This window comes from Sorex araneus, chromosome 2 (genome assembly GCF_027595985.1).
Source record: "Sorex araneus isolate mSorAra2 chromosome 2, mSorAra2.pri, whole genome shotgun sequence".
NCBI classification, from domain to species: domain Eukaryota; kingdom Metazoa; phylum Chordata; class Mammalia; order Eulipotyphla; family Soricidae; genus Sorex; species Sorex araneus.
Genome location: NC_073303.1, coordinates 326,860,459 through 327,796,385, shown reverse-complemented (window position 1 = coordinate 327,796,385; position 935,927 = coordinate 326,860,459). Strand labels below are relative to the sequence as shown.

Genomic DNA, 935,927 nt, shown 5'->3' with positions numbered 1-935,927 from the left:
TGTCTCGATTAACCTGCACTGCCCTGAATGAGCCTCGGGACTTGGGCGCCTCCCACGAAGCCCTTCATTCCCGTTGGTCCCCACACAGTTTCCAGACTAGAAAATTTATCTAGACTCCCAGAGACGTGCTAGACTACGCGGGAGCATTGAGGAAGACTTTCTTTTCCCTTTCATACCCACCCCAACATGGGGACCGGAGTTCTCTGATCGATATCCCAGGGCGTTCAGGCACAGTCTCTACTCTACTTCTTCGCGGCTTCTGAAGTCATGCTTTTTGGAAAGCTGATTTTGGTCGTCCTTCAGGGGCAAAATAGCAATAAAAATAAGGAAAGTAGCAGTGTGGAAAGCCATCCTATCAACCAGAAACCATCTCATTCCTGGATGTATCTGTGTGAAAGAGATAGATTTCCAAGTACCTCTTACTTCAGTAACATTTCAAAATTAACTTCCCAAAGTGCACGCTTTATAACCCATTAGGGAAACATCCAGGCTTCCTGAGTGCAGGTGTGGCACTGTTAAGCGTGATGAAGTGTACATGTACAAACTCACTTCTAGCTATGCTCTGCAGGAAAAAGGTGAGAGGAGATTGGCTTTACTAAAAGAAATCAGAAAGTGGCTCCTCACAAGGGCATGCTGGAGACAGCTGGCACCAAAGAACCACTCCCTGTCAACTGTTGCTAAGTAACTTGGAGTACTGTTCTATAGCACCAGTTCCTTGCTTTTTAAGGCAAAGATTGTTCTGAGAGATCCTAACCTATCAGGTCCACTTTGGGAACTCATAGCACTTCTCCTTGCCTTGCCCCACTGCAGTTTATGGCTTACTTTTTTTTCCCCTTTACTTTTCTGACAAGAGGCAAACTCATTTCTTATCCATCTTCTTGAAAGCCAAGAATGCTTGGAATATCAATCACTCTTCAGAGGCAAAGCATTCACAAGGACGTATTTTAATATGCTGATCTAAGTGCTTACTTGATGTACTCTACTTTGACCTGAACTAGGAGAAATCATGAGTCGAGTTGAGGTGTGGCTTGCTCTAGTCCAGTGAATATTGCTTCAATAACTGAAGAAGCACATGACACATATTGGGGTTGTGGGGCTGGGAATGGAGGGGACAGTAGTGATCATTAACTTGGTATGCCACTGATGTGTTGACAGCTAATGCAGACAACTAAACAACATTCATCTCTTTTTTAAGAAAGAAGGGGCTGAAGCATTCAGTGAATGAGAAAGTGTGTAGGAAAGGAGAAAGAGAAAGAATTAAAAGAGAAAATTGGAGAGTACTGGCAGTGAGAGAAATCAATGAATACTGTTTGATCTATTGGACAAGCCAATTCATGCTCTGTGGCTCAAGATTTTGAAGAAAAATGCAAAAGGAAATTGCTGAGACTTAGTGGTAGGTTCATGGAGAAACTAAGCCTTCTGGAAAGGTTTATGGCACTAGCAGATGTGGAGCTGAATCCTGGTTTCAGCCCTTCTATGTGTGGTTCCTGTTTGATTTGCATTGACACCCATTCTTGAGACACATGATAAAGACTTCACTTTTTTATACATGTAAAGGAATGAAGAGGGTGACCTCCTGGGGCTCCAAGAAGGATCAATTATAATAAAGTATGGGCAATACTTGCCATAGCGATCTGCACAGATTAAGCATTCAGCAATGATCACTGTTCTAGACACTTTAAAAGTGAATTCAGAGTCAGAGAGATGCCACAAGGGTTAGGAAATGTGCCTTGCAAACATGATCTTTGGCACCACATAGCCATCTAAGGATCACTCAGTAATAGCTGTTAGGGGGCAGTATGTGAGCAGTATCTGGGGTGGCCATGGTGTCTCCACTCTCTCACACCCTAGCACTGACCTCAGCTTTCCAGCAGAGTATCACCTGGATGGCCTCAGTATCCCTGAGCACTATTAGGTCCCTTTCCAAACTTTTTAAATTAAAAATAAAGAGGTCTTAAAAGTCACTTTTAAGACCTCTTTTCTGAAAGACAGTTTCTCTCAAGTTCATATCATATCTATGTTTTTCCTGAGATGAAAGCTCCACAACCTGGAGTCCATTTTAGCTTTTACTTGGAGATAAAATGTGTAACACAATTTTTAAAAACATGGCTAATTCATTTCTATCTATGATTTTTATACATACACCTCACCCTGTTTCCAAATTCTGTAAGACCAATAACAGAACCACCGTGTGACTTCTCTGGCCAATCTAAACATGCAATGTCCCTCCAGCCCCTCCTCCTAGGGCCTGATTTTATAATCTTTGTCCATCTTTTCTTCCCAGTGGCCTTTGACCTCCTTACCATAAGAATGCAGGGTCCAGCCCAGTGCTCCCAGCAAAATACCTTTTTCAGTTTCTTGAATGGATAATCCTAGATCTAATCTCCCTCTTTTTTGGGGTGTGGTGGTGGGGTGGGGATTCCCATCAGTGCTAAGAGTGGTGGCCTAGGGGCTATTCCTGCCTGGGTGGGATAGTTCAATGTGAAGGCCCAAGGGAGCTACACTGTTCAGAACAGCCACCAAAGTTGCTGCTGTTCCTATTGGACTAAGGCTTCCTGGTAGCACCAGGGATTGGCTAAGGTCCTGTACCAGGTAAGCTCCTCTGACCCTTGAACTATCTTGCAGATCCCCAATTCCTGTATTGCCTGTACTGTATCTGCTCACTCAGATTCATAGACCTTCAGGCAGTTCTGTTTGTTCAGAACCTGGTGTTCCTACTGTTGTGATTCTGTGTTGCCCCTCTGTAGAAAGATAAGATTATATTGTGACTGATGAAGACATTTTAATGATTTACTTTGAAATATTTCAAACTCTGAAAATACAGAGGAAAAGTACAAAGAATTCCTTTGTACAATGGAATTCTGTCCCACCTTCGCTGATTGTTACCGTGTGTGTTTGACAACCACTTCCTAGACAGAAAGATGATCAAGATTCTCTTCTTCACTGATTTGAGTTAATGTAGACATGATGGCTCATCATCACTAACTCCAAACCAAGATCCTTTCCTGCGTAGGCTTAAAACAACCAATACATAGAACCCATTCGACTTGTTCTGGTTTCCCCCACGCCCAAACAGCTTTTTCCTTTGGGTCCAGGAGCCATCCAGAATTATGTATTATATGTATGGACTGGAATGATAGCACCACGGTTAAGGTTTGCCTTGCACTCTGCTGACCCGGGTTCAATTCCTCCATCCCTCTTGGAGAGCCCAGTAAGCTACCAAGAGGATCCTGCCCACACAGCAGAGCCTGGCAAGCTCCCCGTGGCGTATTCGATATGCCAAAAACAACAAGTCTCACAGTGGAGACGTTACTGGTACCCCCTCGAGCAAATCAATGAACAATGGATAACAGTGCCACAGGGCTATGTATCTAGTTTTTATGTTTAGTCCTTAAATGGCTACATTTCTTCCACCTTTCCCTGTCTTTCATGCTCTTGATCACCTTAAAAACCATATGACCATGTCTATTATGTCCATCCCAGGCTATGCATTTTTTTAGATCTTTAAATATTATTTAATTTATTTATTTCTGGATCATGGGGTCCAGCCCAGCCCTTCACATAAGCAATGCAAGTGTCCTTGTGCTGAGCTACATGGCAATATTGTTGCTGCTTTCGGAAACAACATACCTGATAGTACTCAAGCTTATTCCTGACTTTTGTATTCATGGATCATTCATGGCAGGTTCCAGGAACCTTATGGGGTGCTGACAATCAAACCCAGGTCAATCTTATGCAAGACAACTGCCTTACCTGTTGGAGTATCTCTCTTTTCCCCCCCCTTACACCCCCCTGCACGACTTTTAACCTTAAATTCTATATTTTTATTTTTATCTCTGTTGCATTCCCCCTTCCCTGTCTTGTATTTGGTGTTGTTGCTATGGCTGGCAACTGCATGCATACCTGGATATGTTGTTTGTATGTTTTAGTGGGTACTTGTCAGGGCTCACTCAGCAGCTTGCAGTGCCTGTCCACAGGTATGTTGGGGGTAACACTCTTGATGGAAGTGCTCAGGTTATGGTTGGGGTGCTTGCTGGTATTCACTCTGGTGAGCACACGCCAGCTCACTTGGGTGCTTCCTTATTGTGGGGCTCACATACCTTTTTAGTTGCACTGCTTGTCCAAGGTCTTGCTCCTATTTGTAGTACTTACACAAACTTGGTTATGGTGTGGCTGGAAATCACTTTAAGCACTGGGGATCACAGATGGGAAAACTGTCAGGCTCAAACAGCACAGCTCTTAGGATTCTGTTTAGTGTGTATGAGACGCTGGAGACTGGAACTTGTGACCACACTCAGGCATTCTAAGTTCCTGGGCTGCTCCTCGGGAACCACCAAGTTATATAAAAAGAATCTATTTATTTATTGGTAAGGTTGGTTGGGCAACACCCATTGGTGCTCAGGGGTTATTCCTGACTCTGTGCTCAGAAATGATCCTTGATGGTGTTCAGGAGACCATATGTGGTGCTTGAATCAGAACCAAGGTTGGAGTCCTGCAAGGCAAGCACCTTCCCACCCCCTACTAGCTCTGAGGCTGTGCATTCTCGTGAGGACTATCAAAGAAATAATACCGGACTCCAGATTTCTATTTTAGTTCACAGTGCCACTCATCAAACTTAGTACTCACACATGCAAGCAAGCTGCTGAGCTGCATTCCAGCCTTTTCAGAAATGTGGGTGGATGGGGGGAGTAAGAGGGGTGAGAGCACATATTGTGAGTTAAACTATTCCTTCCACCATTGATATCACACTTAATCACCTGGATTTGTGGAAACTGAAAGTTACCATGTTTCATGGTAATGGACAAGTATTTTGTAGAGATATGTGCAGAAGTGACACTTACCTTTTGTTCTTTATTGAATCCTTACACAACTCATCATAGGAAGCAATAATGACCCTCACCTAAGCCCACTATGTGTACCATGGATGCTAAATGTCAGGCTTCTCTTTCCTTCTTGCCTCTTCCATTTATTAATTGAACAACTCCTCCTCTTCCTCCTCTATCCCTCCTTTTCCTCCAACCCTCCTCTTTCCTCTCCTCTACCCCTCTTCTTCCCCATCCTCCCATTCCTTCTCCACTTTCTTCTTTCTTCTTCTTCTTCTTCTTCTTCTTCTTCTTCTTCTTCTTCTTCTTCTTCTTCTTCTTCTTCTTCTTCTTCTTCTTCTTCTTCTTCTTCTTCTTCTTCTTCTTCTTCTTCTTCTTCTTCTTCTTCTTCTTCTTCTCCTCCTCCTCCTCCTCCTCCTCCTCCTTCTCCTCCTCTTCCTCCTTCTCTTTTCCATTCAAATCTTTTCATTCAAAGAAAAGAATTTTTTAGCATTTATTCATGTGATTATGGCTTAGAAATTCCTATTTCAGTCAACCAGTTGTAGTCTGTTACTTTGATTATTTATTTTGATGTTCAAATTACCCACATTTCACCAGAGGAGATATCTTCAAACTGATTCCTGGGTACTTCTGTTATGTCACCAGTTTTCTTTGAATCCCTTCCAAGTTTCTAGTACATTAAGATGTTCAAGACTCATTCTGTACTCTCCTTGCCCCAGCTCTGCAATCAGTCCATTCTCCGAAGAGCCTTATTGGAGGATGGCATTTAGAAATGCAACCAATGCATTCACAAGTTTCCTGATGCTGACATGTGATAATATGTAAGTTCTCTAACTGGATATAAAAAATACAATAATACATTTTGCATTTTCCTTCTCTATGTATCTCTATCCATTTATAAATAAATATCTACTTAAACATACAGAAGTACCGAATGTCTACTAGTTCAGCCCTTTTGGAAAACAGTGTGGATGCTTCTCAAAAAATTAGAAATTGAGCTTCCATTTGATCCAGCAAAGCAATACCACTCCTGGAATATATACCAGAGAGACAAAAAAGTATAGTCTAAATGACATCTGCACTTGTATATTCACTGTTTACAATAGCCAGAATATGGGAAAAAACCCGAAAACAGATGATTGGTTAAAAATACTTTGGTACATCTACACAATGGAATATTATGCAGCTTTTAGAAAAGATGCAGTCACGAAATTTGCATATAAGTGGATCAACATGGAAAGTATCATGTTAAGTGGAATAAGTCAGAAAGAGAGGGACAGACATAGAAAGATTGCACTCATTTGTGGAATATTAAATAACAGAAAGGGAGACTAACACCCAATAATAGTAGAGATAAGCACCAGGAGGATTGCTCCACAGCTTGGAAGCAGGCCTCACATGCTGAGGGAAAAGGCAGTTCAGATACATAAGGGACCGCCAAGTAAAAGGTTCTTGGAAGATCTGCTCGGGATGGGAGATCACTGTCACTGTCATCCCGTTGCTCATCGATTTTTCGAGCGGGCACCAGTAACGTCTTTCATTGAGAGACTTATTGTTACTGTTTTTGGCATATTCAATACGCACGGGTATCTTGCCAGGCTCTGCTGTGTGGGCTCGATACTCTCGGTAGCTTGCCGGGCTCTCGGAGAGGGCGGGATAAGAGATGCATTCTGAAAGTAGACTATAGACCGAACACAATGGCCACTCAGTACCTCTATTGCAAACTACAACACCCAAAATGAGAGAGAGAGAGCAAAAGGGTATGCCCTGCCACAGAAGCAAGACGGGGTGGGGGGATGAAGTGGGGGTGGAGGGAGGCACATTGGGATCATTGGTGGTGGAGAATGGCACTGGTGGTGGGATGGTTACTGAGCATTGTATGACTGAAATGCATGCACAAAAGTTTGTAAGTCAGTAACTGTACCTCACGGTGATTCACTGATAAAAAATTAAAAAACAAACAAAAACATACAGAGGCACCTATCTCCATGTCTACGTGATCTCTGTGTGTCTTTATACTATACTTACACTTATCTTTAGATTATGCATCTTTAAATCTAAATTTTTATGTTTATATATCTATTTTTTATTTATAACTATATTTCTACATTTGCCTCTATTTAATATGTACCAATATATGTACCAATAGGTAGCAATGTACCAATCTATAGTTATAGTTTATAACAATATCTGAATTTTTTTTTGGTGTGTATGTCCAGGATTTGCTAGCAATTAATTCTTAGCCAACAGGGAATGGTTGTTGCATACAAGCAACCAAGGATGATGCTGCTCAGAGCTTTGCCAGGGTAATCTGCATCCCCAAACATGCCATGGGCCTCTAAGACTGCCCCCAGTAGTGCTTGGGGGGATGATGTGGTGCTGGGGGCCAGTTACAAGCTTCGCAATGTGCCCTAATTACTGTACTATCTCCTGGCCCTAGTACCCAAATTTCAAAACTAATATTTCAGGACTTTTCTAGAGTTCCCCTCCTATAACCATGTGTTTTGGACAGGGAGAAATCAGCTCTCATTATCCTCAATATAGGGATTCCTTGCTTTCAGTCATGTTATGTCCCATTCTACTGACCTAACAGCCACTTTTCACCCTTACCCTGGTGGTTGCTTCTTTACTCCTGTAGCCTTCTAGACCCATATCTCAGTCTTTCATGTCCTTGGTGACACCATCTGCTCCTGACCATTGCCCATCAGTAACTCTCTTGGCAGCTGTCTAGTTCAAAACTTTTTTTTTTAATTATACTTTCTCTCTTACTTTCCCTATCTAATCTGTAGTTAATTCTGTTTGTTTAACTTTCTTAAAGGTCCAGAATGTAACCCATTCTCACCACCACCACTCTTACTCTCCTGGATAAGACTGTGTTTGGTAAATATGAAGTAAATTGGGTAATACCTGAAAAAATAGTGTTGCTACATATTAATCAACATTTATTAACTCAAGCGACAAAAAATACATAATGCTAGGCATTAAAATAAAAAGTACTGCAAATATTTCCAGACTTATACTTTAAATTACGTGTGTTGTTAAAAAAATTTTAGGTATTTTCCTCTTGTAAGCAAGATGCCTCTTGGAGAGAAAAAAATACCAGATTTCCTTAAAGGGATTCACAATATTTCAAATTTAGCACCTTCGCTTTTTAAGGAGGCAACTTAGCCCACAAGGAAAATCAATCCCCTTATTGTATTATTAAAGTCCTCTACTGAACTTGTTCTTTATAAACCAAAACTCCTTGAAAAATGTTTCTACAAAATTAAATGGGAACTCAAACATTGGACAAATTTTAAGCATTGATCAGTCATCAATTTTTTAAATCTTCCTTATTCTGTATACCTTAGAGAATTTTGAGTGCATGCATGAGAATGATTCAGATGCAAATTTCACTGAGGCCAGCCTTACAATTATTTAATGACTGTGCTTGGAGACAACACATATGGTATAGTGCTATGCTTAGAATGATAGAAACAGGTACTTTTATTTTCTACCAATGCCCTTGTGTATAAGTAGATTTTCCAACAAAGCTGAGTTGAGTGAAAGATATAAATAATAAAAACCGTAGGCACCCTAACTTTTGAGGACTTTCAGCATGACCTTAATGGAATAATGAAATAGTTGAAAAGAAGATGTTTTTTCCTAAATTTTTTCTCATTAGTTATAGCCACCAAAATGAATTTTGAACTCTGCAGAAATAGTTACATAGTTTATGTATTCAGTGCCTTTTGAGAGAAAGAACTTTTCATTTTTTTTCCTCAAAGGAGCCATCATTGCTAACACAATGGCTGGCAAGCTCATCACTGCATCCTGTGCTTCCCAATGAACTACCTGCAGACTTGCTTTTGCAGCATAAAGCTCTCTGCCCGCTGCTGTTCTTCTGCTCCTGGAAATTTGCAAATGCTAAGAAAGAAGTCAAAGAAAGTTATGATTTCTTGAATCGCCTTCCAAGTTCTCTTCCAATGTTGTTTTCTAATCATCTGTGTGAACTCAGGGTTAACCTCTTTGGATCTCAATCTTCTTCTATAATTGGGAATGGCATGGACTGTCTTGTCTCATGGGTAATATGAAGTAAAAGAATTTTATGAAGGCGTTTTGGAGGAAATAGACAAATGAATGATAATGCTCTTATCACTGCCAGCATCTTCCTCCTCTTCAAGCTACTTTTCTTGAATAAGGGCAAAAGTTCCAATATATTATTATAAAAATATGTAACATTATTATACAAAGTTTATATCTAGCGGTAGATATAACTATACAACTACATATTGTAATATATACATTACATAATGTAATGGTCTTTTATTATGCTTTTTAAATGGTACAATAAACATATTCTAGTATAATGTACTAAAATATACTATTGATCAAAACCTGTACTCTTTGTTTTTGTACAGTCAGATTCTCCTATATTCCTAATCAGTTTCACCCCTAATTAAAACCCTACTCTAATGGTTAAAGCTATTGAATCTTCAGCAATTCTTCTGTGCTCTGATATTATTAAATTTGGCATAGCATGAACTAGTCCTAAGGATTATTTTATTTTTAAAAAGCACCTATGAATTATAATAAAAATATAGCCACATTGCTGAGAGCAGAAAGTTCCAAAGCTTTCCCCTTTGCAGCAAAATATCAAATAACAGTAGTTGATCAATAAACGTTCCATAGAACTGTATCCCATAAAATCATTACAAAGATTCAAAACTTGATTTTCCTTGTTATTTGCTCAATGTGTGCTCACCTATGAAAAGAAACTATTTAGGCTAGTTTATGATGTAGGCAAAATATGTGAACTAAAAAATTCAGCTCAATTAAGTTGAAATTAATTGTCTAAAATTCAATTCTTTGGCAAATTTTATCAAGCGAAAACTTTAAAAATACAATATGAAACTGTGTTTTAAAGTAGCTAGTGGGTGACGGGTGACATCTGTATCACCTTAAATCAATGCTGATGATTAGACTGAATATTAATTTTATTCTTACATTTCTATCTTAAAATGCTCTTTCAATTAACATATATAAAAATTTGGCATTACCAATCTCTGTCAATGGAGCAGATTTCTTTGGAATTGTTAGGAACTAGGTCATAAGTATTTCCCTAATCCAGGACACTGTGAATGACATCTTAGAGGAAAGAATTTGCTCTCAAGAATTACTCCATCATCATCATCATCATCATCATCATCATCATCATTTTTAAAGTAATTTTGGCAGGTTCTCTTCACAGATTATTGATCCAGAAAAGACACACCTCTTTAAAAAATAATATCCGGCATATAAATTCTGTAAGAAATAAGAATATCTCCTTAGGCATTTCAACTTTTCAACACAAGTTGATGTTCAGGTAGCAGAAATTCCTGTGGGATTTTACATCGCTTGGAAATTGATTAAGTTTGATAAAATCTTTCTTGATCTTGCATCTTGCATGTGGCCTTCCCTTCCACCCCATTGTAGCATTTCCATTTAATTCTCCACTGTCCCTCACCGGGGCTATGGTAGCCATTATCCCTCTACCCGACCTCCCTCTGACATATTCTTTTACATGCCAGTCACAAAGTCCTTGGCTTGATATTTTTTAGTGTCTATCCAATCACTTCAGATAAAACCATTTAAACAATGGGCAGAAGTTGATCTGGTGTGCTGCCTTCCTACTTAAGAACTGCCAACTGCCTCCTCTCAAATCACTTGGCCTAAGTGAGTCCCAAGTTTGCAAGAAATGTTTCCTGCCACTAATCCCATGCAGACCCTATTTCACCTGCCCAGTCTCTCTTCCCTCTCCTGTTCATCTCTTTAAGGCCTACTTATTTCTCAGGGTTACAACCTGCAATGCCATTGTGTGTGTGTGTGTGTGTGTGTGTGTGACTGGTTTAGGCTATACTGATCAGTGCTAGAGGGATGGAGTCTACTCCTGGTTTTTGTACCTCTGTGCTTTATCCTGGCTCCAGGAAATGCTGCCAGGAACCATGTATGCTAGGAATCCATCAGGGTCTCAAACTCCTGTATCTTTTGTTCCCTTTTTCTAAAACAGCAACAACAACAACAACAACAAAAACTTGCTTCCCTCTCATTGCATCTTACCATTTAAATTATGTTCCATATCACCTTACAAACTGATAGACTATTGTGCCTCACCCCCTAGCTATCATTCAATGCTGATTGATTGATTGATTGATGTACTTTCCAAGCAAGACTATAAATTTGTTGACTATAGGGTCCAGAGGGTTTTGTTCTCTTTATTTGTAATAGCTGCATCTAGAAAGAAGTTATTCCGACTTGATAATCCAGCTCTGAAGCCAGATTGCCTGGGATGTGTTCTGTCTTATCTAGGGCTAGGGGCCTCATTCTCAGCAAAATGGGGCTTATCACATTGGATTCCTTTCCTAAGGGATTTTTAATCTCTTAAACAAAGACACTCTTAGATTCTTTCTACAGTGGGAAATTTTAAGTTCCACCTAGGAAATTTGCATAAGGATTTAGAAAAATTTCAGACAAATGGTAAACAATGTTAGCAATATTAGTTGTTCTTCTTCTTTTTATTGTTACTATTATTTTCTTTTTTGGTGCTCAGTGGTGCTCAGGAATTACTTCTGGATCTGCACTCAGGGTTCACTCCTTGAAGTGCTCAGGACACCATATGTGGTGCTGAGGATTGAACCACTGGCAGCAACACACAAGACAAGCACCTTAGCCCCCATACTGTCTCTCCGGCTCAATGTTGCTTTATTAGCAGGCAGTCTATTTCTTTCTCTCTCTGTTTTTTTTGGTCTTCTAGGCAGTGTTCAAGGACCCTGGGGACCACGCCCAGTGATATGGCCTAACTATGTGAGCCTGACTGTTCAGCACTGGGGCTTGGTGATGGGATGCTCTCTGGTTTAGCAGTCTGGGCCATCAGGGCTGCAGTCAGGGGAGCAGCGAAGTGAGGCATGTGGTGCAGGGGACAGAACTCAGTGCCTAGTGCATGCAAAGCAGGTCCTCAGCTATCATTCTGCCCCTCAAACGTTTCTTTTTTTAATTGTATACTTATAAAGTTGTACACAATAATTTTTACATTCAATATATTCCAGCACCAATCCCACTGCCATTGCACCTTTTCACCAACATTGTTTCAAATTTTCCCACTACCACCCAAGCCGGCTGCAAAGCAGACGTTAAATAACTTATTTTGTACTGCTTGGTAAGACTAATCCATTAAAAATGATCCCAAACTTTTTTTAGAGGAATATGTGTGTAGATTGTTATATCTCACCCTAGAGCCATTAAACTATTCTATAAGAGATTATTAACATGATGTGTGTAGAGGGGTCTCCAGCATGGCTGCAGCTAGGTTCCGGTGGTCTTCGGCCGCTAGGAGCTCTGCTCAGGGTGGGGAGGAAAGCTGGAGCCCATCCCCTCCGAGGAGCCCCGGGGAAGACAGCCAGGCGGAGAAGTAGGCTAAAGATATCATGCGTCCGCAAAGCGGCCACTCGCTTTTGAGAGCTTGCTTTTAAGTCTCTCTGGATGTTGGCCATTGATGGGATTACACACACCTGGGTTCCTCTGCCGGTACCTTCATGCATAAGGCCTGTCCGAACATGTGTAGTGGCAGAGATGTATTTGTCCCTACAAACATTTCCTTATAGAAAGGATATCATTCATAGAATTTCAGTTTAGATTTCCTCATTTGGGATATTTCTTTCTTCATTTAAATGATGCAAATACATTAGGAGAAAAGGAAGTGCCCTAGCTAACATTAGGACAGTTTTCCCTATGTCAGAGATAATCAGAATCAACGTCAAAGGTGCCAGATCTGCAATAAATTTAACACATACATTGAAACGGATATATTTTGACATTTTATTTGTCTTTCTGTCATAAGATGATAACCATTACAAAATAAAAAATTTGGTCATTCATTTCTTCCAGTATTGTAGAGATGTTATTGATAAAGAACAATGCTAAATTTTAAGGACATAGTTTGATGATTTGATATGTGTATATGTTATAAATATTTACCACAGTAATATTAGTTAACACATCCTTTATCAAACAAAATTATCATTTTATTGTTATTTGGTATCATTAAATCTCTGCTGTCATTGCAACTTTCAACTTTCAAGTACATACTACGATATCCTCAACCATGATCACCTTCTGTACCTTAGGTGCTTAGAACTTTTTCATCTTATAATAGAAAGCCTTTCCCTTTCTTCCACCAACATATCCCCCGTATATTTCTCTTTTATGAGATCAATTTTTTTGTTTCCATATATAAATGGATAAAAGTAGAACTTTCATCATCCCAGTTTCAGAGAAACCCTGAGGAAGAAGTCCAATTGAAATGTTATTCACTATTTAAAAGCAGACTTTGGGTTCTTATTGTTTTGACAAACAGGTGTCATTTTGACAAAGGTAGTTTATTAATAGAGAAATTTACACTTAAGTAAATTAAAAAGAGGCAATATACCTCTTTGTTGTTTGTTTTAGGTCACACCCAGCAGGGCTCAGAGCTTATTTCTGGTTCTGGGCTCAGTCAGCTGTCACTTCTGGTGGGGTTCAGGGACCATATGTGCTACTGAGGATGGAACAGGGGTTGACCCCATGCAACACAAGGCCCTTAACCCCTGAATTCTCTCTGGTCCCAGTATTATCTCATAACTGATTCCTGGTAATCCCATTACCCTTGCTGGTCAAAGACTGTATTTACATTTTGAGGGATCTGATTGAGGATGTGGTGTGAGTACATGCAATGAGAAAATATCACTAGTCACATTCAGTGATGATCAAGGGTTGCTAGTGGCTTTACACTCAGGAACTACTTATAGTGGTTGGGGAGACCATGTGGGATGCTGGGATTTGAACCCAGATCAGCCAAGTGCAAGGTAATTTCCCTACTTGCTCTACTGTCTTTGTAATCCTAATGATTACAAATATTCTTATTTGTATTTAATCAATTTATCACCGTATCACTGTCATCACGTTGCTCATTGATTTGCTCGAATGGGCACCAGTAATGTGTCCATTGTGAGACACTGTTTTTTGCATATCAAATACACCACGGGTAGCTTTCCAGGCTCTGCCTTGTGGGCGGGATACTCTCGGTAGCTTGCCGGGCTCTCTGAGAGGGACGGAGAGTTCAAGCCCAGGTTGGCTGCTTGCAAGGCAAATGCCCTACCCGCTGTGCTATTGCTCCAGTCCATATCAATTTATCAATTACAAATAAATTGTTATTATTAAAAATAAAGAAATAAACAAAAATATTACAGATGAGAATATTTACATTTATAAATGTGTTAATAGGGACTGGAGTGTTACCACAGTGGGTAGGGCGTTTGCCTTGCATGCAGCCGATCTGGGTTCAATTCTTCCATCTCTCTTGGAGAGCCCAGCAAGCTACTGAGAGTATCCCACCCACATGGCAGAGCCTTGCAAGCTACCCGTGGTGTATTTGATATGCCAAACAGTAACAAGTCTCACAATGGAAACATTACTGGTGCCCACTCAAGCAAATCAATGAACAACGGGATGACAGTGCTACAGTGCTATAAATGTGTTAATACATGCCCAGTTAATAGTTGCCTATTTACCAGAAAATGCTGGACTTGTAAGTTGTATGGGTTTTGTTTTGTTTGTTTGTGGCTCTTCCATGATTTCTCATGGAAAAATTTTTTCCAAGTGAAAAAAATAACTGATTCTAGGAAAAAATCACTTTTACCCCCTCAGGATTTTTTTTTTCACATCCACTGCCTAACCAGGTTATTTCAAGTTGTAGGATTTTCTGCTTAGTATGGCTAAACAATGTGTGTGATATTTTTCCTATCTGGTCACTCATATATGAACATTTAGGTTATTTCCATGTATTGACTATCGTGAATAATGTGTCGGTGAATGGGGGAAGGGGATGCTGATTTTACTCCCTGTGAAGTGAATCACTGACTCATTTGACAGTTCCTTTTTCATATTTTTATTTTCCTTTTTTGAGTCTCCTCCCTGTTGTTTTCCACAATGATTAAGTGAATACACATTTCTGCTAACAGTGCACAATATTTCCCCTCCCACCACAGTCTCACCAGTACTAGTTTTTGCTCATCTTTTTGACAGCCATTGTCAAGGGTTGTGGTTTTAATTTTTTTTTTTTTTTGCTTTTTTGGTCACACCCGGCGATGCTCAGGCATCACTCCTGGCTCTGCACTCAGGAATTACCCCTGGCAATGCTCAGGAGATCATATGAGATGCTGGGAATCAAACCCAGGTCGGCCGCATGCAAGGCAAACGCCCTACCCACTGTGCTATTGCTCCAGCCCCAAGGTTGTGGTTTTGAGTTGCGTTCCTTGATCATCAATAATGTTGATCACCTCCTCATGTATAGTTTGCCATTTATATGACTTTCTAGAGAAATTTCTAGTCTATTTTTAAATCAAATTGATTTTCTGCTATTGAATATATGAATACTTTAGACATTAACCTCTTATGAGATATGTTTGCAAATAAGTTTTTAAAAATGAAAAACCCATTTTATGGTGGCTTTTTCATTTATGTTGATTGCGTTCCTTGATGTGCAGGAGCTTTTTGGGGGTGGGACTCCCAAATGCCCAGGACACCTGGGGGCCCTTCCTGGTGACAGTTCAATGTGAGGGCTTGTGGATATGGTTCAACTTGGACCCTGAGCCATAGTCTACACTGCTCAGAGAACCATGTGGTGCTGAGATGAAATTGGGATCAACCTCCTGCAAGACAAGTATCTTACCTTCTGCACTGTCTCTCCAGTTCGGTGTAGGGGCTATTTGAGGTAGGTCTGCTTAATTGATTTTTCTTTTGTCTTTGTTGCCTTTGTTTTGAGAAACATAAAAAAAGTCATTGTCAAGATTAGTGTCACAAAGCATTTTTCTTTTCTTTTGTTCTAGAACTTTTATGGTTTCATGTATATGTTCAAGTATTCAATCCATTTCAAGATAATTTTTGTAACTGATAAATGATAGGGACCCATTTTAATTCTTTTACGTACGGTTACCCCGTTTTTCCAACACTATTTACTGAATATTTATTTATCCATTTATTCCTCCATTAAATATTTTTGTATCCCTTGTAAAATATTAGCTGGCTGTCTATGCATGGGTTTATTTCTGTGTTTTTGATTTATTCTACTGGGGCTGGAGTGATAGCACAGCGGGTAGGGCGCTTGCCTTGCACGCGGCCGACCCAGGTTCGATTCCCAGCATCCCATATGGTCCCCTGAGCACTGCCAGGGGTAATTCCTGAGTTCAGAGCCAGGAGTGATGCCTGTGCATCGCCGGGTGTGACCCAAAAAGCAAAAAAAAAAAAAAAAAAATTATCAGGGGCCGGAGCGATAGCACAGCGGGTAGGGCGTTTGCCTTGCCTTGATTTATTCTACTAGTTCATGTGTCCATTTTCATGACAATACTATATTAATTTGGTTACTATAACTATGCAATAAAGTCTGAAATATGAAAGCCACAATTTCTCACTTTTGTGTATGTAAAAAACAGAAGAATGATCTGGAAAATCTATTATTGAATAAAGAGAGAAAAGAAAGTTATCACAGAACATGTTTTGATTCCTGGTTTTACATAAAAAACAGCCAGCCAACTTTATTTACTTTCTTGTAAAGTTTTTGTTTAAAAAAATGTTTTGTTAAAAATGCCTTAATATTTGTTGCTGTTAAATAAATAGAGAGTGTGTTCTTTTTTTGCCAAGTAATTTTTATTGTTATCGCAATGTGTTTATTAGGTACATTGCCATAGAGAAAAATCAATGAAGGAGTTGCCAGCTTCTTGACTGATGTCAGGCAAAGTTGCCCCAAGTAATATTAGCTTCTTATATGTTTGTTTGGCCTCTCCCTTTCCTATAAATGAATAAATCCATTACACGAATTGAAAGAATAGGGGGAAAAGAAACCCCACTCATTGGTACTCAAGCATTACCTCTTTAAGATTTTTTTGAAAGTCAATGCTTCTTTTGAAAGTCAGTGCGTTTTTATGGTTATTTTTTCAAAATCAGTCCGTCATTTATTACAACATATTTTTCATTTTATGGCTAACAACATTCAAAACACCCATTGTTATCCTTGTACTAATATAGCCTTTTTTTAATGTTGGAACACATTTTATAATGATATGCTCAGATTCATGATTCGGATATATTTTTGTCTTAGAAATGTGTAAAATAAAAATGTTTTAGATGCCATATACCATATCTTAGATCAGTTTGTGGGAGTTGCAAAGGGTGGGGCATGCCCAGTGGTGCTGAGGTCTCACTCCTGCCTCAGTACTCAGGGATCATTCCTGGTGTTGTCAGGTATTGAACAAGGCAAGTAAGTACTCTCTCTTACCCTATGCCTCCAGCCATTACATCATAGACAGATTTTTAAAGAAAAGTCATAGGTGTTTATATATTTATTTTTGGTTTGGGAACCACAACCAGCAGTTCTCAGGGCTTATACATGGCTTTGTCCTCAGAAGTCAATCCTGGGGAGGTAAGGGGGGCATCAGGAAACCACATGGGGTGTCAGAGATCAAACCTGGGTGGGCCACCCTCCTCCACTGTACTATCTCTCTGGCCTCCTAGCTAATTTTTTTTAATCAAAAACATTACAGGGGTGAGAATAGAGTTCCAAGTGCCAGAGCACGCGCTATGCATGGATGAGGGTCCGATTCTACCATTAATCCTCATCGATTACCTCATGCCCCCTCCACATTGCTTGAAATGGCTCTGAAGTTCTCAGAGCACTGCTGACTGGAGCCACACCCACATTTGCACTGAACCATCAGGCCTGCCCTCCTGGCCAAGCATTGTTAAAGATGGTGCCCAGCCCCCATATTTAACTGGGTGCAACCGGGGAGACCTACCTAACAAGTAAAATTAAAAACATTGCACACATGTGTATAATCTTTGCACTGAACATTGAAAAGAATATCCTTCAGTGTGTAGTGTTAACATTTTTTGGATTCTCTCTGTCCTTGCTTTACTGAGTTTAGAAAAGGCTTTTGTACATCAAATTACACCTTAATTCAGGGAATCAAACCCATACCTATTTTGGTTAGAGAATTGGAAGATAATTAATGTCCTGAGTTGTCTGCTAGTTGATCCTTTGCAGACTATATTTAGAAGTGTGAACCATTTTATATCAGAGACTGTTTTATTTGCTGTTTGGTAAGTTCCAAGTTCTTTTTAAATAAGACTGCATATCTTTCCTCAGCATCTCATCCTCTCCAACCCCAGATTCTCACATTATCAGACTGACTATTTTAAATTTCCTACAAGCTTATGCCTTTGTATCTTTATTAAAATTAAAACAAAATCTCATGCATATAGTTAATCCTGTTATTTTCACTTAATAAGCATAGTGCAAAATCTTGCAAGTCAGTTAGTACACTTTTTACTTATTTAAAAAAAAACGTGCCTTGGTTCTTACTCATATTTCTCAAGGGCTCAAGCATTGGGAAACTGAGTGTGCAAATTGCTAACTAGGTATGAGTCCAACCAGATGCACGAATGTTATAATCCAGCGTGGGCACCAAGTGTTACTCTTTCAAAGGCTTTGGTTTTGCAAATACTTTCCCAGTAAGCCAAGGAGAGTCCAGGGTGCAAAAGTCTCTTGATTCTTTTTACAACACCTACGCATAAAATAATTACAATAATCTTGGTGTTCAAAGTACAGATGAATATCCATTTTACTGCCTGAGTGTGGATTCCTGCTTGCTGAGAGAGGCTATTTTAAGTGTAGTTTGGCATGAGGAGCTGCCTAACCCCGGAAAATGGCTTGATTTAGAGAGCTCTGAGCAAGATTGGAGTGGCTTCCATTCACCATGCTTGAACACGTACCTCCCCTTTACTCTTGCACAATACAAAAGTTCCCATTTTAGTAATTTTTATCCCACCTCCCTCTTTTCTTCAATCCTTTTGTTGCTGATGTAAAGATCTGTGGTATCATTTCACTTTGTTGAGGTATATGCCAAGGCATAGTACACCTTGGTTGTGGTACTTGTCATGTGCTCACATATACCTGGCTGAGGGACAGAAAAAATATGCTCTGTTGTGCAGCTGGGGGTTCTGGACAGCAGAGTCACAGAATGCAAGTGTGGTGTCTGTGGGCGGCAGTGGGGATCAAACTCATGGCCTCATGTTTCCAAGATCGGTGCTTTTACCACTGAGCCATACTTAGGCCCAATGTTAACCTCTTCAGACACTTAGTTCAGTAACATTTAGTGTATTATGACTGTTGGAACAAGCACGGCTTGAGATCTTTAACTATAAGTAGCAAGACACACTGAACAGTGTTTCTTTTCTGTGGGTACCTTGTCTCTTCAACAAAGATCAATTAGCCGACATTGATCAGAAATCAGCCAGGCGATTTCTTCACTCCTATTCTCCTGACACAGTTGGAGCCACTGGTGAAGAGGGGAAATGATAGGGATAAAATGAGAAAATAGTCAGGGACATGGCTGCATGGGAAGGGATTATTATGTGGAAAATCACAAGGTGACCTATGTGGTGCCTGATGATCTGGATGACCTCAGTCCTGCTAAATCTGGACACCAGAAGAATATCATCTCAGCATTTTCTCCTCTGTTTTAATGGCCTGCATTCTTGGAACACTAAATAAATGCTCCCCACCCACCTCAAAAGGTATAAAAGGAAAAAGACTTCTGCCCTTTTCTGAACTCTTCTTTAGGAGACACAAGTCCCCCAAGTCCTTTCACTTTCCTTTAATTAATAAGGTCTTTTCTGAATTTGGACAAAACACACAAACAGGTTTTGAATTCACTAAATCTGATTTTACAAGAAGAAGTATTTGACATTATCTCAAAAGACTATTTAGAATAAATTTTAGCTTTTCAGGTGTGACATGGAGATACCATGTTTTATAGAAAGCTTCTCCTGTTAGGTGCCTTGATCAATATCAGAAGATAGCTCTCCCAGAACTTGTATTTTTAACGCAGTTTCTCTCAAGTTCCCAAAGTTCTGAGAGAAAAAGCAGTGGACATTAATGCTGTTTCTTATTTTATCAGATAGTCACAACCTTGGATGGCAACGAAGCCACCAAGCATGTCATTATTGTTTATTATGCAAAGAATAACTAATCAGTCTACTTCCGCAAGATATATGATGTGACAACTCTAAGAATGAACTCAATCACTGGTTCTAGCAGCACCATTCTTGACGAGATTGAGCAGGTGGGCTCTCTGTAGAGGCAGCATTCCTCTGCAGCTAGCATTTGGATGCGAAGAAGAGCCTTGCATACAGGCATAACTGTTTATTTCCTACCTTTTTATATGCTTGTCAAAGAGTTCTGAAAGGCTCTGCAGTTACCGATGTGCCTCAAATTGCTCTCCAGGAGCTCCAGCATGGTCAAATGAACTGGAGGTTGGTCAGGAAACTCAGTGCGTATGGACACAGATTTTCATTCAAATTCCCCATTTAGGTCCACTCTTTTTTTTTTCTTTTTGCTTTTTAGGTCACACCCCAAGATACACAAGGGTTACTCATGGCTCTGCATTCAAGAATTACTCCTGGCGGTGCTCAGGGGACCATATCGGATGCTGGGAATCGAACCTGGGTCGGCTGCATGCAAGGAAAACGCCTTACCCGCTGTGCTATCACTCCAGCCTCAGGTCCACTCACTTTTGATGAGCCATCTTTGAATGGGTTTTCCTTTATTCTGAAGTGGTTTTCAAATCAGCAACGTATCATTGCTCTTTGGTTCCTTCATTTGTAAGAGAATTATATAGATGTGAACTTCAGTCTATTGTCCTGAGGGCACTCTTGGGAATCTTTTTCCTCCTCTGTGCTCATGATGAAGTAAGTGCCTTCTTTCCTCAAGTTTCATGAGAAACTAAATTCAAAAAGACAATAATTTCTTGGAACTCTGTTATCAGACTTTTTTGTTTCTGTTATTTTTAATGTTCTTTTCAAAAGAAATATCTTATTATTTTTGAGTCTCTTGAGCAGTTGTCAGGAGGCTTGAGGGTCCCTTCTGGTAAGTCTAGGACAGTGTAGTTAGTGGTTCTCTGTCAGGGCCTGAAAATGCAATGTTGCTTGACCTGCCGGTGCCAGGACTCCTGAGCCTCACCCAGTCATGAACAGGGGCCATGTAGTGCCAGGGATCAGACAGGTATTACCTGAATACAAAGTAAGTGTCTTAGCCCCTGTATGTTTTTTCTGGCTATATGTTTTTAAAGATAATAAGACACCCCAAAGAACACATGTATTGATGGAATACATCCGTATTTATCACACTTGAGGTAAAAGTGAGACATTTTTTAAATATCAGAATGCCTCTTATCAGATGTCTTATCAGAAAGGTTGTCATTATTACAATGTCATATGGCTTTCAGAGAACTCTATTATATGCTTCTGAAAGAAATAAAGGAATATGGAATACATCTATAGTGTCTTAATTTTGTTGCTTAACTTTGTATCACCCAAAAAAGTTTCCTGGGTACTACTAGGTTCTTAAGACCACATCTGGAGGACTTCTCTCTTAGGAGAAATATTTGTTTCTTTAGACAATATAAAACAATACTATTTCCCAGAATCAAAGGACATATTTTAAGAAAAGATATTTAGTAACTTTCCTTTTGATTTGGAATGTAGGTGGGAAAGGTGCTTGAAAAAGGATTTTTTTTTTACCCTTAGATACTTTTCTCATAGTTAGGTTGTCTATTTTTTCCCACCTCCTACATCTCATAAAGTTAGTCCTCTGTCAAGACTAGAATCTTCAGTTAGAGTTAAAGAACTCTAGGATAGAAATAGAACATTGAAATGCATATAAAAATTAAACTATGTGTTTCTGCCAAAACCTCACGGCCGCTATTGTGGCCACATGACCTCATATCTCTTCATTCCCAGCAATGGAAAACAAATTATCAAATGCTTCCTTTCCAGCAGGTCTGACTTTGGGGGGGGGGACTCCAAACAATAATAGTGAGTTTTTGTTGAAATATTGAATGTAATCAAAGTAAAGAGAAAGTAAAGTGAAATTTACCAGCTACACAGGCAAGGTGGGAGGCTGGGGGGTTGGGGGGTGGGGGGAGGTTTGCTGTGGTTCTTGTGGTGGAATATGTGCACTGGTGAAGGGATGGGTGTTTGAGCATTGTGTAACTGAGACTTGAGCCTGAAAGCTTTGTAACTTTCCACATGGTGATTCAATTAAAAAAAAAATTAAACTACGTGTTTCTGCCACTGCTCAGTCAAGCTAATAGACTTTGTGGACATTTGAACCCTGTGTTAGAAATACAGTAAAAATGAAAACAACAAACTTCTCCTTTGGACACTCACTCTGCAGGTATGGTGGGAGGAGTGTTGATGGCATTTCATGAAAATGCTATCAGGGCTGCTTGCTGCTGGCGATTTCAGGGGAAAGCCACAGGGAACCAGACAGACGAAGCTTAACAGCAGCAATGACAGAGCTCAAAGGAAAAGCGAAAGATATAGGCGACAGAGAGATTGGGCTAGCATTTGTGTGGATAACACGGGCACGACGTACATCTTCATTTATTTACAAAAACCTTATAGTAATTACTAGCCACTCAACAATGCAGGCAAGAAATTTCCCAGTGAATTGGAAATGGTTGAGTTTAAATGTCAGGCTTTTTTTCTTAACCTTTATTTTTGAACTATTAGGATCTGGGCAAGTAACTTAATCCCCTGAGAATACATTTTCTTCTAGGGGGAACCGTATTCTGATGCCTGCTTGGCCTGGTGATTGTGTGGAGGCAAGATAATAGTTTCTTCACTACCTGGAAGCAAACTGAGCAAGGGACAGAAAATAGTGAGAAGGTGGGAAGTCACAGCACGCTAATGGTGACAGCCCCTTCTGTGTACATAGAACAGCCAAAGTGTTAGGCACAGACAACACAGAACTTCCCTGTCACCTTGGGTTCTACATTGGCCTTGATCATAGGAGACTATTCTCACTATTCTTTAGAGGTAATGGAGTCAGGAGTTCAGGCTTCTTAGCATGACATCAAGCTGGATGCTAACCAGGGAAAGGTCAAGAGGTTGGAATCATCTCAAGACCTGTGCTTTGAGGGCCAGGAGAATATCTTCTGGCCAGATTCCACTTTTCAAAATCATATTCAAGATTACAGTATTTCTTGGTAATCTTCTTTCATCAAGAGCTCAATAAAACTTCTGTTGTTGCCACTTAACGTTGACTAGGGCAAAACCCTTAGCATTTCACATTAAGGAGGATAAAAAAAAATAGGTCTTCTTGATGAGTTTTATCTTTCCCACCAGTATTATTGCATGTTGAAGTTAGGGTGTTAATGCCTCAGATGAGTCATTTGTGGCAATGGCTAGACATTTTCTCATTATTTATTAAGGATGGTGTGACTTTTATTCTTACCCATCTTCTCTCCATCTCTTTGAACCTTTTGCAACAATCTAATTTGTCAGCACTGGCAAATTTCACTTATGTGCTACTTTCCCCATCTTCTAGATAATTAACAAAGGTGTAAAACAAGAGGGGGAGAGAGAGGAAAGCAATAGGACTGTTTCATGAGTTTTTAATAACATAAAACTACATTTAAAGATGTGAAAAAGCCCTTCGGAAGACGTTTGTCTGATCTTCCCTTTCAAGGTTACTATTCATTGCAATTAGGAACTGGAGGTTTGTTAGGAAAATAAATGATTTAAAAATATTATATTGTTCATTATTTGTTGATCAAAGTGCTAGGTATCACCTTTCATATTGTTAGGTATTTCACAGAATGCCCTCTGAACCTCAAGTAATCTGGGGACATCTATATGGGGTTCAAAGAGTAGCAGGGAACAGATTACAAATGTTAGTGAGGATGTGGAGAAAAAGAAGCTTTTGTGCTGTTGGGAATGCAAATTTTGCCCAGCTTCTATGAAAAATCATACAGAGGTTCTTAAAGAATTAAAAATAGAACTACCATATGATCCAGCAACCCCGATTTCTGGGTCTATAGCCAAAGCAATTGGAATTAGCACCTCATCAGCATATAGTGGGGCATGCATTTCCATGCTAATTGAAGCATATTCCCAATGACCAAGATATGAAAATAACCTAAGTGTCAATCTTTTCCAATGAATGGAAAAAGAAAACTCTGACATAGAGATATAAAGGAGGATAAGTTAGCCAGGAGAGAGAGAAAACGCTTGCTCTTTATGACAACTTGAGGGCATTATGTTAAACAAAAAAACAAACAAACATAAAAACTGCTTCATAAATGGGAAATATAAAACATGAGCTCAGAGAAACAGATTAGAATGGTGGCTATCAGAGACTGGGGGATGTGGAAAGTAGGGAGATATTTGTGAAAAGATACAACATTTCACTTATGAAATTGACCAATCCTGGGAGTCTATTTGCTACATGTTGGTTATAGCTAATATTACTACATTACATTAGGAGAGAGGATCCTAAGTATTCTCAGCATTAAAAAGAAACATTAATCATGTGACAAGATGAAAGTGTTAGCTAATGCTATGGTGCTGATCATTGTGCAATAATGGAAATTATTTAAGTTGTTATCTGTAAATTATGTTTCAATAAATCTGGGAGAAAGAAAACAAAAACAAAGAGAGTAAGGAAACAAAAAAGGACACACTATCCTCAACTCAACAAGGCTTACTTGTCACTGTCACTGTCATCCCATTGCTTACTGATTTGCTCAAGGGGGCACCAGTAACGTCTCCATCGTGAGACTTGTTGTTATTATTTTTGGCACATCGAATACGCCACAGGTAGCTTGCCAGGCTCTGCCATGAGGGCAGGATACTCTTGGTAGCTTGCTGGGCTCTCTGAGAGGGGCAGAGGAATCAAATCCAGGTTAGCTGTGTGCAAGGTGAATGCCCTACTCACTGCTCTATCGCTCCATCCCAGGCTTACTTGAAGAATAGTTTATTTTCTCTTGGGTTCCAAGTCAGACTATTTTGGAAATCCCCACTTCATGGAACTACTGAACTGAGCATCTTGACTTAAATATTAGAAAATCTTATCATCCTTTTTTAATATATATAATGACTAAAAGCTGTGATCCAATAATAACCAGACAGCCTTTGAGGCTTAACATATCAGACGACTATCATGGATATTCAATTAATAAGAAGTGGGAAAAGCACCTAAATATGCTGAAAACAGGTTTATTGCCTGTTTACTCCCTAAGAATATAAAACATAGGATATAAGAAAATCCCATCAACAGCCAACATCCAAAGAGAGACTTAAAAGCAAGCTCCCAGAATCGATATCTTGTAGCCTACTTCTCCCTCTGGGAGAAACTGGTAAGTTTCTGAGTTTCCTGCCCACATGGGACAGCCTTGCAAGCTTCCCATGGTGTATTTATATGCTAAATCCAGTAACAAGCTGGATTTCAGTCCCCTGACCCTGAAAGAGCCCCCAGTGCTACATCCTTGGGAGGGCGGAGTCGAGATAAACTTCTAAGATCTCAGGGAAAGGACGAAATGAGAGGTTACTGAGCCCACTCGAGAAATCGATGAATAATGGGATTTTGTAATCATGATCATGATAAGAATATAACATAGGGTTCAGGGAGGTAATTCAGAGAACTGGAGCACATGCTTTGCAAGTCAGAGTCCTTACTTTTATGCTCTGCACCACTTCTACCCTGAGCACTGTCAGGAGTGACACCTGAGCATTGACTCAAGAGCTGCTTAAGTATATGCTGGTTTGGCATAATAGGAAGGTGGAGGTGGGAAAGGACATTGCTTCAACCCTTAGTATAATTTTTGGAGACAAAGGGTAAAATATTTTATTTGCTTGCACTAAAATGCCAACTTATCTGTGGATTTTTTTTTGGCTTTTTGGGTCACACCCAGCGATGCTCAGGGGTTACTCCTTGCTCTACACTCAGGAATCACTCCTGGCAGTGCTCAGGGGATCATATGGGATGCCGGGGATGGAAACCAGATCAGCCGCATGCAAGGCAAAAGCCCTACCTGCTGTGTTACTGTTCCAGCCCCCTATTTATGAATATTTTAAATATAAATTTTATTGATTTACATTGGCTTATAGTAGTTTAAAATTTGGGGTATATCACACCTCTGTGTGTGGATAAGGCTCACTGAATGACCAACAGTCTGTCCTGGGCACTGTAAGAGTGAGGGGGCTGGAGAGATCACACAGGATTGAGGCACTTGCCCTGTGTGTGGTCAACCCCACTTTGATCCACATTTGATCCGCAGGAGTAAGCTCCAAGCACTTCTGGGAGTTTTCCAACCTCCCATTACCTGTTCTTACCACCCCCTTCTTTTTTCCTCTAATAATCTTTGTATTTTTCAGAGTCTAAGAGTAAACTTTATTTATTTATCAATTTATTTGCTTTATACCACACAGGTAAAGCCATTTAGTAATTGTGTTCACTTCTTACCATTTCTCTTAGCGTGATCATCTCAAGTTCCACCTTTGTTATCCTAAAAGTCGTCACCGTTTCATCTTTTTTGTTTGTCTGTTTGTTTGGTGGTGGTGGTGGTGGGGTCACACATGGTAATGCTCAGGGCTTACTCCTGGATGCTCTGCACTCAGCGATCACTCACTGTGGAGTATTAGGGGGCTATATGGGGTGCTGAGAATTGAACCTAGGTGGGCAGTGTGCAAGGCAAGTGCCCTACTTGCTATACTATCTCAGCCCCTGAGATGTTTCATCTCTTTAACAGAAAAGTAGTATTCCATCGACTAACTTCTTTATACAATCATCTGTTTACAAACATTTAGGTGGATCCTATGTTTTGACTGTTGTTAATAAAGTTAGTGTAAACATAGAGGTGCAAATATATTTTCAAATGACCGCCTTCATATCTTTAGGATAAATGTCTAGGAATGGTATTGTTGGATCAAGTGGCATTTCCATCTTAATTTAACTTTATTGTTTTATTTTATGTTTGGTTTCTGAGTCATACCTGGTGGTGCTCAGGTATCCTTGCTGGCACTGTGTTCGGGCGTGCTGTCTGCAGTGTTCAGAGACTAGGTGCTGCCTGGGAATCAATGTGGTCTCCTGCATGTGAAGCACGTGCATGGCCTTTTGAGCTATTGTCCCAGCCTTCCATTTTTATTTAATTGATCTACTTATTTTGGGGCTTTGGAGACACTGGGCAGTGTTTCTTGGTCACTTCTGGCAGTGCCCAGGGGTTATACCTGGGTCTCTTGTAAGCAAAACACTCCACAGCCTGGTAAGCAATGCTTCCAGCCCTTCCATGTTTACTTTCTTTTTCATTTTTGGTTTGGGGGCCACGCTCAGTGGTGCTTAAGGCTTACTCTGGCTTTGTGTGCAAGGATCACTCCTGACAGTTCTTGGGACCCAATGTTAATGACATGGATCAGACTTTGGTCAGACATGTGCAAGGCAAGCACCTTACATGCTCCAGCACCTTCTCTTATTTTGTAAGGAGATTCCGCATAGCCTTCCAAATATGTCATGTCAGTTTCTACCCCCACCCCCTGTAGCAGGCTTCTCATTCTTCACATCCCTACCATTACTTGTTTCTTATATTCTTACCTTTCTAAACACTCATTTATTTTTACTTTATTTATACATTATAATTAACAAAGGTGTTCCTAATACAGTTGTTATGTTCCAACACTATTCCAACACCAATCCCCTACCAGTGTGATCTTCCCTACACTACTCTCACTTCCCCAACTACTCCTCAAGACTCTCCCCTCAGCAGGCACAAAATAATTTATTTTCTATTGCTTTCTGGCAGAGTTTCTTGCTCCCATGCCTGGTTGCCTTCACCGGGGCCCCTCGGAGGGTGTGGGTTGAGTTTTCCTCCCAGCCCTGAGCAGAACCCTCACAGCTGAAGACCTCCAGAACCCAGCCAGGGCCATGCCTAAGGCCCTTCTCCACACATTCGGATGAGCCTCACGCATGAAGAAACCGGCAGATGAATCCAGGTGTGTGGGACCTGGGGCTGAGATCTCCAAGCCTGCTTAGATCAGTACTGGGCCTCTTCTGCCCAGATCCCCCACTTTCCAGTAGCTAGGTGGTCACACTCACAAACTGTCCCCTGTGCCAGCCATGTAATCCCATCAACGACCAACATCCAGAGACTGTAAAACAAAGCTCCCAGAAGACATCTTATAGTTTAGTTCTTCCTCTCAAAGAACCTGGCAAGTTACCGAGAATTTCCTGCCTGCGTGGGAGAGCCTGGCAAACACCCCGTGGTGTATTCATATGCCCAAACCAGTAACAATGCTGGGTCTCATTCCCCTGATCCTGAAAGAGCTTCCAGTGTGGCACTGTTGGGAAGGACGAGTGAAGAGAGGCTGCTAAAATCTCAGGGCTAGGATGAATGGAGACGTTACTGAGACCACTCAAGAAAATTGATGATCAATGGAAGATGATGCTGCTGCTGATTGCTTGTTACAAATAAATGGCTAATAGAATTATTAAAAATATACTTCAGGAAAATAAAATTTGTGAAAATTCTTATATGTCACCATGAGGTTGTTAAATCCTTGACTGAGGATTTACTAAGCTGTTAATCACTAACTGAGGCTTCTGTGATACTGCTTTCCCCTTTGAGCTTAGTCGGCTTCCATGTTACTTTCCCATCTAATTTGGTTGCCTCCACTGAGGATGGAGTTTTGTGGACTTTGGGTGTGTTGCCTGGCACCATAGGTGGCTGCACACTCTAGACACTCCAGGATCTGTAGAACTGGGCCAGTGGATGAGTTTCCATGGCCATGAATTGTGGGAGATGGGTATGCCAGATGGGCTTCTTGAAGTACAAGGGGAAGGGGGAAGCTGCTGGACCCCACTCCTAGAAGATCCCAGAGTTCTCAGCCTGAAAACTGGTGCAATTGGAATATCTGTGCTTGGTGTTACTGCAGAGATGGTTGTGCAGCATTGGAGTTGGGCCATCACCATGGTGATAGCCATGGGATGTGGGTGTGGCTGCTGGGGCTTCATCAGGTTGAGGACTTGTTCACCCCCTTCCCAGGAACATCACAGAGTTCTCAGCTGGGAAACTGGTGCACCCAGGAATTTTAGGTCTTGGCTTGCATTTCCTCATAGACTTTGTCATGAATCTGTAAGACTGAGCAGGTGATTAAGGATATATGATGTGACTGGGATGTGAGTGTGGCTTCCAGGACTCCTGGAAGTACTTTTTTCTTGTGCTTTTGATGCAGTTCGTTCTCACAGGTGTCAGGTTAAGATCTCACTGTGATTTTGACTCACATCCCTAAGAGTAAAGCTGAACATCTTCATGCAAAAAAAATTCTATGTTTCTATTTATATTATTTTATAGTGGGCATACCTAGTGATGCTGATTAGACTACACCTAACTACCTATTGGGACCCAATGAGTTGACAGATTGCTCCCATAGAGAGTATGAACAGAAGAGTCATTTTCATTAATGCAGTATGTGCTCGGAAAAGTGGATGCTATAAAGAAAGAATTAAGTTTTTTCTTTGTATTTTGTTTTTTGACCATAGTTCTGTTCCTGCGCTCAGTGGTCATTCCTGGCTGTGCTCAGGGGACCATATGTGGTGTCAGACTTGAACCAGGGTTGTCTACCTACAAGGCAAGTATTATACCACCTGTACTTTCTCTCTGGCCTGAGATTAGATATTTATAAGTTTTTGAAATTTTTGGTGGGAAGTCATGATTAGGAAAAACGCTTGCTCGAATGAGTCTAGCTCTCGGAAGCATGACATCTTAAAACCTAGTTCTCCCTCTCAGTGAACCTTTCAAGTTACCAAGAGTTTCCTGCCTGCATGGGAGAGCCTGGCAAGCTCCCCTTAGCGTATTCATATGCCAAAACCAGTAACAATGGTGGGTCTCATTCCCCTGAGCCTGGAAGAGCCTCCAATGTGGCACCGCTGGGAAGGACGAGTAAAGAGAAGCTTCTAAAATCTCAGGGCTAGGACGAGTGGAGAGTTACTGAGACCTTCGAAAAAATCGATGATTAACAGGATGATTATGGTGATGATGATAGGTGGGAAGTCATGAGTAGGAAAAACACTTGCTGGAATGAGTCTAGGAGTAGGAGGACAGCACTGGAGAGAAATGTTCAATAGAAACAGTGGACAGAAAATGGACGGAGACTGTATTCATGTGGCAAGGGAGCAAAATGAGTCTCCTGAGATTCTGGGTGAGTGGCTAAACATTCCCTCAGGTGCAGTGTCCAAGGAGAACCATCAACTGAGAACTGATACTGAGCAAGTCCAGACTCTAATTCAAGTAGACCCAGTTGTAAATTCAAACTTTCTGTTTATGCTGTGTGACCAGAGGCAAGATCTTTAATCTCTTAAATCTGCTTTCTTCTCTGTAAAATGGGAGTAACAAGAATGCATATCAGTGGATTTTTGTTTTTGGAGGGTGGGGGCGGTGGGGGTCAGGTGAGGACTTGACGAACTTTGCGAAGAAATTCTCCACCTAGTCTGTGCTCCATTAAAAATGTTTCATAAAGTTTACTTTCCATAATAAAATGACTGGGCATCACCAAAATACAAATATTAAACATTAGAGGTTCTTTGAAGGAAAACAATTTTTCTTTTTTTTTTTTCTTAGTTTGCCTTAAAATTTTTTTTTAAATTTATTTATTTTTAATTAGAGAATCACCGTGAGGGTACAGTTACAGATTTATACACTTTTGTGCTTATACTTCCCTCATACAAAGTTTGGGAACCCATCCCTTCACCAGTGCCCATTCTCCACCACCCGTAAACCCAGTGTCCCTCCCACCCTCCCCAATCCCATCTCCCCCCCACCCCACCCTGCCACTGTGGCAAGGCATTCCCTTCTGGGAAAACAATTTTTCTATCAATCCATGTTTGTACAAAAACTATTTGTACTCATTTCACAACCTCAAAAGTAACATTTGTTTTTCACTTATAGTTTCTTGTTTGACAACCCTGCCCACTCCCCTCCCCCAGCCCTCTTCTGCATCGGGTTATCTTTCATGTGATGGCATTCAAATGTATAGTATTCACAGAGCCCAACAGGTTGTTGGGTGTAGAGCAGAGTTTGTGATAAGATCGCCAATGTTGGTCTGAATCACTGTTCTGGAACCACTGCTCTACAACCTAGTTTTACCGCTTGTTGGATGGTGAAAAATGACAGAGTGAAAGCTGCTGAATGAGCAATAACCATAAATTAATTCAAAATCAACATCATCAGGAATTTGAGGTGTATGTGGAGTGCTTCTCTGTGCTGCATTTCTCCTGTGAAAAGGGTTGTGAGTGGAAAGAACTTAAGAGGTCCTGTTCCAGAAGAGAGTTCCAAGGTTCTCTTCTCAGGTGTATATTAAGTTTAGATGCTTGGTACTGTAATTAACACCCTCATCTCACCAACTCAAGGAAAGTTAGGGTGACATGGTGTGGGAAATGGAAAGAGGAGGTGTGTGGCGTTTATTTCTGCAGTTAGCTTTGGTATTGTTTCATGCATGTAAACTTGTAAAAAGAGATAAACATGTCTAAACTTTTTTTTTCCATATTGAAGAAATACCACAAAATTCTTCTTTCCCATCCAAAAGCAATTTTAATTTTTTTTTGTGGTCTCCATGAAATGAATGTCTAGGAGAACCTCACTCATCCTCTTCCTAAATTGAATGTGAGTGACTGGTTCCTTCAGCTGCCTTTAAGTCAAACACTTGAGGCCAAAGTCTACAACATGTTTTGATACAGAAATTTTACGGGCTGGAGCAATAGCACAGCGGTAGGGCATTCGCCTTTCACTCGGCCGACCCGAGTTCGATTCCTCCGCCCCTCTCGGAGAGCCCAGCAAGCTATTGAGAGTATGGAGCCCGCAGGGCAGAGCCTGGCAAGCTACCCGTGCATATTGGAAATGCCAAAAACAGTAACAATAAGTCTCTCAATGAGAGATGTTACTGGTGCCCACTCGAACAAATCGATGAGCAATGGGATGACAGTGCTACAGATAGTTTATTTTCAACCCAAACAACTTTAAAATAAATCATTTTATCATGAGTACCAAGCGACTTTAATGATCTATGCTAGTATCAGTTTTATTGTCTAATATTTTGCCATCTCTTAGCAGTTTCTGGCTTGACTTGAAATGTGATAATATCACATTTTCTATTACTTTTTAGATCATAGTAACAACTTACAGTTTCATGAATTGCCTTGTCATTCAGGATGGGAAGAATATTCCTCAAACATCATCTTTATTCTATGAATCTACAAACTTTTAGTGGCTATAACTTGCCTGTAGGGAAAAATCCAGTCTTACCATTTGGCGATCAAGATGCTTCTCACTTGGGTTCAGTAGTTTCACTACATGTATGCACCTTGGTTCAGGCAAGTGAGGAATCCTAGCCATGGCTGAGTGTTTTCATGTTTTGGTGAAATGTATGCAGTGTTCAGTTGGCAGACTGAAGCGATAGCACAGCGGGTAGGGTGTTTGCCTTGCACATGGCCGACCCAGGTTCGATTCCTTTGTCCCTCTTGGAGAGCCTGGCAAGCTACCTAAAGTATCCTGCCACACAGCAGAGCCTGGCAAGCTACCGGTGGCATATTCGATATGCCCAAAACAGTAACAAGTCCCACAATGGAGACATTACTGGTGCCCCTCGAGAAAATCTATGAAAAATGGGATGACAGTGCTAGGACAGTGCTACGACAGTGCTATACATAGTTAGCTCCAGACCTTGGAAGGCAGTCAGCTGCAGACACAATGCAGTCATTTCTCCCCCAGTCTCATCAAGGTTATGGTATTTGAAAGTATAGCTGATGGGATTTCTTCTTAGCAGTAATATTTCTATATCTTGACACAAAATGTTCTGTCCGTCCTATATCAGGTCTGGAAAGTTGCTACTACTATCAACTGAGTTAGCCTGTGTTGCTGCAAAGAATGAAAATAATTTGTCTTCTCCTGTCTCAGTGTTGATAGTGATATAATTCGTCTCACCAGAATATTAAGAACCAGAATGGACTTTTAGAAGTGAGTCTGTTGATAACTAAGAATTTTTTTTGATCAAGAGAGGGGACAGACAAATTACAAAGAAATATACAATATAAAAATCTGTAGTAATATTTCTGTCTCTTCTGAGAATTTTTATAGTATTTGGTGTTGTTTTTAGTAATTCATAAAAGTGACTACATTTTATTTTCTTTTATTTCACATTTTATTTCTTTACTTATTTTTATGGAATCACCATGAGATAGTTACAAACCTTTCACGTTTGAATTTCAGTCATACAGTGATCAAACACTGATCCCTCAACCAGTGTATATTTTCCACCACCAATGTTCCCAGTATCTGCCCCCATCCCACCCCTCCTCCTGCCTCTATGGCAAACAATTTCCCTCTTACTCTTTCTCTACTTTTGGGCATTATTGTTTGCAATACAGATACTGAGAGACCATCATGTTTGGTCCATTATCTCTTTTCAGCACACATCTCCCCGAGAACAGATGACTGGTTAAAGAAACTTTGGTACATCTACACAATGGAATACTATGCAGCTATTAGAAAAGATGAAGTCATGAAATTTGCTTATAAGTGGATGGTCTTATCACGGATGACCGTGGAGAGTATCACGCTAAGTGAAATGAGTCAGAATGAGAGGGACATACATAGAATGACTGCACTCATTTGTGTAATATAAAATAACACAATATGTATTTTATAACTGTATAAAAATAAAAAGAAAAAGAAAGGGCGCGGGCAAGGCAAAGAGCGCCTCACCGCACCGAGCCAGGCACAGGGCCTAGAGCAGCAGCGCTGTCTCTCCCACCGCCCGAGTTCGGTAGTCTCCGGCAGCTTCCCCACCCTGGGGAGGTTGATGGCGATGATGTGGCAGGCGAAGGAAGGAACGGAGCCAAGATGGTTGGTCTCACCACAGTTTATTCCAAACTTCTTTCTCGATTCTTCTCTGATTCTCCTCCTGCTTCTTTCTCCCCCATCCTACTCCATTCTCTCTCTCTCTGCCTCTCTCCCGGCTCTCAGTCTCTCTCTCGATCTGTGGATCTGGCCCCCAACCCACTCTTACAGCCTAGTTAAATCTCCACAGCATGAGGGGGTTGGGGCATACACATAGGTGTGGTCAGCAATAGCGTAAGGTTCTGTTCCCTCAGGGGATGCTTCTCCTAGGACTTAATTCTCTTTCAGCAGGAGGATCCACCCAAGGGCGGAGTCCCGTGAATGCGTTTCTCTTCTCCTCAGCCAGCAAACATATAAGAATTCATAATATTAATAATTTTGTATGGACACAATAAGAGATGCATTAAAGCTTATAGAATTACTCTCCTGGGGCCATCTCAATCTCAGACTACAGTGCTCAGGCCAGAACAGTCTTTCCTATCCCTAGCAGTCCCAGTCTCATAATTACTATTGGGTCATGACAGCATTTGTCTATGATCAAGCTCTCAACTTATAGTTAAGAATTAGGCACTTTGGCCAGGCCCATCTCGATGTGAGGGTAGCACATAACTCACCGCTTGCCCTGGATCCTTCCCGTCCCACGTCGGGGACCCTACTTTGGGGTGCTAGGAACTGAGGGCAACTGAGGCTTAAGTGGAGAAAGCAGATGCCCGGGAGGGAATAATATTTGAGGCCAATTAAGTCTTAAGTTATAAAAACATAATATTGTCTTCTTGTGTCTATACAAAAAAGACATAGCTTTAAAGTAAATTATTCAAAAGGCATAAAGAGGAGAGAAAGGCAATGTTATAATATTCAGTGTCCTAGGAAGTTCTGACCTTACCAATTAACAGAGTTTGATTAGAGGAAGATCAGATAAACTGGTAGAAGTGGTTACAGATAAACAAAGGAATGGGAGTGACTCAGGAGCACTTTGATGGGTGTGACTGATAAACCTAAGCTCCTTGGGCAAGGGGAGCAAGGACGAACCAAAGTCAGGCCTAACATATTTAGAGCTATATTCCAACAATAACATATTAATAACATAATAACTAACACCCAAAGACAACAGAGAAAGTTTGCTCCATGGTTGGTAGCTTGCCTCATGAACTGGGAGAGAAGGCAGCTGGGATAGGAAAGGGATCACTAAGTCAATGATGGTTGGAGGGATCGTTCGGAAGGTGTCTACACTTTAAATGTATACTGTAGATTAAACTCAGGGCTTTTTACATGCAAAGTATGTGTTCTACCACTGAGCAATATCACCAGCCCAGTACCTGTATTTCACCATCACCCCCATCTCCCGTATCTACATTTTTTAAATGCCTATTATGTTGCAAGACACTAAACCCTCTGCCTCTTAAGAACTCCAAGTTGGTCTCTCATTTTTAAAGAAGGAGAAAACAGAGGGCTAGAAAGAGAAAGAGCACAGGGATTAAGACGCTTGTCTTGCCTGTGCAGCTAACCCTGGTTTGATCCTCATCACTTTATATGGTTCTCCAAGCACCATCAGAAATAGTCCCTGAGCACAGAGTCAGGAGTAACCACTGAGCACCACCAGGTGTAGTCTTAAAACCAAAAAAGAAAATAAAAAGGAAAAAGGATGAGGGAACATATTCAGAAAAGATAAATAATTTACGTGTCGAAGAAGTGACAAAACCATGTTAAAATAGCATGACTATGTAATTCCGAAGATCATAGTCGAGAACAATTGTCTTATTTTTTTGTATATTCCTTATTCTACAGTGAGCTTTTGAAGGCAAATGAAGTGTTATTTATTGTTGTGTCTTTAACATCTGGCACAGAGGCTTTTTCTTTGTTCAGTGAATGAATAGATGAAGGATGAATAAATGAATTAAACATATAAACCCATAAACAGCAGAACAGTCTGACATATTACTTGAAGTGATTAAAAGCCATAGATACCTGAATAGCTTCTCAGTGGTTTGATGTTCTAGAAGATGAATGTAAATCATAAAGAACAAACTAAGTTGGGTTCATTATATTAATTAGATAGTAAGAAAAGTATTTTAGTAAATTAATTAAAGTACTAAAATTTTAGTTGCAGAACACTTACTTGTGTAGAGCATCTAATTCTATATTAAGATCAGAAAGAAGGAATTTTTGATAATCATACAAGTTTCCAAGCAAAACTGGATTGCAGTACTGATTTTCATTTCTTTTTCATCAAAAATTTAAATTAATTTTTAGGTACCCTACTATATATCTGAACAACAAATGAATGGCAAGTTTCAAAATATAAAGTGCTCATCTGTAGGAAGAAACAATATTATGGATTTCATTTGATGCACAATAAAGCTTCATGGAAAAAGTCTCTGGGGGCAAGAGAGAGTAGAGTAGGAGGTATTATGTCTGGCATGCATCCAACCTGTGACCCTATATGGTCCCCTGAGCTTCACTGGAAGTTATCCCTGAATTCAGAGTCAGGAGTCACACTGAGAACTGCTAGGCATGGCCCAAGAATAAAAACAAACAACAATAACAACAAAAGTAGAAGTCTCTGCACTTAACAAATTAAGAGAATAAAATGTTGGGGCTGTAGCGATAGCACAGTGGGTAGGGCGTTTGCCTTGTACGCGGCTGACCCGGGTTCGAATCCCAGAATCCCATATGGTCCCCTAAGCACCACCAGGAGTAAGTCCTGAGTGCAGAGCTAGGAGTAACCCCTGTGCATCATGGGGTGTAACCCAAAAAGCAAAAAAAAAAAAAGAGAGAGAGAATAAAATGTTATACTATAGTGTTATAAACATCTCTTAAATAAATTAAAATCAATAGAATGTGTATGTATAAATGAATCTACAAATAACATATTTTATTATTAGATATATAATTTTATGTAATTACATAATTTTATTTAAAAATGACCTTTATTCCTTACTTTATGAAATTTGTATTAACATCTAGCATCACTTTTCTTTATTATGTTTACAATATCAATCTTCTGATGATGATGCCATTCTAATATGAAAATATTTATTTCACTATTAATTTTGAAAGATAAGTTTGCTATATATATATCATTATGGGTAGAACATTATTTTCACTCAGTACTTCAAAGATAACACTTTTACGACCTCCAGTGTGTCTGATAAGAAGTCACCATCATTCTCACCATTATTATCTCATAATTATTGCTCACTGGCTACTTTCTAAACTTTTTGCTAATTTTTGTACAGCTATAGTTTGACTATGATTTGCTGAGTATAGTTTTTATACTTATTCTCTTTATAGTATGTGGGGATTCTTATATGTCTAATGTCTTTATAAAGTTGGAACATTTTTGCTTATTATATTTTTATTATTTTTTCAATTTTCTTCTCTTTTATCACAGTACCTGTGATAAAAACTCAATATAATCCCATTGATCTCTAGATTCTTTTCCTTTCCATCTTTTCCAGACTGTTTTTCAGAATGAAAGATTCCTTCTAGTTCATCAGAGTTTTCATTTATTGGAGTGGGCACACTTGGCAGTGCTCAGCTGCCGCTCCTGGCTCTGTGCTCATAGTTTCTAGAATCTAGAGATCAAGAATATTTTTAGAAGAACTGAACATAGCAATTTATCTTAATGAGGAATGAGGAATGAGAGTTCTGACAAATATCTTTGTATACATATCTTAATTTTTAAATTACTTTTTGTATTTAAATGAATTTTTATTGGAATCAAATAGTTTGCAATAGTGTATATGTTTATACACCCTAGGGTTCCATCTTATCACCACACCTGGGACCAAAATGTCAATATCCCTCCACCAAAGTCCACTGAATTTTCTCAGTTTCCCCATGTCTTCCTGGGTAACCTCAATTTCGTGGTCAGTCTCAAGGTTTATTTCCATTAAATACTCTCTACTTCCTTGCTTTGGTTCCTTAGATGAATGAGTTAGGTAGAGTACTTGTCTCTCTCCTTCAGACTTACTTATATTAGCAGGACCCCCTTTAGTTCATGCAACTTACAGCATCAGGCAAGATTCCGTATTTTCTTGTAGCTGAGTTGTATTCCATTGTCCTTTACCTGTTTGTGGTCACTAGAGTTGTTACCAGATGCTGCAAAGAGCATTGTAAGAAATATGTGTGTATGTATATTTTTTCATTGATTTTTGGCCAACACTTGGCTGTGCTCAAGGTTTCTCTCAGTTCTGCAGTCAGGAATCATTCCTGGCAGGGGTCAGGGGAACACGTGGGGCGCTGGGTATCAAATCTGGTTGGCCACATGCAAGGCAAGGTCCCTACATGATGTACTGTCTCTCCATCCCTCAAATTAGTTTTGTTGTTGTTGTTGTTGTTATGTGAGTTGCTATCTAGGATTAAAATTGCTGAAATCATATGGTTTATATTTTTTATTTTTGACACATCTCCATACTGTATTCCATAGAAACTGAGCCAGTTTACATTCTCACCAACAGTGAGAGTTCTTTATTCCATATCACTGCCAGCACTTGTTAACTTAAGAATTTTCTGGTATGACACAAGTGGAAAATAAACTTGTAGTTCCCAATGACTGTGCCTCAGAGTAAGCTCATTTTACAGGTTTCATCTCTACTCTGATAGTTTACATCTATTTTGGATGTTTCTGTGTAGAAGAGGAATGACTGGAGTGATCTGCAACATAAAACATCTCTAAAAATCGAATGATCTACTCAGCTTTTTAAGAAGGACTGCACTGCAGCTGTTAGAAGAGATGGAATCATGAAATTCGCATATAAGTGGATAGACATGGAGAGTATCATGCTAAGTGAAATGAGTCAGAAAGAGAGGAACAGACAGAATGACTGCACTCATTTGTGGAATATAAAGTAGCATAATATGAGACTTACACCTAAGGAAGGACACTAGTAGTGATAAAAGCCTGGAGGATCACACCATGGTTTGGAAGCCGGCCCCACATGCTGGGGGAAAAGGCAGCTGGAATGGAGAAGGAACCACTAAGTAAATGATGCATTTAAAAAGAGAGAAGCTTAAGTGTCCTGTAATTTTTATTTCTCCAAATCTGAGCATCTTTCATACCTTTTATACCTTTTATCCACATCTTTAATACCTTTAAGTATTATTTATTGACATAAGAGAAGAAAAATAATTCTTTTTCAAGCAATTTCTTAGAAAACATAATATATTGTGAAAAAATATATCATGGAATCTTTGATGACTGTTTTATAGTATTTCTCTTTAGTTCTGTTCAGAGTATTTGGAAGTTGTTTATAAGGAGATTTTAATAATGTATTGTATGTCCAATCCACAAATAGAAGAAAGAGTTAGAAAATAGATACTTAGGATACAAACTTATTTGGTTGATGTACAGAAAAGCAAAACTCTAAGACTTTTATATTACATCACACCTCAAACTATAATTGTAAGTAAATGATTAGATAGATGAAAAAAATAGAATTCATGCATCATTGCTTATTTTCACCTGTTTTTTGTTCGCATGCTGCATATTTCACCAGCCAGTTAAAGAGGACTGGTTTAGGGGTCAGGATGATAGCACAGAGAGTAGGGAGTTTGCCTACTGGGTTTAATCTGTGAACCGTATAGGTCTTCCAAACCCTGTCAGGAATGATCCCTGAGTACAGATCCAGGAGTACTCCAGAGCACCACTGGTGTGGTTGCCCAATGGCAAAAGATGAAAAACCTAACACACAAAATTAAGAGCGAAAATTTTATGCATAAGGAGTAAAATAAAGTCTTATATTTCCCAAACTGTCTCCATAATTTAATGCCCACTTTAATGTTTCTTAAAAGTATCATTAAATGCAATCTGAAGAGTGGCAGAATCTCTGCCCCCATGCCAGGCTGTTTTCACTGGGGCCCCTCAGAGGGCGTGGGTTGAATTTCCCTCCCTGCCCCAAGCAGAACCCCAGCAGCCAAAAAACCTCCAAAACCCAGCCACAGCCATGCTCAAGGCCACTGGGTTTGATTCCTGGCACCAAATATGGTCCCTTGAGCTCTTCTGGGAGGGATCCCTGGGTGCAGAGTCAGGGTAATAAAAACAAAATAAAATGAAAACAGTAATCAGAGCAAAAAGAATTGGCTCTAGATCACAGAAATACTTATGCCAAGAAATGAGATAGATAAGGGAAGCAAAAAGAGGAGGTCTAGAAGTAGCACTATGAAAAGGTCACAGGCCTTAGACCCCTCTATGACATAAGGACAAAAGAGCAAAGTACCTGTATAAATCCAAACCACTGGCTCCAACACTACCATGAGTATGGGGTCCAAATTACAATTAAACTAAAATATCTAACAGTCAAGAAGTCAGGTAGGATTGTGTGGGTGGAATCAGGGGTCAAAGGTCAAAGGGGTCAAAAGATAGGGACACAGGATGTTGGGACTGGAGGTGAGAACATTGTAAGTCTGAAAACCCAATTGTAAACCACTATGTAAACCATGGCGTCCAAATAAAAGTCTTAAAATTTAAATTTTCTTTTTTTTTTTTCTTTTTGGGTCACACCTGGCGATGCACAGAGGTCACTCCTGGCTCTGCACTCAGGAATTATCCCTGGCGGTGCTCAGGGGACCATATGGGATGCTGGGAATCGAACCCGGGTCGGCCACGTGCAAGGCAAATGCCCTACCCACTGTGCTATCGCTCCAGCCCCTAAAATTTAAATTTTCTAATTAAAATTTTCACTTTTGGGGAGAATTTGTAGTTTGATACAAAAACTGAAGTACTGGTATAGAGAGATTTTCCATTACTCCTTGGCCCCGAACTTATATAGACTCTCCTTCAGGGGGGTGCATTTGCTATGATGGATAAACATGCATTGATAAATCATAATCATCCCAAATCCTTTGCTTACATGCTAGTTCACTCTTTATGCATTTGGGCAAATGTATATTAGCATGTATCCATCATTATGATATCATACGAAGTATTTTCAACTAAAAATTTTCAATGCTTCTTCTATTAATCTCTACCATCACCAACCCTGCCCTGAACCTGACAATCACTGATCTTATAACTGTCTCTGCAGTTTTGCCTTTTCCAGAATGTTCTATAGCCAGAGTCATATAGCATATAATCTTTGGCAGATTGACTTCTTTCATTTAGTAATATGCATTTAAGTTTTCTGCATGTTCCTTCACGTCTGGATTACTCATTCCTCTTTAGTGCAGAACTCATTATCATGATGGACCACAACTCATTTATTCATTCACCTACTGAAGTACATAGGAGCTCTCAAATTTGGGAAATTTTGATTAAAGTAGCCCTAAACATTCATGTACATTCTTTGCATATACATAAGTTTTCAACCCCTTTGAGTATCTAACCAGGAGAGGGCTTGTTAGATCCTATGATGTGAATATGTTTAATTTTAGAACAGGAGATACAGGGCTTGGGGTGCTTGCCTTGCATGTACCTGACCCTGGTTTGGTCCCAGCATCATATAATCCCTGAGCATTGCTTGGTGTGGCATGGAGCCCCCTGAGTTCAGCCAGAGTAACCCTAGTGGTTCCCAGCACCCTGGGGCCCAAGCAGCACTGCCTCCTCTAGTCACCGTGACCCACCAGTCTGGCTGGGTGGGTATAGTAGGGAGTGGCCCGAGGCCTTCTGAGCATCCTTGGGTGTCTACCCTCACGGAAAGACTGTTGTTTTTTTTTGCAAGAAATCAGCGCATTGCCATGCAAAGTTGTAGTCCCATTCTGCATTCTCATTTTGCAATGAGTTTCTGTTGCTCTCTATTGTTGGCAGGACATGGTGTTCTCAGTGTCCTGGACTTTATTCCAATAGGTGCATATTATGAGTCGATTGTTTTAGTTTTTATTTCATGTGTAGAGCATCTTTTATATGCTAATGTGTTGATTGGATATACTCTTTGATTGGATACACTCTTTGATTTTAAAAGTCTACTTAGGTCTTTGTCCTTTCTTAAACGTGGTTGTTTATCTTCTTATTGTTGAATTTGGGGATAAAGGTGTTTTATAAGATTTGTCTTGAAAAAAATTATTTCTCAAAGTTTATGACTTGTTTTTATCATCCCTTACCTTTGCAGTTCAGAAAAGTTTGTAATTTTAATAAAGTACAACTTAATTTCTTTTTTTCTAAGTTTATTTCCAACATATATTTAATTTATTAAAGTAACATGGACTTAAAGGATTGTTAACACATCTGTTTTAGGAGCATAATGTCACCATAGTACACTGCCAAAGGACCAATGTCTCTCCCATTATAAATATGCTGAGCAATTTTTAGTGTGCTCACTGACCGTTTGCATGCTCTGTTAAATTCTTCCCCCTTTACACCCTGTTTTTTTTTATTTGGGGGACACACCTAGCAGTGCTCATCACTTACTCCAGCCTCTGCACTCAGGGGTTACTCCTGGTGGCTCTGAAGAACTAGATAAAGTGTCAGGCATTGGACCCAGGTCGGTCTCTTGCAAGGCAAGTCCCCTGCCTGCTGTACTATGTACTATCTCAGTGACTTTTTTCCCATTTTCTGGTGGGGTTGTTTGTTTCCTTATTATTGAATTTGGTGAGTGCTTTCTATATCTTGTGTATTTGGTCTTTGTAAGATATATGATATGTGAATATTTCTTCCTATTGAATAGAATTTTTTCTGTTTCAGTGATAGTTTCTTTTACAGTACAGCTTTTCAGCTTAATGTTATTTACTGTATACATTGTTTACAACAAGAGACTTTCATTATTTATATATTAGCTTAACATGTTGACCACTGAAGTCAATTTTATGGCATATTTATTTTATTTTTGATTTGTTTTGTGGGCTGCACCTAGGAGTACACAGGGTTTACTCCTGACTCTGTTCTCATGGATCATTTCTAGCAGTGCTAGAAAGGACCATTAGGTGCTAGGGACTGAACCTGGGTCTCTGCATTCATAGCATTTGCTCAGTCCATTGAACCATCTCTCTGCCCTACTCTATCCGAGAGTGCCTGTCTTTAGGTTGCTATTTTGGAGGAGTACACAGCGTGATGCTCTGGGATTGCTTACAGTTCTGTGCACAGGGTGCCCTCCCTCTGTTGCTCAGGGAATCACGGGTGCTGCATTGACCACATGTAAGGCAAGCACTATAACCCTGTACTAGCTTTCCTTCTCTATCTTAGATGAACCTGTTTCCTTCAATGTATTTATGAATTCTGGTCTAACATGTACTCTTTTTTTAATATGTAAGTTTTTAATATATTTTGAATTAACTATTGTACATAGTTTGAAATACTACAGTGATTTACTAATAATTTTTTTAAAAAACAATAAAAAATAGCTTGAAATAGTAACTGCTTTCATATATATGTATATACTTTTTAGCTAATCGGTTTTCTAAGCACAATTTGATAAAGAAGTTTGCCTTCTACCATTTTATACTCTGGCTTCTTTGTTGTAAACTTTTGGGTATATATATATCAGAGTTTAACTATGGGATCTTAATTCTATTTCATTGGTCTGAATGTCTCCTTTTATTTTAATACCACTCTATTTTGGTTAATAGAGCTTTATAATATAATTTAAAGTTATTGCACACAATGACACCCATCAGTCCCAGGATTGCTTTACATATTGGGGTTTCTGTGATTTCCTACAATCTTTAATAAGTGTTTTCAATATCCTTGAAAAATACCACGAATTTTGATAGGGTTACATGAAATCTATAAAAATTAGGATGAAAGGTCATTTTAACAATATTGGTTCTTCTAATGCATAAACATAAAATATTTTTCCAATTTCTTACATCTTCTATATTTTTTCATAGTGACATAGTTATCGGGCTGGAGCGATAGCACAATGGTAGAACGTTGGCCTTGCATGTGGCCCACCCATGTTCGATTCTTCTGCCCCTCTCAGAGAGCTCAGCAAGCTGCTGAGAGTATCGCACCCGCACAGAAGAGCCTGGCAAGCTACCCCTGGCATATTAGATATGCCCAAAACAGTAACAATAAGTCTCACAATGAGAGATGTTACTGGTGCCCGCTCGAACAAATCGATAAGCAACGGGATGACAGTGACAGTGACATAATTATCAATTCCCAGTTACTTGACTTTTTATCATAAAATTGCAGACATGATGATTATTTTTTGTTTCTTTGGGGGACACAGCTGGCTATTCTCAGCGCTTATTCCTGACTGTGCTCAGGGATCCTTCCTGGTGGTGCTCATGGAACTATACATGGTGCTGGGAATTGAAACTGGGTCTGCCACTGGCTTTGCAAGCAGTTATTATTGCTTAAGTTCAGGAATTTGGACTGGAAAACCAATACAAACCTCACCTCTCTGGATTAATGGAGACACAGCGGACTGTGAGGGATTCCTGCTCTGAAGGAGATCTGCAGGGCACTTTCTAATAGGCATTTGTTCTTGCTGCCTGCTGGAAGTCAGATGCAGGGGCCAGAGTCATAGCACAGCGGGGAGGGCGTTGGCCAGGCATGTGGCTGACCCAGGTTTGATTCCCAGCATTCCATAGGGTCCCCGGAGCACCGCCAGGAGTGATTCTTGAATGCAGAGCCAGGAGTCAGCCCTGAGCATCACCGGGTGCAGCCCCAAAACTAAAAGAATAAAAAATAAAGAGATAAAAAAATAGAAGTCAGATGCAGACTGGAAAGTCCTGAGTTTGTTTGCTGGGAGTAAGCAGATGTTTTTTAGTAGCCTATTGCTCAGCCCTTAGCGTGAGAGGGGTGGAACTCACCTTGGGAATTTTCCCTTGGGCCCTTGCTGTTTCCAAGACTGATTTAAAATGTTCTCTGTCCCCACAGGGTTGCAGGAAGTCACGGGTATGATGCCTGCTGTTGTTTTTGACTCACATATTGTACAATCATCTCTTGCCTTCTAGCCCTGTGTTGTAAGATTAGAACTGTAGACCTGCTGGCTAGGTATTTGGCTCACCCTGCACTCTTCTCCAGGGCAAGAGCTGGGTGCCTCCCTGCATTAAAGATCTCTCTGGGTCTGTTGGTCATTGCTCCCACCCACTCCACTTCCATTAGCGAGGCACAGCACTTCCTTGCTCCCCTGAACTGCTCTATCTGCTGCTCCAGCGCGGGTTTCTTTCCTGGCGAGGACTCTCCTGTGTCTCATTCCACAGGGCCTCAGATAGCATTCTGCTTCCAATCCAATTTGGGGAATAGGTTTTTACTCAGACCACAGGAAAACGCTGCACAAATTCTCCCTGTTCAGTCATCTTGGCCTGGCCCTCTCTCTAAACTATCATTTAATGTTTTTCTTTTAAGGATCACATCTCTGGTATTGAATCTAAAATGTGTTTGGCACCCTTAAAATCATCTAAGTTTTCTCTGATGCTATTTTCTAGCAGTTTCATATTGTTGTTATTTACATATAGGTCTGTAATCCATTTTGAGTTGATATTTATGAAAGGTGTAAGGTCAGTGTCTCGATTTAATTTTTCTAAAGTCTGTGAATGTCAAGTTGTTCTAAAACATTTGTTGAAAGGAATGTCATAGCTTGATTGTTCTGCTACTGCTCTTTTGTCAAAGGCTAGTTGAAATAGGAAAAGAGTTGGTATCTCTATTGTATTCATTTATTTTTCCACACCCTAAAGGTACTCAGGAATTACTCCAAGCTCTGGTACTTGGGGGTTGCTCCTGGCAGTGCTGGGGGATCAGTGGGGGTGAACCATGTGGGACTGAGCCTGGGCATCCAGCATACAAAGCATGCACTCAATCCATCGAGCTATTTCTCCAACCAAGGCATCAATATTTTTAACAGATTCCCATGGTACCCAAGAAGTATCTGGAAACCCCAAGGGAAATTCTCATCTTAAGATTCCATAATATCTCACAAATAAGGAAATGATAAAAAGAAAAAAATAAAAAGACTAAAGTCAAATGTGCACTATTTTAGGGACTAAAAGATAAATGCAGCAATATTACAAGCCATATTTGAATTTAAAAATAGTAAATCTGAGTATAAGTTTTGCAGGCTACTCTTGGGTGATCTTTTATTTTGTGTGCTTGTTTTTGGGCCAAACCCAGAAGTGCTCAGGACCTGTGCTCAAGGGTCATTTTTGACAGAACACAGAAATCATATGTGGTCCTGAGGATCAGACACAAGCTAGGTAATAGCTTTACTTCAGTACTATCTCTCTGACCTTTGATGTCATCTTTTAAAGAATGATAAAATATTTGTTAAAATATTCCTCTTTTAATGAATAAAGGACCTGCAAATCTAAAGTTGCATCTCATTTTCTTTCAAACCCAGTAAATAGGAAGCAGATTTCAACCATATAGATAATCGAATATGCATAGAGTTGCCATTATCCCCTTGGGGGCAAATCTAGTTTCTGGTTGAAATCATGTCACCATCATAGCTATTTCTGTTCTGCTTATTGAAAGAATTCTTGCCATGATAGGGGATGCCTAAGTAGACTTCTCAAGAACAGGGACACAATCAGACAAAAGCAGGAGGGGTAGAAAAGGACCTTGTTAAAAACACACAAAAAAATGAAGTACCAAAATAAAATGATTCCACCATTATGTTTCTTTATATTCTGTGTATGATATAAAAGCTTAACCTACTTTTCATATGTCTTTTTCTTCTGGAGTCAACATCTCATTTTCAGTTGAACATTTATAGAATAATACTCTTCTTGTTTTGTGTTTTGAATACAAGAGCAATGATTAGTTAGTGTGCTTAGCAACAGTTCCTTTGTAAGTGCTCTCCTTAGAATGTTGTACCAAGTCATCGGTGCAAATTATCATGGCTGATAAAATTCTTCCCTAAAGATATCAAAGACCAAGAATATCTTTCATATTCAGTTAGAGCTTGAGAAATGGGTGAATTAAATTTTCAGTATAAAGTCACAGAAAAAAATGTATGTATATATATATTTTTTTGCTTTTTGGGGTTACACCCAGCAATGCTCAGGGGTTTCTCCTGGCAGTGTTTGGGGACCATATAGGATGCTGGGAATTGAACCTGGGTAGGCCGCATGCAAGGCAAATGCCCTACCTGCTGTGCTATAACTCCAGCCCAGAAAAAATATTTTAAAGATAATCTTCTTGAAGACTGAAAATGCAGGCAATTCCTAAAAACTTTGTAACAGTGGAATAATACACTCTTAAAGATTTTATAATACAGAAAAACACTATGTTTTTTATCCCAGTCTTCAGCTTCTCTCCAGTATTCTTGTATTTTCCACTGTTCAGTGTCTGGAAAATTTGTTACTAGAATTAGATTGCTTATTTGAGAGATCATATATAGACTTTGTTCAGAAAGTCTCTGCACTCTGGTTTACAGTATTGTTTCTTATAAGGTTTCGTACATAATACCTTACTATCTTTCAGCATCATTTCCTCCTCCTGATTGAATGCTTCTCTCCACCATAGTCCTATCCCCTCCCTGCACAGCATCCTCAAGTTGCATGTTCCCTGCTGAATATTTGTTCTCATGTTCTTTATTTCCACTGTCTTTAGGCATTAGTGATTCCACCATTATGTTTCTTTATATCCAGTGTATGAGAGAGATTATTCTGTGTCGGTCTTTCTCCCTCTGACTCACCTAACTCAGCATAATACTCTCTAGGTCACTCCATATAGCAGCAAATTGCATAACTTTATCTTTTCTTATGACTGAGGAATCTTCCATTGTGTATATGTACCATAGTTTCTTCATCCAGTCAGTCACCTACTCTTGGACACTGGATTGTTTCCAGATTTTGGCTTATATAGATAGTGGTGCAAGGAACATAGGGATGGAAATTTATTTTACCTATTTTATTTTTTAGCTCTTGGGGTATATTCCAAGAAGTGGAATTGCTGGGTTAAAAGGAAGCTCAATTCCTAGATTTTTCTGAAATGTCCATATTGTTTTCCAGAAAGGCTTGATCTGTCCACATTCTCACCAGCAGTGAATGAGTCCCTTGAAACTTTCTATATGCTCATCCAAGCACAATATCAGAGGACTTTAGGTTACACATTCTCAAGAATTTTCCTTTATAATCCTTAGAAGGATAGATATTAGGGTTGAGGGTGTGACAGAGAAACAAGGACCCACATTACATGTGTAAGGTCATAAGTTTCATCCCTGAAATAAAGACAGAAAGAAATAAAGACAGAAATATAGATATAAGTAAGGAAGGATGGAGGAAGAAAGGGAAGAAGGAAAGGAGGAAAAAGCAAGGAACAAAGGAATGAAGGAAGGAAAATAAAAGAAGTGAGGAATACTTCCTGTTGTTCCTATACTGACATGCATTATTTGTTACTAACTATTTAAATTCCATGGCAACAATAATCATATATGGTGGGCCAAATATCTAGATACAGAGAATTTTTTCATTGGACTCAGAACATGATAAAATGTCAAAATTACATGAGAGCAAGAAAAGTCACATCCAATTCTGATCTATATTCCATTGAACTTGATTAATATATACTTACAGTTGAACAATTCATGAATAGCATAAAATTGATAATACTTCCATAAAATTGGTAATACTTCACCAGGCTTTTTTTTTCCAGAATGAAAACTCTTTCTAGGCCAGAGAAAAAACAATGTTAAATTGAAAATGGAATAAAGCAAAATCAGTGTTTAGTGTTGTTGCAACGGCTAGTTAATGTTATTACAAACCAAAGAATCTGAGCCATAACATTTCTTTTTGTATATGTTAACAAGGCAATGTGGTGAGTATCCATAGCTTCAGCTCCACTTGGCAGTGCTTAGTCCACCCAGATCTTGAGCCAATTTTGCTCGAATCAGTCCAAGTCGTCTCTAAGTTACAGAAGACCTAGTAATCAGGGCCTAGAGAATGAAAGTGTTGAGTCTTGATTAGTTCTGGAACAATCAGTCTAAGTGAGGCACGGGTTAATGTGTCAGGAGAACCTGGTGATCACTGTCCAGGCTTTGGAATCAGAATAACAGCCAGGAATTAAGTATAGTTGAGTCCCCATTCCTTGCTGAGTAACCTGAGCAATTTATTTTACCTTCTGAACACTTAAATTATCTATTGATAGTGCAGATAATTATAGCTCCTACATTTTGACCTATTTAGTTATGGCCTACCAATATTTAATGCCCTCATCTATAAAAGTATTTATAAATGGAAGTAAAATCATAAAATACATTCAATTGTGAATTATAAAAATTGCTACCTCAAAAATTTTGTGAGTATTGAATGGGTTAATCTATAGACAATGTGTAAGCTATTCATGGCATATATTGAGTGCAACTTCAGTGATGGCAATTTTAAGAAATTAAATGGTATCAGAGTCAAATAAAATGAAAAAGTATTGAGATATATACACAATTGAATGAAAAAGAATTGAGGTATATTTACAAAATGAACAAGATGTGGCTGTGTGACATCTTATAGCATAGTTCTCCCTCTCAGAGAACCTGGCAAGCTACAGAGAGTTTCCTGCCCGCATGGGAGAGCCTGGCAAACTTCCCGTGGAGTATTCACATGTCAAAACCAGTAACAATGATGGGTCTCATTCTCCTGACCTTGAAAGAGCCTCAAATGAGGCACTTTTGGGAAGGATGAGTAAAGTGAGGCTTCTAAAATCTCAGGGCTAGGACAAATGGAGACGTTACTGAGACCACTGGAGAAAATTGACAATCGATGATGATGATGATGATGATGATGATGATGATGATACAAAATGAAATGCTACAAGAAAAGATGAAATTGTATAATTGGCCATTACATGGACAGAACTAGAGAATATCATGCTGGGTGAAGCCTGACAGTCAGTGGTGAAAACCAGATGGATCATGCTCTATCATTTGTGGGACATGGGACATAAGGAAACATAGTAAGGGGGATAACAAGATCCCAAACCAACAGAACTAAAAACTTATCTACAGAACTGAGCTCATCAAGAGTTGTTTCCAGTGGAAGGGATGGTGTGTGTGTGTGGGGGGGGGTAAGACAACAATGGGGGGAAGCAGATGCTCTGATTGGAGGGCATGGTGTTGAAATGTATGCACAAACCCTACCAAGGACAGTACTGTAAATCATGTGTTTCAAATAAAATCTTTTAAAAAAGAAAAGTAATAATGGAAAATTGTATTAAAAAGAGATCTTCAGACAGTAAACATTCAAAATGGTAATGCTTAGGTGTCTTTTTGTGTTCTGTGCACGTGTGTTTTGGGGATGTGTGTAATGGAAGGAATGAGGGTGTAGGGAGTGAAATGTAAGGAGCCAAAGATCTCCACTTAGAGGGGTTTTGGTGATCACATTCCCTCATACTGGTACTTTCCTAGAGATTTAGTCCTTCCTCATTAATGGTGGGGCACTGTGGGCCACAGTGCTTGCATACTGTATCTTTAAAAAAGTCATAATCCTAAATAATTCTATGGTTACCACGTCCCATTCATTTATCCCCACTCTCTTGTATTTGACACTTCTGTGTCAATGTTCAGTTTGGCTTATCAGTGTTGATGTTTGAACTTTGTGGTCTGAACAGCTCTATCTTCCTTGTGACACAAATTCGTTATCTCCTGATTCCGGCTAAGTAAGCTCTGCTTTCTCCACAATCCTCTGCTTCCATCCCAGAATAGTTTGTAGGCATGATTTCTTGAAATAGTATGATCCTTTCCCTAAGATAAGGTGATGACAGAGGGGTTTTTAGAAATAGTAAAATACATATAATATGAAGTTTACCATAGCAACCATTTTAAGTACGTATTTCAATTATATTAAATATGCCACATTCTTCAAAACACGCTGAATCACTTAAATGATCACTCCCCATTCCTCTGTACTCTTCATCCCCTCTCATCACCGTTCTACCCTTTCCTCTGTGAAATTTCACTGCTGGCAGTCCCCTAATATAATTGAATGGCTTGTTTTACTTACTATAATATCTTCAGGTTTATTCATGTTGTAATGTGTATCAGAATTTCTCTCCTTTTAAAGACTGAATAACAATTATTGTGTGTATTTACAACACTTGTTTACCCATACAATCAGTAGACATTTTTGTCTCTACTTTTTGACTATTGGGCATAATATTGTTATGTAGATGGGTGTGCAAATACCTCTCTTCAAAACCCTGATTTTATTTATTTTGCATTTATGTCCAAAAGTGGGATGCTGGATTTTACAGAAAGTTTATTTATTTATTTATTTATTTATTTTGGAGGGGGGCACACTGGTGGTGCTCAGTGACTACTCCTGGCTCTGTGCTCAGGGCTCACTCCTGGTGGTATTCAGGAGACCAAATGGAGATCAAACCAGGTTTGGTTGCATATAAGAAAACCACCCTACCCATGGTACTATCTCTCCAGCCCCCTTGGAAAGTTTTTTTAAAAAATTCTTTAGAACCTTTAGATTACAGTTAAAACAAGACATTTTCTACAAATATAATATTGCGTTATTTTGTTTCATGTTTCACCTTGTTTTAAATTATTTAACTGAAAATTGCATTTCTACCATTCAGATTTTGACTTGGGTGCCAATACTTGAATTTGACCCTGTTCAATTTTGTGATCATTTATGATAAAAAAAATTTTGGCTTTGAAATCCTAAATATGCTGAAGGAAATATTAAAATGCCGCATCAAGAAGAGAGGAAACACTAGGACATCTGGAAATCATTAGCATCAATCAAGAAATCTTTGCCTTACAAATATGGCTATGAGTACTCCTTGTTAGTTATAAAAACAAGCTATTGGGGAGGAGGAATGAAAGGTAGTTTTGCTGAGTAAAGAGTAATTAGCTTAGACCCTAAGGAGAGCAGATGTTGGCTTTCATTTCTTAAATACCAGACTGAAAATTCTTGCATTATGCTATCAAGTTGTGATATTCCAGGCAAGGTACTACCTACTGTGTTCTTGGGCTTATTCAAATTGGATATTACTCACCTGGGTCTCAGGTAATATTTTCACCAAATGGAAACTCAGAATTTTAGTTGATTCCCATTCTTTATTTAGGCGAACCTGTAGGACCCATTGATTTAACTGTCAAGTAAAAGAAAGAAGTAGAGTCAGAACATCCTAAACAAAAGCAACATTACTTTTTTTAATTAAAAAGTCATAAAATGTCCATCAGGGATAAAGCCATTAACATTTTAAAAATATCATTTTGGAATTTTTATTTATTTATTGAATCACTGAATTACAAAGTTATAAGTATATTTTTAATACCATTTTTTATCCAATCAGAAATTTATCTGAAAATTTGTCACAATGTTGATGCATTTCATATGAAATAGACAGATTGATTTCATCATTATTAGTTCCTTATACCTAACAGGTAATTTTAAGATCATCTCAATTTTGTTAAATCCTTAAACAGTTTATTCCACAGAAAGAGGAAAACAGACAATTAAATGTTAATGAATTTCTGCTGAGAGTTTTTTTTTAAAACTCATTTCTAACTTAAACATTAAACTAAAACCTATAGAATTGAGTTTTCATAAGAGAAAAAAAAGACATACCACGTTCTCTTAAAATCATTTGTAGTACAATGAACCTCCGTCTTAGAGAAGAAAGTCAGTGATTGCACTTTAGTTGCAATGTGGTCTTAGTACTAAGTGTTTCAGTAAATCTTTAATGCCAGAATTTATAACTCAGATGCAGGACATCAAAATTCGGTATGCTCATGCGTGGTCCAATCACCTCTCACTTCTGCAGAAATCATTTACAGGACTTTGACTGGCATCAAGAGGAATTTCATAAAGAAGCTCTTGCCATTTTAATTCCATCATAATCAAACAGAATGTCAAATAGACCAGTATTAAGAATACTGACAAAAAAGGAAAATACACACCCATATATACTGGTTACATTTAGTTAAAATACTGGAAGAAAATTGTTCTTGTTTCTATTTTGTATGATCAGTGTTAGCTCTCATTTAAGTATCAGTACAAGTTCTCATTAAATATCAAATAGGAAACCGTGAATGTATTATTTCCATCTCAAAAGTTGAACATTTAATCCTTAGGTTTATTTTTCATTCTTGCTTACTGTAGGAATTTACATGATATTTTGGTAGTTTCTGGAAGAGTGTTTTATAAGTGCTGAGCAGATGGTAGGGAGAATTTCAGCTGTTGCTTCAGAAACTTTGCTTAACCTCTCCCCGGGTGAGCTTCACAGGTCCACAGGACTTCTAACTTTGCTTGCTCCCTGCCCCAGGTAGGACAAATAGTTGCCTGTGAGCCTGCTTTGTATTTGATGCCTGTCACAAGAAGAATGAAATGGAACAGTGCTTGTTTTCAGGGAGCTTGGGGTGGGCAGATAAACGTGAATTACTCTGGCACTTAAATCACATCTTTTGAGGTTTTGGCGGGGAGGCGGGGGCAGCACACCTGCAGTGCCCAGAGCTTACTCCTGGCTCTGTGCTTAAGGATTACTCTCGGTTGAGCTCAGGGGACAATATGGGATGTCAGGGATCTAACCTGGGTTAGCCTTATGCAAAGCAAGTGCCACAAGAAAGGCAAGCATCCTGCCTGGTGTCCTAAATCACATCGTTCTTATAAGAACGATAGAAGAAAGAGGAAGGGGTGCAGTGGAAGTTAAATGCCAGAGTCTCCAGGGCAACAGAGTAGAGATCAGTTAGGAAGCTCTGATTGGCCAAATGTGCTTCTCTAGGAGTTTGGAAATATATAAATGTATATTGGGTTATTTATAAGTGAAACTACTTCACAAAATTGAATCACTTAAGTGAAGTGTTTGAGAACTGGCCAGAATTCTAAGACAGGACAGTCTTTCCTTGACCTGGTTTGCAGTTTTCTGTCCCACCTGCTTTCAAACAGCCTGAAAAGCATTGCAAGTTCTGTGTAGAGTCTGAAAAATCTGTGGTAGTACAAATTTCTTAACTACTTTCATAGTCTTTAGGTATGTGAATGCTTACCATGTAGTCTCAGTTTAAAATCTAATTCTCATTGGAAAAACACTTAAAATGAGCACCTTAGAATCTTCCAGAAAACAAATTAATTTTGCCTGATGAGCTTTTCATTGTGGTAAAATTATTTAAGATCTATCATTTTAGTCATTTTTAAGTTTAGAATTCAGTACATTCACACTGTCATGCCACCTTTGGTTTCCATGGGGATCCTGCGCTCACTAAGCCTCTCCTCTCTTCCCAGACCCTGGCAATCCTCCCATTCTGCTTTGTCACTGTGTTTACTACTCTAGGCCCATGTAAGCGGAATCAAACAGCAGTCATCCTTCTGTGTCAGGCACAGTTCATTTGGCACAAATTTGTGAACTCGGTCACACATGTAGCATATGCCAGAAACCCATTCCTTTGTCCCATGTGAGGTTATGTCACACATATCCATTCACCACTTGGTAGATCTTGACTTGCTTCTATCCTGGTCTATTGTGAATAATACTACTACTGTGCCTAACACTGTGCATAATTCAATTTTTTTTGTCTTTTCACAGTTTGCCTGAATGATTGGTCACCTATTACATATAGAGGCATTGGTCAGATAGAAATAATTGTGTGGAAGAAGATTGAGGAGACCTAAGCATGCATCACAACCGTATCTTTGTGGGCCATAAGACCCAGCAGTGTTCAGTAGCTAGGGAGCTAATTCTGGTTTTTTGCACAGGGGTTTCTCCCAGTGGTCCTGAGGACCTTATGCAGTGCGAGGGATTGAACTTGAGCCTCCAGCATGCAAAACGTGCTCAATCTATTTATTTACCTTTCCGGCCCTCATCACTGTGTCTTATATTCGATGTGGAACATTGAATGACATGGCAGGTTGCCCCTTAGATATCAATTACGGGGCAGCAGGAGCACATAGCCTCTGGGCTGCGTGGTGAGAAGCAACTGTGAACAATGAGTCCACCCTCTGCAGCCACAGGTGCCCAGATGTGTGCCTAGATGAGAGGGGACCCCTGTGTTTTTAGAAGTGCTCTGGCTATGGGACTTGAAATGTAACCCAGGATCTGTGCCAATGTGTGGCCCCTCTCCTACCCAGGTTCACTGGTGGCTACGTTTGTGGCCTCTGCTCTCTTGGCTGTTAGCTAATTTCCTCCTTCCCAGTGCATCAGGCCCATATGTCGACCTCCTATACTGAACTCTTACGGGCATCCTGGATATCCCGAACTCATTAGGCCAATAGTCTACTAGCCTATTCTAATCAAAATACCTCAAATATCGACAAAATAATGGTGAACACAAAAATCTGGACAACCACAATTTAAAGAACACCCCCCCCCCAGAGGCTCCACACAAGTCACACAGGAGCAGCAAGGAGGAAAATAATATCTTTGAAGGGGGAAGAGGAGACCAGCATCCCTGGCAGTGAGAGGGGGACACTGAGAGTGAACTGGGAGGTTCAATCCCCAGACTACCACAGCATCATAGAGAAACAGCGCAGATCCCCCAAGGAGGAGTGGATGAAGAAAAGAGCCCTGAAGTCTCAATAAGAAATACCCACACGCATAATCTCTCTGAATAAGAATTCAGAGATGAAATGGTTAGGATGTTTAATGAACGAACAAGGAAGTACTTGTTCTGAAGGAAGAAATAGAAGAGAGAGGGCTAATAGATATATACAGAGATTTTCATCCCCCAAATGCTGCATACACATTCTTCTTCAATGCACTTGGAACATTTTCCAAGCTAGACCACATGCTGTGCCACAAAACATATCTCAATAAATTCAAGAAGATAAAAATTTTATCAACTATCTTTTCAGACCACTATGCACTGAAAATAGAAGTTAATCACATACAGAAATGGAGAATCAAATCAAACACCTGGTAATTAAACAGCTTACTGCTAAACAACCAGTGGATTAGGGAGGAAATCAAAGAAGAAATTAAAAGATTCCTGGAAACAAATGAGAATGAGGAAATGAGCTACCAGAAGTTGTAGACAGAGCTAGAGGAGTGTTAAAAAGAAAAGTTTATACCTCCACAAGTGTTTATCAGGAAGGAAGGGCCCACATAAATAACTTGATTTCATAGCTTAAGATCTTAGAAAATGACCAACAAAAGGAGCCCAAACCAGGAAGAAGGAAAGAAATAACAAAACTTAGAACAGAAATCAATGAGCTGGAAACCCAAAAGCAATTCGAAAGATCAATGAAACCAAGAGCTGTTCCTTTGAGAAAATAAACAAGATCAATAAACTACTAGCAAGACTGGAAAACAAAGAGAGAGAGAACCCCAATATATTGAATCAGAAATGAAAAGGGGTACATCACAATAGAAACTACAGAAATTCAAAAGATTATCAGAGATTACTTTGAGAGTCTGTATGCCACAATACAAGAGAACCTAAAGGAAATGGATAAATTCTTGGATTTCTATAACCTCCTAGGGCTGAACCAAGAAGACTTGGAATACCTGAACAGACCTTCAATTTCCAAGGAAATTGAAGCAGTAATCAAAATTCTTCCCCAAAACAAAATTTCAGGTTCAGAGGAATTCATTAGTGAATTCTTCCAAATCTTTTTTAAAAAGACTAATTTATCTTTTTACATACATTTCAAGCTTTTCCAAGAAAGTGAAGAAACAGAAACACTCCCAAATGGTTTCTATGAGGCACATATCCCCCTGATACCAGAAGCAAACAGAAACACCACATAAAAAAAGAAAATTACAGGTCGAAATCAACACAGATGGAAAGATCTTCAACAAAATATTAGCAAATAGAATCCAGTGACTCATCAAAAAAGATCATACACCATGACCAAGTGGCATTCATCCTGGAAATGCAAGTCAATCAACATAATTCATCATATCAATAAAAGAAAATACAAAACCACATGATCATATAAATAGATGCAGAGATAGCTTTTGACAAGATCCAGCACCATTTCATGGAGAAAACTCACAACAAAATGGGAGTTGAAGAAACTCTTCTCAATATAATCAAAGCCATCTACCAGAAGCCCATGGCAAGCATTATTGTCAATGGGTAAAAACTAAAAGCCTTCCCTCTAAGATCAGGAACAAGACAAGGTGGCACATTCTGTCACTTATATTCAATATAGTACAGGAACTACGTGCCATATAGATTTGGGAAGAAAAAGATATTAAGGGTATTCACATCGGAAATGAAGATGTCTAGCTCTCAACTAGTTGTAGATTACATGATACTAAGAGAATTCTAAAGCCTCTACCAAAAAGCTCCTAGAAACAATAGATTTGTATAGTAAAGTGGAAAGTTAAAATCAATGCCCCAAAGTCCACGGCTTTCCTACATGCAAATAACAAAAGAGATGAAAGTGATATTAAAAAAACAAACTCGTTCACAATCCTGCCTCAGAAAATAAAGTATCTTGGAATCAGCTTAACTAAGGAGGTAAAGAAACTGCACAAAGAAAAACTCGAAATCTTTACTTCAAAAAATAAAGGAGGACATAAGGAAATGGAGACACATCTCCTGGTCATGGATTAGGAATTAACATTATCAAAATGGCAATATTCTTCAAAGCATTATACAGATTGAATGTAGTTCTTATAAGGACACCCATTATATTTTTCAAAGAAATTGATCAAACACTCCTGAAATTCAATGGAGCAATAAGTCCCCATGAACAACTAAAACAATCTTTGGGGAAAAAACAGATGGGAGGCATCACCTTTTCCAACTTGAAACTGCAATACAAAGCAGTAATAATTAAAACAGCGTGGTATTGGAATAAAGACAGACTCTCAGAACAATGGAATAGAGTTAAGTATCCTAATACACACTCTCAAGTATATGATCATTTTATCATTGATAAGGGAATAACCAATATGAAGTGGAGCAAGGAGACCTCTAACGCAAGGCACAAAAATCAGATCAAAATGGATTAAAGATCTCAACATATGACCTGAATACATAAGATATATGGAAGAAAATGTAGGCAAACCCTCCAAAATATTGAAGCTAAGGGTATCTTCAAAGATAAAATGCCACTGACCAAGCAAGTGGAAGTGAAGATAAATAAATGGGACTACATTAAACTAAGAAGCTTCTGCACCTCAAAAGAAACAGTGACCAAGTTACAAAGACAGCCTATGGAATGGTGAAGGTTTTGCACCCAATACCTTTTTGATAATGGGTTAATTATCAAAAATACACAAGGCACTGGTAGAGCTTTAGAAGAAAAAATATCCAACCCCATCAAAAAATGAGGAGAAGGAATGAACAGAAATAAACAGAAAAGAAGGAATTTGGATGGCCAAAAGTCACATGAAAAAAATGCTTATCAGTTCATGCCAATTTAATCAGCTTAATCAATGGCTGAATAAACAGCAGTACTCCTACATTAAAAAATGCTCATCATCACTAATCATCAGGGAGATGCAAATCAAAATAACAATGAGATATCATCTCACATCACAGAGACTGGCATACATCCAAAAGAACAAGAACAACCAGTGCCTGCATGGATGTGGGGAGAAAGGGACTCTCGTTCATAACTGGTGAGAATACTGACTGGTCTAGCCTTTTTGGAAAACAATATGGACATTCCTCAAAAAACTAGAAACTGAGCTCCCATTTGACCCAGCAATAACTCCTCTGGGAGTATACCTTGGGACTCCCAAAACAGCTGAAACACCATCTGCACTCTTAGGTTCATTGCAGCACTGTTTGTAATAGCCATAATCTGGAAACAATCTGATTTCCTGAGAACAGATGATGGGATAAAGGAACTATGGCATATCTACACAATAGAATACTATGTAGCTACTAAGAAAAATGAAGTTATGAAATTTGCCTATAAATGAATGGAGAGCATCATGTTGAGTGAAATGAGTCAGAAAGAGGACAGATATAGAACAATTGCATTCATTAATGGTATATAAAAATAGTAGAAGACTAATATCCAAGGTCAGGGAAAACAGTGGTTAGGAGGACTGGTCAACAGTTGGAATCTTCACAATTATGTGTGGGGCAGAGGGTAAGTAAGATAGAGAAGGGATCAGTATGAAAATAATAGCTGGAAATGAACACGCTGGACAAGAACATAGTGTAAATGTAGGTAAAAGGGTATACACATTAACCTTTTTGGTATCTATATTGCAAAACCATCGTTCTTAAAAAGATAAAGAGAGAGAAGGAAGGAAAGAAAGAAAGAAAGAAAGAAAGAAAGAAAGAAAGAAAGAAAGAAAGAAAGAAAGAAAGAAAGAAAGGAAGGAAGGAAGAAAGAAAGAAAGAAGAGAGAAAGAAAGAAAGAATGAATGAAAGAAAAGAAAGAAAAAGAAAGAAAGAAAGAAAGAAAGAAAGAAAGAAAGAAAGAAAGAAAGAAAGAAAGAAAGAAAAGAGAGAGAGAGAAAGAAAGAAAGAAAGAAAGAAAGAAAGAAAGAAAGAAAGAAAGAAAGAAAGAAAGAAAGAAAGAAAGAAAGAAAGAAAGAAAGAAAAGAGAGAGAGAAAGAAAGAAAGAAAGAAAGAAAGAAAGAAAGAAAGAAAGAAAGAAAGAAAGAAAGAAAGAAAGAAAGAAAGAAAGAAAGAAAGAAAGAAAGAAAGAAAGAAAGAAAGAAAGAAAGAAAGAAAGAGAAAGAAAGAAAGAAAGAAGAAAAGTGCCTGGCACAGCGGAAGGCTGGAGGGGTGATCAGCTGGAACCTGGGGACACTGGTGTTGGCAAGTGTACACTGGTGGAGGGATGGGTTTTGGAACACTGTATGACTGAAACCTAATCATGAACAGCTTTGTAAGTGTCTATCTCACAGTGATTCAATAAAATATCTTTAAAAAATAGGTATCAATTACTTTTCTATGAAAAAGAGGGTTGTGCTCCATCTTCCAGGTCTACACATGATCTTAACAGCCACTCATACAGCAGCCTAGAGCTGTAGAAAATTAAGGATTGGATTAACAGGAATGCCTTAGAATTTCCTTTGATAATCAGATAGTCTCAGGTCTTTTAATGACCTCATGCACATGTAAGTTTTCTTTCTTGTATTTTCTCATACTGGCAGAGAAGGGAAAATTAAGGTCAGTAATTTTCCAAAGGAATTTACAATGAAAAAATGGGACACTTTTTCTATGTAGGAACCTATGAAAAGAATGTTAAGTATTCTCCTTAGCTTCCCCTTGTAAAGTGACACATGCTTAAGAGGGTCGGTGTAACAGTAAAGCAATTTTCATTGGAATATAAGTGGAATCCTTTGTCTCTGTCAAATGCAATTTAGAGAAATGGCTGCAAAAAGCTGTTATTTAAACATATTACAGTCCTAACTGTAGACCCAGCTAAAATGTTCATGGCCTAAGAATTGTGTTAAATAATGCCTTAACATTTAAATGATTGTGAGAACTTAAACCTAACCTTTGTGGTGACCCAGAATATTGGATACCCTATGTGTTTTATACGCTGTACATGAAATGAGAGAGATTGCTTTAACTTTCCATTTTCAAGGATGGGTCACTCTAGCAAGACAGAGTCCTGTCAAATGCATTCTCCAAAGAGAAACAGACATTGGATATCTTTCAAGAGATAAAATGTTCCAGTCATTGCATTGAATAATGACACAAAATTTTAAGGAAACCAGAATTATCTGATGTTTATATTAATCTTCACTTTACATAGGCTTATTAGTACTATATAGAGTGACAGACACTTTGAAAAAACTGTTTTGGGTAGCCACATTTGGTGGCGCTCAGGGCTTACTCCTGTCTCTGCACTCAGGTATCACTCCTGGGAGGGCTCTGGGGATCTTATAAAATGCTGGGGATTGAATCCAGGACAGCCAAATGCAAAGCAAAGAGCCCTACCTACTGTACTATTGTTAAACCAGGCCAAGATCTCCCCAGAGGAACCACACGAAGACAAGTTGTGATGCAATAAGCAAAGGGTCTTTATTGACTAGCTCAGCTAGCTCAAGCTAGGGCCCTTGCCCAGCTCACCAACACGGTAGCAGCATTCTTGAAATGAGAGGCCCTGAGTCTCAAAAGCAAGGGGCTTTTATACCATAACACTATATAACAGGGACTTTCCAAGGACTACCCATTTGGCCGAAGTCAGAGGGACTTTCCAAAACTTGTACTTAGCTGATTGATTGTAAGTTGGAGTTACATAAGGGTTGCATAAGTTACATTAGGGTTATATGGGGGAGGGGGGCTTACCTACCTGCATCTGATTGGTACCCCTTAATTGACCTCACCATGCCTATCTCGTTTTGGGGAAATCACAGCTCAGTTCCAGGAATTCTGAAAGTGAAACCTAGGCCTAGCTGCTTCCTTACGGCTCTGCCATGGCTCTGCCTTTGCTTCTCTATCTCTAATATCATTCTGGCTCCTTGGACACTTTTTATAGTATGGATACGGTCCAAATAGTTCCAAGGACACACTTATGCTGAAAGTTTTAATATTTGTACACATTTCAAATTTTAGTGGTTATCCTGTGCTTTTGTTTGCTGAACATGGCAATGATAAATAGTTTTATAAAACAACCTGGTAGATTTTTCCCAGTTTCAAAGCATAACACATCTTATAAGAAGTAAACAGATAATATCTAAAAAAAGACTCTTAACAAACATAAAATTATGACTTATTAATTAAGACACAAAATGTTAGGAAGCCATGACTTATCTGTGAATTTAACTATTAAGGTTATCTTGATCTTAATTAAATTTAAAATTATAATAGGTTGAGATAGGTATGCTCCCAACACTAAAAATATCCAGGGTAAGTGCCATAAAAATCAGGCAGCAGGCTTAGAAGATTTATTTTAAGAGTCTGTTTAATTATTTACTCATTTATTTGTTCCAGAGATGAAGCTCAAGGCTCGTAATGGTAAGTATTTCTTTTAGTTTTTATAGTAATTCACCATAAAATGGAGTTACTGTAATCAGAAGACAGTTTGTTGCAGAAGACAGTTTGTTGTTGCTGTTATATATGTGTGTGTGTATGTATATGTACATATATATGTATAATGTAGTAAAGTAGAAAGAGAATAGAATAATTTTTAAATAGATTCATTAGATTTCAAAGTCTGTGATAAACATGAAACTAATAGCATTTTGCTTTTTTGGGGGGCTAAATTCTGATGGTAGGGATCATTCCTTACTGTACTCAAGAGAACTTATGTGCTGTTGGGGATGGAACCCAGGCCTCCTGCATGCAAAGAATGTTCTTTAGCCTGTTGAATTATCTCTCCTGCTTGACTAATAGCTTTTTAATGAGCAATGGTTTAAAGACTTTTAAAACTACCTGAACAGGTGCCTCAGAAGCAATTTGCTGTTGCAAAAAATAGCTCATAATATTTGACTTCGTCCCTGTACCACCTATCAACATCCCCCTCTATCTATTTACAAGTAAACTCTTAAAAACTTGACCAATCACACCAGCCAGTGCTGGGCTTACAGCCATGGGGCTATCCATTAGTAATAGGCAATGAGCCAGAACTGTACCAGACTGAAAATTGCTTGCGCCAAAAAATACAATTAAACCAAAAAGGGACACATTCAACTGTACAGGGCTGCATTACTGGAAAACTTCAGACTCCTAACCTTGCAGGGAAGGAAGGACCCAGCCCTTCCAAGTGCCAATTTTGTGGATGGTGCAATGCTGATGGAAAGAAGGTCTTGATCTTCAAATGCTTATTGATCAGCTACTTGGAAGAAAATAGCTTCTATTTAATACACAAAAACATTTTGGTTCATTTGTTCCTTCTCATAAGTGAAACAATAGACTGAAGAAGACTGAGCCTGTAATGTATACTTATTTGGCAATAATTCACACCTGACATAGCTAGACCTCGCCCCAACCCCAGCTGACTTCCTACATGAAAATGATATAACAAATGAATAAAGTCATCAGTCTCTTGAGGGTTCTAGAAGGGTCTTATGTCTTCTATTCTGCAAGTCCTCTTTCCTCGGCACTTTGAGTAGAAAATACACCTGGCAGATACAGTTGCCACCATCACTGATTCCCCTTTCACTCTTAGGCCTGCCATTTGGGATATCTGTTCCCCATGTTTCTCCTCCCCATGAGTCCATGAGTCCCTCAGCTACAGCTCTTTCTCTCCACCTTGCTCTTGCCTCAGATTAAATCCTCTCATCAATTCCAAGGCCTTCCTCATCTGTCTCTTTGCCCATATCTTACCCACTAACTATTTCTGTTCTTTTACATTCTATATAGTTAACAAAATCACACCTGTGAATTATACAGCAGGTCATTTAATCTATTATTGATTTATTGTAAACCAGGTCATTAAATTTCCCTTTTCTCTCTCTCTTTCTATCCTCCCTCCCTCCCTCCCTCCCTCCCTCCCTCCCTCCCTTCCTTCCTTCCTTCCTTCCTTCCTTCCTTCCTTCCTTCCTCCCTTCCTTCCTTCCTTCCTTCCTTCCTTCCTTCCTTCCTTCCTTCCTTCCTTCCTTCCTTCCTTCCTTCCTTCCTTCCTTCCTTCCTTCCTTCCTTCCTTCCATACTTTCTTTCTTGCCACACCTGGTGGTACTCCGGGACCGGTCAGGGATCACTCCTGGTAGTGCTCAGAGGATCATATGGGATCCCAGGGATAGAATCCAGGTTGACCTGTGCAAGACAAGTAGTTCCCTACCTGCTGTACTATTTCTCTGGTCCCACATTCACATTCTCTGGTGTGACTGACCATAAAGCCCTTTAAACCATTGCAACATATTTTCTTAAATGTCTTGAGTATTATCCTCCAAGTGCTTCTTTTTCAAGTGCTTTATATTCCAAATATGTCATGTTTTTCATGCACAGACCTCTGTACTCTGATGAACCCCTTCTTTAAACCTGGAATCAACCGTGTAAGTTCTTTGGTTACAATTCTACATTTTGGCTCTGCATCTATCTTAATACTTGGGGATAGTTTAAGAACTTCTTGTTCCACATTATACATCAAAGGACTTCAGAATATTTTGCTATGATCATGAAATGCATCCTTAATATTCTTACATTTTTATCTTTTAGATGTCAGTTGGGCTGGAGTGATAGCACAGTGGGTAGGGCATTTGCCTTGCACATGGCTGACTCGGGTTTGATTCCTCCATCCCTCTCAGAGACCCCGGCAAGCTACAGAGAGTATCTTGCCCACACGGCAGAGTCTGGCAAGCTATCCATGGCATATTAAATATGCCAAAAACAGTGACAACAAGTCTCACAATGGAGATATTACTGGTGCCTTGCTCGAGCAAATCGATGAGCAACAGGATGACAGTGATACAGTGATAGATCTCAGTTGGGCAATATGAAATCCAAGCAGGACATCTTGCATGTCTACTTCATTTTAGTCTGCCTTCTCACTTTTTCTACAAGTCCTTTCTCAAGACACGTCGCTCATGTCCAGAATAAAGTGTGAACATGAATTGGCCACAAATTGTCTTCAGAATGTCTTTACCTTGTAAGCTCCATCAACCCCTTATCCCTGCTGCAGTGTGTATTTCCTCTTACCAGGATGTGCTGAGAGTGGAAATCTATGTTGGAGAAGAGACACCATGTACCTTGTCTAGAAAGTACCCTTAGTTTTTAGACACTGCCAGAGGTAAGAGGAGACCAGCAGAAAGGAAAATCCCTTGAGGAGACAGTGGGAGGATAACTAGGGGCAGGGGTGGTCTAAAACTGAGGGTGAGGGAATTCAGACAGACATTGGTGGCTAGCATTGCTTTCGGGAAGTGTGTAACAAGTCTAAGTACTGATGATGCATGAATTCTCAGTGAACTTCATCTGAGCTGTATACATTTGGGGTAACCCTTTCTATTGACAAGCACTATTTCCTACCTCTGAGTCATATTCATAAATTTTGTCTTAGCGTCATTGTAGCCAGAGCTTCCTTCCTGTAGGTCTGGGCCAGAATGCATTACAATCCTGTGAAATTATAATAACAATAGCAATACTTTAAGTTCCTTTTCTGAAATTTCTACCAATTTCTAAAAAATATAACCTGACTCACTGTCAGCTCTGGGCCATCAATTCTCAGAGGTCAAGAGCAAAATTCAAAGAGATCATTGCAAAGCACACTTGTAGATGCTGTGGCAGAAAGCTCCTCACAGCCTCAGGAACTTTTGCAGGGAACCAAGCCTGATAGTGTTTGTTTTTTTTTTTTCTTTTTGGGTGACACACGGTGATGCACAGGGGTTATTCCTGGATTTGCACTCAGGAATTACTCCTGGAGGTGCTCGGGGGACCATATGGAATGCTGCGAATCAAACCCAGGTCAGCTGCATGCAAGGCAAATGCCCTGCCTGCTGTACTATCACTCCAGCCCCTCTGATAGTGGGTTTTATGTAGCATTTATAATGCTATCCTAACTGCCTCTGCACTGTGACCAGAGCTTTCCAACACAAATAGGGTGATTCAGCTGCTGAGGTTTTTGGGGTGCCCTCTGCCCATAGTCCATGCCACAATGGAGCTGCCCCTGAACAATGTCCTGCCTGCATAGACCACAGGAGGTACAGCCCAGGGGCAAACAGGCAGCTGTTAAACCCAGTCCTGCGGTGGAATCTCCAGCTGCCCCTGACTCTCAGCCCCACCCTGTTAACTTCCAAACCTGGGGGGGGGGGAAATCCCTTTCCAGGGGTCCCCCAGCTGCCTGCCACATGCAGTGCTCACCAGTCCATTGCATCTCAAAAAGATGTTCTGGCTCTCGCCCTCCCACAGAGCCGTGTGTGTGGACTTCACCTTTCGAGTCTGAAGGGGATTCCATGAGTGGGAAGCAGGCGACCCAAACTTAGAACAAGTACATTTCGAAGTCTATATTCCAAAACCCCACTGGGTATGGCCCTGAATGTTGTTTCCAAATGTAATCCTAGAAGATTTTCTAGTTTTTATTATTGATTTATTTAGTTTTATTTATTTTGGACTTTGATCCACACCTGATGTTGCTTGGAGCTTTTTCCTGGTTCCACATTCACTCCTGGAGGGGCTCAGAGCACAATATAGAATGCTGGGAATTGAATCTGGGTCAGCTGTGTGCAAGGCAAGCACCTTACTCACTGTACTATGTTTCTAACACCATAGAGAGGTTTTAAAATGAATTCTTTATTACTTTCTTGGGGATAGTGTCTCCCAAGTGGTGTTCAGAAGGCCCAGAGGTGTGTCCTACTGATTCCTGGCCCAGATGACCAGGTTCTACAGGATGGGGTCCTCCAGTACCACAGCCAAGGAGGAATCATATATGGTGCTGGGGAATGAACCGAGGTTATCCGCATGCAAGGTGAGCACCTTAACCCTTGCAATATATGTCCAGTCAAAAGACAGAGTTGTGTACCTGTTTATAGGTGCAAGCCCTGTGTGTGTCTGTGTATTTATGTGGGTGCACACACAGGGAGGAGGTGTTGGTATATGTGCAGGTGGATATTTTTGTGGAAAAGGCTCATGAGTTCATGGAGCATGTATTCCTGTAGGTTCTTTATATTCACGTACACATGCTTATGTGTAGTCAACATCCTGTCAGAGGGGAAGCAGGAAAGGAGGTAGCAGATGTCACTGCATTCATCAGATCAGTTACACTTAATCACTTCACATATTTCATTAAAAATATAATTTTATCTTATTCAAAGTCTGTGCTATTTAAAGGATGGGGAATGAGATGGAGGAAAAAAATCAAAGAGCTAGAGAGATAGTACAGTGGTTAAGGCCTTGCATGTGTTTGACCCCAGTTCTATCCCTCAGCATCATGTGGTCCCCTGCACACTGCCAGGTGTGACCCTGGAAGATCCTGAGCACTTCAGGGTGTGGCCCTGAAGGCTCTCAAGTGCCTTCAGCGTGGCCAGGGTAATTGCCAGCATGGCAGGGTGAGCAGCACCAGTCTCCCCGCTCTCGCATTGATGTCGTTGGGCCCCACGGGTGACTTTCGTGAAGCGGGGAGGAGAAAGACGGTCACTTTCTCTCCAACCGCCTCTACCACCCGGGACCCAGGGTTACTGGGTTCTTGTCTCGCTCGCGGAAAAGAATTTCAGGAGTAGACAAGCAGTGAAGTAGCAGATTTTATTTAGAAGATCTTAGGGAAGGAGGAAAGGATAAGTGGAAAGGGAAAACCAGTAGGAGTAACGCGCTCAAGAAAGAACGCGGGCTCCTCCAAAGATGGAGAGAGCTCTACACACATCCTAGCACTGGACACGAAAGCATGAAAGTACACATCTCAAGGGGGGAGATGCGGGCGACACATGTGCTCGGCCACATGGCACAAGCAGCACATGGGCTCAGGCAGCATATGCGCGCACTTCCTTTGTTCAAGTTGTCTTTTATAGGGTTTCTTTAACCTGCCCCCACGTGGGGGCTTCTTCCTAGGTAAAAGTTGCTAAGGAGGTTACCAGGGAGGTTAGGAGTGGTGATGACCTTCTTTGGGGAACCCACTGGGGAGGGGTCTATTGTCCTCAGAGTCTGTTGAAGGTCTTATCAGGTCCGTTTTCTGTATCCGCAGGGTGGGTCAGTCTCAGGATTCTCCTCCCCGGAGACTTTGATAATCTAAGTTTCATTGCCAGGGGCCTTTCCCTATCTACCTGCCTACATCATATTCCCCCCTAGAGATTTCACCACCTTGAATCTTTAAGGGAAAATGGCTGAAGGTCCATCTTCTGGAGCTGCTTCGTGCTGACAAAGGGGCGCTGGCCCTGCCTGCACAAGGGGTGAAACCTCATGCTACCTTAGTTTTAGTGGGCCTGCCCCAGGCAATGAACTGGTTGGGATCCTGAAGTTATCTGAAAGAAAAGATCAGATCAATTAGACTGAGGAATGTCACTTTGAAATGATTAGACCTTGGAGTAGAATATTGCCTCTGATCTAGCAAGAGCAGAGTGATCTACAGCTTTGGATAACATTCTGCCTGGGATGGTGAGACAGAAATCAAAGCAGCAGAGACCAACACAACATAATCCTACACCTATTACTATGATCATAAAGATAGAAAATAATAGTTTCTCCAACCATGTCCATCCTCCTCCGAACCATGAAGAGATCCGATCCCAGAAACTTGGAGAAGAGTCCTCAAGAGACTGTACCTGTGTTTTCATGTCATCCAGAAGGTTAGTCACATTTGCAGTATAGTCCGGGATATATACACAACACTCAGTTTTTATGACAGCACAGGTTCCTCCCTGAGCAGCAGTGAGTATATCTAAGGCCATCCGGTTTTGGAGGATCACCCTCCTCATTTGAGACATTTCTGAGTTAATTAAAGAAAGACTAGAATGGGTGTCATTTAATGCCTTTTGCATATACTTTGTCAGGGTTTCTATATGCTGGGCAACATCTTCTATTCCTATTTGTGGGGCAAAGAAAAAACTCAAATGATCATACCAGTGGAAAACTGACCTAGTCCAGCGGTGGAGCATATGTTGGTAGTTAGCCGGTTTGTGTGGATCGAGTGTCTGCACATGTCTGCCCTGCATCCAAGCGAAGCCTAGCGTACATCTGCCACTCCAGCCGGTGGGAAGCCAGGGCCATAAGTTCTGTCCACATAGCCAGTGAGAACCGTTTGGTGCTAGCCATCTAATTCCTGGCCTCTTTGTCCAATCTGTTGCAAACCAATCAGTAGCTTGTAGGATTTGGGTGGCTCGCCAAAATGATGTCGGTGGGCCCCACGGGTGACTTATGTTAAATGGGGAGGAGAAAGACGGTCACTTTCTCCCCAACCGCCTCTACCACCCAGGACCCAGAGTTACTGGGTTCTTGTCTCGCTCTCAGAAAAGAATTTCAGGAGTAGACAAGCAGTGAAGTAAATAGATTTTATTCAGAAGTTTCTGAGGGAGGGAGGAAGGGATAAGTGGGAGAGAGAATAGTAAGAATATTCGCGCTCAAGAGAGACCTCGGGCTTCTCCAAGGGTGGAGAGAGCTCTACACACATCCTAGCACTGGACATGAAAGCATGAAAGTACACATCTCAAGGGGGGAGATGCGGGCGACTCAGGTGCTCGGCCACATGGCACAAGCAGCACATGGGCTCAGGCAGCATATGCGCGCCCTTCCTTTGTTCAAAGTGTCTTTTATAGGGTTTCTTCAACCTGCCCCCACCCACATGGGGTTTCTTTCCAGGTAAAAGTTCATTGCTAAGGTTACCAGGGAGGTTGGGAGTGGTGATGGCCTTCTTTGGGGAACCTCCTGGGGAGGGGTCCATTATCCTCAGGGTCTGCTGATGGTTTCTTCCGGGTCTTTTGTTTTCTTGAATCTGCACATCTTAAGAGTCTCCTTCCCAGAGACTCTGTTAAATCTCAATTTTCATTGCCAAGGGCCTTTTTGCTATCTACCTGCCTACATCAGCATGAACCCCTTGTCAGATGCAGCAGGGGTCCTGCATCTCCTTATCACCAATTGGGGCACATGTAAGAAAGAACAATATGGAAGAGAAAGATGAGGGAAATAGGAGGAAAGAGGAGGTGGTAGAGACAGAAGGAGAACAGGCAGGGAGATCAAGGATGTGCCCACAGCAAAGAAACCACCTGGTGTGGAAAGTTACAGAGAAGGCCTGGGGATGACCTGGGATGCTCTGGGTGATGTAGGCCCTGCTGGATCCTTCCACAAGGAGAGTCACATCAGCATCCTCTCCTCTGTTTTAGTGGCACACTCTTGGGGCATAATAAAGAAATGCTCCCTGCCCCACCTTTGTTAAGTAGGTTTAAAAGGGAAAGGGCTTCAGCCTTTCCTCCAAATCTTGCTTTATGAGGCCCTCCCCTAACCCCGGAGCTTCCCTGCCTTACTCTCCCTTCCTTTCCATTCGCCTAAATAAAGTCATTTACTGAATTCAGCCACTTGCTCTCCTGCCCCTTGCTTTCAATTTGGCTGCTTGAGGACAAGAACCTGAACATCTGTGCCCACCATAACTGAGGGGGAAAAAGCCAAGAAAGAGGAAATCAGTTTTATGGGGAAAGAGGAAAGCAACATTTTCTCTCACTTTCTAGTCTCTATCTAACAAAGTGAGTTTGGTGCAACAAGTAAAATCCATCTGGGTTGCAGAGGGAAGAAGGGTACTCATCCCAGATATCCGGAGCTAGCTCGCTCGCATATGGTCATGGTTCACCACCAAGGCTGCTGCCAGCTACACTGAACTGGGTTCCTCTGGGGACTTAGGCCCTTTCTCAGAGAAGCTTCTGGGCTTTCCCTGAGGACGGTCATAAAGCCCCATCGCAGCCCAGCCAGGTGCCTCTCAACCATGAGGTAAAGGGCTTGAAATGACTCTCACAGAGGAACTGTTAGCATGTCCCATTAGAAAGGAAAAATTGAGGATGGATGTGGGGGTATAGATTTTTGTCACAATTAAATGATATAAAATATAAAGTTTGAGGTTCCACAGGATAAGATTAGGATGAAGAGTGACAGTGATTACTTTTCATGAAATATTATTTGCTTAAGTAAGAGCTTCTTGATCAAAGGGACATAGCGGATTCTCTGCCTTTGAGCTGAGGGGCATTCCTGGAATCATTTCTATTTCAGGAGAGATTTGCATGGCAATGGAGGCCCATCTGAACCAGGAAATTCTCCTTGACTCTGAGAAGAGTGCTTCTGTTCTCACAACCTTGGTAAGGAAATGCCAGGATCCCAAGGTACTGAGGACAGTACCTTGACCTCCTCACCTCGTATCTTGTGTTTTGCAGGGCCCCATTTTCACCGAGACTCAACCAACCAGACAAGCCCTATAAGACCCAGATAGTGAAGATCCAGGCCAGTGAAGATCAGCGTAGATTCTCTAACCAGTCAATGTAATTTGAAGTTTAAGAAAAACTCACTTCTAGTCTTCTAAGAGCAGTGCACATTGATTGTGTTCATCATCTTATAGACTCAGTCACAGTTAAAATAAGTTGAGTTGCTTCTCTCCTAGTTTTCCACCCAAAGCTATACTAGTTCCAAACTTTTCTTCCTTATCCTGCATGCATGCGATGATTAGTTTTTTCTTAAAGGCAGTATGGCATAACTATTAACTAGTTCTGTCTCTCCCTAAATCTGGATCTCAAAATTACCCCAAAGAAGGTATTTCTCACTCTTGTTCTTAATTCTCTTCCAATTCAATGTTAATATCTTGTAAAGGGCATCAAATCCTCATTGCAAAAAGTTTTTTAAAATGTTTTATTGATGGAACTTTGGCTTACCACATTATACAGGGTTCAGGATAGTGAACTGGAAAAATCCTAGTAGAAAATATTACAAAGAACCTTCATTAAAATGTAATAAAAAAGACTCATCAAACTAATTGTTTCACAAATTGCTTTTCTCCCCTGTCTACACAGTCCTTCTCAAAATTACTGAGTTGAAAAAGACACATATTGCACACATATACATCTGTCTATCTATCCCACCTATTTATCATTTATCCATTTATTCAGCTGTCTTTCCTATCCAGTTTGTCTCCCCTACACTATCCCTCCTTCCTCTTTCTATTTCTATTTTTATCTATTTAATATTGGATAGGAACTATATGAGTAACGAAAATAGCAAATCTCTTAAAGAATTCTGGAGCTGACTATAATGTCTTTGTAGCCTGTATATTTTCCTGAGCCTTACCCAAAGACAAAAATAAATTCTATTCAAACTCTGGGGAGCTTCTACATTTATTTATTTTCACCAAAGATTCCTGATTTGCATTTAGTTCTGACATGTCCAAATTTTGTTTTCTTTTGTGTATATCAAAAAATATATCAAACACTGTTGCCATGCCTCTGGCCAGACTCGGCTGTCTTACGACTGAACTCCTCAGATGGCAACCTGCAGGAAATTTCAGATACATAAGTTTTTGGTTTTGTTTGTTGAAAATTCAGGGCCTTCTCAGAACCAGAGTGGACAAACTCCCCCCACCTCCCTGTACTTCCAGAATTCCCAATGACTACATCTTCCACTGCTTCTACGTAATAAGTTCACTGACCAGTTAAAGATTCTGAATTTTTCTGGAACATGTGGCCATATTCAAGGCCCAAACTCTACAATACTAAAAGCTCTTCAGGTTGAATGGAAATGTAATATAGAGGCCAACTAAGCTGTAACATAGAAGCCAAAAAGGTCAACTAACAAAAACATTGACACAGAAGGCTTAACTAGCAACAACGGTTTAGTAAACCCTCAGACAAGGACTTAAAGTCCCCATGGTGAGATACAACAATTTTCATAAATTTTCTTTTTATTTTTAATTGAATTGCTGTGAGATACATAGTTACAAGGTTATTCATTATCAGGTTTCATGCCTGATAACCCATACCTCCACCAGTGTACATTTTCCACCACCAATGTTCTCCATTTCCTTCTTGCCATCTCCCCAGCCCGTTTCTATGGCATGCAGTTTCCTTCTTTCTTTCCCTCTCACTATTTAGGCATTATGGCTTGCAACACTGATAGTGAGAAGTTACCATGTTTGTTCCTTTACCTACTTTCAGCACTCAGTTCTTTTCTAGAATAATCAGCTTTTTGGGAGGGGGAATTGAAAGTCCTTTCTATATATACTAACTTCCTCTCTTCCATCTCTTCCCTCAAATAAAATATTTCCTTCCTGAGCTTTAGTCTATTGATCTATCAAGAGATGACAAAGGAGTTTTGAAATTTCCCACTATTATTGTGTTGCTATCAATTTCTTTCTTCAAGTTTATTATCAGTTGTTTTAAGTATTTCGTTGGTCTCTCATTAAGTGCATATACATTTAGGAGTGTGAGTTCTTCCTGATTGTCATATCCCTGGATATTTAAGAAATGACCTTTATTGTCTCTTACAACCTTCTGCAGTCTGAAATCTATGTGGTCTGATATTAGTACGGCTATCCCAGTTTTTTTGAGAGGATTGTTTGCTTGAAGAGTTGTTTTCCAGCCTTTGACTCTGACTCTGTGTTTGCTCTGAGTGTTCAGAGGTGTTTCTTGAAGACAGCAGAGTGTTGGGTTCACTTTTCTAATCTTTCCTGCCACTCTGTGCCTCTTAATTGGTGCATTTAGCCCATTGACATTGAGAAAGACTGTTGTTATGGGATTATGTCCCATCTTTCTACAGGAGTTTGGTGTATTTGGGTTTGTCTTGTTTTGAAGTAACCCGTTTAGTCCTTCTTGTAACAATGGTTTTTAGTTTATGAATTTCCAGAGTTGTAGTTTTTCTGTGATGTTTGTATTATTCCTTCAGATAGGAACTAGCAGAGTAAAGTACTCTTGGTGAGACATTCATTTCATTAGGTTTTTCCACTCTATCTGCCTACTGTCTTTGGGCCCAAAGAGTTTCATCTTAAGTCTGTTGTGAGTCTTTTTTTTAATTATTTTTTATTAGTGAATCACCGTGAGGTACAATTACAGAATTATAAACTTTTGTGCTTGCATTACAAGTCACACAATGATCGAGTACCCATCCCTCCACCAGTGCCTATTCTCCACCAAAAATGATCCCAGTATCCCTCCCATCATCCCCACCCCATTCCCCCGCACCCCACCTCCATTCTATGGTGGGAATTCCTTTTTTTGTTCTCTATCTCCTTTTGGGTGTTGTGGTTTGCAATAGAGGTATTGAGTGCCCATCATGTTTGGCCTATAGTCTACTTTCAAGTCTGCTGTAAGTCTTAAGGAATTTCCTTTGTAATAATTTCCTTCTTTGATCTTGCTGCTTTCAGTATTCTATCTCTATCTCTGGTTTTCATCATTTTGATAAGGATGTGTCTTGGAGTATTTTTATTTGGATTTATTTTAACTGGTTCCCTTTGGGACTCCTGAATCTGGGTGCATGTAATCTTCAGCTCTGAGATCTTTTCAGCAATGATGTCTTTGACAGTTGCTTCCTCATCAGTGTTTTCTTTCTGCCCCTTGGTACCCCAATGATTCTTATGTTTTCTTCTTAAATTCATCCAGTTGTTCTCTAGTCATATGTTGACTTATTTTGAGAATCTTTTCCATTTTCTGCTGTTGTCTGGAGATTCTCTGGACCTCATCTTGGAGCTCACTGATTCTGTCCTCAGCAGCTGTTACTCTGATGCTGAGGCCTTCCACTGAGTTTTAAATTTCACCTACCATATTTTTCAGATCTGTCATTTCAGTTTGTATTTTTGTTAGTATTTTCCTCATTTATGCCCTCACATCCCTTTCTACTTTATTGGCAGTATGTTTCATTTTTTTCCCTCTTAACTCCTTATGTATCCTTAATAGTTGCAATCTAAATTCCTTGTCAGAGTGTTTATATAGCTCATTATTATGGTTGGGTCATCTGGGCTAGTGTCTTCACTCACTAAGACACTTGGTCTGTTTCTGAGTTGCTTACCTCTGTGACCTTTGCAGTTTGGATTCTTGCGTTTTACATTGTTTTTGTGTTTTGTGGGAAATGTTGATTGGAGTAGGGGCTAATGGAATATTGGCATCATAAGGTTGAGGTTGTCAAACTGCCTCAGTGAGTTCTGAATATGAAGCTAATTTGTGGTTTTAATGGGATATGATGGGAAAGATTAACTGGCAGTTGATAATGCAGCTGCCTCTCAGGAGATCATGTCCCCTGGTCTAATCTGAAATGTCCGAAAATTATACCTTGCAGATTGCATCCTAAATCTGGTGCCTCTGCTGGCTTGTGGCCCATGCTCATGCACCACAAATTTTCTTTCACTGCAGTGTTGTTTGATCATTCCATTAGCCAGTTAGTGGTAACAAGTAATCACTGTCACTGTCACTGTCATCCTGTTGCTCATTAATTTGCTCGAGCAAGCACCAGTAACTTGTCCATTGTGAGATTTGTTGTTACTATTTTGGCATATTGAATATGCCATGTGTAGCTTGCCAGGCTCTGCTGTGGGGGAAAGATACTCTCATTAGCTTGCCAGGCTCTCTGATAGGGGCAGAGGAATCGAACCCGGGTTGGCAGCATGCAAGGCAAATGCTCTACCCACTGTGCTATTGCTCCAGTGCAACAAGTAATATAAAATAAATTATTGTGGACCTGTTATGGGAGCAGCCTTGAAGTATGGTTGGGAAAATGGAAACAATGGTGAAGGAAAGGGGGCAGTGGTGGTAGTATTGGTGTTGGAATAGTGGAAACCTGTAACTAATCATCATGAATAATTTTGTAAATTATAACATTTAAATAAAGTGAGAAAAAGGATATGTCAATAGTGAGATTTTATTTCTGAAACCAATTGTATTTACATATGCAAAACAAAAGCTATTACAAAAATCTTAGGATTGATTTTTCCCATGAAGGACATAAAAAGGCAAGCATTTTAGTTTAATAACAAGTTGTAATGTTTTCCATGATCATATAAACCTGATTTAAAGCATAAAATCTTTTTTCAATAATTATTATAGATTTGGATACCTTTGTCCTAAAGTGTTCATTAAATACTAATATCAAAGTAGATAGCAAAAAATTTAGTGTGACTCATAGGCAGAACTCTAGATTATCAACAATGCTGTAAGGTGGCCAAAAATTTCAGATTGTTTAAGTCCTGGACCAAAACAAATTTGGTAATTCCTGTAACCCATAAATCTCTTCTATAAATACTTTGTGGAAGACCTGGTATATATACACCAGAACTATGTGTTTTTCATGGAAATCAAAGATAAATGATAAGTTAAATAGCTTAACAATAACTTCTGAATGTTTATGCTCCTCTGATGCTGTATAACTCTTCAGAGCATAAGCAACTCATTCTGCTTATTTGGACAATTGTCACAGACCAAAGAGGAAACATTCTCAGAACTTAAAGAGGGGCTTATCTGCATCTAAAGTTTCTAAAATCTCATAGTGGGGCTACCTTTCATTTTCAAAACAGCACACCATTGTGCTGAATTCCCATTTTACTAGTGTCTTTCTAGGATTTTATTTTCTTTATTCTGTTCATTCTACAACACATTTTAACTGTTAGTTAATGCTCATAAGTGGCATTGCTATTATCTCATCTGGGTTGTCCAGCCAATTTTCACTGTCTGAAAACAACTAAGAGGGAAATTTGCATAGCAATAAGGGCATATAGGCAAAAAAGTAATTGCAATTTGTCATCATCACAAATGAATCAGTTATTAGCATGAGATGAGGAAATAGGAATAAATCACCCCTGATACTGCAAGGCAAATAGAGAGCTAAATATGTTAGAAAATCTAGTTATGATTGACATTCTCTTAGCAGTTTTGAATATGGAACATTTCAGAATACGTTTGGGGAAAGATTCCCCAGATATCAACATTTATTTGATAACTTTCTGGAACAAAATTAAATTTGGTGCTAATGCTTTTATTAATAGAGGAAAGATGAACCTGAGCAAACAGTTATCACGGTTCAAAGCACTATTTGATGAAATCCTTCTTGTTAGTCAGCTAGTCAGACATCAGGGATGGAGGGTGCATGGTGGGGTGTCGGGGAGGTCTCTACCACCTCCAACAGCAAGTCTTTGAAGGTTTATTCACAATGATGCATGAATTGGAGCAGAGGTCTAGAAATGTCAAACACTAGATACAGCATCAGTATTTTATGGGGAAGGGTTTTTGAGTGCTTAGACATGAGAATTGGAAGTAGATACACTTGCTCAGGAACATGCATCCCACTAGGAAGAACTGTCACATCATTGTGCTGCTGGAAAGAGAAAAGATGAGAAGACTTTATTTCAGCACCTATTCTCTAACATGCTCTCCCTTTACACCTTTTGCAGTCTCTCTGGAGAATGTTGACTTCTTTTTCCCTTTCCCCCATAAATTCCTCAAGGCTTAGATGGTTATTAACCTTGAGGTAACCTCTAACACAGAACATTGTGTGAAGGAGAAGGATTCCCTTTTATTTTTAAAGTCATATGTGTTCCTGAATACTCGTTAAATGGTCTTTTCTACAAGGATCAACCTCCTGCATAGGTTCTGCATAGTAGTAAAACATTGTTTTGATACTTCCTTGCTACTCAGACAGAGTACATAATCCAGCAACATCAATCTCATCCAGGAGTTCATCAGAGATGTAGAATCTCAGAATCCTTCCCAGATACACATAATCAAAATCTTCATTTCTTTTCTTTTTTTAAATTATTTATTTATTTATTGCTTTTTGGGTCACACCGGCGATGCACAGGGGTTATTCCTGGCTCATGCACTCAGGATTACTCCTGGCGGTGCTCAGGGGACCATATGGGATGCTGGGAATCGAACCCGGGTCAGCCGTGTGCAAGGCAAATGCCCTACCCGCTGTGCTATTGTTCCAGCCCCCAAAATCTTTATTTCCACAAGATTTATGATATATGCATCTCAGAATCTGATAAAATTTGATGTTTTTTTTTTAATTTTAGATTTTGTATATCTCTAGCTTTCTTGGTCACTAAAATGCCATTTCACTTTCCACCTTACATGTTGTTTATAAAATGCTTGTCTTTGGAACTAATAATTACAGGGAAATGCTTATTTATTTCTAATCTTGGAACAAACCTTTTCTGTGTTTTTCCTCGGGTTGACAAATATAATTTTTTCACTATCTACATCTATCTGAACCTTAATTAGTTGTAAAACTATTGGATGCATACTCATAATGTGCCGTGTTGTGGTCAAGATAACACGGTTCAGTGACTAAAGAGTACATTAATGCAAGTCAATAATTACTTTTCTCAGCTACCACCAAATATAAACTAAGTTTTTACTGGGGTGGTGTGGATTTGGGCCATACCTGGCTGTGCTTGGGGCTTATCCCTGGATTTCTGCTCTGAGAAATCCTGCTGCTGCTCTGCTCTGATCAGGGATCAATTCTGGTGCCCAAGGGACCCTAGGGGGTGACAGGAATCAAAGCCCGGGTCACTTATTACCCCCCAAGGTGTATACTTTAAAAACATTCCCCTTTTCCTTCATATCTGTTTTCTTCATATATTTATATTCCTTTCTTCTCTTTGTGTTCCTGGAGTGAGCAGACGCCATTGGGCTACACTAGCACGTGACAGGGACGAATAGAGACATTGCTGGCACCTGCTCGAGCAAATCGATGAGCAACAGGATGACAAGTGATACAAATGATTTCTTTCACCATTTCTCCCACCATTTTTGAAAACCCCATTCAAGATTCAACCTACAACTTCTCCCATATTCTTACATAGTCCATTTCTTCTTGCTTCCTATTCAACCTCCTCTATGTCTTTATCTAGACAAAAATAAAAGCAGTTAACCAAGATAGAATGCTTCTTGAAAGGGGTGGGAAGGGAAAGGAACTAAAATAACAAGGCTTCTTTGAGGGATGCCTGGGAATACCTGTCAGTCATGCAATTCTGCTCACCAAGTCCCTCAATGGCCATGTTTCCCCCCATTGTAGAGATTTGGTATAGACAATTAGAATCATCTGATTTTAGTTACCCTTTTCTCTCTGAGCATACTGTAGCACTGTAGCACAGTTGTCCCATTGTTCATGAATTTGCTGGAGCAGGTACCAGTAATGTCTCCATCGTGAGACTTGTTTTTACTGTTTTTGGCATACCGAATACGCCACGGGTAGCTTGCCAGGCTCTGCTATGTGGGCGAGATACTCTTGATAGCTTGCTGGGCTCTTGGAGAGGGACAAGGAATCAAATCCGGGTCGGCTGCATGCAAGGCAAACACCCTACCCGCTGTGCTATCGCTCCAGTCCTCTGAGCATTCAGACATAAAAAATTGCAAGCCTCTTTGATTTTTAGTGGACACACATGATTTTAATTTTTTCACCGGTAAAATGTGATCCCATGTATGGGTGTCTCCTCAGGACTGAGACATCCATGAGTGAAGATGCCTTCTCAGTTTTATTAGCTGGCTACAGATATAGGATTGTATGTAGCACTCTGCTTTCTTGGGGTCTTAACCAAGGGGTGGGTGGGTAGGGATTAACTTTGGCCTTCAAGAGACATTTGTCAATGTCCGCAGACAGTTCAGGTTGTCCTAACTAAGGGATACTACTGGCATCAAGTGAGTGGAGCCAGAACATCCTGAACATACTGAACATCCTGCCTGCAAGGAAATCCTTTACAACAAAGCCTGATCCAACCCAAAATGTTAATCGTACTGAGTTTGTGAAATCCCACCCTAGGGACTGATGCAGTTGCTGGATAGAAGAAGTCTAGGACACCCCAGTACTAATAGCCAACACCCAATATAAGCAACTGTGAAAGGAGCAAGAAATAAACTCTTTGTGGATGAAGACATGGGGTGAGGTGGAGGTGAGGGCCGTTTGTTTAACTGCAGCCAGCTTTGACTAATACTATGGAGTATTGCTTCAATCTGAATCCCAGCATAATTGTCAGCAATGCAGGCCCTTCTCTGAAAGCTTTATGGGAGGGTACATTTTGTTTAAAGTTTGAAAAAAGCTAGACATTATTATGAAAACTGCATCTTCATGGTCTTGGAAATAGCTCAGGAAAGAATAAATGTGCTTGCTTTGAAATTAAATGACTCCCATCCAACCCTGAACTAAGTACTAGGAGTTAGCCCTGAGCACAAAGCCCGGAACATGCCCTGATCACCAAAGGTGTGGTCCAGAAATAAAAAGAAAAAAAATAATAATATAAAACTTTAAGTTAGAGGCAGTATAAATTCATGAAAGACCTTTACATTTCTATCACTCCATAACAGACCGACTCCACATACGAAAGTAGACACGATTGTTAGGAATCTCTGAGTCAGCACCTCTATCGTTGAAAATATGAGACAAATCTTTCCCAATTACTTGTATGAAGAGGCTTAATTTGGGATTAAGGCTAAGGTATCTCCTCTATTTCATTCTTCTCAAATGAGAGAAGGCCTTTTTCTATGGATTCCGAGTTCATATGTTCAGTTTTGTTTTATATGGAACTTTGACAACTAAAGAACTGTCTTAATATTAGCAAGTTCCCTTACCCTGGAAAATAAAAGCTGAAATATGACTCTATGGATGATTGTGAACCATCAAATTGTCTTTTTCTTATTAGATATGTTGAAGTTGACATCAAGTGGATAAGTGCCTTGACCAAGCAGGGGAACAGTGATATAAGTCCATATCACTCATCAGCCTTTCTTACCTTCTGCCTCTGAGTTGCGTTCAGAAGCCACATTATTGGCATGACTTTTGTGTGCCACCTTTTTCATTTATGAAACATTTTGCTGCTCCACTAGGCAATTAGACCAGGAAGCTCTGCCGTGTCATATTGATCTTTCCTGTTCATATGTATAATTAACTGTTAACATTTCATTATAATCAAGGTTTTCCCGGGTTCCTCATGACCCTTGACTCATGAAGTTCTTAGACCTCTGAATGCTGTGAGTTAATTAATTTTTCTGTCTATGTGCACATATAAAACAAGGAACCTGGAGTTTTAATAGATAAGATGTTTGCTGCTAATATTGTTTTTTATGTTAAGTCAATTTTGAAAGAAACACTAAAAAAGAAGCAACTAAACAAGACAGTTCTTTCTAGTCCCAACAGAGAAGCATAAGACTTGCAAATAAATGAAAAATAAAAATTTATATTTAGCTTTATGTGAATAGAACTTGAGTATCATTCCTATTGAAGAAATCGGTGCGGTTTCTAAAAGAAGAGCAATGTCTGGGTACATTATTATTTAACTGTGCTAATGGAGCGATAGCACAATGGGTAGGGTATTTGCCTTGCACATGGCCGACCCAAGTTTGGTTCCTCTCGGAGAACCCAACAAGCTACGGAGAGTATCTTGGCCGCACCGCAGATCCTGGCAAGCTACCTGTGGCATATTCAGTATGCCAAAAACAGTAACAACAAGCCTCGCAATGGAGTCATTACTGGCATTACTGGTGACCTCTTGAGCAAATGATGAGCAAGGGGATGACAGTGACAGTGAAAGTACTAACAAGCCTTATTTACTCTACCCACCTAAACCAAGTCTTACAGGCAGGTCCTGACAAGCGCAGAGTAGGTGAACGAGAAACTCACTGAGGAGAGAATCCATTGATTGGTTGTTGAAAGAACACTATAGTGTGTTCTCCGAATTCAAAGATGAAACTTATAAAGGAAAAGGAAGAAAGCTTTTTAAGATCTTTCTGTGTACAGTTATAGATGTCCTGCATAACACTTAGGAGACCAAAGGCCTATGACAAAAAAGACATTTTATGAATTATTTTTCAATTCATTATTTTATGAATATTCAATGTTTTATGAATTCAGACACACTACTATTTTTTAAAATTTATTTATTAGTGAGTCACAGTGAGGGTACAGTTACAGATTTATACATTTTTGTGCTCATGTTTCCCTGATACAAAGTTCGAAAACCCATCCCTTCACCAGTGCCCATTCTCCACAACAAATAAACCCAACATCCCTCCCACCCCCCCAATCCCATCTCCACCCCCCCTCCCACCTCACCTCCTCCCCCCGCCACTGTGGCAGGGTATTCCCTTTTGTTCTATCTTTCTAATTAGGTGTTGTGGTTTGCAATAAAGATGTTGAGTGGCCATTGTGTTCAGTATCTAGTCTACATTCAGCACGCTTCACCCTTCCCCCGCGTGGCCTCCAACCACATTTTGCTTGGTGTTCCCTTCACTATCTGAGCTGCCCTTTTCCCAGAATGTGAGGCCAGCTTCCAAGCCATGGAGTCAACCTCCTGGTACTTATTTCTACTATTCTTGGGTGTTAGTCTCCTACTCTGTTATTCTATATTCCACAGATGAGTGCAATCTTTCTATATCTGTGTCTCTCTTTCTGACTCATTTCACTTAGCATGATACTTTCCATGCCGATCCACTTATATGCAAAGTTCATGACCTCATTTTTTCTAACAGCTGCATAGATTCCATTGAATAGATGTACCAAAGTTTCTTCAACCAGTCATCTGTTCTAGGGCACTCGGGTTTTTTCCAGGTTCTGGCTATTGTAAATAATACTGCGATGAACATATGAGTGCAGATGTCATTTCGACTATACTTTTTTGCTTCTCTGGGATATATTCCCAGCAATGGTATTGCTGGGTCAAATGGGAGCTCAATTTCTAATTTTTTGAGGATCGTCCATATTGTATTCCAAAAGGGCTGAACCAGTCGGCATTCCCACCAGCAGTGTAGAAGGGTCCCTTTCTCCCCACTTCCTCTCCAACAGCCGTTGCTTTTGTTCTTTTGGATGTGTGCCAGTCTCTGTGGTGTGAGGTGGTATCTCATGGTTGTTTTGATCTGCATCTCCCTGATGATTAGTGATGTAGAGCACTTTTTCATGTGCCTTTTGGCCATTCGTATTTCTTCCTTGGGAAAGTTTCTGTTCATTTCTTCGCCCCATTTTTTGATGGAGTTGGATGTTTTCTCTTATAGAGTTCAACCAGTGCTTTATATACCATTGATATCAACCCCTTAACTGATGGGTATTGTGTAAATATCCTTTCCCATTCTGTTGATAGTCTTTGTATTCTGGTCACTGTATCTTTTGCGGTGCAGAAGCTTTTTAGTTTAATGTAGTCCCATTTGTTGATCTCTGTTTCCACTTGGTTGGCCAGTTGCGTGTCATCTTTGAAGATACCTTTATCTTCAATATCGTGGAGGGTTTTGCCGACCTTGTCTTCAATGTACCTTATGGTTTGTGGTCTGATGTTAAGGTCTTTAATCCATTTTGATCTGACTTTTGTGCATGGTGTCAGGTCGAGGTCTAAGCCCATTCTTTTGCATATGGTTGTCCAGTTGTGCCAGCACCATTTGTTAAAGAGGCCTTCCTTGCTCCGCTTCACATCTCTTGCTCCCTTATCAAAGATTAGATGATCATACATTTGGGGTTGGACACACTACTATTTTTGATCATTTGATTCCACTGGGTTTTTAAGTGATTGCCTTTTAGGTGGTCTTTCCCCATTTTTATATCCTTGTTGTAAACTAACTTAAATTCAAATTATTCCTCCAGTTGAGTAAACCTTCCAAAGAATGTAGAGACCTATACACTAAAAATTGTAAGATATTACTTAAAGAAATAGGGGGAAAAAAGTACAAACAACTCCACAGAATCCCACATCATGAATTAGAATGATAGATATTATTTAAATAGCTATCTTACTTAAAGCATATAATATAAAAATACCAATTACATTTGTTTTGGACCATACTGAGCTGTTCTCAGGGCTTAGTCAAGGCTTTGAGATCAGGATTAACTCCTGGAGGGCTTGAGGTGGAGGGCTATATGAGGGATCATGAATCCGGATTGAACGTGGTCAGCCATGAGCAAGGTGAATGCTTTACCCACTACACTATCTCTCCAGCTTCCAAGATATCATTGAAGGAAATAGAACTTGCAGTTCTAAAATTGGAATCACAAATACCAGAAATTGTAAAAGAAAATCAGAGAAGAAGGATGGAGGCATCATGGTCACTGGCTTGAAACTTACTATAAATAATATTAAAAATCAAAAGTAATTTAAAAATTGTGATATTATACACAACCAAACACAGCAACCAACGAAAATGAATAGAGAACACAGAAATGAATTCACATGTATGGATTTGTTTGAGCGGGCACCAGTAACGTCTCTCATTGAGAGACTTATTGTTACTGTTTTTGGCATATCCAATATGCACGGGTAGCTTGCCAAGCTCTGCCGTGCGGGCTCCATACTCTCAGTAGGTTGCTGGGCTCTCCGAGAGGGGCGGAGGAATCTAACACGGGTGGCCGCATGAAAGGCGAAAGCCCAACTGCTATGCTATCGCTCCAGCCTGAATTCACATGTATATAGACATTTAATCTACAGTAAAGGGTCCAATGGCCAGAGAAAATCTCTTTGTGTACAAAGGATATCTAGGTTCAATCCTCAGCACTGCTTGATCCCTGGAATATTGCTAGATATACCCCCTTTTAACAGAATAAAATAAAAAGAATTCTAGACCATACAATGAAGAAAGGAAAGCATTACCAAAAAAATCAACAGCCAGATGCATTAAAAAAAGAAATTATATCTTACATAACACTTTATAAAAATTAACTCAAAATAGATTTAAAACTTGGGTATTATATCTAAACCATAAAATATATAGACAAAGCCATTGTGATAATTCTAGAACTTCAGCATCAGAGATTATATTTGGTTACTACTCAATTCCAAGGCAAGAGAAACAAAATAAGAATAAAAAAGGGGCTAATATCAAATTGAATATTTTTATGTAGCAAAGGAAGCTAACACAAATACAAAAGCTAATCTCCTAATTGGGAGAAAATATTAACACATCAGTAAGAACTCATGAAACTTAATTGCAAAAAATATAAGCAATGCAATAAAAATGGAGAAAGACTTTAACAGACAATTCTTCAAAGAACACATATAAATAGCTCACAGAAAATTAAGTAAATGTTAAACATCACTTATTACCAGGAATGTGCAAATCAAAATTAGGATGAACTATCTTCTCACACCCAGTAAGAAAGGTCTATGTCCAAAAGGTTGGAAATAACAAGACTTGGCAAGGATATGGAGAGGAAAGAACTCTAAAATACTAGGAATGTAATTTTATATAACCTCTACAGAGCAGTACAAAAATTCCTTTAAAACACTAAAAAGTGCCCTGAAGATTTAGCACAAGTGGCAACTCTGGATTAACAGAGTTAGTATGAAGCCTCGAGTTCAATCCAAAGATTTGCACCCTTTCACTCTCCACCTGCAGCATCACCTGGCCTTGGATTGGTAGTCACTGAGCATTCTTGGGCCTGTACTATGGGATTTGCTCACCAAACCTCAGGTTCACAAAACCTGGCTAAGCATTGGTGGGAGTGGTTCTGGGTCTCATGCGTTCTGCTGTGTTTGTGCCCTATTAAAAACAAATAAGGCTGGAAAGATAGTAAGGAGTTATAGTCTTTCTTGCATGTGGCTACACTGACTAAATTCCTGTCATTGCATATCGTCTCTGAAGTATTGTCAGGGATTAATTCTGAAAATAGCTGCATAGGCTCTGGGAATTGAAGGGTGTGTCCCAGAAAACAACCCCCAAAAAAGCCACATCCATAAAACCTTACTACAGATGGAAGCTGTATATGATCAAGCACCATTACTCCTGGGCATATATCTTAAGAATATGAAATCATATTCAAAAGGAGATTTGTATCTCTATCTCTATCAGTATTATTCACATTAACCAGATAGTGTAATTGAAATAAATGTTCACCGAGAGATGACTGCTTAAAGAAATCATGGTGGATATATGTACTATGAAATACTACTCTGTCATTAAAATGATAAAAATAATGCCTTTGGAACAAAATAAATAGAACTTGATATGAGAACGATAAATGAAATAACTAAGGAAGAAACAGATCAGTTTGTTTAAAGAAAAAATAAAAGAAGGCAGTTTTTCTCCTGTAATGAAAGGAAACAAATAGGCAGAAACCAACAAAACTAGATTCAATATAAACTATGGAGGTTACTGGAGGGGAAAGGAAGGGGTAGTAGGAGGAATTGATAGTGGTAATTTTGGTATTTTGGATGGCATTAAAACTTTGGTGATGAGTACTGTGCATAGCCTAAGGGTGAAGAAATATTGTAAATAAATGAAAAATCATTAGTAAAAATGTCAATTTCATAAAATATTTCTCCTTTGAATCAAGAAATATACTCATTTAAAAAAGATTTTGAGAATTGCTCCATTGGAGTTGTATGAGAGCAAAAAGGATTTAAGGCAAGTCAGTCTGACATATTCCAGTATACCACTGTTGGTTACTGTGGTCTGTTTTGTTCTGTTTAAGGGCCATACTTGGTAGTACTCAGGGTCTACTCCTTGGGGAACCGCAAGAGGCCAGGATTGAACCCAGGCATCCCATAAACAAAGCAAGTACTGAACATTTAGAGCTCTCTCTAGCCCCAGTCACCCTGGTTTGGATTTAATGATTTGTATGGCTTCTTGAAAGCTGATGAAGTCAAGATGAGATAAAGTATCATATTTGTGTATTTTTGAGTCTTTTTATTTCCTCTGTCCCTCTCAGAGAGCCTAGCAAGCTACCGAGAGTATCCTGCCTGCACAGCTGAGCCTGGCAAGCTATCCATGGTGTACACAATATGCCAAAAACAGTAACAAATGACAGTCCTCATTCCCTTGACCCTGAAAGAACCCTCAAATCGCCATTGGGCTACACCAGGGACAAATGGAGACTTTACTGGCGCCCGCTCAAGCAAATCAATGAGCAACAGGATGACAGTGATACAGTGATACAGTGAATTTATTTTTTATTTTTCAGCAGGAGGGACTCCAAACATTGCTCAAGGGATCCATGAGGACAGCTTCTGGTGATTCTAACCAACATGATTAGAATCATGTTGGTTCATTGGACATTTCAATGTCAGCGTAGGTGATGTGTGCTGTTTGGGCCTAGCCATGCTACAGGACACCAGAGTTACTACACCACTGTTTGGGGGGCCATTAAGTGTCAGAAATCAAACTCTGGAAGTTGAGCATGCAAGACATGACCCTAAAGATTATATTTTGTCGGATGAGGGACATACTCTTTACCATGCTGGTTCTACCAAGACTACACCCAAAGGTGCTCAAGAAGCCATAAGGCAGAGTGAGGATTGAAGCAGGGCCCATCCATGCCAGGCATGCAGTACAGCCAATCATCTATAACCCCAGTGATGGATGTTCAAGTCTTTTTACCTCCACAGAAAATGGCAATGAGGATCACGGGCTTAAGCTTGGGTCAGAACAAAGAACAGCCTCACTCCACTGACAAATCAGTGTGCATTGTGCATTGTAGAGCAGGAAAGGGTTGGTTTGAGGTCCTGGGGAGTGGAGGCTGTGGACTAAAAGGGTCCAGTGGAATGTGATTGAGAAATATTGACACTTTAAGGTGGGAATGATGTAGTAACATTGAATCCCTAAAGCATACAAATCATTCTTTTAAACCAGTGTTTCTCAATGCAAAATAATTTAAAAACCACATTTTGGTGCTTAGCTATGGCTGAGACCATTCAAGTTTTATCCCACACCTCTATGTTCTTTCCTCCAGCCCTTCCAACTCTATTTCACTTCTGGAGTGGCTTCTGTGGAAGTTTCCCTGACCCCATCCACTCCACTTATGCAGCCATTATGGAACCTCTGGCTCCCTGTGGAGACTTCATTCTGGAATGCTGCCTTGGGCATCATCACCACTGATTTTGAATTCTTGATTCGTGACTTAGTGGCCATATGTTTTTGGATGAGCTATTTAACTTTTCTGTGATTTTTTTTGTCATCTGCAGGGTATGGATAATAATAGTCTAGTGGATAATAAAAATCTTCTTTGTAGACTTTTTTGTGTGAATCAAAATAAAGAATCCTGCAAAATGCTTAGCAACAGACCTGGCACATAACACGCATTCTATAGTCATTGTTGGTGGATTTTGCTTAAGATTATTGTAATTATAATAGACATGAGGCCAGTCTGTTCTAGCTTCAAAATACATCTGGAATTCAGCCAGGCTCACCTCTCCTTCAACTGTTTTCCTAGTACAAATCATCAGTATTTCTCTCCAAGACTTCTTCAATAGTCTAAACTGTCTTCTGTTTCCATCTTATCTTTGCTATTTCCCCACAAAGAGCTAAGAGCAATATTTTAAACTTTTTTTAATGAAATGTTATAGCCTCTCATATTTTTTAAAAAATAGAAACAAAAAATCCCAAATAAATAAAACTACCATTTAAACTAGAAGAAAGTCCATGCACTACGTCTGAGATAGCAGCCTTTTTGCTTGGTCTTTGCCCATGCCCTCAACCATGCTCCCCACCGATGCTTCTCTCTGCTTCTCTGTGACTCAACAAAAGTGCAGTGTGTTCCTCCATCCTGAATATTCCTGCTTCTGTGTCTTGACAATTTCTCCTCTCTTGCCTGGAGACCTTCCTACGATTGAGTAACAAGTTTAAGTGCCACCTTTTATACTGGCTGTACTAACCATTTCTGTATAAAACCTCTAATATTGATGTCTTGCTCTACAAAAATGGAAGTTTTATATGATTTAACCTAGCAACAGTCCATATCACCCCTTTATCCTGTTACCTGTTGTCCATACAATCTCATTTAAAAATATTAGTCATTATTTTATTCACAGTTAAAATGTCTGTTGAAAATAGCATAAAAAATTTTGGTGGGGTGGGGCTGCACCCAGATGTGCTCTGGGGCTACTCCTTACTCTGTAATTTGCAGTCATTCCTGGTGGTGTCTGGGATTGAATTTCAGTGAGTACCATGCAAGTGTCTTAGCTTTATTAGTTCCCTTATCCCAAAGAATAACATAAATTTTTTATATTAGGATTTTTGCTTACAGGGGACAGGGCAGTGTGGGATTCATTTCTTAGGCATAGAACCTTGTAGGTCTTCTGTAGGTATTTGCTAGATGCATGAAATGAAAAAATGAAGAAATGAAGAAAACCAGGCTCGGCATGCCATCTTCCAGAAGGTTGAGCTGTTATACCTTCTGCTTTGCTTTGTTAAAGTATTATACATTAATGAATCTATATAAAGAATGAAAACAGATATGTTTTTCTTATAACACTTCATATCAATGAAAGCTACATGGGGATGTGCTTTGTTGAGAAGAAATTCAAAGCTGTGTTTAGACTGAGCAGAAAGGAAACCATGAAGGATTGTCAGTAGGAGCTTTCCAGGGAAACTCATGCACCTTCTCCTTTGGGGGAATTTGATTGTCTGTGGGAAGTTTTGTCAATGCAGGTTACAACTCCCCTCACCCAATTAGAAGTTCATGGTGCTGTACTGATTTTGTGAGGCAGCCATTTCTTGTCACATAAGCATGTCAGCTGTTCCCTGCTACACAGTGAGATCTAAGCAACTTATTTATAACTCTTCCAAGAGAACTTTTTTCACTTGTTGATTTGTCAGCTTACTTGAAGGCTATAATATACTTTAATAAGACTCCAGGTAATTATTTATGATCTTACAAAATTCATTATAAAAATTAGAAATTTCAGACTGGAAAGAGAATACAGCGGGTAAGGCACTTGCTTGTGTATATGACCTATTTGGTTTGATCACTAGCACCCCATGTGGTCCCCTGACCCCCACCAGGAGTGATCTTCTGATCCTTGAAGTCAGAGCCAGAAGTAAGTACTGAGCATTGCTGGGTTTGGCCTTAAAGCAAGAAAAAAAATAGACATTATACACCATCTATTTTATATTATTGAAGTAAATACATCAGCAAGGGTACTAGAGATATTTTAAAAATATTAATAAATTAGCAGTATGGTGCTGCCAACAGGTGAACCTGTACCTGTGGCGTGAGTGCATAAGCAGATTGATGGTGCCTCAGGCTTCCTGTTACCCCCAAATAGCCACTGTGCCTTTGGCCAGACCCCAACAACTCGGGACCAAGTTTATCAAGAAACTAAATGGCCAAAAGTTAGGTATGTGGGAACCACACCCACAAACCACCTCCGGCTCAGCTATACAAGTTCATTTATTGTCCTTATTTCAGAGACACATAGATAAATCTTGAAGAAAAAAAAAAGCCACAGTTAACCTCAGATCCACACATGGCTGAACAGACTAGGGTAAATCAGAGGGGGTGGGTTGGCCTGGTGGCCCACCCAAGCAGAGCCCCCAGTAGACGCTTGCTTCCACAAACCACAATCACTATCATACCCCCAGCCTGACTCCACCGTCTCAGGATGGACTTCACCAAGACATAATCTGCTGAAAATTCTGGTATGTGGGTTTTGTGACAGAAATCTCCAGGCTTTCTCAGAGTTGGGATGGGCTACCTCCCCCACTTCCCAATACAAATGGAAGCACTGGCAGTCACCCCCACGAACCAACTCCAGCGCCACCCTGTAAGCTCTACTATCAGACTTGCTTCAGAGATCCCTAAATAATCTCGAAAGATCAAAAAACACAGTTAAGCTCAGACCCATGTATGGCTGAACAGACTGGAGTAAATTGGGAGGTGGGGGTTGTTTACACACACACACACACACACACACACACACACACACACACACACACCTCTCAGAGATCCTGGCAAACTACTGAGAGTATCCTGCCCACATGGCAGAGCCTGGCAAGCTACCCATGGCGTATTCGATATGCCAAAAACAGTAACGATAAGTCTCATTCCTCTGACCCTAAAAAAGCCTCCTATCATTGGGAAAGACAAGTAAGGAGAGGCTGCTAAAATCTCAGGGCTGGGAGAAATAGAGGCATTACTGGTGCCTGCTTGAGTAAATCGACAAAATGGGATGACAGTGATACAGTGATATATATTAATAGGGCTGGAGCGATAGTACAGCAAATAGGGCGTTTGCCTTGCATGTGGCCGGACCAGGTTCGACTCTTCTGCCCCTCTTGCAGAGCCCGGCAAGTTACCGAGAGTATCTCGCCCGCACAGCAGAGCCTGGCAAGCTACCCATGGCATATTCAATATGCCAAAAACAGTAACAAGAAGTCTCACAATGGAGACGTTACTGGTGCCTGCTCGGGCAAATCGATGAGCAATGGGATGACAGTGATACATTAATAAACTAATTGGTAGAGGGAAGAGCAGACTGGTGGTGGGATTGGTGTCGGAACATTATATGCCTGAAATAACTGTATTATGAAAAATAGGTAAATCATGATGTTATAATATAAAACAATAACCTTTTAAAAGTTGCCATGGTTGCTTAATAGGTTCCAGAAATTACCCTTTGATTTCCTAGAATAAAAGCTTTAAGAAACAGTGGTAGAGGAAATATACTTTCCATGTTACCTATTAGCTAATTGCTATGTTCAATTTACATCAATTATGAAAAAAATATGCAAAGCATAGGATTAGATTTAAACATGTCTCAGTGATTGCATTATGTTCCCAGTGAAGCCAAGAAACTTCCAATGAAACAGACCTGGCCTCTTTCTTTAAGCTACAGGTAGATTCCTTAAGCATTTATTTTCTCCTTAATTCAGAGGGCTATGAAGGATCTCATCAAGAGCACGCTGGAAACACTGTATGCCAGGTGGACTTTGATGCTTTATTTATTTTATTTTTTTGTTTGGTTGTTTTTGCAGAACACCTGGTGGTGCTGAGAGGCAATTTCCAGCTCAGTTCTGGGGAACATCTGGCAGTGCTGAGGTAGTTTCAGGTGATATCAGGGATCTAACCCAGGCCTTCTGCATGCAATGCCTGATCTGAGTCCTTAGCATTATCTCTCTAGTACCATATTTTAAATGAGTTGCTATATCACAACCCTCTGTGTTTCTGTCTGAGTTCACATTCACTGAGAAGATTAAAAATTCTGCATTTCTTCTGCATTTCCTTGTAAGAACAAGTCTCACAATGGAGATGTTACTGGTGCCCACTTGAGCAAAATCAATGAACAATGGGGACAACAGTGCTACAGTGCTACAGGACATTGATAGGATTGAATATTACTGTCCTATTGCTCCAGCCCCTAAAGTTAAAAATGTTATGTGATATTATTTTCAATAGAAACTTCTCAATATAAATATTAAGAAGTAAGATCTTATAAAATCGGGAGGAGCAGATATTCTTAATTCAGTAATTCAAACACTTTTTTCCCTGAGGTAGAAGCAAACTAAGTGAATGATATGCTATTGAAAATAAATAATAACATTTTAGAACACTCAAAATCAATAGACTACCAGCACTGACTCACAATCTTTCCCAAGTCCAGAGGTGTGTGTGTGTGTGTGTGTGTGTGTGTGTGTGTGTGTGTGTGTGTGAAAGACCTTGTATTTGCTAAACTTGAAGCCAGGAGATGCCCCCAGGAACTGATATATATGACTAAAACTAAACTAAAAATAAAACAGGAGTCCGAGAGGGAAGTCACTGGGCCAGAGGACATGCTCGACATTGCTATATGCTCAGGCTTGACTCCAGGCACCACATGGTCACTTGAGCATTTGCAGAAATGAGTCCCAGAGCACTGACATGTTCCCCCAAAAGAAAATAAAATAATGAATTAAACAAGGGAAGCTGTGCTTTCAGAAAGGGCCAATCCTTGCTGACCAGGATTATATCAATCCAGATTAATAAATCAAGTAAATTCAACACTTCTTGAGTGTCTAATATGATGTTTTCAAGTGTGGATTCAACCAACGTTTACAATATTTGGCCCAGTTTCTATTTTGTGTAACCACAGTCTGCAACCACTGTTTTCACTCTTCATGTCAATTTGGTCACACACTCTCACAAGAAATTTTCCATTTCACACAGTGCTCTTTAGAAAACAAGCCCCCGACACCCCCGCCTCCACAATTATAAACATATAAAAATCATCAAATACTTAGAAGTACACAGATTATAAACAAAAATCTTACCAGTAAAGTAAATTTATTATGTTGTTTACATTTTGACGTTTGCTTTTCAGTGTTTTTTTAATGTGATATTATGATTTTCACAGTGTTCTATTTTTTAAAAACTCATGAGTGATGACAGGGTGATTTAGTAGACTATAAGCTGGGGTTCCATCTGACTGATATCAGGAGCAGGTTCAACCTGCAGGTGTCTGCTTTCAGGAACTGATGAAAGTGAGGAGCCATCGGCTGTGTCACTGGGACAGAGCAGGAAAGTGGGAGGTGCTGACCATGTAGTCAGAAGCTCTGTGTAAGATGCCTTCTGACCTTAGGTCACAGAATAATCTACTGCATCATGCTCTGATAATATAGTTTTCCATTTCAAATGTAATCTTCCAATATTCACTTTGCCTGTGGTATCTGACGGAGTCTGCTTTTCATTTCCTCATTTATTGAGCTATCACCAACACTATTCACCAACCAATTCTTCCATTCCTCTCCTCTCCTTTCTGTGAGATCACAATGTCATTCATGAAGATACCGTCAATACATATGAATCTGTCTCCAAACTTCTTTTTTGGCCAATTTGTTTGTTCTTGGACCAGTGTCTCAGTTATTATTTCTATAATATTATAATATATTGAGAAGTTTGCTGGACAAGCTATTATTCTTTACTCTTGAGTTTGAAAATTGTAGATTATTTTGGGGAAAAGTGGCTGATTTGTAATTTTTGTCATCCCACAGATAAGCATGAAATGTTTCTCAATTTAGTTACAAAAATTCCAATGATTTTAATAAAGGTTTAATAATTTTTTACTTTAAGAGTCTTAAGCATTTTTGTTCAATGTGATAATTGTGTATGGTAACTGCGTATGTAAAGATCATAAATGTTGATTCTACTATAAATGTTTTATCTAAGAGGTAATAATCAATGTCATTACAGCAAAATATGTAAGTTTACATATATATACACACACAAATATATATATATATATATATACCTCTCGGAGATCACGGCAAGCTACCGAGAGTATCCCACCCAAATGGGCAGAGCCTGGCAAGCTATTTGATATGCCAAAAACAGTAACAATAGGTCTCATTCCCATGACCTTGAAAGAGCCTCCAATCATTGGGAAAGACGAGTAAGGAGAGGCTGCTAAAATCTCAGGGCTGGGAGGAATAGAGATGTTACTGGTGCCCGCTCAAGTAAATCAATGAACACAGGATGACAGTGACAGTGACATATATAAAAAGTTTAAAATGTATAACAAATACCTGTGTAACTACTATCTAGCTTCTTTAAAGAACAGTTTACATACTATCTTGGGTAACATCTATCTCTATTCCTACCTTGAGTAATTCATTTGAAAGATTGTTTCTGTTTTGTTGCCTGTGCTGTCTGTGCTCAGTTTACTCCTTGGTCTACCCATGGATCCCTCCTGGCTATTCTCAAGGACCTTATGCGGAACTGAACTTTAACTCCTTTAAAGGCAAGCATTTTAACCTCTTTATTATTTCCCTGCCCTCTATTTGGATTTTTTTTTTAGATTCATCCATGTTGTTGCAAATACCGGTAACAAGTAATTATTTTGAGTTACAAAACAGTATCCTATTGTATGAATTTGCCAGCTTGTTTTTTCATTGTCTTGTTAACAGAAACCGGGATGTTTTTCATTTGGGGCTATTGTGAAGAAGGATGCTATGAATGGACAGAGTTGTTCAGGTCTTTTGGTGGGCTTGTTTTTATTGCTGTAAAATAAAATGGTTTGGATAAGGTTGCATTTTTTAAAACAAAAAAAATCTTTACTCAATTTCCCAAAGGGTTTGCATCATTTTACACTGCAACCGAAAACTGAACGTCAACTGTTCTACAAACTCAATACTGTTTTGATGCTAAATATATATCTGTCTATTTATCTATCTACTGTCTAATAATCAACCATTCTGGAAATGTTATCTTATTATGCTTGAGTTTGTATTTTCCTAAATGATAGGAAAATAAAGCACAAAAATAAGCATTCAAGTGATGGAGTGGGATTTTAACTCAGACAGGTCATTTCAATAGTTTATATTCTTCATTGAAATTAGACCTAATTATGTGCTTTGCTGGTTTTTCATCAGAGAGCAGAGAGGGTCATCAAAATCTTAAGAGGTTATCATTGTGTATTCTTTCCTGAACTTTCCTATGAGGAACTGATTCAGTGGGCCCCATGGGTGACTTATGTGAAGAAAGAGGAGAAAGACGGTCACTTTCTCCCGATTGGTCTTTGCCACCCAGGACCCAGGATTACTGGGTTCTTGTCTTGCCTCGCAGAAAGGAATTACAGGAGTAGACTGAGCAGTGAAATTGCACGGCTTTTATTTGGAGGTTTTGAGGGAGAGAAAGTGGGAGAGACACCGGAGAGTAACATGCTCAAGAGAGAACCTGGGCTTCTCCAAGGATGAAGAGAGCCCCCACACATATCCCAGCATTATACATGAAAGCATGAAAGTACACATCTCAAGAGGAGAGATGTGGGTGACACATGTGCTCAGGCACTGCATGTGCTCAGCCACATGGGTGCAAGCAGCGCAAGGGCTCAGGCAGCATATGTGGCTCTTCCTTTGTTCAAGATGGTCTTTATAGGGTTTCTCCAACTGACCCCCTGTGGGCTTCTACCTAAGTCAAAGCCCGTTACTAAAGGGGTTACCAAGGGGGTTGGTAGTGGTGATGGTCATCTTTGAAATTCCTTTCCTGGCCTTTTGTTTCTGTAGGAGCTTCTCTTGGGTCTGTTGCTGTAGATGGATAAGGGTCCTGTCAGTCCTCAGTTCCTGTCTTTTCCCTGTTTTCTTCTGAGGAATTTCTTCTAATTTATTCACCCTTAGAGCAAATCCAGAGCACTCATATTCAATTTCAGAAAAAAATCTGTCACTCATCCTGTAAAAAGTACAAACGCGCACGCGCAAAAAGGGGTGATGTGCAAGTGTTGTTCGCGGGCTCTCAGGGGAGGCGCTCTCTCTCTCTCTCCTCTCTCTCTCTCTCTCTCTCTCCACTAGCATTTGACATTTGGTGCTCTCGAGCCACTGTGTATGGACCAGATTGGGATGGCTCCTCCCTGTGTTCTGCTTCTGTGTGTGTCACTGTGCTCTCTTCTGTCTGTCTCTCTATCTCTGACTCTGTCTCTGTAGTCTCTCCTCTGGTGTCTTCCAATCTCTCTTCTTCCTATCTCTTTCTCTGGAGCCCTTCAGCTTCAGTCTCTAGAGCGCTACTCTCTCTCACTTCTGACTCTGACTCTGATTCTGATTCTCACATGCTTTGTGCTCTTTCTTTCCCCTGCTTCTGGCTCCGATGAATCCCTGATTATCTTTCACTCTGTGCTCTGTTTCTGTGTCTTCTCCCCACTTCTCTTACAGTCTAAGTTTATATAGCAATTCCATAGGGTGGTGACACAAAGGTGGGTTGAACATTAACAAATCAACAAAGAGGGGTAAAACCACTCCTCCAGGAGATTAACAAAATCTCATCTAAGGAGATTACTCCAGTTACTAGGAGATCCACTTAAGGGCAGGATCCCATCCAGGGTGTGTTGCTTTCTTCTTTCCTCAGCTAGTAATCCACTTAATTAGCTGTAGTAAATCTACTTCTAATATTTCTAGCAATGTCATTCTGTATGATCGCAGTAAGAGATGTATCAAAATTAAAGTTTGATTCTTCCTGAGGACATCTCACTATATGTTCTAGACCACAGTCCTCAGGTCAGGTTAGTCTTCCTAACCCCAGCAGGGTCCTAGTCTCGTTGTTACTTTTGGATCATGACAGCATTTGTCTATGACCATGTTCTCAACTTATAGTTGAATATTGTGATGCTTCAGCCTGGCGAATTTCATTGCCAGGTTTGCTCACAACCTGCTCTGGGCCCATTCCGTCCCTCATTGGGACCCTGCTTTTGGGGTACTAGGAACTAAGGGCAACTGAGTAGAGAAAGAAGATGCCCAGGAGTAAATATTATTGGAGTCAATCAACTCCCAAGTTACAAAGCATGATATTAACTGTCTTCCTGTGTCCATACAGAAAGTACATTGCTTTAAGGTAAACTAAGTTCCCTGCAGCAAGGCTGAAAGGACAAACCCAATGTTATCCTACACCATCCTTAATACATTTTGCAGAGGTGTGAGGTTTGGATTAAACCTGAATGTGCTTAGGGAATCATATGTGGTGCCAGAGATTGGGACAGGATCGTCTGGGTACAAAGCAAGCACCTTAACCCTTTTACTATTTTTCCAGCCTAATGCTTCATACTCCTTTTTTTGGAGCAGTTTGAAACTGCTCCAAATTCCAAAATTCTTTGCAGAGATGCTATGTTTTACCAGTGCTTGTAGTCACAGAATTGCAGTTTTGTCACAAAGTTTAAAAAACAATTGATATACAACTGCTGTGAACTTGAGAAATGGAATATCGGCACACACAAAAGAAAACAAGAAACTGAATCTATCTTAAAGATTGGGCAGGACAGAGAGAAAGTACTGGATGTTTGCCTTGCATTTGATCCATAGCATCAACTATGGTCTTCTGGGTACATTCAGGAGTAATCCCCCAACACAGAACCAGGAGTGAGTTCTAAAAACAGCTGGATGTGACCCTAAAAAATAAAACAGCCCAAACCCCCCCCCCCAAATATCTTGGGCAAATTTGGTCCCCAAGATGTGCTAAATAATATGTGCTATTCTATCATATGTTTGTTGATTTATTGTTCCAAAAATTTCGTCCAAAAATTATATGCATGTTCAATATAGAAGTCAAGAAAGAACAGTCTAAATGGTGGTAGAGAGTTCTAGTTACTTCCTCCTGCAGATCAGAGTTTGGAGTGACATACTTCCTCATAGGAAAGTCTAGAAAAGAATATACAATGAGGACCCACAAACAAATCTTGGAACAGAGCAGCTCTCTGCAGAGATGTCTTGGGACACCAATTATTTAAAATTTTACAATTTCAGGAGTACACAGCCACTTTTGCTGCTATGTGACATTGCATGTTAATTTTTTTTGTTTTACTTAAAAAATTTTTTTGGAGGGTCACACCCAGTGATGCTCAGGGGTTACTCCTGATTATGCACTCAGGAATTACTCCTGGAAGTGCTTGGGGGACTGTATGGGATACTGGGGATAGAACCCAGGTTGGCCGAATACAAGGCAAATACTCAATCTGCTGTACTATCGCTCCAGCACCTTTTAAAAAATTTTTTTCTTTTGCTTTTTTGGGATGCACAGGGGTCACTCCTGGCTCATGCACTCAGGAATCACTCCTGCCAGTGCTTAGGGGACCATGTGGGATGCTGGGAATTGAACCTGGGCCGGCTGTGTGCAAGGCAAACACCCTACCTGCTGTACTATCACTCCAACTCCCTTTTTATTTATTTTATTTATTTTTTATTTTATTGAACCACCATGCGGAAAATTACAATGCTTTCAGGTTTAAGTCTCAATTATACAATGCTGAAACAACCATCCCTTCACCAGTGCCCATATTCCACCACCAAAAAAAAAAAACCCACCAAAAACCCAGTATACCTCTCATTCCCCCCCCCCCCGGAACTCATAAATTTCAATTTACTTTCTCTTTACTTTGGTTACATTCAATATTTCAACAAAAACCTCACTATTATTGTTAGGAGTTCCCCACTAGAGTCAGACCTGTGGTGAAGAGATATGAGGTCGCATGGACGCAGTAGCAGCCACGCGGTTTTGGATTTCTGTATTTTAGCAACTAAGTCCAGGGAAATTTCTCTCAGATATTGGATCATTGCAAGCTTGTAACTCTCATCTGTGGTCCTCATAATATGGCGGTTGCCACGCCCTTCACCCCCAGCAAGGAAAAGGCGAGAGAGAGAGAGAGAGAGAGAGAGAGAGAGAGAGAGAGAGAGAGAGAGAGAGAGAGAGAGAGAGAGAGAGAGAGAGAGAGAGAGAGAGATACCTTTCCACTCCTGGGCAGGCATGGGGCCATGACTTAGTTCTCAGTCTGGAGACATTCTGCAAGGAGCTGCCGATACCAAAAGTAGTTTAGCTGGCCCCTGGAGTCATGCTCCTGCAGCTGCGGAGAAGCTGCACACATGCGGCCCGTGGGATCACATCTCAGTGGCCTCCAGCCCCCTTTTTAAAACTTTTTATTGATTCACTGTGAGATAGACCCTTACTGACATTTCAACTATTCATAACAAGCAATACCAAATAATGGTGGTGGGAAGGTGTAATGGTGGTGGGACTGGTGTTGAAATATTGAACACAATCAATTATTTTGAACAACTTCATGAAAATAAAATTAAAACATTAAAAAAATAAGAATACACAATGATAACCTTTGAAGATTAATACCTGTCAGTGATAGTTCTAGGCACCAGCCATTTCTTATAAACAACATATGGAGCAACTAGTAGTATTTGTTTTCTTAGTAATGATGGACCAGATGGGGCAACTATTCTATGTAAGTGTTCTTGCAGCCTTTATCTAAGAGGTAGCCTTCCATTAGTGAGACTGATGGACAGGCTCACAGATGCTCCATACTGTGGCCAGAAGGTCAAAGGCAAAATGCTTTCTTTCTTCAGTCCATTAGTACAGGGCAAGGGTCTCTGTGTTATTGACTTTTGATCTCAGAGGGAGAGATGTTCAGACAAGCTGTTCTCCACCTCATATATCATGTCACTAATAAGCCCTGATGGTGACCAAACACCTGAGACCAGGATTAGGAGGTCATCCCATTGCAAAGGCACACAGAACTTGGTCTCAGGTCAGTGGATACTCGTGAACAGAACTGTGATGGAGACATACAGTTCCCAGTTTTCAAAATTGATTGACATCTGCCCATTCACTCTCCCCTGTTACTTTAAAAGATGTCTCCATGGTTATGAGACAATGGAGGTAAAACACCACAAACTGAAAGATTATGGTGAAAATTTTAACGTACATAGAGGAAGGTGACTTAATTATACTGTGGGTAGCAGATCTTTAGAATTCACTCAATGAAACATTGAAACTTTGCGACACTGTTGCTGAGAAAGCTCTCCTTGTGGGTTCCATCGATTTTTTTTTCTTGAAATAGTTTTCTGAAAGAGAGGCTCATTTCCCATATGAGAAGAGCTTGCAATTAATCCCAGGATTCAAGGCTTTGCTGTCAAGTGACATCTTTTAGCCCAGTTTGCTTCATTTCCTTCTCAAATATCTGGGTTGTTTTTTTATCTGGGCTTCTTTCTGTACCATCTTTCTTTATAAAACCAGCTCAGACCATCTGTTCTGGCCTCTTTCTAATGTTATGGAGTGATAAGCTCGGTGAGGGTGAGGAGTAGAAAGTGAGCAAAGAGAACTCAGGTGCATCCACCTCATATCTTGGGCTCAGTGCAGACCCCAGATGCCATGAATTATCACATGTATCACACAATTAATCACGACTGATAACTGACAGAATAATTATTTTCTCAAGGAAGCTATGGAAAAGAAGTGGAAGCGTGAGAGTGAAGAAGAGGACGAGGACAAGGATGAAGGTGTTTGATGGCATTACGAGCACTTTCTCAAGAGAGTCTGAGCACAAGTGTAGTGCATACCTCCTAGTACTTCCAACTGGATTTTCCCTCAGAATTTTATCCTCTCAGAACTGCTGTGCATGTGGGGCTTTGTCAGGGCAGACTTGATATCACACCTGTAGACCATGTTGATGCTTAAGATGTGAGTCAGACGTTGGAAACAAGAAGACCTGGCTAGCCATACACGTTTTCTAGTAACTTATATTCTATTTGGGGAATAAATTATGCATAATTTTGCATACAATAGTCTCTCTGTGTGTATGTAAGTGTGTGTCTGTCTATTTCTCTCTCAATTTCAGGTTGATATCATCATTAATATTTTCCTTGATTTAGAAAAAACTAGTATTTTGAAATAAATATCTTACTTGAAAATTAGATATAGGGACAAATTTTATTGTTTTATGCCCAAGCACTATCTTACTCTGAGGAAAGAAACCTGCCTTTGGTTTCCAAGTCTTCTATTAGACTGGCCACCATGGAAACAGGATTCTTGCTTCCAAAATTGGGAACAAAAACAGTGGATCCTACCAACTTGTCCCTACCCTATCCCCATGCACAAAATCATATCCACAGTCACTACACCACCACTAATGCAGGTACACACGCATTCACACATACATGCACACATATATGCACACATGTGATTAATGGCCAGATTGAGCTACTTGACCTTTCTCTGCTGCCAGACTCTGTGAGCACTCAGAGAGTCTAAGTGTTCCCTAAGCAAAAATCTAATCCATGCCAAGGGAACAAACCTTTGACACTCTCTCTCCTTTTCTTCTTTTTCTATTGTCCACCTTGTTGCACAGTAGACCCAAAATAAAGGTGGGGGTAATGTGTCCAAACTCAGTGATGACTGAGCTAGATTTGATTTCTAGTCTCTGCAGATCTCTGGCCATGTGACCCTCTGACAAGTTGTGTCAAAAATCCAATGTATCTTCAGTGAGGTGGAAAAATTGTTTCTTCATGAAATTGTTAGGATTCTATACTTTGACCTTCCTATATATTCACTCATAGCCCATAAAGCAGTAAGACCAATTTCACAAAAATGTTAAGTATAGACAAAATGAGGCAGAAAGTCTGAGATCAGAGGACGCACTTCAGGTTGTTAATAATCATTATTCTTCAATAATGGGAGTGGGAAAGACTTGCCCACAAGTTTGTGTTGAATTCATTGATGTGCAATTGTTATCCAAAAAAGTATCTGCTCTTTTAGAGTTTACCCTTGTCCTCAAAGACAGGACTTGCCTTTGCCCAAGATGAGAAATTAGTGAAGTGTTGGGTGAGTCTCACAACTATCACTGTCCTACCTAAAGATAACAAGTCCTTGTTCAGAATAAATATGCTTTGACTTTATAAACACATTATAGTATTGATAAATAAACACCTCACTGTTTTCACTGAGTGCTCATGAAATTACTCACTTAAAGCTACTTTTCGTATTAACAAGAGAGCTTAATAATTTAATAAGTTCCACAGAAGTAAATGATTCATAAACATGGTTTTAAAGTCTTTAAAGGCAGATGAAAGAGTAAAATGGTGTGTAGGAAAAATCTATTCAAGTTATGGTTTGGGCGTGGAGATTCTCATCCCACCAGCGGATTTGGTCTATCATTGTACTGTCTTATAAAACAAGTCTTCCTTAGAAACGTCAGCATCAGCCTTCTCTCCCCTAGTGATTCCAGATGGATTTCTTCTGCTCTTAGGCAAAAAGCCACTTTAACCAAAACGTGCACCTTCAAATGTCTACTTTTGAATCTCCTTCCCAATACTAAGTTAGAAAGTTCCTATACCTGCAGAATAAAGTTAGGAGGAAGAGCTGTTATCATATTCACCCTACACTTCTCTCCTCATGTGGCAGCCATATAATCAATGCCTGCTGAAATTCCATTCATATCTGAGATCAGAGTGCCATGAGCTGCCTAAGCCAGTGGAGAAGGTGGTGGTGCTTGGATTTCTCTGACTCTTGCCAATCACCTGCAAGTTTGCTCAAGATATAAGCGAAGGGATTGTTAATTTTATTGACAAGCTACCAAGAGTCTATTGCCCGCTCAGGGGAGCCTGGCAAGCTCCCTGTGGAGTATTCATATCCCAAATACAGTAACATATATACATACCTCTCAGAGAGTCTGGAAAGCTACCAAGAGTATCCTGCCCGCACGGTAGAGCCTGGCAAGCTACCCGTGGCGTATATGGTATGCCAAAGACAGTAACAATAGGTCTCATTCTCCTGACCCTGAAAGAGCCTCCAATCATTGGGAAAGACAAGTAAGGAGAGACTGCTAAAATCTCAGGGCTGAATGTAATAGAGACGTTACTGGTGCCCGCTTGAGTAAATCGACGAACAACGGAATGACAGTAATTTTTAAGGTCTAATGAGAAACATGCAATATATTAAATGATACAGCTAAAAAGTTCTCTTAGGCTCATTTTCTGTTAATAATAGCTTTCTTCCCATGTAGGAAAAATTACATAGTTTGTCCTCATACCACTGAAGTTTATTTGTTATTTTGTTTTGCTCAGGGGTGTTTGGGGTCACTTCTGGTGCTGATCTGCCTAGTAGTGTAGGAAGATGATTCAGTGATTGAACGAGTCATACAGTTCTGATCAGGTCTAGCAGAGCTGGGGGTCCCTAAGCCCACTATAGCAACATCCACAGTACTGAAAGAGACATGAAGTGCTGGGGATCGAACTTGGGACCTGGTTATGCAAGGCAGGGAACAAACCTTTTGAGCTATTTTCCTATTCCCTCTATCATTAGAGGGTTTTCATTTGCCTTTAGTCACTCAAACTCTATTTTGGACCCTAAATTGCCCCAATTTCTACATGTCACAGGGTCAAAGAACTGCTTTCAGGGCACTCACCATCAGCTCGCTAAAGTTTTTCAGCTTTGAGGTTATAGCCTTTCTTCTCTGTTTCTGACTAATTTTGATTAATATACCATTTATCAGTTTTATTCATATTGTTGCATGTTATCAGTATTCCTGCCTTTTTAATAGTTCCATAAAGTTGCATGGATAAAACACAATTTCCATTTATCAAATCATGAATATTTGGTCTATTTAAAATTTTGATTAAAGTAAATAAAACATAAGTGAACAATTCTTTGATATTTTTGGGGTCATACATACTCATTTCTCATAAGTCCACATTTAGGAGTGGTATTGCTGAATCATATCTATCTATGTATGGAGGGTACACTGTGAATGAAGGTCACTCCCTACAATACTCAGCTGGCTGATACTGGTCATATAGCTCAGTTTTCATGCCTGGTAATGCAGTTCTGCTTGGAACCTAGCATAGCTGGAGAACGCCAGGCTTACTCTGACAGTGATCAGGAGTGACCAGGGCTTCATCTAATCATGCTTAGGGAAGGAGCATTGATTGAGATCAATCCTGGGGCTTCATGCATGTAAGGGATGCTTTCCATATCTTTGAGCTATTTCCTCAGTTCCCCCCAACCCATAGAGAAGTATATGTGTATATTAATTTGTACGATTATCCCATACAAATGTGTCATTAACTTTCCTAGAAAATCCAGAAATTCTTGACAGTTTTAGCTGCTCCACCTCCTAACCTAGTCAAGTTCAGCTTTTCAATTGGTAGTTGGTTTCCGATGTCTTACTCCTTGTGTCCTTAGGGAATACTCACATCTGGTCATGTGTCTCCTGAACATCCACTAGACATTTTTACTTTAACTGGCACAAAAGTCATACAGATTTTTAAAAAATTTTGCATTCATAGAAAATAAGGCTAAGTAATTGTTTATATCCTAAGTGAATAGGGTGCTACATCAGGATTCAGTTTGTGCTTTTAGCTTTGGGGCAAGAGACAGCTGAGGTTACAGGAAACAATGCACCATACCCTATCGGGAACAGCTTTATAAACCACAGAGCTAAAAGAAGAGGAAAAAAGAAGGTGGGAGGAAAACTGGGCACATTGGTGGAGGGAAGTGGGACACTGTATGCCTGAATCACAAATAGCTTTGTAATTCATGATGACTCAGTTAAAAAATTATTTTTATAAAGGAAAAACAGGAGATTCCTGAGGTCCTCTATCTGCCTACAAAACCTTCTCTTCTGGGGTAAGGATGAAACCTGAGGACTGGTGTGAGGGAAAACAGATTCACAGCTAGTTTAGAGAGGAGTTTGCTCGCATTTCTCTCTGCAGTTTGATATTAAATGAACCCAACAATAAGGTTACATGTCTTGAAGACCCCTCATTGGCACTGCTTATTTCTTTTTGTCTTGTGTGCACACAAATTACAGTTTCTAACATCACCATGAAATTGGTTCTGCTACTGTGGGAGATAACTGAAAATAAAAGCAAAAATAAGTAAAGTAACTTTTACTTTAAGAAAAAAAACCTTAAAACTTTCCATTAGACCATAGTGGTTTACTGCATTGTTTAAAGAATCAGAGTGAGGACCTTGAGCAGGTAGGCCAGAGAAGGGACAAATTTTCCTTCCTCTCACCTTTCTTATATTAAGGTGTCAATTAATGGCCACACATGGAAGGGAGAGAAAACTCCTCCCGAGTCTCTCCTTGAGATTTCATCCTCATTCATAAACCCTGGACATATGCATCCAGATATATCTTTTAACCAGATCCCTGAACATCCCTTGGTCCAGTGCATTCAGTATGTAAATTACAAATGGAATGTGCAACAGGAATGTGACCTAAGCAGGCAATGCCAAAATTGCAGAGCAAATAGGAAAATTATTGGATCCATTTTTTTGGTTGGTTTTTGTGTCAAACCTAGCGGTGCTTGAAGCTGGCTCTTGGTTCTGCATTCTTATGGTCCACTGGCAATTCTCAGGGGGATCAGATGGGATGCCAGGGATCAAACCTGGGTTGGCTGCATGCAAGGCAAATGCCCTACCAGCTGCAAAATCACTCTGGCACCCAAATTACTGGATTTTTGGCAAGTATGATTAGATTTATTATAACCACTAGGCACCAGGTTATGACCTGTGATTTATTTTCCATCCTGACCTGTCAAAAAGGACTTTTATTTTCAGTTTGAAGATGAAGAAGTCGAGGCTCAAAGAGGTTAAATAATTTTTAATGGTCACACAGCAGGGACCAAGCTCCAATGTCAATTGATCGGTCTCATTTTGAAGCTAGAGCTGAGTTCTATATACTACACTATGTCTCCAAAGCAGTTTTCGCTACCCACTTAGATAAACTAAGGTTGTTCGCTTTTTAATAAATTATGATCATTTAGATAACCAGAATTTCCCATAATGTAGACTATGAATCAATGCTGTGCAAAAATTACGTTTAATGCACTCTAGGACAATGTTTATAACTTTCTTGAGGTACTCCTATTGACTGAAGAACAAGAGTCTATGAACACAGCAACAAAAAAGCATTATTCATTTAAATAATAAATGGATAAATAAACCAAACAGCTTTTTACTAAAATGCCAAATGAAAAGCAATTTTAGATTCCAATAAGGACCCTCAATTAATTAGATCTCTTTTTGAGTGCATTACAAAAAGTAGAGAGATGTATTTCTAAATTTCAATTCTTAGAGTTCATCCGATTTTCTTACACCAAACACAACTTCTATGCCTTTTAATTCTCTGTGAATAATCTTATTGGCACTCAGAAATGATAGCCCAGAATTAGACTTGGACTTTTTGTCTTCATAGTATGATTCTTCTATGTTTTCTCTTCTGGAATTACAAAAACAGAAAAAATAAACTCATTCATTTTATAACTATTTTAGGGTGTGAGGGAAACTGGGAACATTGATGGTGGGAAATGTACATAGCTGAGGGGACGGTATTGGAACATTGTAGAATGAATTCCAATCATGGACCAATTTGTAACTATGTATCTCATTGGATTCAATTAAAAAATTAAAATTAAAAAGAAAAAAGAGAAATATCTTAGATCACAAGGATTAAAGAGAAAGGCAAGGCCTTTCTAACTTAACTCTCAGTTACCAAGAACATCAAGTTAATCAAAATGCCCCACAATGTTCGACTATTTCTCTTAATCAAGTTCTGCTATGTACTCAGACTTGACTGGTATTTTAGTTTGCTTTTTTTGTTTACTCTGTTTTGTTTTAAAATCAGCTGTATCATTCTTGTGACAGTGACAAAGCCAGAAGGAAAGGCTGAGAAGCAGATTGTTAATTGGGCAGACACAGGCACCGAAACTGATGGCTCTGTGGGAGACAACAGAGAAGTTTGGGAGGAAGTCAAATGTGGCAACAATTAGGCTCCCAGAATGACTTCCTTGTACTAAGTATTTTCAAGCTGGGGAAACAAACATCCTCATGCTTGCTTATGGTAAGCCACCATCATTGCTTGCCTTTGCCACTAAGGAGGAGACAGTGACAATGCATCCTCAGGGGATCCCTGACATTTTGTGCCTGAGAGGTTGGCTTCGTGGTCTTAGCTGCTGCCTTTTTTCTTTTGTAATCTAAAGCTCTAAATTTGTTCATTTCTACTTGTTAAGAAAAGGTGGAGGGTTTTTGCTCGTTTGGTTGGTTGGTTCAAATTCCCCAAGGCAGGAAAGCAAAAAGAAGGAAATGTGAATTAGGTCAATCCACACACTCCAGCAACAAACACTATCTCAAGAATCCCGGCTGGGCCCGGCTGTGTTTCAGAGACCCTGACCAGTCAGTACCCTGGAATAATTAAATGTGTGTGGCTCATTATGTTTCTTGTTGAAGCCACTGCACTTAGAGATTCACCTAGAATTCACCCAGGGATAATTTGCTAAGGTCTTAAGATGGTTAAACTCCTCCACCTCTCATGGCAAATTTAACAGTCATACACATGTCTCAAGTGCTTGCTGGGGAACACCTACAAAGAGTGTTTTATGAGAAGCACTGTCACCATACTTCCCTTGTCAGATTTCTCCCTGTTTGGTCTTTTGAGTTCTCTCTGACATTGAGCAAGTTATTTAGTCTCTTTATGCTTTAGTGATAGAATGAAATTTTATTTCCTATGCCAGGACATTTTTACAAGGATAGATAAGATGTGTTGACCACAGAAAACAATGGATCTGAACCCATAAGTCCTCAGTAAATGTCGTGATATCCTTGTTATTACCTTCAGTCTTCCTCTTATCCATCTTCCTTCAGAGCCAACCTCCATACCAGCCCTGCTAAAATCTTCCTTTAAGTGTGGCTCACCTTACATCACCCATGAAGCTCAAAGAATACTTCTATTTCCTGGGGCTGAAGCAATAGCACAGAGGGTAGGGCATTTGCCTTGCATGCGCCCAACCTGGCTTCGATTCCCAGCATCCCGTATGGTCCCCGAACACTGCCCAGAGTAATTGCTGAGTGCGTGAGCCAGGAATAACCCTTGTGCATTGCTGGGTGTGACCCAGAAAGCAAAAACAAAACAAAACAAAACAAAAACAAAAAAAGCTTCAACTCCCAATTGGTATAGCCATTGCCTAGACTTCTGCCTGGGTGTAGGAGTTTTGGGTGTTTTTGTTTGGGTTGCCACATTCTATTTACAATTTGACCTTGCTCAAAAGTTCATAAATTTGCATCTGAGATCCACCAAAAGTAAGCATCATCTGAACTCCATAACCAAAGCTCCATAACCATAGCTCCTATATACAGGATTATACTATTTTAATCCTCATCAATTCCTTGCAGTTTTCAAAAACTTTCAAGAAGCAGGAATTTTTCTCTGTTCATTCAGTAGTTCACATTAATTTACTTATTCACTAATTTGCTCATTTAATGAGCACTTGCCCTATAGTAGACATTTCTGCAGTTATTTTAAATACAGAAATTAAGAGAAAATGCTTAGTTCTCATGGAACTTCTAGGAAATATGCAAAAAGGCTGTGATATATCCATAAAGAACACTTACTTTCTTTGTAGTTGGGCACGGGTGCCTGAATGAGGTTGTCTCGATTGGTCATGGAATGTTAATAATGACCAAATGAAGAGGCAACAGTCATATAAACATCTGGGAGAAGAATATTCAGAAAGATAATGATAAACTGTTTGTGAAGTGGAAAGGAAAGCTAGGGTGAGTCAAGTTTAATGGATGAAGAGGACGTGATGAGACAAGAAACAGCAGAGGTATTGGAAAGACCTTTAGAAGAATGTAGGGCAATTAGAGTTTACTGTCCTGTGCCCAAATCACCAGATCTCATTCTTCAAAATCCAATCCCAGTACACTTCCCAGATCTTTTTTTTTTTCCCTTATGGATCTTAACAATTTTGTTCTTCTCTTTATTTCTTTTTTTAAATTTTTTATTAGAGAATCATTGTCATGTACAGTTACAAACTTATGAGCATTTGTGTTTGCATTTCACTCATAGTGATCGTTTACCCATCCCTCCACCAGTACCCATTCAATACCTCCACCAATGATCCCAGTATCCCTCTCACCACCACCACCCTACCCCCACCACCCCACCCTGCCCCTGCAACAGGGTATTCCCTTTTGTTCTCTCTCCTTTTGATCCTTCCCAGATCTTTATCTCCCCTCTTCCTCTCCTCATCCCCATTGTTCAATGAGGTTCTTAAAATTTGTTTTTGCCTACCTCTAAAGTTGTAGGGTAATTTACCTAGCCAGCCCAGTCTTTCTCAAACTGGGCAATATTAGTCTGCATTCCCTGCTCTGGGAGTGGAGAGTGAGGAGGGCAGGAGAAGCTCAAGGTGCATTGGAGATCCAGAAAGCACTCTCTGTTTACTGACTTAAACATGGTGGATTTGGGGAGAGTGCTGAGAGATTTTATTTTTCTTCACATTTAAAATTTTAAAAAGTTTTAATTTTATTAAAGCACAGTCATTTACAAAGTTATTTGTAGTTGAGTTTTAGACATACGACTTTTCAGCAGTGATCCCACCACCAGTACCAACTTCCTTCCACCAATGTCCTCAGATTTCCTCCAGTGATCTCCCCCAGACTGCCACTTTGACAAAGCACAATTTTAAGTTTGGTTGTTGACGTTTGCATCTCATGTTTTCAGTGATGTTGACATTGTGGTTGGATATTTAACTATACCAGTCCTCTGGGGCTGGAACGATAGCACAGCGGGTAGGGCGTTTGCCTTGCATGCGGCCGACCCGGGTTCGATTCCCAGCATCCCACATGGTCCCCCGAGCACCACCAGGAGTTATTCCTGAGTGCAGAGCCAGGAGTTAACCCCTGTGCATGGCTGGGTGTGACCCAAAAAGAAAAAAAAACTATACCAGTCCTCTAAGAGGAGTAGCCTTGTAGCACTGTCATCTGTTGGTCATCGATTTGCTGGAGCGGGCATCAGTAATGTCTCCATTGTGAGACTTATTGTTACTGTTTTTGGCATATTGAATACTCCATGGGTAGCTTGTCAGGCTCTGCTGTGCGGGCGATATACTCTCGGTAGCTTGCCGGGCTTTCCAAGAGCGACAGAGCAATTGAACCCAGGTTGGCCACTTGCAAGGCAAACGCCCTACTGGAGCTATTGCTCCAGTCAGAACAAATAAATGTGGAAACTTCCAATTTAGATCAAGGGCTTGCATCCTTTTACCTGAAGAAACATGTCCACAGTGGCTCCCAAAGCTATCAGTTATGGAGGGGGAAAAGTATATTGTTAAAAGATATCTAAGCATTAGTCACTTCCTTAGTAGTAGTAGTAAAAGCAGAGTGATATCAATATATAATTATACCCCAGTTTCATATAGGAGCAATTTCAGAAAATTAGACATAAGAAGTCTTTCTAGGAAATAGAACAAGCTTTTCAATGTCTTTGGTACAAAGGACTGGAACAATAAAATCACTTGGTCTAGAGAATTCCTTTTTTAATGTTTCAGACAGACCCCTTGTCATTTTCTCCACGAGCCTTTATCCTTTTGTATATTTGAGTATTCAGCTAAGTAATAAAGCTTGGCTAAGGAAATAGCAGCTGTGTGTTTTTCAGTTGTTGTTTCTAATAGCTTTCTTTTATGGCTGTCTGAGTTGTGAGTCTTTTCCAAGCACAAAGAAAATAGAACAAAATGAAGAGAACCCAGGAAAATGAAATAATCCTGGGCAGTTTTAGTTCTGAATATAAAATATTGCTTTTTTTTCTTGTGTCTTTCACTAGCTTTCTAATCTTAATTAACGACCATGGAAAGTTCCAGAAGTTGTGGTTTAATTTTTCTAGTCAGAATGTTCCAGAGGCTTGATTCTCTTGCTCAAGCATACAGTTATTATTTATTAATAGTCATTGAACATCAGCATTGCACTTAGGTGCCACTGGGAAGCCAGAATTAGTTATGATCCCTCTGAATGTGACAAGATTCAACCAAATGAGGAGCAAGGCTGAGATCATGACACAGGTCTTTGAAGTCCAGAGTGCCCCCAAATTTCTGTTTTTGGTGAATTCAGATAAGTGTATTTGTTTTGCTTGGTTTCAGAGGAAGGTGGCCTTAATAAGCAGAAGAGATATGGTCATATTCTGTTAGGCTAAAAGAGAAATGTTCTCTAACCTCTCTAGGAAGTAAGTTTTGAGTTTATTAATTTACTTATACTGTATGTTGCTAGTGGGTATTCTCAGAATAAATGAGTGAGAAAAGACAGAGGGAGAAATACTTAATCACTCTTGTTGAGTAAAATTTTTAATTTTGATGAAGTTAAGTTGTTTTCTTTGATGTTTAACATTTTGGCTCTATGTAAGAAGTCTGCTCTCATGAAGGACAATGATTCAGATTATTTTGTATGCTTCTAAAAATGTTGATTTAGTTTTTATGTCTAAGATTCATTGGCAGTATAAAGGTTAAAATTGTGATACAGGGGTTAGATTGGGATTTTTTTTTTACTTCCAATTATTTTGCCAGAGCTTAATAAAAGAGTTTTGTTTCTGTCTTGGATTTCTGTGAAGCCTGGTAAGTCTATTGATGGTCTTAGAGGGGAAAACTGGGGAATCTTGGAGATGTCAAGAAATGGAAAAGAAATGTCATTGACAAAAGAATTTTAAGAGAATAGGAAAAAGACATATTACAAAGTCAAAGTACAGGGTCTAAAAGCAGATACAATAGAGAAAGGTGGGTGTAGATCACATAACTAAGGATTGACTATGAAGAGAAAGGTAGGAAATAGGAAAATAATTTGATGTGCAAATGCAGAGATCAGAAGGATATTTATTACTAGACAATGAACTTGGAAAAAGGGAAGGGTTTTGGCTAGCAAACGACTCAGATGACCTCCTTTTCGTAGAGACTGACACTTGTAGAGAACATTCTCTGGCAGTATAGAGAGCCCAGAGGGACTTACCGGAAAATACTCATTTATTGTACAATAGCTATTCAAAATACAATACTCCCTTGCCAAAAGTACAATATGTGATTGTAAGATGTCAGCAAGACAGGCTGACAGCAGAGCACCTCAGAGTTGTATCTGTTCATTGTGAAGATTCCCTGTGCCCTTCCCTGAGTTAAAGAAAAAAATGGAATGGTTCAGTGCCCTAAAATATTTCACATGCTGAATAGAGAAGTGGAGTTCCTGGAGATACTAGCTGACAGCTATAGCCACTTGCTTTTCTACATAGAAATTTCCTTTAACATTTACACAATGAAGAGGACAATTCATTTTTAAATATTTAACTCTGTACTACAGTATTGAGCTGTCATTCTGATGTTATATGGGTTACTTAAAGAACCTTCAAAAATCTGTTCTCCTAAAGCACCTACTAGCAAGGAGGAAAGGAAAGAATAATACTCACTGCTTGTTAACTGTATGACAGGCATATGTTAATGTAGTTGTAAGGCTGTGTTTTGTGAAACCTCTGTGCAACATCACATTTTTCCTGGCATGAAATGCTGTGTCCTTGGTATCAAGTGTTACTCTGTACTCTTTGCAAAAGCAAGTACACTATGTTTTGCAACAACCATAGTAGCTTGTCATTACTATGTCCAGTCTGTAGATGAGAAACCTAAGGTTCAGGAGACAAAACCACATTTACAAGGTCACCCAACCGGTGAGCAGCAAAGTCATTATTTGTGAGCTATCAATTCTATAAATTAATGGCTCACTGGTCACTTATCTGAAAAGGTTGGAAACTAGAATTGTCTTTAGAAGTTGGGTGAGAAACTGTTTGAAATGGAACCAACAGTCTTCAGAAAAGGTATGAAATAACAAGGGTCACTGGACTAGTTGACAAGGGGCTGGAGGGAAATAGAGAGAAGTTTTAGGTTTTGCGGATGCTAAAAGAGCAAATAGTCCAGCAATTTATGCCCGATGTGTGGGAAATAAAGCCAGAGAGTATAAGGAATAAGGCACTTGCCTTGCATCTGACTGACCCCAGCCTGATCCCCAACACTGACTATGAACTCCCAAATACCTTCAAGAGTGATGCATGAGCACAAAGTCAGGGCTCACCCTGACCACTGTCAGGGGAGGCCCAGAACAAAACAAACAAACAAAAAAGAGCCACCTGGGAGTCAAAAATACCAAAATACCAAAACAGATCCCAAACCCTAGAGAGTTTGAACTACTGCATTCCAACTTAGGGGATCTAAGATAGTAATTATTTGTGATTGTCCCATTGCTCAGAAGTTAGTGTAAAGGCTCTTGGTGTTTGCTGAGAACCCAGCATGCCCTGTAGCAAAGCAACTTAATCCAGTGAAAAAATAAAAGATTTACCTGTAAGAGGCCAAATCCTGAATCTCACATATACTGGGTGCCAATGTTTAGAAAAGTTCTCAAAATTCAGTTCCTGATCTGTAAAACGGGATTGTACTCCTGCTGATTAAGTGAAGTTATGTGACTGACATACATACATAAAAAATGTAGGTTGCTCTTTAATAAATGTAGTTTCCTCTCTGTCCAGCGTGTGAAATATTTCATGAGACAACGTTCGCATGATAATCATGAGACATGGTATAGCTCTGCTGCCTGGAGGGTCCTGGCTCCCAGGTCCATGTCACTCATCAGGAACAGCACTGAGGAAGCATGAACGCGCATGCTCTGCCTGATCCACACCCAGCTTCATACGCTCCATTTGTTCACTTTTCTTTATCAGTTCCCACCCACTTTTCTCAGGATACCATGCCCATGAGAAAGCAGAGCATGTCATTGGACTCCAGGCCTGAGCATCTCCCAGTGTGAGCTCCAGGAAAGGATGATGCAGGAGGAGGCTCCTGTTTGTCTTTTCAGGATTTGAAACAGCGAGAGGCTGCTCCATAAATTTTGACTGGCATGAGTGGCCTGTTAGTGTATCACTTATCTTTCTCTGTAACTTGCATCTGGCATGCGCCTAGGGCTTGAGAGTTTCCAGAGATGTGCATGAGGAGGCAGAGCTGAACATAGTGTTGTGGACTGGGGACTATGGAGTGAGGAGTCTGGATTTCAATCTGTACTTCAGAACCAGACTCTGTTATAAGTTGTCCCTAGGGATGCTTTATGCACACATCAAAACAGGCTGGTGGACTTTTCAGATGGTGAACACCTAGGGCACACATCATGGCACATGGACTATTTCAGTAAAAAGGAACTCTCCTTTAGAAAGGAATACTACTTGACTATCAGAAAAGATGAAACTGGCAATCTTTCCAGTATGTAGATAGGATTAGAGGTATCTTGCAGAGTAAAGTCAGCCAGGAAAGGGACATAGAATGATTGGTCTCATACGTGGTGTATAAAGATGCAGAGAAAGGGAATAACCAAAGGCCAAGAGCTAAAGAATCTGTGAACTGGTCTACAGACCTGAGCTTACCATGGTAGAGAGAGGAAGAAGAGTGTAAGGGATAGAAGGATGTGGGGGAGATACTGAGGCAATGGTAAAGAGAAACAACATAGTGTGCAAAAAAACCCCTGTCATTGACATGATTGTGAATCATGATGACTACAACAAAAATAAAACCAGAAAAACAAAAAGTCAAAAATCTTCCTTTTTTTTCTGTGCAGTAAAGAAAAAGAACTTCCTAAAATGATGGACAGACCCATCAATTGTTAACCTTTTACTAGCAGTTCCTGTTTTGCTGCTGTTAACAACCCTTTTTCTCCTTGTAAATCTAAATGGGACCACTGCCTCTGCGCTTCCATCTGAACTATCACTGGTCAGTAGGAAGGGGAAATAGTTAGACACTTGAGGAAAGGGGACAGATCCATAAGGTTAAGCTGTAAAACATAGGGGATATCTTTTCATCGGAAAAAAGGTAGGAAATATGCTAAATATCATGCTAAAGTATTCAGCCATTTGGATAATGCCATGTTATTAATCCAAGTAACCTTGATTCATACTGTCAACTGCATTCTGTAATGCAGGTATGTTATAAAGCAATAATAAGTAAATCTCCCACTGCTGATTATAATCCTAGACAGCAAAGAAAATATACCTCTTGAATTTCAGGATTTTGAATTCACAAATTCCACTCTGTGTCATGCAGACAGTGATAACCTATGATTTGGTTGTAAACAGCTATGATGTTCATCTTATCAGTGATCTAAATTTATCAAAAGCGTCATTGTGTGGTTTTCTGATTCTGATTAGCAGTGATAATGGGAAATGAGCTTTAATATTCAGTAGTTAAAATGACCCTCTTAGTAATGAAATAAAATTGGCACCCCAAAATGTTTTCTTGAAGAAAGGTTATTTTCTAAATATCGTCCACAAATTTATTATATTTCAACTGCCTTATGAATAGAAAAGCATATTTTTGTAACAACTCTTTTTTTTTTAATTTTTTATTGTGGAAAGTTACAAAGTTACAAAGTTTTCAGGTTTAAATCTCAGTTATACAATGCTCGAATACCCATCCCTTCACCAGTGCTCATATTCCACCACCAAGAATCCCAGTATAGCTCCACCCCGCCCCCTCACACCCCAACCCCCCCACGCCCCTAGCCCCCCCACCCTAAGCCCCCAACAACTCTTTTTTTTAAATTTACATTTTTCTGCCAAACACAGGAAATATGAAGTACAGTTGAGTATTATTAGTCCTACCTTTTCTATATTAGAACATTTCAAGTAATTGGCTTTAATAAATATTTTATCATCTAAACAAAGATATTTGGAGAAGGGAATACTTACAGGGGCCTCTATAGTTTAACGGGGAATAATAAATAACTGTAATCTCCAAAAGCTTGTTTTTCTTAAGGGGAACACAAAGCAAGCATTTCTCAGTCAATGTATCATTGGTTCACTTTGAGTTCTGTTGGAAAACGAAGCAAAGAAAATGGAGAGCGTTTATTTTTAGTTTTTTCAGGGATGAATGACCATAGCCCTGTGGTTTAACGATTATTTGAGTATCCCTTTTGGCAGAAACCTGAAAAATCAATCTATGCTTAACACAGCTTAGTCTGTTCAAAAGCAATCATTTTAACTTATACTTCAAGAGAATAGAGAATATGGAAAGGCACCAGTGGGGAGGAGTCCCCCCCTCCCCCGATATTAAGGTATAAAGTTCTCAGAAATGCTTAAGTGTCTTTTGGCTCTGGGTGAGGGCTCATTCCACTTATCCACTCTCTTTCACTATGTTTCCCTAAAATAAATTACAATGGTACAAATATAAAGGATGGTTCTTCCTGTTCAATCTTTAAAAATAATGGTATATATTTCTTGGGGCTGACATAAGATGTGATTTTTTTCACAAGATAATTGTAATTTTTAAAAATGTATAACAATATACACAAACATACAGAAACACAAGTAGAGATCCATTTTTATTTTATAAAATATAAGATCACCATTATTTTATAATATAGTAGCAATTTTTGTGTAGATATTCAAGTATGCACAAAAACTCAGGGAGGTCTACATAAAATAATAGCTGGTTGTTTGGCAAACATGTGAAACCTGTATATTTGCTTTTATTTCTTATATAATTTTGCTATTTACATTTATACATTCTTGAATTTTTGTAACATACTGTTAATGCAAATATAAATAGCTAAAAGAGATGAAAGAAGAAAGTTCTTATCTTTTAGAAGCCTGTTTCACTCCACCAATCAATGGATACTCTTAACTGCATGTTTTACCATCTCTGCAAAATCTCTGACATAGCTAGGGTGGCAAGACCTTAAATAACCTTTATCCCCAACAATTTGCTTTTGATATCCCCTCTCCTATCCATGGTTTCTCATGCCAACTGGCTCTCAGACACCTGCTGATGTCAGCTCCTGCAAGATGGTGGTATATGACTTGAGTTTGTAATCATTTTATAGCCCACTAAAATTTTCTCTAGCAGCAAAATACTTTTTCACCAGGAATAAGCTAATATTTGGAAAACACATACCTTTGCCTTGAAATGAATAGAGTATGCACTCTATAAAGGTTTATTTTCTATAATTTTAAGAGATATTTATAATACAATTTGACAAAGCTAGTGTTTCTCTAAACAGTAGGTAAGTGCTAGTGTATTTGTTCAATTGCAGCCTCAGGACCAAGGTTCTGAAAGCTGTAGAGGGCTTATTCGACCTGGGTATCTCAGCCTTATGGGTACCTGGGTCTGCTGTGAGCTGGGCTACAATTATGATGAGCAGTTTAAAACCAGCACATCTCTACCATTTACTGCTGATCAAGTGGATTCTGTTGAGTGATAACTAGCTTGTGATTTTTAAAATACTTAGGGGGATGATATTAAAATACACCATGGAGGTGTAAGAAAGAGTAGCAGGAAACACTTTCAAAAATCGATGCTCAGTTAATATATTAAAATATGTAACTCTACTAGACTTCATTCCTTGTATTCAAAATTCTGGCCATTTCTCTTATGCTTCTTTTCTGAGTTTATAAACTCAGAAAGTAATGCTGAATCTTAAAAAAGATTTTTTTACATCCTCTCAGGTCACAAAATATCTGGTGTTAATAGCTGCATGACATTTTAAAAAATTTTTTTGAAATCTGGAGACCTTTTAAAGCACTCAGGTGAGCTGGAGATTTTTCACAAGAGTTTAACTTCACACTGGTTCTACTATGAAACATTTACAGAAGATATTAGTTGAATGAAATATATGGGTGTTCATTGTTGCTGCCTTCTAATCTCTATTTCCAAACAAATAGCACTGTCAGTCTTTAACCTAACACAGAGCCCCCAGTGTAGCTGCTGTCTTTGTCCAAGCTGAGACAATTTCTTGATGAAGAGGCACTTTGCAGCATGTCAGATGGCAATGAAAGAGGTGTCAGTCGATCTGCAAAGAGACTAAGACAAAGAATTGTGGAGAGTCTCACCACATGCCACACAATCTGTATTTAGCAAGCTAAGAATCAAGCCAACCCTTTTTCTTTGAGTCAGTATTCCTCCCATCATGCCCAACTGCTGGCCAGGGGTGCGACTTACCACCTCTCTATGGGAACAGTGGCATTTGAAAAAAACTATACATTACAATTTTATTCATTAGCCCATGTACTTTACATCATGTGTTTATTTCAAAATTTATTAATTAAGGTAATGTGTTTGCAATGGTGTTGATGTTTATGAACTTGATGTTATATCATTTCTACCAACTTCCCCTTTATATGTAGTTCTCAATATATACACCAGAATCCAGAATTTTTTGTTTGTTTGTTTTTTGGTTATTTGAGTCACACCCAGCACTGCTCAGGAATGCACACCCAGGCTCTGCATTCAGGAATCACTCTGGAGGGGTTTGGGTCGCCAAATGGGGTGCTGGGAGTCAAATCCAGGTTGGCAGTATACAAGGCAACTATTCTATCACAGCAGCCCAAGTATCTGGAAATTTTATTGATATTATCTATTCTCTTCCATTAACAAATCCCACAGAGGAGTAGGATTATTCAGTGCTTATCTTTATCCCTGTAATTAATTTTACTCAGCACAATGTCCTCCAATTTCATCCTATTTTCAGCATACTGAATAATTTCATCCTCTTAAAAAATTGTTTCATGGCATTCCATGGCATACACACAGCACAACTTCTTTATCCACTCATCTTTTTTGTTGGATATTTGGGCTGTTACCATATCCTGACTATGTACTAAACACCTCAGCCAAGTCTTTTTGTAATAGTACTTTTGTGTTTGGGGGGACAGAGGCTAAGTGGAATCGCTAAAGGAGCTCTATTCTTAGTTGTTGAAACACTGGCATTTTAAAAGATTTTTTAAATTATTATTTGTAGGGGTAATATTGGTTTAAAAGTATGTAAATGCTTAAATTTTCAGGGAATGATGTTACCTTCCCATATCCACTACCAAGTGCCAGTATTTGTCTAGAACTGCCCATAGAACTTCTTCTCAATCTATGCCCACTTTGAGTCTAAGTGTTCATTTCACTATTTGTTGTCTACAACCTTGCTTTGATTATTTATTTACCACATATAAGTAATATTATCCAATATCTTTCTTTATCCTTCTCATTTGTTTATAGTAGCATGACCATATCTGGTTCCATCTGTTTTGTATTTCCAGGAAAAACCTGGCTATTTTAAATGAACATGGATGGTGTAAATTATTTTTAATGAGGGGTGTGTCTGTGTGTGTGTGTGTGTGTGTGTGTGTATGAGACAGATACCTTGGTGTGGAATTGTTAGAATATAAAAAAATTCTATTATTGACTTTATTTTAGAAATTCCCATACTTTTCCTATGGAGGCTGACCAATTTACATTCCCACTGACACTAAGCAAATGTTCCTTTTTCCTCCACATCTTTGCCAGCACTTTTTATTTCTAGCCTTTTAAAAATATAGGCCACCTCACTGGTGTGAGGTAATATTGCATTGTTGGTTTGATTTACATTTCACTGATAATCACTGAAGCTAAATGTATTTGTGTGTTAGTATTATCTTCTCTAGAGAAGTGTCAGTTCAGTTTTTCTAAGCTGCCAGTGGAGCTGAATCAACTAAAGACACCACTGAACCAATATCATGCACTGTTTTGCCAACATATTCCTCTATGTGTTTTGAACTCAAGTCTACAAGTTTCCATCACCAATAGGTTTTCTTCCTCCAGTTTATGGTCTCGGCTTCTTTGTTGTAACTTACTGTAATTTACTGTAATATGTAGAGGCTTAACACTGACATTTTAACAAGACCTTATGACACACATAGATTTAAGTTAAAGACTAAAGCAAACTGTGGGAATCAGACATTCTGGTGACATTACCACAGGGCAGTTTAAAGCCCACAGAAATTTTGACCCTTTTCCAAAGCTTCGCGAGGAGTTATTCTTACATTGTTATACACTGTTTGTACTGTTTTCCCTTTGGAAATCTTTGCATTTTTTTCAGCTGTTTCACCTGAGTGAAACACCTAGTCAAGCAGCTTCAGAGATCTAGATACATGTTGAGATTTTTCTAATTAATTGATAGGGAGATGCATGATATCAGTACCTTGTGTCAAAAATACATTTTCTATCAGCAAACACATTTTAAAATTTATTTTTATTTTCAAGGAGTTGTTCACAGTAATTGAATTTATTATATATGTGTTGGATTTCAGTTCCTATGAACCTGTCCATTACTAGAAGTCTAATTTGAGTGTGACACCTCACTTTTCAGTTTAATGACTTTATACTGGTGTCACACAATTGTCATGGAGAGAATATTTATGTATTCGCAAAGGCAAAAATTGGGATTCTCTTCTGTCCCCAAAAATTCTGATCAGCAACACAGGATTGGTCCCAAATATACATTTTTCTACCATAATTAACAAGAAGCTAATAATTTAATAAAAACTACTTCTGACTTATATTTGCAACATGGTAAATGCACAAGTACACACCAGATGTTGATAAAGGAACAGACTACTGAATAATTGAGTGTCTTTTGAGCTATGTAATATTCAAACTAGTTTCTAATATTCAAGCTCAGACTTGGCTTTAAAACATGTTAATTTTGTTTTTATTCATTTATATGATTAAGCAACATGACTGCAACAGTGTTAACATTTTGGTTGTGATGTGCAGTTACTGCAACTCACTACCAAAAAAGTACCCAAGAGTCCCCACCAGCATCCTTATGTTACTTCTAGTCCACCTCTTCTTATCCCAATCCTACCCCCACTACATCATAATCTCAGTTTTGTCATCTAAAGCCAAGAATTTGTCATCATTCCATAGTGTTTATTCTTTGTTTTGCTTCTCTGTAGACTAAAGATAAATGAGATTATCCACTATTTGTCCTTGTCCTTCTGGCAAATATGAGATGGATCATGTCATATTTTGCTTAATATGACTTGATCCGGTTCTACCCATGTTGCAGCAAACTGAAAGATTTTAACATTTTATATGATTGCATAGTATTCTATTGTCTATATATATATAGAGAAGTTATATATATACATGTATATATGTATATATACATGTATATATGTATATAACATGTACATTTCATGTACACATGAAAGTTTATATATATATATATATATATAAACTTTCCTACAGGAGCTCATTTGTTACACATCTGTGCTCCTGTGCTCATCATTTCATTTCAGAGATGAAAATATTTATTCAGATACTGCTTCTTTGGACTGGAGCAATAGCACAGCAGGTAGGGCATTTGCCTTGCAGCAGCTGACCCGGGTTTGATTCCTCCCCTTCTTGGAGAGCCTGGAAAGCTAGCCATGGTGTATTTGATATGACAAAAACCGTAACAACAAGTCTCACAATGGAGACATTATACTAACTGCTCGAGCAAATCGATGAACAATGGGACGACAGTGCTATATATATAAAAGTTGTGGCATATGTATACATATGGGGGGGTTGGGCCCCACAAGGCAGTGCTCAGGGCTTACTGCTGGCTCTGCACTTAAGAATCTCTCCTAGCAATACTCAGTGGACCATTTGTGGTGTCAGGGATTGAACCTGAGATATCCTTGTGCAAGGACCCAACAATTTCTTTAACCATTCATCTGTTTTCAGACATTTGTGTTGCTTTCATATCCTATCTATTGAATTAAATGGTGAAATGAACATAGTAATTCATATATATATACATATATATATAGGATGACTATTTTTGTGTTTTGAGATAGATGCCAAGAAGCAGAATCACTGGATAATGTGGAAGCTCAGTTCTAGCCTTACTGAAAAATCTTCCAACTGTTTTCCAGTCATTGAACCAGATGATCCACTCCTACCGGCAATGAATAAAGGCTCCATTTTCACCACATCCCCACTATCACTGGCTGTTTCCAGTCTTTTTTTTATCTATATAGGTTCATTTTTACAGATGTGAGATGATGTCTCATTGTTTTGTTTACATTTCCCAGATTCTAAATGACAAAGCTCTTTTTATATCCCATATTTGTAAAAATATGCTAATTTTGATTCTCCATCTTATTTTAGTTTTAATTCGTATTCATCTTGAATATCAATTGCCAATACAGGTTGTGGGTTCCTTTCTACAGAACTCCTTTTAGTGACTCTTTTCAGACAATATCGAAATCAAAACATTGTCTCGGTTAAAATGAGTTGGTATAAATTGTCATTTTGACTTTGACAGTACAGTATAAATAAAAACTTATAACCTATGTGTTATTTTTTATCTTTAAAAACAGAAGAAAGTCCAAAGTATACAGTTAGACTATTTGCAGTCTCATTAATATTCTGCCTCTCTGATTACTAGCTCCAGAAATTATGAAAAGTTGCTTTTAAAATTGATATTCAAATTCAATATGAGTGTTCCTTGAATCTTGTTCCATTAAAGTCTCTTGGTTTTCTTGTGGGGTGTAAAAAATAGTAGCATTTTTTGCTACATAAGATCCTGTGAATATTTCCACTTTCACTAAGCTGCAAGGATTTAAGAAGCTTAAAAAATTTGCAAAGTTTTTTAAATCAAGGAGCCACAGTAATAACATGAATAGAAATACTTTCATGTCAAACTTAAAATTATTTCAGTGAATACTATAACTCTACTGGGCCCAGATTGACTCAGTCTTTTATTATTTCTGAATCTATTGACAAGGTAGTTTTTAATTATTCAAAAATATTCTGCTTAAAATTATCTACACAGTTGGGCACATCTGTTTAAACTTCATTACTAAATGTTGATGGTTTGATGTTGAGTATTTATAAACAATTTGTCCAAATTAAGGTTAAGATAGCATTTCTTATGTAACTTGACTCCAAAATTCTGTTGTTCTTGGTTGTAAGCTACACAGGAAATAAGCTAGAAACAAAAATTTGGGTACTCTAGCATTTCACTCCCAAACCGGGCAAAGTAATAGAGGAGGCTTCATAGGATCCTAGCAGTGCTCTGCTTCTTTTTCTATGTTTGGTTACACAAGTGTCCTCATTTTGTAAAAGCAGATCAAACTATGCCTATGATTTGGGTGTGTTTCTGTAACCTATTGTTTGAAGTTCAGCTATTGTGTCCAAGACATAGTATCTGGGTTACTGTAGGTGACTTACATGCAGCCAACTACCTTTGTCCCCCAGCAACACATGGTACTCCAAGCATTGCTGAGTGCAGCCTTTGAGGCCCTAACACAACTAGGGTGACCCAGCTAATCCCTAGCAACGCAAGGCCCAAGATAAAACACAACTTCCAAGCCCTCACACTGATTCCATTGATTCGAAGCTGGTCCACTTGACAGGGGTGGGGGTGGGGCAGGGGCAGAAGGGGGTGGGGGCTGGGCATCCTAAGCACTGTTTGGGTTGCTCATCCCACCTTTTGGGAGTTATCTCCTGTCTGTCTTTGAGATGCTTTATTAGATGCCTTATTAAATATAAGTAGGCAAGTGTGAAGTAGGCAAGAGTGAATTCCAAAAGATATTACTTCACTGAGATCAATTACTGCAATGAGAGTGGAATCAACATAGATAAAAATTTTATCTTATCATATGAACTCTATTCTCTGACATTATCAAAGAAAAAGCTTACACTTGATGGGCTTCAGCAATTTTTTTCCCAACGAACTTCTTCATGTCTCTCTATGTCAGTAACTGTGACTAAAAACCAAACATTGTCTTTCGGCTATTTAAAGCATGATTGGAAAATAAGACTTTTAAGGGTCACAGAGCTCTGTAATAGCTTCAGAGAATCCTGTTCTAGTGTCTTTTTATCCCATCCTAAAATGTGCTCGGAAAGGCTGAGCTAATTAGAAGGGGCTGGCTAGCATTTAGTCAATAAATAGCATGGCTCAGCAGACAGTTAATGCAATGCCAGATCAATAGGAACTCTGAAAATGATTTCCTCATTTCCTTCTATGGTAAATCCAAGCCGAGGAAGGGCAGAATGTCAGCCTTCAGTCAAGGAATAGAGAGCTTTTTATCATTCTGACACAGATCTTGAGAAGGAGCAAATGTAAACAGTTTCAAGCCCCTTATTGATAAGAAGTTAGATTTTCATTTTGAAATGGAATAGGTTCTAAGAGAATTTTATAAAAAAAACCAATCTTCTCAATCAAAAGGGGTTTCTATCCCTGGAGAGAATCATTAGAAATGAAAACCACAGGGTCACTTACAACTTGCTGAAGTTGCTGCTTTTAGGAGATAATAGGCAGGGATCTCTCCAAATAAAGGGGAAAAATTAAAGAATATTGAAAGATAGGAGGAAATATTTTAGAGGAAAGATATTAAATTTTTGTGTGATCTTTTAATAATTCATGTAGCATACTATTTGGTTATTTCACATGTAGTTATATTAGAGTTAAAAGAGAAGTTCCATTCATTCCTTTCAATATCCTTCAATAGTGTGTTAATTTTTTCCTTTATTAGAAGATATTCCTATCTATTACTTCCTCAAAGCTGCAGTTTCAGCAAGATGTTCTAATTGACTGCAGTCCCTATTTCTACCGGCTTGCCCTAGGAAGAGAAAGTACATTTTGGTAAAAAGGATTTTAAATCTCCATATTCGTTATGACCTGGGTGGCAGAGATGCAGTACTTGGGGGGAAAATGATGCAGATACCATCTAAGTAATTGCATACTCTGTAGAAGAAATAACCCCTCCATCCACAAAGGAAGCCCAAATGGAAATCTGACGGCCATCTGGATTTTTGAGAAGGGAAACAGGGAGTAAAGTGATAGCATAGCCAAGTTCTTTCGTTTCTGTGATTAAGTTTATACTGCTGGCTAGCATAAGTTCTGGTTCCCACATTGCACTTGGGCACTCCTGTTCTGAATATCAGATGTAAAAAGACATCTATACCTCAGGTGAAGTTCATGCTCTACTTCCTTGGAAGCTCATACCTTCTGGCAGCATGTGACATTTCCCCAGTGGTAAGCTGTCTGGATTAGGGATGGGGGAGATTTTTTTTAAGTGAAATAAAATAGACTACTGAATTCTTCTATATTAGAGATAAAAGTTATGTTGATTTCGGCATCATCAATTCAGAAAAAAGAAATGGACTGCTCTACCACACACACACACACACACACACACACACACACACACACACACACACACATATATATATATATATAATTTCTCTTGCATGCTTGTTCCTCTCCCATCCTTTCCTGCAATCTTCATGGATCAGTAGCTCATAGGAATAGATATCAGCATTTATCCAAATTATTAAAGACAGTGTAATGGGAAAAGTGATTTACACAATTAATTTGGAACAATTGGGGGTTGAGAGGAAGGGGTTTTATGGTCTTTGGGGGAGGGAGATGGGTACTCTGTTGATGGGTATGATACTGGAATTATGTATAGGAGAAACCATTATTAACAGTATTATAAACCAAAGAATTTCAATTGAAATATTTTTTTGGGGAGGGAGCACATCTGATGGAGTTCAGGGTTTTCTCCTGGCTCTGTGCTCAGAGATCACTCCTGGTGGGATTGGAGGACCATATGGGCTGCTGGAGATCCAACCCTGGTTGTCCACGTGCAAGGCAGATGCCCTTCTCTCTGCCCACTCCTAACCCCACAAAATAGCCATTTTTTTTTAAAAAGAGCTTAGTGGTGTACTCCACCGTAAGGAATGCTCTTTTGCTTTGGTGGGTACTAGATATTTGTGGTCCTGTTGATGGCTGACTGCACTTTGTTATCTGAACTGAGGATCTCCAAAAAAGCAAGGTCTCGTGTGAAGGTTAATACTCAAATTAAGGGGTTGGTTTCATCATCTGTGATTTGATGGCTTTTTTTCCTTCAACTCTCACATCACATATATCTCAAAATAGCTGTACCTGTGTTCCAATATACATGCATTTTTCCCTTTTTTTCCTGGCAGGGGGAGGGATGAGCAGACCTACACCTCTGGTGCCCAGCGGTCATTCCTGGCTCTTTGCTAAGGATTAGAAGCAACCACTAGTGGTGGCTGAGGAACTGGAAGTGGTGCCAAGGATTGGAAACAATTAGCAAGGAGAGCCTTTGTATATGCTTAAAAACATGATGTGTGTGTGTGTGTGTGTGTGTGTGTGTGTGTGTGTGTGTAGTTTAGGTAATATCCCTATAATGCCGTCAAAGTTTGTAGTACTGTTGTAGAAAAGTTACTGCACACCACCACAACTAAAGTGTCCGTGACTCTCCACCACTGTTTTATGCCACCCCTGGTCAGATTTTTATTCCCCCCCATCAGTACCTTCACTGCTTGTTCAGTTTTGTAATCTCAGGCCAAGTGTTTGTTCAATAATGTCCAATCCCTTGTTCTGTCTCTATATTCCACAGATGAGTGAAATCATCTGGTATTCTTCTCCCTCTGAATAACGTTTCCCATAACATAAAACCCTCCAGTTTCATTCTCATTTCAGAAACTGTGTGGTCTCATCTTTTCTTAGAGTTGCAAAGTATTCCATTATGCATATACCACTTCTTCACTATCCATTCATCTGTTGCTGAACATTTGGTTGTTTCCATATCCTGTCTGTTGTACTAAGCACTGCGATGAGTATAATCCTTTTCAAATTAATGTCTTGTGTTTGGTGTAGATACCAAGTGTTGTCTCTTGGTCATATGGATGCTCTATTAACTTTTGAAGAACCTCCAAACTGTTTCCCATGGAGTCTAAACAAATTAAATTCCCACCAATAGGGAATAAGGATTCTGTACTCACCAAATCTCTGCCAGCACTGTTTCCAGTCTTTTTGATATATGTCATTGACATTGGTGTGAGATGATCTCTCATTGTTTTGATTGACTTTGATCTCTCGTTGCTTTTTCCTTCATTAAATTTTTTTTTAAAATATATCACTGTGAGATAGATAGACCTGTACAAACTTTTTCATGATTATATTTCAGTCACACAGTGTTCCTACACCCACCCCTCCACCAGAGTATATTTCACAAGACCAGTGCCCACAGTTTCCCTCCCATTACTCCCTCCCACAGCCTCCCTCTGTAGCAAGCACTTTTCTTCCCTCTCTCTTTTTCCTTTTGGGCATTGTGTTTTGCAATACAGATAAGGAAAGGCTATCGTGTATTATACTTTTACCTACTTTTAACACTCAGTTCTTGTCCAGAGTGATCATCTCCAGCTATTATTGTCTGGCAACCTACCTGTGGCATATTCGATACAGTAAACGGTGCCAAAAACAGTAACAAGTCTCACAATGGAGATGTTACTGATGCCCGCTCAAGCAAATCGATGAGCAATGGGATGACAGTGATACAGTGACTGTCATACCAGTCCCTTCTCTATGTTATATACCATCCACCACCCACACCCTTGTGGTAGATTCCAACCATTGACCAGTCCTCCTAGTCCCTGCTTTCTCTGGTCATAAATATTCCTCTTCTACTTTCTCTCTCTTTTTTATATGCCACAAATGAATTTTCATGACTTCATTTTCCCTAACAGCTGCATAGTATTCCATTGTGTACATGTGCCATAGTTTTTTTTATCCATCCATTTGTTCTCGGGCACTCAGGTTGTTTCCAGATTCTGGCTATTGAGGGTAGTGCTGCAATGAACATAGAAGATAGAAGTGCTGATGCTGTTTCTGCTGTGTGTTTGGGGGTCCCTAGGGTATATTCCCAAAAGTGGTATTCCTTGGACAAGTGGGAGCTCAATTTTTAGTTTTCTGAGGAATGTCCATATTGTTTTCCAAAATGGCTGGACCAGACAGCATTCCCAATAACAATGAAGGAGAGTTCCCTTCTCCCCACATCCTCACCAGCAATAGTTGCTCTTGTTCTTTTGCCAAACCTTATTTGACCCCTGGCATCAGGACCCTCACCAGATGTAAGCAAGCATTGCCAGATGTAAGATCATTAAAATAAAATTAGAATATCCATGCCTTCTAAGATTGTTTATAATATGGGAATCAAAGTGACTTAATGGATTACATAGTCTAATAGCATTACTCTCCTGATCAGCATTTTTGCATACTAAGATGATGCTGTCCACTAATATGAGGAGTCCCCTGTGCTCCATCTTCCTCTTCCAGAAGCCTCTGCTCAGCTGAGCAGGGTGTGGATACCTGACTCTAAAGCATTGCACCCTCCCCAATTTTATCTCTGTGTCATGGCTGCAGGGGATGGGGATCCAGTTCACTCTTGCCTCTGAGCTAGTGCAGACATTGGCCTCCCTGTGCCACCTCCTCAGACTTGCGCTGCTGCATCCCACTGGCTTGCTCCTGTGTTTTAACTGCTGGAACACTGTCTCTCTCTCCCCTGGGGCAGTGGGCAGTGTCTGCAGCCCAGCCTTGAACCTGGCACAGGGTAAGGTCAAAATCAATAAAGTAAATGAACTCTAGGGCATTCAGCATTTTCCAGCAGGAAAATGTGTCTGTGCAGTGGCTAAAGGGCTGCTTCCCACAAAGCACTCTCTGCTTTGGGCTTTTACTCCATCCACCTTTCAGGGATGTTCTTCATGGTGTTTGTTGAATGTCACATATGCTTGCAGGGCATCAGATAGAGGTAGCCCATTAGTCTCATAATAACTTTTTATTATTTGCTATCCGAAGTTCCGACCTCCATCAACAACCAAGAATCAGGGACACTGTCTTGTTTGGAAAGGCGCCAAAAATCAGATGGGCCAGACACATAATGCGATTTGGAGACAAACACTGGACTAGAGCTGTTACCGACTGGATTTCACAGGACTTCAGAAGAACGCGTGGCTGACCATCTATGAGATGGTCAGACTTCTTCGTCAAGACCCTGAATGAATGGTTTGAGACTCTCCATATTCCTGGAGCAAGCAGATACCATTGGACTACACTAGCATGTGACACGGATGAATGGAGACATTTCTGGCATCCACTCGAGCAAATCCATGAGCAATGGGATGACAAGTGACAAGTGATACAAGTGATATTTGCCATGAAATCTACTAAATAATGTTCTACACAGTAAGACTAACTACCTCTGTGACTTACCCCTAGTCACTCAAATGATTGTTTTTGTGCACACATCATCTGCTGATCAAACAAGCCCTGTCCAGCGCAGGGTAACTCTTCTCCCTGGTCTGTTTAAAGTATTGAGCAAAGCTGATAATACCAACTTTGAGCTACATTGAGTTTTCTTCCTCTTTTCAGCTGGTGTCCTTCCAAGGCTTTTTTCTTTTGGATTTGAGTGAGTAGGTAGGAAAAACAGAAGGCCAAAAATCGGATGGATATTTGAGGTCTTGTTATTTTCAGCACATCAACAATAAAGTCATCTGAACTGACCAGTGGTGCTACTGATACCCATGATCTTTGGCATCGCAGTTCACATTCCTGCCAGGATAATGGGGTTTGACTAACTCAGAGCTGTAGTAAGTCAGGCAGAAGACAGTGTGGTCCATGAAAATGCATCTGGCTTGTGTTTGGTGTCTATCACTCATTTTCATTTGCTCTAGGAGCCTCTGGGGAGTCAAAAACAATTAAATCCTGGATTGGACCAAAGTTTCCAAGATGCCAGAAAACATTTAGCACTGGACATGCTTATCCTCTCTCAGTTCTTATTATTTTTTTTAATTAGCATCACTTAGGTTATATGATTACAATAGTGTTGAAATTTATGGCATTGATGTACAAAGTTTCCCACCCCCAAACTGTCTGTGACCCTCTACTACTGGTCACTTCTGGTAGGATTCTTACTTTCCACCCCCCTTTTTTATTCCGTACACTGTTTGTTGTTAAGTAAAGTAATACAAGGGCAAGCTCTATCAATTTTACATATTATTTATTTTGTATTTCCATATTCCACAGATGAGTGGTATCATTCAGAGTTTGTTTTTTTTTCCCATTTGACTTGACTTAACATAACTTCCTGTTCTATCAGTGTTATAGAAAATTGAGTGATTTCATCACTCATGTAGTTCTATAATATTCCATTATGTATATGTATCATTGCTTCTTTATCCAGTCATCTGCCATTGGACATTTAGGTTGTTTCCATATCCTGGCTATTGTACTAAGTGTTCCTTAAGTGTATATATACCTTTTCAAATTAATACTTTCGTGTACTGGGGGTCAATGACAAGAAGTGGAATCACCAACGTGATTGGAAGTTTTAATCTTGCTTTGTTGGGAAATCTCCATACTATTTTCCACAGAGTCTAAACCAGAAACACTCCCACCAGAAGTGAGGTAAGTTCCTTTTCCACCACCCACAGTGAATTGTTTGTTTCAATCTTGTTGATATATCCCATTCTCACTGTGAGATAATATCTCATTGTTATTTTTATTTTAATTACCTAGTAGTACTAGTAATAATAACCATTGGCACAAATATTAGTAAAATTTGTATAGAATCATAAAACTCCCTGAATAGCTAAAAAAAACTGAGAAAATGTTTGAGGTATTTTATATCCTGACTTCAAATTATACTACAAGGCTATAGCAATCCAAACTATATTTGTGGAATTAAGATAGACTCATAGACTAATGTAACATAATTTAGAGTCCAGAGATAAACTGTCAGATTTAAGGACAAAAGGACTGCATGCCTGAAGTGGATCAAGGAGAGTCTCCTCCATAAATGATGCTGGGGAAGCTGGTAACAACACATTAAAAATATAAAAGTAAAAGAAACTGTAGCCCAATTTTCCACCATTCACAAAAGTTAATACAAGTGGATTAAAACCTTTTTTTTTTTTTTTTTTTTTTTGGGTAACACGCGACAATGCACAGTGGTTACTCCTGGCTCTGCAATCAAGATCACTCCTGGCTGTGCTCAGGGGACCAGATGGGATGCTGGGAATAGAATCTGGTTTGGCCATGTGCAAGGCAAACGCCCTACCCGCTGTGCTATCACTCCAGCCCCACAAGTGGATTAAAACCTTTTAAATTAAACCAGAATACATAGATACACTGAGAAAAACAGACAGCACTATCCAGGATATGGGATCCAATGATGTCTTTACTAATTTGATTCTATAGGCAAAAATAACAAAAGCAAACGATTAAAAACTTTTATTTTTTAACATGGCAAAAAAAATCTTGAGGTAAAACAAAAAGCCACCTTGTGAATGGAAGAAAACATATCAGATAAAGAGCCAATATAAGCACTCACAAAGCTGGGCACAGAAAAGCCAATAATCCCATCAAAAATGGGGAGAGGAAATGAACAGTAGAGTAAACAAACTACTCTGAGAAGACATACAGATGACCAAAGGCCCATTTTTTCCTTATTTTTCTTTGTTTTTTAAACTGTTATCAATTTAAGCCTTTATTTGCAAAACCTCTCACATCTTAGAGAAATTTATCTCTTAATTGTACCTATCAGCTATGAGTTTTCAGTTGCTAGCAATAGTCTTTAGATTTCATGTGGTAGATTCAGAACTGTGTTTTCCTTGAGAAAATAATGTTGTTGAGTACATTGGAGGTGTAGAGAAATAATACAGGGATTAAGGACCTTGCCTTGCACATTGCTGGCCCAATTTTGATCCTTGGCACAACGGATTGTTCCATGAGCACCCTTGGGAGTGATCCCTGAGACAGGAGTAAGCCCTGAGAATACTTAGATATAGCCCAAACACCCTCCCCCCAAAATAAAAGAATGTTGGTTTTTGTGATGTTATTATTCAACAAAGCTTCATCTGTTGTAAAACATCTTAGGGCTTGGGCATTTATGACACTTTATGAATAATAAGCAATGACTATAACCTTGCCAAAGTAAGCAACTAATGTATCCAGGTTGGACAGAGCTTCAGTGTGTATATTTGTGTGTGTATGTGTGTGTGTGTGCGAGAGATAGAGAGAGAGAGAGAGAGAGAGAGAGAGAGAGAGAGAAAGAGCGAGAGAGAGGAGGGGAGAGAAAGAAAGAGAGAGAGGGATGGGGGAATGAAGCAAGGGAGAGAGGGAGAAAAAGAGAAGTAAGGGAAGAAGGAAGCAAAATCTGACAAGCAGGCATACGTGTGGATATGGCATGTGTGAGTATGTGCAAGCATGTAAGTGAGCATAAATGTGGATGTGTGTGAAGTATTTAACAGCAGTTTGAGAGACAGAGTTACATATTCATACCTGTGAAATTTTCATCTTGTCTTCTCTGGGTTCAACAGGTTCTTGAAATGCGGACCCAGAAGTAACCCAACAGTAGAGCACTTGCCTTGCAAGCAGGAGTGCAGTGAAGTTGTGAATTTGCTCCTGCCACTGTCCCACACACCCAAGTGCGATGCTCTCAACTCTGCTATTTGGGACCCTCAGCACAACAACAATTGCACTGTTTCTGCAGCAAGGCTACTAAGAAATGTGTGATCCCTATAATTCAGTGTGACCCCAGCAAGCACCATGATCAAGTGTGTGCAAAGCCTGGTCATTACAGAAAAAAGTAGCAAAGGGAAGTAAATGAATGGAGACATTTTTAGTGTTAAATTAAAAGTTAGAAACATAAAATGAAATTTAAAGTATATTCTGCCTTAGTGAAATTTTAGTTCCTCCATAAATGTTTTTCTTTCATCCTCTCTATCGAGTGGGTGGCCTTCACACAGATGAAACTCATTTTCACCTCACAAAATTCCTCATCGTAAGACATAACCATTTGCTTAGTCTCTGTGGAAAAGTCTCATCAGCCCTATGTTCCCCACAGCCCTCCTGTACTGTGAAGGAGGTCAGAGAGAGTGTCAGCAAGGTGCTTGTGTAAACTTACTCTATGCTGTGTAACGTAGCCTCCAAGAGTCCTCCACTATGGATTTAATACTCACAGCAGCTCTACATAAATGTGCTTCTGCTTTGCCCCTTTAAAGAGAAGGAGATGAAGGCTCAGAAAGCCAGGGAGCTAGCCTGCGTTAGAGGACCAACTTGTGCTGGACCAGGGTAAGGCCGTGGTGGACCTCCCTGATATTTCTAGTCCTCAAGTAGGTGTTCAGAAGCGAGGAACTTTGTGCATCATGCATCTATACCTATTTAAATAATACATATGTAGACTTGCTCTTTCTCTTATTGCAACTCAAGTGAAATAACAATTTTATTTTTAATAACTTAGCATTTTCTCTATATTGAAATGTGTTAAATTTTATTGTTATATTACTCTATGCATATTAATATATTGAGTTTTAAATTCTGAATAATTTTAAAGAAAATAATTTTAACCTGAGCAAAATAAATGTTTCTAGTAAAATAAATAAGCTATTCTCACAATATTCATATGAACATTATATATAATATATATACATTTATGATCTGAGTCACATAGCATATAATGATTTTACTTTTTTTTTTTCTTTTTTGCTTTTTGCATCACACCCGGTGATACACAGGGGTTACTTCTGGCTCTGCACTGAGGAATTACTCCTGGCAGTCCTCGGGTGACCATATAGGATGCTGGGAATCGAACCCGGGTTGGCCACATGCATCACTATCGCTCCAGCTCCATGATTTTACTTTTCTTATGTTTTTTAAAACCACTTGATTTCATACAATCATGATTTTGTATGTATATTTTACTAAGGACTTTTCACCAATTCAGATCCAACATGATAGTATTATCTTAATACATGATATTAGGCTCTCCATGAGTGCTTTTTATTTAAAATTGAAAACTTTGTAACTTTCCACATGGTGACTCAATAAAAAAAAAAAAAAGAAAGAAAGTATTCCTCAGGAAGCCCAGCATTCTGCTACAATCTGATGTGACTGTCTGTCCCGATGCTAACTCCCACCTTCTCTTACCATCCCTGACCTTTCCTCCTTAATTAGAGCCACTGTGGTGTACCTCTTGAGTTTTCTTTTCTTCCCTTATGCGCTGTCTTTTTTTTTTTTTTTTTTTTTTTTTGCTTTTTGGGTCACACGCAGCGATGCTCAGGGGTTACTCCTGGCTTTGGCTTTGCACTCAGGAATTACTCCTGGCAGTGCTTGGGGGACCATATGGGATGCCGGGGATCGAACCCTGGTTGGCCGCGTGCAAGGCAAACGCCCTACCCGCTGTGCTATCGCTCCGGCCCCCGCGCTGTCTTTTGTTGCTATTGTTGAAAGACATCCAAAGGCTAACTAAGAAAAGGTTCATAGAGGACAAACTTTTGAGACCTTGAAGATCTGGATATATTTTCCTTCCATTTTTGATTGATAGCTTGCTTCTCCCGAACTTTTGGCAGATTATATCTCTGAAAGGTCCTTCCTGAGATGGTGAAGTTCTGCAAGGGGTGTGGTGGTGATTTGGGATTGTGGAAACCAGCAGCTGCGGGGGCTCTGCTTGGGCAGGCACCAGGCTGACCAGCATCTCCCCTCCAGTTTACTCCAGTCTGCTCAGCTTTGCATGGGTCTGAGATTAACTGCGGCTTTTCATCTCTTTCAAGACTTATTTATGGGTCTCTGAAGCAAGTTCGATAAATGAGCTTGTCTAGCTGAACCGAAGGTGGTTTGTGGGCATGGCTCCCATGGATCTAATTTTTGGTCATGTAATTTCTCAGGAAACTTGGTCCTGAGTTGTTGTGGTCTGGCCAGAGGTGCAACGGCAGTTTGGGGTTGTCGGGAAGCCTGAAAGTACCATCAGGCTGCTGATCTGATGCACTAGGCCTGCAGGTATCGGTTGATGTGCTGGCAGCACCACCTCCCCCCTTCTTTTTTTTTCAGAGGTTACAGGTACTGTCAATTTCTGAGCATTTCTGCTAGCTCATCAATTACGTCATTCATTTTTTCATGAAGTTTCCAAATTTCAAAAATAATAACCGCTTTTCTCTGTAGCCAACTTTGTATTATAATTTTATTGCTTCTGCCACTTAAAAAATTATACTGTAATTGTAATAAGCTAAGTGGATCGAATGCATATTTTTATTTGCCATGTTTTAATGGGCTTATTCTCATTTACCTCAAAGAGCTTAAAGTTGCCTGTAAGGCCATATTGTCCAGTAGAAGCCTTGGGAAAGGGAAAGGCAATCAGAAATGAGATTGCGCAGGGTGTCTGGTTAGAGATGACAGATGCTGAGATGGTGAGTTTGTCATAGAAGATGCTGTTAATAAAATATAAAATAGAGGCAAGGGAGCCATGGCATATAGTGCCCTTGAACAATGATTTTACCTTACATCTCCCCTCTTCCTTTCACCCATTTCTAGTTTCACTCTCTTTTCTTTTTCAAGTTGTTCCCTGTATGTGTGAACAAACTACTATGTGTTAAATCCAGTTTAGATTCCAGAAATATAGTGCTTTATAGTAGGAAGTTAAGCTGCCTGCCCATCGGAAGCTCATGATTTAAACATCACTTCCAGTGAGCACTCTCTAGCAGAAGGGCAGGGCTTTGTCATCTGGTTTACGTTTGAATTATAAAGCAGTTGGTTCTTCAGACAACACTAGACTTCCCTAATTTTGACTCTTTTGTCCTTCTTGTCAATTAGCATTTTTTGCCATCACCACCATCCAGCACTAGTGAGGAACATGACAGCACGACAGTGATTTGTAAAAATTCTCCTATTCTTTTCTGGTGTGGTGGTAGACTGTGCATAGAATTCATTTAACCAATTCTCACAATGATCTAGCAAGATAGCTGTTATCAGATTGAGGAAATGGATGCTTCCATGGATTTAGTAACTCAGGCAAAGTCGCTAGTGAGCAAGACTTCCTGACTTGCAATTTGGACTTTTTTAGATGCCCTTTCTCTGGCCTTACAAGCTGGCAACATGTCATTGTCTTTGTGCTTTGTTCTCATAGATTTGTTGGATTCTAAATCCTGGTATAAGATCATAATTTGTAAAATGATTGTTTGTGCCAGGTAGAGTCAGGATATGAACTCAGATTTTCTAATCACAAAATCTTTCCAATTGCCTTTCGAAACTCCTCCAGTCAACGCTTTCTCTCCTTGGTGTTATTCCCTTTCTCCTTTATTAATAAAGATTCACCCTTTGCTCACACTTACTTTCTACCACATAAATATGAGCCTCTGTTATACTTATCATAAATGATGAGTTTGCTTATGATTTTTCTCTTTAGAAAGACTTGGGATTAAAAAGAAAAAAGGAAAGACGGGATTAAACCACAGAAAACTGACATATCTTTAAAAAAACATAAAAACAATAAATGCTGTTCAGAAAAAAATCCCTCATAGCTTTGAAGTATAGACAAAATACAAATGTAAACACAAAGCAAAATTTTGGTTATAAATATTTACTCCATTATGGATAGAGTCTTAGAATTCCATCTGTTCTATGGGACTGTTATTTTCCTAGAATCCTTTATAACCCGATCTGCAAATCATTGTTACTATTGGTCATGTATGGAAATATCTTGCTCAAACAGCATCCTGTATTTAAATGGCATCTGTTGGGAACCTTTCATTTATCTACACAGAGCTGCAGAAGGCAGCAAAGATAAGGTAGGAATAGTAGAATCCCAGCTCATCAACGGGTCAATCAAGAGGTGGCCTTTCCTGAAAAACTCTCTACCTTTTAGAGGAGCCTGAAACCCAGGTAAAGGCAGCAGATGGAACTTTTGTTTATAAAAAGATGCTGCTGCCTCCCTACAATGATTTGCCAAGTTCTTTTTCTTTGCCAGGCTCGTAAATGCTTGCTTCTAGAGGCAGAATAGCAGAGGAGTCTGGGGACACAGAGGGTTGAGTTATATTCTGACTGTGCATTTGGAAACTGCAACCTTGGCAAATCTGAAGCATCATATCCTACATCTCTATTTCCCGATCTGTAAAATAAGACTCACTGTGTTTTTCAGATTAAATGAGAGAACACATATAACCCATTCGCTTCCTTTAGGGAAGATAATGGGTGGGCAGTGATGTTTCATTCCTGTTGAAAGGAGGTTCAGAATCACGTATGGAGGTGCTGGGCATTCTTGATCCCATGTGAGGACCAGGCACCTATATATTTTTAGAGGTCCTGGAGGCATCTAAGTGGAGAGTCTCTTAAGTGGAGCTACCTTTAAGTATAGAACAACTTTTCTTATGTGAGACAAAAGATTTTTATTCCCAGGTCGGGAGAGATAGTACAGGGAGCAAGGAACTTGCTTTATACATAGTTGACCCCAGTTCCATCGCTGGCACCACATATAATCCACAAAGCACTATGAGTAAGTCATGATAATCACCGTGTTTGACTCCCTCTCTCCCCCCAAAAAACAAAACCCTAAAAAGTTTTGGACTACCAATCTGAAATTAAACAGAGTTTCACGTTCAAAATGCAGCAAGCCACAGAATGGTCTATTAGAAACTACTTTGCAATAATTACGTTTATTTTTCCATTGTGAGAAGAAGGGTCTCTTGCCTGCACACCTGGCTGTCTTCCCCGGGGCCCCTCAGAGGGGATGGGCTCCAGCTTCCCTTCCCACCCCGAGCAGAGCTCCCGGCAGCCAAAGACCACCAGAACCTAGCTACAGCCATGCTCGAGGCCCCTCTCCACATGTTTGGACAGGCCTCATGCATGAAGGTATGAGGAACCCAAGTGTGTGTAATCCCATCAACGGCCAACATCCAGTGACTTAAAAGCAAGTTACCAGAAGCGCGAGGCCGCAGATATCTTGTAGCCTGCTTCTCCCTCTGGGAGAAATTGGCAAGCTTCTGAGTTTCCTGCCCACATGGGACAGCCTTGCAAGCTTCCCATGGTGTATTCATATGCTAAATCCAGTAACAAGCTGGATCTCATTCCTCTGACCCTGAAAGAGCCTCCAGTGCGACATCCTTGGGAGGGCCGAGTTGAGTTGAGAGAGACTTCTAAGATCTCAGGGAAAGGACAAATGAGAAGTTACTGAGCCCGCTCAAGAAATCAACAATTAACGGGATTTCGTGATCATGATTTTTGCCTTGTAGGCACATTTGGCTTTATAAACTATACTTTCTCCTCAAAAACACAATGATGAAAAAATGAGCTCAGAATATTATGGCAGTGACAGAACTAGGAGCAAAATATTTGTCATCTGAACTAGCTCTGCTCCTAACTCAACCAAAATGTCTACCAACAATCTGAATAATGGACTCTGTTAAAAACTTGGTCAAATCAGACTCATAAATTATTTTAATAGAATATTATAAGTTGGCCACACATATAGAGCAAATTCAATCTTATAATTTGTATTTAAGAATAAATTGACTTTTGCAATACATGTTTATGGATTTATTTCAAGTTGGGTTCTTTCTAAAATGTTCATCTTCATATAAGGAAACCTCACATTCATACTTGGTTTGCACTTGTTAGGTTATATTACAAAGTAGTTAGAGGTTTTATATACTTTATGTTTTTACTTAATATTAAATATTTACTACTTCGGTGTTGGAAAAAAGGTAGCCAACACAAGTACTCATAAGTACTTGTTGATGTCACACTAAAATATTGAATTTGTAGATGAGGATATAGTCAAGTAGCAGAAAAGGAACCTAACACGTATCAGGTGCTGACCTGGTATATGTACTAGTTGGACCTTTGTATTATCTGACTCTCAGCATTACATGCCCCTATTAGCATTGCAGGAGGACATTCTGGTGGTCCCTGAGCTGCACCTGAGCACCTGTGCCTTCTAACTCCTGCTTAGATGTATGTAGGCCCAATTCCAAAGCAAACAATTTTGTATTTGTAAAAGAATATGTTAAAAACATTCTCCTGGCAAAAAGAGGTACCTGCTATAGAGGCAGGCTGGGTTTGGGGGTGGCTTGAGTGGGTGGGAGGGAAACTGGGGATACTGATGCTGGAAGATTACACTGCTAAAGGGAGGGGTGCTGGAACATTGTATGACTGAAATGCAATTATGAACAATTTTGTAATGCTCTATCTCATGGTGATTCAATAAACAATCTCCCCATTACAGAAATTGTTAACACCGAGTCTTCCAACTTAGATTTTTAGTGGAAATAATGTCAACTTATAAACATGGATAAACATAAAAGAACTGTGTCAAGTATAGGTATAAACAAAACAAACATTAATAAGTGATTATGAGAAAAGCCTGAGAGATGGTGCAGGGATGAAGGCATTTGCCTTGTCTGCTGGCTGACCTGGTTTGATCCCACCACCACATGGTTCTCCAAGCCACGTGTGACCTACAAACACCTGGCCAGATGTGGTCCAGCCTATACAAAAATAAAGGTCATGAGAAATTCAGTTTATATTTAAATGAGAAAGTTCAAATGCACCTTATTAGCTTAACTGGAAACTCTCCAAAGGTACTTATTTTGTATTTTGTACAATAAGAATTTAATATTTCAGATCTTGTTCTCACAACTGTATTATGCAATAAATAAATAAACAATACAAGTTTATTTACAATACAACAACAAGCAACAACAGACCAGTTAACTAGAAATCAGTGTCTATTGGGTAATTGGTTTAAATGTAACTTGCTTCCCATTCTTCCATCAAATAGATGAAAAACATGGAGACAGTGTACAACCTTGCACAAAAGTAATTTATTGAAGGCTGTCAAGAGGCCATAAGAATTAAAACAATAAACTCTCTATAATTCAATTATATTTCACCTTTGCTTTTGAACCATTTTTTATTGTTCTACATACAGGGATAAAAAATGTAATACTCACTTTTGGTGCTTCTGCTTATAATCTCTGCACTGAAATCTCATAAGTTGTGTCATAATATAGAGGCATTTAATCAGTCATTTAATACATTGTACCTCACCAATGAATTTTGCACTGAACATATTTCAAACCGCTGAGCTTTGAAATGTGTGGATGTGTTCACCATTAAATATCCATGACTCTCCACAGCTGTGTAGCCCTTTGTGTAGGGAGATAATGACTCCTCAAAACAAGAAAGATCCAAAGAAACAGCAATGAATAAAAAAACAAAGCTGTGCAGCTTGGATAACTCAGGGTACATTTACTACCTGAGCGAAGAGCCAGAAAAAGAGCTCAGCAAATTGAACATGTGTTTTATATTCAGGAGAACCAGGTTCCATCCCTGACATCACATGGACCCATGAACACTGCCAGAAGCAACTCTTGAACCTCTCCATGCCCCTAAATTAGTAAAAGCAAACAACCAAAGATAACTGAGAAGACTTAACCCATAGATGAGAGTGGAAACCCACAATAAACCCTGGGTAGAGACTCCAGAATAAGCTGAAGGAAAACAGGCAGCAAGTGGAACCCAAAGTGGGCTTTGGCATTGGGTGGATAGAACATATCCTCTTATCTCTTTGATTGGTTGCTGGAGAGGCAGGTTGGAAAAATCAGGGGGCATTTTCTACAGAGTAATCCTCACCAGTCCTGAGCACAGTTATGAACAGCAAAAGAGACTACCGAAAGTTTCAGCTGCCCATTTCCTGCATTGTCACCCCCATAACCCCTCCTCTGAAACAAAATCCCTGGTGCTGAGACCACTTCCATTAGCTCAACTGAACAGGGGTTATTTATGGCCAGAAGAAAATGTTGCACGAGGAACATAGTTTTTAAAAAATAAATATCTATTTTTCTTATCTTCGAAGAAAAACAAGTCTTAGCTACATGCAAAAAAAAAAATGGGCTCAGAGCTCTACCTAATACCATGCACAAAAGTCAGATCAAAATGGATTAAGACTTCAACATCAGACCAGAGTCCATAAGGTTCGTTGAAGAAAAGGTTGGCAAAACCCTCCACGACATTGAAGCTAAAAGTATCTTCAAAGACAAAATACCACTGAGCAAGCAAGTAGAAACAGAGATAAACAAATGGAACTATGTTAAACTAAGAAGCTTCTGCACCTAAAAAAAATAAAGAAAAGAAAAAGACTGACCAGAATACAAAGACAGTCTACAGAATGGGAAAGGATATTCACCCAATACCCATCTAATAAGGGGTTTATATCAAAGATATAAAAGGCACTAGTTGAACTCTACAAGAAGAAAACATCCAATCCCATCAGAAAATGGGGCAATGAAATGAACAGAAACTTTCTCAAAGAAGAAATCCGAATGTCCAAAAGACACATGAAAAATTGCTCCTCATCACTAATCATCAGGGAGATGCAGATCAAAACAACAATGAGATATCATCTCACACCAGAGACTGGCATACATCCAAAAGAACAAAAGCAACCAGTGTTAGCATGGATGTGGGGAGAAGGGGACTCTCCTTCACTGCTGGTGGGAGTGCCAACTGGTTCAGCCTTTTTGGGAAACAATATGGACGTTTCTCAAAAAACTAGAATTTGAGCTCCTATTTGACCCAGCAATACCACTTCTGGGAATATATCTTGGAGATGCAGAAAAGTACAGTAGAAATGACATCTGCACTTGTTTGCTTATTGCAGCACTATTTACAATAGCCAGAATCTGGAAAAAACCTGAGTGCCCGAGAATAGATGACTGGTTAAAGAAACGTTGATACATATACACAATGGAATACTATGCAGCTGTTAGAAAAGATGAAGTCATGAAATTTGCGTATAAGTGGATCAACATGTAGAGTATCATGCTAAGTGAAATGAGTCAGAGAGAGAGGAACAGACAGAATGACTGTACTCATTTGTAGAATATAAAGTAACAGAATGGGAGACTAACACCCAAGGATAATTGAGATAAGGGCCAGGAGGATCGATACATGACTCACATGCGGGGTGGGGGGGTGTTCAGGGAAGGAGCTGGGATCGAGAAGGGACCATTAAGTAAATGATTCTTGGAGGGCTCTCTTGGGATGCAGATGAATGGTGAAAGTATACATGGACCAAATATGATGGCCACTTACTACCTATATTGTAAACCATAACACCCAGAAGGAGAGAGAGCATAAAAGGGAATGCACCTGCCACAGAGGCGGGGGTTGGGGCGTGGGGGTGGGATAGGGTAGGGGTGGCGAAAGGGATACTGGGAATATTGATGGTGGAGAATGGGTACTAGTGGAAGGATGGGTACTCAATCATTGTACGACTGAAATGTAATCACAAAAATTTGTGAGACTGTAAAAAAAATAAAATATAAAAACAACAACAAAAAGAAAAACAAGTCTTTCAACCACTTAGAAATTGGTAAGCCCATATATATTATCACTGTATCACTGTGTCACTGTCATCCTGTTGATCTTCAATTTGATCGAGTGGGTGCCAGTAACATCTCCATTTGTCCTAGCCCAGAGATTTTAGCAGACTCTTCTTAATCATTCTTCCCAGCAGTGCCGCACTGGAGGCTCTTTCAGGGTAAGGGGAATGAGACCCATCATTGTCACTGTATTTGGCATATTGAATACGCCACGGAGAACTTGCCAGGCTCTGCCACGTGGGCAGGATGCTCTGGGTACCTTGCCAGGTTCTTCGAGAGGGAGAATTAGGCTATAAGAGGTCTCGCGGCCATGAGTGTGGCCGTCCTTCTGGAAGCTTGGTTTTATAGTCTCTGGATCTTGGCTGTTGATGGGATTACACGTCAGGGGGGCAGTTTGTGGGTATGGCTGCCTAGCTACTGAAAAATGGGGCATCTGGGAGGAGGCCTAGTTTCGATCTGAGCAGGCTTGGAGATCTCAGCCCCAGGTATATATGTGGATATATATATATAAAATATGATAAATTCCATTAATTCTGCAATTTAGATATAAGCACTATTAGCTCTGTGATGTATATCCTTTCAGCCTTTATTCTTTCTGAGACCATCCTTCTGCTTGTACTTTATGCAAATCTATTATTATTTCTTGAGGATGCAACCCTATAGGGGATTTTCGCTGCCTAGTTTAAATCCTTTTGATAAATATTAAAAAATGTCCTCTAGTAAATAAATTATTTTATATTTGCATCAGAAGAACACAAGAGCGATCATGTTCTAACACAAGTGGTAACAAAGAATATTATATTTAACTTGATAATATGAGAGATGGAAGTTAACTTATAGTTGTTTAAATTCACATTACTTTAACATTTCACTTATATTCATGTCCCCTTTCTGTCTTCTGGGGATTGACCTTTGGGGAGACTCGTAGAGCATCCTCCTTCTCTCAGGAAAAGAATTTCACTGCAGAGTGAACACAAACTAGAGGAAGTAATTATAAAAAATAAAAACAGCATAAAATGCTTCTCTATGTGTGAAGGCTAAGTTGAGAAACATGAATATTTATTATTAGAAAAAAATCTTTCCAAAAACCTGCATCTCATCTTTTCTGGTCCCAGCTCACAGACTTCCCTCTTCCTGCCTATAAAAATAGTCCAGAACCTGGAAAGATAGTATGGTACCTTGCCCTACAAGTAGCCCACCCAAGTTTGATTCCCTGCACCCATATCACCTCAGCATGCTGTATGTCACCTCAGGTCCTGCCAGGAGTAATCTATTAATACAGAGCCAGGAGTGAGCTCTGAGGTGTAGCCACAAGACCAATAATTAAAAAATAGTTCACTTGAAATATGTTTTTCAGGAAAAACTCCAATCGCCCATAGTTAGTATATGTTGCTAGCCAATGTTTCTGTTTTTCATTAATGATGTTACTTAATTTGGGGGGTTAAAATTTTGGATTCTTGCTCTTGACGAAAGAATTTGAAATGTGTTTATAGTTACAAATATTATAAAATGTTTAAGTAACACTTAGTACTGTATTTAACAAATTGCCTCTCTTTGATAATAAGATTACACAAAAACCATAAACATTGCAACAATATTGCAACGATGTTATGTAACCTACAAAAATTTTCAATTAAAAATAAAATTTCCTGTAATTTTGAAGAAATTCCAAACACATATTTTGAGAGAGGTTCAAGAAATTTTACATTTTCTAGGAAAAGTCCGTAAGACAATATGTGAATGTATTTCTGACTGAGAGAGCTGAACTTTAAGGCACAATATCTAGTTTAAGTAAACCACAGATTTTATTTCAGGTTTGGGAAGGACCCAGAGCTGAGTGAACTTTCACATTGGAAACTGGTTAGAGATTGGTTGATCTTTTTTTTTCAGGTTTTAAAAGTACTTATTATTTTGGGGGGGAAGTTAACATGGGAATAGGAAATGGAAAAAAGAACAGTCATACACAATTACACTCAGTTATGTCTGACATGTCCGTCTAGGTCCTATTTACCTACACAACTAAACATCCATTATGTTATTAAGATCATACATTTATGTATCATGTTTCTTGATATACCATGAATATTTATCATTTCAAAGTCCCAAAGCTATAGAGTATTTGGTAAACAAAAATACACAACATTAACTGGAAGGAAAATTTTAATCCAGCTTTTGTTGGCAATGAAACTTTCTTAAAAGACAAAAATGGCAGCAAGGCCTCTAGATAAAGATACTGGCATAGTTACAATTAAAATACTGCACTCCCTGTAATGTTCAAGTGAAAATGAGATAAATCAACCCAGTAACAAAGTATAAACTTCTATGAGAATTATCCACTCATTCAAGTAAAATGTTAGTAAGGAAGCCTAGTGCTAATGAAGTACTGACACTGTGTTCCTGCACGCAGCCAGAGACGCATCAAACCAACCTGCAACCTTCAATGTGACCAGCACAGCCCCTTCCCCTGCAAGTCAATCTCCCCTGTGCTGATTTTAAAGGAGGTCAATGAGCAAAACTCTTTCTCATTGACCTTTAGTTTTGGATTATTTTCAGGGATGGGAATACCTGCCTATCCTCAAGACTCACTCCTAGGTCTGCTCTCAGGAATCACTACTGGTGGGGCCTGGGGGACCATATGGGATGCTAGAGAATGGAACCTGGGTCAGCTGTGTACAAGGCAGATGTCCTGCCTGCTATATTAGCACCAACCTTCAAATTTGGGGGACTCACTAACTGCCTGACTTAGAGTATGACTTAAGGAAGGCTTTGTCAATGATCAAATGTATTTGAGGGAGTATTTGTTCATGCTCTGACTACTGCCAAGAAAATATCAGTTATCCCCTTTCTTTAAGGACAGGGACATTTTGTTCTCACTCAATCATAGCAACACAGGCCATTTTTATTAATAATAAGCACTCAGTGAAAATGGACAGATGAGAACCAGTGGAATGGTTTAGGGCGTACTCCTGACTCTGTGCATAGGATCACTCCTAGAAATGCTTAGGGATCAAAACTGAACTAGCCACATGCAAGGCAAGTACCTTAACCAATGTACTATTTTTCTGGCCTTTGGGGCATTTTGTAATGCCCTTCAGACAAATATGAGAGAGGAATAAAATTAGTTTATTCCTGTAAAAGGCCTGTGGAGTTTTGTTTTTCTATGAAGAAAAAAACTGAAGCCCGCAGAGGTATCATATTCTGTGAAAGTGAATAATTCGGGGCCAGAGTGATATAGTACAGTGGGTAGGTTGTTTGCCTTGCATGCAGTCCACCTGGGTCCGATCTCTGATCTCTGGCACCCCATATGGTCTCCCGAGTACCTCCAGGAGTAGTTCCTAAGTGAAGAGCCAGGAGTAACCCCTGAGCATTGCTGAATGTGACCCAAAAAGTAAAAAAAAAAAAAGTGGATCACCCCTTGAATTCCAGCCCATTTCTTGATACATATAGGCTAAGCACCATCTTTTATTTTTTTTTAATTTTTTATTGAGTCACCATGTGGAAAGTTACAAAGTTTTCAGGTTTAAATCTCAGTTATACAATGCTCGAATACCCATCCCTTCACCAGTAAGCACCATCTTTTATTGTCATCATTTGATGGGAACCTAGTCAGTGTGTATGAAGAAAAGTAATACCAATAATTCATTACTTTCATGGTAGTTACAAATATAATTTACTGAAATAGACTGGAGCCATAGCACTGCGGGTAGGGCGTTTTCTTGCATGCGGCTGACCCGGGTTCAATTTCTTTGTCCCTCTCAGAGAGCCCGGCAAGCTACTGATAGTATCCCACCCACACGGCAGAGTGTGACAAACTCCTCGTGGCATATTTGATATGCCAAAAACAGTAACAAGAAGTCTTACAATGGAGACATTACTGATGCCCGCTCGAGCAAATTGATGAACAATGGGACGACAGTGCTACTGTGCTACAATCTAAGTTATCAGCGGAAAACACACCACTAATATACGTATTCTTCTTCATCTTCCACACGATGATTTTTGTATTGTTATTTTCTTTTCTTTGTTCATTTATTTTGGGGAATCATTCCTAGTGGTTCCCAGGTCTACTCCGGGCAGAATCTTTAGGGACAGCTTGCAACAAGATGCAAGGGGGGGCATGTGGTGCCAGGAATAGATCCCAGGGTTCCTGCATTAAGAATGACATTTTTCTCCCTATTCCTCAAAGCCCAGATTTTTTTTCTTACTGCACACTATTTGTATATTCTATTCTCTGTGCCACATTCTGCTTTCATCTTCTCTTAAGTCAACTTTTACAAACCCCTCCTGTCTCAGCTTTGATTCTCAGACCTCTGTGACAGCCTAGTATAACTCAGGGCCCCTCTTAAAACGTCTTCATTCAGTCCTTTATTTTTCCTTCATAGTAGTTTCACAGTTAGTAATTATCTGTAGTTATTTTATAACAACATTTTTTCCTAGATTGTGTGCTCCTAAGGGTCATTATCATACTTCTGTGTTGAAACTTAAGTGTACAGGGTAGGTACTAGGGAAGAATATAAGTGTACAAAATAATTGTTGGATGGCAAATTAAACAAGTATACGAATAAGTAAAAACATTAGTTATCAAAGTACGATGATGTGTGTATCTCATCAAAGTGTGTAGCACTATAGCACTGTCATCCCGTTGTTCATCGATTTGCTCGAGCAGACACCAGTAACGTCTCCATTGTGAGACTTGTTGTCACTGTTTTTGGCATATAAAATACGCCAAGGGTAGCTTGCCAGGCTCTGCCATGCAGTCCAGATACTCTCGGTAGCTTGCCGGACTCTCTGAGAGGGACAGAGGAATCAAACCCACGTCGGTCGTGTGCAAAGCAAATGCCCTACCCGCTGTGCTATCGCTCCAGTCCTAATCAACATTTATCAAAGTGCGTACAATGAGAAAAGTATTTTAAATTGTACTTTTTCTGGACCTATCAAAAGATTTCAGAATTTCCCAAGTCAGTCAGCTTGGACCTGGTTCTAGTACAGCAGCAAACATTCTCAGGAACTCAACTGCTATCAACAATAAAGGTTTGTTTCTTGCTTACACTACTTGCCCATCCTAAGTCAGAGGCATATTTTTATCAGGGACCAGACCATTGTACAGTCCCAGTTTCCGTTATTGCTTGCCTTTAGGGAGTGAGAAATGAGAACCTGGGAGAGATAAAAGAAGGTCCAGAAAAGCTGTTGCTTAAGGAGCACAAAGCATTCTTGCCTCCATCTCATTGGTCAACAACTAGCAAGATTTCAGTGGGAAAACCTGCTGGTTGAACTCGGGGATTGAGGAAGCAGGGATAAGGCCTAACAGTCAGACCTGGAAGCCGCCAGGGCCACAACCAGCAAAGCTTAGCAAATCATAGAGGGCTGGTGATGAAACCTAGGTGCACACTAACTGCTGTTCTATATCCCAGCCTGAGGTTCGAGATATTTCAATCTTCTCTCAGGAGACATCCCCAGGAAGGGACAAATAGGATGGAAATCAATTCTTTGAAATAAAATATCTGCTACATAATGTCTGCTACAGAGTTCAAAGTGGTTCAGAACAAGTAGCTACCATTTTGAGTAGTTACTCTGAAGAGTTGCTTGCAAATTCAAATAAAGTCTGGCAAATGAAAAGAAAATAAGGTGACTCTCATTTTTCTCTTAGTGAAAAATAAATGTCTGGACCAGCCCACCCAGATGTTGGTCTGTCTCCTGATGCATTATGATATCTTTCTGGTATCAATTTTACTGATGGAAGTTTCTTTTTTAATATATTAATCTAAATTATTTCCATGGGAGAGAAAGCACGCAAGCAGAAAGAAGCCCATCTTTTTATTCTCTAGCACAGAGTCTGTATTTAAAATCTCTACAGATCATTAATATTTTATTTCTTAGGCGGAAATGGAAGTGTTTAACTGGGAGGAACAGTCAGTCGCTCTTCTGCCTCTTGCCTTCATTTGGGTCTGGTGGAACAAACTCTAATAAGAAATTCAAATCAGGTCTCCTGGGTAAACCTCACCTTTTTCTTATTTTAGAGTGAAATGGACAGAAATGATGAAAAATTAAGAAGCAGGGAGAAGCAGCTTGTACAAGAATCCAGTTACTAGTTGCTTTATCTAAAAGGATATCTACATTTTAGATACACTATAAGCTCAATGGAAATGAGATGATTTGGGGGTGAGTATTAAAAGGAAAGTGGCTGAAGCACAGTGTGGGATTTGCTGAGGAGCCTCTTTAAAAATGCTGTGATCAATTTTGTAAATCACAGTGCCTAAAGTAAAAATTTTAAATAAAAAAATTTAAAATGCCTTCAGACAGCCTATAACCTTTGTACATGTTTAATGGTAGTTGACTTCAATTGACTTTGAGTACCTTCAATCCCATTTAAATTACCTCTATTTTTGCCAAAAACATAAAATCAGTGTTTAAACTAGAACATAAGTGATAGCAAAGTAGGTTGAAAAGGCAGGAATTGTGTAATAACAACTCAGCAAGAGTGAAAGTCCGTAGCTAAGAGCACCATGGGAAATCTTGGATCAGTGGAATGCCTATCTATCTTCCGGATATGACTGTTCTATGCCTGTGTACTGCTTATGAAACTTTGAACTATTTCTGAAGCTTTGGGGATTGAGAATGATGGTTAAATTTATCTATATTTTATTAAATTTTCTTTTAACAGTATTATCTCTGTATGACGGTTGCTATCAGACATATGTTGCAGTTTCCAAGGAATGCCCACAGGCAGGTGGTTATTTCTGGCTGAGACCCATAACACCCACCAGTGATCTGTGGTATTAGACATTATAGTATGTCAACATTGTAAGCTACTGGTTATCATTAGCAAGTGGCCTAGGTTATGGTCAAAGCAATTAGTAACCCAATTTTTAGTGTTTTAAATAAGATACTACTTTATCAAATATCTAGCTGGGTATGAATTAACCAAGAGAGAATTGACTAAGGTCAATTTTCTTAGGAATAAGAATGAAAGAATTTACAGAAAGCAGGTCTAGATGGAGGGTGTTATGACTAATATCCTGAATCTAAGGATGAATTCCAGTGTCCGCATAGAGAACTTAGTACTTAGCTGACAGTTTCATGTTTGCAAAGAAACCCAAAGTCTCACACTTCACATAGACTCTCATTGCTGCTAATTTGATTCTTTTGGTACAAATCACTTTACATACAAATGTTAACATTTAGAGGTAAATTGACTTTTTAAAAACTCAAGTGGCTTAGTCAGATTTTACTACTTTATTTCTGTGCATATAGAAACGTTATGGTTGTTTGCAGCAGCTAATGTAGGATATAAATCTCAACTAATTTTTTTCTTTGGGTGTGTATAGGTGGGCTAAACCACACCTGGCAATGTTCAGGGGACCATGAGGGATTATACCCAGTTCTTTGAACTATTTCTTTGACTCTCTTTTCTTCTTTAACTCATTTGTTTCTTTTCTGTGGTCCTAGGGATCAAACCAAAGTCTCATACATGCAAGAATCCTAGAGATCAAGACCAGGGGACTTCAGTCTTTGCCTCTCCTCCAGTTTCCACTTTTAAAAGGCCAGGGTACCTTAAATATCAACATTAATGCCAACGTGAGACATTCGCCACCACCGTGTCTAAGAAAGTCACAGTAACATTATTCAATTTTCTTATTGCTTTGGAGTTAATATATAGCCTTGTATTTTTTCAAATTCTGTATACATGGTATGCCTATCATACCAAAGAGATATGATGTTATAGTGATTTCTAACAACATCTGGTTAATGTTCTCCATAGTGAGCAAGATTAAAAATATTTCAGGCATTACAAGGCAACTTTTCAACTTTTCCACCTTAATATAATAGCAGTCACAGACAATATGTAGCCAGATGAACATATATGTTCTCCCATTAAACTTCATTTATGAAAATGGATAGATAGTTAGCCATATTGGCCGATGGATTCTTGGTTCAGAACAAGGAGCTTGCAGGCACACTTTCTTGGTTATTGTCTACATGTGCTTGGTTGAGTCACTGACCCCTCTGTGCCTTAATTTTCTCATCATCTCTGTAACAATAAAAGCACCTATTGTATAGGGTTACTTTGAATGTTTAATTAGAAGACATGTATAAAGTTATGAGATTTAGGCCTAGTTAAGCAGAAAATCAATATAAATGTTTGATACTATTATAAGAAATCTGAACAAATAAGATTATATATTAGAAATTCCTATAATGTCATATTTCTTTATAATATACAATATTATGATATACAATATTAGACATTCAATAAGATATCACTGTATCACTGTTGTTCAGTTGCTCATCAAGTTGCTCGAGCGGGCACCCGTAACATCTCCATTTGTCCCTGTTGTGCTTAGGATCAGGGGAATGAGGCCCATTATTGTTATGTCTTGGCATATTGAACACATCACGGGTAGCTTGCCAGGCTCTGTAGTGTGAGATTCTGCATTGCTCTCTTCTAGGAGCTTTGTTATAAAACAAGAAAAGGATACATATTGTAATAAATTTCTGTTGATCATAGTCATTACTTATTCTTGAAGAATAAATAATTGTTATTCTTAATTTTTCTACTTGATCAATAGATAATGTATATTTGTAGATTTTTAGTCATGTCACAGAAGTTTAAGTTAGATCACATCAACTGGTATATTTTTAAAAATAATTTAGACCAAAAATTTTAAAGAGAAATTTTCTAAAATTAACACTTATTTTGTTTTTTCTAAAATTTTTAATGATTTTCAGACTCTAGGATAGTTCCCCAATTATCTTTTCTTACTGGTATTCATGCCCATATGAAAATTCTTCTCTAAGTACTGGTGCCACTGTGATTAGATTCTCAAACACAAATTCCTCCAGATGATTGATGATCTGTCACCTCAGTAGTTATGTCACATAAGATGGCAACTTCCCACTTGCTAAGGACTCTCCTCTCTGATTTCTTTCTTGATACTTGGTTCATAAGTTATACACATGCTGAAAATTTCATAGCCAGAGGACTAAGGATAACCTCTGGCCAACAGCCTGGAGTTGGCCTGTAGCCTGATAAGCCACAAGAAGTGAATCCTGCCAGCAATTATACAAGTTTGGAAGAATATTATTCCCTGGTCCAAATGACATTGAGACTGGATCAATAGTTTGGTATTAGGAGAAACCCTGAGAAGATCGTAAAACTGTTCTTATATTCCTGACTCATAGAAATCATGAGGTCATGCCCATATGTTCTTTTTTCTGCAATTTTTATACATTTTATTTTTATAAAGTAGTTCACAATAGTTCATTACAGATAATATTCAAACACCCATCCCACCAGTGAGCATCTTCCCACCACAGTAAGAAGGAAATGTGTGAAGGTTGTTGTATTTCATTCTGGAGCAAATTAAGCCCGTATATAAAAGAAAACAAGCAAGTATGTTAAAACCAAACAAGTGTGTGCTACTTTAGTTACATCAGTGGGCTAGTGTATAAGATGTCACTGTGGCTTGTGCACTCCAGGAAGTACTGCATCACTCTCTTCTGGGAGTTTTATTTTATAGTCTCTGGATCTTGGCCATTGATGAGATTACATGGTGCCTGGGGCAGTTTGTGGTTATGACTGCCAAGCTACTGGAAAACTGGGGAGCTGGGTGGAGGAGGCCCAGTCCCAATCTGAGGAGGCTTGGAGGTCTCAGCCACGGGTCCCGCACACCTGGGTTCCTCTCCTGGTTCCTTCATGCGTGAGGCTCGTCTGAGTGTGTGGAGAGTGGCCTTGAGCAGAGCTGCGGCTGGGTTCTGGAGGTTTTTCTGCTGCAAGGGTTTTGCTTGGGGCAGGGAGGGAAACTCAACCGGCCCCCCCTCTGAGGGGCCCCAGTGAAAACGGACTGGTGCAGGGACAGGAGATTCTGCGTCACTCTCTTCCTGGAGCTTTGTTTTATAGTCTCTGTATCGTGGCCATTGATGAGATTACATGGCACCGGGGGAAGTTTGTGGGTGTGACTGCCAAGCTACTGGAAAACAGCAGGCTTGAAGGTCTCAGTCACATGTCCGGCATACCTGGGTTTCTCTGTTGGTTCCCTCATGCATGAGGCTCGCATGTCCATGTGTTCTTAAGTTGCTAAATTTTACTGCTGGTGTACAGAAATACACAACTAATACAATATTAAACTGTTTAATTATAATATTAAAGTTATTGAGAATAATCATTATGCTTTTTATTGATGACTTGTTTTGTTGATCATTAAAAATAATTTAAAAATTGAATTTCAATGACACTGTATTCACCTACTTAGTTCCTTGCCAACACTATAATAATTAATAACCTATTAAAGCACTTGTATAATCCAGCATTCTTGGAAATCCAGTCCTCATAGGTAGTTCTATTTCTTTAAGATAGTGCCAGAGAATTAACAAATTTAGATTTTGTGAAGTGAAACAAAAAAAGAGTTATAAAATGGGAATTTGTGAAGTGAAACAAAAAAAGAGTTATAAAATGGGAAATTGAACCACTATAACTACTCTGAGACTAAGTGACTTATTCTGTAAGTGAACAAATGTTAGCTGGGTTTGATGACCAATCACATCATTGCACTTATTTTATCTTAAAGTGACTTCAGACATAATTATGATCAGAGTTAGACTTGAATAGGGCACATTTGATATAGAACTAATTTTTAGAACCATTATCTTTGGTTGAACAGCTTTAAAATATAGTCATTTCCTAAGCAGCTAATTTCTTATTGGACAGTGCTTTGGCACTAAGGGAAATAGATCGTAGGCAATAAGTATAATAAATCATTTTTTTCTTCCCTGTAAAAGAGAATGGACATGTGTAACTATGAGTTGAATAGACCAAATATTTTCTTCTATACTGAGGTTGTGCAATGGTGCCTCCTAGTGCAGAAACATCAATGAAAGTCAGATAATCCACACTTCCCATTGGTTTCCAACACTTTCATAAGGAACATATTTATTTAGTTATTTAATTACTATGTCGCTGAATAGAGCACCTTTCAGCTAATTGCTTATTTATTTATTTGAAGGGGATTTGGGTCACATCTGTTTGTTGATAAGCAGATGCTGCTTCTGGCTCTGTACTCAGGAGACCATTTGCAGTGTCGGGCACCAAACTAGGGTTGCCTGCATGTAAGGCAAGTGCCACACCCGTAGTACTATTTCTCGGGGCTTGAAGGCCATGTTTAAATGAAATAAAGTTACAGACATAGGACATGAGGATTTTTTTAAAATAAAGGGTACATTTATGTATATTTGAGGAAAGAAATGCCAGAGTAGCTGGCAGGATAAAATGAAGATAATGGAGCTCCTTGAAAGCCTGAATCCATCACCACCTATCAACAGAGCTTCAAAAGCAGTGCCCATCTCTCAGAAAATTGGGCACTTTGATGATGAAGCCTGGCTCGAAGATGGGGTGATAAAAACCTACTCAATTAGACATTGGCAGTGACAAATGAGATTTTCTTCTCTCCTCCTGCTTTTCTTTCTGGCCAAGATCTCTCTGACTCTGGGGTCCATATGTCAAACTTCCCAACCTCCCCACAAAAAATTAAAAAGCAAGTCTTTAAGCTTTTAGGTAACTATTTCAACTCCTAGACACAACAGAGAAATAGAGAACAACTTGAGACTTGTGAACTGGCCATCACTCTCTTCACTGCCCCCACCGTCCAGCATTGCTTAATCTCTTCTCCATCATTCCCCTGGAAATCTGAGTGAAAGATTTCCACCAATAACTCAATGAGCACGTACAGTCCAAATGAATCCATCTAAGAGAATCTCACACCCCAATTAACAACAGATCAAAAGAAGGATGACAAAGGGTGCTGGCTGTTTAGAGACATGCATACAACACACTGGGCAGCTCAATAACGCTTAGCTCAGTCACACTAGGGAGTCCAAGAAACTCCCAACCTCATGCCATTAAGAGAGGATTGTATTCATGGTTTCAATTGGGACAGTAAAGAAAAGGACTGATATTTTTATTTTATCTCCCTGAAGTGTGGTCAAACTAAACACACTTTTTCTTTTTTATAGAAATATAAGCCCAAGTCATTCTTTAATTCTTTCCTTTCTGCTGAATTCTGAGCAAGGGGGAAAGCATTAAAGGATGTTGCCCTTAACACCAAGTAAAATGTGTTAGGAGGTCATGCGGGGGAAGGGTGACTCTTGCAGAACACAATGGCCACTCAACACCTTTATTGAAAACCACAACACCTAATCAGAGAGAGAGAACAGAAGAGAATACCCTGCCATAGTGGCAGTGTGGGGTGGGGGGAGATGGGACTGGGGAGGGTGGGAGGGATGCTGGGTTTACTGGTGGTGGAGAAAGGGCACTGGTGAAGGGATGGGTTATCGAACTTTGTATGGGGGAAACATGAGCACAAAAATGTATAAATCTGTAACTGTACCCCCACGGTGATTCACTAATAAAATATTTTTTTAAAAAAGGATGTTGCCCTTGATTTCCTCACTTCTGTCAGTATTTAGCAAGTTCCCAAGTGGATAGGATGGGTGTTCAAAGGCTTGAGTTTCAAAAACAGACATTTTAATGAATGATAATTCATACTGTGTTTCACAAAGTACAGACACACCTCAGTGGCACTGCAAACTCAGTTCTACACCACTGTATAAAGGGAATATATAATACCACGTGTTAAACCTACTTTATGTGGGACCAAGGAGATAACACAGGAGTTAGAAGTACATGCAAGCGATCCGTGATACCGAATACCCACCTTCCCGCAAGCATACCTAGGTGTGTTGCTAGAAATCCCAAGGAGTTGTATGGTTCTGGTGATTCTCAGCACTACAGGGTTTAAGAAGCACCAGGTTCTCCGGATCTAGCACTAGACCACGCTGAATTTGTTAGCCTGGTATTTCTGAACTGGCCTCTGGATCCATCAAATTTTATTTTTATAGCTTAGATAATATGGTTACATCAGTGTTAAAATTTATAGTTCTCTTTTGGAGTGGAGGGACACAGCTGGGTGGTGTTCAGGGATTACTCCTGGTTCTGCACTTAGGATTCATTCGTGTAAGACTCAGGGGACCATATGGGGTTCTGGGGATAGAACTCAGGTAAAGTGTGTGCTAGGCAAGCTTCCTACCTTCTCTTATATAACTCTGGCCTCCAAAATTTATACTTTTGGTATAAAAAGTCACTTTACAGCACCATTAAAGTGGCTATGAATCTCCACCATTGTTCTTATGCCACCTTTAGTTGGGCCTTCATTCCTCCCCACCCCTCCCCCGGCAATTTATTAATAAGTATTAAATCTAAGGCCAAGAGATTGTTAAATATTGCCTGACCTCTTGTTTTGTCTTCCTATATTAAACAGTGAATGATATCATCTAGTACTTGATATTTTTCATCTGATTTATTTCACTACTACAATAACATCCAGTTCCATTCATATTGCAGTAAACTAGATAACTTCATTTTCTTTCTTACATATGCATAATATCCCATTGTATCTATGTGCATTCAACTTCTTTATTCATTCATTGTTTCCAAATCCTGGCTATGGTATTAAGCATGTTAATGATTATATGTGACCATATATCTTTTCAAATTAATATGTTTTTGAGCTTTAGGGTAGAAGTCAGGAAATAAATTTGTCAGGTCATATAGATCCTCTATTTTTACATTTTTGATGAATATCCAAACTGTTTCCCACAGTGACTGCATCAGATAACATTCTACCAAAAGTGAATGAGGGCTCCTTTTTCCCTGTATCCTCACCAACACTCACTGTTCTCAGTCTTTTACATAGGCCATTCTCACTGCTACGAGATGAAGCCTCATTTTGATTTGCATTTACCCAATAATAAGTAACAATAAAAACTTTTTCATATGCCTACAGGCTTTCCATATGTCTTCTTCGGAGAATTGTCTGTTCATCTCCTCCTTCCATTTTTAATGGGATTAATATTTTGCTGTTGATAACCATCATCTGAATTGCTAGACAAATGATTCCAATAGATTTGTTCAACAACAGTTTCCCATAAACCTTCAATTTGTGAAAAAGCACAGCATCTGTGCAGTGCAATAAAATGAGGCACAGTAAAATGTGTTGTGCCTGTAATGTGCATTCTACACTCCTTGAATACTACATGAAGGGGAAAATCACTGTTAGTAAAAGATGAAAATATCCTCTCTGGCCTTGATTTCTCCTAGCTGTTTCTCCTGTAAGGAGGATGACTTTGCCTAACCTAGAAGTTGTTGGGGACCTGTTAGTGTTTCCTACCTATGGCACGTGAGATTCAGAAGCCCCTTCCCTCTCCTGTAGAGCACTCTCCAAGTTCTCACCCCCAATCCCAAACCCCGGCCTGCAGGGGACCTTCTCTGACCTCTGCAGGGCGAGATTCACAGGACTCTGCTGTTATTGCACCAACCTCCTTGTGTTCAATTCTCTGCCTCACTGTCAATTATAATTGCCTAAAAAAGAATCATCCATGGTTTCTTCATTTTTTGTGTGTTCTACAGCCCACCACAGCACCTGGTAAATGGTCAACACTGTATCAGAGTAGATAACATATATCTTTGGGTAAACAAATGGTGAAAGTAAAATTCTGCTGAATTTAATGTGACATTAAAAGTACTACTACGACTTTCCCTGAGGAGAAGTCTCCTCTTTTTTACTCTTGATTGCTTGGGAGCAAACCTGGTCAGTCCATATAAACACTGTGGTCCAAGGCACAGGCAGAGATACAGACTATGCTCATTTTGACAGGAAGAAAACACCTCTTCCAGTCCTCTCTAGTAGGTGAGGTTTCTCATTTCTTGTGATTCTCTACCTCAATTTTCCACCAAGTATGTGGAAATAATAATGTTCATATGTCTCTCTCTCTTTCTCTCTCTCTAACCACCAATGAGTTCTAGGGAACAAAATATGTTGCTATAAAAGTTTGAAAGAATTTTTACTTCCTCAAATTCTAGGTAAAGAACAGAAACAGTTAATTCTACTTCTCATTTTACTACGACTCTCTCCCAAAACTCAAGTAGCTAATCTTTTATTTATATAAGCCACCTCTTTAGGCTACAGCACAGCCTTTGAGACTTAGCACTTGAACCAGGCAAATCCTTTAGGCTTAGTTCCAGCAGAAAGCTTTAGGGATTACACATACATAGAAACATTCCCTTGTGTAGAAAGGAGGGTGACCTTCAGCTAAAAACCACCCACCTCCCCAGTCCCAGGGCAGTGAACAAGTTATTTATATGTTATTTATATAAGATCTATATAAACTTGCCTATCCCCCATTTGACAAATAAGTAGGATTGTCCCTTCTCTTCTTTCTTGTATCTCCAATAATTTTCATTTTTGTGGTTTATCTCCTAAAAGGGGAGAATTCCAAATTGCTGGGCTCAGATTTGGTAATGAGTTGAGGGATAATTCTCTTTCTCTCCCACCCAATACCCAGGGTCTAGATATGACATTGACATGGTCTGTGACAGCTGGGATGTATACTCAGTTGCTTGAGAAGATGATTGGAATTCTGAGATGGGGGCAACTTACCGATCATATGTTCTGATTCCTGACCACTAAGTTACACTCCAATTTCCTCCATTTTTGAAGCCTGTTGATCCAGAGCCAATGAGTCTTCTGTATTCTTCCAATAAAGACTTCATTTTATTTGGGTCACCACGTACCACTTTCAGAGTTTAAAATTTGTAAAAGGTTTAATATGGAAAATGCAATAGTTTTGTCTGCCCACTCACATTCACATAGTCATACACAGACACAAGCACACACACACACATGTAGACACACATACAATCCTTTCTTGCCCATCCTCAAAATGTTACTCATTGAATTTTTGTAAAGTTTAGTATTCATGTTACTAGAAAATAAAAACTTAACTTTCCTTATTTGCAGCTGAGATGTAAACTATATTCCATTTATAATTGTTTTCCTTTGCAACACCTCCATCTGGAGTGAATAATTGTCTCATTTATTCATTTGCATAATTATATGTATCACCAAACCTGTCAATAAAACTGTGTATCTCTTCTCAATACATCAAAACACATTCAGAACTTCTATCCACCACTCATCTATTTTTAATGATTTATCCTGTGCACACATTCTTAATCCCTCTGTTCATTTTGTAGTTCCTTGAACTAGGTGCTCTCTAAACCCAGATTTCTCTCTCCCTCTCTCTTTGATTTTAGATAACATGTTTCTTGAATGCCAAATTTCTTTTCAATTATTTCTTGTTTTAATGGAACAAATTCAACATTTTTTGGAGGAAAAATTGAATTTCGCTTATTTTTTTAAAATATATATATTTTTTATTAATGAATCACCATGGAGGTACAGATACAGGTTTTCATATTCTTGTGCTTGTGTTTCAGTCATATACAGTTTGAGTATCTATCCGTCCACCAATGCCTGTCCTCCGCTGATGACCCCATCATCCCTCCCACCCACTCCCACCCCATCCCTCTCCCCACCCGGACTCTTTGGCAGGGCATTCCCCTCTGTTCCCTCTCTCCCTTTGGGCATTGTGGTTAGTAATGGAGGACTTGGGTGGCTTTTAGGGCGGCCTCCAATCGCCCTTAGAGGTGTTACCATGGTTCACACCAAATTTGAACCCTATCAAATATGGTGCAGGAATAATAGGAATTAAGTGTTCTATGGTGGCTCAGAGACCTGGGCCCTACACAAACAGGATGAGAATGATATTAAGGTATCCCAAAGAGGAATCGAAAGAGCTATGCTGGGAATATCATGTCTCACTCAAGTGAGAGAAGGAATCCAGAGTTCTAACCTCCGTCGACGATCAAAAATCAGGGATGCTGGCTCGTTTGCCAAGGCATCAAAAATCAGATAGGCCAGTCATGTAATGCGATTCAGAGACGACCGCTGGACTAGAGTCGTTACCGACTGGATTCCACAGGACATCAAAAGACCTCGTGGCCGCCCACCAACTAGATGGTCAGATTTCTTCGTCAAATCCCTGAATGAATGATTTGAGGCTCTTCCTGTTCCTGGAGCAAGCAGATATCATTGGGCTGCACTAGCACATGACAGGGACAAATGGAGACGTTACTAGCGCCCGCTCGAGCAAATCAAAGATCAACAGGACTACAGGTTATACAAGTGATTGGGGACATATGTGCTTCATAGAAACTGTTTGGGAGAGTTCCTGTTTTTTCAATTTCCTGGAAAAGCTTGAGGAGAACTGGCAATAGGTCTTCTTCAAATGTTTGGAATAATTCGCTGGTGAGGCCATCTGGGCCTGGGCTTATGTTTTGGGGGAGACTTTTGATTACAGTTTCAATTTCCTTGATATTAATGGGTCTGTTCAGGTATTCCAAGTTCTTGGTTCAGTCTTGGGAGATTGTAGGAATCCAGGAATTTATCCATTTCTTCTAGGTTCTCTCGTTTTTTGGCATACAGACTTTCAAAGTAGTCTCTGATGATCTTTAGAATTTCATTAGTTTCTGTTGTGATGTCCCCCTTTTCATTTCTGGTTCAGTTTATTAGGGTTCTCTCTCTGTCTTTCTTTGTGATTCTTGCTAGTGGTTTATCGATCTTATTTCATTTCTTGAAGAACCAGCTCTTTGTTTCATTGATCTTTCGGATTGTTTTTTGGGTTTCCATGTCATTAATTTCTGCTCTAATTTTTATTATTTCTTTCCCTCGCTCCAGTTTGGGTTCCTTCTGTTGGTCCTTTTCTAAGACCTTGAGCTGCGAAGTCAAGCCATCTATGTAGGCCCTTTCTTCCCTCCTGAGAAATGCTTGTAGGGCTATACATTTTCCTCTTAACACAGCTTTAGCTATGTCCCATAGGTTCTGGTAATTTGTGTCTTCATTCTCTTTTGTTTCGAGGTATCTTTTGATTTCTTCCTTGATTTCTTTCTTGACCCACTCATTGTTCAACAATGAGTTGTTTAACTTCCAGGTGTTTGATTTGGTTCTCCATGTCTGTGTGTGATAAACTTCTATCTTCAGCACATCATGGTCTGAAAAGATAGTTGATACAATTTCTATCTTCCCGATTCTATTGAGGTATGATTTGTGACCCAGAGCATGGCATATTTTGGAGAATGTTCCGTGTGCACTGGGAAAAAAAATGCATTCTTTCTTTTTGGGGTATAAAGCCCTGTATAGGTCAATTAGTCCTCTCCCCTCCATTTCTTCCTTCAGAGCCTTTGTTTCCTTGCTGAGTTTTGCTCTTGTTGATCTATCCAGAGGTGATAAGGTAGTGTTGAAGTCTCCAAATACTATCATGGTGCTAGTGATGTCCCCATTAAATTCTGCTAGGAGTTGTCTTAAGTATTTCGCTGGTCGCTCATTAGGTGCATATACATTTAGGAGTGTGATTTCTTCCTGTTGTACATATCCCTTGATGAGCAGAAAATGACCTTCGCTGTCCCTTCTAACCTTTTGCATTCTGAAATCTATATTGTCAGATACTAGTATGGCCACCCCAGCTTTTTAGAGGGAGTTTTTTGCTTGCAGGATTGTTTTCCATCCTTTGACTTTGAGTCTGTGTTTGCTCTGACTATTCAGGTGTGTTTCTTGTAGGCAGAAGAATGTTGGGTTCTGTTTCTGAATCCATTTTGCCACTCTGTGTCTTTTAATTGGTGCATTTAGGCTATTGACATTGAGAGAGATTATTGTCATGGGATTTTGTGTCATCTTTCTGTAGGGTTTGTTGTTCCCGTAGGATTTTTCCTTGTCTTACAGTAGCCCTTTTAGTCCTTCTTTTAAGTTTGGTTTTGAGTCTATGAAGTTCCTGAACTATTGTTTATCCGTGAAGTAATGTATGGTTCCTTCAAGTTTAAGTGAGAGCTTAGCCGGATAAAGTACTCTTGGTGAGGCATTCATTTCATTGAATTTTTTCACTATATCCCACCATTGTCTTTGGGCTTGGAGGATTTCTTCTGATAGGTCTGCTGTAAATCTAAGGGGTGCTCCTTTGTATGTGATTTCCTTCTTTGACCTTGCTGCTTGCAGTATTGTGTCTCTATCCATGGCATCCATCATTGTGACTATGATATGCCTTGGAGATTTTTTACTGGGGTCTCTTCTAGCTGGCACCTTCGGGCTCCTTGGATCTGAATGCCTGCATTCTCTAGCTCTGGGAATTTCTTAGCAATGATGCCTTTGACTGTGGTTTTTTCATTGGGATTAGTTCCCTGTGCTTCTGGTACTCCAATGATTCTTATGTTGTTCCTCTTGAGGTCATCCTCTAGGACTCTGACTTGCCCGAGAGCCATTTTGAGGTCTTTTGCCATTATTTGTTGTTGCCTATATGCTTTCTGTAGCTCATCCCCAAGCTCACTGATTCTGTCTTTGGTTGAAGTCATTCTACTCTTGAGGGCTCCTACTGAGTTTTTTATTTCATCTACCGATTCCTTTAATTGAGTAACTTCTGTTCATAGCTTTGAGATTTCTGCTCTCATTTCTTCCTGTATTATCTTGGTGGTCCGTTCCAATGCTGCATTCATATCCTCCCTGAATTTATTGGATGTCTGTACCATTGTTGCTTTGAGATCGTCAATCATCTTCACTATTTCCTCTCTGAATTCTCTATCTGAGAGGAGGCTGTATTTGTGGGTAGTCTCTGGTGAGGCTTCTGTGAGTTTTTCTTCATTCTCTCCTGGTGGTGGGAATTTTTGCTCTTTCTTCATGTTGTTATAGGCCTTACCCACAGGCGCTCCTCCTGGCTTATGTAGGGCCTCTATTGAAGACTTGAGGCTATAGTCTCTTTATAAAGGTTTTTTGTGCAACTTCTTGTGTTCACTGACAGTTTTTATGAAGTTAGGATGGAATATGGTAGTTGACGATTGGCATAGAGTGATGAGAGCCAGGGTGTTCTTCAAAGGAGTAGGTTATATAGATTGTGAGGTAAGTGAGCAATGCAGTGAGAGGGGAGGAAAAACTGCAGTCGCTGTAGCGCTGTAGCGGCAGCTGCTTCAGAGGGAGGCCACACCACTAAGGACATGCCCCCACAATCTGGGCAGGACGTGTGAATTAGGGCAGTGCTGAAGAAGACTGGCAGCAGGGGCAAGGTGGGGGTAGGGTCTTGAAGAGCCCAAGCTGGCAGGGTGCCGCCTTGGGGTCTGTTGCTCCCAGGGCCATGGGGTGCACGGGGCAAACTTTATTTTTTAGAATCAAACCACTAGGAAAATATATCACAATCTTGAATAGCAAACAGACAGGCTATAATATCAATTAAAACATTGATTTAAAAGATAAGGCCCTTCAACTCAGAGAAGGGATCACTAACTATAATGTAGTCGAAGGCCATGTGGGGGAAGGGAGTTGCGGGCTGAATGAGGGCTAGAGAATGAGCACAGTGGCCACTCAACACCTTTATTGCAAACCACAACAGCTAATTAGAGAGAGAGAACAGAAGGGAATGCCCTGCCACAGTGGCAGGGTGGGGTGGGGGGAAATGGGATTGGGGAGGGTGGGAGGGATGCTGGGTTTACTGGTGGTGGAGAATGGGCACTGGTGAAGGGATGGGTTCCCAAACTTTGTATGAGGGAAGCATGAGCACGAAAGTGTATAAATCTGTAACTGTGCCCTCACGGTGATTCACTAATTAAAAATAAATAAATTAAAAAAAAAAAGATAAGGCCCTTATCAAAATGATACTGGTACTGGGACAATGAAGGATGTAAAGGCCCCAGGCAAAAGTGTGTTCAGTGAATGGCTTGTTTTCCTTTGCTCTAAAGGAGTCACAACTCTTGCCAACCCCTAGCTACTTGTTTTTTTTCTCTGTTGCCAAGGGATTGCTTCCCTAGAGCTCTGTTATTTTAGGGGGCTAGCACACATCACACAATACTGAGTTTAGGCTTTCACTGCATTCTACCTATGAAAGCCTTTTGTTCTAGATCCAGTCAAATTCTTTAAAAAGTCAAGAGTTGCTTTATCACTGTTAATTCCTGTGTAACTGTTATACACCCAACCAAATCTCCTTTCTCTCCCAGGGAGAGTGTCTGCAATACTGTCCTGTCACTCAGTTGCAGAGAGCCTCGGGTAATGGAACAAATTCTTTAGTAGCTTCTTGTGAGAGCACTTGTGAGGTAAAATTTATGAAACATTTTATTTCATGCTTGATTGATAGTTTAATTGGGACTAGAATTCAAGGTTAGGAAATAGCATAAAATTAAAAAGCATAGGTTTCTTACTCTGTAGATTCCAAATTTCTCTTAAGAATTTTAATTATAATATTTTAATACTTTGTATGAAGGCTTTTTAAAAATTCTAGTACCATCTCCCATTCTCACATATAGCACAACTTGAGGACTTCTTTCTGAGAAAAACAGTCTCAGTGATCAGACCTAGGAATGTTTGCTGGGCCCAGAAGTGCTACACCAGTGGTGCTGGATGGAAGTGGGGGGCATGCAGTGCTGGGGACTAAAGTATAGATCGAGGCACGTACCCACCATCTGTTTTGTCTCCTGGCCTATTATAGCACATTTAAAATTATTTATTCCATATTTGTTTTGTTTTCATTATGATACAATTTTATGTTGATCTTTTTTCATCGATCATGCTGGTCAAAGGCTGAGCCCTTTAACTGAGAAACATTACAGTTTCCGTTTTTGAAAAAAAAGTCCTTGAATATTGAATTGATGGTACTATTTTTCCATATATTTTCTGTTCTTTTCCTGGAATACCTATAATTTTTATACAAGCTTTTCTAGAGTTTTTCTCATTTTTCTATGTTTTAAAAGCGATCGTTCTTAAAATCAATCATGATTGAACCATAATTACAGAAGTTAATTTGATATTTTAACTTTAATATTTCAATCAAGCTTTTAGAATATTTACTTTTTGGGGGTTTTTAATTTGTCTCAGTATCAAATTCAAGCAGTGGTCAGGGGACTAATCCCAAGACTCACTCAAAAGTAAGCCTGGTGACCATGTATTTCTAGGCATCCACGTACAAAGCTTGCACTTAGCCTATTTATCTGGCCTTAAATTTTCAGCAGATCAATAGTTTTTGCCATTATTTTTTAGGACGTGCTTTTGGTTATCTCCTTAAAAGAGGTCATATTTTAGGGTCATATTTTGGCTTAAACAGTTTTTAAACAAGTTTTATCTAAGTAAAAAAATACTTAATCTTGGGCATGTCTTGATCTCAGTATTAGATTTTGCAGGCTTCTATTAAAAAAACTCCACATAGTAGATGTTTTAAAGCAAGGGAAATATATTACCTCACAGTTGTGTGGAAAAAAATGTTGATAAAGGTGTTGGCAGATTATATTTCTTCTGAGGACTATGAAAAAGGAATCCATCACAGATCCCTTCATCTGAATTATCAAAGACAATCTTCTTTGATAATTCTACAGTGTCTCCCCTTCCAATGTGTTTCTTTCTCTTCATTGTGCATTTTCATTTGGCACCAATCATTTGATTAGGGATCAATTCCCATATGCTGTGCCATTTACCTGTGTTCTTTCCTGTAGATCTTTACTCAGAGGCAAAGCTAAGCATAACATCCCATCTCCGACTTAGATGATAAAAGCCTGAGTGGCGGTAACATGGGTGCAAATTGGGAAGAGGGAAAAGAATGAATATGTAAATATTATTCATCCCTTGTTTACATTATACATTTCTACCCCTACCTATGTCTGTTGCCCTCCAGTCCAGCAAGTTCTGTCTGCTTTCTCTGAAGAACAAACACCCATACTTCTAACTGTTGACAATTAGGAATAGCTCCAGCCTAGAGCAGAGGAGGGATTTGGAAATCCAGTTGCAGATTTCAACTCCACCATTTTATGCCATTTTATACCATTTGTCAGACTGACTTTGTGTCTATTGTGTTTCCCATTGCCCGATCCCTGTGCCAATCTTCAGGACTCTGCTGCAAGCATGCCTCTGTGCTACCCACCACTTTGTTTGCGAATCTCTCCATACCCAGACAATATTTCATTGAGTTGGTCACCATTTTCCATTAGAAAAATCATCTAGAGACATTTTACTCAGATATTACTTGCTATCTTTAACTTTGAGGTTAGCATTAAAGAAAGAGGAAAGGTATGCCTTACAGATAAATTTTTCACCGCCAGGTTATATCATTCTGACTAGAAAATAATGATAATATGTCCCTTTTTTGATTTCTGCCAGGCCATAAAGCAGTAAGTGGCAGGGCCATCTCATGAAGATACCTCCTGTCTCCAGGGCATTGACATCTCAGATGTGCCAATTTTAGTAATTTACAGAGGTCACTTTGCCTTTACAACTGATCGTTCAGTTAGCTTTCAAAAAGTCAGCTTTATACGGAGTTGTGAAGGATGGTGATGATGGCTTTGCATTTTAGCTTAGAGCAGGTCAAGAATGAGCAATTTAGGGGCTTTGGGATAAATTACATAAAATATATCAGTAATTTTAAAAAGTAGGTTTAGGTTCTATCTTAAAAAATTGTGTAGAAGTACAGTCTCAACTTCTTTTAAAAAGAAAAAACCAGATTTCTGGCAATTTAGGGCACTGGTGATTAAGAAAAATGAAAGAAAGAGAAAAAATATGTGAAATAACTACCTAAGCCACTTTTATCACAGATATTTCTTTCTTTTTTTTTTTTCTTTCTAAATTTTGGGTCACATCCGAGGTAATCAGGGTTTACTCCTAGCTCTGCTTTCAGGGATCATTCCTAACAGTGCTTATGGAACCATTTGGAGTGTTGAGGATTCAAACCCAGGTCAGCAGCCTGAAAGGTAAGCATCTTGCCTGCTGTAACTATCTCTTTTATTGCCCCAACTCTTTCCTTATATAACTACTTCCTTGACCACTTCACAGGACACTTTGTAAAACTACTGATAAAAATGGTATTTTCTATAAACACCTCATGACACTAACATGTTAGGAGCTGTTTAAAATAGCAACGTTTTAATCTTTAAGCTACTCTCATTCTGCTTGGGTACAAAATAGTCTGTTGGAAAACTGTCTTCGTAGGGGCTGGAGACTTTAGAAACATGGTTCAGATGGCACTTGCTTTGCACATAGCCAATCAGGGTTTGGTCCTCAGTACTCCCTTTTCCCCTCTGAGGCCCCAGCAGTGATCCCTGAGTGCAGAGCCAAGAGAAAGTCCTAGGCACGGCCTGGTATAGGTCAAAAACCAAAAAGAAAAGGGGAAAAAATAAAAACTATGTAACTAGAGATTCAGCATTTCAAGACACAATTGCCAATGCAGAAAATAGACTTTCTCACTCTCACACTTAGAAGGAAAATCATAAAGCTAACATCAGGAGTGAAAATTTGCAGTCAAACAGTAGTATTTGAATATGTTTTTATTTAAGAAAAAAATCTGTTGGGGCCAAAGAGATAGTGCAGTGGTTAAAGCAATTGTCTTGCATGTGCCTGATCCAGGTCCTATCTCTGGTATCACATATGTTCCCCCAAACAATGCCAGAAGTTATCCCTGAGCACAGAACCAGAAGTACGCCCAGAGTTTAACTAGGTGTGCCCCAAACAAGAAATAGAGCAAGCAAACAATAGTCTCTTATCTAAAATCTATTTTAATTTTAGCATGAACAGTCTTTTTATGCTTTATACTTTTGAAAGTTTAATCTTTGTGTAAAATGTAACTCAGAGAATTCCAGGTATGACTCTAGCTGCTGAGTCAGGACCAGGCTTTTACTTTCCAACCTTCTTCTGTTGCTATTCCAGTTAGTGGATGCTTTTTTAAATTCCAGGCATTTTGTCTTAGTGATGAACAGCTGGCTGTTGTGTGGTTTTCCACAGCACCACCGCTAACACCCTCCTGGAGCTTTTAAGCTGTGGCAAGTTTAGCCACATAAAGCTTTCTCATCTTAAAAATTTAGTACCTTGCTCTGAGTTTCTCTTTACAGGGTTCCCACTCGGTGTAGCAAATAGCAGCCCCACCTTTCATTGAATTTTCTTCATCTTAACCTATAGACAACTTTGGACGCACCCAGAGAGGTTGAGCTCCTGTTTGGGATTTAAAAGGCAAAGAAAACCAAGGGTTAACCAGAGGGTCAGGGAAGTGCCTGAGCAGCTTCTCATCCACCTGAGATTTCTACAGCAACCTCACAGACAGATCATATTTGTTTGGTTGTTTTGAGCACTCCCAAAGGTGCTCAGGAGGCCTGAGGCCCCACTGGTGATTCTCTTCCAGCCCAACCAGCAGTTCAGCACAAGGGCTTGAGGATGCTGCTCAAAGGCCATGGATGACTCAGGCCACCCCAGCATTATTCGGGGGCCTCCAGGGTTGCACCCAGTAAGGATGCTTGGGAAGTCTTGTGTTGCTGGGGATCAAACCATGATGCTGTCTCCTGGTGCAGACAATATCTTTATCAGATATGGAAACAGATTCAGAGATAGGCTTAGTTATTTTCTTAATCAAGAAATATTAAGTTAAATATTGAATGTGACACAGGTCTGCCACCCACCAAAACAGGGGTCTTAAAGGGCTAGGAAAACAATAAAAGGATTAGCGGCACACAGCTTGCAATCACCTGGTCCCCATTTGATCCTCAGCACCACGTGGTCTACTGAGCATTGCCAGGTGTAGCTCTGAAGACCCCAACAGCATCTCCAGGCTGGTTCTGGTGATTCCTAGCTCTGAAGTGCTTAAGTTACTCCTCATCCTTGATCCCTAGATTTGATTACCAGGCCTGACAGACAGTATCACCAGGAGAGGCATCCAGTCTCCCTGAGCACTTCTTGGGAGTCCTTCTGTCCCCAAATGTGTGTTTTCTACTCCAACCTACATGAAGGGAAACTAAAATGCTTATATAGGTGTATTTCAGGGATAAGTGCAGATATTTCCAGGTATATGGTCTATGAGAGTAAATGGTGGAATAATAATTATCCAGTAGATCTGTTGTCTTGTGCTAGAGCAACTCTCAGACTTCATTTATGTCCAACATCTGTAGAAGTTCAGTGAACATTCAGTAATCAAAGACAGGATGCAAACCGAAGTGAATAGGACACTGGGCATATACTAGCAAGTCTTAGTCTTACTAGGGAGACAGACATGACCCTAATTAAATCTATTCAAATTACAGCAGCATCTTTCAACCTTTGTTTTAGATATTCTGAAGAAAGTACAAAGGGAGGAGGTGGGTGAGTAATGGATAAACGTTGCAACATAATTTCAATGTTCAATCAGTGTTGGTGTGGATGTGAGGGAAAAAGGAATCCTCATACAATGCTGTTAGAAATAGTGACTAGTTTAATCATTTTGGAAAACAATATGGACATTTATTAGAAAACTAAAATTTGAGCTTCTATATGACCCAGCAATTCCGCTTCTTGGCATTTACTGTAAGGACCAAAAAACACTTTACTCAGAGAAAAGCATTTGCATCCTTATATTCATTGTGATTCTATTTAGAGTAGCCAAACTTTGAAATTATATGCTGGAAGCACAACCTCAGATCCCAAGTCAGGTGCGGAACAGCTAGGTAGAAACCTCTGACCCTGGGATGGGGCTGGTAGTAGGAAGGAACAAAATAAACATTCAGATTGACAATGGAATCTGAAATATCAGACCCTACAGACCACTGGAACTGACACCTGGGGAAAAGGACCTTTCTCTATAGAGGTGAGTAAAGCTATGTTCTACCTGAAAGTCTATCATTGTCTCTCTGAAACTTAAGGGCCTCTTCTCTGGAACAAATAGCCATTTGAAAATAGACATTCGAGTAGCCACCAGCGGTCTTTTAAATATGGGAATCAATTGAGAAGTGTAGTAAAATAAAGGGTCCCAGGACCCCTCTGGTTTGCACTTGCTTCACAAATATTTTCACATAGTGTTCAAGGGATATTACATGCATAGCGCTTAGGAATTGTTCCCAGAGGTGCTGCGAAGACCAGTTCAGTACTGGGAGCTGAATCAAGGGCTCTATATGCACAGCATGCATTTCAACCCTTGAGTTATCTTCGTGGCCTCTGTTGTTTGCTTTCTTATTCCAGGGAGCCACCTTAGTTTTGAAGGGAAGTGAAGGAGCACAAAGCTGTGAGAGATGTTGATCATTAGATTACAAAACAGCACAAAGGGCCATGATACCCCATCTCTTTTCTTGATCCGAACCCCATTAATAGATCCATTCCATAAATTGTCAACGAATACACCCATGGTTTCCCATCCTACTGAAAAAAGTTCCTTAATCTATAAATTGGTGCCAGTACAAATTCAGGTTTCCTGTCTTAGTTGGACCATTAATCAAAGATATTCCCCCCCACCCCACTTGTCAACTATTATTTTAATGTTTCCCACTTTCCTCAAGTGCTTTTACTATCCTTTTCCTTTTAACACTCTCTGCCTTAGCACATAGTGTCTCTCTTACTTTAGCAGAATATGAACACAATAAGGGCTGGAGCGATAGTACAGCTATAGCGCAGCGGGTAGGGTGTTTGCCTTGCAAGCAGCCGACCTGGGTTTGATTCCTCCACCCCTCTCATAAATCCCAGCAAGCTACCAAGAGTATCCCACCCCCACAGAAAAACCTGGCAAGCTACCCGTGGCGTATTCGATATGCCAAAAACAGTAACAACAAGTCTCACAATGGAGACGTTACTGGTGCCCGCAAGAGCAAACTGATGAGCAACGGGATGACAGTGATACAGTGACAGTGATACAATGATGAACACAATAAAACGTGAACAATTTCCTTTTTCTAATGAAACCCAAACTTCACTCTTTCATTTCTAGATTAAAAAATGTTTCCTTTATAGTTTTCTTCCCAAACATTGTCCTTTTATGTTCCCCATTGGCACTAAGAAAGTTTAATTCCTGCCTGTGATTTTGATGTTCCTTTATCCTGTTTGCTCTTGCTTCACAAATATTTTCAAGTCTTCTTCTCCCGAGGCTCAAAGCCTCCAGAAATGATCTTGGTTTACTCATCTTGGTAGCTCATCAGTACTGAATATATTTTAGAAAGTATATTTGTTGACTTGAATCCTTTATATTTTTATGTATAGTCTCAATATGCTTGTGATTTAAATCCTAATTAAAAGTTATCTTTGGTTAAGAACCCATTAGCAGGGAAAGGACTTTTTAAAAATTCATTAATTAAGTTCATTCTACTGTCAACTTTATTTTCTTACCTTGGTCTTATACTATCATTACTACATATTAGGGAATAAACTAGAATTTAATGGTATGTGAAAATTGCATTTTAAATAGTTATTGTTACTATTACTATTTGCATGTGTTTTTAATTTCTAGAGTAGACCCGTATGACAAGTGTTTTTATAGTAGCAGTTATTAAAGGTTCTGTGGATAACTCTTTGTAAGAATCACTTTGGGGGCCGGAGCGATAGCACAGTGGGTAGGGCGTTTGCCTTACCCACAAAATGAGGCCGACCCGGGTTCAATCCCCAGGACCCCATAAGGTCCCCCAAGCACCGCCAGGAGTAATTCCTGAGTGCAGAGCCAGGAGTAACCACTAAACACCGCTGGGTGTGACCCAAAAAAGCAAAAAAAAAAAAAAAAAAAAAAAAAGAATCACTTTGCAAATTCAGCTAATGTGCTTTTTGAGTGTGGGAATCCTAAAGGCAGGAGCTTAGAACACAGTTAAGAGTTTAGGGAGAAACTTGGATGAGGCAGAAGTTCATCAGAGAAAAAAAATTAACTTCAAAGAACCAAGTTTTGAATTGCCATTGAAAATGGGGGTGACACTCAGAGACACAAGCTCCACCCCCCAGACCATACCAGGCTAAGAATTTTGAGACCCTCACTAAGATAGTCAGTTCAGACCTGAACACCACATGGTTCTTCAAGTATTATCATGTATTGCATTGGTCTCCACCAACACTGAGAAGTCAGACTATCACTGCACTGCCCAGTCCAGCACTGAAGCATCTGACCTGGTTGATGAGTATCACTGACAGTGGCCCTGAATCCCCAGAGCACTGCTTGGGTCACTCCTCCCCCCAAAATATAGGACAGTGAATATTCTTCCTATGGCTTGCTGCAATATGCTGATGGATGAGGAGCTTCATGTTGCGTATAACCTACTCAGAGCTCTGCTCACCAATAGCCCCAGCAGATTTCTCTTGGCCTCCTTATTTTTTTACACCACCATCCACTTGATGCAGGTGACTGGGATTTTTTTCTTGACTCTTTCACCTTCTGAATAAACTAAACCTTTTCATCAGCCTTTCTGTGGGCTTCTGGACCTACTGGCCCTTCCCTTTGGCTTGGTGAGGCCTCTTGCTTCAGGTCTCCAAAATGGGACCACCAAATAAATGCTGTTAACTCTGCCCACATGCCACCTGGGGTCCCTCATCTTGATCTATTCCTGTTGCCCACCCATGCCCACCTTAACCTCTCTCTTGCTCCTGGTTTTCTCTTCCAGTCCTGCTACACTTCTCTTTGATCAAGACCTTCTGGAACGTCAAAGGTCTAGTTCCACTCCCACTGCGTGGAACAAATGAATGAAAAAGATCACAGAAGAGAATAAGTTGACAGGTTGTAAGAAGGCAAGCTCCTACCCTTGAGCAGTAATTTTCAAATGCCATTCTATGGATCAGGCGTGATAAGGTGAAAATCAATGCTATAGGAAACCATTTTGCTTAGAAAATTACATAAATTAGCTACCATATGAAAAAAAACAGAAAAGAATATTTTCACAAGACCAGGTAGGTACAGGGTGGCCTGATAAAATTTCACTGTGCACAACATCTTATGCTATTTATTTATAACAAGCAATACAAAATAAATTGTCTAGCATTGACTTTTCAGCAGGTTTGAATGGTGGCAGGAAAATTCCAAATAATAATGGTGGGACTGGTGTTCAAATATTGAATGTAATCAAAGTAGACAGTGAGTATTATGGAAATTGTCTGCCACACAGGCGGGTTGGGGAGGGGAGGGAAGCAGATACTGGAGATTTGGGTGGCAGAAAATGTGCGCTGGTGAAGGGATAGGTGTTTGATCACTGTATGAGTGAAACTCAAACATGAAAGTTTTGTAACTGTATCTCCCAGTGATTTAAAAATAAATAAATAAATAAATAAATAAATAAATAAATAAATAAATAAATCACTGTAAATAAATAAATACATTTCACTGTGGCCTGGTCCTTTGACACATGCTCAGTTATATTTATTTTGTAATATAAAGAAGGATTTCTGATAGAAGGTTGCATCTATATGCTCTCTTCCATATGTAGGCTCTCTGGGAAGGACAAGAGAAGGGGATGGAATATGTTCTTTGCAATCTCAACAGCCCATGCCCAGAGGAGATTGCTGGCTTTAATCTTGAGTCCAGCTCTTGACTCCTTTGGGGGCTGGTTTTGCTTCTGTGGGATCCTTTGGTTTCTGCAGCCCCAAGGGTTCTGTTCGAGTTAGTTGGTCTAGTTGGAAAGCTAACCTTTTATGTTATAGTGTGTCTGTAAAGAGAAATGAGTGTTAGCAAGAAATGTTCACTGTGTGCTGCAATTTCACTTTTGGGTTGTTTTTCCTGGCCAGACTCCAGGACAAGATGAGAGCAGATGATGTCATACAGTCGTTCCTCCTCTGCAGCTGTAGTACCTATGATCTTTCAGAAATCTGGAACCTGCTTCCTTGGTACAGAGAATATGCTAGGAACATCTAATAGTGTGGCTTCTGGTTACTTTCACCACCTCACCACATGTTCTTTTTTAGTTTATGAACTCATATGATTTTCCTGTTATGATTCCAGAAGGAAATGCTACTTGTAAACAAGAAATCAGAGTGTTTTTTCCCCTTAATCAGAAGATGTTTTGTCTGGTTGAAAACAGGGAAAGTTTTTGAAATATGCAATGCCATGAGTACCTCATTACACAAATCATGTGTAGAAAGCATACAATGATGGGAAGATGTGCAAACGTTTAGGTGCAAGATAAAAACAGATTATCTTTCATCAGAATTTGAATCAAAGACCCTTTTTGAATAGGAAATAAACAAGTCTCTCTGCTAAAAATGTGGTATTTCAATAACTTTTTTTTAATGGGTTGGGGGAAAATGTCAGGGAAAGGTGATTAGGTCACACTCAGCAGTACCTAGGATTCACTCCTAGCTTTATGCTCAACAATCACTTCTGGATATGTTTAGGGGGTAATATTTGGTGTTGGGGTTTGAGCAAGCCTCAATTGCATGCAAGCAAAGTCTCTTAACCCCTATCTCCTGTTCCAAGAATGTCTCATGTTCCAAGAACTGTTTTTAAAGCAGCCATGATGTCCTCTGTGGGCCATTGTGTAGAATGCAAGTCTCCAGACTTCCCTGGGCAGATTTCTCAGCTCTCTGACTGCAACTTAGAGTCCTTCCATCCCCATCCTAACACAAGTGCAAGGAATAACAGGTCTTGCCACAAATAGGCCTGTTTTGCTTCCTCCAGTTTTCTGATTATACATTTTTATCACACCCTTTAGTCACTGCTTCTACATTCCCTGTCTTGAACAGTTGAAGCCCTGGTTTCTTGATTCTACTTAATCTGTGAGTTCAGATGCAATCTCCAGAGGTTCTTTGCATTGAGGACTCCTGATGTGCTGCTGGAAGGCAGGCATCATTTCCTTACCTTTTAATAAAGTCATCAGCAGAAGCAAACAGATCTCCAGTGAGGACTGGGAAGCATGTGTCCTCAGTGGGACGAAGGTTTTCTTCTTCATAATTGACAGTAAATAAAACTAATGTCTAATTAAGAGGTTGATGTAGCTTAAAATAGCTACATAGCTTGTTTGGGAATCTCATGTTTTAAATTCTAGTTTCACAAGGCTTTAATTGGACACACTTCAGTATCCTTAATCAGACAAGTCAATGGCAGAATGTGATCCTTATGGAAGGCCTGGGACCCCAAACTTCAGAATGAAAGATAAAGGAAATAGACAAGGAAGAATCTTAGCACCTCTGGCAGCAAGCTACAAGCAATAATCTAAGCCCCCAATCCACCCATTGTGGTGGGGGTGCTGGGTGTAGGGACTTCAAGAGGTCAAGTAGGTATAAGACTTACAGGAACAAAAGCTTCCACTATAACAGAGAATGTGATAAAGACCTTTTACAAGATCAGTAAGAACTTGGTGGGGGCAGGGGACTGTGGGCAGGGAAGTCCACTTTTCAGGGAACTATAGAGCAAGGTTGGTGCATAGAGGCAGTAGCGCTCATTGCCCCCACTATTGCTGCCCACCAGGTCAGACACAGTCTGCTCGGTGACCAAGCTGACAAACGTCCCAAACACTCATCTGCCCTTCTCTCTAGCAAGATGGCACAGCCCTGGTTCAGCCACCCCCACTTCTTGCCTGGGTCGAGGAGCAAAAAGTCACTACGGGTCCCCTGTGGCTGTGTCAACCTCTCTCCAGTTGAGTCTCCCTCTCAAGCAGCTGCTCACTGAAGACACAAGTTTTCTCCTCCCGGCTCTGGAACACATGATCCTTCTCTGAGCCACGCGTATTCTGAAGCCTAGCACTTACCACCTTCTGATGAATCTGGGAACATTTGCTCCTGTCTCAGGCCCTTGATGCGCTGCTGACATCATGGACCAGCAGCGCTGACACCATTAGAAACACAGGCTTGGCCTGAGCCATAACAGCGGGAAGGAACTGACCTTGCAGGCAGGTAACTGGGGTAATCCCTGACACCCCATATGGGCCCCCAAGCCCCATCAGCAGTGAGCAGAGCCAGGAGCCAGTCTTGAGTACAACTAGGTGTGGTCCAAAACATGATTATATATAAATGATAGATAGATAGATAGATAGATAGATAGATAGATAGATAGATAGATAGATAGATAGATAGATAGATAGATAGATATGCAGATTTTCAAGGCCACCCACATCTTCTGATTGAGAGTCTGGTTTTTGTCAGCATTGCTTATTTCTTCGTACATGCATAGAAGTCTGAGTAGGTAACTCTTATCCTACGTTCTTCCCAGTCGTGGCTTCACCACATGAAATGTATTTCCAAAGAGATCAGCTCATAGTAAAAGGAAGTTTGAATTTGAAATCACCCTGAGCTTTTAGTCCATCTCCCTGCTCGATGGCTGGGAGCAAGGTAAGGCCCTATTATTACAGTGGGGACTGTAGCACACCTACAGTTTGAACTGATGTGGCTGAAACCTGGCCAGCAGGGGCTACTCCCCACCTACCAGATGGGGACAACATACATCTTTAACTAGTGAGAAAGGGATCTTATGACCCCCTTGTGAGTGAGTAACCCCCTTAGCGTCTTTCTCTGATCCACATTTATTCAATACAAACTAGGCAGATTAAAAACAAGATAAAAGTTGTCTTGCCTTTCTCATTCAACTCTTGAGACAATATTCATGCAGGCACTTTGTAAATAGAAATGAATTATACACAGGAGGTGAGGAATCCCTGTTTTGTCTGCCCTTTGATCTGCTTCAGCCTGCCTCCCTCTGCCCCTGAAACCACCCATTCACCTTTAAAAAATGGCCAGGCTTAGGGTGAGAGGCAGTGACATCAGGAGAGGTAAACCTTTGAGGGTCATTGCCAAAGTGCCCTCAGTGCACTGAGCCAGATGCAGACCCCCCACCTCCACCCTACTCCTCCCCCTGTCCCCTCTCAACACTGAATATGTTCCAACCATTCAATAGGGACAATGAGCAGCAAAAAATCCATCAGTCCCACATCAGCACCGAAATCCTGACCCCATTTAACAAATCTGATGATACTTAGCATATCAGCATGTTTGCTTTCTTCCCAGCAAACAGTCAAACGTGATTAAACTCTCTCCTCATTTCCATATTAATAGCACACCCGGGTGAAGAATTGAGGAATACACATCTCTGGAAATCTCGTCTTCATGTGAAATTTTTGTGCTCATGGCCTTGAAGCAGGGACCTGCCAACTCACAGAGCTGTGCCCTCCCCTTCAGGGAACAGAGAAGAGAGTTCCATGGTTTTCCTTCTGGCAGCTTCTTTCAGTGGCCAGGAACTAGATCCTGGGGTGCTTTCTCCACCTTCCATTTCTTAAGATGCCTTTCTTCCTATTCTTCCTCCTTGGAACTACGGGAGAGGGTCTTGCAGTGATGGGGTGAGTCTTTCTCTAAAGGTGACAATAAGTAGCTCCATCCCCTTCCAGAATCTTACCCTGGAGACCTTCTTCTTTGGGTTGTCTGATGAGTTTCATTTTTTATCTCCTGTACTTCCGATTCAGGGCTGAGACCCATGTGCCAATGAGGAAGAGCCATTTATAACTCAGCCGGGCCCCAGCCCTTTTCTGAAAACATGTTGTTGCTGGCTTATAAAAATCTTACTCTCTTCCTCATCCTCATCTGAGACTGCCAGGAGGTGGGTACAGCTGCGGGCTCTGGAGGCAGATAGGGCTAAGTCTTGGCTTCTTGTGAAAATGCTGGTATTTTTGAACAAGTAGCCTCTGGAACACTGTATCAAAAGAGGAATAATCACATTATTTCATTGATCTACTTAATAAGGTAGTTTTGAGAAATCTAAAATAAATGATGTCTCTAGATCACTTAGCTTGGTGTCTACAATATAGTAAGTGCCCAATAAAATCTGGCTATTGACGTTTTGCTTTTATTATTCTACATAATACACCATTTATTGTCTTTTCAGAACCTTCTCAACCATGGTAAGGAAAGAAATTTCCATCCAAGTACAGCTTTATTTGTCCCTTCCTCAACCAGTTGACAAGAAAGAAGGAAACTCAAATGGAACCGAAGCAGGTTTGTTTTCCCTCCGCTTCCCCTTGTCTAAGGGGATGCATGTTTTCACCCAAACCTTGTCTCTCGCCACTTGGTCAAGTTGTCACCTTTTCAAAATAAATTTTATTGAGATTCTGTGCCTTGTCACGCTATTAGTAAGTTTCACATGCACATAATTGTTATCACCTCAAAGCTCTAAGATTCATGGATTTCTTTGAAGCCGCAAGCTTCCTGTATTCTTGGTTTGGGCAGTGAAAGATAGTTTGCTTGTTTGTAGAAGGTTTAACAGAGCGCTGCGATGCTGGTTTTATAGGGGCGCTCACTGCAATCCAAACTGAAGTAAGGAGACTTTCCTAGGTCCCAAACACTGGTCTACTGGATCAAAATAAATTGTTTTTCTGCATGGCCCCCTGTCTCTTAAAAGATCCAGGAAGTCTGTTGGCTAAGATAAGACAGATTCATGGTTCAGTTCTGCCCAGCAGTAAATTTCTTTCTCCCATGACAATTTTTTTAACAGTCCAAGTTGCAGAGTTTGATTCTATATTACTTTTCTAATGATCCCATTCCCAATTCCCAGTGTTTCTTCGTGAGTTGGGAAACAGCAAACTTTATTCCCTTCCCGTTTGGGAGAGAGTGGGGAGAGGTACTCACTGTTGCTAAGGGTTTATTAGAAGCACTGTGCTCTGGGTTCACTCCTGTACCACCCCTGGCAGGGATCACTGCAGGCAATCCTCAGGAGACACCGTTTTGCTGGTATCAAGTCATAGCCCACTGTTGGCAAAGGAAGTTCCTTACTTGCTGTATTGCCTGGAGGGCCTTGCTTCCCTTCCAGAATCCACCATCTGCGATCTGGCATATTATTCTCCAGAGTATATGATTGTGTCTTTTGCTCTGTGAATCATTTAACAAACCTGGGATTTTTCTTACAAATATAAACAGTAAAAAATGGTCCTTATCATTGCCAAACTGAGCATAAAAGGGAGCAAAGGGAAGACGGAGAAAGGGGATCACTTCTCTTTTCCTTTCTTCTTATTTCCATTTGTTCTGTTCAGTTGGTTTCCAGACCCTTTGCCCAATGCCTGACTCCAGAGCCCTACCTGGGGACGTCCTGTGACCCTCCCTAGACTTAGCAGAGAGCTGCTTTGTATAGCTTCCCGGTTTCTTTCCTGCATCCAAGGAGCTCACAGAGATCTGTGTCTTTTTGAATGTTTGTCTGGGAAACACCATATGTGTGGACTAAGTTTATAAAGCAATATGTTTAAGAATAAATTTCAAGATGCTATTTTTCAGCACCCTATGAATCACTTAAACTCATATTCAAAATAAACTGTTTGCCAGGGGAAATTTATTTTTGATGACCATAGAGAGAATGAAAGTCATAATACATGGGCTTTCCCTGCCTGATCATCATGAGCTATTCTGCCAGGGGGGATAAGAATGGGAAACCATATAACTCATTAAATGCAAACTCCCAAGTAATAAAAATATATATCACCCATAATACAGCAAACTCAGCCTCTAGTTTTCAGAGCTGCCAGGAATTTTTTCAGACAACTAGGACTTTATTTTTGTCTTTCAGCAAAAAGTAGGAAGATGAATATTATAATAAAAAAAGATTTTGTAGAGTTGGCCAGTTCCTTGATTTACCCAAGAACCATTTGTTATACCACCTGGAAATAAAGAACAAGACTGGACCTACTTCCTTGGGATGAATACTCAGTGAGAGACTGGGTCTCTATATGGAAATTAGTGGGTATGTTCTTGATTTGCAGAGAGGATTCAAGAGCCATGGATCTGAGACTTGCCATGTGCCTTGGGGGGAGGGGGCTGATATATTATTTTTATTTTAGCATATTTTGCTTCTTTTACATGCCTCTGTGATTATTGGCTAAATTGTGCCACTTCAGCTCTCCCTGTTCAGTCTGTTTTTTTATATCCATTCCTAGAGAAGGGAAGCTAGGGTCGGCTAATGATGATGAAAGATATGTATAAAAAGCAATCAGCACCGCTTCATCAGGAGCGAAGCCCATATTTAGGTCATTCCAGTGGATCAGAGTCCTTCGCATTGATTTTCTCCCTTCTTGAGGGAGTGTCCCAAGACTCCCTGAGAATTGTCTGATGAAAAGCAGCATGTGACAGAAACGTGAACCCAGATCGCCGACTATCTTCAGATGATTGCAGCAGGGTTTAGAAACTGCCATGATCTCTTGTTTACCTGATGCAATAATTATACAAATCATTCTGGCTTCCCCACTCTGGCACGTTTTCTTTTAGCAATTCCAGATAAGGTTGCATTTCTAAAATCAGTCCTGATTGGGCCACCAGGGATCAAGACTCTCACATTGACTTGACTGAATGATCAATATATAAAGCTTTTGTGAGGTGTGAGCATTGAGAGAGTGTTGTGAAGTGGTATTAATATGCAGGTGCAGAAGGGAAGCGGGATATCGGGTTTTGGCTGAAAAGCAAGTACCTGTCCATATGAGCAGAATTCAGTTGTTTCTGGCATTACTGCTGACCACGGAGTAAGGAACATCTTGCTTGACTCACACTAATCTGGTTCCATTAAACTAGAGACTTGATAGCAATTTGGGTTTGGGCTTTGACTTAAAGCCAACACACATGCCTCGCTGTTGTCTGATGTGTACTAACATTTGTGGGTGTTTTTAAGTGTAAGCATTGAGGCAGTGGCAGCCACATTCTGTTTGGTGTTCAAGAAACAATCATAAATGATTTGCAAATCTTTTGACTTTCTGAGCCTTTAGCCTTTGGCAGGCCGCATGGCAGGTCTGGGCAGAGTGTCCCAGCCAGGAAAGAGGGAAGCAGACACTGAGGTGTTTCCTAGGCTGAGTTCCTGTGTGTTTTCAGTTCAGAAATTAGGAGAGTCCCCAGTGAGCCTCAAAACATTGTTGAGGGCTCTGTCCCTTGTTGGCACAGTGGTGTTGCAGGACACTGGCTCATGCATGTTCATATATGTGCATATGATTTTCATGGGTGTGTATGTATGTATGATAGAGCACTTGACACATATAAAATGTTCCAGTCTGGGAACAATAGCTGCCTTTTTCCATTTTTGAATGTCCCAGTGACCACAACAGCACTTTCCCACAAAGTATCATGAAGATAATATCAGTTTTCTAAAAAGAAAGTCCAAGTTTATGATCATCAATTCACTTTGTGCTAAAATACAGCCCTTAAAAATAAAAATAATCAAACAGCAATTAAAAGGATTCTCTAATAATGCATGTTTTATGGGGTACATGTAAACATGTCCACAAATATCATTTTTGGTTCCTAGTACAATTTAATATGAAGTATGGCACATCTTCTATGAGACACTCTTTGGAATATACTAGAATTTAGGTTAAAACAATCTACTTTTTACTTCATAGCAAATTGATAAAATAGAGGAACAAATTCAGTAGTACCAAAAGGAAACACTACTAGAAATACCAACAGGGAACATTCTAACAACAGTTTCACTCTCTTTTATTTTTAAATCGAATCATCATGAGATACATTTCATGAGAGCTTTCATGATTGAGTTTCAGTTATAAAATGATTGAACACCCATCCCTCCACCAATGTACATTTTCTACCACCTATGTCCCCAGTATCCCTCCCACCACCCCCATCTCACCCCACTTCCTGCCTCTATGGCAGATAATTTCCCTCTTACTCTCTTTCTAACTTTTGTTTATAAGTGGATGGACATGGAGAGTATCATGCTAAGTGAAATGAGTCAGAAAGAGAGGGACAAACATGATTGCACTCATTTATGGAATGTAAAATAACATCATATGAGACTAACATCCAAGGACAGTAGAGATAAGGGCCAGAAAGATTGCTCCACCCTTGAAAGCCTGCCTCATGAGGTGAGGAGAAGGCAGCTGGGAAAGAGAAGAGATCACTAAGTCAATGGTGGTGGAGGGATCCCTAGGGATGGGAGAAGTATGCTGAAAGTAGGTAAAGGACCAAACATGTTTCACCCACTTAAATAAATGGAATGGAATGAAGCATGTGTGAAATATCATTGAGAGTATCATGATACCTCAGTTTAATGAAAACAAAATGATTTCATGTAAAAGTCTTAAATATTATTTCCAAAATCAGAAGATGGAGATTTCAAGATATATTAGAAACACACAACCAAATATAGTCTGTGCTCCTTTGTAAGAGCCTGGTTTAGACAAAAAATAATAATAAATGGGTACTAGAGCTAGCTGGCTACAATGAAACTTGAACCATTCATTAGATTACATTAGGAATTTCCTATGAAGATGCTTTTGTTGAGTCTAGGTTAAACAATATTTCCTTTTTTCATTTGCTTTAATATTTGCTAAAACATTTTTTAAATTTAGGAAGCATGATTCTGTGAATAATTATTTTTAGGCATATAATGTTCTTTTTTTTAAAAAACTTTTTATTAAATCACCATGTGGAAAGTTACAAAGTTCGCAGGTTTATTTGTCAGTTATACAATATTCAAACACCCATCCCTTCACCAGTGCCCATATTCCACCACCAGAAACCCCAATATACCCCCCGCCCCCACCCCCTACCCCCTACTGTATAACTAATGAATTTCACTTCATTTTTTCTTTACCTTGATTACATTCCATAATTCAACACAAAACTCACTATAGTTGTTAGAGTTTCCAAGCAAGAGAGACAGACCTACTACATTTGAAAATTAGTTTTTCATTGCTGGAAATGAAGAGATATGTAGCCCCACTGCTACAAGTACATAGCTCTCTCTCTCTCTCTCTCTCTCTCTCTCTCTCTCTCTCTCTCTCTCTCTCTCTCTCTCTCTCTCTCTTTCCCTTTTTCCTTTTCCTTTTTTTTTTTCCTTTTTCCCCCTCATCCTCCTTCCAGCGCCTCATAGTATGGTGTACGCCACGCCGCGTCGGCCAGCGTGGGGCTTTTGCTTAGTTCACAGTCCAGAGAGCTGGCTGCTACATTAAAAACCTTCAAAATTTCAACAAAAACTTACTGTTATTATTTGGAGTTTCCCCCCCCCCCCCAAGTCAGACCTGTTCAAAAGGAACCATTTCACATTGCTGACAATTATAAATGTTAAGTCATGAGGACGCGGTAGCGTCCGCGCGGTTTTGGATTTCTGTATAAAATCCAGGGAAAATTCTGCCAGATGCTGGAACCCCAATTCCTAAAGCTGTCTCTGGTTCCCGCTCGTTCCACATCCACCGGCTCTGCAGAGACATGGGCACCCGGGCCGAAAACCCGGCCGGCCGGAGCGGAGCCCCGGTCCTGGCGGGGGCTGGCCCTATATCCTGCGGCTGTTTCAAGTTCAAAGCACACATTTTTTTTTTCTCGCGCCAAAAGTTCATACCTTCTCAACGGACCCACAAAATGTCGGACACCACGCCATCTCCCGGAGGGGAGAGAGACCAAGAAGGAAGGTTATTTCCTCCATTAGCCGCCGTGGGGCAAAAGCTTAGTTCACAGTCTCCATACACGGGTGCAAGCATTTGCTGGAACCCCAATTCCTAAAGCTGTCTCTGGATCCCGTTCGTTCCACATCCACCGGCTCTGCAGAGACATGGGCACCCGGGCCGAAAACCCGGCCGGCCGGAGTGGAGCCCCCGGCATATAATGTTCTTACACCACACTTACCACCCCAGGGCCAACATCCCTCGATCACTGTATTTTGGTCCTCTGTAATCCCACCTATCTCTTTCCCACCTGAAGAATCCAGTTCTATAGACCAACTTTCAGGGTCTGTTATCATTGACAACATTTTATTCCCTAACTCTGTTTCTTTATACACCACATATGAAAGAGATCATTAGGTAATTTTCCTTTTCCCTTTGACTCCCTGTGCTCAGTTTCCACCAGCTACACTTGAATTGCAGAATTTAATCTTTTCTTATAGCTTAGAAGTATTCCAACATGTCTATTCAACAGTTTATTTATCCAGTCATTTGTTCTTGGGTACCTAGACTGCTTCCAGACCTTATATATAGTGAACAATGCTGTCATGAACAGTTATCTTTCCAATTTAACATTTGGGGGCCCTTAGGGTAAAGATTTCAAGAAATGGAATTGCTAGCCCATATGAAATATTAATTATTATTAATTATTGACTTTTTGAGATGTCTTTATATTGTTTACCATAGAAACTCAGCCAGACAACATTCTATTATCATTTCACAATAGTAAAAGAGCTGTTCTCCCCACCCACCACATCCGCACTAGCATTGCTTGCTTTCACTCTTTGATATATGCCAATCTCACTATTGAGATGGCATCTTGTTGTTTTGATTTGCATTTCCCTGATGTTAAATTATGACGAGCATTTTTTCACAATTTTTTATTTTATAAGTTAGTTCACAATATTTGATTACATTTAATATTCAAACACCAATCCCACCACCATTACACCTTCCCACCACCAAATTTGGGATGGTTCTATCCCAAGCCCCAATCCCTGTCCCAAAACACAACCAAAATGATATATTTTTGTATTGTCTGTTATGAAAAACTGCTGAACATACTTACAAAAAAGTGTTCATATAGGAAACAGCGTAAAGATTGTTCTATTTTGGCAAGAACCATTAAGACATTCTCTAGGATATCACTAACATTTTTTTAAAGTTTTGGTGATGTGAGCTTTGGTATATATATCTGAAAGTACATATATATATGCACATATATATATGTTTCCCTTTATGATTTGTTGCCTACTATCTGAACCCCATCGAATACGGTGTGGTAATTATGGAGAATGGGTAGGGAGTGTCTTATGAGGTGTCCTGTGGCCGCAGAGTCCGGTTGCATGGCTTTGGGGGCCTCATGTTATGTTCCCTTCTGGAAGAAGTCACAGTGTTATCTGGATGGTGGCTGATGAGCATGTTTTACTATGTGTATTACCCATCAGTATGTCTTTCTTGAAGAAGTATTTGTTAATCTCTTCTCCCCGTTTTTTATGGTTTTTTGTTCTTTGTTAAGGTGTTTGAGTGTTCCATAAGTCTTGAATATTAGTTCCTTGTTCTCTTGAATATTCCTTGAATATTAGTTCCAGGATCTTACCACTCTACAAGGAAGTGATCATTGACGTAAAGAGAGGGGTTCAGCAGGGTGATACCATTTCACTAAAAATTTTCAGTGACACCCTCAAGAACGTCATGCAATGACTAGAATGGGAAAGAATGGGAGTGAAGATAGATGGTTGGCAACTATACTACCTCTGCTTAGCTGATGACGACATCATTCTAATAACACCAAACATTAGCCAAGCAGCACAAATGCTAGCCTACTTCGACTTCAAGTGTGGAAAAGTCAGACTGCAGCTGAATCTCACCAAAACAACATTCATGAAAAACCAACTAGTCCCTAATGTTCCATTTGCTCTCAATGGAACGAACATCTTCAAATGCAGCAGCTATGTGTACCTGGGTCGAGAACTCAACATGAGGAACAACTTGGCACCAGAACTGCGCAGGAGGAAGAGAGCAGCATTGAATGCCTTCAAGAGCATCAAAGAAGTGGGTAAGAGGACAAAGAATCTCCGGCTCTGGGCACAACTTTTTGACTCCACTGTTTTTCCTGCACTAACATATGCCTCAGAGACCTGGGCCCTATGAAAACAGAATGAGAACACCATTCATATTAAAATATCCCAAAGAGGAATCGAAAGAGCTATCCTTGGAATACCATGTTTCACTCAAGTGAGAGAAGTAATCTGGAGTTCCGACCTCCATCAATTATCAAGAATCAGGGATACTGTCTCATTTGCCAAGGCATCAAAAAACAGATGGGCTGGAGATGTAATGCAATTCAAAGATGACCACTGGAATCCAGAGCTGTTACCGACTGGATTCCACAGGATGTCAAAAGACCGCATGGCTGCCCACCTATGAGATGGTCAGACTTCTTCCTGAAAACCCTGAATGAAAGGTTTGAGGTTCTTCCTGTTCCTGGAGTGAGCAGATACCACTGGGCTATACTAGCATGCAGCAGGGACGAGTGGAGACAATACTGGCGCCCACTCTAGCAAATCGAAGATCAACAGGATAACAAGTGACAAATGATTAGTTCCTTGTCAGATGTGTGGTGATCAAATATTTTTTCCTAGTCAGGACGGTACCTATTTATTTAAGTTATCATTTTTTTTCACAGTGCAAAGGCTTACTAATTTGATGTAGTCTCATTTGCTATATATATATATATATTTTTAAATGGGGGCTGGAGCGATAGCACAGCGGGCAGGTTGTTTGCCTTACACGCGGCTGACCCAGGTTCGATTTCCAGCATCCCACATGGTCCTGCGAGCACCACCAGGAGTAATTCCTGAGTATAGAGACAGGAGTTAACCCCTGTGCATCGTCGGGTGTGATGCAAAAAGCAAAAAAAAAAAAAAAAGTTCTGAAGAACATAAAATGCCAATGAACATGAGAGGACATTAACATGGTTCATGGGGCTGGAGCAATAATACAGCAGGTAAGGCAATTGCTTTACACATAGCTGACCAGTGTTTGCTCCCCAGCATCCCATATGATCCCCTTAACAATGCCAAGAGTAATTCCAACTCTCCGTGTGGCTGCAAACCAAATTAAAAGCCAACAAAAATAACATGATTCAGAGCCTGAAGGTGAGAACTAGTATGGGCGTGTTCTGAGATCTACAGGGAGGTCAGCTTTACCGGGCTTTCAGTCTAAGTGGGTCCAGGACCTGGTGTGAACGAGAGAAAATGGGCCGGTCCTCCAGGTGTCTGTTGCAGAGTAGGACTTGACGGTAACTGGAGGCAAGGAAAGCCACTGGGACCAAAATTTGTAAACATGAACTTAATTGAGATGAAATTCATGCATAATAAGGCTCACTCTTTTAAAGTGCATAATACATGTACTCAAGGAGTTGTACCTCCATTGGTATTACCTAGTTCCAGGACATTTTTGTCACTCCCATTTGAAACCCAGAATCCATTGACAGGCCACCCCCTCCCACTCTAGTTCTTAGCCACCACTAAGTTGCTTAGCGTTATAAAGGTACATATCATGAAACTTTGTGTAAATGAAATTATAGAATATGTAGCCTTTTTTGTCCGACTTCTTTCACTTACCATTTTCTTTTTTCCCCCTTTTAAAAAAAATTTTACTTTCATAAAGTTACTCACAATAATGGATTACATTCAATATTTCAACACCAGTCCCACTACCATTACTTTGAATTTTCCCATCATCACTCAAACAGGCAGATGCCAGATAATTTATTTTGTATTCCTTGTTATGAATAGCATAAAATGTCGCGTGGCAGTCCCCAAGAATTCTAAAATTTTTGATAATTAGGGTCTGGAAAAATCACTGCAGCGAGCTACTCAGTTCTGAGATTCTTTTGTGTGCCTCTGGATCATGACCCTTAAGGAGCTCAAATAGCAGCCAGAGGCAGTTCGTGGACATGACATCCAGGATCCCATAGGGGCGCGGAGATGGGAAAAACCAGCTCATCCCCATCCCTTGAGGCCTGGAGTTTGCCATCACTGATCCCACATACCTGGGCTTTTCACTGGGTTTTGGAAGTTGGTAGCTGCTGGAATTCCAGGAAACAGGTGGAGGGACAATGCCTGTTCCTGTCTGAGGTACCCCAGTGAACCTGGCCTGGAACAAGGTCCAGAGGCATCTCTGCAGCCAGCTGCTCAGTTCTGAAATTCTTTTTCTTTTTTTTCTTTTTTTTTTGCCTTTTGGGTCACACCTGGTGATGCACAGGGGTTACTACTGGCTCTGCACTTAGGAATTACTCCTGGCAGTGCTGGGGGACCATCTGGGATGCTGGGAATCAAACCTGGTCAGCCATGTGCAAGGCAAATTCCTTACTCACTGTGCTATTGCTCCACCACCACCACCATGCCCCCCCGCCCGAGATTCTTTCATGTGTCTCACTTACCATTTTCAGTGTTCTTTTATGTTGTGGCATATATCAGAAATTCCTTCTATTTTATGGCCAATTATTTTTGTGTGTGAATATAACACACTTTTTTTTCTTTTTCCTTTTCTTTTTTTTTTTTTATCGATCCACCGGGAGATATAGTTACAAGCTTTCGTGTCTGAGTTACAGTCAAACTATGATCAAACACCATCCCTCCACCAGTGCACATTCCCCACCACCAATATCCCCAGTATATCCCCACCTTTCTTACCCTCCAACTGCCTCCATGGCAGACAATATTCCCCATACTCTCTCTCTACTTTTGGGCATTACGGTTTGCAATGCAGATACTGAGAAGTTATCATATTTGGTCTTTTATCTACTTTCGGCACACAACTCCATCCTGACCGATTCCTCCAACCATCATTTTCTTAGTGATCCTTTCTCTATTCCAGCTGCCTTCTCCCCACCCACTCATGAGGCAGGCTTCCAACTATGGAGCAATCTTCCTGACCCTTATATCTACTGTTCTTGGGTGTCAGTCTTGTGTTATGTTGTTATATACTCCACAAATGAGTGCAGTCCTTCTTTATCTGTCCCTCTCCTTCTGACTTATTTCACTTAGCATGATACTCTCCACGTCCATCCACTTATAAGCAAATTTCATGACTTCATCTTTCCTAACCTCTGGATAGTATTCCATCATGTAGATGTACCAAAGTTTCTTTAACCAGTTGTCTGTTCACGGCCACTCGGGTTGTTTCCAGATTCTGGCTATTGTGAACAGTGCTGCAATGAACATACAGGTGCAGATATCATTTCCATGTGCTTTTTTACACCCTCAGGATATATTCCCTTGGGTAAGTTTTAACAATTTGTGCATTTTTTAGGAAGTCGCCCACCTTATCTAAGGTACCTAATTTATTGGCACACAATTGTTCATATACTTTCTCATAATCTAATAGTAGATGTTCTTTCTTTGTCTTTCATAATTTAACTAAGGATACTTTTTTAAAAAATTATTTATTTTTTAATTAGTGAATCACCATTAGGGTACATTTACAGATTTATACATTTTTGTGCTCATGTTTCCCTCATACAAAGTTCAATAACCCATCCCTTCACCAGTGCCCATTCTCCACCACAAATAAACCCAACATCCCTCCCACCCACCCCCAATCCCATCTCCCCCCACCCTCCCCCCTGTGGCAGGGTATTCCCTTTTGTTCTCTCTCTCTTATTAGGTGTTGTGGTTTGCAATAAAGGTGTTGAGTGGCCATTGTGTTCAGTCTCTAGTCTATATTCAGCATGCATCACCCTTCCCCCGCATGGCCTCCAACCACATTTTACTTGGTGTTCCCTTCTCTATCTGAGTTACCCTCTCCTCAGCATCTGAGGCCAGCTTCCAAGTCATGGAATCAACCTCCTGGTACTTATTTCTACTATTCATGGGTGTCAGTCTCCTACTCTGTTATCCTATATTCCACAGATGAGTGCAATCTTTCTATGTCTGTCTCTCTTTCTGACTCATTTCACTTAGCAAGATACTTTCCGTGCTGATCCACTTATATGCAAAGTTCATGACCTCATTTTTTCTAACAGCTGCATAGTATTCCATTGTATAGATGTACCAAAGTTTCTTCAACCAGTCATCTGTTCTAGGGCACTCGGGTTTTTTCCAGATTCTGGCTATTGTAAATAGTGCTGCGATGAACATATAAGTGCAGATGTCATTTCGACTATACTTTTTTGCTTCTCTGGGATATATTCCCAGAAGTGGTATTGCTGGGTCAAATGGGAGCTCAATTTCTAATTTTTTGAGAAGCGTCCATATTGTTTTCCAAAAGGGCTGAACCAGTCAGCATTCCCACCAGCAGTGTAGAAGCGTCCCTTTCTCCCCACATCCTCTCCAACAGTGGTTGCTTTTGTTTTTTCGGGTGTGTGCCAGTCTCTGTGGTGTGAGGTGGTATCTCATGGTTGTTTTGATTTGCATCTCCCTGATGATTAGTGATGTAGAACAATTTTTCATGTGCCTTTTGGCCATTCGTATTTCTTCCTTGAGAAAGTTTCTGTTCATTTCTTTGCCCCATTTTCTGATGGTGTTGGATGTTTTCTTCTTGTAGAGTTCAACCAGTGCTTTATATGCCCTTGATACCAACCCCTTATCTGATGGGTATTGTGTAAATATCCCTTTCCCATTCTCTAGATTGTCTTTGTATTCTGGTCATGTATCTTTTGCGGTGCAAAAGACTACATTTTAGTTTAATGTAGTCCCATTTGTTTATCACTGTTTCCACTTGGTTGGCCAGTTTCATATCATCTTTGAAGATACCTTTATCTTCAATATCGTGGAGGGTTTTGCCGACCTTGTCTTCAATGTACCTTATGGTTTGTGGTCTGATGTTGAGATCTTTAATCCATTTTGATCTGACTTTTGTGCATGGTGTCAGATCGAGGTCTAAGCCCATTCTTTTGCATATGGTTGTCCAGTTGTGCCAGCACCATTTGTTAAAGAGGCTTTCCTTGCTCCACTTCACATCTCTTGCTCCCTTATCAAAGATTAGATGATCATACATTTGGGGTTGTGTGTAGGGATATTCCACCCTGTTCCATTGGTCTGCGGCTCTGCCTTTGTTCCAGTACCATGCTATTTTAATTGTTACCGCTTTGTAGTAAAGTTTAAGGTTGGGGAGGGTGATGCCTCCCATCATCTTTTCCCCAAGAATTGGTTTATCTATCCGTGGGCATTTGTTGTTCCATATGAATTTTAGGATTGCTTGATCTGTTTCTTTGAAGAATGTCATGGGTATTAACTAAGGATACTTTTTTCTTGTTCTTGTTAGTCCATCTAAATATTTCTCAGTGTTTAGGTTTAGTTTACTCTCCTTTATTTGGAATGGGGGTTTGGGCCACACCAAGTTGAGGTCAGAGAGTACTCATAGCAATACTCAATGGATCCTATGTGATGTCAGGGATTGAACTTAGATCAGATATGTGCAAAGCAAATGTCTTATCCACAATACTATCTCTCTGGATCATTTTCTTGTTTCTTAAAATGGAAAGTTAAGCAATTACTCAGGGTCTATCTTTTTAATGGACTCATTCAAAGTCCAAACTTTAGGTAAATAGGACTGTCCTCTGTCATGTAAGAAGCACACACCTGCACATCCTTTATAGTAGTTATTCAGTGGAATGGATTCCTGATAGAAATTCATGATGACCGGGTTATGCTAGAATGAGCTTCAATGATTGTCTCAGGACTTTATGTTTCACTTTAGAGAAAATTGAACCTCAAACACCTTGTGACCCTCCCCAGAATACACAATTAAGAATAGTACTAGCATTTAGGCACATCAATCTAAGCTTGGCCAACTTTTTAAAAAGGTGAATGATTGGACAATGCCAACTATTCCTTTACAACCAAAATTGTCCCCATATAAAGAAAACTCTTGGTGTAAACAGAAGCAATTTTGATTAAGTATCTTCTGCCAATATTTTAAAGAAGGATCAGCCATATTTTTCCTCCATAAATATTTTCCATCAGAATCCCATAGAATATGGATTGTTGGTCATATAGGTCACCAGATGAATGATTTAAGGTCTATTTAGAAATTAAACTTACATCCCAAACTTTTATATCCTCTGTTAGGTCATAATTAGCTCTAGAGTCTCAAACAGGGCTTCACCTAAAGGTGGGTAATAAGCTGTGCAGTCATTTAGGTTAAGGGCTCTAGAGGTAGGAGTTATGCAGGTCATGTAGTGATGCCCCTGCTTCTCAGATAGTAACTAGACTAGAGAGTTAATAAACTTTCTTTTTACTTCATTTTCTGATAGAATCAATGGAAGTAAACCAGAGAAGCCAAGAGAGTCTATTAGAAGAACTGGCTAGGAAAAGCATTTGAGTAGATGGAATCTAGAGTGGAATGGAATATATAGGGCTTAGGAACCTAAAAAGATAGACGCACTGGCCTACAGAAAGACCTTGCCCTTCAGAAGCCAACAGTACACAAGAAAATTATTTGGCTTTGGTGTTAGAGGAGAGTGTCAGTCAGAAACTGGTTCAAAGTCAGACTAAACAAGAACTGTGAGCATTCTAGCTTGGAGGCTCATGCCTTCCCCTAAATGGTAGCAGGTATTCCTCCTCCATGTGTCCGGCAGGCACCAAGAGTCCAACAGAATCCTGAAAACCCACAATTAAGAGTCCAGGTTTCCTTGGGCCCATTATTGAAAATTAGCAACTTCTTCCCCAACATGTAAATGTATCATCATCATCATCATCATCATCATCATCATCATCATCATCATCATCATCATCATCATCATCATCATCCTGTTGATCATCGAATTTCTCTAGCAGTCTCAGTAACGTCTGTCTCCATTCATCATAGTCCTGAAATTTTAGAAGCCTCTCTTTACTCGTCCTTCCCAACAATGCCACATTGGAGGCTCTTTCAAGATCAGGGGAATGAGGCCTAGCATTGCTACTGGTTTTGGCATATGAATACACCATGGGGAGTTTTCGAGGCTCTCCCATGTGGGCAGGAAACTCTCAGTAGTTTGCCAGGTTCTCGTACAGGGAGAAGTAGGCTATAAGGTGTCCAGGAGTTTGGTTTTATAGTCTCTGGATGTTGGCTGTTGATGGGATTACTTGGCGCAGGGGGGAGTTTTTGGGTGTCACCGCCTAGCTACAGGAAAATGGGAAATCTGGGCAGAAGAGGCCCAGTCCTGATCCAAGCAGGCTTGGAGGTCTCAGCCCCCAGTCCCACACACCTGGGTTCCTCTGCCGGTACCTTCATGCGTGAGGCTCATCCGAACATGTGGAGAGGGGCCTTGAGCATGGTTGTGGCTAGGCTCCAGAGGTCTTCAGCCGCAGGAGCTCTGCTTGGGGCGGGGAGGGGAGTTGGAGCCCACCCCTTTGAGGGACCCCGGGGAAGACAGCCAGGCACACGGGCAAGAGATTCTCTCCCATGTAAATGTATACTTAAAAAAATTAAAGATGGTGCGTGTTTAGAAATAGAGCTTTTGTTCCCTGTTCAACTCTTCCTGGCCAGAGGAAGGGGCTTGAGATTCAAGGAGGAGAAGCGGCAGAATACAAGCCCCTAAAGGATGCTAATGCTAGGGACCTGGGTGGAACTGAATCTCCTAGTGATGCTCTGACTAGAATCGGTCTGAAAAAAATACCGACTTTTCTCCATAGCTTCCTTGGTGATGATTTATCTGTCAATAATCTGGGTCCTGTTCCATGGTGGTGTGGACACAGAAAGGCTCTTCAAGTGAGCACATGGTGAGCTTCTTACTGGAGGTCTGCAGTTCTGGGTCAATAGAAGAGCAGACTTGAAAGTGGAGTCCATCAATTTCTCTTTCATCATAATTATGTTCAGATTCAGTTCCCTTTTCACAGGTTTACTCCCAGGTGACACTGACACAACCCCACTATCTGCTCTGAGATATGGAAACACACATCCTTTCATCCTTTTAACTGAAGCTTGGTTTATTTTCAAAGAAGGATGATTCCTCCAGTAATACCTTGGCCAATGTGTTCAAAAGAGTGCTGATAATAGGATAGATTTTAAAAAAATGTTCCTACTCCAATTTTTATTCTACCAATATTTAAATAGCAATTGAACACATGAATAATTGATGTTAGAAGGAAATAATTTGTCATGTTTTCTGCAAGTATCTGTAATGAGTAGTTATTATAATAGTGAGGATCATTAAAGAAATGGTATTTTCATTTTTTGTTGTTGTTGAAACACCATGAGATGTAGTTAAAAAGCTTTCATGTTTGAATTTCAGTCATAAAATGATCAAACACCCATCCCTCTACCAGTAAACATTTTCCACCACCAATGTCCCCAGTAGCTCTCCCTGCCCCATTCCACCCCTCCCCCTGTCTCTATGGCAGACAATTTCCCTTATTCTTCAGTTTTTACTAAAGCAAGCCTGGGAATGAGGTAGGCTAAAATTAATTGTAGCCTGGGGGGGAAGGTAGGCACCCCTAAGTAAGATTCTGAAAGAGTTGAAAAGAGGTAAAGCAGAAAGAGATGAAAAGTCATTTTATTGTGTCTCTCCCCCCCTCAAGAGAATATTTATATTCGTGATATTTCTACCTCAAGCTGTATTTAATTTCTGGCTAATTGAGTCGGATTACAAATCACACCTGTTTAATGTAAACAGAAACACAGTTAGACTTCAACCTTTCCACCTGAGTCACTTTGTTAATTAAATTCCTGATTTATCAGTCTCTCTCTCTCTCTCTTTCTCTCTCGCTCTCTCCCTTTTCCTCCCAACATCCCCCATCCCCAGTCCCAGTCCCAGACTCAGACTGTCTGTGGTCAATTCACCACTTATTTCTGAGATAAAAAAACATGGAAAGGAGCCTTATGGTTACTTCCAATGACATCAGGCAACCTTAGATGCTCCAGTTCGGGGGATTAGAAACTTTCCAGTCACAATCAGCTCTTCTAAACTGATCTGTATTACAGTCAATAGAGCAACACACGGTGATAAAACCTCTTTTGAGTAATCTTTGGCATGGGAATGAATTTTTGTAATACTCTTTCCAATGTACAGAGTATCTTTGCATGTTATTTCTTATGCCCTTATATTAAAACAACACTGCAATTTACGTAGAATTGGTTATTATCATTACCGAAGTGCAGAGAGTTAAAGGCATCTTTTTAAAATAAGATGATATATAAGTGGAAATGCTACAAAAATAGAAATGATAGTCTTTTCACTAGAGATGCCATTGTTCTGGAGTTTTATTTTTTAAACTACATCATGAGAAAGATCTAATACTGCTGGCACTATCATAAATCTTATGAGAATCTGCTTTGGTAGGTAACAATCTGGATGTAAATAATTGATAAAGAGAGCATCTGACTCGAGTGCTTTCTGCTTTCACTCCAGTATCTCAGGATATACAATATACCTATAAAAACAAAGGTCTCTCTAGAAAGGGGTTGGAGTCCAATTCTTCACCATCAGACCCACAACTCCACGATTACTCATGGTGCTTCTTTTGGTGGTCTGGACAGTGGGGCTGCCCAAGGCCATTTCCTGATATCCCAACCTTGACCTGATAATAGGACAAGAGGCAGAGTAGAGAAGGAAAGGAATCATCAGACTTGTATCTCACCTGCCTGACGGATTGAATTGGCAGTGGTTTTACAGTAGTCTCTAATTTCTTTCTAAGGACAAATGCTCTTCATGTTCATGGAATGAAAGGTCAGGATAAAAGGATTTTTGCTCAACATATATCTTACTTTCCAGCATCTGACATGTCCTCCCTTAACTTTAATTAGAAACCAAACGGAATTGGATTTGGATATACTGTAGTGATTTAAAAGGTTTCAAAACCTTTTAAAAGTGTTCCAAAAACATGAAACAGTAATAATTCAAAAAGCTATTCCCATGTTCCTCTTACCATGTCCTGGACACAAGGAGCAATTAAATTAGCCAAAAATGGTAATTGTGTCACAAATCAATTACTATTTGAGGTTATTCCTACTAAACTACACCATAAAACTTTCATCTTTCCTAAACCACTACCTTTACTGTTGTCTTTTGTAAATATAAATGTATTCACACACACACACACACACACACACACACACACACACACACACACCCCACAGCTCATCATGAGCTATTAGCCAAGAGGAAATCATCACTCTCACTTTCTCAAACAATATATATCATTCACACAGAACCAGAGCATAATTTGAATGAGATAAAATGAGATTTTCCTCAGTTACAATTGAATTTAAAGAGGGAGAAATAGTATTGTTTACCTACCCAACAAGATCTCCTAGGTCAAATCCAAAACTAAAGCAAAAAATATCTCCTGAGAGTTTCAGATTTAATACCATATATATATTTTAATTTCTACATTTTAAACTACTTATGATTCTTTTACCTGGATAGACAAGTTTGCCAAGATTTTCAGATCTCACAATCAAATTGAAATCAGCCCTTTAAGTGTCAGCAAAAGCAGATGTTGCCCTTTCACTAGCATCCGAGTCTTTATTCCTTTATGCTGGAAATGTGTCTTAGTTTCAAACTGAAAAAATTAATAAAACATCAGGACTGGAGAGAAAGTTCACATACAGGATGTCCAAGTTCTATCCTTGGCACTGCATGGTCCCCTGAGCATGTCAGGAGTGACCCCAAGTATAGAGCAAGGAGGAGCCCCTGAATACTACTAGTGTGACCCCATAGAATAAAAATAAAGAACTCTAAATATCAATTAAATAATATTTCTTTAATACTAATATCTCTAGAGAGACAGGAGAGAGAATTCTTGTGTAAAGCTTCCAATGAGCCTTTCTTTACTTCTTTAAACATAGATAGAATTTCACACTGGATTGGAATAGTTTTTTACTTGTTACTATGATCTATTTTTATCAGCACTAAGAAAAATTAAAAGCTTTGGAACAAACAAGAAAATTCTAAATTAAGCTGCACAAATTATTTTCACACTTTTTGACTTGAGAGTCTGTATAAGTATTTCATTGTCTTTCGCATTATCTATAATGGTGCAACCAACTGTTTTGCATTCTGCAACTGTTCCATAACTGTTTAAGATTTCAAATTGCTGTTCCTCTTTGGCAAAAATACTTTTCAATGATTAATATTAATAAATATGAACTCTCTGCTCATAACCTGGCATCCCTTTGGTTTTCTGATTTGTCTCATAACTGAAAGTCACATCACAAATTTGGGGGATTTTTGTTGGGGGTTTTGAGTTTTTGGACATCTCCCAAGTGGCTTCCAGGAGGCCTTGGGTCCCTTCCCACAGTCTCAGCCATTGAGTCCGCAGTACAGAGCAAGGCCCTAGGATGCCTCCACAGTTCAGGGGATCACCAGAACCATCAGGAGCTGCCAGGGCTACTCCCAACAATGCTTAGGAGACCATTTGGTGCCAGGAATGAAATTGGGGTCAGCCACATGCAATGCACATGCCATAAACCCTGTAATATTTTTCTGTGTTCATTCTTCACCACTGATTCTTCTGAAAAGAATGGTAATGAAACCCTTAATATTAAGTATTTCCTGTGAGAACAATGTGCTTAGAATTTTGTTTTGTGATAGGCTTCTAAAAATTTTTGCTTTCAGTATCAAAAATAAAATAGACAGTAGGATTTGGTGCTGAGTAGACCCATAAGAAAAAAAGCATCAATTATCTCCATCTTCTCCTGAATGCTGCTACCAGAGTCCGCTGACCACAATGTTCTGGGCAAAGCAGGTGTTACAGCCAGAGCTGCATCTCTGAGCAGGAGCTTCAAAGGGACAGAGGTATCTTTGAAAGACAACTTGTACAAACCTCAAGAATTCCAGAGCAGAATGTGTCTCTGAGGATTCTGATTGAGTTGTGAAACAGTTTTTAGAACTTTACCTTTACACTTCTGAGTGCCTATGTGTTTTTCCCTTTCTGAGCCTTTCTACCTATTTGTAAAATTCAATGAAGAGTCCTCTTAGCTTTTCAAGAATTAGTGCTACAGAGATACAGATGGTACATAAACGAAATGACTCTGGATTACCTTGAACACGATATTATTATTCATTAACCAAATATTTATTTAGCACATGCTTCACTTCTGTTATTATGCCATGTGCTGGAAATGTAGCTCTGTCTAGAGTCCCCTCTGTTCTCATAGAAACCACATGAAGTATTACCACTGAATTATTATTTAAACCATCATATCTGCTACTCTGCTCCTACCACTGCAACCATAGTATTGGAAGATGTTTCATAGAAATTGCTATTATTTGTCTGTCTACAAGCATTCCTTCTGTTAGGATCATAATTGGGATCACTGTATCACTGTCATCCCGTTGCTCATCTATTTGCTTAAGCGAGTGTCAGTAATGTCTCCATTCGTCCCTGTTGCGTGCTAGTGTAGCCTAATGGTGTCTGCTCACACCAAGAACACAAAGAGCATCACACTGTTGGTTCAGGGTCTTGACGTAAAATTTGGTCCTGAGATTTTAGCAACCTCTCCTTACTCATCCCTCCCAACACTGCCGCATTGGGGGCTCTTTCGGGGTCAAGGGAATGAGGCTCATTATTGTTATTGTTTGGCACATCGAATACACCACGGCTAGCTTGCCAGGCTCTGTCATATAGGCGAGATACCCTCAGTAGCTTGCTGAGATCTCTGTGGGGGACGGAGGCTCATTCCACTACCCAGCCACTGTCACACTCCGGGATGCTTTCCGGACTGCACGGCCGCTTAAGACACTTAATATCCATTTTCCATAATTTTTGCACCATATTTGATGGGCTTCAAATATGGTGTGAACCATGGGAACACTTGTAAGGGTGATTGAAGGCCGCCCTAAAAGCCTCCATCCCTCTCAGAGAGCCCGGCAAGCTACCACGAGTACCCTGCCCGCACAGCAAGCCTGGAAAGCTACCCATGGCGTATTCGATATGCCAAAAACAGTAACAACAATGTGCCTCATTTGCCTGACACCGAAAGAGCTCCCAATACGGCAGCGTTAAGAAGGATGAACAAGGAGAAACTGATGAAATCTCAGGGACAACCTAGACTGCTAAAATGAAGAAAGACTAAAATGACTGTCTGTATTTTCAATGCACGTACCCTGGCATCTGAAGCATCCATCTAGGACCTGATGGTACAAGCGCAGAAGATCAAGTACGATATCATTGGTCTGACCTAAACGATAAGGCATCAGTCACGTCACGCCATTTTCCACACTGGAGAACTGTTCCTCAGAACATGCAACAACAGAGGCATCGGTGGCATCGGCGTCCTTGTCAAAAGGAACATGAGCATTGATTCATTCAAATGCCTAACAACCCGAATAGGACGATTACGCTTGCATAGATGTGGCTCACTGTCAGAAGGTTCTATCTTCGCCATCTACGCACCAACATCTTCCTATAAATGGAGTGAAAATACAACTTAAAATTAAAGTTCAAAGGCCATAGTGGATAAGCTTTTCATTTGAATCCCAGGTTTCCTGTTACTTCTAACCCACAATATTGTGGAGAGTAGGTGCACATTTACAGGAAGTCAACCCTTGGGGCATCTTTAGTATTTTAATGTTTGCACCAGCACATAAATTTAGCCATAAGGAGAATTTCTCCTTGCACCAAAATACTAAAGAATGCTAATGTTTTAATCCACGAAGCTGATTTGGTCAGATCAGATAATAGGGAAATGGAAATTGAGTAAAAATGTGTTTCTGAAGTAAGCTAAGATGGTTGAATTAAAGGCAGAAATCTATTGGACTGAGATTCACAAAGTCCTGAGAATAGAACTCATGAATTAAATAAGGAATCAGTAATAGAGCAAGGATTTTTGAAAATGTTGTCTTTATTTAAAAGTCCACAATCTGTTGACTTTGGTTAGAGGCTATTGTTTTAGAGAAAAGCAGTAAAAGGAATTCTGATATAATTTCAATGTTCATTTGAATTATTCCCAGGCATATGACAACCAATAGTTCACCAACCGGTAGTCAGCTGTGTGACAATTATCCAAACGAACACTTTAACTTGAAAAACCCAAGGGAATGTGATAGTCACAATTGCAGTGAGTTCCCCACCTGCGTTAATCAAACTTCTCTGGGTGTACACATTTTTCAAGCAACTAGAACAGAAGATAATTTACTTGTATTTCAGAAGGCAGTTTGTATCTTTATATATGTTGGCGTTTGTATTAGGAACACCAGTAACTATATGGCAGCAGCTTACAAATATTAGGTACCTTCAAATCAGTCAGAAGTGTGAGCCCCACCCCTAAAGTTTCTGATGGAGCTGGTCTGGATGAATGCCCAAATATTTGCATTTTAATAACTTGTAGGTGATATTAATGTTGATAGTTCCCACACCACACTTTGAGAATCACCAGAAAGAAAAATAAAGGTAGTGAGACAACAGCTAATTAGAGAGAGAGAACAGAAGGGAATGCCCTGCCACAGTGGCAGGGTGGGGTGGGGGAAGATGGGATTGGGGAGGGTGGGAGGGATGCTGGGTTTACTGGTGGTGGAGAATGGGCACTGGTGAAGGGATGCGTTCCCAAACTTTGTATGAGGGAAGCATGAGCACAAAAGTGTATAAATCTGTAACTGTACCCTCACAGTGATTCACTAATTAAAAATAAATAAAAAATAAATAAATAAAAATAAAGGTAGTGAGAGCCTTCCTTGAGTTACCAGGCCTTCAGATGCCTTAAGATTAACAATTAGTGGGACGAAAGTTAAGTTTTGTTTAGCTTTGGTTTGTTTCTGTGTGTGTGTGTGTGTGTGTGTGTGTGTGTGTGTGTGTGTTTGGCTTTACGGCCACACCTGGCAATGCTCAGGGGTTACTTCCAGCTTTGTGCTCAGAAAGCACTCCTGGTAGTGCTCAGGGGACCATATGAAATAATGGGAGTCAAACCCAGATCTGCCACATGCAAGGCAAATGCCCTACGTGCTGTACTATCCTTCCAGCCCAAGCCATTTAATTTTAATGGGGTTGATTTGATTCTCTTATAACTTCAGATTTTAATTGAGTGAAATTACAGGTAAAGAATTATATTGCTCATTAATGGTACTGGATCAGCTTTTCCCAAAAGTATCTCCTACTTGAATTCTCCTCATAGGATGTTTGAAGAAAAAATATGTAGTTAGTGTTAAGATGTAATTTAATTAACAAGAAATTCCACTTCAGAATCAGCAAACTGTCTTGGGAAGCAGTTCTGATTGCCCAAAGATCTCAGGCTCACGAGACTGGCTTCATCATGAAATCTTCCCTGGCCCTTCAGAGATCAACACAGCCTGACCTTTTCCTATGATTCAGTCTGAACTGCTTTGATTCATGACTATGTGATCTATGGATATTTTAATGGTCTAAAAGGGCTCATTGATTCTTTGAGATTATACTATCTACCTTAAGAGTCACTAACCAATAAGTTCTAAGAAACCTCATTTGCCAAAGCCAAGGAAAGCAGCAATATTTGGTCTCAGGTGCAAGCAACAGAAAAGCATCAGGAAATTGGAAGAATCTACAAATCAGTATTTACTGTGCTGCTACAGTAATTCATTAACTCCCTTGGAAAGAGTCAGCTTCTAAAAGATATGTTAAATCCTTTCCCATGTCAAGTTAGGATAGATAGGGGAAGTGCATGTGCCTTAGTTGAGATACTTATGGTCAGCGGATGTTTTTAAAATTATTTTTTCATTATATGTAAACATATATATGGGGGCTGGAGTGATAGCACAGCACGTAGGGCATCTGCCTTGCACGCAGCCAACCTGGATTCGATTCTCAGCATCCCATATGGTCTCCTGAGCACTGCTAGGAGTAATTCCTAATTGCAGAATTAGGAACAACACCTGTGCTTCTCAGGGTGTGACCTAAAAAGCAAAACACAGGGTGTGACCTAAAAAGCAAAAATAAATAAATAAGTAAACATATACATATATTTTTCAAGTTTGTGCCAATATTAAGTTTATTTCAAATTCACATAAATATTTATTTAATAAATATTAAATGTATACATAATTAAATGTATGGTTAAATACATAAATAATATAACATATATATTATGGTCTCATGGCAGAGTCTGACAAGCTACCAGTGGCGTATTTGATATGCCAAAAACAGTAACAACAAGTCTCACAATGGAGATGTTACTGGTGCCCGCTTGAGCAAATCAATGAGCAACAGTGATACAGAGACAGTGATTTTGGTCTGGTAAAATATATGGAACCTATATTTTTTGTCATTTTGAGTATAGAACTCAGTAATGAGAAGTTATCCATCTCCTGAATTTTCATATCTTCCGAAACTAAAACTTTCTATCTACTATTGTTCCTCATTTCCTCCTCCATATAGTACCCAGAAACCACAATTTTTCTTTTGTCTCTAAAAATCTGACTTAAACCTCATATAAATGAAATCAAACAATATTTGTCTTTTTGTGACTGGTTTATTTTATTTAGCATAATGTCTTCAGATTTCATCTACATTGTAACATACATCATAATTATCTTCTCTTTGAGAGCCAAATAGTTTTCCTATATTTGTATGTACTGCACTTTGCTTATTCATGCATCCATTAGAGAATATCTGTGTTGTTTTACCTTTGGGCTATTATGGAGAATTCTGTGAACATGGATGTGCAAATATCTTCTTAAGTCCCTTGACTACAATTTCATTTGTGGACATGAAGCATTGGTTAATGATTTAGGAATGTAAAACAGAATTATTTTGAAGTATTTCTCAGTTTCATAAGGAACTTGCTTCACAAGTAAGCAGCACTTATTAACACATTTAACCAGGACGTGCTATCCTTGCCTCAAACTATAATCCTAAGCTAATGAATGAGGCATATAGACAGAGAGACCTTTGCTCACCCTAGAAGATCAGTTTGGGCTTTATTTCCTCTTTTGCATTTTCAGTCGATCATGGACAGAGAGGAGAATAGTGATCAAATATTCTTTTTGAGCTATGACATTAAAATAATTGAAAATACATTCTTGGCCATTTGTCTTGCTCTTGTTCCATTTTTTAAATCATAGTTTTTAATATCTGCTACAAACCCAAGATATTTTATTTGAAGGTGAAATCCATAGTTTTCCAAGAGATAAAAAAATATGGTTTTTCTAAAATTGTGATTACAACTCTAGTCCTATATAAAATTTTAGTCCTCTATAAAATTTTTCTCTTTTATACAAAATGATTTTATCTCATCTTTGGAAAAGTATCCTCTAGATATTGCACTATACAGTATATTTAGAAAAAGTTGACATAAGCAAAGTATTACAAAGTGGAACACATTTGTGGAAACATTAAGGCTAATATGAAGAATATAGATATTTAATAAAGTAGAATCAATAGCATCTTAAATTTAAATAGCAATTTTATGTAAGATGATGATTGCTTGTGAAAATAATACAGGAAAATTCATTATAATCCAGATGTCTCAACATAATTTTAAATTTCTAGAATTATTTTAGTAATTAAAAAATCAATTCAGAATGCTTATGATGACATTTCATAATTAGCCTTCCAAAAGGCAATCCAGGTAAACAGAAATAATATTCACCATTATTTGAGTGTCTTAGAATTTTGCATTTTTGCAAATAACTTACTGAGATGTAATACTCACAGAGCCTAATAAAAAAAATCTACAATCACTATGTAAATTTATAGACATGTGTAATAATAACTATAATTAGTATTAGAATTTTTTATCACCTTAGAAACAAATCTTGTATCTTTAAGCTATTATTTCTCCATCTTCAGCTGACCCCAACCAGTCACTAATATTTTTTCTGTCCATGGAGACTTCCCTATTTATTTTGAGCAACCCGGCAATGCTCAAGGGTTGCTAGAGGTTCTGTGTTCAGGAATCACTCCTGGAGGTACTCAGGGGACCACATGGGATATCAGGGATCAAATCTGAGTCAGCATCACATAAGACAAATGTTCTACTGTGCTATCTCTCCAGTTCCTGTTCTGAATTTTAATATTAATTAAATTATATAATATAATTATTATAAACTATAAAATAGATAATATGTGATCTTCGGGAGCTGGAATTTTTCAGGTTGTGTGTTCTCAGTAAGTATCTGTATCTTGTACTATGACATTTTTGGCTTCCAAAAGCTAATTTATAAATGTGTCCAAATGAGTGCTGCATTTTCTCATAGAAATACGAGACTGTAGCAGTTAGAAAATAAGTAGTACCATTATATTAAAGAATACTACTGAATGTATCACTGTATCACTGTCATTCCATTGTTCATCGATTTGCGCGAGCGGGCACCAATAACATCTCCATTCGTCCTAGCCCTGAGATTTTAGCAGCCTCTCTTTACTCGTCCTTCCCAACAGTGCCACATTGGAGGCTCTTTCAGAGTCAGGGGAATGAGACCCAACTACTGAATGTAACCATTAAAAACAAGAAAGTTTCTCTAGGAGAATCCCCTGGAAATGAAAGCATTGTGGGTGGTGTTGGAGTTAGACTACTTGGCCTCATTTAGTTTGATACTCATGGTGGCTGGCACATGGTGAATAATAAGGGATTTACTATTCTGCTTAGGGTACGTTGGCAAATGAAGTAATTTGTAAGATAAATTAGTTCCAAACTATTAGGAAACAAGCCAAATTTTCTGTGCAAACAGAACTGATCTAGAGTTGAGAGATGCCTCTTTCCCACTGTCCTGGGAACCCCACAACCAAGGGAAACAGATAAATTTGGAGCTGGCACTGTTCACAAGAGGGCTGAATCCTCACTCTGGCTGTCATGAGCAGGATGGTGTTCTGTAGGCCAGAGAGGGGGAGCAGAAGTGAGTCCCAGTCCTGCCGGGACTCTGCAAATCTGTGGCTTGCCAGATTGAAATAGTCACCACTGATTGTCTTGAGGTCAAAACCAATCATTTGATGGAATTTTTTTTCGATCTGAGTTGAACATTTACTTAAAAGAAAATACTGTTATAAAAAATGACAGTTGGGCCTGAATGATAGTTCAATAGGTAAAGCATTTGACTTGCGCAAAAAAGACCTGGGTTTGATCCCAGACACCCCGTGGTCCCCTAAGCACACCAGGAGTAACTCCTGACTATAGCCAGGTGTTGCCTGCCCACCCCCCCACCAACCCCATCTTCTCACACCCCCATTTTTTAAAAGTGACAGCTAATAATAGCATTTTTATCAGAAATTTAAAAATTAATTAGATAAAGATTATTGACCCTAAAAGAGCTCTCTTTAGATTCATTTTCTGCTTCAGAATTCAACCAAACACCTGTTAAAACACAGAATTAGAATATGCTGGAATGCCCGGGGACCTGTATTTTAAACACTAATCCAAGACATTCCTGCACATATGAAAGTTTAAAAAACACTAAATTTGAGTTGTTCATTTTAAAATTTATCACTTTAACCTAATGAAATATTTCAAGCTTTATATTAGTGTGTAATCACCATATATATGTATATATGCATATATATATTATTTCTCCTCAGTATGTGGTTTGGAGTACAGAGGATTTTAAATTAGCCTCTAGAGGCTCGACAGATACTACAGGGCCTATGCTGCTGGCCTTGCATGCAGCCTACCCCAGTTCAATCCCCAGTGCTGCATATTCCTAAGCTCCATCAGGAGTGATCCCTGGGCACAAAGTCAGGATTAGCTCCTAAGCACTGCCAGGTGTCACCCAAGTACCCTCCCCCAGATGAAAGAAAAGAAAAGAAAAGAAAAGAAAAGAAAAGAAAAGAAAAGAAAAGAAAAGAAAAGAAAAGAAAAGAAAAGAAAAGAAAAGAAAAGAAAAGATATACACTGGTGAAGCAATGGGTACTGGAACATGGTATGATTGAAACCCAATTATGAACAATTTTGTTATTGTGCATAGCATGTTAATTCAAATTTTTTAGAAAATAAAGAAACAAAATTATCATATAGAGCCAAGACATGGTTTGGAATTAGTGCACTTGCCTTGCATGCATAAGGTCCTGGGCTCAATTCCCAGTATTGCAGCAAAAATACATTAAATAAGTCCATATATTATAAAACCATAATTATAAACTATTTTATTTTTGATACACTTCCTGCATTTATATTTATTTAGGAAGTTGTTCTGACATAACTGACTTTTTTTTAATGTCAGATTTCAACCTTAATTCCTGCAAGTAATGTTGCACTTGACACTTCTTTCAAGGGTATGGTGATTGGTGGAAAATCTAATCAAATGGGCAGGCACATTAAATTTCAACAGATCCAGTTCAATATTCTTTAAGGGGAGTTGGCTGGGAGCCTAAAAGAAAATGCTTAGCAATCTCTGAAAGGAAAAAGGTTTGTACTGGAAATGTTGTAATGTCTTATGATTATTCCAGGATGTCTAATTTATTCCTACTCACTCATCTGCCATCGCAGTGGTAATTTTTAAAATAAATTTTGTATTTTAGGTAATGGAAGAGTATAGACATGGCGGGACTTAAATTTCATTTTGTAATTAAATGGAGAAGTTAAGAGTTTAACCCTATGAACCCTATGCCCTGGTTACTAAAATTGGATGGCAGAAGGCCATCCAAATTTATGGAAATGGGTTCCTGATTGACAAGGACATTGGGTTTGACCTGAAAGACTATATGAAAGACATGAGTTCTAGGTGAGGCTGAATAAGAACTGATGGTTAGAATTTACTGGGGAGCTAGCATGCATGTGTTAGTTTACTAGCATGTCCACTGAAGGGTGCCATAAACAAAGTATCTTCAAAGGAATTTATCTCAAATTTATGAACACCTTTAAAACCTAAGATTAAGATGCTGTCAGTTTTTATCGACTCACCATGAGATACACAGAAACAGAGTTGTTCCTGATGGTTTCAATCATATAATATTTCAACGTTCATCCCTTCACTAGTGTATTTTTTCCACCACCAATGTTCCCAGTTTCCCTTCCTCCTCCCGACAGCTTGCCTATATGGCAAGCACATTCTTCTTTTTCTCTTTTGCTCGCTCTTTTTCCTTTTGGGTATTATAGTGTGTGCTACCGGTACTAAATGATTATCATGTACACCCATTTACCTCCTTTCATCACTCAGTTCTCTTCCAGAGTGTTTATATCCAATTATCATTACATAGTAATCCAGGCCTCTTTCCCACCTACTGGTAGTTCCTTTAATTACAGAAGCATAATCTTCCTGTAGCATTCTTCCTTTGTGACTGCTTTATTTTTTACATAAAATTTTCCTTTTTTTTTCTTATTTTTAAAAATTTTTATTAGTGAATCACCATGAGGTACAGTTACAAATTTAGGAACTTTCATGTTTGCATTTGGTTTATATCCCTCCACCAGTGCCCATTCTTCTCCACAAATGTTCCCAGTATCCCTCCCACCACCCCCACCCCAACCCCCACCACCCCACCCTGCCTCTGCAGCAGGGCATTCCCTTTTGTTATCTCTCCTGTTGGATGTTGTAGTTTGCAATAGAGGTACTGAGTGGCCATCATGTTTGGTCTATAGTCTACTTTCGGTATGTAGCTTTCAACCCGAGTGGGTCCTCCCAACATTCTCTACTAGGTGTTCCCTTCTCTATCTCTGCTGCCTTTTCCCCCAGCCTGTGAGGCCAATTTCCAAGCTGTGGGGCAGACCTCCTGGTTCTTATCTCTACTACTCTTGGGTGTTAGTGTCCCATTCTGCTACTTTACACTCCACATATAAGTGCGATCTTTCTATGTCTGTCTCTTTCTTTCTCATTTCACTCAACATGATACTTTCCATGTTTATCCACTTATATGCAAATTTCATGACTTCATCTTTTCTAACAGCTGCATAGTGTTCCATTGTCTAGGTGTACCAAAGTTTCTTTAACCAGTCATCTGTTTTTGGGGACTCGGTTTTTTTCCAGATTTTGGCTATTGTAAACAGTGCTGCAATGAACATACAAATCAGATGTCATTTCTACTATACCTTTTTTGCCTCTCTGGGATATATTCCCAGGAGTGGTATTGTTGGGTCAAATGGGAGCTCAATTTCTAATTTTTTGAGAATCGTCCATATTGTTTTCCAAAAGGGCTGAACCAGGTGGCATTCCCACCAGCAGTGAAGGAGAGTCCCTTTCTCCCCACATCTACACCAACACCGGTTGATTTTGTTCTTTTGGATGTGGGCCAGTTTCTGTGGTATGAAATGATATCTCATTGTTGTTTTAATCTGCATCTCCCTGATGATTAGTGATGTAAAGCATTTTCTCATGTGTCTTTTAGACATTCAGATTTCTTATTTGAGAAAATTTCTGTTCATTTCCACCCCCCATTTTCTGATGGGGTTGGATGTTTTCTTTTATAGGTGGTTCTTTGTATCTGCAGCTTCTGCATCTGTAAATTCAATCAATTGATATTCAGTCAAATAAATTCTGTAGATCATAATCCAAAGGTATAAAAATATCCATGTCTGATGGGATCCACAAATTTTAAAGCTACATTGTCCAAGGTCAACTGTAGTAACAGTCTAACCTGGAATCTGTCTCTTGAATCCCCAGACTCTGTCCCTGAATCCAGCTTACCAAGTGCTGGGATACTATTGAAAGCTTTTGCTTGCAACCTGATATTCATTCTCAGTTGCTAAGTGCTAGGACCACCACTTTCTGGAAGTATAATTGTGACCCCTTTGATTCCCAAAGTGACCCCTTTCCCAGTACCCACTGAATTAACTATATGATTCTCCAAGGGCACCAACAGAAACTTCATGCTGTGGCTTGCATACTGTGTTTTGTGCATTGTATCAATTGCTTCTTCTCTCCTTTCACAAATTGAAAGTCCAATTTTCTTGAAGTCCAGCCCATCTCCAAGACTATTATCAAAAAATACACTAGCCTAATTTGTTTCTTAATAAGTGACAGTAGTAATTTAATGGTAACTAGGCAATCCTTCACTCCCTATACCTTTTCCAGGAGTCATGGGCTTTCTGTGAGACTGACACTGGAAAATAAAATAAAACAGCATTGTTGTGGTTCGGGCTGGAGCGATAGCACAGCAGTAGGGCATTCGCCTTTTACATGGTCGACCCGTGTTCGATTCCTCCACCCCTTTTGGCGAGCCTGGTAAGCTAACAAGAGTATCGCGCCCACACAGCAGAGCCTGGCAAGCTACTCGTGCTGTATTGGATATGCCAAAAACAGTAACAATAAGTCTCACAATGAGAGACGTTACTGGTGCCCGCTTGAACAAATCGATGAGCAACAGGATGACAGTGACAGTGACAGTTGTGGTTCATTCTGGTCAAATCAAAGAACTCAGATTCATCTAGTAAAAGTATGCGATTCTCTCATGGTATTATGGTATTCCAATTAGAAAGAGCTGTCACCTAGTTTTGCCTATTCTTAAATCTTGCATCTTGTGGTCTATTGTGAATTTAACATTGAGGATTCTATTACAATTGGTATGCTATTCAGGTTCAGTGATTGAGATTAACTTTATATCTTATCACAGTGAGGTCTCCCCCCCCATAATTTCATTCATAATTTTAACCTGCTCAAAAAAGGCCTTGAAACATGTGCTTACCCTTTAAACCTACTGTGCATAAGATTTTGAACAGCTAGGTAGTTATCAGGCAGCTACCTGCATTGGTTTAAGAAAATAACCCATTCCCAAAAACAAGGTGTTTTTTATTTTTATTTACTTATTTATTTGCTTTTTTGGTCACACCTGGTGATGCACAGGAGTTACTTCTGGCTCGTGCACTCAGGAATTACTCCTGGCAGTGCTCAGGGGACCTTATGGGATGCTGGGAATCAAACCCTGCTAGGCCACATGCAAGGCAAACGCCCTACCTGCTATGCTATCACTCCAGCACCCCAAAACAAGTTTTTATTTTCCATTGCTTTGGAAGATGCATCAGTTTCACTCTATCAAGTTTATAATTGGAAAATGGTATGAGATTAATTATGCAAATGCTTTTCAATTTCAATGATCAATTAAAAAGCAACTGTATGAAAACTATAATTAATTGCTCTATAAACTTGCACTATAAATATTGGTATGTCTAAATTTTTTTTAAAAATTTGATTCATGTTATATCAAAATGAGTTTTACATTGAAGGGAAGCATGAATTTAAATTTTCTTATATATAGGGTCATCATCACAGAGACATTTTTCTTCATGAATTCCAGCCATGGTTGTCATTAGGTCAAGTATAAGGTATCAGAAGAAGTACCAGTGGGCCCTACTAAAAGTTTCATTCCTTATATCATGGACATTGTGTCTAAAAATTCTCTCCTGTTCCCTTAGTTGAAGAAACAGGTTTTATTTTCTCTGACTGAAAAATAAAAGTAAGGCTCTTGAAGTAGACTCCAGAAGTACTCAATTTAAGGAAAATTTAAGACTTCCTTTGATATTGTCATTTAGTTCTATAAAATATAAAATCTCTTAAGCATACAGTTAAAACAATTGTGACAAATATGTTAATAGCATTCAAACCCAAATGCACATTTCCCTCATCCTTGAGAACTATGTGAAATTTTACAATAACAGTAATAAGAGATCTCTCGGGGAGCTGGGGAGATATTATAGAGGATGAAGGGCTTGCTTTGCATACAATCAACCCTGGCTCACACCCAGCACCACATATGACCAAGAAATAAGAGGACATCCCCCCAGCTCACTGCTGAGGAAAGCCAGGAGTAGAGACAAAAGTAGAGTCAGGAGTAGAGGCCCTGAGCGCTGCAGGGAGAAACTCAGAAGCTGAAAATATTTAAAAAGGCATTTCTGTAGACCCACTTGTTGCCAGATTGCCTGAGAGCAGTAATCTTCACTTTGCTCCTGCTGTCTTTGCCGTTTGGAAGAGGGGGAAAGGCGTAGATAAGTAAAGACAATCGTTATTTTTAAAAAGCTTTTATCTATTGATCTAATCAGTGTGGCCCTACAATCCCTCAGTTTTTCCTGGGCACTGACTTTGAAGTCTGAGAAATCCGTCCTTACCTCTTGACCCTGTCGCCATACAAGGACTGGTTTTGGGTTTTTGCTGTTATTTCTGCTGCTGTAATGCTGGCACTGCAGCTTTTTAATTAAAACACATTCAGCTTTGAGGCACTGGTGGTACACCCGCCGGGGCTGAACATGTTAAAGTTTAAGCTTTATTTATAAAAGATCTTTAAATTTTTTTTTCTTTTTGGGTCACACCCGGTGATGCACAGGGGTTACTCCTGGTTCTACACTCAAGAATTACTCCTGGCGGTGCTCAGGGGACCATATGGGATGCTGGGATTCAAACCTGGGTTGGCCGCGTGCAAGGCAAATACCCTACCCGCTGTGCTATCGCTCCAGTCCCCGAGATTTTTAAATTTTTATCAAAACACCAGGATATACAAAGATGTTTATTATACAGTTGTTCCAAGCAGATAATGTTCCAACAACACAGTATGAGCCTTCCCTCCACCAATATCATCAGTTTCCCTCCCGCTCCCAGCCTGCCCACTTAGGCATATAACAACAAATTTACTTTATTTTGCTTATCCCAACAAAACTTTAAGAACTGACAAATAGAAGGATCAGAAAATAAATCAGTAAGAGCCAATTAGTGATTACTATATGATTTTGACCCATGATAATGCAAGATAATAAATGCGTGTTGTGTTTTATACTTGAATTCCATTATAGTAGTAATCATATCTCACCTGTCATTAATAAAAGTTTTAAAGCAATTATGTTAGCGTATTTTGGAGTTTACATGAAATAGGTAAGGCCTATATAAATGAATTTTCCACTTAAACTTTATATAACATTGTGATTTACAAAGTTGTCATGATGATATGTTACAGGCATTCAATATTCCAACACCAATCCCAACATTAAAGGTTAAACTTAAGTTCTGTGTTTTGTTAGTCAAGATTGGTTGCCTTCTATGTTACATACATTCAATCTGGTGTGCTACTATGATTTATCAATGTTTAGAGTTTGACATGTCGTGCACACTCCAGAAAGTACAGAATATGTAAGAGGGTGGTATAGCTGGAGTTAAAGTTTTAACTGGGTGGTGGTTTTCGGGTATGTGGGTAACTACCAGGGCTCCCAGAAGTACAGGGAGATGGTAGAGTTAACCAACCCCAACTTGTGAAAGCCTGAGATTTAAGATTTCAGAAGAAGTCACAAAACCCACATACCTGAATTTTTCAGCAGATTAATTTCTGGGTGAGTGTAAAAAATTACAAAGGCGGCATGCTTGGGAGGGGGAGACGATATGTGTCGTGTTGTTCTAGTGTCCGCAGGCACTCAGGGCAGCTCTCTCTCGCACACGCCACTCGAATTCGGTGTTCTCTAGCCGCTGTGTATGGACCGGATCGGGACAGCTCCTCCTTGTGCTCTGCTTCTGTGTATGCCACTGTGCTCTCTTCTGTCTGTTTCTCTGTCTCTGTGTCTGTAGTCTCTCCACTGGTCTCTTCCAACCTCTCTGTCTCTGCTTCTGTGTCTTCTGTCTGTGTTGTCTCCTTCACTTCTGTGTCTTCCCGTGTGTCCTCTCCTGCATCTTCTCTGTCTCTTCTGTTTCTTCTTCTGTCTCCCCCGTCTTCCCCCACAGTCTTAGTTTATATAGCAAATTACATAGGGCAGTAACACAAAGGTGGGTTGAACATTAACAAATCAACCAAGAAGGGTAAAACCATTTCTCGAGGAGATTAACAAAATCTCATCTAAGGAGATTACTAGGAGATCCATTCAAGGGTGGGGTCCAAACAAGGGTGTGTCAGGGTGTGTCCCTTTCTTCCTTCCTCAGTTAAATAGTTATAGTAAATTTACTTCAAATATTTCTAGCAGTGTCATTCTGTATGAACAGAGTAAGAGATATATCAGACTTAAAGTTTGGTTCTTCCTGAGAACATTCACTATATATTCCAGACCACAGTTCTCAGGCCAGGTTAGTCTTCCTAACCCCAGCAGGGTCCCAGTCTCGTCATTACTTTTGGATCATGACAGCATTTGTCTATGACCATGCTCTCAACTTATAGTTAAGTATTGTGGCACTTTGGCCTGGCCCATTTCGATGCCAGGGTAGCTCACAGCTTGCCCTGGGTCCATTCCGTCCCTCGTCAGGACACTGCTTTGGGGGGTTCTAGGAACTAAGGGCAACGAAGTGGAGAAAGCAAATGCCCGGGAGTAAATATTATTGGAGTCAATCAGCTCCCAAGTTACAAAGCATATTATTAACTGTCTTCCTGCGTCCATACAGAAAGGACATTGCTTTAAGGTAAACTAAGTTCCCTGTGGCAAGGCTAAAAGGACAAACCCCATGTTATCCTACAGGTGAAGTTTAGTCCCAAGGCAGTGAATCTGGCTGGGTACATGGTGGAGATTTTGGATTATGAGAACAAGCTGCTGATGGGGCTCTGTTTATAAAAGCTTCCCCAGAGCCTTCCCTGCTCCAGAATGCCCCAGATAACTAAGCCATGCAAGGATGTCTGGAAAAGTCTTCTGTCAATTGTTGATATCTTTGAAAATTTACTTATGAGTCTCTGGATCATGGACAGTAGGTGAGCTTACACGAAGTTGGTTCATATTCATAAAGTTTAAGTGGGTAAATTCATCTTCATATAGTTAGGGTACTAAGATCTAACTCATGAGATTGTTATGAAGATTAACTCAAATGTATAAAAGAACCAGACATTCTAAACACACTCAGTTAATCTGTATTCATCCTCTTGCCAAACATTTTGAGTGCTGGACCATTCCTCTCCCTCTCCTCTACTTTAAATAATCAAACAAAAGTGTATTATGTAGTATTTTAGGTCACATAGATTTAAGAAGATTCTTTACTAATTAAAAATGAGAACTAATTCTTGTTATTGAGTATTTTGACCATTTCCTCCCTCAGATAATACATTTGTTTTGTGTGTGTATGAAGCAAGTTACATTTTATCAAATGAAACTTGCTTAGAAAGAATGAGGGGAAAGAAATGCATTTTCAAAAGAGAATATAGGCTTATCCAGAGTGCCAAAAGCAAGCAGAAATACATAGAGTCAAGCAAGCAGATTACTTGTTCAAGGGATAGCAGGGGCTCAAAGAGAAAGCTCATATTTGCATTTAAATTTAAGCATTTAGGAGATGTTCTTTTAGCCTAATTAAGGAAATGGAGTAACGTCATATTTGGGGCCAGAAAGCTATATTTCTCTCTAAATTAAAAAAAAAATCCACTCATGTGCACAGCTACCTCGTTAAAGGTAGATTATTTTTCTGGAGCGATACACAGTGGGTAGAGTGTTTGCCTTGCACACGGCCGACCCTGGTTCTATTCCTCCATCCATCTCGGAGAGTCTGGCAAGCTACCAAGAGTACCCTGCCCGCAGGGCAGGGCCTGGAAAGCTACCTGTGGCGTATTCCATATGTGTGGAGAGCCTCCACAGGACCGTACTTCATAAACAACACCTGCTCCTTGTTAATTGCACCGTGCTTCGAAAACAACTTCTAATAAGGAAATCGGATGTCCTGTCACGCCCACAAGGTGTAACTAGCTATCAGCTACAGACACTTGGGCATAAACAAGCAGCGAGAGGTATATAAGGGGGGGGGGAAGTCACCTAGCTACAGGGTCCTCCTCGATCGACCCTCTCTTCTCCGCTTTGTTCCCCCTCATTCCCGTTTCTTCTCCCTTCAATGGAAAGTCCCTGAATAAATCGTGGCAAGAAGGATCTATAGGCGCGCGACACATATGCAAGACAATTTAAAACTGCTTGAACCAGACTCATTTGGGCATTGAATCAGTGACTGAAATCCAAGCGATATTGCAAGAATAATGCCTTCACCTGGTTGAAGTGATGATGGTAGTTACTTAGCAGATGAGAAGTACAGATTTAAGATCAATACTGGAAGATGTAAGCAGCAAGCAGTGGTTCCTTCCGTTATGCTTCTCTCAGTGAAAATCAACCTATGCTTTCTACCAAAAGCAAATAAAACATAATAGCTAGCTGGAAGTCAATGGATAATCTTTCCACACATTTACAATTTATATTTAAATTCAGGTGTGTGTGGTTAGCAACTGTATATGCCTAAAATATTATTTTTTTGAAAATTGGAGAATAGGTTTATTTACTAAGAATCTATCAGTTTTTATTTTTTAAAGACAGAACAATGGGTATTATAAAATGAAAGGTTTTAACTATTTCTCATTATTGAGAAGTAATTCTGATGAACAACTATGCTTTGAAGCATCATGGTAAGTACTACCTGAATTTTATTTTGTTAAAAAAAATGGACTTTGAAAAGTAGATACATTAGTCAAATCACTGTCATTGTATCATTGTCATCCCATAGTTTATCAATTTACTCGAGGCAGTAAGGTCTCCATTTGTCCCAGCCCTGAGATTTTAGCAGCCTCTCCTTGCTTGTTTTTCCCAACGATTGGAGACTCTTTTGGGGGTCAGGGGAATGAGACCTATTATTGTTACTGTTTTTGGCGTATTGAATATGCCATGGGGAGCTTGCCAGGCTCTGCTGTGTGACATTAGTCAAATAAGATAAAAAATATACACCAGAAGCCAAGAAAAAGATCTCAACTGCTTTGAAGCACAGGTTCTCTTGGCATAGCTCAATGTATGAGCAGAAGAACATATTTGTGTATATGCCTAAAATATTATTGTTAACACTACTGTGTTAAATCATGGTCCCAGTTAAGAAAACGTAAATATATTTAAATAAATACATAAATTCAGGGCTCCTGTAAGTGCTAGCAAGCCGTACCAGATGAGCATTGTGGAAGGCATTTCTTTTGTCTCCCACTTCCCAAATCACGAGGTGATAAGACGTCAATTGTGCATTAGTTGCTTATTCCTGTCCATTTTGAAAGGGGAAATTGTCCCATGCAGTACTTAGATGGCACAGGGACCTGAAGTTCTTAGGGTTCATGTGATGTGCAGATTGAACCAGGGTCTGCCACATGCAAGAGAAGTACCATAACCCCTGTAATAAACCTCTGTTCCTGAATTTTAATGCTCTCAGCTAATTTTATCAAGCCACATTCAGCTATTTGGATTTATAAAGGAACTGTGGAAAAATTATAATTGTACAAATAGTTAAATTGTTCAGCATTGCCAGGCCAGAGGCCCTGTTAATTCACTATCAATAGTACAAAACCGCAACAGGCCCTATTATGAAAGATAAACATGAATTGTTCTCTACCTGCCTGGCCTTGTTTTCCACTGAATGAACATTAAATCAAAAATTTTTGTTTTATGTTACTTGAAAACGTGGTGAAAAGAGCTTTCAGGTGGAAGGACAGCAATGATTACAGTTTATAAACAGTGGAGAACAGATTTGGGGGGGGGTTGTTTGTGTGTTTGTGTGTGTGTGTTTCCCAAATAGTGACAGAAATCTAATTAAAGTTTACATTGACTGGGGTGGGAAAAAACTGTGATATATTCAAGGAAAGAAGAGAGATATACAGAGATAAACAGATATATTGATGAACACAAAATAGTATATCACAATCTTTATAATTCTGTATAATTGAAATCTATAGAGCATTATAAATAATATGTTATGTTATATTAATTATAACTATTATAATTATTGTATTAGTTATAATTATTATATTATTATTTCCATAAGATTTTTGTTTGTTTGTTTGTTTTTTGGGTCACACCCGGCGATGCACAGGGGTTACTCCTGGCTCTTCACTCAGGAATTACCCCTGGAGGTGCTCAGGGGACCATATGGGATGCTGGGATTAGAACCCGGGTCGGCCACGTGCAAGGCAAACGCCCTACCCGCTGTGCTATCGCTCCAGCCCCCATAAGATATTTTTTTTAACCATGAGAATATAGCTAGGGATTTGTCTGCTCCTAGTGACTCTATATTTATCTTTTAGCCTTTAAGTCTTCTCCCTTTAAAAGTTTTCCCCTTGCTCTGGATATCAATACCCCAATCAATGAACATCATAAAGCCTAAGCAAGCCTCATCAAATAGTAACTTTGTGAGTACCAGTTCACCAAACCACTTAAGAGATGTGAGCAAATTGGATAGATGAACCTATCCTAATGTGGTAAAGGGTAGCACTGTAGCATTGTCATCCCATTATTCATCGATTTGCTCGAGCAGGCACCAATAACGTCTCCATTGTGAGACTTGTTACTGTTTTCGGCATATGGAATACACCACAGGTAGCTTTTGAGGGTGCAGGCGAGATACTCTCGGTTGCTTGCCAGGCTCTCTGAGAGGGGCAGAGGAATCAAACCTGGATCGGCTGTGTACAAGGCTAGCACCCTACCCACTGTGCTATCTCTCCAGCCCAGTAAAGCGTAATAGTGCATTATCTATTATACCCCTGGGGCAACATTCTTTTAAGGGGACTTTCAATTCCTCCACCTAATGATTTGCTGATGTATAAGTGTTGAGTTAGCCTGGATGGTATTAGGCAAACCTTGGATCTCTCAGATCATCATAAATCATATCACACATACAGATGCCTTTGCCATCAAGTGAAGTTATAAAAAGTTTATCCCAAGCCAGCAAAAAATGGTTCTGATTTAAAAGAGCTCCAGAGCGCTTACATTCATTAGCATAGTTTTTTGAATCTGCAATAGAATAACTGAAAAGGCCTTTGATGTATCAAATATTAAGTCTTTGATGTATCAACCGCTATATGCCTGGAGGGATTAGTTCAGATTAGAAAATTCTAGTCTCTCGTCGATCTTCCAGCCTTTAAGGTCTTGTGCATATTTTTATTAGGAAGCTAATGGCAACTGGCATCCTTTTGTGAAGGTCCCCCTGCTTGTAGTGGCATTCTGTGTATGACCATGGAAGACAGTTCAGTTCCCATCCTGCTAAGGGGAAAGAGCTTCAGGACATTGGCCATAATACTATCTCTGGGTGTTTCTGTGCATTGTGTAAGGATGAGAACTTGGGCTGGAGAGATGAGACTACAGAGCACATAAGCGAAGCACCATCAGGTGTGGCTTCAACTCCAACCCCCAAAACTGTTTTTTCCTTGGTCTACTAAGAAGAAAGGACAGTTTAGTAGCATCTAGGTGCCTACTGGTTCTTCTTTGGTATATATCTTTCACCAGAGTTATGTTGGCATTAGAGCATCATAAAACTAAAACAGAATTTGGCAAAACAAAATTCTTGGTATAGCATTTATGGAGTGGGTCCCTGACACCTATGTGTTTTATATGAAGGCATCTGAAGAAAAGCAATTGCAGGATGTGATCTGAGGTGGACATCTGATCCTGAGCATCAAGTCTGTCTTTGCCTGAAGCTACTCTGTCTAAATAACTTTTAGACAACACTTTCACTTAATGTCTCTCTGGAGCGAAAAGGAAAAGATGCTTACTAGAGAACAAGAGAAATTATGATTTTCTCCTTTGTTCTGAGATGATGCTGACTATAATTGATATCTCCCCTTTCCTTGTCTTGTGGAAACTCCACTGGGTTCTGTCCCTCACAGCCTGTCTGTTCATGGAAAACACAGAAGCCAAAGGAATTGAGCTCTTGACCACTTACTGTGAGGGCTGTTTTCCACAGACATTAAACAGCTAAGCTGCTGAAGGCCTTTTTGTTCTGTAAGTGCACCGACTCAAATTGGACTCTCCCAGGACTGCCTACTATTTTGAGAGTGAGCAATTAAGCAATACTCAGGTTTATGGATCACCAGATGAATCTGGAATGGTTCATTTGTTCTCCCTACATAGCTGCCTTCCAGAAAGAGGGGAAAGTGATTGTTTCCTTAGAATGAACTTCAGGGAAGGTTTGTGCACCCAGTATCCCAGGAGGCAGCTCTGTTGGGATTAAACTACCCCTCAGAAGTCCATAAACAAAGGAAGTTAGAGTTCTGGGTTATCCCCATACTCTCAGCATTTTGTCAGTAAATATATTACCCAAATCTCTTCATGACTCCAGTTGATGGCTTCCGGGAGATCATAGGCATAGATACTGTTTAGTTTCATTTTTTGTGTTTCTTTCAGCTATCCATTCACACGATATGTGTCTAGAAGACTTACCCCACAAGAGGCAGTGACCCCAAAGTTGATGAGCAGTGAACTTAATGCTTTTGCTATCCTCAGTTTACATGGACCATAATAATTGCAGAGGAAGAACCAGAAGTTCAAAGATGAAGACTCAGGGATATAGAGAAAGAGAAGGTAATCTGGTAACTTGACAAGATTCTTAAGGCTTCTTCTTCTTGCCCTAAGAGCATCAAAGCAAAATTGGTCTGTGGTAAGAAGCAGGCAGAAGCTGAGGAAGAAGGGGCCAAAGGAGTTTATGATTGAGAGAGAAATTGGGGATATTGGTAGCGGAAAATGTGCACTGGTGGAGGGATGGGTGTTGGAACATTGTGTGACTGAGACACAATAATAATAGCTTTGTAACTATGTATATCATGTTGATTCCATTTTTAAAAGGTTTATGGTTCAAGTACACTTTCTACCAGCTTCTTTCTACCCTTTCTACCACACTGACTAGATCTCCAAATTCAAACCTTTGTTTCTGAGGGCTTCTCTCTGCCTCAGTCTCTCTAATATTCCCTCTGGCCTGTGTTCCAGCACTTACACTCAATATTGCTTTCAAAAGAATTAGATTATTTCACTTGAACTTTTTTTCAGCGTCTATCTTTTTAAATTTTAATTTTCATAAAATTATTCACGTTGATTTATTACATTTAATATTCCAACACCAACCCCACCACCATTACACCTTCCCATCACCATTATTTCCTATTTTTCCAACCACCACCCAAGCCTGCACCAAAAGCAGGGCCCTGAATGATTTATTTTGTATTGCTTGTTATGACTAATTTACTAAAAATGATCAAAACAGAATTCCTTTAAAGAAAGTATGAACCCAAAAGGAGAGAGAAAGAAAGTAAAAGGATTATAATGTGCCCAGTACAGAGGCAGGTGGGAGGGGAAGGGGCGTGGGATGGATATTGGGAACATTGGTGGTGGAAAACGTGCACTGGTGGAGGAATGGGTACTAGATCACTTTATGACTGAAATATAAACATGAAAGTTTGTAAGTCTGTAATTGCACATCATGGTGATTCATTAAATTTTTTTTAATTTAAATAAAAAAGAAACTGTGAGGATTGTTGTATCTCAACTTGGAGTCTTAAGCTCTTGTATAACCGATTACTAACATGTTGTTTAGAGGCTAAGCCTTGTGATTGCCTTCTCCTTTATATCCCATCCTGTGTGGTGAGCTACTCCTGGTGTATCAGTGATGTGGAGAGTATGAGATGTCATCCTTTTGTGGCCATGCACTGCAGGAATTCTAAATTTGGAAGGGGTGATACAACTGGGGTTAAATTTTTAACTGGGTGGTGAGTTTGAACTCCAGAAGCACCTCTATAGCTCACTGACTTCTTTCGACATTTAATTATGAGTCTCTGGATCATGGCAGGTTAATGATGCTTATTCAGAGCCTGCCACAGGCAGGCAGTGGGAGTGACTGACTGCCAGGCATCTCTCCTTCCAGGAGAACCAGGGTAATGAGAAATGGTCACCCATTCCAGACTCTGGAGAAGCCTGCAGATTTGGGTCACAAAATCCGCATACTTGAGGTTTTCAACAGATTCATTCGTGGATGAGGCTCCCAGAGCCTGTGGGGTCCAGCTGTGAGCATAGCAGCGATTGGGTCCTGGAGATTTTTGGCTGCCAGGGCTCTGCTGGGCTGAGTGGTAGGGCTCCTCCTCCCCCCCCCACCTTGGGGGTGCCCTGGATTTGAAATTCGGCCTGGAGTGGGGTCTAGAGACATCTCTCTCAGTATTTATCTTTATGTTAACACAAAAGTGGATTAATTCCTGAGCTCAGGGGTTCTTGAATATTATGTGAAGGATTGTCTACAAATATCAGGTGCTTAAATATTTAGAATATATTGAACATCTTAAGCAGAAGGGTCTTGGTCCCTCCCCAGAGTCCAGGCTTCTCTCTTTACATATATACAACAACACTTGTAACTTGACAACAACTGTACTTGTCCCCAGATGGCTGGTATAGATTATGATGTCCTGGTTCTGTCCCTGTGCTGTCTGCATGGTCCCAACCTGTAATGTCCTTGTCTTATTCCTCCCATTCTATTTCAATATATACGTTCCCATTCTGGAATCTGATTCCCAAATGCTGTAACCAGTGTCCACTTGCTGATACTTATTGTTCTGTAATCTGGACTTCTCTAGGGCTGTACCCCAGCAGACTCTATCCTCTTGGCTTTCCTTGATCTCAAAATACAGGTATTTATGCATTGGCGAGAAGCTCTGCTGTACTGCATTCACCTGGGCATTGGTGAGAGAAGAGAGAGTTGCATATGAGGGGGCTTGATTTTTTATCTCCTACTGTCTCCCACTCTCAGTCATCCTATTGCCTATCTTGACTGCATACTTTTTCATGGCTAAATTTAAATGACCAACTAAATTACTAGATTACCTGCCTACCCTCTCTTACACTCCTACCACTTGAAAGTCCTAGTTGCTTATTTTACTAAATATAAATGAAGTTTCTTCTTAGAAAAAAATTGTTTCCTAATTTCTGGCTTTCCAATTCATGAAATAAATTTTTTGCAGGAAGTTATAATAATTTCACTTTTACACACAAGCCCTCAAATTTCCATTTCATGATTGGCCACATAGACCTCTCAAGAGGCCCAGGAGAGTCTGGCTTCTCCTCAGGGTGAACAGACCAACCATTTTGGAACTCTATTCCCAGTGCTTTGTAAGAGTCTATTGAATCCATTTCCCAATCTTTATCACAAAGACTGGGTTCGACTATTTAATTTAATTTATTTATTTATTTTATTGAATCACCATGTGGAAAGTTACAAAGTTCTCAGGCTTATGTCTCAGTTATACAATACTCAAACACCCATCCCTTCACCAGTGCCCATATTCCACCACCAAAGACCCCAGTATACCTCCCAACCCCCGCTTCCCCACGGTCCATCCCCGCCTGCATAATTGATAAATTTCACTTCCTTTTCTTTTCACCTTGATTACATTCCATATTTCAACACAAAACTCACTATTGTTGGATTTTCCCCCCAAGAAAGACAGCCCTACTGCCAAGGAAGCATTTGATAATTAGTTTTCCATTGCTGAGAATGGAGAGATATGAAGTCCTGCTGTTTCAAGTACATAGAATTTTTTTTCCTCCTTCCTGCACCACCAAGTTCATGCCTGCTTAATAAATAGTCCTCATACTATGGCTGACACCATGCCACCTGATGAGAAAATAGGATATTTCCCATCCTCGGCCCGAGTGGGTCTATGGCTTAGTTCACAGTCTAGAGACATGGCTGCAAGCAGTTTCTGGAACCAAAAGTAGTCTAGTTGGCCTCCGGATTCTGGTTGATTAGCAGCAATGCGGCCACACCAAAGTGTGGCCACCCCGGTCGAATCTCGGTGGAGCATGCACTGGTATCGGCCCAAGACTGCCCAAGCGTCCCGCTGTTCCAAGTACATAATTTTTCCCCTCCCATTCCCACGCCTCTAAGTTTGTGCCTGCTTAATAGACCTCAAAATATTGTGGACGCCACACCACGTTTCTCCCTGAAAAGGGAAAAGAACCAAGAAAGGAGGATATTTCCTCTCCTTGGCCGGCATGGGGCTATGGCTTAGTTCACAGTCTAAAGAAATGGCTGCTACTTTGATTACCTTCAATATTTCAACAAAAAAATCAGTATTATTGTTCAGAGTTTCTCCCCAGAGTCAGACCTGCTAAAAAGGAACCGTTTCACATTGCTGACAATTAAGAGATATTAGCTGTCGCGGCTGCGCAGTTTTGGATTTTTGTATGAAGTCCAGGGAAAATTCTGCCAGTAATTGCATCACTGCAAGATTTTACTTCCCTTTTGTGGTGCTTATATGATGGAGAAGCCTGGAGAGAGAAACCCTGCCCCGCTGGTGCCACATGGGGCCGTGGTTCCGATCACAGTCTGGAGGGATTTCTGCGAGCTGCTCATGTCCAAAGTAGTTCAGTTGCCTCCGGGATTGTGTTTGTGCAGCAGCGGAAAAGACCATAACCCGCGTGGTGCTGTGCTTAAATATCGGCAAAGGGCGGGTCAGGCAATCCCGCCCCCTGGAATCTCCCAGGCGTCCCGCTGGTACCTGCAGTCTGTGTTCTAGAAACTGGTAATCGCCACGCTGTGCCCAATAAGGAAGGATGGAGAGAGAAAAACCCTGCCCCTCTAGTGCCGCATGGGGCAGTGGCTCCAATCACAGTCTGGAGGCATTTCTGCGAGCTGCTCGTGTCCAAAGTAGTTCAGTTGCCTCCGGGATCGTGATCGTGCAGCAGCGGAAAAGACCCTCGATTTTTTTTTAATTTGAATTTTCTTGAATTTCTTGTCTTGTACATGATTGAATTTTCTTTAAAAGTTCTTTTGTTGGGGCTGGAGCGATAGCACAGCAGGTAGGGCATTTGCCTTGCATACGGCTGAACCGGTTCAATTCCCAGCATCCCATATGGTCCCCTGGGCACCACCAGAAGTAATTCCTGAGATCAGAGCCAGGAGGAACCCCTGTGCATCACCGCTGGGACCCAAAAAGATAAAAGAACAGAAAAAAGTTATTTTGTTGATATCTCCAATGTGATTTATGAGAAACATCACCACAAAAATCTCAGTTTAAACTTCCTCATTTCATTAAGGAAAACTGCTTTGTTGACAATGAGGACAACTGTGAAAAGAGATGAAATAAAACCCAAGAACCCTGTACCCAGTACCCTTTCCCATGCAGAATGGTATCCATAATCGATGCATCTCTTATTGAATTATTCTTAGAGGACGCACTCCTATATTGCTAGGTGCTTAAAAGCAGCACCAATAGTAGCTATTTCTGTCTTCTCTTTTTTCTCTTCAGTAGGTTCAGGTTGTGGGTGGGATATAGGGAGTGTGTGACTGTGTCCTTGAAATTCTTTCTCATCACTTTTCATACTGTTTCCTGTGAATTTTCATGTGAATATCAGATCTGAATATTTCTAGAGGGCTCATCAGGTCTCTTTTCTATTGGGTGTGTTTCATTAGATAAATGTCCAATGAATATGCTTGATTCTATCTGAGAACTTTTATCATATTAACAGTACATTTTTCCATTGGAGCCAAAAGAGGTCTGAGTGGTTGGAATGTGTCAAAGCAGATAGCTCTATCTTTTCCACTTAGTTCAGAGATACTCCATAATTAGGAGGCCAAGATGCAATTTCCACTATCAAAACGCTTTCCTCAGAGTCATGAAATAATGTCAGAAGCAGTTTTGTTAATGATACTTCAGAGTGAGATAAAGTTTCCTTCTTATAAAACAAATTCTGGTGCAACCAAAGTGTCTTACAATTTAATTGTCTTTTATAATACAAATTGTCCTACAACACACCCCACTCTTACAACCGCCACCACCCATTTGTTGAAGATTCTCAGAAGGTAGTCAAAGTTGCTGGGCTCACACTAAGATTTAGTTCTGTGACTAAATTTTCTCACAGATCAAGAGGACTGAGAGATTGCCTGGAACCTGTGTTCTTATTTTCCTCTTGAAGCTATGGCCATGAGGAAGCTCCAAAGGTATAGCTGCCCTCGGAGTTGATTCTACAGAAGCTCATAAGTGAGGCATAGAGAGTGAAAACTGCCTCTGTTTGTGTCACCTCATGACACATAGAGCTCCAGTGCTGGCAGCATCTGTATGGTCACATCCTACACCAACAGTAACTCAGAGTAGGGAAAGAGAGGAATGATTTCAATTTATTGAGACTCTCTTGTTCCTAGTCAAGTGTTCACCTTGGACACTGAAAGTCAAGTAACCAGGTCCTGTTCAGTCCAACTCTTGGAATGAGTAACTCAGGTAAGCAGGAAAGATTGAGAACCATGAGGTTCATTTTAGTATTAGAAGGTACAAAGTTGCATTTTCAGTGCAAAAACAGCCATTTCTACACCAAAAGAGTGGAGGGATACTCAGCTGATTTTTGCATTGTTGTCTTCTGAAAAACAAGTCAAAGACATCTCCAATAACAAAAAACCCTGAATATCACTTGGTGATGATCCTTTTCTCATAAAAGCAAAGTGAGCAGAATCCTGAATCTTTTACTTGGTAAGACTGGGCAGCAAGCACACTCCTGCCTACGATGTTGTCCTAATCTGAGCTACACCTGGGTGTTAAAACCTTGAAACATTAGGAAAATGTGGCAGAACTGGTTGCATTTAATGGGCCTTTGGCACCGGGAAATCATGGATGAACTTCATCACTTGTCTGCATGAGAAACTGCCAAGTTAAATTTGCTCCTAGAGTTAAACCCACAATATCATTCTTTTTAATCGTTAACATGTCCCTTATGATGATTTGTCTGTGCAGGAGAGATATAGTAGCTCACTAGAAGTTCCCGTTTCTACAGTGACAATTTGCCTAGGTAGCTGGGCATAGCCATCAAAGTCTGCTTTTAATTACCAAATAATTAAGACAGGCAGATATAATAACATAGAAACCACTTTCTTCTGCAAGTGGTTGTGAAGATAAATATTCAAGTTTAGGGGCTATAAACACTTGGTAAAAGTGTAAATGAGATCCCACTCTAGATTTATAGTAAACATTGACCTTTATGACCCATTTTCCATGCAACAGTAAACTCATAAATTTGATCGATTAATTAAAAAGATGGTTATCATTTCTTTAAATCTAAGCATTCACAGTATATGGGCCTTCACATTCATCATTCTGATTTATTGCCTTAATCTTTCCCAGAAGGAAGTGAAAATTCTAAGTTTGTCAGTGATTAAAATGCAAGTGTCTGTGTATGCAAATACGCATCTTATTTTATGACTCCTAATAGAATGATTTTTCCTCTAACAATAGTCTGCTTCCAATCTGATGCCTAAATTTAGTGAAGTGAAATTATTTATAATCCATTGTGAGTAAAGATAGGAAATTCAATGATAACAAAACTCTTCAAATCTCAGTAGCTTATACAACAGTTTAATATAGTTTATCAATCATTTCCCTTATGAGTGTCAGAAAACTCCACTAATTATTAATTAAACTTGGCTGCTAGTGTCGCCACCATTTTGGCATGGAGCATTTGCCATATTACTGGAATTTCATGCCTTTCAGGAGTCAGTCTGAAAGTGACTGATCACTACTACTCTCATTACACTATGTAAAAACTACAGACGGGACCAAATTGTACTGTATTGGAGATCCAGTGTCTTTGGTTCTGAGGAGAACTTCCTATCACTAGAGTCTCGGTGCATCTAAGAAACTCTTCTGTAGCACCTTGAGCATTTCTATGTTTTACCTGGGGAATTTGGGAATAGTTCCACCCTGCACTTCTTCCATTTTTCTGAAAGTGCCCTTGGCACAGAAGAGCAGGGTGGACTATCCCAAAATTCTAATTCCCCAGGTAAAATATTGAGACTCTAGTGATCAAAAGTCATTCTACTAGTGCTACAATGGGTTCAGATGGGTGAACCAGGTATAAGGTAAGAACACAGAAGTGCTATTATACTTGGTTTGTAACGAAGGCTAACAGGGTAAATCCTCAGCTTTCATCCCATAAATTATGGTTACATTAATTATAGGGAATTTATTATTACATTTTATATAGCACCACTTTTATCAAATAGATTTAATATGCTAGTTTTGATTTTAAATGTACAATTACAATAAATAAATAAATAAGTGTACAATTACCAACAACCCCTTCTGATAGTGTTGGCTTTCAAATGCTCAGTCAGTTGCCATAAACTAGTTGGAATAAAGGTGATTAATATAACCCTGCATCCCATCTTGGTCCCGTTGCTCATCAATTTGCTCAAGCAGGCACCAGTAACGTCTCTAATGTGAGACTTGTTACTGTTTTTGGCATATCAAATACACCACTGGTAGCTTGCCAGACTCTGCTTGCCGGGCTCTCCGAGAGGGACGGAGGAATCAAACCCAGGTCGGCTGCGTACAAGGCAAACACCCTAGCTGCTAGGCTATAGCTCCAGCCCATCTTGGTCACTGTTTGCAAATCACTTGTTTACGCAGAGTCAGAACCATGGATAGAGTTTATCCTGACATGAGAATAGATGTCACAGGCAGCAAAGATTTCAAATCCCACCTGACAACCCTCAAGCTTTACAGATCAACTTCATGGAGAAGAAGGATAATTACGTTGATTGAATCCTTATAACTGAGCTCCTTTTCAGCTGCTTTGATTTATTCTTTTGAGTCTAAATGAGTTTTCAATGGGAATTACAAAACGGGCAATGCCACAGGGAAAAAAAAAACCTGCCAGTAGGATCTATGATTTCAGATGCTGTTTCAAAAATCTATTGAGTTCCATGAAATATTAGCTCCTTGATCCAACTGATCCAACTTCTCTAAGCCTGTGCTTCTTGATGGTCGAGATGACGGACAGACTTGGCAGGGGGTGGGGCGGGGCTCACAGTAAAGCTCACTATCTCTTCTGAGAATTGCACCCTAATCTTTGTATCAGGAATAGCAGGCTTCAAGCAGCAGAGCTCTATATCACATTATATCCATGGTGGTTTTTAATATAATTAGGATAACATGAAAACTTTTGAATTATGCCATCGTAGCCTAAAGCCATCTGGAGCCTCCAAAAAGAGGGGTCACCAACTTATCTAGGTTTCATGGGACTTTTCGGGTCTTGATATTTTAAAGTTCAATATCCAGGGCAGCCCTCAATTTCGGCAACTGAGATGGTCCGTCTCCCCACTTAAAAGACACTTAAAATGCAGCTTCCCTAGAATCCAATCTGGTTTGTATTTGTTTTGTAGTCTAGATTTCTTGCCACATCAATATTCTACAGTCAGTTATCTCCATTATCAGAATGGCATCAGGGAGCACATTTAGCTGAGAGGGGTGGGAGTGTCATGGGAGGGTGGAAAAGGGATAAAGAGAGCAGGAAGATTAATGTCATATTGGAGCTGGGCTGCAGGGCTTCTTTTACACTATAAATATTGTATGAAGTGCTGATATAACCTTTACTGCAGCATGACACGGGATTTCGCTGTTTTTATGGTTCATTATTAAAGTAAGAAACAAGCCTCCGATTAGATTATTCTTTTTCTCTCCACAGACATCTGTCCTTCACATTTTCAAGAAGGCTATGTTATGCAATCAACCAAACCCAAATTCATACAGCACAATATGTAGATCATAACTTAACAAATATTTTACATAAAAAACTACTTACCTTCACTCAAAATTGTTTCTAACCTAAAACATTGATTTTGATAAACCCTACAGGGAAAATGAATTGTTGATACTTGCAAATTCTGCCATCTTGTAAAATCTATTATTATCTACATGAGGCAAAATCCCTTGAAGTTCTATTGAGGCTCACGAGAAAATGAATGGGTTTTAAATGACTTTAGTTTGTTACAATTGCAGACAGCTAAATACAGTTGGCTAAAAAGCAAATTGAACTCCAAGGAACAAAATTCAATCTATTGGCTTTATCCTTATGATCTAACCATGTCAGTAATTTAATTATTTGTGAAACATTTAAAATTAGTTGACTCCCATGGAATTTATCCAAGTTGGAGGGTGTTTGTTGTTATACTCATTATATCCTTTGATCTTCATCCAGCAATTAGCAACTTGGCTTTATTCACTCATAAAGAACTAGCTATATTTGAAATGTTCAGTGTTTGATGTCTTCAAATTGTGTCCATTTTTTAATTCAAAGCATTTAGTCAGTTTATTATATGACACCACAGAAAATCTACTAAGTTCTTTTTGATCTTTGACAGTCTTTACATGTATTTGTTGAATAATATTTTAATAGTATTGAATAGTATTTAATAGCATTTTAAAATTGTGATGAGTCCAGCTAAATATGAAAATAATCCAGTATAAACAACATCAGAGGGTGAGCCTTCATAAGGCAGCAAGTCTGATATTTAATATAGCCACAAAATATTGTTCTAACTATTAGATGCCATCTACTGGTTATAATTATCCTTTGATATAACTGGTTGTGGTTTCAAAACTAAGGCAGAAATATCTGGGCATAATTTAAATATATTACATCACATTCATAGTCTAATTTTATACACCTGAATTATTGAATAAGCATGCTGTAGCACTGTAGCACTGTCATAGCACTGTTCTCCCGTTGTTCATCAATTTGCTTGAGCGGGCACCAGTAATTTCTACATTGTGAGACTTGTTGTTACTATTTTTTTTCATATCGAATATGTCACGGGGAGCATGCCAGACTCTGCCGTGCAGGCGGGGTACTCTCGGTAGCTTGTCGGGCTCTCCTAGAGGGACAGAGGAATTGAACCCCAGGTCGACCACGTGCAAGGCAAATGCGCTCCCCTCTGTGCTATCGCTCCAGTAATAAGCATGTTACATTTTGAAATTCAGATTTTCATTTTAAAAAATATGCCACAAACTTAAGAACTTGCTTAGTTTTAGAATTTGCTAATTTTTACTTGCGTCTGTGCATTGTGGTCTCCCAGTAATATTTGTACTGGGAGAAGGTATCATCTGATTGTTGAGTCTATAACCTGACCTCTTTACAGATATATTATCAAATATCTGGATATAGTTATTTTGTCATGACATCTTAATACATTTTTCAAAATCAGTCAGTAGCAACTATTAATCACATCAAATTTGGAAGTGCCAACTAAGATTCCCTCATGCAACTGATTAACAAATATATATATATATGCTGTCTATATTTCTTTTTTAACAGTATTTACTACTGATGTTCATCTTAAGAATATTAAATATGAAGCCAGTTTCATGAACTTCCCACTTGTAACTTCTAGGTTTGAGTAAGGAAAAAATGCCTGTGGAAATGGTAAGAATGACAAGGAACATTAAGGAAAAAAAGGAGTTGCTATTTCCTGTGCATCTTTGATTTGGAAAACAAACTACTTGTGTTCTACCTCAAGTGTTAATAAATTACAGCTTGCAAACTAAATCCAACCCATTTTTGTAACAGTTTTACTTGAACATTGTTGTGCTCATTTTTCACACACTATGCAAAGCTACTTGTGTACTTCAATACTGAACTAAACGAAAATCAGTGAGACAGGCATCTTGAGTACCAAGAATATTTGTTATCTGGACCTTTACAAAAAAGTTTCCCAGTTCTAGTTCTAGAAACTTAGATTCTTTATTACATTGAGACTTCTTTTTAAAATTCCAGGTCAGTGTCTTTGTTTCAACTGGAATAAATTTTACTCACGGCAGAGCCTGGCAAGCTACTCGTGGCATATTCAATATGCCAAAAACAGTAACAACAAGTCTCACAATGGAAATGTTACTGGTGCCCACTCGAGCAAATCGATGAGCAACGGGATGACAGTGACAGTGACAGTGACACCTATTGATTGTTTTCCATGAATGCCAATTCTTCCAAGAGAGCAAGATGACAAAGGCACTTTGAAACAAACCTCTTGGACTTTTGTACTGTCTCCATAGCAGGTTCTTCCAAATTGGATTGTCTTGAGTGCCTCATGGAAGACAATGGTGCCCTCTAGGGCATAGTCCAAGGGGTGCATCTGCACCCGGGTTGAGAAGTGGGGCCCTCTCTCTCCTGCTTTTGTTTCCTGTTGTTGAAAGTGTGTAGAAATATTGACAAAGCTAATCTTTATTTATTTATTTATTTGTTTTATTGAATCACCATGTGGAAAGTTACAAAGTTCTCAGGCTTATGTCTCAGTTATACAATGCTCAAAACACCCGTCCTTTCACCAGTGCCCATATTCCACCACCAAAAAAACCCCAGTATACCTCCCACCCCCCAGCCCCCAACCTCCCAACCCCTGCCTGCATAACTGATAAATTTCACTTCATTTTCTCTTTACCTTGATTATATTCCATATTTCAACACAAAACTCACTATTGTTGTTGGAGTTTCAACACAGAACTCCCTATTCTTGTTGGAGTTTACCCCCAAAAAATACGGCCCTACTGACAAGGAAACATTTGATAATTAGTTTTCCACTGATGAGAATGAAGAGATATGCGCGGTAGCGGCCGCACGGTTTAGGATTTCTGTATTTTAGTAATTAAGTCCAGAGAGATTTATGTTGGAAATTGCATCATTTCCCTTCCTGGGGCAGCATGGAGCAAAGGCTTAGTTCACAGTCTGGAGACATGGCTGCAAGCACTTGCTGGGACCAGAAGTAATGTAGCTGGCTCTGGACCTTGGTCATTCAGCAGCAAAGCTGCTGTGCAAAAGCATGGCCACCCGGGTCAAATCTCAGCAGAGCTCGAGCCGGTATCAGCCCCGGCCCGAGACTGCCAACAAAGCTAATCGTAATGTCTCTTAAGCCAGAGAGATTTTAGCAGCCTTGCTCTCAGGTCTTAATATGGTCCAGAAATAGGAGAAGCCAAAAAGTGAGGGTCAGGGTGGTGGGTGGAGATCTAGTACAGTTGCAGGGCATTTGCCTTGCATGCAGAACCCTACAGAGTCTCCCAAGAACAGCTACGAGTGATTCTTGAGCACAGAGTCAGGAGTAAGGCCGGAGCACAACTGAAAGTGGCCATAAAACCACAACAGCAAAAGGAAGTCAAATATATATGAAAAGCAAAATCCCACTTATCTTAAATATAATAACCATTAGTTAAAAATTTGGATAGGCAATTTATTGTATATCTTATGATATCATATATCCTATAAGGAAAAGAGAGTCAGACAATTCCTAAGGTGATTTTTACAAAGGCCATTTTATTAATAGAGTTAAGCATATACTTAAACCCTTATAGTTAAAACTCTACATTGCTGATAATGGAAAAATCAAATTTATGGAGTTTCTAAATACTTTTGATAGCAAATTATCATCTACACTTGAAAAAACTTTATAATAACTGGAGCTATTATCTCCAATTTCCATTTGGTGGGTTTGTGGAACAGAACTTAACTGAGAACTTGGGGAAAAAGTTAATTATTCCTGAAAACTAAGGTTAAAAATAAGATGTTAGAGTAAGTTATCTCTCAGGATAAAATATCTCTACATTTAAAATTATTTCACCAGGGCTGGAGCGATAGCACAGCAGGTAGGGCATTTGCCTTGCAAGCGGCTGACTCAGGTTCGATTCCCAGCATCCCATATTGTCCTCTGAGCACTGCCAGGGGTAATTCCTGAGTGCAGAGCAAGGAGTAACCCCTGTGCATCGCCGGGTGTGACCCAAAAAGAAAAAAAATCATTTCACCTTGCAGTGAAGACAATAGCTCACTCATGGAGTGGTAATGAGGTTTATGTGACAATATGCATAAAACAGTGCAATGATTGTTCACTCCTACGGTACCAAATATGTTGTGGTAGGCATCTTCCTTGCACTTAGGGGAGACACATCATGCGGTCAGGGAGGGGATTCTCCACAGCCTGATGCTGCTCCAGCTTTGTTATGCTACAATGGGCAGAACAGAGGCTCCTGGAAGATGTCTGTGCCCTAGTTTCTCAGAAGCTGCAAATACATCAGGCTACATGGAAAGAGGAATTAAGGTTGCATACACAACAAGTTATCAATAATACAAACTTAAGAAGTGAGCTAATTCAAAATTATCAGTGTAAACTTAGTGCATTTGTAAGAGAGAGAGACACAGGTGAGCCAACATAAAGGCGATGTGATGATAGAAATTTAGGTTAGATAGATGCTATCTTGCATTTTTGAAGATGGAAGAAGGGATCATTAGGGAGGTATGGTGACTAAAAGTTAGAAAAACAAAGTAACAATTCTTCAGAGCCTCATAAGGGCAAATAGCCCTGTCAGAAACTGGTTTTTAGCTCAATAAGACTTTCAGACTTTGGTCAATAGAATTAATGACAGTAAGAGGCTGGAGCAATAGTACAGTGGATAGGGCATTTGCCTTACACACAGCCAACCCGGGTTCGATTCCCAGTATCCCATATGGTCCTCTGAGCACCGCCAGGGGTGATTCCTGAGTGCAGAACCAGGAGTAACCCCTATGCATTGCCAGCTGTGACCCATGAAGCAAAAAAAAAAAAAGAATTAATGAGAGTAAGTGTGTAATATTCAATGACAGTAACATTGTGGTATTTTATGACTGTGGGACCAGAATAATGGTGCCCCCATTGTATTCAGTGACATCCAAAAGGAAAGAGTAACAGGGGTAACAAGTCTTAATTTATTATTAGGGTAGTGTGTAAAAAATCTCCTGGGAACGGCCAGGGGAGAGGCCCTGTGCCTCTCCCCATCGGTGCCCGGGTTCGGGGTGGTCCTGGGCCACTCGCCCAGCTGGGGCGGCCCAGGCCGTGGGGCAGACCAAAGAGGAAACGAGGGCCAAGCTGGTTGATTGATCAGTTGCCATTTATTCCATTCTCTCCATACACCTGTTACAGTCTCTCTGAGCTCCCCATTCTAGTCTCACACTGCCCCTCATTCCCGTCTCTTCCTGTCTCTCCTGGTCATGTCTCTGCGCTCCATCTCACATTCTGGGCTCACTCTCCCTCTCTCTCTGCCTCTCTCTCTCTCTCTCCCTCTCTCTCTTTTTTCTTTCTTTCTTTCTTTCCTTTCTTTTTCTTTCTTTCTTTCTTTCTTTCTTTCTTTCTTTCTTTCTTTCTTTCTTTCTTTTCTTTCTTTCTTTCTTTCTTTCTCTCTCTCTTTCTTTCTATCTTTCTTTCTTTCTTTCTTTTCTTTCTTTCTTTCTTTCTCTCTTTCTTTCTTTCTCTCTTCTCTCTCTCTTCTCTCTTTCTTCTCTCTCTCTCTCTCTCTTTCTCTCTTTTCTCTTCTCTCTGGATTCTGCCTCTGACTCTTACCTCTGGATTCTGACTGACTGCTCCTCTTCCAAGGACTCCCTGACTCCCCTTCTCTGCCTCTCCCAAAGTCTTCTCTCCATCCCTCAAAATCAACATAAGAAAGCTCTTCCTGACTGCCCATCAGGCTCAGGGGTAGAAACACCACCAGTGGGTATTCCTCTCCTCCTAGCATCTTAATTAACATCTTAATATTCCTTATTTTTGTATGGACACAGTAAGAGATACATTGAGGCTTGTAGGGCAGCTCTCTGGGAACATCTCGTCACAGACTTAAACTACAGAGCTCAAGCCAGATTAATCATTCCTAACCCTAGCAGGGTCCAAATCTAGTTATTACTTTTTGGATCATGACAGCATTTATCCATGACCAAGCTCTTAACTTATAGTTAAGCATTAGGCACTTTGGCCAAGCCCATCTCAATGCCAGGGTAGCACATAGCCCATTGCTTGCCCTCATCCACCCCACCCCTCATCCCTTGTTGGGACCATGTTTTGGAGGGTGCTAGGAAATAAGGGAAACTGAGGCTTAAGTCGAAAGAACAGGTGCCCAGGAGGAAAATATGTAGAGTCAAATGACTCCCGGGTTACAAAAGCTTAGCATTTACTACTGTCTTCCTGTGCCCATACAAAAGGACATGGATCTGAATAAACTATGCAAAGGACTCAAGAAGAAGAGAAAAACAATATTTACAAGTCAACAGAGCACAAAGAAAGAAGTTACAAATAAACACAGAGGAAAGGGAGCACTGTGATGGGAGTAACCCAAATAAAACTAAGTTACCTCTGTCAATGTTATCCTATAGTAGTGGAATTTAAATAAGTTAAAACAATCCATTTGAGAGTATTACAAGTTCATTAAGGGTTGGTTTTATGTCCTGAGTTGACTTGTGTGCACAAAAATTATTATACAAAATCTTAAACTCAAAGTAACCCCAACAAATTACTGTATGTAGAAATATTTCCTTTAAAGTGATAATTAAGATAAAATTATGGTTCAAGGAATGCCCCCCAGTTTCCTTGTGCTTTTAACTCTCTTGGTTTAAAAAAAAAGACTCAAGTATTTTCACTTATTCAATCTGTTTTGGTTGTTGGGATGACTTTCTATGTTGAATGTACAATTCTCTAAGCACTAATGTTTCTGATGTTTATAAAAAGCACAGATAAGCAGCCAGGATGAATGTCCTCTTGGCTAAACCCTCTCCTAGGCTTCAGGTTCTGCTTATTCCAATAAATTAAGCAAACTCTGGAAGAACATCAAGTCACAGCTCCCACTCCTTTCACTTCACCAGAAGTCTTGTGATGAATGGATTGTGGGTCGTTCATGTAGACCCTATTTTAGACCACCAGCAAAGCGAACAAATATGTGGGAGTTCTTTTACAATACTATTTATCCTTCAAAGTCACCAGACTTTTAATAGAATGTTCCATGACACTATAGACCATAATCTTCTGGAAAGATGCTTTGAATCATTAGGACTAGAGAGGATGTCCAGCCTAATCTTAAATCTTCTATGCGAGATTTGATGATGGTAGATTCGAAGCTGATAGATTATCTAGAACTATATGAATTTTTCTTTGGGTAGTAGTTCTTACACTTTTATTTTGTATTACCTTTATAATCATCAGGACATTCAAGGTATTTCTGATACTACCTACTACCTTTTTCATGGTAAAAACCTTTTTTTTTTTTGCTTTTTGGGTCACACCCAGCTATTCACAGGGGTTACTCCTGGCTCTGCACTCAGGAATTACCTCTGGCAGTGCTTGGGGGACCATATGGGATGCTGGGAATCAAACCGGGTTGGCCGCATACAAGGCAAATGCCCTACCTGCTGTGCTATTGCTCCAGGCCCTCATGGTAAAAACCTTTAATTTGACATTTGGACTTGGTATTCACTGCAATAAGATTCTGCTTTTTAGTGGTTACTGAGTGTCTAAATGTTTCTGTAAGATAACCATTTTCAGAAGTCACAAATATTTAATTGGTAAATTATTATAGCTATCCATATATTAGCCTATCTAGAGCTTTCCAAACTAAGTAACCAGGAACTTTGCAAAGATATTAAAGGTACTGGCCTGGAAATTGTTTAAATGTGGAAGCCTTCTATTCATCCAACAGAAACAGTTCTTAAAGACCTACTTTGAGCTTCAAATGGCCTGTGGTTTGTCTCATTTTTAAGGCATTTTCCAAATAGTCACATGCTTAACAAATGAACCCTGAAATCAAGCAAAGGTGTTGTTGACAGTGAACCTTTTTATCCAGGTGTATCACATCTATTTGGCTGTACCAAAGTGATTATCTCCCTGGTGGGACCTCAATATGAAAAATAGTATTATTCTCAGAAGGAGCTTGGCAAGCGGGAATCGGAGCAGTAACGGATCTTAGCAACTCAGGTAAGAATTGAATAGTATCTGTGCAGCTTCTGCTTTCATCCACGGGGGCATGTGAAATGGTCTCACTGTTTGGGGAGGCTCTTTCACCACAAGTCAGTGTTAGAAACAGAAATTTTTGCAGTACAACTTCCTCTTCTGTCCTTGATTTGAATTCTAAGACGACTTTGTGTTCTTGGTATTTTAAGCTAGGCTATAGTGTAGTGTATTGATTCATATTTTAAATCACCTTTTTTTAAACACAAAATTGCAGGGTTTTTATCCCAGTTTGAGTTTTGCATATTCAAAAAAGCATTTAAAAATTCTGAGATTATGGGGCCAGAGAGATATGCTGTCAATCTGGGCTTGATACTGGCATACACATGGATTCCCGTAGCCCATTAGAAATGATCCCTGATGGGGTATGGTGCCACCAGCAAGTCAACCTGTACCTGCGGGGCGAGTGCATCAGCAGCCAAATGATGCCTCCAGGCTTCCTGGTAATCCAAAATTGCTGCTGTGCCTTTGTCCAGACCCAAACAACTTGGAACCAACTTTCCCAAAACAGCCAAAAGTTAGGTATGTAGGAGCCATGCCCACAAATCACCTCCGGTTCAGCTATACAAGCTCACTTGTCAGCCTTATTTCAAAGACCCATAAATAAATTTTGAAAGAAATCAAAAACCATAGTTAATCTTGGACTCATGTATGTGAACAGACTGGGGCAAATCAGAGGAACGACAGGTCTTTCTGGTGCCCCCGGCAGCCACTTGTTCCCACAATCCTAAATGACCACCATATCCCCTGCCTGACTCCTTCGTCTCAGGACAGACCTCACTGTATCACTGTATCACTGTCATCCCGTTGCTCATTGATTTGTTCGAGCGGCCACCAGTAACGACAGACCTCACTGAGATATAATCTGCTGAAAATTCTGCTATGTAGGTTTTGTGACTGAAATCTCCAGGCTTTCTCAGAGTCAGGATGGGCTATCTTCCCCTCACTTCCCTATACTCCTTCAAGCTCTGGCAGTCATCCCCACAAACCAACTCTAGCACCACCATGAAAGTTCTACTACCAGCCTTACTTCAGAGACCCATAAATAAATCTCAAAAGAGAATAAAAGTCACAGTTAATCTCGGGCCCATGCAAGGCTGAACAGACAGGGATAAATCGGAGGTTAGCCTAACGCTTGCGCAAGCAGAGTCTCAAAGCAGCTGCTTGCTTCCACAATCCAAAATCACTGCTATACCCCCAGCTTGACTCCACAATCTCAGGATGTACCTCGCCAAGACAAAATCTGCTGAAAATTCTGGTATGTGGGTTTTGTGACTGATATCTCCAGTCTATCTTGGGGTCAGAATAGACTACCTCCTCCATACCTCCCTTTATTTCTGGAAACCTCAGCAGTCACAATATCCACAACCCAAAGCTGCCACCCAATTAAAAGATACTCCAGTCTTACTGTCCAGATAAAAATACTGAATGCCCTGAACAAATATGATGACCTCTTAGTTTCTGTTTTGCAAACCACAATGCACAAAAGGAAAAGGAGAGAGTAAGAAGGAAAGTGCCTCTCATAGAGGGAGGCTGAGGGTAGGAGGTGGGGTGTGGGGATGGTAGGAGGATAACAGGGGACATTGGTGGTGGGAAATATACATTGGTGGAGGGATGGATGCTGGATCATTATGTGACTGAAACCCAGTTACGAACAGCTTTGTAATGGTCTATTTCATGCATATTCAATTTTTAAAAGTTATTAGAAAAAATAGTAACGTGGAGTTAATGCCCATTTCAGTCAGCTGAATCATAACTGAATAAATAGCAGTACTCCTACCTCAAAAAAATGATCCCTGAGGGGCTGGAGAAATAGCACAGCAGGTAGGGCATTTGCCTTGCACTCAGCCAACCCGGGTTCGATTCCCAGCATCCCATATGATCCCCTGAGTACTGCCAGGAGTGATTCCTGAGTGCAGAGCCAAGAGTAACTCCTGTGCATCGCCAGGTGTAATCCAAAAAGAAAAAAAAAAAAGATCCCTGAGCACATAGCCAGGAGTAAGCCTTGAGAACTGTCTAGTATGGTCCACAAACAATACAATTCTGGGGTTTATCCAGAAAATTCAAGCTTCTCTTCTTATATGTGTGTTCTCCTAATTTTTCTTTGAAGAAAACTATTGAAAAGGCTTATGCAAAAAGCGTATTACACTCACCTAATAGGTACATTAGTATTTATTATATAACTTTATATAACTTATTATATAACTTTATGCTAAAGAACTTCTAGCTAAGAACTCTGGAAAGCTAACTGCATACCAGATACTGAACTATACATTTCATATCTGGTGAATCATTTGCCACCTAAAACAAACCTAGCAAGCACAGAAACTAATATTACTTCTCATTTTATAGTTGTATAAATTAGGGTGAATGAATGTATAAATTAGGCACAGAGAGTCTCTTGCCCATGAGCCTGGCTGTCTTCCCAGGGCCTCCTCAGAGGGGATGGGCTCCAGTTTCCCTCCCCGCCCCGAGCAGAGTTCCTGGTAGCCGAAGACCTCTGGAGCCTAGCCACAACCATGCTCAAGGCCCCTCTTCACATGTTCAGATGAGCCTCACGCATGAAGGAACCGGCAGAGGAACCCAGGTGTGTGGGACCCGGGGCTGAGACCTCCAAGGATGCTCAGATCGGAACTGGGCCTCCTCCACCCAGATTTCTGGCTTCCCAGTAGCTAGGCGGTCACACCCAGGGACTGCCCCCGGTGCCTTGTAATCCTGTCAAGGGCCTGCATCCAGAGACTTAAAAGCAAGCTCCTGAAAGCATGCTGCTGCAAAGCGGCTGCAAGATATCTTATAGCCTACTTCTCTCTCTGGGAGAACCTGGCAAACTACTGGGAGTTTCCTGCCCGCATGGGAGAGCCTCGCAAGGGTATGCCAAAACCAGTAACAATCTGGGTTTCATACCCCTGACCCTGAAAGAGCCTCCAGTATGGCATCGTTGGAAGGACGAGTAGAGAGAGGCTTCTAAAATCTCAGGGCTTGGACGAATGGAGACATTACTGAGACCACTCGAGAAATTTGACAATCAATGCAATGATGATGATGATGGTAAATTAGGGTTTGAAGCTACTATTATATTTTTATGTATAAATTTTCATATCTTAGAATTATTATTAGCTCATGTTCTATCCAACTCTATGAAATAAGGAAACCTGTCTAATGCCATAGTGTCATCATGCATATTAACACACCCATTATAAAAGTTTCCTTAGAATTAAAAAGAATTTATTACAATTTGTGATTAATTTAAAGCAGGGTTAAGACAAAACAACCATAATATTCTATAGTTCACTGTTTTCATGAGCAGAGAATCCTTTCAGGAGTTATCTAATATGCAAGTAAAGATTGATCCTTAATGAGGATCCATTGAGAAGAGGACAATATTCATGAGAACATACCTCATTAGAGACTTCTTTTTCCTACTTATATCACTTGGGATCTAGCTATTAGATCTGTGGTCGTAGAGTATTTATTCATTGTTAGTAATCCATGATGTTTCCTAATTTCCTGGTTTCCTATAAGATAAAAAATATATGCATTAGAACACTCTATTAGAACATCTCACTAAAAAGTCGTGTTTTCAGGCTCCTAATTTTATGTGAGCAAGTTCATGGGCCATGAGAAATATTCTATATCTCCATATCTAGAAGAAATAATTTTATGTTTATGTCCTGACAAGGCTTATGCAAAAAGGGTATTGCACTCACCTAGTATCCATTGTATAATTTTATACAAAAGTTCAATGCTTCTGTGTCATATTGAATTCCTTTGGCATTCCTTTGTAATGAGGTCATTTGCAAAATAGATTTAACCACATCAGCTTTGGATAATGCATTGTCACTGTCACTGTCATCCCATTGCTCATTGATTTGCTCGAGAGGGCACCAGTAACGTGTCCATTATGAGACTTGCTGTTACTGTTTTTGGCATAACAAATATGCCACAGGTAGTTTGCCAGGCTCTGCTGAGCGGGCAGGATACTCTCAGTCGCTTGCCTAGCTGTCTGAGAGGGGTGGAGGAATCGAACCCAGGTCGACCACATGAAAGGCAAACGCCCTACCTCTGTGCTATCACTCCAGCCCCGGATAATACATTATGTTTTAATATTTCATTTTATCAATCATTATAAGTTTGAGACTGTGTATCTCAACATGGGGGATAGTTTTCGCCATAAGGAATATATGACAATCTCTGGATATATTTATACTTCATAAACAGCGGTTAGGGCATTTGTCTTGCACACACCAACCCGGGTTCGATTCCTCTGCCACTCTTGGAGAGCCCGGCATGCTACCGAGAGTATTTCGCCCGCAAGGCAGAGCCTGGCAAGCTACCCATGGCGTATTCAATATGCCAAAAACAGTAACAGCAAGTCTCATAATGGACACGTTACTGGTGCCCACTCGAGCAAATCGATGAGTAACGGGATGACAGTGACAGTGACAGCATAGAGAACAGCAAAGCCACCAACGTTCAAGTATTCTGATAAACATCCCCTTGTGCATAGGAATCCCCAGGAACAAAATTATTAGAATCAAAGTTCAAAATATCAAGTTTAAGAAATCTCGGCATAGGAAAAGCCCTCTGGAAAACATCAACTTGTTTTTACTTATGCTTAAAATTAGACTATCCACCTAGAGATTATCATCATGCTTTAACATTTTATTAATTTAATAGTGCTTTTACACTTCTTCATTATTTTAAATTACATTTCCTGTATTCCCTGCCTCTAGAAAGAATTGTTCAGTTCTATAAAGAGAATATGAAGACAGACCTTTGGGACAGTAATCTTCAGTAAAACTGATCTATGCTTCAGGCACAATAAACAGCAGGAATCTGAGTATTATTGCTCTAAATATTCCAAGTATCTAGCTCATGGAAGCATAAAAAAGATCAAGAATATTAACAATGACAGATTATTTGGAGGCTCTAGTAGCCAAAGTACCTGTCAATCCTGTCCCAGATTTGTCCCAGAAGTCAGAAACATCCATGGGTGCTGCCACTCCATTGCCTATGTAACAGAGGATGATGAAAAGCCAAATGAAAATATTACCACAGTTGAGATTTAAAAGAAGGCAATTAATGAATGATGTGTTAGTTTCAAATGAGATCTTCACATTGATGGAAGACATTGTTCCAAGCCAATATCTGAGCTTCTGCCAGTTCAACCGAATGCAATGAAAGAAGGAGATGAGGGATTAGAGAAAGCAAAGCGGACAGATGGCAATTTGTGAAGAGTTGAATCAACATAAATTATATCTCATCACTGAGCTTAGAAAAGGGAGGATCTGATCCAATGCTCACTCACCACTGAGATAGTGAGCATGCCAGCCTACTGCAGACCGACCACCGGGCAGCTTTCAAAGATGAATACAAGCACAAAGATGGAGAAAGATCCTTTTGTTAGAAAGCTTCATGCATTGCAGCTCATGGGAGGAAATCTATAGTAACAACATGATTAGTAAAATTAACGTGACTTCAGGATGTTAGAACTTATAGATTACAGACTACAGAAAATGAGAAGAAAATGCTGTTAACAAGACATGGCTAATAGATAGACACTAGATATAAGCATCTATATGACTAGACAATTTGAAGAAAGTTCCTAGACTCAAGTTCAAAATCTACTTGTTTAATAGTTTAAAATAGCTATTTTCTTTCTGATACTGTTTAGTGGAAGAATTGGGAGGGAAGAGAGATATTGGCACTGCTTAGGGAGAAGGGTGTTCAAACATACTTCTAGTGCCATTCAGCACTGGGATCTAACCCAGGCCTCACACCAGCAAGGTATATGCTTTTACTACTAAAGTCATGTGTTTGGCCCCTGAAATAACATTATCAAATGTCTAATTTTCTTCATTTGTATCACCTGTTGTCCCATAGCTCATTGATTTGCTTGATCGGGCACCAGTAAGGTCTCCATTCATCCCTGTCGAGTGCTAGTGTAGCCCAATGATGTCTGTTTGTTCCAGGAACACGAAGAGCATCAAACCATTCAGGGTCTTGACAAAGAAGTCAGACCCTCTTGTAGGTGGGTGGCCAGGCGTTATTTTGACATCCCATGGAATCCAGTCAGTAACAGCTCTATTCCAGTGGCAATCTCTAAATCGCATTACGTGTCCTCCCATCTGATTTTTGATTCCTTCATTCTAATTTTCTAATTGGGAAGAATTCATTTAAATCATATACAAAATATTCAAATGCTCTATTTTTATCCTCTTCCACTGAACTTTACTTCTTAGGATAAATGCTAATTTTCAATTTTTTATAGCTATCAAGAAAATTAAAAATCAACCTGTTAGTCGACTAATATGCTATAACATACAATATAAAGTAATCAAGGTATTGTTAGGGGTGGCAGATCTCTGCCCAGGGGAGGCTCGGAGAAACAAAAGAACAAAACCAAGACAACTCTTTCTGCAAACGCACGGGGTTTATTCAAGCCAATATAGCTATATCGGGACCTTCAACTGTGCCTGAAAAGCGGCAAAGCAGAAGGCCCCAAACTCAAAAAGTGAGCTGTTTTTATACCCTTTTGGAGGAAAAAGGAAAATCACACATATCCAGCATCAAAGGGAATCACACCTTATTGGATCTAAGGGAAATCACACCTATAGATCAAAGGGGATCACAGATAGGTCACTTCATTTGCTTATCTCAACATTTGTTGACTGTTAACTGTTTCCCTGCAAATGTTTGCTTACAGTTCCTAGGGCAGTTTGTTGGCCCATTTGGTGACAGTTTCCTGCCCAGCGGAAGGTAGGTCTCGAAAACATCTTTCAAAGCAGCCAAGCATTTACAAAGGCAAATTTAACCCTTAACCTGCCCTCCTCTTCAGTATAGGTTTAGGAATGAAGTCATGGCTACTATAGTTTTGGGGGTTATGTATAAAAAAGAAAAAAAAATGTCACTCATGAGACCCAGCACTGCTAGAAAAGGATATATGAATTCAAATATGAGAAATAGCAGTCACATATTTTTGAAATATTTTGAAACAAAAATCTTTTAACAATATTTCTGAGTAAAGAGCTTTTGTTATTTAAATAGTTTGCTTTACTTAAAAGTTTCCTTAATGAAGTTTTCTTTCGGGTATTGAACCATGCAAACAATCTAGTACAAATTATTAGACCAGCAGATGGCACTAAGAGAAAAACCAACTGTACTTGAGATATTTCAAAGGTTTTATTATAGATTGGGAAAATTCAAAAGTTAAAATATATTTTCGTTACATATAGAAGAGCACAGAAATAGATTTTAAAGAAAACAAACAATATAGGCTTATAATATGGACTACTTTCCCTCCTATTTTGAAGTTTTATTGACTATTATTCAAACATGCTTATAAATCTTGATTATTTTGAACCTCAAAATATATTCTCACCTCCATTAAAACAATGATATAGTAATGAGACCAAAATTTCTCAGATTGGAAAGCAGGTTGGCCGAGCACACCTAGGATGCCAACAGCTTATCAATGGGGCTGCCTTTCGCAAGGGGCAATTTGGTCATTCAGAAAAATTGGGGTTTCTCTCCTGTACAATATCAACATTTGAGGATTTGATACAGGACAAATGATTGCCAAGGAAAAATTGTATTTAATATTTAATGAAGTCATCCTCGACTGGTTACATGGCAGATGTGTTTTACTTAGTAGAACATTGGGAAGAAAATGTACAAGCAAAGATATGGGAAATAATTAGGCATCTTCATGGACACTCCCTTTAGGCATCTCTGAACTATGGTACACAAAGTAGAAATAAAATAGAGGAAGCATTTTTGTTCAAAAGTGCAAGAAATTATTTTACTCTTTTTTAGCTACAAGCATACATTGTTTGTTTAGCTACTTCCAGCTCTCTTTTATCACCTTTTTTCAAGATGAGTTCTATAATACATTCAGGACTTACATAGGAACAGTAAATTCTACATTCATACAGGACTTACACAGGAACAATAATGCATACTTGAGTGGAGTGAAAAGAGAAGAGCAGACCGCCTTGTGAGGACATGGAGTGGGTCACTTATTTTAGTTCCTAGAAAACACTAATAATCATCTTGGTTTTTATTGTAAAGGCACATTCTTTTCTGTTTTGGAAATTTCTGGTACTAAAGGGTAAGATTTTTGCCAAGTACTCTTGAGCTTCTCCAATACTTTGTGCTCTTCAGAGTTTTAACTTAGTAAATAGATAAAATTTTGTCAGGTAACAAGCTGTAAAATCAAGAGAAAGAACATAAATTTGGAGAGTCAAAAAGTCATTTTCCCCCTTATGTTAAATGCATATGCTGATGTGAATTGGCAGAGGAAGGTTGACCTAGGGAGTGGGGAAGTAAATGACACCAGTAAAGCATTATGCAATGACTTTAAAGAGTGCTTCTTTCTGTGCATCAGATTGTATGATTTGAGTCTTATATGCAACTGTGTCAAAACAAATCTGCATAATGTAGAACTAATTCCAAATTTTCTCTATCTATTGAGATATTGTTTATGATTTACAATACTATTAATGATAATTTCATGCACATAACAATTCAACTTTTTTAGGATGCTGATTTTAAAACCTATATACCTCAGCAGAACTCAATTACATTCGTTGTATTCTTCTGTAAACAGTCTATAAATTTTTCAACGTTTCAAGACTAGATCATGTAGTCCCATGGCATAGAAGGCTGTGTGTGTATCTGTGTGTGTGAATTATACTTATTAAATTTCCTTTATCCAACAATGTTAGAGATTGGTTATTAAAGATGCTTAATTGGTTACCTGAGTTGTGCTAGATTTATGATATGGTAAGTACATGAGCTCTTAAGTACATAACAAGTAAGCACTGTGGAGCCAATCACTTTGGAGCTTATACGTTAATAAAGGCAACTTCTCAGCTATCAAAATATGAGAACAAATCAAACCCCAAACAAAAAAAAAATGACATAGGAAACTTAAAATGGACTTGGACATAGCCAGTTCCCAGAAGCTGGGATTTTCCTGGAGATAGATGACTCAGCCAGCAGCAGATTGGCATGTGAGGCTAGGACTCTGACAGAGGAAATGGATAAATTTGGAGAAAGACATGCTTCCTTATAAAAAACTAACCACGCTGAAGGGCTTGTGCACTCTCAGGCTCTCCAGGAGGCTCTGTCTCACCGCCCGTGTTCGGTGCTCTAAAAGTTCTGTGTATGGGCTGGATTGGGACAGCTGTTGGCCAAGGATAGGCGAAGAAAAACCCAGGACCAAGCTGGTTGCTGATCAGTTACCTTTATTCAATCTTCCATCCTTCTCATCTCCCGCACTCCTAGCTCTGTCCTCTCTGGATCTACCACAGCCCCCCTATCTCTCTCCCTCTTTTTCTCTCTTGCCCTTGCCCCTAAACTACACACAGCCAGGTAGCAAAATCAACATAAGAAAGCCTTTCCTGAGGCCCATCAGGTTCAAAGGGAACACAACCTAGAGGCATTCCAAAGCCTTTCCTGACTGCCAGTAGGCAAAATACCTCTTAAAGGGTTTTTCTCCTTTCCTTAATCCAAACACTCATTAACATCTTAATACTAGTTATTTTTTTTAATTTTAAAATTTATTTATTTTTAATTAGAGAATCACCGTGAGGGTACAGTTACAGATTTATACACTTTTGTGCTTATACTTCCCTCCTACAAAGTTTGGGAACCCATCCCTTCACCAGTGCCCATTCTCCACCACCCGTAAACCCAGCGTCCCTCCCACCCTCCCCAATCCCATCTCCCCCCCACCCCACCCTGCCACTATGGCAAGGCATTCCCTTCTGTTCTCTCTCTCTAATTAGCTGTTGTGGTTTGCAATAAAGGTGTTGAGTGGCCACTGTACTCAGTCTCTAGCCCTCATTCAGCCCGCAACTCCCTTCCCCGACATGGCCTTCGACTACAATGTAGTTGGTGATCGCTTCTCTGAGTTGCCCTTTCCCCGGAACGTGAGGCCAGCCTGGAAGCCATGGAGTCAACCTCCTGGTACTTATTTCTACAGTTCTTGGGTGTTAGTCTCCCACTCTGTTATTCTATATACCATAGATGAGTGCAATCTTTCTATGTCTGTCTCTCTCTTTCTGACTCATTTCACTCAGCATGAAACTTTTCATGCCCATCCACTTAACTACAAAATTCTTGACTTCCTTTTTTCTAACAGCTGCATAGTATTCCATTGTATAGATGTAGCAAAGTTTCCTCAACCAGTCATCCGTTCTGGGGCATTCGGGTTTTTTCCAGATTCTGGCTATTGTAAACAGTGCTGCGATGAACATACATGTGCAGATGTTGTTTCGATTGTACTTTTTTGCCTCTCTGGGATATATTCCCAGCAGTGGTATTGCTGGATCAAATGGGAATTCAATATCTAATTTTTTGAGAGTCGTCCAAATTGTTTTCCAGAAGGGCTGAACCAGTGGGCATTCCCACCAGCAGTGAAGAAGGGTCCCTTTCTCCCCACATCCTCTCCAACAGCGGTTGCTTTTGTTCTTTTGGATGTGTGCTAGTCTCTGTGGTGTGAGGTGGTATCTCATGGTTGTTTTGATCTGCATCTCTCTGATGATTAGTGATGCAGAGCACTTTTTCATGTGCCTTTTGGCCATTCGTATTTCTTCCTTGGTAAAGTTTCTGTTCATTTCTTCGCCCCATTTTTTTGATGGGGTTGGATGTTTTCTTCTTGTAGAGTTCAACCAGTGCTTTATATACCATTGATATCAACCCCTTATCTGATGGGTATTGTGTAAATATCCTTTCCCATTCTGTGGATAGTCTTTGGATTCTGGTCACTGTATCTCTTGCGGTGCAGAAGCTTTTTAGTTTAATGTAGTCCCATTTGTTGATCTCTGTTTTTACTAGATTGCTTAGTTCCGTGTCACCTTTGAAGATACCTTTATCTTCAATATCGTGGAGGGTTTCGCCGACCTTGTCTTCAATGTACCTTATGGTTTGTGGTCTAATGTTGAGGTCTACTTTTTGGATCATTCCAGCATTTGTCTGTGACCAAGCTCTTAACTTACAGTTAAGCATTAGGCACTTTGGCCAGGCCCATCTCGATGCCAGGGTAGCACACAACTCACTGCTTGCCCTGGGTCCTTCTCATCCCTAGTCGGGACCCTGCTTTTGGGGGTGCTAGGGAGTAAGGGCAGCTGAGGCTTAGGTCAAGAGAACAGATACCCTGGAGGAAAATATCATGTAAAGTCAAATGACTCCCAGGTTACAAAAGCATAGCATTTGCTAAGTCTTTCTGTGTCCATACAAAAAAGACATTGCTCTGAATAAACTATGCAAAGGACTCAAGGAGAAGAGAAAAACAATATTTACAAGTCCACAGAACACTAAGAAAGAAGCTACAAATAAACACAGAGGAATGGGAGCACTGTGATTGGAGTAACCCAATAAACCTAAACTACCTGAGGCTATGTTATCCTACACTTCCTGGGGAGGAAATCCAAGAACCCAGAACCCTGAGGATTATGTGGACAAAGACAGTCTGACTAAACTGTACTAAATTAGTTTAAAAATGATCATGAACACAAGGTAAAAAATTTCCCACAAATGAAACCCTCTAAAATCTAGGCTCTTCTTTTTCCTGGCAAACACTTCAGATTATCAAGTGCTAAAATCTGGAATGAAAGATATCTCTCTCACTAAAATATAAAATGTTATCACTTCACCTTCCTATATTAATGCTGTTGTGATGACTAGAGGTCACACTCATTTTGTTGTAGTGATCCCACACTTCAGTGGTGGAGCTCAGTGAGGTCCACACATCCGATTGAGGGGCTTGCAGTGGTATTTTCTGCAAGCCACACTCCTTTAGTGGTGGTTCTTGCACATATGCTTGCTGGGAGTCACACCGTGCTCACACATGTGTTCATGTGTCATTGCACAAATGCTCATGGTTATGATGCTGCTGGGGCTTGCTCCCTTTACGTAGGATTCTCACACACATCTGACTGCAGTGTGGCCAGACTGACTTCAGCACTGAGATCACAGATTGCAGAGCTACCAAGCACACGCCACAGAGCTGCTGGGACATGTCGGGACACCCCCAGTGCATGTTGGAGGCACTGGAGATAGAACTTGATGTCTCACACTTTCAAGGCAGTTGCTTTAACCACTGAACCATCTCTCAGCCACCTAGAATCTTTAAAATGCTAGTAGGATCAAGGAGTTATCCAAAATAGGCTGTGGGGGAGAAAGGAAGATAAAATGAAAGGTCTCATATAGTTTAGTCATTGTTTGAGAGTTGATTAAGTAAAGCAGGGGCCAGAGTGATAGTACAGCATATAGGGAACCTGCATTGTACTGACTGATCTGAGTTCAATCTCTGGCACCCCATATGGTTCCCGAAGCCCATCAGGAGTGGTCTCTGAGCACAGAGCCAGGAGTACACCACTGGGTGTGGACCACAAACATTATTTATTTATTTGCTTTTTTTTGCTTTTATTTGCTTTTTTCACACCTGCACAGGGGTTACTCTTGGCTTTTCGCTCAGGAATTACTCCTGGCAGTGACCATATGGGTTGCTGGGAATCAAACCTGGGTCGGCCACATGCAAGGCAAACGCCCTACCCGCTGTGCTAGCACTCCAGCCCCCAAACATTATTTTTTAAAAGAAAGAAGGAAGAAAATTTGGGCTGGGAAATAACTCAGGGGGTTAATGCATATGGTTGATTTCCTGCCCAACACAACTTCCCAAGATTACCAAAAGCAACACCCCAATTAACTAATAATTATTTTATTATTTAAATTTAAAATATTCAAATTAAAAGGATTCTATATGCCTGGGAAAAAAATTAAGTTTCTGTATAGGTGAAAAGAGCAGCAAAAATACTATATAAAACCTATGAAATGCTATGGTATTACAGGAAAAAAAATATTTTTGAAATAAATTTAAAATAAATGACAAAATTTATTCTTCCTCTAATTTAACATTAAAATTATAACTTTAGGGTTAAAGGTTATAATTAAATGCTATCATTTAAGGTTAAGAGGATTGAAATAAAAACACTATCAGCATAAGAAACAAAAATTGAGGGGCTGGAGCAATAGCACAGCAGGTAGGGTATTTGCCTTGCATGTGGCCGACCCAGGTTCCATTCCCAACATCCCATATGGTCCCCTGAGCACCACCAGGAGTAATTCCTGAGTGCAAAGTCAGGAGTAACCCCTGTGCATCACTGGGTGTGACCCAAAAAGCAAAAAAAAAAAAAAATTGAGGCTAGGGAGTTAGTACAACAGGCAGGGCACTTGCTTTGCATGTGGCCTACCTGACCGGTTTTGATCCCCAACGCCACGCATGGTCCTCTGAGCACTCGAGAGTGATCCCTGAGTACAGAGCCAGGAGAAAGCCCTGAAAGTTGTGTGGCCCAAACCCCTCCACTTTCCCCCCCAAAAAAAGAAAAAAGAATTTTAAAAACCTAAAGTCTAAACCTAAAGTCCCAGAGGAAGTTGAATATAGAAAACGATCATAAAGATAAAAGGCACTGTAATGAAATAGAAAAGAATCAAGAAAGAAATAATGATAAGATTAAGCCCTTTGAAAAAGATTAATAAAACAGACAAGCTTCTAAAAAAGTTATTCAGGGACAGAGAGGACAAGAAATATTAGGATGAAAGGAAAAACTTCCAGATTAAGATTTGACAGGTAAGTACACAGACACCTACTTTTAAGTACTTTAATTTGAAATTTTAGGAGGAATGAATTAAGACTATAATATAGCCTATAGCAATGACTAGAAAATATAGAAACTATATATTATTTCTTCCCACATTTTCATTGAGGCACTGTGATTTGCAATGCGGTCACTGATTCAGAGTCTCTTGGTTCCTGCATCACACCCACCAGAGCGTTCTCAACTGCCCTAATAAGACTGAGTCAGTTGATAGAAATCTCACAAGAAACCTTCAGGCCCACACAAACTACTGGAGAATAAAGGTGAGTTTTATCTTAACACCTTGATAGAAATCTCACAAGAAAACTTCAGACCCCACACAAACTACTGGAGAATAAAGTGAATTTTATCTTAACACCAAAACCTAAAGTCAAGAAATAGAAAACACTTTAAAATTTCAAACACTGTCTTAGAAACAGAATCAATCTACACTTTTGAAAAAACATAAACGAAGGATCCTGAGGTGTGGCTCAGTTATAGAGTACATACCTGGCCTGTGTGAGGTCCAGAGTTTGACCCCCAACACTGAAAATTAATTAATAATAGTAGTAATAGAAGTCTGTGCCAGCTTGTCTGTTAAGACATGGGCACCTCCTTGTCTTAAACGTGTTTGCTAATTATTAGTGGATTTTGATTTGTCTTACTGTTTTGGTTGTTAGTGTTTCTTTATATGTGATTTCCGTCAGCACCACAATCAACTATATTCAGAAGTAACTGAATAAAGTATTGATTCAAACAATAATCTAGATCGTCTTCAAAATAATGATGAGCCAGAGAGATAGTACAGTGATTAAGTGCTGGTCTTACATGCAGCAGACTCTGCTAGGACCCCCAGTTTACATATGGCCTCCCAAGCACCACCAGGAGAGCACGGAACCAAGAATAAGCCCTGAGCACTGCCAAATGTAGCCCAAACCCTCTTCCCACTCACCCCTGAAAGAAGAAATAAGTTCAAAAAATAAGACTAAATAGTAAGAATGCCTGACTGCCCACCTACGAGATGGTCAGACTTCTTTATCAAGACCCTGAATGGTTTGAGGCTCTTTGTGTTCCTGGAGTGAGCAGACACCATTGGGCTACACTAGCATGCGACAGGGATGAATGGAGACATTACTGGTGCCCACTCGAGCAAATTGATGAGCAAAGGGATGACAAGTGATACAAGTACATTGAAGAAGCATGCAAGCGTAAGTGCTAAATGGGCAGGGGGCTAGGGAGCCATTAGGCTAGCGGTTTTAAAAAATAGGACCCCCTGGGCTGGAGACCTGCCTGGATGATCCTTGAGCAGAAAGCCAGGAGTAAGCCTTGAGTACACCTACATGGGGCCTCAAAGCAAAACAAACCAACGGGCACTGGTGGTGGTGGAGGGGGACATATGTATGTGTGTGATGTACATATGTGTATATATACACACATATATAGATTCTATTGCATAAATATGTAGATTACATATGTATAATACACACATGTATAATATGCAATCTTTATTCTCAGAGAGGTAGGTTACCAATTCAGGATAGGTTTAGAGTAATGACAAATTTAATTTCTTAATCCCAGCAGTTAACACAGACACCTTGATTCTGTAAACCATACAGTTTTGTTCTCTATGTGCTGTGTGGCATAGCTCACATTACATATTACAAACTGTAATCTGTATAGCTACCGTATAGTAACCAAGTTAAAATCAGAAATCTCTCTGGTTAAAATGAGATTTTAATATTGGAGTTTGTTTTAAATATTGCTATGTGCTATTTATAAGAAGTACTTATAAACCAAAGATAAGTAGTTGAAAATAAAGGAATGAATAAAGATATATTCAGGTAATATTAGCTAGATATTGCTGAATTTCTGTGCTATACCAATCTTGGTAGTAGAAGACATTACATAGTTTATTTCCTTTAGTTTTTAAAACACTAAACATGCTAGTGATTTTCTCACATTTGATGTAGAAGCAAACTAAAATCAGAATAGTTAAATAATGTATACAGTTACCAAACTATACTGATGCCTTTTGATCCACGCATCAATCCAGGGATCCAATATAAGGAGTAAGGAGATAATTTCATTGTAACGTGTGTGTGTGCTTGACATGACAGAACTTATTACCTTCATAGGAAACAACAAAGATAACAGTAAAAACACATTTAGTGTCTTACACCTATACATATAAAAGATTTTTATGTTTAATTTCGAATAAACCACTTAGGTGAATCATCAAACTTCTATAACAGCAATATCCTCAAATATTAGACAGTTTCTAAGTTCTCATTGTTTGTAATAATAACTTCATAATTATATAAATGCTTATGAAGTTCACAATGCCTACTTCACACGACTGTTGAAAATAAAATGATATGGCATGTAATCTCATAATTTTGGTCAGATTGTAAGTGATCAGTAAATACTAGGCAATATATTAGTACTGCATGTGAAATTCCATTCTGTTAAAGAATCAAATATATTTGCATGAATGAAGAATCAAATCTCTTTTCATCGTATTGTAAGTAGATTAACAAGACAGCAAACTCAACCTTGTATTTTTTTTTTAAGAACAAAATTTATTTTAAAACTGTCCTCAGTGTATCTGTTTTGTTCAAAGCCATGATGTGAAACAGAACGTCCTTGTGAACTGTGCTGTGTCCCGGCGGGCAGCAGAGGGCGCGAGAGGACTCTCGTGAGTGCCTCCGGGCGGACCCCACGGTGAGCTGTCCACGACCAGAACGGGTGAGAGACAAACCCCAGGATAGAAACAAACAAGCAAGCAAAAAAGATGTTTTGTCACCAAAAAACATACGTACACCTTGGGAGCCACTGATGTCAGGGCCGTACTGTTTTTGATCAGACTCACTGAGGGCGGATGCGGGCGTTTTTCCAGCTCCCTAAGGAGCCTAATGTGTGGCCAGGGTGGTCATCCCTCACGCATACTCAGAAACTGAACACCGCTGGCCCCAGGTGCCATGCAGGATCGGGAGAAGAAACGCCTGTTGTCTCATTTCCTCAAAAACATGGTCTGTTCCTTGGTGGGATCTCAGGAGCCCTGGACACTGCCTGGGTGAGCCCCTTCCCTCCTGCCCTTAGAATCTTCTCCGGGAAAGACCAGGGTGCAGAGTCTCCTCTTGCATCCCCGAGAGCGCAGGAGGGCTAGGATCCAGGAGTCTGACCCCCGTCAGACCACTCAGACCACAGCCAACCCTCCCCCGAGATGTTCTGCATGATCCCCACTGAGTGCAGATCGCTTATTGCACCTAGACCGAAGCCTGCAAAAAGCTGGTGAGGAAGCTTCTTACCTGCAGACTTCACTGCAGGGAGCTCCCAACCAGCTCTATTGTGTGCACCAGAGAATGGCTCCTGGAGGTTAGGCTGGGGAGAAGGGAGCCTGCCATCTGATTTCTCGAGCTGCACAACTTTGAGGAGGGAGAAAAGATTAAGAACATCAGCTTCCAAGATTGCTGCCTCGGATCTGTGCCCTTCATTCACTGTGGGCCTCATGCCACATTCCTGTTGGTGCTCAACATCTTACTGACCTGAAGTAAGATCAGGATGCAAACATTCTAAGGATGGAACCCCGACCTTCTCCCAGTGCTTGCTGTGGCTAGAGAAGCAATCTCCTCCAAGGATTTCCAGAGGATTGAATGTGGAATGCAAGAAGAATAGGACCGCATAATAGCATAGGCCAGAGTCCCATTTCCATACCATTTTTTTGTTTGTATTTTTGCCACATTTGATGTAGCTCAGGGCTTACTTCTGGCCCTGCACTCAGGGATCACTCCTGACAGACTCAGGAAACCCCATAGGGTGCCAGAAATGGAACCAGGTTAGCAGTGTTCAAGGCAAACACCCTACCCACTGTACTATTGCTCTGACTCCTCTACACTGTTATTTTTTAAATTTTATTGAATCACCATGAGATAGTTACAAGCTTTCATGTTTGGGTTAAAATCACACAATGATAAAACACCCATCCCTCCATCACTGCACATTCCCCACCACCAATATCCCTGGTATATTCCCCTCTCCCACCCTCCCCCTGCCTCCATGGCAGACAATATCCCCATACTCTCTTCCTACTTTTGGGCATTACGGCTTGCAACACAGACACTGAGAGGTCATCCTGTTTGGTCCATTATCCACTTTTGGCACGAATCTCCAATCCCGACTGAGTCCTCCAGCCATCATTTTCTTAGTGATCCATTCTCTATTCCATCTGCCTTCTCTCCTCCGCTCATGAAGCAGGCTTGCAGCTATGGGGCAATCCTTCTGGTCCTTGTTATCTACTGTCCTTGTGTGTCAGCCTCATGTGATGTTATTCTATACTCCACAAATGATATCACTTGTATCACTTGTAGTCTCATTGATCTTTGATTTGCTCGAGCGGGAGCCAGTAACGTATCCATTTGTCCTTATCGTGAGCTAGTGCAGCCCAATGATATCTGCTCGCTCCAGGAACAGGAAGAGCCTCAAATTGTTCATTAAGGGATTTGATGAAGAAATCTGACCATCTAGTTGGTGGATGGCCACAAGGTTTTCTGACGTCCTGTGGAATCCAGTCAGTAACAGCTCTAGTCCAGCGGTCGTCTCTGAATCGCATTACATGACCAGCCCATCTGATTTTCGATGCCTTGGCAAACGAGACAGCATCCCTGATTTTTGACCGTTGACGGAGGTCAGAACTCTGGATTCCTTCTCTCACTTGAGTGAGACATGATATTCCCAGCATAGCTCTTTCAATTCCTCTTTGGGATACCCTAATGGCATTCTCATCCTGTTTGCGTAGGGTCCAGGTCTCTGAGGCATATGTTAGTGCAGGAAGAACAGTGGAATCAAAAAGATGTGCCTGGAGTTGGAGGTTCTTCGTTCTCTTAACCACCTCTTCGACACTCTTGAATGCATTCCATGCTGCTCTCTTCCTCCTGAGCAGTTCTGGCACCAAGTTGTTCCTCATGTTGATTTCTCGACCCAGGTACACATAGCTGCTGCATTTGGAGATGTTTGTTCCATTGAGAGCAAATGGAGCTTCAGGGACGAGTTTGTTTTTCATGAACATCGTCTTGTTGAGATTCAGCTGCAATCCAACCTTTTCACGCTCGTGGTTGAAGTTGGCCAGCATTTGTGCCACTTGGCTAATGTTTGGTGTTATGAGAACGATGTCATCAGTGAAGTGGAGGTGGTGTAATTGCCGACCGTCTATCTTCACTCCCATTCCTTCCCATTCCAGTCATCGCATGATGTTTTCAAGGGCGGCACTGAAGAGTTTCAGTGAAATGGTATCAACTATCCAGCCACCGCCACCTCCAGCTTGCTCTCCGGACACTTGGGCCAAACCTCACGCTCCAGTGATGCCCCGAAAAGCCAGGTAAGCAGAACTTTGCGACCTTAGCTCTAGGTTCAATGAGACCTGGAAACAAGATCCTTTGTCTGCCTCCTCCAATCTCCGGCATCTGAGGGAGGGGTCCAACCCAGACGCCCCACCCTACCCAAGATAAATACTTCACTGGCCAACCCCCACTACATCCACTACCCAGCCACCGCCACCCTCCAGATTGCTCTCCGGACCGCGAGGCCGATTTGCGGCCACACAATACACCATAACACACTTTAATACCTATTATTCCCGCATCATATTTGATAGGGTTCAAATTTGGTGTGAACCATGGTAACACCTCTAAGGGCGATTGGAGGCCGGCCTAAATGCCTTCATCCCTCTCGGAGAGCCCGGCAAGCTACCGAGAGTATTGTGCCCACACGACAGAGCCTAGCAAGCTACCCGTCATGTATTCAATATGCCAACAACAGTAACAACAATTGGCCTCATTCACCTGTCACGGAAAGAGCCCCCAATACGGCAGCATTAAGAAAGATGAGCAGGGGCTGGAGCAATAGCCCATCGGGTAGGGCGTTTGCCTTGCACTCGGCCGACCCAGGTTCAATTCCCAGCATCCCATATGATCCCCCAAGCACCACCAGGGGTAATTCCTGAGTGCATGAGCCAGGAGTAATCCTGTGTATCACTGGGTGTGATGCACAAAGAAAAAAAAATAGATGAGAAAAGAGAGGCTGAAAAAATCTCGGGGACAAACTAGACTGCCAAAATGAAGAAAGACTAAAATGATTGTTTGTACTTTCAACACATGGACAGTGGCATCAGAAGCATCCATCGAGGATCTGATGGTACAAGCACAGAAGATCAAGCACGACATCATTGGACTGATCGAAACAAGGAGACATCAATCATATCATGCCATTTTCAACACTGGAGAAGAATTGTTCCTCGGAACATGTGACAACAGAGGTGTTGGTGGCGTTGGTGTCCTTGTCCATACAAACTTGGCCATGAGCATCGATTCATTCAAATGCCTAACAACCCAAATTGGACGATTACGCTTGAATAGATGTGGCTCACTGCCTGCAGTTTCTATCTTCATCGTCTACGCACCAACTTCCAACTACGATGAAGAAGAAATTGAGAGGTTCTACATGGAACTGGAGAAGATCTATAAAGAAGACCACACCTTCTACAAGATCATTGTTGGTGATTTTAATGCCAAGATAGGTCCGAGAAGGTCACCCGAAGAACTCCACATTGGGACACAGGGCCGAGAATGGAACAACCAGGGTGAGAGACTGTCTGAATTCATCATGTTGACCAAGACCATCCATGGTAACTCACAGTTTCAGAAGGCCGAATCTAAATGCTGGACATAGGAGCCTTCCAGTGGACAGTTCCACAATGAAATTGACCACATCATATTCAATCGAAGGTTTTTTGTTTGTTTGTTTGTTTGTTTGCTTTTTGGGTCACACCTGGCGATGCACAGGGGTTATTCCTGGCTCATGCACTCAGGAATTACCCCTGCCCGTGCTCAGGGGACCATATGGGATGCTGGGATTTGAACCCAGGTCGGCCACGTGCAAGGCAAACGCCCTACCCGATGTGCTATCTCTCCAGCCCCCCCCCCCTTTTTTTTTTTGCAATCGAAGGCTTTGCCTGATATCGCTGTCGTCCCAAAATTCCAAACAGGATCAGACCAACATCTCCTTCGTGCGAAATTCTACTTCACAGAGCGGGGAGAAAAGTCTGCAAAATTTAAGTCTAAGAAGACAACTCCCAGAATGACCACCAACTGGGAGCTCTTTGGCACTATTGCAGCAACGTGGGAAGATGCCGTCCTTGACAATATTGACGACGAGGAATACGATCGACTGGTTCAGCACCTCCATGTCTGTGCGAAGAATGCCGAGAGTGAGAAAGCCACAAATGATATACTGTTTCTTTTTCCTATTATCTTTCCTTAAACATACACAATTGCTACTGAGTTAAAGAATGTCACTGCAGACAAAGCAATTGCTTTCAACGCTGACCGCTGACCTTTCCGAAGATCAAGTGGACCCTAGTTTAGAAAACACAGAGGGAAGGTAAGCTCTCTCCATAGCTTCAATGTCTATTGTTGAAGTATGTGCCAGCCCAAATACTCGTGACTTAAAATAGCCACTCGCTATTTCTCACTCTGCTGAGGAAGGTGCTAATTTTGTGGGTACAGCTAAGATTGCTGGGCCTTCCTGTCTACTTTATATGGCCTCATGGAGTTCGTGATAGACTCAGGGAAGCATCCCAAAGAACCTAGTAAATGGTCCCAGGGAGCACTGGCAGGAGCCAAAACATCTATGAAGACCATCAATCTGGAATATAAACATTTCCTTCATGTATTTAATTACTCAAGGCACCCACAAGGAGAACAGACCAATATATCAATGAAAGAAGAAGCAAATATTTGTGGACCATATTTTTTATATCAAAACATTTCTTATGCTGTACACAAATTGTCTGAGGAGTAAATTAATTATTAGTATAATAATGGGAACGTGGGTTTACCTGTGCTTTAAAGGCTATTTAGCAGCATCCCTGGCCTCCGTCCACTAGATGTCACTAGCTCACACATGCCTGTTGCAAAAGACCTATTCCCAGACACTGCCAATTGTCCCCAACAATGACAACACTACTCTAAAAGAGATGTTGATTTGATTGGGATGAGTTTTCTGGTACTTAGTATAAGCACTTATATGTTTTTCCCACAGCAACTCTAACTTAAAGGTATTTGTATATATTAATACCCCTATTTGTATATATTAATACCCCCATCTGGACTACATTTTTGTTTTATGGGGGCTGAGGGCCACACCTGATAGTGTCCAGGGACTGCTCTGGGATCAAGTTTGTGGGATTGCTCCCAGTGGTGTCTAGGGTACCAGGTCACTGTCACTGTCACTGTCATCCCGTTGCTCATCGATTTGTTCGAGCAGGCACCAGTAACATCTCTCATTGAGAGACTTATTGTTACTGTTTTTGGCATATCCAATACACACGGGTAGCTTGCCAGGCTCTGCCATGCGAGCTCCATACTCTTGGTAGCTTGCCGGGCTCTCTGAGAGGGGCGGAGGAATCGAACATGGGTTGGCCACATGAAAGGCGAAAGCCCAACCAATGTGCTATCACTCCAGCCCTACGGTACCAGGTAGTGCCAAGAAATGAACCCAGGTCTCCTGCATGCAAAGAATGCACTGTGCCCATTGAAATGTCTCTCAGGCCCACAGTCAAAATGAGTTTCTATTCCAATTCATGGATTTACTCTTTTATTAACTTTCTTAATTGAAGTTTCACGAGAGTTCAAGATGCCGCTTTGTCTAACGTTCACGATTTAAAGAAAGCCTTTGATTATATTGAGACTGAAGTGGTCATCTAAGCCCTAGCCAAACAGGGCATTCAAACTCAGTACATCAAGATTCTCTGCGAGCTGTATTATGGATTCACCACCAGGATCTCACCATTCTACAAGGAAGTGATCATTGACATAAAGAGAGGAGTTCAGCAGGGTGATACCATTTCACCAAAACGCTTCAGTGCCACCATCAAGAAAAAGCTTCAGTGCCACCCTCGAGAACGTCATGTGAGGACTGGAATGGGAAGGAATAAGAGTGAAGATAGACAATCAGCAACTACACCACCTAAGCTTCGCTGATGACATCATTCTAATAACACTAAACATTAGCCAACCGGCACAAATGCTGGCCGACTTCGACCGCAAGTGTGGAAAGGTCAGACTGCAGCTGAATCTCACCAAAACAATGTTCATGAAAAATGAACTACTCCCTGACATTCCATTTGCTCTTAATGAAATGAACATCTCAGCAAACAATGCAGCAGGTATGTGTACCTGGGTCGAGAACACAACATGAGGAACAACTTGGCGCCAGAACTGCACAGGAGGAAGAGAGCAGCATGGAACGCCTTTAAGAGCGTTGAAAAAGTGGTTAAGAGGACAAAGAACCTTTGGGTCTGGGCACATCTTTTTGATTCCACCGTTCTTCCTGCACTAACATATGCCTCAGAGATCTGGACCCTAAGCAAATAGGATGAGAATGCTATTCCGGTGTCACAAAGAGGAATCAAAAGAGCTATGGTTGGAGTATCACGTTTCACTCAAGTGAGAGAAGGAATCCAGAGTCCTGACCTCTGTCAAGGATCAAGAATCAGGGATGCTGTCTCGTTTGCCAAGGCGTCAAAAATCAGATGGGCCGGACACATAATGCAGTTCAGAGAAGACCGCTGGACTAGAGCTGTTGCCGACTGGATTCTACCGAATGTAAAAAGACTGAGTGGCTGCCCACCGAAAAGACGGCCAGACTTCTTTGTCAAAACCCTGAACGAACAGCTTGAGGCTCTTCCTGTTTCTGGAATGAGCAGATACGATTGGGCTACACTAGCATGCTACAGGGACAAACGGAGACATAACTGGCACCCGCTCGAGCAAATCAAAGATCAATGGGATGACAAGTGATACAAGTGATAACTTTTTTTGAGAACATTTATCTTTTTGTGTGTCTATAACATAACATTTTTGTGTACAAAATGAAGTATTTGATTGTATGCAAACCCAAGCACTAGGAAGCAACTAGCTTTATTCCTTCTGTTCCCCACAGTATGCACCAACGTATGCAGTGAATGAAACTATAAGGTCATTTAAAAGAAAAGGAAGGGTCTGAGCAATAGTAAAGCAGGTGGGGCACTAGCCTTGCATATGGCTGACCTGGGTTCAATCCACATTTCCCTGTATAGTCCCCCAAGTCTGCCAGGAATGATTTCTGAGCAGAGCCAGGAGTAAACCCTGAGCACCACTGAGCGTGGCCCAAACACACAAGGGAGAGGGGAGGAATACAGCACGTGGATGAAAATTAAAGTAGCATTTTATAAATTGTTGATACTTGACTTGTATCAAATTTTTTCATATATGGAAAAAGAAAATCTATCATTTGCAGTATTTCAAAGTCACAGTGCTTGGGGTAGAATTATTGTAGTATCATATTTAAGTGCTCTTTATTTAAATACTTTTTCCTTAAGCAATTCTTCATTTATAGGGGAAAAATGATTTTTATTTTCTTTGTTCCCATCCCCCAAATACCACAGAGCTGCAGTAACCACATAAAATAGGAGGAAACATTGAAAAAACTTTTCCAGCTTCTTCGATAATACATGGCACCACCTTGTCTTAATTTAAACTTGTTTCATGGTTATTAGTGAATTTTAATCTGTCTTCCTACTGTGGCTGGTTATTAGTGATTGTATTTATGTTACACCTACCTTTCATTAACTTTCTTTGGGGACATTCATATTTTGTGTGTGAGTCTATAACATATGAAGAGATATTGATACTTAGGTATAAATAGAAATAAATATATATAGATATAGAGATGGAATATGTTAAAATATGTGTATATATCACTTATAGAGGAAATATGTACATAGAAATGATATATGTTAACTTTTTGTCATATCTTATGTTGTAAATATATTTCCTAATAAGTTTTATTTTACTTTTGTTTACAACAAGAAGCATTTAGAAATTCACAATTAGAACAACCATTTAAAACGGTTTCTTTGGTATATCTACACAATGGAATTCTATGCAACTGTTAGGAGAGTCAAAGTCATGAAATTTGCTTATAAATGGATAGACATGGAGAGTATCAGGCTAAGTGAAATGAGTCAGAGAGAGAGGGACAGACATAGAAGGACTGCACTCATTTGTGGATTATAGAATAACATCACATGAGGCCGACACCCAAGGACAATAAATACAAGGGCCAAGGGGATTGCCCTATAGCTGGAAGCCTGCTTCATGAGCGGAGGGGAGAAGGCAGATGGAATAGAGAAGGGATCACTTAGAAAATGATGGCTGGAGGAATCAGTCGGGATGGGAGATGCGTGCCAAAAGTAGATAATGGACCAAACATGATGTCCTTTCAGTGTCTGTGTTGCAAGCCATAATGCCCAAAAGTAGGGAGAGAGTATGGGAAATATTGTCTGCCATAGAGGCAGGGGGAGGGTGGGGAAGTGGGGGTATACCCGGAATATTGGTGGTGGGGGATGTGCACTGGTGGAGGGATGGGTGTTTGATCATTGTGTGATTGTAACCCAAACATGAAGGCTTGTAACTATCTTACGGATATACAATAATTTTTTTAAATGTAGTGAACTATTGTGAACAACTTTATAAAAAATAAAATAAAATTTATAGAAAAAATGGTTTCTTCCTTTTTCCTTTCCTACTTAGAGAAATTTACCCCTTTGTGATGAAATAAGTATACTCTGATATCCTCCTCCATCTAGTTTATGACAACCTTGTGTTTAAACCTTTCATTATTCTGAAATAAGTCTTAGTATATGTTATAAAGAAGTGACAAATTTATGTTTTTGCTTACTATCTTTTAGCAATAAATGATCTGGGGGTTGAAAAGTCATACATGCTCATCATCTAACACCTCAGTTTCCCCCCAGTCTATCAGTGCTGTTTGTGATGATGATTACCTTAGCTGAGAGGTGCTTCTGACACCATTGTCTCTTGAAAGACACAGAAAGACCCAGCATCTTTATCTTCAGAAAGCATCCCATTTTGTCATCTCAGTTCTTTGATATTGCTAGGAAATGTTGAACTGTGAAAAACTGAGAAGTCGTCATATTCTTCAGAAAATATATTTCTGCTCAATAAATAAGGACCCTAATATTGGGGTAGAACCTTTCTGTTCAGAAAACTGGACACCTGCTGGGGTCAGCAGTGAAAACCCACCATGAAAACTCTTCCAAGATATTGCATCTGTCCTGTGTCAAGCCCTTTCACTGCTTACCTAATAAATACAGGGCTCCAGATATTTATTTTTCATTGGAAAAGAAATGATTTCTGGACGCTAAAGTCAGGTTGCATGAGTTCTCAGTGACGCTAACATGGTTATAGCACCGCCTTCACAGGTCTGAGAACTGCTGCCAGATTTTAATTGGAACCTACACATGAAAAAGAAGCCTCTTTCCACTGTCTATAAATAATCACAGCACAGCGGAAATGTAGCAGCTATAGAAATAGTTACAGCAAATAAGAACTTCCTTTGGAAAACAGAAAAGTCCTTTTTTCTTTTCTTTTTGTCTTTTTCCTCAAGCCTCACCAACTGTTTCTATTGGTATATATCCCTGCTCCCTTCTAACCAGGATCCTCTTCTAAAGGAAATTTGTATTTCTGTCTGTGCATTATATTCTCACTTCTGATTTTTGTCAGTATTGGACTATGGTCATGTTCACCTCAGTTTTAAATTCCTTAGCTATATTTAATTCTAGATAATCTTTAAACAAACTTTCATTTTTTTGCTGGTGGCAGGATGGTGTTAGGGATATGCCCAGTGGTACTCAGAGGCTAGTCCAAGTTGACCCTTGACAGTACCTGGGTAACAATATGCAGTGCCAGGAGGACAGTCAGGGTCAAAGACATACAGGGTGTGTACCTCATCTCTCCAGACCCCAAATTGGCATTCTTCACCTTCCTAAGGGGAGTTTATTATGCTCATATGTCATTCACCCCAACACAAACTCTTGGGACCAGGCACTACTTTAGGTCTTTTATATATATATAATATACATTGGCAATCTGTATGGAATATAGTGTGTGTGTGTGTGTGTATGTGTGTGTGTGTGTGTGTTAAATGGACTAATGCTGGCTCCTTGAATGGCACATGCTTCCTCTAACACTTGGATAATCAACTGGAGACTTGGTACCAAGGATCTATAATTTAGCATTTCAAGATCTCCAGGCACAGTTGTGGCCCTCATCTTGAAGCACATTGTGGACTTCAGTTTTGAATTTCTTTCTTTTTTTCATGGTTAAGAAGCCAAAACTTTCGCTTGTGAAACCATTTCGCCAGGACCTGCGCATTCAGTCATTCAGAACACCAGGTCCCCTCACCAAGCCAGGAAGGCTCTGAATGCAAAGTCATGATCCCAGCTCTGCTCTCAACTGCCTAGTAAAGCTAGAGAGTCATTCTGCCACCCTAACTCCCATTTCTCAAGCTACTTTCTGTAGCACTGTCGTCCTATTGTTCATCGATTTGCTCAAGCGGGCACCAGTAACATCTCCATTGTGAGACTTGTTGTTACTGTTTTTGGCATATTGAATACGCCACGGGGAGCTTGCCAGGCTCTGGCATGCAGGTGGAATACTCTGGGGAGCTTGCCCGGCTGTCTGAGAGGAACGGAGGAATCAAACCTGGGTCGGCGGCGTGCAAGGCAAACACCCTACCCACTGTGTTATTGCTCCAGTCCCCTCAAGCATAATAACAACAACAACAAAAATTTAGATGTTTACCCACACAGATAGAGGCACCTGCCTGCAAAATAACTGATAGTGGTTCTTTGTGTTCTGTTTGCTGGGAGAAATAGGATCCTGGAAAACCAGTTTTCTAGCCCTAGGGAGGATGAGAGATTTAGATTCTGTCTTCAGAACAATGACACTTGCAGCAGCAAGGCGTTTTGCAATTTTATTTTTTTGGACAAAAAAAAAAGCCCCAAAGAGCAGACAATGAGAAGTAGACATTATACTTGATGATGAAAAAAAAGTCCATAGAAAAAAACAATTTTGCACAGTTTAAAAATTTATCAATTATATTTATTTGATTGTGTTATCTGAGTCTTTATGCCTCTTCTCCATGTGAGCAGGAGTACTACTATGTACTATGAAAGTCTGTTTAATTCTGATTAAATTGGATGAAATTAATCTTCTTTAATTATCTATAGAAAATTGCATGACTTGGCCAAAAATCTTTTTGGTGTTTGCAGTGACAAAGTTAGGAAAATCAGTAACTGAAATTATTCAGTTAGAACTTATTTCTCTCTAAGATTTATGAACTGTGTGGTATTATCCCAAAAACTCATCATCAACTCAGCAGTCCTCATCTCCAGTGCTTTTGAATGTGTCTTCTGAACAGGTGGTTAAGTTCAGACCCAGCCATTTGGGTAGATCCTAATCCCCTCTGACAGAGCAGTGGAGCTGGGAAAGCGTGCGGAAACTCACGGTCACTGCCATCTCCAAGCCAAAGAGAGGAAACCAAGCCTGCTGGCATCATGGCCTTGGACTTCCAGACTCCAGAACCTTTTTTTTTTTTTTACTTTTTTGGGTCACACCTGGCAATGCACAGGAGTTACTCCTGGCTTTGTACTCAGGAATCACTCCTGGTGGTGCTCAGGGGACCATATGGGATGCTGGGAATCGAACCCAGGTAGGCCACGTGCAAGGCAAACACCCTACTTGCTGTACTATTGCTCCAGCACCAGAACCTTGATAAAATGAGCTTGTTGTTTATGCGAGGCAGCCTGTGGGTGTTTTTACAGCAGCCCGAACAAACTCATAACAGGTTATAGTAAACTTCACATGTGCGCAGTCAGGGAGACGGAAGAAAGGCACCTGGAGGAATTGTGATGAAATGATGTTCTTTTTGGTGGGGGTGAAATTTGGTCAAACCTAGCTGTGCTCAGGGCTTACTCCTGGTTCTTCACTCAGAGATCACTCCAGTCAGGAATCAGGGGATCCATATTGTGTGCCTGGGATCAGACTGAATCAACCGTTAAGCAAGGCAAGTGCCCTACTCACTGTACTATCTCTTCAGACCCGAATGAAGGGATCTAGCAAAAGCCCCCTCAACTGATGCCTTAAGTCTCCCTGCCATAGGCCTGTCAGACTGAGACCCTCCATGCTGAAGTAAGCAGATCTGTCCAGAGGGCTCCAGAGACCCCACCATAGCTTCACTCTGAGCTGACCTAGGCACCCCGCCTTAGCAATCTGGTCCACCAACATATACATTCCATGTCTCTGCCTCCTAAATTCTTCTGATTGGCCAGATTTCTCCATTCTTGGAATAGGCTAAAATTATGTTGTCATCTTTATGTGATTGGCTCAAAACATTGTACAGTTGATCTAAATTATCATATGTATTTCTTATTCTTTCTTTTATGGGCTTAGAATATTTTATGAACAATTTATTCTTTCTCCCTCTTCCCAGAACTAATCTATGAAAAGCAGAATTTTTCTATGAAAAACCACCAAAAATTATGTCAAAAAAATATAGCGCCTAAGAATGCCCTAGAGTTGTCTTTCTTTGGAGGCCTCCACTGAGTCACTCAAAACAGTGTACTGTCTCTTTTCCATAAATTTGCTTTCCTCTTGCTTAAACTATCTCACTCTCGGTAACTTCCTTTATCACTTCACTGCTTGGACCAGCACGGTCTGGGTTCAAGAATCTCCTCAAAGCCCTTCACTGAAGTCATGGTCTTAACCTTGGAATAAGATAGCAGATGTGAACTACAAAATCCTAAATGCCTTTGATATTTTGGCCTCGGGTTTCCCTTGAATAATATAGATGCAAATAATGATCCTTAGAATTTAAATGACTTTAATGACAAAAACACTTACCCCATTCACATTCTTTGCTTCCCTTCCAGTTCAGTTCATTGCCCTCTCCCCGAAGGTAAACATACCTTCTTTTATTGCTAATATTGTTGCCCTATTGCTTGAACTATTCCCTCATTTATGTACACTTTCTTCTCTGAGCCACCTTAGAACCAAGGATGACATATTTGAAAGGCTCAAGGCAGTTATTCTCAAACATAAGTAAGAAACAAAATTTCCTGGAAAGATTGTTAAAATTGCTGAAAACAGATTGCTGGTCCCACCTCCGTTGTTTCTGATTCAGTAGTTCTAGAGATCTGAGAACTTGGGGCTTGAGAACTTGCATTTATAAGTTTATGCTTGTGCTGCTGCTCCTGGCACAGACCTGAAAATTCAGATTCATTTATTAGAAAACAAAAAGGAACAAATCTTGATGCCAGGGAGAAAATACAAGGATCAAAGTGCTTGCCATTCACGTAGCTGACCCCTGGTCCTAGTACTGCATAGAGTCCTCCAAATAACTCCAAGAGTGACCAGTGAGCATAGACACTGGGGTGTGTTCTGAAACACCACTGAATGTGGTCCCAGGATACCCCATTCTCCAAGGAAAATCATTGACTCTTATTTGTACCAAGTATAACATCTACCCACTTTGCTCACTACACAGATATGATAGACTTTATATTCCAATGTGATTCTTGCATTTTACATGGGATCTCTGTTGAGATCGATGCTATCTTAGAGAGTATCAGTCAAAAGATTTTCGCTGTGATTATGTTTTCTTTAAATAAAGTTACTGCGCAGGCCTGTGTTACCCAATGTGAAAACATTCTGATATCTCATTTAGTAAGTTTCTCATTGAGGCAAATGAGCAATAGATAAGCTATTTGAATCTTATTTACTTTTCTTTATGAAAGAGCATAAAATATTAAAGGAAAGAAATCATGTATCTACTAGAGTGATCTATAAGCTAATTATTATAATCACATTGGTATACAGTAGCTAGTACTCAATTATAAATACTGAACTTACATTGAACTACACAGTCAATTACATAGTTTAACCACAGCAAAATTGGAGATCTGCTCAATATTTTGTTTTAAAAGTTGTTTGTCTGTTAATAACTGAACATTTGGGGGAAATACTTAATATATTGCTAAGTTAGCAGATTAATAAAAATATTTACTCTAAGAATGAGTGGTATTAATTTGTCAAAAATTATTGTGATGGGAGCTGCATCCACTAACTGCAGCAGTACTGGCCATCCTCACACCGAGATGTGAGGAGCACAGACTGAAGGAAGAGGCTGCTGACCCAGGGGGTCCCAGGGAGGCACCGCCCTATGTTGACGGTCTAATGGTTTTCAGCACAATAGTTAACTGGAGCTAACAAGTAAAAAGAAAGAAAAGGGAGGAAAGGGTGATAGACAGGGGAGGGGGAGGAACTGAAATAATTCTGTTAAATTATCTAAACAAAGAGTTATATACATGTTGCATACATGTATATATGTATACAATATATACGTATATTGTATACACAGATATGTATGTGATATATGTGCAATATATATTGTATACATATATATAAATGTATATATGCGCATATATACATATAAACCCTCCACGGAAGAACCTGGCAAGCTCCCCTTGGTGTATTCAATAACAAGAAGTCTCACAATGGAGATGTTACTGGTGCTTGCTCGAGCAAATCGATAAGCAACAGGATGACAGTGACAGTGACAGAGATACATATATACGTTTAATTTTGACAAAGGGTGAAGAGTACAGCAGCAGGACATTTTCCTTGGCTGCAGATGACCCAGATTTGACTGTTGGCATCTCATTAAGTCCCTCAAGCACCACTGGTAGTGATCCTTGAGCAAAAAGCCAGGAATAAGGGTCTTGATCATCAATGGATGTGGCACCCCCAACATTAAATTGTGGTGAAAGTTATGTATAACTTTTAAAACATTCTACCATTCCTAAGTATACAATTCTATGACATTAAATACATTCATACCAGATGATATCACTTGTTTTAAGAATACAAAAAAAAATAACACCAAGGGAACAGACAACCTCCAGTGGAAACAAATCCTAAGACATTTCCAACAAAACAGTGAATTGAGACTGCACGGGTGGGGGTGAAAATATTTAAGACAGTGGTGTGGGTTATTGAACCGCACTCAGGGAATTGCAAATATCAAACAGTAATATAAAGATACTGTAAAGAATGATGCTTTAATAAAAAGAACTGGAAAAAAATACACTTTTAGGCAGCCGTCACCACCAACCATCTCCAGAACTTTTTTCATTTTTTTTTTGTGTGTGTGTTTGTCACACCCAGCGATGCACAGGGGTTACTCCTGGCTCTGCACTCAGGAATTACTCCTGCCGGTGCTCAGGGGACCATATGGGATGCTGGGACTCGAACCCGGGCCAGACACATGCAAGGCAAATGTCCTATACCCACTGTGCTATTGCTCCAGCCCCTCCAGAATTTTTTCATTATACTCAAGTCCTTTATTGAAATTCTCTTATCCATTACATGATAACTTATTTCCAACACTCCATAGAAATCTATAATCTACTTTCTGTCTGTATAAATTTGATTTATTTAGGTTACTTATATAAGTGGAATCAGAGGTTTTTGTTCTTTTATAGTTGGCTTATACTACTCTTAGCATGCTGTCCTCAAGAGTCATCCATGTTGAGGATAGACCTAAAATTCCTGATATTTGGGCTTTGTTTGTTTGGGTCATAGTCAGTGCTCAGGGCCTACTCCTGGCTCTGTGCTTGAAGTTGCTCTTTTGTAGTGCTCAGGAGATCATATGGCATGAGCGATAAAACCTGGGCCTCTAGTAAGAAATGCTCTCAATGCTCTCAAGCTCCCTAGCCTCAGAACTTCCTTTCCTTCAGAGACTGATAATATTCTAGTGTGTCTATAATCCACAGTTTGCTTATCCACTTATGTGTAGACACTTGAGTTTCTTCCACCTTTTAGAAAAATACTGCTCTGAACATGTGTATATGCTCAACTTATAAGTATTTCATATTATTAAGCCAAAGAAAATAATAGCTACTTGTGATTTTTTCAGTACAAATTCAGGGAATTATAGAATTAAACATGCCTTGCTATCAAATAATATCACGCCCACTCTATCTTATCTCTTTAAATTGGGTAATTCTGCATAGACTCACTTCTATAACTTTGAATGAACAAAATATAACACAACTGCTTTCACTATAGTCTGATGTAAGTTACAATAATCATGATACAAGGAGATAAGACATTTAACAATATCAAGTTCCCTGGAAAGATTTTCATCTAAGAATTTGTACTTTCCTTTGAGAATACATCACAATTTTCTTAATATGTAATTCTAACCTACCCAACTTCTCCTTTATTACATCTTATCTAAATGATTTAAATTTTTTATTTTTTAAGTTTTTATTTGTTTATTTTTAATTTTATTGATCACTGAGATAGTTACAAGCTTTCATGTTTGGGTTACAATCACACAATGATCAAACACCCATCCCTCCACCAGTGCACATCCCCCACCACCAATATCCCCGGTATACCCCCCTTTCCCACCCTCCCACTACCTCCAAGGCTGACTATATTCCCCATACTCTCTCTTTACTTTCGGGCATCATAGCTTGCAACACAGACACCGAGAGGTCATCCTGTTTGGTCAATTATCTACTTTTGGCATGCATCTCCCATCCTGACTGATTCCTCCAGCCATCATTTTCTTAGTGATGTCTTCTCTATTCCATCTGCCTTCTCCCCTCCATTCATGAACCAGTCTTCCAGCTATGGGGCAATCCTCCTGGCCCTTGTATCTACTGTCCTTCGGTGTCAGCCTCATGTGATGTTATTCTATACTCCACAAATTAGTGCAGTCCTTCTATATCTGTCCCTCTCTTTCTGACTCATTTCACTTAGCATGATAGTCTCCATGTCTATACATTTGCTTTAAATTTTTTAAGTAAAAGAATTTTTTAAATTCTTTTATTGATTAACCATGTGGAAAGTTACAAAGCTTTCAGGTTAAAGTCTCAGTCATACAATGCTCAAACACCCATCCCTTCACCAGTGCACATATTCCACCACCAAGAATCACGATATACCTCTCCCCTTCCCCCCACCTCCCCAGCCACCCACCCCGCATGTGTAACTGGTAAATTTCATTTTACTTTCACTTTACTTTGATTACATCCAATATTTAAACAAAAAAAAATTCACTATTATTGATTTGGAGTTTCTCCCCCAGTAAAAGAAATTTTTAAGAGAAATTTCAAACTGTTTATTGTCTCACTTAAAATTATATAATGGAGGAAGGAGAGTTCTTTCCAGTGCCTTCAAAATTGCTCTTAAAGAAGGAAGCTGGGATAGAAAGGGGATCACTAAGTGAATGATGGTTAGAGGGATAGCTCAGGGTGGGAGATGTGTGCTAAAAGTAGTCTAAGGACCAAACATGACGGACTCTCAGTATCTGTACTGCAAACCATAATGCCCAAAGTAGAGACAAAGTAAGAAAAAAGGTGTGTGCCACAGAGGCAGGGGGTGGGATAGAGTGGGGGATACTGGGGACATTGGTGGTGGAAAATGCACGCTGGGTGGAGGGATAGATATTCAATCATTGTATGACTGAAACTCAATCATGAAAGCTTTGTAACTGTATCTCACGGTGATTCTATTAAAAAATTAATTTAAAAAATGCTCTTAAAATTTTGGACTCTTTCTTCTGCTAGAAAAAAAGTTTACCCCAAACTAAGAGGATATTCCCTAACTCATTCTGGTGCTAGTGTTACCCTGAAACTAAAACCAAGACTCTAAAACAATTTTTAAAAGTCAGATCAATATCCCTTAGGAACCTGATACAAAGATCTTGAACAAAATTCTAGCCCTAAATTTAGCAGTATATAATAGGGATTCCTAGACTATGTGGATTTTTCTTAAATGTAAGAATTATCTAATATATGCAAATCAATTTAATAAACCTCATCAATGGAATGAAGAAAAAATCTTGCATGATTATAGTATATGATTATAGCAAATGAGGAAAAGCATTTTAAAAATATCAAAACAATGGAAAAGCAGTAAGGTAATTCCTAAAAATTAATTAATGAACATTGAATGACCAGCACTTATACAAAGTTTTATAAGAAAGATGTGAAATATGCACACAACAAAATGTTGTTCAGCCTTAAGAAGAAAAAAATCTTTTTATAGCCTAGAATATAGTTAATTCTTGAGAACATAAGGCCAAGTTAAACAAGTAAGTACAAGCATAATAAGACAAGGACTGTATGATTGCATTCATGTGAAGTATTTAAAAGTAGTCAAAGTTACACTGATATAAGGAAGAGTTGGTTGATAGAGCTGACAGGAGAGAAAATAGGGACCGTTTCATTATTTAATGGGTGTAGAGTTTCAACTTTACAAGATGAGAGAGTTAAGAATATGGATGGTAACGCTATTTGCAAAACAATGTGAACATATGTAATGCCACTGAACTATATACTTAACATGGTTAAGATAGCAAGTTTTATGTAATGGGTACTATATTACAATAAAAAAAAAACAAATCAATAGGAATAGAAATATAGCCCTTTCACAGTATTCTTAAAAAATACTGCTGAACAAAATCTCTTGTAGGAAGAACTTCAATATTTGGGTCTTCATTTTACTTGGGAGAAGGAATGCCTAATGGTTCAGCTCCTCATTTATTCAGAGTATAACTATTAGTACCTAGAGGGAACACAATTGGAAAATTTCTGACAAGTGGGACTTGGGAAAGTGGTATGTGAATTGGCCTATTTGAATAAGCACAGGGTTTGAAAAAAATTTGTGTCCAATATTAATATTCATCAAAGCAGTCTCAGGAAAGAAGAGTTTTAATCATCAGGTAGAAGAGATGAACCATTTTGTACATTTCAGTCGACTCTTTCCCCCAACGTACCTCTATTGTTGTCCAATGAATTCATGAACAAAATGGCCATGGCAGCAGAGACAATAATGAGCTTCCAAATTGGCAGTCCCCAAATTGGTAGATTACTTCATCATGGGTGAAGCAGCGCTTTATTCTCATCCAACTGATGCTTACCCTGGATATAGATTGGACTCATCGCTGAAAGTGCTTCTGCCAAAACTACCATCTGTGGACTTCACAATGCATTTTTTCACCATCATGGTATTCCAGTCACTTTTGATTTGGACAATATCATTAATTTGATAGCAGCAGAGTGTGCCAGTGGGCTCATGAACACATAAGCCACCAGTTTAAGTGATCTAAAGCTTAGATAATAGACAGCTGGGTGAATAGATCAATGGAATGACTTTTTGAAGGCTAAGTCACAGTACCAGTTGTATAGCAACACTCTGCAGAGCTAGGAAAATATTCCCCAGAATCTTGAATAGTCTCTGGTTCAGTAGCCATTCAATTATTGCTCTTAGCATAGCCATGATTCATGTGCACAAGTAATCAAGGTTGGGAAATGCTATGGTTACTCTTACCGTTGTCTTTAATGACTTACCAGTGATTTTTTTTTGTTCTCAATAATGCAACTTTGGTCTCTAATTGTCTAAGATCTTTTTTCCCCAAGGAAGAATGATTGTACCAAGGAAAATAGTTTTGGTTCCAATAAACTAGAAGTTGATATTTCTATGTGGCCTCATAGGGCTATTTGTGGCAGTGAGTGTATAGATAAAGGGAATTACTGTACTAGATGATGTTACTAATTCTGATTGTCAAGGGAAATTGGTTGGCTACTACAGAAAGAAAGTTAACTAGGATGCAGGATATCCTGATTATTGCTGTTAGAATTACCACAATTTATGATGGGAATTATGATAAACTGACATGAGGAAAATGCTCTGTCACAGACCTTTCAAGAATCAAGAATGGATTTGAGACACTAACAAGAAGGTAAATGCAATCAACTGATGTGACAGGAATATGAAACATGAAAAGTATTTCTTTTTTCCCCACTTCAATTCTTCTTTGGCCAAATGTAAGATTTGTGAATCATCTGGGCTGGAGTACCAGTACAGTGGGTGTATGCAGTTGACCTGGGTTTGATCCCTGGTACCCATATGGTTCCCTGATCCACTTCAGGCATAATCCATGAGTGCAGAACAAGAAGTAAGCCCTGTGCACATTCGGGTGTGCTCCTAAAACAGAAAAAATATTGTGAATCATGCTTAACATTATTATAGCTCTAAATTTCAGCTATGGAATAACAGAGGACTCGATATGACTTAGCTATAGAAGAACGAACTTGGTTCCAAGTAGAACTTGAGTTTACTTTAAATTTTTATTTTCTTTTGCAGTATAGTATAGTAGTAATTTTAACTGTACGAAATAACCAATAGAGAGAAATATGATTTTTTACATGCTTGAAATTAAATGTCTCAAATGTACGGCAAAGATGTTTATATGAATGTCAACTGGTGGGAATCTGTGTGTGAGGGGGAAGGGCTGTGTGGCTGTGTGTGTGTGTGTGACTCTGTGTGTGTGTGTGTGTGTGTGTGTTTGGTTTTTAGTGTGCTGGTTAGACTGGATCTGTTTTTCTTAGTATATACATGCTTCCCTACATGGTTCTAAATTAGAATTGATCAAAGGACCAACTTGCAGAAGGGGGAGGCAAACTCAGTAAAAAAATATCAGAAGACTGGAGGAGTTTATAGCAGAACGGAGGGATCCAGATGGCCTTTGCTCTTCTTCACCACATGTCCAGCTTCTCTTCCTGAATGATCAACATTTGGAATAACAGCAACTGCCAGCTTTCCCCTAGATGTTTGGTAGTAGCCACAGGGCTACAAAGCTCTAGCTTTCTTCCATCTCCCCTGGAGTCTGAAAATTTTGGTTGCATTGCTAGATGTGCTTGGATTCTCTGGTTAGTAATTCCTTCTCTGATACTCCAAATTCCTGCCTAGATCTCATTTTCCTGAGTTTTTCCTATAATTGTGCATCCATACCTCCCTAGACTAAATCTCATTCCCTTGATTCAGTGGTTTTCCTTTTTAATTAAGTCCCAATGATTTAGAATGCTGTTTCAAATCAGAAGAATTTCCAAGTCACAAGTGATTATGGAAGTCTGCATCCTCCAGGAAACCTATATATTGCGGATATTATAGGACTATTATAGAATAATAACATGATAGTTTACATTTATTGGATGCCTGCTATATTCCAGACACAGGGCCTTATATACCTCATATAAATGATTCCATAAAAGACTTCTGTGATACATGCAACTATCCTAATTATAGGTTAAAAACTATTTAAGGTAGTATAAATGACATATGCAGTTGTATGTTCATTGCAACACTATTTACAATAGCCAGAATCTGGAAAAAAAACCCAAGTACCCAAGAACAGATGACTAATGGTTAAAGAAATTTTGGTATATCTACACAATGGAATACTATGCAGCTGTTATAAAAGATGAAATCATGAAATTTGCATATAAGTGAATGGATATGGAGAGTATCATGCTCAGTGAAATGAGTCAGGAAGAGAGGGACAGACATAGAATGACTGCATTCATTAGTGGAATATAAAATAACATAATAGGAGACTAACACATAAGGATAGTAGAGATAAGAGTCAAGAGGATCGTTCCACAGCTTGGAAGCCAGTCTCACATGCTGAAAGAAAGGGCAGCTCGGATAAAGAAGGGATCACTAAGTAAATAAGGGCTCACTCAGGATTAGAGGTGCATGCTGAAAGTAGACTATAGACCAAACATGATGACCTCATAGTACCTGTATTGCAAACCATAACGCCCAAAGGGAGAGAGAGAGTAAGAGGGAATGTACCTGCCACAAAGGCAGGGGGTGGGAAGAGGTTGGGGTGGCAGGAGGGATACTGGGAACATTGTGATGGAGAATAAACACTGGTGGAGGGATGGGTACTCCATCATTATATGACTGAAACATAATCACAAAAGTTTGTAAGTCTGTAACTACATCTCACAGTGATTCATAAAAAAGAAACTTTCTATTAAAAAAACTGCTTAAGGTTAACTAAGAACAGAAAATTCATGTTCTAGGTAAATATATTATATATTTATAAATATACTATACACAGTACATATATATTTATATAAATCTTCCCTATATATCATATATTGAGAATGTTTACATATCAGTGCCTGTCACTGGGACATGCTATTTCAAGGTCAAGAAGTAGAAACTTTTAATATTTTGAGTATTAAATTCAATGACTAAAAGCAATGAGGTTTATGATAAATGTTTGCTAAATAAGCAGATAAATAAAGGAATACAATGAGAGACGTGGTTGTCTTTTTTTTTTTTTTTGGTTTTTTTTTTTTTTGGTTTGGGTCACACCCGGCGATGCACAGGGGTTACTCCTGGCTCATGAACTCAGGAATTACTCCTGGCGGTGCTCGGGGGACCATATGGGATGCTGGGATTCGAACCTGGGTCTGCCGAGTGCAAGGCAAATGCCCTACCCGCTGTGCTATCACTCCAGCCCCCGTGGTTGTCTTTTTGATCAAGGAATAAAGCAAGCCTTAGATGGATATTTTTTCACATTTCTAGAATATGAGCCTAGTTATATACAAGAGTTCAGAAGAAACAAACATAATGACTTTATGACAATGATTAAAATAATGATGAAAGAATGTTCTGTAATCTAGATTGTCTCCCATTTTGATCAAGGAGAAAGGGGCTCTCAGGGAGGTATTCATTGTATAGAAAAACACTCAGAAACCTTGGAAAATAATATTTAATTTTTCTCTAAAGAGCATATGCATCTGCTGTACAGTAGGGGGAGCAAGATGCAGAGAAATCTAAAACTTTAGAATGGAACACTAAATGAAAATATCTGAGTCATCTAGGGATAAAAGCAGAGAGAATGATTTTACACTCAGAAGTTTGAAAATGGGGTGTTAGTGTAATTTAAATACGGACTCTTATTGCGAAGGATTTTGTCACTAGGGCTCCTGCATTCTAGAGCACAGTTCTCAGCAGTGATCAATGTAGCTGGTTAGTAAGGATAAAACAGGACAGTTTGTCACCTAAATGAACTGATTATTTTTTTTCCTCAGTGGCTACACTCCCACTTTGTTTATGCTAATCACACTCAATCTTGAAGCTGTTATTGTGGTCTATAGACAACTAAAATAAAAGCGAGTATTAATGATATTATTTAAATGAATTCCCTGAGGCATGATATATGGTGACTAGATAAATTTTGCAATGTTCTTGCTGTGTTTTGCATGGTTTTTGACCAAGAATTATATTCAGCCTTAAATTTGTGAAGAAATGTACAGTCTAGATTAGACTAGACTGAAATAAAAACCATCACAATCCTCAAAAACTTATTTCTATAACAAATATTTCCTTATGGACATTCCCACTGACATAAAAATAAACTAACTTAAAAAAACAGAATAAACAAAGTCTTTTAAAATTATTTTGAATGCCTCTGACTTTCCTAGTGAGAGACTAGGAAAATATATCTAGTATATTCAAACCAAGCAATTTAGTTGCATAATGAATTATTCCTATTTTAATTTAATTATGCAAATTTAGTTTGAAATCAATTCCAGTGTCTGTAAAATTGACATTTGTTGGTTCACTTCTCTTTCAAGGCTTTTTTTTCTGGTCTCATTAAGCCTTCTTGGCAAAGCCCAGCGTGCAGGTCTTCACTTCTACTCATAATATTGACTGAAATAATCATAATGAGAATAAAAATTATTTTATATGAAAAACAATATAAACACTGACCACGACACTCTTTATTGAGTTGTATGTGTCTGCTTTGCTAGTACAAGTATGAGCAAGTTTGTTCCTACAACTGGAATGATAGAATTTTATGATGTAGAAATTAAGTGTGGAAACTTGGTAGATTTTCTTAAAGTTACAGTCACAGCCTATGAAGCAAGGAGATTCTTACAATGTGATGTTTCCTGACGGTGCTGGTTTTGTTCATGGTTCTCAACATAAATCAGGAAGAAGTAGAGATGCCCTTTCTCTCCCCTTCAGCCATCAGTGCAAAGAAGCACACAAAGTCACATCTCTGAGAGTTCCTTCAGTAGAAAACTTTGCAACTCAAAATCCCACAGATCCTTCCACTGAATACTTCTCCCATCAAGGTCAGAGACACAGCATAGGAGGTAAAGCATTTGCCTAGCACATGGATGACCTGGGTTGGATTCTCGGCACCACATGTAGCACCCTTCTCCCAGTCAATTTCCCCAAAATTGATTCCTGAGCATAGCTAGATGTGGCCTCCAAACCAAAGCAAAATAAAACTTCAACCATTAGTTTTAACTGTTATTTTAACTGCCTGATTCCCAAATCTCTAATTGCTGGCCAAGGTCTAGAAATCAATCTCAGCTACTCATCTCAGTTTTAGGACATTTTGGCAAAAATGTTGAAGACCTTAAGAGACCCTATAGCTATTTCTCTGTCTTTAAGATGGAGGGTTTACTAGTCTATAGGTAAGATACCTGCATTAGTCAAATCTTATAACTCCTTTCTTCCATAAATTAAGCATCTGCTAAACAATATTGGGCAAAAAGGAAAGCATTTCTAGATTTTCAGTGCTGTTAAAGTTGTTCTTCCTAATCTATAGAAATGAAATCAGAGAAGAATGAGACAGCTCTGTGATATTTCTGGGAACTCATCATTTTCAGTGGGCAGAAAAGGCTCTCCATTCAACCATCAGCTCCAGGAGTTCAAGTCCAAAACAGCTTTTTAGAACTGGAACTTACAATTTCCTTCCAAAATACAGTGAAAGCATGGCTAAATAATTATATATTTCAACCATTGTGTAAACCAGTTTAATTAACATTTTTCAGACATGTCACATTTATACAATAGCTAAATAATTTTCTAAAATTATGTTGCATTAGAAATTGCCACACATCAACTTGAATTACTTTCATTTATGGCCCTAATCATGCCGGAAATAAGTTTTTTTTTATTTCCTATCACTATATTTTTCTATTTTACTATAATTTGGTATCTCCAATGATGATGATTCATACTTACAGGCTAGCCAGATGCTCTGTTCAATTTATTTAGAAGTGTTATGTTTAATTGCCATTGATTTAACCGAAGTTGGCGTGTTATTTTTCAAGCTGTTAATAACATTAATAAGTTTCTTTTTCATTCAGTTAATAAGAAAAGAAAATTCAAAAAGCATTTCCCTCTTAGTTCAACTTATCCAGAACAAACTATGAAAATAAAATAAGTCTCTAGTATTCAAATCTCTGGGATTTAAGAAATTAAGTATGGCTCCACCTCCAAGCATCTTGCCTGGGAACTGCCCTCCCCTGCCAATTGCCCCAACCAGCTGATCTAACTTCTCAAACCAGATATGTGGACTCCAACACCACCCTAGGTTCTACCCCTTACGGCATACCTTTAAAATCACTGACCCCAAAACCACGCATACACAAAGAGATTACTTCACCTACACCCAACATTTAAGATATTGGTTAACCCAGGCCTCACATTTCTTTACCTCTCCATAACCCAAAGAAACGCATAAAGACAGCCCCACTGCAGGGGCCAAAACATACAACAACACACAGGAAAAAAACTACAAAATGCAAAAGTCGCAATGGTAAACAACGCAGAAACTCAACAGGCTTAGTGAGTGAAGTTGTTAGCTCAGATGACTCAAACAATAATAATGAACTATATAATCTCTCAGATAAGGAATTTAGAATGGAACTGTAAAGGATGCATAAGGAACTCAAAGAAATAATGAACACACTACTGATAAAATACAAGAGGATATGAGAGCAGAAATGAGGACAATGCAAATGAAAATATAAGCAGAAATGACAGACCTAAAAAATTTGGTAGGTGAAATGAAAAACCATTGGAAGGCCTCAGCAGCAGAGTAACAGCAGCTGAGGACAGAATCAGCAAGTGCCAAGATGTGGTGAAGATTCTCTCCAGACAACAGCAGAAAGTGGAAAAGATTCTCAAAATAAACCAACAGATGTCAAGAGAAAATCAGGATGAAGCCAGGAGGAATAACATAAGAATCATTGGAGTCCCAGAGGGACAGGTAGAAAACCCTGATGAAGAAGCAACTGTCAAAGACATCATTGCTGAGATATTCCCAGAGCTGAAGGGTACATGCACCCAGATTCAGGAGGCCCTAAGGGTACCGACTAAAAGAAATCTAAATAGAAATACTCCAAGACACATCCTAATCAGAAAGATGAAAGCCATAAATAGAGATAAAATTATGAAAGCAGAAAGAGCAAAAAATAAATTGCTTGTAAAGGAGCATCATTAATATTTATAGTAGACTTATCTGATAAAACTCTCTTGGCCCATAGACAGTGGTGAGATATAGTGAAAAAACTCAATGAGATGATGCATCACCAAAAACTTCATAAACTCAAAACCATGGTTACAAGAAAAACTAAATGGACTACTTTAAGACAAGACCAGCCCCTCAAATACACCAAACTTTGACAGAAAGATGGGACAATCCCCATAACAATAATCTCTCTCATCATCAATGCACCAATTAAAAGACACAGAGTGATAGGATGGATCCAAAAACTGAACCCAACATTCTGCCACCTGCAAGAAACACATCTGAACAGTTATAGCAAACACAGACTCAAAGCCAAAGGTTGAAAAAAAAATCCTAGTAGCAAACAGCTCCTTCATAAAACCTGGGGTGGCCATACTAGTATGAGACCACATAGATTTCAGACTGAAGAAGGTTACAAGAGATAGTGAAGGTCATTTCTTAATGATCAAAGGATCTATACATCAGGAAGAATTCACACTCCTAAATGTATATGCACCTAATGAGGAATCAGCAAAATACTTAAAACAACTGCTTATAGACTTGAAGAAAGACATTGATAGAACACAATAATAGTTGGAGGTTTCAATACTACTTTATCACTCTCAACAGATAAACCAGACTCAAGTCCAGCATAAAGAATATACTTTATCTGAGGGAAGAAATGGAAGACAAGGGTTTCATATATATGAAGTGTCATAGATATATGACACTTCGTCCCCAAAACGCTGAATACACATTTTTCTCAAGTGCACATGGGACATTCTCCAAGATAGATTACAAGCTGGGCTGTAAATCATACCTCCATAAAATTTAAGAGAATAGAAATTGTATCAATAATCCTTTCAGACCATGAGTGACTGAAAATAGAAATGAATAACACATAGAAACAGAAACTAAAATCAAACACCTGGAACTTAAACAGCTCACTACTGAACAACCAGTGGCTTATAGAAGAAATCAAAAGATTCCTGGAAACAAATGAGAATGAAGACACGAGTTACCAGAACATATGGGACATGGAAGAAGCAGTGTTAAGAGGAACATTTATAGCTCTACAAGCATTCCACAGGGAGGCAGAGTGAGCCCACATAAGTAACTTAACCTCACAGCTTAAGATCTTGGAGAATGACCAAAAAAATGAGCCCAAACCAGGAAGGGGGGAAAGAAATTAATCACATGGAAACCAAAAAAATAATCCAAAGAATCAATGAAACCAAAAGCTGGTTTTTTTTTTTTGAGAAAGTAAACAAGTTGTATAAACCACTAGTAAGACTCACAAAGAAAGAGACAGACCCTTAATAAAGAGAATCACAAACTAAATGGGGGAATTCACAATAGAAACCACAGAAATTTAAAGAATAATCAGAGATTACTTTGAGGATCTCTATACCACGAAACAAGAAAATCTTGAAAAAATGGATAAATTCCTGGATTTCTATACTCTCCCAAATCTGACCCAAGAAGACTCATAATACCTGAACAGATGTATTACCATCAAGGAAATTTAAGTAGTAATAAAAAGTCTCTCAAAAAACAAAAGCCTTGGCCCAGATGGGTTCACTAATAAATTTTTCCAAACCCTTGAAGAGGACCAACTCCCAATCCTATTCAAGCTTTTCCAAGAAATTAAAGAAACAGAAACACTTGCAGTTTCTATGAGGCAAATATCATCCTCATACCAAAAGCAGAAAGAGACATCACAAAAAAAGAGAAATACAGGCCTATTTCCTTGAGGAACACATACACAGAAATCCTCAACAAAATACTTGCAAAAAGAATCCAAAGACTTATCAAACATATCATGCACCATGACCAAATAAAATTCATCCTGGGGATGCAAGGATGGTTCAGCACTTGCAAATCAAACAACACAATACATCATATCAATAAAAAGAAATATAGTAACCATATGATCATATCACTAGATCAAAGAAGGCATTTGACAAGATCCAGCACCCATTTATGATAAAGACTCACAACAAAATGGGAGTCGAAGGAACTTTTCTCAGTATAGTCTAAGCCATTTACTTCACTTCAAGCCTACAAAAAGCATTATTCTTAATGGGGAAGAACTATAAGCATTTCCTCTAAGATCAGGAATAAGACAAGGTTACCCACTCTTGCTACTTCTATTCCATGTAGTAGTGGAATTACTTGCCATAGCAGTTTGGCAAGGAAAAGATACCAAGAGCATCCAGATAGGAAAGGAAGAAGTCAAGCTATCACTATTTGCAGATAACATGATACTGAATCACTTGTATCACCTGTCATCCCGTTGCTCATCGATTTGCTCAAGCGGGCATTGAAAACATCTCCGTCTGTCCCTGTCGCATGCTAGTGTAGCCCAATGGTGTCTGCTGCATTTGATGCTCTTCATGTTCCAGAAGCGAGCAGACACCAATATGATACTTAGAAAATCCTAAAGACTCTACAGAAAAGCTCCCAGAAATAATTGGTTTGATTAGTAAAGTGGCAGGTTATAAAATTAATACCCCCAAATCCATGGTTTTCCTATAAATAAATAAAGAGAAGAGAGATATTTAAAAGAAAAAATCCCGCTCACAATAGTGCCTCAGAAAAATCAAGTAGCTTAGAATCAGTTTAACTAAAGATAGGAAGGACCTATATGAAGAAAACCACAAAATGCTACTTCAAGAAATAAAAGAGGACACCAGGAAATGGAGACACATCTGCTCATGTATAAGGATTAACATTGTCAAAATGACACTACTCTCCAAAGCATTATACAGATCAATGTGGTCCCTATAAGGATGCCCATGACATTTTTCAGAGAAATAGACAAAACACTTCTGAAATTCATATGGAGAAATAAACCCCCACAAATAGCTAAAATGATCCTTGAGAAGAAGATGGGTAGCATCACCTTACCCACTTCAAACTGTACCACAAAGCAGTAGTAAATAAAACAGCATGGCATTGAAATAGTAGCAGACTCGAAGACAAATGAAATAGAGTTAAATATTCTGACACAGACTCTCAAGTATATGATCACTCAATCTTTGATAAAGGAGCAATAAATGTGAAGTGAAGCAAGGAAAACCTCTTTAACAAGTGGTGCTAAGAAAACTGGACAGCTACATGCTGATAAATGAACACAGACCTCTGTTTAACACCATGCACAACAGTCAGATCAAAGTGGATTAAAGACCTCAGTATTAGACCTGAATCCATAAGGTACATGGAGGAAAATGTAGGCAGAACCCTCCATGCTATTGAAACTAAAGTAATCTTCAAGAATGAAATACCACTGACCAAGCAAGTGGGAAAAAAGATAAACAAATGGGACTAAATTAAACTACAAAGTTCTGCACATCAAAAGAAAGTGACCAAAATACAGAGAGAGCCCAAGGAATAGGAAAAATTGTTTACCCAGTATCTGTCAGGTAGAAGCTTAATATCCTTTTAGAACTTTACAAAAAATAAACCTCCAACCCCCATAACAAATGGGGAGAAGAAATGAACAGAAACTTCCTCCAAAAATAAATACAAATTGCTAAGGACACATGAAAAAAATGCTCTACATCTCTAATCATCAGAGAGATGAAAATCAAAACAAGAAAGATATCATCTTACACCACATAAACTGGCACACATCAACAAGAACAAGAACAACCAGTGTTGGCACGGATGAAGGGATAAAGGGACTCTCATTCATTATTAATGGGAATGCCGACTGGTTCAGCCTTTTAGGAAAACAATATGAGCATTCCTCCAAAAACTAGAAATTGAGCTCCCATATAACCCAGAAATATCACTTCTGGGAATACATGCCTGGGATGCAGAAAAAAAAATGAAATGACATCTGCGCTTCTATGTTTGCTGCAGCATTGTTCACAATAGCTAGAATCTGGAAACAACCTGAGTGCAGTGCCCAGGAACAAATGACTGGTTAAAGAAACTTTGGTATATCTACACAATGGAATACTATGCAGCTGTTATAGAAGATGAAGTCATGAAATTTGCTTATTAATGGATGGACATGGAGAGTATCATTTTAAGTGAAATGAGTCCGAAAGAGAGGGACAGACATAGAATAACTTCACTCATTTGTAGAATATAAAATGACATAATATGAGACTGACACCAAAGGACACTAGATACAAGGGCCAGAAAGATTGCTCCACAGTTGGAAGACTGCCTTATGAGCTGGGGGAGAAGTCAGCTGGGATAGAGAAGGGATCACTAAGTGAATGATGGTTGAAGGGATCGCTCAGGATGGGAGATGTGTGCTGAAAGTAGACTAAGGACCGAACATGATGGCCACTTAGTACCTGTATTGCAAACCATGATGCCCCAAATAGAGACAGAGTAAAAAGGAAGATGCCTGCCACAGAGGCAGAGGGTGGGATGGAGTTATGGTGTTGGGGGGGGGGATACTGGGGACAATAATGGTGGAAATGCACACTGGTAGACGGATGGGTGTTTGGTGATTGTATGACTCAATCATGAAAGTTTTGTAATTGTATCACAGCGATTCAACAAAAAAATTTTAAAAAATAAAAAGGAAATGAAGTGTGGTTGCAAACCTACACTTTAATTGTCCTCTGTCTTTTGGGGCACCACATTTTTTAAGAATATATTATCCAATTTACTTTCTATTTGAGAATATAGAAAAAACTGCGAACAAGTTATTACTAAATTATTAGTTAAGCAGTCAAAATAGTTCGTTTCATTTAGGACTCTTACTATTATAGATGTATTCACCTTTTTCCTAAGTAGTACTCTTAAGCAAGACTAATAATTTAATTCATGTTCATAGACATTTGCTGAAATAAAATTAGGAATACAGGTGAAAGAAACTACACAACCAAATGTGCAAGCACTGAAGTAATGTTTTGCTTCAAACATATTAATATCTGTAGTAGTATTAACCCAAGGATTAGCATTTAGGCAACCAAATTGTCTCTTGATTTTTTTGCTCTTTATCAAGAATGCTAACTGCTCCCTGAAGTGATTCACCATCCTAGAGTATCCATAATATTTTATTTACCAGTATTTCTAAAAATTAAACATCTTACCAATAAATATTTTTAGTGACTCTGACAATAAAATTTCAACTGATAATATCTTTAATGGAAAGCATTGTTGCAAAATTCTATCATGGATTAGCAGCATAAAAATAGGGTTTTTTTTGCCTTGACCAAATTTATGATAAAAAATAGTGAAGCAATCAAAATGTAAGGACTTAAAGCAGAATAATTCTATCTTTAACTTAAATAGAATATTTTTATTCAAGAAGTAATTTTTATTCATTTTCCCTTTTAGTTTAAGCTCTGAATTTAAATAAAGTTTTAGTCTCCATTTATATAATGTCAAACTATTATTCTATCCAAATCTTCTTCCAGTGATGATCTTAAAATCACTATTTAGAAATTTAAAGGCTTAGTAATTTAATACTATTCCACAAAACATATTTATACACGCTTGCACAGAACATTTAGGCCTTAAATAATCTCTCTTTTAGCTATGAACATATCACTGTATCATTGTCATCCCGTTGCTCATTGATTTGTTCAAGCGGGCACCAGTAACGTCTCTCATTGAGAGACTTATTGTTACTGTTTTTGGCATATCTTATTGCTATTTTTCTTTCTGTATATGTTCATTTATTCATTCATTCATTCATCCATATTGGATATTGGATATGGATGAACATATACAGAAAGAAAAATAGCAATAAGATCCTTGTCATCATCAGTGATAAATCTTTTTTTCTCCCATATAAATGATGTTCAAATTGATGTCTTAATCTATGGATATACATTCAGTGATAATGTCTAGTTGCTGTGAAAATGCCCTATGGACAAATAAAATAGCCCCCAGATGTCCCCTGTTTCCTTCCTCAAGTACATGGATGAACTCAAATTTTCCACCATGCTAGTAATACAAACAGCATTGCCAAGTGGCAGATTCCACACCTGGTTTTATTCCTTTGCATCGCATGTAGAGAAATTATTTTGAGAGCCTGAACATTTAAATTTGATAACTAAGGTATCGCATAAGTCAACATAAATGATTTTTGCTCATCAAGATAGCTTGAGGCCAATGAGAATATTTTTAGTTAGTTTCATGTAGTGATGGATTTGGTTAAGAAGGCCCACTAAGAAGTTAGTATTAAATGATAGTATCATTTAAGAGTATTAAATGATAAGAATGATAGAATTTATATCTTTTGAGAATTGTAATGCCCCAAATGCCTTAATCTTAATTCCAAGTAGGTTTCAATTACTTTTAAAAGGAGTTAGTTATCCATCTATAGATAGAGTTTTTTTTGCTTAGTTTTTTTTTTAAGTAAGTAACTCACTCTATCTGCAACTCTAGGGATATTAGGCAAAATATGTTTTCTTACCATTGTTTAGCTTGCTAAATTATTTTCTCTCATTACTATTTGACACACCTCTCCCACCTTTTTACTGTTTGACACACCTCTCCCACCTTTTTGCCCATAATTGATAATTTCCTCATTTCTAAAGTCTTAACTGCAAAATTTTTATCATAAACCTCTCATGAAATTTACAGGTATTAAAATTATTCATCAGACACCTGCATCAATAGCATTACTGAAAGATCCTGTTGTCCACAATTGTACTTTTTTGTATTTCCATTTCTCCTGCCTAGTCTAGTGTCTCCCTGACTCATCACAGGTAGTTAAAAATATACTGAATTGATCTAAAATAAATTAAAAATTTTATAAAAAGTAACCATTTATATTGGAATTGTTTGCTCCCAAAGTGCAATTATTTTCCTTAAAGTTATATCTATGCCAAGTGAAGTAATAAGACTGCATAAAACAAAGTATTGGTCAAAACAGTCCTTTCAGTCTCTTAGTTTCAACTGACCTAATACACATACCATGACTTAATAATCTGTGTGCTTTGCCTTTGAAAGCATACACATAGTTCAAAAATGTTTCTGATCATAACAACCATTCTTTATAAATTCTTTCTTAAGTTTCTTTTTCTGTTTTTAAACAGTTTATGCTATGGATTTGTGTTATTAATATAATGCCATGTTGATTTTTTTCAAATATTGAAAAATATATAAATTAATGTCCAACCAGTCAGCATTTTACTGAATGTTTTCTTTTGGAGTGGGATGATTTAGGCCACCCCTGGTGTCTGGAGCATCCAGGGACTTTTTGCCTGTGTAAGTAGGAGTGAACGCTGATGGTACTCCAGGGACCATCTGCTCTGCTAGGGATCCAGCCAGTCAGGTATACAAGGCAAGTACCTAGCCTTCTCTGGAACCCTGAGTATTTTCTTAGAAATAAAATTCATTGTAATGCTTCTTTGAAAGACACTGTCTATGAAAGAAAGAAAGAAAGAAAGAAAGAAAGAAAGAAAGAAAGAAAGAAAGAAAGAAAGAAAGAAAGAAAGAAAGAAAGAAAGAAAGAAAGAAAGAAAGAAAGAAAGAAAGAAAGAAAGAAAGAAAGAAAGAAAGAAAGAAAGGAAGGAAGAAAAGGAAGGAAGGAAGGAAGGAAGGAAGGAAGGAAGGAAGGAAGGAAGGAAGGAAGGAAGGAAGGAAGGAAGGAAGGAAGGAAGGAAGGAAGGAAGGAAGGAAGGAAGGAAGGAAGGAAGGAAGGAAGGAAGAAGGAAGAAGAGAAAGAAAACCACCTCGAAACAAAAATAACCTTTGTGAAGTAAAAAACTTTTCTGGTGACTCTAACCTAACATTCCTTTTTCCTTTATTTGCTTTTTTCCCCCACAAGAATTCTTTGCCTTCCACCTCTGATGGGTTCCCTAGTGACTTTAACAGGGAACTTTCAGCCCAGTGTGGGGCAGGAGCACAGGCTGTGCCATACAGGGCCTTGAGACAGGACATGACTTCCTCATAGCCTAGGGGGATCTGCATCAATTCTTAGTCTTTTGACATCATGAGCCACAACAAGAAAGTATTATCTGAGTATGAATCTGGCAAATATTCTGCTTACCTACAAGGTCATATTATAGGCTAGAATTACTTATGGGGGAGTCAGGTTAAAATTGGAGAAAATATTCTCAAGCGGCAGAAACCCTAAGAGATGCCTGGCTCCAGGCTTACCTTTCTAGTGGAGCAGGCATTTAGAACTTCTACGGAGTTCAAGTCCAGAAGGATATAATATTAACTCGGGCTTTTCTGATATCACAGAGAAATAACTCGCACACAAAATAAAAGATACATTGGCACTTTGGAGCATTAAGGTAGATCTTTGATTAACTTCACTAATGCAAATGGACTCTCTCATTTACAGTGACTGAATAAGAAAATAACCATAAAATTTTAACACTAATATAAAGAAACTCATTCTGTTTTGAAAAGAAAAAAACTTCAATGATTTCCTTAGGAAGGAAAAAAAATCTTAGAACACTATTCCGAGAATCATTCAAGATATTAGTCTAATTATTCACCTAGTGAGTTTTAGTAAAAAAAAAAAATACAGGGGGGAGGTAAAAATAAATAAATGAATAAATTAAAAAATAGGTTAGTTAAATAGAAAGCAAATTTCACAAATATTAATCTACTTCTATTTGACTCCAAAAGGTATTTTTATACTTTGACAGTTTTTAAGGAAAAAACAATTTCTGATTAAAATACAAATTCTTATACTGAATTTATTTTAATTTTATAAAGTTGGAGTTATTAAGTTACTTAGCTCCCCCCAAAAAACTGTACCTTTAAAAAGAGCCCCAAATAGATCAAGAAAAATGTAATACAGAAAAAACTTTTGTCTAAACAATTGAAATAAATCATTGGCCTTCCACGAATTGCCTTTGCTCACTCTGGAAACTGCAGGACTACCTGGCATTGTTAAAGGAATCGACCTGAGGCAAGGGAACTTCTCATTCTGGTAAACATTGTCACATCAGTCGAGCACTTATTCATTGCTAAATTCATTTATTGTAAGGGAATATTAAGATGATGGGGCTAGGAGGTACAAATTTCCAGCTCCTTTTAGCCCTCTCTTGTATTAGGGGCTATCGTAGGAGCTTAAATTCTCATTTTAAGGGTTTTTTCTTTCTTTCTAGTACACCTCTGTTAAAAAAACTTTTCAGTATGATATATATTTTATGGCAGTCCCTAACAACGGAGTAGTAAATTTAGCCTGTTAGTTATTGTTCTGTATTTTGTACTTTATAATAGAGGTTACCATTTATTGGAGGTTTACTTGAGCTAGGAGTTTTCCAAAGCTCCTTAAGAATATTAGGTCATTTAGTTCTTGTTAGAATAACTAATTCTGTGAGTCTGATGCTATTTATTATCTGCATATAATAGATGTGGGAACCTAGGTACATAATGTTTCTGTAATCCTCCAGTAGTTCTGTACTACTATGCCAAATTGTCTTAACTTTTCAATCTAAAGTTACTGTTAATAAAAGGGATGGCCACATGAAAGTATTCTGCTTAGCAGTTGACTATTCTGCTCTTGGTGATATTCTCCAAGCAGTTCTCAGGGACCCTGTACCCACTACTGCTGCTGTTTCAATCAAGTGGTAGGAAGTTCCATGGTAGGACACAGTACTGTGGTGCCCTTGGTGCCCAGTGGTGCCTCAGGACAGCAGCAGTGCCTTATTTAATTTTTTTGCCAGTAATTCACTTTATTTATTAGTTGGACTACTATTTCTATATTGAAATATTCAGGAAAAGTATTAAATTACATGGAGAAAAATATGTCACATATAAGTTAGATTCCAGGAAAGCTACAGCAACAGTGCCTTAAAGGTGCTCAGGGTCACTCAGTGCTATATCCTTGGTTCCATTTGCTTGCATAGAACTAAAAATATTTTATAGTACTTATTTGGACTAGAGCTATAGCACATCAGGGTAAGGCGTTTGCCTTGCACACAGCTGACCCGGGTTCAATTCCTCTGTTCCTCGGAGAGCCCAGCAAGCTACCGAGAGTATCCTGCCCGCAGGACAGAGCCTGGCAAGCTCCCTGTGGCGTATTCGATATGCCAAAAACAGTAACAAGTCTCACAATGGAGACTTACTGGTGCCCACATGAGCAAATCAATGAACAACGGGACAACAGTGCTACAGTGCAGTACTTAATTTGCCAAATTTGTTGGAAACACTCTATACAGGTATTAATTCATTTAATTCTCACTCCCATCCTTTATTATTCCCATCTTATGGGAAAGGAAATTGAGACAGAAGGAGGCTAAGTAACTTGCCTGTAACCACTCATTGAATTCATGATAGAAGCTCAGGGTCAGGTCAATGAATGTACCAACTATTGCAATTTATTTCAATATTGTAGTCCTGCCACTGCTGTTTAACTTTGAACAAATAAGTCACTATAATTCTCGGAAACCTTTTCTATCAATAAAGAGAGTTGTTGGAGTCCAAGATTCCTTCAAATAGTCCTAGAGATTTGGCACAAGAACCTCTCCAACGTCACAAGAAAAATCTTTTTAATGTCAGTGTAAAGACTGAGATACAAGCTCCAACTTTTCAACTAACCACGCTTTCTAATACTTATCTCTAAGGATGGCTTCTAGAACAAGATCTTAGCAGAAAGTTAAGAAGATGGAAAATATTTTTAGTCTCCAGAAATGGCCATTTCAGCGCAGTATCCGCCAGTGAATCTAGGGAAGATAATCGAGGAAATCTTCCCCGCACCCCGCACTCCAGCCCTCACCTAAAAATTATCTTGGCTCTATCAATGACCAGCTGTGTAGACCTGAGCAAGAGATCCATTGTTCTGATATTAGTGTCTTACTAAAAAGAGAGATAACAATCCTACTCAACAAAGTTGTATGAGAAGTAATTGAGGTGATAAATAAGTGTAAAGTATATAGAACAGAACTTGGCTTACAATAAATAGATAAAATTTTAGCTTATTATTGCAGACTGCCTCTGCAGCTTTAGAGGGAAGATTGTGAATTACTGAAATCATCATTGCAGAGGATTCCAACCATCTGATGGAAGCCCAGCGCTTCCCAAGAGTTGGAAAACAGAACTCTTCTTTATCTTCCAAGGAAGAAAATTCCAGCTAAATTGTGCAATAATTAAGATAAATATGATTTAATATTGAACTAAATTAGTTCACTTAAGTTACTTAACTTTAAAAGACCTGTGTACTTGATCAATATGAACTATAAGTGTTTATTTAATCTAATTACTACAGCTAGGTAATAATTGCTAAATATGGTTCATTGGTTAGACTTCAGACTTTTTTGTTTGTTTTGTTGTTGTTGTTGTTTCCAGACCACACCCACAGGTGCCCAGAAATCATTCCTGGCAGGCCTTGAGAAACCATTTGGGGTATCAGGGATCAAACACTGGGTCCAGTGCTTGTGGGACTATCTCTGAGGCCCTGACTTCAAATTTATCCATCACAAATTTCAAACATTTTGAAATTTGTAATGGATAAATATTATTCTATCCTTTAGTTAAACTGAGAGGTAGATGCTTTATTAGTTTATAAATGTCTTATAGTACATATTTTGAGGAATGGAAATGGCATTTTTAGAGTACTAGAATCTGATTTTCCTTCTAAACAGCACATCAAACTCCAGGACATAAACTATTCAATATAAAATTCATGGAGGAAAAAATAGAGATAAAAATAATTTTGTTGGAAGTATTACAAAACAACTGGGACTGTTGAAATTTAACACCAGCCAGAGGTTACATTTATCACTTCCTAGGAAAACTCAGAAGAGCCAAATAAATTAATCCATAGCTTTAATATGAGTTCCTGGTTTAATGTGGTTCTAATCTGGAAATATTTTAGGTCCTTTAAAAATTGATTACAGAATGTTATACTACATGGTAGCTTATTAAATATATATTCAATTTTCTAAATTGCATACAGTGATGTGATATGATTATATCCAGGAAAAAACAAATACCCTGAATTTAAGTAAAGTTTTCAGAGCTGAAGTCAATCATAGAGATTTTTATCATCCTCCAGAGGCCAAGAGGGATTAACTGATTTGCCAAAAATTGTGCAGATCGTAAATAAATATTCCAGATTTTAGTTCAGGCTTTCTAGATCTCAAAATAGAAAAGGTCCATTCTCTTCTGGCATGCATTTAGACAACTATATTCTAGTGATATAATATTCCCAATAATACTGTCTATTGAGTACATGTTTTGAGCCACTGACTGATCAGCTACGTATCAAAAAATCTCTTACCTACCCCTTTAATAGCTCTGAGATATGTTTAGCTATTTGCATGTTACAGACCAGATGACCAGCCCACAGGCATTTGGCATTTGTCCACATCTTTTCAGGTAGCAAATGCAGAAAGCTGGGGTCCAGTCTCATCCTTGAGACTGCACTTTCCCTGTTTCCCCCTGGGGGACCAATGTGACCACATCTTTCCCAAGATTGCCCTTGAAAGAAGTATTTTCATCTACTGCAACAATATCCTTAGCTGCCTGAGACTACAGGATTCAGAGCAAAATGGCGGTGAGACATACCACCAGGTTCTCAGCGCCCACTCAGAGGAAGAGGCCTCAGAATGGTACATCTGTCTACTGGTATTGACACTTATCTGATTTTCATGTCAGTAATCTACTAAAGTATTAAAACATCACCTTTTACACTAGAGGCCATGATTCAAGATCAGACACTCAAAAGCCAAAGAGTCAAAATGAAGTGAATGAAGAGAAACTTCTTCAGTAAATGAATACTTTGAGGTAACTGGAAGTATTACAGAAACTTTTTTTTAACAGTTTCATTCAAGTTGAAAGGGAAACTCCCAAATGTTCAATTGTATATATGTACTGAAAACAAAATAATATTTACTGGACATTGCTCAAATAGTGATAGCACTGAGCACTTTAGGAGAAGATAACGATAATCATAGTAGAAGTGTCCCAGCAAATATTTTCAATTTACCAGCTGACCTGTTCATGTTTAGAAGCATTAGTTCCAAGGCAAAATGAGGCAATATTATGTTTAACTGGAAACTTGTTTTATTAAAAAATATTTTTAATATTAATGCTATTTCAATACAGGTATGATAGATAATACTCAATAAAGTATCATGTACTGGATATAGTGAATTTTGGAAGTAACAATCTTTCTAGATGCTGGCCCCTCAGGTCTCCATTAGATACCCCAGTAGCAAAGTGTAAACACCCTTTTAAAAAATAAAAGAGGCTTTAGGGCAGGTGGATAAAAGAGTGGGGTGGAGCAAGGAAAGTGCTCTTTCATGACACACTCATGCTTTTGGCTTTGACATCATTTAGTAAAAACAGTTCTGGGAGAACTGAGACAAACCCTTTTATGCTCTGCCAAAGTATAGAAGGGGGAAAAAAAAAAAGCTTGTCACTCAGGAGCAGCTACAGACAAAACCGGCAGAGTTGAGGGAGTTAGGGATGAAAAACAAACAAAAAACAAAGGAGTAAAGTGCACAGTTACTGTAAAAAATATATTATTTTGAGCCTAAGAAAATTAATTATTTTTATCTAACGAACTAGATCGCTGACCCGTTAATACATTTGGTTTTCATGGAACATACAATCACCATCGGACATAAAATACTAGTTTGCTTTAAAAAAAATTGCTTGGAGTTATCTACAGGAGTCTTGAGAAAGCAATTCAAGAATAACATTCTGCAGCTCTTTGGGAATTGGACGCTCTCCTCACCCAAGTTCACCGAGCGGAGAGGGAACAGCTAAGACCGCGGATTCCAAGGGGGCTCCCTCCTGCCCTCGCCTCCTGCCACTGCGCCCTCCCCCGTGCCCCCTCCCCCCGGCCCTATAAGCCGGTGCTTTCCAGTTCCTGGTCTTCCGCCGCGGCGGCCGGAGACCGGGAAATCATCAAGAGTTTCTCTTTGTTTGTAAACTGCTTCTGGGCGCACTGCGGGGACTCGGCCGCGGCCGTGAGGGGCTCGGGCCCCGGCTCCTCCGGCGGGGTCTGCTCGGCGGCCGGGGCGGCGGGGGCTGCGCAGTCTGGGCTTTCCCGGGCGGCCGCCGCCCCCGCCGACTCCAGGGAGGTGCCAGCCTCCCGCAGGGGTGCGTAGCCCTTATTGCTGCTGGGTGGGTCGTCGGACCGCGAGCGGGGCGAGTCACACCTGGCGGGCGGCGAGCGCTCCCGCGGCGAGGCGGGCTCCGGGGAGGCGGCGCCGGCCAGGAGAGCGACGGCCAGGTCCGCGCTGCCCGCGGAGGGCGCGGCGCGGGGGTCCGGGAGGCCGCTGGTGCTGCTGCGCCGCCAGGCCGCGGACCTGCCGGTCCTGGGCAGGCGGCCGCCCTGCCCCCTGGCGGCGCGCGCCGCCGGCTCGCCGGGCTCCCAGCCGGGGAGGTCGGTCAGACTCAGGTCGAGCTTGCCCCGCGGGATCTCCCGCGCGCCGCGCTCCCCCGGGGGCCGCTGCCAGCTGCAACTCGCGCCCTCCGCGTCCCCGGCCCCGTCGCGCTCCCCGTGCAGAGGCAGCAGCGCGAAGGCGCTCAGCGAGGAGCCCACGAGGGAGCTGGCGGTGCTCTGGCGCCCCCAGCTCGCCGCCGGGCTGCAGGGCGCGGGGCTGCTGCTGCTGCTGGCCGCCGCCACGTCGGAGCGCTGGCGGCAGACGCTGTACACGGCCTCCGTCAGGCTCGGCGGCTCCCGCGGGCGGCGCGGGGACGAGGACAGGTCGGGGGGCGACGCGGCGCCCCGGGCTGGCCAGGCGCCCTGGGCCAGCAGCGCCGCCGCCCCGCCGCAGCTCCCAGGCTCCAGGTCCAAGCCCCGCGCCTGCACGTAGCCCAGGAAGCCGTTGAGCGGGGCCCCGGCGGGCGCCGAGGCGGGGGCAGAGGAGGAGGACGCGGCCGCGGCGGCCGCCGCCGCTGCAGCCGCCGCCAGGTCTTTGGCGCGGAGGCTGTGCACGTCGATGACCGTGGAGTAGAGGTCCCGCAGGTTGATGATCTTGGTCTTCTTGTCCCGGTTCTCATGGAGCACCGCGTTGGCGCAGATAAAGAGGAAGATGCCGATGCCCATGATGAGGGGCCCGAAAACCTTGAGCTTGTCCGAGTGCAGGTAACCCGAGAAGACGCGGAAGAAGAAGCCCACCGACGTGGAGGAGGTCGGAGACGGGGCCGAAGACTTCGCGGGGGGCGCGCTTCGGGGAGTGCCCGCCGCAGTGGAGTTGGTGCCGTCTGGGGTCCCCGGGGGGCTCCGGGTTCGGTTCCTGCTGCTGCCGCTGGCCGTGCTCGGGGGCCGGGGGCCGCTGCCCGCGGACGGCAGCTGCTTCCCCGCCTCCCGCTGGGTGGCCCCGTTGGGTTTGGGCCAGTAGCCCACCACCGCCATGGCGATGCCCACCAGCAGCACCAGGATCCCGCAGAGGGCGATGAGCCCGGAGATGGAGCACAGCTTCAGCTTCCCTTTCACCACCACCACGTCGTTCTTGCGCCTCTTCTTGGCCTTCCGCTTGCGCTTGGGGACCTGACTCGGGGGGCGGAGAGGATCCTGCTTCCGGGCGGAAATCCTCAGCAGCCCGCCGGTGGCGATCATGGCGAGCCCGGGCGCGGGGCGAGCCCCTGGGCGCAGGCTCCTGCAGGGGGGCGCCGCCGCCCTCTAGCTACTCCGCCACCTCCTCCGGCTGCAAAGCAGAGCGACACCGTCAGAGGCACTGGCGCGGCTGCAGCAGCTGTCCCGCGCCCAGGTCCCACCGTGTGGGTGGCCTCGGTCCGTCTCGGGGCCTTGCACCCACAAATCCGAGTGCCCTGGCAGGGGTGGGGTCGGGTGGTCCCAGGGGGACTAGTGTATCAGGGGAGGGGGATGTTGTTAGAACCGAGGGGCCCTCCCCCAGCCTCGGACACTCTAGATAATATTCCAGCACTGTCCATGGCAAGCCCTTCTGGCTCACAGCCAAAGGAGTCCTGGCCATTAATACCAATTTTAAAAATTATAATAAATGGTGGGGACTTTAGTAACTAAAGTCTTCCCCCTTTGACCCTCCCTCCGGAATCAGATGAGGGAACAGCCTTTCAACTCCGAGAGGCGTGAAAGTCACTGAAACTGTCCCCTAAAGTTACTATTTTATAAAAGTATGTGGGGTTGCACTTTCCTGAATGAGAAGCAAAAGTCACATGCAGGTGGGAAGACGGTTTATTTACATGAAATTTAATAGAGCATTTGCTGCTGGGAGAACACAGAAAGGGGGCAGGGAGGATTCTTGGGCAATAAATCCCTTCACAAAGTTGTGTCCACCAATTACTGCTCCTACTGCTAAAAGGCAAGCCAATCTCTCTCCCAACCCTTTGCTCCCCTCTTTTCTGCAACATCTGGACAGCTTCTTGGGATGGAATATTTAGTTTGAGGTAACTGGTTATGTAACTGAGCCCTTCCCCTGGCCTCCTCTCTTCCGCAAAGGATCTCCCGGAAAGGTAGCCTGTGCTCCATCTCTCAGGGAATTGTGAGGAGGCTCCTAAAATCTCCCAGAAAAAGATCATCTTCCTCATGTGGGGAAATTACCATCTTAAAACTATTCTGCCATAATAGCTTTCTGACCCCTTATTAATGTGCCAACAGCACTCTTCAGGATCCTGATATTCAAATGAGTAGGCAATTAAGTAGGTGCAGCAGACTACATAATCATAATGGTTTGTAGAATGGCATTTCCCGGAGTGAGAGATGTTTTCATCTTATTCTCATGAGGTCATTTTTTAGGTGAGGAGGGAGGGTGGCAGCTGTCTATGGACTATCCTATAGGAACTTTCCTTGTTTGTAATAAAGCCAGGATAGGTCATTGCGCAGATGAGTATTTGTGGACATCTGCTAGCTTCCAAATTTTTCAATCTTGCTGGATCACCAGAGTAAACCCCTCTCTGCCCACTGGTTGTGTTCCCTCCCCTAATGGAGACAGCCACATTAAGGCCATTATAAGAATTTGAAAGGCTTGGGCATCACTCATAACCACTTGGCATTTTATTCTTTATCAAGTGATGAGATATTTTAGGATAATTATAATAAACTGCCTTTCTAATATGTGGGGTCACTCAGGTAGAATTTGCTTTTAATTGGCCCTGGATAAATAGCTTTGGCTCTGGATTCCTCTAGTATATCAGTCTAGGCAGGATCTGTTCTCCACCAATGAAAAAACAAATGGAAATCAGCTCTTTATAATGTCAGCAATTCAGTGTATCATTGAAACTTAGTTGGTTTTCAATAAGAAGAGACCATCTACAAAAGGTTAAACAGGGCCAGTAAAGAGATTTGTAAACCGTTTAAATTTTGTTTTAAAGGCGCACCTGCAGCACTAAGTAGAGAATCTGTGTGATTTTTTTAAAGGAGTAGCTTACACTTGACCCATTAACACCACTCCCCCTTCAGCCCCAGCACATTTACTGTGTAGTTCTATCATAGAAACTGCTGTTGTAAGTAATCCCCAGACTCCAACATTTTCCCCGCAATAATCTGGAGATCTGTGATATATTTGGGGGGTTTAGGAGCTAGACATTTGAGAAGCAAACCCAGACTCAGCAGAGTAGCTTTCTCTGGGTGCTAATATGATGCACCGGGACACTGAAAAGCTGCACCCGCGGAGGAAGGAAGGGACCCGTGAAGCGAGGCGAGGCAGCTCTGGCCCTGGTTAGAATGCCAAGAAGATCGGGGTGGGAGACCTATAAAATTAGTTCAACAGCTAGTCATCAACTCCCGGGTTCATTACGCCTTCGGCGCTGCTGAAGGCTGAACTCCCGACTGTATCGCCACCGGACCAGAAATCCTGACAAAGGTCCGCGCAGGCGAGCCCCGGCTGGGGGCTGCCCCTCTCCGCCAAGGAAGGGAAACAAACTTAGCGATTGCAGCCAGGCGCGGCCGGGTGCGGGTCTGCCCGCGGCAGAGAATGGAGGATGGGGAAAGGGATGTCTAAAAATACAACTGCTGCCAAGAGAGACATTCAAGTTCTCCGATGGGGATGGAGGAAGCGCTGCTCGGGGGTCTGAGGCTCAGAGCGCCTCCGTCCCCGGCGTCCCCTCTTCCTACCCCGACCCTCCCGCTGGACACCCCGGTGGACAGGGCAGCGAAGCCCCTGGCCCTTCTCTCCCGTCTGCTTCTATCCCGCAGGAGTCACGAGTGCAGCAGCTGGAAAGAGGCGGGCAGGGGCGCAGTGAGGGCAATCCCGAGCTCGCTGTCCTCCCGGGCCGCGTGTCCCCGCGCAGCCCGCCCAGGACTTAAAATTTAAAAAGAAAAAAAAAAAGAAATGATGGAGGGGACTCTGGGTGTGCCCCAGCCCGGGGCCGGGGGCTGGCGGGCGGGCGGGCGGGCGGGCGGGACGGAGAGTCGCTCAAAATGGCAGCAGAGAAGCCGCCGACGTCGCTCACTTACCCGGCGAGGCTGGCGCGGCGGGCGGCCGGCGACCGCGCGCCCGGGCGACACAAAGGCAGCATGGAGAAACTTTTCAGCCCGGGCCGCGGGCGGAGCGCGGGGCGCCGCGGCCCGAGCCATCTCCGCGACTTGCTGGGAAGTGTCAGGTCCGGAGCATCCCGCGCCTCTTTGTGTGGCCGCGCCGGGCGGAGTTGGGGCGGCGGCGGCTCCGGGCCGCCCGACTCGCGCCCGTTGCTAAGAGACCGGAGCCATGACACAGGGAAATCGCTGCAGGATGGCAATCGGTCCCCGTCGGGCTCGGGGGCTCCCCGCGCCCCGCTCGGCCCCGCCCGCCTCCCGGCGCTCGCCCCCTCCCGCTCCCCCTCCCGGCCGCCGTGCGTCCCCTCGAGGAAGCGCAGCGCCCCCCACCTGCACCCGGCCGCGGCCTGGCCCGCGGGGAGCCGCGTCCCTGCGCCTGCAACTACCTGTCTGAGCCGCGGGCCGGGTGCACCCGAGCCGGCTGCCCCCGCGAGCGTCGCCCCACCTGCACCGAGCGCGCGGCGCCCCGCTCCCGCCCGCGCGCCGCCCGCCCTCCCACTTCTCGCTCCTCTTTTGTTGCGGGCACTCGGGGACGCGACGCTGCCTCGGCTGTCCCCCCACCTCCACACACACACATACACACACACACACACACACACACCGGCCCCGCGGCCCCCCTGCAGGGTGGGAGTTGCTGGCGGGGACGCACCGCTCGCACAGTAAGTTGTCCCCTAGCGAACTCGGGCGGCTGCGCGCACGCAGCGCGGGACTGTGGCCCCGCCGCCGGCGGTCCCCAGCGCCGCCGCGCACCCTGGCTAGGCAAAGACCCGCGTCTCCCCCGGACCCCGGCTGCTCGGGGCTCCGCGCAGGTTCCCGCGGGTGTCGGGGCTCATCCTCCGGCCTCCCGCCCGCCCCTGCCCGGGGCCACCGGCAGCCAGCCGGGAGGAGTCGGATTCTCCAGGAATCAGGGTTTAAAATCCAAGGGGGCAGGGGTGCGGCGGGGGCTGGGGGTGGGGTGGAGGATGTCCAAAGTCCCTACGTCATTTAGAAGATCTAGGAGAGCGCCTTTTCCTTTTCTTCGCTCATCCCTGGCCTCTCAACTGCAAAGTAAAAATGTCAGGGAACAGAGAATTTCAAAGTGGAATTTCCCCACGGAGTATTGAGAAAGTAAGAACATTTTTTCAATTATCTATTGAAAGAAGGCGACCGGGGTTCAGAATGAGCGCCACCGAGAGGGAGGGGAAACCGATGCTCTCCGAACTTGGGGTCCAGACAGAAATGGGGGGGCTTGGGTATTTTGAGTTTGCTCATGAAGGACCCACGAGCACCCACACAGGAAGGTTTGACCGCTCCACCCTCCCCCGATTCCTCTTCCAGATCGTTCGTCGCTGTGCACAACACCCACTTCTGTTTAAAGCGAGGTCATCTGCTCTCCCCCAAAGCCATAAAGACCAAAATTACAGGTTTCGAGATATTGGTATGGGGATAGTAGGGAGAGGGTACTGGAAGGGGTGAATTTCCTTGAAACTCAGCATTCGCCTGCTTCGAAAGTGGCCTCGTCACACTTTCCAAGCAAATAATGAATCTGCAATTAGGATGTGCAGCGCTCACCCACCTTCTTCCGCCTGTCTCTCTCCCTTATTCGGATTCAGCACACTAGGAAACAAGGGAAAGTTTTAAATCCTCCAAGGACCCTTTCCTTTTAAAATAATTAATGCAAAGGAGAGATAACTAGGTCTAGTAGGGTCTCCGTGTGTGTGTCTTTGCGGGGGGGCGGTTAAGTTTGTCTTGTTTGGGTTGGAGCGTTGAGATTTTTTGAATCCAGCAGCAATCTGGTATTTTGTACAAAGATTGGGTCTGAGATCCTATTTCATTACACAGCTGGCTGCCAGGGACCATATAAATCAAGTCCCTGTGTGGACTTCCTGTGTGGACGGCTGCTGAGCTGTGTAAATGGGAATAGTGCCACAGAACTTCATTAGGAGTTTGTGTGGATTAAGCTGTTAGTCGTTTCTAATGTCTGCATAAATTATAGCCATCCTTTGCGCATTTAAAAATCACTTGAGGGATCTGGATAAGGAAAAAAACCAAAACACCCTTGCGTGACAAAACAGGCCTTGTAACCTAACTAGCTTTATTTTATGTTGATGACTGCAATACGATCTATGGTTTATTATTCAAAGATTTCTTCCCAAGCTCAGGTCTCTGAAACTTGGGACTGTGCTATTTAACCTCAGTAATTTCTCCTGTTTTCAGCTTAGGGTATCAGAGGAAATCAAAGAGTTCACAACTGTTGCATTGGACTCCTTTATTCCTCCCTTTAAGTAATAGTAACACTGTACATTTCCAAGTTATGTGAGTTATTTTTAAAGGGATATTGATGCTGTCGGCCCTTCTGCACTTATTGTCCTAATCTCACTGTCTGTTTTAGTTTGGATGATTTCTGTGGTTATGGAGTACCCTTTCACCCTGAAGAGGCCTGGGGGCGAAGCGCCACCTAATCATAATAATTCACTGGTGTCTCAGGAACGTGGAGCACAGCATTGGGAACTTGTAAGGATATTAAAGTCTTAATATTGCCTGGGTAGGGGTGGGGCGTGGGGGAGGAGGAGAAGGGTCAGCCTTAGTTTGGTGAGATTAAACTTTCACCTGAAACTTGAACTTCTTCTTTCTTTAAAATAAACTTCATGTGATATATTCAGTAGCACAACTTATTCTCAACCCATTGACTTCCCCTGATCATTTAATCAATAGAACTCGGCTTGGTTTACCAATCAGCCTATGTTCCCAGAACAGGGGCGGAAGTGCAGAAAGAAACAGAGTTTAAGTGGCTTACCCATCTAGACACCTCTTGGTCTTCAGGGGTATGCTGTAGGAAAGGCTTTTATTATGATTATTATTATTCACATATTGCTGAATATAACATGACATTAGTTTTAGGTGCATTGTACAATATTTGTATATAATATTTGTATATAATATGATGTGGTCACCAGGATAAATCAAGTTCATATCCATCATCTCACAGTAAAAATAACTTTTTTCTTGTGATGAAATCTTTGAAGGTCTACCCTGAACCTTAAATATTCATGCAGTATTATTAACTATAGTCTCTGGATTTATTATGTCAATAGCTCAACACTCCAACCTCTGCATAAACCTTGTTCTCATAGATCAAATGCTGGAAAACAGAGGGAATTTAGTAGCATTAGTTCTGGAACTAGCTTGTATCTTCCATTTACTACTTAATTTATTTAAATGACTTAATCTCACCTGCCTCAGTTTCCCCAACTGATATCAACACCTACCTCATATCTACCGTTCATTGATGTACTTCTTAAGAAGTTTATGTAAATTAATGTTTTTCATCAGGTAAGCACTCATGATGGTGATAAGCTCATGATAAGCTCCCGTTCTTGTTAATTCTGACATTTTGACACCTTCCCCTAGCCCCAACTCTGTACCATCACTCTCCCATTCTATTCATGTTTACCAGGGTCTACAGGGGACTGTATCTGCACAACTCTCTAGAATAGAATTACAGGATCAGTAATTGTGACTGAACTACTACCTATTAACTGCCATACGCCCAATGCCATGTAAGAAAGTTTGTTTCCAGGAGAGAGAAAATACATTTTTCTTTTCTACTTTGCTCACTTTGCAGGGCCCTTTTGTGTCAGTGGGTTTACAAAAAGCCCCATTTGAAATTCGTGTCTCTCTACAGACAAATTAACAGTTTACAAAATACAAGCAAGCACAGAATGTTCAGACTGGAAGTTCAAGAGCATCCCTACACCAGAAGCCAAAGTGGAATCTAGGAAGCACTGCATCTTGCTCTTTTTTCCTTGCTCCTTCTTTACCTCTTTATAAACCAGTCATTTAAAGCAGCACAAAAATATGAAAATGTGACAGAGGTAATGATAAATAAAGTGCTAGACTCAGCAAATAAAAATAATTTATGTAACATATACTAAAATGGAATATTTGAAATTCAGATTTAACTAGGCAACTTCTCTTTCATCTGCAATCTCCCAACAACACACCTGATAGTCTCACAAATTTTTTGTGACTCATGTAAAGAATGAAAGAACCCAAGAAAACAAAAGTATGAAAACCCCATTTGATTTCTTTTGGTGTATAGTAAGGGAGAGGGCAAACACTAGAAAGAGAATCTGGATGGAACAACAGAACTTAGAAGCCCAAGAAAAGTTGTCTACAGTTGGGATGCAGTTGGCCTTGGGATTTTCTTACAATGATGAGATTACGTAGTTTGTGCTTCTAGCTCTTCCCCATGGACTCTGCATACCAGAGGGACAGTTCTTGCCTCTTTCTCTGCTCTCCAGAGCCCCACAAATGAGCTTCTGGGAGAGAGAACTCAGCATCACTTTCGAGAACTTACGTTTGCAAACTCACATAAGCTCATTCTAGTATCAAGTTCATGATCAAGACCATTCATGTAAACTCATTCTAGTATCAAGTTCATGATCAAGACCACTTCCCATGTTTTGAAAAGTACTAACGAGTTTAGATTCAAAAGCTTTCATCATAGAGGAAAAGAAATGAAATGTCTGAAGAGGCCCCCTTCTTCAACTGGGGAATAAATGGAATGCACTATTTACTTAGTCAGTACTTCCTATTGTACTTTCCATGAGTGCTTCATACTTTCTGTGTTTTTTAGATACTGAGGATAGAATGGCACACAGTGCAATGAAATCTCTCATGGGAAGAGAGCAAATAAGTTACTAGGTAAGATCATTTTAAAACTTGCTAAGTCTTACAAAGGAATTGAAAGAGAATGCCGTGATTGTTCAGAGGGGCAGCAAACAAGAACAGCTGAGTCTGAGGATTCTGGGAAGGCTCTGAAATGAGTGACGTGTGCACTGAGGAGTGATGTCTGGAAAAAAGCTGTTTGGAAATATTCTTGTGGAAAGGGAAGAATTAAAGGGCCTGGCCTAATTGGTGTATTAGATACATTTACCAAAAGAAGCATTTAGGATCCATGTAAGGAAAGAGGACTTTGAAGAAAGTGATCTCTGAGGAGAAAAGGTTAGTTGTTTCCTCTCTTGACCTGAATAGAGTTGGACTGGTGAATTGAAGGCACAGAACCGGGTATGTGAGAGGTTATATGGATAACTTCTCTGTAGAGTCAGGGGCAGCTGGGAAGATGCTCTGGTCTAGGGAGGAAGGAGTCAAGTCTGTCACTGGCAGAGATGTTAAGACACTTAGAACAAAAAGAGACCTTCAAGTATTCTTGGTTCGCAACATGTGGCCCTGAGATCAGCAGCATCAGGATCATCTAGGATTATTAGAAATGCAGAATGCAAATGTTGAATCAGAAAACACATTTTAAGGAGACTTAATGTGATTTGCGTATATCACTAATCAGTCCATCCAAGCAGTTCATCACTGCTTAGTCCTATGCTCTCATTTTATTGATTGGTTGTTTTTGGTTTGGGGACCACACCCAGGCTTACTCCTGGGTCTGCATTCAGGGATCTCAATCCAGTCAGCCTCATGGATGTTAAGCATCCTACCCACTGTACTATTGCTCCAGGTACTCCAGGGCTCTCAAGGATGATGGGGAAGAATTTACCTTAATTATACTTTGCATGCATGCATGTGTGTGAGAGAATTTCTTTCAAACAGCAAAACTTAAAATGTTTAATATCTGTGACAGTGTTTGTTTCTTTCTCTGTCTCTTCCCCCTTCTCTCTCCTTTTCTCTCCTCTCTCTCTCTCTCTCTCTCTCTCTCTCTCTCTCCTCTCTCAGGTTTTGGGGCCACACCTGGTGTGCTCAGGGATCATCTCTTGGGGTTCTCAGGGACCTTCTGTGGTACTATGTATTGAACTTGGTTTGACTTTGTATAAGGCAAACTCCTTTATTCCTGTACTATTTCTGGCCCAGTGAGTGGTGGGTGTGTGTGTATGTGTGTGTGTGTGTGTGTGTGTGTGTGTGTGTTTCTTGGGTGTGATTTTGATCTTGCAGCTCAAATAGAATAATACTCTTAAAACTTGATCACTGCAGGTTTGTGTATTCATCAAAGAAATGAATTTGGAGGATTTGTGACCTGCATCCAGCTTTCTAAAGCATCCATCATACACTATTCTTGGATTACTCTTTGAACTCTGCTCAGTTACACCTGAGTAATAAATATTGTCAAGTTATAATGAAGAGTCACTTGAGTGTCTGAATATACCTGTGCTGTCAATCAAAGATAATGTGTAACTTCTCTTTTGCCAAACAATCATGAGGAAGAGATGAGAGTTGCAGCATCGTGGTGGAGAATTTGTCCAAAAGAGGCAAAGTGCTCATTCATCATCTTCACTATATGATAAACTGGGAGCTAACACTGAATGGTTTCCAGGAAACTCTTCTCCACCTCACCATCCCTAAGTCTATTCTCTACAGAAATATTGGGGCTGCCACTGTAGGGACTGCATGGAGCCTGGGCATTGTTCAGCAGATGTTAGCAGTTGTGATGATGATGGTGAATGTAGACTGCTTGGTACTCCTCAGGTATTAGTCTTGGTGCGGGAAATATAATGGAAGCAAAAGCTACTGCTACCTCTGAAGTTCTGGTCACAGTCTCAAGATAGAGAAAGTTTCCTCAAATTGCTGTAGAGTTCTGGGTGAGTTCCAAACAGGCAGTAGTGGCTTTCTTGTCTCTGCTCTCTCATCTTCTGGGCTGTAATTGTGACTTCAAGATATTTTAGTCTCACATCATTGGTGTCTCTGATCCATCACATGAGTCCTATAATTTTCCCATTATTTGGGAATTGTGGTGACAGGTCTCTCAAATCCTCACTATGGTTTGAAACCCTTAATTGATGAAACATGTAAGTAAAAAACATTATTGTTTAGAACAATATCATTAGGGGCCATAAGACTATAATAAGGAATTAAATTTCACATCTCAAAACAGTGCAATCCACTTTTATTTTAATTGCACACACCACTCAGATACACCCACAATAGCATCCATAATATATTTATATTGTTTGAAGCTTAGAGTCATAGCAAAGGAGAAAAGTTGCCTCAAATTAATATAATAAGGCATTCTTATATCTAATATATAAATCAATAAATAAGCACAGAGATGAACATTTTATCCATTGAAACTCTTTTGATCTCAGAAACAAAATGTGTGTTAAATGAACAAAATGGACACAAATAATATTTATCTTGATTTTTTATGAAATAAAAAGTGCATACTTTTCACACTAAAATTAGTTTTGAATTTCTATAGAATCACAGTGACTCCAGTCTGTGCTATCATCTTTATACCAAAGAAGATTGAGTTGTCATTATATCAGAAAGTATCACAAATATTTCTTTCCTGTCAAATAAGATACCAACTTCTCCTTGATAGCCTAACTAAAGCTATTACAGATTTTTCCACAGAGGTAAAATGTTGCATATTAGTTTGGAGTATTATGTTAGAAAAAGATATGCAAAATACACAGAGAGAATGTTCAAGATGTTTCCAGTTTTTATATTTTCCAAAGTCACTTCCTCTAGGATCAAGTCCTGGATGCCAGAAGCTCTGAGAATTTACAGTAAATTGTGTCAGAATTTAATATATTCACCTCACCAAGTGAAATCATGCCACAGATTTTCTTCATTTTCTTTCCAATCACCAAATCACTTATGAGTTCTGGGTTTTGATGACATTAATATTGATGAAATGATGGAAAATTATATTTACTGAAAAATTAATATCAACCAATATCATACTTCTAATTTTGCCAAGAAATACCTTTTTTCAAGAGAATTAGTTGCCATTCCCCCAATAAGTACCTCCTTTCCCAAGAATATTAGGTTTTTCTCACTTAACAGTAGAAAATACATTATGATAAAATACACTACGTTAAAAACCCAAGAATTTTCTACCCAAAGAATAAAAATAATAATTTGAATTATTTATAATAATAAAAGGTAAAAATAGATATAAATGGTAATAAAAATAATAATTTCATAATAAAAGATAATAATTTGAAATTAGAATTAGAAAAGATAATAATTAGAGTTAGATAAGATAATTTGAAACAGTCATTTTAAAAGCTTACATTTTGCATATAAAGAAGAGAGAATTTTCATCCTTTTTAAGAAATAAAGAAATTTCTCCAGGAGTTTGGTAAAGCTGTAGATAAATGAAAGGTGATAGGTATAAGATATTGACCTTCTTAACTGGAAGAAGTTATAGGATTTCAGGACTCCAGCTAGATTTTGGTCTCTAGTTGCCATTTTTCTGATTCTCCAGGCCCATCACTAATGGCATACAGAAACAAAATTCCAACAAGTGTTTCTCTTTCAGTGTAAGGTGAATTATCAAGCACAACAAAATGATCGTTTTTGTATCTTTTTCATGGGTGATGATTCACTTCAGGAGGTGCTGTGGAGACTGAAAATGTCCTATTTATTTATAGAAATATATATTTATAGAGAATATAGAAAACCAAACTAGATCATTTGATTCCCTCTTTGCTTTTGCAGCCATAAAAATTGCAAGGGCATATTGCATAACCTCGTGGACACAAAACATATTAATGTACTATTTAAATGATGCATAGAGTAGAATGGTTGGTATTGAATGCTGTGATGGTGAAAGTATAATATGGCTTTTAGAGCTGACTGTCTTTCCTGCCTCATATTCTCACTTACAGCTATGGAAATTATGGAAGGTGATTTATATAATGTTCATTAGGTCGCTTTAGTCTACTTTTGGTTTGTAACATAGGTTTCACCAAACAAAAAAAATGTCCTGAAACAGAGAATCCATTTGGCTTAATATTTTTCTACTGTGTACCTTGTTTTCACCTGGATTAATGATTCTCAAAATTGTTCAAAAATTGGTATGTTCAAAAATAAATCTCAGAGCTTCTTGGAAATTTTGGAGATAGCACACTTAAAATAAATTCATATTATGATTTTGGATTAAATTACAACCCATAGAAGATTGTTACATAGAAATAAAAATAGCATGCATAAATATTTAAGGAATACTTTTTGAGAAAATGTCTTAAAACTATAAACCTGTCTGGTAATATTTTTTTTTCCCTAAAAATTGGCAAAGAACACTGCCCTTTATTTGAGTCATGGAACAACTTGACCTAGTTATGGAATAACACTATTCTTCAAGAACACATGGTATTTTAAAAACATTGTATTAACTATCAGGATGATTAGAAGAATCTCTAGCCCTGGCCATTTTTTAAATTTATTTTTTTATTAGAGAATCACTGTGATGTACAGTTACAAACTTATGAACTTTTGTGTTTGCATTTCACTCATACAGTGATCATTTACCCATCCCTCCACCAGTGCCCATTAGCCTCTACCAATGATCCCAGTATCCCTATCACCACCCCCACCCCATCCCCCACCACCCCACCCTGCCTCTGCGTCAGGGCATTCCCTTTTGTTCTCTCTCCTTTTGGGTGTTTTAGTTTGCAATAGAGGTATTGAGTGGCCTTCATGTTAGGTCTATAGTCTACTTTCAGTTCGCATCTTCCAACCCGAATGGGTCCTCCCAACATCCTCTACTTGGTGTTCCCTTCTCTATCTGAGCTGCCTTTCCCCCAGCATGTGAGGTCTGGCCATTATATTTGATTCTGCCATTTAGCATATTGATCTTCAGGATCTCATAAGAAACCTACCTGCTTTCTTATGCTCAGTCTCTGTTCTGGCCTCTTTCAACAACGCTGCTTTTCAGGTTTCTCTAGCTCATTAACTATCTTGTTTCTCTGGACAATACCCCAGAGGTATTAGTTGGCACTTTTCCCCAGCTGCATCTCTCTCTCTCTTTTTTTCTTTTCCTAGAGCATTTTATTTATTCAAGCAAACCTTTGTTGTACTTTCTCTATCCTGATGGGCTTCTGTGACGCCTTCTTCAATTTGGTCTCAGCATTAGTTAGAGTACTGTTTACTCCCTTCTCTTCATCATTAGTAAACTTACAGAAAGGTTTAGGGTTATCAAGGGAATTTCTCATCTGATTATTTGTGTTCAAAACCTCACTATCCTCAAAGGGACAAGTACCTAGGGGCTGGTATTGTCTTAATACAGAGAAAGGCTTCAATCCACTTTGTATCCATCTTTGAAGAAACATTTTATGAAGTATTTCTCTACATTAATCAGGTGATGAGTTAACATATAATCTAAACACCTCTACTGTATTTCTAGTTTTGCGATTTTATCATAAGTGATCATTCTCCACTTTCCCAGCCCACTATCTCTGCTGGTAATTCCTAACAATAATGGAATAGCTGTCAGCAAAATTCTGTAGAAGATTTTGCACTTGGTTTGTTCTCTGACACCCTACTCTTGGATGATTTTCGGCAGAAGTATGTTTAGTCTCTCTGGACCCCCCAAACTGACCCATCCCCTCAATTTGTGAATGGATAGTCAAAACGTAGACATCTGGGGCTGGAGCGATAGCGCAGTGGGTAGGGTGTTTGACCTGCACGTGGCCAACCCAGGTTCCATTCCCAGCATCCCATATGGTCCCTCCAAGCAGCACCAGGAGTAATTCCTGAGTGCAGAGCCAGGAGTAAGCCCTGTGCATCACCGGGTGTGACCCAAAAAATAAAAAAAAAACAAAACATAAAACGGAGTACAGCTATACAATGAAACAATATGAAGCAATAAAAATGTGGACTGGGAACAATATTAATATCTCTCAACAGTCCTGCTTGGACTCTAGTGATTCTTATGTTAGACCTTAGTTAACTAATCCCTCAAATATAGGGTTTAGATGAAATAACTTCTTCGCTTCCCTGTGGTTTTGGGGTTAGAGATTTTAAAGGTATAGCATGAGAGGTGTATGACAGGGGGACACTGCGGGTCCACACACCTATTTTGAGAAGTTAGATTGGTGGGTTGGGGGTGGCGGCTGGCAGGGGAGGGCAGTTCCCGGGTGAGATGCTGGGAGGCGGAGCTTTCCTTTGGTTGTGGGGGCCGAGGTTCAGGTTGGAGAATGGGATGAATAGTTCTTTTGGTGGGGATGCTCAGAGCAGTGCTCAGACCTTCCTCCTGGCTCTTCACTCAGGGTTCATTCCTGCTGGAATCTGGGGACCATATGGGGTGCTTGGGATCAAACTTTTGTTGGCCTCATGCAAGAAAAGTGCCTAATCACTGCTCTACTGCACTTGCTCCATATCAGTAGTTCGCAAACATGCACAGTCCATATTTTTAAAAATTAATAAACTGGTTTTGTCATGAAAATGAAAAACCTTAGTTCTAAGTTAGACTGTTGATAATAGGATGAAAAGATAAAGTGCAGTCTAAAGAAGTGATAAATTAATAGCAAAAACAAACTAGCTGATGAGAAAACAGATAATAGTTATTCATACATATTTCACCGGGGTGGAACTATAGCAAAGCAGGTAGGGCGTTTGCCTTGCGCACGGCTGACCTGGGTTCAATTCCTTGGTCCCTCTCAGAGAGCCCGGCAAGCTACCGAGACTATCCCCCCCCCACACATGGCAAAGCCTGGCAAGCTACCAGTAGCATATTCGATATGCCAAAAACAGTAACAACAAGTCTCACAATGGAGATGTTACTGGTGCCCGCTTGAGCAAATGGATGAGCAAGAGGATGACAGTGATACAGTGATATATTTCACCATAGATTATGTATGGCTGACAAAAATTGCTATGGAAAGACATTGAAAATACTTTGCTCAACTTCTATGATCTAAATTTTTTAAAATATATTTAAGACCAGGTAAGCTTCTACTAGAAAAATTTTTAAATTCAAATATAAAAAGATAATGGTAATAGCAAATATTCATGATGAGAAGGAAAAACTGGATATCTTGTACAACACTGATGAGAATGTATAATGGTAGCACTGTAGCACTGTCGTCCTGTTGTTCATTGATTTCTCAAGTGGGCACCAGTAACATCTCCATTGTGAGACTTGTTACTGTATAATTACCCAAAATAATTTAGCAACTTAAATATTAGCATACTTTTACCAAATGCCTAGCATTCTAATGTATGGGCATTTATCTTGCACATGGCTCAACTGGGTTCAGTCCTTGGCACCCCATACAGTCCCTTGAGCCCTGTCAGAAGTGATCCCTGAGCACACAGCCAGTAGTAGTCCCTAAGCATGGTAAGCCCTGTTACCCTTCAAACCTATAGGTGTGTGTATATATATATATGCATGTGTATATATATACAGACATATATGACCTCTCAAACCTATTGTATATAGATATCAGTCATGTATGCAACATTTATATGATCTTCATAACAGTTCCACACCAATATGTACATATATATTATTTATGTATATACATACATACATGCATACATAAATATATTCTTCATAGAAGTCCTGAGGTAGGTTTTGCAGATGAAAAAACTGAGGTTCATAATGGTTAAATAATTTAGTCAAAGTCCCATAGCCAGAATTTGAAAATAGAAGTCAAACTTCAGAGAATATGCTATTCCTACTAAACTATATTACCTCTCCTGCTATAAAAAGCATGCACAAAATTCCATGCATGGGTGTTCATCGGTGTTTTCTTAATAATGTTGGAAATGGAAACGGGAACAACTTGAATATTGAAGTGATTACAGGATGTAGGAGTTTCCCTTCCATTATGTTGAAAATCAGCATCCATTAAAGTGAGGTTGTTGAATTAGGAGTGACAAACCTGTCCTCTTGAGGACCACCGAGTAGCACTCAACCAGCCCTATCATCTATGTGAGAATACTCCAGTCTTAGCACTTAGTGTGGCATAAAAGCAGTTATATACCACATGAGAGCTAATACTGAGACCTGATTCAATGGAGTTTGTATCACCAAACATCAGGAATGAATGGCTTTACCCTGCCCATTATGGTTTGCTTAGACTTGCTCTAGAGTAACCGCATGAAACTTTACATAAAATATTCAAGACATAGGACATTTTTTAAAAAGCTAGAATTTTAAACAGAAAGAAAGTAAGTACATGTTAAGTATGTAAAGTTCAAGTATAAATGTGTTTTGGAAATCTATAGAAGCATATGATAGATACTACTGGTTGGCTGCAAAAATGTTTTTTACTAAATTTCCCATTTGCTGTCTTCTTTTTTTTTTTAAATGCCAGACTGAGGATCAAATCTGGGCGTCATGCAGGGACTCAAGGTGATACAGGGATACAGGTACTTCTTCAGGTGTTGCTATTCTAAACAAGTTGTATGTCATACCCAGCTGCAGAGGTATCCTCTTATTAATAACATAAAAAAGAGAAGAAACCATTCTTTGCGGAATTATACATAGACCTCATAAGCCAAATTGTGTCATATAACCATTTCATGCGTCAAAGCAAGACAAGATGAAGAGTCGGTTCCCCAACTTCTGGAAACAAAGAAAGGTCTGGGGATGAGACTCAGCAGCAAAAGAAATGCCTTGCTATGCATTACTGCTCTGACTCCACTTGTAAGGAATTTCCCAACACTATTATATAAATTCCTAACCTATTTACAAATGAGAAGTGGACGTATTTGTAGAAATGAAGAGATTGGGGCTTCTGGGTTGAAAGGGTGGATGGAGAGATATAAAGAATGGCACAAAGCACAGCTACTTACCCTATTAATAGAATTTATATTCCAGAAGTTCTAAATAAAGAATTTTTCTATACAGTGCCTCCATCACGATTTGGAAACAAGTTCAGACAAAAACATCACATTGGCCTTGGTTCAGTCAGCTTGAAGAGATGTGTATCCAGAAGACTGCCAGCGCCATAGGGCACATTAGAGAACTCAGCATCTGAAAGTCACTGGATTATCACCCAGAATAAACCAAGATACAGTTGCTTTTAAAGCTCTTAAGTATAATAATAAGATGGAATATTTTCTTAAAATAGCACTATACAAAAAACTATGGGCTGGAAAGGTACTATAGTGGGTAGGATGCTTGCATTGCATACAGCTGATGCCATGGGCATTAAATATAGTCCCTCAACTCTGCCAGGAGAGATCCCTGAGTGTATAGCCAGAAGTAATCCCTGAACACTTCCAGGTGTGCCCCCTGTTCCACCCCTGCCAAATTTAGTTAGCAAGTAGCACTATAGCACTGTTGTCCCGTTGTTCATAGATTTGCTCGAGTGAGCACCAGTAACGTCTCCATTATGAGACTTATTGTTACTGTTTTTGGCATATCAAATATGCCACAGATAGCTTGCCAGGCTCTGCCATGTGGCCAGGATACTCTATGTAGCTTGCCGGGCTCTCCGAGAGGGACATAGGAATTGAACCCAGGTCAGCTGTATGCAAGGCAAACACCCTACCCGCTGTGTTATTGCTCCAGTCCTGCTATCGCTCCAGCTGTAGTTAGTTAGCAAGTACAGACATTAAATAGGAATTGAATCAGTGGTGTTATCTAATAAGGTAAAAATTTTGATATAGTTATCAATCTATCCCTATTACACTTTACATTTATTTTAAAATATATTTTTTACAAACTTCTTATCAAAGTTTCCTGCCCTCCCCCTCACTTAATTTTGTTCCTTCCTTTGTTTCAGAGCTACATCAAAGGAGTCGTTCTCTCAGACTTTGACACTTTTGTAGTAGTGCAGAGCTGAGTAAATGCCTCAGGATACATTTCCTATTTCCATCATCACCTCTATTTCACTCCATTTCATTCTTCTTTTAATAGTGCCTTCAGTGAGCCCACCAACATTTCATACTAGGGTGTAGGTACCCTATCTTTGCAGCTACTACAGTGGAATTGAAACATAATATGCCTGAGACAAAGATTCTGAGTTCCCTCAGAGAACAAAGATCACTGAGTCCCTTGCTCTGAAAGTTGAAAGAATACCACTATCTTCTTTCACTATCTTCTTTCACTATCTTCTTTCTAGTAGTAGGCTCTATCTGCTCCCATAGGTCTAAAAGAGGAGAATGAAAATCCCACCTTTATAGAGTGAAAAATCCATTAGGATGTGTCATTCATGGCCTTCAAGAGCAGGTAGTTCAGTCAATTACCTAACATTGGTAGAATTGAGGTCAGCTGCTCCCATCATCTTTATCAATACCCTCCTGGAGACCATCTTCCTCTTCCTCCTCCTGATCCAACCTAATCCTCTGGCTAAGTATTTTTCAACCACATGACCTCTTGTGTGTCCTCAGGTACTCCCAGGAAACTTCGGGTGAAACTTGGTAAATGGGGTCCGGTAGCCAGAGCATAAGAGGCCAGCCAGTAGGGGCTGCAGAACAGAAACTAGGTCTGAAGGGGACCATGACTGGAGAAAGATTGAGAATACCTTTAGGAAATCAGCTAATCTGAATTTTGAGTAGTGTGCAGTGATGGGCCTGGTTGGAAGGGACCCTTTGGGAAGTATTTGGCTCCTTGTGGCGCCCTGCCGTGGGTGGGGGGGGCGGTGTGGTGTGGATGGGGCGGGGTTACTCCTGGTAGTCTTCTGGCACCTTGCAGAGCGTACAATTGAACCTGGGTCTCTGGCATGCACAGCTCCGGACTATTGAGTTATCTCCCTGCTCTCTGGTCCTGTGGGTTTTTTTTTTTTCCCTCCATTTGAAAATTTTTAACGAAAATTCAGTCTGTCTAAAAGGTGCCAGATGGGCAACGAATCGGTCCGTTTAGCCACAGGAGAGATACTGCATGAATAATAGGTTCTCTGTGCTCTTTTTGTCAGCGTAAACATCATCTTGTCAGCTTGTTAGGACAATAATATCTAATAATAATCCTCAGCATTTGTCAGCTGCAGAGACCTTCACAAACCTAAGTTTATTTTTAAGACAACCTTGTCAGTGGAGTTTGATTCTTTCCAAGGCACACGTGGAGAAATTGAGGCAGTATTTTTGAGAGAAAACCATGAGTCAGAGTGAGAATTAACCCAGGCAAAAGTCTTTATATTTCTTTACTCCAGGTTTGTGACAAGAAGATCATTTAGAAATTGTGTGAAATGATTATAGCACCGATACCACCAATTCAATCAAGGAACAGTACCGATGTTGCAATTTCATTTATTTCTCACTGGCCAGAGGTAGTTCAGAGGTAGCAATAGAAAAGGTGAAAAGTCACAATTTCCATTAGTGATCTATAGGGTGCCCTCCTGAAGATAGTGTCGTGAGTTTATTTTCCAGGTAGAGTTTGGAAGCTTTCTCTTCATAAATTTCGAACCTCTTCCCAGAGAAATTATTGCTACATTGCTTAGACACCTCGGAGCAGACCTGAGCATGCCTTGTTTCTTAAGTGAGTTGCCTAAGACCCAGAAGCATATTTTAAAATATAAATAATGAGTCAAGAAGATTCCTCAGTGGTGAGAGGCACATGCTTTACCTACATGTTCTAGTTGAATCCCCAGTATTCTTGGTTGCAGCTGTGAAGCTCCCTGAGTACTACCTGGTGTGGGCTTGGTGACTGCACCACATCCCTGGGGCTGAGCTACCTAGAGTTCTTGCCCATAGCTCTGAACTCTGAATGGGCCATCCTGATTGGCTGAATATCATTAGGATAATGCCAGGAATGACTTCTGCATCCCCCGAGCACTGCTTGAGAGCCTACCTCTACATAAATAAAGTAGCAATGTACACCTAAGCTCATTCATATATTAGCAATGGGAGTTCCTGGCAACTTGGAAGGAATGGGAGGGTATTTTTGTGAGCAAAATAAGCCAGAGGCAGATGGATGATCTCAGTCACCTGTACTATATCGAGAAATGAAGGATGTGGATAGTATCAGTTGATGATACATCATTGGACATTGCATTACAAACTTGCTTGACTGGAAGTAACATGGGAATGAGGAGAGAGATCTGCAGCACATGGGTTTTGCATTCCCAAACCCATAACTGTCAATTAACGGATAGCAGGGGGATGAGTGGGGAGGAAGGAAGGTCAGAGCAGAGGTACATAACAACTGGAATGGGATTGCAGAGGGTCACGGGCACCTCATGTTGGGCGGTGCAGTGACTTTTTATATCAATACCAGAAACTTGAACACTTTTGCAACCCTATTACTTAAACGATTAAAAAAACAATAATAATTATATAGAACAAAATAGAACATTGACAAAGGGAATTAGGGCTGGGAGAGATCACTTACCATGGTAATACCTTGGAGAGTAGTGCTAATCCTTGTCCTGTACACACTGTCTTACAGATCATGCAACACTGACTTTAAGAATATAACATTCACGGATGTTAGGTGTGTCAGAATTTCCATGAAGGGCTGTTGGAACACGGGTAACTGCTTCCCTTCTCCTATGCTCTAACACACAGCTCAGATTTTCTAGTTCCATGGATCTGCAGTGGAACCTTATCATTTGCATTTCTCACAAGTTCCCAAGTCTAGACTGAAAGAGTCAAGTCTGAGTTACCATTGGTTTTTGTAAAGCCTGCAAGCAAATGATGGTTCTTACCCTGCAAGCTAATGATGGTTCTTACCCTGCAAACCAATAATGGTTCTTACCGATGAACTTTTGCAAGTTATTTCATGATAGGAAGCACTAGATTTGAAACCCAATCAAGTGAAATATCCTCATATTTCTCATAAGTATTATCTACTTTACACAAATTTAAAGTTCAATACTATAGTTTAAATTTCAGCAGGAAACCTGGATTTTTTTTCCTTCTGTAGTTCTGTAAGTAAACACACAATGCCCTCCGTTTAACCTTGTGGCTCACAAACTTCAAATATTTATTCTGTGGTGCTTATAGATGAAGTTTGCAGATCTACAGGCTAGAGGATGTTGTTGATTTGGGCATGACTTTGAGAACCATGCTCTAAACTGTTTTCATTAAATATTCTTTCACTTACTGATCCTGGCCTGTCACAGAATGTCCAAAGCTATGCTTCTCACTTCAGGCAGGAATGGGTGGAAGTCAATGGAATATTTATTAGCATTTGTTTAGATGAGTTGAGTAAAGGGATTTAGAAAAATATAGTGCTTAGAATAGGTGCAGGAAGGAAACTTCCCCATACTGGGTTCTCAGTCTCATCACATAATTAAATTTACATCAGGCAGATTAGCAGGGAAAAAATAACAAATTTAAATATATATTTACATAAGTAAGTGGGGTCAAAGGAAGGTGTACATATGCTGATCTAAGGACTGAGAAAGAGCCTGGAACTTGACAGGGAGGGGACTCAGATGATGGGGAAACGATAGCACATATATCAAAGATATTATCAAGTGTTTTTGCTTCATTATTGGTGGGTTTCCAAGATAATCTATTTCTGTTAAAAACCTTCAATTCCCATCAGACTAGATACTTATGGAGCAGTAACAATTTCACACGAGCCTACAGGGACTCAGACCAAAGTAACAAATTCTAGACTCTTCAACAGATTCTAGAAACCCATCAGTCCTCAGCAGATTATTTATTATTATTATTTATTATTATTATTATTATTATTATTACTTTACTGTATGACACCCAGTGGTGCTCAGGGCTTATTTCTGGCTCTATATTCAGGGTCACTCTTGGGAGTGCTCAGGAGACCATCCATAGTGCTGGGTCTTTAGTTGAGGACAGTTGCATGCAAGTCAAGTGCCTTAATCCCTGTATGGTTTCTCAAGTCTAACAGAATTTTACTGAGGAGAAATATGTTTAACATTTTCTACTGATTGATATTTCTGTGACTTATAATACTGTTAATGATGGATTTTCATGTACCTTATTTCCAACATCCTGTTTGTTTTGTTTTGTCCTGTTTTTTTTTTTTTTTGCATCCAGTATGTTCTGTGGCAGAAGCTTGGTAGCCTTTTTTTTTCCCCTTTATATATTTAGATCCTAATTTGGAAGCTCCCATGTGTTAGGGAAGTTGAGAGAGGGAGGTATGGTGCAATAACTAAGCATTCTGAACTCCATAGTTCTAAATGTGAACTCATTCAGCTCACATTCAAATGTGAGCACTGCCTTCCCACCCCATCACCTTTCCTGTTAAATAGTGTTATCTTCACTATGCTCATGGATGATTCTAAGTTATTAGGGTGGGAGGGCTTGGGGGGGGTTATTTCTTCATTCTTCTGGATTCTCTAAAGGGCTGAGAGCCCAAAGCTAAGAAATGAGGCAAAGAAGCACAAAGGACAGAGATGGGAGAATTTACATGACAAGTAGAAAGATGGCCCATCACCTCATCTCTGCTCTACTGATGATAGAATCTCAGACATAGAAGATATACTTGTACCTGACAATAGCCCCCAAATGTTCCAAATTCTCTTTCTTCTCTTAGGACATTAGAGAGGGAGCAGTAATTGCTTCTTCAATTTGGGATGTGTAAAGGATTAGGAGGAGACACACGAGTTTCTCTTTAAGATTATCTCACTCATGTTGTAGAATATGGAGAGAGGAAGCAAGAAAATAGAAAGTAATGAGCAATGCCCAAATCTTGGTCTTAGATTACAACATTTACTAACAAGCAGTATTAGGAGATTCACTGTATCACTGTCATCCCGTTGATCATCGATTTGCTTGAGCGGGCACCAGTAATGTCTCCATTAGTCCTAACTCTGAGATTTTAGCAGCCTCTCTTACTCATCCTTCCCAACAGTGTCTCATTGGAGGCTCTTTCAGGGTCAGGGGAATGAGATCCATCATTATTACTGTTTTTGGCATATCGAATACGCCACAGGGAGCTTGCCAGGCTCTGCCATGTATTAGGAAATTATGGAGGAATAAAGATCCCATCAGAGTCACCTACAGACCTTAGTGGAAAGTCATGGGTTGTGGGTAGCAGCAGATTTTACGTAAATACCATAAACTCTAACACTATTATGGCCATATTACCTAAACTATAATAAAACCTTTATATAAATATGTAATAGAAATTAATTTATTTAAAAAATATTTCCTCTTTAGTCTCCAGGATACTGGTTGACTTTAGTTCCACATTCTAAGATTATATCTTGCAGAAGGCCATCTCTTCTTGGGAGCATCCAATCTAACCCTTTTAAGGGGACACTGATCTTTCAAAGAGTTAGACAAGATAACACAGCTAATCCAGGTTCAATCCCCAGCACCCCATATGGTCTCCCTGAGGACTGCCAGGAGTAATTCCTGAGTGCAATTTCAGGAGTTAGCCCTGAGCATCACTGGGTGTGGCCCCCAAACAAAAACAAAGGCCAGAAGGAAAAAAAAAAAAACAAAGGATTATGAAGAATAGGTCTTCTTCTAAAATGTTAAGAAAGCTTTCCCTAAGATATTCAGAATACACTTTCTCAAACCTCAGCATGCATTGCTTTGTTCCGTTTCAACTCCTTTACCAACCTAGAGTAATGAATATTGAGAATTACTCAGTACTCAGATTTTGTAATCAGATATTCCATTAAGTAAATTCCTTTTGTTGTTTTGTCTTGTTTTTGTTTGGAGGCCGCACCCTGTGGTGCTCAGAGTTTACTCCTGGGCTATACGCACTCAGGGATTATTTCTGGCTGAGTGCAGGGAACAATATGGGGTACCGGGGATTGAACCCAGATCAGTTGCCTGAAAGGCAAGCATCTTACCTGCTGTACTAAAACTCCAGTCTCTTAAATTCCTTTCTTTTAAAGAAACTTCTATACAGCAGGACAAACATCTAGTTGCAGAGATGATGTCATCCTCTGAGTCATCCCCCACCTCTGCCTGCCTGTGAGCTTCCCATCCTCTCAGTCACAGGCCAACCATACACCATTTCTTAGCTCAGGATATATACACTCATTTTTGATCCCTTTTACTTCAGAATCCACATCTATGTAGACTCTCCATGCCTGTTAATTACATCTATTTGTTTTTCCTGTGAATCTGTCTGACATTAATGTGATCATCTGACTATCCAAAGAGGAAATTCAGAGAGTTCGGAGGAGGAAATTTTCTCTCTACCCTGACAGAATTTGCAGGACACTATACATGGCTTAGTGTGGGTTTTGCAAGTTGTGGTTTTGGCTTAATTTTATATACAAAGCATGTTATAAGCCGGATCATTAATGGATCTGTACTCCCTAATAAACTCATCTATTTATCAGTTTGTCCATCCTGCCATTAAGTTCATTTGAGAAATATTTTTGAAAATCTATTAAAAGCCAAACACTCTTGGCTTTGGAGGTGTGAGTAAAACAAATGAAACCCCTCTCCTGCAGCTATATTTTAGTTTTCTCTCTTTCTCTTTCTGTGTGTGTGTGTGTGTGTGTGTGTGTGTGTGTGTGTGTGTGTGTGTGCTAGAGAGGAAAGAGAGTGAAAGAGATCTTAATTCTCTATCAAGTGTCTAATGCAGTAGTTAATCAAGAGTAGACGCTTTATGGGTATTTACTAAAGATAAACCAACCAGATAATTGGCACTTATGAAAAGTAAGTTAGTAACTTTACTTTTTCTTTCTTGGGTCATCACTTGAAGCAGCATCTCTCTAGACCATGCTGTTGGATAGAGATCAGAGCTGGTCATTCGCAGAGCCTTGGAACTGCCTTGCTTTGGCTGGCAAGAACGTTTTCCCAGCAGTTAGCATGCAGGGAAGATGATTGCCCTCAGAGAGATGGCAGCCATTCAGACAATGGGCTTCACATTAATTGCAGTATGTAATTTAGTATTAAATTCCAAGTAGCAGCCTCACATTACTGTTTTCCTATATAACTTAATGTTCTTTTCATTGCCATGGTATACTGAACAAATTGTTCAACTGTTAAAAAATTTGGGGAAGGCACACTATTATTCTACCATGCTTACTGAGAGGCAGAGAATGTATCTCAGATTATGGAGCAATTAATTAAAGAACAATCAGGGAACTGTTCCTGATAATTCACATCAAGCAGCTACTCACGGTTACTTTATTATTTCAGATAATATTCACAATTATTGTTTAATTTGTTCTTAATAAGGATTACGGTTTTATGTAATCCTTTAGTAACTGAGAAGCCATTAGAGGTACAGGTGCTCTGAAATACTTCTTTACTCAATTATACACATTTTAAAATGATTCTACTGTAGAATTAACTCAGATTATTCACATAGACTTACACATTTTGTCTTTATTGAATGACACCGTAGCTATAAATTTATATTATTTCAATTTTAAGGTTCCCAACAGAAACCATACTGTCACTTCAGTATGAGTCTAACCAATAATAGTTATGGGTCAATAGTCTGTACTAAGGAATTCCATCAGTAATCAGTTGACAAAAATGTCTCAGAGTTGCTTTGTAATAGTATAAATTTGGAGTTTGGGAGCTAATTATACAAAAATATAAAGTATTTGGATTTTTTTTTATCTCTAAGAACTTTTAGTTTCATTTGTAAAATAAGGAATAAACAAGGTATTGGTAACTAATGCTATGAGGCAATAAGTGCTGAGTCCAGTGATAACAATTTTTATAATTTCTATAGACATCCATAGGATACATAGTCTCCAGGATCGTGCTTGGTAGTGGCCATACTTGAAGTCTCCTACTTAATCTTTTCTCTTTCATGAAAGGTTGCCTGGTCTAAAAGAAAAAGTTGCATTGCAGTATATTCCCTTGCTACTGGAAGTATGATTTGGGAACCAGCATCACCAACCACATATGGGAACTTGTCAGAAAATCAGAATATTAATCTCTGTCCCAGATTGATTAACTTGGAATTTGCCTAGTAGAAAGTCTACAATGATTCATAAAACTTTAAGGCCTAAGAAACACAGTCCTATCTTGCAAACCTCAGATAACCTTTTTTTTTAACCAGAGGAAAGCTGGACTCACATTTGCTATCCCATTGCCACTATAACAAAAAAAAATCAATTAAAGCAAACTATTCATTCAATGTCTTCTTTGTCATGTCTTCTGTGTACTTGACAGTGATAACTTACTCCAGTTACAAGCTTCCCTAGCACCCATATGTACCCAGTGATAGGGTCATTCTGGTGGCTGCTGCAGATTCTAAAATGTATAGATCAGATAGATTATTTATTTTTGCTCTTGCTTGTTTGTTTGTTAGTACTCAGGGGAAATGCCTGACTTTGTGTCCAGTGGTCAAGCTCCCAGCATACTCACGGGACAAACAGACATGGAACCTGGTGTTCCCATACACGAAGCAAGTGCTCCAGCCCATTAAGCTTTATCTCCCTAACCCCAAATTTATTTCCATGAAGCAAAGAAATTTTATTAAGAGGGGAGAAAAAAAGTGCTCCATTTAAGAGAGAATGCAGACTTCTCCAAAAAAGAATAAAGTGAAACAAAATGACATACATACTCCAAGATGTTCATTCCCAAAAGTGGAATTCCCCCAGACATGTTCCTAATACTCAGAGGTATCTCCTCATCAAATGCAAGGTGGAGGCCACCCTAAAAGTTGTTTGTTTGAAACCCAGTGGGCAAGGAGTTATGCCTGGGAAAGGAGGGAGTATTATAAGAGATCAGTGTCTGGAACTGAAAATCTGTTTGGTTTCTTTTCTTGACAAAGATTCCAACAGCCTACTTGACATTTCAACTTTTGTGTCTAACAAGCTACTTAATAATCAACATCTAAAAGAGAAGCCCTAATTTTCTTTTACACACCTACGTTTTCGCTGATCTCCCTGTTCTTGATAAATGGGACTGTCACTAACCCAGTTATACATAAAAAAAAATGGAGGGGCTGGAGAGATATTTCAGCAGGCAGGGAATTTGCCTTGCTTGTGGTCAATCCAGATTCAATCCCTGACATCCCATATGGTTTCCTGAATCAAGTCATGAGTGACCTCTGAGTGTGGAGCTAGGAGTAAGTCCTGAGCACCACTGAGTGTGGTGCAGAAAACAAACAAATAATAGTAATAAATAAAAATAAAATTTAAAAGAAAAACTAATTGGGGCTGGAGCGATAGCACAGCGGGTAGGGCGTTTGCCTTGCGCGCGGCCGACCCGGGTTCGATTCCCAGCATCCCATATGGTCCCCTAAGCACCGCCAGGGGTAATTCCTGAGTGCAGAGCCAGGAGTGACCCCTGTGCATCGCCGGGTGTGACCCAAAAAACAAAAAATAAAAAAAAAACAAAAAAAACTAATTTAGAAATCTTCAATTTCCACTCCCTTCCCATATTATCCATAAGCATTTCTTGTCAACCCCATGGTTCTAGGTGTGTTCTCTTTAGTTCTCCTTGGTAGGCACCAAAGGCTAGCTCATCTAGGGGACTTTGCTGTGCACCTATGTAGGCTTCTTGCTTCCACTTGGTTTTGTTCAATCTAATCTCCACAGAATAAGCAGCACGGTCTAGAAAATGTCAGTCTTCATTATAGTTCACCTGCCAACAAATTTACCAAATCTATTAACTTCAAGTAAAACTTGAATAGGTTCTGCTTGATTTGGGTTCTTTGTCCCTTCTTCATATCCATCAGTCACTATTATTCAACAAAAATTATCTTTAAATCAGTCCTCACAGGTATCCTTTTCTAGGTACCTTTTTCTAGAAAGACTTTTTTTTTAATGTCTTCCTAGAACTTCAAGGATTACCTCCAGATTTTATAAATCTTAGAGTATCTGTTGGACTGGAGCGATAGCACAGCAAATAGGGCATTTGCCTTGCACGGGCTGACCCAGGTTCAATTCCTCTGTCCTTCTTAGAGAGCCCAGCAAGCTACTGAGAGTATCCCACCGGCATGCCAGAGCCTGGCAAGCTACCCATGGCATAGTCGATATGCCAAAAACAGTAACAATAAGTCTTACAATGGATGTTACTGGTGCCTGCTCGAGCAAATCGATGACCAACAGGACATCAGTGCAGTGCAGAGTATCTGTTATGTGTAACCATTCTGCCTACCTTGGGGACATAATTTCCAATTTATAATCTCCAATTATATTTAAAAATGTTTTTTTTGGCTTATTTGAGTCTTCCTCTCCAAATGAAAACAAAAACCTGCTTAGGATCAAAAATTTATCTCCCTGGTTTTATATTGGTGTGTTTTGTAATGTCAGGGTTAAAATCTGGTGTCTCACATATGTGAGGCATAAGCCATTGGACTACTCACTTCTACAGCCCAATCACTGTCTGTTTTACCTGTATCTCCCAATACCACAAATGTGCTGGTGAATGAAAGTGGACTTCTAGATTTGTGTGGCTCTTGCCCTCTTTCAAGCCATATCTTTAGTCACCCAACTTTTTAATTGTCCAACTTTTACAAAATATTATTTTGAAATCCCATTTCTGATCCCCATGTAGGTTTAATTAGGAGTCAGATATATTATATATTATATTATAAATATAAATATATAATAAATATATTATATATAAATCATATATTTATATATAATATATATTATAGATGTATATTATATTTATATAAATATAAATATATATTATAAACGTAGTTTATAACTCAGTTATAAACTCAGTTAGTGATGAAGGAAGGAGCATATGTAGAACATCCATTTTTCTCTGCAAAGGGGTCAAGCATTTGCTTCCAGGATCTCCTTTAAACAACTCTGTGGTTACTGTGTGTAAATTAATATCCCTCAACAGATGTCTAAAGATATAATTAAGATAAAAGATTCCCCTGAATCCCTATATTCTGAGTTAAATAGGAAACAAACCATCCAGTTCCCCCGATATTATCTAGTTTTTCAGGGCCTTTTGAAATGTCAGAAATTTGATAATTGAGTTTGGAGAGATAGTACAGTGAGGTAAAGTGCTTGAATGCAACTGACTTGGGTTTGATTCTTGTAACCCATATGGTCCCCAGATTCCTACCAAAAGTGATGCCTGAGTATAGAGTCTGGAGTAAGCCCTGAACATTGCCCAATCCCCCCAGAACCCCCTTCTAAAGAAGTTTCCAAATTATTTTTGCAAATATAAAGAGCATATAAACAGCTACATGTTCCATGTGCAATATAGTAGTACAGAGGGTGGAGTGTGCTGGGCAGAATAATGTACCCTCCAACCCCAACCCCCTGGCAATACATCCTCATCAATTGTCCTTGGAACCTCTGAATGTGTTACTTTATAGGGTAGATATAATTCAATGAAAAACATCAAGATAAGGAGATGTCCCTAAATTGTTTGAATAGGCTTAATGTCATTGCAGAGGCCCTTCAACGTCTAAGAAATAATCAGATGATGACAAAAACAGAAATTTTAGGGGGCAGTGAGGGGAGGATGGGATTGGGAGGTGGGAGGGACTCTGGGTTCACTGGTGGTGGAGAATGAACACTGGTGAGGGAGGGGTACTCGAACATTGTATGAGAGAAACAAAAGTATGAAAATGTGTAAATCTGTTACTGTACCCTCATGGTGATTCACTAATAAATAAATTAAAAAACATAAATTTTAGCTGCATAGAGATATTTAAGATGTTTTGCGTCTGACTTAAAAGTTTTGAGTTGAGGAAAGCAGCAGCATCTGGAAGCTAAAAAGGAAAAAAGAAAAAACAGATTGTCCAGAAGGAACTAACCCTCTGACGCCTTGGCCTTGACCCAATGAGACTCATTTAAAACTTGTGTTTTCTAGAATGGTATAATAATAAATGTGTGAGATATAGAAAACTAGTATAGTGGGTAGGTGGAAGAGATGAATAATTCTAGTATTATTATAAAGTCTGTGTCCTAAAGTCTTTCACCTGGTCATCAAGCTTGTTAACGTAAAACAGAAATGCCTCGTGTTATGCTTCACAGCACATCACTCACTGATTAAATAATGACCCTGAAATGTAGCAACAAGATTTTCATAGTAAATATACTTTTTTTCTATGTAGGAACATCCTAAATTTAAGAGAGATACCCATCAAAATTATTTGATCACTGTCACTGTCATCCTGTTGCTCATTGATTTGCTTGAGCAAGCACCAGTAACGAATTCCATTGTGACTTGTTTTTACTGTTTTTGGCATAGCAAATACACCACGGGTAGCTTGCCAAGCTCTGTCGTGTGGGCGAGATACTCTCAGTAGCTTGCAAGGCTCTCCAAGAGGGGCGGAGGAATCGAACCCGGGTCGGCTGCGTGCAAGGTGAACGCCCTACCGGCTGAGCTTAGAAATGATTTTATTCTTCAAGGTCGATAACTACTTGGAAAACCTTATTCTCCAGTGATATCAAATAGTGTGTTATTTTATCAGAAACTATTCTGATAAAAATAATCAACTAGGATTGGGGCTGGAACGATAGCACAGCGAGTCAGGCGTTTGCCTTGCACGCGGCAAACCCGGGTTCGATTCCCAGCATCCCATATGGTCCCCTGAGCACCGCCAGGAGTAATTCCTGAGTGCAGAGCCAGGAGTAACCCCTGTGCAAAAAGCAAAAAAAAATCATCAACTAGGATTATTTTCTAGAATATACTAAATGTATGGTGTTCAAGTCCCTTAGAGATGTTATGATATGCATAGAAGCAACTATATTCATTTGACAATTTTGGTTATCTGTGTGAAGAGAAAATTCCATTCAATAAGTCCCTGTCAAGCTTCATAACCACTGTTTAAAAATAAGTGGAAGGTTTCAGTTTCTTGCAAAACACAAAAATATTAATTTGAAATGTACATGCACACCTATGTTCATCGTGGCACTTAGTACAATAGTCCAACTATGGAAACAACCCAAACACCCAACTATAGATGAATGGACCAAGAAGTTGTGATATATATACATATATATATCACAATATATCACATATATATATATACACACACAATGGAATATATATTCTCAGAGTCTCTTGCTCCCATGCCTGGCTGTCTTCACCACAGGCCCTTGGAGGATGTGGGTTGAGTTTCCCTCCCCAGCCCAAGCAGAGCCCCCGCAGCCTAAGACCACCAGAACCCAGCCACAGCCATACTCAAGACCCCTCTCCACACATTCAGACAAGCCTCAAGCAACCGGCAGAGGAACCCAGGTGTGTAGGACCCAGGGCTAAGATATCCAAGCCTGCTCGGATTGGGGCTGGGCCTCTTCCACCAAGACCCCCTGTTTCCAGCAGCTAGGCAATCACACCCAGAAACTGCCCCTGTGGCATGTAATCCCATCAATGGCTAACATCCAGAAACTATATAAAACCAAGCAGCTGCGTGACATCTTATAGCCTAGTTCTCCCACTCGGAGAACATGGCAAGCTACCAAGAGTTTCCTGCCTGCATGGGAGAGCCTGGCAAACTCCTCATGGTGTATTCATATGCCAAAACCAGTAACAATGATGGGTCTCATTCCCCTGACCCTGAAAGAGCCTCCAATGTGGCTCCATTAGGAAGAACAAGTAAAGAGAGACTTCTAAAATCTCAGGGCTAGGACAACTAGAGAAAATCAACAATCAATGGGATGATGATGATGATACACAATGGAATACTATGCAGATTTAATAAAAAAACAAGTTCATGCAATTTTCAGCAACATGGATGGAACTAGAGAATATCATGCTGAGTGGTGTAAGTTAGATGGAAAGGAATAGACAAGAAATGATCTCTCTCTCATATTTGGAATTTAAAGACACAGGAAAAGGTAGCAACAAGGGTTCAAAAGCAAATATAATGGGATAACTTATCCAGTGATTGACTGGGTGGGATTGTAAGAAAAGGGTCTTGGGACCCTTGGTGAGAGGTACACCACCAATGGGTGTGGTGTTGGAATTACATGCATGAAAACCCATTATTAATAGCATTGTAAATCATAGGATCTAAAAAGGAAAACATTATTAAACATTACTAAGAAAATAAATGAAATACATCAACTAAAAAATAGGTGAAAGGTGTGATAGATACATATTTCAGCCCTGAAGGAGACTTGAATACTATGACCTTTCTGGAAAATGGTGCAAAGTGCTAGGTGGAGGTTTGGTTAGAGTTAAAGAAGAATTTTCCTGCCTTCTTGTCTTCCCTGGAGAATAACTGTTGGTTGAAAGAAGAATGTTCAGGGGTAAATGCTTATAATACAATTAGAGAGAGTCATAGCTGACATTTAAACATTTCTCATTTTTTATTTTTAGCCAACTTGTAAGCATTAACTAATTAAGCCTTCTCAGTTACTGATTTGAAAAAATCACCCTCAATATTCTGAAGATAATATAAAGAAACATAGAAAGGAAATAATGAATGGCCAAAGAAGCAGAGCCTGAGAGTTAGCACACAAAACTGAACTTATATAGGGATATGGAGGGCAGTCTGGCGGAGTATGCAGTATTGGAACATTGTATGCATGGACCCTATCATTAACTCTATTTAAATAGTACCAGCCATTAAAAATAAATTAAAAAAATAGTTTTTGTTGTACCTGAAGGCTTTCACCTATTGATGTAAAGGGGAAAATATGTCTTACCATACCTTCTACCTATTTTAAAGTCGTGGTTATCAAGCTGGACAGGGTATTATTAAAAGGAATTTATCTCTTCATACACATAACCAAAAATGTTATGGTGTATATACATAAATGAATACAAACAAAATGAATACAGTTACTGCCATGCATATTACAATATCACAGCTCACATTGGGACTGTGTGTAGTACACTTATATATGACATGCATCCTTATTTTGCTTTTCACTCTCAGCTGCTCCCAAACTAGACCTATTAACACCATTACGTCATTTCTCACCTGGACCAAAAAATTAGCCTTCTGATAGAGATCCCACATTTATCCTGGGCCCCTACAATCTTTCTTCTTGCAACAACCAGAACTAACTTCTAAAAACTTTCATTAGACCAATACCCTCTTCCGCTTGCATCTCTCCATGTTTTCCCATTACACTCACAATCAAGGTCAGACTTCTAATCTTGACTTCAAAGCACGGCTACATGTGGGTTCTGCCAGTCTCTTGAATGCTGACCTTGGCTCATTACACACAGAACACTGGCTCTTTCTTTCCTTTGAACATCTCAGTCCATTCTGACCTCATGACTTCACTCATTGCTTCTCTGATCTTCCCATGACAGCTTCTTCGTGCTTCAACTCAGTTCTCCCCTTCTCAAAGTCCATTCTGCAGAGACTGGTAGCTAATGTAAGTATTATTTTGACAAATGTAAGGCATATGAATTTGGAGTTATTGTTAATTTTTAAGTCTTTATAAGCTTTGGTGTTTTGATTTTTTTTCTGTATTAATAGTAGTCTATGAGAATGTTTGCATTAAATTTTCTTCTGGTATTTGGAAGAAATTCATAAAAGGATAAATTCCAGTGTAAAAGAAAACAAATAACCATTAAATCAGAGCATTTAGCTTATAAAAAACCTACTTGATAGGTTTTTACTGGTTTTATAGGTTTTTCTAGTATAGTCTGTAATAGCTATAAAACATAAATATTCAGACCATTTATCAAAACTGTGCTATAACTTTAATGTTATGGAGATGTAAATAACTAGTACATCTTCCATTGGTTAATAGTAGGTCCTTATCCCTCAATTATGGGAGAGCCTGTTTTCCTAACTTCTCAAAGTCATATGAAACTGAATTTATTCAAGACTGAAGACTTCATTTCAACATAAGCAGGAACTTTAAAGAACAGAAATGACTATCAATCTTACTGCAGGCAATTCAAAAATAAATCAAGTTGTGAAAGAGAGACTATATCCTTCTCTAAACTTTCCATTTGGGGAGCCAATAACTTTCTTTGTTATTTTAATTAAATGTGCCTTTAAAAGCTGCAAAAATATTTAATGAACTCTGACAATAAAATGGAAAGCATGTAGAATGTTTTAAAACTTAAAAACTTTAAAACATAGGGAATACCTCCACCATAATGAAAATGGCCGGTAAGACCACACTGTCTCTGTAAGGGAGTGGGCCTGTGCTACAAGGTACCATGCCTGTGGAGTCTCTCACTGCATGGGGGGCAACCCCTGGGGAGGACGGCTTTGCTCTGCATGGTCAAGGTTTGGGTGTCTGCAGGGGTGGGAAGTAAGATAACAGAGGGTAAGCCCGGGAGGATAGGAGTATGGGAATGAGAGGAGACTAAGAAATAAAGCACAGAGAAAGTATCTAACGAGCACAAAGAAACTTTGTTAGAGATGGTAAAGAGAGGAGAGGCCAAAGGGATCTTTAAGGACAGGAATATGTATAGTGGGGGTGTCCTGTAATTGGTATAGGTTAAATATACCAGCAATTAATTAAATATTCCAGCAATCTTGGAACCCGTAATATAGCCAACTTTGTGGAATGTGTATTTGTGTCTTGAGAAAAAAACTGAATTTTTACATTTGTTCAGCAACGTAACATGGGAAAAATAGCCATGAAAATGTAAACATTTCAGAGTTCACAGGTTTCTTGGCTTTATACTATTATAGGGGGTTGAACTTAGTCTGCTATGGTTCCTAAGCATCCAGAAAAGCCCCAATGACATCTGGGTTATGACTCCTCCAAAGCTTCCCAGGGATTGTGGGTGGGAAGGAATGAAGGACTTATTTTAGTGCTTTCTGATAATAAAAGACATTGGTGCTTAGCCGAAGGTAATATTTAACTGGGAGGCTATAGCTTTTATCTTGTTGTTATACATGTCTTTATTCAGAGGACACAGTTTTCTATGCTGCACAACAATATAAGAACATTTTCATTATAGTTGCACAAAATTCCGACCTGTGCATAAGTTCAAGGATAACAGAAACATAAATTTAATTTCACTAAAGAATATTTCCTAAGGTGTGATAGGACTATGTTTCATAAGCATTTGAGAAATAACAGTAAGTGATTAGAGGAGAGGTTAGTCTTTTAGAAGTTATTGGAATTTTCAGTACTATGTTAATTCAAAGTGGTGATAAAAAAACAGCTATCATGTATTTTTATCATGTATCATTTTAAAAATCTGATGCTATCCATTCTTCATGGCATTAAGTGGGAAAAGAGTTTTGAAGTAATCAAGTTAATGTTCTTCCCTGAGGCAGCCCCTGAAAATATTGAAACTCAGATATGTAAAAAGCTGGAGGGAAACTTCCTTTGGGGCCTTAGTCTGAATTTCTATCCTTTGAGCAATATTTTATTTTATTAAGCCTTCCTATTAGTGTAAGGCTTGTAATATCTCCAGTTCTCAATGACTTTATTTCATATATTTTAAATGTGCCCCCTTTGGATATGTTATTATGAAATGTTAATGAAGAGTGTCAATCCCCTGATAAAAAGAAAGGGTTTCAGGGGCTGGAGCAATAGCATAGCGGCTAGGGCGATTTGTTCGACTTGGCACCAGTAACGTCTCCCATTGAGAGACTAATTGGTACTGTTTTTGGTATATCCAATACGCACGGGTAGTGCGTATTGCCACTACCAGGTTCTGCCGTGCGGGCTCCATACTCTTGGTAGCTTGCCAGGCTCTCCGAGAGGGGCGGAGGAATGGAATACGGGTTGGCCTCGTGAAAGGCAAACGCCCAACTGCTGTGCTATCGCTCCAGCTGACACTCTTCTACTTTATACAAATATACATAAATAAATAATTAGCAATTCATCTTTAAGTGGGAGCACAGGCCATGTGTCTAGGTGCAGAATGAAGTTATATGAATGTTGAAATTTGAAATGAGTCCTCATTATTCATCGATATTTGAAAATGTAGAATTCAGGCTGAAGGGATAGGACAGGAGTAAAGAAATTTGCCTAGCCCTGGCCCAACCTGCTTTGACACCCAACACTGCCAGGAGTGAATTATCAACTAAGCTTGGAGCCAGGAGTAAGCCCTAAGCACAGCGGGATATAGCCCAAACACCCTTGCCTCTAAATAAATATGAAACACTCCTACTTATTCAACCTGGCGGTGCAAATTTCTGGAAATAGGCAGTTAGCTAGGTTGCACATAGATGGTGATGGGAGACTTCCTTAAGAGGAAGGCAAACAGACACAAGAGACCCTTTGCTGCTTCCTTTCATGCTTTCCTTCCTCTCTCATGCCTGAGGACACAGTTTTCTATGCTGCATGACAATATAAGAACATTTTCATTATAGTTTCTACAAAATTCCAACCTGTGCATAAGTTCAAGGATAAACTTGAACTTCCCCCTAGTTAGTTTAGTTCAAATGAATGAGATATTTGTTCCAAATAAGTTGTGACTTTCTAGCAGAATAGGTCAGTGATTTTTCAGGGCAAGATTTGTGTTTGACTGGATAGTACTTAGATCCCAATGACGCATACAAATGACTTGTCAATGGTTTGTAGAGGGTGTGGCATTGATAGTCCTAGGACGTGGACCTGATACTTCTGCAAACATCATCATGCTTTTCACAATTACTCAGCTTTTATAATTCATTTCTTTCAAAGATCACTGATCTGCTTCACAAAGGACCACTGTTTATGTAGAATGTGAAGCCTACCCATTGTTGGATATTAAAGTGATCCATCATTATTTATCACATTCACCACTTAGCTATATTAATGTTTTATTAAAACTGACAATGCAACAAAAATGAATCAAGTTATTTGCATCACTGGAATATTATTAATATAGTAAACAGTGATTTTTCAGAAGTTTGCTGCAAATAGAAGCTTCCGGGCTTTATCTGATACCAAGAAAGATAATTTGTTTTTGCCAAAACTCTTTTATATGTAACACAATTATAGCCTGCCTTTAAGATTGATATGTTACTTTCATCTTATACATAACAAATCCTAACTCCAGAGTTGTACCTCTGGTTGATAATCAAGCAACTGGGTTTTCTTTATTATCTGGACTCCATTCCTTAAAAAGAAGAGAACTCCTGATAAAAAGCTGAAGGATGGTCAAGGAATTTGCCACCAGTTAGTATCAAGGTTAGTTTTTGTTTTTTCTATAGATAATGAATTGACTTAATAAGAAATAAGAGGAAGAAAAACCTAGTTACTGCTCCAGATGGAAAAAACTTGTGCTTTTATTTAAGAGTTTCATAAGTGATTTGGATTGGAGAGTACACAGTGAGATCTCCAAAATTAAAGATGGAAGTGAAATGTCAAACTGACAGGGATAAACCATAGTAAGATCTCAGGAGGTTTCATGAGTGGGTAGAGAAATAGCAAATGAGCTCTAGCGTGGGCAAGTATCAGGCAATATATTCAGGAAGGAATAATATAAACTTTGCTCATGATATCACTTTGTTATGATATAGAAAGATACTTAAAATAAATGAAAAAGACTATATAATATGTTAAAATCTGTTTTAAATGTTAGTTATCTTTTCAAGGCATTAGAGAGCAAAACCAATTGTTAGTAATCGCATTTTATAGAGAAAATAAAAACCTAAATTGCTTAGTAACCTCTCAAGGTCATCCTGGCAGTTAGGAAAAGAATTCAAACTAGAGGGTAACTAGAAACACATACCACAGAACTCATCCCATGCTTTTCATCCTCATTTGGGTTCTACAGAGTTGTAAATCCAGAGTCAGATTTTTATCAGGAGATGTTATTTTTGTCTTTACCATGTTATGGCCAAGAGCTCAGGTTTTGGAATCCAACATACCTGAATTAAAATCCTGTGTTTCTACTTGATGGAATATATGACACAGAATATATGACACAGGTTATTTAAATACTAAAGCATGTTGATTTCTTCTTGTGTAAAATGAAGATACAGAATAAGACTTGCTTCCCAAAAACACTTTAAGCAATAATGAGGCTGGACAAGGAGATGGTTCAGAGGGCTCGAGCTCATGACTAACATGGACAGCTCCAGTTCTACCCAGTACTACATAGTTGTTCATGCACCCCAGATGCAGCCCTGGTTCCGCTGGCACCATTGGGGAGACCCCCGAAAACCAAAAAGAATATTAAATGAGGTTAGACATGAAAATATTAGCAGAATGCCTGGGACATAATGAATGTTTATTCTTAGTATTACAAATAGACAGGGAAGTACATTAAATTCACATTTGTAGTCCAAGCATAAGTAATGTCTGATAAAGTAATACATGGAAAAAAGGGACCACCAAAGCTGGCAAAGCATCAAGTATTAACCTCTCCTAGACTGGAAATGAAGCAAAGATTACAACAGAGACAAGAGTCTGATGAACTCTAGGTTAGAAACAGAATAGGGGGGGGGAGGCAGGGAGAATCCTGCAGGAAGACAAGGCCTTCCACTAAGAGAGGAGCATCTCCAGATCAGGGCTTGAAGTCAGAATCTGAGCTAGCATTAATCTCTGCTCATGAAAATCAGTCCTAAAAAAATAAATAAATAATTCTGTCTCAAGTCACCAGCTAAAGAAAGTTGTGAACCATGGAAGAGAATACACACACAAGCCTGAGGGAAATGAAAGCACATGAAATATTCCCTTCACCGGAATAGTGAAGCTGAAATCACCTTGCAGAGTAGGAGGTCAGGATGTTAATGTAAGATCCACACTGGGCCAGTGGGTGCAGACAGGTGGATGAAGGCAGCCCCTAACTTGTGAAAGTGACTCGGACAAGGAGGAAAGGAGAAATAAACAGAACAAACATTCAAATTAAACACCTCAAAGTGAACCTGTGAATCTATTTGCCTCAAAAGATTTATTAGTTGGTAAAATATACAAAGATAGTTGATACTAAGAACAAAAAAAAATACATGACTAACATCAATTAAGTCCAGGAGTTAAAATGGTTTATCAGTCTGAGAACCATAATAACAGGTGTTTATTCAGAATGCGGAAATAGATACATACTAGAATAATATTTATTACAAATTCCTCTACCCCCCAAACTTGGGAAACAAATTGAAGAAGAAATATATTAAGGTCAGTAGATATAGCTCTAGAATTAACTTGAAATGGAAAATTAAAATTTTGTTTAAAAGTTTATATAAAATTTGTTGTATAAATATACAACTTGGCCAGGAACATTGATTCATTCGAATGCCTAACAACCCGAGTCAGACAATTACACTTGAATAGATGTGGCTCACTGCCGGAAGCCTCTATCTTCGTCTACGCACCAACATCCAACTACAATGAAGAAACTGAGAAATTCTACATGGAGCTGGAGAAGTTCTATAAAGAAGACCACACCTTCTACAAGATCACTGTCGGTGATTTCAATGCCAAGATAGGACTGGGAAGGTGGCCTAAAGAACCCCACATGGGGACCCATGGCCTAGAATGGAATGAACAGAGTGAGAGACTGAGTTCATCATGTCTGCCAAGATCATCCATGGTAACTACAGTTCCAGAAGGCCGAATCTAAACGTTGGACCTGGGAGTCTCCTGGTGGACAGTTCCACAATGAAATTGACCACATCATATTCAATCGAAGGTTTTGCCTAACCGATATCACTGTTGTCCGAAACTTTCAAAGGGGATCAGACCACTGTCTCCTTTGTGCAAAATTCTACTTCACAGAGTGGGGAGAAAGGACTGAAAAGTTTAAGTTTAAGAAGAGAACTCCCAGAATGACCACCAACTAGGAGCTCTTTGGCACTATTGCTGCAACGTGCGAAGATGCTGTCATTGACAACATCGACGAGGAATATGATCGACTGGTTCAGCACCTCCATGACTGCTCAAGGAATGCTGAGAGTGAGAAAGTCACAAACAGACGTCTGTCTTTGGAAACTCTCAAACTCATTCGCCAACATGGTTTGGCACAAGCCTCAGGCAATCACAAGCTAACATCTGAGCTCGCAAAGCTGTGCAGAGAAGCGATAAAGGAAGACCTCAAAGAGAGAAGAGCAGCAGTGTTGGCTCATGCAGCAGAAGCCATGAAAAGTATTTGCAATGCTTTCCTGTCCTTCGTCAACTACAAGACCAAGATGACTGCCCTCCGATGTCCTGATGGATCTATCACATCTTTCAGAAGGGCAATGGAGAGGATTATTCACGACTTCTACTCAGATCTCTTCAATAGCCACATCCACCTGCCCACATACCAAATTCCACAGGATGGATATGTCATTCCCAAAGTCCTCCCAACATGCCATTTTATCGGTAAAGATGCATACAGCACCCAGTCCAGACAAGGTCAGACCCGAACACCGGAAGAATCTGCCACCAGTACTCATCAATACACTGGCTCAGCTCTTCACATGCTACCTGTCCATATGCAAGTTTTTGTCCCAGTGGGAAACCAGCAGGACCGTTCTGTTGTACAAGAAGGGAGACATCCATGACATCGGCAACTATTGCCCAATCTGCCTGTTGTCTGTCATCTACCAGTTGTTCAGTCGAGTCATCCTGAATAGAATAGACGAAGGACAACCATACGAGCAAGCTGGCTTCAGAAAAGGATTCAGCACAACTGACCAGATCCACACAGTGATCAAGATCATCGAAGTTTCGAGAGAGTTCAAGATGCTGCTCTGGCTAACGTTCATCGATTTAAAAAGGCTTTTGATTCTGTTGAGACTGAAGCAGTCGCCGAAGCCCTAGCCAAATGGGGCATTCAAACTCAGTACATCAAGACCCTCCATGAGCTGTATTATAGATTTACCACCAGGATCTCACCATTCTACAAGGAAGTGATCATTGATGTAAGGAGAGGGGTGCAGCAGGGTGATACCATTTTACCGAAACGTTTCAATTCCATTCTTGAGAACTTCATGCGATGAATGGAATGGGAGTGAAGATAGACGTTCGGCAATTACACCACCTCCGCTTTTCTGATGACATCATTCTAATAACACCAAACATTAGCCAAGAGGCACAAATGCTGGCTGACTTCAACTGCGAGTGTGGAAAGGTCAGACTGAAGCTGAATCTCAACAAGACAATGTCATGTAAAATGAATCAGTCCCTGATGTTTCATTTGCTCTCAATGGGACAAACATCTCTGAATGCAGCAGCTATGTGAACCTGGGTTGAGAACTCAACCTGAGGAACAACTTCGTACCAGAACTGTGCAGGAGGAAGAGAGCAGCGTGGAATGCTTTCAAGAGCGTTGATGAAGTGGTTAAGAGGACAAAGAACCTCCAGCTCCGGGCACATCTTTTTGACTCCACCATTCTTCCTGCACTAACATATGCTTCAGAGACCTGGGCCATACGGAAACAGGATGAGAACGCTATTCGGGTATCCCAAAGAAGAATCAAAAGAACTATGCTAGGAGTATCATGTGTCACTCAAGTGAGAGAAGGAATCCGGAGTTCCGACCTTCGTCGACGGTCAAGAATCAGGGATGCTGTCTCGTTTGCCAAGGCATTGAAAATCAGATGGGCTGGACACGTAATATGATTCAGAGATGACCGCTGGACTAGAGCTGTTACCAACTGGATTCCATGGGACATCAAAAGACTACGTGACCATCCACCTACGAGATGGTCAGACTTCTTCGTCAAAACCCTGTATGAATGGTTTGAGGCTCTTCATGTTCCTGGAGCGAGCAGATACCACTGGGTGTGACAGGGACAAATGGAAACGTTACTGGAGCTCGCTTGAGCAAATAAAAGATCAATGGGATGACAAGTGATACAAGTGGCATTGTATACAATATAATAAAATGTAGCAAACTATTTAAATGATAGGGTAGGTGCAAATTATTGAATTTAGGAGAGATAATAGAATTCAGGATGAAGAGACCAAAGAAAAACATGAGACAAAAAAATTAGATAGATAAGTTGACTATTACGTTCAACAGTATCAGTAGTCTCAAAATAAAAACTAGAAAAAAAACACAATGAGAGATATAGTTATTAGTTTAAATTCAAAATAATTATAATTATAAATAAATATCTTTGAAGAGCCCCCAGTACAACATTGTTAGGAGGGCCAAGTCGAGATAGACTTCTAAGATCTCAGGGAAAGGACGAAATGAGATGTTACTGAGCCCGCCCGAGAAATCGGTGATTAACGGGATACTGTGATACTGTGATACTGATAAATAAATATATACCCATATTAAGACAGCATATTAGAAAGAATAAATAAAATATAATTATATCTACTTAAAGGAGATATGTAAAGTAAAATTTAAATATGTATAAAAAACAAAGAAGCAAGATACAATTATTAAATGTTTCTGTGGCACTGTAGCACTATAGCTTGCCAGACTCTGCTGTGTGAGCAGGATGGGAGGAATCAAACCCTGGTCGGCCGCATGCAAAACAAATGCCCTACCCACTGTGCTATGACTGCAGTCCTGGTAAGTGTTTATTATTAACCAGATTTTAAAATATTGCTAAGATAGCAATTTGAATATGATACAAATTAGAACTTAAGGGAAAAACATTAATAGGAATAAACCAATAGCAAAATATTTAATGATACAAGAAGTATAATAAGTGCAAAGCTTTTGATACAGAGATTCATAAAATTTATTTGATTTATAGACTATATCCATGTTACTAATTATTATTAAATTTAATATATTTCATTAAATATTAGTTAAACACTCCCTTGAAGTTTTAAGACTAGTCTTTTAAGAAAATTTTGTTTCTTATGGAGAATGTTGAAACTGGTCTGATAGCATTCATCTTGACTAAAAATAATTGTCAAAAAGATTTAATTAGATAAGAAGACTTATAGAGTCACATTGTTATTAAGACATCTTGGGTACACATTCCAAACCCAAAAGGTTAAAACTGAGTAGAGCAACTATGATCTTCCATAAAATATGTATTTGTTCCAGTGTCAGAGGCAGAAGGCTGGTCTGCGCTATTTTTCTGATACAAGATTGACATTCTGTGGGGCTGGAGTGATAGCACAGCGGGTAGGGTGTTTGCCTTGCATGCGGCCGACCTGGGTTCGATTTCCAGCATCCCATATGGTGCCCTGAGTATGGCCAGGGGTAATTCTTGAGTGCAGAGCCAGGAGTGACTCCTGAGCATCACTGGGTGTGACCCAAAAAGAAAGAAAAAAAGATTGACATTCCTTATGTCATTCAGTGGGATGTATTAAGAAGGTCTGTTAATTTTGAAGTATTTTCAACAAGATCTTCTCATATGGTTGATGATGCTAATAACTTTTTTGTGAAGCAAAATAGTTTTTATTGAAAGATATTTAGAGAGATGTGAGAGAAAGATGTGTTCAAGAGAGAACATGAGCTTCTTCAGAGGGGGACAAAGCAGGATGCTCATTAATAATTCATTCAGTGTTCCATGAACCTGGCTCTCTCTAAGAGAACAGATTCTGAAAAATACAACTAGTTTTAGGTCAGGGACGGATTTTTCTGGGTATGGGTAATAGAGATGATTGGAAATGTAAATCAAAATGAATATGGGAAGCATAACACTCGCCTTCCTCAGATCAATCATGACCTCTGCACCTGCAAGAAAGAAGTAATATTATCTCAAGAGGCTCATTTACTCAAATGTGGAGGTTTTGCTATAGCTTTTATGGATATTATAACTCCACATGAATGAGTCCTAGCAAGGAGTGTTTGTTACCTTTTCAAGTAGGTATTTTCATTAATTAGCGATAGCACAGTGGTAGGGCATTTGCCTTATACTCGGCCAACAGGGGTTCGATTCCCCTGCCCCTCTCGGAAAGCCTGGCAAGCTACCAAGAGTATCTCATCTGCATGGCAGAGCCTGGAAAGCTACCTGTGGCATATTCAATACACCAAAAACAGTAACAAGTCTCAAAATGGAGATGTTAATTGGTGCCCACTCGAGCAAATCAATGAGCAACTCGATGACAGTGACAGTGACAGTCACAGTGAGAAAAAGATCAGATGACATAAATAGGCAAGAGCACTTAGCCCCATTTATAACTCTTTTCCCTGTGGTAAGAGAGGGGGTGGGCTGAGGGTGGGAGATGGAGCAAGTTGCTGGCTATCCTTGGTAAAAAGCAGGGAGGCAGGCATTTGCCCGCAAACATACTCCTCTAACTTAGAGTACACATAGCAGAAAAAAATTTATTTAAGAGAAACAAAATTGAATGCTTTCCATTATTTTAAACTTGTTCCCATGCTTGTTAGCACAGCTTAGACCCTGGGGAAAGCAAGGCTCAGAGATGGTTCTGTTGGAGTGTCAGAAGCATTTGGACCAAGCAAAAAAGGAAAACTGCAGATTTATAAGTTCTCTTAAGAGGCAGGCAAACTTTTGTTTCCACCCTTATCAGAATAATATCTCAGGCTTTGAAGGAGTTAGTTTAATGATCTCTAAGTTCTTAACCGCCTATAATTCTAATATTCTGACTTTCTTAGAATAACCACATCAGTATGGTAAAGGAAAGAAACCTAAAAAGTCTTTGAAAATATAGTATGATAAGAATGTACTTCATTGACTACTTTCATGACCTTATGTTTGTATTTCATAAGCATTTTTTGTAACATTTGAAAAACATTTTTTGTGCCTCATGTAACTTTCCCAAGTATCAGCATCATATTTCTGATACCAAAAAATAATCATGCCCATCACAGCAACATACATCTCCTCCACAGTTCTATGAGTGTCCACAAAGGGACAATCTAAAAATCATTGGGAACAGGATCTGACTTGTATTGGATCAGAAGAGGTAATTTTGCACATCTCTTTCCAATTCCACATTCATTGATGTCACTTTGGTAGCCTGAAATCATCCAAGATGAGAATACTTTCCACCTGGAAATTGTCACACAGTGCAGAGCAGAGCTTTTCCCCTGAAGGCAGTTGTTAAAGATTTACCAGCACAACACCAGTGGATTGTTCATTTCCTCTAAGACAACAGTCTCAAACCTGAGATAGAATCCTCAAAGAAAAAAAAATTCTTCTTGGAAATTTGACTGGAAAATAATGACAGTTACTGGAAACCGTGTAACTGGAAAGCGGTGAGCTAGTTGCACACAAGATTTCCAGGCACTTGTGTTTCTCATAACTTCAGAGAAAGTATAAGTATCAATCTTTATCTTTCAAAGTTAATATAAACAAAGCTAAACCTAGCTATTGTTAAAAGCTCCCAGAAGAACATGTTTTTTTTGCTAAAGTTCTTGTTACTCTTATATAAAGCACTGACATTTTTCAGTACAAAATGAAAACAATTATTGTCAGATGCAATTTTTCTCTCAATTGAAGAATACAGTGTTTAATGTGCCATTATCATATATAAGGCATAGTGGTAGATAATATGCTAGATATAAATAATTATACAGCTTTACACTGTTAGCATCGTGGATTATATAATTTATAATATAATTTAGAGAGAAAGGTAGGGCATGAAAAGTTACATAAGAGAATTTCTATAACACTTTGCAATTTGAATGTCACTAGGCTGACTTGATTTTACCTTAAGGCTAATTTCAGTAAATTGTTACATCAAAATGCGTGCTCACGTTATACACATTACCCCCACCTCCCCAACCAACCACACACACACACACACACACACACACACACACACACACACACACACAGAGTCTTACAAAAGTAAGAAATATTCCTGCCGGAAGAAGAAGGTGAGAGCTGCATTGTAGATCATACAGCAAAATTTTCTATAAAATCCCTGAATATTGATACTCTCTCCCCTAATAATGCCCCAATTGCATCAATCTATTCTTTCCTTCTATGGCTTTCTTCATCCTCCTTTCTCAAATACTCTTACCTCCCAAGCCGTTCTTAAGAGTTTGGTAAAAAATGAATCTTCGTAGGGACCCCTTCACCAGAGCAGGGAAAGGAAGAAGATATAAAGGACCTGATTCCATGCACTTCCAACACAAATAATTCAGCTAATATATTAGGAATATTTGAATTTAGAAATAGAGAGGTGGGAATTTAAATTTTAGAGGCCTCAAAATAAGGAGCAAGGAGATGAGATGATAGTTAATCAGATGAGCTGTTTCATCTATGTTGGAACATGGGAAGCCACTGAACTTGGCTTCCAGTAGACAGTGCAGACTTGGGTTCCCATCACATGCAGAGGACCATCTCTTGCTTTACTTCTTACCACATACTTTCACCTCTTGTAATGACCCTGAGCCCATAGTATATTTTTTCCTGTCTCCAAAAAGGAGCATTGGTGTTATATGTACTTAGAATCTTTAAAATGGGCTTTTCTCTTCCTGTCAATGCAAACTCAAATGGACTTTGGTACAAAGAAAGAATTCTGCAGCAAAGCCTAGGATCAGTGATCTTGCAAAGATCCTGACTTAAGAATTTTTATCCTCCTCCCCTAACCTGATTGACAAGTTGACAATCATACCCCACCATTATGAATCATTATCCAGGCCCAAAGTTAAGTCAGTGATTCTCATCCTCTTTGATGTCATTGTGACAGCAGAGCTGTCAGCATTGGCCATGGAGAGCCCAAGGCATTTCGGAATCACTGTAGGATGTCCACAAATTAACATCAACCTGACTCTGCATTTGCAGGCCTGAACATCTGAAATAATCTATCCAAATAGCCTTTTATTTCTCTAACAATCAACTAATAGGAACTTCCAGCCTCTGACAGTATCAGAGGCACTTGAATCATTCAACCGAAACTCATCAGGGCTTCAGGGATATTTGGCTCATCTGGATTCTGGATAATTTTTTTTTCTGTCATCAGCAGCAAATCTTTTAGGTCACATGACCTTGAACAAGTTATTGACCATCTTCTCGAATTTAGTTTTATCCCCTCCATGTCACAGACATATTCCATGTCTTCCCAGATGGTTCCGACCAGAATCACTTATATGAAAGAACCCTCTTGGACACTAGAAATCTTTAATCAGTATCTTAATAAGTCCTCTTGAATAATGAGTAATGAAAGTAGTGAATTCTGACTCTTACATATTGTCCCTGAGAGCTAGCCTTGAAGTTCAATTCTTAGAAATATTCTGTAGCATTCTGCAGATAATTAATTAACACACAAAAAGTTAAGATTTTTTAAAAAATTTACATATGGCTCTATTGAAGTCATAATCCACTAATATACAAGTGACTACCTCAACAAATGAAACGTACCATCAGAAAAAAAACTAACTGTAAAGCAAATCAAATTTACTACAGTAACTTTTTCTAGATTTTTCTATTTCTTAATCTTTAGTAAATTCTTCCTTACTCCTACCCAAGTGCTATTCACCTCCAGCAACTCTTTCACATCACCCAAGGTTAAGGAGTGAGTTCACACAAGCAAGTTTCCTTAGAGGGCAGAAGAGCCTTGGGGTAAAAGTCTGAACCTTTCTTTAACTGGGGAGAGTTGGGACAATGCACATTCAGAAGCTTTGGTTCATCACAGCTATGGTTATGCAGCAGAAATTATCAATTTGGGATTTAGTCAGGACTGGGGATGGGGGCGTGGAGGAGGGTGGAACAAAGAGTGATCTGGTATGAGGTAGCAAGATCCAAGATCACTGAACAAAAAGTCAGGCAGAGAGAAGGAATAGTCGAATAGCCACATTGAGTTTCCTAGAAGATTCTATCGGGGCAGGTAATTGGAACAGGAAAGTGAAGTGCCACTGCATGGCCCTCTGGTATAGTCCCGTGCCTGTAGCCTCAACTTGGAATTCTCAAAGAGAACCTGCTTCCGTGAAAGAATAGATGAAAACAAGAGCTGTGGAATTGAAAGAGACGAAGGGTGGGATCTAGCTCTGCCTAGATAGACACACTTTTACATCGGACTTCAGTGCTCTCTGGACAGAATGTGGGCAGGTTGCTCTCTAGGCAGCTGTGGTTGGCAACCTGAAGCTTTGCCAGGAAGTAACTGTGGCTTCAGGGTCAGTGATACAAGTCTGGAGTCAGAGAGGATGAAAAGAGAAGGTGGCCTGGAGTAGTCAATACAACTCCTTGGGAATATGATGAACACCTCTAAAGGGGCCTGGAGGTATTGAGATACACACACACACAAAGCATCACTGTTCGGAATATTTTAATAAATGTTTCTGCATAATGTAAGAGCAGTGTTGATGTTGGTGGGTACCACAGGCGGCTTATGTGAAGTGGGGAGGAGAAAGATGGTCACTTTCTCCCAATCTGCCTCTGCCACCAGGGACCCAGGGTTACTGGGTTTTTGTCTTGCTTCGCAGAAAATAATTTCAGGAGTAGACAAGCTGTGAAGTAAAACATATTTTATTTAAAGGTTTTGAAGGGGAGGAGGAAGAGAAAATGGGAAAGAGTGGAGAGTAACGTGTTCAAGAGAGAAGAACCTGGGCTTCTCCAAGGGCAGAGAGCCCCTACACATATCCCAGGATTAGACATAAAAGCATGAAAATACACATCTCAAGAGTGGAGATGGGGGCGACACATGTTCTCGGACAACACGTGTGCTCAGCCATGTGGGTGCAAGAAGCACATCGGCTCGGATAGCATACACACACCCTTCATTTGTTCAAGATGGCTATTATAGGGTTTTTCTAACCTGCCCCACCTGAGGCTTCTATCTAAGCAATAGTCCATTGCTAGGAGGTTACCAGGGGCCTGGGAGTTGTTTTGGTCTTATTTGAAACTTCTTTCCTGGCCTTTTGTTTCTGCTGGAGCTTCTCTGGGTCTGTTGCTGGTAGGTGAGGGTCTTATCAGGTCTTAGTTCCTGTTTTCTCCAAGGTTGGCTTTTGCAACTTCAGGGCTATTCCTTCTCAGGAAATTTACTGCCATTGCCTTGGGAGGGGCCTTCCCTATCTGCCTGCTGCCTACACCTCCTGCGTGCAAAGTCAAGGATAAACCCTGAGCACCAATGGGTGTGGCCCCCAAACAAAACAAAACAAAAGATAAAGATGTTATGAACAGGCAGTTTGGTTCAAGAGTGATCCAGGAATTTGGGGGTGACATTGGATGTATGTATACTGGAGGACACCTGACTGAAACGAAAAATGAAGATGTTGTGTCTAGGAATCGAGCACTGTACACATTCAGGCTCAAAGTTGTGGAGCAGGGTTTTGACAGAGGTCTGAAACTTAGTAAGGAAGCAAATAGAAATGCAGGCAGAATTTTGGTAAGTGGGCATATCTTGTTGAAGTATTGCAATTTGTCCCTAGTAGAATCATTCCAAAATTTGGCTTCAAAGTCAATTACATCTTTAGATGTTGAAGAGTGTATGTTGGTGAGTATGCACTTGTGTGTATTTTGTACTTGGAAAATAAAAATAACTGATCATTAAATAGAAAATTTGGAAGAAATACCAGTACATAGAAAATATATAAATGATCCACAGATAAAATTTGTTAACACTTTTGCCAAATTTTCCTCCTATCTTTTCTTAGATATTATAAAGTACTACTAAATTACAAAGGTAAGAGTTTGTGCCCCACTTCATTCTTCTTTGAATACTATGAGACAGATGATATAATATGGCTACGTCACATTGATTCACAACATCATCATAATTAACTTAAATATTTTTATCAGTTAAGCAGTTAAGTTTATAACCATCATTTCCCTACTAAAAATAACTTTCAGCTCATGTATTTGTGAAGAAGTCTTGGTTCATATTTCTGATAGTTAGAATATGTTCTTAGAAACATGGACAGTTTAGAGACCTGTAGTATAGTTCTTTTATTCTTTCAGTGAATATTGGTGATGACTATGCATGTTCTATCCCAAATCTTCTGGTTGCTGAGGAAGGAGACAGGACCCACAGGCTGACTAGAACCTGTGGTGCAGGTTTGAGGAGGAGGGTAGCTTCCATGTCCACAGGGGACTGAGAAAATTAAGAATCATTTCTTTATTCTTGTTTTTTTTTTACTTTTTGGGTCACGCCTGGTTATGCACAGGGGTTACTCCTGGCTCTGCACTCAGGAACAGCTCCTGGCAGTGCTCAGGGGACCATATGGGATGCTGGGAATTGAACCTGGGTTGGCCACGTGCAAGGCAAACGCACTACCTGCTGTGCTATCACTCCAGCCCCAGAAAATTAAGAATCATTTCTAATACGGAGTCTCCCAAGTCAAAGTGGGAAGGCTGCCCCTGCTGCGGTCAGTCAAAGAAGGCAGAGCTGTGAACTCCGTGGGAGCTCAGGAGGCTGTCTGAAGAAGTGACGTCCAAGTTGAGATTCAAAGCAGTAAAAATTATTCAGGAGCACCAGAGAGTGGGAGAGCACAGACAGTGTTTTGTCAGTGGGAATGGGAGGTACAAAGGATTCTGGCATCAGTACAGATACATTCTAATTATTGAAAGAGACACAATAATGCTGAATTATAAGGTGTCAGAGACAGAATTCTGTAGAGAGCAGCAAGGCCATATTATAAGGATCTTCTAAGGCATCCAAAGTTTGCTTATTATCCTGGTATAATAAGGAAGCAGTAAAAAGTCTGTAAGGAGAGAGAGAAATGATCAAATCTGCATTATATAAAGGTCACTTGGGCGGCCCAGTGGAGAGCCTGGAGGCAGGGAGGGCAGGGTTGAGGCTGAGAAGTTACTAGGGGAGAAAACCCTGCTATTTATATTTACTGAGGGTAAAGGAGGAGCGATGTTTTCAGGATATTTTGGAAGCAAAATCAATAGAATTAAGTCACTGGTTAGATAAGAGAAAAGCAGAGGAATAGTCAGAGGTATTCTATGTCTAATGTGTACAAAACGGGGGGTATTGTGGTATCACCCACATAGAATGAATACACGGGCAGAGGAACTGCCTGCTCTGAGTTTAATTTTGTTTCCCAATTGAAAGAGGAAATACATGTGTAAGCAAAAAAAAATTATCTCACTACAGACATGGGGAAAATACAGGTTGAAGAAAATAGGCTCTGGAGCCATTGATTAATCTCTGATATGAATTGAGGAGCAAGCTGGCTGAAATGAACTGGAAACAACCAGTGATGAGGACAGGCAGATATTGCCAAAGATGTATAATAATAATAATAATAATAATAATAATAATAATAATAATAATAGTAATAATATTTTTACGGACTCTCATCCAGGGCAGAATATTCTGAGATATGGGGTGTAGAGGCAAAATCCTCTAGGACCAACAGAAATAGTCTGCTTTCTGGAGAAAGTGTCTGATCACCTGTATGGCTTTTGTTTTCTCTGTGTGAGCTATGCAAGCATTACCTTTAATAAATACTAAAAAAATTAGTTATAGAATATTGTATATGATGAAACACCAAATGGCCAACTTTCTTGGAGCATATGGCTCAGATACATCCTTCTTTTCAGGCTAACGAGAAGGCCCAGTGAGATTCCTGGCATCAGCATGGTAGGAAAACAATAGTCAAGCAGGGTAAACACGATCTTTAGAGGAAATGGGAGCAAGGGCATAACCAGACATAGTAGAGAACACAAAGGTATAAAGGCAAAGAGCTAATTTAGTGCACAATGTAGCTGATAAATTAGGAGAAATGATGAAGAAGGGTTTAACGTGGGGTTTGACCACATGGAACTTACTGGTCAACTTCGGTAGCATAGATTCTAACCGGAGGGGGATAATACATTCTGTTGGGGGGCTGGAGTGATAGCACAGCGGGTAGGGCGTTTGCCTTGCACGCGGCCAACCTGGGTTCGATTCCCAGCATCCCATATATATGGTCCACTGCCAGGGGTGATTCCTGAGTGCAGAGCCAGGAATAACCCCTGTGCATTGCCAGGTGTGACCCAAAAAGCAAAAAAAAAAATAAAAATAAAAAAAAAACATTCTGTTGGGTGCCAATTTGTGTTATAGGTCCAGAAAGAAAGGCAAAGTGTCCAGCAAAATTCTCTAGAGGCTGATTGTTCTACGGGAGAGGGAAGTGGGCGTGAGCATGTCCATTTAACTGACCTCTGATCTTTACACCATTTTACACATTTCTGATCGAATCATGGTGTTACCTTATTTGAACTTTTAACAGTTATTTGAATACTGAATACTTCCTCCTAGGGTTATATGTAACATTCTTTTGTACTTTATATACTTTCCCAATATTCCTAGCTATTAGTCATCATCTTATTCACTTTAAAGATGTATTTATACATCATACTCTATTTCCAGTTATGTTAGAATCAAGTGTGTTTTTCCAGGGTTAATTTTAATACCTTTTTAATATATAAACTTGTTTCCTATTTTTATGTTACAAAATATCTCAGTGAGTTACTGAGTTTTAACAGAAAGGTGACTAGCAGCAGTCCGAGCTACGTGGCAAGGTGGGAATACATGACATTAGTGTGGGCCAACGCTCCTACACTAGGCTTGCAGGATTGCTATTTGAAGGTACTTTCCAGGCTCAGAACAACCTTTCTCTGGCAAGAGGGAAGTCTTGCTGAGATCCCAGGGCCGAAAGCTATCACAAGGTTTGGTTTTCAGACTGCTTGTATTCACAGACATTGGCTGGGAGAAGTGAGAGGTCTTACTGAGAAGTCAGGTAGGCATCACAGATAAAGCACAGCCACGAGAGTCAGGGGCTTCTGACCCACACAGTGACTATAGCTGCAGGACCAGGCACAGCTGAGGGCAATTCCAATCCTTTGAAGATAGACAGGGGTCCCGGGGGTCTCTGTCTTTCATGGGGAACCTTTCAAGCCTGTAGAAGAAAAGTTCTACTTCAAAGCCAGGAGCTTGGGGGAACAGTGGCATGAACTTATTGTGGAGGGAAGGGCATGGTGAGGGACACCATTACAGTTGCTACAAAAAAATCCTAAGATACAATGTGGACATCTGAGACATGATCACTTAGTCAATCACCGCCAGGAAATTGTTAAATGTGCACCAACGCTGTCGAATTCACCATTGCAGCTGAGCCCAACAGGGTTTAATCCAGGACAATGATTGGAAGATCCCATGCTGAAAGAGCCATCAGAAGAGAGGAATAAATCCATGCAGGCCTGCAGGGGACACCTGGTCGCCTGCAAATGTCACCATTGCTCACAAAGCCTGGCACTCTCCCTCGGATTCCCTGAGTGTCCAACCAGTGTGTGTGTGAGAAACAAAGGAACAGCCTTAGGTATTTTAAAAATACAAATACTATATTATTACTTGGCATGCAACTTTTGCTCTAATGACAGGGGAGTTTGAAAGGTACCCTCCCCAATCTGTCCCTTGTCAGGTGCCCTCGCAGGGCGAGGCCATTGTCCAGGGGTTGCATGTGTTTTAAATGAGGTATTTCTATGCAAGGCTGTTGGATCCCATTTGGTTTTGTGAGGAGCTAGCTGGTCGGTAGCTCCTTCCTACTGACATGGGCCATGTCGGTAGGGAAAAAAAAAATGAAATCACAAAATCGGAGGGGGCTCATGTGCAATGCTGCTAATGCCCGAGCCAGTAGCTGAGTTCAAATCCCATTTCATTCCTTGTGTGACCTTGAGCAGGGGAGGCAATCTCCCTGTGTCACCTGCCTGTTCACACAAGGAAGGTGACAAAAGTACCATCCATGCAGAATTGCTGTGAGAAAGAAGAATGTCGAAGAGTGAAGTGTGCTACTGTATTGCTGCTGCTGCTATTCTTGTCATTACAAAAGCAACAAGGCTGGTGCTCCTTCTAAAGCAGTTTCTGAGAGGTGGGTGACCCCATGAAGTTCTAGCGATTGCATCTCCATTTCCAGCTCATCACCTTAGCCAGACCTTGCCACAGAACTCTCCCTCTGTCCCCAGCTCGGAGGCAGATGGTGGCTCTGCTCCATGCAAAGCCTTTGGAACAAAGTTTGCTATTTTTGTTTTCCTGAAGGGACAGTGGCTGCTCCACTGCCCTCACCGCAGTGCAGTGCTGACACTCCTGCTGCAAGGAGGAAGGCCACTGAGCAAGGAGCCCAGGACTTCAGTGATCTGAGGAGACGCTGCCAACCAGCTTCTATTTTGCATGAGAAAGGAACTGAGAGCTGAGACTGAAGGGAAGACTAGTAGGGTTCTCTTCACCGCAGGACAGCTTGGGAGGTGGGCCTCCCAGTGCCCGGGCAGCTTTCAGAGATGCCTTGCTAGGGACATTTATTTCATGGCCCTGAAGCAAAGAATTTTATAGGACAGGGTGACTTTGCCCTCTCCCCCACCCCCACCCGTTCTTCCTTTCCCTTCTGGAAGCTAGGAGGAGGGCTGAATGCAGAGAAAAGAGCATTGTTCTTAGATCTGCTCAGAGCCTGAGAAGGGAGAAGGGTAGAGGCAAACAGGAATCCTGGTCTCTTTTGTTTTCTTTTTAAAATTCAAAGGAAAAACTGTGAAAGGAAACCCAAAGCCCCAGCCTCAGATGACTCCACACGGTTCTGCCTTTCCACACAGAAAAGGTTTTGGTTAAAGGTCGTTGCGGGGAACGGCATGTAGGGCTGTTCCACTGGGCAGTTTCAGCGAACTGTGGTCCCGGAGATGAAAGAGCCGAGTGCAAGGAGTTCACCTGGCTACTTCTGCTCTCCAAGGTGGCTGTGTCAAGTTCCTGGCTCTGTCCAAGGGCAGCACTGAGTGCAGCACTCTCCACTAGAGCTCCATGCCAGGAAGGACTTGACATCCCTGTGATTCACACTGAGTCTGTAGCAGCCACTAACCCGCGTGACTGCAGCCCTGGGACTGAGTGGTTTTTATACGCATTTAACAAATTAAATTTAAGTGTCTGTGCTGCTGCATAGTTCTGAAAAGTGATATGAAAACAAACTGCCAGCAGTGTTCACAAATGTTGACTGGGTGCGCATCTCCCACTTGAGAAGAAACAAGAATTCAAAGTTAACATTCCGGAGCCGTTTCCTCCTTCCACAGCAGCCTTTGACGTGGCAGCGATGATTCTGTGGCTATTTGGGAAGACCATTTTGACTCTCTGTGTCTGCTGTGGGAATCATGTTCTAAGTATTTTTACAAAGGAAAGGGGTGAGGACATGCCATACCCCAATGTTTTCATCTAGATGCTCTTCCTTCATTTTCCAAATTACAGGGCAGGGCAAGTCGTTTCTTCTGGGATTTTGAGGGTGACATTGGAACTTGTTCAATTTGCAGAGTGAGAGCATCCAAAGGCCCCAAGACAATGCTAGGAAGAAACACTGGGGTGAGGATGCAGCTGCAGTTAGTGTGGGGCTAGGAATGTGGCTCGGGAACACAGCACTCACCTTGCATGTGTGAGGTCTAAGGGTCAGTTCCAAGCAGGCATGAACAGGCACATGCACACATGCACACACACACACACACACACACACACACACAGGGGCAGTGTAGTTTAGAGGGTGACAGTGACATACCACACGGGGCTGTGTGGTCAAGCTCGTGGGTGGGCTATGCTGGAGTAATGAGAGGGTCTATAGCTGCTCTATGCCAAAAGATTAAAAGAAAAGGGAATTCCTGAAGAAAGACAAGAGGACAATAGATAAAAATGAGACTGAGGGAAATCAGGATCTGAAAAGAAATGCACAGATGGCCAAGAAACAGGAATAGCAGCAGAAACGGCAACCACAATCAAGACATCTCTAAAGTTAAACGTGTCACGTTCTTATGACATAATGATGGATGGAGCCTTAAGCAAAGGCAGAGTCTAAGAGTCTCTGCAACTAACAAGCAAGAATAAATCCTTCTGGGGCTGGAGAACTAGTCCAGGGTTTAAGGTGCCTTGACATGGCCTGCCTCAGTTAATTCCAGCACTGAATGGCGCACCAAGCACCATCAGTGGTCACTCTTGAGCACAGTCAGGTGTAGCTGCCAAGCACTGTTTGGTGTGACCCCAGAATTCAGCCCACCCACCCCTGAAAAGGGCCCCACTTAAAAGGAAAAGAGATAGTTAAGACTCACACTTGAACTTATGAAATCCCAAAGATTTCATTCCTATTGGTGAGGAACTGACTGATAATCATTCTAAATTAGATGTTGGAGTCTTGGCCTGCATTATTAAAACTCCATTATTAGATCAAGTCAGGTAGATAGGCCAAAGATCAGAGCATGCACTGCTGGCTCAAGGACCCTAGTTGAATCCTTAACAGCATATGGCCGTCCAGTCACTGGATACAGCCCCGATGGCCCAGTGTCTCTGTGCCCATTGTACTGCAGGCTTGATCCACAAGCAAGTACAGCTGGAAGTGACCCCTACTCCCCAGAGCACCTCTTGGAAGAACCTTACGACCCCTCTCCCCACCAAGACTGTGACATTGAACATTTCCATATTATGACTGAAGGCACAGACTTAGAATGACCAAGATTGCTTACTTCTTTGCCTGATTACTGGTTACTCCTTTTCAGACTTATTTTGCTCTTTGTTACCAGGTCTGTAAAGGTTGAAATTCCTTGGGATTGTTCCAGAGTTCCTTCTCTTCTCTTCTCTTTTCTTAGCACAGTGTTAACTACTCTCTGGGAACACACAATTTCCTTTCTAGCCCAACTCTCCTAGTGAAGAAATTAACAAGATTCACTTTTAAAACAAGCAAGAGATGAATCTGCCCGCTGATTAGACTAAGCATTTAATTAAACCAAACATTTCAATTTATTAATTAGAAAAACGACAAAGGAGGAGTCCAAGAACTGATTTTAACTGAACCAATGAAATGGATAAACCTGTAATAGGCCCAATAAAGAAAAGTGGAAGAAAGCATAGATTAAAAAAGAGGAAATCTTTCAAAAGCTTAGTTCTATGTTGACCTTTTAAAAAAACCTAAATAAAATTTTCTAGGAAAATTTATCAAAGTCCATACCAAAGAGAATCTAGATATAAGATTATGAAAATTAGCAAACAGAAATCTAGAACCCCAGTTGGTCCAATAATGCTTATGGGCCAAAGCAGAAGCAGGAATTGAATTGGGGACTTTGCACAAAATTGTAACTAAAAAAAGTTGTTGAAAGTGATTTAAATGTTTCCATATTTTTCTTAATCTTAACATGCCTCTACATGTTATGTATACAATTAGATGTAGGTAATTTATACTATAGATGTTTTTTTTCTGTGAGCATCTCAAATTAAAAGTTGTTTTGAAAGTTCTAGTCAATGCAATTAGATGAAAGAAAAATGAGACATCAATACTTTAACTGACGTTCAGACAAAATTATTTCCAGACAATGCAGTTATTTACATAGAATATTGAAAAGAATGATTGGAAGAAATTCTAGTAAGAAAGAGACATTAATTCGCTTGGGTGTTTTCAGAATTAATATCTACATTCAGTAGCATTTTGATAAATAGTGTTTAGCTATAAAATACAATGAGGCAAATGATCTCATTTATAACAGTACAGAAAGATAAAACACTTTGATATACACTTAGGAAATAAAACATGTATAATTAAAAACTGCAATATTTTAATTAACATAATATTAGTTTAAAATTACATTCTCGTAGGGATACAATTTATGTCTCTTTGAAATAACTGTCACTGTCATCCCGTTGCTCATCGATTTGCCCGAGTGGGCACCAGTAACATCTCTATTGTGAGACTTGTTACTGTTTTTTGGGATTTTAAATATGTCACTGGTAGCTTGCCAGGCTCTGCCGTATGGGCAAGATACTCTCAATAGCTTGCTGGGCTCTCTGAGATGGGTGAAGGAATCGAACCCAGGTCGGCTGTATGCAAGGCAAACACCCTACCCGCTGTGCTATCGCTCCAGCCCCTGAAATATATATTACAGTATTACAGCCACCAACAAAATTCTAAGATACCTCTGCACTGTCCATTGGGCTTCTACCTTTGCCTTCAATTCTTCCCCTTTCTGATAATCTCAGCTCTGTGATCTAAGCTCATGGATTTGTTTTCCTTTGGTTTTGCCTACTTCTTGCTTTGCTTTTATTATATCCCACATATGTATGAGAGGATCCATCCATTATTTATCTTCCTTTGCTTATTTCACTTAGTTTGACCCCTTATAGCTTTAGCCATGTTGAAAAAGTCAAGATTTCATCCACTTTTGCTATAAATGGCTGAGAAAAAATTTCATAGTGAATATAGAGCACATCATCTTCAACCATTTGTTATTGGATACTTGGATTGCTTCCACATCATCGCTATTGCAGATAGTGCCACAATGAACACAGATGTGTCTATCTATCTATCTATCTATCTATCTATCTATCTATCTATCTATCTATAATCTATATCTATCTACCTACCTATCTATCTACCTATCTATCGAATATGTGCTTAATGTTTCTGCATTCTTTGGATAGATGAGTGGAATTATAGTACATATGTTAGTTCTATTTTTATTATTCATTATTTTTTCTCCTTTATTTAGTTACCATGAAATTACAAAGTTATTCATGATTGGGTTTCAGGCATACAATGTGTCCAGCCAGATTCCTTCACCAGTGTCCACTCCCATCCACCAATGCCTCCACCATTTGTCTCCTGGTGACCAGCCTGCTTTGATGAGAGGTGCTTTTGTTTTTTGAAATAAAGTTTTTGAAATAACCGTTGTTATTGGATAACAGCACTGTGGTTTACAGTACAATTACTGATAGGGCTTCATACATAACACTGTATCACCTTTCAGCACCACCTCTTCCTTCCTCCAGCAAAGATGTTGCCCCTTCCCTGTTATACCCCACAGCCCCTCAAGTGAGATGTTTCCCACTGAATATTGATGTTCTCATCTTCTTTGTTTCCATTGTTTTGGGGTATTTGAAAAATAGTTTGGAAATTTGTTTTCCCAAGAAGCTGAACCAACTAGCATTCCAGCAATGTAAATTGTATGAGTTATTTTTTTCCCTGCACATTCCTGCTAACATTAAAAAAAGATGTTTTTAGGGGCCACATCCAGTGGTGCTCAGGGCTTGTTTCTGGCTCTGTGCTTAGGAGTCACTCCTGCTGGGGCTCAGGGGACTGTAGGTGGCGCCAGGGTTGAACCCAGGTAGGCTTCTTCTGAAGCAGAAACCCTACTTACTGTGATATCTCTCGATTTCTTTGCCTTTGGAATTTTTTGATGTAGGCCATAATCACAGGTATGAGGTGATATCTCATTATTGTTTTATCTCATTATCTTCCAGACAATCACTGATGATGAACTTTCTTTCATGTGCCTGGTGACCCTCTACATGTTTTCTTTGATGATAAAGTGTCTCTTTTTAAATTTTTTTCATTCTTCATGACTTTTCTTTTCTCTCTCTTTAAAATTTTTTTCTCTCTTTTTCTCACTTTTAACAATCAATGAAATACACAGTTACAAAGTTGTTCATGATTGGGTTTCAGTCATATAATGTTCTAACACCTGTCGCTTCACCAGTGTAAATTCCCCACCACCCAAGTCCCCAGTTTCCATCCTATCAGTTTCCCTCACCCCCACCCCACTCCCCACATGCCTCTCTGGCAGGCACTTTTCTTCTTTCTCTTTTTCATTTTCTCTTTCTTCATCTCTCTTTCTCTTTCTCGTACCCTCTCTCTCCATTTGGACATTATAGTTTGCAATACAGATACGGAAAAGTTATCAGGTATATCCCTTTATCTACTTTCAATTCTTGTTGTCAGTTCTTGTCCAGAGTGATCATTTCTATTGTTTTTCTGGTCCCTTTTCTATGCTAACTACCCTTTGCCTCCAACACACTTGTGGCAAGCTTCCACGAACACTGACCAGTCTTACTGATCCCTGTTTTCCTGGCCTTGGATATCAGTTTCATGAACTGGAGTGATAGCACAGCGGGTAGGGTGTTTGCCTTACACATGGCCAACCCAGGTTCGATTCTTCTGCCCCTCCTGGAGAGCCTGGCAAGCTACCTAGAATATCCTGCCCGCACAACAGAGCCTGGCAAGCTACCAGTGGAGTATTGGATATGCCAAAAACGGTAACAACAAGTCTCACAATGGAGATGTTACTGATGCCTGCTCGAGCAAATCGATGGACAATGGACGACTATTTTTAAATATATATCCTACAAATGAGTGCAGTTATTCTATATCTGCCTCTCTCCTTCTGACTCATTTCACTCAGCATGATATTATCCATGTTTATCCATTTATAAGAAAATTTTATGACTTCATTTTTCTAAACAGCTGCATAGTATTAAATTGTGTAGATGTACTATAGTTTCTTCTTTATCCATATGTCTGTTTTTGGGCACTCGGGTTGTTTGCTATGGTGAATGGTGCTGCAATGAATATAAAAGTGCAGATGGTGTTTCTGCTGTGTGTTTTTGGGCCTCTAGGGTATATTCCCAGAAGTGGTATTGCAGGGTCATATGGAAGCTCAATTTCTAGGTTTTTGAAGAACGTCCATATTATTTTCCAAAATGGCTGGACCAGATGGCATTCTCACAAACAATGAAGGAGACTTCCTTTCTTCCGCATCTGTGCCAGCACTGGTTGTTCTTGTTCTTTTTGATGTGTGCCAGTCTGTGGTGGGAGATGATATCCTCATTGTTAATTTTATTTTCATCTCCTAATGATTAGCAATGTAGAGCACTTTTTACATGAGCCTTTTGACCATTTGTATTTCTTCTTTGAGGAAGTTTTTTTTTTCATTCATTTTTTGATGGGGTTGGATGTGTTTTTCCTTGTGAAGTCCTACCAGTTCCTTGTGTACTTTGGATATTAACCCCCTTATTAGAGAGGTATTGAGAAAATAATTTTTCCCATTCCATGGGCTGTCTTTGTATCTTGGTCACTGTTTCTTTTGTCATGACCAACAGTGCTTGGACAACCATTTGACCTGGGATCCCGCGATCTCTCAGGTGAAAGTGCTTGTATGCTGAGCTGTCTCTCTTGCCCTTCCCAATTTTCAGTGGGCTTGTTTAGTTTTTATGTTAAGTTTCATGAGTTCCTTATATACCTTGTGCACTAGCACTTTTTATATATAGGGTGCAGATATTTTCTACTATTTGGCAGGATAATTTTTTTTCAAATGATCATATATTTTTACCATAAGAAAAATTTTAATGTTATAATTCTACCGTTTTCATTTCCTTGATTTCTCCCTACTCCCCCTTGCAGTGAGAGTCAAATATTTCACAAAATATCATGGAGTAGTTTCCTTTCTATTAATTATTTTTTGGTCTAATATCTGACTCTTTAATCCATATTGAGTTAATTCTTATGAATGATATGAGATAATTTTTTTGGGGGGAGGAGTGTGCTATAAATATTCCCTATTCCTACTGCCATTTATTAATAAAATTTTCTGGGCCTAGAGCGACAGTAAAGCAAGTAAGGCATTTGTCTGGCTTCTGGCCAATCTTGATTTAATCCCTAGCACAAAATATGGTCCTCTGAGCTCTGCAAGGAGTGACCTTGAGCAGATTCAGGAGTAAGCTCAGAGCACTGTTGAATGTGGCCCAAACTTCTGCCTCTCCACTCCCTAAAAAAGAAATCGTAATTTTCCTATATGCATTAATGCTTTCAGCTCCTTCATTATAAATTAACTGTCCATACGTGTGAGGATTTAATTCTGTGCTCTCATTTGTAGTCCACTGATTATTGTTTGAAAGTCAGAAATGGGATGTCTTGTTCTTTTTCTCAGGATTGCTTTGGATCTTTGGAATCTTTTGTGGTTCCATATGAATTTTAGTAGCTTTTGCTTTATTTCCCTGAAGAAAAGCATTGAGATTTTGATATGATTTCATTGAATATGTATCTTGTTCTGTGTAGAAAGCTCATTTTTACAATGATTACAATATTGGCCCCTCCAGTTCATGGGCGTGGACTATCTCCTCCATCTTCTGTGTCTTCTATTTCTTTGAACATTGGCTTACAGCTTTTGATCTACAAATAATTTTACTTTCCTTACTAAGTTTAGTCTAGGTATATAGTTATTTTAGATGCAGTTACAAGTAAGATTTAAATTTCTTTTTTGTAGCTTGTTGCTTGCTTTATTTGAAGTATATTAAAATCAGATGAAAAGGCCAATTATGTTCTTGAGTGGATATATAGGGAGAAGGGAGAAATATGTCTAAATTTACCCTAAATTAATCTATACATCTAATGTAGCCCTCATTAAAATTCCAATAGTAACTTTTATAACTGAAGAACATATCACTAAGTTTGTATGGAAATATTAATTTAAGGAAACTGCACATTGCATATCCGCTCAACAATTTTGGATTGAATACATGAAACTACAATACAGAAATGAGGGGCCAGAGTGATAGTACAGTGGGTAGAGCGTTTGCCTTGCATGCGGCCGACCCAGGTTCAATCCCCAGCATCCCATATGGTCTTCCCAGCACCGCCAGGAGTAATTCCTGAGCATAGAGCCAGGAGTAACCCCTGAGCATCACTGAGTATGACCCAAAAAGCAAAAAAAAAAAAAATGAGGGAGAGGGTTAAACAAGTGTTTTAAAATATTTTATGACAATTATACTCGAATTTTTATGTTGCTTATATGATTAGGTATCAATTGTTTATTTCAAAAGAAAATGCCCTGTAATATAGCAATTACTGACCAACATAGTATCACAAAGGTAGTATTCAACAAAATATCAATACTTAACCTTTAATCTCAAATTTAGTTCAGTTAATTTGGGGTTGGGCCCAGGCTCTGAGTGATTTCCCTGTGTTCCAGAACTGAGCCATTGCTGTTGAGCATCCATGGCAGTGCTTTTCAAACTCGTAGTCATAGCACATTGGTCCTATAAACAATTCAATAGATTGGGGCCAGGACTAAATAAAAACACAGACACAGATCTGGAGAGAGAGTACAAGGTTAAGGTGTTTGCTTTTCATAAGGTCAACCCAGTTCATCTAGTTTCCTGAGCACCTCCAGGACTGATTCCTGAGCACAGAGTCAGGAATAAGTCCTGAACACAGCTAGGCGTGCCTACCTTCAGAGAAAAAAGAAAAACAACAAAACGAAACAAAACAGAGAGACAGCTCAAATAGAATGAATACATGTCTGGTGCAAGATTATCACCAAACTGTCATATCGTAGACTTCCTGATCAGTATCTCCAAATATGGTCCCAACTCCCCCATCCCACATGACCTCTATGGAAATAGATTAATAAATAAATGAACATATAATACAACTCAATAGAAATTTGTATACATGCTTGGAGTATACTGGGTTTTTGTCTACTACATACTTCTTTATGTGGGATTAAATAAGAAACAGAAAAGCAATGCAAACATCTTAAGTCTTCTGAAACACTTGATCAGAATTTATGTGATCTATTAAAGACTCCACAGTTACAAATTATATTGGAATTCTGACTTTTGTTTAGCTAGTTATTAATTCATTCCTTTAATATAACTCAAAATAAGAAATGCGACATGCAATAAAGATATATAAGGAGCACAGTGCCATGGCTAAGTAGGCATTCAATAAACATTTGAGAAGGTGAATACTTTAATGTACTATCTGGTAATGCTTTGCCTAGTTTTCCGTAGTGTTTATTTATGATTATTATTTGGGGTTCTTCAGAGTGGTGCTCAGGAGACCCATTAGGCCATTCCAGTAGGTATTTAGCTAACTTGGTCAGTGGTCAAGGTTGCCTAGGTAGGATTCCAATCCTGAGGTGTTGGGGCTCCCAGGTCCACCCAGCAGTGTGTAGAAGCCTCCAGAATGATACTTGTGGTGCTCTAAAGGCCATGTGGTGTCCAGAATGTAACCAGGTTGGCTGCATGCAAGGAAGGTTCCCTGAGCCCTACACTTTATCTCGAGCCCTAGAGTTATTTTATTTTTTCGTAAACATCTTTCTTCCACTTCTCTCATAAGCTTCTAATTAAAATAATCACTGGGAAAATTAAACCAAAAATATGTGGATGGAACTTAGCCCAAAGTTAGTGTCACCACAAAGATTGTGGACCTGTTTATATAAGTGATGGCTATGCTTGATTTGGATTCTGATCACATCTATATTATCACAGATTACATTGATGTAGGTACCAAGTGATGACCGAAAATACTCATGAAAGATTTTGGCTAATCTAAGTTTGCTTTATTTAAAGCACGTGATGGTGACCAAGCTGAAGTCTTCAGAATAAACTACTTCAGTTCTCTACTCAACCAACACTTTGTTCTAGAACCATTTAATGATTTACCATATTCTCAGATAAGTGCTGCAGGAAAAAACAGAAACAGCAGTGTCGCTTAAGCCATGTGAAACTTACTATGAGAAAGATTGCATAGAAATAAGATGAAATGGACCAAACAGAAAAAGTCTTCAAAGCAAATAGCTAGATACTGACACATTAAATACAGGAGAACACCAATTCAAAGGCAACGTGCTTAAATCTGGAAATGGGACTCCAAGTTTTCTAACTTCTCATTGAGTGCTTGTTTTGTGCAACATTATGCAAATCATTGAACAATTCCTGGGAATTCTCTTTTCAGAGAGCAGGCCTAGCATGTTCATTCTGGTGATTCAGTTCATTGCTGAACGGACCATTTTCTGGACATTTTTCTACCTGTGATATATGATACCACAGATCATGCTTTTTGGAGAGTAGATATGGTTGGGAGAGTGAATGTATCTAACCAGCTCCTAAAAGGCTTTTCCGAGACAGTAGATATTTCTAATGAAGCAAGCAACTGTGAAGGTACCAAGGGATGAAGGTTGAACAAAGAACAAAATTAGAAGTAGAGAAAAAATTAGAAAATATAATAAAAAAGTTAAAAACCTATGAAGACACTAAATGAAGCAGAAATAGCTGTAAAAAGGACCAAGGAATGACATCACTGGAGTTTTTGTACATATATAAAAGATTATTTTACAGGGCTAAGAAACACGTCCTTCCTGCTAAAGTTTGAATTTAAGTTCTAGTACACCAATTGGGCTGGAGCGATAGCACAGTGGGTAGGGCGTTTGCCTTGCATGTGGCCGACCTGGGTTCGATTCCTCCATCCCTCTCGGAGAGCCGGCAAGCTACCGAGAGTATCCCACCCGCAGGGCAGAGCCTGGCAAGCTACCTGTGGAGTATTCAATATGCCAAAAACAGTAACAACGTCTCACAATGGAAACGTTAGTGGTGCCCGCTCGAGCTAATTGATGAGCAACGGGATGATACTGACAGTGACAGTGACAATACACCAATTGATTTTATTCAACAAAACCTTACTAAGTGGCTCTCACATGCCATTCAGTTGTAAAGTTTTAACTTTTATTTATCCAGTGCATGCCTGGCATTGTGCTAGCACTGATAGTGATAAGAAATTTTACAAAATAACCTCTTTTCAAGGGGCTTCCATGAGTCTCTACAGAAGTTCACATAACAAATTTAACTGGGAATTTTTGGGAAATGAGACATGAAGATGAGTATAACGAAATGATCCTACTTTTAAGATGATCTTCTGTTCATCTTTTTTTTTTAGATCTCCTCAAATTACTTCTGTGAGAGGGTATGTGTGATAATTTATTGTCCATTGAGGAATGAGAATATGAGATGAGAATATGAGGGCGAAATATGATTTGAGAACAAGTGCTTCTATCCAACTTCAATACCATTAAAAACTGATCTTTTAACCGAGTTACAGGTTTTAAAATCGGGAAGCTATTTATTTCTACATTGTTCCCTTCTAAAGGAAAATATTTTCATGATCATCTAAGAATATAGACTGAATTATAGAATATGTATTTATCATCCCAAGTCTTCTAAGACTTAAAAATGATTCTTCAATTTTCAAGTGGTTACTCAGGCAAAATTGGTCTTTTCTCCAAAAGTTCATAAATGCTTCAAACTCTTCAAACTCAGACCTTGACAGTCTTATATGCAAACTTTCCCACTGGAGAGAACTTACCAGGAGGGACATAAATATCAAAATATATGCCACTTTTCATGACATGGTGAAACATCTAAGGGGACTTTTTTTAAATAAACGTGCATTAAAATGATTAATTCAAAAATTCGTCTTGGGAGTTCTAAAGGGCCTTAGGAACATGACATACTCTTGAGAGTTAGTGTTGAGTCAAAGAAAAGGTCAAGTTTTTATACTCTCCTATAAGACCTTTCTTATAAACACTCACCAAGGCACTATCCTTTGTACTTTGGTCTAACACTTGCAAATCACGCTATTAGCCTTTAGTAGCCATTGGAGACTTGTAAGAATTAAGTATCATTTGGATAATTTATTTTATCTATTGCATAGTACCATGACAACGTTTTCATATTTTAAATTCTTATGTAGGAATAATAATTATTACAATACCACAGAGCAAAAATAAATGTGTGTTTAAAGCATGGCAGTGTTTAAAATTACCTGCCTGATGAGAATTTTACACTAATTACATTAGAAAGATCTCTGATTACTTCTTCTTAATTGCTACTTATACTCTCGGGGGGGGGGGGAAGATCCAAAAATTTCAAGGTAACAGGCTACATAACTGCTAGCACCAAAATTATACTCAAAAGAATATTCACACTGTTGAATCAGCCAGTTAGAGAAAGGTGAGGCAGCTCAGTATGAAAGACTTTTTAAGGGGAGAGAGGAGCTATGGAAACATTTTGTTTACAATAATAGAAGATGAAGGACACAGGCAAGAAAATAATAACACCACCAGATTCTGTCCTGTGTGAATCACATCTAAATCCCAGAGGGTTCACCCAAAAGCACCATCAGACAATGCTGCATAGGTTTGTGGGCCACACAGGTTCTTTCTCTGCATCAGATCCCAGACTTTTCTCTTTATCTTCCTCTTCATCTTCTTATTTTTGTGATTTTTTGGTCTAGTTTAAGTCACTTAAAGTACTGCAAAAAGTTTATTTTTGATAGGCCAAAGGTCATTTTTAATTAGCTAAATATAAAGAGTAGATGTGGCTGTAATTCTAGAAAGATTGGGGTAGACTGAGGATTTGTTCCTGAGCTAGGGAGTGGAATGAGGTCCTGGGATGAAGAAGAGCAGAGGGAGGGTCTCCACGACCCTGCAGTTCTGTTATTTCCATTCTGTAAGGAAGGTGGTGGGATACTTTTCTTGAAGCCCACAGCATTTGACTAACCTTGGCTCCAAATACCAAGATGACACATACTGAAAACAAGGCCTTTCCCGGGCATCTTGGAGAGCCCACAGGTACATCCTGGATGCAGATAGAGGCTGGTAAATAGTGGGCTTTCAGTAAATATTTATTGATTGAATAGATATTTAATCACTTCTATGATGAAACAGCTCAGTAGCATGTTTGAAGAAAATTTCTAAATCAAGATGGGCATGTAGCACTCATATCATTTATTACATTCTATTCCACCCCTCACTCCCCACCAACACTCCTGGAACAAACCTGTGAGCTGTGGTTGGGCCTCCAAGAGGTCATTCCTAGCAAGGGTCAGATGGACCCATGGGGCCGGGCACTGATGCTGCTTGGTGCTTCCTGCAGGGGGAAACCAGTGCGTGTTGGGGCCCTACAGAGCTACATCCAGCAGTTCAGCGGAGCAGCACATGTGGTGCAGGAATTTAATTTAGACCCTTGTGCATGCACATCCTATCCCTCTGGCTTCTGAGCTGTCTCCCCAGCTCCTTTTAGTCTAGGATTTCACTTTCCCAGACTCAAAAGCACTAGAATAATCCCTTTGAGGATCCAGGAAGGAAATCCTGAGGTTTTCAAAATGACAGTTATAATTGTTTGTGAAAAAAGGTTTTAATTTTATATTTTTACTATTTTTCAGGTGGGGGTTTGGATCTCACACAGTAATGCTCAAATGCTACTTCAGGCACAGTGCCTGGGGATTACACCTGGCAGTGTTTGAGGTACCATATGGTACAGCTATTGACCTTGGGGAAAACATGCCCTTCAATGCTAGGGACCAACCCTGATAAATAGGGTCAAAGCAGGAGCATGATGGAGGATTAAGAAAATGAGACAGAAATTAGATAGAAAGCATGAGTGGGCTCAGGCGTCTAACAGCCTCGTCTACAGAGAGTCCCAACTTCCTTCATGTTCAGTATTCACTGCTTTGAAGCAGGACTCATTAGGAGAAGAGCAGAATTCTTTGATCAATTGCCTAATGGTTCTAATTGAACCAAGGGCCTCAGTCTATCAAGACAAACATCTTTACAGTGGGCTTATCGAAAGGCATAGCTCCCTCAGGAAGAGCAGATAGAGGAGTCACAGGAACTTGGCCTCGGTAGCTTTCCACATCACGTTTCTGTCTCCTGCCCATTCTGCCTTTATCTTCATTCTCTCAGTCTTGTTCCTTTGTTTCAAGAACTCCAACCCTCTGCACTACCTACCAGCCTTTTCCTCGTTCTGAAATGGAATAATAGAAGACCCAAATTATACAAGTTGGGGGCTTGGGCCACTCCTGATCTGGCAATGCAGTGCTTGGTACAGCAGTGATTGGGGGTCCCCAGCTCTGCAGCCAGTGATGTTTGCAGGGTCACGTTGTGCCAGGGTTATAACAAAGGGCCTTGTGCATGTGCCCAAGCTATGCCTGTGGCTCCAGAACAAAGGTTTTTTTTTTTCTTCAAAAGTTTAAAAAGAAAAAATGTAAGCTATCCACCTGGAGGATAACTTTTCAAATTGGTTGAAAAAAACTGGAAGGAAAAATTCAATCACAAGTACCAAGTAACCTTTCTGAGTGAGTTTTCCTTTAATAAATGAGTTTTTGACTGGCTTGGTTCATTCCGTAGGAGAAGCCAGGTGAAATGAAATTCGAATCACTTCTTCCGGAGAAAGAAACCAACAACAAAATAGAACAAAACAACATCCGCTTCCTTCTGAGGCAAACCATCAGAACAGATCACAACCTCAAATCACGAAGCAATTTATAGTGAAAAAACTGCCTTTGTGGAAACCCACCTTGCACACAGTTACCCATTCATACAGCTGGTCAGGGAAGCAACTCGCGCATTTGGGGACTGGATCCCATACACATTTTATTTCTTGAGTTTTGCTTTTAAATTAAAATGAGCTAGTACTAGCCAGTAACTTTACTTATTTGTTCCCACTCAAGTCCCTTGAGGCTCCAGCACTTCACAGTGAAATAGAGGCTCCTGTAGCCCCAAATGGCCCTCATGTGTATTCAATTGCTATCAGTTGCAGTTCAATGATTGCAAAAAAATCTGCTGTGGAAACAATCTGCTTTAACCTGGGTTTTCTCAGCACTTTGTGTTCCTACAACAATTTTCCTTGATGGCCCTATTCCTCAATCAAAGGAAAACAATTTAATTTTAAATTGAAGTAAATGAGAAATTGATGCGTATTCCTTCTAGGCAAAACTTGAACACAACTAGTCTGATGCCACGAAATAGAACTCTTTGGGGAAGAAACACTTAGCATTTTTACTTCAATGTTTCACGGAGCCCATCCTTCGCTTTCTATTTCATTTTTAGTGATGGTTCTTAGTTTTTAAAAGCCCACAACACTCTCTCCTGCCCATTCTCATCTTCCTATTGTTTCTTTGGTAAGACCGCAGACATGGGGATACTTCAACTTTGGGCCTCAATGTCTGTAGTCCCAGTAAAAAGCTCTGCTCTCACAACTCAAAGGACGAGTCCTTGTGGCTGCCTCATCACCCTATGACTGCCCTGCATCTCAGCTCTGCTACTCAACAATGAACTCAGATTATGTTTACTAGTTATAAAATAAACTCATTCAAAAGGCATTGTTGGTCTCAAAAGTGTGTGTATGCCTGTATGTATGTGTAGTGAAGACTTGGAAATGTGTGTGTGTGTGTGTGTGTGTGTGTGTGTGTGTGTGTAGCAAAGACCTGGAAACATGGTATCTAAGAAATGAGGTTGCTGATCAGCTGTTCATCAAATGGCAGTTTTATTGCTTAATGCTTAAGTTTGAGATTACCAGTTTTCTTTTTGTCTTCCTTCACAGCAGAAAAAAAAAGTTTGGCTAACCAGTTATACAAGCCGGACAGGATATCTGTAAAGATACAAAAGCTCTAAATGAGATACTAGAATAATTGGGATTAATAGACATATACAGGGGCCTCTATTTTCAAAAAGCAGAAAACATATTCTCTTTTAATGCATATGGAATATTCCTCAGGATAGATCACATATTAGGACTGAATTCAAACATAAATAAATTTACCAATACAAAAATCATACCACATGGAGTCACCAGACACAACTCCATGAAGACAGAAATTAACCATAAAAGGAAGTGGAAAAAAATTCAACACCTGTAGGCTAAACTACACACTGCTAAATAAAAGCTGAGTCAAAAAGAAGAAATGAAAAACAAGGGAGAAATGAAAAACATCTTAGAAACTAATGAGAATGAAGTAGCAAACTAGCAAAATCCATGGGACAGAGCAAAAGCTGTACGAAGGGGGAAATTCATAGCAAATCATTAGGAAATTAGCAATATGATTGGGAAAGAAGAAAATGTCAAACCAATAACCTAAATTCACATCTTAAATATGAGGAGAAGAATGCTGGAGAGATAGTATGGTTGATAAGATGCTTGCCTTGCACAGGACCAATCGGGATGTGAGCTCTGGCATCTGTGTGGCCTCTGAGCACCGCCAGCAGTAATTCCTGCGTGAGAGTCTGGAGTCACTCCTGAGAACACTCCTGCCTTGTGTTGCCCCCAAACTAGAAACAAACAAACAAAGCCCCCCCTAAAACAAAATAAAAATCCTGAAAAAGGAACAACAAATAAATACTAAAACTGGAAGAAGGAATGAAATAATAAAAACTAGAGCAGAAGTCTGTATGATTGAAATCAAGAAAGAAATACAAAGAGTCAATGAAACCAGGGGCTTGAGTGATAATACAGGGAGTAGGATCCTTGCCTTGCATGCAGCTGGTCTGGGTTCGATTTCTGGCACACTATTTGGTCCCCCAAGTCTTTCCAGGAGTAAAGCCTGAAAACAGAGCTAGGAACAATCCCTGAACACAGTCAAGTGTGGCCCCAAAGGAAACAAAGAAAACAGTCAATGAAACCAGGAACTGGTTCTTTGAAAGAATAAACAAAATAGACAAATTTTTGGCTAGACTCATGAGAGGAAAAAAAAAAAAAGAAAAAAATGCCCAAATAAACTGTATCAGAAACAAAAGTGGAAAAATTACAACAGAATCTTCAAAAATTTAAGATATCGAAGGTTAATATGAACAATTTTACTCTGTAAGTTGGAGAACATATCAAATAAATATTAATGTGTTCTACCAAATAAATGTTTAATATGCAAGATATAGAAAAAACTCACAAAGATCAACGACAACAGAACCAAAATTTCTCTCAATATATGGGGCGAGGGAATGCACAGACACATCTCTGAAAAGACAGAAAAATGACCAAAAGACACAATAAAAATGACTTATTATCAGGGAAATCATAATCACTTATTATTAGGGAAATCTAAATCAATATTAACAATCAGATATATCATTTCACACTGATGAGAATGGCACATATTCAAAGAACTGGGAACAATCAATGTTAGTGGGGGATTGCCATACAAAATGAAGCTCTCATCCGCTGTGGGTGGGAATGTTGCTAGATCAACTCCTGTGAAGAAAAGTATGGAAATTTCTCAGGAAAGTAAGAACAAAGCTGCCATATGACCCAACAATTCCACTTCTTGGTATCTATTCGCGGCATACAAAAACATTAATTCTAAAGGACTTACTCATCACAGTACTTAGCACAATAGCTAGGATATGGAGTCAACATCTGTATCCAGTGACAGATGACTGGATAATGAAGGTGAGGCATATATCCACAGTGGAATACTATGCAGCTACAAAGAATGATGAAATCATAAAATTTGTAACTTGCATAGACCTGAAGGCTACCATGTTAAACGAGGCAAGTCAGAGGGCAAATACTAGATGGTTTTACTTATCTGTGGCAGATAAAAGAACAGGAAAAGGGAATGTCAGTTATGAAAGGTAGGATACCTATATTAACTCAGTCCCTAGATGACAAAACTGAGGAGGACAAAGAATGGAAGAAATCGAGGGAGGAAATAAGAAGGTGTAGATGGGAGGTAAAAGAAGCAGGAGGTAGGGGCCATAAATACATAGGCAGTGTGGCAATATGGGTCTGGTATATCTGAGCCACAAAACCAATAAAACTGAAGGCATGAGATCAAATGACAACAATAATACTTAAAAATGTGCCTGTGGAGACTGGTGGGGGAGAGGGAACCTGAGGACACTGGTGGGAGGAAGTTAACCCTGAAGGCGAGATTTGTGCTGGAAACTCAATTATAGACACATTTGGCTGTCCTAGGTTCAAACTGAAGGGCAAAAAGATGAATATTGAGAGGGGATATTTAAAGAGAATTTCTTATAAATAAATTATTCATTAATGTTTTTTCATAGGAAGAACATATTTATGAAGATTCTGAATATTCAAGAATCTATTAACAAATATTCTTCATGAATATATTTATGAGAATAAAAATTTAAGATATTATGAAAAATATTCATGAAGAATATATTTTGGAATATTAAAAACATGTTCAGAGACTGAGGAGTCTAGAGCATAGTCCGTGCAGGCAACTGTCCAACTCTGCTTCAGTCCCTGACACCATGTGGTCCTTGAGCGCTGCTGGGTATAGCCTGGATGGGGCCTGGTTCCCACACTGTGACCCTCGCTGTTTCAGGCACCGTGGGGCACCTCAACCCCTTGCAGTTGTATGGCCTACATGGTTGGTTGAGAATTGCTAAGAGGGGATCCCAGAGCACTTTTAGAAACAGAATATCTGTTCATGAGAGTATACATATTCAAGAACATATTTTTTAGTCCTGGAAGCTGCAGAGATTAACTTAACATTTTTAAATGTATGTGCACTGTAGCACTGTTCCTTTGTTCATCGATTTGCTCGAGCAGGCACCAGTAACATCTCTATTGTGAGACTTGTTATTGGTTTTGGCATATTGAATATGCCACAGGTGGCTTGCCGCACTCTGCCGTGCGGGCAGGATACACTCAGTAGCTTGCCGGGCTCTCTAAGAGGGACAGAGGAATTGAACCTGGGTCGGCCGCGTGCAAGGCAAACGCCCTACCAGCTGTGCTATCACTCCAGCCCTTAAATGTATGTAGGGGTGAGTTATGATGGGGCTGGTGAAGACGGGGTCAATGCATTGAATTTTGCAGGTCAAAAATTTGATCCTGGGACCAGAGACAAAGTACAGGGAAAAGGTGTTTGCCTTACCCCAGTTCAATCCCCAACTGCATATAGTCTCCTGAGCCCTGCCACGGGGGACTCCCTAGTACAGAGCTAGGAGAACATCCAGAACATCCTCATCACAGGCAGGTGTGTACGTCCTCCCAACACCCCTGGCCCAGCCCACATGCTAAGTCTATCACCATTACACGATCCCCTGGAGCCTACACAAAGCATCTGATCTCTGGCAAGGGTGGTGGCCAAGGGTGACCATGGTGACCATGTCGCGCTTCAGCAAGTCAAACATCATTTGTCCTGGCACGAGCCTCGGATGAAATAACTTATATTACATTTATGAATAGCTGATCTCAGATCTTCCCTGGAACCTATACTATAGATATTTTGGGATTTTTTAAAATTAAACTCTAATCTCTCAAATGACTTATGGCCATTTCTCTCTTCCCTAAGGAAGCAGAACCCAAGGAACAAGATTTGGTTTTACGAGTGCGGTGACTTCCTGGCTGGTTAATGTGTGCAACTTTGCATCCTGAGAGAGAAACAACCTCAGGCGGTGTCTTAGGAACAGGTTATCACAACATATTTGTTAAGGCAGTGAGGTGGAGTTTTATTTCACCCGTTTATTATCATTTAAAATATATTAAACTTTTTACATAGCAGAAGCAGAAATTTTAACTGTACATAGCAGCCTACAAAAAATACAATAAACGGTAATATAAACTTCACAAAAAACAAAAACTTACATCAACCAATGATATATATTAAGATTCCATTTCAATAAGGATCTAAAGAAACATAAATATTCACCTCTGACAACATTTTGTGTGTTTGTGCGTGTGTGTTTGTGCGTATGTGTGTGTGCGTGTGTGTGTGTGTGTGTGTGTGATGTAAATTTGGGGAAACTCTCTAGCCACAATCAACTTTCTTAGACTGTAAGATTCTTTTTTAAATCGTAAGATGAAGCAATAGCCAATGGGTATGGTGAGGTCTGAATCTTTGATCTCTCTCGCTCCATCTAAAATGAGGTGCTCCCCTTGCAGGGCTTTCCTAAGCTTGCTCCTGTTCTTACTGAGGATGTGTATGAAAAATGGAGGCTCTTCCAAAACTGGAACTGACACCAAACAAAGGTAAGCCACAAATCCAAACTGTGCAGATAGAGAAACATGCTCTGTCCTTTAGAAGGTACGCATATTGGTGAAGAGGCGCCCACTGCTCAGGTAGCACAGCTGAGGCAGGCTCAGGACAGAAGGGTTCTTTCCAGCCCCTTTCTTCACAGCTGAAGCCTGAGGTGGCTGCAGAGATGCAGGTGAAACCGGATATAGGTGGGCAACTGTATGCCAGCAATGCCAGGCTCAGGGCCTGTCTTCCTGTAACCACTGCTCTTCTCTCTCTGTGCCCTGCAGTCTGCTGGGAACTGCTGGTAAAGATCCTCAGAAGGGTCCCATCAGCCCTGCAAGGCGCACGAGCTGGTTCTTTGCCCTGTCACTCCTGGGCTACGACTGAAAGACTTGGGGAACAACTAAGGCATATAAATGAACAAGACATGGAGAATTAATAAATCCTGAAAACATGTGCTGCTTCTTTTCTGTCAGATTTACACTTTCCTGAGTAAAGTACACAAAAACCTCACATGATGTCTTTTAAAAACACCAGGACACTATCTGTTATATTCACTGCACCCATAAAGGCAAATCTAAGCCAAGCTCAGGTGTCTCAAAAACATCCACCATGTAATTATGAATGCTATCACTATCACTATCACCCTGTTGATCCTTGATTTGCTCGAGAGGGCCCAGTAATGTTTCTGTTCGTCCTAGCCCTGAGATTTACCAAAGTATGAATACTATTTTTAAAAAGGAAATATTTTATCACTTGAGAACAACCCTTCATTTGCAAAATGGGAGATAACTTTCTGATGGTGATATAGGAGGCTAAAGGTGTATGTGTGTGTAGGAGGGGCTCCTTTGGTCCATTTGCTGCAATGTCTCAGAACTGGGAGATCTCAGCCCAGTGAAACGACCTTTGCTGACCATACACGTGCTTGGGCGTCTGTCTGCCAATCATCAGAATCTTCTAAAATACTGACACCATAAACACTTAAAAAGAACGGTTTGGAATACACCTGGATAGGACCAAGGAGATAGTGAAAGCAAATTAATATGGGCCAGTCTTATTGCTCACAAACGCTGTCCTGGTGCCGCTGTGCGCAGAGCCTACTTCCTGAGTTTTGGGCTGGAGGTCACATCTTCTTCAGAGAGATCCTGGAAATTCCTGAACATGAGGATAGAATTATAGATCTTGAGTGCTGGGCCCAGTTTGATGTTCATCACCTTGACGATGTCTGCTTGGGTCAGAAGGAGGAAGGCTTTGCCATCAATCTGCTGCAAGGAAGTAAGCAAACACCAGTTTAGAACATCCCTTGCTGCCCATTCACTCCCAGGGAGCGAGCTGTGAGCTGGTACCCACTGTGGGCCTGGTACCTGGAGAGCCAGGGCCCCCTCATGGAGCTTGTCTTCCCCCTCTCTCTTCCCTGGGTGCTGAAGCTAAGTTATGTGGGAAAGGTGCTCATCTGCTAAGCAGGAATTCAAGATCCATTGACTGTTTCCAGGCTAATTCCCGCTGCTGCATATAAGAAATCCTGGCTTGACTTTATCAAGGGCCTTAAAAAGAACACAATTTCATCAACCAAAGAAATATCTGGGGATTTCCCCTGAGGACACTGTGGTCCTAGTACTATAGTACTATACTCTAGTACTCCTTGGAGTGGTCAAGTACTGGAAGCCATCTAGGCATCCCCCAAACTACAGGGGTTCAATAAATCACAGTGAGTCACTGAAATTCAAGTCTCAGGGAATCCTTTCCCAATTACAACTTGTGTGATTTTACAATGTTACTTGAAAGATCGATTTTTTTTTTTGGTTTTTGGGTCACACCTGGCGATGCTCAGGGGTTACTCCTGCACTCAGGAATTACTCCTGGCCATGCTCAGGGGACCATGTGATGCTGGGAATTGAACCTGGGTCGGCTGCGCGCAGGGCAAACGCCCTACCCGCTGTGATATTGCTCCAGCCCCGAAAGATTGGTTTTACTTTATACAACTGGATGTGTGTGCCTACATTTCTATATAAAGTTAAATTATTTGAAGTCTATACTAAATATTAAAGGAGGTTAAATTTGGCTGATGGAATAAATGCTTAGTTGTTGTTTTCTCCTGTAAAGCCTGTATTGGGGTTTTTTCCTCTATGATAAAGGCTACAGTAGCAGAAAAACACCAGATTTTATAAATAAATAAAATAAAAAAAATAAAAAAAAATAAAGAAAATAAAGTTTTTCTTTATTGACATTCAGAACAGTGAAATTAAGAGCTTAGGTGAGTGGCCTGGTGTAGTCTACGTTTTCACGGCTCCTAGAGGCTCTGAAAGTGCTTAGAGCCTGAATCCTGTAAACTATAGGTGTCTCTGACCTACACCCTTGTCTCCTACCTACAGTCTGGCTCAGAATGAATTCTGTCTCCCAAACAAAAAGATGGACAGAAAGGGTTGCCCATGGGAACACCTTTTCGTGAACCCCCATGTGGGTGCGGTTCTAATCCTTCTCGGTTAATGATACAAACCCTTTGGTGTCCATGTCTCTCTGACGAAGCAGCGATCACCAGGGACTGTGGTGTGGGGGGTGGGGGGGGTGGGATTTTGAAGCCTCAGAGTTTTCTAAAGCTTCCTGTGCACTTAGGACATATTGTCTGATGAAGCATAGCCCGTTTAAAGAAAAAACGGTGTATTTCCCACTGAAGAGAAAAATAATTCTCCCTTCTTCCCTTCCACAATGAATTTAGCTCCAGTATTTTCAAGCCAGATTCACTGGCTTGAAAAGTTCTGGCCAGCTGTCCTAAAAATTAGGCAATGATGGTGGCCATGGCCATAATAATCAAGAGTATGGAGGATAATATTAGTCCTCTCTGTGTGTTTAATCCTCCAAGGAACTCTGAAAAGCAGATAAGGAAATGAGCAATAGAGGGCTGAGGACTTGTTGCAGGCCATGCAGCTCCCTGGGGGTGATGCTGTGATTACTGCAGGCAGACCCTAAAGGTTCCAGAGGAGACACTCTGCTCTGCATTGCTGTCACCCACCTGGTTCCTTTCAGAACCACACTAGGGACAGTGAACATTGTGAACTCTAAGGGGTTTCCTCCAACTGGTCCCTGTTTTACAGAGGAGGGACAAGAGAGCTAATTAAGTGACCTGCCCCTGGTAATGCTGTTGGTCACAGAGACAAACCTGAGCTAAGTGCCGAGAAGGGACCATGTACAAGAGACTCCACTCCCTGGGCTCAGGTGAAACCAGGTGAACTGACTATCTGCTGGCAATGACCCAGGCTGACACCACAGTGTGAGTTCCTGAGAAGCAGTGCAGGCTGAGCTCTGGGGGCGCAGAACCCCAACTCATATAGCACCTCCCCTGAGCCACATAGGCTGTGAGCTTGAGACAGGAAGGAGACTTCAGCCTGAGTGTCGTCCTCTAGAGTTCTAGAAAAATGATGGAGATCCCTGACTCAAATCAGCCTGGACATGGACTGAGATCAGCTGCCCTTCTGATGAGGTCCCTTAGCCTCCACCAGCGATGTGCCCTGCTGTGCCACAGGGCACTGACTGTGGGCTGCCTCGCACAGGGCAAGCCACAGTGAGCAATGATCACCACCGGCAGCAGCAGCATTTCAGGGATTTTAACTCCAAAATGTGTGCTAAGCAGTTCGGTATATTCTCTGTGAGGACAAGCAGGAAGGGGCAATTCCACAGGACCCTGTGGCTTCTCTGCACACCTGCGCCTGCTCAGGCATGTACAGAGCAGGGCCACGGGAAAAGCATGACTCCATCTGCTGTGGTCAAACACTCGCTCTCCTGCTGCAGACCTGGTGGGAGCCCGAACTGCCTAATACCACAGTGCAGAGGCGCCATGACACCCATGAGTCTAAGTGACCGACTGAATGTGTTCAAATAGCCTGTTTCTTGAGCACAGCGTATGGACTGTGCCAGGGGAGGCTCATGCAGCTGAGCCCCGGGTGCTCATCGGCTCTTTCCTGCCTGGACCACCTCGCCTTGCCCCCCGGGCCCCCAGCCCTCTTATTAACACTCATAGTGAATGGAAAAAAAGTGCTCTGGGTCTAGAAATATGGCATATATATACATATATAAAATTTTCCTCATTTCCTACCTCTTTCTTGAAGCACTTGGCATGCTCTTCGCAGCCCAGAAGAGACTGTACAAACTTAGCCACCTACAGTGCAAGATGAAAAGCCTGAATTAAAACATGCACCTGAAATAATTTGAGGTTGTAGTAATTCAACATCTGAGTAAAATATACATCAAATGCTCCAAACACTTGGGATTAAGATGCTGCCAAGTCAGCCTTCCTCAGCTCAGAAGGCGGGCCTCTGTTGGACCTCATGCCTACGCCTCTACAAGGCTGCCATTATGATGATGAGGAGGACAGATCACATGGGTGGGGAGCTCTGGGGCTCTGGAATCTTCTCTCCTTCTCTTCCCAGGCGCCCTGTGGGGTGCGGGGGGGTCTGGGGCCACTTGGCCTTCTGGCAGCCTGCAGGTCTGGCTCTTCTACCTCGTCCGAGTCTCCAGTCACTACACAGAATGTGGCCGGCACAGGAACTCAGGGGACCTGTGCCAACTGGATTCCCACGTGAAGGACAATTTGAAACTGAACCCAAGTGGTTGACCAATGTGCTCAAGATCCCATGTGGCCAGTAAGTGTTGGGCATGGGTCTGGATCTCGGGCTTTTCTGCCCACCCCCCCAACTGAGTGTTTTTTTTTCTTTTTTGGGTCACCCCTGGCAATGCTAAGGGGTTACTCCTGGATCTGCATTCAGGAATCACTCCTGACATTGCTCAGGGGACCATAGGGGATGCTGGGGATCGAACTCAGGTTAGCTGCGTGCAAGGCAAACGCCCTCTTCACTGTGCTATCACTCCGGCCTCCAAACTGAGTTCAATAGAGAGTAACTATCATGTTTTTTTCACTGCGACACCAGACAAAAGTACCCCGAATTCCTCTGAATAGAGAGACCAGGTGAGAATCTCCCTGGTGGCTTTGAAGTCCGGGAATGTTCCAGATGATTCTTTGGGGAGCTGACTGAAATGTCATGAAGTTAGACTTCTCTAACAACTGGAATCACAGTGGGGCCCTAGAGCTTGTGCACGGCCTGGCCCTGCAGAGACTCGGGTGACAGAAAGCAGGGAGGCGGCCAGAGAGTGCTGGGGATGCGACTCTGCAGGCGGAAATGCCTGCTGTCTTCTTGTTTCCTACTCTGGTGCTCCAGCTCTCGTGTCCACTGCAGTGTGTGCAGCAGAAGACCAGCGTGCACAGGGGCCTTATCTCCCCCCCAGCATCCTGGGCTCTCGGGAGCCCTCGGGAAGCGACTACCTAGCCCAGAGCCTTCACACCGTGCAGAGGAATATCATGATATTGGCTCATTATCAGCTGAAGAGTGGTGGTTTGTGTGCTAGCACCAGACACCCATGTGTGCTCCCCTGAATCTCTGTCTTCTGTCAACTGTACTTTGCCAAATATAATGATTTCAGAACATCTTTTTTTTAGGTGCAATCCACATGTTGTCATCAACTCGACTCACCTCTGATGCCAAAAATACTATCTTGAGTCATTTATAATCATCCCTCTAAACTGCAGGATGATGAGAATTGAAAAAGAGAGACAACACCTCCCCCAAACAGTCCTCATGCTACCCCGACGCGAGTGTATCTTCAAAGGGAGGGGGACGGGAGGGGGTCAGCTGCCCCCACAGGACTTGGTGCTTGTTACTTCTTAGCCACTTCAGCTCAGGGCATGCTCGGAAACCAAGTCTACCTGCTCCTACAGTTCTCTTTCCCAGGGGGACGGGAAGTGTGGAGTGTGGGTCTGGGGTCTTCGAGGAGCCCAGATAAGTCTGGAAATGCTTGTTGGGCATGTTGCAGAGACAGTCACAGGGGCAAGTGCCAGAGCAGGGATGAAAGGTCTGCGGTCTGGGACACTGAGGGCGGCTGCTCTTCCCTTCACCCCTACAAGACTCCTGCAGTCAAGTAAGTCCTGACCAAGGCTGAGGGAGGTCTCTGCCCCGGGAGCATGGCTAGCCTGCACATCCCGTGAGTTTGCAGGTGGGTGAGTGATGGGAGACTGCGGGAAATGATGACAAAGAAAGACTTGTAAATCCCCACAGTACACGCTCACATATGCTAAAATCCACAAGAGAGGCATAAAGGCTACGGGGATTCTAGAAGGGACAGATGGTCTGTCAGGTGGGAGCTCAGGAAGGGCCTTGCCGGGGGAGGGGGAGCTGGGAGCTGAGAGGAGCACTGCTGGCGGCTCAGCGTGTCTCCCTGGGCCTGTGGATGTTACCCACGGGCAGCCAGAAGGGAAGAGGGGAGGAGGCCAAGGCTGGGGAGAGGCCACGGTTTCCAGCTGGGCTTGTCCTTCTCACAGCAGGCAGCCGTGGGCTCTGGCAGCACCTCGGACCCACCTGCAGCGTCCTGCAAACCACTCTTGGATCTGGGTACAGGATTCAGGATTCAACAGCGGAGCACTTGTCTGGCTTGTGCAAATGGCCCTGGGTTCAGTTCCCGCCCCCCGCCCCACGCCTCCCCGATTACACACACACACACACACACACACACACACACACACACACACACACACACACACACACACACACACACACACACACACACTCTGCTGGAGTAATTAAGCCAGATTGGATAAAGTACTAGGCATACATTTACACATTTTCTGGTTTATTCTATCTAAAGTGCTCAGGCAGGGGAGCAGAGCAGGAGAAAGCCCGAGAGCAGGGTGAGGCAGGGCAGCAGCTGGGAGACAGCTACCGCAGTTAGTGGGGGGAGCAGTAAGGACCCATCTTGGGGCTGGAGCAACAGCACAGCAGGTAGGAGCTTGCCTTGCATGCTGTTGACCCGGGTTCAATTCCCAGCATTCCATATGGTCCCTTGAGCACTGCCAGGAGTAATTCCTGAGTGCAGAGCCAGGAGTAATCCCTGTGCATTGCAAAACAAACAAACAAAAAAAAACATTTGGCCGGACGAGCCTCACCCATGAGAGAACCTGCAGAAAAACCCAGGTACAAGGGACCCGTGACTGAAATCTCCAAGCTTGCTCGGAGCAGGACTGGGCTTCCTTCTCCCAGGTTCCAGGTTTTCCAGGAGCTTGGCAGTCACACCCACAAACTGCCCCTAGAGCCATATAATCTCATCAATGGCCGAGAGGAGAGCAACATAGGCCTTGCCCATGAGTGAATCTGCTCTATAATTAGAATTCCAGGAGCACGTGGCTGTGACCTCTCATACTCTAGCCCACAGATGGACCAAGAGAAGCACACATTTGTTTGGGTTTAACATACATATTTGTAATCTCTGACATGAGGGTTTAATGGCTCCAGGATGACATACAACAAGCTTCACACACTTTCCTTTTATGGTGGTGGGAAGGTGCAATGGTGGTGGGATTGCTGTTTGAATATTACATGTAATGAATTATTGTGAACTTTATAAAAATAAAGTTAAATTTTAAAAACAACCCACCTGGGTGCTCCCCACAGGACAGAGCTGGGTATTGGAGGTGCTGCGAGGGGTCTTGAGGAGGCTCTGCCTAGAGGCCGGATGTGTGGAAGGAGGAACCCGAACGGAGTGCAGCAAGAAGGCTGCAGAGCAAGTTTCTTATCTCCAGCAGGCCAAGATGGGGGCCCACCCATCCCTGCCCAGGGCTTCCTGGCTCAGAGCAGGGCACTGGCAGGCTCCCTGGCCTTTGATAGCCAGGTGCCGTTGCTCCTGCCCCTCTCCCAGCCGTGCAACCAAAAATGTATCTATATGGCACACCCACGCCATGGTGAAAATCCACAGCTCTGAAGGGCACCTCTGGGGCAGCGCATCCACAGGCAGAAAGGCTGAAGGTGACAGCAGAAAAAAACCCACATGGGATGGCCGTCACTGGGAAGTGGCTAGAGAGATTCTGTTGCTCCCCTGGGGAGGGCAGGCCAGGCAAGAGGACCCTGTGTTCTTCAAAGCGAAGGAAAGGGCCTGGGAGGTGATCTCCTGTGCCTGTGCGCCGTAGTCAAGGGTCTGTGTGTGGCTCTCACTGGGATGCTTTGTGCATACAATAATGTCCTTTTTCTGGACATGCAAACAAATTCCTCAGTACTATTAGTTTTAAAAAAATCGCTATTGGTGCTGGAGCGTAACAGCAGGTAGGGCATTTGCCTTGCTTGTGGGTAACCTGGGGTCGATCCCTGGCATCCCATTTGGTTCCCCCCCACTGCCCCCGACAACCCCAAGCACAGAAAGGAGTTATTCCTGAGTGTAGAGTCAGGAGTCAGTCATGAGCATCATAGTGAAGATCCACAAATAACAACAACAACAACAACAACAAACAAACAAAAATCACTATGTCAAAGGTACATTAGATTTTAAAAAAAGGGGAGGGTATAAAATTGTGTTAAACCCAAGTCCAGTGTAAACATCCCATTCCTGCGTGAAGATAGAGAGGCTGGGAAGCACTATCCCTGTCCCTGACCTGGGCCCTGGCTGGTCACTTTACCAGTGACCGAGTGAAATGCTCTGTCTTCTGGAATAAGATTTTGATTCTATTCAATGTGTGTGTGTGTGTGTGTGTGTGTGTGTGTGTGTGTGTGTGTGTTTTCTTCCTCTCAAATTCTATTGAGACAGACTTTCCGAGGAAGAATCATAGCACAGCTAAAGGCCCAGAGCATTATTCACGATCATTATTCACTACACTGTTACTTGGTATTTATTCCTTCTGTGAACAAATCACAATTCAGCTTTTTTTTTTTCTTTTTGGGTCACACCTGGCGATGCACAGGGGTTACTCCTGGCTCTGCACTCAGGAATTACCCCTGGCCGTGCTCAGGGGACCATATGGGATGCTGGGATTTGAACCCGGGTTGGCCACGTGCAAGGCAAATGCCCTACCCGCTGTGCTATCGCTCCAGCCCCCACAATTCAGCTTTTAACAGGAAGCCCGCTTTGCTGTTGCTTTTCTAACTGGAGTGTGGAGAGTCTGGACACATCAGAGAGGATGTGTCCTACCAGAAGGCTTCCTCCTCATTCTCTGAAACAGAGTCTGTTTCCTTCCTCAAGTTTACAGCTCCTGTGCGGTCACGCTCAGTGCAGTGAACTCTGTGATGGCTGCCATCCTCGTCTGCACCTATGGTGGCTCTGTGGACACCTTGTACCTGTGTGTCCATGGTGATGGTGGCTGTTTGATGGACCCTGGGGGTGTTGGACCCAGGCTGGCTGTGGAGGCTAACCCGCGGGCACTCCCCTAGGGACCCGCAGCCCAAAGCCTGGCCTTGCTCTGGGCAGCTACAAGGAAGTTAATTGCTGGGATGACACAACAGCCTGGCAGGCTAAGGAAGATGACGCTGCAGGCTCCGGGTGAGCCCATTACTTCACCCAAGTTACCCCCGCACTGACCTACTTTCCCTGCCTTCTCTGGGCGCAGCAGGCCCTGTTTGCTTCTGTGGGGTGGCTGCCTTCGTAAATCTTCCCGAGTGGTGGTGTGCGCTCTGTCGTGCTGAGACTGTAGCGGTGTGCCGGACTGTACTGGCAGAAGGTCTGCCAGGGACTGTTGTTTCTAGCCTGGGTCTCATTTTATTTTTCTCTTAACAGCAGAGTTTATTTTGCTCCTTTTGAAAAATAAAGACCCAATTGTACAAAGCTGCTATGCTTAGTTAGCAGTCCCCTGAATTTTTCAAAAACATCCCCTCCTGCACAAACACGGCTTCTAAAGACAGCTATCCTTTAAAGTTAATGGACATTTCGGGAGCACTTGGTGGTGGGTCGGGAAATTTAGAGTGGTGCTTTGAAAAGCAATTCTGAATATACAAACTAAAAGGGCCCTGGTGTGTACCAAGTGTGTTGTGTTCACCTGTCACGGGCATCTTGGCACATTGTCTGCTGCCTTCACGGCCCTGTTGGAGATACCTGGCAGGAGAAAGCCACGTTCAAGTCCCCCTCCTCCTGCACCGATGGCTCCCACACCTGCCCCACGCCTGCTCTCACAGAGATCCTTTGCGACAGAGATGTCCAAAGGCCCCTTTCCATGGTGTTGAAGACCAGTTTCCCTGTACATTTCCAGGAGCAGAATCGAAAGATGCACACCATGCTGACCAGGAACTGAGGGTGTGTACACATTGTTTTGTAAAATTTTTTGAGCCTGGCCATTTCATCTAGTCTTGCCTTTCAGCGTATAATCATTGACTTCATAGATCTGTGCCCTTGAGAAAACATGGTTCTAGCAGAAACAGCCATTGATGAAGGAGTTAAAACAAACCCAGGTCCCACACTTTGGGGGATGTCAGCAGGGCTCAGTGCTGGCTTTTGGCCAAGGGAGAAGAAAGTAGAGCAGAGATCTTCCCCCCTGAGTCAGCAGGGCAGACAAAAGGAGGAAGAGGATTGTCTACTCATTTCCACTCCCCATTTCTGGGTGGGCTGACTGAAATTTTACAAAAGAAGATACACAGGTGTCTAGTAGACTCACAAAAAGTGCTCATCACCACCCCTTACTAGGGAAACGTAAATTTCACGAGATACGATCTCATCAGTGAGAATGGCATATACCAAAAAATATAGAAATCACCAGTGTTGATGGGGATGTGGTGAGAAGAGAACCTTCATCCATTATTGGTGGGTACGCAACATGGAGATTTCCCAAAAAGGTAAGAATTAGAACTCCCACATGATCCAGTAATTAGAACTCTCATATGATCCAGCAATACCATCTCTTAGTATCTATCCCCAAAGCACTAAATGATTAATTTTAAAGAATATATAAATGCCCTTGCAGCACTTAGTACATTAGCCAAGATATGGAAACAACCTAAGAGTCCAACTATGGATAAATGGATCAAGAAGTTGTGGTATATCTACACAACAAAATATTACGCACTTGTAATAAAAGGATGAAGTCATGCAGTTTGGGGTTATGTAGATGGAACTAAAGGGTATCGTGCGGAGTTAGTCAGGAGAGGGACACACACAGAAAAATCTTGCTCATATGTGGGGGATTTAAAGAAGCAAAGCAACAAAAAGTCAAAGGCAACAGGACTGGAGAGCTGGTCTATAGAACTGAGTGGATGCAGGGAGGGGTCCCTGGGATAGGGGGAGGGCAGTGGCAGGCTGATAAAGGGTATGTTGTTGGAGTGCCATGTGCATGAAACCAATGCTAGCAGTACTGAAAATTACAGCAATTAATCAAATAATAATTTAAAAAGAAGGTTGCAGCAAATATTCTGCCCCAAACATACCTGCCCTACGTGTTGCACAATGGTACTACCGCAAGGAGGCACAGGTCCATTGCAACCTTTCATTTTATTTTTATTTAACTGAATTTTTGATTTTTAGGGGGCACACCTGGCTGCAGTCAAGGCTTACTACTGCACTCAGGGATCACTCCTGGCAGACTCAGGGACCCCAGCAAGTGCTCGGGTAAAGCCTGGTGGGACACGTGCATGGCGACAATCCTAACCCTGCACTAACTCTCTGGCCCCTCAACATATCATAAATGAATTAATCTCGTTTCGGAGCCACACCTAGCAGTGCTACGGGGTTACTCCTGCCTCTGCACTCAGGAATCACTCCTGGTGGGCTCCGGGGATCATGTGGGATGTCGGGAATCAAACTGGGGTTGATCACGGGCAAGGCAAGTGCCCAACCCTTGTGCCGTCTCTCCATCCCCACCCCTCAACATTTTAAATAAGGGTCCAAAACAATAACATGCTCTGTAGCAGTCACTCTGTAAAATATTCTCTAAATAAACTCCCCCTGAGAGATGCCTTATTTTCAAAGACACAAACAGAACCCTCACAAACCCTCTGCATTTGCCTCATCAAAAATCTTTGAGAATTTAATGCTTCCTCAAAAGTACTATAGAGCAGCACTTCCTAACGGGGCTAAAGTGTCTCCCAACTATTCCAAGAGGGATGCAGGTAAAAAATTGCATCAATTGTGGTGGAAGGGCGAGGGGCACAGCATGAGGCTAGAAGGCGAAATGGTAGGATGGGGACACATTGAGAAGGAAAAAAGGTGCAAAAACACTGTTTTGGAGTGAGGACGCAGAAATTTAATCTGTGATCCTGTCCTCAATGGCACAGAGTTAGGGAGACATCAAGACAAGAAACGTAAATAATCCAAACCAAGGGATGGCTTGGTCCTGGAAGATGATGGAGTGCAGAGAGCAGGGACTGCTTTTTTTTGGCTGTTTGTTTTTGGGGCCACCCCAGGTGGTGCTCAGGGCTTACTTCTAGCTCTGCGCTCAGGGTTCACTCCTGTGGGTTTGTGGGACCATATAGGATGCTGGATTGGCCATGTGCCTTATTCACTGTAGAACAATCACTCTGAGAGAGAGAGAGAGAGAGAGAGAGAGAGAGAGAGAGAGAGAGAGAGAGAGAGAGGGAGAGAGAGAGAGAGAGGACAGAGAAAGAGAAAGATGGAGGGAGGGAGAGAAGGAGGGAAGGAGAGAAGGGAGAGAGAGAGAACAGAGAGAAAGAAGACACTTTCTAAGGTAGCTTCTCTCAGGGGTGTTTAACCTAGAACATCCTGAATGCCTCCGCCACCTGTGCAGGCTGGGATTCTATGCATCACCTAATTACAGAGAACTCAGGGACTAGGATCTCCCCATCCAAATCTTCCTTTATAACATTCACAGTCACCATCCTGTCCCACCCCATCCCAGTAAGCCTCTGCTTTCTGAGGCCCTTCCTAGCCTAAGGAAACTTATACTTGAATCAGCTACTGTCCCCATCAATCGCTCAGAATTTGGTATCTGTCAGACCTAAAGATCCCTTTCCCTATAAAACACAGAATCCTGGTGTTTTTTTTTTTTTTTCTTACTCCCGGGTCCTCGCTCAGGGACCACTCCTGACAGTATGTGGCGGGACAGTATGTGGTGACAGGGCAGGTGCTCCACCTGGATTCCTATCACCCCAGTCCAGGAATTTTGGGGGTGGTGGTGGTTTCCCCACTGCCATCCTTCTTGGGAAGTGATCATGACTCCAGCCCTCCCAAGAGGAAAAACACACACACCACACACAGGAAACTCGGAGCCCCTGTCGGAACTTGGGACTTGTGTCCACTCCCCTGTGTGCTTCTTTTCAGTGGGACCCTTCCCAGGGTTTCTGCCCCTTACTCCCAGCCCCGGGCAGCACCCCTTCACTGTCTCCCCGCTCTGGAAGTTAATCTGCATCCTTTGGCCACATCAAAGGGCACCTTTGCCTCTACACAGACTCATCTTCCCCTCCTGCCCTCAACCAGGTTGTCTCCTGGCATTGCTTCTGCTTGTGGCACCAGCACCCTTTGTTCTTTCCGGGTTCCTCTATGGGCCCCTAAGCCTGGCCATTATTGTCTGAAATGAGAAGGCAGACAGCAGTGCCGAGACGATAGATGACGGAATCCTCCTGAGCTCTTTTTCCTTCTTCCCCTCTGGGTCCAGTCTATTTCCCTGTCCTGTTGCTTTAGGCTCTAACTAGCCCTTGAATTTGGGTCCTTCCCAGCTCAGTACCTGGTGCAAACCCTCCCTGGCCCTGTGGGATACATCAGGGGCTGCTTCCCAGCACCCACTTCTTCCCACATGGACTTGCTGATCTCCTCCCAGATGGAAAGCAGGATGCCAGCACTGGATGAACCAGCAGGAAGTAGATGGTTCCTTCCACATCTCACCCTCACCCCAAGCAACTGTTTCTCCTTCCCCCGGACTGGCTCCCATTCCTTTCTCCACTTTGGCCACATCCAGCAGTGCTCAGGGCTTGGCTCTGTGTCCGAGGATCACTATCGACAGGCTTGGGGGACCATATGTTGTACCAGGGATTGAACCCGGGTAGGCCATGTGCAAGGCAAATAACTCACCAGCTGTACTATGGCTCCGACTCCAATAATCCTTTTTTTTTCTTTTTTTGGGTCTCAAAATTCAGCTCACGGGGGGCCGGAGCGATAGCACAGCGGGTAGGGCGTTTGCTTTGCACGCGGCTGACCCGGGTTCGATCCCCGGCATCCCATATGGTCCCCCAAGCACTGCCAGGGGTAATTCCTGAGTGTAACCCCTGAGCATCGCTGGGTGTGACCCAAAAAGCAAAAAAAAAAAATTCAGCTCATGTACATACCTCTGTCACTCCATATTCACGTGACAAAATTCACTCATCTCATTAGATTACCAACAAGATTGCTTGGAGGTAATCCCAGTGCCAGGTAGAGTGAGAGTGTTTAAGATACCCCAGGAGAGAGACAGGAAGTCTCTCCTCATCTGGTCTGCATCGGAGGTGCGGGTGTAGATGCAGGAGCAAAACATACTCTGAGAAAAAAAGGGGACTTGGGGAAGATGGGCAGCCCTGCAGGGGTGAGCGGAGGGCCGAGGGCTGTGGTGGTGCCAGGATTCCGGAGGAATGGCAGTGACTGTGTGAATAATGGCATGTGTGTGGCACTGGCAAGGGGGCCACTTGGAGTCACCAGTAGGAAACAAGACAGTAAAGCAGGTGTGGTGCTACACACGGATTGTACAAGCCTATTTGGGAGGCAGGGGCTGTCCCGGTGGCCAGACCTGCACAGAACTCTCCCTCCTTCCCCCCACATCTCTGCCTCAGGCACAGCTGCTCTCTGCCTGAGGTCGAGGCTGGTCCAGGAGAACATCTTTCTGACAGTGTCTTTAAAATTTGTTTTTTCGGGGCTGCAGCCGACCCGCCCGGGTTTGATTCCCAACATCCCACATGGTCCCCCAAGCTCCGCCAGGAGTAATTCCTGAGTGCAGAGCCAGGAGTAACCCCTGAGCATCGCTGCCGGTTGTGACCTCCTTAAAAATAAATAAATAAAAATTTTTAAAAAATGGTTTTTCTTTTCTTTTTTAAACTAAACAACAGTGATTTACAAAGTCATTGATAGCTGAGTTTTAGGCATATGGTATCTCAACACCAACTCCACTGATGTGAACTGTCATATGACCCAACAATAACACTTTTGGGCATCTGCTCCTAGGGAATAAAAACACTCTCACAAGGACGTAAGCACGCTGTCATTCGCAGCTGCATTAGTGCAATAGTGAAGATATGGGATCAACCCACTGAGAATAGTGACAAAGTGAAGGGCCAGAAGCAAAGGAAGAGGAGTCGCGATTCCTCTCCCCGAGAAAGAGAAGCGCTTCAGACGGCTGCTCCAGACCCTGGAAGGAATGATGCCTTTGAGGCTTTCACAGAGGCATGTTAGGTGCGGGGGCTGTTTGGGGGGGAGGGGCAGATCTGATTTCTGTTGTCTTGGTGGTGAAGGTAAGACATGCTGTGGGAAAATTCACTAACTGAGCGCACTGAGCACGCCCTCAGAGAAGGGTCTCAGTCATTCTCCAGAACTCCCAGAAACAGCTGGCAAATTTCCTCAATTCTGTCAGCACCTTCAGGGAGACAACGTTCTGCTCCACAGGGAGGACTGGGGTAGAGTGGGGTTTTAGGTACTGTGAGCGGAAAAGGAGAGCTCAGCTCCAATCCTCCAACCCCAGCATGGCTCCTCTGCATGCACTTAGTAGGAGTCAGGAAAGAAGGCATTAACTGAGACTTTGTCCAGAGGATTTCTGTAAGGGGCCAGAGAGATGGTGTAGTGGGTAGGGCACAGCCTTCCACACAGCTGACCCTGGAGTAATCCTCAGCACCACCTATAGTCCCTTGACTCCCACTGGAGCACAGAGCCAGCAGAGTGAAACAAGATACCAACACGAGATGATTTCAGTAAGTGCGCAACAAACACTCAGACTAATTTAACTCCACCTCTAACCTTGTCCTCGGAGCAACTCAAAAATTTTGTTCATTTAAGAAACAATTATGGTCTTACAAGTGGGAAAAAAAAAACTTAGCAGAAGGACTATCAGCTCAAGAGTGCACTTCTTAAGAGAAAACTGATTTAAATCCAAATCATTTCTGTACCATTAGCATAAGGGCAGGGATGTACCTTTCCTGTATGAAAACCAATACTGGGAGGCATGTTTACACGAACAACGTGCCGACCTGCCCTTCGGCTCAGCATCTTATGTCATGGTCTGACATACTTTAAAAGACAACCAAGGCTGACTGTGATTTCTGCTGGATGAGAGAGCAGCGCTGATCTGCTTAGTCGGATGGCCATGAGGCACCCCCAGGCCGACGGGCAGTGGCCCTGGGAGCACTAAGGACACAGAACACCCAGAGGGTGAGTCTTCCCAAAGATGACTGTTGAGGGCAGAGGCTGCAACTCCAGGCGCCTGGGAACCTGGCATCCGGGCGCCTCGAGCTGAACTTGGTGGAGGCTTGCCCTCTGCCTCAGTGAGCCCGGAGCCCACAGCAGTGCAGCAGAGGGGATGGCCAGGGAAGACTCAGAGGACGAGGGGAGTACCAACAGCCCTGCCTCGCTTCTGTAATCCCGGCTCTGTCGCCAATGTGGATCTTATGTCTGATGGGTTCAGAACCTCTGATGCAGGTTCGGCCGCAGGGCGCGCTTGAGAACAGTGCCACTCACCTCATCCACTGTCCAGCGGCCCACCTGGTTTGCCTGGACGTCAGCCACGCCGGGAAGCAGCTTGTAGTGCTGCTGCCTGCCGAGTGCAAGACCTCGAAAAGGGTTAGCTGACAGGGTAGACATGAAGATGGTGCGTTGCAGCTGCAGCGTCTTCTGCGTGTGCTGGGTGGTGTACTCTGAAAGAGAGGCAGGACAGAGGCCCAGCGTCAGCAAATGATAGGCACAGGGGAAAGGGACCCTGGTCTCTGGTCACCCAGGAGGGGTGTCACTGTCAGGAGGGGTCATCAATCATGGCTCAGTTTCAAAACAATTACCCCGAGAAACAGATGTTATTATGGAAGGCCCGAAAGACTGTGGTTAGTTGCTAATCAAGTTCAAATAATCTCTCGAAGACATGGATGTCAGTGAAGTAATAGCCTGTCACTGCCTCTGGCTTCTCTCTCCCTAGATCTGGAGGCTGTGGGAGTCACCAAGGATTTGCTCACAACACGGCGCGATTTCTAACTAGCAGCTGCTTCCTCCAGACACACTAAACCCAGGCCCACATCTGGCTCCTCGGCTCCCCTGGGGCCACAGGTGCTCCTCGATTCCCAGCAAGAGGCAAAGTCCCGAAGAACTCGCGCAGGTACACACTTGCAGAGATGTGTGCACCCGGGGAGAGTCTCGAAGTTCCGGGGCAGTTCTCAAAGCCTGCTTGCCTAGGGCCCACTGCCGCGCTGGGGAGTCAGGGCTCACGTCTACCGCCCACGTAACCCTCTTTCCATACTCATTTTTCACCCTCGAGAGTGACTTCATTCTCATGTTAGAGCCTGACATGCAGATGGAGCTGAGACCTCAATTCCCTAATGATTTCACTTTAAATCTACACACGGATAAATCTACAAACACAGAGAGATTTCAGAGCAAACACATCCTGCTAATGACATTTTAAAAAGATACTTTCAATAACATTAGCAAAATGAAGATGTGATTGAAAGGGGCTTTGAAAAGGCATTTTTAAGGTTTCTAAAAGTCTATCTTTCCTAATGCAAATGACAGGTTAAGTAAGCAGTAGCCACCTAATTGGAAATCTGGAATGATGGTTTGTATTTTACTAATGGAGTCTGAAAGGCTATTATGCAAATATTTCCACCTCAAATTCATTCCAGTTTCCAGCAGGTGAGGCCGAGCAGTGCATATCCCAGTCACATACCTGTTAGTAACCAGAGCGATTCTAATGGTAAAGAAGTCCATCCATCACCCACCCGGCTTCTCCTCAGCACACACATGCTACATATTTACCAGTGCTTGCTGTCGACACAGATAGAGACAACAAAATTGCGGCCTGCTCCTAAATTCTTATGCTCCAATTACAAGCTGCAGCGAATTCATCTCTAAACGCTGATTGTCCAACACTGACCTTTTTAGTATGTAAATAGGTTATCTCGCTCCGTGTAGTTCAACCCAAGGTTTGTAAGGCGGCTAGTTCTGAAGGGAAGCTTCACCTTTCCTTTGAAAAGCCAGAATGTTTACAAATGTGAATGTTCCTTAATGAAGTTGTCAGGTTGGACAAGGAGCATGTACAGAACAAGCCTTGGAAGCCGGGGGAGAGCCTGCAGTTACAGCAATGCAGAGATCGCAGAGTGCTTTCCCGGGGAAACAAGAGTTAAAGCGCTCAAGCCTCAGGGATTAAGGCCCGAGAGAAAGCAGGTTTTGTCTGGAAATGAATCACTGCACCAATCAATCAGCTGTTTTGCTGGAATTGCAAGTACCTAATCACACACACACACACACACACACACACACACACACACACACACACACACACACACACACACCTCAAACCATTGCCCTAGGTAAATCAGCATGTAGTTTCCAAAAATATACAGGACTCTGTAAAGACACAAGGAACGAGACACAAGGAACAAGCCTTATGTTTTGGAAATATTAAGATGTTCAGTGACAGACATTAGATTCATGATGCACAAGTCAAGGCTGAAAACATTTGCAAAAAGCAAACACAGAACTATTGTGCTCCCAAGCAAGAACATTTTCCACAGTAATTCTGAAACTAAATTGCCTTGGGTGCTGAAGCATCCACTTGGAAATACACCTAAGTGTGACTGCCAGCACTGCCAGCACAGGGTTCCTCGTTCCCCTGCTCCGTGGTCAAAGCCAGCTGTGGTTTCTAGTAGATCTTTGGTCAGTTCATGTAGTAAGAAGGTCTTTAGGCCACAAACAAAGGTGACTCACTTTGGGGCTGGAGCGATAGTACAGCGGGTAGGGTGTTTGCCTTGCATGCGGCAGACCTGGTTCAATCCCTGGCATCCCATATGGCCCCCCAAGCTCCGCTAGGAGTAATTCCTGAGTGCAAAGCCAGGACTAACCCCTGAGCATCTCTGGGTGTGACCCCAAAAGAAAAAAAAAACCCTCAAAAAACCAAAATGACTCACTTGAACCGAGGCTGAATTGTGAACTCAGTTAACTGTGTCCCTATGAACTCAAACTATTTGTTGGAATGGAAGTAAAAGCTAGATTTTAGCAGGCTGAAACATTAAGGGTCAATAGGTTACATAAGCCAAAGTGAGTCCTCCCACAGGAAATTAGGAGTGGGGTTTCCTGTGGATCACAGACCCCCAACCTCGCTTGAGGGCTGAGTCTATTCATCTGCAATCTCAGGCTTTTAGGCACCCCTGACAGAGTCAGTTTCATGCTGAGCATGGTCAGCATTTACACTAAAGCAGCTTTCAGAATGCAAAACTCCAAAGTTGAGTTTCCCTGTTCAAAAAGTATGAGTTAGGTTAGGGGGGGAGTCCTGGAATAGGAAATCTGAATGACCATTTTTTTTCTCTCATATAGGACTGAAGTTGAGGACCCAGCATATCCACAGCGCTGCACCTATCCTTTGACAGCACAGGTGGGACGAGGAGATAGCATAGCTGGGTTGATTTCTGGGTCCTCTGAGCTTCATGGGAGATAGCCCTGGGGACCCCTAGCGCCACTGGCGTGGCTCAGGTATACTCTGGAACTGCCGGGCCCAAGCAGCACTGCATCTCTGGAATCTTACATTAAACCGCCAGCCAGATTTCCAAGAACAGATGGGGGTCCCTGAGCCTCCTAAGCATCATTTGGGAGGTTCCCTTCTCTACCCCCAAAATAACAGATACTACCCTATACTTCAAGGTAAGTTTATCGAGGTCAAAATTTGATATGCTAAGAAAAGAAAGATTACAATGAACACAATGTAAGATATTTTTCTGCACAGTAACCTGAAGGGCACCACATTAGGGGAGATGGGGGCTCCTCAGGTTCCACGGAGAGAGCGCTAGGAGCTCTGATGCAGGGAGGTAGGAGAAAGGGACGCATACCAAGTTGTCTTATCATGAATCTTGACCCCCACAGAATCACTGAGTAGACTTATATAAGTTATTTAATGTCTATGAATTAAAGGGTTAATTAACATTAAAGGTACTTTTAGCAGGAGTGGAGGGTTGACAGGAAGGATACAGGAACACTACTGGTAGGAATGTGCATTGGTGGAGGGATGGGTGCTGAAACATTGTATGGCTGAAACCCAACCATGAAAGCTTTGTAACTGTGTATTTCATGGTGATCCCCCAAATAAAAATGAATTAACACTAGTGCGTATGCCCCACCGAGTACTGAGGATGAGAATAGCATCAGTAGCACAGCGTGCGCTCAATACAGGCTAGCTATTGCACGGTCACTGTATCACTGTCGTCCTGTTGCTCATCGATTTGCTCAAGCGGGCACCAGTAACATCACCACTGTGAGACTTGTTACTGTGTTTGGCATATTGAATACACCATGGGTAGCTTGCCAGGCTCTGCCACATGGGCAGGTTACTCCTGGAAGCTTTCCCAGGCTCTCTGAGAGGGGCAGAGGAATCAAACCCGGGTTGGCCACGTGCAAGGTAAATGCCCTACCTGCTGTGCTATCAATTCAGTCCAAGAAAAAATATAAAAAAAAGAAAGTGTAGAAACACTTGGCCTCACAACCATTAAAGCGTAAGATCCCACAAGGACAAAATCTGAAAAAGTTAGGCCAGAGCACAGGACAGCAAATTGAAGTGGTCCTACACGCAGCTGACCTGGGTTCTGTCCCCAGAACCACCCCTAAGCCCCACCACGAGTGATTCCTGAGCATTGTCAGGTGTGGCCCCCAAACCCACAAAAGAAATGTAAAAGCAGCAGTTGGGAAAAGGGCAGTTAGAAAAGTTGGAGTGTAGGACTGGAAGGTGAAGCCACCAAGTTCAACCCTGGCAGGTCCTCTTAGCACTGTCAGGTGTCACTCTGGTGACCCGGAGCAACAACTTGCCCAAGGTGCACTGCATAGCTGGACTCAAGCATTAAACTGAATATGGCCACAAGTGGTTCTGGAACTTCTGAGTACTGTTGGGAACCTCTCGCCTCCCCAGCCCCAGACCAACCCTAAGAAATAAGTAAAAACAAGTTTTAAATGGAAAGACATTTTAAATTGCAATGTGGATGTATGGATCCATAAATCTGCCCAATACAGTATGGCTATATTAGTCTAAAATGTATTAAAAATGATTGTCTTCGGGCCCTATTCATATTTCACACCTAAGTGCTCCGGGAATGACAGCATGGTGATCACCAAAAGTCATCTACAAATGAGACTGAGGCCCACAGGATGCTACCAAGGCAGGGCACAAGAACATTCATCCCAGAAGATCTAAGCACAGAATTATTAATTTCAACACTTAGCTGAATCAGCCGAGGTGTCCAATGACAGGTGGGTGGATAACGAAGGTGCAATATATATACACACACACACATGGGATACATCTGCAAGGATGGATGGAGCAATGAAATTCATTGCAACATGGAAGGAATTTGGAGGAGATCCTGTTAAGTGAAATACGTTAGAAGAGGAAGGACAAATACCAGATGATCCTACTTATCTGTGGTATTGAAAATAGTAAGACAAAGGAAAGCAAAATATCAAAGGGGAAGACCTAGATTACCCTGGTCCCTAGATTACAGATCCGAGGATAGGAAGGAAAGAGAACATGCAGATGGAGGGTTCTGGGCCTCAGACACGTCAGCCGTGCAGAGCTGTGTCTATATACCTGAAGCCAACAAAGCTGGAAGCATGAGATCCAAAGGACAAGTTCAACAACGTATTTGTCAAGGGGAAGGCTGGGGTGGGAGGAAACTGGGGACACTGATGAAGGGAGGCTGACACTGATGTTGGAAGACTGTGCTTGAAATGCAAACTATGAATAACTGTAAATGAAAGAAACTGTGATCCTCAACAAACTTTTAAGTATATTGGGTGATCTGCATTAGTTTAGATTCTGTGCATAAATTTAGACTTCTGAAGATGGCTACACATTTTTATCCAGTGTGAACACTCTGATTTCCACTTTGTTACTGAGTCCAGTGTTGTTCTTCCTATTTGCTATTTCCAAACAGCTGTTAATAAGGAGCAAAAGTCTATGGTGAAGTGATACACTACCCAATGAAACCATTTTCCTTAAATCAAAAGCATTGCATGATGCTATTTTGGGGGCACTTGGAATAAACTTCTTGATTAGAAGGATGTCTGCTCTGAGCAGGCAGCAGAAAGGGTCTTCCATACTGAGTAATGCAGGTGCTTCACGAAGCAAACCCAGCACCCCTGCCTGTGCCCACCAACACAGCTGAGGGGTTTGATTGCTTCCTCTTCCACTGCCTTGCTACAGCAATGGTTCCCACCAGTTCTCCTAAAAGCCAGCCAAGGAAATTCAGGCTACAAATGCAGCCCTCCTACTGGAGTTTCTAACATTTTAATTAATTGAAATGACTCATGCATTGGAAAATGAAATGCAGGTATAATCCAGGCTCTGCCTCTCACACCAATGTATGAGTAACAATAAATAAAGCAATGCCTACAGTTGAGATGTCTTTCCCCTTTCAGAAAACAAACTATGTAATACCTATCACCACAGTGGTTTACCTTTATAAAAGTGTAGAATAGTTTGAAGAATCTGTACTTCCCTTGCTACTGTTTTCCTTCCATGTGTACACGCGTATGTGCGTGTGCCTGCGCATCTGTGTGATTTTATGTGTTTAAAGTAACAACGCGTTTAGAGTCAGTTCAGGTTCTTTCGACTTTCAGCATTCTCAGGGGTTCACCATGCCCAGCCTCATGATTCAAAAAGATTCTGACTAGAGTGTCTGACACTGGCCCTTTTGTGTAAATCCATTCAGCAGTGCTCAGAGAGGTGGAAATAAAATGTTCCACCTCCAAAAATGTTAAGGCATTACTATTCTTGCAGAAGCAGTGAACTGCTGGAATTGAAGTGAGCACTGATGAGAAAGGTCTCAATATCTGTGTTATCAGCAGTTAAACAGAAAGCCCAGCCTGGCTCGACTCGCTCCTCCAAGCCCAGGGGACAGGCAGAGTGGACCACTGTGGATGATGGGTGACAGATGCAGAACGTGGTGTCCAGTCCCTCATTTCACAGATGCAAATGTATTTGGAGACCAGAAGATTTTGATTTCTTTGCAGTGCAGAGGCTTCTTAGTCTGATGTAATCACATTTATTTTTGCTTCTTTTTTGCTTGGTCAATAGTACTGAGTCATTGAAAAGGCTTCTGGTGTTAGTGTCATGAAGAGCTTTGCCCACTTTTCTCAAAGCAGTTTATACATTCAGCTCTAATATCTAGGTATTTAATCTATTTTGAGTTAACTTTAGTATGTAATATGAGACAAGGATTCAAATTTTCCCAGCACCATTTGTTGAAGAGGCTTTTCTGGCTCCATGTCACATATATAGATGCTCTGTCAAAGATTATCCATCCATATCTCTGTGCACTGAATTCCACTCTGTTGGTGTGAGAATCTGCCTTTATTCTAGTACGATGCAATCATGATTCTATAGCTCTGCAATATAATTTACAGTTGGGGGGAAGAAATGTATCCCGTCTTCTTTTACTTCCCAGAATTTCTTTGGCTATTCATGGAGTTTTATCACTTCATATAAATTTTAACATTTGTTCCATACCCCTAAAATATTGCAGGAATTTTTATAGGGACTGCACTGAATTTGTATACTGTTTTGAATATAATGGCCATTTTAACCATGTTATTCCTTCCAATCATTAAACAGGGATGTGTCTTCTGTTTTTTCTATGACTAAGAAAAAAGGATACCCTACAGATTGAGATAAGAAGTTTGCTTGTCACATGAATGACAAAGGGAAGATTTCTAAGATACAGGAAGCACCTATGAAACTTGAAAACAACAACTCCTGTCCCAGAAAAATGTAGAAAACAAATATGCACTTCAAAAAAAAGTGGATATGAGCTAAAAAGACACTTCCCCAAATAAGACATACAGATGTTCAATACTTATATGAAAAAGGGTTCTTCATTAATTCTCACCAGAGAAATGCAGATCAAAGCAATGAGATACCTACCACTTTATACTAGTGAGATTGACAGACACTAAAAAGAAACAACAAAATAGATTAAAAACAGATATTAGAGCTGAATTTATAAACTACTTTGAGCTAAGTGGTCACAGCAGTTGTGTCCCACAGTTGTGAGATTGTGTCTGGTTCAGCCTGTGTGGAAAAAAATATAGAGACTTCTCAAAAAATTAAGAATTGAGCTTCTATCTGACCTAGGAATTAGACTTCTTGGTATCTAGTCCAAGGGTGCCAAAATACTACTTTGAAAAGACATTTGCATTCGTATGTTGATCACAGCACTATTCAAAATAGTCAAAATCTGGAAACAGTCCAAGTGCCCAAAGAAATTGTGATATATATATATATATATATGGGTGTGTGTATTATGTACATATATGCGTACATCACTGTATCACTGTCATCCTATTATTCATCGATGTACTCAAGCGGATACCAGTAACGTTTCCATTCATCCCAGCCCTGAGATTTTATTTTTTTATTTTTTTATTTTTTTGTAGGTAGAGAAGCCTTCTATTTTACAACTCTGAAGTCTTTCTTAGTACAAAGGAACTTTGCATCTCTTTCTTGGTCCAATCTAAGCTAAAATAAAGTATAGGAATGTGACTGCCCATGTGCATGGTCACAGCCTCCAAACTACAAGTCTCTGGCAGTCTACTTTTTTTTTTTATTTTTTTATTTTTTAAATTTATTTATTTTTAATTAGAGAATCACCGTGAGGGTACAGTTCTGTAACTGTACCCTCACGGTGCAGTTTTGTGCTTATACTTCCCTCATACAAAGTTTGGGAACCCATCCCTTCACCAGTGCCCATTCTCCACCACCCGTAAACCCAGTATCCCTCCCACCCTCCCCAATCCCATCTCCCCCCCACCCCACCCTGCCACTGTGGCAAGGCATTCCCTTCTGTTTTCTCTCTCTAATTAGCTGTTGTGGTTTGCAATAAAGGTGTTGAGTGGCCGCTGTGCTCAGTCTCTAGCCCTCATTCAGCCCGCAACTCCCTTCCCCCACATGGCCTTCGACTACAATGTAGTTGGTGATCGCTTCTCTGAGTTGACCTTTCCCCGGAACGTGAGGCCAGCCTCGAAGCCATGGAGTCAACCTCCTGGTACTTATTTCTACAGTTCTTGGGTGTTAGTCTCCCACTCTGTTATTCTATATACCATAGATGAGTGCAATCTTTCTATGTCTGTCTCTCTCTTTCTGACTCATTTCACTCAGCATGAAACTTTTCATGCCCATCCACTTGACTACAAAATTCTTGACCTCCTTTTTTCTAACAGCTGCATAGTATTCCATTGTATAGATGTACCAAAGTTTCCTCAACCAGTCATCCGTTCTGGGGCATTCGGGTTTTTTCCAGATTCTGGCTATTGTAAACAGTGCTGCGATGAACATACATGTGCAGATGTTGTTTCGATTGTACTTTTTTGCCTCTCTGGGATATATTCCCAGCAGTGGTATTGCTGGGTCAAATGGGAATTCAATATCTAATTTTTTGAGAGTCGTCCAAACTGTTTTCCAGAAGGACAGCCCTGAGATTTTAGAAGTCTCTCCTTACTCGTCTTTCCCAATGATTGGAGGCTCTTTCAGGGAACTGATACCTGTTATTGTTACTGTTTTGGGCATATCAAATATGCCACAGGGAGCTTGCCAGGCTCTATAAGTGTACATATTCATATACATATATATGTAAATTGTCACTGTCATCCCATTGCTCATCAATTTGTTCGAGCGGGCACCAGTAACGTCTCTCCTTGAGAGACTTATCGTTACTGTTTTTGGTATATCCAATATGCACGGGTAGCTTGCCAGGCTCTGCCTCGCGGGCTCCATACTCTCGGTAGCTTGCCGGGCTCTCTGAGAGGGGCAGAGGAATCGAACTCGGGTTGGCCATGCGAAAGGCAAACGGCCAACCGCTGTGCTATTGCTCCAGCCCCATATATGTACAGACATATATATATGTATACATATATATATATATATATATATATAACATACACAAATGGAATAGTGGGCTGGAGCGATAGCATGGAGGGTATGGCGTTTGCCTTGCATGAGGCCGACTCAGGTTTGATTCTTCCGTCCCTCTCGGAGAGCCCGGCAAGCTACCAAGAGTATCCTGTCCACACAGCAGAGCCTGGCAAGTTCCCTTACTTGCCAGGGAGTATTACTTATTCAATATGCCAAAAACAGTAACAACAAGTCTCACGATAGAGGTGTTACTGGTGCCCGCTCGAGCAAATCAATGAGCGAATCGATGACAGTGACAGTGAAAATGGAATAGTACTCAACCATAAGAAAAAATAAAATCATACAATTAGTCACTATGTGGTTGGAACTAGAGAGAATCATGCTTGAGTGAAGTGGGTCAGAGGGAAAGGGACAATTACAGAATGATCTTTCTCACACGTGGGGCTTAAGGAAACATAATAAGGGATTATTAAATGCCCAGTGGAAACAGACTCTACAAGCTCACCCACAGAACTAAGTTTGCAAAGAGGGAGGGTGGGGCATGGGATGGACCCTTTGGGCATTGGAGGAGGGTGCTGACACTCTGGGGGTGGCTGTGGGCTGGCACAGTCTATGTATGCCAGAAATGTCACTACTAATAGCATTTCTAATTGCTGTACTTAATCAAATTTTTTAAAAATCACAAGGTTATAATTCATTTGAAAATATTAGGTATGTCGTTCCTGGTTTCCTCTTTGTCCTCTCACTGATTCTTCCCATTTCTGCTCTACCCCCACAAAGGAAAAAATAATCATTTATGGAAATGTTCTTTAAAAATATGGCTGTTTCTTCACTAAAGCTCACACAACAAAACTGAAGCAAGTGAGTCATAGATGGTAACCAGAGACGGCATGACTGGCCTCAAGTTATTTTTAATCCCACTAAAAACAGAGACCCATTTCACAAGTAACCTTTTCTTCAATGAAAGGAGTAGCAATTCGACTGTTCTCTGCTCCAAGAATGAGGAAGAGAGGAATAAAATTGCAATGGTCCCGATAATCCACTTTTTCAGTTGATTTCCCTCGCCTACTGTTTAATCTGTGCCAGTACAGACGGACTCCCCATAGCCCAGCTCTCACTGGGCAGTTCCACTGTTGGAGCCACTTTTGTGTTTCAGTGGTTTCTGCAGGAGCCAGAGGATGTTCCAACAGGCTCTGATAGTGTTTACTATTTCTGTGGTCACTTATTTTAAGGTCTATGTAGCTGAAAAGCAGGAGTCCGTCATTTCTGTACTGCATCCTCTGCTCTTGATTTTTATGGCATTGGATTTACTCAGTCCCTCTTAATGTCCATTCCTTTATCTCACTCTGGGCCTGCTTATACAAGGAAAACAGGAGCAGCTAAGCGCAAACCTGACAGGATCAGCACTTGGGAACAGGCTCTTTGGGGCACCAGCCCTTGTTCAGCATGGTCCTCACAGGCAGGTCCCGCTCCGCGGCAACGAGAGGGTGATTTGTCTTCTGTGCTGCATTCTATTTGCTCAGATTGTTATCATTTTGAATTCATACATTTATATCTGCTGAGTGCCTTCTGATCATAGCTATTAGTCATCTTTCATCTCCAGCCTGTGACTTTCCTGAATTTATAGAAATTTGGGAATGTAATACAGAAAAGTCAGATGCTCCAGAGATATTGCAATGGCTCTCAAGAAAATCTGAAATTGAGCAAAGAGGTTAGGGAGATAGTTCACAGGGCTGGGGGCTTAATTTGCACCTGGGAGGCTCAGGTTCCATCCCTAGCAGCACATGGTCCCTGAGCATGGCCGAGAGTTTCCTTGGAGCACCTGTGAGTATGTTCTCCCTCAAACCCAAAACAAACTGAACCAAGAACTGTGGGTGTTGCTTACTCTCTTTTTTTGCTGTCCAACATGGTTGCTGCTCCCTACTCCACGGGGTGCTTCAGATGTGAAAAATGCCAGTCAACGTGTAGTGAGCATAAAATATGTTTTATATTTTTATGACATCATTAAAGAAGGTAAAATACCTCACTAATGTTTAAATGTGATTTACCGGTTGAAATACTATTTTGCACATATGATGGGCTAAATAAGATGCCATGATTAATTTTAACTGATTCTTTTAATTTGAGCTTTAGTCCTCTGAAACAGCTATGTTGTATTTCTGGCAGACAGCACAGTAGACAGAGTACCTCTCTCAGATCTATCCTAGCACAGGAAGTTGGTAGCGGAATGATTAGGATTAGCTTGACTCTTGGCAGTGGCAAAACTAACTGAAAGCAAAGATGGTGTGGTTCTCAGCATTCTGTACCCACCCACACCAGCAATGGCATGAGCACACGGGAGATGCCGGGCAGTCTCTTCTGGTGAGTGACAGACTCCCGGGACCCTTGTCTTCTCTCCACAGTTCATTAACCATGAGACCTGAGCAGTATTTCTGTCTGGCATGCAATTAATGCTCATTATCTGTTGAGTAGATGGATAAAGGAGTAAACAAGGAAACCAGCTTTCAGGAACGGAAGTACCTAGAAAGCTTCTGCATTTAGAGTCACTCTGTTTAAGCTGTGCTCTAAATGCCCAAAGGGTTTGTAGTAGTCCCGCGGCTGAAAGGGGAACAAGAGCACTGATGTTTCTAGACTCCCGATTACTGTCTTCCATGTAGAAGGTCTTTAAGTCATGAAAAAGCCCAGAATGGCGCAGTGAGAGCTCCATCTTTATTCTGGGTCATGTGCCACCTAGACCAGCCTTACCTCTGATGCCCCTGCAAGCTCCTCACTGTCTTCTGCTCTTCCCATGCATGCATCCCTGGCCACAGCCTTCCCTGCTGGCAGACTGTCCCCTCAAGGTTCCTACTCTGCAGACACACAAGCTGTATCCACCCCCCGCCTGCTGTGTCTCCTGCAAGTCCCCATCTCTCTTCCTGGCAGTGCCTTAGGGATTCAAGTCTCTTACTCTCTCTCTCTCTGCTTGCCCACCTTCACTGGCTCTGGCTGGCCCCCGACACCCCCCATTCTGTTCTCCCACTGGAGGCATTCCCCTGCAAGTGTTGCCTCCACACAGGCCCTTTGTTTACTGCCAGACCATCTGGAACCTGAAGGAAGAAGTCATTTAACCTGCAGCTAACTATGCTTCCAGGAACAAGACTCAGATCCTGAGTGTGTGCAGGGAACTGTCCACCCTATCTTGACGACAGTTTCCTCTTTTGCTATTTCTGCAAACTCCTTTAAATGTGGTCTCCAGTCCCAGGAACTAGCCACCGGGTTCCCAGGCTAGAGACTCAGAGGCCCTTCCCTCAGTCCTGTCCATGGTCCTCCGCCCTCCATCGGTGGGTGAGTCAGGCCTAGTGGGGGATACTCCCCAACAACTGCCCCTTTTGCTTCTCGACACAGAAACTGTCTGCTCTGCAGCCTCTGCTGGGAGTGTGGTTTCAGGGTCTCAGTTCAGCCCCCGGGGCCTGCATGAGGGCACACACCCAGCACTCGGCGCAGTACCGCACAGGTGCTCGGTACCCGATGTCATTGGCGATCATCTGAGGCATTTTACTGCAGAGACAAAGAATGCGGAGGCAGATGCCAAATCAGTGTGTGCCAGCAAAAACAATGAGCTTCCATCCTGTGGGTGCTCCTCTGCCAAATCTGATCATCACTGGAAGGGCTGAGTATTGTGTTTGAGATGGAATCTAAGTCACTCCTCAGTTGGAATCTTGAGGAGTCGATGGCCCCGGCTTCATTTTTATAAATGTAGAAAAAAATGCACATTAATATGAGAGGTTAGTCATCCAATAAAAGGCTTCAGCGCAGCTTATTTTTGGATGACTAGAGGGTGACCTTTTAGTTTAATGTCTGCTTTGTACGACTTGAGACACCATTAATTTCTTGTAACTGAAGACTACCAGTCAACCACATCACATGTATTTTTCCTCATCTTCAAGACTGTTTCCCATCACTCACAAAGGTGAGAAGCTCCTCATGGGCTTAATACAGGTGTCAACATAACTCTGAACTTGGGGATCCTCTTCTCAAACTGGGTACCCCCCAACTACTGTGCCTTCCTATTGCGGCCTTCTGTGGGCAGCTCTGTGAAGAACAGGCTTGTTTGTTCTTCACAAACAACTTTCATATACATGTGAGCTCATGCCAAGGGATGCCCTGCTGTGCATGAAGGAATTGAGCTGATTGCATTTGGGGCAGTGACAGAGCAACACCACCTGGAAGCATGTGGATCTGAGAGTTAAACCCCCTCCATGTAGGACAGGGTACAGGCAGAGGCCCGCATGATGGGTGGGAAGTGGGGGGTGGGGGTGGGGGGCCTCCTTCTACTTTCAGGTCAATCAGCCATTTGTCTGCTCTGAGGCTGGGGCTGTGAGCCACCACAGGGGATGCACCTTGGCATCTACCCATCGACCTTAGCTGGGTGAGGGAGGGAGACCCATAGTTTTGTCTTTGCTTGCCAGCTCCCCGTGTGGCACCTGGTACCTAAGAGGTGCCGTCTTTATCGACAGCTGTCTGCTGATACATATGAGGGCAGGTGTGCACAGTGGAAAGAGGACGAAAGAACGTTTTCATCCCATCTGAGAAAAACTCTGACACTCCCCAGTCTGTGTAAGTCTTCCTGGCTTTTGTTTCCCTTCGCTATGCACTGCCCTGTTCCCTGGCACTGGACTGAGCAAGTTGACCTTATCAGAGAAACCCCCGGACTGCACCGTCCCCCAGCTTCACAATGAACACAGGCAGCCCAGGGCATACTCTGAGCCTGCCAGGAGGGACACTCAACCAGAGTGACAAGAATGGTACCAAATGGGATGTGCCGATGGGGGTGCCAGTACCGGTGGGGGCTTTCCATTTGCAACCAGCACCCGGGTTTACACTTGGGGAAACACAGAGCCACTTTGCAAAAGCTTCTCAGCAGCAGGCCTGGCCCTGGCTGGTGCTGACCCACAGCCAAATGTTCTGGGTTTGCTAGGTTATGAGGCTATCTAGGGCCATGTCTTTCCTTCAGTCTTTCAGAGTATGATCTTTTCTGCCACTCCCCGGGCCTCTGTCTCCAGGGCTGAGGCAGAAGTGACGCTCGGTTGTAAGGTGCCATCATTCCCAGAGCGGCCTCTTTCATAAGGAAGCCCTCAGCATCTCATATTCAGGTCAGTCCTTTCTCCAAACAGATCTCAGGAAGCGCTGTCAGATCCCTCTGAAAATAAATATGCTCTTGGGCCTTGTTCTGGGCATGCGTGTCGACCTGCTCTAAGGCGCCCTCGGAGCTAGGGAAAGGGTGGCAGGGCACAGCACGGGGCCTGGCAGAAGGTCACCAGCCCAGGAAATCTGAAGTGAGTGAGCAAGAGGCTCTGCAGCCTGCAGGCTGCCTCGTGGGAGCAGATGAAGGCTGCCTCCTCCCCTGGCACCGAGCTCAGCACAGACGCTCGTGCAGAGGCAGCGCCTGGGGCTCCCCTTGCAGGGGGGCTGACGTGTTCACAGATACGGTTGGAGAAGTCAGCCTGCTTGTGTGGGGTGCTGTGGGGTCCCCATGTCTTGGCAGCCAGCCTGCTTTCAGGGCCTCTGTGTTCTGTGGCCACGTAGACCTGCTTTTCCATTTGCAAATGGGTCTGGGGCAGATACCCCAGGGACCCACACTGAAGCACATCCCTGCCACACCCTGGAGGTGCCATCACTCCTCTTCACTGCTGATGCTTGCTTCTGTGGGCAACAGGGCATGAAATGTCACTCAGGGGCTTCTTGCATTTCCCACGGGGACCACGCCACTGAGGAATGGATGGACACCCTCTGATGGGATGGGAGAAGGTCTTTATGTAGAGATAAACATACCTTCCGCATTTCCTTGGGCTTGGACCATGCCAGCTTTGTTTGCCTGTTTAGCTTTCTTATGAGCCCTTCCTGCCTGTATTCCTGGTTTTTCTTTCTTCATGCCAATCCAATGTAAGCTCACAGGCCTTTCACTTAGTATGAGCTGCCCTTGCCCTGAAGTGTCCTCTGGGCTCCTTGGCCTGGTTCCCCCAACTACGAATAGGGAGATGGGTGGGCTGCGGGGCCCGGAGGTCGAGCAGCCAAGAGACCTATGACCAGCACCTGCCTCCTCGCATATCGCTCAGAGAAGAAGCCGGTCGTTTTCATTGACTCACCAGTCTTTTCAACACAAAGAGCCACTTTTATAAAAAGCCATTGATGAAATCAACTTTCAAGAGAACTGGCTTGTAGTGGAGCTAGACCAATCATGGCAATGATTCCACACTCTTCCACACACAAGTCCAGTCCTGCCAGGAACTTGGTAATATAAAAAAGTATTTCTTTCAATCATCAGAATTTCTCCCCAAGCAAATATCACCTGATAATAACGCAATTGAATCAGTCACTATGGATTGCATCTTAAACCTCTTTTTAAAAGTGGGAGTTGACCAGGTGGAGAATTTAAATCCCACCAGAGCTGGCCAGGGAAGGCTGCCTGCTTCCCATGCAAGATGACCGCTTCCCTAGGTCTGAGTCCTGCTCCATCATTCCACCCTTTCCCATTTGCTCACACCCTCCTTAAGAGCCTGAGTTAAACAACCCACTCTTTCATTTAGTTTGTGGGTTGCTTTGCATAGCACAGAACTTTTTCTCAGATTCCTAAGCTGTAGATAGTCTTAGGTCGTTTCTTGTTTCTTGATCCTTAGCATAGGATCCAAGAACATTCCATTAGCTTCAAATAGGGTCTCTGTGGTCTGAAAGTCACACTCTTCCATGGGAATTCTCCATGGAATATAAGAAATGGAGAAACCATCCACTAAGTCATTCAGGATCACCTGAACTCATGAAGCCCATGGACCTCCCTGGACAATGGCAGCTCATGGTTAACTGGAATGCTTTTACAAAGAATATACTGATTTTGGTGGTGGTGGGGTTTTCTTTTTTTTTTGGGGGGGGGGACATAGCCAGCAGTGCACAGAGCTTATTGCTGGCACAGTAATTAGTCCTGATAGAGCTCAGAGACTCAAATGTGGTACTGGAGATACAATCAGGATTAGCAACTGACAGAGCAAGAAGCTTACCCCTCTACTATCTGTTTGACCGAAAGACCATATTGAAAAGTATACACTTTGCAATTTAAAAATAACCAGAATTACAGCTCAAAATTAAGTATGAGTATACTTAGATTACATTTGATTTTATACAATATCTTGCAAAAATGACAATCTACTTCCTTTTCTAATTTATAGATTTGTAGGCTATTTGCTCAAAGCTATTATTATCATCACATGCATGTTAGAGGGGTAGGGGACTCTTCCTACACACCGCATAGGCTTTTTCCCCCCAAGCAAATGATACTTGTATATAAAACTCAGCTTTGCATCTCTGTTGAAAATGAGAACATTTGCAATCTCTAATTTTCTCTTAAATGCTACTTTTTCACTTGAAGACACTGTGGAAGAGGTGCCACTAAAATGAGGTTATGCCTCAAGAACTGAACTCTGTAAGATTATTCAATAAACTGGATCACAGTTAATGAAGCAGAGAGAAAGGTAAGGTGGTAGGTAATATGGCACTGAACAAAAAACCCTTTTAATTACCAATTATGAAAGTCAAGCTGCTGATATTTCTGTGCTTGCACAAGTGAGGTTTTTTTTTTTAAAGTGTCTAGGAAACATGAGATTTTTGTAGGAAAGAGGTGTTTGGGGAAGGGTGACTCAGGTCAGCTGTTTGTTGGGATAGGTAATATTTAGAAGCACTGCACAGCTGCTAGTAATCTATAGGAGAGGAAGAAATCAAGAACAAGATTGAACAGGGACAGAATACAATGGTGGTGATGGAAAATGTGCCTGACGTAAATGAGAAACAGCAAGTGTCTGTGGCAGGTGACCCCCTCCTGCTTCCCAAATAACCTGTTAGTTGCTAAGGAATGAGAGCAAGTTCCCTTCTGCTTTTCCTCAGGGCTCATATCCTCGTGCTACATATTCCTTAATTTCACAGTGAGGCTGCATTATATCTCTCTCTCCCTACTGAGAACAGAAGGATACCCGCAACTGCTTTCTAAAGCCGTGTCCATTTATTTGGACATACCAGTACAAGTCTCTGAGGGAATGCAGTGATAAATAACTGTGCTAGCTGTTTAAAGAGGGATAATACTGTTGGATACCATTTTTGAGTTACACTTTGAGAACACTCCCTATTTCAAATATATTGCTATGACTTTTCTATATCATCAAAAATAGCTTCTCTTTAGTTATTTTCATTGCTTCCTATTCTAGTTTTCATTCTATGCATCGAATTGAAGATAGTGATGGGTTAATATAACTCCCCCAAATGCTAAGCATACGTGATTATGTAATTCTTCACAAGGCAAGGAATCCTTGGTATATTGAAAATTTGGGGGGAATTGTCATTCAGAATAATTCTGAGGGAATCCCACTTCAGATTTTGAACAGAAAGAGAGATTTTGGGGAAGCAATTCCAATTTTTCACCTTAATATATGAGTCTCTGAAAGGTAGCAACTGTGGTTTCCATTCCCATTTCATTATTGATGAAAAATTAATTGATACTTTAAAATAATTTGGTTTCACATTGAACCACAACCTTATTTTGAAATTATTTTTGGACTTTAGCTTTCCTTATTCATGTATAACATTCTATGTGATATAGGGGAAAGTTTTTTCCTTGAGGGAAAAAGCCTACTGCTGTTGCACAGTGGTTAAAGCACCACTTTGTTTGTGGCTACTTTGCTTTCTCCCTGGTACTGTGCCCTCCAAATATCACAGGAAATGTCCTCCAAGTACACTGTTGGGAGCATACAGAGCACTGTCTGGTATTGGTCCTTCGACTTTTCTAGCAACAGATATTGTCCTTATCTGTTTTTCCCAATAACTTAGAATGATTTTGTTTATTCATTTTCAGATATTGATTTTTAAACAAAATTACATATGTAAATAGTAGGTAGGAAGAAGGAAAAGTACTGTGTCGTCTTCAGGCTATGCTTCTTAATGACCAGGAAAACATAATTCTCAACTTTTCCATCCTTTATGGGAGCTCCAGATAACAGCACTCTGGGAAGGAGGAACAATTTAATGAAAGCTTTTACCTGCTGGCTGAAACTAAGCAGCCTATTTATAAACTGCTCTGAAATTTAAGCAAAAAGCTCTTAGCAGCTCAAAGTTCAAATTAGAGAGGGGACAGACAAAGGAGAAATACAAGCTGCGATGAAGGGATGTAATGAATTAAGCGCAAGCAGCGACGCTGTGGGGGAGGAGGCTGGGGTCCTCAGGACAGCAGGCCACTGGCGGCCCTGGGAGAGCCCGTGGGGAGGGCAGTGTTGTGGGGAAGAGGAGGTGATTCAGTTTGGGAAAATGCTGTTTGCTTTGTTTCCAATGACCAAACCCCAGTACTCACACAGAACTTACTATGTGTCAGACACCGTTTTCAACATTTTAAGTGAAGAAAATGAGTCACTGGGAGAGAATGGAACTTGCCCAAGAAATCTGCTAAGTGGAAGAGTCAGGATTCACAATGAGGCCGTCTGGATTCCTGACTGCTACTTTTGACCGCTTTCTCGAAGGCACTGGAGGTATTTCCGACAGAAAGAAATAAGTCAATGCAGAGACCGGAACTGCACTGGGGATGGCAACGGGCTCAAGGCAGGACAGACACAGTGAGGTGAGCTCTCTGTGGGACTCAGTTACAACAAGGTTAGGGAACACAGAACAAAGAGAGGACACTGAGGAAGGGTGGCCTGGTGTGGGGTCTGGGAAACAGATGCGGCTGAGGGCTGCAGGGACCCTCGTGTAGGAATAATTCTGAACACACAGCTCTAGAGGCAGCCAGAAATGAAAAGGTACAACAATACAGTTTTGGATTAAGTCGGGGAATCTCTTTGTTGGTGGGGGTAGGGGGAGAGTGGGTGGGACGGTGGTTCAAAGCAAGGGTTTAAGTATGAGGTGCTACTTCTTCTTTTTTTTAAATTTTTATTAAATCACCATGTGGAAAGTTACAAAGTTCTCAGGTTTATATGTCAGTTATACAATATTCAAACACCCATCCCTTCACCAGTGCCCATATTCCACCACCAGAAACCCCAGTAGACCCCCCGCCCCCACCCCCTACTGTATAACTAATGAATTTCACTTCATTTTTTCTTTACCTTGATTACATTCCATAGTTCAACACAAAACTCACTATAGTTGTTGGAGTTTCCAACCAAGAGAGACAGACCTACTACATTTGATAATTAGTTTTTCATTGCTGGAAATGAAGAGATATGTAGCCCCACTGCTACAAGTACATAGCTCTCTCTCTCTCTCTCTTTTTTTTTCCTTTTTCCTTTTCCCTTTTTTTTTTCTTTTTCCCCCTCATCCCCCTTCCTGCGCCTCATAGTATGGTGTACGCCATGCCGCGTTGGCCAGCGTGGGGCTTTTGCTTAGTTCACAGTCCAGAGGTGGCTGCTACATTAAAAACCTTCAATATTTCAACAAAAACTTACTGTTATTATTTGGAGTTTCCCCCCCAAGTCAGACCTGTTCAAATGGAACCGTTTCACATTGCTGACAATTATAAATGTTAAGTCGCGCAGACGCGGCCCCGTCCGTGCGGTTTTGGATTTCTGTATAAAGTCCAGGGAAAATTCTGCCAGAAATTACATAGCCCAGCTCACAGTCCCAGTGCATTGCTGTAAGAAGTCTCTGAATTCAAAGTCTTTAGGCACAGAGGGTCCGATTCGCGCTCAGCGGCTCCGGATTTATCTGGGCCGAGGGCGTGCCGGTTACGCCCCCTTCCCATGAGTTCCTGGGAGCCCCAAAAGTAAAAACCGAATACCTGTGGGTTTGGAGTCACAGAAGATGGCGCCTGCCACGTGGGTGCCGCCAGCCCGCCGATTTCCGTGCAGGAAGACAGGGTGGGGAGGAAGAAAAATCCACCCCCGGCAGCACAGAGTTGTAGCCCAGTTCGGTGTCCCAGTGCATCGCTATCGGATGCTGCGCTGGATGCCCGAATGTGTTACATCTTTGGAATCAAAGTCTTCAGGCGCAGAGGGTCCCTGAGGTGCTACTTCTTGTGTGGGGTTACCTTGGTCACCTGGCATAGCAGAGTCTCCAGGCCTGTACCTGGTGGTTCTCAGGGCTGCCCTGAGCTGCTGGGGTTGACTGCATGCACGATGTATGCCTCATGTGCTGCATATTCTCTCTGGCTCCTGGCAGGCAATTCCGGCAATGTAAGTGCAGTGCAGCCTGGTCCAAGAGAACCACCAATTCACAAGCAGATGCTGAGGGAGGCCTTAAGAGCTTCATGCTTTGGCATGTTCTTTTCTAAGATCAGTAAATGTGTATGAGTGAGAATACTAGTTTTGTTTTGGTGCGGGCAGTGAAATACTGCACTGCTCAAGCTCTGAACTCAGGGATCACTCCTGGTGGGCTCAGGAAATTGAATGAGGGCCGGCCAGGTGGAAGTCAAGCATACTATCTGTATGTACTATATGAGTGTCTTACAATGCCTGGTATATCGCTCTTGCCCAGAGTGAGAATACTTTTCACTGTTCAAGTCTCTTACATGCTTACAAGAACAGTCCATATACTTTGGCACTTGAAGTCCACAAAATCTCATGGAATACTCTTGTCCTGTAATTTAAGTTCCCTTGTAATTGGCAGAGGAGGGACTCAGGTCTGCCAATGACTCTCTTCTCACCACTTCTCATTCAATTCCTGTTTCCTCATCTCTAGGAGTCCACACATCTGTGTTCACATTGTTGTAAGATGAGGTAATTTTGCCTCCAATGGATGGTAGGGTTTTTCTTTCCCCTTTCCAAAATTTTAAAATGGATCCTCAGGTACGTCAAAATAGCATGTGAGTTCTAATAGCAAGAAGAACAATGCTACGTCAGAAGGAGCCTTCCCTCTTGGAGGGCTGTGACCAGAGAGGTGCCATGCAGAGTAAGAAGGAACATGGACAGCAGACTGCCTGGGTCGGAGTTCTGACCCCACTGTGCAAACCTCAGCTGGACTTCCCAGAGTCTCAGTATTTTCACCCGGAGAGTGGAAAGCAATGTTAGACTGTTCAGGGAGCTAAATTATTTGTATGGGATATATAGGAGCTGACCTTTTTGTATTCTACATTCCCCTGGAGGCCAGGAAACAGCAAACAAATCAGACTATAAGCAGGTATCTGCTTCCATAAAGTGTTGGGTTTGTCTCTAAGACGGTGGGACTGTGCTGTTTTGCTCTTGATGCTCCCTGGTGAATTGTTCCCTCCCTGCCCCTAAAAAGATTCAGCATGGGGAAGGAGCCGAGCCATCCCCTTATTGTTCCATGCTGTTTCCTTTTTCATTTTTTGTGAATAACATTTTAATTTTTGGGGTGGTGGTGGAGGGGTTAGGGCCAAATCCAGTGGCTCTCAGGATTTACTCCTGGCTACATTTTCAGGAATCACTCCTGGTGGGACTCAGAGGTTCGTATATGGTACCAGGGATGGACCGGACGTGGGTCAGCTGTGTGCAAGGTGAGTGCTTAAATCCTTATATTATCTGCCTTGAACTAGTAACATTTTCAATATTTGATAGTGACGGTTGATTCGATTATGATTATACCCTCGATGCCAGTATCCACAACAAAATGGTATTTCATGTCATAAAAAAACTCTTTCTCTTAAGTTCAAGTTAGTTGATAAAAATAGGCACAATAGGAAAAATACACCAGATGTTTAACTCGATGTTCCACCTCCACCCTGTGATGTAAACATGGGTAGGAGTTTACCCATGATGTAAACATGGGTAGCTGAAGTTACCATCTGTCTCAGCCAAACAGAATGGTCACAGAATGGGAGAGATTGGCTTCCTGGTAACAATTCGAGTAAATATTCAATACCTTAGGCTTGTTCTCTAATGAAACTGTTCGCACATTCATACTCTTATCCCTTCTTTCAGCCTCTCTCAACCCTACTGGAAGAGAGAAAAACTGCTATGAAGCAGGAGGAATGGAGCAGAGACACACATACTCTAAATGAGTTTATTCTCAGACGAACTGTGACATTTAAGCCCTCACAAATTCACATTAAACTTAACACTTCTGCATTGCCCACTGTCTCTCCAGTCCTGACTGCCAGCAAACCAAGGGGCGTGGAGAAGTAATAGGAAACATCACATTCCCGCTTAGCGGTGAGGCACGTGTTGAACAGGAGCGAGTTGTAGCCTTGTCCGTGCCTATTTATGAACATTTTAAGCATCAACTGAAAATGGTCAACACAGATAAGTGAAACCCCAAGCCTCATACTGGACATTAATCTCAACTCCCTCACCATTATTTATAGCAGTTATAATACATAATATTATTAATTTTCTAAAAAAAATTTAAATTATAACAGTGGCCTCAGGATTTACTATTGTCAAATAGGTCTACAATAGTGCTCCAGTTTTTGGTATTGAACCAAGTTACTGCGCACCTGCCGCAAGGTGCCCATGACCACCCCTCCTCCTTGTGTCACTTCGTTCCTGTCCTCCCAGCCTCTCCCCATTAGTTGTTAAACTGACAATTACAGCTTTAGTGTGTACTGTTACCTCCCTTAATAGTCCCTTAATCACCATGTGCTTGAGACCCTCCACTTATGTTCCTGTGTTATTTTCCAGCACCTTCCCCAACTTGGCACTTTCAAATCTGTATTCTAGTATCAGGTCTAATAGTGTCCACACCTTAGTTTGTTTCTCTATATATCACAGATGAGTGAGACCATCTTGCATTCTGTCTCTGACTTATTTCACTGATCACCTCAATTCCATCCTAGCTGCCACGAACTGCCACAATACATAGTATTATTTGGTCTGTGTCTCTCAACATCACCCTTACTCTCAGCAGGTTTTGGTAAAAGTTAGTAAAACATAACAGAAATTACTGAAAGCAAGGTGATGGAAAGGTGAGAATTAGAATTCTGAAGTAATTTTAAACCAATGTATGATTTGGGGATTTAGCCAAATGAACTGATAAACTAGGCCATTCAAATATATTACACCAATAATTTCTTTGGCAAGAGATTGCTTGTTGGATTGAATTCAGTTTCACTTTAGGGTTTAATTCCTTATTTTTTTTTAAAAAAAAGCAGGAGAAAAATTTTCCATTAGCTTATTTTACATCGCTCCAGATCCAAAGCCTGGCCAATGCCGATTAGACTATATAATTGAACATAATTACATTAAAATATCAAACCACTGTAAGCTATTAAAAATAATGAAATTTCTCACATAAAGTCATTGCATGAATTACTCTGGTGATTGTCAGACTCCTAATCAGGAAAATCTGCCTGAGCACCACAGCACGTCAGTAAATATGTGGACTTTGGAACGGGAACAGTTTCCATTAGAGCTGTGGTGAGAGGAAGCTTCCGCTAATGTCATCCTTGAATGAATAATTCTGTAGCATAGACAGCTAAAATTCAACAGCAATAAACAAAATCCTAAAGAAACCCAAGTTCAAGTAGAATTTTAGGGTATGTGATAATCGTGCAAAGAGAGCAATTCCAGGACTGTACAAGGGACCCTGGATATATTCACAGCATGTGTGGTATCTCATCAATTTTTGTTTTTGTAAGAGGCAGTGCAAGTTTGATAGATTTAGCTCGTTAGTACCTGAATTTAAATCTCAAAATAACCCAGATAATTTCTATAAACCATTTTAAAGCAATTTTGCTTGCAGTAGGATATTTGCTTAGCCAACTCTTTTTCTCTATAGATAAGAAAGGCAAACATTGGACTATGAAACAAAACAATCATACATCATTAGTGATCAATGCCTAGAGTGATGAGACTTCAAGATAAATCCTGTCAATTTATATATTATTGCATATGTGATACATAAATTTTGCCTTGGTGTGTTTCACAATTTTGTGCAAATAATGTACATGGGGGCTGGAGTGATAGCACAGTGGGTAGGGCGTTTGCCTTGCACCTGGCCAACCCAGGTTTGATTCCTGTCTCTGGGAGAGCCTGGCAAGCTACCTGTGGTGTATTTAATATGCCAAAAACAATAACAAGTCTCACAATGGAGACGTTACTGGTGCCTGCTCGAGCAAAATCAATGAACAACGGGACGGCAGTGCTACAGTGCTAATGTAGATGGATTAGACCAATGGTTCGCTGTCCAGTTAGAACCAACTGTGAAAATTTGAAAATTTGGTGATAGACAAACCAGGTAAATATGAATTTCTAGGAGATATAAACAGAGCTGTAATCTATACACGCTTTTATCACCAGGGAGGAAAATTCTTAGACTAGAGTCCTATTTTCTGTCCTCACCCCTAGTATATTCTCTTCTTTCCTACTTTACAAAACATCCTGAAGGTCATTACAGAGGGTCAAACTCTAGGAGGTAGGACCACCTTCGAGAAGTTCTGGGTCTGTGATGGATTCCAGGGTTCACTGTCCATACTATGCAGGTCGAGTACAGGACAGTGGGGGCGAGGTGGCTAAGATGAGGTGATGAGTATGGCCAATCTAGACTCCACAGAGCTAACCGTTACACCATGGGATCCTCTTAGTGGTACCATCTACAGGAGACCATCGCTCCAGCCCACTGCACCAGTAGGTAAGTGGGCCCAGGATTGACCTACTTTCAAAGAAGTGAGAAGTTCGGATTTTTGAATGAAAAATGATGTTTAAATGCTTGTAACAAAGTAAAGGTTTATGGGAGCTCTGTGTTGGTCTCAAACAAACAAACAAACAAAATTATAGATAAATCAGTATTTGCTATTTGTTTACTTGGAATTTAGGTATGCTCTCCAGAACTGAATAGTCTGACTGATATTAATAAATCTCATAATTTTTTTTTGGCTAGAAGGACAGTTTAAATCTACAAGGAAAAAATAACATTAAAAGGCAAATAAACAAAACTAACCAACCAAACCACCCAAGTTATCTCTATGAGCTTTAATCTGGAAGGTCACAAATTCTGCTGTACAAGTTGGATCTTTTCAATGCAAAATTACAGGTGAGGGAGCTGAAATTCTAGAGTCGTTACAGGTGCTCTGGTGACATTAATGTGACTGTGCTAAAGACCATACTTGGAGAAGCAAAGCCTTACATCACATAGGCTCGTCTTAATCATGACCTACCACACAGAAAGGTGAGCTGCTCCCAGGATTGGCCAATGCCTGCTCCTGCCCCCGCCCTGCCACTATGCATGCCTGGCACATATTAGGAGTTAAATACTTGCTGAGAGACTGAGTGAAACACACCATCGATTTCCCACTAATAGGGGAAGCAAGTGCTCCTGTAGGTGGGCATGGTAGGATAACGGAGATAAGGCAAAGGGTGCCTTAGACTTGGAGAGAATGTGGAGGAAAGGCATCTATCAAGGTGTTAGCAAGGTTGTGCTACCATATCTCAACAGGGAGCACTGAGAAGAGAGCCAGGGGTAAGGTTTCTGAAAACCATTCAGAGCTGGAGGTAAGGGATTTATTCCTTTAACTAGGGGGAGGGAGGAAAGGCTCTAGGCTTTTGAGAAGGAAGGAAAGATGAACAAAGTAGGACTCTGGAAGATTGTGTTGGTAGTGGTGGCTGCTGGGATGAACCCAGAGGACAGCAGGGAGGCCGCCAGTCCCACTGGCCCCTGGGCCCTCCATCTCCCATCCCCAGGCTGAAAACAAATCTGCTAAAATGGCAACTGTTTTATAAATCAATTCCTGCTCAAATGGCTTTGTTATAGATTCCCAAGAATCTTTTACCCTCAGAAATCTACATCTCCTTACAAGAAATCAATCTAAGGAAAAAGGGAAGGACAAGTGGAAATTATTAACTCACACGGGAGGCATAGGGTTACACTGAAAGCATATTGTAGGGAAGAATGCATTTCAGTGTTAGCAACACTGAATAAACTAACACTGAATCTCTACAAGTCTAAGACACCCTTTGTCTTATCTCCTTTATCCTACCACACCCACCTACCACAACCACCAAACAAGCAGATTTTAACCACAAACCCACTACTTCGCTATGAGAAAAAGAGCTCCAACTATGAAAACAAACATATCCTACCATTTAGCTTTTCTCATTGTCAGTTTATTTTTCTTTTTTGCTTTTTGGGTCACACCCACCAATGCTCAGGGGTTACTCCTGCCTTTGTACTCAGGAATTGCTCCTGGCAGTGCTTGGGGGACCATATGGGATGCCGGGGATTGAACCCGTGTCGGCCGAGTGCAAGCCAAACACCCTACCCGCTGTGCTATCGCTCCGGCCCCTCATTGTCAGTTTTTCTTATGTGCACAGATATTTTATAGCAAAGCAAACATTTGATTTAATAAAATACTACTTACTGTTACAATTATTATTAGTATATGAGTATTGTTAAAATATTAGAGCAATCGCACAGCGGGTAGGGCATTTGCCTTGCACGCGCCAGCCCAGGTTTGATTCCTCCGTCCCTCTCAGAGAGCTGGGTAAGTTACCGAGAGTATCCTGCCCACAAAGCAGAGCCTGGCAAGCTCCCCGTGGCTCATAAACACCAAAAACAGTAACAACAAGTTTCACAATAGATACATTACTGGTGCCTGCTCAATGAACAGCAATGTTGCTCAAAGAACAACGGGGGGATGACAGTGCTGCAGGGCTATTGTTAAAATCATTTAATTATTAAGTTAAAATGATCTTAACAGGTCGAGAGCCTTTCCTTTGACAGAACAAAAACTTTTCCCAGAATCTAATAGTTAGAAGGGGTTTATATCATTCAGACTCTTTAGTCTTTCCCCACACATTTCACTGTAATGAAAGTCCTATAACACAATCCACATTATTCCTTGCTGAAATACAGTGCCCCTTCCTGTTTTCCCACAATGATATTCCCACCTTTCCATTGTAACAAATACTAGTAGAATGGAGTATTTCACAAACAGTGTTCAAGAGGCCTGGGGGCCCTTCCCAGCAATTTTTGGCCATCTGGGTCCAGGATTTAAAAAGCTACAAGGGCATGCTGATACTTGAGCCCTGAAGTACCAGAAATTAGCCAGGCTGCCCTGGTTCTTGGGGTCATCCAGGGATCCAGGGCGACAGTCACGACGCATGAAGGCCTTCTGGACTATACCTGGTGATGCTCAGCTAACCATATGGCATATGGGATCACGTCTGCCACTTCTAAGGCATATGCCTTAGCTCCCCCACTAGCTCTCTGGCCCTGAAACAAGTCTTTTATTTTTCCCAAAGCAAACTAAATCAAGAAACCATTTTAGAGGTCTGGGTTCTAATTACAGCTCTGCAATCTTGGGTATATGACTTAATCTCGGAACCTTACAATTTTTCCTTTATAAATGTAACCTCATCTTAGCAATGAAGCATCAGTTCATTCTAGAATTGCAACAAATATTAAATTATAGAACTCCAGTAGCTCTCCAGAACTATATATTTAGTATGTAGTGCAAACCAATACAACACAGTATCTGGAAGTGAAAATAAAGGGTGGTCCAGCAGATTAAATGGGGCATACATAAAATATATAAAACCTGTCACTGAGGTTTGAATGAGTAGTATTTTCTTCCTTATTTACTCACTTCCCTCCCTGACTCTTCTCATACCTCTGGTCTACCTTGTGTCCAGGTGCCAACTCCAACAGGCATTTCTTTCAGTCTCCTGCCGTGCCTTGCTCTTTGCCTGTCCTGTTCTTTGCTCCATCATCCCCTTCTATTGGTCGAGTATCAGATGCAATGGCACTTCCATAGACAGGCTCGTTCTGAACACCAGGATCTTTTGTTACACCAGACCATACATTGTGTGTGTTACTTTACTTTCATTCTTTCCTATACCATGCTATCATTACCTTTCCTTTAGCTCATCATACTCTACTCTGTGCATGTCTGTGATCCCTATTACTTTACACCTAGAAAAAGCCCAATGCCTTTCATACAGTAGGACCTTAATAAATGCTTAAGCAAATGTGTGATGAACACTGTTTTCAAGGCAGACTATCTCTCATTTTGTTTCCTCCATTACTTTCTGTTTAACAGACATTTAAAAGTTGACTGACCACGAAAATATTAAAATACTAAAATACAGAAATCTAGAACCTCGCGGCCACTGTTGCGGCCACACGACCTCATATCTCTTCATTCTCAGCAATGGAAAACAAATTATCAAATGCTTCCTTTCCAGCAGGTCTGACTCTGGGGGGGGGGGACTCCAAACAATAATAGTGAGTTTTTTTGTTTGTATGTAATCAAAGTAAAGGCGGGTGGGGGGTTGGTTTATCATGGTTCTTGGTGGTGGAATTTATGCACTGGTGAAGGGATGGTGTTCGAGCATTATGTAACTGAGACTTAAGCCTGAAAGCTTTATAACTTTCCACACGGTAATTCAGTAAAAAAAAAAAAATTAATTAATTAAAAAAATAAAAGTTGACTGACTTTAAATTTGCATATATTTGATTATATAAATTTTAATATATTTATATATAAATGTACATGGGCTGGAGCGATAGCACAGTGGTAAGGCGTTCGCCTTTCACATGGCTGACCTGTGTTTGGTTCCTCCGCCCCTCTCGGAGAGCCTGGCAAGCTACCAAGAGTATCGTGCCTGCATGGCAGAACCTGGCAAGCTACCCGTGTGTACTGGATATGCCAAAAACAGTAACAATAAGTCTCACAATGAGAGATGTTATTGGTGCCCACTCGAACAAATCGATGAGCAATGGGATGACAGTGACAATGATTTTTATATAAATTTATATTTGGTTATATAAATTTGTATAATTTGATTTCATTTCATCTATTTGCCCATTGCATAGTCTCACACATGTAACTAGAGTGAGAAAAGAATAAGAGGGTAAAGGTAAAACAAATAAAAATATTCCATAGCTAACAGTATGAAAACATTTCTAATAGGTTTAAAATAGCAATGAAAATTATAAAAATGCTCTTACCTTAGCTAGCCCACCTTTAACATCTCTGTAATAAAATTTCGGTGAAATCAACTTTGACCATAGCAGAATCTGGGGAAATCATTTTTAGACTGAAACTCTGTTCAGATGTAAAATTCCAGGTTATAAGAAAAAAGTCCGCCACTGGCTGTACCAGATGGGTGGAAGCAACTGGTCCCGAGTGAGTGAAATATGAGCATCCCTGCCCTGGTTGCTCCCAAGGTATTGCAAGGAATGTCTTCATCTCCTTAGTCCTACCTTCCTCCCATTCATTCAGTCTCTTCTAAGCATGGCCAGATGTGGCCATCGTGACCCCACACTTCTGGCACTGACCTCACTAGCCTGCATTGCCAGGAGTGAGCCAGAGGCCCACAAACTCTGCTGGGGGTGTGTCTCTCACCCCCAAGAGGAAGAGACACATAACTGAGTTTGAAAGATACGAGGTTCATTGTGAATAGCAAAGCAGCTGTCATGATTTCATCCTCTGTTTATGACAACTTTTTCCCCCCCGTTTCCCATAAGATCTTTTAGAGCTTTCTGATATTTGTGTTTGTTATGCATTTCTCTATTTCCTTAGGACTAGTCATATTCAGAGCTGTTACTTTGTACCAAATATTTTGGTGAGCACAAACAAAAAAGTTCCACAGCAAGATTCTTCAAACAAAAATTTTACCAAAATTATGTATTATAGTGAAATTCATATTACAATTACTTGTATCATAATTATGTAGTAAAAATAACAAAAAGGTGAAAATGTGGTTATAGTCGTTATAGTCTACCAAGACACAGCATGAATAAACACAATTTTTCCCTAATAGTTTTATTGAAATAGCACAAGAGTGGATTTTGTGACAATTATAAAGTCCTTATATATGTGTCTTGCTGAATAAAGTTCTTACTGGATGAATGTCTATCATCTGAATGCACTGAGAGTTCTGGATTCCTTCTTGTTAGAAAAGTTAACTGCATGAAGGAATGAAGGAAAGAGTTGGCAACTAGACACAATGATGGTCCTAAGTGTGCCAAAGCAGGCAGGATGCTGGGGAGGCATGTGGGGCATCACGTCTTGCTCCTGAGCTCACAGTCTCTCCCTCCCTGCCTGGTCCGTAAAGCCCTTCCCTGGGATCTGGCACCCCCGCTCTTGCCCTTGCCCAAGCTTCCTGTGACACAGACATGGGTGCGGGCCACACCTGTCTGACGGTCCTTTCCTGTGAGGCTGTGTCTGCATCCACACTGATCACTGCATAAGAGAAGGAGGTCCGAGAAAGTGTTCTCTGGCACTTCTTAGATGCCAAAGGAAACTGTTTCTATACTTAACAGAGCTATATGGCACTTTATCCCTGATACTAATTGCTGTAAGTGAATGCCACCTTTTCACCCCAAACAGCAGTCCCTCAAAATTACCAAGCCAGTTATAGGGAAGCAAATGGAGGCGGAGAGAAGGTAAGAACGTTACTCGAGTGGTGGAGAATCTTGAGCACTTTGGTGATGCTGGTGTAAAGTTAATTTGTAAGTCAGTACTATAAACTTAAACTTAAACACTGTTGAAGTCTCTTATCATCTAGGAGATAAATATTTAATATGGATCAAATTTCCCCCCCCAATTTAAATGTATTAAAGCACTGTGAATCCCACAGTTATTCATAGTTGTGCTTTTGAAAATGTTCTATCACTAATCCTAGAGTGTCAAATTCCCTCTGCCAGTGTCCCCAGATTCCCTCCTTTTCCTAGCCATCCCATCCCATGTGCCCCGATCCTGGCCTGCCATCTTCAACCCTTTTAAGATCTTTAAAATTTGGTTATTAAAGTTTGGGTCTTGTCATTTCAGTGTTGTTGACTCTAGTTTTGATATTTACTTCTCTCACTACTTCACTCCACCAAGGTAGCTGCGTCCCCTTGACCCCGATAAAACTCTAATACTTTTTAATGCTGAAATTAATTAAAAAATAAGTTACCCAAGGGTAAAATCTTATAAGCTGTAGGAGCTGGATTTGAGCATTTGAGTCCAGGTAGCCTTTGCTCAGACTCAGGCTGACTGTGCTGGCAGGGACAGGGACCTGGGCGATCCTCTTGTTGCAGGAGCAAAGGCCCAGCTGACCCCCCTTCTGCCCAGCTTCAGCATCGTCCCACCACAAGAATCAATCCTGCAACAAGCAGAATCGCCCAGCTGAACCTGGCCGGGAATACTGCTGAGCCTTTCTGAATGTTGAAGCAAAATCGCCTCCATCCATTAACTCTAGTTCTGCTCTCTGGAATTGCCTTGAAATAGTTCACTTTCTCTTCCACATTTAATAAAAAATCATGATCTTACTGTACATGTGTCAGCCCTTTCTATACCTTCAAAACCAGTCCACAGTTCAGCCCTCCCAGCTCTAGATGGAGACGAGGCCTCCCTTTCATCCTCCTGATGAAATGAGGCTTTGTTAGGTGAAGGTGCATCCAGAAACACGGGATTGTGAAAGTGTATTTAAAACTAATTTCCAAAAATGGTTGGAAAATAGCTACATTCAGCACGCCAGCTAGAGGAAATGATTGCATGGAGCACGGCTGGGTTTGATGCATGGGTCTGACAGTCACCATCTGTGCTTCCTCCAGGGTGACTGTGCCACGCAGGGCTGCTGCAAGGTAGAGCACAATCAAGGGCTTACACAGCGGAGCAGCAGTGGTCTCCTGGGATTTGATTAAATCCCTGATTCTCACCATCTCGTTTCCTGAGGCTCCAGCTCCACTATCCTGGGGAGAGGACCGTCGACCTGAAGACCAAACCTGAAACTTGTTTTTAAAATCTCAATATATTACAGATAAGTTATTTTTCCCAGGGGCCTCCTAAGCAGTCTCAAGGGGTTACTTGCGGCCACTCCATGCAGTGCTTGGCCAATCAGACCAGGAAATTCAGTGTTTGGGTCGCCTGGTGCTGGGGGTCACTAGAGTTGTGCCCAACTGTGTCCAGAGGGCCACGAGGTGCTGGGTTCAAACTCAGTTTCCTGCACAATCAAGGCATGCGCCCCTGACTGCTGAGCTGCCTCCCAGCTCCTGGATAAGCTATGCTTTGAAAAGTCATTTTCAAGAACAGTTTTCTTATTTATGAGAAAAAAAAAAGAGTTAAGACTCGGAACTCAGCCAGGGTGAAGGTCAAGGAAATACAGAGATTCTGGGGCAATACTGATACGTATCTGGTCCTGCTCTTCTCCTTCTTCTCTCCCTGGAGTGTCAACAGCCATTTCACTCTTGTCATGAAGGATGCACCTCAAACTGCGGACAAACAACTGGGCAAATGGCTGAAGGACTACTCGAAAGACAGATGTGACACACGAGTAAATGAATATAGAGATGGAGGAATGTAAAGGGAGGGCCAGCCACAGCTTTGTTTAAGCCACAATAGTTTTTTTTTAAATGTTCAATTTTCACTGAAGGGGTGTAGGGGGTCCTTGTTTATTGTACTGATCTGTGCCTAGGACGGAAGCACAGCTCAGGAGCCACTGTGACTTTGTCAGGCAGGGGAGCTTAGTTCCCACTTCACAATCTCTAAAATTTCAGCCACAGGTCGGTCAGTCTTTGGTGGAGAAAAGCAGAGCCTGACCATGTCCATTATTTGTGAGTTAATCTATGGGCACATTATGAATCAGCACACTGAAGAGGCTAAGAGCCAGGTGTGTTAAGATAGATGACCAAGACTCTGCAAAGTACCAGAAAGCACCCCAGGGACATGAGAGTAATGAAAGGGGTGGAGACTAGGAATGGCAGGAATGTCTTCATAAGGAGTAGGCATGGCCTTAGAAATAATTAAACTTTATTAGACTCTGAACTCACAGATACTTTAAAATCCACCAGTGTCAAAAATTTCTTATTTATTTTATTTTCCTTTCTGCTCCTTTGGATGTCTGGCATTTGGAGATTTAAAAGATGGAAAGGCAAGAGAGAGTTTAAAGGGCTGAGCACGCACATGCTTTGTACACAGGAATCGCTTGTTCAGTATTTCCATATCCAACACCGCACAGTTCCCTGAGCACTGCTGGTAGAATCCCTGAGCACAAAACCCAGGCTTAGCCCCCAGCACCTACCAGGTGTAGTCCCCAAACCAAACAAGCATCGCAAACAAAAATGATGGGAAAACTAATTTAGGAGAGATATTATATGTATATAACAAGAACAAGGATTTTTTCCCAGTTATGTTTTTCCTTCATAAATTAAAAGAGGGATTCACTCCTCCCCATGAGAAAGATTAACCAAACTAAAATCCCTGATAAAAATAGTGGCATAAAAGACAAACATGGTGTGTTACTCTCCCCCAAATCAAAATGAAAAACACAACAAACATTATATAGGAAAAACCCCTCCCAGACTCTTTTCCCTTAAATCCAGGATGAAGCAGCCACTGGTCAAAAAAGATGTCATGAGCCTGCATGTCAAGGTGCCACTGACCACCTCCTCTTCCAGACTTCCTCTCTCTAACATGTCCTGCATTCCTGCAGGCACATTCCTGCCACATCCTGAAAATTCCTACATCACTCTAGTTTGATAATGCTTTCGTACCAATTCTACCTACCACGCATCTCTTTTCTAATATTTGCGTTTGTTGAATTTTTACCCACTATTTAAGGGCTCGATTTAAATGGATTTTGCTCCTACAACACTCTGTTGCTACAGGGATTTAATGCCATGCCTTCTTCCTGACCTTCTTTTGCTTTGGAGATATCAGGCGGCACTTACGCCAATTATTTGTATCTGTCTAGATACAAATTACTTGTAACCATCCTGTTAGAGAAGGAAACCTTCTGAGCATGCCCTGTGGCTCCAAGAGGTTCTATGCTTATAAAGATGGTTGATGGAATAAAATGAAAGAAAATGTGATTGCATTATAGCCACTTTAAACTAGCGAGTCATTAGCACTCTACTCTGTAAAGCAGATGCCTATGGTTTTTTCTCTTTTTCTCTCAGAATCAGAGAAAAATTACAAAAAAAAACCCATCATAATTTTAATTTTGAATGAATCAAGGCACCGATACCTCCCGGACCCTGTGACGTCTAGGAGGAGGCCAGAAGCAATCCCATTTGGCCGGAGTTGTGCAGCAGCAGCAGGAGGTGCGGAGTGCAGAGTACCAGGCCTAACGTACAAACCCGGAGTGAAGAGTTACGGCTAGTGAGAGCAGAGCCCTTCTGGACTCGGTGGGTCAGAACTACACATTGGGTCATTCAGAGGTACTGGAGCTGGAGGATACATTCTTTCTTGGCTTTAGGTAAGAGTGAGGAAATCTTTCGTGTGAAGTCAGATCTCTTGTCTGTCACCCCGACGTGTGTCTGAATTTAAAAAAGAGATTCAGGAAAATACAACGGATAATAGGTGACCCAAACATAAAGAAAAGTAAGGAAAGGGAAAAAATTATTGTGAAGATGCCAGGAGAACTATGTGATGAGACCAGCAGAATCTATTAAAGATTTAAAAAGCACCCAGGAACAATCTTGCCACAGAGAGATAAAGCCTGAGGAGACAATTGGACATTTATTTAAAAATAAAAGGCAATGTGAGGGAGGTAATTAACTCTATGAATGAAGAAGACAAAGCAGCTACTCAGCAGTTCAAGGAAGAGATCAACAGCAGGATAGACAGAACTGAAAAAAATAAAACAAACAGAAGGAAAGAGAAACCTATCACAGGAATGAAGACAATGTTGGAAGGAGCAAAGGGGCCAGAGAAACAGCAGGAAGCACGGACACCTCCAGAGTCCTGGCCCCACTGGTGCCATGTCCATACGTGTCCGTCAAGCTCATCCGTTCAATGTATTCTTTAAGGCTATTGTTACTGTTTAGTTGACACGTTCATCTTTGTCCCATATCCTTTTTAGGCTGAAAGTCCAATTAGCCATGAATTTGATAGTAGGATATCAATTACTTTTTCTCTGTATAATTGGCATGAAATATTTATTCAAGATGACCCTTGGAGCTATCTTCCTGGTCTTTGCTTGGCTATCTTAATACTGTCTTTCACTATGTTTGTTTTAAAAATTATTTTATTACGAAGGCACCATGATTTATAAGTTATTTATATTTTCGTTGTAGACATACAGTGTTCCAACCCCAATCTCACCACCAGTGTTGACTTCCCTCCACCACTGTCCCCAGGTTCTGTTCCACCCATTGACAGGTGCAGTTTGTTTATAGTTTGGGCTCTATGGCTTAGGCGTACACCACACCTTTACCCCACGGTTGTGCCTGAGGCACCTGTTTCCTGCCTATGCTATTCTGTCCCCCATATGGATTTAAATACACACACTCAAGGATTTATATTTAATATTTTAGCCCTCTTTAGTCTTCATTTTGGCTGTTTAGGGTTGGTGTTTGCCTTCTATGTTTTTTGTGACTCTAAAATTCTAGTTTATGACTAGCTATGCAACAAAGTTGGTTTTTATTTTCAGACAGTAAATAGAAAGTAATTCATTTCTGGGGTTGGAGTAATAGCACAGCGGGTAGGGTGTTTGCCTTGCATGCAGCCGACCCGGGTTTGATTCCCAGCATCTCATATGGTCCCCTGTGCACAGCCAGGGATAATTCCTGAGTGCAGAGCCAGGTGTGACCCAAAAAGCAAAAAAAAAAAAAAAAGGAAAGAAAGTAATTAATTTAATTAATTTCTAATTAAGAAATCTGTGCTCTCTTTCTTTATTATACAGGCATTAAACTGTAAAAGCAGAACATGGAATAAGAAGTGCCAATGAAAATGTCACCCAGAGAGAGTTTGGATTTTAAACTATTGCTAATTTGGTAAGAAACACAGGATGAAAGTGAAGGGCTGAACAGATTTAATATTTTTTATTGTTATCTGTCTCCTTGGTATATTGTTTTCGAGCCACACCCATCAGTGCTCAGGGCTTACTCCTGACTGCACTCAGGCTCAGGGGATCATATAGGGTTGAATGTGTGCAAGGAAAGTGCTCTACCTGTTGTATGATTGCTCTGGCACAATATTATGTCTTATGCCTTACAATGTCCCCGAGATTTCAGTCCAAAAAATCATTCTGATCAGTAATGACTAAACGCATGGGAAAGCGACCTCTCTGGAGTTAGCGAGAATGGTTTCTGCAGCCAGAGTCACTTGTGGTTGGAGTTTTGATACGTGCTGCTTCTCTTGTAAAACAGATCTGGTTTCAATCTGTGTGTCTTCAATTTTTATCAGTTGTTGGCCTAGATTTCCAAAGCTGAGCTAAAATGGAAATGTTCTTTCCCCCTTTAACCCATCTGTCTCCTTTTATTTACAGAATATAGTGTCTTACCCTTGAATAATTCTATTTTTTTTCCCGAACAGCCCAAATGAAAGTCAAATAAATTTTTAAAAATTTCATCTTAAAGCTAAGCTTAGAACTCATCTATTTAGATTTATACCCAAACTGACCTCTTGACTGGTCCAAATTCAATAAAAGTTAGTATGAGGTGAAGTTATAAAGAAAGAAGCCTGCATCTCTAAGGTACTTTAGGGGCTCATTTGTTAAGTGACTAATGACTTTGGTCCCCACAACAGAGGGAAGGATTTTTTTCTGAAAACCTGCTAATGTTGGTCTCCTCATCCAAAGTGAGGGAATCGGGCTGGATAATTGCTTTGCTAAGTACCAACATGGGAAGGGTTCACAATTATGCAAGCTCTGTTGTTGTTACTGCTGCCAACAGAAAAATTTATCAACTTATGGTGTCTGAATTGAGGGAACTGAAAAGTACATTACCACTAAGAAATTATTTCTTAAGAGGAGTTAATTACTACTATCTGTGTTTTTAATGTTGGCAGAAAATTTGCAAGAAGACAAGCTAAAGTGACATATGACAAGTCCTCATTAAGTCTGTCAGTCATAGTAGCCATATAATTTTCATATCTTTAGAAAGATTAAAAAAATAAAAACAAGAGGTAGAAAGTAGATTTTTTATGTCACCTCAAAATAACTGCCTATTTTCTGGTGACATCAAAGATTCTGCAGATAGATCATCTGAGAGAGTTCGGTAGGCTACAAATGAAAGTTAGGACAGGACAGTCAGTGTGCAAAGAATGTGTTGGTCTGGCTGTATTCTGACTCGTTCACATTTTTATTATTTAGTCCACTCCCATATTTCCTGATCGCTAAGGCCTTACTTCCACTTCCTACTTAACCTATTCAAAGTCTGGTTAGGATTATTGCTCCTTTGAAGGTAGCAACATGGCAGTACCCTTTTGAGTGTTCCTGTCACATCTTTACTGTTTTATTTGTGTGTGTGTGTTTTTGGAGGAGGCACAGTGAGCGGTGCTCAGGGATCCCTCCTGCCAGGCTTGGGGACCACAGAAGGTGCCATGGGTTGAACCCTGCTGGGCTGCATACAAGGAAAGTGCTTGGCCACTGTGTTGTCACTCTGGCTTCTCCGCTGTTAACCAATGCTAACATGGCTCTTCAGCTACTGATGGGATAGTTCAGTGTAAACACAATGGATTTTAGGAATATGACCTGGCCTCAGACACTGATGGAGGCCAAACACTTCCAATGTTCATGAGTTCTTATTTATTGGAACTAATGCATACTTTGAAACAATGTTGATTGAAGAAAACATTAAAGAGCTGTTGTGTGTGTGTGTGTGTGCACACACACACATACACACACGTGAGTGGTGAGAGCATACCCAGTGGTGCTCAGGGCTTACTCCTGGTTCTGTGTTCAGGGATCACTTCTGGAGGAGCTCAGGGGACCATTAGGGGACCATATAGGGTGCCAGAGATGGACCCTGGATCTGCTGTGTGAAAGGCCCCACACACTGTACTGTGTTCTGACCCTTAAAGGGATACTTTTAAGTAAAGGAAAACCCATTGTTCCCTATTTAAACAAGCACCTGGGTTACTTTTCCAATTCCCATTACCAGTAAACCTTGCCTCTGAACAGAAACCTTTTCTTTCGTCTTCTGGCCAAAGGCTTAATTAAATTCAAGTTTCCCTTAAAAACAGAGATTGTTGTCACTCGTCACATGTGTATGGTGAATTTGGACACCTGCACTGCACTGGGGCATAACTAACATCTGTAAGTCAGATTCGAGGTAGATGTGAAGCCATGCTGAGGACGAGCTGTCCTGAAGAGCTGTCATAAGGGACACAGAGAGCTCACTGGACATTAGAGGCTACACAGAGTTCTGTCAGTCAATGAAATAAAGATCACAGAGGGAAAGCATGACACAGGCAGGAAGTCAGGAAGGTGAAGAAAAGAGCTGCAGACCTCAAGCCCTTGGCACGCAAAGTCAGTTTTGAAAACAGACAGTGTCTGATTTCAATGCCGTTTCGCCAGGAATCAACCAGATCAATCATAATTCTTTGTCAAAGTGGCAATGCCATGTATGTTCTGCAGACAGGGGACACTCACTGATGTTTTCACTTTTTATTCCCTCCAGAAAGTCTGAGAATATGTGCTGTTTCTGATGTACTAACTCATGGACTATAGTCATATGACACGTCAAGCCCCATGGAAGCCTGTGCCCCCGCCGCACTCCCCATCGCTCTCCTGGAGCTGTGTGCCTTTTGTTTCTTCTCCTTCCTTCCCAGCCCTGATGCATGATGGACCACCGATATCCTGTGGTCCCGTGTACACACATGCACTCTTCTGGGGACCCAGATCACAACCCCCTTGTCGTCGTGACCAATCAGGTGTCTGCGAGTTTGCTTCTAGTGCCAGGAGGGATGTCCGAGTTAGACCGAGTTATGGGAGTCTAGAGGCAGGCACTGCCAGGCAAACGCCTGCCCGATGGCGCACGAAGGCAGGATTTAAAAGGCTGAACATAGTAGCGAAGGGAAATTCACCTGCTCCTCTCCCAGGGCAGTTTCCTTCCTTCTGGCCCCTTGCACTGACCTGTCCTTCCCTTAATTTCTCAGCTATGACCAGCTGGAACACCAGTCTTGTGTGGTCTCAGGATGGAATGTGGGAAAGCCTTCTTGTTCAGCATGTGGGTTCACTAACTGCTCTGTGATGCTGAGATCTGTGTCTTCTGATCCTTATCTTCCCAAGGTTCTTGACCTGCTGAGGGCTCGCCTCACTCAGCTGCTACCTCTCTCAGGCTGGTCCCGTAAACACTGCTCCTCCGGGGGATCTGTCCTCAAACCTCCCACTGAGACAAATATCGCCATGGGAGCCTCTTGGGGGGTTACTACAAACACCTCCCCTCTTACAGCTCTTCTCGTAATTGCATTTTAAGCTATTTTCCATGGTTTTGATTCTCCTGTCTCTCCCACGAGACCAATGCAACATGCATCTTTCCCAGCACTCAAGTCTCTACCCAGTGAATAAAATAAACACAGACGATGCTGCCAAATACTTGTTGGGTGACTGGACAAACTTAAGAATTATCTGGTATTTGTTTTATTGCTTTTGTTCCTTCTCAATCAAGACATTGCTTGTAGAAAATTTTCCTCTGTTTTTGAGGAACCAAATGAGGGTAGGCAGGCTGGGAAGGCTATCACAGCGGGATCTGAGGGAGGAGGCTTCCTTTCAGACTTGTGTGACTTTAAAGCACATGCCTCAATATTTTGGGATTCAATTTGACTTTGGTAAATGAAACAATATTTTCTACTCTTTCCGCCTCATATTACTAATAAGGACTTTAGTGTTTAATAAGCAACTAGAAATGCTTTTTAAAGTTGCCATATCGAAATAGTAGTGACGCAAGCACATTTTCACAATAAAACAAAATTGCAGTACTTTAACATTATTTACACTTTCACTTATCATTAATAAATTTCCTCAAATTCTGTACTTCTTTAATATCTTTTGGCCACACAGGACTTAATAAACAGTGGTGCTCAGGACTTACTCCTGACTCTGTGCTCGGACCATGCAGTGCTGGGGATCAAACCTGGATTGGATGTTTTACCCTCTGAACTATTTCTCCGGTGCCCTTCTTTGAGTATTACCCCAAATTCACTATTCAGTCAACAGACCCATCTATCCATCCATTGTCCCATCCATCAATTCTATGGACAAATTGTTACCAGATATAAAATATACAGGTAGCTGTGACATAGTGAGATGAGATCCTTGGGAGAGTGGAAAATTTCATGGGAGCAAAACAAGGAGGCTAGACCATGAGGTCAGAGAAGGCTGAGAGGCAAGAGAATTTAAAATGGTATTGAAATCTAGAGCAGTTAGGTTTTTGGAAACAAAATGTGTGAGTGTGCATTGAACAGCAGAAAGGGTAGCAGGTGGGGGTAGGATGGCAAAGGCAGAAGTCTAGAAGCGAGAGAGTTAGTGAATAACAAGACAGCGTCCAATATGTTCTACTACAGACAAAGGGGAACAGAGCAGAGGTAAGTAGGGGAGAAAGGGAAGTTGAAGGGGATGAATGATATAAAGTCTTCTAAGAAAAGTCAATTTATACTCAAAGCAATGGGGAAACTTTGTAAAGCTTTGAGAAGAAAGCTCTCTTTACATGATTACATTTGACTTTCAAAAATGACTGACTTGTCCTGTGAAGAATGGATTAGAGAGAGTATTTGGGGAAGCAGTTGAACAATAGGTGGCCTTGGAGTAATCAGGTGAGAACTGATGGTGACTTGGACTCAGTCACAACGGGAATGGAGAGAAGTGGATGGGTCTAGTACCAGTATGTGGAATCAGCAGGATTCGAGACAAATATGATATTGACAAGTGTAAAAAGTCACTGCTATTACTCTGATGCCCAGGTTTACCCGTGGAAACAGAAGCTTCCTCTTGGAAAAAGGAAGAATGCAGGGGAGGAGAGGTGATGTAGAGGTACTCAGGGACATACAAATAAAATGTCTAAGAATATGATGGGTCTTAGAAGAGAGATTTGAATTGCAGATACCATTAGACTGCAAAATGTTCACCAAAGATTGCTAAATAAAGTCTTGGTGAAGATGATATACTTCAAAGTCAATGTGTAAAGAGAGAGAGATAATGCCCTGAGTAATTCAAACTGGAAAGTGGGGCAGGGGAAGAAAAATTTGCAAGGAAATCCAGAAAGAAGAGGCTGATGGTATTGAAGGAGAATCATAAAACATGGTCCTTCGATGCTTCCAAGGAAGAGGCTGACCACTCACATTTCTAAAGCAAGACACTCTTCTCAACATGATGCCAAACTTGCGGAGCTCTCTCTTCTCCCCACTGGAGTGGAGTGAATATGAAGACATGACATCTTCCTTACATTGTGTCCTCTGAGAGTTCTCAGCGACATTTCCAACAAGAAGTGATCCCCTTCTCCAAATATGTATTGACATGATGCTTTCTGCATTGGGAGTTAGAAAATACGAAGCGCATTGCTTCAAAAGAGAGAATCACAACTAAACTGAGGGTCCGACAAGTGTCACATCGGATGAGCAGTCAGAATGGGCCCTGAGCAGCCAACGCAATCCTGAAGGGGACAATTACATTCAGGTTCACACACTCTCAGAGTTATCAGTGGATGCAAGGGGGTGGAAATGGGATTAAAAATAGTTTATCTAGAGACCGGAGGATAGATTATATGGCTAGAAAAGAGAAGATTCTAGCAAAGTATGGGATAGGACTGGAACATTTGGAAGTGGCCAGATGAAAAAGAGCTGGGATATGAGAAGTAAACAATAATGAGTATTCCTCAGATATCACTCAGTTCTATCCACATAACCCTTTACAGATTAAAATCACAGTTAAAAGGATGTGTTTAAAATGGTGTTTATTTTTGTGGTCTTGGTGTACACATAACTTCTTTACCTTCCCCCCAGAGTGTCCAGCACCCCGAACTCCTGTTCCTGTATCTCCTCTAGGTACAGGTCCCTCTCCATGCAATATGGGGCCTTCAGATTGTCCTCCTGTACCCGGAGTTTGCTATACATGTCATCTTATCTATGTGATTATGACATTAATTTCCTCAAAAGCAGTTTCTTTGGCAGGAGCTTTGTTAATCTTTGATTTGCTCTATATTGACTATTCCTGTTCTCTAACTGAATTATCTTTTTTATTTGGATGAGCTAGCAAAGACAATTTTGTGGTTATGGAAGCACATATTTCAGCAGAACCAATGAGCTGATAGTGTCCTCTTGATAAAGACACTAGCTAAATTAAGAATTGATAGGGAGGGCAGAACTGAGGCAAAGATTTTCCAGGGGGGAAAGTCAGTGAGTTCTTATTGTGGGGAGAGGTACAGGGATTGCAAAGGCAACTGAGTTGGGTTCTGTATTGCCTATTTGCCCTCAGTGGAACTGATGAATGCACATGTGCATGCATGCGTGTGTGTGTGTGTGTGTGTGTGTGTGTGTGTGTGTGTGTTTATGTGAGTAGATGAGTGTTGGGGCAGAGCATAAATTGTCCATCTGAATTGGTTCTGGGTGGGTGGACAATACCAACAGACTTGGGGAAACCTGGGCATCGAAAAATATTGATATTTCCTCAGCAAGATCCTAGCCTGGTCCATTCTAGAAGCACTTGATGTCCTGACAGCAGGGTGCATTTCTCCCCACGGCAAAAATATTTCAAAAGTTGATGTTTAAAGAAAGATGCAGCATGGATTTAGAGACAGTTTAAATTAAAACGGACAGTACTGGGTCTGCTGGCGATCAGAATACTTGTGGGGAAGTGGCAGCGAGAGACTCTGGCAAATCAGCAGCTCCAGTCAGGGAGGAAAACAATCCTCTCTTGATTCTGACACTGAGTCACAGAGCAGCAGCTGTGGAATTTTATTTACTTTCTCTGGATTTTACACTGTAATTTAAAATGATAAATACATGTTATGTCACAAAACACTACTTTCTATTCAACACACATTTCCTGAATTGGGCCAGGCACTGAATAAGGACAGGGACATATAACTGAGGACAACCTGGTTCCTGTAGACACCTCCAAAAAAAAAATTCCCAATATTGTACACATGGCATAGATAACAGGAATGAGCAAAGGCCATGGATCTGGAGAAGAACGATCAATACCACATACTGGCTTGGGCAGAATTCTATAGAAGGAAGCCTAAAGCTCTGGTTTGCAAAGGGCTGCCATTAAAAAATTTTTTTAATGAAACCACCTTGAGATAGCTACAAAATTGTCCACAATTGGGTTTCAGTCATATAATGCTCCAACACTGTCCCTTCATCAGTGTACATTTCCCACCACCAATGTCCCCAGTTTCCTTCCTTCCACCTCCCAGCCCTAGTCTGCCTTAATGGCAGGTGCTTCTCTCCCCCCCCATCCCTCCCTGCCCCCCTCTCCTTTTGGTTTGTGATACAGATACACAGTATGAGACTCTTACCCAAGGACAGTAGGAATGAGGGCCAGGCCCACAGCTGGAAGCCTGTCACAAGTCGGGGGAAGAGAAAGAGGGCAGTTAGGATAGATAAGGGACCACTGTGACAAGGACTGCCATTTCTGCTACAGTTGACTGGATCACTGGGTAACAAGAACCTCATTCTGGACCCTCTCCCAGATATACACAATGTGAATCTCTGGAAGGGTCAGTACTAGGCACAGGACTCTCCCGTGTTTCAGTGCCAGAGTCATTATCGTAAGAGAGGGGTAGGCAGTTGGTGGATACCCAGAAAGTGAAACAGGGAGATGAGAGTGAAGACCCCTGACTTCCATAGATAAGGAGGTGATTCCTGATCAGTGGAACTTCCAAATAGCTCATAAAGATTAAAAAAAAATCAGTGTCCTTTATAGAATTTATAGATTATAATCTCTCAGTTGGGACATTGAGCTTGTGTACTTTAAAAAATCTATGTGGTAAAGGCCACTTAATACCTGCATTGCAGACCACAACACCCTAAAGGAGAGAGTTTAAGGGAATGCGCCTGCCACAGGGCGGGGGGGGGGGGGTGTGGAGGTGGGGCAGGGGAGTGATAGGGTGGTGGTGGTGGTGGGAGAGACACTGGGAACACTGGTGGTAGAGAATGAGAACTGGTGGAGGGATGGGTACTTGGTCATTGTATGACTGAAACATAAGCGCGAAAGTTTGTAAGTCTCTAACGGTACCTCACGGTGACTCATTAAAAAATAAAAAAATTAAAAATTTAAAAAAATCCATGTGGGGCCGTGAAGATAGTACAGTAGTCAGGAAACTGGCCTTGCATAAAGATGACCTGATCTCATAGCCTGTACCACACGTGGTCCCCTGAGCACCACTTTAAATGCTACCTGAGCACAAATCTAGGAGTAAGCCCTGAGACTGGGCTGTGGCCCCCAAACAAATCAAAACAAAGAAAAACTAAAAACAAAAGCAAAGATGTGCAAGGGCAGGGCCAAGACTGTCAAAAGGAACGTCTGTGTGAGCACTCTTGTGGCAAAGATCCAGAGAATACGTAAGACTGATGGAGGGTATGATCCCGTCTCACTGGGAAGATTCTTGGAGAACAGAGATGCCCCTTGGGGGACTCAGCTCTGGAGAGGGCTGATCACAGACATTCCGAGTGAAGGAACCTTTCCCGGCAAGACAGGGAAAGTGCAGCAGAGACTTAAGGGACAAAGGAACTGCAAGTCTAGGGCCCAGCAGAAAACACCAGCCTGGGGCAGGAGCAGAGCATCGACGCAGGACAGACAATTCAGCTGAAGGCCGGCCCAGGGACTGGTGCCACAACACAGTGGCTGAGGCCACTCGGGCAGGAGTGGAGCAGCAACTGGGCCCCACAGCCGGGCTGCAGTCTGGGCCCACCTAGAGTGGACACAGCCCCGCCTCACCCTCACCACACATTCCTCCTGAAGTGGAGCACTGTCCGGCAGGGTTTCTCTCCACCCAGCAGGGCTTGCAGCCACAGCTCTGCCCTCCACACGCTCAGTCTTTGCCCCTAACCCACAAACTCAGAGCCTGGTGCCAGTCCACCAAGACCTATACTTCATGTTCTAGTTGTCTGACAATTCAAAGCCTGTCAGGTCAGAAGCAAAGGAAGCGCGGGACCACCAGACAATCTCCCCCCTTAGTTGGAGGACACCAAGTGCAAAATATCCACAGTGTTGAGTTCTGTCCTGTATGCACATCAGAAAGCGCCTAGAAGCTGGGAGCATGTACTCTGGACAGGGAACAGCTGCCCCATGCCACAGCTGGGTGTGGCCATTCGAGAGAAGCTGCCCAGAGCTGCCCACCCAGAGGCACAACAGGTCTCAGCCAGTGCTTTAGAGCAGAATGGTGCTGCCAAGTGCTAGAATGGCCAGCTTGCGGATGCTGGGCACACATGGCCACTCTCCCCTGTGATGCCACATCAACTTCCAGACATCAGAAACTGTAAATCCTGGAGCAGAACCCAGGCCAACTAGATCTCAGTGCCACAATTGCTACAGAGATAAAACAGGGCTAAAGATGTGGCTTACTTCACGTACAAGGCCCTGTGTTCAGGCATGAACACTATATGTCCCCTCGGCACCATGCTGCCAAGGGTGGTTCTGGTAGCTGGTTTCCCATCACCACCACCACAAGAAGAAAAACAATAACAACCATGTCCTATTAAGAAAATGTCCCAGCATTCTCACTGAACGATGATTCTGAGGTCAAATTATAATTTTTTTCATTGTGAACCAGGGATGGGAAATGCTGGGCACACAGGCCATATAAGGCTCACACAACCACATGGTCGGGCCCTTGTCCAAGACACATATGGAAACCACAAACACGGAAACCAGAAACCCCATCATAAAATGGGGAGAAGAGATGAACAGACACTTTTCCAAAGAAGACAAGCAGATGGCCAACAAATACGTTGAAAAAAATCCACAGTATAGGAAAATGCAAATCAAAATAATGGGATATTACTTCTTGCCAATGAATGACCTGTATCAAATGAGCAGTAAAAGCATGGATGGTGGGCTGTACATAAACGGGAACTCTCATTCACTGTTAGAGCTGTAAATCAGGCGCCTGAGAGATAGTCAAGTAGGGTGCTAGACCTGGGTTGGATCCCTGGCACTCCCTCATATGGTGCCCTTCAGCCCACCAGGAATGATGCCCTAGTGCAGAACAAGTCACCTGAGCACAGCTGACATGGCCCCACATCAAAAACAATAACAACAACAACAACAAAAAATTTGATGTAAATTAGGGGCCAGAGAGATAGTAGAGCATGTAGGGTTCTTCCCTTGTCTTGCACATGACCAATCGGAATCGACCCCCAGCACCCCATATGGCTTCTCATTCCCTGTGAGGATGATTTCTGAGCTTAGAGCCAGACGGAATCCCTGAGCACCATCAGGTCTGACTGAAAAACTGAAAAAAAAAAATACGAAAATCACCATAAATGTAAATCATCCTGGTCTCTATGGAAAACAATATGGAGATTTCCCAAATTATTAGAAGTGCATTTACCATATGATCCAGCAATTGAGGTTCTAGGAGTTTATCCAAAACCAAACATAACAATTTAAAAAGACATAATGCATAGCTATGCTCACTGTAATGTTATTTGCCATGCCAACACACAGAAACAAGCCAAGTGCTCACTGAGAGGTGAACAGATGAAGAAAATGTAGTTTATATATGCAAACAGAATAGTACTCAATCCTAATAAAAATGAGAGACTGCTTTCTGTTACAATGTGGATTGAACTGTAAAGTTTCATGCTAAGTACAAAGGAATAAGGGAAAAGACACACAAAGTATATATTTGTATATAAATAAAGGAGAAAGAAGAAAAATGCGGAGTATAAAGAGAAACAAAGCTAGAAAATCGGAAGACCAAAGGGAATGAACTTGGCTTAGATCATGAAGCTGAGGGTTACAAGAGGAGGAAGAGGAAAAGGGAATCTCAGTAGGATGGGTCCAGCTGGCTTGGATGGAGGGATACGTTAGTGGATGCCAGGGTATGGTAACATAGACTTTGAGGAGATGTAAAATTGTACTACTAAAACATATACATTCTTGTAAACTAATGTTCTCTCAATTATGGGGAAAAAAAGGAAAGTGTTTATAGGATATACCTTTTTTTCCCACAAAGGAAATAAAGTGTAATGCATGGATACTATCTATAGCTTTTCACACGAATTATATTTCAGAGCATGTGCCTTCCATTTACTTCTGCCTTTGCATAGTGAGATAAAGATTCTGTACTTTTAAAATATACTTCTCTCAAAATATACCAAGTTGGAGGCTGAGGTGCATGGGAGAGGAAATTATTAGATGTTATTAAGCAGAATAAAAAATGTAGATGAATAAAGATGACCCAGTGCTAGTAAATTACTCTGTGCATGGAGGCAACCTGTGCAAATAATTCCCTTGGGTTGTATTAAAATGATTTTTTAGTATAAAGGCTACCCTTTTGGTTCACTGTAGTTTATTATAGTTTAATGGAGGCAAGTGATAAATTATATAGGAGGCCATAGTTCAGAAACTTCCCTCATGTAGACCCAGGCTGAATTTGTAATTTTACTCATACTCAAGAAATAGATCTTTTTTGTTTGTCTTTTACTGTATTCATTCAAGAAGCATTGAATAAACACATTTACATCCATTAAACTAGAAAATAGCTACTCTGCACCAAACACCATGCCAACTTTGAATGTGGCATTTATATGTGTCTACTTAACCCTTCCTACAATTATGTGAAGCAAGACATATTATTTTTACTTTTCAAGAGAAGGAAAGTAAGGTTTAGAGAAGACAGGGCATTTATTCAAGATGAAAAGGTTAGCGGCAGAACTAAATCCCAAACCAGAGCACTTTAGAATGGTACCTTTAACTTGTAAAGCTTAACCCTAATTTTCTAGACAAAGTTACCAACTCCCTTTTCTGTGTTAATTTGTAGAGTGTATTACTGGGCCTTGAAATGCTAATTATAAACTCCTGTTGCTTGTATGACTATGGGTTCCTTGGAGGCAAGATGTATATCTGTGCTTCTTTGCATTCAGAGGGAGCAGCTTTCATTCACTTTATGGAATGCCAACAGTAAATGATGGCTGCAGACAAGGGATAAACAACTGACACATGGCCCCTGCTCTCATGGAGCAGACATCAGAGGCTGGAAACAGATGGTTAAGATGAGAAAACAAAACAGGGCACAATAAATATTACGATAGGAGAAGAATTGAAATTAAGGAGGCTGCTGAGATTAAAGAGCGAGACTTCTGGTCCTATTGGTCAGAAGGCTGGGAAAGGGCCTCTGATGGTGACAAAGGCCCGCAGATGCACAGTTTGAGGAGAGAGGGTTGGCACTGGTTACCAGGGTTGGCCCAATGCCATTAGCTAGGTACCCGGTAAAAGTTGTAATGCCTCACTTCAATCATAGAGAGGACTGGGTGGAAATATTTAAATAGCATGTTCAAAATTGGCACCTAGCGGATGGAGATGTTTTGTAGATAGTAGCTGTTTTATCATTTAAATGAATTTAAATGTGCTTATTCAATGCTTCTTGAATGAGTACACTTAAAGACAGATGAGCAAGGGAAGACGGTTCTCAAAAGAGAAAAAATGTATGTGTAGAGACAAGAAGCGAGAGGAAAAATGTAAAATTAGAAGGACAGCAGTGGGGAGAGATAAGGCCAGAAGAAACATTAACAAGGAACGGAACATAAATGTCCTTGAAAGTGTATCTTTATAATTATGAATTATCATCATCGTTGTCATTATTACTGCTGAAGGGATTTAAGCGTTGAATTTAAAAATCACTTTAATTGCCAAGGGAGAATGAAATGCAGAGGAGTGAAGAGAAAGGCGGTTCAAGTCCAGTGAAGAAGACAAGCGTGGTGACACAGTGGGGCAAGAGGCCCTGGGGCTGGCCTAGAACAGTGGGGGATGTCCAGGATGAAGAAACCTTTGGATTCAGAATCAGTAGGTTTGGTTCCTACCTGGATATATAGCTGCTTAGTGAGAGTTAGGGGTCAAGGGCACCTGATTTCCAGACTGGATGAGTGGCCAGTCAGTGGACCTATTTTCCGAGTTGGGCTTGGGAAAGAGGACGGTAAGTTTAGTGGCGGATTAGTTTCTCGGTCTGCAGTAGATGTCTCTATTAAGCAGACGGAGGTCAGGAGTGGAAAATGAAACCGTCAGTGACAAGACTGAGGAAGACCATTTAGAGACTGGGAGGTAAGAGAACACCACTGAATAATTTCAGAAAGTCAAAGAGAAAAGAGGCAGCAAGAAAAGATTTTCTTCTCTCTGTCCTAGAAAGAAGGCTAAGACAGAAAGAAGGAAATCCAGGAAGTGCAATGAGTAGAAATTTTCAAGAAGGGGTATTTGATGAAGCCAATCACTTTTCCATGATCATGGTAACACCCTGGGCAGATTCCTAAAGCTCTGGAATGAGTCAGATTTCACGTTGAGGGAAGCAGTGTCCCCCCAGATCACGGTCACGGGGAAGTCAAGAGTGCCATGGGCTGAGACCCAGAGGGAGCCACTCACCTTGAACTCATCTCTCCACTGGAATTCAGAGCTGCTTTCGAACTTGCACTCTCCCCCTTATCTCTCTGTAGCTGTGAGAGGAAAAAGCTGCCAACAGAGCTCAGATACAGAAGGGACCACCAAGTAAAGGGTGCTAGGAAGGCCCCTCGGGATGGGAGATGAGGGCTGAAAGTAGACTATAGACCAAACATGATGGCCACTTCATACCTCTACTGCAAACCACAACACCCAAAAGGAGAGAGAGAGCAAAAGGGAATGCCCTGCCACAGAGTGGGGTTGGGGGGTGGGGATGGTGGGAGGGAAGCTGGGACCACTGGTGGTGGAAAATGGGCACTGGTGGAGGGATGGGTACTCGATCATTGTATGACTGAAACGCAAGCACAGAAGTTTGTAAGTCTGTAACTGTACCTCACAGTGTACAATTCTAATATCTGTCACTGTCATCCCATTGCTCATCGATTTGTTCGAGCGGGCACCAGAATGTCTCTCATTGAGAGACTTATTGTTACTGTTTTTGGCATATCCAATACGCACGGGTAGCTTGCCAGGTTCTGCCGTGCGGGCTCCATACTCTCGGTAGCTTGCCGGGCTCTCTGAGAGGGGTGGAGGAATGAACTCGGGTTGGCCGTGTGAAAGGCGAATGCCCAACCGCTGTGCTAGGGCTGGAGCGATTGCACAGTGGTTGGGCACTCGCCTTTCACAATTCTAATAAAAATTAAAAAAAAATAAAAAGCTGCCAACAGGAAAATCCACAGAGTAGCATGATGCTGGGTGAACAAATCCTGAAAAGAACAAAGCTGGACTGAAGGAGGTAAAGAGTTAAGTCCTAAAGTCACTTATTTTCTAAGGCACAATCTGCTGGAAGGCACAATCCCTTCCAGGGCTCCTTCCTTTTGTTCCCTGGAGCAGGAGTTGCTCTCCGGTGGAGGAGCCGTGGCCTTTCATGGCACTCCCTGAGCTGAAATGACTAAGTCAGTTTCCAGACTATGCCTGAGGATGGAACAATGGGGAAGACCTTGATCTTTAGGTCATCGTTAGACTCTTACTCATGGAGCTACGTTAAGGAGGAAAAGCTGTGCTGTGACAGTCCACGTCCCCAGTTTGGAGATTCTTGTTTCTTAACCTGCTCCTCCTCCCCCCATCTCTCTGCTTGCTCCTTCTCTGCCAGCATTATTCTCCCCGACTTTCCTTTTCTACCATTAACACTTCCTCCACAAAGACTCACTGACAACCTATTAGGAGCTCCCATAGGACGTCGATTTTGCTAATGATAGATATAGATCAGCTGATGGTTATTTAATCTTAAATCCCAAATATATCAATCCATATGTCAACCAATTTCTGGTAGATTTTGCCTCTAAAATGTTTTCTAGGTAATCACTATCACTATCATCCCGTTGTTCATCGATTTGCTTGAGCAGGCACCAGTAATGTCTCCATTCATCTGTCGCATGCTAGTGTAGCCTGATGGCATATTGGGGGCTCTTTCAGGGTCAGGGGAATGAGGACCGTCGTTGTTACTGTATTTGGCATATCAAGTACGCCACGGGTAATAAAAAATTAAAATTTCTAAGCAGTCTTATTACTTTCAACATAAAATCTATTTTTTTGTGTGTAATATTCTGATTTTTGTTGAACAGCATTTGGCTGTAGAACACTCACTATATTTCTTTACCTCAATTACTTAGGTACCTGTATGGCTTGAGGGCGCCCTTTCATCTTCCTACCATTCTGTGCGACTCCAAGTCCTCACCTCCTTTTGCCTGGACCCTAAGGAAGGACTCTGACAATCTCTCCTTTTGCAGGTCTTGCTTCCACTCACTTTAAGTCACTGTTCAAGACACATCTGATCACACACCTTCTGGACAAGTTAAAATGTTCAATGATTCCCTATTGATTCCCGACTATCAGTGGATTATGAGAAAATCTCTAGAAAACTCTATCTTACAACTACAATATCCACTTATGTGCTACTTGCTTTACACAATTACATCTCGGTATCACTGTAATGTAGGTACTATAAATTTTTGTTATATTATGGAAATTGCATGGAAATTTGCGGCTGCACAACACATCATAAGACACTCCCTACCCATTTGCCATAAAATCATAAGGGAAATATGTATCTATGCCTCTCGGAGAGCTGGGCAAGCTACTGAGAGTATCCCACCCTCACGGCAGAGCCTGACAAGCTCCCCATGTCATATTCGATATGCCAAAAACAGTAACAATAACAGGTCTCATTCCCCTGACCCTGAAAGAGCCTCCAATCATTAGGAAAGACGAGTAAGGAGAGGGTGCTAAAATCTCAGGGCTGGGATGGAGACAGTACTGGCGCCCACTTGAATAAACTGATGAACAATGGGATGACAGTGATACAGTGATGAGGTTACAGAAATGAAGCAAAGAAGAGTTTGATAGGTTTGGTGTAGGATCACCTGGTAAGGCTCTAGAGAACCAGGACTCGGGCCCAGAGCTTGTGTATTTCCAGAGCTTTGCTTTCTTCCACTTTTCTAAGTCAATATGTACCATGAACACCAACCTTCTGCGGGAGAGTGCACGGCTGTCACAGGCAGGCAGCTGTGTCTGCAGTGACAACTGTGACATGCTGCTCAGCTTGATTCTTGTCACTCTTACATCCACTGTGACCCTGTCTAAGTTTTTAATTCCTTTTGCCTCACCTCAACTCCTGGTAAAATGAGGACATGTAAGATACTGTGAAGACTCGGAGCTTTGAAGAAGCCCTGCAGATCGTGGGCCTGGGAAGTGTTCCAGGTGAGATATGGGTGTGGTCACTCTGGGGGCACTGCTCTTTCCAGGCAAAGGTTTGGCTATCCGAGGAGTTCAGAAGATATTTATGTGACAAAATATGACTTCTGCAGGAAAGAATGCACTGGAAGCATTATCTTACTAACTCTGAGAGTGACCATGTAAGTTGGAAAAAACAAGAAATGGGGAGAAAAGCCTATATTTGAGTGACCTGTTTCAAAATAGGCAGAAAGACAAGAGAAAGTTCTTTTTTTTTTTTGTAATCTTTAAGCCTCAAATGGAAAAGAAAGCAACAATCTACAGAAACATGAGTTTCTTTCTAGAGAATGAAGTAGTAACCAAGTAAAATATAAAAATACATGGTTGAGTTCCCATGGAAGAAATAAGCTTTCAAGAAGTGATAAAGTATGTTTGTCAGGAGTAAGTTACTAAGCATGCTACAGGCAATTATTAAGTACCACTCTATGGCCAAACACTATGCTAAACATTGTGGAAAATAACTTAAAAAACAAGAAAGGGGTGTTTTGTTTTCTTCAAAATTGCCTGGAAGAAGTATTTAAAGCCATTTCAGCCGAAAACCATTTTATACAAGATGATAGCAATAAACCATGTTCCAAGGCTGGGTAGTACCCTTCACAAACCATCTCAGTCACATGGGTGAGTGTCTGACCTCCCCCCCTATTTATGTGATGGAAACAGATTGAAAAAGTTAAGAAACTCACCCAAACTTCTGGAGTTTAAAAGTGGCAGATTTATGATTTGAACCCAATGCACTTCCTACTCCCACACAAAGCTGATGCAAATATCTAATGGCTATACTTTCTCAGGCCTACTCTTCTTGTTTAAAAAAGTCCACCAGTGTATCTTTTTTATGTATTATTCTTCATGCAAGAAAAAGTTGCTTTGAAGTTAAAAATAAATGTGCATTCAAAGAGCAACAACAGTAATATCAGAGATCAACCAACACTATCATACAAAAAAATGGGAAGAAGTGATGGACAGAAAATTCCTCAAAGATGACATACAGATGGCCAAAGGGCATATGTAAATGGGCTTATCATCATCAAATAAGGAGAATGCAAATAAAAACAACAATGAGGTATTACCTCACACCAGCAGCAACGGCCATGTCCAAAAAGTCTGGAAACAATAAGCGTTGGTGAGGATGTGGAAAAAGAACTCTGTCCACTCCAGTGCAGTTGCTGCTTTTTTTAGCATCTATGGAAAAATAGTTTGGAGACATCTAAAAGGAATTGGAACAGAGATTCCACTATGACTCTGCAGTTCTGGTATCTACTCCAAAAACACCAAAACATTAACCTGAAAGGGAATATGCACTCCTATGACCACCACAGCATTCTTTTATTTATTTTTTTTTGGTCACACCCGGCTCATGCACTTGGCTCATGCACTCAGGAATTACTCCTGCGGTGCTCGGGGAACCATATGGGATGTTGGGATTTGAACCCGGGTGGGCCTTGTGCAAGGCAAACCCCCTACCCGCTGTGCTATTGCTCCAGCCCCACCACAGCATTCTTAATAATCACCAAGACTAAAGAAGCCAAGTGCCTCACTCCAGGTTGGGGGATAAAGTGGTGGATATATGCAGTGAAATAGTATTCAGCTGTGAGAAAAGGTGAAATCATGTAGTTTGCTGAAACATGGATGGAACATAGATGCTAAGTGATCACTCATTTTCAGGATATAAATAATACAAAGCGAGGCACTGAACAATTGCCAATTTCAACAAATATTGACCAGTGTTTGTTCACATTGAGGTATTGTCAAGAGAGCCGTGATCTAAGTATATTATGGAAGAGAGGACCTCAGGATAGTAGCAGAGGGGCCTTCTCCTCTGGTGGCAGATATGGGGCAGCAGCACTGCAAGCATCCAACAATAATAATGCAGCACTGTAAAATGAATTAATTAGATTTATTAAAAAGTACAGGTGCCGCCCCTCCACCTGCCCTCTAGGAACCCCGGTGACCGCCATCTTCTAGAACTCAGTGAAAAACTCCAGGTACGGGTGGTGGCGGCGGGAAGTGCGAGGCCTCACGGGACAGGGGAGGAGTTGGTCCTTCTCCCTGCCCCAACGGGATTCTGAGAACACGCCCACACCCGGCTGCAGCAATCTCTCCAGATCCTAATTATTAAAATTAGAATTCCTATAGAGTGCAGCAGCTCTCATGGCCGCGCAACATTACACTGTATCCATAACAAGCAATATAAAATACATTGTCTAGCATTGCATTTTCAGCGGGTATGAGGGGTAGTGGGACTGGTCTCGAAATATCGAAGGTAACTAAAGTAAGAGAAAGAGAGAATTGTGCCAATTGTCTGCCATACAGGCAGGGGGAGGTGTGGGATGGGGATGGGGGGGATACTGGGGGTTATGGTAGTGGAAAACGTGCACTGGTGAGGGGATGGGTATTTGAAAATTGTATGATCGAAGCTCAGACATGAAAGCTTTGTTCATGGTGAAACAATTTTTTTAAAAGTACAAATAAAATCAATAAATGTATCCTACTTTTTGTACTAGATGGATCCCTAAAAAGGGACTCATAAATCAACATTTTCCATTTAGAGTACGACTGCTGTTGCTACATACCAGATTTTCAGATGCGAATTTCTGTTTCATTATATAAAACTGGTAATTGTGGGGCTAGAGAGATAGCACGGTCAATAAGGCACTTTTCTTGCACATAGGTAATCGCAGTATTGTGTAAGGTCCCAGAGCACCACCAGGAATAATCCCTGAGCACCACAAGATATAGCCCCAAACCTCCAAATGAACAACTAAACTGATCATTGTATCTGTCAGTTATAGTTTCCTCCTCATTTCTTATTTGACAGGACTGTTTTGCAATGTTCATGAGGATCCTGTTTTATTTTGTCGTTTGGGTGGTCCTCTCTCAGAATTTCTTGATCTGGGGCAGGTTTATGCACTTTCTGTGTAGTCGACAACGCTACCCAGCTGGGGGATTCCTCACTTCCCTCTCTTACCTTTATCCTACAAACACAGACTGAGGCCTCTATAATTTGCAAGTATTTTTATATTACAAATAGAGCATTTACACTTACACAAGTGACTTTTCAGGGCACCAAATACAAAACGAACCTGTCACCGCTGTTTTCTAATGTATTTCAGGATATTGCCTTGCTAAATCACAGTCACTTAAGCCCACAGAGACAAAACAACACAAACCGCCCACTTTCTGCCTTGAAGGTGCAGCAACTGAGCGAGCCATTTCGTAAATAGGGCCTCTGCTGATTAATTAGTGTTTGCCACATTCACTGCTCTAAAGCGAGCAATGAAACCAAGTAGTATAATGTACATTTCCCCCCCACTCTAGTTAAATTTTAAAAGGCCAGGATAAACTCAGCTGAAGAATGTTGCCCACAATGAATCTTTTCCACTAATTACTCAAATAAATGGATATTAAAAAAAAAAAAACCTCCCTTACATTCAGTTTGGTTGTTGGTTTTACATGATAGAGTAGCTAATTAAAACCACTGCACATTCTGGCCCATTCCAGTATGTAGTTTATGATTGTGAAAAGGTCACATGCTTGAAAATAAAGTTCAGTGCGCCTCCTACATTTAGCTAAATAATCACAGCGAATGTTTAAAAATAATTTTATTCCTCACTCCCAAGTAGCTTCTTTTTTGCCCCCATTTACTCATGATTTTACATAGGTTGTTATACTTATGGGATCCTTCCACATGCCTCAACATTAAAATTTTATGGAGGACGTTAGAAAACAAAGATCATGATTAAAAAAAATTAAGAATGGCGTACCAGAACTAAAATATTTAGACAGGCTTCCATTTGGTATCTGAAGCACTGGCCTTCTAAATAACTGTGATGTATGTTAATGCCTCAGCACCTTGGAAAGTACGAGTTTATTGTGGTCCCTTTTTAGAGAGGACTCTACTTCAAACAGGGCTTCCGACACCCCTGTCACTGTCCCCATAACTCTCACCCATCTACTGCAACCCAAGCTTCATCTTGACTTTTAAAAGTATATCATAAATTCAAAAACAAAGCTCGTTTTGTAGTAATCAGCATCTACTGATTTGTATATGCATTAAGCCCTGTTTTCTCATTTCTTTCCTCCATCACGTCCCCCTCTTATTTACTTTTGTTTTGGGATCACACACAGCAGTGATCAGGGGCTACTATTGTCTATGTGCTCAAGAATGACCCTGACTGGAGATCATTATGTGGTGCTGGGGACTCGAATCAGGGTCTTCAGATGCAAGGCAAATCCTTTAACCTCATGTTATCTCACAGACCCAGTTTTTCCCATTTTAAAGACAATTCACTGTTTCATTGTTCCAAATCTTTACTCCATAGTTTCATGTTGCTCATTAGTCTCAGGAGTTCGGCTCTGTTTTAAAGTGCTGGAGAATGCTTTAAAGATGAGTTGCTTTTCATCTATTTGGTGTCTGATAGGAAAGCAACTGTTGGTTATACAGTTATCAGTTAAAATATGTCAGCTGCAAAGAAACAAGGAAGTTCACAAATTTATCATTATCTTGACTTCTTTCATGTGGTGTTTCTTTCTACTTACCACTTCTGCAATGGATTCTTTTCTAGTTTTACAGGGGGATGCTAAAAATAAGACCTTACTATTACTATTTTGTAAAGCACAATTCAGACAGATGCTAGAGTTGTACATGATAGAATAACACTTTGCAGATATAACTTAAAATTTTGAAATGTACTCCATACCAATATTATTTTAAATAGTATACGTTCCATAAAGAGATTGTTTACAAACCTTCCCAATATTTTCCCCTTTTTGTTTCTTTATTTGCTAGGGATGCTGGTTGCTCCCAAGCATTGTTCTGGAGACCCAGAGGCCACGAGTCTCAATCCGTGGTCAGGCTATATGAGCTGATGGCCCAGTGCTGGTTCAGGTCATGTGGTGCTGCCTGGGTCCAGACGTACTAGGAGACACCAGGCGATACCTGGTGGTGCTGGGGGAAGAGGGACAAGGCGTGCACAGGGCTGAGCTTTTCCCCTTTAAATCTAGCCCTTTGAGCTATCTTGTTTGCTCCCTAATATTTATCAATGCCAGTGTTTTATCCTTCATATATCTACTTTCATTTATATGATACAACATTTCCAACTTGCGATGACTTTATCACAAGATTAAAGTATATCCTTATCAACTTTTTGAGAAGGCAGTAGATAAAAAATAATAGGTAGACAATCTGATGAATTTTTGCTGGCATGAAATGACAGGGAAAGTAACTTAACACCGTGTATGGACACCATGATAAGTACCCGCTCTCATATGCGTAACCATGCAGGGTATTTATCTGGAGAGGGGCGAGAAAAGGACCAGCGTGATCACCTCTGGGATGGGGAAGCAGGGTGATCACCTCTGGGATGGGGAAGCAGGGGAATATAGGGAAAGGAATTTGTTTTTCCTGGTGTACTCTTCTATAATCATGTTAATTTTGTATCAAACACGTGCCTTGCACACTCAAAACTCATTATTTGGGGCTCAGAAAGAGCACAGGAGATAGGGTATGTGTATGTGCCAGATCTGCATTTGATTCTGGCACCACTTGCCCCCTGGACATTGCTGGTTGTAGCCCTGGGGTTCTCTGAATACTCCTGGGATGGCTCTGGTCATTTTGGCACTGAAGACCCGGAACCTCCAGCTGTGTGTTGTCGGGAATGGAGGCCAACCAGGCCTTTAGAGCACTGCTTGGGAGTCCCCCAAAAGAACCCCCGCCCCAGAAATAAAGTAAAAATCATTACTCCCCATCCCTGGGTGGTAGAATTAGTAGTCAATTCAAAGCTAAGTGTGGGCAGACATACAGATCGGGTTTTGTGCCTCACCTGGTGGTTCTCAGGGCTTACTCCTGGCTCTGCTCTCAGGGGTCACTTCTGGTGGGGCTTTGGGGTGCCTGAATCCTAGTTGACTGCATGCAAGGCAAGCAACCTATCACTGTACTGTCTCTCCAGGCCCAGGAGCAAATTAAATTCACTGTCATCCCATTGCTCATCGATTTGCTCGAGCGGGCACCAGTAACGTCTCTCATTGTGAGACTTATTGTTACTGTTTTTGACATATCCAATACGCCACGGGTAGCTTGCCAGGCTCTGCCGGGCGGGTGTGATACTCTCGGTAGCTTGCCGGGCTCTCGGAGAGGGGCGGAGGAATCGAACATGGGTCGGCCGCATGAAAGGCGAATGCCCTACCGCTGTGCTATCGCTCCAGCCCCAAATTAAATTATTAAAGTAAAAGCATGCATATTTTCTGATTACTTATCAAGTATTGATTTTTTACGTATTAAACAAAGTAACCAGTTTTTCTTAGAAAGATAAGGGTATTATGGAAAAAAAATAAGGTAACACAAATTCATGTTTGTTTTACTGACCAACCTTTCAGACTAGTGTGCACTTCTTTAGTATCAGCAAGTGGAACTGCAAGTTTGTTACAGAAAGAGAAAGAAAATACGGGCACATGCTATTTTAGATTATAAAGTTTCAAGATTCCACAGCCTCATTTGAGAAATTCATATATCTGCTTTTGACTTCCACTGTAAATTTTGCCAAATTAAAAAAAAAACTTTAAAATATTATTTTTATTTACGCTATCTCAACTTCTATTTCATTAGTTTCTTTAGGATTTTCTTCCTTGAAAATTCACTGAAATTGAAAACATAATGATGTAAATAGGACACTTTTGAGCAGGGAAATGAACACAAAATATAATATAATTGCTGTATATAAATCATAAACAGGCAGCTAAATTAAACGCAATGATGCTGTTCCTTTTAGGCGTACAATAAGTATACTGTTGTAAAATACTTAATGAGCTAATAAGCTCATTATTTTCGCCAGCCCCCACCTTTCTCTTTACCTAAATGGTTCCATGCATTTCAATTTTACAGTGGCTATTTGACTAAACTGCCTATAAAATACTTTAATAAATTTATTTTTTACTTGTCAGGGGCTGGAGACAGTGATGGTTGAGAAAAGTCTCATGTGATCCAATTTCCAAGTCCAGCTGTGTTTTTGATTTACATTTCCCCACCAGGAGAGTAGAATGATCATTATACATTATTTTGGTTTCTGTTTTCAAAAGGGCTTTTGCAAGCTGATCCACCTGCTGCCAAGAAGTACACTGGGATGGGGAACAGAGTGTTCTGTATCCTGAAGAAGACCCATCTCTTCCTTCTTGTCCTTCCAGATAGGCAGAGACAATATACAGGATGTGCTACTTCTCTGAGGCCACCTTTTAAAAAGTTGCTGGGGTACTGAGATCTTTGCTTCTTGAAAAATTCACAGAAGCAAGAAACATCATTCTTATAAAAAAATTTGATTGGAACGCAGTTATTATATTCCACAAAGAAATCTATCTAGGGTGCATTTCTGGGAAGTATAATATAAGGATGAAAAACTCATGTATACAAATTCCAAGCCAAATTGTCTCAATATATAGTAACAGATTAAAGTATCTTGCTTGCAGTATTCAAATAGATAACTGGTAGAATACAAAGCTGTAATTCTAGTCACCTGCAATTGCAAAGTCAACTATAGCTTCAATTAACACAAGCCCAAAGGATTATACTTTAGAAATTTTTTTCTGTACTTCTGTATAATGACAGTTGAGATCACACAGGGGAGGCTTAATGATAATATTTTGAGGAATATCTGGTTCTCCAGAGATCCAAGTGTGCTATTCACCCCTCACCCATCTCCACATCTCTATCTCAGATAAGGACACTATGTAGGTGTAGTTAATGCATGAAAGTGCTCATTTTATGTAGAACAAGAAACTAAAAGTAAGTATAGGCTCCAAGAGAGTAATTGGCTCTTGAAGAGAAAGTATGATGGAAGAACTTACAAAAAGTTAAAATAACTCATTCATCTACAAGCAGAAAAACAGTGCTCTGGAAAAAGTTAGGATAAGCAGGCAAGGAGTCGGAAATATCTGTGTAATGTCTGGTTTGACGACAGAGAGAAGGACACTGGATTATTTACTGCATCTATCGCTGGTAGGCTTCACTCTACCTAGATTGGGGACTGATGTAAGCCACACCATAACAATGCAAAAACATCTTGAAAACAGTGTCTGCTCTATTCCTGGGGCATTGTCTTGGAGGCAGCACTCCATAGCACTGAAGACTACAAATAATACAACTCTACAAGGTGAAGGGAATTGTTTCCTAGGGTCAAAAACAATGCCATTGGAGACGATGTGTTTTAATATTATAAGTCAGGCCTGAGGTGGCAACCCATCAGGGTGTGATTTCCAGGCATGCAGCAAAGGAAGTCACCATATCTATGTGCTCTGATGTGTGTGAAGGACAGAGAGATGTGCTTCCATGCTGGCTGAGCTCAAAAATGAGACTCCCTGCAAGAGGAGAGTCTTTTAATGCTCTAACTTGGAGAACAAAGCCTTGTTTAAATCAATATTTGCCTGTCTCTATTTCCTCCCCAATATTTTTTTTGAGACAGATTCCAGTCAGATTCACTCTCTGATCTGGAACAACAGCAGCTGCTCATAAACCAGGAAGGGAGGTCTGAGGACAAAGCCTCTCTTGCTGGTACCTTGATCTAAGGCTTCCAGTCTATGGAATTCTGGACAGTAAATTTCTGTTAGCTTAAATTGTGGGTTGTGTGACTGAATGTGGGGGGTCACAAACAGTCTGCCAACGGTAAAAGATTTCAGAATATGCACCGAACAAAAATTAATTCAAAGTCAGCCATGTCTTGCATTTGAGGTGTTTCTGACAGCACCTGCCCATGTTGCATTTCTTGGGTGAAAAGAGACCTCAAAAAAAAGTTTAAATTTGGTTTAATGTTAGCTCATCTCTAGTATTTTCTTATCACAATCTAAATTGATTTATCGACCCAGGTACACATAGCTGCTGCATTCGGAGATGTTCATTCCATTGAGAGCAAATGGAGTTTCAGGGACTAGTTCGTTTTTCATGAGCTTCGTCTGTCTTGTTGAGATTCAGCTGCAATCCGACCTTTCCACACACGTGGTAGAAGCCGGCCAGCATTTGTGCCGCTTGGCTAATGTTTGGTGTTATGAGAACAATGTCATCAGTGAAGTGGAGGTGGTGTAATTGCCGACCATCTACCTTCACTCCCATTCCTTCCCATTTCAGTCATTGCATGATGTTCTCGAGGGTGGCACTGAAGAGTTTCGGTGAAATGGTATCACCCTGAAGCACCCCTCTCTTTACATCAACGATCACTTCCTTGTACAATGGTGAGATCCTGGTGGTGAATCCACAATACAGCTCGCAGAGGATTTTGATATACTGAGTTTGAATGCCCTGTTAGGCTGCGCCAGAACTGCGCAGGAGGAAGAGAGCAGTATGGAATGCCTTCAAGAGCCTCGAAGAAGCGGTTAAGAGGATAAGAGGACGAAGGACCGCCAACTCCGGGCACATCTTTTTGATTCCACCATTCTTCCTAACATATGCCTCAGAGACCTGGGCCCTACGCAAACAGGATGAGAACACTATTCGGGTATCCCAAAGAGGAATCAAAAGAGCTATGCTGGGAATATCACGTCTAACTCAATTGAGAGAAGGAATCTGGGGTTCTGACCTCTGTTGACGGTCAAGAATCAGGGATGCTGTCTCGTTTGCCAAGGCATCAAAAATCAGATGGGCCGGTCATGTAATGCGATTCAGAGATGACTGCTGGACTAGAGCTGTTACCAACTGGATTCCAAGGGACGCCAGAAGACCTCATGGTCGCCCACCAACTAAATGGTCAGATTTCTTTGTCAAATCCCTGAATGAATGATTTGAGGCTCTTCCTGTTCCTGGAGCAAGCAGATATCATTGGGCTGCACTAGCACGCAACAGGAACAAATGGCAAAGTTACTGGCGCCTGCTCGAGCAAATCGAAGATCAATGGGATGACAAGTGATACAAGTGAATCTAAATTGAGTTAACAGTAGATATCTATTATCGCTCGTGATAAAAATAATAAAGAAAAGAGAAAAAACCTAGTGCTTTTAAAAATACTTTACTATATCATATTTTAATGCTAAGGTCAGAAATTAACTTTCCACCTATTATATAATCAAGAATCCCACTTTCTTTTGAGGATTGACCAATATTTGGAGGTGAACACAGGGTCTCACATAGGCAAGGAATGTACTCTACTATAGACATATCCTAGACCTAATGACCTGTTTCTGGTAACTTTCTGAATTTCTGTACTAAGAAAAAGCCTTCACTTTTGGGTCTTCATCCTCATTTCAACCTAAGCAAATAGTGGGTAGCATAAGAAAAAGAAAATTCTTTCTTTGGTTTGGAGTTTTGCAAATTAAAACTAATTTAACTAGCTTTTCTAGTTGTTTATTTTTTTTGTAGTTTTGGCTCCTTGTTGACAGATTTTGTAAAACTCGGTTTGACAGAGATGATACTAACAACTCTCTCTCACCTTTCATATGTTCTGGGTTCCATATATGACACTTGAGTCTAATTTTCTTAGTCACTTGATGCTCCTTGATCTCCTGCTTTTATAGAAAACGGGTCAAGTGCTTGAGACTGAAACCCAGTTCTTGGCTGAGTTCGTTGGCATGTAGAATTAGAATTAATAGTGGATTAAAATTCCTCTGTGTGAAGTGCTCCAAAGTAATACTCTCTTCACAAATTAAAAAAATTTATTCACTTGTATCAACTTATCCTGTTGCTCATCAATTTGCTGGAGCGGGCACCAGTAATGTCTCCAATAATGATAATTATTATTAATACAATGCTGGTTTGTTTGTCAATATATTAGGGATTTCATGATATAAAGTAAAATAAAAGGAAATGGTTAAGTATATTTCTAAAAGAATCCTTTTTATATATTAAGCTTTTTTGTCACTATCATAAAATTTGACTCATATACACAGAACAGAAAAACAAGTTTCAGAAGAAAAAAGAATACAGAAATTAACAAACTCATGGAATTCTATTTCTCAGGAATAAACCTTAGGGAAAAAATTGGAAATAGTTCAAATCACAGTAAAGATTGCCTTGAGAGCTGGAGAGTATACCACGTAAGGTGTACACCAGGTACAGTCCTTGCCTTGTATGTGGTTAACCCTGGTTCATCATCAGTACCTGAGCACTGCCAGGAGTCATCCTGAGCACAAAGTCAGGAGAAAGCCCCAAGCATCAGTGGGCTTTCCAATCCCCCAACCAATTCCCCCAAACCTGATATTTTTTGCTTGTTTTTGCAAGCTGTGGGGGAAGGATGGTGACAAGTGGCATCACAGCCACCTCCAGTGCTGACTGTTTAACATTCTGACAATTCACAGAACAATCCCAACATAAATAATTACCTGACCCAAAATGCCAACAGACTGAAGACAGAGAAGCTACTCTAATCCATTACAGAAGTATACTATAGTCTACTTTATGTGACAAACAAAAATTGAACATCTGCATATTCCTAAGTGGGACTCAGGAAGGTTGAGGGAAGGTTACACAGACCTAAAGGAAGGAAGTTCTATTATACTGCTTTTGAGCCTTTAGAGAGGGTATGATCACTCAGTGCCTAAAATTTGCATTTCATGGTTTATGTAGAGGACCTAAATTGGTCCAGTGTGAGAAAGAGAGACATTTGTTTTAGAACCAGATCAACCTCTTTCTGGCAGCCCTACAGCGAACCTGCTGACTGTTCACTCTCAATAGACACACCAGGACAAAGACGGTCAACCCAGAGATGTTGCTACAAATCACACCGTTTCCTCAAAATTCAAAACCACCTTTTTCTTAGAACTAAAAAAAAGATAACAACAAGTAGAACTTGCCGTCTGACAAGAATGTTCATGCCAAAAAACAAACTAAAAGGCTTTGGCATTTTCTACAGATTTTTCAATGGAAGTCAGGTATTGAGTACTTCACACCCGTAACTTAATCCATCCCTATGACCTCAGGGAGACCGCATGGCCGGCCAGGATGGAGCAGATAAGCAGATTTGGGGCATAAGGGATCCTGCTCAATTCGTGAATTCTGGAGAGGGCAGATGTGCATGACTTCTGCCACAAAAAGGATCAGCCAGCCTGCACAGTGGGGCGTGACATCTGTCCTGCATCCAATGGGTCCCCGACAGTCATCCAGCCATGAGCTAGCCTCGGTGCCAAGCAGTTCAAAGTCAGTTTCAGGCCACATGCGCAGGACCTGTCACTCATGTTTCTACAAATCAGTTTCCCACATGAGAGCACTGCTCCTTGGGGCATCTTCAAGTGACCCAGTCTCCAGGTAGCTCCCAATTTATTCACTTATTTTCTTCCCTGGGCTGGAATGATAGCACAGAGGTTGGGCGTTCACCTTTCACGCGGCCGACCTGTGTTTGATTCCTCCGCCTCTCTCGGAAAGCCCGGCAAGCTACCGAGAGTATCGAGCCCGCAAGGCAGAGCCTGGCAAGCAACCCATGTGTATTGGATATGCCCAAAACAGTAACAATAAGTCTCTCAATAAGACGTCACTGGTGCCTGCTCGAACAAATTTTCTTCCCTAACTTCGCTTTATATTTAGGTTCTGTAGTTTTGCAAATACCTCATTGACTCCTTATTTCTCTGTCTTGTCATTACAATTGTATGGCCACTCTGGGAAGAAACTTGGTACTGCTTTTCCTGTGCTTGCAGAAACATCATAATAGTGTTAATTGTTTTCACTATAAATTCATGATAACTGAGGTTAAGAAGGTCTCTGACACTCAGGAAATCTCATGGCATGGTCTTGGCTTACTGGTTTACCTTCTCTCTGTGCCTACAAACCCTCATCTCCTTAAACCCCACCATTTAGATGTCCCCAACTTCCTCTTCATCCCTGAACCCTCCCAGGATGATCGGGCTGACTACTTTACACAGGAATAATAGAAGCCACAAATTGGCATGCTTGAATCTTCCCAAAATTAAAATTATAAACAGTTTCTCCTCCACCCAAGGCTAATGGCTATCTTCTAAGAGTCTACTTAGGAATCACAATGTCCTTGGTGATTCTGTCTTCTATAGATTTAATTTTACACACACACAAAGTTGTATGTGTACACGCATGTAGGATAACATTGCTTTGTCTTTTCTCCCTTGCCACAGGAAGCTTAGGTTTATCAGGTTATACCCATACTAGTGCTCCTGAGTCACTCCCGTTCCTCTGTGCTTATTTATAACTTCTCTGTGCTCTCTTCCTCAACTGGTCTATCACCTCTATCCCTTAATCAGACTCTGTTAACTTGTAAGGTCAGATCCTTCTAAGGATACTTGACTTGTATTCATGAGTGAAATATTGCCTTTCTCCTCTCCTTATGTCTTTTTCATAGCTTAAAGCAATGTCCTTTTTGTATAGACACAGGAAGACAGTTAATATTATGCTCTTGTAACTTGGGAGGTAATTGATTCCAAATAATATTCACTCCTGGACATCTGCTTTCTCAGCTTGAGCCTCAGTTGCCCATAGTTCCTGGTACCCCAAAAGCAGGGTCCTGATGAGGGACTGAATGGAGCCAGGGCAAGCTGAAGCATCGAAATGGGCCAGGCCAAAGCGCCACAATACTTAACTGTAAGTTAAGAGCATGGTTATAGACACATTCTGTCATAATCCAAAAAGTAACAACGAGATTAGCACCCTGCTAGGGTGAGGAAAGACTAATCTGCTGGTTTGAGCACTGTAGTCTGAGATCTATAGCGAGATGGCCCCAGGAGAGCAGTTCTGTAAGTTTAATGTATCTTTTATTGTGTCCATACAAAATGACTAATATTGTGAATGTTTGTTGGACTACGGAAAGGAGAAACATCCCCACAAATGTGTTGGGTGGGTCGTCTTACAGAATGAGAATCTATCCTAGAGGAAGATTCCCCCGAGGGAAGGACTTTTCCTCTGTTGATCGTATGACCACACCTACATGTAATTATTACCCCAACCCCTCATGCTTTGGGATTTAACTACGGCTGTAAGAGAGGGCTTGGGGAGGCAGAAACAGGAAGGAGAAGTATGAAGGAGCAGAATGAGGGGGCTTGGGGAATGGGAAGATCAGGTGGAGAATGGGGCAGAAGCAGAGGGGGAATCAGAGGAGAATGGAGATGAGATTGGAATAAGCTGCAATTGATACTGACCAGCCTGGCCTCCGTTCCCTCCTGCAGCCGCCCATCGCCATCAGCTGCCATTGGGATAGGAGAAGCGTCACGAGGACACCGAATGCAGGCAGCAAGGGAGAGAGAGCTGCCTCGGCTTTTCATAATTTATTTTTTGATTACACACATGCACACATAGAACCACTTCATATATGCCCCATTTATCTTTAGTTCTCCCCTTCTGTCCTGCTGTCAGAATTTCTTGGTGTCTCCATATCTGTCTCCACATATCTCCCCAATCACTTAAACAAGACCTTTAATTCAATCACAGCTTTCGCCTTTACATCACAGATCATCGAGCAGCAGATATTTTCAGATCCTCCTTAATATTTTCCTTCTAGATATTAACCAAACAACAGTCCTTGTCTTTCCTCCCACTCGTCTATCTACTCTTCTTTCTCAATCTCTCCACAGGGCTTGACTGTCTGAACCAGCCCTTAAGTGTCTGGGTTATCAAATGTTGGTTCTGGGCCTTCAAGGACACCCTTTCCCCTCCATACCCTTCCCCTAGACCTAATTGCATCCTAGACTCAGGAGCTCAATTACTACTTACGTGACACACCACCTACTAAAGTCAACTTCCAGCTGAACTTCACCTCTGAGTTCTAGTCCCATAACAACTACTTGAAATTTCCTCTTGGTTTTCTCAAAGGCATCCTGAAACTCTACAAATTGTAACTTACTCAACATTCTCATTGTTCTTCCCATTGTTCTCAAACCCCAAACCTACTCCTGTTCACATTTCTTTTGGTGAAAGCTTTGGTCTACAGAATCCAAGACCTATTGATGTTCCCATCTTAAATATACCTTGAGTATTTTCTCTTCTGTTCATCTCCTCTCCAGATACTATACATGTCAGAATCAACATCATCTCTGTCCTAGAAACTGCAGTAGTTTTCCAACAGATTCACTTGTTTCCACTCTCCCTGCTTCATCTGAAAAATTTTATTAATTTTTAGTAATCAAAATACTCTTTAAGCTTTCAGGACATACCAAGGTGCATGGCTCAGAGTTCTGGGGTTGCTCTCACTCATGTTGAGGGCACTGTGGTACCAGGGATTGAATGGGAGTCAACAAGGACCTTGGCCCCTGTACTATCTCTCTGGCCACACTCTCCCTGCTATAAACTCATCAGTGCTATGACACTGTGCTCAGAACAAAAATCAGACTCGACTTATCTCTAGGCTCACATCAAACCATGAGCCTCTCATTGCCTCCCATTCTCTTCCTTACACTACACTGACTTTATTTATAGTTCTGGATACCCCACTGTTCTGCCCTCAGTAAGATTTCTGCACATAGCATCCTCTACTGGGAGACTTCTTCTTTCCCCTTGCTTCCTCATTTGTTCATCTGTTATGTCCTAGCTAGCTCAGACACCCTTTCTAAGAAAGTTTCCTCAATGGCATCAAATATATCTTTAAGATAAATAATCTCTTAAAGATCTCACTTAAAATTTTCTGTATGGTATTTGTGATGGTGTGGGTTATTTTTGAAAAACATGGTCATTTGATTAACTCAACTAATACATAATATTTATTGATGGCAAGAACCGTTTCTGGTTTTGGTTAGCTGTGCACCCTGATGTCAAACACAGTGCTTGTTAGGCTTGTACGTGCTTATGAAACAAATGAATCAAACAATTCTTGTCCTCTTACCACAAAACTATTCTTTGTTCTGAGTTAAACTACAGAAGATGAACAATTTTATCTTATTTCCAATGACAAGACTTTCCAATGTTTCTTAAATTAAAAAAAATTTGCTTCTGTATTTCTTTCCATTAATCCAGTTATAGGTTTGTTGACTCCTTGAACCTCACTACAATGCTGGGCACTAAATAACTGCCCCATAAAGTTATTGTTGAGTGGCTGACCTTAAAGCAAAAGGACTCTGCAGTACGTTGATTATTTTGTAATTTACTTTCATTGAATCAAAGTTAAATGTCAATGATTCCTCAAGTACACTGGTAAGGGATATCTACTTTTGTTTAGATGATGCTTGAGGAGAGTAACTTTTAATAAGCTTGGAATGTAAGTGCTGATTGTTTGAAGGAAAGTCCCTCTAAGCCTGTAGTAAAAGAACATTAATATTGACATATGGCACTACCTCTCTGAAGCAGATTGAGAACGCTTTGCTGATTCATTTTTCTTTGCTGAAAATACACATCTTTTATTTGAGTCTATGTTCATGTCATTGTCAAAAGTTAATATAGGTAGGAAGCTGCCAATGAAGACTGAAAACCTATTGGGACACTGGTCTCTGTACCATGCTGCCTTCATGGTGACTGAGTACACGTACTGGTGCTATTTGGCCATTTGTCAGCTCCAAGACTCTCGGAAGGTAATTTTCATTCTGCATTGCTATTTCTATGTAGTTAAAATAGAAGATAATATGACTTAGAGGGCTGTAAGTTATATGTGAGGAAAGTCCTCAGTGAGACCCTAGTATATATGGTGAATATTTATAGCTTTCACAGGCCTTTGCCCCACTCTGAAGTAGTTCATAAGGAGAATAAAATTTGCCCCTAAATATTCAAGAATTAATTTTATTTCAAATTACCCATTTCTTTTCCAGTCTAGGTGGAAAATATTCCAACAAAAAATTTCTTGTGAACTGAACTTAAATCTCCCCAGAAGACTTAATAAGGGTCTTAATAAGCCCCCAACAGATCTAGCTGACAGCCACAACTACAGCTTTACATTCTTTCTTTATCTATTATTCTGATTATTTCTTGGAAAAGCCAAGCATAAAAACAACAATAGGAATGTTTCAATATCAATAGATGCAGAGAAAGCATTTGACAAGATCCAGCACCCTTTATGATGAAAACTCTCGCCAAAATGGGTATAGAAGGGACCTTCCTCAATATAGTCAAAGCCATCTACCACAAGCCTATGGCAAGCATCATCCTCAATGGGGAAAAACTAAGACCCTTCCCTCTGAGAACAGGGACAAGACAAGGATGCCCACTCTCTCCACTTCTGTTCAGTATAGTACTGGAAGTACTTGCAATAGCGATTAGGCAAGAAAAAGAGATTAAGGGCATTCAGGTAGGAAAGGAAGAAATCAAGCTCTCACTATTCGCTGATGATATGATATTATACTTAGAAAACCCTAAAACCTCTACCAAGAAACTCCTAGAAACAATAGACTCGTATAGTAAAGTTGCAGGCTGTAATATCAATACCCAAAAGTCCATGGCTTTCTTATGTGAAAACAGTGAGAGAGAAGAAAGCGACATGATAAAAGCTATCCCGTTCACAATTGTGCCTCAAAAAATCAAATACCTCGGAATCAGCTTAACTAAGGAGGTAAAGGACTTGTATAATGAAAACTACAAAACGCTACTTCAGGAAATAAAAGAAGACATGAGGAAATGGAAAAATATCCCCTGCTCATGGATTGGAAGAATTAGTATTGTCAAAATGGCAATTCTCCCCAAAGCATTGTATAAATTCAATGTGATCCCTATAGGGATACCCTTGGCATTCTTCAAAGAAATGGAGAAAGCGCTCCTGAAATTCATATGGAACAATAAGCCCCCACGAATAGCTAAAGCAATTCTTGGGAAAAAGAAAATGGGAGGAATCAACCTCCCCAACTTCCAACTCTACTACAAAGCGGTAGTCATTAAAACAGCTTGGTACTGGAACAAAGGCAGAGCGGCAGACCAATGGAACAGGGTTGAATACTCTGACACATCCCCTCAAATATATGACCATCTAATCTTTGATAAGGGAGCAAAAAAGGCGAAGTGGAGCAAGGAAAGCATGTTTAACAAATTGTGCTGGCAAAACTGGACAGCTACATGCAAAAAAATGGGCTTAAACCTTCACCTATCACCATGTACAAAAGTCAGATCAAAATGGATTAAGGACCTCAACATCAGACCAGAATCCCTAAGGTACATTGAAGACAAGGTCGGCAAAACCCTCCACGACATTGAAGCCAAAGGTATCTTCAAAGCTGACACGCCACTGGCCAAGCAAGTGAAAACAAAGATAAATAAATGGGACTATCTCAAACTAAGAAGCTTCTGCACCTCAAGAGAAACAGTGACCAAAGTACAAAGACAATCTACAGAATGGGAAAGGATATTTATGCAGTACCCATCCGATAAAGGGTTGATAACAAGGATATACAATGCACTGGTTGAACTCCACAAGAAGAAAACTGCCAACCCGATCAAAAAATGGGGTAATGAAATGAACAGAAACTTTCCTAAAGAAGAAATCCAAATGGCTCAGAGGCACATGAGAAAATGTTCCACATCACTAATCATCAGGGAAAAGCAGATCAAAACAACCATGAGATATCATCTCACACCACAGAGACTGGCCCACATCCCAAAAAACAAAAGCAACCGGTGTTGGTGTGGATGCGGGGAGAAAGGGACTCTTCTTCACTGCTGGTGGGAATGCCAACTGGTTCAGCCCTTTTGGAAAACAATATGGACGATTCTCAAAAAGTTAGAAATTGAGCTCCCATTTGACCCAGCAATACCACTCCTGGGAATATATCCCGGAGAGGCAAAAAGGTATAGTAGAGATGACATCTGCATTTCCATGTTCATTGCCGCTCTGTTCACAATAGCCACAATATGGAAAAAACCAGAGTGCCCGAAAACAGATGATTGGCTAAAGAAACTCTGGTATATTTACACAATGGAATACTATGTAGCTGTCAGGAAACATGAAGTCATGAAATTTGCATATAAGTGGATCAACATGGAAAGTATCATGTTGAGTGAAATGAGTCAGAAAGAAAGAGACAGACATAGAAAGATTGCACTCATATGTGGAATATAATGTAACTGAGAAGTACAAGTTGGCAACGATGCAATTTCTGGCAGATATCTCTCTGGACTTAGTTACTAAAATACTAAAATACAGAAACCCAAAACCGAGAGGCCGCTAAGTGTGGTCACTCGACCTCATACCTCTTCATCCTCAGCCAATGGAAAACAAATTATCTAATGCTTCCTTTTCAGCAGGTCTGACTTTAGGGGAGAGACTCTCCAAACAATAATAGTGAGTTTTGTTGAAATATTGTATGCAATCAAAGTGAAAGTAAAGTGAAATTTATTAGTTACACAGGCGGGGGGGGCCTTAGGGTGGGGAGCTAGGGGCGTAGGGGGGTTAGGGGTGTGGGGGTGCGGGGTGGAGCTATACTGGGATTCTTGGTGGTGGAATATGTGCACTGGTGAAGGGATGGGTATTCGAGCATTGTATAACTGAGATTTAAACCTGAAAACTTTGTAACTTTCCACATGATGACTGAATAAAAAATTTAAAAAAAAGAAATGTTTCAAATTGTATTATTAAAGTGGTTTGAGAAAAAGCAATTTTGCACAATAAAAAAATCCCACTTTGTAATTGCACAGAAAGTTCATGTTATTGTCCTATGTTCTGTGTTGGCTAATAAAAAAATTTTAAGCAGTCTAGAGAGATAGCACAGCTGATAGGGCATTTGCCTTGCACGAGGCTGAACCAGGTTCAATTCCTCCATCCCTCTTGGAGAGCCTGGCAAGCTACTGAGAGTATCTCACCCACAGGGCAAAGCCTGGCAAGCTACCCATGACTTATTTGATATGCCAAAAACAGTAACAAGAAGTCTCACAATTTGCTGTGAGACGTTACTGGTGCCCACTCAAGCAAATCTATGAACAATGGGAGGACAGGACAGTGCTAAGCAGTCAAGATATGATCTAGAGGATGTCGATATAGCTCCATAGGCTGAGCACATATCTTGAATGCATGATTTCTTGAGTTCAGTATCTAGAACTGCACGTTCCACAGACCCAGAAACTTCTGGAGGCCCCAAAATACTTTCTGGTATGGTCTTAGTGGTCCCCAGCACAGCAGGGATAAAGCAGCAGCATATAGCTGATGTCAGAATGCTGATAATGAACCACTTGGTGCAGTTTGCTAAATATCACCAGGGTCACCCCCAGGATCCCTGAGCACTGGCTGGAGAGATCCTTCAAAATTCATTTGATTTCACTCCTTTCTAAAGACTCCTACACATCCCAACTTAAGTTGTGTATATACATACATATATATAATATATATACATATATATAACATAATAGCATATATTTGCTTTTTGGGTCACACCCAGCAATGCACAGGGGTTACTCTTGGCTCATGCACTCAGGAATTACTCCTGGTGGTGCTTGAGAGATCATATGGGATTCTGGGAATTGAACCCGGGTCGGCTGCGTGCAAGGCAAAGACCCTACCCACTGTGTAGGGTCACACTTCAGCCCCGGTGAAGTGTGTGTGTGTGTTTGTGTGTGTATATATATATACATATATATATGTATATATACTGTATTTTACCCAGTAAACACTATACAATGTGCACAATATTTGAAAATCAAAAGTTAATTCATCATAGTCTTTTTCTTTAGATCAGTGGAATTCAACCACCAGTTCATGGACTGGAACTTCCACAGTTGAAGAGAGGCTGAAAATCACTTATCTATGGCTTGGTTATAACAGCCTGTCCATAGGCTGGTCTGTAGGACAGGCTCGGACTCAGGTGTAAAAAGGTTTGAAGAAGAGCTGCTCTGGACAAAAATCTTTGCATATTCTAACATCTCACCAAACCCTATTCCCAACCCCCACCTGCCATGTACTCGGTGTGCATCACAGAGATTCTTTAGGATAATCAAAGTTATGGCCAATCTAGTCTTAACCTTTTCTATCAGCGAGGAACTGTAAAAACTAGCCAGTCTCATCCTTCTATACAGCAATTTACCTTGTAGTTTGCAAAATGATAAAAGTATTAGTAATGTCACTGCACCTTTTACAACCTAAGAGTGAATTCTCTAAGTAGTTACACATGATACTCTCCAGTTTTAATGCCTGTGCATATTCATTTCTAAAGAACCCACCTTTAAATCACTGTAATACCAGTGCCTGATATTCTGAAATATGAAAAAAAAAGGATTCCACTGTGCCCTACAGTTCTTAGACTGTTTGAAGAAGGTCACATTAGGGTCCCCAAAAGACTGCTGCTGTGATGCATACACTTTCTGGTTTTTTAATGCAATTTTATTCCTGCTCTCCAGGCAGTACCATGGACCTGAAATAAGCTCTCGAGAAAGGGAGTCGAAATAATTTCCCCCCTTTCTCCCAGTGGGTGACCTACGTGTAATGGGGTGATTTTTTAAATAAATTTTGTAGCAGAATGTGCATTAATTTGTTTTCAAATTCTATGGCTTTTCTCAATATGCTACAAATTAAAGAATCACGAACATATGACTCCAATAGAGTTAGAAACTGATTTCTTTCTAAGAAAGTGGCATCAGCTTTTCCTGTCACAGCCCCTGTGGTAAGCAGGTGGCAACAGGTGCTCCCAGGGCCAGGGGTGTGCTGGGAGACCTAATGTCATTTCCAGGAAGCTCTCTTGGTCTAACATGTAGCAGAGCCGTTTCGTGTGGAACCTGGTGTGCCTTTACTCCTGCTGCATCTTCAACACATACAAGGTGAGAGAACACACAGCACAGAGCAGGATTCTGATCAAAATCTTGTTGGTCTTGGAGTTATGACATGCCACGAGGGTGTCGCAGTCTGCATTCTTATCTCCATTCAAGACTTGGATAGAAATCCTGACCTGGTTCCTTGGTAGGACATTTCTAGTGGATGAATTCAGCTATTTTGCAAACCTTTTAGAAGAGGCCTGAATTCATCCTGTAGCTCTGATGGAGAGGCCGATCTCTGTCCCTGGGAGCAACCCACCATCCTGGATTTTGTCAGGAATGGGAAGTGCTGATGAAAGATGTTCCGGTGGGTGCCACGCTTCATGAGTGGACTCTGGCACCTTTACGTGCCCGGATTTTCAGCAATGGCTTTCACTACATAATATTGAAAATTCCCGGCTTCACCAGTGAGAGTTAATAGGGAGAACTGAAGTGCAGTTGTGGCTGTGGAGCAGATTCTGCAGAAACACCAGCGGGGTCCTGTAGTATTTCCAATCACTTACTTATTCTGTCTCATTAAACACTGATGGGACATATTTGGCCCCTGAGCTCTCTGCTTGGTTCCTGATGGGCTTCCCTCAAGACTTCTCTAACACTCCACGGTTCAATTATAAAGTGTCTGTTTTGGAGGTCTCTGAAAAGCGATGGGGGATAGTTTCAAAGAACTAAGAACTCAGAGAAATAGCGAGCAATTACGAAAGGAAATAAATGCATGTAGCTCGATTTCATGAGCTTGTTTCCTTTGATGTTTTTATTTAAAATTAATGAATCTCAGTAGGTACTGAGATCATATTATTCATCAGAAATTCCTATTAACTGGCAGTATCACACTGATCAATACATTTAAAGTGATGTCAAAACAATGGCTTAGAAATTAAGTAAGACTGTGGACTTTGAATCAAAAAGCAATGCATTATGTTCAGCATTATTTTCATTATTAACTTAATTGCAATTTTCAGAAAATGGCAGTTGACATACTGCTATCAATGAATCAACATATTAGATTACAGTAAATATGAATCAATTTCTACTGCCTGCTGAATGATAGTCACAAAAGGTTTCTTTTGTTCACTGAACTTTAAATGCCTCCTGTGGAATGATAAAAATTAAATTACACATTTAAGAAAATGGCAGAAAAATAAAATCTAAATATTACTATCTCACCTTGAAAGCAGAAAGAGATAGTACAGGGAGTAAGGAACTTGCCTTGCATGTGGCCAACCCCAGTTTGATTCCTGGCACCACATATAATCTCCTGAGCACTACCAGGAGTAACTCATGAGCAGCCCTTGAGCATCACATGCTTTAACCTGAAACCACCAAAATTAATAAAGGAAAAGGAAGAGTTGCAAACTGTATATATATAATATTATGTTCTAGAGCTTTATTTTATTTAATTTTTTAATAATTTATTTATTTTTTTAATTGGTGAGTCACAGTGAGGGTACAGTTACAGATTCACACATTTTTGTGCTTGTTTTTCCCTCATGCGATGTTCGAGAGCCCATCCCTCCACCAGTGTCCATTCTCCACCACTTATGAACCCAGTATCCCTCCCACCCCCCTATCCCATCCCTCCCACCCCGCTGCGCCTCTGTGGCAGGGCATTCCAATTTTTTCTCTCTCTCCTTTTGGGTGTTGTGCTTTGCAATAGGGGTATTGAGTGGCCATCATGTTCAGTCTCTAGTCTGCTTTCAGCGTGCATCACCCTCCCCGCTCGGGATTTCCAATCACATTTTGCTTGGTGCTCCTTTCTCTATATGAGATGACTTTACCCCAGCATGTGAGGCTAGCTTCCAAGCCATGGAGCCAACCTCCTGGTATTACATACTACTATTCTTGGGTATTAGTCTCCTACTCTGCCATTTTATATTCCACAGATGAGTGCAATCTTTCTATGTCTGTCCCTCTATTTCTGGCTCATTTCTCTTAGCATGATATTTTCCATGTTGATCCACTTATATGACTTCATCTTTTCTAACAGCTGCATAGTATTCCACTGTATAGATATACCAAAGTTTCTTTAACCAGTCATCTGTTCTCGGGCACTCAGATTTTTTTCCAGATTCTGGCTATTGTAAACAGTGCCGCGATGAACATATAAGTGCAGATGTCATTTCGACTATACTTTTTTTTTCTCCAGGATATATTCCAAGAAGTGGTATTTCTGGATCAAATGGAAGCTCAATTTCTAATTTTTTGAGAAGCGTCCATATTGTTTTCCAAAGGGGCTGGACCAGTCGGCATTCCCACCAGCAGTACAGAAGGGTCCCTTTCTCTCCACATCCTCTCCAACAGCGGTTGCTTTTGTTCTTTGGATGTGTGCCATTCTCTATATATGCCCTTCTATCTACCTAATGTATCATCACTCACTCTGTCTCCTTCTCTTGATATATATTTTACACATCTAGGTTTCTGAGGTAAATAAAATAAATTAAGTTTTCTTTCTTTTGGGTAAGTAGATGCCAAGCTGTGCCAGGAGGCTAGGGGAGGAGATCCCTCCGCAAGATCCTCGACCAACTATATGGGGGCCCCCTCTCCAAGGTCCTCAACCAATTAGATGGTGGATCAATGCAGGAGCCTCAGGGTGCAATGATGCTTGGGCTCCGTGCCAAGGATGTGGTCCCTGTGGTCACAACTGCTTCAGGCTGCTCAGGGCATCAGGAGGTATGAGGGATAAACAGGGGTCAGTCAAATGCAAAGCACCACTTGCAAACTTTACACCATTTGTGAATGGTGTAAAAGTTCTTACATATTTCTTTCAGGGCATTAAGTCACGTACTATCAGCTGGTCCTTTATGTCCATACCCATTGGACATATAATACTGTAAGACTCAGTGGTACCATCCTGGTGGGTCGGTGCACAGGGCTCGTGTAGCTGGGGGTTACCATGGACAATTCCAGCAGTGTTGGTGGGTTGCTTACAGTGATGAGTATCAAACTAGGGAACTTGCACATGCCAGGCAGGAGCTCGCTCCCTTGAAGCCATATCCCTAGTCCTTCAATTCAAGTTTTGCCAATAGCTCACTCTTCAATGCTTTGCCAATAGTAAAGAATTTCCAATTTTGAGATTTGGTGAATAAGGAGGCTAATAGGCCTAGATAATTCTGACAGAGTTTTATGAAAGAGTAAGTTAACAAACTAGAAAATGTACTGCAATGGCCTGAAAGTAGATTATACAAATTGAATGTCACAGACCCTAAATCCTGCGCACACTAGATGCCGAGACAGAAACCAGGCACAATGAAGAGAATTCCTATATAGTGTCTTTCTAAATTACACTCCCCACAGTGAATGTAGGATTTAGAATCTCAAGTCAGTGTTTGAACAAGTGATGATTGTCCAGTCCTTATTTATCATGTCTTCTTACTTTGTAAATGGTACAGTTACTTGTATATTTTCAGCTGCTGTCTCCTTAAAATATACTATGCTGAGATAGTTCAGATGATTTGTGACCTATTTTTGTGTTTCAGTAAAACAACAGATTCACTGATGAAATATAAATTTGATAAGGCCATACGTATGCTGGAGAAAAGGGGACAAAAGAGACGATTTCAGAAATGCTATAAAGTGTAGCATCAGTACCATGTGTCCACTACAGAACTGGTGCAAAGGCATCTTGAACTCTTTCCTCCAGAAACAAGCACAGAGGCCAAAAGTGTGAATTCTCAGCCAAGAGGGCACATACAAATATCGATTATGAGGACCAGATGAATTCAGCATCATGTGAAAGTGACGGTCAGAGGAACCACACATGCAAATGCTATTGCCAAGTCTGAAGTGTGAGTCCACAGAAACTCTGGACTTTATGCCTCTTGCCTGCCATGCTGGTGAAAACTGCCTCTGTCCCTGACACTGCACCCAAAGACCCACTATGCTCTTTGTACGGTAGAGAGTCAGGCTCTCACGGTGCCCCGTCCTCCTTAGTGGCATCTGTCCACCCAGACACCATCCTGACAGTGTGCCACACGCTCGTGAGGAGGACTGAGCCAAGGCCGGACTCGGCCTGCTTTTCCATGTTGACCTTTCTGAGCAAACAGTGTCCCAACCACCACTGTTGCTTCAGCCTCCCCAGAAGCCCCTGCACACAGTAGGAGGAAGGGCCAGGGTTAGGGTGAGGGTGGCTCTGGGGGGTCCCACACTCAGCCCCTCACACTTCAGAATCACAAGGGCATGTGATTGTTCTTTTTATTGTAGGTAAGGAAAGGAAATTTACTTATCATTTAAAATTATTTATATTTTAAATATATTTAAAATTATTTATTATTCCTTATTTAAAGTAAGGAAAATCATTCCTTACTAAGGTACAGGAATGAGTAAGGAATAGGAATGAATCACACACCTTATGCTGCAGTAGAAGGTACAGGTATACACAAAATGTGATGAAAATCAATTCCTCAAACATAGGACTATTAGTAATCAGCTCATATTGAAATTAATGGAAACACCTAGCAAACATCATTCTGCTCTTCCCTTGCCATCTGCCTCCAGTCTTCTCCGGATGCCTAAATTCTCTTCCCTTTTCAGATCTGAATCCAGTGTTCCTCCTCCAGGAACCTTCCTCCTCTAGGTCCTTCCATGATCCCTTGACACTCCAAAATACCCTTCCTGACACTTCTCACAGCTTCAGCCTTGCATGGGGGGATGCCAGTCAGTCTTCCTGGACTGGAAGTTCCAGAACAACCAATATAAATTCTGTTCCTCCTCACGATGGTGCCCCCTCTCAACTCTCCACCCCTCCTGTCTAGAATAATGATGAACATGTAAACCCTAAGTGCTGCATGAGCAAAGGCACACAGGAACAACCAACCCTGGCGCCACAGCATGGTTCTGTGGAAATGCCTTGCAGCCCTTGCCTGGTCGTGGGGCGGCACCTGTGAGGGGGCTTCAGCCTCTGTCCACTCCCTACTCCAACCTTTTCTTTCTTTATTTTACTAACAACTTTCTTTCCCTCCATGCATCCTTTGGAAGACACACAACCAACTACAGTTTGAAAACTTGCTTTTAAAATTCATCCCAAAGACTTACATCTTTTAACCTGTGAGACAATGTGTCAAGGCACTTTGATGATGTCTAGTGTTGGAAAAGCAACTTAAATTATACATATATTGTCACTAAGATATCACCCCAAGATACAGATTAGAAAGAAATCATTTTACCTTCTTCAATTTCCCTAAGAAACTTTCTAGAGGTATTTAAATAGATTTCAACACTTGAAGGAATGAGAATTCCACGCCCCTCTCAAAAAAAAAAATGTCTAGCACTTATAATTTATTCCAAGATTTTTTTTTTTTTTTTTTGCTTTTTGGGTCACACCCAGCGATGCTCAGGAGTTACTCCTGGCTTTGCACTCAGGAATTACTCCTGGCAGTGCTTGGGGACCATATGGGATGCCAGGGATCGAACCCGGGTCGGCCGTGTGCAAGGCAAATGCCTTGCCCGCTGTGCTATCGCTCCGGTCCCAGGATTTCAACTAATTGATGGCATCTGATTTTCTTGTGTTCACCCATGCCCAGTTGCTTCTCGGCTGGTTAGACTTCATAGTTGCTAAGCCAGCAGCTTAACCCAGATAAACATGAGCACTGAGACAGTTTGCTGGAGCAAGAAGGTTAGATACTTACTTGGATAGTTTTATTTCTATAGTGTTAAAGATGTAGAATTTTAGTGGGTACAATTTAGAAATCTTTAAAAGTTTTTTTAGGAAACATTCTTAAATTTAAGGAAAATTAATTAAATATTTAAACAAGGATTACTCTGAAAACTTTTTGTTTTGCTTTGCTTTGGGGCCACACCTGGCAGCTCAGACAGAGCTTCCTCCTGGCTCTGTTTGTGTAGAGGTGGTTTGGGTGACCAGTTGAGGTTCTGGGGATCAGAACTGGGACTGCACATGCAGGACAAGTACACTACCTGCTGCATTATCACAGGCCACACTATGAAAACTTTTTCTTCCACAGCTCCTATATTCACAAAACAGTGAAACAGTTTTCTTTTTGCTTTTTGGGTCACACCCAGTGATGCACAGGGGTCACTCCTGGTTCTGCACTCAGGAATCACCCCTGGCGGTTCTCAGGGGACCATATGGGATGCTGGGAACTGAACTGGGTCAGCCGCGTGCCAGGCAAACGCCCTACCTGCAGTGCTACCGCTCCAGCCCCAACATTTTTCTTCAATAAACATAAAATGAAGAACCAAAGCAAGCCTGATCCCTTTACTTAGTCTAATGCAACCAGTTTTCTGACAGAAGTCCTCAGGAAATGGTGCCCAGTGGCAGGGAATTAGGAAGTGAATTGGAAGCCAGTTTAGCAGGCCCTTACAAAATGATCCTTCCACAGCACTGCAGTATACATGTGTGAAACACAGATGACTAAAGTTTTATTCTCAGCCTCTTCTCTGTATATAGCAACTTAATGTTTCTTGTTTAAACATACCAATATCAACTGTGAACGTAATTGCTTTTGCAAGTGGTTGGAAGACGATTATCAGGAGGTGCATTTACTAGGAAGGCTGAAGAGAGCTCAGTGATTAGGAATTAGGACCACGGAGGGTCCCCTTGATTGTGTTAAAGCTTTGGAGAGTTATATACATATATACATATATGTATACACAATATATATTATATATAATATAAAGGATGCATATATAAAGGATATATATAAAGAGTATACATATATGTGTATATATATAAAGGATCCAGGCTGTGAAATTTATTAGTGGCAAGACAGCAATTCTGTCATTTTCAAGAAGAAATTTCTGGCCAAGCAAAAAGGCATTCTGACATCGCATAGAATAAGGATGTCAGAGATGTGGAAATGGCTTTTGACTTTTAGACTTCAAATCAATCTATTCAACAGATAGAAGAATCCCAAGGTTTCTGCAGAATAAACTGGCTTTTATATTTAAGAGAAAATTTCACAATGGTCTGACAAGGAAAAAGCATTCCCACAGGGGCTAGATAACCTTGTCACTGAGGCCAGCCCCATAAGTACCCAAGTGCAGAGGTTAAATCTGAGGTGTTACAGCTCCTTTTTCCACTGAATTTGCAGAGGTATCAGTTGTCCCTTAGTATATATAGTGATTTTATTTAACTGATTCACTTTCTTACAGGTAGAGAAAACTAAACTCTCAGTCTAAAAGGTATGGCCTTGCCAAGCAGTGAGTTTGTGGAAGCTTAGGCCTCTCATCTTATTTTTTTTGCTTTTTTGGGTCATACCGGGAAATGCTTAGGGAATACTCCTGGCTGTGCACTCAGGAATTACTACTGGTGGTGCCGAGGATCGAACCCAAGTAGGCCACATGCAAAGCAAACACCCTACCCACTGTACTATTGCTCTAGCCTCCAAATCATTTAACTTTCTAAAGAAACTTTCTACTAACCACACTATTAGCTCTCCAATACCAATCTGAAGTGGGTGCTGTAGGGAAATGATTTTGGACTGGTGAGTAAATGACGCAGTCACCAGCCATATCAACTAAGCCCACTGGGTCTTAATGTTCATAACATTAATAAAATGCTAAAGACAATCTTGTAGAGAAAAACTTGGGTCAGTAAGTATGAAATGGCTTCATAATACATAAGAAGTTCTAGATGAAAATGCATGTCTCACCTCATAGTGAGCATATTAAGAAAACAACTATTACCTGACGCTTCCGCTTAAAGCATGTCTAAAAACACGTTTATCTTGAAAGTTAGAAAATAGAAGCTAGATAAAGTTTATGAATGAAAATTCATCATCACAGAGGGAAAATTTCCTACCTCCTTCTGTCTCTTCCTTCCTTATTGTTTTAGCCCACAGTGGTAGTGCTCGGGGGGCTACTCCCAGCTCTGGTTCAGAGGACCAGGAAGTGTTGGAACTTGAACCCAAGACTCCCAAGTTAAAGCATTTGCTCTGCGTATTAAACTATCTCTTTGACCTGGAAATTTTTTATTTTGTCATTTTGCTATTGAAAAATTAAAAATTGCATTAGATAAGCTGAAACGATAACAACCCAATAATCTCTTCATTTTTAGTCCATTTTCTGGGAACCTCAAGTATCTGTTATATTCTTATTTACTTTCTCATGACCATTTAATAGTCTTATTTTCTGTACCTCAAAAGTAGTGAAGACTGGAGCCAAATTTGAATTGACCTAAAATTATTCAAAGAAGGCAAACAAACCAATGATGAGTAAAGAAATAGTGAATGAAGAACCATGTAGATAATACAGGAAAGTGTTGTCTTTGTTAATAAATAGTCTGTGACATGAATGGTACAGGATGTACCCCCTCAAGGCAACAGTAACTATGGCAACAAGAAGAGGAACAATGCACTCAAAGTGACTCAACCAAATTCCCAATTGATAACAAAACATATTTCAGGTATATTTTCAAATGGTACTCAAGTTTTTTCATGCCCCTTGTTTATTTAATTACAAATTTATATTAATATTATATTAATAAATGGTGAACATTTCTTGTGTTTCTCAACTAATGTAACAGAGCAGAATGCTATAACACACACACACACCACACGCACACACAAACACAAACACACACACACACACACACACACACACACACACACCCCCCAAGCCTGCTGGGTTCAAAACTAATGTTCATTTTCTACTTCTCAATAACAATATTTTGGCTCAAAGAATTTTACATCATAAGTCTAACAGCAGTTACTAAGTAATATAGCAAAATTAAGACATCAAGTTCTCATTTTTTCTATTCAGACATAAGGTGCTTTGGCCTTACTATTTAAATTCATCTCTCATACAAAAATACTATGTAAAAATAGCTAGTTATCTGGATAAAGAAGCCCAGGATAATCATTGATTCAACATCTTCTAAGAAAAAGAATTCTAGGTCTCATCTTCTCCATTACTCTTGCATCTTTAGCTATTCTGGTTCTGTTATATTCTTAAGAACAAGTGCTGTTCTTTACTTCATTGACTATATCTTTCTGGGATATAAATCCCAAGTATAGAAAAGTTTTTTTTTCTTTTAAAATACACAAGTTTTAGAGGCTGGAGCAATAGCACAGCAGGTAGGGCGTTTGCCTTGCATGCAGCCGACCAACCCAGGTTTGATTCCCAGCATCCCATATGGTCCCCCGAGCACCACCAGGAGTAACTCCTGAGCGCATGAGCCAGGAGTAACCCCTGTGCATTGCCGGGTGTGACCCAAAAAGCCAAAAAAAAAAATAATAGACAAGTTTTACCTAAGTAATTTGTATCAGGGCATTATTTTGAAACTTTCTCCAGTACGCATCATTAAGGCAAAAAAGCATATCAGATCATAGCCTGTGGAGAGATGTGTGTGTTTGTGTGGAGAGGGGTTGGAGGGGAGGGGATATCCTAGATCCTGGATACACCTGAGAGGTAAGGGTTCTCTGCTGTAGTCTGGTGATGTTTCCTTTCAGCAGTGACATTAGAGGCCAGGAAGATAAATCCGACAATAGCCTGGAAGGAAAATATAAGAATAAAAGACAGAATTGCTTAGCTTTTTTTCTTTTGGGTCACACCCGGTAATGCACAGGGGTTACTCCTGGCTCTGCACTCGGGAATTACTTCTGGAGGTGCTCAGGGGACCATATGGGATGCTGGGGGTCGAACCTGGGTCGGCCGCGTGCAAGGCAAATGCCCTACCTGCTGTGCAATAGCTCCAGCCCAAGAATTGCTTAGATTTGGGACATCCATCTCCTCTTATAAATCCCTGACATAGTTATGTGCACACAGACTTTAGGAAGGAAATGTTCACATCTCCAAAATCTGACACTGGAAGAAGATGAAGCTAGTAGGATTCTCTATCAGCTTGACTGAGATGATGAAGCTAGTATCTAAGATCTCGGAATCCACTCGGCTCTGGAGAAAGCGGTCTGTACAGTGTTGGGACACGAAATTGCTATTCTATTCCAGAAAAAAACCCAGGCCAAAAAAACTCTTCTCTGGTTGGGTTTTGGTTGTCTACTCTCCCATAACTCTCATCAGACAAGTTAACTGAGGAACTGAGATTGTCTGCTGCATACAGTCGCTAGCATGCAGCAACTGCAGAAGGGACTAGCCATGCCTCCAGGCTGGAGTTATGTGGATAGGTAAAGCTGCACTCAAATAGAACCAGGGATGGTGTCAGTGTGGAGAAGAGGATGTGTCAGAAGCAGATTCCAGTTCGAGAGAACTATTTTTGGAGTACTCTGAAGAAGCTTATGGCATGGCTGCCCACATTGCACCAGACTTGTTGCTGTGGAATCAGTTTTCAGAGTTGTCAGTCCCTCAAGTCTTATAACTAAAAATAAGTACCTACTTATTAAGGCAGATTTATTTTTACTCAAACTTTTTATTCTTGCATTATAAGCTTTTCCCAGTGTTTGAATTTTCAAAATATTTTGTCAATAATGCTTAAGATTCTTCAAAATCCACGAACCAAAAACTCTCTTCATTTGAACAAGAAAACGATTTCCTCATTTTCACCTTGTTCTGGAACTTGACAGGAAAAGAATTTATGAAAAGAAGGGCAGGGGCTAGAGAGATAATATAGTGGATAGGGCTCTTGACTTGCACACAGCCAACCTGGGTTTGATCCCTGGCACCCTGCATGATCCCCTGAGCACTGCCAGGAGTCATCCCTGAACATAGATCTGGAACTAACCCTGAGCACCACCAGGTGTGGACCCAAACCCAAACCAAAACAACACAAAATAAAATAAAAGAAAGTACAGGATAGGTGGGGAGTTATGGGAGGGAAACTGGTGGGGATGTTGGTGGGAAATGTACACTGGTGGAGGGATGGGTGTTGGAACACTATGACTGAAACCAAATCACGAACAGCTTTGTAAGGGTCTATCTCACAGTGTTTCAATAAAAATCTTTTAATAATAAAAGAGATATTTACAATCTTTTAGTAAAATAAAGAAATAAAACCTAAGAGCAGGAAGTGGGTGTTGGACATGAGGAGACCCGAGGCAATGATGGAGGGAAGCAGACATGCTGGTGGAGGGTGTGGTGTTGGCACGCTGTGTGCATGAAACCCTATCATAGGGACTACTGTCAATCAAATTGCCTCAAAAAACTATTTTGACGGTACCAGGGAGATAGTATGGAGGGTAAGGTGGTTGCCTCACTAGCTGATTACACTGGTTCAATTTCCGGCACCACATATGGTCTCCTAAGCCATGACTAAGCCCTGAGCAATGCCAGATGTGGCCTATAAGCAACAACAACATTAGCTTAGAGTGGAAAGCACAGGGTATTCTAGAAGGGAGCCTAAAAAGGCATTCAGACTCCTCCACTCACTTCCAAGAATTTTCTTCTTGCGATCAGCTCTAGTATTGAGGAGGATTCAGGCAGACCTGGGAGTGGAGCAGCTGGCAGAACAACTCCTCATTCAACTCTCTGCACCTACAGAATCTCAATCCCAGCACCTCTAAACTCAGCTGATCTCCACCTTAGAATCTAATCTTCTGTTATTTAAATTTTAAAGAAAAGTAAGGCTAATAAATTTCCTTTTCAATGAGAAATATCACATTCTATTCTGGCTTGGAAGTTCTTGCTACTATTTTAGTTGACATCTAAGGAAAGGAAAGCATCATCAAGGATAGATGCAATGATTCTTAAACATCACATTGTCCTACAGCACCGCACACATTTAATATAGTTGTTGAAGTTTTCTAGACTAAAGCTGAGAGTATTCATTATGTATACTCCTACTATGCTTACGCTTTCTTCTACCTTACCCCAAGGATACTTCCATGAGTTTGCTGTGGGCACATATACCCCGAGAATCACCTTTGAACCCACTGCAAATCACTCTCTTTCTAGCCCCAGAAACTCCAACTTGTTCCCTGCCTCTCTATGTTCCCTATCAACACACAAACTACTGCTGAGTACTCACAAAGATACTTTAAGTACTAAAAAATCAGCTGAAAGAAGTAATGTTTTATTTATGGGGTAGAGCAGCTTTAGACATACAGAAAAATTTTAAAATTGAGTAGAAGTATGAAGAGTCCTATATGCCTCCTGAATTCCATAACTGCACAGTTCTCCCTATCATTCATTTCTTGAATCAGTGTGTACATTTCTTACAGATGATAAAATACTGATACACTAGTACTAGAAAAACTACAATATACAATTTACATTAGGATCCAGTATTTCCTCTAGAGTTCTGACATAGGTATGCTGATGTATATATCATTAGAACAAAAACTTTCGTATTTTTTTGCCTTCCTAAAAATTCCCTATGCTTCTCTATTCATTTGTTTTTGCCTTCTCTACCCCAAACTTTTAACAACAACTTGCTGTTTTAAATTTTATTTTATTTTGGGGGGGGTGGGGTGTTCATGGATTACTCATGATATCTGACTTGGTGATCCATCTATACCTTGTATCACTCAAGGCTCAAGCAATGCCAAGAGTTGAAACTCAGGGCCTCACCCATGAAAAGTATGCACTCCAGCCATCTGAGTTATCTCTCCAGTTCATCTTTGGGTTTTACAGAATATCAAGTGATTGGAATAAAGGCCGTTGAGCTTTTTAAGGTAGGCTCTTTAACTTAGCAATGGATATTTAAAGTTCTTCCATGTGTTTTTAGAGCTTATTTCTATTAATCACTGAATAATAGTCCTTCGTATGGATGTAGCAGAGTTTCTCTAGTCACCTACTAAATGGTTATTTCCAGCTTTTGTTAATTATGATGAAAGTCACTATAAACACTTGTGTTTGGATTTTTTATGTAGACATAAGTTTTAACACATTTGGGTAAGTACTTAGAGCAAGATGCTGGATCATATGCTAAGACAATATTTAGCTTTGTAAGAAAACTGTCAAAAGCACCTTTCTGCACGTACTATTCTGCATTTCCATCAGCAGTGAAAAAGAATTCCTGCTGTTATACGTACTTAACATTTTTTAGGACTTTATCCATCTTAATAGGTGACGAGTGGTACTGACTGTTGTTTTAATTTCAGTTCCATTTTATTATAACACTGAGCAACTTTTCATATTCTTATTGGCCAACTGTGGTACTAAGGTGTCTCTTTAGATCTTTGCCCTTTAAAAACTGGGTTATAAATATCTTTGAATTTTAATAATTCTTTGTGTATTTTGAAACAGTCTTTTATCACATTTTGCAAATGTCCTATCCAAATCTGTGGCATGTCTTTTCATTTGGTTAGAATTGCTTTTCACAGAACAAAAGAATGATCTAAACTTATTAAGTTCTCTTTTATGGATTAAGCTTTGTTGTTGTATTAAAAAACATACTGCCGCATACAAGGTCATTTTTTCTTGTATTATCTCCTAGAAGTTATAAAATTTTGTATTTTGCAAGTAGATGTATAAGTCACTTTGAGTTTCTCCATTTTGAATTTGTTATACTTTTGGTTTCTTTTGTCTCCTCTTTTGCCCTTTTTGATTGTAACCAAGTATTACATATAAATTGATTTTCTCTCCGTTTTTAGCATATTAATTAGACTCTTCAATAGTTTAGTGATTATTTTCGAGTTTCAAGGACTGAAGAGATTGTGCAGTGGGTAGGACACTTGCCTTGCATACACAGGACCCAGTTTTGATCCCTGGCACTGCATATGCCCCTTTAAACACCACCAGGAGTGATCCCTGAGCACAAAGCCAGGAGGAAGCCTTGGGCACAGCCAGGTGTGGCCCATAAACTTTCTCAAGTTCTCGTTCAAATAACACTCTCAGGCTTTACCTATATTGTAAGAACCTTCTAAGAAATTCGCCCTGCATCTTGTCTCTTGTTCCTCATTACACTGTGGTCAATTATTTTACTTACGCATAAGCTATAATCATCTAATCATCACTTTAATTAAAAAAACTGTTAGCTATCATATAAACTAAGAATATAAAAACAGGGATAAAAGATAAAAGTCAAAGGGCTGGAGTGTGCAAGGGGTCTGAGGCCAATCCCCAGGAGAGTATGTACCTGAGCACACCTGGCTGTGGTCCTGGTGCCACCCTGCCACGCCCACCCCAACCAGCACCACTGAAAGCACTAAATTCCTGGGCCCAGCACAAAGCATCAGACCTCAGCTGTGAGGCCATGTACTCCCGGGAGGGCCTGCTGGGCGTTAAGCACAGAATCCTCACAAAAGGATATGAAACACAAAGATTTTATATTACTTTCATTTGTTCCTTTTTTTCCCCATTTGTTCCTTTTCTAACACTTTCTTTATGTACACCTGTTTTTGTCTATTCTTCTTCCCTCTGAAGAAAGTCTTGAACTTTCTTGTAATAATACAGAGCTGTTAGTGGGAAATTCCCTCCAATTTCTCCAATTTCATATACCCAAGAAAGTCTTTATTCCACCATTAGTTTTGGAGCAAAATTCCTACACATTGTTGAGTGTGGCATTTCCTTCAACATATTTACAATAACTTATTCCACTTTTTTTTGCTTAGTTTCTGAAATAAAAAAAAATATTTTTTGCTAAAGTAATTTTTGTTATTGTTCCTTTGTAGATAATGAGTTCTTTGCTTCCTTGCTTCTTTCAATGCTTTGTCAGTCACTGATCTTGTATAGCTTGAATACATCTTGAATAGATTTTCTGGTGCATTTCCTTCATATGTTTTTTTCTTTTGTTCACTTTTTAAGCTTCCTGAATATCTAGTTTGATATCTGTAATGAATTTTGGAAACCTCTGAGCCATTACTATTTCATATGCCTCTTAAGCCACTTTTTATCATTCTTCTGTATTCTCATTACATGTATTTTATATCTTTTATAACTGCCAAACCATTCTTGGTCATTATGTAGTGTAGATTTTCTGCCTTTGCACTGCATTTTTCTTAGTTTAGGGAGTTCTATTACTTATTATGCTTCTTTCTTCGGTCATGTCCAGTCTACTAATAAACCTATCAAGAGCGGTCTTCACTTTTGTCACAGTGGCTTTGATTTTAGCACTTTCAGTTGATTGTTTTTTAGAGGTTTTGTCTCTCTACTATGCTACTAACTGCTGGATATTGTCTACTTTTTCCATTCGAAATTCTATTCTTACCATAGTTATAAAACTAAATCACAACTACATCCAAGTATAGGAAAACTCCGAATTATCTATACTGAGACAGGTTCGGGTGTTCATTTTTTCCCCTTTAGACTGTGGCATTATCTTTCCCTCAGTATGTTTTGTAACTTTTATTGAAAGCATAACAGGATGTGTTAGATAAGAAATTAGGCAAAAGGTTTTTAGCGTGAAATTTGATGCCTAGGAATTAGAGAACTGGGTCATAGTTTACATCTGACTTTCCTGTAGCTGTCAGAGATTATAATTTTCTTTAGTGTCCATTTCCTTTATCTGTTTCCCTTGAAGTATCTTCTTAAACAGAGTGTGCCTTAGAGCTCTCCATTGTATATATACAGATATATATTTATGTGTATCTGCTATACATACATATTTATATATGCATATATGCATAAATATAATTATGCTATTCTATTTAATTGTTACTGATGCAGTATTTTAGGTACTGCTGTGGGCAAGCATTCGGCTGTCTAGTAATTAAAAACTGCTATTTGCTAATGGACTTGTGTCCCTGTAAACTTTATGAAAGTTTCTTAATCTTTACTTTATCCTTTACATAAGACATATGACTGAAGGAGATTAACTTCCCCTTTCCCCTAGGACAAATAAGCCACATGTGAAGGTAGTTGCCCTTGAGAGCAGCCCTCAATTCCTCGATGGGTCTGAGAAGCATTGTTGACTTTCAGTTTGTTCAACTTCTTTTTATCTTATGAGGATAAAGTGGTAACTTACAAGCTGTAGCTAACCACCATAGGTCTTTTATATATATATTATATATATACATATATATTTAATTGCAGTCTAGGCAACTTGGCTATAAAGTGCTAGTGTTTATGGCACTGATGTACAAATTTCTGCATGTCTCACCACCACCAAAGTGCCTAAAGTTCTCTATCGCTATCTCTGTGCCACCTCCAGTCTGCCAGCTCATTGTCCCCTGCCCAACTCACTGCTTGGAAGTTTGAATGTTGTAACTGAAGGTAAAGGGTTTGTCACTATTTTTGTTGTCTTTGCCAATGGAGCAAATTATTGAAGATATCACTGAGATTTGTATATTGCAAGTACATTTTCTTCAGTGTATTTTAGGGATTCTGAATTTCACGCAGGCTTTAACTGAAAAAAAGGTAACTGGAAATAACTTTGATTCCCAGAGACAAAATATACCAATAAGAAGGCTGTGTATAGTTCAATATTCTCCTTGTGAGGGCTCATCTTTAGATGATATTTCCAACGAAACCCTTAAAATTCTGTAATTAAGTCACAGCATAAATTACATAGTTTTTCAAAACAATACGTTATACAACCATTGTTCTATTGTTATCTATTGTTAATATGTAAACCAAAAGAATGAGAATATATTTTAATTTTTTTTAATTTAGGAAAAGTCTCCAATCTAAAGAAGAAATTCTGAATTAAGGATGAATGAAATTCACTGTGGAGGATTGTACAGGGTGTGCCTAAAGACCTGTAGAGCTGAAACTGGGATCACTGCCTGTCAGAAGAGTCACATCATGAAGATCATGAAGAGTAAGACCAATCAATGCTTGGGGTCTAAAAATAAATAACACATGCTATTTTCTATGAAGCTACCTTAACTCTATGCAGTGTACTTCAGGAAGATAAAAGCAAATTCAGTGGTGATTAAGGATGTTTAGCCATATATTGAAAGCAACCTTTGAGCACTCTATGGCAATAACAAACTTCTCACACAGATTTCCATCATAAACCCCTTTGTAGAGTCAGGAGGACAGGTCAGTGGATGGAAGCTCACTGCAAGAGTATGTGTGGGACGAAGGCCAGATAGGACAGAGAAGGAATCAACATGACAATAATATTTAGAAATGATATTTTGGATAGAAACTGAGTGTTGAAAGTAGGTAAAGGGATAGACCTGATTATTTTTCATTATCTATTTTGCAAACCATAAGGCCCAAAAGGAAAGAGAGAGAAAAGAGAGAGAGAGACAGCAAGAGAGCGAGAGAGAAAAAAGTGTCTGCTATAGAGGCAAGTGGCGGGGGCGGGGGGAGCAGTTTCCAAGGAAGGAAACTGGACCATTGGTGATGGGGAAAGTACACTGGTGAAGGGACTGGTATTCAAACATTGTATGACTGAAACCAAATCATGAACAACTTTCTAACTGTGTATCTCACAGGATTCAATAAAAAAATTAAAACTGAAAATTTATTTTTGTTGAAAATTACTGACATTATACAGCAGCAGCTCAGAGGTTTCAACATGTGGATAAGACTGGTGGACTTTTATTTGTTTGCTTGCTTGTTTGTGCAGTGCTGAGCACAGGGTTGTGTGAGGTGCAGAGATCAAGCTCGGGCCTCACCCCTGAGAGGCATCCAACTTCACCCCAGGAGCCACATCCTGACTTTAAATGAATTTCAGGAATCTCACAGCCAAATCCTAGAGAGAAACATGTGAAAGAACAAGAACACGTTCTTCCCAATCCATAAGACCGTGAGACGACAGCCAGCAAAAATATTCTTCCAAAGTGAGAGAAAAAGAAAGACATTTTTGGACCAAGACTTAAAAAAAAAAACCAACACAGAACTATAAGATATCATACAAGAAATACAAAAAAGTAGCCTTTAAGAAAACACTACGCTACATGGAGATGAAAGATGACACAACGGTGGAGAGCTCTGGTACTGGCACTCTGCTGGCAGAGTGGTATAGGAGCATGGCGAGCCCAGAAAGCACGAATATTAACAATACCGCAAGTCATGACACCTCAACGTTGTTGGGGACTGTTCAGGACCCTGAACAAAAGAGGGCCCCGAAACCTTTACCCTGGACAAACCGGAAAATTCCATTACCAGCGTTTGCATAACCTGAGGCACAGGTGCCCTTGTGACAAAGAAAATAGCTAAACTCAAGAAGTAAAAGTAGCCCAGGGCTGGTAACCACGAGACCCCAAAAAGCCCGTAAAGTAGAATGCCTTCCTTTACACTAAAAGCCTTGTACATTCCTCCTGACATGCTCCTGCCAGATAAACCCTTGTCTTCCCCTCCCCATTATTTCTCAACCTACTCTTGGAGAATGTTGTAAGCCCACCAAATAACACCTCGAACTTTTCCTTATTTGGTCTGAGAAGACACTTCCCTGATGACTGACAACTCATGTACCAACCCCCTGCTAAGAAAGGTATAAAACCAGCATGACTGCCAATAAAGCCGCTCTTGATCAGCACGTGTTGTCTTGAGCCCCTGTTTACTAACCTCACCAGTTTTATTTTCAGATTGGGACCGCTTATAGAACCCACCCAATTAGGAGCGCTTTCCACTGTTGTCTCTCCGCGGGCCGGAGAGATCTCCGGGGGAACGCGCACAACATGAATTCTGATTAAACACAAAACCAAAAGTATAGAAAACAATATCAGTAATTCCTGATTGAAAAATAAACCAAGCTGCAGGAGAGATACTGCAGAGGGTAGTTTGTTGGCTGGCATGTGGTTTACCTGGGCTTGACTCTCCCTCCCCACCACATATGGTGCCCTGAGCACTGTCAAAAGTGATCTTTGAGCACAGCATCAGAAGTAAGCACTGGACACAGCTGGGCGTGACCCCAACCAAAAAATGAATTAATGAATGAATCAAGAATTATAAAAAAGGATACAAAACTCTTGAGAAATAAAATTACTGAAATGATAGCTCTAAACCAAAATTGACAATCTTAAATATATGAGCAATTATGGGAGACAGAAAATTATGGAACGACTAACATTAGCCATCTGAACAATAAATAGCCAGAAGAAAACTTGTAGTACAGTGATGGTAACACTAGGCACAGTAGACTTCAGGCCAGAAACACTAGGAGAAATAAAGAGGTATTTTTAAAGTTATTAAAAATTATTCTAACTTTAATGGGTGTAATAATGTAGTCATATATATATATATATGTTTAAAGGACTACTAGCTAATGCAGCAATTTCAACAGATTTCAACAATTTAATACATCTATCTCAGAAACCAACAGAGCAAGCAGACATAAAAACTATCAATAAAGATAAGTCCTAATAATAGGATTTAAAAATTTAATATTCAAGAGATGCGTTCTTAGCAGTGAGAAATAAAGCTAAAGACAGTAATACAAAGATAATAAAATCACAGGCTATATGACAAAGAAAGTAGTATACTTTGACACAACCCACAGATTTAAAAGTGCCACAATGTAAATAAAAAATGTTTTGAACTAAACAATTATAAAGTTAATAAATCAAAATCTGTAGAAAGTAGGCAAATCTATTAGATTAAGTGGACTATGTTAAAACATGGGTTGGAGCGATAGCACAGTGGGTAGGGCGTTTGCCTTGCACACAGCCGACATGAGTTTGATTCCTTCGTCCCTCTCGGAGAGCCCAGCAAGCTACCAAGAGTACCTTGCCCACGTGGCAGAGCCTGGCAAGCTACCCGCGGCGGCATATTTGATATGCCAAAAACAGTAACGACAAGTCTCACAATGGAGACGTTACTGGTGCCTGCTTGAGCAAATTGATGAGCAACACGATGACAGTGATACAGTACAGTAATACAGTGATTTTTTTTCCTTCTTTTTAATTTATTTATTAGTGAGTCACAGTGAGGGTACAGTTACAGATTTATACATTTTCGTGCTCATGTTTCCCTCATACAAAGTTCGAGAACCCATCCCTTCACCAGTGCCCATTCTCCACCACAAATAAACCCAGCATCCCTCCCACCCACCCAATCCCATCTCCCCCCACCCTCTCCTGCCACTGTGGCAGGGTATTCCCTTTTGTTCTCTCTAATTAGGTGTTGTGGTTTGCAGTAAAGGTGTTGAGTGGCCATTGTGTTCAGTCTCTAGTCTACATTCAGCATGCTTCACCCTTCCCCCGCGTGGCCTCCAACCACATTTTGCTTGGTGTTCCCTTCTCTATCTGAGCTGCCTTTTTCCCAGAATGTGAGGCCAGCTTCCAGGCCATGGAGTCAACCTCCTGATACTTATTTCTACTATTCTTGGGTGTTAGTCTCGTACTGTTATTCTATATTCCACATATGAGCGCAATCTTTCTATGTCTCTCTCTTTCTGATTCATTTCACTTAGCATGATATATGCAAAATTCATGACCTCCTTTTTTCTAACAGCTGCATAGCATTCCATTGTATAGATGTACCAAAGTTTCTTCAACCAGTCGTCTGTTCTAGGGCACTTGGGTTTTTTCCAGATTCTGGCTATTGTAAACAGTGCTGCGATGAACATATACGTGCAGATGTCATTTCGACTATACTTTTTTGCTTCTCTGGAATATATTCCCAGAAGTGGTATTTCTGGATCAAATGGGAGCTCGATTTCTAATTTTTTGAGAGTCGTCCATATTGTTTTCCAAAAGGGCTGAACCAGTCGGCATTCCCACCAGCAGTGTAGAAGGGTCCCTTTCTCCCCACATCCTCTCCAACAGTGATTGATTCTGTTCTTTTGGATGTGTGCCAGTCTCTGTGGTGTGAGGTGGTATCTCATGGTTGTTTTGATCTGCATCTCCCTGATGATTAGTGATGTAGAGCACTTTTTCATGTGCCTTTTGGCCATTTGTATCTCTTCCTTGGGGAAGTTTCTGTTCATTTCTTCGGCCCATTTTCTGATGGGGTTGGATGTTTTCTTCTTGTAGAGTTCAACCAGTGCTTTATATACTATAATATTAATATTAATATAATATTAATATATTGATATTAATACCTTATCTGATGGGTACTGGGTGATTATTCTTTCCCATTCTGTAGACAGCCTTTGTATTCTGGTCACTGTATCTCTTGCGGTGCAGAAACTTTTTAGTTTAATGTAGTCCCATTTGTTGATCTCTGTTTCTACTAGATTGCTTAGTTCCGTGTCATCTTTGAAGATACCTTTATCTTCAATATCGTGGAGGGTTTTGCCGACCTTGTCTTCAATGTACCTTATGGTTTGTGGTCTGATGTTGAGGTCTTTAATCCATTTTGGAATACAATGATGTTAAAACATATTTTAAAAGGACAGTATCCAGGAGCAGGGTGTGGCTCAGCAGGGGGGGGGGGGGTTGTCCACTTTAAAGGCATGAAGCCAGCACTTGCCCACAAGCTGAGTGGGATCTTGGATGCTCTTCTGTTTGGATTCCCCAGCTCCACAACTAAAGGTGTTATCTCCAGAGCACTGCAAACAGTATGTGAGAGCACCACGACCGAGTGCAATTCGCAGAGAAATCCAGACTCAATTGTGCAGCACCACAGGCATGTATGTTCAACCCCCGGGACCAGAATCACCAGCCTCCACAAAGCTCAAGGAGGAAGGCAAAGAAATTAGTAATCACTTACAGGAGTCAAAGAAACAGTAAGAATGAGCCCCAGGTGGGTCAGAATAGCAGAACTAGGGTAATAGAAATTAATTGAAGAGAAAACAAATATGCAGGGAAAATAAATGAAGTAATAAGTTAGGCTACTGAGAAGATATACACATTTCTATAAATTTAGAAATAGAACATGACATCATATAAAGTTTTGGAAATTGAGAAGGGATATGATCACAGAATCTAGAATCTCTGAAAATCTCAGGAGATTATGAACAATTTCAAAGAAACAAATACAAAAATTTAGAAGAAACAGACCAAATTTCCAGGAACATGTAATTTTCAAAACTACTAAGAAATTAAGGTCATTAATCTATTGTTATGACCAATAGGATTTATGTATCTTCATAAATTTAAGAATATAAAATAATAAAAACAATGCATTGAATGGATCTAATAAATCTGATATTAACAAACAAGTGAGACATAAAAGAATACATACTGTATGAGGTTATTTATAAGATGTTCAGAATAAAACCCAAAGAGTAATTATACTGGCAAGAGATGGTACCTGAAAGGCAGCAATTAGTGGATTTTCACTTAACTTCCATTTCTTGACTCAAGCACTAAATTTTTACTTAAAAAAAATTTAGTGTATACACATACAAAAGGATAAATAGTGTATACACACACAGAAAGGTAACTAATATATCAATAAGTTGAAAAAAATGAATTATAGATCACCAAATAAATTATCATTCTAAACTGGTAAAGAAGAAGAAAATGTAAATTATTGATTCTAAAATAAATCCACAACTGACTTACTAACGATGTATGTTTTTCATGTTTAGTTCTTTGAATTTTGCTCTGTGAAATTTTTGTACATTTAAAATAAACAGCATTACCTGCACACTTGAAAACAAAAATAATAAAAGGCAACTAAAGAAAAAGTTTTTTTCTTGGAATAATCTGATTCAAAATTTTATGTGTTACGCCTGACATCAATATCTATATATGGTGCGAAACATTTGGGTTTCGGCAGCTTTGGTTTGGGGGCTCTCCACGGGAACAGAAGGTATACAAATAGATGGACAGGTCCTTAATTTTTAATGGACATATCAGTTTCATTTGCCCAAGTCTGTCCTAAAGAAGAGGCTTGTGGTTTTGCCAAATACGCCAACTCTTCATTATGTGCTATTTTGTTACAGTGGTACAAATTAACATCTGCCATGTCAGAGTAACAACACAAGCTTACTATTGATTAGAAAGACAACACCAACCTACTAAGTTTATTGTCCCACATCCTTTTAGATAATTTTGTTATCACAACAAATAAATACCACTTCAAACAAATTATAAGTTTTCATCATAAAATATTATTTTATGCACGATTATTAGGAATAATTTTATTAAATCACTAAGAAGTATAATTGAAATAAAGATTTTTAAATTATATCTGCCAACCAAATATGTGAATTAAATTTATTAAATTAAATACTGAAGTACAATTTCAAATAACAATTGAAGATATGAAGTACCTGGCAGAGGAACCCAGGAGTGCAGGACCCAGGGCTGAGATCTCCAAGCCTGCTCGGATTGGGACTGGGTCTCATCCGCCCAGATCTCCCATTTTCCAGTAGCTAAGCTCACACCCAGAAACTGCCAAAACGAAGAAAGACTAAGATGATTGTCTGTACTTTCAACGCACAGTCACTAGCATCAGAAGTATCCATCGAGGACCTGATGGTGCAAGCGCAGAAGATCAAGTACAACATCATTGGTCTGACCAAAACGAGGAGACATCAATCACATCACGCCATTTTCGACACTGGAGAAGAATTGTTCCTTGGAACATACGAAAACAGAGGTGTTGGTGTCCTTGTCAACACGAACTTGGCCATGAGCATCGATTCATTTGAAGGCTAACAACCCGAATTGGACGATTACACTTGAATAGATGTGGCTCACTGCCTGCAGTTTCTATCTTCATCGTCTACGCACCAACTTCCAACTACGACGAAGAAGAAATTGAGAGGTTCTACATGGAACTGGAGAAGTTCTATAAAGAAGACCACACCTTCTACAAGATCATTGTTGGTGATTTTAATGCCAAGATAGGTCCAAGAAGGTCGCCTGAAGAACTCCACATTGGGACACATGGCCTAGAGTGGAACGATCAGGGTAATGAAATTGACCGCATCATATTCAATAGAAGGTTTTGCCTGACCGATGTCGCTGTTGTCCCAAAATTCCAAAAGGGATCGGACCACCGTCTCCTTCATGCAAAATTCTACTTCACAGAGCAGGGAGAAAAGTCTGCAAAATTTAAGTCTAAGAAGACAACTCCCAGAATGACCACCAACTGGAAGCTCTTTGGCACTACTGCAGCAATGTGGGAAGATGCCGTCCTTGACAACATCTATGAGGAATAGGATCGATCGACTGGTTCAGCACCTCCATGTCTGTGCTAAGAATGCCGAGAGTGAGAAAGCCACAAACAGACGCCTGTCTTTGGAAATTCTCAAGCTCATTAGTCAACGTGGTTTGGCGCGAGCCTCAGACAACCACAAGCTAACTTCTGAGCTCACTAAGCTGTGCAGAGATGCGATAAAGGAAGACCTCAAAGAGAGAAGAGCAGCAGTGTTGGCCAGTACAGCAGGAGCCGGGAAAAGTATTCGCAACACTTGCCTGTCCTTCGCCAACTACAAGACCAAGATGACTGCCCTCTGACATCCCGATGGATCTATCACATCTTCCAGAAAGGCAATGGAGATGATTATTCACGACTTCTACTCGAATCTCTTTGACAGCCATGTCCACCTGCCCACATACCAAATTCTACAGGATGGATATGTCGTTCCCAAAGTTCTCCCTTCTGAAATCCGACACGCCATTTCGCTGGTAAAGACGGGAACAGCACCTGGTCCGGACAAGGTCAGACCCAAACACTTGAAGAATCTGCCGCCAGTATTCATCAATACACTGGCCCGACTCTTCACATAATACCTGTCTGAATGCAAGGTTCCGTCCCAGTGGAAAACCAGTAGGACCGTTCTGTTATACAAGAAGTGAGACATCCATGACATCGGCAACTATCGCCCAATCTGCCTGCTGTCTGTCGTCTACAAGTTGTTCACTCATGTCATCCTGAATAGAATAGGCAGAACACTAGACGAAGGACAACCATGCGAGCAAGCCGGGTTCCGAAGAGGATTCAGCACAATAGACCATATCCACACAGTGACCAAACTCACTGAAGTTTCGCAAGAGTTCAAGAATGCTGCTCTCTTTAACGTTCATTGACATAAAGAAGGCCTTCAATTCTGTTGAGACTGAGGCGGTCATTGAAGCCTTGGTCAAACAGGGCGTTCAAACTCAGTATATCAAAATCCTCTGCAAGCTGTATTGTGGATTCACCACCAGGATCTCACCATTCTACAAGGAAATGATCATTGATGTAAAGAGAGGGGTGCGGCAAGGTGATACCATTTCACCGAAACTCTTAAGTGCCGCCCTTGAGAACATCATGCCATGACTGGAATGGGAAGGAATGGGAGTGAAGATAGACGGTCGGCAATTACACCACCTCTGCTTCGCTGATGATATCATTCTCATAATGCCAAACATTAGCCAAACAGCACAAATGCTGGCCGACTTCGACCGCGAGTGTGAAAAGGTCAGATTGCAGCTGAATCTCAACAAGACGATGTTCATGAAAAACAAACTGGTCCCTGAAGCTCCATTTGCTCTCAATGGAACAAACATCTCCGAATGCAGCAGCTATGTGTACCTGGGTCGAGAAATCAACATGAGGAATGACTTGGTGCCAGAACTGCGCAGGAGGAAGAGAGCAGCGTGGAATGCCTTCAAGAGCATCGAAGAGGTGGTTAAGAGAACGAAGAACCTCTGATGCTGGGCACATCTTTTCGATTCCACCGTTCTTCCTGCACTAACATATGCCTCAGAGACCTGGGCCCTACACAAGCAGGATGAGAATGCTATTAGGGTATCCCAAAGAGGAATCGAAAGAGCTATGCTGGGAATATCATGTCTCACTCAAGTGAGAGAAGGAATCCAGAGTTCTGACCTCCGTCGACAGTCAAAAATCAGGGATGCTGTCTCGTTTGCCAAGGCATCAAAAATCAGATGGGCCGGTCATGTAATGCGATTCAGATATGATCTTTGGACTAGAGCTGTTACAGACTGGATTACACGGGATGTCAGAAGACCTCGTGGCCGCCCACCAACTAGATGGTCAGATTTCTTCGTCAAGTCTCTGAGTGAACGATTTGAGGCTCTTTCTTTTCCTGGAGCGAGCAGGTATCATTGGGCTACACTAACTCACGACAGGGACAAATGGAGGTGTTACTGGCGCCTGCTCAAGCAAATCAAAGATCAATGGGATTACAAGTGATTCAAGTGATAAACTCACACCCAGAAACTGCCCCCGACCTGTGTAATCCCATCAACAACCCACATCCAGAGACTATAAAACCAAGCTCCTGGAAGCACATGGCTGGGAATCGTGACATCTTATAGCCTGGTTCTCCCTCTCAGAGAACCTGGCAAGCTACCGAGAGTTTTCCTGCCCACACAGGAGAGCCTGGAAAGCTCCTCTTTGCGTATTCATATGCCAAATACAATAACAATGATGGATCTCATTCTCCTAAACCTGAAAGAGCCTCTAATGCAGCACCATTGGGAAGGACGAGTAAAGAGAGGCTGCTAAAATCTCAGGGCTAGGATGAATGGAGAATTACTGGGCCCGCTGGAGCAAATCGAGGATCAATGGGATGATAGTGATAGTGATTAAAAACAGTAATTGGGTGAGTGTGCAAATGTACACATGTATATACAGTCTTTGAAAATATACCCCTTTCCCTCATAAAAGAAATGGGAAATAAATGCCGGCCCAAAAGCCCAAAATATTTCAGATGGATTGTCATTCAAGTCTTCCCAAACCAAACAAAACAAATGACTGAGAAACTATGGTTAAATTTAGTGGCTTATGTAAAAATTTTAAAACATTAAATAACAATCCAAGGTCATGGTGATATGTTAATTTACATAAAACTGGAAAGAGAGTGTTTCTTCTCTAGAGTCTATACTATTCCCTAGTACAGCCAGGACAGCTATAGAATCCCCAAAACTGCCTTGAGGGTGGTGGTGGAGGAGCCCAAAGGGATTAATTTAAATGACAAGAGCAAATCTCGTTTCTAGTACTTTCTAGTAGTTTCTGGAGATTCTGAAAGGCTCAAAAACTGCAAATGTGCTCACTATGGAAAACAAAGAATGTCCAAATCTGTGACCACCGCTGGCAACTGGGATCTCCCAGGCCGGAACAGGGCTGGGCTGGACTCCTGCACCCACAAATAAGAATGCAAGTAAGGCCGCTCACTGTGCTGGCCTTACACCGGCATCTTCACATTGGCCAGAACTGGCCACTCTTGACATACATAAAGGAAATAATTTCTTGTCTCCTATGAGAGTGCCCTGCTCTGTCCTTAGCCACACTGTGGGACCTCCCAACAACTAACAGGACCGCCCAACAACTAACAACTAATCCTAATTGCAAAGCCTCTAATCTTGCTATGTTTATGCAAAATAACAACCTCAGTTTATTAAAAACAAACCATCTGCTAAATTAGAAGTAAAGGTGGAAAGAAAACTTTTAATAACATGCTTTCTTAAAAACAAATCTATGACAGGCAATTATGCTGGCGACAATCAAATTCCATACATCACACCCCTTCCCCAGACACGAGCTCTCTCCAGCCCTTCATGTTTGTGCTGTTCAGAGAAAACATGTTGCCTCTATGTCAATAAGTATGGATAAATCCAGAACAATCTTCCACTCAATTAAACGAGTTCCCAACTGCAGGAACTGCCTTCTCAGGGGTGGCTTTCATGGAAAACACTTGGTCTTGGTCTCTTGGATCCCACCCTTCTTTGGTCCCTTGCAGGGCCTCTGTCTGTCAGTATCGACAGGAACTGGTCTTTTTAACCTTCTTGTCAAATTTTGTTTTCTCAAAGCCTGAGCCATTGGCTCAAGTCCCTCTTTGGTTTTCTGCCCCTTCTGTTCCCCTTCCCCCTTGTTTCTGAGAAGTAAGAATTTGCCAGTGGAAGGCTTCCCCTGATCTTATCTATTGAAATAAGATAAGATAAAAATCAGAAGGAATGAGTTATGCTGTGTTTTATTTGAAAACATCTGTTTCTCTACTGAAACATCAATTGATGAAGAACACTGTCCTCCCGTTGTTCATTGATTTGCTCGAGCGGGCACCAGTAACGTCTCCACTGTGAGACGTTACTGTTTTTGGCATATCAAATACGCCACGGGGAGCTTGCCAGGCTCTGGCATGTGGGCGGGATACTCTCGGTAGCTTACTGGGCTCTCCGAGAGGGACAGAGGAATCGAACCCAGGTAGGCCGCGTGCAAGGCAAATGCCTTACTCTGCTGTGCTGTCGCTCCAGCCCTGGAGCGATGAAGAATACAAAGATAAAAATTTGTCTTTCTCGGGGCCGGAGCGATAGCACAGCGGGTAGGGCGTTAGCCTTGCACGCGGCAGACCTGGGTTCTATCCCCGGCATCCCATATGGTCCCCCAAGCACCGCCAGTAGTAATTCCTGAGTGCAAAGCCAGGAGTAACCCCTGAGCATCGCTGGATGTGACCCAAAAAGCAAAAAAAAAAAAATAATTGTCTTTCTCAAATACCAAATAATCTCAAATATCTGTGATATATAGGGAAATAACAGAAGAGAATGGAGTATCAAATGATGATGAAACCTTGGACTTCAATTATATCATTAAGTTTACAAAGCAGTGTGTGTGTGTGTGTGTGTGTGTGTCTGTGTGTGTGTGAGTGTGTGTGTGTGTACAGGGGAAATGGGGCAGGAGATAGGGAGAATAGAAGTGACACAACAGTGGTGGTGGATCTGGATACTTTGGTGGGGACGAGGATGCAATACCTTTATATATCAAAACCAAAAATGCAAACACTACTGCAACCGTATTACCTAAACCACAATAAAATAAAATAAAACAAAAATCTGACAGCCCCCACCAGCCAAAGTGGGAATGCTACTTGTTACTCTTCTCACCACAAAGAGACCTAAATTAAGATATCTCTGAGAAACAAAAGGGAATCCTTTGGTACATTCCTCTGATAAGAATCTTCCTGAAGGCATTTCCTTAACAGGAGTGTATCTGAGGGCTGAAGACAGCTGAGGGCTGTACAGCTGTCGGGGCGGGGTGGGGGGCAGCAGCCTCCAGTCTCTACTGCCTTGCATCTTAACTTGGACCTTGGCTGAGAGGTGTCTGAAGTGAGGAGACACATCAAAGATCGCAGTAAACAATCAATCAATGCATATGGTTATAAACTACACTAGTGATGCAGAAAGGAAGAAGTGCATACTGAACAAGCCAGACGAGAGCTCAGTGTTCATATTATGCAAATACATTTTGCTAGTGATATTTTCTATTTTTATAAGGATGATTCTCATTACAATTTTTACTATGTGAACCACAAAACTGTGTATCTGTTTTAACAGGAACATATACATAATTATGCTGTGGAGATATTTTCAAAAGTGTCAAAATATGAATTAAAACAGTGACACTTCTTAGGGCTTCTCATTCCGTTCTAAAACATGCTGTTTACAGAAAGAAGACTGGTTAAATTGGTTAGACATTTGTATGAAGCAGTTTCTAAAATAACAGTTATGTTATCTGCTTTAATGTTCAGCTCTGGTTATATTACGCAGAAAACCTCTGATAGAATTAAATGTGCCTTAATGAAACCAGAGTAACTCAACTCTTCTCCATTTTCTGAGGAAAAGATTCCTATCCCCTTGGTGACTGAGAGGAAATAGAAAATTCTCTCAATTACATGCCCTGCCTCAAATGATCAGGTGGCATTGTTATCAGAGCCACGACCCTTGGCACAAGTGCTCCTCATTCTGAAGTGGAATGGATATCTGTAGTGGAGGTTAAATGAAGTTCTACAAAACTGTGCAAATGTGTTGCCCTTTTCAGGTCAGTGAAAAATTTGCTAATTTTCTTTTCCTTTCAGAGATAAATCAGATCTACTGTATTCCAGGAAACATACGCATATAGCACTAAGACAAAAGCACTACACTGTTGTCCCATTGTTCATCAATTTGCAAGAATGGGCACCAGTAACGTTTCCATTGTGAGACTTGTTACTGTTTTGGCATTTTGAATATACCACGGGTAGCTTGCCAGGCTCAGTTGCTTGCTGGGTTCCCCGAGAGGGATGAGGAATCAAACCCAGGTCAGTCGAGTGCAAGGCAAATGCCCTACCCGCAGTGCTATCGCTCAAGTCCAGCACTAAGACAATACATCTCAAAATTTCAATATTGTCATGTGATCAAATAAACATTTTTGCACTAAATTAACACAACTAAAGAAATATGCATTTTTTCCTTCTCTCTCTGTTTCTCTGTCTCTCCCTCATTTGTGTTTTGGGCCCCATCCAGTGCTCCATCACTCCCGGCGGTATCAGGTGCTGGGAATCAAACCCAGACTGGCTGCATGCAAGGCAAGTGCCTTAATCTCTGCAGTATCTCTCTCCAACCATGGGGAAAAAAATCCTTAGGGTGCTGTAATAATACATCCTTAAAAGTTACAGATGAAATTAAATCTATCAAGCCTAAGATAGAAACATAGTTAAATAAAAAATATGCAATTCTTTTTCCAATACTTAATCTGTTGTCCTTTAATGGTTACAAATTTTTTCTTTCTCTTTCTTGGTTTTTGGGCACACCCAGCAGGTATTACTCCTGGCTCTGTACTGGCAGTGGTTGGGGAACCACATAGCATGTTCGTGGTTGAATCTGGATTAGATGTGTGCAAGGCAAATACTCTACCTACCTGCTATACTGTTGCTTTGGCTCCTGGTAACAAACTTTTTCAATAATCTTTTGTGTGTCTTACTGGTGAGCGGTAATTCTAAAATTACAATGATGCCACAAATGACTCCTGGTTTCACTTAATGGTTTTTGTAGATGTAAAAAGAGGTTTTACCTCTGAGAAATCTATTTTTGTATGTTCTCATTTGTCCTATCCTTAAAGTGAAGACCTAGAGATTATAGCTATTCTTTCACTTAAAAATAAGAAAATTAAGGTTGAGACTAAAGAAGTGACAGAACTTATTATTCACGGTGTTGGAAGAAGACTGAATTCTAGTCATGTTCTTTTCATCATTCCCTATAAGAACAATATAACCAAACAACCAAAATATTTCTTCACAACAAAAAGTATAGTTTGTGTTTTTGACAGTGTTTTTGATTTTTACCTCTGAAGAGATTAGCGATGTCAATTTCTTCTTTTCCTCTGATTTTCAAACACTTTGCCTGCTGTACAAGTCTGGGCAAAGAACAGAAATAAAATCTAGATTCATTATCCTGTGAGGTTGGAATAAATCATGATAGTACAAATTTAAATAGAAACCAGAGGGTTAGTAGTAGTGAATTATCAGGTATTTTGTTGCACAGGTTCTTGCTACAATTTTTCTTATAAATTAAAAAATTTAAAACTATAATTTTTTTTGTATTAGATTTATAAAAGTTTGTTCCCCTAGTGTTCCTTCATTCTGTGATAGTAAGATGTTTCTAAGATTTGGATAATAACTTTTTTCAGATTCTGAAGAGGAACAATTAGAGATGGTAGGTGATATAGTAGGTGGATAAATAATAATTGCTACTGATGATTTTAGTGCTTATTTTAATCAAAGGATATAGACAGTGTGCTTAAAGAACTGTATAAGGTATTTTGCTACACTGTTTAATGTCAAAGAATTAATTAACTTTTAAAATGCTCTACTATTCAGTAAGAACTAATTTTTTAATTCTTTCATTATGAAACTTTATCAAAATTTGAAGTTGATAGAATATAATGAATATGGAAGTTTCTAAAATGAAACTTTTGCACTGTTGATAATTACCAGTAATTAATTTTAGGTACAGAAGGCTTGAAATAGCTGATTACATATATAATTACAATTTTAATGGAATTTTTGATACACTGCTTTGCAAATACTTTTCTTATTGCACACAGAAAGCACTCCCTTAGCCCCAATGACAAGCCTTTGAGCTTTGAGCATGCAATAATTGTTTTAATTTATGTTTTAGATGAGAAAAGATTTAGTTACCAAAAGTTATAAGGAACCTGAGTGACACAGACAATTTGGGAAAAATCTAGATGTATGTTCTATTCACATGTATGTTATGGTAGAAACACCTTCTATTTATCAGTAAGGTTTTTCTTTTCCTATCATTAAGACATTTATCAGAGAAGCAAATAACACTGAAAAAAGAATTTATATTGAAGTCCCAAGCTGAGGATTTTTTTTTTCTTTCTGGCCATACCCAGAGGTGTGTGGGGCATACTTCTGGCTCTATACTCAGGGGTCACTCTTGGTGGAGCTCAGGGGATCACATGGGATGCCAGGGATCAAGTCAGGTCTGCTGTGTGCAGGGCAATACCCTGCCCACTGTACTGTTGCTCCAGGCCCCCATCTTGAAATCTTAAAGAGAGTCTACGTAGAGCTACTGTGGCACTAGTCCATGGGGGCTGATAACCTGAGGCGCCCTGCAGACCCCAGGAAGTCACTGCAGAGAATCTAGAGCCAGGCAAGGCCTTAGCAGTCATGCTCTAGTTTTGTGACCAGTGTACATTTTTAATCTCTAAAAGTTGCAGCTTCCCAAAAGGAAACAGAGACATTACTTGCCTCCCTGGTTTTTAAAAAAACAGTTAGTGAAACAGTATCTCCTAAGACAGGTTGCGATCTTATGTCATGGACAATGCAGAGTATTTTAATTAATTCAATGCACTGAAGCATATTTTAAGTGGTAACTTCTATTCTTTTAACTCCGTATTATTTAATTACATTCTTGTAGAAAAAAATCCATACTACAGAGAAAGACGTTGAATTTAAGCTACGAGAGCAGTGACTAGAGAAACCTGGTCCCTGTGGAGGGCTGGGGACATAGTCCATGCACTAAATAGCACAGTGCAGTCATTTACATACTGGTAAAGATCTTGATTGGACCCTACAAATTAAAATACAGAAGCTAGTACATCTTTCATATCTCTGATGGGCATTTTTAAAAGTCAATTACATTTATTGAGTGGCTTTTGAGGGATAAAAGTCAGCCACTTATAATGAATGACAGCTTGATATGATATCTGGGTATAGTTTGCTTTCAACAATATTTCAGTACTCAGAGGATATGCCAAGTTAAACTCTATAGACAGTTCTGATCTAGTGACATATATTTGTGTGAGGTAGGAACCTTCAAAGAACTCTCATGGTTTTGATTTATGGGTGGCATTTTTAGCTTTTGGAACACATGGAGGTGCTCAGGTCTTACTCCTGGCTCTGTGCTCAGGCATCACTCCTGGTGGTGTTCAGGGGACCATACGTGGTGCAGGGATCAAACCCAGATTTGCTGCATGCAAGTCAAGTACTTTGGCCCATCGTTCTCTTCATTTGGTGAGTGGGGGTGCCACACAAGGCAGTGCTCGGGGAGCATGTATTACTGGGGTTTAACTAGAGTGAGCTGCATGCAAAATAAAATTTTTTTATTTTGTACATTTTTGTACATTTTATTTTGTACATTTTAACCTCTGTATTATTTCTGTGGCTCCATTCTTTGTTTCGTTTAATCTCATCTCATTCTAAAAAACCTTTTTTTTTTTTCTTTTTGGGTCACACCTGGCAATGCACACGGATTCCTCCTGGCTTTGCACTCAGGAATTACTCCTGGCGGTGCTCAGGGGACCATATGGGATGCTGATAATTGAATCCGGGTCGGCTGCGTGCAAGGCAAACACCCTATCTGCTGTGCTATCTCTCCAATGCCCTAAAAAACCTTTTAAAGTCTAGAAACATTATTCCTCAAAGAAAGCAATAGGAGGTCAGTTATATCAAGCCAGGTGTCCAGCTTGGACACAAAGGAGTAGATGGTTGGAGCTTAGACACAAAATAAAGTCTTTGGACTCAAAACAGGGTTATTTTCCTATCCTACAGACCATCTTCCCGAGACATAGGGCTCCTTGGGCATTTACAGAAGTTGCCTGGGAGATTTCAGCTGTCAAAACAAAAGGCAGGGAGAGTCAATACTGCTCCTGGTGAGTGTTAGGGTGGGTTAAGTTGCTCTGCAGAGGACAGTGTGATGACAGAATGGTGGTGTGGGTAACAGAGGGTTGTAAAGATCTTGACAACTGGAGTGGAAGATAAACAGGACTTGGAGTAGAATCAACATACAACAGAAAGGGAGGTGAGATATGTTTGGGAGATTAAGAATAAGTTTATGTCTTGTGTTTTTTTTTTTTTTTTTTTTTTGGATCCCAGCCAGCATTGCACAGGGGTACTCTTGGCTCTGCACTCAGAAATCACTCTGGCGGTGCTCAGGGGACCATATGGGATGCTGGGAATCGAACCTGGGTTGGCTGCGTGCAAGGCAAACGCCCTACCCGCTGTGCCATCACTCCAGCCCCATATGTCTTTTGTTTTAATCTCTGTATTATATCTCTAGCTTCTAGAATGAGTTTCTTGACCTATTTTTTCACAGAAAATAACCTTTCTCAGGGCTCAGGTTATACCAAGTTGCCAAACTTACACTCTTTTTTTTTATTATTATTTTAAATTTATTTATATTTAATTAGAGAATCACCGTGAGGGTACAGTTACAGATTTATACACTTTTGTGCTTATACTTCCCTCATACAAAGTTCGGGAACCCATGCCTTCACCAAACTTACACTCTTAAAGTATAAGTATAAAGTATACACTCTTGAACTTACCATCTTAGTGTAAGATATAATGAATTGTCAAACTTATACTCTTACTGAATAAATAATATCACTGCCACTGTCATCCCATTGCTCATCGATTTGCTCGAGCGGGCACCAGTAACATGTTCATTGTGAGATTTGTTGTTACACTAGTGAAGGGATGGGTTATTGAACTTTGTATGGGGGAAGCATGAGCACAAAGATGTATGGATCTGTAACTGTACCCTCACGATGACTCTCTAATTAAAAATAAACTAATAAAAAATTAAAAAATAATAAATAAATAAATAAAAAAGAGAGATTTGTTGTTACTATGTTTGGCATATCGGATACGCCAGAGCTTGCCAGGCTCTGCCGTGTGGGTGAGATACTCTCGGTAGCTTGCTGGGCTCTCCGAGAGGGGTGGAAGAATCGAACCCGGGTCGGCTGCATGCAAGGCAAATGCCCTACTACTGTGATATCAAAATAACATGCAAACTATAAAAAAAAGAATAATTTTATGTGACTGACGCATCTACAAAATGCAGGAAGACAAGAACTGAGGTTTAAGTTAAAAGCTAGGAGCAAGCCGAAAGAGTCTTTTTAAAAGTTATTTTTCATTTCATGGTTTTCATAGGGACCACACTCAGTGGTGCTCAGGGGCCACTAGGACTGGACCCCATATCTGGACTTTGCAGTGCCAGGCACATGGACCCCACTGTGTTATCCAGCCGACACTCTCACTATTCTTTTTTTTCCTTTTGTTTGCATGCAATTTATTATATATCTTTTCCAGTCCGCTTGCACACACACAAAAAAGAAACAAATAACAGAAAAGGAAAGAAAAGGTAGCAAGAAACAAGAACCAAAAAAAGGAAAAAAAAATCTATCCTAGACCAGCTACAGATTGGTGGGGGGTGGGGGGAGCTACACACCAATCTTCTTCCAGGTCTTTCACTGCCTCCATTTTTTAGGAGAGTTCATCAATTAATTGTTAACACTCCTGCCCCCTGCATTTTGGCAGAAGGGGGGAGGAGGGAAGCCCAAAAGAAAACAAACTCGAAAATAAATAAATCATGCCAGAGCGGAGATCTACAAAGTTTTGCACCGACACTTAAAGTAGATCCGTTTGCAAAATCCTAGGAAACCATTTTCACACTCTCACGTATTTGCACTTAGCCTTGTAGGAAGAGGGGAAAAGTTCTGCATTCGGAGAGAATCTACTGTATTAGTCGTGAAATGTTCAGAAATGATTAGTTCAGTAATATATTATTTCTAAAATTACAATAAAAAGCAACAGCATTCAAACATCGATGAATTTACATTTCATTTTATTAAAGAATCAATTCATTTAAATTCTAACTCATACCTTTTATATTATTATCACAACTCAAGTATCCTAAACAATTCTAAAACTCTTTCATGAATAGTATTGCTAGGGCTATAGTGCCAGGCCTCTGTCTCTGACTCACTCTATCGGAGAGATGAAAAGCAGAAAATTACTGCATCTGTTTTTGAAATGTGCCAATTTTCCTTTGTAGGTCTCTGCTATCCCTTGCTCTTTCACTGTCCTTTCCTCAGGATTTTGGTACCTCTAGTTGCAAAGCAGGCAGCAACTAGTGTCTCTGACCCTCTTACTATGCTTCTCTCCTTCTAACAAATCACTGCTCGGAAAATGTTGGGGCTCTGAAATAGATACTTACCATAAGGAGGCAATTAATATGCATCATATATGTGTGTATGTGGTATGTTGAAAAAGAGATGTTAAGAATCGTGCTCAAGGTCATACAGTAAGAAAGAGACTAATTAAAGAATCAAGTTAAATTTAACGCAGGTTAGTTAAAATGTACCTGAACACTTTCTTAAAAACAGGAACTGGCCAGGGGCTGAAGTGATGGTACAGTGGGTAGGGCATTTGCCTTGTATGCAATCGACCCAGGTTCGATTCCCATATGTTCCCCCAAGCATTGCCAGGAGTAATTCCTGAGTGCAAAGCCAGGAGTAAGCCCTGTGAATCACTGGATGTGACCCAAAAAGAAAAATAAAACAAAATAAAACACCACCCCCCCCAGGATTTGGCCAATATTGAACAATATCCCAGTAGTCCAGTTTACCCATTGCTTCACCCATTGCCTCTTTTTATAAACAAAATTTTACTACAACACAGCCACACTTATTGTCAATGGATGCTTTAATACTATAATGGAAGATTTGAGTAATCATATTTAAGAACTTATGGTTGATATAGCCTAACATTAACATTTACTACAACTTCCGAGGAATGATTCTTACCCCAGTTATAGAAAACAAATGATTTTTGAAGGCCAAAAATATACATATCACATGTGGTTGTTTTACACTTTTATCTTTCCCAAAATTGCTTTTTGGGAAAGCAAAAAAAAACTATATTTTGCAATAATTCTGACCATGTTTTAATAGGGTCTGAACTATTTGCTTTTCAGGAGGAGAGGAAAAAAGAGGGTTGCTGGAGAGAGAGGCAAGGGCAGAGGGGGGAGAGAGAGAGAGAGAGACAGACAGACAGACAGACAGACAGAGACAGAGAGACAGAGAGAGACAGAGACAGAGAGAGACTCAAACAATAAAGAGAAGAGCCTGGTTTGGGATTCAGGCGAGTCCAGAATGGAGCGCACCCACTATCTTTTACTTTCAACAAATTGCCCAAGTCCATAAAAATTTCGTTGAGCTTTTTCTGTATGCAGGTGTTGCATTTAGTCCAGATGGTGTCTGCCAACTAGAGACAAAGAATCTGAGGATACAGATGTGTGCACTGCCAGCTTTAACACAAATAGAATGAGAAAGGACAAATAAATAATATTTATATAACACAACAATAAGAGATGAAGAAACTGCTCTAGGATCACAAAGTAGAAAGGGATTTTTCTGCTTAAAAGTTTGGAAAGATTAAAGAGTTTGGAGGTGATGAGTTTGAAGTGGACCTCAAACCAAGTTTCCAAAGAGGGACAGAGGAAAAGCTTATACACATGCAGGAAAGGAGAATTAGTTAGCAATGGGGTAATGAGTCATCAGGTGAGTATGCAGGCGAGGCTCAACTGAAAACTCCAAAAGCCAAGTAAGGACATATACACATGTATATTTCTACTTGTTTGTATTTATGTTTGCATATGTGAGCTTATTTATAGCAAACCAAAATGTATCAAGGACCTTCAAGATTATCAGTCTAAATAAGGATTCGTGAGGAAATAGGTACTGCAAATAAAGTTCTCGCAGCATGCAGCCAATGCAGGCTTGATTCCCAGAACCCCGCAAGGTCCCCTGAGCATCACTAGGAATGAGTCCTCAGTGCTAAGGCAGGAGTACCCCTAAGCTTGCTGGGTGTGGCCCCAAAGTATCACACACTATATCACACTGTCATCCTGTTGTTCATGGATTTGCTCGAGTGGGCACCAGTAACATCTCCATTGTGAGACTTGTTGTTACTGTTTTTGGCATATCGAATATGCCACGGGTAGCTTGCCAGGCTCTGCTGTGCGGGCGAGATACTCTCAGTAAGTTGCTGGGCTCTCTGAAAGGGGTGGAGGAATCGAACCTGGGTCCACCACGTGCAAGGCAAATGCCCTACTTGTTGCACTATTGCTCCAGCCCCAAAGTAAACAAAGAAAAAAATGATATTTTTGTTTTAACATGTTTCATTTGCAAACAAATATAATGAAGCTTTAAAAATACTGCATCATTAAAAATACTGTATTATAAAGCATCAATAAATGATATACATGTAAACGTTTTATAGAATTATTAACAAGAAGGAAAATAATGAAAAACAACATGGATATTTTGCTGGAAAATAGGGGATGAGTTGAATTAATCAGGGAAGAGTCATAACATAATATGATACAATTATTAAAAAACAAAATAAAGCATCTGATTTGTGTTAATATAAAAATTACCCGTAATAGTTTTATTTTGTTTTTTTGGGCCACACCTGGCTGTGCTCAGGGCTTACTCCCTGCACTTGGGGATCATTCCTGTGGGCTCAGGGGAGCACACAGCGCACCCACGTTAGCTGTGTGCAAGGCAAGCACTCATCCTCTGTACTATTGCCCCAGTTCTTCTGTAGTATACTGTTAAGTGAAAAGTATATTAGAAAAAATACTGTTAAGTGAGAAGTATTAAAAGAACACATCTTGCAGACTGACAAAAAAAAAAGACACATAATTTTTTTAAAAGCAAATACATAGTCACATTATGTGTATGTAAGCACAAAAATGTGTCAAAATGAGCATAACAAGCTATTCACACAATAACCCCAGAAGGCAGCATCACATTTGAAGACAAGGGAGTGATACTTCATATTGAAAAAAAGGCTATATTCCTGAAGTATTGCAGTAGACATTTTATTGTGTTCTCATAAATCGATTCAAGCTGCTAGATAGGAAAAGGTCCAAGTTATTATGAATGTTCTTAATATTTTTTACTAATCTGGGTTTTCTATTTTTCTAATATATATTACTTTAGTTATGAGAAAAAAATAATGCTGAAAGCCCAAACCTTGCTATTTACAATGAATGGAAAATAGTTATTTTAAAGGTGAATTAAGTACATAGATGGAAAAAAAGTGCACCAGTATTTGCGCAACAAAGTTTCATTTTTCTAGCACTAAGGAACAACGGCATTTCCTTACACAGGGCACCGTGGACATTAGCACACCCTGTTCTGCAGCATTTAATTACTCAGAGCCTGGGCTGAGGCAGGAGTCCAGACACCCAGAGATCCACAATAAATTATAAAATGTCTAATGAGGATCAGCTCAGAAATATATGTTCCAGATCTTCTTAAAGGCATACCTGGGCTATTTCCTAACATTTCAGTAAAATTGCAGATTTCCTCAGGAAACTAAGGGCGACAGAGAAGGAGCCCAAGGAAGTGAGGGCAGTGGAACTGGGGGGAGGGCTGAGTCCTTTTAGCTCATCACACTTCCTGTTTATATTCAGAAAATGATCTTAACAAGACTAATTTCATTCTCAATTTGTGAGATACTCCCTGGATCTTATTTTCCCCCTAAAATGGCTTGGATTTTGCTTATGGTCTCTAAGACTTTAAGATAGGTAATTGCTGAAAATGTTTTGAGTGTTACCCTTTCACCCCTAGTTACTGCTTTCATGGCATTTATCCTGGTTTGAGATTTTCCCTTACATTTATGGTTTAACGGGAAATATACTCCCCACAGGGATGAAACTATTTTGCCCAACTCTATTATTTTCAGTAGCTGATACACCACTTGACAACAGCAGAAGCAGCGTATATTTGCTGAATGAAGGGCTGGCAGTGGCGAATCTATGTGCCCGTGCCAAGTCTGGAGGACTCTCGTCATCGAGCCTGAGTTCAACTTTCTATTGTGCTAAGTATTCGCCTGGATAATTTTCCTCACATTACAAGAAACATTCCTAACATTATGTTGAAGCTTAATAAGAGTAAGGATTTTAATCTGTTTAGTTCACCATTATGTCACTGGAATTTGAAATAAGAACTTTGAAATAAGAACTTGTGAAATGGATAAGTGTGGAATTAATAAGTACACTAAATTTCAGGACCTGGTTGGGCTCGCCATCCTGACTGCAGCCAGACATCACTCTGGTCTCCATTTAGCCAACCAGGTTCCTTCTGACAGAATTTTCCTTGCGAGACAGGAGGTGGTAGGAGGTAGTGAGACAGAGCAATGACCAGATCGAAGAAGCTGGAGTTGTCACTAACAACTATTGATACAGAGAGGAATAACTTGGCTTTGGTAGACTTATTTCTGTGTTGGAGAAGTTTGATTAGGTCATCTCGAGTCTGTTACCATTGTAAAGTTCCAGGACTGTCGTGCCTGGCTAGACCTGCCTGAGCCTCTAATTTGAGCAGGGCAGGGGGTCAGGGAATGGAGGGAGGGCATCCAGAGGGGCTCAGGCTTCCAGTCCAGCCACATCCTCTACAGGCTCAGAAAGTTCTGTGTGTTTGCATCACTGCCCACTCAATTGCAGGGTTTAATTTATTTACAGGTGCCAAATAAACAGTTCAGAGAAGTGAAGTTTGGAGTTTGCTCCAAATTTCTCTTTGGAGCAAAGATACATGATATTCACATCTAAAACTTGTAAGGCTTTAAATAAGCATCTTATTATGAAAACAGAAAAATACAGAACAATAATTTCAATACACTATAATGAGCATGGCTCATACCTATATTCAAAACATAAGCCTCATATTTAAATTCATTTTAAAATGAGAAATTGATACTTTAAGAGGAAAACTAATCTATGTCTGAATCAATAAAGTTGGGTACACTAAGACCTATAATACAAACTAATTTTAAGAGCAATAAAATTTATTATTACCCATTAGCAGTCTGCAATCTTTTTGGCAGTATATGCTCATACAAAACCATGTATTAAGAATATAGGTGCTGGGGCTGGAGTGATAGCACAGCAGGTAGGGTGTTTGCCTTGCACGCGGCCAACCTCGGTTCGAATCCCAGCATCCCATATGGTCTCCTGAGCACCACCAGGGGTGATTCCTGAGTGCATAAGCCAGGAGTGACCCCTGTGCATTGCCAAGTGTGACCCAAAAAGCAGAGGGAAAAAAAGAATGTAGGTGCTAAGACACACACACCGTTATGTGGTGGAGACCAAAGCACCATGCAGTGCTAAGAAACGGGACCATTTCAAATCCGATCCATATCCCAAGCATAGCACAGTCATTGATCCCTGTGGGTTCTCAAAACCTATTGAATTTGCCTAGCATCTACTAAATGTCAGACATTATACAAAGAACTAGAAATAAAAATATATATGAAACACAGTGTTTAATTTTAAGAAGCACATATGGGTTGAAATAAAAGAAAAAAATTCAAGACAAAGATCATTCTGGAAGAGAAAAAATGCAGATTGGAGCAAATGAGGTAACAAAAATGGGCATAAGGGTCTAAGACCAGGAATGAAAAAGGTGAATTATGAAGGGGAGGAAGTAAGGGCACTGCATACTTTACCTCACAAGCAGAAAACATATATAATAAGAAGTGAAATAAAATACTGCTAGATTAGAGAAAAATGTGAATAACTTGGAAAGTTAACATGTAGAACAATCAGTGAACACTGTTTTAATCCTAAAAATGGGTCTCACCGAAGGTTTTTTGGTTAAAACTAATTTGAGTAGGGGAAATAAACTATCTGGCTTACCATAGTACAATCTATTACAAGAATCATTAAAGAACAGGTCCAGTATAGGGCATGCCCACTGATTAGCATAATCTTCCCAGTCATGTTTATTAACAGTATAGGCTTTAGGGAAGCATACAGAATTTATAATGTGGCCAGTATTATGAAAAAAAGAGTTTTGTTGAACATTTTCTTAAATGTTATTAATTATTGAGTATAATAGGTATTTTTAACTAATGTATTAGTCATAATGTACTAAAAATAGCTTTTGGGAATTGAATGGAATTATTAGAGAATGATATGTGGGTATCCTGCCAGCATGGCAGAGCCTGGCAAGCTACCTGTGGCTTATTCGATATGCCAAAAACAATAACAGCAAGTCTCACAGTGGAGACATTACTGGTGCCCGCTCGAGCAAACTGATAAACGACGGGACACAGTGCTAACAGTGCTAACTATGTGGGTGACAAACACCTGCATGAATGTCCTATTTGGGCCTGGAAAAAAAATAGTATGTATAGGGAGGAACAATTGCATTTCAAAGTAATTTTTTGTACTGAGAAACTATTCTAATGAATATAATTTTATTATTAACAAACTAGATTGGAGTCTTTGGTATATCACAATGAAATGTGTCCAAGACAGAAGCTTTCAGATAAAAACCCTTAGCATTTAATTAATTAAGTTTAAACTGCAAGATTTTATATAATTCAGAGTACCAAGAAAAATTTAAAAATTGGGGAAAACATAGAAACACAATTCTTCTTCAGTATTTCCATTTTTCACAGACTAAGAGGTAAATTTATCACAAGATGACTCTGGGAATATGAGCAAAAGTAGAAAGCAGTCTAAATATAAACCCAGAGAAGCATTTTCAAAGCCTTAAATGGCAATTCTTTTGCTAGTCTAATGTAATCGAAATGCATATAGGATTTGGAGTCAGTTACGAATTCAAGTCCCAATTTCCCCACTGACTGAATATGATCTCAGACCCTTTGCCTAACCTTTCTAAACCTCTGGCAGCTACACTGTCAAGAATCCTTATCAGGAGAGAGAGTGCAGCAGGTAAGAAGCTGGCCTTACATGTGACTGACCTGGGTTCAATCCCTGGCACCACATATGGTTCCATGACCACATGAGGAGTGATCCTTCAGCACAGAGCCAAGAATAAGCCCTGTGCACATCCATGTGTGGCCCCCAAACAGACAAACAAATCCCCACAATTATCATATATACAGTTGTTATGAAGGGAAAATATGATTAACAAAATGATGTACATTAACTATTTAGCACAATGCTTTAGAGTTCAAAATGTGGATATGATATTGATAGTAGATAATTACAATTACTTCTGGCATCACTATAATTAATATGTTAGCCTAACAATATACTGGATCAGAAGGCCTATATCTGGGCTGACTAAGCAATAGCAAGGATTACTACTTTCTCATCTATAAATAGACATAAATGGCAATAACTGCTTTGCCTAAATGACAAGATTATGGGACGTTATAAATGTAATGAATATACAAATTACAAAGTATTAAACTTAATAAGGCTATTTCCCATTTCTCGAGTGCAGACCCAAGGAACTTACATAGAAAGTCATTGATTAGCTCTTAACACATCATAAATATACTACTATTCACCAGCACATGGGTAAAAAGTATACTTATAGATAAAGTTTTTCAGTACTTTATTGTTTCCTTTTTTTTTCTTTTTGCGATACACAGGGGTTACTCCTGGCTCTGCACTCAGGAATTACTCCTGGCTGTGCTCAGGGGACCATATAGGGTGCTGGGAATCGGACCCGGGTCGGCCGCGTGCAAGGCAAATGCCCTACCCGCTGTGCTATAGCTTCAGCCCCAAGTGTTTCCTTCTTTACTGCTGTAATAACATGGGATTTTTCTGCTTTGATGGTTAATTTTGCAAATGCAAGTATTATATAACCCACTTAGATTTAATACTTAATCCTCTACTATGAAAATTCGAACATACTATTTCCACTTTATTTATTTATTTATTTTTTGCTTTTTGTGTCACACCTAGTGATGTTCAGGGGTTAATCCTGGCTCTGCACTCAGGAATTACTCCTGGCAGTGCTTGGAGGACCATATGGGATTCTGGGAATTGAACCTGGGTCGGTTTCATGCAAGGCAAACGCCCTACCCGCTGTGCTATTACTCCCGCCCCACTATTTCCACTTTAAATCATGCAGTGGAGATTTAAAATTTATTCACAGTATCTCTCTTATAAAGATTAATATATCAATATGTACATATTGGAGCAGTGGTGGAAGGAAGTTGACACTGGTGGTGGGATTGGTTTTAAAATGCTATGTGCCTAAAACTTAACTATCAATAATTTTGTAAATCACATTTCTTTAATTTAAAAAAAGAGTGAAGTTGGGGGAGGGAAAAAGAAAAGAAAAAAGAATCACAAAAGTGAGATGCAGATAGGGAAGATTCAAAACTCCCTAAATTGCTGGACTCCATTCTATTGACTCTGGACAATGTCAAGAGTTAATTTTATAATTTGTACTTGCTTTGGCAGAAGTCATGCTTGCAAGGTTAAATAGTGTTGCTCATGTAAGAAATTTGAGCAATTCAGTGTAGAGCTCAATGCTGGATACACTGATCAGAGGCCAGTGGAATTTATAACTCTAACTTTCACTACGCCTATTCCTGGCCACGAGCCAAAGAAAAATGTATTTATCTTCAACATGAAGAAGGAAAGGGACAGAATTTAAATAGCTGCTCCACCTGGTGATTTTAAGAGCAAAGACCTAGTTTAGAGAAAAAACAGATGGGGGAAATTATGACAAGTGAATTCAGAGTATTTTATTACTGCTCATAATTAGTTTATATATTATTCTTGTTGACTTCTCTGTTCCAAATTTATTCTTCACTCTGAAATTTCAGATCATGAACGGGATGCCATTAGAATGAGCACTATTGCCAATACTATTTATTTTTGGTTGATTTTTGGGCCACACGTGTTGGTTCCTGGGGCTACTCTTGGCTTTGCATTCAGGGTTCACTCTTTTCACTCTTGGTGGTGCTCAGGGGACCTTATGTGGTGTCAAGGATCGGATCTAAGTCAGCCATGCACCAGACAAGTGCTTTCCATGCTGTCTTATTTCTCCAGCTCTACTGCCAATACTATTTATCCAAAGATTATGACAATCATTAGTTTCAAAAATGAAATGGGTAAAGATTTAGCATGCAAATATGGCTTTTGATTAGATGGTCTTCATGATCAGAAAACAAAATAATTCAAGATATGTGCCTTATGAATTTCACTTCTATCTTCCCAATTACTTTTTACACAGTTCCACATATATTTAAAATAGGATTGAAAAAATAATGTGTAATTTTTCTGAAATTATCATAATTTCTATTCGGTCTTATACTTGTAGTTATACTTACATAACTGTAATTATATTTATATAATTACATATAACATTTTATATATGCATATATGTGTGTATGTGCACAAAGCTCCTTCAAGGGGAAATGCACATAAGAATAAATTGCAAAGCTTAAATTCCTAAAGGAGTTCAAATACAGGAAATATATTATCTGTGTTTGTTAAAAAGAAACCTTTAGTTAACCTTTTGAAAGCAGTTCCACAATCTGTTTATTCTCTCTGACTTTTGACATGAGGATGAGTGTTTATAAAAGAGGCTGAATGAGGTTTTATTTGGAAAAAAAATAAAATAGAACAAAAAAGAATAAGGTCAAGTGAATACCCTGGGTTCAGGAGTTCTGAAACAAATGAACACCAACCTTTAGAAAAGTTTTTAAAAAGAGGAAAAAAGTCCCCCTAGCTGGGAAATTGGATAGATGTTCAAGCTTTCAACTAGTTAAAGTTGTAAACAGCGTGGGAGTGAAAAAAGCAGTAAAGAACAACTAGACCCTGTGAAGTTTCAACAAGAGGAGTGGGTGTATAACAAGTAATAAAAACGCAAGATATGAATACAAAAATAGAGGCATGTGTATCCACAGGAAATAAATCATGCAACAGAGAGAACTCATCTCTAGTCATGTGCAATGTGACCAAAATCAAATGGAGTTATTTAACGAAAGTGAAATGCCACCTAAATGTTCTGTAACAACAATTATATGAAAATAAAATGAAGGAATAAAAGTGTCGAGTTCAGAATATAAAGTCCACATGAAGAGCGCTTGCAGGAAGCCAGCAGGTCCCCTGGGAGTGAAGAGCAGCCCTGAAGAAACTGAAGTCACGAGCGAGGGGAAGTGGTTCCAGGGGAGACTACTCCCCTACTCCCACAGGCAGGCGAGTCTTCCTGGTACTCGGGCTGGGTGGAAAAGCGAGGCTCGGAGCTGGGAGAAACAGCAGTCCAGCAAGGAGCAGCTCACTTAAAACTAGCACTGAGAGGAGATCTAATGACTTTCAGGGGCCCGAACAGAAGTGCCTTCTGCCTGTAGCCAGGGCTGAAAAACCTCTCTTCGAGCCTTGGCATCTGCCCTTTTTTCACTGCAGCTCTGACGGGTTGATCACTGTTTGCTTGGTTTTGCATTTTCTTCATGCATTTAAAATTCTGAACATGGAGAATGTAGCTCTTTCACAGAAAAGATGTTCATGTGATATACTCATTTTGGTTAAAAAAAAAACACTATCTCACGATGATTCAATAACAAAATAAAAATAACAAGATTGCATTTGCAGTTCCTTAGAAAAATGACTGTATGTAAATAAAATGGAAACTGATACTTAAGATCATAAATTTACATATCAGGAAAAAATGTTGATTTATTAATAAATCAAAATGGAAAGTGTTTGGAATAGGGAGAAATTGCATCTAAGAGACACTGGATTAATGATGACAAAGGCAAATAGTAAGAGAAAAAGAAAATTCTGAGATGACTGAGTGGCTATAAATACTTGGCCATGTGTCCTAAGAGAAACCAGCTACTAAATGATTTCAAGAAAAATGTTTTCACAATCAAAGGAAATCTTACAGAACAGTATGGATGAGAAACACTTTCATTCCACTTAAATATAAGACACAGAAGGTCTAAGAAGGAAGGTCAGGCTTAGGTGAATTCAAATATCCATAAATAAAAATAATTATTTCAAAGAGATGCCGAGAGCTACTGTTATCAACAAATCTATTCACTTAGTATTCTACGTGATTTACTTTCAGGTTTGCATATTCAAACAAATTCCTTACTTGGGTGGACTCTCCATCTTCTCACGCTCTCCGTTGAAGTTCAAACTACAGAGGTTATTTGATATTGAATGGGAAGAATCTAATTCCACGTTTTCCTGGGTCTGTACTCTCAGAGGGTCATGGAGTCGTGTCTCCTTTTTCAAGTTGATGTCGGAATACGGGCAGCCAAAAGCACTGGGTTGTATAAAAATGAGAGCAGAGTCATCAGTTCATAAGTACGAATTAGGGATCTACAAACATTGAAACAATTTACATTCAGTATGCAAGCACTGGATAGTGAGACTCCTCTCACAGTGCACACTCAAATCATTTTTGCTTGCTGTCCTTTGATAAAGTTGTAGGTTTTGAAACAGAAATCTAAGAAAAATAAAGATGTGTTCCTGAGTTATGAAAGGTTCACATACAGCCTTGAATCAATGTTTTCTTCTTTCCAATATTATGTTGTAGTTTGACTATATCAAAAATACGATGGATAAACTCACAAAATATCATATTTTAATTTCTTAATATTCATGTCTATCCAGAAATACTCTATCTGGGGTTCTGCTTAAATATTCTGACCTTTGCTGTGAAGTTCTGTAGAACGACGTGAAAGAACACCTGCTGATGAAAAGGGGAGTGACCACAGGAAGCGCGAATCCCAACCCTGAGTATCGTTGGAGCAGCTCAGGGCAGAAGGATCTGCCAGGGTGGACTATTTCGACAGACCGATTCATTGTCCATTAGATTTCTGTGCCTGTATCTCTTCTCTATCTTCAAGGAGGCTTGAAATCTCTATTGCTGCTATAAATGTGACAGTCACTGCTAGTGAAAGCACAAATGTTCCAGGAGGCCACTTGCACTGAAGGCAGGGAAGAGACCTTGTCGGTGTCACCTTCATTTCTCATTTTGGTGAAATGGGAAAGACTGGCTTAACTCAGGTGGGTTGACTGGGACCTCGAGAGGTCACTCACACTCTATGAAGACGGAGCTGCTACGATCATCTCAGCTCTCATCCGCCACATCCACGGGGGTTCATGGTCAAAGACTCAGTGTGTTGGCAGTTGAGCTTTTTCGGATTTTGTTTCTAATATCTGGTGATTTTGTTACAACATGGTAATAACAATGCCTTTCTGAATATTTCTGAAGGTTTTGTTTGGTTGTTTTAAGGTCATAATAAACTCAGGGAACTTTGTAGTTTTCTATTTTAAAGTCAATTTATTTCTCCAGGGATGGTCAGTAGAAAATCGAACCTAAGAGGGACTTGAGTATGAATCTATATCTAGAATTAACTTTCTGAATTTTGGATGGAGAAATTATGATGACAAAAAGCTGGCCCAATAGGCAATAGTACACCCATACTGGCTTCATGAGGATGAACAGACTTGCTACAAGCAGGTATGCCCTATACACAAAGGCTCTGTAATTTATGGTAATTGTCACTGGTTATCATTTTACCGACTTATTAAATATTAACTGAACATATGCAATATATTTCATCTTAGAAAATATAGTTTTATTATGAAATTAAAACATCAAATTTCCAGTAAATGTATTTACACAATGAACTTAAAAACTATCAGTATTAAGCATGTATTTATGGTCCATTATAGCTTAAGGTGTTTTACAAATCTTATGCCTATGATTTACTAGTAAATGTCCTAAAATGCTATTGATATATTTATATTACAGATAAGGGTCACACAGGACAAGCAATGTTTCCAAAGGTAGGTGGCACTTTCTTGAAAAGTCCTGAAATTGATCGATTATTAGCAATAAGGGGGGGGGAGTGGAGAAAGGTTTTGAACACCATCAGAAATAAAAACCATTGTGAAAAGTTTGCGTAAAAAGAAACAGAAGAAAGATATTACAGGGAATAGCAGTTCTTGGTTTGTTAGGGTTAATGGCTAGGGGAAAATATGTCAGCATATATCAGGATACTGCTTAAGGAGTGAAGATGTGGCAGGGCTATTTCCAGGAACGATGCAACAGAAGACATCTGTCTAAGCTGTAGTATCCATGATTTAAGAGAGATTTTTTTAAAAATTTCTGCACATGGAAGTTGAAAGACATTAAACTAACATAAAGATGTTAATTCTCATGCACACTTCCACTGAAAGAGTTTTAATGATGATTATGAAACTGAATTTTCTTACTCTAATACCACTGACCCTACATGATTCCTGCTGCATGGCCTAGACGAATCTCTTCCTAGGGTCCATTTTCCCAGAGCTGTAGACAACTATCACGGAAACTCTTGCTAAGTACTCACTTACAGAGTCCATTCACAGAGCTGTGTCTCCAATCATTTAATCATTTATTTGTTTACTAATTGTATTTCAGATCCTCTTTGTTCCTCTGGTACACAGGTATGGAAAACTAAACAGAACGTCCCACAGTGTCACTGGGATGAAAGGTTTCCTGATTCTTCAATAAGTTTTATGAAAACATAACTCCAGGTCATAAAAGATCAAAATTAAGGGTGAAGTTCAAAAGAATAGAAGACAAAAACACAACTGCAAGAGATACTGTTGAGGAATGTGAACTGATGACAGTTCCTGTTACTATAACAGGAGATAAATGAAAATACCAAAGAAGTTGAGATGTGAGGAACATTGAAGATACAATTGTGCCACTTTCAGTCTGAGTTTGCTGTCAAAAAGTTTCTATATTTCATCACTAAATTCACTTACATCTGTCACTGTCATCCTGTTGCTCATTGATTTGCTCGAGCGGGCACCAGTAAGGTCTCCATTGTGAGACTTGTTGTTACTATTTTTGTCATATTGAATAGTCATGGTAGCTTGCCAGGCTCTGCTGTGCAGGCAAGATACTCTTGGTAGCTTGCCGGGCTGAGAGAGGCAGAGGAATCGAACCCAGGTCAGCCGCATGCAAGGCAAATGCCCTATTGCTGTGCTATTACTCCAGTCCACACTTACATCTGATGTAGAGAAATATTTGCTACAGAGGTAGCACCTGAAATTTTGGTTTTACTTTTTATAAATGCAAACCCTTACTTTTGGATAATGCATCCAAATGTGTGTGTGTGTGTGTGTGTGTGATTTTGTGTGCTAAGATAAGTATGATTCTGCATGAATCTCTACACAGAAAAAAATCAACTAAATTGGATGGAGAGATAGTATACAATAGTCAACCTGGGTTCGATTCCTAGCACTGCAATCCCAACCACCACCAGGAGTGATCCTTGAACACAGAGTCAGTATTAAGCTTTGAGCACCCCCAAGTGTGGTCCAAATATCTTCCCCAGCCTTCCCAAACACCTCGCACATGTTATCAACTAAAGCTGCTCTCTTAGGTACTGTAAAGCCATTTAAAACTTGCTTTTGTCTTAACCAAACAGTGGGGCAAAAGCAGTTCTACAGACATAGTTTCTTTAAAAATACTGACATAAACTAAAATTTCTATGACTTAAAACTGCTGGTCAAGGTCAAGGTCAGTGTGAATAAACCCGAGGTGGTTCACTCAAATTTTCTTTCATTGTGGACCAACATAATCCAGAGTGCGGGTTGTGGGCTGAGCGGAAAGTATCAAGCACAGTGTTGCTTGTGAGTGCTGATGGCTGATCACACATTCCCCCAGACTCCTCAATTCCTTCTTAATGTAAATTTCCCTTTCTCAGGAAAAGAAGAGATGGTCAGAAATACTAGGTTGTTCCACACAAATCACACTGTGTAAAATCCACATAATCGAATATCAGAAATTTCATGTGGTTCAACAGAATAAATTATAAAAAAAAGTCAGATCTAAGCATCAAAGGGAAGGCAGAATAACAGAAGGTGAACACTGAAGGAAAAGGCTGCCAGATAGCTGAAAGAAATGAGCAGACTTACCTCAAGTGGGAGGAAACAGACAGTGATTGCAATTAAAAATACTATTTTTGCTTTTTAGAATATTTGAGTATACTTGCAAGGGCATACCCAGTGGTGCTCAGAGATTTCTCCTGGATTACAATTCAGGGGTTACTCCTGGCAGTTCCTGGGGGTCCAAGACTTGTTAGGGATCAAACTTGGGTTCTTGCATGCAAAGCAAGCATTACAGTTCATTTAGCTATCTCTCTAGCCCAAGTATAATTTTTAATGTATGAAAATAAATGAAAAGGTAAACTGTATGAGAGTATTTTTCTAAAATTTCATCTTCCTGAGTCATCAGTCTCATGGGTTTCGTGCCTTCTGCTCGACCTCTGTTCTGAAATGTCACGTCTGCTGCCCAGACTAAATTCAGAGGCTCTCCTGGATAAAAAGCCCCTCATTCCTACTTTATTCTTGCCATTCCTCTCCCTTGACAACCACTACCTCTGATTCTGACTCAGAAAACTAGAACCCCTTCTCAGATATCACTTGGCCACTCTTGTCAGTTCTTTTGGTCATCCTTATTACTGTGCCTTGCCCACTAGCTGGAATCCCTTCCTGCATTTGGAATTTTTTCCATTGACACCAAGTCCATATGTGTGTGCGCATGTGTGTATGTGTGTATTCGTATGTGTGTGTAAAATGTCCAGGTTTTAGTGGAAGTAATATAGAAATTGAAGTCTGTTCCATCCTTTTGGAAGTTGCAGGCCCCTAATAGCCTTTTTAATGCTATTAGCACTGTATCACTGTCATCCTGTTGTTCATCAATTTGCTTGAGCGGGCACCAGTAACATCTCCATTATGAGACTTGTTACTGTTTTAATGCCATAAACAATATATTCATATATACATATACACAACTGAGTGCCACTTCAATGGATAACAAGCAGTGGAACTATCTCAATAGGAACGGAATTTGCTCCCAATCTCTCATCTCATTCCTCTAATCAACATCTTAAACTCAGTCTTGTTCCTTTTCTATTTCCAATCCCCCATTTCAGCTCTCCCAAATTAAACTCTTAAAGAATCTTGCTCTATCCTAGAAAAAATACTGTAGCCAGTCTCTCTTTCTGGCATCTTCACTGATTATCCAGATGCAACAATAAGGAAGAGCCCAATTGTGGAGATGAAGAATCAGCTGCTTCAAGAGGTAGATTTAAATCCTACTGCAATTTCTTACTGGGCTCCTGATGTACATATACAGCACTGTAGCACTGTCATCCCATTGTTCATTGATTTGGAATTTTGTGCACCAGTAACGTCTCCATTGTGAGACTTGTTACTGTTTTTGGCATTTCAAATACGCTACGGGTAGCTTGCCAGGCTCTGCTGTGTGGGCGGGATACTCTTGGTAGCTTAGTGGTCTTTCTGAGAGGGATGGAGAAATAGAACCTGGGTCGGCCACATGCAAGGCAAACGTCCTACCTGCTGTGCTATTGCGCCAGCCCATACACTTAAAGAACACTTAAAAATTAGAACCTGATAACTGATGAGTATATGCCAAGAATATAAACCCTGCAACTACTGTAAATAAAAGTACAAACTAATCTCCATTTATTTTTGTTAAGACGCCAAAACATAAAATCCAACATGTGACATTTATTTGGTATGCATTTAAATATAATCTATAATTGCATGTGTATAAAACTGCCTGAATTATTATGTTCAAGGTAATATTTTCAGTAACTAGACAAGGAAGAAAAAATGTGTCAATCAAGAGGAGAATTCAATTGTGTGTGAATGTAGATATTTTATCCATTAAGAAATTCTATTGTATTATTACTAGAAACTCCCAAGGAAAATTTTTCTTCAACCTGACAGTATACAAAGCAGCATACTAATGGCCTTTAAAATCTTATGTTGTAAAAAGCATAATGTACTTAGTAACTAAATTGTGCAATTTATAATAAAGAATATCTGATGAATAGAATCTGGAGTCAAAAATTAACAGAATACTATGCACATAGTTAACATTAAACAGTAAATTAAGTGGATATATTAACAAGCTACATTACTAATTCATTCACAGTAGTTACAGTGATGCATTTGTGTTTCTATTATTACAATGATCATTATTTTCTCATATATAAGCTTCCTTCTCTCTTTAGTTTTACTGTTTTGTTAAGTGGTTTGAATATATCAAGGTTATTTTTTAGTTTGTACACTGCACTTTCATTATAATATTCTAGGTAGAAATCTGTTTATTTCTCTCAAGGCATATTTTCCCTAAAGTGTATTTTCTTTGTTCTCAGAACTTTCAAAACAAAATTTCACTCAGAAGTGAAAAAAAATTAAGGACAATTCATAGAACATCCGGAGAATAATTCAACTAAAAAATTGCTCTAAACACAATTTAAAATTACCCATAAGTTAAAAGCATACTTTTGATTATGGATGATAATCAAGCAATTCCTTCTATTAGATGGCTTTAATTTACTATTATCAATTTAAAATACAATTTTAGGAAGATAATTTACATAAATATATGCTTCTATATTATACACACATACAACATAGTATGTATACTATATTTATATAATACATCATATATTTGTATATATATTAACTAATACACACATACACTTTATGTATTAAATAAAATCTCAAGTTCAAAGTTAATACTGATCCAATGTCAACAAAACACTCAAATATTGTTGAGGGATAGTCTTCTAAACTGATCAAGTTGAAGTCAACTTGACAAATCTGTTAGCTAAGATTAGCCGTGTACAGTCTGTGTGATGGAACAAGAAAAACAAACTAACTGAAGTCAGAGAACAAAGCATAATTCAAGGGCGGAGAGAAGCAGCTCCAGACACTAAGAGATGAAGGACTTAGGAAGTGCCACCCTGCCTTCCCTGTGAGTGAGGTGTGGGGGAGGCTTCTCAAATACTACACAAACAATTCGAATTTGTACTTTGGAGGTGACTTTTTATGATTCCACAAATCGACAACTAAAAACTGTTCTGTGAGTTCATGTAGGTATCACAGATTCCATATTAAAAATCAACCAATTCTCTTCCCTCTAACTTACTTAAAACACCAAATGAAAAATAAATGTAGTATGTGTGAAGAAATATCTGAATTAGAAATAAGAACCCAAATAAGAATTTTCCTTAAATTGTGAAGGAAGCTATTTAAAATGAAGATTTTAAATATTTAGGGCAACTTAATTGTGGATTCAAAGATGACCATCTACTTATTTTCATAAAATATGACCAATGCTAACTTTCTATCACAAATTATTCTATTATTCAGTAATTTAGCTGTTATTTAAAATAAACACAAAATATTTATAGACTCCCAAGCTCATATAAAATAAATGGATGCTTATAACTCATTAAATTTAGTTAGTAAAATTATTATTTAAATGTGAAAAAATTGGCATTAAAATAAAGTTTTATTTGTCTAATAAAAAAACACTTTCTATAGTTTGCCCACTGCACTCTATCCTGATTTAAGCTCTTTATATTTTAACTCATTAAAATCTCAGAGTATCCCTGTTAAATAGATACTATTATTTTACAGGTGAACAAACTGAAGCAGAGATGGGCAAAGTAAGGCACTTTAGACCATATAGCTAGAAATTGTAGAGATGGGACTGAAACCCAAGTAGCTTTTTTTTTTTTTTGGTTTTTGGGTCACACCCGGCGACGCACAGGGGTTACTCCTGGCTCTTCACTCAGGAATTACCCCTGGCGGTTCTCAGGGGACCATATGGGATGCTGGGATTAGAACCCGGGTCGGCTGCGTGCAAGGCAAACGCCCTACCCGCTGTGCTATCGCTCCAGCCCCTGAAACCCAAGTAGCTTAATGTCAGATTCCCTATCTTTGCCTACCATGTCAAACTGCCACTGGGGTTAGGTTATTCTGTGGATGCATGAGAGAAAATGAAAATCATAAAAACACCTGGCATGATGCCCTGTACATACTAGATGCTGTGCCAAATGGATGCTGATGATATTAATGTATTTATATAACAATTCTGGCAAGGTCGACTGTTTGTGGAGAAGAGCAAGTAAAAAATTTTAATACTTTGAAAGAATTTATATAGCTTAGTTAAAATTTTTTTTCCTACTTCATACCAAAATTTACTGAGTTGCCACAAGAATAGAACATGTGGTAAAGAGGGATTCTTTAGAAACAAAGGCACAGTCTCTGCATGGAATAAAATGCAATGTGAAGAACTGGCCATCTGGACAATTTTTTATTGGTACAAGCTGTAATTTATAAAACCATGAAAAGGGGGAAGAAAACAGAGAAGATATAGCCTTGACTTTCTGCCAAAGACGGATTTTAAAGCTCCATCCAAGAATATTTTAAAAAGAGAATTTAAATATTTCATACCTATATCTACAAACTAAGGTTGCATCTTCTTGGCTAAGCTCAATATTCTACTTAACACAGCTAAACAAGTACCCACAAAGTAGGTGCTGGGAGGAGGAGGACTAGGTAAGCTGCTGCCTGTCTTCCCTTCCTTTAATCTTTGCGTTCCGTCACTACATGCAGGGCACGCGACTAAGCATTACTATAACTCAAAGTATGAGTGAGAGCCTACACCTTCGGGGTTTTTGATCTGGGCTATCAAAATCCAAACAAATGAAAAATCTAAAAGGAAAACCAAGTGTGTGTTTATTATTGCTATTTGGAATGGTACATGACTAATGATACAAGCATTGCAATAGGAATATATCCTTCATTGTACTATAGGGATTGCTTCATTAAAAGAAAGCTGGGCAGGCCATTTCCACAACCCCCCGCCCCTCCCCCTATTAAATTGCTTTTAATTCTTGCTGCTTTTTCCCAGTTTAGGGCCAAGACGGGCACTGAGGCCAGTTCCGGAAACAGAATGGGTTACAATCAGAACTACAAGTGGAGACGAGGACCTAAGATCCCGAAAGCCCTAAGAACACACACGAAGGACAGAGCTGTGGACACATTCCCTGGCGCTGGGCAGGGGGCTGCTGGGGAGCTGCTGAAGACTGTGGGTGAGGACAGCAGGAGCCCAAGAAAACGGAGGCTCGGGTACATCCTAGGGAAATGCCACCAGTGGGACTTGGGCATTCATTCCAACTGAAGTTGCCTGACACTGAAATATAAACCTGTGAGTGTGAAGATGAAGATTGGTCGGGCTGATGGTGACCTTAAGGGGCTGGACAATGAGCCTTGTTTCAACTGACAGTTAACCCACAGGCATCACAGGTGCGATTCTCAGCGGGGGAGAATTCTCTTGCCTGGCGAACAGAGGTAGACAAGCTCTCAGTGTGAGAAGCCAGACAGGAAGATGCCTTTGGGGGCACCCCCAGCAAACACCAGTGGCTGGTGCAGAGGACAGGGCCGCCTCCCCCTCAGCCTGCCTGCACACAGCCTGCCTGTTAGGGTTTCATGGAGCTGTTCCCCTTCATGTTGCTGGAATGGTGCTGAGGCCAAGTGGGCACTGCACACTTCAGCTGCTGCTCGCTTGGCCCGGCACAGTGTCTTTTTACTGAATTAATTGTTGAAGGTCCCAAATCATTTCATAAGGAGATGTAGGGTGTGTGTGTGTGTGTGTGTGTGTGTGTGTGTGTGTGTGTGTGTGTGTGTGTGTGTGTGTGTGTGAGTGTGTGTGGTGATGAGGACAGGACTCCTCTCATCCCTCCATCTTATCACCCTCCTGGATTCTCCTCATTGGCACTGAGCAGGTAGACGTGATGCTCCCAGGGAGCCACATGTCACTGACACACAACAGGGATGTCACAGGAGAGTTTGCGCCTTTGGCTGGAACAAGCTGGGGGCATGTTTCATACGAGCTTTAAAAGAGCTTGAGGCCTTGAGCACCAAGGATACTCCAGGAAGAAAGTGGGATTCAGAAGAAAACTCAAAGGGTTTTCACAAAGGCAGAAATGTTTGTTTCCTTTTTCCTTCTGTCTTTAAAACTTTGTACAAAAATTACATTTTATAGTAATGTTCCTATTGTATTTTTCTTTGGCAAATCTGCATTTAAAATTCTTCAGCTATGTTTGCTTTGCGATCTCGGAACCATGAAGCTAGGTCAACTGTGAGCAGCACCCATTACCCAGGCCACCGAGTGCTCTGTGTGATCTGCAGTGGAAACTGCAGTGGGATCAGTGGTGGAGCCTGTCCTTTAGGATCCCGCAGGCCTCTGGGGAGAGGGGCTTTCGGGAATGTGGCAGCAGGGCCAGGCTACCTGCTTCACACCCCCACCTCCCTTGAGGCCTCTAAGGAATCTTTCTTTCTTTCCTTCCTCTGCCTGGCCCTGCTATTCTTCCCTCCCTTCTTTATATTTTGCGCATTGAGACTGAGGAAGGGGGACTGTGCATCTGTGCTAGTGTGTGTATTTGGAGGCGAGAAGGTAGGGCAGTTCTAAAGGAAGGAAATGAGCGGAGCTAAATCAGCATTTCTTTTATAGAATAAAACATAAGATCTCCTCAAATGTTCTAAAGAAGCTAATACATTAGCTTCTCTGATAAATGTTCAAGGTATAATAAAAAATTTTTTTAGATCAGTAGTGGGCGGATAACTTTTTAAAGCAACACTTGAGGAGAGAGAAAAAAAGGGAATACCCTGTCACAGAGGCAGGGTGGAGTGGGGGGGATGGGACTGGGGGGTGGGAGGGATACTGGGTTCACTGGTGGTGGAGAATGGACACTGGTGGAGGGATGGATCCTCGAACACTGTATGAGGGAAACACAAGCACAAAAATGTGTATATCTGTACCCTCACGATGATTCACTAATTTTTAAAAAATTAATTAAAAAACAAATAAAGCAACACTTGACACAAAACACTAAATTAACCCCTGATTCTATTCTCACATAGGGCTGTCTTTATTTTAATAACAGCTTTGGAACTTCACATACTCTAAATGTTTGCTTTGTTAGATTTAGAAGTGTTTTTGTTTTAGTTTTCTATAGGCTCATTAAATGAGCCTATATTTACTCAGCCTATAGATCAGTTTGCAAGTGAAATCAGTGAAATCATTTTAACTGTCCTAGTTCACACTGTCTTCTCTCTTTCTGCAAGGCTTATCTCTTCAGATCACAAAATCTGTTGGGATTGTATCTTAGGACTTTAGAATGGTTTCATTTGTTTTTACTTTTGCTTTAAACTATATACTGAAATAGATTTTTGGGGTAAAATATAAAAAAGTTTTTGTATAATTTATGAATTATAAAATTTCTGGGCTGGAGCAATAGCATAGTAGGTAGGGCATTTGTCTTGCATGCAGATGACCCAGGTTCGATTCCTCCGCCCCTCTCAGACAGCCCAGCAAGCTACTGAGATATATCTCGCACGCACGGCACAGCCTGGCAAGCTACCCATGGTATATTCGATATGACAAAAACTGTAACAAGTCTCACAATTAAGACATTACTGGTGCTCACTCGAGCAAATCGATGAGCAACGGGATGGCAGTGATAAAATGCCCAGTATAGAATGTTAGAAAAAGGAAAATCAGAACTGCTCCCACCACAAACCACGAGGTTTCTCTTATTACCTGCTGGCTCCCTTTTGCTATGGCCATGTGTGTGAGTGTCATGGAAGTGTCCCATATGTGCAGGGGGACAAGCCCACTCTGATAGCCACTGTCACAAGGCTCGCTTGCTCCTTTCTCGGAAGTCAATGAGAGCCCAGTGGGAGTGCAGCCTCCTCCCTGCCTCCCAAGCCCACTGCCGGCCCCTGTCACGCTCCCTCCACACCTGGCTCTGCTCTGAAGGGTCTTCTTCAGTCAGTGCCAGGGGCTGTCCTGGGTCAAGATATTTCTGAGAATTCGCTGATACTGGCTGATGTTGGACTCCTGCTTGGATGCACAGATGTGGTACGTGCTTTCTCTGGGAGTGTTTCAAGGTCTCTGTCACAGTTTTCCTGATCTTCTCATTTATTGTAAAAATGAGACTTACATTACTGTCACGGAGTCTCTTTGATATTTTATACTTTCATGTAGTCTTGAATATTTTGGTTTCCAAATAGATAAAAGAGAAGATGAGCAGAGGACGAGGGACTGTCTCGGCTGTCTCCTGCCACCCTCACTATAGACTGTAGGTGGGCAGCAAGGCCAGGCTCAGAGCAACTGCGGGGGGTTGGTGAGAAGAGGCCCGTGGTGTGGGCACCAGGACACACCTCATCATGGAGATTAACTACACGTCTGCAGGCATGACTTGAAATTAGTCACACCTGAGGTCCCTATCAAGTCTCAAGTTTTGTAATCTTCTAGTAAAAAAAGTAAACACTGCTGTTAAGCATTACTTCTAAAATGCCATATCCACATATTTAAATAAGGCCATTTTTAGACACACTCTCTCTGCTCTTTTCTTTCTCTTTGTGTGTATGTCTGTGTGAGAGTTTGTGTGTGTGTGTGATGTATATGTAGCATACGTCTTGTGTTTGTATGTAGTGGGGGTTGTGTTGTGTTGCAGTGTGCTATGTACTATGTGTGTGGTTTGGTGTTTCTGCTGTGATGTGTGTTATGGTAGATATGTCAAAAGAAAAGAGGAGGGGGGCAATGCTAGTGATAGCAGCACCCCAGCATTACTAGTTTGTGGCTACTATTTGGGAAATAATAAAGACAGAAGTGAGACAAATGCAGTGTTGTGGCAGCAAAGGAGCTTCTAGTAGCAATATAAAGCGAAACAGAGGGACTAGATGATGTGTCAGTGGATGGACATGAGGGAAATGCTAAGAAGATGCATACTTAATGTCTCATGTTCTGTCTTTGCTCATTTTCATCTCCAGACTCTCAGAATTTCAGACAGTGGTTCTTTATTTATTCCCTTCCCTCTCTTCCTTCCCACATGACTTCCTATTTTTCCCTGCCATCCCTGACAATGAGCAATTGGCACTCCGAGATGTGTCTGTCATTTGCAGAAAGAGAGAGAAAGAGAGATATGAGAAGAAAGAGAATATTCAGGAAAATAGAATAAGAACAGATGGAACTGGAGAAGTCAAACTGGAAAGACAGATAAGGAGGGCTTCAAAGCAGGACAAAATGGAGAGAAAAATTAAAATGCAAAGGTTTATTTTAGGACTAATGAAAATGCTACAAAATTGAAGATGTTGGCACTACTCTGAATTAACTAAAAAATTACAATTAGGTATTGAATTGAATGGGTGAATTTCATGGTGTGTGAGTTATATTGCAATAGAGCTGCTATATTGTTAAGTATACAGGATAAGGTATAATTTATTAATAATCCAGAAATATGTTGCCTCTGAGCCAACTCTTTTGCTTGGCAGAGTTGCTCCGCTAGCAATGAACCTTCCTTCAGGCCATGCCACATAGTACTGCCCCTGGACAGATGGACAGATAGTCTTTCATTGTCCCTAGAAATGAAGAAGGATCATAAGATGAAGCTGAAAATGCAAAGGAGAGAGATACAGAAGAGAACAGTTTGTAGCAAAGGTCATTTGACAGAGTTTCTCGAGTGTTTGAATTGATGGTCATTTATCCTTTTCTTCTGAATTCCTTGAATACACTCCTAATTAGCTGGGAATGGTAAGGGTGTGTAAAAATGTCACAATCCAATTCTATTCTTTCGCATGTGTGCGCACGCATATAAACACACACACACACACTTAAATATAATCACTAGCAAGCCACCTTCTAGTACTGTGAAATCAGTTCTAGCTCTAAAATAAAAAGTACACTTTGGAACTTCTTTTAAAACATTAACTGTTAAATTCTTTGATCACTGAAGATTCTCTCTTCTCTGCAGCTTTGAATAAAAGCCTGTCTCCCTCTGTGCTGGCACTGCACAGAGTGAAGTGACCACATACTCAAAAGCCCTTTACATTCTAGAGTCTGTGAGTAAGACACACAGATTGTGCACATTCCTCAGTGGCATGGGAGCTGCTCTCTGCGAGTGCACATGTCTCCACTTGGTTCTGGATGTTTAGAGCTGCTGAATAAGTCATCCCTAAATAAGCAAAAAATACCTGTATTTTGAAATATCTATTTTGTAGTTTTTAATCAAATGGTGAAAAACATTTCTTTCTGCATTTTGAATAGTACTTAAATTACAATTAAAAATTCAAGTTACATTTTAAATATGGCAGGAATCTGCTCTCATTAAGAGCAAGTTTAAAGAAGAATATGCAGTGTCTCAGATGTCACAGATATATTTATAGAAAAAAAACCCTGAGTTTTGGGGAGGACATCTTCTCAATGGAATTCAAATTTAAATTAATGAGAAGTAATCTTTAAGATGCATGACAGATAAAACAGTTCCTTTTTGGAGCTTAGTACATTTAGAAGTAATCAAGTTATATAGCAAATTAGGGGAAGAAATTGCCTTTGTGATGTCTGGGAATGCGCATGGTAAATGATAAATTTTTCCATTAGTGTTAATGAACTTGCCTGGTTAACTCCCCTGCACATCAGAAGAACAGAGACCAAATCATCTGTCTTTCACATTTAATTCAATTTGTTTGTAGACTGCATCTTTTACTTAACGTTACCCAAAAAGCAATTTCAGAAAAGATAAAATAATAACAAAATACTTTATAAAACTGGATACACAGGCAATATAACAAAGGAGGGATATTGGAGTCTTTGGAGAAATAAAAATTACTCATATTTTGTGCATGTCTGTGTTGTGTGATTAGTATTAAAGGCTAACATATTCATATACTGAATTCAAAATTGCTTCCTCTTTTCAGAAACGTGACAGAGAAGAACAAACAGAATGTTCAAAATAGTTTCTAAAAGGTATATTGAAATCACAAATGCTGATAAATGTTGCATTTAATGTAAAACTATGTATATATGTAGTTGGAGGGATCTGTGAAAAACTAAAAGCAAGTGAAAAACAACTTGCATTTATATAACTTGTCACATCCCAAAATGATGAAAGCACTGCGGCTATCAAAGGCTCCTTGAAATCCTTTAACTGCTTTCCCCCTATACTCAGTAAATATAATAGAAGGGAAAAAGGATTCTCAAAGATAATTGCTAATCTATTTCAATAACCAAAACTAATTCTTGCTCTACTCCTGAGCCAATTTCCTTGCCATGTGCTATTTAAAATAACTTAAAGGCAAGTTTTTGTTTTCAATATTCCCCCTTCCCCTCCCACCTGCTGCTCCACCCCCACCTCCTGGTCCCAAACTGAATTTTGAAAGCCTAGTTAATAGTAAACACGAAACAATGAGTCCTAAGTTGTTACAAAAAAGGGTGCTATCACTAGGAATGTATTTCTACCAACTTTGCGCCATCTGTAGTTGAATGACTTGAAAATTAAGACCAACCTCAAATGATAATTCTTCCCCCCACCTTTTTCACTCTCTTTCCTTCCATAAATTACTATCTGACTACGTAACGTGTGCCAAGAACTGTTTTAACACAGTTAAATCAGTGTAGGAACACAGAGAAATTTTTATGCATTCATGATGGAGATAAAGCAGAGAGGAAAGCCAGTTTTAGTGTGTATGCACTTGGTGGTGAATTCACTTTAAGTGACTTGAAGGATGAGAGACATCATGCTATGCTCCCCTTTCGCCAAGACAGGAACCTTTCCTCCGACCTCCCCACATGATGCATTTGACTGATTCCAAATGTGAACACTGCTTCCTCTGGGAAGCTTCCTGTAGCTACTCCACCTCAAATTAACCACACCCTTTACTGAGACCTGAAACATATTTACCTCTGTATTTATTCTAAGCTACTCATCACTGTATATTTTATACGAAGTCATCTGTATTCATATCTGTTGCACTTTTTCAACCTAATTAGACAACAAGTCCCTTCAGAGTATGTAAACTCCCTTTATCATGCCTTGCGGCTTCAGTCACAATGTCTTAGACACAATTATCTCCTCACTGAAGTTGCTGGAACAGGTAATTGGGAAATGGTATCTATGATCTGAGTGTGACCTCACCTCAAAATTCTCAAAAAGAGATATTTTTGAAATGTGTTAATATTTTTATCATAGGATGAGATAGTGTTCAGGTTTCTGGCATGGATGTACACAGGTACTAGGTACTGCTGACCCTCTCAGAGGAGAGCCCGTCAGCCTCCCCCCCCCCCCCCGCATGCCCACTCCAGCCCAATGTTCCATTCCTCCCACCCCTGCCCCATTATTTCTTAAGGGACAGTTCTGGTTTTAGTGAATACTTTTACTTCCCTTTGCACCACCCTGCACCCAAGACCCCTCCAATCATGTTCCTGCGTTATTCCCCGGCAGCCTACTGCTTGCCCTCACTCCTCTTCCCCCTAACCCGGCATTTCCAGGTCTGTATTTTAGTATCCGATGCTTGTCATTGACTGATATTTTCTATACCCTTTTTCTTTTTATTTCTCTATATACCACAGATGAGTAAGATCATCCTGTATTTATCCTGTCTTTGGCTTATTACACTCACATGATACCCTTCAATGTGAAATCAAAAAGTTTCTCCATGGTAAAATAAACTCAGGCTAAAATAAAAATACACTCAACTGAAAGGGAGAATATAGTCACACAAAATACTACACCAAAGGACGTAAAACCATTTTTTGATAGGCTTTTCGATGTTTTATTGTTGATTTTTGTAAACTGTTTATATATCTTGTGTATATCTTTTTTCTTTTAGTTTTTTGGGTCATACCCAGCAATGCCCAGGGGATACTACTGCCTCTGCCCTCAGGAAGTGCTCCTGGTGGTACTCAGGGACCATTATGGGATGCCAAGGATGGAACCTGGGTTGGCTGTGTGCCAGGCAAACACCCTACTTACTGTACTATTAACAGGGCCCCAAGTATTAACCTTTAATCTAAAATCTATAAAACACTCTTGAGGCTCAGCAACATAAAAACAATAACCCAATAATAAAATGGGGAGGACAGATGAATAACACTTCCATGAACAATACATACGGGTAGCCAATAAGAATATGAAAAAGTACTTATTATTATTTAGTATCAGGGAAATGCAACTCAAAACAACAATGAGGTATCACCTCACACTAGTGAGAATGTAATTATTAAAAAAAAAGACATGAAAATAAAAAATGTGGGGACTTAGTGACAAAAGGAATCCTCATTCACTGCTGGTGCAATGCCACCTGGTCCAGTCTCTATGGCAAACAACAACATGGAACTTATCAAAAAAGGAGATGAGGAATGGAATTCCCATTTCACCGAGCTATCCCATTTCTAGGTACTGACCCCCCCAAACACAAAATCATTAGTTTGAAGAGACATATGAACACCTATGTTCACTGCCATTGTAAGTGCAGTAGCTACAATGTGGAAGCAACCCAAATGTCCAACAGTAGACGAATGGATAAAGAAATAAGGTACACATACAAAATGGAATACTATGCAGCTACGAGAAAAATTTAAGTATGCACTTCATACACAGAACTCTTAATGCCCAATATGATGTTGGGCATGGGTCTTTGGGAGAAACTGGAATGATGAGGCTGGATCCTTTTGAATGTGGTCAGAGTTTTCATCTGAGACTCTGCAGAGCTCTACATGGCTAGCACAAAAAGGTGTGGCTGTGAACCACAAAGAAGGGCCTCACCAGGACAGCAAGGCCCGCACTGTGATATTGGCCATACAGTCTTCAGAATGATGAGGATTATTTATATTGCTTTTAAACCACCCACTTCATGCTGTTTTGTTTTAGCAGTTTAAAGTTACTATGATCACTATCATGCCGTTGATCCTCAATTTGCTAGAGCCGGCCCAGTAACATCTCCATTTGTCCTAGCCCTGAGATTTTAGCAGCCTCTCCTTACTCATTCTTCCCAAAGGTGCTATTTTAGTGTCAGGAGAATGAGACCCATCATTGTTACTATATTTGGCATATGGATACGACACAGGAAGCTTGCCAGGCTCTCCCATGAGGGCAGGAAAGCTCTCGGTAGCTTGCCAGGTTCTCCTAGAGGGAGAACTAGGCTATAAGATGTTGGCAGCGGCACATTTCTGGGAGCTTGCTTGGATTTATAGACTCTGGATGTTGGGCATTGATGGGATTACACAGCACCGGGGACTGGGGTGCCCACTTTCATATTATTATTTTTTCAAATCTTCTTAAACTTCACTGCCTCCAGTTTGATCCTTCAATAAATCTTCACAATGCTTCAATTATTTCAACACTAACTTGAAATTATTACTAGTATGAGTTATCAAATGGTTAACATAGGAAAAATCCACAAACATCTGTGTAAAGAAATCACGTGTTGGGACTGAGGAAGAGATAGGCTTGGATGCAACCATCCCAGTCGATCCACAGAACCATGTGTGATGCCCCAAGCATCACAGGATTGAGCCCCGTGCACAGAGCCAAGAATAAGCCCAAAGTACAGACAGATGTGGCCCAAAACAAAACAATAAACCAATTATTTCACTCCCAAATATCTCAAACAAGATCATAAAACAATGTATAAGTAAAAGCCTCAAATAGAATAACACTATGTATTTTCATCTTTACATTTAGAATCTCCTTTGTAAAACGTCAATAGTAGGACTAGAAAGATAGTACAGGCAGTAAGGCACTTAGCTTGCATGTGGCCACTTCAACTATGACACTGGTTCAATCTTGGCCCCACATAGTTTCCTGGGCACTGTCAGAAATCATACGTGGACCAGAGCCAGGAATGGCCCCTGAGCACTGCTGGGTATGACCCCAAAGCCTTCATCCACCTCCCCACCTCCCAGTTAAAAAATATCATGTTGCAATTATCTCATTACCTACAAGAATTACAAAGCAGCTTAAAGTGGTCAAAATATTATTAAAACAAAATTGCATGTACAAAAATGCCTCCCTCATTCTTCAATGAATTTGTCATTATATTTACTTAGTCAAACTATATGCTTGCTTACTTATTTACAATTTGAAAATGACTTAATAAAATTTGGTGTATACGATTTCATTTCATCACATATAAATTCCAGTCACTTCCTAGCATAAAGGGCTCAGTGAGAATCAACATACAACACCTGCCTTCAGGAGCTCCATCTTGTGCTAAGGGCAATGGACCCTCTAGGGTGTTAGTCCGGGTGCATTGGGGGGTGGTGTTCAAAGGATAAGGGAGCACACAGGTGGTCACTCTTAACACAGAATGATCAACCACTAAAATCTTCCCAAGAGTGATGTTTCAAGGGGTATTAAGATGAGTTGGGATTACCTGTGTAAGAGTATGTGTAGTACAGAGATAGAGTGAGTTTCTTGTGAAAGAATGAAGAATGCAAAGAAATTCCAAGGCCTGGGCTTTGCACATCTGCACAAGCATTGAAGGGCCAGAGAAACCAACTTAAATATTCTTTAAGTGATGGTTAAAACAGAACTGTGAGACTGTGAGCTCGCATTTAGGGAAAAAAAAAACACTGCAGCAAGAGAAAACAAAGTTATGGCCTAATCAGGAGGCCACCACTGAGTGAGCTGAGAAGTAACAGCAACACCAAAGTTACAGTGAATATGAGTACAGACACATTTGACACGATTTAAGAAGCAGACTACTGAGGAACAAGATTGGGTACAGGAGCAATAATGGCAGAGATTGATTTCTTATTTTGTGAGTTGGTAAATGGATAAATGATCAACTATACCACTCACTGGTTTCAGTGGTGGAGATAAAGCAACTTGAGTAGGAGACAAGAAGTAGCTGAAGCTTGGTAGCACATGAAAGTCATGGAGCCACTGTCTCAAGAAGAGCTTGTCAGATAAGCAAGAGAGAAGGAACTTCCAACTCCCGGAGCACATCTGAACCACAGGGACTTGCGAGTAACCTTGACAAGTAGGTTCTGCTCCATGTAGTAAAAGCAGGGAATCTGGAAGAGGGGCACAAGCAACAATGTTTATTTAAGCTTTTCAGGTGATTTACCCCTGGCAAGTATTAAGTCTCTGAAGAGAAAGGTGAGAGCAGAGGTCCTGTAAAGATCTTCCAGAAAAACCATTTGGGAATGCCAAACAAGAAGTCGATCTGGAAGACTAAGGCAAAATGGAAGGAAACAACATAATTAATGTCAGAGGAATAGAAATGTTGTACAACAGATAATATACAGACAAGGAGAGATCAGAACAACTAAAATTTGCAGTGGAATACAGTGGAATGGGAGCATTCTGTAGAAAACCCTGGATCTGTGAAGATTTAGAAATAATGGAGGGTTTAGCAGCAAGGGGGATGCAGATGATCTATGGGAGCACTTCTCAGCATGTCTGAGGTGAAGCAGGAGTACACAGTAACCCCTCAGCATGTCAGGGGAAACAAAGATAAACATAAACATTTGTGATGAAAACAACAGATCTTTAAGTCTAAGAGTTTGAAGTATGTTGAAGATTTTATTTATTTTTTGTTTGACATGTAACACAAATGAAATGTTAAATTCATGCGTTTTTTTGGTGAAACCCAATTATAAAGCAGACATCCACATATCCATTGCTGTGGGAAAGAAATAAAACAGTGCAGGGCTGGAGCGATAGCACAGCGGGTAGGGCATTTGCCTTACACGCGGCCTACCCAGGTTCAATTCCCAGCATCCTGTATGGTTCCCTGAGCACTGCCAGGAGTAATTCCTGAGTGCAGAGCCAGGAATAACCCCTGAGCACTGCCAGGTGTGACCAAAAAGCTAAAAACAAAACAAAACAAAAAAGAAATAAAACAGTGCTAACCGCACAAAAATTCCAGCGTGCCCCTCACCAATCCCACTGTCCCTCTATTATTTCTATGCATTTATTTACGGTTTTATCATCTATGCACACAACCTTCCCTAAACAATTCTGCTTTGATTACCTGCTGCAGAACTTGATGTAATGCATATTATGCTGGAGGAGTTGCTTTGGATTTGTTTCTTCACTTAATATAGTGTCTGAGATTCATGCATGTCATTGTGACTGGTTACAGTTCATTCACTTTCATTACTTGTGGAGCTTCCCATTGTTTAGAAACATAAAGAGTATGCTAAGCCTTTTGGGAAAGGAGGAGACAAAGCTAGTAAGTGGGTTTCTCTAGGCGAATGGGCAGCAATGGTCAAGGTAGACTTAGGGGTAGCACAGAGAAGAATCCCTCCTCTGTTCTGTGTGTTGATCTGATTCATGTTTGAGTGGAGTGGTTGCTCAGACTACTTTGCAGAAGACAGCAGAAGAAATAATGAAACAGGGAAGGGAAGACAGGTTGGCTCTCTGCTCACAACCACCTCCAGACAGGAAGCTCTCAGACTGTGTGGAAAGCCTAGTCAGAGAAGTTGAACAGCCAGATTCCAATTTAACCAACGCACCAGGGTAGAATTAACTTCCAACCTTACACAGGATAGAAGGGAAGCTTCCTGTAATGATAGGCTCAAATAAAACATTCAAATTCTGGTTCCATCTGCCACTCATATGTAACCTATGAGAGATAATTCCCTGAAATCAACTGCTGTTTCATCTCTAAAATGAAGGTAGTAGTTATTATAAAACATATGCTGTGATCATCATATACAAATATCATATGTCAAAATCTTGGTATACATCAAAACCTAATTTTGAAGTGTCATAAAGAATTTCTTCTTGGATTATTAATAGTACTACAATGGTAATGTTTGAAAAGATATCTTAATGCCTGCACCCTAAACGAGCTGGAGACTGACAAATGAATTCATGAAAAGAAAGGATACTACTCTTTGCTCTTTCACATCTTCCACACACCATTTTGGATGTGCTAGTAAAGGGGAGCAGCCAATCACCACACTGGCCTCTTCATCAGGCTGCACCAGGTCGATCACGGTCAGACCTGAGCACATGGTGGAATGCCTGTACTTTCAACCTTTCATCAGATACAATATGAAGGCTCACTGCCCAGAAATGCTGGAAAGATTTAGGACTACAGCAGCAGTTGCTCCCATCACATAATCAGCTCCATCTGTCACTCTTCATCCCCTATTATTATCAACCAACTCCAAACTGCATATATTTGAAACAGGAGAATGAGAGAGAGAGAAAGAGAGAGAGAGAGACAGACAGACAGACAGAGACACAGACACAGACATAGATATGCAGAGATACAAAGAGAAACAGAGAGAGAAAGAGAGAGAAAGGGAGAAAGAGAGAGACTACCTGGAATATCCAGTTTTTTCCTCTTAAAGGAGTTCAGTATTTTGCATCCTTCAGTACTCCAGAAGATGTCTTTCTGGGCAACTTTTCTTGGAAGTCTTCTGTTAGATCCAGAAACCCCCTTATGACAAATCACTTTCCCCTAAACGCACATCTTGCCACTTAACTACATATACCTTAGTGATGACCTTACTGCATGCTTCTAGGCATGGGAATACATCTAGCCCGATGCTGGGCACATCAAATGCATTCAGGATGAAAGGATCAAACTTATAGGAGAAAAAGAAAATAATTCCTTACAAGTGAGAGATATCCATTAAATATATTTTGGGGTACTAAAGCTACAAGTTCAAAATTTTGCTTTTTCAGTTTTCTTTAAGCCATGAACATCCAGCATTTTTCTCTGAAGTAACTTTTCAAAAGAAATTCTAAAAACTCATAAAAATTTTTCATTAACCACTTAACTATCCTATTTTTAAGTAATGAGAACACCAGGAATGACAAAAATGATCTTCATTCTTTTAGAAAACTGCTATTTTACAAGCATTATAGAGACCAAGACAGCAATGGTTTCAGGCTTCCTATGAATCTGGCAATTTGACTTATTCCCAGAAAAAACTCTTCCCTTAACAAGTTTCATTTTCAAGTCTCATCTATGTACCAGAGTACCATAAAGCCGACCTATGACTGCTGTCCCACCACCTCACAGTATTAGGTATACGAAGTTATCGATGATGAAAGAGAGCGCACTGGCTCCTCATATCACCAAATACAAATCTGATTATTTTGGAACATGGTAGCTACGGGTTCTGTGGTGAAATCCTTAGGACGTCTATCAGTGGACAACATAAGGAGCTGTTTCTAGCTACCCTCGGAAGTAACAATGATTTGCTCAAAGTGCAGGAGTATGAGAGCAGGTGCCAGGATGCAGATGGCACGCAAAGATCTGTGCAGGCCCGGGGTTTTTCCTCATCCTCAAGAGATAACTTCAATTTGCTTTTTAACAAAACTAGGTTTTTAGTACTGCTTTAAACAATGTTTTCAATGTCTGTGAATTACCAGTAAGCAGTAAGGAATTCTTAGATATGTGTGTGGGTGTCTGGGATGAGATGAAGAGGCAGAGTACTGTCAGGTGTGTGTGTGTGTGTGTGTGTATATATGTATGTATGTATGTATGTATGTATGTACGTATGTATGTGTATATACGTGTGTGTGTTTCTGTTCAGGAAATACGCAAAGTAGTGGTACATGCTATTTTTTTCTTTCTGAGATTTTATCATCTCTTTTACAATGTAGTTTAAATAGCACAGAAGCTGGCCAAGTATTTGACAGAAGACTCCGTTCCTCTTTTCATGTGTGTGGGAGGTATATGCGTCTCAGGCTTAATTCCAAGATGTAACTGGGGTTTTCCATAAAATAAAAATTACATGAGAATGAATTTAAGGCCAGCTTTCATCATTCTGGTAAGTTTCTCTGCATGACCCATAGTCTCACTGAAAAGAACATCATTTCTTTCAGTATATTCAGATACTTACTTTGCTCTGATGGTTCATTTTAAAATTCAGGTTAAACCCCAAGTTTAAGGGACTAGTGACTGAAACCTCCAGGCTTCATGGAGTTGGGGATGGGCGACCTCCCCCCAACTCCCTGTCCTTCCAAGATTCCTGGCAGTCATATCCAAGAACTGCCTCTGGGCGCCATTTAAGCACATTAATAGCCATGATTCAGAGACTCACAACTGAATCTTGGAAGACAGCAGCATGCCACACATATGCCTCCAGATGTCAAATATTCGAAACTTTTAGAATTCCAGGAGCACATGGCCGCTTTTGCAGCTGTGTGGCAGCTCATACTATTCATGGCAAGCAATACAAAATAAATTATGTAGCATCTGCTTAAGGGGCAGGCTGGGGTGGTGGTGGGAAGATTCAAAGTAATGGTAGTGTCTACGGCCATACTACCCTGAATGCACCCGATCTCGTCAAAGTAATGGTGGTGGAAAGGTACAATAATGGTAGGTCTGGTGTTAAAATACTGACTATAAACAATTATTATGAACAACTTTATGAAAAACTAAAAAAAATAAAAAGAGAAATGCGGAGCTTATGCCTGCTTCAATCAGCTTAATCAGTGGCTGAATAAAGAGCAGTTCTCCTACATAAAAAAATAAAATAAATTCATCCATAAGAAGGAGGCTCTAAATTATTAAATTTTCTTGACAGGAATATTATTGCCTAGAAGACAATAATCCATTTTAATTAACATTACATATTTTTGTATGTTTTCAAATTAACTATGACAAATTTGACAACTATTTGAGTAGTTGCAGGAATCACAGCAAATTATGAAGTAAACATATATGAATATATGTGTGTGTGCACATGTGTGTATGTGTATTATTCCCTGTGACTAGCAGATAATGGAAACATGAAAGAGTATTCTGGTCAAAAAGCTATGAGAAAAAAATAGCACTGCAAGCAATTAAACAAGAAAATGTTAATCCAGAAATATGGAGCTGCTGAGTAAAATACATTTATATAAAGAGACATGAATGTGGGAGATCACCCCCCCCTAACAAAAACCCCACAGCCACAATTTAAGTCATTTTAGAATCTAATAAGGCAGAAAATATGTGCCCAGGAAAGAATAGAATATTTTGGGGACAGCAAACGGGCACCCAGGATAAAAGAGAACAAAACAGGTCTTTTAGACAGAGAAAACGACAGGCAAGAGTAGAATAAGAAGCTGCCATTACTTTACTCTTTAAGGATGGATACCTGTGAACTAGTTATGTGAAAATCCCAGTCTCTGCTCTTAAGGTACTGTTAAACTTTGACGTGTCTCCTAACTGTGCTTAATGTCTCTGCTAACTTAAGCAATGGCTCCTGTGCTGAGTGCGGGGGTCAGCAAGAGACACTGTATTGAATAAATGCCAGCCTGTGAGTTCTCTCAAGACTGCTCAGTGACTACACCTTGGACAGTCCTTGAGTGTTTGTCTCCTTGTATATTTGTCTCATTCTTTGCAACTGACCCCCAGTGGGTGGAGGTCAAAGGTGCCAATTTTTGTGCTTTATTGTGGTAAAACCTCTCATGAGAATATTCCATAGGAAGCCTTGATAACTCTGACCGAAGGTAAGCTGGCCTGGCACCGAGCTGTAACACTGCAATAAAACATTGAAGATGGTAGGAAGCATTACAGAAAGAACTCAGAGGGAAAAGTCCTGGATGCAACGCATCCAAGTACTCTCAAATTGTTCATGTTGTGAGCTATGTTTTCTGATATGCAAATATTTTCAACACAATAAGAAGTGACCATCGGTAATACGAATCTTCAAAAATAGCTGTCAGAAGAAGGAAAAAATAATGGTAAATAAAGAATTGAGGAGGAATTTTTGGCTGCAGTGGATTAAGATCACTACAGAAACCAGTACAATATTTATAAATAAAGGTACTGAAGTTGTCCTAAATACTACTGCAAAATTATTTGCCTACATTTTTCTTTCCTGGAGCTCTTATTGATTAAAACTAAGAAAGAAGAAAGAAAAAATGGGAAGAGAACTCAAGTGGTAGAGCACATGATTATCAGGGTTTAGGCCTGAGTTCAATCCTCAGCATCACAGGCATACCCCCATCCAGTGTGTGACCTGAGCTCTGACAGCCACCAAGGAAGGATCACCAAGGTAGAGAACAGAGAGGGATGAAGGAAAGAGAATGAAGGAGGGGGAGGGAAGAAGGGATGAAGATAGCAAGGAAGGAAGGAAGGAATGAACGAACAAACGAAGGAGAGAGCAAATAGGTCACAATCTCTTACCAAAAAGAAAATACCCTTAGGATTTTAAGAAAGTTGCATGCTCTTACAAAAATCTTAGCTAAACAAAATGACATAAAAGGCTAACAATAATTAACAGGCAACAGTTTTCTGAACATTCAAAAAATTGTTTGACAGTATTAATATGAGATAACAGAGAAGTTGGGGTAAACTACTGTCATTTCTAACATAAACAGGACCCAAGATGCAAGAATGCAATAGTTATAACATTTATGCACCAAAATAGATTTATTGAACACATTTGAGTAATTTTTAAGGACACCAGTAACTAATACACGTGGTGTTTTATTAAAATACAAGAGACCAGGGAGATAGCACAGGGGTTAAGGTTCAATGACTGCATGACTCAAACCGAGGTTTGACCCCAGTACCCTGGTCTCTTCCTCCCCAGCATTTCTAAGATGGTCCAAACATTGAAGTGATGATTCAAGTCGATTTAGAATAATGGGCAATAGCACCTGGGTCCCCTAAGCATTGCTTAGGATATCATCTCTGCCATCCACAAATAAGTGACACAAATTATACACTCTGTCATGTTCTACTTATGGAAAAATAAGTGTATGAATATATATGTTATGTTAAAGTATGAAAATAAAATTTTAAGTACATAAATTTATAGTTGGAAGATGTGTTTTTATTTATGAATATTATGTTATACAAAATTTCAGTACTGACCATGGACCAATTTTTAAATTGATATCAATTAAGAAATATGCATAATAATAGTTCTAGCTTTAAAAACAGACTTTAGTTTTCTCTATTTTTGTTGTTAAGGTAACTTAAAATGACCAGATATCCTGTTTATTATTGTAAACTATTCTGACATAGAAATAAAACAAAACGACATCTGCTTTCACAGGAAGATACAGATTCTGCAATGTTGGTAATTTATGTAATTTTGAATTTTGGAGTGATAGCACAGCGGTTGGGCGTTCGCCTTTCACGCGGCCGACCCGAGTTCGATTCCTCCACCCCTCTCGGAGAGCCTGGCAAGCTACCGAGAGTATCGAGCCCGCTTGGCAGAGCCTGGCAAGCTACCCGTGCGTATTGGATATGCCAAAAACCATAACAATAAGTCTCTCAATGAGAGATGTTACTGGTGTCCGCTCAAACAAATCAATGAGCAACAGGATGACAGTGACAGTGACAGTACTCAATAAAATTTTTGTGTCAACAATTTGTTTCAACAAATGTCTTTAAAGAACAACGCTCCTTTTCTGCTGCTCTACGAGCTCGACCCCGGCGGCAACTGAACTACTTGGGACACGACCAGCTCCCTGAGAGGCCCCCAGACTAGGATGGGAGCCCCTGGCCCATTCGTTGCCAGTGGAGCAGGGTTTTCTCTCTCTCAACTCTTCCTTATTGGGCGCAGCAAGGTAACAGCCGGTTTTAGAACACAGAATGCAGGTACCAGCGGGATGTCCAGGAGATTCCAGAGGGTGGGTTTGCCGGTCCTGCCCCTTGCCGATATTTAAGCAGAGCGCCACGTGGATCCAGTCCTTTCTGCTGCTCTATGAGCTTGACCCCGGCGGCAAATGAACTACTTGGGACACGAGGAGCTCCCGGAGAGGCCCCCAGACTGGGATGGGAGCCCCTGGCCCATTCGCCGCCAGCGGGACAGGGTTTTTCTCTCCAGGCTTCTCCATATGAGCACCACAAAAGGAAAGTAAAAGCTTGCAGGGATGCAAATACTGGCAGAATTTTCCCTGGACTTCATACAAAAAACAAAAACAAAAACAAAACCAAAACCCAAAACTGCACGGCCGCTATTGCGGCCGTGCAACCTATTATATCTTTATTGTCAGCAATGTGAAAGGGTTCCTTTTTACCAGGTCTGACTGTGGGGGTTAATTCCAAACAATAATACTGAGTTTTTTAGTGAAATATTGAAAGTAATCAAAGTTGCAGCCATTTCTCAAGACTGTAAACTAAGCCATAGCCCCACGCCGGCCGATGAGAGGAAATATCCTCTTTTCTTGGTTCTTTTCCCTTTTCTGGGAGAAACGTGGTGTGGAGTCTACCATATTATGAGGTCTATGAAGCAGGCACGAACTTAGAGGCGTGGAAATGGGAGGGGAAAAATTAAAATTAAAAAAAAAATTATGTACTTGGAACAGTGGGACACTTGGGGAGTGTCGGGCCTATACCAGCACATGCTCTGCCGAGATTTGACCCTGGTGGCCACACTCTTGTGCGGCTGCATTGCTGCAGTTCAACCAGAATCTGGAGGAACTACTTTTAGTTCCAGAAACTGCTTGCAGCCATGTCTCTAGACTGTGAACTAAGCCATAGCCCCATGCCGGCCGAGGACGGGAAATATCTCTTTTTCTCGTCGGGCGGTGTGGTGTCAGCCATAATATGAGGACTATTTATTGAGCAGGCATGAACTTGGTGGCACGGGGAGGAGGGGAAAAAAACTCTATGTACTTGACAGTGGAACTTCATATCTCTCCAGTCTCAGCAATGGAAAACTAATTATCAAATGCTTCATTGGCAGTAGGGCTGTCTTTCTTGGGGGAAAACTCCAACAACAGTGAGTGTTGTGTTGAATTATGGAAAGTAATAAAGGTAAAGAGAAAATGAAGTGAAGTTTATCAATTACGCAGCAGGGATGGGGGTGGGGGGCGGGTGTTGGGATGTAGGCTGGGGTCTTTGGTGGTGGAATAAGGGCACGGGTGAAGGGACGGGTGTTTGAGTATTGTATAACTGAGACATAAGCCTGAGAACTTTGTAACTTTCCACACGGTGATTCAATAAAATAAATTTAAAAAAAATAAAGAACAATGCTCAAGTTATAAAAGTAAGCATTCTATGGATATGAAATATGAATCTTTTCCTTTGAAGATAGGAAGGAAACAGTGAATTATTGATTCCCAGTTCATAAATCAGAGGTATACATTAATCTTCTAGAATTTATAGTAATAGAAGTGATTTAAAGACTCAAAGCTGATCTTTTGCTACTTTACCATTGCTTTTACTAAATTAGTTAATTAATCAAGTCATTTGGAGAGTTAAGTGTTATCTAAATACAGATACTATTTTTCTCTTAGTTATTAAAGTTAAAAATACACCTGCAATTTTCTTTTAAAAATTTCAACCAGTTCTACTTCACTATGTAGTAACAGTAAGTCAAAGAAAATGACAGACCAAGTGACAAAGGAATCAGATAAATGTGAACACATGTCACTATGATACTCTTGACATGATAAGTTTTTACTGAAGATAACAATAATTTAAGAAGTACTGTGCATAGAAAATTAAAATCATGCTTTGATTTTAATCAGTATTCCAGTATTCCATCAGTATTCCAATCAGCTATCGTTAATAAATGTACTAATTCAAGCTACACATAAAATAATTTTATAAAATCTTTTATTTTCCATATTAATAAAAAGGTACTTTTGTTATGAGGTAGGACAACTACAAAGTTTGATGAATAAAATCATATAAAATTAGTTTGAATCATTATTTGTGGGGATTATCAATGTTTAGAAAACAAGAAGAATGAGTCACAAGAACCCTGATTCAAACTATGTTAGAAAACAAAACAGTGTGGTATTGGAGAAATCAGACACAGGTCAATGGAACAGATGACAGAGCATGAAATAAGCCAATACGTTTATGCACATATAATCTATGATAAGGGGGCCAAGACTATACAATGGAGACAAAGAACCCTGTGAACACGAGGTCAGAAAGCTGACCTATAAATTTCTTACGTACAAAGAAATTTATTTAACACCACACACAAAATTAACTCAACTGATGAAAAAACTAGAAAATAACACAAAATCGCAAAACACAGAAGAAAATATAAGGAAAATGACAATCACCAATGTTGGCCAGGATCTCAGCACGAGCAATGTATTTGGAAATTCAACTCCATTGGCAGAAAAAAAAGCAAGAAAATGCAAATGGGACTGCATTAAATTTAAACACTTTTACACAAGAAAAGAAACTATCACAAACTAAAGAGGCAATAATGAAACTGGGAGAAGATATTTGTACATCTGACGGGGTTAATATCCAAAATAGATACTCCCATCCCAAAAAAACCTCACATAACTCAACATAAAAATTCAATCCACACAATCAAAATATGGGACAAAAACTCTGAATAAATACTTCTTGAAAGAGGACAGATAGAAAGTCTACAGACATCTGACAACCAAGGTTGACATAACTTCCGATAAGGGAAATGCAAACCACAATGAGATAGCACCTCATACCCAGGAAAATCTTCTTTCTCAAGAATAATGGAGACAAGGAGGATACGTGGCTCGGAGGTAGAGCACCTATCTGTTCTGCATGTGTGTTGTCCAGGGTTTGATCTTTGACACAGCAAAAATAAATAACTTAGTAGATAATATTGAAAACAAGTGTCATAACGATGTAGTGAAAGGTGCTCTGGTACCTTTCACTTGGTGGGAATGTGAACTGGAACATCTCTATGAAAAATGGTGTGGAGATTCCTGTAAATCAAAATGGAACTTTCAAATGATTCAGTAGTATTACACCAATGCAGTGATCCCAAGGATATAAGAACACCAATTTGAAAGCATATTTGCACCATTATATTCATAGAAGTATTATACACAATAGCCAAAATCTGGAATCATCCTAAATGCCCAACAACAGATAACTAAATAAAGCTGTAGGATAACAATTAATAGAACAATATTCTGCTACCCCCCAAAAAGAAGATGGAGTTGTTCATTTTGGGACAGAATGTATCAAGTTGATTGTACTCAGTGAAATTATTAAGGAAGTGAAAGAGGGCTCCAGACGAATTCAGTCATATGTTGAACATGAATAAAGCAAACAATCTTACAAAACAAAAAAAATCCTCCACAACAGCAGGATGACTCCTAAATTTAGTAGGAAAAAAAATAGGGAGACTGCCAGAAATGTGGGGTGGGTGGGTAGGAGGGACAGAGAGAGAAGTGTTCTGGGAGGTAGGACGGCACTGCAATTTGGGTGATGGGAATAACCACTTACTACTCTTCACCCATTGAAGGACCAATTTCCAAATTACACAGAGCAGTCAGAAAATGCATTAATACAAAAACAAAAACGACAATTGAAATATGGTGAGAGGAGTTCAAAAGGCATTTCTTCAAAGAAGATGTAAAGATAATCCACAGACATCTGAAGGGTGTATATCATAACTGAGTATCAGGGAAATGCAACACAAATAGCAAGGAGATAACATCACACAATACAAAACAGAAACAACTATGTTGGTGGGGATGTGGAGAAAAGGGGACCCTAATTCACCATTATTTAACTATTGTCTGCATCAGTTCTTCAACGGTGAAAATTCATGGAAAAATGGTATGAAGACTCCTCAGAGAAAGAAAATAAGAATTTACATGAGCCATCAATTGCCTTACTGAGCACTTTACCTAGAAACACTGGTAACACTAAACAGTAAGGGTATATAAGGATATATACACACCTATGTTCATAGCAGCCAGCGTAGGGTAAGCACACACTGAGCCAGTCAGTGTAGCAGGCATGCAGAGGGGGTGGGCTCCAGCTTCCCTCCCCGCCCTGAGCAGAGCTCCCACGGCCTAAGATCTCTAGAGCCTAGCCACAGCCATGCTCAAGGCCCCTCTCCACACATTTGGATGAGCCTCACGCATGAAGGTACCGGCAGAGGAACCCAGGTGTGTGGGACCTGGGGCTGAGACCTCTAAGCCTGCTCAGATCGGGATTGGGCCTCTTCCGCCCAGATTTCCCATTCTCCAGTAGCTAAGAGGTCTCACCCAAGGACTTCCCCCAGCGCCGTGTAATCCTGCCAACGGCCAACATCCAGAGACTTAAAACCAAGCTCCTGGAAGTGACATCTTATAGCTCACTTCTCCCTCTGGGAGAACCTGGCAAGCTACCGAGAGTTTCCTGACGACATGGAAGAGCCTCGCAAACTCCCCATGGTGTATTCATATGCCAAAACCAGTAACAATGCTGGGTCTCATTCCCCTGACCCTGAAAGAGCCTCCAATGCTGCATCGTTGGGAAGGAGGAGTAAAGAGAGCCTTCTAAAATCTCAGGGCTAGGACGAATGGAGACATTACTGAGACTGCTCAGGAAATTTGAGAATCAATGGGATGATGATGATGATGATGATGATGATGATGATGATGATGTTCATAGCAGCATTTTACACAAGAGCGAAAATATGGAATCAACCTAAATGCCCATCAACAGATGGGTGAATAAAGAAGCTACAGCATAATACCTAACAGTTAAGATCTTGAAAGAAATCCAAGTGCTCAACAGCGTAGGAGCAGATAGTGAAATAGTGGTACATGTACGAAATGGACCACTAAGCAAAAGTGAAATCATGCAGTTTACCAATACCTGGTTGCAACTGAAGGGATCATGCCAAGTTAAGCGAGTTGGAAGAAAAAAGACAAACACTGTATGATCCGGCTTGCTCATATGTGGAGTATAAAGATCAAGGGACTAGACAGATTCCAGTGGAAATAAACCCCTGATAATGTCAACAGAACATCGAGCTAAGATAGCACGGGGTGGGGGAGGGAGGGAGGAGGGGCTCTAGGATGTAGTGTAGGCCACCGACTGGTGGCAGGAGTGGTGAAGCAGCACTGCAAGTATGAAACAATCATACGGAAATGACTATAAACCATAATAACTCAAAAAATAGTACGCAATTAAAAAAAATCAGAGGTAAGTTGGACCATCTAGATGGAAGGGTCTATATAGGGTCTGTATACCGAGGTTGTGTTATGATGATACAACCAGAACTGTTCACTCAATAACTACCAGGAGGCAGGAGGGCAGCAGAGAAAATATCAGCCTTAAAGAGGACACACTGATTCTAAGAATGACAGCCAGAAGGTGTCCCAGATCGAGTCCAAAGGTTAGGACAGGAACCACAGCACGTGGGTAGGAAACTGGCCTACATGTTGCTGGCCCGGGTCACATCCTTCGCCCCCATATGGTCCCCCCACCATGTCCCGCCGAAAGTGGTGAATGAGCAGAGTCAGGATTAAGCCCTGAGCACGGCCGGGTATTTATTTGCTTTGTTTTCCCCAAACAAAGCAAATGAAATACAAATGAAAGAGTCCAAAGGTTTTGTCACAGGACATGGAGACAGAGCAAAGAACTGCAGTGGGAGTCCGAGGTTGGATTTTTCATCCACAACGTCTGGGGACAACCCTGGATCACTGAGCTGGGAGAATCCACAGCATTGCGGGGTGTGCCCCATAAATGAAAATCAAAAAAGCAACATCAATAACAAAACAACAAGTGTCTCCCCACAGGTTTCAACTAAAAGGAATGCTGAGTAGTAGCGATCCAGCAAGAAACCCAAGAACTGGACCAAAAATTCCTTTGGAGAGAGAAACAGCAAATTTTCAAAATACTGCATGGAGTATCCAAGAGAATCCTCAACTATATTTGCATATGCTGCTTTTGTAGTAGTGCTCTTTTGTCATCTTTTTCTTTTAGACACTTGTTTATTTTTCTGTGTTCTAATTCATATATTTCCATACTTCTAACTTGGTATTTCTTACCTTTTTTTTTCCCTAGAAATTTAAAAATTATACCTTTTTGAGTTGACGAGAAAGTTATTATCACTCTTTATTACTATATAGTACATAAGTTTACCTCTAAGAATAAACATAATGCTATCACAGGGTTTATATCTGAATGTTCTTAGTGCCTTAGATCTAGATTTTCTAAAATTCAGGTTTTGGTTGCCCTTATATTGATGATAGCTCAGTTTATATTTATAAATGCTTTATGCGCATTCAAGATGACAATTTTCTTTTAACAGTTTATTGTTCTATTATATTTTATCAGAGGACAGGTGTGCAATGTTTTGATTTTCAGAATTCATCAAGTTTTGTGTGGTCTAACAGTTGAATTCTGGAAAGTTCTTAAATAGATTTAACAAGCTTTCTGCTTAAAAGATATCTTTTAATCTTTTGTTCAGTTGTTATTCAGATACTATACACCTTTATTCTTTCCTACTCTATATTAGTATAAAATGTATACATTTTAATTATATACATTTTATACAATTAGTATAAAATGTATATAATTAAAATGTAGTATTATTCTGCTTCAAATCCTGCATTATAATCTCAGTAATGGAATACTATACTATATATTGAATACATGTTTATTTCTGTTTTAATCTCAGTGTTGATCTTAACTGTTTCTACAATTCTAATAGCTATCATTGAAAAATAGGTAAACAGGGGCCGGAGCGATAGCACAGCGGGTAGGGCGTTTGCCTTGCACGCGGCCGACCCGGGTTCGATCCCCGGCATCCCATATGGTCCCCCAAGCACCAAGCACCGCCAGGAGTAGTTCCTGAGTGCAAAGCCAGGAGTAACCCCTGAGCATCGTTGGGTGTGACCCAAAAAGCAAAAAAAAAAAAGAAAAGAAAAGAAAAGAAAAATAGGTAAACAAAGACAGAGAACAGTATAATAATTTCTCTCACTTTTATTTTCTGGAAGTTCAATTCTGGCCAGTCTGAAACATTAAGGAGAACACACACACACACACACACACACACACACACACACACACACACACACACACACGCTATATATATATATATATATATATATATGGAGAAAACTGTCAAATAATTTTCATCATCATTAATCTAGCAAAATGAGTCTGGATGACTCACCATATAGGTCACACTGGGTTGGAAGTATCCATGAGGAGCAGCCCAGGAACTTCAGCTTTTTGAGACCCACTACTGCAAAGTATATGCTCCGTTCCTGTGTGTTCTTTCCATGTGACACAGCAATGTGAATCTAGCACCCCACACAGGAATACTAGGTGACGGACTGAACACTGTACCTATTCCTGGCTCTCCAAATGTATATGTATATATATATATATGTGTGTGTGTGTGTGTATAAACTTCCTTTACATACTTTATGACACTGAGGGGCATTAGTCTTCCAGAGACTACTGATTTAAAAAAGAAAATGGCATGTCTTACTGTCAACCTTGGCTAAAAATAGTAAATTTATGTCTTATAGTTCCAATATTACCATCTTAAAATGTTTCCTTTGTTTAGATTTGGGGATTCACATCTGACTGCTCAGAGATCACTCCTGATGGGACTTGGGAACCACATGGGGTGTCAGAGATCAAATCCAGACTGGCTGCGTGCAAGAGAAACACCCTTGCCTACCTCTCTAGTCAGTAAAAATGCTTCTATATTAACAAATACACCTTCATTTTACTCACCATGCAAATTCACTGAGATAAATGTAAATAGTGTGATAATTGTGTCAAAGTCTTATTTCATACAATAAGTGATGCAATTTCTTTAAAGAGTTTATGTAGGCTCTACATAAACTGCAAACAACTTCAGGTATTATTTTTTAACCCTTTGTCTATTTTAATGCAAATTTCTAGAAGCCTGTGTGAAAGCAAAGTGTTCTCTACAAAGGACAAGACACAGTCCCCCTGGCCTCTGAAAAGAATGTATTATTTCAACTGTCTTTAACAGCAGACTAAATAATGTTACTATTATTCTCACCAGCCATGCGAAACAAGATACTGACAACTTACTTTCAGATTTGTTTACTACCTTTCCAAGCACTAAAGCTTTAATGTGAATCAGAAGTCTGACAAGAGATGGTAAAAACATTCATGACTCTTGCTATTTCACAGCAAGTATTTTCTCGAAAAGGAGCTGAAGCAGCCCTTCCTTTAAGCATGGCTCTGTATTTCCAAGTTTTCTACAAGGCGGTGGAAGCAGAAGTCCATTGGGTTATTTCATACAGGCCTTAGTGAGAAAAGTGAATTTTTGTTGCTTTTCTTTTTCCTCCTTTTAAAATTACAAGAATATTTTTCCCTGCACCAGAAACTTCAATGCAATGTCTTAAGGGAGGATTCCCAGATCAACCCTGGTCCCAGAGTACAGGGTGGAGAAGGAAAGAAAGAATGGAGGGGAGGCTGGAGAACAGACAGATGAAAAGCAAAGAGGGCCAGATTTGGGGGATCAAGTACAAAGGTGGTGTTAAGGAATAATAGAGCCAAATATCCAAACCACAGAGTTCAACAACACTGAAATCAAGAGACCCACACTCTAACAACTAAACTTACAAGGTTGTCGGTCAAGAGGTCAGGCTGGGGTGTGAGGGATATGGAAGGGATCCTGGGAAAACTGGTGGAGAGGTTGATACTGGAGGTGGGATGGGTGCTGCAATATTCTATGTATAAAAATCAACTGTGAGCAACTTTGTAAATCATGATGTGTAGGATAACATAGCCTCAAGTAGTTTAGGTTTATTGGGTTACTCCCATTACAGTGCTCCTATTCCTCTTTGTTTATTTGTAACTTCTTTCTTAGTGTTCTGTTGACTTGCAAATATTGTTTTTCTCTTCTCCTTGAGTCCTTTGCACAGTTTATTCAGAGCAATGTCCTTTTTGTATGGACATAGGAAGATTTAGCAAATGCTATGCTTTTATAACCTGGGAGTCATTTGACTCTACATGATATTTTCCTCCTGGGCATCCGTTCTCTCAACCTAAGCCTCAGCTGCCCTTACTTCCTAGCACCCCCAAAAAGCAGGGTCCTGATGAGGGACGGGATGGACCAAGGGCAAGCAGTGAGTTGTGTGCTACCCTGGCATCGAAATGGGCCTGGCCAAGTGCCTAATGCTTAACTATAAGTTAAGAGCTTGATCATGGACAAATGTTGTCATGATCCAAACAGTGATAACTAGATTTGGACCCTGATAGGGTGAGGAATGATTAATCTGGCCTGAGTGCTGTGATCTGAGTCTGTGGCAAGATGTTGCCAGGAGAGCTGCCTTGCAAACCTCAATGTATCTCTTGCTATGTCCATACAAAAATAACTAGTATTAAGATGTTAATAAGTGTTTGGACTAAGGAAAGGAAAAAAACCTTAAGAGTCAGGAAGGGCTTTGGAATGCCCTGCCCTCAGGAAGGGCTTTCTTATGTTGATTTTGCTACCTGGCTGGGTGTAGCCTAGAGGGAAAGGTGGGAGAGACAAGTAGGAGGAGAGACTAGAGAAGGAGAGAGGCTGCAGTAGATCCAGAGAGAGGATGGAGTTGGGAGTGCGGGAGATGAGAAAGATGGAAGATTGAATAAACGGTAACTAATCAGCAACCAGCTTGGTCCTTGTTCTTCCCTCGCCGGTCCTTGGCCAACGGCCGTCCTGATCCAGTCCACACACTGCGGTTCCAGAGCACCGAACGCGGGTGGTGAGACAGAGCTGCCCGGAGAGCCCGCGAGTGTGCGTGCCCCTCGGCGTGCTTTAGTTTATTACAATGATGCTTTAATAAATTAAAAAAATAATTAAAAGCATCTTACTGAACGGTGACTGCAGGTAGAAGTACATCTGTAAGTGAGGCTGGTGGAAGTATATTCATTTTGGAATGTACATGTTTTACTATGAAAATTATCCAGGAAACTCAACCCAAGGATAACTATGAACTCCTATCTGGGGGCTTAAAGAGACAGAGTAAGTGGAGGCACAGATGCCAGACACATGCAAGGACCTGAGTTCAATCAACCCACCAGAACCACAAGCAACTCCCTCCCTCTGCCCACTATGTCCTAATGCATTAGGTTTGGTTTGTTTGTTTGCCTGAGTTGGGGCCACACCTGGCAATGGTTAAGGCTTACTCCTGTCTCTGCTCTCAAGACTTGCTCCTGGCAGTGCTTGGGGAACTGTATGGGATACCAGGTACTGATCTGGGGTCAGCTTCAGACAAGGCAAGTGCCCTATCTGCTGTACTATCGCTCTGGCCTGCAACTGTCTTCTTTATTTTATTTGCCTACTATTTATTTGAGGCCCCACCTGGCACTGCTCAGTGGTTACTCCAGCTTCAGGCTCAGGGGTCATTCCTAAGGGGTTCTTAGGGGACAATGTGGTGCTTGGGATTGAACCTGAGCTTCGTGTGTACAAACAGGTGCCCAGCCCATTGAGCTTCATCTGAACCAGCCCCCTTTCTTTAAAAAAGCATGTTAGAATTTTTGGAAAATTTTGCAACATTTTAAAACTCTTGACTCTTTCTTATGATCTAATTAACACAGAAGAAGAAAAATATAATGATAATCTTGGATATGTTTAGCCAAATATCTAGGTATATTGAAGTTAATATATGTCTGTGACTAGTAGTACTCTTAACAATTACTACCAAAGACATATGCTGAAGGACAGTGTTTTTCATTTTCAGAACTATGTAAAATTTAGATTATAACCAAAGAATATGAAAATAAATCTGAGATTATGATTAATATTCAAATAATTTTACCTAGTTATTGCAAGAGAATTTAGTAATAAAATTTAATAAATTCTTGTTAATTACATTAGTAAATTCACTAATTTGGTAAAGAGCATTAGAATTGTGGTGACCATGATAGAATTTTAAAAAATAATTTATGAGTTTAAAAAGAAAACAGTTTTGGGGATATGTTTCAATGGTAGAGTGTACAACTTGCACGTCGGGCTCTTGAGTAAGATACTGTGCACAGAAAATACATGAAAGGAGAGAAATCCAGAGAGACAATACAGTGGGGAAGGCACTTTCTGCCTTGAATGTGACCAATCCCAGTTTGATTTCTGGAAGTATTTATGGTTTCCTGAGCAACAACAGTAGTGATCCCTGAAAATAGCCAATAATAAACCCTGAGCACTTCTGGGTGTGGTCTAAAAGGGGGCAGTGTAAGGAAAGAAAAGGAAAAGGACTGTGAATTAACTGAAAAATGGAAATATACTGATACTGGTGTAATGTATTAGGCACTTTGTGATGGGATGCAGTAACTTTGTACTATTCATATTACATAACATATGTACATTACATATAACACACATTATATTCATATAATATGTGTATACAGTACTGGAAACATGCCTTAAACTATAGCACTGTCATTCCATTGTTCATTGATTTGCTCCAGCAGGCACCAGTAATGTCTCCTATTGGGAGATTAGGAGAGAACCTAGGTACTCCATGAAATAAATTTCTTTCATGTTCCTTGTCTCAGAGCCTCCAACTGAATGAATATTCATGCAACAGTCTCCAGTGTGAGACTTGCTGTTACTGTTTTTGGCATATCGAATATGCCATGGGGAGTTTGCCAGGCTCTGCCATGCAGACAAGATACTCTTGGTAGTTTGCCGGGCTCTCCAACAGGGACAGAGGAATCGAACCCCAATTGGCCGCGTGCAAGGCAAATGCCCTACTTGCTATGCTATCGCTCCAGTCCATAAAGAATCAAGGCTTTCTAGTTACATTACTTGTGACCTCCACCCTCCAATAATTATCTTACCATCAATATTACCTTGCATTCATCATGAAGCTTGTTTAAACACATACTCGAATTAGATCAAAGTTATCAGAATGCCTATCGCTTCAATAGCCTCTAAATTCTGTAGGAATATATAAACCACAGAGATAACAACACTGTAAGTATGAGAACCAAACTACAATCACCAAACTTAAAACTGTGCCTGTTAAGAAGGCAGGCGGGTGGTCAGCCACCGGGAAAGACAAAGCGACACTGGTGGGACGACTGGTTTTGAAATACTGTATATTTGAAATCTATTATGAACAACAGCGCAAATCACAGTACCTTCATATAAAAATAAAAATTAAGAACAGTAAGTTCAATAAACATCCCATTGCCTAATTTTTATCCTCTCTGTTCCAGAAAGAATGACCAGGGCTCACTGCGTCTTACTTTTCTTTTCTGAGACAATAAGAACTTTAAGCTTTTGGTTATATGTTAAGTTTCTGAACAGATGAGTAACTTTCTCTTCCATCAGTTCTACTCTTTCCCAGGAAGGTGGAGAGCAGGAGACAGCCATGAACCAGTCGGGAAAGTGTCAACTCTACAATGTTGTGGATTGTGCAGTCTAATGACAACACAGTTTATGCTTCTGTTCCCTAAAAAATTCCCATTCTTCCTGCTCTCCCATGCAATAAATATTATTTCTATTCAGAAGCTTTATAGAATGCCTTTGCTTAAACTTTTAAAATATTATTTTTACAGTTTTTCTAGTTTGTTCAGAAGAACTATGGTTAACCTATAAATGCTACTTGGTAGAGAACATCATGGCAAACATGCTCAATTAGATACGTGATTGAATACAGTAAGAGCAACAACTGGACCCCACTTGTACATACTAGATGGGAAACACTGAAGGAAGACACTGGGAGAAGAAAGTGGAGTGGGCTCACGGTGGCTGTTCAAAAAGAATTTTCACAATTCATCTAGGGAAAGGCAAACATGGGGCGTCAACACAGTGTGGGAGGTCACCTGAGATGAACAATGGAAGAGGCTTGAGTGAGCATCTTGGGACCCTTGGAAGATGCTACCGAGAGGAATAGCTATGATATTACTTTAGATACCATTTGGTATTTCAGTGCCTGCATCGCTGAAGAGGCATCTCTAGAGAACCCTAAAGGACAGACCAACTACTGTATCATGATTGGCTAACTTTGAGGATCAAGATTCAAGTTTGGAGGCATTCCTAAGAAGGCCAGTTAGTTCACGCAGGCACAAAGGGCACTCAAGAGTAGACTGGGAGAGAGCAGAAAGGGGTGATTTCTTCCAGGGCCATCCAATGGAACTGCAGGGTGCTCCCAGTGGTGCTCGATGATTCACATGGCAGTGCTGTGAGGGTGTGCAGTGTGAGGAATCAAACGTGGGTCTCAGGCATGGGGGGCACTTGCTCCAGCCTTTTGAGCTATTCCCCAGGTACATTCAATTCATTTTTAACTCACATTTACTTTGTTAATTTAAGTGTTCACATTATATTTACACATATAATGTATCTATGTATTCTATTTGGGAGTATGCTCCATTATTTCTTTGCTTTGGTTCATTTAGAACTGTTACAAGTACCGGTTTCCAGAAAGGCAATTTTGAGTTATACAGAATTCCCTTTGGATTTTTTAAAAAGTTAAACTAATGTTTTTGAGTCCTATGAATTCTAGATGTAACTCTTTTCTTTACACATGTTTGCTATTCTTGTATGTTTGGACAAAATTGATGACAACTATGTCCAGTTTTAATTTATATATTCTGTAAAATGATTTCTATATACATTGTGTCTATTTTTTATCAGTTGATGGGGATAGAAAACTCAATAATGACTTACATATGTTTTATTCTTTAGAAGCAATATCTATCCCAATATTACTACCAAATACTTAAAACACAAACATTGTGCAGCAGAACTTCATAACTATTATTTTTATTCTAGCAAAGAATAATCTCATCTCCAAATGAATGCAAACTACTGAGAAAATGAACAAGGGGCAATATCAAAACAAGAGGAGAAAAGGCAGAAGGCTCTGAATTTCTCTTGAAGAAAGCAACACCCAAAGTTATATGGAGAAAATTCAGCCCTGGTGTGGGCACTAGTGTGATGGGTACATCAAAGGCTGTGCTAGCTTGTCAAGAAAACTTTGCTCAGTAGAGACTCAGTAGAGACTCACTCACAAGTGATGTGAGTCTGATTAGGCATTAAGGGTCCAAGGAGGCTTGAGGGTTCCAACAATAGGAAATGTCCAGGAAAAGCTTAAGGAATACACGGAAGGGAATAGTAGTAGGCATCTGGCTCTAAGAGAATCAGTAATGATGCTGCTTACAACTGATAATCTAATCATGTTTTCATTCATCACTGAAATAGCTTAAATAAGACAATAAAATTACCTGTGATGTCCTGAATACCGTGGACCACGGATATGGCCTATTCCTCGGCACCCTGGAGTAGGGCAAACAGCTTGACCTGGAAGTATTTTCACAGCATTTGCTCCTTCAGGAAGTAAAAGAACAGATCTTGAAGATATTCTCAGTAAAAACAAAAACAAAAAACTAAAGAAGACTAATATATGTAAATGGTATTCATTGAGACTTTACAAATTAAAAACAAACACCACTGAAAAACAGTTATTGAGTACTTGTGAGGTTTTATAAAATGATTTAGCAAAAAATTTCAGGGATGTAAGTGATAACACTAGCACCAAGTACTATGGAGACAGAAAAATGAATAGGCATAAGAAACAGAGAAGAGAACATTCACTGATTTATTTCAGTAAATAATACCTACATAGAAAATTTGGCCATGAGCTGAGACAGTGAGAGGATGAGCTCTGGCCTGTGGCTCTACATCATCTTCCCCTAACCCCAAATACTGGTCACAAAATGAGTTAGCAAATGGGGTGTGCCAAAGAGCAAATAGGGTCCTTCCCAGGTTTAATCATACCTCTGTGAAAGCTAGAGGAAGAAAGAACTGATTCATGGCATGGCATAGAGTATCATACCGCACCATACCATCTGTACTGTACATTTCACATCATACCCTACCTACGCCAGGTCTCAGATAAACTGTCCTATCCTAAAGGCAATTAATCTGTATAGATTGCCAGTATTAAATCCCTCTGGTCATATCTGCTTCACTTTCCAAGATCTAATTTAATCTGCTTGTTCATGAAGGCAGAGGTACCCTCTTCATTTCTCAAAGTGTTAATCTTCCCATACATCATGTGTCTAGGATTGGCAGAGTAGTGAATGTCCCCTTTCAACCCAGGATATTTTCTAGAATCCTTTTCTTTCATAATTTTTCATATTTTCTGGAGCTTATTATATAGGGCTTCATCACTATCAGACACTGTTCTTAACCCTCTGACTCTGTCACCTCACCACAACCAGGGGAAAGTTCTGCACCAGGCTCACCCTGTGCTCTGTCTCCTACTTCAACCGTAATCTCCATCTCCGGAGTAGGCGGGGACACTCATTATGCTGCCCACTCACCTCATGAATCTACCTCTCACACAAACCCCTCTGGGTCTTATATCACCTCAAATAGAATTACTTCCAAAAATCAATACGCAAGACAGTCCACCTGTTTGGATAAAGATCCAAATTCTTAGCCTGACAAGGATTCTGATTCCTCTCTAGACCCTCAAATACATCTTCCCTGATTCTTCTCTTTACTTAATATTCTGAATCCATACTGACCTTTTCCTTTACCTTCAAATTTCAGGTTCTTTCACAAATCATTGTATTTTGTGATGGAATAAAATTCCTATCTGACCAGATAATTCCTAGATAATCCTATAGATCATAATGTATACTTTCTCAGAGAATAGATAATCTCTTAGTAGATGGGCTAGATAGTCATAGATTTATATTATCTTAAAGTTATCATGGGTAAATTAGATAAATCATACATCATTAGATAAGTCATGGACTTAATCTTTGACTAGGACAGACTAGATAATCTTACACTAGATAGATAATATTTTAAATTAGTGCATACTTTATGCATTTAGGCTAACTCCTAGCAATATTGTAGCTTCTTATTTTATACAACATTTGCCTTAATTAAAAACAAAATTAGGGGGTAGGATTTTTTAGTACAGTGGATAGGACTCTTGCTTTGTATGTGCTTATCTAGGTTTGGTATCTAGCATCCCATATGTTCCCCAGATGTAAGCCCTGAGCATTGCCAGGTGTGGTCCCCCAAAATACCAGCAAAATAAAATGATTATTTGTTTAACCTTTCTTTTATTAGAGTGTAAGCTATGAGCCTGTGTGCATCTCACTGTTATATCATCAGTGCCTGACGGAACTGAGCATTCCATAGTTGGTCTTCCTTCAAGATGCCACAGTCTAGAAAACAATCTTATATACAAGCCAGAAATGTGTATAAAAGTATGATTATTCTGAATTAAAATACTGACTGGAGTTGCATTCTAATGTGTAATGATATAAAAACTTACAACTCAAATAGATTTTTATTCAATTAACTGCACAATAAGAAAGTATGATTTAGACACCTAATACACTCTCAGAACTTTGAAAAATACTGACAGGGATTTAAAAAAGATGTAAAGCTGCCCTATTCAAAGGTAGCCTTAAAAAAATTAAACAAATTAGAATGGATAATTAAAAAATGCAAATAAGGCCCTAAGTAAAATGTATACAGTGCAGTCAGTAAGTCAAATGGAGCTATAATAAAAGAAATAAACAGAAAATATAAAAATGTTTGCAAAATGTACTTCAAATTAGAAAGACCACGAAGCCTGAAATATAAAATCTACAAACCAATTGATAAAACAGCTGATACTCAGTCAACCAACCCAGGTTTAACCTGGTGTGAACATTATAGCAAACTTACATGGACTATTACTTGTTATTTATTTTGTTAATAAATAGTTTAACACATTTGATTAAATCATAAAGTAATATTTCAACATAGTTAATAAATAATATCACCAGGACCTTGATAGGTACCAAAACGTCCACCCTGCTAGCTTTATAAGACAAAACATGACTTCAACTATCGTTAATGGAGTTATTATATTAAAACCACATCAGTGGATGTAACAAAAAGGAGTTAAGAAGAATACACACTGAAAATGGAAGAAATCAACATTTTCCTCTGTAAATTTCATGTGATAAGGTTCAATGGTTGGTTCAATGGTGAATTAGACAGGCCATTATCCATTATGGAAAAGAAGCCTGCAAACTCTAAAGGAACAGTGATCAAATCAATGATTTTCCCTAGAAAATAACTGCATTTTCCCCTATGAATACCTCATTTAGAAATTCAGAGAATTAGGTTTCAAGAGGAAATGCCCTTAGTTTGAACTCACTGCCTTGGAGATCATCCAGGATCATATTATCTTTTCTTGCCCTCTTTATACCACTTTATCTGAAATTATTTTCCTAGTTAATCTATTTATCAGTTATTTTCCTTCACTCAGTGTGCACACTGACCTCATCTAATTTATTTACCACTATAACCCCAGCAGCTACTAGGGCAGTGTTTGGCACATACTGCATTTTTAAATGAATAAATAATTATGAAGACAACATTTCTAAGGCTTATTTTGGAATATCCTGACTACAATGCTGTGAGATAATCACTATTTTGTTCTCATTTTGGAGTTTAGCTAAAATGAATGTCTTATTTTCTATTTCTAAATACTCTAGATAAAGCAACATGAATAACTCTTAATTTAAGTATTTAAAAATAAATATAATGGCAGTTTTCTTTGTAAGGCGGGCAAAAAAGAAAAAAATGAAAATGTCTAAAATCATTCCAGTTACAAAAAGTACCAAGGTTTGTTGAGCAAAACAGTTTGAGTCTTAGAAAATAATGGAGCAGGCAAACGTGTGAACAGGAAAGGATAGGTGACAGGCAGCAAACATGTGGAGATGAAGTAAGATACTCCCCGTGACTTCTGTGTCACCTACGACCTCTTTGCAGATCCCCTTGACTCAAGACCAAAATCATGTAAATACTAATTAGCATCCATCATCAATTTCAAGGGTCCTTGGGTCTTATATATTCCCTCAAATATGTCTATTTCAATCATGGTATACAGGTGGATACATCAGACACTGTAGTGCAAGACCAGTGAAGTAACATCCTACAGGCACAGACACTGTTAGACTGATAGATTATAAAGAGTACTGCTTGCTGAAAAATAACAAATTGTATCAGACCTCAGATATCTGGCATCTGAAACTCAAATCGTACCATCCCAAGTCTGTAGGAACAATGGTTTTAAAGGATTTCACCTGCTCTGGCAAAGAGGCACAGACATTCTAGCAAATCACTAAGATCCAGCAAACCTTGAAGGCTAATCCACAAGGAACTCAAATCAATCCTCCATACAATAGTCATGGAACTAAAGCAATCACTGAAAAAAAAAATTCAACCAATGTAAAGATGACCTAATCCATACAAATGCAATTGAAGGAATAAAAAATATAATAGCAAGTCACAGCAACAGAATTCAACATGCAGAAGACTGTATCAGTGATACTGAAGACAAAATAATAGCCATCACCAATGACAAAGTGAAAAAGAAAAAGTGAAAGCATGATAAAGAACTTAAGATTCTTGACAGATAATCTGTCACCATCATCACTGTCATCCTGTTGCTCACTGATGTGCTCAAGTGAGCACCAGTAACATCTCCATTGTGAGACTTGTTGTTACTGTTTTTGGCATATCCAATACACCACGGGTAGCTTGTGAGGCTCTGCCGTGCGGGTGGGATACTCTCGGTAGCTTGCCAGGCTCTCCAAGAGGGATGGAGGAATCAAACACTGGTTGGCCGCATACAAGGCAAATGCCTTACCCACTAATCTTCAAATCATAGAAAGCCCAGAAGCAGAGGAAAATGGTAAAGGGGAAGAATAGCTGGTCAAAGAATCAATAATAGAGCACTTTCCTTCTATCATGAGAGAGGCTCCTGCACAGATTCTAGAGTCCCAAAGAGTACAACACAAAAGACTCAAACAAAGGAAAAGCAAGACACATAGTAATCAAACGGCAAAGTAATAAGATAAAAACTGACTACTTAAAGCAGCAAGAGAGAAGAAAACCCTCAAATATAAGGGAAACAACTTAGGAAGTGCAACAGATCCTCTCTATTACATCTTATAAGCAAGAAAGAGTGGAATTACATATTCAACGAACTGACCATAAATATATATATATATATATGGTCAGTATATATATACATATACACATAAAAACTTTGCTGCCTAGAGTCCACTATCCTGCAAAGCTATCATTTAGACAAAGGGAGGAATAGAAACCTTTAGGAACCTTTTCAGACAAACAAGAACTGGCAGCATTTGTAACAACTAAACCAGTTCTGCAGGAATTATTGAAAGACCTCTTATAAAAAATAGATTCGTAAAAACAACTATAAATACACACACACATATATACACACACAGGGCAACACAGACCCTTATGTCAACACTCTCTCTGAATGCCAATATACTAAATTCCCTTATAAAAAGGCAAAGAATAGAAAGAAAATCTATCCATTTGCTGCCTATGGAGAACATACAGTCTCAGGATAAATAAAGACTTAAAAGTAAAAGAATGAAACACAGTCATATAAGCCAATGGAAGACAGAAAAAGAAAAAGCTGGGACAGCCACACTTATATCAGACAAAATTTCATTCAATGTAAAGAAAGTAATTAGTGACAATCATGGGCACTACTTATTGGTCAAGGGAACAATAGATCAAGGAATACTGTAATCAACATTTATGCACCAAATGAAGGCTCAGCTGATGGAAACAGAATGCTGGTGGGATACTTCACACCACCACTTTCCCCCTAAATAGAGCAACCAGACAGAACCTCAGTACAGACAAGAGCCCTCAAAGAGGACCTGAAAGAACTGGGGTAGCCCTGAGGCTCTACATCCCCAAACAAGAATACACATTCTTCTCTAATGCACAGGAGACATTCTTCAGGACAGATCACACATTAGGGCACAACCCATATATAAATTTACAAATATAGAAATTATATAAACTACCTTCTCAGATGACAATGCCAAAGTGGAAATCAACTACAGAAAGCAGATGGGGGGAACTTTCAACATTTGGAAGCTGAACAAAACATTGTAAATAGTAATTGGATCACAAAAGAAATCAAGGGGCTGGAGTGATAGCACAGCGGGCACAGTGATAGCCTTGCACACAGCCGACCTGGGTTTGAGTCTCAGCATCCATATAGTTCCCTGAGCACCACCAGGAATAATTTCTGAGTACAGAGCCAGGAGTACACACCCTGTGCATCACCGGGTATAACCCAAAAAGCTGAAGGAAAAAAAGGAAATCAAGGAAGAAATAAGAAAAAGATTCCTTGAAACTAATGAGGATGATGACACAAGCTCAGAATCTCTGGGACTCAGCAAAAGCTGTACTCAGGCAGAAATTTATAGCAATGTAGGCCTACATTAAAAAGAAGAAAAAGAAAAACAGAAGAAGGAAAAGCCCAAATCAACAACCAAAACAGACATCTCAAAAATCTGGAGGAGGAAAAAGAATTTCCTATTCTCTCTTTGCTTATGTTTTTCTGCATCTAAAACAATCTAAACTGTTTTATTCTATCTTTTCCTCTTTCTCACTTTAGTAAATTTCTTTCTTTCATTTTTTAAATTAAAGAACTGTGACATAAAGTTTTTGATCATGGAGTTTTAGGCATGTAATAGTTCACTAATACCAATCCCACTACTGGGGTCTACCTCTACCAGTGTTCTCATATTCCCCACCATACCTCTCCCCAAGCCCCACCCCGTGAGAAATTGTCTCAACTTTATACTTCAAGGGTGCCTGCTAATTGGCTATATGAAATATCCCAGCCTCTGCTTTTAATGTAACAGATAAATTTTGATACAGTCCTTACTGTCCTTAATGTTTCTGTCAGCTGAAACAGTGACTCAGTGCTGGGAGCCAGAGTTGAGGCCACAGTGTTGAATAAAAGACCAGTCTGGGAGTTCCTCGTGGCCGTGTAGGGGAGCCCACAGCATGGATAGTCCTTGTGTGTCTGTTTCCTTTGTATATTTGTCTCTTTCTCTCTGGTGATGGACGGATGTCAAATTTGACAACCTGACTGGCTTCACTGTGATGAACTGCCACTGGAAAATATTCTTTAAATTGAAGATATCTGAGTAACCAGCCATGTTTGAGAACAACATGATGCTTTATGGAACCTGAATCCAATCCTTGGCTCCTCTGTGCCCCATCAGGAGGAATCCCTGAGCACAGAGACAGGAGTGAGCCCTGAACAGAGCCGGCTGTGGCCAAAAAAAAAAAAAAAAAAGGACTAAACAAAACGTGTTGCATGAATCCCACAGAATCACAGGAACCATCACTGGGCGGGGCACATGCACAGTTTTTGCAGTTGCCCACCCTATGCCTAATCCCTCCTTTCTTACCAACCAGATGCTGATTTATTTCAGCGCAGAAATAGCACAACAAAGAAACAAAATGATGGCATATTCAGCTTCTCTTCCCTGATGGGGCCACTTGACACTGTCCCAGGCAATGCACCCACAGGGAAGACAGTGTAAGCTGTCTGTTAAATCCCTCTTTTTACTAAAGGGGAGGAGTAAGCTTCTGCTGCTTGGCCCATTCTCCCTCTCTTTGATATTCATGAACACAAATAGAAAAGCTCACGTGCTTTAAAAAACAAAACAACAAAACAAAAATGCTCAAGAAAGGAGAGAATAAAAGAAGACAGAATCTGGATGCAAGACACAGCAGAGGGACACTACCACATCTGTGCCTATCACGTAGGGGTTAAGGAGGGGCCACTGCTCCTTATTTCACACCCAATATTTGGGTGTTACTTGCAGCTGAAAAAAACTCTTTGTAGAAAACAGTAATTTTATTTTGTTTTTGTGAAAATCAAGTAATTGTTTGAAGTGAAGAACTGTATTGCTTGTGGACAGGAGACCTACTGTCTTGTAAAATATAAAGGGAGGACTCAAGAAATAAAAAAAGAACTCATCTCTAGAAAATAAGAAAGGAAACTAGCCCTTTGATTTAAAAATGATCTGTGACTGTAAGTGATGCAAATGGAAAGCTCTGTTATCCCACCCAGAATGGGTGAGAGGTTGAGATCATACCTTTTCCAAAGAGGAAGCACTTTCCTATCAAAATTGTTATTTAATATAGAGATGATCCAGAATGACAATACTGATACTTATCGAAGCAAATTAAGATGATCTATTCATATAAATATAGATGTGAGCTCCACACTGATATTGGCCAGAGTCAAAAATAAGAGTGAAGTAGCAGCATCCCTGTTCCTATTTAAGTACTGATTACCCGCTGCTAAAGACGTATTCAGTTCAACTTGATTCATTTAGCTACATTAGCATTGGATAGCACTATCCACTACAAGACATACAGAAGAATGAAGCAAAATTAAATATCACTGCTAACTCACAAATTAATATGACACTTTTCTTCTATTTTTAAACATGAAAATAGTCACTATGGGTTATTCATATATTTTCAGAGCTATTGTATGTATATACTGAACAAGACAGTACTCAGGGATGAGGGCACATGGCATCAAACTAAAGAGAAAAGACCTGGATTCTGGAACTTCTCTGTGTAAAAGACAAGAAGCAGATGAATAAATGTCAGGTAGTGATGTTACTAGGGAGATACATACAGTGAGGTGCGGCAGAAAAAGTCAAGCATAGGGGCTGGAGTGATAGCACAGCGGGTAGGGCGTTTGCCTTGCACGCGGCCGACCCGGGTTCGAATCCCAGCATCCCATATGGTCCCCTGAGCACTGCCAGGGGTAATTCCTGAGTGCATGAGCCAGGAATGATCCCTGTGCATTGCCGGGTGTGACCCAAAAAGCAAAAAAAAAAAAAAAAAGAAAAAGTCAAGCATAGAACAATATGCTACTCAAGACAGTGCTTTTCTTTTTCCTTTTTGGGTCATACCCAGCGATGCTCAGGGGTTACTCCTAGCTCTGTGTCCAGGAATTACTCCTGGTGGTGCTTGGGGACCATATGGGATGCCGGGGATTGAACTCGGGTTGGCCGCGTGCAAAGAAAACTCCCTACCCACTGTACTATCATTCCGGCCCCAAGACAGTTCTTCTGGTAAAGACACTCTGACATTTAAACAATATCTGACATGGAGTGAAGACAGAGATGTGCTAGGACAACAAGAAGTGGAGTTGAGTGGCTGAGTGGAGCCACAGAAATAACAAAAGGGGTACAAGGAATAAGATCATGTGGACCCTGTGAGTCTACTGTGATGACCTCGCAATACCACTTCTGGGAATACATCCCGAGGATGTAAAATAACACAGTAGAAATGACATCTGTACTTATATATTCATTGCAGCACTGTTAACAATAGCCAAAATCTGAAAACAGCCCAAGTGTCCTAGAACAGGCGACTGGTTAAAGAAACTTTGGTACATCTACACAATAGAATACTATGCAGCTGTTAGGGGAGATGAAGTCATGAAATTTGCTTACAAATGGATAGACATGGAGAATATCATGCTAAGTGAAATGAGTCAGAAAGAGAGGGACAGGCATAGAAGGACTGCACTCATTTGTGGAGTATAGAATAACATCACATGAGGCTGACACCCAAGGACAGTAGAGACAAGGGCCAGGGGGATTGCCCCATAGCTGGAAGACTGCTTCATGAGCGGAGGGGAGAAGGCAGATGGAATAGAGAAGGGATTACTAAGAAAATGATGACTGGAGGAACCAGCTGGGAGGGGAGATGAGTGCCAGAACTAGATAATGGGCCAAACATGATGACCTCTCAGTGTCTGTGTTGCATGCCATAATGCCCAAAAGTAGAGAGAGAGTATGGGGAATATTGTCTGCCATGGAGGCAGGGGGAGGGTGGGAAAGGGGGGATATCGAGGATATTGGTGGTGGGGAATGTGCACTGGTGGAGGAATGGGTGTTTGATCATTGTGTGATTGTAACCCAAACATGAAAGCTTGTAACTATCTCACAGTGATTCAATAAAATTTAAAAAAAAAAAGAAAAGAAAAAAAAGAAAGTCTACTGTGTATTCTGGGCTAGATGTGAACACTGGAAGCATGGGGGTGGAATGAGTCACTGAGAATAATGAGGGTCGATGAGATCCAATGAAACCAAGGCCTATTCTTTGAGACATGTTGACTTCTGCTCTTGATGTAGTCTCTTATTGTGGCTGGACACAGAGAGCACCCATACCTAGGGTTCAAATCCACAGCTGAGATGAGCCGAGACGCTCCATACCAGCATCAGCTGGCATGGAGCAAAGAGGCTAAGGAGGCGAGGGAAGAAGGGCCACGCCAGGAGAAAATCATCCTACACAGAGCAGGCCCCGGCAGGGGTGGGTCTAGGGGAAGGGGGACTAGTGCCCGGGGCAGGCAGTGGCTGGCTCTAGGAGTCCAGGAATGAAAGCAGCACCCTGGCCGCAGCTGTGGCAGTGGCACGACCATGATCACTGAAGCAGGGACATGTTGGTGAACAGACACAAACCAGCTCACTCAAGCACAAAGGCGAGGAAACAATGGCTGGCTCTTCTCGAGGGATTTTAATATTAAAGGTGGCATGAATGTCTGTACTTGAAAAAGTACATTTGTCATCACTTGGAATTCTGGTGTGAACATGACACTACAAGGGAGAAAGGACGAGGCATGGTAAGAGAGAGGATAACTGAAGGAAAAAGTCCTTAAGTGAGCACAAAAGGACAAGTCAGTGGCACCTGCAAGCCTACATTTTAATCAGAAAATTCTGCAGTGAGGTTATAAACCAAGTCTAAGAATGAGACAGCAACATAAGTCTCCAGCCAAAAAATAGTAATAATTAAGTCAACACTTCAAGCATGCCGATGGTCTCGTTTTAAAAATCAAGTCTTCACTATTTTCATTTTGGATTGAAACTTTTAGATTAACATTTTTTTTAACCTCACATTCTAGAAAATTTATATTAGAGCAGTCTAATAAGATATTGTGAATGAATCTTGAACATTGCATAATGCAAATTGTAAGCACAGATTTCAAACCTGAATTACAGATTAATCAACAGATTATTCTCCATTTCCTAATGAAATTAATGACAATATATACACATTTTGCATAATAACGAGTTTCTCAAGTAGAAGAAAATACTGTAACTAACAAAATAAAATTAAAAGATGAAAAAAATAAAGAAAACACTATAACCAAATAGGAATGCTACTTCTTTTAGCTTATAGGCTGTCAGATTTAATAGCAAATAAAATAGAAAATTTTCAGTTTTTAAAATATAAAATCAGATAACATATTAAAATTTTTTGTGTTACTTGATGATCTAGAAAAAATATTAAGGTGAAACAATAACAATATTAGCAAAGAAAGGCAAATAAAACACCCATCTAAAAAAGTAAACTTTTAGGAAACTGACAGAGTATGAAGGGGTCCACTGAATATGATTAATACTTAGTATTTCACACAGTAATAACAGAGACCACCAGAAATGGATAATTATCTAAGAGTCCCTTCCACAGATCTAACCAAGTTTCTGAGCAGTTAAGATGAAAATCAAATAGTGAGCTGGAGAAATATTATAGGGCTTAAGACATGTGCCTGGCATGCAGCTAGCATCGCTTCAAGCCCCAGTTACTGTACTCCTCTGAGCCCTCCCAGGGGCAGCGCTGGAGGTCCCCCAGCATCGCTGGAGTGGCCTGGATGACTCTCCAAACCACAGGGCCTGAGCAGCGCCACATCCTCACATCCTTGCACTGAACTAATCATCCACTTGGTAGAGAGTCCCTGGGGGTGTTCCCATAGCCTCCTGAGCACCTCTTTGGGAGGACCCCCTCAAGTGTTCCCCCAAGTAAAAGGAAAACTGAAAAGTAATACAAGGTTTCACTTAGTTTTTAAAAAGAAAATAGCAGAGCAGCTGGCAAATAATTTGTTTTTAAAAAATTAAAAAACATATTATCACATACTCCATTGTAATTAAAAGTCAGATGCTTATAGAGGGTAATTAATTTTATAAAGAATTTCATAAAAAGGAGGTCTTGTAAGTGCCTTAAAAAGGGTTCAGTATCAATGTTTTATCAGAAAATGAAATTACTAAACCTGAGGTATGTGTATAAAGCACCTAGGGCACTCATTTGTGGAATGTAAAACAATATAATATGAGACTCACACCCAAGGACAGTAGAGACAAGGGCCAGAAATATTGCTCCATAATTGGAAGCCTGCCTCATGAGCTGGGGGAGAAGGCAGCTGGAATAGAGAAGGGTTCACTAAGTCAATGATGTTTGGACGGATTGTTCAGGATGGGAGATGTGTGCTGAAAGTAGATAAAGGAACAAACGCGATAGCCTCTCAGTATCTGTATTGTAAACCATAATGCCCCAAAACGGGAAAGAGAGTATGGGGGAAGTTGTCTGCCATAGAGGCAGGGGGAGGATCAGAATTGGGGATATGTGTGTATGGATATTGGGGACATCTGTGGTGGAAGATGTGCACTGTTGGAGGGATGGGTGTTCGATCATTGTATGACTGAAACTCAAACAAGGAAGCTTTGTAACTGTATCTCGCAGTGTTTCAATGAAAATAAGAAAAAGACCAAAGACTGGATTGTGTATTAGCATGAACCTCTGTAGGGATATGGAGCAAGACAGTGAGAAAGTCTGAACACTGTAAATATGATAGTATTAAAGATGAAAGGGGGAAATGTAGACTTACTCTGAGTGTCTCTCATTCAAACATGTCATGTTGAAATCACAAAGAATTTATGTCATCAGTTTATACTATAACTATATATAAATATAAATATATATAATATATAAAATATTTATAATTATATGTAAATCTATCTATCTAGTGTTTGGGGGCCATACCGACTGATGCTCAGGGCTTATTTCTGGCTACTCACTCAGGGATCACTCCTGGCAACCTCAGGGGACCATATGGGATGCTGAGGATTGAACTTGGGTTGGCTGCTTGCAAAGTATATGCTTTACCTGCTGTATATCACTCCAGTCCCTACCACAACTTTTTAACATAAAAAATTCAGCTATTTTTCTATTGCTGAATAGCATGGATCTTTATAAAATAGCAGCCTGTTTGTGATCCAGTTTTTAACATTTCAGAGGATCAGGAAAATAGCACATTATTGATGGAAGGAAACTTTTTGGAGCGGTTCACTTAGCACAAAAGCACAGCATTTTAAGAACAGCAGCAACAAACTATCTGTAGTGACTATAGGTGCATGCGCGCACATGTGTGTATGTGTATGTGCCTTTTTTTGTTTAATTACATAAAACTAAATTGAATCAAAACCACATCTAATTAATAACCTTTTGTGAAGGACCAAACTACATCTAATTAATAACCTTTTGTGAAGGACTGAAGGATAGTAAAGCATCCTTTAATGAGGACATCAAAAATATTTAGTACAAACATTATATAACAGGTATGCTCTATTTCTTTATTTCTTCACTATTTTAAATTAAATAAATCGTAACAGAAATCTTGGGAGACAGTTCAAAATACTCTGAGCACATGACACTTTTGCATGCAGGAGTCCCAGATTCAATCCCTGGTACCAAAAACTCTCCTGAACACTGCTGGCAGTAACTCCTGATACTGAGCCAGGTGCAGTCCTGAGCACCGCTGGGTATGTCACTGCCCCACCCCAAAAAACCCAATTGAAATAGAAATATTTATCTCTACATCTTATCTTTAATATGTTTTATTCTCAAAGATACTATAAAAATTAAAACATTATCTTTTGCCTTGCTCTTCATCTGAAATTGACCAAAAAATGAATAATTTGTTCCTTTGTTTATGTAAAATGGATAATTCCCATATAAACTAAGTGAAATGCTGCGAATCATCCCCTATCCACCACTCTGTCTCCATTCTCTTTCCTGTCTCCTTTTTCTGTTTCTCTTTTCCCTCTACATTGCCTCATGCAAAGTGATAAAAGAAATGTATTTCTTCTTTATAAAGGCATATGTCTTCTTTATTTCCATCTTATTTATATGGGAGCTGATAAGGGGACACAGACCTAGAACTGACAGTATATCATGGTTGTTTATGAATTGTTTCAAGCTTCCTCAGTTCTTAAAGTGCTTTACTTTTTAAAGGATGAAATTAGTTTTAAGTTCCAATTCCATCTACAGTGTCACACATAATTTGCTGACTAAAACATCACTAACCAGTTGCTGGGAGAAATGTCATACATTCTTAGAACCAAATGTATAAATAAAAAGTAATTTAGAAAATTTTAACATACCCTATAACTCCAGACTCTAAAGTGGGTGCTTATAGCATCTTTGCAATAACCTGCAAATTACATCTAAATCAGTAACTGTGGCATACATAATTCCTCTTCATATTAGCCTTGCTCTAAAACAGAAACATCAAGAACTTTTATTACCAAAAGACTTTTGACCATCCTTAATAGAAAATGTTGTGAGTCATTTGAGAAGCTCATGTATATATCATATACATGAGCTCATATATATATATATATATGTATATATGTATATAATTGAAATTGCATTTCTCCCCATGGCTTTTATTCTAAAACTAACTCCAACATTAATGACATTTTCATATTAAATAACTTGTGAATAATCTTAGTGCAATTGCTCTGTCTTTAATGGAGTGAAACTCTCCAACTAGATGGCTAGAATAGGTACTTGGAAAAAACAATAGGAATAGTTCACTTCCCTCCAAGACCTGAGAGCTGGTTTCATGGTAGTTGTCATTAAAGTTCTAAGAAAGAAGCACAAGCTCATACTGGGTATACGGATAAGTGCTGCCACAACAGGAGTTGCGTGCAATAAGATGAGATCAACTAGATCGCCAATGTGCTCCCTGATCACATCAGTGAATGTTCACTTCCATTATAGATCTGAGACACTTCAATTCAAAGAAACAGAGAAAATTTCCGTCATACAATCTGACCATTCAAATTCTAGCTTCTCTGTGGCTCTGTCTATATTGACGGTTCTGACAAACCCCAAGAACAGTCACTTCAGTTCAGTGTGAAGTAGAAGAATAACCATATCCCAGGCCCCACAGTACCAGGTACTATGGACATAGAGGAACAAAGAGAAGCCTGGAAGCCTTCTGGAGGGATTACAGAAGCACCAGGAGCCATTTTGATACGGACACTTCTAGATTCCATAAAATAAGAATTTCAGAGGCAAGTTAGTGGGTCTTTGCTCTTTTTTTTTTCTTTTTGGGTCACACCCAGGCGATGCACAGGGGTTACTCCTGACTCATGCACTCAGGAATTACTCCTGCTGGTGCTTGGGGGACCATATAGGATGCTGGGAATGGAACCCGGGTTGGCCACGTGCAAGGCAAACGCCCTACCTGCTGTGCTATCGCTCCAGCCCGAGTCTTTGTTCTTAAGTGTTCCCCATCAGACTGGAACCACTGATAGTGCATCACTTATTTTCAAGAGTCAATATTATTTGTGCCAACTCATAAATAATTATTATGGCAGGTAGAACAAGAACTCCTGGTTCTGGACCTGAATATCTGTGCTCTTTTCACTCTGTCATGCTATTAAACCATTATAATAAAACTTCCTAGGTCTGTAAACACAAACTTTCTTATCTGCAGTTTATAGCCTCAGGAGCAGCAAGGACAGCATGCATGTTAAAGTAGTCAATATGTCCAGTGAAAAGAACCAAGTCTGGGCCATCCCATCCCTATTCAGCAATGCCTCCGGGACCACCCTGAGCAGGGAGACTGGGCTCAGGTACACCTCAAACAGAGCAGATTCCTGAGTTCATCATGTATTTAAAAATAAACATTTTTGCATTTAAAAATAGTGTGACTTTTATCCTACACCATGACCCTCTATTCACACCAATCACTTGACCTTATGTTCAACACATGCCAGATGCTCGTTCAGTGGTGGAGGGGTAACTCAGTGTGTGGGACTTACTTGAATACACTTTTTAGTAATTGAATAAATGCAATTTTTGCCTTCCTCACTGAATTTAGAAATTAAGTCTTAAATAAGATGTGACTGCACTGTGTTGATGAATTTTTCATGGTTGCCTGGAATTGTACAAAATTTGGTCAGAGATACAAAATAAATGGTTCCTTTCCTATTCCAGTGACTTCCATTATAAATCAGGCCATATTGATGTGAAAACAAAAAGTACAACTTCAAAGAAAATCATGGGGGAAGGGGGTGTTCTTGTCAATCCAAACCCCACAAATGGCACGCCAGAGAACCAAACTTGTGCAGTCATTTTTGAAATGCTGCTCTACAATTCCTTAGGACATAAAGGAGACATTTTAATGTGCAGGGAAATAGTCAAGGAAAGAAACAATAAATAGAACAAGGCACTGCTGCAGGGAAACAGCACTGAAGGAAGAGTCCTACTCTGTAGTCGGAGAAGTTTACATCAGCTGCCTCAGCCTAACTCTGAATTACCTGTAACTATTTGGTGGTTCCAAAGTAACACATAGAAAATTTTTGTGAAGGAACTAAGCATGTAAACTCAGTAGGAAGAGGACACTGACTCCTAAAAGTAGTTCTTAGTCTGTGTCTGAACCACAGGACTAAGAGATCCTGAGTATGCAAATCCTGTGAGCAGGTCATGGAAGGAAGAACTCTGGTCCTGTTGCTAGCGTCCAGGGGCAGCGAGCTGTTAACCAAGGTCGTGAAGGCATGCTGTCGGAGCTTATAAAACAGGAATCTGATGTGCTCAAGTGAGACACATCGTATTGCTTCGCTAGAAGAAAAATCATCTAACATTTATTTTCAACTTTGGAATGAATATTAAGCCATACATGAAGGCCTCTTGATTCCAAGTATGCTATAAAATTTTCAATTCTGTGTAAGTGCCATTTTCATTTCATTGAATGCTAAGTTTATGTACATTTTAACCTCCTGATTTTTGGTTGCTTAGAATGCCAAGTAAAATAAAATATAAACCATATCCCTCTCTGTTATTTTTGTAACTAAACATAGAATATGTTTATATGAATCAAATAATAATTTAATAAATTCAATTAAGTTAATATCAGCTGGAAAGGATAGCTATTTAACCTTATTATCAAATCACTAAACCATTCTGTGTTATTAAAAAGTTAGTGTTCATTTGTTAGAAATGTCTGATTTGCACGAAGCCTTACTTTATTTAGATACAATCTATCAGATCTAATGAGACAACTAAGAATGCCTAGTTTCATCACATCTAAACTGTAAATAGCAGTGAATAAAGTGGAGAAATTAACTTCAAAAATCTGAAAATCCATTTTGGGCCAGCACTAGACTCTTAAGAACCAAGTTTTAGAACAAAGTAAATGAATTCTGTCCTTATACCTCTAAAAAAGAGCACACAGGATAAGCACTTCAAAAAGGAACATTTAAAACTGATAATATCATTAAGATTGTAAGTACATTTTAAAACATATTAATATTCCTTAATAAGTCTATCATGTAATTCTGTCATTAGTGACTTCTAAAATAGTTAACTTTTTCTTTTAAACACAATATGCTGTAATTGTCTATTAAGTCAATGAGTATCTAGGGACTCTTAAAACTGCTGATTATTTTTATGCTGCATTTTGAAAGAACAAGTACTAAAGATCTCTTAAGAAACTCTCTTTTAAGAAAAATAAAATTGAAAATTTTCTATTACATGGCTACGTTACTAATCTTCTATTTTTATATAATAATGCAATATAAGAATGGCCATCATATTTACTGTTGCATATCTGGGCTATAATTTTATTATTTATTGTTTTATATTTTAAGTGAATTTCCATCTCTGACAGTACAAAACTTATCTAATTTCACAGAACCCCAAATGTTCACCTAAGAAGGCATTATTAATTGTTGGATATCATTGGTTTGTCCTTTCCCCCTTGCCACTAGGAGCTTAGGTTTATCAGTCACACCCATCAAAGTGCTCCCGAGTCACTCCCATTCTTTTGTTTATCTGTAACCAATTCTACCAGTTTATCTGCTCTTCCCTTAATCAAACTCTGTTAATTGGTAAGGTCAGAACTTCCTAGGACACTGAATATTATAACATTGCCTTTCTCTCCTCTTTATGCCTTTTGAATAATTTACTTTTAAAGCTATGTCTTTTTTGTATAGACACAAGAAGACAATATTATGTTTTTATAACTTAAGACTTAATTGGCCTCGATATTCCCTCCTGGGCATCTGCTCTCTCCACTTAAGCCTCAGTTGCCCTCAGTTCCTAGCACCCCAAAGTAGGGTCCCCGACGTGGGATGGGAAGGATCCAGGGCAAGCGGTGAGTTATGTGCTACCTTGGCATCGAGATGGGCCTGGCCAAAGTGCCTAATTCTTAACTATAAGTTAAGAGCTTGATCATAGACAAATGCTGTCATGATCCAATAGTAATTATGAGACTGGGACCCTGCCAGGGATGGGAAAGACTGATCTGGCCTGAGCACTGTAGTCTGAGATTGAGATGGCCCCAGGAGAGCAATTCTATAAGCTTTAATGCATCTCTTATTGTGTCCATACAAAATGATTAATATTATGAATTCTTATATGTTTGCTGGCTGAGGAGAAGAGAAACACATTCATGGGACTCTGCCCTTGGGTGGGTCTTCCTGCTGAAAGAGAGATTCTGTCCTAGTGAAGGCATTCCCCTGAGAGACAGAACTATACCCCCTATATTGTAACCACACCTTTAGATAAGCCCCAGGCTGCTGGGGGACGGGGAGATTTAAGGTAGCTGTATGAGGGGGCAAAGGGAGAGTTCCAGAGGAGAGTGTATAGAGGGAAGATTGGAATAAACTGCAAGTGAGACCAACCATCTTGGCTCCGTTCCTTCCTTCGCCTGCCACATCTTCGCCATCAACCTCCCCGGGGTGGGGGAAGAGGCTGGAGGCTACCGAACTCGGGTGGCGGGAGAGACAGCTGCTGCCCTAGGCCCTGTGCCTGGCTCGGTGCGGTGAGGCGTCCCTTCCCTCTCCCGCGCCCTTTTATTTTTATTTTTACACAATTAATCATTTGTTATTGAATAATAGGTAATATAATAACCTTATAAGGTAATATAATAACCTTAATAATTTTATCTTAGAATAAGAAATACACAGATCATATGTTTTATTTACAAGTCAATTTTTGTGTGATAAACCAAATGGAATTAATGAGCTATATCTTTTACAAAGATATATTGTATTATGCTATTTGTGCTTAACAGTTAAATAAATTAGCAATGCTTTCAAGCTCTTTAATATAAATTATACGTTCTTACTGTAACTCCCACTATTATTCTATTAATATAATACATTTCAAACTCACAATGTTTCATTTAATTTACTCTATAATCAAGCATCATAATCACCTCCAAATATAAATTAAACAGAAACTAAAGAAAGAACAATGACAAAATCATTTAGACATGGAAGTCGGCTAGGAAATCTCCTTTTTCTGCCTGTCAACTTCCTATTTATAAAAGTTTCCTTTGTTGACTGTGGGGCTGTTTTGACCCACATCTCTCCCATTAGACCTGACTATACTAATTCCATATCTACTACTCAAGAAACTCAGTACATAAATGTTGCAGGCAAGAGGCTGCGATAGCCTCTATAAATGCAAGCTGTTTCAGCATAAGTGATTCATCAATTTGTATTGAAATAATATAAAATAAACTTTTACTGAAAATAGAAGTGGATAAACACTTACATAGGCGATACTCATTATCTCCCCCAACTCTCACTCATAAAAGCAAGGAAACACAGCACTAAACTAATTCTATATTGGGACACATGCTATGGAGAAAAAAGAAGCAGTGAAATAGAAAATAAGAGGTGGCTGCTTTAAACTCTAACCAGGGAAGGCCTTCCGCAGAATAGATCATCTGAGTTGAATTCCAAAGGGTGAGACAGAGATGTTTATCACAAGAAGAACAGACTAAACTTTATGGACAATAGCCAGAATTTGAAAAAAACCCAAGTGCCCGAGAACAGATGACTGGCTAAAGAAACTTTGGTACATCTACACAATGGAATACTATGCAGCTGTTAGAAAAGATGAAGTCATGAAATTTGCATATAAGTGGATTAACATGGAAAGTATCATGCTGAGTGAAATGAGTCAGAAGGAGAGGGACAGACATAGGAAGACTGCTCTCACTTGTGGAATATAAAGTTACAAAATGGGAGACTAACACCCAAGGATAGTAGAGATAAGAACCAGGAGGATTGCTCCATGGCTTGGAAGCTGGCCTTACATGCTTGGGAAAAAGGCAGCTCATATAGAAAAGGAAACACCAAGCAAGGATGCTTAGAGGACCCACTCGGGATGGGAGACACATGCCGAAAGTAGACTATAGACCAAACATGATGGCCACTTAATACCTGCATTGCAGACCACAAGACCCTAAAGAAGAGAGAGAGCAAAAAAGAATGCCCTGCCCAGAGGCGGGGGTGGGTATAAGGTGGGGGTGGTTGAAGGGATACTGGGAACACTGGTGGCGGAGAATGGGCACTGGTGGAGGGATGGGTACTCAATCATTGTATGACTGAAATGTAAGCGCGAAAGCTTGTAAGTCTGTAACTGTATCTCACGGTGAATCATTAAAAAACTAAAAATTTTTAAAAAATGGATTGATAGTTTGAAAATAAAATTCTAGCCCCAAGTAAAAATATTTTAAAAATTAAAAAAAATAAACTTTATGGACAGAGAAAATAGAAAATAGCATGCAAAGGTCCTGGGGTGAAAAACTGTATTAAAGAATCTAAAAGAAAGGAGTGAAACACCTGAAAGGTTAAAGGGAGATAAGAAAGGAGGTCAGAGAACTTACATTCCTTCTTCTTACATACTCCCTCTGTTCTCTCCCTTCACCCCTTTCAAGCTGGCATTAAAGTGGGAATTTACTCCTGAATGAGGCACCACCCACAGAGCTTGGAGCCAGCTATGTGGGGCCTGAGGTGTTCTGGGGAGTGGCTCTATCTATCAGAGAAAGATCCCTCAAGGCAGGAGGCAGAGTACAGTGCAGCTCCTAATAGCCAAACTACATCTTGGATCTAAATGACTGGCAGGTAAGCAGAAACCTGAGCCAAGATAAAGAAGTCAAAGACCTGGGGATTAAAGCAAATAATCAGGACCATTCGACTTTGGGTTAAGTACCTTGAGGTATGATCCCAAGGGATGCACCCTAGGTCCAAAGATTCCTCTTGTTAAAAAAAAAAAAATTGGGGCTGGAGCAGTAGCACAGCGGGGAGGGCATTTGCCTTGCACGAGGCTGACCCGGGTTCAATTCCCATCATCCCATATGGTCCCTTGAGCACCACCAATAATTCCTGAGTCATGAGCCAGGAGTAACCCCTGTGCATAGTTGGGTGTGACCCAAAAAGAGCAAAAAAAAATTGATTGAGATTCTATGGTTTATAAATATTTTCTCAAGGCAAGGCTAATCCTTGTCTTTAGGACTAGCCAGAGTCCCTGTGTCACACACTGCATGAACAGCAGTAGGGACCTGTCTCCCCAAGCAGGAGCCTGTGCTGTGATGCCTCTACTTGACTCGCTGCCCCATCACATGGCATAGCAGGTGCTATAAAATTTACCTTTCCAGGGTTCTATATCTCTCTAGAAACGCAGAGTTGGCATTTCTGTGGGTGTCTCTAAGGCTGTGTGGAATAAATATGGGCATGGAGTAGGAGGTGCGTTTGCAGAAGTTTTTGAGTCAGGGATAAATAAAGGGAAAAACAAGACACTTTCCACTTTAAGCTGTAAAGTGCTCCCCAGGATTGTTTTCATGTGATGTAAGACTCCATGGAGAGGCCAGGCTGACCATGCGGCTGACCACAATGGCTATACACCAGGGCCATATTTCCATGGCACCTAAAATCTTATCATGGCATGCGACCTCTGAGTTCTCCTTTCCTCACATGAATGCATCGACTCTGCGCAGTTTCTCTAGGCGATCCTTCAACTTAAATGCTGAAAATAAAACTTTCCCCCATTCTTCCAGACAGTGATAATTTTAGTTAGCAGCTGAGACACCTTTCTGTCTCAACAGGGGGAGGTGGGGAGGGCACCTCACCTGATATCAAGTGCACTCCTACGTTCACTGTTATTACCAGCAGTCCAAGCCTGGAAACAGGCCAGGTGCTGAACAACAGGTGAGCAGATCAGGAATCTTCGGTTTGTCTGCACAGTGGCACACGACTCTGCTAAAGGCAGGATGGGATCCTGCAATCTGGCACAACACAGGTGGGAGTGGAGGGGATATGCTATGGAAAGCCAGTCAGAGGGAGAATAATCTCTCTCCTGCAGACCATAAAGAAATGTAGTAAGGGAATATCACCTGGATGATGGAAACAAACTCTTAAGAGTCAGACTGTAGAACCAAGCTGCCAAGGTGTGTGGTGAAGAGTGGGAGGGAACCATGAGATACTGGTGGAGGGTCAGGGGCTTGGACATGCTGGCAGGTGTGGTCCTAGAACACTGTATGCACAAGACTCTTTCACTATCAGCATGGTAAATCATGGTGCCTTAATAAGGTGCAAAGCATGCTCTAGGGGTTAAAGAAACGAGGAAGCCCATTCTCACCAGGGCCAGAGCCTCCTGTCTCTGCAGAGCCGTGCAGCCACTGCCCCTGCACCCCTAAATAATCGGGCAGGGTACCACCAGCTTGGGGATCCTGTGAGTTTTCTATTCAACAACCACATCTTTGATGTCGCCCAAAGAGAAACTATTTCCTAAGCTTCGAGACTTCCTGAGACAATGAATCAAATAAATCCTCTCACCTATACCTACTTATCTCTGTGCCCACACTGAGCAAGCAGCTTTGTTCCTCTCCAGTTTGTGATGCATACTGCTTGCATTCATCGCACAAAGAGTGAGGCCAGGACCCGCTGCTGGGCTCGTCACCTGCACAGGGGCACTCTCCTCAGAGAGCTGAGCAACCGCGTGTCACTCGTCACCCCCACAAGTTCTTGCCATTGCATATTTTGTCATTTCAGAACATTTTTACCTGTGCCCTGGTGAGAAAAAACTATTAGTTTTCAAGTGGCACATTCATCTCTGCATTTAATATTTTTTTAAAAAATGGTTCTTTTGTTTCCAGTTATATCTACCTTATTAGAGCGAGACATTGTAACCTGTCATATTTTTATTTCTAGTCCTAGTTTAAAATATTAGCAAGCCATTTCTATGCATTGAATATTTTATTGTTTAACTTTCAACTGTTTAAAATAAGGCTGAAAGGGAGGGTGAATTAAGAACAGAAGGATCATACTAATGAACTGAAGAAACAGAGACATAGGAAAACAAGCAAACTGTACAATATTCACAAGAGTCCTCTGCATAAAGGATGCAGAATGATTTACCTCAGGGTAGATTATGAAGAAGTATGCTCTTAAGATTAAGGAAGGCTACACAGCTCACAGACCAAGGAACTGACCTACAATTGACCAGAATATCCATTCGGGGCTGTGAAAAAGAATTTTTGACATGCATTCATCAACTGAAAGAGCTTCAAAGATTCCAAAGAACGCTGGTTTAGAGACAGTAGAGCGGGCAAGGTGTTTCCCTCACACTGGGCTGACCAGATTCACTCCAGGGTATTACATATGCTCCCCCAGCACTACTAGGAGTAATTCCTGAGTGCAGAGATAGGGATAATCTCTGAGCATTGCAAAGTGTGCCCTCTGACACCCCCTCCCCCAAAAAAGAATTCCTATGGTCATTAAAATGAAAATAAACCCTGCACTAGGATATCTGGAAGTCTAAACAGGGATCCATCCATCCATCCATCCATCCATCCATCCATCCATCCATCCATCCATCCATCCATCTATTCATTCAGTAAATAACTCGAGTTTTAAGAGTGCATACATATAAGTGGATCAACATGGAAAGTATCATGTTGAGTGAAATGAGTCAGAAAGAAAGAGACAGACATAGAAAGATTGCACTCATATGTGGAATATAATGTAGCAGAAAGGTACGAGCTAGCAATGATGCAACTTCTAGCAGAAATTTCTCTGGACTCAGTTACTAAAATACTAAAATACAGAAATCCAAAACCTTGCGACCGCTATTGTGGCCACACGACCTCGTATCTCTTCATTCTCAGCAATGGAAAACAAATTATCAAATGCTTCTTTTCTAGCAGGTCTGACTTTGGGGGTGGAATCGCCAAACAATAATAGTGAGTTTTTGTTGAAATATTGAATGCAATCAAAGTAAAGAGAAAGAAAAGTGAAATTTATCAGCTACACAGGCAGGGTGGAGGGCTGGGGGGGTGGGGGGTGGGGGGGAGATTTACTGTGGTTCTTGATGGTGGAATATGTGCACTGGTGAAGGGATGGGTGTTTGAACATTGTGTAACTGAGACTTGAGCCTGAAAGCTTTGTAACTTTCCACATGGTGATTCAATAAAAGAATAAATTAAAAAAAAGAGTGCATCGTCGTGCAGAGGTGCTACTGAGCAAAGAAAGATTAAGCATATCAAATCATGCAGCCTATGAAAACTGCCATCAAGAGACACACAGGTGGTATGGAATTAGAGAATGGTGTAGTTGCTGTTTGGGCACACAAAACATCTCTGGGAGAGGACTTTGACTAAAACTCTAGGAGTGTGTGACAACACAAAGCTCCAAGCCAAAGGAATAGCAGACACAAAAGTAAAATTTAGATGTCCTAAGGGCCTCTGTGCTGGGGAAAGGTAAGTGAGGAAAGAGAAAAGGCAGAAGACCTGCTGAGGAGATAACCAGAGTCTGAGTATAAAGGGCCACCAGGTGAGAGGGAGCACTCTCGGAGTCCGAGAGATGGGTTCTGGGCAGAGGAGTGGCCAGAACATTGTTACCGAAACACAGCAGAGGCAAAGACAAAAGGCTGTAGGATAGAAGGTCCAAGAGACAAAGCGTCTTCCGAGCATCACACATAGGATGGGGTGGTGTTCCAAGTACAAACCCAAACCCGAGGCACAGGGGTCTCTGGGAAGACTACAGAAGAGAGGAACAAACCTGAAGACAGTGAGTACCATGGCTTAAATCAAAGGCAAAGAAATAGCCAATTGTGCTTAAAGAAGACTTAGAGAAGGCTCAGTGACAACTGGCCTTACCCTGTTGGTCCAACAGGTAGAAACCTTTGAGTGAAAAGGACTTTATTCACTGATGGTCTATTAATGGCGAGGATGTTGTGACTTACAATAATTATATCTATATTATAGATGTAATAATATCTATAATAATTATGACAACAATTATATTTATACTTATTTCTAACATATTTGTCCTCAAATCTATTTCTAGCCCAGTGTTCCTGCTGCAAACTTAGTTTTAAATTAACAGCAAAGTTCTTCAGTTTTCAACTTACTGGGGCCGATAACACTAGCTTATATTTCTCTAAATCAGCAGTTCTATGTTTCAGGCTGCTGCTTTAATATTCACTTACAGATCAGCAACCCATTTATGCATTGTGCGATCATAACAAGCAATTCAAGGGAGATGGGTGGACATTAGTTTGAATGTTTAAGAAAGAAAATCAACTCCCAATTTTTGTGACTACTGAAGGGACAACTATGGGATGGGAAGGCAAGATAACTGTTTTCCTTATACCAACCCTGCTACTAAAGTGCCCCTGTGCCAAGATAACTGGAAAAAGCCAAGAGTGCTTAACTAAGCCGGTGAGTCACAAAGTACAGTGATTTACCCAAAGACACAGAGGCATTCAGAACAAAATAAAATTTACATACAAGTTTTATCTAGCTCTAAAATCCAAGCTCTTAAGCTTAATTTTCTAAAGCAAAAAAAGTATTCATACGTATCATTACCTTATGGCATAAGTTATCTGTGGGTAAATAATTAACCATCTAGTATATAAGCACTATTTAGGGAAATTTGCACCAAATGTGTCCAGGATTAGTTTGCAAATTGTCATTTAAATGATTTTCCAAAAGTCAACTCAGTCAATTAGGCATAATTTTTCTGGTTATGGTATTTTTAAAACTCTTTTAAAATGATAAGAAATTCAAAGTATGACAGAAAGATACTGATTACTTCATTATGATTTTTCCATCAAGGATTATATATCAGAAAACAAGAGCGACCACAGCTACGTGGTGCCCACATGGCAGGAGAAAGGAGAGTTGAAGTTTCTGGTAAAGTTTCAGGTGACCTGCCAGTGAGGTTCTAAGGTGGAGGATGAGGACTCGGAGGACATTGCCATCACCTGCCTCAGTCGCTGCAAACCTTGCACTGAATGGCGACATCTAGGTTTTCACTCTAAAGAGGCTTTTCACAAAGACCCATCAAGGATTTTTATTAGATTGGCGTGATTGAATACTCCTGTCGTAGCCAAAATAAACACTACATTTGTGCACAAGCTAAGAGCTACACCATATATTCATTATTGGCTTAGTTCCTACACTGAGTATAAATATATTGATTAAATGACATTAGAAAAATAGATAAAATGACCATTTATTGTTAAGATATATAAAACCTTAATTCAAATAAAATATACATGAAAATTGAAATGTTTTTATTTTACTTATGCTTCCCCCATCTCCACGCCTAAAGCATCCATCTCTCTCCTGACTCCCTCAATCCCCACAATGCCACCCAACCCACACACGCCTGCTCCTTTGGCTCAGATCCCTGTATTATCCAGAGTCCAAGTCATCACCACTCTAAGAGGCTAGGCTGGACTAGACCCATTGTGCTGTGAACAGCTTTAAAACCAGTAGGAACCTGCACTGCATTTTTGCTGTCTCACAGACAACTTTGGGAATTTATTTATTTTTTTTTATTTATTGGCTATAGCCCCTCAAACTCAAATCACTAAAAAAAAAAAAGCCAACCATGTATTTTCTTTTATTTCCAAGAACTTATTGTAACACTGAGCTACAAATATGTTTAAAATTACTCAAGGGAGAAACATCATGAAGAAAACCACACTAAAAAAAAAAATAATACAAATTTTGTCCACCTCATCTTTAAAACATAGTCCTTTATTTCGGGGGCTATGCTCAAGCCCCCTATGGTCAAGGACTGAACCCAGGACTCCTGAATACAGAGCAGACACCCCATCCTCTGAACTGCCTCCCTCACCCCACACACTGTCACTGACCACCACAATGACACAACTGTCTGTGATGTATTTTTCCCCTTGTTTCTACTGTTAAAGTTAAATGTAACCCTGTATCTACTATGACACATCCTTCAAGAAAAAATGAAAATAAAGTCAATAAAACAGACAAAGTTCAAGCCAGGTATGTCTCCAAACAATGATAGGGCAGATTAGATTATATGATTTCATATTTTTTCCAAGTCCAAAACTTTCAGTTGTCTCACAGTACTTCATCAATAAAGCTGTCATATATACTAAAGTGCTGATAGCAATGACTAAGCCCCCTGGACACAGCAACAGGAAAAATAACAGAGAAATAGACTGTAAAAAAATGAAATCTAAAATACCTAAAAATACCTCAAATCTTGAAAATTTAATGTTGGTCAAATGACTTTATCATACATGACAAAATACTGAGTGTGATTTTATAGTTCTACTTATAATGTGAAATTACTTTGATCTCATTATCAAAAATGCTGATTATTAAAAGTTTAGTTGGAATTACATGAGTAGATAAGATCAACCCTTTGACTCAGAACAGAATTCAGCAATAAAAATGCTCTGACATAGCTTTTGTAGAAATGCCATCTCTGAAAGGTGTCAACATGCTACATATAAATCATACCAAATAGTGTGTGACCCCGTCAGCTTCTTGCCACCCAGGCATTTGAATTGTACCAAGGAGAGTGTTTTTTTTTTTTCGTAAAAGTGCTTCAAATTTGTTAAATTTAAGTGTGAAAAGCAATTCAAGGTGGAAATGAGGATATAGGAAGGTTATATTTCCAGAATCTTTGCAAATCGACTTCAAAGCACTGGAATAATTCAGTTTGGTGTAGAGTCTTGGTAAGAAACGGTGAAAGGGTAAAGCACAAAGTTGAACAGCACACGGATGTGAAGGCCTATGTGTTTGTGCAAGGGAATCACAAGTCTGTGAAATAAGAAACCTTGGTCTGAGATGCAATACACGGTCCAGGGGTGCACAGGACCCAGTTCAACTCCTAGCACCACATGCATCCCCCTCAGAACCACCAAGTGTGAACTTGGTGGCCTCTGGGTGCTAGCACAAAACTATCCCTATTACCAGGAATGACTCCTGGGAAGCTGTGAACTCTTTGGGAGGTGAGAAATATAAAATGAGTATCAGTGAAATGTTTAAAAATAGAGAATAAGATGCCATGGAGGTAGTGTCTTACAATGCACACAGCTGACCCAGGTTTGGTGCCCAGCAGCATATATGGTCCCCTGAGCACCAGCAAAAGTGATCTCTAGCACAGAGCCAGAAGCAATCCCTGAGCATCACTGGTGTGGCCCAAAAGAAAAACAAAAAAAGGGTACAGAAAAGGATATGATAAAAGTAACAGTCACGAAGTCATTACAATAGTCAGTGCTAAACTCTCAGGATTTGTTTTGTTTGACTGCTTAAGCCAAAGCAATTGTTTCCACTTTCCAGCAGAAAAAGAATTCAGTGTTAAGTACATGATGGAATGAACTTTGGATAAGAATCGTATATGTGTGCAGTTTCTGCACTGAAACAGGGGTCTTGGCCCCAGGAAGGTAGCTCACTTATATAGAGCAGTGCATGACTGGCCTGTGGGGAACTCAGTTAAAACCCTGCACCACATGGTCCTTCAGCCAGATATGATCTAGGGCACACAAGCCCTGCCAGGATGGCCAAGGTGGTATGCGGTGGTATGGGCATTTCAGGGCTCAAGTAGCCCCACATTCATTCTAGGAGATTCATACTCTAGAAATTCATTCCAGACTTCTAGAGATTCATTCTAGGCTTATAGGGAGGATTTGTGTAATTAACTCCTCAGTAGAATGTGGGACCACACTCTGTAAATCATTTGGAACCAAGATGAGATATGATACATTACTATGAGATTGGATGAGAGGGGTTACAGATGGATTCCAGAGAGGTTATGTTATGAAAGAGAATCAGAAAGACTTGGAGACTGGTTGGATGTGTGAGTTGGGAAAGGGGGAAGGTGAAGGTGGTAGAAGTGAAGGAAGGGGCCTGGGGGTGAGGACAGAGCAGAGTCCAGAATGGCTGCTAAAGAAGCAAGAACTCTGGGAGGAAGTTGTGACTAGAAGAAGAAAAGCACAGTGTTGGTTTGAGTGTACCTCAAGATGGAACCATGGTTTGAGTTCAAAATGCTTGTGAAACATTCAGATAGAGATGCTAGAAGGCATCTAGCAAAAACAGGTGAACAGATGAGAAGCATGCGTGCTGTACCTGAATTGCCATCGGCACCCATCCCCACTGAGATCTTTGCTCCTTGAGAAAGTTACCCGGTAGTGATGACGTACACACGTGGGGGGTGAGTGGGGAAGAGGATTGGATATAAAACGGGAACTATCTCTTTGCTATACTGGGCTGTGAAATTAAGGACAAAAAATGCAACTGAGAAGATCACAAAGCACACAAGCTCACACATCTCCTGGACAGAGGACTGACCCCCCCCCCCACCCCCCGCTCTGCATTCACGGTGTGAAGGGCCCATGCCTGGGAATGTACTGCAAATTACATAAAGACCCGTGTCGTAGTGATGGTGCAGATTCTGAAGAACGCAGCATGTTGTGGAACATGCCTATCAAGCTATTTAGTCAGTGATTCTTCTCAGGCAAAAACGTAAGGAATGCTTTAAAAAATGCAACAGCGCTTTCAGAAAATTGTATTTAGGATTAATTATCATCTAACTGGCTCAGCGATTTTCATCCATAAACCTGGAGGGGGATGTGAGGGCGATCTGGCTGCGACATCTGTCACCCCACTGATCACCAGGGTTGACTGGGCTGATCTGGCTGGCTAGGTGGGTGTCCCCTTTCTCCCTCACCGATCCATGTGCATCCCTCCGAAGCTGTGTGCTCGGTTGAAAAGAATGGCCTTCCCCGAACAGAGACGGACCGGTCTTCGGTCGAGGGTATAAGAGTAGCTGTGCTCCTTGCTAGAACCTCCAAACAAGCTCTCAAAAACTAAGAGGAAATTAGTAGAAGTAGTAAGGGAACAAAGTAAGAGTGGAGACTTTGCACCTGTATCTGGAACTATTGGTTGTGTCAGCCTAGTAGGATCAGAGGAATTATTCAGACCAAAAGAATATTATATGTTATACTTTGAGGTTCATTGGAATACTGAGTGATTCTTTTGTCCTTAAGTGTAAGTAGTTAGAATAATAAAATAAATAGACCAATAAAAAAGGATTTTGAAAATATTCACAATTATAAATTTTAATTGTTGAAAATAATTTCTCAACTTTTTGCCACCTATAAAGCAAATGTAATTAATATGGGGCGTTTTTTAAATGAGAAAATATACTTCAGCTAAAATTAATGGCAAAAATTACACAAATTTAGATCCCACTCAGTTTTCCAAACTAATATAGGAAATGAAGATTCATTAGGCAACATTATCAAATGAACCTAATTATAACTTTTTACTCATATAAAGCATGACCTTTGAGGATTAATTATGAATAATTGACTCTCAGTATAGCTATAGCTGTGATTAATCAAATCATTGATATTTAGCATGAAAATACTTATAATGTCATGAAAAAGTAATGTTAAATTCTGTACTAATGTTAAGAAATTCAGGATAAGTACTTAAAAAGCAGCAACAAAAGCAAAATACTCACGATATGGCAGTTCCAGAGGATGTCCTGTCACATCGCACCATCCAATTGGGTGGATATCAGGGCTGTCTGCATCAGTCCAATAGTCATATTTGTGATCCCAGCCATCAAAGTGAATCTGTTAAATGATCATTAGTAACTAATATTTCAGTATTGTTGCATCAAAATACTAGAAGGAAAATCTAAGAAATATTTAAATTGTACTAATCATATATTTCAAATAAAACAATATTTGAAGTAATTTGAAAAAAAAAACTTTCTAATTTAACCCTCAAAAGGATTATGCTAGTGTTTTGAAGAAATTAAATAAGATGATAAGTTCAAAAATCTGTAAATTACGCATAATAAATTGATTGGATAAATCTATTTTTTTGATAAATCTATTTTTCTCTTTAATTCTAAGAATTTCACGGTCCTGAAAAGTGAAGAGAGGTGGAATTACTGGAACAAAGAGGTAAGAAACGTGGCAAATGCACTGCTGACACTATAGATTGTAGTAGTGAACTGAATAGCTGCTTATGTCATTAAACTTTATTAATAGTTATTAAAGTAAAATGTGAAAGTTATGAGGAAGTCCTCTGAGGAAGTTGTGTGGGAAGGTCTCAACAATTCTAACAGATATCATTGTTTTTCATATTACTTACGAAATACATGGAAGTGCACACATACACAGCCAAACACAGGTCTGACAATCACTGAAATAAAACCCAATTTCTGAAACAAAAATCAAATAACTATTTCTGAAACTTTTACACCTCAGGTTCTAGGTAGTTCAGTGTTGGGCTGTTCATTAGAATTGAACCAAACAAAGTATGTGAGGGGCCAAAGAGATAGTGCAGCAGGTAAGATATTTTCTTGTATGTGGCTCAAGAAGATTCAATGCCTAGCACACATAAGGCCTCTGGATCACTGCTGGAGTGATTCCTGAGCATGAAGCCAGGAGTAATCCTTGAGCACTTATGAGTTTGGCCCCCAATTCCTGGTAAGCTACCTGTGGTATATTCAGTATGCCCAAAACAACAAGTTTTGTAACAAGTCTCACAATGAAGACGTTACTGGTGCCTGCTCGAGCAAATCGATGAACGAATCGATGAGCAAATTGGGACGACAGTGCTACAGTGCTTTACTCTCATATTTTCTATTAGTTAAATGAGAAGCAACCCATCTCAAATCAGAAAGTGCCTTTAAAATTCATGCTCTGCATAAAAGGAATAAAATTGTTTTGCATTTATAATAAAACAAATTAGAAACTTATGATTCTTCAGGAAATATAAATTAAAACCTTTTATTAAGTTTAATAGGACCAAAACATTTTTTTAGAAGATTCTTATTTCCAAGCAACTGTTTTCTCCGAAGTGCGATTCTCAGATTCTCAGACCTGAGTATCAGTATCACTTGGTAATATGTCACTGTGAGTCTTAGTTGGTCTATTCTTTAAGTCCTGGGTGTATGGGATATACTCTAAAAGGACACTACCATTTAAAAAATATTTAGTCACTGAACTCAAATTCTAGTATTCCAACTAAATCCTACTGAATCAAAAATTCTAAAGGATTAAGTCTAAACAAATCTGAATGGAACTGAATCCTTTTGATGCAGCTGATATATGCCAAAGTTTGAGAATCTTAAGAGTAACATCCAAAATAATAATTCTATCAGACTTGCTCTTTTGAACATGGTAGTTAACATTAGTAACTATTAAATGAGATAAGACAAAATCTAAAGAGAGGAGGACCAAGAACTAGGAGGATTATTCTCGACACGTCAATCTAGGCTGAACTCCACCTGTGCCCTTGAAAGGGAGACTTCACAAGTTCAGGCCGAGAGCAGCTAATCGAAGCCTGAGAGTAAAATAAAGATACTATAGATCATACATTACTGGGAGAGTAGGAAGACCAAAGTGGAGAGACTCATTCAAATTTGAGAATTTGGGTTACCAAAGAGATTTCATGTTTGGAGTAAGAATCATATCCTAGAATAAGGGCTTCTTAAGAAAAAGCCCTGAAAATTGCTTAGACAAAGTGTAAACAATAATGAGAACAACTATAATTTAACTAATATATATGTTTATTAAAATTTAAAACCCATATTTTTACTGTTTTGGTTTTTCACTCAGCAGTGCTGATGGGGCTTGCTCTTGATCTGCAATGTTAAAAGCTCAGAGATCACTCCTGGTGGGGCTCAGGGCAGCATATAAGGTGTCAGGGATCGAACCTCGATCAGCCATGTGCAATGCAAGCACCTAGTGCTGTGCTACCTCTTTACTCTAAAAATGTTACTTTTTATTTTTTATCTAACTGTGAGTTTTAGTGGGAATATTCTTTAAGACGTGGGGTCTATGTGAGGACACGTGTCCACTATTAAAAAAACTTTTTAGTCACATGGTTGACAAAACAGTTAATGATAGGGTTCCATCATGCAACATTCCAAACCCACACCTGAGAGTCCATTTCCCATCTGTCTCAAGATTCTCTCCTAAAAACTCCCCACCCATCTCACCAACTCTTCAGTTATGTAGACCAATTCTCCGGGTCTCTTTTCTTTGACCACTTCTTATTTCCTTAATATGTTTCTTTTAAAAATTCTTTAATCTTAAAAAATTTTAATTGGGGTTCTTTGGTTTAAAATACTATTAATAATGTTTTTTCAAGCACATAATTCTAACACCACATCTATTACCAGTGTACCTATCTCCTTTTCCCAAGGACCCTAAAACCTCTTCCTCTTGTTCCCTCAATCTGATGTGTGAATCAGTTCTCTCACTCAATTTATTGCTGTTTGGCCTTCCTTGCTACATTGCTGTTTGTCTTTAAGTCTTGCATATGTTGGCACGGTAAATCCCCATGAATAATTAAAGCAGTCCGTGGGGAAAAAGAATATGGGAGGCATCAAACCCAACTTCAAACTATACTACAAAATGTTAGTAATTAAAACAGCGTGGTACTGGAATAAAGACAGACCTGCAGATAAATGGAAGAGTGTCGGATATTCTCATACAAACCTTCAAATATACTGTCACATAATCTTTGATAAAGGAGCAGGAAGTGTGAAGTGGAGTAAAGAAAGCCTCTTTCACAAGTGGTGCTGGGAAAACTGGGCAGCGAGAAAGAATGAAAAAAGAAAGAAAGAAAGAAAGAAAGAAAGAAAGAAAGAAAGAAAGAAAGAAAGAAAGAAAGAAAGAAAGAAAGAAAGAAAGAAAGAAAGAAAGAAAGAAAGAAAAGAAAGCAAAGGAAGGAAAGGAAGGAAAAGAAAGAAGAACTCAGACCTCTAATACCAGGCACAAAAGTAGATCAAAATGGATTAAAGGACTTAATATCAGACCTGAATCCATCGGTACCTGGAGATCTTCCATGACACCAAAGCTAAAGGCATATTCAGAGATGAAACGTCATTGACCAAGCAAATGGAAGCAAATATAAACAAATGGGACCACATTAAACTAAAGAAGCTTCTATATCTCAAAAGTTACAGGGACAGCCCACGGAATGGGAACATTAATTTACTCAATATCCATCAGGAAGGAGCTAATATTCAAAATATATAAGGCACTGGTAGAACTTTACCAGAAAAAAACCACCCAACCCCTCAAAAAATGGAGAGAAGAAATGAACAGAAACTTCCTCAAAGAAGAAATACAAATGGCCCTTATTTCTACTATTCTCGGGTGTTAGTCTCCTACTCTGTTATTTTATATTCCACAGATGAGCACAATCTTTCTATGTCTGTCACTCTCTTTCTGACTCATTTCACTTAGCATGTTGATCCACTTATATGCAAAATTCATGACTTCATCTTTTCTAACAGCTGCATAGTATTCCATTGCATAGATGTAAAAAAGTTTCTTTAACCAGTCATCTGTTCTCAGGCACTCAGGTTTTTCCCAGGTTCTGGCTACTGTAAACAGTGCCGAGATGGACATATAAGTGCACATGTCATTTCGACTGTAGTTTTTTGCTTCTCCAGGACATATTCCCAGAAGTGGTACTGCTGGGTCAAATGGGAGCTCAACTTCTAATTTTTTGAGGAGTGTCCATATTGTTTTCCAGAAGGGCTGAACCAGTCGGCATTCCCACCAACAGTGTAGAAGGAGATGCATGCTGAAAGTAGACTCTAGATTAAACATGATGGCCACTCAATACCCCTATTACAGATCACAACACCCAAAAGGAAAGAGAGAACAAAAGGGAATGCCCTGCCACAGAGGTGGAGAGGGATGGGATTGGGGGGGGAGGGATACTGGGTTCACTGGTGGTAGAGAATGGACACTGGTGGAGGGATGGGTGCTCGAACATTGTATGAGGGAAACACAGTACGAAAATGTGTAAATCTGTTACTGTACCCTCATGGTGATTCACTAATTAAAAAATTAAACCCCAAAACTATGAAAGTATAAGAGCATTAAACAAAAATACAAATGGCCAAAAGATACATGAAAAAATGTTCAACCTCCCACAATGTCTCTCCACGTTTCCAGTAACTCAGCAGTCACATCCATAAGCCACCTCTGGCAGGTGCCAGGTAAGCTCCTCAACGCCATGACCCAGAGACTCACTTTCCTCTCTTGGAAGAGAGCATAAAACGACAAACCATAGCCATGCCACCTGACCCCGCATCAGGCTGTTTCATTCAAGGCACCCCAGAGGGGGGTGGGTGAGGCCTCTCCCTACCCCAAAGGACCCAACCCTGGCAGCCAAAAACCTCCACAACTCAACTGCTGCCTTGTTCACGGATGCTCTCCACATACTCAGGCTGAGCCTCGGCCACGAGTAAACCTATTCCTGGACACCTCATATCTTACACCACTCATATTCCAAGAATACTGAACCACATTAGATGGGATTTAAAGTAGAAGGCAACCAGTCTCAGAGGGAAATATATTTTTACAGATACACACACACACATATATACATATACACACACATAAGCACACAAGGCTCAACCTTTAACAACATATTAGTAATTTCTTACAGCAGGGCTTAATGGCTCCTGGGTGAAATGCAACAATCTTCACACACTTTCCCCTAATGAAAGTTTTTCGGAGCATTTTCAGTGGTTTATTCAAAACAAACAATAGAAAATAAATTATTTCAGTTTTGCTTTGGGGAAGGGGTTGGGGTTTGGGATGGAAACATACAAAATATGGTGGTGGGAAGGTATAATAGTGGTGGGACTGGTGTTTGAATATTAAGTGTAATCAAGTATTGCGAACTACTTTATAAAAATAAAATTAAGTGAAAAATATTTTAATGCTCTGTGTCACTAATCATCAGGGAGATGCAAACCAAAACAACAATGAGATATCATCTTACTTCACAGAGACTAGCACACATCAAAAAGAACAAGAACAATCATGCAGGTGCAGATTTGGAGAGAAAAGGACTCTCCTTCATTGTTGATGGGACTGCCAACTGGTCAAGCCATTTTGGAAAACAACATGGACATTCCTCAAAAAACCAGAAATGGAGCTTCCATTTGACCAAGCAATACCACTTTGAGGAATATAACCCGGGAGCCCCAAAACTGCAAAAAAGCACTTCTATGTTCATTGCAGTACTATTCAAAAGAGCCAGAATCTGGAAACAACCTGAGTGCTTGCAAACAAACAACTGGATAAAAAAACTATGGTACATCTACATTAGTGGAATTCTCTGCAGACACCAGGAAAACAGAAGTCGTGAAATTTGCTTATATATGAATGGACATGGACAGTATCTTGCTGAGTGAAATGTCAGAGAGAGGGACAAGCACAGAATGATTTGACTCATCTGTGGGACACACATACACACACATATATATATTATATATACACACACACATATATATATATATATATATATATATATATGGAGAGAGAGAGAGATATCAAGGGCCAGGGGGAATGGAGGAATGATCCTGGGTGATGGAACATTGTATGGCTGAAACTCAATCATGAACAACTTTGTAACTGTATATCTCATAGTGATTACATTTTTTAAAAAGTCTCACCTATGAGATCAATTTGCAATTAACTCTTTCTGACTGACTTCCCTCAGCATTACATCCTCGAGTTCCATCCATGCTTCAAACTGAATGATTTTGTTTTCTATTACAGCTACTTCATATTCCGTTGTGTGCGTGTGTGTTTATATATGTATATATATACATATATATAAAACTGTATCACTGTCATTCCGTTTTTCATAAATTTGCTCCACCTACATCAAATTTCATGACTTCATCTTTTCTAACAGCTGCATAGTATTCCATTGACATCACAACTTCTTGAGGTAGTTGGGAATCTGGATTGTTTCCGCATCTTAGCTATTGGCTGTTTCCATATCTTGGGAGTAAACATAGGTATACATATAGCTTTTCAGATCTATGATTTTGTGCCTCAAACCATACTATTTAAGGAGGAAAAGTACTCCAATCCCTGTACGCGATGTCATTCATAGAGAACAATATATAGTGAATACTTCTTAGAGATGTCTATAGACATGAAAATATGAGTCGGACTCATTTTTTTACAAAAATTACAAGCCAAAGAGTAAGGGTTACAATACAATGGGTGGGACACTTGCCATGCAGATGGCCGACCTGGGTTCCATCCCTGCATATGGTTCCCTAAGCCCTGCTAGGAGTGATCCGTAAGTGCAGAGCCAGGAGTAAGCCCTTCGAACCACCAGGTGTGCCTCCCAAACAAAACAAAACAAACAGAAAAAGAAGTTCATAGAGATGGGCCAGAGAGATAGTATAGTGCCTAAGGCACTTGCCTTGCATGCGGCTGGCCCTGGTTCAATCCCTCTTGTAGCACATGGCACCTGCCCCTGAGCATTATCAGGAGTGACCCACAACCACTGCTGGGCATGTAACAAATATAAACCAAAAATAAATTTAAAAATAAAATAAATTTAAAAGCAGGCAAAAGAAGAAGTACAAATACTGGATTACTTCACTAAGCTCTGGCGAATAGAATAACAAGACAAGGCTGGAACATTCTTTGTCCTAGATTACGGAAACTAAAATGCAAGGAGAGGAGGGATGTATAAAGGGAGGCAAGAAGAAGCAGGTGTGAAGGTAATACAGGGGCCGGGGTTTGGGGTCTTGACCTTGCGTGTAGTGTAGAGGCAGATACCTGTTTATATTGAAACCACTTATGCCAACACTACTGTAACTATGGGACCCAAACTACAATAATTAAACTGTCTGCCGACCTACTAAACAATAGGCAGCAGAGATATGCAATCACTAAGTGAGGAAAAAAAAAGTATCTGTGCTGTGCTGGAGACACAAAGCTTGACTTCACAGCTGATGAAGTAGTTAGAAACTAAATATTGGAGAAGGTACTCAAGGAAGAATAATCTTTGCCATGAGTTAACTTTCTACTTATGTGAGCATTTAATTCTGGGCTTTAATCCCTGTGTTTTCTTCTAATTCAATACCACATAATTTCGGTTAATATAGTCTCACAGTAGAACATTAAGTTGGGGGATAGTATATCTCCCATTTTCTTTTTCCTCATTATGACTTTCACTATCTGGGGTCTTTGGTCTAAAAATTTTAAAATATTTACTGTCTCCTTGAATAATACTGGTGAAATTTGCACTGAAAGTGAATAATACTTCAGGTATAATAGTCATTTAAACAGTGTTAATTCTTGAAATCTTTCAGCTTTATCTTATACTTCTTTTAACAATACCATAAAGGTTTAAGTAGATTTCTAGGCACTAGATTTTTGATGCAATCATAAATGAGATTCCTTACTTTTACTCAAAATATTAAAAATAGGTCCACCACACAAATTAGAAATTCTAGTCACAGTTGCCTATCCGAATAGAAATTGAAAGAGTAGATAATGTCAAAGTCCATACATGGTGTTAGAGGGATATTGTACTTGAATGATAGGTATGATATTGTAGAAACATGCACGGATGTAAAATTGTATCCCTAAGTATATATAGTCTTGTAAATCAACGTTTCATTAAAATTAAAAAATCATTAATAGAAAATAAGCAAGTCACTGACATTCACAAAACATTTATCTAGTAGAAGACTTGACAAATAGTACAATATACTATTCCACACCCACTCAAATAACTTAAATTATGTAACAACATCGATTGTTGGGGATGTGTTTGTGTGGCTGTGGTATTGAGCTACTACTTCAAGAAATATTTTGCCACTTTCTCACAACTCAAAGAGATTAAAAACACCTATAAACTAAGTTCTTGGGGTTTTAAACATAATAGCCAAAACTTGAAAACAATTCCAATAACAGCATGCCAATAAACATCCACAAATGAGCACTGTTTATTAGTAAGATTAATAATTATTAATGAAAGTGGATAAATTGAACACATTAATAAGCATCAAACATGCTACCAAGAAAATGAGAAAATGTGGGCGACACAAAACATTAAAATGAAGTCTGACCCCAAGCTCAGATTCAGAATCACTTTTTTTAGAAGTGGGCAGGGAATAGTGCTAGACCACACAGAACCCAAATGAACCGTTCAGTGTTGTATACCTTCCAAATCTTGGGTGGTATAGTACTTACACAGGATATCTATCATTTAAAACTTATCAAAATGCGTGCATAAAGTCTACACATTTTATCATTTGTCAATTATATCTCAAAATCAATTCACTTAAGTTATATATGTATTCAAGATTTTATCTTGGGTTATTCTGTTATTCTTGCTGAACTGCATAATGTCCATCATATCAGGTACAGTCCAGCCAATCAAAGTAAAAACATCCTTCTTTAGCAGAATGGTGCTTGATGCTTGATCAACCAATATAAATAAGTTTGTATGCAAGTGTTTGCATAAAAAAGAGAACAAAGATTTCTCAAGTGCTAACATTTAAGCCCATCTCACTGCAATGTACATCTCTTTTTAAAGTTTTTAGTACAATTTTGCTATCTTTTGAAAGAAAGCATCTTCAAGTACAAATAAGACAGAACAAACTCTGGAGTAAGGGTTTGCCTCAAAATGTGAGAATTTTCCCTTTCCCTTTTTGGGTCAGGACCTGAAAATTATAGATTTTAAAACCAACCACAGTATACTTATGCTATCTGTTGAAAGTTTTCGAAAGCATAGGATGTCTTTTAATATGTACTTAATTCAATATTTTCCCATTAGATTCATTAGGAAATAAAAAATTACCCTTTCCAAGTCTATATATAATGCAATGAACTACTCAGTATTAAACATATACACTCTAATACAATTAAGCAATGTGTACCCTACTTAACTGCACAGCAGGTAGGGCGTTTGCTTTGCATGTGGCTGACCTGCGTTCGATCCCTCTGCCCCTCTCAGAGAGCCTAGCAAGCTACGGAGCGAATCCCGCCCGCACAGCAGAGCCTGGCAAGCTACCTGTGGTGTATTCAATATGCCAAAAACAGTAACAACAAGTCTCACAATGGAGACATTACTGATGTCCACTTGAGCAAATCGATGAGCAACGGGATGACAGTACTACGACAGTGCTACAGTGCTACCCTATTCAACAAGGGCCATCAAAATTTATAATACAGAATTTTAACCTATATGTATATATACATTAAAGTTATCTTAATGAAAAAAATATCCTTGAATTTTCTCATTTCTGTAGTGAAAATACAATTTTATTCATTACTACTGTGGAAGAGATAGTATAAGGGTAAAGTGCCTGCTTTGCACCCACCAACTATCCCTGGGTCAATCCCTGGTACCACACATGGTGCTCCCCAAGGCATCATCAGGAGTTATCCCTGAGCAGAGAATTAGCAGTAAGCCATGAGCACAGCTGAGTGTGACTCCCCAAAACAAAATAAACAGATAAATTAATAATTCCTAATAGATAGTCAAATTGACAGAGGAGATTGGCATTTTAAGAATGTGTTCCACCAGAAAGACAGTAGAAGGGTTAAGGTACATGCCTTGTATGTGACCAATCCTGATCCTGGATGGCACCACTAACAGTCCCCTGAGTACTGCTGGTGTGGCCAGGTAAACCTAAGCACCAGAGAACTGGATCAGCATCACATACTAAGATCCTTGTATAGACGCACTGGACCAACTGGTGGGGACTCACCATCACAGGAGGAGGTGTCCTGAACATGGCTCCTCGGGAGTCATATCCACAAGAAAGAGGAGGAGAGGAAAGGAGAGGAGAGGGGAAGGGAGGAGAAGAGAGGGGAGCAGAAAAGATCAAAAGAAAAAAAAGAAAAGAAAACAAAGAAAGTTAGGAAGAAAGAAAGAAATTAACAGCAACTTTTTGTAAAGCAAAAAGAAAGGAAGGAAGGAAGGAAGGAAGGAAGGAAGGAAGGAAGGAAGGAAGGAAGGAAGGAAGGAAGGAAGGAAGGAAGGAAGGAAGGAAGGAAGGAAGGAAGAGAGGGAGGGAGGGAGGGAGGGAGGGAGGGAGGGAAGGAGGGAAGGAAGGAGAAAGAGAGAAATGAACAAGTCTTTTTGTAAAGCAGAGAATCATTATGGAAACCAAATCATTTCCAGCCCCATATTTTATACACTTGCCATTTTTCACATTTGATTTTGTATAAATAACTGAAATATGATTTCACATACTGGAACCCTTAACTCAAGATGTTTATAGACTAAGAAAATAAAGGTTAGATAGTGAACTCGTCCCATGTCTAAGTTCTGATCAGGGAGGTGTCCTGATGCTAATCATCAATACAATATTCATTATCAATACTTGATGGTATAGTATCTTGGGTATTAAATGACTACATCAATACATTAAATAAAAACAGGAAAAAAAGAGTGCTCAATAGAAATTCAAAGCTTCCAATCCACTGAGCAAATTCTGCCCAGCTCTGCCTGCTCTCTAGTGCTCAATTCACACACGCGGGTTACCTCGGCCTCTGGAGTCTGCCCATACGCTCCAGTCGTGCGCACGAGTACACGACTCAGCACCGGAGTTTGGACTTTGTCAGGCTTCAAAAGCCACACACCGAGTCATACGTGATGGTAATCACCAATCTTCTTTGAGCCTTTGGGCAACTGGAAAATTAATCGTTACGTACCTCGGAACACTGGAGCTAAATTTAATGTATCACCACAATTTTATTAGCCTAAGCAATTATTACACTTGTTTGCCCCCTGTTATGTGGTTCTTAAAATTTTAATTTCCGTTTTAACAGGCTCATTTGATATGTGTATTTTTTCAGAGCCCTCAAATTTATCTGAAAGGCAATGGCAAATAAACACATATGAGGCTAGAAAGTGGTTTTGCAATAATGACTCTTCTGGCATCGATTGAATGAGTTCTTAACTAACAGGGTATCGCCTGGTTGTGTGCTTACATATTCCAGAAGTTAAGTGTAAAATGCCTATATTCTCACTAAAAGTGCTCAACATGTTGTTTTCATAGATTATGGTAAGGACCGTCAGAAAGGTTAAAAGGTATGTGGATCTAATAAAGCAATTAATAACAAAACTTAAATTAAGAACAATTAGTGAGAGAACCACTCCACAGGGACTACTATACATGTGCAAATCTATTGTACAAGTGGCAAATTAGAGTTTGAAACATGAAAATGGCATTTTCATAATGAAGATAAAATACATAGAATAACATAGGGCTACCGATGGCATAGGACCACACATGCTTGCACATATTAAACATGATTTCCATCTTGAGTCTATCTGTTTACATGCTTACCCAGGCAAGAACAGAGTTTGGGAAGGAAACACAGTGAAGGAGGTTTATGATTAAAAAAACTAAAGTGTTTATTTATTTATTTATTTGCTTTTAGGGTCACACCCGGCGATGCACAGGGGTTACGCTTGGCTTTGCACTCAGGAATTACTCCTGGCGGTGCTTAGGGGGTCAAATGGGATGCTGGGAATCGAGCCCAGGTTAGCCATATGCAAGACAAATGCCCTACCCACTGTACTATCACTCCAACCCTGTGTGTTTATGCTTTAAAACATTACTATCACATGTTCATATTGCAAGAAAAGAAAGGCAAAAGGATTCCATAGAAATTGAGAAATCTGATTGATGATGATTTGCAATGCTCCTTCTCAGCCCAGGATTCTGAACTTCTACTTAGTAGTTTAGAAACGAGAACACACTAACACCATTTGCAAATCCACTCACTCTGAGGGAAGTATTTTAACAATATCAGTTCCCTTTCCTTTGCCTGATTACCTACTCTGATGCACACTTGATCTAAAAAGGTTACAATTAGTTTCTTACATATTCCTTCTAGTTTCATTCCTAAAATAAGTTTCATAGAATAAAACTTCCATAACAATTTTAATTGCTCTAAATAAATAAATACTACTGGATGGGAAAATTGATAGATAATCGTATTTAAGAGCATTTGCCACCTAACTGCTAAATTTAACTATTTTGATTCTAGATTTAGAATTTAGCTCTTAAATTATAGTTGTTAAATTAGAAAATTAAAAATATTCACTGGTTATTCTAAAAATTGTAGGGCTACTACCCAAATTCACCATATTTTGGGGCACTCACTGGCTTTCAAAATTTAGTACATGAAATACCAACCATCCCTTATCTCCACCAGGACTCCATCCAATAGAGGATGGTCAGGAATGATGCCTGGAAATCACATTTTATAACCACAGATGCTAGATTATTCTCAGAAGGAAGCTTTTGGATAAAATTTAAATTTTTTTCTATCACCATAGCAACAGGGTTGTTAATCAACTGAACCTGCCATCAGACAGAGTTTCTATCTAAAGCAATCAAGAATAATTTAACTTTTTTTAAAAAAGTCATATATCTTATTTAATTTTATGAGACAATGAGACCAATTAAAGACATAATCCAGAGGACATTCAACTCCAAATGTTTTCGTTTGTGATAAATCTACTTTTGTAAGTTTCCATTTATTTCTATTATTACAGCAAATTCAATTAGTTTTTCCATATGTTTTCCACATAAGATAACCACAAGAAATAAAAATGCCAAATTTCCAATACAATCCCCAGGGTTTTAATTCTTATTAAGGAAATTTTAAATATTTCATCAGGTAAGCATATTTGGGCTCTACAGCAAAATGTCTGTGGGCAATAATTTTCTTAGGAAGAAAAAATCTTCATAAGCAGTGTAAGGACAAACAATCTCAAAAACAGTTTATGGTTATAGCTAGCATAAATATCACCATAAGTTCTGCTGTAAGATTTATGAAGTGTAAGAGTAGGGCTTATATATCCACACATTCATCACCAATGTAAAGGGCATTTTCTTCTTGGTTATTTAGCAGGTAGCTATCTTTCTTTTATTCATTACATTGATCTGAGCTGTGGACTTTTTTTTCAACTTTTTTTCAATTTATTCAACAAATTTTCTCAATTTGTACTAACATGAATTTTCACTTTGGTCTTGAATAAAATCATCATGGTTTTTAATGTTTTTACTAAATCACATGTTATACTAATTAATTATGAATCACCTGTGTAGTTTAAAGTAAAAAAGTCCCTGAGCTATTTAAAGTAAAAGAAAGTACCTGTGGCGTTTAAAGTAAAAAAAGTTGGCATTTTTAAGAGTAGTGGGACATAAAGTATGTACATGAAAAGAAACCTTAGTTACATCTTGAGGAAACATAATTTATAGTTCAAAGGGTGATTCAATTAAAATTTTTAAAAAATTAATTGGAATTTAGTATAAATAAACAAATGGTTCCTGTGGCCCTGACTATATAGGATGAGGTTTCTCTGATGTTTACTCTGGGAGAGCTCCTGGTTGAACCTGGAAAAGCCCTAGAGGAAAGTCTCATGTCATGTCTTCCCTCAACAACTGGGTCTCCTAGAATTTTTAACTCTGAGTCCTTTAACCTGAGTCTCAAGCAACTTGTCAGTTACAGTTCAGTTTCCCTAGCTTAGGACAGGTTCCCCAGGACATTTCTGCTTGTGACATAAAGTTTTGTGACCCAGGACTACATTTACACACCTACCTGTCCCTCCAGTCTTGATATCAGTGATTTGCTATGTATCTTCTCTCTTTAAGCCTTAGATCCATAGAGAATTGTTGATTTTTCAGCCTGTTAAGTTTTTTACTAGTGTTTTAAGGAGCTGGAAACTGTTACATCTCTTCTAATTTTCTGTTTCTAGTACCAGATAGTATATGAAGCATATCTGTTGAAGCATGTTAACATTCTATTTGTTGGACAAATGAAAAACCCAGTGAATGCACAAATGCAAATATACCCATTCAGATTATGAAAATGCTGCAGAGCAAATGTATCTCTAAAGCACCCATTTGAAACTACCCAACACACATCTCATTAAAGACTGATGTTCTATTTTTCCTGAGCATTTTGCTGGCTGCTCTTCTGCCCTCCCCTGCCAGATGGAAATTAAGTGATTTTCCCCACAGTTGATTTTACTACTACTGCTCCTCAGGTTGCTTCTGCAGATGGTCAGATGCCTTGTGACTCGGGGACTTTCATCTTGATATCAACATCTGAATGCTGAGATAAAAGATGACTTGAGACTCCTGCTTTTCAAGATAAAATAAAACCAATCCAAGAAGAAGTCCCACATTCCCAATGCTTTTCCTCACCCTCTTTTCCTAATAAAAGCTCCCTTAGACAAGAAGCATTGAGAAAGATCTGAAAGGGATTTCCCCAACCGCCTCTATGATTGATTTGGTTTTAAAGACATACTATCTTTTCGCAGTATCATGTTAGCAGTTAGCCACATCTCTTGTCTAGTTCAAGTTTATATCCATTTTATATTTATCTTTGTCGGCACATAAATGTCCATAGTTTCATTTGCAACTCTGTGTTAATGACTCTTAAGTTTATGCCTTATGTTTCTCAAGCATTAATTTTCACTTTAATATCTTGTAGGCACTTCAGATATAATATAACCTACATGGAATTCACTGTATCCCCCTTCAAAGAAAGTAAGCCAAAGTTTATATCATTTTAAGTTTAAAACAACTGGGCCAAATTGGTTGCCTTGCATGCAACCAATCCAGGTATGGCAAATGGTCCCCCAAGTATTGTCAGGGGTCACTCCTGAAGAGAGAGAAAGGCAGGACTGGGCTGACTTGGGCACTTGGGTGTGGTCAAAAATTCTCCAAATACCTATATTAAAGTTTAAAACACTACTGACTCATGAATTTATTTCACAGGTATATATTTTGATCTAGCAACATATTTTTTCTAAAATGTTGTAAAATGACCGTTAAAAATGTGTGCACTGTAGCACTGTTGTCCCTTTGTTCATCAATTTGCTCAAGCGGGCACCAGTAATATCTCCACTGTGAGACTTGCTATTACTGTTTTTGGCATATCCAATACTCTATGGATAGCTTGCCAGGTTCTGATGTGCAGGTGGGATGCTCTCAGTAGCTTGCCAGGTTCTCTGAAAGGAACAGAGAAATCGAACCCAGGTCGGCCGTGTGCAAGGTAAACGCCATACCCGCTGTGTTATTGCTCCAGTCCTAAAATCTAAAATATATGTGCAATTACCTAAAATTCCTGTTAGTCATTTATTACTTCAGAATAAAAAAGAGGTCAGTCTCTTGTTTGTAATGACTAATATGTGTGGGTGAACAAAATATTGCTGTAGAGTTGGCTGGTGATTCAGTTGCAAAAACCAGCAGGGGTGATCACTGGGCATCAAAGGGTCTAATCACAAAACTGATGATAATAAAATTCTAAAGATTCAAGATGAACTAACCTAAACTAAGAGGAGCACTCATGAAACACTGAGTATGTATATGGGGATGAGGAAAAGGAAAATAAATTCTGCCCACATATTAAGAATCCTACAAAAAGAAGCTACAGGCAATCTTTTGTTGAGTCACCAAGATAAACACCATAAGAGTTAAAATAAATGGAAGAGGTTTCCTCTGCAGAGGGTGGAAGGTAGAAGATCTTTAGGCAAATGTTTTTTTTAACAAAACTTGTAGAATGACATTTTGCATATCACTTTGATAAAAATAGTTTTAATATGGGCTATGTAATTAATAATAAACACAAGAAAAGTAGAGTTTTAACTGTTTTGGTTTGATTTATTTTCATTGAAGGAGGAAATACAGTGAATTCTTGATCATATTACATCTGAAGTACCTACAAGATACTCAAGTGAAAATTAGTTCCTGGATTTCACTTGAGAAATATAAGGCATAAACTTACAAGTCATTAACACAGAGGTAGCAAGTGAAGCCTTGGACATATATGTGCTGACAGAGAAAAATATAAATGGATCTAGAAATAAATTCTAGATGGACTGTTCTCTCTTCCTATATATACAGTGTGTCAAGGAAAGAACCCTATATGGAAACCACTCCTGTTTCTAGCTAGACTTTGTCAAGAGAGATCAGCGGGATTTTGAACAGGGAGACAGGAATTAGGTGTTAGTTCTAAGCATCCTTCCCCAAAGAATGGCAGGTTGGCTGTAACTTAGGTCTTGCTCCAGCCCCTGGGGCCTTTACTTGCCTATCCAGTTCCCTACAGGGATGTCAGCTCAATTCTTCACAGGTTTCTATCAATCTTGCCCCAAAGTTAACCCAAGCCATCTACTAACATTTGTGTCATGTGCACAACTCATATTACATAAAAAATTCTAACTCAAGATCACAAAGATAGTAAAAAAATTATATTTAAAAATTAGAAAATACTAAGAAGCAGTAAGAAAACTGTAAGATAAGAAACTAAAGACTAAAGACAGAAGGACCAGAGCAATAGTACAGTGGGTAGGGCACTTGCCATGCATGCAGCTACCCAGGTTCAATCCCTGGCACCCCAGATGATCAGCCAAGCCCCATAAGGAGTGATTCCTGAGTGCAGTGCAGAACCAGGAGTAAGTCTTAAGCACAGCCAGGTGTGTGTCCCCCCCCCAACCCTGCCATCTCCAATAAACAAACAAACAAACAAATAAATAATCTAGACAGAATGGGGCAGGAGAATCCAGGTGAGAGCTGTTTCAAAAAGGGAAGAGCCGCAAGAAATAGAGTAAGGAAGCAAAATCTTCACCAGTTAAATATGAAGAATAGATAGGTGGTGATATAGAAAATCGGTACAAAAATATCCTTTTAATAATCATTCTTGTGGCTCTGATGAAAAGCAGGATCCCCTCAGGAATAATATGTTCAGGAGCTCAGGTCCCATGTGACTGGGAAGACCCTGAAGAGTGACTAAAGATCAGAACAACGAAATGGCATAAAAACAGGACAAAGTAGTGCAACAAATTTAGAATAAACAATGTTTTCTGTGGCACATAAGATAAACTTAGTATGACAAAGCTGGAAGGATGTCAACTTGAGAGAGTAACAGTGGTTTCTGGGCCAGAGACTTTCAACTAGGCCAAAAGAAAGGGCAGGATAAGATCAGAAAGGCAAATTAGATAGTAAATTATGAATTCGCAAAGGCACTGTTCTATTAGTTGATGCCTTTTTCTTCCAGCTGATAACTGAGGACCGAATGCACATACCCATCAGTGATAGTTTAAAACACACTTTAAGCTGCTGAATGTGCACCCATCCAGAGGGCTGGTGGTCCTGGCTAGTTGCTGAAAGGATGGTGGAATGGTGAGGGTCTCAAGGTCTGGGAAGATACAGAGCAATAAGCAACAGGGAGTACTACTAGATTGAAAGCTATGTCCAGAAACTGTTGTACTTGAATTCGATTTTATTTTAGGTTTTTGGACCCCAGAGCTCACTCTTGGCTCTGCGTTCAGTAATCAATTCAGGTGGAGCTCGGGGACTATAGGGGGTGCCAGGGATCAAATCCTGGGACCTGCATGTGCAAAACAAGCTCCCCACTCACTGGACTCTCGCTTCAGCCCTTTGAATTTTAAAGCTTAAAAATTAGGATCTTCATGAAAAATGTTATAGCCTAAAAAGTGGGACTGGGATATATGAGAACAATTGATGAAAGCTGGCAGCCTTGACCTCCTCTATCTTTGCCATCTCTTCCAACATGACTTCTAAATGATGTTAGTGGAAACAGGACATTTATAAAGCTGATACTATTATCCAAATAAATGTTTATAAAACCTAGATTATTGTTTCTAGCAAACATAGTTAAGGGATCTGTTTTTCAATGGTTCAGTCTTTTAAACAAAAGAACTTGTACTTAAACAGTTTCAATTCAAAGTATTCATCTGAAAAGACAAACTATAATAGATGAAGCTCTTATCCTTCTATCAAGAATAATGTCTATGTTTTAATAGATTTCATTTGTATACTAATTATATTCATGTCCAATGAAGTATTCTGAGTCATTAAAATTAGTGGATACTGTTTCTAAGGAACAGAAAAGTGAGCTCAAATTATGTAATGAATTTAAAAGTTGTCACAACTTGCTCATAATAAATCATGAACCCACTGAAACAAGACATTTCTTTAGGTGACCACATGATTTTACCTTCATGTGTACTATCTCAACCACAATAACATTCTGAAAACAGCTTAAATATTAGAGGTGGAAATAAATAATATTCAAGCCACTAAATAACGTATGAGCAAAGAGGAGAATGGATGTTTGTAATTAACATGTTTACTCATGCTCATAATTCAACACAATAAGTCCAACTTGTATCTGATTAAAATTCTATTTGTTTCCTACAGGGAATTTTTGGCACAGAAAACATAGAGAAAGAACTATTCAATTGGCTTTTGCCCTCTAAAAACTCTGCATGCAGTGATCACTAGATATGATGTATATTAAAAATGTCATTCAAAGACCTAATAATTCAGGACTAGTTTGTTACTTTATGATACTCAATTTATTTCAGGCAAGGGTCAAAAGAAATTATTGTATTATCCCACCAGAAAATGTTTTTTAGACTTTCAACATAGATATTCGTGAACACGGCTGCAGGTCTACCAAGGCCCTGCCTTCCTCCTGGGATCAATCTGAGAACTAGAGCCTGGAACCTGCAAGGAATCCTGTGCTTCACACTGATCAGGCACAACCTAATGGACCTGCACACAGACCATCTAAAGTGGTACCAAGAACTAACTGTAAGGGTCAAAGAGACAGTACAGCACTTAGGGCACATGTACAGCATGTATCTGACCTGGGTCTGATACCTCTGGTTCCTGAGCACAGCGGGATATGGGGATGGGAGCCCAGCACAGCATCCACGGGCCTTTGCATTAAACTGTGGCTGCTGGCTGAAAACTGCCAGTGGGGAAACACCTCATCAGAACTGTTTAATAGCCCCCTGCCCTCAAAGGAATGAGTGCTAGGTCTTAATTATACATATGTTTACATATGAATGTATTAAGTATCAATGTATCACTGTCATCCCTTTGTTCATCAATTTGCTCAAGCAGGCACCAGTAAAGTCTCCATTCATCCTAGCCCTGAAATTTTAGCAGCATCTCCTTACTCATCTTTCCCAAGGATTGGAGGCTCTTTCAGGGTCAGGGAAATGGAACCTGTTATTGTTACTGTATTTGGCATATCGAATACGCCATGGGGAGCTTGTCAGGCTCTTCCATGTGGGCAGGATAGTCTTGGTAGCTTGCCGGGCTCTCCAAGAAGGACAAAGAATGTATATCAGAGAATATAAGCAAGCATGTTGAAGCCAAACACATGTGTGCTGCTTTAGGCACATCAGTGGGCTAGACTATAAGATGTTGCGCTTCAGGGAGCTTTGTTTTATTAGTCTCTGAATCTGGCCATTGACGGGACCAGTCCCAATCCGAGCAGGCTTAGAGATCTGAGCCCCGGGTCCCGCATGCCTGGGTTTCTCTGCCGGTTCCTTCATTCATGTGTGAGGCTTGTCCAGTGTGTGGAGAGTGGCCTTGAGCATGGCTGTGGCTGGATTCTGGAGGTCTTTGGCTGCCGGGGTTCTGCTTGGGGTGGGGAGGGAAACTAAACCCACCCCCCTCTGAGGGGCGCTGGTGAAGAAAGCCTGGTGCAGGAGTTGGAGATTCTGCATATAATATTATATACTATATAATACTTAACTATTAAGTACAGTTAGAAATAAATTTATATATTCATTTTATTTCAAATACAATATTAAAACCTAATTATATGTTAATTTATAACAAAACTGCAAATACATGTGAAAAAAATTCTGCTTTTCTCTCAGAATTTGCAACATCAGAACAGGCCAATTAGAAGTATTAGAACAAGAAAATGTTTAGAAACTGGAAATAATTCATTTAATTAACTGTGAAAGCAAAGGCTCTGAAGCCGGAGTAGGAAGGGCCCTTTCTTGGAAGAGCAGAGACTGCATGTAGCATCTTGGGGAAAGGGAGTATTAGAACTGAGGGAAGAAGCAGGATTCTGTGGGAGGAAGCGCGACCCTGAAGAATTCTCAGAGCCATTGGGGTTGATAGTATTCCATGACATGAGTAACCCGAGAGACAGCTGGCTCACTCTGCCCAGGAACTCTCACTGAGTTCCTGGGGGCAAAGATTGTGGGTTGTGAGGAGGGTGGGAAGAAGGTGGGATCAAACCTCTAGCCAGAGGATTGTGTTTTCACAACACAATCCTTCCTCTCAGCTACCTGAAACCAGAGATGAACTCACACTGAACCTACAGCCTCCTCATCCCAGATCAACTCCCAGCCAAACTAAAGTAATCAGCCCGCTCGGGATGGGAGATGTGTGCCGAAAGTAGACTATAGACCGAACATGATGGCCACTCAATACTTGCATTGCAGCGCACAATACCCTAAAGGAGAGAGAGAGTAAAAGGAAATGTGCCTGTCACAGAGGCGGAGAGGGGGAGGATGGGGGTAGAATGCGGGGGATGGGAGGGATACTGGGAACACTGGTGGTGGAGAACGGGCACTGGTGAAGGGATGGGCACTCGATCCATTGTATGACTAAAATATCACTGTCACTGTCATCCCATTGCTCATCGATTTGCGAGTGGGCACCAATAACGTCTCCATTGTGAGACTTGTTGTTACTGTTTTTGGCATATCAAATACGCCACAAGTGGCTTGCCAGGCTCTACTAAACTGGCAGTATACTCTCGGTAGCAAAACAGTAGTGTGTTAGCCTTGCACCGTGGCCAACCTGGACTCGATTCCTCTGCCCCTCTCGGAGAGCCAGGTAAGCTATGACTAAAACATAAGCATGAAAATTTGTAAGTCTGTAACTGTACCCATGGTGATTCATTAAGCATAAACAAACAAACAAACAAACAAATAAATAAATAAAAATTAATCAGCTACGGTAATCGTTTCCTGGGTCTGATTTTTTTAACAAATTATTGAAAGCATGGTGCCTCAAACCATTTATTCTCTGATAGCTCTGCAGGCCAACAAAATCAAGCCAAGGCAAGGTCATACTTCCTCTGAAAGATGGAGGAGAAAATCATGACTTGAATTTTACAGCATCCTGAGCTGGGGGCCGCATTACTCTACCGTCTCCTCTGTGTCTCTGCATCTTATAAGGACACTTGTCACCGGACTTAGGGCAGACGGGGATAATTCAGAATGATCTCATCTCAAGATATTTAACTCAATCACATCTGCAAATGCCATGTCCCAAATAACATTACAACCGTGGGTTCTGAAAAACAGAAAGCAGATACATTGATTTTTGAAAGACACTATTCAATTCCCTAGCTGCTAACAGAATAAAAGGTATGCCTCTTTATAGGAAAATAGTACCTACTGTATGTCTTTGTGTCTATTTTATTGTTTCTTTCATGTTCATGGTTTTAGTCTGGCAGGCCCTGAGGTGAGTCACAGAGGCCTTGTGAGTCACAGAGGCTCAAGGACTTGCATCTCCACTTGAGCCACGTTCCTGGGCCCTTTATACTTTTTAATTACAAAATTTAAGATAAGCAAAAATTATGAGACAATGAAAGAAATAAAAGAAACATTGAATAATAATATAATAAAATAATAATAATGTCATAATAATCCAGATGCCACATCAAGAGACAATATAACAGTGCAGCAAACCATCAAAATGATACAATTATTTAACAACCAAGGATGCTATGACAATTTTTAAATATGTTTTTTTTTTTTTTTTTTTTTTTTGCTTTTTGGGTCACACCTGTGCAGGGGTTACTCCTGGCTCTGCATTCAGGAATTACCCCTGGCTGCACTCAGGGTACCAAATGGGATGCTGGGATTCGAACCTGGGTCGGCCGCGTGCAAGGCAAATGCCCTACCCGCTGTGTTATCGCTCCAGCCCCCAATTTTTAAATATGTTAAGGAATAAAGAAAAGAGATCAGGCAAAAAGGGATTAAAAAGATTTGGAAATTCAATAGGAAAACAGTGAACTTAAAAAAATAAAATAAACAGAGAGATATTCTAGAATTGTGTTTTTTTTCTTCACAGTAGTTTTATTCACCAAAATCTCAAACTTTAAACCACCTATAGGTACTTCAATGAGTAAATGATCAAATTATGTCACAGCAATATCATCAAATAACATTCAGAATTAAAAATGAACAGACTATTAATATACACAACACCTGGGACTATTTCCAGACAACTAAGCGGATGCAAAGGTCAAAACATTACATATTTAATGGATCCCTTTCTGCTAGCATCTTAAATGAACAAATAAAGATGTTAAATGAGCAAACAAAGATGTGGCAGAGGGGGACTTTCCGTTTACAGAGCAGCTGAGAGCGGGACACGGCCAGCACACACAGTGGCCAGAACTCCAAATGGACACCAGGCCTTTTTCTAACCATCAAAAACCCTCAGAGAGTTCTGAGATTAATAGACTATATAAAAGTTTATGGCAGTGCTTCATTAATTAGAAAGGTAGGAAGCAAGGGTGTATGGGAGGTTATAGTATATTTTATATATAAATCATGCATAAATGCATTACTAACTCCTAAATTACACAGCACAGTTAACAATAAAACATACTAATGAAGGATAAAAGAACTGTGCAAAAAAGTTAGTTCCACTCAAAAGGCAGACTTTATTATGCATCAATTGAATTTAAATCTCAAAATAATGAAACAAAAAAATTTTCCCCAGAGAAATAAAATAGAATCTAGACACTCAGCATAGAGTACATAAAATACCTGGATATAACCCAAATTTATTCAACAGATGAAGAATTAGTTAAACATGACCTACAAAAAGATACAAAGAAACCGCCTGATTTAAAAAAAAATATATGAATCAACCCTGATTTGAGCCAAATGTTAGACTGAGTGGAATATATCAAACATCTATTAAAAGTATATTCAGCAGTGTAATGGAAAGTTTGTTGACAATAAAGAAACCCATATAAAATCATAACAAATAATATTTTAATTTGGGGGGCATACAATGTTGTATATGTATATGTATATATGTATATATATACAGCATTGTATGCCCCCCAAATTAAAGTGCTACTCCCAGCTCTGTGCTCTGGGCTCACCCCCTGTGATGCCAGGGACCATGCTGGCACTAACCCAGAACCTCCTGCATACAAAGCATGTGCCCAGCTAGTGAACTTAAGAAATAACTATTTCAAATTAATCAGACATAAATTTTGATTATTAAAAGAACTGACTTGTTACTGTTTTTGGCATATCGAATACGCCATGGGTAGCTTCACAACAGAGACGTTACTGGTGTCCACTCGAGCAAATCGATAAGCAGCGGGATGACAGTGATACAGTAAAAGAACTGACAAAAGCAATATCTGCAATGTCAAATGTGCTAAACTCAGGGATAACTGATACACCAAGAAAATTATCAGTAAACCTAAATTTAGTGTCTCACTGTTATTCTTTTAAACAGACACATGTTGTATTTTTAAAGTATCTTACTTTAGGTACTTCCACTTGGAACTTCCTTAATTATTTCTTAGAGAGACAGTACAACGGTTAAAAAATTAGTTTCAAAATTATCTAAATTCTACATTAACTCTATTAAAACTTTGATTTAGTTAAATAACCAATAGAGAAGCTAGAGAGATCTCAGTGGGATGAGGCAAATGCTTTGCTTGCAGGAGGCCCTGGCTGGATTCTTGGCACCATATGGTACCAAGAACTGCTGGGGCTACCTCCTCATGTACACCCAGGAGTGGCTCCCAGCACTGCCAAGTGTATCAAAATCAATAAATTAATAGATAAACAGAAAGACAACAAATTAACTGCATAATTTTTATATGTAAATATTTACTGCACTGTGGCATGCTCTCAATTCTGATAATAAGATAGAATCAAACTTACAGAGCTCATAGCAGTAACTTATTTAACTATTCAATCCACTAACACTAACTGAGCATTGACTTCACACCTAGGAAGTAATTTATGCCTCAACAACTTATCAGTAAATAAAAGAGGGAACAAATAATTGTATTTGAAGTTTAGGTCCTAATAGGGATTTAAATTCAAAGAAATTTTGCTGTTTTAACTTTTAAGAACTTAGGCATTGGTGTGTACTCTACTCCCCCTACTCAGATTCCTCCTTAAACAAAATTCATTATCACACCTGACCACATTTTCCTTACCTAGTTGTGGGATATTTACTCATTCCCCTTGCACACACTGCACACATTGTAAGGGGAATGACTAAATATCCCATAACTAGGTAAGGAAAATGACATGGTAAAGGATCCTGAAAGAGTCCTTCTTCTTGAAAGGAAGTAAGTGATGGCTTGTGACCTACTAGCTTTTGAAAACTACCCCAAATGCTATATTTGAAGCAAATGCCAACACAGGCTGCTAAGTACCACCATCATAGTCATCTTATCTATTTCTTTTTTTTTTTTTTTTTTTGCTTTTTGGGTCACACCCGGCGATGCACAGGGGTCACTCCTGGCTCATGCACTCAGGAATCACCCCTGGCGGTGCTCAGGGGACCATATGGGATGCTGGGATTCGAACCCGGGTTGGCCGCGTGCAAGGCAAACGCCCTATCCGCTGTGCTATCACTCCAGCCCCTCTTATCTATTTCTTAAAAGAAAAATTCAGTAAAGTGGAGTCATAGTTATTACCAATATAAAAGCAAGCACAGTAGCAAATGGCCCACTTAATTAATTACAGCTCATACTATGCAGCCAAAACAATGCACACTCCACAATTATTCTAGCAAAGCCACAGGATCTAGCAGAAAGGTCTCTGTCTCCCAACACGATGTGCTGTGTGGTCCTTAAGCTGAAGCTTTACATCTGAATGCCAAAGGATCAGCAATACACCAGAGACCAACCACCAGACCCTTCTTGCTCCTGGAGTCTGTATAAGAAAGCAGCAGCAAATGCAGTGACATATAGGTAAGCAGTAAAACTACAAAGAATCTGATTTCTATGCTGAGCCAAAGAGACCTGCATCAGGGAAGTGAGGAGAAAGCCTTGGTCGTAAGAGGGCAAAACAAACATCTGAGTATTTTGGAACAGATCCAACTTTATTTTTTCTTGAGATGTGAGCTCCCTTGAGCAACTTTCAAAGCTTTTCTTCAACATCCTCACAAACAATGACACGGACACACTAAAGTGCAAGGTTTCCTATCTATGAGTTTGCATAGGGAAGATACACAGTACACAAGTACTATAGAGACCAAGTATCTAATATCTCACCCCTTACTTGGTACTGCATCATCTGATGGTATAATTACTTGGTAAATAAGAGCCAAATAATCCGTTAAGGGTTTCCCATTGGTGTTATTTGTGGCTGACAGCAGCTGTAAGACAGCCAGTGATATGATTCCACTTAGGACAAGAATGAACCAGTCTTTCAGATTCCGAAGCTGTCAGAAGAGCATACACAGGACTGTATATAAACAGTGAACTTAGAAACATCTCACAAAAGTTCTGCATGTGAAAAATTTCACTGTCACTGTCATCCCATTGCTCATCGATTTGTTCGAGCGGGCACCAGTAATGTCTTTCATTGTGAGACTCATTGTTACTGCTTTTGGCATATCGAATACACCACAGGTAGCTTGCCAGGCTCTGCCATGAGGGCACAATACTCTAGGGAGCTTTCCGGGCTCTCCGAAAGGGGCAGAGAAACTCAATTTTATTATAAGAACATTATTTGAAAATTAAAAATACTTTTTGAATAGAAGAAAAGATGATTTTACAATTTTGGGGGGCTGGGAAGAAAGAATTCTTAAAATTCTATGCAATCCCTGTGCCTGCTCAATTAAATTATGGAGATGCCTTTTGCTTATCTGATTGGCCTTATTAGTGATTTCATAAAGCCTGGATTTCTGTGCTAGAGAAACAAAATGAAATTTTTAAGAATGATTTGCATAGCAGCAAAAGCAGACAACTTAATAAGATAGTGTTGTGGATAGCAAATGGGAAGCCTTGTCTGCCTGTCTCCATTAGCCAGTCATCTTCACGGCACTCTCCTTGCCAAGGCCCCCTTAATTCCTTGCTCCCTCCTCTGTGTCTGTCCTTGGCACAGAAGCTAGCTGCAGCCCCAAAGCACGCACAAGCTATGTGTCCATCACTACCCAAGAACAAGAAAAAAATAATTCATTTCTGCAAATTTTCATAAACAGAACCCTAGAATCTTGACTTCGAAAACACAAGATTCTTACACTTAAAATTTGGGTCCTGGGTTTATACTCTGAGCTAAGTCATCATTTCAAGGATATTCTTTAATCACTCCAAATGTGTTACTGAAATGCTCTGGGGGAAGCCCCTGGATTCAGTAGTGCTTTGTTTTAAGTCCCACGTCTCAGAGAGCCAATGCCCATCTTCCTTAAATTAAACTAGTTTCATCCTGGATTTTACTTTCTTGGCTCCAAAGGAATCCCTTCAAACTCTAAAGTTCTACCCAACAGGTAAAGTGGGGCACTGAGTAACATAAGAGATAAAATTTGAAAATGGGGCATAGAGCAGAGCTGAGGAATCCTTGTTTGCTGAAATCCCTGTCAACTTTGTTCCAATTGGTAGTACCAGGCCTCTGTTTTGGTCCTCCTGGTCAAAACTGCACTTCCTCAATTGTCAGTTTCCTGTATGCCTTCCAACACACATGTTTCTGCCATGCTTACCAGGACTTCTGCTGTCTCAGGTCACTACCTCATCCGGGTTGTTACAGGTCCCAGAGAATTTCCTCCGACTATTGCCCTTGGAAATATCTGAGGGAAGGACATGGAAGTCTGGTACAGGAAGCATGATCAAGATCATAGTATTGACACAGATGGGCTGAGTCCTGGCTGGTGCCACACTGTCTTCTTCCCATCACCTGTTCACCTGCTTGCGATTCCTTCATTCAGTTGGTTTCCTTGATTCTCACTCTCTTTTTTTTTTCTTGATGCTACACTCTGATCCATCAAGACACTCTAAATGCTACTTTAATCTATCTTCAATTTTTCTTGTATTTTATTTCTATGATAGATTATTCATAGCAGACACAGCTTCACAGTGAAAGCATAGGGAACACAACTTGGGCAGAGTATAATCCCTCCAGGACACTTCCCCTCAGGGTAAAACACATGGGACATTAATAAAGCACTTAGTACAGTTTCCCCACCTGCTGAGCTGAGTTGATCCTTGTTTATAATAAGATCTCTGGTATTTTTCAGGAAAATATAAAAATTGTTTCAAAACACAGAAAAGTTCTACACTATTCACTCCAGATATATTCATTATATTTATTCTAATCTTTATCATGATTACAAGTATTACCTTAAAGTACACACAAGTTCTACAGATAGGTGAACAATTAAAAATGACCATGCAACATAGTAAGTATTACATAAAGATACCAGCCTTTCCAAAGCAGATGGGACACCCATTATGAAACCAACAATGGATGCTAAACTGACAGTGATCACCTGGGTACACACGGCACTGAAGAACAACTATCAAACGGCTGACCTGCAGACATAAGTTCATAATCCAGAACACATGACTGTACGGCACAAATTTAAACATCAATTTAACTATCTGCACAACTTTCGAGATTTATAATTATTGAGTAACTATTGACTTCACCTGGTCTTTACTCACTTTCATCTCATGTGAATTATAGTTTTGGATCTGAATGGGGAAAATCCGTTCTACCCACTAAATTTGAAATATTCATCAGTAGATGTCAAAGAGACAGCAGATGCCTGCGCTTCAGACACAAGTAGGCATAGAAGATGTGGAGATGAACTATGGGTGGTAACAAACACAAAGATAGCATCTACTTCCCATGGGCAACCTATCCCTGCCACTTATACCCTCCAGGAGGCTTCCTCAGTGAACATGTACTGACCACCGTTTACATGCCATAAACTACCCCAGGATTACACCATCCATAGAACAAGGACTGCTACCCACATCTGGGAATGTCTACTCAAGTTCATTAAACTTAACTAAGATTAAAAGTTTAGTTCTTCAGTCATGCTAGGCACATTTCAGTTGCTTAATATGTGGTAAATTTAAGTATGATTGACCAGCTTGATAAATGAAAGGATCTTCTTGAAAAAAAATAACACCAGCCTCTATTGCCATAAAATGGAAGGAATTATAGGAATAAGGGGAAGTCTTAGCCACACTCTCCACAAACTCAAACAGAGAAGAAAATATGAAGAAACGGTAGACTTTCGGAGTCATAGTGGGACCTTGGTGGCTTTATTTATCAAATAAATGTAGTTTTTGAGGTCAATCTTTTTGAAATATTACAATAATAGCCAAGGGCATAGTTTCATCTATTATTATAGTACAAATTTACTTTGGGGTTGTTATAGGTGAGTTGTAATCAATAATAAAAGCAAAATAAACGTCTCTGGGTTCAGTACAATATGTATTTCTCAAGGAAACAGAGTTTGAGAGTGTCCAAAAGGGAAGGCAGATGACAAGATTTTAGCAGAGTAAAGGACAACTTCCCTGGATAAGAAAAACAACTCAGAAGTCACTGATGAATCTTCGTAACACAGAGAGCTGTGAGCAGAGGGCCAGTGACCACATCCCTGAAGCTGCAGCTTCCCATTTTCTGAAGGCAGCACACAGCACTTTGACGTAAAACTGTTTGCTCAGGAATCTTTTTTGCTTTTTTGCTTTTTGGGTCACATCCGGCGATGCACAGGGGTTACTCCTGGCTTTGCACTCAGGAATTACCCCTGGCGGTGCTCAGGGGACCATATGGGATGCTGGGAATCGAATCCGGGTCGGCTGCGTGCAAGGCAAACGCCCTACCCGGTGTGCTATCACTCCTGCCCCCTGCTCAGGAATCTTGGATGCACACATAAAACGAGGAACATGTAGCAATATTTTAAATCTTTTAGGATCCATCAATTAGGGGTAAGAGTTTTTCTACCTGTTAACACATGCTATGCTAATATACGTGGAGTTACAAGATGGATGGCAGGATATCAGAGAAACTTGTCTCCCTGGTTGGGAAGCATAGACATTAATTTCAATTTGTAGATGGAGACACTTAAGCCAGTCGTATACATCACCCTCAAAACCCCTCAAAAACCGATCAGGACCTTTCATGCCTAACAGTTTTTGATGTTAAATTAGGAGATTATTATTACAAGAAAACCAACAATGATTATTGTTCAGAATTCTAACCATTTATTAAACATTACATATTCATTACCACTCCACAGTCCCAATATTTGTCCTATGTTATTAGGATAATGGCCTCATAATAGGCTATGCTGCTATGACATTCTTATAATGGCTATGATTCACTATATCAATATTCCAGGATAGAAAGTATCATGTACCGTTGAATGATGCATAATTTTAATGATAAAAATATTACGTTACTCTTTGCCATATTGACAATAAAGTTTCCCTTACTAATGCTATTTTAGGAATACAATAGTACCAATTAACCTAATTTTCAAATTTTCAAAAAGCAAATATTTTGTGATAGAATATGAAGAGGGCATTTAATTAATACCAAGTGTAAATGTGCATTACTTTTGATAAAGAATAAATTATAAGTAAGCAATAACAAACATGATTCACTTCAGATAAGCAGCTTATCAGTGTATTTGTATGATTCACATTCATTTGCTCACTTAGTAATTATTTGACACATTAGATGCCTGGTACTATTCTATAGGAACAAGGTTATGATTAGGCAATGAAGAAATAAAAGGTCTTTCAATAGCTTATAAGCTACTGGAAAATTACAAAAATAAAAAATAAGCATGCAGCACAGAGGCAGATAATAAAAAACCCTATGTTTAAGATTAAATTCACAAAAGAACACAGTACATTGCTTTAGATGAGATCATTCCTCCCAATACAGGAAGTAGAAATTCTGAGTGTAGACAGATTGATCTGTCTATGGATACAGAAATAATTTTACAATGAATTCATTCTATTTTACCAGGGAGCAAATAAAGAAAAGATAAAGCAAAGTCTTCTTTGATAAAAGGATTGTGAAATAATCCGGGAAACAGAAAAAACTCACAAGAACTGAGTTAGAAGTCTGTGCTATTGAACATTTATGGGGATGAACTTGAAACTCAGGAAAAAAAAATCAGGTCAGAGATGAAAGAGGAGAAATTACTACAAATACTTAAGAAATACAAAAAAAATCATTAGTATGTTGCTATAAACAAATTTGGACCACTGAAATGAAGAACCATGAGGAAATAAATGAATTTTAGGATGACAGAACCTTACAAGACTGAATCAGGAAGAAGTAGAAAACCTGAAAAGACCAATAAAAAGTTAAGTAAAATGCAAAAGTATTTAAAGATAGACCCAAATCCAAATCCGGGGGCTCTAAAGCAGTAGGGCACTTGCCTTGCACACAGCAGATCCGAGTTTAATCCCTGGCACCTCATATGGTCCCCTGAGCCCCGCCAGGAGTAAGCCCTAAGCACTGCCAGCTGTGGCCCCAAACCAAACCCAAATCAACAACAACAAAAAACAAGCAAGAAACAACAAACTACCAAAGTCTAGAGCCAGATGAGTTCACTAGTAAATTCTCCCAAACCTTCAAAGAAATCTGTACTCCTCAAGTCTTGTCAAATATAGAACAAATAGGAATCCTTCCTAACAGCTTCTATGAAGCCAACATCATTTTGATATCAAAATCAGATAGCAATACTACTAAAAAATAAAATTACAGACTATTATTCCTGATGAATATTGATGCAAAGATCCTCAACAAGGCATTGGGGGGTTAGCACAGTGCCTGCTTTGCACAAAGTTGACCCCAGTTCAAACCCTGGTACTGCATATGTTCTCCCAAGCATTGCCAGGAGTGATCCCTGAGCAATGAATCAGGGATTCATTGCTCAGCACTACATAAGGGAATAATCCCTGAGCACTGCTGGATGTAGCCCAAAACAAACAAAAAATATTCTACACAAAACCATAGATCATAAACAAGAGGGGTTCACTTTAGGGATATATGGACGGTTCAATATATGAAAATCAATTGATGCAATACACCATAATAACAAAAATGAAATGTAGAATTCATATTATCATTTCTATAGATGCAGAGAAATCTTTTGATAATATTCAACATCCATTCACGGTTTAAAAAAACTCAACAAAAGAGAGATAGAAAGAGCATACCTCGTGATGTCATCTGCTTCAGCCTCTATGGAAAACAGTATAAAGATTTCTAAAATAAAAAATAAGAACAGAGCTTCCATATGACCCAATGATTCCACTCCTTGGCCTCCGCTCCCAAACAGAAAAGTAAGTTTTTAAAAGGTATGCCTACACCGATGCTAAGTGCATCACTTAGCACAATAGCCAGAATACGGGAAAATCTAAACGTCTGTCATTTGGATGAAGAAGCTGTGGCACAGTGGAATACTAGTCTGCTGTAAGAAAAGATCAAATCTTGCAGTTCGCTGTAACTTGGATGTGACTGAAAGGCAACATGATAAGTGAAATAAGTCTGAGGGAAAAACAATTACCAGACAAACTCCCTCATCTGTGGTATGCAGAGAAACAAAACAAAGGAACAGACAGCACTGAGTGATGACAAGCCCCTGGCTTTTGATTATAAAACTGATAACAATAACTGGTAAGAATAAATAAACTAAACAAAACTTGGAAACATCTTGTCAGTTCTCTGAGAAGAGCTCTTTGTTTCCCATCAGCCAAGGACTCAATTTTGCCTTCCTCGGAAATGTATAAACAGGCATGTATTTGAAAATGGAAAAACATTCCATTGCCAGGGAAGTGAGGGACTGCAGAGGGACACTCGGAGCAGAAGGGAAAGACAGCCCACTTGGAGAGAGGAAGCAAATGCCAGTTACCAGGCGCTTGTGATAAATAAGCAACATCTGCTTCACTGAGTGTTCTTTGTGCAAAACATCTAATATCATCCCACAAACCTACTGATTTTGAATGGCCCTAAAAGTATTCTACGCATAGTTTATATATAAATAAATATATATGTACAATATATAGGTGTAGTTTATATATACATACAGTACATACCCTCTTTAGTTAACACTCTCCATTTATAACTTCGAAGCATCAGGTAAAACTGAGCCCACTTCTACCTATTAAGAGCTATTAAAACATATTTGTTGACTCACAAAGTAAATGTTTCCTAAAGAGACAAGAAAAAGGACTTGTGCTTCCCGGGGCTATCCAGCAGGCCCTTTACCCGCACTGAACTGAGGGGGGATAATGGATTATAAAATCAAAGATCCACCTTACAGTCCATTTCAAAGGATTTTTCTAGAAGACAGTTATAAAAGCCAGTTGTGAAATAATTTCCATTGCCCACATAATCAGTTCTCCAAGGTGAAAAAGATGGTGGATAAAAAGATGGTGGCATTTTCAAAAGGAAAAGAAGCATAGTTTTTGACAATTTGTGTGAAGTTGGAAATGAAGCATCACTTTCAACTTAGTATTTTGCTACATCTAGGTCAAAAGTCACAACTGGCCAATTCCTAGCACTTTTCTCCAAATCGTAAGACCCTTAGAAGAGTTAATAATAGAGACCAGATGCCCATTTTCTGGCTAAGCTTATAGCTGAGTCTTGATAATTACATGCAACTTCATGTGATCCTTCTGTTCACAGGTCTGGACACGACTTTGGGGAAATGACCTGCCTAAGGAACTTAAAATTAATATAAAAATATGTATAGATATACACATATATAAACACATATTCAAACATTAAGCTTAAGCTTAAAGTGTCCTTTGTCTCTTCATAATAGTAAATAAAGGCATTTGGTGTTTGGGAATGCAAATAAAACAAGGCATGTTATATACTTTTTCAAAAAGGAAAAAAAAACTGTTCTTCTTAAGAAACCATCTGCCCCTCGGCATCTTTGCTCACAATGCATGCTGCATTTTTCATGAACTCTTACAGCACCTACTGCTTCCTGCCATACAACACATACTGAACTTTCATTCTGGTGCCCGGCTAGAATGCGCGGGCACTCCAAGTCTTCTCACCCCAGGGCTCCTACACAGTGCCTTCTACGGTTCTCGGGAATAGGCACACTGCTTCAACAGTATGCCTCACCTTCTTTGCTTCTTTTTATTTGGGGGCACCTCCAAACAGCTGGCTAACATCCAGGCAGATTCCAGCAATTTTTAGTCAGCCTGACCAGATGGCTCAATACAAGAGCCGGCCACTCCTGCAGTGCTCCAGGAGCCTCAAGGACTACACCCAGAGATGCTCAGGGTCCACGCAGTGCTTGAGGAGCTAATGGGTTGAAAAGCAAGTGCCTTAACTCCTGTCCCCATCTTGCTGGCCTTCTCTGTTTTAATAATTTATGTGGATATATATATACACCTATATACACATATAGATGTTTTTTTCTCTAATTCAACTGCAATAAATAGAATGAAAGTTTCCAAAGGCATTAATAATTCCTAAAATTGGTGAAAATGTGCAAGAGAAATTTAGCAAGTGTGATTATATTAAGCATCTTAAAATGGGAAGATGATCTGGGTGGCACAAACTGTCACAATGGCATTTACGGGAGGCAGGAATATCAGAGAGGACTGAAGATGCCACAGTGCTGATCTGAACACGGAGAAAGGGGCCACTCGTCCAGGTACAGCTGTGGTTTCTGAAAGCTAGGAGAAGGGCTCACAATGTTCCCCCAGAGTTCCAAAAGTAATGCATTACTGAAATCTTGATTTTAACTCCTGTGACACTTTGACCCAGAGATAAATTTATATTATTTCAAGTTATTTTTGGTGGCAATTTGTTCCAGTAGCAATAAAAAAAAATTAAAACAATTCCGTTTGGGGAACAGGAGAGACATTATCAAGTAAAAGCAGTGCTTGCCTTCTGTGTGGCTGACCCTGGTGAGATCTCCCACATGACACAGGGTCCCTTTAACTCAATGAGCTGTAATCCCAGATCACAGAGCCGGGAGTAAGCCCTGAGCATCACTGGGGGTGGCCCCCAAATCAAAACTGAAACAAAACAAAAAATATTTAGAAAATAAATTAATTTGACTTAGGAATCTATCCATTTTATTCTCATAGGAGAATCTCCTTCCCTTAAGTCTATCACCTTTTATAATATCACAAGAAATAACACGTTTCTGGAACGGGGTTGGTGAAATGTATTCACTACCTTGCCTGGTTAATTTATTCTGGTGTTTTCATTCAATTATTTATTTTTGATAGAGATTCTTCTAGTGATTAAAAATAGAGTGTCTATAAAGCAGGATGTGAGAAAAGAAGATGATGTTCAGCATAATTAGCCAAGTATCAGTATTAGTAAGGGCATGTGGAATGTCAAAACTGCAGCTGGTCAGAAATAGTACACTTCTGTTCAGGATAACGACAAAGTGATCCGATGCAGCTCCTCCACAGATATTCTGTGCATCTCCTCCTAAGCTAAGACAAATCCCACAAAACTCTTCTTGCTCTGGAGGAAAACAACGTGTCCATGTGTCCATATTATACACTTTGACAGAAGGTCTGGGAAGTAAGGGTTCATTAACTCAGTAAACAATGGGTCTCAGACTTTTTGAATCAGCCTTTTATTAACCTAAGAATTGTTCATTTAAAATAAGACCCTGACTCAACAGACCAGTAATCCTTGGAATACATACATAATCTAATGATTATTTACATATGTATGTGCATTTTGAAGCAGAATAATCTGCATTGTTCCTTAGGCACTAAATGAAATACATAACCCTAAAATATGGGTTAGGAACAACTAGTGCCTCAACATCATCATCTTTTATTTAAGAAGCTTCTACACAGACAATATTCTGCATAGAAAACTGTGAAATGTTCTATTTCTGTTCTATCTAGTTCATGACTAAGCCAATGCCTCCAGCCAAATAATCACACGGCAGAATCTCATCAGATCTCACAGGTCAGGCTGGCAAGAGGGGGGGGGGGCTGGGTAGGAGGGTGGCAGCAGATGATATCTCCTCCTTCACTCTTGGGCATATGTTTCTCCTCTGGATACCCTGACTTTAATAAAAACGTAAAGGGTCAGTTCTTGTAGAATTCAACCCTAGTGGCAAAGAAGCATACTTTGTGAGAGATCAGACATCATTTAGGGGGCTTAAATATATATATATATATATATATATATATACATATATATATATATATATTTACACTGAAAAGCAAAAGAACAGATGGAAATGAACTGAGACCGAGAAAGTGAACTTAAGCCTCAGAGCTATTAATATCTAAAACTAAACTAACACTAGGTTGAAAATTAAATGCAGATTTTTTTTGTTAAAAAATGTATTGCAAACATAACACAAGAACACAAAACTGGTTATAGTCAACTAACAATTTAATTTCATCTCATTATCTAAGTATATCTCATACTCTGGAGTGTATCTGTGAAGAAGGTGGATAAATTATAGTCCATACTATAAATAAGGCCTATACCACCTTTTTTTCACATCACACAAGATGAATTTTTTTTATGTTCTTATATGTTTGAAAAAAATCAAAAGAATATATTTTATTACATGAGTTATATAAAGTTTTATAGGAAACAGCCACAATTATCCATTTGCCTTCTCTATACAGCTGGTTTTTCACTAAAGCATGAAGCCAGGAAGTACTACTTAGAGACCAAATGGTCAACTAGGCTGAAATATTTACTATGCCTAGTAATAAAAACAAAAAAATAAGTATGCTACCCCAATCACTAAGGCAGTAATAGCTACCTGATGCCCATTAGCCATCACCACTAGTTCTACCACTTGCAAATTGTGTGACTTTGGGCAAGTGGCTTAAAAGAGCTGTAGTTGATTCCTCACTTAAACCTACATTAATAAGAAGATAAAAAGCAGGTAAACAGTAGCAGGAGTCCATGTTTGGTTTAGTCATCACTGATATTATTTATATTATTGCTGTTTGTTATTACCATATGTATCTTAGCCAGGTGAATTAGTCAACTCTTTTAGAAAGCATAGTTGATGTTAATTCATAATTTTACCTACTCTAAAAGCTATCTTTTCATTAACTGGTCACAATATTTTAAAAAATTGTCCTAGCCACCTTCGCAAATGAAGATAATTCTCAATTACTGGGATCTACACTGTGGCCATTAATTATTAGTTTGGTTAAAATAAACAAGTCATTTTCAATGTTAGCATCTTGTTCTATCCTAGTATTTCAAAACCATTTTTTAAAAATTCATACCAGACAATGGCAAGTGGGATGATATATTTCAGAATTGACTCCCTTTTGGACCGATAATTAAAACAAGACTCATAGAGATCAAGTAAACTTCTCAAAGCACAAAATTTAAGTGAACAAAAGAGACTTATATTTGGACTTTCACTTTCCATGGATTCACCTGCAGGTTTACAGATTAAATCTTAAAAATTATTAGTCTGATCCAAAATTGAAAATAGTTTCTAATCACAGGAGTAGACAGTTTACCATGACAATTTCTCTTGGTGATGATGCTCTCATTTCATTTAGAATGCCACAAGTACATCCAGTTAATGTATTAAATATGAAAAGACTTGCTGAAGAGACTCAATTTATTAATGATTCAGGAGAACTTCCTAAAGCATCTATTTGGAATTCATTTATAATTCATTCCACAACTTAGCTCTGGTTCCCACAGGGCAAATATTTATCAAATATTACTCTGTTTTAAGTCCTCCCTTTACATTTATTTGTAGAAGAATAATACTTTTCTAAGAAAAGACTTAAACTCCCCAAAAGCATTCATTCATCTATTGTAACTTAATGTGTATTTCTTAATAAGGTGACAGTAATGGGCTTTCAGATATAATAATAAACTCTACAACCAAACAAAAGAATAATCATTAAACATAATAGATTGCCATAAATTGAACATGATATACACTGAATACTTCATAAATATTTATTAGAGTGTAACCATGGTAATTAATAAACGCAGTATCCAACTCAAGGAAAAAACAACATCTGAAAACCCTAGCATGGAAATAAAAGCTTTACAATTCACCTAAAACATAACTACATATTACTAACTTAGTATTCTCGGAGGAAATTGATAATATATTGACCTACAGGTACCAATAGACAGAGCATAGCGAAAATAGAGCACATGTAGTGTTGGGGATTGAACTCAGGTCGCCACGTTCAAGGCAAGCACCCTACCCACTGGACTATCACTTAAGCCCTCAAAATACAGATATTAAACTGTCAACATCTCAGCACCCTGACCTGCCAATTTATAGCATATGCACTATGCACTGTAGCACTGTTGTCCTAATGGCTAATGGGCATCAGATAGCATATGCTATCACCAGTACAGTTACTATGGTATGCTTATCCTCAGTACAGTTATTTTATATATTATTTCCCTAATCTCTAAGACTTCTACATGACCACACTCACCACTGCCATGTCTTTACAATTGCAATCACTAAAGGACAGTCATTATATAGCTTGCTTATGTTAAGGATATTATTAGTGGTTATGTGTAAACTAAAATAATTTAGATTCTTTTACTATAAACAGAGCAGCTCCCCATCATAACTAAATTAAATAAAATTTTAATAAAATCATAGCAAATATTAATGCAGATATAGATAATTAATTTGAAAGATACTTCATTAATTTATAAAAATGTCATTAATTTACCATGTAAACTCAACAATTCCCAGGAAAAATGAGAAGTTACAAGCACACAAGTATATACAAAATTTCCACAGCATCATTATTCAAAATAGATAACAAGGTGAAATAAAGCAAATGCCATTCAACAGAATGGACATTCAGTGATAAATTGATAAACTAAGGTTGTTACCACACATACAGTAAAATATTGTTCCAAAACAAAAAGAACTTAGGTATACATATGTGCTGCAACATAAGTTGGCCTTGAGAACACGCTAACTGCAGTTAGAGATTAAGAGTCATGATTTATATGATTCAATTTATAGGAAATGTTCAGAATAAATAAATACACAGACTCAAAGCCGATCAGATATTGTCAGGGACATGGAGAAAATGTGTGAAATAAAGAGTGGTTAACAGGGATGGACAGACAGTACAGAGGCAAGGCATATGCACTGCATGTGGCCACCTTGGTTTGGTCCCCATGGTGTCACAGTCCTCTGAACATCTCAGTTCCAGTTCTGGGTGCCCCCAAGAACTGCGTTGGACCCTATCATTCAATTGTCTAAATAGCCAGGCATAAGAATTGCTGGGAGTGACCCTGGGCTCTCTGATCTGGGGAGTACCTCCTCTCCAACATGATTACCTATGGATATGAGCCTGTGGGGGGTGATGGATGAAAATATTCCATTAGACATTAACGTACTGTCTAATAAATTTAGATTTATATAAACTCACTAGGCAGTGGTAATTGTTGCACTAGTCTGGGAATACACACAATACCAATTAATTTTAGGATCATATTTTCTATCTTTTACAGCCTTGCACGCAGTCGACCCAGGTTCAATTCCTCTGTCCCTCTCGGAGAGCCCGGCAAGCTACCAAGAATATCCCGCCCTCACAGCAGAGCCTAGCAAGCTACCTGTGGCATATTTGATATGCCAAAACCAGTAACAAGTCTCACAATGGAGACGTTACTGGTGCCCACTCAAGCAAATCAATAAACAACGGGACAACAGTGCTACAGTACATAAAAATTAATCAAACACGTAAGAGCAACTGTGCATTTAGTCAGTGGTAGTAGTTTAAAGTCAGACTTGACTGAGTCTGCTGTGGCAGGAAATGCCAGTACCAGGCAAAACCCTTCTGGCAGGAGAGGCAATGTAGGTTTCAGGACAAAGGAGAAAGTAGACAGGGCTTCCAAGAGAGCACCATGGCCCACCCTCAACCTTGCTCTCCCACTCTCCAGTTCTGAAAACTAGAATGTAAGACAAGGGGTAGAAAGACTATATACCCTCTAGAGTTGAAAACCTCTGCATTAAAGTTAGGGTTTATATTCTGGCTACACCCAGTACTGGTTTGTGACCTCGGACCAAGTATTCAACCCTCTGGGCTTCAGTCTCCTGCTCTATAAAATGAGTATAGTAGGAGTATCTTAAGTCACTATATTCTGTGTAGCCCTAATAATATATGTAAAGCTCTTAGAAGATAGTCTGACAAAAAAAAGCGTTAAACTTTATCATCAGTTTTTAGCACTGCCTTCAATAGAAGAGGCTGACTCTCATCTCAAGTTGAACGAGAATGCAGAACAATAATATACACTCACATTAGCATTCCTGAGGAAAATTCCACCTCCCTGCCTCGTTTTTAACCACAATTATATGTGGGCTTGTTCCTTCTCCATCTACTTACAATTACTTCCTTGAAGCTCTTTCACTAACACCAAAAATAAAGGTATCCACATAGAAGGCACTTGTACTAACAGAAGTTAGTTTTGCTACCACTGGAGAACCTATAAAAGAGTCAGCACAGTTTCAGGAATTTCACACACTTTAATCCACTCAAGTCCATAAACCTATAAGGGAAGCATTGTGAACACCATCAAATCTTAAATAAGCCAAGTAACTTTGTGAAGCAAATAAAAGTTAAATAAGGTCAGAGCTGGAATACAAACCCTGATAAATTAATCCTATGGCACTTTCCAGTACATTATGTTGTATCTGATTTAAAATGAAAGAGCAATTAGGAAAGAAATAAAGAATGAAAGAGTACCTTTTGACTATAATTATTTCATTCATTAAATAGAATGCCAAAGTGCATGAGCATCATTCACTTGCTCATTCATTCATTCACACATATATTAAGTATTATGGGTCAGTAACATGGTCTTCACAATCTAGATTAAGCAGAAGCAGAATGAATATTGTTTATCTTTATTTAGGGAATGAGAAGAGATCATTCTATACATAATTGATTTTGTATCTATTTTGTATTTGCATCTCTGGACATTTTCAGGAAAATAGATTGAATATCCAGGGTGAATAACTTGGGCACAAGATCTGAAGTTCTCAGTCTATGAAAACCAAAACTTAGTATTTTAATTTAATTTTGAAAAACAATGGTTGCATACTTCTAACTTGTGTGTACTTTAATTTTGGTGAAAAAATTCTTTAATAATACCTTAAATAGGAACTGGAGAGATGTTACAGTGGTGAAGGGGCTTTCCGTGTATGCAGCCTATCTGGATTGGATCCCATGCACCCGCTATTATCCGCCAAGCACCAAGAAGAGTGATGAATTTACAAAGTAAATATGATTACACAAAAGTCCATTTAGATAACACTTACCCACAGAGCCATAAGAGTATACAACAAAAAGGCCACAACCAAGAATTTAAGCAATATGCTGAAATTTAAATTTAAAATCACACATTATAAGAAGGCTCACAGAATTACCTGAACACTGTTTAGCACAGTTCATTGTTTCACTTAAAGGACACTGTCATCAGATGAATTATAACATGTTTTTAAATAGAAAGAATAATTTATTTTAAAACAAATCAACTGCATATCAAATTTAAATAAATCTTGCACAATCACCCACATGGTTTTAGCTGACCAGTCTTTTTATTTTTTTATTTTTTTTTTAAATTGACCAGTCTTTTTAATGTTATGAAAATAAACTGCTTTGGTAAGAATCATTTGTGAACTGTTACAGATAATATATTTATTGAATTCTACTGATACTTTCAGCTCTCTGTATTAGAAAATTTAAAGCTTTCATTAAAAAAATTAATCAGTGGGGCTGGAATGATAGCACAGTAAGTAGGGTGTTTGCTTTGCACGAGGCTGACCCGGGTTCGATTCCCAGCACCCTATATGGTCCCCCAAGCACCGCCAGTAGTAATTCCTGAGTGCAAAGCCAGGAGTAACCCCTGTGCATTGCCAGGTGTGACCCAAAAAGAAAAAGGAAATCAGATCTTGAAAATGTATGTATTTTCTAGAACCCAGATTTCAGATCAGAAAGATGGCTACAAGGGCTTCAGTGCACATCTGAAATGCATAAGGCCCCAGCTCTGAGTCCTGCCCGGCATGGCCTTCCATGAACCTCCATGAACCTTCCATGTGGCTTCAGGCACTGCTGGAAAATTCAGACCAAACCAACCAACCAGAGGCTATAAGAAGGCCAGTACAGAATTCTGTTAAACTGACTTTTACTTCAAAGTGTGACTTTTGTTTTAGCTAAATGACTAAGGTGCTGTTATTGATTTACTCTTGATCTGACAAAGAAAACAATATTAAAATATTTAAGGACACCACTTTCATGGAAAACCTGCTTATCCTCACAATAAGATTTCTTTCAAAAAGAGGTAAAAATATGTATCAAGTCCAAATGGTCAATCCAGGCAGGAATGTGTCAGGACCCCTCTCACAGCAATAGAGTTTGATCGACAGCCTTCCTTTTCCACACATGTCAGTAAATGTCTTTCCTTTACACATCAGTAAATCTCTCTACACAAAGATGGGAAGAGAAATAGAGTCACTTAAAGTTTTATGCCAAGAAATTGCAGCCTCTCTTACTTATTCATTCTAGGAAAATCTAGGCAGAAATGCCAATATAATTTTATAATAATCTAAAATGTGTACCTTTAGTCTTTGGTTATCAACATCCAGGATAGTTGCGACACGAATTAACCGAGGGTTTCGTTTATCCACAACTTCAAGTTTCATATTTGGTAGAAAACCATGAGTAAATCGCTGTAATATTGTAAATACAGTCTGTTATTTCAAAATTAAACAAATCAGATGCACTGCTATATTTTCTAAAATATTATTCTTCTAGTTTTACAATCAGAACATCAATAGTATTGAAATATGATTTTAAGAACACCAAAGACTCTAATCTCGTTACATCCAGTTTCATTAAAAACCCAAGGAAAGAATATTTTCTGATCACTTGCAAGATAGAAAAGACAAAGATAGATTAAATCATAAATAAATTCACTAATAATCACAAAGTTCAAAGAAACTTATTACAGTAGCAATTATATATTGTCTTTCTAAAGTGCAATGCAAAACAAAACAAAATTACAATTACAAAGAATAAACAAAACCTTTACAAAAATAAATTTTTATGATATACCCAGATAAAACTATATCATTTTGACCTTTAAGCTGTGTTAAAGTCACATCATATCAAATGTAAAGCTTCTCTCTCATTACTTCCTATAACATAAGCCTGTTAAAATATTAACTCAAAGTGTTTTCCATGATTAAAAAACCTGGAAGCAGAAATCTATCATGATGAACATTCTAGAGACATTTAGATAAGTGGTAAGGGGAAATTCATGATGATAATTCAAATTATTCAAATTATGGATATTTTAACATCAAAAAATCAGAAATCAAAAGACAATTCTGACAGTGCTTAAATGGTTGGCATAAAGTTTCACTTTGAAAGCTATTACACATAGAATTGACAATTTATTTTATTGAAAGATGAAGTTATATTATATGCCTTAAGTTTAGGAATGGATAAAAAAGGAATATAAGAACCCTCATGTAATATGTGAATAATCACTGTCACTGTCACTGTCATCCATTACTCATCAATTTGCTCGAGAGGGCACCAGTAACGTCTCCATTGTGAGACTTGTTAATGTTTTTGGCATATCGAATATGCCACAGGTAGCTTGCCAGGCTCTGCCTTGCGGGTGGGATACTCTTGGTAGCTTTCCGGGCTCTCTGAGAGGGACGGAGGAATCGAACCCAGGTCAGCTGCGTGCAAGGCAAACGCCCTACTCTCTGTGCTATCGCTCCTTAAACCATGTGAATAATAAAGAGTTAAATATTTCTCCAATGTATGGTCTGTTTCCAGCTTTTGCAGAAACAGATTTCTTTCAAAAATACTTTATTACATCATTAAATGGAAGACACTGATAATAATTAGTTCTCTACTCCCTGAAAATCTTTGTTTTCCTCAAGGTCACTATCCTGACAGCATAGCAATTGTTTTCTTTTGGAGATGCCAATGATACACAGCTTGAGGTGAATCCGTAATAACCCTTATAGTTAGTAATTTCCTTCTATCTAAATATTTTCATAATTCCACATCTTTCTAATTTTCTTCTTGGAAAACTAAAATGAGGTTTTGATAAGAAATTTTATAAAGCAAAAGGAGGCTGTAAGCAGCTGGTAATTTTGCTTACTGAAATTTTTGCAGTTAGTAAAATCATTTTTAGCACATGAGAACTTATAGCTTTTAATTCTGATACTTCTTCCCCTAAATCAAGACTATTTTAATCAACAGTTTTCAAGAAATATTTTAAATAATTCATATTTTAAATAATTTTATTATTTTTAATTTTTATTTAATTAAAGAACCATGATTTACAAAGTTATTGACAGACAAATTTTAGGCACATAGTATTCCAACACCGATCCCACACAGTCCGACGTCCCTCAATCAGTGTCCTCATGCTCCCTCCCACCTGCCTACCCCCACTCTCCTTCCGCCCCCCGTCATGATAAGCACATTTCAATGTTCACTGGTTATAATGCAGAAATAATAAAATACAAGAGCACATTCTATGTTCTGGTTCAAGACACATCAGAGTCTGAAGCCGCATTTAGAGTTTAATAGGAACTGCACACATCTATCTCCAAGACTACGATCACTGAACTTTATTTTACCAAATAATTTATGCTTAGTTCAGTCCTGGATTAAACATGCATGTAGACATTTGAACCTTTAACATTAGGTATTCTAACAAATACCGAGAGCAGTATTCCTTCAAAACAGATGACCCTGAAATAAACAGAGTCTCATTTTCGGCAGCATCATCACTCAAACAGTTCCTGAGACTGAAAACTCAGAGATGGCACTTAGTGGCCTAACAGAACCACAAAGGAGACTCAATCAACAGCACTCTCGCGTGGGGCTACTGTGCTTTTCAAGGAGGGGAAAGCATCATCTATATTTGTATAAAGGGAAAAGAGTAGAGTGGTTCCTTTGTTTGTTTGGCTGAGTTTTTGTTTGGGGGCCAAATTTGGTGATAATCAGGGCTTATTCCTGGCTCTGTGCTCAGGGATCACTCCTAGCAGGCTGTGGGAAAGAAATAAAACCAAATGGGGTTCTAGGGATCAAGCAAGGCCTGTGGCCTATTTCTTTGTATTAACTAAAAGGAGGCAAACTAATTATGAAAATCACACTTACATTTAAAAAGAATAAAGCTAGAATAATATTAAATTACCAAGTGAAGACAGGCCTCAGTACTGTGTGTGTGTGTGTGTGTGTGTGTGTGTGTGTGTGTGTGTGTGTGAATATATGCTGATGTTAACTTACCCTTTTAAAACCTTTGGCAGGAGCTGCTTTAGTTTGAGTAGCTTTTAAATACTCAGTCCAAGAGAAATTTTCTGGATCAGGATAACCTAAAAAACAAATTATGTGTCTATAAAAGGATCACTCATTAATCACACAGTGATTCCCATACAATATAAAATACTTAATAACAATGCCTATTTTCAATAAATGCTCACTATGCAATAGCCCCTATGCTAACAACTTCACTTTTTTTTTTTTTTTTGCTTTTTGGGTGACACCTGGCAATGCACAGGGGTTACTCCTGGCTCTGCACTCAGGAATTACGCCTGGCCATGCTCAGGGGACCATATGGGATGCTGGGATTTGAACCCAGGTCGGCCATGTGCAAGGCAAACGCCCTACCCGCTGTGCTATCTCTCCAGCCCCAACAACTTCACATTTATCAACTACTTTCATCTATGATAACCTGTGAGAAGGCTGTTTTATCTTCCCTTCAGCACACGAGCACTCACTTCACTGGTCCATTCATTCACTTACAAAGGTTAAGTAAGCTGGACATGTTCAAAGAATGATGTGAGTAGTTGGCAGAATCAGATTACAACAAAAGGGCTCCATAGATGAAAAAAAAAGACAGAAACCGAACACTTAATTATCATAATCATCATCAGATCTGATCGATCATCTTTCTTATTCCTCTAACAATCCTCCATGCTGAGACTTTTATTCTCTTAATTAAATCTTTGTAATCATAATTTGCGAGGTTTGTTGTTGATCACTGCAATTTAAAATAGATGTAAAAAGGTAAAGATCACCCTTTTATTGTATTCTAGCTTTTATTTTATGCTGCCAAACAGTGTTAAAGGAACCACTCCAAAGAGAATTCTCCTAAAAGTTCAATGATTGTCTCAGATAACGCTGTTCTCCCCAGGTCTAGCTATGCAGGGCCTACCAGAGTCACCCTAGAGATACTCTGCAACCTCCTAGGTCACACAGTTGTAGGGGATACCACCCAGTTACAGGAATCACACTTAAGGTCACACAGCCTTTGAACTCTCTCCCGTTGCCAAAATCATTGTTAGCTTTTTTTTTTTTTAATTCCTATCTGGCTGGATGGACTTCTTATTTCTTTATATGTTTTCATTTCTGTTACATTTGTAGAAGCCTGTCATATTGGTTTCCCCCCACCTCCCCGTCTTGCTTAAAAAAAATCTTCCAACAACCATGCCTTCACCAGTGTGTATTTCCTACGCCAATATCCCCAGTTTTCCTCCTGCCCCAAATTCCTTCCACCCTCTCTCCCTACTTTGGGGCATTATGGTTTGCAATACACATACTGAAAGGTTATCATGTATATCCCTTTACCTACTTTCAACACTAAGTTCTTGAACAAAGTGATCGTTTCTAATTATTAATGTCAACCTGATACCTTCTCTATCCTAACTACCCTTTGCCACACCCCCACCCCACCTCAAAACACATTTATGGCAAGTTTCAAGCCATTGACCAGTCCACCTGGTCTGTTTTTTTCCTGACCTTAGATATTAGTTTCATACTATTTTTTTAAATATCCCACAAATGAATGTAGTCATTGTATATCTGTCCCTTTCCTTCTGACTCATTTCACTAAGCATAATAGTCTCCATGTCTATCTATTTATAAACAAATTTCATGATTTCATTTTTTCAAACAGCTGCATTGTATTCCATTGTGTAGATGCATCATTGAATCTTTATCCAGTTGTCTGTTCTCGGACGCTCAGGTTCTATCCAGATTCTGGCTATGGTGAGTAATGCTGCAATGAACATATGAGTGCAGATGGTGTTTCTGCTGTGTGTTTTGGGGCAAAATATACCCAGGGTATATTCCCAGAATTGGTATTGCTGGGTCAAGTAGGGGCTCAATTTCTAGTTTTTTGAGGAATGTCCATGTTGTTTTCCAAAAAGGCTGAACTAGTAGACATTCCACCAACAATGAATACAAGTCCCTTTCTCCCTGCATCTGTGCCAGCACTGGATGCACTTAATACTAATGTGTGCCAAACTGGTGTGACATGTATCAGTCTCACTTTCATTTGCACATCTGCACATCCCTGGTAATTAGCGTGATGTAAAGCATTTTTATGTGCCTTTTGGCCATTTGAATTTTTCTTTGAGGAAGACTCTGTTTATTTCTTCTCCTCATTTTTTAATGGGGTTGAACATTTTTTCTTGCAAAGTTCTACGAGTACTTTATATATCTTGGACATTAACCCCTTATCTGATGAGTACTGAATAAATAATTTTTCCCATTTTGTGGGCTGTTTTTGTATCTTGGTCACTGTTTCATTTGATGTGCAGAAGTTTCTTAGTTTAATTCAGTCCCATTTGTTTATCTTTGTTTCCACCTGCTTGGTCAGTAGTGTGGATTTACTAAAACTAAATTACAAACGGGGCAGCAGCGCTCTATCTCTCTCCGCCGCCTGCGTTCGGTAGTCTGATGCCACTTCCCCCACCCCAAGGAGGTCAATGGCGATTGGCAGGCAAAGGTAGGAACAAGGGCCAGGCTGGTTGGTCTCAACTACAGTTTATTCCAATCTCCTCTCCATTCACTTCTGATTCTCCTTCTGCGTCTTCCTCCCCCATGCTACTTCATTCTCCTTCTGAATTCCACTTCAACCTCCTTCTTGCTCCTCTTCATTCTCATTCTGCCCCTGGCTTACCCCGCCTACTTTTACAGTCCTAGTTAAATCCCAAAGCATGAGGGGCTGGGGCTTACAAATAGGTGTGGTCATACAATCAACAGAGGTAAAGTCTTTCCCTCAGCGAAAGCTTCTTCTAGGACAGATTCTCATTCAGCAGGATGACACACCCAAGAGTAGAATCCCGTGGGTATGTGTCTCCTCTCCTTGTCCAACAAACATATAAACATACATAAAACTAATCATTTTGTGAGGACACAGTAAGATATATGTTAAGCTTATAGAATTGCTGTCCTAGTGTCATTTCATCTCAGGCTACAGTGCTCAGGCCAGATTAGTCTTTCCTAACCCTAGCAGTTAGGAAAGGTAATCTCGCATTACCTTTTAGATCATGACATCATTTGTCCATGATTATACTCTTAACTTATAGTTAAGTATTGTGGCACTTTGGTCTGGCCCAATTGAATGCCAGAATAGCTCACAGCTTGCCCTGGGTCCATTCACTCCCATATCAGGACCCTACTTTTGGGGTGCTAGGAATTAAGAGCAACTGAGGTTTAAGTCGAGCAAACAGATGCCCCAGAGTGCATATTGTAACTTCCAAGTTACAAAAGCATAATATTAACTGTATTCCTTTGTCCATACAAAAAGGACATTGTTTTAAAGTGAACTATTCAAAAGATATAAGGAGAGGATAAAGGCAATATTAACTTACAAAACAAGTTCAGTGTCCTAGAAGGATCTGACCTTACAAGTTAACAGAACCTCATTAGGAAAAAAAGCTGATTAACAGATTGGGGAAGAGAGCATAGAGAAATTACGGATAGGCACAGCAAAATGGGAGTGACTCGGGAGCACTGTGATGGGTGTAACCCGATAAACCTAAGCTCCCTGTAGCAAGGGAGAAAGGACAAACCAATGTTATCCTATAAGTGGTGTTTAATCTTTGAAGATGCCTTTAGAGTCAATGTCATAGAGGATTCTGCGTACATTTTTCCCCATGTACCTTATGAATTCAGGTCTGGTGTTGAGGTCTTTAATTCATTTTGCTCTGACTTTTGTTCATGGTAGAGTTAATTTTTTTAGATGTAGCTGCCCAGTTTCCCAACACTACTTGTTGAATAGGCTTTCCTTGTCCCGCTTCTTATTTCTTGCACCTTTGTTAAAGATTAAATGATCACTGTATCACTGTATCACTGTCATTCCATTGCTCATCGATTTGCTCAAACGGGCACCAGTAACGTCTCCATTGTGAGATTTGTTACTGTTTTTGGCATATCGAATACGCCACAGGTAACTTGCCAGGATCTGCCGTGTGGGCTGGATACTCTCAGTAGCTTGCTGGGCTCTCTGAGAGGGGCGAAGGAATCGAACCCGGGTTGGTCGTGTGCAAGGCGTCTTACACTTGGTGCTATTGCTTCAGCCCCCAACACTATATATCTAAAATATCTTTTAAATAAAGATCCTTTGACAAGGCTCAAAAGGGGAGAGGGGGAGGTAAGGGGGGAGAAGGAGAAGGAGGGGAAGAGAGAAAGAGAGAGAGAGAAGAAAAAGTGCTGCCATAGGGGCAGGAGTGGGGGATGGGAGAGAAACTGGGGACACTAGTGGTGGGAAATGTACATGTGAAAGGATGGGTGTTGAAACATTATATGACTGCAACCCAATCATGAACAACTTTGTAACTATGAAAAAATCAAATTAAATTAAAAATCCACCATTGATTTAATATTTTCTCATGGAAATGTTTGATCTATTAATCTTTGGGTTTGGAGGACATAAATTTCATCAGAGTTGTGATTTTTGGAGAGAAGTTGTTTATTGTTAAAATAATATTTTCTGTGTAAGCAATTGTTTCCTTTGGTTCGTATGAATACACATTCAATGAGCAAGATGTGTTCTAAGCAATACATATGGATTACATTGTGTCTCTGGTTTCTTCCAGTGGAACAGGAATAGCAATATATAGGAAAGACAGCAAAGCGAAAGTGCAGCTGGGGCCTAGAATGTAACCCATGTAGCAGAACACATGCCATGTCTGAGCGGGGTCCTGGGTTCAAGCCCCTGCACCACATGGTCATTCCCCAGCATTGCCAGATGTGGCCCCACAACAATCAAGTTTAAATTCAAATGCTGGCTTTCTCCCTGTGGCTTTGCTGTTTGCAACCCAGGGACCAAACCTGTTGGCCATAAACATGCAAATTAAGTTCTCTTCCTCTTCCTTTGTTAGCTACACACGCACAGCTAACAAAGATTTTTATATATTTTTTTAAAATCCCAATCCTTCAAAACAAACAAAAACTATAAGCTCCAAATTTGTTAAATCACATTGCTTTGGGGCTGGAGAGACAGTGCAGCAGGGAAGGCCTTGCAGGTAGCTGATCCAAGTTTGATCCCTACCCGCACAGGGCCCCCTGAGCAGCACCAGGTGGAGCAAAAAAATTAAATAAACATTGTTTCTACCTACAAAAAAATAAGTAGGGCCAGAGTGATGGTACAGCAGGCAGGTTGTACAGCCAACCCGCTTCTATCACTATAACACAGTTTCTCAGCCAGGGCCCTATGGCCAACTGAGGGCCCTGAGGATCGTGAGGACAGACCACAGGAATCTATTTAGCTTTCTTAAGACTCTTTCTACAGGAGCCGGCATTGTAGAATAACTTGTCTATCTGTCCCTGAGCAAGGAATTTGGATATACGCACCCTGGGTCGCAAGAAGGGTGGTGGTCAGACCAGATAACAAGACCCATATCACAAGACCCATATCACAGGACCCAGGACTGCCCCCAGAACCAGGACATTCCTGAATATTGGCGCGAATACTGATCTCTAAAACCACAGGCTAAGGAGTGATGTCCTTTTAAATGGATAGGTTAAGAAAGTTTGCAATATTGCAAATCTATTGGCTATGAAATGCGCGGGCTCTGCTGTAATGGCCGGGGAAGGCCTATATAAGATCTCCTTTGGAGAAGCTCAGGATCTTTTGCCCAACCTGCTGGACCTGCGTGTCCGCGTAGGCGGCTGGACCGTGGCTAGCCAGTCTTACAATAAACCCTGCTTGCTGTTTGCAGTCTCTGGACTCTCTTTGTCGTTACAGGAAGATTTCGATCCGTGCCCTAACAAGGATATCTGAAGAGGCCACAGGTGAAAATCAAATCATTGTGAGGGCCACAGCCCAAAGCTAGTAACACAAGGAGTCACATGGAGGAAATAAGGTTGAAAGGAGGCCAAGGATGGGAAAGGTTGAGAACATGCTGCAGAGCACCTTAGATTTTAACTGGTTTTTATAATCATGTGGTATAAGATTTGGAGGGAAGGGTTTGGGAACTCTTTTTGGTTTCTATTTTTTTGCAGGGTGGGGGGTGTGGGGCATACCCAGCCGTGCTCAGTTACTCATGGCTTTACCCTCAGGAACACTAGAGGCAAGACTCAGGGGACCATACGGGGTACCAGCTATCGAACCCAGGTCAGACGCAGGCAAGGTAAACCCCTTGCCCATTATACTATCACTGCAGTCACTGTGGTATAAGATTTTGTCTTACACGGTTCCTTAAACACTCACAGGATTTTTTGAGCCACAGAAAAAGACGGGGACATGAAGAGGTTTGAGGTTCTGGTTTGTGGATTTTTCTTTGTAATTTTCTCTCTCTCTCTCTCTCTCTATGTGGTTTCAGGTTTCTTTAGAGTGAGTTTGAGAGATTATGCATGCGTACATATGTGTGTGTGTGTATATATATGCTCACTCACGCATGCGCCTACACACGCATGTGCCAGAATGAGCACACATAGGATTTCATTAGCTTTTTGCTTTTGTTACTTGCTTTTTAAATTTTTTGCTATTTTTTGTTACTTGCTTTTAAGTGCAATTAATTAACAAAATAACTTTTTCCTAATTATCAAATCGAACAAATATAAATCATTGTTATAAATACCATCCTATATTCTGATTTTTAAGGAATTGTTTGGGATGAATATTATTGTCCTATTACATATACAAGGACACTGAGATAGTTAACAATTAAGATTTGTCTGAAGTCATATAACTAGCATGTAGCAGAGCTAAAACTCAGATATAATCACAGATCTGCAGCACACCTACGCTTTCAGGCACAATTCTTCCTCTTTGAGGAGGAAGAGTTGAGAGAGAAAACTGCAAGATTATAATTAAATTATGGTGAGTTTTTTTTTCCAAATCCCTACAGTTAAGAGAAGTTAAAACATACAGCCAAAGGGCAGGAGTGATATAGTACAGCAGATAGGGCACTTGCTTTGCTTGTGGCCAACCCAGGTTCGATCCGCGGCATCCTATATGGTCCCATAAGCACCGCCAGAAGTAACCCCTGAGCATCACCACGTGTGGCCCAAACATAAACAAAAAAAGATATAGCCAAGACTGAGGATACAGGTCACAGGGATATCGGATATGGGTTCAATCCTACACATACATATACCTACACACACACACAATACACACACCAATTAACTACATTTCTACTAAGCAAACAGGTAGTAATAATGAGAAATAGTATTAAATTAAAATGTTAAATAGTCCTATATATAATAGCATCAAACAGAATAAAATATTTAAGAATAAATTATTTAAGTTTCTTGTGCCACATATTGGACCTAGGGCCTCAAATACGTAAAACGTGTGCCTATCACTGAGCTACAGCCCTAGCCTAGGAATAAACTTTAGAAAGAAATGCAATATTCGGGGCTGGAGTGATAGCATAGCGGGTAGGGCGTTTGCCTTGCACGCGGCTGAGCCGGGTTCAAATCCCAGCATCCCATATGGTCACCTGAGCACCACCAGGAGTAATTCCTGAGTGCAGAGCCAGGAGTAACCCCTGTGCATCGCCAGGTGTGACCCAAAAACCAAAAAAAAAAAAAGAAATGCAATATTTGGATCTGAAATCTACAAAACATTGTTGAAAGGACAGAGTGAAGAGAATCCCTATGAAAATTTCAGATACTTTTTTGACAGGAATAAGATGATGAAAGGCCAGAGCGAGAGTACAGCAAGAGGGCATCTGGTCTGCACAAGGTTAACCTGGGTTCAATCCCTGGCATCCCTTATGGTCTCCCAAGCCTGCCGAGAGTGAGTCCTGAGCACAGAGCCAGGAGCAAGCCCTGGACACCACCAGGTGTGGTCCAAAAAAACAATAATCATAAATAAAAATAATAACCTAGAGTCACGGTGACAGCTCAAAGGCCTAGAGCATCTGATTTCCATGAAGGCCAAGATTAAATCCTGGCACTCTGGGGTTGCCTCAGCACCCACCACGTGCAATCCTGAGCACCCTGCAGGAAACAGCCTTTGAGGACTGCCAGGTGTCTCTCTCTCTCTCTCTCTCTCTCTCTCTCTCTCTCACACACACACACACACACACACACACACACACACACACACACACTCACACACACACTCCCAGACATGGGGTTTCTTTGGGGATAGGGATGGAGTTCTCATACAGGAAGTAAGGCACTTGCCTTACTTGTGGCTGCAGTAGCTGCCACCCAGGTTCAAATTCCTGGTACCTAAGCACTGCCACGGGTCACTCCTGAGCTGCACAGAGCCAGGAATAGCCCAAGTGCAGCCATAAAACCCAAATTAATTTAAAACTAAAAAGTTTAAAGGCAAATGTCTGACACTTGCCTTGCATGTACTTGGTCAATATACGTTCAATGCAGGGCACCACGTGCGGTCACCTGAGCCCCAACAGGAGTGATCCCTGGGCACCATCAGGTGTGGCCCAAAGATTTCTTAAAAATTAAAAAAAGAAAGAAAGAAGGAACTGAGGAGCTGGGTAGACAGTACACAATGCGCTTTTGCCTGTAAAAGGCCAATCCTGGTTCAAGCCCCAGCATTGCATAAGGTCCCCCAGCTATGCCAGGAGTGATTCCCTAAGCACAGGCCCAGGAGTATGTTGTGTGCACCAGCAGACTGTGCCTCCCTAAGACCCCTCCCAAAAAAGGACCCAATAAAAGACAAAGACACACAAATGGACAATAAGCAGACACAGACAAATAACTTACGAGTCATCAGAGAAATAAAAATCAAAATTCCAAGGAGATAATATCTTATACCTACTTGGCCGGCAAAGTTTAAAAGACAAAAGCAGGCATTAGCGGAGAAACTGGAATATCCGCACACTGCTGGTGGGAATGGAAGATAAAGCAGTGCTTTAGGAAACAGTTTGCCAGAGCCTCAAAAGGTTAAAAGAGTTAGCATATGACCTGGTAATTCTATTCATATGAATATGCACAAGAGAAACACAAAACATATGTCTTTACTAAAAATAAAACTTAGACACAAATGCTCAGAGCAGCAATATTCATAATCACCAAGAAGTAGGAAAAGTCAACATGATTAATAACAAATGAATAATTAACGGAGAATATCCATCCAATGGAATATTATTTGGTAAGAAAGGGCAACAGTTTAGTAATACATATGACTACATGATGCACCTAAAAACACTGTGCTAAGGGAAAAGAAGTCCTGAAGGACTAAATATTGTAAAACTAACATTACATTAAATGTAATGCACAGATAATATTTTTAAATGTAACGCAAAGGTAGTATCTTATTTCTTGCCCCTTTGTTAAAGATTAAATGATCATATACTCAAAAGCCAATGCCAGGATATTCAAATATATTCCATTGATCTGAGGATCTGTCTTTATTCCAATACCATGCTGCTTTAATTACTAACACTTTGTAATATAGTTTGAAGTTGGGGAAGGTGATGTCTCCCATCTTCTTTTTCCCAAGGATTGCTGTAGCTATTCGTGAGTTGTTTTTGTTCATATGAATTTCAGGAGTGGTCAGTCTATTTCTATGAAAAAATGTCATGGGTATCCTTATAGGGATCACATTGAATCTGTATAATACTTTGGGGAGTATTGCGATATTGATATTGTTAATTCTCCTGATTCATGGGCAGGGGATATGAATCAATTTCCTTGTGTCTTCTTTTATTTGTTGCAGTTTTCTTTGCATCAGTCCTACACCTCTGTAGTTAAGGTGATTCCAAGGTACTAGATTTTCCAAGGCACAATGATGATTAGGGTTTTTTTTTTCCTTTACTGTCGATTCTCTTTCATTATTTTAGGAAACCCATGGACTTTTCTTTTATTTTTCTTTTAAATAATGTAGGAGTACTGGTATTTGTACAGCCATTGATTAAACTGATTGAATTGGGCAGGAACTCCACATTATTTTAAATTCATTTTTTAATAAGTGAGACACCGTGAGGCTACAGTTACAAATTTACCCATCTTCGTGCTTGTGTTTCCCTCATACAATGTTCGAGAAACCATGCTTCCACCAGTGTCAATTCTCCACCACCAATGAACCCAATAACCCTCCCACCCTCCAATCCTGTCCCCCCCACCCCGCCTCTGCGGCAGGGTATTCCATATTATTCTCTCTCCTTTGGGGAGTTGTGGTTTGCGATAAGGCTATTGAGTGGCCATCAATTTAGTCTCTAGTCTACTTTCAGCACGCATCTCTCTTCTCACGCGGGACCCCCAACCACATTTTACTTGGTGTTCCCTTCTCTATCCGGGCTGCCTTTCAAACAGCATGTGAGGCCAGCGTCCAAGCCATGAAGCCAATCTCCTTGTATTATATACTACTATTCTTTTTTTTTTGCTTTTTGGGTCACACCCAGCGATGCTCAGGGGTTACTCCTGGCTTTGCACTCAGGAATTGCTCCTGGCAGTGCTTGGGGGACCATATGGAATGCCGGGGATCGAACCCGGGTCGGGCGCGTGCAAGGCAAACGCCCTACCCGCTGTGCTATCGCTCCGGCCCCTATACTACTATTCTTGGGTGTTAGTCTCCTATTCTGTTATTTTATATTCCACAGATGAGTGCAATCTTTCTATGTCTGTCCCTCTCTTTCTGAATCATTTCACTTAGCATGATACATTCCATGTTGATCCACTTATATGCAAAATTCATTACTTCATCATTTCTAACAGCTGCATAGTATTCCATTGTATAGACGTACCAAAGTTTCTTTAAACAGTCGTCTGTTCTCAGGCACTCGGTTTTTTTCCAGATTCCGGCTATTGTAAACAGTGCCGCGATGAACATAAAAAGTGCAGATGTCATTTTGACTATACTTTTCTGTTTCTCCGGGATATATTCCCAGAAGTGGTATTGCTGGATCAAATGGAAGCTCAATTTAGAATATTTTGAGAAGCGTCCATATTGTTTTCCAAAAGGGCTGAACCAGTCGGCATTCCCACCAGCAGTGTAGAAGTGTACCTTTCTTCCCACATCCTCTCCAACAGCGGTTGCTTATGTTCTTTTCAATCTGTGCCAGACTCTGTGGTGTGAGGTGGTATCTCATGGTTGTTTTGATTTGCATCTCCCTGATTAGTGATGTAGAGCACTTTTACATGTGCCTTTTGGCCAATCATATCTCTTCCTTGGGAAAGTTTCTGTTCATTTCTTCGCCCCATTTTCTGATGGGGTTAGATGTTTTCTTCTTATAGAGTTCAGCCAGTGCTTTATATACCCTTGATATCAACCCCTTGTCAGATGGGTATTGTGTAAATATCCTTTCTCATTCTGTAGATTGTCGTTGTATTTTGGTCACCACATCTTTTGCGGTGCAGTAGCTTCTTAGTTTAATATAGTCCCTTTTGTGATTTAATAAAAGAATAAATTTTTTAAAAAGGGAGGTATACTGTGATTCTTGGTGGAGGAATCTGTGCACTGGTGAAGGGATGGGTGTTCGAGCATTGTATAACTTAGACTTAAACCTGAAAGCTTTGTAACTTTCCACATGGTGATTCAATAAAAGAATAAATTAAAAAGTACATATATATAGTCCCATTTGTTTATCTCTATTTCCACTTGGTTGGTGAGTTGCGTGTCATCTTTGAAGATACTTGTAGCTTCAATATCATGGAGGGTTTTGCCAACCTTGTCTTCGATGTACCTTATGGATTGTGGTCTGATGTTGAGGTCTTTAATCCATTTTGATCTGATTTTTGTGCATGGTGTCAGGTCGAGGTCTAAACCCATTCTTTTGCATGTGGTTGTCCAGTTGTGCCAGCACCATTTGTTAAAGAGACTTTCCTTGTTCCACTGCACATTTCTTGCTAAATTATCAAAGATTAAATGATAATACATTTGAGGTTGTGTGTAGGGATATTCTACCACTGGTCTGAGGCTCTGCCTTTGTTCCAATGCCATGCTGTTTTAATTGTTACCGCTTTGTAGTAATGTTTAAGGTTGAGGAGGGTGATGCCTCCCATCATCTTTTTTCAAGAATTCTTTAAGCTAAACGTGAACGTTTGTTCTTCCATATGAAAATCAGGATTGATCCATATCTTTGAAGAATTTCATGGGTATTTTTATAAGGATCGCGCTGAATAAATCTTAGGGGAGTATTGCCATTTTGACAATGTTGATTCTCCCTAATCATGAACAGGGGATATGTTTCCATTTCCTCACGTCCTCTTTTATTTCATGGAGTAGCGTCTTGTAGTTTTCTTTGGAGAGGTCTTTTACTTCCTTAGTTAAGCTGATTCTGAGGTACTTGAATTTCTGAGGCATGGTTCTGAATGGGATTGCTTTTTTCATGTCCCTTTTCTCTGTCTCATTGTTTGCATATAGGAAGGCCATAGATTTTTAGGTATTGATTTTATAGCCTGCAACTTTACTTTACAAGTCTATTGTTTCTAAGAGCTTCTTAGTAGAGGATTTAGGTTTCTCTAGGTATAGTAACATATCATCTGCAAATAGTGAGAGTTTTATTTCTTCCTTTCCTATCTGGATGCCCTTGATATCTTTTTCTTGCCTAACAGCTATTTCAAGTACTTCCAGTACTACATTGAGCAGAAGTGGTGAGAGTGGGCATCCTTGATTTGTCCCTGACCTTAGAGGAAAGGCCCTTAGTTTTTCCCCATTGAGGACAATGCTTGCCATAGGCTTGTGGTAGATGGCTTCAACTATCTCGAGGAAAGTTCCTCCAAAACCCATTTTGGTGAGGGTTTTCATCATGAACAGATGTTGATCTTGTCAAATGCTTTCTCTGCATCAACTGATATGATCATATGGTTTTTATCTTTACTCTTGTTGATATGATGGATTATGTTGATTGATTTCCGAATGTTAAACCATACTTCCATCCCTGGGATGAATCCCACTTGGTCATGGTGTATGATCTTTTTGATGCGTTGTTGGATTCTATCTGCTAATATTTTGTTGAGGTTCTTCGCATCCGTGTTCATCAGGGATACTGGTCTATAATTTTCATTCTTAGTGGTGTCTTTCTTTGCTTTTGGTATTAGGGAGATATGTGCTTCATAGAAACTATTTTGGAGAGTTCCTGTTTTTTCAATTTCCTGGAAAAGCTTGAGGAGAACTGGCAACAGGTCTTCTTTAAATGTTTGGAAGAATTTGTCAGTGAATCTATCTGGACCTGGGCTTTTGTTTTTCGGGAGAATTTTGAATACAGTTTCACTTTCCTTGATATTAATGGGTCTATTCAGGTATTCCAAGTCTTCTTGGTTCAGTCTTAGAAGATTGTAAGACTCAAGGAATTCATCCATTTTCTTTAGTTTCTCTTGTTTCGTGACATATAGACTTTAAAAGTAGTCTCTGATGATGTTTTGAATTTCATTGGTTTCTGTTGTGATGTCACCCTTTTCATTCTTGATTCGGTTTTTTAGGGTTCTCCATCTCTGTTTTTGTGAGTCTTGCTAGCGGTTTATCAATCTTGTTTATTTTCTCAAAGAACCAGCTCTTGGTTTCATTGACCTTTCGAATTGTTTTCTGGGTTTCCATGTCATTAATTTCTGCTCTAATTTTTATTATTTCTTTCCTTCAGTCAGGTTTGGGTTCCTTTTTCTGGTCCTTTTCTAAGATCTTGAGCTGTGAAGTCAAGCTATCTATGTAGGCCCCTTCTTCCTTCCTAAGGAATGCTTGTAGAACTATAAATTTTCCCCTTTAGCACGGCTTTAGCTGCGTCCCATAGGTTTTGGTAGCTCATGTCTTCATTCTTGTTTGTTTCGAGGTATCTCTTGATTTCTTCCTTGATTTCCTTCCTGACCCACTCATTGTTCAACACCAAGCTGTTTAATTTCCAGGTGTTTTCTTTGGTTCTCGGTGTTTGTGTGCTATTAGCTTCTATCTTCAGCTCATCGTGGTCTGAAAAGATAGTTGATAATATTTGTATTTTTCTAATTCTATTGAGGTATGTTTTGTGGCCCAGTACAGGTCTATTTTGGAAAATGTTCCATGTGCACTGGAAAAGAATGTGCATTCTTTCTTTTGGGGGTGGAAAGCCCTGTATAAGTCTATTAGGTCTCTCACTTCCATTTCTTCTTTCAGAGTCAGTGTTTCCTTTCTGAGTTTTGTTCTTTTCGATCTATCCAGAGGTGATAAGGCGGTGTTGAAGTCTCCAACTATTATCGTGCTGCTAGCGATGTCCTCTTTAAAGTCTGTTAGGAGTTGTTTTAAGTATTTAGCCGGTCGTTCATTAGGTGTGTATACGTTTAAGAGTGATTTATTATTTCAACAAAACTCACTATTATTGTTTGGAGAGTCTCTCCCCTAAAGTCAGACCTGCTGAAAAGGAAGCATTAGGTAATTTGTTTTCCATTGCTGAGGATGAAGAAGTATGAGGTCGAGTGACCACACTTAGCGGCCTCTCAGTTTTGGGTTTCTGTAATTTAGTATTTTAGTAACTAAGTCCAGAGAGATATCTGCCAGAAGTTGCATCTTTGCCAACTTGTACTTCTCAGTTACATTATATTCCACATATGAGTGCAATCTTTCTATGTCTGTCTCTTTCTTTCTGACTCATTTCACTCAACATGATACTTTCCATGTTGATCCACTTGTATGCAAATTTCATGACTTCATGTTTCCTGACAGCTACATAGTATTCCATTGTGTAAATATACCAGAGTTTCTTTAGCCAATCATCTGTTTTCGGGCACTCTGGTTTTTTCCATATTGTGGCTATAGTGAACAGAGCGGCAATGAACATGGAAATGCAGATGTCATCTCTACTATACCTTTTTGCCTCTCCGGGATATATTCCCAGGAGTGGTATTGCTGGGTCAAATGGAAGCTCAATTTCTAACTTTTTGAGAATCGTCCATATTGTTTTCCAAAAGGGCTGAACCAGTCGGCATTCCCACCAGCAGTGAAGGAGAGTCCCTTTCGCCCCACATCCACGCCAACACCGGTTGCTTTTGTTTTTGGGGATGTGGGCCAGTCTCTGTGGTGTGAGATGATATCTCATGGTTGTTTTGATCTGCATTTCCCTGATGATTAGTGAAAGTAAAGTGAAGTTTATTAGTTACACAGGCGGGGGGGGGGCTTAGGGTGGGGGGGCTAGGGGCGTGGGGGGGTTTGGGGTGTGAGGGGGCGGGGTGGAGCTATACTGGGATTCTTGGTGGTGGAATGTGAGCACTGGTGAAGGGATGGGTGTTCGAGCATTGTATAACTGAGATTTAAACCTGAAAACTTTGTAACTTTGTAACTTTCCACAATAAAAAATTAAAAAAAAATAAAAAAAATAACATAATACCTGAGAACAAAAAAAAATGGCAAAAGAATAAAGTTTTAAAATGTAATTACTATGATTAAAAAACTTGAAAAAAAATAGCATTTGTCAAACCTAATATTTTAATGGCAATAATTAAGTGAAAAGTGCAGATTAAAGAATATTCATTATTTATTTTTCAACATAAATATAAATATATACTATGCTGAGTGAAATAAGCCAGAGCATAAAAGGCATATATAATTTTATTTCTTGTATGTGTAGTATATAAAAAACTGTAAAACAGATGAACTAAGTAAGACCATAATACTTGAAATATAATAGCATTTAGTTGTTTCCAAAAGAGAAGGAGGATGTTCTAAAGGGGACAGGAAAATCTGGACAACAGTGCTGCACATAGTGATTTTCATGAATCCATAACATATGTTACTTCAATGACATTTTTTAATTACAAAAAAGAATATTAGTTTTTAACTGTACATATACCTGTGTATATGTACATTTTCTTCCCAACTGTGGTATTCTCAGGTGTTGCCTTGTCAATTTTTTAAAAATAAATTATTTACTTTTATTAAAAAAAAAAAAAAAAAGAGTGATTTATTAATAAATACTTGGTAAATATTTGTTGAATGAATGAGATGTACTTCTTGAGAAGTTTGTATGTAACCTTGTGATATGAAATATGATAATGGCCTAACATCAAAATACTGTAGGGAGTTCTGACATCATTAAGAAAAGATGTTGCTCATGTATCAACAATGGACTAGATTCCAAAAGCACTAGAGACTTGACTATGCCAAGAGAAATCCATTTGATTGATAACCTCTATGTAAGGAAAAATATAATATTCCTCAGTTGTTTGTTCCAAATAAGAATATTCAACTTAAGTGTAACACTGGTGACATTACACACTCGTTTTATAATGTCATCATCAATTATATTCCCCCTAGGAATAACATATAGCACAAATTTAAATCTTTGTTATGCTTTAAAACATCCCTTATATTAATAATTTACATTATTGATACTGTCTTGGAACATTCTATATAAATAGCTGGAACAACAAGTAAAGAGCACAAAATCCTTTAGTTTCTGTCCTGTCTTGGGGATACATCCCCTAACAGAGAAGATGAAAAGACCAACATAATTATACCATGAATAATCAAGGAACCAAAAATCTTACATCAGGACAGGTTTTGTTTATTTAGGTTTAGGGTCATCTCCAACTGTGATCAGGGTTTTTGCCTGTCTCTGTGCTGTGGGAGCACTCCTAGTGGGGCTTGGGCGACCAGTGTCATGCCAGGGATCAAATCCAGGAAGGCTGCATGCAATGCAAGGCAAGAACCTACCCACTGTACTATCTCACCGTTATTGGACTCTTAGCCAATTTAGTCTCTTTCCCCTTCCTTCTGATAACTACTCATAGATCTGACCATGTAAAAGTTGGTTTTATTTCATTTTCCAAAACTGAGTGAAATCATGGTGTTTGTCTTTATCAATCTGATTTACTTTATTAAGCATAATGCCTCTACGTCTACCAACGTCATCTGATTTATTTTATTAAGCATACACCTCTAAGTCTACCAATGTTGTTGTAAATGGTAGGATTTTATCTTTATTGCTGAATACCATTTCATTGCATATATCCATATATATCCCACTGCATAGATTCTTTACTCAATCATATTTTAAAAATCAATCAGGCAGCTTCCTATTCTGGGCTACTGTGAATAATAGTGCAGTAAACATGGAAGTGCCTTTATCTCTTAAAAACTGGTATTTTCATAATTCTTCAGTTAAATGCAGAATACCCAGTGTGGGATACTGGATAGTATGACAGTTTCATTTTTACCTATGGAGGAATCTCCACAGTGCCTTATGTAGTGGCTACAACAATTTACAGTCTCAACTGAAGGGTACAAGTGATCTCAATCTTTACATTCCAACACTTGTTCCTGGACAAGCAATTGTTATGTAATAACAAAATTACATTTAATAACCAGCAAAATAAGAGTGATTCACAAAGATTCACTTTCTGAGTATAGTTCAGACAGGACAGAAAATTGATCAAAATCATGTAGGTCAGGTGGATTTATGAAGGACTATTCATCTAATTCATTTTCTTAATGAGAAAGCAGACATGACATCTAAGTGTCTCGTTCACACTAATAAAACTAATAATGATTATCAAGGCTACAGGCTTGTCCTCTTGACTTGCCTCTACAAAGAGCTTCATCAAAGGTTCGTAAGTGCTCTGTATGCTGCTGGGTGCCAGGATCAGAGGAGGCGCTGGTGGCTGGAGAGCACTAGAGGACTAGTATCAGAGGAGCCATGATTGGGTTCTGCCATCATTTTAAGTTGCTAAGCTTCCGGCAAAGCCTCATCAGATATTATTTCCTTCTCTATTTCAGGTATATATCAAAGGCAAATTGGACTGATCTGAATATCAAAACATCTTAATGCCAAGAAAATAAAGTTCTCAGGATTGAGAAGGTAGCCCAATGGACTAAGGAATGTATACATTGCCTGTAGGAGAACCAATTTGATTCCCTGGTACCTCATATCTCATTCCCGTTGCAGAAGTGCCAAGAACAACCCCAGAGCACTAATCCAGGTGTAGTCCTCCAAAAAATAAACTTTAAAGGCCTATGTTATCATTGTTTTGTAACTTCAACCAGGAGATTCAATAAACACACACAGTGCTTTCTTTGAAAATATTAATAGCAAAAAGTGAACACAAATCCCTCGTTATATAATGATAAAATATTTACCATACACAAAAGAAATACAACACATGAAAACATTCAGCTACTCAGTTATCTCACTCACTGTTAAGCATAATTCAGGTTAAAAATCAACTTTGTTTTCAAAGGAACATACTGACACTGAACCTACCTCTCTATAGTACCTTAGATGCTAGAAGCCCTGAACTCACACTGAGTTTACCACGGGTAACGTTAACATATTCTTTCTGGCAAACAAACACAGGCTAAGACTCCATAATATTGGCAGAGATGTCTCCCCACCCCACGCCAGGCTGATTTCACTAGGACACCTCAGATGGAGGCAGATGTGTCTCACCACCTGCCCCCAAACAACCTTGGCAGCAGCAAACCTCCAGAACTCAATCACCATCACACTCACAGTCGACCTTCACAGACTCACCCTGAGCCCATGCATGAGACTGAATTTGCTGAAAAACCCAGTGACTGAAAACTCCAAGCTTCCAGAGTCGGGGATAGGCCCCTCCTCCAAACTACCTGTGCTTCCAGGTCCCTGGCAGTCATGCCCAAGAACTGCCTCTGGTTGACATTTAAGTGCATTAACATCTATCATCCAGACTCACAAATGAATCTCAGAGGAGAGCAGCATGTCACAGAGGTGCCTCTGGACCCCCAAATCACCATCCAGTTAAAATAAGTTTTAGCTCCAGTTCTATCACTCTATGAAAAAATTTTTAGAATTCCAGGAGCTTGGCTGCTTTAGGGCCACACATCTCATACAATTATGACACTGATGTACCAAAAGTAGCACATCACATTTGATGGGATGTAAGGTAAAAGACAATCAATATTGATAAAATAATATATACTAGCACACAAGACTCAAATTCTAACAACATGTTAATGATCTCTAATACAGGTGCTCATTGACTCCAAGATGAGATACAACAATTTTCACACACCTCTAGGGAAATATTTTTGGATAATTTTTAGTCAATTATTTATAACAAGTAATACAAAATAACTTATTTAGCATCTGCCTTTGGGGCAGGCTTGGGTGGTGGTGGAAAAACTCGAAATAATGTTGGTGGGAAATGTATAATAATGGTGGGGTTAGTGTTGAGATATTGAATGTAATAAATTACTGTAAATGACTCTTTGAAAAAATAAAATTAAAAAAAAAAAGAATAGAGAAGAGATATCTCTACTAATGCAGCAGATGGGTCCAAATCCTCAGTTACAGACTGAGAGGAAGATGCCCATAATTGAAAGTTATTTTCACTCTTCTTTTGTAGTGCTAAGTGAAACGGAGATTTGGCTCATTTGATTCATAAAACTGCTAAAAAATAGAACCAGAGCAAAATTTATCTTGGTTTTGATGATCAAGCATTAACAAGATCATCACAAAGTTTAATTAATACTATGCAGTCATAGCCTTTTCTATTTAATCCAAAATATGTTCTTAAAACATTCTTGATTTATAAAAACCCTTATTGAAACATGTCAGTGTATAACCATATCCACAGAAAGTATTAAGAAAATAAAGAAAAGACAGGGCAGGTATTTAAAAATTTTTAAAATCTCTAATGAAAACTTGTGATTAAAAAAATAGACTCCAAAATATTAGTAAAAGGGTATAATATTTTCTTTGTGGCCATAAAATAATAAAGCATATTGATGACATTTAAGCTATAATATGATGATCAGAAGTTTATCACTCTTGTCAAGCTGTCCATTTTGTAATAGATTATTTTTCTCAAATTATAGCTCAGCTATGAGTATTACAAATACTCTATATAAGAAAACAGAATTTCTTTTACAACTAGTGAAAACAACAGAAAACCACCAATCCATTCTATAAAGAATTTTCCTAAAATTTGTCTTTGAAAAGGCCTTGGCTCTGGAGTCCCTAAGTTAGCCCAAGCATTCAAAATGGGTATTCACTTTAGATTCCAGAGTTGAAAACTTACTGTAATGAGTAAGATTACACTTTAGATTCCAGAGTTAAACACTTATAAATGAGATTAAGCATTTTATTATATTGTACTAAAGGGTCATAATTCACTTATTTACATATGTTAAAATCATATAGCAGTCACAAACTGGCTCTTACTAATTTATTTTCTAATCATTCTATTTGCCATTTCTTAAAGTTTTGTCGGAACAGGAACAAAAAGTAAATCTGCTACATGCCTAACGGAGCAGATTGGGGAAGGGAGGGAAAATGGAGAAATTGGTGGAGGGAAGGTCACACTGATGGTGTCAGAAAATTAAATAACTGACTTGACTATATAATAAACAACTTTGTAAATCACAGTGTTTTTAATAAAAATAATTTTTAAATAGGTATTCACACCACTGAAAAAAGTTAATTCATTAAAGAGCTCATGTATAGTGGCTCAGATAAGATCTGGAGCTGCTGCTCGTGAAACAGATGCTAAAGACTATGATCCAAGAGGTCTTCTAACCCATTTTGGCACCCAGAGCGGCTTCTTACAGAAATGCATCTAGACTGTGAGCTATACTATGACTATGTGCCTCCCGGGATGGATTTTCCCTCTCCACCCTGTTTTTCTGCACGGAAAATGGCAGTGACGGCATCATCCACGTGGCGAGAGCCACCCCCTAAGACTTCCGCCGAGAGGTAGGAACTCTGCAATGTTGTGGCTCATAGGCGATCATGGGAAGGGGGCAGTACCGGCACGCCCTTGGCCCAGATAAGATCCTGAGCTGCTGCTCGGGAAACAGACCTTCTGCTCCTAAAGACTATGATCCAAGAGGTCTTCTAACCCATTTTGGCACCCAGAGCGGCTTCTTACAGAAATGCATCTAGACTGTGAACTGAACTAAAACATCAGAAATCCAAAACGGGAGCTCATAGAATGTTCATTCTCAGCAATGAAAAGAAATTATTAAATGATGCCTTTTCAGCAGGCCTGATTGTTGGGGGAAAATTCCAAACAATAATAGTGAGTTCTCTGTTGAAATATTGAATGTATTCAAAGTATAGAGAATAAAATGAAGATCATTAGCTACTTAGGTGGGGGCTGGGTGGGAGGGGGGTATATTGGGGTTCTTGGTGGTGGAATGTGTGCACTGGTGAAGGGATGGGGTTTCAATCATTATATGACTGAAACTTACACCTGAAAGCTTTGTATTTTTTTTCACAGTGATTCAATATAATAAAATAAAATTTTTTTTAAAAAAAGAGCTCATGTATAAAAAACTCACAAAGCTCAAAAACAAAAAACATACAGTAACATCATTCAAAAATACAGAGAGGAAATGAGCATATACTTTGCCAAAGAAGGCACTGGGATGGCTAGTAGGTATAAGAAAATATGCTTATTATCACTTTAGGGAGCTGCATATTAAAACAACAATGAGATATCATTTAATGTCAGTGAGAATGGCAAAAATCAAAAAGACTGGAAACAATTCATGTTGTCGGGGATGTAGTGGCAAAGGAAATGTCATTCGCTGTTGGTGAATGCCATCTGATTCAACCTCTACGAAAAGCATATGGAGATTTCTCCCAAAAGTAAGACTAGGACTCCCATACAACTCAGTCACAGCACTCCTTGGTATCTATCCTCCAAACATAAAAACATCAATTAAAAACTATATTTGCACACCTGCTCATTAAAACACTAGTACAATGAATACGTGGAAAGAACCAAAATTTCCAACTAAAGATGAACTGTCACTGTCACTGTCATCCCGTTGTTCACGATTTGTTAGAGCGGGCACCAGTAATGTCTCTCAATGTGAGACTTATTGTTACTGTTTTTGGCATATCCAATACGCCATGGGTAGCTTGCTAGGCTCTGCTGTGCAGGTGAGATACTCTTGGTAGCTTGCCGGGCTCTCTGAGAGGGGCGGAGGAATCGAACATGAATCGGCTGCATGAAAGGCGAACGCCCTACTGCTGTGCTATCAGAATTTTGATATATAAACACAATGGAAAACTACATTAGTTGTAAGTAAGTATGAAATCATGCAATTTGCTGCAAATGACAAGACTGGAGACTATGACGTGAAGCGAAATATGGGCATGTGCCAAATGACCTAACTAGTCTACAGAGTATGTAAAAATTCAAGCAGCACTAAGTAATGATGAACTCTAAGAACTGGAATACAAAATCAAAGACCAAAAATAGTTGGAAAAATCAAGAGATGTGGAGACAGAGATGGTGGGTTGTGGGCACTTTGGTGATGTAGGAGAGACATGTGGGGAGGAATTCTGTACCATATCTGAACTACAGAACTGACCTTACTTGTGGGAGAGGAAGATGGAAAGTAGGGAGTCCATGGGGCTTTTGGGAAGGAAAAAGAAGTCTGGTGGCTGGGTGCAGTGAAATGAACGCATAAAATTATCAGTAACAATTTTGTACAAATCATGGTACTGCCAAAAAATAGAAGTCATGACTCCAAAATATCCCTCCAATATCTGAAGGGTACACAACAAACTTACCCTCAAATAAATAGGACAAATAGAATAGCTCCTAAGGGAAAGAAACATGATACCAGATGGAACTTTGATATATACAGAAAATAAAGAGCATGGGAAATACTAAAAATAACATCTTTATCCTACTTTTCTTTAACAGAATTTTATTTTCTAATACATATAGAATATAACACATTCTATAATTGATATAATAGTGGCTGAAGATAAACTTAGTGGCTAAGTGCATGCTTTGCATACGGGAGTGCAGTAGACCCTCTGCAGGGCATAACCCCACAGGCAGGAAGCAGCTCCCCAAGCACAGAGCCAGGAGATCTACTGAGCATCAAGGGGTATGGCCCTAAGAACAAAAGCCAAAAAATTTTTTAAAAATCAGTAATACATATATATGTATATATTATATATACACACATATATGGTTTTACTTCCTGCTTTCCCTATTTGTTGCTTTTTCAGATCATAATGCTATCTGCAAGTTAAAAAAAATCAGAAAGGAGGCATAATGACAGTACATACTAAAAAGTACTTATAGCACAGAAAAAAGTATGCTGTAGACCCTGCTTAAAATTTTATATACATATACATGTTTGGTTTTGGACCCACACCCAGCAATGTTCAGGACTTACTACTGGCTCTGTACTCAAGGAATCACTCCTGGCAATGTGCTCAGGGGACTATATGGGATGCCTGGGATCGAACCTGGGTTGACCACTACTTGCAAAAGCAAATGTCCTGCCAACTGTAACATCACTCTGACCCCTATTTTTTAAAGACAGATTAAAAATGTAACAAATAAGAAGTATGAAACTAAGAAAAAATTACTATAGATATTTAAATCCAATCATACAAAGGTTTTAAATATAAATTGTCAAATTAAATTCAACAGTAAGAAAAACTTTTTTCTTCACAAAAAGTCCCCCCGAGTCTTAAAAAGAAAAACATCTGCTGGTGAAATGTACAAAGATTGAGAAAATATATGCAAGAATTAAAGAAAAATTGTTAACACATAAACAGCGAAAGTTAGAGTTCTAATCAAGAATAAAAAGAGGTAGTAGATAGTGATAAATCAGTACATATTTAGTAGGATAAAACAATTCTAAAACTGTTTAAACTCACTAACAGAGCTTCAGGATATACAAAGCAAAAAGCAATTGAAAATCAATAAGGAGACAAAAAGCATGAACAATGATCAAGCAACTGATCTAACTGATATTTATCAAAGGAACTACTCTGCAAAAACAGCATAATACACACACACAGTCTCTACAAAAATTGAAAAAAAAATACACATCAATAACTGGAGAAAATAATTAAATGTAATTTTCAAAACTTAATCATGTAAATGGAACTATAAAATAATAGTGATTTAAGGAAAGTCGTAATATATAAAACAGTTTCATTCCTAGTCACAGTAAATAATGAAAATTTTAATTTTTAGAAACTAGTTATAAAATGATTAAAACAGCAAATATTTAGAAAATATGTAGAACATGTGCAAGATTTGTATCCTTAAAATTACAATTTTATGCAAAGAATTAAACAAACTTAAAAGAAGAAATATATTTTTATGGATTAGAAGGCTCAAGTATGCTTTAGAATCTATTTATAGATTCAAGGAAATAACAGCCAACCCATCTCCTTTGTTAGTAGAAACAAAAATATTCATAAAATGGGGAAAAAAAAGAAATTTTTCACAAAATTAACTTTTTAAAACAGCACTTTTTGTTTTGGGATCATACCCACTTGTGTTCAATGTTTACTCCTGTCTGCATCCAGGAATCACTCCTGACAGTACTCAGGAGATCAAATGTGGTACTGGGTGTCGAACCTGGGTCCCACATACAAGGCAAGCACCCCACCCACTGTACTATCACTGAATCTTGAAATAGCATTTTGAGAAATTAGCACTACTTGATAAAGACTACTAGTACATAAATAAGACAGAATGGCAATATGGCATAACTGTACTTATGTATCAATGAAATATATTAATCCATAAAAGGTGTCACGACCATGCAAAATAAGTAGTCTATACAAAAGGTGCTAAAATGATCAATCTGTTTACCTAAAAAATAAATAAAACTTGGATCCATACATTAAACATATAAAAATACCAAAATATAAAACCTAAAAATTTAAGACTTCTAGTGAAAAAAACTATCTTGTGAATTTGCGATATAAAGATCTTCTTAGATAAGAATCACAAATCTGAATTAAGAAATAAAATAATTGATAACATGAGGCCCCCATAGCCATGCCACTGGAGTCCACGCCAGGCTTCTTCACTTGGGGCACCCCAGAGGGGAGCAGGTAAGAGTCCTCCCCGCCCCAAGGGACCCTGCCCTGGCAGCCGACCTCTACAACCCAACCATCCCTATGCTCAAGGCCACTCCTCACATGCTTGGCCCAAGCCTCACATATCAGTGAACACATTCCTGGACTGCACAGCCTTGAAAGCAGCTGCACTACTTATCATAAGAAACTCCCTACCCATTCTCCAAACTAACCACATCATATTTGATGGGATTCAGACAGTAGGCAACAAATTATCACTGTCACTGTCATTGTCATCCCGTTGCTCATCGATTTGCTCGAGTGGGCACCAGTAACATCTCCATTGTGAGACTAGTTGTTACTGTTTTTGGCATATCGAATACGCCAAGGGGAGCTTGCCAGGCTCTGCCGTGCAAGCGAAATAATCTCGGTAGCTTGCAGGGCTCTGGGAAATATATATACATATATATGCGCATATATATATATACCCCTTTTGATGCATGTCATTTTCATTGGTGTGAGGTGATATCTCGTGGTCACTTTGATTTGCATTTCCCTGGTGATAATAATGAAAAAAATTATATACCAACTGATCGTCTACATGTATTCTATGAGGAAGTATCCATTTAGTTCTTCCTTTTTTTTTTTAAGGTGGGGGTAGTTAGTTTCTTCTGTAAGTTTTTTGTTTGCATTTTTGGTTTTTTTTGTTTTTTTTTTACTTTCTGGGTCACACCTGGCAATGCTCAGGGGTTACTTCCGGCTCTGCACTCAGGAATCACTCCTGGTGGTGCTCAGGGGACCATGTGGAATGCTGGGAATTGAACCCGGGTTGGCCGCTTGCAAGGAAAACACCCTACCCGCTGTGCTATGGCTCCAGTCCCTTTTTCTGTAAGTTTTTTGAGTGCTTTTCAAATCTTATATATTAGCCCTTTACCAGATGTGTGACTAGCAAAAACAGTTTTCCCACTCAATATGCCTTTTTTTATTCTAGTTATCATTTCTTTTGCACTGTAGAAATTTTTTGTTTGATGTGGTCCCATTTGTTTAATTTTTCTCTTGTTTCCTAGTCAGTTACATCGAATTACTGAAGTGGCTTCTGAAATCAGTATCATTGAGAGATCTGTCTCTATTTTTCTCGAAGTGTTTTCCAGTTTCAAGATCTGATATCAAGGTCTTTAACCCATTTGAATTGATTTTATGTATGGAACGAGATACAGGTTTGGATTTTTGTTTACTTGCTTTGTTTGTTTTTGCATTTGGCTAAACCAGTTTTCCTAAAACCTTTTGTTTAAAGAGATTTTCCTTTCTTCATACATTCAGTTCCATTGTCAAAGATTAGGTGTCCATAAATCTGAGGATTTATCTCTGGGCTCTCAATTCTATCCTGTTGATTGGAGAGTCTGTCTTTGATCCAGTAACACAGGGAGATTTGATTTTTTAAAACCATAAGAAAGATCACTGTACATTTATAGAAAGGCTGACATTTAAAAAACTAACAATAACAAGTTCTGCTGTGGATGTACATCCACTAGAACTCACTTATTTCTGGTAGGAATGTGAAATGATACAATCAAATGCAGCTTGTCAGATATTTATAAATGTAAGACCCAGCAGTCCACTCTTAGATATATATGTAAAGCTATTCAGATATAAACCAGAAGTGTTTACAGAAGCTTTACTAATGGCAGTGAAGCTGCAAATGATTCAAATATATATTAATAATTAAATAATTAATTAAAGAGAGAGAGGGAGGGAGGAGGGAAGAGAGGGAGGACGAAAGGGAGGAGGGAAGGAAGGAAGGAAACTACTGGTATATCCAACAGCAATTGTGCATCTTCAAAGCATTAAGTCAAATAAAAGAAACCAGACACAAAATCCTAAGAGCTAAATTATTTCATCACATAACATTCAGAAAGTGGCATTTATCTGGGCACATAAGTAAGATACATTCTTCTCAGGATCTGGGAAGCAGGAGCGGAATATCACATTTCAAAACAGAGGGAAACCAAATTTGGACTTCTGACTTACAGAAGTGTCTACATTATAAGGCGATTAATTTATGCTACTTTCAGAAGGTAAGGCAGTTTTTTCTTTCTAGACAGCTGTTACCTCTAATTCCTTGCTATTACTCAATATAATTATGTATTGATTTACCAAATAGTTCCCCAGTAGACTCTCAGATCCCTGAGGTTAAGAAAGATTGTTCACCAACTTTTCTATCTCATCTTCCATTACCATGGTACCATGGTACTTATTAACAGATTTAGATTATAGTACCATGTGATAAAATAATACTGAAATACCCCATACTATTTTAAGTAAAAAATATTAAAATTAAAAAAAGTTGGAGGGCAATAAGCAACTAATGTATAAAATATTATATATAGTCATAAATATATTATACACTATTTGGCAAGCATTCTACAACTAATACATGCGATAAATAATAAAGGTAGGTGAAGGCTGGATGATAAATATGTTTACATAATCTTAGAGTATCTCTCCAATAACTTTCATTAATTATGAAAGGAAAGAGTAATTTTACAGTTGAGAACAACTTCAATTAAGTGACTTTAATCAAGCAACCAAAGTAAACATTAAAGAAAAGGAATCGTGAAGCTAGATTCCTCCCCTCAAGCATAATCCTCAACTACTCCCAAGGAAACATGAAACAAATGTAAAGAGGTAAGCATGTTCCAAAATATTCACAGCATACTGTTCAAAAGTATCAAGTTCACGGGGGCCAGAGAGATCTTGCAGCAGGCAGGGTGCTTGCCTTTCACACAGCTGAGCCCAATTCCACCCCCGGAGCCCCATAATGTTCCCCAAGCCCTTCAGGAGTGATCCCTGAGTGCAGAGCCGAGTGTAAGTCCTGAGCACATCTAGGTGTGACCCCAATACAGAGTTTAAAGATCATCAGTAAATAAAGAACTCTTAGAGACTGAACATTAGGAGACCTGCTGCATGGCAGCAGGCGGGAGAGCTGGCAGAGCGACAGCAGCTCTCGGCCTTCTGAACAGCCGGGCTGTTGGGTCATGACATTTCTGCATGAGTGACTGTAAATGCCCTTTAAATATTCTCTCTCACAAAAGGGTGGCTGTAAGTGGGACCAACTGGCACCATTGGCGGCTCATCGGCCAGAGTGGGCCTCGTGAAAATGGTGGTGGCACCCGCTTGGGTTCTGAAACCAACAGAGCTATGCAGCTCTCAGCACTATGGGCAGTGGGCTGCCCTGCTGGCATTAATTAGCACGAATGAGTGGGGCTCTTTGGTTCCAAGTTGGCACTACCGCAGAGTGTGGGTCCCAGAGTTGAGGGCTTGCCCGGGTTCCCAAGATGGGAGGCCGGCTCAGGCAGCTTGCAGCCTGCAGGGCATCCCCAACACCATTTCTTCATCCAATGCCACCCACAGCATACTAAGGAGGGGGACTCTTGAGCACCAACTGTCTGGAGTCTGAGGATAGGGGCATGTGCCACTTGAGCAGCTTATGCCAGACAGAAGGCTACAGCCGACCGAGAGCACCCAAGCATCAACAGTTGCAGCCTAGCTTTGGTCCTGGTCCCTTCCAAGGTTGCAGCTGCCACTGGGGCCCAGAGGGTGAAGTGCCACCAGCAGGTCAACCTGGACATAGGAGGAGATGGCATCAACAGCCTGTTGGTGCTCTCGGTCCTCCTGACACCCTAAAATTGCCACTTGCCTCTGGGTGGACTCCAACAACTCAGGACCCAGTTTTCCGAAAAATTAAACCGTCAAAAGTTGGTATATGAGAGCCATACCCACACACCAACCCCAGCTCAACCTGAAAAAAATTTGGGTATGCAGATTTTGTGACTTAAGTCTCCAGGCTTTCGCGGAATGTTAATAGGCGACCTCCTCCACCACTTCCTTCTACTCCTGGAAGCACTGGCAGTCACTCCCCTGAAAGGAGAGTGTTCCCTTCTCTATCCCAGTGACTGACAATCACTCCCCAGTAAGATGGTGCCTTACTGGCACCACCATGTAAGCTCTTCTACTGGCCTCACTTCAGAGACCCATAAATAACTCTCGAAAGAAATCAAAAGCCACAGCTAATCTCAGACCCATGCAAGGGATAGATCAGAGGAGTGCAGATTTGTCTGGTGTCCACCCAAACACAGCTCCTGGCAACTGCTTGCTCCCATAATCCAAAATTACCACTATATCCCTGGCTGGACTCCAATGTTTGAGGATGGACCTCACATAATATTAAACTGCTGAAAATTTGGGTATTTGGGTTTTGTGACTGAAATTTCCAGGCTTTCACAGGGTCGGAATGGGCTATCTCCTCCCACCTCCCTGTACTTCTGGAAGTCTCAGCAGTCACTTCCACAACCCAAAGCTGCCACCCAGTTGAAAAATCTACTCGCCTTACATTTCTGATAAAAATACTGAACGCCCTGAATAAACATGATGATTGTTTAGTACCATATCAAACCATAATGCACAAAAGGAGAGAGCGAGCAAGTGAGCAAGCAAGAGAGAGAGAGAGAGACAGAGAGAGAGAGAGAGAAAAGAAGAAAGGTGCCTGCCACAGAGGCAGGTGGGGGTGGGGTGGGGGTGGGGTGGGGGCTGGGAAGAAACTGGGGATATCCGTGCTGGGAAATGTACAGTGGTGGAGGTATGGGTGTTGGAACTTTGTATGACTGAAACCCAATCATAAACAGCTTTGTGATTTTCTATCTCACAGTGATTCAATAAAAAATAAAGAGACATGTGAAGTAAACATACATATGCTCCAGGACTAAACAGGCTTGTTTTTCTATAAAAGAGATTATTATGTGACTGGCAAACTTTTATTTTGGAAACTTGATCTCCACTGTATTGGCAAGGTGTTCTTTTACCAACAGAAAAATTGGAAACAGGTGAAAGCTGGATGATAAATATATTGTTTAATGATCTCAATATAACTCTCCAGTAACTCAATATGTTCATGATTATTTAACTCTTCTAAATCTTTAAAATCATTTCAAATTTTAAATAAAGAAAAACACATATGGATAAATCATAAATCTGCCTGAGTTTCATGTTCTAAGTTGGCTCTCTTTTTTTATTCTTTCTCAATCCTGCATCGTGAATATAACTTATAATAGTCATGATTCTTAATTCTCTTGGAAACTTCCAGCAATCTTACTCTTGTGTCTACTATTCCTTCCACGTAATAGTTTCCTCATTTCATTGTAAAACTCTGCATATCTTTTTTTATTGAATCTCTATGAGCTACAGTTACAAAACTTTCATGTTTGAGTTTTAGTCATAAAATGACCGAACACCCATCCCTTCACCAGTGCAAATTTTCCACCACCAATGTCTCAGTATCCCTCCCCCACCATCCCACCTCTCACCCTCCCTCTATGGCAAACAATTTCCTTCTTACTCTCTCTATACTTTGGGGTATTATGGTTTGCAATACAGGTAGTGAGAGGGCATCATGTTTGGTCCTTTATCTATTTTCAGCGCACATCTCTGCTCCTGAGTGATCTCCCAACCATCACTGACTTCATGATCCCTTCTCTATCCCAGACAGGCACATCTTTTAAAGATATAAACAAACACCCCTTGTAATGTAATCACATCCTAGTAATGTAATAATATCCAGCCATGTGGTGATAAGAAATGGCAAATGGATTCTGAAGTCAACCAAAAGGGCATACACAGAATTCCAACACATACACAGAAGGAAGGAAGGAAGGAAGGAAGGAAGGAAGGAAGGAAGGAAGGAAGGAAGGAAGGAAGGAAGGAAGGAAGGAAGGAAGGAAGGAAGGAAGGAAGGATAACTAGGTCAGTTACCTGATTTAACTAGATTTTAATTATGAAATTGAAAATATTCACACTACTGCCATGAAAAGGATATGTGAAGTCAGAGTGAGCATTTCAGAAAAAAGTGATATGCAAGAGTAAGATTAAAAGGAAAATATTATGCTTCACATTCAAAGTATTAGCAAAAAAAACAAAAACAACTAAAAACACCCCACCAATAACCAGTTTTAACAAGAATATAGGAAAACTACAAATCTCACACACTAATGTGGGGGGTGAGGGTGTAAAATAGGGAAGTTCCTGTGGTAAAGAGCCTGGAAACTCCTCAGTTACTCAAAGAATTCAACTCCTAAGTATACACCGAGACCTGAAACTCTGATACAAAGTCTCACAGATTCATAGCAATATTATTAGAAATAACCAGAAATTGGTGACAACCAAACGTTTCAACAACTAAGGACTTAGACAAAGTGTGTTTTATTTATTCAATGAACTATAATTTGTAACAAAGAAGTGATGTACTGATATAGAGTACAATATGAAGTAACTCTAAAATTAAGCTAAGAAGTAAAATGTGAAAGGTCATATATATAATTGCATTTGCATGAAATATTCCAAACAAGAAATTTTTTTTTTTATTTTTTTATTTTTTTTTTAATTTATTTATTTTTAATTAGAGAATCACCGTGAGGGTACAGTTACAGATTTATACACTTCTGTGCTCACACTTCCCTCATACAAAGTTTGGGAACCCATCCCTTCACCAGTGCCCATTCTCCACCACCCGTAAACCCAGTGTCCCTCCCACCCTCCCCAATCCCATCTCCCCCCCACCCCACCCTGCCACTGTGGCAAGGCATTCCCTTCTGCTTTCTCTCTCTAATTAGCTGTTGTGGTTTGCAACAAAGGTGTTGAGTGGCCGCTGTGCTCAGTCTCTAGCCCTCATTCAGCCCGCAACTCCCTTCCCCCACATGGCCTTCGACTGCAATGTAGTTGGTGATCGCTTCTCTGAGTTGACCTTTCCCCGGAACGTGAGGCCAGCCTCGAAGCCATGGAGTCAACCTCCTGGTACTTATTTCTACAGTTCTTGGGTGTTAGTCTCCCACTCTGTTATTCTATATACCATAGATGAGTGCAATCTTTCTATGTCTGTCTCTCTCTTTCTGACTCATTTCACTCAGCATGAAACTTTTCATGCCCATCCACTTAACTACAAAATTCTTGACCTCCTTTTTTCTAACAGCTGCATAGTATTCCATTGTATAGATGTACCAAAGTTTCCTCAACCAGTCATCCATTCTGGGGCATTCGGGTTTTTTCCAGATTCTGGCTATTGTAAACAGTGCTGCGATGAACATACATGTGCAGATGTTGTTTCGATTGAACTTTTTTGATTCTCTGGGATATATTCCCAGCAGTGGTATTGCTGGGTCAAATGGGAATTCAATATCTAATTTTTTGAGAGTCGTCCAAATTGTTTTCCAGAAGGGCTGAACCAGTCGGCATTCCCACCAGCAGTGAAGAAGGGTCCCTTTCTCCCCACATCCTCTCCAACAGCGGTTGCTTTTGTTCTTTTGGATGTGTGCTAGTCTCTGTGGTGTGAGGTGGTATCTCATGGTTGTTTTGATCTGCATCTCTCTGATGATTAGTGATGTAGAGCACTTTTTCATGTGCCTTTTGGCCATTCGTATTTCTTCCTTGGTAAAGTTTCTGTTCATTTCTTTGCCCCATTTTTTGATGGGGTTGGATGTTTTCTTCTTGTAGAGCTCAACCAGTGCTTTATATACCATTGATATCAACCCCTTATCTGATGGGTATTGTGTAAATATCCTTTCCCATTCTGTGGATAGTCTTTGTATTCTGGTCACTGTATCTCTTGCGGTGCAGAAGCTTTTTAGTTTAATGTAGTCCCATTTGTTGATCTCTGTTTTTACTAGATTGCTTAGTTCCGTGTCACCTTTGAAGATACCCTTATCTTCAATATCGTGGAGGGTTTCGCCGACCTTGTCTTCAATGTACCTTATGGTTTGTGGTCTAATGTTGAGGTCTTTAATCCATTTTGATCTGACTTTTGTGCATGGTGTCAGGTCAAGGTCTAAACCCATTTTTTTGCATGTGGTTGTCCAGTTGTGCCAGCACCATTTGTTAAAGAGGCTTTCCTTGCTCCACTTCACTTCTCTTGCTCCCTTATCAAAGATTAGATGGTCATACATTTGGGGTTGTGTGTAGGGATATTCCACCCTGTTCCATTGGTCTACGGCTCTGCCTTTGTTCCAGTACCATGCTGTTTTAATTGTTACTGCTTTGTAGTAAAGTTTGAGGTTGGGGATGGTGATGCCTCCCATCATCTTTTTCCCAAGAATTGTTTTAGCTATCCTTGGACGTTCAAACAAGAAATTTTATAAGACAGAATAACAACAGTCAAGATCAGGGAGCAATAAGGGATACTAAATAAACAATTCATGATTTCTTTCTGGACTCACAGAAACCTTCTAAGAATGTCATAATGGCTATGCAACTCTGTATACTTATTAGTCACCACTAAATACTACCCTAAAGATGGATGAATTGTATAGTGTGTGACTTACACCCCATTATGGATATATTTTTTAAAATATCAACTCCTTCCTTCAATGAAAATATTTTCCCTTCTTTCTCATAATTCTATAAACACTGAGTCAAGATGAGATGCTCACTGAGCTGCACCTGAGTTTAGTGTAAGCAGTTATATGCAGCTTAAAATTCATCCTTTGAGAAAACGCTGTCCTTCTTGGAGGACATGGTGTCAGACAGACAGCCCTGAGGGCCACGTTAGTTACACAGACACTTGCCCGCCAACCCAAAGTGAACAAGTGAACTAGGTGAAGGTGCCTGTCATCAACTTCAGAACATGTTTTTACACATAGAAGACTGCTGAGAAAACACTTTTCCCAACACTGGTAAACAAACTATTCTGGGCAATATACAAGACCAGAAATTTCATATACAGGCAAAGTAGTCAGAAATACTTTTAAAACAGCAGTAGAATCTAAGATTACATATATGTATATATATAATATATATATGGTTTTTAGTTGACCATTATTCTTTAATATGCAGACCTGATTTTAGCTGTACAGAACTGGGTATATGGTATACAACCTATACCTATATTACAAAGAGATATTATTTCATCTAAACATTAGGTTTAACCCTCTGTGTAAGAAGTTTCTCACTGTGGACACAGTATGTCCACCATCAAATGATGGTCAAGATCTGACTATGAGAACCAACAGCCCTACAGGAGAGGAGCTCACATCTTCAAATGCTTGGACTTGTATTTGGGGGTGGGGGGGTGCTTCTATATGTCTACATAATATTTTTTTATTGTCATTTTGTAACTTCATCGAAAGTTCAGGAAGACTGCTTCTTCTAAAGAGGAAGCACTGCCATATTTTTAATTTTTAAAAAAGAGATATCAAGTAGAAAATGTTACCCATACAGCAAATTTATATCAATGAAAAGCACCTGTGGAGAGCCTCCACAGGACCGCGTGCTTCGTAAACAGCACCTGTTCTTGTTAATTTCACCATGCTTTGAAAACAGGATGTCCTGTCACGCCCACAAGGTGTAAGAAAACAGGATGTCCTGTCACGCCCACAAGGTGTAACTAGCCTATCAGCTGCAGACACTTGGGCGTAAACAGGCAGCGAGAGGTATATAAGGAGGGAAGCTGCCTAGCTAGTGGTTCCCCCCTGGTTCCTCTTCCTTCGTCCATCCTTCGTTCGTCCTCTTTTCCATTTGCATGAGAAGGTTTCTTAATAAATCACTGCAAGAAGAATCTCCGGGTTGCGTGTTATTTTACAAGCACCTTTACATTTTATAATTTTTAAATGGCCTCCTTTCCCCTCTATCTATAAAAATCCTCTTGGATCTGGAATCTATGAGAATACACAGGAACAACCACACAGATTATTTTAAGTGTTCTTGGAAATGAAATTTGTACGTCCTAACATACAAAGATAAACAAACTCACAATCTATGGAAATAATAGTAAATATGTATTTTTGTCAACAGAAATTAGCCATAGAATGAATTTTTCATTATTTATCTCTATTTCCTTGGAGTCCTGGCTTACTTGGAACTTACTCCTGGCTTTGCTCTCCTAGAGACCGGGGTACCACACAGGGTGCCAGGCATTGAACCGGGATCAGCCACATACAAGGCAAGCAACTTAAGAACTATATTGACTCTCCATCCCATAAAATAATTTTTTTAATTTGTTTGATCAATTTGATTTGTTTGACACACCCAGCATTGCTCAGGGATTACTACTGGGTCAGGAGTCACCCCAGCAGTACTTAAGGAAAAACATGGTACTGTGAACTGAAACCAAGTCTCCTGCAGGCAAAGCTTATACTAGCCTGTGGAGCTCTCTTCATTCCAAAATAAAATTTAATGCATAGATTACGGGCATAAATAAAGGTTAAAATAAAAATTCCTTTAGAGTAAAAAAACTGCGGCAAGCAAACTTTGGACCAAAACACTAACAGAAACAAATGATTCAGCTTTATCTGCTACTTTATTTAAAGCATAACAATACGTATTTAAAGATAAAAAGCACATAAGACATAAATATGTAAATATTTATCTCAAGCAATTCTGGCAATAGTTTTGTCATAAAGGAAAAAATAACTAAAGGTCATTTGAGCTTGTTGGTTTTCCTTTTAAAATCTCCCTGATAGAGCAAGAGATGTGAAGAGGAGCAAGGAAAGTCTCTTTAACAAATGGTGCTGGCACAACTGGACAACCACATGTAAAAGAATGGGTTTAGACCTCGACCTGACACCATGCACAAAAGTCAGATCAAAATGGATTAAAGACCTCAACATCAGACCACAAACCATAAGGTACATTGAAGACAAGGTCGGCAAAGCCCTCCACGATATTGAAGATAAAGGTATCTTCAAAGATGACATGGAACTAAGCAATCTAGTAAAAACAGAGATCAACAAATGGGACTACATTAAACTAAAAAGCTTCTGCACCGCAAAAGATAAAGTGACCAAAATACAAAGACTATCTACAGAATGGGAAAGGATATTTACACAATACCCATCAGATAAGGGGTTGATATCAATGGTATATAAAGCACTGGTTGAACTCTACAAGAAGAAAACTTCCAACCCCATCAAAAAATGGGCTGGGGCAGTCCCAGCCGGGGCCAGTGCTCGGCTCCAGCCGGGTTTCGGCCCGGGTGCCCATGCCTCTGCACAGCTGGTGGATGTGGAACGAGCGGGAACCAAAGACTGCTTTAGGATTTGGGGTTCAAACAAGTGCTTGCAGCCATGTATGGAGACTGTGAACTAAGCTTTTGCCCCACACTGGCTAACGAGGAAATATCCTTCCTTCTTGGTCTCTCTCCCCTCTGGGAGAAGGCGTGGTGTCAGACATTTTGTGGGTCCTTTGAGAAGGTATGAACTTTTGGCGCGGGGAAAAAAAAATGTGTGCTTTGAACTTGAAACAGCCACGGGATACCGGGGCAGTCCCAGCCGGGGCCGGCGCTCGGCTCCGGCCGGGTTTCGGCCTGGGTGCCCATGCCTCTGCACAGCCGGTGGATGTGGAACGAGCGGGAACCAGAGACAGCTTTAGGATTTGGGGTTCCAGCAAGTGCTTGCAACCATGTATGGAGACTGTGAACTAACTTTGGCTGCATGCTGTTCTAGGAAGGGAAATGATTCATTTTCCAACTTAAATCTTCGCGGACTTAATTACTATAATATAGAAATTGTAAACCGCGCGGCTCGCGCGACATTTTATCGCTTCATTCTCATCAGTGGAAAACTTATTATCAAATATTTCCTTGTTAATAGAGCTGTATTCTTGGGGGATAAATTCCAACAAAAATAGTGAGTCTGTTTTGAAACTCTAAAAACAATAGTGAGTTGTGTGTTGAAATCTGGAATGTAATCAAGGTAAAGAGAAAAGGAAGTGAAATTGTCATTCACGCACGGGGGCGGGGGGGAGGTTGGGGGGTGAGGGGTGGGATGTATACTTTTTTTTTTTGCTTTTGTTTCTGTTTTGTTTTTGTTTTTATTGGTGGTGGAATAGGGGCACTGGTGAAGGGATGGGTGTTTGATCATTGTGTAACTGAGATATAAGCCTGAGAACTTTGTAACTTTCCACTTGGTGATTCAATAAAATAAATTAAAAAATAAATAAATAAATAAATAAAGTTTGTACTAAAGGAAAAAAAAATGGGGCGAAGAAATGAACAGAAACTTTACCAAGGAAGAGATACGAATGGCTAGAAGGCACATGAAAAAGTGCTCTACATCACTAATCATCAGAGAGATGCAGATCAAAACAACCATGAGATACCACCTCACACCACAGAGACTAGCACACATCCAAAAGTACAAAAGCAACCAATGTTGGAGAGGATGTGGGGAGAAAGAAACCCTTCTACACTGCTGGTGGGAATGCTGACTGCTCCAGCCCCTTTGAAAAACAATATGGACGATTCTCAAAAAACTAGAGGTTGAGCTTCCATTTGACCCAGCAATACCACTTCTGGGAATATATCCCAGAGGAGCAAAAAAGTATAGTCGAAATGACATCTGCACTTATATGTTCATTGCAGCACTGTTTACAATAGCCAGAATCTGGAAAAAACCCGAGTGCCCTAGAACAATTGACTGGTTGAAGAAACTTTGGTATCTATACAATGGAATACTATGCAGCTGTTAGAAAAAATGAGGTCATGAAGTTTGCATATAAGTGGATCGGCATGGAAAGTATCATGCTAAGTGAAATGAGTCAGAAAGAGAGAGACAGACATAGAAAAATTGCACTCATCTGTGGAATATAGAATAATAGACTAGGAGTCTAACACCCAAGAATAGTAGAAATAAATACTAGGAGGTTGACTTCATGGCTTGGAGGCTGGTCTCTCATTCTGGGCAACTCAGAGAAGGGAACACCAAGTAAAATGTGGTTGGAGGTCATGCAGGGGAGGGGTGACACGTGCCGAATGTAGACTAAAGACTGAACACAATGGCCGCTCAACACCTTTTTTGCGAACCACAACACCTAATCAGAGAGAGAGAATGAAAGGGAATACCCTGCCATAGTGGCAGTTTGGGGTTGGGGGAGAAGGGACTGGGGAGGGTGGGAGGGATGCTGAGTTTACTGGTGGTGGAGAATGGGCACTGGTGAAGGGATGGGTTCTCGAACTTTGTATGGGGAAAACATGAGCACAAAAATGTATAAATCTTTAACTGTACCCTCACGGTGATTCACTAATTAAAAATAAAAAATAAATAAATAAAATCTCCCTGATACAGCATTCAATCATCCTGCCAAACGATCCTCCACTACACATGACTTCAGATCTTTAATCTTTTATGCAGTTACTAGAGAAATGCTATAAATCCCCACTTACATTTTTAATTACATTTTTAGACGAGCCTGATTGATCACAACATACACCATGAACTTTAAGCAATTGTCCCCACCTATTTCTTGCTACAATTCTTGTAAGTTGAATTTCAACTCTCTTGCTCAAACGCTTATTAATTAGATGATCTATTTAAACTTTCATTTTGCATGTGATCATACCAAATGAGATGTCTTCTGAACTCACACAAGTCCTTAAGCAGAAAACTCTTCACAATACAAGTGAACCCCTCTCCAAGATAAGTAATCACACTGTAGATGAACATTTTATATGTCTAAACTTTTATATGGTTTATTCTGTTTTTCCTGAGCACTCAGATAATTTTTAGATTATTCACTGGTAATAAGAGTATCTATAAAAGAATGGATAAGTCTATAAATTTAACACTTAAAATTTCCTAACAAAGTACTAGCTGATCAAATCAGCAATATGTAAGATGTTACATACAAGTTTTTCCTAAAAGCCTTGGCCCACATTATTTCTAATTTAAAGAGTATTTTTTTCATGAAATGGCATTGAGTTCCAGGGTATTTTCCTAGAGAACATTACTGTTTTCTAATTTTTTGTTCTGTTCTAATTATATTTGAATGTATTTTTAAATTAATTTCTAGCTTGAAATATTCACCCCTATTATATAAAACATATTCTATTTTTGTCCATTATGAACTTGATAATATATTATATATGTTAAATTATTTCATTATCAGGTCTAATAGTCATGTGTTTATTGTTTTCCTTTATATTTTTTTACATAAACTTATGTCATCATCAATTAAAGATACTTTAACTTTTTTCTTTCGATTCTGGATGCCTTTCCCTGCTTTTCTAATGCCTCTAGCTAGATCTTCACTGTGGAATAACTGTGAAAAATCAGACATTCTTTGCTTGCTTGTGATCTTAGGAGATGTCCCAATCTTTCCACATTAAGTAGAATTTTTGGTTGCTTTTTATTTTTTTCTTGTTTATTTTCTGGACCACACCCAGTGGAGGTAAGGGTTGACCTCTGGCTCTGCACACAGGAATCACTCCTGATAGAGGTCAGAGAACCACATGTGGCACCTAGGATCGAATTTGGCTGACCTGTGTGCAAGGCAACCCCCCCACCTGCTTTACTATTTCACTGTTGTTTTCCTTAAGAGATCCTTTATGAAACTGAGAAATTCATTTGTATTCCTAGTAAAATATACAGCCACTCTAGAAACTAGCTTTCCAATTCCTAAAATAAAAGATTACTTTATGACTGAGCAATTATATTACATCCAAGAGAACTTTTAAAATGTTCAAAGATGTGTATTCACCAAAAATCTGCTAGAAAAGGTTTATGAGTATAGTAACATTATAGGCAGGATAGAAATCAATTTACATAAATCTGTTGAATTTTTATATGATGTTAGTTAGAAAAAACAAAGAAATTGGGATATAATATCATTTACAATTGTATCAAAAAAGAAAATATAACTGGGAGTAAACCTAACAGGAGGTAAAGGACCAAAACACCTGGGCTAGAGAGGCAATAGTAAGGTGTTTGTCTTGCTTGGGACCAAACCATATTTCATCCCTACACCACATATGGTCTTTTGAATCCTACTAGGAGTGACCCTTGAGCCAGGTATGGTCCCCAAACAAAAACAAAACAAAATAACAAAATTAAAAATGACCTAAATACTGAAAACTGTGACACTTTGAAAAGAAATAGAAGACACTAAAAATGGAAAGACATATACACCATAGAGATGCTTCCAGATCCCATGCCAGGCTGTTTTATCGGGGGCAACCCGGAAGGGGTGTGTTGAGTTTCCCTTCCCACCCCCAACGGAGTCAGTCCCAGCAGCCAAAAACATCCAGAACTAAATCACTGCCATGCTTACAGCTGATCTCCATAAGAGAGCTCAGCCACATTTGTGGCTGCATGACAGCTCATACTTAATACTTATATACCAAGAGTAGCACACCACCATTTGATGGGAGTTTAAAGTAGAAGGCAACCAATCTTAGGGGGAAATATAACTATCACTGTATTACTGTCATCCTGTTGTTCATCGATTTACTCAAGTATGCAAAAATGCAAAATAGCTAAAAAGTACCAAAAAGACAAGGAGGAAAATAACTTCCTGGATTCAGTCTATACCATATAGTAATGAAAGTAACATCTACATTTGTCCCAGCCCTGAGATTTTAGCAGCCTCATCTTACTCGTCTTTCCCAAGGACTGGGGGAAATATATATATTTTTATATATTTTATACATGTTTATAAACTTACATATTTTATATATATTTATATGTATATGTATATACAAATATATATGTACAGAAAGATAAAGAGATTTATATCTATATATACAGATACAGATAGATATATCAGCAACAAGGCTCAACCTTTAACAACATGATAATAATCTCTTATAGAAGAGCTTAATGGCACTTGGGTTAAATACAACCATATTCACACACTTTCCTCTAAGAAAACTCTTTGGATCATCTGTTAGTGAACTATTCATAATAAGCAATGCAAAATAAAGTACTTCAGTTCTGCTTTGGGGGCAGAGTTTGGGGTTTGAAATGCAAACATCGGAAATATTAGCAGGAAGGTATAATGGTGTTGGGATTGGTGTTTGAATATTAAATGTAATAAATTACTGTAAAAAAAAGGAAATACCAGTTCATGAGTGGAAGAACAAAATATTTTTCAATGAACATCCTACCTAAGGCATTTTACAAATTCAATATAATTCTACCAAATTGTTACGAGCATTTTTCAAGGAATGTAAAAGATGATTCTAAAATGTGTACAGTAGTACCACAAAAATGCAAAATAGCTAAAAAAGTACCAAAAAGACAAGGAGAAAAATAAGTTCCTGGATTCAATCTATACCATATAGCAATGAAAGCGATCCTATTAGAGCAAACAGGCCAAGACTAAAAGAACAGATACAGATCTCACAAATAAACCTATCCATATATGGATGTCTAATATATTACAAAGTATACAATACAATAAAGATCATACAATAAAGAAAAGCTATTTCAACAGAGTAGGAGAACTGTACAGTCACATGTGAAAGGAGAATGAGGAGGAAGAGGAGGGCAAAGAAAAGAAACTAAACTAACATTTAACAGTATACATAGATATTAGCTCAAAATGGATAAAATAATTTGGTTATTATATCCCAAAGCATAAATACAACAAAATAAAATGAAAATAACATGCCCCAGACTCTCAATATCAAACACATACAGAAATATGACTATACTGACAAGAGAAATGAAGGTAATAAGCAAATTAAAGGCTGAGGGAAGGCATAGCAGGTGAGGTCTTGCCTGGCATGTGGCCACCCAGGCTAAATCCTGGGCACCACATAGACCCTCTGAGCACACCAGACTCGACCTGGGAACACAGATTCAGGAGTAAGCCATGAGCACAGCCAAGTGTGTTCCCCAAACCAAACATAAACAAAAAAATTAATTAAACTATAACAATTTTAAAACCTTTTACATAATAGAAGCTACCACAGAACAAAAATGGAAATATGGCAATTGGGAGAAGATATTTACATATCATACGTCAAACAGGATTTGATACTTAAAATATCATACAATAATGAGATGAAAATTAGCAAGCAAATCAATCAAATACCATCAAAGAGCCTGAATGGACATTTCTCCAAAAAAGATATATATATGGCCCACAGACAGGTAAACACAGGGATATTATTTTTATTCAGTATTAAACAAAATCAAAACAACAAAGAGACAGAACCTCTTATTCTCAACCTTCTAGATATATACCAAGTAAATACCCATAAAACGACTGTAAATAACAAGGGTTAGTGAAGTTTTAGAGTAATAGGAATGTAAACTTATGCAAGCCTGTATGGTAAAAGGATAGCAACACCTTAAAAATGATTATAAATATAGAAATACTGTAAAATCCAGTCATGTCAATTCTAGGCATACATTCAGTGGACACAAAGAGCAAACACCTGTGCCAGAGATAAGTACAGCTGGTAGGGCACCTGTCTTGCACACAGCCACATGGGTTCAATTCCCTGGCACGAGATCCCTGAGCACGGAGGCAGGAGAAAACTCTTAGCACTACAGGCTGTGGCTCAAAAAAAAGGGAAACAACTTGAAAGGATATTTGCACCCTGAGGTCACAGCAACATTATTCATAATAACCAAAGCATAGAACCAATAAAATCATAATCTTTTTTAGAAACACAACCTTTATCATGAATTTTAAGTTGCATATTATTTACATAGTTGTTATTGTTTTTATTTCAGTTCTTTTATTATTTTAGTTTATTTATCTGTAGAATATTGCCATTTTATCCCCTTCATACTGTATACCATGCTTCTCATCAGCTTGACAGATACCATCCACAATTGTCTGCAGACCCCCTCTATGCAGTATGCTCAGAACAGTTCCACTGATAATATCTCAGGGTGGCTCCACTATGGAGCGTCTAATCCCTTATTTTGTTAGTTTTCACTCTAGTAAAAGCAAGATCATCTGGTGCTTGTCATTTTCTGACTGATTTTACTTAGCATAACATACTACAGTTCATTCAGAGTTGTAGCAAACTGAGACATAATTAAACTTTAAATGTCCATCAACAGTTGGATAAAGAAGCTGTGGTACATAAACTCAAGGGAATACTACTCTAACTTTCAAAAATGTTTCATATAGGAGGCCTGAATTTGATCGCTGGCACTGCATGGCCCTCTGAGTAACACAAAGAATCACGCCTGAAAACAGACAAGATTACCCTCTGAGTCCTGCAGGGTATGGATCCAAACCAAAATGAGTAATTAATTAAGAATAAAATATAAGGACAGAGTTAAGCACAGGAAAGAGGGGCACATTTGATTCTGGGCACCGCATGGTCTCCTGAGCACAACTGGATATACTCCTGAAGGTCTCTCAATAACTGAGGTAAACTGGTAGCCTCCAAGCACCATGGGGGTAACCCTGGAGGTCCCCAGCATCACCAGGCTCAGGTAGTGATGGACCCTCAGGCCTTGCATTGAGCCATCACTCCTAGTTGAACAAACGTCAGGTTAAGTGGCTCTGGATTCTCTGAACACTGCCTTGAGAGCTCTCCCTCCAAATAGAAGATAAACTTCATTTGAAGACAAAATGAATGTAGTTTGAGGTGATTATGCAAATAAAATAAGGAGCTTAAAGACAACTATCAGAAAATTTCACTTGTAAGAGGATTAAATAATCAAATCAGTTGTCAATACAACAACAAAACTAAGTCAGATCTATGGTAGTTACTGGAGGAATGTGTGGGATGGAGGACTTAGAAAAGATGTTTGCTTTTGTTTTCTTTGGGGACCACACCCAGCTGTGCTCATGGCTTATTCCTTGCTCTGTGCTTGGGAGTCACTCCTGGTGGGCTCAGGGAACCAGACGGGATGCAGGAGGTTCAAATCTGAGTCGGCTACATGCAAGGCAAGCTGTTTACCCACTGTATTATCGCCCTGGCTCTAAGAAGAAAGAAGTTATTTATAAAGTGAGAATATGCTAGAAGTTTGGTGGTGGCTGTGTATATATGTGTGTGTGTTTGTGTATATACATACATACATAGATACATATGTATATATACACATATATATGTTTCAATTTTCATATATATATTCTTCAGTTTCCCTCCCCGCCCTGAGCAGAGCTTCGGCGGCTGAAGTACTCCAGAGCCTAGCCACAGCCATGCTCAAGGCCCCTCTCTACACATTTGGATGAGCCTCACTCATGAACGAACCAGCAGAGGAACCCAGGTGTGTGAGACCCAGGGCTGAGACCTTTGGCCAAGCCTGCTTGGATCACGACTGGGCTTCTTCTACCCAGATTCCCCATCTTCCAGTAGCTAGGCAGTCACACCCAGGGACTGCCCCCGGCACCATGTAATACCACTAATGGCCAACATCCAGAGACTATAAAACTAAGCTCCCAGAAGCAACATCTTATAGCTTAGTTCTCCCTCTGGGAGAACCTGGCAAGCTACTGAGAGTTTCCTGCCCACATGGGAGAGCCTGGCAAACTCCCCATGGCGTATTCATATGCCAAAACCAGTAACAATGATGGGTCTCATTTCCCTGACCCTGAAAGATCCTCCAATGCTCTTACTCCATTGGAAAGGATGGGTAAAGAGAGGCTTCTAAAATCTCAGGGCAAGGATGAATGAAGACATTACTGAGACCGCTCGAGAAATTCGACTATCAACAGGATGATGATGATGATGTTGATGATGACACATATATACACACACATATGTATGTATTATATATGTATGTATATATACATATATATACATGTCATATACATAGAGGTATAAATTTATATCCCCGAAATTCTGTAGTGTATTATAGATCAATTATAGAAAAACTTTTAATATGGATATGAAAGTTCAAAACTACATTGTTTATAGTCAAAAAAGTGAATACAAACCAAAAGTCCATCAAGTAACAATGAGTGCATAACCAAAATTTAGTTTATATACTGGAATGGACTGGAGCGATAGCACAGCGGGTAGGGCATTTGCCTTGCTTGAGGCCGACCCGGGTTTGATTCTTCTGTCCCTCTCTGAGAGTCCAGCAAGCTACCAAGAGTATCCTGTCTGCACGGAAGAGCCTGGCAAGCTCCCCGTGGCATATTCGATATGTCAAAACCAGTAACAAGTCTCACAATGGAAACGTTACTGGTGCCCACTCGAGCAAATCAATGAATAACGGGATGACAGTGATACAGTGATATACTTGAATATTATTTACAAATTCAAAAACTACTAGAGTAGTTTAATTCATAAAACAAAGCCCAGCATCTGGTCCCCTGAGCCCACCAGGAGTGATCCCCAAGCAAGATCAGAGCAAGGAATAAGCCATGAGCACTGCTGGGTGTGGTCCCCAAAGAAAAACAAAAACGAACTTCTTTTCCCACACATACCTCCAGTAAGGACCATAAATGTGACTTAGTTTTGTTGTTGTATTGACAACTATTTAGTGGTTGAATGGGCCTGAGAAGAAGGACCAATAATGTATAGTTACTAGTAGGTACAAGGGGAGTACTCAGGTAAAATGTTATGAAAATATCTGGCAACATTATAGGAATTATTGTGTAACCTTGTAAATACACTAAAAATATCAAACTGTATATTAAAAAAAGAATAAAATCAGGGGCTGGAGCAATAGCACAGCAGGAAGGGTGTTTGCCTTGCATGTGGCTGACCCGGGTTCGATTCCCAGCATCCCATATGGTCCCCTGAGCACCGCCAGGGGTAATTCCTGAGTGCAGAGCCAGGAGTAACCCCTGTGCATCGCCGGGTGTGATCCACAAAGCAAAAAAAAAAAATGAAATCAACAGTATTTGAATTATATCTCAATAAAAAATATCGATGTAAGAAATTTACTACAGAGAAACGCAGTATGCCTATGAATAAGGGGTGGGATGACATTTTTGTGCATAAAACTACTGCATAGTTTGTAAAAACAATGCGAACAAGTATATGAAGTTTCACTGTATCACTGTCATCCCGTTGTTCATCGATTTGTTCGAGCAGGTGCCAGTAACGGCTCCATTTGTCCTAGCCCTGAGATTTTAGCAGCCTCTCTTTACTTGTCCTTCCTAACGGTACCACATTGGAAGCTCTTTAAGGGTCAGCGGAATGAAACCCATCATTGTTACTGTTTTTGGCATATGGAATACGCCACAGGGAGTTTGCCAGGTTCTGCCGTGTGGGCAGGATATTCTCGGTTGCTTGCTGGGTTCTCCAAGAGAGAGAATTAGACAATAAGAGGTCATAACAATAAAGAGAGGCAAAAACCACTCCTTCAGGAGATTAAATCAAGGACAAAAATGTAAGCAGATTACTCCAGATTACTAGGAGATTCTCTTAAAGGCGGGATTCTGGGGGTTTGTTGGTTTCTTCTTTCCTCAACTAGTAATCCATTTCAACAGTTATAGTAAATTTACTTCTTATAATACTTCTACCAACTTCATTTTGGGTTCTGGGTTTTTTTATTTAAATGAATCACCGTGAGATACAGTTACAGACTTATAAACTTTTGTGATTACGTTTCAGTCATACAATGATTGAGTACCCATCCCTACACCAGTTCCCATTCTCCACCACTAATGTTCCCAATAACCCTCCCACCACACATCAGAATCTTTAACTTAATGAATTATGAATGAGAGACAAATATGAGAGGCATGGGTCAAATATTTTTATATGGGTGAGAAATGAGAGAATTTGAGCTTTCACTCTTTTCCTAATGTAAACCTGTATTGTTATGAATTTTCTCCTCAGTCCTGGGTTTTCTGTGTCCCTTAGATTCTGATAGTTTGATTCTTTATTATATTAATATTGAGGATTACTTTTTAAAAAATTATTTTTTAATGAATCACCGTGAGGTACAGTTACAGACTTACAACCTTTTGTGCTTATGTTTCAGTCATACAAAGATCGAGTGCCTATCCCTCCACCAGTGCCCATTCTCCACCACCAATGTTCCCGGTATCCCTCCTATCCCTCCCCTGAGCAATGTCATTTTGTATAAGCACAGTAAGAGATATATGAAGCATAAAGTTTGGCTCTTCCTGGGGACACCTCACTACATATTCCAGACCACAGTCCTCAGGCCAGGTTAGTCTATCCTAACCCCAGCAGGGTCCTTATCCAGTTACCTCCTTTTGGGTCATGACAGAATCTGTCTATGACCATGCTCTTAACTTACAATTAATATCATGGCGCTTGGCCTGGCCCATTTCGATGCCGGGGTAGTTCACAGCTTGCCCTGGATCCATCAGGACCCTGCTCTTGGAGTGCTAGGAACTAAGGGCAATGGAGGCCTAAGTCAAGTAAATATGGAAGCCCAGGAGTATTTTTTTTTTTTTTTTTGCTTTTTGGGTCACACCCAGCGATGCACAGGGGAAACTCCTGGCTCTGTACTCTAATTACTCCTGGTGGTGCTCGGGGGACCATATGAAGTTTACAGGTAGTTAAATCAAAATGTTTTAATCCAAACACCATGTGAGGATATAACCTCAGAATCTGAAATCTAATTCTTAGAGAAGATAGTTTAGCCCTAAGGCAAAAATTTTATTTCACTTGAATAATTTCTAGCTCAACGAATGATTAAAATTTTAGCATGGTGAGGAGGAGAGAGACAGAGACAAGATACAGACATAGACAAAGATAGGAGAGAGAGACGTGACCAATTATACATGGAAAACCATGAACCAGACTGAACTATATGAATTATTATTGATTTTATGAATTAAATGGCCACCTCCAAGCAGGACCTGAAAACCTCAGCCTAGCGCGACAAGAGAGCTCAGCTTCTACCAGCTCCTATCTCACACGAGGCTGGAAGGATTCTGAACATCTCCTCCTGGTTTGCTGCATGTACTATTTCTAGACTCATACAGCACCAGGACAAGATGATGGACTATAGCAAAGGAACTGAGAGGTGCAGAAATGCTATTTTATAAAAGAAAAAAAAGAAGTGTATATCACTAAGTCAAACCACATATTCTGAAATCTGTTAAACACTTCACCTCATCTTAAAGAACATTATTCTAAAGTTAGCTTCAGTCAATTTTAGAGAAAAGTAGGACAAACAACTCTAAATATGTCTATGTAGAAAAATCAGAATTTGGAAAGTTGATATATATTTTATAAAATCATCTTACACTATTTGGGAATCTTAAGTAGGTTGCATTTTGTTCCTTTGTTTGGGTTACTTACTGGTTATGCTTCATTATTCATTTTTCACTTAACTTTAGAGAATTTGTAATTAGAGAAAAATATTAAAACAGAAAAATTACAAATCCACTCAAATTAAATGTACTTAACTTTATAATGAGAAATATGTTACTTTATATATAGTTGTCTTGTAAATTTTGTATTGAAAAGGCTTCTCCCAGGACACTTGGTAAGTTTACATGATGACTATTTATAACCCATTGTGAAACTGACAGAAATTTACAATATATCTAAATATGTATTAACATTTAAGTACCAAAAAAGATATATGATTTATTAGAAAGAGCCCCTACGTCAATGACTAGCTAAGCTTTTAATTTTATTTAGTGAATGGCTCTGAAAAGACTGGAGACACTTTGTCAACTTAATACTTGCTTCACAGATATTTAACTCCAAAGTTAAGCATGTTTATTATCGCAAAGTTCAATGAATTAATGTGCTTCATAAGATAAATAATTATGAGTTAGAAGAGCTTGCTTTAAACTTCTATTCACAATTATGGTACTCATTTCATTGACTTAAAAATATTTAGCAGTTTTTTTTTAATATTGCCTAATACATCTTTCTAACAGAATTTTCATTAGAGAAAGGATGTGCATATTTAAGAGATCTGGGTAACTTGGTGATCAACAGAATGTGCACAGAATCTTGATCACAACCCTGGATTAAAATGTTGGCTACAAAAATAAGAATTAACGAGTATCAGTGCCACTGTTTATACACACAAGGGTTATTTAAAAAAAATTAAACCCAGAGCACTCACCTTGCGGTGCTATCAGGGTTCGTCCATTCTTCTGACACCAACCAACTGGCTGGACATAAGGACTATTTACATCACACCTGCAAAGACAGGTTTCCATTTCAGATCCCCTATTACACAATTCCATGGAAAGAATCCAAGAGTAATGATAATTCTAGGGAGTATGAGATAGCATGGAAAGTACAATGATACTATGTTATCATTAAATAAGAGGAACTAATTATCAATGGACAGTCCCATTGGACTCTATGAGGCTACAGATTTGCATTTTTTCCTTTTCTGCTCTGCTGTTTTTTTCTGGGGACCTGGGGTACACACATCCTTCAGTGCTCAGGATTTATTCCTGACTCTGTGTTCAGGAGAACCCCCAGGCAGTGTTTGGGGACCCTATGTGATAGGACTTGAACTGGGGATAGCAGGGTGCAAGGCAAACCTCATTCCCTTCAGAAGTATCTCTTCAGCTTGGTCTGCTTGTTTAAAGGAGAAAAGCAGGTACCCTTCACTTACATGAAAAATTTCACCCAGTTATTCTGGATACACTCTGAAGCAATGTTATAAAAATACTTTTCCTATATACTCTCCCACATTTCAGGTTTTGTTCCCAGAGATGCTTCTAACTCCTGCAATGTTAGTTTAATGGCTTTGCAGCGCACATTTTCTCTGCTCCCCACAGGCTTTTGAATATTTCACTCCATTCTTCCCTTTAAAAAGTGTGACAGGCTGAGTTTTAACATTTAAAAAAAAAATACTGCAAAATTTTTACTTCCTTTTCATAAAAAATTGCCCCCTTACAAAACTAGACACAATATAGTGAAATGTTCCTAATTAGTCCTATTATTTCAAAGAAGGCCTCATTAGACACCCTTCTTACAAAATGTAGGAAAAGCTTCTTGGTATCCTTAATTCAACACTTAATGTGGAAAGGCGGGTCATGAAAAATCAGTCACTAAAATTCTGATGATCTATACTAGAAGAACAGCAATAACAGTGAAAATACTGGAATGAAATCAAGTCTTAACACCAAACATAAACAGACAAAAATAAAACACACATCAGTGTCTCACCAGTAATCGTAACTATCATCCCAATTGTCAAAATGCACTAGTAAGCGATCTTCGACAATATCTGCTATGGTCGCCACGCACACCAAGGAAGGGTTCTTCCTGTCGACGGCCTCCAGCTTCATTCCAACCTGAAATTCTTTAGGCATTGGCCCACTCTAACACAGTACCGGAGGAAAGAGGCACAGAAAGAAACAGGACACCAAACAGAACTGAGCCACATTCAAAATTGTAGGATGCTTAGCAACAAAAAAGTCTATAGGGTATTAACACTGACCCTCTGGAGTGAAGCCAGCAAATGCCAGTTAAAAATATTCTATACTCCGCCTCCCTGTTAGGAATTGGACTTTTACAGCACAGACCCTGGAAGCTCGCACTTATGTGCTGCTTTTCTCCTTCACAGGCTTCTAATTCCCTCAGTATCATTTGTTCTCTTTAGGTCTTCAAATGATTTATGTTAATATATATATATATATTTATAATTTATATATTATATTCTCTTGGTAGCACATAGCAATCACACAGCAAAACAAGTGCTTAATTCTGAGCAGCTACATGCCCAGTCTTTAACATATTACATTTTAAAAAAACAATTTGACATTTCTAAAATTTTCCTTGATACTATTATGCAGAAAAGCAGGTCAATTGTATAACATCTATCTCAAAACCAGGACACAGAAGCCCCAAGGAATCAGATGAGTGGTCTATACAGAGCCCCCAGCCTCTAAGCTCCCTGCCCCCTCTCCTGGTTCACGGCCTCACTGCTTGGCCCAGAGAGTGGCTCAGAGAAGGTAGCAGCTACAGTGATGCACATTCTCCATTGCACACCCTGCAGGCTACTGGGAAGAGAGGGCATGAGGCAAATCCTCTGCCGTAATCCCCGTCTTATACTTGCATAAAGTGTCCCCCTCTCCTTATCCCAAATGCAGATACACCAGGCTCCTGCAACTAGGCTGGATACTCAAACTACCTGAGAAGTCTCTTGGTCTTAAAACATCAAAAGTAAATTTAAATGATCAATTTATTAAAAGAAAAATATAAAAAAACCACAATTCACAGTCATAATACATTTTAGCAGGCTTTAGTTTTAATTCTCCCAATATAACTGAAGCATTTTATTGTATACATAAAGTTTAATAAAATATTCCCACAGGAAGCTAACAAATTAAGTGAGAAAAAAATTACAAGGAGCTAAGGATTCCTAAAAGGTTAAAATACAACAAAATTTAATATATAGTGACTTTAAAAATTTTTAGCTCCAGGAAAACTCTCACTTACACTGAGGAAGAAAAATACTTACAGAACTTCTGTTTCTGAATAATTTCTTGGGAGCATTTTGCAATTTGCAGGCCTTCAAATAATTCATCCAAACAAACTTATCTTTTCTATAACCTAAAATAAAAGCACGGTTTACTCAAAATACCCACAAAAAGTAATCATGTGCCTATTAAATATATTGTTCTTGTTCTTAGTCTTTCATAAAGCCATAATCATTTAGCAGAACACAAGATTTAAAATGCAATCCTTGAATTATTTCGATGGCTTCTAATACATGAATCTCAAGGCTGCTGAGTAATCCCCGATGATGACTATCATTCTCTACTTATTTTTACTTTATTAATATGGGGAATTGTATCCTGGTGATCTGATAGGGGCTTCATCTTTCCAAACTGAGCCAAGGCAAATGTTCCCGAATGTGTTCACTCCTGATGCAGTGAAGTCCCCAAGACCATCAGAGATGTTGGTGGCACCCCAACCCAGGATGCCTGGCACTGCCTCATCCCAGGCCAGTGGGAGCCCTAACTTGGAACTCCAAACCATCACACGCTTCCCATGTAAAACATGGCTTTTTCTGATGAGAAAAAATGTGAAGGGTCACAGGCACTTGTTTAGTAGCATCATACTGACCCTGGTTTGATCCTGTGCCAACATACAGTCACTGAAACACAGTGAGCAGTAAGTCCCAAGCACCATGGCCAGTGTGACCCCAAAATAACTAAAAACTAAAAACTAGAAATTCTTTTTTCTCCTGCTCAGGTACCCTGAAGTGGCTGTGCAGCACTGGTTCAGATAAGAGACCAAAGATCATCTGACTGAGTGCTCCACTAGGAATGAACATCCAAGACGCATGGCAGGGCTCTGGGTCATGGTTCCATCTCTTACTCACTCGCCTACCTTCTTGGCTGTGGCTATCTTCTCCACTCACAGCCATCTTAAAAGTCCTCCATGGCACCACCACACTGAGCCTGAGGAGATTGTTATTTTGTTTTATTTTCTTAGCCCAGAAGCCACAAGCCTCTCTCTCTTATTCCATCCGCATATCTGCCACCTGTCAATTGCTCAGGCCTCTCTTCACCACACGATGTGAAAGATACACCCTGAGAATATATCCACTAGAAAATATGTTCACTATTTTTCTCTCCTGCAGAATAAAAGTCACACCACTCTGGAGTTTAGCTTCTGCTGCAATGTCAGTTTCTGCACAGTCTGAGTTCTAGAAATACCTGTATATGGATTTCTGTTGGCATCTTCCATGAAACCCAAGAAATCTTTGATTGTCTGTGGGGGAGGGAGCTCCTCAAAAACTGCCCACATGTCCCTGGGCTAGGTGGGCCGCATGGCTCAGTGTTTGGCCCTGCTAAGACTCCTGGGTACAGGGGAACATCAGACCTACAACCAGTAGGAGGTCACCAGAGTCATGCCCGGTGAGACATGGCGGGGCCATATTGGTGCCAGGGATTAAACTGAGTCTTGAGTCTCGTGCATACTCACAATGCATGAGCAAAATTCCTCTCTAAATCTACAAAATGATAAGGAATTCTGCCTTTCTTCTCTGTGAGAGATGCCAAATGACACCCAGAGTTGGCTAGTAAGAAAAGAATGACTAAACGCTGACTTCAAAAGTGGCCACAGTCATCAAATGTTATACCATTCAAGCAGGAAATCTCACACAGACATTTGCTCTGCAAGGGAACAGACCCAATGGCAACTCGATCGACTAAATCCTCACCTCACTAGAGCACAGAAAATAAAAAAGGCTTCAGTTACATTTACCAATTTCAGGTTCCAAAAGACAGGTAACAAAAGGTAAAATGATATTTTCAATCCCCATTAAAAGAAAACAAATAGTGCAGTTGTTTTCTGCTTCATAATTCTGATTTTCATTTGAAACAAATTACATAGAGTAAATCAAGTTTTTATACCTCATGGCATAATTGAGGGACTTTATTTTAACCATGATTTAAAACAAGTTTTTTTTTCGATCTTTAGAATTGATAAACATTGTGTAAAGTAAGATGAGATTTATTACTGAGCTAGATATGTGAAAAAAATTAGCCTAAACACTCACTGATATTTTCCTTTTAAAAACATCTATTTCTAAGAAAGGTATCTGTGTAGACTTTCTGTCTTTTTTTTTTCAATCAAACTTTCACTTACAAATCAATTCACACCAGGTTCTCTTGTTAGTATTGCATGAAATGTTATTAATATGAAACTCTCCTTCAACCCTGGCTTACCCTTAGGAATGTGCAGTTCATGTTTGGTCTTTTCACACCACCCTACTGGATGAATGTCAGGGGAACCTGCATTAGTCCAAAAATCGTAGCAGCTTAAATAACCATCAAAATGAAGTCTTAGCCGATAACCACACACCTGCAAAATGGAATGTTCATAATAGTTCATTGAGTATCACGGACGTTAAGGTATACAAAAATCAATTCTATATCAATGCCATCAGCATTTATGAATCAATCCTTCCATCCAAATATGTCTGTATACAAAATTCTGATAAATGACAAAATAAATACATACTTCAAGTGTGCAGCTATTTTTTCTTCACAAAAAAGATTTTTTTTTTTTTGCTCTGCTGGGTCAATTTCAAGCCTATGAATTCAATACCTGTCAAGTATTCCTTTCAGAAATCCTATCTCCTGTCTGAATCGGATTCAAACCCCAAGACATTGTACACAAAGTACAAAGCAAACCCAAAATGTATATGGCCTTATTTCAACTCACACTCAAAGTGTATTGCATACCCGATATACGCAATAAAATAAAAGAGCCCTCAAAAATGTGTACTCTAGAAATTACAGCAAAATAGCTACAATAAATAAAATTAATAGTGTTTTGAAGACTTATCAATTTATTAGATGCATTTAATAAACTATAAAAATACATTCCATAACTTTCATCACTAGCTCATAACTATATATTTTTAACAAAGTGCATGTATATGTAGCTAATTCATATGACTAGATGTTTTCATGTGTGTTTCTCATTAAGTTTAGCTAGACCGTTCCAGGGGCTGGAACAATAGGACAGCAGGAAGGGTGCGGTGCATGTCTTGCATGCAGTCGACCTGGGCTGGATACCCAGTATCCCCACCAGGAGTGATCCCTGAGTGCAGAGGCAGGAGTAAGTCCTGAGCACTGCCACGTGTGGCCACAAAATAAAAACAAAATTATTTTGAATAAATGACTTTTTATTTGTTCCAGTTTACGGGCCACATCTGGCCAAGTTTAGGAGTTGCTCTAGGCTCTGAACTCAGGAATTACTCCTAGCAGTGCTCAGGGTCCATACAGTGTGCTGGGGCTAGAACCCAGAATGGCCACACGCAAGGAAAACGCCCTACCCATTCCTGAGCCCATAAACGTCTCTTTTAAAGCAGTGAAATCAACTTTGATATAGTCATGATTCCTATCAACCTCAGGTAAAATCTGTTTACCAGTTAAATTAAGACTAATTGCTAGTGAGAAAGGATTTAGAAAATTAATCGTCAGAGAAGAAAAAAAATTCATTAAAAAACCATTTCACCCATCACTGAATAAAATTAATCCATAATGTACTGAAACTAGTTTATAATGGAAAGAATTCAAAGTTTTTATTCTCTAGAAAATTATTTCTGTCACTGAACAATTAGCCCAAGACATTCCAACATCTCTTACCTCAGCTACAGAAAGCACACAAAATACAGATGGATGTCGAGGGTCAATGCCTTCTAATCTCATTCCAATCTGAAATTGGTTTTCATGTTCAGGAAAAGACTGGTCCTATGAAATTCCATGATTTTACATTATCCACTGAAGCATTCTCACCATTTGATATTAGAATTCTTAGTTAGTCACATAATAAATAACTTATGTTCACATTTGAAAGTTCAGCAATATAGTCAAAGATATAAGGACTCATATATTCTAGCTCTTAAAGATGACATCTGATCACTTGATTGTGCTTTGAAATAGTTCTCAGTGTTTTTATCCCATGAAATTCATTATTTCTGGTGCCTATTTTTGCTTAATGATTTGAATAAGGGCCTTTAATAAATTGGAAATTATTTAATTTAATAATAATTTAGTTTTAATTTTATGACTTTCCAGTTTGTTTACAAATGTAGTTAAATATATAATTTTCTGTACAGTTTGCACATCAAGCTCATGAAACACCTTACAACCTTAAATTCACTTAAGTACATTCTATCTTAACACTTTCATTCTTCATATTTATATTATAATACATTGGAATTGACTTTCTATAGTAAGAGAAACATTTTTGGTATGGAAAACAAATTACTTAAGAAAAAACTTTTTCATAGTGCAAAAAATAGTGCATACTTTTCATAAATCTGCAAAATTATTTGTTACATCATATCTTTGCACATTTCTGGGTCTGCTTCTAGGCTTTTATTCTGTTTGTTGAAGCATTTGCTGACAGCACATTTGTTTACAATGAATCTGGGTAAGTGTTTAATGTCTTGAGCTTTCTAGTTAAGGATTTCATTTCTTCATCCTTAAATATTATTTTTTTTGTAATTCCAAAATGATTTGAATTTTTTCACACAAAATTCTAAAACATTTTATTATAAGTAGCTACCTTTCAATATTTACTGTCATTGTAAATGCTATACTTTTCACAAATTTCTAGTTTGTTCCTATTCATTCATTTTCCCAAATATTGGATTTGATTCCCATGGCCTCGCTGAATTATTATTCAATTTGAGCAGAGAGTTGCAAGCAGACTCAGAATTACCAGCTAATTTATTCTTAATTGGATATATACTAAAGGAAAATATCTGAAATCTAGTTCCATTACATCTAGAGTTGCTTTTTAATCACAAGTTGTACTGTTGTTTATTAGTGCATAGCATAATAATGCCTATCTTGGGGTGAAATTTCTTCTTTTTAAACGTTTCAAAGTAATTAAAGTTTAGGGTCAGAGAGACTGTAGTGGATAAGGTGACTGATTGCCTTGCATGCAACTGACCCCAGTTCAATTCCTGGTACTACCTATGTTCCCCAAACACCACCAGATATATGATCCCTGAGCACAGAGTCAGGAGAAATCCCTGAGAATCTCTGGGTGTGGCACAAAAACAAAATATTCAAAATGTAAAGAAAAAAATGTAGGGCCTGAGAGATAGTGTATCATAGTAAGAATCTATCCCTTGCATGCAGTCAACCCAGGTTCAAAACTTGGTACCAATATTGTACCGTAAGTATGCCAGGAATGATCCCTGAGCACAGAACCTGGAATAAATCCTGTGAACTGCTGGTATAGTTTGAAAACGGGAAAAAAGAATGCAGTAACAACAACAACAAAAAGAAACACTTAACTATAGCCAATTTGTACTTATTGCTAATATTCTACCTCACCCTAGTATTTGTTTGCTTTCATTCTCATATCTGTTTGTGTATAAAGATGCAAACACAGCATGTATTTACATACACATGTGCACATATATACTACACATTTTTCCATGAGAGGAGTGTGTTTGCCCTATGAATGGGAACACTGTCTTACATAATAGCTGTTATTAACTTCTACATGTTTATAACACACTATTCCTTTAGCTAATCCCTATTCATTTTGCAATTTTTTCAATTAATCTAACAGTGCACTTATACTTTCCTAGAATATTCACGGTATAAAATTTTCCTCCCTCTAAACAGGATTTATTCAGATATTAAATTTACTTGGCATGTATCTTTAGTTTCTTTAATCTGAAACATTTTCTATAGCATGCAGATTGTAGGAAATTGAAACCTAAAACATAACTGAACTCTTATCCTTTATGCATTAAAAAAGTTCCCCTTATTTATTCTCTGATGCACCTTCATAAACAGGACTCAGGTGAAGCATTTAACCCCAAGAGAACTAAATGGGTGACTATAGGTCCTCCCTTGGATATCTCATCTGGAGACATCTGATATTATTTGTAATGTTGATTTTGATCACACAATCATTGTGTTGCCCAAGTCCTTCACTACATAGCAACATAAATGATTCACAAATATAAACATTTGCATATATATGTGAATATATTAATATATTGTAAAACATTAATCAGTACATAGATCCATGCCCAAAAGACTGGTCTACTTTTTTTTCTTCTATTTTGTATTTCACCTCCTTTAAATAAATGATTTATTCAAGTACTAAACCCAATAGTCTAATTATTATAGTTTCAGAACTATTTTATCCCTACAACTATAATAAGAAAACCTACAAAAGAAATTTGCAATCTTCTGTTCTTCTCTGCCACCCACAAATGGGCAGAGTTAAAAACTTATAATATACATGGATTCATTATTTCTTTTTATTCAGTGTGATTACAGTATTAATTTGAAATGCAGGTAAGTTCATGTTTCAACTTTATTTCGGTTCTTATTTATTTCTATTTTAATATGTAGAATATTGACACTGCTTCCAAAGCTTAAATCTATATAAAGAAATTGCTTCCTCCCCAAATCCTAGCCATCCTATGTCTACCCTGTCTCTTATAAGTAATAAACCTTGCTGTTTTATAGTTTATCCTTTCTGAATTTCCTTTTTATAAATATAATCAACTATATATATATTTTTAAATAATTTTCCTTATTTCTAACATGAAAGGGAGTACAGAGCTTCAGAGATTTTTGCACACGGCTTTTTAAATATCCTAGACTGGAGCGATAGCACAGCGGGTAGGACAGGACGTTCTCCTTGCACGCGGACGACCAGGGTTCAATTCCTCCATCATTCTAGGAGAGACTGGCAAGCTACAGAGAGTATCACACCCGCATAGAAGAGCCTGGCAAGCTACCTGTGGTGTATTCGATATGCCAAAAACAGTAACAAGTCGGGGCTGGAGTGATAGCACAGCGGGTAGGGCATTTGCCTTGCACGCGGTCGACCCGGGTTCGATTCCCAGCATCCCATATGGTCCCCTGAGCACCGCCAGGAGTAATTCCTGAGTGCAGAGCCAGGAGTAACCCCTGTGCATCTCCAGGTGTGACCCAAAAAGCAAAAAAAAAAAAAAACAGCAACAAGTCTCACAATGGAGATGTTACTGGTGCCCGCTTGAGCAAATCTATGAACAATGGGATGACAGTGACAGTGACAGTGACAGTCTGCCCTGGAAAACACTCCATGAAAAGTCACAATAATTTCCCATTCTTTTATGCAACTGCATTATATTTCTTTACGTATAGGATCTGCAACTCGATCAATGCTCCTCCACAAATGCTGCTTGCATTTGTATATGAACATAAAATTGTTTCAAAATCTTGATGAACTGGTTCAGAATGTTATCAAAATGTTTTATGAATTTTACAAACTTCTACGGTAAACATAAAAGATGACAAAACTCAAACAAAATGGCTAGAATGAATAATTTCTCGGGAATATTTTATTTCTACAAAAATAAGAGCCATGTGTATTTAGCTCTTCCAGTCTTCTCACATCTACTCTGTTTCCAGGAGGGTATACTTAACAAGTTTTGTGTGACTATTTGCTGTTTACTGCTTCGAAATTTCTTATCTGAAAAGGAACACACATGCACATACGCACGCACACAGCACTAGTAAGTAAGCCAAGGGGAAAACATACTGTAGCAGGAAGCTGTAGGGACTTCCTCTACTTACAACGTTAGGTCGGTGACAGTTTCCACAAGTTCCAGTTCTCCCTGAGACACGCTAACCTTACCACCCAAAGTGAGAAAGCATAGCTGGGCAATGGGGAAGAAGCTGATGACACAAAGACCACCTGAAGAAGCAGGTGTTTTTCCTTGCTTTGAAGTAATAAAGTGACATTAACTTTGTTTTGCTTCTGTAAGTCTGCTCCCCTAGGGTTTCCAGAGGGAAACGAACTGTTCAGGGCCCAGTGTCTCAGATGTCACTCCTGCCTAGCCAGGCAGTGATGCTCAATAAAGCTGTTGTCCCTGAAGACCTTGGTGTCCTAAATCTTCCGTCAAGATTCCTGCTACAATATCATTATATTAATAATGGTACAAGGAAATTTAAGGAGCTTGAAGAACTGAAAGGACATTCTCAGACTTTATCAGAACCGAAAGAAGCAAAAATGAGAAAAAGAAGGAGCATTATATTGAGCAAACTCTACTACCTTATCATACACGAATGAATTCAGGATAATGGGAAGAATTCTCAGCCAAGATTTAGGCTAATCATCATTACCACTATCACCATTTCAAAATGGTCACTTGAGTGAAAATTTTAGAGAATAATACAATATTGCAAGGCCCACTAAAAGGTTAAAACAGCCATAGCAGTCTTCAATAGGTTTCAAATAAATAAATAAAGTATTCATAGTAACAATGTGAAAGGCAATATTAGTAACAAATTACACTGCCATCCTTGATTTCTTTTCTGTTTATTCATAGATTTGTTTTATTTGTACAAATCATGTTTTATGCCTACACTTGATAGCTGACCTTATAAGCTGTTTTATAATTTTTTAAAAAAGGGGAATTGCAACCACACATTTAAGAGGAACATTAAGTCCATTACATTTAGTCATTAAAAAAAAAATCAAGAGATTGTAGATCTGAAAAAGAAAACTTTACCACATTAATCCGGTCAAACCCCGAGAAGGAAGAGACATTCTCCAGGTCCCCTGGAGCAGCAGTAGCGCCTCGTCTCTTTGGCAGCACCGGGCACTTTTGTGGCAACAAAAGCAAAGCAAGGCTGGAAGGCACTGAAAGTTTCACGGACCTTTCCGGAAGCTCCTTGCAGTCATGCATGGTGGAAAAGTTCTTTTGTTTTGTCTTGTTTGTTTCCCAGAACAGTTGCAAAAGAATGCTTTGTAATACAAAATTGATTACTTCTATGGTTAATGATAGAAAAGTATTCTTTGAAAGCAAGAGCCTCTGAAGAAAATCAGATTAAAAATGTATTACTTTACAATAAAACAAGTCTTGGGACCACAGAGGTAGGAAAGCCAGGACAGGGTTTTAGGCACTGACTGGCCCTACACCTTGTCCACCCTGATTTTCGTCTTCCAACACCACTTTTGTTCACAGCAGCACCACAAGAAATAATTCCTGAACATAAGGCCAAAAGTAAGCCCCAAGCACGGTCTCATGTGCCCTCCTTACAAATTCACCATCATCATCATCATCATCATCATCATCATCATCATCATCATCATCATCATCCTAAATATTAAGGTCAAAAAACAGAAACAAAAATACCATATGTAATGAGAAGAAACGTTACTCACAAAATTTCTGTATGAACAACACATAAAAGCAAACATTCTCACATGTGTTTGCCAGCAGATATTTTCTCGATGTGCAGAAGTCACAAACATTCAATTCAGAGTGAATACCTCTTGGATTTGATAGGGTATGTGTGAAACTCTGCAAGATTTACTGTATCATAGAGAAATTATGCTCAGTGTGAGCATTATGAAGACTGCAGAAAGGGGTTGGCCTTGGCCCAAACAGAAGGGTGTCAGCATGGTAAGTGGAAGGCTATCTGTGATGTGTAGAACTATATTTCATTCACAGGCAAAAGTAGAAAGCTGACAATATTTTTCTGATCTGAGAATAAAATGAAGTCGGGGGAAGGAGGGACAGGGGGATAGGGCATAGAGTGGAATTACGGCCATTAGGGCACATGCTTTACTCAGCAATGCAAAGGGCTGGATATACCCTCATATGATAACTGTTATAAAGAAACATGTCCAAAGGACTTTCATATGCCAAAAGTTAAAATAAAATTCTTAAACATCAAAGAGCATGGCAATAAATATAGTTCCTATTTAAATGGTTCATCTCAGTAACAATTTTAAAATCACAATGGTCTCGACATGTATTTATATATAAAAGGTAGGATATTAGGAAGTCTAAAAATAAAGTAATATACACCAGTTGGCCACAGTAAAGAGTTATCTTGTGATTCTCAGCTATTGGTTGAGAATAGATCTGCCATGTTCTGAGTGTGATATTGTTGTTGCCTTAATATTTCGTGAAACAAATGGAGTCTGAATTTATTTTTATTTAAACTATTGAGATAACTCATTCACGAACTATCAAACACCTATTATCATAGCTAACAACATGCATTTGTTCAAAATACCTTTATTATTAAATATAAATGAAATATGAGGCATGAGAAGCAATGAGTGGAGTTCACAGCTTTTATTAAGTCTTATTACAAATAACCTGCAACTGAAAAAGAACTCATGGAGCACTTAACTCTGGACCAGCTCTGGGATTGGACACTGCACAGGCATTTTTCTTTCATGAATCCATTTTTTAAAAATTGTCATTATTTCACAGTATTATGGGTTTAGCATATGAGCTCAATGCTCAGCATACTCACCATCAAGTCATTCCTCTACTTCTTCCCACCTCCTCCCCTTTTCCTACAATAATCATAGTTTTCTGTGACACTGGGAAATAGTTTTTTTTTTAATTTTTTATTTTATCCTTTAATTAGTGAATCACCATGAGGGTACAGATACAGATTCACACATTTTAGAATTTGTTTTTCCCTCTCTAGGAAATAGTTTTGTTGGTTTATGTCTCTTCATTTTTCTAAGCACCTTTGGAATTATTGTAAAGACCTTATGGGTATTGTTTTACAGATGAGGAAATCAGGACAGGAACATTTCTATTATGTGCTCGAGACTGTCTGTCTAGTCTACTTTAGCTATGTGTTACCAGCCACAATATTAGGTAATTCTGGAAGCCTATAATTAACATTATGTGACTCACTAAAGATCACATGATTTTTGATCTTCTGTTTTCTAATAAAATGTTCTGGTTTTAAAAAAATCTAGGTCTAGAGAGAAAGTACATAAATAAATGTATTTTCCTTGCATGTGGTCATCTCTGGTTTAACCCCAGACACCACATATGGTCCCCAAAGCATGGCCAGGAGTGACTCCTGAGGTCAGAGACAGAAGAAATCCCTGAGAAACAATAAGTGTGGTTAGTTTTTTTTTTTAATTAACAAAATAACAAGATTGAAAATAGAGAAAATAAAGATAATTTTTTCTTTAACTATACATTTGTCGGACTGGAGCAATAGCATAGCTGGTAGGGTGTTTGCCTTGCACGTAGCCGACCTAGGTTCGATTCTTCTGTCCCTCTCGGTGAGCCCGGCAAGCTACCGAAAGTATCTCGCCTGCATGCCAGCCTGGCAAGCTACCCGTGGCATATTCGATATGCTAAAAATAGTAACACAAGCCTCACAATGGAGATGTTACTTGTGCCCCCTCAAGCAAATCAATGAACAACAGGAGGACAGTGCTACAGTGCTACATTTGTTGTGGGAATCCCACCCATTGGAGCTTGGAGGACCCCTTGTGGTGTTTAGAGAACTCTGTGGTGCTGGGGAGCTAACTCAGAGACCAGGCATACACATCAAGCACTTGACATTTGAGACACATCCCTGACTTTAATGAAAATTTAACTATCCACCTATAATTTTGAACTTGTCATGTGCCAACTATAATACCAATCTCAGTTTATTGAAGGGCAGTGGCCAAAGCTAGCAATGGCAGGGAAGAGCCAAACCCATACCAATTTGGGAGGTAAAACAAACAGCGTCTCATGACCAGCTATAACACAGAAGATGAGAAAGCAAGTAAAGTTAGGGTGACACCCAGGAGTCCATCTTAGAAGAAGTTCTAGAGTTTCCATAAAGCAATAATTCTTACCTTTATAATGTTACCAATGTCTACTGTTATATTTAAACACTCTATGAAATTCCATACATAGTTTTCAATTCCAACATTATAGTTGATTGCATTACCTTCAATATTCTCTCACACAGGTACCTTGCAATAAAATTTTTCACCAGAAATGTTCACTCATTGAAAAATTACAGCAGACTATCTGATTATAAAACCTACCCTTGCTTTTTCCTCAAGAAGTCAAGATTTTTCACTGGCGCTTACAGGGGAACTTACCAAGAATATGAAAACTCCTTCTGATTTTTCTCGTTGTGAAAACAGAAAAAATGTAGAACTTGAAAAGATATGTATACACACATTTAGACACATTTTATCTATTCTACTCCTTAATGCACATGTTTGGAAGGGCGGGGGGAGGGAATGTTTCTCTCTCTTGGACCACACTCGGTACTACTCAGAACTTACTCCAGGACTTACTCCTGGCTCTATGCTCAGAGATCACTCCTGGTGGTGCTCTGGGGACCCTATGGGATGCCAGGAGTAGAATCCGGGTTGACAGTATTCAAAACAAGTGTCCCACCCACTGTACTATAGCTCTGGCCCAATATATCTGTTCTTAGTGGTGAAGGAAGGGAGCAATTCATGATGCCATCAGAGATCCTAGAAGCTTCCTGAATTTTATATAAAACTTTCTATGCAAATGGATATAAGCACTTTTCTAAAAAGATTAACAATAGCTTTCATTAGATGTTCAAAAGGACCTAAGACCTAAAAAAAGATACAGTCACGTGGTTGTCCTTTAAGGGAATCTGTCATTAATCAATCCACTATCTAAATAACACATTTAGGAAACTTCAATAAGCAGAACACAGCAGTTCACTGCAGCTGTTCATCATGGATGGTAAGGCAGCAAGGCATGCTTCAAATTCTGCCTTTTTCAAAGTGACGCCTATTTTTGCCATCTATTTGTTAGGCTAATGGGGAAAAATCATCACCTACATAATTAAACACGACTGGCTGGAAAGCTTCGGTTAAGATGGCAGTGAAGGATGGCTGGTTGTGTATTTTTAAACTCTCATTTCAGACTACTTCCTTGTTATTTTGAATGTCTTTTTGTCTTTTTCATGGGTTAATTCTGAGTCTCAAATTGCTGCCAAGATTATAGCAAGAGGCATTCTGCAAATAGAGAACAAAGGATTCACTTCATGGCGCAACATAAGTATACTTTAAGAAATTTGTGAATGTAATTCCTGCTCATTTTCTCCTGAATCTATTCTACTTACATTCTAAGAGGCAAAAATTCCTTGAACTTAATGGCCTACTATTAGTAAAACATGGTATGATTAGCAACATATATATGTATGCATAATTATGTATATATATGTACATTTTTACCTTAGAAAAGCAAGGGTAGGTTTCATAAATCATATATAATCATAATCATAATCATATATGCAAGTCATTCTAACCTAACTACTAACTGAATTAAATTCTCAGAAACAAAAGCAAAGAGAATATCAGAGTGAATAAAGTGCTCTTGAATTTAAGCATTTTTAGACCATCAAAGAAAAAGATTCCATGCAGCGTAAAGAACTGCATAGAGAGAACTTTTTAAATAACTTCAAAGTTGTCTGATAATTCACTGGCCATTACTAAGTGGATTTCACAAATCCTCTTAGCCTAGTGTTTAACTCAGTGATTCACATATTTCCCCAAAATGTCTAAACCCTCCGGGGTGGGGGTGGGAACAAGGATACTTCTAGTATGAATTTCTTTTAATTTAAAGTACAAGAAACATGGAAACTACCCTTGTTCTGAATAGCACTCTTATTTTCTCTTTTAATTTCTCTTCCCTCTGAACATAACATTTTTTTCCAGCTGGAATTGGAGATAGGAAGACTTTAGAGGGTCTTCAAGACCCTCCAAGAATGAAAAAGAAGCCCCAATCTGATTATCAGGCTCAATACGTCAGATCTGCTCAACTCTTTGAGAATTTCCTGGTACTCTGAATCACATGATTTCAAAGAAGTGGATACCAAGAATAGGAAATTTATCTGAGCCACAAGATCAGGATGTACCTTCATTTTGTTTTGTTTTTACCTTTGTTTTTTGTTTTTCTTTTCCTCCAGAACCCAGAGCTTCAAATACTATAAGAAATGAACATGAATGGGAATCTGCTGTGTTCTGTGGAATCCCAGCAATTAATCAGTTTAACTGACTATACAGTGTAAGGCTACAGTTTAGTTTAAAACCTACTTCTTCCTTTGCCCTCTATTAAACAAATATACAACTACAAAGATTTTTAAAATTTTTTTTTCTAGAAGAATTTATAAAAAACAGTGAAGTTATCTTAAAACTGGGGCTAAAAAACACAAAAGATAAAAACAAATTAAAAAGTGAATATTTCAGGCAAATATAAAGAGCATAGGGGTCGATGAAATGGTTTGATTCTAAGCCTATCAAAATTTATGATATAATGAGGTATTTCACTACAGTTTGCAGCTGTAAACTAAAAGAAATGTCTGCTCACTGAGTACCTCATTATTGATATTTTAAGTATTCTCTAAGATAGATCTACATTAAGACACAGTAATGCTTTCAGAAACCAAGTTGGAAAAATTTTCAAATCACAAATAAACAGCCATTTTACTAAACTACTATGCCTGAAAAATTTTAGGTATCTCAAAGAATTTTATAAAAGCTTGTGATACAATTTTTCACAGCAACAACTTTCTGCATCTGTGGCACTTGAAAACAAGACTTTTTCAAAAGCAAGACAGACATAATTTCATATGTTTGACTAAAAGTTTCCAAAGGTATATTATTAAATAAAGTTTAGGTCTGGGTTTAGAAGTTAAAGTTTGAGAGTATTTGAAGGGTCCCTTTCCTTGGAGTTTAAAAGAGGAGAAAGAGAGAGCAGAAATATTTCATATGAGTTTACAGCATATTTCATATCTAGAACAGCAGGAAGTTTAGCCAGTAAGGTGACTTTCTCCTTCAAGTACTTCAGTCCCTGTCCTCCTATAGATGTCTATACTGTCCTTATCACTGTCACTGTCATCCCACTGCTTATCAATTTGCTGGAGCAGGCACCAGTAACATCTCCATTTTGAGACTTGTTACCGTTTTTGGCATATCGGATATGCCATGGGTAGCTTGCCAGGCTCTGCCGTGTGGGCGAAACACTCTCGATAGCTTGCCGGGCTCTCTGAGAGGGATGGAGGAATCGAACTCGGGCCATCCGCATGCAAGGCAAACACCCTACCCACTGTGCTATCACTCTAGCCCGTCCTTATCAGAAATCAAAATATTTTCTCCAAAATCATCACTTGTATCACTTGTATCAATTGTCATCCCGTTGCTCATCGATTTGCTAGAGCAGGCACCAGTAATGTCTCCCTTTGTCCCTGTCACACGCTAGTGTAGCCCATTGGCACCCAAAGAGCTGTTACTGACTGGATTTCACGGGACATCAAAAGAATGTCTGACCTACAAGACAGTCGGACTTCTTCATCAAGACCCTGAACAAACGGTTTTAGGCTCTTCGTGTTCCTGGAGCAAGCAGACGCCTTTGGGTTCCAAAATCATAATAGATAATAATAGAATTTAAATGGGGGAGCAGATGGAGTATGACACAAGAACATGGAGTAAGAAGTGTCCAAATTTCAACATCACTGAAGCAGAGGAAATAGACATAACAAAGTCTACGTAACAATGCTGCCTTGATTTAGGAGTCAAATGGATTTCAATGAAGAAATATGTCTTCTTTAATCATGAATATCAGCAAATCATCAACTATGAAAGCAGAGGAATATGAGAGTTGGTGTTTTGAAGCATCAATATATGCTGATAATAAGAGGTCCAATGAGGTCCAAGAGATTTCAGAATGGGTGTGACCTCTGAAGTACAGGGGTAAGCAGGGAGCAGCTGCTGGGAAAGGCCCAAACAGAATCATCTTTCGAACGGGAGAGTTCAGGACTGCAGAAGCAGGGCTAAATTTGTGTCTAGACTTGAAATCTGGGAGGTTCCTTCTATAGGAGTAGTTTCTGGTAGAAATAAAAGCTGGAAAAGCAAAAATAGTTGGAAAATTCAGGAAAAGAGAAAATGCACTCTCATCTCAGACTTGGCTGGACTAAGGAGATATGGAAGAGGAAAATGCAGGTCTAGGTGCAGTGATATTTTTTTCCTTGAAGATCTTCTAGATGTAACTATACTTGCATTTAAGAGGGAAGGTTTCAGAAACTTGTTATCTTAGAAGTATAATATAAGATCATTGATGGAAGTCAGAACTCCAGAAAAGCAGAAATCTAGAGGATTAGAGAACAGACGGGAGATGAAGGAGAGGAAGCTGAGGGCCCTTCCTTCTCACAGTACAAGATGACCAAGTTAAGAGTAATAAAGAGAGGAATGGGAGGAAGTTTGAGTTCTTACAATATCCATGAAAGGAGTCTCCCACTACTTTCTGCCCAGAGAGAAGATGCCTGAGGGCCTCCCTGGGACACAGGGAACCTCAGTCTGCACAAGGAGAGCTGGGCACTGTGAGAACTGCTGAGATCACGAGTTTGCAGGGCCCCCAATTTGCAAGGTTGAGTGGTTTGCTTCTGCAGTGCTCGGGATCTTTGGTACAGAAGACAGATGGCCACCATGATTTAATCCCACCTTCAGTGTTAGCAGGTAAATCCAGGGAAAGGAAAACAAGGGAACTAAACATCCAGGCAGGCAAATGGTTGACTTGATAGAAGAATAAAGCCCAGCCTGCCTGTCAAAAGATGGAAAGACTTAAGGGAGGAAAAGGAAAACTTCAACACCAAGTGGCAATTCAAAGAAAAATTGGAACTGTGAGAATAAATGAAGAGAGATCTGAAATGATAGCAGACAAGGTCAGATGGCAAGAATAGTAGCTCAGCGCTGCAGAGGAGGATCAACTGTGACTTGCAAAAGAGTGACCTTGGAGAAGACAGACTGGACGGAGGAGTTTAGGTCCTGAAAAGGAGCACTCTGCAGCAAGGAGCTGCATAACCCTCTTGTGGACAAGAAATGTCCAAGGATGGAGATACGGACTGGTGTCAGAGAAGGGTGCAAGGAAGAGGGAGTTGTGTGTGCAGATCAGACAGATGCATGCTTGCAAAATACACACACGTACACACACACACACAAAGTCTAATGAAGTAACAAGGCGGGAATCTAATGAAGTAACAAGACGGGAACAAAAATGACAAAATGACATAAACCTCAAAGCAAAGAGGAATAGGAGAGGTCTGGAAGGATAAAAATGAGTGGCAGGGAGCTGAAGAATGCCAGATTTGCCCACACAGGACAGAGACATGGGTGTGTCAGAGGAACTATAGGGAATGGAGACGGTGTACAAATTAATTTCTTGGGCAGAGAAAGAAGCAGCCAATATGTTGAACTATTTGAAAATGATGCATCACCAAATCAAAACAACAATGAGATATCATGTCACACCAGAGAGACTGGCACACATTCAAAAGAACAAAAGCAACCAGTGCTGGTGTGGATGTGGTGAAAAAGATGCTCCTTCACTGTTGGTGGGAATGCCAATTGGTTCAGCCTTTCTGGAAAACAATATGGATAGTTCTTCAAAAACTAGAAATTGAGGGGGCTGGAGTGATAGCACAGCGGGTAGGGCCTTTACCTTGCACACGGCTGACCCGGGTTCGATTCCCAGCATCCTATATGGTCCTCCGAGCAATGTCAGGAGTAATTCCTGAGTGCATGAGCCAGGAGTAACCCCTGTGCAACACTGGGTGTGACCCAAAAAGAAAAAACAAACAAAAACTAGAAATTGAGCTTCCGTATAACCCCACGATGCCACTTCTGGGAATATATCCTGAGGATGCAAAGAAGCACAGTAGAAATGACATCTGTACCTATATATTCATTGCAGCACTGTTTACAATAGCCAAAATATGGAAACAACCCTAGTGCCCTAAAACAGATGCAAGTTAAAGAAACTGGCACATCTACACAATGGAATACTATGCAGCTGTTAGGAGAGATGAAGTCATGAAATTTGCTTATAAATGGATAAACATGAAGAGTATCATGCTAAGTGAAATGAGTCAGAAAGAGAGGACAGACATAGAGGGACTGCACTCATTTGTGGCGTATAAAATAACATCACGTGAGGCTGACACCCAAGGACATTAGATACAAGGGCCAGGGGAATTGCCCCATAGCTGGAAGCCTACTTCCTGAGCAGAGGGGAGAAGGAAGATGGAATAGAGAAGGGATCACTAAGAAAATGATGGCTGGAGGAACCAGCTGGGATGGGAGATGCATGCCAAAAGTACATAACGGACCAAACATGATGACCTCTCAGTGTCTGTGTTGCAAGTCATAATGCCCAAAAGTAGAGAGAGAGTATGGGGAATATTGTCTACCATAGAGGCAAGGGGAGGGTGGGAAAGGGAGGGTATACCCGGGCTATTGGTGGTGGGGAATGTGCACTGGCGGAGGGATGGGTGTTTGATCATTGTGAGATTGTAACCCAAACATGAAAGCTTCTAACTACCTCACAGTGATTCAATAAAATTAGAAAAATTAAAAGATAAAAAAAGAAAAGAAAATGATGCATCACTTCCTCACCACAGGCAGGGACTTCGAGATCAGAAGAAAACAAATACAAGTCGCTGACCCAAAAAGTCACTCTGATCAGGGGCAAGGTCAGGGCTGCCAGCTCAAAAAACGGAATGGCACCCATGGTTGGCAGAATATTAGTCACCAAAGATGTCCATGACCTGATCATTGAACCTGGAAGACCTCACAGATCACAGAGGAAAAGAACTTTCGCAAGTGTTGTTGGGGAATAATTCTGAGATGATGAGATTATCCTGGACTAATTGGCTGGACACAATGTCGCCAGAGAGGTCCATAAAAGAGGGATAAGAGGAACAGGTGATATGACAATGAAAAAAAAAGATCCAAGTATTTGTTTGAAGCTCTAGGATTGTGGCAATCTGTTACAGTAGAAAAACAAAACAAAACAAAAGCAAAGAAAAAAAGAAATTAATGTTCCTTAGCACTATGGAATTCAAATTAAAAAAATATTATTAAATACTCATTGATACATAAGGAAGCCCAAAGAGTTATAATTTTTCTCATGATGACCTTCATTTTATTCTAAAATACCGGTACTAACGAAATGTGTTAGTGTTCCTGCTTTGAAGGATCCTAAGCACCTGTTTAGCCCGTCTCCGGGACAACCTACCACTGTCTGCGGAAAGTACATCTGCCTGGGGAGAAACTGCAGTTTGCACGGCCAGTGAAGTAAGAACAAGAGAAATGCGCAAGTTGGTGGCTCTTGCCATCAACCTGAAGGCCTGTTTAGAGTGCAGAGAGGCTCTACTCTCTCAGTCAAGCTGCAGATGATTCCCCCCGAGAGCGCTAGAACTGGCGCAGGAGGAAACCAGGGTCTTCTCGATAGAAGCGGCATCTGCTCCCATACTCCCCGGACACCATCCTGTGACCCTCACTCTTCTCAGTGCTAGCAAGGCAGAGTGGCTACCTGGCAGGAAGGCTGGGCCAGCCCACGAGAAGAGGTGGTCTCCTAGAAAACAAGGACCTGTGAGGTCAGAGAGCATGAAGGGACCTGGGGCCCTTCAGACCTGGATAAAGACTGAACAGTCAATGCAGAAGAAATAAGAAGTCCGTGCATGGACCAGTCAGTGCAACAGTAGGGGTGAAGCTGCACTGATGTGCACTGGGACAGGGCATAAAACAGTAGGGTCTTCAGTTCCAGGATGACATACTGGACCCAATGAGATGAGCAGTAAGATAAAAATAATTCTTTGGGAAGATAGAACTGATGGACAGATGACTGGCTGAGAGAGAAATGTTTTCATACAGACCTCAAAACTAAAGAAATAATGTTATTAATTTTAAATCAAATCACAGTAAGATACATTTCACCATTAGTGAAGAGAAATGCTTTTGCATATTCTGTATTGATATTAATGTGTAATCCTTACATACACATTACCCAGATAGTAAAATAAGTTATACAACATAAGACACTTTACTTTGTCTTGAAAAAAATGTTTAAAATAGACCTATACTTATAAAAAAAAAAACCTGTGGTAAGTTAAAAAGTTTACCTAAGAAACATACACACATTTCACACATTTGTGATAGAACATGTATCTTATTTGCATTATGAATTGAATCAAGTGTGTCACTAGAACATCTTCAAAAACTTAACTATTAGGGTGGAAATTAAAAGTAAGGATAAATCAATATTTTAATGTTTTTTGAATAGTTTCCAATTCTGAACATGCAAACTATTTTGAGCTTTATTTTTAACATTGCAGTATCAAAAGTTGAAGAGTTCCTTCTCATGCCAATGACCGTAACAGCATTACACTTATATTTACACAATGAAAAAAGAATACTACTAGTCAATGTCACATAAAAAGTGAATTCAATACAATCCTCTTTCTTGAAATATTGGCAGGCTTTTTTACCTTCTATGAAAACTACTTTCAATTATAAAGCATGCTTGCTTCCTATTAAGATAGAAATTTTGAATCAGAGTAGCACTGTAGTTTCAACAGCAGCACTTTCTTTAGTCCTCAGGGCAAATCAAACATAATCATTCTCATGCTTCATACTTCTCGTTTGGGCTCACAGGCAGTCCCTCTAATAGGAAATACCCAGTAAACCTGTTATCTGTACAACCTATTAAAAGCTATTCTACATTCACTGGTAAGCCTTTATCACTGATGAGGCATCAGTGATAAAATTTTAAGAAACTATATCATACAGAAAGGGAAAGAATAGTCACCCAATACCCATCCAATAAAGGGTTGATATCAAGGGTATATAAAGCACTGGTTAACTCTACAAGAAAAAAAACATCCAACTCCACTTGACTACAAAATTCTTGACCTCCTTTTTTCTAACAGCTGCGTAGTATTCCATTGTATAGATGTACCAAAGTTTAATTTTGTAGTCAAGTGGATGGGCATGAAAAGTTTCATGCTGAGTGAAATGAGTCAGAAAGAGAGAGACAGACATAGAAAGATTGCACTCATCTATGGTATATAGAATAACAGAGTGGGAGACTAACACTCAAGAACTGTAGAAATAAGTACCAGGAGGTTGACTCCATGGCTTCGAGGCTGGCCTCACGTTCCGGGGAAAGGTCAACTCAGAGAAGCGATCACCAACTACATTGTAGTCGAAGGCCATGTGGGGGAAGGGAGTTGCGGGCTGAATGAGGGCTAGAGACTGAGCACAGCGGCCACTCAACACCTTTATTGCAAACCACAACAGCTAATTAGAGAGAGAAAACAGAAGGGAATGCCTTGCCACAGTGGCAGGGTGGGGTGGGGGGGAGATGGGATTGGGGAGGGTGGGAGGGACACTGGGTTTACGGGTGGTGGAGAATGGGCACTGGTGAAGGGATGGGTTCCAAACTTTGTATGAGGGAAGTATAAGCACAAAAGTGTATAAATCTGTAACTGTACCCTCACGGTGATTCTCTAATTAAAAATAAATAAATTTAAAAAAAAAAAAAAAAGAAATCATCCAAAACCACATTGCCTGCTCGCCTGCTCACCACTCATCTCCACTCAGTGGTCAAGTTTGAAAATTATCTCCCTAGATCTTCCAAACACAACCCACTTCTGTAAACTACAGGTTCACATGGCCTCTCTCTTAGAACTTTCCAATGCCTCTTTGATCAGATCTCTTTAAACCCAATGGAGAAATGTGATACAACCCATAATAATCGATGATTACACAGTGCCCAATATTGCCATAAGGAACTTTGGAGTGAGTGACCACAAAATCAGAGATCAGAAGGCCTGCGTGATCCTCCAAGGGATCTCAGCCAGCAATATCTGCAGTTCAATGGAATATCCTGGAGATGTGATTCTCCCCTGGCTCCTCAGTGCCATGATCACCGAGGCCGCCGCAGTAGTGCTCAAAGCCTCCAGAGTCACAGCCCACAAGTTAGGTACTTCCAGGACTGCACCTGGCAATGATCGGACACCATGTGGCACCAGATATCGAACCAGGATTGGATATAAACAGGGTATGTGCCTTAACTCATGCTATCCCTCCAGTCCTGCCATAAGGATTTGTATCAGAGACAGAAAGCCCACCTTTGTTCCTTAGCAGTTTTTAAGTTAATACCGGATTACTACTGAAAATCTGGGGGATAAATTCTCTAACCTGCAGGTTTCCTCCGTCAGAGTTAATGGCTCATGAAAGAATTTAAAGAAGAAGCTATGGAGATTAAAGTGCTTGATTTACAGGAAGCTGTCTCTGCCAATCCCAGACACAGCATGGTCCCCAAAGCAATGCTGGAATGACCCTAAGGCAGAGAGCTCAGAGTAATCCCCAAACACCAGACACCAGATGCCAGACTGTTGCTCCAAAAGACACAAACGGTGCTATAAAAATATTTAAATTATTTTTTAAAAAATAAGAAACTAACTAATATTAATAATCACCTGGCTGAAAGGAGCGACACATATAGCAGCTGAAAGAGAACCCAACATTTGGTGCCATCAACTCAAGCTTTCCTGGCTCTACAAATCAAACACACAGAACCCCCAACGTCCCCAGGGAGTACCCCTAGTCAGAGGAGAGGACAGAGTGACGGCAACAGTGTGCCTCATTTGAGGGAAATACTGTTCGACATGAGTTCGACCCTCAGGCACTGCCTGTTCCTACAGCTCTGTGGCCCCTGGCTGCCTCTGGATGATGATCTCCCCCAGGAGTGAGTGACCCTGGACGATGATCTCCCCCAGGCCCAGACTTCAGCCTGTCTTCTGGATGTCCCTGGAGCCTGAGTCTTACTGGCTCCCTCCACCCTTGGAGGGTCATGACAGCTGCCCAGTCTCTGTCCTCTGCAAGTCGGCTCCACTCCACCCCTCCACCTGCGGTGACAGTGAGGATGGAGAGCACCTCTGTGTCTCACCGGGTTGCCCTGAACACAGTCAAGTCATGTAGCATCAATTAATTGTATCAGCACATTCAAGAGAAGGCACTGTGAGGAAACAGGCAAGTCGAGATTCCCTAACTTTTAAGGACCCATGCCGTTTGGGGGAACAAACCTCGAAGTCTCATGTGACAGCAGCACGGGGCAACAGGAATCTGACCCCGCAGCTAACTTGCCACCACAGGGTGCGCTGGCCTCAACTTTCAGGCCCCTGAGGGCCTAGCTGAGTAGATCTCAAGAATACCCACGAGTCTTGTTTCCAAAATCCCCACCAAAGTATCTGACGTGAGGAGTGATTCAAGAAACATTGCAGATGTTTTCATTTTCCCTAAGACTTTTATACTCCATTTCTAATAAAGCATAGTACCTAGACTGGAAGAGTACATCTAGTTATGTCTTAAATGAGATAAGATTGGCACTTCGTTTCTCTTCTTTTTACTTGTTTGCTCTACTTTCCTGCCCTGTTTTACTGCCATGTTCAGGATTAAATGGACATTCTCACATTTAAAAAGCTGTTCTAAATATAACAACAAATGTCATAAAAAATAAAGCAATACAAAGTTGTAGCTTCTTGTACTGGTTAAAACACAGTACAACTCAAATCTTAGGCAATCTTTATATAAAATATTCCTGAAATACTGAAAAGACAGACCAAGAAGAAGAGAAAGAACAGCACAAGGTCTGAAGCCACGAGGAAAGCTAGCCTTGGGAATGACATGTCCACAAGGAAAAAAATGACACGTCCACGAGGAAAGCTAGCCCTTGGGAATGACATGTCCACAAGGAAAGCTCGCCCCCAGGAATGGAATGTCCTCTGTGGCAGGAGTCAGTTGTCAAGCAAGTCTACATAGGCTATTCTGTAGAGCATTCAATTGGGAATTACACATTCTCCTTAAAAATAGCACTTGAAAAAAAAAATAGCACTTGACCCCACCACTTCTATACATCAACACAGTAGAGCCCTCTAATCTGCTACTTAGATGGAGAGAGGCAAATAATAACAGCTAATAGAAAAAAGACTAATATTTATTGTTTATTACGCACAAGTTGCATCCCTTATGCTTTGTCCTTTTCATGTGCAAGTGATTTAAACCTTCTCAAATTTAAGATACGGTAATGCCCTCAGTTCATGAATAAGGAAACTGAGATGTGGAGACTGAATGACTTGAGCTAGGTCTAAGAAGCAGACCGGGGTTTCCAACCCAGGGGGTCCTTCACCAAACCACACACTTGGAAACACAAACATTCTAATTAGCTCTGTTATATCATTTGTTTCAGTACAGACTATAAAAATGAATAATTTGATGTGATATCTGGGCAAATTATTTTACTTCAATGAAGTCTCTTAAGAGTTAGTTTCCTGCAAAACATGAAAGCACCGGGGGTCACCTTGTTAAAGAGTTCGATAGGCGCAGCCACTGCCTTCTGCTCCCTCAGGTACTGCTCCCAAGACCACGTCTCCTGGGCACCTGCTGGAGAGAAGGAGAGAGATACACAATCACTCTGTTTCAAACACTGAATGGCAGAAGTCCTAACATTTAATTGAAAATAAACCCAAGAAGTAACTTAAACTAAATCGGTAACCAGAAGACGCATCACCTAACGAATCTTTCCTCTCACTCTTCTTGTACACTTAACAAAACCATCTCACCATTCCAGAGACAAGTTTTAGAGCCATATCACCACATCCCACCCTCAAGAAGATAATATATAGGTTCCCTCCAACTCTTCTCAATGAATGAACAAACATAAGCTTCCTAGAAGTCTCTTTATACGGGCCACACCAAGTAGTGTTTGGAGTCTCTGGGTATTCAGCGGATCACATTTTAAGGGCAACCAAGCCATACCTAGGATCCAGCCACGCCATGTTTGAGGGCCACGAGGGCAGGCTGGGGATGAGCAGGGACATAGCCAGTGCAGTTCAGCGGAGCCCGTGGGCCCAGGAATCAAACTCAAGGTGTTTCACTTGCTAGACTTGTGCTCTACTACTTGAATTTTCTCTTTAAAATTTAAAGAGAAATTGTTTATTTTTAAGATGAACTTAAATTGTTGTTTAATTTTAAGATGAACTGAAACTATTTTTTATCAGCTTGTTTTGTTCTTAGCACTCTCTCTGGTATGAATGTCAACTGATACAAGTGTTGAAAAGGTAATATGGAAATATGTGTCAGAGGACTTAAAAAGCATTAGAATACCTTGAACCAGCAATTCTCAGAAATTAGTCTTAATGCAGAGTGAATGTGTTCAGAAGAAAAAGACAAAGAATTTTTCTTATTTTAGAATTTTTCATATTAATAAAACAGAAACAAACTAAAAGGTCCACCAGGAGGTGATTAATTAAATGCATTACATAGACATGTCATTTTAATAACAGGCTATAAAATTACATTGTAGAAGATTGCTTAATGGCAGAGAAAGACTAAGTTAATTATATGCTACTAAGTGGGAAAAAAGGAGTTTAGAAAACAAAGATCTCTTCTGGCAAAATATGTAACAGAAATAAAAGGACTAAAATTATGTAAACCAAAATCTTAAATAAAGTCAGCTTTAGGTAACAACACTAAAATTTCTTCCCAATTTTCCTCATACTTTGTATACTTTCTCAATGTTCTTTTGCTTTTTTTTTTTTTTGGGGTCACACCCAGCAATGCTTAGGGGTTACTCCTGGCTCTACACTCAGGAATTACTCCTGGCAATGCCTGGGGGACCATATGGGATGCGGGGGATCGAACCCGGGTCGGCCGCGTGCAAGGCAAACGCCCTACCCGCTGTGCTATCGCTCCGGCCCCACTTTCTCAATGTTCTATATGAATAGGTACTTTTAAAAATCTTACAAAAAAGATTAGTAATTGTTTTAACTTTATATTCTATGTCACAGATACTAAAAACATATAGATGAAAAATATTAAGGTAAAATATTAAGGTATTAGTTTACTCAACATTATCTATAAAATACTTTTCATATAAGATCCCATATACACATATTCACAGATACAAACAAATAATAATAGAAATGCAATAAAAAGAAATGGCGCAATATTGCAGTTGGCTATGTGGGATAATAAAATCAATGTAAATATTATTTCCTTAATTTTTACTTTCTGCATTTTATATTTGTCTACAAGTATGACAGTCATTCTTTTTTATTACCAGTTTCACTTTTCAGTCAACTACAATCCAAAAATATTACAGATCTTTTCAGAGAATAGACAAACAGAATTACAGAGACCACATGAACATGACTTGTATTGTTATAATTGTCTGTTTTATTATTAGTTGTTGTTTCTAATCTTATTAGGTCTAATCTATAAATTTATAATAGGTATGTGTATAGGAGAAAGTATATGATATACATAGTTCAGTACTATACACAATTTCAAGCATTTATTTGTAAGCCTGTACTTCCTTGTCCATAAAAGAAGTGGGGGTGAAAGGGTGTTGTGATAAGTTCACATGTGCCCCCCACCCCCGCCACACACACACACACACACACACACACACACACACACACACACACTTATCCTTGGAGAAACTGGTCAAAAATGCATTGAACATCTGGCATATGGCAAAATTTTCTAGCAAATGTTACAGATGGTAAAAGATCAGAATTGCATTGCATTGTTGGTGACAGGTGGCAAGTACACCTCGAAGTCAGATATTTGAAACCTCCCAAGACAATAAAGCAACCTGATGGAATCACAAACATAAAAATTCATCAATTAGGGCAGGAAATTTTATGTACACTTTTAATCATTTACAATGCATTTTGTAAGCTCCAATGGATGTTCCAAGAAGTCCCTTGAGTAGTAGATTAAAAATAAACAATATATCTAATTTTTTGAGAATCGTTCATATTGTTTTCCAAAAGGGCTGAACGAGTCGACATTCCCACCAGCAGTGTAGAAGGGTCCCTTTCTCCCCACATCCTCTCCAACAGCGGTTGCTTTTGTTCTTTTGGATGTGTACTAGTCTCTGTGGTGTGAGGTGGTATCTCGTGGTTGTTTTGATCTGCATCTCTCTGATGATTAGTGATGTAGAGCACTTTTTCATGTGCCTTTTGGCCATTCGTATTTCTTCCTTGGTAAAGTTTCTGTTCATTTCTTCGCCCCATTTTTTGATGGGGTTGGATGTTTTCTTCTTGTAGAGATCAACCAGTGCTTTATATACCATTGATATCAACCCCTTATCTGATGGGTATTGTGTAAATATCCTTTCCCATTCTGTGGATAGTCTCTGTATTCTGGTCACTGTATCTTTTGCGGTGCAGAAGCGGCCACTCAACACCTTTATTGCAAACCACAACAGCTAATTAGAGAGAGAGAACAGAAGGGAATGCCCTGCCACAGTGGCAGGGTCGGGTGGGGAGAGATGGGTTTGGGGAGGGTGGGAGGGATGATGGGTTTACTGGTGGTGGAGAATGGGCACTGGTGAAGGGATGGGTTCTCGAACCTTGTATGAGGGAAACATGAGCACAAAATTGTATAAATCTGTAACTGTATCCTCACGGTGATTCACTAATTAAAAATTTAAAAAAATAAAAATAAAAAAATAAACAATATATGTCAAAATTCTGTTGCTACTCCTACAATTATCAACAGAGAAACAGTAATTTAAGCATAGTCACTGTCACTGTCACTGTCATCCCGTTGCTCATCGATTTGTTCAAGCGGGCACCAGTAACATCTCTCATTGAGAGACTTTTTGTTACTGGTTTTGGCATATCCAATACGCACGGGTAGCTTGCCAGGCTCTGCCCCATGGGCTCGGTACTCTCGGTAGCTTGCCAGGCTCTCCGAGAGGGGCAGAGGAATCGAACTCGGGTCAGCCTCATGAAAGGCGAATGCCCAACCACTGTGCTATCGCTCCAGCCCCTTAAGCATAGTAATAAATAAAAATATACCAATAGCCATAAAATAAACAGAGAGAGCAAGCAATTCATGTACTACTGTATACAAAATTTAAATAAGCAACAAATAAGTTAACAGCTGTGATTGATTGTTCTAGTTTTCTCTGAAAATAGTGAGGTTTCATGATGGAAACCTCATGACACTGTGATTTCATGGAGGAACTCAGAGTCTGTTACCCTGTAGGACAACATTGGTGTGTCCTGTCCCCCTTGCCACAGGAAGCTTAGGTTCCAGAGCCAGATCCAGCGAGGAGAATGAAGTAGCACAGGAGAGGAAGAAGCAGGAGGAGAATCAGAGGAGAATGGAGATGGGACTGGAATAAACACAACTGAGACCAACCATCGTGTTCCTCGTTCCTTCTTTCGCCTGCCCTTTGCCATTGACCGGGTTTGGGGGGGGGGCGGGGGAGAGAGACAGAGTACCTCTTGCCCCTTTTATTGTGTTTACACATTACCTTAGTACTGCACTTAATGACGTGCTACCAATTTTAGAACATGAGATCTCATTTTTCTAAACAGAAAGAATAATCTGACAAACACTGATAATTCTCCAGTAAGATTACTCAACACCCTTCTAATAAACACTTTACTACATTACAATTATGTGTTTTACAATAAAACATTACAGCTATGTCGACTCTAAAGCACATACAGTTATCTCATTTCCTACTACAGCTGTGTTCCTAAAACATTGTCATTTCTCAATTTAATCATATTTCCAATTGCTCCAATTTTCATATGTTACCATTTCACCAGTGGTACATCATATCTAAGACCATCTTTTATGATTACATAAGGATGCAATGACCCTTTTTAAAAAATTTAAAAAAGAAAACATAGTCTGAACTTTAAGATTAAAAATATTTCTGTAAGGCAAAGAAAAAACTCAGATTAGAGTCCCTACAAGCAAGATGAGGAAATACCAAGATTTCCTGCTCCTGAAAGCCTCAAGACAGCTTTTTCAGTACCAGTACTCTACAGGAAACCAATATACTACAAATACTCATCACTGTACTTCAAGATTCTTTATTATTTAATAGAATGCGATTATTTCAGTTTGATTATTTGTAATTAGAATGCACGATCCTAAATGAAGATATTTTATTAGTATTGCTCAAAATTGTATCCTTTGAGCTATAATCATGCCATGCCAAAAATATGCATAATGAATAAAATGGAAGGTAGGCAGGGAGAATAGTAGTAGCAGCTTCAGCTTCAAACATGAATTCAAAATATTAACTTCACCAACTCATTTCTCAATTTTCTGGAGAAAAGGAAGCAATTATGAGATACATCTGCTTCAGGCACTGGATTTATTTGCTATATAATTTTCTCAACATATTACAAATATGACATTCATTCCATAGAATGTCAGATTATATACAGATTAATAAATCCTAAAGTCAATTAATTTTAACTAAAATGATGCTATAGAAAAATGTCCCGATCATTAATCATTTGGCAAACATTTCTAATATGTAGTCTATATTTGTATATTATCTGTCACTTAACACATGCCTATTATATTTCAGGTACTAAATTATGTGGCATGTGCATGTTCATATGTGTGTAAAGTTACACTGGTTCTTTACAACATAGACTATTACATTAAGCATGTTATTTTAAAATCCTAAAAAAATAAGGTTTACAGAAGTCATATTTCTGGAAATTTCTGGATTTAAACAAAATCCCAAGAATAAAAAAAAATCCTATGGAGTCCCACTATAAAATATTGTCTCACAAGGCCGGCAAAACCCTCCAAGACACTGAAGCCAGTGTCTTCAAAGATGTATCTTCAAAGTATCTTCAAAGATATCTTCAAAGATGACACGCCACTGCCAAGCAAGTGAAAACAGATAAATAAATGGAACGATCTCAAACTAAGGGCCCCTCGGAGGGGATGGGCTCCAGCATCCCTCCCCATCCCGAGCAGAGCTCCCAGTGGCCGAAGATCACCGGAACCTAGCTACAGACATGCTGGAGGCTCCTCGCTACACGTTCGGACAGTCCTCATGCATGAAGGTACTGGCAGAGGAATCCAGGTGTGTGTGATCCCATCAACAGCCAACATTCAGAGAGAGAGAGACTTAAAAGCAAGCTCTCAGAAGCGATATCTTTGGTCTACTTCTCCCTCTGGGAGAAACTAGCAATCATCGGAGAGTTTCCTGCCCACATGGGACAGCCTTGCAAGTTTCCCATGTGTATTCATATGCAAAATCCAGTAACAAGCTGGATCTCATTCCCCTGACCCTGAAGAGCCCTCAGTGCAACATCGTTAGGAGGGCCAAGTCGAGATAGACTTCTAAGATCTCAGGGAAAGGACGAAAAGAGAGGTTACAGAGCCCATCAGTGATTAACGGGATATTGTGATTGTGACTGATTGATCTCAAACTAAGAAGCTTCTGCACCTCAAAAGAAACAGTGACCAAAATATAAAAACAATCTACAGAATGGGAAAGGATATTTACGCAGTGCCCATCTGATAAGGGGTTGATATCAAGGATATACAATGCACTGGTTGAACTCCACAAGAAGAAAACTGCCAACCCAATCAAAAAATGGGGTGATGAAATGAACAGAAACTTTCCCAAAGAAGAAATCCGAATGGCTCAGAGGCAAATGAGAAAATTTTCAACATCACTAATCATCAGGGAGATGCAGATCAAAACAACAATGAGATATCATCTCACACCACAAAGACTGGCCCACATCCCAAAAAAACAAAAGCAACTGGTGTTGGCATGGATGTAGGGAGAAAAGGACTCTCCTTCACTGCTGGTGGGAATGCCGATTGGTTCAGCCCTTTTGGAAAACAATATGGATGATTCTCAAAAAATTAGAAATCGAGCTTCCATTTGACCCAGCAATACCACTCCCAGGAATATATCCCAGAGAGGCAAAAAGGTATAATAGAAATGACATTTGCATTTATATGTTCATTGCAGCACTGTTTACAATAGCCACAACCTGGGAAAAAACAGAGTGCCCCAAAACAGATGACTGGTTAAAGAAACCCTGGTACATCTACACAGTGGAATACTATGCAGCTGTCAGAAAACATGAAGTCATGAAATTTGCATGCAAGTGGATCAACATGGAAAGTATCATGTTGAGTGAAATGAGTCAGAAAGAGAGACAGACATAGAAAGACTGCACTCATGTGGAATATAAAGTAGCATAGAGCTTGCAATGATGCAAGTTCGGCAGAAATTTCTCTGGACTTAGTTACTAAAATACAGAAATCCAAAATTTCGCTGGACTTAGTTACTAAAATACAGAAATCCAAAATTTCTCTGGACTTAGTTACTAAAATACAGAAATTCAAAATTGTGTGGCTGCTAGTGCGGCCGCTCGACCTCATATCTCTTCATTCTCAGCAATGGAAAACAAATTATCAAATTCTTCCTTTTCAGCAGGTCCAACTTTGGGGGGAGAAACTCCAAACAATAATAGTGAGGTTTTTGTTGAAATATTGAATGTAATCAAAGTAAAGTGGAATTTATCAGTTACACAGGTGAGGTGGGGGGCTGGGAAAGTGGGGAGATGGGGGGTAGGCATACTGTGATTCTTGGTGGTGGAATATGTGCACTGGTGAAGGGATGGGTGTTCGAGCATTGTATAACTGAGACTTAAATCTGAAAGCTTTGTAACTTTCCACATGGTGATTCAATAAAAGAATAAATTTTAAAAAATATATTGTTTCAGCTTGTCACACACAAATTCCTATTAAATTAATACTGAAAATGGACTGGAGCAATAGCACAGCAGGTAGGGTGTCTGCCTTGCATGCAGTCAACTTGGGTTTGATTCCTCCATCCCTCTCGGAGAGCCAGGTACACTTCCGAGAGTATCCTGCCTGCATGGCAGAGCCTAGCAAGCTCCCCATGGCATGTTCGATATGTCAAAAACAGTTACAAGTCTCATAATGGAAACATTCCTGGTGCCCATTCGAGCAAACTGATGAACAACAAGGCAACAGTGCTACCTTTAGAAAAGAAGCTAAGGTGAAGAATTGTCCCAGATAACTCAATCTGCAGACTCTGTGGCCCCTGGGAGTCCCTCACAGTGAGACCCAGTACTTGTACACCAATCTCCTCTGACAGAGCGGCCCTGCTCAATAGCTCCCAGAGCATGCTGGAGTGACACCTCCTCCATATTTCACAGCACCACCAGCCCAGTAGGAGCACAGCAAATTTGATGGGAAAGTCTGCAGAAGCCCACACTGAGCAAAAAGCAGTGATACAAATGGCTCGACCAACACCGGCCAGCTCAGTAAGTCCTCAGACCATGACTTTGGTAACACCTTCGCAAGATATAACCACAATGATCATAAATTGACTTTTATTGATCTGTTTTCTAATAATTCCCTTTCAAATTTGATGCAACAATCAACATGAAGCAAATCTGTCTGTGCCTGCTAAGGGGACAGGTTTGGGGTGGTTGGAAATCGGCGACACTGGTGGGGAGGTGGCCCCTCTGGTGGGACTTAATGACTGAATGCCTGAAACTGCTGTACTATGAAGAACTTTAGAAATCACAGTGTTTCAAAGGTTCTAAATAATTAAATAGATTAGTGCTTTTACACTTAAAAGCTGTCTACAGTCCTCTGCTCTACCAGCTGAGCTGTCAGAAGGGTGCAGTAGAGTGGCAGCACAGCGTTTAGGTCGTTTGCCTTGCACGTGGCAGACCCGGGTTCGATTCCTCCATCCTCTTGGAGAGCCCGTAAAGCTACCTAGAGCATCCCACCCGCACAACTGAGCCTGGCAAGCTACCCGTAGCATATTTGATAAGCCAAAAACAGTAACAAGTCTCACAATGGAGACTGGTGCCCGCTCGAGCAAAATCAATGAACAACGGGACTACAGTGCTACACTTAAAGGCACAATAAAATTAAGTCTGCAGAGAAATTGATGGTATTTGTATAAATTTGACTAAAACTTTTAAAAGTGATGTTAACAACACATACTGATAACCAAAAGTAAGGTATTGATGGTCCTGGACCTATTCAAATTTTTACATTATATACTACAGGGAAGAAAGAAAAATAAATATATGCAACCCCTAACGTAGTACAAAGTTGGGGAAAATTTAACAGATACAACTAATGGTTATGGAGATTATATGTCACTATTTTAGTAAATATTAAGTTAGCCACCTTTAAAGTACAGTTTAGATTTCCTTTGGAACTAAAATGATACATGTTTACATATGAATAAAAAGAAAATAAAGAAATTCAGATAATTGTGTTAAAGAATGAGGCCGTGGGCCTGAGCGATAGTACAGCAGGTAGAGCATTTGCCTTGCACACAGCCAACTACGTCGGATCCCCGACACTCCATCTAAGGTCCCTTGAGCCTACGAGGAGAGATCCCTGAGCACAAAGCAGGAGTAAAATTGTGCACCGCCGGATGTGGTCCAAAAAAAACAAAAGAAAAATAATGAGGTCCAACATGCACTGCAAGACAAAGGTTAATAGATTTGATGTACAAAATATTCTTTTTATTTGTTCAGTGTATTACTTACATAACAAAGACAAAAGTAGCTACAAGTGCCTGGTCCTCATGTCTCTTGTAGGGCAACACTGAACGCAAAGGGGTCAACATTGAACAAGGAAGCTCAAGTAGCCGTTTCCAAGGAGCCAAGTTCATGCACTGGCAGCAGCGGCAGTAGCACAATTTCATAGCCTGCAGCTGTGTACTAAGGAAGACTGAAATTAATGATTCATCAGAACCCTGGAGGCAACAAGAAACTATCTTATGACCACCTCCAGGGGATACCCTGAAGCAAATAAGAAATGAGGTAACTCCTCAGAACCTGCCCTGTCCTAATGTTCTGGCTATCTGGATTATTTCCTTTTGGGCACCACCAGCTCAGTGTCCCTACAAATTCGGATCAATTTGGAAATAAACAGTCATGAGAGGAAGAGAGAGAAGTTGTATTTCCTTTACAGATGAAGGTGAAGTAAATATTTCCTCACCTTCATCTGTAGTTCTCAGCTAAATTTACAGATGAACAAAAACTACAACTTATTTCACAAAAAGTAGCAACTTGTAAGATGGGCTCTCAAGTGCTGGCACTCTGCTCTGCTAACACCACAAGGTTCTCTGGCCCAGCAAGTAGAGTTTGATGGTGATCCTTGCCACAAATCAAAATGCTTTACGTGTAAGTTTAGAAATTATGAAAAAAATTGGAAATACGATCTGATATCTTATGTGTTGTTTTGTTCCCTACTTGGGTCTGAGGGATGACCTGACCTTTATTTTTAATCAACTTGGTAGTTCCTGCTTTAAGATCCCCAAAAGAATGCTCACGCGGTGGGTCTCATGTGGTGGATGGTGGTCCTGGCTCATGCGAAGCACTGTCTCTAGTGAACACCCACTAGAGGCCTGACCTGTGCTTCTCCAGAGATTCTGACGACACTGAAAAGCACAAGCCAGCTGCCTCCAAGAAGGCTGTGACCAGGGAGGAAATTCAGGGTGAACGGACTGCCCCAGCCTGTCCATTTACTGATTCTCAGCCTGAGGTTGCAGACAGATCTGAATGGTGCAGGTGCCCTTTGTGCTGGACCAGCAGTTCCCTGCCCAAGACCTGAGCACCATGGAAGATGACTCTGTAGCTCCCAGTGCCCAGGCCACTGAATGCAAAGGAACCACTTACCCACTGGGTAGGAAGGCCTTAGACGTTTCTTCCATGGACACATATGGGAAAGAAGAATAAGGCTGATGGAAAATAAATGAGGATCTACCCCCCAAAAGTTGCAGCTTGCACCTGAGAGGACACCTGACACTACTGCAGTTTGTTTCGATCTTCCTTACACACACTGAGGTTTGTAGGAGCATTCATCAAATTGGCAAAAGCAAAGGCAGGAATTTGAGAAGAACACACACACGCACACACACGCGCACACACGCACACAAAGAATGTAAGACAGTTCAAGTAGAATGTCAAGAGGGCAAGATGCTTGAGCCGAGTTCATTGGCCAAGGCAATATTAGGAGCTGGTTTCTAATTGCCTCTAAGTGTGCACTGCTTCCTGCAATGCTGTTTCTACTGACAGGATTCTACTGGTAAGTCACTGTGCAGGTTATATTCTTACAGCATGCCTTTTATACTTCCTTCCTGAGACCCCAGGTACAGGGCCATAGGAATCACCCTGCACATTCCCCTCCCCAAACACACACATACAGATACACACATAATGGTGGGTAAGACATATCCACACTGGAACCAGAGATGCTGCCAGACACTCACAATACAGGACAAGTACAACTTCACAGAAACTTTAACTGTGGACTGGGAAATGTTTCAACTTCTAAGAAAAGCAAATTTAACTAGCACTTGTATACTTGTCATCCCGTTGCTCATCATTTACTCAAGCGGGCGCCAGCAACGTCTCCATTCGTCCCTGTTGAGTGCTAGTGTAGCCCAGTGGTGTCTGCTGCCTCCAGGGACACAAAGAGCCTCAAACCATTCGTTCAGGGTCTTGACGAAGAAGTCTGACCATCTCATAGGTGGGTGGCCACGTGGTCTTTTGACATCCCGTGGAATCCAGCTGGTAACAGCTCCAGTACAGTGGTCGTCTCCAAATTGCATTACGTGTCGGCCCATCTGATTTTTGATGCCTTGGCAAACAAGGCAGCGTCCCTGATCCTTGATAGTCAATGGAGGTCCGGACTCCAGATTCCTCCTCTCATTGAGTGAAACGTGATACTCCAAGCATAGCTCTTTCAATTCCCCTTTGGGAAACCCGAATAGCCTTCTCATCCTGTTTCCATAGGGCCCAGGTCTCTGAGGAGTATGTTAGTGCAGGAAGAACGGTGGAGTCGAAAAGATGTGCCCAGAGCCGGAGGGTCTTCATACTCTTAACCACTTCTTCGATGCTCTTGAAGGTGTTCCACACCTCTCTCTTCCTCCTGTGCAGCTCGGGTGCCAGGTCATTTGTCATGTTGAGTTCTCTACCTAGGTATACATAACTGCTGCATTCGGAGATGTTTGTTCTGTTGAGGACAAATGGAACATCAGTAACTAGTCCATTTCTCATGAACATTGTCTTCGTAAGATTCCGCTGCAGTCCAACCTTTCCACACTCATGGTCAAAGTCGGCCAGAATTCGTGCTACTCGACTAATGTTTGGTGTTATGAGAACAATGTCATCAGCAATGCAAAGGTGGTGTGGTTGCTGACCATCCATCTTCACTCCCATTCCTTCCCATTCCAGTCATCGCATGACGTTCTCAAGGGTGGCACTGAAGAGTTCCGGTGAAATGGTATCACCCTTCCAAAACCCTCTCTTTATGTCAATGATCACTTCCTTGTAGAATAGTGAGATCCTGGTGGTGAATCCATAATACAGCTTGAGGAGGATCCTGATATACTGAATTTGAACACCCTGTTTGGTTAGGGCTTCAATGACCGTTTCAGTCTCAACAGAATCAAAGGCTTACTTTAAATCGATGACCATCAGACAGAGCGGCATCTTGAACTCTCGAGAAACCTCAATGAGCTCGCTTGGGAGCACATATACTAAAAAATTTAAGTATGAGATAATAAAAAGAATAGCCAAGGAGATGCAGATTCTTTTTTTGGACTATGTTGAAAGTGGTTGCAGTAATATGTTCTTACTGCTATGTGCACATGATATACAACCTTATGAATGAACAGGCACGCTGTAGCAAGTCAGCCTATGTCCTTAGAGGCGGCAGAGCTCTGAGATACACACAGTTCTTCCAGCTATCAGTGACATTCGTTTTACAAAATGCTCACAATATCTGATAAAACTGAACAACAACATCACCAAAGTGAAGCACATCACATATTGAGTATGGTGTCTATCAAACTGGAAATGTAGTTTAGAGGAACTTTCTAGATTAGAAAATCAAATCTGAGCCCAATCATTGCAAATCAGAATAACAATAACTGAATTTACTTAATTTAACTTTTTTAAACCTTCATTTTGTACTTCTATTCTTAAATGTCTGCTCTTCAAACATAGGCACTAAAATTCTTATTCTCGGCTCTTCCTAAGAAGTATGCTGTAACACAGGCTCCAAAGAACTGGCTCAGCGGCAATTGAAAGGCCATGAGTTTGATTCCTGATGCTGCCACCTATGCCAAGCACAGTCCAAAGGCTCTGCTGCTTGTACCTGGCAGCTCTGCCATGATCCAGGATTGCTGGCATCATAAGTAATTCCTGTCACTCTGCATTTAGGGTCAGGTATTATTCAAGCACCAAAACTAAGTGGGTGCAACTCCAGCATACACCACAACTGAAAGGTGTGAGTTCACTGCCAGAAAGTATGACCCTGGCTGGAGAGATAAGACAGCAGGTAGGGCACTGCCTTGCACTCAGCTGACCCAGGATTTATCCCCAGGGCTCCATATGAGAGAAAAACAACTGCTGGAAGCAAACAACAAACTCTGTTACACACTGATATCTTTAAAATGTCATTTTTTGTGTGCCAATAAGAAATGACACAATTTTTCAAAATGTTAACAACTAATCACTGGGTAATAAACCCCAGAAGCAGCAACATCCTGGATAGAACTACACTTTCCAAACTCGCTTAATAACTCTGTAACAGCACTGCAATAAAAACTTCCTCATATTCTACCCAAAATATTTTTCATTATGCATTCAGGCTGCTTCTCATTTCAGTAAAAATGAATTTAGAAAGCATTTATTGTTCATATCCCTAGGCAAAGCAGGTACTAAGCACTGAAAGCTGGATTCACCACAGCATTCAATCCATCATAGGAGACAAATGTGCCAACAAATAGGATCCCGCACCTAACCTATGGGAAGGGAGCACAATAGCTTGATGAGTCAAGAGGCGGACACCAGTGTTAAAAGTCAATAATTGAGAAATCCAAACACTGTGTCTGGGAACAAAATAAATAAAGGTTGATTATAACGAGATAAGTCTTGGTTGTTTGGGGGGACTGAGAAAACCTAACAGGCAATCCTTGGGAATAGCAGGAACAAAGCAAGAGAGGTAAGGAAGCGGAGAGTTCCTCGGATCACTGCTGGTATCTGGTTAATGTGACACATAATTTTTGCAGAACGCTCAAAGGTTGTGCATGGACTCAAAGACAGAAAGTTGGACTGACAAACTGAAAGAGAAGATGAGACAATAAAATTCATTGTTAAACTCTTCTGCCTGAAGAGTTTGGTGTTTATTCTATTTTCTGTCTTCATTAAGTTTTTATCTTTTATCTTTTTATCATTTTCTGTTGCATCACTGTGAGATATACAGTTCCAAAGTTGCTCATGATTGTGTTAAAGCCATACAGTGTTCTAACACTTATCCCTTCTTGGTGCTTATTCTTATGCTTCACAGAACCAGTGGGGTTTCTCAGCAACAGTCAGAATTCCCAAGAGAGATCAGGGGTCAGTAATAATGGAACAGATGTGATGCAGATATTAAAGACAAAAAAGGAAATATGATAGTCTTGGCAAGAGAAACCACGGATGTTCCCTAAATAAAGAGAGAAACACACTAATAGGAACAGCAGAAAAACCAACAGACTGTAAATAACTGCAATAAACAGGAAGGTAGAAAAGGGGAAGAGTGAAGAAGAAAAGGGGGGTGAGAAAGAAAAAGAGAGAAGGAAAAGAGGACCTTCAGGTAGCTTGTCAACTTGGAAGAATACCACAAATTGAGGTGACAAACTCATGATGCTGTAGAAAAGATACATAGTCAGAGATATTGAATTTTAAATACATGGAAAAATCTAAGTAACCAATAAAAGACAATTGCTTTCTTAGGAAGGAAGGACAAAAAAGAAGGATGGATGGAAGGAAGGGAGGGAGGGAGGAAGGGAGGGAGGAAGGAAGAGAGGAAGGAAGGGAGGGAAGGAGGGAAGGAAGAAAGGAAGGAAGGAAGGAAGGAAGGAAGGAAGGAAGGAAGGAAGGAAGGAAGGAAGGAAGGAAGGAAGGAAGGAAGGAAGGAAGGAAGGGAGGGAGGGAGGGAGGAAAGGAGGGAAGGAAGGAAGGAAGGAAGGAAGGAAGGAAGGAAGGAAGGAAGGAAGGAAGGAAGGAAGGAAGGAAGGAAGGAAGGGAGGGAGGGAGGGAGGAAAGGAGGGAAGGAAGGAAGGAAGGAAGGAAGGAAGGAAGGAAGGAAGGAAGGAAGGAAGAAAGGAAGGGAGGGAGGGAGGGAGGGAGGAAAGGAGGGAAGGAAGGAAGGAAGGAAGGAAGGAAGGAAGGAAGGAAGGAAGGAAGGAAGGAAGGAAGGAAGGAAGGAAGGAAGGAAGGAAGGAAGGAGGGAAGGAAGGGAGGGAAGGAGGGAAGGAAGGAAGGAAGGAAGGAAGGAAGGAAGGAAGGAAGGAAGGGAAGGAGGGAAGGAAGGAAGGAAGGAAGGAAGGAAGGAAGGAAGGAAGGAAGGAAGGAAGGAAGGAAGGAAGGAAGGAAGGAAGGAAGGAAGGAAGGAAGGAGAGAGGGAGGGAGAGAAGGAGGGAGAGAGGGAGGGAGGAATGGAGTAGATGTGATACAGATATTGGAGACTAAAAATGATAATATGGGAGCTTCCCAGCCGTCGGTGCCCGTGGGCCATGCGTGTGGCCCCGGGACCCGATCTCCAGCCAGTGTCCAGCAGACAGGGACTCCGTCCCCTCGCCGCACTAAGCCTGCACCTCTTGCTTCCTCATCCAGGTGCGCTTCTTTCCCTCACTGAGCTTCTCAGCCGTGGTGCCTGCGCTGTGTGTCCAGCCCCCCGACCGGATCTCCAGCCAGTGACCAGTGGCCAAAAGGGGTGTGACCTCTTTGGTAGTGGGCGAGGCCCCGCTTCAGTGGGCGTGGTCGCCGGGAGCAGCCACAGTTATTTTCCCCTATTCTAGTGTACTTGACAGACCTCCCAATCCCCATTAACTAACTTTGTGGAGATCTCCCCAGTTACCTCAAACACAAAAGACTAAATTAACCACTAGCCAACTCCAATTTTACTGAAATATCGAAAACTCACGAAAAGAGAGATTAGCTCTAGTGAACTTGAAGGTCCCACCTCCATACAACCGTGACAGCATGAAGAAACAGCGCAAATCCCCACAGCAAGGAGAGGACGAAGAAGAGTCCAGAAGCCTCAGCAGGGGTTTCCCACAAATGTGATCTCTCTGATAAAGAATTCAGAGAAGAAATTCTGAGAATGTTCATCGAGCTTAAAGAAACGGTGGAGCAGTCAGTGAAGAAATTACGGGAAGAAATGAGAGCAGAAATAGGAAAGCTACATTCAGAAATGTCACGAATAAAAGACACAGTAAGCGAAATAAAAAACACAGTGGGAGCCCTCAACAGTAGAATGGCTACAGCTGAAGAGAGAATTAGCGAGCTTGAAGATGAGCAACAGAAATCCCACAGGCTACAACAAACAATTGGAAAAGATCTTAAAATAGCTCTAGGGCGAATCAGAGACCTAGGGGATGATGCCAAGAGGAATAACATAAGAATCATTGGAGTTCCAGAAGGACAGGGAGGCAACCCTAATGAGAAAGCCACAATTAAAGAAATCATTGCTGAAAAGTTCCTAGAGGTGGATCAGGCAGATGTTCAGATCCTAGGAGCCAGAAGGGTGCCAGCTAGAAAGGACCCTAATAAAAAGACTCCAAGACATATCATAGTCAGAAAGATGGATGCCATGGATAGAGATACAATACTGCAAGCAGTAAGATCAAAAAAAGAAATCACATACAAAGGAGCACCCATTAGATTCACAGCAGACTTATCAGAGGAAACCCTCCAAGCCAGAAGACAATGGTGGGATATAGTGAAAAAACTCAATGACATGAACGCCTCACCAAGAATACTTTATCTGGCTAAGCTCTCACTCAAACTCAAAGGAACCATACACAATTTCATGGATAAACAACAACTAAGGAACTTCATAGACTCACAACCAAGCTTAAAAGAAGGACTAAAGGGGCTTTTGTAAGACAAGGAAAAACCCGACAAGAACAACAAACCCCGCAAAAAGATGACACAAAGTCCCACAACAATAATGTCTCTCAATGTCAATGGCCTAAATGCACCAATTAAAAGACACAGAGTGGCAAAATGGATTCGGAAATAAAACCCAACATTCTGCTGCCTACAAGAAACACACCTGAACAGTCAGAGCAAACACAGACTCAAAGTCAATGGATGGGAAACAATCCTGCAAGCAAACAACACAAAAAAGCTGGGGTTGCCGTACCAATGTCCGACAACATAGATTTCAGGTTGAAAAAAGATTAGAAGGGACAGTGAAGGTCACTTTCTATTTATCAAGGGATATGTACAACAGGAAGAAATCACAGTCTTAAACGTATACGCACCTAATGAGAGACCAGCTAAATACTTAAAACAAGTCCTAACAGACTTTAAGGAGGACATTGCTAGCAGAACAATAGTAGTCGGAGACTTCAACACCGCCTTATCACCTCTGGATAGATCGACAAGAATAAAACTCACCAAGGAAATACTGACACTGAAGAAAAAAATTGAAGAGAGAGGCCTAATAGACCTATACAGGGCTTTACACCCCAAAACGAAAGAATACACAACTTTTCCAGTGCACATGGAACATTTTCCAAAATAGACCATGTACTGGGCCACAAAACATACCTTGATAGAATCAGAAAAATAGAAATTGTATAAACTACCTTCTCAGATCATGATGCGCTGAAGATAGAAGCTAACCACACACAGATGCAGAGAATCAAAGCAAACACCTGGAAATTAAACAGCTCAGAGTTGAACACTGAGTGGGTCAGTAAGAAAATCAAGGAAGAAATCAAGAGATACCTCGAAACAAATGAAAATGAAGAGCTACCAAAACCTATTGGACGCAGCTAAAGCTGTGGTAAGGGGAAAATTTATAGCTCTGCAAGCATTCTATAGGAAGGAAGAAAGGGCCTACACAGATAGCTTGAATTCACAGCTCAAGGCCTTAGAAAAGGACCAGAAAAAGGAACACAAACCAGACCGATGGAAGGAAATAATAAAAATTAGAGCAGAAATTAATGACATGGAAACCCAGAAAACAATCCGAAAGGTCAATGCAACCAAGAGCTGGTTCTTTGAGAAAAGAAACAAGATTGATAAATCACTAGCAAGACTCACAAAGAAAGAAAGAACCCTAATAAACCGAATCAGGAATGAAAAGGGGGACATCACTACAGAAACCAATGAAATTCAAAACATCATCAGAGACTACTTTTAAAGTATATATGCCACAAAACAAGAGAACCTAAAGGAAATAGATGAATTCCTTGACTCCTACAATCTCCCAAGACTGAACCAAGAAGACTTGGAATACCTGAATACACCCATTAATATCAAGGAAATTGAAACTGTAATCAAAAGTCTCCCGAAAAACAAAAGCCTAGGTCCAGATGGATTCACTGGCGAATTCTTCCAAACATTTAAAGAGGACTTGTTTCCAGTTCTCCTCAAGCTTTTCCAGGAAATTGAAAAAACAGGAACTCTCCAAAATAGTTTCTATGAAGCACGTATCTCCCTAATACCAAAAGCAAACAAAGACACCACTAAGAAAGAAAATTATATACCAATATCCCTGATGAACACGGATGCGAAGATCCTCAACAAAATATTAGCAAATAGGATCCAACATCTCATCAAAAACATCATACACCATGACCAAGTGGGATTTATCCTAGGGATACAAACAAGGATGGTTTAACATTCGGAAATCAATCAACATAATCCATCATATCAACAAGAGTAAAGATAAAAACCGTATGATCATATCAATAGATGCAGAGAAAGCATTTGACAAGATCCAACATCCGTTCATGATGAAAACCCTCACCAAAATGGGTTTTGGAGGAACTTTTCTCGAGATAGTTGAAGCCATCTACCACAAGCCTATGGCAAGCATTGTCCTCAATGGGGAAAAACTAAGGGCCTTTCCTCTAAGATCAGGAACAAGACAAGGATGACCACTCTCACCACTTCTGTTCAATATAGTACTGGAAGTACTTGCAATAACTGTTAGGCAAGAAAAAGATATTAAGGGCATCCAGATAGGAAAGGAAGAAATCAAACTCTCACTATTTGCAGACGATATGATACTATATCTAGAGAAATCTAAATCCTCTACTAAGAAACTCTTAAAAACAATAGACTTGTACAGTAAAGTTGCAGGCTATAAAATCAATACCAAAAAATCCATGGCCATCCTATATGCAAACAATGAGACAGAGGAAAGGGACGTGAAAAAAGCAATCCCATTCACAATTTTGCCCTAGAAAATCAAGTACCTCGGAATCAGCTTAACTAAGGAAGTAAAAGATCTCTACAAAGAAAACTACAAGACTCTACTCCATGAAATAAAAGAGGACGTGAGGAAATGGAAACATATGCCCTGCTCATGATTAGGGAGAATCAACATTGTCAAAATGGCAATACTCCCAAAAGCATTATACAGATTCAACACGATCCCTATAAGGATACCCATGACATTCTTCAAAGAAATGGATCAAGCAATCCTGAAATTCATATGGAACAACAAACGCCCACGGACTGCTAAAACAATTCTTGGGAAAAAGATGATGAGAGGCATCACCCTCCCCAACCTCAAACTTTACTACAAAGTGGTAATAATCAAAACAGCATGGTACTGAAACAAAGGCAGAGCCACAGACCAATGGAACAGAACGGAATATCCCTACACACAACCCCAAATGTATGACCATCTAATCTTTGATAAGGGAGCAAGAAATGTGAAGTGGAGCAAAGAAAGCCTCTTTAACAAATGGTGCTGGCACAACTGGACAACCACATGCAAAAGAATGGGTTTAGACCTCGACCTGACACCATGCACAAAAATCAGATCAAAATGGATTAAAGACCTAAACATCAGACTACAAACCATAAGTTACATTGAAGAGAAGGTCGGCAAAATGCTCCACGATATTGAAGCTAATGGTTTCTTCAAAAATAACATGCAACTGACCAACCAAGAGGACACAGAGATAAACAAATGAGACTACATTAAACTAAGAAGCTTCTGCAACCAAAAGATACAGTGACCAGAATACAAAAACAGTCTACAGAGTGAGAAAGGATATTCACCCAATACCCATCCGATAAGGGGTTGATATCAAGGGTACATAAGGCACTGGTTGAACTCTACAAGAAGAAAACATCCAACCCCATCAGAAAATGGGCCAAAGAAATGAACAGAAACTTTACCAAGGAAGAGATACGAATGGCCAAAAGGCACATGAAAAAGTGCTCTGCATCACTAATTATCAGGTAGATGGAGATCAAAACAACCATGAGATACCACCTCACACCACAGAGAATGGCACACATCCAAAAGAACAAAAGCAACCGCTGTTGGAGAGGATGTGGGGAGAAAGGGACCTTTCTACACTGCTGGTGGTAATGCTGACTGGTTCAGACCTTTGGGGAAACAATATGGACGCTTCTTAAAAAATTAGAAATTGAGGGGGCTGGAGCAATAGCACAGTGGGTAGGGCGTTTACCTTGCACGCGGCTGACCCAGGTTCAATTCCCAGCATCCCATATGGTCCCCTGAGCACCGCCAGGAGTAATTCCTGAGTGCAGAGCCAGGAGTAACCCCTGTGCATCGCCAGGTGTGACCCAAAGAGCAAAAAAAAAAAAAAAAATTAGAAATTGAGCTCCCATTTGACCCACTACTGGGAATATACCCCGAAGAAGCAAAAAAATATAGTCGAAATGACATTTGCACTAGTATGTTCATCGCAGCACTATTTACAATAGCCAGAATCTGGAAAAAACCTGAGTGTCTGAGAACAGATGACTGGTTGTAGAAACTCTGGTATATCTATACAATGGAATACTATGCAGCTGTTAGAAAAAATGAAGTCATGAACTTTGCATATAAGTGGATCAACATGGAAAGTATTATGCTCAGTGAAATGAGTCAGAAAGAGAGAGACAGACATAGAAAGATTGCACTCATATGTGGAATATAAAATAACAGAGTAGGAGACTAACATCTAAGAATAGTAGAAATAAGTACCAGTAGGTTGGCTCCATGGCTTGGAAGCCAGTCTCACATGCTGGGGAAAAAGGCAGCTCAGATAGAGAAGGGAACACCAAGTAAAATGTGGTTGGAGATTTCACACGGGAAGGGAGATTCGTGATGAAAGTAGACTAGAGACTGAACACAATGGCCACTCAATACCCCTATTGCAAACCACAACACCCAATTGGAGAGAGAGAACAGAAGAGAATACCCTGCCACAGAGTCAGGGTGGCGGGGGAGATGGGATTGGGGGGTGGGAGGAAAACTGGGTTTATTGGTGGTAGAGAATGGGCACTGGTGGAGGGGTGTGTTTGCGAACATTATATGAGGGAAAAACAAGCTTGAAAATGAGTGAATCTGTATCTGTACCCTCATGGTGATTCACTAATTAAAGAATAAAATAAATTTAAAAAAATAACATAAAAATAAAAATGATAATATGATAGTCTTGGCAAGAGAAAACATGGATGTTCCCTAAATAAAGACAGAAACACACTAATAAGAACTACAGGAAAAGCAACAGACTGCTAATAACTGCAATAAACAGCAGTGAGGGTGGAAAAGGGGAAGAGTGAGGGTGCAAAAGGAAGAAGGCAGGAAGGAAGGAAAGAAGGAAGGAGGACAAATATCTATGTTAGAAAAGAGATGAATGGGAAGAAGTAAAACAGGAGGGTCATTCAGAGTCAGGAATTATTCCAAGAAAACCGAAAGGAGAAGTCAATAATTCCCCAAGGGCTAGGGGATCAGCACTGTCCAATTCCGACCAACAATTAAGTAGGACTAAGAAGCAACTGCCAAGCCTGACAGTCCCTGTCACTGTGACTCCAGGGAGAGAAGTGCCAGTGGAAGAACACTCAGAGTCAAAGGCAGGGGCCAAATAGGAAAATCTGTACTACCTTTGAGATGTTTTTAAATGAAGAAAGATTGGGGTATCATGAGAACTTGGGGTGGGGAAGGAAATGGAGTCAGAGCAAAGAATTGTTTCTTTCCCTTATAATCAATGATATTTTTTAAAACCCGGTTTGCTCGCATGGTTGTCCTTTGCCTAGTGTTCTGCCTATTCTCTTCAGCATGACACGAGTGAACAACTTGTAGATGACATACAGCAGGCAAATTGGGTGATAGTTGTTGATGTCGTGGATGTCTCCCTTCTTGTACAACAGAACGGTCCTACTGGTTTTCCACTGGGACGGAACCTTGCATTCAGACAGGTAGCATGTGAAGAGTTGGGCCAGTGTATTGATGAATACTGGCAGTAGATTCTTCAGGTGTTCAGGTCTGACCTTTTCCGGACTAGGTGCTGTACACGTCTTCACCAACAAAATGGCTTGTCGGATTTCAGAAGGGAGGACATTGGGAATGACATATCCATCCCGCGGAATTTGGTGTGTGGGCAGGTGGACATGGCTGTCAAAGAGATCCGAGTAGAAGTCGTGAATAATCCTCTCCATTGCCTTTCAGGAGGATGTGATACATCCATCGGGATGTCGGAGGGCAGTCATCTTGGTCTTGTAGTTGGTGAAGGACAGGCGAGAGTTGCAAATACTTTTCCCGGCTTCTGCTGCACTGGCCAACACTGCTGCTCTTCTTTCTTGGAGGTCTTCCTTTATCGCATCTCTGCACAGCTTTGTGAGCTCAGACATTAGCTAGTGGTTGCCTGAGGCTCACGCCACACTATATTGAAGAAAGAGCTCAAGAGTTTCCAAAGGGGAAAGAGGAATCCGAAGGGGATTCAGCACAATAGACCACACTGTGACCAAACTGATTGAAGTTTCACTAGAGTTCAAGATGCCACTCTGTCTAACGTTCATCGACTTAAAGAAGGCCTTCAATTCTGTTGAGACTGAGGCAGTAATCGAAGGCTTGGCCAAACAGGGCGTTCAAATTCAGTAGGTCAAAATCCTCTGAGAGCTATATTGTGGATTCACCACCAGGATCTCACCATTCTACAAGGAAGTGATCATTGATGTAAAGAGAGGGATGCAGCAGGGTGATACCATTTCACCAAAATTCTTCAGTGCCACCCTCGAAAACATCATGCGACGACTGGAATGGAAAGGAATGGAAGTTAAGATAGACGGTGGGCAATTATATCACCTCTGCTTCACTGATGACATCGTTCTCATAACACCAAACATTAGCCAAGCGGCACAAATGCTGGCCGACTTCGACCATGAGTGTGGAAAGGTTGGATTGCAGCTGAATCTCAACAAGATGATGTTCATAAAAAACGAAATGGTCCCTGAAGCTCCATTTGCTCTCAATGGAACGAACATCTCCAACATCTCCAAATGCAGCAGCTATGCGTACCTGGGTCGAGAAATCAACATGAGGAACAACTTGGTGCCAGAATTGCACAGGAGGAAGAGAGCAGCGTGGAATGCCTTCAAGAGCGTCGAAGAAGTGGTTAAGAGAATGAAGAACCTCCACATCTTTTCGATTCCACTGTTTTTCCTGCACTAACATACGCCTCAGAGACCTGGGCCCTATGCAAACAGGATGAGAATGCTGTTAGGGTATCCCAAAGACGAATCGAAAGAGCTATGCTGGGAATATCATGTCTCACTCAAGTGAGAGAAGGAATCCGGAGTTCTGACCTCCGTCGACGGTCAAGAATCAGGGATGCTGTCTTGTTTGCATCAAAACTCAAATGGGCCAGTCATGTAATGTGATTCAGAGATGACCGCTGGACTAGAGCTGTTAACGACTGGATTTCACGGGATGTCAGAAGACCTCGTGGTCACCCACCAACTAGATGGTCAGATTTCTTCGTCAAATCCCTGAATGAACGATTTGAGGCTCTTCCTTTGCCTGGAGCAAGCAAATGGAGACGTTACTGGCGCCTGCTTGAGCAAATCGAAGATCAACAGGATGACAAGTGATACAAGTGAATTTTTTTAGAAGTTAAGGAGTTAGGGGGAAATTCACGTCAGTAGTAGACGGGAATTAACCAAGCAGGAAATGAAATTTATAGGAGAAAGAGGAAAGAAAGCCAAAGGGCAGAGAAGCAGAAAGGAAATAATGCTCTAAAGCCTCACTGCAATTTGTGTTATCCATATATGAGTGTGAGCCACCTGTGGTACGCATGTATGTGGATGTGGTGTTAAGAACACAGAGAAAAGACACGAAGAAGAAATGTCAACAGGGTCTTTGTCACTGTCACAAACTCAACAACAGGCTCACTCTTCACAGCCCTGCTCTCCCGGAACATGCATCTTACTGGCTTGTCTCCACGTTTCTTTTTTCGTTTATTTCCACCTGGAGATGCCTGTGTTCTCTCTCAAATATGTACTTCTCCCTCTATCTTTCCTCACAGGATTTTAAAAACTGTAAAGTTACTGTAAAACTTTCTTGCTTCACACACACACACACAATTCTAACAACAAAAACAACCCCATTTAAAAATAGAGAGGAGAGGGACCCAAGCAACAGCACAGAGGGTAGGGCATTTGCCATGCACACGGCTGACCCAGGTTCGATTCCCTGCATTGCATATGATCCCCTGAGCACCACCAGGGGTAACTCCTGAGTGCAGAGCCAGGAGTGAACCCTGTGCATCTCTGTTGTGACCCAAAAAAAGCAAAAATAAATAAATAAATAAATGGAGAGAAGAGCTGACCGTATACTTTCTTAGAGAAGATATACAGATGGTGACTATAAAATAGCATTTGTGTAAGAATATCCATAAATGTGTTCTTCATCACTTATCCTCCAGAAAATACAGATCAAAACAACAATGAAATATCACCTCACACCAGTAAAACTGGCATACATTGAAAAGAATATTAATAACCAGTGCTGCGAGGGATGTGGGGAAAAAGAGCCTCCATCCACTGCTGGTAAGAAAGTCATCTGGGTCAGCACCTATAGAAAACAGTACGGAGACCTATTTTTGAGTTTCCATATGATACAGTAAGTCCACTTCTAGGCATTTGCCTCAAAAAACCAAAAACATTATTTCATAATGCTACTCATACTTCTGAGTTCACTGCAGTATTATTCAAAGTGCCTTGCTTAGAAAAAAAAAAGGAAAATGGGACCAGAAAGGTAATACAATGGATAGGACACTTGCCTTGCACAAAGCCAACCTTAGTTCTGTACCCAGCACCCTACGTGGTTCTCCAAGCCCATCCAGAATGATACCTGAATACAGGAATAAGCTCTGAGCATTGTTGGGTGTGACACCCCCCGCCCCATAAAGAAGAAAAATGAAGGAAAAAAGTAAAGGTAGTTGGTAAAAGAAATTAAAAACTTTTTTATCCTAGGAAAGGAGATGAAAGAATATCATAGCCAGTACACCTTGATCTTCATGACACAGGAGGGATCTGCTAAGAATAAAGGAATGTGCCAAGAGCATTTATGTTGGGACTCTACACTAGGGAAGGAGGAATGAAGGAAACACACCTAAAACCAAATATAAGAAACACAAAGCAGTCCTGAGAGCCTTGGATGGTTAAATCAGTGATTCTGCAGAAGGGTGAATGGCATGATGGAAGCTTCTCCATCAGCTCTTGGCAGTCTGGAGTTAGGATCAGATGGTTTAGCTTACAGACAGCTGGGAGGAGATGAGATGTCCAAGTGGACGGCAGACAACCAGCCAAGGGAAGATGAGATAAAAGGTTTAAAGGGCCCCACCTGGTCCAAACAGCACATATGGAACCTGATAATGAGAAGAAATGCAATGTAAAAATAGAGGATTCGGTAGGAATTTAAACTCCACAGAAGAGTGAGAACTCTGAAGTGTGATCAAGAAGAGGGTTTCAGGAGGCTGAGGAGACAAAGCAGAGTTTAGGGTCCTTGCTTCATAGCTGCTAAATACAAGTTCAATCCCCTGTACCAACTGCCCCCAAGCACTGTCAGGTACAGTTCTGGACACCCCACAGCACCACTTCCTTGGGCCCTACCACTGAATCCACTGACCTGGTTGGCCAAACACTACTAGATGAGTCCCGAGGCCCCCTGAGCACTAAATGCGGGTTTCCCCAAGAAAAGAAGAGGATTTCAGAATTCAAAGTATGTAATTCAACAGTTAATTCAAATACATCTGGGACCGACTGGCACCTGTGCTGAGGTGCCACAACAAGGTGACAGAACAATGCAAGGACAAATACTGGAAACCTGATTTTAACCAAGAAAAATGTACATAAGAACAAATTATTTCAAAATAACCGTCATCCCCCTGGAACTTGTCCTAAATGTGAATTCTGGAGGCCACGTTCCAAACTTAAGGCTTCAGAAAGTTTGAGGGGTAGGGAAGAGAGCTGTGACCTGTGTGATTCCTCTAAGTGGTTCTGAGATATACAGAATATCTAGAAGTCCATCTTAGCCTAATGTGACGACACCACCAAAGTAGAGAAAAAAAACTAATTGTGATAAACAAAAAGCTTCCAACATTCTGTGGCAGGTATCTTGAAGGATAAATTTGTATGATGCTGAGACCTGAAACATTGGTACTACATGGAATACTGTCACTCTGCGCCAGGCTGTTTTCACTCGGGGTGCCCCAGAGTGGGACGAGTGAGAATCCTCCCAGACCCAAGGGAACCAGTTCCGGCTGCCGACCTGCGCTACCCAAACGACGCCAAGCTCCAGGCCACTTTCCGGACACATTATAAGACACTTCCTACCCATTTTCTATAACTACCACACCATATCTGATGGAGTTCACACAGTAGGGAACGAATTATGAAGAGTATATACACATATACATATACATATATATATACATATACATATATACACACATCTTGGAGGGCCCCACAAGAGACCAAGAGTATCCTGCCGGCACGGGCAGAACCTGGCATGCTACCCGTCGCGTATTCAATATGCCAAAAACAATAACGATAGGTCTCATTCCCCTGACCCTGAAAGAGCCTCCAATCATTGGGAAAGATGAGTAAGGAGAGTAAGGAGAGGCTGCTACAATCTCAGGGCTGGTAGGAATAGAGACATTGCTGTGGCCGTTTGAGTAAATCGATGAACAATGGGATGACAGTGACATAGTGACAGTGATACGGTCACAATTACAAATCAAGAATTCTAATCAACCAAAATGCCCATCAAAAGATGACTGGATAAGAAGGTCTGGCATGCATATTCAATAGAATACGACCTAGAATTAAAAGAATGAAACTGTGTCGTGTGGGACAAATTAATAGAACTGGAGATATTCCTGAGTTATTTACAAGTGAGTAGTAAATTCTTAGTGAATAGTAAGAAAGTAAAAGACAATAAATGGCTGGTTTAATCCATGAGTGGAATCTGAATAAATAAATCAAACATAAGCTTTAACAGCAGAACTAACTTCTAAATTAGTGGACCTATGGCAATACCAGAAGGAAAAGAATAGGAATGGGTAGGGTCTTTTTAGTGGTGGGAAGGCATTGCAACTTCATGAGAGTGATGAGAGTGGTGAAGCCTATAACTATATAGAGGTGCTAAATTTACTCTTGAAATTCTGTAATATGCACTGCACTGTAGCACTGTCATCCCGTTGTTCATCGATTTGCTCCAGCGGACACCAGTAACGTGTCCGTTGTGAGACTTCTTGTTACTGTTTTTGATATATCGAATATGCCACGAGTAGCTTGCCAGGCTCTGGCATGCCGATAGGATACTCTCGGTAGCTTGCCAGGCTCTCTGAGAGGGACGGAGGAATCGAACCTGGGTTAGCCATGTGCAAGGCAAACACCCTACCTGTTGTGCTATCGCTCCAGTCCAAAATTCTGTAATATAGTAACAATAAATCAACACAGGGGAAAATACAATTTCTGGACACCAATGTAGGCATTACCAAGCAAAACTCTGGGGGCAGGGCTTCCCAATCTGTTTTCACAAGCTCTCCAAGTAACTATTACTCAGCTGATGTTTGAGAACGGTTGCAGTAAAACACAGGACAGATTCCTATCAGATGGTCCTAAAAGTAGGGGAAGAGTGAGAGTTCTGCCTCTATCTGCTCACCATTTTCTTCTTGAGATTTTATGAACCTCTATCCTCCCCAATCTTTTGCCAATTTCATGAGGCAGTCAGAGACATCCTCTCCTTGCAAAAGAAGAAAAATCAAAAGTAAAGAAGTGTGGAAAAGTTTAATTTTAACTCAGATACACAACCCATGGATGTATTTAACCATAGCAATACCCTGATAGATGCATTCTTGTTTCTTATATCACCCTCACAGTATTTCATTGTGTGGCTGTTTTGATTTTAATAGAGATATACCTTTAAAGGCAGTTTTAGAAATGATGTCACAGGATAAGTGGGGTATCAGAAAAGAGGCTGGGTCCAGGTCTTGATATGAAACAGGATGTGAAGATTGAGAAATGCAGAAAGAATTCAGACTGGTAACTGAATGAAACTTGACAACACTGGACAATCAATGAGAGAAGGAAAAGAGGACTTTGACATTTCTAGTGGAGGAGAGAGATTGTGCATCCCAGTAATCAAGACAAAACGAGAGCAGGTTTAGAGTAACATGGGCATATTTATTATCAGAGATGCTGCTGCTCAAAAATCTACAGGGATATAAAGAACATCCAATAATTTTTTTCAATGTCAGCAGCCAAAACAGAAGAGGGCATACCTGAGAGATATTAAAAATGGATACCTAGAAGAAATTTCAGGACTAGACACTTGTATTTAGTGGCCACCAGTGTGCAAAGAGTTAAAGTAGAGAATTTCGTGGTGTACATGCAGAGCATTAAATTGGTAAGGCGAGAATATAGTCCTAAAGATCTCAAGTATTTGAGATTTGGGCAAAAGAAAATCAGGAGAAAAACGAGACAGAAAAAAAATAGAGAAACAGGATGGATGAGGGAGGATATATACTCAGAAAGCTGAGAATAGTCACTATCAAATCTGATACACAATTTATACATTGAGAAAAATGAACAGATTAGATAATTTAGTAAAGGGAAGGGAATTCATGGCTTTTACCTGAGACTCTGAATAAAAAGATTATTTAAAGGGGGTATTTACCTGAGAGATATCTCTGCAGAAAACGGCAGAGATCTGAAGCTGGAAAAAAAAGATGAGATGAAGGCCAGGTGGTAGGAAACTTGAGGTAGTGTCTATGAGGAAACAGGAGTGCACGCTGCTGGTGCAAGACAGTCTAGAGGTGACAGGGACCTGGAGGATTGTCTCGTTGGTGATGAGGGCAAAATTCTAGGTTTGCATATGAAAATGCGTTCAGAAATGTATATCTTCAGAAGCTCAAGTCCAAAGAACCGTGGGGCCAAAGCAATAGTGAGTCATAAGCGACAAGACAGGAAAGCCAGATTAAGTTAGGTACTCACTGATTCAACACACAGTTGTCAAAGACATGATTGAAAGAGTTTTAAAATAGAAAATTTAGCTCATGAGAAGCTTATAGCCTGATGAGGAACCTATACAATGAAGGAAATCCAACAGCAGACATTAGAGCAAAGTAAACAAAGCTACCCAGTTTGTCTTGAGAATATAATTCATTCCGTTTCCATCTTCCCTTCAACAAATGCTCATCAACATTTGTCTATGGGCGAGAAGTTTATAATACAGTATGACACAATCTGAATACAGCTGGAGCGATAGTGCAGCAGGTAGGGCATTCACCTTGCACACGGCCAACCCGGGTTCCATTCCTCCGCCCTTCTCAGAGAGCCTAGCAAGCTACCGAGAGTATCTCACCTGCATGGCAGAGCCTGGCAAGCTACCCGTGGTGTATTCTATATGCCCAAAACAGTAACAAGTCTCACAATGGAGATGTTACTGGTGCCTGCTCGAGTAAATCGATGAGCAACAAGGTGACAGTGACAGAGACAGTGATGACACAATCTAACAAAAATCTCTACTTGTACCCATCATAAATTCTAGTGTGTGAATAAAACAAACAAGATAAATAAATACACAGTATTTCAGATGGCAATACATATTAAGAAGAAAATAATGCAATGAAAAATCTTAGGCAATATTACCAGCAGGGCTGTGCAATACTTCTACATGGTAACTGCTCATGAGAAACAGTGGGGGGAAGAGCAGGGTGGGGTGACCTCTAGGTATGTCCAACCAAAGCATCTTTCAAAAGTGAGACTGAAATAAAATAGTCACACTAAGAAAGGAAAATTGATGTCCATATGCCTATTTTGTTTTGTTTTGGTTCATTTGGGTGGGGGCACCCCCTGTGCTGAGGAATTATTCCTGGCTTGGCGCTGAGCGATCACTCCTGGTGGTGCTCAAGGAGCCACCTGTGGGCCTAGGGTCAGCTGTGCGCAAAACAAGCACCTTAAACCCTCAACGGGCCTGGAAGTGTTTTCTTAATAGGAGAGTAATCATTACTGACTCATTTCTTCCCACCTAGAGAGTTCATGTGTTAAATCTCCTCAAAAGAGATTTAAAAAACATGTCTTTAATCTATCTGGCGTTCATTTTTACATTGATAGTTCCTACAAAAGCAAGAAAAATCTATCAAAAGGCAGTTTTATCCTCTATTGATTAGTTATCCTTGACATCTATCTTTTTACATAACTTTTGATTCTCCCACCCTTATTCTACAACAGCATTCCACCACAATGTGGGAAATTTCAGTATAAAATATTATCCATAATAAACTACAGTTGAGATTTTATTTTAAAATTGAAGTAAATATTAATTTGTGTAAAAATAACCATTACATATAATTTATATAGATATTAACTTACATGTATTAGTCACATACTATAGTTCCCTTGTATCATGTTCAATTATCAAAAATATTAAAAATACTATTCTTAATGGGAATGTTTCCCTTTTCAGTTCCTAAGTGCTGATGGTTACATCAAGAAAATGACTTTATTTACATATATACGCATCCATCTCAGTATACTTGCATTTATTATAACAAAATAAAATTAGATTCTCCTGGGTTTTGTAGATATATCATATAGTCTACAAATAAATATAATTATATGGCTTTCTTACTAAATTGCTACCACTCATTAATTTTTTGTTGTTGTTCTAAGAACTCCAAGATGGTCATAAACATCGGTGTTAATAATTGACATCTCTGCATTCATTTGTATTTAAATGGTCTTGATATGTTTTGATATTTAGTATATTTCTAGATTTTGATGCTTTTCATTATTATTAATACTATTTTATATGACTATTTGATAGGAAAGGCAGTTAAGTTTTATGAGGTCTTTCGTTTTAAGGATTCTTCTAAGGCTTTTTCCCTTTTAATTTGTTATATCTGAATAATAATGGCACATTTTATTACTGAAGACTTCAATATTAAATATTATCTTCCACATAAATAGGATAACATCTTTTAATATATTTCAGAATTACATTCCCAATATTTATTGATAATTTTATATTTACAGTTACATGTGACATATATTTATATATAACGTTTTGTTTTTGTACCATGTTCCTCAAGTTTAATCTGTGGTTTCACAAATACATTTTTAGCTATTTATACATCCTTGAAGACTTTTAAATCACTGGAATTATCTTTTTTTTCCAAAGGTGAATAATAGTTCAGCTGTGACCATGGCAGAATCTCATCTTATGGGTGCATTTTGACAGTGGTTTGCCAAAACATAGAATAGAATTGCATTTATCTGGATTTTCAAACGTATCCCTATAAAGACATTATCCTCTTTTTTTAAAAAAAAACTACACATCATTATTTTTTCTTTTAGCACTTAGTAATTAAGATGCAGCACGGTTTCCAATCCAGGTAACTAGTTAATGTGACAGTATTAGAAGAGACCAAGAATACAGAGGAGAAAAGGAATGTAAAGGACAAAAAAAGAGAATGTAAGCTGATAATGGTGAAGGATAATCAATCAAGTGCCATCCATATACTTCACAGAACTGAGATATGAATCTGTAGCTAGGTATAAATAACTGGAGTAACGTCAAGGTAGTAACAGAAATCACTAAATGTAAAAGTAAAAAATGAGAAGAAAATAAGAATTGAGACATAGAGGAATCTAAAACCTTGAATGGAAGGGACTGGAAAAATCTTAAACTTAAATGGATGGGATGGGGTTAAGGAGCTTACCTTGCATTAGAAAGATCCCTGTCACTTCATATGGTCGCCCTAGCAGCACCAGAAGGGAGCCCTGAGCGCAGAGCAAGGAAGAAACCCAAGCACTGCTTCGTGTAGCCCAATACTCATCCCATCACCTCCAGTCAAAAAAATAGATAGGTAGATAGATAGGTAGATAGATAGATAGATAGATAGATAGATAGATAGATAGATAGATAGATAGATGATAGATAGATAGATAGATAAATACAGTGATAACAGTGATATATATATATGTGTGTGTGTGTACATATACATAGACAAATGGAAGATAGAGAGTAAAAAGCTGATAAAAGAGAAAGCACTGAAACATAAATATCAGAACAAGTAAAGACCAAATGAAGGAGGAGAAAGGGAATCAGGGAAAGAAGCACAAGGAAAATAAGAAAAAATGCAGGAGACAAACTTGAAGAAAGAAAATAGTCAGTACTTCACTGGAGTGATCAAGTCAAATGAGTGAATATGGAAGACAGGGATAAAGACAAGAAATACACCGCAAAACAGATTGGTCACTTTAGCCTGTATGCAAATCAGAACTCCTGACTTGGCCCAATTCTGTCCCCAAAGGAGAATAATGAACCAAGAAATTTCAAAGCTCTTACTAAAATATTCAGATAACAGAGAAGTTTATGGTAAAGAGCACATTTATGTGCAGATTTTCCATGTTAATTGATTTCCCCTTGACAAGTAGTAGACTTGAGGCAGACGGTCTATGAAAATACTTGTCATCACTGAGACTGTTTATAAGACCCATACAAGTGGGCATTAAAATACTCTTCTATGGATATTAACCTGTAAAACATCAGATTAATATCTATCTATAAAAGACGGCAATGTTCTTTTCATAAAGTGAATAACTGCATTATACTCTTGACCTTTTCCTTTTATGTAGCCTAGAGACATCTCATTTAACCTGTTAAATACAATAAACGTCCAGTTATTTATGCTACTTTAATTAATTTAATTCATTCTCTGATTCCTCTATTCAAGATTTCCCCTGCAGAGATTTAATTAAATAGACATACTTAAAATATCATTCAAAATTGTTATTTTCCTCTTCACACTAAAATTGTTTAAAATAAATTATTTTCAAAACCATATCTCAACCTCACAAGGTGCTAACCTTTAAAAATACTATTCATATTCAGTAAAATGTAAATTTAAAATCTAGGAAGGAACACTGAATTCTGCTTCACTATCATATCATTTGTGGCAGAATAGAGTACTTTTAGTAAGTGAAAATAAATTAGCACTATTTAAAGAAAAATTTTAATGTAAAATAGTTTCATTAAATAAAATTCCTAAAAAGCACATCAGAAGCCACAGTGAAGATTCTGAGTTGACATCAGTCTCTTCTCCACTGAGCTCTCTACGGATCTTCTAGAATGAAAGCCCCTTATTTCTTATTTGAATTATAATGTGGAAGTATAGAAAAAATGTGCAGTACTGCAGACCTATTACCTAAATAACCCCAAGCTATACACTACAGAGGCTCAATAATGACACTGTTCCCTTAGCAACCAGTACAAAATAATACCCATTCCCTACAAGAAGATCCAAAATCATTCTGCAAACTTAGAACCTATGGTAAGCAAAATAATGGCTTCCTAAAATTGTCCAATACCCTGGTCCCTAGATACTGTGAATATATTTCTTTGTATGAGAAACTGTGCATGTGTAATTAGAATAGCATTATTGAGAGATTATCTTGGTTATCTAGATGGGTCCAATATAATCACAGGGTTTCTTAAACTTGGTGAAGCTTTTCCTACTGTGATCAGATGAAGATTTTTCTATGACAAAAGGGTCTAGAAGATGCTAAGTTTATAGCTTTGAAGATGAAAGTGCCACCAGCCAAAGAGTGCAGATTGCTTCCAGGAGCTAGAAAAGTCAAGAAAAGATATTCAACCCCAGGAGCCTGCAGAAGGAGACAGCACTATTTGCACCCTAACTTTAGTTCCATGAGATTCATGACATACATTTAACCCGAGGAACTAAAAGATGATGAATTTCTGTTGGTGAAAACATGTTGTAAATAGTTCAAATTTACTACTAAAATGTTTCTTAATGCTCTATAGTTACAAAAAATTAAATGTTCATATTTGATTTTAATAAAACACAAACAGCAATCTACAAATAGTGCATTTGCTTAGGACAACAGTTACTACAGTAGACACTGTATTCAATTATTTGAATTAAGAAGAACCATACATAAAACACAATAATCATGAAATAATAACAGAATGTGCCCATGACTAACATTTTCTTTTCTCTTTGAGTTAATGTTCAGGGAGCTAACTTATAATAGCACAGGTACACAACACCAAAACCCTTCACTCTCCTAGCATTTCTTGATACAAAAAACTTATTAAGTTTAATTCTCGAAAATAGTTTGAAATATAGCCATAAAGACTTAAGACGTGATGGAATATAGTAATTTATCATTTTGACTACGTAAAACTCATGCCCAAAATTTAGTTTTGGCATAAATATCTTATTTCATGGCCCCATCATGATGAAAAGCAAGAAATATATATCACTTTAAATAACTGGATTCATTTTCTAAGATTCCTATGACTATTTAAAAATCATCAATAAAACAGAGTCTTTGCCAAATTAAATCTTGAACTATATAATTCATACTTACTATTATAAACAAGTTATGACAACTAAGAAGGTTTTTTCCTAATATCCTGAGCCTTGTGACTGTAGCTACAGATAAAAAGGAAATGGCACACCATAGCTCAGCTTTGGTAGAACACTTTTCAACATACAGCAAAATTAAAATAGCAGCATCATTAAATTCTAAAACCTGGCTTTATATAACTTCTTTCTTTTTTAATGCTCTACTTCAAAGTCTCCATCACACAAAAACACCTGGACACCAGCTAAGCATACGGAGCATCCCCCCAGTCCTGGATCACAAAAGGAGGAGGCCACACTTTCTTTTCAAGAACTCTGCCTACCTGAGACTCCCTCCAGCAGACTAAGGTTCCCCAGTGGCTGTTTCTTCGCCCCACCTGAGGGTCTGTCCTCAGCACTCTAGCTCAGTGAAAGGTCCCTGCCCGTTCTCGCTGTTTCACGTGGTACCTGCATGCTTACAAGCTCAGTCCTCACCGGCTCTGGTGCTATATAAACTGATTAATGGCCATGACCCAGAGACTCAGAAATAAATCTTGGAAGAGAGCCACAAGCTGCAGAGATGCCTCCCGATCCCAAAGTCACCAACCAGTTAAAAATTTAACTCCAGGGGCTGGAGCGATAGTACAGCGGGTAGGGCGTTTGCCTTGCACAAGGCCGATCCGAGTTCGATTCCCAGCATCCCATGTGGTCCCCTGAGCACCACCAGGAGTGATTCCTGAGTACAGCGTCAGGAGTCAGCCCTGAACATCGCCAGGTGTTGACCCCAAAAGCCAAGAATAAATAAATAAATAAATAACATAATAAAAAAAATTAACTCCAGCTCCATCACCCTATTTAAAATTTTAGAATTCCTGGAGTGACATCACATACTCTATGCCACTGGTGTATCAAGAATAGCACACCACATCTGATGGGGTATAAACTAGTACGCAATGATCTTGATAAAAAAAAATAGTTACACAGGCTGAACCTGTAAACCGCATGTTAAGTAAACTCTTATACAAGAGCTTAATGTCTCTGGGGTGAGATACAACAATCTTCACACATTTTCCTCTAAGAAAACATTTTTGCACCATTTTTAGCTGATTATTCATAATAAGCAATACAAAATAAATTACTTAGGATCTGCCTTTGGGGCAGGCTTGGGTGGTGGTGGGAAAATTCAAAATAATGGTGGGGGAAGATGTAATAGTACTGGGATTGGTATTGGAAAGTTGAATGTAATAAACTATTGTGAACAGCTCTATAAAAAATTATGAATAAAAACAAATTTCAGCAAATCAAAATGAAAGAATCTGAATAATTATCTAGTCTTGCTGTCCTTGTGCAAAATAACTGGTCATTTATTACAGGCAAATTTAACCTGTGCCCATGACTATTTGGTAAATAGGAGATCATATTCTAGTCCTGTCAATAAATTTTGAAGTTTCTGCATTTTACTTGTAAAAACTAAATAAATGCATTGCTTTTTGGCCTTTTGGCTAAGATCAAGTGTGGTTTTTGTTAATATCAGTTTAATACCTGATACATCCTCTATCTGAGGACAAGATATTAAATGGATTTTTGGAGCTAAAAGTTGGATTAGGAGCTTGCTCCATCCACTCCACACATTAACCTGGTATTGAAGTACCTCCAGGAATGGTGCACAGGGAGAAAAAAAAGAAAGTAAATCAATGTAAAAAATATTTTTTAGTAGTATCCTTCCAATTTTAGTATATGTGCTGCTAAAGCGAGCATCAATTAATTGATTAACTGATCTTCATTTCCTAAGCAAAATAGCAAAATAAAAGATTTTACTCTAAAAAAGAAGACAAAGTATTTCAAACTGACACCGAAGGCTGGGAATACAGCGAAGGCCAAAGGGTGTGTGCGCGCAAGCCTGGACAAAGCCCCCCACCCACCCACGCAGAATGCAGTCCTGCTCCCAGACAACAGTGTCCCTGCCAGCGTGTCCTCCCCTGCACCACACCAAAAAAAGATGTCCAACATCCCCAAACCAAAGGAGCATGCAAGCATCACTAACAAAGGTGTGACCGCGGAGGTCTGCAACCAAGACTGTGGGAGTGCACCACCAAAGTTCAGACCCCAGGCAAGCACCACAGCCAAATGTGTCACATTCCCCTCCCCCAGTCATCTCAACAACAAAGGGAAGGAAAAAAGTAAATAATTGAGTGAATACATAAGTAAATGATCATTAAAAAACTAACACAAAGTCCTCTTTAAGCTGTTAAAGAAAAATATTTTCTACAGAGTCAAACCTATTTTCTTATTTAATCCTGAAGTTTTATGTGATAAAAAAATTATCTACTATTTTCATTTCACAAGCAAGAATCCCAAGAATTGAAGAAGTTAAATAAATGTAGGAATCAACACAGCCTATAAGTGGGAAAACCAAAATACAAATGAAGTCTTTGACTTTTAAGCACACGTTTTGCATGTCCTACCAGGTATTAAAATAGACTGTTATTTGTAAAGAGAAATTAAAATTTTTGACTGGAAAAGATAATATTTACCCTAGGATTCGGAAAATAAAACTATGGCCAAATATCTAAAGCCCATAATATCAATCCATGCTTACCTGTCTATTCACATCTGGCCTGAACTTTAGGAAAGATTCTTTGTGTTGCACTATAAAGCCTTCACTGTATATCAGATGCTGTCACAGAGGAAAACTTTTTTTAAGCAGGATTCAATTATGCATATGGAAATCAGGAAAAATTAAGATTTGAGTTGTGAACGTTCCAAAAAAATTTCTAAGGAATCCATCTGTTCTATAAAATGAGCGACCATATAAACACAGCTTTGCACTCATGCACTGAAACAAACTAATGTAATAACTTCAGCAAAGTAAAAAAAGAATAAATTGCCAAGTCTTGTCTTTATGGCTAGTAAGGAAAATTCATAGGTGTTCCCTACAGATCCCTGTGTCATACCCGTATTGGTGGTAGGCACCCAGACCCAAAACACAACTGTCATACTTGACTTTGTTTCACAACTTCAAGATTAACATAAAAATTCAACAGAATGAGGTCAGTATAAAGGAGAAGAATAAATTTTCAAAGGGGAATTCAGATCTGAAATAAATTTTTAGATGAGAAAATACTATCTGCATAGAAAAAAAATAGCACCATCTGGGTACTGTCAACTTAATAATTATTCTGGTGCATAGGTGCCTTAGCCCTTGCCTATTCTCATATCTTTGCTTTGAAGGACGAAAATCCAAGAGCCATGAGCCAGACACACAGGCAAGTTCCCTACCACTAAACCTTTCTGCTTTCCCATCTTCCGTTTTTCCACTTTAGTCACTTCTCATTTTCTTCTATTCTCATCATGCTCGTTTTCCTGATCTTGAGGGCTTTCTCCTTTCCATTCTCTATCCTTCCTCTGAGTCTTTCTCTCCCGCTTCTAAACAGCTCTATTTTAAAGTCATTCTGAGAAGGGAACAAGATAGGGATCTGTCAGAAATGGGGCTGGGGAGTTAGGGGGGAAATGCAGACGTGAAGGCATCCAGCAGAGTAGCACCCTAGCAGGAAAGCAACGTGTCACCAAGGGATGTAATAGCACTGGACAAGGAGCAGAGTCTCTGAGGGCCATCTCCTTAGCAGGGTGACTGGAATGGGGATGTGGATTCTAGTTGGGCAATCTGGGCCATGGCATCCAAGTCCAGTCTCCATGAGGAGCACTGCCCAAAGAGCCTGGTGGGAATCCGGGCAGATCGGGAGTATCCAGGAAAGACAGCCGACATGATGGAGCCAGAGCAAGAGCGTTGCATATGTTAGGGAAAGGCTGGTGGCTGACACAAGTGACAGCAATTGTATATGGGGAGGTGAACAAATAACATGTTTTGGAACATGAATGACACCTTTATCAACATCAAAATCAGAGATTCAACTGTATAGAAAGAAGAAAATGAATGAATCCTCTCTAATAAAGGCACCACCATAAATTCATGTATTTCAGGAGACAGATATGTATGTATGCATATATAAATATATGTTTAAAGTGTGTGAATGTGTGTGGTATATATATAAGCATGCATGTATAAAGTGTGTGCATGTGTGTGGAGAGATATATTGTGCATAAATATGTAATTATGCAGTTGTGTGCATATAAACACACATGCCTAAGACTTAAGTATGACAACCATCTAAAAATAAACAATATTAAACCAGCCTTGTAAAAGAACCAGGCATCTTCTGAAAAAAATCACTGCTTCAAGGTCGGTACAAAATGAGAATACAGGTTCACTACTGAAGAAGGAATTTCCGTCAGTGACAATTCCTGGCTTAGTGAAAATGTCATTCTAAAGGCTCAAAGCTTCTGAATGCAGAAACAAATAATAACTGAATAATAATAATGATGATGGTGATGATGATAACTGACTAAAGTAAAAGCAACTTGACACAATGTGCACTCTTTCACTCTCACATTCACTTTATCTTTTGATGTGATGACCGAGGCAGTCATACACATCCCACTCCAGTGTGCCACACGAATCAGATTGCCGTGCTCACATCCTTCCCAGAGCACTGCCCACCCACTGCAAGCAGCACTCACTTCATGGCCTCGTTTCACTGCCGTATCTCCAGACACCACCCTTTATCTGGGAAGCTCGAACACATCCTCCTGCAGTGCTTGTAAGAGGTTAATGACATTGACACGTGTGCTGGATACAGTGCTCAGACCACAGCTCCTTTTAATCATGGCATACATACAGTGAGAGACAGAGAACCCAAGAGCTCTGTTGCAGCCACTGGCACAGCAGCGATCACAGATGGCACAGCTGCCAGTATCAAACAGCAAAGCTGCCAGGATCACACTTGGCACATTTAGTCACAGAGATTGAGCTTTCAGCCTTAGGCTTACAAGGAAAGTAGTCTAAACCACTGAGACCCTCAAGAGAATCAGATTTTTTTTTTTGCGGTGCTGGGGATCAAACCCATGGCCTCACACTCACAAGGTACGAACTCTAGTACTGTCACATCCTCAAGCCCTTACTACCCATTTTCAGGTAAGGGATACCTATGGGAATGAAGAGTTCTCTCACAAAGTTTTTAAAATTAGACATTAGTTCCACTGACATATAATTATTTTTGCAAGAAAGTACTTCTATCATTACACCCAGGAAGTAAACTAGTTACTCCTACGAAAGGCTTCAAGGATAATGCTCCAGGGGCCATCTCTGAATCTTTTAGAATCACTTAATGAGCCATATCCTCCAGTTCCAAACTACTCATTCTCCCTAAAAGTAAGTTAAGCACTTTGGGAAGCTGTGTTAATTCTTCTTGAGGCCATTTAACTAATTAATACTTCAGGACTTTAGTAAATTATTACTTCCGTATACTAAATAATAGATCCTACTGGCTGAATTGGTCCTGATCATGTGCCCTTTTAAAATATGCCTAAATTCAGTAGAACATACAGCATATTACATAACTCAATTTTAAAAAATATAAATAACCCAGTATATGCTGACAGCAAAGAGAATAGGAAGAAAACTACCAAATTAAGAAAACACAAAAGATAATGAGGTTTTGGAAAGGCCAGCAATTTGATAAAGTCAGTAGAATAACCCTCCAGGCAAGAGAAACAATTCCTCAGACAGCAAGACTGCCTGTTCTGTTCAAAAGGAGCTCAGCCTGGGGGTGGGTGGGCAAGTGCCAAATGATGAGACCCCTGATGATATCCTACAGAAAGGATACAGAGTACTCTGCTGACAGAATTTCAGATAAATTTCACTTGGGCAAGAGACTTGTTTATCAAAAGATCGATGAGCATTCAAAGCAGCCAGAGACAGCACCCTGTTGGTAGATACTATTTAAGAGATGGCGCAGGAAGGATCATTGTGGTTGATCATTGTGGTTCGGTTAGGGTAGAGGGATAGACAAAATGAGGAGTTGCGGCCCTCTCCAGGATTCCAGGCTTTATCAACCATGCTTTTAGAGGGTAGAGAGGCAGAGCAGACGGAACTGAAACTTGGGAGATGAAGGGTTGTGTTTTAAAATCTAGTGCAATCGAAAGAGCAAGAAAAATAAGAGCATGAAAACTCCCACTGATTTGGGATTGTCACTGGTTCTGTTCAATCAACAACACAGTAGGAACTACATCCTAGGCACTGGTGAGCTAAGCATGAATCATTTCAGGGGAATGACTGAATGCAGATGTCAGATTATCAGAGGAGCTTATGGCAAATGAATGAATAAATACTGTAACTCTCAAGAAATTTCTTAGTTGCTGGCAACCATTGGACATGAAAGAACAAGGCGAATAACCATATGGTAAAAGAAATCTATACACAATGACAATGTAAAGTGCTGTATTCTGGTTTGGATCATGGAACAGAAAAAAAGACATTCTTAGAGCAACGGGAAGATTTCAGCAAAGAATACAGTTAAGTGAATAATACCGTAATTTCTTAGTCATGACAAATGTTCTAAGGTTACATAAGATATTAATGTTAGGAGAAACTAAGTGAAAGATACAGAAATATATCTGTACTATGTTTGCTGTTTTTCTCTAAATCTAATATTATAAAATTAAGTGTTTACTAACCAAAAGAAAGAAAAAATCTAAAAAGTGATAAATCATCAATAAATCTCCACCCTCCAAATTAAAAAAATATATTATTTAAAAGTGTTTTAATTTAGTTATAATGTAAAGTCACCGTGATTACATACTAATTATTTTAAACCGTTGGATAATACAGAAAAAATATATTTTAATGCCACAGTTTACAAATAACAACTGTCAACTTTAATTAGCAGATAAGCAATTTTTTTTCAACCATCACTGAGACTATTCCCCTAGGGTTCTGATCCCCCTTAATATTCTGTCATGAGTTTTCCCTCTTCTGTAGTCTAAAAGTTCTTAGAAACAGTTCGGTGACTATCAATCGCTATGTGCACCACAATGAATTATCTAGCCCACATCTTTCAGTTTTTCTCCATTTCACATGTAGTACTATACGTTTCCTGTGCATAAAATAAATGGCCATGTTCATTTATAAGATATTTCAGAAAGTGGAGATCCTAGCAGAAGGATCAATTGATGTAACACTTGAAGGATATACCATCAATCCTATCTCCAAGGTGATGGAGCCAAGTCATATTCCAGACAGGAGAATGCTAAAAATCAGTCTTCCCCATCCACCAATCAAATATATCAACATTTTAAATTACTTGTTAATCTACCAGGAAAAAGTCTTCACTTTAAAAATCTTTTTTCTATTTTCTAGTGAAATAATATATTTCTATGTTTGCTTTTAGTCACTTTTTTTTCCTCTTCTACAACTATATCCTTGTGCCTTTTGCCTGTTTTTTTTTCTTTTTGAGTCACACCCGGTTGCACAGGGGTTACTCTGGCTCTGCACTCAGGAATTACCCCTGGTGGTACTCAGGGGAACATATGGGATGCTGGGAATCGAACCCGGGTGGCCGCATGCAAGGCAAACGCCCTACCCGCTGTACTATTGCTCCAGCCCCTTTTTGCCTGTTTTTAATGTTGAGATCTCAACATATCTCATTTTTTTCTAATTTCTTTATTATCATAAACCTTCTACTAGTTGTAGTTGGGTCCAAAACTTGCTATTTTATTTATATTTTGATGCACAGAGTTTGTTTGGGGTATTATATAGTTTAATTTCCCTTAAAATTCCTTCTGCTGTGCTAAGTTTATACACTTAACTGTCTTAAATATTCAACCAATTATTAAAAATAGTCTAAAAGAGCGCTTAAAATGTAGGAGAAAAGCCAGATAAGCTGCTCATCTCAATAAAAATCATTTTTATATAAATATTTCACTTATGAACTATTAGAATTTTATAGTGGTTGACAATATACTAATTTTATTATTTCAATCACATGATTATTGACAATGATGTCCATTGAGACATCTTCCATTAGGGTTATTTATCTAAGATGGTGGTTATTATTTTTAAGCACTTAAAAATTTAGCTCAGGGATTAGCTCAGAAAGCTCCTAAAGTGACAACACAAAAAATTAATCTCAGAACATGACTATATCATAAAATAACTGGTTCAGTTAGTCCCCAAAACACAGAAGACTATATTAACTCCATTATTACTCTAATTATTAGTTATTACTTTCCCCACCATATTTCTAAGCAAAATTTCAAAAGGATCAACAAAAGGAGCCCAAACCAGGCAGAAAGAAAGAGATGATAAAACTTAGAGTAGAAATTAACGACATGGAAATCCAAAAGACAATCCAAAAGATCAATGAAACCAAGAGCTGGTTCTTTGAGAAAATAAACAAGATTGATAAACCACTAGCAAGACTCACAAAGAAAGAGAGAAAAAGAACCCTAATACACCGAATCAAAAATGAAAAGGGGGATATCACAACAGAAACCAAAGAAATTCAAAAGATCATCAGAAACTACTTTGAAAATCTGTATGCCATGAAACAAGAGAACCTAGAAGAAATGGATAAATTCCTGGATTCCTATAATCTCACAAGGCTGAATCAAGAAGACCTGAAATACCTGAATAGTCCTATTAATATCAAGGAAATTGAAACTGTAATTAAAAGTCTTCCCAAAAACAAAATCCCAGGTCCAGATGGATTCACTAGCAAATTCTTCCAAACATTTAAAGAGGACCTCTTGCCAGTTCTTCTCAAGCTTTTCCAGGAAATTCAAGAAACAGAAACACCCTCCACCAAACAGTTTCTATGAGGCTCACATCTCCCTAATACCAAAAGCAAACAAAGACACCACAAAAAAAAAAAATCTACAGGCCAATATCCCTGATGAATACGGATGCGAAAATTCTCAACAAAATGTTAGCTAGCAAATAGAATTCAACAACTCATCAAAAAGATCATACACTATAAAAAAACTAATGAACGCCGACGGGCGTGTGCACTTGCGGGCTCTCCGGGCGGTTCTGTTTCACCGCCGCGTTCGGTGCTATGGAACCACTGTGTATGGGCTGGATCAGGACGGCTGTTGGCCAAAGACAGGCAAAGGAAGAACGAGGACCAAGCTGGTTGCTGATTAGTTACCGTTTATTTAATCTTCCATCTTTCTTGTCTCCCGCACTCCCAGCTCCATCCTCTCTCTGGATCTACTGCAGCCTCTCTCCATCTCCTCCCCTTTTCCTCTCTCGCCCTTGCCCCTAGGTTACACACTGTCAGGTAGCAAAATCAACATAAGAAAGCCCTTCCTGAGGGCTGTCAGGCTCAAAGGGAACACAACCAAGGGGCATCCCAAAGTCCTTCTTGACTGCCAGTAGGCAAGATACCTCTTAAGGGTTTTTTTTCCTCTCCTTATTCCAAACACTCATTAACATCTTAATATTAGTTATTTCTGTATGGACATAGCAAGAGATACATTGAGGCTTACAAGGCAGCTCTCCTGGCAACATCTTGCCACAGACTCAGACCACAGCACTCAGGCCAGATTAATCATTCCTCACCCTAGCAGAGTCCAAATCTAGTTATCACTGTTCGGATCATGACAACATTTGTACCTGATCAAGCTCTTAACTTATAGTTAAGCATTAGGCACTTTGGCCAGGCCCATCTGGACGCCAGGGTAGCACACAACTCACCGCTTGCCCTGGGTCCGTCTCGTCCCTCGTCGGGACGCTGCTTTTGGGGGTGCTAGGAAGTAAGGGCAGCTGAGACTTAGGGCAAGAGAACAGATGCCCAGGAGGAAAATATCATGTAGAGTCAAATGACTCCCAGGTTACAAAAGCATAGCATTTGCTAAGTCTTCCTGTGTCCATACAAAAAGGACATTGCTCTGAATAAACTATGCAAAGGACTCAAGGAGAAGAGAAAAACATTTACAAGCCAACAGAACACTAAGAAAGAAGCTGCAGATAAACAAATAGGAATAGGAGCACTGTAATGAGAGTAATCCAATAAACCTAAATTACCTGAGGCTATGTTATCCTACAATACACCATGACCAAGTGGGATTCATCCTGGGGATGCAAGGATGGTTTAACATTTGGAAATCAATCAACATAATCCATCATATCAACAAAAGAAAAGAACCATATAATCATATCAAAAGATGCAGAGAAAGCATTTGAGAAGATCCAGCACCTGTTTATGATGAACTCTCACCAAAATGGGTATAGAAGGGACTTTCCTCAATATAGTCATTTTGTCTTTGGGCTACAAAGAAGGAAAAATGTTTAAAGAGGAAAAAAAATGAACTAAGAGTTCATAGAACCTAGAACTTGCAAGGTCTGGAAGACAGATATGCAAAAAATAAAATAATACTCATTTTTCTAAATATTTAGTTATGATACAAAACAGGAGGAAACTCCCATATCATACTTGTAGACAACTAAACCACAGGATAAAACTGAGAGTGAACCACTAAATATAAAACAATCCTGACAATTGAAGAGCAATACCAAGAGTTACTTTCTTTTAGAAAATCGAATAACTACTTAAGATTGATAGTGAATATAATGAAACTCAAAATATTTAAAGTACTCAAAAATCTTCATTTTGAAAACTTCTTCCAGAATAAATGCTTCAACCACAGAATAAGATAATCTAAGTCAATTTACATTAGTGTAAAAATATAGCTGCAGGATAGCATCAATAACATAATAAATCACAACCTTTCTCTGAGAAGAAAAAAATTGTTTTAAGAAAAAGCCTGCTGTGAGGGCCAGGTATAGTCCAAATTTATTTCTAGAATTCAAGCATTGCATAACTAAAATATGTTTTAATGATGCTGAACATCAAGTTACGTAATTATCAAATTACTGTGCTCTATTTTGCTTTCTCAGCAAAGACATGATGGGACTGGGTGATAGCCAGAGAAGAAAAGAAATTTAAAGCAGTTTGGCATAGATTGCTTACAACAGAAAACAACTTTTATCTTAAAAATCATTTAGGTTAAAAATAAATCCACAAATTTCTATTAGTGTGCCCCACATCTAAGAAAGCATTATAAAATAGTCTTTAAAAGCCTCGATTCTTATTCTGTCATTTTTTTCAAGGTATTTTTAGTTGTTTCCAATTATTGGGGGATGAGGGCAGAAGCTTATTCAACGAATACTTAACATAAAATTGTTCCTCAGTCTCCATGGATGTTTGATTCCAGAACTACCCTCACAGATACCAAAATCTGAGAATATTCAAGTCCATTCTATGAAATAATGTAGTATTGCACATAAGTACATCCTCCTACATTTCATGTAGTCTCTATCTTGGGAAAATACCTCATACAATAATAATGCTATGTAAATAATTATACTGTATGTTGTTTAGAAAAGAAAAAGTCTGTTCATATTCAGTATAGAAGCAAAGAACATATTACATGATATTTTTGTCCACAATTGGCTAAATACAGATTTAGAATCCATAAAGGTCAACTTTAATTTAAACTTTATTAGATTGAAGTTACCAAATATTCCACTGCCACTGAAAGTATCACATGCATCGAAAGTATGACATTCAAATACGTTTTACAAAAAATTATTAATAGCAGTCATTTACTTAAGTAGCAATAATAACAAAATTATGGGTATATTCTATAGAAATGTCATCTTTTTATTGACTTCAAAGCATCAGATAGTTGAACATTGAAACTGTTATCTAAACCCTATTGATTTATTAATAATTATACTGAAGGACAGTGATATTTGACAAAATGTATAATCTCTTCTAAAACACAGTGAGAGTATAAATGCAATCATTAGAAGATTGAGCCAAAATGGGGAAGCTTTAAGGGCCAAAGAAACAGTACAGCAGGTAAGGCACTTGCCTTGCACACCGCTGACCTAGGTTTGATCTACAGCACCTCGCATGGTCTCTCAAGCCCGCCAAGAGTTAGCACACAGCCAGAAGAAAGCCCTGAGCACAGCCAGATGTGGTCCCGAAACACAAAATCAAAAATAAAAAAAGCTTGAAAAGAATTATTACACATAAACTAAGAAACAGCTATTATTTTCTTGTTCACGAGGAAGTTTCCAAATTACAAGTTGTTTTTCTTAAAGTTGTTTGAAAAAGCCAAGTAGGGTAATAGTTTCAGTCTTTTACAAATATATATAAACCTTAGAGGACACTGATAAAGGCTACAGAAGAGCAAATAAATTATTATCAGTAAATTATTATTTGTGCAGACTTAAATCAATGACTTGAAACAACTAATCTACTTAATATGTTTTTTATTTAAAAATGATTCACTGGAAATTGAAAAATGTAAAGGGTGATCATAGTTACCAGGGTTCAAAGGACTTGCCCCTTCCTTAAGCCTCTTTTCTTCATTAGCCTTGTCCTAAAACACAAAAATTATATTTTAGATCATATTTTCGTGCAAAAATCTTAAACACAAAAACCTAACTTTTATATTTTCAGAGAACCAAGCCGAAAAAGTACTGTCAGTGAGAAAGACCTGCCCTCTGGTGAGGATGCAGAACCCAAAGCAGAGCAACTCGCCATTCAGACATGGGAGTCACCCTTTACTGCTGTCTTAATTCTTTTTGGGCCTAAAATATGAAAGAAACGGTGATTGACTGACAGCTGATCCTGAAGATAATAAGCGAACTTCCCTAAGGGATCTCTGGGCTGCCAGTCGGCAAAAGAGCCATGACGGGCCGGAGGCATCTCCCCATCACAACCCAACCCTTCAACCTATCTTTGCTTGCAGTAAACTAAAATCTACTGCAGTTCATAAATCCCAATTAGTACAACATCTGGTTTTTAACCAAACTGACCACTGAATGAGCAAATTAATTCAAAGATTCCGGGGAAGAAACCACATATGACATATAAGTAACTGCAAAGTCCTATGCAAGACGACCGAGCCCTTCTCCATGAGGCAAGCAACTCAGACACATTCACCACAATGCTCCAAGAAAAGAGCCTGTTTCACAAAGACCAAGAGAATATCTTTTCTGAAAGATCCCCAGAGTAACAAGAAACATTTGTAAGTGAGCTCATAGGTGTACCTATGTATGTAATTATTTACTCAAATACAATGTACGTCCTTTAGTGAAAACTCATAATAACTGTTTAATTATTCTTTTTCCAGAGATTCAACGCACTTTAAACCCACTTTTGAAAATATACATGAAATACACTTGATTAGCTTGCAAGAAATATTATTTTCAAAGATGAAAATTCAGCAATGAATTAATTACACACACAAAAAAAACCCTTCATATAATCAATATTGAAAATGAATCCCATGACTCAGTAAGTCAAGGCAGTAATCTCCTTAGCTTATCCCTATGTATCTCTGGGATATAGTTTTAGGCCAAGACTGGGGTACCTGAGACTTACCTGGTCATCACTAAAGCCCACATCTAGACCCATCAGCTCAGACACACAATCATGGTCAGTCATTTGAGGGACGACAAAATTAAAAAGTGAAATTAAGATCATGTTATTTCAAAAGTTTCAATCTATACTTAAAAAAACATGCATATCAATATTTTAATAAACTAGTATTTAATTTAAATACAATTAACTTCATTTTACTTTTCATTTCTTTTTTAAAATCATTTAATTTTCATTTCTTTTCATTTCTAAAAAAATGTTTATATGAAACAGAACATTTAGTTGAAAATTATACAATTTTTTACATCAAAAATAATTCACATGTCCAGATATTTGATTGACATTTCCTTCTCGATGGGGTGAGCAAATTAACAAATAAGAGTGACTGTGATTAAGTCAGTCATTAGCTTATACAGCATATCCAGCTGACTGTGATAAACTCTGGAAAAGCCTTAGATTGGTGTCTTTATCACGAATCACAAAATCCCGTTAATCACCGATTTCTCGGGAGGGCTCAGTAACATCTCGTTTCGTCCTTTCCCTGAGATCTTAGAAGTCTATCTCAACTTGGCCCTCCTAACAATGTTGCACTGGAGGCTCTTCAGGGTCAGGGGAATGAGATCCAGCTTGTTACTGGATTTCGCATATGAATACACCATGGGAAGCTTGCAAGGCTGTCCCATGTGGGCAGGAAACTCTCAGAAGCTTGCCAGTTTCTCCCAGAGGGAGAAGTAGGCTACAAGATATCACTTCCGGGAGCTTGCTTTTAAGTCTCTCTCTGATGCTGGCCGTTACATTTTGAGATGGTTCAAGATAAAACATACAGAAAAACAGATAACAGAAAAAACTTTCTCATTTATCCTTCCCCATCTTACTAATTCATAAAGCCTTAACCCGGTAATCAATGTCATTACATTCTAATGCATCCTTGCAACGTTTTCTTTATAAAAATACCCAAAATAAGTCTTCTTATTTCTGTTTTTAAAATTTTAGTCACTGTGATTTAAAATATTTCTAGGGTTTCATGCATACAATATTCCAATACCACAGGCCCCAACAGAGCTCCCTTTTCACCACTACTGTCTCAGGATCTGCCCTCAAGCTGCGGGCCCTCCCCCCCACACACACACCCCACCCACCCCCCATTCCTCCCAGTCTCTGCCACTGACCAAATCTCAGCCTTACTGTCTTTGGTCATGTGTTATCCCTTCACTGTGTTTCTCATATCCCAAATATGAGTTAGATCATTTTGTGTCTGTCCCTCTCCTTCTGGCTGACTTCACTCAGCATGATGCCCTCCAGCTCCAAGCACGTAGTGGCAGATGGCATGATTTCATCTCTCCTTAGAGCCAAGCAGGGCTCCACTGTGTATCTATTTTACTTCTCCAGTCCTTTATCTGCTCTTGGACACTTGAATTGTTTCCAGATTTTAGCTGCTGTGATGAGTGCTGTAATGGACACAGATGTGCAAATATCTTTTCTGAATAGTTTTAACGCCCTTGGGGTAGATACCAAGTAGAACTGCTGGGTCAATGGAAGTTCAATTCTTAGCTTTTCTAATTGTTTTCTAATTTTTATATTGTTTTTCAAAATGATTGAGTAAGTCTGCATTCCCACAGCATGGCATAAGGGTTCCTTTCTCCCCACACCCATGCCAACAATGGTTGTTTCTATTCTTTGTGATGTATGCCAATAACTGGTGTGAGGGTATATCTTACTCTTTTTTTGATTTACATTTATCTGGTGGTAAGTGATGCAAAGAATTTTTTAATATACCTATTAGATATCTGTATATCCTTTCTGAGAAGTTTCAGTTCCTCTCTTGCTCTTCTTGTTTTTATAAACAAAGGTGGCACATCATGATACTGTTTTCTATCTCCCCTACCTTCCACTTAACCAATACCTCTATGAAATTGTTCTAAGGATTACTCTCATTTGATTTTCATAGCTGGACAATATAACAAGTTTCTTATAAATCCTATAAGCCTATAAAAGGGGTCTGTTTTCCCATAGCCTTGCCAAAATATCGTGTTATCAAATTTGGGGGCTTTTGCCAAGATGGTGAGTAAAAAATAATATTTATTAACATTTTAATTTGAAGTAATTTTATTATTAAAAACAATATTACTTTACATATTTAAAATTTCTCTAAATTTTTTTCTCTGTGAAATGTCTTCATATCCTTTTTTCTATTAAAAAGATTACTTAAATTTTTGGGGGGGCTGGAGTTATAGCACAGTAGGTAGGGCATTTTGCCTTGCACGCGGCTGACCCGGGTTCGATTCCTAGCATCTCATAAGGTCCCCCCAGCACTGGCAGGGGTAATTCCTGAGTGCAGAACCAGGAGTGACCCCTGTGCATCGCTGGGTGTGACTCAAAAAGCAAAAAAAAAAAAAAAAAAAAATTACTTAACTTTTGGTCCTTGATAAATTAGGAAAATTAGTCTTCTGTCTGAGATTCAAACCTTTTTTCTGAGTTTGTCAATTCTGTTTTTAACTTTTCATACAGCACATCAATATGCATGTTTATATGCAGATACTTTTACAGTTTGTATTTTAAAAATTCAACATTTTCATCACTTCTAAATTTCAATTTGAAAAAAAAATCTTCTCCAATTACTTATCATGAAAAAAAATCTTTTCGCTGGGGTTTGAGAGCTAGAACAACAGGCAAAGTTCTGTCCCCAGTACCCGAGGTGGTCCACGAGCCCTGCCAGGAGTGACCCCTGAGCACAAAGCCCGAGTAAGCCCTGAGCACTGCTGGGTATGGACACCCCCAAAATCAATCAATAAAATAAAATCCTTCTCTTTTACGCCTGTTTATCATATGCCTATTTCTTACACTTACCCTTGTGATAAATCTGAAATTGTTCAGGGATGTGAAGTGAAAACATTTTAGCCTAGTTTACTATTCACCTGGCCCAAACATTAGTCACCTTTTTTCCCTTTCTCTAAAATGTGTTTACTAGATATTTAACCTCACATGCATTTGATACTACTTCAGACTTTTCCTTTTATGTAGTTTTAGTCTGCCATTTTTTTTACGACACACTGCTTTACTTTATAAAGCTTATAGTTTAATATTTTCCCTGGGCTACTCAGGGTTTTACGCACAATAAAAGAGTGGGGCTTCTGTACAAGTTTTCAAGTCTGGTAGTTGGGAATTAACAGCCTCCCCAACCCCAATCTGTGTCATAAACGTGAGATCCTGGGCAAGGAATTTAACTGCTATGCATTTCAGGTTCTTCTGTGACTTGGAGATAGCCATAATTTCTACACTAGATTATTTTAGGGATTATTTTAAATAATCCACAGGGTGCGATTTGTTACAACACATGACACGTGGCATCCTCTCAATAGCAGCTAACAGCTATTCTTGACAGATTTCAGACTGCTAAGAAAGCATCAATACTTGTTTTCCAAATAAATAAGTAAATCTCAGGTAGCAAAATGTCTGAAAGATTTCTGAGGTTTGAGTAAAAAGGAATCTTACAATTCTAACAGAATCAGTATTTTTTTTAATGTGAGCTAGGAGAGGGAATGCAAAAAATGGTGGTGTAAAGAAAAGAAAAAAATTCAGTTCTAAGATAAATAAGTACTAGAGATGTAACATATAAGATGATGACTACAGCTAATCTATCTTAATAACATTTGGAGAAAAGTTGCTAGCCTGTACATGTATGTGTGTGTGCATGGTGTTAGGAGTGAAATTCAGGACCTCACTACATGCAAATCAAGTGTTAGGGAAGTCATTAAGAGAGTGAAAGTCCTAAGCATTATCACAAGGAAATTTTTCCCTTTTCTCCTATTTTTTGTTTTAATTGCATACACACACACACACACACACACACACACGCACACACACATGTGCATGAGAAGACTGATTAAACCCACTGCAATAATCTCACAATGTATTTCAAACAAACCAGCATTCTGTATACCTTAGAGTGATGTATTCAAATTACTTCTCAATATGATTGTTGGGGAATGGATTATATTAAACATAAAGAGAATCCAACCACAAATAAAAATATTTATTAAGTAATTGTTATGGGCCAGAAACTGTGCAAAGATTTAAAAGTTACAAACAAAATAAGATATTTTATGTTTTTGCCCTAGTTATTGTTTTTCAGGTGTGTACCAATTGCAGGATGGATGACTTCAGACAAAACAAAGACTGAAATGACCCTGCTGTGCCCTCGCCCTCTTCAGGAGTACTCTGTGACAAAGCTGCCTTCACCATCCTCCCTGCTCTGCCATAGGCTCCCCTGGCACGCCCATCATTGCATGCCCATAGCCTGAGAATTTCTCAAGTTCCATCTCATCCACTGCCTTTCTCACTCACCCTCTCTGTGCCTCCCAGTGCGCTCTGTCTCCCACCACATCACCTGTGTGCATCTTATTTCAAAGATATAACTCCAAAGTCTCACTGCATGGCTTCATCTCAATACCCGACAAGCTCCTGAAACAATCATCACAAAGTAAGTTCATCCTGTTAGACTCAAAACTACTCATTTCTCGGGGCTGGAGCGATAGTACAGCGGGTAGAGCCTTTGCCTTGCATGCAGCCGACCCGGGTTCGATTCCCAGCATCCCATATGGTCCCCTGAGCACCGCCAGGGGTAATTCCTGAGTGCAGAGCCAGGAGTAACCCCTGTTCATCGCTGGGTGTGACCCAAAAAGCAAAAAAAAAAAAAAAATAACCAAAAAACTACTCATTTCTCCCTGGCCAGCATTCCCTGAATTCACTCTGCAGCTTCCTGTACTGCAGCTTCAGACACCCCACTGCCACCCCTCATAATTAATCTCAAGGTAGGCATGTTTCTAAGATGAACCCAAATAGCCACATCGTACAAAATCTCCACCTCAGTGGGGGCCTGGGAGGAGAGTAAAAGCCACCTCTTTCTTTTAGATCACAGAATATGACAAAGGTGATTAGATAGTCATCCCTTGATTGTGCTATGATATATGACTGCCTCAGCTGTCTGGAATGAAAGAGTCATCATCATCTGGCTTTGCCAAAGGAAGTTGCCATGCTCCGAAATAAAGGAAGTGTGGGGCATATTGAAGTCAAGGCGAGTCAAGGCCAGCCCCTTTTTAATAGTCAAGAACAAAGCAGAAACCTTCATCCCCAACTTCAAGGACCTGAATTCTCCCCACAACCAAGAGAGCTTGGAAAAATTCACCAAACTCCAAAGAAAGTAGGCTAGGTCAATACTTCATGTTTGCTGAGATCCTGAGCAGGAATCCAATTCAGCTATCTGAGCATCTGAACTACAGAAATGTGTGGTACTACTAAATGGGAGGTTTATGTTGCTAAATTCGTGCTAATTGGCAAGAGAACATACTTAACCTTATGTTAAGAGGTTAACTCAGGAAGTTTCTTTGATCCTTGTTTCCCCTCACCCTGTGTTGTTTAAGCTGAGAGCTGTAGATATCCCATACAAATCCCTAGCAACAGGCCCCTCACACTGCACTCCTGTCATCTGTTCTTGGTCTCTCCCGCTTTGATGAGGATTCTCAAGGCTGGCAGTGCCCTACCCAATTTCCATCTCCAAAACCTAACATGGCACTTAATTAAGTTCAACAAATATTTTCAGAACAAAAGCACAAAGGCAAGGTTGAAGATCAGCACTTCCTGTCTGGCAGAATTGACATCCAACGTTAGTATTATGGACATCTATGTTCCACTAATAAAGTAGCATTCCAATCAAATGTATCGCAACTCAGTGTTTAGCAAACATTAAATTGCATATGATCTGTCTGGAATCTTGTTAAAATGCAGGTCCCGATTCAGAAGGTCTGAGGTGAGAGCTGAGATCATAAATTTCCAACAATCACTCAGCTTATATTACCAGGGTCTGTGGACCCCGACATGCAGCAAGGCCTCAGGTTACTGTATCCCCAGTCTCAGCCCACAGTCTGGTGGTAATATTGAGAAAGCAGCAATTCAGTCAGACCTACCTCTGTTCCACTGCATGTTCAATGACAAACTGAATCAGGTCTAATTTTGTATGGTAGCTCGTTACCCCAATCTCATCCCCATCTTTACCCACTCAACACATGGAAAATTTACATAATTCAGAACAACAGGAGTCACTTCTCATAAAGGTTCTACAGAAAAACTAAAATGGTAACAAGAAACCGTATTCAAGAGTTGATTATGTGAGCACAACAGTCTCTGAAGCATTTTTATAATCACTGTATCATTCAAATAAAAAAGAAATATATAAAATGCTGTCTGTCACTCAGTTACTGGATTAGGATATTTGGTTCACACTTCCTTATTTGCTATTGAAATTCTGCCTTGATAGAAGAAATATATTCTTCACAAAAATAACATTATCTCTCACTTCAAATTTAAATTACCCATGCTCCTTAAGTCCTTATATTTTTTGGATAGATCAAGGATGGAGCAATAGCACAGCAGTAGGGTGTTTGCCTTTCTACAGGGCTGACCCATGTTCAATTCCTCCGCCCCTCTTGGAGAGCCTGGCATGCTACAGATAGTATCGCGCCCAAACGGCAGAGCCTGGCAAGCTACCTATGGCATATTCAATATGCCAAAAACAGTAACAATAAGTCTCACAATGAGAGACATTACTGGTGCCCACCCGAGCAAATTGATGAGCAGTGACAGTGACAGTGACAGATCAACATTATGGATATTGCTATCCACACAAAAGATCATAATTCTATATTTCAGAATAAATTTACTTTTTTCTTATGATGTATAAATCTCACTTTATGTCTTATCAATTTTGCAAACAGAAAAAAATTCAATATATAATAAAAGAGAAAATAAAATATGAATTTAAGATTGGGTTATCTAAAACAAAATCCTAACTAACCCCCAAAGAGAGTTGGGTTATTGGGCAAAAATGATATATGCCAACTAAGCCTGATCTCTCCCTTCTGTAAACTAAAGAGACAGGAAAAAATGATTAGACTACATGGACTAATGCCATATTTCTTAGAGGGAGCCATATGGTCCCCGATGGGGCCCCAAGGTATTCCAAAGGGACCACAGGTGAAAATTTCATAAATAGGGAGTCACAGCCTGTGACCAGGGGCAGGACAGGTAGGATAGATTGGGACACAGTCAGACAAAGGCTGAGAAACAAGCTCGAAGTTCCTGCTAACTTTAACATTCTTTGCTTCTGTGTGCTCTAATCTTTGAAAGAAGAATAAATTTACACTGCTATTAGTAAACAGAGCTAATGTATAAAGCAAAGAAAATTGGCATTTTATCCATCCACACAGAAAACCGAATAAAATTGGTATGAATTGAGAAAAGTGAAAATGAAATTTTCAGGTTGGAGGACAGGGTGGGGGGTGGTCCAGAAATCTGAAAAGGGGGAGATATTGTTTTAAGGAATAAAATAATAAAGCTTTGCAGTGGTACATTTCCACTTGCCTAAGTCCATCTTCTGGAAGAGAAAATTATAAGGTAAGAAAATAAGAAAAATTCAGTATATAATAGAAAAGGAAAAACTATGAATTTAAGGTTGGGGGCTAAAACAAAATGTTAGCTAACCTCCAAAGAGAGTTGGGTTATTGGTCAAAAATGATGTATGCCAACCATCAGCATTATATCCTCTAACTCCATCCACGTTGCAGCAAACTGCATGATTTTGTTTCCTCTTAAAGCTGCATTGGATTCCACTCACTGTCAGATCCAGCCCTCACGGAACCCCTGGTGAACACTCAGCTGCTCCTCTCCCAAGAGAACAGAGTATAATTCATGGTGGTTCTGAGAACTATAGAAAACACTGAAACTCTACTTAAGCACTCCAGTGATGAGCTGCTGTTTGAATTTTACCTACTACTTCAAGTCCAGTTTTCAAATTTGCTTTTGCTCTGATTCAATATAGGATAGAAACTGAAAAATTAAATGAATTTCGCAGATAAAAATACAGGAAGAGGGGCTGGAGCGATAGCACAGCGGGTAGGGGTTTGCCTTGCATACGGCTGACCCGGGTTCAATTCCCAGCATCCCATATGGTCCCCTGAGCACCACCAGGAGTAATTCCTGAGTGCAGAGCCAGGAGTAACCCCTGTGCATTGCTGGATGTGACCCAAAAAGCAAACAAACAAACAAAAATACAGGAAGAGATTACTTTCCATTGCTCTTGGAATTCATGTGCAAATGGTGAGAGGAAATGCTTTCGTTTAAAAAAAAATAATCACATCATTAACTATTATCACTTAAATAAAACCTCACTGTATGTCTCTAAATAAAAATTCTTTATAATATTTGAATTGATCATGTGTATTTTTTACCCTATTTTATGTATTTATTCTGCATTTGATATCTTGGCATTTGGGGAAGCAGAAAAGGAACAGTCCCTCTCATTTATTTCAACAGCACTAAATAACATTTGTTTCAACAGCATTAAATATGCATTAAATAAATAATTTTAATTTATTAGATGAGCTAAATCCACAAGACAGCAAACAAATTGCCTGCAGCATACAAACTAACCAATTCTGAGCTCACACCTCAACCTCCTTTTTTATCAGGCTCCTTCAGTTCAGTAATAATCCTGCCTGTTCTAAACATGCCTGTTTCAGAAAATAAACCATTAGAAATTGCCCTTACAGCCAGAGACCAGGCCTGTTCAAACTAGCCAACCAGAAGTATCTTTAGTCTCTCTCTTCGTCTCCCCAGTGCTCTCCTTCCAGGGAACACAGTCAGCACTGGTTCCCCCAGGCTCCTTCCTCTGTCGGCGTGAACCTGGCTTCCACTTCCCCAGCATACCCTCTACTGTGTGATTTGATCTTCCACTTGGTTCGTTTTGGGGCTACATCTGGCGGTGCTAGGGGTTTTAGTCCTGGTGGGCTTGAGGAACCATACAGAGTGCCAGGGATTGAACCTGGGTCAGATACATGGAAGTTAAGTGCCCTACAGTTTGTACGATCACTCCAGCCCCACATGCCCACAGGCCCCTCAATTTGGGAAATCTGAGAGAGAGAGAGAGACAGACAGACAGACAGACAGACAGACAGACAGACAGAATAAAGAATAAAAGTGCCTGCCTCTATGGCACTGGGAGTGGGGGGCGTGAGGTGAGGCCGGAGGGAAACTGGGGACACTGGTGGTGGGAAATGAACATTAGTGGAAGGATTGGTGTTGGAAAATTTTATGACTGAAATCAGATCATGAACAGCTTTGTAAACTGTATCTCATGGTGATTCGATTCAAACAAATTGTTAGAGAAATAAAATAATCCTACCCTAGACAACTTCTTGATATCTATTGAAGAATATTACAAAAGCATTCATCAAACTATGCCCAACTTGAAGCTAACTATGGCTCCCCCTCGTGTCAGTATATTAACTGCAGTTGTTACCAAATCAAATACAACTTCCTCTGCTCTGTCATCCAGAACTTGCTTGGTCACCCAAATCAACCCTGGTCATCTTACTTTTTCACTGCTGACCAAATCTTAAACTCACTGTAGTTGGAAACATTCTTAAAGATATTCTAATCTAAGACAAAGAAACTGGACACCGGGCTGTTGAAGAATTAGTTTTTTGTCACAAAGATAATTATCACCAAAACTTATAGTACAAATATTCTGACATCAGTCAGATAAATTTTGTTGTAGATAAAGACTGCCAGGAGGAACATCTGCTAATTTACACAAGCCATTACAATAGTGTCATCATGTCCCAGGGTTGCTCCCAATTTCACACCTCTGCTCATGCTACCTCACTGACACAGACAATTCTTGCTGTGATCCTTTAGTGTATTTCCTTTGCGGGGAGGTAAGAAACTTCTGTATTTGGCTTTTGTCGTTTTGATTACAATGTGTTTTGGGTAGCTTTTTTTAAAAATTTCTTTTGTGAACCTTTTTGCTTCTTTAATCTGAGGCAGGCAATTCTCAGCTCTGGAAATTTCTTAGTAAACAGAAGAAAGGAAATAAAACTTGGAGCAAAAATCAACAAAATAAATAATAACAATTCCAAAGATCAACAACTTCAAGGACTGTTTTTTTCTACAGAATAACAAAATCAACAAACCATTAGCTAGACTCACGAAGAAAAAAAATAATAATAGTAAAACTAATCAGAAAGGAATGAGTCACTACAAAAAATGAAAAAAGATATTCAAGTGATCATCAGAGATCAGTATGAAAAACTTTATGCCATGATACTGGAGAATATAGAAGAAATGGAAATTTTTTTCAACTGTTATAAGCTTCCAGTACTGAATCTAATTACTAGCAAGGAAATCAAAATGGTAACCAAAGATCTCCCCCTAAATAAAAGTTCAATATGTGAAATATAAAGAAATATAGTAAGGGCATAACAAATGCCAAAGTCAAGAGAACTTAAGAAACAGTTTACAATACCACCTCTGTACCACAGTTGAGGTGAAGTGCAATGGCAATGGGGGTGCAAGGGTTAGAGGACACTGGACACTGGTGTTAGAATGTTGTGTGCAGAAAACACTAACATTAGCAGTCTTATAAATCATAGTGCCAAAATTAATTAAGTAATTATTTAGTTACCCCCAGGACCCCAGTAGGTTTACTAGCAAGTTGTTCCAAATCTTTAAAGAATCCTATTTCCAATCCTTTTCAGGATATTCCAAAAAGTAAAAAAAAAAAAAAAAAAAAAAAAAAACAGGAATCCTCCCAGTTTCTATGAGGCAAATAAGGTCCCTGATACCAAAAGAAGATAAATACATCTTTGAAAAAGAAAGTTATAGATCAGTATCCCTAATAAACAAGGATACAACAATCCTCATAATACTAATTCAATAATACACCAAAAGGATCATATGCCTGATTACATCCCTCAGATAGATACTACTATAGATACTATCTGAGGGATATAAGGATGCTTTAATATATGCGAGTCAATGTAATACACCATATCAAAACATGAAAAGATAAAAATCATATGATCTTATCAAGAAATATAAACAAAGCATTTGACAAGATCAGCTATTCATGATACAAATTATTAATAAAAGGAGATAAAAGAAACTTTCTTCAATACAATTAAAGCCATTTACTATGAACCCACAGCTAACATCAAACTCAATGTTTAAAAACTGGAAGTCTTCCCTCTGAGAGCAGGCCCAAGACAAGGTTTCTCCCTCTCCCTTGCCACAGCAATTAGACAAGAGAGAGATCCAGTGCATCCAGATTAGAAAACCAACCCCTACATGTTGACAACAAAACTAAGGGTGGGAGAGGAAAGGACAGACCTGCAGATAGCGTTGGAGGGTTTTTTCCCTTGTCATCTTGATGTTGGTAAAGTTACAGTAAACTTCATGCAAAAGGAGAACATCAACACTATCCAAGACATGCTACCTCACTAATATTTTAATACTCAGAAGCTGGCATCAATTAAACATATCATTATTAGTAGTAATATTTGGCAAGTTTTTCCCATAAGGACAATAGTTATCAAATATAAGCAACAGATTTGTAGAAGTAGGAGGCTTGGTAAAATATAGATTGTTAGGACGAGAATATGGCTCAAGTGCTACTGCAATGCCATCATCCCCTGTCATCAATGGTCCACCAAGCACCACAGGTGTAATCCCGAACATAAACAGTCACATGTCAGGCAGGGCGCTCATGGCCCCCAGCACTACTCTGCACCTCGAAAACAGCTGGCAATTATTACCCTTGTGATCATTATACAGACACAGATAGTGAGGAAGATAAGAGAGAGGAGTAAAGGGAGAAACAAAGAAGAGAGGGGCAGACAGGCAGAGGCTGCTGAGCTCTGCACAGACAGTTCCCCATTCTGCAGATCTGTCGTGGGACCCAGTAATTTACATTCCATGAAACCCTCGACTAATGCTAATGCTAATACTGTGAAATCCTCAGCTAATACCAGGCAACAGCAATGTAGCTAGTGTGGAGACCACAGCTGGAGAATATCCAAGAATAACTGGCATCAGATGACACCAAATACTCTGTCATCTCAGAGAACATGACACAGCAAACCTGAAATTCTGAGAAGATTGGCATCCTCGCCTGAAACCAGTGCAGGACTTCCCAGGTATGTTCCAAACAATCTGTCAGAAAGTCCTCAGGGATACAATTAGATACTTCTATCTGGTGAGACTAGTTTGTGAGCTGAAACAGATGTAGGCCCCGGAATTAGACTTCTGGCCTCTCTTTCCCTGGCCGTCCTCCTAGTGACTCTGAGAAACAGCTCTGCATCTTGACACAGAACTATATTTAACATACCCAAAACAACCTCAGATCAGATCATCATTTGACACATCTCATTTAATTCCTGGAGTTCCTCAAACAACACCTAACACTGTGCCAAATGTATAAAGAACATATAACACTGGATTATCTTACCAGTTATAATATATAAATATGAAACTACAAATACACATAAACAGCCTCAAATATACATCAGAATAAATGATGAGCGTCCACTGAAGGATTGCTAACAAAAATAGCTAATGGCCCATTATATCTGAAAATAGCCACCAAGGAAATGTTCCTATCACTTCTGTCCAAAGTTAAAGTTACAGGATAAAAAGTCTGTCAAAAAGAAAAAGTCCACTGGGTTCAATGAAACCAGGAGCAGAGATCTTCTGCCGTTTCCCCCTGTCTCCGCCACCCAGGGATCACGCCCATAACCCATCTCCTGCCAGCATCAGATAATCTCGTCATCAGCCATCACCCAGAACACATGGATTTTTCTCCTGGAAGGGAGCAACATGATGCCCGCCATAGCCATGTCACCAGAACCCACAACAGACTGTTTCACTCAGGGTGCCCCAGAGGGGGGTGGGCGAGAGAGCCCCCCCCAAGGGACCCAGCCCCGGCAGCTGAAAACCTCCAGAACCCAAACTCCACTATGCTCAAGGCCGCTCCCTACACTCGGGCCGAGTCTCACGCATGAGTGAACCTATGAGACACTCCCTACCCATTCTCCAAGAGTACCACACCACATCTGATGGGGTTCAAATAGTAGGCAACCAATCATAGAGGGTAATTTATGTTTATATGAATATAAACATATTTTCATATGCAAAAGCTCACATCACTCAACCTTTAACAATGTGTTAGTAATATCCTAAAGAATTTCTTAATGGCCCCTGCCAAAACAGAACAATCTTCACACTGTTTCCTCTATGGGTACTTTTTTGTAGCATTTTCAATGGTTTTTGGTAACTAACAATACAAAATATATTATTTCAGTTGTGCTTTGGGACAAAGATTGGGGCTTGGGATGGAAACCTACCAAATATGGTGGTGGGAGGGTGTAATGGTGGTGGAATTGGTGTTTGAATATTGGATGTGATTGAATATTGTGAACCACCTTATAAAATAAAAAAAAAATTAAATAGTCCAGGTAACAAGCATAATAAACTTACCCTTACAACTGTCATTATCCCTTCAGATGTTACTGTGAAAGTAGTTTTACATGTGGTTAACATTTAAGTAACACTTTGTGTAAAGCAGGTAGTGTGAGCAAGTCCCAGTGAGTGAACCGAGATCATTCCCGACTACAGGGCACAAAGACTGTGGAGTTGGCCATTGTTTCTGCATCTCTGGAGAGCCCTGACCGACTCAGTACTTCTGGATGGTTCACTCTCTGTGTTGATAACTAATCAGTTAACTCATCTTGCTCAAAGAGGTCTCCCTTCACTCTAAAGTTACTATAACCTTCAAAATGTACCAATTTTAATGAAATTTATATTCCATTATTCGTAAAACTCAACCAGTCTCATCTGATTTAAAAATTGGAACTGATGAAGGGCTTGGTGTTAGAACACTGTAAACCTGAGTTTCTCTAAGGTGGGAAAGGGGGATGTCAGCCCAGCCTCAGTAGCCAAAAACTTCCACACTTCACAACTGCCACCATGTTCCCTGCCAGACTCCACTGCTCAGGACAAGTCTCACCCAGAATTTATTTTTCCTAATTTTTAATTTTTATTTATTTATTTATTTTTAATTAAAAAAATTTTATTAGTGAATCACCATGAGGTACAGTTACAAGCTTATGAACTTCCGTGTTCGCATTTGTCATACAGTAATCGTTTACCCATCCCTCCACCAGTGCCCATTCTCCGACACCAATGTTCCCAGTATCCCTCCCACCACCCCCACCCCATCCAACCTCTGTGGTAGGGCATTCCCCCTCATTCTCTCTCCTTTTGTCACCCAGAAATTAATCTGCTGACAAAACTCAGGTACGTGGGTTTTATGTCTAAAATATCCAGGATTTAAAGAAGTTGGGTATGAGCTACCTATCCCCATGTCCCTGTACTTCTGGAAGCCCTGGCAGTCACACACATGCCCAAAAGCCGCTATCCAGTTAAAAGCTGAACTCCAGCTGTATCACCCCATTTAAAATTTTTGGACTTCCTGGAGCAACATCTCAAATGCTGATAAGCAGCGCATCAGATTGGATAAGTGTAATGTAGAAGGCATCCAATCTCAATTAACAAAAAAGATGTCTTAACCTGTAACAAAATCTTAGTAATCTTTTATACAAAAACTTAATGGCTTCATGCTAAGATACTACAATCTTCACTAACTTTCTTGTAAGAAAAGATTTTTTTATCATTCTTTTAGCAAATTATTTATAACAAGCAATATAAAATAAATTACTGAGGGTCTTCTATAAGGGCAGACTTAAGGGGTGGTATGGAAAATTGGAGACAATGGTGGAAGGAAGGTGTAATAGTGGTGGGATTGGTGTTGGGATATTGAATGCCTGTAACGAATCATTATGAACAACCTAGCAGGCACCAGTGTTTATATAAAGAGTAAGGAGAAAATTTAATTTAAAACATTTTTAAAAGAACATTGTACACTTGAAATTATAAATAACTCATGAATAACTTGTTAATAAGTAATAAGTTACTTATTACAGTGACTTCATAAAATAGGCTTTAAAAAAATTAAATATAAAAAGTACTTCTTGGGGCCAGAGATAGAGTTCAGCAGTAACCACATGCATTTTTGCATGTTTAAAGTCCTGGATTTGACCGCCAGCATTGCTAAAATCAAAATAAATAAAATTCAACACAACTGTTGTGATCTACATAATTATACTTGTATTCCAATTATGATCACATAGTCTGAGCAACAATACAGAAATTGATATCTTACCAAGCATCTATCCTGATCCAAATGCCTTTTGGAATCCATGCTAAGCTTTCTTTTCCTATTGGGCTGTTTCATTGTCTTCTTAGCACTCCTTAGCAGTGTTTGTTCTGCAAAATAGTACCATATTTAAAAAAAGTGAAAAGGTTTTTACTCCTTTAATAAAATTATGTTATAGCATAAATAAAATAACATGCATTTAATTTCATTTTCTATGATTGACTGATGTATCTGATAGTTACGTAAAAACCTCATTGTTTTTGCTTAATATTACTATGAAAATGGTAAAAGAGCTGAGTGTTTCCTGACATAGAATTTATATTTTCAAGAAAATCTACATTATTTTATTTGTTCTTATAAAATGTGGGGGAGGGGTGTTCTTCAGTGATCAATCCAATAACTTAGGATTTACTGGAATCTGTGTACAGAGCTTCAATACTCACATTGTCTGCCTGTTGAAACACTATCAGAGCAAAGATATTCTTGATAAGAGGTCTTAATTATACAAGGCATTGCACAGCAATCTGAAACAATCAAAAAAAAAGAAAAATTTTATCAATGCAATTCATCATGCTTTTCTGTATATTAATAAATGGAAATAGACATTTTTTGAAAAATTATTTGGAGCTTTTGCATAAGAGAAAGACCATCCAGTAGTACCACACAATAACTATCAGAGCCATAATTCAAATGGTCATTTTCCCTTAAACAATTGTAATTACAGCTGATATATAGTATTTTAAAGTTTAGTAGGCCTCAATTACCTGACTACAGTGTTTTGTAATCATATATCCCATTTCCTTCTTGATATGCCCACCTGAAAAATAATGCTAACTACTACAAACTTAACATATAGACACCTGAGTTCATTATTTTCTCCCTTGCTGTCTCCTGTTTCTGTTCTTTCCAGTAATTTGCACAAAAGATACAGCCCTCTACGGCTGTGAACACTGTACTACACAGGCCACGTCGACGATGTGACCCATCCTTGCTCCCTACACACGTCACTTCCGCAGGAGGAGCTGTAGGTAAAGAGTTAGGATGGGTTTCGTCATACACAGGCTTGCATCTGCAGGAAGAAAGGGCACCGTGTTCTAATTCACACAAAGGGGCAATAGAGCTATTGGTGGCTAGGACTTTTCCTGAGCCAGAGTTCTAGGAGCTATCATCATTCTTTCTTCACATCACTCCTCACACACTGTCAAAAAGTTTCATTTCTTTTTGATCTACCGAACATTTCTTGAACTCGTCTCTCCCTGCTCGCCCCCCCCACTCCTATTACATCTGAGGTCCCTCAAATTTAATGCTCCAGTCAGTTATGTATGTCACGGCTCTCTGAAATACCACTCGCCTGCTGGTCTCAGTTTCGAGTTTGTGCTGGTCCCTCAATTTCAGGATACTTTTATATTATGCTTCCTTCTTTTTTCAACTGCTATATCTTCACATCATTTGTGACTCAACTAAAAAAAAAAGACTCCATATCATTCAGAAAATTTTTCTTTTGTTACCTCTAGATCCTCCCAATGAACTGGGTATGCCTTAACTATAGTTCACTTGCACTTATCTTTGCCACAGTATTCAGCACCGTATTATCTGTGTATCTGTCTCTCCTTTGAAGTCTATAAGCATCCTGATGACAAGGATTAAAAATTATGAACCCATGAGCCAGATCGATAGTTCAGCTGGTAAGGCATTTGCCTTGCAAACAGTCAACCAAGGGTCCCCGCGAGGAGTTTTTCCTAAGTGCAGAGCCAAAAATAAACCCTGAGGACCATCAGGTGTGGCACAAAACAAAAAAATTATGCATCTTTATTTTCCATTGTCTAGATAACATCAGGCTCGTAGAGAACTATCAACATATATACTTGTCCAGAAGTGCATAAGCACATCTCTGAATTATAGAAAAGGCTAAAAGCCTTTATGTTAAAGAGTTCTGGGCCATCCATTATGTTAAATAGTTCTGGGCCAACATTATACTCCTTCTATAATGTTATATAACTAGAATGAGCACAATTCTTAAATTTAAATTCTTTCCGTTTTTCCTTAATATACCCTTTTAAAAACACAAAACAAAAACTACTTCTTAGATCCATTTGTTGCTTGTCAAATGATATTTTATGTCCTTTAGAAAGGCATTTAACTACTCCATTCAATAACATTACATTCATTTTATAGGATGTAAATACAATTTATCATGCCTAGCTCCCAGTAATACTCTAAACATCTATGCAAATGAACAGCTTAGAGTTGATGCCTTCAGCAAAGTGTTATTGCACAAGACATAAGCACTGCCAAGGCTGGCTTGCATTTCACAACTAATAATACCCCATGGCTTGTCAAACTGAAATCATCTGGCTAGTGAGGTTTTTTTATCCTTGCCACAAAAATGATATGTCTTGTTAATCCATGGCAATTATCTCAATAACCCTGGTTACTTAAAAAAAATAATAAATTAGGGAAATCATGTTCTTGAGACAAGTTTTACAAGAAGCATTAAAAGAGCTCTTGTAAAGGATAAAGAAACTTTCCATCATGTAGCGCTGAGCAAGCCACTCACTAATGGTGCATATGGTTGTCCCCTGCTAGATTAAAAATATAGAGAAATTCATCATCACAAAGTTACTTATTGATTTATTTTTTTGATAATTCTATTTTCCATTCCTATAAGTTTTACTGAAACAACTAATAAGGAATAAATTTGTTACATGACTGCCCCCAGGGCAGATTTGAGGTAGGGGAGCCCTAGGGCTACTGGTGGAGGGAAAGGGTGGTGGGATTGGTGTTGGAACACTGTATGCCTGAAACAACTCTATTCTGAACAACTTGGCAAATCACGGTGTCTCAATAAACATTAATAAAAAATAATTTAAAATCTGACTTTATATTACGTTTCAGGGAAAAAAATAATTTCACACAATGAAAAAGTTTCAAATATTATATTCCCAGAAGAAAGAGGGATAAAACAAAGGTAAAAAAAATAACATTTCGCTGCCAGACAAAAACAGGATGAAACATAATATTCAATAAGGCAACACAAAGCAGATGAAGACAAACAGACAAACGCACAAATGGATGAACATGTAGAAAGACAAAGACAGACAAATGGACAAATGGGTAGAAGAACAGAAAGACAGAGGAAGCTACGTTTTATATAATCATTTGGATGTGTCAAGTCACCTGTTCCAACCAACCACACTGAACGCTTTTTTCAACGTAAAACTTAACTTGATATTCTTGGAACAGTACCAAAATACATGAGGAATTCTGAAGACTGCCTATGATACATGCCAACAGCCAGAGGGTCCCAAATGTCACATCTGTCACATGGAACCCTGCTCAGTTTTCTGTGGGGGGAATCTTAGAGCCAAGTAAAAATGTTGCCAGACTCTGAAATTCATGAATGACACATCCGGGAGAGAAAATGACCAGTAGTGGGGCTGAGCTATGCCGGCAGCCACTGCCTTTGTCGCAACACCCTGGGATGAACAATAGTAGACAAGGCTATTTTATATCATTTTAATGAAATAACCTTACAAATAACACTTTATATTTTAAATAGACTAATAAATATATGTAATTTCATTCCAGCAGAATATTTGAATTTGAATATTTGACTTTTCAGCAGAATATTTGAAATAGTGGATTTTTTTTTTCAATTAGTCCCTTCAATCAGCTTGATTTTTTCCCTTATGGCTGGTGGAATTTGCTGTCTGCACACTGCCAAACACCTCTGTTACCAACTTCTTTTACCAACATTTCTTCAACTCATTTAAAAAGGCAAATGAGTGACTAATAAAAAATGTGAGAACAGCTTAAATTCTTCAAATGAAAAGAGTCTACAAACATAAAAATAATACACTGTATATCTATGTCCAGCTGCTACTTCTTAACTCATTTATTGATCAACTATTTCATCAAGAAAACTGCAGATACTCTGAAGAACATGAGACTTATTCACCAATGGTGGATGCAGTAAGAATAGATATGTTTGTGATGTCAGTACTAGCCTCACTACACTACAAATATCATCCACCATTAGAAGAGCATGCCTTATTAACTAGCCTTTGCTTTTTGAAAATGGGTCCCAAAATAAACACAAAGAGAGCATAACTGAGCCTGAGTCATAGCTGCTAGCCAAGTCAGCTTGCCAATCACCTGAAGCTATAACAAGACACCTGGGAAAACCAGCAATATCAGGCCAGTAACAAATGACCTAATGATCTACGAGCACAAATAAAAATGTCTTGCTTTAAGACATGATTCTTGGGGGTTACTCTTAATTGTAGTTATTTCTGTTAGCAATAGCAAACAAAACAATCTATACAAGAATCAAAAAGACAAAACTATGAATTAGTATTTAACATAAACAGTACCACCAAAAAAGTTGTTCATCCTTATTATTAATAGGAAAGTAAAACCACAGAGAAACCAATTCATAGCTATTACACTGATAAAAATGAAGAAGTCCAATACTGCTAGATATTGGTCAGATGAAGAACAATGAAAACCCTCATACTCTGCAGATTAACTGGTTCAGCCATTAGAAAACAATTTAAAATTGAAAACTGGAGATGCTACAGGAAATCCATGACCTCAGAACTACAACAATTACACTCACTAGGAAATAAGTTAATATTAATGGGAAAAGAGGGATGCTGGAAAGAATCCAAATATCTTTCCACATAAATATGAAATATAATTTGTGCTATATTCACACACAATAAAAATGAGTCAGCAGCAACATATGTAAGCACATAAAAATTAGCAATAAAGTTAAATACAGCTAGTCAGAGAACTGTAAATATTTTTAAATAAAATCAAAACATGTTCAATGAGGTGTATTATTCTGAATAAAGAAAATGAGAAACAAAATTGCACGTAGCAAGTGGAAAAAGATCATTATTAGAATCCTTTTACTCTTAGGCTTTTACCTCAATGATATATCTTTTCTATGAATATAAAATGTTATTAAAACTAATGGTATATTGTTTTGTTTTTATATATGGATATATTATGTCATAAGACTTTTATAGTCACTTGAAATGGTATATCCTTGTCATCCATTTTTTTTTCAATTTTTTTTTTTTTATTAAAGCACCAGGAGAGCCTGGCAAGCTCTCCATGGAGTATTCATACGCCAAATACAGTAACAATGATGGGTCTCATTCCCTGACCTTCCTGAAGAGCCTTTAATGCGGCACCATTGGGAAAGATGAGTAAAGAGAAGCTGCTAAAACCTCAGGGCTCGGATGAATAAGACATTACCGGGCCCCCTCGAGCAAATCCATGATCAATGGGATGACAGTGATACAGTGATAAGCGACAAAGTTATTCATAGTTGGGTTTTAAACATACAATGATCCATCATCAATCCTGTCACCAGTGTCAACTTCCCACCACCAGTGTTTCCAGATTCCCTCTGTTACCTACCCCCTGCCCCTGCCCCAGGCACAGCCCATCATCTAGAAGGGCATCTTTTATGTTTGGTTATTAAACTTTCTGAATCTCCTTGAGCCTGCCCCTGTTGTGTCTCCCCTTCACCTTCACTCTATTTTCTTCTTCTCCTTCTCCTCCTCCTCCTTCTTCCTCTTCCTCTTCCTTCTTCTTCTTCCTCTTCCTCTTCCTTCTTCTTCTTCCTCTTCCTCCTCCTGTTCCTCTTTCTCCTCCTCCTCCTTCTTCTTGCATCAATGACCCCAGTGTCTTTCCCCACACCCCACATCCCAGCCTCTCTGGCAACAAGCACTTCTCTCCCTAAATATATATATATATATATATATATATATATACATATACATATACATATATATATTTATTTATTTTTATTTTTTTTCTCCTCTCCTCTCTCATTTTGGGCATTACAGTTTGCATTCTTCTCCCTAGACTCCTGGGCAAGGAGTGACGTAGGTATCACCCTTTAAATCATTACTTTTTCTTGTCCATTTACTCTAAATACCACAAATAAATGATATCCTGTGACTGTCTTTCTAGCTTGCCATCCAATTTTAGAAAATAAATGTTGAGCTACAATGGCAGTACAGCAGGTAAGGTGCTTGCCTTGCATGCACTCAATCTGGGTTCAATCCGCAGCACCACACAGAGCCCACAAGAACAGTCAGGAGTGACTCCTGAGCACAAAGCCAAGAGGAGTAAACCCGTGCATCACTGCAGGTGGCCCAGAATGACAACAAAAAAAGAAAAGCTGAGAGTTCAAAGAATGGATGTGGTTATTTTTATTTTTTAACTGAATAGTCCATATTGTTTTCTTAAATTCTTTTCTCAACAGACTGTAAGAACCTGTTTTTCTCTTATAGTTGGAAAAAAAAAACACCCTGCCTTTTCTCAGTATGTTCTAAATCCGGTCATCAGGGAGCAGATAGACACAGAGTATTACTGCCACTATATACCTTCATTAGACAACATCTTCTCCAGGAAGGGAGACTCTGTGACTAAACCCAGGGCATTAGCCCCCTCCATTCTGCTTGATGAGTACTAGGCATAATTTTAGCATTTTAGCTCCACAGAGTGAAATATAAGCAAGGACAAACGATGAGAATAAGGAGACAGCTCAAAAGGCAGAGCACGTGTTATGCACACAGGAGACCATGTTTGAACCCTAGAACCACTGGTCACTGTCAGGGGAATACACCTGAGCATGAGCCAGAAGTGCATCCTCCAAACACCACTAGATGTGGTCCAACCTCTTTAGCTGCTCCCAAAGTGATAAGAATGAAATTACAAACATGAGAAGCTGACTCTCTTCAGTAAAATGCCATTTTCTAGAAGATCGAGGACTCATATTACACACACAGATATCAGACAAAAATAGTGAAATGAATCACTTGTGTCACTTGTCACTTGTCATCCTGTTGCTCATTGATTTGCTCGAGCGGGTACCAGTAACATCTTCATTTGTCCCTGTCGCGTGATAGTGTAGCCCAATGGCATCTGCTCGCTCCAGAAACATGAAGAGCCTCAAACCATTCGTTCAGTGAAATGAATATGAAAAATAAATTTACTCTTGGGGATGGTATGATATTGTAACACGTAGAGCACTTCCCTTGCACATGGTAACCAAATTCAATCCCCAATACCCTATGTGGTCCCCCAGGCCCCGCCAGGAGTGGTCTCTGAGTGCAGAGCCAGAAGTAAGCCATGAAAAACATTGTCTTATGCCCATATAGGTGACTGGCAAGGTTAAGTCTTAACAAGTTTTTAAATGTGAAATAATATATAACTTCATATATTGCTTAAGTGAAGACTGAGACAACTACCAAATAGTACAGCTATTACTAGATATGTTTTTTAAAAACAAGCATATGTACAAAGTCATCACGTTTGCTAAGATGCTGCTTGTAATAAGAAAACTTTGGTAGCACCCAAAAAATCCACTGATAAAAAAATGGATAGTGTAAATAAACTGTGACATATTTTAAAGAAATATCATGTAGTGCAAAATAAATGAGCTGGAGTGATATATATTTAATCACTGAAAATACATTTAAAATAAAAGATCAAGTTGCAGGATGATACATATTATTAACCATTTATGCAACATTTGTTTTATATCTATTCCAAATATGAAAGTATAGCTGAGAATTCTACAATATGTATCAAATAAAAGATAATATTGAAGTTATTAAATATGGTGGCCAGTAAAGAACTGTTCGTTTTATTCTCCCAATCTAACTGCATATTTGAAATATTTAAAATTAAAAGTAAGAGAAGGTTTACATATCATCATATTTACCTCAAGAATATTTTATTTTCTGGGGTTGGAGCAATGGCCCAGGGGGTAGAACATTTGCCTTGTACTCGGCCGACCCGGGTTCAATTCCCAGCATCCCATATGGTCCCCTAGCACCACCAGGAGTAATTCCTGAGTGCAGAGCCAGAAGTAACCCCTGAGCATCGCCGACCCAAAAAGAAAAAAAAAAGAAAAAGAAATAGAGAATATTTTATTTTCCCATAGACATTATCACATTACAAAGTTACATATATAGTCCCTCACTAGCAACCAATTGCTAAGAAACTGAAATTTAAAAACAAACAAACAAAAATACCCTGGACCATGAAAAAAGTCAGAAGCATCAACATCCCTGTAAATATTATTTGCAAGTCAGCTTACATTCCATGTGCCAAGAACATGCTGGTGGCCCTTTCAGAGTTCAGCCTCCAGCAACAGCCAGTTAAACCAAAGGTAACATTTCTCTACTCCAAAATTCTGCACTTAACTTGTGGCTCCATTTCTAAAGCCATGTTGCTGCTCCGCTACCCATGGCATGGAGGCAATGCACATGCCGGAGGCAGAGGAGTGATGCTACATATATTCACACACATTCTTGACTCTTAGTGCAGAGATGTGCACATTTCTTTTCATATGGTTGACTCAAGGCAGAGCTAGAACTAGAATCTAAGATTGAGCCAACAGACCTCTTGCTATCTTGCAGGGAACAGACTGCGCATTACAACAGATGGCACCTGACACTTTGTCCAAATTAAATTTTTTCTGATATCATAACACTATGCATATTCAAGAAGATTTTCTTCCATGAGGATCTTTAATAGACTGGCACTGAGCTAAACTGACAGTGCCATACTGACACTACTGCCTTCGATGATATCTGACCTTACATACTGAGAAAGTAGTATTCAAAGAAGAAAATAAAATCATAACTAGAGCAAGTCCATCTAGTAGGACTCAGGATTGATTGGAAACATCTAAGTTCTATTAATCAGAATTATAATCAAATAAAAGCTAGGACCAAAAAGCATTCTCTGAACTGTACAAAGACATGGAACACAGTTCAAAAGGTAAGACACTTGTGAAGGCAGCCAACCCCTGGTCCCTGGAACTGCCTGTGGCCCTCAAGCACTGCCAGGAGAATATGTGAGCATCACAGGGTGTGGTTCAAAACCAAAACTCATAAAAATATTAAAATAACAAGAGATAAGTTAGACTTACTGTAGGAAAAAATCATTAAAATGCAAGTTTTAGGTCTGACTCCCTAGCTCACTGGCAAAGAGAGCAAAATAAAAAGGAGTCTCACAAAGCCCTAACAATATTGACTATCTTCAAGACTACTTGTGGAAAATGACACAATGTTTGGAACCTTTTAAATGAACTATAACATAACTATAACAGAGAAGTGCATAAAATAACATTTCATATCATGGTAAGTTTTTATGTAACTAGCTTCCCATCAAGGAAGGGACCATTACAAGCATGCGCCCTTTCAGTACTATCTCGCTCAAGGATAATCTTGATTGTCTTCCCAATTTCTAACGCAATAAATTACCTCTGTATCTTTTTATACTCTATATAAGAAAGCTTAGTATCCATCGTCTCTGTGTCTGGTTTCTTTTGCTAAAATTATTACTTGTGAGTCATCAGTATGTTGTGTGTAGGCATACAATATTCCCTCTTACTGTTATATTGTACTATAAAGCATGTCACAGCATATATACTTGTTCTATTTCTTATGGACATTTGATAGACAAATTTTAATTACTGTCACTATCAAGTGCTCCTTGAACATTTTACTACCATCCCTCTGAAATGTACATTCAGCACTTTTGCACCAGGAGTTGAATTTCTGAGTTCTGAGATTATTTCCCAACTGCTATTGCAAATTAACAAGAACTTGGTGACCTTAAACAACACAAATTTTTATACTGCAGTTAAGAAGGTCAAAAGTCCTAAATGGGTCTCTCAAAGCTAAAATAAACTTGTCAGTTGGGATATGGTCCTTTTAAAAGGCTTTAGGGGGAAATTCATTTTCTTACTTTATCCAACTTAAAGACACTGCCCACATTTCTTCGATCAAAGCTCCTCCTCTCTCTCCTCGAAAGCAATGTAATAGCCGTCCAAATTTTTCTCATAATGTTATCCCTCTGAAACTGATTTTTCAAATCCTCTTCTACATTAAAAGGACCCATTTATTACCTGGGTCCAAACGAATAATCCAAGTAATTCCTCACTCTGCAAGTCAACAGGTGACCTTAATTATTCCATCTGTGACCTCAACTCCTTTTGTGCCTTGTATCACATATTTTCACGAGATTAAGACACAGACATTTGAAGAATCATTATTCTGCTCTCTGCAGTGTGTGTATCTAAGTAAAGTTTCTTTTTAAATATTTGCTGTTATAGTTGCTCTTGTTGCTTTTGGGGACCACACCCAGAGATGCATGATGCTGGCAGTGCACAGCCCAGGGGTCAAGCACGATGCCTCCAAGTGCAAAGCATGTGTTTTGCTACTGAGGTACAGCATGTCTTTAGACAGGCCCTGGATATGTCTTTAAGTCCCAAATTATAACTACTTTTATGAAAATATAGTAAACTGAATGTCCTCTTTTCTGTTTAGCAGATTTATTCTTTCTACCAGATTTACACTTCTCTCCAACTAAAATATTTTTGAGTTACTGAAAGTAAACTTAATAATTACATACTTTCACTATGTGAAAGATGATAGAGGTCAATAACTTTTGGTTAAGATAATCAGTAAGTGGGTGCAAAAAAATATGTAGTAGAAAAATGTAACAAAAACCTGTCTTATACAATTGCACTCTGTATCGCTAAAAAAACAAAGGCAATAATCAGATAATAAAAGAAAAAACAGAAAACGAAAAAATATAAATTAGGGGCATTGCTTGGGGTGAGTTGGGGATTATAGACAGCAAGGCTCACGGCTATTCTCAGCCTGTGCTCAGGGATCGCTCCTCACAGTGCTCAGGACACCACATGCAGAGCACAGGATCCAGCAGTGGTCAGCAGAGCGCAAGACAAGTGCCTAAGCTCCTCAATTATCTTCTGAGTCCGGGGGCTTTTATATTTATTTGTATTTCCTGGGTTTAGGGCCAAAACTGGTCGTGCTCAGGGCTTACTTACTCCTGCCATTATCCAGGAACTGCTCCTGGTAGGACTCGGGGGCCCTCATGTCAGTGCTGCTGGGGATTGAACCCAGATCAGCTGTGTGCGAAGCAAGCACTCTGCCTGGGCACTGGCTGTTTTTATCTTTAACGGGGCAACTCCCAGCTGTAATCTATGCAACACGGTGACGGAACTCAGGGCTTGTATACGCTGGGCTGTGCTCTACTTAAACTATCTCCCAAGTTCCAAGGGACCTGCTATTTTTATTATTACACAGGGAAAGATATGGAATCATCAGCTGCAAGCACAATTCTGAGCTAGAAGTTTTCTCTCCACAAACCTAAAGGCCAAGATGATTGTGTTCTATATTTTGATAAAAGAAAAAAAGCTAATAAAACTTACACTCACAAAAGATAGTAAGCTTCACTAAAATACTAGTAGAAATGTAATCACCAACAAATCCAAAATCCCTATCCATACAAAAACGGAGTCATGAGGCTCCGTTTCCCTGCTCTATGAAGAGACATCAAGCCAATGATAGCAAAACCATCCCACAACAATATTTTAGCTCCCGGGGACACTCTCAAAATTCTTATCAAACTCTCACTAAAGATGAGCATGTGGACTATCCCTACAAATCTGCAAAGCAACAAAAAGATTTAAAGCTTCCTAGAAATCTTTATAATAGAAAGAAAGGTCTGAAGAACTTAACGACATGAATCTGTGAAGCTGGAGACAGAATGCTGCCCTTTCTGCTTACCATGTACTGTCAGGTATGGCCCTCGTGGCCCCCAGCACCTGCTCAAATAGCACTGACCCATCAGGCTGGCAGCGTCGCACCAAAAATTAACCTCCAGTCTTCTGAGAATGCTTAGGATTTTTCAAACATAACAAAAACATGCACTTTATATTGTTATAAAATATAAAACAAGACTTACAAATTCAATGGAATAAAGCAAAAGAGTAATCCTTAAGAAAAAGATAAAACATGGTTCAGAATTTTTAAAGACTTTATTTGAAAAAGAAATGAATTAAAAATATAGATATAAAACACACAATATGGTGCAGAAGTAGCCATACTAAGTATATATGTGAGAAGTGAAAAAATTATAAATTGGAATCCAGAGCAGAAATAATTATCAATCATCAAGCCCAGGAAAAACAAAGGCTAAAATTATGAAAGGGAAGAGACACAGAGGAATCCCCAAGACACCTCCAGTAGGAGAGGCAGGCAAGGCTGAGGAAAAGATTAGAAGCATCAGAAAAGCAAGACCGAGTGGAGTCCCTGCTCCCCAGCTGCGAGGCCTCTCAGAAGGCACCTGTGTTTCCAGGGCTGAGAGCAGCATCTCGACTGACTCCAGTTCTAACACTTTGCGTCTCGGTGTGTCATCAGAATCCTCCACACCCGAACTGACAACGTTTTGAAAGAGCCAAGTAATAATACTGTAGACCTGAGAGTCAAAGATGAGATAAGGTTTTGGGGTTCTGCAGGTATATTTAAAGAAGTGGTATTGCTCAGTCATATGGAAGCTCAATTTCTAGTTTTTTGAGGAATGCCCATACTGTTTTCCAACATGGCAGGACCAGTGAGTTGGCATTCCCACTAACAATCAGTGAGAGTCCCTTTCTCTCCACATCCACTTCAGCACTGAGTGCTCTTGTTCTTTTGTATGTGTGCCAATCTCTGTAGTATGAGATGATATACTTCATTGTTGTTCTGATTTGCATCTCCTTGATGATTAGTGATGTAGAGCATTTTTTTAACGTGCCTTTAGCCATTAAAATTTCTTCTTTGAGAAAATTTCTGTTCATTTCTTCTCCAATTTTTTTGATGGGGTTGGATTTTTTTTTTCTTGTAGAGTTCAACCAGTGCCTTGTATATCTTTGATATAAACACCTTATCAGAATATTCGGTGAATAACCTTTCCCATTCCATAGGTCATCTTTGTAATCTTGGCCATTGTCCTTTTTGAGGTGCAGAAGCTTCTTAGTTTAATGCACTCCCATTTCTTTCTTTGCTTCCACTTGCTTAATCAGTGGCATTTTACCTTTGAAGAAACCTTTAGCTTCAATACCATGGAGGGTTTTGTCTATATATTTTCATCCATGTACCTCAGGGATTCAGGTCTGATGTTGAGGCCTTTAGTCCATTTTGATCTCACTTTTGTGCATGGGTTTAGACAGAGATCTGAATCTTTTTTTGTATGTAGTTGTCCAGTTTTGCCAACACCACTTCTTAAAGAGGCTTTCCTAACTCCACTTCATTTGTCTTTTGCCTTATCTAGGATTAAATGGTCATATATTTGATGATGTGTGTCATATAGCAGAAACATCATCTGCACTCCTATGTTCATTGAAGCACTACTAAGAATATTCAGAATCTGGAAACAGTTTAAGGCTAGACAGGAAACTCAGAAAGGGTAAACTCAATAAAATCCACCATCTTGGCACAATAACCAGTTACGAGTTATAAACTTAAGAAAAAAATCAGAGATTCCATTTGAAGACTAGAAGTTCTAAAAAAAAGAAATTTTTTTCTAAGATTTCTAAATTAATTTTTATCACTTTTATCCAGACACTTTTAACTCAATTGATAATAAAAATTTTAGAAGTAAACTCCAATAGCAGCAACAACAGCCGGAGAACAAATGCTCTCTAAATAGTCTCCTAATTTTAACAGAGAAAAACTGTATTGTATTCCCAACATAAATCATAACACATAGAACATGTATTTTATAAATTCAATCTAGATTTTATAATGCCTTAGAATTCTCCCAACCTATTTTAAAGGGCCATAAAAAATTAAAGCAATGGTTTCCAAACAAGATGATCTGAATTGATGTAAGATTAAATGACATTTAAAATTCGTGGGAATTCACCCACAGGTACATCTGCGGCAGGGGTGCATGGCCTCCGGGTCCTCGTGCCCAGAAAACTGACTCAGAGAACTGCAAAATTGCCCCCCTCTCGGCCAAGGTGACCCCGAGCACCCAGGCTAGAGAGGATATCTGCAAGTTTTAGGACTGTGTCAGAAGTAGGACTTTACCTGCTCAGGCACCAAGGCAGCCAACTCCCGCACATCTCAGTCTCCATTACCTAAGTCTGAGGAGGACAATCTGTCTATCCCAGACACGTTAGGCCACTAGCTTATTCCAATCTCGGCAACATAACTGTGAACACAAGAAACTGAACAAGTCTAATAAAAAAGAACACATCCTCTTGAAGCTGCACTAGAGGCCTCACCTCAGTCACAGAGGAGCACCAAAGAGGAAGGCAGTGTTCTAGAAGGGGAAAAAGGCGACCACCATCGACCAAGTCCATCCAGAATCTTTTCTGGCAGCAAGAGGGGAACACTAACAGTGAGCTGGAGGGTCTCACCTCCATACTACCACAGCAACATGAAGAAACAGAGCAAATCCCCACCACGAGGAGAGGACGAAGAAAAGAACCCAGAAGTCTCAACAGGGAATACCCACAAATACAATTTCTCAAATAAAGAATTCAGAGATGAAATGTTGAGGATGTCCAATGAACTCAAAGAAACTGTGGAACAGGCATCCAGTAAATTAAAGGAATACATCAAACAAACAGTGAAATGGACAGCCAATAAAATAAAGAAATGAGAGCAGAAATAAGAAAGCTACAAACAAAGCTAGCATTAATAAAGGATTCAGTAGATGAAATAAAAAAAAAAACTCAGTGGGTGCCCTCAACAGTATAATGACTACAGCCAAAGACAGAATCAGTGAACTTGAAGATGAGCTGCAGAAAGCATACAGGGAACAACATACAAATGGAAAAGACCTCAAAATAGCTCTAGGGCGAGTCAGAGACCCAGGAGATGATCTCAAGAGGAACAACATAAGAATCACTGGAGGACCAGAAGGACAGGGAGGCAACCCCAATGAAAAAGCCACAGTTAAAGATACCATTGCTGAAAAGATCCCAGAGCTGGAGAATGCAGGCATCCAAATCAAAGGAGCTCGAAGGGTAACAGCTAAAAGACACCCTAATAAAAAGAATCCAAGACATATCATAATCAGAATGACAAATACCACAGAGACACAATACTGCAAGCAGCAAGGTCAAAGAAGGAATTACTCACATACAAAGGAACACCCCTTAGATTTACAACAGACTTAACAGAGGAAATAGTCCAAGCCCGAAGAGAATGGTGGGATACAGTGAAAAAGCTCAATGAAATGAATGCCTCACCAAGAATACTTTATCCGGCTAAACTCTCCCTCAAACTTGAAGGAACAATACACTTATTTCATGGATAAACAACAGCTCAAGAACTTCACAGATTCAAAACCATAAAAAAAAAACATAAAAGAAGGACTAGGGAGGGATACTGGGAACTTTGGTGGTGGAGAATGGGTACTGGTGGAAGGATGGGTACTCGACCATTGTATGACTGAAACATAAGCACGAAAGTTTGTAAGTCTATAACTGTAGCTCACAGTGATTCATTTAAAAAAAAGAATGACTAAAGGGGCTATTGTAAGTCAAGAAAAACCCCTACAAGCACAACAACACAACTCTATTGAAAGATGGTGCAAAACCCCATGACAATAATCACTCTCAATGTCAATGGTCTAAATACAGCAATTAAGAGACACAGTGTGGCAAAATGGATTAAAAAAACTCAACCCAACATTCTGCTGCCTACAAGAAACATATCTGAACAGTCAGAACAAACACAGACTCAAAGACAAAGGATGGAAAACAATCCTGCAAGCAAACAACTCCCTCAAAAAAGCCGACAACATAGATGTCAGCCTGAAAAACATTAGAAAGGACAGCAGAGGGCATTTTTTAATAATCAAGGGATATGTACAGCAAGAAGAAATAACACTCCTAAACATATACGCACCCAAAGAGGGACCAGCAAAGTATTAGAAGAAATGCTAACAGACTTCAAGGAGGATATTGGTAGTAACACAATTTAGTAACTAGAACTTCAACACCACCTTATCACTTCTGGATAGATCAACAAGATTAAAACTCAGCAATGAAGTACTGGCTTTGAAGGAAGAAATGGAAGAGAGGTCTAACAGATGTATACAGGGCTTTCCATCCCCAAAAAACTGAATACAGATTCTTTTCCAGTGCACGTAGAACATTTTCCAAGATAGACCACATAGCTCAATAGAATCAGAAAGAAATTATATCAACTATCTTTTCAGACCATGATGCACTGAAGACAGAAGTTAAGCTATCTTATAACAGACAGAAAGGGAGAATTAAATCAAACACCTGGAAATTAAACAACTCAATGTTGAAGAATGAGTGAAAAGTCAGAGAGAAAATCATGGAAGAAATCAAAAGATTCCTGGAAAGAAATGAGAATGAAGACATGAGCTGCCATAAATGTGGGACAAAGCTAAAGCAGTGTCAGGGGGAAATGTATAGATAGCTCTGCAAGCATTTATCAGGAAGGAAGGACCTACAAAAATAACTTGACATCACAGCTTAAGATCTTAGAAAATGAGCAACAAAAGAAGACCAAAGCTGGCATGTGGAAAGAAATAATAAAACTTAGAGCAGAAATTAACATAAAGATCAAAAAAATCCAAAAGATCAATGAAACCAAGAACTATATTCTGAGAAAATAAATAATATTGATAAATCACTAGCAAGACCCACAAAGAGAGAGAGAGAACCCTAATAAATTGAATGAGAAATGAGAAAGGGGACATCACAACAGAAACTGAAGAAATTCAAAAGACCATCAAAGATTACTTTGAAAGCATGTATGCCATGAAACAAGAGAATCTAGAAGAAATGAATAAATGAATTCCTTTAACTTCCCAAGGCTGAGCCACAAGATTTGGAATATCTGAACAGATGTATCACTATCAAGGAAATTAAAACAGTAATCAAAAGTCTTCCCGAAAACAAAAGCCCAGGTCCAGATGAATTCACTACCTTATTCTTGCAAACGTTTAAAAAGGACCTATTGTCAGTCCTTTTCAAGCTATTCCAGGGAATCGAAGAAACAGAAATACTCACAAGCAGCTTCTATGAGGTACATATCACCCTAATACCAAAAGCGAACAGAGACTCTCACAATAAAAGAAAATTACAGGTCGAGATCATTGATGAACATGATGCAAAGATCCTGAACAAAATATTAGCAAACAGAATCCAAGTACTCATCAAAAATATCATACACCAGGACCAAGTGGGATTCATCCCAGGGATGCAAGGATGGTTTAACATTCACAAGTCAATCAACATACCATCATATCAATAAAAGAAAAGATAAAAACCATATGATCATCAATAGACACAGAGAACGCATTTGACAAGATCCAGCATCTGTTTATGATGAAAACTCTCAGCAAAATGGGAACTGAAGGAACTTTCCTCAATATAGTCAAAACTGTTACCACAAGCCCATGGCAAGCATTATTCTCAATGGGAAAAAACTAAAGGCCTTTCCTTTAAAATCAGGGACAAGACAAGGATGCCCATTCTCACCACTTCTATTCAATAAAGTAGTGGAAGTACTTGCCATAGCAGTTAGGCAAGAAAAAATATTAAGGGCATCCAGGTAGGAAATGAAGAAATCAAGCTCTCACTGTTTGCAGATGACATAACCGTATTAAGAGAACCCTAAAGCCTCTACCAAGAAGCTTCTAGAAACATTAGACTTGTATAGTAAAGCTGCGGGCTATAAAATCAATACCAAAAAAGTCCATGGCTTTCTGATATGCAAATAATGAGAGAAGAAAGTGAAAGAAAACAGCAATTCAGTTCACAATCATGCCTTAGAAAATCAATTACCTCAGAATCCACTTACCTAAGGAAGTAAAGGACCTCTACAAAGAAAACTACAAAATGTTATTTCAAGAAATAAAAGAGGACATGAGGAAATGGAAACACATCCCCTGCTCATGGATTAGGAAAATTAACATTGTCAAAATGGCAATACTTCCCAAAGCATTATACAGACTCAATGTGATCTCTATAACGATACCCATGACATTCTTCAAAGAAATTGATCAAACACTCCTGAAATTCATACAAAACAACAAGCCTCCATGAATAGCTAAAGAAATTCTTGGGAAAAGAAAGATGGGAGGCAACACCTTCCCCAACAGAAACTGTACTACCAAGCAGTAGTAATTAAAACAGCATGGCATTGCAACAAAAGCAATCCAGCAACCAGTGGAATAGGGTTGAACATCCTTACACACACCCTCAAATATATGCTCATCTAATCTTTGATAAGGGAGCAAGAAATAGAAAGTGGAGGAAGGAAAGCTCTTTAACAGATGGTGCTGGCAAAACTGGACAGCAACGTGCAAAAAAATGGGCTCAGACCTCTACCTAACACCATGCACAAAAGTCAGATCAAACTGGATTAAAGACCTCAACACTGGGGGTGGAGTGATAGCACAGCGGGAAGGGTGTTTGCCTTGCACATGGCCGACCCAGGTTCAATTCCCACCATTCCATATGGTCCCCTGAGCACCGCCAGGAGTAATTCCTGAGTTCAGAGCCAGGAGTAACCTCTGAGCATCGCCAGGTGTGACCAAAAAAAAAAAAAAAAAAGAAAGAAATACCTCAAAATCAGGCCTGAATCCATAAGGTACATTGAAAAATAGGTCAGCAAAACTATCCATGACATTGAAGCTAAAGATTTCTCAAAGAAAAAAAGCCACTGGCCAATCAAGTGGAAACAGAGATTAAAAAATGGGACTATGTTAAACTAAGAAGCTTCTGCACCTCAAAAGAAACAGTGACCAGAATACAAAGACAGTCTACAGAACGGAAAAGGATATTCACCCAATATCCTTCTGAAAAGGGGTTAATATTAAGGATATACAAGGCACTGGTTGATCTCTACAAGAAGAAAACACCCAATCCTATCAGTAAATGGGGCAATGAAATAAACATAAACTTACTCAAAGAATAAATCCGCATGGCCAAAAGGCACAAGAAAAAATTCTCCTCATCACTAATTATCAGGGAGATGCAGATCAAAACAACAATGAGGTATTATCTCACACCACAGAGACTGGCCCATATCCAAAAGAACAAAAGCAACCGGTGTTGGCGTGGAGTGAGAAGGAGACTCTCCTTCACTGCTGGTGGGAATGCCGACTGGTTCATCCCTTTTGGAAAAACAATATAAACGTTTCTCAAAAAACTAGAAATTGAGCTCCCATACGACCCTACAATACCACTTTCTGGTTTCTACCACAGAGATGCTAAAAAGTACAACAGAAATGACATCTGCACTTGTATGTTCATTGCAGCACTGTTTACAATAGCCAGAATCTGGGAAAAAAACTCGAGTGCCCAAGAATAGATGACTGGCTAAAGAAACTCTGATATATCTACAGAATGGAATACTATGCAGAGGTTAGAAAAGATGAAATCATGAAATCTGCATGTAAGTGGATAAATATGGAGAGTATCATGCTAAGTGAAACAAGTCAGAAAGAGAGGGACAGACATAGAATGACTGCATCATTTGTGGAATATAAAGCAACATAATGGGAGACTAACATCCAAAAATAATAGAGATAAGGACAAGAAGGATCACTCCACAGCTTGGAAGCCTGCCTCAGATGCTGGGGGAAAAGGCAGCTGGGATAGAGAAGGGAACACTAAATAAATGATGCCTGGAGGGCCCACTCAGGATGGGAGATGCGTGCTGAAAGTAGACTGGATGAAACATGATCGCCACTTAGTACCTATACTTCAAAGCCATAACACCCAAAAGGAGAGAAAGAGTAAAAGGGAATGTGCCTGCCACAAAGGAGGGGGATGGGGAGGAGGGGGGTTGAAGGGAAGATGGGACAGGGGGTGGTGGTGGTGGGAGAGATACTGGGAACACCGGTGGAGAATGGGCACTGGTGTAGGGATGGGTACTCGATTACTGTATGACTGAAACATAATCAGGAAAGTTTTTAAATCTGCAACTGTATCTCACAGTGATTCATTAAAAAATAATAATAATTATAAAAATAAAGGGAGGAAAATAGAATTTGTGGGAAATTAAGAAATAACATGAAAGTATCAAATTGTAAAAGAGTAAAAAGTAGTAATGATAATAAATGGGTTTAGAAGTAGTCAAAAGTAGATGACATTTTGATGTAGAAGTGAAACTAATTGTTTATGAACAAACATAAACAGGGGAGAGGGCAAAGGAAGGATAAACAGCGATGTTCACATATTAATTTATGTAATTTTAAGCACTATTCCAGATATATAAAAACTAGATTACAGGGGCTGGAGAGATAGCACAGTGGGTAGGGCGTTTGCCTTGCACGCGGCCGACCCGGGTTCAAATCCCAGCATCCCATATGGTCCCCTGAGCATAGGGGTAATTCCTGAGTGTAGAGCCAGGAGTAACCCCTGTGCATCGCCAGGTGTGACCCAAAAAGCCAAAAAAAAAAAAAACCCACAAAAACTAGATTACAAAATCTCTCCAGCAAATAATGCAATCAAGATTTCCTTACATCTATTTCAGTCTCTTGTGCCTCTTTATATCCATCCTCAGACAACAATGTACTAATATATTTCTCATAATTCTTGAATGTTAAATACCAATATCAGGAATTGCACTATAAACTTATCCCTACTCTCCATAAAACACATCTACTGTGATCAGAAACAGACCATATTATGTTGAGAGTAGCCAGATACTTTGGTCAGAATATGTGCCAATGTATGCCATATCCAGTTGGTCAAACACAATTAAAGTACGATGATTTTTCTTGAGTTCTGCAGTCAGGGAGCGCATCCAAGATTGCCAAGTCCGTGTGAAGACAGGAGTGTGCCTCCTGGTGGCTGGATAAGAGTAATCCTCCGCTGCTTTCTTTGGCCAAAAAATACTTTCAGACCATTTAAAGGCACAGGAATCCTAGTTATAAAAACAGTCAAAGTCACAGTCACAGTCATCCCCTTGCTCATCGATTTGCTCAAGCAGGCACCCTTAACGTCTCCATTGTGAGACTTATTGTTACTGTTTTTGGCATATCGAATACGCCACAGGTAGCTTGCCAGGCTCTGCCATGCAGGGCGGGACGCGATACTCTCCTTAGCTTGCCAGGCTCTCCAGAGGGGCGGAGGAATCGAACCCGGGTCAGTCTCATGCAAGACAAATGCCCTACCACTGTGCTATCGCTCCAATAATCTGATGAAAACAGCAAAATATGCCAAATGAACAAAATGAATAGAAACAACCTTAAAGACAATCTAAGACAGTAATGAAGTACTCTCTTTTTTTCCCTATTTGTAATCCCAAGTGGTGATCAAGGGTCCTGAGATCTAGCAATTCAATATAAGGGCTGAGGATATGGTGCTGCCTTGTAGTGCCCAAGATAACGCAGGCCATCAAGGAGGTGTTCTGGGGCCTCCAGCACTACACCCAGAGAAGAGCCTTCACCCACGGTTGTCTGGAGACTGTGCGGTTCAGGGGACCAGACTGAACCAGTCATCTCAAGGCATGCATTTAACCTGTATTATGTGTAAGCCAAAGTGAAATGGTAAAGTTATATTCTGAAGAACATTAAGTTTTAGAAAAGCCTATCTATAACAGTGGCTCAACTTTCCTTTCTTAAATAAAAATGACAGAAGAAACAAAAAATATAAATAGAAAATATAAACATGGTTTTTAAAATATATCCTGAGCTGCAAACAAATACTCAAAATTTCAAGGACCTGGGATATCCCGTGCACCAAATAAATCTGAACAGATCTGGGAAGCAACCTGGCATTTGAGTTCTTCAGATATTTTAGTTTGTATGATGATGCAAGAAAATAGAAATATAAGGCATAAAGGACTGGAAATAAAACTCTCACTGTTTGCAAGTAAAATAATTTTGAACACAAAGATATCTGAGGGTCAAGGACTAGTCATAAGTGATTTTACCAAGATAACTAGACATGTACTGAATAAATTTGGGGTGTCAAGCAATAGTACAGCAGTTAAGGCACTTGCCTTGCACATGGCTAACCCAGATTCAATATCCGGAACACTACATGATGCCCAGAGCCCACCAGAGGTGATCCCTGAGATAGCCGGGAATTCGCACTGAGAACTGCTGGGTGTGACCCGACAACTCTAAAATTAGTTTCTAAAACTAGCAATAAAAATTTTAATAAAACCTTAAAATAAAATATTAAAGATCCAATATAAAATTTGACAAAATATAAATAATAGCTCTACAGTGGAAACTATGAGACATAAACATAACTTTCAGAACATTCAAGTAATAAAACAACACACAATATGCATGTATCAGAGAGTTCAAAGTTGCAAAGATGACAATTCTTCCCAAAGCAATCCAGGAATTCAATGCAGTCTAACAACTGCAAGGTCTTTTTAAAATAACTTTATTCTAACACTTATATCAAATGAAAAGGAATAAAAATAAAAAGAGTAAATTTAGATGTCCGAGGCAATCACATACTAAGAATTATAACGTTATATTATAAAGTGTAGTCTTGCATTTTGCTACACCAAAATCTTCAAGTTAAATTATTTCATCATCTGTTCAGGTACACTAAGAATATAATGTTACTCCTTCCATCTTAAAAAAACTAAGTATGACAACCAACACCAACAAAACAAACAGATAACACAGAAAAGGAACAGAGAAGACTATTCTGAAACAAAGACAGATGGTAGTATTTGAATAACACTGAGATGAGTTTGCAATAGAGAAACAGGGGTCTGTAATTGAAGTTATTGCAGAGTTCATGATACTTGACCTCGACCTGATACATCTATACACCGGAAGGAATTCCAGATGTATTATAGACCTAAATCTAAGGCTACAATAAGCTTTCAGAGGGGAAAACATGGCAAAATGTTCATGAATTCAGGTAAAGGTTGTTAAAGAATACACAAAAAGGGGCTGGAGCAATAGCACAGCAGGTAGGGCATTTGCCTTGCACGCGGACGACCCGGGTTCGATTCCCAGCATCCCATATGGTCCCCTGATCACCGCCAGAAGTAACTCCTGAGTGCAGAGCCAGGAGTAACCCTTATGCATCGCCAAGTGTGACCCAAAAAACAAAACAAAACAAAATACTCAAAAAAGTAATAACCAAAAATTTAAAAGAAGACCTGGGAGTGACTAGAGGAATCAAGTGCTTTTATGTCTCTGATCCTGGTTCAATCCCCAGCACCATATGCTCCCTCCAGGCACCAATTTGTGTAGCCCTAGAGGACCCCTAACATCTGTCTTTGTTTCAGAATAGTCTTCTCTGTTCCTTTCCTGTGTTATCTGCCTGGTCTTGGCTAGGTGGCCCCCAGCACTACACCATCAGGTCCCTGCACAGAGCTATTAGCTTACTTAGCTGTGGATTTTAAGGACTAGCCCTGGGGTCACCCTTAGTATCTATTGATTATAATCCCACAAAAAGAAAAAAAATATGTTGGAAATTAAAACTAAGAACATCTTTTCATTAAAGAAAGAGTGAAGAGTAAATTCAAAGGAGAAGATAAAACATGTCAACACTTAGGACTCAATTAAAAAACATGTTTAGAGAATTTCTTCAAATCAGTAAGATACTGGCAGACAATCAGGAAAAATGGTCAAAACTCTAAATAGAAACTTCACGAAAAAAGACATATTAGTAGCCAGTAAACATTAAAAAAAGATGCCTAATATCAGCAGTCATCAGGAAAAGTGAAAATCATAACATGATACCACTTTAGAGCTATAAAAATAGTTCAAATGAACAAAAAAATAGCAAGTTCCAGAGGAAATGTAGAGCATTAAAAGTCTCATTTACTACTAGTCAGCATGTAAATTAGTACAACCATAATTATAAATAAAAATAACTACAAATAATTCTGAAAACCTAAGATACATGGACTGGAGCGATAGTACAGAGGGCAGGGTATTTGCCTTGCACACACCCAACCCGGGTTCGATTCCTCCATCGCTCTAGGAGAGCCTGGCGAGCTACAGAGAGTATCCCGCCCACATAGCAGAGCCTGACAAGCTACCCGTGGTGTATTTGATATTCCAAAAACAGTAACAACAAGTCTCACAATGGAGATGTTACTGGTGCCCACTCAAGCAAATCGATGAACAACAGGATGACAGTGCTACAGTGCAGAGAATGAATAAAGTAGTGTGTATTCCTATAACAGAATACTATATGCAAGAATATTTAATCAACTATAATGTAAGATGGCATGGGTGTATATCACTCCCCAAATGCTAGGAAGTTAGACATGAGAATATATTACTGAAATGAAATTATTTGTAGGACTAGTGATCACTCCTGAGTTGGGGCACTGGGGGTCATTTGCAGGTGTAGAAAGAGGCTTCTAAGCACTCCATTTAGTTTGTTTTGTCTTTAATCTGAGCTATTTTCCTGGATGTGTTCACTTTATAGAAAACTACTGAACTCTATTTTTATGACATGTCCCTTTTTTATGTTTTATTGTTCAATAAAAACTTTACTTTGAAAGTTTTCAATTCAACATATGCTCCTGGGAAAACTAAATAACTGCATGGAAAGGAATGAAACTTGTTCCTTACCATCACTGCTTAAAAAAATAACTCAAAATGGATCAAAGACCTAAACACAATAACTAGCTATAAAACTCAGTGAAATTTTAGGACAGTGGACTTGGCAGCAATAATATAAAACATAAATTACTTATCTAAATTAGTAACTTTGCACATCAAAAGAAACTATCAAAAGAGTAATATGACAACCCATAGAAAGAAAATGTTCATATATGATATATATTCTATAAACAAGGGATTAATACCCAATATATAAAGAACTTATAAAACTCAACAATAGCAAGAAAACAAATTTCAAAGTAGACAGATATTAGAATGTACATTTCTCCAAAGAATATATCCTAATAGTCATAAGCATATGGAATGATATTCAAAATAGTTTGCGCAAAGACAAAGTTTATGAAATTATATATCAGTCTGCATCCAACTGAATGGTTGTGATTTTAAAAAACAAAACTGCCAGGGTGAAGAGAAAATGAACATGAAGAGAAAATGTACACTGCTAAGAACACAAAAAGCTTCAATGTTCTGTGAAAAAACTAATTTTTATTGAAAAATTAGTCTGATATTGTCTGAAAACAATTAGTAGCTCTTTGTAAATCACAATTTTTCATATTCATTTCTATACTAGTGGATATTGGGCTGTTTCTGTCTAATGACTATTGTAAATGAAGTGTAAAAATGTATACAGAATAATTAACTTAATGCTACTGAAATACACCAAATATGAATCATTTTTGGTCAACATATATTACTAATTTTTTTAAATTGGTTTTGCTAAGTTTATTGATCATCTATCACTATTTGCTATGCTAATTGCAAGAATTATAAAGTGAATACTTAAGTGAATTTAAAATTTTCTACTTTTATTACTTCCTATTACATATACTGAAAAGGGGGCCATCCTATGCATTCTCCTCCACATATCTGGTTAACCCTCTCGCAGACCGTGACCAAAGATCCCAATACAACATGATTATTCCTCTTCAAAGAAATCTGATCTTATCCAAATCAAATGTGTTCAATGTTTGAGCAAACTCAAATATCTGGCTCAGTCTGTATCTATTTTAATGCATTCAATTAGTCTTTCCAACAAGTAGGTGCTCAACAGCACAGTATCACTGTCGTCCCATTGCTCATCAATTTGCTCGAGCAGGCACCAGTAACGTCTCCATTGTGAGACTTGTTACTGTTTTTGGCATATTGAATATGACACAGGTAGCTTGTCAGGCTCTGCTGTGTGGGCGGGATATTCTCAGTAGCTTGCCAGGCTCTCTGAAAGGGACAGAGGAATCGAACCTGGGTCAGCCACGTGCAAGACAAACACCCTACCTGCTGCGCTAGCATTTCAGTCCAGGTGCTCAATAAGCTTTAAATATTACTTATCCAAACCTTGCAGGAAACTTTCTATGATTAAGACACAAAATAGTCTTATGCTAGCTAATGAAACTTTCATCATATATCTTCCCATTTGGAAAATAAAATAGTTGATAAAATTATTATAAATTCTGTTCTGGCTCCATGTCATTGACAGAAGACCATGAAATATCCCACCATACATGTCCCAAGTTAGAAGCCAGAAAACCTTGACCAACAGCCTCTCTTAAAGTAAATTGCAGATACTCATTTCTCTGAGTGAAATGCACAGGGAAGCGATACTCTAGCAGGTAAAATTTCCTATGTGTTCACTTCCTTTCCTGTATGCTGAGGGCATAGAAAACCAAACCCATGTTCCTTGGTGCTATGCATGCAACTCTCACCCTTTCACCCAACTTCCCAGTCCATATTTCAGACAATATTAGGGGCCAATTTGGGATTCAGGGATTACTCCTTGCTCTGTACTCGGGGGTCACTTCTGGCAATGTTCAAGTGACCATATATAGCTCGAGGTGTCCGTCTGGGGTTAATTATATGCATGGCAATTGTCTTAACCTATGTACTCCAGCCCAGATACTTTAAACTGCCAAGATACTTTCTTTGTAGTTTCATTTTCCCTAAATTGTCAACTGAATAATAATTAAACATCATACTGAACCTATTTAATTATTTCATAGTCTAAGTACCTTCTGTGACCTTCTCAAATCAAATGAAGAAAACCACCATTTATCACTAAAATGAACTAAAACATGTAAATTATAATTTAACACAAACATAACAATACAGTAGCTGCTTTAATAGACATTTTGTTTCTTAAGCTTTGCACTCATTTGCCTCTAATTCATATTTGAAAATTCATGACAGAAAATATTCTAGCTCACTGCCAGACATAACTCATAGTATAATATAAATCAACAATATTGTTCATGAGGTAGCTCTAAATGATTAAAACAAAACAGAAAGCTATTCATATGTGTTTTCTGCTAGTCATATATGTATTCTATTCATTATTTTCAGTAAGTACTCTTACCACACAATTTTTATATTATTATACATGATGATGCAAAAATTCTTAGAACTTCAGTAAGGGCAGCTGTTATGGAATGAAAGGTACAAAACTGTAAGTGATAGGTTTTTATGTGAATTCTATCATGAACACACTAAAACAGTTTCTAAAGTGTTTGATTCACTTGAATCACTTATCTTCCCGTTGATCTTCAATTTACTCAAGCAGGCGCCAGTAACGTCTCCATGTGTCCCTGTCGAGTGCTAGTGTAGCCCAATGATATCTGCTCTCTCCAAGAACAGGAAGGGCCTCAAACCATTCATTCAGGGTTTTGACTAAGAAGTCTGACCATCTCATTGGTGAGCAGCCATGTGGTCTTTTGACATTCCATGGAATCTAGTCAGTAACAGCTCTAGTCCAGCGGTCGTCTCTGAATCACATTACATGTCCAGCCCATCTGATTTTTGATTTTGGCAAACAAGACAGCGTCCCTGATTCTTGACCATCGATGGAGGTCAGAATTCCAGAATTTAATTGATTAACTCTTTTAAAATCTATTCATCAGAACTAAAAAAAGCAAGAATACTGTGCAATTTTTTTTCTCTAAGCTCAGAGGCCAGTCAAAATGTTAGATAATAATAATCTTCTTTTTTGTCTACCAGTTACCTCAGAGAATCCAGTTGAAATAGATTGTTATTATAAAGAAACTCTGCAATCTAGAAACAGTAACTTGAACATAAAACGTCCGAAAACTGAATGGTTCTAAAGAATTCATTCAATATATTAAAGAACACAGAACTAGTTTCAATAGGTTAATTTCAGGGACAAACTGTTATCAACTGCATGCAATTTTACTTCTAACAATAATAAAAGCCATCAATTTACATAATTTATTACTAAACAGCTATATAAAGATAAATTTCATCATCTCTGTTTTATCCTATTTTAAATTGCTCTTCTTAATCTACATATCAAAATAGTAAGAGCTGCACTTCTAATATGCACAGAGAAAATGCTTTACTCGTCTTATATGCAAAGAGAAAGTGATTTACTGGCCCCCCAAAGGGGTTTGCACCTCCCATATCCATGGGACCACAGCCTAAAATCAGATTAGCTGTTTGGGAATTTTAGGCCGCATGAGGCAGCAGCAGCAATCAGGACCTCCAAGACTCCTCTTTTGTCTCTGAATCACAGCCCTCAAAAAGCTCTGAACTTCCAGTTTTCACCTCATCCTCCTGCCATCTGCTCTAGGCTCTCTTTCTAGTTCCTTATAAGAACTACACGAGTCAGCTGGACTTTCTGCATCTATACAATTTAAATCCAAAACAGTTTGTGTCTACAAAAGACCTAGTGCAAGACAGCATCTACACTCCCAAAGTGTAGATGTTGTCTACACTGGGAAAATCAGAGGAGTGCTCTCCCTCATGTGGAAGCCACAAGCCAATCTCACAGCGAAGATGAGAACCAAAATACAGACCTTAATATGCACTGTCCCACACCCCGTATGTACTACAACTTGAGTATCTGTGTATGATTCCCTGTTGTATGTTTTTTCTCACTTTTCAAAGTCTTTGGCACTACTTTATATTTCGTTATTTTATTATCAAGCCTTGAACATTACGTGAAGATTTCAAAGTACTGAGTGGAACTTCATAAAAGAACATTAAAGCACAAATACCCAAAAAAAGTCCAGAACAGTGAGATAACTTAGTATCTACTTTCTATTCTGCAGCTCATTTAATATTGTTATCTTTTCTATTAAACTCTCCACCCCCACAGCCTTCAACTAATGAGCTCTAATTCCAGGTAGTAAAGATTGGAGAAGGAAAGAAGATTGTTCTCAATATGAATTCAGGAGTTGTCCAAATGCTGATTGCCTGATTTTAAATTGCGCTTACAAAATGTTACATACGCATAAGCAATTGTCAAAATTCCCTTCAGCTACTGAGCCCCAATTATCACAATCAGGACTTTTGAAAAAATTATTAGAGAAAAGTCAAAACATAGGCAGAAATCCCGGAGACTAGTAGGATTTTCTGGTCACCTGATGGGTAAGTCAGTTTCCTAAGCATTACAGAGTATGTATGATGAATAAATTGGTACAAAACCATGAAAATGGAATTAATTATGCATCCATCCATTAAACGCTTATTCTTCAGGCTGTTTTCATTTACTGCTTCAAATTTCAGAACATAATCTCATTACCTCACTACTTTTTGTACTCCATTTGAAGATGCAAAACTATAGCCATTTAAAAAAATTTTTTGAACTAAATCATACTGGACGGTGAAAACAGAGCAAACTCTGGAACAGAATATAACTTTGGTAGCTCAGTAGTAGAGCACTTGCTATGTATGAGAAAGGCCTTGAATTCTATCCCTCTACACACATACACACATTAACTTTCCCTCCAAAAAATGCCTATACTCTTTTACAGTCCCACCTAACTTTACCTCCCATCAGAGTACAGGAAATAATCTATAAATTTTGTAGCTGTAATCCAGCTACTTTACTGTGCAAAGAGTTAATGCCTTCATTTATAAAATAAATGGGTGAGACTCTGATCTTCAGGACCTCCTCTGAATCGAATCTACACTTCTGTAAATCTATTTTGCACAAAGTCTTATAATCTTCCACTCTGACGACTGTGTAAGAGAGCACCTACAGTTCCAAGAATGTTCAGAAGTGGAATCCCAACCTAAGCCATTCTGCAGTTACTTCCATGTGTTACAAAACAGTCATCCTGTGAAGAGGGCACTGGCTGCATATTAGAGGCCGCTTTCAAGTCCTGACTCAACTACAGCTTCTTATAATTAGCTTCAGTTTAACCCTCAAAATTCTAAATTCCTGTCTTTTTTAAATGACTGGAAATTTAAATTTTTGTAAATTCTAAATTTCCATCGTTTCCATAAATAAAAATAAAAACAGCTCTTGCCTACCACCATCACAGATGAAAGTCAACTATGACCATTCTTCCTAACCCCTGTTTTCCTGATCATGGATATTATTCTTCTAATATATGTATATGAATATGTATATATGAATATGTATATATGTATATATTTTATGCACCACAAATGAATGTACTCATTTTATATATATATGTATATATATATATATGTGTGTGTGTGTGTGTGTGTCCCTTCCTTTGTCTCATTTCATTCAGCATGATATTCCCCATGTCCATCTTACATCCCAAAGACTAGGCTAGGCCAGAGCCTGGAATCTACAATGTCAAGTCAGGACTGGCTAGCACCTAAAATCTGCATGTCAAAGACCAGCCAGGCTTCTTGTGAGAAAAGGAAAACTGCCTCTGAAATTATTTCCAGAAGGCAGCTGAAAAAGGGAAAATATTCCTGTCTGCAGTGCTGGTCTCCAACATCCCCCCTTTTTGTTTAGGACAGAATTTAACCATCATAACAATTCAAGCTTAAAATAAAATGCTAGGCACAGTTTAATGTAGTCCCATTTGTTGATCTCTGTTTTTACTAGATTGCTTAGTTCCGTGTCACCTTTGAAGATACCTTTATCTTCAATATCGTGGAGGGTTTCGCCGACCTTGTCTTCAATGTACCTTATGGTTTGTGGTCTAATGTTGAGGTCTTTAATCCATTTTGATCTGACTTTTGTGCATGGTGTCAGGTCAAGGTCTAAACCCATTTTTTTGCATGTGGTTGTCCAGTTGTGCCAGCACCATTTGTTAAAGAGGCTTTCCTTGCTCCACTTCACATCTCTTGCTCCCTTATCAAAGATTAGATGGTCATACATTTGGGGTTGTGTGTAGGGATATTCCACCCTGTTCCATTGGTCTACGGCTCTGCCTTTGTTCCAGTACCATGCTGTTTTGTTACTGCTTTGTAGTAAAGTTTGAGGTTGGGGATGGTGATGCCTCCCATCATCTTTTTCCCAAGAATTGTTTTAGCTATCCTTGGACGTTTGTTATTCCATATGAATTTTAGGATTGCTTGATCCATTTCTTTGAAGAATGTCATGGGTATATTTATAGGGATCGCATTGAATCTGTATAATGCTTTAGGGAGTATTGCCATTTTGACAACATTGATTCTCCCTATCCACGAGCAGGGTATATGCTTCCATTTCCTCATGTCCTCTTTGATTTCATGGAGTAGCGTTATGTAGTTTTCTTTGTAAAGGTCTTTTACTTCCTTGGTTAAGCTGATTCCGAGGTACCTGATTTTCTGGGGCAAAGCTTCTGCACCGCAAGAGATACAGTGACCAGAATACAAAGACTATCCACAGAATGGGAAAGGATATTTACACAATACCCATCAGATAAGGGGTTGATATCAATGGTATATAAAGCACTGGTTGAGCTCTACAAGAAGAAAACATCCAACCCCATCAAAAAATGGGGCAAAGAAATGAACAGAAACTTTACCAAGGAAGAAATACGAATGGCCAAAAGGCACATGAAAAAGTGCTCTACATCACTAATCATCAGAGAGATGCAGATCAAAACAACCATGAGATACCACCTCACACCACAGAGACTAGCACACATCCAAAAGAACAAAAGCAACCGCTGTTGGAGAGGATGTGGGGAGAAAGGGACCCTTCTTCACTGCTGGTGGGAATGCCGACTGGTTCAGCCCTTCTGGAAAACAATTTGGACGACTCTCAAAAAATTAGATATTGAATTCCCATTTGACCCAGCAATACCACTGCTGGGAATATATCCCAGAGAGGCAAAAAAGTACAATCGAAACAACATCTGCACATGTATGTTCATCGCAGCACTGTTTACAATAGCCAGAATCTGGAAAAAACCCGAATGCCCCAGAACGGATGACTGGTTGAGGAAACTTTGGTACATCTATACAATGGAATACTATGCAGCTGTTAGAAAAAAGGAGGTCAAGAATTTTGTAGTTAAGTGGATGGGCATGAAAAGTTTCATGCTGAGTGAAATGAGTCAGAAAGAGAGAGACAGACATAGAAAGATTGCACTCATCTATGGTATATAGAATAACAGAGTGGGAGACTAACACCCAAGAACTGTAGAAATAAGTACCAGGAGGTTGACTCCATGGCTTCGAGGCTGGCCTCACGTTCCGGGGAAAGGTCAACTCAGAGAAGCGATCACCAACTACATTGTAGTCGAAGGCCATGTGGGGGAAGGGAGTTGCGGGCTGAATGAGGGCTAGAGACTGAGCACAGCGGCCACTCAACACCTTTATTGCAAACCACAACAGCTAATTAGAGAGAGAAAACAGAAGGGAATGCCTTGCCACAGTGGCAGGGTGGGGTGGGGGGGAGATGGGATTGGGGAGGGTGGGAGGGACACTGGGTTTACTGGTGGTGGAGAATGGGCACTGGTGAAGGGATGGGTTCCCAAACTTTGTATGAGGGAAGTATAAGCACAAAAGTGTATAAATCTGTAACTGTACCCTCACGGTGATTCTCTAATTAAAAATAAATAAATTAAAAAAAAATGCTAGGCACAAAAAGTTCAATAACAATAGCAGAACACCTATTCTCTAGGACAGATACTCTTTCAGCAGGACCCATCCAACGATGAAATCCCATGGTTGTGTTTCTCCTTTCCTTGTCCAACAAACATATAAGCATTCATAATATTAATCGTTTTGTATGGGCATAGCAAGAGATGCATTAAGCTTTTAGAATTGCTCTCCTGGGGCCATCTCAATCTCAGACTACAGTGCTCAGGCCAGATTAGTCTTTCCTATCCCTAGCAGGGTCCTAGTCTCGTCATTACTTTAAGATCATGACAGCACTTGTCCATGATCAGACTCTTAACTTATAGTTAAGAATGAGGCACTTTGGCCAGGCCCATCTCGATGCCAGGGTAGCACATAACTTACCGCTTGCCCTGGGTCCTTCTCGTCCCACGTTGGGACCCTGCCTTTTAGAGGGCTAGGAACTGAGGCCAACCAAGGCTACAGTCAAGAAAGCAGATGCCCGCGAATTAATAATATTCAAAGCCAATTAAATCCCAATTGCAAAGGCATATTAATAAATGTCTTTCTTTGTCCATATAAAAAGGACTTGCTCTGAATAAACTATGCAAAGGACTCAAGAAGAGAAAAACATTATTTAAAAGTCAACAGAACACTAAGAAAGAAGCTACAAATAAACAAAGAGGAATAGGAGCACTGTAATGGGAGTAACCCAATAAACCTAAACTACCTGAGGCTATGTTATCCTACATCCAACCATTAATAGGCAAATTTCATGACTTCATTTAAGAAGACCTGTCAATGGTTGGAACTAACCACAAGTGTGTGTGGGGTTAAGGGCAGGTAAAATAAAAAAGAGGTGTCATTTCTACTGTGCTATTTTGCACCCTTGGGATATATTCCCAGAAGTGGTATTGCTGGGTCAAATGGGAGCTCAATTTCTAGTTTTTTTGAGAAATGTCCATATTGTTTTCCAAAATGGCTAGATTAGTAAGCATTCTCACCAGCAATGAAGGAGAGTCCCTTTCTCCCCACATCCACGCCAACACCAGTTGCATTTGTTCTTTTGGATAGGTGCCAGTCTCTGTGGTGTGAGATAATATCTCATTATTGTTTTGATCTGCATTCCCTGAAATGACATCTGCACCTTTATGTTTATTGACGCACCATTTACAATGGCCATAATCTGGAAACAACCTGAGTGCCCAAGAACAGATGACTGGTTAGAGAAACTCTGGTACATCTATGTGATGGAATAATATGCAGCTGTTAGGAAAGATGTATCACTTGTATCATTTGTCATCCCATTGTTCCTCGATTTGTTCGAGCTGGCGCCAGTATCATCTCCATTCGTCCCTGTAGCATGCTAGTGTTGCCCAATGGCATCTGCTCACTCCAGGAACACAAAGAGCCTCAAACCGTTCATTCAGGGTCTTGACGAAGAAGTTTGACCATCTCATAGTTGGGCGGCCACGCAGTCTTTTGACGTCCCGTAGAATCCAGTCCATAACAGCTCTAGTCCAGCAGTCGTCTCTAAATCGCATTACGTGTCTGGCCCATCTGATTTTCAACGCCTTGGCAAACGAGACAGCGTCCCTGATTCTTGATCATCGACAAAGGTCAGAAGGTCAGAACTCCGGATTCCTTCTCGCACTTGAGTGAAACGTGATACTTCAAGCATAGCTCTTTTGATTCCTCTTTGGGATACCCGAATAGTGTTCTCATCCTGTTTTCATAGGGCCCAGGTCTCTGAGGCATATGTTAGTGCAGGAAAAATGGTGGAGTCAAAAATATGTGGAGTCGAAAAGATGTGGAGCTGGAGGTTCTTCATCCTCTTAACTATTTCTTCGATGCTCTTGAAGGCATTACATGCCACTCTCTTCCTCCTGCGCAGTTCAGGTGCCAGGTCATTTGTCATGTTGAGTTCTCGACCTAGGTACACATAGCTGCTGAATTTGGAGATGGTCCTTCCATTGAGGGCAAATGGAACATCAGGAACTAGTTCTTTTCTCATGAATGTTGTCTTCGTGAGATTTAGCTGCAGGCCGACCTTTCCACACTCAAGGTCAAAGTCGGCCAGCATTCGTGTCGCTTGGCTGATATTTGGTGTTATGAGAACTATGTCATCAGCAAAGCAGAGGTAGTGTAGTTACCGACCGTCTATATTCATTCCCATTCCTTCCCATTCCTGTCGTTGCATGATGTTCTTGAGGGTAGCATTGAAGAGTTTCGGTAAAATGGTGTTGCCCTGCCAAACCCCTCTCTTTACATCGATGATGACTTCCTTGTAGAATGGTGGTGATCCTGGTGGTGAATCCATAATACAGCTCTCGGAGGATCCTGATATACTGAGTCTGAACACCCTGTTTGGCTAGAGCTTTGATGACCACTTCAGTCTCAACAGAATCAAAGGCCTTTAAATCGATGAACGTTAGATAGAGCGGCATCTTGAACTCTTGCGAAACTTCAATGAGCTTGGTCACTCTGTGGATATGGTCGATCGTGCTGAATCCTTTTCGGAACCTGACTTGCTCGCATGGTTGTCCTTTGTCTAGTGTTCTGCCTATTCTATTCAGGATGACTCAAGTGAATAAGTTGTAAATGACAGACAACAGGCAGACTGGGAGATAGTTACCGATGTCATGGATGTCTCCCTTCTTGTACAACGGAACGGTCCTGCTGGTTTTCCATTGGAATGGAACCTTGCATTCAGACAGGTAGTGTGTGAAGAGCCAAGCCAGTGTATTGACGAGTACTGGCGGCAGATTCTTCAAGTGTTCGGGTCTGACCTTGTCTGGACCGAGTGCCATAAGCTTCTTTACCTACGAAATGGCATGTCAGATTTCGGAAGGGAGAACACTGGGAATGACATATCCATCCTGCAGAATTTGGTATGTGGGCAGGTGGACGTATCCATCATCTGAGTAGAAGTCATGGATAACCTTTTCCATTGCCCTTCTGGAAGATGTGATAGATCCATCAGAATGTCAGAGGGCAGTCAGTCATCTTGGTCATATAGTTGGTGAAGGACAGGCAGGTGTTGTCAATACTTTTCCCGGCTTCTGCCTCACTGGCCAACACTGCTGCTCTTCTCTCTTTAAGGTCTTCCTTTATCATTTCTCTGCACAGCTTTGCAAGCTCGGGCGTTAGCTTGTGATTGTCTGAGGCTTGCGCCACACCACGTTGGTGAATGAGTTCACGAGTTTCCAAAGACAGACGACATTTTTATGGCTTTCTCTCTCTCTCTCTGCATTTCTCACACAATCATGGAGGTGCTGAACCAGTCGATCGTATTCTTTGCCGATGTTGTCAACAATGGCATCTTCCCATATTGCTGCAGTAGTGCCAGAGAGCTCCCAGTTGGTGGTCGTTCTGGGAGTTCTCTTCTTAAACTTTGCAGCCCTTCCTTCCCGCTCCATGAAGTAGAATTTCCATGAAGAAGACGGTGATCTGATCCCATTTGGAATTTTGGGAAAACAGCGACATCGGTCAGGCAAAACCTTTGATTGAATATGATGTGGTCAACTTCGTTGTGGAACTGTCCACCGGGAGACTCCCATATCCAGCATTCAGATTAGGCCTTCTGGAACTGTGAGTTACCATGGATGGTTTTGGTCAACATGATGAAATCAGACAGCCTTTCACCCTGATCGTTCCATTCTAGGCCATGGGACCCTATGTGGAGTTCTTCAGGCAACCCTCTAGATCTTATCTTGGCTTTATATCCGACAATGACCTTGTAGAAGGTGTGATCTTCTTTATAAAACTTTTCCAGTTCCATGTAGAACCTTAATTTCTTCTTTGTCGTAGTTGGATGTTGGTGCATAGAGAAGACGAAGACAGAAACTGCCAGCAGTGAGCCACATCTATTCAAGCGTAATCATTCAATTCAGGTTGTTAGAAATTTGAACGAATCAATGCTCATGACTAAGTTCGTGTTGACAAGGACACCGACACCACTGATGCCTATACTGTTGCATACTGCCGAAAACGGCATGATGTGTTTGATTCCTTCTCGTCTCGATCGATCCAATGACGTCGTACTTGATCTTCTGCGCCTACACCATCTGGTCCTCGATGGATGCCTCCAATGCCAGTGTATGTGCATTAAAAGTGAAAACAGTCATTTTAGTCTTTCTTCGTTTTAGCAGCCTAGTTCGGTCCTAAGATTTTATCAGCCTCTCCTTGTTTGTCCTTCACAATGCTGCCGTACTGGGGGCTCTTCCAGGGTCAGGGGAATGAGGCCCATTGTTGTTACTGGTTTTGGCATATAGAATACACCACAGGTAGCTTGCCAGGCTCTGCCGTGCGGGCGGGATACTCTCGGTAGCTTGCCAGGCTCTCCAAGAGAGATGGAGGCTTTAATAGCAGCCTCCAATCGCCATTATAGATGTTCTGATGGTTCACACCACATTTGAACTCCATCAAGTATGGTGTGGTAAAGATGGAAAATGGGCAGGAAGTGTTAATGAAGTGTCCAGAAAGCGACCTGGAACATGGCGGCCATTGGGTAGTGGAGGTGGAGAAATTTATCTGGCACCGGCAGGGTGGGTCTTATGGCTGTGACCCCTGGGTCGCCAGAGATTGGTGGAAGCAGATAGAGGATCTCTGTTTCCAGGTCCCGTTGAGCCTAGAGCCCAAGCTCACAAAGTTCCGATTACCTGGTTCTGTGACACTTCATTTATGAGTAAGGCTCAGCCCAAGCATCCAGAAAAGCAGCCTGGAGCATGGTGACAGTTGGGTAGTGGGCAGCTGGGTAGTCGGCCGATGAGGAAAGATAAAGCCATGAAATTTGCTTATAAGTGGACAGACATGGAGAGTACCATGCTAAGTGAAATGAATCAGAAACAAAGGGACAGACATAGAATGACTGCACTCATTTATGGAATATAACATAATATGAGACTGAAACCCAAGGACAGTAGACACAAGGGCCAGGAATATTGCTCCATAGTTAGAAGCCGACCTCATGAGCTGGGAGAGAAGGGATCACTAAATCAATGATGGTTGAAGGAATCATTCGGGATAGGACATATGTGCTAAAAGTAGATAAAGGAGAAATGTGATAGCCTCTCAGTATCCGTATTGCAAACCTTAACGCCCAAAAGTAAAAAGTAAGAGGAAATTGTCTTCCATAGAGGCAGGGGGAGAGGTGGGATAGGACTGGGGAGGGATTCTGGTGACATTGGTGGCGCAATATGTACACTGGTGGAGGGATGGGTGTTTGATCATTGTATGACTAAAACTCAAACACGAAAGTTTTGTAAGTGTAGCTCATGGTAATTCAATAATAAAAAGAGAGAGCAGAGATCGCTGTGACAATAATAGCTGGGAATGATCAAGCTGGACAAGAACTGAAGGTTAAAAATAGGTAAGGGATATTCTGGATAACCTTTCAGAATCAATATTGCAAACCATAGTGCCAAAAAGAAGAGAGTGGGAGAAGGAGGAGGAGAAGAAAAGAAGGAGGAAGAAAGAGGATGAAGATGAGGAGAAAGTGGAGGAGGAGGAGGAGGAGGAGGAGAAGGAGGAGGAGGAGGAGGAGGAAGAGGAGGAGGAGGAGGAGGAGGAGGAAGAGGAAGATGTCATAATAACATTTCTAAGCTTACTGAGCACTTACTAACTGCACTGGCTTAAAGCACTAACAGCACAAGCTCAAAGGACTAAGACTTACTAGGCATTTATTAAAGATTTTCACTAAATGATTTCACAGGCCAGGCATAATCTTAAGGGTCCCTATTCTACAACTGGAAAACTGAGTAAAATCATATATCAGAAAAGGGCAGAGCCAAGATTAAAATGAACTGTCTCCAAAATCCCATGCTCTCTTTAATTTTTACAAACTCTAACCCTTTAGTTCACTAAGTAAGCTGAGAAACTGTGAACATTAAATTTCTCATAATGGGTTTAAAATGGTAAACATCACGGGGTCTGAAATTGAAAGAGAAGTATTAACTTTAATCCAAATTTCATTTCTGATGAGGACATTGATGGCGGGAAATGTGCATGGGTGAAAGTATGGGTATTGCAACACTATATGACATGATGAACAACTTTGCAATTGTATATTTAAAAATTTTAATACATCTTCTCCCCCCAGCTGCCAAACTCTCAACAACAGTGGCCAAGAAAAGAATTCATGGTTTGATAGAAGCAGTTTATGAAGGGGAAATACTGACCCAAGTCAATGCAAACTTTATAGTTTATTCTGACCCAAGTCAATACACCTTCATATTTTATAGACAGCGACATGGAAATAAAACAAATTTGTCACCGTGATGACAAAGACAACGCAGCTGCCAACAAGCCCTGGACCACTGTGAACCTGTGAAGAGTGAAGTGTGACCTCTATAAAGGCCAGGTGTCATTAATGTTTCCACATTTCTAAAACATACTCAACAAAACAAAGCTTTTGAAAACACTTCCTTAAAGTATTTTTTTTATCAAAATACAGTTCACCCAGAAAGTAAGAAAGCTGGAGCAAAGGCCAAGGCTATAGGGATAAGAGCATTGACCCTGCCCCACATGCCCACCCGCGTCTCCAGCCCCCGGAGCTTTCCAATCCCATTCACTTGTTTTCTTCAAGGCAAGCACAGGTCTTGTACTTACCTCACTCAAAATAGCTCTGCAAGTGCAAATTCATAATTCCTTTACTCATTGCTTTTTCACCCTTCTAATACTCAGACTGCCCTTCTTCCCAGTCAGAAGCAGTGAGGACAATCCCAGGGAAGTTAGGACAGAGGGGAGAGGAAATCTCGACAGGGGTCACTGGTGTGTTCCTCTAGCGATATTTGCACAGAAGTTCAAAAAGCAGAATAACATAAAATAGAATGGATTCCTTTATAATTTCCATTTCAGACTATTCACTATTCAACTGAGAGTCCTGGAAGAATTTCAGGTTATTAAAATGCCTTGAATCATTTTAATTTCTCATCACACTCATTAAATCTAGATTTTATCTTGTTATAAAAGCAAAGAAAATGCCTTTTCAAAGTAAAGAAGTGTAGAATTTTTTTCTTTTTTGTATTTACTAATTAAAATCTAGCATTTCCAATCAAACAACATTTTGTGCCACTTAGTTTTATGACCCAGTTTTACAACATAAGCTTACTAAGTCATCTAAGGTATTCTGTAATTTTTTCCAATAGAAGACTATGCAATTTACTTACGCTTAAGACAACATATTTTCATCATTACCTCAAACAATCCCTAGGCATATAACCCTGATCAAATGGTTGAAATAAATTTTCATTTTTTTTCCATTTGTACATATAAAATCTCCTTTCAAAGGGAGATTTTATGCTATAGCATGTTAAAAGATGCCATCTTCATAATGTATTTTCACTAAAGTATTTATTCTAGGAAATAAATAAATACTTTAATGAAAGTATTGTTGAGGGGTACCTCACAATAAATCAATTGTAATCTCAGGGATAAAAACTCCAGTTAGAGCAGAATGAGATTCTAATGCTATGCTGAAGAACTAAATGACAAAGGAAACTCTTTATTAAGAGACAGACAGAGAAAGAAAGAGAGCTCTTGTTGAATGACAAAGCACATGTCCAGCAGGTACAAGGTCCTGAGTTCCAATCCCATGGCCGTCCAGAGTGTTCCCATTCCCATCCGAAAAAAAGTTTCTTTCAAATTTTGTTTTTCAATTAAAGAGACTCAGTCTTCTCTACCTCTCTCTGTTTCTCTTCTGTGTCTCTGTCTCTCTCTGTCTCTTTCTCTCTTTGATGTTTGTACATGAGCATGGCAAGCAGATAGTATAAGACACAGCTACTTAAAGACAAATACGATTTTTTAAAAAGGTGGTCTTTACTTTTATCCTCCTGAGTTTAATTACTAAAGGATGAGTTAATAATTCAGATCCACCAATGACACACTAATAACAAGTTGGCAAGAAAAAAGGCAGTTCTTTGTCTCATAAATACATACTTAATATAGAAATATAACTCTCTAAAGAGAACATTAAGAAAGAAGTTAATATAAAAATATAACTTTCTATAGACAGTGTTAAGAAAGACAGATGAGACAGGAGATTAAATCAGTCACTCCTCTGGAGATTTTCACTTTTCTAGAATTATTTATCTGATATTAAGAAACTTTATAGAAGCTAAAAAATTTCAAAGGGGATTTATCACTTTAATGTTATGAGCTGGTAAATTAAGCCAAATTTGGGGAAGTAAAATGCTATAAAACCACGAGATAGTGATTAAGTATTACCTCAATGTATATGCAATTAATCAGCTCACCCAAGTAGTAGCCCATTTAGTGCTCGAGTATATTGTTGGTAAACAGGATAATTAGGATTATTTAAACAAAAACTAGTGGAAATGAGGGCCTGACAGATGTACAACAAGTTACCGCACTTGCTTTTCACATGACCAACACATGTGAGGTTCGATCCTCAGAACCCCAAATGGTCCCCCTAGTCCACAGTGCAAGGAGTAAGCCCTGAGCACAGCTGGGTGTGGCTTCCCACCCAGCCGACTTGGGTTCGATTCCTCCGTCCCTCCAGGAGAGCCCGGCAAGCTACCAAGATTATCTCGCCCACATGGCAGAGCCTGGCAAGCTATGCATGGCATATTTGATAGGCCAAAAACAGTAACAAGTCTCACAATGGAGATGTATTGGTGCTCACTCGAGCAAATAGATGAACAATAGGATGACAGTGCTACAGTGAAGTGCTACATACAGCATAATCAATCAGAAATCTGAACAGAATTAGAATCAGAACAACTAAGGGGCAGGGAAACACTTTATCTATATATTTTATGTATAAAATATATGCTAAACCCATTGTATATACATATATATACATATATTGGGGGGGCCACTGTATACAGAGGGAGTGGCAAATATGGAAGTTGCTATCAATGTGCTTCTGTCACTGATGCTAAGGATTACAACCAAGAGTGAGCCCAAATATACGCACCTACGTGAGCTTTCAAACAAAGAGCTAGAACATCAAAGTCAAATTGTGTTTGGTGTGCTGTTATTACATGCCATCTACAAGAACTGAAGTTAGTCAGAGTCACTAAAGAGTACTAAAAGTCGCATAATAACACATTTATAAATCTTTGGGTCTTGTGGGGGAGCAGGCTTTGGAGCATACCCAGGGGTTCTTATAACTTACCGAGGACCTTACTTAGGGATCACTGCTGGAGGCGCTGGGGACCAAACCAGAGCCAGACACATGCAAAGCTTTGACTTCTGTACTGTCTCTCCAGCCCACCTCATTGATCTGTTAATCTTTTTCCTACAACATGGTAAGCATATGACATGGATCAGAAACTCATTAATAATCACACTCTGATTATGAGAAATGCTCAGGGTAATTGGAACTTTAAAAAGCAGAAACAAGACACTTGATTTTCTCCTACTGGATCTGGATCCCTTCTATAAACTGCATTGATTTTGCCTGACTCTCCTCCCGACATTTGTACTTTAAGGACTGCTTTCCATCCTCTGCACCCCACCCATTCACATTTGTACCCCAAATATTTCCCGAGGCACACAAAATCGTGGGCCCTAGTCAAACAAAACAGATTCCTAAAAAAAAAAAAAAAAAAAAAGTACCTGGAAACCTGAATGATAGTTTAATCAATGGGCTGGAGCAGATGCTTTACAAGCAGGAGGCCCAGGTTCAAATCCAAACCCTGCATGGTCGCTCCGGGAGCAATCCTTAAACATCAAACCCCGAAGACCTACTGAGCACCACTGAGTGTAGCAAAATATTTAAAACTAATTCATTTCTTATGGCAAACTGGACTGATTTATTGGTACGTGGACCTAATTGTAGACAGAATAGCCTAACTTCATCTTGCACAAATGGAGGTAAGCAGACTGTCCTGATAAAGGATAATTAAGAGCATATGTAGTGACAAAGAATTTGAATTCTAACCATTCTCCACTAAGATCATCTCAGGCGCCTTAGGCACTACCTTAGGCTACCTACAGTTGAGCCCATGTCTCAAGCATTCAAGACCTGAGCGACAGAAATAAAATCTGGGAATGTTATTTTCATTTCCCGGTGTCCTCTTCTATTTCTTTCATCAGTAAGTTACAGTTTGCCTGCTATAATTATTTAACATCCTTTAAATTGATCCCTAGACATCTGATGCTTCGGGACCCCTTCAAATGCAGTAGACTTAGCGATCTCCGTCTCCACGAATTCAATGCTTGCATATAGAATTCAACAGATCTTTGTATGTTGATTTTGTGGCCAGTAGTTTTTGCTATGCTGATTTAATGTTTCTCAGACAATTTAGTAGAGACTTTAGGATCTCTATGTATATTATCATGTCACCTACAAAATGTCTGACTCGTTTCCAATTGGGATCCCTTTGTTCATTGCAGCTGTTAGTACAATAATGAGGAAATGAAGCAACCCAATGCCCAACAACAGATGAATCGATAAAGAAATTACGCTATATGTACACAATGGAATATTATGAAGCGAAAAATAAAGTTACGTAGTCTATGGCAAATTGGACAGAATTTGAATAGCATGCATCACGCTGACAACAGAGGCAGAAGGATAAGTACAAGATGCCTTTAGTCTCATATGAGAAACTAGTCAAGGAACAGTATCGACTGATAATAAACCTTGAATACTAGACTACAGACCAGAGAGCACAGGTTAGGGCTAAGGGGAGGAAGAGAACAAGTAGTTTTCTAGGAAACAACTTAATTCTAGAGTCTATGCTAAAACCATAACTGTCAAGTAACAAATAATGGGAGGCCACAAAAGAAAACAGAAAGAAAGAGAAAGAGACAGACAGAGAGAGAGAAAGAGAGAGAGAGAAGGAAAGTGCCTGCCATAGAGACACAGAGGCAGGCCGGGGGAGAGGGGAGGCAGATGGGAAACTGGGATCATTGGTGTGGAAATGTACAGTGGTGGCGGGGTGGCTGCTGAATCATTGTATGACTGAAACCCCATCATGAACAGCTTTGCAACTGAGTATCTTATGTGACTGAATAAAAAAATAAATGGGGGAATAGATAAGAATGTTAACAGGAAGGAATGTGAGATGTCAGACCGAAAGTAACACAGGGATAAGGGTAAGTCAGGGACACTTTGGTGGTGGGGTGTACAGTAACTTCGTATGGCAATACCAGAAACACCACAGTAATCATAATATCTAAACCATATTTTTAAAAATAAGTAAACTATAGAAAAAGATATACAGCCTTGCTCGAGGTGACCTCAAATACAATCTCTCTATTTTTTTTCTGCTTGGTGCTCCTTTCCTATGTAATAGTTGTTCTCGAGGGTGAAAAACCATTCTTTCCCCCCCCACATTACAAGCAATGTGGTTATAATGGGTGATACTCCCCCAAGCCTATCTACATTTTAGTAGTATATTATACAGGCTATTTTGTACCATAAAGATTTTTCAGGATCCACATTCAATTACATGACATATGGAATCTTTTTGTTTGTTTTGGGGGCAATGACCACACCTGGCTATGCTCAGGGGACATTCCTGTCAGCGCTAAGAGGACCACAGGCAGTGCTGGATATAGCAACCAGAGTTGGCTGCATGCAAGCACCTAAACCCTTGGCACCTAAACTTTTTTAAAAAAGAGGCCTGGAAGCAGTATATTCGCCCAAAATTGCAACACCAATAAGTGATACTATCAGGATTTGAATCTAAGTATATCTGACTTTACAACATTAACTTTCCCAGTTCCCTAATTTCTCTCCTTTGTGACCTGAAATAGCTATGAACTTCGGAACCTATATTTACTGACCAACATGGAATTGCAAAGTAATGAGAAAATAAAGGCAAGATAAAAGATAGAGAAACACTTTCTAAATTTAAATCTTAATCCCAATTCCCAAGAGGTTTTCACTTTCCCTGTGGGACTGGTGGTGTGTGTGTGTTATACGCTGATGTTCAATGAAAGTAAACACTCATCTTCTGTGAACTACAGGCAAATAACCACCATTTTAAAATTATTTTCCCTTAACTCATTAAAAAATTATAAATATTTTTTTCATTTTTATAAAAAAGGTTGTTTACTAAGAAATCACATTGAAAATGGCCTAGAGACAATATGAAGTAGAAAATTAACCATTACACATAAGAACTTATCTCTAGTGGAGAAATAAAAGGAAGAAGAGAAAAATGACATAGTGAGTTCATCTTTATTTTCTCAGGCTTGTGATATGTAGCAAGTAACAGTAAGTCAGTCATACTTTGTTTTACCTCTAAAACCTTTCTTCAAACTAATATGGAAACCAGGGCAAAAATACATCTAATATGCAAATCCTTTCTATATCCCCTACACATAAACAAGCCTACACAATCTCCTGAATTATTGCTTCCAAACAGTATTACGAAAGTGACAATAAATAAAAAAGATATAATATGATACGGAAAGTATGTAAGATGTTTACTACTCAAGATAATCTTCAAGATACTTTCTAAAAAATAATCACTCTATCACTGTCACTATCATCCCATTGCTCATCGAGTTGCTCAAGCAGGCACCAGTAACGTCTCCATTGTGAGACTTGTTACTGTTTTTGGCATACTGAATATGCCACAGGTAGCTTGCCAGGCTCTACCGTGCGGGCAGGATACTCTTGGTAGCTTGCCAGGCTCACCTAGAGGGACAGAGGAATCGAACCTGGGTCGGCTGTGTGCATGGCCAACACCCTACACGCTGTGCTAGTGCTTCAGCCCCTATAAATCAAAGAAAAAGAAAAAGATGAAAATTTATCAGAGATTACAACAACATCTTAAAAGATCAAAGTGTGGTCTGAGGAACCAGCCCTAGAATTGCCATGATACCTCAGGGAGTCCTTAGGACTGTCTTTTATACCCTTGTCATCTACCCACACCCAGATTTGCTTCCAGTACTTAAACCAACACGACATGTCTGAATGCACAAGTAGGTATGAGAGAATCCAGCTGTCTTACAGCTTCACTGTTACTTCGTAAGTAAAAGACAAGATTCACAAAGATCTTTCTTTGTCTTGCTTTCATTTATAACTGAATTCATGACATAAAGTAAGCTGCTAAACTACAAAATTAGGTTATCCCTTAAACTCGCATTTAATATACATTCCCACATAAGTGTAATCAAAAGAACATATGTATGCTACTGGCTAATCACTTTTAAAATAATTAGGATTAATTATAACACTACAATTTTTATGTATCGCATAAATTTTCAACATACTTAATAAATTCACATCTGTAATCTCAGAGTTGAGTAGCTGAACTCATTAGCTTAGCAATACACGTTGATAGTTTATATTTATAGACAAAATTTAAGATGTGTTCCATAAGTAGCTACATGAAAAGCATTGTTTGCCTTCATATCAATAAAAAAGGAGTTCTAGTCAAGTATAAGAGCAGTTTCTTAAATATATTTTATAAATAAAAATTACAAGTTATAGTAAGCTATATATCAATCGATGCTGTTACTAAGATGTTTATAAAACTTAAAATTTAAGCTTGAATATTTATATTTATAATCAATGAAATTATAACCACCAATACCAAAAGTGTATGTTAAATGTTAAGGTGATCCAAGCATGATGCAGACAACCTATGAATATGCTTTATGCAGCAGATAAATTTTCCTCCAGATATAAAGTTTTATAAAAATAACAAAATGTAGGCATCCCCTGAACCTCTGGTGGCTGCATCTTTGCTCCACGTAAATCAGTCTCCCACGAACAACTCTGAGGCTGTTTTGAAACCGGAGGCGGGTGGAGGCCCCTCTCTTCTGGCTCAGCCTAGCAGCCTCCACACCGACCTCCACCATTTCCACAGGCCCGACTTCACCTCTCCTGACACCATCTGCAATGTGCAGCAGCTCGTCAACTCACACTGCTGGACAGTGAGACTTCCTGTCACTGTGTGCAGAGAGGCCAGGAAAGAAAAGAATAATTCCTCCAAGATTCTCAGAGGGGCTGACTCCAAAGACTCACCCTTGGCACAGCAGGAGCACAGTGGTACAACTGTCGACATGCAGAAGCCCACCAAGCTCAGTGAGCAACAACAGTAGCACAAAAGACTCAACCAGCACCAACCAGCTCAGTAAACCTCAGGCAGTGACCGTAGTGACACCATCGAGAGGATGTTTAATGACCTCCAAGAAACCATGGCACAGGGAGTCAGCAAAGCACAAGGAAGTATGGGAACTGAAATGAGAAAACTTTGAGCATAAATGAAGAGTATACCAGGTGATATGTTAAAAAAAAAAAAACACTCAATAGGAACTCTGAGTGGCACAATAAAAACAACTGAAGTAAAGATGATAAGGTAAATACCTCCAGAACCCAACCACAGCCATGCTAAAAAGCCACTCTCCACACATTCGGACAAGCCTCTTGAATGAAGGGTCCAGCAGAGGAACCCAGGTGTGCGGGACCCAGGGCTGAGATCTCCAAGCCTGCTCAGACTGGGACTGGGTCTTCTCCACCCAGACCTCCCATTTTCCAGTAGCTTGTCAGCCACACCCACAAACTGCCCCCGGCACCTTGTAATCCCACCAACAACCAACATCCAGAGACTATAAGACCAAGCTCCCGGAAGCCTTGTTCTCCCTCTTGGAGAACCTGACAGTCTACCAACAGTCTGTCTATTGCCCGTAGAGGAGAGCCTTGTAAGCTCCCCATGGTGTATTCATAACCCAAATACAGTAAAAGACATATACATGCCTCTTGGAGAGCCCGAAAGCTACCAAGAGTATTCCACCTGCACAGCAGAGCCTGGCAAGCTACCCATGGCATATTCGATATGCCAAAAACAGTAATGACAGGTCTCATTGCCCTGACCCTAGAAGAGCCTCCAATCATTGGGAAAGACAAGTAAGGAGAGGCTGCTAAAATAAAATCTCAGGGCTGAGTGTAATAGAGACATTACTAGTGCCCGCTCGAGTAAATCGACGAACAACCAGATGACAATGATATAGTGATACAGTGAGGTAAAGATGATGGTATTCCAAAATGAGATGTAGGAAGCCACTAGAAAACAACTGAAGGTGAAAAGAAACTGAAAAAAAAAAAAGAAGAAGAACATACCAGAGAACTGTAGGATGAGTTAACAAGGAATAATATAAGAATCATTTGGGGGCAGGAGAGACAGTACAACGTGTAAAGCACTTGCCTTGCATGTGGACCACCCATCTTTGTTCTCCAGCATCCGATATGATTCCCTGAGCATCACCAGGAATGATTCCTGAGCACAGAGCCAGAAATAACCCCTGAGCATAGCTGGATATGGCCCCAAAACAAAAACAAACAAACAAACCAATCACTGGGTCCCTGAAGAACAGGAAGGCAAATTCAATGAAGAAACAGTAGTTACAGAAATCTTAGGTAAGAGCTTTCCTGGGGCTAAAGAGATAGCATAGCAGGCGGCACAGCTGGCTTGAACGGGGCTGTCCCCAGTTCAATCCCAGCATCAAATATCAATCCCCAAGCACCCTCAAAAGTAATTCCTAGTGCAGAGCCAGGAGTAATCCCTGAAAATTTCAAGGTGTGGTCCCCAAAACAAAGCAAAACCAAAAAGAACTTTCCAGATTTAATTAATACAGGCACCAAGATTCAACAGGCCTGAAGCAACTCAGTATAAACAGACTCAAATAGGAAAACCCCAAGACAAACATTGTACTTAGAACGACAGCAGCGAGATTTTTAAAAAAGAAATTTACAAAGGAAAGCCCATTCAAGATTGACAGCAGATCTAACAAATGAGACTCTACAAGACAGAAGAGAATGGAGAGATGTCCTACAAAACCAAAGTAAACAGAAAACATCACCAACAGTACACTATCCAGCTAGACTATCATTCAGATTTGAAGGAGTATTATAGAGCTCTGGGACAGACAACAGCTCAGGGAATAGCTTTGAAACAATCTTACAAGAAGCATTAAAGAAAATTCTTTAAAAGGCACTGAATATGGCATCATTTGCTTACGGCACATATGGGAGTCCTCTACTAGGTTAAGAAAGATTTGCTTATTCCTGTTATTCTAAGAGATTTTATACATTCACAGTAACAAATTCATGTTTTATTTATATTGAATGCTATATATCTGCTCAGGTGGTTTTTTACATCTATAGGGATTTTTATTATAATTTTCTTATTAATGCAGAAATTCAAGCAGAATCTATAATATTTTCTAAAATAAAGCCAAAATTCCCTTTCACAAAATTATATAAAATTTTTTATACAAAACTTCATATAAATTTTTTAAAACTTTTAATAAAAGTATATATTCCTTTTTATAAAAATAATAAAATGTAATTTTATAACTTACAGGCCTATAGACCTATCCAAATTCCACCCTTAATTTTTTTAACTCTTCACTGTTACTAAAGTTTGCATTTGTAGATTATCTATTTCATGTAAATCTTAATATGTATTACAGAATTATTCATAAATTATTTTTAAATTTACTAACTGATAAAACAAGGTCTAGTTTTTGAAAATTAATTTTATAAATCAATCTATACTGATTTATGACTTTGATTTATGATTGGAATTCTGAAATTCCAATCACCTATGTGTGTGTCACAACTTCCACAATAAAAAAAATATAAGCTCTATCTCAAGTATAAGATTAAAAGCAAAAGCACTATAATAGAAAAACAAGCGGTCAAAGTCATCAGAACTGCAGGTTTTTTCCTACAGAAATGAGCTTATGTGGGGAATTGATGGTGGAGGGGTCCTTAAGACATAGATGGGTGGTGGTGGGTGAGGTGTTGGAATGAGGCCATGAAAAGTGTGGTTGACAACATTGCAAATCCAGTTGCCTCAATAAAAATGGTTTTTAAAAAATAAAGATTACAAAATTTATAAATACAGTATTTTGTACTCGACAGAGACACACAGAGAAACAGAAAGAAGCACACTGTTCAAAGGGATATTATTTTCCTTTTAGATTGTGAAACACATACATTATAGGTCAAAGAGGATTATAAGCATATTGATCACAAATGTACGTGATAATAACTTCTTAGGTCGAGACTGATATCAACTATTCTATCTGCCTTCTATTTCAAAAGAAGAAATGAAATTTTTTTCCTACCATCACTTTCTTAATTGGCAATAGACATTTAACCATTTAAAGCAATAAAATTGTTCAGACTCCTCTAACAAAGATAAAGAAGCAGCCATGGTCTGAACCATCAGATCTCACATTTCAAATAAAGAAAATAATGTCCAAAGAGTGAAAACAAAATCTTGCGAAACAAGAAAAGAACAAAATCCAAGGCACTGTTGCCTAACAGAAACCGGACCCTTAGACCCTTTTGCTTTCTACAAAGTAGAGAGGTTCTAAAATCTTACTTGAACATCCAAGCCCACCACCATAACCATGTAAGTTCATCTTCCAGCCTTGTTCTAGGGGCCCGTAAATAAATCTCAAAAGAGATCAACTACCCACAAAAGTTTCTCAGACTCCTGGTCCCAACTGAGCCCTTGGGGTCCATTCTTGGAGTGGAGTGGGGGAGGGGAGCCAATTTCCCACCACATCAAAGCCCTGGCACCTTTCTCACACTGTAATAGCCATCACTATGTCTCTGGCCAGACTACTCAGTTAAATACTCTGGATTTCCTGAAGTGTCATTTCCAAACTTTACAATGCTAACATCCCCGTAGGAACACAACAGATTGGATGGGAATGTAATGTAGATGCCAACTAATCTTGACTAACAAAATCTTACTACTGACTATGTCTAACAAAAATATTAACACAAAAGGCTTAATTTGCAACAGCATTTTAGTAAACCCTAAGACAATGTCCTTAAGGGTGAGATATAATTTTCACAAATTTTCTTTTACTGAAATATTTTTCCATCATTTCATTAGCTGTTTAGTGGTAACAAGCACAAGCAACATAAAATAAAATATTATGGGTCTGCGATGGGGGCTGACTTGGGGGTTGGTTGAGAAAATGGAGACAAAGGTAGAGAGAAGGTGACAGTAGTGATGGGATTGGTGTTAGAATATTGAATTCCTGTATCAGGAACAACTTTGTAAACCACAGTGTTTAAATAAGTGGGAGAGGGGGAAAATGTTACTTGGAAGGCTGGACTGTTTAAGATCTTTGAATTATAATTACTTCCTCAAGTTATATCGGAAGTGCCAGTCCCTTACTTTTAAATCATAAACGAGGTTGAATTTACGTGCTTGTGCTCCTGTACTAAAGAGGAGACAGTTGATACATAAAAGCTTTGGGAAAGTCACATGGCCTTGACCAAATGCCCCTCAGCAAAGACACAATCAACAGGCTATTTTTTTTTAATTTTTAAATTTTATTCCTTAATTAGTGAATCACCATGAGGGTACAGACACAGATTCACACATTTTAGAACTTGTTTGTCCCTCATACAATGTTCACAAACACATCCCTCCACCCGTGCCCATTCTCCACCACCAATAAACCCAGGGTATTACCTTTTGATCTCTCTCACTCTCCAATTGGGTGTTGTGGTTTGCAATAGGGGTACTGAGTGGCCATTGTGTTCAGTCTCTAGTCTACTTTCAGCATGCATCTCCCTTCCCAGGCGGGATCTCCAACCACATTTTACTTGGTGTTTCCTTCTCTATCTGAGCTGGCTTTTTCCCCAGCAAGTGAGACCAGCTTCCAAGCCATGGAGCCAACCTACTGGTACTTATTTCTACTATTCTTGGATTTTAGTCTCCTATTCTCAACAGGTTGATTTTAAGACGGCAGGTAGAAAGGTAATGATAAGATGCTTTTATAACCCAATTTATGTATATGCATTAGCCAGACTGAGAGTAACTAATTACTTCCTTCTTAAATGTATGAACTTGAAAAATATGCATAAGTTGAGCAACTAAACAATTCTTTCATATATATCAAGTAACTTAATATATTCTTCCACAAAATACTAAAATAAAATTTCCTATATATTACTCATTAAGTGCTGAATATGCAGAACCCCCATAATGTGGCCAGATGAAGGATATATAATAACAGAAAAATAATTTGTGGGCTAGTACATCTAAACAAAGATATTTTGATACCATGACTATTTAAAATTACCTTCTAATATTTAAATGTGGTCCTAGTACCACTAACATTTTAGCAAAAGAATAAGTAAATGATTTTAAGTAATAACATCATCCAGTAATGATTCTTTCAAAAGTATAAGTAAAGAAAGTATTTTATTATTTAAAATAGAAACTGGGAAATAGTTATGATATTTTCTAGGAAATGAATAATGCAAAAGCGTTTATATCCACAAAATCTAAATATCCCTCTTAATGCTGTAAAGCAGAACTGTGAATACAAATTTAAATTGATGTCCAGTTTCTCGAGTCCACAAAAGTATTCAGAGAAATAAAATGTGATTGACTCCAGCACTCCTCCATGACGAAAACTCTCAAAAGAATGGGAGTTGAAGGAACTTTCCTCAATACAGTCAAAGCCATTCACCACAACCCCATGGTAAGCATTGTTCTCAATGGGTAAAAACTAAAGCCTTAACTCTAAGATTAGGGAAAAGATAAGGCTGCCCACTCTCACCACTTCTTTTCAATATAATACTGGAAGCACCTGCCATAGCAGTTGGAAAAGAAAAAGATATTAAGGACATCCAGGTAGGAAAGGAAGAAATCAAGCTTTCACTATTTGCAGATGGCATGATACTATACTTAGAAAACTATAAAACATCTATCAAAAGGCTTCTAGAAATAATCATTTTTATAAAGTGGCAGGTTACAAAATAAATACCCAAAAGTCAAAGGCATTCCTATGTGCAAATAATGAAAGAGAAAGTGATATTAGAAACAAAATCCCATTTACAATCATGCCTTAGAAAAATCAAGTTCCGAGGCTGGAGCGATAGCACAGCGGGTAGGGCATTTGCCTCACACGCAGCTGACCCAGGTTCGATTCCCAGCATCCCATATGGTCCCCTGAGCACCACCAGGGGTACTTCCTGAGTGCAGAGCCAGGAGTAACCCCTGTGCATTACCGGCTGTGACCCAAAAAGCAAAAAAGCAGAAAAAGCAAAATCAAGTTCCTTGGAATCAGCTTAACTAAGGAAGTAAAAAAACTACAAAGAAAACTACAAAACGCTACTTCAAGAAATAAATGAAGACATAAGAAAATGAAGACACATCTCTTGCTCATGGACTGGGAGAATTAACATTGTCAAAATTGCAATACTCCCCAAAGCATTATACCAAATCAATAAGGTCCCTATAAGGATACCTATAACATTTTTTTTAAAAATTGATAAAATATTCTCTACTAGGTGTTCCCTTCTGTCTCTGCTACCTTTTCCCCCAGCATGTGGGGCCAGTTTCAAACAGAAAAATAAATAAATAGATAAATAAATAAATAAATAAATAAATAATCAGCCATTTAGTTGTAACAAGCAATATCACTGTCATCCCATTGCTCATCTATTTGTTCGAGCGGGCACCAGTAATGTCTCTCATTGACAGACTCATTGTTACTGCTTTTTTTGGCATATCAAATACACACGGGTAGCTTGCCAGGCTCTGCCATGTGGGCTGGATACTCTCGGTAGCTTGCGGGGCTCTCCGAGAGGGGCGGAGGAATCGAACATGGGTCGGCCATGTGAAAGGCGAACGTCCAACCACTGTGCTATCACTCCAGCCAAATAAATAATAAAAATAAATAAATAAAAAAGAAATTGATAAAATACTCCTGAAATTCATATGGTACAATAAACCCCCAAGAATAGCTAAAGCAATTCATGGGAAAAAGAAGATGGAGGCAACACCTTCCCCAACTTCAAATTGTATTACTAAGCGGTAGTAATTAAAACACCATGGCATTGGAATAAAGACAGACCCACAGATCAATGGAATAAAGTTAGTTATCCTGGGACAGACCCTCAAATATCTGATCATTTAATCTTGATAAGAGAGCAAGAAATATGAAGTAGAGCAAGAAAAGCCTTTTTAACAAGTCATGCTGCAAAACTAGACAGCTACAACCAAAAAAAAAAAAATGGACTCAGACCTCTATCTAACCCCATGCACAAAAGTCAAATCAAAATGAATTAAAGACCGCAATATCTAACCTGAATCCATAAAGCACATGAAAGAAAATGTAGGCAAAGGCTCTATGATACTGAAGCTAAAGATATCTTCAAAGATGACTCTCCACTGACCAAGCACGTGGAAGCAAAGATAGTCAAATGGGATTATATTAAACTAAAGTTTCTGCAACTCAAAAGACACAAGAGACCAAGACACAGAGACAGCCCACAGAATGAAAAATGCTATTCACCCAATACCATTCTGATAAGGGGTTAATATCAAAGATATCCAAAGCACTGGTTGAACTGTACAAGAAAAAAAAACAAAACATCCAACCCCACAAAAAAAGGGGGGGCAAAGAACAGAAATTTTCTCAAAGAAGAAATTCAGATGGCCAAAGGCACATGAAAAACCGCTCTTCACCACTAATCATCAGGGAGATGCAGATCAAAACAACAACAAGACATCATCTCACACCACAGACTGGCACACATCCAAAAGAACAAGAACAACCAGTGCTTTGGTGGATATGGGGAGAAGGGGATTCTCATATATTGCTGGTTGGAATGTCTACTTGTCCAGCCTTTTTGGAAAATAATATGGACATTCCTCAAAAACCTAGAAATTGAGTTTCCATTTGACTCAAAATACTGCCTCGGGTAATATATCTCGGGGTCCCCAAAACACAGCATAAAACCATCTGCACTCCTATGTTCATTGCAGCACTATTCACAATAGCCATTCTGGAAACAACCCGAATGCCCAGGAATAGATGAATGGATGGATAAAGAAACTATGGCACAGCTGTGCAATGGAATACTATACAGCTGTTAAGGGAAAATGAAGTCATGAAATTTGCCTATAAATAGATGGACATGGAGATTACTCTGCTGACTGAAACGAGTCTGGAGCAGGACATATGTAGACTGACTGCATTCATTTGTTGCATATAAAAATAGATATAGTAGGGGGGTAATATCTATGGCCAGGGAAAACAGGGGCTAGGAGGACAGGTCAATAGTTGGTATCTACCACAAGTTTGAGAGAGGCAGAGGGCAGGAAGACAAAGAAGGGACCGTACAACAATAATATTTGGAAATGATCAGGCTAGACAAAGACTGAGTGTTAAAAGTAGGTAAAGAGATATACCTGATAATCTTTCAGTGTCTGTATTGCAAACCACAATGCCCAAGAGGAGAGGGTGTGGGGAGGAGAAGGAGGAGGAAGAAAAAGGAGGAGGAAGAGAATGAAGAGAAGACGAAGAAGACAAGGAGGAGGGGGAGGGGGAAAAGGGGGATGAAACTGGGGACACTGTGCTGGGAAATGTACACCGGTGAAGGAATGGGTGTTGGAACTCTATGACTGAAACCTAATCATGAACACTTTTGTAAAGGTCTATTAAACTGATTCAATAAAAAATTGTATTAAAAATGAGATTCACTAGTTTCTTATGATATTTAAATACAACTTACTAAAAGTTACTAAAAGTTTCAATAACAAAAATTATTTATTTTAAGGGAAATTCACCTATTAATGGCATATCTAAAACAACAGGAAGATTTCAGTTTACTCAAACCAAAGAAAGAGATCTCTGCATCCCAGAGAAACAGGCTATAGTTTGGCAGTGAAGTGGCCCCTAAACAAGGCACAAACAAAATTTCCCAGGAGAAATATGAGTAGCACACGAGACCAAGCTAGGAGAGGTGTTCTCACAAACTAGCTTAAGAAGCTCCGGGATGTGAGTCTTGTTATAATCCTGGAGTTTCTTTCTGTAAGCTTCTGTCACTGGCCTAAAATGTCATCTTTTCTGCAAGGCTAGAAAATATAGTCTCCATACAGGTACACAGAACGCTCCTCGGTTTCAGTATAATATAGAACAAAGTGTTCTAATTTCAAACTTACCTACAAATGTCAGTAGGAAGGCCAAGGGGGGTAAATAAACCAAGAGCAGAGACACCCCACTGTCATTGTCAATTTAGGCTCAATTCAAATTAAATTCTCTTGTAAAAGGCCTCATGTTCTTGGCAAATGTGCCCTTCCTAGAAAATGAGCCGCCTCCTATTGCGAGCAGGCTTCCCACCAATGCAAAGAGGCTGCAGGATTAATTGTCACTGCTGCAGCCTCCTCCAGGGCTCTCCTTATCCTGGCTTCTCCAAGGACGTTTCTTCACTCCACCTCTCCCCAGTGAATTAAATAAACGCGCTGAGACTGCCCTGGAAAGCTGGAGACAGGACAATCAGCCCACAGTCTCTTACCAGAGCCCTTTGCCAAGAAGCTGTAGCAACTCCTGCAATGTTTGTCAGAAATCTCCAGAAGGTACCTGGCCTACAGGCAGATGGTTCCTGGTTAAAACACTTGGAGGACATGGTTCCCGCTAGAGTGACAGTGGATTCCCAGGTGTCCTGCCATCACTACTAGAAAGCCACATCATAAGCAATGTTTGTAGTCAGAAAGGATTACAGTTACCTTTTAGAAACTGTCTCCAGCACTGAAGCAATAAGACAGAGCATGCTGCAAACTCACATTTGATCCCCAGAACCAAGTATGGGCCCCTGAGCATGGCCAGGAGTGATCCCTGAACACAGAGCCAGGAGTAAACCCTGAGCACTGCCAAGTGTGGCCTCCAAAGAAAAAATAAATAGTTAATTTAATTAAAACTTCCCCAATAGGCCAGAGGGTTAGTACAGTGATTAAGGCACATGCCTGAAATAAGTCAACCTCCAGCTGAATCCCAGCATCACATGAGCATCATGAATCCCAGCATCACATGAGCATCAGGGATGCATCTCTGCAAGACCCCTGCATACCTCTTGGTTGATCCAAGTAACCCAGGACACCACAGGATCAAAGGTATTCTGCACCCTTCGGCTTTCACATTGAAACACCAGCTCAATAGAACACCAATCCCCAAAAGGCCCCCCCAAAAAAAATCGGTCCCAAGCTTCTGAATTTAACTTACAAAATGTGGACACAACATTACTTTAGAATACTCACTACAACCTCACTAAATACATATTATTATCATATTTCTATTATATAAAGAAATAAATACTTTAAAGGCAGTGAAGACAGTCATACATAAAGTAGTAGTAGAAGCAGAAATCAAAAATAAATATAGGAGATGGAGCTGGAGAGATAGTACAGCGGGTAGGGTGTTTGCCATGCACAGAGCCAACCCGGGTTCAATTCCCAGCATCCCATATGGTCCCCCAAGCACCACCAGGAGTAATTCCTGAGTACAGAGCCAGGAGGGAGGAACCCCTGAGCATCACTAGGGGTGACCCAAAAAGCAAATAAATAAGTAAATAATAAATTAATTAATAATAAATAAATATAGGAGAAAGAACATATATGTTTGTTTGAAAAATCTTTTGGTTGAACTGTCCAAGGATGCTCCCCAAGTCAAATATCTCCAGAGTTCCTGGGAGAATCCCAGAAAGCAGATATACAGATATGTATGAAGAACACATGCCTACCGCCATCAAAAACTCGGACAGCACTACGCCCCCTTCTACCTTCCAAATCTGCGGGTCACCTATATCCACCAACATCCTGCTTTATTTTATTTTTATGGCCAGTAGTGTAGCTGATACTTTATATCTGCCAGCAAGAGTATAAAAATGCCTGTGGTTCCAAAATAAGAGACAGAAAATACAAAGTCATCTTTGCTGAGGCCCCAGTCCACATACTCCCATCCCAAGCATTTCCCAGATAAGTGAAAATAGCTTAACTACCCGGCTAAATGGCACAATAAGTATTAAAAATAGCAACATTAAATCATTATTACTGTGTGACAGACTGGAATGATAGCACAGCGTGTAGGGCATTTGCCTTGCACGAGGCCAACCTGGGTTGATTCCTCTGTCCCTCTCGGAGAGCCCAGTAAGCTACCGACAGTATCCCACCTGTATACGGCAGAGCCTGGCAAGCTACCTGTGGTGTATTCTATATGCCAAAAAGAGTAACAACAAGTCTCACAATGGAGACATTACTGGTGCCCACTCGAGCAAATTGATGAACAAGAGGACAACTGTGCTATGATGACGACAGTGCTACTGTGTGACTATTTTTATCATGATCTCTTCTCCATACATGTATTATCTTCTTGAATTCCTAAATAACTTCAAATACATGTATTAGTTCCATTTTTTCAGAGTTTACTCAAGTTACCAGACATTACACTACAGTACTTTGGCACATGGTCCCTAACTCTAGCTTACAACCTTATGAAAGCAAAAATTAATTCACAAGTAATTGTTAAGCAATACTTTTAATTCAAACAGCACTGTTTGAATTAGTATGCACAAGTCCTACAGTCTGTTTCCAAGGCGCAGAAGTGAAAGAGTGCCAGAGTGGACACGAGGCTGCAGGAGAGTGCTGCAAGCAAGGGCAATGAGTTTCCAAGGGTCAGCTCTGTCCTCCAGGGCCATGGGAGAGAGGGGAAGGCTAGGAAGGGAATCACTCTTCATGGAGCATCTGGAATTACGCTTAAAATCTTACAAGTACAGGCGAGCCCCCACAACTAGGAATTCTCTGAGGCCCAGAGATCAGTAGTCCTGAGGCTGAGATGCTAGAGCATGGAAGGTTCCTGGGTAGGGCCACTGCACACGAAGAAAACAGCACAAGCAAAGGCTCAGAAGGATTCAAGGGAGACAATCTGTTATGAGGAATTAAAGGAAATAACATTGCTGAGAAAGCTTCATGGAACAAAGGACTTATGACTGAGACGGACCAGAAAGGGGATATGGCAGACATAATAGATGTGTGAAAGGATGTGTGACTCCACAAATCTCACAGGATGAGAACCGAAAGGCAGTGATCCCTGCTAGACAATGTGCTGTATAGCCCAGGTGAAAATTAACAAGATCTTGGATAGAGAAATGAGAGGGAAAACACATTATAAGGAAAGGCTCCCAGGAGCTAAGGTGATGAGCCCAACCAGAGTGCATAAGAGGGTGAGAGCAGAGAGCAAAGTTACAGAGGTCTGAGGCCTGAGTAATCAGCAGATTTGCATGTTACATTCCCATGTTCTGAAGTTACGGTCCTGTATATTGAACAGACCCTAAAAGAAAAGAGTGTGAGAAATTATATTTACATATATAATCTATACCATATAAATTTAATCAATAATAAACAAATTGCATTCTAATAAATATTTTAATAAAAATAAATAATCACTGTATCACTGTCACTGTTCATCGATTTGCTCGAGTGGGCACCAGTAACGTCTCCATTCGTCCCTGTCGAATTCTAGTGTAGCCCGATGGCGTATTGGGGGCTCTTTCAGGATCAGGGGAATGAGAACTGTCATTGTTACTGTTTTGGCACATCGAGTATGCCACAGGTAGCTTGCCAGGCTCTGCTGTGGGGCTGGAGTGATAGCACAGCGGGTAGGGCATTCGCCTTGCATGCGGCCAACCAGAGTTCGATTCCCAGCATCCCATATGGTCCCCTGAGCAACGCCAGGAGTAACTCCTGAGTGCAGAGCCAGGAGTAACCCCTATGCATCACCAGGTGTGACCAAAAAAGCAAAAAGCAAAAAAAAAAATATTATGTAATTTTATATATATATATACATATATATTAAAGATAAGCCTTGGAAAATGGCCAACTGCCTCTCAAGGAAGCTCAACAAAATATTTCCTCCAGCAGAGAAAGACAATGCTGATTCCTCCCTATCTCCAGAGGAAATAGCTGCCCTAAGTCTAGGGGGCTGGTGGGAATAAAAACCATGAATCTGGGCCCAGTGCTCAGCAGGGTGGTAATCTTGAGAAGTCTGCAGGACTAAGTGTGCAAGGAGAGGAGAGCGGGACCATCCCACCTCCAGTCTCAGGCTCTCTGGGGTGGGGGTCCTGGGGAGAGATGAGTAGACCACATCCATTGTGAGGTAAATAAGGTGACATCCATCATTGTTCACAATAGCAGAATCTGGAAAAAACCCGAGTGCCCAAGAACAGGTGACTGGTTAAAGAAACTTTGGTACATCTATACAATGGAATACTATGCAGCTGTTAGAAAAGATGAAGTCATAAACTTTGCATATAAGTGGATCAACATGGAAAGTATCATGCTAAGTGAAGTGAGTTAGAAAGAGAGAGACAGACATAGAAAGATTGCACTCATCTCTGGAATATAAAATAACAGAGTAGGAGACTAACACCCAAGAATAGTCGTATATAATACCAGAAGGTTGGCTCCATGGCTTGGAAGCTGGCCTCACATGCTGGGGGAAAGGCAGCTCAGATAGAGAAAGGAACACCAAGTAAAATGTGATTGGAGATCCCACACGGGAAGGGAGAAGCATGCTGAAAGTAGACTAGAGACTGAACACGATGGCCACTCAATACCCCTATCGCAAACCACAACACCCAAAAGGAGAGATAGAACAAAAGGGAATACCCTGCCACAGAGGTGGGGTGGGATGGGCGGGATAGGGTTGGGGGGTGGGAGGGATACTGGGTTCATTGTTGGTGGAGAATGGTCACTAGTGGAGGGATGGGCTCTGGAACATTGTATGAGGAAAACACAAGCACGAAAATGTGCAAATCTGTAACTGTACTCTCATGGTGACTCACTAATTAAAAAATAAATTAATTAAAAATAAATAAATAAATAAATAAATAAATAAATAAATAAATAAGGGAACATCAGCTCCATTCAAGTAGTCTGATGCAGCTCTATGTGGTACTGAGAGCTCTGAGTCAACAAACTGAGCGGGAACTGTAGGTAGCAACAGTTCGGATGATACCTCCTCCGCCACTGGTCAACTCCTGATTCTCCCAAACAGAATCGTGTTTAGGGTCAAGCACTGCCCCCCAGCAACAAAAGCACTTAAGATATGGAACTGTGTGACCAGAAAATCATACGCCAACGTGGGTACATTCCCTGGTAAGGCATATGGTCTCATAGCACCATCAGAGCAATCCCTGAGTCCAAGGCCAGAACCTAGGCCGAAACACAGCCGGCGTGAAACAAACTGTGATTCTTGGTGGTGGAATATGTACGCTGGTGAAGGGATGGGTGTTCGAGCATTGTATAACTGAGACTTAAACCTGAAAGCTTTGTAACTTTCCACATGGTGATTCAATAAAAGAATAAATTTTAAAAAAAAAAGAAAACAAACAGATCAGTTCTTAAAAATGGACAAAGGAAGATGTGATGGTGTAGTACAAGTCAGACTGAAGGCATAGTCAGAAAAGTCACAAGTAAAAGTGGGTAATAATTCTCCTTTCAGTCCTCTCAGATAGGATTTTGTCATTTTTGTGAATTTTTTGGAAAGGAGACAGTTTTGCCCAGTGAAAGAGTCAGATCAGTTTGAATAAGACACACAATAAAGTTTTTTTTTTCCCCTATGTTGACTTTCTCCATTCCTATTGTACTAATGCTCCAGGAATGACATTTTTTTTCAAAAATAGTGCTTATTACAACTAAATAGCTAATGGAATTATCAAAAATACTTCAAAGGAAAAGGAAATTCAAAAATAAAAGAAAACTTGTGAAAATTGTTACATCTCACCTTGGGGGTTAAGTCCTTGTCTGAGAATTTACTAAGCTGTTTGTTGAGCCTTCTGTCTTATTGCATTTGTTTGTTGAGTTTAATTGGCTTCTGTGTTGCTTGCCATCTAATCTTATATTTCTCTCAGTGCATATATATGGAGCCTTTGATTAAAATGTTTCATGAATGAAAAAAAAAAGAAACCAAAGCATGAACAAGTGTGATGTGAGCCAGCACTCTTTACTCCTCAGCAACATGAAGATCTCTATTGCTCTTTCTGAGACACGGGAAATGGTGTCCGTGTACAGAGCATTGCAGGAGGCACACATGGGTAAGGCCCTGCAGAAGAGGGAGCGTTAGTGCCTTACTCAGAGGTTTTCAGCTACAGGTCCATGAACCAGAAGACCCACAAAATAGTCTCCAGGGGTGAAGGGCTGAAAGCCACAGGTCTCTTGTTGATTCATGAACTTAGATCAGGCATGAGCAAACGTTTCCTTTAAAAGTCCAGACAGTAAATATTCAGACTTCGAGGGCATACTATTTTTGTTGTACTTATTTAACTCTGCTGCAGTGGTTTGAAAGGAGCCACAGATACCATGTGAATCAGACCTGGACGTAGATCCATAAAAATATTTATCAAAACAAGCAGCGAGGAGCCAGGAGATTGTCAGGGTAGCTTTTAGGGTGAATGCCCAGTATGCTGCCAGCCCATGTTGACGCCACTGAGCATTTCTGGGTGCAGTCCTGGAGGTTCCAAGAACCACAGAGTGGGATAGGGTTGGGAGAGAGCTGCAGAGCCAGAGAACTGCATCCTCAGGCCGTCACCATCAATTCCTGTTCACTTAGCCAAGCACTTCCGGGAGTGGCTCCCAGGCCCACTAAGGAACACATGGGAGGGAGGGAGGGAGGGAGGGAGGGAAGGAAGGAAGGAAGGAAGGAAGGAAGGAAGGAAGGAAGGAAGGAAGGAAGGAAGGAAGGAAGGAAGGAAGGAAGGAAGGAAGGAAGGAAGGAAGGAAGGAAGGAAGGAAGGAAGGAAGGAAGGAAGGAAGGAAGGAAGGAAGGAAGGCATAGCGAGTGAAGGCCTGGGAGGGCTCCACCATGGAAGAGCTGCCTGACAGGTGTGCATTCTTCGGACCCCAGGCTCATGCTCAGCTCTATCCTGATGGCACTGCTTTTGTGACAGTAACTACCACAAAGTTTACGAGCTCCACCATACTGCAACCAAGTTGGCGAGCGCACCACAACTAACATGTATGACCCCCTCACAAACACTAACTGCAGCGCAACTTCACAGGCCCCAGTCAGGGCAATGACAAAGGGAAGGTTAGAGTACAAAGGAAAAGCAGTGGACTAGCCCTGCCTGTAGGCTGCGGTCTGCCCGCCCACAGCTCTCTCCATTACTGTCCTAAAGCATGGGCTAACCGGACGATAAACTATGGGAGTCCTTAGCAGAAGAGCAAGAACAGGGTTCTGAAAATATGTGTGCAAAGTTGGTTCAAAAGCTTTGGCTCAGTGGAGTTGGGGAGAGGGGGGTTCCCTCCCCTTTGCCCTTATCTGGCTTTTACTATGGCATCTGCCAGCTATGCTCACACGCTCTGTTACAGTGCCTCAAGCACTTGTTGTGGTTCTGGGGATCACACCAGCACTGCCAAGGAGCTCACCTGTTAATGGGGACGTGGTGCCGGGGACGAACAGGTAGCCTCACATAGGGAAGGCAGGCTCCCCACCTCAACTGAGCCACATCTCTGGAGACTCAAGTGTACATTTGGGAAAAGAGAAAAAAAAAAAAAACACCCGCCAGCTTGTGAACTAGACTCTGTAGAGAGAGCATTTTGTGCAGGTGAGCATACTCAGACCCCAGAATCAGGAAAGAGGGGCACACCCAGAAATGTCAATATCCACAATCTTAGGGAATCTCTGCCTAACTGTGGGTTCAGAAGGTAGGATGCATGAGCCCCAAACTCCCCCAAGCTCTCCACACAGCATTTCTTCACCTCTTTTGGTGCAGTAAACAAACACCTGAAGCCATCAGGGATCCACTTTAGAACAGAATTTCTGGGAGAAAGTGCTCCCGGGTCTACACACCAGGTGCCAGGTCCACCAAGACCAGGACTGCCTGACTGCCCTTTCCCCAGGGCTGGTGCTCAGTTGTTTATGCGGATGGTGACCTTGACACTGGTCGGCTTTTCTCCTCCTCTCCTCACCTCCTCCACCCCATCCCTAGCGAAGACTACGTTTTCACACTGCTGCTGTAAACGCAGCAGATGGCCTTCAGCGTGTCATTCAGCTGTGAGAGAAAAACACAAGCGCAGCTTCCTTCTGAGTCTTACCAACTTGCCCCTCTGGGTCTTGAGGGACAAGGGAAACTGACATAAATACACAGATGCTGATGTTGCTGGAGACGCCAAAATAATAAATCCCTTTACTGGGAACTCACAAGTCTTCTGTCAGAACCCACGGAACAGTAATAAGTTATTTTATGAGTTCTCTAAATAGGATAAAATAATCCCAGAACCAATAACTTATCTCAACATGAAATAAAACTTTGCAACTCTTCCCTAAAATATTCATTAATTAGCAATTTTTTTTTTATAATAAGACAGATCCAAGTTCTGGTTTGCACAAGATAATGCAGTTTACGCCTGCTAACCTACACTCTTCTTCATGCTCTGAAGAATCCTGGTTTGTATATAAAATTTTATGATCATGCTAGTTATAATCCAATGGATGCAAAAATTTACAAATGTACAAACTGCTTAAAATGTTTGGTTTTCTTTATTTCTCTTTAAATAAAGGAACAACATAGTATAACTTCAAGTCTTCAATTATTTCATATTAAAAGCCTACTTCCATAAGAATTTAATTCACCATTATTTTGCAAATAATAAAGTAAGAAAGTTTTAAAGTCAGTCTCTTCCTGATACAAGATAACAAGGGCTGAGGAGATAGTACAGTGGGAAGGGAACTTGCTTTGCACACAGCCCACCTGGGTTTTATTCCCAGGATCCCATATGGTCCCCCAAGCACCTCCAAGACTAAATCTTGAGTCCAGAACCTGGGGTAACTCCAAGCATCACAAGCTGTGCACCCATCCCCCCAAAAAGTGACAATGAAATTAATTCAACACCTTATTACTGCAAAGTGCTTTTCTTTGTGTGTGCATGTTTTGGGTTTGTTTGTTTTTGTTCCTGGAATAGAGCTCCGGGTCTGATCCTATAAGACAGAACTGGGCCACTGAGCCGTGGACACTTTTGGGCTGCAAAGCCCCTTCCAATATGCACTGCTTTCCCCGCAGAAGGCAATCTGAAACTGAGAATGATGGAGAAATCCATACATATTTTATGAACTTTAATTTCAATACCTAAATAGCTTCCTGCCCAAATAATATTGTTGGGGAGGGGGGCGGGCAGGATGGGAGGAGGCGCTTTCTACAAGAAGCACAAGGCGGCACACCAGGAAGACGCGACTGCTTATTCTGGGGACTTAATCCAGGTTCCACCTTCTTGTTTCAGCAACCAGATCCATGCTGGGAGTGAGAGAGCTTATGTCAAGCACAGCAAGGAATACTGTAGTCCTTCTTCAAACCTTTCCAAAGGGCAGCCAAAATGCTGTCAGCTTTAAATGGATTTCTGCATGCTCTCCAACAGGTATAATGGAGTGAGATTTCTCCACTGGCTGTTTATATAGAAACAGAAATGCAGGTGGCTACTCTGATTACTCCATGCTCTTGAGAGTGGATTCTCTGGTTTCTCCAATTCAGTCTACAGCAAGCACACCTCTCGGCCGAACCCCTTTCCTACCTGCCCTACACATCACTACTATGTTGCCAGCCTCAAGATTTGATAATATGGTGATCCCAACTGTGGCCAATGGAGCTGGGCTAGTGTGAGCAACGGGAGCGCTCTGCGGAGCAGATCAAGCACCGTGCAAAGTGGCAGGCTAGTGCGGCACTGAGGAACTGCAGAAAAAGTTAAAGGGAATCCAAGTGAACTCTGGTTTACAACTGCCATATATCTACCTTAATGTCAAGTGAATTAATGTCAAGAAATACAACTTACATTATCACATTTATACACTAGTTTTAGAGAAATTAGACTAATCTGGGGCAAGAGCAAAGTACCGCAGGTAGGGTACTTGCCTTGCAAGATTTAGGTGCCTCCCCAGCACCTCATATGGTCCAGAGCCCCATCAGGAGAGATCCCTGAGAGCAGAGCCAGGCGGAAGCCCAGCGCATCCCCAGGTGTGTCAAAAAAAATGCAAAAAGAAAAAGAATACTAATCAAAGTAGAGAACTTTCCTAGGAAACAAAGCTAAACACTGCTTAAAGAGGGCTCTTTAAAGTTCTTCAAAAGAACTGGGCCACGGAGCCGTGGCCACTGGTGGGCTGCAGAGCCCTTTCCAACATGCTTTTTCCTCAGAAGGCAGTCGGAAACTGAGAACGATGAAGAAATCCATACATACTTTATAAACTTTAATTTCAATACCTAAATACTTTCCTGGCCAACTAATAATGTGTGTGTGTGGGGGGGGGTGTCGGGCAACATGGGAGGAGGCGCATACTACAAGAAGCAGGAGGCGGCACACCATGAGGACACGACTGCTCATTCTGGGGGCTTATCCAGGTTCCACCTCTTGTTTCAGCAACCAGATCCATGCTGGCAATGACTGAGCTAGAAATAGCAGACACAAAAGCATGTGTTTAAAAAGAGGATTTTAAAAGTTACAAAAATAGCTTCAAAATCTAAAACATTCAGAATACCTTTCCCTTCCAAACAAAAGGCAGGGCTGACATTGATCCGTATTTGCTTTTGTTTTGGGGTACACCCGGAGGCGCTCAGGACTTACTCCTGGCTCTGCACCCAGGGATCACTCCCTGTGGTCTTGAGATACCATAAGGAGTGCCAGGGGTCGAACCAGGCCAGCCACATGCAAGACAAGTGCCCTACCCACTGTACCCCAGACCCTGACAGTGATCATCTATTTGCAAAATTCCATTTTGATGGGATAGTTCCTAACACAGTTAATGTTAAAAATAATATACATGAGAAAGATGAATATAGGAAACTGTACAGGTGAAGAAATCACCCTCCTCTCTTCCATCATTACCCCTAAAATTCCAAATGCATTACATCCAAATGAGCAGCGCGGTGAGTTGAGGACATGAGGTTCTCGCCACTGAGCGGAACTAAACTTTTCCGCTACGGGTGCTGGTCCCGAGTACTCACCATAAGTTCACCTGGTGGCCTCCCTGCATGCTCCCTGGATAAAATGGATTGTTCCCACATAAACCATTGCCCAGGCGTACTCCTCTCATGCCCCCAACTCTTCCTCTACTGTTCTCAGCATTTATTGCCAACACTGTCATGAGGCAAAATGGAAATGTTAAAAGCATGAAATCTATATAAAAATATTCAGAAGTAAGGCTTTTAATTAATTTAATAGTTAAACACAATTTATTTCACAATTGAATTCCAATTCAATACAACTTTCATATTCCAGAGAAATACCTAAGAACACAGGGGAAAAAAAGGTTTGTTTCCAAAGAGATTCTGCTCTACTGTACGTACAAAATCTGGGTTGCTATTGTAGCATAACTGAAATCTGATATGGTGAATTAAATTGCTGATGTGGGAATTCAGAGACTCACTGCCGCTTTTTCCTGATAGCCAGGATGAACTACTACACGTGCCCTGTCATCACTCCGACTCTCATCTTTCTGTCCTTAGATCTTAGTTCACTGTCTGTCATTTCCAAGGGTGCCCCCAGGGGAGCTGTTTCTCCATGTCACTGGTCACAGCTGGTTTCACTGTAACTCAGAAGCACCAGGTGTGGCACCTCTCAGCACTACCATACTTGCAATGCCCTCTGCTTGGACTGCTTCGCCCAGACAGTCGCCACTCTGTGTCTCCTGACAGTGGGCCCCTCCCACAGATCATGGCCTGAGGGACACCTTCCCTGTCAATCTAGCAATCTAGTCTATTTTATTCCTACTTTATGGATACGTTTGTTCTGCTTAATTACTGTCCAACTACCGTGGCTATACCATAAGCCTCCCCACACCAGCCCAATCCTTGTTCTTCTCCCCCAGCATATCCCCAGCCCTTCACCATGTTCAGCAAATGGATAATGGATGAATAAACCCAGCGAGGTGAGTGGTGCCCTCCTCTAGCTGAGCACTGAAGAGGCTTTAGAAGCACAAAGGGTGAGAGCAAGTGTCCATTATAAAGGAAATGCTGATTCTCTCACAAACTCCAGGAAGAAGTTCAATTAACAAAAGTTTTGGATTTCAAGTCCCCTCACAGGCCCTTCTTTTGAGGGCCACTAACCGGGCTGACAGCCAGAACACCCTGCAGCATCGAGCCTGTTTATCCACATAGCTATATTTCACTCATTGAAGAAGTGAAAAATCATCCAGTTCAATGATCAAAACAATATAAACAAGCACAGAACATAGAGAAATCTTGATTCTTCTTCAGTTTCTCTCTAGGCCATTCTCCACAGTGTGCACACACACTCCTAAAAAAATTTCTAAGATTTTTGCTTTCCTATATTTTTTTGTGATACCTATTTTTCCTACACTAGCTACTATAATTGTAGAATTGAAACACTCATGTTGAAGACATTAGGATCTACCCAGTATAATTATTAAGATAATATAAAATTGCCTCTATAGAGTATGTGCCATGTAAACCTTAGAAAACATTTCCTTGAGGCGCCCCAGAGGGGGGCGGGTAAGAGCCCTCCCCATCCCAAGGAACCCAGCTCTGGCAGCTGAAAAACCTCCAGAACCCAACCACCACCATGCTCAAGGCTGTTTCCCACACGTTCCGGCCGAGCTTCACGTACCAGTGGATGTATTCCTGGACCACGCAGTCACATTCGCAGCTGCGTGACACATCCTAAGACACTCTCTACTCATTCTCCATAAGTACCACACCACATTTGATAGGGTTCAAATAGTAGGGAACAAGTCATAGAAGGAAATACATATATGGATATATACATAGTTGCATATATATATATATATGTATATGTAAACTCATATCACTCAATCTTTAACAACATGTTAGTGATATTCTAAAGAATGTCTTAATGGCCCCTGCCAAAATAGAACAATCTTCACACTGTCTCCTCTATGGATATTTTTTGTATCATTTTCAGTGGTTTTCCATAACAGACAATACAAAATATATTATTTCAGTTGTGCTTTGGGACAGGGATTGGGGCTTGGGATGGAAACATCCCAAATATGGTGGTGGTAAGGTGTAATGGTGGTGGGATTGGTGTTTGAATATCAACTGTAATCAAATATCGTGAACCACCTTATAAAATAAAAAAATTTTAAAAAAGAAAAACATTTCTAATAAACACTCTGGGCAAGCAAAGATAGTACAGCAGGCGGGGCTCTTGCCTTGCACAAGGCCGTCCTTGGTTCTTCCCCGGCACCCAACACAGTGGCCCGAGTCATGCCAGGATGATCCCACAAAGCCAGAAGTAAGCCCTGAGCACCACCTGGTGTGACCACCCCAACCTCCAGAAGGAGACTGTCAGAAATCAAAAACATCCTATAAAGAAAGTCCAGGATCAGATTATTTCACTGGTAAATTCCAATAAATACTTGAAGAATTAATGCCAGTCCCTCTAAAACTATTCCAAAAACATTGAAGGAAATACATCCTTGCCCATTTTCCTGATGCCAACACACAGTGTCACCAAATAGAGTCAGAAAGACAGTACAAGGGTTAAGGTTCTTGGCTTGAACAGTTCAACCCACAGTAATGTGTATGGTGCTCTGAGCAGCATGAGAAGAGATCCCCATACACAGAGACAGAAGTAAGCCCTCAGATTGACAGATGTGACTCCCAAAACAAAGGATCTTGACACCAAGGCCAAAAAAAAAGGCTACTACAAAAAAGAAAGTTCCAAGTCAATTCCCTGATGAACACAGATTTTGTAAAATGAACACAGATAATAGAAATCTTCAATAAAATACCAGTACAACAAAATCAGCAGCATGTTAAAATGGCGATATAATGTGATCAAATTATTTATTCATAGCACTTAGGGAAACATACACAACATACAAAAACTGATATATGTGATGTCACTGTCACTGTTACTGTCATCCCGTTGTTCATCAATTTGTTCGAGCGGGCACCATTTGTAAAGTCTCTCATTGTGAGACTTATTGTTACTGTTTTTGGCATATCCAATACGCCACGGGTAGCTTGCCAGGCTCTGCCGTGCGGGCATGATACTCGAGGTAGCTTGCCGGGCTCTCCAAGAGGGGCGGAGGAATCGAACACGGGTCGGCCACGTGAAAGGCGAATGCGCTACCGCTGTGCTATCGCTCCAGCTCACATTAACAGAATGAAAGAAAAAATCATAGAATCATCTCAATAGATGTAGAAAAAGCACCTGATAAATTTCAACATACTTTCATGATAAAAAAATGATCACAAAACTAGGAATAGAAGAAATGTAAATAGACATAAAAGCCACATACAACAAGTCTACAAATAACATCTCAGTGGGGTAAATATGAAACTTTTTTTTCTAACATCATAAGAAAGACATTCCTACCACTTTTGTTCTGAAGCACTGGCCTTAGCAATTATACAAAAAAGGTATAAGAAGCACCCAAAACAGAAAAAAAAATTAAAATGGCCTGCCTACAGATGTTACACTCTTCTAAAACATAAAAAACCCTTAAAACTTAAACAAAAATGTTGGTTGAAACTAGTAAGTGAATTCCATGAGCTCACAAGATAGGATATCAATGGAGCCGGAGGTAGGCTCACACCTTGCATCTGAGAAGCCCTAAGTTCAATTCCTGACACCCCGTGTCTCCTAAGCACGCTAGGGTATTAACAGCCCTCAGACACCACCAGGGTGGCACTTGAAGCCCTAAATATAACATTGCCAGGCCAAGTACTGGTAAGAGTGATGCCCCCACCCACTCCAGCAATTCTAGACGTATCTCCTCTATTAAAAGAAAAAGAAGAAAATCAAACCATAAGTCAGTCTTTTTTTCCAAATATAATAATTAACAATAAAAAATTAAGAAAACAACTTTGTGGATCATAGTTACAGAGAGATAAAAATCTTATCAGTTATTTTAACCAAGGATTGGGGGGGCAGAGAGATAGTATAATAGGTATGTCATTTGCCTTGCACAAAGAAACCTAAATATCCAACGTAATACCAACCTGGATTTGATCCCATATTTGAACCCATACGTTTCTCTGAGCCCTACCAGGAGTAATCCTTGAACTCAGGGCCAGGAGTAAACCCAGAACAATACCTATATGGCCCAAAAGAAAAAAAAATTTTAAAAAAGATCTTAACCAAGGAAGTAAAAGACCTGTAAACTGAAAAAATATATAGCGAGACATACAGATTAAAGAAACTAATGACCACAACATATAAATGGGAAAACGAGTAAAAAACATTCCTTATTCATAGACTAGATAAATTAATAGTTAAAATATATGTGCTGCACAAAGAAATCTATATATTCAACGTGATATCAATATTCCAGTAGCATATTTCATGGAAATAGGAAAGAAAACCTTAAAAGTGTATGGAGAGGACTCTAAGAACTAAAGCAAGAATAAAGCTGAATGAAACAGGGAAATAGCTTACTTAGCAAAGCACATGCCTTTTACATGCAAGACCCTTACTTCCATCTCCAGCACAGCACCACCCCACCTACCAGCACCAGAGGGCATAAGCCATAATAACTGGGTCAGAGAATCACCAAGCCAGAGCCCCAGCACCAATGGTTGCATTTTTAAAATAATAATAATTAAATTTAAAGGAAAAAAGAAAATAGAAAATATCTAGAGGCATTATACATCCCAATTTCAAACTACATTACAAAGTTATAGAAATTTCTTAACTATATGGTACTGATATAAAAATATAACCATGTATTTTTGGAAAAGAATAGTGTAGAAATAAACACATGCATATAAAACCAAATAATTATCAAAAATTTTAAAAAGGTACAAGAATATACAAAGGGACAAGGGATGAGTATCTCTGAAGTCACTGGTGTTAAGAAAAATAAAGATAGCCATCTGAAGAGGTAAACTAAACTCCTATTATGATATATAAAAATCTATTAAAAATAGATTAAGGACAAATTTGAGACCTGAAACTGAAGCTGAAATCTCCTAGCTCCTGGATACTATCCTTGACATTGATTATTTGGATATAACCGTATCCAAACCGTGTCACTGTCATCCCATTGTTCATTTATTTGCTCGAGCGGGAACCAGTAACTCTCCATTCATCCCAGTCCTGAGACTTTAGCAGCCTCTCCTTACTCGTCCTTCCAAACGGTGCCATATCGGAGGCTCTTTCAGGCTCAGGGGAATGAGATTAGTTATTGTTACTGTATTTGGCATATCGAATATGCCATGGGGAGCTTGCCAGGCTCGGCCATGCGTTGGATATATCTAAAAATTTTGTATATAACAGAAGCAACAAATAAGAATGTGATTAAATTTACAATAACATCAGAAACAAAATGTTATTGTTATCTCTAAATGTCATTTAGAGATAAATTTAACTGAGGAAGTAAAAAATATTCTGAAAACTATATGACAATGATAAAAGAAATTGAAGATGCTAAGAAATTCTATGGTATTTCATACTCATTGGTTGCAAAACTATTGCTAAAATGTCAGTACTATCAACAGCCACCTGTAAATTCACTTGCAATACCTCTCAAGAGTCCTTTCTTTTTCTCACAATTCAAACTGAACCACAGAAAACTCTAAAGAATCAAAGAAACCCTGAGAAAAACAATTCAAGAGGAATCAATTGCTGATTTCAAGCTGTATTATAAAATCTACAGTAATCAAAACAGCACAATACCCACAAAAAACCAGAGACACAGACCAATAAAACAAAACTGAGACCAGAGCCCAGAGCCAGTGGGGGCCTCACATGCAGCTGAAGTCTGATCCCTGGAACCGCACCAACAGTGATCCTAGCAAAGAGTCAGGACTAAGCCCACACACTGGGTGTGCCCCCTCCCCCCAAAAAAAGAAATAGAATTGAGTCCAGAAGTAAACCCATGTATATGTGGTCATCAATAAATTCATTCATATGTATGAGTTATCAGGGAAATGCATATATAATATTTCTATATATAGTATATGCATGTTATACATGTTATGCTATATAATCACATGTATTAGTTTATATATATACATACATATATATACATATATATATATTTTACAAATGCCAAGACTGCTCAATGTACTAAACGCAGTCTACAGTTAAGTAGTGCTGGGAAAGTTGGATGTGCATAAGATTAATACTAACACCACTCATAAAAATATCAAAAATGAATTAAGCATTTAAATGTTATATCTGAAACTATAGACTGGAGTGATAGCACAGCGGGTAGGGCATTTTGCCTTGCATTCGGTTGAGCCGGGTTCGATTCCTCTGCCCCTCTCGGAGAGCCCAGCAAGCTACCGAGCCTGGCAAACTGCCTGTGGCATATTCGATATGCCAAAAACAGTAACAACAAGTCTCACAATGGAGACGCTACTGGTGCCCACTCGAGCAAATCGATGAACAACGGGACAGACAACAGTGCTACAGTGCTATAGTGCTACCTGAAACTATAGTTTCCATAGGCTAAGAAAGAGAGAGGGGCAAGCTGAGGAGGAGGTAGTGGAGAGGGAGAAAGAGAAGGAAGGAGAGGGAGAAAGAGAAGGTGGGATCTCCTGAACCCCACCAGAAATGATTTTGATTTCTTAGTGCAGAGTTAGGAGTAACCCTGAGCACCACCAGGTGTGGCCCAAAAATGAAAAGCAAATCCATAAAAATGAAAAGAAATAGAGTGAAGCAATATATTTGTGAGCCATACATATGCTCAAGGATCAATCCAAACATATAGAAAACTCATACAACTTAATTTTACAATTTTACAATGGCAATGGAACTAGAAATATTATTCAAAAAAGATATACAAGTGAGGGGCTGCAGTGATAGCACAGAGGATAGGGCATTTGCTGTGCACGCAGCTGGCCCAGTTTCGATTCCCAGCATCCCATATGGTCTCCCAAACACCAGGAGTAATTCCTGAGTGCATGAGCCAGGAGTAATCCCTGTGCACTGCCAGGTGTGACCCAAAAAGGAAAAAAAGAAATATACAAATGACCAACAAGACCAACAAGTATATGCTCTGTATCGCCAGCTATTAGAAAAACGCAAATCAAAACCACAATGAAAAACCTGTTTGACAGTCAGTATCAAGGAGATAGGAGATACTAAATGCTGGCAAGGAGGTAAAGAAAAGAGAACTCTGCACTGTGGGTGGGAATGGAAATTGAAATCACCACAGAGGAAGACAGTATGATGCAAAAAGTAAAAAGAGACCCACCATAGGATTCAGTAACTCCACTTCTGGATATTTATCTGAATAAAAGAAAATTGTGATCTCAAAAATATATCTTTTTTCGCTGCAGCAAAATAGTGAAATTATGAAACAGCCTGTCTAATGACCATGAAAGAATGGTGTGTGTCTGTGTGGCTATGTAATAGTACACTAAATTCATGTACAATTAATATATAGTATTTAATTTTTCAAAAAATGAGATCATATTTCCATTTTATTTTTTTTTGCGTCACACCCGGCGATGCACAGGGGTTACTCCTGGTTCTACACTCAGGAATTACTCCTGGCGGTGCTCAGGGGACCATATGGGATGCTGGGATTCGAACCTGGGTCGGCCGCGTGCAAGGCAAACGCCCTACCCGCTGTGCTATCACTCCAGCCCCTCATATTTCCATTTTAGAGAACCTGGATGAACATAGAAGATAATGTACTTAATGCAATAAGCCAGACGTAGAAAGATCAGGATCATGTGATCTCATTAGTGAAAAGAAAGAAAACTAAAGTCAGACTTCAAGTAACAGAGTGAAGAATGATAGCTGCCATCGAGTGGGGGGTGAGGGAAGGTGGAGATCCAGATCAAAGGGTGCACATGTAAGTTTTTAGGTTCTGTATGTTGAGGGCTGGTAGGAGTTGGGTTTGGGAGCCACATCTGGAAGGACTCAGGCACTACTCTTGGCTCTGTGTTCAGGGTTGTGCTTGGGAACTACATGTGGTGCGGGAAATAGAACCAGGGTCAGTCACATGCAAGGCAGGTGCTTTATCACTGTACTATCTTTCTCACATGCCACACTTCAGTTTTAAGGTAATTACTGAAAACCTAAATGACAGCATGGTGACTGTAGATAATAACAATAATAGTGTTTTATATACTAGAAATTTTCTGAGATTAGATTTAAGAAGTTCTAATGAGTTAGTGAAATGAGTAATGCACTTACATGTGTAAATACACACACACACACACACACACACATATATATCACGATCACGATCACAAAATCCCGTTAATCTTCAATTTCTCGAGTGGGCTCAGTAACCTCTCATTTCGTCCTTTCCCTGAGATCTTAGAAGTCTATCTCAACTCGGCCCTCCCAACGATGTTGCACTGGGGGCTCTTTCAGGGTCAGGGAAATGAGATCCAGCTTGTTACTGGATTTAGCATATGAATACACCATGGGAAGCTTGCAAGGCTGTCCCATGTGGACAGGAAACTCTAAGAAGCTTGCTAGTTTATCCCAGGGGAGAAGTAGGCTACACGATAGCTTCTGGGAGCTCGCTTTTAAGTCTCTCTCTGGATGTTGGCCACTGATGGGATTGCACACACCTGGATGCCTCTGCCGGTACTTCATGCATGAGGCCTGTCCGAACGTGTGGAGAGGGGCCTCCAGCATGGCTGTAGCTAGGTTCCGGTGGTCTTTGGCCCTGGGAGCTCTGCTTGGGGCGGGGAGGGAAGCTGGAGCCCATCCCCTCCGAGGGGCCCCGGGGAAGACAGTCAGGCGTGCGGGCAAGAGACTCTCTGCATCACTCTCTTCTGAGAGCTTGCTTTTAAGAGAGACCCAGCGGCTGAGGAGAGCGGGAGGAGTGGCAGCGGCGGAAAGATGCAGCACTTTGGCGTGACTTGCAATCGAGTAGGGACCGTTTCTCAAACCCGAGGTAGAAGTGAGAGTTCAGATAAGTGAGGCCTTCATTGCTGCTGCAACACCTCAGAAGGGGAGGATGGATTTATCAGGAATGAAAAAGAAGAGCTTGCTAGGAGTCAAAGAAAATAATAAGAAGTCCAGCACTAGGGCTCCTTCTCCAACGAAGCGCAAAGACCGCTCCGATAAGAAGCCCAAGGATATATATTTACAGGGGTTAGACCAACAACTGGTAGTTCTCATAGAGAACATTAAAAGGATATGCTGGCAACAAAACTGATGAAAGCACTCAATTACTACAAATGCTAAGGATAAATAATATTTGAGGATCGACCATGAACCAAACTTGTTCTGTGAGCTTTACACATTCCCGGTTCACTACTGTCAATCACCTGCCTTCTTCATTTCAGGCTGGGACTCTTACCAGCTCCATATGACAAAGGCCATAGCTCGAGGATGGACTCTTCCTCGTCCACAGCCGCGGACTCCTCCTTCATAATACACCCAGAATCCAGCCCCTGCTCACCCCTTCCACTGCTACCAGTCCCAGTGAGAGGCGCATCATCTTCCCCTCTCGTGATTTTTAAAGCCTCCCTAGCGGGTCTCCTAAAGTCCATGGTCTCCACTCAAAGCAACAGCCTAAAGACCTAGTCCATCAATATCACCCTTGGCCCAAGCTGTTCTCCACCTCGACAAAACCAGTCTTCATACTCATCCTCCCTGTCCGCCACTTCCCCAATCTCAGTGTCCCTCTCCTCAAAGGTCGGCCTACTTGCCTATACCATCTGCAGGTATGGCCCACACCGTTGGACCTCAGAGTATTCTTCTTGGTGTCCCCCATCTCTGAGAACCTCTTCCTGAACAACATCCTCTGTCCTCAAATGTCACCTTCTCACCGAGGTTAGTGTCTGACTACCCAGCATGCTCTGTACTTTTTACCCTGCCTTATCTGTTCCCAGTTCCTTAACATTCACCACCTTTAAGAATACTAACTTAATAAAATGTTGCTATCATTAGTATTCATATTATTAAATACCAAAATATGTATAGAATTAGTTAATATCAAATGCCCTGAAATAGTGTCTCAGACACACTAGGTACTAACAATTCCTGGTGGCATAAAGAACCTAAGTATTACACACCAGATGTGGGATGATTTCTTTTGAAACGATGCCATTACATTTACCTAATTCATAAAGATTTCAATTGATTCCAAGCAAGTGCCACCAAAACAGAAATCCCACCTTGCCAGGGGCGCTCAGCAGCCTCCACACCCAGCAGTCCTTGGGAGCCTCCAGGACAACAAGTGTGACAGCTTATTTCTATTAACCATATACAGCTTTTCACGAATCTCAATAAATGTTTCCCTTCCTTATTCGGGCAAAGATGCCCAAACAGCTGCCGCACGCTCCCTTGACATCTAAAGAGGAAGTAAAACATGTGTGCACGGTGATGATATACACAGAGCAAAGAGGTCAATTCGCCTGGTTAAGGGTCAGAGGAATTTCTCTTTTCTTTTAGAACACGTGAAATTAATAAAGTGTTATGTCTAACACAAAACTCGTGACATGTGTACTTAAGTGCTCTATTTACTGTTCTCAGAGCCAAAACTATGCACTGCAACGTGTTTAGTGTATTCATTTTAATCACAGATCTTTAAAAATTATGATTAGTAGTAGCATTTAAAAAGCTGAGGCAAATTTCACTTTGGGAGAAGTCAAATCATAATTAAACACTGTAAGAATTCGTGTTTGTTCTGTAAAAAAAACTAAATATATTAAATGGGTAGTGTATAATTAGTTTTCCTCTTAATTATTTTTCTAACAGCCCCAAGAGATGTAGGTGCAACAATAAAAATATATAACACACTGAAAAATCATCTCTTCTCTAAATATTTCTTTTCCTATTTTTTTTTCTTTTGGGTGTTACTTTGGGGGGCGGAGGGGTTTGTTTGTTTGTTTGGTTTTTGCCACACCCAGTGGTGCTCAGGGCTTACACCTGGCTCTGCACTCAGGGATCACTCCTGCTGGTGCTAGGGGGATCATATATAGTGACAAGGATAAAACCATGGTTGGCTCCATGTACTATCTCTTGGGCTCTTCCAAAATCTTTTAAAGCATTGGCAGGACCAACACATGAAATCCAGTACTTCTGGTACTAGAAATGACATATCATGCATATTAATAAAGATTGTTCTTCATCTGGGCTTTAAATATATATAATCCATATTAACCAAAAATATAAGAACACAAATTTTATATTAAAGTAAATTAAGATTGCTGGCATCCTGAATTTTTAATAATCAATTATTTAGTAGTGAGAAATTAACTCCTAAATGAAGATTCAAACTTTCTTTTGAGAAAATACACAATTCATATAAAATAACATAATATGAGACAGACACCAACGGTCAGTAGACACAAGGACCAGGAATACTGCCCCATAGTTGGAAGCCTGCCTCATGAGCTGGGGTAGAAGGCAGCTGGAATAAAGAAGGGATCACTGGGGGCTGGAGCAATAGCACAGTGGGTAGGGCATTTGCCTTGCACGCGGCCGACCCGGGTTCGATTCCCAGCATCCCATATGGTCCCCTGAGCACCTCCAGGGGTAATTCCTGAGTGCAAAGCCAGGAGTAACCCCTGTGCATCGCCGGGTGTGATCCAAAAAAGAAAAAAACAAAGAAGGGATCACTTAGTCAATGATGGCTGGAGGAATCCTTCAGCATGAGGGATGTGTGCTGAAAGTAAATAAAGGACCAAACATGATAAGCTCTCAGTATCTCTATGGCAGACCATAATGCCCCAAAGTAGAGAGAGAGTATGGGGGAAATAGCCTGCCATGGAGGCAGGGGCAGGCTTGGTAAGGGGGGTTATACTGGGGACATTGGTGGTAGAGAATGCACACTGGTTGGGGGATGGGTATTTGATCATTGTATGACTAAAACTCAAACAAGAAAGCTTGTAACTATATCACATGGTGATTCAATAATAAAAAAATAATAAAAGAAATTATTGACATCAAAAAATAAAAATACACAATTCATTGAGTATCTTTAACACAATGCGTAAGAATTTACTTGCAGCACATAGATAATACAAAGGCCAGCTGAGAAGTACCTGGTCAGTGTTGGAAATTGCTCAGGACTTGGATCTACACTGCATGGCTCTGAGTTTAATATAATCAGTTTTCCTTTAAATTGTTTTTCTAATTTAGCCCCAAGAGATGTAGGCACAACAAGAAACCAGAAGGATGGCACGGTCCAAGCCCATCCTTCTCTACGAGGCACCTCATCTGCCACTATTTACCTGCTCAGCGCTTATTGGTGCCTCTTGCTCCACTTAAAGTTCAATTTGACCCTTTCAGGGTCAGGTTCTGGAGAGTTTGCATTTCTAGGTAAGCTGCACTGACAAGGAAGCAGTCTATAATCGTTATTGGTAAAAAAATATTTCTGAGACTGACAGGCAGAGGCCAACAGAAACCTTGCCCGAGAAAAGAACATGTTTCTCAGCTCCTATTGACTTATTCCTTGGGGGAATATTCATATATTTCTGCAGTGTGTAACTAAGCATACTGCACATTCAGAGCAATAAGAAAGTCTTTGTAACAACCTGCGATCAACTTCTGACAGTAATTTAAAATAGCTCTGTGGACAATACTCTGTATGTTGTATACTGGAAATTGTCTTTTAATTTTCACAACAACCCTACTGTCATCCCCATTTTTTGCCAGAGGAAGCAGAGGTAGGTGAACTAGGCTTGTACAAGAGCTGAGATGTGGCCTGAGCAATACAGCACATACTTCACATGGATGAGGTCCTGTGTTTTATTCCTGGCATTGAAATTATTTCCCCCTGGGGCTAGGAATATGGCTCAAGTACAGGGCATGACTAGCATGTGCAAGGCTCAAGCTCCATGCCAGCACCACATGCATCCCCTGCACCCCAAGGATAGCCAGGTTTGGTCCCAGTGGCCACCAAGCACCACTGGGCCCCTCACACTGCCCCACCAGAAACAGATCCAGGGGCCCAGATGAATCAAGATGCCACAGGAAGAGAGAGATGTCTTGAGGTGTAGCTCAAAGGGAGGCAAAATTAATTAGGACCAAGGTTGTATCTACAAACTTCATCACCAGGAAATCCAAACCACCACATGCTTGTCACACCTCTGAGCTCTGCAATGCAAATGCCAGAGGAAAGGATTAGACAGCAGTCGACAGGGCTGACACATATTCGATCCCCAGGGCCCCCAGCCCTGCCAGGAACTCTCCCCGAGCACAGAGCCAAGAGTAAACTCTGAGTACCGCAAGGTATGGCCAAATAAATAAATAAAACAAGAGAATGCAGTATTTTGTTTTAAATACCATAGTCCCACTATGATACCAAGAACAACAAGCTAAGCAACCACACTTTACTGCTTTTCCTTTTTTGTCAGTATCTCTGTGTAACTGGCTCTTTCCAATTTAAAATAAAATAAGATAAAATAAAAAACAGGGGGCTGGAGTGATAGCACAGTGGGTAGGGCGTTTGCCTTGCACGCGGCTGACCTGGGTTCGAATCCCAGCATCCCATATGGCCCCCTGAGCACCGCCAGGAGTAATTCCTGAGTGTAGAGCCAGGAGTAACCCCTGAGCATCACCGGGTGTGACCCAAAAAGAAAAAAAAAAAAAAGAATCTATCTCACCGTGATTCAATAAAAACATTTAAAAAAATAAAATAAAAATAAAAACCAAAAGTACCCGAAAAAGTGGACATCTAATCATTACTTCAACTATCACTCAAAACATCCCACATGGAAAGACTCATATAAAGAATTTCAACCAATACAAGACAAAGATATCACATGATAGCATGAGAAGAAAAAATTTTTAAAGTGTTTAAATTTGTCACATCTCAATAATTTCATTTCTTCTGCGTATTTCCTAAAGATTTCCATCTGTACTTTATTGGAAATAAAAATCCACTGTTCTGAGACTATTTTCTTCCCACACATTTTCTCTTACATTGATCTTAGGATGAGGTTGTAAGTGGTAGCTGGCGTGTTTGTCCACTCATAGGAAATTAAAAGTTGGCCACTATCTACAAGTGCACATAAATTTTAATTGATAAATGAAACAGGCCAAATCTGTGAACCTCTGCTTCAATGCCAAGTGCTGAGAGTTGAGTAGACAGGAAGGGGAAATTTTGTTCTAACTGTCATGAAATATGCTGGGACGGGTTGGAACAAGAGTGTGGAGTTCAGAGTCCTGATATTATCCTCTCCCTGCGGACAGGTACTGAGTGGAGAGTCACATCCTGGGCCAGGACTAGCTGGGCATCATGTCACACTTCATCAGCGTCAAAACAGCAGCGGGCAAAGACCCGGATCTCGCCTCTGTGGAGTATTTTCTGCCCGACACCCTCCTCTCCATGCAAGTGCAGTTTGTCTCGGCCTGCAGATCTGGGCCTGCAGATGTCTTAAGTGTGCCTCACACTACTTAAAACCTGGAAATTACACACATGTTTTTAAATGGACTTGGACTTTAGCTCCAGGTGAGGGGAAAGAAGATGAGACGTGGCATCAAAGCACTCAAACTCCCATCAGCAACACATCACAGGCTCTGCACATGTCCATGGTGCAGCTGGCTCACAAGAAGCCACCTGCAATGGAAGGAGCAGCTAAACGTTTACCACTACTGTCCCGCTGCAAGGCCACGGCTCCCCCGTCTCACTCCCAGTCACTCAGGTAATACACTGAGGGCCCGGACCCCAAGGCCTACTTTGAACCTAAAAATGACTCCAGCCCCCAACAGACAGTCACTCTCTGCTTGTGAGGGGGAAGATATGCTTCAAAACCACACCAGTGCTGAATCTGCACTTCAAGGTGTTTCAAATACACTTCGTCTATTGGTCTTCGGTATGGCTGAACATTAGCAGGGTCACGTGAAAACTCTGTATTTCAATTACACCAAGTCAAACCTTTAAACAGAAGAAGAGATCGCTATGACAATAATAGCTGGGAATGATCATGCTGGACAAGATCTGAGGGTTAAAAGTAGGTAAAGGGATCAATATTGCAAACCATAATGCCCAAAAGGAGGGAGAGAGAGAAAGAGAGAGAGAGAGAGAGAGAGAGAGAGAGAGAGAGAGAGAGAGAGAGAGAGAAAGAGAGAGAGAGAGAAGAAAAGCGCCTGCCACAGAGGCAGACAGGGGGTGGGGGTGATGGGAGGGCACCTGGGGACACTGGTGCTGTACACTGGTGGAGGGATGAGTACTGCAATACTGTATGACTGGAATCCAATCATGAACAGCTTTGTAAGGGTCTATCTCACAGTGATTCAATTAAAAACGTTTAAAAAAAATAAACAGAAGAAAGAAAGCGCGCCACCTACCTGCACATGTCCTTGTTCTTTGGGTTGTGCTTTTCTTTAAGGTTTTGTTGCTGTTGTTTGTTTTTACGACATATTAGTTGAATCCCTTAACCCCTCTTTCCAATTCACTGTGGAAGGAGGCATACCTAGAGGTCTCCAGGGGCCACTGAGAGTCGCTCCCTGCGGTGCCTAAGAGAGCCCAGGAGCTGGGGCTGGAGTCAGGCCTCCCCCATGCAAAGCAAGCACACCGACCTTTGAGATTTCTCTGTGGCCCTTCTCCCAAGGCATTTTTATCTAACTGACTGGATATAATTTAGTAAAGAAAGTTCAGCAGTTGCCATGCTCTCAAAAGCAAAATGTCAGGCTTAACTCTTTTAGCTCTTAGAACAACCCTTAACTTATTTTTAAGCTAAAATGGAGAATTAATAAATTTTATTCAGTGAATCTAAGACACTGTGAATTTTCCTTATATTATACTCTGCAATATTCAGAATAAGAATCGTCTTTTTAGTTCCCTAGTAAAATCACTTTAGTACTTCTGAGTAACAGACATGCAAATCATGTTTTAAGTCAAAGAAGTTTAAATAAAAACAAAAACAGGCATCTTATAAATAAAGAGATGTGATCACTGCCACATAAAAACCTGTAAGCATCACTGGCAGGAGGTACAACCCCTAGTGAGTTCATGTGTGAGCACCAAGTGACTCCCATGAACACTACAACCAAATTGTATACAAACACCGTAACTCGGTATCATCATGACTATGTGAGCACCAAAGCCACACATGCACATGTCAAGAGGACCCTAGTCCTCTCGACAACAACAATGGGAAAAGGGAATAACCAAATAAACCTCTGGCTAGGAATTAAGCTCCACCAGTAACTCTTATCTTAAGAAATCACTGTAAGGCATTATCAGTACATTTAAAAGATGTCATCCTTTGTAACTGTATCGCACAGAGATTCAATTAGAAATAAAAGATGTCACCACCGAAAATGCTGAAAAAATGGCAAACACACTTTAAAAACACACCTGAAACTGGGTGCCAAAACCATAGTACAGCAGGTAGGGCACTTGCCTGTACACAGACTACCCAGATTTGGTTCCTGGAACCCCATACAGTCCCCTGAGTACCACATGGAGTGATCCCTCTGTGTAGAATGAGGAGAAAGCCCTGAGCATCCCCAGGCATGGCCCAAGAGCCAAAGCCAAACAAATAAACAAAAAAATAAATACACCTGAGATAGTGCTAGAAAGTAATTGGAGAAGCAGGAATACAGCTCAGTGGCAAAGCAAGTGCTAACAATGAGGGTCTGGACTCACTCCCGAGCACAGGATGGGAAAAGGAGGCAAGGAGTGAGGGAGATCCAGGGAGAGAGACAGGGTAGGAAGGTGCTATACCATCACCCTGAGAAATTCCTTCACATTAAGTAAGTATATCAAAAATTGACTACAATAAACCTTCCAAAACTCAGTGGGCCTTTAACCACTTATTACAATTTTTCTGCTTCCTTTACATGCAGTGTAAGTGAAAATTCATTATTAGCTGGTAACCCACTGAATGTGCTTTTCCTAAGAGCCTTTCTACTTAGACCAGAGAGTGTGCAACTCCATGAGAAATAAAAATAAGTGACAGAGAGGACATAGATGACACCAAAAAAATGTACAAATCTGTGATTTTGATTTTTGTAAACAACCAAAGTAGATATATGCAGTAATCAGGATAATGAATTACTGCCCCCTCACCTCAAGACACACTTCCTAAGACTCTAATCTAGACAGGTTCAGAGAGTCACCCAGCTTTGAATGCATTTTCTATCCTCAATGCAGACAGTAGTCATCCCAAAGTCACAAATCCACTCCAGTTACACTCTCATACTTTCCTCATAATCCACTTTTTTAAGCTAAGACTGAAATGTCCTCTATTACTCTCGGGCTAAAACAAAGCTTTAACTTTAAATTGCCTGGTGAGCTATATAAGCAATTCTCACCTGTGGTTGGCAGCAATTAAAAAAAAAGACTTCATAAGAAAACATACCTTGCCCTTTAAACACGAAAGGTGAGCACGAAAGGTGAGCTTAAATTGAATATGCCTTCATATCGCTCACTGACAGCAATAATTACACACTCAAACATCCGAAACCATCATATATGAGAGCAAGTGTGGAGATGTGTTATATATCAGCATAGGCACATACATTTAGTCCTTACAAGACCATTAATAAACAGCCCTATAGATTCAAGTTACATATCTTTCTTTTGCTTAGTAGTCAAGTACCATTAAAATAATACTTTGAGGGAATTGTCGTCTATTCTGTTTCATACATTTTGCTTAAGCATTAAATATTACGGGGCTCGGGCCAGAGAGATTGTTCAGCAGGCAAGGCATTTGCCTTGCACAAATCAACCCAAGTTCAATCCCTGGCACCACATGTGGTCCCTGAGCACCACAAGGCATGATCCTGAGTACAGAGTCAGGGGTAGGTAAGCCCTGAGCAGAGCCATACATGACTCCCCAAATTCTCTCTCCACTAAAAAAAAAGAAAAATAATCACTCTCATCCAATCATACAATCACTCTCTCACCCCAAATCATAAAAAGTACCCAAAAGAACAAATACACCATGCAAGAAGATAGTTTACAAGATGAATATAAAGTATAAGTGAGGTGGGGGAAAATGTTTGCAAATAAGGTTCAGTATAATATAGTACAGCCAAGCTATATATGGGTAAGTCCCATATTGACATCTTTTACCTGTTACATGAAATTTTCAAAAAAGAAAAGGAGACCCAAAAAAACTCACTTTTTGAAAGTGAGAGTCCATCTGAAAAATTAATTTTTAAGGGTTTAAATATTGCTGTATTTCCAGAAATTCAATTTTGCTTAAAATAAGGATTTTACTTTGCTTCCAGCAGAGCATTAGCAAATATCGTCTACCATGTCAGGAGCTGCATTATTAAGTCTCGGCCGCTCAGACTCCACTTTGGTGACATACCCCAACACCCCATCAGCGTGTTTAAAAGGCCCTTTCACAGTGAATCTGCCTACGCGCAGTTACAAGGAGCCAACTATTCCTCTGTCTTCTATCACCATCATGTCAAGACTTTTTAAAACTTTATTTTAGTTAAGAAACTGGTTTAGTTTTCAGTTGTATTATGTATGCATATTCTATTGACTTCCTTGATAGCATGCACAGGTCACTTATTTATTTCATTTCAGAATTCTAGGAGATGGTATAATATATGCATCAATGGTTGACAATGCTGCAAATACCTAGATCCATTTATAAACATTTATGAACATTCTTAGATTTTTTATACATAACCTTCAATTAAAATGTGAAGAAAGAATACAGGTTACAGTGCATCCCATGTCACTCATTTCGATGTTTATTTTATGTATTTACAAAATACACTCAGGGCTGGCGACAGGTGGGGAGGGGTGAGCAGGTTCAAATTCTAGAGAATGGAACAAAACAAAAAGCTCAACATCATAAAGTCTAATTCAAAGATTTCTTCATTTTTAGTTCCAGAAGAAAGATTCCAATGGGGAAATGTCATCCTCAGAATGGCTGCAAAAGAGACCTATGTATTTATTTCACAGTAGAAAACTTCAAAGTGCCTAGATAAAAATTAGAACAATTTAAAAGTGAATCAATTAAATCATCTCAAAATGAAAATTATTATTCTTATTTTCAGTTTTAACTAACATTTTCAATGACTTAACTACTTGTGGAAAGTTTGAAGAACTTTTTCCATTTTCATACAAAAGGACATAGACACACACATACACACAGTTAAAGTTTAGGCAAACTGTACTTGAAATATAACACTCAATTAAAATGCTCAAAGATAAAGACACAGAATTTTCAGTTTCTGAAAATGAACTCTCCTCTTTTATGCCGCATGTCACAGCGGCCACATAAACAATAGAAACAAGACAACCACATAACATCTCTTCATGGGTGAGCTCTTTCTTCTGTCTGTGATGGATGGTCTCTGGAGTGAGTGCTGTGTGGTCTAGCTGACAAAGGCAAGAACTAGCGTGGAGTAGCTTAGCCCTGCCCCTGTGCCAGGCTGCACAGTCAGCTTCTACGTACCATCTGTGAGGCAGAATAAGCTTTGTCAATTTTGAACTTGACAATGCTATGACCTCTCTCTCTTTCTCTCTCTCTCTCCCCTCCTTCCTCTCTCTCTCTCGCTTTCTCTCTCTCTCTCCTCTCTTCCTCCCCCCTCTCTCTCCTCTCCTCTCCTTTCCCTCTCCCACCTCCATCTCTCCCTTAGGAAACATGCTCACTCCATCAGCATAAGCACTGCTAATTTCCCTGCCTCTCCAGTCGAACCGGAGGGTCTCTCCATTAGCATACACCCTCCATCTCTCAACTTTATTCTGGGTATTTCCTAAGCAAAGAGCCAATGCCTGGTATGCAAGCAGTACTCCAAGATGGTGTGGAGGGGCCGTGAAGGCACCTCAGAGGTCAGGAGCACTTGCTTTACCTATACGGGAACGTGAGTGCAGTCCGAAGAACCATGTCACCAGGTGTGGCCCAGGGGGCCCCAGCATGTCTGTGAGGAAGTGCAGCACCTCCTGGCCCAGTGCTGTGGAGAGTGGGCCAGGGCTCCCCGAACACTACTGGGAGCAACTCCACACCCCCAGCAAAAGTGCTGTCAATTTTTAAAATACATGGATAAAGCCTCACGTCTTTCTTTAAATGACAAAAAGAAAACTTGAATCTGCATCTCCATTGCATTCCAACTTTCTGAGGGCAGGATCAGCACCAGTGTGTGTGGGTCCCTCCTGTTTCCCTTACATGTTCCAGCCTGGCACATTGCAGGTGAAAGTCAACATTAAATAAATGCTTTCATAATAAAAAAAAATTCCTATCAGATATTTATATTAACTTCTTAATTTCCACATATATATGTACCAAAAAATAAATATTAAATTTAAAAATTTAAACAAACTGCACTATAAAAATCAGGTTTTTAAAAATTATATTCTTTTTTTTTAATTTCCATTTGTTTGACATGTGAGAAGCCAAGCCCAGACTCTCCTATATACAAAACACATTCTGGAGGACTAAACCACATCCTCAGCCCCAAATAGGACTGATACTCCAAATGGGAACTTGATAATCTACGAAACACAGTGTCATAGCAAATATTGGCTATGAAAACAAACATTATTGGAGTAGAATAGAAAGCTGCACCAACTGGGGCTGAAGGGGAAAGAGGTAAAACACAGCTCCACTCTGCCTCATGCGGATAAACACAAGCAAATGAGGCCTTTCACTGGGTTTTTGTTGGGGCATCGGCACCAGAGAGGCCTTCCGACAAGTACAGGTGACCGGAACGACCCTCCTCACTACTAGCAGAAACATATCTGGGGCATAACGAGCAGAGAGCCCTAAGCACCCAGGCCTCAATACCAAGTAATTGGATTTGCCTAACTTGTCACTGTGGTAAAAATCTCAATTACTATGCAATAGCTTTCAAAATACTAATAATAATTTTTTGCTACAGTTCGATGACAATTGGCATTTGTATTTAGCTAGTGATGTAAGACAGAATCAACACAGACCACTGACTCTGAACTATCTTTTTACACAAGAAAAGTTCATTTAGAGTAATAGCGAATTCTTTCAAATTAATGTGCATTTTAATTTGCATTCTGAATGACTTTTGACCTTTAACACATACAACTGAATATTCAAAAGTTATTAGACTGATTGAGTAGCTTGGGAATTTTTGCCCTCTCTAATTCTTCAGAGGCACTGGTTAATGTCTGGCCATGTATTTAGCTGTCACAACTAATAGAGAGAAGAAGCTTTAAGACATCTAGTGTAGTATCCTAAAAGCACAGGATAGTCCCGCTGAACCTTTAAAATTATCTGTTTAAGTTAGATATTAAAGGTCAAGAAAGATACTAAGGCCAGTAGGATGCTTACTCTGCATGTAAATGACTAGAGATTGATCTAAGCACCACCAGGGAAGATCTATGAGCACAGAGGCAGACGTCAGCCCTGAGCACAACTAGGTGCAGCCTAATCTCCATCTTGCTCCACCACCCGACAAAAACAAGACAGACTGAAAATACCAGAGTTACACAATTCTACTATGCTCCCTAAAATTCAGCAAAAAAAAAAATAGTAATAATGATCACTGAGTGTAATTTCCTAACTATGACACAACAGAAGCTACTTCACAAGCCAGAGTTAGCCTACATCAGACTTTCTCATCCTCTGAACTGAAAGTTCTAGAAACTTAAGGGTCAACTTATTTGGACAGAAACAAAACTTAAAGTAAAACCTACTCTGAAACATACCATTGCCTAGCACCTTCATGGACCTACCAACCCTAAACGTTCAGTCTTAAAAATGCCTACTAAACTAACACCTTGTGAATAATATTAGTGATTAATGGATAACTGTATCATTCACATCCACTTTCTTCCAAAATGTACTCTACATCAATAGACAGTGTTTTTTTGGTTTTGTTTTGTCTTTTTTTTTTATTTTTGGACACAGATGTGAGTAGGTTTAGGAAAGACTGACGACTGACAATGATTTTCTACTTGCCCTCACAAAAGAAAAATTAAGTGGCCCCAAAGATTACCAAGGATCAACTGCAACAAAACGGTTGGGTATCTTCATTCACCCAAAGATGGCAACAGCTAGAATTAGCAACACTTCCTTATTATTTACAGGACAGATGCTAATTGGCAGCTGCTAGTTTAAATGGGATACAGAATACAGCACCTTTATTTCCTCTATTATCTTTTTTAAAGTATCAAATTTCTGTGACATTCAATCAACAAAACAAATGAAACAATTTCATGGTCCTTTATAGAACTAGGAAATCACCCATAGCATGGAATTTTTCCAATTTCCAACCGAAAAAGTATGCTCTCCTCTGTTTGTCAAGACTTTTCAAATTCTTGGTATGTTGGTCTTAACAGTTCCTACTGTGGTAAGCTACCATTCAAAAGCCCCTGTTGAGGATAGAGAAGTAAGTGCTTGCCTTGCATACAGCCAACCAGGTTTGATTCCTGGTGCCAAATATGGTCCCCGGAACCCTGCCAGAAGTCCTGAGTCAAGAGTAAGCCCTGAGCACAGGCAGGTGTGGTCCAAAGTCTAAACAAAAAAGTAAATAAAGTCCATATATTCTGGAAATAAAATTACAGCAAGCTCAAAATTTTAGAAGAGAAAGTAAAGGGCTAGGGAACTCTAGAAATTCTCAGAAATTGAATGCAGAAAGAAAATATTTGAATGCACTATTCTGACATTTCCAATAATTCATTTTCCTAACATCTAGGACAAGGACTAAATTGTGTAATGATTGGGAATTAAACGCTATTCATTGCCGTAAAGCAAAAACAGATGAACCTTTATATTTTCATTGATATGTGGCCACAGTAACAATCTACTGAGGAGCTGAAAGGTCACTACAAACATTTTCAAACCCAAAGCCTTATCTGGTTCCACACAGAATACCAAAGTGGCAGGGATTTTTGTGGCGCTTTTGCCTGAATGAACCTGGATGATTCAATCATTCAATCTATACTTTCTTTGCATCTAACGTGTATCAGGCAACATTTAGGCTTTAGAAAGATGTGATGAACAAATCTTTATTAACGTCAAAGTTCTCTGGGAAACACTGAGATCTAAGGATCTACTCAGCGAACAAAAGCACATGGTGGCAGGAAAGCACATGGACAGAAGAAGGTTATAATCCATTTCAGAGAAATTTCCGAGCTTCTTGGAGCAGGAAAATTCACCAACACCAAAACAAGGAGACCAAATGTGCAAGAAGGAACTCTCAGCTAGAGAAGACACTGCCTCGCCTGATCACACGAAACAGGAAGTCACAGAACTGCACTCTTCACAGCTCCCCATTCTCCCTCACTCTCCTCTTCACAGCCAACTTACATAAATTTACACAAACTCTACTACAATAGGAATATGTGGGAAAAAAACATTGACATAAATATGAATAAAGGATCAGAGAGATAGTCCAGGAGGTTGCCTTGCATGCAAGCAACACTGGTTCCATCCCTGCATCACATAGTCTCCTATGCACTGACAGGAGTGATCCCTGAGCACAGAGCCAAGATCAGCCCCTGAACATCACAAGCTGTGGTCCTTTAACAAACAAAAAAATCTGAATAAAAGCTTCACAAACTCTGAGCTCCATCCCAGCTTTGCTAGCACTGATATGTATCTTCCAGAATACAGGCAAAAGCCTGTCTGTACACATCTCACTCCCAAATTTAATGAAGTCAGCCTTAAATGGGCAGGAATCAGTGGAATAAAAAGCTAATGTTTGCTTATGTTCTCCATCATGATAAGTAAGAAAGGCATGCATGATGAGCGAGACAAACAACCTGATTAAAAGGAAAGTTCATTCACCTCATTATAGATTCGACCCCACAAGCCAGAGGCTGTAAAAGAGCAGCCAAAGAACTGCAACTGGTCAGCAAATACATTCTGTTTACCTTAGCAGGGTCCCAAAAAGTTTGAGCCAGTTGTCAGATGTCACATATTTTAAAACAAGTATTTCTAGCTTGAGTCTTCCTTTCTTCAACATTAGTTATCCACTTCAGACCAAAATAACATTCCTAGTTTGCCACAGTACCCAGTATTCCCTGTGATCCACGATGCAAGAAAATAGATTTTCCTCTTCTTCTTGCACTTAAAGTTTTTATCCTAATAGACAAGTATTATGAGCTACTCAGTTTTCAAAGGTGGAAAAAATAAATGTGAAATCAGGGAAAAATTCTTATTACCTGCTTCCTTGGCTGTTCTCTTTACACATTCAAACTTATTTATTCATAAAAGGAGGAATCACAAGATATGAAGAGAAAGGGATGCCAGTCCTGCTGGGAATACACACTAGGACAATCTACAACAGAAAACGCTATGGAGATGCCTTAAAAGCAGGAATAGGACCAGTGAGAAAGTACAGGAGTAAGACACTTGCCTTGGAGACTCCTGGGAAATCCCTGCCTGGCATATGGTCCTCTAAGCCTTTCGAGTGGCTGATGTGGTTGGATCCCTGGCATCACATTGTCCCCCATGCAAGTGGATCTGCTCTGGAGACGCCAAGTACCATGGACTTACCAGGTAATCACCAGCACTATAGGACCCAACAATACTATATTCTCAGAGCAAACACTGCACCACCATGTTGAGAGGCAAGAATTCACAGGAGTAGCCTAGGGAGTCTCTGAGCACTACTAGGAAACTGCCTTCCGCCATCCCCAGAGAAGAAAAGGGAAAGTGGAGAAAGAATGGTAAGGAGTACGTAATGGTTCATAACTTCAGGGCTAGAGGTTTTCGAAAACTCAAAGAAGCTCCTAAAGTTAAGATCAGTGTTGGTACATCGTGTGGTAGAGGAAACGAAGTAATAAATGGTCTGTGCAGCACATTCAGTAATATTAGACCTTCCTGGTCAGGACTAAAAATGTTCCCATAAAGGCTCCTGATGTGTCCATTTGTACTGACTGGCTATCGAAAAGGAGGTCCACTGGGTGTGAGCAAGCAGCACACACACACACACACACACACGAACAATAGAAGGAAACAAATCCCACGGTTTGTCAGAATAATATGCCTACCACAATATCAGGAGTTTGACACGAATCATGTCACACTGATATATCACACCTTCAAAATATCTCATGCCAGAGGGTTTTTGGTTTGGGTTTGGTTTGGGGGGCCCCACCCGGAAAACCACAGGATTTACTCCTGGCTTGTACTTTCATGGGTCACTCCTGAAAATGCTGTAGGGACCATATGTGGTGCCAGGTATTGAACTAGGGTCAACTGCAAGCATGCGACTGCATGTGAGACAAGTTCCTTCCTCATACTACTCTCTGCCCCCTGCCCTGAGGTTTGATATAGGAAAAAGTGATCAAAGGAAAAATATTGTGTCTCTTTAACTCAACTTTCCCATCAACAAAAAATATACCCAGTTTCTCATGATAACGATCAGAGGAATGATCTTGGATTCCATCCTTTCTCGTGCTCTCTCCCCCTTCAGCAACACTATAAATTCTACCTCCAAGGTATTTAAGAAGCGCATCTAGTAGCCCCACACCCTCTGCCCAGTTCCAAGCACCAGTCTTCCACCAGGACCCCTGCAGTACTATCCTAACGAGTCTCCCTTCTGTGAGTACTCTGCAGTACTCTGCAGTACTCTGCGAGTACTCTGCAGAGGGCTGCGAGTACTCTGAGTGGCACTCTCCCGATAGAAGACATCACGGCACACCCTTGCTCGGGCTACAAAGCCTGCTACGGTGATAAATAAATGCAGGGTCCTTGACACAGCCTTCAGGGGTCTTCACATTGTGTCCCCCTGCCCCCCCCCATCCCTCTGCCACCCAGGGCCCTCTCCTTCCCTGCCTCCCCATGGTGTACCTTACTCTCCAGCCTTCACACAGGTACTCCCCTCGCCTGGAATGCATCTTGCTCTCCTAGCAACCTGACTAGCAACGACTCATTCTCAGTGGCCTTTCATGAACCACAAACACACCTTAATATCCTTACTAGTCTTTCTTGTAATATAGTTTGTCCTTAGACATTTAAATGGGGGAGGGGGGGCTAACAGGGGGAGGGCATTCTCACTTAAAATAAATCTGCTCCCTAGACCATCTGCCCCATAAAGGCAAGAGTTAGGTCTGTATTAGTCAACTCTATACACACGGAAGTATATGTGTAGCAAAAAATTTTCTTAGTTTTCATAGTTCACCATACCCCTTTAAAAACTAAGTACATGGGGGCTGCAGAGATCGTACAGCAGATAGGGCACTTGCCTTGAATAAGGCTGACCTACGTTTGATCTCCAGCATCCCATATGCTCCCCCATTCAACGCCAAGAATGATCCCTGAGCACAGAGTTATGAGTAAGTCCTTATCACTGCTGGGTCTGGTCCAAAGGCCAAATAATAATAAAATAATAATAGAACGTCATGACCCCATGCTAGGCTATCTTCACCTGGGAAACTTGGAGGGGAACAGAGTGAGTTTCCCTCCCTGCCCCAGCGGAACCCTGGCAGCCAAAATCCTCCAGAACCCAAACCACACAGCCATGCTCAAGGCCGCTCTTCACAGGCTCAGATGAGCCTCACCTATGGGGGAACCTGCAGAAAAACCAGGTATGTGGGACCCATGACTGAGATCTCCAAGCTGCTTAGAACAGGACTGGGCTCCTCCCCCCAGCTCCAGTTTTCCAGTAACTTGGCAGTAATACCAACAAACTGTCCCCAGCACCATATACTCTCATCAACAGCCAAGATCCAGAGACTATGAAATAAATCTCCCAAAAGAGAGCGACACAGGAAGTCCTTGGGCACACGGCTGCATTTGTGACCAAGGGAGCCCTTATACTCCAGCCCACTGACGTACCAGAAGTAGCGCACATTTGTTTGGGTTTAACATATGTGTTTGTAATCTCTTATACAAAGGCTTAAATGGCTCCAGGATGAAATGCAACAATTTTCACACACTTTTCCCTTATGGTGGTGGGAAGGTGCACAGTGGTGGAATTGATGTTTGAATATTATCTGTAATGAACTACTGTGAACAACTTTATAAAAATAAAATTAAATTAAAAACAACAACAAAATAATAAAACAGCATAAAGCAACAATGACCTAAAAATCTAACATAATCTTCAATGCTATCAAAATAACTTATATACCAAAACATTGTATAAAAGTTGTACTGCTCATCTGTCTCTCATGTTAAAGACAACCTCTCTAACCAGCTGACAAAGATGTGTGTACCATCCATGTCCCCTGCCTGATACTTTCCAAACAACATGTTGATCACTTATTAATTGTAGCAGTGAATAGATGTTTATCAGTTAATATTCATCTTCAGAAGAAATATATCTTCACAACTGTCTCACTTCATTAAAGCAATGCTTCTCGTATGATTTTAATACAAAATTCAGAAGAAAGGTTCAGATACTGACAATGAGCAGAAGTTTTACTGTAGTGACCTTTTCCCCAAAGGTACACACAAGCCTGAGAACTCAGTGATGGCTCTGATGGGCTCAAAATAAAGATTTCCCTTTCCCACTACTACTGTGGAAAAACTGCATTTGCAAAACAAAATATGAATAAATGTTTTCCTAAGGTACTATTATAAAAACAAAGGTAGTGTAAATGCTTAAGCAAAAGATGATTTTATGCATGGGAATAAAATTCACCCCATTATAGTGCATTGTTTTAGTTTTCTTTTACTTATGTACAGAATATGTATATGTGTGTGTATATATATATAACATATATATGCACATGACTTCTATGTGAATGGTTCATTGGTTTCTTAATGGTCCTACCTAGCTTCATCCACTTGGAAATATGTTTCTATAATGAAATATGTTCAGAATACATTTACCAATGGTAAAGGCAGAAATGTTTTGCATATATAAAATACCATTCAAATGAAAGGAAGGGATCGATATAGCTCAGACAGCAGGCAAATCACTGCCAATATGTCACACTGAAGTTCTTTGCCCTCTATCTAGCCAGATTTAATATATGGTGCCCTATTTGGCCCTCACTGCATCCCTGTCATAGCAAACCCTGCCTTTCCTCCCCATCCAGCCAGTTCTTGGTTTCCCATACCAGAAGTAGTCCCATGGTCATGGAAATATCTTCTGCGTGGACCTATACATTTCACCGCATCTCACACTTTTTATTGTCACCCTCATGACGGCTCAGTAGTTCCTAGTTGGCCCAACATCAGTTTCTTTCTCCGCCCCCACTGCTTCAATGTCTCTCAATATTTTATTGTCTGCCATGCTCCCAACCCACCAAACTGATTCTTGCGCCTGTCCTGTGCTTAGTCCTGGCTCTGCATTCAGGAATCATTCCTGATGGGCTGGGGGGACCATACAGGGTGCCAGAGATCAAACCCAGTCATCCACATGCAAGGCAAGCACCCTGTCCACTGTACTGTCTCTCTGGCCCCTATGTTATCTCAATTTTAAAGAATAATATAATAAATACATATGGGGGCACACCAAAATGTGCTCAGGGATTTTCCTGGCAGGGCTCAGGGGACCAAAAGCAGTGATGGAGACTGAGTCTCGGTAGACTGATGCAAGCAACTGTGTGCAAGCAAACCGCCCTCTGGGCCATGAGAAAAAAAAATACGTGTTCTTACATGTGAACTTTAGTAACCAGAGAAAGAGGAAGCCAAGGGAAGTAACTCTGATCAGAGGTACGTTCACAGACGATTGAAATATACTTCACTGAGTAAGAATCATGGAGAACACAAAACAGGTTTCCAGTTTGGCAAGAGCTTTCCAGGTAGAGTCGGGAGAGCATGTAAGACCAAGCCCTCCAGTGCAGGCACTATAAATGATCAGCCTTCTTAAATCTAAGCAAATCATAATCATGCTTTTTTTTGGGGGGGAGGTCACATCCGGCAACTCACAGGTCCCCGGCAGTGCGCAGGGGACCATATAGGATGCTGGGAATGGAACCCAGGTCTGCCACACGTGCAAGGCAAATGCCTTACCCGCTGTGCTATTGCTCCAGTCCCCATAGTCATCCTTTTAAAGGCATCATAAAATGCCTTCCTCCCTCCTAGGCCGGCAAAGTTTTTCAGGTGTCACTATTAAACTCCCCTTGTGGATCTGCACAGCACCCATTCCTCAAGACTCCACAGAAGCCCAACTCTTCAGTTCTTGTCACTGCAGGAAAATGATCTTGTCAAGCTCTCGAATTGCTGTTTCATACCACTGGCACTTTTTAAAAACTTTTCATCTCAAACTTTATCGGTTTTGCTCAAAAGTGGGTTAGAAGTGTGTGGCGTGGTTTGCCTGCTTTGTTTCTCCATCATGCTAAAACTCAAGCTTTTAATGTTTGCCTACATGAATGTATGCAGCTACATAGTCTAGTGTTCATATGACAACTGAAAAACTTTTAAGAAAAGTAAAGATAAATTAGATATAATACTTCATGATACGAACACCACTGTCAACACAATGAAACAGATGCATGGTCACCTATACTTATTCTGATGAACTTTAAGATATTTCCTTAACTTTCATTCTGTCTTTTGCCAACAACACACTCATTTAGAAAACAGACTGAGAGCTCACTGTAAAGGCAAAGTATATTTTAGACCCCAATAATGTCCAGCAAGGTGCTAAGTAAACAATTTCAGTCAAAGGCTGTCTGTAACATACTCATCAAGCTCTTTGATAATCTGAGATTGTAATTAGCAGTTTTTAAACTCAACTTCCACAATCCATACTCACACACCAAGTGAGTATGGCAGAGACCAATCCACTTGGATGCTATGAAAATCTCTCCTTTCCAGCCTTTCTTCCAATGCTAGGGTATCTTAAGGAATAAAGAGCTAAACGCAAAGTCTTGATCTTATCTAGCATCAAAACGAAATTCAGGCTGGTGAGATAATACTGGAGGTAAAGACTTGCCTTGCACATGTGTTATCCAGTTCTCTGATAACACCCTGAACACTCTGAGCACTTCCAGGAACGATTTCCTGAGTCCTGAGTCAGGAATAAGTCCTGTGCATGGTCTGGTGCAGTAGCCCAAGCACCTCCACCCACTCTGCCCCTGCAAAATTAGGACAGATTCCGTCCTGTCACCATTCCTGTAGCTTTCAGAGGTAACTGAACAGGAAACCCCCAGCAGACCGGTTCCATGTATTTCTGCTGCGGCCTGACACCCAAAGTGGCATCTATGGGATGGTGCGACTGGCGAGTCACAGGGGGCCCTAAAAGCCTCCCGGAACTGAGGAAGGGGCCTAAGGGCTGGTCCCTTAGAGGCTGACTGCGCGTCCTCCCTCCGCATCGAGGCACGCGGATGGGTGACTCAGAAGGTCCCTCCAGCGCAGGGAGACGCGTGAAATGCAGCAACACGCTACGGGGCTTCCTCGGGGACTCGGAGCTACCCCGGTAGCCGCTAACTCCGCGGAGGTGCCGGAGCGGGCGGCCGCGCTGCCGCGATCTTGGCGACCCGGGCGCGGTGCGGGGGCCCCAGGGGGGACCGCCCTGGAGTGCGGCCCCGCGGGGGGCAGGGCGGGGGCGGGAACGCGGGGAGGGCGGGGGCGGGGGCGCGGCGGGGGGCCAGAGGCTCAGGCCAGGCCGGTCCCCGCACGCCGCGGCGACCCCGCGAGCGGCCCGCCGAGCGCTGGCCCGGCCTCGGCCCGCGGCCCTGGACGCCCTGGGACCGTGCGCGGGGGCCGCGTCGCGCCCGTCCGAAGTGCGCGAGCGGAGGGGCCGCGCCTGGAGCGGGGGACGGCGGCGAGAGAGAAAGAGAAAGAGCCGAGCCGGACGGCAGCGACGCGGCGCCCTTACCCCGTGCGAGCCGCCCGCCCGCGCCGACGATCCGGCCGCGCTGCCCGCGCTGCCCGCGGGTGGGGGCGCGGCGCATGCTCCCGCCGCACCTGCCTCGCTGGGGGCCGGCCCCGGCCCGCGCCCGCCGCGCCCACCCCCGCGCACCCGCCGGTCCTCGGGGCTCCCCGCGACGCCCCGCCCGCAGCCGGGCCCCGGGGCGCCCACCCCGCCCCAGACGGGCCCCCGGGCGCTGACCCCCGCCCGCACCCGGGCCCCGGGGCTCCCCGCAACGCCCCGTCCGCACCCGGGCTCTGGGGCGCCCACCCCCGCCCAGACGGGCCCCCGGGCGCTGACCCCCGCCCGTACCCGGGCCCCGGGGCTCCCCGCGACGCCCCGTCCGCACCCGGGCTCTGGGGCGCCCACCCCCGCCCAGACGGGCCCCCGGGCGCTGACTCCCGCCCGTACCCGGGGCTCCCCGCGACGCCCCGTCTGCACCCGGGCTCTGGGGCCCCCACCCCCGCCCAGACGGGCCCCCGGGCGCTGACCCCTGTCCGCAGACGGGCTCCAGGACGCTCACCTTCCAGCGCGCCCGCAGAGGGTCCCAGGGCGCTGACCCCCGCTCTCAGACGGTCCCACAGCTGACCCTCCCCCCAACATACACACGCGCGCGCGCGCACACACACACACACACACACACACACACACCCTGCCCGCAGACGGCCCCAGGGCGCTGAGCCCCGCAAGCAGACGGTCCCACAGCTCTGACCCTCTCCCCCAACACACACACAGACACACACACACACACACACCCCTTACCCGCAGACGGCCCTAAGGCGCTGACCTCCCCCCACACACACCCTGCCCCCAGACGGGCCCCAGGGCGCTCACCCCTGCGCTCACGGCCGCCAGACCTAGCCTTCGAAGACGCGCTACGGCCGCCGGCCGCTCGGCTCTGCGGCTGGCTCCGATTCGGCAACCTCCGGGATCCCCTTTTCCCGCTCTCACTTTGCTACATGTGCCCGCGCAAACCATTTCAAAAAAAAAAACCAGTTCCGGGGGGGGGGGACAACCCCGGTGTGCTCACCCACCACCGCGTGCGATCTGGGTCTCCAGGAGCGCGCCGGAAACTGAGCTCCTCCCGGCCCTCATGGAACTTCCCGTCTTTGCCGCCTGATTCTCCCCAAGCTCTGTCCCCTTTGGAAAGGAACATGGGAAACTATTGTTTGGGGTACATGAGCAAAAACAGCTAGTAATTGAAGGCCGTACTTTGAAACTTTTAAGTGAAATTTCTCAGAGATGTGTTCCATGCTCTTATATGCAACTAATAATTTCGGTACAAAATAAATAATGGTCTGTTGTTTCCCACGAATAATTTACTGGTTTGGGTGGAGAGACCATTCAAGGGCCAAAGTTTACTTTGCTTGTCAGAAGCCCCAGGTAAGGTCCCTGACACCACACGGGCCTCCAGCTAAGGCAGGGGCCACTCTGAACACTGAACATGAGCAAGAAGCACAGCAGGGTTGGCGCAAAACGCACCAAAAGAAGATTTCAATGATTTAACGTGATTAATGACAGTCTATAAAATATCTTTGGGTACTTTGTAATAAAGAAAAAAGGAAGAACTAAAACGGCCTTGTTTTCCTAGTGAGAACAATTCTTCGGTAGAAACCCAATTTAGTTTTGTTTTTGAGGAGAACAATTTGAAACCCTTTATTGGTGCAGGGTCTGGTTTGGTTTGGCTTGGGGGCCAGTGATGCGGGGCTACTCTGCGCTCCTGAGGACCAGGAGTTACCAGAGATCAATTTGTTGGCTACATTTACCTGTTTTAGAATGTTAGTAATTGAAATTTTTAAGTACACACACACTCTCTCAATCAGTGTTCTGTGCACTCGTCAATTAAGAAAACGATTTGGGACAAAGAAAACAAGACTGCAGAAAAAAGTTTAAATCAGACCTAATGAAATGGTAAATGTGTTCCTTCTATTTTAATATGTCTATGTGTAAGACTGTGCAAGGGTCTGTTACAACTGTGAGAACAGGAATACTTCAGTGTACCTCTCTCACATCCTCACTTTGCTGCATGAAATTGTAATGGGACTCAGTGCATAAATGAAATACCCCTTTCCGCTAATCACATCACCATAAATAGCAGGATGTTCTGGCAAAGGGCAAGTGCTTGAGTTACTGCACCAGTTGTGTTTGTTGTGGTGTATGTTTGTCAGTAAAGACTGCCTTAGTGATAATGAGCACCAAAATATTCCCAGCACAGAAAAGGTTAACAGTGCTTCTGATTTCACATGACCATTAGAAAAATCAGTATTATTTTTAAAAATCAAAGACAGCAGTATTAAAATCAAGTGAAACTATCACCTTGACTTCCAGAGGGTCAGATTATCATCATTATTATGTGTTTATTGATTATATATAGTTTACATTTATCAAACACTTTACATAGGCAGGTTTAAATAAAGGAAATTATGCACAAAAAAAACAGATAACAAGCAGAGAATTTCATCTTTACTTAAATGCAAATACTACTTAAATGTAAATCTGTGGGTTCATAGTGCTGACAAGGTCTTATGATTATAGTCAAAGAAGCTGACACTGTTTTAAACTACACTGATATTTAAATTATATGGAAATGTAAGCAGAAAAGCTTTGGATACTTATTAAGGAATCTTTGAAAAACCCTTGTAGTAAATCACTTTTATTTAAACAGCTTCAGATTTGAATAAAATAGAAATATTGTTGATTATTATATTACCAGTGGTCCCTTATGAACAATGACATTTCAACAGTATGTTTGATAGGTTGTTATAGATAATTTTTATATCTCTATTGAATCTGACAAACTCTACTCGCAGATGCATAAAAATGAGGACTTTAACACAATAGGTAAAGATAATTTATTATAGGGATGGAAACCCCTCATGACATTGTTAACACAGACCTACTTTCTAAAGGTCATTAAAACATCACCACAGTTCTATAAAGTTTCATCATCTATTGTGGGGGGAAATAAATCTTCCCCTTTGCTAAGATAATGTTGACTTAATTTAAAAAAATAAATAAATACTTCAAGATTTGCTAGATGTGCTTACTTTTTCTGGTTGCTTGTTTTTATATTTGTTTACGTGTGTCATTATTTTTGTATTGAATTAAATTACATAGCTTATTAATTGATCAATCACTGACTTGGTTCTTAAATACATGTGTTTTTAAAACGCAAAATTATTTTCTATCAGATACTTATGATCATTAGTGAATTAAACACAGTCTTAATATTCTGTGCTTACTTCTCAATTATCTATTGTAACTGAAATTATCTCATTGGTCACCATTTATTTATAATTTATAAGTTTATTTTCTTATTAATTCCATTGTGAATCAGTTTGCCCCCAAGGCATTACATTTTTCCTGTTGCAGATGTTTGTTCCTAAGTAGAAATCAATATCAATCAATATCAGTATCAATACCAATCCTCCTTCAGAGCACTGAGGCATAATAAATAGTTGCATAGGGCTCCATGTAAAAAGATAAGGATTGGTTCCAAAAGGATTTATGCAAGTAATGACAAAGAATTAAAGCTAATTTGATACTCAAGGAGACACCCCAAGTGCTAAAGTATGTGAACAAAGTCCTGAGTTCAATCCCAAGAGCACAGTCACCCAGGCACTGCCATATGTTCACCTGATGATTCCCGAGCACTGTGGTGGCTGGCCCAAATGACCTAATCACCACATGCTGGTTGCATACACCAAACTCTGCCAGGAGGAGTCCTGAGCTCCCAGCAACAAACAACTGTCACTGTCACTGTCATCCCGTTGCTCATCAATTTGTTTGAGCGGGCACCAGTAACGTCTCTCATTGAGAAACTTATTGTTACTGTTTCTGGCATATACAATACGCACAGGTAGCTTGCCAGGCTCTGCCGGGTGGGCTCGATACTCTCAGTAGCTTGCCGGGCTCTCCGAGAAGGGCGGAGGAATCAAACACGGGTCGGCCTTGTGAAAGGCGAACGCCCTACCGCTGTGCTCCAGCCCAGCAACAAACAACAATAACAACAACAAAAAACTAATAACAACCACAAAGAACTGAGATTTATTCATACCAGAAAGATAACAGGGGTAAGGCAGTTGCCTGGCTTTCCACCCACTTTGGTTCAACTCCCCAGCCCTATATACGGTCCTCTGAGCACCACCAGGTCACTCCTGAGCACAGAACCAGGAATAATAGCCTCTGAGCACTGTTGGCAGTGCTCAGACCTCCCACAAAATTAATTTTGATAAGTGACACTGAAGATTTTACAAATGCAATAATATGTATACTATGCTTTTTAAGAAATAATGACTTAACATCTATAGAGAAACTAATTTTTATACTTATACATACTTAGTAGAACAAAGCTATCATAAAAGAGCATAAAAACATTTCATTTCCCTCTACAACTACTACTGAGTATTAGGATTTGGAGAAGGGCATGAAATCCACAGAAGCTATAAGTCGCTTTTATATCATTTTCATAACTGGTAATATGGCCACATCATCTCTAAAGTGAGAGATCTAAAAAAAGAAACATGAAAATTCAAAGTTAGACTACTCCTATGTTCTTAAATCAAAATATGCCCAAAGTAACTGGCTAGATTGCATTGTCACAAAAAAAATAGAAAGTGGCATAATATGTAATACATGTGCCAGGTATCAGAAAAGGTGACTGTTATTCCTACCTTTGCCACTGACCCACAGTGGGGGAAACTAGGTGGCTGAACAGGATGTGCCTCATGGACCGACACTAGGTCTCATACTCAGCTTTGTAGGTTCAGAAACGTAGTTTTGTTACCACTTGCAAAAGTGATCAGGCTAAGAAAACTGGCATAAAACAAGAATACCAACTATGCTGGCAAACATGAATGCCCAAAAGATACACAATCCCACCACTATAAACTCCAACAAAAGGAAGTTATAGTAAACCAACTGCTGAGGAGAGCTAGCATCTCTTAATGGATAGTGCGGACAATTGGCAACTGTCAGATAGAGTCATTCTTATAAAAGGGTGTCTTCAAGGGGCCTAAAAGTTGTATCAGCTGAATATTTTCTTTTTTTAATTTTTTAATTTTATTTTTATAAAGTTGTTCATAAAAATTTAGTACATTCAATATTCCAAACACCAATCCTACCACCATTGTACCTTCCCATCACCATTATTTCAAATTTTACCATCACCACCCAAGCCTGCCCCAAAAGTGGATTTTAAATAATTTATTTTGTATTGCTTATTATGAATAATTCACTAAAAATGATCAAAGGGTTTCCTTAGTAGAAAGTGTATGAAGATTGTTGTATCTCACCCTGGAGCCATTAAGTCCTTGTATAAGAGATTACTAACATTTTGTTACAGGTTGAGCCTTGTGTGCTAATAGATAGATAGATAGATAGATAGATAGATAGATAGATAGATAGATAGAGATGAATATTTTGATCAATATTGGTTACCTTCTAATTTACAACCATTCAAATATAGTGCGCTACTCTTCGTACATCAATGACATAAAGTATATGATATCACACAGTCACAAATGCAACTGTGCACTCTAGTGAAATTCTAAAGATTTGAATAGGGTGATAGATCAGGAGTTAAATTTTAACTGGATGGTGACTTTGGAGTCCAGAAGCATCTCTGCAGCTTGTTGCTCTCTCCTAAGATTTACTTGTGAGTCTCTGAATTTTGGCGTTAATGAGTTTATATAGCATCAGAGGCAGTTCCTGGGCATGACTGCCAGGCTCCCGGAAGAACAGGGAGATGGGGAAAATCACTCATTTCTGACTCCAAGAAAGCCTGGAGATTTCAGTCAAAAAACACGCATACCTGGGTTTTCAGCAGATTCATTCTCATGTATGAGGGGCTCTTCCTGAGACTATGGACATTGGCCATGAGCATAGCAGCGATTGGGTTCTGGAGGTCTTCAGCTGACAGGGCTTTGTTGTGGCCGGTGCTAGGCTCACCCCCACTCCCCTCTGAGGTCCAATTCCTGTGGCAATATAGTCTCTGCTCATCTTGACTGGATTGGGATGCTTCAAAACCCTCCATCAAGAATATATATATATATATATATATATATATATATATATATATTTGCATTTTGGATCACACCCAGCAATACACAGGGATTACTCCTGGCTCTGCATTGAGGAACTACTCCTGGCAGTGCTCAGGGGACCACATGAGATGCTGGGAATCGAACCCAGGTCAGCCACGTGCAAGGCAAATGCCATACCCATTGTGCTATCGCACCAGCCCACCATCAAGAATATATTTTTAAAGCATATTTTGCAGAAATAGTTTCAGCAGAATAAACCAAATCATATTTTCTTTTTATTTTTGAATCTGTCAAAGGATGGCTTACTTAGCCAGATCTCAAAATCCAAAGGTACTTGGATTCAGTTATTAACTAAAGGATTTAGTTACTAACTGCTAAAACCTTTTGGAATTACATTTAGTAAACCTTTTGAAATTACATCCATTGAGTACATTGAATACATCCATAAACTTCCTATTTTTTCTTTAGCCAAAAATTAAAAAAAAACAGCGTCTCATTGAATCTATTATCTTAACATCTGATATTTCATTTAAAATAATGAACAGCTATGGCCCAGGGAGGTGACTCAGTGGTAGAGCAAATGACTTGCAAGTGTGAGATCCTGGTTTTGATCCCTCAAACTGAAAAAACAAAACCAACCTATAGTCCAAGGGAGGCAGGGCAAAATGGTAGATAATGGAATCCCCTGAAATCCTGGCAAATCTCTTAAACAAATGATACAGTAAAAGGGAGAATTAAATGCTGAATCCCAAGTACACTTGCAGAGGAAATGAGCTTGTAATACCTACCAACCAGCTCCAACTCCAGAAAGTCTCCAGGATCAAAGAAGGATCAGCAAAGCAAGTAAGAAGGTGTTGGGGGATCCCTTCCCGCCCCAAGGAACCCAGCCCTGGAGGCTGAAAAAACCCAGAACCGGACTGCTGCCATGCCCACAGTCGCTCTCCACAGGCACAGGCCAAGCATCGCCCATGAATGAATCTATTCCTGGGTTCAAATATACTTCAAACCACATACCCTACCCATATTCCAATATTACTGCACCACATTTTATAGGGTTCAAAGTAGGCGGCAACCAATCTTAGCACTGTAGCACTGTTATCCCATTGTTCATAGATATGCTCGAGCGGGCATCAGTAACGTCTCCATTGTGAGACTTATTGTTACTGTTTTTGGCATAATGAATATGCCACAGGTAGCTTGCCAGGCTCTGCTGTGCGGGTGGGATATTCTCGGGAGCTTGCCAGGCTCTCAAAGAGTAACAGAGGAATCGAACCCGGGTCGGCCACATACAAGGCAAATGCCCTACCTGCTGTACTATTGATCCAGTTCAGCAACCAACCTTAGAGGAAAATATACTTTCTTTTTTAACCGATATGTATGTATAAAAAGTACACAAGGCTCAACCCTTAGCAACATGTTAGTGATCTCTTATAGAAGGGCTTAATGACCCCTGGGTGAAATACAAGAACCCTCACACACTTTCCTCTAAGGATACTTTTTTGTAGTATTTTCAGTGGTTTTGCATAATTCAATTCAAAATAAATTTTTCGGTCTTGCTTTGGGGCTAGGGATTGGGGTTCAGGATAGAAATATTCAAAATATGGTGGTGGGAAGGAGTAATGGTGGTGAGAATGGTGTTTGAATATTAAATGTAATGAAATATAGTGAACTACTTTATAAAATTTAAAAACAATTAAAAAGAAAAGGTGTTGGGGAAGACGCAAAAAAGATGATGTTGAAGTATAGAATCTTCCCTGGGAAAAGGAAATGATGGACTGAAAACTCTGTGCACCAATCTTTTTAAAATTTATCCTACACAAAACCTGAAGGCTAAGTCAACATCAGCATCAGGGTCCCAGTCAACAGTCAGAGAAAGCAAAAATTCTATAGACCCCTAAAACTAGCCAAGGAAGCAACATGCATATAATCTAAGCACTAGAGCAGGAACTACAGGCAGATGGTGGCCTGCTTAGGCAGAAACAAAATCTGCCCTTTACCTGCCATTTTAGCTGACAAAGTGCAGGTGACTCACACAGAGTTAGAAAGCAGATTGCAGGGACGCTGCAGGGAGGGTGTTGGAGCCAAATAGAAGTAAATGATAAAATGGAGTGAAAATCAGTAATAGAGAAACCAAAAACACAATATTACAAAGATCAATGAAACAAAGTGCTGGGTTTTCGGAAGAATAAACAAGATCAACAAACTCTTAGCTAAACTCATGAGAAAAAAAGAATAAAAGAATTTTTGAGCCCAGATAAATTAGGAGCTGCTGAGAGTGAAACGCACCCTCTGCACCTAAAGACTTGATTCCAGAGACCTAACATATTCGGGCATCCAGCACAGCTTCTTATAGCAATGCACTGGGACTGTGAGCTGGGCTGCAACTCCGTGCTGCCCCGGGGGTTGGATCTTTCCTCCCCACCCTGTCTTCCTGCACGGAAAATGGCAAAATGGCGGTGGCAGCAGCATCCACATGGCAGGAGCCATCTTCTAAGACTCTAACCCAGAGGTATACGATTTTTACACTTGGGGCTCCTAGGGAATCATGGGAAGTGGGTGTAACCGGCACGCCCTCGGCCCAGATAAATTCAGAGCTGCTGAGAGTGAAACGGACCCTCTGCGCCTAAAGACTTTGATTCCAGAGACTTCTTACAGCAATGCACTGGGACTGTGAGCTGGGCTATGCAATTTCTGGCAGAATTTTCCCTGGACTTTATACAGAAATCCAAAACCAAGACTTAACATCTATAATTGTCAGCAATGTGAAATGGTTCCTTTTTAACAGGTCTGACTTGGGAGGGAAACTCCAAATAATAACAGTGAGTTTTTGTTGAAATATTGAAGGTTATTAAAGTAGCAGTCACTTCTCTGGACTGTGAACTAAGCAACAACCCCACACCGGCTGAGAAGAGGAAATATCCCTCTTTCCTGGTTGTTTCCCAGTTTCAGGGAGAAACGCGGTGTGGCATCCACCATACTATGAGGCGCGGGAAGGGGGATGAGGGGGAAAAAAAAAGGAAAAAGAAAAAGGAAAAAAAAGAGTTATGTACTTGGAGCAGTGGGGCTACATATCTCTTCATTCTCAGCAATGGAAAACTAATTATCAAATGCTTCCTTGGTAATAGGGCTGTCTTTCTTGGGGGGAAACTCCAACAACAATAGTGAGTTTTGTGTTGAAATATGGAACGTAATCAAGGTAAAGAGAAAATGAAGTGAAATTCATCAGTTATACAGTTGGGGGTAGGGGGCGGGGGCGGGAGGTATACTGGGGTTTTTGGTGATGGAATATGGGCACTGATGAAAGGATGGGTGTTTCAATATTGTATAACTGAGACATAAACCTGAGAACTTTGTAACTTTCCACATGGTGATTCAATAATAATTAAAAAAAAGAATTTTTGATAAATCAATTAGAAATTAAAGACAAGAAGTTATTACAGAGAGCACAGAAATATAAAAGATCATGTGAGATTAATATAAACAATTTTCGGCAATTTTCTGCCACTGAACTGGAGAATCTAGAAGAAATCCAAAACTGTTTAGAATTCCACATTGTCCCAAGACTGAATCAGGCAAAAGAAAACCTGAATAGACCGATCACTAACACAGAAATTGAAGCAGTAATCAAAACCTTCCCTAGAAACAAATGCTCAGATCCAGAAAATCAAAGAACCACAAACGCTTCAGAATGGTTTCTATGAGGCCAATATTACCCTGATGCCAAAAGCTGACAGAAACATCACACAAAAAGCAAGTAATAAACTAATATCTCTGTTGAGCAAGGATACTCAGCAAAATCTTAACAAAACAAGATTCATCAAATTCAAGATTGTGTTTATTTTGAATTGGGCTCTCATCCTAACTTTCATCCTAACTTTCATTTGGCATCTACTATTCATTTCTATGCTCTAAAATCTCTTACTGTGACATATTTCACACAAAAATTTCCGATCTTTTCTGTTATTTCTTCTTGACTTGCCAGTGACATCTGACCTTCCAAGTCTTCCCTTATTCTTCCTCTGATTCTTCCCTTTATTCCTTTTTCTCCTACCATGTTATTTAATCACCACCTATCTATGAATTTCCTTTTTCTGACACCTCCAAGTCCAATATTTTATTTCATTGGCAACAATTATTGACTTTTTCCTACATTATTTTCTTCTCACTGTTTTTTTCTATAGCTCCCTCTTCATCCTTTTCTTCTCAGGCTCTGATTAGCTTTCTCCAAAACTATATTAGAATATGAATATACAGTTTAGCCCTATACTAAATCTCTTCCCACAGTAGGGAGTTTCCTTTTCTCCTCTTCTACTTACCAATAAACTTTTCTATTTCCTAACAATGAATAAAGAATAGTGATATATAGCTTATGTAAACATTTTAAACTATGTTACCTATATATAATTCTCTTTCACAATGAATTAGAGTCATGTAGTAGAGGCAATTTTAAAAATATCATTCTTCTTAAGCTCCCACGTAGTCACGATCCAGAGACACACACAAAAATTTCGGACTCGAGCAACTTGCAGCAGAGATGGCCTAGGACTTTGCAATAGACCTTCTCCACTGGGCCACTCCCGACAGGCGAAGGCGCAGTCCCACCACCTGCCCTCTAATTGCTCCAGCGGTCACCATTTTCTAGAAGCCAGCAAGAAGCACCAGCTCCCACGTGGCCACAATCCAGAAACACACACACAAGAATCTCAGACATGAGCAACCTGCGGCAGGAATTTCTTCAGGTCCTAATTATTAAAATCTTAGAATTCCTAAAGCGTGCAGCTGCTTTCGTGGCCACACAACATTATATTATATCCATAACAAGGAACACAAAACACATTGTCTAGCAATTGTATTTTTGGCAGATATAAGGGGTCATAGGACTGGTCTCAAAATATCAAAGGTAATTAAAGTAGAGAAAGAATATCTTGCAAATTGTCTGCCACAGAAGCAGGGGGAGGTACTGAAAGTGGCGGGGGTGGGGAGAGCGCAGGAATACTGGGGATTTTGGTGGTGGAAAATGGGCACTTGTGAAGGGATGGGTGTTCTGTGACCATATGATCGAAGTTCAAACAAAATTTTTGTTACTATATCTCATGGTGAATAAATAAAAAATAAATTTTTAAAAAATAAATCATTCTTTGGGGCCGGAGTGATAGTACAGCGAGTAGGGCATTTGCTTTGTACACGACCAACCTGTGCGCATTCCCCAGTATCCCATAAGGTCCCCAAAGCATCACAAGGAGCAACCTCTGAGAATTGCCAGATATGACCCAAGAAGGATAAATAAATAAATAAATAAATGAAGGCGGGTTTTTAAATTTTTTTTATGTATTTGTTTATTTATTAGTGATTCACCGTGAGGGTACAGTTACAGATTTACACATTTTCATGCTTGTGTTTCCCTCATACAGTGTTCGAGAACCCATCCCTCCACCATTGTCCATTTTCTGCCACCAATGAACACAGTATCCCTCCCACCCCCAATCCTATCTCCCCACACCCCACCCTGCTCTGTGGCAGGGTATTCCCTTTTATTCTCTCTCTCCTTTTGGGTGTTGTGGTTTGCAGTAGGGGTATTGAGTGGCCATTGTGTTCAGTCTCTAGTCTGCTTTCAGCACACATCTCCCTCCACTAGCAGGCTCTCCATCCACATTTTACTTGGTTTTCCCTTTTCTGAGCTGCCTTTTGCCCCAGCATGTGAGGCCAGCTTCCAAGCCATGGAGCCAACCTCCTGGTACTTATTTCTACTATTCTTGGGTGCTATCTTTCTAGGTCTGTCTCTCTCTTTCTGACTCATTTCACTTAGCATGATGCTTTCCATGCTGATCCACTTATATGCAAAGTTCATGACTTCATCTTTTCTAACAGCTGCATAGTATTCCATTGTATAGATTTACCAAAGTTTCTTTAACCAGTCATCTGTTCTTGGGCACTCAGGTTTTTTCCAGATTCTAGCTATTGTAAACAGTGCCGCAATGAACATATAAGTGCAGATGTCATTTCGACTATACTTTTATGCTTCTCCGGGATATATTCCCAGCAGTAGTATTGCTGGGTCAAATGGGAGCTCAATTTCTAATTTTTTGAGAAGGGTCCATATTGTTTTCCAAAAGGGCTAAACCAGTAGGCATTCCCACCAGCAATGTAGAAGGGTTCCTTTCTCCCCACATCCTCTCCAACAGCGGTTGCTGTTGTTCTTTTGAATGTGTGCCATTCTCTGTGGTGTGAGGTGGTATCTCATGGTTGTTTTGATCTCCATCTCCCTGATAAGTAGTGATGCAGAGCATTTTTTCATGTACCTTTTGGCCATTCGTATCTCTTCCTTGGGAAAGTTTCTGTTCATTTATTCACCCCATTTTCTGATGGGGTTGGATGTTTTCTTCTTGTAGAGTTCAACCAGTGCCTTATACTCCCTTGATATTAACCCCTTATTAGATGGGTATTGGGTGAATATCCTTTCCCATTCTGTAGATTATCTTTGTATTCAAGTCACTGTATCTTTTTCAGTGCAGAAGCTTCTTAGTTTAATATAGTCCCGTTTGTTTAGCTCTGTTTCCATTTGGTTGATCAGTTGCATGTCCTCTTTGAAGGCATCTTTAGCTTCAATATCGTGGAGGGTTTTGCCGACCTTGTCTTCGATATACTTTATGGATTGTGGTCTGATGTTGAGGTCTTTAATCCATTTTGATCTGACTTTGTGCATGGTGTCAAGTCGAGGTCTAAGCCCATTCTTTTGCATATGTGGTTGTCCAATTATGCCAGCACCATTTGTTAAAGAGGCTTTCCTTGCTCCACTTCACATTTCTTGTTCCCTGATCAAAGATTAAATGGTCATACGTTTGGGGTTGTGTGTAGGGATATTCCACCCTGTTCCATTGGTCTGCGGCTCTGCCTTTGTTCCAGTACCATGCTGTTTTAATTGTAACTGCTTTGTAGTAAAGTTTAAGGTTGGGGATGATGATGATGCCTCCCATCAACTTTTTACCAAGAATTGTTTTAGCTATTCATGGGTATTTGTTGTTCCATATGAATTTCAGGATTGCTTAATCCATTTCTTTGAAGAATTTCATGGATATCCTTATAGGGATTGCATTGAATCTGTATAATGGTTTGTGGACTACTGCCATTTTGACAATGTTGATTATCCTTATCCATGAGCAGGGCATATGTTCCATTTCCTCATGTCCTCTTTTATTTCATGGAGAAGCATTTTATAGTTTTCTTTGTAGAGGTCCTTTACTTCCTTTGTTAAGCTGATTCCGAGGTACTTGATTTTCCGGGGCACAATTGTGAATGGCATTGTTTGTGTGTGTGTGTGTGTGTGTGTGTGTGTGTGTGTCTTTCCTCTGTCTCACTATTTGCGTATAGGAAGGCCATGGATTTTTGGGTGTTTATTTTATAGCCTGAAACTTTACTGTACATATCTATTGTTTCTAGGAGTTTCCTAGTAGAGGTTTTAGGATTATCCAGGTATAGAATCATGTCATCTGCGAATAATGAGAGCTTGATTTCTTCCTTTCCTATCTGGATGCCCTGAATGTCTTTTTCTTGCCTAATTGCTATTGCAAGCACTTCCACTATTATGTTGAACAGAAATGGTGAGAGTGGGCATCCTTGTCTTGTCCCTGATCTTAGAGGAAAGGCCCTTAGTTTTTTCCATTGAGGATAATACTTGCTTCAGGTTTGTGGTAGATGGCTTTGACTATCTTAAGGAAAGTTCCTTCTAAACCGATTTTGGTGAGAGTTTTCATCATAAATGAATCTTGGATCTTGTCAAATGCTTTCTCTGCATCTATTGAAATGATAATATGGTTTTTATTTCTACTTTTGTTGATGTGATGGATTCTGTTGATTGATTTCCGAATGTTAAACCATTCTTGCATTCCAAGGATGAATCCGGCTTGGTCGTGATGTATGATATTTTTGATGAGTTGTTGGATTCTATTTGCTAGTATTTTGTTGAGGATCTTCTCATCTGTGTTCATCAGGGATATTGGCCTGTAGTTTTCCTTGTTCACAGTGTCTTTATTTGCTTTTGGTATTAGGCAGATATGTGCCTCATAGAAACTATTTGGGAGGGTTCCTGTTTTTTTGATTTCCTGGAAAAGCTTGAGGAGAACTGGCAACGGGTCCTCTTTAAATGTTTGAAAGATTCGCCAGTTAATCCATCTGGACCTAAGCTTCTGTTTGGGGGGAGACTTTTGATTACAATTTCAATTTCTTTCATATTAATGGGTCTATTCAGGTATTCCAAGTCTTGATTTAGTCTTGGGAGATTGTAAGAATCAAGGAATTCATCCATTTCTTTTAGGTTCTCTTCTTTTGTGGCATACAGACTTTCAAAGTAGTCTCTGATAATGTTTTGAATTTCATTGGTTTCTGTTGTGATGTCCCCCTTTTCATTTCTGATTCAGTTTATCAGGGTTCTCTCTCTTTCTTTCTTTGTGAGTCTTGCTAGCGGTTTATCAATCTTATTTATTTTCTCAAAGAACCAGCAGTTTGTTTCATTGATCTTTCGGATTGTTTTTTGGTTCCCATGTCATTAATTTCTGCTCTAAGTTTTATTATTTCTTTCCTTCGATCTGGTTTGGGTTCCTTTTTCTGGTCCTTTGCTAAGATCTTGAGCTGCGAAGTCAAGCTATCTATGTAGGCCCTTTCTTCCTTCCTAAAGAATGCTGCAGAGCTATACATTTTCCCCTTAACACAGCTTTAGCTGTGTTCCATAGGCTCTGGTAGCTTTTGTCTTCATTCTCATTTGTTTCGAGGTATTTTTTGATTTCTTCCTTGATTTTCTTCATGACCCACTCATCGTTCAACAGTGAGTTTTTTAATTTCCAGGTGTTTGATTCGGTTTTCCACGTTTGTGTGTGATTAACTTCTATCTTCAATGCATCATGGTCTGAGAAGATAGTTGATACAATTTCTATCTTCCCGATTCTATTAAGGTATGATTTGTGACCCAGAATGCGGTCTATTTTGGAAAATGTTCCGTGTGCACTGGAAAAGAATGCGTATTCTTTCTTTTTGGGATGTATAGCCCTGTATAGGTCTATTAGCCCTGTCTCCTCCATTTCTTCCTTCAGAGCCATTGTTTCCTTGTTGAGTGTTGTTCTTGTTGATCTATCCAGAGGTGATAAGGCAGTGTTGAAGTCCCCAACTATTATCGTGGTGCTAGTTATGTCCTCCTTAAATTCTGTTAGGAGTTCTTTTAAGTATTTAGCTGGTTGCTCATTAGGTGCGTATGCGTTTAGGATTGTGATTTCTTCCTGTTTTACATATTTCTTGATGAATAGAAAATGACCTTCGCTATCTCGTCTACTCTTTTCCACCTGAAATCTATGTTGTCGGATACTAGTATGGCCACCCCAGATTTTTTGAGGGAGTTGTTTGCTTGCAGGATTGTTTTCCATCCTTTGACTTTGAACCCGTGTTTGCTCTGACTGTTCAGGTGTGTTTCTTGCAGGGAGCAGAATGTTGGATTTAGTTTCCAAACCCATTTTGTCACTCTGTGTCACTTATTTGGTGCATTTAGGCCATTAACATTGAGAGAGATTATTGTCATGGGGTTTTGTGTCATCTTTCTGTGGGGTTGTTGTTCTTGTGGGGTTCTTCCTTATCTTATAATAGCCCCTTTTAAGTTTGGTTTTGAGTCTATGAAGTTCCTGAGCTGTTGTTTATCCATGAAATAGTGTATGGTTCCTTTGAGTTTGAGTGATAGTTCAGCCGGATAAAGTATTCTTGATGAGAGGTTCATTTCGTTGAGTTTATTCACTATGTCCCACAATTGTCTACGGGCTTGGAGGGTTTCATCTGATAGGTCTGCTGTAAATCTAACTAGTGCTCCTTTGTATGTTATTTCCTTCTTTGACCTTGCTGCTTGCAGTATTGTGTCTCTATCCACAACATCCGTCATTCTGACTATGATATGCCTTGGAGTCTTTTTATTTGGGTCTTGTTTTGCTGGTACTCTTCCGGCTCCTTGGATCTGGATGCCTGCCTTCTCCAGCTCTGGGAATTTCTTAGCAATGACGTCCTTCACTGTGTTTTCTTCATTGGGGTTACTTCCCTGTGCTTCTGGTAATCCAGTGATTCTTATGTTGTTCCTTTTGAGGTCATTCCCTAGAACTCTGATTCACTCGAGGGCCATTTTGAGGTCTTTTGCCATTATTTGTTGTTGTCTGTAAGTTTTCTGCAGCTCATCTTCAAGCTCGCTGATTCTGTCTTCAGCTGTAGCCATTCTACTGTTGAGGGCACCTACTGAGATTTTTAATTCATCTACCGATTCCTTTATTTGTGTAACTTCTGTTTGTAGCTTTGAAATTTCTGCTCTCATTTATTCCTGCACTTTCTTGGTGGACCGTCCCAATGCTTCATTCATATACTGTCTTAATTTATTGGATGTCTGTTCCATGGATGCTTTGAGTATGTTGACTATCTTCAAGATTTCCTCTCTGAATTCTTTATCTGAGAGGTCGTATAGGTGTGTAACCCTTGTTGAGGTTTCTGAAATCTTTTCTTCATCCTCTCTTTGTGTAGGGGATTTTCACTGTATTTTCATGTTGTTATGGAAGTATAGAGTTGGACTCTTCTAGTTGTCTATCCCTATTCCCTCTTGCTTCAGGGGGGATTCTGTTTGTGCTAGATTGATGATGGTAGCCTTGTTCCTATTCTAGACTACTTCCTCACTCGCAGGCGCTCCTCCAAGTTTATGTGGGGCCTCTAGAGAAGACTTAAGTCTATGCTCTCTTTACGAAGGGTTTGTGCAGCTTCTATTGTTCACTGATGGTTTTTGTGAGTATAGGATAAGCTAATGGACTATTTGGCATAGAGTGATTGAGATGTCCAGGGTTTTTTTCAAAGAAATAGGTTATACAGATTGTGACCTGAAAGGAAAATAAAGCACACGGGCAGGAGGCCACGCCCCCTTTGCGGCCACACCCCTAATATACAGGCCAGGCCCCCACAGGCCCCCAGTAACCTCTTGGGAGGCTGGGATGCCCTCCTGGGGGGGGGGGCGGTGCAAAGCTAGCGCTGTCTGGGGGGAGGGGGGTAGGCGGGGCTCAAGGTGGTGTGAGTGAGTACCTTGCTATTTCCTGGGGGCAGAAACTGCTAATACTGATTGTGCATTCTTGAAGGAAAGAGCCAGTCCTGTTTTTCTCTCTTGTCAAGTCCACCACTGATTTACAAAATTGTTGAGCTTTGCTATCATGTGGCTGCGTCTGCGGGCTGCATCCACTCGAGGTTGCTGTTTGGGGGTCTGGTCTCCAGCTCGGCAGGCTCCCCACGACCTGGGTCCCGGCTGGCGAAGGAGAGACCCGCTGCGAGGCCCAGCTCGAGCCCAGCAGGGTCCATGCCGGCCACCGGGCAGCCTTAGGGCGCCCCTCCCGCCCGCCGCCGTCGCTTCTGCGTCCGCGTTGGCGCCCGCGCGCGCGAGGCGTCCGTGAAGCGCCCAGGCTGGCCTGCGCGCAGCCGGCTAAGCCGCGGAGGGGCGACCCAGGGACGACTCCACCACCTGGTGCTAATGGTCCACTGCTGACCCGCGGCTTCCTTGGCAACCGGCCCGCAGGGGCTTTTTTTTTTTTTTAAATCATTCTTTTATAATATCTGTGGAAGAACAGTAGAGGAAATCTGAATGTTTCCTTAGCTGACTCTTTAAACTGGCTGAAAAGCACTTCTGTCCCTCAAACTTGCAAGCTGGTGTGTGTGTGTGTGTGTGTGTGTGTGTGTGTGTGTGTGTTTATGACTCCCTCGTGTCATCACTTGCTGTGTTTATCAAGTTTCTCTGAAGAAATCCAAGCGTTTTATTTTTATGTCAGTGTCTCCCTCTCACAATCTCTTTTCCATTCCTTTGAATCTTTTAGTACAAACTCTCAAAGAAAAGAAATGACAAAAATAGGACTTTCAGGGGCCAGATGTGGCTTAAAAGAGTGAATTTTTATTCTTGGGCCAAGTCCCATAATCCTCAAAAACCTGGCCTGACTTTGCATTGGCTTACAACTAAGACTAGATGTAGTATAGGCTTCTCCGTGCTTCACTCCACACAGTGCTCGCCATTTCAAATGAAGAAAAAAAAAGTGATTGTGCAAGAAACTGAATTCTCTTATCATTTCTCTGTTCTTCTGTCTCCTTTCTCAGAGGCAAACTTGACTAGGGATTTGATGTATTCTCTTTTGACTAGAAAGGCAAATTCTCGGCAGCACTACCTTGCTAGGCTTCGTATTGCTTTTCACACACTGTAGCATTGTCATCCTTGCTCATGCATTTGTTCAAGGGGAACCAGTAACATCTCTATTGTGAGACTTGTTGTTACTGTTTTTGGCATATCGAATATGCCACGGGTAGCTTGCCAGGCTCTGCCGTGCCAGCGGGATACTCTCGGAAGCTTGCTGGGCTCTCAGAGAGGGACGGAGGAATTGAACTTGGTTTGGCCCTTGTGCAAGGCAAATGCCCTACCCACTGTTCTATCGCTCCTCCTTCCAAAAATGAAAGAATAAAAAGTGGCCATCTCAATGGATGTCAAATGGGAATCTTATAATATCTATTTTTTATGTAAAAACCAATGTACATACTTACTTACATTGGTTTTTATTAAAAAAATAGATAGATATTATGAGGCTGGAGCGATAGCACAGCAGGTAGGGCATTTGCCTTGCATGCGGCTAACCCGGGTTCGAATCCCAGCATCCCATATGGCCCCCTGAGCACCGCCAGTAGTAATTCCTGAGTGAAGAGCCAGAAGTAACCCCTGTGCATCGCCAGGTGTGACCCAAAAATTAAAAAAAAAAAGATAGATATTATAAGATTCCCATTTGACATCCATTGAGATGGCCACTTTTTATTCTTTCATTTTTGGAAGGATCTTGAACATGCTTGTTTCAAAATTATTTTTATTCCCTCTAATTACTTTATTGCTAGTAAATAGTTATCTTCTTTTAATTCATTGCCTTTTTCTCAGTATTAATTATTCTTGGAACTTTTAACTAAAGATCTGGGTGGGTTTTTTGTTTGTTTGTTTTTTATTTTCTGTTTTTTTTTTTCAATTCCACTCCATCTGCTTCTGCCCATTTCCACCTGCTAGTTCAGATTACTGGCAGCACTCTCCTATTTTGCAGTGATATTACAGATACTGCAGGCACAGTCATCAAAATAATAAGGAATTTGGCCCAGGTCCTGTACCCTTCACCTTCTGGCTAAACTTCAAGAATGCAGCAAAGCTTAAGTATTTTAAACTTCTTTTAGGGATAGGAAAAACACCTAGACCCACTATATGCCAGATTTTGTTCTAGTTTTCTATCATGTATCAAAGACTTTTTGAGAGGAATGAACTCACCATTCATATCTGATATTTTAGGACCCAGAATATCCTACTTTTATCCTTGTGTTCTACTGTATACTTATCTCTTTCTATAAAATTTAGATGGCTAACTCATACTAATTTGCTTTATGGCTTTGTTTGTATTAGGATTAAGTCTGACTTTTCCAAGTATCTACTTCTATTTTAATTTTGTTTCTACCTCATAATCTCACAAAAATCTTTGCACATGTTAAGTGTCCAAAACAGAAGAATAAGGAGAAGGAGGAAGAGAAGGAGGAGAAGGAGGAGAAGGAGGAGAAAGAGAAGGAGAAGAAGAAGAAGAAGAAGAAGAAGAAGAAGAAGAAGAAGAAGAAGAAGAAGAAGAAGAAGAAGAAGAAGAAGAAGAAGAAGAAGAAGAAGAAGAAGAAGGAGAAGGAGGAGGAGGAGGAGGAGGAGGAGGAGGAGGAGGAGGAGGAGGAGGAGGAGGAGGAGGAGGAGAGGAAGAGGAAGAGGAAGAGTTCAAACAGGGTCATGAATTATCACCAGGTAAATATTTTAGAAGAAACTTGTTTATCAATGTGGGATGCAGCTGGACGAATTTTAAGCCTGTTATTCTTTCTAATATTTTATCTCTTATTATGAATAAAAAGCTCTGAAGAAAAGTAGCAAGATTCAATTATCAGAACAGACTACTACCAAGTGCTCAGTAATTATTTGAGCATGGCAGGGAAAATATAAGAAAAGTTGCTGAATTTATAATTTTACCCTAAAAAACTAATTTTATATTTTTCTATATTTTTATCACTATATTTTCAGATTTTTCTTTTTTTGTCTGCCTTCACTAATCATTGTTATGGTGAAAGGTATTCAAGTAACAAGTATATTTGTCTAAGTTTATAGCCACCTCTTCCCATCTCACTTCTAACCTAAATTCACTTTAAATGACTTCTATCTTTAATTTCCTTTCCCTTTAGACTTTTACTCTGTTCAGTGTAACTCTGTGGGTTATTTGTTTTGTTTTGTTTTTCCAGCACCCATTCATTCACCAGTATGCATCTCACACCACCAATGTTCCCTGTATCCTTCCCATCTCTGTGGCAGGCACTTTTCTTCTCTCTCTCTCTCTCTCTCTCTCTCTCTCTCTCTCTCTCTCTCTCTCTCTCTCTCTCTCTCTGTCTCTCTGTCTCTGTCTCACTTTTTCCTTTTGAGCATTATGACTTGAAATAAAGATACTGAAAAATTATCATGTATATCCCTTTACTGAATTTCAACACTTAGTTCTTGTCCAGAGTGATTGTTTCCAACTATTATTGTCATACTGGTCTATTCTCTATCCTAACTGCCCTTTGCCCCACACACAATGTGACAAGCTTCAACCATTGACCAGTCCTCCTAGCCATGGATATTAGTCTGATATTATTAGCTCTCCTATTTTCCCTGGCCTTAGATATTAGTCCCACACTATTTTTTTAATCTCATAAATGAATGCAGTCATTCTATATCTATTCCTCTCTTTCTGACTCATTTGACTGGCTCAGCATGTTAGTCTCCATATCCATTTATTTATAAGCAAATTTCACGACTTCATTTTTTCTAACAACTGCATAGTATTCCATTGTGTAGATGTGCCAGAGTTTACTTAACCAGTTGCCTGTTTTGGGGCTCGAGTTGTTTCCAGATACTGGCTATTGTGAATAGTGCTGCAATGCATATTGAAGTGCAGATGGTGTTTCTGCTGTATGTTTTTAGGCCTCCAGGGAATAATCCCAGAAGTGATATTGCTGGGTCAACTGGAAGCTCAATTCTAAGTCCATATTGTTTTCCAAAGAGGCTTGACCAATTGACATTTTCACCAAAAATGAATGAGAGTCCCTTTCTCCCCACATCAATGCCAGCACTGGTTGTTTTTATTTTATTTTATTTTATTTTGATGGCTGCCAGGTTCTGTGCTGTGAGCCACTATCAGTGTTTGTTTTTTTTTTTTTTGCTTTTTGGGTCACACCCGGCAATGCACAGGGGTCATTCCTGGCTCATGCACTCAGGAATTACCCCTGGCGGTGCTCAGGGGACCATATGGGATGCTGGGATTCGAACCCGGGTCGGCCGCGTGCAAGGTAAACGCCCTACCCGCTGTGCTATCACTCCAGCCCCACTATCAGTGTGTTTTGATTTTCATCTCCCTAATGATTAGTGACTGAGAGCATTTTTCATGTGCCTTATAGCCATTTGTATTTCTTCTTTGAGGACATTTCTAGTCATATCTTCCCCCCCCATTTTTTTCTGGGGTTGGATTTTTTTTCTTCAGAAGTTCTACTAGTGCCTTATATATTTTTTATATCAACCCTTTATCAAATGGGTATTGGATAAATAATTTTTCCCTTTTTATGGGCTATCTGTATATTGATCATCATTAGTTTTGAAGTGTAAAAGCTTCTTAGTTTAATGTAGTCCCATTTTTTTATCATTGTTTCCTCTTGAGTGGTCAGTGCTGCTTCATCTTTGAAGATGCCTTTAGGTTCAATGTCATGGAGGGTTTTAGCTATGTTTTATTCTATGTGCCTTATAGATCTGGTGTTGATCTGACTTTAGTGCAGGGCATCAGATAGAGATTTTAGTTCATTTTTTCACATGCAGCTGTACAGTTTTTCCAGCACCAATTATTGAATTGCCTTTCCTTGCTCCACTTCATATTTCTTGTTCCTTTTTCAAAGATTAAAATATTATATATTTGAGAGTTTGTATCAAGACATTCTATTCTAGTCCGTTGGTTTGAGGGTCTGTCATTATTTCAATGGCATGCTGTTTTAATTACTACTGCTTTGTAGTATAGTTTGAAATTGGGGAATGTGATGCTTCCCATCTTCTTCTGCCCAAGGACCGCTTTAGTGATTGATTGGGGGGGGGGGGGGAGGTTATTGTTCCATATGAATCTCAGGAGTGTTTGGTCTATTTCTTTGAAAAATGTCAAAGGTATCCTTACAGAGACTGCACTGAATAATGCTTTGGGGAGTATTGCCATTTTAACCATGTAAATTTTTCCAATCCATGATCATGGGACGTGTCTTCATTTCCTCGTCTCCACTTTTATTTCTTGAAGTAGCATTGTGTAATTTTCTCTGCTCAGTTCCTTTACATCCTTAGTTAAGCTGATCCCAAGGCAATTCTTGAGGCTACCAGAAAGCTACCAAAAGGCTCCTAGAAGCAATATATTTGTATAGAACAGTGAAAGATTACAAAATCAAGGCCCAAAAGTCCATGGCTTTCCTTTGTGCAAAAAATAAAAAAGAAAAAAATAATATTAAAAAACAATCCCATTCACAATAGTTTAACTCTTTGAGCTGTCAATAGAGTAACACCAATACTATGAAGAAGAACTCTAAATCTGCAACTTGATAATCTCCACTTTACGTACATAAATACAAAACATAAATGTATATATAAATATACATGCAACTATGTGTAAATAAATATTATATATATGCCCCAAAGATTAGCTTCTTAAAAGTTCATATTGTTCTACATTGAGTTCTAATTAACACATTACTCGAGGTACTTTGTATGAATAGATAGATTTCCAGCCATAGACTACTCTTCTGCTATTATCTTCCTTCTGATGGACTCTAATTTAAGCTTGGATGTGAACCATCACCAACATAAATGAACAGCATACATGAGTCAGAAAGTAGTACTCATACTTTATCAATAACAGCTTGAAAATTAAAATGAAGCTTTTCTTTGTTACAGGTACTTTAAGCTAGGTACTATCCATTGATTTGTGATGACTGAGTAGCACAAGTTTTACTTATAGTAAAAGCTCCATTTTTAACTACATAAAGCCTTATGATCCACTTATATTCTACTATACTTCCACTATATTTCAATAATGTTTTCAGAGTTTTGTACAACTTTTTAATAGAAATTTGTTAAAATTTATCCAGTTCTTCATTTTTATGGTTATTGCATACCATATTAAGCTGGTGGGAAAACTCTAATAGAAAATTATGTAAATTTCAGTGTACACTATTGGTCTTTTATCTATTGTCAACATCTCTTTAGTCCCTTTTTTTTTTTTTGCTTTTTGGGTCACACCCAGCGATGCTTAGGGGTTACTCCTGGCTTTGTACTCAGGAATTACTCCTGGCGGTGCTTGGGAGACCATATGGGGTGCCGGAGATCGAACCCCGGGTCGGCCGAGTGCAAGGCAAACGCCTTACCCGCTGTGCTATCGCTCCGGCCCCTAGTCCCTTCTTTTTTATTTTCACTCAATTTTTGTATCAACTTTCACCATATTAGGTTATTAGCATGATTTTTAAATTTGAAAAACGGAGAATAATAATTTTATGGTTTTTTGTTTTATCTACAATGTTAATCAGGTTTATAGATTTCTGCAAAACAGTTCTGAGAATACTAATCTCAAATAGTCAACTATCTAATAGCAAAATATCTAATGATATTTCTGTAGGTTAATAAAGAAAGATATTATGAAGCAGAAGTTAATGTTATATCATTTTCACCAAATATAAGTCTGTTTGGAAAACTATTCATTAAATGATATATAAACTGTTTTCTAATAATACAGATAAACATTCTTTGCCTTGGAAAGATCTGATTATTTAACTTGTAGTTGGGAGGAATAATATATAAGAACAAAAATAATCTTTCATTTAAACAATCAAATGTTCAGCTTTTCTCTCTTTTATGACTTTTATGTTTTCCTTGAAATCCTCACATTCTGAGTATACTTTTGTGCAATGTTCCACAAACAGGGCCTAATTTTCCCTTCCCAAAGATTTAAAAGTGGACAAACATTGGAATCTTCCTGAAACCTCCAGCTTGGCAGGGAGTGAGGATGAGGGAAAGATAGAATCAAATTATTTAGATGATGGCTAAAATATTTTATATTAAAACTAGTTAAACAACAGAGTAGAACCGAAATGTGTCTTAATATTTAAGATAAAGAGGAGGACTTAAGCATTGTTACTTTAGAAAAATTATTTAAAATAATTTGCATCTTTTCAATCACAATGAACTGATTTTATTTTTCTTATATTATTGTCTGCTTTTTTAACTTCCTTTGTAATTGCATCATGAGTTCATTTGTAACAAAAGATTTTTAGCAGGTGAGCTAGGCTAGATTATTTGTGCCTTATTTTTTCCTTTGTCTCGTGTATTTGATCCAAGTAGAATATCAAAATAAAAATAAAGCAAGAAATGACCTAAGAAATGATATATGAATACAAATTTGTACTTTCACAGTGACACAAGTGTCATAAACTGTTCTAGTTAATGTTATGTAAATAGATTTAAGACATTATTGTGCAGGAGCAATATTCTTAGTAAATAAGAAAGCAGTTGACAACAATTCCCATTGTAAAAGTTTAGGAGAAAATGTTGGTGTGCCATGTGGTCAATGGCGTAGAGAAGGAACTCAGCAGTATAAAAGGCTCTTCTGCTTCCTATTCACACCACAGGAGCACAGGTACAGCTGCCTGGCCACAAAATCATTACATTGCACCATTACTTACATACATGTATTATATTGCATTACAGCATTAACTTTTTTAAATCTCAATGAATAAAGAACAGCTGAGTCAACTTCAAATGAAACAATAAGCAGCCAAAGAAATAGTATAGTGGTTAAGACACCTGCTTTGCAAGCAACTGGCAGGAGTTTAATTACTGCTACCACATATAGGTCCCTTGAGGAATACAAGGAGTGATCCCTGAGCACAGAGTCAAGAGCAAGCCCTGAGAACATTAGAGTGTCCCTCCCTAAACAACAACAGCAGCAACAATCTAATAAATACAAGTTTATTTATTAATTTTTCACCAAATGATCACTTTATTTTTGCGAAATCTCGGTTTTATATAGTAGAAATCATAAAATAGGAAAATGTTATGTTCTATTTTTGCGAATTAATTTTAATTTATATTTTATGTATCAGCATTAGTTTCACAGTTGAAAATTTTATAATCAATGTAAAATTAATGTTATTTCATGTGTGAGAATCAGCCTCATAGTTGACATTTTCATCATTTTGTGATGATCTTCAGCTATAATAATATATATGATATGTTTTGCCTAGCCATCTCTCAATTCTTAGATATCATTTCTTTCCCTGCTGTGTTTATTATTATTTATTTCAGTTATTAATGACATTCTAATTAACTTAAGTAAGTATTTGCTTGTTTTATATTTGGTTTGAGGCTATACATAGCCTCGGGTAGTTTAGGTTTATTGGGTTACTCCTGTTACAGTGCTCCTATTCCTCTTTGTTTATTTGTAGCTTCTTTCTTAGTGTTCTGTTGACTTGTAAATAATGTTTTTCTCTTCTCCTTGAGTCCTTTGCATAGTTTATTCAGAGGAAATCCTTTTTGTATGGACAAAGAAAGACATTTATTAATATGCCTTTGCAATTGGGACTTAATTGTCTTTGAATATTATTAATTCCCGGGCATCTGCTTTCTTGACTGTAGCCTTGGTTGCCCTCAGTTCCTAGCCCTCTAAAAGGCAGGGTCCCAACGGGAGCGAGACGGACCCAGGGCAAGCGGTAAGTTATGTGCTACCCTGGCATCGAGACGGGCCTGGCCAAAGTGCCTCATTCTTAACTGTAAGTTAAGAGTCTGATCATGGACAAGTGCTGTCATGATCTTAAAGTAATGACGAGACTAGGACCCTGCTAGGGATAGGAAAGACTAATCTGGCATGAGCACTGTAGTCTGAGATTGAGATGGCCCCAGGAGAGCAATTCTAAAAGCTTGATGCATCTCTTGCTATGCCCATACAAAACGATTAATATTATGAATGCTTATATGTTTGTTGGACAAGGAAAGGAGAAACACAACCATGGGATATCATCGTTGGATGGGTCCTGCTGAAAGAGTATCTGTCCTAGAGAACAGGTATTCTGCTACATTGTAGATTCCAGGCTCTGGCCCAGCCTAGTCTTTGGGATGTAGATTTCAGGTGCTGCCTAGTTTGTAATTGACAATGTAGATTTCATGTGGCAGCCCAGCCCAGTCTTTGGTATGTAAATCCAAGTGCTTTTCAGCCCAAGGAAGGCTTCAGTTCTGGTTTTGTATCTTCTTTCCGGAGGCCTAGATTACTGGCCTGCAGATACAAGAGAATAATGTTGCCTCAATGTTCTTCCTGTAAGATCTTTTGGTGCCTTTGGTGACGTCAATATATTGCGCCATGAGCGAAAAGGGGTTCCAAGAGAGAGACAAGGGGAAGGAGAGACTAGAGAAAGGGGTAGAGTAGATCAAGAGAGTGGCCAGAGCTGGGAGTGCAGGAAATGGAAGTTTAAAGATTGAATAAAAAGTAACAAATTAGGGACCAGCTGGGTCCTCTTTCTTCCTTAGCCTTTCCTTGACCACTGGCCGTCCCAGTAACCTCGGTGAGCCTTAGTTTTCTACACTCAGGGGCTATTCTTGGCTTTGTTCTCAGGAGGAATTCCTGGCAGTGCTTAGAATTGACTAGATACAAATTAGTAGCACTAGGTCTTTGAGCTATCTCCATGGTGCATATGGAAGGTTTGGGGCCAGAGAAATAGTACAAGGAGTAAGGTGCTTTGCAGTTCATTGACCCCAGGTTAGCCTCCAGAAACTCATATGGTCCTCTGAGCACTGCCAGGAATTACTCCTAAGTAAAGAAAATATAAAAATAAAGAAAATGAGTTTATAAAGAAAATGAGTTTATAAACCAAAAATATTGAAAGGGATATTTCAAAACACGAACTCAATGTTATTGTGCTCTAAAAAATAAATATTTTAATTTAATTATAATACACAATGTTACTTATCTTTTTCTTGTTTAGCTACATTTTTGTTTATAACTAAATTTAAACAGTTTGAATCCAATAAGCCTTATTTTTCAAGTAACATAAACAATTTTTGAAGTAATATAGTTAACAACCATGGCACTGCACTGTTTAGCACTGTTGTCTCATCATTCATCCATTTGCTCGAGCAGGCACCAGTAATATCTCCATTGTGAGACTTGTTACTGTTTCTGGCATACCGAATACACCATGGGTAGCTTGCTGGGCTCTCCAAGAGGGACAGAGGAATCGAACCCGGGTTGGACGCATGCAAGGCAAATGCCCTACCTAGTGTGCTATCACTCCAGTCCATAATAAGAAAAATTTTCTTTATGGAGGGTGCCTTTAGGCCACATCTGGCGGTGCTCAGGGGCTACTTCTGGCTCAGTGCTAAAGAATCATCACTGGTGGAGCTTAAGGGAATATATTTAGTGCTGAGCATTAAACCAGGACTTGCTGGATGCAAGCAAGTGCCTTCATCCTCATACTCTTTCCCTGGTCTTCTTTCTACTTTCTTTTGAGCATCATTGAAATTTGATTCCTAGTTTCTACATTTTGTGAATCATAGCTTACTGATATTTCACAAGCTGGTAAATATTTGTGCCTAAATGAGTACTGATATGAGTGTTTACACAGAGAAGCAAAGCAATGTGTAGCAGAGGACAAACATATGAACCTCAGAGTTATTCATAAATTGTAATACACTTGTAATATGTGACTTTGCCACTAAAACAACAAACAAAAATAAAGTGGAAAGTCTGTTTAATTTTGATTGAATTATTTCATATCAAAAGTGTTCCTAGTTTAGAAAAAGTGTGGGAAAGAATATCTAATACATGGATTGAATTTTTCATATCACTTTGTATATAGACAGTCAGTTAATTTCATTATCTCTAGTACCAGAAAATTTTAATATCTCCTCCTGGAAATGAAGCTAGAACACAGTTAAATGTAAGGACAAAACTGTATTATACTTTGCAATTCCCCAAACCTTTTCACAATGTATGATTCATTTAAGCATAAAAGCAGGTCTAAGTGGTCAGTGGAAGGGACATAAGCTGAGTCTCAGTTAAAATCTGTTTCTAAATTCAGCGCTCTTTTTATTATAATGCAGTCATTCAGTGTGTGGGGCCATTGCTTTCAAAAAAATGTTTTTGCTTTGTAGATTCATATTTTATTAAAAATATTCTTTCGTCTGCAGAACCTACGGCCAGCAATTCTTTTCCTGGGGTTCATGAGACACAAGGGATCCATTCAAGAAGGAATTCGGAGCTCCCTGGACTTAACTCTCAATGTCAGATGAAAACTGCTGTGAATTTGCAGGCAACTATTTATTCAGGAGAAATAACTAGTGATTTTCAGAAGATTCTTAGATCTTAGATCTTCCAAAAGGTAAAATCACTGTGCTAGATAGTACCAATTCAGTCTCCATTTTTCTAACTTGTTCAAGAGTTTTATAATTAAGGATTATGTATCACATGGCCTTTTCCTAAAATTATCTTCTGAAAAACTTAAGGCACCATATGACCCATGTTTCATTGCTTTGTTTCTATTGTTGGTTGGTTTGATAATTACACTTTTTAGTTACCTCTACTCAAAGAAAGAGAATCTCACTTCCAATTCTAAAATTCCATTCCTCAGTACTGGTTGAAATGAAATTTAAAGCATAAAAAATATTTTTCTCATAAACTAGCTCTAAACTAGAAATCCAGAAACTAAGAACACAGAATCTAAAACCAAAATCCAAGATTCTAATTTAACTCTAGAATTTATTAGCTATATGAACTTTTCCTTAACATCTCTGTGTGCAGGTATCCTTCCTTATCATTGTGATAAATTTAAATAACATAAAATTTACCATTCTAATTATTTTTAGGTTTTTATTTCAGGGACGTTCAGTACATTCATGAAACTATTACCATTACTATCTCTGGAATCTTTTTTTCAGTTCTCAAATTGAAAATATATTCCCACTAAAACGTTCTGGGGATGGGTGAAGTAGTACAGGGCTTATATTCTGGTTATAATCCTCAGCATCAAATGTGGTTTCTCCTAACACATAAGAAGTAATCCCTGAGCACAGAACCAGGAGTGATCCCTGAGCGCAGATCCAGGAGCAAGCCCACCAGCTTTATATGTGGCCCAATCCCTCTTCCTCAAAATAATATCAATGATTCCCCCTTTTCCTACTCCCCCCAGTCTCTGGCAGCCACCCATTTTACTTTCTGTCTCTGTGAATTTAGCAACTCCAGATAGCTCTTTCAAATGGAATTATAAAGTATGGAACTATAAAGTATCACAAAAATTAAACTTTTGTGACTTGTTTAATTTGGGGGAGGTGGTGGCACACCTGGCAGTGCCCAGAGTTTACTCCCAGATCTGTGCTTAGGGCTCACTCCTGATGGTGTTCAGGGAGCCTATTCCAGGGATCATGACCGACCATGTGCAAGGCAAGCAATCTAACTCCTCTGCCGTCTCTCCAACTGAGGAAGGAAGTTTTGCGGAGGAATTGTTAGCATACAGAATATAATCCATGCTCCATAAACTGATGGGTGTGAGATGGAGAAGGAGGATTCTATTTAAGTGCTTGAAAAGAAGAGATGATCGTAAGGAGGAGGGTGATACTGAGGTTTCTAAAATGGTAATCAGACTGCCAAAGTACTGTTAATTTTTTGTAAGTAACAGTAATTTGTATGCAGCAGGAGAGGAAAGATTTCAAGGATTTCTATTGTTATAAAATCAATGCTTTCTTGTGAAGGCAACAATAATTTGAATGCCAAGATGTATCTTTTCTGAAATAGAAATGCCCCTTGCCCTTGCCCAGTAAGTAAAGAAAAACTTTTGTGAAAGAAAGGAACAGAGAAGGAAGAGAGAGCAAGGTGAACAGGACCGTGCAGACAGGGCCAGGCCAGCTTTGCAGCAGAAGGCAGGGAGGCAGACAAAGCCTCCCGGATCATCACGTGGTCACCCCTTGTTCTCGGTGTTGTTTGCTTCCTAATCTCTTCTTCTTTTAAAATTATTTCTGTTTTGAAGGGAATGCCCTGCCACCGTGGCAGGGCGGGGTGGGGGGAGATGGGATCGGGGAGGGTGGGAGGGATGCTGGGTTTACTGGTGGTGGAGAATGGGCACTGGTGAAGGGATGGGTTCCCGGACTTTGTATGAGGGAAGCATAAGCACAAAAGTGTATAAATCTGTAAATGTGCCCTCACGGTGATTCACTAATTAAAAATAAATAAATTAATTAAAAAAAAATAAAAATAAATAAAAAAAATAAAAATAGCAAAGAAAAGTGTAAAAAAAATTATTTCTGTTTTGGGGTCACCTTAAATCTAGCATTGTTCAGGGATCTTCCAGGTGAGGCTCAGGGGATTAAATGGGATGCTAGAGATTGAACCGAGACTGCTGTTGTGCAAGGCCATCCCCTACACACTGTCCTATTTCTCTAGTTCCCCAAACTCTTTTTTAAAAAATGACACTATTTTTTGGGGGGTTAGAGTCCATACATGTAATATCTTTTTACCTCAATACATTTCTTTTCCCTTCAGGACATCGAGGACGGAAGTCATTCCCAGCAGAACTGGAGGAGGGGTCGGGGGGCAGGGGACCATTTGATGCTGAGGACTGAGTCAAGGGCTCTAATAAGTGAAGAACTTCTTCCAGCTCATTGAGACACATCCTGACACATGCCTCATTTGACTCTTAAAGAAACTGTCTCTATTTTATTGCTTTCTCTTGTCTAGAGTATCTCTTTGCTAAAGACTGTTATTCTATTGACCTGAGAAAAACTCCTACATAAAAATACTTAATTAAAAAATTTAAATACTCTCATCTTAGCCTATTTCAACCAGAGAGCTTTTTGACTTCTGGATCACTTAAATTCTATTTCTTCATAGATAAAAATGGGGATAATAATCAAGGGCTCAACATGTTGCTGTGAAAATGAGATGAGACAGCGTAGCAGGACTTCAGAGATACTCTCTTTACTCAAATGCACACCACCAAATGAGTGCAATCTGTTGCTAATTAGTCAACAGGTGTTTAGGAAGGAAAATTACTAATTATTTAGTACATCAGTTTGTGAAGGTATCAATCATACTATCATTCATTGACCGGTAGGGACTTACTTGGTTTGGAAGTGATCTCAGTACCCAAGTAACCCTCTTGAGCCATGGATTAGAAATAATGTTTTGAGGATATCAGCATAGAGTGATTGAAGATGCCTGGTGCCTGATAACTGTGGAGTTGGCAACACCCCTTGCTCCCAATTACATGGGAGAGAAGCAATCATCCATCTTGTTCATGCCACTATTTGGCGGTTTTGTCATCACAATGAATCTTGTCCTGACAAAAACGTTTTATTTTATTATTTAATCTAAATAACAACATAATTTGCAATCTTAGATAGTGTCTATACTATGAGTCTAATTAGTTATAGCTATCATTATCAGGATCTGAAAAAATTGAGAAAAACAAAAAACCCTTCTGAATAAACTTATTTAGTAAGGTGAGAAAAATACAAAGCATGAGTATCTACTACTTCCTAGGTCAAGTAACATAGAATTGGAAAATAAAAAGAGCTCCCATTCAAAGCAAATGATTTTATTCTCTTAAATCGCTTCAACTTGAAAATAAGATTTTTATTTAAAAAACACTATAATCCTTGACAGAAATAAAGGAAAATAAGGAATAAAAGAGAGATGAATACTTCTGAAAAAAATAACTAATATAATTATGTATAATCAAAACAGCAACAGACATTTAACTACCAATGGAACTTACAAGGTTTCCACAACTCCAGTGCTTTGTTCACTTAACCACTTACTTATATTAACTCAATGACTTACGTGAAATAGACTGTTATAATGCCTGATTTACAGCAAAGAAAATTGAAGTTGAATAAACTCTAACAATATCACATATATATTAACTTTGTTTTAGTGTTTAAGAGAGACAACTAAATTCCCAAACATTTGTTTATTCATACCTGGTTATTAAAATACTGAGATGATTTAACAAGCATGTAACAATAAAGGATATCAGTTGCATGGTAGTTGATGGAAGCTAGATTTTTTTTTGTTTTATGAGGGCATGCACACTGGGGTACTTAGGGCTTACTCTCATCTCTGTGCTCAGGGCTTATTTCTGGCAGTGCTCAGGAAATTATCTGTGGTATCTAAGAATTGAACTTTGGTTGACCACATGCAAGGAAACTACCTAAGACTCTGTACTATCTCTCTGGGCCCTAATAAATATATTTATAATGGAAAGAAAACTGTGATAGATAAATGTAGAAATATAATGCTGTTTTCTAAAAATCAAAATATAGTTGTTAATTGGACTGGAGCAATAGCACAGCGAGTAGGGCATTTGCCTTGCATGCGGCTGACCCAGGTTCAATTCCTCTGTTCCTCTCAGAGAGCCCAGCAAACTACCAAGAGTATCTCACCTGCACAGCAGAGCCTGGCAAGCATCCCATGGCATATTCGATATGCCAAAAACAGTAACAACAAGTCTCACAATGGAGACATTACTGGTGCCTGCTCAAGCAAATCTATGAACAATGGAACAACAGTGCTACAGTGCAGTGCTACAGATAATTATTTCTTATTAAAATAGCTAATCAATATAATCTTATTTACTGTTCTATTTATTAATAATTATAAATTATTATACTGAATTATAAGCAAAGAGAATTTGGATATAATGTAAAAGTATCAAAATATATGTCTACTTTTAACCTTTTGTGATTGAATATAAATCATAGTATTGTATAATAACTTACACATCAAAAAGCAGTTTAAATTTTCTAAGGTTACTCTTCTTTCATAGTAAGACATATTATGAGTATCTATTATTTTATTTGTATGTTTTAGAAATGAGCTTGAGCGATAGCACAGTGAGTAGAGCGTTTGCCTTGCATGCGGCCGACCCCGGTTCAATCCTCCACCCCTCTTGGAGAGCCCTGCAAGCTACCGAGAGTATGTTGCCTGAATGGAAGAGCCTGGCAAGCTAACTGTGGTGTATTTGATATGCCAAAAACAGTAACAAGTCTCACAATGGAGACGTTACTGGTGCCCACTTGAGCAAATCGATGAACAACAGGATGACAGTGATACAGTGATACAGTTTTAGAAATGGTGAAGATAAACTATAGAACTCAATAAATAAAAAGATATAGTGATTATACAACATTGATATGACTATACTTAGGATAGTGTTATACTCATCTAAGGAGTTTTTTAAAAATGTCAGGCATAAAATGGAGATCATATACTAAAGCCACACTTCTTGACCTCCGAAAACCTTTTGTTCTGAATAGTTCATTTTGTTGAAATGCCTTTCAACCACATTTTACCACATAATCATCACAGATTTTATGCCACTTTAAAAAAAAAAAAAGTGGCACGCCCTCAGCCCAGATAAGATCCGGAGCTGCTGCTCTCGAAACAGACCCTCTGCTCCTAAAGACTATCATCCAAGAGGTCTTCTAACCCATTTTGGTACCCAGAGCGGCTTCTTACAGAAATCCAAGACCACGCAACCTCGACAGCTCATAGAATGTTCATTCTCAGCAATGAAAAGAAATTATTAAATGATGCCTTTTCAGCAGGCCTGATTGTTGGGGGAAAATTCCAAACAATAATAGTGAGTTCTCTATTGAAATATTGAATGTATTCAAAGTATAGAGAATAAAATGAAGATCATTAGCTACTTAGGTGGGGGTTGGGTGGGTTGGGTGGGAGGGGGGTATATTGAGGTTCTTGGTGGTGGAACATGTGCACAGGTGAAGGGATTGGGTTTCAATCATTATATGACAGACTTATACCTGAAAGCTTTGTATTTTTTTCACGGTGATTCAATATAATAAAATAAAATTTTAAAAAAGTGGGGTGTGTTAGAATGGTAGTATATAATACCAGGAGGTTGGCTCCATAGCTTGGAAGCTGGCCTCACACGCTGGGGGAAAGTCATCCCAGATAGAGAGGGGAACACCAAGTAATATGTGATTGGAGATCCTGCGCGGGAGGGGAGATGTGTGCTGAAAGTAGACTAGAGACTGAACAGGATGACCACTCAATACCCCTATTTCAAACCACAACACCCAAAAGGAAAGAGAGATATCAAATTGGAATGCCCCGCCACAGAGGCAGGGTAAGGTGGGAGGATGAGACTGGGGGGGGGGAGGGATACTGGGTTCATTGGTGGCGGAGAATGGACACTGGTGGAGGGATGGGCTCTTAAACATTGCATGAGGGAAAAACATGAACAAAAATGTGTGAATCTGTAACTATACCCTCACTGTGACTCACTAATTAAAAAATTAAATTAAAAAATATAAAAAATAAATAAAATTACTATTAGTTTTAAAAAGAAAAAGAAAAAAGTGGCGTGTGTCCACCAAGTGAGTTTTTCTTTAATGTTATAAAACAGTTTTTGGACTAAAAATAAAGCATTTATTACATGGTGGTAATAATTATCTGATGAAATATGGCACTGGTGACTTGGGAGTCATGAATTTAAATAAAACCTATTAGAACCTTGAAATTATATTAATTGGATTCATTTTAGTAAACAGGAACTCAAAAATATTGAATAAATAAATTAATTTTAGGACTGGAGTGGGTTGGAGCGATAGCACAGAGGTAGGGCGTTCGCCTTTCACGCAGTCGACCCGTGTTCGATTCCTCTGCCCCTCTTGGAGAGCTGGCAAGCTACTGAGAGTATCTCGCCTGCAAGCTACCATGGCATATTGGATATGCCAGAGACAGTAACAATAAGTCTCACAATGAGAGACGTTACTGGTGCCCGCTCGAACAAATCGATGAGCAATGGGATGACAGTGACAGTGACAGGACTGGAGTGATAGCACAGTGGGTAGGTTGTTTGCCTTGCATGCCGCCGACCTGGATTTCGATTCCTCCGTCCCTCTAGGAGAGTCTGGCAAGCTACTGAGAGTATCCCACCCGCACAGCAGAGCCTGGCAAGCTACCCCTGGCATATTAAATATGCAAAAAACTAACAACAAGTCTCACAATGGAGACATTACTGGTGCCCGCTCGAGCAAAACGGAACGACAGTGCTACAGTGCTACTTGAAGGTTAGTTAGAAAAAGGCTTAAAATTTGAATTCTGGGCTGGAGAAATAATACAGTGGGTAAGGCACTTGCCTTGCACAGGACAAGCCTGGGATTGATCTTTAGTAGTACATATGGTCCCTGAAGGCCCACCAGGAGTGGTCCCTGAACATGAGCCAGGAGTAAACCCGAAGCAACTCCTGGTAGGATGTGGCTCCCCACTGCAAAAAAAAAAAAGAGGGGGGTGGAACTCTGGAATCAAATACTTGGTCAAAACTGAACCTCTGATCATGTATTCATTGCCTTACTGTGAGCAAAATAGCTGACACCTTTACGCCTTAATTTTCCTCTGACTAGAGGTGAGTTAATACTAAGGTCTGCCCGAGTATGTCATCCTAAGAATACATAGGATTATACTTTTAATATACATAAACTTACACATGGTAAACAACTGGCTCTAGCTCCTGTAAATATATATTATTTCTGTAACTGCAGTGGAGGTGCCACTGCTGCTTGAGGTCCAGTGGAATGAGAGCTCAGGGGACAGGTGGTGGAAAAGCTTAATCGGCAGCACTGCAGCACTTGGAGGAAGGACTCATACGCTCAACGGATCTGCAAGGTCACGAGAAAGAGTTTTTATAAGGAAAGAATTAGGAAAGAAGTGTGGACTTCGGAACAAAAAATAAAGCCTCATAGACTGGTCCCTTAAGAAACTGTCTTATCTGCAAACTCAAAAGTCGATATTTAGGCTTGGCAAGGGGTTGGAGGTAAAAGTAAACTGAGGATAAACTGCTCTTTTCTTTCTGCTTTGAGACAGTGACAGTTGTCCTTGTCTAATATTGATCTCTGGCTCAGTTTCATTTTGTTACTACAGTAACTAAAAAAATACTATCCTTAAATATAAACTATTTTGACAACTCTAATACTTTGTGGATATCTCTATAACTAGAACAATTCATCAATGCAATATAGACAAAACAAAATAGTTCTGTGGGAGCCAAAACAAAAATGTATGAGTTTTGAAACATTAAAATAGGCAAGAGGAAGAATGAAAGAACACATTTACAAAAGACTGTCTGAGAATGTGCGGTGCCTTTCCTCCCTCCCCCTCTCCGAAAATTCATAAGGGCAGTATTTGCACACACATAAGCTCATGAAAGGGAGAACTAAGAACATGTGTGACTAATGTATCTGGTGGCATGGGTGTTATGAAAATAAAGTTCTCATAGTCAACCTCTGATTTGAAATAGAAATTTCTCAAGATGAAGTCTTGTAAAAATAATTGTATACAGCAGTTATCAAACACTCATTTGAAATTCTCTCTCCAAACCAGATAAAACTCACAATGGTTCTGCATGAACATGTCACACACACACACACACACACACACACACACACACACACACACACCTGCCTGCCTGCCCCCACTTGAGCACCCATCATGGTTTCATCACCCTCCCATGGGATAATGGAATGGAGTAAGGAACACAGATTCCCACTGTTCATGGGATTTCACATTTTAGGGTCTTGCTGGATTGTGGTGGTTTGCTCTCCAAAAAACACTAGTTTTTTTCCCTACCTTCAAACAATAGGAAATACTCTCTAGTTTTAGGACAGGTGTCCTAAGACTGTGCTTGCTTTGGCAGCACATAGACTAGGGGCTGGAGCGATAGCACAACGGTAGGGTGTTTGCCTTTCACTCGGCAAACCTGTGTTCAATTCCTCCGCCTCTCTCGAAGAGCCAGGCAAGCTATGGAGAGTATCTTGCCCACACAGCAGAGCCTGGCAAGCTACCTGTGGCATATTCGATATGCCAAAATCAGTAACAACGAGTCGAGTCTCACAATGGAGACGTTACTGGTGCCCGCTGGAGTGATGAAATCGATGAGCAACGGGGTGACAGTGACAGTTTACAAAAGAAGCCAACTTTGTAAAAAAAAATTTAAAAAATTTAAAAAAAGAAAAAAGAAAATTTAAAAAAAGTCAACTTTGGAACTACCAAGAATTTTTTGAAAAGCCTCCCTCCAGGAGGTATCTTTAGAGCTGGGCAACCAACTGGGCTGAGCAAAAGGAAGAGCTACTTAGAGAATGTAGGACTTAGATATCCCTCTGGTCTATTTATTATCTATTTATTATCATTATGATATCTACCAGCTTTCTATTTTTTGCATTTGTATGATTTGGCTTCTTCACTTGAACTCCTTAAGTGCTAACAGCACATTCCCTCACCCCTTGGCAAACAACTCAAATGTAAATAGTAACTAGCCAATGGTAGGTCCTTCAAGGAATTGAATATGCTAACTGCTTGAGCTGCACAGAGTGGACTCTTGAAGCCATCCATTTGCCTAATCTTTGACAAAAAGACACTTTAACTATCTGGAATTCATGCCATCTTTTCTAAATCTCTGTCCCTTCCCGGATTTCCCACTGCTTCTCTCTTAATGATCAGAAATGTCATCCAAGGGACATGAGCAACTGGAGAAAAAATTATTTTTAGAACGGCAACAGAGCTTTAGAGCTGAAAGGTGGATGCTGATTGTGGAGGACTCGCCTGCAGTCTCCAGGAACCAGGATCATCCAGCTCAGGGTCTGTGGTCCTTGGCAACACAAAAATAAATGAAAGGTTATGTCTCAGCCTGACCCCACTGAGTTCAAAATTTGAGGGAGAAAAAAAAAAAGGGCAGAAAGCTCCGATAATTCGGTCACATTGCTACCTTATATGGTCTACGTGGTCACAAGAAGCACTTTTTTGTAAGAAAAAAAAAAACTGTAGGAACTGTTTTAGAAAGTCTGCATTGCTGACTGGTAGGTAACAAAGTGATCAATAAATCCCCCCACCCCCAGCCTACCCACTGATTCCCTACAGCATGCTTCGTTTATCTGCAGACCTAAGTTAAAAGTTTCTGAGCTTGTAACTATCTCCCGGTGATTCAATTAAAAGAAAAAAAGTTTCTGAGTTCAGCTTGTCCCTGTTTTAGGCTTTTCAGAGAAGGACAAGATAAGGAAAGCTGTCAGAGAGCTTGCTGGGTTTTATTTGTTTCTTTTTTTCTTTTTAAAATTTGAATTCAGCTCTTAATTTCTTTGGGGCAGGTATTAATTGCACTCACCTCACTGGGGTGCTGGGAAGTAAATGAGTTAACGCACGGAGAACATTTAGAACAGCGTTGGTTCAGTAAGTTTCTGTGATTGCTTCTCAGTGCGGGTGTGCTGGAAGGGAACAGCAGGGGGGGCGGGGCTCAGTGGCTAAAGCAACTGCCTTGCAAGTGCAATGTGAGTTGTGAGTTCTATTCTCTGTGCGTCCTGCATGAGCTCAGCATCGTTCTTGCAGCTATGCTGCGTGGGAGTCCGGGGAATGCAAGGGTTCCAGTCACACTGCAGCCAAGTGCATGCAACCAAAGGGTGCAATCCCCAGAGAGCTCTGTGGCTAAAAAACTGAAAAGGAGCACCGCCTGCAGGTGTGCCTGCATGCTCCGCCCCCCCCTCGCCCAGATGACCTCTGTAACCCCTCCTCCACCAACTAAAGAGTTGGACCCTTGGTGAGAAGGAAGAGTTTGAGAAGCATGCCCTGATGTGTGACTGCTGCAAGAGTGTTTGGCCTCCACTCATCCATCCCAACAGTGGTATCAGCTGAGGGGAACGGAAAGGGGAAAATCAACTAACTAGAAAAAAAGGAGCTTGAGGATAATAAATGTCAGTGATCATTTCTTCGTAGTCATCATTTTTTACAACCTTTCCTCTTTACATCTTCAGTCTTTCCGTCACAGTGTACTCATAAAGAATTTAAAGTACAGCATGGGGAGAAAGGACAAAGGAACAAAGACAAGAGGTGATCTTAAATATTTTTGCCTTCATGAACCGAGTTTAGGCTTTTATCACCTAGTCTAGCAAGGTTCTGGTTCTGGTGAGATGTTCAATAAATATTCATTGGATTGGATAAATCCAATTTACCTTCTCACCATTTACATAACCTCACTCCCACCAAACAACTTAAAAAAAATGTTCCTGGGAAACATTTCCTCAGGGAAAGTTCCAGTGTCTTCTGCGTTAAGGGAAGGAACTGAAATGGCTTGCATTTCCCAAGCAATTTTTGGGAACTATTGTAATCATGTTGCCTAAACTGCAGTACAATATTCTGAAAATTGTATAGTGTACATATTTCCCTACTATCCATTAAAAGATAAAACAAATTCTCTTAAAGATTGAATTTATCTTTGAGATAAATTTTTGGTTTGAGGGCCACAGCTGAAGGTTCTCAGGACTTACTCCTGGCTCTGTACTCAAGAATCATTCCTGGAGGGACCATATGTGCCGGGGGACAAGAAGGAGGGCGGAGATGTCTCAAGTCCAGATTGCTTGTGAACAAATCAAGTGCCTTACCTACCTTACTAGCTCCCCAATAAACATTTTTTTTAAAAAAAGAAAGAACATTTAAAAATTGGAAGGAACTCACTGCCTAGCTTCTTTATGCAATGGTTGCCAGGGCCAAGGGCCCATTTAGGTGACTGATACTGCCCTTTGTGTGCAGGGCCCTGCTGAATTTTCAGAAGTCATGTCACCCCCAAGACAGCAGAGAGACTCAACACTGATCATCAAGGCCTGTGGGCAGGGCAACAGGATTGTGTGGTTCTGCTTTGCTGCTCGTCAGCAGAGTGTGGCAGGGCCGCATGCCTCAGTGGCAGATTCAGACCCAGGCTCAAGCAGGAGCAGCCACGGGCTTCAGCGATGCGTCTTCTGAGGCTGCTCCCACTGGGATGGTGCTCCTGCAACTGCATGGTTGTGGCTCTCATTTATTTAATTATTTATTTATTTATTTATTTATTTTTCTGTCTTGAATTTACCAGGTTGTGTGTGGTCCTGTAAAAAATCTTACTTGTTTAACATGCTGTTCAAATCCCTGCTTTCCAAACAAAACTAGGACACTTAACATATGTAAAAGTCTTAAATATAATACCAGTATATTACAACTTCATTGATGTTTCACAAGCCTTTGTGACCAAGATCATTTCTGAAATGTAAGATGTAAAAATTCTTGACTATTGACATATTGTATCAGTAAGCTGAAATTTAAAAAAATAATAATCAGGACCAGAAAACTACAGTGAGTAAGTCACTTGCTTTGTACATGACTGACTCTAGTTTCACCCCCTAGAACTACATATGGTGCCCCAAGCACCACCAGGAGAGATCCCTGAGCACAGACATAGGAGTAAGCTCTAGGCATAGTCAGTTATGGTCCACCTCCACCCCCAAGTAATAATAATAACCAAAATCACTGTCACTGTCACTGTCACTGTCATCCCGTTGCTCATCGATTTGTTTGAGCAGGCACCAGTAATGTCTCTCATTGAGAAACTTATTGTTACTGTTTTTGGCATATCCAATACGCACGGGTAGCTTGCCAGGCTCTGCCATGCAGGCGAGATACTCTCAGTAGCTTGCCGGGCTCTCCGAGAGGGGCGGAGGAATCGAACACGGGTTGGCCATGTGAAAGGTGAAAGCCCAACCGCTGTGCTATCACTCCAACCCTAATAAACAAAATAGATACAGAAAAAATAAATTTGATCAACCTCAGCATGCATTCTTCTAAAATTGTCAATGAAAATGAGGAGAGCACCTTTCACAAAGATAAATAATAGGCAGTTCAAATCAGAAGTGAAAATTATACTTCAGTGTGAAATGTTATTAACAGACTCATAAAAATGCAAAATTAAATACCTATCACTTAAAACTTTAAGTATTATATTTATAAGACAAAATAGAAGGCATATGTATAGAAAAAAGGTGAAATTTTACATCTAGTATATTGTATTATTTTGAGGCTAGAAATGGTTAGAAATGTGTCACATGTTTAAACCTATCAACAGATAGAGAATTATCTGAAAAATAAGAATTTAAAAGTTTAACTGAAGTGATTATAGAAGGCAAGGATGCTAAAAACCAATAGTGTTCATACATGCTTTCACCAATTTTTAAAAAAATTATAATTTAAAATATATCATTATAGCAGTAACAAACTAGACAGTGTACCTGTGTAGACATTCTTAATAAGTATGGTCAATGGCCGGGATAGGACAGGAATGAGGTACTTGCCTTGCATGTGCCTGGGGTGGCTCTGTCTCTGATTCAAATTCCTAGCACCGAGTAAGATCTCTGGAGCACTGCAGAGTTCACCCTGGTGCCCAGAGCCAGGAATAGTCCTTGAGCCCTGCCATGTGTGGCCTCTAAACAAAACTGAAGAAAATAGTCATGACACAGAAGGCAAGAGAGGCCTTAGGCATAGTCCCCAATACCCTTTTCCACCTCACAGACAATAAACAGAACACGGAGCATCCAAAATGATTAGGATAACAAAGCAAAATAAGTGACACAAAGGCCTCTGGATCACCAGCATGACCTGATGGGTCAGAGGTCCAAGAAGACCTGAATTATTCCAAGGGATGTGTCAATCCCTCAGACTTGTCAGGCAAGCAAAGCAAAGGCTTTCTCGGTATCGGTGTCTTCTATCTGCACCCTTGATGCCCAGGAATCCTCAAGGTCAGCTCCCTCCTGACTTTCTGCTGTGGCTTAGAGGTCTCCTTCCCCTGAGCCTTACCATGCCCATCTAATAAAGTGAACACCACCACTCATCCATTACCCCTTGCCCTGCTTCGTTTTCTTGTTTGTTCTTACCACTTTCCCACATAGCAGATAATTTATTCATCTACATGTTGTCTCTTCCTACCAAAGCAAATTCCTGGAGGGCAGGAATTTTGTTCATCCCTATTGCTCATTGCTATATGAATGAATAATGTAGCCAAATATGCATAACTTTTAAAGATAGAAAGGAAAACATCACAAATAAAATATAAATAGGTAATTGTAGTGTCATTGGATGATTTAAAAAAATATATTTCAAGTGTCTTTTTAGCGGAATTGCTACTTTTTTAAAAAAAATAAACCTATTTTCTCCAGAAACTGTCCAGGTGGCATGGAGGAGCATTTGGATCTGGCCCGTGATGTACAGTCCCTCTCCCCAGAGTGGGAGATCAAGCCAGGCCTTGGGAGCAAGCCTGCAGAGCCTGCATCTTCCAACAGCTTCTTAGAATCCTCTGGATGGTGACGGAGGAGACAAACCCTGTAGGAAACAGTTAAAAACAAACAAAAAGAAAAACCCGAATTTTTTGTGTGGCATGTGGGATCAAGCCCCTGATAGTGGTGCAGCATGTATTCTACTACCTAGCCACATACCCAGCTTCAATAAAATTATATTTTAAAATGATCAATTCCTAGCTAGCTCATTTCCCAGGTGTCTTCTAGGTAAGTAGAATATAAAGAATAATAGTTAGTTCCTTTATATAGGTTAACAACAAACACAAGCACACAATCTGTTTTCATTAGGCCTCATTTTGATTTCATTGTTCTAAATCAAGTTAGATGTTCTTTACTATAACTATTAACTGGGTCTTGTGACAACATTTTTATCTTCATTTCTAATCACTGCCTTTCTTTCCGAGTGAATAAAACTTCACTTAACCCAAATTGAAAAGATCCAGTTAGCCTCAAACTGAAATTAGCAAGACCAATTGCATTCACCAAAATATTCTTAAATGTGCACTTTTTTCAGGTTGAATATGAATCAACTCTCATTAATGCTCAGTGAATTTTCTGCTTTAGTTACATCCCAGCTGCTGACTCTATTGTTTTTTAAAAGCTGATTCTTTCTTTTCTCCACTCAGACACTTGTTCTTTTTTTCCTAGTAAAAGGTGGTAATATCCATTGGTTGTACAACAATTTATTATCTATTAGACAAGTTTTATATCTATTAGACAAGTATTATATAATATATTATATAATTATATAATAGGAACATCTATATAATATGTCACTGTCACTGTCATCCTGTTGCTCATCGATTTGCTCGAGCAGGCACCAGTAATGTCTTCATTGTGAGACTTGTTACTATTTTTGGCATATCAAGTATGCCACGGGTAGCTTGCTAAGCTTGGCCATGCAGGTGGGATACTCTCGGTAGCTTGCCGGGCTCTCTGAGAGGGGTGGAAGAATCGAACCCAGGTCAGCCGCGTGCAAGGCAAACGCCCTACCCGCTGTGCTATCGCTCCAGCCCACCATAATATGTAATATATAATAGTATATACAGAACACATAAGTTGTATATATACATAATGTATACATAATATATGTTAGGAGTCCCCATTTTTAATATGAGAATCTTTATCCTTGTGTATAGTCTCATGAAAAACTTTGAGGATTTTTTCCAGCTACCCTCATTCCTTAAAGATATACCAGCTACTTGTTTCCAAAGAAAAACCTTGTAGAGTTTAAGTTTTAATTGTAACCTAGTGATTATGTCCTGGGAATACAATTTTCTATAATATTTACACTTAATTTTGTTTAAAGGTTCAAGTATTGTCGCATCTAATTTTTCTGACATTGTTCCAGGTTTACTATTAGGCAAGGCCAGAAGCACTTTGGGAAATGGCGATCTCATAGCCTATGTGAAAGAACTTCTTAACCTTTTTGAAACACCAAACATTCCCACTTAACCAAAAATTAAATTGGCAGTTGCCCTCCTGCTCTAAGCAGAGTTCAAGTGGCAGAAAGTCTCCGGAGCAGTTCATTTCTGAACAACTGTTTGTTCATTTTCATTCAGTGACTCAAACAAGCCTTTTCAAGGCCACTTGGTGAGTTTAACTCCTTTCTCTATTCTTTTGGCCTAAAAGAGCTCATGATGTAATTCTCTGGCAAAGCAATCTTGCCAAAAGATGTCTGGCTGGCTGCATTCCCATCAACAAAGCTATAGCATGTATATCCCAAAGAAATACCTCAGGGTCCAAGATAGAAATGTCAGAGCATATGTTAGGATATTCTGCATGATTAAACCAGGCCCATAAGTTAGTGATCTGACAGTTATTTCAGGGTCCTGCTAATAGCAGTTGGGTCTGGTTTTAATCATCAAAAGTTACATGCAGGAAGATCTCTGGTGTAGGATATCTTCAGAGCTGGGCAGCAAAGGGACCTTAAGATGGTGATACGTAACCATGAATGAATCAGTTCCACAAGATAGTAATGAAACTAGGAAATGGAATCTCTCTGTAATACTTCTGGTGTTTCCCACCGTTCATTCTCTTTCTTTAGCCCTAATTTAAGCTGAACTCATGGTTACCCAGGTTAAAACCATGTTTTCTCACTCCTCTTCAATCATGTATAGCCATACAACTAAATCCTTGCCAGTGAAATATCAGTCAAAACAACACATACAACTTCTGAGTTTTGCACTGGAAAGAAAAGAACAATTTTTCACTCTCTTTTTCTTACCACTGGTTGGAAAATGACCAGAAGTAGAAGTAAAGAGTATTGTTACAAACTTCAAGCAGGAAACCATAATTTGGGGAGAATAAGGAGACAAATAAGAAACTTAGCTCCCCAGGGTCCAGAGAGATAGCACAGAGGTTATGGCACTTGCTTTGCTTGTGATCTACCTTGGTTTTGTCCTGGGTTTATCTTGATTTGATCCTGGGCACTGCATATGGTTCCTGAAGCATCATAGGGAAGGATCTCTGAGTGTAAAACCAGGGGTAAACCCCTAGTACTGTTGGGTGTGGCCTAACTCCCCACCTCCCACACCTAACACATACACAAAGGAAAGAAATCTGAATCTCCCCTCCAAAGCCTGTACCATATCTGTTCCTGGCTATTCGCACATATTTACTTGAGGTGGATTTACAGTTCTATTTTGACAAAACCATTGTTATTTTGGTCTTTGTTCCAACAGCCAGACTGACATTCTGTCTAAAATAAACCAAAGATCAAGACCTGTAAAGGCAGAAACTTATGCTACTGATTTGTTCTAATTTTATAAAAGAGAGAATAGAGTATGAACTAAAGAAAAAGTAAGAGAATTTAAAAAAAATAATAAAATAAGGGACGATCTCAACTCAAATTGCTATACCTACCCAAAGATTACAGAAGAAGTGACTTTTCAACAACAGTAGTTTTTTTTGTTCACCGTTCTAAAGGCAGGGAAGTCCAAGTTCAAGGTGCTGACTGGTGCAGGATCTAATGAGGACCCTCTATCTGAGTTAAGGACAATTGCCTTCCCGCTGTGTCCTGTCACAATAGAATCATGTCTCTGTGTTCTTTATATAAGTGGCACTAGAGTGTTTCATGAAGGCTCCAACCTTATGACCTCACTTCTCCCCAAAGAACTCACTTAAAAATACTGTGACACTGGGCAGTAGGGAACATCATATTTGATGGAATGGTCAGGGGCGGGGAGGTAGAGACTCCAGTTTGTAGCACACAATCAAGTAAAAAAGCAAATATTCCTCAATAAATTTGAGGAACCTTTAAGATCCTTCAATGTATTCCTTTTATGTTTCTACAGGGACAACCACCTAGTGGGATTGAGAAAAGTTTTATATCAATTAGTTGTGTCTTAGCTCTGGACACAGTGAGTAGGTCTTTTGGTTTGGTAGTTTGAAATAAACTTTTTTGTATCATATGTGACCAAATATGAATATGTTTATTAACCAAATATGAACTGGTTATTAAGCTTAGAGATAAACAGAATATATAATCCTCTATCTTACATTTCATATTAAATGAGGATTTTTTTCCAGATCACTAGACTCTTGGCTCATAGTATCTTAGAAACAATTCCTTCTTAGAATATTGTAGCAACAATCTTTTTTTTTTTTGCATTCATTTTTGGTTAACACAATTAGATGAGAAAAACCTAGTTACAGATAAGGAATCTTAGACTTTAGGTACAATAGAAAATGAAAGTTATTTTCAGTTGTCTTTTATGTGGGTCTAATAAAGATTTGTTAATTATATTTCTAATTAGTTTTATGATTAAATTTTGTGTAGGATCTGCAGTGTGTGATCAGAACTAATCTCTGCACTCTTGTAGAATCCCACAGAGTTTTCTTATGAGCCATGTAAAGACTAGAGAAAAAAATTGTATCCTAAGCAAAATGCTAATGACAAAATTAATTAGAATAAAAAGATAACCAGATTTTTATTAGGACTGAATCACTATATTCATCTTTGTTAAAATTGGGAACATAAGATTTTTTTGAAATTGATTTCATACAATTAGAAATGAGTAAAATATGAATATATCCTGTATTCATAAATGATATGCTCTGGTTCTTTTTCACCGTAAAAGACTTTTCTCCTCTCCCAAGTAAAGAATATGTTGTGTGCTGACAATATTACTCTGTAGGTGACCGATGATGGAAAAGAGAACTGATAGTACTTTTGGTTTCAGATGGAACATGATGGCAATAAGTGGTTTGAAATTATTAGGCTCTGATTAATACCTCTAATATTTATCAAAGCAGAAGCTTAATTTCACTTTGGATCAAGAAGAGAAGTTCACTCAAAAGTCTCCTAGAGTGATAAAATATGATTTCTCCTCAGGGAAAACTCTTGAGAAAGTCTATGGGCAAAGATGGCCATGTTACAGCCTATTATCATAAAACTGCAACTAGATCACTGAAAAATTTCTTAGAAAAATCAAAGTAAACAAAGAGTCAGGAGTAAGTCCTGACTACTGTAGGGTATGTCTCTTCTTCTGCCAAAATAAATAAAATAAACAAGTAAAAGTAACTTCACTTCTATGATCAAAAGGTGTGTGAGGTGTGTGCTACAGGAGAGATAAAAGAACTAGTGTAAAAAAACATATGTCTGAGAAACTGATGTCAGGAAGATATTCAAGATGACTCTGAAACTATAAGGTGGTACCCACTTCTTTTGTCTTTTTGGATCACATCTGGAGATGCTCAGGAATTACTCCTGGCTCTGCACTCAGGAATTACTCCTGACAGAGCCCAGGGGACTATTTGGTGTACCAAGGATCAAACCTGGGTCAGCCACATCAAGGCAAACACACTACCCGCTCTGGCCCCCAAGTTGACACTATAACCCACACTCTCAGTCTGCCTGAAGAAATAGTTTTGTAGAAAGAATTCAGCGACAGAAGGCTTTTTGCAGAAGACATCTGCAAAGGGCATTTATATTTAGATAAAGTCAGATCTCTCTAGCTGTATATACTAGATGATGTGTAAAATGTCATAGGAACTAAAAAAACTATAGTAATATAAATTCTGTGATAAAATCTGTTTAGCTGGAGTGGTTAATATGTTAACTTTGAAAACTTAAATGGAAATAATTACTTAGAGACTGGACACAGCTCAGAACAAGAGATGGTCATTCATCAGGGACTAATGTGACATCAACTAGTATGAGAAAGAAGTGAACAATAAACTGCAGAATCAGGTATGATAGTAAGAAGTTCCTTGCATGCATTTCCTGTCCTTAGCCCATGGGTTTAGCCAACCCAGGAGTTTAGGGTTTTAAACAGAAAAATGAGCAAAACAGAAAGAGACAATTCCAGAATGGCACTGCGTTGTTTATGCAATGAATGTGCTTTCCACTCTTTGTATGTATCATTCAGGGTGGGTGAAGTTCAATTAATCCTCTGTTTCTAAGGTGTTCTCACTTTAGGAAATGCCCTTTCAATGTTATTAAGGGTAAATCTCTGTGGGAGAGAAAACAATCCTGTTCATTTACTCAAGGGTAATTTCCTTAAAAATTAAATTATAAAATTTTAATTTAGCAGTATGATTTACAATAGTGCAATATTAATGTTTTAAGAATACAATTTCACTGCAACTACATCCGCCACCGGAGAACCAGCCCTCCACTTCTATCTCTAGGTTCATTTTCAGCTATTCCCCTGCCTTAACAGACTTGATTCTACAGACTCTCGGGGACTATTATCATTGACTGTTGTCTGTTCTCTTACTGTGTCTCTTTATACTCTACATATTTTGTATTTGTTCTTCTGACTCAGCTTGAGATCATTCCATTTTAAATTGTGGGAAACTGCAAATTTTCACCTTTTTGTGTAGAGGGAGCAGTGTCTCATTGAGCATATCTGCTACCATCTCTTTATCCACTCATCTGTTGATGGGCACTTGATTGGTTTCCAAATTTTGACTATGGTGAATAGCACTGCAATAAACATTGGAATTCAAATATCTTTCTGAATTTATGCTTGAGTGGTCTTGAGGTATATGTCAAGGAGTAGAATTGTTGGATCTTATGAAAGGTCTATTCTTGATTTTTTTGAGAAGTCTCCATACAATTTTCCACAAAGAGTAGTCTTCGATGTTCAAAAATTTTTAAAATTTTAATATTAAATCCAGATTAAATTTTTGTTTTTGCTAGTACTTTAGTTTTTCACTTTCAAAAATAATTCCTTTGAATTCAGGAAGTATGAGTCCTCCATTTAGGAAAAAAAGAGCATTTGGTCTCTACAGAACCCCTTAGAAATCCACATGAATTTGAGAATTGGCTTTTGCATTTCTATTTTTTTAAAGGGCTATTGGAATGTTATGGAGATTTTTATGGAATATATAGATTTCTTTGTATGGTCTTGTCATCTTAATAACATTGTGTTATCACTAATGAATTAATATATCTTTCTATTTACTTAGACATTTAACTTCTTCTGGCAATGTAACTCTGTTTTATGGAAAGTCTTTCACTTCCACAGTTAAGAGTATTCCAAAGTTTACATTAGATGCTATATAAATGGAAATTAGAAATGTATCACCTTTAAAAATGAATTATTGTCAGTTTACAATATCATGGAATTTCAGTAGTATAGCTTATGAATCTTTCATGTATTGGATTCACCATACCCATCACCAAAATTCTAGTGACTGTAACTGCCCACTGCACCAAATATCTCCCCATTTATGTGCCTCATTCACCAGCCTTTTCCTCTGGTAATTTTTACCATTTTCACTAAGAATAGGAGCTAGTTCAATTGATAGTTATAGTTTTTGTGCCAGTTCATTTTTTTATTATTTATATTCCACATGTGAGTTAAAGCATCTGATACCTGCCTTTTGCTTCTTTCCTTATCTCACTTAGCATAATCACTCCAAATTCCATTCATTTTGTTGCAAATGGAACTATTTAATCTTTTTTAATGGTAGAGAAGTATTCCATTTTTTAAAAATACATTTACTTTGGGAGGAGTGCTCCAGAATAGTACAAAGAGGGCTGCGGAGAAACTCAGAGGGTTTGTGTACATTCTTTGCATGTGGGAGTCCTGCGTTTGATCCCCAGCACCACATAGTCCCCTGGACATCAATAGGTATAGCGTCCAAATGCAAATGAAATAAATACTGTTTTAAAAGATAAACAAAGCAGTTCTCAGGGAACCCAGGACCACTTGTAATACCCAGATACCTGAACTGGAGACATGAGTACTAGGCCCAGAACTAGGCAGAATAACTTACCTTTATTTGACCAGAACTTTTTAAACTTTCAAACCTCAATTTTAATAACCATTTTTCTGAATTTTATTAAAAAACTTTTCTGTGAATGACTTCAAGGTAGAAATGCAATACCTTGAATGCACTAATAATAGTTTGTGGGGGGCGGGCAGGCATACACCCAGCGGTGCTCAGGGTTATCACACTGCACTGCTTAGAGGTCACTTCTGGTAGCACTGGAGACCTTGCAGTGCCAGGGCTCAAACTTAGAGCCCTATAGCCCAAACGTGAGCATTAGCCCTTTGATCTGTCTCCAGACCTCTAATTATAGGCTCTGGAAAAGAGGGAAGAGCTGGGCTTTGCATACCACTGGCACTGTCTTCACCATTGCTGACTTTGGCTGAGCATTTAAACATCTTTGGGACTCCGTGACTTTATCAGGATTTGTGTCTGCTGCACAGCTGTGTCCACTCTTCTTTCACAGAAGATAAGGGATTCGTTGTACACTACTAAAGAGGCCATCTGCCTCTCACGCCTAGCTCGCTAATGGCCTTCATTCTCTCAATATTCTAGAGCAGCAATAAAACTTTGTATAACCAGCCAATTTTGCTATTGAAATTCTTCTTTCTGTATTTTTCAAATACATGAATTATTTTACCTAAAGAGGTTCTATTATTCCCTGGTTTTATCATTCCCAGGTCACCATTTGTAAAACATTTCTCAGCTGGACCCTTTTTTTGAAGTCAGGACCTATGTTTGTCTTTTTATTTATTTTTTTGGGGGGAGAGGGCAGGGGTTGTGGTACTGGTGCATACCTGGCTGTGCTCAGGGATTATTCCTAGCTCAGCCTAAGGGATAACTCCTGGTAGGACTGGGGAAATGAGGGCCTTATATGGTGCTGGCAGTCAAATCTAGGTCAGCTGCATGCAAGGAAAATGCCTTAACAGCTGTACTAGCTCTCTAGTCTCTGATCTTTGTCTTATCCTACATGCAGAATGAGATTCTTTTATGTTTGTTTGGAGATAAATGAGTCAGTTTCCAAGCCTAATCTCATATGCATATTTTCTCGGACAACTTCTGTCACTATTTTTGCTGGCTCTATTTTACCATAAAGTATAGATGCCAAAATGGCCTCAAATGCGCAAAATATTTGTTGAGTAAAATGCCTTTGAACTGAAGGAGTGAAAAGTTGTCAGAACATGATAGAAGTCTGAACTCCATGAAGAGAAGAAGAAGGAAGGAATTGGGAAGTATAAGCAGACTCTGGGGTCTTCTAAGAAAGTTCCAACTTCATTTATGGGAGTCCTCTATCAAGAGCTGCACAGCAGCAAAGCCTTGTATCTCAAGAGTGATGTATGCTTAGCCTCCCAATTGTATTCACCTTCAGACATCTGGGGGCTCAGTGGCAGGCAGACACATAGGTGGACCCAGAGGTCTTCTTTCATCAACCACCTTTCCCATGGTAGCAGATCAGAATCTTGTGTTTGCTGCTGTAACTGTGCTTCCTGGAAATTGCACATTAGTCATATCAAAATGGAAATTATAACTAAACTTTTAATGGATTCAACTTAAGGATTTTGACTAGGATGGATTGTTGGCAGGAGTACTATGGACCTTGTATTGCATCAATTCAGAAGTCTCATGGTGGGACTGGAGTGATAACACAGAAGGTAGGGTGTTTGCCTTTCACGTGGCTGACCTGGGTTCGATTCCCAGCATCCCATATGGTTCCCTGAGCACCTCCAAGTGTAATTCCTGAGTGCAGAGCTAGGAGTGACCCCTGTGCACCACCGGGTGTGACCCAAAAAGCAAAAAAGCAAAAAAAAAAAAAAAACCCAGAAATCTCATGGCATCTTTAGGGACACCAAAACTGACCCTTGTGGTAGGGTGGTAACAGTCTTTTCACTGAAGTTTTGTCACCCTGGACTACACCTTCCCCACTAGCAACCACCCCTTGCCTGATTGTCTCAGCCACCCATGAGCACCATGGTCTGACAGTGGAACTTGAGATCTCTGAACCCTATCTTCTCCCGAACACTCAGGCTCTCAAAATAACATTCCTACCCTCCTGTATCTGTTTACCCAGCACATTTCACAAGTTTTTCTCTCTGGTTTGCTCCAGAGTCAATAATGTAACTGTTGCCAATCTCATCAAGAAATAAGTTGCATGAGAAATAAGGCAAGCTTCTTAAGCATCTGCCGGCTTCCAGGTTCTTTTCTTGACATTGCAAATTCTACTTAATTTTTAGAAAATTCTCAGAGGCAGGTATGATTATTCTTATTTTTCCCACAGTAAGCACCAGATCTGGATATAAAACTGTGTCAGCTGACTGTGAAGTCCATACTGGCTATTAGAGACAGCCTGTTAAAACAGGCAGAGGAATTTAGACACAATGATGCTGGTGGATAAAAGAATCAAGGGGGAATTTTAAGTAGGGAAGTAATATCATTAAAGCACTATATCCTGAAAACTAATCGGGTGGTATCATGCAGGTGTGATTAGAGATAGAGAAAATAGAAGTCAAAGAAATCCTTAAAAAGGCAAGTACAGTCACCCAGGGGCATGTATGAAGAGACAAGAATAGCAGAATGTAAAGCAAAGGTCAGAACTGGTGAACATTCTGAAGAGAGAATGATGCAAACATGTTTTATTTGCATGCCGAAACTATTGGAAAAATAAGTCAAAAATTATTCCAGATATTGAGCCTGGGTGACTGGAAGAACTGCATTCACTGCAGAGGACAGTGAGATAGGGCTGCTGGTCTTGGAGAGTTTGCACACGTCACTGTGTTTCTGTTGGATTGTGAGCAGGAAGAAAGGCTCCCCAAAAAGCTGTAGGCAGAGAAGGCAGAGGACAATAGGAGGGAGGAGCGAGAGAGAACTTCAGCAATGAGTAGAGTAGAAGCAGATCAAGGATTGCAGACACGGAGAGTACGGAATTGAAATCATGTTATTTCAAAGAGTTTTCTATTTTCTAGAGATTTGTAAAGTAAAAACTGTATAGACAATATTCAAATTAGTGTGTTTGCCAAGCAATGCCATGAATAATAGGCTTTTCTTTAAGTGGAAAATTTTGCAATTATGCCAGGGATGTGACTCGACACATAGAAAGACTAGACATGATTGTACAATTAAGATAAAAAAAGAGAAGCAATTATAGAACAGTCAAATAGGCCTTCAGACAAAGTTCTTCTCAGGAAGGTGTTTGGAGTCCAGCCATACATTAACTCATTGTTCTTGAAAGTATGGATACTTTTAGGACATTCTGTCCTTAGCCAGCAACCTTGTCTCCATCCTGTCTCTAAAATTACTGCTCCAGCAATTGCTACCCCTGAAATACTGGCCTTTTTCCACATCAGGGGTAAGTAAATATTGCTTGGTGTCTTTTCTTTGAAAATTGTGAAATTATATTTCTTCTATGGTTAAAACTCACAATCCTGGAGCTGGATCGATAGCACAGTGGGTAGGGTGTTTGCCTTGCACAGGGCCGACCCAGGTTCGATTCCCAGCATCCCACATGGTCCCCCAGCATCGCCAGGAGTAATTCCTGATTGCAGAGCCAGGAGTAACCCCTGTGCACTGCTGGGTGTGACCCAAAAAGCAAAAAACAAACAAACAAAAACCCCTTACGATCCTTGCTAGTATTTAAACATCACAGCCACTGATTTGTTGCAGGTTATGAATGTTTAGGCAACAACGCTCCACAGTGAAAAACTAGCAAACAGATTAAAGCTAGCACATCGGATGTAGTAAATAACAACATTATTTTAAAAACTCATGGAAATAGAATTTCTCTATCAAGGAACTGCACAGCATAGAGCACAGTCAGACAAAAAGCATCTGAGCTACATTATAAAAACAAGATGGAAATCTCTTTGCTTTGTTTCTACTTCTGGCAAAGAGTTCCTAAAATTCTGGGAACTTTCTAAGTGATAAATATTCATTAGAAATTCCTTTCAACCATAGCTGAGTTCATGCTAACGAGCTGACTTCTGGAAGCACCTGAGGATAAGAACTGCTTGCTAGAGGAGCCAATTATATGATTGCAAGATCGGAACTTTCAGTCCCACCAACCTGAAAGGGAGACCAGAGTGGGAAAGGTTGAATTATCAGTGATCAGTAATTGAATTAATGGTGCCTATCTGAAGTCTCCTTAAAAATCTAAAAGGATGAGGTTTAGAAAGCATCTGGATTGGTGATCATCAAGAGGCTTGAGGTGGTCAATGTGCTGGAAGGCCCCTTTCTCCCCTTTCCCAGTCCCTTATTTTATGCATCTCTCCCACCTGATTAATACTGAATTTACAATTGGTCTTCTTGTAAACAAAATTTTCTCTGAATTCGATGAGTCACTCTAGCAATTTAAACTACTTGAACCAGAGGAGGTGGGACATTTGGGACCTCTGATACATAGCTAGTCATCCAGAAGTACCAGTGACAATATCAGAATTGAGTTGAATTGTTAAACATTCAGCTAGTGTCCAAGAATTACTTGGTGTAATAAAATAATCCCTATGCATTGCAATTGGATACAGAGCATGGTATTGAATATATAGCCAAAGGCCAACTCTCAAAAGCCATTTATGTCAATAACCCTATTAATATTTTTTGCACTGTCTTTTAGAGCAAAGCATGCTATTTGGGGTATTGCTTTGATTCTCTTTTTTGCAGGCAATATTTCCCAGCCCGCTGAAAATATGTACATGTGTGTCTATGGCTTTAAGTGATCAAGAGAGAGGTGGGGAGCTCTTTGGAGACAAAGGTAGCAAGGGTGAATGAGTCCCCAAGGCCCAGTGCATCTGTAAGCCAAACATTGTTATCCCTGCTTTTGCAATAAAGGAAAGGCTTTATTGAAGTCTGGAAAGCAATAAAGGTGAGAGCAATGCTTAAGTTTACCTCCTTGTTTTTTTTGTTTCAGGAAATATTAGACACATAGAATATGGGGTTCAAGACTTCTATCTTGTCTTTCTTAAAAGACAGAATATGGGCTTCAAGACAAGCAGTATAGTGGCTTTTAAGTCGTTAGGTCATCTGGCTTGCTGGATGATGATGCATTTTCTACGCATTTACTCTTAAAACATAACTTTCAATAGATCTTAGAAATCTTCTGGCTGTTCTCAAAGTAAAAGGCAAGCAGAAATGGGGCAGAGAATGTCTGACCAAGTTTCTGTTACTGTTTCTTCCTGTACAATAGTTGTAATATATTTACTTCTTCTGCAAAGCAGTTCCTGAAAATAGAGTGTGAAAGAGTTATTACTTTTTGCCTCACCTGATTTATCAACACCAGATAGTCTTTTCCCTTTTGTGCCATGTCAGGTAGCCTCTTAGAGCTGTGGTTTTAGTAGAAAAAAAATCAAAGAGAAAAACAAAGGAGGAAGAAAGCAGCCATCAGAATATCAAAGGGAAGACAAGAAACCCAAAGAGACAGAAACAAGAACATATAAGAATAACATAACCCAGAATTGTCCATTGTCATAGCAAATGGGATTGATTCTCAAACAGGACTCCTGTCATCTCAAAAGGGACTCTCACACAGAGTACAGCTGATGTTCAGTGGGGACTATTCGCTTTTGATGGCAAGAATAATGTAATTGTATACCTAAAACATAAAAATACAAAACATTGTTCATTACATAATTTTTAAAACAAATACAAATTTTTTATTAACCATTTTTATTGAGGGTGTGGGATTTATAATATTGTTAATTCCACTTGCATGCATACATTATTCCAATATCACCCCCATTACCAGAGAGCCCCATTCCTTCCACCGGTCTTCCAAGGGCCCCTCCCAAACCCCCTACTCATTGAAGCTCAGATCTATATTTAAAATCTTCTGTTTTGATGACTCTGAGCACTTGTTGAGAAAAAAAATTTTAAATTACTAAAGGAACTAGTAAAAGAAAATAAAAACCCAATAAATAAATTAAAGGACATACTAAATTAGGGCTGGAGCAATAGCAGAGTGGGTAGGACATTTGCCTTGCACACAGCCAACCAGGTTTGATTCCTCTGTCCCTCTTGGAGAGACCAGCAAGCTACCGAGAGTATCCCGCCTGCATGTCAGAGCCTGGCAAGCTACCCATGGCGTATTTGATATGCCATAAACAGTAACAACAAGTCTCACAATGGAGACATTACTGGTGTCTGTTTGAGCAAATCGATGAGAAACGGTACGACAGTGCTACAATGCTACTTAAAATTAGAGCAGAAATAACACAATAGAGACCAAAAAAAGCTATCCAAAAGATCAACAAGTCTAAAAACTGATTCTTTAAAACATCAATAAAATAGACAATCCTTTAGCTTAACTCACAACGAAGGAGAAAACACAAATAAAATCAGAAATGAAGTTAAACATGTTACAGAAATATGAAAGATCTTAATAGAGTATTCTGAAAACTTATATGGCAACAAATTGGACAATCTAGAAGAAACAGATGAAGAGTCATACATACAACTTTCCAAGTTCTAATCAGGAAGAAATAGAGAATCTGGGTCCCATGATACAGTTCAGCAGTATACCACTTGCCTTATATGTGTGAAGCCCTGAGTTAGATCCCCATCACAAGGAAGAAAGAAAGAAAGAGAAAACGAGAGGAAGAGAGGAAGAGAGAGATGGAAGGAAGGAAGGACGGAAGGAAGGAAGGAAGGAAGGTAGGAAGGAAGGAAGGAAGGAAGAAGGCAGAGCTTTTTCACAAGTAACACAATTGAAACAGTGACCAAAAGCGTCCCCCAAAACAAAAAACCAGAATCAGATTGCTTAACTAGTAAATACTATCAAACATTTTTTTTGCACAGAGCATCCCAACCAGTGCATCCCAGGGTCATGCTCACTTTTGTTGATGCTTGGTCAATCTGGATAGATGGTCCAATGCCTGGCTTGGTTCCAGCAGTGCTGTTGGGCATTGGGGTTACACCCAGGCATGCTCAAAGACGGTGCAATGCTTGGGGCAGAACTTAGGGCTTTCTTTGTACAAGGCATGTGCCCCTGGCCTTGGAGCTATCTCCCTGTCCCAAATTCTACCAAGCATTTTAAAGAAGCATTAATTCTTCGATGAAAATTGAAGAGAAAACTCTCAAACACATTTTATGAAATGAACAGTACTTTGATTCTTGTCTGCTCAAGGACATCTTTTTTATCAAGGACAGAGATAATGCCAGAGAAAAAGTCGGGTAGCCCACTCATCTAATGACGCACAGGCAAGGGTCAGTCATGATGAGGGAGGGGAGGACTCTCAGGATTGCTGTCTCTGCAGTCTGTGTTTCCTCTGCTCTGCAGAATGGATCGCAATTGGGCAATTTCCTTTTTCTGCGTTACCTTCAGATATATTTTTAAAATTGTATACATTAAATATAAATACGTTGCCATGTGACAAAAATGGAACAATCCCATCATCACTGAAAATAGATCAGATAAATAATACCAAACCGAGTTTTGAAAAAGCTATCACAAACTACCCATTGTATTTTTTCTGACCAAAAAAATGCTTATTTATAGAAGGAAGTCATACAAACAGTGAATATTTTTCCAAACATGTTTTGAGGTTTATACAAGTAGAATTTTGTGACTTTACATTTTAAATTAGCTTATTGTACACCAACTAATCTTGGATAAATGAAGTTTTACTATCACACAATTCCCCTGCTGTGTATAATAATGCCTCGCTAAATAATTTGAAATAGCTAGAAATTGAAGTTTTTGAACCTTGACACGAAGGTTTCTTTTTTCAATTAAATATGAAATATGTATTAATAAACCAATATGCCTGTAAGGTGAATTTCACTGTATGTGCAATTCAAATTTACTGTTGATTTATATATTAAACCCATATATTGAAATGCTTTTTTTAAGTGTGTCGTAAGTAACAGTAGAATGAATAATGATAATCCAGCTCTTTTTGGTACTTGTCCTTTAGGTGATTGGAAAGAAACGAGTTCAGGGCCCTGGAGTTAGTCTGAAGCTGGTGGGTCCTTTCCTGTAGTGCCTTAAACCTGTCATTGTCCCTCCAAATCTCGAATTTCTCTTCCAGGCATAGTTCATCTGTCCGGATACCTTGTTCATTGCAGAAGTACTGCTAGACCGCCTCCTAACACCCTCCTACTAACTCTACACAGAAGTAGATAACCCAAGAGCTCTGCTTTTAAAACCTTATCGAAGAACTTTGTGCCAAGTTTGAGTATTTGGGATGAATAAAACCAGAAGTGAGTTCAAGACAAACTAACCTGGACATCTTACTTGTCAATGTTAAAGATGACAAAACCGTTCCAGGCTTGATAGCCAAGGGAGAACCCCATCTTCTTTGGTCTACCTAGGGAATGCGACACTGTCCTTATTTCCCTGGGTCCCGTGCTGCCTCAGCACCACCTACTGGCTCCTGAGGGGATGTCCCGCCCAGCCCGGCCTGGCGCTGCTTCCCCTCACGGGTCACTACTGAGAGCCAATTCCTCAGATAGCCTGGTGGAGAAGCTGTGGGAAGTTGGGTTAGAGCATTTCTGTGGTGTGGAAAACTGGGACGAGTCCCTGAAGAGTTAAGAAAAGCTTCCCAGCATGACAGGATCTTACACAGGAAAAATAACCACACGGTTGCCTTAAGTATTGTCATACAGAAGTAATTGTTTAGTTATGAGCATAATACCTGCTCTGGTCACAATAAAAAGATCACATACCCTGGAGGCAAGGCTCCAACTCAGGCTGCGGAATCTGGCCTGTGAAGTCTGTGTGTGAGGTGCAGCAACCCTGCAGCTCTGTACCCACAGCTGCAGAGAGCCCTTTGATGACAGATGCCTTGTGTACTTCCCAGATGAGTGAAGGACCGGTGGGTCTGGCCCTGAGCACTTCTCATCTGATTCTTTTTTTTTGGAGGGGATGCTCCCAAGCAGTGCTCAGGGGCACTCCCATGATTCTTATCAACAGGCCTGTGGTTTCACACAAGGGGCCCAGGCTGCAGTGCCACTCAGGCCCCGCAGTGCCAAAACTCCCGGGTCACCCCAGCTGTCCTTGAGCCGCACCCTGAGAAAGATGGATTCTCAGGGGGACCACGTGGTGCCAGGGACCATACTGGAGGTTGGCCACATGCAAGGTGTGCGTCTTAAGCCCTGCACTGTCTCCCTGGCCTTCTTTCTGATGCTTCAGACCATTCTTGGTGCTTCAGGAGATTATGCCATGACTTAGTGACTTTTCTCTCAGGGTTACAACTCTTCAGGCTTTGAAGAGAAAATGAAAGAATTATTCTGAAAAAAAGAAAAAGAACAGAGTAATGTTGTACTGTCAGATCCTGAGAGGACGTTTTCACAGGAGTGGTTAGTTTAGTGGGTACAGGTTAGGGCCAAGGGACCAAGAATGGGAAAGGAGGAAGAACTACATCAGGGGCTATTTCACTGTAATGCTGCTGCTCTCTTCAGCCCAGATCTTCTGGACAGCCTGGGCGTAGCCTCTCAGAACCATCTTTGGCAAGGAATGAGGGCTGATCCCTGTCTCTGCCTCCCACATTCAGAACTGTGCAGGCCTGATGCGGAGTAGGGTCCAAAAGAGTATCCTGCATCAAAGTAAGCCTTTAGCTGCCAAGGGCAGGGAGGAGAGGTACACACAAGTGTGCACAGGTGTGAGACTGCTCCTGCCAGAGCATTGCTAGGACCTCAGGCAGGGCCTGGGAGCACTGGAAAAGGAAAATGTGTTCACAAGGGGCCCGGCTCAAACGTGATCTATGTTTTTGCTGATAAATGGACATGTCACAGATGATGTATAGCCACCACAGAAGTAATTAAAACATTATTGGTTGATTGCCTAGGTAGGAAAGTACAGAAGCTTCCCTGGGGCTATGAAATGTAGATGACTTTTTGGACTTCATATTCTATAAAAGTGTATTTCTGACCACTTTTGATGATCAGTGCATTACCTGACTTACATTCATAGTCATGCTGCGAAAAAATAATATTGTATTTAGAAATCTATTCTTGTGGTGAGAGCTACACATGAATGGTTTCTTTAAAAAAAAGTTATTATTTATATGGCTAATTATATCTAACTAGGTAGCTAGAATGCATTATAAGAATCCAAAAAACATTTAAGCACAGAGCGGGATTAATTGAGTAATTAATAGCCTTGGTTATTTAACATGAGTAATTAAGAATTACAAAGTAAGTTCAGGCCGAATTTCCAAACAATGAAAGATTTCTAGGACACATACCATTAGTATGTTAAAAGCATTACCCCAAAATACAAACTTGGTAGGGTGCTTGCCTTGCATGTGGCTGACCTGGGATCAATCTCTAGCATCATATGTAGTAACCCAGCACCACCAGGAGAGATACCCGAGTGCAGAGCCAGGAGCAACCCCTGAACATTGCCAGGTGTGGCCCCAAAGCAAAACCAAACAAATACAAGATTGAAGTAAATGATGTGAGCATTCCCTTCAAATTTGGGATGGCTAGTATTGTACACTAATCACAAAGTAGTCACTGTTCTATGAGAAGCATTTTGTATTCTGTTTATTTTTTATCTAAGTAGATAAGGCATGTTATTCTCATAAAAAAAAATGGATTGCCTCAGTGTTGTAGCACTGACATGGAAGGTCAAAGTCACTGGCTTATTTATCCCAGTTTCTGAAAACATTGACACTGATTCACAGATGCAAATAGAGCATTTACAGTGTGAAATAAACTGGGATTCTCCTCACTGTACAGATTCCTGTTTATAATTTAGAATCTTGAAGGCCTTTCCCTCTAGATATTTCCCTTTATGTTGTAATCACGGGGTTCTGACATAGCTCTGTGATACTGGTAGGAAGCATGTTGGGACTTCAACATCTGCTATTATCCCTCTGTGACTTCTGACAGAAAACACCCCAGCTGCCTCTTCCTCTTAAGCATTTTTCCCTGTGATTACTGTTTACTGCCTGTAGGCAAAAAGGATTTCTGGTAGATTGAATTACCAGGCAAGTGCTTTGGCTCAAGTCCAAATTAAAATCATGATTTCTCTTCTGATCACCTGTAACGGCATAATTAAATAGTTCCTTGATTAGAAGATCAGCATTTCTCAACATTCTAAAATCAAGATGCAACTTAGATTTGTCCTGCATGTTTAATATTTTTTTTTCTGGGGGAGTTTTACAATTGTTCATCATACAATTAAGGAAATACTATACCAACAAAGAGCAGGTTGCATTCAGATTATTATATTTCAGGAGGCCACATGGACAGAGTTTAAAAACAATAAAGTTCGAGGTTGTGCTTTTCAAAAAATTTCCTCCTCAGTGCACTTAGAGGATGTGGCTTTTATTACATGTGCAGAGGACTTTTATTTTACATTCTTAAAAGAGGTGTTTGCTTTTCTTCCCTCCTCCCCCTCCCCCTAAGCCACCACCTCCCTCCTTTCTTCTTCCCACAGCTTCCTTCCTTCCCCTCCCTTTTGAACTTGAACAGCTAGGGTCTAGCTCTAGTGGTGAGTAGTAAATAGTAATGTCTGCTCAGTCCCTCACCTGCCACCTGCCCTTGCCTTCCCTGCTCTACCTTCTCCATAGCAAATGCCCTCATCAAACGTACTTAATATTTCACATATAAATATTTATATTTAAAATGTAATATTTATATTTATAAATAACTGTCATCACTGTCATTCCATTGTTCATTGATTTACTCGAGTGGGCACCCGTAACATCTCCATTCATCCTAGCCCTGAGATTTTAGCAGCCTTTCTTTACTTGTCTTTCTCAACGATTGGAGGCTTCTTTCAGGGTCAGGGGAATGAGACCTGTTATTGTTACTGTTTTTGGCATATCAAATATGCCACAGGGAGCTTGCCAGGCTCTTCCGTGCGGGCAGGATACTCTTGGTAGCTTGCCAGGCTCTCCGAGAGGCATATACATTTCTTTTCCTCTATGATGATGTGTCGCATGGCCCCAAAGCAGCCGCACAGTCCAGGAATATGTTTACTCATGTGTGAGGCTCGGCCAGAGCGTGTGGAAAGTTGCCTGAAGCATAGCGGCAATTGGGTGTGGAGGTTGGCTTCCGGGGCTGGGTCCTTTGGCGGGGGGAGGGCTCTCACCCGCCCCCTCTGGGGTACCCCGAGTGAAAATAGCCTGGCACGGAGTCCGGTGGCATGGTTATGGATGGGGGCCTCATTTTATACTCCCTTCCAGGAGAAGCAGCTGTGAGTTCGGGAGGGTGGCTGATGAGGAGATGATCTGGCCCCAGCTTATGGGTGTGACCCCTCGGTGGCGGGAGACTGGGGGAATCAGGCAGAGGATCTCTGCTCCCGGGTCCTGCTGAGCCCAGAGTCCAAGATCACAAAGATCCGCATGACCTGGGTTCCGTGGGACTTTGCTCCTGTGTGAGCCTCAGCCCGAGCGTGTGGAAAGTGGTATTTTTGTTATATTTATAAATATCACATATAAATATTTCACATATAAATAATATTTCACGTCTCCCCCCTCATCTTCCCCCCCCCATGCCTGAGACCTCTGAGGTGGGACTTTTTGTTCTGATCTGTGATCAACCCTATGTCCTCAGCACTTGGCAAGCTCCATAAAATCTCCTCAAATGAATAACCGTTTCAATGAAGAAACAAAATAATTCTAGGTCCTAGCACATTCTGAGTGATAAAAAACTGTCATTAGGAAGGTCCATGAGGGGGGAACCTTTAGAGAAAGATGAGAGCAGCTCAAGTCCAGGCAGAGACTTGATAGAGAGAGTCTGGGAGCAAGAAGGGGGCGGGGTCCTGGGCAGGGAACTAGGCAACTCTGAGCTGTGTTCCTGGCCACACGTGGGAGGAGGGGGAAAGAGACGAGGCTGGAAGGCAGGTTAGAATTAGCCAGTGCTCATCCCTGGAGGTCACACAAAAGAACTTGGATTTTCTCTTTAAAGCAGTAGGAAATCACTGAAAGGTTTTTCAAGTCACTCCATGAGCTACAGGATCTGAAACCTTTTGATTCTTCCTCCAGGGCAAGTGTGTACATTCTTACTTGAGAATCCCTAGTCTGAAACAGGACATGGTACCTCTCTAACTAATTCTTAGTCTTATGATTCCTCCTTTGTCTCCTTTAAGAATTACAAAGGAGCTATCCTTAGCAACATTTCTCAGGCCACAGCAAAACCCCTTCTACTTCTGCTAGGCTCTCAGCTTTGTGATTTCACGTTGTATCAAAATCCTCCTCTGTCCACTGCCTGATCCTAGTTTTCTTGCTAAAAAATTTAGATTTTAATATCTCTCTTCCCCTCCCTCCTTTGAAATTACATGGAAAACTATTTTAGTTTTGCATTACTAACTTGATCAACTTGATTCTCTTCTTTTTAGACTTATTCTCCTCTGAGAACAAGCTGCAACTATAAAGAAACATAATTCCACCCCATTTCTTTTTTTTTTGGGGGGAGGGGGGAGGTCACACCTGGCGATGCACAGGGGTCACTCCTGGCTCTGCACTCAGGAATTACCCCCGGCAGTGCTAAGGAGACCATATGGGATGCTGGGAATCGGACCTGGGTCGCCTCCTGCAAGGCAAACGCCTACCCGCTGAGCTATAGCTCCAGTCCCCACCCCATTTCTTTACCTAAAAAGGATTTGTATTCCTGAACTACTTTAGTGCTTTTGGGAGAACTGACTGATCTCAATAGATCAGTAGACTATAAGACTTAACTTTCCATTTTCCTAGCCACTGATGCCATTTGCTGCAACTTTTTCAGATTACCTGGGTTTAAAGTTGCTCAGAAGATGTTTTCAAGAAGGCTGGGATCTCATACCATGAACACCTACAGACATATGCACACAGTCCTTTTAACTGACCTTTCTGAATGCAGGTCTGGTTTCATGTCACTCTTAAAAATGAGGACTCACCCATGAATTAACCCCCAGAAAACCCAGGTATGTGGGACTTTGTGACTGAGAACTCTGGGTTTGAGGGATCGGGAATGGAGATCCTCTGTCTGTATCCTCCCTCCCCCCCACTCCCCGCCCCATCTCCAGCAACTCAGCAGTCACTTTCATAAGCCACCCCTGGCTGGCACCATCCAGATAGCATGTCCTTCTCTCCTGGAAGGGAGCAACATGAGTTTTCCATAACCATGCCACCTTTGTCTCTTGAGTCTTGGCCTTAAAGAAATTAGCAACATTGTGAATTCAGTAATGAAAAGAACCTCCTCAGGGTTTGAAGAAGTAGTACAGTGGGTAGGGATCATGTCTTGCAGCTAGCTAACTCTGGGCATACTGAGCACTGCCAGGATTAATTCCAGAGTGCAGAGCTAGGAGTAACCCCTGAGCATTGCAGTGTGTGCGCCCCAAACAAAATAAGAAAGAAAGAATGAAAGGAAGAAAGAAAGAAAGAAAGAAAGAAAGAAAGAAAGAAAGAAAGAAAGAAAGAAAGAAAGAAAGAAAGAAAGAAAGAAAGAAAGAAAGAAAGAAAGAAAGAAAGAAAGAAAGAAAGAAAGGAGGGAGGGAGGGAAGGAAGGAAGGAAGGAAGGAAGGAAGAAGGAAGGAAGGAAGGAAGGAAGGAAGGAAGGAAGGAAGGAAGGAAGGAAGGAAGGAAGAAATAGAAAGAAAGAAAGAAAGAAAGAAAGAGAGAGAGAAAGAAAGAAAGAAAGAAAGAAAGAAAGAAAGAAAGAAAGAAAGAAAGAAAGAAAGAAAGAAAGAAAGAAAGAAAGAAAGAAAGAAAGAGAAAGACAGAAAGAAAGTGCTTCTTCAAGAAACGAGTCAATCAGGACAGGTGAGGTAGTACAGGGGCTTCTATTCCTGGCACTGATTATGGCCTCCTGAGCCCCACTAGCCTTGATCTCTAAGCACAGAAGCAGAAGAAAGGCCTGAACATTCCAGGTGTTCATGCCCCTCCAAAAATGACTGGGAGATGAATGCAATGTTAGAAGTCAAATTTCTTATGGCAGTTAGCATTACTTACAAAAGAAAATATTTTGGGGGGAAATGTTCAACGGCAAACAAGTGGATTTGAAAAGGGTCTGTATATGTATGATGGGATACTACTCAGCTATAAGAAAGGATAAAAAATTGCTTTTTGCTACAAGTTGAATAAAGCTAATGTGTATTAAGTGAAATAAGTCAGGGGGAGAAGGAAAATTGCTAGATGATATCATTCATGTGGTATACAGAGAAAAATAGAAAGGGGCTGTGTAGGATAACATGGGGTTTGTCCTTTTAGCCTTGCTGCAGGGAACTTAGTTTACCTTAAAGCAATGTCCTTTCTGTATGGACACAGGAAGACAGTTAATATTATGTTTTGTAATTTGGAAGCTGATTGACTCCAATAATATTTACTCCCAGGCATCTGCTTTCTCCACTCAGTTGCCCTTAGTTTCTAGTACCCCAAAAGCAGGGTCCCAACGAGGGACGGAATGGACCCAGGGCAAGTTGTGAGCTGCCCTGGCATCAAAATGGGCCAGGTCAAAGCGCCACAATACTCAACTATAAGTTGAGATCATGGTCATAGACAAATGCTGTCATGATCCAAAAGTAACGATGAGACTAGGACCCTGCTGGGGTTAGGAAGACTAATCTGGTCTGAGGACTGTGGTATGGAATTTATAGTGAATGTCCTCAGGAAGAACCCAACTTTAAGTCTGATATATCTCTTACTGTGCTCATACAGAATGACATTGCTAGAAATATTAGAAGTAAATTTACTATAACTATTTAAGTGCATTACTAGCTGAGGAAGGAAGAAAGGGACACACCCTGACACACTCTTGTTTGGACCCCACCCTTGAGTGGATCTCCTAGTAATACCCTTAGATGAGATTTTGTTAATCTCCTCAAGAAATGGTCTTACCCTTCTTTGTTGATTTGTTAATGTTCAACCCACCTTTGTGTCACCACCCTAAGTAATTTGCTTTATAAACTAAGACTGTGGGGGAAGACAGGAGAGACAGAAGAGGGAAACAGGAGAGACAGAGAAAAAGACAAGGGAGAGACAGAAGAAGAAGACAGGGAAAACAGAAGAACAAGACAAGGGAGACAGACGAAGAAGAGGAGAGACAGAAGAAGAAGACAGATGAGACAGAAGAAGACAGAAGAGAAAGAGAAGGAGACACACGAAAGGACACGGGAGAATAACAGAGAAGACACGGAAGCAGAGACAGAGAAAGGTTGGAAGAAACCAGAGGAGAGACTACACAGACAGAGAGAGAGAGAGACAGACAGAAGAGAGCACAGCAGCACACACAAAAGCAGAGCACAAGGAGGAACCATCCCGATCTGGTCCTTACACAGTAGCTCAAGAACAACAAATGCGAGCAGTGCGTTTGAGAGAGAGCTGCCCCAAGTGCCCTTGGACAACAGAACAACACGACACATCACATCTCCCCCTCCCGCTCTCGAGGCGCCTTTATAACTTTTTACAGGGCTGGACACTGTCCAATAAAAACAAGCCCTTGGGCTTTGATAACAGAACAGCAGTTTTTGAGGTGGGTGGGGTTGAATGTGGGGGGTAGAAGGGAGGAATACGGTGTTCCATGAAGGACACGGGGACAGAGGTGGATAGGTTTTGGTAAGTTGGTGGTGATAACTTTGCATAACCACTTGTAACACTATGCTAAAAACACAGATATTAACACTCAAGCTACCTGCAAATAAATTTCAAATGGTATGAGTGTTTCTATATGATTCTCAGTCACATGATATTTACCACTCCCCTATGCTTCTCAAATGAAATGTCTTACACCCACTGAAGTCTTGCTTGCCTGTGTCTAGTGCATCTATAAGTCTGGTTTAACTTATCAGTGGTTTAACTCCCCTGCTCTCAAAATGACTATGCTTCTTAATTAAGAAAGATTCTCTTTATGTCTAGCAGAATCACATGAGCTGAAAGTGAGAATGACTTTCAAAAAAGAGAAAAAAATGTTATCAGAACAAGGAATGAAAGCTAAACTGTCCCTAAATTAATCAAACAAATGTATGCCACCCAATAGCTCATCCAAAGACCAATTTAGACCACTGCTATTTGCTTTTTTTTGGGGGGGAGGTGGGGGTGCAAGGGACGCCTCGGGCAATGAATTACTCCTGGTGTTGCTTAGGGGACCATATAGGGTCCTTGGGGATTGAACCCAGGTTGGCCTAACCATAAGCCAATAAAAATGTAATCAAGCTAATTTCATAAGATCAAAGAAAAATTGTCACATAGTGGAAAGTAATATTAATGCACATAGACAAGGTTTCTAGAATTAGTTTTTGTTCTAAAGGGCCCCTGATCGTGGACAAGATGCATGTCCTGAGACTCCATTTCCTCATCTGTAAACTGGAAGTGGAAATAGTCCTCTATCTAGATGAGGGGTTGACTTTTAATCTATAAATAAATAACACATTCTGAAAGCACTTTGTATTTGTAGTGTCATGCATCCATATCTCTCAGGACTTTGTTTTGCTACAAAAGAGAGAAATTCTCACAATAGCAACTTGCATATAAAAAACAAAGATGATTTTTAAAAGGTGTAAAAAACAAAGCAAAACAAAAACACACATTGATTTAATTCTCATGTAAAAGAAGGCTGCAAATATACATTTCCAGGACTGGTTTGGCAAGCTCTTGGCACCAGGAACTTAAAGATGGCAGCAAGCCGGAAGCAAAAATGTGCCACTCTTAAGAAGAAAAAAAAAATGTGCTACACTAAAATGTGCCTGGAGGTGAGAAGAAGGTCACCTTTACAAATGACATTTACATATAAACATCTTTTTTAAATTGTGCCCTCAAATATCTAATCTTCCTTATCAGATTTTAAATACACATGTCCTTGCTTTACTTTGCCTTCTACTGTAATTTCCCTACAGGATCCCCTTTTCCCTAATATCCTCTGGCTTAGCTATGTTTACTTAAAGATGACTTCTGGAACACATACATGAGTCTCTCAGTTTGTCTGGCCAATCGCAAGTATTAAGGTGGAATATAGGTTATTGTGAGAAACACAATAAAAATTGTCTAAAAATTCACCTGTCTAACAATGAATTGACTTAAAGGCTTAAGATCAGCAAAAGCAAGGCTGTAATAGCTATTGATTACTTCTTACAAGCAGGATTGGGTGGCTAACCCAAAGTGGTCAGAACAGGCATTATATTCCCAGGTGTTCAAGTTCCTCTTCCGGTTCCTCACCAGCTGACTCTACAATCTTCCCAGAAATTGACTAAGTTTTATTGGATAATTTGAGTGATGCACCCCTTGAGATTGGTTGGGTTTTAGAGTGGGTTTTGATTGTCTCCCTTGCCTTTAATTTTCTGGCAGGAAGACTCTCCTGAGAGATATACTCACTAACATGTAGACAGCTCCTTCCTGACCCCCTCCTAATACCCACTTGTTCTGCACTGTTTCCTTGAGGGTGAGTCATGAAGAGAAGAAATGCCAGTAATTTTCCAGTTTGGGTTAAATGCTTTGTCTTGGAAATGGACCACCACTGATGTTATTTCTAATAAATTATCATTTTTCTTACTTCTCTTATCAATATGTCTGATGATTACTTAATGGTCTGTCTGGTCAATGACCATCCCAGAAAGGTGGGGATAATTATTTTGAGTGTTGATTTTCAGCAGCATCAGAACTCTTGTTTCCACTAGATGTAGAAAATAATTTTTTCCCGCCTACTCCAAGATGTGTGGAAGCCCAAACAACACAGCTACTTATCATTTTTGCTAGCAAAAGGTTTGCACAAAGTTATGTATTAAATTGGCCTAGTTAAAAATCAAACTTATGAATAAAGGATAGCAAGAATTTATGGATGTATTATTGACAACCGACAGTCTTCTCTATCAGCTATATGATGCCAATGCCTTATTCAAATACAAACATATAAGTATACAAACTTTCATAATAAAATGACCCACAAAAGGTCTTGCATATTCCCCTCCTTTTCCTTCATTCCCTCCTCCTTCTCCTTCATCTTTTCTTTATCCACCTATTCCTCTGCGTCCATCTTTTCTTTCCCCTTGAAAAAGTCACATGTGCACTGTAAAGATAATATAGAAGTCAAGATGCGTCTCTCTTTTTTTTATTGATGATCATTTTTTATTTTTTTAATTTAATATTTTATTTTTAATTAGTGAGTCAGCGTGAGGGTACAGTTACAGATTTATACATTTTTGTGCTCATGTTTCTCCCTTACAAAGTTTGATAACCCATCCCTTCACCAGTGCCCATTCTCTACCAAAAGTAAGCCCAACATCCCTCACCCCCCCTCCCCAGTCCCGTCTCCCCCCACCCCACACTGCCACTATGGCAGGGTATTCCCTTTTGTTCTCTCTTTCTGATTAGGTGTTGTGGTTTGCAATAAAGGTGTTGAGTGGCCATTGTGTTCAGTCTCTAGTCTATATTGGGCCAAGATGCGTCTCTTACATGCGGCTGATCCCACATCAAACCCAAGCTACTCTGGGGACATTTATCAAGTTTTCTGCCTTTCTAGATTCAGAGAAGTCATATCATCTGTTTGAGTGTGTTTGCATTGTTACACTCTGATTTAGTCCCAAAAAGATTTTAAGACTCCACCACATACCATGTAATAAGCAGTCAAAAATGTAACTATATACAGAAGATGAACATGTTTTATTAAATAATTTAACAGTTCCAAATGATCTCAAAGGGAAAACTTCATTTGGCTTGTTTATGAAGTACAGATTTAAGCCAAAGTCTTAAAGACTTGTTATCTCTAAAGTGCTGTAGTTCTTACTTGATATAGGGGAGTTAGCTTTCCAGTTTCACTGGTCAGTTCTTGTAGTAGCCAATTTTCATTCAAATGAAAGAAGGTAGAAAGCACATTATTGAGGATGTATGAATTATGAGTACATCACTTTCTCATTTCATAAGTAAGTGTATATTGTCATGTGTGTACTTTTACCTCTTCTGACAAATTCCGAGGATAGATTTTTTTCCCTCAAAGTTGGTCTCTGTTATTTTCATTGAAACAATGGCATGAAATAAAACAAAGTTGAGATGGAGGTAAAAATGTTGCTTTATTCTTGAGCTAAAACATTTCCATCCCATATATATTAAAGGTTATACACATAGAAATGTAAACTGCACTGTCAAATTGTGTGTACTAAATATAAACATGTACTGTCAGAAAAGCAAGACATGTTTCACCCTTGTGACACATTTCTGGTAAATTAAGAATGGCTTTATTGAATGAAGCTTTTGACAATGTTTAAGTCCTTGGAGTTTCACAAAGAAATCTATTTGTGAAGTCTAAAAATTTGTCAAAACTGTACTCAGCATGCTATAAGGGATAGTAAACAGAGCAAATGTGTCATATTTTTCTTGAAATTTTTGTTTTGGAATAAGACTCTATGGAGTGCAACCCTAAACAAAGATAACTAACAATGTATGCCATGTTGTTCATTCAGTGTGTTGCTAAAAAAATGATTTACTCTTGATATTTTATAGAATTCTCAGGGACATCTTTGTTCTTTTTTGTTTTTCTAGGGTAATTTTGAGTGACAAATTAATTTCTAATGAAAATTAATCCAATGTCTTCAGGTGATAAACCAACAAAAAAGTTACTGTGAGATTTCTATTAAATCTTAACTAGAAAAAAATATTTTGCCCTGTATCTCCAACTTTTCCAGGAACACACGGATTAGATCTTTCCCCCTATTGAAGACAATAATCCAATAACTGTGAAAGAACTTCAAGCACCTCCTAAGATCAAATATTCTATCTGGCTGTCCTTTACATTTTTTGCCTAGCCAAATAATTCTTGCAAACCATTATAAAATATGGAATAATTTGACAAGTATTTTGATGAGTCTGTTTTATTTGTTTCTAGGCCACACCTGCTGATTATGAGGGACTGCTGCTGGCAATACTTAGGAAACCAAGTCTATATGGTGCTGAGGATCAAGCCTGGGTCGCCTGAATGCAAAGCATATGCTAAACCTGTTAAGTTATTTCTCTAGACCAATTTTCACTCACTTTTAAGCCGCTGTCTTTGTGTTGGTGTGAGTTCTACTTAGGAGTGGGGAGAAAACAAGAATTTCGGGTCTTAATTTTAAGCCGCTGTCTTTGTGTTGGTGTGAGTTCTACTTAGGAGTGGGGAGAAAACAAGAATTTCGGGTCTTAATTTATTAGAAAATCACATTATCTAGGCAAGAGTGATACAGCCGGTTAAGGTGCTGGCTTTGCACCTGGCACACCCCAGTTTGATCCTTGGCTTCACATATGGTCCCCTGAGAAACTCCAGAAGTGATCCTTGAGTGCAGAGCCAGAAATAAGTCCTGAATAGTCCTGGGTGTGGCCTAAAACCAAAGATAATAAATAAACAAACAAGTAAAAATCACATTACTTAACCTTATTTTACAGTTGAACTACATTATGATGTGACCCTTAAACACAAGTTCTTATGACTATTTGTAAAATAGAATTAATTGCCTGTCACATGAGGTTGGATCAAGATTACATGAGAAGCCCAGCCTCCAGGTGGCCCCGGCCGCTGGAAGTCACGCCCTCGACCCACCCTCGGTGCCATCTTGCCACATTCAACAGAGAAGCCAGGCCTTCTGGTGAGCAACGCGGCCGGAGAATGCTCTGGACCCGAGACGGGGCCAGCAACACCGGGGATCCAGACGGAGGAGGTACAGCCAGCACACCTTCTCCAGATGGAGCCCTAGCGACACTGAGCAGCAACTAACACGGCTCCGGGACACAGGACTGGGACAACTCCAAACTGCGCGGCCGCATTAGCGGCCGTGCAACCTTTTCTAAAAACTGAAAACATACAATCTTTTAATGGAAAACTAATTATCAAATGCTTCCTTGGTAGTAGGGCTGTCTTTCTTGGGGGGAAACTCCACAACAATAGTGAGTTTTGTGTTGAAATATGGAACGTAATCAAGGTAAAGAGAAAATGAAGTGAAATTCATCAGTTATACAGTTGGGGTTGGGGGGGCGGGGGGTATACTGGGGTTCTGGGTGGTGGAATATGGACACTGGTGAATGGATGGGTGTTTGAATATTGTATAACTGAGACATAAACCTGAGAACTTTGTAAGTTTCCACATGGTGTTTCCATAAAAATTAAAACAAAAAAAAGATTACATGAGACAAGGCATGGAGCACAGTGCAAGCATGAATTTGGTTCCTACCTTGTTTAAGTTTTTATTGTTATTGCTAGAGGTATCACTGTACCACTGTCATCACATTGCTCACCGATTTGCTCAAGCGGGCACCAGTAACATCTCCATTGTGACATTTGTTGTTACTGTTCTTGGCATATCGAATACACCACGGGTAGCTTGCCAGGCTCTGCTGTGCAGGTGAGATACTCTAGGTAGCTTGCAGGGCTCTCTGAGAGGTCTGGAGGAATGGAACCCAGGTTGGCTGTGGATGCGTGCAAAGCAAATGCCCTACTCGCTGTGCTATCGCTCCAGCCCTATGCTAGAAGTAGCATGGCACTAAACCTTCTGCTGAGAATAACTACACAGTCTTCTTCAAATACAGAGAGGGAGACAGTACAGAGGTCAACGCACATGTCTCTGACCTTCATTTGATGCCAGAGACCACATAGGCCTCTCCTCCGCCACAATAGCATCACCAAAGATAACCATGAAAGCCCCCAGAACTTGAGCCCTCTCTTCCAAGTTAGCTGAGATTTATAGGGAAATACTCCTGAGTCCCAAAGCACCACTTGAGGGCTCCATTTCCACTTCCTACCCTACCAAAAAAAACCAAAATCAAAACAAAACTGTGAAATACAGAAATAAATTTTTTAATACAATGTTTTAAATCTTTTTGATGAATCAGTAAGAGGTAAAGACTAAATGAAATTGTGAGTCCAGGAAGTTATGCAAAGCAGAATATTAAGCTTTTGTTTTAAGGGAGATTCTGCTTTATATTTACTTTATTTATTTAAGTGTGATTTGGTTCAATGTGGTGTTGCATGATGGTGTGTGTGTATATGTGCACACCTGCATGAAGGCTAGGAATACTGACATCAAAGCATAGGATCTATCATAGGCTTCTCAATACAGGACAGATGGAGACATTTAAGAAGAAATCACAGTGCTGGAAAAATAGCTCAAGTTGTAGAGCACATGTTAACATATGCAAGACACTAGGTTGTATTCTGGGCATTGCATGGTTTCTCAAGTACCTCCGGGTGTGGCCTTGGTGATGCCCAAGCATTGCACTTGGGGCCTGCACAGCCAGGCCCATACTTGGGGTTATCACTGCAGGGAATGGCTCACACTCACCCCTATTTGGGTAGTCCCCTAAATATAAAAAATTTAAGAATAAACCCTACCTAAACATGGTCCCCTAAATCTTCCATATGAAATTGAACCAGAAATATAACTTCCTCTCCTGCTGCAGCACCAGATAAGAATCATTTCTATTCAAGTCTTGCTACTAAGGGGAGGGAAAAAAAATTCATCCCATCTTCGTATGGTCACTAAAAGTACTCTACAGATGAATTTCTGTAGTTGGATTATATTAAACACACCCCAAATCAGGAATTGAAATTCAAATGACCAAGAATTGGAAATGAACAAAGAGAATCAGATAATATGGACAAAAGCCCTTCAGATGGGACATTTTCAAAGATAAAATCTGAAAAAAGAGCTCACATTTTAAACAATCTATATTTGTCATATCTATCATCTATTTAGTAGAAAACTAAGGTATTGAGGAAAGCACAGAAATTTGATATGCAAATACTTTTAATACTATAATTAATAGATAAGGAGTATTAAACTAGTGTGTCATGTAATAAAGTCTATAAAAGCAGGATTTAAGGTGTGAGGGGTATATGGGTCTTTCTATCTGTATTGAACTGAAAATCATACTGGTTTCCATGCTGACATTTTAGATTGCAGTTCAATATCCAGGCTCATTCTGGCCTTCTCACTGTACTTATTTGTATTCTTTTTCTGACAATGAGATACCTGGCTCTAATAATCCACATCATATTTATTTACTTTTTTCACTCCTAACATACACCTAAGATAGTCATTGCAGTTCTAACTCGTACTCATTTGAAAAACAGATTTATTCTCCAGCACACGGTTTTGGAACAATGCATTTGTAAAGTTAATCTGACAACAAACAACCAAGATACAGTTTCCAAAGTCATTTCACGACTCTTCTCTCACTGCATTTAGTATAGTAATATTTTCCATTTGATTTGCTGTTAGCTCAATGATTGGTATTTTATATTCTAATTAAATTCCACTCTTCATAAGGCTGGAGAAATAGTACAGCAGAGAAAGATCTTGCCTTACAAACATCATGCCCTGATTTGATATCTAGCACCACATGTGGTCCCCTGAGCATTACCAAGAGTGATCCTTGAGCACAGCTGGATGTGGCCCAACATCCCCTCTGCAGCTCTCCAATAAATAAATAAAATTTCAGTTCCCAACATGGTGGATATTAATTTTTAAAGTTTTTTGGCTTTGAGGAGACAGTTAACATTATCATGAACAAATGCTCTTTAAAATCACAAATAAGACAAGATGGTCTGTTAGCATCATGTTTTCAACATTAAAGCAGAGGACTGGTTAATAGTAAGTACAGAGAAAAATAAATAAAATTTACTGTGAAAAAATTAAGACAAAAACTCATTGTTTTTGAAATATTGTCTAACTAGAGAGTTAAAAAGAATCATTAGATACACTTTACTATAATTTGCTTGTTTGCTTGGTTTGGGGAGCAGTGATGCTGGGGACTATGTCCAAAGGTGCTTGAAGCACCATGAATCACTAGGGTTCAAAGCCAGGGCTCCAGTGTATAAAGTATGTGCTCCAGCCCATTGAGATATATAGATATTATTTTAAATTAAGAAGACTATAACACAATTATTGGGAATGATTACTATAGAATCCACTGCATATCTATACTTTTATTTTAAATATAAATCATAGGTGTGAACTATAATAAAATGTCAAGAATAAGAAAAATTAAAAACTCTGAAAAGAATTATAAGGCAGTATATATACCCAATTAAATATCAGCACTTATTATAAACCTATCCCAATTAAGACTGGGTGTTATTTGCACAAGAAAAAATCATCAGTGGAACAAAGGATCTAACTCAGTAACATACCCTGGTGTATAAAAAACGAGTTATGGCAGAACTGGCCTTGCACATCAACAGAAAGAGAATGAATTTTTAATAAATGGAGTAGTGTCAAGTGATTATCCATACGAAACAATGAAAATCTAATCTTACTTTACATCAGATGAAAATGTCTCTAGGTAGATAAAAAACTTCCTAGTAGAGGGGCTGGAGCTACAGCACAGCAAGCAGGGTGCTTACCTGGCACATGGCGACCTGGGCTCTTTCCCTGACACCCTGGATGGTCTCCTAAATCTAGCTAGGAGTGCAGAGCCAAGAGTAAGCCCCAAGAACTTCTGGGTGTGGCAAAAATGTTGAAATAAAATAAAATAAATAAGAACCTTAGTATAAGAGTTCAAAGACTAGAGAGATTATATGATGGACTGAATACAGGAGGGCCAGTCTCAATCACTCCTGCGTGTAGGATGCCCTGGCACTGCATATGACTTCCTGAACACTCCTGGGAGCCACTCAAGAGAAAAATCATAAATTCACAGAAGACACGAAGGATACTCCCTTTATAATCTCTTAATTCAAATTTCTTAAAAATAATAAAATAGGGGGCTAGAGTGATAGGACAGTGGGTAGGGCGTTTGCCTTGCATGCGGTCCACCCAGGTTCAATTCCCGGCAACCCATATGGTCCCCTGAGCACCACCAGGAGTAATTCCTGAGTGCATGAGCCAGGAGTAACCCTTGTGCAATTGCTGGTGTGACCCAAAAAGCAAAATAATAATAATAATAATAATAAAATAGACATAGGACAGCTATTAGGGCACTTGCTTACATGCAGCCAACCTGAATTTAATCTCTCACACCTCAGACACTCTCAACCCAGCAGTGCCAGTAGTGATCCTGGAGTGTAAAACCAGGAATAAACTCTGAGCGCTCCTGGATGTGATCCCCCCAAGCAAACAAAAAATTAATTTAAAAAGGAAATACTGATGCATATGGCTACATTAAAACTTTAAATATCTGTGTATCACAAGACAACAAAATATGGTAAAATGAACCAAACAGGGAGTGAATAGTTACAATACTTACTATCTAAAGGGGATGAGTATGTTTTATATATGAAGGGCACCTACAAAATTTCCTTTTCAAGATACCTATCTAGACGAAATTCAAAATGTGGATAAGTGGTTTGTAGAAGAGATTAAAAATACAGCCATATTAATAAAATAAACTCTTGTGCAGGTGTGACAGGGGATATATGATAGGAAATATGTAGAAAACTTAACGACAATCTAAATAATTGACAATAATAGAATGTATACATGGACACTGTCATGCAAATACTTTCAGAGAGTAGTGGAAATGAACAACTACACAAACAGATCACATGGATATATCCATTTAGAAAAGATAGAAATGTGAAAAAAATGTGGACTAGTTTGCTTGCGAGTGACACACATATGAAAAACAATGAATAACAAGAAAGAGAAACCACTTCAGGTGATAATCCTATCACCTGAAGGAAAACAGGTGATAGGATTAAAGGAGCTGGATAATCCCAGGTAAGATTGTGTTCTTACTCTGAATGTTCTATGCATAAATGTGGGTTGTGCTATGATTTTGTCTACCTTACAGATAGTGCACTTGAATTTGTGTTTATTTGAAATTTAATAAAATACTTTAAAAATTCAAATGGCAAATAAATTGCATACAATATATAGTAGTGCCCCTTACTGTGAAGTTCTACTTTCGGGGATTCGCTTTTTCTGGTTTCAGTTTCCTGAGGTAAATCACAGTCTAAAAATATCTCATCCCATATGGTCCCCCAAGCACCGCCAGGAGTAATTCCTGAGTGCAAAGCCAGGAGTAACCCCTGAGCATCGCTGGGTGTGACCCAAAAAGAAAAAAAATCTCATACAAAAAGATATTTTAAGAGAGGCAAAGTTTGCGTAACGCATTGGTATGGTTATTTTTATCATTAATGTTACTAGTCTATTTGTCTAATCTATAAATCAAGCTTTGCCATAGGTGTGTATTGTTAACTGCAAACAAACCTAGAGTTTAGGTGAGTCTTTTTGAGAATTTAAAGGACTGGAGAAGAGTGATTGAAGCCCTGGAACAATCCACAGATTGCTCTTTGAGGTGACATGTGGGCCCTGAGGTAGAATTTGATTCCCTGCACACACCCAAGGGGAGATTGCAACAAATATCTTAGGGAGCTACAACAGAGTAAGTGCTAAACACTTACTTAAATCAGTGTCATCTGATGCCCTGAAGTAAACAAGCAGGGCCATTCATTTCCTTTGGCTGACTTTTAGCCCATCTGTTGGAAACTGGAGGCTTGGACATCCCAGGATTGTTGCTCTTCTACCAATTGCGGTAGCTGACTAATATGTGTTGGGTCATCTTCCCAGAACCAGACCAGCCTCAGTCTGATGCTTGGCTTGAAGGCTTAATTACTTTTGGGGGCTGTAGAAATTTACTTTCACAGTATGCATAGGAAAAAAATATGGCAGCTATAGGGTTGGGTACAATCCAAGTTTTCAGCAGTAACTAGGGGTTTTAGAAGGCCCCCATTGCAGACCAGGTGGGGCTTCTGCAACATCTTTCATTGAACACATTCACACAAACAGTACATTCACACAAACAGCATACCTCCGTGCTATCTAGCAGAGGGTGTGGAAGGCTTTTCACACACTGCAAACTATCCCTTTTTAATTTGGGTTGGGGCCATACCTGGTGGTATTTAGGGCTTACTCCTGACAAGCTCAAAAGACCATGTGGTGCTGTGCATGGAACCCATTTTGGTCTTGAAAGACAAGTGCCTTACAAACTGTCCTATCTCTTCATGCCTATTTTTAAGGAGAGATACTTTGTGAGTCAGAATCGAGGCAAAATTGGATATAATATTGTGTTTGCATTTTCTAGCACGAGAATATTTTGATATTAATTATACAGTTAAAACAGACTTCATAAACAGGGAGATAATGTGAAAGAAAGAAGAAAGGAAGAAGTAGAAAAATAAAGTAAATCTCTGTGTTCAAGACAGGTTCCCTGATGGGAGGGACAAACTGCAAAGGAAGTGGTTGCCCTCCTACTGGGTGACCTGGGATCCTGCAGAGTTGTGGGTGGTGACCTCTGAGGAGGAAGCTCCAGTCACTTGGGAAGTGCTGACCTTTTTCTGCTTCCTTCTTAGATTCTCAGAGAAGGGGGGAGGGGGAGTGGCAAAGTGGAAGCAAGATTTGAGTGACTTAAATGTTGAATGAGGCAGTTGGTTACAGGTAAAGATAGAGCCTGCTTCTCAGCTCAGCTGAACTATGTTTTTTATTTGAAGAGGTTTTTCACCCCCAACAAACTCTAAAGTGTTAGGGTTTTGTTTGATTTTTAAGTAGAACTTCAACTTTTATTATTAATTATTCACAATGTAATATCTCCCTGCAGAACACCGAGTCCTTAAAAAACTGGATTCTATTTTTCTAAGATATAAGGTTAAAATTGTATTTATTATTTTCCTATGACAAGACTTTAGTTCTTTCTAAACATTAGGTCTGTCCTTCTTGGCTGGTAAGTGCTTTTCTCTAAGACAGTAATCAAATTCACAAATGAAATGATTTTTAAAGGGACTTTAAAATGCAGTAAAATGCACCATTCATTATTTCCCTCCAATGTAGTTTTGGTTTCAAGGCAAGAGAAACATTAATAAAGGGAGATAGCTAATTTGTGAACCAAGCACTTTAATAAAGAAAAATAACTTTAAAATAATGAAAAAATGTACTGAACTTTTTAAAAGTATGTTTGTAATGCAATGTTTTATGACATGCAGATTTGTAACCACAATATCTAGTTTCTAACCTTGAATATTGTCTCCTGTAGGAGACTTGTTCCATTTGACTGACTTTAAGACAGTGATTGGAAGGCCAGCAAAGAGTCATCTTTGTCTCATTGTTTGGAACAGTCACATCTGTTATGAAATCACAGCAAAACACATTATTGCATGGATTTTGTTTTAAAATCTTTATGTCATAAATTGCATTTCCCTTATAAATGTTAATGTATAGCAAGCCCTTTAAGATTAAAAGAGAAAAGGAAACAAAAAAGTGGAAAGAGAGAAGTATGGAAATTGAGAAACAAAGAAGAGATTTTTGTTAAATCAAAAACTGAATTCTAGACTTTATGTTGGTAAATAATTTTTTGTTTACTAATGTATCATTATGAAATATTAAACAAAACCTTTTGTTTCTTATTGCTCTTCAGCATGGGTTTGATATTTGACTTAAATTCAGTAGTCAGTGTTATGAAGTCAGCTTCATCATAACTTACTCTTGCACCTTAAAGGGGCTCTTTTCATGACCCATTAACTTATTGACCTCTAAGGGAGGAAGTGACCTTTCAGGGAGGAAGCTCCAGTCACGTGGGAAGTGCTGACCTTTTTCTGCTTCCTTCCTAGATGCGCAGATAGGGAAGTGGCAAAGGGGAGGCAAGATTTGAGTGACTTAAATGCAGAATGAGTCAGCTGGTTATAGGTAAAGATAAAACCTGCTTCTCAGCTCAGCTGAACCCAAAAAAATTCACTTATTGACTAAATTTTCATTGAGCACCCACTCACAGTGCCAGGCACTGTGAAAATCACTGTCACAGAGAATGGTGCTGTTCTCATGGCACGGTTTAAAGCTTAGACTATTTTCCTCATTTCTGTTTCATCTCTTTTTTTATCCTTAGGCCATTTTCCTCACCCAGATCTGATCAATGTTACATCCTCTCCTTTGTGACTCTAAATTCTACACTCTACTCGCACCAACCTGCCTGCCCACTGCTGGTCTCTCACACTTCCTGAAAGCTTATAGCTGGGCTGGACCATTTATATCCCATATGATGCACAAAATGATCCACATCAGTTTTTATCTGATGCTGACATATATATGAAACATGCATTCATACTTTCTTTCTTTGGTGGAAGTTTGTCTTCCAAACAATAGTCAGAAGGCTTGGAAGGCACCTCCTAGGGTCCCCCCCTCAGCTAGCCTGCTGGTTCTGTGTGAGTATGCAAGGACCACAGACATGGTGTTGCTCAGACTCTGCTGTGTTGAATAATACTTTAGCCACTCCAGAGCAGCTCAGGGGCTTTGGGGGCTTACCTGGTGAGAGTTGGGGATCAAATTGTGGTCTGCCACGCTATTAATTAATATAGGCATTGAAGAAAATGTTAAATGGAGTACTGGGTATATATATATTATATACATATATGTGTGTGTGTTTGTCTCTGTTCTTTCATTTTCTTTGGCATGTAAAATTCTCATAGGACAAGATAATTAGCCAAACGATTAGCAGAGTTTCACAAAATTTTATTCCTTTGAGTTAAGCCACCTAAAAAAGACTAAAATAAAAGTCTGTTTCCTCCACTATTCCATTAAATATAAGAATAACAAATCAGTAGACTTTCGATGCAGCTTGGATATGATTCGACCATTCAAACTGTCCTTGTTTCAAACTGGCCTGAGGGAAGTCTGGCTAAAATCAGGATTTTGGAAGACAAGGGATATGACACTAAACAAATTTTGAAGCATACTGTTTATCTTTTTCCATTTTAGATCCCATATGTGTATAATTGTCCAGATTGCCTAGAGCCAAGTCAACACCTTTTTTGGTTTGCTTTTGCCTTTAAGAATATTCTGAAAGGATGGTGCTTTTCGGCAATGGGCAGCTCAGGGAGAAAGGGCCATGCTCAAAGGAGCCTGGACTGTGCAGAGACTTGATGGGACTTATGAACCTAGAGCTCACCAGCATAGCTGGAGGTGAGCCTTGAACTTTATACTGGGAAACTCTCAATACTCTCAAGGGCCAAGGAAAAGAAACCAGACTCCAATTTTACAAATGCCTTATTTAAAAAAAAAAGAAAAGAAAAGAAAATTTAAAGCAATTCTTTCATTTCTGCTCTCCAGAGTTAGAGAACAGTGGGATAATGGGAGGTTTCACTGGTTCCAAACAAAGGTCATCCTTTAATAGGGGGCAGAGAGCAAGCTTAGTGGACTAAGTACATGCCTGCATGCAGAGGACCAGAGTGGGATTCCTGGCACCGCCTGGTCTCCCAAGCAACCCCACACCAGAGCACAGTCAGGTGTTGCTCCCAAGTACCACCAGGTATTTCCCCAACTAATACCACCGCATTGGTATCTTGTATAGTCCATATATAGTGCAAACAGGTTTGTTTTTCTGTTTTCTCTTTTGGTTCTGGGGGCCCGCCCAGCTGTATCTGGGGCTTACTCCTGGCTCTGAACTCAATGATCATTCCCGGTGATGCTCAGCGAATTGTATATGATCCTGGAGATGTAACCCGTGTCTGCTGCCTGCAAGGCAGGTGCCTCAATCTATGTATTATTTCTCCAGCCTCTGAAACAAGTCTCTAAGCCAGAATAAACATGTATGGTATGTGTGTGTGTGTTTTGCGGGGGAGGAGGGAGAATGGAATTCTTAGGACAAAACCTATCCAGAAAAAAAAATATCCAATACAGTCCTTTGGTATGGATTCCCTCAACCAAAGGCCTTGAGACAAGATTTGAGTACAGTGTATTTAGAAGGCAAAGTTAGGAAACAGATAAGGGGAAGGGGAGGTGAGGTAAGGGAGGAACGGAAGCCCATAAAATTATCGCATCCGAGAGGAAATGTAGAGCATGGCTGGGAGTGATCTCAGCTGAGGGGCTAGACTGTGGACAAGAGGTGTGTGTGTGTGTGTGTGTGTGTGTGTGTGTGTGTGTGTGTGTTTTCCATTAGCTTCTTGTCACTGGTTGAAAGCTGTTGCCCAGAGTTTACTTCTGCAGCACTCTGACCTGCCTTGTGACAGATCTGAGGGTCAAGTGTGTCCCTGTAGCCAGAAAAGCCACCCACCACCCCTCCAGGCCTGGCCACAGGTGTCCGTGGCAAGCAGCATTGTTGAGCAGAGTCAATCAGCAGAAGTGCTGATCCTGTGCTCCCTGGGGACTATTGGCCAATATTGCAACCGCTTCAGCACTCTTTTCCTTCCTCCTGGCCACTCTGACATGTTTTATTTTTACCACATAACCCTAACACCTTGACAGTGACTGGCACCAAAAACTTCAGAGTAAGTTGTTGAATAAATGGAAAGATGAATTTTTTAATTAATAGTTTATTTTTAATTAGTGAGTCAACGTGAGGGTACAGTTACAGATTTATACATTTTTGTGCTCATGTTTCCCCCATACAAAGTTCGATAACCCATCCCTTCACCAGTGCCCATTCTCCACCACCAGTAAATTCAACATCCCTCCCCCCCTCCCCAGTCCCGTCTCCCCCCACCCCACACTGCCACTATGGCAGGGTATTCCCTTTTGTTCTCTCTCTCTGATTAGGTGTTGTGGTTTGCAATAAAGGTGTTGAGTGGCCATTGTGTTCAGTCTCTAGTCTATATTCAGCCCGCATCATCTTTCCCCACATGACCTCCAACCACATTTTACTTGGTGTTCCCTTCTCTGAGTTGCCCAGAATGAGAGACCAGCCTCCAAGCCATGGAGACAACCTCCTGGTACTTATTTCTACTATTCTTGGGTGTTAGTCTTATAGTCTATTATTCTATGTTCCACAGATGAGTGCAATCTTTCTATGTCTGTCTCTCTCTTTCTGAGTCATTTCACTTAGCATGATACGGAAAGATGACTTTTATGACTTGACTTTGGTTGCTTGATTCTCCTTGTGCATTATGTGCTGGTCAGAGATGATACGGGAGACTCACGCTAGGTCTCTAAAGCAGCAACTGTGGCAGCCATTTCCGAGTCTCCCATACAAGCAGCATCCCTTCATCCTGCACAGTGTGGACACAGAGGATAGGTTGTATGGCCTTCCTTTTCAAAGATCTTGAAAAACTGGTTGTGACAATGGGATTTGATTGTCCTTGAAACCACACATCAGCATTTCTCAGACCAAAGATCAGAGCCCTCAGGTGGCTCTAGGGATAAAACTGCAACTCACAGGACACTTCTTTGGTGATAACACTCAGATCTCCTGAAGCCTCTATTGGGAACCTACTATGGGCAGTGTTCCAGGAGCCTGTGCAGTGAAAACAGCAATTTCACTGTGAGAAGAGCACTCACTGGGGTTGCTATTAATGGGAAGGGGCACCCACCATTATCGAGGGTCCCTGATGCTGACTGGTTTGGTTGGACTCAGTAGGGTCTGTAGATGAGCAATACTGAAGCATATTCTGTTTATCACAGAGAATATTAGAATAATTGTTACTGGGACCAAAGCAGGACCTCCGCAGACTGGAGCGCATCGTTTGCAGGCAGAAGGCCCAGGTTCAATGCCCATCACCATTTTGTTCCCTGAATACTGCCAGGAGTAAACCTGAGCACAGACCCAGTAATGACCTCTGAAGACTACTGGGTTTGGACCCCCAAAAGAAAAATGAAAATAATAAAATAAATATTTGTGGATAACTGGGTAGGACATGGTGACTCCAGTTTGCCACAATTCTCTACCTCCACCGTAAGCAGAATCCCAGTGTTTCATTTCCAAAGGGTTTGAGCCTGAATTTGAAACAACTTGTGTTTGCAGTCTTTGGCCTCCAGCTTCCAGCAGTGTCTCTTCCTGGCAATCACAGAGGGGTGGGCATTGCTTGGAAACAGCTTCTCACCATGATTGGTCTCTCCTTTTTGAAAGCAAAGTTGGGGGAAGACTAGAGAAAGGTGACAAAGGCAAATGGCAAGGGAGAGGGAGAGAATCCATTATTTAATCTGCCTAGAACAGGAACAACTTCTGCACAAGAAACCAAGTTTTCGTATATCCCTCCTGGAGCCTGTAACTTTCATCCTTCTTCCTCCCATCATCCACAGGTGCTTTACCCTACTGGAGTCTTCTTAGTTTTCAGTTCTGGCATCATATACAGCATTCTTTGGTAATAGTTCTGGCTCAGTGCTTTTGAGTTTCTCCTTATAGTACTCAGGAGATCGTGTGGTGTCCTGGATTGAATCCTGCATGCAAAGCATGTACTCCAACACTCTCTAGGCCTGAGACCTCCCCTTTTATCTCTTCAAAGATTTTTCCCTAAATAAGAATATTTGTTAACATCGTTGATCTTATTTTTTATTTTATTTACTTAAGTTTTTATTGAAGTAACAATTGGTTTATAACATTAAACTTTTAGGTATATATCTCTATAAATCAACATCTGCATATATGACATTAAGTTTGCCATGAAAACTTTAATCCCACTCTTTACTATGCAACAGACCCCCACTTTTTTCTGTCCTAAAATTAGCACCTGGACCCCGTTCCCACCTATTGGATATCAACCCTAAATGTTTTAGGCTTCACCTGTGAATTGCCCCTTACCTCCTCTCAGAGAAGCTTACAATGCCCTTGCTACCATCTCTGACTTAGTTAAAGTTTATCTTTAACCTTTCCCTTGTATTTTACCTCTCATTGTCACAGTGCGCCAAGTCAGTCTTGATTGCTTGTAAGCCAAAACTTTCTAGTAATTCTGAACTTGTATTTGTACTGCTTTGTATTTGAAGTGTTGTATGTTAGTACCTGCTTTTCTATTTCCCCTATAGCCTTTTTATATTTTACTATAGAGCAATGTTCTTTGGTTAAACACAGAAAGACCATTAATGCTATGCTCCTAATATTTGGGAGTTGATTGACGCTGAAATATATCTACTCCTGGGCATAATTACTTCATCATAATCATAATTACTTGACTCAAGCTTCAGTTTCTGTAGTTCCCAACACCTCAAAAGGGAGGTCCCGCTGTAGGACTGTGATGGAGCCGGGGCGAGTGGCAAAACTACCCGGCATCAAAATGGGACATTCTAGAAAGCATAAATGCATGGTCTTGATGCAAACTGTTACAACCTAAGAGCAGGACCCCCATGGGGAAGGACTAGTTGAACTGTCCTGAGGACTTAGTCTGGGATTTACGGTAAAAGGCTTGCTTGCCCTCGGAGTCTAGACAACTAAGTGTCAAAACCCTTGCTTGCTCTCAGCCCAGAGAACTAAGTGTCTCTTACTTGGTCTCTTACTGTGTCTACCAAACAACTGCAAGTATTGGTAACTTATATAATTAGAGGAAAACATAAAAGCAATGTAGTTGTCCCTGGGAGACAGTGTCTTTTTGAGTTGATCTCCCCAAGAGAATTTCCTTTGCCAAATGTTTATCTATGTAAATGACCAATCACACCTGTCCTTACCTCAACCCCCCTTAGATGTTCTATAAGTATGCTAGAACATCTGAAGTATGCTAGAACATCTCATTAAACGGGCCATTTTCACCATCAGACTGTGGTCCCCAGCCTCCCTGTCTCCCTGTTTCTCTGTGTCTCTGTTGGGGAGCCCTGGGGACGTGGGGAGGTGGGGAGGCAGCTGAGGGCCACCGAATGCACACACGTGTCCAGCAGCAGCAGCAGCAGCAGCTCCTGAGGATTACTTGGTAATTTACACCCACCCACTGATTACACCTGAGGTACAAGTCTCATTCCCTGACAAGCACAAACTAAGGACACGCATTTCTTTATGGCTCACGGAGAAGAGAATTCTGACCCCATCTGCAATGGGGAGAGGGTGGGTGATCAGAAAAGCAACCCCCTAAGGATGGAGTGGTGGTACAGAAGATAACACATTTGTCTTGCATGTGGCCAATCCCAGTTCAACCCCTGACACTGCACATTACATCCTGACCATATTGTATCCAGGAGTGACTACTGAGCACAGAACCAAGAAAAGCTCTGGAGCCCGGCTAGGTGTATCTCCCACTCCCAGATAAAGGAAAGCAACCTCTAAGGGAACACAGAGCTCAGGGCTGGGGTGTGAATCCCGGTGCCTTTCTCATCTAAGGAATATATTATCTGTCTTGGTACAAGGATCTTCACACCTCCTAATTCAGATACAGCTGGTTGTGAAGGTAAGAAGTTAGAAGACATGGGTGTTGGAACACTGCATGACTAAAACCCAATGATGAACAACTTTGTAACTATATATCTCAAGGTGATTCTACAAAAAAAAATAAACAAACAAACAGAAGTAACTAGTTCTAGGCAGTAACTAGAGAATGAACTGATTTTATGTGTTCATGTGTGTGTTTGTT

General features: G+C 40.1%; 2 protein-coding genes, 2 long non-coding RNA genes, 1 other non-coding gene and 1 pseudogene across 5 annotated transcripts; 4 read left to right on the top strand and 2 right to left on the bottom strand.

Moving 5' to 3' along the window:
• Window positions 1–287,773: 287,773 nt before the first annotated feature.
• TMEM200C (transmembrane protein 200C) lies at window positions 287,774–293,445 on the bottom strand. The gene is made up of 2 exons (XM_055125659.1): window positions 293,123–293,445; window positions 287,774–290,393 (listed from the first exon to the last, which is right to left on the bottom strand). The coding sequence occupies exon 2, from the start codon at window positions 290,303–290,305 to the stop codon at window positions 288,584–288,586; it is 1,722 nt and encodes a 573-aa protein (XP_054981634.1). The 5' UTR covers window positions 290,306–290,393; window positions 293,123–293,445; the 3' UTR covers window positions 287,774–288,583.
• A 740-nt stretch (window positions 293,446–294,185) lies between these two features.
• On the top strand, window positions 294,186–297,886 carry LOC129401980 (uncharacterized). Its single transcript, XR_008628477.1, has 3 exons — window positions 294,186–294,307; window positions 295,572–295,693; window positions 297,819–297,886. It is a non-coding gene; the product is annotated as an uncharacterized LOC129401980 (long non-coding RNA).
• Window positions 297,887–362,894: 65,008 nt separating this feature from the next.
• LOC129401979 (uncharacterized) lies at window positions 362,895–370,065 on the top strand. The gene is made up of 3 exons (XR_008628476.1): window positions 362,895–363,017; window positions 363,490–363,576; window positions 369,054–370,065. It is a non-coding gene; the product is annotated as an uncharacterized LOC129401979 (long non-coding RNA).
• L3MBTL4 (L3MBTL histone methyl-lysine binding protein 4) lies at window positions 363,079–850,405 on the bottom strand. The gene is made up of 19 exons (XM_055125658.1): window positions 850,299–850,405; window positions 754,281–754,361; window positions 753,844–753,947; window positions 737,676–737,730; window positions 691,252–691,334; window positions 670,922–671,026; window positions 669,494–669,629; window positions 667,276–667,367; window positions 665,979–666,133; window positions 664,918–664,994; window positions 616,521–616,606; window positions 613,823–613,933; window positions 572,099–572,213; window positions 541,763–541,865; window positions 500,379–500,552; window positions 484,531–484,601; window positions 380,000–380,175; window positions 367,656–367,718; window positions 363,079–364,830 (listed from the first exon to the last, which is right to left on the bottom strand). Exons 3-19 carry the CDS (start codon window positions 753,913–753,915, stop codon window positions 364,663–364,665), a joined length of 1,842 nt encoding a protein of 613 aa, XP_054981633.1. The 5' UTR covers window positions 753,916–753,947; window positions 754,281–754,361; window positions 850,299–850,405; the 3' UTR covers window positions 363,079–364,662.
• LOC129402660 (U2 spliceosomal RNA) lies at window positions 726,925–727,115 on the top strand. The gene has a single exon (XR_008628764.1). It is a non-coding gene; the product is annotated as a U2 spliceosomal RNA (small nuclear RNA).
• A 42,095-nt stretch (window positions 850,406–892,500) lies between the features above and the next one.
• LOC129402926 (small nucleolar RNA SNORA73 family) lies at window positions 892,501–892,692 on the top strand (annotated as a pseudogene).
• Window positions 892,693–935,927: the final 43,235 nt, after the last annotated feature.

Coding starts and splice junctions, on each gene's coding strand:
- TMEM200C (XM_055125659.1), bottom strand. CDS start 290,305: ATGATCGCCACCGGCGGGCTGCTGAGGATTTCCGCCCGGAAGCAGGAT.
- L3MBTL4 (XM_055125658.1), bottom strand. CDS start 753,915: ATGAAACAGCCCAATAGGAAAAGAAAGCTTAGCATGGATTCCAAAAGG. Junction 616,607..664,917: donor AACCCTGATAGCACCGCAAG/GTGAGTGCTCTG, acceptor TTTGTTTTTTAG/GTTATCCTGATCCAGAAAAT. Junction 541,866..572,098: donor TCCTCTGGAACTGCCATATC/GTGAGTATTTTG, acceptor TACTTCCTGAAG/GAGCAAATGCTGTGAAAATA.